At 45.7% G+C, this 1,044,653-nt stretch overlaps 36 protein-coding genes, 5 long non-coding RNA genes and 7 pseudogenes across 75 annotated transcripts; 29 read left to right on the top strand and 19 right to left on the bottom strand.

Moving 5' to 3' along the window:
- Positions 1-1,961: 1,961 nt before the first annotated feature.
- LOC308590092 (uncharacterized protein) lies at positions 1,962-6,790 on the top strand. 4 transcript variants are annotated; one of them, XM_081199755.1, is made up of 3 exons: positions 1,962-2,776; positions 3,502-3,600; positions 4,549-6,790. In XM_081199755.1, exon 3 carries the CDS (start codon positions 4,595-4,597, stop codon positions 5,909-5,911), a length of 1,317 nt encoding a protein of 438 aa, XP_081055881.1. In that variant the 5' UTR covers positions 1,962-2,776; positions 3,502-3,600; positions 4,549-4,594; the 3' UTR covers positions 5,912-6,790. The 4 variants fall into 4 exon arrangements, with proteins under 4 accessions (XP_081055881.1, XP_081055880.1, XP_081055879.1 ...); XM_081199756.1 differs by lacking the exon at positions 1,962-2,776 and adding an exon at positions 2,810-2,828; XM_081199754.1 differs by lacking the exon at positions 3,502-3,600 and having other exon boundaries at positions 1,969-2,776.
- Positions 6,791-9,528: 2,738 nt separating this feature from the next.
- Positions 9,529-34,304, top strand: LOC308590161 (lens fiber membrane intrinsic protein-like). The gene is made up of 6 exons (XM_081199924.1): positions 9,529-9,576; positions 11,742-11,930; positions 15,019-15,219; positions 17,004-17,168; positions 32,884-33,018; positions 33,877-34,304. The coding sequence occupies exons 3-6, from the start codon at positions 15,045-15,047 to the stop codon at positions 33,936-33,938; spliced, it is 537 nt and encodes a 178-aa protein (XP_081056050.1). The 5' UTR covers positions 9,529-9,576; positions 11,742-11,930; positions 15,019-15,044; the 3' UTR covers positions 33,939-34,304.
- A 3,405-nt stretch (positions 34,305-37,709) lies between these two features.
- Positions 37,710-48,054, top strand: LOC308592175 (protein NKG7-like). 2 transcript variants are annotated; one of them, XM_081203469.1, is made up of 5 exons: positions 37,710-37,832; positions 39,009-39,238; positions 41,877-42,026; positions 45,511-45,645; positions 47,737-48,054. In XM_081203469.1, exons 1-5 carry the CDS (start codon positions 37,822-37,824, stop codon positions 47,775-47,777), a joined length of 567 nt encoding a protein of 188 aa, XP_081059595.1. In that variant the 5' UTR covers positions 37,710-37,821; the 3' UTR covers positions 47,778-48,054. The 2 variants fall into 2 exon arrangements, with proteins under 2 accessions (XP_081059595.1, XP_081059596.1); XM_081203470.1 differs by having other exon boundaries at positions 37,744-37,832; positions 39,012-39,238.
- An 8,628-nt stretch (positions 48,055-56,682) lies between these two features.
- Positions 56,683-67,098, top strand: LOC308590166 (lens fiber membrane intrinsic protein-like). The gene is made up of 5 exons (XM_081199931.1): positions 56,683-56,732; positions 60,243-60,470; positions 62,203-62,349; positions 64,234-64,347; positions 66,497-67,098. The coding sequence occupies exons 2-5, from the start codon at positions 60,293-60,295 to the stop codon at positions 66,535-66,537; spliced, it is 480 nt and encodes a 159-aa protein (XP_081056057.1). The 5' UTR covers positions 56,683-56,732; positions 60,243-60,292; the 3' UTR covers positions 66,538-67,098.
- Positions 67,099-97,932: 30,834 nt separating this feature from the next.
- On the top strand, positions 97,933-105,840 carry LOC308591578 (uncharacterized protein). The gene is made up of 5 exons (XM_081202337.1): positions 97,933-98,048; positions 102,443-102,589; positions 102,724-102,837; positions 104,486-104,568; positions 104,944-105,840. The coding sequence occupies exons 2-5, from the start codon at positions 102,469-102,471 to the stop codon at positions 104,959-104,961; spliced, it is 336 nt and encodes a 111-aa protein (XP_081058463.1). The 5' UTR covers positions 97,933-98,048; positions 102,443-102,468; the 3' UTR covers positions 104,962-105,840.
- A 1,113-nt stretch (positions 105,841-106,953) lies between these two features.
- LOC308590165 (protein NKG7-like) lies at positions 106,954-126,101 on the top strand. Of its 3 annotated transcripts, none has more exons than XM_081199930.1 (6): positions 106,954-107,287; positions 107,750-107,855; positions 121,694-121,921; positions 122,173-122,319; positions 123,369-123,482; positions 124,734-126,101. In XM_081199930.1, exons 3-6 carry the CDS (start codon positions 121,744-121,746, stop codon positions 124,772-124,774), a joined length of 480 nt encoding a protein of 159 aa, XP_081056056.1. In that variant the 5' UTR covers positions 106,954-107,287; positions 107,750-107,855; positions 121,694-121,743; the 3' UTR covers positions 124,775-126,101. The 3 variants fall into 3 exon arrangements, with proteins under 3 accessions (XP_081056056.1, XP_081056055.1, XP_081056054.1); XM_081199929.1 differs by lacking the exons at positions 121,694-121,921; positions 122,173-122,319; positions 123,369-123,482 and adding exons at positions 111,095-111,322; positions 111,570-111,716; positions 112,579-112,692 and having other exon boundaries at positions 107,163-107,287; XM_081199928.1 differs by lacking the exons at positions 121,694-121,921; positions 122,173-122,319; positions 123,369-123,482; positions 124,734-126,101 and adding exons at positions 111,095-111,322; positions 111,570-111,716; positions 112,579-112,692; positions 114,716-115,199 and having other exon boundaries at positions 107,167-107,287.
- Positions 126,102-136,643: 10,542 nt separating this feature from the next.
- LOC308590167 (protein NKG7-like) lies at positions 136,644-150,819 on the top strand. The gene is made up of 5 exons (XM_081199932.1): positions 136,644-136,709; positions 140,602-140,820; positions 144,423-144,569; positions 146,238-146,351; positions 149,070-150,819. The coding sequence occupies exons 2-5, from the start codon at positions 140,652-140,654 to the stop codon at positions 149,102-149,104; spliced, it is 465 nt and encodes a 154-aa protein (XP_081056058.1). The 5' UTR covers positions 136,644-136,709; positions 140,602-140,651; the 3' UTR covers positions 149,105-150,819.
- Positions 150,820-164,217: 13,398 nt separating this feature from the next.
- On the bottom strand, positions 164,218-185,661 carry LOC308590172. The gene is made up of 3 exons (XR_014009700.1): positions 185,454-185,661; positions 173,503-173,619; positions 164,218-164,303 (listed from the first exon to the last, which is right to left on the bottom strand). It is a non-coding gene; the product is annotated as an uncharacterized lncRNA (long non-coding RNA).
- LOC308590163 (peripheral myelin protein 22-like) lies at positions 167,550-173,407 on the top strand. The gene is made up of 6 exons (XM_081199926.1): positions 167,550-167,627; positions 168,527-168,714; positions 170,455-170,685; positions 172,026-172,172; positions 172,804-172,932; positions 173,261-173,407. The coding sequence occupies exons 3-6, from the start codon at positions 170,505-170,507 to the stop codon at positions 173,305-173,307; spliced, it is 504 nt and encodes a 167-aa protein (XP_081056052.1). The 5' UTR covers positions 167,550-167,627; positions 168,527-168,714; positions 170,455-170,504; the 3' UTR covers positions 173,308-173,407.
- A 2,160-nt stretch (positions 185,662-187,821) lies between the features above and the next one.
- On the top strand, positions 187,822-195,591 carry LOC308590164 (lens fiber membrane intrinsic protein-like). The gene is made up of 4 exons (XM_081199927.1): positions 187,822-188,028; positions 192,607-192,753; positions 194,982-195,107; positions 195,435-195,591. Exons 1-4 carry the CDS (start codon positions 187,848-187,850, stop codon positions 195,479-195,481), a joined length of 501 nt encoding a protein of 166 aa, XP_081056053.1. The 5' UTR covers positions 187,822-187,847; the 3' UTR covers positions 195,482-195,591.
- Positions 195,592-199,709: 4,118 nt separating this feature from the next.
- On the top strand, positions 199,710-207,481 carry LOC308592570 (uncharacterized protein). The gene is made up of 4 exons (XM_081204127.1): positions 199,710-200,056; positions 201,976-202,122; positions 204,658-204,771; positions 207,249-207,481. The coding sequence occupies exons 1-4, from the start codon at positions 199,891-199,893 to the stop codon at positions 207,287-207,289; spliced, it is 468 nt and encodes a 155-aa protein (XP_081060253.1). The 5' UTR covers positions 199,710-199,890; the 3' UTR covers positions 207,290-207,481.
- A 23,718-nt stretch (positions 207,482-231,199) lies between these two features.
- On the top strand, positions 231,200-236,918 carry LOC308590155 (lens fiber membrane intrinsic protein-like). The gene is made up of 4 exons (XM_081199917.1): positions 231,200-231,465; positions 232,377-232,517; positions 234,845-234,967; positions 235,755-236,918. The coding sequence occupies exons 1-4, from the start codon at positions 231,285-231,287 to the stop codon at positions 235,907-235,909; spliced, it is 600 nt and encodes a 199-aa protein (XP_081056043.1). The 5' UTR covers positions 231,200-231,284; the 3' UTR covers positions 235,910-236,918.
- Positions 236,919-247,818: 10,900 nt separating this feature from the next.
- Positions 247,819-273,781, top strand: LOC308590128 (uncharacterized protein). Its single transcript, XM_081199843.1, has 6 exons — positions 247,819-248,838; positions 250,402-250,554; positions 252,049-252,177; positions 268,362-268,514; positions 270,595-270,723; positions 273,259-273,781. Exons 1-6 carry the CDS (start codon positions 248,667-248,669, stop codon positions 273,351-273,353), a joined length of 831 nt encoding a protein of 276 aa, XP_081055969.1. The 5' UTR covers positions 247,819-248,666; the 3' UTR covers positions 273,354-273,781.
- Positions 273,782-275,047: 1,266 nt separating this feature from the next.
- On the top strand, positions 275,048-280,230 carry LOC308591223 (uncharacterized protein). Its single transcript, XM_081201784.1, has 4 exons — positions 275,048-275,423; positions 276,831-276,983; positions 277,718-277,852; positions 279,735-280,230. Exons 1-4 carry the CDS (start codon positions 275,246-275,248, stop codon positions 279,812-279,814), a joined length of 546 nt encoding a protein of 181 aa, XP_081057910.1. The 5' UTR covers positions 275,048-275,245; the 3' UTR covers positions 279,815-280,230.
- Positions 280,231-281,186: 956 nt separating this feature from the next.
- On the bottom strand, positions 281,187-287,863 carry LOC308591222 (uncharacterized protein). The gene is made up of 5 exons (XM_081201783.1): positions 287,735-287,863; positions 285,969-286,164; positions 283,759-283,905; positions 281,874-282,008; positions 281,187-281,711 (listed from the first exon to the last, which is right to left on the bottom strand). The coding sequence occupies exons 1-5, from the start codon at positions 287,735-287,737 to the stop codon at positions 281,623-281,625; spliced, it is 570 nt and encodes a 189-aa protein (XP_081057909.1). The 5' UTR covers positions 287,738-287,863; the 3' UTR covers positions 281,187-281,622.
- Positions 287,864-302,925: 15,062 nt separating this feature from the next.
- On the bottom strand, positions 302,926-311,528 carry LOC308590148 (phospholipase A2 inhibitor and Ly6/PLAUR domain-containing protein-like). Its single transcript, XM_081199908.1, has 5 exons — positions 311,418-311,528; positions 306,351-306,467; positions 305,687-305,839; positions 304,440-304,595; positions 302,926-303,189 (listed from the first exon to the last, which is right to left on the bottom strand). The coding sequence occupies exons 1-5, from the start codon at positions 311,467-311,469 to the stop codon at positions 303,038-303,040; spliced, it is 630 nt and encodes a 209-aa protein (XP_081056034.1). The 5' UTR covers positions 311,470-311,528; the 3' UTR covers positions 302,926-303,037.
- Positions 311,529-329,224: 17,696 nt separating this feature from the next.
- On the bottom strand, positions 329,225-335,582 carry LOC308590160 (uncharacterized protein). Of its 2 annotated transcripts, none has more exons than XM_081199922.1 (6): positions 335,285-335,582; positions 334,364-334,546; positions 333,945-334,134; positions 332,391-332,537; positions 330,385-330,516; positions 329,225-329,730 (listed from the first exon to the last, which is right to left on the bottom strand). In XM_081199922.1, exons 2-6 carry the CDS (start codon positions 334,385-334,387, stop codon positions 329,642-329,644), a joined length of 582 nt encoding a protein of 193 aa, XP_081056048.1. In that variant the 5' UTR covers positions 334,388-334,546; positions 335,285-335,582; the 3' UTR covers positions 329,225-329,641. The 2 variants fall into 2 exon arrangements, with proteins under 2 accessions (XP_081056048.1, XP_081056049.1); XM_081199923.1 differs by having other exon boundaries at positions 334,364-334,524; positions 335,285-335,581.
- A 196-nt stretch (positions 335,583-335,778) lies between these two features.
- Positions 335,779-341,041, top strand: LOC308590180. The gene is made up of 2 exons (XR_014009710.1): positions 335,779-335,918; positions 340,821-341,041. It is a non-coding gene; the product is annotated as an uncharacterized lncRNA (long non-coding RNA).
- On the bottom strand, positions 336,377-345,449 carry LOC308590150 (uncharacterized protein). Its single transcript, XM_081199910.1, has 5 exons — positions 345,297-345,449; positions 343,264-343,462; positions 340,944-341,090; positions 338,359-338,493; positions 336,377-336,698 (listed from the first exon to the last, which is right to left on the bottom strand). The coding sequence occupies exons 1-5, from the start codon at positions 345,312-345,314 to the stop codon at positions 336,589-336,591; spliced, it is 609 nt and encodes a 202-aa protein (XP_081056036.1). The 5' UTR covers positions 345,315-345,449; the 3' UTR covers positions 336,377-336,588.
- Positions 345,450-346,916: 1,467 nt separating this feature from the next.
- On the bottom strand, positions 346,917-352,914 carry LOC308590149 (uncharacterized protein). Its single transcript, XM_081199909.1, has 5 exons — positions 352,735-352,914; positions 351,471-351,672; positions 350,082-350,228; positions 348,368-348,502; positions 346,917-347,218 (listed from the first exon to the last, which is right to left on the bottom strand). The coding sequence occupies exons 1-5, from the start codon at positions 352,810-352,812 to the stop codon at positions 347,157-347,159; spliced, it is 624 nt and encodes a 207-aa protein (XP_081056035.1). The 5' UTR covers positions 352,813-352,914; the 3' UTR covers positions 346,917-347,156.
- Positions 352,915-353,521: 607 nt separating this feature from the next.
- On the top strand, positions 353,522-364,595 carry LOC308590138 (uncharacterized protein). 3 transcript variants are annotated; one of them, XM_081199871.1, is made up of 7 exons: positions 353,522-355,566; positions 355,972-356,030; positions 357,848-358,051; positions 359,303-359,425; positions 360,166-360,297; positions 361,542-361,694; positions 363,750-364,595. In XM_081199871.1, the coding sequence occupies exons 2-7, from the start codon at positions 356,012-356,014 to the stop codon at positions 363,839-363,841; spliced, it is 723 nt and encodes a 240-aa protein (XP_081055997.1). In that variant the 5' UTR covers positions 353,522-355,566; positions 355,972-356,011; the 3' UTR covers positions 363,842-364,595. The 3 variants fall into 3 exon arrangements, 2 of the variants coding, with proteins under 2 accessions (XP_081055997.1, XP_081055998.1); XR_014009695.1 differs by lacking the exon at positions 359,303-359,425 and having other exon boundaries at positions 353,530-355,566; positions 360,140-360,297; XM_081199872.1 differs by lacking the exon at positions 359,303-359,425 and having other exon boundaries at positions 353,538-355,566.
- Positions 364,596-368,292: 3,697 nt separating this feature from the next.
- Positions 368,293-373,160, top strand: LOC308590146 (protein NKG7-like). The gene is made up of 4 exons (XM_081199901.1): positions 368,293-368,816; positions 369,663-369,809; positions 370,499-370,633; positions 372,756-373,160. Exons 1-4 carry the CDS (start codon positions 368,642-368,644, stop codon positions 372,926-372,928), a joined length of 630 nt encoding a protein of 209 aa, XP_081056027.1. The 5' UTR covers positions 368,293-368,641; the 3' UTR covers positions 372,929-373,160.
- On the bottom strand, positions 370,659-374,159 carry LOC308590176. Its single transcript, XR_014009704.1, has 3 exons — positions 374,036-374,159; positions 373,294-373,352; positions 370,659-372,637 (listed from the first exon to the last, which is right to left on the bottom strand). It is a non-coding gene; the product is annotated as an uncharacterized lncRNA (long non-coding RNA).
- Positions 374,160-374,195: 36 nt separating this feature from the next.
- On the top strand, positions 374,196-385,313 carry LOC308590139 (uncharacterized protein). The gene is made up of 4 exons (XM_081199873.1): positions 374,196-374,529; positions 382,679-382,828; positions 383,963-384,097; positions 385,000-385,313. The coding sequence occupies exons 1-4, from the start codon at positions 374,313-374,315 to the stop codon at positions 385,212-385,214; spliced, it is 717 nt and encodes a 238-aa protein (XP_081055999.1). The 5' UTR covers positions 374,196-374,312; the 3' UTR covers positions 385,215-385,313.
- Positions 385,314-394,133: 8,820 nt separating this feature from the next.
- NKG7 (natural killer cell granule protein 7) lies at positions 394,134-401,205 on the top strand. Its single transcript, XM_081199925.1, has 4 exons — positions 394,134-394,391; positions 395,419-395,565; positions 397,804-397,938; positions 400,791-401,205. The coding sequence occupies exons 1-4, from the start codon at positions 394,217-394,219 to the stop codon at positions 400,847-400,849; spliced, it is 516 nt and encodes a 171-aa protein (XP_081056051.1). The 5' UTR covers positions 394,134-394,216; the 3' UTR covers positions 400,850-401,205.
- A 1,968-nt stretch (positions 401,206-403,173) lies between these two features.
- Positions 403,174-411,192, top strand: LOC308590137 (lens fiber membrane intrinsic protein-like). Of its 3 annotated transcripts, none has more exons than XM_081199870.1 (4): positions 403,174-403,333; positions 407,412-407,567; positions 410,092-410,211; positions 410,694-411,192. In XM_081199870.1, the coding sequence occupies exons 1-4, from the start codon at positions 403,285-403,287 to the stop codon at positions 410,864-410,866; spliced, it is 498 nt and encodes a 165-aa protein (XP_081055996.1). In that variant the 5' UTR covers positions 403,174-403,284; the 3' UTR covers positions 410,867-411,192. The 3 variants fall into 3 exon arrangements, 2 of the variants coding, with proteins under 2 accessions (XP_081055996.1, XP_081055995.1); XM_081199869.1 differs by having other exon boundaries at positions 403,174-403,564; XR_014009694.1 differs by lacking the exon at positions 407,412-407,567 and having other exon boundaries at positions 403,175-403,564.
- Positions 411,193-413,085: 1,893 nt separating this feature from the next.
- ETFB (electron transfer flavoprotein subunit beta) lies at positions 413,086-432,499 on the top strand. The gene is made up of 7 exons (XM_081199854.1): positions 413,086-413,238; positions 419,432-419,590; positions 426,312-426,470; positions 428,014-428,076; positions 429,584-429,742; positions 430,055-430,242; positions 432,294-432,499. Exons 1-6 carry the CDS (start codon positions 413,176-413,178, stop codon positions 430,223-430,225), a joined length of 774 nt encoding a protein of 257 aa, XP_081055980.1. The 5' UTR covers positions 413,086-413,175; the 3' UTR covers positions 430,226-430,242; positions 432,294-432,499.
- Positions 432,500-435,148: 2,649 nt separating this feature from the next.
- On the top strand, positions 435,149-473,675 carry VSIG10L (V-set and immunoglobulin domain containing 10 like). Of its 2 annotated transcripts, XM_081199768.1 has the most exons (11): positions 435,149-436,710; positions 449,874-450,203; positions 454,913-455,176; positions 456,953-457,240; positions 458,913-459,167; positions 460,805-461,080; positions 463,103-463,390; positions 467,800-467,922; positions 469,633-469,694; positions 470,538-470,669; positions 473,189-473,675. In XM_081199768.1, exons 1-11 carry the CDS (start codon positions 436,647-436,649, stop codon positions 473,270-473,272), a joined length of 2,166 nt encoding a protein of 721 aa, XP_081055894.1. In that variant the 5' UTR covers positions 435,149-436,646; the 3' UTR covers positions 473,273-473,675. The 2 variants fall into 2 exon arrangements, with proteins under 2 accessions (XP_081055894.1, XP_081055895.1); XM_081199769.1 differs by lacking the exon at positions 449,874-450,203 and having other exon boundaries at positions 435,150-436,710.
- A 27,052-nt stretch (positions 473,676-500,727) lies between these two features.
- Positions 500,728-636,446, bottom strand: IGLON5 (IgLON family member 5; the record flags this gene model as incomplete). Its single annotated transcript, XM_081199795.1, is given in 9 exon segments — positions 500,728-505,000; positions 506,632-506,786; positions 511,347-511,467; positions 514,714-514,845; positions 518,025-518,144; positions 520,631-520,863; positions 532,650-532,728; positions 636,052-636,292; positions 636,294-636,446. Coding segments are annotated over 9 exon segments (1,335 nt in total). The 3' UTR covers positions 500,728-504,899.
- Positions 598,290-882,315, bottom strand: LOC308590124 (chemerin-like receptor 1 pseudogene; annotated as a pseudogene). 2 transcript variants are annotated; one of them, XR_014013313.1, is made up of 3 exons: positions 882,199-882,315; positions 880,296-881,370; positions 598,290-598,329 (listed from the first exon to the last, which is right to left on the bottom strand). The product of XR_014013313.1 is annotated as a chemerin-like receptor 1 pseudogene (transcript). The 2 variants fall into 2 exon arrangements; XR_014013314.1 differs by lacking the exon at positions 598,290-598,329 and having other exon boundaries at positions 879,927-881,370.
- Positions 714,615-745,467, bottom strand: LOC308590099 (sialic acid-binding Ig-like lectin 13). Of its 5 annotated transcripts, XR_014009691.1 has the most exons (12): positions 745,360-745,434; positions 742,623-742,719; positions 739,406-739,521; positions 738,709-739,086; positions 736,757-737,041; positions 735,162-735,209; positions 733,199-733,456; positions 731,044-731,340; positions 727,006-727,108; positions 719,282-719,313; positions 717,796-717,886; positions 716,032-716,169 (listed from the first exon to the last, which is right to left on the bottom strand). XR_014009691.1 is itself a non-coding variant. In XM_081199771.1 (11 exons), the coding sequence occupies exons 2-11, from the start codon at positions 742,664-742,666 to the stop codon at positions 715,966-715,968; spliced, it is 1,824 nt and encodes a 607-aa protein (XP_081055897.1). In that variant the 5' UTR covers positions 742,667-742,719; positions 745,360-745,434; the 3' UTR covers positions 714,615-715,965. The 5 variants fall into 5 exon arrangements, 4 of the variants coding, with proteins under 4 accessions (XP_081055897.1, XP_081055898.1, XP_081055899.1 ...); XM_081199771.1 differs by lacking the exon at positions 719,282-719,313 and having other exon boundaries at positions 714,615-716,169; XM_081199774.1 differs by lacking the exon at positions 717,796-717,886 and having other exon boundaries at positions 716,039-716,169.
- Positions 759,019-768,910, bottom strand: LOC308591577 (sialic acid-binding Ig-like lectin 5). The gene is made up of 10 exons (XM_081202336.1): positions 768,618-768,910; positions 766,742-767,044; positions 766,579-766,620; positions 765,027-765,278; positions 763,071-763,136; positions 762,696-762,947; positions 761,685-761,993; positions 761,176-761,266; positions 760,567-760,705; positions 759,019-760,395 (listed from the first exon to the last, which is right to left on the bottom strand). Exons 4-10 carry the CDS (start codon positions 765,178-765,180, stop codon positions 760,198-760,200), a joined length of 1,209 nt encoding a protein of 402 aa, XP_081058462.1. The 5' UTR covers positions 765,181-765,278; positions 766,579-766,620; positions 766,742-767,044; positions 768,618-768,910; the 3' UTR covers positions 759,019-760,197.
- Positions 770,134-778,252, bottom strand: LOC308590169. The gene is made up of 3 exons (XR_014009697.1): positions 778,216-778,252; positions 772,447-772,530; positions 770,134-770,298 (listed from the first exon to the last, which is right to left on the bottom strand). It is a non-coding gene; the product is annotated as an uncharacterized lncRNA (long non-coding RNA).
- PPP2R1A (protein phosphatase 2 scaffold subunit Aalpha) lies at positions 796,082-813,070 on the top strand. Its single transcript, XM_081201070.1, has 15 exons — positions 796,082-796,239; positions 800,461-800,551; positions 800,991-801,091; positions 802,096-802,328; positions 802,455-802,602; positions 802,686-802,841; positions 803,164-803,278; positions 804,151-804,221; positions 804,990-805,124; positions 806,102-806,275; positions 806,627-806,687; positions 808,586-808,740; positions 809,863-810,005; positions 810,208-810,299; positions 811,593-813,070. Exons 1-15 carry the CDS (start codon positions 796,087-796,089, stop codon positions 811,607-811,609), a joined length of 1,845 nt encoding a protein of 614 aa, XP_081057196.1. The 5' UTR covers positions 796,082-796,086; the 3' UTR covers positions 811,610-813,070.
- On the bottom strand, positions 823,759-833,464 carry LOC308591562 (chemerin-like receptor 1 pseudogene; annotated as a pseudogene). Its single transcript, XR_014013316.1, has 2 exons — positions 833,100-833,464; positions 823,759-824,736 (listed from the first exon to the last, which is right to left on the bottom strand). The product of XR_014013316.1 is annotated as a chemerin-like receptor 1 pseudogene (transcript).
- Positions 843,927-849,196, top strand: LOC308590177. The gene is made up of 3 exons (XR_014009705.1): positions 843,927-844,147; positions 846,067-846,472; positions 849,138-849,196. It is a non-coding gene; the product is annotated as an uncharacterized lncRNA (long non-coding RNA).
- Positions 871,290-876,291, top strand: LOC308591369 (chemerin-like receptor 1 pseudogene; annotated as a pseudogene). The gene is made up of 2 exons (XR_014013315.1): positions 871,290-871,373; positions 875,125-876,291. The product of XR_014013315.1 is annotated as a chemerin-like receptor 1 pseudogene (transcript).
- Positions 882,316-886,210: 3,895 nt separating the features above from the next.
- LOC308591525 (sialic acid-binding Ig-like lectin 14) lies at positions 886,211-902,681 on the top strand (the record flags this gene model as incomplete). Its single annotated transcript, XM_081202291.1, has 10 exons — positions 886,211-886,277; positions 887,001-887,090; positions 888,857-889,006; positions 894,021-894,425; positions 897,346-897,654; positions 897,776-897,817; positions 898,624-898,875; positions 900,304-900,612; positions 901,781-901,829; positions 902,034-902,681. The coding sequence occupies 10 exons, from the start codon at positions 886,211-886,213 to the stop codon at positions 902,131-902,133; spliced, it is 1,773 nt and encodes a 590-aa protein (XP_081058417.1). The 3' UTR covers positions 902,134-902,681.
- On the bottom strand, positions 902,397-905,986 carry LOC308591576 (putative G-protein coupled receptor 33 pseudogene; annotated as a pseudogene). The gene is made up of 2 exons (XR_014013312.1): positions 905,615-905,986; positions 902,397-905,001 (listed from the first exon to the last, which is right to left on the bottom strand). The product of XR_014013312.1 is annotated as a putative G-protein coupled receptor 33 pseudogene (transcript).
- Positions 905,987-910,156: 4,170 nt separating this feature from the next.
- GPR33 (G protein-coupled receptor 33) lies at positions 910,157-915,309 on the bottom strand. Its single transcript, XM_081202156.1, has 2 exons — positions 915,226-915,309; positions 910,157-911,621 (listed from the first exon to the last, which is right to left on the bottom strand). Exon 2 carries the CDS (start codon positions 911,613-911,615, stop codon positions 910,542-910,544), a length of 1,074 nt encoding a protein of 357 aa, XP_081058282.1. The 5' UTR covers positions 911,616-911,621; positions 915,226-915,309; the 3' UTR covers positions 910,157-910,541.
- Positions 915,310-926,642: 11,333 nt separating this feature from the next.
- LOC308590120 (putative G-protein coupled receptor 33) lies at positions 926,643-934,898 on the bottom strand. 4 transcript variants are annotated; one of them, XM_081199832.1, is made up of 4 exons: positions 934,321-934,898; positions 929,663-929,734; positions 929,483-929,542; positions 926,643-928,075 (listed from the first exon to the last, which is right to left on the bottom strand). In XM_081199832.1, exons 3-4 carry the CDS (start codon positions 929,489-929,491, stop codon positions 927,005-927,007), a joined length of 1,080 nt encoding a protein of 359 aa, XP_081055958.1. In that variant the 5' UTR covers positions 929,492-929,542; positions 929,663-929,734; positions 934,321-934,898; the 3' UTR covers positions 926,643-927,004. The 4 variants fall into 4 exon arrangements, with proteins under 4 accessions (XP_081055958.1, XP_081055956.1, XP_081055957.1 ...); XM_081199830.1 differs by having other exon boundaries at positions 929,483-929,734; positions 934,321-934,897; XM_081199831.1 differs by lacking the exon at positions 934,321-934,898 and having other exon boundaries at positions 929,663-930,634.
- Positions 934,899-941,083: 6,185 nt separating this feature from the next.
- On the bottom strand, positions 941,084-950,967 carry LOC308590109 (sialic acid-binding Ig-like lectin 14). Of its 2 annotated transcripts, none has more exons than XM_081199797.1 (7): positions 950,946-950,967; positions 949,805-949,936; positions 948,278-948,691; positions 947,616-947,915; positions 946,292-946,609; positions 944,040-944,162; positions 941,084-941,516 (listed from the first exon to the last, which is right to left on the bottom strand). In XM_081199797.1, the coding sequence occupies exons 2-7, from the start codon at positions 949,914-949,916 to the stop codon at positions 941,479-941,481; spliced, it is 1,305 nt and encodes a 434-aa protein (XP_081055923.1). In that variant the 5' UTR covers positions 949,917-949,936; positions 950,946-950,967; the 3' UTR covers positions 941,084-941,478. The 2 variants fall into 2 exon arrangements, with proteins under 2 accessions (XP_081055923.1, XP_081055922.1); XM_081199796.1 differs by having other exon boundaries at positions 950,789-950,965.
- A 7,984-nt stretch (positions 950,968-958,951) lies between these two features.
- On the top strand, positions 958,952-975,343 carry LOC308591524 (myeloid cell surface antigen CD33-like; the record flags this gene model as incomplete). Its single annotated transcript, XM_081202290.1, has 5 exons — positions 958,952-959,321; positions 962,766-963,077; positions 965,786-965,902; positions 971,158-971,222; positions 975,299-975,343. The coding sequence occupies exons 1-5, from the start codon at positions 959,150-959,152 to the stop codon at positions 975,341-975,343; spliced, it is 711 nt and encodes a 236-aa protein (XP_081058416.1). The 5' UTR covers positions 958,952-959,149.
- Positions 974,834-980,828, top strand: LOC308591383 (chemerin-like receptor 1). 2 transcript variants are annotated; one of them, XR_014010150.1, is made up of 3 exons: positions 974,834-975,031; positions 978,490-979,965; positions 980,004-980,828. XR_014010150.1 is itself a non-coding variant. In XM_081202110.1 (2 exons), exon 2 carries the CDS (start codon positions 978,495-978,497, stop codon positions 979,461-979,463), a length of 969 nt encoding a protein of 322 aa, XP_081058236.1. In that variant the 5' UTR covers positions 974,834-975,031; positions 978,490-978,494; the 3' UTR covers positions 979,464-980,828. The 2 variants fall into 2 exon arrangements, 1 of the variants encoding a protein (XP_081058236.1); XM_081202110.1 differs by having other exon boundaries at positions 978,490-980,828.
- Positions 980,829-1,001,559: 20,731 nt separating this feature from the next.
- Positions 1,001,560-1,004,020, top strand: LOC308591727 (C3a anaphylatoxin chemotactic receptor pseudogene; annotated as a pseudogene). The gene is made up of 2 exons (XR_014013310.1): positions 1,001,560-1,001,654; positions 1,002,842-1,004,020. The product of XR_014013310.1 is annotated as a C3a anaphylatoxin chemotactic receptor pseudogene (transcript).
- A 3,449-nt stretch (positions 1,004,021-1,007,469) lies between these two features.
- LOC308590122 (chemerin-like receptor 1 pseudogene) lies at positions 1,007,470-1,016,434 on the bottom strand (annotated as a pseudogene). 4 transcript variants are annotated; one of them, XR_014013306.1, is made up of 4 exons: positions 1,016,110-1,016,434; positions 1,013,572-1,013,628; positions 1,009,332-1,009,392; positions 1,007,470-1,009,049 (listed from the first exon to the last, which is right to left on the bottom strand). The product of XR_014013306.1 is annotated as a chemerin-like receptor 1 pseudogene (transcript). The 4 variants fall into 4 exon arrangements; XR_014013307.1 differs by having other exon boundaries at positions 1,007,470-1,009,054; positions 1,009,336-1,009,392; XR_014013308.1 differs by lacking the exon at positions 1,013,572-1,013,628.
- A 7,638-nt stretch (positions 1,016,435-1,024,072) lies between these two features.
- LOC308590103 (chemerin-like receptor 1) lies at positions 1,024,073-1,043,337 on the bottom strand. Of its 3 annotated transcripts, XM_081199783.1 has the most exons (3): positions 1,043,268-1,043,337; positions 1,041,689-1,041,787; positions 1,024,073-1,026,073 (listed from the first exon to the last, which is right to left on the bottom strand). In XM_081199783.1, exons 1-3 carry the CDS (start codon positions 1,043,303-1,043,305, stop codon positions 1,024,966-1,024,968), a joined length of 1,245 nt encoding a protein of 414 aa, XP_081055909.1. In that variant the 5' UTR covers positions 1,043,306-1,043,337; the 3' UTR covers positions 1,024,073-1,024,965. The 3 variants fall into 3 exon arrangements, with proteins under 3 accessions (XP_081055909.1, XP_081055908.1, XP_081055910.1); XM_081199782.1 differs by lacking the exons at positions 1,041,689-1,041,787; positions 1,043,268-1,043,337 and adding an exon at positions 1,033,770-1,034,796; XM_081199784.1 differs by lacking the exons at positions 1,041,689-1,041,787; positions 1,043,268-1,043,337 and adding an exon at positions 1,033,729-1,033,887.
- On the top strand, positions 1,029,070-1,029,391 carry LOC308591726 (small nuclear ribonucleoprotein F pseudogene; annotated as a pseudogene). Its single transcript has one exon. The product of its transcript is annotated as a small nuclear ribonucleoprotein F pseudogene (transcript).
- Positions 1,043,338-1,044,653: the final 1,316 nt, after the last annotated feature.

Below are 1,044,653 nucleotides of genomic sequence, written 5' to 3'. Positions count from 1 at the left end.
ACTTCTGGGTTTCGGCGGTCCACAACCCAAAAAAATGCAACCTGAAGCGGCTGTAACCCGAGGTATGACTGTACACAGATTTGCTATCATGAAATAACTGAACCCTTTGGGGGCAGAACAGCATTGGTTTGGGCAAAGCCTGTGCATAAATAGCCTCCTCCGCATCAGTTTCTGGACAGATAGTCTGTCGCAGGAGAAAGTTTTAAAGCCTAAGGGATTAATTTTGGCATGTTGCTTTTATGGCCTAGATTCCACATAATCAGATGCACAAAGTCTTAAACACGTCTACAGAATACACTCACCAACCAGTGAGGCCTGGTAATCATTAGGACTAGTAGGGTGGGTGGGGGTGCTCAAAAGAAAGTGAAGATGGAGCCATAGGGGGATCCACTCCATCCATTCAATACATGAATTTCCTGGGAACTGTATTTTCCTCCTCACAGAGCTATCATTCCCAGCACCCTTAAACTACAGTTCCCAGCTTTCTTTGGGGGAAGACATGTGCCTTAAATGTGCTTTGAATGCACTGTATGTAGGCAGAAACAGCTAATTCTAGGAAGCTGTGGGCAGTGCCACCTCCTGGACTGTTTGATAAGTAACAAGGCAGGCGGGAGCCGGGTGGGGAGCTGGCTAAAGCGGGAGAGCGGAGGATATCACTGGTATTAACTTGGTATACGGTAATACTTTACGCACGTCAGACCTCCTCGCTGTGCAAACTGTGTCCGTGTTTGCTTGTGCAAATTACAGGATTTTCTCGAGTCTAATGCACCATCGAATCTAATACACAGCTCAGTTTTCAGAACCTTGAAACCAAAAACAGTAAAGCTAAATGGACCCCTGACCATTAAGTCGTGACCGACTCTGGGCTTGCGGCGATCATCTCGCTTTACTGGTCGAGGGAGCCGGCGTACAGCTTCCGGGTCATGTGGCCAGCATGACTAAGCCGCTTCTGGCGAACCAGAACAGCGCACAGAAATGCCGTTTACCTTCCTGCCGGAGCGGTACCTATTTATCTACTTGCACTTTGACGTGCTTTTGAACTGCTAGTTTGGCAGGAGCAGGGACCGAGCAACGGGAGCTCACCCCGTCACGAGGACTCGAACCGCCGACCTTCTGATCGGCAAGTCCTAGGCTCTGTGGTTTAACCCACAGCGCCAACAGTAGCTGCTGGCAAATGTAAATGTGCCATCGAATCTAATGCCGCCTTAATTTTCGCAATGTGATTTGGCAAAAAAGAAAAAAAAAGGGGGGGGGGAAGCGAACATTAGATTCAAGTAAGTACAGTAATTCCCTCCCCTCTCGTCAAAGGCATGAAGCAAACCCTCCCGACCCTAATGCAATGAATTAAAAGGATCAGGGCCGTGGTGCAAAGATCTCTCCCCCCCCCCAATGTATTTTACAGAGAGAATAGTCATTTTGTAACAGACTACAAATCCTAGTCACAAAAAAATAGGATTGGGGGTGGGGGCTCAGCTTTATAGTTATGTTTTGAGCAGGAAGGGAGTCTTGGTGCCAAACTGCAGGTTAAGAAAGGTAAAGGTAAGAAAGAAACTGCGGTAGGGTGAATCCCCTTACTACCGCATTCTTTTCAATGAAAGTTTGCTTTTTCTTGCTCCCTCATTGTCTTTGCCATTTCCCCAAATTTCAAGTCTTCTTCCTCTGATGTTTTTCTTCTTCTTCCCTGCCTCTTTCTGTGTTACTGCAATTCTTATTTTTCTCTTCCCTCTTTCCTTTCCTTTCATTGATTTTGGGGATGGGGAGTATGCTGGCTGCTTGTGGGGGATGGGTCAGAGCTTAGAATAAACACCACTTACACTCCCATATTTTATCCCCCCCCAATGTACACATAAGAGTGCAAAAAGATGGTGACTTACAGCATCATCCTATGCTTGTCTACTCAGAAGCAAGTCCCATTCAGTTCAATGGGACTTCTAGATACAGGATTTCACAGGATTCAGTCCCAAGGACATGCTTAATTGGGGCTGAGGAGCTCAATGGGGCTTACTTCCGAGCAATCCTCTACGCACTTTGGAGTAAGAACCACTGAATTTAATGGATCAGACTCCTAAATATATATGCATATATATGCATAATTAACCAGATGCAGTGTTTGAAGTCTCTAACCCCTGCACTAGCTGTCCACAGAAAGTTATTTACACTCTCAACCATTTATTTGCAAACCTGTACTTTTTTTCTGGGGAAATGCAGACCCCTAAACATTTTGTGAATCTCTGTACTTTTGTACATTTACTGTATTTCTTTTTCCCGATTTGAGCTATAAAATGGTGCTTCTCTTGAGTCAAAATAAGAGTACCCCTAAACATTTTTTAAAGAAAAAAAGCACTGAATATTACAAATGTTAATACATTGTGCACTGTTAGTAGTATTACACTAGAAGTACTGCTAGTATATTTTTAATGCTACTACACCCCTATACTAGTAGTAACGCTATCCTAGCAGCATTGTTAATACTAATAATAAACATTGTTAGCACCACTAGAGTATCAATGATGATAATAATACAGTAAGTATGCTACCTTCCCCGTTTTCGCGCTTTGCCTCTTGAAGCCCCGCCCCTTCTTCTAAGTTTCTAGGCCCCTCCCCCGTAGGCTAATTCCAGCGCTCCAATTGCTCCCCCCCCCCTCTATGTATAGAAACGAAGTCTCTGGGAGCCGCCCTTCAGCGGGAGCAACTGCGCATGCCTGGGCGTTCTTTTGCCCGGGTCCTCGTGCAGCAGGAGTTGCTGTTGGGCGCGAGACAGCGAAGCGGATTGCAGGTAAAGCGCGGGAACCGGTCGCAGCCGGGTGCATGGGAGGAAGGCGCCCTGGGTGGGTTTGTGTCCCCAAGCAGAGGCTCTTCGGTGGGGAGGAAAACATCCGTTTTGAAAACCTTTTATCGAAATATGCAGAGCAACACTTCTGTGCCCCTGTCTGACCCGAGCCCCTTTCCTCGGCGAGCCGGCAAATTTGATGCCTGCACGGCTCTTCCCAGACACTTTGCTCCAGCGGCCCAGTGGCTGCTTGTAAGGAAAGAAAGGCCTTTTGCACGTAGGCATTTTGGGAATAGTCGCAGGCGTGGGGATGCACTGTAAGGAGGCGGGATGGGGCTGCTAAGGTTCAAATTAGCTTGCAAAGTTACTGTTCTCTAGGACCCTCTCCTTCCCCAACCCCCTCTTCTGCGTGGGCTGCGTGCAAAGACAAACCCAAGAGGAAAGACGCACAGTGCATGCCTAAAGGCGTTTTCTTTACTAATTATTGCATGGGTTGGTTTCTATGCCATTAGTTCCAACGGGATAAAAATGTTTTGTGGACACAAGTGTGTCTCTTGCTACATACACCACTTAGAGACTGCTGGGATTCAGCAGCATACAAATTATTGAAATAAATGATAAAATACAGTTTTTTAAAAAAATTAACTTGGTGGTATCTGAATGTATTAAAAAATAATAATCAAAAACTTTTCCATCTTTGCCAACTCAATCTTTTGCCTCCTTCAACACAGATATTGTGGAGTTGGAGAGCCTGGTGGCCTGCTTATTTTTGTTTTCTGCGTGCAGGGGAATTAAACAAGATTTCCTAGCAACCTGAGCTTCATATTGGGGTGAGTTGTCTTTGGAGGTAGAGCGACGTTTACACTGAACTCCTTGATATGTTTACTCAGTAATAAGTCCCATTGAGCTCTTTGGGACTTACTCTCAAGTTGTCTTTGCAGGATGGGCGTCTAACCTATTTGGGGACTGAGAGGCTATCATCCTCTTTCTGGTCAATGTGAGGACTGGCAGGTCAAAGATTTTCCCCATTAAGATGACAGGCTCCTTTCCAGTACTTATATGCAGATTGGAGCACAGCTATTAGCTAGATCAAACACATAATGTGTACTTTATGGCAAAGTATATACAGTTTAGATGTGAGCTATTGGTGCTTTTTCTTACCTACGAAAAACAGGACAAGATTGATCTATATCTGAATGCATGTGAAATGGTCATGGAATGGAAATAGGATGAGCCATAGATCTCAGATAGATTGGTTAATAGATATCCTCTATACCAAAGGCTTTAGTGAGAGCCAGTGTGGTGTAGTGGTTAAGGGCAGTAGACTTGTAATCTGGGGAACTGGGTTTGTGTCTCTGCTCTTCCACATGCAGCTGCTGGGTGACCTTGGGCCAGTCACACTTCTTTGAAGTCTCTCAGCCCCACTCACCTCACAGAGTGTTTGTTGTGGGGGAGGAAGGGAAAGGAGATTGTTAGCCGCTTTGAGACTCCTTCAGGTAGTGATAAAGCGGGATATCAAATCCAAACTCTTCTTCTTTTTCTTCTTATCCTCCCACCGCCAAAACTATTCTCCCACCATCTTCAGCATGAGGTGGGCAGAAGAATTTGCTTAATGGGCCTGAATCAGACCCCAAACTGGGGGTTAGCAACCTCTGTCTCATGGTCTCTGCCCTTCAGAGAACAGAGGCCAGAGAATTGGGATTCCTGCTCTTAAAATTACTTGCTCTAGCAAATAAGGGGAGGTCCCTAAACTTGGCTTCTTGTTTCATCCTTTGCAGTTTCTACATACCTGCAGCCATTGCTGGCATCACACAGGCAGACCTCATGGCTGACGACAGAGTGACTAGCCGCTCGCCAGAGAGAAGGCCAGTTCTGGTCTCATCTACTTCATCCTCCAATGAGCCCACCTCTTCGGGGCTCTCCAGCAGCCTCCAGCCTTTCTTCCTGGGCCGCACTTGCGCACCAAGCAACCTCCTTTCCCTCACGGTGCCCGTGCGCTTGGACATCCTCTATGTCCTCATTAACGCTGCCAGAGGGGCACAGTGCCTCCCTCCTCCAGCACCCGTTCACGACGGTGCCCAGGCCTCGTTCTCCACATGTCACGAGCCACCTGCTCAGTGCGCCGTGAGCTGCTGCCGCCGGTCGGCTTGCTGTTGTGTGCCAGGCTGCTCCAGCAGGCAGCAACAGCCTAGCGGAGCGGCTCCTGGAGGATACGGCAGCCACAGAGGGCCAAACGGCGGAGTCCTAGAGCAACAAAACTACGGGCACCATTGGAACAGCGCTGCCAAAAGAAATGGTGGGAGCAGCAGGTCTGACCACAGCCAGCCACACGCAGCAGGGGGTTGGAAGAGAGCCCAGCCCCACACAGGCTGGAGGGGGAACCAAAGAGGAGAGGGAGAGCATGGGAATGGGGCTCGTTGGCAAGACAAGCGGCAGGATTTTGACAGGGCTTGGGGCAACCGGAGGCAAGGCGCTGTCGAATCAGGCTCTTGGAACTCAGGGCCACAAGGGTGGAGGAGAGGAGGGTCTTCTTTTGGGTCCAGCGCTAGCAGCATGAAAAGGAACCAGGAAGGGATCCACTGGCAGAATGCGCAGGATGCCCCAGAAGCGAAAAGATGTATGTTTGGCGCCCGTGAGTGGCAGAAAACCCAAGGCACTGGGGATTCTGCTACTGTCGTAGGCAAGGCTGTGGATGCTGGACCGGCCAAATCCGCAGCTCTGGAGGACGGGGAAGACTGGGAGGCTGAGTATGAGAGTGAGCCAGCAGTCCCTGCTGCTACAGAGGGTGCTCCGGATGCTTCCCACCAGGATGACAAGGCCGACTCTTGCAAAGTAAGCGATGATGCGGAAGGTGAATGTGTTACATCTGCCCACCCACCCAAACCAGAGCTCTCTGTTTCTCCCCTTCCAAGGTCTGATGTGAAGGACCAGGGAGCGTCAGATGGCAGGGGGAAGGAATGTGCTGCGGATTGGAGCAGCGAGGAAGACAGGTTTGCCACCTACCTGAAGAACCTTTATTCTGATGTGCCGGAGAAGTCCAGCTCTGAAGGTGACGCAGATCTCACCGTGGGCATAGCTGTTGATCCCCTGACATTGGATGAGGAGGAGCAGTCCCGAGAGAATGTAGCTGGCTCTCCTTGAGGGAGCTGAGCAAAGCACACAGTGCTATGGGGAAAGGGGGCAGAGGAAGAAGTTGAGTGCCAGAAACCCTGATTGACAGCATGGCGGCCAACAGTGGCCTTAATTCAGCTGGTATTGCAAACTGGGAATTCCACACCCATCATGGGTGTTGTACTCAAACTTCTACTCAAAAGTGGACACACTGGAATTAATGAGCCTAAGGTGGCCACGTCTATTAATTTCGGTGAGTCCACTGTTGGGTATGACGGGTTGGATGCATTGGAGTCCTGAGATGAGCACAGGCGATCTGTTCCCAAGATCCATTATTGCCCGCTTTAAGTTCAAGGGCAGTTGCCTGAAGTGGCAAAACCTCCTGGCAAGAACCCTGGGAAATCAGACTTTCGTATTTGTGCAGGGACCCTATTGGAGTGAGCCCCACTTCACATAGTAGCCCCCCGAAACTCCCAGAGAACTGTTGGAGGCGGGCAGACCCTAGTGAACTTGTCCTCCTGCCCCATTTGTGGAATTCACAGGGCAAATGTGTCCAGCCATTCTAAACATTAACAGCTTGGGCAGGTCTGCACCACTGCATCTGAAGTACACCCAGTGCACATTTAAAGCATATGACGCCCCCATCCAAAGAATCATGGGAATAGCAGTTTTCCCTTCACGGAGCTATAGTCCGCACCATCTTTAAACTACAGTTCCCATGATTCTTTGGGGGGAAACTCATTGCCTAAAACAGTGTTGGCCAAACTTGGGTCTCCAGCTGCTTTTGGACTACAACTCCCATCATCTCTTGCTTGGGTTCAGGGATGATGGGAGTTGTAGTCCAAAAACAGTTGGAGACCCAAGTTTGCGAAACACTGACCTAAAACTTGAGTTGAGTGTGCATCATATATATATATATATATATATATATATATATATATATATGATGAGGATTGTGTGAGTGTGTCTTGCAGCAGAGGTACCATTTTTGCGTTGCAATTCCCATTGCAGTTGTAACGTGAACTCCAGCTCTGACATTGTAGTCAGATTCTGTTAGAAAAAGCCCAGTAATGCAGCTAATGGACAGCACAATTTGCATCCCATTGAAGACTAAAGAATTGCAATGGAAGCCTCAGCGGTCCAGGGCAGAATTTTGCCACAACTTTACATTTTTGACTGGGTTGCAGCTGTTCAGTTCATTTTAACTACAAAGCATTAAGGTTTTGGTTCTATTTACATTTAACACAAGCTACAAAGAAAGAAGAAAGCAAAGGGAACTTTGCTGATTTAATAACTGTTATATTGAAGGTAATCTGCTGTTTTGCAGACAATCAGCATTGCAAAGTTTTGATTTAGAAATCCAGAATGGGGAAAAAAATCAGAAGGTGAGTCTGTGTGCAGGTAAATCTCATAATTCTGAGACTGTGCCATCCCAGATGCCAGATAGGGGGATCCTATGCACAAATAGCTTCCCTGTGTAAAAACTAAAACCCTTCCTGTCTGAAAACAAGTCCTGCATATTAAATAGAAGAGTCTAACCCAGTCTTCTCTCTAACGTGCCAGTTTTTAACAGGTAGGGAGGTTTATTTAATGCAGAAGAAGCATTCAAACATGCCTTTTCTCACCTGCCTTCCCAGTATCACCCCAAGAATTCTAAGTTGCCCAATTTCTCTGCACAAGTGTATCTGCTCTAAGATGGTGAAGGTAACTTAGTACCATGGCTAGGTGCATTAAACTAGCAATCTAAAAACGCTTAAGGGTTATGTTGGGGTTTTCTAGGAAGGTTTTGTTTTGAAAAATCCGTATATATCTTGTATAGTGAACCTGGGTTACTTTGGAAAGCCTGAGATAAATGCCTCTGGTGAGTTTGTGATTTAAATCACATCATTGCTTCCAAATAGTTCAATTTCTGTTTGTTCAGCCTTCTCACCCTTTCAAGCTGCATAGCTTACTATGTTTGTTTCAGTTGCATGAGGTTTTTCCTGAATTCGTTGCAATAAAGAGGAAGTTAACACACTTTAGAGCAGCGTGCCTGTGGTTTTTTCTTTCTTTCAATAAAGCAGGTGTCGTTCTGTCACTCGCCTCCCTTAAGTGAGCTTGGCAAGGGATACCATTTTTAAAACATTGGAATAGAAACTCATGAGTGAGAACACCAGGGCTATATTCGGATACACACTGACTTAGGAGTTGAGCCCATTGAAATCTTAAATTTATTTCTGAGTTACTTGTTTAAACCAGTTGCTTTCTTAGCGTGAGTTCTGAGGCATCTGGGAAGATTATCAGAGATTCCTCATTTGAGAAGATCAGGAGTGGAAGCCAAGTTCTTTTTTGCTTTTTTAAAAAGAGAACCAGATGGGGTCAGCCATGCTTTTTTATTCTGTACAATTCTCTCCAGGAGCAACATTATGTTGATTTATGTTTATACATGGCACACTCTTGACTTAGGCTGTGGGTGGCTAGACAACACTTTCAAAAGGTTTTTCTTTTTAAAAAAATAAGATTTTACTAAAGCTTTTTTTATCATGCAGTAAGATAAAGGAAACTGATCTTTAAAAAAAAGGGGGGGAAAGAGAAAACACCAAAAGAAAACCACAAAAAGAGAAGAAAATTAAAATTAAAAAGGACTTCGTATTTTCTACCAGACAGTTACATAAAATACATTATTCAAAACATTTGCTCTAGAATGACATCCAACTGAGCTGCTTTATGTTAGGCAAATTTTTTCCCCAATCTTCTGACTGAAGTAGATGAATTCATTTTCCTTTTTGCACAAAAAGTTCTCTATTTTGTGTATCTTGACCTTCCTTTTAGGCAGACTTGCACATCACTTTAAGTTGGGTGCAACTTCCCATGTTTCTCTCACTTAAAAATGAGCCACCAAGTGGATAGTCATGACGGTATCAGACAGCAGTTGAGACAAGTTTGTTCTGCATCCCGGTAGAGTGCAATTAATCACTAAAACAGTATGTTATTACTGTAACTTAACAGAACAGAAATTTGAAATGCTTGCAGCAAAACATTTTGGCTTCTGCCAAAGTGAATGAAGCCCTTCTGAGCGTTTATGTTCTCCAAGCTCTGTGCCTGCCACCTTGGAAATGGTGCCATTTTCGTCAGAGCAACAATTGAAGGTGAAAATAATACAATTATGGAGTTGGAAGGGACCCCGAGGTTCATTACAGTCCAACCCTCTGCAACGCAAGAATCTCAACTGTTTTGCTGTAAGAATTTAAAGCTTCTGTGTGCATATGTATACATGCACACATGCCCCTCATGGAATTCCTTTGAGGGAAGCTGGGATATAACTCAGGATTTTAAGAGTGCCAGGGTTATTTGGAGGGAGAGAAAGCCACCTGTGTTAGTAACTGAATATTGCAGCTACAGCACCACTACCTGACATGAGAGCCTACTGAACCTTTGCTTAAATATTTCCACTGAAAGAGTCTACCACCTCCCAAGGCAGTTTGTTTCTGTTGGTGTTGGAGTTAAAACGCTGGCAAAAGCTGAACTGAATACTCGGTCTCTGCTGGAGAAACAGGCTTTAGCATGCATAAGAAAGCTAAAAGGCTAGGCTTTCTGTTGCATCTCAGCAGGCAAGAGATCCATAACATATACCCGCCTCTCATGAGGAAGGCCTGGAGAAGAAGCAAGTAGGAATTGAGGCCTGCAGTCCTGAGAGTATCTAATCTGAAGGAAGGGTAAAGGTAAAGGGACCCCTGACCATTAGGTCCAGTCGCGGACGACTCTGGAGTTGAGGCTCTCATCTCGCTCTATAGGCTGAAGGGAGTTGGTGTACAGCTTCCGGGTCATGTGGCCAGCATGACTAAGCCACTTCTGGTGAACCAGAGCAGCGCACGGAAACGCCGTTTACCTCCCCGCTGCAGCAGTATCTATTTATCTACTTGCGCTGGCATGCTTTCAAACTGCAAGGTTGGCAGGAGCTGGGACAGAGCAATGGGATTTGAACCGCCGACCTTCTGATCAGCAAGCCCCAAAGGCTCAGTGGTTTAGACCACAGTGCCACCCGTGTCCCATAATCTTTGGCTACGTACGCATTAGCAGCTTAAAGGTTGCTCTCTGCCGTTTTTCAAGTCACATTTTCACGCTGTTGCACATACACCAGATGTCTTTACCAATGTGTGTTACCTGCTTGACTTTCCTGCCCCTGTGTACACATGCGCACACAAAATATCAATCATGGGAAATGGCTGTTTCAAATGTATACAATTCAGCTTAAGGGTAAAGTGAATGTGGCTTAAGTTTTCCTTTTGGGTTGAAGTTTGCTTTGAGGGAAATGGCAGAATTTCTCAAGGACAGAATGGCTCTGCATCATAGGCAAGGTCACACTTACACAGGATTGAACAGGCAGCAGCCGGGAGCGCACAGGAGCCAGACTGAAAGGTATTGCATACTTTGCCCTGATTTGAGAGGGTTTGTTTGCAGTGGCTGTTCCAGTGAAATATAACCCGCTAGTTCCCCCTTGTGACCTAGCGCAGCACTACATCTTGAAAAAAGTAAGTATTGGTCTCACAGAATGATAGAATTGTGGAGTCCAACCCTGCAATGCAAGAATCTCAACTAAAGCATCCATGACAGGCCTCTACTATGTTTATATTCAGTATTCCTATGCTCCAGCAACCTAACAAAAGCTTAACATGGTCCTCCCATCAGATGTCAAGGAAATAAACAGCTGGCTTTTAGGAGACACCTGAAGGCAGCCCCGTGGAGGAAAGTTTTTTATGTCTGAGGGTGTTTTTGTGTGTGTGCTTATACTATTTTGTTGAAAGCCACCAGGAATGGCTGGAGCAACCCAGTCAGATGGGCAGCATATAGATAATTATAATCATCAAATTAAGCTGTTACAAAGCAAATTTTGAAATTCAATACACCCAACAGGCAGTCTTAACAAAAAGTGTAAAAAAATAGCAGCAGGAAACACATTAAAGATGATAGTTAATGTGCCAGCCAGAGGAGTGGGGGAATCAGTAAAATAACTAAAATTGATATTTTACATGGAAGATACAGTGGTACCTCGGGTTAAGAACTTAATTCATTCTGGAGGTCCATTCTTAACCTGAAACTGTTCTTAACCTGAGGTACCACTTTAGCTAATGGGGCCTCCTGCTGCCGCTGCGTGATTTCTGTTCTCATCCTGAAGCAAAGTTCTTAATCCAAAGTACTATTTCTGGGTTAGCAGAGTCTGTAACCTGAAGCATCTGTAACCTGAAGCATCTGTAACCAGAGGTACCACTGTATATTCTGTTTGGTGGACGTTCCTGTAGCCCATTTGGCACCTTGAATTCATGAGGGGAAAATAGGGACCTACCACCTCACCCTATGATGCTTCTCTAGGGCTTGGCAGCTCTTGTCAATTTTGTTTTCTCCTCTTTCACAATCTTAATTTCAGCTTTTCATTCATCAGGGGACCATTGGCTGTAGCAAGCTAAGTTCTACTTGGAGCAAACCTGTTGAAATTAATGGACCCAGATGAACTGTGTTTATTCATTTCAGTAGGTCTTCTCTGAGTGGGACTAGCATTGTCTTCTGCTCAGAAAAATACCATGGACACTATACAGTCCCGATGTGAAAAGAAACTGCTAGCAGGCTGAAGGAAATAATGTGTGAACGCCTCTTCATCTTCCGCTGTGCAGTTCCTAAATGCAAGGGGGTCAAATGCAGGCTAGTGGCTTAAATCCCCTTTTATTTCCACTCTGCAAGGCAATCCTCACGGGGTCTCTGACCCTGAGGCCTTCCTGCAGCTCCTGCCCTGGTCCCAGAGCTGGAGAGTCAGCAGGTTTCACTGCATTCAGAGTGCCAGAAAGGAGTTTGCTGCCTGTGCACATTTCCCTTCTCGAACCAACAGCGTCTCTCGTCATCTGTATCCTCCGCTCCCACCCCGGCTCCCCATCATTGGTCATTTTCCGTAAGGCGCTGGAGACGTTTGGGCCGAGTCAGCCACATGTAGCTGTCGGAGGTGTTTTGAAAAAAGGGGCTCGGCTCAGCTAATACGAGAGAGACGAGCAGCAAGGGAAGAGGCTCCTGGGGTCTGCAGGTAGGCAAGAGGGGTGGATGCTGAGACCACCCACAGGATACGTGTGGCTGGGGCAGAGGTGTGGGGTTGTTGAATATACAGAACACAACCTACCCCAAACTGGGGACTTTGCAACCCCATGTGGGGAGCCAGTGTGGTGTAGTGGTTAAGAGTGGTGGACTTGTAATCTGGCGAACCAGGTTCACTTCCCCACTCCTCCATATGCAGCTGCTGGGTGACCTTGGGCTAGTCTTTGAAGTCTCTCAGCCCCACTCACCTCAGAGTGTTTGTTGTGGGGGAGGAAGGGAAAGGAGAATGTTAGCCGCTTTGAGACTCCTTAGGGTAGTTTCCAACATATGTTTGACCCAGTTTTATACATTTTTGCTCTCTGTACTGGTGTGATATACCGCCTGTACATCATTTTCATATAGTTTTCTTTCAAAAGAGAACAATCTGTAAATTTCAAATCTACTTTAATAATAATAATAATAATAATAAATTTTATTTATATCCCGCCCTCCCCAGCCAAAGCCGGGCTCAGGGTGGCTAACAACAATCAAATAATCAGTCAAATAATCACACGATCTAAAAATATTTCATTATAAAAATTAATTAAATCAAATTGATGGCAACCAATTAGGCAGAATTATGTGTAGGTTGCCAGAGGAGGGAGTCAGGCTGCGCCCTGACCAAAGGCCTGGCGGAACAACTCTGTCTTGCAGGCCCTGCAGAAAGATGTCAGGTCCCGCAGGGCCCTAGTCTCTTTTGACAGAGCATTCCACCAGTTTGGAGCTGCAGCCGAGAAGGCCCTGGCTCTAGTTGAGGCCAGCCTAACCTCTCTGAGGCCTGGGACCTTGAGGATGTTATTATTTGCAGACCGTAGGTTTCTCTGTGGGGCATACCAGGAGAGGCGGTCCCGTAGGTACGAGGGTCCTAGGCCGTATAGGGCTTTAAAGGTTAAAACCAGCACCTTAAACCTGATCCTGTACTCCACCGGGAGCCAGTGCAGCTGGTATAATACCGGATGAATGTGCTCTCGCAGCGAAGACCCCATAAGGAGTCTCGCCGCGGCATTCTGCACCCGCTGGAGTTTCTGGGTCAGTCTCAAGGGCAGCCCCACGTAGAGCGAGTTACAATAATCCAGTCTGGAGGTGACCGTCGCATGGATCACAGTGGCTAGGTCAGGACGAGAGAGATAAGGGGCCAACTGCTTAGCTTGGCGGAGATGAAAAAATGCCGCCTTTGTTATAGCTGTAATCTGCGACTCCATAGAGAGGGAGGTATCGGAGATTACACCCAAACTCTTAACGGCCGGTGCTGGCACTAATTGCACCCCCGCAAGAGATGGGAGTTGCCCCCTCGATCCCATATCGTCCCGCCCCAGCCAGAGGACCTCTGTCTTCGAAGGATTTAACTTCAACCGGCTCCCACGTAACCATCCAGCCACAGCTTCCAGACATCTGGTCAGTGTGTCTGGGGCCGAGTCAGGATGGCCATCCATCAACAGATAGAGTTGGGTGTCATCAGCATACTGATGGCAACCCAGCCCAAAACTCCGGACAAGCTGGGCGAGGGGGCGCATAAAGATGTTAAAAAGCATCGGGGAGAGAATTGCACCCTGAGGCACTCCACACACCAAGGAGTGGCGTGATGACAATTCCCCCCCAAGCGCCACCCTCTGTCCCCGACCAGAGAGAAACGAGCGCAGCCATTGAAGGACTGTGCCCTGGATCCCCACGTCGGCAAGGCGGTGGTCCAGGAGTTCGTGATCGACCATGTCAAAGGCTGCTGACAGATCTAGAAGAATCAGCAGCCCTGACCCGCCTCGATCCAGCTGCCTGCGGAGATCATCTGTTAGGGCGACCAGAGCCGTCTCGGTCCCATGACCAGCGCGGAAGCCGGACTGGAATGGGTCCAGAGCAGATGTTTCATCCAGAAACCTACCAAGCTGTTCAGCAACCGCTCTCTCAATCACCTTACCCAGGAATGGAAGATTCGAGACCGGGCGGTACTTTCCACAATTTCCCCCAGTCCTCAGTTCCCAGTTGTGTTGATGCTTTGATTGTCAACCCCTCAAGTCAACATGAGTCATTTGTTGTTGTTTAGTTGTGTCTGACTCTTCGTGACCCTATGGACCAGAGCACGCCATGCGCCAACAGTGTGATGCAGCAGCAAAGAAAGCTAACGCTATTCTAGGCTGCATCAGCAGAAATATAGTGTCCTGTTCAAGGGAAGTAAGAGTCCCACTGTATTCTGCCTTGGTCAGACCACACCTGGGGTACTATGTCCCATTCTGGGCACCAGAATTTAAGAAGGATGTTGACAAACGTGCAGAGGAGGGCAACCATGATGATCAAGAGGAGACTGGGAGATGTGATAGCCACCTTCAAATCTCTCAAGGGCTGTCACATAGAAGAAGGAACACACTTGTTTTCTTTTGCTCTGGAAGGTAGGACTGGAACCGATGGCTTCAATCGACAAGAAAGGAGATTCCAAGTAAACATCAGGAAAAACTTCCTGACAATAAGAGCTGTTTGGCAGTGGAACAATCTCCCTCTAGAGGTGGTTGACTTTCATTTCCTGGAGGTTTTAAAGCAGAAGTTGGATGGCCATCGATCATGGATGCTTTAGCTGAGAGTCTTGCATTTTTTTTGGGGGGGGGGGAGTTTGGACTAGATGGCCTTTGGGGTCCCTTCCAATGCTACAATTCTACATCTTCCACCTCCCCCCCCGAACATCTCTTGCATCATTCCTAGCTGCAATTTCTCACCCCTGCCCCCTTGCTTATATATTTTCTGCATTTCTATCTCAATTTTCCCAAGGGTTCATGGCTAAGCTGGGATTTGAACCCTGGTCTCCCAGGTCCTAGCCCAGCAATCTAACCCAGGTACCCCCAAACTCGGCCCTCCAGATGTTTTGGGACTACAACTCCCATCATCCCTAGTTAACAGGGCCAGTGGTCAGGGATGATGGGAATTGTAGTCCCAAAACATCTGAAGGGCCGAGTTTGGGTATGCCTGCTCTAACCGCTACACCACATTGGCCTTTCCAACAGCAACCCAGATTTTGCCGCCTTCTAATCGCTAAGCCACACTCTTATTCCTTCCAGCTGCTGCTCTCAGAATTGGGACGAGGATGTACAGTTTCATGGGTGGGGGCTTGTTCTGTGCCTCTCTGGGGAACATCCTCCTGGTGGTGTCGACGGTGACAGACTACTGGATGCAATACCGATTGGCAGGTGCCTTTGCTCACCAGGGACTCTGGAGATACTGCTTTCCTGGCAAGTGCTACATGCAGCTGGAGAGCATTGGTAAGAGACAGCTTGGAGCCTGTGTGTGTGTGTGGACTGTGGGAATGTTCAGGGATGCAGGAGAGGATATATTGTTTGATTATAGCCTTTCCAACTTGTGTAAACAAGTTCACAATTTAGCAGAGTAACATTCCCCCTTTTAAATTCACAGCGGATGTGTTATTTCAGGCTCACTAAAGCTTCTATAATAACTGTCCTGGTATTCCCCCCTTATTCCCTTATAAAAGATAAGACATGACACAGTCTTCTATAAAAGTATAAAAAGAGTTTACTCACTCACATTCTGTTCACAGTTGGATCCCAGAAGGCAGACTTAGCTTAGAAAAGTTACATACACCTGGAAACTATCTCATAAGGAGACAGTCCCTTTGTCCTCTCTCGGCTGGAGGCCAAGAGAGCATCTTTGGCTAAGCAGATGTTGCTTCTTTGACGAAAGTAGTCATAGAGAGAGAGATGGCTGCCCTGCCCTGTGCTTTTGTCATTACCTGCACAGGTGAGGCCACGCCCACCTCTAGTCACATGCAGAGGAAGTCTGTCCCAGCCCAGAAGGAAACAAGAAGTTTACCTGCTTGCTGGACAAACATTCCTCCCCATGTGTAAACATGTTCACTCTAGGAATGTTGTACTTGATGGCCCTTGTGTTTCACATCCCACATGGACCTCTGTCGCACATTGAAGAAGCTCAGTGGCAATGATCTGCTGATTTCACAAGCTAAGCTCTGCTCAGGGTTGGACCTACGTTAACCAGGCAGCACATAGTTTAATTATGGAACTCACCGCCACAGGATGCAGTGGTGGCCCCCGATTTGGACGGCTTTGAAAGAGGATTAGACAAATTAGACACTAAATGCCCTGGGTGAGCAAGAACATGTTCAAATTCCTCCTGAAATTTAATGATGGGAGGGAATGCTAGGGAGGGCATTCCACAACTGGGGAGCTGGCAGGGGAAAAGGCTGTGTCATGGGTCAACACCAACCAGGCAGCCCCAGATGGTGGCACCCCCTCTCCTAGCACTTGGGGGTGTAAAACTTACTAGTACTTGGGGGTGTAAAATTTGTACTTGAGGGGTTCAGCCATGGCCATCCAGTGCACCATAACCTCTAGGCTAGATTGCTGCAATGTGTTATACACGGGGCTGCCTCGGAAGAATCTTCAGCTGGAGAATTCAGTGGCCAGGGTTCTCCCTGAGGCAAGATGGTTTGAGCATATAATGTGGATTCTGCCCCAACTGCACTGGCTTCCTATTAGTTTCCAGGCCCAGTTCAAAGCGGTGGTTTTGACCTATAAAGCCATAAATGGCTCAGGACTGCAGTAACACTAGGACTGCCTCTCTCCGTATGAACCTACCCAGACCCTGCAATCATAAATAGAGGCACTTCTCTGGGTGCCTTCTCCACGACAGGTGTGGAGGGTGACCACACAAGAACAGGCCTTTTCTGTGGTGGCTCCCTATTTGAGGAATGCACTCCCCAGGGAGGCTTGCCTGGTGCCTTCTTTACGTATATTTATGTGCCAGGCAACAAAAACATTCCTCTTCTCCCAGACCTTTGGCTAATTGAATAATCTATGGCCTTTTAAACTCTCTGTGTTGGGTTTTTGTTTGCTTGTTACTATGTAATGTATTTGTGTGTTTTTGTATTATAAACTGCCCTGTGATCCTCAAATGAAAGGATGGTATAGAAATTAAATAATTATTCAAAATATTTCTGTGGGCCATTCCTATTCTGCTCACCCTATTCTGCATTTAGCTAGGCATAGTATTCAGTAGCTCTCTCTTCTCTCAGTCTTATTCCCTGCAGCCTACTGGAATGCCACCCGGGCCTTCATGATCCTCTCTGCTCTCTCTTGCTTTGCTGGCATCATCACCGGCATCTTTTCCTTTGCCCAATTCTCCACTTTCCAGCGCTTCAACAGATCCTTTGCGGCCGGCGTCCTGTTCTTCGTTTCCAGTAAGCACCTCTTCTCTCTCATAGGTTGAGCTCTTTCTCAAAGCTGCACAACTCGAAGCAGCGCAGGTGCCTAGAGGCAGATGCTGTGATTTCAGATGCAAAAACACAGGCGTATTCAGGTGAGGGCCCAGGTGCCACACCTGGGCTCCCAAGATAGGATGGGGTGGGGGTGGAGAAGGAGGAAAGCGGGGAATTTCAAAGAAAGATATATGCACACACATTATGTAGATGTGTGTATACACACACAGTGCTTTTTTTCTTAAAAAATGTTTAGGGGTACTCTCATATTCCTACTCAATGAGGCCAAACTTAGATTCACAGAATGTTTAGGGGTACGCGTACCCCTGCATCCCCCCAGAAAAAGCTCTCTCTCTCTCTCTGTATATATATCTATTAATGAATGAAAATATTTCAATTAAACAACATTAAGTGAAAAAATAAAAAGGAAACAAAAATGCGAAAAACAGGAAACAAAAATGCATAAAAAATACAAAAGAATAAGATTTAAAACCAGCCACCATAATTCCACACGTTTGCCTAAAACAACGGTATATCAAGTGAAATATATGTTGTAAATATATATACATTTCTTTATAATCTACTATGTTTTAAAAATAAATGCACTGGAACCGGTCAACGTAAATGCATTCTTTGTGCCCAAACTACAGCTGAAAGACTCATATTGATCCACGGGAAAGATCAATCTATGCCCCACCCTTTAATCAATGGATAGAAGATACGGCAACTCTTGCAACATGTGAACAGATAGCTCATATAGACATACATTGCCTATATGTCTATATATCTAATATTTATAGGACCCGAGACAGGAGATGCCTCTTTAAGAGCCAGAGTAGTGTCATGGTTGGAGTTTGCTGGACCGGGACCTGGGAAGACCAGGGTGCCAATCCCTGCTCAGCCATGAAGCCCACTGGGTGAACTTGGGACAGTCACTCGCTCTCACCTTAACCAACCTCGCAGGGTCGTTGTGAGGATAAAATTGAGGGAGGGGAAGTATGTTATGTCACCTTGAGCTCCTTGGAAGAAAGCTGGGGAATGAATGAATGAATGAATGAATGAATGAATGAATGAATGATTGCCAGCCACTGGGAATTGCAAGTTGGAAGAGAGCTCTGTTGCACTCAGATCCTGCTTATGAAATTCCATCGAGTATCTGGCTGGCCCCTCTGTGGACTAGATGGACCTTTGGCATGATCCAACAGGACTCTTTTCGCATTCTTCTTGTTCATAGAATCATAGAATAGAATCATAGAATCATAGAGTTGGAAGAGACCACAAGGGCCATCGAGTCCAACCCCCTGCCAAGTGTTGTAAATAAAAATATGCCCTTTTCCCTTATGGGGTATCCAAGAGCCCATATAGAGTCCTTACATAGGTTCCCTCACACGCAGGAGAGGAAGAGGACCCAGAACAATGGGCTGCAAGACCTTATAAAGACTTTTGAAATTCTCCTTCTCTAGATCAGGACCACCCCCAGAAACATTATGCATACATTACAGAAGGGGTGTAACCTAAGACCACCCCTCAGATACATCCCACCTACATCACAGAAATTTAAATGTTGTTTTTCTCTTGTCCTTGTTTATCTCCTGTCTAGCAGGTTACTTGATTGGATTTTCTGGGGAGCCTGGCCATTCTTTTGTTGTGCTAAAATACTTATTTCCTGGGCCAGGTCACAGGCTCACACCTTATTCAAACACAGATTAAAGGAAGAGACAATGGGGAGGCTTTTCCATTTTTAACCTTGCAGAGAAAGGATTTGGTCAGTTTAGGAATCAAAATGGTTCCTGTGCTGATCTATGTATGTGCAGTTATGAACATTACTATATATCTAAAACCATAAAATTCCTATCACAATATTCCCCCCTTTGGGGCTAGAATTTTTCTTAAAAATTTTTGCCCCACAAATAATAACATCGTATGTTGTAAATGGATGTGTTTGTATAAATATATCATAAAAATAACACATGTTGCGTTTTGCTACTAAATTACTTGTGGCATTCTAACACTTTGGGAGAGACCATTTACTCAATAGTGTTCTATGCTTTACACCTAGCAGGAAGGTAAGGTCCACTAATGACTGAAAAGTGCAGTTTGCTTCCCCCCCCCCGCCATTTTTGTGTTCTCAGGTGTCAAGGTAGCTCTTCTGTGGTCTCACACTGACATAGTGCTACAGCAACACATCCCTTCTGTTGAATCCCCTCAGGGCTTTCATTTAACCATGTCGCCTGGCATTCACCATAGCTGGCACAGGTTTTGGGCATCTCGTGAGGGAGAGGTCTTCGCCTTGGCCTTTAGCTATGGGATTTTATTATAGGCTGTGGTCTCGCACTCGCACTCGCACAATGGGAAGTTGCTCACTTGCACTTAAAGGACCAAAAGCTAATTGCAGCCTGGATACACTTGCCCAATTCAAACTGAGTCCAATTTGAATTTATCTTGCCCCATGGTTCTCAAGTCTTCAAACCAATCTGTTAAAGAAAACCATTCTTAAAAAGGGCACTTTGTCCAAATAAGTCAATTTAACTCTATAAGGGATCATTCCTGCTAAACTAAAGCATATCCACCTTCATGTACCTGGTGTTTTATGGATCCAGAAGTTTGTCCTTGGCAAAACGAGGTTTAACACATATTAAAATGGATAGGGAAAGATTGGCATAGTGTCAGGTGGGACAATGAAATGTGGTTATCTAAACATTGGACTACACAATAGTGTGAGCTATTAGAAAGTATAAAATGCATGAGAATTCTCCATTGGTGTGTAAGCAATAAGACATTAAACATAAAAACAGTTACACACAATATTCCCCCCTTTGTGGAAATTACACTGTCAGACACATTTCAACATTCTTACATAATAACACATAATACAAAAAAAAAAACTAATTAAATATCTGTTACATATCTTGACACAATTGTGATCTTTTACGTATGTATCTTTTGAATCCTGGAGCACAGTCTTAAGGTTCAAAAGTGGGAAAATGTCCTTGCAATTCAACTCCTCCCCCCTTTGTCAGGTCCACTCCCCCCTTTGTCAGGTCCACTCCCCCCCCCCCGGCAGTCTATATCCTTTGAAAGAGATAGCTGTGGGCACTTTGAAAACTCTGTTGTTGCTGGTCTTGTGATGGGTTGACTGAGTTGAGGGGTTGTTGCTGCTCATCATTGCACATCTGTAGAAGTGATATCCTGTAAGGGGCAGGGTTTTGGGGTGACTTAAAAACACAGTTAGACATGAAAGGGGCAAAAGGCAAAAAGGATGTCCTCCAGTTTCCATGGGAAGCTGCAAATAATAACAATTTTAGTGGATTAAACATTTTATTCATTATCATTATTGGACTATTTTGATTGTTGTTAGCCGCCTTGAGCCCAGCTTCGGCTGGGGAGGGCAGGATATAAATAAAATTTATTATTTATTATTATTTATTATCACATTTCCATATAATTACTGTTATTATCTGCTAAGTTTGTTTGCTTTCTTTCACTTAATTTTTGTTGTTGTTGTTCTTTTCATATTATAAAATAAAAAATTACTCCACATGTATAGAAAGAGAACTGTAAAAATACAAAGGTAAAAAAAATAAAAAGAAAGCAAAAAATTAGATTACCAGTTAGATGAAAATGGACTTGACACAAAGACATCAGATTCAGAAAATAACTATTATTAAATAGTACAAAGATATTATCAAAAGCACACAGATTACTACTGGACTGGGGGGGGAAAGGGAAAACAATGGGGAAAACTTAAAATTCACCATGTGCTATCCAATAAAAGAACTTCATGAAACTGACTTTCAACATGTGATGAACATGTCCCCAAAGTAAAACACACACACACAAATGACCTATGAGGAACCAAAAATAAATAAATGCTAAGACACACAATTAATAAGCAACCTGAAGTAACCTGAAGTAATCTGTTTTGGCATTCTAACATCCCAAATGAAAATAAAAGTGTTTCTTGATGTGACATCATCAGCTGTAATGTTAATACTGGGAAATGAGTTAATACCAAGAAAAATGAATGGCAATTTAAAGTTGTGCAGGTACCTTGCACTAGCCAAAATGACAGAATTAATAAGAAATGCTCAGGCAAAAAGGTAAACAAATACCATTCCACAAACAATGTTTGGTTGTGCTTCGATTAATTTCATATATATAATGGAAGAACTGATAAAACGAACTTAATAAACGAAACAAATTATTTGTAACCTAAAAAAAAATGTCAAAGCCACAAAGAGATAGATGGAAATCAACTAATATAGCAGGGATTCAGACTTGTTTTGCTGAACAGAAAGAAAGTGACTGTTTGGCTTTAAGGGAAGAAAGACAAAAGAAAAACAAATGCAATTACTTTTTATAGAGTATTTAAATCACTGTTTGCATCCTCTCATTATCATTTGTGCTGTGGGAGAAAAGAAAGGACACTCTGTTAAAAGGGAAAATTATTTCATGTGAGAGGTCTGTCAGGAAATGCTGTTCCTAAAATGCATAGGCATATACACACAATATACACACACCTGTTGAAAGGGAAAATTATTTCATGTTAGAGGTTTGTCAGGAAATTCTGTTCCTAAAATGCATAGGCATATACACATACACACACACACACAAAACTGTTATAAAATTTAAATCCCATTGGGGGGGGGGAGAAACTACTCAAGAGAGGAACTCACAGTGGGAGTGCTTTGATATTTACCTGTGAAAAGAATTTGGCATGTCCAGTACTTAACTATTGTCTTCCTGGAGCAAAACACATTAAGGGTGATTTCCCTCAATGGCTATTTGGAAAGGTTTCTCCCTGCAGCACACTGCTCTCCAAACCTTCTCTCTCCCCCCCCCCTCTTTTTTAAGCTGATCTAGCCTCTGTGCATGTGCAGAGTTCATGCCTCAGCAAACCTTTTATACCATTGAAAATGTTGCATCTTTTGGCTCAATTACCATTTGAATAAGGGAAGGGAAGGGTAAGGAGTAGATTTTAAAAATAGGGTTAGATTTTAAAACAAAAAAGAGAAACTCAAAGCTAGCAATTTCAGCCCAAGCAAACTGAGACTGCTTCCTTTATGTACAGGAAAGGGCTAATATCCCTCTGGCCATTCGCGGAACAATCAACCGCTCTCTTATTTATGAGTAAAAATGGCCAGGTAAGGAGTAGATTTTAAAAATAGGGTTAGATTTTAAAACAAAAAAGAGAAACTCAAAGCTAGCAATTTCAGCCCAAGCAAACTGAGACTGCTTCCTTTATGTACAGGAAAGGGCTAATATCCCTCTGGCCATTCGCGGAACAATGCCACGCCCTTATATATGGGGAAAATGGCCAGAGGATCAGAATTCATAGGATTTTTTCTTTCTTTATTTTTTTTTAAACATTCTCAGTCATTTCAGCCTTACCATTTGCAGACAAATTTTACTGCCCCTTTATTTACAGGATTGGTCAAGGCGCATTCTACTTGACTATATGAATTTTTATGTGCTTAAACTTTTAATAGACTTTTAAGTTTGATTTTTTTTTTTAATAGTAGACAAAATGATAAATACTGTAATCACTCAACTGCCTGATATCACCAGTTCTGCTTCAAACATCATGGCTTCACCTCACACCTTTTAAAAAAAACAAAGAGCAAATCTGGGCTGAATTTCAACTCATCAGCCACAAATTGGGAAAGTTGAAAGGGACCTGGGGTCATCTAGTCCAACCCTAAAATACAGGTTTCATAGCAAGATTTGAGCAAATCTGGGCTGAATTTCAACACATCAGCCACAAATTGGGAAAGTTGAAAGGGACCTGGGGTCATCTAGTCCAACCCTAAAATACAGGGTTTATAGCAAGATTTGTACTACCAGAAACACACACATTCACCTCTCACCTTTAAAAACAAAGAGCAAATCTGGGCTGGATTTCAACTCATCAGCCACAAATTGGGAAAGTTGAAAGGGACCTGGGGTCATCTAGTCCAACCCTAAAATACAGGGTTCATAGCAAGATTTGTACTACCAGAGAGACACACACATACTTATGTACACAGACACAACTGGGGAAGAGACCACAAGCCATGCGCCTATCATGTACTAAGGAAGAGGAAAATAAAAGTACCCAACCCTTTTAGCAGATCTTGAAGCTAGTTTGAGTGAGTGTTTACTTCCTTAGACTAAAGAGTGAAAGTTCCTAGATAAATTATCTTTAAAGATTGAAGTGAACATTTTTCCTAAGATAGGGAGAGGATCTCTTATAAAGCATAGTTAAAACAGCCATAGATTTGATTTAAAAGGAATACAAAAGTGACATTTTTTCCTGAACTTGCAGAGGAATAGTAAGCCTAATCTATGCCCCCCCCTTTGCAGTTTCCTTTAAAGGAAGCTTACTCGGGAGTAAATTTACCTGGCACAGAATAAGAAGGAGAAGGGGAAAAAACCCTGAAAGAGACAGAGTGAAACAAGGGGGGGCATTTTCTAAGAAAAGAGGCCAGGACGTCTTATAGAGACTGATACCAGGAGCCTTACAATAACTCTTCTGTCCAACCAAATCAAAGTTAAAACTGGACTCACATATTTTTCTTAGAAGGAACACCATACTTTCATAGGCATATACTTAATGAAGCACATACAAGGAGGAAGACTCTTTTGAGCCTCTCTCAAATAACAAACATTTGCACACTTCATTCTCATTTTATCTTGTTTAAGATTGTTAAGGTTCAACATGGCTTCCTTAGATTTTGAATTGGAGCAAGCTTGCATTTTTATTTTAGATGGCACATTTAAGATAAGCAGCTGCTGGATGTTACCTAAGTACAATTTAAACACAGGAAAAACATTTCTTAAAGTCCAGGCGGGAAGTAAGCACCAACTGGGCTTCTTTCCCATCAGGAGTCTGTGGGTCCATTTCTTTTGATTGAGGTGCACCCATTTTAAGAATTTTAATAGCGCTAGCTTTTACTTTTATACTGCAGTCAGGGTTTTATCCCCACTTTTCAGGAAACACAATAAATAACCCACAGTACACTCAATTTGGACAACTCCGAGAATTTGTACTGTGACACACCGCCGTTCGTCTGGCCTGACTTACTAGGCTGGTACAGCTGTTGGCCTTTCCTGGCTACTAAGCTAACAGTGCGGTCAGCGATCTCAACCCCCCCCCCCTTTTGGTCATTACTCAGCCAGGGAGCCCACAGCAACCTCCTGCCTCTTACAATCTAACCTGAGAGTTCCCTACTGGACGCTTGCATGGCGCAGTGCCAGATTGGGACTCAGAAATGACAAAGAAGGAAAGGAATCAGGTGCCCTTGCTTTCTCTGCTCACAGGTCATCTCTAACAAAGATCGCCATGGCAGAGGTGCGGCTACACCTGGGAGTTATAGTTTTCAGTACAGAAGAAAAAGCACGACCTTTTTCTGGGCAAAACTCCGAAGGAATAGGTCGGCATATAGACTGTAGAAGGGAAATGAAAGAAGTCACACACAACTTTTGCCTGGGCCTACTCCGAAGGGCTAGGGCTGGTGTTGAGATTGAGGGGACAGAAAGGAGGAGAGAAAGTAGAAATTTTTTTTTTGAAGGGGAAAGGAAGAATTAAAGAATTTTGGTTGCTGTGGTTTAGAGACCCCAACCCACTACCCGTGTTTCCTACTTAATACTCACTTCCGCATGCTCTGTTCCTGGTGATCCCACGATGTCTTGACTGATTGTTTAAGGCCGGCCTGATCAAGCTTTGCTTCCTCTGGTTAGCCCCGCTGAAACTCCAAGTTATTGCCAGACCCTGGGACCGATGGAAGACTGGTTATTCCTCCTGGCAAACTGCCTGGTGCGCGCTGGATAACCAGTCCTTCCTCGTTTCCAGAATCCGGGTGTTACGGCTAAAATCTGGGTGCGGGGTTACTCTGCCACCCAGCTCATCGGACTAAGTCCGTGGGTCCCTGTGGAAGAAAATGAGCTCAGCCGGGCGCAGGAGCAAACTGCAGAAGATCCAAGTTTATTGCGCAACAGGTTCAAGGCGAGATTGAACCCAGAGAAAGGGGTGACATGAACTTTTGAAATTTCCCTCCATATCCCAGAATACAGTGCATGAAACGTCACGAATACATTATGGGAAGGTTGGGTTTCACAAGTTACATCATGAATATACTTTACACGTCATGAATACATTATGAAAAGGTGGGATTACATTAATTAGCATTTTCGGATGAGGGAGGGGGGATATGCAGAGCGGGAAATATACATAGATACACATTTATTGAGTACCGGTGGTGGCAAGACAATGGGTCAGAGATATGCATCGTCTGCCACCTAATATTGCCTAGAGGGAAGGTTTGGCAAATTAAGAAGTTCCTGCGTACGTGACCTGCCGCTTCGGGGATTATGGAAGTAGGGATAGCATCATGGAGTCCACGGGGAACTGAGTTGAATGACACTGAGAGCGAAGAAATCGGAGTTACGGTTGATTTTATATCAATTTCTAAAGATTTCAATGATTTCAAACCCATTCTGTACTATAGGGCAAAAGCAGAAACAGAGTGGATACATTGTAACCGGAGGTCCTTGGCTAAAGCGGGGCCATAGGAATAAGCGGGGCCTCGGATGTTCTTAGAAGGAAGGGGGAAAGGAGCCCCCCCCCTTCCATTCCGTATCAGTCCCCCATTCGGAGATAGATTTGCATTAAAGTTCTGTAAGAACTTGCAAATCTTTTCTCCGCACCCTAAATCTCGGTGAATGGGAAAGGGACTTGCAAGCCATGCCTCTTACGGTCATTTGCAAGTATAGCAGTGCAGGTAGCTGCATATAGGGTATTATATAAAGAACACCTCTTGTATTTTGTTGCTAAATTACTTGTGGCATTCTCAATAGTGTTTTATGCTTTACACCTAGCAGGAAGGTCTAATGACTGAAAATGCAGTTGGTGTTTTGTCCTTCGCCATTTTGTGTATTTCTCAGGTGTCAAGCTAGCTCTTCTGTGGTCTCACACTGACATAGTGCTACAGCAACACATCCTGTCTGTTGAATCCCCTCGGGGCTTTCATTTAACCATGTTGCCTGGCATTCACCATAGCTGGCGCAGGTTGGGCATCTCGTGAGGGAGATGCCTTGGCCTTGGCCTTCCTATGGGATTCTATTACAGGCTGTGGTTTTGCACGCATGGGGGTTGCTCACTTGCACTTAAAGGACCAAAAGGCTAATTGCAGCCTGGATACACTTGCCCAATTCAAACTGAGTCCAATTCGAATTTATCTTGCCCCATGGTTCTCAACTCTTCAAACCAATCTGTTAAAAGAAAACCATTCTTAACAAGGGCAGTTGTCCAAATAAGTCAATTTAACTGTATAAGGGATCATTCCTGCTAAACCAAAGCATATGCACCTTCATGTACCTGGTGTTTTATGGATCCAGAAGCTTGTCCTTGGCAAAACGAGGTTTAACACATTTTAAAATGGATAGGGAAAGTTGGCAGGGTGCCAGGTGGAACAATTAAATGTGGTTATAAGTTGATCTAAACATTGGACTACACAATAGTGTGAGCTATTAGAAAGTATAAAATGCATGAGAATTCTCCATTGGTGTGTAAGCAATAAGACATAAAAACAATTACACACAAAAATTGCCCCCCTTTGTGGAAATCACACTGTCAGACACATTTCAACATTCTTACATAATAACACATAATACAAAACAAACTAATTAAATATCAGTTACATATCTTGACACAATTGTGATCTTCTATGCATGTATCTTTTGAATCCTGGAGCACAGTCTTAAGGTTCAAAAGTGAGAAAATGTCCTTGCAATTCAACTCCTCCCCTTAGCCATGAGGGGTTGTTGCTGCTTTTCATCATTGCACATCTGTAGAAGTGATATCCTGTAAGGGGCAGGGTTTGGGGGCTTAAAGACAGTTAGAAAAGGGAGGGGGCAAAAGGCGAAAAGGATGTCCTTCGGTTTCTGTTGGAAGTTGCAAATAATAAAATCTTAGCGAATTAAGCGTTTCATTCATTCCAATATTATTATCACATTTTCCTATAACTACTGTTATTATCTGCCAAGTTTGTTTGCTTTCCTTCACTTTGGAGGGAAAGAGAACTGTAAAAAAAATACAAGGTTAAAATAATAATGAAACACACACAATGACTTATGAGGAACGAAAAATAAATAAATGCTAAGACACACAATTTTAAGAAATCTGAAGTAACAATGAAAACAAAAGAGTGTTTCTTGATGTGACAACATCGGCTAGAATATTAATAGGACAATACTGGAAAATGACTTAATACCAAGGAAAAATGAATGGCAATTTAAAGTTGTGCAAGTACCTTGCACTAGCCAAAATGACAGAATTAATAAGAGATGCTCAGGCCAAAGGTAAACAAGTACCATTCCACAAACAATGCTTGATTGTGCTTTGATTAACTTCATAGACATCATGGAGAAACGGATTAAATAAATGAAAACAGATTATTTGTAACTTTAAAAAAAAATGTCAAAGCCACAAAGAGATGGAAGTCACTCAGACGTGTTTCACAGAACAGAAAGAAAGTTGCTGTGGGAGGAAAAAGGGACAAACACTTTGTTATCGGGGTTCACATATCCTGTTAAAAGGGAAAATTATTTCATGTGAGAAGCCTGTCAGGAAATGCTGTTCCTAAAATTCCCATTGAGGGGGGAATGCTTTGATATTTACCTGTGAAAAGAATTTGGCATGTTAAGATTTGGAACCTGGAAAGCTCTTGACTTTTGATGGGCTAGTTTTTTGTTTGTTTGTTTTTTCTTTTTTCTTTTTTGTAGCCTTTTGTCTTAAGTAGTCCCTGGAGCAAAGACAGATTAAGGGTGATTTCCCTCAATGGTTCTGACTTTTCTTTTACATTTGGAAGAAACCTCCTCTCCCTCCTTACAGTCCCCCCCCCCCGTCCTCTCTCTCTCTCTCTCTTCTTTAGCTGATCTAGCCTCTGTGCATGTGCAGAGTTCATGTCTCAGCAAACCTTTTGTACTATTGAAAATGTTGCATCCTTTGGCTAAATTAACATTTGAATAAGGGAAGGGAAGGGTATGGAGTAGATTTTGAAAACAGGGTTTGATTTTAAACAAAAAAGAGAAACTCAGCAATTTAAGTATTCACCAAAGCTAGCGATTTCAGCCCAAGCTTCCTTTATGTACAGGAAAGGGCTAATATCCCTCTGGCCATTCGCGGAACAATCAACCGCTCTCTTATTTATGAGTAAAAATGGCCAGAGAGTTAGAATTCATAGGAATTTTTTTTTTTTTTAAACATTCTCAGTCATTTCGGCCTTACCATTTGCAGACAAATGGATTGGTCAAGGCTAATTCTACTTGATTATCCATTTGTATGTGCTTAAACTTTGAGTAGACTTTTAAGTCTGATTTTTGTAAATAATAGACAAAATGATAAACATTGTGATCACTTAAATGCCTGATATCACCAGTTCTGCTTCAAACATCATGGCTTTCACCTCTCATCACACCTTTTAAAAAACAAAGAGCCAACCTGGGCTGAATTTCAACTCATCAGCCACAAATTGGGAAAGTTGAAAGGGACCTGGGGTCATCTAGTCCAACCCTAAAATACAGGGTTCATAGCAAGATTTGTACTACCAGAAACACACACATACCTATAGAAATTATCTTTAAAGGAAGATTGAAGTTAACATTTTTCCTAAGATAGGGAGAGGATCTTTTATAAAGCAAAGTTAATTCAATTGATATGACCACTCACAAATAATTACAACAGCCATAGATTTGACAATTTTGTTGAACTTGCAGAGCAATAGTAAGCCTAATCTATGCCCCCCTTGCAGTTTCCTTTAAAGGAAGCTTACTCAGGAGTAAATTTACCTGGCACAGAATAAGAAGGAGAAGGGGAAAAAAAAACCCTGAAAGAGACAGAATGAAACAAGGGGGGGCATTTTCTAAGAAAAGAGGCCAGGAAGTCTTATAGAGACTGATATCAGGAGCCTTACAATAACTCTTCTGTCCAACCAAATCAAAGTTAAAACTGGACTCAGATATTTTTCTTAGAAGGAACACCATACTTTCATAGGCATATGCTTAATGAAATACATACACTGCATTTTAGCTTGAGAGCAGTTGGCTCAACTAGGCTTTTGCAGTAGAAACATTAGGTTATCAGCACCTTCCAAAATAAGACTGTAGACTCACAATCTCAAAAGTTGGGGCAAGGCAAGAGGTGGGGTAAACATTTGCACACTTCATTCTCATTTTCTCTTATTTAGGACTGCTAAGATCCAGCATGGCTTCCTTAGATTTAAATTTTGAAGCAAGCTTGCAGTTTAAACTATGCACACTTAAGAAAGGCAGTCTGCCAGAGACAGAAGGAACAGACAACACACATAACGGACAACATGTAAACATACATATTCTCATATATGTATTAACAGACAACACACATAACAGACAACATGTAAACATATATATTCTCATCCTTTAGTTGGTTATTGCAAGGAGATGGGCCACTACCTTTGGCTTCATTAAGTGAAATTAGTAGGAAGGTCCCACATGGTTTTATGGGCCTCCTTGCCTCTTCAAACACACCACCAGGTAATCAGACTGGTAGGGCTCACAACGCTTGGTTGACTGGGTACCCCTTTATAGATGCATGCGTTGCTGTTGTTGCTTTTTTGCTTTTTCCTTTTTTTGGGGGGGGGTGTCTGGGATAGAGAAGGGGAAAAAGAGGGGTTGATTAGGATTGGTATGTCTAGGGGTTTGGTATGCTTAGTACAGGGACGTATAGTAAAGAGGAGAAGGGGCTTCTAGTTGCCTGGCAACTTCCTTAGTGGGTTTTAGAGAGCTCTAGCTATCCGGTTCCTTGCGTTCCCTTTCCTATTTCCTTATTTCCTATTTCCTTATTTCCTTATTTCCTATAACCTGGGGTCTCTTCCCACTCTGCCGGTCCTGCCCAATTCCTCATGGGCTATCCCTCCTGGCAACCTCCTACCTATCGTCACATCTCAGGAAAAGGGGCCCTACTGGACGCCCGCGCCATGCGGTGCCAGATCGGGTGGTCCCTGGATAGAATTTCGAACTGAAAATCCCCCTTGCTTTTGGAAGCGGGCTCACGCACGGTTACGTGGCACCGACCAGTGCGGCTGGGATTGGGATAGAAAGCCAGACCCCTTCCTGCCCCCTCCGTAAGGGCGCTCGGGAAGTTCGGAAAGAGAGCTCCAACCCCTTGCTTTCAACTGGGATGCCCGTTGCGGAAAGTCGGCTGTCTTTCCAAGCCGGGTCTCACCGTCTTACTTTCGGACTCCCAATTGGTGCGGCTGGCTGGAGATTTTAAGGAAAAGAGATAGAGCTCAGAACCCCCCTTTCGGGTTGAGCAGCGGTCCACGGTCTCTCTCACTAACCGGACCAAGAGAAAGGCAAGAAGGAGCGATAGAGAGGAGGGCAGAGAATTCAGTTGCCAGGAGATTCCACCCCCTTCCCACCAGTGCACTGGATTTTCCTTTTTCCTTATACTCACGCGTCTTCTATGATGATCCCGGGATCGATGAATAAGCCGGCTGGATCCCTCTTTTGCTCCCCGGCTGAACTCCTAGGGCTTTCGATTACCGCCCGGAAGATGGCTGGGGGTCCAAAAGGATCTTCCCAGGCAAAATGGCCTGGAGCCGGCTGAAGATTTCGGGGCCCCCAGTCAGCAGCTCGGGAGAACCACAAGCCCCACGTTGGGCGCCAACTGTTACGGCTAAAATCTGGGTGCGGGGTTACTCTGCCACCCAGCTCATCGGACTAAGTCCGTGGGTCCCTGTGGAAGAAAATGAGCTCAGCCGGGCGCAGGAGCAAACTGCAGAAGATCCAAGTTTATTGCGCAACAGGTTCAAGGCGAGATTGAACCCAGAGAAAGGGGTGACATGAACTTTTGAAATTTCCCTCCATATCCCAGAATACAGTGCATGAAACGTCACGAATACATTATGGGAAGGTTGGGTTTCACAAGTTACATCATGAATATACTTTACACGTCATGAATACATTATGAAAAGGTGGGATTACATTAATTAGCATTTTCGGATGAGGGAGGGGGGATATGCAGAGCGGGAAATATACATAGATACACATTTATTGAGTACCGGTGGTGGCAAGACAATGGGTCAGAGATATGCATCGTCTGCCACCTAATATTGCCTAGAGGGAAGGTTTGGCAAATTAAGAAGTTCCTGCGTACGTGACCTGCCGCTTCGGGGATTATGGAAGTAGGGATAGCATCATGGAGTCCACGGGGAACTGAGTTGAATGACACTGAGAGCGAAGAAATCGGAGTTACGGTTGATTTTATATCAATTTCTAAAGATTTCAATGATTTCAAACCCATTCTGTACTATAGGGCAAAAGCAGAAACAGAGTGGATACATTGTAACCGGAGGTCCTTGGCTAAAGCGGGGCCATAGGAATAAGCGGGGCCTCGGATGTTCTTAGAAGGAAGGGGGAAAGGAGCCCCCCCCCTTCCATTCCGTATCACCGGGTAACCAAAAGTCCCTTCGTGCGTGGTCGCCATCTGTTGTAAATAAAAATATGCCCTTTTCCCTTATGGGGTATCCAAGAGCCCATATAGAGTCCTTACATAGGTTCCCTATTGGTAGGAGAAAATAACAGAGGCCAACCAGAGAATATTGAGAAGCAAAGCAGCTAGTAAGCTTGATCTTTATTGATCTGTTGCAACAGGGTACCCCCCTCACACGCAGGAGAGGAAGAGGACCCAGAACAATGGCCTGCAAGGCCTTATAAAGACTTTTGAAATTCCCCTTCTCTAGATCAGGACCACCCCCAGAAACATTATGCATACATCACAGAAGGGGTGTAACCTAAGACCACCCCTCAGATACATCCCACCTACATCACAGAAATTTAAATGTTGTTTTTCTCTTGTCCTTGTTTATCTCCTGTCTAGCAGGTTACTTGATTGGATTTTCTGGGGAGCCTGGCCATTCTTTTGTTGTGCTAAAATACTTATTTCCTGGGCCAGGTCACAGGCTCACACCTTATTCAAACACAGATTAAAGGAAGAGACAATGGGGAGGCTTTTCCATTTTTAACCTTGCAGAGAAAGGATTTGGTCAGTTTAGGAATCAAAATGGTTCCTGTGCTGATCTATGTATGTGCAGTTATGAACATTACTATATATCTAAAACCATAAAATTCCTATCACACAAGCAGGAAACACCATCAGAGCACTCCTGACATATGGTTGTCAAGCCTCTGCTTAAAGACCTCCAAAGTAGGAGACTCCACCACACTCCTTGGCAGCAAATTCCACTGTCGAACAGCTCTTACTGTCAGGAAGTTCTTCCTAATGTTTAGGTGGAATCTTCTTTCTTGTAGTTTGGATCCATTGCTCCGTGTCCGCTTCTCTGGAGCAGCAGAAAACAACCTTTCTCCCTCCTCTATGTGACATCCTTTTATATATTTGAACATGGCTATCATATCACCCCTTAACCTCCTCTTCTCCAGGCTAAACATGCCCAGCTCCCTTAACCGTTCCTCATAAGGCATCGTTTCCAGGCCTTTGACCATTTTGGTTGCCCTCCTCTGGACACATTCCAGTTTGTCAGTGTCCTTCTTGAACTGTGGTGCCCAGAACTGGACACAGTACTCCAGGTGAGGTCTGACCAGAAGTACTGTGTCTTGTTGGTTCATCAGTTCATCACATTAACTCTCCTTCCCTCCCTCCTCTCTCCTTCCCATGTTGCAGCACTCTTTGTCCTTCTGGCGATGGGGATCTACACCGGGGTCACGGTCAACTTCCTTGGCAAGCGATTTGGCGAGTGGCGTTTCTCCTGGTCTTACATCTTGGGCTGGGTTGCCCTCCTGATGACTTTCTTTGCAGGTGATGATGTTTGCGCGGTGGGGGGGAAGGGAGAGAAATGCATGAGTACGAAAGGAATGTCTCATTCCGAGGATCACAGGGTGGTTCACAATATTAAAAACATAGAAGAACATTACATAGTCACAAACGAAAACAATAACCCCCCAACACACACACACTTTAAAAGGCCATAGGTTATTCAATTAGCCAAAGGCCTGGGAAAGGAGAAACATTTTTGCCTGGCTCCTAAAGATATGTAATGAAGGTGCCAGGTGAGCCTCCCCAGGGAGAACGTTCCACAATCAGGGAGCCACTGCAGAAAAGGCCCCGTTCTTGTGTTGCTCCCCTCTGGACCTTTTGTGGAGGAGGCACATAAAGAAGGGCCTCAGAAGATGGTCACGGGGTCCTGGTTGGTTCCCAGGACTCCCTGGGTTGTGGGGGTGGAACTCTCACGTTTTAAATCCAGTGGAACCTATTAGCATTGCACTGTTTCTATATTTTTATCACTTGATTTGCTTTATGTGCATCTGTTTGAATCAATACACTTTTGGAAGCGCTTGCAAGAGAAAGATGGGATATAAATTTGATGGATAAATAAATAAAGTTCAGTTCACTTGGTCATGCTAGTTTTGCATTGACTTTTGCTAGGATTCTGCTATGTTGCGTCCAATGGGAAATGCATTACAGAATTATAAAACTGTAGAGTTGGAAGGGACCTTGAAGATTATCAACTCCCTGCGTTACAGAAATATGCTGCTTCCCCGTACGGGGATCAAACCTGCAACCTTGGCACAATCAGCACCATGCTCTAACTAACTGCTATATTATTTATATATTATATTATATTGCACCTTCTTTTCTCTCTCCTCCAATGTGCAGGTATATTTTACATGTGTGCCTACAAGATGCACAAATGCCAGCAACTGGCTGTGAACCGCTAGGATTTCGGCACCCACCATGGCTCTGCATTGTTTAAAGAACTGACGTGTGAGAGGTAGAGAATGGTGTTGTGTGAAAAAAAGAGAAATGGCTCTTTAAGAAATGCTAACCATTTGAGGCAAAGAAGCTCAGCTGGAATCCCATGGTTCAGATTTCAGCCCAGCCATGCACTCACTGGATGACTCAACCTCAATGCCTGCAATACGGAAATAATGACACTGGTCTACCTTACAGGGTTGTTGTAAGGCTTACTGTAGGGTGATGCACAAGAAATGTTTGGAGAAGGGGCTTTTCCTGGGATGGAAGCAAAGCAGTCAAAGAAGAGCTTCAGTGCACATTGTGGAGCTGCTGAAAGCCTTGATCCATTAAAAAAACACACTGGTAACTCTGGTCCAAACTGTTGTCATTATTGTCTTCAGCTTCCTAGCTTAGTGATGCCATGTCATATAGCAGAAGCGAGGAAGTCCTGCTACTTTCAGAGCTTCAGGTTTAAGTGATACTGCCAAACCATCATTTCCACTAACCATTATTTTGATCACAAACCATTATTTCTGTTGCATATGTAAAGGTAAAGGTAAAGGGACCCCTGACCATTAGGTCCAGTTGTGACCGACTCTGGGGTTGTGGTGCTCATCTCGCTTTACTGGCCAAGGGAGCTGGCGTACAGCTTCCGGGTCATGTGGCCGGCATGACTAAGCTGCTTCTGGAGAACCAGAGCAGCGCACGGAAACGCCGTTTACCTTCCCGCCAGAGCGGTACCTATTTATCCACTTGCACTTTGACGTTCTTTCGAACTGCTAGGTTGGCAGGAGCAGGGACCGAGCAACGGGAGCTCATCCCGTCGCGGGGATTTGAACCGCCGACCTTCTGATCGGCAAGTCCTAGGCTCTGTGGTTTAACCCACAGCACCACCTGTCCCTGTTGCATATGTACAGGGTTGCAAAAGCTTGTATGGTTTCCATCAACTGCCTTCCCTGAGAGTCCCTGAATGTTCTCCTAAACAGAAGAATTTGTAAGTGAAGAAATGCTCCCAAACTATGGTTTATTGGTTCAGAAAGTGAAACAACAGTTTGCCCAAACTATGATTTGCAAACCAACTGCGAAACATAGTTTTATATCCTGGTTTGGTGGTTATTCATGAACTATGGTGTTGGTTACCCTACCTAGGGGTGGCTAACCTGGAGCTCTGCAGATTCCGTTGGACTCCAGTTTCCATCTTCCTCAGTCAGCACTGCCAACCATCAGATGATATGAGTTGTGGCCCTCAGAATGTTGTTGTTGTTGTTTAGTTGTTTAGTCATGTCCGACTCTTCGTGACCCCATGGACCAGAGAATGTTAGTAGACTCCAAATCAGCACTCCAGCATTAAACCATAGCTTTGGTTTTGCCCAACTCTCTGCTGGTATTCTGCAACTGACCAGCTACCTTGGATGAGAAAGTAGGGAGGATGGGATCTCCTTCCCTGCTGCTATTGCCCGCCCAATACATTTTGGCACCTGAAGCACACCACAGAATGACAGCCACATTCCTGGCAAGGGAAGGAGCTGTAAGTGGAGCTCTACATCATGAACAAGTGGGGAGTAAAGATCTACATTGGGATCTGGTGCCCCTGTGAATCGTGCTGCCCGAGGCAGTCGCCTGGCCTTGTCTAATGGGTGGTCCGGCCCTGCCTGCTATTAACTCATGCACTGCCACACACCAGGGCTTAAGGAGAAGGGCTTCCAGATGAGGAAGTATTGAGCCCTGGCATCTCTTCAGCACTTCAAGGCATTGTGTACCATGTTTGATCATGTAAGGCTTGGCTCCCCTGTGCCCTTGTTCAGAACCACGTCTCTACACAGAAGGAAGACTTCCTTTCTACAGTGTTTGTATTAAAAGGCCACCGCCCATCACACTTTCTCTGCTCGAACATACTCGTGTGAAGGTACCTCGTTAAATGCTTTCAACTGTTTAGCAGAGTTTTCTGGAAAGCAGGGGTCAGCAACTGAAGTTACTCTTTGTTATGTACTGAATTGAATAGGATCCAAAATGCAGCAGTCGGATTGGTCCTAGAACAATAGGATCCAAAATGCAGCAGTCTGATTGGTCCTAGAACAATAGGATTCAGAATGCAGCAGTCTGATTGGTCCTAGAACAATAGGATCCAAAATGCAGCAGTCTGATTGGTCCTAGAACAATAGGATCCAAAATGCAGCAGTCTGATTGGTCCTAGAACAATAGGATTCAGAATGCAGCAGTCTGATTGGTCCTAGAACAATGCAGCATTATGATTGGTCCACAGGAGCCACCCAATCCAGCTCCAGATGGAAGTGAATCCACAGCCTAATTGGCCTACAGGAGAATCCCGGAATTAGCCAATCACATGTAGCCCATTATGTAAATAATGTATATAAAGCAGATATTTTGGGGGAACATTCATTCCTCCTTACCACTATGAGCTGAATAAAGAGCATGAAATCCACTCTCGGCTCCAAGTATATTTCACTCTTAGAGATGAAACACTCACCGACGCCGTGAAATCTTGGTCAAGAGTTTTGTTACTTGACCGGTCACAAAAGCATTAGGGTAGCAACTATATACAATCGTTAAAGCAACAGCTATAACGGCACACTTTAAGTTACAGTCTCTCTCGCGCGCAATGCTGTGGTCACAGACACAGTCCATCGGCAGTCCTGACAGCAGATTTGCAGGCAGCATTCATTGGTCAGGCGTCTGCTGTTTGCGAAAATGATACTTCCTTTTTTTATTGACACTTCCAGCCGAAGCCGCGCATACTCAGAGGGCCACTCCCATATATGAATGGGGACCTTCTCTCGCTTCTCCTTCTCCTTGGGGTGGGGTGGATGGAGGGGAGTCTCAGCTGTGATCTGGGGGGTGGTAAATGTAGGTGTATGGCTTCTGGGATCCTCATCAACATTCCACGTATACCCTCCAGTGCATCAAAGATGGATCAGAGATGGCCTTTGCGATGGGAGCTCTGGTCCGTACTGAAATCCATGCTGAGGGGCCTACTGCTCATTCAGCTGGGCTCTGCATTCACTTTCCAAGTTACAGCCTGAGACGGGCACATCATGCACCTCATCCATGAATGCGTCTTCTTCACAGGAAGTGAGCCAGGGTACTGAGATACTTCTCCAGGGTCTCTACTAGTCCTGTACAGTTGCATAGTTTCCCCCTCCCCGAGGATCCCAGAGCCAAGTGTATCACTAGCAGCCCCACACAAAACAGCACCTTGATGCCCCCACTCACTGAGGAAGGTATCCTGGACCTTCAGCCCCACTGAGAAGGTCAGGGTGTGGGCAAAGAGGAACAGAAACTATTCTGGTATGTAGAGGAGAGGGTCCACGCCCTGCTTCTGTGAGTGCTTAAGTGCCTTGGGACAAACCCAGCACAGGAGGTCAACAGATGCTTCAGTGTCCAGCAACAGGGCCTCCCGCCAGGATAAGCAAATGTCATGCAAATCTGTCGTCTCAATTGTCCTCTTTTTGAGTGATGCCTAAGTGCCCACCTGGATAAACCGGAATCTAGAAATCAATTACCCATGGATTAAAACAAAAGCCAGGTGAAACTTATAACGCTGTCCTATTTTAGCAGCACCATGAATTAGGCTGGATTCTGCTTCATGTAAGGATGCAAAATTGTATGGGAAGATGTAAGGTTTTCTCCACAAAATTGCAAAATAACAACAACAACCTTTCCTGTTGCTGGACAATATGGAACCGATTGGCTAGAATCTTTGAGGATGGAAAGCCCCAAGAATCTGATTGGTCAGAATTCACATGGATTGGAAGCGTCTGGAGCACCCGAGTCGCCTAGGCAACCAGATGAATTTCAGAAGAAGTAGATGTTTCTCCATCTCATCCTCATCACAAAGGACAGCGAAAAATGGCACAAAGGTGAGGCTGAGATCCTATTGCGCAGAGGGTGCCATACGGGTGAGATATTGTGCCCCCAACAAGTGTTGCCCAATTTCATTCAACAGGCATGATGAAATTGAAAGACAAGAGCAAGGTCAGAGGTCCTGGGGTGGATCTACACCAGGCACCCCCAAACTCAGTCCTTCAGATGTTTTGGAACTACAATTCCCATCATCCCTGACCACTGGTCCTGTTAGCTAGGGATGATGGGAGTTGTAGTCCCAAAACATCTGGAGGGCCAAGTTTGGGGGTGCCTGATCTACACACGGGGGGGGGGGGAATTGCTATAAATAACTGAAAAATTAAATCATTATAACAAAAGAAAAACAGCCTATAGAAACGCTATACAGTGGTACCTTTGGTTCTCAAACTTAATCCGTTCCGGAAGTCTGCTCCAAAACCAAAGTGTTCCAAAGGCACACTTTCCCATAGAAAGTAATGTAAAATGGATTCATCCGTTCCAGACTTTTAAAAACAACCCCTAAAACAGCAATTTAACACGGATTTTACTATCTAACTAAACCATTGATCCATAAAAGCAATACACAATGTACTGCAGTCACACATTCAATCCATTAGTAGCTGAACTGGGTTCCACCGTCACAAAAACGAAACAAAAAGAGCAGCAAAAATGCAAAATAAATAGCGAACACAGACAGACCTCAGCGTAACACTCAAAACGGAAGTGTGGCACTCAAAATGGACCACATTCGGCTTCCGGAAAAAGTTCCCAAACCGGAACACATACTTCTGGGTTTGCAGTGTTTGGCTTCCAAGTTGTTTGAGTACCAAAGCATTTGAGAACCAAGGTACCAACTGTAGAAACGATTTGTGCTCTCCGGCGCCATCTGGTGCTGCATGTTTATAACACAATGAAATCTCTGTTTTCTGACTAATGTAGCTGAGTCCCTGGTTTCCCCCCAAGAGTTCTTTTTTCAGCAACCTAAATTGCAGGGTGGGTGGGTGGGTGGAGTTCTATAGTCCTTGCTGTGTTGGGAAAGGGAAATCCCTACTGATCTACTCAAACTCACCCAGAAATATATCCATCACTCCTTATCTACCTTCTGCCCCAGCCATGTCCGAATGCCCCTTTCTTTCGCCTTGCACCTTTTCACGTCCCTGATGGTAATGTTTCCTCTCCTGTCCTCCACACAGCAGGCCCACTTCCACGATGTCCTTAAGAATGCTAGCACGCCTCGATCTCTTGATGGAACCGCTGAGGATCAGCAGCGCCATCTGCTCTGCTGGAAGCTTGCTGTTGGAGTTTATTTCCCTGAGTACTCCCTACTGGGTACTGCAAAGTACCAAAAAAGGCCTGGTTCACAGTGGCCTCTGGACTATCTGCGTGGGTCCAGATTGCACCATGTATTGGTTCAATCTACTTGGTAAGGTCTTTCCCACTTCTATATCTTTCTATAAAATGCAAGCATGTCACAACCTGGTTTCCAAGTATGTGGACCTGCCTTCAAGTTAGGAATAGACAGCGGCGTTTCCACTCAATGTACAGGCCTCCAGATTCTGCTATATATAAACAGTACAATATAACAATAGACCAGAAATAATGGCATGTTTGATAGCTCAGGTAGTATCAACACATAGGGCTATGGCAGGGTTTATCAGGTCAGGAACGTCCTAGACCCTGAGATTTCAGAGCCCAAACTTGAGACCTAGTCTGAATATATATATATATATATATATATATATATATATATATATATATATATATATATATATATACACACTCTGTGAAAACGCTTTTTTAAAAAATGTTTAAATATATATATTGAATTTCCCATAAGCTCACCATCACCATCTAGTGTCACATTTGTACAATGCACATAAAACGTTCTATTTGCAGAGGTGTCCCATTGGTGATGTCATGGGGTGACCCCTATGATGTCATTAAACATTAACCACAGTCACTGAGAGCATTTGCAAAGATGAAGCTTAATTGCGAGAGGGAAGGAGGGAAGGGAGGGGGGCAGGATGCAGTGTCTTCTTCTTCTTCTTCTTCTTCTTCTTCTTCTTCTTCTTCTTCTTCTTCTTCTTCGCTTTCACTGACCTGGTGACTTGTGCTCTCCACCTGTGACTTGGAGGAGGGAAAGCAAACCTGAAGACTCCAGCTCAACCCTAGAGGTCTAGTACCCCTAGCTGCAGCAATGGGGAGTAGAACTCAAAAAAGAGTCTTAAAGATGCCCATATTTCACACATTAAAAGAGGCAGAGTGTTATGAAGATATTTTGAAATAGTGTAAGAAATAAAGGCCTCCACCATATGACATAGAAATGGATTTTCCAGTTGATTGGAGACCCTCAAATTATACATCATTTCTCCCCAGCAATTGCCAGATTCCAACAGGAGTGCCAACTTGGCCCTATGACTGCTGCTGCCTGGGGTCGTGGGTGCCATGCAGCGTCCATGGCCCTGGCACCAAAATTTGTGGATGCCCGGCCCCTTCATGGGGAATTTTGTGGGTTCTTGGGTGCCCAGAGAGCCAGTACCTATGGATTCCAAATGTTCTCATACCATAATGATAGCTGCAGCATCTTCCACCTTTGTGCAAAAGATATAGTTAGTTAAGGGTACTTTCTGGGAGCCGTAGTTCTGTGGCACTTAAACTACAGTTCCCAGAATCCTTTGGGGGAAAGTCATGTGCTTGAAATATGTGGTGTGTACCCAGCCTTGATGGCCTACGAAATCCCACCAGCACTAGGATTCTACAAACAGAACGACCATGTTGTAAGTCATGGATGACACCCACACTGTATGTTTAAAGAACATGGCTTCCTCTAAAGAACCCTGGGAACTGTAGTGAGCGGCAAAACTACAATTCCCAGAATTCTTTGGAGGAAGCCATGTACCCCCAAAGTGCTGTTTCTACCAGTTAATGTTACAAAAGTGACATCAAGTTTGTCAAAACGTTTGACTTTAAAGGGGGGGGGGGTAAGACAAATTTGTGGAGGGTGTGGCTGACAAGGGCTGCTCGTCATGATGACGGCATTCAAACCTCCAAGATCAGAAGGTGCATGTCTTTGAATACCAGTCCCTGGGGAACAGCAGTTGGACAGGGATTCATTGTGCTCACATCCTGACTACGGACTTCCCATGCTGTGCACCCGGGGGCAGGACTAGCCACCCACAGGGGCGGGGTGAGCATCCCAGGGGGGTGGGGGGGTGATGTCACCTCCCTCAGGGATGACACCCCGGGGCGGTCCTACACACGAGTAGGAGTCTGGCAGAGACGCATGCCTGACCAGCATGTTCTCTCCCTCCTGGTCATTCGTTTGGGAGATTCAAAATCTTTCTCCAGCCCGAACATCACAGCAACTGATACCTTAGAGTCATCAGCACACTTCAGGATCAGCAGAGTATAGGCAGTCAGCATACAGACTCAGTAGCGCAGTAGCGTTTACTTACATATACACACTCGGAGCATTGTAACTCAGCTGCTTCCTCTTCAACATCAGACAGCAAAGAGAAAGGACAAAGGACAAACGTCCTACATCACTGAAATTCAGTAATTCAAACATCCTGTCTCCATGACTTCCCACAATGTGGAATGAAAACATACACAGTCATTTGATAAGAACAATCCCATGACTGCAGCACAGGAAAAGAATCCTAACACTAGCCACCCGTGGGGGCAGGGCGAGCGTCCCATGAGGGCGGGGCAGTGATGTTACCCCCCCCTCAGGGATAACACCCAGGGCGGACCGCATCCACTGCACCCCCCTTCCTCCGCCAGTGTCCATAGGGACTGCGGCAAAGAGGATGCTGGTTTAGATAGGCCATTGGTTTGATCCAACAAGACTCCTCTTAAATTCTTACGTTAATTTTCTTCTTTAAGCTGGGAGCAAGAATGGGTTGCCTCGACCGCTAGCCTACTCAGAGTAGACCCACTAAAATTCATGGACATGACTAACTCAGGTGCGCTGATTTCGGTGGCACTACTTTGTCGGCGACCACCCAGTCACTCTACCCGGAATCCTTGCCCTTCCTAACACTTCCTTTTCTGAACCACAGCCATACATATCCACTTCACCCGAGCCTTCCTGGTGATGGCATGTTTCTGCAGCTTCTTTTCTCTGTTGTGCGTCTGCATCTCGTTTGAACGTGACCTGCTATTCAACATATCCCTGCTGAGAGCTGCCGTCACCTTCAGCCTCCTTTCAGGTAACCCCAATGCGGGTTCTTTTCCCAGAAGGGCCCATGTGGCTCACTGGTAGAGCACCTGCTTTGCATACAGAAGCTCCCAGGTTCAATCCCCACCATCTCCAGTAGAGTTGAGAAAGAAGACTCCTCTCCTGGGAATCCCAAAGAGCTGCTGTTAGCTAGTCAGGATTCTTTAACCTTGAGTCCCTAGAGGACAACAACTACCACCATCGTTGACCATTGACAAAGCTGCCTGGGCAGGACAGTACTTGTTGTAGACCAAGAATACCTGGGGACCCAAGAATGAAGACTCCTGTCCTGAAACCCTGGCCTACCTGGTGGCAAATATGTCAAATCCCCAGTCCCCACAGGTCCAAAGTCCAAACCGAAGCACAGTCCCACAGAGATCCTGGAGCACCCAAGCTGTGGTCCATCAACAATGGACAGTTACAATGGACAGTTGAGCAGACACAGAACCTCAGCTCCGCTGCCATTTTATGTCTTGCATGCTGATTGCGGCATTTAGGTTTGGCAAGGCATGGGATCCTCACCTGTTCCAAGCCTACGCCAGCTGAGGAATTGCCCACCTCCTCCAAGAGCTAGCGAGCCCCACCTGGCCAGCTAGGGAGCTGGGCTGTGGGCCCTTGCCTACCTCAGCCTACTGGAGTGCCCCACTAGCTGCTCCCTATGCCTCAGAGCCTGCCATGTTTGTGGAGACAGGGTCCCCTTTGGCTCTGGTGATGGGTTCTGTTGTTTTGGTTCCTGTGCACTGCCCTCCATCTCTTCGTCATCCTCTGTCACCCCAGGAGTGCTTCCTGCACCAACCTCACCTTCCCCACCCCCAGCTTGCCCTGGTGTGTGTCAGTTCTGGCTACACCAGGCAGAGGGCCTTCTTGGTAGTAGCGCCCGCCCTGTGGAATGCCCTCCCATCAGATGTCAAGGAAATAAACAACTACCTGACTTTTAGAAAACATCTGAAGGCAGCCCTGTTTAGGGAACATTTCAATGTTTGATGTTTTATTGTGTTTTTAATATTCTGTTGGAAACTGCCCAGAGTGGCTGGGGAGGCCCAGCCAGATGGGCGGGGCATAAGTTGTTGTTGTTGTTGTTGTTGTTGTTGTTGTTGTTGTTGTTGTTGTTGTTGTTGTTGTTGTTGTATACACCCCTCGCCAGAATCTTCTTCAGGTAAATTCTTACCTTTATTTCCAGGCCTTTGATGGACTGTGAGCTGTGACTATTGGGTATGTGTGTTGGGGCTGGGTTGTCTTTTTTTTTTTTTAATGATATTTATTGAGAATTTAAAATTACAGAGAAAAAAAGAAAAAAATTAAACAATACAAGTCAATAAAAGGAAAAAGAGAACAAAACACACAATACATCAAAACCAAAAACAAAAGCAAACAAAAAATTAAAAACAAATCCAATATTCCCAAATCTTTATCTTTCGTTATCTTGTTTCATCGACCTCCTCACACCTCCCTTTTTTGTATTCTAGTTATTAATTATCTCAGCAAATCCTTTCCATCTTTCACTATGTTCTGTCATTAAATTGTCTTAATTTATTTTAACCTTATCTTACCATAAAAAGCCCTAAAACTTAAAACTTATTTGTACATAACTCCTTATAGCATTTCTACTAAAGCCAAATAGTTTCATTCCAACATTTTTTCTAACACTCATTAATTTTACAATATTTCTCTAAATGAATTTTTAAACTTTCTTCCAATCTTCATCCACCGTCTCTTCTTCCTGGTCTCGAGTTCTGTCAGTCCTTTCAATCCATTCCATTTAGTCCATCAACCTGGTGATCTTCTATCCGAGGCTCTTAACTCTTTTCCATGTCCCTTCTGCAGATCTTCTTCATATTTATACCTGCACTTTACTTTGTCCTCTGCTGATCTTGTTCTTAATTTCCTTCCTTTATCGCTGAGGAGTAGATCTCGGGGAGACTCCAACCTAACAATGTCTTTATCCCTTCTCGACAGGTCAGCCCATTCTCCATAGTCAGCACTAAAATCCAAAAGGTATTTCAAGGCATGTTTCAAAGTCCCTCCAAAGTTAAAGGCCCCCACAACTCCAGACTCCCCCTGGCACAAAACCATATCCCAGAAGCCAGAACAACCCTGCATAGGGGGATCTATCCAATTTCCCATCTCCAATCCAAACGAGACTCCATCTCTCCAAATCTGACTTTCTCCAGGTTCAGTCATCAAAAACAACAGCTTATGTTCCTGCAAGGCCGCGGCTCTCTCCACTTGTATTACTTGAGGTTCAACAGCAACCTCCTCCTTTGTCTTCTGCACAACTTGCCCTGTCAAAGCAGATTCCTGGGTCGGTTCCTGAGTGGTTTCTATATAGGTATTCACTCTTTGTCCAAAATTATTAACTGCAACAGTCATCAAATCCATCTTCTCATGTAGCTGTTCCAATAAAGTGCTTGTCTTGCAAAAAGCAATCACTAAGGCTTCTTCTGGGCACATTCTTGTTCAAGGTCAATGTCTGGTTCTCACGATCTTTAATCTCTACAGCTGGAGAATTCCCCAGATCGACTCCAACAACAGTTTCAAAAGCTCCCTCTAGGGGAAACAATTTCTATTTGTAACCGTCCTTTTAAAAGCAGATCCAGCAACAAAATTACTTTCGTTTTTCAAATATTTTGTTCCTTTTAAATGCAAAAGGAAACATTGGAATCAATATGTTTCTCTTTTTTAACTATCTGTCAACAAACGTTTTATTCACAGTCAATGAACTTTCCCAAAACGTCTGTCTTCCTAGCAACCCGTTCCCAGGTTCAAGGCGGTGGAAATTTATCTTTCTTTACTCTCTCTCCTGCAGGCTTGAACAATCTAAGATTTCCCCCCTCTTCTCCTGCTTCCAAGGGGGGTTTAGTAGTTTTAGCCGATGGAGATTTAGTCCTTTACAAAAGACTTTCCAGACTTTAGCTTGCAATGTCTTTGCTTCAATCTATTTACAAAAGCGGAAGGCGGACTTCCTGTTTAGAACCTTCCCACTTCGGTGCCAAATTAAGATGTTTCATAGTCCAATTTTCCGTTCTACTCACGGGTAGTTGTTTAAAGTCCAATTGTCCACAGGAAAAAGTCAGTGCTCTCCGGCAACAGCAATGCGGCTTCACTCCGTGAAAAGAGCAGTCGATTCGAAGCACCACGCCGCTCACCCCACGTCGCTCCGGATTCCCGAAACCGGGTTTCCCTGCGAGTAGGGGAGGCGCAAAAGGTGCCTGCCGAATCCCTCGTCCACAGGCTTCTCCCGCCTGTGGTTTTTGATGGGTCTCCGCCTCGCCATGGCTGTCCAGACCCTAATTTCCACGAAGCGGATTCCTCCCGATCAGAGGAAATCCGCCATTGCCGGAGGCGCTAACCCGGAAGTCTCGTTGTTGTTGTTTTTGTATGTTAGTGTTTTATATTATTTTCTTCCTATGCAATTATGTTGTTCTGTTTTTAATTTATATATTCTCATTTTTTAAATCTCATTTTTTTGCCCCCAGCTCTCTTAATCTTGATTGGCATGGCGATATTTACATACGTGCAGAGGCACTCGCAACCTTACACCAATTATTCACTCGCATTCGGTTCGTCCTATGGTTTGGGCTGGGCTTCCGTTCCTATGCACCTCATTACAGGTGAGTCGAGCTTTGCACATGGGCCCCAAACATCTGCAGGTGTGGCCTTAGCCTTGTCACTTCTTAATTATGAGAGGGGGAAAGGCTAGAGTTGAGCCTAGAAATGGAGGAGAATCAGATGGCAGACATTCTGGGTGGTTCTGGTCCAGACTGCAAGGGAACAATACCATTTTTGGATGAATCCCTCTCTTTTTTTACAGTGGTATCTCTGGTTACATACGCTTCAGGTTACATACGCTTCAGGTTACATACGCTTCAGGTTACAGACTCCGCTAACCCAGAAATAATACTTCAGGTTAAGAACTTTGCTTCAGGATGAGAACAGAAATCGTGCTCCGGTGGTGCGGCAGCAGCAGGAGGCCCCATAAGCTAAAGTGGTGCTTCAGGTTAAGAACAGTTTCGGGTTAAATACAGACCTCTGGAACGAATTAAGTACTTAACCTGAGGTACCACTGTAATTTAAAGAAAACCTCCCTGCAAGTTGGGACAGGGGATAAATTTGATTCAGTTCACATTAAAGGCAAAACTACCAATATCACACTTTCCAAACTAATATGAAAACGGAAACCCGGCCATCCTTCAAAATTCGCACTTCTCCAAATTTTGTGTTGCAGTTCTACAACCAATGTTTGCAAAAAATATATATGCATATGTTAAGGGAAAAGGTGCATCAAATCGACTATATTAGTGAAAGGAATGTACCAGTGGTACCTTGGTTCTCAAACTTAATTCGTTCCGGAGGTCTGTTCCAAAACCAAATCGTTCGAAAACCAAGGTGCACTATCCCATAGAAAGTAATGCAAAATGGATTGGTCCATTCCAGACTTTTAAAAACAACACCTAAAACACCAATTTAACATGAATTTTACTATCTAACGAGACCATTGATTCATAAAATGAAAGCAATAAACAATGTACACAATCAATCAGTAGCTGAACTGGGTTCCACACAGTCACAAAAAACAAAAACAAAAAAGCCGCAAAAACAAAATCACAAAATAAATAGCAAAAACCAGACAGACCTCAGCATAACACTCAAAATGGAAGTGTGGCACTCAAAACAGAAGCGTTACACTCAAAATGGAGCACGTTCGGCTTCCAAAAAATGTTTGAAAACCGGAACACTTACTTCTGGGTTTGCAGTGTTTGAGTACCAAGGTACCACTGTATTGGGGGGAAAGTGTTTGCAAAATTGTGTACATTAGCCCAAAGTGCGCACAACAATTTATTTACTTGTGAAAAATTGCACTAAAAAGCTGGATGGTTTTAATGAGGTTTTCTTTAAAAAAGAAAAATTCAGATTCCTGCAGAAATGTAGAGAACTGAATTTAAAATTGACTAAGTCTGGCCCTAGCTCAGGGATCTCAGAGAACCGATGAGCTTATACAAACTCCTTTCACGTGTTAGTTTTTATTTATTTATTGGGTGTGTACATTTGCCAGACATTGCTCAGAGTTTCACACTCTGAGTTTCTTTCTCACGCTGCAGAGAATGGAGGAATCAAGAGCAGGTGAGAGGATCTGAGTCTTACATGTTTTTGCAGTGAAGAGGAATTGGGATTGCCAAATATGTAGATTGTTATATCTATATTTATACGGGAAGGAGTAAAGAAAGGGGCAGCTGAAACAGTATTTCAAAAGCTAGCAAAAAAACCCAGCAATTCAGCTATAATCCTAAAAGAGAAAATTCTAATTTTCCAATGGTAAAATGGGGGTGGGGAGAGTGAGCTCAGAAAAGCCCCCACCATGTGAACTCATAACACCAAATTAAGAGATGAAATCCAGAATTTGCTCCCACTCAGGTTGATAATTTAATTCTCCTGGACCTGCTGATTGCCCAGGAAATGCATAATTTGTTTTGCAGCATGTCTGGGGAATGGGGGGACTTTAAGAAACAAGCACCAGAAAGTAGGTGTTTGAGCTGTGCAGACTAGCTGAGGAGGGTTTTTCCCCACTCCTCTCTGCTCATCAAATGATCTGATGACCAGAGAAGCATGAGGAATTGGATTCCTATCAGGACCTGAGGTGTTTTGTATTTTAGGAGCTAAAATCTCTCTCTCTCTCTCTCCCCCTCCTGTTTTCTTCCACCTAGCTGTACTACAAATATTGAGTCACAAAACATCTACCTACTAGGTCTGGGGACCCAGCTCTGCCACCGGGACCAGAAGAACTGCCAATAAGAGCATGGCTGCTCTCCTGTCATGAAATCTCAGACGTGGGATATTTCTCTGGGTTAAGTATAGCCATCTTCTTGGTACCACGATGGAGTAGGACACAATGATAGAAAGTGCCTTTCTTGTCTCAGTGTAAATGTAATGGCCAAACCATGGTTTGACTTACATCAGTGGGCTTCTGGTTTGCCCCAGTTCCCATGAACAAACCATGGCTTGCCATGACATAACACTTTGGCAAACTGGATGGATTGCCTCCACAATTCAGCTGGAAGCCAGGGGCTGACTTGTGCGAACTATAGTTGTCCTGCATATCTTACTAGACCTTGACGTATCCACTCTTGAGATTAAAAAGGCTATTTTCAGTGCTAACTCATTGTGATGATTTCCCCTGCAAGTATAATGCTATATCAACAGAGTGTTGGACTTTGTCTGGGGAGACCCAAGTTCAGATGCTTGCCTGCTGGGTGGCATGGCTTCAGCCACCATCTCTCAGCCTGACCTACCTCGTAAGATGGTTGTATGGGTCGAAAAAGCAGGGAGGAGAAACACGTCTCCGTAGAGAATGACCGAGATAAACAAAACAAACAAACAAAACCGATGTGATAAATAAAGTGCCTTGCTTCACCCCTCATTTGGTTTGCCTCCTTTTTGGCATGTCTACACTGCAGAAGATGGACTGAAGAAATGTGAACATTTTTGGAGCTTTAGTGATGGCATGAAAATCGTTCTCACTGCATTCAGTACAACTGCACTGTTTTCTGTACTGGAGTAAGTTTTGGTAATCTGCAAGGACCCGGTAAAACACTGACCATGGAGGGAGTCTATTGGCTAGTGCCTGTGCTGTCTTGTGATTTAATCTCACTTTCACACTATCACTGGGTGTTAAGAGGCACGGTGCCCCTTATGCATTGCCCCAAAGGAGGAAATGCACCACTGAAAGAAAGAGCACCAAAGTAGCTTACCTGTGAAGCAACAGTTCTGACATGTAGCACTATTACTTCCCTTGATAATTCCAGGTGTCAGGCAGGGGCAATACTGAGGCAACAGCAGCCTCCAAATAAATAGGTTTCTCCCTGAAAACAGCTATAGTCAAGGTCTCCGGGAGCTAGCTCAGTTTTCAAGCTTCTCAAAAGACTGGTGTTCTCCAGGTGCAGAAAATAAGAGTTCGGAAGGCTAAAGTTGGTATTCTGCTTTCAGCTGGCAAAAATCCCCTTATATTACATGCAGGTCCTGCTATCCAAATGCCTGTTATACAAAAATTCACTTATCCAAACATGTACCCTAACCTTGCTATACACAGTGCAGATTCAGATATCCAAATAGCTGGACCTGCATGTAGTACAATAAACAAATGAGCAGCCTTAAACCAGCCTTACTTTTTGATGTTTTGCTGGTTGGTGGCAGCTGTTTTGCCAGACATCATGTGGGGGAGGTGGGCTGGAGAGAGTGGACAAATAAGGGAGCATTTCAGAGGTTTCAGAGCATTTTCTGGGGGGTTTGTTTTTTGTCATTTGGGGCTCAAAATTCCATGGCCGGGACCGCACTGGAAAATTTCCCATAGGACTCAATGGAAATTGTTCACTTGTTATGTGAACGCTCACCTAACAAATGATTTCCTGAGAATGCATTGTGTTCAGATAGCAAGACCTGCATGTGCCATGTGGGGAGGGTCACCATTTGCTGTTCAGCATGTCATGGGCCAGCCCCAAATGCTTGGAAGGCAACATCTCCATCAATTTAAATGTAGGGCAAATGCCACCTCTTAAAGCTAAGCATTGCAATGCAAGGCTTGTTGTTTCGTCGTTTAGTCGTGTCCGACTGTTCGTGACCCCATGGACCAGAGCACAGCAGGCACTCCTGTCTTCCACTGCCTCCCGCAGTTTGGTCAAACTCATGCTGGCAGCTTCGAGAACACTATCCAGCCATCTCGTCCTCTGTCTTCCCCTTCTCCTTGTGCCCTCCCATCTTTCCCAATATCAGGGTCTTTTCCAGGGAGTCTTCTCTTCTCATGAGGTGGCCAAAATATTGGAGTCTCAGCTTCAGGATCTGTCCTTCCAGTGAGCACTCAGGGCTGATTTCCTTAAGAATGCATAGGTTTGATCTTCTTGCAGTCCATGGGACTCTCAAGAGTCTCCTCCAGCACCATAATTCAAAAGCATCAATTCTTCTGCGATCAGCCTTCTTTATGGGCCAGCTTTCACTTCCATACATCACTACTGGGAAAACCATAGCTTTAACTATATGGACCTTTGTTGGCAAGGTGATGTCTCTGCTTTTTAATGCAAGGCTAGCCACAACCTAAGTTAGCTGTCAGGGCTACATTGCAAAGAAACCGTAGTTGGGCTTAACAAGGAATGGCCTTCTTGGCAGTGGTGCCCTCCCTGTGGAACACCCTCCCATCAGATATTGGGGAGATAAAGAATTATAAAGTGGTACCTCGGGTTACAGATGCTTCGGGTTACAAACTCCAATAACCAGGAAGTGGTTGCTCCAGGTTAAGAACTTTGGCCCAGGATAAGAACGGAAATTGCATGCCAGCGGCGCAGCGGCAACAGAAGGCCCCATTAGCGAAAGCGCGCCTCAGGTTAAGAACCGTTTCAGGTTAAGAACGGACCTCTGGAACAAATTAAGTTCTTAACCTGAGGTACCACTGTACAACTTTTAGAAAACATCTGAAGTTTTTAATGTCTGACATTTTATTATTATTTATTATTTTTATAATAATAAAATTATTATTTTTTATAATTTGCTGGAAGCCACCCAGAGTGACTGGTGAAACCAAACCAGATGGGTGATGAATAAACAATAAAATATTCTGTAAGCCTCTGTAACTGGTATTTTTTGCCCTGCCTACTGAGATCAAACCGGTGCTTTCAGTATTTCTTCTGGCACTTGCTAAAATCACCCCTGTTTAGACAGCCCTACCCCAATGCTTAGAAAGTTGAGGTAATTTTAATCTGGTTTAGTATTTTAAATTTTGTATGTTTTAAAGCAGGGTTGCAATTTTTCCCTTCACGTTATTGTTTTAACTTTTGTAAACCGCTTTGAGGTTTGTTTGTTTGTTTTTACAATCAAGCAGTGTATGAGTTTTATGAAATAATAAACTTTTATTGGCTTGCCTCCAGTTTGGCCCTTTCCTCGCATTGCATTGCATTTCTTTGCTTGTTGCTTCTAGGTATTGGAGACACTCCAGAACAAAGGGCAGAGCCATCTTTCCCATAGGGCTTAGTGGTGCATCGCACCAGGGCGCCGGCCTCTCAGGGGCGCCCCAGCAAGTGGGGGAGCTGTGCGGCTTTGCTGGCGGCCTCCCCTTTCCCTGCACGCCCACCAGCTGCGCCCCACTAACCATAAGGCTGGCGGGTGTGCAGCTTCCCTCCCAAGCCTCTGCATGGATCACTCTCCTCCCGAGGAGGCTTGGTAGGCGCCCAACTTCACCCCCAAGCCTCTGCGGGGATCGTTCTCCTGCAGCGGCATGGGGGAGAGTTGCCCCCCCGCCCAGTGTGCAGCTACGGCCACCCCAACACTATCTGTGGTCATTTGGGAGCGCTGGGCGGATATTTGCACCCCAGTGCCGCATCTGCTAAAGCAGCCCTGACAAAGGGTAGCTTAAAATGCGACAAAAATGAAAATCCCTCCTATGGGCGAGGTTAACCTGTTGGCTCCAAGTGTGGTTTTTCTGTCTGGTTTCTCATCTTGCGCAAAATAAACCTCCAAAGCTTAAAGGCTAATGTCACCTACTGAACGCAGTAGTTAGTGGGTGGGGGAAAGAAGTTGTTTCAGTTCTCATTTTAATATTAGGTTCTATAATTAGCACGTCTGGAAAGAAAGCTGTCCTTCAAAATCTGCACTTCTCTCAGTTTCATGATGCAATTCGCCTGCCCTGAAAAGGTGTACAAAACTGAGCATATCCAGTATATAAAAGGACAAATATTCATGAAAATAACATTAAAAGGCATTATATTAACGGGAACTGCTTGCAAGGATATGTATATGAAGCAAAATTGCCTAGAAAAATGTGCTTATTGGGAGAAACACTAAAATGTGAATGAGTTTTTGATAGGACTATTCTTTAAGAAATCATAAATGGGATATGGGAATGTGGTGAGCTGAAGGGGAGATCAGGAAAATGAGAAATGTCAAGAAACTGAAATGGACCGATTCGTCTATTCCCTATCTGTAGTTTTCAGTTCATACTAAAACAAGCAACCAGGACGTTTACCTAGTGGCACGCAGCCCTAGGAACCATTTTTCGCTTGCTTCCATTCTAGACTTTTTCTTTTCTGGGGCTGCCATCTTTCGTTTGCTGCTACTAGATGCCAGTAGAGAAATCCCCCAAAATCCCCAAAAAGGATGTTACTTTTTTTCTGTATGCCACAACAGTTGCGAGAATATTGCTAGTGAAAAATTGGAAGAAACAAGATTTACTAACTATCGAAGAATGGCAGATGAAGGTGATGGACTATATGGAACTTGCCAAACTGACCGGGAGACTCCAAGACCAGAGAGAAGAGACGGTGGAAGAAGACTGGAAGAAGTTTAAGGAATATTTGAAAAAATATGTTAATATTTAAATCTTAGAATAGCTTTGGAAGTGGATATAGGCTGTAGAGTTAGAAGCAGAAGATAGTGTATTTTAAAATAATATTTGTAAGCGATAAAATGTGAAGTTATCTTAAGTGTGATAAAAAAAGCTGGTTAGAAACTATGATATATGTAAACTGCTAAAGATGAAGTAAAATGAAAATCAGATAGGTGGGACCTGGGGAAGACCCCTTAACAATGTTTAGAAAAATAAGGATATGACAAGAATGTGTATTGTTTGTTTTTCTGTTTGTGTTCTTTATTTGTGTTATAAAATGAATAAAAAAATTTTTTGGGAGAAAAAAGAGAGACGGGGTCCGATTCTGACGGACCCTGCAATCACCATCCAAGGCCCTTCTTCATGTGCCTCCTTCACGTGAGGTCTGGCGAGTAGCAACACGAGAACGGACCTTTTTTGCAGTGGCTCCCTGCTTCTGGAATGCTCTCCCCAGGGGGGCCTGCCTGGCACCTTCATTACATATCTTTAGGCACCAGGCAAAGACATTCCTCTCTTCTCAGGCCTTTTAAACTCTCTCTCTGTCTCTCTCTCTCTCTGTGTGTGTTGGGGGCTTATTGGGGTTTTTTTCTTCCATTTGTTGCTATGCTATGTATTATTGTGTTTTTATATTGTAAGTCACCCTGTGATCCTCGGATGAAGGACAGTATAGAAAACAAACAAGTCATCACAAGAATCCACTAATTCACATGCTGAGCAAATTGGCAAATCCCATTTGGCAGAATGCACCTGCGTCCTGTAACAGATTAAGTGTTCCTTTTCCAGCTCGTGCTTTTAAACACCGATCCACCACAATCTTCAAATAAATTCTCACTTTGAAGCACGCAGTTGAGAAACGGCATTTCTCTTGAAATTTCAGGGAAGGGGTGTCTTCAGAACTGAGCCAGATGGCTGTTGACAGAGAAGGGTTTTAGGACAGGGCTGAAAAATAAAATCCTCAAGAAAGAATATTCTGAGCAATTATTTGAGAATTTCCTTCCTCAGCTCTCCTCCTTCCCCCAAACAATTGCAGAACATTCCACCCCACTCAGGAAAATTCAGCACTTTCTTCTCCACTTGCATTTAGGTTCCTGAAAGAAATTAAAGTGCTTGTTCCCTTCCACCTTCCACCACTCGACTCTTGGTCCATGGCTTCCTTTGTCTAGTAATATGGACTACAAACAGACTTTCATTCAGCATCAAATGAGGGTTTTCAGCAACATTTTCTGACAATTTTCTTTTTTGCTCCCCCCCCCCCATTCCAAGTAATGTTCATTAATATGCTGTCCATTCTTCAATTTCTCAGTGGGTGTTGGGACCACTAACAACTACAGAACTTACTCCTTCTAAAACAACTCTTTAAATTACTCTTGGGACTTGGTATCTCCATCCAAAACTCTGTGGGGAAGGCCTACACGGAAGACACGCAAGTCCCACCCTCAATGTTCTTAGGTTTAATGCTCCCTCCCCAGACCTCAAGCTTCCCCGTGTTATTCGGTGAAGTAGAACCCTCTACACGGTTATCCAAACTTGGGTCTCCAGCTGCTTTTGGACTACAACTCCCATCATCCCTAGCTAGCAGAACCTGTGGTCAAGGATGATGGGAATTGTAGTCCAAAAACATCTGGAGACCCACGTTTGGGAAACGCGGGACTAGACAATAACTTAGACGTTATAACAAAAACCACGTTTGGGAAACGCGGGACTAGACAATAACTTAGACGTTATAACAAAAACCAACCTGATACACAGAGAATGCAAAACAAATGTTATGAATACCAAATAAAGTCACATTTTATCAAGGCTTGCCATTCTCATTATTGGCCTGTCATATACGTAATGAATGACCACCAATTGGAGCAAACTTCCTAGGTTTAGCTGTTTTCGCACTACAACGCCCATCACCCCTAGCTAGCAAGTTTGGGAAACCCTGACCCTCCTCTGCCAACAGGGACACCAATAAAGCAAGGAGTCCATTTCTGCAAAGGAGCCTTCCCATAGGCACGTGAATGCAAGCAGAATGCTCCCTGCAGATCTTCACAGCACATCAAGTTGGAAATCAGGCAGGTTGGCAGGGAGCAGGAAATGCAACACATGCAATGATGTTGAAGGTTGGGATTGTGTACGTGACCTTGCCTTGGGCACATTCAGTGCCTTTGCATGTTCAGACAAAGACCCAAGTGAATGTTTGGTTCATAGAATATGTGATGTGACGCAGGGTTAATTAAATACTGTACAAACACAACGCTGGAAAGCAGGTGAAAGGAATGCATACAGAGTTTTGTAAAGCCTCACCCAAGCAGTTTACATAGCTGGAAAAGAAAGGCAGTAGCATAAAGAAGAGAAAAGTGATAGGGAAAATAAAGGAAATGTTTCAAGCTCATTCAAAGACGACACACCCATTTCTTGCACAAGTGTTTGCTGTCTCCACACCACTCCTGCAAATTAATCCGCTTTCCAGAAAATCTTACGCTGTTTAAAAGAACGTTGGCACCTTTGGACCAAGGTCACCAGATCTCTCTATACTTTCACCGGACAAGGAACAGACTCCTTGTTAAAAGGTGGTCCCTGGAATTTCCATGTGCCTGAGGGTATATTTTATTATTACAGTAGTACCTCAGGTTACATACGCTTCAGGTTACATACGCTTCAGGTTACAGATTCCACTAACCCAGAAATAGTGCTTCAGGTTAAGAACTTTACTTCAGGATGAGAACAGAAATTGTGCTCCAGCGGCGCGGCAGCAGCAGGAGGCCCCATTAGCTAAAGTGGTGTTTCAGGTTAAGAACAGTTTCAGGTTAAGAATGGACCTCTGGAACAAATTAAGTACTTGACCCGAGGTATCCTTGTATTTGATTATCTCATTTCCAGTTGGTTGCTTTTAGAAATGTGAATAATTAAGTGGTATTTAAAACATTTTTTAAAAAAAAACCAACAACCCCAAAACCCCAAAATGGTGATATAAATAGGTTCGGTAGAGGTTCCCACTCCATAGCAAAAGCCCTTCTGAGACTTGAGGGCTGAATCAAGTTTTCTCTGGGAGAAATCTAAGCCACCATTCATGGAACCTATCTCTCACATTTCTGTATATATTTTTTCTAACACATTTTGTCAATTTTTCCATTAGGGCTATGGACCAATGCTGGAGGCACCACTTTCTTGTCATATTCAACTTTGCAGTTTTCCACCATTTAAAGGCCCTAATAAAGGCAAAGGTAAAGGGACCCCTGACCATTAGGTCCAATCGCGACCAACTCTGGGGTTGCGGTGCTCATCTTGCTTTACAGGCCGAGGGAGCCGGTGTACAGCTTCCAGGTCATGTGGCCAGCATGACTAAGCTGCTTCTGGAGAACCAGAGCAGTGCATGGAAATGCCGTTTACCTTCCCACCGGAGCGGTACCTATTTAGCTACTTGCACTTTGACATGCTTTTGAACTGCTAGGTTGGCAGGAGCAGGGGCCGAGCAACAGGAGCTCACCCCGTCATGGGGATTCGAACCACTGACCTTCTGATCGGCAAGTTCTAGGCTCTGTGGTTTAACCTACAGCACCACCCGCATCCCAAAGGCCCTAATAAGTAAAGGTAAAAGGTAAAGGACCACTGGATTGTTAAGTCCAGTCAAAGGCGCTCATCTCGCTTTCAGGCTGAGGGAGCTGACGTTTGTCCACAGACAGCTTTCTGGGTCATGTGGCCAGCATGACTAAACTGATTCTGGCGCAACGGAACACTGTGACAGAAACCAAAGTGCATGGAAATGCCATTTACCTTCCCACCGTAGCAGTACCTATTTATCTATTTGCACTGGCATGCTTTCAAACTGCTAGGTTGGCAGGAGCTGGGACAAAGCAAAGGGAGCTTACCCTGTCATGGGGATTTGAACCACTGACCTTCCAATCGGCAAGCCCAAGAGGCTCAGTGGTTTAGACCACAGCGCCACCCGTGTCTACTAATAAGTTGAGACCAATGATTCTGGCAGAAAAGCGATATTCAACAATGGGGTGGTCTGGCAGGGGAAACCTGGAGGGCATAGGGTTGCCAGGTGGCTGGCGAGGGGTGGTGCTAATTAATAGCCTGACATCCTCCTTTGTCTTTAGCGGTGGTTTGGTCTGCAGAAACCAGCAGGTGAAGCTCAGCCATTCAGAGAATATATGAAGGAAGCAAAAGTACACAAAGCTCAGCAGAGAGAGATGGGGGCCAACCACAGAGGGGCAGTTCCTTTGAGAGGCGGTGCCAATCTCTTCCTACCTCTGTTAAGGGGTGGTGGAGTCAGAGCATGCCAGGGACTTGTTCCAGAGTGCTGGCTTCACCTGGAGAAAGGAGGAAGTGATTCTGAGCCAGGTGAGATGACAAATCTCTAGGTTTCTGTGGGAGAAAGGGGCAAAACAGAGTAGCTGGGTTCCTAGTTAACACCCCAAAATCCAACATTGCCTGATTCACTCCAAACCTGAGCCACTGGTTTACAATCATTTTGCAACATTTTGCAACCCCCCCAATACCCATACAAAGTAAATGATATATCAAACTGGGCTTCCTATTTTGTGTATTAACCTACAGTGGTGCCTCGCAAGATGAAATTAATCCGTTCCGCGAGTCTCTTCATCTTGCGGTTTTTTCGTCTTGCGAAGCATGGCTATTAGCGGCTTAGCGGCTATTAACGGCTTAGCGGCTTTAAGAAAAAGGAAACAAACTCGCAAGAACTCGCAAGACGTTTCGTCTTGCGAAGCAAGCCCATAGGGAAATTCGTGTTGCGGAACAACTAAAAAAACCGGAAAACTCTTTCATCTTGCGCGTTTTTCGTCTTGCGAGGCATTCGTCTTGCGAGGTACCACTGTATTTTGTGTATTAACCACACAAAATTCAACATTGGGCCCATCCATACTTCTGCTTGTGCCGTGCCTAGAAAGTACAGGTCCTAACGGCTTTCTAGGCAAGGGTCTGAGCAGTTTCCTCCTTGCCCCACTCCTTCCCAAGGGAAAACCTGCTCTCTAGAAGTAGATCTGAACCAATGGCAATCCGGGGGAAACATGAGAGCGGTTTTCCGGGGGGGTGGGAAGTAACAGGACAAGAGGAAGTGTGGATAAGCCCATTGTCTTAGCCAAAATTTTGTAATTTGTTTTGCAGCACAAACCCCCACGTTTGGCAGCGCCCAAAATTGTGTGGCTGACTTGCCCAGTGGGTGGGCCTTACTGGTCACCCCAAATTCAGCATTGCCTTAATTCACTCCAAAGTTTGCCGCTGTATCCGTTACTCAGTTTTGTGGGTGATGCAAAACACAGGGATTCTACTGCAAAATGATTTGTAGTGAGTTGGATAATGCTAGGTTTTTGGGTGTTAACTATGAAGCTGGTTTAATGCATCAGTTACTCATACATGTGTGGGGTTCAGAGGCAATGAAAAGTGTGGGGTTGGTCTGCAAAATGATCACAAAACTTTGGCATAGCTCTGTTGGGGGTCCCACATTTCTGGGTTCAAAGATATTTCTTCGAATCCTATTTTGCTGTGAAAATTCATTTTGGGGGGCACTGATTTGTTCTGAGTCACTTTGCATATTTATTTAAAAAGGGGAGATACGAAAACTGGTAGGATAGGGTTGTATCCAACATTAATCCTTGTAAGAGTAGGTTAATTGATTGCAATGACATACACTTTAATTGTCCCGATTTTCCCGGGACATCCCGGAATTACAGAAGCCAGTTCAGCTTCTGATGCACTGTTTCTCCCTCCAGCACCACCACTGCTGAACTCAGAGAGGAGAATGTCCCTCTCTTGCATGAGTCAGCTGGCTGCCACAAGAACGTGGCACCAAAAGCCATGCATCCTGATTTTCAAGAGAGGAAGGTTGGAGGGAATGTAATGAATGAACATGACTCAGCTAGGCTCATTAATCTCAAAGGCTCTTCTTTGAGTAAAACTTGGGTGCATTGGATACAGCCTATAACAGGGGCAAAGGAGAAATTTGTGAACCAGACCTGGACTTATACACGGTTTGGAGCACAGCTATTAGCTAGATTAAACACATAATGTGTACTTTATGGCAAAGTATATACAGTTTAGATGTGAGCTATTGGTGCTTTTTCTTACCTACGAAAAACAGGACAAGATTGATCTATATCTGAATGCATGTGAAATGGTCATGGAATGGAAATAGGATGAGCCATAGATCTCAGATAGATTGGTTAATAGATATCCTCTATACCAAAGACTTTAGTGAGAGCTAGTGTGGTGTAGTGGTTAAGAGCGGTAGACTCGTAATCTGGGAAACCGGGTTCGCATCTCCGCTCCTCCACATGCAGCTGCTGGGTGACCTTGGGCCAGTCACACTTCTCTGAAGTCTCTCAGCCCCACTCACCTCACAGAGTGTTTGTTGTGGGGGAGGAAGGGAAAGGAGAATGTTAGCTGCTTTGAGACTCCTTCGGGTAGTGATAAAGCAGAATATCAAATCCAAACTCTTCTTCTTCTTCTTCTTCTTCTTCTTCTTCTTCTTCTTCTTCAGTCCAGCAAAACTTGGAAATGACCATATTTCAGGAGTAGGGAAGCTATGACGCTCCAAATGTGGCTGATCTACAACTCCAATCATTCCTGACCATTCACCATGTTGGCTTGGGATCTGGACTCCAGCAATATCTGGAGTGCTACCAGTTCCCCATTGCTGGTCTACTAGCATTATTTAGTAATTTTATTCCTTCTGAGAACCTCAGAAATGGGGCGGGAAGGGGACAACTCCCCCCACCTCCTTCTGCCCCCAGGAACCTGAGTTAAACAGTTTCTCCTGTGTTTTTCTTTATTCCTTGGTATGCTTGTTTCCTGGCTCCTTAGCAAGACTTCAAACCTGTGCTATGTATTACACAGGCAGAAAACAGCAATTTGACACTTACATTGGTAGAATAAAGGGATTGTTATCTCTTGTGGTTTACCTGGGCAAATTGATGGATTGTGAACAGTGACCATGATCTAAAGCAAAGTTACGAGAATGTCTCTCACACACTTGAAGGTTTAGATTTTCTGCTTTGAATGTTGAGTTGGACAAAAGTGTCTACTCTGTGGTTCAAAAATGCATGAAAAATCTTATCAATAAGATGTGGCCATCGGCACTAGGATAAATAGGTTATAATAAGAACATTGCCTCCACATTTTGATTTTCAACTTTCTTTATAGCTATCCCATTGACTTTTTTGGTTTTGTTTAAAGGAAGTTAAAAGTCTGGGCCTCCTGCTGTGTGGGAGGATGAAAGTGATGATGAACTATAAATAGCACAAAGTTCTACCCCCAAAATAAACTTACTTTATCTTTAGTTCACTCAGCAACCCTGAAAACTACTTTCAGGTCTAACTCAGAGATATTTGAAGGAGTTCAGTGAACTACATTATGCTATCCGTCTGCTCATTATCCACAAATTCACTTATCCAAACACAAAGAATTGTACCCAAACCTGGAATGTCCTGCTTTTCCTTAGGATATCCTTATTTTCATCAGAGAAATGTTGAAGGGTATGGTAGGATGTTCTATTTTCACTGGAGAGATGTTGGAGGGTATGAACCCAAGCCGAGGAGATAAGTAACTATAACCTTTATAAGACATCTGAAGGCAGCCCTGTATATATGTCGGAAGCCACCCAGAGTGACTGGGAGAAAACAGTCAAATGGGCTAGGTATAAACGACTAAACAACAACAACAAGTGGTAGTAGTAATAATAGTAATAGTATTGCATATGACATCCCCGTTTTCATTGGAGAAATGTTGGAAGGTATGAATCTGCTGTAGGCCTCTCAGGACATGTACAACTTTACAGAAAAAACTAATCATAGCCTGCAACTGATGTGGAATAATGTGAATGTCTCCTTTCCCCAGGTTCATCATCCCTATTGTGCTCCTCAGTCTCTGATCTGACCGTTCTCACAATGCATATACTGCAGATCAGCGCTGTGATTTGTGCTTTCATCAGCCTTCTGCTGCTCCTCATTGCCCTGGGCTCAGACTACTGGCTGGAAAATGCCTTGAACCACAGTGGCCTCTGGAAATATTGTGTAAATATTGGGGCAATTTATATTTGCGGTTCAGCTGGGATGGATGTGGGAGGTAAGTTTTTTGTCTTCTGCTCGGAGTACTAGTGCTGTAGTATTCAACCGTAACTTGGGGGGGCATCTGACGTTCTTCAACTCCCTGAAAATCCAGTGTGACTAGAGATAACACATTTACCATGTCCTTTTTTTGGGGGGGGGGTTTAAAATATTAAGTGCTGGGACTCATATTTTGATAAAGGTGCTCTGGGTGCCAGCACAAAATGGCTGCTGAGGGCAGCAAATTTTTTTTAAGGTGATGGTAGTTCATTGTCCTGTGCTCAGACTACTGGGTGGTCACCAACAATTACACCTTGGGGCTCTGGAATATGTGCATACCTAATTGCCAACTTTTGAGGATGGTTGTGTCAGGTAAGATCTTCTCTGTCTTCTCCTAGGAGTACTTAGGTTTTCAAAAGCAGACTGAACTGATCTTCATTTCTAAGGCATGCAGCAGTGTGTGGGGCCCTTGATAATTCTTCACCTACCTGAAAGTCCGCTGTGACTAGGGATAACATATTTACTCTGTTTTGGGTTTGTTTGTTTTTAAATTAAAAAAATAGGTGCTGGGAATCATCTTTTGATAACGGGGCCATGCGGTCCAGCAAAAAATGGCTGCTGCGGGAAGTAAAGAAATAAGTGGCAGTAATCTGCAGCAGTGAGTCACATTGCTGCCTTTACTATGCTTTTTTTCTACTCTCATTTTGAGTCAAGAAAATCACCATTTATAGTTGGGAAAAATAAATACAGTAAATGGACAAAAGTACAAAGATTCACAAAATGTGTAGAGTATGCGTACCCCTGTGTACCCCCAGAAAAAAAGCACTGGGTACAATATATGTAGGGCTAGACTGAGAGGTTTTGGCACTTGAGGCAAAACGGAAAATGCTGCTTCTTCCGTAGCTTCCTGCTTGCGGTAGCTGCCACCTGCAAGTACACCAGCACTGCAGCGTCACGCCTGAAACATCACCAATGACAGGACGCCTTCACTGCAATGGGGAGGGTTATGGGTAGACTTGGCACAGTCACAATGAGCTTCTGGCCATGTTTGGAGTGTAAACAATGAGCTGGCAAGGGCGTGAGGATGTGAGTTCCCACATCTCCTTTGGAACACAGCTGTTTCTCTGCCAGGAAGTGTTTTCCTTTCCTGACTTAGAGTATGAAATCTGTGGCGAATGCTGCCCAAGGGGTTGCCTGGGATTCAGCCAAAAGAAACTGCACTACTCCTTCAAATCAAAAATTCCTTCCTTGCACAGAAAGGAAGGAAAAGGATCCGTCAAATGAACTGCTGCAGTGCTTGAAATGTCAAATACATGAACCAACACTCCTGTATCTGCCAGGAGGGCTGGGGCTGTGAGAGACAACAGCAGCCACCCAGTGAGGACATATTGACGATGCAGCTGCAGGCTGGCATTTCTTGGAACGCTGGAGAACAGGGGTTAGGGGAGACTCTGTGCTGTTTTGATGATTGCACCACTGCCTTTTTAAAATAGTGTTTTGAACTTATTGTAACTTGTCTCAAGAACTTTGCTTAGTAGGTGGGGTAGGGATATAAATAAATAAATAAATAAATAAAATAATCATGGTGCTGAGTAATAGGAGCCTGATCCATTACGCAAATGGGGCACTGCCAACCCCCACCTGCCAGGGGTTGGCTCTGCCTGACATGGCCTCTGGCATTGCCTACTGTTGGTCTCCCTGGCTGTTATGGGCATTTAACCCCCTTCTTCCTTTCTTTTCCTTCCTTCAAGATTCCGTCCATGCCACCCGAGCGTTCATGTTCCTCGGGATGATTGCTGGAGCCATCTCTTGCATTATTCTTTGTGGAACATTTTTTGACTTCCAGTTTGGCTTCCTCTCCCGGGCCAGGACCTCAGCCATAGCCAGCCTTCTTGCAGGTATCCTTGGGGTCATATGCATCTGATTCCACAGTCCCCTCAAGCCCCCAAACTCAAAGCTGCAGACTGTGTCTGAACAAATCCCACAGATCCTACGCCAAGAAAACTTGAGCTGAAAGGAAAAGTCAACATGGAATCCTATTGGTGGACTCCAACTAAGTCATATTCAGAGTAGACCCACTGAAATGTATTGACATGATGAAAGGTACAATTCAAACCCTTATTCTCCATCCCAGGTATTTAGATAGTGGTGGAGTGGAAGGTATTAATCTGCTGTAGGCCTCTCAGGAGGGTGAACTTCTGGTGCTTCTTTCTGCAAAACCTGCAACATCAGAAGTTGAAAGTAGGAGTCCAGAAAAGGGCTGTGGTCTAAATCACTGAACCTCTTGGGCTTGCAGATCAGAAGGTGGCGGTTCAAACCCCCACGACAGGGTTAGCGCCCGTTGCTCGGTCCCAGCTCCTGCCAACCTAGCAGTTCAAAAGCACACCAAAAAGTGCAAGTAGATAAATAGGTACCCCTGCCGCAGGAAGGTAAATGATGTTTCCCTGTGCTGCTCTGGTTTCAGTGTTCCGTTGTGCCAGAAGCGACTTAGTCTTGCTTGCCACATGACCCGGAAAAACTGTCTGTGGACAAATGCCAGCTCCCTCAGCCTGTAAAGCGAGATGAGCACCGCAACACCAGAGTCATCTGCGACTAGACTTAACTGTCAGTGGCCCTTTATCTTTACTAGAAAAGGGTTTAGTGATCTCCCTAAATACTTCTTTCCGCTTCCATTTCCACCAATGTCATAGTTGCAAAGGAGAAGAGCCAGTTCAGAAAACCCTTCATGATCCTCCCCCTTCTTCTTTGCACCTCCAATATTATGGTGCAGAGGAGGAGGAGAGGATCACAAAGGATCTTCAAAGCCTCCCCAGAAGTGGCTCTTATTCAACTGCAATGTGGAAGATGGAAAAGAGCTGTATAGAGCAGCTTCAAAATCAGCACTGCAAGGAGAAGTGGAGTTCACCCAACAAAAACCACGTCCCCCTTCTTTGGCAAGGCATGCTCCTAAAACCTTCCTTTTTCTACCTTTGCCTCCACCAGCCAGTAGAATGAACAGCTTGGCTGGCAGGAGGAGCAAGGCAGAAAGGTGGCCAGCAGAGCTGGGCTGCTGCTCAGAAATGGCTGCAACATGTTGTAGCAGTCCCTTGCCTGAGCCACCCATCCACCACTGCTCATCACACTTTATTTCACATCGCCACCTGTCTGTGTTCGAGTGATGACACACTTACTTTTTATTATATGTAACCGATATGTATATAAAAACAGTTAAACAATTTAATATGAAAGTGATGTGAAAATAACAAGCATAAATATGAAAAATTGTTTAGAACAGCATCAAATAATGCACAATCAATTCAAATCCAGGACAGCTACTACTTTAGCAGGTTTGTTGTATGCGGAACATCTTTAACATGCACCAGAGAGACAATAATGGAGGTGCCTGTCTGATATATAATGAGAGGGAGTGCCAAAGTGTAGGTGCCACTACATCAAAGGCCCGATTTTGACATCATGTGGAGCGGACCTCCTCATAGGCTGGGACCTGCAGGATGCCATTTCTTGCAGAGCACAGTGGTCAGCTTGGGATGTAGGGGGTGAGATGATGTTTTAGTCACACTGGTTCATAGCTTTATAGAGCTTTGTACACTAATTTTGAACATTAGCACAGCGGCGGATTGGCAGCCAGCGCATTTCTTTCAGCAGAAGGATATATGTTGGTAATATTCCACCCCAAGTGAGTAGTTGATCCTCTCCATTTTGCACTAGTTGCAGCTTCCAGCTCAGCATCAATGATTTAATTTACAAGTAACTTGATATCCTGATGTATTTTTTCTTCCTAGCTGGTTGCGTCCTGATTGCCATGGCCACCTTCACAGGGCAGGTAGGATCAAATGCCTCTTATGGATGGTCTTTCGGCTTGGGTTGGGCCTCCTTTCCTCTCTTCCTTATTACTGGTGAGTATGTGTCAAATGGGAAATGCTGAAAATACACATCTTTATTAAAAGTTTGCCTTCACGTAGCATTGTCAGCTGCATTATTCAAGTCTGGGGCTCCTCTACAGTGTTTCCATTTGAACACAGATGAAAGCAGGTGTGTGTGTGCGCATCCTTACCTGCCCAATGACATTGTGGGTTGGTATATACCAAGAGCGCTTCTTTCTTCAATTATTTGAGGCATGGGCAGGGAAGCAAAAATATGGATACCCTAATTAGGTGAAAGGTTTTATGACACCACACCCACCCTTGTGGGTGGGATGCCAGGATCTAGAATTAATTTAGATTGAAAGCAGCATGTTGAGGATGAGCACAAATGATTGTGGGTTAAGAAAAATGATTTTTGTGTGTGCTCCCTATGGGGTTAGTATATACATAGGTGTTAAATAGCATGAAGGATAAGGACCCCCCATATCTGAGGGGGTCCAAAATAAATCCCTGTGGGGTAGAACACTTATCTCATAGGACCGCATCCTGCATCTCCCTTAACAGCAATGAAAGGACCTATTGTAAATCAGCACCCTCTCTTCCTCACTATGCCAGAAGGACTCCATAATGCCTGACTTGCATGACCAGGCTCTGCACTCCCCCCAACTCTCCGAATAACAGTATGAAGGACATGGCACAGCTTGAATGGGATCAAACCAGGCCACACCTTTATTGACATCAGAGGCAAGAGGTTTGGCGTAGGCGTAGGTCAACCATTTACTTCCAACCCGCGTGCCGGAAGTGACACCAAGCGTCAACACAGCAGCAGGGGTTCCTCTGGCTTACATCAAATAGGGGGACTCCCATGGGGGTCACCACCTTGAGGAGTGCTGAGGTCCAAGCCCCCGCCTGGGCATACAGCCAGAAGCAACTCCTCCTGGACCCCTTTAATGGGATACCCTACATCTGGGGAGGGGTAGACCAAGACTACAACCTTTCCCCTGCCCAACCAAGGCTGAGGAACATCCAATACCTAGACCAGGGGTTGGCAAGGTTTAACTCGCTTGGGCCAGTTCATTCCAGTGGAGATCCATCTGTGGGCCAGATTAGGTGTGTGTATGAGTGCGTGCGGCCGCTATTTCGGGTGGTTTTCAGCGTCTGAGCCTGTGCAGACACAAATTTGGGCACTGGGGAAGTGAGTCCTCGCACCGTGCTGTGCCAGTTTTGCGCAGTGTGTGGGGACTCACCGAGTGGGCAGCTCAGTTTGGGGGTGGCTCATGGGCCATTTAAATGAACTGCTTGTGGCCCATGGCCTTAGGTTGCCTACCCCTGGCCTAGACCACTAAAGTTGTGATGATTGCTATGAGGTAGGAAAAAACCAACAGGAGTCTTTTCTTATCATGAGGTGGCCAAAGTATTGGAGCCTCAACTTCAGGATCTGTCCTTCCAGTGAGCACTCAGGGCTGATTTCCTTCAGAATGGATAGGTTTGATCTTCTTGCAGTCCATGGGACTCTCAAGAGTCTCCTCCAGCACCATAATTCAAAAGTATCCATTCTTCGGCGATCAGCTTTCTTTATGGTCCAGCTCTCACTTCCATGCATCACTACTGGGAAAACCATAGCTTTAACTATATGGACCTTTGTTGGCAAGGTGATCTACATGGTTGCTTCCTACGATCAAATCCAATACTACCCCAATAGTTCTAGGATCCCATGTGCCCATGGAGGACATCGATAGAAGCCTCTTGTTTTAAAAATCAGCACATATACATCAAAATATGTATTTTAGTAATGCATATGTTGACCTAAGATACATGTTTATATTTGTATGTTGTGGATACACGTTAGTTCTTGTTACGTTTTATTTTAAAATAGATAATTTACAGTGTGATGTGAAAATGGTTTGGAACAGGTTTATGCACTAATGACAAGGATGGGAGATAGGCTTATCCATCCACTCCTAGACGCTTCCATTTCTGCCCATGACTAGTCCCTTGGAGAAGTCTCAAAATGCGCAGTCAGTGTGTTTCTGTGGAAGGGAATATATTTTGGTCCATGAGAACAGCAGGTCTTGGAGGATGAGCAAGAGAGGTAACGCTGGGGTCAGAGCCCCAGATATTTTGGGTGGTGTTTTGTTCTGCTCCCCTGTTGCCCTAATCAGCCCCCTTTCTCTCCTGACAGGTGGGCTGGCTTTCCCCTTGGATACTGGTGGGTCAGCATGAGCATGAAGAAAAGGCTGTGCTTCCACTTCAGATGACACCTGGAGCCAAGTTGATACAGTGGGGCACAGAGATGCAGTCTGCACTGGGGCAGGTTCGAGCTGAAGGAAAATGAATGTACTTTAGTGAGAAGAAACAGAAACAAGGTCTCTTTGTAATAAATTGGAATCCTTTTCCTGAATACTGTAGGACTACCCAGCAAGGTGCCTCCAAACTTTTGTGGACTACGATTTCCATACCTGACCAATGACCCTGTAGCTGAGGCTGATGGGAGTTGAAGTCCAACATCATCTGGAGAGCAGCAGAGTGCCTAGCCCGGCATGAGAAGCAAATCATTCCTTCCCCAAACACAGACTTTAATTTTAATTTTTTTTTAAAAAAATGAGGTTAAAGAATATCTACAGTTTAGTATCTGCCCAACGTATGATGATCTAAAAATTAAGAATAATTATGAACAATATTATTCCTTCAATGGCTGGTTGAAAGTCAAGGAATGAGTAAACCAAGCTTTTTCAGTGCATCCAGCAGAAAAGAATGGTCTATGGATTAAATTATATGCTTTGAGTTCTTGCCTTCATATTCTGTTATTTTCATGAGGATGTGGGTTTGCTGAGGAAGGAAGTCTTTCTCAGCGAGGCTCTACCTGGCTCAAATGAGTAAGGATGCCGGCTCAAAACAAACTTTGCAAACCTTTAGAGGATGACAATAAGAAACAAAAAGTCTAGGCTAAAATCATAAAGCATTTTTTACTGATTGTAAGAGAAGGGGTTATGTGGCTGTCGATGGGCTTGCCATGCTCCTTTGGGAGAAAGGACAGGCTATAAACTGAATAAGTAATGCATAAAAACGGGTTACAAGGGTATAAAGTGAAGTGAGCTATAAACTGGAGAAACTCCCCTCCAGCTGAACCGAACTGAAGATTGGACAAACGAGAAACAGAAATACACCGAAATTGTTGCTTCACCCATCCCTAGTCACAAAACGTACCGGTATATGGAAACTATCCAGACTTTGCAAAAGGTTTTGCAAGCATCCAGCACTCTCTCCTTAAAAGGAAATGAGTCCTGGATAAGGCCACTTCTGGAATTTCCAAATGCTTTGGCAATAGATTATGTTAACTAGTGAGTATAGATGAGGATTAAAAGCTGCCAGTGATGCCTCTCAGGCTAATGGTAAAACTGGGGCTGTTTGGAGATGGAGGTCCAATCTGTGGGCAGCGGGGGGAGGGGAGCAGTCCATGTCTCCTCCTCTTTATCCACTGCATAAAGAAGAAATGGGGAACTTCAGACCCAGGAGGCAGGCGTAGTGTGCGGGGGGCAGGTGGCTGTAGCCCTGGGTGCATGGTTTTTAGGGGGCACAAGCTAGGCATCCCCCCCACAGGAGTCCCCATCCCATCCTGCCTGCAACTGGGTATCTCTGGGTCCCAGAGCCCAGCCTAGTCTTGCCACAGTGTCCACAGCCCCCTCATGGAATGGTTGCTTGGCCAGTGTCGGGGCGGGGGACATGACGACTTGCCAGTGAAGGGCCACATAGGCCAATCCTGCACAGGCAGGAAAGGGCTCAGAACTGTCAGAATCAGGGGCCTAAAGGCCAGATGGCTTGGCCCCAGCTAGAGCATCTCCCCTCAGCCTTGCTGCTGTGGAGATCCATCAACCTCTGCTTCGATGTGTATCAGTGACTCAAGCTTGCAGGCTTGAGCACACTTTCCTCAGCAGTGCAAACTGTGCAACAGAAGAGGCTTGAGGCTGTAGACACATGCTAAACTACACATTTATTATACATAAATCAGGACAAAGAAAACATGGCATCTCTTCTTGCTGTCTTCTCAGAGAGAGACTGAATAGTAATACAGAGCAGAAGTTCCGCTCACCCCAGCAGTCTGTGCTGGAATGTAAACAGACATGTGACACACAACAGTCCCATGTCTGCAGAAAAGGGTGGAATGGAATTCCCAACAAGAACAGCCCTGCTTGGCTCCAGTAGCCAGGGCTGAGCTGGCGCAAACCCTCCTCACCCTGTGCACATGCCAAGCGGCATTGGTGGTGAGGGCTGGTGTTCTGTTGACCTTCCACGCTGCGCCGCGCCTCCGCCCATCATGCACACATATGTGTGCACGCTGCCTTTGAATGGATAATCGAACAAGAATGGATGCAAAATAAAGTGAGCTACAAATTTCATAAGCTCCAGTACATCCTCTAACAAAACACAACTCCTAGGGTACAAGTCCAACTTCGCCAGAGAGTGGAAAGATGGGTTTTGGGACAGCCAAGTTAGCCCTAGGGGTGGGGATTTGATTCAGTCTGCATTTGAATCACACTTTCTGTAACAATAAGCAAACCAAAACATCTTTCAAAATTCACACTTATCTCTTTACAAAGGACTTGTGAATAGACTGGTGGAGTTTCCATATGAGAACTGGCGCCTTATGGGAGATTGGGATGGGGTGGTCTCCCCAACACAGGATAAGACTTCAGAGAAGTTAATCTTTGTTGCTCTGCCCACTTTTTGCCTTGCTGTTGGCCAATGGCTTCTTGATCATTTCTGGAACACAGTGGCACCATTTCCTCTTGCTAATGCTGAAGGCCTTTTGCAAGTTGTTTGTGTGCTGTAACCTTTGAAGACAGAGCAAAGGAGAAGCAGAGAGAAGGACTGAGCTGTGAACTGGAGGCTTTTGGTGTGCAGAAACATCTCTCTGGAGATCTGACTTGTGGTAAGCAAATATGTTGCCTGGAAGAGGGGCTTATACTGGTTGCCTTCACCTATGCTTTGCCTACTCTTGTTAGGAAATGCCATCAGTGATCTCTCCTCTTGAAGGCAGGCAGACTCAGAAAAGGCCAGTGGATAGTCAATGGTCTGAAGGAGCAGCAGCAGGACCAGGAAGCTCAGCAATCCTAGCAAAGGTATGGGCCAAAGGGTATTGCATATGTGCATCATTCTAATCTCTGACGGAACCAGTATCCAGAAAGAGCCTACCACCCCGCAGTCCAGGAGTTCAGAAGTCAAAAGAAAGCACAATGATGCAGAGGGTCAGGGGAAAGAGATGAGGACCATCCACAGAGAGGTGGTACCCTTTGATCAGAGGTGGGTATACTGCTCACCCCTGGTGAGTGGGTTGCAGAGTAAAAGCATGCCAGGGGCTTGTTCCAGGGTTCCTTTCACCTAGAGAAAGGAGGTGGAGATTCTGAGCCTTGTGAGACAATAACCTCTTGATGTCTCTAGGAGAAAGGAATATTTTTCAGTAGCTGAATGCTGGCGGACTTTGGTACTTCGCATAACTGGAGCCAATGAAATAGACTAAAAGCAATTGTTTTGAACCAGACTTCTGCAGTAAAATAGTTTTTTTTAAAAAATAAATAAATAAAAACTATCAACTTCTGAGATGTTTTATAGTGTTTTTAATATTCTGTTGGGAGCCACCCAGATGGGCAGAGTAGAAATAATAAATTATTATTATTATTACTGTCATACCTCGGGTTAAAGTAGCTTCAGGTTGAGCGTTTTCAGGTTGTGTTCTGTGGCGACCTGGAAGTAACGGAACGGGTTACTTCCAGGTTTCGCCGCTCGTGCATGTGCAAATGCTCAAAATGACGTCACACACATGTGCAGAAGTGGCGAATTGTGACCCACGCATGCGCAGACGCGGGTTGCGTTCTGCTCAGGATGCGAACAGGGCTCCAGAACGGATCCCATTCGCATCCAGAGGTACCACTGTATTATTATTATTATTATTATTATTGCTTTTTCTGGGGGGATGCAGGAGTAAGTATACCCCTAAACATGTTGTGAATCTAAGTTTGACCTCATTGAGGGGCAGTATTTCGATATGAGTAGGAAAATGACAGTACCCCTAAACATTTTTTTAGAAAAAAGCACTGATTATTATTAACCTGAAATGGAGAAGTATTAATTGCTTATCATAGTCTGCACACCTGAGGACATCTTCATGACAGTACAATGTGCTGTAGGCCTCTCGGCACATATACAAATTTTAAACCCAAATGCAGACTGCAATTTATGTGGAATAATGCACATGTCTCCCTTCCCCAGGTTCGTCATCTGAGCAGTCACAAGATCTGACCATTGTCACAATGCTGGCCCTACAGATCGGCACCGTGATTTGCAGTTTCATCAGTCTTCTGCTCTTCCTCATTGCCCTGGGATCAGACCACTGGGTAGCAGATAGCAATAGAACCATTGGCCTCTGGAGATTTTGTGTTTATTATGGAGTCAATTCTGGTTGTAGGTCACTTGTTTGCTGACGAGTCCCCACTGGCACCAACGATAGGGGGCCCTGGACACCTGGGTGCTTGGCACCCACACTGTGGGGCCTCCAATACGACTTCTGGAGCTTTGCGAGGCCCCAAAAAGTGCATTGGAGGCCTCACAGGGCCTCAGAAATTGCATTCGAAGCCTTTCAGGGCCTCTGATGTGACTTCCAGTTTCTCAAGGAAATCAGGTCAGAGGCCTTGCTGGTTGCGTTCAAGGCCTCAGACGTGACTTCCAGGACTCCCAGGTAATTGCCGCAGCATGCGCAACATAACATGACATCATGTCATCACATTACATCACGGTGTGCCACTGGGCACTCATAATCTGGGGCCCAAGTTGGCGCCCCTGGGAGTCCCTGTCCATCACTATCAACCACAACCTTTCTGCATGCTGCAAAGGATCCTGGGATGACTGCACACTTAATTCGCAGGCTTGCTTTGTCCCACTGCCGCTTCATGTGACAGGTTTGTGTGTGTGTGTGTGTGTGTGTGTGTGTGTGTGTGTGTACTGCAGAGGGAGATTGGCAGTTTGGGACTAGTTTTTTGTGGTTTTTTAATGGATGTTGTCCCACTGTGACTAGCTTCACACTGAGGAACATCTGATAAGCTTGTAGCAATGCCCAGGACTCCACAAATTGCATCTTAGTGGCACCTGAACCAGCAGGAGGAGGAACAGTAGTCTGGTCAACTGCAAAGCAGCTAAAACTTCCATTACCATCTTCCTGCTTTGCTACTGCTCCCTGATGAAAGGAGAAGAGAGACGCTGGACCATCCTGCAGGACACTGGGCCCACCTACCACTGATTTGCAACAGCTGGCCTTGAGACTTCTGGGTGGGGTGGAGAGGTATCTATATACTGGCTCACTGGGAAAACTTCAGAAATTCACATAGACATGTGAGCTCAGCTACTCAGCAGCCCCTCTGCCTGAGTGATAATCCCTGGCAATTGTTGCCTGAGTGTCAGACAGGTAGCCATTCCAGAAATAACAAACCCAGATGAAGACAAAAGGGTGTGATTAACTTGGCTGGGAAACAGGGAAATGTAAATATCTTTTTTGTTACACTTGATGGGTGTTTGGTGGAGGGCAAGGAGAACCATGGGGCAGGATCCAGGATTACTGCCACCAGGCCTCCCCTTTCATGATGTAACCGTGATGTATGAATGATGCAGTTTGGGGGGCTGTAACATGGGGATTAGCAGCTAATAAAAGTTTGGGTTCTCTCTTGTTCTGGGCTTCCATCTTGTTCCACCTTATGGCAGGTGGGAGTCCTGTCGTGACAGTCTTCAATAAAGACCAAGCCACTGGCTGCTGTTTTGCTCTGGTATTCCTGGAAAAAGTTCTTGTCCAAGGGAGCCCTCAGATTTCTCCCAGATAACAGCTACAACTCCCATCATCCTTGTCCACTGGCCAAGCAATATTAATATTCCTTCAGTGGTTGGGTTAAATGAATGTGCTGGCTAAAGGAATGGCTTTTACTCAAAGATATTCAACTATTAGACTTGGAAAGGCATGATATTAAGTATGAATGGCATGCCGGTCTCTGGTATGAGAAAGTGAAAATATGTAAAAACTTTTCAAACCATGTGATTAGAAAAAACCTACACAGAGTTTGGGAAAAACATAAAAAACTGATTAGAAAGGAAATCACTGTTGTGGCTATCCCCAATGGATGCGATAGCAAGGAATGAAATTAACATGAACCATCAGTGGATAACCTACAGAGATCTCTTAGATTTAAGAGAACAGAATGAAAAAAATTGGAAGAGATAAAGAATCAAGTTGTGGATTAACTTCAGATTCACCAACTTAATGAACTATTTAAGATGGACAAAAAATTGGGTTTGCAGACCAGAGTTCCCAGTTTGAAAGGGAACTTTTATGAACTAAAGAGAAAACATTGCCTAAAAATGTACAGGCTGCTTCTAGAATTGGAAAAGAAAGGCGAATTTGTGAAACCCAGTACAATTAATTGGGCAAGGGATGTGGGACAAAATAATTGAATTTGCATTCTGGGAGAAATTATGGGAAACAGACCTGAAATACACAGCATGTTATTTACTGAAGGAAAAATCTCATGAAAATGATCCACAGATGGTATTTAACGCCAAGCAGATTAGTGAAAATGTTTGGAGCTGGGAGTATAAAGAGGTAGAAGGGTCATATTACCACATGGGTTGGCTGTGCAAAGTTATTAAGGAATTCTGGGAAATGATATATAACGAATTAAAAAATAAAAATAAAAGAACATTTCCCAAGAAACCAGAAGCCCCTTTTTTGGGAATGGTAGCAACAGAAGGGCTCTCCCCCCCAAAAAAAATCTGTTCATATGCCACTACAGCAGCTCGATTTTGTATGCACAAAAATGGAGAACAAACGATGTACCAGCTAGAAGTGACATTTCAAGATGCCGGAATATGCGGAGTTAGTGGGTCTGACTAATAAGACACGAGAACAAGATGGTCAAGAATATAAAAAGGACTGGAAAAGGTTGAGTATTTTTTAATCAAATCACTATATATATATGTAAACAGATTAGCAGGTCTTGAATAAATTCAGCAGTGTAAGAGAAAGCGGGCGATAAAGAGTAAAAAGACTAGATTTTGGCAACTTATAATATGCAGATGTAGAAAACAAAAGAAACCAGGGAAGGAGGGGAAGGGAAGTCTATATGTGGGGGTGGTTTTTTGTTTTTGTTGTTTGTTATCAGTCATTTGTAGTTTCCTTTTCTACTCTTTTTGCTTTTTTTACATGTTCCTTTTGAATAGTTTGTAAGGATGCAAATAAAATTATAATAAAAAAGGTAAGGAATGAGTAAGACGGGTACCTTTTATGAATCAAGCAGAAAGGAATTATCTATGAATTGCATTATTTGCTTTGAGTCTTTGGCCTTCAAATTCTGTATGTGCACATGACTATTGTGATTATTCTGATTGTCTCACAGCTTGTGGTTTTAATAAAGAATATTTTTAACACAAGCACACAGATTCCCAAGCCTAAAAGGAAATGTCATTGCAAAGACAGAAATGTGCCTTTGGATTTACAGGAAGCTCTCCATTTCCACACATTCAAGGCATGAACGACTGTGCATGCGTGCATAGAGGGCGGTTCAGTGTCATGTCTCATCCTCTACTGCATAAAGCAGACCTTCAGGTCTGGAAGGACAAATGCTTTGGAAGTAAACGCTTTGGGAAAATATAAATTGAATGGATAAACAAGCAAGAATACAAAGGATACAAAGTAAAGTGAGCTATAAATTGGATAAGCTCCAGTAGGTTACTTAACAAAACTCAGCTCCTAGTGCAAGTCCAACTTCATCAGCAGCTGGCTTGGTCATGATCACAGAATGGAAGACGGCTCTATGGGGAGCTGACTTCTGGCACCAGACCACTCTGTGTTACAAAGATGTCTGCAAACATGACAAGAAGGTTGCCAGTATCAATACCACCATGGGGGAACCCCTTGCAGAATTATGTGTCCCCAATTCACTGCACAAAGCAGAAACAGGGAACCTCAGACAGAGGCATCTCTTTGGCACTCAGGACTCTTTTTGAGCCACATTTCCCCCATCATGCTCTTTGCTTGCCTGCACAGGGAAGTAACGTGAGTGTATTTGAAAAGTAGCCTGCTTATCTGAAGGTACAATTAACCTTTGTTCGTTTCCCCTCTTTTTGCCTTGACGTTGAACTATGAATGTAACAGTCATCCAGGCAGGTTACTTCATCTCCTCTTGCTAATGCTGAAGGACTGATCTGTGAGCTGGAGACTTTCAGTGTGCAGGAACATCTCTCTAGAGATCTGACGTGGGGTAAGTAGATATGTTGCCTGGAAGAGGGGCTTATCCTGGTTGCCTTCACTTATGCTTAGCCTACTCATGTTAGAAAATGTCATCAGTGATCTCTGATCACTGAGAAGTTCTGCTGTGGCTCTGTGATCAGAGGAACCTCTCTCTTTCTCCCCCCCCCCTTTGAGAGGACAATTAGGATAATGGGAGAGGTGAAATACCTCAGAAAAATAGCGGGAAATATAAATTGGAATGTATGGGTATGGAAGGGATGGAGAGGGTGTTGACTGGGATGGGGAATGGGTTAGATAAGTATCCTAAGACACGAGACCAGAAATTAAGAACTAGATTTAACTCTTGGATAATGAAATAAGGATTTCAGCTTTAAATGTTAAAGGACTGGGGTAGAGTATGAAAAGGAGGATAGAAACATTACTGAATAAAGATAAAGCAGATATAATATTTTTACATGAAACACATCGTACAAAAGAGGGGGTTAATGAACTCAAACTGAGAGGCATAAATAATTATGAGAAAGCATATGGTACTTCAAAATCAAGAGGGGTAGCAACTATAATTTCAAAGAGATGTGGGTTTAGTATAGTAAAGATGAAGAAAGATCCTGAGGGAAGATACGTTATAATCCAGGGAACAGTGGCAGTGGAAGAATACACTATGATTAATATTTAAGCTCCTAATGAAAATCAGGTGGAATTTTTTGATAAAGTGTTTAAGGAAATGGAGGACATTCAAAAAAGCTATGTGATTATAGCAGGAGATTTCAATACGGTATTAGATAAGTAAAATCCTACCCCAGAGGAAAGATGTAATAACGCTACAGGATTAGCTAAAATTATGGGAAAAGGGTATGAAAGATGTTTGGAGAGTGATGGGGGGGGGGGACGGGACAAGAAGAAATTTTCTTTCTTCTCACCAATGCATAAGATCTATTCAAGGATCGATTATATCTTTGTTTAAGAAAACTTAATACCTAAAATTAATGAATATGGAAATTGGAAGATAAATGTAGAAAGTAGAGATAGAGAGGTTATGGAACAACCAATTTCAGAAAAAGAAATAGAGGGAGTTATAGGTAAACTAAAAGGGGGGAAAGCCCCAGGAGCAGATGGAATGGGAACAAAATATTATAAGGTATTTAAAAATATATTGGTTCCTAAATTAAAAATATTAAATAATTCAGTAATAGAGAGTGAGAGGATCCCTCTATCATGGGAACAATCAATAATGATCTATATTCCAAAACCAGGAAAAGATATGAAGGACCCAGGATTGTATAGACTGATTTCCCTAATAAATTAAGATGCTAAAATATTGACCGCAATAATGGCAAAAAGGATGAATAATTTTATGTATAAATATATAAATAAAAACCAATATGGCTTTGTAGCAAGAAGACAGATGTCCCGTTTAATAGGAAGAGTGCTGAATAAAATAGATATAATAAGAAATAAATTGAAAGCTGGTATAGTAGCACTGGGTATTTGTAAGGCATTTGACTGTGTAGAATAACCTGTGGTAAAATGATTACAGAAAGTTTAGGATTTGGAGAATGATATAAGGGATTAATAAATCAATTATACTTGAGAAACAAGGCATATCTCGTAGTGAACAATGGTATAACGGAACAAATAACACTAGCTCAAGGTACAAGACAATTTTTGTATTTTATTTGTATTGATCATTGAAACTCTGGCCAATGTAATTTGAGAAGATAGAAATATAAAAGGAATAAGCAATAATGGAAAAGACAAAACAAGTTTATTTGCAGATGACACCTTGCTAACAATAAAAAATCCGTTGGGAAATATACAGGTAATAGACGCACATTTGGAAAAAAAAAAAGCTGACTGAAAGTCCAAAGGTAGCCTTGTTATCAATTTATGGTGAGGTGGAAGGTTCACAGGCTATGAAGGACTTGCTCACAAATTTATTGGTATAAAGAGGTGTGGGATATATAGTAGCTGTTAATGATAAGTTAACATGTGCTATTACGCTAAGATGGGGAATATGTAGGAGAAATGGAAAGTATTTGTGGAATTTGTACTGTTAAAACAGAAAGGGGTCAAACCATCACAAGAGGTGTAGAAATTTTGGGCGGTTGGATCATTACAATGGAATGGTCTCAGGTGCGGGGTGCACATTTTTTATTTCTTTCTTATTACTTAAAAATAAGAAAAAATAAATAAAATAAAAAAGAAATCAGTGATCTCTCCTCTAGAAGGAAGGCAGACTCAGAAAGGGCCAGTGGATACTTAATGGTTTATTTATTTATTTATTTTAAAGCGTTTATTAATTTTCCAATAAAAATATCCAATTAACATATCAAATCAAATCCAAAAAACTAAAAAACTAAAATAAAAAAAGTCCAATTGTTTTCCAAATTGTAATAATTTTTGTTTTGGCTTCCCACGGTCTGAATTCTGAAGCGCTTTCAACATCATAGTCCTGCCACTCATCGTCCTCAATGTTTTTCATAATTCCATATCCAATCTTTATCCTCCACGTTTTGACTCTGGTTCTGAGATCCTCATTCATGTCAGAAAACAGATACTTTTTTTCCTATGGAGTGCAGATTTGTCCGTATACTGTACTCTTTCAGCTGTTTTTGTTTTTTCAATGCACCGCTTCATTTAATTGCATCCAGCTCTTTGAGAATTGTTGTTTCGGCAGCTCCCAAATTGTTGATCTTTCCCATCCAGCTGTTATCAAAGAAACAGAGATAAACCTCCTTCTGAAACCTCCTTGTTGATTTATTCTTAAACAGACTGTTTGCAATGTAGCCATATATCAGACAGTTAACAATTGGCCTTTGGAATCCACCCAATCCCGCCTCCGGGCCCTAGAGGGGGGCTGCCAGACATCCATTTAGCCCTCTCTCTCGCTCATAATAAAAAAACATCTTTTTGCAAACAGTTGTATTTTGTATATTGTTTCCAGTCTTTATGACCAACCATCAGTTAGCTCCTGTTTCTCTTAATCAGGGAAGTATTTCAGATAGTCCGTAAGTGTGTGGTGGGTAGAAGCCATTTTGTCCTTTGTTCTTTGTTTTCGTCTTTAACAGGCATTTCAAATCTTAGAAGAAAAGCGGCTGCAAGTAGGTCCCAATTATATATGAGAGTCCATCTGTACTCACTTTTTAAAGAGCAATTTAGGTTCTTAATGAGGCTTGGCATGCATTATGGATTGTTAGCATTACAGGAAGAAGAAGAAAAAAACCATACGAACCCCTCCAGATTCCAAACATCATGATGAGGATCTCTTTGAAGTTCGATCTTTCGCACCAGAGACTGTAGATGCTGCAGGTTTTCCCCCAGCTTCGTCAGTTCAGAGCGTGTCTGTTTGTTTTCCAAATCTTTATATTTTCCCAAACAGATGCGTCTGGCTATGGGGTGGCGTCGCAGGAGTGTCAGTCCGTCCCTTGCTCCGTGACCCAGTGCCCCTGCCGTCTGCCACATCGGCAATCTGGGGCAAACCGCGGGTCGCCGAGACCGTCCTCCCCTGCCCTGGGGAGGCTGCCAGGGCTAATTACCCCCATATTAGCCCTGAAGTATCGGAACGGCTGAGGTCCGATCGTGTGGGATCCGCCATTTTCCACCGCCGGAAACAGGAAGCTGATAGTAGCAGGAGTAGCAGGGGCAGGAAGTTCAGTGAACCCAGCAAAGTTTGTGGGCCTGAGCAGGTTTCCAACGATGCCTATGTACAGTGGCACAACCAAAGGGTATTGCATATGTGCATCATTCTAATCTCTCTAGTGGAACCAGTATCCAGAAAGAGCCTACCACCCCGCAATCCAGCAATTCAGAAATAAAAAGAAAGCAGAGGGTTGGGGAAAAGTGATGAGGACCATCCACAGAGAGGTGGTACCCTTTGATAGGAGGTGGGTATACTGCCCACCCCTACTGAGTAGGTGGTGTAGTCAAAGCATGCCAGGGACTTGTTCCACAGTGCTGACTTTCACCTAAAGAAAGGAGGCAGTGATTCTATTAGATTGCCATCAAATTGCCATTTGTGCTTAACTGCTTGTCAAATACCATCATTTGGTCTTGGCACAATCGGCACATAACGTTTCTTTATTACATACTTCCCCAAACAGTTTCAATCATCTCCTTATGCAATTTAAGGTCTGGGATAACGGGAGCATGTCATCTGCTTATAGCAGCATATTATTTTAGCAAGTTGGTCAATGGGGCTATTTACATATACAGTGGTACCTTGGGTTACAAACACCTTGGGTTACAAACACTTCGGGTTACAGACGCCGCTAACCCGGAAGTAGTACCTCAGGTTAAGAACTTTACCTCAGTCTCCAATTTTCTCCATAAAAAGTCTTCTTTTCTGTCAACAGCTAAGGTCGAGTCAATGAAGGTGAGCGAAGAGAGAAGAAGGGAGGGAGGGAAGGAGAGCAGATATATGCCATTTGGTTATTCATCCTGAGCCAAACACCATTCACAGAAATGACTCCTGAGTGAATGGATGGCAATTTGTTTGGTTCCCTTTATGTCTTCCTCCTCTCCCATCCTACCCTTCTGTTTCAATTCCATTAACCTACTAAGTGGGGCACAAACAGGTACAAAGCAAAAGTAGTTCTGGGGTGGTTGCAGCATGAGACAATGGAGTTGTGTGGGGAGGGAGGGGGGAAGCAGGTGTGTGCCTGTGATTGACACTGCAACCCTCAGCTCAGGCATATAATTTTTCTAGCCGAAGTGTTTATCAATCTGATATATCCTAATATACTTACAAAAGATATAGAAGTGAGGCATACAAAACCCACAAAGGTCTCTATCACTATCCACATATTTTTATCTGAATGCAGAGCTACAAAAGAGTGTCAACAGTTCATGGGAAGGATTCAGAGAGCTGTGGATATAGGGTGGTATATAATTTCAATAAATAAATAAAAAATATAATTATAAACATATTTATTCAGCTACTGCTATATTGCAGGCAAACGATGTCAAAAGATGGAGGAGACCCAGCAAAGTATTGATGTTCTTTGTAAAAAAAATCATTTAAAAATCGTTTATACATCTCCAGTGTCAAAGACCAAGGTAAAGAGGTGTGTCTTAATTCACCAAAAGCCATATAATGATGGTGCAAGACTCACACCTGTCAGGAGGGAGTGCCACAGCTTTAGAGCAGTCCACGAGAATGCCATCTCCAAAGCCATTATCCATCAAGCTTTTGAAGGAGCTGGGAAAAACCAAGAGGGCAAAGCATATTACAGTTGCTAAGCAACAGGCAGGTAAAATTAGTAAGTGGTCCAACAAGGTGCTCAGCGGTTTGTGTATCAGTGACTCAAGCTTGCAGGCTTGAGCACACTTTCCTCAGCAGTGCAAACTGTGCAACAGAAGAGGCTTGAGGCTGTAGACACAGGCTAAACTACACATTTATTATACATAAATCAGGACAAAGAAAACATGACATCTCTTCTTGCTGTCTTCTCAGAGAGAGACTGAATAGTAATACAGAGCAGAAGTTCCGCTCACGCCAGCAGTCTGTGCTGGAATGTAAACAGACATGTGACACACAACAGTCCCATGTCTGCAGAAAAGGGTGGAATGGAATGTTAGGATATTTCCGTTCCACCTTAAAAGGGAGCAGGCTTTGTAAGTCACAGAGTCTGCGCATGTCCTGTTCACAGGATGTTTATGTTTGCTATTCCTTTCGATTTTGCAGTCGGTCAGAGACGCTGACTCAGAACGGTCATGTTTTCCTTTGTTCTGTTCAACGCTAAATAAAGTCTGTAGATATGCTCTTCTGCGGTGCAGCTTTTCTGGCTGTGTTTTCTGCTGATAAACAGTGTGCACAAGCCTAGAATGTGGCAATCTATTTCTGAGGCTTCGTGTCGCTAACTGCTGGATCTGCCTGTCTATGGGAGATCGATGGACGTCCGGCAGCCGGCTTGGGGCCATGATGGACTATATCTCCCTGGCAGTATTCCCAACATGGAATTCCCAACAAGAACAGCCCTGCTTGGCTCCAGTAGCCAGGGCTGAGCTGGCGCAAACCCTCCTCACCCTGTGCACATGCCAAGCGGCATTGGTGGTGAGGGCTGGTGTTCTGTTGACCTTCCACGCTGCGCCGCGCCTCCGCCCATCATGCACACATATGTGTGCACGCTGTCTTTGAATGGATAATCGAACAAGAATGGATGCAAAATAAAGTGAGCTACAAATTGCATAGGCTCCAGTACATCCTCTAACAAAACACAACTCCTAGGGTACAAGTCCAACTTCGCCAGAGAGTGGAAAGATGGGTATTGGGACAGCCAAGTTAGCCCTAGGGGTGGGGATTTGATTCAGTCTGCATTTGAATCACACTTTCTGTAACAATAAGCAAACCAAAACATCTTTCAAAATTCACACTTATCTCTTTACAAAGGACTTGTGAATAGACTGGTGGAGTTTCCATATGAGAACTGGCGCCTTATGGGAGATTGGGATGGGGTGGTCTCCCCAACACAGGATAAGACTTCAGAGAAGTTAATCTTTGTTGCTCTGCCCACTTTTTGCCTTGCTGTTGGCCAATGGCTTCTTGATCATTTCTGGAACACAGTGGCACCATTTCCTCTTGCTAATGCTGAAGGCCTTTTGCAAGTTGTTTGTGTGCTGTAACCTTTGAAGACAGAGCAAAGGAGAAGCAGAGAGAAGGACTGAGCTGTGAACTGGAGGCTTTTGGTGTGCAGAAACATCTCTCTGGAGATCTGACTTGTGGTAAGCAAATATGTTGCCTGGAAGAGGGGCTTATACTGGTTGCCTTCACCTATGCTTTGCCTACTCTTGTTAGGAAATGCCATCAGTGATCTCTCCTCTACAAGGGAGGAAGGCTCAGAAAAGGCCAGTGGATAGTGAATGGTCTGAAGGAGCAGCAGCAGGACCAGGAAGCTCAGCAATCCTAGCAAAGGTATGGGCCAAAGGGTATTGCATATGTGCATCATTCTAATCTCTGACGGAACCAGTATCCAGAAAGAGCCTACCACCCCGCAGTCCAGCAGTTCAGATGTCAAAAGAAAGCACAATGATGCAGAGAGTCAGGGGAAAGAGATGAGGACCATCCACAGAGAGGTGGTACCCTTTGATCAGAGGTGGGTATACTGCCCACCCCTGGTGAGTGGGTTGCAGAGTAAAAGCATGCCAGGGGCTTGTTCCAGGGTTCCTTTCACCTAGAGAAAGGAGGTGGAGATTCTGAGCCTTGTGAGACAATAACCTCTTGATGTCTCTAGGAGAAAGGAATATTTTTCAGTAGCTGAATGCTGGCGGACTTTGGTACTTCACATAACTGGAGCCAATGAAATAGACTAAAAGCAATTGTTTTGAACCAGACTTCTGCAGTAAAATAGTTTTTTAAAAAAATAAATAAAGAAAAACTATCAACTTCTGAGATGTTTTATAGTGTTTTTAATATTCTGTTGGGAGCCACCCAGATGGGCAGAGTAGAAATAATAAATTATTATTATTATTACTGTCATACCTCGGGTTAAAGTAGCTTCAGGTTGAGCGTTTTCAGGTTGTGTTCTGTGGCGACCTGGAAGTAACGGAACGGGTTACTTCCAGGTTTCGCCGCTCGTGCATGTGCAAATGCTCAAAATGACGTCACACGCATGTGCAGAAGTGGCGAATTGTGACCCACGCATGCGCAGACGCGGGTTGCGTTCTGCTCAGGATGCGAACGGGGCTCCAGAACGGATCCCATTCGCATCCAGAGGTACCACTGTATTATTATTATTATTATTATTATTATTATTATTATTATTATTATTATTATTGTTGCTTTTTCTGGGGGGATGCAGGGGTAAGTATACCCCTAAACATGTTGTGAATCTAAGTTTGACCTCATTGAGGGGCAGTATTTCGATATGAGTAGGAAAATGACAGTACCCCTAAACATTTTTTTAGAAAAAAGCACTGATTATTATTAACCTGAAATGGAGAAGTATTAATTGCCTATCATAGTCTGCACACCTGAGGACATCTTCATGACAGTACAATGTGCTGTAGGCCTCTCGGCACATATACAAATTTTAAACCCAAATGCAGACTGCAATTTATGTGGAATAATGCACATGTCTCCCTTCCCCAGGTTCGTCATCTGAGCAGTCACAAGATCTGACCATTGTCACAATGCTGGCCCTACAGATCGGCACCGTGATTTGCAGTTTCATCAGTCTTCTGCTCTTCCTCATTGCCCTGGGATCAGACCACTGGGTAGCAGATAGCAATAGAACCATTGGCCTCTGGAGATTTTGTGTTTATTATGGAGTCAATTCTGGTTGTAGGTCACTTGTTTGCTGACGAGTCCCCACTGGCACCAACAATAGGGGGCCCTGGACACCTGGGTGCTTGGCACCCACACTGTGGGGCCTCCAATACGACTTCTGGAGCTTTGCGAGGCCCCAAAAAGTGCATTGGAGGCCTCACAGGGCCTCAGAAATTGCATTCGAAGCCTTTCAGGGCCTCTGATGTGACTTCCAGTTTCTCAAAGAAATCAGGTCAGAGGCCTTGCTGGTTGCATTCAAGGCCTCAGACGTGACTTCCAGGACTCCCAGGTAATTGCCGCAGCATGCGCAACATAACATGACATCATGACATCACATTACATCACGGTGTGCCACTGGGCACTCATAATCTGGGGCCCAAGTTGGCGCCCCTGGGAGTCCCTGTCCATCACTATCAACCACAACCTTTCTGCATGCTGCAAAGGATCCTGGGATGACTGCACACTTAATTCGCAGGCTTGCTTTGTCCCACTGCCGCTTCATGTGACAGGTGTGTGTGTGTGTGTGTGTGTGTGTGTGTGTGTGTGTGTACTGCAGAGGGAGATTGGCAGTTTGGGACTAGTTTTTTGTGGTTTTTTAATGGATGTTGTCCCACCGTGACTAGCTTCACACTGAGGAACATCTGATAAGCTTGTAGCAATGCCCAGGACTCCACAAATTGCATCTTAGTGGCACCTGAACCAGCAGGAGGAGGAACAGTAGTCTGGTCAACTGCAAAGCAGCTAAAACTTCCATTACCATCTTCCTGCTTTGCTACTGCTCCCTGATGAAAGGAGAAGAGAGACGCTGGACCATCCTGCAGGACACTGGGCCCACCTACCACTGATTTGCAACAGCTGGCCTTGAGACTTCTGGGTGGGGTGGAGAGGTATCTATATACTGGCTCACTGGGAAAACTTCAGAAATTCACATAGACATGTGAGCTCAGCTACTCAGCAGCCCCTCTGCCTGAGTGATAATCCCTGGCAATTGTTGCCTGAGTGTCAGACAGGTAGCCATTCCAGAAATAACAAACCCAGATGAAGACAAAAGGGTGTGATTAACTTGGCTGGGAAACAGGGAAATGTAAATATCTTTTTTGTTACACTTGATGGGTGTTTGGTGGAGGGCAAGGAGAACCATGGGGCAGGATCCAGGATGCTCCGATTACTGCCACCAGGCCTCCCCTTTCATGATGTAACCGTGATGTATGAATGATGCAGTTTGGGGGGCTGTAACATGGGGATTAGCAGCTAATAAAAGTTTGGGTTCTCTCTTGTTCTGGGCTTCCATCTTGTTCCACCTTGTGGCAGGTGGGAGTCCTGTTGTGACAGTCTTCAATAAAGACCAAGCCACTGGCTGCTGTTTTGCTCTGGTATTCCTGGCTGGTGTCCTTGTTCTTGTCCAAGGGAGCCCTCAGATTTCTCCCAGATAACAGCTACAACTCCCATCATCCTTGTCCACTGGCCAAGCAATATTAATATTCCTTCAGTGGTTGGGTTAAATGAATGTGCTGGCTAAAGGAATGGCTTTTACTCAAAGATATTCAACTATTAGACTTGGAAAGGCATGATATTAAGTATGAATGGCATGCCGGTCTCTGGTATGAGAAAGTGAAAATATGTAAAAACTTTTCAAACCATGTGATTAGAAAAAACCTACACAGAGTTTGGGAAAAACATAAAAAACTGATTAGAAAGGAAATCACTGTTGTGGCTATCCCCAATGGATGCGATAGCAAGGAATGAAATTAACATGAACCATCAGTGGATAACCTACAGAGATCTCTTAGATTTAAGAGAACAGAATGAAAAAAATTGGAAGAGATAAAGAATCAAGTTGTGGATTAACTTCAGATTCACCAACTTAATGAACTATTTAAGATGGACAAAAAATTGGGTTTGCAGACCAGAGTTCCCAGTTTGAAAGGGAACTTTTATGAACTAAAGAGAAAACATTGCCTAAAAATGTACAGGCTGCTTCTAGAATTGGAAAAGAAAGGCGAATTTGTGAAACCCAGTACAATTAATTGGGCAAGGGATGTGGGACAAAATAATTGAATTTGCATTCTGGGAGAAATTATGGGAAACAGACCTGAAATACACAGCATGTTATTTACTGAAGGAAAAATCTCATGAAAATGATCCACAGATGGTATTTAACGCCAAGCAGATTAGTGAAAATGTTTGGAGCTGGGAGTATAAAGAGGTAGAAGGGTCATATTACCACATGGGTTGGCTGTGCAAAGTTATTAAGGAATTCTGGGAAATGATATATAACGAATTAAAAAATAAAAATAAAAGAACATTTCCCAAGAAACCAGAAGCCCCTTTTTTGGGAATGGTAGCAACAGAAGGGCTCTCCCCCCCCCAAAAAAATAAATCTGTTCATATGCCACTACAGCAGCTCGATTTTGTATGCACAAAAATGGAGAACAAACGATGTACCAGCTAGAAGTGACATTTCAAGATGCCGGAATATGCGGAGTTAGTGGGTCTGACTAATAAGACACGAGAACAAGATGGTCAAGAATATAAAAAGGACTGGAAAAGGTTGAGTATTTTTTAATCAAATCACTATATATATATATGTAAACAGATTAGCAGGTCTTGAATAAATTCAGCAGTGTAAGAGAAAGCGGGCGATAAAGAGTAAAAAGACTAGATTTTGGCAACTTAGAATATGCAGAAGTGGAAAACAAAAGAAACCAGGGAAGGAGGGGAAGGGAAGTCTATCTGTGGGGGTGGTTTTTTGTTTTGTTTTTTGTTATCAGTCATTTGTAGTTTCTTTTTCTACTCTTTTTGCTTTTTTTACATGTTCCTTTTGAATAGTTTGTAAGGATGCAAATGAAATTATAATAAAAAAGGTAAGGAATGAGTAAGATGGGCACCTTTTATGAATCAAGCAGAAAGGAATTATCTATGAATTGCATTATTTGCTTTGAGTCTTTGGCCTTCAAATTCTGTATGTTTTGTATGTGCAAATGACTATTGTGGTTCTTCTGATTGTCTCACAGCTTGTGGTTTTAATAAAGAATATTTTTAACACAAGCACCCAGATTCCCAAGCCTAAAAGGCAAAGTCATTACAAAGACAGAAATGTGCCTTTGGATTTACAGGAAGCTCTCCATTTCCACACATTCAAGGCATGAACGACCGTGCATGCGTGCATAGAGGGCGGTTCAGTGTCATGTCTCATCCTCTACTGCATAAAGCAAACCTTCAGGTCTGGAAGGACAAATGCTTTGGAAGTAAACACTTTGGGAAAATATAAATTGAATGGATAAACAAGCAAGAATACAAAGGATACAAAGTAAAGTGAGCTATAAATTGGATAAGCTCCAGTAGGTTCCTTAACAAAACTCAGCTCCTAGTGCAAGTCCAACTTCACCAGCAGCTGGCTTGGTCATGATCACAGAATGGAAGATGGCTCTATGGGGAGCTGACTTCTGGCACCAGACCACTCTGTGTTACAAAGATGTCTGCAAACATGACAAGAAGGTTGCCAATATCAATACCACCATGGGGGAACCCCTTGCAGAATTATGTGTCCCCAATTCACTGCACAAAGCAGAAACAGGGAACCTCAGACAGAGGCATCTCTTTGGCACTCAGGACTCTTTTTGAGCCACATTTCTCCCATCATGCTCTTTGCTTGCCGGCACAGGGAAGTAACGCGAGTGTATTTGAAAAGTAGCCTGCTTATCTGAAGGTACAATTAACCTTTGTTCGTTTCCCCTCTTTTTGCCTTGACGTTGAACTATGAATGTAACAGTCATCCAGGCAGGTTACTTCATCTCCTCTTGCTAATGCTGAAGGGCTGATCTGTGAGCTGGAGACTTTCAGTGTGCAGGAACATCTCTCTAGAGATCTGACGTGGGGTAAGTAGATATGTTGCCTGGAAGAGGGGCTTATCCTGGTTGCCTTCACTTATGCTTAGCCTACTCATGTTAGAAAATGTCATCAGTGATCTCTGATCACTGAGAAGTTCTGCTGTGGCTCTGTGATCGGAGGAACCTCTCTCTCCCCCCCCCCCCTTTTGAGAGGACAATTAGGATAATGGGAGAGGTGAAATACCTCAGAAAAATAGCAGGAAAGATAAATTGGAATGTATGGGTATGGAAGGGATGGAGAGGGTGTTGACTGGGATGGGGAATGGGTTAGATAAGTATCCTAAGACACGAGACCAGAAATTAAGAACTAGATTTAACTCTTGGATAATGAAATAAGGATTTCAGCTTTAAATGTTAAAGGACTGGGGTAGAGTATGAAAAGGAGGATAGAAACATTACTGAATAAAGATAAAGCAGATATAATATTTTTACATGAAACACATCATACAAAAGAGGGGGTTAATGAACTCAAACTGAGAGGTATAAATAATTATGAGAAAGCATATGGTACTTCAAAATCAAGAGGGGTAGCAACTATAATTTCAAAGAGATGTGGGTTTAGTATAGTAAAGATGAAGAAAGATCCTGAGGGAAGATACGTTATAATCCAGGGAACAGTGGCAGTGGAAGAATACACTATGATTAATATTTAAGCTCCTAATGAAAATCAGGTGGAATTTTTTGATAAAGTGTTTAAGGAAATGGAGGACATTCAAAAAAGCTATGTGATTATAGCAGGAGATTTCAATACGGTATTAGATAAGTAAAATCCTACCCCAGAGGAAAGATGTAATAACGCTACAGGATTAGCTAAAATTATGGGAAAAGGGTATGAAAGATGTTTGGAGAGTGATGGGGGGGGGGACGGGACAAGAAGAAATTTTCTTTCTTCTCACCAATGCATAAGATCTATTCAAGGATTGATTATATCTTTGTTTAAAAAAACTTAATACCTAAAATTAATGAATATGGAAATTGGAAGATAAATGTAGAAAGTAGAGATAGAGAGGTTATGGAACAACCAATTTCAGAAAAAGAAATAGAGGGAGTTATAGGTAAACTAAAAGGGGGGAAAGCCCCAGGAGCAGATGGAATGGGAACAAAATATTATAAGGTATTTAAAAATATATTGGTTCCTAAATTAAAAATATTAAATAATTCAGTAATAGAGAGTGAGAGGATCCCTCTATCATGGGAACAATCAATAATGATCTATATTCCAAAACCAGGAAAAGATATGAAGGACCCAGGATTGTATAGACTGATTTCCCTAATAAATTAAGATGCTAAAATATTGACCGCAATAATGGCAAAAAGGATGAATAATTTTATGTATAAATATATAAATAAAAACCAATATGGCTTTGTAGCAAGAAGACAGATGTCTAGTTTAATAGGAAGAGTGCTGAATAAAATAGATATAATAAGAAATAAATTGAAAGCTGGTATAGTAGCACTGGGTATTTGTAAGGCATTTGACTGTGTAGAATAACCTGTGGTAAAATGATTACAGAAAGTTTAGGATTTGGAGAATGATATAAGGGATTAATAAATCAATTATACTTGAGAAACAAGGCATATCTCGTAGTGAACAATGGTATAACGGAACAAATAACACTAGCTCAAGGTACAAGACAATTTTTGTATTTTATTTGTATTGATCATTGAAACTCTGGCCAATGTAATTTGAGAAGATAGAAATATAAAAGGAATAAGCAATAATGGAAAAGAGAAAACAAGTTTATTTGCAGATGACACCTTGCTAACAATAAAAAATCCGTTGGGAAATATACAGGTAATAGACGCACATTTGAAGGAAAAAAAAAGCTGACTGAAAGTCCAAAGGTAGCCTTGTTATCAATTTATGGTGAGGTGGAAGGTTCACAGGCTATGAAGGACTTGCTCACAAATTTATTGGTATAAAGAGGTGTGGGATATATAGTAGCTGTTAATGATAAGTTAACATGTGCTATTACGCTAAGATGGGGAATATGTAGGAGAAATGGAAAGTATTTGTGGAATTTGTACTGTTAAAACAGAAAGGGGTCAAACCATCACAAGAGGTGTAGAAATTTTGGGCGGTTGGATCATTACAATGGAATGGTCTCAGGTGCGGGGTGCACATTTTTTATTTCTTTCTTATTACTTAAAAATAAGAAAAAATAAATAAAATAAAAAAGAAATCAGTGATCTCTCCTCTAGAAGGAAGGCAGACTCAGAAAGGGCCAGTGGATACTTAATGGTTTATTTATTTATTTATTTTAAAGCGTTTATTAATTTTCCAATAAAAACATCCAATTAACATATCAAATCAAATCCAAAAAACTAAAAAACTAAAATAAAAAAGTCCAATTGTTTTCCAAATTGTAATAATTTTTGTTTTGGCTTCCCACGGTCTGAATTCTGAAGCGCTTTCAACATCATAGTCCTGCCACTCATCGTCCTCAATGTTTTTCATAATTCCATATCCAATCTTTATCCTCCACGTTTTGACTCTGGTTCTGAGATCCTCATTCATGTCGGAAAACAGATCCTTTTTTTCCTATGGAGTGCAGATTTGTCCGTATACTGTACTCTTTCAGCTGTTTTTGTTTTTTCAATGCACCGCTTCATTTAATTGCATCCAGCTCTTTGAGAATTGTTATTTCGGCAGCTCCCAAATTGTTGATCTTTCCCATCCAGCTGTTATCAAAGAAACAGAGATAAACCTACTTCTGAAACCTCCTTGTCGATTTATTCTTAAACAGACTGTTTGCAATGTAGCCATATATCAGACAGTTAACAATCGGCCTTTGGAATCCACCCAATCCCCCCTCCGGGCCCTAGAGGGGGGCTGCCAGACATCCATTTAGCCCTCTCTCTCGTTCATAATAAAAAAACATCTTTTTGCAAACAGTTGTATTTTGTATATTGTTTCCAGTCTTTATGACCAACCATCAGTTAGCTCCTGTTTCTCTTAATCAGGGAAGTATTTCAGATAGTCCATAAGTGTGTGATGGGTAGAAGCCATTTTGTCCTTTGTTTTCATCTTTAACAGGCATTTCAAATCTTAGAAGAAAAGCGGCTGCAAGTAGGTCCCAATTATATATGAAAGTCCATCTGTACTCACTTTTTGAAGAGCAATTTAGGTTCTTAATGAGGCTTGGCATGCATTATGGATCGTTAATGTTACAGGAAGAAGAAGAAAAAAGCCCATACGAAGCCCCTCCAGATTCCAAACATCATGATGAGGATCTCTTTGAAGTTCGATCTTTTGCACCAGAGACTGTAGATGCTGCAGGTTTTTCCCCAGCTTCGTCAGTTCAGAGCGTGTCTGTTTGTTTTCCAAATCTTTATATTTTCCCAAACAGATGCGTCTGGCTATGGGGTGGCGTCACAGGAGTGTCAGTCCGTCCCTTGCTCCGTGACCCAGTGCCCCTGCCGTCTGCCACATCGGCAATCTGGGGCAAACCGCGGGTCGCCGAGACCGTCCTCCCCTGCCCTGGGGAGGCTGCCAGGGCTAATTACCCCCATATTAGCCCTGAAGTATCGGAACGGCTGAGGTCCGATCGTGTGGGATCCGCCATTTTCCACCGCCGGAAACAGGAAGCTGATAGTAGCAGGAGTAGCAGGGGCAGGAAGTTCAGTGAACCCAGCAAAGTTTGTGGGCCTGAGCAGGTTTCCAACGATGCCTATGTACAGTGGCACAACCAAAGGGTATTGCATATGTGCATCATTCTAATCTCTCTAGTGGAACCAGTATCCAGAAAGAGCCTACCACCCCGCAATCCAGCAATTCAGAAATAAAAAGAAAGCAGAGGGTTGGGGAAAAGAGATGAGGACCATCCACAGAGAGGTGGTACCCTTTGATAGGAGGTGGGTATACTGCCCACCCCTACTGAGTAGGTGGTGTAGTCAAAGTATGCCAGGGACTTTTTCCACAGTGCTGACTTTCACCTAAAGAAAGGAGGCAGTGATTCTATTAGATTGCCATCAAATTGCCATTTGTGCTTAACTGCTTGTCAAATACCATCATTTGGTCTTGGCACAATCGGCACATAACGTTTCTTTATTACATACTTCCCCAAACAGTTTCAATCATCTCCTTATGCAATTTAGAGGTCTGGGATAACGGGAGCATGTCATCTGCTTATAGCAGCATATTATTTTAGCAAGTTGGTCAATGGGGCTATTTACATATACAGTGGTACCTTGGGTTACAAACACCTTGGGTTACAAACACTTCGGGTTACAGACGCCGCTAACCCGGAAGTAGTACCTCGGGTTAAGAACTTTACCTCAGTCTCCAATTTTCTCCATAAAAAGTCTTCTTTTCTGTCAACAGCTAAGGTCGAGTCAATGAAGGTGAGCGATGAGAGAAGAAGGGAGGGAGGGAAGGAGAGCAGATATATGCCATTTGGTTATTCATCCTGAGCCAAACACCATTCACAGAAATGACTCCTGAGTGAATGGATGGCAATTTGTTTGGTTCCTTTTATGTCTTCCTCCTCTCCCATCCTACCCTTCTGTTTCAATTCCATTAACCTACTAAGTGGGGCACAAACAGGTACAAAGCAAAAGTAGTTCTGGGGTGGTTGCAGCATGAGACAATGGAGTTGTGTGGGGAGTGAGGGGGGAAGCAGGTGTGTGCCTGTGATTGACACTGCAACCCTCAGCTCAGGCATATAATTTTTCTAGCCGAAGTGTTTATCAATCTGATATATCCTAATATACTTACAAAAGATATAGAAGTGAGGCATACAAAACCCACCAAGGTCTCTATCACTATCCACATATTTTTATCTGAATGCAGAGCTACAAAAGAGTGTCAACAGTTCATGGGAAGGATTCAGAGAGCTGTGGATATAGGGTGGTATATAATTTCAATAAATAAATAAAAATTATAATTATAAACGTATTTATTCAGCTACTGCTATATTGCAGGCAAACGATGTCAAAAGATGGAGGAGACCCAGTAAAGTATTGATGTTCTTTGTAAAAAAATCATTTAAAAATTGTTTATACATCTCCAGTGTCAAAGACCAAGGTAAAGAGGTGTGTCTTAATTCACCAAAAGCCATATAATGATGGTGCAAGACTCACACCTGTCAGGAGGGAGTGCCACAGCTTTAGAGCAGTCCACGAGAATGCCATCTCCAAAGCCATTATCCATCAAGCTTTTGAAGGAGCTGGGAAAAACCAAGAGGGCAAAGCATATTACAGTTGCTAAGCAACAGGCAGGTAAAATTAGTAAGTGGTCCACCAAGGTGCTCAGCGGTTTGTGTATCAGTGACTCAAGCTTGCAGGCTTGAGCACACTTTCCTCAGCAGTGCAAACTGTGCAACAGAAGAGGCTTGAGGCTGTAGACACATGCTAAACTACACATTTATTATACATAAATCAGGACAAAGAAAACATGACATCTCTTCTTGCTGTCTTCTCAGAGAGAGACTGAATAGTAATACAGAGCAGAAGTTCCGCTCACGCCAGCAGTCTGTGCTGGAATGTAAACAGACATGTGACACACAACAGTCCCATGTCTGCAGAAAAGGGTGGAATGGAATGTTAGGATATTTCCGTTCCACCTTAAAAGGGAGCAGGCTTTGTAAGTCACAGAGTCTGCGCATGTCCTGTTCACAGGATGTTTATGTTTGCTATTCCTTTCGATTTTGCAGTCGGTCAGAGACGCTGACTCAGAACGGTCATGTTTTCCTTTGTTCTGTTCAACGCTAAATAAAGTCTGTAGATATGCTCTTCTGCGGTGCAGCTTTTCTGGCTGTGTTTTCTGCTGATAAACAGTGTGCACAAGCCTAGAATGTGGCAATCTATTTCTGAGGCTTCGTGTCGCTAACTGCTGGATCTGCCTGTCTATGGGAGATCGATGGACGTCCGGCAGCCGGCTTGGGGCCATGATGGACTATATCTCCCTGGCAGTATTCCCAACAACAAGGTTTCGGGCCCAGATTCACAGCACCTACAGGAGAGTAAAACTGCAACAGACTGCGTTTGAGAGGTATGATGTGGGAAAAGCGAAAGAAAGGGAGGCTTTTCTGTTTTACCTCGGAATGAGTCTTTGATCTCCGGCAGGGCTTAATTGGCCTGGGAGCCGAGCCAGAGAGTTCGTGATTAATGAGCTGCCATGATAAGGAGTCTCTGAAGTTAATAAGACTCACGGCTAAAGCAAAAGGCTGGAAATGGAGTTTTTCCAAGCTTCTGAGGCCACTGTGTGCCCGAAGTTGGATGGGCAGAATTATAAAACCTGGGCAAAATGGTGTGAAAGTTTGCTGCGTCAGTTTGGGGTGTGGCATACCGTATTTGAGGCCCCCCCGGTTCCTCTGACAGAGAAATGGAAAGGCCAAAATTCGAAGGCCATTGACGTAATAGTCTTATCCGTCTCTCTTGAGGAAATTAAGACGCTTGCTGGCAACACCACTGCACATGGGATGTGGAATGCTTTGAAAGCTGCTCATCTGCCAGTAATCCCAGCCCAGAGTTTGACTGCATCGGAGGTCCTGGCTGTTTCCCAGAATGCGAGTGAATGCAGGGATGCTGAGGGCACCGGTTGCAAGCTGCAGGGGGAGCTGACCGTCACGTCATCCCAGGCAGCATTCCAGCCTCCAGGGGGAGCCAAGGAGTCGGCAGCTGAGAGCTCTGTTTCTCGTGGGAACCAAGGTCATCACCTTTGCAGAGGCCGGAAAGGCAAAGGTAAACAGAGGCAGACGTCTGCAGATGGCCAGAAGCAGAGGGAGGGTGAAGAGCCCGCGCCAGGGAAAAACAAGGCTATGTTTGCTGGCACAGCTTCACCAAGGGCTAAAGGCACGTCTGCTGGCCAGGAGCAGGGGGGCAAGCTGCAAAAGCCCACGCCGGTGGAAAACAAGGGTTTGCTTGCTGAAAAGACTGCTCCAACAGCCAAAGGCAGATTTATTGTTGATTCAGGTGCCAGCCGCCATATTTCGAAGGACCACCATCTCTTTATCTCCTTCACACCTCAAAAAGGTGAGATCCACCTGGCTGATGGAAGGACGTTGCAAATTGCAGGAGAAGGGACTGTGAAACTTGCAAGTCTGCACACTACCATCAGTAATGTACTTTTTGTTCCAGGAGCTGCAAGCAACTTGCTCAGTGTCCCACAGCTTACTGGGCGTGGTTTTCAGATTTCCTTCAAGAGGAGCGTTTGTGTCATCAGTAAAGGCAAAGAGGACTATTTGCATGCAAAGTTTATGGATGGTTTGTTCCATATAACTTATGACGACACTGTTGTTGTGTCTAATGCTGATTCTTGTTGTGTTGCACAAACTAACAAAGTTCTTCATGCAGGTTGCATTCACGATGCGCATCGAAGATTTTGTCACCTCTCTTGGAAGGCACTGGCCAAGATGCCAGAGGTGGTTGAGGGTTTGAACATCAAACCCTGTAAATTTCACATGAAATGTGTATCTTGTGCAGAGAACAAGGTGAAGGTTGCTCCAAAAGCCAAGGAGTCTAGCAGGCAAGCTTCCAAACCCTACCAGCTAGTGCATGCGGACCTGGTTGGGCCACTTGCGCCCTCTTTAGGAGGAGCAAGGTACTTCATGGTTCTAATTGATTCTTTTTCCAGGTACATTCATGTGTTTTTGCTCGAACAGAAATCGCAAGCGTTTCCGAAGTTTAAGGCATTCTGTGCTTGGTTGGAGAATGTGCACGGTAAACGTATTGGCTCTTTGTTTACCGATCGAGGCGGGGAGTTCACTTCTCAGCAGTTTGAAGCTTTCCTGACTGAGAAGGGAATCCAGCATGACATGTCAACGCCCAGATCGCCATGGATGAATGGGCTTGCGGAGCGAGCAAATCAGACATTGCTGCAAGGAATCAAAACCTTGTTGAATGATGCCAATCTCCCTGATAAGTTTTGGGGGGAAGCTTTGGGGAATTTTGTTTACTCCTTTAATCCCAGATTGTCATCACCCATTGGCTGTACCCCCTATGAGAAGATGTTTGGCAAGAAGCCCAACATCAAGCACATGAGAATCTTTGGTTCTGACATGTGGGTACACTCCCCACAAACCAACAAGCTTGGGAAGCGTGGGGCACATGGTTTGTTCATGGGGTACGAAAAAGGTGCATACAGGGTATGGATGACTAACTCTAAGTCCATTAAGTTCACAAGGAGTGTTGAGTACAATCCTAAGTGGGGGGAAAATGTGGGAATTTTCCAGAGTTACCCAGAGGAGGATGAAGGTGATGTCAAGCAAGCAGCTAAAGCTGAGAAAGCTGCTGAGGATGAGGATGAGGATGAGGATGAGGATGATGATGATCAGAGTTCGGATTCCAGTTCAGTGGGCGGCGCTGCTGCTGGTGTCAGTGACAGTGATGACACAGCAGACTACAAGAGCGCAAAGGCCTCAGTCAGACCATCTGATGCGTCTGACAATGAACTGGAGGAACCACTGTTCACCATTGGTCATTTTTCTCCTAAGAAAGAGGAGATGAGTCCGGAAGACTTGCGTCTAGTACGTAGGTCTGAAAGGGCGACCAAAGGCAGACCTCCAAAGAGATTTGCTGATGAGTTTGCTAAGACAGCAACTGCTGTTCTTAGTAGCTCAGAGAAGGTGTGGGAACCTTCAAGCTTCAAAGAGGTTCAGGAGTTAACCTCTAAAGATGCTGAGCCTTGGCTAAATGCCATGAAGACTGAAGTTGATTCCTTGAACAGGAACCAAACTTGGGAACTGGTACCGGTAGTCCCAGGAATGAGACTGGTTGGCAGCAAATGGGTCTTCAAGGCCAAGACAGACCAGAATGGCAAGGTAGTCAGACACAAAGCCAGATTGGTTGCCAGAGGTTTTTCACAGGTACCAGAACAGGAGTACCACGAGACCTACTCACCCACAGTCAAATATGAGAGCATTCGGCTGATGCTCAAGGTCGCTGCGGAGGAGAAACTGCATGTTTCCCATCATGACATTAATACAGCTTTTTTGTACGGGATTTTGAACGAAGAGCTGTTCATGCTTCCACCTGATGGGATGGAGATACAGAAGGGAATGGTCTGTAAACTGCGGAAATCCTTATATGGTCTTAAGCAGAGTGCCAGGTGTTGGAACACAAAACTCACTGAGACATTGCTTTCTCTAGGTTTTCACCAGGGCAAAGCTGATCCATGTGTGTTTGTCAAGGAGGAGGGGCAAAACAAACTGTATTGTTTATGTTTTGTTGATGATCTTCTGATGTTTTGGAAGAATCAGGCTTTTTACCAAAGCACCCTAGCTCAGCTGAAGGAGCACTTTGACATGAAGGATCTTGGTGAGGTATCCAACTATCTTTCTCTGCAGGTGGAGAAGGACCAAGCAGGTAATTTTCTGGTACATCAAACACAGAAAATTGCTGATGTATTAACCAGGTTGAATTTGGTTGATGCAAACCCAGCAGACACACCGATGGTGACAGGTTACCAGGTAGACAGTACTGCTGAAGCGTTTTCTGACACAACGCTATACAGATGCATTCTAGGCAAGCTGAATTTCATTGCCAGATGTTCAAGACCTGACATAGCTGTAAGCTGTAATCTGCTTAGCAGACATGCCAACAATCCTACTGTTCAGGATTGGAAAGCTCTGAAGCGCATAGCCCGCTATTTGAAAGAGACTATGCACTACAGGCTGAGGTTTACCAGTCAAAAGACTGGAGGTCTTGAAATCTTTGCTGATGCAAGTTTTGGAAGTGACACCACGGATGGTACAAGCACTTCTGGAGTATGCTACATGTACAACCACTGCCTGTTTGACTGGTTGTGCAGGAAGCAGACAACAGTGAGCCTAAGTTCCTGTGAAGCAGAACTCAATGCTCTGTCATTTTCACTCATGGATTGTGAATGGTTGATGCAACTGTTTAAGGACATCAGAGTGTCTGTAAAATGTCCTGTACAAGTGTATCAAGACAATAGATCGTGTTTGGCTTTGCTGAACTCAGAGAGTTGCAAGCAAAGAACCAAGTACTTGCAGATTAAGCTACATCGTGCAAGGGAGTGTATTCAGAAAGGACTTATTCAGGTGTCCTACATGCCAGGAAATGAAATTCCTGCTGATCTGTTGTCTAAGGTTGTTAACAGAGAACAACTTAAGGTTTATGTACAAAAGTTGCAATTGGGTTGAACCACAGGTACTACAGGTTACATGGAAAGGGGGAGGATGTTAGGATATTTCCGTTCCACCTTAAAAGGGAGCAGGCTTTGTAAGTCACAGAGTCTGCGCATGTCCTGTTCACAGGATGTTTATGTTTGCTATTCCTTTCGATTTTGCAGTCAGTCAGAGACGCTGACTCAGAACGGTCATGTTTTCCTTTGTTCTGTTCAACGCTAAATAAAGTCTGTAGATATGCTCTTCTGCGGTGCAGCTTTTCTGGCTGTGTTTTCTGCTGATAAACAGTGTGCACAAGCCTAGAATGTGGCAATCTATTTCTGAGGCTTCGTGTCGCTAACTGCTGGATCTGCCTGTCTATGGGAGATCGATGGACGTCCGGCAGCCGGCTTGGGGCCATGATGGACTATATCTCCCTGGCAGTATTCCCAACATGGAATTCCCAACAAGAACAGCCCTGCTTGGCTCCAGTAGCCAGGGCTGAGCTGGCGCAAACCCTCCTCACCCTGTGCACATGCCAAGCGGCATTGGTGGTGAGGGCTGGTGTTCTGTTGACCTTCCACACTCACTGCGCCGCGCCTCCGCCCATCATGCACACATATGTGTGCACGCTGTCTTTGAATGGATAATCGAACAAGAATGGATGCAAAATAAAGTGAGCTACAAATTGCATAACCTCCAGTACATCCTCTAACAAAACACAACTCCTAGGGTACAAGTCCAACTTCGCCAGAGAGTGGAAAGATGGGGATTGGGACAGCCAAGTTAGCCCTAGGGGTGGGGATTTGATTCAGTCTGCATTTGAATCACACTTTCTGTAACAATAAGCAAACCAAAACATCTTTCAAAATTCACACTTATCTCTTTACAAAGGACTTGTGAATAGACTGGTGGAGTTTCCATATGAGAGCTGGTGCCTTATGGGAGATTGGGATGGGGTGGTCTCCCCAACACAGGATAAGACTTCAGAGAAGTTAATCTTTGTTGCTCTGCCCACTTTTTGCCTTGCTGTTGGCCAATGGCTTCTTGATCATTTCTGGAACACAGTGGCACCATTTCCTCTTGCTAATGCTGAAGGCCTTTTGCAAGTTGTTTGTGTGCTGTAACCTTTGAAGACAGAGCAAAGGAGAAGCAGAGAGAAGGACTGAGCTGTGAACTGGAGGCTTTTGGTGTGCAGAAACATCTCTCTGGAGATCTGACTTGTGGTAAGCAAATATGTTGCCTGGAAGAGGGGCTTATACTGGTTGCCTTCACCTATGCTTTGCCTACTCTTGTTAGGAAATGCCATCAGTGATCTCTCCTCTACAAGGGAGGAAGGCTCAGAAAAGGCCAGTGGATAGTCAATGGTCTGAAGGAGCAGCAGCAGGACCAGGAAGCTCAGCAATCCTAGCAAAGGTATGGGCCAAAGGGTATTGCAAATGTGCATCATTCTAATCTCTGACGGAACCAGTATCCAGAAAGAGCCTACCACCCCGCAGTCCAGCAGTTCAGAAGTCAAAAGAAAGCACAATGATGCAGAGGGTCAGGGGAAAGAGATGAGGACCATCCACAGAGAGGTGGTACCCTTTGATCAGAGGTGGGTATACTGCCCACCCCTGGTGAGTGGGTTGCAGAGTAAAAGCATGCCAGGGGCTTGTTCCAGGGTTCCTTTCACCTAGAGAAAGGAGGTGGAGATTCTGAGCCTTGTGAGACAATAACCTCTTGATTTCTCTAGGAGAAAGGAATATTTTTCAGTAGCTGAATGCTGGCGGACTTTGGTACTTCACATAACTGGAGCCAATGAAATAGACTAAAAGCAATTGTTTTGAACCAGACTTTTGCAGTAAAATAGTTTTTTAAAAATAAATAAATAAAAACTATCAACTTCTGAGATGTTTTATAGTGTTTTTAATATTCTGTTGGGAGCCACCCAGATGGGCAGAGTAGAAATAATAAATTATTATTATTATTATTACTGTCATACCTCGGGTTAAAGTAGCTTCAGGTTGAGCGTTTTCAGGTTGTGTTCTGTGGCGACCCGGAAGTAACGGAACGGGTTACTTCCAGGTTTCGCCGCTTGTGCATGTGCAAATGCTCAAAATGACGTCACACGCATGTGCAGAAGTGGCGAATTGTGACCCACGCATGCGCAGACGCAGGTTGCGTTCTGCTCAGGATGCGAACGGGGCTCCAGAACGGATCCCATTCGCATCCAGAGGTACCACTGTATTATTATTATTATTATTATTATTATTATTATTATTATTATTATTATTATTATTATTGCTTTTTCTGGGGGGATGCAGGAGTAAGTATACCCCTAAACATGTTGTGAATCTAAGTTTCACCTCATTGAGGGGCAGTATTTTGATATGAGTAGGAAAATGACAGTACCCCTAAACATTTTTTTAGAGAAAAGCACTGATTATTATTAACCTGAAATGGAGAAGTATTAATTGCCTATCATAGTCTGCACACCTGAGGACATTTTCATGACAGTACAATGTGCTGTAGGCCTCTCGGCACATATACAAATTTTAAACCCAAACGCAGACTGCAATTTATGTGGAATAATGCACATGTCTCCCTTCCCCAGGTTCGTCATCTGAGCAGTCACAAGATCTGACCATTGTCACAATGCTGGCCCTTCAGATTGGCACCGTGATTTGCAGTTTCATCAGTCTTCTGCTCTTCCTCATTGCCCTGGGATCAGACCACTGGGTAGCAGATAGCAATAGAACCATTGGCCTCTGGAGATTTTGTGTTTATTATGGAGTCAATTCTGGTTGTAGGTCACTTGGGACGGATGTGAATGGTAAGATTTTTGTCTTCTGCTAAGAGTCCTAGTCGTGTGGTCTTCAGCACTAACTTGAGTGCAGTGGGTTCCAGCACAAAATGGCTGCTATGGGCAGCATTAATAATAATAATAATAATAATAATAATAATAATAATAATAATAATAATAATAATAATTTATTATTTATACCCCGCCCATCTGGCTGGGTTTCCCCAGCCACTCTGGGCGGCTTCCAAAAGAATATTAAAATACTATGATACATCAAACATTAAAAGCTTCCCTAAACAGGGCTGCCTTCAGATGTCTTCTAAAAGTCTGGTAGTTGTTGTTCTCTTTGACATCTGGTGGGAGGGCGTTCCACAGGGAGGGCGCCACTACCGAGAAGGCCCTCTGCCTGGTTCCCTGTAACTTGGCTTCTCGCAGTGAGGGAACCGCCAGAAGGCCCTCGGTGCTGGACCTCAGTGATGGTGGTGGTACTCCATATCACTGATTCCCATCTGATCTCCAAAAATCACGGACTTTACTGTGGTATAATATATGCAACAGGTGATCCATCACGACACCACTTTTGTTTGCTGAGGAGTCCCCACTGGCACCAACAATAGGGGGCCCTGGACACCTGGGTGCTTGGCACCCACACTGTGGGGCCTCCAATACGACTTCTGGAGCTTTGCGAGGCCCCAAAAAGTGCATTGGAGGCCTCACAGGGCCTCAGAAATTGCATTCGAAGCCTTTCAGGGCCTCTGATGTGACTTCCAGTTTCTCAAGGAAATCAGGTCAGAGGCCTTGCTGGTTGCGTTCAAGGCCTCAGACGTGACTTCCAGGACTCCCAGGTAATTGCCGCAGCATGCGCAACATAACATGACATCATGACATCACATTACATCACGGTGTGCCACTGGGCACTCATAATCTGGGGCCCAAGTTGGCGCCCCTGGGAGTCCCTGTCCATCACTATCAACCACAACCTTTCTGCATGCTGCAAAGGATCCTGGGATGACTGCACACTTAATTCGCAGGCTTGCTTTGTCCCACTGCCGCTTCATGTGACACGTGTGTGTGTGTGTGTGTGTGTGTGTGTGTGTGTGTGTGTGTGTACTGCAGAGGGAGATTGGCAGTTTGGGACTAGTTTTTTGTGGTTTTTTAATGGATGTTGTCCCACCGTGACTAGCTTCACACTGAGGAACATCTGATAAGCTTGTAACAATACCCAGGACTCCACAAATTGCATCTTAGTGGCACCTGAACCAGCAGGAGGAACAGTAGTCTGGTCAACTGCAAAGCAGCTAAAACTTCCATTACCATCTTCCTGCTTTGCTACTGCTCCCTGATGAAAGGAGAAGAGAGACGCTGGACCATCCTGCAGGACACTGGGCCCACCTACCACTGATTTGCAACAGCTGGCCTTGAGACTTCTGGGTGGGGTGGAGAGGTTAACTGAGGGGAAATGTTGGTTCAATGGCAATGACTTTAGGACTAGGCAGAGATGGAGGTTTTGTTTATCTGCTAATAGGTGGGTCAGAACATTGCTGTGTATGTGCCCCCAATGCAATTTATGTTACATGAAATATTAAGGTATTATATGCTCTCACTCTCTCCCCTTCCCTTTTCACTCTATGGTATTATGTATTACTTTTCTTCCTTTTTTCGCTGTAAGTCACTTGGAGACCATCAGGTGAAAAAGCGACTGATGTCTAATAAATGAAATGAAAACAACATGTTACCTCAGCTACCTCTCCTGATGGCATCTCTCAGCATCTTAATAGAGATGTTAAACAGCATTGGGTGGAGAGGGCAGAATGAACACCTGAGGAACGTGGCAGGTGTTGCAACAGCTCAATAACCATCGTGCTGGGTAATAAGAGGCTGGTCGCTCAGGGACGCAGGTGGCACTGTGGGTTAAACCACAGAGCCTAGGACTTGCCAATCAGAAGGTCGGCGGTTCGAATCCCCGCGACAGGGTGAGCTCCCGTTGCTCGGTCCCAGCTCCTGCCAACCTAGCAGTTCGAAAGCACGTCAAAGTGCAAGTAGATAAATAGGTACTGCTCTGGCGGGAAGGTAAACAGCGTTTTCGTGTGCTGCTCTGGTTTGCCAGAAGCGGCTTAGTGATGCTGGCCACATGACCCGGAAGTGGTACACCAGCTCCCTCGACCAATAAAGCGAGATGAGCGCTGTAACCCCAGAGTCGGTCACGACTGGACCTAATGGTCAGGGGTCCCTTTATCTTTACCTTTACCTTTTACTCTCAGGGCAAATGGGGCATTGCCCCACCAACCTCATTCTGTTCTCAGCCTGCCCCCACCTGCCAGCCTCCTAACTTATAATGAGACACTTACTGTTGGACTTCCTGCTACCACCCCCACCACCGGTACTCAGAAGCAACAGCCACCAATGTTAACAGCCCCACTTTGCTCCATTCAGGTACTGACCCCCACAGGTAGGATTAGGAACACCATCAGAAAGTAGTGCCCCACTATGTCTAAATTAATGTTATTTATTTAAGTTGGGGATTCTCTTGAAAAATACAGATTAATTCTGAAATGGAACAGCATACTTGCAAAACGGATGTGGAACAGATAAGGACTGATCTATCCATCCCAGGCATGAGGTATTACACAGGATGTCTGCAATGCAATTAATTGTCCAATCCCATGGATGCATTTAACCTCTTTCTTTCTTTCTTTCTTTCTTTCTTTCTTTCTTTCTTTCTTTCTTTCTTTCTTTCTTTCTTTCTTTCTTTCTTTCTTTCTTTCTTTCTTTCTTTCTTTCTTCCTCCCTCCCTCCCTCCCTCCCTCCCTCCCTCCCTCCCTCCCTCCCTCCCAGATTTTGTCCATTGTACCAGAGTCTTCATGCTGCTTGGGATGACTGCTGGGGCCATCTCTTGCCTTGGTCTTTGTGGCAAATATTTTGACTTCCAGTTTGGCTTCATCTCCAGGGCCAAGACCTCAGCTATAGCCAGCATTCTTGCAGGTATTATGGGGGGTCATAAGCACCTGCTTCTGGCTACCAGAGCACTTCTTCCAGCCACTGCATTTCACCAGCGGCAGCTTCCAGAATTTAATTTACAAGTAACTTTATATCCTAACGTATTTTTTTCTTCCTAGCTGTTTGTGTCCTGATTGCCATGGCCAGTTACACAGGTCATGTGGGATCACTGGCCAGTTACGGATGGTCTTTTGGCTTGGGCTGGGCCTCCTTTCCTCTCTTCCTTATAACTGGTGAGTATATGCCAACTGGGAAATGCTGAATACGTGTGTCTTTACCTTCGCATGGAGTTGCCAGCTGCATTCTTTCATTAGCAAACAGTTTGGGGCTGATCTACATGTTTAGCATCATCATGTACTTGTGTCCCTGGCAGCGTGCCACTTTGGCTGCAGGTGGAGGTTCACATATTGGACAGTTTCTGAATGTGACATGCCATACTCACAATTCCACTCCCAGCAAAAGAGGAAGAGGGCAAAATGTGAACCAATCCCCTGGGTGTGCTTCTTTTCTGAAAGCATGGATTACTTCTGTATGTTTTGCATTGAAAACCATTCGGAAATGTCTTTCTCCCTTCTTACCAACACTCTGAAGAAATCAGGTTTTCCCAGGTTCAGCTCGAAGGGCAGGAAAAACATCTAAATCAAGTTTGACCTAAGTGTGTCAGCAGGACTTCCGGACTACAGAAATACATTTGTACCAAACTTCAGCAATTTGGAATTCACTGCCCTTATTCCTTACAAACTGTCCCAGAGGCTTTGGCTGAGTACAAATGATATTATATTCTAGAATGCATGGAGGCAGAGTACTTGGTTTATCCACAGGCAATCTCGATCTATTCTTTTACTCCAAAGCACTTCTTGATAAATTGGTTTCATTCCAAAAGTAAAAGCTCATTCCAAATTGGTTTTGCATTACCCCACAGTGCATCTATTTGAAAACCTATGAAAAAAGTCTTGGAAGAGGAGTCCCTTGTAGAAGTCTCAAAATTATTATTATTATTATTATTATTATTATTATTATTATTATTATTAACAATAATAAAATTTGTATGCTGCCTGTGGCGTTTGCCTCCTAGGATGGGTCAAGGAAAGGGTTAAAATGGATGTGATGTGATTCGCCAGTGAGAATGCAAGGGGGGAGTAAAAGATAGAGTGGGAGGTTTTGAAAAGCAGTTGAGGTTTGTCACTTGGGAGTTGAGGCTTGGGTGTTGGAGAAGGAAGAGGGTGGATTAGGAGTGGGTTGGTAGAGTTGTATTGTGAGAGAGTGAGAGGAATTGTTAGGTGGAGTCAGATAGATAGTTGGGAATAATTCAGTTTGAAGTTGTTAGGAACTAAGATTTAAGAAACTGTCAAGAGAAATAAACGGAAACTATACGCTTGTTCCTGCATTTAAAAATAAACTTGATTATTTGTTTATGTTAACAACTGTCTGGACTCCGTGTGTCCCCATGAGAAGCGGGGTGGTGGCAGCGAAGAACGCTAACGCAGTGGTGGCACAGGGTCAATAGACTGTGAAATGTCTGGTGGCCCTGTGTGATCGCCACACTGCCCTATACCTGCGGGTCTCAGGGTGCTTCACAATATAAAATCACAATATAAAAACACAGAATACATAATCAAAATGAGAACTAAAACAACCCAATATCTCCCCTCCCCGCAAGACATTAAAAAGGGGTATTGGATGTCATTCCAAAATGCACAATGTAGTTCTGTGGAACAGAAAACATCTGTGCTTGTTAGAATGGCAGGGCTTTGATGATCCAGGCATGATCCCACTGATGTGCAAGGGAGGTAATGCTGGGGTCAGTGATTTGGCTATTTCAGATAGTGTTTTATTCTCCTCGACCTATTGCCCTAACTAGCTCCCTTTCTCTCCTGACAGGTGGGCTGGCTTTTCGCCTGAATACTGTGCCAGGGATCAGGTTTGATGGCGTTTCTAAGGCACAGAATCTACAGACGTTTCTAGTGTGCTTATATAATGTTATGTACTGAGTTGAATAGGATCCAAACTGCAGCAGCCTGATTGGTCCTAGAACAATAGGATCCAAAATGCAGCAGTCTGATTGGTCCTAGAACAATAGGATTCAGAATGCAGCAGTCTGATTGGTCCTAGAACAATGCAGCAGTATGATTGGTTGGCAGGAACCACCCAATCCTGCTCCAGATAGAAGTGAATCCACAACCTGATTGGCTTACAGTAGAATTCCGGAATTAGCCAATCATGTGCAGCCCATTGTGTAAATAATGTATATAAAGCAGATACTGTGAGGGGACATCTATTCATTCCTCCTCACCACTATGAGCTGAATAAAGAGCATGAAATCACTTTGCGACTCTGAGTATATTTCATATAATTAAACAGAAGTTTCTAGGGTGTTCTGCGTGTGAGGAAAGTTATCAAGGGAACAGAGACGTGCAGCTGGGAAAATCTCAGTGTGTTATCTCTTACCCAAAGACAAAGTGCTTTCAGGGATGTCTATAATTACAGGCCAAAAGGAGTCTTGTGTTATTCTACTCATTCCTGTTCTTTTCCTCTCATTCTGCTTGTTTTTACTTGCTAAGTGTACATAGACGTTTAAGTTTTGTTTTTTTCTGTTAAATTGTGCAGCAGCCAGATTTTTGAGAGACTTTTACCTTCCAGGGAGCTGGAATTGTACCACCAAGCTCATGTTATGCCTTTAGTAAACTTTTACTAATAGAGTTTACTGAGTCTGAGGTTGTTGTTGTTTTGAATTACACATCATCTTGCAAGCTATTCTACTCTGCTGCCAACCAAGCAGGCGTGGCTGGGGTCATTTGAGCACAAACCCTGACATACTGACATGCATTCTACTAATATTTATCCAGAGCACATTCCAATGTATACTTAGCAGAGTAAAAACTTAAACACATTGCAGGATTGCCAATAAAGAGACCAGAGGCAATTAAGATTTCATCCAGCAGAGCTTTACTGCTACAGAAGGCAAATGAGCATAATGGTCACAAATCCAATACATTCAGGATTGGCACTGCCCATAAGAAATCCAGTTGCAGCAGACTTAATTTAAACTTACAATAACTTATAATAAAACTAAAACTGTAACACTAAGTGTTATGTACTGAAGTTCTCACCCTGGGCCAGCAGGGGGATACTGTAGATAGTTCAGGTCCACATATGCAAATAAGGGATCGAAAGTGACGTTCAGTGATTGGATAGTTGCAGAAAATGGTTACTGTTGCGTTCTAGTGGAGCTCTGTATAAGCAGGCTGGCTGAACCCTTTCCCAAGAAACCAGAAGCCTTTCCCCCAAGAAACCAGAAGCCTTTTTGGGGGGGAATGGTAGCAACAGAAGGGCTCCCCCCCCCCACTACAGCAGCTCGAATTTTGCTTGCACAAAAATGGAGAACAAACAATGTACCGACTAGAGATGACATTTCAAGATGCTGGAATATGAGGAGTTAGCATGTCTGACTAGAAAGATACGAGAACAAGATGGTCAAGTATATAAAAAGGACTGGAAAATGTTGAGTATTTTTTAAAAAATCACTATATATATGCGAACAGATTGGCAGGCCTTGAATAAATTCAGCAGTGTAAGAGAAAGCGGGCGATAAAGAGTAAAAAGACTAGATTTTGGCAACTTAGAATATGCAGAAGTGGAAAACAAAAGAAACCAGGGAAGGAGGGGAAGGGAAGTCTATCTGTGGGGGTGGTTTTTTGTTTTGTTTTTTGTTATCAGTCATTTGTAGTTTCTTTTTCTATTCCTTTTGCTTTTTTTACACGTTCCTTTTGAATAGTTTGTAAGGATGCAAATAAAATTATAATAAAAAAAGGTAAGGAATGAGTAAGATGGGCACCTTTTATGAATCAAGCAGAAAGGGATTATCTATGAATTGCATTATTTGCTTTGAGTCTTTGGCCTTCAAATTCTGTATGTGCACATGACTATTGTGATTCTTCTGTTTGTCTCACAGCTTGTGGTTTTAATAAAGAATATTTTTAACACAAGCACCCAGATTCCCAAGCCTAAAAGGCAAAGTCATTACAAAGACAGAAATGTTCCTTTGGATTTACATGCAGCTCTCCATTTCTGCACATTCAAGGCATGAACGACCGTGCATGCATGCATAGAGGGCAGTTGGTATCATGTCTCTGTTGGAAACTGGCCCCCTCGGGAAAGGCCGGCTCCTCTTCCCAGGCTCTCAGGGCCTGTTGCCGGTGACCTACCCTGGCTGGCATCCGGACAGACCAGGGAGGTCTTGAATAAGCGACACCTCCCTTTTGACACTCCCTTCCCCCTTGCATAGTAGCAGGAGGAAGAAAACAGTCTGAAAAGTAGTCTATTTCATTGCTACTTTTATTCCTGACTGTACACTGTACAAAAGCATGACTTCTCACTCAGAATCCCCCGAGCAACTGACTCACTCCTCCTGGACACAAACAACAGGAAGGTTTCATGTTACACTGAGAACACAACTCTGAGAATAGCTTGGAACTTCCTGTCCCACGCTTAGACCCATCATGTGATGTAAACATCGAGCTTGTTCGCAGCTGCTGAGTACTCATATCATAACAGTCTCATCCTCTACTGCATAAAGCAGACCTTCAGGTCTGGAAGGACGAATGCTTTGGAAGTAAACACTTTGGGAAGAAGGGCAAGATATAAATTGAATGGATAAACAAGCAAGAATACAAAGGATACAAAGTAAAGTGAGCTATAAATTGGATAAGCTCCAGTAGGTTACTTAACAAAACTCAGCTCCTAGTGCAAGTCCAACTTCACCAGCAGCTGGCTTGGTCATGATCACAGAATGGAAGACGGCTCTATGGGGAGCTGACTTCTGGCACCAGACCACTCTGTGTTACAAAGATGTCTGCAAACATGACAAGAAGGTTGCCAATATCAATACCACCATGGGGGAACCCCTTGCAGAATTATGTGTCCCCAATTCACTGCACAAAGCAGAAACAGGGAACCTCAGACAGAGGCATCTCTTTGGCACTCAGGGCTCTTTCTGAGCCACATTTCTCCCATCATGCTCTTTGCTTGCCTGCACAGGGAAGTAACGTGAGTGTATTTGAAAAGTAGCCTGCTTATCTGAAGGTACAATTAACCTTTGTTCGTTTCCCCTCTTTTTGCCTTGACGTTGAACTATGAATGTAACAGTCATCCAGGCAGGTTACTTCATCTCCTCTTGCTAATGCTGAAGGACTGATCTGTGAGCTGGAGACTTTCAGTGTGCAGGAACATCTCTCTAGAGATCTGACGTGGGGTAAGTAGATATGTTGCCTGGAAGAGGGGCTTATCCTGGTTGCCTTCACCTATGCTTAGCCTACTCATGTTAGAAAATGTCATCAGTGATCTCTGATCACTGAGAAGTTCTGCTGTGGCTCTGTGATCGGAGGAACCTCTCTCTTTCTCCCCCCCCCCTTTTGAGAGGACAATTAGGATAATGGGAGAGGTGAAATACCTCAGAAAAATAGCAGGAAAGATAAATTGGAATGTATGGGTATGGAAGGGATGGAGAGGGTGTTGACTGGGATGGGGAATGGGTTAGATAAGTATCCTAAGACACGAGACCAGAAATTAAGAACTAGATTTAACTCTTGGATAACGAAATAAGGATTTCAACTTTAAACGTTAAAGGACTGGGGTAGAGTATGAAAAGGAGGATAGAAACATTACTGAATAAAGATAAAGCAGATATAATATTTTTACATGAAACACATCATACAAAAGAGGGGGTTAATGAACTCAAACTGAGAGGTATAAATAATTATGAGAAAGCATATGGTACTTCAAAATCAAGAGGGGTAGCAACTATAATTTCAAAGAGATGTGGGTTTAGTATAGTAAAGATGAAGAAAGATCCTGAGGGAAGATACGTTATAATCCAGGGAACAGTGGCAGTGGAAGAATACACTATGATTAATATTTAAGCTCCTAATGAAAATCAGGTGGAATTTAAGTGTTTAAGGAAATGGAGGACATTCAAAAAAGCTATGTGATTATAGCAGGAGATTTCAATATGGTATTAGATAAGTAAAATCCTACCCCAGAGGAAAGATGTAATAACGCTACAGGATTAGCTAAAATTATGGAAAAGGGGTATGAAAGATGTTTGGAGAGTGATGGGGGGGGGACAAGAAGAAATTTTGTTTTAAAAAACTTAATACCTAAAATTAATGAATATGGAAATTGGAAGATAAACGTAGAAAGTAGAGATAGAGAGGTTATGGAACAACCAATTTCAGAAAAAGAAATAGAGGAATTATAGGTAAACTAAAAGGGGGGAAAGCCCCAGGAGCAGATGGAATGGGAACAAAATATTATAAGGTATTTAAAAATATATTGGTTCCTAAATTAAAAATATTAAATAATTCAGTAATAGAGAGTGAGAGGATCCCTCTATCATGGGAACAATCAATAATTATCTATATTTCAAAACCAGGAAAAGATATGAAGGACCCAGGATTGTCCCATGATTTCCCTAATAAATTAAGATGCTAAAATATTGACCACAATAATGGCAAAAAGGATGAATAATTTTATGTAAAAATATATAAATAAAACCAATATGGCTTTGTAGCAAGAAGACAGATGTCCAGTTTAATAGGAAGAGTGCTGAATAAAATAGATATAATAAGAAATAAATTGAAAGCTGGTATAGTAGCACTGGGTATTTGTAAGGCATTTGACTGTGTAGAATAACCTGTGGTAAAATGATTACAGAAAGTTTAGGATTTGGAGAATTATTTAAAGGATTAATAAATCAATCATACTTGAGAAATAAGGCATATCTCGTAGTGAACAATGGTATAACGGAACAAATAACACTAGCCCAAGGTACAAGACAATTTTTGTATTTTATTTGTATTGATCATTGAAACTCTGGCCAATGTAATTTGAGAAGATAAAAATATAAAAGGAATAAGCAATAATGGAAAAGAGAAAATAAGTTTATTTGCACATGACACCTTGCTAACAATAAAAAATCCGTTGGGAAATATACAGGTAATAGACACACATTTGAAAAAAACCTGGGTTAAAGCTGACTGAAAGTCCAAAGGTAGCCTTGTTATCAATTTATGATGAGGTGGAAGGTTCACAGGCTATGAAGGACTTGCTCAAAAATTTATTGGTATAAAGAGGTGTGGGATATATAGTAGCTGTTAATGATAAGTTAACATGTGCTATTAAGCTAAGACGGGGAATATGTAGGAGAAATGATTTTGAGTAGTAGTACCTCGGGTTAAGAACTTTACCTCAGTCTCCAGTTTTCTCCATAAAAAGTCTTCTTTTCTGTCAACGGCTAAGGTCGAGTCAATGAAGGTGAGCGATGAGAGAAGAAGGGAGGGGGGAAGGAGAGCAGATATATGCCATTTGGTTATTCATCCTGAGCCAAACACCATTCACAGAAATGACTCCTGAGTGAATGGATGGCAATTTGTTTGGTTCCCTTTATGTCTTCCTCCTCTCCCATCCTACCCTTCTGTTTCAATTCCATTAACCTACTAAGTGGGGCACAAACAGGTACAAAGCAAAAGTAGTTCTGGGGTGGTTGCAGCATGAGACAATGGAGGTGTGTGGGGAGGGAGGGGGGGAAGCAGGTGTGTGCCTGTGATTGACACTGCAACCCTCAGCTCAGGCATATAATTTTTCTAGCCGAAGTGTTTATCAATCTGATATATCCTAATATACTTACAAAAGATATAGAAGTGAGGCATACAAAACCCACAAAGGTCTCTATCACTATCCACATATTTTTATCTGAATGCAGAGCTACAAAAGAGTGTCAACAGTTCATGAGAAGGATTCAGAGAGCTGTGGATATAGGGTGGTATATAATTTCAATAAATAAATAAAAATTATAATTATAAATGTATTTATTCAGCTACTGCTATATTGCAGGCAAACGATGTCAAAAGATGGAGGAGACCCAGTAAAGTATTGATGTTCTTTGTAAAAAAAATCATTTAAAAATTGTTTATACATCTCCAGTGTCAAAGACCAAGGTAAAGAGGTGTGTCTTAATTCACCAAAAGCCATATAATGATGGTGCAAGACTCACACCTGTCAGGAGGGAGTGCCACAGCTTTAGAGCAGTCCACGAGAATGCCATCTCCAAAGCCATTATCCATCAGGCTTTTGAAGGAGCTGGGAAAAACCAAGAGGGCAAAGCATATTACAGTTGCTAAGCAACAGGCAGGTAAAATTAGTAAGTGGTCCACCAAGGTGCTCAGCGGTTTTCAGAGGATCAAAATGGGGAATTATTTTGGGAGGAGGGACCTCTTATGAGAACGGGGTGGTGAAAGGCAGCACAGTTTGTTTGTTTTCTGTTTACCTTGCGTCCTGAGAACCTGAAACAGAGAAGTATTAAACGTACAGCCGGAGGACATCTTCGCCACAGCACAATCTGTGGTAGGCCTCTTGTCACATATGCAAATTTTAAGAACACCCAAACATAATTTGCAACCTATGTGGAATAATGTGCGTGTCTCCCTTCCCCAGGTTCGGCATCCCAGTTACGCTGAGCAGTCACAGATCTGACCATTCGCACCATGCAGGCCCTGCAGATTGGCGCCGTGGTTTGTGCTTTCGTCAGCCTTCTGCTGCTCCTCATTGCCCTGGGCTCAGACTACTGGCTGGAAAATGAAGTGAGCTACACTGGCCTCTGGAGAACTTGTGTTAATATTGGATTAGTTGAAACTTGCGGTTCATTTGGGATGGATGTGAGAGGTAAGCTTTTTGTCTTCTGCTCAGAGTACTAGTGGTGTAGTATTCAACCGTAACTTGGGGGGGGGGGCAGCTGACAGTTCCCCAACTCCCTGAAAATTCAGTGTGACTAGGGATAAGACATTCACTCCGTGCTTTTTTTTTGGGGGGGGAGGAATTAATGTTTTGATTCAAGTGCAGTGGGTTCAAGCACAAAATGGCTGTTGACATTTAACCTCCTTCTTCCTTTCTCTTCCTTCCTTCCTGAAAGATTACGTCCATGCTACACGAGCCTTCCTGTTCTTCGGGATGATTGCTGGAGCCATCTCTTGCATTGGTCTTTGTGGCACATTTTTTAGCGTGCAATTTGGCTCCATCTCCAAGGCCAAGACTGCGGCCATAGCCAGCATTGTTGCAGGTATTATGGGGGGTCATAAGCATCTGCTTCCAGTCAGTTCAAGCCCCTCAAGTCCCTGAACACAAAGCTGTAGACTGTGCCAAGCTGAAATGTCCACCCAATATGTTCTTACTTGAATCCAATGAAGTTGTACTCTGAGCAGACCCACTGAAATCAATAATGAAAGGTGCTATCCAATAGTCCTCTGTCCACCTCCAGGGTTTTGTGACCCACCTACCACATCTCCACTGGATATGTAGCGGGGGTGTGGGGAAGCAGGATGATCAGGCCCAATTCCTGGCTGGTGCTTCAGTCAGGTTTAGCTCAAGTCCAATGCTATGGCATGTGGGCGGTGAGACTGGTTCCAGATCCAATGGATGCTTGGCCAGTTCAGCCCTGCTTTCTCCTTGCCCTGGAAGCACATCCAATGGATATGTTTCAAAGGTGGAATCAGGGACTTCCTGCAGCCAATCAGAAGCCACGCTTTGGTTTCAGAACTTTTTGGAATTCAAAACGACTTCCGGAACGGATTCCTTTCGACTTCCAATATATGACTACTACTACTACTACTACTACTAAGTTATATATTTATAGGCTGCCCTTCTGACTGGGTTGCTACAGCCACTCTGGGTGGCTTCCAACAAATGACAACACTATAAGACATCAAAAATTATAAATAACTAAAATGTGAAAACAATTTTTTTAGAAAAAATTAGAAATAAAAAATAGTTTAAAACAACAATGCTTAAATACAATAAGTTCCACTTGGTCCCTGACTCCATCCCTGTAACCATCTGGCAACCAGGGCACATCTGTCAGCCACTGCATTTCACTAGCTGCAGCTTCAAGCAACTTTATATCTTAATGTATTTTTTCTTAATAGCTCTTTGCGTCATGATTGCCATGGCCACCTTCACAGGGTGTGCGGGAACACAGTTCAGTTATGGATGGTCTTTTGGCTTGGGCTGGGCCTCCTTTCCTCTCTTCCTTATAACTGGTGAGTGCATGTATGTGTCAAATGGGAAATGCTGAAAATGTGCGTCTTTATCTAGAGGTTTGCCTTCGCATGGAGTTGGTAGCTGTTTACTTCATTACAGAACAGTCTGGGGCTGAGCTACACATTTAGCATCATCACGTGGTCGCGCCCCTGGCAGTGTGCCACTTTGGCTGCGGATGGAGGCTCATATATTGATCAATTTCCTGGTGTGACATGCTGTGCACACAATTCCACTATCAGCAAAAGAGGAAGAGGGTGGAATGTGACACAATCCCCTGGGTGTGCTTCTTTACTGCAAGCATGGATTACTTCTGGGTTTTTAGGCCTTGAAAAGCATTCAGAAATGTCTTTCTCCCGTCTTACCAAAACTCTGAAGGAATCAGGTTTCCCCAGATTCAGCTCAAAGGGCAGGAAAAACATCTGAATTAAGCTTGATCTAAGTGTGTCAGTAGGATTTCTGGACTACGGAAATGCATTTGTGCCAAACTTCAGGAATTCACCAGCCTTATTCCTTACAAATGCTCCCAGAGGCTTTGGCTGAGTACAAATGATATTATATTCTAGAATGAATGGAGACAGACTATTTATTTCATTCACAGACAATCTGCATTTATTTTTTGATCCCGAAAAGAATTTCTTGATAAATGGGTTTATAACTAACTAATTAACTAACTAACTAACTAACTAACTAACTAGCTAAATCCCGCCCATCTGGCTGTGTTTCCCCAACCACTCTGGGCAGCTTCCAACAAAATATAGAAAATACAATAAAACACAACATTAAAAACTTCCCTAAACAGGGCTGCCTTCAGATATCTTCTAAAAGTCAGATAGTTTTTTATTTCCTTGACCTCTGATGGGAGGGCGTTCCACAGGGCTGGCGCCACAACCTACAAGTAAAAAAGCTCATTGCAGATAGGTTTTGCATTATCCCACAATGCATCTATTTAAATACTTATGGAAACAGATGGAGGCGTGCCTGGCAAGAAGAGTCCCTTGTAGAAGTCTCAAAATGAACAATGTATTCTGTGGGAGAGAACTGGGCCTGTTAGAATGGCAGGGCTTTGAGGATCAGGGCATCATCCCCCTGATGAGAAGGGAAGGTAATGCTGGGATCAGTGATCTGGATATCTCAGATAGTGTTTTATTGCATGGACAGGCAGAGTCCCCAGATCCCGAGTGATCCTCCCCGTCATGTGGAATAACGACTCAAGACAATGTGCTATGGGATTAAATTGGCCACAACTTTATTAAATTTCAAATGTGGGTAGGCCTTGGCTCAGGCATTGGGCGTTCTCCCTCCCCAGTCCCCAGCCGGGGACTTAGGAGCTTCAGGGTTATCCAGTGTGGGGGGGGGGATGGGCCGGCTCTGGAGAACATATGTTCAAGCAGAGATAACCGCCCCCGTTACTACGCCGCCGTAGGGGAGAGCAATGACGACCTTTCGGCATACGGTCAAAGCCTCCCTTCAGAAACCCCTTTAATGGGGAACCCTGGTATCGCCGCCGCAAAGAGGAAGATGGACTAAAAGATTCCGCCCAAGGCCTGATACCGCCAAAGTTGTGACGTTTTGCTACGGGAAAGGCGAAACCTGCCAATGCAAGGAAATTCCTTTCTGGTCCTTTAACAGCGACCTTAGCGTAGCAGTGCCCGCATACCTGTGAAGAAAAGTTAACCTGCAAAAGAAGACATTAACTGAGGGTGGGTAGGGTGGGAGAAGCTCTGGAGCCAAGTAAGGATTCCCAGGTAAGATCCTCCCTCTATTATGTGTGCAGGTAATCCCTCCCCAACTGGCCTGGTCTCCTTGGCAACACTTCCCCCAGGTGGGATTGGACAACTGACTGAGGTAGGCGGAGACCTCCAGGTATCCCACCTGAGGGAAGGCAAAGCCAAGCCTATGCTGATGGGGCCACTCCAGATCTAGGGCTGCACGTGTCCACGCACGGGGCGCCCCCCATTTTAAGCGAGGAGCGGTCATTCTCTGCTGACTATGCCCTCACCAGCCCTTTTTCTCTCCTGATAGGTGGGCTGGCTTTCCGTGTGAATCCTGCTGCAACAGAATGAGGAAAAGAGTGTGCTACAATTTCAGATGAGCTATGTTGATGTCACAAACACAGTCTACACTGGAAGAAGTTGGACCTGGAGGAAATGACTATACTTTCATGATGAAGATGACACATTATACAATAGCAATGGCATTAAGGAATGGCAAATTCACAGCACATTGCAATCCGTTAACTGAATACTGAACCAGCCAACTTAGTGCGCTCCAAATGCTGTTGTGTTACAAATTAGGGCTGCCAAAACTTCTAAACCAAAGAAGAGGACATAAAAAAATCATGATAAATAAATAATGATAATAATAAGGGGGACAGTGGGCTTTGTGAAACTGCCGAGAAGTTAAAGTGCTGGGCTGGGGGCTCTGTAAAACTTTTTAGCTGTGGGGAGCGTGTTTGCCGCTCCTGGCAGCTGAGCAGTTAAAGGAGCCCCCCGCCTGGTACTGGTTTGCCCACAGGCGTGGGGAGCTCTGGGGCTGGCACAGCTGGGGATTGGGAGCTCTCCCATGCCCCAGTTGAACCACGCAAAGGAGCCCTGATGCTCCTCCCGCTCTGAGGCATGTTGCTTGCGCTTGCAGGGCATAGCTGTTCATGCTCCTGGAAGGCAGTTCCTGAGCACAAGTGTGCTTTGTATAAAACCAAAAAACCCTGGACATTTTGGCAATAAAAAAAAAATCCCCCCGGACAGCGTTTTCACCCTTTAAATACCAGATATGTCCTGGAAAAACTGGACGTATGGCAACCCTAGTTGCAACTCCCATCAACCTTGTCCATTGGCCTTTGACCATGCTAGCTGGGGCAGAATGGAGCTGGAGTTCACCAACATCTGGAGAGCAACAGATAGGCTACTCCCAATTCAGAAAGAAACCCTTTTTGGTCCCCTAAAAACATTTCTTTTTAGAGGTTATATAGAGTACAGTATTGGCTAAACACATGCTAGTATTATGAATTAAGAATGATGCTAAGCAATATTATTGGTGATGGTGTTTCCTGCTTGGCAAGGGGTTGGACTCGATGGCCCTTGTGGTCTCTTCCAAATCTATGATTCTATGATTCTATTATTCATTCAGTGGCTGGGTTAAAAGTAAGGAATGAGAAAGACAGGCATCTTGTATGAATCAAGTAGAATGAAATTATCTATGGATGACATTGTTTGTTTTGAGTTTTGGCCTTCAAATTCTAAATATTGTCTATGTGCAAATGACTATTGTGATTCCTCTGTTTGTCTCATAGTTTGTGGTTTTAATAAAGAATATTTTTAAGTGAAGCACACAGATTCCCAAGCCTAAAAGGAAACCTCATTACAAAGACAGAAATATGCTTTTGGATTTACAGGCAACCTTCCATTTACACATGTTCAAGGCATACATGACTGTGCATGCATGCATCACCGCGAACCCAGAAGTGGCATGGAAAGGGGGGAAACGGCCGTAAAAGAGCATGGAAATGACAAAAATGGTGCAAAAACGGTGTCTCACAATCCCAGGAGCCTTTTGCACTGAGGTTTGATGCCTGCAGAGAGTTTGAGTTTGAGAAAGGAGATTTGGAGGGAGCAATTTTGATGGAGATTGGTTGAGTTTTGGGTTACCAAAAGGGTTTTTCAAGGGTTTCCTGAGGTTTAGAGAGTGCTTGCATACTTTCTCAATTGTTTTCTGCACCTGCAAACATCCCTGCAAAGACATCAGATGCAGCACAACTATTATCTACATTTCTCACATGTTCCTGCATTTTTCTCTGTTGTTTATTTCCAATATCAAAATTCCCTTCCAAACCCTTTATCGTTATCACAGTCACTGTTATGTGACTTTCAATCATGTTTAGAAATCCATAAATATGTTGACATGCGACAGGAATTTTGTTGTGTTTGTTGTCAGTCATTTTAAGCACTGTACTCCCTCGAAGGGTTCAATCTTCATACCAAGCTCTTATCTCTAAAGTTCTGGGCTGTCTTCCAACTTTCCTTTGTTTAATGAAATTCAGAATAATTTTTTGAGTCTCTTAATGAGCAGATGTTTCCCGAGTCCAATTAAAGATGTTCCATAGACAGCAATGCCATTGAATATATTCCACAATTAATAATTGTTTGATTCCTCTAAAATCCAAGCTTGCTCTCCCTGAGCCCTAGGGAAAGCTCGCCAAGACCAAAGATTCACCTTCACTTTAATAATTGATATACAGTGGTACCTCGCAAAACGAATGCCTCGCATTACAAAAAACTCGCTAGAAGAAAGGGTTTTTTGTTTTTTGAGCTGCTTCGCGAGACGATTTTCCCTATGGGCTTGCTTCGCAAGACGGAAACGTCTTGCAAGTTTGTTTCCTTTTTCTTAACACCGTTAATACAGCTGCGACTTGAGTTCGAGGAGCAACTCATAGAACGCGGTGTGGTAGCCTTTTTTGAGGTTTTTAAAGACTTTGGTATTTTTGAAGCTTTTCCAAAACTTTCCCGACACCGTGCTTCGCAAGACGAAAAAAATCGCAAGGCGACAAAACTCGCGGAATGAATTAATTTCATCTTGCGAGGCACCACTGTACGATGAAAATCCATACAAGCAGATGCAGTTTTTGTGTGAGATATACCCCAGCTGTAATCCATCAGCTAACTGCACCACAGTTTGGCATTTTATCTAGTTTTCACCAGTTCTAATTAGAGCCCTCTACAGATGACTGCGCCATGAAGCATCAAATTCTCAAGTTTTTATACAGTTCCTCCTGCATTCCATTTGATTAATTTGATATTTCTTAATGAGGCTTGCCAAATCGTGAAATAGCAAGTATAGAAAGGAAACAGCCACTCACCTCACATAAACCATAGAAAACGAAGAAAGTCCTTCTCAGTTCAAAGCTTGGCACTCAGTGACTGAATTACTTAGCAGGTCTTTTTTTGTCTCCTTCTTCCAGAACACGCCTGTTTGTAAGTTCAGATTTGATTAATTTTTAAAGAACAGGGATGCTCATGGCGATGGCGATGGCGAGTTTCCAATTTTTGCAGTGCTCAACACCCAGGGTCCCTGCCCCCACCTTCTGTAGCGAGTGGCAGTTATCAGATGATCCGTGGGTGACGGCCAGTCCCCCCCACCCGGGGGGAGGGCAGGGATAATTACTCCCATATTACCCCTGAATTCCTGCATGACTGGAGTGCAGTGCCATGGAAAGCAGCCAAAGGCCATGGCGATCAGACCAGAAGTCGGGAGGGCAATCCTTTGGGAAGAAGGGTGAGATATAAATTGAACAAATAAACGAACAAGAACCGTTGCAAAGTAAAGTGAGCTACAAATTGCATAAGCTTCAGTATGTCCCCTAACAAAACACAACTCCTAGGGTACAAGTCCAACTTCGCCAGAGAGTGGAAAGATGGGGATTGAGACAGCCAAGTTAGCCCTAGGGGTGGGGATTTGATTCAGTCTGCATTTGAATCACACTTTCTGTAACAATATGCAAACCAAAACAACTTTCAAAATCCACACTTCTCTTTTCACAAAGGACTTATTTATAGACTGGTGGATTTTCCATATGAGAACTGGTGCCTTATGGGAGATTGGGATGGGGTGGTCTCCCCAACACAGGATAAGACTTCAGAGAAGTTAATCTTTGTTGCTCTGCCCACTTTTTGCCTTGCTGTTGGCAGTTGGCTTCTTGATCATTTCTGGAACACAGTGGCAATCCAGTTGAGTTGCACCATTTCCTCTTGCTAATGCTGAAGGCCTTTTGCAAGTTGTTTGTGTGCTGTAACCTTTGAATACAGAGCAAAGGAGAAGTAGAGAGAAGGACTGAGCTGTGAACTGGAGGCTTTTGGTGTGCAGAAACATCTCTCTGGAGATCTGACGTGCGGTAAGCAAATATGTTGCCTGGAAGAGGGGCTTATACTGGTTGCCTTCACCTATGCTTAGCCTACTCTTGTTAGGAAATGCCATCAGTGATCTCTCCTCTTGAAGGGAGGCAGACTCAGAAAAGGCCAGTGGATGGTCTGAAGGAGCAGCAATGGTCTGAAGGAGCAGCAGCAGGACCTGGAAGCTCAGCAATCCCAGCAAAGGATATAATAAGAAGAAATAAACTGAAAGTTGGTATAGTAGCACTGGATATTTGTAAGGCATTTGACTATGTAGAATGGTTGGCATTAAAAATGATTATAGAAGGCTTAGGATTTGGAAAACGATTTAAGGGATTAATAAATCAATTATATTTGAGGAACAAGGCATATGTCATTGTGAACAATGGTATAACAGAATGAACACTAGTTCGAGCTACAAGACAAGGGTGCCCCCTTTCCCCTATTTTATTTGTATTGATCATTGAAACTCTGAACATTGAAACTCTGGCCAATGTAATTTGAGAAATTAGAAATATATAAGGCATAAGCAATAATGGAAAAGAGAAAATAAGTTTATTTGCACATGATGCCTTGCTAACAATCAAAAACCCACTGGAAAATATGCAGGTAATAGAGAAACATTCGGGGGGAAAAATGGGTTAAAGCTGTCTGAAATTCCAGAGGTAGCATTGTTATCAATTTATGATGAGGTGGAAGGTTTGCAGGCTATGAAGGGCTTGCTCACAAATTTATTGACAGTTGTATGAGTTTTTATAGCTAGGAAGTGGAAGGGGCAAGGTGAATATAAAATAGAAGAATGGTATAAAGAGGTGTGGGGTATAGCTACTAATGATAAATTAACATGTGCTATTAAGGTAAAATGGGGAATATGTAGGAGAAATGATTTTAAGGAGATATGGAAAGTATTTGTGGAATTTGTACTGTTCAAACGGAAAGGGGTCAAACCATCACAAGAGGTTTTTAAATTTTGGGAGGCTGGATAGTTACAATGGGAGCTGGCAAACAACCTTGTCTAACTGCTCTGGCTGAGTCTATTGGCCCTGACAACTGGCCTTCTCAGTCTACTCTGACTTGAAGCTTGAAGTTCTTAATTTAAACTCAGCAGAGGCACCTGTCCATCTTAGTCCCCAGTTTTCTCCACAAAAAGTCTTGTTTTCTGTCAAAGGCTGAGGTCGAATCAATGAAGGTGAACGATGATAGAAGAAGGGAGGGAGGGAAGGAGAGCAGATATATGTCATTCAGTTATTTGTCCTGAGCCAAACACCATTCACAGAAATGACTCCTGAGTGAATGGATGGCAATTTGTTTGGTTCTCTTCATGTCTTCCTCCTCTCCCACCCAACCCTTCTGTTTCAATTCCATTAACTTACTAACTGGGGCACAAGTAGGCACAAAGCAGAAGTAGTTCTGGGGCGGTTGCAGCTTGAGGAAATGGAGTTGTGTGGGGAGGGTGGGGAGAGCAGTTGTTTGCCCGCAATTGACACTGCTAGCCACCATTCTTCAGCTCAGGCATATAATTTTTCTAGCCAAAGTGTCCATCAATCTGATAGATCTTAAAAGATATAGAAGTGAGGCATACAAACCCCACAAAGATCTCTATCACTATCCACATATCTGAATGCAGAGCTATAAAAGAGTGTCAACAGTTCATAAGAAGGATTCAGAGACCTGCAGATGTATGGCGGCATAAATCATATTTCTCCGTGTATAAGACAATGCTTTTTGCTAAAAAAAAAAAAAGGCAAAAATTGGGTGTTCGCTTATACATGGAGAATGAATGCAGGGGGAGAATGAATGTGTGTGATTAATGGTAGCAGCAAGAAGGAGATTGGCAGAGGCAACTGGGCAGGTGATTGGCGGCTGTGGCAAGTGAGTGGGTGTGCTGCTGGTGGCGGTGAACGGGCAGACAATTGGCGAATACGGCGAGGTGTGCACGCGGCAATGGCTGTGGCAAGCAATCGGCAGTGGCAGGCACGTGGGTGAGCGATTGGCGGAAGTAACTTCCCCCACCCCCCCAAAGAAGCTAAACAACTGAATTTCTTAATTTTGGGTTAAAAAAATAGGGGTTTTCTTATACAAGGGGGTGTCTTATAAATGGAAAAATACAGTATTTTCAATAACTAAAAATAATTATAATTATAATCCAGTGCACAAATGTATTTATTTAGCTACTGCTATATCACAGGCAAACGGTGTCAAGTGGTGGAGGAGACCCAGTAAAGTACTGACGTACAGCACTTTGTAAAAAAAAAATTAAAAATCGTTTTGACATCTCCAGTGTCAAAGAGGGGGGGGGGGTAAAGAGGTGTTTCTTTAGCATTCACCAAAAGCTATATAATGATGGTGCAAGACTCACACCTGTGAGGAGGGAGTGCCACAGCTTTAGGGCCATCTCCGAAGCCATTATCCATCAAGCTTTTGAAGGAGGTGGAAAAAACCAAGATGGCAAAGCATATCACATTTGCTACAAATAATTAGTTCTGACCAGCATTTTCTGCTGCAGATGTTCTTTTGACGGGTTATCAGCACTTTATATTCTTTTTTAAGGCATGTACAGAGAGATAGGCTTGTTGCCTGACTGAGTTAACAGATGTCAGGGCGGCTTTGTAGGTGCTAAGCAACAGGCAGGTAAAATTAGTAAGTGGTCCACCAAGGCGCTCAGCAGTTTTCAGAGGATCAAGGTGGGAATTATTTTGGGAGGAAGGACCACTTATGAGAACGGGGTGGTGAAAGGCAGCACAGTTTGTATTTTGTTTATCTTGCGCCCTGAGAACTTGGAACAGAGAATTAGTAAACATACAGCCTGAGGACATCTTCACCACAGCACAATCTGCAGTAGGCCTCTTGGCAGATATGTAAATTTTAAGCACACCCAAACATAAACTGCAACTTATCGGGTTCGTGTCTCCACTCCTCCACATGCAGCTGCTGGGTGACCTTGGGCCAGTCACACTTCTTTGAAGTCTCTCAGCCCCGCTCACCTCACAGAGTGTTTGTTGTGGGGGAGGAAGGGAAAGGAGAATGTTAGCCGCTTTGAGACTCCTGAAGGGGAGTGAAAGGCGGGATATCAAATCCAAACTCTTCTTCTTCTTCTCTTCTTATCTCCCTTCCCCAGGTTCGGCATCGCAGTTACGCTGAGCAGTCACAGATCTGACCATTCGCAGAATGCAGGCCCTGCAGATCAGTGCTGTGGTTGGTGCTTTCATCAGCCTTCTGCTGCTCCTCATTGCCCTGGGCTCAGACTACTGGCTAGCAAATGCCTCGGGCCACATTGGCCTCTGGAAAGCTTGTGCTAAAGTTCTGGCAACTTATACTTGTGGTTCATTTGGGATGGATGTGAAAGGTAAGTTTTTTGTCTTCTGCTCAGAGTACTAGTTGTAGTATTCAACAGTAACTTGTGCGCGCGGGGGGGGGGGGGGCAGCTGAAAGTTCCTCAACTCCCTGAAAATCCAGTGTGACTAGGGATAACACATTCACTCCATGCTTTTTTTGGGGGGGGGGAGGAATTAATGTTTTGATTAAAGTGAAGTGGGTTCCAGGACAAAATGGCTGTTGTGGGAATTTAACCTCCTTCTCTTCCTTCCTTCCTGAAAGATTTCATCCATGTTACCCGAGCCTTCATGTTCTTTGGGATGATCGCTGGAGCCGTCTCTTGCATTGGTCTTTGTGGCACCTTTTTTAGCGTGCAATTTGGCTCCATCTCCAAGGCCAAGACCGCAGCCATAGCCAGCATTGTTGCAGGTATGATGGATCCTGTGAAGTTATAATCTGAGCAGACCCGCTTAAATCAATGATGGAAGGACCTATCCAATAGTCCTCTCTCCACCTCCAGGGTTTTGTGAGTGGTGGAGCCACTCCAATGGATATGTAGCTAGGAAGGGGAGGGCAGCAGGATGATCAGGCCCAATTCTTGGCTGGTGCTTCAGTCAGGTTGAGCTCTGTGGGCGGTGAGACTGGTTCTAGATCCAATGGATGCTTGGCCAGCTCAGCCCTGCTTTCTCTTTGCCCTGGAAGCACATCCAATGGATATGTTGCAAGGGCGGAAGTAGGAGCTCCCTGCAGCCAATCAGAAGCCATGCTTTGGTTTCAGAACTTTTTGGAATTCAAACGAGTTCTGGAATGGATTCCTTTCGACTTCCAAGATACAACTGTATAGTCTACTTCTTCTCCTTCTCCTTCTCCTTCTCCTTCTCCTTCTTCTTCTACTACTACTACAGTGGTATCTCAGGTTACATATGCTTCAGGTTACAGACTCCGCTAACCCAGAAATATTACCTCGAGTAAAGACCTTTGCTTCAGGATGAGAACAGAAATTGTGCAGCAGCGGCGCGGCAGCAGCAGCAGGAAGCCCCATTAGCTAAAGTGGTACCTCAAGTTAAGAACAGTTTCAGGTTAAGTACGGACCTCCGGAACAAATTAAGTACTTAACCTGAGGTACCACTGTACTACTACTACCAAGTTATATATTTATAGGCTGCCCATCTGACAGGGTTGCTACAGCCACTCTGGGTGGCTTCCAACAAATGACAACACGGTAAGGCAACAAACATTATAAATAACTAAAATGTGAAAACAATTTAAAAAACCTCAATTATAAATAAAAAATAGTTTAAAACAACAACTCTTAAATACAATCAGTTCCACTTGATCCTTTGTCCCTATCCCCATAGCCATCTGGCAACCAGGGCACATCTGTCAGCCACTGCATTTCACTAGCTGCAGCTTCAGGGTCAGCCTGGAATATTTAATGTACAAGCAACTTTATATCTTAATGTAGTTTTCCTTAATAGCTCTTTGCGTCATGATTGCCATGGCCGTCTACACAGGGGAGACAAGAGGAAATGCCTATTATGGATGGTCTTTGGGCTTGGGCTGGGCCTCCTTTCCTCTCTTCCTTATAACTGGTGAGTATGTGTCAAGTGGGAAATGCTGGAAATGTGCATCTTTATATAAAGGTTTGCCTTTGCATGGAGTTGGTAGCTGTTTATTTCATTACAGAACAGTCTGGGGCTGAGCTGCACATTTAGTATCATCACGTGGTCGTGCCCCTGGCAGTGTGCCACTTTGGCTGCGGATGGAGGCTCATATATTGATCAATTTCCTGGTGTGACATGCTGTGCACACAATTCCACTATCAGCAAGAGAGGAAGAGGGTGGAATTTGAACCAGTCCCCTGGGTGTGCAACTTTACTTCAAGCATGGATTACATCTGTGTTTTTTGGCCTTGAAAAGCATTCAGAAATGCCATTCTCCCTTCATATTGTTATTAGCCGCTTTGAGCCCGGCTTCGGCTGGGGAGGGCGGGATATAAGTAAAAAAATTTTATTGTTATTATTATTATACCAACACTCTGATGGAATCAGGTTTCCCCAGATTCAGCTCGAAGGGCAGGAAAAACATCTAAAACAATTTTGGCTTACGTGTTTCGGCAGGATTTCCGGACTACGGAAATGCATTTGTGCCAAACTTCAGCAATTTGTAATTCACTAGCCTTATTCCTTACAAACGCTCCCAGAGACTTTGGCTGAGTAAAAATGATATTATATTCTAGAATGAATGCAGACAGACTACCTATTTCATTCACAGACAATTTTCATCTATTTTTTGATCCCGAAAAACACTTCTCGATAAGTGGCTTATTTTTATTTTTCTTATTTGTTATTATTTTATTATAATTATTGTTAATACCCTGCCACTCTGGACGGCTTCCAACAAAATATTAAAAATACAATAAAACACCAGGCATTAAAAACTTCCCTAAACAGGACTGCCTTCAGATGTCTTCTAAAAGTCAGATAGTTTTTTATTTCTTTGACCTCTGACGGGAGGGCATTCCACAGGGCGGGCACCACAACCAAGTAAAAAAGCTCATCGCAGATAGGTTCTGCATTATCCCACAATGCATCTATTTAAATACTTATGAAAACAGATGTAGGCATGCCTGGCAAGAAGAGTCCCTTTTAGAAGTCTCAAAATGAACCATGTATTCTCTGGGAGAGAACTGGGCCTGTTAGAATGGCAGGGCTTTGAGGATCAGGGCATGATTCCCCTGAAGAGAAAGGAAGGTAATGCTGGGATCAGTGATCTGGATATCTCAGATAGTGTTTTATTTTCCGCTGGCTATGCCCTCACCGGCCCTTTTTCTCTCCTGATAGGTGGGCTGGCTTTCCGCCTGAATGCTGCTGCAACAGAATGAGGAAAAGAGTGTGCTACAATTTCAGATGAGCTATGTTGATGTCACAAACACAGTCTACACTGGAACAAGTTGGACCTGGAGGAAATGACTATATTTTCATGATGAAGATGACACATTATACACTAGAAATGGAGTTAAGGAATGACAAATTCACAGCACATTGCAATCCGTTAACTGAATACTGAACCAGCCAACTTAGTGCGCTCCAAATGTTGCTGTGTTACAAATTAGGGCTGCCAAATCTTCTAAACCAAAGGAAAGGACATTAAAAAAAAATCATCATAAATAAATAATGATAATAATAAGGGGGACAGTGGGCTTTGTGAAACTGCTCAGCTGAGCAGTTAAAGTGCTGGGCTGGGGACTCTGTAAAACTGTCTGGCTGTGGGGAGCGCGGTTGCCACTCCTTGCAGCTGAGCAGTTAAAGGAGTCCCCAGCCCGGCACTGGTTTGCCTGCGAGCAGGGGGAGCACTGGGGCTGGCTCAGCTGGGGATTGGGAGCTCTGCCGTGCCCCAGTTGAACCACGCAAAGGAGCCCTGATGCTCCTCCCGCTCTGAGGCATGTTGCTTGCGCTTGCAGGGCACAGCTGTTTGTGCTCCTGGAAGGCAGTTCCCGAGCACACGTGTGCTTTGTCTAAAACCAGATATGTCCTGGAAAAACTGGACCTATGGCAACCCTAGTTACAACTCCCATCATCCTTGTCCGTTGGCCTTTGACCATGTTAGCTGGGGCAGAACGGAGCTGGAGTTCACCAACATCTGGAGAGCAAACAGATAGGCTACTCCCAATTCAGAAGGAAACCCTTAAAAATATTTCTTTCTAGAGGTTACAAAATATTTACAGTATAGTATTGGCTGAACACATGCTAGTACAGTGGTACCTCTGGATGTGAACGGGATCCGTTCCAGAGCCCCGTTCGCATCCAGAAGTGAATGCAACTCACGTCTGCGCGTGCGTGAGTCACGATTTGCCGCTTCTGCGCATGTGCGTGACATCATTCTGTCTGTGCATGCGCAAGCTGCAAAACCCAGAAGTAACGCGCAAGCCGAAAATACTTATCCTGAAGCTACTTCAACCCGAGGTATGTCTGTATTACAAATTAAGAATGATGCTAAGCAATATTATTATTCATTCAGTGGCTGGGTTAAAGTAAGGAATGAGAAAGACAGGCATCTTGTATGATCAAGCAGAATGAAATTATCTATGGATGGCATTGTTTGCTTTGAGTTTTGGCCTTCAAATTCTAAATATTGTGTATGTGCAAATGACTATTGTGATTCCTCTGTTTGCCTCACAGCTTTTGATTTTAATAAAGAATATTTTTAACGCAAGCACACAGATTTCCAAGCCTAAAAGGAAACCTCATTACAAAGACAGAAATATGCTTTTGGATTTACAGACAACCTTCCATTTACACATGTTCAAGGCATACATGACTGTGCATGCACGCATCACTGCGAACCCAGAAGTGGCACAGAAGGGGGGGCACAGCCCTAAAACGGTGCAAAAACGTGGTCTTGCAATCCCAGGAGCCTTTTACACTGAAGTTTGAGGCCTGCAGAGAGTTCAAGTTCAAGAAAGGAGATTTGGAGGGAGCAATTGTGGTGGAGTTTGGTGGAGTTTTTGGGTTACCAAAAGGGTTTTTCAAGGGTTTCCTGAGGTTTAGAGAGTGCTTGCATTCTTTTTCAATGGTTTTCTGCACCTGCAAACATCTCTGCAAAGACAACTGATGTTGAGAGCACGCCAGACACTCCTGTCTTCCACTGCCTCCCGCAGTTTGATCAAACTCATGCTGGTAGCTTCGAGAACACTGTCTAACCATCTTGTCCTCTGTCGTCCCCTTCTCCTTGTGCCCTCCATCTTTCCCAACATCAGGGTCTTTTCCAGGGAGTCTTCTCTTCTCATTAGGTGGCCAAAGTATTGGAGCCTCAGCTTCACGATCTGTCCTTCCAGTGAGCACTCACGGCTGATTTCCTTAAGAATGGAGAGGTTTGATCTTCTTGCAGTCCATGAGACTCTCAAGAGTCTCCTCCAGCACCATAATTCAAAAGCATCAATTCTTTGGCGATCAGCCTTCTTTATGGTCCAGCTCTCATTTCCATACATCACTACTGGAAAAACCATTATCTACATTACTCACATGCAAATTCTTCCTGAGTTCATTTCTAGCATTTTAATCAGACCTGAATGTGACAGAAGGTTCAGCTAGATGACCTATTTATTCATCCTGATATGCTTGCAAAAGAGATTAGCTTAAAATTATTATTACTATGTCCAGTCTTTATTGAGCATCCATTCATCCAGCCTTGATCTTAATTTGTTTGTGGGGTGTTTCTATGCTTTTGGTCATTGGTTCTTCACCTCCCACGTGTCAGTGCATTTTCCTCCATTCATAACAACAAAAGTCAAGGTTGTATCCAACTAAACTGACCGATTGAAACTAATGGATCTACACTGGTAGGTGTCAGCATCGCCCTTGAGCCAGTGCCACGGACTGGACTCATCCACTTCAGCCCTGACTGGGCCAGGCAAGCTGGGGTAGCACTTCCAGAGACCACCTTCTACACAGGAACAGGTCAAAGTGCTGTGGACTCACAGCTTAGAGATTCACTCCAACAAGAAGACAGTCATCGCACAGCAGAGTATAGCAGAGCATAAACGACTCGGAGAGCAGCTCTGTAGAATATCTTCTTTATTCTATCTACAATGATAATACAACTATATACAGAGCTATATGAGGTCTAAGCAAAATGAATGCTGAACTGCACTGAGTGTCTGCAGCTGCTCTTAGCAGCAACCTTATCTATACAGTGGTACCCCGCAAGACGAATGCCTCGCAAGACGGAAAACCCGCAAGACGAAAGGGTTTTCTGTTTTGGAGGCGCTTCGCAAGACGAATTTCCCTATGGGCTTGCATCGCAAGACGAAAGCCCATAGGGAAATGCTGGCGGTCGGGAGCAAAGACTTTCGCCCACAGCCGGCCTTCAGAAGAGGACCTCTTCTGAAGGCCGGCGGAGGGCAAAAGTCTTTGCTCCCCCCCCGCCTGCCTTCCCCCCGCCTGCCCCGGGCAATCTTAAAATGCTGGGGGTCGGGAGCGAAGCGTTCGCTGCCGACCCCCAGCATTTTAAAATCTCCCCCTGTCCCGGGGAGATTTTAAAATGCTGGGGGTCGGGAGCGAAGCGTTCGCTGCCGACCCCCAGCATTTTAAAATCTCCCTGGGAAGCGCTTCCCGCTGCCCCCGGACCTCTTTTGAAGCAAGGGGCGGTGGGGAGAAGCGATCTCCCCGTGCTCCGAAGCCGGGCGGGGGGGTGGGAACACCTGCCCCAGCCACCCCGCTTCGGAACGCTGCTCCGAAGCGGGGTGGGGGGGCGGGAGCACCTGCCCCAGCCGCCGGGCTTCGTAGCGCTGCTGCGAAGCCGGGCGGGGGGGTGGGAACACCTGCCCCAGCCACCCCGCTTCGGAACGCTGCTCCGAAGCGGGGTGGGGGGGCGGGAGCACCTGCCCCAGCCGCCGGGCTTCGTAGCGCTGCTGCGAAGCCGGGCGGGGGGTGGGAACACCTGCCCCAGCCACCCCGCTTCGGAACGCTGCTCCGAAGCGGGGTGGGGGGGCGGGAGCACCTGCCCCAGCCGCCGGGCTTCGTAGCGCTGCTGCGAAGCCGGGTGGGGGGTGGGAACACCTGCCCCAGCCACCCCGCTTCGGAACGCTGCTCCGAAGCGGGGTGGGGGGGGCGGGAGCACCTGCCCCAGCCGCCGGGCTTCGTAGCGCTGCTGCGAAGCCGGGCGGGGGGTGGGAACACCTGCCCCAGCCACCCCGCTTCGGAACGCTGCTCCGAAGCGGGGTGGGGGGGCGGGAGCACCTGCCCCAGCCGCCGGGCTTCGTAGCGCTGCTGCGAAGCCGGGCGGGGGGTGGGAACACCTGCCCCAGCCACCCCGCTTCGGAACGCTGCTCCGAAGCGGGGTGGGGGGGCGGGAGCACCTGCCCCAGCCGCCGGGCTTCGTAGCGCTGCTGCGAAGCCGGGCGGGGGGTGGGAACACCTGCCCCAGCCACCCCGCTTCGGGACGCTGCTCCGAAGCGGGGTGGGGGGGCGGGAGCACCTGCCCCAGCCGCCGGGCTTCGTAGCGCTGCTGCGAAGCCGGGCGGGGGGGTGGGAACACCTTCTGAAGGCGGGCGGGGGGCAAAAGTCTTTGTCCCCCCCCCTGCCTGCCTTCCCAGGGGCTTTTAAATCGCCCCGGACAGCGGAGAAGTCCTCCGCTGTCCGGGGCGATTTTAAAATGCCGCCCGCCAGCATTTTAAGATCGCCCGGACAGCGGAGAAGTCCTCCGCTGTCCCAGGGTTTTTTAAAATGCTGGGGGTGAGAAGAAAAGCCCTTGTCCCCCCCCCCCGCCTTCAGAAGAGGTCCGGGGACAGACTGTCCCCGGACCTGGTCTGAAGGCGGTTTCCCTAGGAACGCATTAATTGATTTTCAATGCATTCCTATGGGAAACCGTGCATCGCAAGACGAAAAAACCGCAAGACGAAGAGACTTGCGGAACGAATTAATTTCGTCTTGCGAGGCACCACTGTACACACAATCTCTAACACTCAGTCTCTCTCTCTCCGACACACTGACTGACTCTTTGATGTTAGGCTGGTGTGGAATAAGTAGAGAGCAGAACACAGCCCCCTCCTCTCTGGAAAATCACCAGGCTCATCATCAGATTCTTGGATATGGGAGGGGTGAAATCTCCTCAGTAGGTTGGCATTAAATTTAACTCTCTGTCTCCGTCTCTCTCTTTCTCTCTTTAAAGTAGGACCCCTCCTTCTGCTTTCTAGATGAGCAAACATCTAAGAGAGGGCAGCAGGAACTAGTGAGCTAGCTCTGTACCTTTTGCTGTTCTAGTCACCCTCTATAACATATCTTTAGGATACAGGAGCATATAAGTATTGTTATAAAAAAATGAATAAAATATGAACCCAATTAAAATATATATATAAATATAGCCTACTACTTCTACAACTACTATAATAAGTTATAATAATAATAATAATAATAATAATAATAATAATAATAATAATAATAATTTATTATTTATACCCCGCCCATCTGGCTGGGCCTCCCCAGCCACTCTGGGCGGCTTCCATAAAAACCAAAAATACAGTAAAATATCACACGTTAAAAACTTCCCTGAACAGGGCTGCCTTAAGATGTCTCCTGAATGTCAGGTAGTTGTTTATCGCTTTGACATCTGCTGGAAGGGCGTTCCACAGGGCGGGCACCACTACCGAGAAGGCCCTCTGCCTGGTTCCCTGTAGCTTTGCTTCTCGCAATGAGGGAACCGCCAGAAGGCCCTCGGCGCTGGACCTCAGCGTCCGGGCAGACTGCCCATCTGACTGGGTTGCTACAGCTACTTTGGGGGGCTTGCAACAAATGACAACACGGTAAGACATCAGACATTATAAATAAATAAAATGTGAAAACATTTTTTTTTAAAAAAAAAACAATTATAAATTGAAAAAATAGTTTACAACAGCAACACTTAAATACAATCAGTTCCACTTGATCCTTGACCCCAGCCCAGTAGCCATCTGGAATATTTAATGTACAAGCAACTTTATATCTTAATGCATTTTTTTTAAATAGCTCTTTGTGTCATGATTGCCATGGCCGTCTACACAGGGCAGACAGGAGGAAATGCCTCTTATGGATGGTCTTTTGGCTTGGGCTGGGCCTCCTTTCCTCACTTCCTTATAACTGGTGAGTATGTGTCAAATGGGAAATGCTGAAATGTGCGTCTTTATTTAAAGTTTTGCTTTCGCATGGAGTTGGCAGCTGCATTTTTTCATTACGGAACAGTCTGGGGCTGAGCTACACATTTAGCATCATGTGGTCGTGTCCCTGGCAGCAGGCCACTTTGGCCGCGGACAGAGGCTCATATATTGAGCAGTTTCCCGCTGTGACATGCTGTATGCAAAATACCACTATCAGCAAAAGAGGTAGAGGGTGGAACGTGAACCAATCCCCTGGGTGTGCTTCTTTACTGCAAGCATGGATTACTTCTGGATTTTTTTGGCCTTGAAAAGCATTCAGAAATGTCATTCTCCCTTCATACCAACACTCTGAATGAATCAGGTTTCCCCAGATTCAGCTCAAAGGGCAGGAAAAACATCTAAAACAAGTTTGACTTAAGTGTGTCTGGAGGATTTCCGAAATATGGAAATGCATTTGTGCCAAACTTCTGCAATTCGTAATTCACTAGCCTTATTCCTTACAAACTCTCCTAGGGATTGGCTGAGTACAAATGATATTATATTCTAGAATGAATGGAGACAGAGCACTTGTTTTATTCACAGAGAATCTAGATATATTTTTTGGTCCTGAAAAGCACTTCTTGATAAATGGGTTTTATTCCAGAAGTAAATGCTCTTTGCAGATTGATTTTGCATTATCCCACAATACATCTATTTGAAAACCTATGAAAACAGATGGAGCCTGGCAAGAGGAGTCCCTTGTAGAAGTCTCAAAATGCACAAACAATGTAGTTCTGTGGGAGAGAACTGGGCCTGTTAGAATGGCAGGGCTTTGAGGATCAGGGCATGATTCCCCCGATGAGAAAGGAAGGTAATGCTGCAATCAGTGATCTGGATATCTCAGATAGTGTCTTATTCCCCGCTGGCTATGCTCTCACCAGCCCTTTTTCTCTCCTGATAGGTGGGCTGGCTTTCCATATGAATGCCGCTTGAACATAATGAGGAAAAGATTGTGCTGCATTTTCAGATGAGCTATGTTGATGTTGCGGACACAGACACCGTCTGCACTGGGACAAGTTGAGCCTGGAGGAAATGGCTATACATTCGTGATGAAACTGATAACAATAGCAATAACAATAGCAATAGTGTTAAGGAATAACAAATTCACAGCACATTGGAATCCGTTAACTGACTACTGAACTAGCCAACTTAGTGTCCTACAAATGCTGTTGTGTTATAAATTAGGGTTGCCATATCTTCAAAACCAAATTAAATTATATCAGGGAGGGTGGGCTCTGTGAAAACTGCTTAGCAGAGCAGTTAAAGGAGCCCCCAGTCTGGCACTGGTTTGCCTGCAAGCGGGGGAAGCACTGGGGCTGGCTCAGCTGGGGATTGGGAGCTCTCCCATGCCCCAGCTGAACCACGCAAAGGAGCCCTGACACCCCTCCTGCTCTGAGGCATGCCGCTTCCGCTTGCCGGGCATAACTGTTCATGCTCCTGGAAGGCAGTTCCCGAGCACACGTGTGCTTTGTCTAAAACCAAAAAACCCTGGACATTTTGGCAATTAAGAAAAAATCCCCCCAGATGATGTTTTCACCCTTTTAATACCAGATATGCCCTGGAAAAACTGGACGTATGGCAACCCTAGTTACAACTCCCATCATCCTTGTCCATTGTCTGTTGGCCATTGACCATGCAAGCTGGGGCAGAATGGAGCTGGAGTTCACCAACATCTGGAGAGCAACAGATAGGCTACTCCCAGTTCTGAAAGAAACCTTTTTCATTCCCCTAAACTCTGACATCTTTAAAACATTTCTTTTTAGAGGTTACAAAATATTTACAGTATAGTATTGACCTAACACATGCTAGTATTACGAGTTAAGAATGATGCTGAGCAATATTATTATTCATTCAGTTAATGTAAGGAACGAGAAAGACAGGTATCTTGTATGAATCAAACACAAAGGAATTATCTATGGATTACATTGTTTTGAGTTTTGGCCTTCAAATTTTGTATAGTTTTTATGTGCAATTGGCTATTGTTATTCTTCTGTTTGTCTCACATCTTGTGGTTTTAATAGAGAATATTTTTAATACAAGCACACAGATTCCCAAGCCAAAAAAGGCAACCTCATTACAAAGACAGAAATATGCCTTTGGATTTACAGGCAACCTTCCATTTACGCATGTTCAAGGCATACACAACTGTTCATGCATGCATCACCGTGAACCCAGAAGTGACATGGAAGGTGAGGGGAATGGCCCTAAAAGAGCATGGAAATGACAACAACGTTGCGAAAACAGTGTCTCGCAATCCCAGGAGCCTTTGCACTGAACCCTGAGTCCTGTAGAGAATTTGAGTTTGAGAAAGGATGTTTGGAGAGTGTGATTGTGGTGGACTTTAAAGGGGCTTTCCAGGCTTTCCAGAGGTTTAGAGAGTGTTTGCAGGCTTTTCCAATGGTGTTCCCAATATACATGATTTCACTTCAGCGCATGGTGCCTCAGAACATCACCCCTGCATAAGTGGGGAATTGCCTGTAGAATCGGGAGATCAAGTTCTGTACCCAGCAGACATCCTTGAAAACTCAGCTGGTGCAACACAACTGTTCTATCTATCATCTCACATGCAAGTTCTTCCTGAATTCATTTCTGGCATTTTAATCAGACCTGAATGTGACTGACAACCTGTTTATTCATCCTGTTATGTTTGCAAAAAATAAAAAGGTTAGGAGGAGTTTAGACTATGTCCAGTCTTTATTGAGCATCCATTCTGATTTGCTTGTGGAGCAGTTATACAAATATCACTCATCCTGTCTTCATCCTGATCTGCTTGTCAGGTGTTTACTTGACTTCTCATTATTTCTTCACAAATACACATACAAACTACTTGTCAATCCACCCCCATCACCTCTCTAACCACAAACAGTCTAAATTCTAGCCAACTAAATCCTGCTCAGAGTAGACCCATTGAAACTAATGAGTAGGACTAGAATTGAATGGCATGTTCTGTTTCATTCTGAAAAGTGGATTTGTTGTGCCAGGGCGACAGAGCACTTTCATCTACTTTATTTGTGCAAACATAAAGTTACAGCATGTCCTTTAACCTCTCCTGCAAAACTGACAATCTGGAGGCATCCTGAGTGAGCTTTCTAAGTTTAACACCAGTGAAACATAAAACTATCTGGAAAAACAAGCAGGCCACATTGACTTTAACAATTTTGTATGGAGAGGTGTGGGGTTTTTTTTAATGAAATGCTGTATCTTTCCCTGTGTGCAAAGATACTTTCAGAGTTTGATGAGATGCTATTGAAGGGACATCGCATAACTGAGTGAATCGGCAATAAAATGGCTGTTCTTACTCAACATTTACAGACATGAAGCATGCATGTCTGGGACAAATACATATACAGTCATACCTTGGTTTTTGAACAGCTTAGTTCTTGAATGTTTTGACTCCTGAACGCCGCAAACCTGGAAGTGAGTGTTCCAGTTTGCGAACTATTTTTGAAAAGCTGGACGTCCAACGTGGCTTCTGCAGCTTCTGATCAGAAGCCACGCTTTGGTTGCCGAACGTTTTGGAAGTCGAATGGACTTCCGGAACGGATTCCATTCAACTTCCAAGGTACGACTGTATATTTAAATTTCACGTATTCTCATGAAGTCTGAAGTGGCATTGATGGACCAGGACAGCTCTCTGAAGATGTTGACCCATTGTGTGGCAACTGTGGATGCAGATCTGTCAAAGGGAGTGTCTCCATAACTCACGCTTGGCATAACTTCTATAAGCCGTGCATTCATTGTAGTGGGACTAACCTGGTGGAACTCCCTCCAAACCAAGATTACAAAAGCAACCTCCTCCCTGCACTTGAGATGCATGACTAAAGCTTTCTTGTTCCAGCAGGCATTTCAAGGTAGTGGTTCGTGTATGATGTATATTGTATAATTGTTTGATTTTCCTGTTTCCTGTAGGTTTTTGGTTTTCTTAATGCACACGGCTTACAAACGTGTATGATTAAGTCCTAAAGAAATGCCTTAACAAAAATAAAATAACATTGTGATATAAATAACTTCAGTACAGGTTCCTATAAACATAGTATAAAATTTGTCCCAGGACTCCCCTCCCTAATGTTAGGAGACTGAGGGACACTTGGAGGGGACGCCATAAGCAGAGCCTCGTTGTTGTTGTTTAGTCGTGTCCAACTCTTTGTGACCCCAAGGACTAGAGCACGCCAGGCACTCCTGTCTTCCACTGCTTCCCGCAGCTTGGTCAAACTCATGCTGGTAGCTTTGAGAACACTGTCCAACCATCTCGCCCTCTGTCGTCCCCTTCTCCTTGTGCCCTCAATCTCTCCCAACCTCAGGGTCTTTTCCAGGGAGTCTTCTCTCCTCATGAGGTGGCCAAAGTATTGGAGCCCCAACTGCAGGATCTGTCCTTCCAGAGAGCACTCAGGGCTGATTTCCTTCAGAATGGATAGGTTTGTTCTTCTTGCAGTCCATGGGACTCTCAAGAGTCTCCTCCAGCACCATAATTCAAAAGCATCAATTCTGCACCTATCAGCCTTCTTTATGGTCCAGCTCTCACTTCCATACATCACTACTGGGAAAACGATAGCTTTAACTATACAGACCTTTGTCGGCAAGGTGATGTCTCTGCTTTTTAAGATGCTGTCTAGGTTTGTCATTGCTTTTCTCCCAAGAAGCAGGCGGCTTTTAATTTCGTGACTGCTGTCATCATCTGCAGTGAAGAGCCTCATTACTTTGGCAAAAACAACAATTTAGCAATCAGGTGGTGGCAGAGGTGTGAGAGGCTTCTCTGATCATGGGCAATGGGGATTCATTCCGACTCAGCTGAACATAGAAAAGAGGCTATGGTGAGGAACACACCTGAGGAGGCTGGGGAGTCTCAAGCTTGTGGGCCAAACATGGACCATGAGGCATCCCCATCTGGTCCACTGCTTCCACTTCCTGGCCCTTTGCATGCAATTATACCTGGTGGAGGAGAGGGGGGAGAATCATTAATACTCTGACTTCCTCCTGTGTATTTCATAGTGGTTTGATCTTCAGCTGCAGCCCTGGAAGCCAACTCCTAGTGGCTGTGGGGTCTTTGGGCCCCCAGTAAATTACTGGAGGTGGTTGGGAGCCCCCAAAGTTGATGGCCATTGCCATTCAAATGGTGTGTGTGCACTGCATCATGTGATCGATTATGTGGGGTGGGGCTTGCCTGCTCCCCCCCCCCCAATATTTTACTCAAGTTGGCCCCCCAGCTGCAGCTGCAGATGTCTGCAGATGTAACAGCTGCTATTAAAGCTGTGGGAGGATGAGTCCATAGAACAGGTGGGGAGTCTGAAATGATCCTCACACCTGAGCAAAAAGTGTACTGATCCAACCTCTGCCAAGCCAGCTCAGCCATTTGGAGAAGAAACAAAGGAAGCGAATGGACATGGACTTGTAAAAGGGTAAAAGAGTATTGGGAAATGATCCATAATGAACTGGGGAAAAAATGTTTAAAAGTACTTTCCCAAAAAAATCAGAGTCCTTTCTGTTGGGGGTAATTCAGACTGAATTTCACAGGTGTCAAAAAAAGGTTATTTTTGTATGCTACTACTGCGGCCTGGGTTTTGTTGGCCCAAACATGGGAAAAGGAAAGAGGTCGCAACCAAAGAAGAATGGCAACTCAAGCTGACAGAATATGCGCAGCTTGCAGACTTAACAGATAGAATAAGAGAACAAGAAGAACATACGTTTAGAGAAGACTGGAAAACATTCGTCGAATATATGGGAAATAATTGTGTACAGCTGAAAACGCTGGCAGCATTAAGATAAATTCAACAGTGTAAATAAGTTTTGATGGATGCAATAGTGGAATACTGAATGGTACAGTTTTTGTAAAAGATACAGTGATTTGTGATATGTAAAATGGACCATGGAAAGAGAGGAAGGGAAGTCACTGATATTTTAATGAGTATTTTAAACTGTAAAACACAATTTTTTAAAAAAATAGCTACAAGAAGGAAGCAAATGAACACAAAGCTTGGTGGAGAGAGATGGGGGCCTTTCACAGAAGGGCTGTGCCCTCGGAGAGGAGGAGCTAATCCTGCCCATCCCTGTTAAAATACAAATCCCATGGGTGGTGGAGTCAGAGCATGCCTGGCACTTGTTGCAGAGTGCTGACTTCACCTGAAGAAAAGAGGAGCCGATTCTGAGCCAGGTGAGATGAAACATCTCTAGATTTATGCTGGAGGGAAAGGGAACCCCCCCCCCCTCAAGCTGGTTAGCTAATTTGGATACTAGTGAGAGGGACTAAAATCTGTTGCTTTGCACTAGTGTCATGCAGTGAAGTACTAAACAGACACACACACAGTCAAGTTCTTAGTTCTAATTTCTATGATGCTTATTTTGTTGAGAAGTATGTTCGGTCCACATTTTAAAGTTAACTAGTCCTGGACTTATATGAAGATTGGAACACAGGTGTCAAGTGGATTAGAACCATCCTTGAATTTTGTGGAGCAATTCCAGTTCAGAAAGGCATGTCTCAAATGTGCTGAAAAGCGTACAAAATGTATATTTGGTTATGGGAGAGGACGGATATGGAAATGTGTACTTTAGGGCAAAGTGCATACAATTTTGATGCGAAATTTTGATGCTTTTTTGTTACAACACTAAACAGGGAGGGATGGATCTCTAAGTGCATGTGAAACTGGAATGCAGTGGAAATAGGGTATTAGTTTGCTTTGCTATATATATAATGCTTTATGGTTAATTTAATTTAGTTTCCTGCTTGGCAGGGGGTTGGACTCGATGGCCCTTGTGGTCTCTTCCAACTCTATGATTCTATGAATGGTTGGTTGGTTATATGAACATCAATCTGCATATCAATTAGCAGTAGCGCTGAAGGAAAGCATATTTTATTTCTAGATTATTCGTTTCACATATAGTAATAGTAATTGCTTTGAAGAGGCATATCCTATATTATGAATGACGCTTTTAAATGGGCATATGCCACTTCCAACAGTTGTGCGAAGTTTTGTTAAAGCTAGCTTTATTTAAAAACAACAACAACCCTGTTGCTTAGTTAATTGAGGACACCTTTTAAATTCAACCCAGGCTGCTTTAATCTGTCAGTCTGATTATTTAATCTGGTAGATTTAGGCCACATGAGCACCATACATTAAAATCACTATTATACCACTTTAAACAGTCACCCAAAGAATCCCAGGAATTGTAAAGGGTGCTGAGAGCTTGCAGGCAACTCCCTTTCCCTGACAGAGCCACGATTCCCAGAATTCCATGGGAAGAGGTATTGACAGTTTAGCACTCTGAGTTTATAGCTCTGTGAAGGGTTATATTTGATTGTATCAAAATTGGAATTCCATATTTTTTGGAAAGATAAACATCAGCCACAATCACAAGCAGAGCACGTTACAATTGCTAAACAGGCAGAGAAATCATTAGGTTCCACCAAGTGCCACCAAGATTCTACACCAGGTACCCCCAACCTTCAGCCCTCCAGATGTTTTGGACTACGATTCCCATCATCCCTGACCAGTGGTCCTGTTAGCTAGGCATCATGGGAGTTGTAGGTCAAAACATCTGGAGGACCGCATGTTGGGGATGCCTGTTCTACACCCTCCAACATTTCTCCAATGAAAATAGGGGCGTCCATTCCATAATGATAATTTTACTATTAATAGTAATACACATCTTATTGGGTTGCCCCAGCACTCTGGGCAGCTTTCAACATATATAAAAACATAATAAAACATTTTTTAAAAACCTCCCTATATAGGGTTGCCTTCAGACAACTCGGGGGTTGGATAACTCCATACCCTCCAACATTTCTCCATTGCAAACAGGGGCATTCTATGGAAAAGCTGAATTTTCTAGGATCAAATAAAAAACCAGGATGGCTTCTCTAAATCAGGGACATCCCTGGAAAATAGGGACACTTGGAGGGTCTGAGATTCTCAGTGATTTTCAGGTGGTTCAGGGAAAGTAAAACTTGGGGGCCACGACAGTAAACACTACCCCCTCCTGCGTAAGATATTCCTTGTGAGAGCAGAAAGGGGAAGGAGGGAACAGTTTTTTACTTGCAAAGCACCCTGAGGACCTGCAGTATAGAAATGCTAAATGTCTGTCACAGTCTGCTGAGTCTGAGGAATTCTTCTGTTCACAACAGCGCAATCTGCTGTAGACCTTTTTAAAGAAAAATCTAAACATAGTCTGCAACTGCATACCCTCCAAGTGCCCTGATTTTCCAGGGACAGTCTCGGAATTACAAAAGCCACCCTTGCTTCTGATTTCATCCTGGAATGTCCCTATTTCCCCTGCCAGTACAGTTTCCACCCCCATCGTTCAGCCCGGGCACTGAGGTCCAACTCCGAGAGCCTTCTGGCTGTTCCCTCCCTATGTGAAGTGAGGTTACAGGGAACCAGGCAGAGGGCCTTCTTGGTAGTGGTGCCCGCCCTGTGGAACGGCCTCCCATCAGATGTCAAGGAAATAAACAACTATCTGACTTTTAGAAGACATCTGAAGGCAGCCCTGTTTAGGGAAGTTTTGAATGACTGATGTTTTATTCTGTTTTTAATCTGTTGGGAGCTGCCCAGAGTAGCTGGGGAAACCCAGCCGGATGGGCGGGGTATAAATAATATATTACTACTACTACTACTACTACTACTACTACTACTACTACTACTACTACTGCAAGGTGAGCCAGTGCTTGTCCCGAGCAGTGGTTGTGGTTATAGCAGCTGCAAGGAAAGTACCCTGTTGCCTTTCCATGGCCATGACTGCTGGCCTCTTCCCCTTGGGCAGTTCCTAGCGGCTGCTGGAGAGTGGCTGAGAAGGATGAGAGGCTGCCACCACTGAGGCCCTGCCCCATGTGACCCACCAGCTCTGAGGGGCAGGCAGAGGACAGGGCCACGATGGGCAGGGAGAAAGAGGTATAGTGGTTAATAGCGGTGGACTCATAATCTGGTGAACCGGGTTCGCTTCCCCGCTCCTCCCCATGCAGCTGCTGGGTGACCTTGGGCCAGTCACACTTCTCTGAAGTCTCTCAGCCCCACTCACCTCACAGAGTGTTTGTTGCGGGGGAGGAAGGGAAAGGAGAATGTTAGCTGCTTTGAGACTCCTTAAAGTGAGTTAAAGACGGGGTATCAAGTCCAAACTCTCCTCCTCCTCCTCCTCCTCCTCCTCCTCCTCCTCCTCCTTCTTTTTGTAAATCTACCAAAGAATAAAACAGGATAAAAAATGGGATTAAGGGATTTTTCTCAGGGCAGTGGAGGGCATGTGCTCTATGTCCTGTTGGTTGTGATGGAGGTGACATTTGCCTAGGGTTGCCATATGTCAGGAATTTCCTGGATACTACTACTACTACTACTACTAATAATAATAAAACATAGCTGGAATACTACAGTAGTCAGAAGCAGCGTCTTGGCAGGAAATGTCCGGGAAAATCCTGTCGTATGGCAACCAATGTCGGACGTCAGGATTTTGGTGATTTCCCATGTGAATAGCTCAAAAAAATATTTATTTTTGAGATTTTGCCTAAAAAGTTCAGCAACTTTGCAAAAAAAAAAAAAGCAGCTCTGGATTTTCACTTTTTGAAATATGTCAGCGCTACACTTGCCCCTCTTCTGATAGAAAATGCTCGGGAGATGGACAACAAATGGAGGGTCTAGGAGGGTCATTTGAGGTTAGTGACAAATGTTCTTCTTTTCCATATAGAATAAGAGAACAAGAAGAGCATATGTTCAGAGAAGATTGGAAAATGTTTATTGAATATATGGGAAATAACTGTGTACAGCTGAAAACGCGGGCAGCATTTAGATAAATTCAGGAGTGTAAATAAGTTATGATGGATGTAATAATGGAATACAGAATGGTATAGTCTCTGTAAAATATGCAGGGATTGATGATATGTAAAACGAACCATGGGAAGAGAAGAAGGGAAGTCACTGATATCTTAAGGATGTAAACATTAGTACTTTAAATTGTAAAACAGAAAATTTAATAAAAATTAGAGAGATGTCCCTATTTTCATCTGGGGAAGGTTGGAGGGAATGCAACTGACGAAGAATAACATGAATATCTCCTTTCCGCAGGTTCATCATCCTTATTTCTCGCCTCTGTTACATAGCTGAGCATTCTCACAATGAATGTCCTACAGTTTAGCACTGTGGCTTGCGCTTTCATCAGCCTCCTGTTCCTCCTCATTGCCCTGGGCTCAGATTACTGGTTGCAAAACAGTGTTTCCAACAATGGCCTGTGGGTAGGTTGTAATTCCAAAGATGGCTGCCGTTCATTTGGGATGGATGTGCCAGGTAAGAACTTCTCTGTCTTCAGCTCTGAATACTGTTGTTGAGTGTGAGTGTGAGAATTGAGTGTGCCTCCGGGAGCGAAGTCAAACCACTGCGTTAGCAGCACCGACGTGATCTCCCCAGGGTGCAAGCCTGAGCAGTGTTTATGGAAGTCCTGGGGTGCTCAGGTGAGAAGACTGTGCTCTTGGCCTTGCTGGTGTGGTCCAAAGGAACACAGAGTACCAGCTTAGCTGCAGAAGTTGCTGGAAAGAGACGTATAAGGTGTCATCCAACCGTTTTAGGGACTCCACTCTGGATTTGTGTAGGGTTTACTCCCTAGCCTTTTCTTCTCCTGTAGATATCCCACAAAGCAGCAGAGGTTTCCCTCCTTCTCCTAGATGTCCTTCAGATCAGGAGTGCCAACTTGGCCCTGCAACTGAGGGTGCCTGGGGCTGAGGGTGCCATACAGCGTGCATGGCCCTGGAACCAAAATTTGTGGGTGCCCGGCCCCTTCATGGGGAATTTTGTGGGTGCTTGAGCACCCAGGGAGTTGCCACCTATGCTACAGATGTCTTCCCAGGTTGATGAGCCCCATCTGCCCCTCACTTCCATCTTCAGCATGTGCAGAAACCACCCTCTTGATCATTGGACCCACTATTGATCTCATCGGCACAATCCACCAGAGCCTCTCTTTGCACACAGGGGAAGTCCCTAGCTCACCGAGGGTCTGAGACCCATTGGCTGCCTTCACGCCAGCCAGTCGAAGTCATTCCTGGGAAGTGGCCATTGCCACATGCGGACTAGGAGCCACAGGTGAGAGCTGATTGCAGGGTGGGTATACAGCCAAAATGGCGACCGAGGTAGCAGCCTAGCCAGAACCTCCTGCCCTCAATTAAGCTTTTAATTAAGTTTTAGCCATTTTCAGACCCTATGTTTATATTTTGAGTTGTCATTTTGTTTTCTTTGCTTTTAGCCTACTGGTTTATTGTTTTATTGTTTTATTACCTATTGTTTGATGGCTCAACTCAATTTAGCGTAACAAGGAACACTAAAGAAGATAGATTGCAGCCTTTGCGACTAACGCACAGTTTTCATCCATTGAACATAAGACCTGGCCTTGACCTGATAGAATGCTTCTAATTATCTGGAATGCCTGCTAGAAGGAAAAAATGAGGCATTAAGAGCCAAAACAGCATAATTGGGACTCACAATTCCGCCAACGCAGAGAAGAGGCGGAAAGCAAACACCTTCATTCCTAGCTCAGAAACAGAGCAAACTGTCCTGGGGGAACCCTCCCCCAGTCTAAGAAGGAAGGAGATGATCCCCCCTTTCAAGGAGGGAAGGAGATGATCTGACCCAGAAAACAGGAGTAGGAGGGATTCCCCCTATCCCAAATGCAGACCCACCCATGTCTTTAGAACAAGACAACAGAGGAACTTGTTTCCAGAAGATTCCAGATTTATACCCTTACCAAGAGATTTGCATGATGTCGGCAGAAACTGTGGTCTTAGTTCTTCAAAGACTGAATGAAATTTTCACCAAAATAGCTAATATAGAGGAATACTTGGATAATTGCCCTCCCTCTATAAATGCCCAAAGGGCTAAAAGGAGGATTAGATACAACTATGCCAGTGACCTGTCAATATGAGTCACAGATAAAATAAGGCCTTGCCAAGTCCTCCAAGCAAACGAGATAATGCTTGAGATTCATCGAAATGAGTACAGGTGGATGGATCGTAGGTTAATTACGGCATCCTTATCTCAGCTTTTGAACTGCCATTACCAAAAAGTCGATCTGAAAAAATTACATTTCCTGCCCAGCATAAGAAACATCGCACGCCTGTTTATGACTTTTAGAACTCCAGCTCTTCCATCTCGACTTATAGAGATGAAAAACATCTTATGGCGGTCTCACCCAGTAAGGGTTTTCAAGAATGAGACAGTGAGGCAGCTAGTCCCTGGCAGAGAACCAAAGCAAACACCGATAAGGGAAGCTAAATTAAACAATAGAAACACTACGTGCAAGAAGGAGGAAGATAAACCCGTGAGTTCAGAATTAGAAGAACTGAAGCGGAGATTATTGAGTATAAAGACAGAGATCTCGATTCAAAACATAAGGACATTAGAGCCCGGAACACAATATCGAAATATGCCCAATAGCCCTTCATCTCGAAGAAAGACACCTGTGCAATTTCCTGATCTTGTCCCAAGCGATAGCGATGGAGAAGATGAACCCGGTGACCCTGACACTCTCATGGCAACAACTTCTAAAGAACTTCATGCCATGGATAGATTGCTGAAACCAGGCACCCAGGCTGTACCAGGGCCTTTGCCTAATACTCCTAAAACTTACAAGAACGACCGACTTTCCCTACTGCATCTTTGGTGAGATGACGGACAGAGTCTCTGAACATGAAGCTGGCTCTCTGCTCGCTAGTGACCCCCATTTTACAGCACATGCCTCATTAATACTCCCAAAGGCACAGAAAGAATCAATAGCCCCCCAGCTACCTTATGAGGGAGAGAGGGATTGACAGTTAGCGGACCAGTGTGGGGCTCCCCTCGCTATCTGGGGTGTGGCTGGATAGGTTTTACCTACCGGGGATGTTTGTCCTGCTGATTTTTCATCTCAATATTATACCTTTTCGATTTGGGAGCCTTGGCCCAGGGATGTTATGTTAGTGAGGGGATATCATTCCTTTATAGGGGAGGCTAGCGTGGGGTCTGGGATTGCTGCTGTAGAAGGGCAAGGGAGGAACGGTGGTGGGGGTAGATATTATCGGCAAAGGGTTTTGAGATGCGGTGATGCTCGAACCCCTTCCAATCTACGCCCCATCCCAAGGGACATGGGTAGGGTGAGCAGGGATTACCCACCTCTATCATTGGTGCTGTGCAATGCCAGGTCCATAGGCAATAAAACCACCACCTTGCGAGACTTCTTTATCATGAAGAGGGTTGACCTGGTTTGTGTGACAGAGACCTGGGTGCGCGAAGGCGAAGCAGTCACCTTGCATGAGATGACACCTCCAGGATTCTCCATCCTCCACCAATCGCGGACTGTTTGTAGCATTGTTTATCCCGGAGGATTGCTCTTTCAGGGCTCTGCCATCACCATCAATCTCCGGCATTGAATGTGTTGGCCTAGTGTGGGGCACCAAGGAGAACTTGGCTGTCTTCTTCTTCTTCTTCTTCTTCTTCTTCTTCTTCTTCTTCTTATTATTATTATTATTATTATTATTATTATTTATTATTAAAAGTGGACAGACTATCCCAAAAAGAGCACAGTGTGTCTGCCACTGGAGGTTCTAGCCCTCCCACAAAACCCCATGCATTCTGCTAGAAGTACTCAATGTATGGTATTCAAAACAGGAAGAAACTTTCATGGTTCTTCAACTGCCTGAGAGCCCAGTATGACTATAGTTAAGACCTTTACTCTCTCTCTCTCTCTCTCTGTATGCTGGTACCAATATCTTGGTAAAGTTTATGTCGGTACCGCCATAAAATGGATGCTATGGGCAACAAAAAAAGAACTGTTGACAGTAGTCTGTACTGAATGAGTCCTATTGTTCAATCCCATTGATATATTTAACTGTCTTTCTTTTTTTCTCTTCCTTCCTTCCTGAAAGACTACTACCATGCCACCCGAGCCTTCATGTTCTTCGGGATGATTGCTGGAGCCGTCTCTTGCCTTACGCTTATTGGCAAATTTTTTGACTTTCAATGTGGCTCCCTCTCCAAGACCAAGACCGCAGCTGTAGCCAGCCTTGTTGCAGGTAACCTGGGCATCATAACCATCTGATTCCACAGTCAGTTCAAGCTCCTCAAACCCCAGGACTCAGATGTATATACCTGACAAACTATTATTAGCGGAACTAAGTTATACTCAGAGTTGTTGCTGTTGTTGTTTAGTCGTTTAGTCGTGTCCGACTCTTCGTGACCCCGTGGACCAGAGCACGCCAGGCACTTCTGTCTTCCACTGCCTCCCACAGTTTGGTCAAACTCATGCTGGTAGCTTCAAGAATACTGTCCAGCTATCTCGTCCTCTGTCGTCCCCTTCTCCTTGTGCCCTCCATCTTTCCCAACATCAGGGTCTTTTCCAGGGAGACTTCTCTTCTCATGAGGTGGCCAAAGTATTGGAGCCTCAGCTTCAGGATCTGTCCTTCCAGTGAGCACTCAGGGCTGATTTCCTTAAGAATTTGTAGGTTTGATCTTCTTGCAGTCCATGGGACTCTCAAGAGTCTCCTCCATGGACAAAGACAACAGGCATATGCTCAGAGTAGACCCACTCAAATTGATGGATCTGGTTAAAAGGTGCAATGCAACCCCAGCCCTTTCCATCCCTGGTTTCGGAGTTACAAAGGAGAAGTGGGAGTACAAAGGGCTTTCAAAGCCTCCCCAGAGCAACTGCTTTCCACTTGCTATGTTGGAGTTGGAAATCAGCCATGTGGGTTGGCTTCAAAAGGCACACTGCAAGGAGAAGTGGCTTCCATTGAGTGAAAACCACATCCCCATTCTTGAGTATAGCATGCTTCTAAGACTTTCCCCTTTTAACCTCATGCTGCCACAACCAAGCGGGATGAAGAATTTGCCTGGGAAGAGGAACAGCACAGGAAGGTGGCCACTAGCTGTGCTGACCAGCCTGGTTCTCTGGGTCCTGGGAGAATAAACCACTGGGCTGGCAGGCAGAGGAGGGCAGCAGAGCAGGGCAGTGGCTGCCAGCTGTTCCGGCTGTCCCTCTACATCTCACCTGGGCCACCCACCCACCACTTCTCATCACACTGTACATTACATCGCCACCTGTCTGTGTTCAAGTGAACTGCAGAGTGATGGCACACATCTTTTTATTGCATGTTACACATATAAAGACAGTTAAACAACAGCATATGAAAACAATTTGAAAAATAACAACCGTAAATATAAAAATCTGTTTAAAACAACAGCATCTGCATATCAATCCATTCAGATCCAGTACAGATACCAGCTGAGATAAAGATTTTAGTAGGCTTGTTGAAAGAGGAACATCTTTACCAGGCACTAAAAAGACAAGAGAGAAGGTGCTTGAGGATATGTAGTGGGAGGGATTTCCAAGGGTCACCACACCAAAGGCCCAATTTTGACATAATGTGGAACGAACCTCCTTATAGGTTGGGGCCGGCTGGATGCCTGTGTGGATGCACACAGTGGTCATGTAGGGGGCGAGTTAATCCTTTAAGCATGCTGGTTCCTAACTGCTTAGGACTTTGTACACCAATAACCGCACCCTGAGCCTACCCTGGCAGCTAACTGGCAGTCAGTGCACATCTTTCAGCAGCAACATAATTTGATGGTGATGTTTGGCAACTGAGCCTCTTCATTTTGTACAAGCTGAATTTTCCTGGTCAGCTTCCAGGATTTGATTTATACATAATCTAATATCCTAATGCATTTCCCCCCCTTAATAGCTCTTTGCGTCATGATTGCCATGGCCACCTTCACAGGGCAGACAGAAGGAAACGGCTCTTACGGATGGTCTTTTGGCTTGGGCTGGGCCTCCTTTCCTCTCTTCCTTATGACTGGTGAGTATTTGTCGAACGGGAAATGCTGAAAATGTACGTCTTCCTTTCAAGGTTTACCTTCGCTCAGAGTTCCCAGCTGCATTCTTTCATTACAGAACAGTCTGGGGCTGATTTACACGTTTAGCATCACCATGTAGTCGTGCCCCTGGCAGCATGCCACATTGGCTGTGGGTAGAGGTTCACATACTGGACAGTTTCCGGGTGTGACATGCCATACACTTGATTCCACTCTCAGCAAAAGAGGAAGAGGGCGGAATGTGAACCAATCCCCTGGGCGTGCTGCTTTTCTGAAAGCATGGATTACTTCTGTATGTTTTGCATTGAAAACCATTCAGAAATGTCATTCTCCCTTCTTACCTACCCTCTGAAGGAATCAGGTTCCCCCAGATTCAGCTCGAAGGGCAGGAAAAACATCTGAATCAAGTTTGACCTGAGTATGTAGACAGGACTTCCAGACTACAGAAGTGCATTTGTACAAAACTTCAGCAATTTGGAATTCATTAGCCTTATTCCTTACAAACTCCTCCAGAGACATTAGCTGTATATTCATTATTCCAGAATGAATAGATACCGAGTACTTTCCCCACCCTCTATGAAGTACACAGGCAATCTAGATCTATTTTTTTGAGCCGGTAAACCGCTCCTTGATAAACTGTTTTCATTCCAAAAATAGCAGCTCATTGCATATTGATTTTGCCTTACCCCACAGTGCATCCCTTTGAAAACCTATAAAAACAGGTGTAGGTGGGGTGGGGAGGAGCATCTACTTCTGCCCAATGACTTACATATGGACCAAGGAAAATATCTGCATAAGGCAGCTTCTTATGATCAAAGTCAACACTGTCTGAGTATTTCCAGGATCATGTGTGTTCAGGGTAGACGTCTTTAGTAATGGCTTTGCCATCTTTTCCTTCTGTAGTGTGGGAGAGCAGAAACTGAATTGGGATCCTCAAGTCGACTTCTGGCTGATATGTCACATGAAATCGTAGAATCTTAGAGTTGGAAAAGACCCCAAGGGTCATCTAGTCCAGCCCCCTGCTATGCAGGAAACTCAGCTAGAGCATCCATGACAGATGGACACCCAACCTTTGTTTAAAATACTCCAAGGAAGGAGAGTCTACCACCTCTTGTGGGAGTCTGTTCCACTGCCAAACAGCTCTTACTGTTAAAAGTTTTTCTGAATGTTTAGTTGGAATCTCCTTACTCGGAGCCACTGGTTTGAGTCATACCCTCCAGTGCAGGAGAAATCAAGCATGTTCCCTCCTCCATGTGACAGCCCTTAAGATATTTGAGGATGGCTATCATATCTCCTCTTAGTCTCCCCTTTAACAGGCTAAATATACTCAGCTCCTCATAAGGCTTAGTTTCTAGACCCTTGATCATCCTGGTTGTCCTCCTCTGCACATATTCCAGCTTGTCAACATCCTTCTTAAATTGTGGTGCCCAGAATTGGACACAGTGTTTCAAATGTGCTCTGACCAAGGCAGAATAGAGTGGTACTATTACTTCCCTTGATCAGGACACTATACTTCTGTTGATGCAGCCCTAGAATAGCGTAAGCTTTTTTTTGCTGCTGCATCACACTGTCGACTCCTTTAAGCTTGTCATCTACTAAGACCCCTAGATCCCTTTCACGTGTACTGCTAGTAAGCAAGGTGTCCCCCATCCTATATTTGTGCGTCTGGTTCTTCCTGCCTAAGCGCAGAACCTTACACTTGTCCTTATTGAAATTCATTTTGTTAGCTTGCGCCCAGTTCTCCAATCTGCTAAGGTCATTTTGAATTCTGATTATGTCCTCTGCAGCATTAGCTACCCCTCCCAGTTTGGTGTCAATGGCTTGGAGAGGGACATCTTCGCTTCAACATATGCATTTTATGATCAAATTCATTTAGAAATGTTTACATTGAACTAATACATGTCGTAAATTCATTTTTAATTTTTTTCCATAATTTAAACAATTTGCATACTAATGTGAGAATGGGGTGTAACAAACCAAAACTAGGCTGATCCACCTATCCCTAGACACCTCCATTTCTACCTAGGACTTGTCCCTTGCAAAAGTCTCAAAATGTGCAAAGAATGTAGTTCTGTGGAAGAAAATACCGTATTGGCCCGAATATAAGCCGCACCCGCAAATAAGCTGCACCTTTAAAATTCAAGGGGGGGGGGGAGAGAAAAAGACAATACCCGAATATAAGCCGCTCCCTTAAAATTCCGCAGGCACTCACACCCGTAAATTGCACATGCAGAAGAAAATCCTATGGGTACTAGAGAGGACCTGCAAGTGGGTTAAACACCGTAGCAGCGTAAATGCAAATTTAAAAAAATCAGTACTGCACTGTAAGATATGGGGAAAGCGATAAATGACCTTAGAATTAATTGCACAACAGTCTCAAATTGGCAATAAAATTTTTTTTTGTTCCATTTTACTGTATGTCTGTTTCAGCAACGATTTCGTGAAAGCCAATTTTTGTAAGGTCCTGAATTGAAGCCTCACTTTAACTTTTCGCGGTTGGAATTTGGAAAAAAAAGTGCAGCTTATATTCGGGCCAATACAGTATGTGTCTGTCCATTAGAATGGCAGGGGTTTGAGGATCAGCGCATGTTCCCATCTTTGAGCAAGAGAAGTAATCTTGGGGTCAATGATCAGGATATCTTGGGTGATGTTTTATTCTCCTCTACCAATTGCCCGATTCAGCTCCTTCTCTCTCCTGACAGGTGCGCTGGCTTTCCTCTTGGATGGGTCAGCATGAGCATGAGGGAAAGACTCTGCTACCATTTCAGAGGACACCTGGAGCTATGTTGATCACGTGGGATGCAAACACAGCCTGCACCAAGACAAGCTGGACCTGGAGGAAATAACTATACTTTCATGACGAAACTGATACATTATATGATAGCAATAGGGTTAAGAAACAGCAACGTAGTCCCTTCACCACAAATTGGAATCTATTAACTCAGTACTGTGGAACAGAGCTACCAACAGAAGACACAACTCCCAGCATCCCATACCACTGGCCTTTCTGACTTAGAAGAGCAAAAGACAGGCTAACTTTGGTTTAGAAGGAAATCATTCCTTCCCCAAATGGTGACATTCATTTTTTTAAAAAGAGATTAAAGAGTATATACAGGATATTGTTTGCTTAGCATATGCAACTATTATTAATGAAGAATAGTGATGAATAGTAGTCAGTGGCTGGGTTAAAGATAAGGAATGAATAGACCAGACATCTTCTCTGCATCCAGAAGAAAGGAATAGCCTATGGCTATGCAGTAAATCATATGTTTTGCGGTATTGCCTTCACATTTTGTATGAGCACATGACCTTTGTGATTCTCCTGTTTTTCCTCATATATCTTTGGTTTTAATGATGAATAATATATTTAAAATGGACCCAAAGATTCCCATGCCTAAAAGGCAGCCTGCATATGACAACAGAAACACGGCTTTTGATTCAGAATCAGGTCAGGTTCTGCAGCCAGAAGACAGCCCTGCAAAGTCATTAGAAGCAATTGAATCTCCCTCTTCTCCATCTCTTGATAGGCCTTCCTCTGTCTGTCTCTCAAACATGCAAGTTCTCTGAGAAAAATGGTTTTTCTTGCCAAGCTCCTTCAGGGCATTTTAATTAGACCTGAATGTGACTTTTTCTTTAACAGAATGTTCCCCTAGACAACCTACTTGTTGAGCCTTCATCCAGATGTGTTTGCAAAAAATGGGTTAGGCAAAGGTTAGACTGTGTCTGGTCTTTATTGAGCCTCCATTCTGATTTGCTTGTGGGACAGTCATGCAACAATCAGCATTCATCCTGCCTTCATCACTGTTGGATGTTTATATGTCTTCCCATTAATCACTTCTCCACACACAAAACACACCACTTATCCATGCATCCCCCCTCGTCAACCTAAGGGTTGTAGCCAACTAATTTCTAATCAGAGTAGACCCATGACCTAGGTTAGTCACAGCCATTAATTTCAGTGGATCTACACTAAAGGAGTAGCATCTACTAGAACTCTCTGTTTCTGTCAAGTGGTTACATATCTTTAATATTACAATATTTATTCAAATAGTCTTTAAATTTCTTCCAGTCTTCTTGATGTTCCTCTTCTTTCTGCTTGCGGATTCTCCCGGTGAAATAAACAATTAGGCCTAGGATTAAAATGGAATTAAATTTATAAATAAGAAAATGTACGATAAGGAAAGCTATGTAACATGAATAGGACTGTGATATGGTCTTTTGAAACACTGATATTGGAAACTGCTACATATAATTACTAAGAAATTCGGATGGAAGCGATTCGAGGAAGTCAAATACTATGTTTATGAAGATGGATGGTACTTAATTTTAATAAATTAAGTGGTAATATGTTGTATGTATCTTTTTTCTCTTTTCCTTTTATTTTTTGTTTGTTTTTATTATTGTTAATCTTTCATTTCTTTACTATGTTTATCTACTGAAAATAATAAATATTATTTGAAAACAAAAGAACTCTCTGTTTCTGTTTCTGAATTTGTAGTGTCAGGGCTACCAAGCACTTTCTCCCACTTCATAGAATCATAGAATCATAGAATCCTAGAGTTGGAAGAGACCACAAGGGCCATCGAGTCCAACCCCCTGCCAAGCAGGAAACACCATCAGAGCACTCCTGACTTCATTTGCGCAAACTTAAATTTACAGCCTGTACTTGACTCCTTCCCACGAAACAGGGACAATCTGGAGGCATCCCAACTGAGCACTGTTAAATTTACCTCCAGTGAAACTATTTGGAAAAAGAAATATGCGACCCTGAACCATGTTGACATTACCAATCTTACAAAAAGAGATTCTAAAATAAAATAAAATGCTTTATTTTTCTCTCAGTGACTGCTGTGTGCAAAATTTCCCCCTCCCCGCAATAAAATGAACATCCATTTATGGACTCCTCAAAACTCAGTGAAAAGGCGATAAAATGGCAAGTGCCATTCAATATATACTTACGTAAAGTGATGCATGTCGGGAGAAGAAAACCTTAATTTCACACATATGCTCATGAGGTTCCCTGAAGTGGCAGGGATGCACCAGGAATGAGACCTTGGGTTGGTAGTGGATAGCTCAACGAAGATGTCAGCCTAGCATGTGGCAGCTGTGAAAAATGCAAATTCTATGCTAGGGACCATTATGAAAAGAATTGAAAATAAAACTGCAGGTATTATAGTGCCGTTATACAAATCTATGATGCAGGCTGATGCTGTTTAAAGAGGCAGATCAGGCACTCAGTGTAGAAAATGCAGAGCAATGTGGACCGATGGATTTGGTTTAAGGCAACTTCCTATATCCTATGACAGGAGCTGAACATCAACGAGAGAAACAATTCCTGAAAGAGAGAACAGCAGGTTCTTTTACAGGCAGGGCCAGATTTAGGTTTGATGAGGCCCTTAGCAGCTGAAGGTAATGGGGCCCTTTTTATGTCCAGCGTCCTTTGTCAACAACACATTGTCACTGTTTTTTGTGTTGAATGTTGCTATATGGTAATTTATGGACCTAATAGGTATCTAAAACCATTTGTACACGTTGCCATGCAACCAGTCCATGCAGAATGTAGGCACCCTGTATATAGAAATGAGAAAACCGGTGATATTTTAGGGAGCAGGCTAGCAGGCGGGGCCCATTACTTACATCATAGGAGCCTACACAACACAACACACTGTTGCTGTATGTAGGTTTTATTTGTTTTTTATCTTATATTTTGGAAATGTACATCCAGGTTTTTTTCCTTTAAATTTTTTGGGGGGCCTCCAAGAGTGTGGAGCCCTAAGCTATAGCTTGTTCAGCTTATATGTAAATCTGGCACTGTTTACAGGGTTTAAAAAATTATCTTCCTCTCCTATTATCCTGCCTTTCTGCTTCGATTCCATAGCAAAGGGGGACACAATCGGGTTAGGTTGCAATTCCTAGGCAAACCAAAGTTGGATGTAGGATAGTTGCAGCTGAAGACAATGCAGATGTCCAATGAGAGAAGGAGGGAAGGGAGGGAAGAGAGCAGTTGGGTGCAAGTCCCCACACTCAGGAATGTGTGTCCTCCACCCCCCACCCAGCCAAAATGTCCATCAATCTGAAAGATCTCAAAATACTTGTGAATGAAATGGGAGCAAAGGCACAGGACCCCTATAAAAGTGTGACCCCTCTTACTCCCTGTCTTGTTTCATTAGAGTGCAGATTTGTAAAATGGAGTGTCATGGGAAGCACAGCTTCTATAAGCGGCACTTATAGAATGGAGTGTCATGGGAAGCACAGCTTCTATAAGCGGCACTTATCATTGTAGTGGGCCCAGGGAAGTGAAGCTCTCCCCGCAGCCAAGATTACATATGCAGGCACTTCCTTGAACGTCAGGTGCATGACTAAGACTTTATTGTTTCGTTAGGCATTTTAAGGTAGTGGCTGGTTTTATGATACATCTTTTATTGTTTGATATACCTGTATCCCGTAAGTTGGTTTTTTTTAAATGCCCACTGCTTGAAAAGGTAGATGATTAAGCGGTGTAGAAATAAGAAATAAAATTGTGATGTAAATCAGTTTCGTACAGGTTCATACGGCAATAAACATGGCATAACATTTACCCCAGGAGATCCCTCTGTAATGTTCTGAGTGTTGAGAGTGGGCTCCTTTCTGAGATGAATATGAAATAAGTTTTAATTTAATTTAATTTAATTTAATTTAATTTAATTTGATTATTTTTTTTCTACCGCACCCATCTGGCTGGGTTTCTTTTCCAGTGTTCATGGAATGAGTCAGTAGCATTTTTTTTTCATTCTTTCTACCTTCTTTTGTCAGTTTTTTCCCATTACAGCTATGGACCAAGCCTCGATGACTCACTCATTAGTCATGTTCAAGTGTGCTGTTTTCCATTTCTTAAAAGGATACAATTAGCAGAGCCTAATTATTCTGACAAACAGTAACAACAATATTTTAGCAATGAGTGGTGGCAGAGGTTGGGTGGCTTACTTGTTCCTCAGCAATGGGGAGTAATCTCATGATTAGAAAACCCTTATGGACTTTTTGCACGAAAAGGAAAATGAACTTGTGATATCTGGGTTTGACGACTAAAAAGTACGGAAAGTAGAAGAGTTGAGCGTTATTGTGGAGCAAGGGTTTTGCGTAAGCCTGTAAAGCTGATAGACTGAGCACCAAAAGTCTTCCCACCCCCTTTCTTTTCTTGTATCTTCTTTCTTTTCTTTCTTTTCATTCTTATGTTTAAAAAAGATGCTTCATATTTGATGGAAACTGTTGTATATTGCTTTTTCTACCCCCCCCCCGCAAGCTTTAATGAAAACCTTTTTAAAAAGAAAGAAAATCCAATGGGGCTTAATCTTGACTCAGCTGAACAGTTGGTAGAGCATGAGAATCTTAATCTCAAGGTCTTGGGTTCAAGCCCCATTTGGGCCAAACATTGCAGGGGGTTGGACTAGATGACCCTTGCAGCTAGATGACTCTACAATTCCATGACTCTAAAATAAAGAAGCTACAATGAGGAAAGCATCTGAGCAGGTTTGGGAACCTCAAGCTGATGGGCCAGACATCTGGTCCACTGCCTCCACTCCTTACCCTGCTCCTAGCAGTTAGGTCTAATTATAGTACTGCCAGCTGGCCAGGGGGAGATAAGAATTCCTCCTGTGTCTTTAGCTGTGGTTTGATTTGCAGAAACCAGCAAGTGTAGATTTCACTCTGGACAGGTCTGCAGATATAGATGCCGCTCATAATGAGATTCATCTGCTATAACAGCAGAGCCAAGATTTTGGTGGATGCACTGTTTAATGTTTGGATAAGATATAAGGATTTATTGGAAAATAAAACCCCAAAGTGGTTGTCACCGATGGAAGCGAAAGCACAGAAAAAGCTCAATATGGAGGCCAAATGGCCGAAATATTGGGAAATTTTGGAACAAGATGGAGATAGACTGAAATTGCAGAGTTTTGAAAAATTAAAAAACAAAGTGTGAGATTGGCTTCATTATTATCAGATAATGGAGGCATATAATCTGGACAAGAAAATTGGCTTCCAGGTGGAAAAATCAAAATTGGAAACAGAACTGTTAGAACCCAAAACTAAGAATTTGTCAAGAATGTATAACTTGCTGTTGAAATAGAATACTCAGGATGAAACGGTGAAATCTGCTATGATTAAATGGGCACCGGATGTTGGACATAACATAATGATGGCTGACTGGGAACAGTTATGGACCACAGGTATGAAGTTTACGGCATGCAATGCCTTAAGAGAGAATATTATGAAAATGGTATACAGGTGGTACATGACCCCAGTCAAGCTTGCAAAAATCTATCATTTGCCCGATAATAAATGTTGGAAATGTAAAGAAACTGAAGGACATTCTTTCACCTTTGGTGGATGTGCCCAAGGATTAAGGCTTTCTGGGAGATGATCTATAATGAATTGAAAAAGGTATTTAAATATACCTTCTTGAAGAAACCAGAGGCCTTTCTCCTGGGCATAGTTGGCCAATTGGTGCCAAAGAAGGACAGAACTTTTTTATGTATGCCACGACAGCAGCAAGAATACTTATTGCAAAGTACTGGAAGACACAAGATTTACCCACTCTGGAAGAATGGCAGATGAAGGTGATGGACTATATGGAACTGGCGGAAATGACTGGCAGAATCCGAGACCAGGGAGAAGAGTCGGTGGAAGAAGATTGGAAGAAATTTAAAGACTATCTACAGAAATATTGTAAAAGTGATGAATGTTAGAATGATGTTGGATAGAAATTAAGTGGTTTTCAGCTGTAATATTATAAGGGAATATGAAAAAGGGATTATTTAGGTAAAAACTTAATGTCATAATATTTTAAAATTAAAGACTAGGATAAACAAAGAGGGTAGGGATTTGCTGAACCAACAAACCGAATTGGAATACAAAAAAGGGAGGCGTGAGGAGGTCCGGGAAATAAGCTAATGAAAAATAAGTAATGGAAAGATGGAGTTGATTTTAACCATTTTTTTATTTTGTATTTTTTCCCCTTTTTTCATTTTTATTTTGTAATACTTTGAAAATCTTAATAAATATCTTATTATAAAAAAAAAGATTTTGGTGGATGCAAGGGATTTTATCCTCAAAATGCTTTGCAAAGAAGTCACAAAGAGCTACCTTTGGTTCTATCACCTCCTTTGGGCCAGGATGTAAAAGGCCCCATACACCCCAGAAAAGCTCTCCCTGACGACATAATGAGGATGCAATGGAGGCAGCAAAGTATGCCTTCTTTGTTGCCTTCACTGCCTCTAGGTAGGCTCAATAATGAGCCCTTACCAGTGTTTGGTTGCATTCAGATGGATCTTTCCTCCACTTGCGTTCAAGCCATTTCCCAGCTTGTTTCCTCGTCCTAAGCTCTGGAGTATACCAGGGGGCCAAACGGGCTTCACAAAGTGGGGAGGGCGCTCAGAGCAATCGTGTCAATAGCCCAAGCCATTCAGGTGTTCCAGAGGTCAGCCAGAGCTTCGACACGGGCGCCAGTCATATCAGCCAGAAAACCTCCCAGAACCATTTGGAATCCCACTGGATCCATCAGCCTCTGGGGGCGGACCTTCCGAATAGGTTCCCCCGCCTCTGCAGAGGGGAAAAGTGCACTCCCATGGGTGGTGGAATCAGAGCATGCCTGGCACTTGTTCCAGAGTGAAGACTTCACCTGAAGAAAAGAGGAAGGCATTCTGAGCCAGGTGGGATTAAACATCTCTAGATTTATGCGGGAGGGAAAGGGAAATTTTTCAGTAGCTGATTTTTGGTGAATTTTGATACAGGGAACAAATGAGAGGGACTAAAAGCAATTTATTTTATTTTTCCACTGGACTACATATAAACTTTTTGTTCTAATTTTGACGATGCCAACTTTGCTGATACACTTGTCCGATTCACTTTTTAAAGTGAAGCAGTCCTGGATTTGTATGCGGATTGGAGCACAGCTATCCATTGGATTAGACATGTCTTTGAATTTTGTGGCTCGGTTCCAGTACAAAAATGTGCATTTTACGGCAGACATGCATTTCTGAGCATACAGAATGTATATTTGGTTGGGTGGGATGGATGAGTACAAAATGTGTACTTTAGGGGAAAGGGCATACAATTTAGATGTGAAATGTTGCTGCTTTTTGTTATCTACAGAAAATGGGACAGAATGGATCTCTTAAGTGCCCACGAAGCTGCCATGCATTGGAAATAGGCAAAGCCACCAGTCCCAGATAGATAGGTTGATAGAGAGCTTACATACCAAGGGGTTCAATCCAGCAAAGCTGAGGGTTTATCCACACTTCCTCTTGTCCTCCTGCTTTTCCCTGGGAAAAACAACTCTTTAGCCTTCAATCAGAGAAAACAGCAATTTGGGTTTTCTATGGATTGCCGTTTTGCCGTTTGCTCAGATTTAAAGCAAAAGAGCAAGTTTTCCTTGGAAAAGGAGCAGAGAAAGGGGGAAAGGGTCAGACCTGTGCCTTCTATGAATGGGATAAGAAAAAGTGTTGGTGACTTCATAGAAATTGCCATCTGGATCAGACCTAAGGCATATTTCACTCAGTAAGATGCCGTCATGGGCAGAGGATATAAACTTTTAGAGAGGAACCAGACACAAGTCTATGAAGTAACCGTCAGTGCCTACTACTCATGAATGCTGCCTCTGTGTTCAGAAATCAACAGATGAAGCATCAGCACTGAGGACACAATTGCACATTAATGTCTGGAGACAAAGACAAAGTTTCAGAACACAGGAGGAGGCGGCCATATAAGCTAGAGCCTGCCACTAATCTGTGCAGGCAGAAAGAGGGGACTGAAAAAATAGAGGTAAAGAACTTGTTTATGCAGAAGGTTGAAAGTTCAGTCTCTGACGTCTCTAGTTAAAGAAGGAAGAGGTAGCAGATCCCAGGGGAAAGGCTGAGCCCTTGGGGAGTTGCGGCCAGTCAGAGTAAGGCAATACTGTGCTAGATGAAGCAATGGTGAGACGTATAAGACAGCTTCCTATGTTATGCGGAAAAAAATGGGGGAAGATAGATGGTGACTATGCAGACAAAAGATTGTAGTGGAGGAAATATTTAGGTCAGACTAGATGTGTGCCTTTGTTTCAGGAAGAACTGGAAAACTGAGTGAATGTTGGTCACTTTTGTTATTCGCCATGAGCCAAGCACCATGAGCAGAAATACTCCTGAATGAACAGATAACAATTTATTTGGTTCCCTTCATGTTTTCCCTCTTCCCCTTGCTTGCCCTTCTGTTTTGATTACCTCAGCCAACAAAGTGGGGCATGGCTAGGTTGGGCTAGGCAATTGTAGTTTGAGGCAATAGGGGTGTGCAATGAAGGAGGGAAGAGGGAAGGAGGGCAGTGTGTGTGTGTGTGTGTGTGTGTGTGAGAGAGAGAGAGAGAGAGGGGGGGGGGGATTGCAACTCCCCAGACTGCAACTCCCCAGACCAGACCAGACATAGAATTCTTTTCTTAAAATATCTGTGAATGATTATGGGAACGAGGCATACGAAACCGCCAACAGCCCCTATCACTGCTCATTCATCTGCATGCAAAGTTATAAAAGTGCTTCAAAAACTCACAAATATATTTCTTTGGTTATTGCTCTATGGCAGGCAACCAGCATCAAAAAGCGAAGGAGACCCATTTGGAGAAATCGTATAGGTTAATTAGTCACCAGCTTGTCAACCAGAGCTGGAGTTACTAGGCAGTAACAGAGAGCCACACCTAGAGACCCATTCCCAACCTCTGGATCCGTGCACCAGCAAACGTTGGTGTGCCATCAGGCAGAACAAACCTACAGAGTGGGTGGGGGTGCAGAAGGGAGGGAGGTGGTGGTAGCCAGTGGCGTTGCATGGGGGCGGGGGGATGGAGCACCCTGGGTGCCATGTCTGGGGGAGTGACAAGAAGGCACCTGGTGGGGTGCTCGCCCCGCCACCCCCAGGTTCGGCAGGTCAAGCAGCCATCGAGCTGCCATCGCATGTGAAGGATCTTCCATTCACAACTGCAGACGCAAGCAGAGGATCCTGCCACCACCCATGTGGCGTTCGAGTGGTGCCGGCAGCAAACCGCTATGTACAACGTATGTGCGGTGTCACACACATGCGCTGTACATAGCAGTTTGCTTCCAGCGTTGCCTGAACAGCATAAAGATGGCAGTGGGATCCCTCCATCGCCACTACAGCCGCGAACAGAGTTTCTGGCCGTCTGTACGGCACTTGGACGGTGGTAGCAGCAAACCGCTACAACAACGCATGCGCGGTGTTGCACGCATGCGCTGTACGTAATAATTCCTTTTCCAATTTTGATATTTGTTTTTCGAATCAAATTTTCTTATCTAATTTAAACACATAATTTAATGGATGATATTGTAACTAATCCATACAATAATGTCTAATTGCTTCAATTTCCCCCCGGTTTTAATTGGCTTTGTTCTTCTTTATATGTTGCCCAATTTGGTTCCATATTTTTTTTCTTCACCGAAAAGGCCTCCATTGGTGAAGGCCACCAAGGTGTCTTTATATATACAAAGTCTTATTATCTGACCCATACTGTGTTTAGAGATTTTTGAATAACATGGTTTAAACCTCCCTATGTACTTTTGCTTTATCGTAACCTAGATATGCGTGCCATCCAACATGCCATCCATATCTGTTCTCCCATCCTTCTATGTCTAATATATCTGTATTTTTCAATGTCATCCATTCTTTTAGTCAACATAAACGTGAGGCGTCATAATAGGGTTTCAGATCCAGCAAGGCGAAGCCCCCTCTTTCCTTTATATCAGTTAATAATTTATATTTAATTCATGGTTTCTTCCCTTGCCTGGCTTCTGATTTGATCCCACAATGTCCCTATTTCCCCTGCCAGTGCTGCCACCACTGAGCTCAGGAAGGAGAATGAGCTGGGGCTTGTCCCGAGCGATGGCGGCAGCGGTCAGGGAGCACCCTGTTGCCTCTCTGTGTCTGCCGCTGCAGGGTGCGGAACAGGGTGGGGAAGGAGGTCCCAGGTTTATTTTAATTTGCAAACTGCCCCCAGATCCCAGAACATATATATTCTAAACACCTGTCATAGTCTGTGCAGCCTAAAAACCTCTTCTGTCCAGGACAGCACATTCTGCAGCAAGCCTCTGAGTACATGTGCATCTTTAAAGCACACCTGAACACTAACTGCAACTGATGTGGAATAATGTGGATGTCTCCTTTCCCCAGGTTCATCATCCCTATTGTGCTCCTCAGTCTCCGATCTGACCGTTTTCACAATGCTTATACTGCAGATCAGCGCTGTGATTTGTGCTTTCATCAGCCTTCTCCTCCTCCTCATCGCCGTAGGCTCAGACTACTGGATACAAAGTGCCAATGAGAACAGTGGCCTCTGGGCAGTTTGCAATATTAAGAATATTTGTGTTCCATATTTTTTTCTTGGAGTACCAGGTAAGTTCTTCTCTGTCTTGTCTTGTGCTAGGAATACTTAAGGTGCGGTATTCCAAAGCAGATTGAACTGAGGTTCATTTCTAAGGTTTGCAGCAGTGGGGGACCTAGTTGATCCTTCCTCAACCCTGAGTGCCAGCACAAAATGGCTGCTGTGGGTGGGCAGAAAAAAAGTTAAAAGGAGATGGTAGTTCTTACCACTGAGGCTGGATCTACACAGATATGAAAAATGCTATAAAAACACTATAAGAATATAGCTCCCAATGCTGTTTACCATTGACGACGGATCACTGCTCTACGGTGCCCTCTCATGTCACATTTTAAGAACATATTTTTAACGTTATAATTGACCAGTTTAGATGAGTCCCCACTTTCCACAAAAAAACCCTCTTGCCTCTGATTTTTAATATACCATATTTTTTGCACCATAACACTCACTTTTTTCCTCCTAGAAAGTAAGGGGAAATGTCTGTGCGTGTTATGGAGGAAATGCCTACGGGTGGCATGCCTACGGATTTTCCTCCTCTAAAAACTACGTGCGTGTTATGGTCGGGTGCGTGTTATAGAGCGAAAAATACGGTATGTTGTCAGGAAGCCTTTTTTTTTGTCTGCCAAGACGCCCCTACCTTATATACAACCTTGCATGTTGCAAAGGATCCTGGGATTGCTTTGGATTGCACTGTGATGGCCTGGGATTCGGAATCGGATGTTGAACCTGCGGGATCCCAGACTGCACAGGATTCCCTACCTCCAGAACCAGCTGAGCCGGGGCTGGGGCCTGAGCCTGAAGGGTCCTCACCTGTGCTGGATCCTCAGCTGCAGGCATCAGCTGAGTCTGCTCTGGCTCCTGAGGTGATGGAGGACCCATTGCCTGCAGATGCTCTACTCTCAGCCCCGTCAGAGGGAGCTGAGGTTGCCTCTGGGTCTGGTAACCCTCCAGCCTCTCCTGAGCTGCAGATTAAAGCCAGCCAGGCCCAGTCCCAAGTTGCGGGAGCAACATTGTTGGTTGCTAGTTCCTGCCTGAATCCTGTCCTGCTTTCCTGCCTGAGCTCCTGACCCACCCTGGTTCCCTGCTTGTTCCTGACTTCACTTGACTCACTGCCCTACACCCAGCTTCAGCTACTACAGACTGCCTCCACGTTGCACCTTTGAGCACGGACCGGACTTGGACAATGCCTCTCGGCTAACCCACAGGACCAGCACATGCACACTCCATTTGCACTGTGCTCTTGGCAGGTTTACTGTGCCCCGATGTCACTCGGTGTGAGTTGGGTGTGTCTTTCTTCAGTTCTGTGAAGCTGTACATTGCAGGAGAAGATGGGTGGCATTGGGCAAGTTGCACAGAAGAGATGCTTCTTCGCCACAACCAGTCTTCAAGTTGGCAAACCTATGATAAGCTTCAAAGGATACTTAGAAGAATACAGACTAAACCAGTTGCCTCTCCTGATGGCGTCTCTCAGCAGCTTAATAGAGATATAAACCAGCATGGGGGAAAGAATGAACCCCTGTGGAGTGCAGTGGGTTATGCAACAATCCTGTAACCATGGTGCTGAATAATAGGAGGCCGGTCCATTAGGGGAAATAGAGTATTGGCCCATCAACGTCCGTCTGCTTTCAGCCAACACCCACCTACCACGGGTTGGCTGTGTCTGACATTCCCTCTTGCTCCACTTACTTTTGGTCTTCCTGCCATCTGCCCTACCAGTACTCATATGCTTCAGCCACCACTGGTGACAGCCCCGCTTTCAGGACTGACCAAGCAGGTAGGAGTAGAAGCACCACCAGGAAATCATGCCCTCAATGTATTTAATTACTTTTTTGTTGTTGGAGATTCCTTTAAATGCGAATATTTATTTGGACTTTTCTATTAAAAAATACAGATTAATTCTGAAACAGGACAGAGAGCATGCAAAACTGATATGTGTCAGATAAAAACTGATCTATCCATCCCTGGTGGAAAGTATTACATGGGATGTCTGCAGGGCTATTGTCAAATCCCACAAATGCATTGAACCTTGTTTCTTTCTCTTCCTTCCTTCCTGAAAGCTTACATCGATGCTACCCGAACCTTCATGTTCTTCGCGGTGATCGCTGGAATCATCTCTTGCATTTGCCTTTGTGGCAACTTCTTTTCCTTCCAACTTCGCTCCATCTCCAAGACCAAGAGCTCAGCTATAGCCAGCCTCGTTGCAGGTATCATGGGGTGTTCTGAACATCTGCGTCCACACGAAGTCCAAGCTCCTGAAACCCCAGAAATCAGCTAACCCAGAAATAGTACCCCAGGTTAAGAACTTTGCTTCAGGATGAGAACAGAAATCGTGTGGTGGCGGCGCGGTGGCAGCAGGAGGCCCCATTAGCTAAAGTGGTGCTTCAGGTTAAGAACAGTTTCAGGTTAAGAACGGACCTCCAGAACGCATTAAGTTCTTAACCCGTGGTACCACTGTATAGGGAGGGTGGGCAGGTGGTCCGGTGGACGAAACGAAACAGAAGAATCTCAAAACGCAATGTGCAGCGGTATATATCTATCCCTTGGAAGCAATTTCTGCAACCCCATTGGCCGGAACAGGTCCCATGCTTCCGAGGGACCAGTTGGGTAGCTGTGGCAATCCAAACATAGCCCAGAAACAGAGTCAGTTGTGGTGACTTCACTGCAACACATGCTCTCTGGGAGGAGAACGTGATTTCACAAAACACTATTGGCAGAACTAAGTTATACTCAGAATAGACCCACTGAAATCAATGGATATGGTGCATAGCAATGCCCTCCCCACTCCCCACCTCCAGTTTCAGAGTTACAAAAGATAGGGAGGGGGATGCAAGGGTTTTCATAGCCCTGCCAGGGCAGCTGCTTTTCACTTGCTATGTTGGAGTTAGAAAGCAGCCGTGTGGGGTTGCTTCAAAAGCCACACTGTGGGAAGCAGTGGCTTCCATTGAATGAAAACCACACACCCCTTCTTGAGTATGGCATGCTTCTAAAACCTTCCCTCTTTCATCTCATGCTGCCACAGCTAAGTGAGCTGAGGAATTTGCCTGGCAGGAATAACAACACTGGAAGATGGCCAGTTGGACTGCTGGTAGATCTGTGCCTCTGGATCCTGGGAGTATGAGCCACTCAGGTGGTTGGCAGAGGAGCCAGCAGAGCAGGGCAGTGGCTGCCACCTGTTCCAGCTGTCCCTCTACATTTCACCTAGACCACCCATCTACCACCTTTCATCACACTCTATATTAGATCGCCACCTGTCTCTGTTCAAGTGAACTGCAGAGTGATGGCACATTTACCTTTTTATTATATGTTACACATACTGTAAAAGGATAGCCAAACAACTGCATATGAAAACAATGTGAAAAATAACAAGCACAAATATGAAAAACTATTTAGAACAGCATCCCATAATGCACAATCAATTCAAATCCAGGACGGATACAAGCTGGGATAAGGATTTTAGCATGTTTGTTGAAAACGGGAATGTTTTGGCTCCCAAACGCCACAAACCCCGAAGTGTGTCTTCCAGTTTGCAAACGTTCTTTGGAAGCTGAAAGTCTGGCACGGCTCCTGCAGCTTCCGATTGAGTGCAGGAAGCACCTGCAGCCAATCAGAAGCCGTGATTCGGTTGTCGAAGGTTTTTGGAAGTTGAACGTACTTCCGGAACAGATTCCCTTTGACAACCAAGGTACAACTGTATAGGGCTTTGTACAATAATGTTGAACCTTGCACGGCGGTGGATTGGCAGCTGTAGTATATATGTTGGTCATATTCCACCTCAGTGAGTAGTTGATCCTCTCCATTTTGCACTAACTGCAGCTTCCAGCTCAGCAAGTAACAAGTAACTTGATATCCTGATGTATTTTTTCTTCCTAGCTCTTTGTGTCATGATTGGCATGGCCATCTTCACAGGGCAGACAGGAGGAATTGCCCCTTATGGATGGGCTTTTGGCTTGGGTTGGGCCTCCTTTCCTCTCTTCCTCATAACTGGTGAGTATTTTTCGAATGCTGGAAATGTACATCTTTATTTAAAGGTTTACCTTTGTGTAGAGTAGTCTGCTGCGTTATTTAGCTCAGAACAGTTTGGGGCTGCTCTACAGTGTGTCCATTTGAACACAGATGAATGCAGATGTGTAGAAGATTCAAAATGCACCATGTAGTTCTGTGGAAGAGAATATATTTTTGCCCTCTAGAACGACAAGTTTGTGATCTCACTGATGAGGAAGCGAGGTCAGCAGTCCAGATATCTTGGGTGGTGTTTTATTCTGCTCCCCCTGTTGCCCTAACCAGCCCCTTTTCTCTCCTGACAGGTGGGCTGGCTTTTGCCTTGGATAGGGCTGTGTCAACAGCAGCATGAAGAAAAGGCTGTGCTTCCACTTCAGATGACACCTGGGGCACACAGACCCAGCCTGCACTGGGGCGAGTTGGAGCTGGGGGGAACTGAATATAATGTAGGGCTGTCCGGACACAAAAGTTGTTGAACTTCTGTTTTGTCCTTTTGGCCAAAGTTGTTGATCTTTCTTTGCAAAACCCCTAAGGGTTTTTGAGCTATCTTTACTGAAATTTGCTGAGATCTACACTTCTGACATGAACCGAATAGCCGCTATGTCTGGGAAATTCTGGATGCATGGCAACTTTAATGGCAAAACTGATATTGTTATAAGTCTGGCAAGGCGGTTAAGAAACTCCAATTGGTGGGGGAAGGATGATTAAAGTATCATATTAGCTTAATGTATGCTGCTATTACCAGTTAACAATGATAATGAACATTATTATAATTATTTTGTAACTTTATTTATTTGGTTTTTTCAAATTAAAATTTTACAATAACATATCAATATACAATATAGAAATAAAATTCCACAGAATCTCCTGGACTTCTCTCCTCCCATTTGTGGGTCCTATTGTTAGTCCTTTCCTCCTGCGTATTCTATAAAAATCCAAATGTTTTGCATCTTCCTTGTGTCCAAAATTCAGCATTAAACTACAACTGTTATTCCAATCCCACTAAAAATGTTTTAGCTGTTTACAATGGTTTTTAATATAGATTATAAATTTCCCCCATTCCTTATTACAATTTTGGTCTTCCTGATTTCTGATCCTTCCAGTCATTTTTGCCATTTTGGCATAGTCCATCAACTTGATCTGCCATAATGATGAACAATATTATTATTCCTTCAGTAGCTGGGTTAAAGATAAGGAATGAGTAAGCTAGGCACCTTCTATTCATCAAGCTAAAAGGAAGGTCTATGAATTAAATGATATGCCTCTATGTTTCGTATATTTTGTAGGAGATATGCACACAGATTCTGAAGCCTGGTTATAAGGGTAGAAGCGTAGGTTTGGATTTAGAATCAAGAGGTCTAATTTTGCTCCCAGCAGACTTCCCTGCAAAGTCATAGGAAGTAATGGAACTTCTCTCGTCTCCATCCCTTGACATGTGGCTCTTTCTCTCCCCCATACAAGTTTCTGGAGAAAAGCAGTTCTTCTGGCATTTGAATCTGACTTCTTGGATGTGACTTTCTCTTTAACAGAAGGTTCCCACACACAGCCTATTTATTCCTCCCAATGTACTTGCAGAAAACTTATGTGGAGGTTAGATCATTCAGCATCCATCCTGATCTTTCTTGGGGAGTCATATTGCAACAAGCATTCATCCTGCCTTCGCCCTGATTTGTTTGTCAAATGTTTATATGTGTTCCCAGTAATAATTCACTCATTTCTCACTTGTCAATGCATTTCCCAGCACTCCTCCCCAATCACACAAAGTCTGGGTTTTCCCCACTGAATTCCATTCAGAGTAGATTCATCGAAATTAATGAGCCTATGTTATAGGTTAACATTGGCTATAACCCTGATTTCTTTATTATTATTATTTTTAAAAATGGACCCCCCCCCAGGCTAATAGATGGCTTTAACCCACATTATTTATGTGCAACCCCAAATTTAGGGTACACAGTCTGGAGGCACCTTGAGTAAGCTTTCTAAATTTACCTCAAATTGGAAGTATTTGGAAAAACAAATACCCACTACACATGCTTAATTTTTCTCTCAGTGACTGCTGTGTGCAAAATGATTTTAAAAATAAATGAAATAAACACAACATCCAAATACTCTCAGAGTTTCATGAGTTGCTCTCAAACAGGGACAGGAAACCTGTGTTTGGCAGATTCTTCTCTTCATTTAACACAGAGTTGGCACCGTGAAGCTTACAGTCTCTGAATTATACATAAGTGGAGAGGAAGGGTTGTGATCCATCTCTAGACCAGGGTTTGCTAAAGTTTGGTCACCAGCTGTTGTTGGACTACAACTCCCATCATCCCTAACTGCATAGCTGTCAACCTTCCCTTTTGTTGCAGGAAATTCCCTTATTCCAGTGCCGTTTCCTGCTGCTTCCCGCTTCTATCCCGGATTGTTAGATATCCCGTAGACTGTCCCCAGGACAGGTGACGCTGCTGACCCCTTATTTTGAAATCTGAAAGTTGACAGCTATGCCTAACTAGCAGGCCCAGTTCTACGGAAAACAGAAGAGTTGTGTGTTATTGTCGAGCAAGGGTTATGCATATGTCTGTAAAGCTGACAGACCACCAGAAGTCTTCCCACCCCCTTTCTTTTCTTGTTTCTTCTTTATTTTCTTTCTTTTAGTTGTTATGTTTTAAAAAATGCTTTGTATTTGATAGAAATAGTTGTATATTGCTTTTTTCTGTGCCCCCCAGGTTTTAATGAAAATCTCCCCCCCAAGCCAATGGCTATTGATGTTGACTCAACTGAACAGTTGGTAGAGCATGAGAATCTTAATCTCAAGGTCTTGGGTTCGATTCCTATTTGGGCCAAACATTGCAGGGGGTTGGACTAGATGACCCTTGCGGCTAGATGACTCTACAAATCTATGATTTTATAATAAAGAAGCTACAATGAGGAAAGCATCTGAGCAGGTCTGGGAACCTCAATCTGATGAGCCAGACATCTGGTCCACTGCCTCCACTCCTTACCCTGCTCCTAGAAGTTAGATCTAATTATAGTAGTGCCAGCTGGCCAGGGGGAGATAGGAATTAATGCCCTAGCTTCCTCCTGTGTATTTAGCTGTGGTTTGATTTGCAGAAACCAGCAAGTGTAGATTTCGCTCTGGACATGTCTGCAGATGCAGATGCCACTCATAGTGAGATTCATCTGCTATAACAGCAGAGCCAAGATCTGGGTGGATGCGAGCGATTTTATCCTCAAAATGCTTTGCAAACAAGTCACAAAGAGCTACCATTGGTTCTATCACCTCCTTTGGGACATGATACACCCCAGAAAAGCTCTGCCTGACAACATAATGAGGTTGCAACGGAGGCAGCAAAGTGTGCCTTCTTTGCTGCCTTCACTGCCTCTAGGTCGGCTCGATAATGAGCCCTTACCAGTGTTCGGGTCTTTCCTCCACTTGTGTCCAAACTATTTCCCAGCTTGTTTCCTCGTCCTAAGCTCTGGAGTAGTCATGAATGCTGCCTCTGTGTTCAGAAATCAACAGATGAAGCTTCAGCATAGAGGACACCTTACCAGTGTTTGGTTGCATTCATATGGATCTTTCCTCCACTTGCGTTCAAGCCCTTTTCCAGCTTGTTTCCTCATCCTAAGCTCTGGAGTATAACGGGGGGGGGGGAGGCAAATGGGCTCCACAAAGTGGGAGCCAGTCATATCAGCCAGAAAACCTCTTACAACCATTTGGAATCCCACCGGATCCATCAGCCTCTGGGGGCGGACCTTCCGAATAGGTTCCCCCGCCTCTGCAGAGGGGGAAAGTGCACTCCCATGGGTGGTGGAGTCAGAGCATGCCTGGCCCTTGTTCCAGAGTGAAGACTTCACCTGAAGAAAAGAGGAAGGCATTCTGAGCCAGGTGGGATTAAACATCTCTAGATTTATGTGGGAGGGAAAGGGAAATTGTTCAGTAGCTGATTTTTTGGTGAATTTTGATACAGGGAAAAATGAGAGGGACTCAATGCGATTTATTTTATTTTTGCACTGGACTACATATAAACGTCTTTGTTCTAATTTTGACAATGCCAACTTTGCTGATACATTTCTTCGATCCACTTTTTAAAGTGAAGCCGTCCTGGATTTGTATGCAGATTGGAGCACAGCTATCCATTGGATTAGACATGTCTTTGAATTTTGTGGATCAGTTCCAGTACAAAAATGTGCATTTTACGGCAGACATGCATTTCTGAGCATACAGAATGTATATTTGGTTGGGTGGGATGGATGAGTATAAAATGTGTACTTTAGGGGAAAGGGCATACAATTTAGATGTGAAATGTTGCTGCTTTTTGTTATCTACAGAAAATGGGACAGAATGGATCTCTTAAGTGCCCATGAAGCTGCCATGCATTGGAAATAGGCAAAGCCACCAGTCCCAGATAGATAGGTTGATAGAGAGCTTACATACCAAGGGGTTCAATCCAGCAAAGCTGAGGGTTTATCCACACTTCCTCTTGTCCTCCTGCTTTTCCCTGGGAAAAACAACTCTTTAGCCTTCAATCAGAGAAAACAGCACTTCGGGCTTTCTTTGGAATGCTGTTTTGGCGTTTGCTCAGATTTAAAGCAAAAGAGCAAGTTTTCCCTGGAAAAGGAGCAGGGAAAGAAATGGCCATCTGGGTCAGACCTAAGGCATATTTCGCTCAGTAAGATGCAGTCATGGGAAGAGGATATAAAGCTTTTAGAGAGGAACCAGACACAAGTCCATGTATGTTGTAACCGTCAGTGCCTAATACTCATGAATGCTGCCTCTGTGTTCAGAAATCAACAGATGAAGCTGCAGCATTGAGAACACAATTGCACACTCATGTCTGGAGACAAAGACTAAGTTACAGAACACAGGAGGAGGCGGCCATATAAGCTAGAGCCTGCCACTAATCTGTGTCCTTTCAATAACAGGGCAACAGGGAAACCATAAAAGGCAAAAAGAGAGGACTGAAAAAATAGAGGTAAAGAACATGTTTGGTATGCATATGGTTGAAAGTTCATAAAATATATAACATATCTATCTAAATTGTGACTTTGTGAAATTTATTCAACACATAATAGCAATTTACACATTCCCATTCTTTTTATAGTTTTTGGTAGAGTTGATACTTTATTGCTGCTGTCATTCTTGCCAATTGGAAATATTCACACAGTTTATTTTGCTATTTTCCCTTTGTTGGTGTAGTCTCCCCTTTCCAATTCTTTGCAATTAACATTCTTGCTGCGGTTGTAGCATACAAAAACACCTTTTTCTTATCCTTTGGGATATTGATTCACATAATGCCTAGGAGAAAGGCTTCAGGGTTTGTTTGTTTTCCCAAATGTTTGTCTAAACATTTTTTAAAATTTGTCATAGACAGTATTCCAAAATATTTTGATTTTATCACAACCCCACCACATGTGGTACATTGTTCCTTCCCCCTGATTACACATCCACCAAACGTTTGATTTTGATTTATATATTTTAGCCAATTTGCTGGGCGTCATGTACCACCTATACAGCATTTTCACGACATTTTCCTTTATTCTATAGCAGGCTGTGAATTTTTAGTCTTTTTGCTACAATCTTTCTCAATCCTCCATCTGGAAATGATATCCAAAATCTTTTGCCCATTTGATCATCACTTCCTTGATCTCTTTGTCCTCTACTTCCCAATCCAGCCATAATCTATATGTTTTTGATGATATTTTCCTTTTGTTCTGTAATAATTCCTTTTCTAATTTTGATATATCTCATTTTCAAATCCATTTTTTCCTAATTTAAACACCTTATTTAATTGATGATATTGTAACCAATCCGTACAATAATGTCTAATAGCTTCAAAATTCTCCAGTTTTAATTGGCTTTGTTCTTCTTTATATGTTGCCCAATTTGGTTCCATATTTTTTCTTTTTACCGAAAAGGCCTCCAACTCTATACTGTGTATAGAGCTTTTTGAATTATATGGTTTAAAACCTCCCTATGTACTTTTGCTTTATTGTAACCTAGATATGCGTGCCATCCAACATGCCATCCGTATCTGTTGTCCCATCCTTCTATGTCCAATATATCTGTATTTTTCAATGTCATCCATTCTTTTAGTCAACATAAATATGAGGCTTCATAATAGAGTCTCAGATCCGGCAAGGCGAAGCCCCCTTTTTCCTTTATATCTGTTAATAATTTATATTTAATTCATGGCTTCTTGCCTTGCCTGGCACTGATTTGATCCCACAATGTCCCTATTTCCCCTGCCAGTGCTGCCACCACTAAGCTCAGGAAGGAGAATGAGCTGGCGCTTGTCCCGAGCAATGGCGGCAGCGGTGAAGGAGCACGCCGTTACCTCTCTGTGTCTGCCACTGCCTGCCTCCTCCCTTGAGCAGCTCGTAGCTGTTTCTGGAAAATGGGCAAGAAGGATGTATACTTTACATGTTATACATAGAGTGTATTGCACTAAGCAATACACATTATGTATAATATATACCCTTTATGAGAACAGGGTGGGGAAGGAGGTCCCAGATTTTTTAAAATTTGCAAACTGTCCTCAGAACCCAGAACATATAAATTCTAAATGCCTGTCATAGTCTGTGCAGCCTGAAAACCTCTTCTGTCCAGGACAGCACAGTCTGCTGCAGGCCTCTGAGCACATGTGCATCTTTAAAGCACACCTGAACACATACTGCAACTGATGTGGAATAATGTGGATGTCTCCTTTCCCCAGGTTCATCATCCCTATTGTGCTCCTCAGTCTCCGATCTGACTGTTCTCACAATGCATATACTGCAGATCAGCGCTGTGATTTGTGCTTTCATCAGCCTTCTCCTCCTCCTCATCGCCCTGGGCTCAGACTACTGGCTGCAAAGTGACAATGCGAACAGTGGCCTCTGGGTAGCTTGCGGCCCTATCTTTTCGATCTATACTTGTTACTCACCTTCGATTAATGCCGTACAAGGTAAGATCTTCTCTGTCTTGTGCTAGGAATACTTAAGGTGCGGTATTCCAAAGCAGATTGAACTGAGGTTCATTTCTAAGGTTTGCAGCAGTGGGGGACCTAGTTGATCCTTCCTCAACCCTGGGTGCCAGCACAAAATGGCTGCTGTGGGTGGGCAGAAAAAAATTAAAAGGAAATGGTAGTTCTTACCACTGAGGCTGGATCTATAAAGATATGAAAAATGCTATAAAGACACTATAAAAAATATAGCTCTCAATGCTGTTTACCATTGACGATGGATCACTGCTCTACAGTGCCCTTTCATGTCACATTTTAAGAACACATTTTTAACATTATAATTGACCAGTGTAGATGAGTCCCCACTTTCCACATAAAACCCCCCTTGCCTCTGATTTTTAATATATGTTGTCAGGAAGCCAATTTTTTTTGTCTGCCAAGACGCCCCTACCTTATATACAATCTTGCATGTTGCAAAGGATCCTGGGAGTGCTTTGGACTGCACACTCAATTTGCACTGTGCTCTTGGCAGGTTTACTGGGCCCCGATGTCACTCAGTGTGAATTGGGTGTGTCTTTTTTCAGTTCTGCGAAGCTGTGCATTGCAGGAGAAGATGGGTGGCGTTGGGCAAGTTGCACAGAAGAGATGTTTCCCTACCACAGCTAGTCTTCAAGTTGGCAAACCTATGATAAGCTTCAAAGGATACTTAGAACAATACAGACTAAACCAGTTTCATCTCCTGATGGCATCTCTCAGCAGCTTAACAGAGATATGAACCAGCATGGGGAAAAGAATGAACCCCTGTGGAGTGCAGTGGGTTATGCAACAGGCCAGTAACCATGGTGCTGAGTAATAGGAGGCCAGCCCATTAGGGGAAATGGAGCATTGGTCCACCAGCATCTGTCTGCTTTCAGCCAACACCCACCTACCACGGGTTGGCTGTGTCTGACATTCCCTCTTGCTCCACTTACTTTTGGTCTTCCTGCCATCTGCCCTACCAGTACTCATATGCTTCAGCCACCACTGGTGACATCCCCCCTTTCAGGACTGACCAAGCAGGTAGGAGTAGAAGCACCACCAGGAAATCGTGTCCTCAAGGCATTTAAATACTTTTTTGTTGTTGTAGATTCCTTTAAATGTGAATATTTATTTTGACTTTTCTATTAAAAAAATACAGATTAATTCAGAAACAGGACAGAGAGCATGCAAAACTGGTATGTGTCAGATAAAAACTGATCTACCCATCCCTGGTGGAAAGTATTACATGGGATGTCTGCAGGGCTATTGTCAAATCCCACAGATGCGTTTAACCTTTTTTCTTTCTCTTCCTTCCTTCCCAAAAGGTTTCTACCATGCTACCCGAGCCTTCATGTTCTTCGGGATGATTGCTGGAGCCATCTCTTGCATTGGCCTTTGTTGCAACTTCTTTTCCTTCCAACTTGGCTTCATCTCTAAGACCAAGAACTCCGCTAAAGCCAGCCTTGTTGCAGGTATCATGGGGGTTCTGAGCATCTGCGTCCACACTAAGCCCAAGCCCCTGAAACCCCAGAAATCAGAGCTGTAGACACTTGCAGCCAATCGGAAGCCGTGTCTTGGTTGTCCAATGTTTTTGGAAGTTGAACAGACTCCCTTTGACAACCAAGGTACGACTGTATAGGGCTTTGTACACTAATTTTGAACCTTGTACAGGGGCTGATTGGCAGCCAGTGCATTTCTTTCAGCCGCAGTATACCGTATTTTTTGCTCTATAAGACTCACTTTCCCCCTCCTAAAAAGTAAGGAGAAATGTGTGTGCGTCTTATGGAGCAAATGCAGGCTGTACAGCTATCACAGAAGCCGGAACAACAAGAGGGATTGCTGCTTTCACTGTGCAGTGATCCCTCTTGCTGTTCTGGCTTCTGAGATTCAGATTATTTTTTTTCTTGTTTTTCTCCTCCAAAAACTAGGTGCGTCTTGTGGTCTGGTGCGTCTTATAGAGCGGAAAATACGGTATATGTTGGTCATATTCCACCCCAGTGAGTAGTTGATCTTCTCCATTTTGCACTAACTGCAGCTTCCAGCTCAGCATCAAGGATTTAATTAACAAGTAACTTGATATCCTGACATATTTTTTCTTCCTAGCTGGTTGCGTCCTGATTGCCATGGCCACCTTCACAGGGCGTACAGCGGCAGCAATCAGCAGTTCTACCTGGTATTATGGATGGGCTTTTGGCTTGGGTTGGGCCTCCTTTCCTCTCTTCCTCATAACTGGTGAGTATTTGTTGAATGCTGGGAATGTACATCTTTATTTAAAGGTTTACCTTTGTGTAGAGTAGTCTGCTGCGTTATTTAGCTCAGAACAGTTTGGGGCTTCTCTACAGTGTGTCCATTTGAACACAGTTGAAAGCAGGTGTGTATTCCATGCAGAAGATTCAAAATGCACCTTGTAGTTCTGTGGAAGAGAATATATTTTTGCCTTCTAGAACGGCAATTTGGGACCTCACTGATTAGGAAACAAGCTCAGCAGTCCAGATATCTTGGATGGAGTTTTATTCTGCTCCCCCTGTTGCCCTAACCAGCCCCCTTTCTCTCCTGACAGGTGGGCTGGCTTTTGCCTTGGATAGGGCTGTGTCAACAGCAGCATGAAGAAAAGGCTGTGCTTCCACGTCAGATGACACCTGGGGCACACAGACACAGCCTGCACTGGGGCGAGTTGGAGCTGGGGGAAACTGAATATAATGTAGGGCTGTCCGGACACAAAAGTTGTTGAACTTCTGTCAAAGTTGTTGAGGCTTTTTGTTTGTTTTTTTAGCCAAAGTTGTTGATCTTTCTTTGCAAAACCCCTAAGGGTTTTTGAGCTATCTTTACTGAAATTTGCTGAGATCTACACTTCTGACATGAACCGAATACCTGCTATGTCTGGGAAATTCCGGATGTATGGCAACTTTAATGACAAAACTGACATTTGTATAAGTCCAGCAAAGTGGTTAAGAAAATGGAAGTTATTTACTGATTGGTGTTGAACAGAACTTCTCCAATTGGCGGGGAAAATATGATTTGCTTAATGTATGCTGCTATTACCAGTTAAGAATGATGATGAACATTATTATAATTATATTGTAAATTTATTTATTTGGTTTTTTCAAATTAAAATTTTACAATAACATATCAATATACAATATAGAAATAAGATTCCACAGAATCTCCTGGACTTCCCTCCTCCCATTTATGGGTCCTATTGTTAGTTCTTTCCTCCTGCGTATTCTATAATAATCCAAATCTTTTCATCTCCATTGTGTCCGGAATTCACAGTACTTCTGGCATTTGAATCAGTCTTCTTGGGTGTGACTTTCTCTTTAACAGAAGGTTCCCACACACAGCCTATTTATTCCTCCAAATATTTTTGCAAAAAAACTTATTTGATGGAAACTGTTGTATATTGCTTTTTCTGTGCCCCCCAGGTTTTAATGAACCCCCCCCAAAGCCAATGGGTATTGATATTGACTCAGCTGAACAGTTGGTAGAGCATGAGAATCTTAATCTCAAGGTCTTAGGTTCGATTCCTATTTGGGCCAAACATTGCAGGGGATTGGACTAGATGACCCTTGCGGCTAGGTGACTCTACAAATCTATGATTTTATAATAAAGAAGCTACAATGAGGAAAGCATCTGAGCAGGTCTGGGAACCTCAATCTGATGAGCCAGACATCTGGTCCACTGCCTCCACTCCTTACCCTGCTCCTAGCAGTTAGATCTAATTATAGTAGTGCCAGCTGGCCAGGGGGAGATAGGAATTTATGCCCTGGCTTCTTCCTGTGTCTTTAGCTATGGTTTGATTTGCAGAAACCAGCAAGTGTAGATTTCGCTCTGGACATGTCTGCAGATGTATATGCCGCTCACAATGAGATTCATCTGCTATAACAGCAGAGCCAAGATTTGCAAGTGATTTTATTCTCAAAATGCTTTACAAACAAGTCACAAAGAGCTACCATTGGTTCTATCACCTCCTTTGGGCCAGGATACACCCCAGAAAAGCTCTGCCTGACGACATAATGAGGATGCAGTGTAGGGAGCAATGTGTGCCTTCTTTGCTGCCTTCGCTGCCTCTAGGTTGGCTCGATAATGAGTCCTTACCAGTGTTTGGGTCTTTCCTCCACTTGTGTTCAAACTGTATCCCAGCTTGTTTCCTCATCTTAAGCTCTGGAGTAGTCATGAATGCTGCCTCTGTGTTCAGAAATCAACAGATGAAGCTTCCGCATAGAGGATACCTTTCCAGTGTTTGGTTGCATTCATACGGATCTTTCCTCCACTTGCGTTCAAGCCATTGCCCAGCTTGTTTCCTCGTCCTAAGCTCTGGAGTACTGTTTCATTGTGCATTTTAAGGTAGTGGCTGGTTTTATGATACATCTTCATTGTTTGATGTTCCTGTATCCCGTAAGTTGGTTTTTTAAAAATGCACACTGCTTGAAAAGGTAAATGATTAAGCGGTGTAGGAACGTCTTAAATAAATAAATAAAATTGTGATGTAAATCATTTTCTGGCTCCACAAAGTGGGAGAGCGCCTTCAGAGTGATCATATCAATAGCCCAAGCCATTCAGGTGTTCCAGAGGTCACCCAGAGCTTCGACACGGGCGTCAGTCATATCAGCCAGAAAACCTCCCAAAACCGTTTGGAATCCCACTGGATCCATCAGCCTCTGGGGGCGGACCTTCCGAATAGTTTTCCCCGCCTCTGGCAGAGGGGAAAAGTGCACTCCCATGGGTGGTGAAGTCACAGCCTGCCTGGCCCTTGTTCCAGAGTGAAGACTTCACCTGAAGAAAAGAGGAAGGCATTCTGAGCCAGGTGGGATTAAACTTCTCTAGATTTATGTGGGAGGGAAATGGAAATTTTTCAGTAGCTGATGGTTGGTGAATTTTGATAGAGGGAACAAATGAGAGGGACTAAAAATGATTTTATTTTATTTTATTGCACTTGACTTCTTTGTTCTAATTTCGATGATGCCTACTTTGCTGATGCATTTGTTCGATCCACTTTTGAAAGTGAAGCAGTCCTGGAACTGTATGCAGATTGGAGCTCTATTATTGCTCTATGGAAGGCAAACAGCATCAAAAAGCAAAGGAGACCCATTTGGAGAAATCATTCACCAGCTTGTCAACCAGAGTTGGCGTCACTAGGCAGTCACAGAGGGCCACACCTAGAGACCCATTCCCAACCTCTGGATCTGTGCACCATGAAATGTTGGTGTGCCATCAAGCTGAACAAACCTACAGAGGGGGTGGGGTGGGGAAGGGAGGTGGTGGTAGCCAGTGGCATCACAAGGGGGGCAGGTGCCATGTCTGGGTGGAGGGTGACAAGAAGGTACCCGGTGGGGTGCTCGGCCTGCCTCCCCTGGGCTCAGCAGTGTGAGCAACCATCGCGCCAAATGTGGAGGATCCTCCATTCACAGCTGCAGGCGCAAGCAGAGGATCCCGCCACCACCCATGTGGTGTTCGAGTGGCGCCGGCAGCAAACCGCTACAACAACGCTTGCACGGTGCCGCACACATGTGCTGTACATAGTGGCGCCACACATGTGCCCTACATCGCAACGCCACACATGCGTTGTATGTAGTGGCGCAATGCGTGCGCAGCTGGTGTTTTGCCCCGCCCTGCGTGTCGGTTAGCCTTCGTTCGCCCCTGGAGGTAGCAGCACAAAGTGGTTAAGCAGTACATTATTTCATTTAGGTACTTCATTTAGACTTTCTTTTCTTTTTCCTTGATCCCTTGTTTCAGTGATCTACTAAATGTTTTTTCTTGATCTGGAAGGAGACCTAAAACTTATTCAAGCAAAAAAAAAAAAAACATGGCGGCACCAGAATAAGGTGCAAAAATCCCTGAGTAGGATTGACAGTTTGGTCATCCTGAGAATGAATCTGGCTCAAGTGAATTCTGCCCCAGACTTTGAAATTCTGCATTACCAGCACAGTTCCTGGATAGGAACTTGGCAGGATGGAATCTAGATTAAAGATGAGAATTTTGGATTCCCCCTACCCCCAGACCTTGGAGAAAGCTGAAATGCTAATATAGTTTCAGTGGTGAAATTGTGTTGTGTTGGGAACAATGTTTTCCCAAATAGCCATTTACACATTCCCATTCCTTTTAAAGTTTTTGGTAGGGTTGATACCCTATAGCCGCTTTAATTTTTGCCAATTCCAAATATTCACACAGTTTATTTTGCTATTCTCCCTTTGTTGGTGTAGTCTCCCCTTTCCAATTCTTTGCAGTTAACATTTTGCTGCGGTTGTAGCATACAAGAACACATTTTTCTTATCCTTTGGGATATTGATTCACATAATGCCTAGGAGAAAGGCTTCAGGGTTTGTTTGTTTTCCCAAATGTTTGTCTAAACATTTTTTAAACTTCATCATAGACAGTATTCCAAAATATTTTATCCCAACCCCACCACATGTGGTACATTGTTCCTCCCCCCTGATTACACATCCAGCAAACATTTGATTTTGATTTATATATTTTAGCCAATTTTCTGGGGGTCATGTACCACCTATACAGCATTTTCATGAAATTTTCCTTTATTGTATAGCAGGCCATTAATTTTAAGTCTTTTTGCCACAATTTTTCCCAATCCTCCATCTAGATAGGATATCCAAAATCTTTTGCCCATTTGATCATCACTTCTTTGATCTCCCCATCCTCTACCTCCCAATCCAGCAATAATCTATATGTTTTGATAATATTTTCTTTTTATTCTGTAATAATTCCTTTTCTAATTTTGATATCTCTTTTTCAAATCCAATTTTCTTATCTAATTTAAACACATCATTTAATGGATGATATTGTAACCAATCCGTACAATAATGTCTAATTGCTTTAATTTTTTTCAGTTTTGTTCTTCTTTTAGAATTTCTCTATATGTTGCCAAATTTGAATCCATATTTTTTCTCTTTACCGAAAAGACCTCCATCGGTGAAAGCCACCAAGGTGTCTTTATATATACAAAGTCTTTATCTCTGACCCATATTGTAAATAGAGAGTTTTGAATTATATGGTTTAAAAAACCCCTATGTACTTTTGTTTTATCATAACCTAGATATCCGTGCCATCCAACATGCCATCCATATCTGTTGTCCCATCCTTCTATGTCCAATATATCTGTATTTTTCAATGTCATCCATTCTTTTAGTCAACTTAAACATGAGGCTTCATAATAGAGTTTCAGATCTGGCAAGGCGAAGCCCCCTCTTTCCTTTATATCTGTTAATAATTTATATTTAATTCGTGGCTTCTTGCCTTGCCTGGCTACTGATTTGATCCCACAATGTCCCTATTTCTCCTGCCAGTGCTGCCACCACGGAGCTCAGGAAGGAGAATGAGCTGGTGCTTGTCCCGAGCAACGGCAGCAGTTGTGAGGGAGCACCCCGTTGCCTCTCTGTGTCTGCCGCTGCCTGCCTCCTCCCTTGGGCAGCTCGTAGCTGTTTCTCGAAAGCGGGCAAGAATGACGTGTACTTTACATATTATACATAAAGTTTATTGCACTAAGCAATACACATGATGTATAATATATACCCTTTATGAGAACAGGATGTAGAAGGAGGTCCCAGGTTTTGCAAACTGTCCTCAGAACCCAGAACATATAAATTCTAAATGCCTGTCATAGTCTGCGCAGCCTGAAAACCTCTTCTGTCCAGGACAGTACATTCTGTTGCAGGCCTTTGAGCATATGCGCATCTTTAAAGTGCACCTGAACACAAACTGCAACTGATGTGGAATAATGTGGATGTCTCCTTTCCCCAGGTTCATCATCCCTATTGTGCTCCTCAGTCTCACATCTGACCATTCTCACAATGCATATACTGCAGATCAGCACTGTGATTTGTGCTTTCATCAGCCTTCTCTTCCTCCTTATCGCCCTGGGCTCAGACTACTGGCAGCAAATTGGCAATCTGCACAGTGGCCTCTGGAATGCGTGTTTTCCTAATTGCAAACCTATCGGGATGGTTGTGGCAGGTAAGATCTTCTCTGTCTTGTGCTAGGAGTACTTAAGGTGTTTTATTCCAAAGCTGATTGAACTGATCTTCATTTCTAAAGCATGCAGCAGTATGTGGGGCACTTGATCATTCTTCAACTCCCTGAAAGTCCGTTGTGACTAGGGATAACATATTTACTCTGTCTTAGGCACTGGGAATCATATTTTGAGAAATATGCCCTGGAAGCCACCACAAAATGGCTGCTGTGGGAAACAAAGAAATAGGTGACAGTAATCTGCAGCAGTGAGTCCCACTGCTGCCTTTACTATGGTATAATTTATGTAGGGCCGGACTGAGAGGTTTCGGCACTTGAGGCAAAACGGAAAATGCTGCTTCTTCCATAGCTTCCTGCTTGGGGTAGCTGCCACCTGCAAGTGCACCAGCACTGCAATGTCAGGCCTAAGCATCACCAATGACAGGACGCCTTCACTGCAATGGGGAGGGTTATGGGTAGACTTGGCACAGTCACAATGAGCTTCTGGCCATGTTTGCAGTGTAAACAAGGAGCTGGCGAGGGCGTGAGGATGTGAGTTCCCACATCTCCTTTGGAACACAGCTGTTTCTCTGCCAGGAAGTGTTTTCCTTCCCTGACTTAGAGTATGAGATCTGTGGCGAATGCTGCCCAAGGGGTTGCCCAAGATTCAGCCAAAAGACACTGCACTGCTCCTTCAAGTCAAAAATTCCTTCCTTGCACAGAAGGGATGCACATGGGTCCGTCAAATGAACTACTGCAGTGCTTGAAATGTCAAGTACGTGAACCAGCAACTCCTGCATCTGCCAGGAGGGCTGGGGCTGTGAGAGACAACAGCAGCCACCCAGTGAGGCCATACTGACGATGCAGCTGCAGGCTGGCATTTCTTGGAATGCTGGAGAACAGGGGTTAGGGGAGACTCTGTGCTGTTTTGATGATTGCACCGCTGCCTTTTTAAAATAGTGTTTTGAACTTATTGTAACCTGCCTCAAGAACTTTGGTTAGTAGGTGGGGTAGAGATATTCATAAATAAATAAAATAATTGTGGTGCTGAGTAATAGGGGGTTTGGCCTGGGTGTTCATCAGTATGCAGATGACACCCAGTTCTACCTCTCTTTTAAATCGGAATTAGTGAAGGCAGTGAAGGTCCTGTGTGAGTGCCTGGAGGCGGTTGGAGGATGGATGGCGGCTAATGGATTTGGATTGAATTCTGAAAAGACAGAACAACTGTTTTGGGGGGACAGGGGGCGGGTGAGTGTGGGGGACTCCCTGGCCCTGAATGGGGTAACTGTGCTCATGAAGGACCAGGTGCGCAGTCATTTTGGACTCACAGCTGTCCATGGAGGCGCAGGTCAATTCTGTGTCCAGGGCAGCTGTCTACCAGCTGTATCTGGTACACAGGCTGAGACCCTCCCTGCCTGCAGACTGTCTCACCAGAGTGGTGCATGCTCTAGTTATCTCCTGCTTGGACTACTGCAATGCACTCTATGTGGGGCTACCTTTGAAGATGACCTGGAAACTACAGTTAATCCAGAATGCGGCAGCTAGACTGGTGACTGGGAGTGGCCGCCGGGACCACATAACACTGGTCCTGAGAGATTTGCATTGGTTCCCAGTACGTTTCTGAGCACAATTCAAAGTGTTGGCGCTGACCTGTGAAGCCCTAAATGGCCTCGGTCCCGTATACCTGAAGGAGCATCTCCAGCCCCATCGTTCAGCCCGGACACTGAGATCCAGCGCCGAGGGCCTTCTGGCGGTTCCCTCATTGTGAGAAGTGAGGTTACAGGAAACCAGACAGAGGGCCTTCTCAGTAGTGGCACCCGCCCTGTGGAATGCCCTCCCTTCAGATGTGAAGGAAATAAGAAGGTATCTTATTTTTAAAAGACATCTGAAGGCAGCCCTGTTTAGGGAAGTTTTTAATATTTAATGCTGTATTGTTTTTAACATTCAATTGGAAGCTGCCCTGAGTGGCTGGGGAAACTCAGCCAGATGGGCGGGGTATAAATAAATTATTATTATTATTATTATTATTATTATTATTATTATTATTATTATTATTATTATTATTATTATTATTATTTTAGGAGCCTGATCCATTAGAGCAAATGGGGCACTGCCAACCCCCACCTGCCAGGGGTTGGATCTGCCTGACATGGCCTCTGGCACTGCCTACTGTTGGTCTCCCTGACTGTTATGGGCATTTAACCCCCTTCTTCCTTTCTCTTCCTTCCTTCAAGATTCCGTCCATGCCATCCGAGCGTTCATGTTCCTCGGGATGATTGCTGGAGCCATCTCTTGCATTATTCTTTGTGGAACATTTTTTGGCTTCCAGTGTGGCTTCCTCTCCCGGGCCAGGACCTCAGCTATAGCCAGCCTTGTTGCAGGTATCCTTGGGGTCATATGCATCTGATTCCACAGTCCCCTCAAGCCCCTAAACTCAAAGCTGCAGACTGTGCCTGAACAAATCCCACAGATCCTACGCCAAGAAAACTTGAGCTGAAAGGAAAAGTCCACACGGAATCCTATTGGTGGACTCCAACTAAGTCATATTCAGCGTAGACCCACTGAAATGTATTACCATGATAAAAGGTACAATTCAAACCCTTACTTTCCATCCCAGGTATTTAGAGTGTGGTGGAGCCACTACTGTATACCCAGTTCATCTGGAAGGTATGAATCTGCTGTAGGCCTCTCAGGAGGGTGAACGTCTAATGCTTCTTTCTGCAACACCTGCAACATCAGAAGTTGAAAGTAGGAGTCTAGAAAAGGGCTGTGGTCTAAATCACTGAGCCTCTTGGGCTTGCTGATCAGAAGGTCGGCTGTTCAAACCCCCACAACGGGATGAGCTCCCGTTATTCAGTCCCAGCTCCTGCCATCCTAGAAGTTTGAAAGCATGCCAAAAAGTGCAAGTAGATTAAAAGAAACTGCTGCGACAGGAAGGTAAATGATGATTCCTTGTGCTGCTCTGGTTTCAGTGCTCCGTTACACCAGAAGCAGCTTAGTCCTGCTGGCAACATGACCTGGAAAAACTGTCTGCGGACAAACTCTGGCTCCCTCGGCATGTAAAGCAAGATGAGCACCGCAACCCCAGAGTCGTCCGTGACTAGACTTAACTGTCGGGGTCCTTTACCTTTACTAGAAAAGGGCTTAGTTATCTCCCTAAATACTTCTTTCCGCTTCCATTTCCACCAATGTCAGAGGTGCAAAGGAGAAGAGCCAGTTCAGAAAACCCTTTATAAGCTTCCCCCTTCCTCTTTGCACCTCCAATATTATGGTGCAACGGAGAAGAAGAGGATCACAAAGGTTCTTCAAAGCCTCCCCAGAAATGGCTCTTTTCCTACTGCAATATTGGAGATGGAAAAGAGCTGTATAAAGCAGCTTCCAGCTCAGTATCAAGGATTTAATTTACAAGTAACTTGATATCCTGATATATTTTTTCTTCCTAGCTGGTTGCGTCCTGATTGCCATGGCCACCTACACAGGGCAGGTAGGAGGAAATGCCTCTTATGGATGGTCTTTTGGCTTGGGTTGGGCCTCCTTTCTTCTCTTCCTTATTACTGGTGAGTATGTGTCAAATGGGAAATGCTGAAAAAGCACATCTTTATTAAAAAGTTTGCCTTCGCGTAGCCTTGTCAGCTGCATTATTTAAGTCTGGGGCTGCTCTACAGTGTGTCCATTTGAACACAGATGGAAGCAGGTGTGTGTGTGCGCATCCATACCTGCCCAATGAGTTGGTATATACCAAGAGCGCTTCCTTCTTCAATTATCTGAGGCGTGGGCAAGGAAGCAAAAATATGGATACCCTAATTAGGTGAAAGGTTTTATAACACCACACCCACCCTTGTGGGTGGGATGCCAGGATCTAGAATTGATTTAGATTGAAAGCAGCATGTTGAGGATGAGCACAAACGATTGTGGATTGAGAAAATTGATTTTTTGTGTGCTACCTATGGGGTTAGTATATACGTAGGTGTTAAATAGCGTGAAGGATAAGGTACATATCTGTGGGGCTCCAAAATCAGTCTCCGTGGGGTAGAACACTTATCTCATAGGACCACATCCTGCATCTCCCTTAACAGCAATCATAGAATCATAGAATCATAGAAAAGGATGTCACATAGAGGAGGGAGAAAGGTTGTTTTCTGCTGCTCCAGAGAAGCGGACACGGAGCAATGGATCCAAACTACAAGAAAGAAGATTCCACCTAAACATTAGGAAGAACTTCCTGACAGTAAGAGCTGTTCGACAGTGGAATTTCCTGCCAAGGACTGTGGTGGAGTCTCCTACTTTGGAGGTCTTTAAGCAGAGGCTTGACAACCATATGTCAGGAGCGCTCTGATGGTGTTTCCTGCTTGGCAGGGGGTTGGACTCGATGGCCCTTGTGGTCTCTTCCAGCTCTATGATTCTATGATTCTATGATTCTATGAATCCAGACCACAACTTTATTGACATCAGAGGCAAGAGGTTGGGCATAAGCATCAGTCAACCATTTACTTCCATCCCACCTGCCGGAAGAGACACCAAGGGTCAACGCAGCAGCAGGGGTTCCTATGACTTACATCAAATAGGGGGACTCCCATGGGGGTCACCACCTTGAGGAGTGCTGAGGTCCAAGCCCCCGGCTGGGCATACAGCCAGAAGCAACTCCTCCAGGACCCCTTTAATGGGATACCCTACATTTGGGGAGGGGTAGACCAAGACTACAGCCTTTCCCCTGCCCGGGCAAGACTAAGGAGCATCCAATGCCTAGACCGCCAAAGTTGTGACAATTGCTATGAGGTAGGAAAAAACCAACAGGTTGATTTCCTTAATGGACAAATTCCTGCACCGAATATGGTGACTACCAATGCCACAGCTAGGTCTGAAAACAGTATGAAAAAGGGCTGACTGGCTGTGGGATCCAACAAAAAACTAGTTGCTGGGACTAGGGCCAACCTGCCTCATCAAGCCCACTCCCTGGGAAGGCCCTGTCTCCAAGCCTGCCTGCCATTGGCCAATTTGCAGGCAGGCTTGAATCCAAAATGCCAGCTGATGAGGTGAGCTTGAAGCCGCCCTCACCAGCCAGGCAGTCCCCAGCACCAGGGCCCCTGTCGGATGAGGGATCCAGGAGGCATTGCCTACCCACAGTGTGACAGAAGGGTAAGTGGACTTCTATGAAATGCCACTGAGATGTCCAGAAGAACCAACAGTGTCACAGCCCCAATACCCAACCCTAGTCAAAGGTAATTTGGAGACACAACCGGTGCAGTTTCTGCCCCTTAGCTGAGCTGAAGCCAAAGTGATTGAGGCCAAGGTAACACATGGGATCCCAAAGTGCCTGTAATGGAATGGTGATGTTCTATACAGTTATGTTGCCTAAGTGTTGTAGATCGGTGGAGAAGCTGTAGCTCAGGATAACATGCATGTTTTTCATGTTCAAGCTTCAGAAGCTTCTCAGAAGGTTCTGAAAAAGTATCTGGCCGGGACCCCGAGAACTGTTGGCACACAGGATTAATATATATGGCATCTATATCTATCTATCTATCTATCTATCTATCTATCTATCTATCTATCTATCATCTATCTATCTATCTCTATCTATCATCTATCTATCATCTATCTATCTATCTATCTATCTATCTATCTATCTATCATCTATCTATCTATCTATCTATCTATCTATCTATCTATCTATCTATCATCTATCTCTATCTATCTATCTATCTATCTATCTATCTATCTATCTATCTATCTATCATCTATCTATCTATCATCTATCTATCTATCATCTATCTATCATCTATCATCTATCATCTATCTATCATCTCTATCTATCTATATCTACACACACACATACAAGGCATGTATCTGCATAGCTGCTTCCTACAATCAAATCCAATACTACCCCAATAGTTCTAGGATTCCATGTGCCCATGGAGGACATCAGTAAAAGCCTCTTGCTTTAAAAATTGACAACATCTACATCAAAATATGTATTTTATTATTGCATATGTTGACCTAAGATATGTGTTTATATATGTATGTTGTGGATACACACTAGTTCTTGTTACGTTTTATTTTAAAATATATAATTTACAGTGTGATGTGAAAATGGGTTGGAACAGGTTTATGCATTAATGACACGGATGGGAGATAGGCTTATCCATCCACTCCTAGACGCTTCCAGTTCTGCCCATGACTAGTCCCTTGGAGAAGTCTCAAAATGCGCAGTCAGTGTGGTTCTGTGGAAGGGAATATATTTTGGTCCATGAGAACAGCAGGTCTTTGAGGATGAGCAAGAGAGGTAACGCTGGGGTCAGAGCCCCGGATATCTTGGGTGGTGTTTTATTCTGTTCCCCTGTTGCCCTAATCAGAACCCTTTTCTCTCCTGACAGGTGGGCTGGCTTTCCCCTTAGATAGGGCTGTGTCAACAGCAGCATGAAGAAAAGGCTGTGCTTCCACTTCAGATGACACCTGGAGCCAAGTTGATACAGTGGGGCACAGAGATGCAGTCTGCACTGGGGCGAGTTGGAGCTGGGGGGGAATTGAATATAATGTAGGACTGCCATATTTCAAAAAGTGAAAATCAGGACACAAAAGTTGTTGAGTTTTTGTCAAGGTGGTTGAGGTTTTCTTCATTTTTTTTTTTTTTTTTTTAGTTTTGCCCAAAGTTGTTGAGCTTTCTTTGCAAAATCTCTAAGGGTTTTTGAGCTTTCTTTAATGAAATTCGCCAAAATCTACACTTCTTACATGAACCAAATACCTGCTATGTCTGGGAAAATTCCGGATGTATGGCAACCCTACTTTAATGACAAAACTGACATTTTTATAGGTCCAGCAAGGTGGTTAAGAAACTGGAAGTTATTTACTGAATGCTGTAGAACAGAACTTCTCAAATTGGTGGGGGAAGGATGATTAAAGTATCACATTACCTTAATGTATGCTGCTATTACCCATTAAGAATCATGATGAACATTATTATTATTATTTTGTAAATTTATTTATTTGGTTTTTTCAAATTAAAATTTTACAATAACGTATCAACATACAATATAGAAATAATATTCCACAGAATCTCCTGGACTTCCTGGACTTCCCTCCTCCCATTTGTGGGTCCTATTGTTAGTCCTTTCCTTTTGCATATTCTATAATAATCCAAACCTTTTTACATCTCCATTGTGTCCAAAATTCACCATTAAACTACAACTGTTATTCCAATCCCACTAATTTTTTTTAGCTGTTTACAATGGTTTTTAAGATACCTTTTCCCCATTCCTTATTACAATTTTGGTCTTCCTGATTTCTGATTCTTCCAGTCATTTTCGCCATTTTGGCATAGTCCATCAGCTTGATCTGCCACAATGATGAACAATATTATTATTCCTTTTGTGGCTGGGTTAAAGATAAGGAATGAGTAAGGCATCTTCTATTCATCAAGCTGAAAGGAAGGTCTATGAATTAAATGATATGTCTCTATCTTCCGTATAGTTTGTATGAGTAAATGACTTTTGCGATTCTTCTGTTTATCTTGCTTACCTTCTGGCAGCAAGAATATAAGCACACAGATTCTGAAGCCTAAAAGACAGCCTGGTTATAAGGGTGGAAGCGTGGGTTTGGATTTAGAATCAAGAGGTCTAATTTAGCTCCCAGCAGACTACCCTGCAAATGAAGTTATAGGAAGTAATGGACCCTATCTCTTCTCCATCCCTTGATATGTGTCTCTTTCTCTCCCCCATGCAAGTTTTGGGAGAAAAGCAGTTGTTCTTTGATGTGACTTTCTCTTTAACAGAAGGTTCCCACACATAGCCTATTTATTCCTCCCAATATTCTTGCAAAAAAACTTATGCGGAAGTTAGATCATTCAGCATCCATCCAGATCTTTCTTGGGGAGTCATATTACAACAAGCATTCATCCTGCCTTTGCCCTGAATTGTTTGTCAAGTTTTTATATGTGTTCCCAGTAATAATTCACTCATTTCTCACTTGTCTATGCATTTCCCAGCACTCCTCCCCAATCACACAAAGTCTGGGTTGTACCCCACTGAATTCCATTCAGAGTAGATTCATCGAAATTAATGGGCCTATGTTAGTAGATTAACATTGGCTATAACCCTGATTCCTTTATATATATTTTTTAAAAATGGATTTGTTGTCCCAGGGTAATAGATGGCTTTAACCCACATTATTTATGTGCAACCCCAAATTTAGGGTACACAGTCTGGAGGCACCTTGAGTAAGCTTTCTAAATTTGGAAAAACAAATATCCACCACACATATTGGCGCTACCAATTTTGTATAAATAGAGTTTTTTAAAAATGCTTATTTTTTTCCTCAGTGACTGCTGTGTGCGAAATGATTTTAAAAATAAATGAAATAAAAACAACATCCAAATACTCTCTGAGTTTCATGAGTTGCTCTCAAATGAGGGTGGGAAACCTACATTTGGCAGATTCCTCTCTTCATTTAACACAGGATTGGCACCATGAAGCTTACAGTCTCTGAATTATAGATAAGTGCAGAGACAGGATTGTGATCCATCTCTAGAACAGGGTTTCCTAAACTTTGGTCTCCAGCTGTTGTTGGACTACAAATCCCATCATCCCTAACTGATTCCATCAGCCAAAAAGGGGGGCATGGCTAGGTTAGGCTAGGCGATTGTAGTTTGAGACAATAGGGGTATGCAATGAAGGAAGAAAGAGGGAAGGGGAGCAGGTGTTTGTGTTTGTGTGTGTGTGTGTGTGCGCACGCGCGCTTGACATTGCAACTCCCCAGACCAGACCAGGCATAGAATTCTTTTCTTGAAATATTTGTGAATGATTATGGGAGTGAGGCATATGAAACTGACAAAAGCTCCGATCACTGCTCACATATTTTCATCTGCATGCAAAGTTATAAAAGTGCATCAACAACTCATGAGAAGCATTTGATTCACAAATGTATTTCTTTGGTTATTGATCTATGGCAGGCAAGCAGCATCAAAAGGCGGAGGAGACCCATTTGCAGAAATCATATAGGTTAATGAGTCACCAGCTTGTTAACCAGAGTTGGCGTCACTAGGCAGTCACAGAGGGCCAGAGAAGAGACCCATGCCCACTCTCTGGATTCAATCTTGCCTGATTGCTCCTCCTCCTGCTCCTCCTCCTCTACTGTTGCCCTTCTGGGTCAAGTCAAAGGTCCATCTAGCCTCAGTGACAGTTCTGAACGTTTTCACAATGCATATACTGCAGATCAGTGCTGTGGTTAGTGCTTTCATCAGCCTTCTTCTCACTCTCATTGCCCTGGGCTCAGACCACTGGGTGCTAATTGGGAATTTGAATCGTGGCCTCTGGAAATTTTGTCGTCCTTATGCTTCGAGCTATATTTGTTTTACATATTCAATGGATCTAGAACCAGGTGAGATCTTCTCTGTCTTGTGCTTGGACTACTTAAGGTACGGAATTCTAAAGCAGATTGAACTGATTTTCCTTTCTAAGGCATGCAGCAGTGTGTGTGGGGGGGGGCAGTTGATCGTTCTTCAACCCCCTGAAAGTCCAGTGTGACTAGAGATAACACATTTACCCTGGTTTTTTTTGGGGGGGGGGTAAAATAGTAGGTGCTGGGACTCATATCTTGATAAAGGTGTCCTGAGTGCCAGCACAAAATGGCTGCTGTGGGTGGGCAGCAAAAAAATTAAAAGGTGATGGTAGTTCATACCACTGAGGCTGGATCTACACAGATATGAAAAATGCTATAAAAACACTATAAAAATACAGCTCCCAATGCTATTTACCATTGACGACGGATCACTGATATACGGTGCCCTCTCATGTCACATTTTTAGAACACATTTTTAACGTTATAATTGACCAGTGTAGATGAGTCCCCACTTTCCACAAAAAAAACCCTTGCATTTAATTTTTAATATATGCTGTCTGGAAGCCATTTTTGTCTGCCAAGGATCCCCTACCATATACAACCTTGCATGTTGCAAAGGATCCTGGGAGTGCTTTGGAGTGCCCACTCCATTTGCACTGTGCTCTTGGCAGGTTTGCTGTGCCCCAATGTCACTCGGTGTGAGTTGCGTGTGTTTTTCTTCAGTTCTGCGAAGCTGTGCGTTGAAGGAGAAGATGGGTGGCGTTGGGCAAGTTTCTCTGAAGAGATGTTTCCCTACCACAACTAGTCTTCAAGTTGGCAAACCTATGATAAGCTTCTTCTCCTTCTTCTTTAAATAAGAATACACATGTGCATCCCACCACCCAGACCATTCCATTGTAATTATCCAACCTCCCGAAATTTCAGCTCCTCTTGTGGTGGTCCGACTCCTTTGTTTCAACAGTACAAACTCCACAAACACCCTCCATTTCTCCCCAAAATCATTTCTCCTGCATATTCCCCCTCTTACATTAATGGCACATGTTAGTAAAGGTAAAGGGAAACCTGACCATTAGGTCCAGTCGTGGCCGACTCTGGGGTTGCGGCGCTCATCTCGCTTTACTGGCCAAGGAAGCCGGCATACAGCTTCCAGGTCATGTGGTCAGCATGGCTAAGCCGCTTCTGGCGAACCAGAGCAGCGCATGGAAACGCCGTTTACCTTCCCGCCGGAGTGGTACCTATTTATCTACTTGCACTTTGACATGCTTTCAAACTGCTAGGTTGGCAGCAGCTGGGACTGAGCAACGGGAGCTCACCCCATCGTGGGGATTCGAACCCCTGACCTTCTGATCAGCAAGTCCTAGGCTTTGTGGTTTAACCCACAGCGCCACCCGCGTCCCTAATGGCACATGTTAATTTATTGTTAATAGCCCACACCTCTTTATACTATTCTTTCATTTTATTTTCTGCTTGCCCCTTCCACTTCCTAGCTATCATAATTCGTGTAGCAGTCAATAAATTAGTGAGCAAGTCCTTTATAGCCTGTGAACCTTCCACCCCATCGTAAATTGATAATAATGCTACCTCTGGACTTTTGGTCAGCTTTAACCCAGTGATTTCTGTTATCACCTTAAACACCTTTTGTAAAAAATAAAATAAAAAATTGTACATATTTGCACCCCCGCAGGTGAACATAATTTCCGGTTTCCTGGCATCCCCTCCAACATAACACTGAATATTTCTTGTTTATTTGATTTAATCTGACTGATGTCAAATGCCATCTCCTAATTAATTTATAATTATTTTCTTTTATTCTTATAGACAGCATTTTCAACATATGTTTCTCCCATAATTCCCCCAGCTGTCACTATGTAACTGCCCTGTTGTTTTCTTTTCCCACACCTCTTTTAATTGATCTCCTTGATCCTCCATTTCTATTAATATTTTATAAATTTCACTGATTTCCCTTTTTATAACTGTATTTTTTTCTTTAGCTCTCCTTTTTATTTTATTTTTTCCGAATTTTGTATATTCTTTGCAGTTCTTGTTTTTCCTTGACCATTTCTTTGTCCATTGCTCCAGTTGAATACAGTTAAACCAAGTTATTTTACTTCCTTTTAGAGCTTCTCTTAATTTTTCTTTGCGTCACATTTTCTCCACTCAATCCTTTATTTTAAGTATTTTCTTCTCTTTGGCTTCTTTTTCAATTTACTTTTTTCAATTTACTGGGAAGTCTTCTGTCATCATCACCGGGGTTAGTGGGGAATTTGCTAGTATCAATTTTCCTTTATATTTCGCCCATATCTCAATGATATTTCTTAATAAGGGATTTTCAATTATGCTGCCACCATTGTCTATTTGGTTTGATAAAAAATATATTCACTAACTTCTTCCTCATTTCCTGTATACCACTCTCTAACCATTCTCTCTCTCCTTGTTCTGTTATACCATCTATGATATATCTTAATTATACCATCTTCTTTTATTAATTCTAGGTTTTTTATCCCCATTACAAAATTTATTAATCATACTTTGCCAACACTTTATCCCTGTCTCCGTTATCTTAATTGGTAACATTCTAAATAAAAAAATTACTCTAGAAAAATTTTCATTTTAATTATCACTAGTCTTCCAAACCATGAAAGCTTAATTTTCTTATATTCCTCCAGCTTTTCCTTAATTTCCTTCTTTAATTTGTTAAGGTTCTCTTGTTCTAAATTTTCTAAATTTCTTGTTATATTTATTCCCAAGTACTTCATTACATTTCTTAGTTTTTATATCTATTTTTATTTCCTTCAAAATGATAAGCTTCTAAGGATACTCAGGAATACATGCTATACACATTTTTGTCTACTTGAAGAAGCCATGGTCCAATCTGAAAAATACAAATATTTATGTTACAAAACTATATATATATATATAAAATTAAGTTTGCAAAACAATAATTACCATGTGGTTTAGGGTAGATCAATGTGTCAGTGTCCACTTATCCCCAGTGTAAATATGACATATTGGCAAAAGTCAGAAATTGAAAGATAACTATAGCACGTACATGAAAATCAATTTCAGATTTGAAATCAGCATTGAAAGAACATATAAAAACAGTTGAAAAATCTCATGCAGAAGAAAAAAAAAATGTTCCCCAGTATACTGTGTATCCCAAGGGAATACATTTTTTTTGCATGCCTCCAACTGTACATAGATATTCATGTCATGTTCAATGCTATGTAAGTCACTTACATTTATACTCATATTGTACTACTTTGGCTATGTGTTTAATAAAATATTGAAAAACATTGTGAAAAACAAAGATTATGGTGAAAAGTGAAAAACATGAATTGCAAAAAAATAGAGCTTACAGAACAAAACCATCTTCAGATATGAAATCTGAATGTCGAAATTAGGTTAGAACAAAATTCTTGTTTCCCAGTGTTATAAACCAATTTCGTTATTAAACAATGATTATAAACTGTTTGCCAACATATTGGCTAACAGGATGAAAATAATTTTGAAAGAATACATACATCATGATCAGGCAGGTTTTCTTTCAGGGAGACAAATGAAGGATAATATAAGAAATATTCTAGATATAATAGAATACCTGGGAGCAAGAAATGAAAAACAGCAGCATTGATGTTTATAGATGCTGAAAAAGCCTTTGACTTGTCTCTTGGGAATTCATGAAAAAAATTCTTGAAGAAATGGGCTTTGGAGAAAATTTTGGGAGAGGGATTCAAGCAATATATTCGGATCAAAAAGCAAAATTAATTGTAAATCAGGTGATAACAGATGAATGTAAGATACAGAAGGGAACAAGACAGGGATATCCTTTAACACCGTTATTATTCATTTTGGTCCTAGAAGTCCTGATGAGAACTATCAGGGCAGATGAAAATATCAGATGAATTATGGTAGCGAAAAAGACATATAAATTGAAAGCATATGCTTATGACCTTGTAATTACAGTGGAAGACCCCAAGAATTCTGTTCTGAAAGTCCTAGAAAAAATGCAGGAATTTGGGCAGGTGGCAGGCTTCAAATTAAATAAAAATAAGACAAAGCTGTTAGTAAAAAACCTATCAGAAAAGGATAACAAAGTATTTATCAGAGTATAGAAAAAGACATTCATAAAAAGGTTAAATATTTAGGAATTTGGCTCACAACCAAGAATATAAATACAGTGGTACCTCTGGTTACAAACTTAATTCGTTCTGGAGGTCCGTTCTTAACCTGAAACCGTTCTTAACCTGAGGTACCACTTTAGCTAATGGGGCCTCCCGCTACCGCTGGGCTGCTGCCGCGCAATTTCAGTTCTCATCCTGAGGTAAAGTTCTTAACCCGAGGTACTACTTCCGGGTTAGCGGAGTCTGTAACCCAAAGTGTTTGTAACCGAGGTGTTTGTAACCCGAGGTACCACTGTATCTTTAAGGATAATTATGAAAAGATTTGGAAGGAAATAAAAAGGAATCTAGAAATATGGGGTAGAATGCGACCCGCGCATGTGCAGACACGTCTTACGTTTACTTCAGGATGCGAACGAGGCTCCGGAATGGATCCCGTTTTGCCAAATCCCACAGATGCATTTAACCTTTTTTCTTTCTCTTCCTTCCTTCCTGAAAGATTCGTACCATGCTACCCGAGCCTTCTTGTTCTTCGGGATGATCGCTGGAGCCATCTCTTGCATTGGTCTTTGTTGCACTTTCTTTCCCTTCCAACTTGGCTCCATCTCCAAGACCAAGAGCTCAGCTATAGCCAGCCTCATTGCAGGTATCATGGGGGTTCTGAGCATCTATGTCCACACTAAGCCCAAGCCCCTGAAACCCCAGAAATCAGAGCTGTAGACTGTGTTTAAACAGATTCCGTGCCAACAAGACGAGCTCAAATGAAACATATTAATTTCACAAAACACTATTGGCAGAACTAAGTTATACTCAGAATAGACCCACAGAAATTGATGGAAATTGATGGATATGAATCCACCTCCAGTTTCAGAGTTACAAAAGTTGGGGGGGGGGTGCAAAGGGCCTTCATAGCCCTTCCGGGGAGGCTGCTTTCCCCCTGCTATGCTGGAGTTAGAAAGTAGCCATGTGGGGTGCCTTCAAAAGCCACACTGTGGGGAGCAGTGGCTTCCATTGAATGAAAACCACATTCCCATTCTTAATAATAATAATAACAACAAATGTTTATTTATGCCCAGCCAGAATCGGGCTCAGGGTGGCTAACACCAATAAAATTACAATAAAACGTAATAGAAAAAGAAAAAAAAACAGTTAATTAAAATATGGGTTAAAATATAGGTTAGAATACAATTTAAAATGCAGCCTCATTTTAGTAGTAACCCATAAATCAAAACCACAAGGGAAGGGAAACATAAGGGTCAGACTGAGTCCAAACCAAAGGCCAGGCGGAACAGCTCTGTCTTGCAGGCCCTGCGGAAAGATGTCAAATCCCACAGGGCCCTGGTCTCTTGTGACAGAGCGTTCCACCAAGTCAGGGCCAGTACTGAAAAGGCCCTGGCCCTAGTTGAGACCAATCTAACTTCCTTGCGGCTCGGGACCTGCAAAGTATTGTTATTTGTGGACCTTAAGGTCCTCCGTGGGGCATACCAGGAGACGTGGTCCTTGAGTATAGCTTGCTTCTAAAACCTTCCCCCTTTCACCTCATGCTGCCACAACCAAGCAGGATGAAGAATTTGCCTGGCAGCAGGAGCAACACTGGGAGGTAGCCAGTAGCAGTGCTGGCAGATCTGTGCCTCTGGATCCTGAGAGCATGAACCACTAAGTTGGCAGGCAGAGGAGCCAGCAGAGCAGGGCAGTGGCTACTACTTGTACTGGCTATCTGTCAGTGAAGCCCTGGTGCTGACAAGAGAAGCAGAGGCAGGCATAGAGAGAGAACAGTTAAAAGTGGAAGGCAGAGAGGAGGGGGAGCGCAGCTGTAATTTGAGCTCTGAACATAGGGGAGAAGAAGGACAGGGCCAGAGTGAAAGGCTGCTGAGTGAGAGCTCAAATAGTGAGTAGATCTTGGAATGCAGGAAGTATTCTCTCCCAAATCTCATCGGATCACAAAAGTGGCTGAGACACGTGAAAGATACCAGAAAAGAAGGTGAGGGCTTCGGTGTTGGGGAAGAAGGAAGACCTCAGTCCGGGCAACTCCATCTCCTGGGGAGGACGATGAGTAGAGGAGCTCCGTCCTAGTTTGTTATTTTAGCAATAAATCTGAAATAATTAACAGCCAGAGTCGTCTCACTTTTGTGGGAGAGACCAAGCCATAACATTATCCCTCTACATCTCACCTGCACCACCCATTCACCACCATATTTTACATCGCTACCTGTCTGTGTTCGAGTGAACTGCAGAGTGATGACACACTTACTTTTTTATTATATGTAACTGATACCTATATAAAAAAGTTAAACAATATAATATGAAAACGATGTGAAAAATAACAACCATAAATATGAAAAACTGTTTAGAACAGCATCACATAATGCACAATCGATTCAAATCCAGGACAGGTACTAGCTGGGATAAAGACTGTAGCAGGTTTGCTGAATGCGGAACATCTTTAGCATGCACCAGAGAGACAATAATGGAGGGGCCTGTCTGATATATAATGAGAGGGAGTGCCAAAGTGTAGGTGCCACTACATCAAATACCCGATTTTGACATCAAGTGGAGCGGACCTCCTCATAGCCTGGGACCTGCAGGATGCCATCTCTTGCAGAGCACAGTAGTCAGCTTGGGATGTAGGGGGTGAGATGATGTTTTAGGGCTCACTGGTCCATAGCTATATAGGACTTTGTACTAATTTTGAACCTTGCACAGGGTTTGATTGGCAGCCAGTGCATTTCTTTCAGCTCTAGTATATATGTTGGTCATATTCTACCCCAGTGAGTAGTTGATCCTCTCCATTTTGCACTAGCTGCAGCTTCCAGCTCAGCATCAAGGATTTAATTTACAAGTAACTTGATAACCTGATGTATATTTTCTTCCTAGCTGGTTGCGTCCTGATTGCCATGGCCACCTTCACAGGGTGTTTGACACCACAGAGGAGTTCTGAATGGTCTTATGGATGGTCTTTTGGTTTGGGCTGGGCCACCTTTCCTCTCTTCCTTATTACTGGTGAGTATGTGTCAGATCAGAAATGCTGAAAATGCACATCTTTATTTAAAAGTTTGCCTTCGTGCAGCATTGTCAGCGGCATTATTTAAGTCTGGGGCTTCTCTACAGTGTGTCCATTTGAACACAGAGGAAAGCTGGTGTGTGTTCCCTGTAGAAGATTCAAAATGCACCATGTAGTTCTGTGGAAGAGAATATATTTTTGCCTTCTAGAATGGCAAGTTTGTGACCTCACGGATGAGGAAGCGAGGTCAGCAGTCCAGATATCTTGGATGGAGTTTTATTCTGCTCCCCCTGTTGCCCTAACCAGCCCCTTTTCTCTCCTGACAGGTGGGCTGGCTTTCGCCTTGGATAGGGCTGTGTCAACAGCAGCATGAAGAAAAGGCTGTGCTTCCACGTCAGATGACACCTGGGGCACACAGACACAGCCTGCACTGGGGCGAGTTGGAGCTGGGGGGAACTGAATATAATGTAGGGCTGTCCGGACACAAAAGTTGTTGAACTTCTGTCAAAGTTGTTGAGGTTTTTTTTAGTTTTGCCCAAAGTTGTTAAGCTTCCATTGCAAAATCTCTAAGGATTTCATCTTCAATAAAATTTGCCAAGATCTACACTTCCGACATGGACCGAATACCCGCTATGTCTGGGAAATTCTGGATGTATGGCAACTTTAATGACAAAACTGACATTTTTATAAGTCCAGCAAAGTGGTTAAGAAAATGGAAGTCATTTACTGATCGGTGTTGAACAGAACTTCCCCAATTGGCGGGGGAAGGATGATTAAAGTATTGTATTAGCTTAATGTATGCTGCTATTACCAGTTAATAATGGTGATGAACATTATTATTATTATTATTATCATCATCATGTAAATTTATTTATTTCGTTTTTTAAATTAAAATTTTACAATAACATGTCAATATACAATATAGAAATAAGATTCCATATATAAAAGGACACAGATTCTGAAGCCAAAAAGACATTCTGGTTATAAGGGTGGAAGCGTGGGTTTGGATTTAGAATCAAGAAGTCTAATTTTGCTCCCAGCAGACTTCCCTGCAAAGTCATAGGAAGCAATGGAACCTCTCTCTTCTCCATCCCTTGATATGTGGCTCTTTCTCTCCCTCATGCAAGTTTTGGGAGAAAAGCAGTTGTTCTTGGATGTGACTTTCTCTTTGACAGAAGGTTCCCACACACAGCCTATTTATTCCTCCCAATATACTTGCAGAAAACTTATGTGGAGGTTAGACCATATCCGGTCTTCATTCAGCATCCATCCTGATCTTTCTTGGGGAGTCATATTACAACAAGCATTCATCCTGCCTTCGCCCTGATTTGTTTGTCAAGTGTTTATATGTGTTCCCAGTAATAATTCACTCATTTCTCACTTGTCAATGCATTTCCCAGCACTCCTCCCCAATCACACAAAATCTGGGTTGTACCCCACTGAATTCCATTCAGAGTAGATTCATCGGAATTAATGAGCCTACGTTAGTAGGTTAACATTGGCTATAACCCTGATTCCTTTATATTTTTTAAAAAATATGGATTTGTTGTCCAAGGGGAATGGATGGCTTTAACCCACATTATTTATGTGCAACCCCAAATTTAGGGTACACAGTCTGGAGGCAGCTTGAGTAAGCTTTCTAAATTTACCTCACATGGAAGTATTTGGAAAAACAAATATCCACCATGCATATTGACGCTACCAATTTTGTATAAATAGAGTTTTTAAAAAATGCTTATTTTTTCTCTCAGTGACTGCTGTGTGCAAAATGGTTTTAAAAATAAATGAAATAAAAACAACATCCAAATACTCTCAGAGTTTCAAGGTAAAGGCAAAGGGAACCCTGACCATTAGGTCTAGTCGTGACCGACTCTGGGGTTGTGGCGCTCATCTCGCTTTATTGGCCGAGGGTGCCAGCGTACAGCTTCCGGGTCATGTAGCCAGCATGACTATGCTGCTTCTGGCAAACCAGAGCAGCGCATGGAAATGCCGTTTACCTTCCCGCCGGAGCGGTACCTATTCATCTACTTGCACTTTGACGTGCTTTCGAACTGCTAGGTTGGCAGGAGCTGGGACCGAGCAACGGGAGCTCACCCTGTCACGGGGATTCGAACCACCGACCTTCTGATCGGCAAGTCTTAGGCTCTGTGGTTTAACCCACAGGGCCACCCACATCCCCAGAGTTTCATGAGTTGCTCTCAAATGGGGGTGGGAAACCTGTGTTTGGCAGATTCTTCTGTTCATTTAACACAGGGTTGGCACCATGAACCTTACAGTATCTCAATTATAGATAAGTGGAGAGACAGGATTGTGATCCATCTCTAGACCAGGGTTTCCGAAACTTTGGTCTCCAGCTGTTGTTGGACTACAACTCCCATCATCCCTAAGTAGCAGGTCCAGTGGTCAGGGATGGTGGGAATTGTAATCCAACAACAGCTGGAGACCCAAGTTTGGTAAACACTGGACTAGACAATCAATTAGATGTTACAACAAAAACCAACCTGATACAAAGAGAATTGGGAAACACTGCTGTAGACCAAGATGGAGTGGGGGTGGGGCTTCTTCAGTCCCATGGCCACAATCTCTTCTTTGGCAACCTTTTTGGGGGGCCATGCCACTCTTACTTTCATAGAACAGACCACATTCATAGAACAGACCCATGCAAAAGGCAGAGGTTTCTACACTGCTAGAATCACACATGCATGGAGCTTATTTCTCACTTGTTACTCAACATACAGTGGTACCTTGGGTTACAGACGCTTCAGGTTACAGACGCTTCAGGCTACAGACTCCGCTAACCCAGAAATAGTACCTCGGGTTAAGAACTTTGCTTCAGGATGAGAACAGAAATCCTGCTCCAGCGGAGCGGCGGCAGCGGGAGGCCCCATTAGCTAAAGTGGTGCTTCAGGTTAAGAACAGTTTCAGGTTAAGAACAGACCTCCAGAACGAATTAAGTTCTTAACCCGAGGTACCACTGTATTCAGGTAAGGGATGTAGCTCAGAGGCAGAACAACGACTCTGCATGCAGAAGGACTCAGGTTAACCCCAGGTATCTCCAGGTAGGGATGGGAAGGGATGGGAAAGACCCATGCCAGAAATTCTGGAAGACTACTGGTAGTAGACAATACTGAGCTTGATGGCAGTGGCTGCGTGACCAAGCTGTTCTGCTTATCTCCCCATCTTCCTCTCTTGCACAGATACCATGAAAATTTAAGGACTGCCTTTTTACAAATACTTAGTATATAACTAAATTGAAAATGGGTCCCCGCTGTCACAGTCATTTCTCTGATGGGAGAAATGTTGTGTGGCGCCCTGGAAAAGAGGAGACTGAGAGGATATATGATAGCCATCTTCTAATATCTCAAAGGCTGTCACATGGAAGATGGTGCAAGCTTGTTTTCTCCAGCTCTGGAGGGTAGGACTTGAACCAATGGTTACATGAAAGGAGATTCTGACTGAACATCAGGAAGAACTTTCTGACAGTAAGAGTTGTTTGACAGTGGAAGGGTCTCTTCCGGGAGGTTGTGGACTCTCCTTCCTTGGAGGTTTTTAAGCAGAGGTGGGATGGCCATATGTCATGGATGCTTTAAGTTAGAATCCTACATTGCAGGGTTTCGGATTAAATGACCCTCGGGATCCCTTCCAACTCTGCAATTTCATGATTCTATTCTTATTCTTATTTTAATCATACAAGCTGACTTGATGTACTTCCCTTGCAAACCATCCAGAGAACCCAGAGTAGAGTTGTATCTTGGTTGTCAAACAGCTTAGTTCCCAAACGTTTTGGCTCCCAAAGTTAATGCCGTAAACCCAGAAGTGACTGTTCCGGTTTGCCAACTATTTTTGGAAGCTGAATGTCCGATGGGGCTTCTGCATCTTCTGATTGGCTTCAGGAGTTTCCTGCAGCCTATCAGAAGTCACGCTTTGGTTTTCAAACGTTTTGGAAGTCTAACGGACTTCTGGAACAGATTTCATTCGACTTCCAAGGTATGACTGTATATGAATATTGGATGTATTTTTTAAACAACAAGAGACCATAATAATAAATACATTTAGGCTGAGTTCTGAATTACAACTCCCACGATCTCTCACTGAGGCTGTACTATAGTCAGGGGCACCAACTATAGAGGGCTGAAGCCCCTTCAATATTTGAAGACAGGGGGTCAGGCCCTCCCAGAATTAAGGGGGCTCCAAACAAATCAGCCTCTTGCCTGCACCCTCTGCGCTCCCCACCCCCTACCACTGGCGGGTAATTGGTGGCACGCCAGAGAGGAGCAGGATGCATGTAGGGTGATCTTTACTTTCCTTGCTTTGTAGCCCCGCCACTGTCAGGGCGCAGTGGGGATTTCTGCAAGGGGGGGGAGCCTGAGTCCCCCCCCCCCACTGCATACCCGAGGCAACAGACCCCTGGCACCCTCCACCTGGTGCATAATGTTGTGTGTATGATGTCACACAACGCTGGACCCCCTTGATGTTGGCACCCCTGGCTGTAGTTCAACGACATCTGGAAAGCGGAAGGTCTAGCGCCTGGGCCTAGCACAGAGCGCACTGCCTGATGATGACATCATCTGTTTGTGACAGCACAATATTCAGAAGGCATCACGTCGCACATGCGACTTCGGAACAGTGGCAGTTGGCCATTGGCTGGGCAAGCGGCACTTCAGCAGGGCAGCGCACACCCATGCTCAGTCAGCAGCACGCCTGAAGTAACGTGAACATCTCCCTTCCCTGGGCTCATCATCCTGAATCCGCTTTGCAGTCGCAGACCCAACGTTTCCATCAATGTGCAGCCTGGAGGTTATCACAGAAATTTTAGCTGTCATCTGCTTTCTGCTTCACATCGCTGCTCTGTCCACAGAGCACTGGCTATCGAACGTCAATGAGCACATGGGGCTGTGGAAAGGTTGCCATGGAACACAGTGTGTGTTGTTCGGGCTACAAGTTCCACGTAAGTTCGTCTTTGCCTTGGGCTATGAGTACTGGAGGTGTAGTATCCTGAAGTGGCTTAGAGCTGTTCTTATTATTTATTAGGTAAAGGTAAAGGGACCCCTGACCATTAGGTCCAGTCGTGGCCGACTCTGGGGTTGGGGCGCTCATCTTGCTTTATTGGCCGAGGGAGCCGGCGTGCAGCTTCCGGGTCATGTAGTCAGCATGACTAAGCCGCTTCTGGCAAACCAGAGTAGTGCACAGAAATGCCATTTACCTTCCTGCCAGAGCGGTACCTATTTATCTACTTGCACTTTGACGTGCTTTCGAACTGCTAGGTTGGCAGGAGCAGGGACGGAGCAACGGGAGCTCACCCCGTCACGGGGATTCAAACCGCTGACCTTCTGATTGGCAAGTCCTAGCCTCTGTGGTTTAACCCACAGCGCCACCCACGTCCTATTATTTATTACCCCAGTGCTATTTTTCTAGAAGAGGAGGTGCCACAGCTCCCCACGAATTCCTGCCTTGGTCTCTTATGATGTCAATGGTGCCCACCTGAGAGGTGCTGAAACTGAGTTCTGGCTGAAAAAAAGCCCTGACTTACGCTATGTATGTGCTGCTCTTCAGACGGGCCTTACAAAGCGCTTTTCATAAGTTTATTACAAGAAGCATCACTTTACAAAATATTAATGTTACAATAGAGTGGCTAAGACAAAGCGTGTTCTCCCTAACAGAGAGCACGTGTTGCGGTTGGGGGAACAGGCCACCCTGTCATGACTAGGCAAATTTGGTGGAACCCTAGCCTTTAAGAGGTTAATTGGGTTGCTGGGGAATTTTGATTGTTGCCAATTCGGAGGAGGGGTCAGAGGCTTTAAATACAGAGGCCAGGCGATGGGACGTCCTCTTGGCCGTTTTGCACCGGATCACCCGCCCTCCCTCCCTTTTATAGGGTGGTTTTTTGCTTTGCTCGCTTGACCTTGCTATGCCTGTCATGGGGTCGTTCGCCTTGGAGCGGGGGCCTGGTAGGAATTTTGCCATCTGGCTGATTGGCTGGTGCCATTTGGTTTTTGCCTACTGCGTAGCAAATCGTCACAACTTGTAAGGTTGGCGGTTAGGCATTGGTTAAATTGGTGCTTGGAGGGGTAAGGTGCCTATCCCTCCAAATGATGCGGAAAGGGAATTCCGTTAAAGGAATCCAGGGGCTTGCCATTCTTTCGTCCTTGTCCGTGGAGCCGGACTTGGGCCGTGCAAGCCCCACCGGAACATGAGGGTGAGAGGTGTTGGACTGTGTCCCAGCCTCATTTCTCCCCAATACTTGTTTCCCACGCTGGCTTCCGGTGGTGTCCGGAAGGGACCAGCTCTGTCCTTGGGGGGCAAGGACAGATAGTCATAACCAATGCCTAAGCAACCACTCACATTTTTTGTATTTGAATAAAGTTGTGGCCTAAATTATGCCAAAAACTTAAACAAAAATTGAAGTGTGCAGTGTGAATTATTTTTGGGGGTGGCACTGTGGGACTCAACACGCAACTTGTTTGCTTGCAAAAAGCTGCTTTTCCTTTCCCTCAGAGCAACATGGTCCTTCAGATACTTCTGTGGGAGCTGGGTGGTGACAGTTCCTAAAGCTTCTTTCCTCAGTCCTCTTCATTTTGAACGTTTCCTGCAGTTTGGTCCTTCAGTCTGCTGATAGTTCAGAGTGACTAGGGATAATGCTACACAGACACACACGCAGTCCCAGATTAAACCCAGTGAAGGCCCCTGGGCAGTTGAAATCAGGAGGGATCATAATTTATCTTGTGCGCTCTAGTGGGATAACATTGAGGGAGCAGATAAAAACTGACCTCTCTGTCCCTGGGGGGAAATATTGCATGGGAAGTCAGCTGCGCTATCGTCTAGTCCCACTGATACATTTAACCCCTGTTCTCTCTTTCCTCCGTCTAGCATACATGCAGGCTACCCGAACCTTGATGTTGCTGGCGTTGTTAGCTGGAAGCTTCTCTTTGCTTAGCATTACTTCCATCTTCTTCCAGTGCCCCTTCGGCTGCATCTCCAAACCAAGGATCTCAACAATATTCAGCACCATCGCAGGTATGGTGGGGGTGTCATAAGCATCTGCTTCCACAGACAGCCAAGCTGTAGCTCAGGGCTAGAGCATCTGTTCTGCATGGAGAAGGTCTCAGCTTCGGTCCTCAGCATCTCCATGTGGGGCCAGAAGAGACCCCTGGTCTCAGTCCCCCAGAGCTGCTGCCTGCCACTTTAGGCAGTACTGGGTGAGATAGGCCAATGGTTCAGACTCAGCATAAGGCACCTTCCTGTGTTCCTTCGAGTTTGGTAACTAACTCAAAGCCAACCCTTGACTTGGAAAAATAAAACAAAATAACCCCCCACTCCCCAGATCCTATGCCAAGAAGGCTTGAGCTGAAATGGAAAGCTGAAATCAATACACATGGCAAACTTAAGTCCATTGAATACAAGGCGTACCCTCTGATTAGGGCTGATACCACCCGAAATCCAGCAAAAATAAATCTTAGATGGCCTTAAAGATGTGCACAGGATTACAACCCCTAAGGTGGCTTGAAAGGGGAATCCTGCAAATTCGTGGACGATAAGGCTACCAGAGGGTTGCAACAGGTTTGGCAGCCTCCGGGATTGGGACTGGAAAAAGAAGAACAAGAAATTTATTTATGATATCCCACTTCTTTCTCCAATGTGGCTCACCCTCACAACAACCCTGCAGGCTGAGAGACTTTGACTGGATCAAGGTCACCCAGTGAGCTTCATGGTGGAGGGGAATCTGAAACCTGGTTTCCCGGGTCCTAGTCTAACATTCCAACAACTATGCCATACTGGCTGTCAAGCAAGCATAAAGGTAAAGGGACCCCTGACCATTAGTCCAGTCGTGGCCGACTCTGGGGTTGCGGCGCTCATCTTGCTTTACTGGCCAAAGGAGCCGGCATACAGCTTCCAGGTCATGTGGCCAGCATGACTAAGCCGCTTCTGGTGAACCAGAGCAGCGCATGGAAACGCCGTTTACCTTCCCACTGGAGTGGTACCTATTTATCGATTTGCACTTTGACATGCTTTCAAACTGCTAGGTTGGCAGGAGCAGGGACCGAGCAACGGGAGCTCACGCCGTTGCGGGGATTCGAACCACTGACCTTCTGATCGGCAAGTCCTAGGCTCTGTGGTTTAACCCACAGTGCCACCCGCATCCCTCAACTATGCCATACTAGCTGTCAAACAAGCATAAGGGGTTACTATTACTGAGCTCAAAAGAGGAAGCTTTATATTGAATCAGCCCAGTACTCATACCCTCCAAGTGTCCCTATTTCCCAGGGACGGTGCCAGAATGATGAAAGCTATCCCGACTTCTGATTTGATCCTGGAATGTCCTTATTTCCTCCCCTAGTGCTGTTGCCACTGAGCTTGAGGAGAAGGAAGAGCTGGTGCTTGCCCTGAGCAGCAGTGGCGGCTGCAGTGGCGGCTGAAAGTGAGCACCCCATTCCTCTCCATGGAGATTGCCGACCTCCTCCCTTTGACAGCTCTTAGCAGCTGTTGGAGAGAGGGCAAAGTGGAGAGGCTGCTGCCACTGAGGCCCAGCTAATGCACCAACTCTGAGGTGCAGGCAGAGGGCAGGGCTGCCCTGGGCAGGAAGAAAGAGGGGGAAGAGTGGAACGCAAAGAGCCTAGAATTTGTTTTTATAAATGCCTCGTGCATCCACATCTAATCTTGCCCCTTTCTAAAAGTTATGTACTGGTATGTGACAAAGAATACAGTAAGCTTGGGCTTAAGGAGTTTTCTCAGGACAGCAGAGGGTGTGTCAGAGACCAGGCTGAGGAGAGCTACTCTGATGAGGAATGGTGTCCAGGATGCAGATGCCCAGGAGCAGTGGAGCATTATAGATTTGGAGCAGTGGTTTGCAGAGGGAACTAGTTTGGAAGACAATAGCTGGGCAGAACTCAGTGGGGAACAGCTAGGAGGAGGAGAACAGGGAGAGAGAGAATTAACAGACTCCCTTTCGCTGGAAAGTGTCCAAGTGCTCAGTCCAAGGTCAAGGGGAGCAGATAAGGTAGCTACACAGAAAACCAAATGGTTGCGAGATCAGGTTGCCAGATGAGGAAGTGATGGGGGTGGCTTGGGGGGAAGTGGGTGGAAACTTTAATTGGGAGCACCTTTCTTCCGAGAATGGAGTCTTTGTTCTTTCACTGTGAACATTAAATTCTCTTTAACTGATAAGAGACTGTTTTCACTTTGTTCTGCTTATCCATGGCCAAACGGAGGGAGGAAGCCGCTTCCTTGAAGCCTGACAGGTTTGTGTCCTGGTGGTGTAGTGGGGGTGGGGAAACAAAAATTGGGGAGGTTGAGGACGGTCAGTTGGGTGAGTGAGAAATGCCCCTATTTTCATCTGAGGACTGTTGGAGGGTATGAGTACTGTCTACACTGACAGGTAGCAGCTCTCCAGGGATTCAGGCAGGAAACATTTCCAGCTTTGATGAGCTCAGGATTGAACCAGTTGCTCTGCTTTACACATCAACTATGCGTGTTTCTCAGAGGAATCAGATCGACACTGGGGGAAAGGGGAACCTGGGATATGAGGCTCTAAGGAGTTTTATTTGCTCCTAGGCTTATTTGTTCTGGTTTCGGTATGCGTCTTCGCCAGCCATATGCGACCAAGTGATAATTCGGGGTGGTCCCTGTACTTGGCCTGGGCCTCGATTCCTCTGTGCCTTGTAACTGGTGAGTATGCATGGCATGGGACATACTGAAATGTATTCACAGAATCTGAAATATACTCGGAGTCAAGTGTGGATTTCATGCTCTTTATTCAGCTCATAGTAGTGAAGAATGGAAGTTCCCCCGAAATGTCTGCTTTATATACATTATTTACACAATGGGCCCCACGTGGTTGGCTAATTCTGGGATTCTCCTGAAGGCCAATCAGGTTGAGGATTCACTTCCACCTGGAGTTGGATTGGGTGGCTCCTGCAGACCAATCAGACTGCTGCATTGTGGATCCTATTGTTCTAGGACCAATCAGACTGCTGCATTTTATCATATTCAACTCAGTACATAACAGAATCATAGAGCTGGAAGGAACCACAAGGGTCAGAGCCGTTTTTACCCAGAGGTGCAAGGGGTGCGGGGTACCCTAGCGTCGAATTCTGGGGGGCGCCAGGTGCCCACCCCTGAAGCTGCTGAAGCTCTTAACTGTCTACCTGTTATGAAATAATTAGAGGCATCTTGTGTGAAGGCGTCACTGGAAGGGGTGTGCGCCGATGGCGGTAGCTGGGCTGTGGCCACGCGGCTGCACCAGGGGACCCCAGCCCTCCTGTTGGCTTGAAGGAGGTGCTTCCCAGAAGCGCTCGTCCGCAGCCGAGTCCCTTCTTCTGCGCTGAGGCACCGACGCTGAGGTAGGGGCATGAGCAAGTGGGGACCCTTGTGGGCAGGAGCAGGTCACAGAGTACGGCTGGAGGAGCTGCAACTTGGTGAGCCTGAGTTACAGAAGTGGCGGAGCGGCCAGTCTGGAGCAGCGCTCGTCCCACTGCCAGTGCCGCGCACCCTTCGGCTGGCATCATGCAGGTGGCACTGAGTCAGCCCCATGCCTCGAAGGCTGCTTGCTGCTCCCCCTGGCTTGGCCCAGCCCCCACCCACAACCGGCGGGGGGAGAGAGATGCACCTCCAGAACAAAGAAGGGGCAGCAACGTGTGCTTCCTCCTGCTCCGCTGCCTTCAAGACCCTGCTTCCCTCCTCCGGCCCTGCCATCATGTTAACAGGCCTCTCCCTGACACTTTCATGGGCCATAGATTATTTAATAGCCATAGGCCTAAGTAAAGAGGAATGTTTTTGCCTGGCGCCTAAAGACATGTAATGAGGGCGCCAGGCGAGCCTCTCTGGAGAGAGCATTCCGCAATCAAAGAGCCACCACAGAAAAGGCCCGTTCTCTTGTTGCCACCCTCGGGACCTCTTGTGAAGAAGGCACGTGAAGAAGGGCCTCATCCATCCCTAGACACTTCCAGTTACCAAACTTTTCCGTCTATAAGACGCCCCCTTGTATAAGACTACCCCTATTTGGGGGGACTAAAAATTTCAAAACTGGTGATGGGGAGATTCCCCAAAGTTGTTGAGCTTTACCCTCAGTGGTCGCAGAGGGGTCTTTGCAGCCCACGCTTTGATCCTCTCGCTGCGCCGCTGTTGCTGCGCCCTCCTTTTCCCCCTCCTGTTTCGGTCCAGCCTCAGACTCACCAGGACTGTAATAGCTATTGCAAGGCAACCTGCTCACAAACCCTGTGCAAGCACTGCATGTGGGAGACTTCTACCTGCGCATCCAAACGTGCCTCCCGCTCCCCTCCTCCTCCACAGGGCTGGGGGAAATGCGCTAATTAGGGGATTGTCATTAAAAACAGGGAAAAGAAAAGCCCTCCCCCTGTGCGTTTCCCAGGGAGATCAGGCGGAGCGTCCCCGGGTCTGCCCCAATTTTGAGTGCAGGTCTTTGCAAATGCTCCCTACCCACCAGAAGGGAGTAGTTTTCAGCACAGGAGGCCGGCTAATTAATCAGCCGTTTGCCTCAGTGCCTTGTGTATACTTGGCAAGCTCGAATGGCCACACAAAAGCTTCAATTAGATTTATTTTTAATTGCACAACTCCATCCATAGAAATGCACCAAGGCTATCCGCTGCTGCCGGCATTGCAAAAGCCACTTATCCTCTGTCCCCTCGCTGAAAAAAGCAGCAAAAGGCCGACCAATTGCCGCAATGACAGCCAATCAATACCAGCCCTTGACGCAGCCACCAGTAACATTCTCCGACTCGTGGCAGCAACCAATCCCACAATGCACTACCCATGTATAAGACTACCCCCAATTTTCAACATGATTTTTGAAGGAAAAAACCTCTTGTACATGGAAAAGTACGGTATATCCAGGACTAGCAGCTTGTAGAAGGCTCGAAATTCACCAACTATGCAGAAGAGAATAGTCCTATCCAAAGATATTCTACTTGGAGATGCCAACATCTTTAAGTTGGACTAGCACTAGATTGGACTAGCACTACTGGTTTGCATTTTGGCTTGTCGGAATGGTAGAGTGTGGAGTATCAGAGCATGATCCTACCTGAGAGCCAGAGAAAGATTGCTGGGGTCACAGATCCACATGTCTCAGACGGTGTATCATTCTGCTCCACCTATTGCCTCAAATAATCCCTTTTCTCTCCTGACAGCTGGGACTGCTTTGGTATTGGATACTGCGATGTTAGACTGAGCAAGACAATGTGACTGTTCTGCCATTTCCCATGACGTCTGAAGCTACATTGATAAGGTGTGGTGCAAAGATAGCCTGCACTGGGGCAAGCTGGACCTGGAAGAAGAGGCTGTATTTTTCCCTTGGTGGCAGAATTGATGCATTATTTGCCCCCTCCCCCCATTATAATATTATTGCTATATATTTTGGAAAGTGGTTTGTCCCTTTGTCCTCTGTGAGTTTGAACGCTTCTAATGAGATTGTCACCAAAAAGCAGAAGCCAGTTTTTGTCCGTCAGGATACCGCTGGGCACCATTTTCAATCCAGATAGCAGAGCACAATGGTCCAAACCGAAGAAGATGTTGCCCGATGTGCCACAGTGATTTCCAGGAATGAGGCGCTGTTTTTGGTCAATGTTTGGAAACTGCCGTCTGCCATTTTTAATTCAAGATGGCACGCTGAAATGCTCCCAACTGCGCTGGTTATATAATTTATAATAATAATTTATTATTTATACCCCGCCCATCTGGCTGGGTTTCCCCAGCCACTCTGGGCGGCTCCCAACCAAATATTAAAAACACAATACAGCATTAAACAGTAAAAACTTCCCTAAACTTACCTCTGGAGATATCATCACCCAATTTCATATGGCAGTTCCTAAGATGGAAGAATGGGTTTTGGTTTATGTTTGGATACTGTTAGATGTTATTTTTGACCAAAGTGTTTCAAACTGCCCTGACTTGGGCACCTCTCAAGATATCAGGGCCCAATTTTGTGTGGTTGTTCCTGAGACCAAGAAAGAGATTTTGGTCTATATTTGGATACCATTGCATTCCAGTTTGAATCCAGATAGTAGACTGCAGTCATTTTAATCAGATTTGGAAGAAATACCTAATACGGTTGTGCACTGGACTTGACTAAACTACAAATCTTGAAAAGAATTGGGCTAATTTGGACAGAACTGGGTTTCAACTAAGTCAGGTTAAGGCAGCCCTGGTTCACCCGAGGTTGGGCCTCCTGGAGCTAACCGAGGCTCGCTGGCAGAGGAACAGGGGAGCAGGTGGCGCACCATGCCCACGGGATGCACGCCAGCCATGCCCCCGCCTGCTCTCTGCCCCCCCCCCGCCACAGCTTGAAGTTCCACCACTACCGAGGCTATAAGGGTTGAGATCTTGGGTTGGAAGAATGAGAGGCAAGCAACAACTGCAAAGTGTTGTTGTTGTAGTAGTTGTTTAGTCATTTAGTCGTGTCTGACTCTTCGTGACCCCATGGACCAGAGCACGCCAGGCACTCCTGTCTTCCAATGCCTCAAACTCATGCTGGTAGCTTCGAGAACACTGTTCAACCATCTCATCCGCTGTCGTCCCCTTCTCCTTGTGCCCTCCATCTTTCTCAACATCAGGGTCTTTTCCAGGGAGTCTTCTCTTCTCATGAGGTGGCCAAAGTACTGGAACCTCAGCTTCAGGATCTGTCCTTCCAGTGAGCACTCAGGGCTGATTTCCTTCAGAATGGATAGGTTTGATCTTCTTGCAGTCCGTGGGACTCTCAAGAGTCTCCTCCAGCACCATAATTCAAAAGCATCAATTCTTCAGCAATCAGCCTTCTTTATGGTCCAGCTCTCACTTCCATACATCACTACTGGGAAAACTATAGCTTTAACTATACGGACCTTTGTTGGCAAGGTGATGTGTAACACTGTTCAAAAGAGGCCTTTCAAAGACCCCCACATTGTTCTTTGGCTATGCCTGTTCTTGGGCACATGCACAACACATACATGCAGTCAAGCCAGTGAGCAGAAGGTACAATCCTGCTGGCTGAAGGAGTCTACATCACCAGCATGCCACCCACAGGGAACAAGGCTAGACAACCATACCACAGCGGGGTTGAAAAGGGGATGGCCAAGTCCACTGAGGTCCCAAGGAGGGAACAGTGGCCTAAGGAAAGAGGAGAAAATAACTGTGCTGGTCAGTCTCCCACTGTTAGTTATGGCTCTCAATATGGAGGCCAAATGGCCGAAATATTGGGAAATTTTGGAACAGGAAGGAGATAAACTGAAATTACAGAGTTTTGAGAAATTAAAAGTCAAAGTGCGAGATTGGCTCCATTATTATCAAATAATGGAGGTTTACAAACAGGACAGGAAAATTGGCTTCCAGGTGGAAAAATCCAAATTAGAAACAGAACTGTTAGAACCCAATACTAAGGACTTGTCAAGAATGTACAACTTGCTGTTGAAATGGAATACACAAGATGAAACAGTGAAATCAGCTATGATAAAGTGGGCACAAGATATTGGTCATAACATCATGTTTGCTGACTGGGAACAGTTGTGGACCACCGGTATGAAATTTACGGCATGTAATGCCTTAAAGGAAAATATTATGAAAATGATTTATAGGTGGTACATGACTCCAGTCAAGCTTGCAAAAATTTACCACTTGTCTGATAATAAATGTTGGAAATGTAAAGAAACTGAAGGTACTTTCTTTCACCTTTGGTGGACGTGCCCAAAGATTAAGGCTTTCTGGGAAATGATATATAATGAAATGAAAAAGGTACTTAAATGTACTTTCCTTAAGAAACCAGAAGCCTTTCTCTTGGGCACTGTCGGCCAATTGGTGCCAAAGAGGGATAGAACTTTTTTTATGTATGCTACAACAGCAGCAAGAATACTCATCGCAAAGTATTGGAAGACACAAAATCTACCCACTCTGGAAGAATGGCAGATGAAGGTGATAAGCTACATGGGACTGGCTGAAATGACTGGCAGAATCCGAGACCAGGGAAAAGAGACAGCAGAAGAAGATTGGAAGAAATTTAAGATCTATCTTAAGAGACTTTGTAAAATTAATGAGTGTTAAAATGTTGCGGCTATAGAAGTAAGCGGATTACAGCTGTAAAGATTAGGTTAAAAGAAAAGAAAGATTACAATTAGATTAAATTAAGGGTGAGGATTTGCTGAACTAAATATTTGAAATTGGAATGCAGAAAGGGGAGGTATGAGGAGGTCGGTGAAGTAAGTTTTAAGAGAATAAGGATTTGAAATTATATTTGTTTGTCTATGTGTGTGTTTGTTTGTATTGTGTTTGATTTTATAATTTGTGAAAATTTAATAAATATCTTTAAAAAAAAATGAAAAGGGGATGGCCAAGTCCACAGAGGTCCCAAGGAGGGAACAGTGGCCTAAGGGAAGAGGAGAAAATAACTGTGCTGGTCAGCCTCCCACTGTTAGTTATGGCTCTCATGCTGATGGCTGGTGCAGGAGTCAATTTGGGTAGGTGACTTAGGGGTGTAGGATCCAGCAGACTGAATGGACGAGACCAACAGTTTTCCAAAGGGGGTTACTAGTTACCGTACGTTACTTAGCCTTACAAGGTGGCCAAAGGTTATCATTTGTTCCCTTTGCTTTTTTAAATTTAAGTTTTAAAAAGAGTCCCCATGCTACTCACAGGATCTCTCCGAAATATTCCACCAGTTGTGGGAAGTGTGGCTGGTGGGAAGGGGAAGGGAAGGGCTCTCTTCCTACCTTCCCACCAGCTGCATTTCCTGGTGATACCTAATAAGACCAGGAGCAAAGAACAACATGAAATTATACCCTATTTTTCAAGAGAGAGAATATTATTATTATTTTTAGAAAAATGGGGAAAGGGAGAACTAACCCCAGTTACTTTCAATGACCCATGGGGAAAAAACCAAGAAGAATATAACCAAAAAGGAAGTTAAATTCAGGAGAACATTACATGATTTCATGAATATTAAAGTAAATGCTTAAAGAGCATTTTAACTAGCAGATTTGCTTACTCTGTAAAGATGCATACCAGAGTAAGGATCCTTATGCTGAAGCTTACATGGTCAATGATCATTTGAGGTTATTTCAGAATCACCAGATATTATCCCATCTTCCTAAGATACCACTTAAGAGAGCAGGGGAGGCGCAGTTTCTCCCCTTGCAGTACTTTTGGAGAAGCTGAAATATATGAATATTGAATGTGTGTGTGTGTGTGTGTGTGTGTGTGTGTGTGTGTTTGTTTGGTGTTTTTAAAAAAAAGATTAAAAAATGCTGATGTTTACTTACAAACCATCCAGAAAACCCAAAGTATATTGAATGCAATAATAAATTCATTTAGGCTGAGTTCTGAATCCCAACTCCCATGGCCATTAGCCATGCTTGATGGGGCTGATGGGAGTTGTAGTTCAGCAACATCTAGGGGATCAAAGGTTTTGTACCTGCCTGGGCCTGGGGGCACTTCAGAAAGGCAACACCCCCCCCCAAAACCAGGCAGTGACCAATCTAGAATAACATAAATGTCTCCTTCCACTGGATTCGTCCTCACAATTGCACTGCCCAGTCACAGAGCTTACAGTCATGCATGGAAATTAGCCTGGCAGTTTCCTCTTTCGCCAGCTTTCTGCTACAACTCATTTCCATGGGCTCATCTACTTGGTTAGGACATCAGCTTGTAAGGACGGGGCTGTGGATACTTTGCGTTTCTGATTCATGTGCCAATATTGGAATAAAAGAGCTATCAGGTAAGATATTCTCCATCCGTATGGTATTGAAAAGTTTCTGTGCACCCATGTTCAGCCCACGTCTTCAGCGCCAGCATGGGCTGGGTGACGGGAGCACCTTCACTGACCTTCCAATCACAGGAACGCAGGAACAGCAACACAGCATTTCCAAGGAATAGGCCCTGGTGCCATGGACTCACATTTGCTGATGTGAGCACCTCAAAAGCAGCAGAGTAATGGAAGCAAAGCTGTGGAGGATTTGTGGGATGCCTAATTTATTTCTACTCATTAAACAAATAAAGAACACAGCAAACATGTACGAGAGAAACAGCTCTCATACTGCCATTCTGTCTCTAGAATCCAAACAGATCAAAGAAAAAGCACATAGTACTAGGGACGGAAGTCTGGAAGAGTAGCTTCTGCCCCCTCCTTTCTCGCAGACAGAAAGTAAAAACAAACATGATCTGGTGATCCTTGCAATGGGAGGGATGAAAATACTGACAGAAGGGGCCGCTAGAGGCGCCTTGGAAGATGGCTGCCAATACCATCTATCCAGCTTGCACGAGGTAATTAGAGGCTGATTATGGGGAGTAAATCAGTCTCCCTCATCTTTCCAGGGAAAGGGGAAGATGCTGCCCTCGCCCGCGGTTGCCATAAATCACCCCCAAGCTCGGATGAAGGAGGGGGTGAGAGGCACTGGGCGGAAAGCCCTCATGCAGGCTCGGAGCTCCCTGCCAGCTGCTTTCAGGAGCGAGCCTGGTTGTGTTGCTTAAAAAGAAGAAAAAATTGGAGAAGTAAACGCACATGCTTCAAGAGAGGTCAGGAGTGTTTTTATCTGCTAAAAATTTTACCACTGAGATGAAGAAGATCGGGACGGAAGGAAGGAAGGAACAGAGATAACATCAGAGAATCACTGACTTGTTGGTAGGTGGAACGGAACGGAAAGGGGGGGGAAGACTTTTTATTTTTTCATGTGATTACCTAACAACCCTCCCCCTTAAAGAACCGTCTCAATGACCAATTTGCAAGTGGGATTAAAAATGAACGGTGTGGGGGGAAAATAACATGAATTAAAGGTTTTGCTTTTGAAAGATTTGGAAAGAAGGGGGCTCTCTTTGTGACGCAGGAAGAAATGTGACCCGATATGGACAGGCAGACCTTTGCTGCAAGATAGATGGTCTTAGGGAGGAAGAGCCGTGGATCTGTTATCAGGCTGGGATCGTAAATTTGAAAGGGCTGTTATCCTCCTGGAGAGACTAATTATGATGCAGCAGGTCTGGAAAGTTAAAGAGCGGACATTTAGACTGTATTTCATCATAGCGACAAGATGGCGAATGTTTGCTCGAACGAAAGCCTGGACTATTGGATTTCTGTGAGAGATCTACGAGAGAGCATTACAAAGCCCACACAGAGATATAAATAAGACTGTTTCTTTCAATCCACTTGTGAAGAGAACTCGGAGGTGACTGAAAAGGAAAATGAGTAACAACAAAGAGTTGAGAAGATGGGACAGAAAACATCATTGTAAACATGAAAGCAGCAGAAATATGGATGATTGGACTCCTGACAATCACAAAGCATGGGTACCCCCCACAAAAATATTTAATTTGGAAAATATTTGGACTCTATGATGTGTATTGATATAATTTGGACTACTTGGTATGATATGTTTAATTTGGGAAATGGAAACTTAATATTTTTTTTTAAAAAAGAGAATACTGACAGAAAGTACCTCGAGCTGTACTTCACGGCTAAGGTTTCCAGAACTTTGTGGGGCGGTTCATGGTCCTTCAATCCCCTATTGTCGAAAAAAGCAACAATCCGTTGTTGATATAACTGCTGATATAGATACAGATAGGAATGAAAAATGCAACAGTTCTGCTTGCAAGAAGTCATTTTTGCATCAGCATGTCTCCTGAAGAAACACCACACATCAGCCATAAACTCTTTACACCAGGCATAGGCAAATTTAGCCCTCCAGATGCTTTGGGACTATAATTCCCATCATCCCTGACCACTGGTCCTGTTAGCTGGGGGGTTGTAGGCCAAAAACATATGGAGAAGAAGAGTTTGGATTTGATATCCCGCTTTATCACTACCCTAAGGAGTCTCAACATCAAAAAAATGAAGATCATGGCCACTGGGCCCATCACCTCCTGGCAAATAGAAGGGGAAGAAATGGAGGCAGTGATAGATTTTACTTTCTTGAGCTCCATGATCACTGCAGATGGTGACAGCAGTCACAAAATTAAAAGACACCTGCTTCTTGGGAGAAAAGCAATGACAAACCTAGTCAGCATCTTAAAAAGCAGAGACATCACCTTGCCGACAAAGGTCTGTATAGTTAAAGCTACGGTTTTCCCAGTAGTGATGTATGGAAGTGAGAACTGGACCATAAAGAAGGCTGATCGCCGAAGAATTGATGCTTTTGAATTATGGTGCTGGAGGAGACTCTTGAGAGTCCCATGGACTGCAAGAAGATACAACCTATTCATTCTTAAGGAAATCAGCCCTGAGTGCTCACTGGAAGGACGGATCCTGAAGCGGAGGCTCCAATACTTTGGCCACCACATGAGAAGAGAAGACTCCCTGGGAAAGACCCTGATGTTGGGAAAGATGGAGGGCACAAGGAGAAGGGGACGACAGAGGACGAGATGGTTGTTCTCGAAGCTACCAACATGAGTCTGATCAAACTGCGGGAGGCAGTGGAAGACAGGAGTGCCTGGCATGCTCTGGTCCATGGGGTCATGAAGAGTCGGACACGACTAAATGACTAAATAACAACAAAATCATATCTTCTCTCAGTCTTATCTTTTCTAGGGTAAACATACCCAGCCCCTTCAAGTGCTCCTCATAAGGTTTGGTTTCCAGACCCTTGATCATCTTGGTTGCCCAGCTCTGCACATATTCTGGGCACTATACTTCAGCTGAAGAGCATTCCCCCTCTTTTTTCTTTTTCTTTTTTTGCTGCTGCTGCCTCACACTCTTGACTCATTTAAGCTTGTCGTCTACGAAGACTCCTAGATCCTTTTCACATGTACTACTGGTAAGTCAGGTGTCTCCCATCTTAGATTTGTGCAGCTAGTTCTTCCTGCCTAAGTACCGAACCTTACATTTGCCCCTGTTGAATATCATTTTCTAATTTTTAGCCCAGTTCTCCAATCTGTTAAGGTCATCTTGAATCCAAATTCTGTCATTGGCTACCCCTCCTGGTTTGGTGCCATCTCCAAATTTGATGAGCATCCCCTCAATTCCTTCGTCCAAGCCATTTATAAAGACACTGAACTAAAGGTGAACTGAACTGAATCTCTCCCCCCCCCCCATTGCTACCTACACATGCTTTGGATGAACGATATTGTGATCTGCAAAAGTGAAAAACAGAGAGGTGGGAAGCTTGGCTTTCTCCTGTGACTTCAGCTGAGCTGCAAACAGCGGCTCTGGCTTTTTACAGTGTGGAGATAAGCAGCAGCAGCAGCTGCTGCTGCTAATGTTTGCAGATCAAGCTTCTGCGACAGTTACAAGAGGAGCCCTTGTAAAACAGTTGGTGAGCCTCATAGGTCGTGGGATGAACGGGGAGGCAATAAAAAACTCACGCCCTTTTGTAACAGGATTGCCTCTTGGAGGCTTTAAAAGCAAGCAGGAAATAGCACTGCTCCCACCTGCAACTGGTATTCAGGGGCATAGCCATGCAGCGGTGGGTATGCCTGCGCTGACCAGGGTGGGCACGCTCCCGAGGTGGGCGTGGCATGGAGACTGCCCTCCCAGGTGTGGGATAGCCACTCGGATGCCCAGAGTGGTACATGTGCCCTGCAGCCGGGGGCGGAGTAAGCCTCCCATAGGGGCAGAGCAAGGTGCCCATGGCGGACATTTGGTGTGCCGCCTGCCAGCGACACCCAAGCCTCTCCCAAGCTGTCAAAATGAAGGAGGCACAGCTCCTCCCCTTACCCCGAAGGCTCAGGGTAGGCTTGGGAGTCATGGGCGGGCAGTGCACTGAATATCACCCCCTCAGTGAGGGCACCCAGGGCAGTCCGGAAATGAGATGAAACCTACTTAATGTAGGCACAGCAGTCCTTTACAACCATTTTCCCCTCCCTGTAGAGTTCATAACATCAGAATCAGAAAGTATATCTGTACTTCAAAGTGTCTGACCTGTTTGTTCTAATCCGCAGTAAAATGAAACCTATGCATATATACAGCGGCGTAGCGTGGGTTGTCAGCACCCGGGGCAAGGCAAGTAATTTGCGCCCCCTAACCCGTGGATTTGCGCCCCCTAACCCTACAAATCTATGCCTATGAATGATGGTCCCTCTCTCTCTCTCTCTCTTTCTCATATTCCAATTGATTCCCATTTCCGCCGATCGATCCCCGAAGCTCTCACCCAGCGAAATTCGTGCATAATTATGCTTCGGCATCCCTAATCCTGCCGCTTCCACCGGGAAATCATGACGGTGCGTTTCTCCTCTCCAAACTTTCCCCGGCCCTTTGCCGGCCGGTGCAGCCCTTTTGGCTACGAGCTCCCCTCCTCTGCCCGCTTCCGACCCCACCTCCCCGTCCAGCCTCCCTACCTCCTGAAAAAAGGCGCCGGCGCCGAGCAGGACACCCCCGCGGCCATCGGAGAGAGGCGGGGCCGAGGGAGGCAAGCCAATGGGCGAGGCGGGGGTAGGTGGCCACGGGGGCGGGTGCTGCCGCAGTCCTCGGGTGGGCAAGGTAGGAGCAGGCGGAGGCTGGCCGGCCGCTCTGACAATAGGGGCGGGCCGAGGGCACGACGGAGCTGGGCCCTCTGGACTCGCACCCCCCCCAGATGTTGCGCCCGGTGCGGCCGGCACCCCTGGCACCCCCCACGCTACGCCACTGCATATATAGAATTCTGACAATCCAAATGGTATCTTTATTTCTCAAGCATATTACAGATGCAGGCAATATGTGAAGGTGGGACTTGATTTTCCAGATTCTCTTCCAGGGAACCAAAATGCAAATCTCTCTTTACAGCCTCAGCAATACCCCAAATACATTTTGAGGCAACACAGAAGGTTTCTCATCAAAACGTTCTTCTGTTTCCATCTCTAGCAGTATTCAGTACTGTTTTTTCTACGCTCCTGCAGCCATCATAGCGCATGGCCATCGTGACTAGCAGCCACTGACACCTTCATGTGAAATGGCAAGGACGATAAAAGACGCTTTTTATCCAGTCTGGTTTGATTTCATAAAATATATAAATAGGGGAGCAAAGGGAGAGCCAGTGTGGCATAGTGGTTAGAGTGTCGGACCAGGAGCTAGGTGACCAGAGTTTGAATCCCCACTCAGCCACAAAGCATTTCCCCTCCTCCTCTGTGTTTGTTGCCACCAGGGCTGTTTCTACAGTTTGGCTTCAGAGAATACCTCCGCTGTCCAGCTTGCTATCTTCTGTCGCCAGAACTGACGTAGTTAATCGTAGAATCATAATGGATTAATGTAATTAGTTATGTAATCAATTTCAATGGAAAAGAACATCTAAAACAACGCACGAAACAATGTAATTACTTAAGTAACCACTGCAAACCTAGAAAACGATGATAGCGAGTATTGCTTGTCTTCTCTCGCAAAATTTCCATTCCTGATCTCCGGCGAGCAGTCAGATTGCATCAACATTTGCTGCTGTTTCCATCTCTGAGTGAATTCTCTGACATCCCTAGTCCTGTTCCAGATTCCTTCTCCCTCGCACTTTTCAAAAAGCATCCACGCAGTTGCTAACTTTGCAAAAAGAGTCTCATCTAGGCTTGCCCTTTGGTAGGTCGTAGAGTGCAATGTGGCTTAATCAAGAAGCCTAGCTAAGTGGGCCTTTATAAGTCAAAGTAAAAATAATAATAAAGGGTCAGAGTGAAGTAACGTGGTGCTTAAATCACCTTCATTTCAATGTAACTTCCTCATCAAGGTCAGCAGCCATTTTATTGATGCCCTGTGTGACTCTCACAGCAGGCTGAACTTCACATGTTGGTAGGTTTTTGTACTTACTTATCTCTATGTTGTAAAAAGTTTCACCCTTTATATTGCAGATGACTCACACATTTATGTCAAATATTTGCTAGATGTACAGTACATTTAGCAGTTGCATATATTTTATCTCTTTTTCGCTACTGTTGATTTTTAATCATCTTTTGAACGTTTTCTTTAAAATACTTGTGCTAACTGGCTTTTTAATTGATCATTTTAATGTTTTATCCTTTTGTAAACTGCTTAGAGGGTTTTTTTGTTACAACCAAGCAGTATATAGATATCGTTACACAAGAAATAAATAAATAAAATACCAGATGTGCAACACTGCAGTCAGAAGCAAAGATAATAAAAAATTATCATGCTATCAGATTCCCCTGCAAACCTTAGAACAAAGCATATCTCATATTGGCTGATGAGGGTGGTTTATTTCTCCAACATTCCATAAATGTCTATCAGTTCTGCACAAAGCTGCCATATATGTTTGTCTTCATTATCTGCCTTCTTTCTCTACTTGATGTAAAAATTGGGGTTTGGCTTTTGCTGCTCAACTCCTCATGGGACTCTGAGTCCCCTAAGTCCATGATCAGTCAGAGAAGAATGGATGGAGGCAGGAGCCAGTGGGAAGCAAGGCAGATATTTATTTTTCTGTTGCAACAGAGTTCCCTTCCCCTCCTTCCAAGGAGGGAGAGTCCCTGAACAAAAGGAACCTTTGACTTTTGACATTGCCCAACCCCCTTAGCTAAAGGCCACCCCAAAATCACCATGCATACATTATAGGAGGCAGTCTACAGCAGAAATCCTGTCTGCCAGAATACCTGATAATGGTCCCTGATTGCATTACCTGGGCACAGGACCAGATTTAGGTTTGATGAGGCCCATAGCTACTGAAGGTAATGGGGCTCTTTATATGTCCAGCTGTCCTTTGTCAACAACAAATTGTCACTGTTTTTTGTGTTGAAAACATACTATATGGTAATTTAGGGACATAATAGGTATCTAAAGCCATTTGCACAAAACAAAATCTGTATTTTATCAAAGTAATTGTTGAACTGAAATACAATTAAGAAGTATATTAACAGTGAAATAATTATTAAGCTCTAACTGTATGTAGGTTTTATTTTATTTGTTTTTTATCTTATATTTATATTTATCTTATATTTTGGAAATGTACAGCCAGGTTGTTTTTTCTTTAGTTTTTTTTTGGGGGGGCAAGAGAGTGGAGCCTTGTTTAGCTTATACGTAAATCCGGCACTGCCTGGGTAGTCTGGCCATTCTTTTGTGATGGTTAATACTTTACTACCTGAATCCAGGTCACAGTCTCACCCTATTCATACACAAATATGCCCTTAAGACAGGATTTGCAAGCAAAAAGACAATGGGAAGGTTTTCCCCATTTGCCTCCCTTACTGCAGAGGAATATTTGAGGTCATTGGGAGAGTCAAAATGGCTTCAGGATTGCTCTCCTGTACTATTTCAGACACATTTAGATATGTGAGCATTTATGAATATTTATTCTGTGTTTGAGACCTTAGAATTCTTATAAATCGTGACCTCCCTAAAAGAGGGCACGTGTTGCGGCGAGACCTGGAGACCAAACTCCTGTGTTGTGGGTGGGTAAGATTGGATAGCCGCGACACCCAATTGGTAGGTCCCTCGATGTCGGGTTCAATCTGACCAATGGGGCGCAGTCTAAATGGATCGAGGGACCTATATATACCCATGCATGTGACCCAGAGCTTCCTTTTTTGGCTCGTGCATTCGGAACAGCTAAACAGCATGTCCTTTGTGCAACCGAGAGAGAGAGACTTGCCCTCGATGGATTGTCTTGGTAATATCTTTCCGTTATCTTTCTTTCTTTACCTTTCTTTTATTTATTTTGTTCTTTATTGTTTTCCCCATTTTAAGTTCCCCTTCCTTCCCCTTCCCTCTTGCTAGCGGGGCTTGCCCCACAAGGCTTCAGCCTCTGAGCGCTCCTTGTTGAGGAGCCGGCCGATACACTCACCTTCTGTAATCAATAAAGCTGTGGCCTAAATTCTGCCAAAAACCAAAACTAAAATTTGAGTCAAGTGTGACTTTATTTAGTGGGGAGGTCTCTGGGTCTGAACACGCAACAGTTGCATTCACACTTTGTGTATCATTAAAGCATCATGGATATGTACTATAACTGAAGTCTGTGAAATGGGCTTAAAACTTTTGTAGAACTAATGACTGCATCTCCGGACTGTTTCAGCATAAAATACCAGAATTAGCCCAAACATGTATTTCCCCTGACCGAGTTTCCCAGACTTACATAACACCATTACTGTTGACTTTCTCTTTGATTCAGAAGCTTTATTTTATTCTGACGCATGTATACCTTGGGTTCGGATAAGTTCCCTAAACAAATACTTTCAATGATTAAACCCTCAGCAGGTGGGGCTTTCCTCTTAAGTCAGAATTACTGGATGACAAAGAAGAGGTGGAGGAGGAGGAGGAGGAGGAAGAAGAAGGTACTAAAAATTGGACATATATCAAGAATAAAGAATAGCCAATGTGGTGCTATCCTGGTTTCAATTTCTGGAATCTCCAGATAAGACTGGGAGGGTCCTCTGCCAGATATTCTGCAGTCACTGCCAGTCAGTGCACACAATACTGGGGTAGATGGGTCAGTAGTCTGACTCTGTATAAGGCAGCTTATATGCATGGGTGCTAATTTAGAAACATACATCTCACCTCCTTAGGGTATTATACCTGAGAACTGAAGTTAAGGCTGTACAGTCCTTCAAACAGTGCAAAGAGTCCCCTGCCTTTCTGGGCTCAGGAGCGCATCTGGAACTCTTAAGTGGCTGTTGCCATCATGACAAAATGCCCATCTCACAGACACGAAACTGGCAGTGCTCAGAATCCCTCTCCCAAAACAACAGGTGAAACACCTACATGCAAGCAAAAACAAATGAAACACAGAGCAGAAAAAGCGGAGAACAGCCCCCAAAAGCAGGCAATCCTGCAAAAAAACCCCTCTAAAAGTAAAAAATAAATAAAAAACCAACTCGATTTTTTTTTTACAAAACCAACAACTTAAAAAAAATGGAGGGCAGGGAAACCTTGATGTGTGTCTGAGGGTGTCCACAGATTCTGTCCACAAGTGTTACAGAATTTGAGAATATCTTCAAATTGAGAGAGGTCCTATGTGAAATGCCATCCCCCCAAAAGGCAACAAAATTCTTTTGCGTAAATGAAAAACAAACAACAGAGTTATCGAACACTTAAAATGTGAAGGGCATCATATCTTGATTTTCCAGGAACCAAGAACGGGAACTTTGACAAACAGGAAATCCTTGAAATTGGAAATGGCAGCAGTGTATTGAGGAGATATCAGTCTTTACATTAGATATAAACAAGGATTTCCCCTGTCAGATGACCATGGCCAGTGAGAGAACTTTCATTCACATATATATGCACACACACACATCTCGCAGTCTGCTAGTATTGGTCAAGGCTGTACAAAAATAAACTGCTACAGATTATTCAAAGTCTTGAAGCAATTGAGGATTTTCCTGCAGCTTGGCATTGGACTGGCTAAGTAACGGATCCTAAAGAACAACACAGTAAAATTGTGAGAACAATGTATTAGACCCCATCAATAAAATGGTAAGGAAAAGAGTGGTTAAATTTATGGAAAGAAATGCTAGATATTCTAATTGAGATTACCTTGAGTGATATGATACAAAATACTATGGTATAATGGATTAATGTGATAGCCTTCCATGGCCTTGATGCTCAGTTATATAGGTCAATTCTCTCTCGCTTTCTGCAGATTTTTGGAAAGAGCATGTGAAAAGACTTCAATTAAATTGTGCACATTTGGGATAAGTTTTTAATGGGAAATGGGGGAATTGCCCATGTACACTAGGCTAGGGCTTAAATATTTTTTCTTCTGTGTGGTTTTATTTTAATTCTGGACACTAGATGGCAATGTATTATTTTCTTTAAAAGCCATAGCTCTGGGATGTACCGGTTGAGACCAATGTGGGTCCAACAGTCAAGAAGGTGGCTTCTGCACATACTGTAGAGGGAAGTTAGATTCAGATGGGGGTGGTCAACCTGGGAAGGTAGCCCATTTAGGAGAAGGAAAACTCTGATCCTTAACCTCTGTTACCTTATGGAAGAAGGAAAGGCTAAGGAGTAAACCCCATACAAATCCAGAGTCCCTAAGACATTGGATGGCATATTGTACACCTCCTTCTGGCAACTCCTGCAGCCAAGACGGTGCCAGGTGTATTCTGTATCCAGGGCAGCTGTCTACCAGCTCCATCTGGTACGCAGGCTGAGACCCTCCCTGCCTGCAGACTGTCTCGCCAGAGTGGTGCATGCTCTAGTTATCTCCCACTTGGACTACTGCAATGCGCTCAACGTGGGGCTACCTTTGAAGGTGACCTGGAAATCCAGAATGCGGCAGTTAGACTGGTGACTGGGAATGGCCACCAAGACCATATAACACAGGTCCTGAAAGACCTACATTGGCTCCCAGTACGTTTCCGAGCACAATTCAAAGTGTTGGTGTTGACCTTTAAAGACCTAAATGGCCTCGGCCCAGTATACCTGAAGGAGAGTCTCCACCCCCATTGTTCTGCCCAGACAATGAGGTCCAGTGCCGAAGGCCTTCTGGCAGTTCCCTCACTGTGAGAAGCAAAGCTACAGGGAACCAGGCAGAGGGCCTTCTCGGTAGTGGCACCCACCCTGTGCAACGCCCTCCCATCAGATGTCAAAGAGAAAAACAACTACCTGACATTTAGAAGACATACCTGTTCAGGGAAGTTTTTAATGTGTGACATTTTAATGTATTTTTAATCTTTGTTGGAAGCTGCCCAGAGTGGCTGGGGAAAGCCCAGCCAGATGGGCGGGGTACAAATAAATAATAATAATAATAATAATAATAATAATAATAATAATAATAATAATAATTACTGCTCTGCTTTCCTTTGGACCACGTCAGCGAGGCCAAAAGGGATGGTGGTCTTGTCATCCGGGCAGCCCAGGACCACCATACGCACTGCCCAGGCTTGCACCCTGCAGAGGTCATTTTGGTGCTGCTGTCGCAGCAGTTTGACTTCACCCCCGGAGGCACACTCCATTGTCTCTCGAGACAGACGGATGCTGACATGATTCTCAAACTCTTTTTAAAAAATTGCTTAGAATATTTTCCCACCCCCATGTCATCAGATTCTGAAAATTCCAGGTCCCCCCCCCCAACTAAAGAGATTAATAAAACAAGGATATTTTAGAGATGAATGCACAGGGAAACATTTGGAAAGTGCTTATTTGATAAAAACTGCATGCAAAAATGCATATTTTACAGATGAGTGCATTGGAAATACATTGAAAAGTGTGCATTTCCCCTGTATTGCACTTTGGATTTTCCATTGCACTTTTAATAAATAGTGCATTATATTTTTTTTCCTGTCCGTTGTCTCAATGCTATCAGTCAAATCTAGTTGTGTCCTCTCTTCATTTCCCCCCCAAAGTTTATTGTTTTTCTTCTTAGAGGTTTAATGACAACCCATGAATAATGAAAGAACAAACACAAACCCTCAGAATATAGCCATGTTATCTAATACACCAAAGAAAAGAGTGGATGCAGCTTATCCAATGCAATAAAAGAAAACCAACACCCTATCAGAAATAATAATAATAATAATAATAATAATAATAATAATAATAATAATAATAATAATAATAATAATAATAAAAACATCATTCACTGTGTGGAGCCCCCTGTTGTCCATCTTGTTCATATGTGTAATAAAACAGTACAGTTGCACTGTAAATTGATCTGTGCCTTTTTTTCTTTTCTCCCCTTGCTATTTTTAACTTGTGTCTTAAGTTTTTCATGTAAAGCAACCTGCCACACTTTTGGGAACCTTGCCATAAGAGTCGCCCCTTCCAAAATCTTAAAGCCTTTGTTCTCTGCAGCTTCTCCTGTTGATTGATTGCATTCCTCAGATACTCCGGGGATTAATATTTAGGTTTCCTTCTGTTCCTCTTTCCCCCTCCCTCTGCATTCCCACATGCAAGCACTACCTAAGTTGCAGCCCAAGACCTCTGTCATCGTGGCAGTCTGTTGTCCTCAAGCTCATCAGCATGGCTCTCTTTCTGCTCAGCTCCTCACTGACAATCTCTGCGATCTGTACCAATCACTGGGTCACGAGACCCACCTTTTTGGGCCCTTCCAACGAAAGCCTGTGGGACGTCTGTGCACCGTGGGGATGCAGATTCCTGCCCCGAGGATGGGGTAAGTGGCTCCTTTTGTGGTCAGCAATCCAATCACCCGGTGCAATGCCTCTCTTTGCTAGGATTGCCAAATGTTTTTTTAATTGCCAGCTTCTGCTCTTCTGTCTTAAACAGCAGCATGGTCTACAGTCATGAGAAATGTTGTTAAAAATTTATTACTAATTCCTACACTCTCAAAGGCACAGGAGTTGGCCTGGTCAGTTTCTTCCTTGCCAGTTGACAACCTTACTCTCTGGCTCTATTATTCCTCATGAATCGGGGCCTAGCATCTACCGTATTTTCCTATGTATAAGACAACACCTATTTTTTGAACCAAAAAATTGAAAAATCAACCAATCGCTCAATCTTTCAGTCAAAAAGATTTCCAGCTTTGTACTGCTGGAAAACTCTTTAATGAAATTAAGGAAGGGGAACAGATTCCATAGTCCTGGAAAGAAACCACCTCTGAGAGGTGGTAGTGTTTCTTTCTCTCCCAGTGCTCGCCTCGGATCTTCTTTCATAACTGTCAACATTTCCCTTTTTAAAAGGGAAATTCCCTTATTCCAAATAGGATTCCTCGCAAGTAAAGGGAAAAGTTGACAGCTATGGTCTTCTTTCCCAGCCGCCCCAAGCAAGTGAGCGAGCAGGGGGGGGGGAAGCGACCAACAGACCGACTGAGCATCCCCTTTGGTCTCTGCCTCAACATCAAGTGTGTGGAGCTTTTTTGGGGGGGGGAGATTGAATCACCAGCTACGGGAAGGTAAGTAGAGTGTTGTTGTTGTTTTGCAACCCCCAAGCATTGAACACCTGTGTATAAGATGACCCCCAATTTTGGACTAAAAAAATTAAGTGAAAAACATCATCTTAGACATGGAAAAATACACTAATCCTCCAGCCACTGACCCCACCCTGTGCTCCAGGAACCTAGCTGGCACCTGAGATTTCAGCTCCTGAAAAAGGTGGTGAGATCTGGCACTACCTCGCCTTCTTCTTCCTCCTCCTCCCCTCCCCCTGCTGCCATTCTTACTGCTGCCACCCTACTCCTCCCATTGTCACTTGCCTACTTTTGGTCCCTTTCGCTGCTGTTAGCGGCATCAGTGTTGGCTGCCTCTCCACCTCAGCCTTGCTTCTTTCCAAAGAAGGGCCACAGGAGACCTTCTACAAAAGGAATAATCCCTGGCTGAATGAGGTGCCCAGGAGAGTGCCTGCACTGGCTCTGCTTTCCTACAACTGCGATAACTTTGACTTAAAGGGACCCCTGACCATTAGGTCCAGTCGTGGCCGACCCTGGGGTTGCGGCGCTCATTTCGCTTTATTGGCCAAGGGAGCCGGCGTACAGCTCCCGGGTCATGTGGCCAGCATGACTAAGTCGCTTCTGGCAAACCAGAGCAGCGCACGGAAACGCCGTTTACCTTCCAGCCAGAGCGGTACCTATTTATCTACTTGCACTTTGACGTGCTTTCGAACTGCTAGGTTGGCAGGAGCAGGGACTGAGCAACGGGAGCTCACGCCATCTTGGGGATTCAAACCACCAACCTTCTGATCGGCAAGCCCTAGGCTCTGTGGTTTAACCCACAGCGCCACCCATGTCCCTTAACTTTGACTTAACCTCGGCTAAAAATATAAATTACCTTAAAGGATATAGATCACCTGCCACAGTTAAGTACAAGCAGTGCAGGCACTTCTGAAGCCAACTTGCCCTGAATGCTTTGCTCTGAGAAAGGACCCTCCCTTTGACATTTCACAAGGTGTGGCGGGGTGTGTGTAGAATGAGAGATGGCGGAAGAGGACCCCACTGCTGCCCCAAGGCAAGTGAGGAGCCCCCCTCCCCCGGGCCACCAATTTGCTTCCTCTCCAAGGCCCATTGGATTGAGACAATTGTCACATTCTGTCACATGTTTGGACTTGCCTTGTCTAGGTTCTTGGCTGATTTCTAATAAGACTGAAGCATGTCTGGAACTCACATATCGTCGCTTCAGTTATTGTCTTTTAAGGAAAGTGATCTTCAGGTGATAGGGTTCTTCCAGCCCATTGTGATTCTGTCAATCTCCTCCCCCCCCCCCTTCTGCAGTCTTCAACACCTTTGTCGTAGGATTCCTGGTGGTGGGGGCAATGTTCGGGTTCCTCTGCGCTGCAAGTTTTATGCTCCTCTTCATCTGCACAAAAAGCAAATGGCTACACAAGTGTTTAAGGAAAAAAATCCTCACTCCAGGTATCTCAGACACAGCTTGCCTCCAACTTTTAGGGTGGTGTTATGTGTGCCGGCGTGGTTGCTCAAGAGCGAACAGGCAAGACTCCCACTGGTCTTTTCAAGGCTTTATTATCTGTCCAAAACATTCATTGTGCAGAGCATCTCAATTCCATGTCTGCTCAGGAGCTAGCAGAATCTGGGAGTGGGCGGTCCTTAAACTTTCCCCAGCATAGCAGTCTATTGACCCCCATCCTACGCCTCCCCTCTCTGCGCTTAAACAGACTGTGCAGAGAGGTCGTGGGCAAAGGGGGTCCTGCCTCCCCCTCGCTTTGCTCAGGCTCGGTGTTGCGGCTCTCTCTGGCACCCTCCAAGCCCTGCATCCCTTCCCCACTGGAGGCGTGGCTTCCCTCCTCACTGGCTGAAGAGCTGCTTCGCACGATCTTTGGAGGTTCCCTGTAACACAACTGCTCTTCCACCTCTCGCCTCTGAGCTGATGGCAGTTCCCTGACAGGTGGCTACTTTTCCCAGTGAGATCATGGCCCTGAAAGATGCACTTTTTCCCTGAGAAAATCGCGCAAGATCACAATAACCAAAACGGTCACCCTTCTCTCATGTTAAAAAAAAATGGGATGTCCTGGTTTTTCCAGGACACTTGTGGGGTACGCCCATTCGTATGATCTGCTTACATCTGTTCTTAAATTTGTTTTCGATGTTCAGTTGTGTTTTATTGCTTTTAGACATTTTAAATAGAGTTTTATTTAATTTTAACTATATTTTTTAAATCACAAAATTGTTTGCCACCCTGGGCTCCTTTGGGAGGAAGGGCAGGATGTGAACCAAATGAATGAATGAATGAATGAATGAACCTTGGCTGGGTTGGAGCAGAAGGAGAGTCACACACACCACAACAAAGGGGCATTAATCCTTCTTCATGTGCTTCTTCCTAGCACTCACTACGATGATCGCAATGTCTGTGTATACAGGGAAATATACTAGCGATGTTCCTCTAGAGTTCCGTGGCTGGTCCTTCTACTTTGCCTGGGCTAGCTTCCCACTTTTCCTCAGTGCTGGTGAGTTCAAACCAAAGGGTGTGGATGCTTATGGATTTAGGATGGACTGTGTTGAGTTAGGACCTCTGTTGACTTTGGAGTTGTGGGTTAGAAATCTCCAACCCCTTGCAATAAAAAATGGACAGGTGGGTGGAGCCTTCACAGTACTTTCATGAATGGAGATCCACAAGCTTGAAGTCACCACCTACCAGCCAATGGGTGGTGACTGGAAACCTGATGTCTGCAAGGATGGGCTGTGCAATTAACTCCCCTGCGGTGAGGGGGTGACTTCACAGCCGGTGGAGGGGTGGTGGTTTCATACCTGCTTCCTGCAGGGACCAATCCAGCCATTCTTCTACCTGTTCCACAACTGACCTCTCCTGCGATGCTATGTATGGGGAAGTAGGCAAGGTTTGGGCACAGTAGTCTCACAAACAAAGCTGGGACCCACACACAGTGAATGGACTAAGTTTAGATGGATGTATAAAGTTCAAATCGCAAACAAAAAGCTTGAGAAAGTTCCTTACTTTGACGTTTACCGAACATAATCAACAACCGCATTCCCTTTATATAATTTTGAGGTGCAAATGCTGTTGATTATGTAGCCAAAACTCACTTTTGGTGGGGGGGGGTAACTTTGACAGAAATATTAAAAATATTGAGGGGGGGGAATTAAAGGGGCCTTCTGACCAGATGCTTGGAAGCTGTGGCTGGATGGTTTCGTGGGAGCTGATTGAAACTAAATCCTTCGAAAACAGAGGTCCTATGGCTGGGTCAGGATGGCATGGGGATGAGGGACCAACTCCCTTCTCTTGCGGGGGCCCAATTAGTGCCATTGCCTTCCGTTAAGAGTTTGGGTGTAATCCTTGACGCCTTCCTTTCCATGGAGGCGCAAGTTACAGCAACAGCCAAGGCGACATTTTTCCACCTTCGCCGCATCAAGCAGTTGGTCCCTTACCTTTCCTGCCCCGACCTGGCCACAGTGATCCATGCGACGGTCATCTCCAGGCTTGACTACTGTAATTCGCTCTACGCGGGGCTGCCCTTGAAGTTGACCCAGAAACTCCAGAGGGTGCAGAATGCTGCAGCGAGGCTCCTCACGGGGTCTTTGCCATGGGAGCATATTCACCCAGTGCTTTTCAAACTGCACTGGCTCCCGGTAGAGTACAGGGTCAGATTTAAGGTGCTGCTTTTGACTTTTAAAGCCCTTCACGGCCTAGGACCCTCGTACCTACAGGACCGCGTCTCCCGGTATGCCCCACGGAGAGCCTCAAGGTCCATAAATAGCAACGCCCTTGTGGTCCCGGGCCCTAAGGAAGTTAGATTGGCTTCAACCAGAGTCAGGGCCTTTTCAACTCTGGCTCTGGCCTGGTGGAACGCTCTGACTCATGAGACCAGGGCCCTGCGGGATCTGATTTCTTTCCGCAGGGCCTGTAAGACAGAGTTGATCCGCCTGGCCTTTGGCTTGGAACCAATTTGATTCCCTCCCTCTCTTTCTTTTTTCCTTTCCTTCTCCCCCTGCGATGAGGCTACATTTTAATATTTTAATGTTTCAATATTTTAATGTTGTATTTTAATTTTGTTTTTAAGTTGTAATCATTCAACTTGTTTTTATTATTGCTTGTAAGCCACTCTGAGCCCGGCCTTGGCTGGGGAGGGCGGGGTATAAATAAAAATTATTATTATTATTATTATTATTATTATTATTATTATTATTATTATTCTCAGTAGTGGCACCTTGCCCTGTGGCACCCTCCCATCAGATGTTAAAGAGAGAAACAATTATACAGCTTTCCATAGACATCTGAAGGCAGCCCTGTATCAGGACTTTTGTAATTTCCGATATTTTGCTGTGTTCTGTCATATTCTGTTAGAAGCCTCCCAGAGTGGCTGGGGCAACCAAGTCAGATGGGCTGGGTACATGTGATAAATGATGATGATGATGATGATGATGATGATGATGATGATGATGATGATGCCAGGGGCCTGGGGTTCTCCCAACTCTGGTGTAAATGCTTTCCTATGTTTGGGGACAGTGTCCAATCTCCCTTGGATTCTGCTTCTCTTTGTTCATTTGTCCTCTCTTTCTATCCCACAGCAATCATGACAGTGTTGTACCAGAAGTTGCAGGGAACTGAAGAACAAGAAGAGAGCCTTGCAGCAAACTCTGTTGGAAACTTAGCGTGAACGTCTTTGAACTCTGCAAGAGGGAATAAGGCAGAAAACCTGACCTCTCACAGCATGGACTACAAATACAGCATCTGCGTCTGAATTTCCCTGGAGATTTGTGGCATTCCAAATTACTCGGTGCTGTTTCCAAGGTGGAATAAAGCCACTGGGAATCCTCTACCATTATATTTTGGAGAGTATGGTGTACGCACATTGAGTCCCTTTCGATTATTTGTGCCTTCCAGGACAGCTGCGCTACTAGCACACATGTTTGCGTTAATTAAAACACTGTGAAAAATAAACTGAATTATTTCATTTAAGGTCTTTCTACTCCACATTTTGCAGCAGAGCCTGATGATGGCTTGTAGTGTAAGCATTAAAAATATAATGTGTTTGCTTGTTTGTTTATTTATCTGATCTAATATGCCCACCCTTTGCACAGGCCATAGGGTGGGGAGGGTTCACAATAAGATCAAGTCGATATATCCCATTTATATACAGAAATTACTTAAGGTACCTTTTAATGGAATAACAACATGAACAACAAAAGAGAAAAGGGGCGGTGGATTTCAGCTCCAAGGTTCCCTCTTCCCAGTGGACTCTGCAAATTGTAGCTCTGTCAGTGGAATAATATAGGTCTCCTAACTACTCTCAGAACCCTTAACAAAGCAGAGATACCAGAATTATCTGGAAGAAGCCCTGACTGTGTAAAGTGTTATGACACTGCTTTAAATGTACAATGGAGACTGGGCCTTTCTCTGGAGAAAGCCTTTTGCACTGCAACGGCTTCAGGATGGGCCGAAATGCAGTCAGGGAAGACATGCACAACAATATGTCAGAAGCAAAACCCTTTGGAGAAGAGCGTTGGGGCTTTAGTTTTGAGTGACATGTAGGTACGGGACAGTAATATGGTTTGGTTCACACTTTCATGCGAGCTTCCCTGATTCGCACCTTCCATCCAGCTCCATCAGGCCTCCTTTCCATCAGGCTGCCCCAGTGGAAGAAGCAGGAAGCAGAGCTCCTTCCATCAGCTTTGCTGAAAGACCAGCTGCATCAGGTACCTCCTTACCCCTGAACTGTGCCAGCTGGGGATTATAAGAGCAGCTGTTTAGAAATTAGTACCTGGGTTTGACTTTTTCCTCTTCCCTCCCTGTTCCGTTCTCCTTGTGTGCCCTGGCGTTTTTGGGTGGGAGGCTGGAGCTTAGACTGTAACTATCTTGTTTTAATCGATAGTACGTAAGCCACTCTGCGAGCCTTTTTGAGGGGTACATCTGTTCTAACAGATAAATAATAAATATATGTCGCTGTCCTCTAAAATTCACGTGTCTCTGAATTTTGTGACGCTGTTTTCCAATCCCTTCCCCCACAGATGGGAATAACTCTCATGCTTATTCATTCCATTTTCGAATCACTTCCTATCGGGCACCTGCAAGCCACTTACAGTATAATAAAGCCTACATAAAACAGTTAAATATGTAAATATGTATATAAATATGTTAAATATGTATATAAAAATAGTTTAAAACAACAGTGGCACGTACATCAATCAACACCCAGAAAGAAACAAACAGAAATAAATGTCTCCTTTTCGAAAGCTTGCTGAAAGAGAAGTTTGCTGAAAGGGCAATAGAGAAGGTGTCTCTCTGATTCCAAAGGGTATGGGACCACTCACTAAAGGCCTGATTCTGACATCATGCAGAATTTCACATTGCATACCCACTTTGCCATTTCTCCTTAGTCTGGTTAATGAAAAACTTGCACTTTGCACCAAGGTAATGGCTGCTTGTTCGCAAGGGGTGTGGTCCATCTGTAATGATGCATTTGCATCGAAGAGCTTTTCTCCAGAGCTCAGCTCAGCTTCCAGAGACCTCCAGCAATGTGGCAGATCCTTCTCCTGCTCGGCAGTCTGGGCTGCTTCTTACTTGGCTCCACAATGCTTATTGCTTCTGTGTGTACCACTAACTGGATTATTCAGCCCACTCCATTCGGCTATTACTACGAAGGGCTCTGGAACTTCTGTGTAGCAGAGCAATGTATGAGCCTGAATCGAGATTGGGGTGAGTCTTTCTTTGGTGGCCAGTATGCTAAACTCTCGACGGATGTGGGTGGGGTGTTGTTACCAGATCAGGGCTGGCTCACTGATGAGGCAAGGCAAGGTGTCCACCTTGGGTGCAGAAGCCAAGAGGTGGCAGCCACCTCGCCCACCTGCCACACTGCCACCTCCATCCCTGTACCAGATACTGTTCCTGTGCTTTTGACAGCAGCTTAATCTATATGCATCCAGAGTCCATAATGCTTATTAACTCACATGTTGTTAACTCACATGTGGCGAGCCTCTGGCCCTCCAGATGTTGTGGACTCCAGCCAGCATGGCCATCATCAGGGATGATGAGAGTTGTGGCACATCAACATCTGGAGAGCCATGGGTTCCCATCCCGTGGGGAAACCCAGCCAGATCTGTGGGGTATAAATTATTATTTTGAATTATGGTGCTGGAGGAGACTCTTGAGAGTCCCATGGACTACAAGAAGATCAAACCTATCCATTCTTAAGGAAATCAGCCCTGAGTGCTCACTGGAAGGACAGATCCTGAAGCTGAGGCTCCAATACTTTGGCCACATCATGAGAAGAGAAGACTCCCTGGGAAAGACCCTGATGTTGGGAAAGATTGACGGCACAAGGAGAAGGGGACGACAGAGGACGAGATGGTTGGACAGTGTTCTCGAAACTACCAACATGAATCTGACGAAACTGCGGGAGGCAGTGGAAAACAGGAGTGCCTGGCGTGCTCTGGTCCATTGAGTCCTGAAGAGTTGGACACGACTAAACAACTAAACAACAACAAAAGTTATAACAATACCAAATACATATCCATATACAGAGATTTCTCTACACAGGGGGTAATGGTAGAAGGCAAGAATAACTGATTTTCCAGTGTTACTAATTCACTGTTGCTTCTCTTTTGCAGCGTACAAAGTGTTTGTTTTAGGATTCCTGAACGTGGGAACATTTTCTGGATTCTTGTGCAACCTTCTTTCACCATTCTTGTGGGTGTGTGGAAAGAAGGAGCAGATACGAAGAGCTACCTTCAACTCAACTTTCCTGTCAGGTATTGCAGATACAGAACACCCCCCTCTCCAACTACTCCGATTCTTTTAATATAGCCATGGGTCTTTAAGTATCAAGAATATGATACTTAAGAGCCACTAAGCTCAAACCAGATCCATAAAATTGTTCCTGTTTTGCCCTGCACTGGAGGGCAGGACCCAAACCAATGGCTTCAAGTTACAAGAGAGGAGATTCTAGGTAAACACCAGGAAGAACTTTCTGACAGTAAGAGTGAATGAATGAATTTACTTTATTACGGTCATAGACCAGCATAAGCAAAACATCTAAATAAATAGCATAACAGTATGAATCTAAGCAAATAATTATTAAATAAATGGGAGCAAGAACCATACATAGATTTAAACATATACATAGAATACTTAATTAAGCATAGATAATGAGTGAGTAAAAACTGATAAGAAAAATTAAAAGATCAGTCAACACAGCTATATGGGTGGGCTTCAGAAGAACAATATGGGCCTTCAGTTTAGGACTGAGTTGTAGCATAGACCATTCTTTGTCAGATATCTATCATGGCAATCTGGAAACAGTGGCTCATGTTCTCCTGTCCTGCCCCCTTTATAAAGATCTGAGGAATGAGATCATCACCCCACTCTTACTTACCATCCCAGGCTGCCCATCTGCAGCCACATTGTTCTTTCTTTCATCAGATCAAAATGATCAGACAACAGCAAAGGTTGCTAGGTTTATCGAGGGTGCAATGAGATTAAGGACTACTATCTGAACGATAATCATGGTCATTTGATTGCCATTTTACCAATTGTTGTCTTTTTAATTGTATAAATTGCTTGTTTTATGTTGCTATGGCCGTTGGCTAATGTGAATAAAGTTTATCTATCATGGCAGCACAAAATCTGGTGACTAAATATGTGTGTGATGGCCTGGGATTCGGACTTGGATGCTGAACCTGAGGGATCCCAGCCTGCGCAGGATTCCCCGCCTCCAGAACCAGCTGAGCCGGGGCTGGGGCCTGAGCCTGAAGGGTCCTCACCTGTGCTGGATCCTCAGGTGCAGGCACCAGCTGAGTCTGCTCTGGCCCCTGAGGTGATGGAGGGCCCATTGCCTGCAGGTGCCCCACTCTCAGCCCCGCCAGGGGAAGAGGAGGTTGCCTCTGGGTCTGGTAACCCTCCAGCCTCTCCTGAGCTACAGAGGCTCAGGGCAAAGAGGCAGAGGGAACTACGTTTCCGCTGGAGGAGTGCTCGCCTCCAGGCCAGCAGAGGCGAGTCACCTGAGGACTGGGGCCGCCCTCTGCCTCGGGGCAGATAAAAGGCAGTCAGCCCAGTCCCAGGTTGCGGGAGCAACGTGGTCGCTAGTCTGTTCCTGCCTGCACCCTGTCCTGCTCTTCTGCCAGAGTTCCTGACCCCACCCGACTCCCTGCCTTGGACCCTGCTTCAGTTTTGATGGACAGCCTCCATACCACACCATTGACTTCGGACTGGACTCGGACCTCGCCTCTTGGTAGCCCCCAGGACCAGCACAATGTGACTTCTAGGGTCTTGTCCTGTAGTAATAGGGAGATGTTGTGTTGTTCTGAATGCCCAGGAAATTTATATAAAATGGGTTGGATAAACCTAGTTTGAATGTCTATATAATACTGGCAATTAAGAAGGGCATGCTCCGTTGTTTCCTGCTGCCCAGAGCCACATGGACATTTCCTCTCCTCATAAGTTATCTTCCTATAGTGGCCTTCCTGAATTGCTGAAGGGAGAGCCTGACAATGGGCCAAAGTGAAAGCCCTTCATTGTTTTGGTATTTCAAGATTGGCTATGTTTTGCATTTGGGAAGTCAAGTATCTTCTAGTTTCACTAATTAAAATTTTTGGGGGGACAGTAACAGGTGTTCGACAGTGGAACGGCCTCCCTTGGGAAGCTGTGGACTCTTATTCCCTGGAGGATTTTAAGCAGAGCTTGGATGGCTTTAGTTGAGATTCCTGCATTGCAGGAGTTTGGACTAAATGGCTCTTGGGCTCCTTTCCAACTCGGCAATTCTACGAAGAGCCCACCAGGCTCAGTATAGCTCAGTTACACTGTTAAAAACAAATTGATCAAAAGACCCAAGTGAATAACATCAACAGCCATAAGAATACCTTCTAAGCTAGAACCACAGATCAAAATGTACATCGACATGCCTGGAGAGGCTTCCTTAAGCAGAAAAGTTTATAGGAGTCTGCTAAATATTTCTACCCAGCTTTTCAGGTGAGATTGGCTCAACAGGGTGAGGTAGTGGGGGTGTGGTAGATAACAGTGCATCTGACTGCTGGCTCTGGAAAGAGTCACCATTGACATGCTTCCGTTTGCTCATTCCTAGTGGTTACTACGTTGATTGGAATGAGTGTGTACACAGGGAAATACACTCGGAGTACACCTCTGGAATACCGTGGGTGGTCCTTCATCTTGGCCTGGTGTAGCTTCTCCCTCTACCTTGTTGCTGGTGAGTGCGACTAGCAGAAATATCCAGGAGACTGAGGTTTGCTTCCATTCTGATAACAAGAGTTCCTCCCCCCATCATTGCATCTGCTATTGTTTCCTGGGATGCTCAATCGCTATATCCTGGAGGAATCAACATGGAGGCCTCCATAGGTTGCGGACTTCAACTCCCATAATCCCTGATGGTCTGGCATGATGCCTGGGTCTGATGGGAGTTGTAGTCCAAATCCTCTGGGTGGCACTACAATGGCTACTTCAGCTATAAACAAACTTGGTTCTCTTATTTGCTTGTTATGTGGAGTCATGGAAAAGGCAGCACAGGGAAAGATAGAAACAGATTATGGTGGTAAGCATATCACTTGACATCAACTGGGCTTACTTTGGAGTAAATATGCTGTGGATGAGGCTGCCAATTTCTTTTCTGTTAGAGGAATGGAAGAGAGATCAGCGGTGAAACACCTGCTGTGTAGTATGCAAAATGTCCCAGATTCAATAGCCCCCAATAACTGCTTGGGGGAGGGAAGAGAGAGAGTCTGCACTTCCAAAAAAGGAATAAAATATGGCCCAGATTTGTATAAAAATTGCATGCGTGAACATATGGCAAGGGAGGTGGAAGGTATGGTAAAAAGGAGTGTAAGAAATCTAATAAATAATAATAAATGCTTTCATTTTTAAAGTAATTTTAATTGGTTTTCATAAATGTGCAACAAAATGTAGCTAGATAACTAAGCATAACATAATCTCGCCAGTGACTAGTTTTCATGTCTCTATAATATTTGTTCCTCTTTTAGCTTTCCTTCGGGTTTCTTCCTTGTTGTTCGGTCAGGGTCGTGTGGATACCTCCATCTTCCAGAAGTCATCTCCTCCAACTGAAGTATCAGCAATTACCAACGGTCGCGACAACAAGATTTGTAGTAATGAGGCTGATGAAATATCTTCCACGTAGACCCTTTTGGTTCATATATAAAATAAGTGGCCACCAGATGGAATAAAAGGATTCATTTTCCCGTTTTCCTTTCAGCACTATGACATTATCGGTAATTTTCTAAGCTATAGCCAGCTTCCATACATTTCTATACCACAGGTCTACTCCCAAATCCTGTTGATTTCAACACGTTTTGGCAATGGATAGCCTTGCTGCAACAAGCAAAATTTCAGGAGTTCTCTTCTTTTAATGGACTTATTGGACCTTCAGAAATTGACAATGAACACAACTGTGGGGTAAATCAATTTCTTCTCATGAAATATGAGAAAATTCTGAGTATATTCCCCCCCCCTCAAAAAAAATGTATTTTGATGTCAGGGACTGGGTAGAGGAGGAATGGTGGAGACCGCCTCCCCAGCCTGACCCTTCCAGAGAAGAAGACAGTTCAGAATTACAACAGGGGATTGAGGGAGGTCACAGCTCAGAGGAAGATGAGGGGGAAAGTTGGGAAATAATGGGAGACGAGGAGGAGACAGAGCCGGAGCAGTTGGTTGACATGTTATCACTAGAAAGCATTCCAGACCCACCATCTCCCAGAACCCGGCGAGCCTTAAAAGTAGGAGAGCAAAGAGCTCAAAGACAGAGGGCCCTCAGTGCCACCGGTAGAAAGGATGACAAATGAGGAAGTGGGAGAGAAGGGGAGGGGAGATTTACCCAGGACAACACCATTATTCCAAGAGGCAGCATTTCCAATCCTCTCTCTGTGAATATTGAATAAAAAGCAATTGATAAGAACTTTTCATTGTCTTATCTGTTCCTAGCGACCTGCCTTGGGGGTTGGAGCCACTGACGCCTGATGGTTGGGCAGCCCCACCGCAAGTGGTGGTACGATTGCAATCTCTGCACCACGTTGATACTGTTCCAGAAGTAATATGGGGCAACTGCACTGGTGTTCTATAGATGCAAGTGGAGAAATAGCCACTACATTGTAAATAGAAATACAATATATCTCACCACAGTGAGGAGGGCAATGACCAGATGAGCTGTGTAAACTTGCTCAATTTACTGTTGAAAGCGCTCACTGTGAGTGGGGCAGCTTCAAGCCCTCCTCCTCACTTTTCTTTCATGGTGTTCTTTAAAAAAAAATTGAAGCCAATAAATCAAATCCATACAATAAGTTTGTTCTGGGTATAAGCTTTCGTGTGCATGCACACTTCTTCAGATACACTGAAACAGAAGTCACCAGACCCTTGTATATAGTGGGAGGGTGGGGTGGGGTATTTCTCAGAAGGGTAGTAGGAGATGGGTGATTGACTCAATGGGTATGATTGACGACAGGAATCACAAAATGAAACCTGTTGACGACAGGAATCACAAAACAGAGAAACCAGTAGGAGAACACTTCAATCTCCCAGGACATTCTATACAAGATCTCAAAGTAGCTGTTTTACTACAAAGGAATTTCAGAAATAGACTGGAAAGAGAAGCTGCTGAATTACAACTCATTACCAAACTTAAAACCATGGAAAGACCTGGGCTGAACAAAGACATTGGATTCTTATCTCACTATACATGACTAAACCATTTCTCACCTTCTCACTCCTTGCCTTTTCCTGTAAGACCTATTACAGTCGTTAAGAGTCGTCAACAGGCTCTCTCAGCTATCTGCCTATCTCCCATTCCCACCACCCTTCTGAGTAATACCCCTCCCCACCTTCTCAATATATAGAAGGATCTGGCAACTTCTGTTTCAGTGTATCTGAAGAAGTGTGCATGCACACGAAAGCTCATACCAAGAACTAACTTAGTTGGTCTTTAAGGTGCTACTGGAAGGAATTTTTTTTATTTTGACTATGGCAGACCAACACGGCTACCTATCTACTACTGTTGACGACTGTTAATGACTGCAATTAGTCCTACAGGGGAAAAAGCAAGAGATAGTATGCAGATGACCAAAAATAGCTTTAGCATGTATAATGAGACAAGAATCTAATGTCTCTATTCAGACCAGGTCTCTCCATAGTTTTCAGTTTGGTAATAACTTGTAATTCAGCAACTTTGTGTATGCCATCAAATGCCAGCAGTGCCCTTCAGCTCTCTATATTGGACAAACAGGCGAAACCCTACGCCAAAGGATAAATGGACATAAATCTGACATCAGGAAATACAAGACAGAGAAACCAGTGGGAGAACACTTCAGTCTTCCAGGACATTCAGTACAAGATCTCAAAGCAGCTGTCTTATTACAAAAGAATTTCAGAAACAGACTTGAAAGAGAAGTTGCTGAATTTACCATACCCATTGACCCATCTCCTACTACCCTTCACAGTGGATTTGCTCCAAGCTTAGGAAGGGCAGAGGCTAGACCCTAACACAGTGCGACAAGCCCTTCCTTCTGATCCCAGAGAATGACCCGTCAGTGGTAAGAAGAACACACTCTGCACATGCTCAGACAGAATATTTATTATAACTTTAGATATTCCAGGGATGAGCACTAGTGGATTCAAGAGGAGGGTTCTGGAGGAGGCCGGCGACAGCAGCCATTGAGAAGCTCAGGACAAGTGCTCAGCGGTGGCTGTGTTAGAGGGGTAAATCATGACATTCCTTGATCGAATCAGAAGCTGGGATGGCTTCTGTAATTCTGGGAGTGTCCCGGAGAAATTGGGATGGTTGAAGGGTATGCATCATTTGTCTAATGAAAAGATAAGGGCCTAAGGGAACAATGGTACTTGTCAGCTTGGAACACCATTTCATAAATGAGTGAAAGGTCAACAAGAAATTGACAGCTGCTAATGCCAGCCTGAGAAAATGTGTCACACCCAGCAGCACTCAGTTCTCAACCTTCCATGTGGAGAGTCTTATCAACAAGGCTCAGCTCTTTGCTGGAGACTTTCAACCCCCAACACGTGAGAGGCTGCAGCGACAGGTGTGTGCAGGTGGGGCCAATGGCTTCCCAGCTTCTCTCTCCCTTGTGTGATGTATCAAGCTGACTGGGTGGCGTAACCATGAAATAGGTCATAACACCTGCCAGAAAGCAAGAGCCGTACATTAGGCAATCCAAGGGCTGTGAACCCTGCTGCCAAACGGCTTGGAGCCCGTTTTGTTGGCAAGATGCCTTCTGCTATAAAGATCTGATGAGGGGTGGGGAAACCTTTCTGGCTGGATCCCGAGCTTCCCATCCCTGGCTGGCTGCTTTGACAGGTGGGAGCCAGATCACCTGCCTATCTAGTGGCCAATATCACGATACCAGGTGGAAACTGCGAAGGGGCTCACTCTTAGCATCAATCAGGTGGTTGAAGCTGACTGCAAGCCTCTCTCCCGAGCTGTACTATGGTGTTCCCTAGCACAGCTAATCCCAGTGGGGATCTCTGTCAGTGCTGTTCCTTTATAGCCATGCTTTTATATGCCCCAGACCTGACAGATGTGGGGCAGCTGGGGGCGGCTTGTAGAAAACAGCCTTGTGGGTCGTGTTTAGCACTCCTGCCGGGTCTAATTTATCTCATGGACTGGAGGTTAATCATGTTGTCAGGGCTGCCTCAGGTCTCAGCTCACAAAAGACCAACGCCAAGTTCTTCTTATATACAAGGACGTTTATTGCAGTTCATTATTGGTTCCACAACCGAGGCGTGCAGCCCCGCGTCTCTTAGCCTTAGACGTTAGAAGTCCCCTCTGAATCGGTCCCTCCCCTACACCAGTTTAATAAGCTAACGCTGCTCCACCTTTTTCTCTCTTTCCTTTTCTGCAGGGTCTTTCTGCCCACCGGGGTTCCTCCCCTCCTGGATTCTCCTGAAGCGGAATCTCCAGACTGCTCCTCCCCCCTCCTGCGGGCTTTGGGTCCTGGCTCCTCCTCCGGGCTCCCTGTTCTTCCGCGCGCCTCCTCATTTGAACTTGGCGCGCCCGCCCAACCTCTGACCTTCCTTTTGACAGTTATGCTACTCCCCTCACTGCCCTCCTCCTCTTCCGGGAGAACGGCTTGCTCTGATCCCTCCCCTTTCTCTGTCACCGGAGCTGCTCCCTCTGACACACTGGAACCTCCCCCCCCCCTTCGCTGCGCTCTGGTGGAGAGGCTGGCCCTGATTCCCAGCTGCCGCTTTGGGGTCCCCTGCTGGCCCCCCGCTCCTGGCACTTTTCCCCTGGGGCTCCCCTTGCCCTTACCACAGGCGCCCCCTTCTGGGAATCCTCTGATTCGCTGGAGAGACTCATGGAATCCCTTGCGTCATTGCTATCCTCTTCCTCGCTGTCCTGGGATTCCTCTCCATCGCTCTCCATTTCCTGCCTTCCCTGTGCCTCTGTCCCTGTACCCCTGACACATGTTTAATAATTTATGATGATGATGATGTCTGCCCTGCTACCAACACAGTGGTTTAAGGAAAGGAGGAGGGAACACGAAGGAAAGTCCCATTTCATATCGTTCCAATGACTTCCCTTTGCACCATATGGGCCGACTGTACGTATGTCTGACTTTGAAAAACTTTGCACTTTGTACGCAGCTAATGACAGCTTGCACCACACACACCAGGGATATTCCCTGTTATTAATATATTTGCTGCTTCCTGGTCCTTTTCCTCCCTCTTGCCTGCGGTGTTCCTAGCACCGAAGAGCTTTGACTAGTTTTGCAGTTCTTCCGCCTAAAGATCCAGCTTAAGGAGACCGCCGGCAATGTGGCAAGTCCCTTTTCTCAGATTTGGCTGCCTGGGTCTTCTAACACTCAGCACGGCAATGCTACTTACTGCTATGTTTACTGGGCCCTGGGTTGTTTGGCCTTCCATTTTCGGACCTGCTTATGAAGACCTCTTAAAGCAGTGTTTCCTATCAACCTGCGTATCCCTGGAGCGAGGCTGGGGTAAGTGGCTGGTTGGTGACAATCACTCCAAACACCTTGGATGAAATGCCCCCATCTAGGGCGGCATGAACTCCAACGTTTCTCCGATGAAAATAGGGATGCCCTATTTAATAATAATAATAATAATAATAATAATAATAATAATAATAATAATAATAATTATCCACCCACCTGGGTTGCCCCAGCCACTCTGGGTGGCTTCCAACATACATAAAAACATAATAAAACATTAAATATTTTTAAAAAATCTTCCCTATACAGGGCTGCCTTCAGAAGTCTTCTATAGGTTGTATAGTTACTTATCTTCTTGGCTTGGGGGGTGCGGGTGGGGTGTCGCATAACTCCATACCCTCCAACATTTATCCGATTAAAATAGGGACGTCCAAAGAAAAGCAGGACATTCCGGGATCAAATTAGAAACTAGGATGGCTTCTGTAAATCGGATTACTATTTTTGGAAAATGGGGACACTTGGAGGGTATGGGTTTGCCAACTTTTCTTCTTCTTCTTGCCAGTTGCTGCTCCTTTGTTTTTTAACACCAGCTAGAGCTAGATCTTATCTTATATCCCTGTTCAGGGAAGTTTTTAATGTGTGACATTTTAATGTATTTTTAATCTTTGTTGGAAGCTGCCCAGAGCGGCTGGGGAAACCCAGCCAGATGGGCGGGTTACAAATAATTTATTATTATTATTATTATTATTATTATTATTATTATTATTATTATTATTATTATTATTTACAATGGTCGCTCCGGTTGTGCATGGGATCCGTTTCGGAGCTCCAGTTGGATCCCGAGGAATCCGCAACTGGAGGTGCTGCTTCTGCGCATGGTGCGTAGGGCGCTTCTGTGCATGTGGAGAAACCCAGAAAAATACTTCTGGGTTTACCACATTCGCATCCTGAAGGATACACAACCGGAGGCAGTGGTGTAGCGTGGGGGGTGCAGGGGGGGCTGGCCGCACCGGGCGCAACATCTGGGGGTTAGGGTTAGGGGGTGCAAATCCACGGGTTAGGGGGCGCAAATCCACGGGTTAGGGGTCGCAAATTACTTGCCTTGCCCCGGGTGCTGACAACCCACGCTACGCCACTGACCGGAGGTGTGTATGTCCAGAGGTACCACTGTATATCTCATCTCCATGTCAAACAGAGTGCCCTTTGCTAATAATTCCTGCATATAAAGCTCCTCTCAAATGCACACCAGCAATTTCTAGCCTTCTCCTCCTGTTTCTTCTTCCTGGGTTTGAGCTAACGCAGAACCTCACTTTTTCATGTGAAATAAATCTAAACCTGTGGCTAATTTCAGGAAGTGCGAAGGGGTGTTGAGTGGGCTTTGCACATGCTCAGTCCTCGGTATAAGGGGAGAGGCAATGCCTGGAAGCAACTGACTCTGGAGATGAAAGGTAGTCACACCCACACCATACATTTAAAGCACTCGTAACAAACTACAGGAACGCGGGTGGCGCTGTGGGCAAAACCTCAGTGCCTAGGACTTGCTGATCGTAAGGTCGACGGTTCGAATCCCTGCGGCGGGGTGAGCTCCTGTCGGTCGGTCCCAGCTCCTGCCCGCCTAGCAGTTCGAAAGCACCCCTAAAGTGCAAGTAGATAAATAGGTACCGCTTTATAGCGGGAAGGTAAACGTCGTTTCCGTGTGCGGCGCTGGTGTTGGCTCGCCAGCTGTAGCTTCGTCACGCTGGCCACGTGACCTGGAAGTGTCTTCGGACGGCGCCGGCTCCCGGCCTCTTGAGCGAGATGAGCGCGCAACCCTAGAGTCGGACACGACTGGCCTCTACGGGCAGGGGTACCTTTACCTTTAACAAACTACAGTTCCCAGGATTCTTTGGGGCAGGGGGAAGCCACAACAGTTAAAGTGCTTTAAATGTACATGATGCTGTAGCATACCAGACTCATAAATTAACCTTGCAAAAGGGAAGGACAAAAACTCCCCCTCCCAAGAAATTCCAGAGCATTGGTGCCACATGATGACAATGATTGCTGGTGTTTCTCTTTTGCAGTGTACGATCTCTTTGTCATAGGATTCCTTGGGCTTGGGGCAACCGATGGAGCCATTCTGGTTGTTGCTTTCATGTGCCTCTCCATCTGCAAGAAAAGCAAGACGGTGAACAAGTTAATGGACAAACATGGCGCCGTGCCAGGTATTTCAGTCACTGAATGTCCCCTTCTGCCCAGTTCAGGGTTGACTTTCCTGACCCGTCACGCTCAGGAAGCTTCTAGGTGGGCCTGAACAGTACCTCCACTGTTGGAGGTGACCTCCTTCTGAACACCAGTTGCTGGCAACCATGGAAGTGCCTATTTGATCTCACATCCTATTTGTAGGTTTTGTCATCTGGTTGGCCATGATGAGAACAGGGTGCTGAATTGAATCATAGAATCATAGAATCATAGAATCATAGAATCATAGAATCATAGAATCATAGAATCATAGAATCATAGAATCATAGAATCATAGAATCATAGAGTTGGAAGAGACCACAAGGGCCATCGAGTCCAACCCCCTGCCAAGCAGGAAACACCATCAGAGCACTCCTGACATATGGTTGTCAAGCCTCTGCTTAAAGACCTCCAAAGAAGGAGACTCCACCACACTCCTTGGCAGAAAATTCCACTGTCGAACAGCTCTTACTGTCAGGAAGTTCTTCCTAATGTTTAGGTGGAATCTTCTTTCTTGTAGTTTGGATCCACTGCTCCGTGTCCGCTTCTCTGGAGCAGCAGAAAACAACCTTTCTCCCTCCTCTATGTGACATCCTTTTATATATTTGAACATGGCTATCATATCACCCCTTAACCTCCTCTTCTCCAGGCTAAACATGCCCAGCTCCCTTAGCCGTTGGGTCATCGGTCAGATCCAGCGGGCTCTTCTTACATACTTAATGTTAGCATTGCAAGTTGTATACGTCTGCCATGCTGGGGGTGGAGGATGGCTCCAACAAGTTTTCCTAATCTGATAAGGCTTGCAAAAATCCCCCCAAAACCCCCTAATGCATAATCTCCTAGTCTGTGGTGCCTGCTTATTATTGCTCTTCTTTTTCTTCTTTTTTAAAGCACTAATTACACTCTGAAGATTGGCACAAACAGTAATGTCCCGATTGATAGTGGAACAACTTGGGGGTATTATGTGAGAATCGTTGTGGGTTGTATTCAACAAACCTTTACTCAAGAGCAGACCCATTAAAATTAACTCCGAGTTGTAAACCACTTTTTTAAAACAACAACAAAGCAGTGTACAAATTTGAAGAAATAAATAAATAACAGACTAACCTAGGTCCATTAATTTCATTTTTTAGTTATCTTTCTAGTTACATTTAATACATTTTCAAAAATTTCACATACACATTCCAACGCATATTTTTTTCTTTTGCTTGGTTGACTTCCCACCCTATTTCCCATGGTGTTTTTTTTTAATTACTCCCCCTTGCTGCACCCTGTCTTCCCTCTCTTATAACAATCATACAATAATCTCTAATTCCTTCTGATGCTCATAGTTCAAATCCCGCTTGCGCATTCATCGTACTGTAATATTTCTTTAAATAGGTCCAGTAATTTCTATGGCTCTGCTCTGAATAAATGTTAGTTGAATACCAACCACCCTGTTCCATTAAAAAAGGGAAGAAATGATTATAGGCTCCTGTAGGTCCAAAGTATTCATCCACCATATAAGATTATTTGCGGCGCTTCTGCATAGTTGGTTGCTTTGGCCTTGACTCCCTTCAAGCAGCTCCCATTGTTGGGATGGGGATGGGGAAGAGCAGGGTAAGAAGATGGCAAGGTGGGGGCAGCAGCCCCACCACTGTGCACACACCCAAGTGTGGCTGCTGCTGGCAACCAAGAATAACTCTCAGAACAATGCCATCGTGCCCCTCCTGCCCAAAGAATACAGCCACTTCTAAGAGGATCCCAATGCTTCAATCTCATGAGTTGCCTTATCTGATCATCAGCTTGGACTCCATCACTTCCAGTGGGAGATGTCTTTTTGTGTCTTGGTGAGAGTCACTGGACTTCCTGCTTTCAGCCGAAAGGTTCACCCAGGACCATGACTTGTGCAAAACCAGGGCAGGTTGAGGTTCCTCTTGGGACAGGTCATTTGGGCACTTGCCTGCTTTAAAAGCAAACCTCTGAAGTGTGCCACCTCTGACCATGTGTACCTGTGCGGACCTTCCCCAAGTTTCTGGTAACAAGCCTTTCTGGTTTATCCACAAATGACAGTTGGAATGTCCAACTTCCCCTATATCTGCATCACTGGTTGACTGGACAGGACAACAGGGCAGCAGTCTGTAGTGAGTCAGGAGGAACCAAAAAAGCAATGAGGACCAGAGGACGAGGCTGGATTCAGGAGGCGTCAGATTAGAAATCAAGCCCCAAGAGCAAGACCAGATCTCAGGTAGAACTTGGTCACTCATGCAGAGTCCCTTAGCCTCCTTATACTCTTTCCTTCCCAGGAGGAATCGGTAGCCATCTTGGAAGGCGTCAGCCCAGCAGCTGCTGTACTGAGAAACTGCAGTGATGCAGCTCGCCACACGGGGCAATGGTCAGCATTTCCTGACAGGGACGGAGTGGGGCAGGGCAACTGTGTAAACTAAGGGGTATTATGAATACTCCTCTATTTACTCCTTCCTAGTGGTCGCTACGTTGATAGGAATGTCTGTATATACTGGGAAATACACTCCACAAGTTCCTGTGAAATACCGTGGGTGGTCTTTCATCATGGCTTGGTCTTGCTTTCCGCTTTTCTTCCTTGCCGGTGAGTTAAACAAAGATAGAGCTATTGGGGGGTGGGGGGTGGGACTTAGACTTGCATCTCTTGCAAGGGGCATGGAGACCATGGCTTCTTTCTGGAGGCGGTGGCATCTCTTGAGAGGGCCTTCTTGTTGGTTGCAAGGAAAAAATAGACATTCCCAGGATGCCGTTACCGCTTGAGCTTTTGCAAATTTGGGGGTTCCGCCTAGTCAAGTGACACCTCTCTCTTGCATGCAGGGGTTATTCAGGGTGGTTAGAGAATTGTGACAAAAATGGAAACAGAACCAGACCTTGTGAGCTTCTCTTACTCACCCTATGTCTGGAACGGGAATCAGTCCCTGGAGTTCATTTTGTATTTGCTGCTACTGTAGCTTTCAGTCCCCCGATGATGGCATAGTCAAATATGTATATTATGTAAGTTACTGCATTTCGTCACACACTGGGCACACTGAATAAAATAGTTTCTGGTGGGAGATGAACTGCAGCAGAGAAGGAAGTGTACCGCATGCAATGAATGCAATGTGGAAGGAAAATGGCGCCTTCTTACATCCCTAGGGCTATTTCGGTGGCATAAGGATAAATGCTTACAGCCTGAACTTTGGAACTGGAGGAAATTTTTTCCTTTCCCCCCTGACATTCTGACGAACATTTCTCTCTCTCCCACAGCTATAGGAATCCTGTTTTATCAAGTTTACCAAGAAATAGAAGAAGAAGAGCGTGAGGACAATGTTGTACCCCAAGGGATGCCAAACGGCAGCTATTCCTTGGAAACGGAAGGGGCTAAAGGCTGACCTTTCTCAGCATGGATGTGGAATGCATCCAGAATTATTTGCAATTTATTCTCGCTGCTACACCGCCACCGCCACCGCCACCGAAGATTTGGAAGTTTAAAGTAACTTACTCCTTGCATTCTTCTTCTTCTTCCCTGAATTAAATATGCACAGGAATTCTCTGTTATTCTGTTCATAGATCCAAATTCTGTAGACTTTGCAGCAGGTTTCAGCTCCTTTGCATCTCTCTTAAACACATGTATTAATGCACATATAACATTATGGAGACTTCGGGGAGCCCTTGCTGATGCTGGCCTTAGAGTCCAAGCTCCCCAATGTGGCTGCAAAGCATCAGGTGGCAGAATTTGACATCCGATGTGATTATGTGTATGGGGGCAGGTACCCACATGGCTTGAAAGGAGCAATAAGGAGCTTAAAGTGGGGCCTCTTGCTCATTTGCTGGAACAAGGTGCACTCCCACCAGCCATCAGCGCATGGGCAGTGGTGTGGAATGTTTTCCACTGGGAGCAGTCAAATACAACATTCCTTGTTTTCCTAGAGTGGACATGCAAGGGAATGTTTGGTACAGCCAGTTGAAACTTCCTGTTCCTCCTGGCCTGGAGCTTCCTTCCTTGCATATGACTAGTGGGTGGGCGTGACCTTTCCAGACCTGGTGAAAGGACAAGGCATGCTGCCTCTCTCTCTCTCTCTTTTCCATCTTCCTTTCATCCTACGAACTTCCTGGACTGAACTGCTGGCTGTGAGCCAAGCAGTCCCCCAGGTCATCTCCCTTATGGGGTAAACCTGTTTTTATATATTTGTAACTTTAAGCCTAAAGCCTGCCTTCAGGGATCACACTGTGCTTTGCCTGATTGTGAGTAAACTTTATTTTTATTGCTTATGAATAAGACTGTGGTGTCTTTATTCTTTTAGGAGGAATTCAAGGGGTCTTACCAGGAAAATATTAGAAGACATTTCAATCCAGACAAGCCAGACTGAATTGTGTATTGTCTTAAGAAACACAAGCGAGTTTGCAACTAGTTTTCTGCTGTGTAAAGGGGCAATGCACTCTGCTAAGTAAAGGAACTTGCTGGCGCAAGTTAGGAAGGATATTAATAAACACTATATCATCTCCTGCCACCCTGAGCCTTCCCACAAGTAGGAGTCTGCCTTGCTCCAGAATCAGAAAAGAGTTTGCATGGAAACTCCTTCTAAAATGGAGGGGGGAAAGCTCTGTTTCAGCAAGGGTTTCAATGCCACCACCTTCCTGATCTTGGAGCAACCCTCTGCGAAGGTGTGCTGGAAGAGGGTTATTGTGCTGTCAGGTGATGGAATTTGTCATCCACCCAACTGTTAAATTAAACCCAGGTTGGGTAGGTCAGAAACAGTTTTGGTCTGCTGGTGGAGGGGAAAGTTTCTCTATCACTGCATGAAATGAACTACAGGACACGGGTGGCGCTGTGGGTTAAACCACAGAGCCTAGGACTTGCTGATCAGAAGATCGGCGGTTCGAATCCCCGCAACGGGATGAGCTCCCATTGCTCGGTCCCTGCTCCTGCCAACCTAGCAGTTCGAAAGCACATCAAAGTGCAAGTAGATAAATAGGCACCGCTCTGGCGGGAAGGTAAACGGCGTTTCCGTGCGCTGCTCTGGTTCACCAGAAGCGGCTTAGTCATGCTGGCCACATGACCCGGAAGCTGCACACCGGCTCCCTTGGCCAATAAAGCAAGATGAGTGCCGCAACCCCAGAGTCGGCCACGACTGGACCTAATGGTCAGGGGTCCCTTTACCTTTACCTATATAATATCCCCTTACACCCAGGCTAGTAGTTACAGTTCCTACCTCCTCCTTCTTTGTCCAATTTATATACCACCATCTCAGGGTGGTGTACAACATTCAAAACACAGTACAAGACCTCAGTGATAAAAACACAGTAAAAAGCATATTGACAGACAGCATAATGGTGAAATTATGGTAATACCCACACTTCTACAGGACATAGATTATTTAATAGCCATGGGCCTGGGTAAAGAGGAATGTTTTTGCCTGGTGTCTAAAGACATGTAATGATGGCACCAGGCGAGCCTCCTTTGGGGAGAGCATTCCACAATCAAAGAGCCACCACAGAAAAGGCCCGTTCCTTGTTTCCACCCCCCAACCTCTCTTTGGCTTAACTTTAGTGAAGCATTGCAGATATGCTCATATGAACCTGCCCAGGTTCTGTTCTCCCAAGAGCATGGAAGTTCCATGGCAGTTGGAGTCTTAGAATGATAGAAGTAACGGGAAATAAACCTTATCCCAGGACCCTTCTTGCTCTGTCCTTTACCTGCCCCCACCTCCTGTGTAATTCTAGGGCAAGGCAAGGATTGGGTTAACGGCAAATACAAGCAAAGCCTGTCCAAACTTAGGCCCAATGTCTCTGCACAGGGCCATAGGTTTTTCACTTTCCCTCATCCACATTGTTCTGCTCTTCATCGTCCATGCATCTCATGGCTGGATGATGACTGACTCTCAAGTAGACGATGCTGGCCTCTGGACCATCTGCTCAGAAAAATTTGGATGCAAACCCCTGAGACCTCATGATGGTATGATAGATGGGGTGAAACGAAAATCAGTTTTGTGGTTTTGTTTGACATATGAATGTAGAATTTGAATTTATTGTGATTTGAAGCACCCTTTAGAAAGAAGAAAGAAAAGAAAGAACTCTGTTGCAAAGTAGCCAAATTATCCACAGCAGAGATGAAGAATTGACAGCATTCCAGGTTTTGTTGGACTATAGCTCCCATCATCCTTGACCATTGGCCATGCTGGTTGGGGCTGGTGGTAGCTGAAGGTCCCACCAACTTCTGAAGAGCTATCAGTTCTTCACCTCTAATCTGCAGGCCCAGAGCAAAACATTTTGCCTCTTCAACTGGCTGCTGTGTACGGAAGTTACTAGTCCAAGAGTTCCCTGGGGAAAAGGGTTGACTGTTAAGTGTGGGGTGCGGTAACATTCATTGCTGGGTCAAACCACGTCCACTGGTGCAAGAGAAATTTAGCATGACCTGCAGGTATATTGGTCAAAACGTCATGGCTCCATAATGCCACAGTACTGCAATGTGAAAAGAATGTTAGAAAATGGTGCTGCTAGGGTTATAATCAGGAAAACGAACACAGTATTCCCCACATCTGAATGTACCCAAATGCTGTGGCTGAAGGAGCTGGGCTATCTAGATTGGATTCCTTGCTTTTGGGGGGTGTTTGAACACTATAGGGGACATAGTCCCCACTCTGACATCATGTAGGATTGACAGGGAGCCAAGCCACTGTATTGGAAGAGATAAAACATAACTAGCTGTATTTTCCGGCTTGCATCCTCTAACTTCTCTGCCTAGTGCCACCTGTTGGTTCGTGCCTGTGCAACGAATGTCTCCATCTTCTACTGTTGCCTGGGTTTTGGCTTCATGCTTGTTTGCTGCTGCGTCACTTACCACGATGCCCAGGACTCTGTCTCACCCAAAGCAGCAAAAAGCTTGCCCAAAGGTCCTAGCCGCTTATCGGAAAACAACACAGACATGACACAATGCCGTATTCACTGTACATTCGAAGCACTGTGGTGCCACTTTCAAAAGTCATGGCTTCCCCCAAATAATACCACTCTGAGAGTATTCTGTCTTAAATCTCAGGCACTACAAATGTTAGAAACCCTCCCTCTCTCTTAAAGCTGGCAATCTGTGGATTATGGTTCATCCTTTGCCAGCCCCCTTGCCCCTCCCACCTCTGTGGAGAGAGATGCATCTAAGTCCTACATGTTTTTGCATGGGAGATACACAGGTTCTCCCTTTACACCACATTATTTCAAATGTCACACCTCGTTTTGAGTGCTGCAGGTCTAAATTTCATAGGAAAGGGAACTGCTTTGTATAATGACAAGCTCCCACAGGGTTTTTCTTGGGGGAGGGGGCAGGAACCCCAGGAAATATATTTGTTTAATCTGTGTCGTTATGAATTGATTCAGACCCATTGCCGACCTGCCCCCACAACTAGAGAACCATAGAATAAAATCTTTGTTGCCCCACCTATCCAGTTACCCAAACCTCCACTCCTCCCCAACTTTGGATGATGGAAGAGAAGAACAACTTTCACAAAATTCCCCCTTTTTCTTTTAGTGCACCTGGACCTCATGCGAAGCTTCATGGTGCTAGCAACACTTGCATCTGTCTCAGCTATGCTATGGGCAGTGGAATGGGACCACATCATCCACTGCAACTACTGCTTTCCGCCCAAATCCCTGATTACTTCCATCTTCAACTTCCTTGCAGGTACCATTGTGAACTGAATAAATTTTAGGTGGGCGTTGTTTGCGTCCTATCGCTTTTTGCATGGAATTTGTTTTGGTGTGGTGCCCTGGTGCAAGCCAATGATTCGTGCGAGAGCACGAACCTTCCCCCACCCCAGATCTTTTGGTCTGTCACTCTGTCCCGATGCCAGACAAAAAAGGAGGATACTCCAGGATCCAATCAGAAGCTGGGGTGGCTTCTGTAATTCCAGGATGTCCTGCTCAAAACGAGACAGTTGAGAGGTGTGTCCTGCAGGCTACCATTTTGTCTGCAGTATATGAAGCTGTTGGGAGCAGTTATCTGGCATTTTGGAGCGCACATCTCTATTTCTCCACAATTTCTGAATCAGCAGAAGTTGTGCAAGCCCTGCACTGGTGCCGTATTGCAGCGGTGAACTGGATGAGGGCCAATAGACCCTACGGGTGGGTGGGTGATTCCTGAGTCTGCAAGATGGGCCCATCGCCTGTTCTGACATGGTTTCCATCCCTCTAAGGAACCAGGTACAGAGCTGGAGGGTACTCTCCTGTTTACATACCTGCCATTAGAGGCCCAAGTGACCCCTGTGGCTAAGACTGTCTTTTGCCCACTTCATCTGGCATGCCAGCTATGGCTACTGGAGAGTGCAGTGGCTGGACCGCTGATGGGGGCAGATGGCCATTGGCCAGTAGCATTTGACACTTTGGCTAAGACATCACTGGTATGCTATGGGGTCAGTTTCCTGGTTCTTGTGCTTAAAGCTGGGCTCCAGGATACCTTAAAGACGGTTTGAGACCTTATTTCCCAACTCAGTCAAGGCTGTCTCCCATGTTATGGAGGTCCAAGTGGCTTCACCAAGATGGCGGTCATTTAGTGTCGCTAGTCTCATGCTGTGGAACGCTCTTCTAGAAGAGATCTGGCAAGCATCCTCATTTTTGATTTTCAGGTGTCTCTTGAATATGTTTTTGTGCCAGCAAAGCCTTTACAGCAATTTGATTTTTGTTTAGCCCATCCCCTTAATGATTATCTCTGTTAGTTTCTGTGAGCGCCACTGAGCAGCGTGTCAGTACAATCTCAGTACAAACCCAATTTCTGTACATAGGTACAGTGTTGATCCCTTGGAACAACCTTGGACAATAAATCAGCAGGAATTTCGTTGCCTGGCATGTAGGACACCATTACGAGTCCTTTCTGAACACATTCTTTAGCATGTTGCAGCTTCAACTGCAAGTGCTTTGTGCTTTGCTTATAACCTGTGCTGGAAACTCTGCTGGATGAAGAATGTGCCTGAGGCCTTATCAAAGGCTCAGGTCGTTATTCGTCAGGAGGCGATTCCGAACGGCTCGGGGGAAGAAAATGAGCTTTATCAGCTTGGTTGAGCAGAGATCCCGACAATCTCTACGTATATATAGTGCTTTATGTTTTAAAGGTGCCGTGATATTTAACGAGACAGGAATACCTCTATCAATCAATCAATCAATCAATCAATCAATTCCACAGGAATCTTTGTGCTGGCTACTGTGGTGGTGTTTCACATCAAAGTCAACCAGTTATCAACAGCTGTGCCTCCTGCTAAGAAATGGGCTTTCTACTTAAGCTGTGCCATCTGCATCCTGTGTTTCTTGACAGGTGAGTGTGAAGGGATGAACATTATTCCTGAAAGACTAAAATTAATATTGTGAAATCTCCTGTGTTGGTATGTCACTCTCTGGTGGGCCAAAGAAAGGAAAGGGAGCCAGATTGGCTCTGTAGGCTGCTAGGCTACACAGGGAAAAAACCCCACAATAAATAAGTCAGAAATTAGATCATTTTAAAAATATATGGAAAAACGTGTATAAATTATGTTTATAGTGCATTCAAATCATTGTTTCTTTACTAATGTAGCTGAGTCCCCAGTTGCCTACCTGCTCTCAAGAGCTCAGCCCATTTACTTACAAGGTGGCCTATGAACTATGATTCTATGAGTTCAGAGACGGGACAATCCAACACACACTTTTTTAATGGATTGGACAGTCTGTTTACATTGGTACCGGCATCTCCAAGGTCTATGCAATGGAGGGAGTACCACACAGTCTCCAATTTGTCACCAGGCACCTCTGAGGAGGAGAAAGGCTCAGTGCTAGCATGGTGCCCCGGGTGGCTCTGTAGCAGGAGGAGCCCAAAAAAAGAGTGCCTGATATAACACAGGGGTGCAATCTTTCCCTCACAACCGACTTGGCCCTTCTCCTGGAGCCACATCCTTGCTTCCCTGCCTGCAGACCTTCTCCTCTGCTACCGAAACTGTTTCACAGGCATTGCCTTCCCAACCCCACTGGAACCTTTCTCTCTTTTTTTGTAAATAATTTTTATTAAATTTCCATTTACCAGACCAATCATATCATATTAATTATTCCAAATTATATCAATACATATCACAAAGTCCAAATATTAAACCAAATTTTAATTTTTTTGTGGGGGGTACCCATGCTTCGAGTTCTGTAGATGTCCAATCATCTTATATTTCTGCTGCTTTGATGTTCACAGTCCCATCTTCTCATCTCCTTGTCGTTATCCTTTTTCTTCTTAATAACCTTCGAGTTGTCTCCACAAGCGAGTTGAAAGAAACAGCCTTGTTTATATTTCTGTGTGAACTTTGTAATGCTCTCCCGTAATTCATCTCACATAGATCCAAGAATCCAAAAGTCCTGTTCAAGCGGCAGTCGCCATTTTAGTCAGTTCTGATGAAATACAGTCTAGGCATCCGCTCCTTAATTTTCCCAGAACAGTTGAACCATAAATCAGTCTTTCCAGAAGGGTTATTGCCCTTTCAAATTTACGATCCAAACCTGATAACAGAACAGTGGCTCACCCCCCCCCCCAAGACTGCAAATCTTGCAACAAGGTCTGCCTCTTAATGGCAGATCGCTTTTGTAACTACGCCACGAGAAAGCCTCCCTTCTTTCCAGATCTTTCACAGAGTAAAACCTTTTATTAGTATTTTTTATTTCCGCACAGTTTATTTTTCAGTCTCACTTGCTATCAGTCATTGTGACGGTTCTTCTAAGGGGGGGGAGGGTTTGTTAGGTAAATCATATTGAAAAAGAAGAAAGTCCCCCACCCTTTCCGTGCCGTTCAACATACTGACATGGCTGTGATTCCTTGATGCAGTCCTCTGTTCATTCTGTTCCATCACTCTATCTCCTCAGTAGTAGATTTATTTAGCAGATAATGCACTCCTGACCTCGCTCGAAACATGTGCATTTACTTCTCCATTTTTTTTTATCTTAAGCAACGCAGCTAGTTTCGCTCTTGAAAGCGGCGTCCAGGCGCTCCAGAGCTCGCACAAAGGCTTTCCACCCAGTGCTCCCACCCCCTCCTTCTTTCGAACTCGGGGGTGATTTATGGGCAACCGCGGGTGAGGCAGCCCTTCTCCAGGAGCCAAATCCTTGCTTCCCTGCCTGCAGACCTTCTCCTCTGCCACTGAAACTGTTTCACAGGCATTGCCTTCCAAACCCCGCTGGGACCTTTCTCAGGGTTGTATGGTTCTCACATCCAAGCTCCTCCCAACCCTCCTCCTGATCTGACCACTCTCTCCAAGACACCACCACAGAGCTCATGACAGTACAGTGGTACCTCTGGTTACAGATGCTTCAGGTTACAGGCTCTGCTAACCCAGAAATAGTACCTCAGGTTAAGAACTTTGCTTCAGGATGAGAACAGAAATCGCGCAGTGGCAGCGCAGTGGCAGCAGGAGGCCCCATTAGCTAAAGTGATACCTCAGGTTAAGAACAGTTTCAGGTTAAGAACGGACCTCCAGAATGAATTATGTTCTTAACCCGAGGTACCACTGTACTGCCATATTTGTGTGCGTGCTTGAGAGATCATATAACACCTATAGGAAACCGCGGGTGAGGTCAAATGCGTATTTAGAGAAAGATGCCCTTCACTAGGCTGACAATACACACCTCTTTTTTGTCAGAGGATGAAAGAAAGAGAGGAATGGGGAATGTCAGGTTCAGGGGCCAAATGTGGGCCCCAGGCATCTCTCATTGGCACTGGGCTACATCTCCTCCGCCTCAGACACACCCCCTCTCCCAAGGCTACACCCTTCACAGCCCCTGCTTCTCCTTCCAAGGGTTTTTGCCTGGTTGGAAGGTGTCCTTGAATTGGCCTTGAGAATGCCTCTTGCTTGCCTCAGTGCAGGACAGAGAGGGGTATTTGAGTGTGTGTGGAACCTGCCTCCTTTACAAAGGTAAAATTTACATTACAGTGGTACCTCAGGTTACAGATGCTTCAGGTTACAGATGCTTCAGGTTACAGACTCCACTAACCCAGAAATAGTACCTCGGGTTAAGAACTTTGCTTCAGGATGAGAACCATAGCTGTCAACATTCCCTTTTTTTGGTGGGAAATTCCCTTATTCCAGTGCCGTTTTCCGCTGCTTCCTGCTGCTATCCCGGATTGTTAGATATCCTGTAGACTGTCCCTGGGACAGGTGAGGCTGCTTGTCAGGGGTTTAGGTGCAGAGGCACGGGCAAGGGAGGAAACAGAGAGCGAAGGGGAGGAGACAGAGGAAAGGATGAGTGATGACGACGACCCGAGATCTCCCAGTCTTTCCAGTGAATCAGAGGATTCACAGAAAGGAGCACCAGTGGCCAGGGCAAGGGGGGAGTCTAGGGAGGCACCCCAGGAAGATAGAGCCAGAGGAGACTCAGGGGGGAGCAGCTGGAAATCGGGACCAGCGTCACCGCCAGGAAGCAGGGAAGAGGAAAGGAGCCAGGAGGGAAGCGCTGGCAGATCACCACAGGAGGGAGGGCAGGAGTCAGGAGTGGCCACACCTCCATCGGGGAGCGAGGAAACGGTTAAGAGGAAAGTGGAAGGTTGGGCGCGCGCGCCAAGTTCAAATGCAGAGGAAGGCGGCGCAGTGAGCAGCCCCGAAAGGGAACCGGGTCCTAAAGCCCGGCGCAAGGAGGCAGAAGGGTCCGGGTCAGCGTCAGAAGAATCCCGGAAGGAAGAAGCCCCGGGGGGTAGAGGGACCCAGAGGAGGACAGTCAGGAGGAAAAGGTGGAGCAAGGCTAGGATATTAAGTTGGTGCGCACGGGGCGGAGACTCAGACGGAGCCTCGCCGATCTAGCTAGTAGACGTAGAGTTGCAGACAGCAGCGTGAGAATGGAAACTGTAATTCAATAAAGACTTTTACTTAATGACCGCTGGCTAGCGTGATCCTCTGTGAGCTAGGATCTTGAAGCAGCTCTGACAGTAGGCTCCGTCTCCAACATTGTGGGCATCTGCAGCCTCGAGGAGAGGAGAGAAACAGGCGCCCACTAGCGAGCTCACGAACGGCAGGAGACATGACGGCTGAGCAGCAGATAGAGGACCTCAGAAAAGCAGTGGCACAACTGAACGCCGAGGTTCTCGCATCCAGGAAGAGAGAGGACGAGGCAGCTGCCGCCTGCAGGGATCTCCAGGTCAGGTTAGACGTACTGGCAAAGCAACCACCCCGGCAGGAGGGAATTGGGTTGGCGAGACGGACAGGCGGGCTGCTCTCTCACTTCGATGGGAACCTGCAACAGTATCCCAACTTTAGAGCCGACGTACTGTGCGCACTGCAACTGTTGCATAAAGACTTTAGAGATGAACAGGAGAGAGTGGGGTTCATCATGTCCCATCTGCATGGGGAGGCGAAAGCATGGTTGCGCAATTTATGGAGAGATAACGATCCGGCGCTCCAGAATGCGGATGCCTTTATTAAAGCGATGGATGGGTGTTTCTTATCAAGTATTGACATTGATCTTGCACGGAAGGAGGTGCATGGGCTGAGACAAGGGAGGGCCAGCGTCAGACAGTATCATGCACGCTTTTTCGCCTTGGTCAGCGCCCTGGAATGGGACAGAGATTCGGCTCCTGTAAGAGACCTCTTTTGGGAGGGACTGCACAACTCGATTAAAGATGAGATAGCGAGGGGGGAGAGACCCCGAACCACCCAGGAGGTCATTCAGAGGGCGCTGGCAGTGGGGGTGAGGCTGGAAGGACGTCCGTGGAGCAAGGACGAAGGACGTGGAGGGCGCGAACCAGCCGGGGGCCCCTCCTTCTTTCCCAGAGAAGCAGCGCGAACGCAATCCACGCCTCCGCCAGGAGGAGGAGCCGAACCTATGGAGGTTGGAGGTGCAAGGGCTCAGTCAGCAACCAGAGCCCTAGCACCGGCAGCAGTGAAGGCGAAGCCTCCTAGAGGGACCAGGAAGTGTTACGTCTGTGAGCAGCCAGGGCATATGGCGAAAGAGTGTCCCCAGAGGCCCCACAAGCTTACTGCAGCCTCAGCAATGGTGACTGCAGCAACGCAGCAGGGAGGACCACAGCAGGGAAACGACGATGTCTGGCTGGAGGAAGAGGCACTGGGGCCCAGCCAGACGTGTTAGTGACGCAGTCCCCAGAAATTTTACAGCCAGTGAACCCCCTCCCGCCCAAACCAGTAGTGAGGCTCACAGCATCTCTCCAGCTGCCCAATGGAATCACCATGGACGTGCCAATCACCATCGACTCCGGCAGCAACGCGGACTTTATAGGGCAGGAATTTGTCGACAGGCACGCTGTGCAGTTGCTGCCGGCCACACTGCCCCTGCAGGTTGTCACGGTGGATGGCAGGGAGCTGCTAGGGGGGCTAGTGGTGAAGCAGACGCCACCAATGGTGATGCGACTTGGGAATCACAGGGAAGTCATCAGCTTCAACGTCACTCAACTGTCTGACACGCCCATTGTATTGGGTATGAGTTGGCTGGACAAGCACAGCCCAACGATGGCTTGGTTCCAGAGGCAGCTGGTCTTCGGCTCTTCCTTTTGTGCTGAACACTGCATCGTACCCAGGCAGGAAGGAGAGGAAGAGGAGTCACAGCTGCTGCTAGGCACGCTGCAAGCGATTCCCCACAAGTACGCAGAATTTCTGGAAGTTTTCTGCGAGAAGGAGGCGGACAGGCTACCCCCTCACAGACCATATGACTGCAAAATTGACCTGCTGCCGGGGGCGGCGCTATCTAAAGGGAAGCTGTATTCCATGTCTGAGGACGAACTGCAGGAACTCAAAGACTTCATCGATCATAATTTGGAGCGCGGTTTCATCCGGGAGTCTAAGGCAGTGGGGGGCAGTCCTGTATTCTTTGTTAAGAAGCGAGACACGCCCCAAAAAAGACTCGTAGTGGATTACAGGATTTTGAACAGTGTGACCAAGCCGTCGGACTTCCCCATGCCCCGCATCGACGACCTCCTGGCGAAGGTACGGAAGGGTAAGGTGTTCACCAAGTTGGACCTGCGGGGGGCGTACAACCTCATTCGCATGCGGGAAGGTGATGAGTGGAAGACAGCCATGTTCACGCCACTGGGTACCTACGAATACAGAGTTATGCCTTTTGGACTGCAAAATGGCGCTCACGTTTTTCAAGCATTTATGCATCACGTGTTGGCGGGACTTCTCTACTAGACGTGCGTCTGTTTCTTGGATGACATCCTGATCTTTTCGGAGTCGCAGCAAGAACATGACAAGCACGTCAAGGAAGTGCTGGGCAGGCTAAAGCAACACAGGCTCTACGCCAAGCTGGAGAAGTGCCAATTTGACGTGCCGGAGGTGGATTTTCTGGGCTACAAGCTGTCTGCCAAGGGGCTCGCCATGGACAGCGCCAAGGTTCGAGCGGTGTTGGATTGGAAGAGCCCACGCAACCGGAAGGAGGTCCAACGGTTTGTCGGCTTTGCGAACTTCTATCGCAAGTTTATCAAGGGCTTCGCGATGCAGACGGCGGCCATCACTGACACCCTTAGCTCCAAGAAGAAGAAGTTCATCTGGACAGAGCAGGCGGAGCAGTCCTTTCAGGCCCTCAAGCGTCTCTTCGCGTCGGAAGAGCAGCTGCTTCATGTCAACCCCAGCATGCCGATGAGGGTGGAGACAGACGCTTCGGACAGAGCAGTGGGGGCGGTCCTGCTGCAGAAGGACCCGCAGGGCGTGTGGCGGCCGGGAGCGTTTTACTCCAGGAAGCTCAGCAAGTCCGAGCAGAACTACACCATATGGGACAGGGAGTTGCTGGCCATTCATGCAGCGTTCAAGGCGTGGAGGCACTTTCTGATCGGCGCCAAGCACACGGTGCAGGTTTGCACGGACCACAAGAATCTGGAACACTGGCGCACGGCACAGTTCCTGAACCAGAGGCAGATACGTTGGGCTGAGTTCTTTGCGGACTTCGACTTCCGAATAGAGTATGTCCCGGGGGACACCAACATCATGGCAGACGCTCTCTCCCGCAAGCCACAGTATCTGGAGGACGCAACACCAGCGGCCGCCATGCACATCTTTGCACCGACAGTGTGGGCGTGCGCCGCGGCGACCGTGGACCTAGAGGCGGTGCGGCGAGCGTTGCAGGGGGACTCCTTCGCACGAACGAAGATGGCAGAGGTGCGAGGGGGCAAGGCAGCGGCCGACGGTTTCCAGCTACGAGATGGCTTGCTCATCCGTAAAGGGGCCATCTACGTGCCGGGTGACGAACTTCGAGCCAAGGTGCTACAGCAGCTGCACGACGCACCCACGGCCGGGCACTTTGGCAAGGAGAAGACGGTGGAATTAGTAGCCAGGGATTTCTGGTGGCCTGGAATGAGAGGGGAGGTCGCAGACTACGTAGCGAGGTGTGACACCTGCCAGAGGGCAAAGCCGGTGCACAAACCGCCGGCTGGACTGTTGGAGCCGCTGCAAACTCCGGTCGAACCTTGGGAAAGGGTGGCTCTGGACTTTGTCACGGATCTGCCCAGCTCAAGGGGCAAGACGGCAGTGTTGGTGGTGGTGGACCTGTTCTCCAAGATGGCGCATTTCATTCCGTGTGCTAAGGTGGCCACGGCGGAGCAAACCGCCAAACTGTTCATAGACCACGTGTTCAAGGTTCACGGTCTGCCACGGTCTATTCTGTCCGACCGCGGGCGGCAGTTCATCTCGAACTTCTGGCAGAAACTGATGGGCTTCCTAAACGTCAAGATCAACCTGGCGTCGGCGAGACACCCGCAGACCAACGGGCAAGCGGAGCGAGCCAATGCCATCATGCAACAGTACCTGAGATGTTATGCAAACCAACAGCCTGCGACGTGGGTAGATTACCTGCCGCTTGCAGAGTTTGCCTACAACAACACGAAGCACGTATCCACGGGCGTCACGCCGTTCTTCGCCAACAACGGGCGGCACCCTAGAACCTTTCCGGGACTGGAATGCAGGGGAGAAGGGGAGCCGCAGTCAGCAGATGCGTTCGCGTCGGAGCTGCAGGAAGTCCACGATCAGCTGCGGCGCCACCTGGAGCTGGCTAAACACGCATACAAGGTACAAGCGGACAAACACAGAAGGGTTGGCGAAGAGCTCCACGTGGGAGACTGGGTCTGGTTAGCAGCCCACGCAGTGCCGGCCAGGTCGTTGGCCAAGAAGAAACTAGGGCATAAACAACTGGGGCCCTACCAAGTCGAAGAGCAGGTCAACCCGGTGGCTTTCAGGCTGGCGCTTCCGGAGGGTTCCAGAATGCATCCGGTGTTCCACAGATCGGTGCTCACTCCCTACAAGGCACCGCACAGGTTCCAGGAACCCGGAACGGCGCCGAGTCCGCTCAGAGAAGGAACGGGGCACGCGGGAGTGGCACAGGAGGAGCGCATCAACGAAGTCACGGAGATTTTGGACTCCAGATGGGGGGAAGAGGGAGTAGAATACTTTCTCGCCAGGGAGGGCACCCCGGCCAGTGCGAACAGCTGGGTGCCGGGCTACGCTTTAGACGAACCTCTGCTCAAAGACGAGTTTCATGCCCTCTTCCCACATAGACCTATGCCAGCAGACTTTTTCGACGACTGGCTTTTCACGCCCACGCTTTCGGACAGCACGTTCAGGGGGTTCGACTCGGACGAGGAACCAACACGAGACGTCCGTTCCCCGGAGGGGTCACCCTCGGGATCGGTCTCAGAACCCTCGTATTGGTGGGACGATAGGCCGGAGGAGCAGTTCCGCAGGAAGTGGCTGGACTGTTCCGGCCGAGCAACGCCGCCTGGAGGAAGTGCGGGAGAGACGGACATGGACATTTTCGGGGACGACCCTGGTTTCGAGCACGGCGGCACAGAGATGGAAGAGGAGGTGACTGTCGTCAACGAGAGCAGAGAGGAAGACCTGGAAGAGTTCCGCTGGAGGCCTGCCACGGGAAGCGACCGATATCCGACGTTCGTCCCTTTGCAACAGCAGCCCCCAGCTCCAGCACCGGAAGGAGGGGAGGGGGGACTGGGGGGCTTCGAGGGGGGGATGGATGTCAGGGGTTTAGGTGCAGAGGCACGGGCAAGGGAGGAAACAGAGAGCGAAGGGGAGGAGACAGAGGAAAGGATGAGTGATGACGACGACCCGAGATCTCCCAGTCTTTCCAGTGAATCAGAGGATTCACAGAAAGGAGCACCAGTGGCCAGGGCAAGGGGGGAGTCTAGGGAGGCACCCCAGGAAGATAGAGCCAGAGGAGACTCAGGGGGGAGCAGCTGGAAATCGGGACCAGCGTCACCGCCAGGAAGCAGGGAAGAGGAAAGGAGCCAGGAGGGAAGCGCTGGCAGATCACCACAGGAGGGAGGGCAGGAGTCAGGAGTGGCCACACCTCCATCGGGGAGCGAGGAAACGGTTAAGAGGAAAGTGGAAGGTTGGGCGCGCGCGCCAAGTTCAAATGCAGAGGAAGGCGGCGCAGTGAGCAGCCCCGAAAGGGAACCGGGTCCTAAAGCCCGGCGCAAGGAGGCAGAAGGGTCCGGGTCAGCGTCAGAAGAATCCCGGAAGGAAGAAGCCCCGGGGGGTAGAGGGACCCAGAGGAGGACAGTCAGGAGGAAAAGGTGGAGCAAGGCTAGGATATTAAGTTGGTGCGCACGGGGCGGAGACTCAGACGGAGCCTCGCCGATCTAGCTAGTAGACGTAGAGTTGCAGACAGCAGCGTGAGAATGGAAACTGTAATTCAATAAAGACTTTTACTTAATGACCGCTGGCTAGCGTGATCCTCTGTGAGCTAGGATCTTGAAGCAGCTCTGACACTGCTGATCCCTTATTTTCAAATCTGAAAGTTGACAACTATGATGAGAACAGAAATCATGCGGTGGCGGCGGCAGGGCGGCAGCAGCGGGAGGCCCCATTAGCTAAAGTGGTACCTCAGGTTAAGAACAGTTTCAGGTTAACAGCGGACCTCCAAAACAAATTAAGTTCTTAACCTGAGGTACCACTGTACAGTAGAACCTCACTTTGCGAACATAATCCATTCCGGAAGTTCAACTTCCGAAACATTTGAAAACCAAGGATCAAAGGGCTGTCAGCAAGTTCAATGGGGGAAATTGAGAAAGCCATTCGACTTCCAAGGTGCATTCGAAAACAGAAGCATTCACTTCACGGTTTTCAGCATTCGGCTTCCAAAACAGACGAGACATTGAAAAACCGAGGTTTGACTGTAGTTGCTCTGCCTCTTTTGCCTCTGGTCCAGCCCACCACCGGCATGTTGCTCAGAAAGGACCGTGGCCCTCTGTCTGAAAAGGTTTGCCTGCCCCAGGCTTAATATGTAATATGCAGCTATGCTGAGGTTCCCATCTCTCTGAGGTCTGCCGCTCTCCAGGCACCTCAAGTTAACATAAGAACCTACTGGGTGAGGCCAATGGAAAACTAGCCCTGCTGTACATCAGGGAGGGAGGGCTGTGTGGAGAGAGTCTCTTCCTTTAAATTCCTAGGAGTTTATCTCAGTGAAGACCTTACTTGGAAAATCAATACAATCCAGGTGGTTAAGAAAGCCCATCAGAGGCTCCATCTCCTCAGAGTATTGCGAAAGAACAATGTCAATCAACATTTGATGATCTCCTTTGACTGGTCCATAATAGAAAGTGTCCTTTCATACTGCATCATGGTGTGCTACGCTGGTTTGACCTCAACTGATAGGAAGTGCCTACAGAGGGTGGTGAATACAGCACAAGATATTATGGGCTGTCCCGTAAATCCACTGGATGACATTGAGGAAGAACGTTGCCTCAAGAGAGAGAGGAAAATTCTCAGGGATGATTCACACCCTGGCTGGCACTTTCTTGATTTCCTGCCCTCGGGCAGAAGATATAGAAGCATGATTAGTCGCGCCAACAGGGTAAAGAACAGCTTCTATCCGTGGGCTGTTAGGCTGCTGAATGAAAAGATAACAACAGGGCAACTGACTTTCAGGTTTGGTGGGTGTGCGTCAGTAAACGAGGGGAATTAAGACTAAGAGAGCTGAGTGGGGGGTACTCGTGTAATCTCACTGTATACATGTTGTACAAGTGACAATAAAGTATTTCATTTCATTTCATCTAGTTCAGCATCCTGTTCCCACAGGGGCCAACCAGAGGCCTGCAGGAAACCCGCAAGCAGGATTTGAGCACAGGAGCCCTTTCCCCTCCTGTGGTTTCCTGCATGGCTATTCAGATGCATGGCTGCCTTTGACAGTGGAGGCAGCGCAATGCCATCGTGGCTAGTTGGCTGCCAGAGTAGTGCCCCTTCATCTCACTGTCTGCTGGTGCTAAACACCTGCGGAGTGCTCCTCAAAATGTTAAGCCTCTTTCCACCACTTCTCTCCCAGGTATTTACAACTTCTTGTGCTACAAGTTCTCAGTGTGGGGGACAGGAACGTCAACCACTCATGTTGGCCCGGATATCGAAACACCTGTGCTGCTTCCAGAAAGACATAAGGTTGTGCGGCCTTCTCTGCTCTGAACGAACCAGGTTCTTAATGTCCAAATTCATCTCATCGTGTGCGCATGCTCAGTGGAGGAGCCTCATCCTTGCAGGGCAGTTCACCATCTGCACCAGCTTCTTTGAGATGTCCTCTGCCATCCAGTTGGGAGGACTCTTTGATTTTCTGAACACTTTGGGAACTACTGAAGATCTCCCTTCCTTGCTTTGTGCTACTCAGCAACACTGGAGAACATTTTACTTCAGGAGCACTTTTCTTGATCAATGAAATATTCCTTTTGTTACCTGGACTCTCGTCCCCTATGTTAAACATCCATTCACTCGATATGTTTCTGCTGACTGTACTTCAATGGATAGACGTGTACCTCCCACCCCATCTATTGCTATTAAATATCCCTTTACTGACCAGAATACTTTCCTGTTATGCCATTGGGATCCTCTCCATTTTGTCTGTGCGATGGTGTGTGTGTGTAGGGTATATTTATATTTATAAATAACTAGGCAGATAGATGGGGATGCAGGTGGCGCTGTGGTCTAAACCACAGAGCCTAGGGCTAGCAGATCGGAAGGTCGGCAGTTCGAATCCCCGCGACGGGGTGAGCTTCCGTTGCTCAGGCCCTGCTCCTGCCCACCTAGCAGTTCGAAAGCACGTCAAAGAACAAGTAAATAAATAGGTACCACTGCGGCGGGAAGGTAAATGGCATTTCCGTGCACTGCTCTGGTTCACCAGAAGCGGCTTAGTCATGCCACATGATCCGGAAGCTGTCTGCGGACAAACGCCAGCTCTCTTGGCCTATAGAGCGCGAGGAGTGCCACTACCCCAGAGTTGTCCGCGACTGGACCTAATGGTCAGGGGTACCTTTAGGCAGGTAGATTGAACCTGCATTGCAGGTTCAATATCCTTCTAATATCAAACTTGGGTGAAAAGGGCTGTACATTTGTAGCCAAAATGGGGCTGCTGAGGAATATGAGGAAGTTGGAAGCATGCCTGGAGGATTCTTGAAATTCACAGAAGTATGGCAAAATAATATTTACAAAGTGAGTGAATCACATAATAAAGCATAATACAATATATACCAAAAAAAAATCCGATATAAAATCCCCCCCCCAAAAAAACACCCAAGTACAGTACCAACAAGAAAACCAAATCAGTTGTGGGGGTAAAAAGTAAAGGGACCCCTGACCATTAGGTCCAGTCGTGACTGACTCTGGGGTTGCGGCGCTCATCTCGCTTTATTGGCCGAGGGATACGGCGTACAGCTTCCGGGTCATGTGGCCAGCATGACGAAGCCGCTTCTGGCGAACCAGAGCAGCGCACGGAAACACTGTTTACCTTCCCGCCAGAGCAGTACCTATTTATCTACTTGCACTTTGACATGCTTTCGAACTGCTAGGTTGGCAGGAGCAGGGACCGAGCAACAGGAGCTCACCCTGTCGCGGGGATTTGAACCGCCGACCTTCTGATCGGCAAGTCCTAGGGTCTGTGGTTTAACCCACAGCGCCACCCATAGTACTTAAATAATTCCCCATCCAAATCAACCCCAATTAAAACAGTTTTCCCTCACAGTTCCTCTTCAGCTGTTTAGTGGAGGAAAGCAGAATCTTGGGCCTTCCAGATATGGTGGGACCACAGCTCCTGTCATCTCTGATGGATGGCCATTCTTGCAGTGGCTGATGGGAGTTGGAGTCCAACAATAGCTGGAGGGCTGGTTTAGCCCCTCACTCCCCTGAGTGCCCCCCAAAAGCAAGAGGCAGGTAGCTGCTACCCACAGAAAAAGCTGTATTTTAAGGGTACTTTGTTAACAGCACCAGGGTACTTTGTAAGCACAGCACAGGATGTACGCCTCTTGTTATCTTTCCCTTTTGATCTTTGGTTTGCAGGTAAGTAACAGTGTGCACCTAGCCTGGGTCTTGATGAGCTTTGAGGGTAAGCTATGTAACTATCACCCTCTTCTTCTCTCAAGTTCTCCGTCCACTGCTTCAGCTGGAAGGACACTGAGTTGTATTCAGTCATGGTGAATGAGCTCTTCACGGTTCCCTTAAGTGGAGCCCAACCGCTCTTCCCAGAGACACACTCTCCTCTCTTTCCTTGACCTAAGGGGAAACCTAAACTACAATTCCCACCAGCCCCAGTAAGCATGCCTAATGGCCAGGGATGATGGGAGTTGTAGTTCAGAAACACCTGGAGAACCAAAGGTTCTCCCACACCTGGCCTAAGGGTTGAGCAAAGAGCCCTGTTGGTGAAAGGGGCCAAGTTGGTGAAAGATGGCTTAGCATTATGCACAGACCAGACCTGCATCCTTATTGCCCATTGAACCTTTGGTGATTGAATTCCAGCTCCACACAAGTACTGGTGATTCAGCTGATTCATTGACAGCATTCCATGGAACACCCTGGCAGGACTGCTTTAGATAAGCCTACAGGAGGCTTTCTCTTAGGACAAGGGAAGGGAAGAGTGTGCATCTGTGTCGAGACTGTCTCAGCTCCACTTAAGGCAGCGGTTCTCAACCTGTGGGTCCCCAGATGTTGTTGGACTATAACTCCCATCATCCCTGAGCTCTGGCCTTTCTAGCTAGGGGTGATGGGAGTCGTAGTTCAACAACATCTGGGGACCCACAGGTTGAGAAAGGCTGACTTAAGGGAACAGTAAACAGCCAATTGACCAAGTATAACTCGGTGTCCTTCCACCTGACGTGGGGGATTCACAGAATCTCCACCCCTTGTTCTAGGTGTTCCAGACTACAACTTCCAAGCTGGCTGGGGCTGATGGGAATTGTAGTCCAAGACATCTGCTGGATTGCAGTCCATGTAGACATTGCAGAGCATTGGGTTAAACATGCCTAAGGCAGCCTCCCATGTTACTTAGCAATGACCTGGCATCTCAAAGGTGGTTCAGTCATAACTTCTTGAGAACCATTCCATACTGCTCTGTTCCAGAAGCAGAATGGAAGTTCCATGGCAGTTGGAGGCCAGAGTGGAGGGAGGTGTATAAAACTGCCACCCTTGGCAAGAACTGGGTGCTGCTATCCCCATGGTGGGGTGGAGGGTGTCCCTCCTGTTCCAGACCTCCCTTGCCAGCTCCCCTCTATCTGTCTAAGGCTGCAGTTGAGGCAAAAGGAAGATTAGCTTGGAAGGAAATTGTGGAGATGCCATTCGTGGCCTCGGGTCCTTTCTACAGAAGCGCCAGCGTTCTCTTTTCCATGATTAATTTTCTGCAACTTGTCATTGCCCATGCATCTCCCACTTGGACTTCGTATATTGCAGATGTGGACCATTTTGTTATAGGACTCTGGCTCCTCTGCTCAGACAAATATGGATGCCAATCCACAGGAACTCGTGATGGTATGGTATATGGCGGGGTTAGGGAACTGTTGTTAGCTCAACCTTTTCAGCAACCTTGGGGGGTGGCACATGTGGGTGGGGCCAGAGGCAAAAGTGGGTGGGGCACCATGTTATCTTTGTACAAGAGCCTAGCTTCTACAGACACCTGCACATCCCTCTCTGACCTCCATCCAGGCATGCAAAAAGGTGTTATCCATGTTCAATGACAAATTGCAGCCGGGGGTGGGGGTGGGATATCCAAGAAAGATGCAAACCAGGACCCAGCAGGATGCTGACCTGTGAAGAGAATCTGAAGGCCAGATGGAAAGGGTTGAAGGGCCATATTTTGCCCCTGGCCTTGACATTTCAAACCCTGCCCCAATATATAAGGTGCAACGAAAACCAATATTGTTGTTTTATTAACATATGAAAGTAGACCTGCGTCATTTGAGCATGCATTTGAAAGTATGAGAGAGAATGGGGGCAGCATTTTCCTTTGCAAAATAAAGGTCTTGATCAGGTGTGGGGAACAGCCCCAACAAGCATGGCCAATGACTAGGGATGGTGGGAGTTAAGCAACTGGTATGACAGTTCCCCACACTTGATCTAGAGGTCTGTCCTCAAATGTTTTGCTACTCTAATTAGCTGCAGTATATGGTCTGTCCTCCCAGCATCCCTTGCAATGTCCCAAAGGATGTTGGGGGCACAACTCTTGGATTTCATGGGACTTTGCCAATGCATGTACAAATACTCTGGTCCTGAGCAGCTCGTTCCTACTTTTAAAACTCAAATGCAATCTGGGGCCCAAGTTGTTTACCCTTTCTGCATTAATGTTGGAGCAGCCATGTCATTGAACTGAACTCGATTTCCCATCAGCCCCAAACAGCATAGCAGGCCAACAGTCAGAGATGAATAAGACCTGGATTCTAACAACATCTGGAGGGCAAGATATTGGCTGCCCCTGCATTGATGTAAGCACCTAGAATTGGGCTCAGAAGCAAATGGGATGCCAGTGCAGATGCTTCAGGATAGGTGTAATATGGGTCCTCACAGGCATCCCAGATGACATTTGGCACAAGTTGCAGCCTCTGAGCCATCTTCAAGGTGAGCCCCACATAGAGTGCATTGCAGTAGTCCAATCTGGAATTTACCAGGAATAGAATGCAGTTATCCAGTCATTTCTGTCTGTAGCTGGCAAACCATCTAGAACTTGAAATAGGAGTGCATACATTTGAATCATACGCGTCTCCAAATAAGAAAGGTACACAAGTTATTCTATTGTACATTATACAATGGGCACGGTAACTTCTGAGTGTTCCCTGGGAAGAGGGACCATTGGTTAAAGCATACTGCCATTTATAGCTCTGTGGGAGAATCGGGGTCTCCTAACAACTTTCACCATCCTAAATGAACTACACTTCCCAGGATGCTCTGTGGGAAGCCATGACAGTTTAAAATGGTGTCACGGTAGTTTAAATGTATAGTGTAGATGGGTTCTTACAAAGATGAATCTGTTTCAATGGGTCTGCTCTTAGTAGGGTCAGCACTGGGATGTAACCCATACTTTTCAACTGAAAATCAATTGTATATTCCATGTGAAGTCACTGAATTTGTTCTGCTTGAAGTAGCACCAAAGGAACAAGCGAGTGTAAAGGCCAAATTATAGATCTGATCAATTTTCCCATGAGTACAAACTGATGTGGCTGTGACCAGGCTCTTGCAAGGGGGAAGAAAAGGCTCAGAATTAGCCTCCGTTTTCACAACATCTCTCCTTTTTATCTCTCTCTCTTTATAGTATCCCTGAATATCACCCGGATCTTCATGATACTTGCTCTCATTATGTCCTTCGTAGCTTTGGCATTATCAATGCCATGGGAGTGGATTGTTCGCTGCTCCTCTCCTTTTCTTAGCAGGCCTCTGCTTATTTCCATCTTCAGCTTCATTGCAGGTATCATGGAAAGTGCATAAATATACAGATGACAAAGCTGTAATTTGTGACAGGCACCGTGAGTTGAAAGGAGCCTCCCTGTTCCCCTCAAGGAGCTGCAATTCCCAGAGTTGTCTGGGAAGAGGGATTGATATGGTATGACAAATGCAAGGTGTGGATGTGGCCAAAATTGTACCACATAATAATATTACTTTAATAACAATTTATTAAATTAAATTTATTATTGCGTTTTTAATATTCTCCTGGGAGCCACCCAGAGTGGCTGGGGAAACCCAGCCAGATGGACGGGGTATAAATATCTGGCTGAGTTTCCCCAGCCACTCTGGGCAGCTCCCAACAGAATATTAAAAACACCAAACATTAAAAACTTCCCTAAACAGGGCTTCCTTCAGATGCCTTTTAAAAGTCAGATAGTTGTTTATTTCCTTGACATCTGGTTGGAGGGCATTCCACAGGGTGGGCGCCACTACCAAGAAGGTGCTCTGCCTGGTTCCCTGTAAACTTGCAGTGAGGGAACCGCCAGAAGGCCTTGGAGCTGGACCTCGGTGTCCGGGCAGAACAATGGGGGTGGAGACGCTCCTTCAGGTATACAGGACCAAGGCCGTTTAGGGCTTTCAAGGTCAGCACCAACAGTTTGAATTGTGCTCAGAAATGTACTGGGATCCAACATAGGTCTTTCAGGACCGGCGTTATGTGGTCTCAGGGGCCGCTCGCAGTCACCAGTCTAGCTGGAGATGCAGCTGCTTTTAGGGAAGAGCAGTGAAACGTCTCTTCCTCCTCTGGGGAGTGGCAGGAATAGTTCTGTGCACTATGGCTTCCACAACCACCTCAGTGTATTCTGAGGTCTGCAACTGCTGTCCTTGCCCCTTTGGCCCAGAATTGGTCCGACGTGACAGCATGGAACCAATTTTGCAGCTCCAGTGACACAGCATGGCTCCTGGCAGTCCTGCTTCCATGTGCCACTTTCCTCCAGGGCTTCATCACCTGCAATGGGGAATCTTCCTCCTCCCTGGGGGCAGCTTGCCTGTGCCACTGTTCTAGGACAGTTGACTCTGCTGTGTTGAGAAATTCCACATCTTGGCCAGTAGCTTGAAATGTGAATAGGTGGACCTCAAGGTGCTGTACCTTCTCATCCAAAGAGGAAGACAGCTTGCAGTTGCTGCAGGTGTAGCTTTGTGCCTTTGTTGGGTTTGTTGGATTAAGTTGCTCACTTGGAGCTGTCCGCGATCCAGAAATCCACACACCCCACCCCACATTGGTCCTGTCATCAGACCAGAACACAGCATAATCTCACTGAGGGCTTTTGCCAGGCTGCCACAGGTTAGATTTTATCGTGTAGATCTGGAAGCTCAGTGCCAGAGGCATGATGTCAGCATCACTCCATGGATAGAGGCCAGCAGAGCTCTGTTGGGCTGGCAGGGGTGGGGAGACCTATGTCCCATCCAATCTCCACCTCACCCCAGTTGCAGCAAAGGGTTGAATTGCGGCCTTACCTTTTTGAAAAAGCAGCATTCTAAGGGTCATATATAATATAAAGCACATCTTAAACAGAACAGTTTTGATAATTTTTTTAATGTTGGCGGAGGAAAGGTGAAATTAGCCCCCTGAGAGGCTGAATTTGAGCCAAGGGGCCATCAGTAAGAAGGTCCTGTCTGTCAGATTCACATTTTTCCAATCTTTCAGTTCACCCCATTTCTGTATCAGCTTGTGTTGCTGTTTTTTTAATCATGAAAATTCATGAGCAAACATTTTTTGCATAAAAAATTCCCCAAACATAATACATTTGGGTATTTTCTGCCCCTTCCATTAATACAAGCACTTTCATGGACACTCTGCCTCAAAACTACTTAGGGACCATGCATTAGAGTTTAAGAATTCCCCCTCTTTCAGGTTTCTAATAATATCATACAGAGGCCAGAGGTGGGGAACCTGTGGCTCTCCAGATTTTGTTGGACTTCAGCCCCCACCAGCTCCAGCCAGCATGGCCCACAGTCAAGGATTATGGGAGCTGGAGTCAAACGACAGATTTCTCCATCGCTTATCAAAATGGAATTCTAAGTATCTCCTTTGTGTTTTGTAGCAATCTGTTCGCTAATTGCTGTGGTGGTATTTGGGGTCCAAGTTGATCGGAAGTCAGACTCCGCACATCCTTCTGGGAAATTTGCTTTTTACTTAAGCTGTTTCACCTCTGCTTTTTCCTTCTTGGCAGGTAAGTATCAGTGGGGGGCTTCTTCTTCATCATCATCTTCTTCTTCTTCTCCTTCTTCAAATTTAAATACTGCACTATACCCGGAGGTCTCAGGGCAGTTCACAGAATAAAATCACAATATAAATCATAGACCTCACCATCAATTATAATCCTTTCCTTGTAGGAAACTGTGTTGCTCACTGTGGTGGTTGAGAAGTCTAAGATTTTGACTTTTTGCTTTATCTATGCCTTCTCTTTCCTGTGCTTCTAGTTTCAGCGTTCCCCATGAAGAAGGATTGATTGTTTAACTACTCTGGGAGCTGTAGCTCTGGGAGGGGAATAGAGGGTCTCCTAGCAGCTCTCAGCACCCTTAACAAACTACAGCTCCCAGAATCCTTTGGGAGAAGCCATGCCTATTTACAATGGTATGATACTGCTTTAAATAGATGGTGTGAATGTGGCCTTGAACATAACAAGGAGCCCATTGTATACCTTTGACACTGTACCTATTTATAACTCACAGGGGGCTCTTTCCTTGGGCATAAGTGTTCTGAAATGGTGAAATGTACTTGTGCGGATCATCTTTATTTTAGTGGGGCTTCAGCAGGAGATTTTCCTAATGGATTGCTGCCAATCTTGCAGGCTTATTGGTCTGCTATGTGGTTCCCCTGTTGTTGTTTAGTCGTTTAGTCGTGTCCGACTCTTCGTGACCCCATGGACCAGAGCACGCCAGGCACTCCTGTCTTCCACTGCCTCCCGCAGTTTGGTCAAACTCATGTTTGTAGCTTCGAGAACACTGTCCAACCATCTCGTCCTCTGTCGTCCCCTTCTCCTTGTACCCTCAGTCTTTCCCAGCATCAGGGTCTTTTCCAGGGAGTCTTCTCTTCTCATGAGATGGCCAAAGTATTGGAGCCTCAGCTTCAGGATCTGTCCTTCCAGTGAGCACTCAGGGCTGATTTCCTTCAGAATGGATAGGTTTGATCTTCTTGCAGTCTGTGGGGCTCTCAAGAGTCTCCTCCAGCACCATAATTCAAAAGCATCAATTCTTTGGCAATCAGCCTTCTTTATGGTCCAGCTCTCACTTCCATACATCACTACTGGGAAAACCATAGCTTTAACTATATGGACCTTTGTCGGCAAGGCAGTGTCTCTGCTTTTTAAGATGCTGTCTAGGTTTGTCATCACTTTTCTCCCAAGAAGCAGGTGCCTTTTAATTTTGTGACTGCTGTCACCATCTGCAGTGATCATGGAGCCCAAGAAAGTAAAATCTCACACTGCCTCCATTTCTTCCCTCTCTATTTGCCAGGAGGTGATGGGACCAGTGGCCATGATCTTAGTTTTTTTGATGTTGAGCTTCAGACCATATTTTGCGCTCTCCTCTTTCACCTTCATTCAGAGGTTCTTTAATTCCTCCTCACTTTCTGCCATCTGAGTTGTATCATCTGCCAATGACTGCTGTCTCATTTTTGCATCTGCCTCTGACTGCTGCCCTGGTGATTGCGGGGGCCAGTGCCATGTGATGTGCTCATGCCATGCATGCATGCAGTGCACTCACACATGCCGTGCAATGTGCTGACATGTCGTGCACAAGGGACATGAACACACAGCACTGCCTGCACACATGGCATGCACAAGGTTGCTGCAGAATATTGAGGGGGCCCAGTCACCTCCTTGAATTTTTTTCGGGGGCGGCCTCAGCTCCCCTGCCCTTCCCCCAGATGGCACCCCTGCTACACGTGAAAAACAGCTTCTGCTGATGTTTCCAAGCGGTTGCTATTTTAGGATGCGACTCAATGACATACTAACAAGTTCAGTAAAAGCTGGTCTGGTCGTCTTTTGCAACAAACCAGCTTCTCCCAAAGACCAGACTTTTGGTGATAAGAAAATTGATGGGCAAAATGCAGCATAAACATCATCTCAGCTCCCTGCAAACAAATCAGCATAAATGCTAACTCAGTAGCCAACATCACCTGATCTCATAGAATCATAGAATCATAGAGTTGGAAGAGACCACAAGGGCCATCGAGTCCAACCCCCTGCCAAGCAGGAAAGGTATCTCCCTGAAAACAAATCTCGATGAATGTCCTACCTCCAGTTGCTGGGAATATCAAGTGGGGAGTGTGCTCTTGTACTTGATGGTTTCTCCTAGGCCTTTGGTTGGCCACTCTCAGAACAGGATGGTGGGCTACATGGGCCTCTGGACTGATCCAGCACACCTTTTCCTACTTCCTTATGCTCAATACACAGTTCATTTGGAAGTGCCCTGAGTGTTCCTCACAATTTCTAACAGAAATACATTATTATGCACAGCCAAAAGAGGAGAATGTGAGACCTCCTCCACGTTATAAAATATTTCGGTTGCTGTGTTTGCATGTGGTAATTTGAGCTGCCACGTTAACTGGAATATGGCAACTTAAGGAGAAGTAAGTTCTGATGTAATTCGACCACTACATAGGAGGTTGGGTTTTATAGTAATGCTGGTTTTTTTGTTCTTTATGTAATAAAAGAAAGCAAAAGAAACAATTTCCAATTTCTTTTTGCTGCTTTCTCTTCCAGCTGTTTACAATGGTTTGGTCCACAAGTTTTCACTCTGGGAGGTTGCAAGCTCAGGCCGTGTTGAAGATACGCAAAAGCCGGATGAGACAGCCTAGAAGCCAAGGCCTGCAAGCTCCATTGCTCTCCGAAGAAAGTGGACTCTAAACCCCCAGACCTATTTGCTCCATGGACATGTGAGGCTGTGAAGTGACTTCAAGCAGGGCAGGTCACAATCTTCAACTCCTTTGAGATCTCCTCTGCCTGGACTCATTTTGACATGGCAATCCATCAGAAAAACTTCTTTTTGCCTACAACACTTTGGACACTGCTGAGTAATCCCTTTGTGTCTCAGTGCTGCTCAGTAATCCTGGAAAGAGCATTACTTGGGGAGATATTTTTCCTCTTCAGTGAAATACCCCTCTCCCACCTGAACTCCTCTTTGTTAAAATCAATCAATATATTTCTCTTGGCAGAACTCATATGGACACATATTTCTAATGTTTAGATTGCATTATATTTTATAAATATAATTCTCATGCATGTGGTTTATTGTATGGTTCATGTATGTGCAGTTTCAATTTTTAATGATGTGTTATTTTGAAATTCACAATTATCATGCAAACACCACGTCACTAGTGCAACCACTTTGCCAGTTCCCATGCAGTCTATCTACCCATAGGAGCCAACTCCTAAGGGCTGTGGTGCCTTCACACCTTCAATAAGTGTTGAATTAGGACCTGGGAAAGCAGGGTTCAAATCCCCACTTGGCCATGAAGCTCTCTGGGTCACCTTGGGCCAGTCCCTGCCTTTTAGTCTAACCTACTGTAATGGGTATGAGTTACTCGTGCGTAAACTGCCACCTCTCTAGGCTTAATTGCCTTGGTTAAACCGTTCTGACTGCACAGCCCATCTCCGCGTGGCTGTCTCAGTCGCTAGCAGAATCTGTCTGTGGGCGTTTCTTAAACCTCTTCCAGCATAGAAGCTGTCTGATTCCCAAACGCCTCCTTCTCTCACTGCGCGGGAGTCTTCTGCGCAGGGAGGGCGTGGGTAGTGGAGGACCTGTGCTCTCACTGATGTCCAGAGAAGAATCCCGGAGCTCTCCCTCCGCCTCCCCCATATCCCGGGTGTTGCGCTGATTTCCTTCCCCCTCTACCGAGCTGCTTCTCCCCCTGGTGCTGGGTCCTTCGCCCGCAGAATCTGGGAGCCCTCCCTTCGCCTCTCGCTCTGATGTCAGTTCCCTGACACCTACCTTGCAGGGTTTTTGTGGGGATTACTTGAGGAGGGGGAGAACCATGTGTACGACCTTAAGCTCCTTGAAGGAAAAGATGAGATATAAATGCAACAAACAAATATGGATGGGTGGATTCAGTTGGTTCCCATTTTATTGTGGAAACCCATAATTAACAAACCCTACAACAGTATGTAACCAGAAATACAACCTCCTTCAAAATTCTCACTTTTCCAACTGCTGCAATGCAGTTCTCCAATCCAATAATAATAATAATTTTTAAAAATGGATACCTTAGGGGAAAGTGTGAAAATAACATACCAAAAAATGCATTATGTTCAGGGAAATGTGTTTGCAAAAAAAGGGGGGTGGCTGTATATCTTGAGCCTTTCACATGAAAGTGCCTGGTTGAATTTTCAAGAGAACTATAGTCCAGTAAATGAGTCACAAACTGATCCATTGAATTGTGGAGAACTGAATTTAAGCTCAGAGGAAACGAGAAGCCAAGGGGAACTGAAATGGACAGATTTATCCAATACTGAACTTCTAGCTACTCCCAGAGGAAGATTCTCTCCCACCCAGTTCAAAGGTTCCATTTCAGTTGAAGGAACGGAACAGAGGAATCCAGTAGAAACCGTTTGAGGAGCACTTTGTCCGGCAAAAACTGGATCTCAGTGATCTCCTTGGAGCCTCCTGGGGTGACCTCGCTAGCACCACCACTACCCTCCCGGCTTCCTCAGGCTGCTGCCAGTGCAGAAGATCAGGAGAAGGAACCCCACCATGCTTCTCTACAGGGGAATTAGCTGCATCCTTTCCTGCATCAGTTTTGTGCTTCTCTTGGTTGCTCAAGTATCCTCTGGGTGGGCAGTGCATGAAACAGATATTCTGGAAGCCTCATACACTGGTTTATGGACCACCTGCACAGAAGACGGCTGCAGTTTCTTGGCCATCAGAGAATGTACAGTATGCCTGGGTTGGGCTGGGTGAGGTTGGGTTCAACAGACATTGCTGCTGCTGTTTCCCTCAGGCTTTGAATTCCTCTTTCCACATGCACACATACTATGGGTGCTGCTACTAGTGACTTGTGACAGAAAAAAAAAAGATGGCTTCCCTCATAGATACAGCTAAAAATGTTTTCGTTATTTGTTTTAAAGAACAAACAAACAAACAAACAAACAAACAGAAAAGGAAAACCCAGAAGGCTCTTAGGCTGACTCTATGGGTTTTATAGTTGCTTGGGGTTTTTTGTACAGATTTTTTAGGATATTATTATTATTATTATTATTATTATTATTATTATTATTCCGCTTTATATTTTTCAGAAAAATCTCAAAGTGGTTTACAGCATATTAAACATCAATAAAACAATGCAGAATCAAACATTTCTGAAGGAAATTCTGCCATTCAACAGAATGGGCTGGCCAGTCTATTCATGTTCAAAGCACATAAACTGGGTTATGATCATTCCCTATACATCCCTGACTGGATCCTGCCCATGTTTATTCTGACTAACTGATATGATCGACATTTGCTATTATTATACCATCACTTTCTGCATTTATTGCAGAAAGTGCTTTACTATGTCATTTCAAATCACTGTTGCCATTATTATTCCACTATTCATTTTTCTCTACAACCATAGCAGCTGAACGAGTGCAGCTCTGTGAGGGGAATAAGGGGTCTCCAAACAGCTTCCAACACCCTTCCAACTACAGCTCCCAGAAATCGGGGGGGGGGGGGAGAGAAGCCATGACTGTTTAAAGTGTTTTCATTGTACTTTAAAAGTATGGCGTGAATGTGGCCCTATATTTTAATTGTCGCAACCTAACATTGTGGCTGTGGTTAAACCACAGAGCCTAGAACTTGCCAATCAGAAGGTCGGTGGTTCAAATCCCCGTGACGGCGTGAGCTTCTGTTGCTCGGTCCCTGCTCCTGCCAACCTAGCAGTTCGAAAGCACGTCAAAGTGCAAGTAGATAAGGTAAGGTAAATGGTGTTTCCGTGTGCTGCTCTGGTTCGCCAGAAGCGGCTTAGTCATGCTGGCCACATGACCCGGAAGCTGTACGCCGGCTCCCTCGGCCAGTAAAGCGAGATGAGCAGCGCAACCCCAGAGTCGGCCACGACTGGACCTAATGGTCAGGGGTCCCTTTACCTTTAACATTGTGACACACTCTTGAGTCCCTCCTGCAAAAACACTGATGATCTTGAGGCATCCATAAATTTCATATCCTTTTATTCCCAGTCACAGAATTTGGGTTGCAGAAAGGAGAGACTTTCTCTGTGTTTCCTGAGTGCCGTCGTTCGGGTGGGGAAGAGCTACCTGGGACCACCCTCAGCTATTTTTACAAGTCTCTTATTCCACTTTAGTGAAACTGGACGTCGTCCGGAGCTTTATGCTCGTGGCTCTCTTTTTTTCCTTTCTGGCCATACTGTGCTCTGTGGAATCGAAGTACTGGATGAACTGCACTGAGGACTTTTTCATGGATGGCCCTGTTGCGGCTGTCTTCAGCTTGGCCTCAGGTACCAATTTCGAGAGGAATGATTTGTGTCCAACTGGGATGTAGCTGCTTTGGGGGACAAAAGCAAGGAAACTGGCAGGGAGCAGGGGGAGTACAAGTACTCGAGAACGGCCTTATGAAAACAGGACATTTGTTTGTCTGTTTATAGCATTTGTGCCTGTCCTTCAGCCAAAAAATTTCTCAAGGGTGGCTTACAAACACCAGTTCTACGACGGCCGGCTCCCTCAGACTCTTGATCTAAAAAGACACAACACATGAGGAAATGGGGAATGGGAGGGAGAAGGCAAAAGCAAACTGCTAAATGCCATAACTGCTAGCTCCTAGGGGCCGAGGCTGTTTCGGCCCCCTCACCCATTTTATTATTATTATTATTATTATTATTATTATTATTATTATTATTATTATTATTAATTATTATTCCCTAACTCTCAGTCGAACCTACCACATGGGGTTGTTGTGAAGAGTATATGAGGAGAGGGAGGACCATGTATTCCATCTTGAGCTCCTTGGAGGAAAATGGTGGGATAGAGATGCAATAAATGAATACATAAATGCTAACCTGCCATCCTGGGCTCCCTTAGAAGGAAGGGAGGGGTATAAATTGGATAGCTAAATAAAGAACCGCAGCACACCAGGGAGAAGAGTGTGTGAAGACCATCCATTCACCACGAGCAACGTTGCATTTGCAGGACTAACCAAACATTTGGATGGACCTTAATCCACTGTTTCTTGTAGGGATCTGTGTGCTGGTCGCTGTGGTGGTATTTGATAACTCCGTCCGTGAGACAACTGAGCCTGAACTGCAGGACCCTTCTGCTAAATGGGCTTATTTCCTAAGCTGTGTTGTCTGCGCCCTTTGCTTGGGAACAGGTAAATGCAAAGGCTATAATGGCTATAATGGCCTACAGCCAATTACACTTTAGAGTAGACCCATTGAAATTAATGGCCTTACATTAGCCATGTTAATTTATTCCAGTGGGTCTGCTCTAAGAAGAACTGGCCACAATTCATATAGAGATAGAGATTCCAACTTTCTCCCTAAGATCTCAGGTTGGGTTACAACCATTAAAACACAGTATTGAAAACAGTTTTAAAAACAACAAAAAAATACAATTGGAGAAAGCAGGTGGGTCCTAAAAATAAGGTCCATATAGTGAAGGTGGCCAGATGCACTTCAGTGGGGAAGGATAGCCACAGAGAAGGCCCTTTCCCAGACACCGCCCCCTGCGAATCTGAGGGTTAACTCTGCCAGTCTTAGCATCTGAGAGGATCTGGAGGGACGGAGGTGGTCTTTCAGGTATCTGAAAGGAGACATTCAGTGTAACCAGTTCTCATGTTTTGACTCAGAGTTTCAGCATCTTGGGAGGGGCTTGTCATGCTGAAAAGTCAGAAGCAAGGGAGGCTCCCCCTCTCTCACTGACTATGGAATTTGCTCTGACAAAACATAGGGATGGCCACAAACCTAGACGGCTTTAAAGTAGGATCAGACCAATTGATGGAGGAAAGGTCTATCAGTGGCGGTTGGTCACAACAGCTATGTTGTATCACCACTGTATGCCTCTGAATGCTGGTTGCTGGGAATCACAAATGTGGGGGAAGAGCTTTTGAGCTCAGGTGCTGCTTACAGGATTCCCAAAGGCATCTAGTCGGTCAATGTGAGAACAGTGTGCTGGACTAGATGGTAGAAGCAACTTACGCAAATGCCTTATATTAGGGGAAATGGCCTAGTCAAACCTGCATAGAACAATGTGTTACCTTGCAAGAAAACTGTACTAAAATGCAAAGTGGGTTTTCAGAAGGAGAAATTCTCTTTTCGAAAATTTCAAACTGCTGCGAAATGTGAATAACCAAATTTATGACTGGAAAACAAGAAACCGAGAGAACTGAAATTGATAGGCCTTCCACACCTCAAGCCTTGAGGCTTTTTCTGGTGCCTGCAGGGTCCCACCCCCTGCCCCTCCCTCTGCTGAAAGAAACGTGGAGATGCTTAAGGATATGCAAATATTTTTCGGTGGCAGAACTGCATTTCAAAATTTGGATAAGTGCGAATTTTGGAGGGTGGTGGTGCTTGGGTTAGCATACTGCTATAGAAAGTGTGAATTTGATAGATTTTTACTTTAAATACAGTGGTACCTTGGTTCTCAAATGACTTGGTACTAAAACAACTTGAAACCCAAACACTGCAAACCTGGAAGTTAGTGTTCCAGTTTGTGAACTATTTTCAGAAGCCAAACGTGCTCCATTTTGAGTGTTACACTTCCAATTTGAGTGCCACACTTCCGTTTTGAGTGTTAACGTTGCGGTCTGTCTGTTTTTGCTATTTATTTTGTTTTTCTGTTTTTGCAGCTCTTTGTTTTTGTGACTGTGTGGAACCTAGTTTAGCTACGGATTGATTGATTGATTGTGTGACTGCAGTACATTGTTTATTGCTTTCTTTTTATGGATCAATGGTCTCATTAGATAGCAAAATTCATGTTAAACTGCTGTTTTGGGGGTTGTTTTTAATAGTCTGGAACTGATTAATCCATTTTGCATTACTTTCTATGGGAAAGCGTGCCTTGGTTTTGGAACACTTTGGTTTTGGAATGGACTTCCGGAACAGATTAAGTTTGAGAACCAAGGTACCACTGTATGTACTGAACCATATTTCTCCTCCCCCCCCTTCCTGAGAGTCCATGTGTGTCCACAGGCACCATGCTGACAACCCATGCCAATGCCCACTCATCTCTGTACCTCTCTCTTTCTCTCCCAGGGATATTCAGCCTGGTGCTGTACCAGCTCTCCCTCTGGAAACCAACAGCTTATTCCTCACAGGTGGCTCCCAACGGGTAATCAGACACCAAAGGCCAAAAGTCTAGAAGGAAGATAGCATTGTATGCTTCCCCCATTTTTGAAGTGGCACTGGATCCTTGGAATCTACATTGACCATGTGCATTTTTAAATGGAGATGTCCACAACCGGGCCACAAGATTCACTGTTTGCATTGGATATCATCCTGCCAACACACCTTCAAGTACATACCCACTGGACTTAGTGAGATCTTTGAACCTTTGAACCTTAGTGAGAATCTTTGAACAACCCACATGCAGCTTACTGCGTTTCAGCAGCACTGAAGAAGAAACGACCCTTTCCCAGGTCTCCTCTTCATTGCATCCCATTTGATGGGTATTTAGACAATTTTTTTCTTCCTTTCTTTTCTTCCTGCTTCAATGCCTTGTCCTGCTATTAAATCATTCGTTTGTATGGAAGATTAATAGCCCTCTCCATATCCTTGAGCAAATGAAGGCCAAAGCAACGAGTTACAGATGAACATGTGATGACGTAGGGATTGGTTAGCTGTGATTCCCGCATCGCAGGGGAGTTGGACACGGTTGACTCTACAATTCTATTATTCTGATAGCAGTTCAAAGCAAATAGCTCATTCCTTGGTGGTGGAGCTGCCATTACGAAAGAATGCTATGGGTGAAGATACTATTCATTGCAGGGATGGGGGATCTGGTGCCCTCTGAATGTTGCTGGACTCCAACGCCCGTCCTTGCCATTCTCAAGAGCAGCACTTTGTTGTGTAGGGGCCATACAGAGAAGACCACACGGCACTAAGGGGGGCAAGAATCTATGAATTTTGGTTCCCCTCAGCTTCTCATTTTTGCCATCTTAAATTCAGTTCACATTTCCGCAGCAATTTATAACAACAACAACACCACTCACAAACATTTGTCAACATTTCAGGGCAAATCTATTGCAATATATGTCTCTTTGTATGACGCTTTTAACTAATCTTCACAATTTTGCAAACCATTTCCATTACCACAGTGATTTTTTGTATGCTATCTTCAGTAATAGGTATGAGTAATTCCACACTCACTTTCCCCTAATATATGCTTTTCTATACCAAATGTTTAGTTACAGAGAACCACATTGCAAAATTCAGAGATGTGTAAATATTGCAGGATAATTGTATTTCGCTTTGCATATTGGTATGAGAAGTGTGAATTAGACAGTTTCTGGTAAAAATACAAACAAAATCATTTTTCTCCCCTATCCCTACATAAGCACAACTGGCTCTGTCCTCCACCCCCTCACAGTTGCTCCCTTTTCCTTATCATATGAGGCATGAGGGAGCCTATTCACTCTTCCTAATAGTAGGACCGGCCCTGATTTCAAGAGATTCATGAATTTCCAGTAATATTATGAGAAGCGAAAGTTGCTATAAGACATTTAATAATTAAGTGTTCATCCATAGCATCACATCTGACTGAGACATGGCCTGTCCTCACAATATATACATATATTATAATAAAAACAGCAGCAACAACAATTAGAAGCACGTGGGGAAATGGGGCAGTCTTGGAAAGCAAGAGGGATATTCCACCCAAGGCAGAAACGATTGCTGAATAAAAGGTATCTCGGTAATGGATGAGATCATTTTAAGGGTTCCAGCAGGGCACTTGGGTAAGAAGGCTACTCAAAAGTGATGTCACAGAGATGAAAGTGGGCATCTTTTCTGCAATCCAGGCTTATTCCAAATGGCTCTTGGTTAAGTGACATCACCAAACAGAACGCCCATTGGCCTGTCAGCTTTCAAGGCCCCACCTGACTGGGGAACACCTGCGACAGGTGTCATAGGCCGTGGGCTACCCTCAAGGGTCGCTGGGTGTTGATGGCTCTTCCTCTTCGGATGGTTTTACTTTTTTGTGGAACTTCCTGTCCCATAGCAGGTTTTGTGTACCTGGAAAAGAAGTTGGGAAATGAGAAGACTAATCCTGGAAGTGTGAGAAAATGAAGCTTTTACATGAAATTGAAGCTCATTTTCATTCATATATATGAGAGAAAACGAAGCTGACCCAAGTTTACCAAGGTTGTTATCTGACTCAGAATAGGATGTACTCACCCAACACTAAGCTGAGTGAGAAGGAGATGCAAGCTATGCAGAAAGCCCAGTCTGGTGCCAGGTGTATAACATCTGCATCTATGACAACACGGACCTCAAACAACACAATCATTAGAGAACTGACAGTGCAGAGTCCTGCAAGCAAGAAAGAAACTCTTATTAGACAGGGATGTCCCAAGACATTTTGCTGCCTGAGAGAAAGGACAAGATAGTGAATCTTCCACTCTGCCTCCAACCCCCCACATAGCATGTACTAAGCCCTACGAGACTGGCAACTCGGTGTGGATGGACCTGTCAATTACAGTTTGGTTTAACCCATTGCAATTCGTTTATTTGCAGTGGAAATTTCTATGTGTTTTGTGCACATTTTCAAAAATAGATGCACTTTCTTACACAGTTTTGCCTTGTATAAGCATTTTTGCAAGCAATTTACCCCTCACCAACCCCACAAGCTGAATGTGTTTCTTTATGCTGTTTTCAGTATTATGCACATTGTTGTAATCGTCCCTTGGTTGGAGGCCAACCACCATTCAAAATTGCAAAATTCAGAGAAAGGCAAATTTCAAAAGAGAGGTATGCTTTGCTTTGTATACTGATTTGAGAACATTGCATTAGAATGTGAACCAAATGAATCCCCTCCAACACAGAATCCTTACTGGAAAATGAATCTAAGATCCCACCAGCACTATGCATTTAAAGCTGTGTCGCAGGAGCCACCAAGCCCATAGGTGCCACAGTGCCCAGGAAGGTTTTCACTACTGCTCCCAGGCAAATGCCCCAGGCTCTGAGCTTTCATTAAAAAAATAAATGAGTACATCTCTAGCTCTCCTAGAAAGAAAGTTATAAAGCAAAATGTGCAGGCAGCTTTCTAACCAATTTCTGTGAAATGATCCAGCCTGGTTCTCGCCTATCAGTGTTTTTTAGCCAATGAGTGAAGTCAGAACTGTGATTGACAAGACGGTTGTTTGGACACCAGGCAACAGGAATCCCTGGAGTCCTAAAGAGCTTCTGTTTCTTCCCCTTCCCATTAGTGTTCCTACTTTTGTCTTATTTTCAAGTAGTCCTTAGAATCTCTGCATTTTGCCCTTTCTTTGTCCCTTGCCAACCAGCAGGCATCTTTCCTATGATGCATTTGTCTGAGATTGGCTACTTGCTAAAGGTTATTATCTTCAAATACCACTCAACAAAAATTGTGTGTGGATGTTAAAGAATGCTGTCCCTCCCCCCCGAAAAAAAATCCAAAAAATTAAATATGAAAACTGTCCAGGCACTCATTAATAATGTCCAGTCACACATGCCTATTTCTGAAGTAAGTCTCTTTGTGTTTAATGGGGCTTTCTACTAGATAAGTAGGTACAGGATTGGCATTAAGGTAAACAGAGTTCTTGTCCCATTCAGAGCTGTATCTTCACAAGGATACAACTGACTTTCTATAGTTAGTATGGAGTTAACCAGGGGCAGGAACAATGAAACAGCAGTGGCTGGACTCTATGTAACGTTATGCCATGCTGCCCACAGCAGCCATTTTGTCTTACACCATATCCCCTCCACAGCAGCCATTTTGTGACTGGAACCCTCGGCACTCTCAATATTGCCCTCTGGTCCAAAAAAGATTGGCAACCTGCTGCTGCATCATGCCGTTCTCAACAGTCATGGCTTCCCCTAAGGGACCCTGGGAACTGTAGCGCTGAAAGTTGCTAGGAAACTCCCTATTCCTTTCACAGAGCTACAATGCCCAGAGCATCCAAACAGTCAAGCCCTCTTCCCAGAGAACTGAGTTCCTCTGAGCATACTCCACTCTTGCCCATGGCTGGCGCTGTTTCTGCTCCATGTGGAGAACTAAACTCATTGTTATGCTAGATGATGAAGTGCCCTGACACGATACCTGCGCAGTAGTTAGCAATGGATGAAATCATACAGTCGGGAATCTCCCTCTTTGTGATGCGACTTAAAAGGTTCTGTCCACACAGCAAGGCAAAGGAAGTAAAAATGAGGGCTATTATCATAAGGCCTCGGACAGCCTCCAGACTCTCTAGAAAAAAAGAAAGAAAAACAGTCCCACTGTAAGTGCATTTGTGGCATTATGCCAGTGCTTCTAAGAACAGATTTGCAGTGTATTCCTAGTCAGTGTATATATGAATGGGAGGGTCCACGTGCAGCCAGGGGGGCAATTACATGTTTAGTTAATGTAGTGCCAGGGAACAGGTGGTGCAGGTGGTGCTCCAGTGTCAATTTAACCGTTATTCTTAGGTACGTGCTTTGATCCAGCATAATGTATTGGCCTGGCCAGCCACAGAGAAAAGGAGCATGAAAAAGAAGGGAGTGAAACAGTCCACTTCAAAGATGAACTTTGTCTCAACTCTGTGTGAGACCCTCCCTGCCCGCAGACTGTCTTGCCAGAGTGGTGCATGCTCTAGTTATCTCCCACTTGGACTACTGCAATGCGTTCTATGTGGGGCTCCCTTTGAAGGTGACCCGGAAACTGCAATTAATCCACAATGCGGCAGCTAGACTGGTGACTGGGAGTGGCTGCTGAGACCGTATAACACCAGTCCTGAAAGACCTACATTGGATCCCAGTATGCTTCTGAGAACAATTCAATGTGTTGGTGCTGACCTTTAAAGCCCTAAACGGCCTCGGCCCAGTATACCTGAAAGAGCGTCTCCACCACCATCATTCACTGAGGTCCAGCACCGAGGGCCTTCTGGTGGTTCCCTCACTGTGAGAAGTGAGGTTACAGGGAACCAGGCAGAGGGCCTTCTCGGTGGTGGCGAGATTGCAGTACAGAGTGGATGATTCCAGGCAGCCCAGAAGCAGGGCATGAGGGTGATAGCTTCTTCCCATTGTTGGCCCTCTCTTAAAGAGGAAAATGGCCAGTAAAGGTTCAGTATCAGCAGTGAGCAGAAAGCAGATCAAATCTATCAGAGCAGAACTCTCAGAAATTTCGAACACCCCAACAAGGATTTCTGGCTCTGCATTGTTTAACAATTGGGGGGGGAGGACATTTGTGTATGTATTGTACATTCATTCTTATAACAAATTAGAACTCTGTTTACTTTGGTAGGAAGGCTGGGGGGCAAACCAAGGAGATTGCTGAAATCTAAGAGGTGTGGAGGGGTTTTTTTTGGCTTTGAATCCAAACCAGCCACAGCTTCATCTCTGACTTCTAATAGTAACAGGGAACTACAGTGCAAGGCTGCTGTATGATTTATGTATTTAATCATATGAAGAAGAAGTTTACGTTAAATAATATAAAACATAAGAAAACAACCCCTAAAATCAACAGAGTTTAAAAAACAAGAAGAGATAACAACATCACCAAAATTTAGATAAAACCAACAGTTTTACAAACAAATATGCAAAACAAACAAAAATTGCACGTTCCTCTAGGCTTGTCTAAACAAAAAAGTTTTTAGCAAGTGTTGAAAACAACAGGCCGGTTCTCCACTAACTTTTACTCATAGTAGACCAATTAAAAGTAATGGACCTAAGTTAGCTATGGTCTTTAATTTCAGTGAGCCTACTCTGAGTAAACAGGAAGTGGCTACAACCAAGTTGTTGGCCTAGTATTAAGTTCCAGAGCATAGATGCTGCCACACTATAACTCCACCTGCCCTGTACATTTAAAGCAATATCATACCACTTTAAACAGCCATGTCTTCCTCCAAAGGATCATGGGGACTGCAGTTTGTTAAGGGAGCTGAGAGTTATTAGAAGACCTATATCTCCCTCTGCCCCAGAGCTACAATTCTCAAAGTGGTTTAACAGTCAATCTCTCCCCAGGAAACTCTGGAAATTGTGGAGACTCTTAGCAACTCTCAGCATACTTAACACACTATAGTTGCCAAAATTATGTGTGGGAAGCCATGATTGTTTAAAGTGATCTTATATTGCTTTGAATGTATAGCTAAGGTCTGAAAAAAATGCTGCTTCTGCAGACAAAAGCTACTGAGTGGGTACCTAAGGGGTAAGACCGTCATTCAAGTCAACTCGTCCTAGCCTCCACTGCATGGAAATAAAACTCCTACCCAGAAGTCCGTTTGGCCCATGACCCTTAACCCAAGAAAGAACAGTAAACCAGTTGTGCCTCCTAACCGATGCTGTACGGGTGTGGTTTACAGTCCTTCTCAAAGCAAAAAAGCCACAACCCCAAATGAACATTGGATTTCACACAGTGATGGACCAGCCAGTTGGGAGATGCTATGCAGATGATGAGCAAGACGATATTGACGCAGCACATGACGCTGTATGTTTTTCTGACAAAAGGCATTGGCCGGACTTTGGCAAGGATCTGCAGAAAGAGGAAAGGCCAACATTCAGAAGCCCTAAGAATGATACTTGGAATCTAGGTATGAGGGGTGTGCTGGAGGGGATCATTTGCCAGCTTGGTGGTCTGTTCTACCCCAACATCATCACGGCCTCCAGTTATGTGGCTTCCGGTGACAGGGCATGCCTTGGCTACAACCTGAAAAAACTCAACTAGAAAGAAGTCCTTTTCTATGGTGGTATCCACTCTCTGGGGCCACAGGGGCCAACCAGATGCATGTGGGAAACCCTCTAGCAGGACCAGAGACAATTCTCCCTTCCCGCAGTTTCCAGCAACTGGTACCCAGAAACATTGCTGCCTCCGACTGTGAAGGCAGAGCATAGCCTTGATGGCTAGAAGCCACTCTTAGCCTTCACGTCCATGAATTTGTCCTATCTTCTTTTAAGGCCATCTAGGTGGGTGGCTATCACTGCCTTCTGTGGAAGTGAGTGCAATGAATTACGTGCTGCATGTCAAAGGACTTTAATTTATCTGCTCTGAGTCTCCCAAGAGTCCTCCCCTGTTTCATAATTTTCTAAGGCGATGGTCATGGGATAACCAAAGGAGAAGTTTGGGGTACAGAACCTTACAATCCTCTGCCCTTTCCCCCCCAAACTTGCACAACAGCAACAACCAGGTCAGTTGTAACTGCAGCAAGATTAACACTGAGAAGGCAGATGTGCCACAAGGCAGGTCTGGCCAATGAAATAGACCTGAAGCTTCTGTTTTCCATAGGGGCCATGCATTTCCCAGCAACCTTTAGTCAAGCTTCAGCATAGTATTGTCTTCCTAACCATTATGCATCCAGGGACACAAAATAGAACCATCCATTCTTGGCAACCCTCAAGTTTAGACTCGGGTCTAAAGACTGGCCTTGGTCCTCAAGTCCCCAAACAACATCGTCTTGGCTATATATATCTAATGCTATCTCAAAACAGGGACCAGACTTCCCCTGCAATGTGGAACTCATACCATTGTAACTTAAGTTGGCAAGCATAGAATCACAGAATTGCAGAGCTGAAAGGGACACTGAGTGTCATCTAATTCAACCCTCTGCAATACAGGAGTCTTTTGCCCAACGTGGGGCTTGAACCCATCAGCCTGAGATTGAGAGTCTCACGCTCTACCAACTGAGCTACCCCAGATCCATCATAGGATCAGCAGAGCCCTCCATGGAAAACTCAATTTTTTCCCTGCTGATTATTTGTGCCTGATCATCTGTTGCCTTTTTAAAAGCATATCTAAGGTTCTCAGTCATCCCTTCTTTCAACTGAGTATTTTACCTTCCCTTGAATATCCCTCCCTTGGAGGAATATTTGAGGGAGGTTCTTAAAAATGTTTTCAATATTGTTTACAGTCGTTTTGGCAAATCATATTGCAACTTTGTCTTGGGCCCTACTGTGTGGGGTAGAGAAGAATACTATTTACATTTCTATTCTATTATTTCTGTTATTGATGTTCTTCTTCTGGATATGTCTAATTTCCTTGAGGCTTAGGGCCTCAGTAAGTGGAGAAAGGGAGGCACAAGGGGTATCACTCCTGCTTTTGGACTCACCATAATTCAACTTGAAACATGAAAGCTTTGACCACCCCACATTCCAGGCATGCACCATACCCTCTTCTTTGTTGTTGCTCCTCTCTGTTGCAACCCAAACCAAAAAAACAGAATGGCCACCCAGCTTCTGAGAGTCTTGCTTTTCAACTGTCATGGAATTTTCCCTCCTTCCATGAACAGAGGGTTGTCTCCAACTAAGTTCTACTCAGAATAGGCTGGTTGAAATGAATGGGCATAATCAGGTCCATTCATTTTAATGGTTTTTTTCTAAGTAGTCAGGGTTCATAAATTCCAAATATTTCTCAAAGTAATATCAAAGTGATATCAAAATGATATTTGAGAATCATTTGAAAAGAGGTCTGTACCCCAATCTCCTGTATAAGGAGGCATCTAGCTCCCAATTTTCTTTACCTGGGTTGCAGATATGTATGTTTAATGCAGGAAACAGGATCCGTTAAGAATTTAATTTGACCAAATTTGTATTACTGGCTTTTGGTGAAAAGCTAGGTTGTCAAGTTCTTGTGTGAATGTTGACATTTTGATCTATTTAAAGTTTAAGATTTATAAGGCTGCTTATTTTATTTTATTTATTTTATTGCATTTTTCTTTTTTAAAAAAATACAATGATAGCATACATTAAACATTACATCTGGGGGTGGGGATAAACAAGTATACCAAATTATTCAAAGGATACAAACAGTGATTTGATTTATCTATACGCCAAGTTCCCAGAAAGAAATTACTCCTTTTCATTCTTTGCAGTCACCTTTCTGTTCCGGAAAACTATTTTAAATTCCTTCTATGTTAGTTGACTTCCCTCTATCTCTTTGCGGTTTCAATACTTTCCTTAAGTAGTAAGTGTTCTGAATTCATTTATTAATCTCAGATTTTCCTGTATATCTGTGAAATTAATCTAAGCACAACCAAGTATTATTTTTGGAACCATATTTTATCAGGTAGTTTTTGAAGCAATCCTTTTTTTTACCTTTTCATCTGAGTGGTTTCTTACTAGTTTTGTCATTTTGGCTAGTTCGAGGTACTCGCACAACTTTAATTGCCACTCATCTTTTGTTGGTATTAACTCACTTTTCCAGTATTTTGCAATTAGCACTCTGGCCACTGTTGTCACATAGAGAAACATTCTTTTTATTATTTGGGATGCTTATCGTTAGAATGCCTAATAGGAATTGCTTCAGGTTTCTTTAAGAATGTGAGTTTTAGCATTCATTTAGTTCCTCATAGATCATGTCCCATTTTGGGGGGGGGGGGAGAAATAACAGGGTTGCAAATTAATTGGTCCAAATCAGAGATTATGATATTCAACTATGATGATGAAAAATGAATTTTTTGAAGGAAATAAAAATAGATATAAAATTAAGAAATGCAATAAAGTACTTGGGAATAAATATAACAAGAAAATTCAAAAATTTAGAACAAGAGAATTTTAACAAATTAAAGAGGGAAATTAAGGAAAAGCTGGAGGAATATAATAAAATTAAGCTTTCATGGTTTGGAAGAATAACGATAATTAAAATGAAAATCTTGTCTAGAATATATTTTTTTATTTAGAATGTTACGAATTAAGATATTGGAGACAAAGATAAAGGGTTGGAAAAGAATGATCAATAAATTTTGTAATGGGGATAGGAAACCTCAAATTAATAAAATAAGATGGTATAAACCCCAGAAAACAGGTGGGCTGGGTCTCCCCAACACAAAGTTATATTATATAGCAAATCAGTTAAGATATATCGTAGATTGGGTAACAGAACCAGGAGAGTTAGAATGGTTAGAGACTGGTACACAGGAAATGAGGGAGAAGTTAGTGAAATATAAAGGAAAATTGATCCCAGCAAATTCCCCACTAACTCCAGTTGTGATGATAGAAGACTTCCCAGTAAATTTAAAAAAGGAAATTGGAAAAGAAGCGAAAGGGAAGAAAATACTTGAAATAAAGGATTGGGGGGGGGGAGAAAATGAGAAGCTCTAACAGGGAGTAAAATAGCTTGGTTTGACTGTATACAAATGCAGCAATGGACAAAGAAATGCTTAGGGGAAAGCAAGAACTGCAAAGAATATACAATTTAAAAAAAATGATTATAAAAACGGGAGATAAAGAAAATACAGCTATAAAAGGGGAAACCTGTGAAATTTATAAAATATTAGTAGAAATGGAAGATCAAGATCAATAAAAAGAGATGTGGGGTAAGGAGCCAAAATAGTCAAAGCTGAGAGGGAATATGGGAGAATCATACACTGAAACTGTTGTCTATAAGAATAAAAGAAAATTATTATGAACTAGTTTGGATATGGTATTTCACACCAGTCAGATTAATTCAAATAAGCAACGAATATTCAGTGCTATGTTGGAGGGGATGCCAGGAAACTGGGAATTATGTTCACATGTGGTGGGGGTGTAAATATGCACAATTTTTCTGGCAAAGCGTGTTTAATTACTGGGTTAAAGCTGACTGAAAGCCCAGAGGTAGCATTATTCTCAAGTTTACCATGGGGTGGAAGGTTCACTGGCTATGAAGGACTTGCTCACAAATTTATTGACAGCTGCATGAATTATGATACCCTAGGAAGGGGCAAGCAGAATATAAAGTGGGGAAATGGCATGAAGAGTTGTGGGATATACCGTAGCTATTAATGATAAATTAACATGTGTTGTTAAGGTAAGATGGGGAATACGCAGGAGAAATGATTCTGAGGAGATACGGAAGGTGTTTGTAGAATTTGTACTGTTAAAATGGAAAGGGGTCAAACCATTGCAAGAGGTTTTGAAATTTTGGGCCGTTGGATAGCTACAATGGAATGGTCTCAGTGGTGGGGTGCACATTTTTATTCTTATTTATTTATGATTAGTACTTTGACAAAATAAAAACAGAAAAAAGAAGACAGATTACATGTGCCAGAAGAGTTTATTTTTCATGGTGAATTTCACCATGAGGCCTGAGCTCTTCCTTTCACCACTAGGCTCCCAATTTCTTCTGCTGCTACTTTTAGGATTCCCCAGCATCGTAGCATTTGGTTTTAATCTGAAATAATGGGAATTCTCGAAAGCCAACGCCTTTTCCATTAAGGGCACAAACGTCTTCAGTTGCACAGCCTTTTATTCTCAGTTCCTAATATTCAGTAACATCTGGGAAATAAAAGGCATAAGGTTTGAATGAGTTTGCATGATGGTATTGCTGTGAAAGCTCAGTGTTCCTAGAACCAACAAATTGTATTATTTTTCTGGCAGTCAGATATCATGAGCGCATGCCTTTGGAACCTTACCCTGTGTACCAAATTAAACCCAGCAGGTGGCCAAATTTGACTATTTTACCAAAGCTACACCCACTTGCCTTACATATTACATATAATATGTGTCAGGTCAATCTGCTGCTGCAGCAGAACAGTTGGTAGCTGTGATAACCACTCTGAATTGCGGCTTGAGGAGCAGGGCTTGGAGTCACAGTCAATAGGCTCAGGTCCTTCTTGAAAGCAAAATCTGCTCCCAGTGTCAATCACCCACATGTCACATAGGAAGCTGTGCTGGCATCAGGATCCAGAACTCAATGCAACATATTTCTGAGGAAATGATGTGCTGACCAGCATAGCTGTCAACTTACAGATTTGAAAATAAGGGACCAGCAGCCTCGAAAATAAGGGATCAGCAGTCAAAATAAGGGATTTTCCAAACACAGGTATGTTCAACTTCTGAGCCCCTCCAAGCCAAAAGCAGAAAGCCCAGCCAGCAGCCAAACAAAGCCTTAAGCAGTGGTTCCCACAGCGCAGCAACCCGGCAAACGGGATGCAGCAAGGAAAACCACCGTCACCTCTCTGCTAGGAAGCACTGAGCAAAGGCGAGTCCCCAGGCAACACAGCCAATTTGATCGGCACAAGGCATGCAAGCTCCACCACCCAGTTGTTCTTAGACTCCTTATTGGGTGAGCAACGCAGCCAAGCAACATAGTTGTAGCCTCCTTCCTCCCTAGCTGGCAGGAAGGGAGGGGAGCTGCTTCCTTTGAAACCTGGGAAATTTAAGGGGCATCATCAATAAGGGACAGCAGCGGGACACAGCACTGGGATAAGGGATTTTCCCGCCAAATAAGGGACGGTTGACAGCTATGCTGACCAGTCCTCCACCCTCCCTTGTATCCCTCACCTTTGCTGCCCCTTGTGCATTAGAGGACAAAGGTGTGCTGCAAGGAGCCCCCTGTACATTTGTAGGCTCTCCATGCAATGTTAAAACCCTGCACGTCTGCAAATCTGCAAATCTGACTAGAGCACCCTCCTTTCCCCAGGAGAAAAAAAATCAAAACTATACACATATAACATATATAAAAAGGAAAGAAAGATCAGTCATTGCTTTTCTGGCAGTGAGAAAGGGACAGAGAGTCAATTTTCTGGCTGAATGGCAATATTACTCACCTCCAGCTTGACTATAGAAGTCAATACACTTGGTCTCATTGGCAAGGCAGCTGACATTTCCCCGAGTTTTGCAATTAAGTTTCCCTTTAAAATAGGTACGACGGAAGCAGGCTGGGCACTGTTGACCATTGGGAGAAAGATCCTCACGTGTCGGAACTACCAAAGTAAAAATGCAGTGTCGGCCTATGAATTCAATACATTCCCTCCTCTCTCTCTTAACTTTACTTCAGTAGTTTTCACACCTTCTAGTAATGTCTGACCATAGCTGGGCTTGGAATGTCCCCATTCTGTCCTACAATTGTCATCAACTGCTGTGCTTGCTCTAAATAATGTTTTTGTGTTTCACTTTCTGTCATGCATTTTCTTTCTCTGTGGGTTTTCTGAAGTTCTCACTTGGTGTAAGGTTTCTAAAACTCCATATGTGAGCGTACAGATAGCTGAATTCTCCTGGAGGTAATCCCCTCCCCTCCCCCCCTCTCTCTCAATGCAAGCGAGGAGTGGGCAGGCCCAGAACCCAAATTGGGCAGAACTAAGCCAACAGTTTCCATATTTCTTTCTATTTCATTTACTCCAGCCTACCCCCCTCCCCACCCAGTTAGAAATTTGACCGGTGTAAGTAAGGAGGACAAAAGTATTCTGCTTCCTAAAAGGACATCATCTACTCTATATATCCCAGATTCAAGGATAAACTATAGATACTCCTTAGAACAATTGAACCCAGTGTCTTAATGGACCGAATAACAGAAATGCTACACTTTACCTGTAACTAGGTGGCACTTCGTGTAATGGCTTTATAAACCTTTAAACTTCAGAGATAAATATACTTACTGTGGACAGGTTCCTCATTGCACTGTTCGGTATGGCAGCAAAAGACCTTCATCTGGAGGAATTTCCCATAGGCTGAACTGATACTGAAATCTCCTGTGTGGCAACCTTTAGAAAGAACACAACCCCGGACAGTTGCCATTGTACGCGTTGGATCTGTAAAGAACAAAAGGAAATAAATCACAAGATCTGCAAAGATTCTGGTTAATTCCTACCAAATGTATTTATTTTTAATGATATTTCCCATTAAGTAAATTATGCACCCTTCAGTGAGAAAGTAAGCAATTCAAAGTTCTTGAACCAATAGATAAACCAAAACACAATTTTCCTTCAAATTCCACTATTCTCTGATATCGCTAAGCAGTTCTCCAACCAAACTGTGCATACAAAGATGCAAATATTAAAGAATATGTGCATAGAAACAGGTGGCATTCAATGCTAGTCCAACTCACAATAGACCCGCAGCGATTAATGAGTGTAGCTAACTTAGGGTCATTAATTTCAGTTGCTTTCTCTGTGTCAGACTTAGTTGAGTGCAATCCAGCTATAGTAGTTAAAAAAATGTATTAAGAGAAATGGTTTGCAAATACCTCTATATTAGTCAAAACTGCAGGAGAATGTTGTACTAGGAGAAAATTGCTCTTAAATGCTGGCACATTTTATGAGTTATTTATTTATCTACTGCGTAGAATTCAATGTAAGTTTGGAAAAAATGAAAAGGTGAGAGACAGATTAACCCCCCCCCCCCTGTCTGTCTGGAAGGCTCTAGTTGAAAGACGTAGCAGATGGAAAGGGCACCTCATTTATCAGATGAGAGTGAATTTGCAACGTTCTGATGATGGAGGAAGGTTTCCCTGACTCAGTGGCATATCATGGGTTGCCATCACCTGGGGCCATACAGAGGGAACGTCTAACAGTGTCTACATCACCCAGGAGATTGCAGCCACAGATATAAGTCATTCCACTATCTGCAAAGGTCACTTCCTGGTTTACATAGAAAAGCCATTTTCAATGGAGCCAAGCAACGGAAGCACATAGCTGTATTGAGGCAGCACTGGGTGTTGAAATTTTGCAGCCCAACAATTTTGTGCCCAGGGAAATCACCCATGCATGCTAAAAACTGCCCTCACATTATGCACAGTTGTCACCAGTCAGCCTTTGCATACTTTGTTACTGCTGAAGACTCACCAATTGTGACAAATGATGTCTAACTTTTTTACCACAATCTGTTATCTCAGGTCATTATTCCAGGGCCTGCAGGCAGTGAGATAACTGGAAGCTGAAACTGAGAGATATCCAACATGCCAGGGGCCATTGTGAAGCTGAGGCCATATAGTCCTTCCTTGTGTTCTAAAATCAGTGCATAAAGGTAAAGGGACCCCTGACCGTTAGGTCCAGGCACGGACGACTCTGGGGTTGTGGTGCTCATCTCGCTTTACTGGCCGAGGTAGCCGGCGTACAGCTTCCAGGTCATGTGTCCAGCATGACTAAGCTGCTTTCTGGCAAACCAGAGCAGGATAAAAGTGTCATTGCACTCTGAGTTTCGCAACCATTGCAAGAAACTGAAGGGGACCTGGATCTCTGGGCAGAACGACATCACGGCACACATTGTCTTCCTCAGGATGTTAGTTGGAATAATGCAAGAAGGAAAAATAGCCTTTCAGGACAATTTTCTTTCTTTCTTTGTAAAATCTAATCTGGACCAGCAGGGGTAGCAGCAAACAGGGAAACTCCAGCTGCCCCAAATGATGCCTGCATTGAATTTCTAATAATTTATTTAATTTATTTATTTAACTGAATACCTTGCCTTATGATGGAAAGCTCACCACAATCAAACTAGAGCTCACTCTTTCTGGTTAAAGCAGGGGTGGCTATGCTGTAGCCCTCAATTATTTTCTGAACTACGGTTTCCATCATCTCGATCCATTGGTCATGCTGGCTGAGGTGGATGGGAGTGGTAGTCCATCAACTTCTAGAGGGCCATAGCATAGCTCATGCATGCCAGGATCTTTATGCTGAAACCTTCATGTGATGCAAAGAGAGAAGCAATGATGGAATAAGAAGAGTTTGGATTCGGATTTGATATCCCGCTTTATCACTACCCGAAGGAGTCTCAAAGCGGCTAACATTCTCCTTTCCCTTCCTCCCCCACAACAAACACTCTGTGAGGTGAGTGAGGTGAGAGACTTCAAAGAAGTGTGACTGGCCCAAGGTCACCCAGCAGCTGCATGTGGAGGAGCGGAGACGCAAACCCGGTTCCCCAGATTACGAGTCTATAGCTCTCAACCACTACACCACACTGGAATAAATTTATGAGACAGAGGATAGCTGCTGTGTGATGGATTAGAACCTAGGCTGCCAGGGTTCAACTCACTCAGTGACCTTGGACACTTCCACTCACAAGGTTACATGCAAAGGGGAAGAACCATGTACACCACCTTGTGCTCCATGGAGAGAAGATGGGATATAAATACAATTCATGAAGAATAAATAGTGTTAATTTACACACAAAAGTCGTTCCTTGGGATGACAAAGAGCAAACAAAAAGATTCAGCTCACCTATATTGTTATGCAGAACCATAGAGGCACAGGTTTCACTAGAATTACAGGTAGCTTTTTCATTCCCTTTACATGAGGTTTCATTCTCATGACAAGAGGAACATATCAGAGATGTCACTGCAGAAAGGAGAAAGAGGTGGGTGAAGGAGATTTCTTCAAATGGTAATGAGATGATAATGGGGAAACCTTGCGTGCAAGTATGTCAAATGTCAAAAGCAACTGGGGGAAAGTGGATCTCTCACCCACAGTTCTCTGCACCACCAAGCTGCTACACTTCTGCGACTGCTTTGGGGGAAAGAGTGAAAGTTCATCAGAGTTAAATTCCTAGTTGAATGTAAGGTGTTGGGTGCCGACTAAGCTGGTGGAGCATAACTGCTGAGCTGTTTAATGGGAATTGTTGAATTGAACATTTTAATCATGGTGGTTTATATTTTAAAGTGTTTTTATTGCATATTTTAACTATGGTGTATATCTTAATCATTCTGGATTTTAACAAAAATGCAGATTTGTTCATTTATTTTTAGTAAATGATGTAGAAGCAATTTAGAGATGAATAATTTATTAATTAATAGTGGTATAATCTAGATAGATTTGCTATACCCAAGTATCCCAGAAACTGTAGCTTTCACTTATTGGGCCTGAGTGTGATTAATCAGATTCCTCCATTGCGTGTCGAGACCCCGAGACCACCCCCTTGTTGATGAATAAGACACAAGGACACAGATATTAGGTTAATGTTATTGGGCAAATTTAGGCCACAACTTTATTGGTTGCAGAATGTGAGTGGTATTGGCTTAGGCATTGGAATTGACCCGACTATATCTGACTCCTGCCCATCATGCAGGGAGTCCAGTAAGGGTCAACCACCAGTAGGGGGAGCCCCGTCAATGCAAACCAACTCAAGCTCCCCCTGGGTTCCTGACAGGGTTGTGTCATGGCCCTAGCCCAACCCCGGACTTCGGGCAAGATCCACACAAGATTCCTTTAACGGAATACCCTTAAGCTTGAAGGGGCAGGTGGTGGCCACACCTCCCCTCCCCCATCATAAGATCAACCAATGCCTAACCGCCAAACCTTACAAAGTTGTGACGATTGCTACAAGGTAGGCGAAAACCAAATGACCCATGCCAATTTGCTAAGTGGAAAAATTCCTACCAGGCCCTTCAATGGCGACCAACCGAGGTCCATAGCAAGGCCAAGTATCCCAGAAACTATAGCTTTCACTTATTGGGCCTGAGTGTGGTTAATCAGATTCCTCCAGTGCATAAATACATGTTTGGAACATATACAGTGGTGCCTCGCAAGATGAAAATAATCTGTTCCGCGAGTCTCTTCGTCTAGCGGTTTTTTCGTCTTGTGAAGCAACCCTATTAGCGTCTTAGCGGATTAGCGCTATTAGCGGCTTAGTGGATTAGCGGCTAAAAGGCTATTAGCGGCTTAGCAGCTTAGAAAAAGGGGGGGAGCGGAAAAAAATCGGAACACTTGCAAGACGTTTTCGTCTTGCGAAGCAAGCCCATAGGGAAATTCGTCTTGCGAAGCAGCTCAAAAACGGAAAACCCTTTCGTCTAGCGGGTTTTCCGTCTTGCGAGGCATTCGTCTTGCGGGGCACCACTGTACTTGGCTGTCAAGGCTTAAGTGCTTAAATTCTTGAGTTGACTCTCCCCTACTTCTCCTTGGTAACCCAGCAATATTTGTTCTCTATTATGCTGATCTCCTTTCCTCACTGTCCTTCCCTCCCAAGGAGCAAGTCTTTTCAGTGTCATCTAAAGATGAAAAGATTCCCATTCTGCTGGTCTCTACTTACCTGAAGAAAGCAGGGCCAAGAGGAGGCATGTGCTCAGAAGTGATTTCATCATTTTCAAAAGATGAGGCGATTCAGAGCAGAGATGGACCAGGAAAGAGAACTGATGCAGGTGAAGTCTTACAACGAGATATTTATAGACCAAGGATTCATGCTGTGGGCAACACTTGGGAACAAATGGTTCAGTGAAGTCCGGGAGTGGGGGCTGTGTGTTTGCCAAGAAGACACTGAGGGACATAGTGAAATCCTAAGCTCCATTTCGAAATTGGCTAAATTAGTCCTTTTTGAGTGCCAGGCACTTTTCAGAAGTCATTTTCTATATAACTAATTTACAATGCAGTCTTAACCCATCTTGGCTTTGTATTGCATGGATGCACTGGAAGCTTCAACTCGTAAAACTGATTGTGCAGACCCATAAGCTGGGGTTGAACTGAGCCACTTTTTGTTTTGACCTTAAATAAAAATCAACCAAGGGGGGTTACAATGGGGTGGGAAATGTGAGCCAAGAAGTGAGCCTTGGGAACAATCCATCACCTGAAAAGTGCCTAAAGAGTCTCACCAGGCTAAACCAAACTATTTCTTTTCCTGCACCTAAACCACCACTGAAAGGGGAGAAATCTCTGTTTCCTCATTTAGTTCCTTTCCATGAGAGGTACTCCTGCATCTCCCTCCACAGGTCGGGAGGAAGATGTCATAGCTGACATCCATCAAATGGACTCCATCTATACAGTTAAACCCCACCAACCTCAATGCCTTTATGGAAGATTACTTGACCTGCCAGGTTCTGAACTTTGAGCCAAACTTACCTGTTGACTTTTTTTCTTGCCCTGTTTATTCCTGCTTGACTGGGGGTTGGACTTGATGGCCCTTGTGGTCTCTTCCAACTCTATGATTCTATGATTCTATGATTCACCTGGGATCCCAAGAAACCTACTGAGCTCTTCTTGGCAATATTTTGTATAAATCACATGTAATTGCCAACCACTGTTGCCAGATAACTTGAAAATCCAATATGGCCTGCAGGCTCAGAGCTTTTACTTTCAGCAGACCCAGATCATTGTTGCCCAGGTGTCAACAAAGGGAGCAACCAGTTGAAACACATGCCGCTGTGGCCCAACCACCCAACTGAGGTCAACTGACTCAATCCCAGTTGCGTGTCAAAGTTGTAAGGGGTGGCCCTCCAACTGGCCCCGAAACACGTGCTGTGACCGCAGATAAGGACCCTCTATCTCTCCCTCCAGACATAACGTATTTCAAGCATTAGGTCCCGCCTTGACCCCTAGGGGACATCAGTAAATTTAAACTAGCCTGCAGTGCCACTGCCCCACCACTTGGAAGTGTTGATCAGAAAAACCTAGGTGAGTCATGGTAGATGCTGCACCAGTATGAAAAAGGGGTCCCAAATGAATCTGGATCCAAGCCCAAGTTGTACAGTGCCACCTTAATGACTGCCCAGAATTGAAAATGTGCTAGTGGTAAAAGCTGCACATGCATAAAGAAATATCCCTGACATCGTTCACCCACTGTGGAGCCTGCCAGCTGAACTCTTGGTACCATCTAACTTTAGCAGTAGAAGGAAGTGGGGCTGAACAAAATAACATGCAAAATCTCATGTTTTACTTCAAATACCCTTTATCATCATTCTACACATTCTGCACACATAAAACAGAGATAAAGAATACAGACTCAATTTGCCAGAAATTTAGTTTTCATGATGAATTTCACCAATTGTGAAAAAGAAAACCCATGAGGCCTGAGCTCCTCCTCTCACCACTAGGCTCCCAATTTCTTCTGCCACTACCATAAAATGGTGAATCAACAAGAAGGAGTGTTTTGCTGTCTTGTATCTACCCTTCAAGGTCGATATGCTTTGAGGATATCTCAGCATTTTGCTTTAGAATCATAGAATCATAGAATCATAGAGTTGGAAGAGACCACAAGGGCCATCGAGTCCAACCCCCTGCCAAGCAGGAAATTCTATGGAGTGTCAGCTCACCATATTCTAAGCTTCTTCCATTAAGGGCACACCAGTCTTCAGCTGCACAGCCTTTGAATCTGAGAGTCTCAAATTTCCAGAGCGCTCTGTGTAATAAAAAGAATAAGCTTTGCATGAGTTCTTTATTTGGGCCTTAGGGATAGGGATGACTGTGGTTATTAAAGCTCGGTTGTTGGGGAGCCACAGTCTGCGGCTGTCTTACGAGCATGGAAGTCTGAGGGAATGCTTCTCTACCAGAGCTATATAAAGTCTTCAACTGCATATAGTTTCTGAATTAAATTAAATTTGGTTTTCAGTTCCTTCAGGAGTGATATTCAGTCAATATTGTAAAATGGTTCATCAAGAGCTGAGGAAATCAGCTTCTGCAGTTTCATTCCTCCTTGTTCCAATTGTATCACATTGTTGGGAAAGAGTGAAGATACTTTGAGTCATCTGATTTGCTTGCCTTTAACCATGTTGTCTTGAATTGAACCAAGCTTGTTCTTTACACCTGCTTCTCTACCCATCTTCAGTAACAACCTCATCTATATGTGTTATATTTCTCTATTTCTCTGTGGGCGGCTCTGCGCTGCAAGTTTGGGGCGACCAAGCCAGTGAGACGCTGAGGCGGCCAGCCGGCTCTGCCCACCTGCGCGCCTGGGTTTGGGCAACCTGGGGAGGGGCGCTGGGTGGATCTATGCACCCCGGCACCACATATGCTTATAATAATAATAATAATAATAATAATTTATTATTTATACCCCGCCCATCTGGCTGGGCCTCCCCAGCCACTCTGGGCGGCTTCCATAAAAACCAAAAATACAATAAAATATCACACGTTAAAAACTTCCCTGAACAGGGCTGCCTTAAGATGTCTCCTGAATGTCAGATAGTTGTTTATCACTTTGACATCTGCTGGAAGGGCGTTCCACAGGGCGGGCGCCACTACCGAGAAGGCCCTCTGCCTGGTTCCCTGTAGCTTTGCTTCTCGTAATGAGGGAACCGCCAGAAGGCCCTCGGCGCTGGACCTCAGCGTCCGGGCAGAATGATGGGGGTGGAGACGCTCCTTCAGGTATACTGGACCGAGGCCGTTAAGACAGCCCTGACCAGAACCCCACCTCACAGAGCAAACTTCCATGGTTGGAATGTAGAGATATTGATAAATGTTTTAAGGTGAAGACCCACGACTTAAGCATGTGTGGGAAAGGATTGAAAATGAAATTAGAAGATCAATCGATATGTGTGTTTGAATGCCACAGTTTGGAATTTAGAGATAGTTGAGGTATTCTATGCACAGTGGGTAGAATCTGCCAGGGCTGTGTTCAAAGGCAAAGTGGTGGCTTGAGCAAAGTGGTTGCTAATGGGTTACAGCTGCTTCAAAACCCACACTTTAGATCTCACGTGCATATTTCGGGTGAATGCTGGACAGTGGGACCAAGGTGCCTTTGTTGGGTTTACAGCCAGTCTCTCCCAGGAAGGAGGGAGTTGGTTCTTCTACTTCCATTGTTGGGAGCCACAGTTTGTGGCTGTCTTACAAGCCTGGGGGTCTGGGGAAATGCTTCCCTGGCAGTGCTGTATAAAATCTTCAACTGCCTGTAGTTTCTTTATTAAATTTATTTTGGTTTGCAGTTCCTCCAGGAGGTGGATATAAGGCCAACTTAAGGCCTACATTACTCCTCGCAAGGCAGGCTTGTGCAGTCACATCAGGATTAAAAATCTTAGAGTACATTTTCCACATATGATTTGTTTTCCCCTATGCGATTCATGGTTCTTAAATTATCATTTATAAAGATGCCCTACTGAAATCCCCCCCCCTTTTTTTGTTTTGCCTCATTTCCATTCTCCTAATGCGATGGATATAGAAACATACAATGTGCTCCTTCGAGACATTATTGTTTTCATGCAGCAGGGCTACTGAAAGTCTTTCATTTTATTGATATTCTCTTTTTTAAGGATGATGGGTTTTTATTGGAAAACAGGGTATATTTAACATGAGCCATTGCCTTTGTCTTTGCTTTTGTTTTATGTGGTGTCTAACTTGGTTCAAAAGAGCATATATATTTTTATCATCTTCCAGGCCCCAGAGAAAAGCACTGCTGAGGTGGCAAAGCTAGACATTGTTCAGGGTTATTGACAGGTCCCAGGGACAAAGTGATATTCAGTGAATATTGTGCAATGATTCGAAAGGGATTACCAAGAGCTGAGGAAATCAGGTTCTGCAGTTTCATTCCTCCTTGTTCCAACTGCACCACATTGTTGGGAAAGAGTAGAGATACTCATCTGATATGCTTGCCTCCAGCCACGTTGTCTTTAATTGAACTAAGCTTGTTCTTTACACATAACAACCTCATCTAAATGTATTCTATTTCTCTATCGTCTGGAAACCTTCCTTATTCTCTGGTACCTGGGCCATTTTTTAAGTGTATATTTTATTGGTTTTCATAAACGTATAACAATCACTAAACAGCTGCACACAATTGAAGTATGCCACCTTTTCTGCAATCTCTCCAGCTACCGCATAAGTATTCATATTTTTCTAACATTTGTTCTTCTTTTAGATTTGCTGCAAAATTATCCTACGTTATTTCATCAGCGTTGTATGGAAGCATCCATCCAGAGTGTGGTCATCTTGAACTAAAGAATCAAGAAGGTGACGACATCCAGATTTGTTGTCATTCTACTGATAACACATTGCTTAGATGCTTTTAGCTAGGATATGAAGTAAATGGCCATAAAATGTAAAAAAATGCACCAGTTGTTTCTTTCCTTATACTTGCACTGACATACTTGTAATAATAATAGGGGTTGCTCGTGTGTAAGTTGCCGTCACTCCTGGCTAGGTTGCCTGGTTAAACCTTTCTGTCTGGACAGCCCTTCACTTCGTGGCTGTTTCAGTCGCTAGCAGAATCCGTCAGTGGGCGTTTCTTAAACCTTTTCCAGCATAAAAGCTATTTGACGCCAAGTCTCCTCCTACTCTCCTTGCGCGGAAGTCTTCTGCGCAGGGAGGGTGTGGGTAGCGGAGGACCCGTGCTCTCCCCGCTGGTGTCCGGCGAGGAGTCCTGGAGCCCTCTCACCGATTCCCCCATCTGCCCCCCTTTATCCCTGGTGTTGCGCTGATTTCCTTCCCCAGCTGATGAGCTGCCTCTCTCCCTGCTGGGTCCTTCTCCAGCATCACTTGGGAGCCTTCCCTCCGCCTCTGGCTCCGATGTCAGTTCCCTGACAATACTGAATGGCCGTTCTGACAGTAAGGAAAACATTGGGAATGCAAAACATGAATGAACTTTGAATTCTCATGTTAAATGTGAGGTTTCTGAGAAACTCACATCTCCATTTGAAGCAGTTGTTCCTAGCTATTGCCTTGAGGCTCATGTGGTCCCGATGCCACGTTAGATATGGAAGACATGTACTATCTGTCAAAATTACAGACACAGCATCACCCGTGTCCCTATAAGGAAGTAGGTTTGAACAAAATACTATGTCAGTTCTCACACTTCCCGTCAAATACCCTTTCTCATCATTCCACACATTCTGCATATACAAAACAGACAGATACCGAATACAGATTCTATGTGTCAGAAGAGTTTATTTTGATCATGAATTCCACCAATAGTGAAAAAGAAAACCCAGGAGGCGTGAGCCCCTCCTCTCACCATAGGCTGTTAATATATTCTGCTGGTACCATGAACGGTGAATTGACAAGGAGGAGACCTTTCCTCTCTCCTACTTACCCTTCGAGCTCAATCTGCTTTGTGGCATCATAGCATTGGGTTACAATCTTATCCAAATTAAAACGGCCAAGTGTAATCTTTTTTCCATTAAGGGCACAGACGTCTTCAGTTGCACAGCCTTTGAGTTTCAATTTCTTAATTACTGAATCTGGGAAATAAAAAGCATAAGGTTTGCATGAGTTCTTTATTAGGTCCTTGGGGATAGGGAAGAACATGATTATAAAAGCTTAATGTGTTTGGAACCAACACATGGTATGATTAATCTGTCAGCAAACTATCACTAGTGCATGCCTTAGGAACCTTAACCTGTTAGCCAATGAAGCCCAGCAGGTGGCTACATTTGTCGCTTTTACCAAAGCTATACCCAATTGCCTTACACCAACAACACATCACATATGATATGTGTCAGGTAGATCTGCTGCTGCTGCAGAACAACCGGGAGCCTTGAAAGCCACTCTGAATTGCTGCTTGAGAAGCAGGGCTTGCAGTCACAGTCAATAGGCTGAACTCCTTGTTGCTGTCAATGCAAATCAGCTGAGTGGCACCAACAGGAAGCTGTTCTGGCATCAGGATCCAAGAACTCAATGCAACTAATTTCTGAGGAAAAATGAATAGTTGTGCACTGGCAGAATGTTTCTTTCTCCCAGCCTCCTTTTAAAAAAACTTTTGGCCAAGGTGTGTGGTAAGACACAGTCCTCCTGGACCAGCACTCAATGGTTCATACTGCTGTGTGGAGGAGCAGTCATGTGCTGGCTGGTTCTGCACCTTCCCTTCTATCCCTCTGCCCTGATGCCCCTTGTGCATTAGAGGGAAGGGTGTGCTGCAAGGAGCCTGTTGTACTTGTTTATGTTCCCCGCACAATGCAAAACCCTGTCCCTGAGTGAGTCTGTCCCCTCTAGTTCTTACCTAATTATAACAGGTGTAGATTGGAACCCAAAACAGAATAGAAACTTACTTGTCAGCTGGAAAATCCAAGCTTGCACTACCTTGTATTAGAAATACGTAGAAATTACCAAAACCTTCTACTAGAAGCCAGACTATAAATGATTTCTACACATTAAACCAATGCTTTCTGTACTTCAGAAATGCAAGGCAGGACAGTGCTATCTGGTCCTACACCCTCCCTTGTATCCCTTGAGGAGCCTACTGTACCTTCGTAAACACCCCACACAATGCAAAACCCTGCCCATGAGTGAGTCTGTCCCCTCTAGTTCTTACATAATTTTAGCGGGGGTAGATTGGAACACAAAACAGGACTAGAGCATCCTCCTTTTCCTCAGAGAAAGAAATATACACATAACACATATAAAAAGCAAACACAGATTAGTCATTGCTTTTTTGGCAGTGACAAAGAGACAGAGGAGCAGATTTTCTTGGCTGATTGGAAATAATACTCACATGAAGCCAGGGAAGTATAATCAATGCACTTGGTCTCATTGCCAAGGCAGCTGACAGTCCCCTTACTTTCGCAATTGAAATTTGATTGCAAATAGGTGAGGTCGAAGCAGGCTGGGCACTCTAAACCATTGGGGGAAAGATCCTCACGAGGTGGAACTATCAAAGTAAAAACCTACAGTCAGTATATGGATGCACTTCATCCCCCCTTCTCTTTGTTGTTAACTTGATTTCATTTATTTCATGGTTTCTAGTAACTTCTAACCAAAGCTGGAAGTGCTATCTCCATATTGTACTCTATATTTGCCATCAGCTTTGCAGAACAGTAACATCTGCTGAGCGTCTATAAATAATGATTTTGTGTTACACCTTTTGTCAGGTATGCTCATTTTCATTCTTTTTTCCAGAGTTCTTACTTTGTACAGTGGTACCTCGGGTTACAGACGCTTCAGGTTCCAGCACATCAGGTTACAGACTCCGCTAACCCAGAAATAGTACCTCAGGTTAAGAACTTTGCTTCAGGATGAGAACAGAAATCGCGCTCCAGAGGCGTGACGGCAGCGGGAGGCCCCATTCACTAAAGTGGTACCTCAGCTTAAGAATGGACCTCCAGAACAAATTAAGTTCTTAACCCAAGGTACCACTATATGTGGTGATCTAGCAAGCTATTTGAAGCTACAGTCAGCTGCATTCTCTTAGAAGTAATCTCGTCTCTGTCTATGGGTGCAAGCAAGTAGTCGGCAGATCCAGAACCCAAATTTGGTAGAGCTATGTCCAGAATTTCCACATCCATGCCTCCAGCCCCAGCCCTTACATGTGTGAAGTTTGACTGATCATCTACTACATCCATTCCAGATTCATCGTAGAATCATGGAACTGTTGAGCTGGAAGGGACCCTAAGGGTCATCTAGTCCACCCCTTGTAATGCAGGATACCCAGCTAAAGCATCCAGAACAGATGGCCATCCAATCTGCTTCAAAACCTCCAATAAGGTGATTCCACACTGTCCTGACTGAGACCACTCCACTGTAAAGCAGCTCTTAATGTCAGAAAGTTGTATCTGAAGTTTAGTTGGAATCTCCTTTCTTGTAACTTGAATGATTCAAGGATCAGTTGTAGATACTTATCAGACCCTTGCACCTAGTGTCTGAATGGACTGAAAGACAAAGATGCGCTACTTTGCCTGTAACTGGGTGGAAGTTATATGACGGGTTAATAAGTCATTAACTTACAGAGATGCAGATACTCACCATAGAGAGGTTCCTTATTACATTTCTCTGTTCCGCAGCAGAAGACCTTCATCTGGAGGTATTTACCATTGGCTGAAGTTAAACTGTAATCACCTGAGTGGCAACGTTCGGACTTACTACATCCCTGGAAAGTTGCCACTTTATACTTTGATTCTGCAAAGAACAAAAGGAAACAAATCACAAGATCTGTGAGAATTCTGATTAATTCCCTCGAAATGTATTTATTTTTAATGATGCTTCCCATTAACTAAATTGTTTACTCTTCAATGCGAAACTACATAATGCAAAGTTCTTGAATCAATAGATGAACCTAATCACCCTGTCCTGAACCAGCAGCATAATCAGGGTACCCCATTAGAAGGGTCTCGATGGAAGTCTCCATTTCCAGCAATGTCCTTATCAAGTCAAGTCAATCTGGGTAGACTGGTGCCTTGTGAGAGGCCATATTTCATGACATGACCCTGAAGTGATTTTCTGTGTGAGTTCATTAAATCACACCTCACACAGGGGAGGGTGGCACTGCGACTGGTACCGAAACCATGTACAACACATTGTGCTCTTTAGAAAAAAGCTGCTATTTGAATGCAAGTTATAATTTTAAAAATTATATTAATTTACACATGAACATGGGGTGAACAAGAGTAATTGAAAAGTTTCATCTCACCTATATTGTTATCCAGAACACCAGAAACACAGATTTTATTAGAGTAACAGAGCGTAGATCCATCGTTTTCACATGAAGTTGCCCTACTACGACAGTCAGAACATTCCAGAGATGTCACTGTATAAAGGAGATAGAGGTTGGTGCAGGAGATTTCCTGAGATGGTAACGAGCTTAATGGTACATCGGATGGAGATGGAAAGTAAGTCGATATTAAACATGAGAACCCCACATGCAAGTACCGTATTTTTCACCCTATAGGACGCACTTTTTCCCCTCCAAAAATGAAGCGGAAATGTGTGTGCGTCCTATGGGGCGAATGCAGGCTCCTTGGCTTCAGTGATAGCAATACGAAGCCTCCGAAGCCTACGCTCCAGAGGCTTCGCGTTGCTTTCGCTGAAGCCAGGAGAGTCTGCTCTTTGAGGCTGTCGGTGGGGGAAAGCAGCACTTCCCCCCAGCCCCAGCCCCAGAGGATCGGGGGGGCAGCGGGAAGGCATGTGATGCCTTCCCGCTACTCTCCGACCTAGTTTGGAGGCTGGCGGTGGGGGAAAGCAGCGCTTCCCCCCAGCGCCAGCCCCACAAGCTGGGTCGAAAAGCCCGCAGGATCCGCACAGCCTTTAAAGAGCACGCCGCTCTTGGGGGCTTTTCCCCAAGGAGGGAGAAGGGACTGACTGGCCGAGTCAGTCCCTTCTCCCTCCTGTGGGCTTTTGCGGGAGATGGGGAAATTCCTCCACCTCCCGCAAAAGCACGCAGAAGCCGCGCGCTCTTTAAAGGCTGTGCGGCGAATTCCCCCACCTCATAGAAAAGCCTGCAGGATGCCGCACACCCTTTAAAGAGTGCGCCGCTCTTGGGGGCTTTTCCCCGAGGAGGGACAAGGGACTGACTGGCCATTTCAGTCCCTTCTCCCTCCTGGTCAAAAAGCCCGCAGGAGTCGCACGCAGCTCCTGAGGGCTTTTGCGGGAGGTGCGGGAATTCCGCCACCTCCTGCAAAAGCAGGGAGAAGGTCTTGGAGTAGCGCACAGGCTGTGTGCGGCCTGTAAGCTGCTCCCAGAGCTGCAGGGGGGGGATCATATTCTTTTCCTTGAATTCCCCCCCCCCCTGAAAACTAGGTGCGCCCTATGGGCCGGTGCGCCCTATAAGGCGAAAAATACGGTATATCAAATATATTTCAGATTTATACATTAAATTTATGAAGGCAAATGCATTTTGATCACCCTAGTGCTGTTTTACAAACAAGCCAAAATACTTTAAAGTGGGAGACAATGTTCTTCTTCCTAAGGAGGCGGCAGACAAGCAGGTAAATATGTTTTAAACTGGAAGGCTGTCACTTTGATAGTAATGACTGGGTGCCAATGCAACATTCCCATCCCAGTAATTAGGAACAGAATCTTGATGTGTGTTGATTGTTTTATGTAGTGAACTGTCCTGTGATTTTTGAATGAAGGGTGGTATACAAATTTAATAAGTAATAAGTAAATAAATCTCTTTCACAATGGGGCCTCAAAAATTATTTGGAGGTGTTCAGTACATACTGTCAATAAGAAAACCTATCTATAAATTACTCTAAGAGAAAGATTAAGCAAGATTAAGATTTTGGCTGTTGTCTTTGTCCATGGAGTTTTCTTGGCAGGGATACTGGAGTGGCTTGCCGGTTCCTGCTCCAGGTGGATCACGTTTGGTCAAAACTCTCCACTATGACCTGTCCATCTTGGGTGGCCTTGCACGGCATAGCTCATAGCTTCTCTGAGTTATTCAAGTCCCTTCGCCATGGCATGGACTGCAAGAACATCAAACCTCTCCATTCTTAAGGAAATCAGCCCTGAGTGCTCACTGGAAGGACAGATCCTGAAGCTGAGGCTCCAATACTTTGGCCACCTCATGAGAAGAGAAGACTCCATGGAAAAGACCCTGATGTTGGGAAAGATTGAGGGCACAAGGAGAAGGGGACGACAGAGGACGAGATGGTTGGACAGTGTTCTCAAAGCTACCAGCATGAGTTTGACCAAACTGCGGGAGGCAGTGGAAGACAGGAGTGCCTGGCGTGCTCTGGTTCATGGGGTCATGAAGAGTTGGACACGACTAAACGGCTAAACAACAACAACAACAAGATTTTTGGCAAAAGCAGTCCTAGGTATAAATGGAGTTTAGATCAGCAAGCTATAGAACAAACCTACTCATGAAATCCCTATGTATCCTGTTTGGTTAAACCCATCTTGGAAGTGTCAAATGGACACAATGAAATTCAAACACAGAAAACCATAGTGGAATTGATGAAGTTCTATCACAATAAGGGAGGGCAGCTGAATGAACCTGTCCTAAAGATATTTGGTAGCAAAGTGCTTACTAAAATGCTCTGTGGTATTGAATAAAACATTTTTTGAAGCTAAACCCTTTCCCATCAGTAATATCAACAGTTTTTATCTGTACAGTATCCAGGCGGCCAACCAATAACGCTAGAGCTGCTTGCACTCAGTTCAGATTACTACTCTTTTCCAGACCTGACCTCTGCATTGACCTTATATACTTATACTATAATAATAATAATATTTATTTATTTATTTATACATACATACATACATACATACATACCCTGCCCATTCTGGGCAGCTTCCAACACAATATTAAAATACAGTAATGCATCAAACATTAAAAGCTTCCCCAAACAGGGCAGCCATATTATGGTTAATCAGATTCCTCCATAACATAAATACATGTTTGGAATAGACTATATTTGGCTGTTATGGCTTAAGTGCTTAAACCTTTGAGTTGACTCTCTCCTACTTTTTACTTCATAAAACTTAGGGAAGTGCTGGGTGAGATCCCATGGACAGTAATACTAAAAGGAAAGGGAGTTCATGATGGCTGGGAGTTTGTTAAGAGGGAGATAGTAAAAGCACAACGTCAGGCAATACCAATGAGACGGAAACATGGAAGGTGCTTAAAGAAGCCAGGGTGGCTATCTAAAGAACTTTTAACTGAGTTAAGATTAAAAAAGGATGTGTACAAAAAATGGAAAAGGGGGGAAACCACCAAAGAGGAATTCAAACAAATAGCCAGCACGTGTAGACACAAAGTCAGAAAAGCTAAAGCACAGAATGAACTCAGGCTGGCTAGAGATGTTAAAAGCAACAAAAAAGGCTTTTATGGGTATGTTCGTAGCAAAAGGAAGAACAAAGAAACAGTGGGGTCACTCAGAGGAGAAGATGGTGAAATGCAAACAGGGGACACAGAAAGGGCTGAACTCCTCAATGCCTTCTTTGCCGCAGTCTTCTCCGATAAAGAAAACAATGCCCGACCTGAAGAATTTGGAGCAAATGATTCAGCAAAGGAAACACAGCCCAGAATAACTAAGGAGATAGTACAAGAATACTTGGCTAGTTTAGATGTATTCAAGTCTCCAGGGCCAGATGAACTGCATCCAAGAGTATTAAAAGAACTGGCAGATGTGATCTCAGAACCACTGGCAGTCATCTTTGAGAATTCCTGGAGAACAGGCGAAGTCCCGGCAGACTGGAGGAGGGCAAATGTTGTCCCTATTTTCAAAAAGGGGGAAAGAGAGGACCCAAATAATTACCGCCCAGTCAGTCTGACATCAATACCAGGGAAGATTCTGGAGCAGATCATTAAGCAAACAGTCTGTGAGCACCTAGAAAGGAATGCTGTGATCACCAATAGTCAGCATGGATTTCTGAAAAATAAGTCATGTCAGACTAACCTGATCTCGTTTTTTGACAGAATTACAAGCCTGGTAGATGAAGGGAACGCAGTGGATGTAGCCTACCTTGATTTCAGCAAGGCATTTGACAAGGTGCCCCATGATATTCTTGTAAAGAAGCTGGTAAAATGCGGTCTTGACTATGCTACCACTCAGTGGATTTGTAACTGGCTGACTGACCGAACCCAAAGGGTTCTCATCAATGGTTCCTCTTCATCCTGGAGAAGAGTGACTAGTGGGGTGCCACAGGGTTCTGTCTTGGGCCCGGTCTTATTCAACATCTTTATCAACGACTTGGATGATGGACTCAAGGGCATCCTGATCAAATTTGCAGATGACACCAAACTGGGAGGGGTGGCTAACACCCCAGAGGACAGGATCACACTTCAAAACGACCTTGACAGATTAGAGAACTGGGCAAAAACAAACAAGATGAATTTTAACAGGGAGAAATGTAAAGTATTGCACTTGGGCAAAAAAAATGAGAGGCACAAATACAAGATGGGGGACACCTGGCTTGAGAGCAGTACATGTGAAAAGGATCTAGGAGTCTTGGTTGACCATAAACTTGACATGAGCCAACAGTGTGACGCGGCAGCTAAAAAAGCCAATGCAATTCTGGGCTGCATCAATAGGAGTATAGCATCTAGATCAAGGGAGGTAATAGTGCCACTGTATTCTGCTCTGGTCAGACCTCACCTAGAGTACTGTGTCCAGTTCTGGGCACCACAATTCAAGAAGGACACTGACAAACTGGAACGTGTCCAGAGGAGGGCAACCAAAATGGTCAAAGGCCTGGAAACGATGCCTTATGAGGAACGGCTAAGGGAGCTGGGCATGTTTAGCCTGGAGAAGAGGAGGTTAAGGGGTGACATGATAGCCATGCTCAAATATATAAAAGGATGTCACATAGAGGAGGGAGAAAGGTTGTTTTCTGCTGCTCCAGAGAAGCGGACACGGAGCAATGGATCCAAACTACAAGAAAGAAGATTCCACCTAAACATTAGGAAGAACTTCCTGACAGTAAGAGCTGTTTGACAGTGGAATTTGCTGCCAAGGAGTGTGGTGGAGTCTCCTACTTTGGAGGTCTTTAAGCAGAGGCTTGACAACCATATGTCAGGAGTGCTCTGATGGGGTTTCCTGCTTGGCAGGGGGTTGGACTCGATGGCCCTTGTGGTCTCTTCCAACTCTATGATTCTATGATTCTGTGATTCTACTTTCCTTGTAACACACGTGTCCTCACACTCCATTATGCTCATATATTTTACTCACTCTCCTTCCATCCCCAGGAGTAAATATTTTCAGTGTCATTGAAAGATGATTAAAAGAATCCAATTCTGCTTGTTTCTACTTACCTGGAGAAAGCAGGGCCAAGAGGAGGCAGGTGCTCAGAAGTGCTTTCTGCATTCTTGAAAGATTTGGCGACTCAGAGCAGAGATGTACCAAGGCAGAGAACTGATGCTGGTAGAGTCTTACATGGAGATATTTAAAGGCTATAGACATGATGTGGGCAACTCTTGGGAATAAATGGTTCATTGAGGTCTGGGAGTGGATACTGTGTGTTTGCTAAGAAATTTAAAGCTCTGTGCCAAAATTGGCTGATTTATTCATCTTTGAGTTCCATTAGCTGTTGCCAGACACTTCTCAGAATTCTTTTTCTATGTAATTATTTTTCAATTTATTCGTAACTCGTGTTAGCTTTATATTACATGGATGCACTGAAATGGATATACAGCCAATGCCTGAGCCCAAATTCCACCTACACTATTTTTAATCCACATCATTGTCTGTGTAAGTTCATTCTATTGCGCCACACAGTACTCACTGCACAGGGGAGGGTGGAACTGCAGGCCTCAGGTGTATCGCCTTCACATGGGGTTGCATTACGATGACAGTAGGAGCATTTCAGAGTTGTCACTGCATTAAAGTGATAGAAGTCGATGCAGGAGTTTTTGTGAGATGGTTATGAACTTAACGGTATATTGGATGGAGATGGAACAGTAAGTCTATAGAAAACATGAAAGCCCCACACGTAAGTATGTCAAATATATTTCAGATTTGTCCTTCAAATTTTAAATTTAAATTTGAGAAAAATCAGAATATACAAGGGTTAAAATACTAAAACAGATTAAAATTGCAAAAACCTTCTAAGCATCTCAGTAGGCTTGTCTAAACAAGAATGTTTTTAGTAGGTGCTGAGCAGGATACAGTGAGTGCTCCTGACTGTTCTCAGTGCTAGAGAAAGTAATAGCAAGAAATCCTGCAGAGTAACTGAATTATTTTGCTAAAAGACTATTTCCCAAAACTTAGCCACTTAATAGTACTCCAACTAAAAGTGGAAATATGGCCCTTAGATTGTTCTACAATAACCTTGCCCATCTGGGTTCATATGCCACACCTGGGCAGCAACCTCACTGCACTGTCAAAGGACACACAGTGCAATAAGCACAGGTGCACATCTTGACTGAACCACATGTTGGGAAGGATCAAAGATGCATGAATATAAATTTGCTGTATACTGTTTTCAAGACCAAAAATAGCAGGGATTTGACCAGGGGGAAGGCATGCAAGGAGTGAGGAATGGACCTAGTTCTCTACCCGTACCAACTTCCTTAGCAATCTTTTTAAAATAATGACCTCCATCTGTTTCACTGATTTCAAGCTTTGGATAAACTGAAAAACTCTCAGACTAATATGTGTATATATGATGCAGGATCCTAAAACCTTTCAAATTGTAAGTAATATCATTTGGGTCTGGATAACCCTTCAAGACCTTTTGTAAGACTAACAAATTGATGGGGGTTTATTGTTCCCATACAACCTTATATACACAACAGAATACATTTCTGAAATATTTCCACCCACCCCTAAAGTTCTCTTCTTGGACAGCCCTGCCACAAGCGGTGGCATGGCTCCCTCTAACTAAAAGCTCTGCAACACATTGGTTCTTTTCAGAAGCAATACGGACCATTGCTCTGCAACTCTATGCCATCTATGTATTACTTGAATGTCCAAGGGAATATATGAAGTTACAGGGTCCTTGGTGGACAAAGAAATATACTGGCTATGAAATACCATTGCTGCCTTTCCTATAACTTGGTGTGAGCTCTGATTTGGTTCACAGAAGAATTAAAAAAAAACCCACGCAATAAAAAACTTCCATGACCCAAATCAAAGAACAGCTAAAGACTCAAGGTATGGCACGGGTGCCTGCTTAAGTAGCCAAGCTAGATAGAGCTCGAGGGAATTGGACAGGGATAGGAAGACCATGGTATGCACTGAATATTGGACAATGGAGCCAAAGTTATTACTGAGACCTATTAAAATCACTATTATGTGGAACATTGTGGAACATTATGTGGAACATTGTTTCTCCTTGTTCCAATTGCATCAGATTGTTGGGAAGGAGACAGGATACTTTGAGTCATCTGATCTGTTTGGTGAGACTGTACTTAATTGAACCAAACTTGTCGTTTATGCCTCCTTCAAATCCCATCTTCAGTGCCATCCTTATCCATATGTCTAAGACAGAATCTGGAGAGATCGGTTGGCTTTTAATTGCAGATAAAATGGAGAATACTCTATTCCAAAGGTTTTTAACATGGGGGCATGATCACCCCACAAGGATAAATGAACCAGGTTTTCCACAGCTGTTCAAATATGAAGGGGAAGGGGGGGGTTAACTTTTGCCAACCAGACTGGCATCCAGTGCCAGTGGAAGATGACCTTGAGTGTGGTTTCCTGTAAGTGAGCGGAGATCATTTAAGGAGGGGAGGGGTCCAGGTACCCTCCCATTTGTGCTATTCAGTTATGTGGTCTAATTCTGATTCCCATACAATTTCAAGGCCTCTAGCATTCCCCGCTTCATGATCTACTAGATTGCTGTGTATTAGGAAAGTGGCACCCTTCGCGTCATATGCTAGATTTCTGCATAAGGATTCAAACAAGTTAAGTGTATGTAGGTGTATGTATGCAAAAGAATGTGCCTGAGTGACTTGAAACCAGGTACAGTGGTACCTCGGGTTAAGTACTTAATTCGTTCCGGAGGTCTGTTCTTAACCTGAAGCACCACTTTAGCTAATGGGGCCTCCTGCTGCCGCCGCGCCGCCGGAGCCCGATTTCTGTTCTTATCCTGAAGCAAAGTTCTTAACCTGTAGCACTATTTCTGGGTTAGCAGAGTCTGTAACCTGAAGTGTATGTAACCTGAAGCGTACGTAACCCGAGTTATCACTGTAGTATGAATGCCTTTTAATTTACCTTGCAGTTCCTCTTTGGAGATTGCTTTGGGAAAGAGGCAACAGATTGTGTAAATGCCTACATCTTCCCGCCACGTGTCCACCACGTCCCATTCAGTTAATATTTCTGCCACGTTTGGGTTGCAGATTTTGTTCACAGGTTGGTGCCTAATTTGGTCCTTGGTTTCATCTCTGCAGTTACTGAAGTCTCCACCTATTGTAGTTTGTCTTCTTTTAAAATTGTTCTAATTCTGTGAGCATGTTCCACAGAAAGCATTCTTGTGCTAAGTTGGGTGAATATAGACAGGTGATGGTGAATGGATGGCTGCCCGTGACACCGCAAACAAAGAGGTATCTCCCCTTTGGGACTTCAAAACTTCCCCCAACACTCAGAGGGCAGTGCTTCCTTATCAGGATAGCAACTCCCTAAGTTTTCCCAGAACCAGGAACTTGTAGTTGCTTGCCTATCCAGCATCCTTTGAGATAGGCAGCTTTTTGGTTCTTGCATTGATGTGTCTCCTGCAGGAGAACAATGTCTGGATCAGGGCTTTTTTCAGCTGGAACTCACCATAAATCAGTTTTGGCATCTCTCAGGTGAGCACCATTGCCATTCTAAGAGAACTGTAAAGTCTGATTGGGAATGTACTATGCAAACTTAATGGGCAGGTCTGTATTTTAAGGTATATATGTATCAGTTAGTTATCACTGTACTTTAATTGTGCATCTATGCATATTCTGCAGTATCCATAGAATATTTTTTATCTGCTTTTTGGTTGAAATGACCAGGATGGTTGCAACAACAACAACACTTGGATGGAACTGAATTGACTATCAAATACCCATTCTCTTCACTCCACACATTCTACACCTATAAAACATACAGATATATTAATGCAGATGTTATGTGCCAAAACCGTTTATTTTGATCATGAATTTCACCAATTGTGAAAAAGAGAACCCAGGAGGCCAGAGAATCTACTCTCATCACGAGGCTCCAATCTACTCATATCACTAGGCTCCAATATTCTTCTGTGGAATTCAAAAGGAGGAGACTTTTCCTTTCCCCTATCTACCCTTCATGGTCATTCTGCTTTGAGGAGTTCTCAGGATCGTAGCATTTGGCTTCATATGCTTTTAATATAATTATTTTATATTTTAAAAATTTCCTTGAAAGGCACACAAGTCTTCAGATGCACAGCCTTGGAATGTCCAATCTGGGAAATTAAAAACATAAGGTTTGCATGAGATTGGATTATGATGGTTATTTAAACTCATTGTGCTTATAACCAACCCACTATATGATTAATATGGCTACCAGATATCCCTGGTGCATGCCTTAGAAACCTTACGCTGTGAGCAAAATTAAACCTAGCAGTTGGCCTAATTTCACCCTTTTACCAATTCGAAATCACTTGCCTTCAACTGACATTCTACTACATCAGATATGTGGCACGTAAATTCACTGCTACAGCGAAACAACTGGGATTTTTTGAAAACCACTCTGAATTGCTGCTTGAAAAGCAGGGCTTGCAGACATAGCCAAGGAGCTGAACCCCTTGTTGAAAGAAAGGTATGGTCCTTAAAAAGTTGGTTATATTGTTTATGTATGCTACCATCGCAGCCAAAATTTTGTATGCACAATTCCAACAAAAGTGGAGTGGGTTTTAAAACTATTGGTTTTAAACTACACTTTTTCCCCTCCAAGAATTAAGGGGAAATGTGTGTGTGTCCTATGGAGCGAATGCAGGCACCTTGGCTTCAGCGATAGCAACGCAAAGCCTCCAAAGCGCAGAGGGAGCGCTCCCTCCACACTCCGGAGGCTTCACATTGTTTTCGCTGAAGCCTGGAAAGCGACCCCTCTCACTCTCCAGGCTTCAGGGATAGCCGCCTGAAGTCTTCAGAGCGCAGTGCAAGTTCCCGCTGCTCTCCGCAGGCTTCGGGTTCCTTTTGCTGAAGCCAGGAAAGTCTTGCTCCGGAGGCTTCGGGATGCCTTCTGCCTTCTGCTGAAGCGCACCAACCCCTCTCGCTCTCCAGGCTTCAAAGATAGCCGCTTGAAGCCTCTGGAGCACAGCGGGAGCTCTCTCTGTGCTCCGGAGGCTTCAGGTTCCTTTCGCTGAAGGGTAGGTGCCCCTTCAGCTAAGCGGGAGGAGAAATGGAAGAGGCTCCGTTTCTCCTGCCGCTTCACTGAAGGGTTGCTGCACAGAGAGGGGAGATTTTTTTTTCTTGTTCTCCCCCTCTAAAACAAGGTGCATCCTATGGTTGGGTGCGTCCTATAGAGTGGAAAATACGGTATATGAAATGGACAGCAAAAAATAAGATGACCAAACTGTTATGATATTGAAGCAATGCAGCCACAAGCTGCTGGTAGCTTGAAAACAAAACATAATGGGAATGTTGGGACTGTTCCGTGGGAAACAGATGGACAGTCAATTCACAGTGCAGAGGGCACCGGAATTAGCTCAGAGTGTAATATGAGCTGGAGAGGAAGTGTTTGTACCCTCTCGACTGCAGGAGTTTGAAGAGAGCAGTCATGTTTTCTGTAACGCTGCAAAGACAGAAATAAAGGCATGTAGATACGTTTCTGTCTATCTCTTTCCCCTGCCTGGGGGGGGGGCAGGAAAGAGGGGTGTGTTCTTCTCATGCTGAGAAGGATCGCCTATCGCGACCTCTGCCTGGATCTTGCCAGGAAAGCAGACAGGGAGGTCAACAGGAGACCAAGCCGGGTGCCTGGGAGAGTTGCCAGTTTCTCCTGATAAAGGCTTGATTTCCGACACAAACTAGCATTGCATCAGGTGCAACCCAAAGGCTACACTCAGATGACACTTCTTTTCCTTTTCCCAATATTTCCTTATCATCTGTTAATTTTTGCATTTTAAGTGATCTTTCACACAACATAAAAGCCAGATCTAGTGGAATCTAACAGATGTTTAGCACTAATTTAGCACTAATCTCCATGATAATTGTTTCCAGAAAAGAAATCCCTCAGCAGTCATGTTGACTCAAAATTGCCTGGCACTCTTGGGTCCAATGGAGAACACTGCCCTGTTGCCGGTGTTGATGTCAGCTGTCAGTCAGCTTTTGTACATGGATTAGGAGGCCAGTCTCATCTTGCCCTTTGCCTCAGGCAAATGACTGAGAAAAATGCATTCATCTCTATCTATAGCTATAGGTGTTATGTGGAACTAAGATGGAGACATAAGAATTATCTTGGAAACAGAAGAAAGATCTTTCACAAAATATAGTCATTCCATAAGTCGTAAATACATTCATTTTAGGCTCTGCCAAGCCTTGGACTTCCTTCTACTGCTTTGGTAAGTATCAAATAGACTTTATATTCACGTATTTTATTTCTTTCACATAATAGCCATTTACTGTTAGAGTTGTTACCAATCCCGCTAGTGTCATTTAAAATTTGGTTCCAGTATACGTCCAATACTTAACCCAGTTATCTTGGAGTTTCTGTTCATCTTGATCTCTTATTCTCACAGTTATTCTAGCAAGCTCGGCATAATTTGTTAATTTAATCTGCTAATCGTATATATTGGGTATGACATCCATTTTCCAATTTTGTGCTAACATGATTCTTGCAGCTGTTGTGGCATATAGAAATAGTACCTTATCTTCCTTTTTAATTTCTTTGCCTGTCATTCCTAGCAGGAAAGCTTTGGTTTTTTTGGGAAACGTGTACTTGAAAATTTTTTTAAGCTCATTATAGATTGATTCCCCAAAACCTTTTACTTTGCTGCATGACCACCACATGTGGTAGAAGTCACCATCTGCCTCTCCACATTTCGAACATCTTTTGTTTTTTAACCTATATATCTTAGCCAATTTCACTGGTGTAAGGTACCACCTATATATCATCTTCCATATATTTTCCCTTAGCGCCATACATGCCGCAAATTTCATGTTAGTATTCCATAATTCTAGCCATCTCTCAAAATCAATATTGTAGCCGAAATCTATTGCCCACTTAATCATGGCTTCCTTGACCTCTTCATCTTTTGTATACTACTCCAATAATATATCATATGTTCTGGACAGTACTTTGGTCTTTTCTTCAACTACTTCCACATTGAATTTAGATTTTTTGTCCTCAAATCCTATTTTCTTTTTATCTTCTTTTAGCAAATCATTTACTTGATGGTATTGCAACCACCCAGTAAACGAGTTTTTAATCTCTTCATATGGTCTAAGTTTTATACCTTGATCCATTTTTCTTATAAGTTCTTCATAGGTGGGATTCTTCCCTTCCATATTAACTTTTTTGACCGTTAACACCTCTGTTGGTGAAATCCACCAGGGTGTCTTCCTTTCCAATAGGTTTTTATTTCTTTCCCATACTTGGAGTAATGGTCCTCTAAAGATATGATTCTGAAAGCCTCTGTGTACTTTCACCTTTTCGTACCACAGGTACGCATGCCATCCGTACCTGTTGTCAAAGCCTTCAAGGTCTAACATATCTCTATTTTCTAGCGTTATCCAGTCTTTCAACCACGTTAAACACGCCGCCTCATAGTATAGACATAAATCCGGAAGAGAGAAACCCCCTCTTTCTTTTCTGTCTACCAATATTTTAATTTTTATTCGCGGTCTTTTTTTCTGCCAGATAAATCTCGCTAAGGCTTTTTGCCATTCTTTACATTGCCTTAGGCCTTTGAGTACCGGGATGGTTTGAAATAGAAATAGCATTCTGGGCAGAACATTCATTTTAATAACCGCAATCCTCCCCAAAAAAGATGGTCTCATTCTTTCCCAAATTTCTAAATCTTTCTTAATATTCTTCCAGGTGACCTCATAATTATCTTTGTATAGATTAATGTTCTTAGCCGTAATCCAAACTCCAAGGTATTTCACCTTCTTTGCCGTCATAATTCCGGTCTTTTGTTCTAAGTCTGCTATATCTTCCTTAGATAATTTTTTAGTCAGTATTTTAGTCTTATTCTTATTAACCTTGAATCCTGCTACCGCTCCAAACTCTTCAATTTTTTGTAAGGCTTCTTTTACGCTATGTATTGGATTTTCTAATGTTAGAACAATGTCGTCCGCAAAGGCTTTGATTTTATGTTCCTTAATTCCTACCCTGACTCCTTTAACCTCTGCTGTTTCCCTCAACCTCTTAGTAAGTACTTCCAATACTAAAATAAAAAGTAGGGGAGACAAGGGACAACCTTGTCTAGTCCTTTTCGAAATATCAAAAAATTCTGATGTAGAATTATTTATTATAAGTTTTGCCTTTTGCTCATAGTAAATGGCCTCTATGCCCTTTCTAAATCTTTCTCCCATCCCCATCCTCTTCAGGTTTTCCATCATAAAGCGCCAAGAGACATTGTCAAATGCCTTCTCCGCATCAATGAATACCAAGGCTGCCTGTTTGTCTATTCTAGTTTCCAGATATTCAATGATGTCTATCACATTTCTTACATTGTCTTTTAGTTGTCTTCCTGGTAGGAAGCCCGTTTGGTCTTTATGGATTCTATTTTTTAATACCCTTTTTAATCTTTCTGCCATTATATCCGCAAACAGTTTATAATCGTTATTTAATAACGAAATCGGCCTATAGTTCTTCACCTCTAAGGCGTCCACATCTTTTTTAGGTATTAAAGTAATATATGCTTCCTTCCAGGTATTCAGAATTCTTCCATCTTTTAAGATATTATTCATCACTTCACGTAAAATTGGACATAATTGTTCACTTAGTATTTTATAATATTTAGCTGGTAACCCATCCGGCCCCGGCGCTTTCCCTATTTTCACCTTTTTTATTGCCTTCTTTATCTCATCTTCTGTAATCATCTGATCTAATAGCTCTTTCTCTTCTTTGGTAATCTGTTGTAGGTGGTGTTCATCCAGATATCTGTCTATTTCATATTCTGTTTCATTTCCTCTTTTATATAATTCCTTATAATACTTCTGAAATATCCTTTTTATTTCTTTTGGCTCTTCCACTAACTTTTCTCCATCCCTTATCTTACAAATCGTATTTTGTTTTTTCCTTTCTCTTATCTGCCACGCCAAAAGTTTTCCTACTTTGTTAGCTGATTCAAAGCTCTTTAGTTTCAGCATTTTAATTTTCCACTCAATTTCCTGGTTAACTATCATAGAAAATTGGGCTTGTAATATTTTTATGTTTTGTTTTATTGTCTCCTCGTCTGGTTTAATAGCTAATTGTCTTTCGTTCTCCATAAGCTGCGTTAGGATCTCTTCTTTCTTTTTCTCTTTTTCTTTTCTTAGATGACTATTTTTCTGAATCAGAAAGCCCCTCATAACGGCTTTTCCAGCATCCCAAACCATTTCTGTAGCTGTTTCTTTATGTAAATTCCACTTTAAATATTCTTCAATTGTTTCTTTCGCCTCACTTACTATCTTTTGGTTAATAAATATACCTTCATTCATTCTCCATCTAACTGCTCTGTTATCCTTTCCCTTTATCTCCATAAATACTGGGTTATGGTCAGATATAGTTTGTGGGAGTATTTCAGATTTAACTAAGTTCTGTATCAACTCTTTCGAGATCCAGATGTTGTCTATTCTCCCCCAACTCTGGTTTGGATTTGAGAAAAAGGTATATTGTTTTATAGTAGGGTTTTTAAATCTCCAGGCGTCAATTAATCCCATATTATCCACCAGGTCAAAGAACGTTCACGGTAGTTTGCCCTCTTTTGTCTCTTGCTTTTTTGTTGACCTATCTAAATTTGGTGACACCACTCCGTTAAAGTCACCCATTAATATCATTTTTTGGTCAATCCATTCTAATAACTTATTACCTAATTCTAAGAAGAAAGCCGATTTTTTATCGTTAGGGGCGTATATTCCGACAATAATTATTTTAATTCCTTGAAATACAATCTGTACTACTATCGTTCTCCCCTGCTCATCTTTGTACAGTAATTTTGGGTCAAGTTTTTCCTTTATATATAGTACCACACCTCTTTTTTTGACCTTATCTGATGTCACAAAATCCGCCCCCAGTTTCTTATTGTTAAGAATTCTCTTATGTTTCGTTGTTACATGAGTCTCTTGTAGACAGATTATGTCCAGGTTCTTTTTTAATAATACATGTGTAATCTGATTCCTTTTATTTTTATTGTTCAATCCGTTCACATTCCAAGATAGTGTTTTTAAGGCCATCAAGTATTTAAAATTAGTAAATTATCCAATCTAGATTAAACTACTGTTCTTTGTCTTCTTTCTCTTCCCCTTCCCTTGCTTCTGTTAAGTTTGTCTCTCTCTCTTCCTCTTCACTTTCCTCGCCCCCTCCCCCTCCCCCTCCCCTCCCCCCCTCCCCCCCGCCATCCTTCCAAGCTCCTTCTTGTATCTTCTTGCAAATTTTTCAAGTTCTTAAGAGCTAGACAGTTTGAATCTTTTGTCCTTGAAATAGAAAGAAATTCCTTCCGGAAACTCCAATCTATATAAGATCCCATTTTTCTTCAGTTGGTTGGTTAACTTTTTATACACATCCCTCCTTCGAAGAAATCTCGAAGGAATCTCTTTAAATACAATAATTGGAATTCCTTCAATATATAGCCTTTTGCTATAGTTCTGTTTCAATACTTCGTTCCTCACCTCCAACGAATTAAACATGGCTATTACATCTCCTGGTAATTTTTTCACCCTAGCTCTAGCTGATTTTGATTTTATCCGAAATATATTTGCTAGGGAAGAATTTATCTCTTCCTCCTTCCTACCTAACCAAATTGCCAACTCCTTCACCATTTTAAATCTTATGTTCTCATTTGGCTCCTCTGGAATTCCTCTAAATTTCAAGTTTGGCTGGTTCTGTCTCAACTGAGTCATAGCTATACTGTCCAACAATTCCTCCTGTACCTTACCTATCTCCTTGACTTCTATTTTAATTCTATCCAAGTCCTTCTTACTATCTTTCGTATCCTTTTGGACCCTTTTCACAGAGTCTTCAAGTACTTTGGTTCTTACCGATAAATCTTTAACTTTTCCTGTCAATTCACCCACCACCCCCTCCAATCTCTTATCCAGTGTGTCTTGCACTTCCAGTAGCTTTTTCTCTATATATTGCTAATTATTTTTAAATTCTTTTCTTATTTCAGCCATCAAACTGTCATAGTCCTTAATCTCTTTTCCCTCCCTTCCCTCCTCCTGTCTAGAAGGCCTCCTTTCTGCTGGTGTTCCCCCCGCCTTTTTCATTTTGTATGCCAATTAAAGTACCAGCCAGTACTGAAACAACTACAAGGAATAGAGGGGGGGGCTGCTAAGAAAACCAGAAAAGAAGGGGGGAAGCTAAAAAGAGAGGAAAGGACAAAAGAAAAGGTCAAAGGAGAGGACAAAACTATTGTAAATTGGAGGGGCCGACGCCTCAAAAGTTGTACTATAAACCAACAATAGAGAAGGTAAAGAGGGAATAGAAGATGGATGGGAGGGCAGGAAAGGGCTAACCGCCAAAGATACAAAGACAGATAGCAAAAGTCATACAGTCACGTAATAACTTTCTGGAACTCTGGAAGAGCCGCGTGGTGAGTCACAGTCCGGAAGCGAACCTGGGAGAGAAAGACGGAGTCGAATGTATGGACACTCCGCAATGAGGGGAGGTTCCTTAGATAACGAAACAATCATTAACAAAATGTCTTATTGAACTTCTTTTCTTGCCGGAGAATCTTAGTCTCTTTCCGCTACAATATAAGTTCAGCCTTCTCTTGTTTAAATATTAGATGTATCTCTTTAAAGCAGATAAGGACTGGAAGGAAAATGGCGCTGCAAAAACCCAGAGAGTTCTTACTTTACTTTACTTTGGTTTGCTCTTTCTCAGAAGTCTCACCGGGAGGACGCTTCCTCTCCACATCTCCCCTCCTTCTATTCTCAGTCTGTTTTTCAATCGTTTCACTGGGTTAAATATAATCCAAACTCTCCCCAATGTAATTCAAGCCGGTCGCTGGCACATCACTCTCCGACCAGATAGAACAGATTACTCCCTTTCACTTCTCTCTAGTCCATAAAAATATTTTCAATGTTACCTTGCCTCAGACTCCTTATATTTTGTACTTTGTATCTGAGGTCTCTCCTCTACACCCACTTAGCGGCAACTGTTCATACTTTCTCTCTCACACAGTCTTCCGCTATACTCCATTTTGTTCTTACCGCCAGTAGTAGACTCCTTCTCCTTCACCCCCACACAGTTCTTTTTCCGCTGGGTTCTTTAGTTAGGTTTTTTTTCTGTTATCAGCTTAATAGCTTTAGCTATTTCCCAGCTTTTTTTACTGTTGTTGGAGGTTCGCCGCTTTCACACGGAGCCTGAGGCTTCACAACGCGGTGTCTGTTGCTTCCCCTTTCATGCTGCCGCTCCAGCCCTGTAGAACACTGACAATACAGGCGAGCATAAACAGCGTCGCAGGGTACTCTGTCCCCCAGAATAGTCCTCCTGAGGTTGTGGGGTTCACGGAGCCTTCGTGACCCCTCTAGAACACCGTGTTGATCGAGACACCCCCGGAGGGCAGCCTCGCGCTCCTTCCCGTGGCCGCGGCGTCCCGGAAGTCCATATTAGTTCTTTTTTTTTTTTTGAAAGATATTTTGCTTTTCAGTAGTGGGAATGTGAAAATAACCTAGTTGCAGCTGGGATGATGCAAGTGTTCCTGTAGGACCATATCGGTATTGCACAAACGCCCTTCCACATCCCCAATGGGTCCTGGTGAGGTGACATGACTGCTTAGATTATGAATGTCTATTGTCCGTTTGGACTCCAAGACCCAACATTTGCCCCAGAGAGTAGAATGCCTGTGCTTGATCAGTGCCTGTGAGATGACCAATGAACCCCACATTAAAGATACTATTGGAGGCAAGGATTCCTTTAAAAAAAAAAGTCTTGTCAAAACCACCACCAGCTCTTCAGAGTGTCCAAGATCTTCTGTTGGGAATACTACCAGGGAGATATAGTCCATCATGGCCCCAAGCCGTCTGCCGGACATCCATCGATCTCCCGTAGTCATGCAGATCCAGCAATTAGCGACACGAAGCCTCAGAAATAGACTGCTATCTCAGGCTCGTGCACACCCTTTATCAGCAGAAAACACAGCCAGAAAGCTGCACCGCAGAAGAGCATATTTAGAGCATGTTTACAGACTTTATTTAGCGTTGAACAGAACAAAGGAAAACATGACCGTTCTGAGTCAGTGTCTTCGACCGACTGCAAAATCGAAAGGAACAGCAAACATGAACATCCTGTGAATAGGACATGCACAGACTCTGTGACTCACAAAGCCTGCTCCCTTTTAAGGTGGAACGGAAATATCCTAACATCCTCCCCCTTTCCGTGTAACCTGTAGTACCTGTGGTTCAACCCAATTGCAACCTTTGTACATAAACCTTAAGTTGTTCTCTGTTAACAACCTTAGACAACAGATCAGCAGGAATTTCATTTCCTGGCATGTAGGACACCCGAATCAGTCCCTTTTGAATACACTCTCTTGCACGATGTAGCTTAATCTGCAAGTACTTGGTTCTTTGCTTGCAACTCTCTGAGTTCAGCAAAGCCAAACACGATCTATTGTCTTGATACACTTGTACAGGACATTTCACAGAAACCCCGATGTCCTTAAACAGTTGCATCAACCATTCACAATCCATGAGTGAAAATGACAGAGCATTGAGTTCTGCTTCACAGGAACTTAGGCTCACTGTTGTTTGCTTCCTGCACAACCAGTCAAACAGGCAGTGGTTGTACATGTAGCATACTCCAGAAGTGCTTGTACCATCCGTGGTGTCACTTGCAAAACTTGCATCTGCAAAGATTTCAAGACCTCCAGTCTTCTGACTGGTGAACCTCAGCCTGTAGTGCATAGTCCCTTTCAAATAGCGGGCTATGCGCTTCAGAGCTTTCCAATCCTGAATCGTAGGATTGTTGGCATGTCTGCTAAGCAGATTACAGCTTACAGTTATGTCAGGTCTTGAACATCTGGCAATGAAATTCAACTTGCCTAGAATGCATCTGTATAGCGTTGTGTCAGAAAACGCTTCAGCAGTACTGTCTACCTGGTAACCTGTCACCATCGGTGTGTCTGCTGGGTTTGCATCAACCAAATTCAACCTGGTTAATACATCAGCAATTTTCTGTGTTTGGTGTACCAGAAAATTACCTGCTTGGTCTCTCTCCACCTGCAGAGAAAGATAGTTGGATACCTCACCAAGATCTTTCATGTCAAAGTGCTCCTTCAGCTGAGCTAGGGTGCTTTGGTAAAAAACCTGATTCTTCCAAAACATCAGAAGATCATCAACAAAACATAAACAATACAGTTTGTTTTGTCCCTCCTCCTTGACAAACACACATGGATCAGCTTTGCCCTGGTGAAAACCTAGAGAAAGCAATGTCTCAGTGAGTTTTGTGTTCCAACACCTGGCACTCTGCTTAAGACCATATAAGGATTTCCGCAGTTTACAGACCATTCCCTTCTGTATCTCCATCCCATCAGGTGGAAGCATGAACAGCTCCTCGTTCAAAATCCCGTACAAAAAAGCTGTATTAATGTCATGATGGGAAACATGCAGTTTCTCCTCCGCAGCGATCTTGAGCATCAGCCGAATGCTCTCATATTTGACTGTGGGTGAGTAGGTCTCGTGGTAATCCTGTCCTGGTACCTGTGAAAAACCTCTGGCAACCAATCTGGCTTTGTGTCTGACTACCTTGCCATTCTGGTCTGTCTTGGCCTTGAAGACCCATTTGCTGCCAACCAGTCTCATTCCTGGGACTACCAGTACCAGTTCCCAAGTTTGGTTCCTGTTCAAGGAATCAACTTCAGCCTTCATGGCATTAAGCCAAGGCTCAGCATCTTTAGAGGTTAACTCCTGAACCTCTTTGAAGCTTGAAGGTTCCCACACCTTCTCTGAGCTACTAAGAACAGCAGTTGCTGTCTTAGCAAACTCATCAGCAAATCTGTTTGGAGGTCTGCCTTTGGTCGCCCTTTCAGACCTACGTACTAGACGCAAGTCTTCTGGACTCATCTCCTCCTTCTTAGGAGAAAAATGACCAATGGTGAACAGTGGTTCCTCCAGTTCATTGTCAGACGCATCAGATGGTCTGACTGAGGCCTTTGCACTCTTGTAGTCTGCTGTGTCATCACTGTCACTGACACCAGCAGCAGCACCGCCCACTGAACTGGAATCCGAACTCTGATCATCATCGTCATCATCCTCATCCTCATCATCATCCTCCTCAGCAGCTGCTCAGCTTTAGCTGCTTGCTTGACATCACCTTCATCCTCCTCTGGGTAACTCTGGAAAATTCCCACATTTTCCCCCCACTTAGGATTGTACTCAACACTCCTTGTGAACTTTATGGACTTAGAGTTAGTCATCCATACCCTGTATGCACCTTTTTCGTACCCCATGAACAAACCATGTGCCCCACGCTTCCCAAGCTTGTTGGTTTGTGGAGTGTGTACCCACATGTCAGAACCAAAGATTTTCATGTGTTTGATGTTGGGTTTCTTGCCAAACATCTTCTCATAGGGGGTACAGCCAATAGGTGATGACAATCTGCGATTAAAGGTGTAAACAAAATTCCCCAAAGCTTCCCCCCAAAACTTATCAGGGAGATTGGCATCATGCAACAAGGTTTTCATTCCTTGCAGCAACGTTTGATTTGCTCGCTCCGCAAGCCCATTCATCCATGGCGATCTGGGCATTGACATGTCATGCTGGATTCCCTTCTCAGTCAGGAAAGCTTCAAACTGCTGAGAAGTGAACTCCCCGCCCCGATCAGTAAACAAAGAGCCAATATGTTTACCGTGCACATTCTCCAACCAAGCACAGAATGCCTTAAACTTCGGAAACGCTTGCGCTTTCTGTTCGAGCAAAAACACATGAATGTACCTGGAAAAAGAATCAATTAGAACCATGAAGTACCTTGCTCCCCCTAAAGAGGGTGCAAGTGGACCAACCAGGTCCGCATGCACTAGCTGGTAGGGTTTGGAGGCCTGCCTGCTAGACTCCTTGCCTTTTGGAGCAACCTTCACCTTGTTCTCTGCACAAGATACACATTTCATGTGAAATTTACAGGGTTTGATGTTCAAACCTTCAACCACCTCTGGCATCTTGGCCAGTGCCTTCCAAGAGAGGTGACAAAACCTTCAATGTGCATCGTGAATGCAACCTGCATGAAGAACTTTGTTGGTTTGTGCAACACAACAAGAATCAGCATTAGACACAGCAACAGTGTCGTCATAAGTTATATGGAACAAACCATCCATAAACTTTGCATGCAAATAGTCCTCTTTGCCTTTACTGATGACACAGACGCTCCTCTTGAAGGAAATCTGAAAACCACGCCCAGTAAGCTGTGGGACACTGAGCAAGTTGCTCGCAGCTCCTGGAACAAAAAGTACATTACTGATGGTAGTGTGCAGACTTGCAAGTTTCACAGTCCCTTCTCCTGCGATTTGCAACGTCTTTCCGTCAGCCAGGTGGATCTCACCTTCCTGAGGCTTGAAGGAGATAAAGAGATGGCGGTCCTTCGAAATATGGCGGCTGGCACCTGAATCAACAATAAATCTGCCTTTGGCTGTTGGAGCAGTCTTTTCAGCAAACAAACCCTTGTTTTTCCCCGGTGTGGGCTTTTGCAGCTTGCCCCCCTGCTCCTGGCCAGCAGACGTGCCTTTAGCCTTTGGTGAAGCTGTGCCAGCAAACATAGCCTTCTTTTTCCCTGGCACGGGCTCTTCACCCTCCCTCTGCTTCGGGCCATCTGCAGGCGTCTGCCTCTGTTTACCTTTGCCTTTCCGGCCTCTGCAAAGGCGATGACCTTGGTTCCCACGAGAAACAGAGCTCTCAGCTGCCGACTCCTTGGCTCCCCCTGGAGGCTGGAATGCTGCCTGGGATGACGTGACAGTCAGCTCCCCCTGCAGCCTGCAACCGGTGCCCTCAGCATCCCTGCATTCACTCGCATTCTGGGAAACAGCTAGGACCTCCGATGCAGTCAAACTCTGGGCTGGGATGACTGGCTGGTGGGCTTTCTTCAAAGCATCCCACATCCCACGTGCAGTGGTGTTGCCAGCAAGCGTCTTAATTTCCTCAAGAGAGACGGATAAGACTATTACGTCAATCGCCTTCGAATCATCGGCTTTCCATCTCTCTGTCAGAGGAACCGGGGGGGGGCCTCAAATACGGTATGCCACACCCCAAACTGACGCAGCAAACTTTCACACCATTTTGCCCAGGTTTCATAATTCTGCCCATGTAACTTAGGACACTCATTTGCCTCAGAAGCTTGGAAAAACTCCATTTCAGCTTTTCCTTTGAGCCGGGAGTCTTATTAACTTCAGAGACTCCTTATCTTGGCTGCTCATTAATCACGAACTCTCTGGCTCGGCTCCCAGGCCAATTAAGCCCTGCCGGAGATCAAAGACTCCTTCCGAGGTAAACATAAACGCCTCTCTTTCGCTTTTGACATACCTCTCACACGCAGTCTGTTGCAGGTTTACTCTCCTGCAGGTGCTGTGAATCTGGGCCCATAACCTTGTTGTTGGGAATACTGCCAGGGAGATATAGTCCATCATGGCCCCAAGCCGTCTGCCGGACATCCATCGATCTCCCGTAGTCACGCAGATCCAGCAATTAGCGACACGAAGCCTCAGAAATAGACTGCTATCTCAGGCTCGTGCACACCCTTTATCAGCAGAAAACACAGCCAGAAAGCTGCACCGCAGAAGAGCATATTTAGAGCATGTTTACAGACTTTATTTAGCGTTGAACAGAACAAAGGAAAACATGACCGTTCTGAGTCAGTGTCTTCGACCGACTGCAAAATCGAAAGGAACAGCAAACATAAACATCCTGTGAATAGGACATGTGCAGACTCTGTGACTCACAAAGCCTGCTCCCTTTTAAGGTGGAACGGAAATATCCTAACATCTTCTTCAGGTCAAGCAGATGATAACGCAGTCCCTCACCATTCATTTGACAAGAGAGGGTTTTTAAAAAAATATTTAAAAATCTGATTTATTTATTGTGAATTTTGCAAGTAATATACCCCAAAATGTGGAGAGACATGGACAATTGTCCTAGACATGGAAAGGGATGTGTTCTGTGTTCGGCAGAAATGGTTAGTTGTTAAATATCGCTGAAGAGGCCGCACCCCTGGGGAAGTTCAAGCAGGGCAGTTCCAGAAGACAGCTTTTCAGAAGTGACTTTGTGGAAATTTACCAGAGCCCATTCCATCTCCAAAACATCAGTACTGTGCATTGTCCAAACAGGCTCCAGGAGCATTGAGCTTGCTTCAGAGAGCAGAATGCCTGTTATGGTGGGCACAGCCCAGCAAATATCTCATTACAAGACCCTCCTATCTGCTGGTGTGACGGACCAAGGGAACTTTATATGCTCTGCAGTTGTCATGGTGCTTCTTCTGCTGGGGTTATTTGGGTGGCTGCCTTTTTCTGGGCTGAGACCAAGTGCATGTACCACCATAGGTTGACTGTAGCTAGAAAAGAAACAGAAAAAGTAGAGGCCTTTAACCACCTGCCTACTTCCTTTAAAGCAGGTGTGGAAAAACCTTTGCCCTCCAGCTGTTGCTGAGCTACCACTCCCCATCATCCCTGTCTACAATTCCCCAGAGTGGGTTAACAACCAATCCTTCATCCCAGGGAATTCTGGGAATTGCAGCTGTGTGAGGGGAAAAGGGGGTCTCCTCCCGGGAACCTGAACAAACGACAATTCCCGGGGTTCTTTGGGAGAACTCACAACTGCTTCTCCCAAGTGCTCTAAATGTACAGTGCAGATGTGGACTAAACACTATCTGTGTATGCCAAAGGCAGAAATCCCAAAGCCTGTCCCTTGCACTGATAATGCTTATTTATTTGGGATCCTTTGGTGTGGGTCTTTTTTTAAGCCACAACAAATGCTTTGAAAATATTCTGCCCTCCCTCCTCGTTTAAGGGCAATTTAACTTTGTGTGCACATTAGCATGTGGAGCTTGCAGAATTTTGCCCTGACATTCCTGTCCGCCTGGCATTGCTTGACTACACAGCTCTGGATTCTAGCTTAAATTAGACATCACTCTGCTTTAGATTGTTGGGCCAGACTACTGAGTTCACCATCTCACTCCACACCCTCTGGCCTGCCAGGGCATATTTACCTAAGGCGAAGAACAGAACAAAGACAAAACAACCAAGGAAGAAATCCTGGCATGGCGACAGGAGCACAGCATCATCTACTGAAGTTCTGAGCTTTGTGTATGTAATCACTAGAGCAGTCAGCATGCAGATTGCTGCAGGCAAAGAAGAGAGTATTAGGGTTGTGGTGTCCTTCATGATCCCCTAACAGTTTATCCCCGCCTTCCCCAACCCAGGGCTCTCCAGATGTCATTGGACTACAACTCCCATCAGCCCCAGACAGCATGGCCAGTAGTCAGGGAGATAATGATAGGATCCATAGTCCAACACATCTGAGGGGCATCAGGTTGGGGGATGCTGGGAGCATTACAAGCCTTTAAATTCCCCTCCATGCATTATATAGGGGACGTTTCAGGCGGGAGGAAATGGGAAATGGCACCTGACCTCTCCCCTTTCTGTTCCCAGAAACCTCCCCTCCTCCCCGATACAGTAAAAGATAGTATTATTGGGATAGTTCTTCGGTCACCATTCCTGAAAACAAAAATTGGCTCAGACTGGAAGGATCTGCTCTTTTGCAATGAGCACAGAAGCAGACTTCTGGTGGTTCCCTCATTGCAAGAAGCAAAGCTACAAGGAACCAGGCAGAGGGCCTTCTCGGTAGTGGCGCCCACCCTGTTGAACGCCCTCCCACCAGATGTCAAAGAGATAAGCAACTACCTAACATTTAGAAGACATCTGAAGGCAGCCCTGCTCAGGGAAGTTTTTAATCGGTGACTATTATTCATCTACTACCCTGTTGTTTACTGGGTCTCAACAGTCCTCTATCAACTGTAAGGTTTCCTTTCCTCTCACCCCACGCCGTCACTGATTCTCCAGGGCATTTTTTGGTTTGTTTTTGTTTAATGCCAAGCCTAAATAAAATGTCTTTAAAGCTCAAACACTTACTCACTGTACGTGTGTGCACACACACACCCCTCCCGCCCCCCGCAATATGGTGTAGTCATTAGAGTGCTCAACTGGGACCTGAGAGGCAAGGGTTCAAATCCTACCTCAGCCATGAAGGCCGCTGGGTGACCTTGGATCAGGTCACCGTCTCTCAGCCCAAACTACCTCACAGGGTTGCCGTGATAATTAAATGCAAAAGTTGAGAACTAGGAGCTCCCCTACCCTCCAACATTTCTCCAATGAAAATAGGGACAACCTATTCCATAATAACAATAATGTTATTATTTATACCCTACTCATCTGAATGGGTTGCCCCAGCCACTCTGGGTGGCTTCCAACATATATTAAAACCTAATAAAATATTAAATATTAAAAAATCTTCCCTATACTGGGCTGCCTTCAGATGTCTTCTAAAGGTTGTAGAGTCACTTATCTACTTGGCTTGGGGGTTGCATGACTCCATACCCTCCCAACATTTCTCCAATGAAAATAAGGAAGACCTAAGGAAATGTGGGACAGATGCGGGTGGCGCTGTGAGTTAAACCACAGAGCCTAGGACTTGCTGATTAGAAGGTTGGCGGTTCGAATCCCCGTGACGGGGAAAGCTTCCGTTGCTTAGTCCCTGCTCCTGTTAACGTAGCAGTTCGAAAGCACATCAAAAGTGCAAGTAGATAAATAGGTACCGCTCCAGCGGGAAGGTAAGTGGCATTTCCGTGCACTGCTGTGGTTCACCAGAAGCGGCTTAGTCATGCTGGCCACATGACCCGGAAGCTGTATGCCGGCTCCCTCCCGATAAAGTGAGATGAGTGCCGCAGTCCCAGAGTCGTCCGCAACTAGACCTAATGGTCAGGGGTCCCTTTACCTTTTAAGGAAATGTGGAACATTCTGGGATCAGATCAGAAACCGAGACGGCTTCTGTAAATCTGGGACTGTCCCTGGAGAATAGGGACACTTGGAGGGTCTGAGCTCTTTGGAGGAAAGGTGGGATGCAAATGCAACAATAATGAATAAAATCTACAGCTGTAATATAAAGGCATCCTGTTACTCTACCACCCTTCGTAGGTGTATGGCATATACATAATACCTGCAATGAAGTTAGTCACAAACGACGTCATGGCTTTGTCAGTATTCTCTTTCAAACAGTGAGGAAAAGAAGTCCACGATGTGATCAAGGCAGTTAAACCACAGCCAATGGCTATTATCAAAAGGGCCCGTACAACAAAAAGATATACTAGAGGAAAGAGAAAATAACAAGTACATATAAAGTTGTCTTACTATAATGTGTCATTCTACTGAGAGAAAAGAGTTTCAGACTACGACCTGGGCTGCAGTCTCCACCCAGTCATGAAAACTCATTGAGTGACCTTGGGCCAGTGCTGTCTCTCATTGTCCCCTTGACAGGTCCTTGTGAGGCTAAGAACGGGCAATGTGGAAACAAGTATGTCAGGATGGGGGAATTTGTGGTCCCCCAGCCGCTGGTGGTATCCCAACTCCCCGTCACAATGGTGGAAGTTGTTGTTCAGCAACATCTGGAAAGGCAAACGTTTGCCATACATGGGTTAACTCCACAAAGCCCCATAGCCCTGACCTGGGCATTTACAGTTCCACAAGAACACCAGCCATTGGCCAGGCTAGTCAAGGAATTTGTTTGTTTTTCATTTGGTTCAGGCTTTTGTCTACAAAGGCGGTTCTTTTTGCTCAGACCTATGGGTAAAAAGGGGACGCGGGTGGCACTGTGGGTTAAACCACAGAGCCTAGGGCTTGCCGATCAGAAGGTTGGAGGTTCGAATCCCCGCGACGGGGTAAGCTCCCGTTGTTCGGTCCCTGCTCCTGCCAACCTAGCAGTTCAAAAGCACGTCAAAGTGCAAGTAGATAAATAGATACCGCTCCGGCGGGAAGTAAACGGCGTTTCCGTGCACTGCTCTGGTTCACCAGAAGTGGCTTAATCATGCTGGCCACATGACCCGGAAGCTGTATGCCAGCTCCCTCGGCCAATAAAGCGAGATGAGCACTGCAACCCCAGAATCGGTTACAACTGGACCTAATGGTCAGGGGTCCCTTTACCTTTTTATGGGTAAAAAGCTTCCCCCTAAGAAAGTAGCTCAGTTTTCACTAACTGGAAGCTGATCTTATGATGAGCACCTGTGTTACCTCATCTAGGTAGGTACCTCAAGTCCACAATGCCAGTTTGATAATTCCTCAGTTGTGAGATAACACACTTCCTTTAAAGTTCTGAAAAGCCAAATCCTTCTGAAAAACTACATCCTACAGCCTGATTGGCTAGGAAGACAGACCAATTGTTAGGCCAAATTCTGGAAAGTTACTCATATCCCTTTCTTTGGTGCCTCACATTTTCCTTGACAGACACCTGGGCTATAGCAAATATTATAAAAGGTCAGCAGCGATCCCTCCTCTAGAAGGAAGCCTGGCTCAGAAGGGGCTGGTGCCGGTGCCAGTGTGGTGGTTAGAGTGTAGGACTAGGATCTGGGAGACCAGGATTCAAATCCCGTCTTAGCCATGAAACCCACTGGATTGCCACACTGCATAATTTAGGCAGATTGTATAACTGCAACATCCCCGACTGCAACTCATTTGGCCAAGGACACTAAGCGAAGTGAACACAAGTCATGTCTCTTACCTGACCTTTCAGAAACGAGGTCACATTTTTCCTGAAAGCAGTAAGTCCAAACCCCCATAGTAAAATTGCCTGCCTCTGCAGAATACCCCAGCCAGTAGGGAGATATGGTGATGATTAGAAGCACCAGGAAGTTGACACAGCCGGCACCATAGTGTAGTTTTTTGTAGAAACCAGGCCGGAGCTTGAAGAACTGCAGAGGGTGGGAGAGGAAAGCTCAACATCAGAATAGTAACTGGCACTGGTTCTTCAAAGCACTCGGCATATGTGATGGAGAGGGACATGTGCAGAGGAGGGTGACCAGGATGATATATATATCTGAAGGGCTGTCACAAGAAGTGCTGTGAGATTCAAGACCCCTTCCAGCCATTTTTTTACTGAGGTGACCTGTAAACAGGAACCCACTGCCTTGGCAATCTTACCTCTTCTGTTGTGTCAGCTTCCATGTCAAATCCACTCCCTGTTCCATGGTTTTCTCTTCATGCTTCTTTCAAAAGGGATCTAGAAGGGTTCTCCCCCTGCTCTTCCAGAGTTCTTAGATGATCGATTGTTTCCCCTTAGGGATTTCTCCCCCTTCTCACTACTGCACACACATAAAGTAAAGGCTGAAAAATATTTTCAATGTAGGCAGGTCATATGCGCATCAAACTTACTAGTCTAACACATCCTCAAAACACACTCCCCACTCTGCGACCAGGGTTATAACTAGTGCTGTTTTTCTAGAAAAAGAGGTGCTGGAACTCACCATAAATGCCTCCCTTGTTATAAGGACAATGGCGCCCACCTGAGAGGTGATGGAACTGAGTTCTGGCGAGTTCCAGCTGAAAAAGCCCTGGTTATAAGCAACCTTACATATGCCTCTAGTCAACAGAGGAAGGGGTTCAGGGTAACAAGTAGGGGGGGAAATGCACTTTGTGGTTTCCCACCAAACTCTGGCCCTTCCTCTCTCCTGCATGAAGCAGCCATGAGAAACTAGCTGCCATCCTGCAGGTTTAGAATCCCAAGCCATCATTGTAAGTAAGAATAAGCCATGAGTAAAGAACCTTTCTTCCCCCTTTACCAATGGGATCTCTGTGTGTTTTATTTTATATTTTTAAAGCAGTGTGTGTATGAGACATAAAACGCAATATAAAGGGTGATGGCTACATCCAGCTTCCAAGCTCTTAACTCTGCTCTAAAATAGAAAGCAATTTTATTTTTTAAACCCAAGAATTTCAATCTCGCATCTTCAGCCCACAGCCCACAACCCAGTTTGTTTTGTTTACGCCAGAAATGCCCATTCCACTCCCTGGCAAGGCAGGTTTCTTGATCGCAGAGAGGCTGGTTCAGGCAAATGCACTTACAAGGCCTCTCTGATAACCCATTTTGTTGCTTTCCAGGTGGGGCAGAGATGCTGTATAAGCTGTTATACTTAATATTTCTAGGGTTCTTGTTATCCTGGAAATGTCCTGTGGCTCAGGGCTGCAGTAAGTGGAGGAGCGGAAGCACAAAGACCCCCCCAACACACTCTTGCTTTTGGATTCACCACAATTGAGCCTGAAAAAAGAAAGCTTCAGCTATCTCCCATTCCAGCCATGCTCTCTACCCTCCTCTTTGCTCTCCTCTCTTGTCATGACCCTAACAACAAAATGGCCGCCCAGCCTCCAAGAGTCTTGGCTTCCAACTGCCATGGAATCTTCCCTCCGTCCAGGAAAAGTGTCTCAAGAGACCAGAGCAGCTGCTTTTCATTAGGAGACATCCTCTTTTGTTCCTCGGGAGAAATTCACACTAAAATTGTGATTAACTGACATAAGGGTTTTTAAAAATAACGCTAACAAAACGGGGCGGAAATGTGCCAATTGCTGCAGAAGTATGGAGAACTGAAATTTTCGTTTGTTTATTTATTGCATTTACGTCCCCAACATTTTCTCCAAGGAGCTCGAGGTGGCATACATGGCTCTCCCCCTCCTCATTTAATCTCTGCAACAACCCTGTGAGGTAGGTTAGACTTAGAAGCTCAGTGTCACTCAGTGAGCTTCATAGCTGAGGGAGGATTATGAACTTTCAGGTCTTAGCTGAACACTCCAAGCACTAAGCCATACTGGCTATAAGCTTGGAAATATGAAGAAACTGAGATAACTGGAATGGACAGGTTCTTACATTCCTTCTGTTGGGAGGTAGTTGGGGGCTGTCCTGGCCATGAGACGTCGCTACATCCAGCAAAACCAGGTGCAAACATGGATGGGACTGGTGGTATGAGGCAGGCATGGTTGGGGGAGCAGCCTGGAGATGCCAACTCAATCCCTGCCTACATATGAGGCAACAGGCAAGACTGAAAAACCAATAACCCTGAGTAGCACTGATTAGTACAGAGACAAAAAATAACCACAAGGTGTTGGAGAATTATGTGATCATCTGTTGTCTTGCCTCTGACTGAGAAACATCCAGCTGTCAAGTGTTTTTATTATTTTATTTTATTTTTCAATGTTGCTGAGTAAAAGTGATGTGGGTAAAAAGTGAGAGTAAAGTAATCAGCTGTTCCGGGAAGATGTGGAGGCCACCATGTTGGCCAAGGCAGACCATCCTAAACCATTATCCAATCATGTTCCAGGGCCCCATGTTTAGCTCCAATAGGGAAATGTATGTGGTTGTAGATATGGACTATGGTCTACAATTGCAGCTCCGTGTGGTGGTGTGTACTCTTCTCTGGGGATATTTCCATGCACAACCTCTCCTCTGCTGAAGTGAAGCCCAAGTGCCGCAGCAGGCTCTGTGTGCCTGGAAAAGAGGGGAAGAGCGGATCATAATGAATCGTCCTGCAACTTGGCTGTTTCATGGTGCATTATTAATTTTTTTTTGTAACTAGTAAAGATGCCCAGGTGATAGTGTCACCAAAGTAGTTTCAGGTGAGCACCAACAACTTCAGCCAACCCACCCGTGTTAAAGGACACTATCATGCTGAAATGGTGAGTCATAGCTCCATGTGCAAACATTCAACAATCCTGCAAAAATATTCAGCATCCCCCAGCTGAAAAGTGGTGGAGGGGAAGTCCCATCTGTAGCCACTGAGAGTCACTGTCCGAGGGGAGAAAAAGCACTGAGTCAGCATAAGGTCGCTATGGGTTCCTATTGTTCATAGTGTCATCTTTCCTAAAGGTAAAGATAAAGGGACCCCTGACCATTAGGTCCAGTCATGACCAACTCTGGGGTTGCAGCGCTCATCTCGCTTTATTGGCTGAGGGAGCCGGCGTACAGCTTCCGGGTCATGTGGCCAGCATGACTAAGCCGCTTCTGGTGAACAAGAGCAGCACATGGAAACACTGTTTACCTTCCCACCGGAGCAGTACCTATTTATCTGCTTGCACTTTGACGTGCTTTTGAACTGCTAGGTTGGCAGGAGCAGGGACTGAGCAACGGGAGCTCACCCCGTCACGGTGATTCGAACCACCGACCTTCTGATCGGCAAGTCCTAGACTCTGTGGTTTAACCCACAGCGCCACCCACGTCCCTGTCATCTTCCCTAGGAATGCTGGGGGGGGGGACAAGCAACCTTTGCTTTGAAAAAGGTTATGGGAACCTATTTATCCCATACTAATGAAACTGCTAGTGATGTGTTTGTTTTGAAAGCTTCAACAAATCAAGGACCGCTTTAATGCTCATCAATCTCTGCTCTTCTATCTGGCCAGCATGGCAACATTCTGCTCAGTGAACAACTCCTTGTGGAAACAGGGAAACAGACTCTACAAGTCACTTCCATTCACATTGCAGTTTCTATAGGTAGCCTAGAGAAAGGTGAGCTTTTCCCTACTGAGAGTTCTATGCAGACGACCCACTGGAACTTTGATCTCTTTCTGTGTAATTGATTACTCTTTAAGTTACTGACATGGCAAACCAAAACCCTTCTATCTTCAATAGCAATGAGGAAGCAGGTGGTAAAGCAAGAACCTCCTTTTGGTATGTAAATTCATCTCTATTCTTTTTATGTATTTCATGCTGTTTGTATCAAGTGTCATGTGGGACTGGTCAGTTTCAGATACTCTCTGTTTCTAAATTTCACAGCCTTAAGTTCCCTTTGCGCCCCCCCCCCCCCCCGCAATTTCCACATTAGTTTTGTGAACTTTTCTTCAAGAAGTCTGCCTGAAAATCTGCATGCGTTTTCACAGAAGATGCCTTTTCACCTTGCCATGTCTCATTATGGTGCCCTTGTCTAGACTAGCACTCCAATAACAACAACAGGAAAAAGAACAACAACAACAATGCACAAATTAAGTCTCTCACTCCTACAAATTATGTGGAGTCCCTTGCATTTGGGGAAATCCCAGGGGTCAGCACACCCCGAGAAATCTACCTTCATGATCATGTCAGGTGAGAATGTAGACTAGCTCTCCTAGACTCCCAGCTTCACCTGCATCCCACTCCTTCCCACCTGTATACTCACCCAAGAGAAAGCACAAGATGCAGACAAAGCAAGCTAGGAAGAAACCACAGAAAAGTGTGAGGCGAGTGCCATCTGTATCTACTTCGGTTCTAAGCTTCATGTCTGTAATCACCAGAGAGCACACCAGGATGATACCTGCAGGCAAAGAGAAAGAAGCGTTGGGGTGATGTGTGTCCCTCCTGCCTTTGGGGCCTGGTTTCTCTTTCTGTCTCTGTTCATCTCCTCCACTCTTCCCACATTCCACCATCTTCAGCTGACCGGAGGTCTCCCTCGCCATTGAACAATTCCACCCATTATCCCTTGCTGCCCTGTTCTCATATCACTTATTTCAGATCCCTCTGTGCGACCTTTGGCTTATCCCTTGCACCCTCATTCTCAGTTGCAACCAAACAAATGATGCACAATCGCTCTGTGGTTTTTCCATGCTGACCATTCTAGATTGTAAGCTTCTTGGGAACAGGGACTTGTGTATTTCCTTTTTTAGATACATAATTTTTATTAAGTTTTCTATAAACAACCTTAAAATATCAATGACTTCCCTTCTTCTCTTTCCGTGGTTCATTTTACATATCATAAATCCCTGCATATTTTACATAAACTAAACCATTCAGTATTCCATTATTACATCCATCAAAACTTATTTACACTGTTGAATTTATCTTAATGCTGCCAACGTTTTCAAATGTACACAATTACCCACCCCCATATATTCAATAAACATTTTCCAATCTTCTTTAAACGTATGTTCTTATTGTTCTCTTATTCTATATGTTAGGTCCGCAAGTTGCGCATTATCCATCAGCTTAAGTTGCCATTCTTCTTTAGTTGGGACCTCGCTCATTTTCCATTTTTTGGCTAACAAAACACGGGCTGCAGTGGTGGCATACATAAATAATCTTTTTTGACACCAGGGAATGTCCATCTGAATTATCCCCAACAAAAAGGGCTTGTGTCTTTCCAAACATTCTGCCCCACTTCTCCTGTTCTATAGAATCAGAGAATTGTAGAGTTGTGAGGAACCCTGGGGTCAGCAAATCCAACCTGCTGCAATGTGGGAATCCTGTCCTGGGTGCACTCAAACCACCAGCCTTTTGGTTAAGAGAAATATGCACTGACCCATTGTATCACCTCAGGGATTACCACAGGCTTCCTCAACCTCAGCCCTCCAGATGTTTTGAGACTACAATTCCCATCATCCCTGATGACTGGTCCTGCTAGCTAGGGAACATGGGAGTTGTAGGCCAAAAACATCTGGAGGGCTGAGGTTGAGGAAGCCTGGATTAGATGCTCCCTCATCTCCCAAGTCTTTGTTCCTTATTGCAGGAGTGAGGAACTGAAGCCAACCAGTAGGTACCTCGCCTTTATTTCCCTGCAGCCCAGCCACGTTGGACAGGAGGGTGAGGCCATCGCACATCACAATGAGGTCAGGTGGCATGTTTTCACTTGCACGGTTTTGGAATTGAACCATGCAGGGTTGAAGCCACAACAGCCAGCTGGTTGTTAGGACTTCAAAGCACCATGCAGGTCTCTCTTCAAGCACCCAACTGGCTGGTTGTCGGAGTTTGTAAAGAGCTGTGTGGGGTGCTGTTCACAGTGCTTTGCAAATCCTTTGTTGGCTCTGCACCATCTTTACCTGCACACCTGATTTCATATATGCATGCAACTCCAAGGTTCATGTAATCAAAATCATCACACGTCTGTCCAAGACGTCATTCCCACCTTCCACTGCTGTTTCCTCATCAAATGTTTTAAATTCTAAACTCCCATGGAGTAGAGACCTGTCTTACTCGTTGTTTGTGATGTTCTAGGTATGCAGCTAGCACAATATAATTATAATCGTCATAATGTACTTTGATCTATTATCATTACTACGGACATCAGACACTGTGTACATTTACAGCCAATGTGGTATAGTGGTTAAAGTGTCAGACTGGGACCTGGGAGACCAGAGTTCAATTCTCCACTCAGCCATGAAGCTCACTGGGTTCCCTTGAGCCAGTCACTGTCTCTCGGCCTAACCCACCTCACAGGGTTGTTGTGGGGATTAAATGAGGATTGGGGAGAACCATGTACACCCCCTTGAGCTCCTTGGAGGAAAAAAAAGTGGGATATAAATGCAAATAAAATAAATAAATAAATAAATAAATAAATAAATAAATAACATTTATAAATTAAATAAATAAATAAATGAAACATTATAAGAATAAATAAAATAAAATAAATAATATAAAAACATTATAAGAATGTATTTTATCACTATTATCAAGAAAATCTGCCAATGTGTACTTTGACTCAATTAAATCAACAAGGTTTATTTAATGTCCCATTAAAAATAGAAATTCTGTGCTCAGATGATCCTGATCAAGGATTCAAATGACCTCCCCCGACCTCTATATATTATGCCAATGGTACAGAATTGCACATTTCCTCTGATTTAGTATGCTTTATTTTTGTTTTGTTAGGAGCAAGATGCTATATGAGGCACTGAAGGCATACATCACAGTAAATGGTGTTCATCTCTCCCTGGCCCTAGCCCTCTGGTTTCTGAGGTTGCAGAGGCAGTGCCTCTGAGGTTTCAAATGTACCTGTGCTGAAGTTCGCCAGAGAAGAAATCAGGGCTTCACATATCTGCACGGTTGCAAGGCGAGAGAGGAGATCCCGTGATGAAACCACAGCAATTAAACTCATAAGGACAGCTAATATTGAAAGGATCTGAGTAGCCTCCATATATCCTGGAAGGATTTTTAAAAAAACAACAACAACACACAAAACAATTATTAAATATTAAGCTTCCTTAGACTAACTCAGGCTATTGACCCACTGGTGACTCACCTGTGGCCCTCTGGTTGTCATTGGACTGCAACTCCCACCAGCCCCAGCCAGCCTGGGCAATGACCAGGAATGATAAGAGCTGTAGCCCAGCAACCTCTGGAGGACCACATGTTCCTCACCCCATTTCTGCCCCAACTAGAATTTTGTGTGTCCAAGACCTTCTGCATCCTCCTTCCTAGATTTTTGGAGATTTGTTCCAAGCAGTATCACTCCATTGTAATACTGAAAGGTATTCCTTTCCAATACCCAGAGCCAACCCACCCATGAGACAAGGCGAGCTGACTGCCTCAGGCAGCAGAATCACCTCCCACCTTGCCCCTGATGTAGATCTTGCCTCACCCCTCTTCCCTGGCAGGGAGGTGAGCACCATTTTGGGGACCGCCTCAGGTTCCAAAATGTCTTGGGCCACCCCTCCAACATCTCATTTCAGATCATTGGCTTTGACCCTTGTGCTGAGGTCCTGAGCCTTTTCCCCAAATGATATGTCCCCGGGGAGTGTTTTATTATTTCATGATTAATATCTGTCCCATAAAGCCATTCTTCTTTGGTCAGACCTCACCTGGAGTACTGTGTCCAGTTCTGGGCACCACAGTTCAAGAGGGACACTGACAAACTGGAACGTGTCCAGAGGAGGGCAACCAAAATGGTCAAAGGTCTGGAAATGATGCCTTATGGGGAACGGCTAAGGGAGCTGGGCATGTTTAGCCTGGAGAAGAGGAGGTTAAGGGGTGATATGATAGCCATGTTCAAATATATAAAAGGATGTCATATAGAGGAGGGAGAAAGGTTGTTTTCTGCTGCTCCAGAGAAGCGGACAAGGAGCAATGGATCCAAACTACAAGAAAGAAGATTCCACCTAAGCATTAGGAAGAACTTCCTGACAGTAAGAGCTGTTCGGCAGTGGAATTTGCTGCCAAGGAGTGTGGTGGAGTCTCCTCCTTTGGAGGTCTTTAAGCAGAGGCTTGACAACCATATGTCAGGAATGCTCTGATGGTGTTTCCTGCTTGGCAGGGGGTTGGACTCGATGGCCCTTGTGGTCTCTTCCAACTCTATGATTCTATGACTCTTGCCTCAGAGAGACTTACATTTTTAAAAAAAGCAGTGAATGTCAAATTGAAATGCACAAAAGATTTTTTTTATTAAAAATTACCTAAAAATACTCATCCTGCAACAACTAAAAAAGGCCCCGTCAGATCCCAGCCCAGCTAAAGGATGAACACCAATTAATAGCAAAATGTCTTTGCTGATTGGATGCTCTGCCTTTCCATATAAAATGTGCAAAGCAGCAAACAAGAAAATGCATAGTGAAAGATTACAAATCAAAAGCAACAATAAACCTGTCAGCAATAGCTCAATGAGAGCTCCACCTCATTCCGAGGAGATGGAGGTGTTTAATGTTGACATCATAATGTAGAGGAATGAATCTGGCCTCGCCTGCCTGCTTGCTGTGGCTCTGGTGGGAGTTGCTCTCCCCACAACATCTGTTTACTTATTTAGAATACTTACATCTTCCCTGCATTGCCCCCAAAGGCTCTCACGTGGCTTTCAAAATATTTTCATGATCAAAACCATACTCAAGTCTGGTATCAAGAACAGGAGTAACAAGGTGTCTCTATAGAGCCAGAATTATCCAGGTGACATTTTTCTGTTCTCTCTGTCCTCCCTGGTTGATGGCCTTTGACTTCTGCCTACTGGGTAGCAGAGCCCCCACGAATCATCTCTAAGAAAATAGATCAACTGGATCTTGCTCATGATGGAGGCACATGTTACCCTGTTGCTAACTAAAGTGCTGGATGGAAGGGAGAAAAATCCCAGTGTGTCTCCTACCTATAATGATCCGACCCTAAATTTGGCAAAGTAGTAGAAATGTGCAGACTACAGTGTGCAGTTTAAAAGGTGCATTAATTTGCTCAGTTGGTTGTTGTTTTTCTGGTGATAGTGTTGCTAACATAGGATGCATAATTTCAGCTTAGCATACTGCACCATTTATAGCCCTGGTAATCAATTAACAATTACTCATTTGGCCCAGGAACTCCCCACCCATCCCCAATATTAAACAAGCATGCCACTTACCATTTATGACAAAAATGGCATCGCATCCTAACTGATCACATATGGTCCACCATCCCAACATTAAATATTGAGCATCTTCATAATGATGCCATAGCATTAAGGGAGAGCCTATGACAATTACGAGCAAGGTGAGGTTGATGCAGCACAAAGTAAAGTATGTCTTTTCCCGGAAAGTTGCCTGGCAGATCTTGAGGAGGACCTGCAGAAAAGGAGGGGGGAGTACAGCATCATCAGGCATCCTTAAAATAGTAAGACATCACATTGATATGTCAGAGCAGGTGTGGGGAACTGCCCTGCTCTGGTAACAGGAAGGAGGTGATAAAACAATACAGGTTGCTTGTTTCAGTACCATGGAGACCTCCTAGTGAGCAATGTACTCTAATAAGGCTTGGGATGATGACACTCCAGTCCACCTCGTCTAGGCTCTGTCAGCCAGTGTCAGACGAGCCTAGAGCCTCGTCTAGGCTCTGTCAGCCAGTGTGGTGTAGTGGTTAAGAGCGGTAGTCACGTAATCTGGGGAACCGGGTTCGTGTCTCCGCTCCTCCACATGCAGCTGCTGGGTGACCTTGGGCCAGTCACACTTCTGTGAAGTCTCTCAGCCCCACTCACCTCACAGAGTGTTTGTTGTGGGGGAGGAAGGGAAAGGAGAATGTTAGCCGCTTTGAGACTCCTGAAGGGGAGTGAAAGGCGGGATATAAAATCCAAACTCTTCTTCTTCTTCTTCTTCCTTTTGAACAACTAGAGTCTCTTAGGATCATCCCTCTGGCTTGATGAATGTCACATCTCCTGCACTCCATAGGCTCCTACTCTGTGCCATTGGACTTACAAGGTGGTTTGGGAGGTGCTCATAGGAACAAAGGAAGCTCCCTTATACGGAATGAGACTATTTGGTCCATCTCAGTAGAGAACGGTCCATTTGGAAGAATGGGGAAACGCCCAACAAACCTCAGTCTGCCCTCAGAAAATCCTCACATGCCTGCCTTCTTACTTGGAACCAGTTGAGAGGGTAGCACTATTCGTCAGCTTCCAGGCCTTTTAGTGTTTACCTTGAAGAACATAACTTGTGAAGGCGATGGGGACAAAACTAGCATTAGTTGGCTCTGCTCTGGGATTCTTCTGAACAGAGTTCCACCTGCCCTACCTGCACTACACATTTGAAGCAACATCATGCCGCCTTAAACAGACACAGCGTCTTCCAGGAAGAGGGCCTTCTCAGTAGTGGCACCCGCCCTGTGGACGCCCTCCTATCAGATGTCAAGGAAATAAACAACTGTCTGATTTTTAGAAGACATCTGAAGGCAGCCTTGTTTAGGGAAGTTTTTAATGTTTGATCTTTTATTTTTTATTTTTTAAAAAACCTGTTGGAAGCCACCCAGAGTGGCTGGGGAAACCCAGCCGGATGGGCGGGGTATATATATATATATATATATATATATATATATATATATATATATATATATTATTATTATTATTATTATTATTATTATTCCTCCAAAGGATCCTAGCAGCTGTGGTTTGCTAAGCGTGTTGAGAGATGTTAGGAAAACCCCTTTCCTCCCCATGCAGAGGTACCGTTTTCAGAGTTCCCTGAAAGAGGGATTGATTATTAAACCCTGCCAGAGTGTGGGACCCTCAGCTCCTAGAAAAAGATGCCAACTGCCTGTGCTTCCCAGTTCATTTTCCACACATTTGTCCCTAGAAGAAAAGGGTAAAGAGGAAGGAGAAGGGGGGGGGGCGAAAGACTGGAAGGCAGAGGGGCAAGAACTATATGGAACTTAAGAACACAAGCATCCTGTTCTCTCAGTGGCCAACCAGTTACCTGAGGGAAACGTTCAAACAGGACCTGAGAACAACAGCCCTCTCCTCTCCCGCAGTTTCCAGCTACTAGTATTCAGAAGCATTACTGCCGCTGGAAAAAAGGTTGTGAATAAAGGAGCAGCTTGCCAGAGTCTTGCCTACTCTGTCTTCTTGACCAGATGCAAGACACAAAGTGATTTGGTAGCATATTCTCGGGTCTGTGGATTGGGATGTACCTTATTGCTCAGTATCATCTCTCCCTATAGTTGGTTCTGTCCTTCAGCATCAGATCACAGGAACACTGCCTCCTTTCCTCTGCGCTGCTCATCTAGCAAGCATGATTCTGGGTGGTTTCCATGTCTGCCTTTGTGATATTTCCAATGATGTCACACACCCCTCTTTCTGCCTAGACCTAACAATCCCCAGCTCCCATGGGAACAATGAAAGCCATGTTTTAATAACAATGTACCAGCTGTCCTAGGGGAGTGGGTGGCGCTGTGGTCTAAACCACTGAGCCTCTTGTGCTTGCTGATCGGAAGGTTGGCAGTTCAAATCCCTGCGACTGGGTGAGCTCCTGTTGCTCTGTCCCAGCTCCTGCCAGCCTAGCAGTTCAAAAGTATACCAGTGCAAGTAGATAAATAGGTACCACTGCGGCGGGAAGGTAAACAGTGTTTCCATGTGCTCTGGTTTCCATCACAGTGTTCAGTTGTGCTAGAAGCGGTTTAGTCATGCTGGCCACATGACCCGGAAAGCTGTCTGTGGACAAACACTGGCTCTCCTGGCCTGGAAGAGAGATGAGCGCCGCAACCCTATAGTTGCCTTTGATTGGACTCAACTGTCCAGGGGTCCTTTACCTTTTACTAGCTGTCCTACACAAAGTTTCTTCTTTAGAATGAAAGAAGCCTCTGGTTTCATAGCACAGGTGGTGATTTTAGCACTCAGAAAGGTCTATTGGCAGTCTTTCAGATATGTGGGGCCTCATTTAGGACTTTAAATATCAATTGGACCTGGAAACTCTTCTCTTCTCTCCCTGTCCTCCCCTCCACACACAATGCCCCCTCCCGCACAATGCCAAAAAAAAGCCTCCCTTGTAGTCATTGCTTGGCTGCAGAATTGTACTGCAAAATTCAGATAAGTACATGTTTTAAAGGATGGCTGTTTTCCTGCTCACATATCATTGTGCAAAAGGCAAGTGAGGTAAGTTTGCCTCTAATTGCGAACTGAATCAAATTTCTCCCTCATGTTCACCAGAATAAAAATAGTGCAAAGTTGTCCAGAAATATGGGTTACTGAATCTATCAATTCCAGTTTTTCTCAATTTCTTATTCACATTTCCACATCAGTTTGTGATTTTAAAAAAACAACACAGAGAAACAAACAAAAAAATGTTTCCATATGAAACATGAAAACCTGGGAAATCCTCCTGAAAATTGTTTGCTTCATAGTTTCTTCGTAGTTGCAATTTTGCCAAATTATTAACATTATTTCAAGCAGCTCCCCGCTATGTAATACATGTTCTTCTGCCATTCTACCTAACATAAGCATTTTGATGCACACTTTGCCCCTCTACACACACACACTTCTGTACCCATTGTTGTGGGTTTGGAGTCATATTACAAACTTCAGAGAAGCACAAATTTCAAAGGATAGCTGTGTTTCAGTTCATGTACTGATTTGGAAAGTGAATTGCTCATGCTGACAACTGAACTGACTTTCTCCCTCATCCCTAGCCAGAAGTGAACATTTGGAGAGGTGTGGGCTTTTGAATAACATTAACGCAGAGACAAAACTAGCCATGAGAAACTGAATAATAAAGTGAGTGTGCTTAGCATTACATATCAGATTGAGAAACATCCATTTGACAAACAGTTTATTTTTAATGCTGCTATGTGTATCTTGCTGAAGTCCTTCAACATCTCCAGTGACTCTATTAAGTGACATCACCTCACAGAATTTCCATTTTCTAGACAGGCTCCAGGAACTGGTATGTGGCTTATGGAGAAGAATGCCTGCAATGATGGGTACAGCCCAAAGACTGCACAGGAGATAGCATGTGATCCAACAGTAATGCCCTTTGAACCCACGGCTGGTGTTATTTAGATCTTCATTATTTTATTTCCAAAGAACCACCTCCTGTGCTGCAGAAGACTCAGGGTTCCTGGGTGCAGGGAGAGTAGAAAATAAAAGAAGCCATCACTAGTCTGACAAGACTAGTTCAGAATCCACTAAGCAAGTAATAACAATAATTTTAGCATTTCAGCTATAGGATTTTGATTTATTTAGCAAGCAAAGACGTCAGAGCTACAATTCTCAGAGTGGCTTAACAGCCCACCCCTCTTCCCAGAGAACTCTGGGAATTGCAGCACTGTGCAAGGGTCTCCTTTCAACTCCCAGCACCCTTAACAAACTACACTCAGTGTGCTGAACAGGTGTTGCAACCAGGGGTCCCAACTTGAATAAAATAAGGGGGTGCCCAGGTAAGCCCCACCCCACATAATCAATCACAAGATGACACACCGTTTGAATGGCAATGGCCACCAACTTTGCAGGGGCCTGGATTCCTCAAGTATTTTATTGTGGGGGTGGGTTGAAGGGACCTCAGCTCCTAGGAGTGCCATGGCTGCTGTGCTACTCATTGCTGGTGGGCAACGCCAAGTTTCCTGCAGCTCTCCCTTCTGACGGCTCCTAATCTTAAAAGTGGGTTTGTGCCAGTCAACTCTTCAAGTAGTGGGTTGCTCTCTGAAAAGTAAGGTGCCTGGGCAGGGTTGGAGTGCCCTGTTTTGCCACCTAATGTGAAATGGGAAGGTGCAGCCAGTGTGGTGTAGTGGTTAAGAGCGGTAGACTCGTAATCAGGTGAACCGGGTTCGCTTCCCCACTCCTCCACATGCAGCTGCTGGGTGACCTTGGGCTAGTCACACTTCTCTGAAGTCTCTCAGCCCCACTCACCTCACTGAGTGTTTGTTGTGGGGGAAGAAGGGAAAGGAGAATGTTAGCCACTTTGAGACTCCTTCAGGTAGTGATAAAGTGGGATATCAAATCCAAACTACTACTACTACTACTACTACTACTACTACTACTACTACTCTTCTTCTTCTTCTTCTTCTTCTTCTTCTTCTTCTTCTTCTTCTTCTTCTTCTTCTTCTGTTGCTCCCACTGCTGCCCCCTTTACCTGGGTGTCACGGCAGCTCCCACAATGACAACAATGGCAGCAGGCTTGTGAGATCTTGCAGGGTAACTGCCATTTCTTTGCCACCTGTGGGGTGCCCACTGCATGGGAGAGCCACTCCTGTGTATGGCCTGTACTTACCTAAGAGGAAACACAGAAAACAGGCAAAGCACCCTGCGAAGAATCCCAGGTATGGTGCTGCATGAGTCCCATCTGAATCAACCTCAATTGCAAGCTTGCAGTATGTAACCACTAAAGAACAGAGCAGAAAGAAACCTGCAGGCAGAAGGAGGACGAAAGAAGACTTTGTGGTGATCCCATTCTCCTTTCTCTCTTCTTCTGGATGCCTTAATTTTATTTTCAGAATTATCTGGTATGGACACCTTAAACATACATATCCATCAATAGTCGACATAAAGCTTTCAAATACCCAAGATCAACTTAAAATCACACTTAGTCAGCCCTATACTCCATGTCTGAGCAACCTTGGGCCCTCCAGATGTTTCTGGACTGCAACTTCCATCAACCACTGGCTATGCTGGCTGGGGCTGATGGGAGCTGGAGTCCAACAATGTGTGGACACAGATACTTGACCCCTGCCCTACTCTCACTTCCTTGAAAGTAAGTCCCATGGACCTTAGTAGGCTTTATTCTCAGCAGACATGAATATGATTGCATGAGCAATACACATACAACAACAACAACAACAACAACAACAACAACAACAACAACAACAACAACAACTTTCTTATTTAAACCCTGCCCATCTGGCTGTGTTGCCCCAGCTACTCTGGGCATCCCTGTCAGTGATAAAGGGAAGAGGAGGAGGAGGAGGAAGGCACTTGACACAAGAAATGACCAGCTCAGCCTGGCCTTGTTCACTCACATGCATGAGTTTCTGACTGAAATAGGAAACCCAAGGTCTTCACATAGGTTGGGGGGAAGTGAAAGGGCTTCAAAGATATCTGACCAGGAGACGTAACATACAGACATGTGCATACAGATGTATTTTTTATATCTGCCCCCATTCGGTGTACAAAGCTGGGGCTTAAACAGAGAAAGGAAATGAATTGTATGGACTATTTTCTTTTTTAAAGATGCATTTTTACTTTTGACCTTCTTATTCCAACTTCTTTAAATAATAATAATAATAATAATAATAATAATAATAATAATAATAATAATAATAACAACTTTTATTTATACCCCACCCCAGCCAAGGCCGGGCTCAGGGCGGCTAACAAGCAATAATAAAAACAAGTTGAATTCACAAACACACACACACACACACACACACACACAGAGAGAGAGAGAGAGAGAGAGAGAGAGAGAGAGAGAGAGAGACAGAGATGGGGGGGGGCTTAAACTAGGGACAACCCCTATCAAAGTAGTGTTCAGTTATTTATAAAGCCAATTTGCTTGACATAACGGCCTTCATGAGCCCTGGGAATTTAGAGGCTACTGGCCTCCCGCTTTCCAAGCCAGGTGAGGGGAACCTTTGCTCCCTCCACCCAGATGTTGCCAAACTGCAGTTCTCATCATCCCTGCCCATTGGTCATGACTGCTGGGGCTGTTAGTTGTAGTTCAGCAGTATCTGGAAGGACAAAGGCTCCTCACACCTGCTCTAGAGAAAGACTATCACTCAGGGAGGAGGCCTCACCGTATGGCACAGGATTCCTGTCCCCTTTCGCATTTGCTCCCTTTTGCAGTGCTCACAGCTGGTCCTTTCTCTCCAATCCTGAATCAACACTCTTCCAAGGCTCACTGCTCTGTGATTTTTAGCTGGTTCAGGGGTGGGGGGTGGGGGTCAGGAGTGCTGTTCTATCATATATTGCTATTATGGCTTACACAATACCTGCGCTGAAGTGGGCCACAGAAGAAAGCAGGCTTTCGGATACCACCTTTCTCATGACCTGAGCAAGAAACTCCCATGACAAAAAAAGGGCAATGAAATCGCTGATTAAGGCTAGTATCAAAAGGAGACGGACCACATGCAGATATTCTAGAGGAAGTGAAAAGAGTGGAAAAGAATTAATGATATATAAAGCTGCATTATACCATATCAGGTTACTTAGAGTTGGAGTGGTGCAGTGCTTTAGGCCACATGCAAAGCACACATTTAAAGCGGTATCATAAACAGTGATGGCTTCTGGGAGATAATTTTGGGAGCCATTGTTTGTTAAGGGTGCTAAAAGATGTTAGGAGACACTTATTCCCCTCACAAAACTACAATTCCCAGAGCAATTGCTCTGCCCAGGGAAATCCAGGAATTATAGTTTGGTGAGGGGAATAGGGGTCTCTCCTGACAACTCTAAACACCCTTAACAAACTGGAGCTCCCAGAATTCTTTGGGGGAAGTTATCACTGTTTAAAGTGGCGTCAGATACCCTCCAACACTTCTCCAATGGAAAGAGAGATGTTCCCTCCAAACTTTTCTCCAATGAAAATAGGGATATCCTATTCCGTACCCTCCAACACTTCTCTGATGAAAATGGGGATATCCTAAGCGGGATATTCAGGGATCAAATCAGAACCTGGGATGGTTTCTATAAACCTGGGACTGTCCCTGGAAAATGGGGGCACTTGGGAAGTCTGGTGTCATAGTATGTTTAATGTGTGGTGTGAACATAGCCTAGGAGTGGACAGGTGAGGGTTCAAGTTAACACTCAGCTATGAAGCTCTCTCACTGGTTCATTTCACATATCATGTTGTGTACAGTGGACGCTCGGGCTGTGAATGTGATCCATGCAGGATGCACGTTCGCAACCCGCAGCGTCCGCAACCCGCAGCGGTGCATCTGCGCACACGTAGGTTGCGATTCAGTGCATCTGCACATGCGCAAAGCGCAATTTAGCACTTCTGCGCATGCACGACTGCCAAAACCCAGAAGTAACCCGTTCCGGTGCTTCCAGGTTTCGGTGATCAGCAACCTGAAAAAACACAACCTGAAGCATCTGTAACCCGAGGTATGACCGTACTGGTAAATTCTGAATGGCAGGAGCTAATAATGAGAGACCCTGTAGCCACCACCCCCCCAAGGAAGGTCCAAAAACACAGCAAACCTCCCCCCACCCCCAGCTCAAAGAGCATCAGTACTATTATAGCACGATAGCCAGTTTCTTGTGAATAGCACATCCTCAATCCCCTGCAATTTACCATGGAACAGAATGTATACAGCCCCGATCATTCCTAACTCATTTGTCCTGGGACTCAAGAAAATGGAAACCTGTCTTGTGTCTCTCACCATTGACGGGGAGAAAAACGTCGTCACACTCTAGCTGATGGTTGCATATGGCCCACAATCCGAAAACAAAATAGCCGTCCACATAGTCATGTCGGAGCCATAAGGGAGTTGCCATGACATTCACGAGCAGCATGAAGTTGATAAAGCACAAGGTGCAGTAGGTGCTTCTGTAGAAGGATGCCGAGCATATCTTGGCAAGGATCTGAGGAAAGAGGAAAGCCCACATCAAGCCATCCTAAGAGAACAGTAAGGCTTTCATGGTGGTGGTTGGTACAATGATGGAGAGCATTTATAATTTTGATGGGAGGCAGCCAGAGTGGCTAGGGCCACTCTGGCAGATAAAGTTGATGGATTATGCCGAAATGGCAAAAATGACTTGAAGAATCAGAAATCAGGAAGACCAAAATTTTAAGAAAGAATGGGGGAAATTTATAATTTATAAAACCATTGTAAACCGTTAAAATTGTTAGTAGGATTGGAATAACACTTGTAGATTAATTGTGAATTTTAGATATAATGGAGATGTAAAAGATTTGGATTATTATAAAAGGTGCAGGAGGAAATGACTAACAACAGGACCCACAAAGCGGAGGAAGGAAGTTCAGGAGATTCTTTGGAATCTTGTTTTTAAGTTGTATGTGGGATATGTGATTGTAAAACTGTAATTTCAAAAACCAAATAAATAAATTAAAAACAAAACAAAACAGAGTGGCTGGGACAACCCAGTCAGATGGGCGGCTAATAATAATAATAATAATAATAATAATAATAATAATAATAATAATTTGTTGACTGACTGACTGACAGACTGAATGACTGTTTTTAATATATGCTTTCAACTGTTTCTATTTTATCTGTAAGTCACCTTGAGTCCCTTCTGAATAAAGAAGGGATATCAAGATGATGATGATATCCCTCTGCTGCTGTTGCATCCTTACTATAGCCCTTTCCAACTTTGTATTTCAGACACGTGTCTCTTGAGAGCTGCAGTACAGGTGTGGGCAACATTTCATTTTCCAGAAGTTGCTGAACTATAACTCCCATCAGCCCCAGCAAGTGTGGCCCATGACCAGGGGTGATGGCTGTTCAGCAACATCCAGAGTGCCAAAGGTCCCTCACTCCTGACCCCATAGGAAGAATGAGAGGGTGGTGAGAGAAAGAGAAGGGAGGCGAGATCGAAAGGAAGCAAGAGGTGGAAGAAAGAATACATGAACGATAAAGGAACCGTTGGTTTGTGTCCGAGCCTTGCCTACTGTGTCCTTACCAGGGGCAACAAAGCAGGTAATCTGGCAATAGATCTTTGGATCCTATGTATTGTCAAACACTTCTTAGTCACTATCATCTCTGCCAGGAGTTGTTATGGACCTTAGGCATCAGAGAATAAAAAACTGGTTTGAGGCCTCCTTCACTCTGTGCTGGTCACCTAGCGACCACCACCTGAAGTTTCCACGCCTGCTTTTGTGATGTTTCCAGTGATGTCACACACATTCCGCAGAAGCGGATTTAGGGGAGCACAACTGGTTCTGCCACACTGGGTGCTGAGCCGAGAAGGTGCCACAGGGGGTGCCGCAACAATGACTTAGAATGGAAGGCGAGAGGCAGGGGACTCTGAATTTTGGTGTTGCATTTGGCGCTGCTGAAATTTGAAGAAGCCCACCACTGCATTCCACACATCACCTCTCTTCCTGCTTATTCCTGGTGTTCCCCAGCTTCCATGAAAACAACTGAAGTCATTTTTTTTAATATTTATGTTATATTATTCTGCTATTCCACAAGCCCAGTGGCCATCATACAGCTACATGGTGCCAAGTGACCTCCACCTATTTATTTGTTTATATGCATTTATAAACCACTTGATTACAAAGCTGCTGCAATTCTGCAAAAGCGTAAAAACATGGAGCTGGATGCATAATCCACTATCTCGAAAAACTCAGTTTCTGGTCTCACAGAGAAGACCAGCAGGAAACTCAGGTTTCTGTTTTAAGGACCAGGCAGGTTCCCAGTATTTCCTGTTGTGAATATATGCTCGCAGGTGTCTGGGGAGTGCTTGTAAAGGCCTCACGAGCCATAGGAGCTGTTCAGCTGGTGCATTTGTTACATCTGAAGTAGCAATTAAGAGAGACTTTGGATTTGATATCCTGCTTTATCACTACCCGAAGGAGTCTCAAAGCAGCTAACATTCTCCTTTCCCTTCCTCCCCCACAACAAACACTCTGTGAGGTGAGGGGGCTGAGAGACTTCAAAGAAGTGTGACTGGCCCAAGGTCACCCAGCAGCTGCATGTGGAGGAGCAGAGATGCGAACCCAGTTCCCCAGATTGCGAGTCTATCGCTCTTAACCACTATATCACACTGGCCATATCCATCCCTTACTGACTGTCTCAGGCATTAAGCTCTGCAGTGGGAGCTTAGTTGGTGGTTGCATCACCCTCAGAAGGGCAGAGAATAGCAGCCCAAAGAGGACATCCTCCATGACAGCCCCTATATTGTGGAATTCCCCCTTATTGGAGGGGCATCTAGCAGCTTCAGGATACAGTTTTTGGCACATGCTTAAGATGAACCGTTTAAAAATTAATATTTTGTTTTTCATGACCCACCTGAATTTATGTTGTTGTGTTCCATCCTGGAACGGTATTGTGTGTTTTAAAATTGCAGTGATTTTTATCCATTCTAAAATCACGTTTTTTGTTTGCTGTCACCCACCCTGGCAATGTGGGGATAATAAAGCTTATCAAGCAATCATATGCTTACGTTACTTAGACCAGGGATCTAAGTGGCCATGGACACAAATAATGCCAACTCTGTCCCTATATCTGCTCTGGCAACACTCATTACAGGACCTAACCATGTCGCCCATAGCATCAGGGGATTCGTTTGCCTGCTCATCTTCGCAGATCACCCCCGAAAAAGGAAATGTATCACCAGGACAAATGAGGACACAAATTGGCAGAAATCTGGCACACACCAATTTATATGTACAGCTGCGAACTTAGAGATCATGGCTATCAATTAAGTAGAGTCACAGTGCGTCCTATTGCAGTGAGTAAGACCAGGTGATCTGTGTGCCTGCTCAGTCTGAAACTTCAAGGCCTTTCCTGCATCTCCCCCTTTTGATGGTTTATCTCTAAACCAGACTTGGGTTGGGCAGTCCTTCAAATAGACGGCACCTTCAAATGGAGGACCGTCCGATGAAAAGTAGGACACCTGGACATCATTGCCATAGGCTATGGCTCTAGTCTCTCTTTCCCTTGGTAATGTCTACCATTACAGAACATGTGGTGTGGCATGAGACCACCATGGAGAGAATTTCCTGGCCATATGAAGCGAGGTTGAGATATGGCATCACATGTTTTCGGTTTTGACACCACCGATGGGAGCCAAGCTTGATCCTCATTCACAATGTGCTCCATCACCCACCCACCACTAAAACACAGAGCCGGCTGGTGCCCATGGGGTCTAATAGGGCGGAAGGCAAGGAGACCAACATTAGTTGGCGCCAGAACCAATGACAGCCAGAGCCAACTCACTCTAATTTTGCTCCGGTTCTTCTGCCTGCTAAGTTCTACAAGGGCAACAGTGAGCTTGAGGGGGAGGAAGCTGACAGGCAGTTCCACCCACCTGAACTGGTTGCAAATACAAAGGTAGACAGGCGGGGACTGGCTGAGGGCACACTGACATTGGCAGGGCGGTGGCCCATTTACCCAACTGGGCCAGCCTCCCCTGCAAAGCTGTCATATTGAGGGTTGGGTCTGGGTGTGGGGAGGGGGCTGAGGAGGGAGTGTGGTCGGGAAAGAGTCCCCAGGGGCATATAAGGAGGTCTGGAGGGTCAAAACTGGGCCGCTGACTCCCACCCCTACTCTTGTGGAGAGAAGTTCTTCTGAGAGCCAGGTGGGTGAAGAAGGTTCTATGGCAGTTACAGACATTTGGAACCTGGTTAGGAGATTCCAGAAAGCTGAGCTGAGCTGGGGATGTTCTATGGAAGAAGGGGTGCGTCCCACTGAGCTTGTTGCTGTGGCCAGAGGAACTGCTGACCCCAGAGGGTGAAAGCAAGCATCTAAGAAGCAAGCCTAATTCACGTACATGGGAAACAGAGGACTGGTAAGTGGAGAGGAACCAGAAAAATAGCCACAGCTGGAAACAGATATATGACAAAGATAGATACTATTTTAGAATAGCCTCCTCTACATTGGTCGCCAATGTGGTGCCCATGGGCACACGTGTACCCATAGAGGTCTTCCCAGGTACCCCTACAGCAGGGAATACCAACTGCCACAGGTGGGAAAAGGTAAATATCGTCTCAAAAATCCACTATGCATGAGAATTGGCTTCAGGATGGTGATGTCAGAGCGAGGGTAGGAGAAGGAAGTCCTTGCTCTGTCTTCATTCTGGACTCATCATCTGCACAGGAAGAAAAGCTTTGGCCTCTGCTCTGTTTTTATCCAGTGCTAAAATCTCTCTGCTGAAAGCTGAACCCAAGTTTCCTTTGGTTGTGCCTCTTGACAGTGCCTCTGCTGTGTTTGTGACTCTTTCCCACCGCTTAAAGATGCATTTTTCGAGGAAAAGTAAGTATGAACAGCACAAAAGATTTTGACGGAGACATCTCCATTTATTTAATGTGCCTACTATTTAATATGAGTTAGATACAGAAGTGTAGAAAGAAATAGATCTTATGATATAATAATAATTTTTTTTATTTATACCCCACTCATCTGCCTGGGTTTCCCCAGCCACTCTGGGCAGCTTCCAGCATATAAAAAAACATAATTAAAAAGCTAAACATTAAAAACTTCCCAATACAGGGCTGCCTTCAGATGTCTTCTAAAAGTTGTGTAGCTCTTTATCTCCTTGACATTTGATGGGAGGGTGCTCCCTGGGCAGGGTGCCACTGTCTGTCTGTCTGTCTGTCTGTCTGTCTATCCTATCTCTATGACTTCATCTGCGTTATACATTTAAAGCAGTGCCATGACACTTTAAACAGCAATGGCTCCCCCCCAAAGAACCCTGGGAAGTAGCACTTATGTATGCATAGCAGATATCCTGCCATTAATCTACAGCCCGTCCTTGAGTGCTTTTGCCTGGCTGGAATGTGCTCTTCAGCTGGGACCATGCCTCTTGTTTGTCTGGAGAGAGGAAAATGGCCTTTGTATATATGCAAACCACTGACTTGGGTGACTGCAGCGCAGCCTCCTATAAAGAGTTAAGTACAATACCTGTTGCTTTGCCCACTTTTGCCTCATTTCCTGTCCACCTTTTTCTATGTGGTCCCTGGAGAATTGTCTATGGGGAAATGAGGCTCTTGTTGTAGGCCCCCTTAAGCTTGGATGAAAGCTTGGTGGAAGACAGCAGGAGGAAGCAGCCCAGATAGAGGGTTAGCAGTTTCAGCGCCTCACCAGCAGCAACCTGAGGCCAGAGCCATGGAACAGAAACGAGCAGATGGTCAGGGACTACATCTGGGAGCTCTTGGAGGAAACTGATTTTCTAGATCTACTTCAGTTGAGATTTAGGCCTGGTTTAGACACAGAAACTGCTTTGTTTGCCCTGTATGATAAAGTCTCTTGGGAGAGAGACAGGGGAGATGTGTTCCTGTTAATTCTCATCAGACCTCTCAATGGCTTCTGGAGCAACTGTCTGAGTTAGGGTTGGGAGCCACTGCTTGGTGGTGGTTCTGGTCTTACTTGAGTGGTCATTTGCTCTTTAACATCTACATGAAACTGTTAAGTGGGGTCATCTGGAGCTATGGAGTATGTTGCCAGCAATATGCTGATGACATACAGCTCTGCTTATCCTTTACATCTGCAGGTACTTGGACCCTTGTCTTGCCTTGGTAATGGACTGGATGAGAGCCAATAAACTGAAGCTCAATCCAGATAAGACTGAGGCGCCATTACTGGGTGGTTCCCTAGACCAGATGAATGGGAAGTTGCTTGCTCTTGATAGGGTTACGCTCCCTGTGAAGGATCGGGTATGCAGCTTGGATCCTTTGCTCAAGCATGCTGGTTATATGAGGCTGGTGACCCTACAGATTTTTTTGATTTTTTTTTTGAGTTCAATTTATATTTACAAATTCCAGAGCAGTTCACAAGTCACACTGTCAAAAATAGAACATCATCATTGTCATCATATGAGCAGACCTTTCCAGAGAGGATGCAAGACTCTTCTTTTCCATAATGAAGGTGCCTGGTGCCTAACATCCTAGCACAGGATTCTATGCTGGCATTGGATGTTAGCACACTATTTAGAATACTGCTGCCTGCTTGTGTTTTTGATGTGGATGTTTGGAATTTAATGTTTTCACGAACCACGTTTTATGGATGCTGGTGCTTCTGGCTTGTTAAAACATCTCACTTCCATCACCCTTTCCCATTCCACTTCCCGGCAGAAGGCCACCTTTCTGAAGATAGCCATTTGTCCTTCCGGTACAAGTTCTTCATCAGAATATTCAGCTGCGTTGGCCTGGTCGGTTTGTTTATCAGTCTTCTCTCTCCGTCCTGGGTTGAGATCATCCACAAGGATTTCGTCACCAATTTGGGCCTCTGGAACATATGCATAAACAGAAGATGCAAGAGAATTAGGCTGAACTCAAGTAAGGCAGCCCCCTTCCCTCCCTGCCTCCCTCCATCTTTCCCCACCCCAGCAGTGAACCTGGGGGTTGGTCTTTGAATTTCGGCAACCCATGTCAAGGATTGGGGAAATGTGTTGCCAGGTCCAACCCTACCAGTGAATGGCAAGGGAGGAGGTGGAGTGGGAAAGTGATGTAGGGTGGGGCTACGGGTGCTCCTGCACCCCCTAAGTCAGGGTGGTCCACTATGCAGTCCTGAAGGCCTGTTTTGGCAGGCCGGCAAAAGCTTAGTTTACCGGCACCAACTATAAACGGCCTTGGGTGCCTGAGCACCCACAAACTATTGTGGGTGTTCAACATCCACACCTTGGGGTGTCCAATGCGACTTCCGGTGCCTTGCAAAGCACCAAATGTCACATCTGAGGCCTCATGGGTGTCAGGAATGTGCCCCCCCCCGAGCGCAACGGAAGAGTCAGCCTCAGAAATTGAGCTGAGTGAGCAAGGGGCTGCCTCTGGGGATGAGAGCTGTCTGTCAGAGTTTAGAGAAGACAGCCTGCCCCCCCCTCCTTCCCAGAGAACAAGCTGTTAGCTCCCAAAGAGAGGAAGAGCTGGAAGTCGGCCCAAGTGTTGCCAGGCAACCAGCAGATAAGCCAGAGTCGGAGGGTGCATCTTCTGGGGAAGAGATAGGCTGGCCGTGCAGTCCCCATATGAGGAGGTTGGAAAGAATCAGAGAGCAACAGAAGGGAAGGAGAAGAAAGGGATTTTGGCATCCTTCCTTTTGGGGGAGGGACAATGAGTCAGACTGAGCAACTAAGGTTAATGAGAGCAGGCAGAACGCCATGCTCTGGATGTGTTTTTCTTGTAAATAAACTGATGAAGAGTCCTTACTGCTTAACAGGCTGCTTGCTTGCCAGATATCATAATAATGGGGGCCCCAGGTGCTGCTGCAGCGCATGCAATGTGGCGCAAGTTGATGCCCTTGGCTTAGTGTTTTCCCCACTTTGGGAACAAGGTGGGAGGTCTCTAGGACCCTGCCAGTGTCTCCCAATTCCTTCCCAAAGCCTGGTACCACAATTAGTCCACCCGCCGTGTGATACGGCAGTGTGTGGCCTGCAGGTCTGAAGTACCCTTGTGGCCCACTTGGTATGAAAAGTTGGACCGCTCTTCCCTAAGGGGTACTGAGGAACACTTTCCTATTACCAGTGTTGAAGGAAGATTGAGGTGCCCGCCTGATTGGCACACAGGAGCGGGATGCCATCTTGTCCTTTGCCTCAGGTAGCAAAATTTCTTGGGCCAACACCATTGTCAGGGAGTGGCTGGAAGATGAGGAGTGGTTGGAGGCTTCAGCCAGGGAATTCCCAAGGGAAACTCCAGAGGAGGAGTGCTCAGAGCCAGGAGGTTAGTGGTGGAACACTGGGGAAAGGTCAGAGGGAGGGAACTGGGAGAAGGGGCTGGATGCTGAGGGGGACAACAGGGTTTAGTGAGCAGGGAGAGTCTGTGACAAGCAGAAGTTCAGACTCCAAGGCTGCTGAAGAATCCCAGGAATTGCCCTCTCCTGCTGCAGCAAGCCCCTATCACACCCCCCCCCGGTCTCCAAGAACATGCAGAATAATGAGAGCAAAACAGTGGCCAGAGGTGTGCAGACACAGTTTGAGACAGCTTGGAAAACATCTGGGGAAAGAGGAGCCTTAGAAAGGGTGAAAGGCAGGGCCCTTCAGCCCTGGCAACTGTCCATAGAGGCGAGACCTGCTGGGAAGGGTTGCTGAGTTGTCTGCCGTTTCCTTGAATAAAGAGTTAACTTCACTGACAATTGACTCTGCCCCTTCCTGCTGACGTGCTTGGCTGACTCCAGCCCTGGCACCTGTGTACTTGCACAATCTCCCTTAAAAAAATGCTTTTCTGTGCTCATTCTTTGGCTGCAGAACTGTGCTGCAAAATTCACAGGCGTGGGGATTGTAAAGGACAGCTGTGTTTCAGATTCCACGCTGGCTTGAGGAGTGTGCGTGAGGGAGCTCCTCATTAAGATGCAAATAAATTTGAATGACCCCCCCCCCCCGTTCCCTACTGTTCTGTAATGCTAAGAACCGATTCTCTCACACATCTGTCTTTCAGCATCACTCACCTTTGATTCTCCCCAGACATCCTCCTTGTCATCAGAATCTTGATGTCAATCAGCACATTCCTTGGCTTGGTGGCAGCTGCCTGCACACTGCTGTCCAGCACCAGCTTAAGGATATCCAGGTGGCCAGCTGTCACCAATTTATGCACAGGTACCGCTCTCTCTGCAAGGCTGATTATTTGCCCTTAGCATTTGTGTAATACTTCAGTTCTACTATGCCCACGTTGCATTATTGTGATCTTTACAGCTCCCCTGTTAAGTAAGTGAGTATTATTCAGTGCTGGGATGACCCTCCCAGTTTTATTGCCTCGTAATTGCTGCACTCCCCATAGCCTTGGATGTGATAGGGCTAATGTCTCTGGCCCATTGGTTCCAGCCTCACATTGGACAAAATATTCCTTCATTGCAGAGGGTTGGATTAGATGGCCCTCATAGTCCCTTCCAATTCTACAATTCCATGATTCTATGTTTTATTTCCCAGTTTATATAACACCCAAGTAAGGCTTTAGAGTTTCACCAGCCTCTTCAGCAGGCAAAGAGGGGAGGAAAAGTTGCAAACGTCTAGCTTGTTCGCAGCTTGACTCCCCTTACTTGATCTGCTAGTGAGAGTGTAAGTAGGATGTTGCAGTTAGGCTATTAGGAAATTTATACAAATAGGATATTAGCAGACAGAGGGAAAGCAAAGAATTATTGTAGCGGAAACAAGGAGATAGAGAACTTTTTTTCAGTTCAAAGGCCACTGAGGTCCAAAGTATTGCTGGGAGGGCAGGTAAGCCTTGCCCGCAAAATCAATCACAAGATATATATACACTCATCATTTGAATGGCAATGGCTACCAACTTATTTGGGGGGGGGACTGTCCCCCTCCAATATTTTATGGGGGGGCAAAGGGACCACAGCTCCAATGCTTCTGGGCAGTCTTCCAGGAACCCCATGCCAGTGGTGGGCACTGCCCTCTGGTGTCACATTTCAATGACGCATTATGAACGTTAAAGGCAGAACATAATGTGTCCATCTGCATTATGAAACCGATTCCTTAATGCTTCCTTAGCGTTATAAACCATGAGTGTAGATCCGCCCTCACAATTCTCTATCCTCCAGCCAGGCGAGCAAGAAGCACGGTCAGAGTTCAAAACTGCATTCCAGCCAGGCAATTGCATTCAAGGGGGGTGCGAAGCAGCGTCAGTAAGGGGTGGCCTGGGGGGGGGCAGATGGAGGGGCGCCTGGAGGGATGCTGTTGGCCTCCAGGCCTGGGGTTTCCCTTTTTGTTTGAGTGAAATGTTAAATGTGGGCCGAGGGTGCATCGAATAGCATACTGCAGGGTACGGCAACTCCCTGCAGGAGAAGGGCTTTTGTCAGGGCTTTCTGCTGAGTGCTCTTTTTTCGTACCCACAGGAATCATTTCACTGGTCACCATGGTGTTGTACGGCACGTCAATCTCACCCAACAGCACCTTGGGCAGCCCAATCCCTCATACGACCTCTCCAAAGTATCTCTCCTGGTCCTTTGGGATAGGCTGCTTGGCCAGCTTTCTGTTCCTGTCAAACAGTGAGTTTTCCTTTTGTGCCCTGATATACAGGGGATGCAGAAAGGAGGATAGAGACAGAAGGGAGGGAGAGGAGAAAAGAGGAGGAGCCGGCTGCTGAAGCCACGCTATGCTTGGCTCTGCATTTTGCCGCTGTGCTTTCTAGATGTTGAAGGGACTCGGCCCCAACCCAAAAATATTGGGAAGGAGCTGGCATCCCAGGGGGCTAGAAATTCTTTTAAAATATTTAACAGCTTAAAAGCATAGGCATGAATTTTCATGAGCCACGGCAACAAAACTGCAGCAGCAGCAGCAGGCACTCTCCTGGACCGACCTGCGCAAACCGCCTTGCTCTGAAGGACCCCAGCCTTGCCTCAGAGCGAGCCAGAGGGGAGGAGGAGCCTGAAGCTGAAGGCATGGCAAATGGTACCCACATGTTAGTGGCTGCAAAAGTGTTAACAAGGGGAACGACCAAGCAGGAGCCAGGGCAGTGGGGAAGAGGACAGGGGTTGGTTCTGGAGAGACGTGTGCAGAGCCAGCACATCCATGAAGCAAGTTTAGGCGACCGCTTCGAGCAACAGGATCCACTGGGGCAGCAGATCCAACCACCAAGGAACACGGTGGCAGCAACAGCTGTGGCACGCTCCTTGGAGGCCAGATTTGCTGCCACTCTTGATGAATAGGCGGTGTGGCTGGTCTCCTCTTATCCTTGTATCCTTTGTTTCTCCCTTGTTCTTGATGTGAATCTTCACTCACTCCTTCTTCCCTGGCTGGGGGCGGAGGGCACCTCAGGTTTGCCTCAGGTACCAAAACGCCTTGGGCCAGCCCTGGCCACGTGCACAATCTGGGAGAGCCAGCGAGTGAGTGGAGAGCCTGGGGCCAAATTCACACCCAGCCATGCCCACCACCCTAGGCAATTGCCTCCTTTTGCCTCAGGATGATAGAGCTGGCCTTGCATGCGTCGATGGGGGCTGATGACCGTCAGCGCATTGCTCTAGTGCTCAAAAGCTTGCACTAGCTGTGCATAGATGACCAGGCCTGCTTCAAGACACTTGAACTGATTTACATCTTGTAAATCATCTAGCATCTTGGGTATAGTATCATAGGCGCAGACTCCATGGGGCCTGAGGGGGCTCGAGCCCCCTCAAAAAATTATTTGGGGGGCTCAGCCCCCCCAATAATCTCGGGCGCCCTTCCAGCAGAGCGCCGCCGCCGTCCCCCACCTCCTCCCCACCTGCTCCCTCGCCAGCCAGCCAGCCAGCCGCGCGCCCTAGTCGGAGAGCCCCGGCCGTCCCCTGCGAGATTAGGGAATCCCCGGGGGCGGGGGCTCCTGCCTCGCTGCTTCGCAGCACCACCGCCACTGCCAAGGCACTGCCGGGGGGAATTTCCTTCCTCCTGGCAGTTTCAGCCCCCGCGAGAACGACCGGGTACCAATCGGCTGGCTGGGGGGGTGTGGCTTGCCCTATTTAGGGCCGGAGCGGAGGGGGCTCGCCCTCTCTTCTCCGGCTAGCCCCACGTTTCCCACATATCAGCTGTTCCGGAGCTGATTAATAGGCGCAGCACGCTCTCCCCTATTCGCTCACGAGGAGGCGGCGCCACTTTATTTGCATATTCATGAGCTTATTTATTATTCATGAGCTTTCCTGGGCCCCCCCCCCAATATTTTTTATAAGTCCGCGTCCCTGTATAGTATATGTTAGGGATCACCCAAACCCTTATACCCCTGCCTGATCACTAAGATCTTTGAGGAGTCTCTGCCATGGCTGACATGGCTCAGATATACAGCTTGACACTAAGTGCAAACGATGTATTCAGTGTTGTGGGCCGAAACCTGTGGAACTCCCTCCCACCTGACATTAGAGACAGAGCCCTCTTTGCTGAACTTCAGACCCGTGGCAATGTGCTTCTTATTCCTGGAGTCATTTTAAGGTAGTGTTTGGTTTTATGATTTTTTTTGGGGGGGGGGGTCCCTGTTTGGTCTCTTGCTTAGAAATGCTGATGATTAATAAAATAATAAATTAAGTCTATCAACAACTTGTGTTCTCCCCAATCCCACCCACCCACCCTGCCTCAAACAGTACTCCTGTTCATCCTGATAGACCTTGAGGGAAACACCAGCACGCATGATGACCTCAAGCCAAAACAACGTCGCCTGATCTTGGTCACATAGAAGAGTGTGGAAGCACATCGGACTTGCACCAATCAAGAATGTCCACATTTAAGGATTCTGATGGAGTTTTTTCTCCCCACCATCGCCGAAGAAATACCCTGGAAGGAATATCCAAAAAATCTTGTTATATCAGAATGCACTTTTTTTCCCTTTTTTTAAAAAAAAATATTATTTATTTAATTTTTTAAAATTAAGTATGCAGAGTGCAAGAAAGAAAACCAAGCAAGAACAACCATACGCAAAGAGCTTCCTGCCTGAATCCACAATGGTGTGAACAGGGAATCCCAACATAAAGCAAAATCACAAGATCCGAAATTTACTGTAACAGGAAAGGGCCAGGAGGTCAGCCTACTTCTTCAAACCCCAAGTGTGACATTCAGCTATTATTATTTTTTACTGAGAGCTGAACCATTGAAACGAACATCCACGTGGGGACTAAGGGTCCTGTGTTCTGTATTTCTAGGCACAGGTCCGGGCTTTCCGGGTCCGAGTCCAAGGACTTTATTTGCTTGTTTATTTTTGCCCCAGCACTTTCCCCATGAAAACCCCACTCTTTGCTGCTGAAAACAATTCCAATTTGGTGGTAAAGAATGTGTTTACCTGGGGAGAGTGACAGTGCAAGGGAGAGAGGTAGGTGTCAATGAGCCCGAACTTTGGTCCCTTAATTTTGATGCATTTACTTTGAAAATTTGTTCCATACAAACCCACTGCTATAAAATTTAGATTTGGTAAAGATGCTAACATGGAATGCAAACACTTGTGTGTGCATCTCTTTCTCTCTGTTTTTTAATCTTCTAACACCTAACTTTTTCCATTCTCCTGGGGCGGACTTTGACAATGTAGCACCCTGTGCAAGGCTAAAATATCTGAACCAGAGGTGGGTGGAGATGGAGGAGGGGCGATTTGCAGCCCAAGACTGACGTGGTTGCAGCTCTTGTAGCCCAGCCACCCGGGGAAAATCTCAGCAGTCTGGGGGGGGGGGGGCAGCTTTATTGCAGATATTATTGTGCAGCTTGAAGCAACTGGATGCATAAAAACTGACTCCTTTTGGAACGAAACATTGTCCAGACCCATCAGATATTACTCAAAACTCTATTTGCAGAACTTTCTTCAAAACAGAACAGAAAAACAGTAAATGATATATCAAAATAATTCCACAAAATATCTTGCACAAGTCCAGCACAGGTTCAGCATCTTAGGGGGGGAAAGATAATTCCAAACAGTGCCAGTGTGGTGTAGTGGTTAAGAGCGGTAGACTCGTAATCTGGTGAACCGGGTTCGCTTCCCCGTCCTCCACATGCAGCTGCTGGGTGACCTTGGGCTAGTCACACTTCTCTGAAGTCTCTCAGCCCCACTCACCTCACAGAGTGTTTGTTGTGGGGGAGGAAGGGAAAGGAGAATGTTAGCCGCTTTGAGACTCCTTGGGGTAGTGATAAAGCGAGATATCAATGGCCTGGAGCCATTTCCTCTCCCTTCAGGGGACTCGTTTACACATCCTTACTCCCACAGAGCCTGAGAAACAGACTCAGCCACCACCCTTCCAAGATTGAGAATTTGCAATTCAATAGCCTCTTATGTGATCTAAGGTTAAACACTCATGTCAGAACTATCAGAGAACAATAACAGTTAATTATCAATGCATCAAGGAGTTCAGATATCACTTAGTATACTCCAGTGGCATTTCCCCATGTTACACCTTTTCAGCAATACACATTCTTAATTAAACAATTATATTTAACAGGAATTTTGGGGGGAGGGGGGATTATGGCGTGTTCTTTGACACATTCCTTTATAAATTTCTGGGGTGGTTTTTGCACCCCCTGGGCTCAGTGCTTCATGTGGGGGAACCAGTAACACTGCCCTAAATCTGCCTCTGCTTAATTCTTCTGTGGATCAGGCCACAGTTATCTCTGGGAAGTGTGGGGGACAGGACAAAAAAAGAAAAAAGAAGAAGATATGAGGTATAGGACAGAATCTACAAGTGGACATGCCCACACACTGTCTCCTAAAGGCTCAATCCTGCCTCTGATCTGCACCATAAGGTTTCCCCATGAAACAATGAGGCCCAATCTGGCTGTTTGCCTTGGAGACATTGGGCTACTCTCGGCAGCCTTCGGCTTTTCCTATTTCCCCAATATGCCTATTAAGGATGCATGTGTGTGAACTGATTTACTCAACATTTTCAAACTTCACCTCAGCTTTTGTATGGATTTCAAAGCTACAGTGACACCTGGTGGCAGCTGTGGGAACACACCAGTGTGGGTATGGCAAGGTCAGGGTGTCCACGTAAGGCATAGCGGTGATGTGGTGAGACACCAAAAACTGACAGATGAGCCCATATCTATGCACTGGCCCCCCATTCAGGGCACGCACATGGTTTTGAAACTTTGCGGTCCCAAAACTGTCTTAACTGAGGGCAGTGTGCGCGATTGTTAACCAAAGAGATACAGCACAGCAATAGGCCCGATAGGAAAGTCTGTGGCCACATCCATGCCATACATTTAAAGCGTGTGATTTCCCCACCACTGTAAAGAATCCCTGGAATGGTAGTGTGTTAAGGTTGCTGGAAAATGCAGCACTGCAAGGGGTAAACTACAAGTCCCAGGAATATTTGGGAGAAGCCATGTGCTTTAAATGTGTACACCGTCTGTGCCAGATCTCCCCCTGTGTGGTGATGCACTGAACTGAAGGGGGCAGGTCCCCAGTGAGGCACCTTGAGACCCTAGACTGGCTATGTCCACCCAGCCTGGCCACTGGATCCTCCATGACAGGAAGCGGGACTGAAATGCTTCCTGTTGCAATTGAGCTGTGCTTGAACATCATGGTCTTTTTGTATCCTTGGCTAGGCCAGGCCATTTGATCCTGCCTCCTGGCTTTGGTGGTTTGCTCACTGATTCCTGGCTTGTCCTACAGTTCCTGGTTGCCTGCTTCTGGCTCCCCTCTGATGGCTATCTCTAACCAAGCCTGGGCAACCTGCCACAGTGCTCTGGAAAGAAGCGTCAGTCCTTCCTTCCAGACATGTGGAATGTGTCATTTCTGTTATTACAGTGGTACCTCAGGTTACAGACACTTCGGGTTACAGACGCTTCAGGTTGCAGACTCCGCTAACCCAGAAATAGTACCTCGGGTTAAGAACTTTGCTTCAGGATGAGAACAGAAATCGTGTGGCGGCAGCAGGAGGCCTCGTTAGCTAAAGTGGTACCTCAGGTCAAGAACAGTTTCAGGTTAAGAACGGACCTCCAGAACGAATTAAGTTCTTAACCCGAGGTACCACTGTACATCTGTTGATACAGCACTGCACTTCAGGGAGTTACACAGATCTCTGCCCTGAGGAGTTTACGATCTAAAATATATGGGCGTGAGGGTGTGGGGAGAGAGAGATGAAAGCAAGATCGACACACTGCTTAATGAGGAAAGTCACTCTCCGTGTGCTAACAAGCACTAAATATAAATATTCATATTTAGAGCAGGCAAGGGACATGTGGAAGGAGGTTTCGCATATTGCTGGTCTATTGGGTTGGAGAAGTTCAGTGAGTCCGAAAACCACACTCACATGATATATTTAAAACATCATGATACCACTTGAAGCAGCCAGGGAAGAACAGCCAAAGAATTCTGGGAGTGATAGTTTGTTAAGGGATCTGAGAGTTGTCAGGAGACCCCTATTCAGGACCTCAGGACCTAAACAACCACCTTTCCCTATATAAACTATTATCTGTTATCTACGGCCCCTCACTATGTCCCCACACCCAAAGGGGTTCAGAAGGTAGCAACAGGAGAACGGGCCTTTTCTGTGGTGGCTCTCCAACTGGAATACTCTCCCCCAAGAGGCTCACCTGGTATCATCATTAGATGTATTTACGTGCCACGCAAAAACATTCAGCCTTACCCAGGCCTTTTGGTCATTAAATAATAATCTATGGCCTGTTAAAGCTAGGTGAGGGGGCAGCTATTATGGTAATTTTATTATTATGTTGTCGGTTATTATGCTTTTTTATTGTGCTCCATAAAATACATTCTTAATGTTGTACACTACCATGGGATCTTTTGATAAAGGGTGGTATATAAATTGAGTTGTTGTTATTGTTATTGTTGTTGTTGTTATTATTATTATTATTATTATTATTATTATTATTATTATTATTATTAATCTCCCCCCTCACAGAGCTACAATTCCCAGAGTTCTCTGTGAAGAGAGCTTGATTGTTAAACCATTCTGAGAACTGTAGCTCTGTGAGAGAAACATAGCTGTCAACTTTTCCCTTTTCTTGCGAGGAATCCTATTCAGAATAAGGGAATTTCCCTTTTAAAAAGGGGAAAGTTGACAGCTATGGAGAAAAATAGAGGTCTCCTGAGAACTCTCAGCACCCTTAAAAAAACTACAGCTCCCAGAATTCTTTGGGTGGAAGCAATGACTTTAAAGTGCTATCGTGGTGCTTTAAATGTATGGAAGATGGCCTAAAAGCCCTTGCGCCCTATCAGCGAAGATGCACCCATCCATTGGATAGTTAAGTCAGGCCTGCTTGGCCAACAGAAACCCTACTGATGGCTATGGGATGTTCCACGGTAGTCAAGGTAACCAAGAAGCAAACGATGGAACTAGGAGTGGGATTCGACTCTAAAGAGAAGGGTGAGGATTCCAGGTTGTTAGCTTTTCATAAATCGAGTGGAAGCAGGGGTAGATTGCCATTTCTGGCCATGTCAAGAAGCCCTGTCAGGAAACCATTGTTTGAAATGGGATCCGCTTAGAGAAAGCAAGTGCCGAAATAGAGGGAAGCCCTCAGACCTACTGACAGAGCTATGGGGTGGAACGAAGTCTTGGCTACAGGGTTCACAGTCTTCACTATCATTTTGCTTGTCTGCGCTGTCATGGATCACCACTGGATCCTAGTCGAGACCAAGATGCAGAATTACTACAGCGGCATTTGGAAAGTCTGTATCAAGCAGGTGTGCTCTGATCTCATTGCCGCTTCACGTAAGTTTCCCAGACCTGTGATTCCAGATTCTTTTTCTCAAGTTCCCAAACCTGTGAACCCAGATTCTTTTTCTCAGAAATTGGTCATTCAGAGGTTCACCTATAAGGAAGGATATAAAAAGCCACCTTTCCCCCATCCTACCTTGTGCTATTTTTTTTAGAAAAAGAAGGGCCAGAGCTCACCACAAACTTCTCCTTTGTTCTCTTAGAATGGCAATGGCGCACAACGGAGAGATATGGCAGCTGAGCTCCTGGGAGTTCTGGCTGGGGAAAAAGTCCGGCCTATATCACAGCTAAATTGTAAAAGATAAATAATGGCACAGGGGGGATGGATTTCCTAAATGCAGAATTTGGATTTGGGAATGGATGGGAGGGGGGGGGGAGCTTGCAATACCTTCCAATGTGGCTCTCTAAGTCTCACAGTCTTGCCCTCAGCACTCTCCTCAGAACACACCTCTCAGTGGCCCTGCTGTGCCTCTCAAGTGTTTTTCACCTGGCAGGAATGTGTCCTTGATCTGTGGCAATACCTCTTGCTTGTTAGGATAGAGAGGGGTGGGTGTTGGTCTTACTGTGTGTGGAAACTGGCCTAACTGCGCAAAGGAGAAACTTAGATAGTTGCTCAGAAGGGAGTGAGCTCTCAGTCTGAAAAAGGGTTCCTTTATAAAAGGTACATTTCCTTGATGGAGAATTTGGGTTTGGGAAGAGACATGGGTGTGTGTGTGTGTGTGTGTGTGTGTGTGTGAGAGAGAGAGAGAGAGAGAGAGAGAGAGAAGGCGACCATGGAAGAGCCTTGCTATTCCCCCACCTCTAATAAGTCTTCCTTTGTTTTCTGTTCTACCACTGCAGCCAACGTCTATGGTGCCCGGACGCTCCTGATCTTAGCCCTTTTCTGTGGAATTGTTGGGGCCTCATTTATGACATTCACTTACCGCTACAACTCCCCTTTCACAATATACCGCTACCTGGTTGCTGCAATGGGATCTTTGATTGCAGGTATATATATATACACATATAAAGAAGTAGAAGAATGTTGCATTTCAGGGCACATACAGAATGAGCTTACACTAAGTCAGTCCATCTCTAACCTGGTTTTGAAGGGTGGGCAGACAGCAGGTTGGAATGCTAGGTCATTTGTGTAGGAATGGGATGGGGGTTATTGTTTTGCTGCTTTGTTTTAATGATTTGCTTGTTTTTATCCTGTATTTTATTCTGTGAACTGCCCTGAGATCTTACGATTAAGGGCGGTATATTATTATTATTATTATTATTATTATTATTATTATTATTATTATTATTATTATTAATTTACAGCAGAGCAGCAAGGACTTCTGCCTCCTGGTGGGGGAAATGAAGAGCATGAGATGCGCCAGTGAGGGGGCTTTCTGAACTCTGAGGACCCTCAGCCAGTGCCCAACTCAGCACTAGGCTTGGGGTGCATCAGTAGTCAAGCTGTCTCCCAAAGCAGCTCACCCACTTTCTCTCTCTCTCTTTTAGCTGGGGAACCTCAGATAAACTCCTGGCAAAGCCCAAGTTCCTCAGGGCACAGTTTGGTTTGGTTCAGGGGGCCCAAACCAAAAACTGGCCTAAAACGTAGAAGCCAGATTGTTGCAGTTCTGCTGTCTCTCTTAAAACATTCCAGGGGACCACACACTAAATTCCTCCTTGTGTTTCCCCCCCACCAGCTGCCTTGGTGTTCTTAGCTCTGAGCATTTACACCATCCGTATCTCCACGCACTCCATCAGCAGAACAGGCAATATCACGTACTTGTGGTCTTTTTACATGGCCTGGACCTCTTGCCCTTCCTTCATTTTAAGCGGTGAGTCAGGAGGGAGAAGATATTCTGTCCAGTTTGCATTTAAGGATGACTCTTGTCAGATCTGAAGTTTCTGATACACAGAAGCGTCCTTTGAAATTTGCACATCCGAATTTTCGCGACGCAGTTCTTCAGCCAAACAAAGTTGATCAAATAAATGCATATATATTTGGGGAAAGTGTGTATTGAAATTGATATATTAGTGAAAACGATACATTAAAAAGGCATTGTATTAGGAGAAAATGCTTGCAAACAACAACAGCACCATGTTATCTGCATACAAAATGTGTTCATTAAGATGAATTTGCCCTATAATATCGAAGAATTTGCATTAGGATTTTTATTTTATTTTTTACTGCAAATTGCTGCAGAAATGTGGATACCTGAATGTCACATTGGAAAAAATGAGAAACTGAGAAGAAACCAAAGTTGACTGTTACTTCCATCCCTAGTGGTGAGGGAAGAGGATAATGTTATAGGCTGCTTGCTGTGTGGTATGTTGGGGAGGAATAATAGGAAATTGGCTGCTCTGAGTGAACACCTGAGTGCTGGGAAGGAGTTGCCATGCAAGTTTCTGTACCCAACACAAGCTATGCAGCCAGCTCCTGTGTCTCATGGAACTGCTGTCTTGGCTGTTCTAAAACCCTGTTCCAGCCTCACGAAAAGGCCTGGCAGCAAGGCGGCCATTTTGGGGTGGCACCAGTTCATTCCCATTATCCTAATGTGTGTCAGGCACATGGATGTCTTTATCCCAAACGGGTATCGTTTACCTTTTATGGTTGGTGTCACATCACATTATCATTCATCAGCCGGACAAAAAATGGTTCCTACTGAGAATTTATGCAATTGCATTCAGGGCTGCTGCCATTTTCACTTTTGGACTTTGAGACACCTGTATCTGCACATTCCTCTGTATTTTGCTACCTGTTAATGCTAATTTTGCATTTTTATGCTTGTTGGTGCTAAGGCCATGGTTTTCATGCATCTACTTCTTTTTGTAATATGGATGTATATTTCTTAGATTCAAGGTCATTCAGTTCCTGCTTCATCCCCCTTTGCTTTGTCTTTTTCAATGAATGTGTTTTCCCTCCCTTCTCTTTGTGTTGCCTTTGGCTTGGACTGCATCCTGAGCCGGCCTCCCCATGAAACAGACTGGAGTCCGGACTTGAAGGACTCATATATGCCTTGATGAGTTGCATTTCCCACCTCTGCACACTAGAGGGCACAAGATCTCCTTCCCTGTCTGCACCAGTTCCAGTTCAGACTGTCTGCACATTGAGCATGAAGGGGCTTAAGGGGACTTCTCGGTGCATTCAGCTAGAACATGCTTAGAAGCCTCCCTGCCATCAGAAACCCTGATCTTAAAGCCAAGCATACTTTGGCCACATCCACAACATACATGCAAAACATGCTTCAATCACTTTCACAGTGATAGCTCCACTCGCCAAGTATCTTTGGGGACTGTAGTTTACTTAAAGTACATAAAATGTGCTCTGGAAGAAATGGTGTTAGAGTTCTCATATGTATATACATATACACAGCCTGCGTGGCTCATGGTGCTGGTAATCTCAAGGTTGTGGGTTCGATTCCCGTATGGGACAACTGCATATTCCTGCAATGCAGGGGGTTGAACAAGGTGTGCCTCAGGGTCCCTTCCAACTCTATGATTCTATGATATAGCCTAGAGAGGAAGTTGCAAAAGTGTGAGGTCACCACTGAAACTATATTAGCGTTTCAGCTTTCCCCAAGGTCCAGGGGTAGGGGGAATCCGAAATTCTTTTCTTTAATCTGGATTCCACCCTGTCAAGTTCCTATCCAGGAACTGTGCTGGAAATGCAGAATGTCAAAGTCTGGGGAAGAATTCATTTGAGCCAGATTCATTCTCAGGATTACCAAGTGTCAATCCTACTCAGTGATTTTTGCACCTTATGCTGGCGCCATCATCTTTTTTTGCTTGAATATGTTTTAGGTCTCCTTCCACATCAAGGCAAGCCATTGAATAGATCCCTGAAACAAGGGATCAAGGAATAAGAAAATAAATTCTAAATGAAATATCTAAATGAAATAATGTCCACTTTGTGCTGCTCCCGCCACTTCCCTTCCCCACCCCCACCCCCTTCTGTAGGTTTGTTCAGCCTGATGGCACACCAACGTTTGCTGGTGCACGGATCCAGTTTCTCAGATGGAGAAATCACTTCGAGCTCCTCAGAATGTACCTCGAGCTCATCGAGCTATTCGGAGGATTCAGAAGGGGAAAGAAAGATGTCTGTATCAGCAAGGCGGTCCCTTCATAAATAATGGAGGGGGCGCTTGTCTGTGTTGTGTTTGTCGGGGGCATATGGGTCCCAAGCAATCCTTTGTGGTTCAGAAATTGTCAGTGCATGTACGGGAGATGGGGGTGGGGGGAGAGAGGAGATGCCTCCTTGGATGTAAACAAAGATTTGTAAATTGTATGCTGCCTTGTTGGGGTGGGGGTGGGGGGGATGAAAGTGTGGTTTATAAATTCTTAAATAAATGAATAGTGCCACTGTCTGGTCTTCAGTCTGTTTGTTTGTTTGTTTGTTTGTTTGTTTGTTTGGATAGTGGATATGTTGCTTATATTAAAGCAAGGCAACGTAGGTTAAAATAAACAGCAAATACAAAAACATTGCAAAAACACGCACCACAGATGCGTTGACAGTTGAATGAAGCATCCTTTGGGGAATCAAAATTCAAATTGCATCTAAAAATCAAGAACAGGTATAAGGGGGAAACAATCGTCACAAATAACTAAACCTCTGTAAATACCACAAAGTAAAATGCTACAAATCGTGGTTTTATATTCTAAACTGCCTTGTGACCCTTGGATGAAGCACAGTATAAAAATTGTAATTATGATGATGTTAAAAAATCAAATAAAACTAAAAACTATGAGTACATTTTACTCAAAGTAGGCCCACTCTGAAATTAATGGACCTTAGTTAGTCCTGGCCATTAATTTCAATGGGGCTACTCTGAGCAGGAATAACATTGGATACAACCCGTAAGATATGATTGACCGTTGGGCTAAAAAAGACAGGAATCAGCTTAGTCTTCTCAGTCACTGCCTCTCCCCCTATTATATTATTACCGTATTTTTTGCTCTGTAAGACACACCAGACCACAAGACGTACCTAGTCTTTGGAGGAGGAAAACAAGGAAAAAAATATTCTGAATCTCAGAAGCCAGAACAGCAAGAGTGATCGCTGCACAGCTGTTCTGGCTTCTGGGATAGCTGCACAGCCTGCATTCACTCATAAGACGCACACACATTTCCCCTTACTTTTTAGGAGGGAAAAAGTGAGTTTTATAGAGCAAAAAAAAAAATGGTAATTATCATTATCATTGCCACCATCAATCATCACCAGCATTACATTTAAGACCTGCCCTTCACTGATAGGGGCCAGGGCAGGTTAATAGAGATTTAAAATTCAAGATCAAAAACAGTTTAAACAAATCACCACCACAGTAAATAAATCAACCCTGTGCCAGGCCACTTCCTACCCCCTCAACCCAAGGATATGAAGGAAGTCAAGATTCCACGGCAGTTGAGACCAGCTAGAAGTATCTGCAGGAGTCTTAACTGCTGCACAGAGACTCTAGGAACCACTGTCACCACAAGTTCTCAGTGGTCCTCAGTGGCTGTTTCTTCCCCCTAGCGAAGATGCCCCCAGCCAATGCCTGCCAGTGGCTCCGAGTGAGCTTGCCCTATCGAGCCACCACAGCCGCCTCTACTTGCATCAGTTTCCTCCTCCTCTCCATCTCCCTGCTTAGCCCCTCCTGGATGGAAATCATTGTCCCAGACACGAACGGGCCTCCTAACCCCGTGGCCAACAAACTCTGCAACAACGTGGCCTGCACCCAACTGAGCAGGAGCAGCGGTAAGGAGGTGTGCTGGTGCCTGCTCATCTCAGTCCTACACCTTCCGGCACTCCGCCCCAAACACAAGCAACCATCTCCTCTTGCCCCACGGCTGCATAACTCCAGTCCTGGAGGATCTGCCCTTCAGGAGATGTTTAAGTCAGTTTTTGGATCTCCAGCGAGATCCCATGCCAACATGTACTGATGTGTAATCCCAAATGAAGCAAGGTGTTTTGAAATGTTTATTTCATTATTTCCTGAGGAGATAAACAATTTGCTTCGAATCCCCGAGACGGGGTGAGCTCCTGTTGCTCGGTCCCTGCTCCTGCCAACCTAGCAGTTCAAAAGCATGTCAAAGTACAAGTAGATAAATAGGTGGGAAGGTAAACGCCATTTCCGTGTGCTGCTCTGGTTCGCCAGAAGCGGCTTAGTCATGCTGGCCACATGACCCGGAAGCTGTATGCCGGCTTCCTCAGCCAATAAAGCGAGATGAGCACCGCAACCCCAGACTCAGTCACGACAGGACCTAATGGTCAGGGGTCCTTTTTATTGTTGCATGCAACCCCAATCTCTAAGCAGTGCGAGATTCCAGGGCCCAGAGTTTGTGTTTCCTTTGGAATGAAGGACAGCAGAGACTGTGGTATTTTTATGATTTATGGTTTGTTTGCACATATATGCAACCTGAGCCTACGGTTCACAGAATTAAGAACCGAAGAGAGCTTGCTTCTCCCATAGCTACAGCCTTGGATTCAAACAAACATTGTTTGCGCGCGCGCTCTCTGTTTTGCTTCTAGCTCACATCACTCTACTTCCTCTTCACAGCCCTGGCTTTATCCTCCTAACTACCCAGAGTTGAGGGAGGGTGGAGCTCCACCCAATTGCCATCGCCCACAGAGCTGCTTCCTTTGTTCCCCTTAATGGCCCATCACCCAAGCAATCGCCTTAACAGGACGCTAACCTGACTGTCCCAAGAATTGGTTGTCAAGCCTCTGCTTAAAGACCTCCAAAGTAGGAGACTCCACCACACTCCTTGGCAGCAAATTCCACTGTCGAACAGCTCTTACTGTCAGGAAGTTCTTCCTAATGTTTAGGTGGAATCTTCTTTCTTGTAGTTTGGATCCATTGCTCCGTGTCCGCTTCTCTGGAGCAGCAGAAAACAACCTTTCTCCCTCCTCTATGTGACATCCTTTTATATATTTGAACATGGCTATCATATCACCCCTTAACCTCCTCTTCTCCAGGCTAAACATGCCCAGCTCCCTTAACCGTTCCTCATAAGGCATCGTTTCCAGGCCTTTGACCATTTTGGTTGCCCTCTTCTGGACACGTTCCAGTTTGTCAGTGTCCTTCTTGAATTGTGGTGCCCAGAACTGGACACAGTACTCCAGGTGAGGTCTGACCAGAGCAGAATACAGTGGCACTATTACTTCCCTTGATCTAGATGCTATACTCCTATTGATGAGGCCCAGAATTGCATTGGCTTTTTTAGCTGCCGCGTCACACTGTTGGCTCATGTCAAGTTTGTGGTCAACCAAGACTCCTAGATCCTTTTCACATGTACTGCTCTCAAGCCAGGTGTCACCCATCTTGTATTTGTGCCTCTCATTTTTTTTAGCCCAAGTGCAATACTTTACATTTCTCCCTGTTAAAATTCATCTTGTTTGTTTTGGCCCAGTTTTCTAATCTGTCAAGGTCGTTTTGAAGTGTGATCCTGTCCTCTGGGGTGTTAGCCACCCCTCCCAGTTTAGTGTCATCTGCAAATTTGATCAGGATGCCCTTGAGTCCATCATCCAAGTCGTTGATAAAGATGTTGAATAAGACCGGGCCCAAGACAGAACCCTGTGGCACCCCACTAGTCACTCTTCTCCAGGATGAATAGGAACCATTGATGAGCACCCTTTGGGTTCGGTCAGTCAGCCAGTTACAAATCCACTGAGTGGTAGCATAGTCAAGACCGCATTTTACCAGCTTCTTTACAAGAATATCATGGGGCACCTTGTCAAATGCCTTGCTGAAATCAAGGTAGGCTACATCCACTGCGTTCCCTTCATCTACCAGGCTTGTAATTCTGTCAAAAAAACGAGATCAGGTTAGTCTGACATGACTTATTTTTCAGAAATCCATGCTGACTATTGGTGATCACAGCATTCCTTTCTAGGTGCTCACAGACTGTTTTCTTAATGATCTGCTCCAGAATCTTCCCTGGTATTGATGTCAGACTGACTGGGCGGTAATTATTTGGGTCCTCTCTTTTCCCCTTTTTGAAAATAGGGACAACATTTGCCCTCCTCCAGTCTGCCGGGACTTCGCCTGTTCTCCAGGAATTCTCAAAGATGACTGCCAGTGGTTCTGAGATTACATCTGCCAGTTCTTTTAATACTCTTGGATGCAGTTCATCTGGCCCTGGAGACTTGAATACATCTAAACTAGCCAAGTATTCTTGTACTATCTCCTTAGTTATTCTGGGCTGTGTTTCCTTTGCTGAATCATTTGCTCCAAATTCTTCAGGTCGGGCATTGTTTTCTTTATCGGAGAAGACTGAGGCAAAGAAGGCATTGAGGAGTTCAGCCCTTTCTGTGTCCCCTGTTTGCATTTCACCATTATCTCCTCTGAGTGACCCCACTGTTTCTTTGTTCTTCCTTTTGCTACGAACATACCCATAAAAGCCTTTTTTGTTGCTTTTAACCTCTCTAGCAAGCCTGAGTTCATTCTGTGCTTTAGCTTTTCTGACTTTGTGTCTACACGTGCTGGCTATTTGTTTGAATTCCTCTTTGGTGGTTTCCCCCATTTTCCATTTTTTGTACACATCCTTTTTTAATCTTAACTCAGTTAAAAGTTCTTTAGATAGCCACCCTGGCTTTACAAGGCTTGATTAACTTTTAACACTTATTTGATCCAGGGATTAGGAGGGGTGTCTGCAAACAGCCTAACACTGTCCCTACAAACGCATAACTATTACTATATATATATATATATATATATATATATATATATATGCAGGTTTTGGTGTCTTCGGGTGTCTTCCCGTGTAAGAGTTGGGGTGTCTAGGCGACGTTTCGACGAGGTCTCACTCGTCATCTTCAGGCTGGTGCTTTCGGCTTCTTGTTACTAGAACAGAGCAGGATCTCAGTGTTTGAGTTCCTATAAATACTGTTGAGGGGGTGTGGTGTATAGCCTCCAACGTTCTGGGCAGAGAGGGAGTTCCCAGGTTAGTGTGCCTTTTCTTCTTTTGTTCCTTAATTACTTGAGGGATATCTTGAGTGATTTCTTGAGTGATATTCTGAGTACCACTTAGGAGGGTCATTAGGTGTGGATTAGTTGTGGATTAACTAATCCACACCTAATGACCCTCCTAAGTGGTACTCAGAATATCACTCAAGAAATCACTCAAGATATCCCTCAAGTAATTAAGGAACAAAAGAAGAAAAGGCACACTAACCTGGGAACTCCCTCTCTGCCCAGAACGTTGGAGGCTATACACCACACCCCCTCAACAGTATTTATAGGAACTCAAACACTGAGATCCTGCTCTGTTCTAGTAACAAGAAGCCGAAAGCACCAGCCTGAAGATGACGAGTGAGACCTCGTCGAAACGTCGCCTAGACACCCCAACTCTTACACGGGAAGACACCCGAAGACACCAAAACCTGCATTCCTGTACCCGTGAAAATCTACGAAAGCATATATATATATATATATATATATATATATATATTCGGCTATATCTATATATCTATCTACTTATCTATCATCTCCATATCATGATCTGAAGCAATTTGATATGGAGCAGAGATTTGCTGATGATTTTTAACTGTCGGGTGATTGAATTTTTAAAAACTGTTTAAAAGTGCCTTTACAGAATGCCAAAATCCAGACAGTATAGAGAGATTTGGTCTCAGGGACATGATAAGGCACCTCCAAAAGTTCAGCCCCTGAACATGGCAGTGATTTAGCCAGCCTATAGGGAGCAAGACCCTCTTAAGGTATCTTGGTCCGAAATTATTTAGGGCTTTGAACTCTAGTCCCCAAACTTTGAAGCTGGCCTGGGGACAGACAGCTGGTGCAGATGCTATGGCACTGTTGTTACAAGCTGTCGGAAAGTTACTGATAATGATGTTTTGTACTAGTGTCTACAACCGTCAGCGCCTCCTGAGAACTAGAGCTGTCAAGAGTGATGTTTAGAAGGGGAAACCACATCCCATTTGCTGCCTCCTGAGAGCTGAGCTGTTGAGCAGCTTTAAGAAAGAAACACTCCTACCCTCTGGAACAGAGGTCAGGTGCATTGTTATTTAAAGCAAGTAGGGATATTCACAACTGATGATGCATCTATTTGCTCGGGTTTTTTTCCCTAATCCTCCCCTCCCTCCCACCCACCTCAACCGTGACCTTTTCTTCCAATGAGCCTGGGGCAGCATGTGCAATTTTCTCCTCCTTCGCCCATTTTCATCCTCACATAACTCTGCAAAGTAGATTAGGGTGAGAAATAGTGACCCCAACACCCAGTAAGAGATCCAGTAGGGATTTGAACTGTTCCACATCTTTAAGAATGCATCTTCTGTTTAGGGATTGATGGATACTGGAATCATGTATGTAGATCAGGAAGGGAGAACCCCAATTCTCTCTGTCCAGGCCTGGCAATGATCTCCATGCACTGTGCCCAAAGTGTTTTTGTTTTATTTTGCCTAGTGAACTCTGAATCATGCCTCTAGTTAAGGGTTTCCCAAACTTGGGTCTCCAGCTGCTTTTGGACTACAATTCCCATCATCCCTGACCACTGGTCCTGCTAACTAGGGATGATGGGAGTTGTAGTCCAAACACAGCTGGAGACCCAAGTTTGGGAAACCCTATTCTAGCTTCTCTAGATGGAGGACAGAGTGATGCTGCTGGTCAGTGTTGACAAAACTAATTTAGACAAACCAATGGTCCTTCTTGCTTCCTATGTTCCATGCCCCAGTAATAAACATTCTATACAGGACATTCTATACAAAGATCTCAAAATAGCTGTCTTATTACAAAAGAATTTCAGAAATAGACTGGAAAGAGAAGCTGCTGAATTGCAACTTATTACCAAACTTAAAACGATGGAAAGACCTGGTCTGAATAGAGACATTGGATTCTTATCTCATTATACATGATAAAGCTATTTTTAGTCATCTCACCCCTTGCTTTTTCCTGTAAGACCAATTGCAGTCGTTAACAGTCATCAACAGGTTTACCACACCTATCAGCCAATCACCCATTCCCACCACCCTTCTGAGTAATACCCCTCCCCACCCTCTCACTATATATAAAGGTCTGGTGACTTCTGTTTCAGTGTATCTGAAGTAGTGTGCATGCACATGAAAGCTCATACCAATAACAAACTTAGTTTGTCTCTAAAATGCTACTGGAAGGATTAAAAAAAAAATTGTTTCGACTATGGCAGACCAACACGGCTACCTACCTGTAACTTGTCTGGACATGTTTGCTAAGGTTAAACTAGTGTAACCCCTGTCTACCCCTCCCCTTTGGTGACACGTCAGTGATGTAAAGATGATATATCAATGATGCTGTGTGAACTGTATTCTGGGATGTGGTGTGAAGTTTTAAAAGTCAATGTCGCTCCATGCTCTGGGTTCACTCGCTGCTGTTGAACCTGTTGCGCAACAATAAGGGATCTAAGTCTACTTACTGCTGTTTTGCTCCAAATTGCTTGGCTGGAATTTCCTTCTTTTACTGACCACCTGGACCCGCGGAGGACTGGTACCCCAACAAGCTGGGCTGTCTCAACTCAGAATTTTCCTTAAGAAGTATAACTTTTAAAACTCACTTGTAATAAGATGAAGGAGGTTTTAAAATTAAGTACCGTAGTTTTCACTCGATTACACACATTTTTTTCCTCCTAGAAAGTAAGGGGAAATGTCTGTGCGTGTTACGGAGCGAATGCTTCCCTCCTCCATGGTTTCCAGCGGGAGAAGAGCCACTGAATGGGGAGGAGAGAGGGACAGAGTGCCTGCTTCTTTAAAGGAGCAAAGTGGGAGGGGAGGGTAGCCACTTACACGAGTGTAAGCGGCTCCTGTCCGGTTGGCTCCTTTAAAGCAAGCAGGCTCTCTGTATCTCTCTCGTCCCGCTTTGCTGGAAATAGCAAGAAAGATTTTCAGCTCGCTAAGGGCGGGGGGGGGGGAGAGAAGCAGAACCTGCTTGCTTTAAAGGAGCCTACCGGACAGAAGGCTGCAAGCTAAAGTCTTGGAAAGCCTTTTATAAAAGACTAAATTTCCATCGGTAAAGAACTAAACCCCCCCTTTTTGGAGACAGGGGAAGGGGGGGAGTGGTGGACTGAATATACCTGTAGGAGAGAGTTAAGAGAGTTAAAATACCGCCGCTCTGACCCTGGAAACGGGCTGCTAGCAGGATTGATGTTTTTGGAACGTCCATTGACAGCGTTTAGAACATTCATTGACAGGTAGCTAAACAAGAGAATACATTGTTTCTACTGTCTCCGGTTGTTTTCAAAAAAAGGAGGAAAGTAACTGAAAATTGAAACTAACTTTGGATTATTGAAACTGTGTTTAAAAGAGGACATACTGACCAATACAAATAGAAACTGTTTTCCCCTAGTGGAAGCTTTTGAAACTGGTTCCTTACAGGGGAATTTCCAGCTGCAAGATAAAAAAATTGTGAGACTTTGGAACTGACCTTGAATCTCTTAAGTGTTATGGCAAATGGAAAGGAAAAAACAGACGGGATGTCGACAGAAGAGGCCTTAGTGGTTGCATTATTGAAAATAAACGATTCGCTGGAACAACTTCACAAGAAAACAGACGTGATAAATGTGAAAATGGATGCTGCAAATATTGAAATTGACTTAATCATAGAAAGTTTACATAACTTGGGACAAAAGGTGAATACCAATTCAGAAACCACCCAGAAATTGACACAGGAATCTACTCTGATACGGCAAACTGCAGATGAAGTCAGGGAAAAAACCCTTGCTGCTAAATCTAAAGCAATACAACTGGAGAGGAGAGTCCCATCCATACAAAGACAACCCGATGAACATAAGCTGACATTCGTTATGATTGAACTTAAAGAAGAACAGATGTATTTGAGGACCAGAGCCCTATCTGAACTGGAAAAGGAAAGCTTGACAGAGTTTCAGGAGGCGACAGGACTAACATCGGTTGAGAAAGAGAGGTATTTGGGGGTTAGTATGACCGCCAAAAATGTGAATCTGTTTAAGGATAACTGTGAAGGATGTTGGATTGAAGAGAAGGGGGATTTGGAAATATGGACAAATCAGAAGTTGTTACTGTTGGGCCGAGTTACTGTGGTGGGGATGAGGGCTGCTGTGTTGCTGGGGATGTTGCTTTTGTTTCAAACATTGCAAGCTTTGGATAGGATGGATTGTTTCAGGAGGTGGCAGAGGGATGTTTCTAGAGTTGTTTGGCAGGGCAGGAAGCCTCGAGTAAAACTTAAGATATTGACGGATGCCAAAGAAGGAGGTGGACCTGCCTGCCAGACCTCTAACTTTCGTTGTGAACCATCTGCTTTTTGCTGGTTGAGAGAATGGCTGCTTCTTGAAAGCACTGAAGTGTTGGATAATGGCAGACGAAGTTGATGGACTATATGGAATTGGCAGAAATGACTGGCAAGATCCGAGACAAGGGAGAAGAGTCGGTGGAAGAAGATTGGAAAAAGTTTAAAGACTATTTATAGAAATATTGTAAAATTAAGGAATGTTAGAAAAATGTTGGAATGAAGTTATATGGCTTTAGTAGAAATGTTATAAGGAATTAAGTATAAATAGATTAATAGAAAATTAAAGGAAAAATAAGGCAAGAATGTGTTAAGATAATTATAGGATAGAAAACAGAGTAAGATGGAAAGGAACTGCTGAAACAATTAATAGAAGTGGAATACAAAAAGGGAGGTGTGAGGAGGTCGCTGAAAATAAGTGAATGAAATATAAGATATTGAAAATGTTTGAGGTGTTTTTAAATTGTTTTTGTTGGTTTTTGCTTTGTTTTGTTAGTCCATGTAGCGTTTTTGTATTGTATTTGTATTGTTTTTTCTTTTTTCTTTTTTTGTTTGTAGTGTTGTGTTGAAAATGTTGAAAAAGTAATAAATATCATTTTTAAAAAAACAAAACAAAGCATGAACAATCCGTATTAATCTTTCTCTCCCTGGCAGGTCTCACGAGAGTTTCGAGAATCCTCCTGGCACTCGCTACGGTCACTGGCTTCGTGGCAGCCATCTCCCTCCTCATCTCCTGCCAATGCCCGAGGCGTTGTGGGGGACCTTCCAACATGCTGGTGTCCTCAGCAGCAAGCTTCACCACAGGTAAGAAAGAGGACTCCCCCTTGTTTCGGAAGGGCTCAGTGGGACAGCAAATGCTCACATGCAAAACGTCTCAGGTTTAAGGCTTCATAGGTCAAAACCAGCACTTTGAATTGGGCCCAGAAACTAACCGGCAGCCAGTTCAGTCGGCCCAGATTTGATGTAATGTGCTCACCCCACTGAGCAGCTTGGCCATCAAATTCTGCACCAGCATTCAATCCCCAGCATCTGCTGGTTGGCTGGGGAAATCCTCTGTCTGGAGCCTTACAGGGCAGCTGCCAGTCAGTGTAGACAATACTAAGCTTGTGTAGCCTGTGGCTTCATGGTAGAGGAATTTGTTTTGCATGCAGAAGGTCCCTGGTTCAATCTCTAGGGGGGCCTGGGAGGGAACCCAAGAGAGCCTCTGCCAGTCAGTGTAGAGACCATTGGTAGGCAAACTAAGGCCCGGGGGCCAGATCTGGCCCAATCAACTTCTCAATCCAGCCCGCGGACAGTCTGGGAATCAGCATGTTTTTACATGAGTAGAATGTGTCCTTTAATTTAAAATGCATCTCTGGGTTATTTGTGGGACATAGGAATTCGTTCATTTCCCCCCCTTCAAAATACAGTGGATGCTCGGGTTGCGAACGTGATCCATGCGGGATGCACGTTCACAACCCACAGTGTTCGCAACCACATTGTTCGCAACCCACTTCTGTGCTTCTGCGCATGCGCAGATTGCGATTCGGCGCTTCTGTGCATGTGCAAAGCGCAATTTACTGCTTCTGCGCATGCACGACTGCCAAAACCCAGAAGTAACCTGCTCTGGTACTTCCGGGTTTCGACAGTCCGCAACCCAAAAAAACGCAACCTGAAGCAGATGCAACATGAGGTATAGTCTGGCCCCCCACAAGGTCTGAGGGACAATGGACTGGCCCCCTGCTGAAAGTTTGCTGGCCCCTGGTGTAGACGGTACTAAACCAGATTGTCCAATGGTTTGGCTCAGTATATTACAGCTTCCTGCCTTCCTGTGCATTCACAAGGCTTATTTTGCAGGCTTAAAGCCTCCATTCAACAGGTTCATGAAAAAACCTGGATCAAATGGATCCCCCATCCCTACTCAGGTGTCATCTCTAACTCACCTTTACTCCTTGTTAGGCATCTTCGGCTTTGTCACAATGGCCTCATACACAGTTGACATGACCCAGAAAGATTTGAGTTCTGTCGGCCACCTTCACTTCACATGGAATTTCTGCCTCGCCTGGCTGGTGTTCACCCTCTATGTCATGAATGGTGAGCTTTGTTAAGCCACAGTTTCTTAGGGCATCCCTACTGGGAAACTGTGGTTCAAGTACTGCCAACAGGCCAGGATGTTATATTAAGCCATCACTTATTAGGACAGCAAAGTGGAAGGTGGATCGGAGCCATAGGGCACAGTCCACCAGGACGTTCTCTCATGTAAGCCCTATGGCAGGGATGCTCAGTCTCCTTAGGCCTGTGACCTTCTTGGGAGTTTTGAATGAGTGCCGAGGCACTACCCCCTCTGGTCAGTTCTCTCCCTTCTCCTACAGGTCAGCCGCCCCCCTGGGGGACAGAAAGAGAGCTAAAATTTAGGTTTCCCAGGGTATGAGGGTCAAAGTCAGATCCAGTGGAATTAATCAGAGCCTTGCCTTGAACAGGACATAGAGCTGAAAGAATGAAGTTGGGAAGAGTGCCACTCTACCAACTCCTTCCTTCTACTCTATGAACTTTTTGAGAAAGAAAAAGCTAACCATCCTCACCATCTCATAACCAAGGAGGCTTCGTGGACAGCAGGGGAAGATCACAGGGGCATCGCTGTGCCCATGGGCACCGCATTGGTGACCCCTGCCCTGTTGAAATGAACAGGAACCACACAGGCCATTTTGCAGAGCTCATGTTCTTTCCAGTTTGGCTTATGCAGGAGAGCTTCCTTGATCCCCATAACTTAACAGCTCTCAGTGTGTTCCCCATTTCCAAACCTGGGGACCAAAATGCTTTCAGTGAGGCTTGCATTATTACTGTTATGCACTGCGAGGAGTTGGATGAGTAATTGGGAAGTGCCTGTTACGCTGAGCTCCTAGGAGGAAGGGTGGGACAAAACTGCAACCAATCAATTCAGTTCAACTTAAAAAAACAAACAGAAAAGGAACATGGTCCTTCTTTTCTCCCCGCAGGTTTCTTTAGCTTGATGACACATTTGCTGACCACACAATCCGGCAGCGAACAACATTTCAACACAATCCTCTTGGAAGGGAGCATGCAGCAACCTGCGGCTGGGGACCACACAGCTATGGGGCTGTCAGTTCTCCAAGGTCAGGGCCTGGCTGCTCCACCTGCAAGAAGCCCCCTCCCAAGCCCATCCCTCTGTCTTAATTCCACCATAATCTAAACTCTTCAACCTGATAGTTTCTCATTTCCCTCCCATGCTATTTTTTATTTTATTTTATTTTGAATCCGCATTGCCTATTAAAAAAAATTATCCATCCTACTGCTTCTCTTGTTGTTGTTGTTTTTAAATATTCCAATGTCTGATTTTTTTAAAAAAAGCCAACACCTAAATCTTGTAATAAAGTTGTTTTGCATTTTCAATGCCTGGTCTGTAACAGTTTCTTCTCTCTTCCCCACCTTCCCCCTCCTTTTAGGTAAGTAAAACCAAAGAGAGCTGTCCATTTCACCAGGAACTTTTAGGGTCCCCTAACAACTCTCAGCACCCTTAACAAACTACAGTTCCCAGGATTCTTTGGGGGAATGCCATGGCTGCTTAAAAGTGACATGGGGCTGCTTCAAATGTGTAGTGCAGATGGAGCCTTGGAGTGCTTTAAAAATTATAATTCATCACTCTAAACGGGTTTTCCCCTGACTGTGCTCCCGAGTACGATGCGGTGTTTCTCTGACGTTCTGAAAAAATGGGTGGCATCAGCACAGCATATGGAAAATTGTGATACAGTGGTACCTCGGGTTAAGTACTTAATTCGTTCCGGAGGTCTGTTCTTAATCTGAAACTATTCTTAACCTGAAGCACCACTTTAGCTAATGGGGCCTCCTGCTGCTGCCGCACCACCGGAGCACGATTTCTCATCCTGAAGCAAAGTTCTTAACCTGAAGCACTATTTCTGGGTTAGCAGAGTCTGTAACCTGAAGCGTATGTAACCTGAAGTGTATGTAACCCGAGGTACCACTGTAGATTAAATATTTTCCAGCATGGTGGATGTGTAATAATAGTGAAACTGTCAGCTGCTAACTTTCTAAGAGGCAGAGCAGCCCTATTAGGAGGGAGGAGGAAAGTGACAACTCTTGTAACTGGGTGTGCCATGCATAGAAATGTGTGTGTCTTTGTGTGACAAATAAATAACCCTATTAAAAACAGAAGTGAAAACACTCCAAACCATTTAAAAGCACACAAAAATGAAGTAGAACACCCATCATCAGAAGACCTCACCACAAAGGCCAGTTAGTGGCCTAAAACCTGTGGGAACAAAAAAAAGTATTTGCCTGCTGGTGAAAGGAAAGCAGAGCAGCAGACAGCCTAGCCTCCTGTGGAAGGGAGTTCCATAGGCCCTCTCTTTTGTCCTCACTGAGCAGGCCTGTGCAGGGGGTGGAGCCGAGATACAGGCCTCTCCCAGAAGATCACAAAGCCCAGGCAAGCTCACATAGGGAGATAGCCTGGACCTAAGCTGTGTGGAGGGAAACGGGTGGCTCTGTGGTTTAACCCACAGAGGACTTGCCAATCAGAAGGTCAGCGGTTTAAATCCCCATGACGGGGTGAGCTCCCATTGCTCTGTCACAGCTCCTGCCAACCTAGCAGTTCGAAATCACACCAGTGCAAGTAGATAAATAGGTACCGCTCTGGCGGGAAGATAAACGACATTTCCGTGCGCTGCTCTGGTTCGCCAGAAGCGGCTTAGTCATGCTGGCCACATGACTCAGAAACTGTACGCCGGCTCCCTCGGCCAATAAAGCGAGATGAGCGCTGCAACCCCATAGTCAGCTGTGTGGAGACTAATTGCCTTTCTTTTCTTTCTTTTCTTTCTTTAAAAAAAATTATTTTCAATGCAACATTACAACAAAAATTACAAACATTGAATGCAAAATAAAACAGTACAAACAAGGGGGGGAATGCAAGAGAAAAAAGAACACAAAAAACCCCAAAACAAAAAACCACACATCTACAAATAAAACCATATCATCATTCTAATCTACTCATTACATACATATACACATATTGACTTCCTTCCTTTGTTCTAAGACCTCAAAATTTTTACTCTTTCTAAGTTGTTGTGTCTAATGTAGATTACCTCTATCTTTATACATTTCACACCATTTTTCTCTTTCTTTAACCCTGCAAAGCATCATTCATTACATACAGATATGCTTACTCCATATTGCCTTTCATTTCATATATTTGCCTCTAATCCAGGTGAACTCTGACCCCCGACTCCCAGAGGTCCCATGGGAGAGATTCCAGACACTAGCATGCATGGACGGCCTTGTGTTCACTGAACAATCCCCCTTTGGATTTGGGATGTTGGTTTGGGATGCTGTTGGGGGAGGGATGTGAGAGCTGTGACAGGGATGTGAGAGCTGTGACAGTTTCCACGATGTTTGCATCGTGAAGAAGAAAATTGCCAGCCTGGTCAGCTCCTCTTTGTGGAATCAGGGGAGAGGTGGGGTGCGCTGTGCTGCCCGGGGCCTCAGGAAGCGATCAATCTTAGGCCTACCCTGAGAACATTGCAGCATCTCCCCACATAAACCACAGACACTTTAGTCTCCCCCACAAGCACCACTTCCCCAGGATGGGAGGCACAGAGGACGATAGGTGCTAAAAAGAAAGAAAGAGCTGCAGTAGAATTTGGGGATGACGTGGTGAAAGGAGGAGGGGGTCAAATACACAGGGAGGAGAGAAACGGGGAAAGCAGAGCTGAGGCAGACTATAGAAGAAGACCAATAAGGCTCCATGCTTTGCAACCACAGCTCTGTCCTGATCCCACGCTGACAAGGACCAGCCTTTCCTCCTACAAAACCTCAAGCCAGCAGCTCCTGACACACGCTTTCCTGCTCTGGAGTCCTCAGCATCACTATCTGACCAACACTTGTTCTTTCCGCAAAGAGAAACAGGTAAAGATGGCAACAGTTCTGCTCCTCTCTAACCCTTTTTTAGAAAAAAATAAGGCAGGCTCTTCCCCAACCTGGTGCCCCTTCAAATGCTTTGAAGAGACAGTTTCCACCAGTGCCCCCAGCCAGTATGGTCTGGAGTAAGGTTTAGGGAAGTTCCAAGAGCATCTTCCAGCAAAATATAAAAACAAAGTAAGACGTCAAACATTAAAAACTTCCCGATACAGGGCTGCGTTTAGATATCTTCTAAAAGCTTTGTAGTTCTTTATCTCCTTGACATCTGGTGGGAGGATGTTCCACAGGGAGGGCACCACTGCCGAGAAGGTCCTCTCCCTGGTTCTCTGTAACTTCAATTCTCACAGTGAGAGAACCACTGGAAGGCCCTCGGAGCTGGACCTCAGTGTCCGGGCAGAACAATGGGGGTGGAGATGCTCCTTCAGGTATACTGGGCTGAGGCCATTTAGAACTTTAAAGATCAGCACCAACGCTTTGAATTGTGCTCAGAAAGATACTGGGAGCCAATGTAGGTCTTTCAGGACTGGTGTTATATGGTCTTGGCGGCCACTCCCAGTCACCAGTCTAGCTGCCATATTCTGTATTAGTTGTAGTTTCTGAGTTACCTTCAAAGGTAGCCTCTCATAGAGCGCATAGCAGTAGTCCAAGCGGGAGATAGCCAGACCATGATCTACTCTGGCAAGACAGTCCACGGGTAGGTGGGGTCTCAGCTGCATACCAGATGAAGCTGGGAGACAGCTGCCCAGGATAGAGAATTGACCTGCACAAGCGATCCTCTTGGGTGTCATCCTTATATGCTTTCTGCATCGTGATTATCGACAAATATTTCTGCCCAGTTCACAAAGCCCTATCCCTCCTTCAGCCTGCTTGGGGTGCAAAAGTCCCTATTGCTGCAGGAGAGGCGAAGAGGACATCCCTAACAGTTGTGCTGAGATAAAGATTCTGATAGGAACGGCTTCCTTTGCTCCTGCAGTGGCGAGATTTTGGCATTTGCAAAATTCGTTCTTCTTACACTGTGGATAAAAATGCCATAGGATTGCCCACTGCTGTGTTTTGCAATGGTGTGTGTGCTGATTTGAACTTTTTCTATGGGTTATTTCTGTAGATCATGGCATGAGTAAAAGTTGGCATAAGGGTGAATTCACACCATACATTCAAGGCACATTTAAGGCACATAGAGCTGTTGTTTCAGTTATTGGATTTTATATTGCCTGCTGCCGCCCAGGAAACTCTTCAGAGAGAAAGGGCAGGCTGTATACAGTTAATAAATAAATATAAATGGGCTGAATTAAAGGGGAAGAATTGTAGCTCAGTCATAGGAGCCAACTCCTAGGGGCCATGGGGGGCTTTAGCCCCCACAATAAAATATTTGAAGAGGCCGGATCCCCACAAAGCTGATGGGCATTCCCATTCAAATGGTGTGTGTGCACTGCATCATGGGACTGATTATGCAGGGCGGGGCTTACCTGGGCCCCCACAGTATTTTATTCAAGTTGGCACCCCTGAGCTCAGTGGAAGAGAAGCAAGTCCCAGGTTTGATCCCCAGCATCTCCAGACATGGGTGGGAACACGGCCTGTCTAAAAACCTGGACAGCTCATTTCCAACAGTGTACTGTAGACAATACTGAGCCATATTCATCTCAGGGTTGGCCCAGGAAAGACAGACTGGAATTCTGGAGAGCCACTGTAGACCAGAGGTCTTCAGATGTAACCCATGGACCACTGGTGGTCCACTGAAAGGTTGCAGAATATCTGAGGTTATCTGTTCTTCGACCTGAATTTGATTGAGGCTGCATACACAACATACACTTAAAGCCACAGTTAATGCACATGACTTCCTGCAAAGAATCCTGGGAACTCTTTTGTTAAGGTTGGTGGGAAATGTAGTTCAGGAGGGGAAAACTACTGGATTGATATGTGTACCATCCCATTGAAAAATAACTTCTGAATGCTAGCTTCTGAATGCTAGGTAAAGGTAAAGGGACCCCTGACCATTAGGTCCAGTTGTGACCGACTCTGGGGTTGCAGTGCTCATCTCGCTTTATTGGCCGAGGGAGCCGGCGTACAGCTTCCGGGTCATGTGGCCAGCATAACTAAGCCGCTTCTGGCGAACCAGAGCAGTGCACGGAAACGCCGTTTACCTTCCCGCCAGAGCGGTACCTATTTATCTACTTGCACTGGCGTGCTTTTGAACTGCTAGGTGGGCAGGAGCTGGGACCGAACAACGGGAGCTCACCCCATTGTGGAGATTCGAACCACTGACCTTCTGTTCTGCAAGCCCTAGGTTCTGTGGTTTAACCCACAGCGCCACCCGCATTCTGAATGCTAGCACACAGTTATTTCTTTGAAAACTGAAGTGGTAACACTTCAATAGGAAACGTTCAAGGCCAGCCCTTTGCCTGCCATGTTGGGTTTCTGTTTGCAGGGACTTTTGACTGCAACAGATATATTAAATATGCCCCCCCCACACACACACTTCTGAGGTCTGAAACGGAGCAGTCTATTCTACCACCTCGTCCCGCTGCATGCAGAGACCAGGACTCAGAAGCAAAGTTCCTTTGATGTTATCAACACTCAAAGTGTGAAGGCTCCAGGAAGTGGCTTAAGGTTAAATATGAACCTGACTCTGTGAGCTGTCATCATAACCACTGAATTCAACCCCCCTCATCATGTCCCTCCAGAAAGAAACAGTTTTATTTACTGAGCACATTTCAATCTCGCCTCTCCAGCCAGTGGCTTTCAAACTTTATTCTGGGGGACCCCGTGGAGGACGATCCCCAAGGTGGAGGGGTCCTGCAGCAAAACACTATTTGGAGAGCCCCACAGCCAGCCGCATGTAACAGCAGCAGGTTTCTCCAAGGCAGCCTGGGAAATTTTATTGCTGGCCCAAGCTGCGAACTCTGCATATTGCCCAAGAATGATACACACTGACACCATACCTGTAGAAATGTCACCTTCCAGTGTGTACTCACAGAAGAAGAAGAGAAGAAGAGTTTGGATTTGATATCCTGCTTTATCACTACCCGAAGGAGTCTCAAAGCGGCTAACATTCTCCTTTCCCTTCCTCCCCCACAACAAACACTTCCGGGTTGGCGCGATCGGGAAATGGCGGATTCCCTCCGAGCTCCGGAGGGAATCGGCTCAGCGGTGGATGGGTCTTTGCCGTGCCGGCGACACGGGGACCCTTAAAAACCGCAGGCGCGGAAGCCTGCGGACTGAAGACTCGGCGGGTGCCTTAAGCGCCCCCCCTGATTCGCAATGAGCCTTTTTAAAGGCTACGGAGGGGATACAGGGGACGGCGTGGCACTGAGAGTCGACCGCTACCGCCGCTGAGCGAAGCCGCGAGCCATAACTGGAGAGCGCTGACTTCCTTCCTTGAAATTCGGACTGAAAAAAGAACCCGTGAGTAATTTGGAACTGAACTTTAAAACTTTTACCTTTTGAATTTGAGACGACCGGGGGGTGTGCTAAAAGGAAGTCCCCACACCCCCCCTTGCAGACGATCCAGAGCAACGAAATAAGAACTAAGCTGGAGTGCCTACCCTGTAAAGGGTGAGTTTTAAAAAGACAGTAACTTCCAAGATTTAGAAAGGTAAATTTGAGCAGGAGAGTGGAGTGTTGGAAGAGTTTTTGTTTTGTGGTAAACAACCCTCCCTCCCGGGCCCGGGAGCGACCTGCTTCGGAGCCTGTATAGAGGAGCAGAATTTGACAGCTGTCAAAAGCTGTCAAATGGACTATCAATAGTGAAAAAAATTGCTGTTTAAGACCTCTCCGGATTAAAAGGAGTTACAATTGAACTAAAATTTTGAGAAACAAAGAAACAATAATAGGACAGAGGATTGTTGGAGAAAAGGTTACTCAGTAACCAGATTCCCTCTAGGGGGAATTCTGTGGAATTACAATGGCTGTGGGTGGAAAGATACTGAGAGAAATCGAAAGAATGTTCTCACTGGTGGGAACCCTACAGGAGCAGACTACAGCTATGAGTAAACAATTGACGACCTTGGATTTGGAAACAAGTAGCTCTGCTGAAAGTAATGAGGGCCTGAGTGAGAAAGAACCCACAGCTGAATTTGAAACAATAAACAAAGAAGAGGAGAAGACAAAACAAGAAAGAGAACAAGTTATCTGGGAAAGTACTAACCAGAAGCCGACATCTGGAGAACACAAGCAAGGAGACTATTGGATTAAATCCACTCTAAGCCTACGAAAGATACAGAAGATGAAAGTGGAGGCCCTGGGACTTTATGGAATTCAGGAGCTTGAAATAAAGAAGTACAATTGGGGCCTCCACATAGACTTTGATTTTGACTATCAGCAAGACTTAGGCCTTGTGGAAATTCCTCAGCAGTTGCCTTTAAATATGGGAAGAGACTATGGACTGATTGGATTGATTGTTAAGGAAATCTTTCGAGACTCGATGATAGACAAAAAGGACTACCAACAAAACCGGCGGAGAGGGACTAAAAGAGAATTGAGAGCCTCGGATATCCGGAATCCAGGCTAAAAACTGTTAATTTGGACATGTCTCGGGAAAGGACGCAAAGCGGGGAGGGGAGGGAGGGAAGTATTAAATTTAAACAACACTCAAGACCAGGGGGTTTAGTATTAAGAAAATTATGTAAGAAAAAATGAGAAATCGAGGGAAGAGAATTGGGGTCCAACTTAGGGAAAATTTATTTTTGTTTTTTATAAAAGGACTAATATTAAGATGGAAGAAATGCCAACTTGCTGACATAAGTTTGGGAATAGGGATGCAGGGGAGGGGGTGGGGGGAAGTCAAGGACTAGGGTTAGGAAATAAGATTTTCGGGAACTATTCATGTTCGTTGTTTTTTATGTTTGTTTTGGTGTGTTGTTTGTGTTTATATAAAATGTGAAAACCCAATAAAAATATTTAAAAAAAAAAAAACACTCTGTGAGGTGAGTGGGGCTCAGAGACTTCAGAGAAGTGTGACTAGCCCAAGGTCACCCAGCAGCTGCATGTGGAGGAGCGGAGACACGAACCCGGTTCACCAGATTACAAGACTACCGCTCTTAACCACTACACCACACTGGCTCCAAGGGCCTAAGGACTTGGATCTCAGGGAATCTATTGTACTCCCCCTCCCCTGAATCATGTTGCTATCTATTGCTATTGCTATTTATTTAAATCAGAACCACAGATCTGGATTTAGAATTCAATAAGAAAAGTCACAAATACCAGACTATGGCTTTATGAAGACGAGTTAGTTCAATCTAATTATTATTGTTTTCAAAAAAAAAATAATTATTGGTTTTCCAAAATTTTCAAACAAACATACATACATACATACATACATACATACATACATCTTAATTGTACTTAATCCAATCTTAGTAACATTGTTAAGTGACTTCCTCAAATCCCCCTGGCTGAATTTCAGTGTATATCATTGTAACAGTATTCCAAAACCAATTTTCTCATAAAATTAACTTAATCACTTAACATCTTTCTTTCTTTTCATTTTAACTTTAAACATGTTATTCTCTAACAATACATATATAAATACTAAGCCCATCTGATATTTGCAAATTTTTCCAATTAAGTTATCTTAACATATTTAACTAAATAGTTTTTGAATTTCATCCATAGTTCAATCTAATTAAACTGAGGCTCTAGTAAAAAACACATTAATGCAATTAACAGTAAATATGAGCTAAAATCATTATAACTGCATACACTTGAAGATGTTTTGCCAATAATCAAACTTACCACAAGGGATTACTAAATACTAGGTATTTTTTAGTTTTATTAATTACGCATGGGTAGTTTAATGTTTAATGTGTGAAATTCATGCTGTTATAAGTCTTTCAAGTTACACAGCATCATCCTCAGAGTAGACCCATTGAAATAAGTGAACATGCCGAAGTTTGGTCCATTAATTTCAATGGGTCTACACTGAGGAAAACTTAGTTGGCTACAATCCCACTTTTTTTTCCATACAAGGCAGTAAATACTAAAATAAATGTTAGTAAAATACAGTTTACTCCACCTGGTTAGTGGTCGCTTCACTGCGCTACCCGTGTCTGTGAACTGATCCCTCACCTTGTGCTCCAAATTACACCACCAAGATTGCTTCTTTGTTTGGTGGCAGGCTGTTTGCCTTTGGCACCTTGTTACCCAATGTTGTTTCCATGCTTTCTGCTTCTGTGTTAAATCCCATTCTCTTGATTGTGCCCTTCCAGGCAAGAAAGCAGCCTACGGGGGTTAATTTTGCCAAGGCTCTTCCATACAATCGTGAGGATGCTGCTCTGCAGAATCTTAAGCATACCGGTGGCTTCCATAAGCATCATTGCTTTGTTCATCGCCCTGACCACCGATTACTGGCTGGTGGCTTACGGACCGGCTGGCATCGCCCACAGTGGCCTCTGGCAGGAGTGCATGGATGGGAACTGCTGGACCCCAACCAAGGCTAATGGTAAGGAGAATGGTGGCAGCTGCCAAGGGACACCTACCCCCCCAATACACAAAGGTTATGGGTTGAAGGGGGGTCATCAACAAGGTGCTCATGGGCACCAGTGTGCCTGGTGGCACCCGCTGTGACACTCTCAAAAAGTCTTGGTTAAAAAATCCCCTCAGAAAATCCACCATGCATGTGGTACACGCAGGACTAGTTATCAGAACACAATGCATTCTCAGGAAATCACTCGTTAGGTTAGTGTTTGCACAATGAGTTGACAATTTCCATTGATTTCTATGGGAAACTTTCTAATGCATTCCTGACCACAGAATTTTGACCCTGTAATGATGAAAGCACCCAGGAAAACCCTTTGAAACCTTGCAAAAGGCAAACAAGGAAGGGAGGGAGCTCTCTTATTTGTCCAGTCTCCCTCCCACCCACCATGGTTTCTGACGAATGGCTACTACAGGCCAGAAAAACACAAAAATGAGGTTTGTTTAAGGCTGCTTATTTGTTTACAGTACTGCATACCGGTCTGGCAGCTTGGATATCTGAATCTGTGGTGAGTATAGAGAGGTCTGGGTGCTACCTGTTTGGATAAGTGAATTTTTGTATAATGAACGTTTAGGTAGCGGGACCTGTGTGTACTTTTTGATATAACAACAACAACAATGGTAACAATGATAACAACAACAGATGGGGGAACTATATTCACCTCAAGCCAAGGTTACATTTTGTAACCTTAGGCAAATATCCTCTTTCTCACACTTGGTTCTCTTTCACTTTGAAATTGAAGCCTTTGCAGTTTAAACTGGTAAGTTACACTTTAATAACTAAACCTTCAACATATCATGGGTGATATCCAACCTTGGTTATGCCCATTAAGATCAATTATGGCAAGTAACACAAGTCTATTGCCTTCCATGGGTCTACTCAATGGGCATAACTAACCTCTTCTCTCTTTTTTAGGCTTCTAGAAGGTTCTGGGTACAAGGAATGAAGACACGCTCAACTAACTCTTTCCCCTCAATGCTTTCATTTACAGAATACATCCTTGCCACACGTGCGTTCCTGATCTTGGGCTCCCTGGCAGCTTTGGCCTCGGTCATTTCTCTTACCGCCTCCTTCATGCCTTGTGACTGCGGCTTCCTTGGCGGAGTCTTCGTCACGTCCATCGTTGCCTTCACAGGTGGTAGGTGTGCCAAAGATTATGAGGAAGAACCTGCTCATGGTCACAGGTGCTAAATAGCCTCATGGCTATGCCCCACATGCTGTCAGCTTCCACTAGGCACAATGGCTATGGTCTACCTTCTCTATCGGAGACAGTATGCCCCTCAAAACCAGTTGGTGGGAATTGCAAGTGAGGAGGTGGCGGCTGTGTTCTGGGCCTGCTTTTGGGCTTCCCATAAGCACCTGGTTTTCCCCTGGGAGAAATGGACGCTGAACTAGATGGGCTTTTCAGCTGATGCTGTGGGACTTTTCTTACATTATTATCCCGCGAAGAGATCAGGCATGGCTCTAGAATTGAGAAAGAGGATCTTGTAAGGGGGAAAGGACTGCTGGAGCATAGAAAGGGGAGGGGTGTTTTCGTCCTCTAAGGCAGTGTTTCCCAAACGTTTTTGGGCAACGGCACACCTGTTTACCGGAAAAAAATCTCGCGGCACACCACCATTAAAGCCCCGCCCCGTGACGTCAGCGCGCAGCGTCACGCCGGGAGGGACGCACAAAAGTGAAAGTTTTTTTCCTCCCCCTTGCCGGGGTGGGAGGAGGCAGCAGAGCGAGGGACTGAGGGACGGCGGCAGCTGAGGCGGCGGCGGCTGTTGTGGTGGTGGCGGCGATAGCGGGCGGAGGAGGGGGCGGCGGCGGGGCTTGAGGAGCCGTCGCTGGGAGTTGCTGCTGCTGCTGTTGCTGCTGCTGCCCGGACATGCCGGCCTCCTCCTCCTCCGCTGTCTCGCGCTCCTCCCTTTTGCGCGCGCTGCCCCGCCGCTCGGCACCACCACCGCGGAGCCGCCCCCGGCTCGACGCGGATCCTCGCCGCCGCCGCCTCTCGACGCCCGACTCGCCCGCCTCCCTCCCACGGCACACCAGCCGATGTCTCACGGCACACTAGTGTGCCGCGGAACACCGGTTGGGAAACACTGCTCTAAGGCCGAGCTTAAAACATTTCAAAGCCCTTTAAGGGTGCTTCCACACCAGCAGGAAGGAAAACAAGGGCCCTCAGCAGGGGCGGACTTTGGTTTTTCAAATTTCAGTAGCTCCCTGTGGAAGGCCAAAATTCAGAGCGCCCTGTCGCCTGCCCCTCACTTTCCATTCTGCTCAGTTTGCTATGTCACAGTTTGCAACGCCCCACGGGGGCCCCTAAGCTAGGCGCCCAATGTGGCAGAATCGGTTGCGCTGCTCTAAATCTGCCTCTGCCTTCACCCCTATGGTAGGGTTGCCATACCTCCGGGATTCCAATGACGGACTTAGCGTCTAGGGCAGCCTTTCTCAACCTGTGGGTTCCCAGATGTTGTTGAACTACAACTCCCATCACCCCTAGCTAGCAAGGCCAGAGCTCAGGGATGATGGGAGTTGTAGTCCAACAACATCTGAGGACCCACAGGTTGAGAACCACTGGTCTAGGGGGAGCTTCGGGAAATCATCCAAATGTCCAGATTTTTGAAATCGCCACTAAAAAAGCTCAACAACTTTTTGTGTCTGGATTTTTACTTCTTGGAATAAGGCAACCCTACCCTATGAGACAGAGCCTATGCATCAGCTTCATAGTTGGGAAAGGATAGGATAAGCCTCACATTGCAATCCTGATTTAAACCAACCACCCCTATGCCTGTAACGAAAGCAAAGGGGAAACCCATCAGATGTAGGAGGACCCATGCACCCTTGGTGCAGTAAGCTACAGTTTGCACTTGGATGTGTGAACTGAGTGCCGTGACCTTTTTAGATGACAATGATGATAAAAGAACACGGGGACACCAAAAATTGTGTTGTGATTGAGGAGGTACAAAAATTCTCTCCATGGTGTTAGATCCAGTAGAGGCTGCGCCATTAGAGCCAATGGGGCACACTGCCCCGCCAATCTGTCTGCCCCCAGGCAGCCCTCACCTGCCTGCCTTCTGGCTTATGACCAGTCTAGGGGGAGGCCCCAGGTGCTGGCTTCCTCCTCCACAGCCTCAGTGTTTCTTTTGTAGAATTAAGCATGGAGGAGGAAGGGGCCAAAACCAGAATTAGTTGAGTCTCTCCCATCACTGCCTCTGGCGGCGCCACCTACTGTTCCTTTCCCTGCCTTCTGTCCTATCAGCATCAATGGACACCAGGCAGTAGGGTTAGATCTGCAACATACATACCAGCCAGCCCTTGATAATTGAGTGGTGAGATTGCCTGTGTGAATCAGTGCTATGTTGGCTGCCCTGACACCTCTGCTCTTTTGTAGCACTCTTCACTCTGGTTGGTGTAGTCGTATTCACCACTGAATCCTGGGGGAAGAACAGGGACCCTCAAATCCAGCTCAGCTATGAATGGTCCTTCTATCTTGCCTGGGTAGCATTTCCCATGCTATTCCTGACTGGTGAGTAGGGAGGGTGAGGAAGGGAGTTCGCATTTAAAGGCAAACCTACCCCATTTGCGCTTTCTGAAACAATACGCAAGGTGAAACAGAAGCAGCCTTTCACATTTGCACTCCTCTAAATTTTGCAATGCATTTCTCCGGCAATGCAATGCGTACAAAAATGTGTACTGACTAAGGTGAAATGTACATAAAGATGCGTGTAGAGTCATACCTCGGGTTACAGATGACTCAGGTTGCACATTTTCAGGTTGTGCACTGCACTGCACAGGTTACTGTTACGATATAGAAGCAATGCAGCAGCGAGCTGCTGGCTTGAAAGCAAAACATAAATGTGAATGTTGGGGCTGTTCCGTGGGAAACAAAAGGACAGTCTATTCACAGTGCGAAACACCGGAATTAGCTCAGAGTGTAATATGAGCTGTACAGGAAGTACAGGAGGAGTTAGTCTCTCTGCTGTTGGAGTTTGAAGAGAGCAGATGTGTTTTCTGAAACGCTGCAAAAGACAGAAATAAAGACATGTAAATACGTTTCTGTCTATCTCTTTCCCCTCCCTGGGAGGGGCAGGAAAGAGTGGTGTGTTCTTCTCACATTGAGGAGGATCGCCGACCGCGACCTTGCCTGGATCCTGCCGGCAAATGCAGACAGGGAGGTCAACCGGAGATCAAGCCGGGTGCCTGGAGAGTGGCCAGTTTCTCCTGATAATGGCTTGAATCCCGACAGTTACTTCTGGGTTTTGGTGCTCACACATGCACAGAAGTGCTAAATCGTGCTTTGCACATGCGCAGAAATGGTGAATTGCAACCCGCACGTGCGCAGACGCGGCACTGTGGGTTGCGAACGCTACGGGTTGCGAATGTGCCTCCCGGACGGATCACGTTTGCAACCCAAGCGTCCACTGTATTAGTGAAAATAACATGCAAGAATGCATTGTGTCAAAGGAAATTGCTTTGCAACGATGTGTGCGTGAGTGAAAACTGCATACAAGCATGTATATTTTAAGGAGAAAATTGCACTAACATGCCGGTGAAATAAAAAACAACCCCACAAACTGGAGAACTCCACAAACTCTCAGAACTGGAGAGAACTGAATTTAAGATTGCGAAAATGATAGGTGATAAGCTAACGAATATTGAGAAGCTGCGGATAGGTGGCATCGCTATCTCTTGCCTGGAAACCATTCTGCTTGTGGTAGTGATCTCGACAGTATCCTGGGTCAAGCGGTTTGTTCGGGGAATCTTCGTGTTCCAGGGATTGTGGCAGGAATGCTCTTTGGGGAATTGTGTCTATCTGGCCGACACACCAAGTAAGGGCGACATAATGCTCAGAATTTTGAACTAGAGATCACTCAATATTTCCTGCCAGTGATAGAAGCATTTAAACAGTGGAACAGGCAACTTGATAGCTCCTCTCCTTCTTTGTAAACAAAGGAAATACTTAATTCTTATTGCCTCTCCTTGAGGGAGCGGGGTTTGCTTCTGCAGGTTTTCGAAGTACTTGAATGGGGATAGAAGCCAGCTGTGGAAGCACCTATTGGCTAGTGCCTGAGTTATTATCAACACACCTTGCCCCGCAGATCCCTGGAACAGTTTTGCAACTATTTTAAAAGGAAGGACAAGGCAATTTAGCCCTCCTTTGTGTAGAAAAAACAGAGTGTGGCAGAGGCTGCTCAGCTTGCTGGTGGGTATGTACAGGAAGTACAGGAGGAGTTAGTCTCTCTGCTGTTGGAGTTTGAAGAGAGCAGATGTGTTTTCTGAAACGCTGCAAAAGACAGAAATAAAGACATGTAAATACGTTTCTGTCTATCTCTTTCCCCTCCCTGGGAGGGGCAGGAAAGAGTGGTGTGTTCTTCTCACGTTGAGGAGGATCGCCGATCGCGACCTTGCCTGGATCCTGCCGGCAAATCCAGACAGGGAGGTCAACCGGAGATCAAGCCGGGTGCCTGGAGAGTGGCCAGTTTCTCCTGATAATGGCTTGAATCCCGACAGTTACTTCTGGGTTTTGGTGCTCACACATGCACAGAAGTGCTAAATCGTGCTTTGCACATGCGCAGAAATGGTGAATTGCAACCCGCACGTGCGCAGACGCGGCACTGTGGGTTGCGAACGCTGCGGGTTGCGAATGTGCCTCCCGGACGGATCACGTTTGCAACCCAAGCGTCCACTGTATTAGTGAAAATAACATGCAAGAATGCATTGTGTCAAAGGAAATTGCTTTGCAACGATGTGTGCGTGAGTGAAAACTGCATACAAGCATGTATATTTTAAGGAGAAAATTGCACTAACATGCCGGTGAAATAAAAAACAACCCCACAAACTGGAGAACTCCACAAACTCTCAGAACTGGAGAGAACTGAATTTAAGATTGCGAAAATGAGCAACCAAAATGGACAGACTCACCTACACCCCTAGCATTGTGTAGGCAGTGTGAACGCTCATTCCAATGCCCTTCTGCCACCACAAAGAGCTCTGCAAAGTAGGTAGCTCTATAGCAGCACCTCACATGTGTGACATGCACTGTCAATGGACCTTCAGCAAGCTACCTGAGGTTCTGGGTTCTGCATTGCACAACCACCAGCCTATAGGCAGTCTCTGGATAAGTAAGGAAACATTCGCTTCACACAAAAGGAAGGCCTTCGCACATGCTCATTAGCACTTTGTCCATAGGTCTCTTTAAAAACAAATGCTTTCCCTTGGATAGAAATGAACTCTGCACTTGTTCAGAGGCACTCAGCCTCCAGTGAGAGTCAGAAGGTTGATAAACAGAAGGTGTCAATGCCATGTGAGGCTGGCTCTGGCTTCCTGAGGCCATTCCACTTGGAATTTATTTCTTGCTCTCTCCTTCTCTCATTGCAGGCATCTTCAGCCTTGTTGCTCACTTGTGCCCTTCGAGGCCTGGCTATGAGAATGTGTGAGGACCTGGTTCCTAAGAAGCAAAGGCAACCTTGCGATGCAGTCGACACACAACACACAAAGGAAGCCTGCCCCCTACCCTTCCCATGCCAGTGAAATCCCCTTCACAACTGTCCCAATAGTGCTTTCATCCCCAATCCATTCACAGCAACCCCCTGTAGGGCATCCAAGCTGCCTTGTCTTCAGGGAGCGTTTTCTGCATTGCCTTGTCTACAGGTTGAGCATCTGCCATGGAATCACTGATTGCAAACAAAAGATGTTTCACAGGGGGTGGTGTTGGCCACCGACCAAACCGTAAACTGATGTGGAAATGTGGAGAACTAAATGTAAGGCTGGAAAAATAAAACAGATTCTCTCATCCTTGCCTTTGCCTCCTCTTTAATTTCTAACCATGGCAAAACTTAGAAAATTCAGGGCAGGCAACAACCCCCCAAAAAACACCAGGACTTCTTCACACAGTGTAGATATGGAACCTGCTCCTGCAAAAACTTGTGACGGCCACCAACCTGGGTAGATTTAACAGAGGGTGAGACAGGTTCAGGAAGGGTCTCTAGCTCTTACCCACAATGACTATGATATGCTTTGGACTCCACTAGTGGAGGCAGTATTCTTCCGGATATAAGTTACTGGGAACACTAGTGGGAAGAGTGCTCTTTTGGGGGCTTCCCATAGACATCTGGTGGGCCACTGTCAGAAAAGGATGCTAGACTAGATGAGCCACTGGCCTGATCCAGCTGAGCTATTTTGGGGTTTTTTTATGCTCTTGCATTGGGAAAGGCTTGAAAGGAGTTCCCTGGGAAGAGGGATTTTAGCTCCCTAGGAATGGTAGCTCTGGGAGGGGAATAGGGATCTCCTGACAGCTCTCAGCACCTTAAGCAAACTACAGCTCTCAGAATTCTTTGGGGGAAGCCATGACGGTTTAAAATGGTACCATGGCACTTTAAATGCATAGTATGAATGAGGCCTGAAATATACTCGGAGTCGAGTGTGGATTTCATGCTCTTTATTCAGCTCATAGTAGTGAGGAATGAAAGTTCCCCAAAAACATCTGCTTTATATACATTATTTAAACAATGGGCTGCATGTGATTGGCTAATTCTGGGATTCTCCTGTAGGCCAATCAGGTTGCGGATTCACTTCTACCTGGAGCTGGATTGGGTGGCTCCTGCGGACCAATCATACTGCTGCATTGTTCTAGGACCAATCAGACTGCTGCATTCTGGACCCTATTGTTCTAGGACCAATCAGACTGCTGCATTCTGAATCCTGTTGTTCTAGGACCAGTCAGACTGCTGCCTTTTGGATCCTATTCAACTCAGTACATAACAAGGCCTTAACTTTGTTGTTGTTTAGTTGTTTAGTTGTGTCCAACTCTTTGTGACCTGATGGACCAGAGCACGCCAGGCACTCCTGTCTTCCACTGCCTCCCGCTGTTTGGTCAAACTCATGCTGGTAGCTTCGAGAACACTGTCCAGCCATCTCGTCCTCTGTCGTCCCCTTCTCCTTGTGCCCTCCATCTTTCCCAGCATCAGGGTCTTTTCCAGGGAGTCTTCTCTTCTTATGAGGTGGCCAAAGTATTGGAGCCTCAGCTTCCAGATCTGTCCTTCCAGGGCTGATTTCCTTCAGAATGGATGGGTTTGATCTTTTTGCAAACCATAGGACTCTCAAGAGTCTCCTCCAGTACCTCCAGTACCTCCTTCAAAAGCATCAGTTCCTCGGCAATCAGCCTTCTTTATGGTCCAGCTCTCACTTCCATACATCTCTACTGGGAAAACCATAGCTTTAACTAAAGCTTTCTTTCTAGGGCTCAAGCAGAAAGAAATTTTGTGCAGACTCAGAAATCCTGTGGGGGGAGGGGTGTTTTCAGGTTTCAAAACTGACTTTCTGAATTTTAAGCTTTTTTAAATTTCATTTTTCCACAATCAGGTTTTCCGTTCTATTTACTGACTGGCCCATTTACCCAGAAACAACTCTGATTCGGTTCAAGGGAATTTAAAAATGCTTATGCTGCCTCTGATTGTTAGACATTCCATTCTGAAAAGTACCAGGGTGAAAAGCACTCGATACAGCGGTCTCGAACTTGGATCAATGAATGTGCTGGGGTATGCTTTGGACTGCATGCAAAGCCTTGTCCAAAATCACTCAAATCTTGGCTGTATCCAAACTGACTATAGGGGAAATCTGGCTGGGTGGTTGGTGGCTTGCTCACGTCCTGAGTTGGCAGAAGGAAATACTGATGGGACCTCCTTCTCTCCATGTGGAAGAACCATCCAGGAATCTGGAGAGGTTCCAGAATGCTGGAGTTACTATGGGAGCAATGGTCTTCCAAGCTTCATCAGTAGAACCTTTGGCTGGAGCTCAGACACCCGAAAGGTTGGGGAATTGGGGGTGCTGAATGCAGTTCTTTTCCAAGGGAAATGAGCCCTGAGGCTAGAAGATGGGTGCTTGCCTTAATTGCCTCCGTCAACCCCAAGCTGAGGATCCTGGTGCTGCTACCACTTCCAAATGGCCCTTGCTTACATGGTTCAAGAAGCTAACGAATATTGAGAAGCTGCGGATAGGTGGCATCGCTATCTCTTGCCTGGAAACCATTCTGCTTGTGGTAGTGATCTCGACAGTATCCTGGGTCAAGCGGTTTGTTCGGGGAATCTTCGTGTTCCAGGGATTGTGGCAGGAATGCTCTTTGGGGAATTGTGTCTATCTGGCCGACACACCAAGTAAGGGCGACATAATGCTCAGAATTTTGAACTAGAGATCACTCAATATTTCCTGCCAGTGATAGAAGCATTTAAACAGTGGAACAGGCAACTTGATAGCTCCTCTCCTTCTTTGTAAACAAAGGAAATACTTAATTCTTATTGCCTCTCCTTGAGGGAGCGGGGTTTGCTTCTGCAGGTTTTCAAAGTACTTGAATGGGGATAGAAGCCAGCTGTGGAAGCACCTATTGGCTAGTGCCTGAGTTATTATCAATACACCTTGCCCCGCAGATCCCTGGAACAGTTTTGCAACTATTTTAAAAGGAAGGACAAGGCAATTTAGCCCTCCTTTGTGTAGAAAAAACAGAGTGTGGCAGAGGCTGCTCAGCTTGCTGGTGGGTATGTACATTTGCAATTCAAGTGCAAAGAGGGCTCACATCACGGAGTGGAAACCCCACAAGATTGCTCTAAAGAGTCTCCGTTCATCCTAAAAGCAGCATCGGGCTTTGGACATTTCTAGTACACAAGAGTTCCATGTTCTTACCCAATATTGTATGAGCCTTTTGTTCCATCTGCTGGCTAGCTCATAACACTTCAGGAAAGAAACTTCAGAAAAGAGACTTTTGCCAGTGGCCCCATCTAATTGGTTTTTAAAGTTTCTACCTATGCCGAATACCTTCCACATGGACCTTTCTGCTGAGGAATCCCTGGGCATGAGTCACAGAACCTGTGTGCCTTGTGGGATTTCCACGCATGCAGAGGCTGCACACAGAGCAACACTGTGAACTGAGAGTGTGCACCCTCAACCATGCTGTCATGCATTGCTGGCCAGGCCAGCTCCAATTCTGAGTGGACACTTATCAAAGCGCCTTTTTGTAAACTCTCTCCCAAAATTGTGGGGCACTTCCTGGCAACAAGGAAGGAAAGCAGAAGGGCAATCAGTGCAGAGAGCCACCATTTTGATTTCCCACAATGCTCCCTGTGTAGTGTTGCTCCACGCCAGGGGTCAGCAAACTTTTTCAGTAGGGCTGGTCCACTGCCCCTCAGACCTTGTGTGGGGCCAGACTATATTTGGGGGGGAGGGGGATGAACAAATTCCTATGCCCCACAAATAACCCAGAGATGCATTTAAAGAAAAGAGCGCATTCTACTCATGAAAAAAACATGCTGATTCCTGGACGTTCACAGGCTGCATTTAGAAGGAAATTGGGGCAGATCCGGCCCCCGGGCCTTAGTTTGCCTACCCATGCTCCATGCTTTCTAACCTCCAGTAAATTTGCCACAGTGCCCTGGTAGGATACTCCATTGGGGATTTAAAATAGGGGTTCCCCTAAACCACAAGTCTGGCACTGATCAGAGAATCCAGGGCAGGTATACAGTACTTAACCCCCCCCCCCAGCATCAGCATATGTTAATGTCACCCTGAAATGGCATGGCTTTTCTGCAAGGGAACGATTCCGCTACCCCAAAGAGCAAGAGATGCATTTATGTCCATATGCATGCATCGTTAAACAATAAACATATATGTTTCAAAAAGTTGCAAAGATGCTCTGAGATTTGAGGATCATGTGTCAGTTCCAGTAACTGTACAGGCACTAGCCAATCAGTTCCTGCAACGTCCTTACACAGGCATCTGTGAATCCAGCTTTAGTCCCCTTTCTGGGAAAGGGCAATCATGGTCCCCAGGAACACCTTGAATTTGAAGCCCAATTTAAAAAACAAACAACCCTAGTTTGATCAGAGCTGGGTACCACCTTTCCCGGTGGGTTTTGCCATGCAAAACAAACAGCAGGCAGAATCAAGTACAGAGGCAACTTGATTAGTGTTGTGCCAAAAGGAATATAGGAGGAGTCCAGCTGGATTAGACCAAATGTCCATCTATCTAGTCCAGCATCCCACTGCCCACACTGGGCGAACAAATTATTCTGGGGAGCCCGTATGTGAATGGTATACCATCCATGACCTCACGGGTGCTGAGAATAGGCAGGAAAGGAACAGGATATTGGGAAGGTGAGTGGAATCCTAGTCATAAGCACATAAGAAGAGCCTGCTGGATCAAACCAGCAGCCCATCTGGTCCATCAGACTGATTTTACGGCAGCCAGCCAGATGCTTATTTATGGGAAGCCCAAAAGCAGGCCTAAGCTCACCTCCACTCTCCTCTCCTGTGGTTTCCAGAAACTGGTATTCAGAAGCATCTGCCTCTGAGAGGTAGAACATAGCCATCAGAGTTCGAAGTCAATGATAGCCTTATCCTTCGTGAATTTTTAAAAAACAATGCAAGTCAGTTGCCATCTCTGCCATCCAGCACCAGTGAAGGTTGGTCCATTGTGATGAATGGGGCACTGCCCCACCGACCTCAGCTTGCTCTCAACCAACCCCCAACCCCTGGAGGGGGGTTATTGGGTTGTTGTTTTTATTTTGATTACTGTAGATTCCGGCATATAAGACGACTTTTTAACCCCGGAAAAGAGGTTAAAAAGTCGGGGGTCGTATTATATATTATGGGTATGGGCGGCGCGGAGCCCGCCACCCGCTGCTGCTGTGGCGGCTCCGAAGCAGCAGCAGCGAGCAGCAGGCTCAGTTCCACGCCGGACGGCTTTCTCCCGGCATGGAGCTGCCCAGCGTATTAGGCGACTGGGCTTATAAGACGAACCCCCAAATTGCAGCTGCCAATTGGGGAGGTCGACTACTACGCCCAGTCGCCTAATACGCCGGAATCTACGCTATGTATTTTGTGGTTTTATATTTTGATTTTATTCTGTTAAATGCCCTGAGACCTCTGGGTATAGGGCAGTATATAAATTCAATAAATAACTACAGCTCCCATCATCCCTGACCACAGGCCATGCTGGCTTGGAAGGATGGGAGTTGGAGTCCAACAACATCTAGGGACCCAAGGTTGAGCAAGGCTGGTTTGGAGGGTCACGGGTTCCTCATCCTTGGCATTCACAGCAGCAGAGGTTCAAGCAATCATCTCCTCACCCCTGGCAAGGCAGGGCTGGGGAACTGTGCGGATTCCAGGAGGGCACAGGTCAAAACCTGGTCTCCTGGACCGACCGTAAAGAAAACACAAGACTGGAGTCACACAGTATCTAAGCCAGTCTTGGCCATTCCTCTTCATGGCCACAGATAAATATATCATTGTACTTCTGTCTGTTATTTAAACATACTGATGCAGCAGTTGAATGTTGATTTGTACAACTGTGCACCACTTAAGACAATTTTTGAAATGTTAGGCGGTTTAAGGAATACTTTTAGAATAAATTATAATGGTGTCACTCTGCCCAGGCACCTTTCTTTCAGTGACTGCATCGGCTGTTAAAAACGGCCAACTGATTTAGTTTCAATTCCAGAAGTTCCAGTAAGGACTGTGGTGGGACTGTCCTGCCTCAGGAACAATCAGGAGGTGTTTCAGAACTGTGGTAGCCCATTGGGTGGCCACACCTCCTTAAGAGAATTGCTCCTCCTGCTAGGATGGCGCTTGGGCTGTGAGCCTCCCTCTTGCCAGTGTGGTGTAGTGGTTAAGAGCGATAGACTTGTAATCTGGGGAACCGGGTTCGCGTCTCCGCTCCTCCACATGCAGCTGCTGGGTGACCTTGGGCTAGTCACACTTCTCTGAAGTCTCTCAGCCCCACTCACCTCACAGAGTGTTTGTTGTGGGGGAGGAAGGGAAAGGAGAATGCTAGCCGCTTTGAGACTCCCTCGGGTAGTGATAAAGCGGGATATTAAATCCAAACTCTTCTTCTTGCGGAGCAATTCAGAGATGGGACTGTGGTGATAGTGGAGGAGCCGAGGTCTGAGATTAGGGAACAGGGCAACAAACAGAGGGCCACTAGGATAAAGTTTCTTTCTTTCTTCTCTCCTAGACTATATTTACATATCTAGATTTTTTATGCTGCTCTCTGCTGCGACTTCCTATGGGTCTGTGGTCACTGGGACACTTTGCCTCACACCCATCCAACCGCCACAGTGGTGGACGACAACGTGGCCCACGCTAACCATCGGCCTCTGTTTTGTCTCGGGTAAGAGGAGCCATCTTCTGACTCTTATTTACCCCGCCACCTCCCCTTTTCGTTCCCCAAAAGGACTCCGTGCAGTTAGCACCCGACTGTCCAGGAAATGTGCAGGGAAGAGCAACCAAAATGAGCAAAAGGGATGGAGGAAAGGTTGCAGCATTTAGGACTTTTTAGTTTAGAGCCGTGTTTCCCAAAGTTGGGTCTCCAACTGTTTTGGGACTACAACCCCCATCATCCCTAGCTAGCAGGAATTATGGGAACTGTAGTACAAAAAAAAATCAGCTGGAGACCCAAGTTTGGGAAACACTAGTTTAAAGGGAAAGGAAGGATGACTTGATAAAAGTGTGTACAATTATGCGTGGCATGGAGAAAGCAGAAAGAGGAAAGTTCTCCTCCCTCTCTCATAACACTAGAAGTAGGGAACAACCAACAAATTTGAAAGATTTGGGATAGATAAAAGAAAGCACATCTCCATGCAGTGCATAGTTAAACTATGGTACTCGTTCCCACAGGAGGCAGTGATGGCCACTAATTTAGATACCTAAAATGTACAGAAACTTCTTCATGCATGCCACTAGTGGCAAAAATGTTACTTGCCCCAAAATGGAAAGAAGCAGAAGTCCCAGTAAAGCAGTGGTGGCCAAACTTGGCCCTCCAGCTGTTTTGGGACTACAATTCCCATCATCCCTGACCACTGGTCCTGTTAGCTAGGGATGATGTGAGTTGTAGTCCAAAAACAGCTGGAGGGCCAAGTTTGGCCACCACTGAGGTAAAGGAATAATGGATACTTATGGAATAAGTAGAAATGGTGAAACTTACCGGCAGAATAAAAAAACCAAGATAACATTTTTTCATATACCGGTATATAAAATAATGGAAATGGTTTATTGAATATTTACCGATAGATTATAAACAGATAAAAACACTGGCAGGATTATTGTAACAACCTGCGGTTTTAGAAGAGTATATACTTAAAGATGATGAATAAATGAGTAAATTAAGTTAATTTGGATATGCAGAAGATACTAAAAACAAATTTAAGGAACCACAGAAAGAGGGGGGTGGGAGCCGAGTTTTGAAATGTCAAAATGAATGTAAAATTAGTGAAATGTATAAAACTAGTGGAATGTATAAACTTTGAAAAGTATAGATAAATAAATACAATGCAAAAATAATAAAATCTGATGGCTTTAAAAGAGGACTGGGCAATTTCATGGAGGAAAAGGTTACCAATAGCTTTCAGCCATGATGTTCTGCCTCCCTGATCGGAGGGAGTAATGCTTCTGAATAGGAGTTACTGGAAACCACAGGAGAGAGTGTTCCCCACTGGCATCTGGTTGGCTACTCTGAGAACAAGATGCTGGGATATATGAGGCATTGGCCTCAATCAGCAGGCGCTTTTTATGTTCTTATGACCAGTCACAAGAATGGGTTGCTGAGGCCAAATAAACAGACTGGTGAGATGGTTTCTGGAAATTCAGCAGTGTTACATGACAACCCCCACCTCCCCAATCTCTAAGCAGCGTGAGGTTCCAGGGATGCCAGATGCTCTGTAACCCCAGGGTCTGAGTTTCTAGGGGGACAATAAGGCACAGCAGAGACTGTGGTGTCTTTATGGTATATGGTTTATTTACACATGTATATAACCTGAAGCCGACAATGGAGGAGACCACAACATTCCTGCCACAAGAGATTGCTCCTCTTATAGGCACAGCAGCATCCTTGCCCTGACAGTTTGCCTTTTCCCAAGAATTGTCACATCTCACCTGTTCTAATCTTGCTAACCTAAACCCTGGCCTTTTGTAACACACACAGAGAGAAGCCCCACTCATCTGAATTATCATACCTAGTTTTTTGATGCCTTGTTGTGCTAATTAGCTTTTACACATGTGGATTGAGTAACATTAAAGGGATGGCTTATACACAAATTAGCAAGTTTGCCTAAGTTAATTAACACTTCACACATGCCACTTCCAGGGGGTTTGAAGCTGTTTTCACACATGACCTAATACATGCATGGATCTATCTTAAGACAGAACCATACGGTCTGACATCCTGTACATACCAGTTAACTAGTTAACATACCCAGGCATTTACGACCCCCCACAACAGACCTAAAACAATATGATTACTCCACTGTGGTCCTTTCAAATGATTTGTGTTGGATTGCTAAATAAGAAGAATATCAGCTTTTATTTTGAGAAGAAATGCCAAGGCAGTTCACAAACTAGTTATAGTTATGTACTCACACACTGTAGTTTGTAAGGGTCCCGAGAATTGTTCGGTAACCTCTATTCCCTCCTAGAGCTACAATTCCCAGCGTTCCCAACGAAGAAGCATTTGTTAAGCTACACTGCAAATTGTAGCTCTGGAAGGGGAATAGGGGGTCTCCTAACAACTCCCAGCATCCTTAACTACAGTTCCCAGAATTCTTTAGGGGAAGCTATGGCTGTTTAAAGACTGGAGTGCTGAAGAACTCAAGTGATTGACCTTCCCATTCTTTGCTATCTCGTTGGCTCCCACCTTCCAGGCTTCAATGGAGCAATGGGCCTCTTCAATTACATGAGGGCAGCCACAGAGATGACCAACACTTTCCTTTCGTGGTCCCTGGCACCAGGGTGGTTCTCTGTCATTCTGGCAACCATGGCAGGTATGAGTTATTCAAAGCCCTGGGGGGTTATGGAAAGATGACAGGACTTAGGTGGGGAAGACTTCCTGGATGCAAGCAGAGAAGGGCTCAGTGCACACTAGGCAAATTAATTGCAACCGCAGTTGTAAAATCTGGCTCTCTGAAACACTGGATTTAGCATCCTGGGATGCAGCAAGAAATAAGTGGTGGCTGGTCTGATGGGGCAAATGGGACACTGTCCCACAAGCTTCAACCTGCCTTTACCCAGCCTCACCCCGCCTGCTTTCTTACTTACACCCAAGGGCCACATTGCCTCATGGCAAACTTTCCAGGGGCCGCCTGACAAAAGTGGGTGGGGCCAAAGCAACATAGCAGGCAAAGCCACCAACACTATAGGTTACAAGAATACAGTCAAGTGGCCAAAAGCCATGAAGTTAGGTGGACAGGGAGGCACGAGGGCAACTTGCACCCAGCAAGTGAAATGGGCTCCTTTTGGCTTACAGGTGTTTGTCACTTGGTGGCGAAGAAATGGGAGAAGGATGAAGATACCACAGAGCTTTTCACAGGCATGACTATAAAGACGCTGAAAGAGGACTTGTTGGAAAACCCTGCCTCTCAGGGTGCCCTCCGAGGGAGGCCGAGGGGGGGCACGTCAAAATCTGTGACGATTCTGTGAACTCAACGCTGCGAGATATACAAGTAGCATCAAGTTTGGGCAGGTAGGGTGCCCTGGTTGCGTGAGGGCAACCATGCACCCGATGTCATCTGAGCTGTGGGAATTAGGGTGAGAAGACACCTTGGCAAGGGGTTACTTTCTGCAGCAGATTCCCAGCAAGCATCAAACATCATCATGACACATTCAGTTGCCTCTAAGCTACAAATGATGGATGTCGGCATCAAGGGGCACTGCAGTGACACTTCACATCATGCTTTTGAACTTTTTTAAAAATGCTATTTCTTTGCTTTATATCCTTCCTGAATAAACTCCTTTAATATGCTTCATCCTATGACTGTTCTTCTAGAATCACCTCTTGACAGGTGCTATACCAGGAGTGGGGAACCGCTGGCTTTCCAGATATTCCACCATCCTCGAGTGTGGGCCAACACTGGCTGGTGTGGACGGAAGTTAAGAATCCAACACCTGGAGGGCCCTAAGTTCCCCATCCCTGCATTAGAGTCTAACGCAGTGGCCAATCAAGCAAAATTGGAGGTTTTTAAGCAGATAGCCACCTGTCAGGGATGCTTTAGCTGCGATTCCTCCCTTGCAGGTGGGTGGCCAACACTGGTGCCCCTTCCAACTCTATACAGTTCTCTTAAGTAGAGAACCCAGGCAGACGTGCAGGGTACAAATACAGTGGTACCTCGGGTTACTTATGCTTCAGGTTACAGACGCTTCAGGTTACACTCTGCTAACCCAGAAATAGTACCTCGGGTTAAGAACTCTGCTTCAGGATGAGAACAGAAATCGTGCTCCGGTGGCAGCAGGAGGCCCCATTAGCTAAAGTGGTGCTTCAGGTTAAGAACAGTTTCAGTCTACGAACGGACCTCCTGAACAAATTAAGTTCTTAACTCGAGGTATCACTGTAATACAATTATTCTTTTGTAATGGGAAACAGGCACAGAAAATGTTTTGTATGCAGAAGGCGCCAGGTTCAGATCCCTAGCCTTTCCAGGTGGGTATGGAAATATCCTCTGCCTGAGACCCTGGTTGATAATACTCTGTCTGATGGCCAATGGTTTGACTCAGTCCAAGTCAAACTATGTTCCTACAAGATACCTGTTGTGGTGTCTTGCAGAAATCTTCTGCAGAGCTCTTCGCTCTCTTCTTTCCTTAGTACTTTAAATGAAGTGTGCTAAGTTTGGAGAGCAAGGGCCAACTGCAATTTGCAGCTTCAAGTATCATAGCAACCTATGGAGAGTGTTGAAATGCAAACCAAGGCCATGGATGCAGGATCTAGCCTTGAGCAGTGGAGGCCTGGGAAAAAAGGAACATGGAAAATATTTTGGGGGACAGGGGTCAGTTCCTCCCCCGTTTTCCAGGTTTTGCAGGGGGTCGGACAGGAAGCCCTGGCTGGCAGCAACAATGCCAGTTTCGCAACTGCAAGGTGTTGAGGGTTTTTTTTCTGTTGTTGTTCCGTTGTTCCCCTTTAGAGGAGACACGTGCCACGGGAGATCGGAGAAAGAACCTCCGTGAGCAGAGGAAATTATTTCTAATCGTGGAAGTTGTCGTTGCGATCTTTTTTGGCTCCCCATTTCAGACGTTACATTGCCGACTCGAAGGTAGGAGGACACGGAGGTCGGCCGGGTGCAGTTAAATCCGAACCGACACCACAGACGGCGCGCTGTTCCCGCGAGCAGGCCAGCCCTGCGCGCAACAATTCGCACGTTACAGCCGGATCCGTAACTGCGTGAACAAAAGACACGCGTTACGACCTTTCACCCAGTTTCCTCCAGCGCGCGCGCGCAGCCTCCCTCCGCAAGCCTCTCCCTCTTCAACAGTAACTCAGACGCCGCTCTGATTGGCTTCCTTTCGTTTCGGAGGCGGAGTGTGGCGGGGTGCGCGTCACGTAAATGCCGCTGGTTGATTGGCCTGGACAGATGGCATAATCTCCGGAACCCTCGCGCTCCACCCCCCCATTCCAATGCTGTGATTGGTGAAAACGGCACATCACTCATCCAATTTGAAAAAGCAGTCGCTTTACCTTCGTTCCCTCCCCTCTCGCCCTCCCATTATTCCCTCATACCGAGTTCCTCGATTGGCTTGCGGAAACCCGAAAGAAATTCCCGATTGGGCACCACGGACAACTACACACCTGACCTTCTTGTGGAGCTTTGAAGACACACTCACGTGATTCCCTCCTCCCCTTCCCACATGCGCACGGATTGCACCGCCTGATCATCTTCCCGATTGGGTGGAAGAACCCGGTGGGCGTGGTGAGGAGGAAGCTAGGCGACTGCTGATAGGACAACTGAGAGCGAGGCAAGATGGCGGCGGCCGGGCTGAGGGCGATGGTGGGAGTGAAGAGGGTCATTGATTACGCTGTGAAGGTGCGCGCGGCGAGGCAGGGGAGGGCGGCGCGCGGGGAGGGAGCCCCTCGAACGCCTGGGTCCCAAGAAAGGGGGCGCTTCTCCGAAGGTCCCCCCTAGCTCAAACCCGCATGTTAACACGACGCTGAGCGTGTGACGCTCACACGTTCACATTGTCACGTGTGTCTGAACCTCCGTGTTTACGCGCTGTCTGCCTCAGAATATCAGATGTTGGACGGCGGCCTTTTTTTCTTCTCAAAACGGTTTCCCAGAGGCATTTGCCTGGTGCTGCCGGCTTCTTTTCTCGCTGTCCTTGGCTGATTGTTACTATCTTTTTCAGTTATGTGCTTCTGAAGCAGTTTCAGTCGAGAAAAGCTTATAGCAATCCGTATGACTAGAAGGCCTTCCTCCTTATGTTTAGCATCTGAAATGCATGGCACAGGAGGAAAAAAAGGGGATTGAGAGGGAGAAAGGAAAGGAAACACAGACAGTGGGTTTTACTCATTTATTATTTTATTGCGTTTGCATTCTGCCTTTCCTCCAAAGAATTCAAGGTGGCGTGTATCGTTCTCCCCTTCCCCACCTCCACATTTTATTTTCACAACGGCCCTGCGAGGTAGGTCAGGCTGAGAGACAGTGCCTGGCCCAAGGTCACCTCTTGCTGACAAATGCCTTGGTGGAGGAGAAAGCTGCCAGAGGCTGTCAGCAGCTGTGTTAGCAAAACGAAATCTCCTTTTTCAGAGACTGTATAGTTATGCTTAAGTTTTTCACCATAGAGTACTGTAAAAGAAAAGAAAAACTTTTTTTGCAATAGAGTTTTGTATTAAAAGGAAGAGATTTGAGGGAGGGAGGAGCGGTGACATCATGGAGGTGTACTGGGAGAGAGCAGAGTTGTTGAAGGAAGCCTTTCTTGCCATCATGTTGCATTAAACCCTGCCTGGTTTTATTCTGTACTTGTATCCCTCAATCCCTCCGTTAATATTTGTTTCTGATTCAAGAATCTTAGCTGGACCTTGGACCTGAGAGCAGTGTTTGAAACTCCCAATGTTGTAAACACATTTTGCAAAAGGGAATTTTATTAAGCGTGAGCAGTTTCTGAGCCTTGGGTGCAGTACTCAGCCTAAGATTTGAGATTAAAACTGCAGAGTGGAAGGAAAAGAGGACCTTTTTCTGCCTCCCTACTTCCAGCTACTCTCTGAAGACTGGAAAAGATACCCTCTTAAGAATATTAGGAGAGGTGGGCAGGGGAAGGACTAGACGGTGTGAAAAATGAACATAATATTTTCCCTGCAGTTCATTCATTTTCAGCTTTGTATTCTTGTTATTTAAAAAGTGTGCCTAGACATTCCGTTGTTGCTCCCATAACCTGGGTTTAAGGTGTCATTTAGCTCCTAGCTTTCCTATTTCTGTTTCTAACACTGCCTGAGAGATCAGGGCTAAATTTCCATACTCAGCGGGTGTGTCTTTGGGCAACTTTGGTGTCTCATTCTCAGGTAAATGGGAATAACAGTGACCTGTTTGTTGTCAGGTTTCATGCTTATATCCTGTGTTTCTTCCACAGAATTTGCTAGCTTGTATTCTCATGGGATTACTGGCTTGAGGCTAGCCAGTAAGCGTCATGTTTTAGGATTTGACCCTGAGTTACCCAGCTACTTCTCCATGGAATCAAAGACTTTGAGGGCTTCTTAAAGACCTTCTGATTTTCTTATACGAAAGGCACTTCCATGTAGGGAAGCTGTGTGCAGGTTAACATTTGTGTGAGGCAATCGTATGTGTGTCTCCTACTGAATGCATGCATACTGGGAAATTGCCCTGTAGCATGGATAAGTTGTGAATGCATATATTATAATAATAATAATAATAATAATAATAATAATAATAATAATAATAATAATTTTATTACTTATACCCCACCTGGGTTTCCCCAGGTGATAATTGCATCTGAGAATCTACATGCACCAGTCTCATGTTTTCTGTTCAGTGATAGTTTGGGTATCAGAAGGTCTTAACAGCTGAAAAATCCGTGGTGCTGGTCAGCGTAATTCAGGTTGGCCCTCCAGATGTTTTAAGACTACAATTCCCATCATCCCTGACCACTGGTCCTGCTAGCTAGGGATCATGCGAGTTGTAGGCCAAAAACATCTGGAGGGCTGAAGTTGAGGAAGCCTGGCTAATGTGTGGAGAAAGTCTGCAGAATAATGCCAGAAGGTTCTGACTCAATTGCTGATTGTGCAAAGACATGTGTGCAAACAGCCGCCTTCTTTTTCTGATTTTAAGTCTGTGTTTACTGGATCTCTGTGCAGGAGCAGGCTGTTTGATCTTGGGCCTTCCTTATGCAAACAGAAGCTTCTTCCAAAACACTTAAACCCATAAACATTGAGGAGGCATACAATGAGTATTCCTGTTGTTCCTATGTTTTAATGCTCCATTTCTTTCTCTCAAAGAGTTGAGGGAACTTATTTGAGAGTGCCTTGGACTTCAGCTGTGTGTTTTCTGTAATTCCTTGTGTGCTTTTGTATTGTACTGTGGATACAATTCTCCTTGGGAGTAAGTCCCTTTGAATTCAGTAGAACCTATTTCTGGGTAAACATGGTTAAGGCTGCGGTATTTGTGTATGAATGTGTTACTAGAATTTCTTCTCTCAACCAAAGATATTTCTGCATTCAACTGGTTCACATGTTATGCTAAGCCAAACCATGGTTTAACGCAAATGCACAAGCGTGAGAGTTCCCAGAGAGGAGATTGTGGCTGCTTTGAGCAAGCCCTTGTTTGGCTAAACATGCCATCTGAATGCAGGCTTGTGGCTTATCTGGAGGAGAAAATAATGAGCTCTGGTTTGAATAACATGTTAAAACACGTTAGCTTGCAACAGGATCAGAGAGGAAGAGCAAAGTGGCTGCAATCTGCTCCCCAGCAGGCTGCACATTCATGCATTTGCACTAAGCCATAGTTTATCTTAAGCAATATATGCAGACCAGCTCATTGCCTTCATAAACTGTAGGGATGAGAGGATGAGGAAAGAGTAGAACCAAACCAATCAACTTGAGCACCCCAAGATTAACCAGCTCAAGGCATAGAGGAGGGGTGAGTGGCTCCTAAGTGAATAGTTTTGTTCTCTCTTTTTTGGTCTTCTACCTCCTGTCTCCATCTTCCTTCACCTGGACTGTTCCCAGAAAAGTTGCAGTGTAGAGATTAGCATTTTGTGAAACTGACAGTCTGTGGATGTGCTTCAACTTCTGCAATCTTGGCAGCCCTTTTTGGAGCAAACCCCAATTGCTGAAATCGCAGCTGAGCGTATCCATGTACCGATGGGTCATGTCAGAGCTTTCTCTGTGTAATTTCATTCCCATGCATGACCAGAGATAATCAAGTGGTGAAAAATCATAATTGAAAATGACCACATGAATCGGAGAGCAGAGAATGGCTGGAGGGAATGGGATGAGGTTGATTGCAGCCACCGCCACCCCCCAGCCATTTGTGTCATCTTTGTTTTCATTTGTTTTGTCAAAATCTTTTAATTGTTCCTCGCTTCGGGAATCCAAGATGATTGAAAGGCAGGCTAAAAATAAACAAGCAAACAGCTCCCACAGAAGGCTGTGCATAAGGAATAAATTGCAGCCTTATGTTTGTGGCAAAATTAGTGGATGGCAAAGATATACCGTATTTTTCGCTCTATAACACGCACCTGACCATAACACGCACATCGTTTTTAGAGGAGGAAAACAAGGAAAAAAATTCTGAATGAAACAGTGGATGTATCATTTTTGTGCTTCATGCTGTGGCCACAGACATGTGATCTGATGGTGAATTTGGGGTAGCTCAATGCAAAGATCCTGAGGATCCATGTGGATCCATGCTTTTTAACCACATTTTTGCACCATTGCAGCCCCAGGCAACAGTGGGTGTGTGATTTTTGGGGGGCAGGCTGCTATGTGATCTGATGGTGAATTTGGGGTGGCCCAATGCAAAGATCCTGAGGATCCATGTGGATCCATGCTTTTTAACCACATTTTTGCACCATTGCAGCCCCAGGCAACAGTGGGTGTGTGATTTTTGGGGGGCAGGCTGCTATGTGATCTGATGGTGAATTTGGGGTGGCCCAATGCAAAGATCCTGAGGATCCATGTGGATCCATGCTTTTTAACCACGTTTTTGCACCATTGCAGCCCCAGGCAACAGTGGGTGTGTGATTTTTGGGGGGCAGGCTGCTATGTGATCTGATGGTGAATTTGGGGTGGCCCAATGCAAAGATCCTGAGGATCCATGTGGATCCATGCTTTTTAACCACGTTTTTGCACCATTGCAGCCCCAGGCAACAGTGGGTGTGTGATTTTTGGGGGGCAGGCTGCTATGTGATCTGATGGTGAATTTGGGGTGGCCCAATGCAAAGATCCTGAGGATCCATGTGGATCCATGCTTTTTAACCACATTTTTGCACCATTGCAGCCCCAGGCAACAGTGGGTGTGTGATTTTTGGGGGGCAGGCTGCTATGTGATCTGATGGTGAATTTGGGGTGGCCCAATGCAAAGATCCTGAGGATCCATGTGGATCCATGCTTTGTAACTACATTTTAAGTGGGGAGTGAAGGAAAAACACAGAAGGGACAAGAGAGCGTTGTGCAGAGAAGCAGCTGGCTAAGAAAGCAGGAGAGGGATTTTACGGGAGGGAGGAAAGAAAGGCAAAAGTTTCCACAAACCGAAGCCAGCTTTCTCTCTCCTCCTGCATGTTTTCTGGCTGCCTGCGAGGAGCACAGAGAGGAATTACTAGAAGGAAAGACCTCTGCTTTCCCCTCTGCTTGCCTGGAGGGGAGGGGATTTGCCTGCTCTTTGTTCCGTTTGAGCAAACACAGCAACGAAACAGAGGAGGGTGGGCAGTAAGACCCTGAGGCAGAATGCAGGAAAGCTGCAACTTCCTCTTTTCAGGTTTCCCTCTCGGACACAACGCACGATTGATTTTTGCTGATTTTTGTTCCTGCGCTCCCCTAATCGGCTCCAGGGACCCCCCCCCCCCACATTCGCTCCATAACACGCACAGACATTTCCCCTTCCTTTTTAGAAGAAAAAATCTGCGTGTAATAGAGAGAAAAATACGGTAGATACAGTGGTGCCTCGCAAGACGAAAAGAATCCGTTCTGTGATTCTCTTCGTCTAGCGGTTTTTTTGTCTTGCGAAGCAAGCCCATTGACGGATTAGCGCTATTAGCGGCTTTTAGCGGCTTATCGGATCAGCTGATAAGCGGCTTAGCGGCTTAGAAAAGGGGGAGGAGGAGAAAAAAACCCACAGGAACTCGCAAGACATTTTCGTCTTGCGAAGCAAGCCCATAGGAGATTCGTTTTGCGAAGCACCTCCAAAACGGAAAACTCTTTCGTCTAGCGAGTTTTCCGTCTTGCGAGGCATTCGTCTTGCGGGGCACCACTGTATAGTCTTGGCTGAGAGGTTTGGTTTCAGGTGTTGCTTGTTGGTTTCCCACTAGCAGGAGAAGGGCTCAGCCAGGTCATACCAGTGGCCCATCTAGTCCAGGTAGAGCAGAGCCTTATAAAGGGAGCGGGTGGTGCTGTGGTCTAAACCGCTGAGCCTCTTGGGGTTGCCAATCGGAAGGTTGGTGGTTCGAATCCGTGCATCGGGGTGAGCTCCTGTTGCTCTATCCTAGCTCCTGCCAACCTAGCAGTTCGAAAGTATACCAGTGCAAGCAGATAAACAAGTACGCTCCGGCAGGAAGATAAACAGCATTTCGGTGTGCTTTGGCTCTCATCACAGTGTTCTCTTGCGCCAGAAGCGGTTTAGTCATGATTCACATGACCTGGAAAGCTGTCTGTGGACAAATGCCGGCTCCCTCGGCCTGAAAGCGAGATGAGCACTTCAACCCCATAGTCGCCTTTGACTGGACTTAACTGGTCTTTTACCTTAGCCTTAGCCTTCTTGCATTTGTCTAATCCTCTGTGTTTGGCCTAATCTAGATGGGCTCATCTTAGGTCCTTATCTCAATTAAAAGAGAGCAAGCTCTTACAGCAAGCATTCATTAATACAACTCTAAACTATTTGAAAACTTTGCTAATATTTGCTACCCTATCTGTGGCTGATGATGCCCTGTGTGCTGCATTCAGCTTCTGGATCCTCACTCCCCAAAGAGGAGTGGGAATGGTCCCCAAGAGCTTCCTCGCCTAGTTCCAGATCTTCCTTAGCTGCCTCCATGACAACTTTGCTCCTCTTGCAGGTGCGGGTGAAACCAGACAAAACAGGCGTAGTGACAGATGGAGTCAAGCACTCCATGAACCCCTTCTGCGAGATCGCTGTGGAGGAAGCCGTCCGCCTCAAGGAAAAGAAGCTCGTCTCGGAGGTGGTAGTTGTGAGCTGTGGTCCACAGCAATGCCAGGTGAGGAGGCATTCCCCAAAAGCAGGAGGCAAGGCAAATAGAGGGCAAGGGTAGGAAATCATTGTGTAACCAGAACCCACAGCTGAGTATTCAGTACTGGCTGTGGGCTTTGACAGCAGTGGATGGTGTCCATTAGAACTGTTGAGCAGAAGGCAGGGAAGCCAACAATAGGTGGAGCCAGGGCCAATGGCAAGCAGAGCCACCTGACTGGTTGGGGCAGGTGGGAGCTGAATGAGGACAGATAAGAGGTTGGTGGGACCCTGTCCCATCTGCCCTAATTGCCATCCTCCACTGGCCTCTATATAGGACCCCACTCCATCAATGGTATCTCAAACCCGAGTTCCATTCCCAGATGGCTGAGTCGGTCACTTCTGCTTTATCCCAAACTGCTGCTGTTCTCTCCCACCCCAGACTTTCTCCTCATTTTTGCTTTTACCCCCTTCTCTCCTCAGCCTTTAATTCATGTCAAAATTTTGTTTATGTGACATTTGGTATCTGGTGTAGAATTGAATTCCTGGAAATACTTTAAGAAAGTCTAATGTCTAGCTGTTATATTTGTCAAGCTGTGCATTGGTTGCTTACGCACTGTAAGCAATTAAACCTTCGCAGTATAATAGAATATACATGACTTTCAAAAATGGCAGGTTGGCTCAAAAGTGAAAAGAAGAACTTGGGTGGTGGTGGAAGGAGAGTCAAACTATTGCCTCTGTAGTCTGCTAAATTCCTGCAGATGATGTTTTATCTAAGTTTAGCTGCTATAACAACAAAGTGGGCAACTCTTGAAATTGCTTTCCTTTACTGTGTCATTTAACAAATCCATTAACTTGTTCGGCAATGACCAGCCTGTTGTTTTTTCAAGGAAAGAAAAAAGACCCAGTAATTTTGTCCCTTGGAGCGCTTTAGAGGAAGTAGAGGAAGTAAAACAGGCTCCTAGGTAGTTTCTCAGTCACCTTGGCAAAGTCTTGCTTTGTAAGATGCTTTGTAAGATGTTCGACAGTGGAATTTGCTGCCAAGGAGTGTGGTGGAGTCTCCTTCTTTGGAGGTCTTTAAGCAGAGGCTTGACAACCATATGTCAGGAGTGCTCTGATGGTGTTTCCTGCTTGGCAGGGGGTTGGACTTGATGGCCCTTGTGGTCTCTTCCAACTCTATGATTCTATGATTCTAACTGCACTTCCTTAACTGAAGACCTTATAGTTTGCACTTGAGGGGGTGGTGATCATATTAGAAGACCTCAGGTCTAATAAGTATGTAGACCTGTAATTCAGTTGAGCTACATATAGAAGCACACATGGGCTGAAAATGTGAGCATATCAAGGAGACTTAAATTCCTGGTTACACATGTCTCTTCCCTTGCTGCTGCCAATTCTGGCTAAGTGCTGTGCAGGTGTACAAATGATCTAGTTCCTGCCTAGAGGTGCACCTAATGCCAGCCTGTTGCAGGGGGCAGCCGGTGCCTTCATACCCTGCATGTGAACACCTGCCTGGCTGTAACTCCAAACAGAATGCTGGACTCGATGGGCTGTTAGTCTGAGCCAACAGGGCAGTACTTGTATTCTTAAGAGTGGTCTCTAACAAACAGGTGGCAGTTGCACAATGATATCTTGGCTTAAGAACCTGAGATACATGTGAGCTTCAGGGACCTGCCTGCAGCCACTTTGTTCTCCCCTTCATGCGAGTTCCTTGTCTGGACATAACAGCAAGCTATGATTAACTGTGACTTCTTGGCTTGTTTTTGGCTCATTCGCAGAAGAGGAAGAGCAAAGCAGAAGCAAAGGGGTTGCATGTGGGTACATGAAGCTTGCACGCTTCTCGACTTACTAAGCTGTGGTTTGATTATGCAAATGTAGTCCTGCAGAGAGATAGAGAGATAGAAAGATGGTTCTTAGGTCCAGTCATCTCTTGAAGTGCCTCTACTTTGCCTTTAAAATACATCTTTTCCAGATGTGTCCTTTTGGGGTGGGGGATGGACGTAACCAGAAGGCATCCTAAGTACTGAGGCTGAGTAGAAACAGTGAGAATCTTGTGGAACTTTAAAGCCTTGCAGATTTATGATGGTATACTCTCTCTCCTCCACTGGACTTGTCTGACCACATGATGCATCTGATTAAAATAGACTGTAGTCCATGAATGCCTATGCTGTAATGAATTTGTTTGCCCTTTGTATTGCACGAGACCCTTTAAGACTAAAGCAAGACTTGAAGAGCTTTTACAGACCAGGGGCCACTCTTCAGGGGCCTCATGCCTGTGGTGAATTGGCAGAGGAGGTAACTCGTACCTTTGTACAGTAGGCTACAGATTACCACAGCTGCTCCTACTGGGTTGAGTAAAACTGGAGATGTAAAATAAGAAAAGCCTGGCATAGACGATGCTTTGCAGGGAGCCCTGTTGAAGTCCTCCAACTTTGGACCCCTGGCTAAAATGAGGTTGCTGGTTTCTCGTGAGCCTGGTTCTGAATGAAAGCGGGCAAGTTGTCGTCATTGCAGGAGGGCAGTGTAGCAAGAGAAGGGCTAGCTCGGCTGTGGTTTACAGTTTTCATCCTCTGCAGTTCTCCTTGGGTAGGAAGCTTGCTCGGTGAGTTTTGCCCATGGTACTTTCCTTTACCTTATCTTTTTAATTTTTTATTTTAAAAGTATAAAGATTCAACATACATATACAAATACAGAAAGACGGGGGAGAGAAAAAAAGCAAAAGAACTAACACTACAAATCCCACTACCCATGGTACTTTTCTGCTATAATTTGGGATCAGGAAGGAATCTTTCCTGCCACCAATATTGACAAGTGATTTTTAAAAACCTGCCTTCCTCTTATATGTGGGGTGGCTCAAGATGCAGTAGGCATCCTGTACGTTCTAAAGCAACAAAGGTCACCAGCAGACCAGGGAACTGGTGGCATCAGCGTACCTGTTGGGGCACAGCTCCCCTCCTAGCTTCCCTAAGTCTGCTTGACTTGTGCAGCCTGAGGGAGGACAGAAGTGAAGAAGGCCCGTAGCTCAATGGTAGGGCATCTGCTTTGCATGTAGAAGGTCTCAGATTCAATCCCCAGCATCTCATGTCTGAATCCCTGAAGGAGCAAATACTACACAGACCAATGATCTGATTCAGTATTGGGCAGATTCATATGTTCCTAATAGCAGGCCAGGGAGTTTGTGCCATTAGCTCTTGAAAGGACCATTAACCAGCCTGAGTAAACTATATTTTTGCAACATGTATTTAGTATTTCATTCCTTGGAAGAAAGGCAATATTTAAATGACTCAGAGTAGGCGCACTGGAATTGATAAACCTAAGTTCATCACTGCTGTTAATTTCAGTGGGTCTGCTTTAGTAAAAGTTAGTTGAATACAACCCTATTCTTCTAAGAACACCCCCCGAAATCCCTGCTGACAGCCTATGATCAAATTAAGGGTCATTAGCTGAGTCATAGAGCCCATGATTTGCCGGCAGAAGGTATTGGATGCCATCTCTGGCATCTCAGAGTAGGACTGGAAAAGACTGTTGTTTGAGGGTTGTATCCCAACTAAGTTCGTGCTCAGAGCAGACCTATGAAGTTGATAGACCTGTTAGTCATGTTCATTAACTTCACTGAGTGTACTGCGAGTGTGGCGAACGTTGAATGCAGCACTGACTCCTTGCCGGTCAGTGTAGATCAGGGGTTCCCAATCTTTTTGGGTCCCCAGGAGGCACATTATCTATGAAATTGCTGCAGGCAGCGCAATGCACCCATTTCACAGAAGAAAAGTGGACAGTGCTCAGACACACACCCCTTAAAAAAGGAGGTAAAACACCTGCATGCACCCTAAATCACAGACAGATAAATGGCAGGCAACTCTCTCTGCCCAACCAAAAAGAGAGAGAGAGCGCCAACTTTCTCCTCTCAATTTAAATAATAAATATAAAAATTGAAGGGTGCAAGGGCCCATGGTGAGTTCAAAGATGGCCCCAGTGTGACTCAACATGGGGTAGTTTAGTATGTTCTTATGCTAGTGGTCTGCTTTTGAGGAATCTGATTGTTGTGGGAGCAGCTTTCTCTCATAAATACCCTCTGTTTGTACAGCTTTGGTCTGTGTTGCCTGGACAGGTGGAACAGAGTGGACTCCTCAGGGAAGGTCCAGTGTGACGCTGGGGGACAGCTTTCTTGCTCCTTGCCTGGTGACTAGAACTGCTTGTCCCAAATTCTTTTCTCCATCCTCCATTTGAAATTGGTGCTCAGGCGCACCTAATTGCTTGTCCCAAATTCCTTTCTCCAATATTCTGTTGGGAAATTGGTGCTCAGGCTCCTTTCTGTCTATCTGCCAACTTGCTGAGTGGCTTGTGATCAAAATAATTAATTCTAAATCGAGAGTTTTTTACAGCTCAGGGGGCTGAGTGCAAAGAGATGAGGGATGGGGGCTGGACTAACTGGTGTTAGTTAGGCTGGTGGCCACCAGGTGGTGCCAGCGGCACACAAGAGAGAGCTCTGTAGATATGCTGAGAGCAGCATGTTGAAGATGCTGGAGCCAAAACCCTTTCTTCTCCAAGTACTGGGTACCAACCTTGGACAGACTTAACACACCTGAAGCAATGCAGAAGCCTGCCTTTCGCAGCCTATTGAGGTGTGCGGAGTGTTGTTGTCTGGGCTAGAGCATCGCCTGTGTGAACATTAAGGGTGGTTTTCTTGTCCAATGAACAGCAGAGAGAGAATTAGGAGTTTGACAAATGACAATGAGGTTCCCGTAGCTTTACTAGTTGTGTAGATGAGGGGGTTTCAGCAGGGCACCCTGTTAAAGGTGCAGGACCACCATCATCTAAGCACCTCACTGGGTTGTTAAGAAAAGGGGCTCTATTTAGAGAGCATCCTAAGAGTTAGAAGGGGCCACATGGTTGATCTAGTCCAACCCCCTGCAATCCAGGAATTTTTTGCCCAACCTGGGGCGTGAACCTACAACCCTGATTAAGAGTCTCATGCTCTACTGCCTGAGCTATCAAGGCCTGTGAGTCTAGGGCAGACACAGACAGACTTCAAGCTTTCCAAATTTACCTTTCTTTCCTTTTCCTTTTCTTTTTTTAACCATCATTTGGAGCTGGGGGCCAAACAGTGACTTGCGAGTAAGACTAGATCGAAATGATGACTTAAGCAGCAGAAGTAATGGACTCCTACACCCAGGATAACTTGCATATATGCAAGTAAAAAAATTGCATCTGAGTTAATTTGTACCTAAGCAGGAATTCTGACAATTCTATATTGGGGTGGGGGTTGTGATGGGGTACAATCTCAATGTACCTTCCCTTTGCCCCCATCTAAGGGGAGCCCAAATGCAGGATGGGAACCGCCAACAGAATTTTCAGTGGACACAGTCATAACACAAGAGATGAGAATCTGCATCACCTGCTGGAATTCCCTCTGTTAGATAGAGGGGGGGGGGATGCTGAGGCAGCAGGGCCCCCTTAAAGGTGCTGACATTGCAGCCCTGTGCACATTTACTCACACGTAAATCCCACTGTCTTCAAGAGGGGTTGGCTACCAGGTAAGCGCATAGGATCGCCACCTGCACAGCCTTGAGCGCGGCCCTCCCGCAGCCAAAACCCAGCGTACTGTTCCGCCCTCGGACAGCTCCCAAGAAGGGCCATGGGAGGGAGGCACTAGAAGGCAGACGCTCCCCACTTTGCTCTTGAGATCCCACACGGCGTGTGTCGGTGCGCAGCTCCAGCCGGTGAAAGTAACCGGTTTGGACATGCCTCTCTTGCCTCCCCCTGCCTCTCCCCAGACCTGGCTCTGTTCTCTTTTCTCTCAGCTGCGGCTTCCTGACAGCCCCACCGTCGCCAGCTATTTTCTGCACTGCTGCCCCCGCTTCCCAGTGACCTTCACTTGCTGCGCTGCTCTCACAATCCCCCCGTTTTTTTAAAAAAGCAGCCCTTCCCTTCCCCCTGCAGCAGCAGCAGCCAAGCTGACGTTCCTCAGTCTCTGAGATTGGGAACAAATACAGGGCTTTTCTTTCTCTCCCAAGGCCATCTTCTCTCTGCCCTCCTTCTGATTTCTGCCTGCGGTTGTGTAAAGGGCTGGCTGGCGCAGTGATGGGTTTACTATTGCAAACTCAGCAGCTGCATCTGTTGGGGGGGGTAGTACCTTGGCTCTGTTCCCAGTGGGGCAGGCATCCCCCTTCCCTATAGAGGCTATTATCATTGTCATTAACAAAGCTGGAAGAGAGAACTCGGATTTCTTCATGCCAGGACTGTGTATCTTGAAAGCACAGCATCCAATTTTCTTTATATTACCGGTCCCGCTCATGGCAGCATAAATCTCCCAAGACTGCCACCCAATACTGGTTTCTTTCTCAAGATGACTGCGTTGATTCTCAACCTGTATTCTTCTTAATCACCGCAGTCTTTCCTTAGTGAGAGGCTGTGTTGGGCGACCTATGGGGCTTCCCAGTGTTGTTGGGCTCCCAAAGTCCTATCAGCTCTAGACAGCACGACCAATTATTGGGGGTGATGGGAGATGTAGTCCCACGGTGCCTGGCAGGCCCCTGGGGTAAGGTATGTTTGATTGCTAAACAAGCAAATAGGCCTGAGAGGAGAGCTAACATCACAGATGTATTGTTTCCCCCCAGAGCGCTCTTCTTCCAGGCCTTCCCGAGGGACATTTCTAGGACAAGAATTAATACCTTAAAATTCTGAGGAAAGCAGATGTGTGTGTCAAGTTCAAGGCTTCCTTCTTTATTGTTCCTTTTGCCTCCTCCCTCCAGGAGACGATCCGCACGGCCCTCGCGATGGGGGCCGATCGAGGGCTGCACGTGGAGGTCCCGGCCAAGGAGTACGAGAGCCTCAGCCCCTTCCAGGTTTCGAAGATCCTGGCTGCTCTTGCCAAAAAAGAAGGCGTCAACCTTCTGCTGCTGGGGAAGCAGGTAATAGAGATGCAAGTGCGTGTGAAAGAAGGGATGAGCTCTTGCACAGGTAAATGGTGCAGCATGGAAGTGAATGTGCACCCACCATGTTGCTCTCCTTACGAACCTCCGGGGATCAAGTTTCTAGTCATCAAGCTTCTGGAGAAGGGCCAGTGCACCTAGCAAGCTGACACCTGTTAAATCCTGATCTTATCCCTTGCCTTCTCATGCCAGCAGTCAGTCCAAAAGACAGCTTTCTGCATGGGCGTGCCACCATGGCCGAGGCAACATTTCCATAGGAACATGGGAACCTGCCTTATATTGAGTCAGGTTACTGGTTCACCCAGAGGAATCTTACCTGCCTTGCTTTCCAGTGGCTTTCTCTCTCAGCCCTACCTGGAGATGCCGAGGGTTTGAACCCGGGACCTCCAGCGTGCAAGCAGATGGTCTGCTGCTGAGCTATGGCCCTTCTTCAGAACGGGGACGTTAATACGGCCTCTTATTACCTAGTGGACATAAGAGGAAAATGAACTGGCAGGAATAGGGGCAGAGTTAAAAGAGGCTGAACCTAACAGGCCCGAGGGCTGAAAGGAGCAAACATCTGGGTTGCCAGTTGCAGGTTTCCAACAGTATATCTGGACTGAAGCTGATCCATGGAGATTTATGAAGTGATCTCCGAGATGATTGGAAAGCAGATCTGAGACTTGGGACTTGGGAAAAGGAAGCGGAAAACAGCAGGGGAGGTGCTGCTTCCGCAGCATCACCTGTTTAAGGCACAGATGGGGAACCTTTGCCTCCCTAGGCCAGAGTCAAAAGAAGGCAGAGCAGTAGTTGTGGATCTTACCTTTGTACAGCTGGCTGCATTCCAGACACGCAGGAGCCTGAACTTCCTACATATATATATACACACACACAAAACACGCTTCCATCTAGACAAGCCAGAGACAATGCTTCAAGAAGACATTTCAGCCAGGCAAAAGCACATGACTTGAGGCTGCTGGGCATCAGAAGTGGGGGATGTGGCCTGGGAAGAGGGAGTCTTCCTGGAGAGTCCCGAGGGCCAGCTTCCGAGGCCTTGATAACCACACTTGGCCTGAAGTTCCCACCCCCCGTGCCGAGAACTCTGCTTCTGCACCCGAAGGATGCAAGGTCTCATTTTGCAGGGGCTGTTACTTGTCAGAAGGATGGTCCTTCTCATTTCACGTGGCTGGTAATTTATCTGGCTCAAGGGGAACATTTTGTCACTGCTGAAATGCTCAGGTGACCACAGGTACCCTCATTCCTGTTGGGAGACCTGCCCTGACTTGAGCCTCCCAAAGAGAGTGCAACCAGTACATCCCATGTTACAACTTTTCATCACTTACGATGGCTGGAGACCCTGGCATTTTGGGGCCGGATGCAATTGCTGCAGAGTCCTGGGAGAGGTGCCCACAGGGATGCGTTTGAGCTGCTCTGTCCCCTGAAGGGGAAAGGCTCTTTGCCCTGAAAAACAGCTGCGCTTCCTTGTCCTTTGTGTGACACCTCCTCTTTCCAATCCTTTTTCACCCCTTGCTTGTTTTTCCAGGCCATTGACGATGACTGCAACCAGACAGGGCAGATGACCGCAGCGTTTCTTGACTGGCCTCAGGTACTATTCGGTGGGGAGGGGGCGTGTTATGTGGAATAGATGGAAGTGAGCAGCAGGGCTGGCAGGCAGAGAGCAGGTGGCCTATTAAGGAAGACGCATTTGTTTTCCATACTCGAGGAGGCACAGCTTGAAGAAGGGAGCCCATCCAATAGGCTACAGTGATGGTATGAAGGACTGGGGTTTGCCGTCAGTGGTTGGGGCAGAGCCAAGAGTGGGTAGGCACCCCTTCTTTCCTTCCTGTTTGCCATTTTCCTTTCCCCTGTTTTTCCTTTTCCTTTCCTTTCTGGCCTGAGGGCAGCTGTGTGACCACCCTGCTTTGAGAACCAGCGTGACGTAGCAGTGAGAGTGTCTTGACTAGGATGTGGGAGACCACGGTTCAAATCCTCACTGAACCAGGAATCCCACAGGGTGACCTTGGGCCAGCCCTGGCCTCTCAGCCTAACCACAGGGTTGTTGTGTTGAGGAGGAAGAGAACCATGTATGCCACCTTGAACTCCTTGGAGGAAAAGGTGTGATACAAGTGCAATAATAAATACAAATAAAATAAAAGGAGGGAGTCATTTGGCATACAGGCAGCCCCCTCCCCCGTTTACACAGGGATTACGTTCTGAGGTACCGCACTCTTTGGTGAAATCACATATAATTGAAAAAGCCTGCAAACACCCTGTTCTGCTCCCCATGAGCCCCCATTCCACTCTTTTTTTCAGTGACATATTTATGTTGTTTCTGGGTCACTTCCAGGTTCGGCGCAATGTGCATATACACAGTCGTGCACGTATTGACCGCGTGTAAACGGGCTGCCGATATATAGGTTTATAACAACCAGGCCAGTCACCAGTCACCTATTTTTGTTTGATTTGATTCAACACCCCACCCTAATCTAGTGACCTAATTAACGTGCCAGTGAAACGCTGGACTAGCTGGGAGGCGAATGACTGACTGAACTCTTCTGAACACAAAGTTGCCCAGTTGCCCCCAGAGAGCCACGCACATCCCAGGCTCCTTCATGATGCGGTTCCAAGAATATATTAAGCATGCAGTCTTCAAACGATTTAATGGCTCTCTGCCTAGGCCCTCTGGTTGTGCATCCCTGCCTCTTCTGCCGTGGATGCCAGTGGCTCATAATAGAGATGAACGCCGTGCCCTGGGCTTGAGCTTGTGATGACATCAACCAGTAATGGCAGCCTCGGCTTATTCGGAGGTATGCCTGAGGGTTTGTCTGGGCTCAGTCGCCTAAGGAGGCAGGTTGTTGCAATTCTCCATTGTGGTTTAATGTGCCACCCTGGGCATGTGGGTGATTGGCAGGGTAAGAAGTCTGAAAAACCCCTAAATGATTTCCATATTCGCTTAGCTTTTGTCATTTTTTAAAAAGCTGGTGAGTGCTTCAAGCATATGCAGTTGGTATAGCAACTGGCAAAACTCTTCTGAGGATGTGTACTTGTAGAAATTCATGTAATGTGTTACTTGCCCTGCCTTTAATCTAGCAGCCCTTCTCTCCCCATTGCAGGGAACATTTGCTTCACAAGTGACTCTAGACGGGGACTGGCTGAAGGTTGAGCGGGAAGTTGACGGGGGTCTGGAGACGGTGCGTCTGAAGTTGCCAGCCGTGGTGACCGCTGACCTGCGGCTGAACGAGCCGCGCTATGCCACCCTGCCTAACATCATGGTATGGGCCTGACAACTTTTCATGAGTATTCCGTACTTGGCACAGCAAACCCTTAAGCAGAGCCTTGTTCTGGAGATAAATGACACACACACTCTCCCCATTTTGTATCCATTTGGGCCCGGAGGACATGAGGACGAGAAGCAAAGGGCCCCAGTGACAAAATAGTAATTGATGATTTGTGCAGAGCCCTTGACTTCCCCCATTGATTTTCACATTCAGCATTTCAGCAGCAGCTGATGATAAAATGGGCAGGGGAGCAAACAAGGGTGGGTTGTTTAAGTGCGCCTTGTTTTTATTCCCACCCCAACCCAGAAAGCCAAAAAGAAGAAGATTGAGGTAGTGAAGCCGTCCGACCTTGGTGTAGAACTTACCCCACGGGTGAAGATTGTCAGTGTGGAGGACCCTCCCCAGCGTCAGGCAGGAGTCAAGGTGGAGACGGTAGAAGATCTGGTTGCTAAGCTCAAAGAGAGTGGGCGGATCTGAATCTTCAAGTGGTTCTGGTAAGGAGAATATGCATGTTAACTACAGTTGTTGTTAATGGGCTCCAGCTCCCAGCAGCTCCTGCCCAGCATATCCAATAGTAAAGGATGGAACTGAAACCAAACCTGAAATCTGTTGCAGAAAAGAGTAGCCTTTTCAAAAGGAGTGGCTCAGTTGTCAGAAGATCAGGAAGAATCCATCTGGTGATGCTGAAAAAGATTGTCTCCTGTCTTCATCCCCAAAGAGGAGCAAGAAAGCTATTTTCCCTTCATCCCAGGTGCATTTTCTCCTGGATGGGGACCTGTAAAGCTAATTATATGGAAGCGTGGACTCATTTTGGAGTGTCTAAGGCCTTCTATCTAAACCGAGTGAGGCTTGCTTTTTTCAGTAAGAAGTGTTCAGTTAGTGCAGAAGATAATCTTTTTGACTTTGAGAATTCCAAGCAAGAAGAGGCCATTTGTTCAGCAGCGAGACCCACACACTTCTTGATCCCTTCTTGGATTCTTTTTATCACTGAGCCTCATCTCACTTAAAAGTGAAAATAGAGAATGTGAGAACTGCCTTGCTTGAGACTGACATCCGTCAAGTCTAGCATTGTTTCCTGCAGCATCGAGGCAGTTTGCCCCTTGGAAGTGCTTGAGCAGAGAGTGAAGGCAATAGCTGCCACCTGTTTTCCGTTCCCTGCATCTAGTGTTCAGAGTTAAATTGCCTCTGAACATGAAGGTTCCACCTCACCTCACCCCTTGTTATTCATACCTGTTGATTCCCCCTATTTCTTCTTAAAAGCCATTGGTGCAAGCGCCCATCATGTCTTGTGGTTCCATAGGGTAAGTCACTGAGTAAGTCATACTTGTTGCACTGGCGAAGGAGTTCACGGCAGCGGAACACTTTTGTGCAAGTGGTAGCGTGAACAGGTTTCTGGTAACTCGGTTGTGCAATAGATTGCTCAGTCTGTTACACACTGAATTTCTGCTAGCACATCTGTTGCATTGTATCCCGCTGTTGCACAGTGCTGAAATCCCCCCATCCTCTGGCCCAAGAGCCATTGCACTAGCAGACAGAGAATGTTGTGCACAGCCCATTGAAATCGATGGACTTAGGTTAGGTATGCCCATTAATTTCAGTGGGTCTGCTTTGAGTACAACTAACATTGATTGCAACCTGTGGTTTTAAGTGATCTCCTGGCGGGGAAACATTTATAGTCTCTCTTGAACTTACCTCCCACAACTGGCAGTACCCAACTGCTGGTATTTGTATGAGAGGGAACAAAATGCCCACTCTCTCTGTCTCTCTCTAGCCATTCATAATTGTATAGGTGCATGTGTCATTTACCCCCTTTAGGTGTGTGCGTGTTCCTCACAGGAAAATGCTCCAAGCCATTGTGTAGCCCAGCACTATTCATGTGCCCTTGGAAGTCCCTCTCTGTATTTAGTGGAACTTAACTCCCACACTCCATGGGGTCTTCCTGCTGGGTAACAAGAACTGTGCAGACTATTCCAAGTGTGATTGCACCATAGATTGATATGTGCCTTTATAGTTGCCGTTCTTCACCAGAGAGGTAGGTATGTGTGTATATAAAATGGGTGTTTATATTTGTATGTGTGTACACACACACACACACGAAGCTAAATCTATGGGTTCTTCCCAGCTGCACAAATCAATTCTGCAAGAACACATGAAAGCAGAAATTCATTTGATTTGATCTGTGGTCAAATATACCTTAACGAGTGTTCTGGAGGGTGCAGTATTAGTGCATGCAAATAGTATGCTTGAAAAGAAAAAAATTAGAAGGTCATGACGTGAGGTGGTTACAATTAGCACAGTGCAGCTGAACCAAGAGAGCTGCATAGCTTTTGTTGAACCCCAATTGGAACAGAGTTCATATTTTTTAATGGTCTGACTCCCTTAAATGCAGCCCTGCGTACTTTTTAACAGAGCGCCTGTAATCACTCGATGCTTTGACAGAGATTAAAAATAAAGCCGCAAGTGCTCAGGAATCATTTGAAATGCAACTCTGGCTTCTGCTTTTAGGATAAGAAGGCATAATCGACCCGTCCTTTCTCCCTTTCAGCTTTGCCTGGAGCCACCGCTGCTGCTGCTGTCGAGGTGGGTGTGGCCCTCGGGGAAGGGGGCGCATCTTCCCACCTCACTGGGTCCCTCCAACTTCCTAACCATGCTGCCTTCCAGCTCAGCTGGCCACTGATGAAAGCTGAATGAGACTCTATTTTCTGTATTAATGATTGGTCAGATTGCAATAAATGTCCTGTGATTTTCGGAGGTGCTCTGAGCAAGCGTCACGTCACTGCCGTGGTTATTTTTTTGGAGCGGGGTGGTGGGATTGCGTTCCCAATTGCTTACTTTGCTGTAAGTGGTCTGCCCTGGGCACGAAGTGGTATAGTTGTGCTTCCAGTGGCATGCGCTTTGCCAAAGTGGTGTCTGAATAGTTCTCCTGCACATCGTAGCTGGAGGCTAACTTTGCCCTGTTAAATTGCCATAGGATTCACGGGCATTTATATGGCTGGGCCCCAGCATCTGGTTACTTTTGGCCCTTAGCTGGGGGAGCTCATAGAGAATCCCTCTCCACTTGCATTCATAGAATCATCAAGTTAGAAGGGACCACGCAGGCCATCTAGTCCAACCCCCTGCAAAGCAGGGATCTTTCACCCATGGATCAAACCCACGGCTCTGGGATTCAGAGTCTCCTTCTCTGCCGACCGAGCTGTCCTAGTCTATCGACAAGGATACCTCTGGAATCAGAGGACGCTCTGTTAACTGCCTCCGTTGTTTGCCTCCAGCAATTCTGGCATCTGAAGAAGGAAGTTACAGCCTCTGCAAAGTTTTATGTTCTTCTAAAACGAGTCTCGAAGGTGCTACTCGACTTGGCTGTTAAATAATGATAACCTGAGACCAACATAGCTGTCCTAGTGCATTTGGTGTCTGGAAGCTGCTTCCACTTCTGCTGCTCTGAAGAAGGCCTGGTTCACGCTACCAGCCAAAGGGGTGGAAAAGCTGTTCTGGGAGCCTACTTTTTCAGATTGGAGGGAGGGAAGCGCATGGTTTTCCCATGGGGCGAGGCATGAATTCCCTGCACGAATGAAACAAGCATGTTGGAAAAGTCTAGGCTAGAACTGTTCCCACTGATAGCCTTATCCTTCATGAATTTGTCTAATTATTTTGTTAAGCCATCTAAGTTGGTAGCCATTATTGCCTCCTGCGGGAGTGAGCGCCGTAGTTTAACTACATAATTATTTTATTTCATAAAATTTATATGCAGCTTGATTCTAGGAAAAACCTCAAAACTATGTTCTGCGTAGCTATGTGGGTTGGCTCCCTCTCGAGTGGTCTTTTTTTCCTTGTTCTGCAAGCACCGCCAGGTCCCAGAATCCTGCCAGTCATTCTCCTTCTCACAGAGGATTTTTGGCAAGTCTTAAGAGGTAGCAAAACTCCGTCTTTCATGCTTGTTAATCTGCCTTGCACTGGAAGGAACACACTAGGGTGTGTCTTAGGAGAATTGCTCCTTGGTGGTGAATGACGGTCCTTTATTCTAATGAGCCAGTAGCCAGTCCTCCCTATGCTTGCCTCCCTTTCCAGCGATGAGTAGCAGGTTGGGGACAGAGTCTAAAGCAGGCAACTGCCAGTAGTTGCCAGGGGCTGAGACAGGTTGGGAGCAGCAGTGGCAGAGGCTGCACCAAGACCAATGCTACTAGTTGTAGGGGATCAAAGAGCCTCAATTTTTATAGTATTTAACATAAGCTGCTGTGGGATGAGTCCTGGATCAAAAGACAAGTTCAATTACAAAGAGAGATTTTGGTTCACCCGATAACCCCACGAAGCAGGTCACTGCCAGGACTACATAAACTCTTCTATTTATCATTATTATTTAATCCCATATAAATAATGCAAATTTGTAAGAGATGATAATTTGGCATGCTTCCAGTTTTGCATAGTTTGAATTTGCTAGGCATGGGGTAGAGGGGGGGCCAGGCAGGGAGGCCTGTGCCCTACTCCTGGAAAGTTCACCCAGTTGCCCCTTCTGTGGTTTCAGCAGGCATTGCCTGTGGGTTTTCCGGGGCATATTCACAGTCATATGGACTAGAAACTCTTCTTTTCCTAAAATGTTAGAGTAGATTCTATTGTTCGTTTTCATGTTGCCTTCTAAGCCACTGCCTCAAGGTGATTTACACACAAGAGGATCGAAAACAGTGAAAGACTCCAAAAACATAAATATACAAGTCCCATTGATACAGCTGGGAAAGCCCGTCCAAACAAAAATACAGTGGTGCCCCGCAAGACGAATGCCTCGCAAGACGGAAAACCCGCTAGACGAAAGGGTTTTCCGTTTTTGAGCTGCTTCGCAAGACGATTTTCCCTATGGGCTTGCTTTGCAAGACGAAAACATCTTGTGAGTGTTCCGATTTCCCCCCCGCTTTCCCCCCCTTTTTCTAAGCCGCTAAGCCGCTAATAGCCTTTTATCCACTAATCCGCTAAGCCTTTAATAGCCGCTAAACCGCTAATAGCGCTAATCCGCTAATAGGGTTGCTTTGCAAGACGAAAAAACCGCTAGACGAAGAGACTCGCGGAACGGATTAATTTCGTCTTGCGAGGCACCACTGTATTTAACTTCTTCCGGCAAGTGCAGATAGGGTGTGCCTGTCATCAGCTAGAATGCTATTCCACAGAACGGGCAGCTGTCCAAAAGACACTGCTCCAAGATTTTTGGGCCACAGTACCACATTTTCCATCAGCTATGCTCCTTCTCTCTCTCCCTCTCTCCCCCCCCCCCAAACCCAGCATTTTTCTCTTCCCAGTGCCTGATGAACAGCTCAGCCCTGGCTATTCTTGGATGCCTATCTTGAAGAACCAGTTTCTGCTTTTTAGGAACGAGAGCATCAAACAGAAGACCAGCCGTGTGTTTGCGTGTGCATGTGTGTACTTTTGGGGGTAGGAACAGGTTATGTCCCTCCCTAGTTTTAGTAACACTGTCTTAGCAGCTGCTCTGATAAATTTTGCAAGAAAATTTGGGCGTGGACAGTTTGATGCAAGAACTTTTCCTTTCATACTTGCCAGTGAACATCAGTTCCTACATGAACTCTGGACCCAAACAGCTTCTCTGCTTTGGAAGATAACCTGACCCTGGTGCCTCCAAGAATCAAATGGCGTCCCTGGCCTTCTGGGTTGGGTTCTGCCACAGTCAAAGCAGTTCTGTGTTGTTCCCTTCACTGCAGCCCAGTCTCCAAACTCCTCCTACCCCATTTTTTGGCCGAAGAGAGAAAACTTGCCTCAGGCCTGTTTTGCAGAACTGGGCCGCAGAGTTGTGTGTAACCCTGTTTAATATACATACTGGTCGCTAATAGCTGGGTGGAGCCTGATGTGAATAACTGGTTCTGCAGGCGATGCATGGCATCAGCGTAGGGGGTCCAAGCTTGTGTTTTGGAGGGAGGGCTCTTGGCTTGAAGCTACTACAGGTGTGCTTTGAAGCTGAAATCCTGGTCAAAGGAAATGATCAAATGGCAAAGGGAAAACTCAGTGGAGACGTGATGGCCATCTTCAAATACCTGGAGGGCTTTTTGCACAGAAGATGAAGCAGGAATTTGAGGGATGTAGATTTTGGTTAACATTTTAACGGTAAGAGCTGTTTGACGACAGAAGAGTCTGCCTTGCTCTTTCCTTTGCTGGAGGTCTTTAAGTAGACACTGGAAGGTCACCTTCAAGAGCTGTTGTAGTTGCACCTTACATTTCAGGCCCTGCATTCAACCTGGCTGCTGTGTCTCTGAACGAGTCCCTCTTCTGCCCTGTCTCCGTTCCCCTGAAGCTATTGCCCGACATGGATAATTCTCTTGCACGCCTGGGTCGGATGTGATGAGAGATAGTTCGATTGCCGTGCCTGCACATCCGAAAACAAGTGGTAACCTTTGCAGAAATGCTGAGAGCGGGCTCCTCTTGTATTCTCCCCCCCCCCCGGAGTTCGGGTTTTTTTGCATTGTGCAATGTGCCTTCGTTTTTAATTTGGCAAGAGCATTGCATGATTTGGAGAGCAGGGAGTTTGCTCCTTGGCAGAGACATTCCCCACATAACTCCCCCAGCCTGTGCCTGCTCCAAACCACTCCAAACCTCGCTTGCGAACCCCCTGGCAACTCGGCTGTGCAATTCTTTGGCACGCAGCGCTCCTCCCCACCTGCGACAGCTCAACAGGTTTCCCTGAATATCTGAGATGCTTTTGTCATCCCTCCCCTGAGGGCAGGGGAGGATCAGGTCTCTTCCTGGGCCTTGCCGCCTCCTTCCGCTCTACCTGGTGACACCTGCCTTCCGGCCAACGCCATAAGGCCCTCCCCTTGCCTCTGGCTCTCAGGGGGGAGAGAGAGTCTTTTGTAGATCGGAGTGTCCCACCTTGCGCCTCCGCCTTGCCCTGTTGAGCCAGCCTGGCATGGCTCCCTGGCATGGCACCTGTCTCTCTCCTTCCTTGACCGGCTGGCTTCTCTCGCTCCTGGGTGAGTCAGTTTGCTCCGGGGTTTATTTCCTGCTTCCAAGTTTGATCTTATCGATACCTGGGAGAATTTGAGCTGTATTAGGGAAGGGGCGAGGGAGCTGGCTGAATATCAAAAGGTGTAGTTCCTCCTTCCTCGCAGTCCATAAAAGAGAATGCTGACACGTTCCACTCACAGCGAGCCTCTGCTGTTGTTGCTCTTTTGAATGTTTGCAGGGAAAGGAAGCATTCTCCCAAGCCCGACTTCTGTTCTCTTGCGGCAGCACTGCAGGAGGAGAATTGGCTTGAAAGGCTTCCGTGCTGTGTGTCCATTAAACCTGCCCTGTGCACCTTTCGCTGGGTCCACCAAGCCAAATGTGGCCTTTCAGATTGTAGCCGAGGGCAAGCAGGGGCACACAGTTTCTCCCTTCGGCAAGCCACCCCACCGTACCACCTGCAGGCTGTGGCATCTTCCCTGCCCCCCAAGGCTGCATTTGTACCATACAGTGGTACCTCAGGTTAAGAACTTAATTCATTCTGGAGGTCCATTCTTAACCTGAAACTGTTCTTAACCTGAGGTACCACTTTAGCTAATGGGGCCTCCTGCTGCCGCCATGCCACCGCCACGCAATTTTTGTGCTCATACTGAAGCAAAGTTCTTAACCCGAGGTACTATTTCTGGGTTAGCGGAGTCTGTAACCTGAAGCATCTGTAACCCGAGGTACCACTGTACATTTAAAACATGACGATACCACTTTAAACAGTGGATTCTGCCACCCCCCCAAAGAAACATGGGAGCTGCAGTTTGTTTAGGGAGCTGGGAGTTGTCAAGTGACCCTCTGTCCCCCTCCTGGAGCTACAATTCCCAGAGTTCCCTCCGAAAAACGGAATTAATTGTTAAACCATTCTGGGAACTGTAGCTCTGAGAAGGAAATAAGCATCTCTCAGCACCCTGAACAAACTACAACTCCCAGAACTATTTTCAAAGTGGTGTTACAGTTCTTTAAATGTGTACTGTGAATGCAGCCTTAGTCTCCGTGTTGCCTTTGTGGTATTAGTCAAGGAAGGAGTTGGGGGCAGTGGTGTAGCGTGGGGGGTGTGGGGGGGGGCGGCCGCACCGGGCGCAACATCTGGGGGGGCACGCTTGCACTCGCAGCTCTCTGCCCCTACCTGGCTCACTCATTCTCTCTCTCACTGCAGTGCTGGCTGTGCGAATCCGATCCGAGCCGCTGGGTCGCTGCCCACTGTGGAGGGGGTGGGTGCCAGGCGTGCGGTGCGGAGAGAGAGCGAGGGACTATTTGGGGGAGGGACAGTGCAGCGGCCGCCCAGCGCAGCGCTGAGCGCGGGAGAGAACCACACCAGACCAGACCAGGCAGCAGCAAGAAGAAGCTGGCAGCGGCGGCAGGTTAGGGGGCGCAAATTACTTGCCTTGCCCCGGGTGCTGACAACCCACGCTATGCCACTGGTTGGGGGCAATGCTAGAATTAACTGATTTTTACTGTCCTTGGCTCTGGTTCTGCCTAGCCTCTACCCCCCCATCCCCCACCCCCTGCTTTCTGCCCTACCAGCAGCAATGGACATCAGCCCAAACTTGGACCTGATATTAGCCTCCCATCCCAACCTTCTTTTGCAGTCTCTGTTAAACAGCGAAAACCAGAGCCTTAGCATGTCCTGGTGGGCTGCATTGAACTTGATGGGCCATGCAGGCCTGCGGTAATGAAAAAAAAGACCTTGTCTGCCCCCTCCCTTCCCCCGCCCCTCGGTTGTAGTCCCTCCTATTACAGGCGATGCTTCTGGGCCTGTATTAACAGTTGCAATCAGAAAGGGAGATGGCTGCCCCCAAGCTCTCTTGCCAGCAGCCTTGAACACGCAGCCTAATAATAACCTGCCTTGAGGAAGAAACCGAGTTTAGGGAAAATGAAAAACCTTGCTGACTTTTCAGGATTCGTAATTGTATCTCTAATGTTTTCCCCTAATTAAGAAATGCCGGAGTTTAAAAGATTTCTGCTTGCAACTGTTTGCGCGACGGCCATCCGAACCCTTTAGCTGCCGTCTCAAATGGGGAGGCCTGCTTCGTACATTGCCAGGAAAGAGGAAACGTGTTGCCAAAAGACAGAGAGAACAAAGACTAAATAGGACACCGATTTGCATATGTGAATATGTTTGGAGATATGCCAATCAGCAAATAATTACTAGGATTTGAATCGAAATAGATCTTGCCATGGTGGGGGAGATTCTGTGAACAGATGACCTGTGCACTTACTGGGTCCAGGTGCTCAGTATTATTATTATTATTATTATTATTATTATTATTATTATTATTATTATTATTATTATTATTACCCCAACCACTCTGGGTGGCTTCCCATTAAAAAATACATAATAAAATGTCAAACATTAAAAAGTAGGTGGGCAACTTGTTTCTTCAGCTTCTTTTGCTTTTATAAACTGTTCTTGTAATGGGCGCTCCCTCAGAAAACAGAGGACTGTCCTTCAAATAGCGGGCTGCCCCCTGCGGTCACTCTGGTTTCAAATGCTATGCGAAACTGGGTGGACAAATAATTGTGCATATCACGTTTGCCTCCCATTCTTCCTCTTTGAGGGTTGCGCCAATTTTATCCTGCCAGCAACCAACTGATGGAGTTGGTGGCAGAGAGCAGGAGCGAATTGCCTCATGGCCCAGCCGGTGAACTTAATGGGAGGGCCTTTGATCCCAGGTCTCCCTAGTCCACCTCCAAGCTATTGCATCACACTTGGCCCTGGCTAAGACCCTGTTTGCACCAAAGAATCTTGGGAATTGTAGTCTGGGAAAGTTGGTGGGGGCTGTTAGAAGAGCCCTATTCTAAGAGTGGTGTAACAATCCCTCTTCTCAGGGAACTCTGGGAGTTTCAGCTCAGTGAGGTCTCATAACAAGTCTTAGCATCCTTAACAAACTACAGTTCCCAATATGCTTTTTGGTGGTATAATATGAGCTTTTTTTTGCAAGGCTGCTCATTGGAGTTACAGCACCTCTTCTTTCTTTCTTTCTTTCTTTTATTCTTTCTTTCTTTCTTTCTTTCTTTCTTTCTTTCTTTCTTTCTTTCTTTCTTTCTTTCTTTCTGCTGGCACTCACAACACTCATCAATATATGAGTACCGGCACCTCAGGGTTTTGTTTTGTTTAACCCAAAAAACCCCAACTAGGTATATTCCTGCTTCACATTTAAGCTGCAGATGTCACCAACAAATGCCATTGAGGAGTGTTCATCCATGTTTTTCCATTGGGCTCCAAACAATGCCAACACACACCCCCTATCTTTTTTTCTTCCTACCCTCTCACATCTCTAGGCCACAGTTATAGTGTATTTTTTGTGGGGGGTGGAAAGAAGCTTTAGAGTTGCTGGCAGAACTCGGATCATTTAGACCAGGTTTGGGGTGTCTGCTCTTGTTGAGAAAAGGTCACTGTGTTTGAAATTGGGCTGAAAAGGTCTCAGGCCTCTCCAGAAACCGCTTTGCGCTGCTTATGACTCCCTTGCTGAGAAAGACACACACCCGTTCTTGGCAAGCAAAAGCAAAGTTAACCTCTTTTGTCTCCGTTTAGTGGGATTTTATAGAATGCATTAAAAGAAAAGAAAAGTTACATTTGCCCCTTCCACAAGTCCCTCAATAAATTTGGGATAAGTTAACCTCTAATCATTTTTTAAAAAAAAACCCAAACAAAAAACCCCAAAATTCTTGATGTAATGTAGGGCCTCTATATTTTTGGCACTCCTTGCGTCTCTGATGGTTTCAGATATTTCTGCGTATCTTGTGAGTCATGTGCGAAACACCTCTTCTATTTTACTGCAAATATCTGGATAACCAGCCTTCTCGTGACTGTAACATCAAGTGCTTTTTCGGGGGGGGGGGGCGACGACGACGATGCATGCCCCTAAATATTTTGTGAATCTAAGTTTGGCCTCATTGAGCGGCAGTATTTCAATATGAGTAGGAAAATGAGAGTACCCCTAAACACTGGTAACATCCCAGGCTAACTTCAAAACGACCTTGACAGATTAGAAAACTGGGCCAAAACAAACAAGATGAATTTTAACAGGGAGAAATGTAAAGTATTGCACTTGGGCAAAAAAAATGAGAGGCACAAATACAAGATGGGTGACACCTGGCTTGAGAGCAGTACATGTGAAAAGGATCTAGGAGTCTTGGTTGACCACAAACTTGACATGAGCCAACAGTGTGACGCGGCAGCTAAAAAAGCCAATGCAATTCTGGGCCTCATCAATAGGAGTATAGCATCTAGATCAAGGGAAGTAATAGTGCCACTGTATTCTGCTCTGGTCAGACCTCACCTGGAGTACTGTGTCCAGTTCTGGGCACCACAATTCAAGAAGGACACTGACAAACTGGAACGTGTCCAGAGGAGGGCAACCAAAATGGTCAAAGGCCTGGAAACGATGCCTTATGAGGAACGGCTAAGGGAGCTGGGCATGTTTAGCCTGGAGAAGAGGAGGTTAAGGGGTGATATGATAGCCATGTTCAAATATATAAAAGGATGTCACATAGAGGAGGGAGAAAGGTTGTTTTCTGCTGCTCCAGAGAAGCGGACACGGAGCAATGGATCCAAACTACAAGAAAGAAGATTCCACCTAAACATTAGGAAGAACTTCCTGACAGTAAGAGCTGTTTGACAGTGGAATTTGCTGCCAAGGAGTGTGGTGGAGTCTCCTACTTTGGAGGTCTTTAAGCAGAGGCTTGACAACCATATGTCAGGAGTGCTCTGATGGTGTTTCCTGCTTGGCAGGGGGTTGTTCTCGATGGCCCTTGTGGTCTCTTCCAACTCTATGATTCTATGATTCTATGGTTCAGTTCAGTTCCATTTCTTTGCGTTTGCCTCATGAAGTTCTGTTTGGTTATTTGGGCCATATGGATAACATTCAGTGGAAATGTAGTCATACCTCAGGTTATAGACGCTTCAGGTTGCATTTTTTTGGGTTGTGGACCACCGAAACCTGGAAGTACCGGAACGGGTTACTTCCTGTCACTCATGCGCAGAAGTGCTAAATCACGCTTTGCTCATGCGCAAAGTGCCGAATCGCAATCCGCGCGTGTGCAGACGCGGGTTGCGAATGCTGCGGGTTGCTAACGTGCATCCTGCACAGATCACATTCGCAACCCAAGTGTCCACTGTACTTTCAAAATGACAACAGCACACCTTCCTTGACGTTCCTGCAAAGTGATCTGAGGGAATGCTAGGGCAGAAGGCCTTTCAGAGTAGAAAACTTCCTCCCTTGAGATGCTGCTGGAACACAACTCTTCTCATTCCCTCAGGATTGGCCATACAGTGGTACCTCAGGTCACATACGCTTCAGGTTACATACGCTTCAGGTTACAGACTCCGCTAACCCAGAAATAGTACCTCGGGTTAAGAACTTTGCTTCAGGATGAGAATAGAAATCATGCTCCGGCGGCATGGCGGCAGCAGGAGGCCCCATTAGCTAACGTGGTGCTTCAGGTTAAGAACAGTTTCAGGTTAGGAACGGACCTCTGGAACGAATTAAGTACTTAACCTGAGGTACCACTGTACTCCGTGGGGCTGTTAGGGGTTCGAAAGCACTGGAGGACCACAGAGTGTTGCAGAATGCAGGTTCCTTAGCCCTGCGGTAGGCCATGACTCGTACTTTCCTGGGCAACATTTGCAGGAGTATGTCAAGGTTGCTTCCATCCCCCCCCCCCCATGTGAGCGTTATTAATCTGTAATCATGCTGAAAGTGCGAGGCTGGGTGTGCTGAGCCTGCCCTGTTCCCACTTAACCTTGCTGCTTTCGGTGGCGAGGTTGGAGAGGGCTTGTAAGCACGCTCGCTAGATCACACTTACGAGCCCCCTTCAGACCTTCCCATTCTGTGCTGTGAAGCCGGGTTCGCGGCCCTGAGCCTCCGGCACAATTGCCGATGAATAATGCCCCATTGCAACCCAAAGAACGTCTTTGTGATCCACCTTTTGTTGTCCTTGGGGATAAGACAGCAAAGCCGTCTTTAGAGAAAAGCGGCAAAGGATGCAATCCCCCTTCTTTGGGAGTAAGTCGCATTGTGGACCCATCGATATATTATGTCCGAATAATGCGGAGGATCAAGCTGCAAGAGGGGTGAGCTTGAGAATGTGTCTTGCTCACTCAGGATCTACCTCAGCCGTGAAGTGACCTCGAACCAGCGGCTGGTCTCGGTCTTTGCCTCTCAGCGACCTTGTCTGTTGTGTGGGGCATAATTGTATTGACCAACCCTATGGGAGCTAAGATTACTGAGCTAATGCAAGCGAAGGGCCTTGAAAAGTCTATTCCTGTTCAGTGTTCCGGATAGCCTGCCATGCCTTTTTCATAATACAGTGGTACCTCAGATTAAGTACTTAATTCGTTCCAGAGGTCTGTTCTTAACCTGAAACTGTTCTTAACCTGAAGCACCACTTCAGCTAATGGGGCGTCCCGCTGCCACCGTGCCGCCGGAGCATGATTTCTGTTCTCATCCTGAAGCAAAGTTCTTAACCCGAGGTACTATTTTTGGGTTAGCGCAGTCTGTAACCTGAAGCGTATGTAACCCGAGGTACCACTGTACTCCATGTCTCCCCTACCCAGCAAAGAACACCACCCCCCAAAAAACCTCGGATATTCAGCATTCCATGGCCTCCTATATTTCTCCAATGAAAATAGGCACGTCCTAAGGAAAACCAGGACATTCTGGGATCAATTCAGAAATCAGGACGGCTTCTGTGAATCCGGGACTGTCCCTGGAAAAGAGGGACACTGGGAGGAGCTGCTCCGTTCTCACTGGACTGCTTTGGCGGTTTTCGTGGCACTGTTATTTTGAACCCCCTTAGGTGCCCTGCCCCATAGATTCCCCTCCCAGACTTTTGCAAACCTTGGGCTTCCTCCAAGCATACTCATGCCTCCCTCTCATTTGGTGCCAGTCCTGTTTTGGCCACATGGCCGTCATAATGACCACAACGCCGAAACAAACTTGCTTCTGGGCTCAATTCAGATTGTTTTGACCTATAAAGTCTTGTGTGGTTCAGGACTGCAAGGCCTCAAGGACTGACTGTCCTCATACGAACTGACCCAGACCCTGCTATCATCATCTAAGTCCCTTCTTCGTGTACCCCCTCCATGGGAGCTTCGGAGGGCAGCAACACAAGGAAGGCCTTTTCAATGGTAGCCCCACACTTGTTGAATACTCTCCCCAGGAGGCATACTTGGTACCAACTTTCTTTTCCTCTACCTAGGCTCTGGCCCTAATATCTTTATATTTGTGTTTTTCAGTTTTTGTTGTCAGTTGGCTTTAATGGAAGTTGCTTTGTAAGTCACTGAGAAAAGCAACTAACAAATATAATCTTTGTCACACGCACCCTTTTTTGTGATGGCACCATAGCCTCTTTTTGCTGTTCATGGAAGCCATTTTCTGCTGGCACTCACATCCCTTTTTATCAAAGCACACACACACCATAGCTGTAAATGTTTCCCTTTTTTAAAGGGAAATTCCCTTATTCCGAATAGGATTCCTCACAAGAAAAGGGAAAAGTTGACAGCTATCACACACACACACACACACACACACACACACACACACACACACACACAGTAACACACACTCAGCACTGGTATTAATAAGTTGGCACTGGACTTCCCTATTCATAGGTACACCAGCCTTCTCTGATTCAGTGCCCTCCAGATGTTTCTGGCAGCTGTGCTTTCTAGGCTGATGGGAATCCTAGAATCCTAGAGTTTGGAGGGGACCCTAAGGTCATCTAGTCGAACCCCCTGCAATGCAGGAATCTCAGCCAGAGCATCCATGACAGATGACCATCCAACCTCTGCTTAAAAACCTTCCGAGTCTGCCACCTTCTGAGGGACACCTTCCCACTGTCAAACGGCTCTTACTGCCACAAAGTTCTTCCTGATGTTTAGCCAGAATCTCCTTTCATGTAAACTGCAGCCACCGGTTCGAGTCCCACCCTCCGGAGCTGGAGAAAACAAGTTTGCTCCGTCCTCCTTGTGACAGCCCTTTAGATATTTGAAGACTGTCATATCTCCACTGCCAAAGCCTAGCCTTTAAAAACAGCGGTAACAGAGGTCACCAATGTGGCGTTCTCTAGATATTATGGCCTGCGACTCCCATCCTCTGTGACTCTTGGCCATGTTGGCTGGGAATGATGAGAACTGTCGTTCAAAACCCCTGGAGGGCTATCCCTGGGTTATGAAATACAAGCACGGGGTCAAATACCCATTAAGTGGTAGCGGTGGAGCTGCCAGTCCTTCCTGCCTTGAGGAACCAGCCCTCAGTGATGGAAATGAGATGGCCAGGGACCTTCAGGGACTGCCTGACAGGCAGAAATCTCATTGCTGCATCTTCATCCCAGGCCAAGCTTCCCCTGTTGGTTTCTGCCTGGCATGCCGCTGTGAAAAGGCCCGGGGTCCTTCTGTGTTGTTAAGCGGAAAAGAAAGGGGGGAAAGATGGCTACCTTCACATCAGCCCCCCGCTGCCTCCTTAGAGGACGGCCCGGCACATAGGAACCTCGATGCCCACCCTACCCACCCCCTCCTGTTAGATTTATGGCCTTCTCCCATCCATGCCCCGCTCTCTTTCCCCACAGGGAGCCGGCCCATCCATTACAGCTTGTGGTGGCTGCTGGGCTCCCACTGAGCCAATTTTCATCCATCTTCCCCTGTCGTCGTCCCCCGCTGCCTCCCGGCTCTTCTCACTCAGCTCCCGCTAATGCAGCCCCTGGCATGTGGCCGATGCTGTTGTTCGGCTTTTAATTTACAAGGGCTCAGACCTGCAGGCCCCGCCGGCTTGGGGTTTGTTATATGGATGGTTTCAAAGAGCCGGAGATGGAGGGGAAGGGGCCGGATTAGACTGGGCAAATAAATCCAAGCGCGTTGCCTCTCTCTCTCTCATCTCGGCCGTGTTGACAGACAATAAAAGGGCTTGTGGAAGGAAATGAAAAGAGGAAGGGCTTGAATATCGAGAGGCGGCCTTGTTTGCCGCCTCATATCCCACATTATCAGCCTAAGGTGGGGAGGGCAGGGATAGTCAAGATGCCAACATCATCCATGCCTTAACCGAATTAACCTGTAAGTTACCAATGGGATGATCCCCGCTGTTGTACTTCCAACACAAACACACATATACCAGATGTTTTGGACTACAACTCCCACCGTTCTCAGCCAGTGCAGCCAGCGGTCGAGGATGATGGGAGTTGTAGTCCAAAACCGGATGATGACAACATGCGCGCTGTGCCTCTGTGGCTCTTGTAAAGGGACCCCTGACCATTAGGTCCAGTCGCGGACGACTCTGGGGTTGCGGTGCTCATCTCGCTTTACAGGCCGAGGGAGCCGGCGTACAGCTTCTGGGTCATGCGGCCAGCATGACTAAGCCGTTTCTGGCGAACCAGAGCAGTGCACGGAAATGCCTTTTACCTTCCTGCCAGAGCGGTACCTATTTATCTACTTGCACCTTGACGTGCTTTCGAAATGCTAGGTTGGCAGAAGCAGGGACCGAACAATGGGAGCTCACCCCGTCACGGGGATTTGAACCGCCAACCTTCTGATCGGCAACTCCTAGGCTCTGTGGTTTAAACCACAGCGCCACCCGTGTCCCATGGCTCTTGTGCTTCTCTAAGTGTCATTCAAGAAATGCTCCCTCTGGTTGTTTCTTGAATGCAAAAAGGGCCAAGCTAGTATTTGTGAGCCGACGCTGGGGATCAGAACTGTAAAATGTCCTCCGATTTTAGCAGCGGCCTGATCTGTTCGTTCCAACACTTGTAGGCGGCTCTTGGCACACCCTCCTGCTCTGGATCTGACCCCCTGTGCTTCCCTCGGCGTGGCCTCCGGAGCAGATTGGGGGAATGACAGGATTGGCCCAGGTTTCATGGCATGCGGGGTCATCGATTATAAGCTAAATGCATCAGGCGGGGCTCTTTGTCTGGATACAGATAAACGCCTGTCAGGGCAGCTGTGCAGAAAGATGGAGGCCGAGGCCAGAGCTTGTGAGCTGCTGGCAAATTCTCTGGCCTCCCATTCTGCTGTCCGGCAGGGGGAAGCTGTGTGGCAGGAGCAGTCCTGCCTGCCTGGTTCAGATTGTGTCAATAGCTCTGCTCCAAGATCTATTCAGGGTTGGTGGTGAAGAGGGCTCCCAGGAGATTGCTGCTATCCAAGGCAGCCAGAATCTGTGCACAGGAAGAGTTATACAGTGGTACCTCGGGTTAAGAACTTAATTTGTTCTGGAGGTCCATTCTTAACCTGAAACTGTTCTTAACCTGGGGTACCACTTTAGCTAATGGGGCCTCCCATCGCCGCCGCGTGATTTCTGTTCTCATCCTGAAGCAAAGTTCTTAACCTGAGGTACTATTTCTGGGTTAGCAGAGTCTGTAACCTGAAGCACCTGTAACCTGAAGCATCTGTAACCTGAGGTACCACTGTATGTTCTAAAAGATGTCCCTTTAAGGCTTGATCTTGCTTTTTTCCCTTCTCCCTCCCGTTCCCTTTTCCTCATGTGCTGTGCCACCTTTTTTATTATTATTGTAAGCCTGAGGGCAAGGTCTTTCATACTATGTACTATTATTTTTTTATATTTGTAAGCTGCTCTGGAGCCTTTTTGGCTAAAGGGTGTGGTATCAATGCCTTTAACAAATGAATAAATGTGTCCCTATTACAGTCTGAGTGAATAGTAGTAGATAGGTAGCCGTGTTGGTCTGCCATAGTCAAAATAAAAAAATTCCTTCCAGTAGCACCTTAAAGACCAACTAAGTTAGTTCTTGGTATGAGCTTTCGTGTGCATGCACACTTCTTCTTCTTGTTGTCTCCATGCAAACAGGTTTGGCAGGTTTTTGAAATGCAAATCCTACAGTTATCTGAAGAAGTGTGCATGCACACGAAAGCTCATACCAAGAACTAACTTAGTTGGTCTTTAAGGTGCTACTGGAAGGAATTTTTTTATTTTTTTATTTAGTCTGAGTGAATGACATGCAGGATATCTCACAGTCTCCGCCCGTTCCAGGAAGGGGCCCATTACAACAAGCCTTCCCTATAAAGTTACATTATTTAACCGGATTTTGAATTTATTTAAATGTATACAAATTTAAAGTAGCTGCCAGCAAGCTTTGGGACTGAGCTTTAGTATTGTGGTTCATGGCTATGTAGCATTAATTAGTGCTAATTAGAAACAGAGTCTTAATGTAGGCAATAGTTGTTTTTACGGAGAAAGTGAGTTGAAGGTTCTGTGAGAGAAGCATAATTTTCTATACAGTGCACATGTCAGTTCCTTTCAACCTGTTGTTGTCTCCATGCAAACAGGTTTGGCAGGTTTTTGAAATGCAAATCCTACAGAACCTGTGAAAAATAAAGGCTGACACCAGGGTAGGAATGGACAAATTCAGTGCTATTTTTCTAGAAAAAGAGGTGCTGGAACTCACCATGAATGCCTCCCTTTTTCTCTTATACAGTCATACCTCAGGTTACAGACACTTCAGGTTGTGTTTTTATGGGTTACGGACCGCCGAAACCTGGAAGTACTGGAATGGGTTACTTCTGGGTTTCAGCAGGCGTGCATGCGCAGAAGCGTCAAATCGCAACCCGCATGTGCGCAGACACACCACTGCAGGTTGTGAATGCTGTGGGTTGTGAACGTGCATCCCAGACAGATCACGTTCACGAGCCGAGCGTCCACTGTAATGGCAATGGCATCCACTTGAGAGGTGCTGGAATTCATTTCTGGTGAGTTCCTGCTGAAAAAAGAGAGCCCTGGACAAAAACCATCAGTTTCAGTTTCTCTCTGTTTCTCATTTTTGCAAACTTATCCACACTTACCGCTTGGACTCTTCTTTCCGGGCACAGGTCTGCAATTTAAACCTCTGTGTTTTGGGTTCTCCTTTTTTTTTTTTTGCACCAGAGCTTTCCCTGCAAAAACCTGCTCTTCACAGCTAAAGTGCAAAAAGTGGCAATTTGGGTTATAATAATAATTATTTGTACCCCGCCCATCTGGCTGGGTTTCCCCAGCCACTCTGGGCGGCTTCCAACAAAGATTAAAAATACATTAAAATGTCACACACTAAAAACTTCCCTGAACAGGGCTGCCTTCAGAAGTCTTCTAAATGTCAGGTAGTTGTTTATTTCCTTGACACCTGATGGGAGGGCATTCCACAGGGCAGGTGCCACTACCAAAAAGGCCCTCTGCCTGGTTCCCTGTAGCTTTGCTTCTCTCAGCAAGGGAACTGCCAGAAGGCCCTCGGTGCTGGACCTCAGTGTCCAGGCAGAACGATGGGGGTGGAGACGCTCCTTTGGGTATACTGGGCTGAGGCCATTTAGGTTCTCTGTGGATTGCCATTTCAGTGGGATTTAGTGGGGAAAGTTCCAGAGCAAAAAAGAGAGAAAAGAGTGCTTGGACATGGAGCTTGAAAACGCAAGCCTTTTCTGGAAAGCACAGAGAGAACATATGTGTATATAAGCTCTTAAATGCAGTTCTCCTAATTTCTGCAGCAGTTTGTGATTTTTTAAAAAGTCTATGCGACATCAGTATTTTGGCACAGATTTCTCCTAACAAACACATATTTTGCATGCACTTGTGACCAACGTGGACCTTTCTGCAAACTATTTCCCATAATAAACAATACATTTTTGGATGTGCTTTCCACCTATATATCCATTTTCATGCACACTTCTCCCCCCCCCCAATGCATTTTTGTTCACATTGCTTGGTTCACGAAATCTGGGCAAGTGCAAATTTTCGAAGGATGGTTGTGTTTTGGTTCTTGCATTGCTTTGAGAAGTGCAAATTAGGTGGTCTCTTATTAATATGCCAACTACATGGAGTTTTCTCCCTGGTCCTCACAGCAGGATCAGTCCTCACAAAGGCAACAATGGGCTTTGACATTTGCAGAAGAAACAAATCAGATAGCTCTGCCGTACTTTCACATCTCTCGAAAAGGCCATTGTCTTTTTCCAGCAATGGGATAAAAGAAAAGAGAAAGACTTTTATCTCCCATGTCTGAGGCTGATAGGAGTTAAAATGCAAAACATCTAGAGGAGGCCAGCCCGGGAAAGGCTGATGTAGAAGAACTTTTCTGTGTGTGGATACGAGTTCTTGTTTCAAGTGATTATTGTCGCTGAACCACACGAGTGTTAGCAAAAAAATATAATAATCTCATTCCCCCCTCTCTTCATTTTCAGTTCCCTTATTTCCTGCTCTGCCTTCATCTCCTCTGGCTGTGCGAGTGGGGGACTCTGTTTCTCTCCCGGTCCCATTTGCCTTACCCCCCTCTCACTCTCAAACCACCATTATCTGGAGGCAAAATGCAACCAACATAGCAATGGGAACCTTGAGACCCAACTTCACTGTTGTGGTAGCAGACAGATTCCATCCTCGGTTCAGCGTGCTCCCTGGGAGTGGGAACCTCAGCATCACGGCCGTGACGACCTCAGATTCTGGCATCTACACAGTGGAGATCTCCCCGTTAGGGAATGCGGTACAGAAAGGCAACATCGCTGTCACGGTGTACGGTGAGTACTGGTGTTTTGCCACTGTGGATGGGCAAGTCCGTAGCTTAAGTGCCTTTCCTGTCTCTGGCTTTAGCCTCTCACAAAGTCTGGCCACATCTTCACCATATATTTAAAGCACTACTGTACCACTTTGATGGGACGCGGGTGGCGCTGCGGGTTAAACCACAGAGCCTAGGACTTGCTGATCAGAAGGTTGGCAGTTCGAATCCCCGCGACGGGGTGAGCTCCCATTGCTCAGTCCCTGCTCCTGCCAACCTAGCAGTTCAAAAGCAGTTCAAAGTGCAAATAGATAAATAGGTACCGCTCCGGCGGGAAGGTAAACGGCGTTTCCGTGCGCTGCTGTGGTTCGCCAGAAGCGGCTTAGTCATGCTGGCCACATGACCCGGAAGCTGTACGCTGGCTCCCTCGGCCAATAAAGCGAGATGAGTGCTGCAACCCCAGAGTCGGCCACGACTGGACCTAATGGTCAGGGGTCCCTTTACCTTTACCTTACCACTTTGACAGCCAAAGAACCCTGGGAAACGCAGCTTGTAAAAAGTGCTGGGATTTGTTAGGAGTCAGGCTTAAAATTATTATCAGTGCATTTTTCCCCTTAAAAAATGTTTAGGGGTACTCTCGTTTTTCTACTCATATTGAAATACTGCCCCTCAATGAGGCCAAACTTAGATTCACAAAATGTTTAGTCATATGCGTACCCCTGTGTCCCCCCAGAAAAAACACTATTATTATTATTATTAATTTCATTTCTGTACCACTCAAAGCGGTTTACAGCACATTAGGCACCAGGGTTATAACTTTTTTTTTACAAACTCATGTTCCTGTAGCTTAGTTAGATGAACTTTTGGCTGAAATGAACAGTCATTTCCAAATCTTTTTTTTTTTGGGGGGGGAGGTGGAACGTGACCCCTAAATCCACAAATCAATTTTTGTATATGTAACTGTATAATATGTAATATGCATAGCATGTATTACAATACAGGGGAAAATAGAGCTTGCAAATTTTCTAATACTTGTACAATGTTTTGTACATTGTACAATGCACAACACTTCTTATTGCTTAGAATAAATCAAAGCTGCAGTTTGCCTTTGTTTCTGCTGCAAGCACTATGAAGTTCCCGCATCACTTTGACTGCGTGTTCTGCGCACTGATTACTTCTTGGTATCTGGAGTATGGATGGCTCCTGCTTCCAGTGATTCTCCAATATAGTTTTCAGAAGTTCCAGACAGCTGTAAAAGTTCTAAACAGTTCCATAAAGTTTTTTAAAAAGTGCTACTACTTATATTATAGTTTAGATTAGAATTAGGGTCTGAGCTGTGACTCGGGCTCAGTGCATGTCCTACATCCCTAGTCAGTGATGAAGCATCGAAGAGAAGAGATCAGATAACAGAGGGCACAGAGAGAGAGCAGGCCGGGGAAGTGACCAAATTATATAAATTGCTCCCCTTTACCTGGCTGGGCACAGTGGGAGTGGCTCTCACAGGGAGAATTTTCTGTAGGTCCTATGAGATCCAACTTCCTCTCTGTGTGTGCTTTTCTAGCAATCAGAAGTAGTTGGTTTTGACTGCCTTGTTTTAGATATCCCACAAAAAATTTCCTTCAACACTTGCAAGGGGATTGCACCTTCTGTTGCACCTGAAGCGCCAGGCCAGATCAGGGAGCTCAAGACAGGCTGTGTGGCAAGAAAGAGAAATGGCTTGTGAGGTAAAAGAGTATTGGGAAATGATCCACAATGAATTGAAAAAAATGTTTAATATTATTCCCCCTCCCAACCCAACCCCCCCCCCCAGTCCTTTCTGTTGGAGATAATTCAGACTGAAATTCCCAGTTGTCAAAAAAGGTTGTTTATGTATGCAGCAACTGTGGCCCGTGTTTTGTTAGTCCCAAAATGGAAAACGAGCAAAGTCTCAACAAAAGAAGAATGGCAACTTAAGTTGACAGAATATGCACAACTCGCAGACTTGACATATAGAATAAGAGAACAAGAAGAACATACGTTTAGAGAAGATTGGCAAACATTTATTTGAATAGATGGGAAATAACTGTGTACAGCTGAAAACGCTGGCAGCATTAACATAAATTCAACAGTGTAAACACGTTTTGATGGATGCAATAATGGAATACTGAATGGTATGGTTTTTGTAAAATATGCGGGGATTTATGATATGTAAAATGAACCATGGAAAGAGAAGAAGGGAAGTCACTGATATCTTAAGGATGCAAAATGAGTATTTTAAACTGTAAAACAGAAAATTTAATAAAAATTAGATATATAAAAAAAGAAAGAGAAATGGCTTGTGGCTGTTTTGGCCACCCACACCATCGCCTGCCTGAGGCAGCTGCTTCCCTTTGCCTAATGGCATGGTTGCCCTGGATCCTGACTGCTCTGGCCCGCAGATTGCCCTCTCTTCAGCTTTATTTAACCCTGACCATGGAAACTCTTATATCTGCAGCATCGCAAGTGACAAGGCAACACCTCACTGAAAGCAGGTTGCCCTGCTTCCTCTTGCAATGTCAGCACACCGGGGACACCAATGTGTGGGTGTGCTAGGGCTGTGCACATAGGAGCAGAGTTTTTCTCAATATGCCCTCCGGCGTTTCATGGTATGAAAACGGGGGCATGCTTGCAGAGGTTCCCTTCCCATACCAGGGATCAGTGTCCCAGATGCTGTTGTGTGTTTTCCGAAGACTCTGCTCTTCCAGCAGCACACTTGTTTTCATGTTTTCTGCACCAGAGACAGGCAAGCTCTCCCATGCTCATCTCGGATTAACTCAGAAATCAGCCAAGCACAAACAAAAGCAAAATAACAGACGGACTCTGACTTAACCGCCCCCCTCCCAAGTGAGGCCAGGGCTACTTCTTAATTCTTCTCCTGTTCCATGTAATGAAGCAATTTCACTCTATTATATTAAACTGAGGCAGAGTGAAGAGGCCCCAGTGGCAAAAACTGGCCCAACGATAGAAGGCCCTTGGCTTCCAAAGCTGCCAGTCCAGCCTTGGGCTGCAGGGACTAAAGGCAAGAGCGAGGAAGCCCTGAAAGTCCACGTAAAAGAGGCTTCCCCAGTGGTGCTAGTGCCCTTTGGGACTTGTGGAGTGGAAGGCCGGGAGCCCAGCAGTAGGTGGCGCCAGAGCCCACAACAGGAAGAGACAAGTAAACCCCAGTTAGGTTCCCCATCCCTCCTGCTGCTTTCTACAAGGGGCATAACTGAGACTAAGGAAGAGGAAGCTTGATAGGCAGGGCCACCACTTGGACTGGTTGGAAGTAGGAAGGCAGGCAGGTGGGAGCCTGTCTAGGGCTGACTGGGATTGATGGAGCAGTCCTCTGTTTAGAAGGAGTCCCGTATTGATGAGCTGCCCAAGTCTGATCTGAATGCAAAGATGGCCTCGGAGTGGCCCAACAATACTTAGCTCCTAGACTGCAGACAGTGCAGGCACACATGTCACTGGGTTGCAGATGTCGACATTGTGGCGGAGGTGCGTTGTCTTTCTATGTAAATCAACATTTCAGAATGTGCAGCTGTGCATATAAAGTAGCATGTGCAAATCACCTTCGTATTGAGTGGTGTGTGCGTGTCCTCATTTGCCCTCTTAGGCTGCCTAGATGGGGTAGCATCACCCTCTTTCACTGCACAGGGGACAATTAAGTAAGTTGCAAGGGAGGGGGAGCAAGCCAGTGTCCCAGAGATATCTTGCAGGGGATGCTTTTCCGTGTCTTCCTCCGTTATTGCCCCCACAGCCCGAGGGTGGAGTGGCTGGGTTTGGCAGCTGAGGATCATGGTATGTTGACAGATCTGTCAGTGTGTGTGATGGGTGTGGCAAAGTCAGTGGGTGGGCTTAGCAAGTGGGAGGGGGTGAGGTGGCATGGGAGGTTGGCGCAGTGCAAACGCATTGGCAGGAGGGCTGGATTGGCTTTGCCGCTGCTTTTGCACCCTACCAACCTCCCTGCCACCTCCCCATCTCCCTCTCAGTAACCAACAGTGACCTACTTGCTGGGAAGCCAGTACCTTGCGAGTTGCTTCTAGCTGGCGATCTCCAGCTACCAATCTGTCCCAGCCCTAGAGACTTCTGTCCCCTGCAGGGAGTCTCTGGTTAGATGATTCCTGGCTGACTACGGCTTTGCTAGCTCAGAGAGCTCTCTCTCCTTGCCATGCAAAACCTTTCACAGTCAAAGAAGCCAGAGATTCTTCTGAGGCTCAGATTTTCATTGGACGTCGAGAAGAATACAGGGACGTGAAGTTTTCCTCTCCCTCTGAGGAAGTGTAAAACTCACCTCTCCTTTTGAGCCTTAATTGAACAAGCCTCCAGAGTTGCTTTTTCAAAACCTAGCTTGGGGGAACTCTGCTGCCACCTCTATTCTGCACTTGCCTGATATGAAACAAAATGCAAATTTAGAAGTATATGCATAGGAATCTGTTACTATAACAAGAGACTAATGCACAAAGATGGGAGCTGGGAAGAAACACTTCTGAATTCACAGCTCCATTGGGAAGGGAGGGGGAATTAGTGGCTAGAGCAGGGGTAGTCAATGTGGCATGCTGCGGATGTTGTTGGACTACAACTCCCATCATCCCTGAGCATTGGCCATGCTGGTGGGAGCTGGAGTCTGACAATATCTGGGGAGTGGGGTGGTCCATGCTGGTTATTTCTGGGCTAGACCTATGGTATGGGAGCATCTCCCACTTCCCATTCCTGTATTTACTTATTTTCCAGAGGAGGTGGGCAATGTCTCTGTGACCCCACCCTTTGCGGAGGTGACAGAAGGAGACAGCTCGGTGGCCCTGAACTGCACCCCAGTCCGAGGCTCTGTCTCCTGGACCAAGGATGGGAAAAACCTAGAAGAAAACCCCCGATTCTTGCGCTCGGCTGGTTCCTTGCAAATCAGAAACCCTCTACGTACTGATGCGGGCGTCTATCGCTGTACTATCACCAACCCTTTTGGCAACGGGACTGGCACTGCCAACCTTACTGTCTATTGTGAGTACACACTAGAGATTACCATTTTTATATACTGACATGTTGTACCCTTGTGGTTGGACGTAAACTGCGGACAGCCAGCTACATATACCTGCTATGTCACTCATCTTCCTGGGTGGCCTTGGGCCAGTCGCTGGCTCTCAGCCTAGTCCAACTCACTGAGGCCAGGTATTCTTTCTTGAGTTTCTCAGACAAAGGGTGGGATAAAAATGTAGCAAATAATAACTTTTTTGTGTGTTTATTGAATTTGTATACCGCCTTTCACCCAAAGATCACAGGGTGCTTTATAGCATCAAAACACACAAACAAAAACACATAACTAAATAACTTTTAGACTTCTAGGGAGCCCTGCTCCTAAAGATCACAGAGGCAGGCTGACAATGTACTTGAGGACTAGCCTGGTATCTGTGCTTATTCATTCCTTGGGTATTTATTACCTGATTTTCAAGCTAAAAACCAGTCACTTTATTTTTTAAAAAATGTATACAGTAGTACCTTGGTTTGCATATGTCTTGGTTTGCATACATTTTGGATTACAAACACGTCAAACCCAGAAGTGCATGTCCCAGTTTGCAACCTTTTTTTGGATTACGAACAAATTTTTTTGGAGGCCCCATTGGCGAAAGCGCGCCTTGGGTTACAACCTGTTTGGGTTTACAAACGGACCTCCGGAACAGATTATGGTTGTAAACCAAGGTAGCACTGTACTGCCCTTCATCCAAGGATCATAGAGTAGTTTGCAGTATAAAAACACAGAAATACATAACGCAATGACAAACAAAACAATGACCCTCAAACACAGAGTTTAAAAAGCCTTACATTGTTTAATTAGCCAAAGGCCTGGGGGAAGAGGAATGTTTTCGCCTGTCGCCTATTATTGATGATGTCATCATAACGAAAGGAATAATGAAGCATAGCTCATTCGGTAGAGCATGAGTCTCTAAATATTACAGACACCCCAAGTGTCCTTTTCCCCCAGGGATATCCCTGATTTAAAGAAGCCGTCCCAGTTTCTCATTTGATCCCAGAATGTCCCGCTTTTCTTTAGGACATCCCTATTTTCATTGGAGAAAGGTTGGAGGGTATGGTGTTATCCAACCCCCGAGCCGTCTGAAGGCAATCCTATATAGGGAGGTGTTTTTTTTTTAATGTTTAACATTTGGTTGGCTCCTGTGAAAACAGGATACTGGGCTAGATGTCCTTAAGGAAGATTTACCAGAGATCGATTGGCTGCTCGAAGGGAGATGTGGCTTAAGGACCAGTCACACGTCCATCCTGCTTCGAGACAGCTGCTCTCCTCTTCTTCCTCCTCCTCCTCCTAGCCGCTGGCGAAGACCACGTAGTCAGAATCATTCACAGGAGTTCATGCACTGATTTTGCACACTTGCTTCCTCTCCCTCCCCCCTCCCTTGCATGTGCTTGCGGCCAGCGACCTCGGCCAGCCTTTCGCCGCGCTTCTCGCAGAGAAAGGGCAAACATCCCAGCCGCAAGCGGAAGGGACACTACTTAAGACAGCTGCGCTGCCTTTTACCCAGGTGGCTGGGCAAATACAGCTGACCGCAATGCACCTTTCTGCTGCTAAATGACCACTGAATGGCCACATTCGTCAGCGAGGTCGCAACCTGGGTAACCGAAGCTGGGGAGAGGAGGCAGGTTCCCTGGCAGTTAAGCCTGACGGATAGATTGCCTGTTGTGTCTTTTTTAAAAAAACACCCTAGGAAATAGACATTTCATTGGCACTGTATTACATGGCTGTGTGGCTTTCATTCCTCTCAGATGGCCCAGAGACCCCGACGATTACCGTTTCCTCGTCGGAGCGGGACTCTGACGCGGGGAGTTTTGTGCTGGTGAACAGTACCGTGAACCTAACGTGCCTGGCGCCGTCTGAGCCCCCGGCCAAGATGTACTGGAACGTGGCAGATGCTCAGGACCTCTACGTGCCTTCCTTGCCTGTCCTGCAGCTCCCCAAGGTGCAGCTGAATCAGGCCGGCTCGTATTCCTGCTTGGCCATCAATCAGCACACGCAGCGCCGAGTTCGAAACACTCACCATCTCACTGTTGCCCGTGAGTTGAATTTGACGTCCGTCTTCCTGTTGGACTAAGAGGCGTTACTCTCAGCAGGGAGGGAGTCAGGCACAGGAGCATATTTCTGCACCAGAAAGGTTTGCATGTGGGGAGCTGCAGCAAAATGTTGCAGTGTGGAATGCCCCCCCCCTTTCAGGAGCCCATCAAGTTCCAACCCCCAGTTTTCCAGGGCGGAGTGGCAGGTGGATAGCGGCTGTGCTCTTGTAAACCAAGAAATCCAGACAATTCTCTCTATTTTTTTCTTATCTGTGTGATTCTTTCTCCACTCTTCTCTTCCAGGATTAACTAATAATATCATACTCATTATAATTTTATTATTTCTACTGCCTTCAGATGTCTGAAGGTCTGCCCTCAGGTGTCTTCTAAAATTCAGATAGTTGTTTATTTCCTTGACATCTGATGGGAGGGCATTCCACAGGGCAGGTGCCACTACCAAGAAGGCCCTCTGCCTGGTTCCCTGTGGCTTCACTTCTCGCAGTGAAGGAACCACCAGAAGGTTCTCGGAGCTGGACCTCAGTGTCCGGGCAGAAAGATGGGGGTGAAGACATTCCTTCTCCCACCCTTAATGGTTATTCAACAGTCTGTGGTCACAGAGCAGGCTCAGCCCCATTGAGTTGTGTCAGGTGCAAACCCCATTTAGAATTCATTTTTAAAATGTTGTTCTGCAAACCTTGGGTTTTCCCCAAGCCTGTTGATACTTCGCTCTTGTGTGTGGGTACCACTACCTAAGCAACATCACTCAGAGCTTCACCATCAGGAGTAAATGATACTAGCTTCCCTCTCAAGGCCTTCCCCAAAGAGCCCTAGGAATTATAATTTGGTGAGTTGCTAGGTTTCCATTGTAGAGTTTCCCATCCTTGTCAAAGAGCCCAGATTTCACCAGAAGTGGAATAACTGTTAATTCAGTGGAAGTCTGGTGCAGAGTGATGCCTTTTCCTCTACAGCAGAAGTAGCTACTGTGGCAACTTCCAGCATCCCTGACCATTGCCCATATTGGGGCCTGATGGGAAATGAAGTCTGAAACATCTGGAGGGCTTATACTTTGCTTTACATCTGCATGAAATCTTCCTTCTCTTTTGATCCGGCTTCTGTTGAACTAAATTCACTGCCTTTGCCTTTTAGGCAGGCATCTTTCATGCTTAGGTTTTTGTTTTTGTTTTAACCTCAGCTATTATTAACACAAGCTTACCCTGCTATGTGACCCAGTTTGATGTTTTCTCCTCCCTTTAATGTTTTTTTTATCTCAGATTTTTTAAATTATTATTATGAAGTTATGTTGATTTTGTTACGCATTCTGCTTTGAGAAGGTTTCTCCTATTTCTTGATTTAGGGGCTTGGACCCCCCTAGAAACCCACACCCCCATGGCAGCTATTTTATGACTGGCGCCCGACACACTTCCTCAAAATTCCAAACGTGCCCACTGGCCCAGCAAGGTTGGCAAGCCCTGGCTAAAATTACCTAACCAGGCCACCTCTTTTCCCTCACCTAGCCCTATCTCCCACTTAGCAAGAGCTGGTTCTGATAGCCGCATACGTGAAACTAAGTTGTCTGAAGATCTTTTTCCTTGTTATGAAATATTCTGTCTCTCTGAATCCAGCCAATCTGATTTGTGTGTACGGTTGAGTTATCTCTTTCTTTCTCCCCTCTTAGAACGACCCTTTGGATCCCCCCGTTGCTCTGTGGCCTCAGCAGACAATGGTACCGCTTTGCGTTTCATTTGTTCCTGGCCTGGTGGCTCCCCTACCCCGCAATTGACCTTCCAGGGGCTCCCAGGACACGAGGAGGTCAGCACCTCCAACTTGCAGCGATTGCTGGTCTCTCCCTTCCCAGCTGAGCTCAGTGGCACCAAAATCATCTGTCTCGGACGCCATATGACCGGGCAAGGCAATTGCAGCTTGATTCCAGGTGAGACTAGCGGTGTAGTGGTTAAGAGCTGTAGTCTCGTAATCTGGGGAACCGGGTTCGTGTCTCCGCTCCTCCACATGCAGCTGCTGGGTGACCTTGGGCTAGTCACACTTCTGTGAAGTCTCTTAGCCCCACTCACCTCACAGAGTGCTTGTTGTGGGGGAGGAAGGGAAAGGAGAATGTTAGCCGCTTTGAGACTCCTTCGGATAGTGATAAAGCGGGATATCAAATCTAAACTACTAAACTGGTTACCAGAATCCTCCACAAGGAGGAACCAGAAGGCAAGATATTGGTTCTGGTTCTGGTGTAGCATTGTGGCGTAGCAGTCAGAGTGTTGGACTAGGACTTGGCAGACCAGGGTTCAAATTTCCATTGAGCCATGGAGCACACAGGGTGCTCTTGAGACAATCGTGGTCTCTCAGCATGACCTACCTCAAAGGGTTTCTGTGGGGATAAAATGGGGGTGGAAGGATCATGTATGTTGCTTTGAGCTCCTTGGAGGAAAAGGTGGGCTGTGAATGTTAACAATTAATAAGCGATCTGTTACCAGCAAATGATGGGGTGCTTGGTGCATGGTTTAGGGGTTTAGTAGGCCCCCATTAAGAGGGCTTAGCTAGTTAGAACCAGTGAGATTCAGTGGGCAGAGTTAGAAAGAGAGATGCTCACTTGCTGATCTTTGTCCCAGTCCCTTTCTCTCACCCTAACCTACCTCACGGGGTTGTTGTGAGGATAAAATGGAGTAACCCCAATATTTGTTCTCTTGAAATCCTTGGAGGAAGAAGATACAAATGTTATGGATAATACTAGAAAGGGGCACTGAAACTGAAAAGAACAAACTCACTATATTAGGCAAAATGGACATTACGAATCCAACTTGTTATAGGTTTGGGGGGTCAGTCTGGATGATATCCACGGGTTCCTTCCACACCCGTGATTCTGTATCAAGGTGGCTTAGAATCTAGTGGATGGAGCTGCTGAAACAGCCAGAGCAATTCCTTTGTAAGATCATGGCCTTAGTCAAGTACTTCCATCGACATGTCCAAAGAAGTTGCCCTGTTACCATGGAGACAAATGGATAAGTCTTTTCCCACCTCACTGGGCTGGATGCCACAACATCCTAGGAAGTAGAACAATAAGCCAATGGTGTAAGAGAGTTTTTGGCTGATGCCGAAAACTTCAGACACAGTGGCTTGGGGCTCTCCTTGGAAACCCAGCTGAGAAGCGAGATCTGTTGGCACACCTCCATCCTACACTCCGGTTGCATATATGTGTAAATAAAGCTAGATATCCTAAAGACATTGCAGTCTGGGAATACTCTAAAGACAACACAGTCTGATGATGATGTGACCAACAGACAACACAGTCTGATGATGATGTGACCAACATATGGAGCTGCATTATGCTGGTACATCAAGCTGACTGTTGTCTATGCTGACTAGTAACAGCTCTCCAGGGGTCTCTCTTCAGAAAGGGATTATCTCCCAGCTCTGCCTGGAGATGTCAAGGATTGTACCTGGGTTCTTCTGCATGCAAAGCAGATGCCCTACCACTGAGCTTTGCCTCGTCTTCGATTTTCAGAAACTTTTGTTTACCAGCATAACCGGCTTCCCTCCCCTCCCCCTAATCTCCCACCACAGAAGCTCCCTCAGGAGTTTTTCTCTCATTCCGGACATACAGCAGCACTGAAGGGTCCGTTACCATGGAACTGCATTGCCAAGGCACCTTCAACCCTGTGGAGATTGACTGGTTTCGGAATAAGGGGTCTCTCATTCCTGTCGGAGGCCGTTACCACCTGAACCCCGATCAAACGCAGCTCACCATCTGGAACTTCACTTCCCCAGATGACCTGGGCGATTACAGTGCCACCTGCTATAATCCACTGGGATCCCAACGTTCGAACCTCACCATCCTTGGTGAGAGCTCCTTCTACCTCCACTGAAGTCCTATTTCCTATATTTATTTCTTTTCATGGATTCCTAACACCACCCTTTTGCTCCCTGCTGTAAATAGCAGTCAGGCAGCTACATTAGGTGGGGAAAGAGCAAGTGTAGTAGCCACCATTTTGGTTCCTGGCAGTGAAGTGTGAGAAGCTGGAATGTGTGCATGGGGACACCATTTTGAATAAGGGCATGGATGCTCACTTTTCAAGACAAAGCAAGATTTGGGAGAGAAACAACCAATATGTAGAGAGCCAGTGTGGTGAAGTGGTTAAGAGCGGTAGACTTGTAATCTGGTGAACCTTGTTCGCATCTCCGCTCCTCCACATGCAGCTGCTGGGTGACCTTGGGTTAGTCACACTTCTCTGAAATCTCTCAGCCTCACTCACCTCACAGAGTGTTTGTTGTGGGGGAGGAAGGGAAAGGAGATTGTTAGCCGCTTTGAGACACCTTAGGGTAGTGATAAAGCAGGATATCAAATCCAAACTCTCCTTTATGTCTTTTTAAACCATCCACGTCCAGATTGAGGAAGGGGCTATATTAGGTGGCAGGGCAGTTTTTGCCTTGAGGAGTGATTTGGGTAGAGCCAGTATGGTGTAGTGGTTAGAATGTGGGACTAGGATCTCAGAGTAAAGGTAAAGGTAAAGGTACCCCTGCCCGTACGGGCCAGTCGTGACCGACTCTGGGGTTGCGTGCTCATCTCGCTTAAGAGGCCGGGAGCCAGCGCTGTCCGAAGACACTTCCGGGTCACGTGGCCAGCGTGATGAAGCTGCTCTGGCGAGCCAGCACCAGTGCAGCGCACGGAACGCCGTTTACCTTCCCGCTATAAAGCGGTGCCTATTTATCTACTTGCACTTAGGGGTGCTTTCGAACTGCTAGGTGGGCAGGAGCTGGGACCGAATGACGGGAGCTCACCCCGCCGCGGGGATTCGAACCGCCGACCATACGATCGGCAAGTCCTAGGCACTGAGGTTTTACCCACAGCACCACCTGCGTCCCTAGGATCTCAGAGACCAGGGTTCAAATCCCCACCCAGCCATGAAACTCACTGACTGACCTTGAGCCAGTCACAGTCTCTCAGTCTCACCCACCTCATGTCTGTTGTGAGTGATAAAATGAGGAGGAAGAGAACCATGCTCACCTCCTTGACCTCTCAGACTTTGGGGGGAAAGGGAGGCCTAAGTGTGAAGTAATAAATAAAGTGCTCCTTGGTGGGCCTCCTCCTACAGTGGTGAACCCTAGTCTTGCCTTAATTAATTAATCCCAACCACATTATTTTCCTGATCTAAATCATCCCTGCCTGGAAGTTGAGTGTGGGCTGGGGGCGGAAACTTCAGGCATTATACAAATATCTGTATTTTTTTTAAATCCAATAGCAGCTGAGAGGAGAGGGGAGTGATGTAGTTTCCTGGTTTCCTGGAGTAAGAGCCATTAAACTGAGTGGAACTTATTTTGATGAGATGTATCAGGAAATGAACCCCTGTGTGTGTGTGTGTGCATTTGTTGAACATTCATGTTACTACTTCTCCAGTTATTATCAGACACTAGCCACTTAAGAAACTGTAAAATACAATTTTAAAACTGGGAAATCTGATCACCAGTAGGACTATAGCAAGGATGCAGAACCTTGACCCTCCAGATACTTCTGGGCTGCAGCTCCCATCATCCTCAGCTGTTCGTCATGCTGGGTAGGTGATGCTGGCTGATGAGAGTTGGAGTCCAACAACATCTGGAGGGCCATGTCTTCAGAACATAGGAAGCTGCCTTACACTGAGTAAGACCATTGGCCCCTCTAGCTCAATATTGTCAACACTTGTCCAGGTTTTTAGGCAGAGGCCTCTCCCAGCTCTCTGAGACCTTCTGCCTGCAAAGCAGATTCCCAACCACTGAGTTACAGACATTCTGCATCAAATCTTCCGTATCGCATCTGTTTTGGTCCTGAGCAGCAGGACTGTACCTGATGGACAGCACCCTCCATGAGTTATCCTCTCTTGGCAGGTCCTTCCATCGCCGACTGGACTCTCTCTCACGGACCTCATCCTGGTTCTGCCTACCTGGCCTGGACTGTTCCAAATGGATCTGCAGTGACTAGCTTCTGGATCCAGATGCAAGGTCCTCAGCAGCACCGTTCTGCTGAGGAATGGAAGACGGTGCAAGTCTTAGGAGCCAACAACCGATCCACCACTGTTATAGGATTGGAGCCCCATACGCCATACTCCTTCCAGGTTGTGCCTCGTTTGGGATCCCAAGCTGGGAACGCCTCTGTTGTTTACATCCTTCAACCAGGTGTGTGTTCCTGATTTTAGGAGACACGTGGAACAGGGTGGTTTGAGGATGGGGATAGCATTGCAGATAAGTCTAGAAAAATGACTGGCCCACAACAAAATTTGCTAGCCTGTATTATTCTCTCTCTCTCTCTCTCTCTCTCTCTCTCTCTCTCTCTCTCTCTCTCTCTCTCTCACACACACACACACACACACACACACACACAACACACACATAAGCTGCTCATATTGAAGTAAAAGAACTTGCACTAAATTCAGGCTGCATCTGCACTATGCATCTAAAGCAGCTTTATACTACAGTCGTACCCTGGAAGTCGAACGGAATCTGTTCCAGAAGTCCGTTCCACTTCCAAAACATTCAGAAACCAAAGCGTGGCTTCTGATTGGCTGCAGGAAGCTCCTGCAGCCAACCAGAAGCCCCGTTGGATGTTCAGCTTCCAAAAATATTTCGCAAACCAGAACAGTCACTTCCAGGTTTGTGGCGTTCAGGAGCCAAAACGTTCAAGAACTAAACTGTTCGAAAACCAAGGTACAACTGCACTTTAAACAGACATAGTTTCCCAAGGAATCCTGGGAACTGTAGTTTGTCAAGGGTGCAGTTTCTAGATTTCTATTTCCTTCACAGAGCTACAATTCTCAGAGTTCCCTGGGGAAAGGGATTGATTGTTAAACCACTCTGGGAATAGTAAAGGGAACAGGGGTCTTCTAGTCTCAGCACCCTCAACAAACTATAGTTCCCAGGATTCTTTGGGGAAACCATGGATGTTTGAAGTGGCACGATCCTGCTTTAAATGTACCATGCAGACGGGGCCTCTAAGTTTAGTCAAACTTCTCAGGCTGCTGATGTTTACGTGCAGCTCAGTTGTATTCCTTCACAGGGACTTAAGAGGGTGACAGTAAGATTTATTTCCAAATCTGCACGATGTCCATTCCTCCCAATGGGCCTTCCATGGCATTCATTTCAACAAATAGCCGCATTTTTATGGAACATTTGTATAGCACTAACCCCCATGTGGCCCCCAACCTGTGGAGGAAGAGAATTGGGGCTAAAAGGGCAAGGGAAAATGTCGCTGCGTGGTGGCAACATCGCAAGCGAGCATGAAATGTCAGACTGTGCACTGTTTCTGTACCTCACATGGTAGGGGAGTGAAGGCAGGAACCTTAACTTATGATATCCATTAGGGCTGTGCATCTTGTCTGGAGAAATCACAAACCCAATTGAGCCAATTCAGGTCCAGTTTAACACCTTAGCTTTTAATTAAAGGCAGTGCAAGGCTCCCACTTTGTCTCAGGACTGAGATCGGTCCGGGTCAGATCAGAGCCTGATCAGGGTTGCAGAATCAGAGTTGCCTTGCGCAGCCCTAACAGTCATGCTTTTTGATGCATACGTGCATTTTGTGAGAGTTTTCATTCTCCGATTAAAGTAAATGCGCTTTTTAATCATGACCCGCAAGAGTGGGAAATTCTCTTCTGATTTGCACAGGTTCCTTGGCTTGGTCGCCTGAAAGCAATTTTTCACTCACCACAGGCGACCAGGCCAATGGCCATTATGAGGCTGGTTTGAAGGGGGAAAGGAAAAGAGTCAGGTTTTATGGGACTGAATTGACACAAAAGGCGGCTAGAGTGCTTTAAATGGCTTAAAATAGTTTAGCGCCAGTACTAAGCGTTCACACCTACTGCTTTTAAAAAAGCACTTTGCAGCCATTTAAAATGCTTTGCCATAATTGTTAAAAATGAAAATCTTTAACGGAAAGTAAAATAAAGCAGAGGTTCACCAAATGTTCTCCTGCTTTAATCATGGGGTTATAAAAGCACTGCTTTCAGAGTCAGGAATATTCCCCCCCCCAATGCTCCTAAATTATATGGTCACTACTGACCTTTCCCCCAATCCTGTTTGCTACTATTGTTTCCCCAATGTGCTTCTGGTTTTGGACTTTTTCTGTAATACTTGGTCTCCTTTCTGTGAATAGTCACATGGGTGATCCCAGCCAGCTGGGGGTTTTGTAGTGAAAAGATAAATTTTATTATTTGTTGACATCAGTGAGGGCAAATTAAGCCAATTGAGAGGGAGGTGGATGCTCCCTGGGAACAGTAGCATTAGCAAAACCAGGCAATTGTGATAATTAATGATGTGACATGATAACAACATAACCAGTCACATCTGCCTCTGTGGCAATGTCACTAAGGTCAAACAAAGCCAGTTCCAAGTGAGGGCAATGATACTCCCCAAATCCATTCAAACATTCAAACAAAGCCAATTCCAAGTGAGGGCAATGATACTCCCCAAATCCATTCAAACATTCAAACAAAGCCAGTTCCAAGTGAGGGCAATGATACTCCCCAAATCCATTCAAACATTCAAACAAAGCCAATTCCAAGTGAGGGCAATGATACTCCCCAAATCCATTCAAACATTCAAACAAAGCCAGTTCCAAGTGAGGGCAATGATACTCCCCAAATCCATTCAAACATTCAAACAAAGCCAATTCCAAGTGAGGGCAATGATACTCCCCAAATCCATTCAAACATTCAAACAAAGCCAGTTCCAAGTGAGGGCAATGATACTCCCCAAATCCATTCAAACATTCAAACAAAGCCAGTTCCAAGTGAGGGCAATGATACCCCCCCCCCCAAAAAAAAATCCATTCAAATTATTTCACAGCAAACTCTGAAAAGTTGTATGTTGGGGGGATGCTTTTCTATGCAAAGGCTTCATGAAAAAATGCCACACTATTATACACCTAGTTCACATTTACAGTACCCCTTGTCCTTTTCAGAACCTAACCCTTTTCAGATCTGGGGCCCTTCTTTAGTCCAAAGATGCATATTGCAATCCCAGATCTCTATTTTTAACAATATATCTATGATGGTGCTGCTGCTGTTAAAATTGAACAGTGGGGTCCAGCTCATCACCTGTGTGCTAGAAAACCCAAAGTCTGTGTTCAGAGTTAAGCCTGATTGCAGAAATCTTTTTAGTTCTGTGCATTTTGTGTTATTTCACATGGTTTAGTTGTTGTTTGATTGTTTAACAAGCCAGGGCAAATGAAAGAAGTGTCGTAGAGACACTTCCAGTCTTTCTTCTTCTGCCATGAGGTCTAGAAACTTGTTTCTTCTTTCTACTTTTCAAAAGAAAGCTACTCTTTCATGAATATTAAATTCTACTCTATGCGTAGCAGTACAAAAACTTGTCATGCGAATGCACTGATCCTTCACAGCGAGCCCTTTGTGGGTCCTGCGGCCCCACCATGCTTTTGCCTCTGATAGAAGAGTTTTGCCTCCTTGGACAACAGAACATCTCCTGGGTCGTGTGGCCTTTGTGGCTCTTGGTGCAACAGTTTCCCATCCATGCCACTTACAGTAATATGTGCCTATCCTCCCTTTAATGTCCAGCAGAGTGTTCTGATGGTCCACAACAGGGAAGGGCAACCTGTAGCCCTCAAGTGGTGTAATGGTTGGAGTGTTGGACTAGGACCTGGGAGACGAGGGTTTGAATCCCCACTCAGCCATGAAACTCACTGGGTGACCTTGGGCTAAGTCACCGCCTCTAAGTCTAACCTACCTCACATGGTTGTTGCAAGGATGAAATGGGGAGGAAAAGAACCATGTACATTGCCTTGAGCTCCTTGGGAGAAAAGGTGGTGTTTATGTATGTAATGTTGGGATACTGCCAGGGAGATAAAGTCCATCATGGCCCCAAGCCGTCTGCCGGACGATCCATCGATCTCCCGTAGGCACGCAGTATCAGCAATTGGCAACATGAGTTTCTAGAAAATATCTTGCCACATTCTAGAGCTCATGCACACTCTGTCAGCAGATAATGCACAGCCAAAAGTTGCACTCAGGAGAGCATTATTTACAAGTTTTTATTCAGCGTTGATCAGAACAAAGAAAGACATGACTGCCTGCGTCAGTGTCTCCGACAGAGAGAGAACGAAAGCAATAGCAAACATAAGCATCCGGTGAACAGGACATGCGCAGACTCTGACTCACAAAGCCTGCTCCCTTTTAAGGTGGAACGGAAATATCCTAACATGTAATAAACACACAACACAAAAATATACAGATGCAGCTGAACTCCAGCTCCCATCGTCGCTGACAGTTGTCCGTGCTGACTGCAGATGATGGGTGCTGGAGTTCAGGTTTCTCACCACGAGCTTACAGTTTCAAGGAAACCATCTGATGAGGATCAGATTCCTGGCTTTCAAAACTTTTCTGGCTCTAGAATCTTTGATGGATAGAATCTAAAATAAGAAGCGAGGGTCAAAATTTCCGGGTCTTGGAAATTCCTCAGTCTTGCGAGACAAATATGTAAAGCTCAAGTGCTCCTCTGTGGACTGTGGTTGAGGTAGGACAAGCCTGAGGACCCCTGTGTTTCTAATCCTGATTTCCCCTCCTTCCTCTGTGTCACAGATTCGAGTCTGAGCGCAGGCGCCATTGCTGGAATAGTGATTGGCTCCATCTTTGGGGCACTTCTGATCCTCGCTCTCTTGTTCTTGTTGATCTGCTTGATCTGGCCAATCTGCCTTCGGAAAGGTGGGCTGAACCACGGACGAGCGAAACACAAGCTAACCGAATTGCTGATCTTTACCGATTGGGCGGGAAGCATCACATGGCAGATGGGTGTGATCAGCTGACCTCCCTTCAGCCAGTTAAATACCAAGCATGGAAAGTCAGGCTCAAGAAATAGAATAACTATGTTAGTTTTAAACCACAGTTGCCCAACCTGGTGCCCTCCAGCTGTTGTGAACTGCAATTCTTATAGGCTTGGGGATTATGGGAGTTTTCAAAATCCAGAATGTTTGGAGGACGTCAGATGGGATTTTATTCTGTGGCCCGCCCTATACCTCTGGGTATAGGGCGGTATATAAATTCTAATAATAATAATAATAATAATAATAATAATAATAATAATAATAATGGCTGCTTTGAAGTCGATTGTGTAAATGTAGGATAGAGAAATAGACACACACCCTTTCTATGCTCCACCCACCAGTTTCATTTCCCTAGTCCTGCCAAACAACTCTGGAAATCTGGAAATCAGATGCATTCTTAAGTACTAGAAACTTAGATGGAGATTGAGACTCTCAGGGTACTGAAATCTGTGTTCACTGGGCCAGCTTCTGCATTTGACTTCGCCCAGGGCTGTCTTAAGCATATCCGGTGCAGTGGTGCAAAACTCTCTCCCCCCATTTCCCAGAGTTGTCCACCTTTTTTTAGGGAGGACGGCGCTGCCAGCAGGGCTGGAGGAGGCGGGCAGCGGTTGGAGGGTGGCTCCTCTGGCAGGGAAGAGGTGGAGGCTGGCCGCGGCGTCTCCTAGCTCAGCTGGCCACTTCATGCCGCGGTGACCACAGGAGACGGAGGCTCCAGGCGCGGCATGGCGGAGGCGGGCAAGGGCGGTGAGCTGATGCCAGGAGGCACCGCATCCAGCCTCCGCCTCTTCCCTGGCGCCCCGCGCCACTAGCCTCTATGGGTAAGATGCCCCTGACTTTGCCATTCAGATATATTGCCCATCAGATATATATTTGGCATAAAGGCTTTTCTTTGCCCAAATGCGGGCATCATCAATCCCTCTATTTCCAATGTTCAGCATGACTGTTTTGCTCATACAGCTAAAGCAGAATATCCTACACACACTAGAGGGAGACTTGGAGGAGCCCTGAGATTTGCAGAACAACACATCTTTGTTGGGTGGCGGTGGTGGGGAACCCAAACCAGCCTGGTGAAGATTGAGCATGTTCAGTGGCCACAGAATGTCACACGTCTCTTGAGGGTAAGAAAGGGAACAGAACAGGGGGAGCAAAGTGGTGCCTCCAGATATTGCTGAACTCCAGCTGTCATCAACTGCAGCCAGCATGACCAATGGTCAAGAATTATGAGAGTTGTAGTTCAGCAATATCTGGAAGGTGCCACATGAACTGCCCCTGCATGGGAGTGTCCTGGAGGAGGGGGTAGCTGTCTGCCTGTAACAGCAATCAGGAAGACTCCATGCTGCAACATTTTGTTGCAGATCCCACTTGTAGTGATACCAATAAGTCAGGAGGGGAAAATAATCCTCTACCCCTTGTGCTGAGCTGGTCACAGTCGAAGAGGATAGGCCAATCGGGAGCTGGCTGTGATCACAACTAGCCAGAAGGGTTCTGTTCTGGTTCAGCATTCCAGGGGATATTTCTTTGGGAACTGAGAGACAGCCAATCTCACCATCAGTGCAAAGCTGTAGTGACATCAGCCTTTCACTCCTTACAGCAAAGGAGAAGAAAATCCCCCCAACGCCACCTGAGAACCGACAACACTACCTGTCACGTCAGGTAAGATCAAATGAGATGCAAGTATAATAGGGATGTGTGTGTGTGTGAAAGAGAGAGAGGCCATTGTGTGCTGTGTTGAACAGTTGCGAAACTCACCTCTAACCAGGTGGTATCATTAATGTGCACAGGTGTTTTGTAGCTAAGAACAATTAATTGTCTTTAGATGCTGATGTGTATTACTTCAGAATGTTATAAGGCATCCCTGATGCTGTTGGGGGGCCTTCCTCCTGTTCATTCTGCTGTGTGGGACCCCAACATCTGCTTTTAGGTTCTGCTTTGATGGCAACACTGTCTAAAGGACCACTTCCTCTCACTTGTAGCTGCTCAACTTTTGAGATCCACCTCGGGTGAGGTGAGCTTCTTGGAGGGGGAGGCACTTGGTGAGGCAAGGCAGAGAAAGGGTCTTCTTAGTGGTGGCACCTCTTTTTTGAAACAGCCTCCCCAAACAGATCCAATGACATTTAGGTGCAGCTTAAAACTTATCATCTGAGCACAGGTTTTGAATGATTGGTAATTTTCTGTTTTATGGATACATTGTGTTCCCACTCTGGATTTTTGGAGTGGTGGATCGGTGCTGTTTAAAATGATTTTTGCTACCGGATTCTTTTTGTCTGTTGTTAGTGTTTTAAGTGACTAATAAAAACCGCAGACAAATAAACCAACCCAATGCCTTCCAGACAGTGCCATGCTATAACTTCCACCAGTCCCAGCTAGCATAGCCAGTCATCAGGGATGATAAGTCAGCAATATCCAGAGGTTACCATGTTGGATAATCCTGAAACAAATCATCAGTAGTTTCTCTCTCTGTGTGTGTCCCTATTCAATATCTCTCCATCTTTCCAGTTCCCAAATGGCAACAAGCGGGAGTCGAACGCCCCCTCTTGGGGAAACCCTCGCTGGTCATCAGGAGACTCTGACATCTATGCCATTACCTATGAGGAACACTTACGCAAATATGGTGGCCCTGGAACTTTGGTAAGTGCTGTGGGAAACACACGGTTAAGCTGTGGCAGATGGAGCCAACCATAACAAGGCCATCCCTGTTCTACTGCTTCTGCGGCGCCACCTGGTGTTCTACTGGGGCATCAGACCAGCATTAACCATTAGCTAGTGCTTTCACCTACAGAGCTCCTTCCAGTCTCAACCCCCTATTTATTACCTATTCTCTGCACAAAGATGCCTTCTCATGTCCTTCTGCTGGCATGGATTTTTGATTAACTGGCATAAGTGGCTACTACCCAAAGTCCTACTGCTTCAGGGCAAAAGCTGAGTGCACATGTTTAGCCCAGCCTGGGCTCCTGGGGAGGTTTAAAGGGCCAAAGAACCATTGTTTTCAAACTCCACATAGGCTGGGCTGAGTCACAAGTTGTGAAACTCCAGGTCAAATACAGATTGCATTGTGGCCTCGTCTCAGCCAGGGAGCAGAAACAGGATGTTTATGGAAGCAATAGTGGCATGGAATCGATACGCAGCAGGGGTGGCTGTGCTCACCTGGGTGTGGGCAACAACTTGCCTAGGTGTGGTGGTGATGCAAAGTAACATTTTGGCAAGCTGGATAAGGCCGAACAACATGTGATGTGAATCATGTGGTCTTTGCCCTCCAGCACAGTTTTTCTTCCAGAAATGTCTGCATGTGTGTTGTGATCTGTGCCAGGGGTTAGCCCTTTGTTCTGTGTTGCAGTCCCAAACCACATCATGGGGCCTCAAGATTGCCATTTGAAAGGTGTGGGAAAGTTCCCGTTTACTCTTCCCCCCTCCCTTTGTGGCAATTGCAGGAATGAGGATCCAGATCTGGATCAGGATTCCAGCAAGGGGGAAAGAGTCCTAAACTGTATCGATTATTCGACCTGTCAACTTTATTTATTTATTCATTCATGCATTTATTAAAATGTTTATAAGCTGCCCTTTGTCCAAAAATGGATTTCAGGACCGCATGCGGAGAGATTTTAAAATTACAAAACATATTATTAAAACAAAAACTAGCAGTGCAATAAAATTAAGAGGAATACAGCTATTCAACCAGCTTTAGGAAATGCTACAAATCTGAAATTGCTTGGTCAAATAAAAAGGGTTTTAACCTGACACTGAAAGGACCACAGCAGTGGGGGGTAGAGAGGGCGCAGGGGTGCCTCCAACCTTTTTGGGCCCATGGGGAGATTTGAAAATTGGGGAAACTGTTGTGGGCATCATGTGTGCACCACAACTCTTCCCTCCCAGGATATCACCTGCCCCCAATTCCCCGCTCTCTGCAACACAGTTAGGCTTGGAATAATGGCTTGGAATAATTTCAGAAAGGGGAGATGGGGCCCTATACCTGCCAAGAAATGGCTCTGTGGGGCCATATGTACCTGGTTGGTAGCCCTTGGAATTACAGGGTTGGCAGCAGGCATATTGTTCCTCCCCAAACAAGGCATTCCACAGGCAGGGTGCCATCACAGAGAAGGGCCTCTCTTAGGAGGCATCCATAATATACATCTTTGTCTAAGAAGGTTCATGGGAAAAGGACCTCTTCTGGCATAGGAGCTTGGGAAGCTGCCTTGGAAAATAACTCCAGGGGATCCTGATGCTTTTCAACCCACACCCCCAATTATTCTCTGGCTTGCATAAAAATCTGATCCAGGGAAGAACTCCCAGCTCCCTTCGCCACAGGAACACAGGAAGCTGCCTTGTACTGAATCACACCAATGATCTCTCTAGCTCAGTGCTGTCTAGATTGACTGGCAGTGGCTCTCCAGAATTGAGGCAGAGGACTTTCTAGCCTTACTTGGAGATGCTGGGGATTGATCTCAGGTCCTTCTGCATGCAAAGCAGGTGCTCTGCCACTGAGCTACGGCCCTTCTTCTAAGAGTGTATCAGAGCCCAGGCATGTTGGTATGGGAGAAAGCACTCCTTCAGGTGCATGGGAAACATGCACACCCCAAGCCATTTAGGGACTGGCATTTTCAGTTGGGCTCAGTAGCACAAAGAGAGCCAGTGTCGTTCCTTTAGAACTAATATAAACATGGTTCCATCACGGTCAAACAGCAGGCAATGTGGTTGTTGGCTTCTGTGCTACTTTCCAAGCCGTTTTCAAGGGCAGCCCCACATATAATGCATTGCCGAGTTCCAACCCTGTGTGTCGTGGAGCACCCTGGCTATGGATTTTCCAAAGCTCCCAGAGAAATGTTGACAGCCTTGCAAAAACTCTTTGAGCTTCCCTTCAAAATGGCCCAGTGGCTCTGAAGGAAGGCGGACCCACCCCACCCAAAATTTGCTGTGAACAATGCTTTAGGCCAGGGGTGCCCAAATTTTTTTCAAAGAGGGCCATATTTGATGAAGTGAACATGCGTGAGGGGCTGACCAAACAACTTTGTTGAGCTTTTTAAAGGATTTTACCCACAGGGACCAGATTAAATCGACCAGCGGACCAGATTAGGCCCCCGAAATGGACTTTGGACATGCCTGCTTTAGGCTAAACAGTTTTCTGACCTCTTCTCTCTCCCACTTCTCTCCAGCCCATCAGCACCACGGACAGCAGCTCTCCCTTCCAACCTATACAACCTCGCACCAGGAATGTGCGCAGCGCTACTCAAGTCTGACATTCTGAAGGTCCATCTTGGGCTGAAGAGGACGCTTCAGACCAAGCACGGTCTTCAGTATGGGACCCAGGCCACTGAAAATGGAGCCATGCTGTCTTCTTGTGGGGCTTGACCGTGGGGTGTATGGAATCTAAGGTTTTCAAATTGGAGCTTTGGTTTCCTGGCATAATGATGAGACGTGAACATGTCGTGCGGGGTCTAGGGTTCTCAGGCAACAACCTAGCCAACCCAGTTAAGGGGAACCCAGAAGGTTACATTGTGTGTAGATGAATTCTGATGAAATATTTCTGGGATTCTGAGTCTTTCATTGTGGCTGCAGAAGGGATCTCTTGGAATGGAGCTGGTTACAGAACAGCTTGAGGTGCTGGGAAGAATCCAAAGGCTATCCAGAGGGTTAGGTGCTGGAGGGTGTTGGATTTTTGCAGTATTGTAGCGCTGCAGAGAGCTTGCTGGGGAGACCATGCATTAAAAAGAAAGGACTCAAAAAGTACTTAAAGAAGGTTTTAATAAGAAAAACAAAAACTCCATTTACACTAAATACATCAACAAACCAAACCAGACCCAACCACCAACCCATCCCCCAGGGTAATGGGAGAGCTAGGTGCTGCTCCTTATATACTGTACCCAATTGCTGACATAGTTTAATCAGTACAACTCAGCAGCACCTGCTATGTTTCACAGCTGTAAAGCTGGGTCTCGTTATCTTGCTCTGGCCCTTGCTCCGGCCCCTTAAAGACATACACATGGAGTGGAACAATGATGAACCTTTACATTTAAAGAAACCATTCAACAGAAGGGATCTCTTGGAATGGAGCTGGTTACAGAACAGCTTGAGGTGCTGGGAAGAATCCAAAGGCTATCCAGAGGGTTAGGTGCTGGAGGGATGATACAAGAGCTCCAAGCTCATCCTTGCAGCAGATGATAGTGTGAAGGAGAGTGATATGGGAAACTGCCTTATATTGAGTCAAACCATTGGCCCAGTATTTTCTGCATGGACTCACAGCAGCTGTCCAGGATTTTAGGCAGGGTTCTCTCTCAGCCCTACCTGGATATTGAACTTGGGACTTTCTGCATGCAAAGAAGATGCTCTACCACTGAGCCACAGCCCTTCCCAGAGCACTGATGCGGTACAAGAAGTGTGTGAATTGGACGGAGGGTGGGCTGTCTCTTTGGAGAGGAAAGGTCTTGGTTGCCAGAGTAAAAATGTGCCTTTTACAAAACCACACCAGTGCATATACTTTTTTTTTATTTTCACGCTGCAATGTAGCCTTTGCCAAAGTTCTTCTTTGTGTTATCAAATGGCTGGAGCCACACCTGATACTGATTTTGGGAATCTTCCCCGGACCTTCTGTTCTGAATGTATTCGAAACTGGTGGAGTTTCATACTTGAGTTTAGATTTGAAAAAAGTAAAAAGTGATACTTCTAAGCTTAGGAAGAAGGTGAAGCTGTCTGATTTGATTGGGACTGCTGAGAAACCGGAAGAAGCGCTTCCCGATAATTGGCTGGTGGGAGATAATGGGATGCCCTGGTCTTCTCTAGGGGTGGTATGGAGAGGGATTTCCGATTCCGCACTATTTTGGAAAAGTGAACCTCGGAAGCTGCTCCCACAAGATGGTCACCAACCTGGACGATTTTAAAAGAATGATGAAGGATAACTATCCCCATTCTGTATGTGGCACGAATAAGCTGGCCAGAAATGCAGATGTCCCTAAATGAATAACTATAAAAATAGCTACTGGCAGCAATGGCTATGTTCTCCCTCCACTGTTGAAAGCAGGATGTGCCTTTGAAAACCAGTTTCTGGGCATTGTGGGTTTGGGAGAGACTGTTCCTGTGTTTAGGTCCTGCTTACAGACTTCCCAAAAGGCATCTGTGGTTGGCCACTTCAAGAAGAGTATCCCAGACTAGATGAGACCTTGGCCTGATCCAGCAGGGCTCTTCTTATGGTGCTTTATTTCAGCAGGTTTCCTAGCGGGGCCTTTTGTCCTACTTTACAGAATACAGTATTTTCCAAGAAGCATCTGTTGTGTGTTTCCTTTTTTCCGCATCTCATAAATAACTACAGTAGTGCAATCAACTGAAGTGGGTTATCCCTCTTCCTTCCTTCCTTTTTTTCTGAAGGAACTGGTATTTCTCTGCATGCATTCTTAGTATGTTTAATTGGTTATAACGATCACCGTTCTGTATGCAGAATGGTAAGTTGGCCAGAAATACGGATCTCCCTAAAGGAATAATTATATATGGTCTGAAACACCTTCCTTAAATAGCTGCCGGCGACAGTGGCGACGTTCTTCGCTGTTGGAAGCAGGATATGCCTTTGAAAATCAGCTGCTGGGAAACACAAGTGGGGAGAGTTGCATTTGCACTCAAGTGCTGCTTGCAGACTTTGCATAGGTGTCGGCCACCGTGAGATGAGGGTGCTCTCCTGGGTGGGCCTTTGGCCTGATTCAAGAAGGCCTTTCTGAAGATCTGAAGGTGGGATGTGCTGGACATGCTGGTCTCTGTTGTGAGTGTACTGTACTCCCAGCATGGAAATGGGGAGCGGGGGTGGCATTTTATTCTTTCCCATCTCCATCCTCCTGTCTAATGGACCTCTCCCATTCTTTTGTGTTCCATTTATGCCAATGATAACTCTGCATGCTCACCCATTGATATCTGTATGAGCAATTCAGCTATGTGACTTTTAGAAGACATCTGAAGGCAGCCCTGTTCGAGCTCCGAGGGCCTTCTGGCAGTTCCCTCACTGCGAGGTTAAGTGACGTTACAGTGAAGCAGGCAGAGGGCCTTCTTAGTAGTGGCTCCCTCCCTCCTGACACAACTCTATGGGGCTGAGCATGCTCTGTGACCATAGAATGTTGAATAAACATTAAGGGTGGGAGAAGGAATGTCTTCACCCCATTGCTCAGCCAGGACACGGAGGTCCAGCTCTGAGGGCCTTCTGGTGGTTGCTTCACTGCGAGAAGTGAGGTTACAGGGAACCAGACCTCCCATCTGATGTCAAGGAATTAAGCAACTATTGACTTTTAGAAGTCATCTGTATGGCAAAGCTTTTAATGGTTGATGTTTTACTGCGTTTTTAATATTTTGTTGGGAGCCACCCAGAGTGTCTGGGGCAACCCAGTCAAATGGGTGGCATGTTAATAATAATAATAATAATAATAATAATAATAATAATAATAATAATAATAATAATGGCAGAGGAGAAGGGTGTGGAGGGATTTTTTCATATGCTTCACTTTCATTTTGCACAATGAGCTTGGAGGTTCTCCCCCTTCCTGGCCTGCAATTGTTAACAATGCTAATTTCTTCCTAAACGGAATAATTCATATGAATTATTCTGTTTAGGAAGAAAATTGGCATTGTTAAAAAAACCAAAAAACTTCAGACACAATAAGAGAACATAAAATACAAACCCACAACCCTCCAGCTCATTGTGTAATACCAAAGTGGCAGATCAAATAAGCTTGCTGATGAGGTTTCATATTGTTGCTCTCTATAAACAAGCAAGAATTCCCCTTATGGCCAGAACAAAGGGGGCTGCATTAGTAAGAAAATTAAAACTGCGTTATATATTAACACAGTTTTAATTTTCTTAGTAATGCAACCCCCTTTGTGCCGGCATTAGAGAGAGTTCTTATTTGTTTCTGAACAGCAAAATGGAATGATTTTAATGAGTTTTTCCTCTACAGAAGGGTTACTAAGGTGGGGTGATGGAGACACAATCTGGATAGGGAAAGGAGACAGCCCCCCAAACAGGTATTAAAGGGACAGATATAGCATTTCCACTTATGGGCTAATTAAGTTTGTTTTTGAGGATGGTACTCTGAAGGCCAGATGGTGGCATTTTTTTTGCTGTGAAGTTTTGTCGACTTGGTGCAGCTGGCTTCATGCCTGCAATAGAGCTCATGAAACAAGTTTACAGGTGGGGAAGGAGGAAACAAGAGAACCAGCAGCAGGTCCACTGGATATTTTTTGCTTCTGCACAGTGAGAACTGGCAATGAGAATTGAAGGGGAGTGCGCGCTGAGCTCCATCCATCACCCATAAAATGAAGGGCCATGGGGTTGTCATGGCACCATCCCTCTTAGGATGCAAGGGGGAAACAAGTCTGGCCCCAATCAAGAGGCCTGAGAAGTCAACCTCTGCAAATCTCACCATGGACTGATGTGACCCACAGATCATACTGTTGCAGGGCTGGAAGGAACCCCAGTCATCATCTAGTCCAACCCCCCTGCAATGAATGAATCACAGCTAATTCTCCAGGATTTGGTTTTCTGAGGTCTTGCTTTTGTAACTGCTTTTGAGGGATCTGATTTCTTTCCGCAGGGCCCGTAAGACAGAGTTGTTCTGCCTGGCCTTTGGCTTGGAATCAACTTGATCCCCTTCCCCTCTATCCTTTTTCCTTTCTCCTTCTGTGATGGAACTCCTATTTGGGGACTTCCTTGGCTTTTTTCTGGCCCATCTAGAACCAGTCTGGATAGTTGGCCCCGGTGAAGATTTGACGTTTTCATCGCCAAAAAGTTTTTGATTTGAGTTTCTACCGAAATGAGGCTGCATTTTAATGTTGTATTTTAATCTTGTTTTTAAGTTGTATTTTAATCAATTGTTTTATACCTGGTGTTAGCCTCCCTGAGCCCAGTCTTGGCTGGGGAGGGCGGGATATAAATAAAATTTATTAGTATTATTATTAATGCAAGGTAACAAAGCTCAAGGGTGCGGCTCCAGATGGCAATAATGGGATAACCTGGAGAAGCATCACAAAACAACTAATAAAGTGAAATGATGTGCTAGTGGTCCAGTATAAATCAACCATGGCTGCACTTGTGTTGCATCAATGACACCTGCCAAACAAAAACACCCCCCCCACCAGTCTGCAGGTTCCCCTTTGTTCCTTAGCTCTCTTTTGCAAGGATTCTCTTTCTTTGGCAGCGACAGGTAGCAGAGGGTGTGTTGAACCCACTGTCATAATAGCACATGGCTGGGCAACACCATACGTCCCCCCTACCAATATTCACCTATATAGTTTGACTTCCTTCCCTTGCCTCTCCTCAGCCTCCCAGGGATGAGCTTTTGGTATTTAGCCCTGCTAATCTGTCTTGATGGCTGACTCCCTCCTGGCTCGTCAATCATTTTTGTTGCTTTTAAATGGGAGCCGTGATGAAAGCTAAATGAATAGCAGCGCCGTGATGGGCAATTGCTCTGATTGGAGGCTGCCCAAGGGAGGGCGGCAAGGGGAAGAAGAAGAAGAAGAAGAAGAAGAAGAAGAAGAAGAAGAAGAAGAAGAAGAAGAAGAAGAAGAAGAAGAAGAAGAGGAAAATCAGTCAGCTTGGTGATGAGTTGAGGAAGGAGCCCCAAGGAGACCGATAGGCACCTTTGTGTTTCTGGGGGGACAGACCTGCAAGGGGGACGTTTTCACAACCGCAGCCAAGTCACAGTAATTTACTTCCAGCACACAAAAAATAGGAACTCTCTGCTAATATGAGATCTGGGTACATGTGACCTATGTTAGTGCCTATTCTGTGCAGATGGAGAAGTTCTTACCTTCTAGGGATGGTCAGTCTACAACCAGGCTAGGAGACCCTGTGGATCTCCAGGTGTTGCTGGACTACAACTCCCATCATCCTTGACCTTTTGCCATCTGGGCTGGGGCAGATGGTGGTGTCCAACATCTGATGAAAGGTCCTCAGGTTCCCCATCCTTGTACATACACACCTATGAATTACCAGCATGACAGAACAGGCCTTGAGGAAGCTATCACCCTCCATGGACTCCAGCTGCCATCAACCCCAGCCCACATTCCCACACATCCAGGTATCAGGACCACAGAGTATTTGCGGCTCAAGCCTTCCTTCCCTCTCTGCAGCCCTGATCCAAATGTCTCTCTGCTAGCAATGGGCAGATCTGTCACCTTGTTTCCTTTCTGTTCCTCATTTTTTTCACTGATTTATCCACATTTTCAATCACTTTCTGAATATATGGGGTTGTTTTTAAACGTTCCATGAAACACCTTAGTGTGAATTTCTCCGAATATCCACATTTTTTCAGAGTGATTTTCCTTATCCTAACACATTTTGTGTGCTGTTTTTACTAACAGATGTCTTTTAATACACATTTCAATCCAGGGCATGCATTTTTGGACACGTGGCTTGTCTGGAGAACCGCCTTCCAAAATTCGGAGAAGTGCAATATTTTGAAAGATGGCTTCTGTTTTGGTTTCTGAATTCTTTTGGCTGGCACAAATTAAGCAGGCTTGCCTGTAAATTGTTTATTTATTATTATTTATTAAGTTTATATACCACCCTTCATCCGAAGATCCCAGGTTGGTTCACAACAGAAAAAAAAATGTAAATGTGAACCAAATTAAATTTGTCCCCCACCCCTCCCTGCTGCATTCCACTAGCTGCTATTAGCTGCAAAGGGGAACATATAAAGGCACCAGATAGTCCTAATATGTTTTCATATATGAGGTTAACAGCCTAGAGGGGGAGACTTGGCACTGGGGAAACTCTGGTGCTCCAGATATTGCTAAACTGCAACTCCCACCATCCCTGTCCATTGACCATGCTTTCTGGGACTGATGGGAGTTGTACTTCAGCCTGGAGGGTCAAAGGCTATCTATCTATCTATCTATCTATTTCTATCTATCTATCTATCTATCATCTATCTATCTATCTATCTATCATCTATCTATCTCTATCTATCTATCTATCTATCTATCTATCTATCTATCTATCTATCATCTATCTATCTATCTATCTATCTATCTATCTATCTATCTATCTATCATCTATCTATCTATCTATCTATCTATCTATCTATCTATCATCATCTATCTATCTATTATCTATCATCTATCTATCTATCTATCTATCTATCTATCTATCATCTATCTATCTATCTGTCATCTACTGATTTCATATTCCACCCTTTCCCTGCCAAGGAGCTCATGGTTCTCCCCCTCCTCATTAAATCCCCACAACCACCTTCCGAGTTGAGAAACAGTGTCTGGCCCAAAGGCCACGCAGTGAGCTCCATGGCTGAGTGAGGATTTGAACCCTGGTCTTCTAGATCCTAGTCTAATATGCTGACCATTATGCTACACTGGTTCTCTAAGGTTCCCACACTTAGTATAGGGGGAAGAGTTGATTTGTATGTTCCCCCCAGATGCTTTTCAATCCCCAAAATGGCATTTGAAATGCATTTGGGAACCCCAAATTTGGCCCACCTGGCCTCACAGGGACATTTCGTCCAAACCACTCCCACTCCCCCTACACAGCTGGATCCTGCAACTGGGAAGCAGAAGTGAAGTCTCTGCACATCAGCTGATGTACCTGGAGTTCAATCCTGTTTGGTCCCGGAGCGCGAGCTGGTTCTGCTACAGAGAAGGCTGTGCCCACAGGAAGAGAGCAAATCCTCTGGGTCTCTGCAAAGTCTGATAATTGGGTTGTAAGATCATAAATAAATCTCTCTCTCAGCTGTCTATATCGCGGGCAGTGACATAAATAATGCAGCAAGTCTTCTACTTCATTTTGTCCAGAAATGCAAAAGATGTTCACTTTGTGAAGCTTTCCCATAATTTCTGTGTAAGAATGCTGAAGGCATCGTTTGGAAACCTAATGTGGGAAAAGATTTTTCTTAAATAACTTTGCAGGTGAGGATCAATCTTGTAACGATCGCACCGCCACGAGAAATCAGTTTTTGGGAATTATTTTGCCCAATGCAAATTGTCAGTTAATGCAAATATATTATCTTTGACCAATTCTTCTTTCTTTCTTTCTTTGGTGGTGGTGGGTGAGTAGTGGGAGTGAGGCTGATACTCATCTACTAATCTAAGAAGATCTGATGATAAATTTATACCAACATTAATTTCTTCCACTGCATAGCTCAAGTTGACACCTTGGGGAAGGGCCTGTCCTGACACCCACCCAACCCACACAGACAGAGGTCTTTACTTGGAAGTTAGAAAGAGACCGTAATTCAGGCAAGGAATGATCCAGACTTAGCAACAGACACGGGAGTCGCAATGCAGGAGTTCAGGCAAGAAGTTCAGAACTGGATGGAAGCAACAGAGATGTCCCAAGATGTCCCCACCCCCTTGCTGAGTCTGTGAAGGTGAGGCATGGTGCTTGCGAGACTCTCTTGCCTTGTGGGGATATTGGCATTGTGTGATCCCTCGGGGCAGGTGGGTCTTCTCCCATCTGTAAAGGTCCTAGGTGACAAGACTGCACCCTGCTGCTCCAGCTTTTGTTCAGTTGCTGGACCCTGTTAAACCTCTCCTGCCCCAATGGCTCAAGGCTGAAGGAGGCTGGTGCAGATATACTGTGTTAGATGTCTAACTCAGTTTAAGACAGCTTCCTCCCTCTCGCCATCTCTTCCACCCTTTGCTGCCCTGTGTCCATGTGTTTGTGTGTGTGGCCACCTTTAGATATCCTCCAGCCCTTCTCACAGGGCGTGCAACTTCTAAAGTCCTGGTGGATCCATCCCTACTGCCCCAGGAAATCAGCACAACACTGGCACCCTAAATAACTGGGTACTTAGGGCAACAAAAGCCCAACCCTGACTCCTCCCATTCCAGATGCAACGGATAGCATTCCCGAAGCCCTGAATGAATCCCATCCACAGAGCCAGCCTGGAAGCCTCACAGCCAGCTGTGTCCCTGGTCCAGAGGCAGCTGCTGTGCTTGATGCACAACTTCAGGCAGGAGGGAGCTGTCCAGGGTCCTGACAGCCAAAGCAAGCAGGCCAAGAGCCAGCCAGACTTGACAGGATGGGATCTGACAGCATCTTCCTGCCGTTGCTTCCCTTGCCTCCTTGTCCACACACTGCCATCCCATTCACACACCCCCCTTCTGCCTGACTGTTGTGCCCTCCCCAGAGCATCAGCCCCGGGCATGCAAAGGAAAGCACCAGCTGTTGAGCAAAACTGACAGGGGACAAGCTGAGCTGATGGAGAGAAGACAGAAATCATCTTGTGGTTCTCTTGATGTTGCTTCAGCCTTTCCTCTCTTTTCCTCCCCCTCCCTAAGGCGGTTCTTCCTCCCTCTCCAACTCTTTATGTACTATGCTGAAGTTACAATAACACCCTTGAAAGCTTCTCTCTCCTCTCTCTCTCTCTCTCTCTCTCTCTCTCTATATATATATATATATATATATATATATATATGGGACAGGATAGCTGTCATTCCAATGCAACATGCAAACATCACACTGCAGACTAATATATCCAGAGTAACTACCACCCTCTCTTTCACTTGATGAGTACAGTGAAATGTTATTTCATAACATCTATCTATCTAAGGGACGCGGGTGGTGCTGTGGGTTAAACCACAGAACCTAGGACTTGCCGATCAGAAGGTCAGCGGATCAAATCCCCGTGACGGGGTGAGCTCCCTTTGCTCGGTCCCTGCTCCTGCCAACCTAGCAGTTCGAAAGTACGTCAAAGTGCAAGTAGATAAATAGGTACCGCTCTGGTGGGAAGGTAAATGGCGTTTCTGTGTGCTGCTCTGGTTCGCCAGAAGCGGCTTAGTCATGCTGGCCACATGCCCCGGAAGCTGTATGCTGGCTCCCTTGGCCAATAAAGCGAGATGAGCGCCGCAACCCCAGAGTCGGCCACGACTGGACCTAATGGTCAGGGATCCCTTTATCTTAATCTATCTATCTATCATCTATCTATATCTATCTATATCTATCTATCTATCTATCTATCTATCTATCTATCTATCTATCATCTATCTATCTATCTATCTATCTATCTATCTATCTATCTATCTATCATCTATCTATCTATCTATCTATCTATCCATCTATCTATCCATCCATCCACCCATCACCTAAAACTTTCTAAGCACTATACATAATCTTAAAAGATAAGACAATCCTTGACTGCTGGCTCACAATCTAATAGACACAGCAGAAAAGGAAAAAGGAATGAGGAGGGGAAAGGAAAGGAAAAGAAGTGATGGATCAGCTGCTCCTTCTCCAGCTGATCAGACGCCATGTTTGGCTTCCCCCCGATGTTCTCCCAGTAGCCAGAAAGTGCTTTCCTTTGGATTTGTAGTCCTCAGGTTATCCATCTATCCACCTATCTATTTAACCACCTATCTGACACACCCACCTCTAAGGTGCTTTAAAGGCTCCCACAATTACTACTTGCTGCTTCCATGCATTCATACCTGCCAGGAAGGTAGCCATCCTTTGTCCACTTGCCCAAGGACAGTTCTGGATAAGGGGTTACTAGGCCCCACCAGACAATCAGGTCTTGTATTTGCTATATATTTTTCTGCCTGTGAGAAATAAGCTGCTCACACCACTTCCTCCTAGATTCCCTGGAAGGTGCAAGAACGACCCACTTGTTGAATGGATCTGACTTATTGGTTACTCCCAGGGTGGCCCTCTCATCAGCATTAGGCATAATGGTACGCTTTTTTTAAGAAAAAGGTCCCATCTCCTGTGTGTAATTTCCTTCTTTGGTGTAAAATGCAATGATCCTTTCTGCACATGATAAGTGATACCATTCCATCATCGTGCAATTATGCGGGTCTTGGCAGAAGCTTAAAATGAAATTCATCCATCCATCCCTGGCTTGAAGAGATTCATAGCAGTTTGAGGAGAGAAATAATGGTCCAATCTAAGTTACTTTAGGAGCTGTGTCATCTTGTGTAGTTCTTCTCTCCTGCCTGCTTTATTGGTGTTGTTGGACCCCAACTCCCATCATCCCTGTTAACTGGACATCCCTGCTAGCAGGACCCGACTGCAAGAACACTCTCCCATCCTGTGGCTTCCAGCAACTGGTATTTTGGAAAATTTTTGCCTCTGACTGTGGAGTCAGAGCATAGCCATCATGGCTAGTAGCCACTGAAAGCCTTCTCCTTCATGAATTTGTCTGAACCTCTTTTACAGCCATCCAAGTTGGTCGAGCAAATCACTTCCTCCTGTGGCAGTGAGTTCCATAGTTTATCTATGTGCTGTGTGAAGAGAAGCACTTTCTTTTACCTGCCATGACTCTTCCAACAGTCAGCTTCCTTGGATGTAACTGGCTGTGCTGGCCTCGTCCTGATGGGAATTGGCATCTACATGGTCACAGGTTTTCCCCATTCCTGAACTTAGACCAGGCACAGAGCCAAGTTAGGAATGGCTGGGAATCTTTAATGGCACTGTGTGTGTGTGTGTGTATTTGGATATTTTGAAGACTTCCCATGCACCTCTGTGTCAGGGCTGGAGTGAGACGTGGGTCAGTATGTAAGACACAAGGTTCCAACATCAGTGAAGTTAATTCCTCATGAAAATTCATTAGCGTTTTGGTGCAGATGTCTCCTAATGTAAACATTTTTGCAAAGCAATTTTCCTTAACGTAACAGGTTTCCGTATGTCAGTTTCACTAATATACACATTGATGAGCACCTCTTCATCTCTGTATGGCACAAAGGCAGGCTTCCCGGGCCTGGCTGGAAGAAAATGGAGGCAAGGCAACCAGGGATTTCTTGGACCAGCTAAGGAAGGGGTAGGGGGGGTGGGGAAATGCTGGAGTTTGCAAGAGAGATGCCATGCAAAAATGTTAGTTACATTTCCTCTTTGTATGAGACGGGAAGCATATTTGGTGCCATCGAACCAGCTCCGAAACTCATTGGCATCACCTGCTTTGCTCAGCCCCCTTTCCCAACGTAGCTCATGTTTTTTTGGACATACGAACACACAACTCTCTTTCATGGTTTTATTTGATTTTATTGGAAAAAGAAAGAATTTTTTTTTTAGTACTTTAATTTGTCATTTTTTTTTCTCTTTTCCTCATGGATTTGGCAAAAAATAATAAATAAATTAAAAAAATAACCCAAGGAATCAGGAATTTGGCCGCAAAGCCCACCCCTCTCGGAGGTGGATTCGAGCCCCTTTTGCCGGAGGCGGGTTCGAATCCCACCTCCACGGGATTGGCACGACGCCCCTGCGATGGGTGTGGCCCTCGACGGGCCGCATGAGATGGAAGACAAGGTGGTTTGTTTTGCTTGCAATAAAGTTTTTTTTTTTTTTACAATATTTTCGTCATTTTTTTATAATGTTGAGGTACAGCATCCACCGACATGCCCCCTCCCCTTCCCAGCTGCCCTCCTGCCCCACCCCCTAACCTCTGCGACAGTTAACGGAGCATGGGACCATTGATGGAATGGGTAGCTCCAGCTGGCTGGCTCTGAGGTCGGCCGTCCTGCACACCTGCTCCTTCCCTGCTCCACGTTCGGTTGTTGGCTCACCCCTTCCTCATCCCCCTTCCACATCTCTGACTTGCAACACACTTTGCAGGATCAGGCCGGGATCTTCTCCACCACTTCCTGCCTTTGGAGCTGCAGCCATCCACCAGGTGCCTTCAAGGTGGCCATGGGGGGGATAAGAAGCCTGCTACCAGTTGCCTCGGCTGATCCGGGGTCTATTGCTACTGAGCATGGAGGTTTTCCTTTAAATGAATCTGGCTCCTCCTCCCTGAACCTTCCAAATCCTTCTCCAAAGTCAGTGGTGGCCGGTCCATCAGAGTGAATGGGGAGGGAGCCCTGCCCTCAGCATCTTCAGTCTGTCCCCAGACAGTCTGCATCTGCTTGCCTTCATACTCAGAACCAGTCTAGGGGGTGTTGTCCCTTGTGTAACTCAGCAAAATTAGGCAAAATTAGAATGAGTTGTTTCTGCCTCTCATTGGTTCCAGCGCCACCTACTGTTAACCTCCTTGCCTTCTGCCCTACCAGCCCTAAGAGGCACCAGCCACCACTGATCTAAATCCAGCAGGCGCCATTGCATGGAGTCTTGTGGCTGTGAGTTCCACATGATAATGCAACCACCTCTCCCTGCCACTGCTCCCTGCTCAGATCTTTGCCCTCCCCTTCTGATCCTGCATCCCCATTCCTGACCTTCTTTCCCTGCTGCGGTCCCTGTTCCACCCTTCCTTTGGCTACCTTCGCTCTGCTCTGATTCCTTCATTCTTTCCAGTGTCTCTAGCACGGCTGGACGGTCCTGGGTCTTGCAAGCTGCCTGCAGGCAAAAGGGAACTTTTGGTGATCAGTTGGAATAGCCAAGTTGCTGGGAAAGAAACCGCAGCCCAGCCTGGTTGAAGCAAGACAGCCTTCCTCAGCCTTCCCGGACGGCATTCCCATCTGGAGAACTCCCTGGGGGAGGCCTCATGCCAGTGGTGGGCGGGGGCAGGGGCTAAAGTGGGTGGAGCCACAAATGCAAATTTCACCTAGGGACAGCAGATTCGTTTCTAACCACACTCACACCTCCCTCTGTCAGGGCAAACTGGAGTTCAGGGACCCATTCCAGGCAGGCAGGAGAGAGGGCATATCCAAGAAGAAGAAGAAGAAGAGTTTGGATTTGATATCCCACTTTATCACTACCCTAAGGAGTCTCAAAGTGGCCATCAATCTCCTTTTCCCTTCCTCCCCGACAACAAACACTCTGTGAGGTGAGTGAGGCTGAGAGACTTTGGAGAAGTGTGACTAGCCCAAGGTCACCCAGCAGCTGCATGTGGAGGAGCAGGGAATCGAATCCGGTTCACGAGATTACGAGTCCACTGCTCTTAACCACTACACCACACTGGCTCTCAAGGCGGAGGTGTGGCATTGGGAGAGTTCTGAAGGCCAGGCAAAGAGGTCTGGAGGGCCACAATCCCTGCTTTGGGGCCTGGTGCTCGATTCTGTGGTGTCTTCTACCACCCATGGTCTTGGTGTATTAGAAAAGTTACACTCCTCTTTCCTACCTCCATCTGTCTCATTTTTCTACTTCCCAGAGATCTTTGCTCTCCTTCTCCTGCCTTATGAGGGGCCCCTCTCTCCCATTAAGGATCCACGATTTTGGGGGTGGGAAGCAGGGCTCTTGTGTTTTTGACATCAGGCTGATGTGCGCACATCAGCAGGCGATGTGCTTTGAATAGCGTCGCTTGCAGGTTTGGTTGATGCACAAGAGCAGCCAAGGAAAATTCCTCCACTCCTTTTCCTTGCTTCTGTTCAGCAGTAAGTCCAGCTTGCTCTCCAATTCCAATTGTCTGCTGGGTTACTTGAGTGGACTGGTATGGGCTGCCATGTGGCCCGATCAACTTGCCATTGCCTAGACACACTCCCATGTGTTGCTGCTCCCACCTTTCTCTCTGGTAGCTCTCCTGTCTATTTAACAGTTTGTATTTTAGGCAGAGAAACTGTGCTGATTTTTCTTGCCTCCAAGCAGTGGAAAGCTGCACCTGGTAGACCTCTGCCTGAACACACAGCCATTAAATGCACAGGAATGAAATCAGCAAACCGACTCTGGGTAGGAGGAGATGTCTAGGGCAACTGCTCTGTCCTACTGTTTTAAACATTGACTCTTTTGCTGAGAGCAGCTAAAAGGGCCCCCAAACCAGATCTCTTCTCTGACAGCAATCTGGAAAACTACTCCCCAAAAAACTCACCTCTGCATCGCTGAATCGTGCACGGACCTCAGCATGGAACGACCCACTCCATCAGAAATCACTCACGCTTATCCCTTGACGGGGAGAAAAAAAAACATTCCCCCCCTCAAGTTTTACAATACAGACATGGTGCATATTAATTAGTGGCTAGCACAAGTAATCACACGTGCAGACAAGGTGTAAAGTCTGTGTAAAGCCTGGAGGTCCCTCCCTGTAATAGATTCTCAGCTGGCAAAATTGGTTTGTTCCTGGCTGACATACCCTTGGTCTGAGGATTGCACCCCTGTTCACATATCCTTGGCATGGAGTTTGCAGCACTGTTCGTATGTTATTATTCTAATATCATCAGCATATTCTCTCACATGCCATGCCCAGTGTTTTTTTACTCCCTGCCAACCACGGCTTTTCACACGCTTTCCAGAGAGTTTACACTCTGACTGTTTCCACATGCTTGATGAATTGTTTACACCCAGTTTGCAAAGAGACTGAGCTCTCCACCACACACATACTTTACAACTATTTTACATCTGGCTTACATGTGCTCCACAAATCATTTACAACCTTTTTTTTTTTTGCTTTTTTTTTTTTGCACATACTTTACACGGTGTGAGTTTTTGGAAAAATACCTGCACTCTGCTTAAGCATGCTTTTTGCAAAGTACCCAAATTGCTTCCCCCACCCCCACCCACATGATTTACATGGAGTTCACACCTTGCTCTGCCTGTGCTTTACAATGAGTTTTGCATATGCTTTATAATGAGTTTGCACTTTGTCGGCATGCACTTTACACAGCGTTTACAAGTGCTTTACACAAAGATATGCCTTGCTTACATATAGTTTATACATGGTTTGCAACAATTTTCAAAGATCCTTTGTTTACATGGGCGTTACAAGTTTACATGGTATTTGCACACTCCACACCTTTCCAAAGTGTTCTTTGCAGATAGACTGGGAATTTCCCGCTGTTTTGACTTATTAACACCAGTCAACTAAATTATTATTATTGATTTAAGATACCAGCCAAGGTATGCTGTCCCGGTACAACAAGGCATAAATATGACGAATCATAATAAGCTTAGTCCCAATTACACCATGAGCAAGTACTGGCTCGTGTGTGTGTGTGTGTTTTAATTAGCACTGACATGTATTACATGTGGATTTTCATGTGACTTACACATGGTGTACACATGGGTTGACACATGGTTTACACATATGCTTAGGAGTAGTTTGCACCTGCTATTCACATGCTTAGCACATGACATAGATATGATATTTTTCCTGGGAAGAGACTGCAATTGGCACATTGTTCAGGAAGTTACATGTCAAACACAGTTAACACATGCTTTACTCATGGTTTAACACCTGCTTTACTCACTGGTTTCTCATGCTTGACACTAATTGCATATGATGCACTCGTGAACGGAGCATGGCTTCCTCGTTACTGGCACGCGGCGTACTCATGCTTTACACACAACTTACTAATGGCTTACAAATTGTCCTTTTGCTTATCTGGATGTGGCATATGCATGAACAGAGACATGCATGTTCATCACTTGATCCTGAACTGCTCTACATATGGTTGGTCTGAACATGAACTTATTCCAGGTGCTCACTTTTCACACATGTCTATATGCTTCTGCCGGTTAATTGCACAAGGTTGCAGATAATGCATTTTTTTTTAATAAAAAAAAGTCATCTTCAGTATGGCTGAACAAGAAGTGCGTGTGCAAAGCAAGATCATAAACTCATGTAAACATTGTCAACTTTACATCTACTTGCTAAGATAATAATAGTAAAATAGTTCCGAAAACCAGGGGTGTGATTCCAGGGACACTGGCAGATTTAACAGTCAGTGAGGTCACAGAGCTTGTCTGTTCCATCCATGACCTCTGTACTCTGTCAGTTACCTCCAGTATTACAGGGAACAGGGTGGGGATATATGATTACTTTTGAGCGCCAAAGATTATCACGTGTTGTTACTTTTACTAGCAGTAGCTGACCCACTCTTCTAGACCAATAAATACTTGGGACTCCATGTCATTGACACCAGGGTTTGCATGGTTCAAATTCGGTTATTTATTTATTGCACTGATTTCTCTCTCACACACAAACACACAGTGGGGGGGGGGATTTGTTTACATTATGTGTGTATTCGACTGCTCAGCCAGCCTTCTCCCGAGGGCTCGGAGTGGGCAGCAACAGATTAAAAACCAATATAAAATCCTGTTAAAAATTCAAATTCAGATCCAATTAAACAGCTGTGAACATTGCATATATCTAAAATGCCTGATCCTCTGCTGCGTCAACCCGCCCCCCTCCGACTTCCCTGAAGTCCAGCCCCATGCTGAAAGATGAGGAGGCTCTGGAGAGTCTCTAGGGGCTGGTTCTTCCCACCTCCCTGGGCCTCCCCTCACTTTCTCATTTGCAGCTCTATGTGTGAACTGACGCCACTGAAAAGCAATGCGCTTTGAGGGAGTGCCAGCGTTCCTCTGTGCGATGATGAGGCACTTGCCGAAATGCAAGTCCTCCTCGCTTGACGCTGTGGCCATCTAGTGACAAGCGTTTGTGTCTGTCCAGGGGCAAGGTGTCCCCACCCGCAAGGGAAAGGAGTTCCAGAGCTGTGGGGCAGCCCCTAAGATTGTTGCTGACACCACTGCTTGGACGGTGAGCTCAGCCAGGCCACATTCGCACCACACAATCTAAGCACTATGATACCACTGTAAACAGTCACGGCTTCTCCCAAAGGATTCTGGGCTTGTTCAGGGGGCTGAGAGTTGTTCGCAGATGCCACCCCCCTCCCTGCTACAATTCTCAGTTTCATTATCAGTCCCAGGGAACTCTGGGAATTGTAACTCTGGGAGAGTGACGGGGTGGGCTCCCAACCACCCTCAGTACCTTAACAAACTACAGCTCCCAGAATTCTTTGGGGGAAGCCACAACTGTTTAAAGTGGTATTGTAGCATTTTTCCTGTAGGTGTTCTTTCTCATGAAGCTACCTAGCCTTGCCACCAGTCAGCAGAGGCAGATCCATGAGGGCAAATGGGGTGCTGTCCAACCAACCTCCCTATGCCATTAGCCATCCCACACCTGCCTGCCTTCTCATCTACAACCGGTAAGGGGGCAGTTCTGCTTTGGCATCAGTTCTGTTCCTGCCAACATCTGGTCTCCCTGCTTGGTGCCCCACAAGTCCCACTCAGCACCAGGCACCACTGGGGGCCACCGTTGCTGTGAGATGGCAACACAGTCCTTCGCTGCTGCCCTTGTTTCTTTCCCACCCCACAGATGAGTCCCCCTGAGTGGCAGCGCAACCTTTAGGACAGAAAGTTGCTGGCCAATCTTCTCTCACATCCCTTGAGTGTGACAGCAAACTGTGGAAAGTTATTTTCCTGCCGGGGGAAGGCAAACCCGAAGTGGAGGTTAGTGGGAGAGAAGCAGAGAGACACAGAGGGGTGGATGGAGGGTGGGAGAGAGAGAGAGAGAGAGAGAGAGAGAGAAAGAAAGAAAGAAAGAAAGAAAGAAAGAAAGAAAGAAAGAAAGAGAATCGACTGTCAGCACTGGCACCGTTTCATAGGCCTAAAATTTGCTCGTAAGTAGGCCAGCTTGTTCTTTTCTAGGCTGGCAGGGGAGGAGGAAGCTGGGATAATTAATCCGATATTTTTAGTGCCGCTGTTGCTCATCCCCCAGTCCTCTCCGTTTTAGTCTGATGTCACTCTGTCGAACGTCAGTCTGGTGTGCTGGATAGTACACCAGACCTGCATAGCAGGTGACAGCCCGCTTGGCTGTGAAACCTTTTTGGGCAAACACTCCCTCAGCCTGCCCTACCTCGCAGGGTTCTTGTGAGGATCAGGATACATGCATGCTCCTTGGAGGAAGGGCAAGGGGGGGAATTCAGTGGACCCTGACCTTCCTCCCCACCCACACTCCTAGCCCGGGTTCCTTCAAGTCTCTGTGCCCCCCAGCACCACTGTAGAAGCTCTGCTCTCTGTTTGTGAAGCCAATAGCAAATTGTGTGATATAGCCAGTTAAGAGGTCCTGTGATTGGTGAGCATGTCCCAGATAGCAGTTCTAAGGATCCAGGAAGAGGATCCACGGGCTGCAAAGATACCTGTGTTTCTGTGCAGAAGGCGACGTACATACCTTCCCACCGAATTGCTGCTACCTCCTAGACCTTCTCTACCTTCTCCACAAAATAAGCCAAAGGTATGATCCTATGAGCCTCTGCACACATTTCCCTTCCTTGCTTGTTGGAGCTGTACAGAGCTGGGCAGCATTTGAGCGGCCAGTCCTGTTCCTTAGTACTGCAGACGATCGCCTTGGTGGCCTTTTAGATTTTGGGGAGGTCACTCACTTCACTAGGTATGGGGGAATCTGTCGACTTCCATTCCTTTAAATCCAGAACTCTGCATTTCCGCACCAGTTTGCGTTTTTAACATTTCTTTTTAAAGCCCTCGTGATTTTAGTGCAAATTTCTACAGACGGACATATTCTGGTGTGCAGTTTTGTTCTCCCATGCAGTTTGCAAATTTCTCTAATGTAATACAGTTTTGCGTGTTTGTTTTTAAACAATTCGCACATTTTTGTGCCCACTTTACCCTAGCATATGCATTTTTGCGCATGTTGCAAAATTCAGAGGAATGCGAATGCTGAAGGATGGCTGCGTTTCAGGTCACGAATTATGTAGGTTAACCTTCAAATGCAAACTGAATCGGATTTCTCCCCAATCTCTACCATGACACAGCTCTGCTTCCATCTCTTCCTGTCTGGTGTCTAAAGGATAGTGACTTCGTGGTTCTGATAAGCCACTGTTTTGTCAGGTCGCTTGGGGGCCTGTGGGATTAGCAGTTGCCTGCTGCTATCCAGCTGTACCTCTTGCTCCTCTGTCATGGCTGAACAGCAACACACTTAAGTTTAGGCCCAAGGATTGGGACCAGATTGCTAGTTCAGGGCAAAAGATTTCACCCAAGCCAGAAGTTGCTCTAGAATCTTCACTAAACAGAATAGGCAACCCAGGAAGCGGTATTGGCTCTGAGTCCACCTTCCATGGTTTTTCTAGGAGCAGGCAATGAAGCAAATTATAGAATCACAGGGACCACCAAGGGTCATCTAGTCCAACCCCCTGCAACGCAGGAACTGCAACGAACGCATCCAAGACAGATGACCATCCAACCTCTGCATAAAGACCTCCAGTGAAAGGGAGTTCACAACCTCCTGAGGGAGTCCAGAAACATTGCATTTACACCAGGAAATTCATTTGATTGAAATTTTGATATTGCACCAGCATGGGAATTACAAGGTGAATTTATTATTATTATTATTTTGGGTTCTGCTAAAGGAGCACCCATACATTATTGTGAAAATGAGGAGAATAATTGGATGAAAACCTGGTGCAAATCCATATATAGATTTTCCAGAAGGTAGCTGTTCTAGTCCGTTGCAGGAAAAACAACAGAGCCCTGTGGCACTTTAAATACTAACAGATGTATTTATTATGGCATAAGCTTTCGCAGATTGAAGGCCACTTCATCAGATGTATTTGTAAATGTATTTGTAAGGAACAAGGCAAGGCTATGGGAACTTCCTGCTCTTCCTGGGGGAGCAACTGATTTAAGGTATTCTCCATACAGTGGGAAACACTCACTGTAAAGGAGCAGGACTTAAGCCACTTTGTGTTGGGATTTTGGCCATAAAATTCAAGGTTGTAAAACAGTTGCTTTTTGTTTTAAAGGCTACCCTGCATAGGAGGGTCAAAAATTCACAGGAAGCTATTCATAGGACGTTTAAAGATTCAAGCAGCATAGCTGTTCTGCTCAGGAAGTTTTACACAAGAAACTCATCCCAGGAACCTGCCAGTGAAGGGGAAATAGAAACACAACCAAGACTCTCCTGATTGGTAGGTACACAGGACCACAGCCAAGTCAGACCCCTATTCCCTCTAGTTCACTGTTGTCTACACCAAGTCACACTGCTTCCTCAGGGTTTCAGGGTATCTGGAGACGACTGGGAATGAACTAGGCCTTCAGCATCCAATGTAGATGTTCTACCACTGAGCTAAGGCCCTCCTTAGGTTGGGAGGGGTAGTGAAAAATATTGCATGTAAGTCGAGCTGGGGAATGGGGTAGCTGGAAGTTTGTGGAGTCAGAAACTTGGAGAAATGGAGTCGACAAGCTGCGAGAGAGGAAGGGTTGAAGTACTTGAAGAGAACTGGAACTCTGGAAAGTGTTGGAGAATACGGTTGGGCACTGGGGCAGGAAGGAGGCTAGAGAGGAACACAGAGGACCCAAAAATGGTTGGGAATCACAGGTGGGGAGAATCTTGCTTTCAGGTTGCTCATAAGCATCTGGTTGGGTCATGGTGAGAACCGGATGCAAGGATACATGGGCCATTGTCTTGATCCAGCAGGAATGTTATGATGTTCACAAAACTGAGAGATGCAAATTGTTAAGTTTTGGCTTGTTTAGGGAAACAGCCTGTAATATATTTAGCTGGATGTATCTATCTCTGTTCTCTCCCTGTCTCCGATCCCCCCAGCTTAGGAGCAACTACTCAAACTGTAAAACTGGCTTTCCTTCTCAGTTCAATTCATTGCCTTACTAAAAACTTAAGGAAAAGCATAGTTAGGGAGGCGGGTGGCGCTGTGGTCTAAACCACGGAGCCTCTTGGGCTTGCCGATCAGAAGGTCAGCAGTTCGAATCCCCATGATAGGGTGAGCTCCCGTTGCTCAGTCCCAGCTCCTGCCAACCTAGCAGTTTGAAAGTACAAGTAGATAAATAGGTACCACTCTGGCGGGAAGGTAAACTGCGTTTCTGTGTGCTGCTCTGGTTTCAGTGTTCTGTTGCGCCAGAAGCAGCTTAGTCATGCTGGCCACATGACCCGCAAAAACTGTCTGCGAACAAACATTGGCTCCCTCGGCCTGTAAAGTGAGATGAGCGCCACAACCCCAGAGTTGTCTGCGACTGGACTTAACTGTCCAGTCTTTACCTTTAAAAGCAGTGTTAGGGTTTTTTTTTGGGGGGGGGGTATGAGGCCTTGTTAAACACATGCCTAAGTGCCATACCACTCTATCCAACATAGGGTATAGGTTGGACTGCCCAAAGTCTAGAAGGTTAAATGGTTGTTTAGTGGGGGAAACCAGTAAAAAAATAAAGATATCCACTTGGTGGCAGCAGTGAAGTTAACAAGCGTAACTTGGTTTTGCTGGTTTGCTTATAAGCTTTCCCTCTTCACAGTGCAGGCGACAGCAACAGGCGGCTAAGATTTTCTGCAGTGCCTCTGATGTAGCACAGCTCAGTGGCATTGCAGGACATTAAAAATGGCAGCTCGTAGCCCCCGGCTGCCCAGCATGGCAGCCTGGGGCAGGGGTTGGTACTGGTGGACCCTGCAAGAGAACTGGGGGCCCGGCATCTGCCTGAGGGTGCCGGGTGCAAATGCTGCATCTGCATATTATATTTGCTGCGCTAGATGCAGTCACTGATGCCTGGCCACTTGCTGATGGTGGAAAAGTGGTTTAAGAGCTTGTCTCCCAAGAGCAGGGCTGCCATTCCAACAGAAGCTGTGTGCCTTTGACAGCTCAGCGACTCTCCTCCCTCTGCCCTATCTGCGCTGTCAAAACGTTTGATTGCAAACTCCTGGGGGGCAGAGAGCTGTCCTTTTGCTTACGTTGCAAAATGCCACGTAGATGGATGGCACTGTGTAAAATAGGAGTGGCACAGTTGTTTCTGAAGAAAGAAACTGGCTTTGGTGGGTCCTTTTATATATTAAATTTAAAAAAAAATTGTGCATTGGAAAATGTGAGCTCACCATCACCTCTAAAGTGAGATTGCGAAAACACAAGCAATTTATCTAGAAGTGCTAAGCAGTCCTTTGATCCAAGTATTCTGATTTCACAGGTTCACAGACTGGGGGGCAAATTTCTCGCCCTGACTTCCTAAGCCTAATATTGTCTCTGAGGCTTACCCAGCTCATCATTTCAAAGGTCCAGGTTGGCTACAAAGGTCACACGTCTCACCTTACCTGGGCTAAAGAGCTAAAGCAAACATGATTGGATTCTTTTGTTTTCTGCAGATGGCAACCTGCCTGTTGCTGGTTCCTCCTGGCCTCCCTTTCTTCATGCTCACGAGGAAGTGATACAAATCTATAACAGGGATGGAGAACTTGCAACCCTTTTGCTGGACCTCAGTTCCCATCGGCACTCTCTGGCATAGCCACTGAGCAGAGGCGATGGGAGCTGTAGTCCAGCAACATTCGGACAGCCAGAGGTTCCCCTGAACTACAGACCCAATAGCAGACCATGATCTTTGTCTGCAGAAAGTTCAGCCACCAATATCTCCAGGCGCCAGGCCTGGGAACAGTCTCTGAGACCACGGAGATCTGCTGCCAGTCAATACTAAGCTGGTTCAATCGGGTCTAAGGCAGGGAAACCTTTGGCCCTCCAGGTGTTGCTGAACTACAAATCCCATCATCCCTGGCCAGTGACCATGCTTGCTGGGGCTGATGGGAGTTGAAGTTCAGCAGCATCGGGGAGGGAGCAAAGGTTCTCTGCAAATGGCTTAAGGCGTTTTATGTATTCCTCACTATAGTTTGGTTCACTGAGCACAATGTGGTGCAAGAGAGGGGATTTCAGCCTGGCTCTATGCCACAGCTTTGCCCATGAGTCTTCTTCCTCTTGTCCAGGTGTGAAGTCCCACTGCTTTTGGCAGCCCAGCTGCAAGTTAGTCACCTCTTATCATACTTTTCAGGCTGTGAGTGCAATCGCATCTTGTAACCAAATTGGCACCCACCCACCCACAAGAGGGAGATACTCAGCGGACATGGGATACTGATTGGCTTTGGGGAGGAAACAGACCCCTATGGCTGGAAGGAAGTGAAAGTGGAGCTCCCTGCTGCAACATTTTCTTTGTAGTTCCCATTTGTAAATCTGAATGTGCACTCTGTTTTAAAAAAGGAGTTCTCTTGTGCTTTCTGTCCTGCAATACCAACAGTCACTCACACAAACACCACCGAATCTCCAAGTCTCTCATGGTATATTGTGAATAATAATAATAATAATAATAATAATAATAATAATAATAATAATAATAATAATAATAATAATAATAATAATAATAATAGGCCCTATGGGTGATTTCCCTGTACATTTTTGGCTTACCTATGCTGTGATGTGTTTCTTTCTTCTAAGTACAGTCAAGTTTTCACAAAGGGAAATCTGTTTTTGTTTCTCCCTTTTGCAGTTTTTTGCTGTTGTTTTTTTTTTTTGAGAAGGGGTGGGCACATTTATGAGATCAAGCAAACATGGGAAATTATAGCAATGCCTCATCTTGTGATGAGATTTTGCTGTAAACAAACAAACAAAACCGATGGTGTAAAGTTAAACTTGCCCCAAGTGAGCGCCTAGGCATGTGCTCAGCAATGAGAATATTCCAGAAGAAGATTATGGCTGCAGGGAGTCACCAAGGGGCTACTTCCTGCGTTATATATTCCTTACCACCAGATGCATTAAACAAAACCAAAACACATTTTGGCCTCCTGTGAGAGACGCAAACAAACAGTTCAGCAATTACTATCCACGGCCACGATTCACAAACCAAGACTAATGCTTTGCACTTAACACTGCTGACTTCAGAGTAGCTGAGCTTGCATAAATCCTTCCATTTGTAGTTTATGGGGCTCCGATAACAGCTGCCAGGTTGCCTGATACATAAATCAACTGCCTGCCGTCTGCATGGGCAGCAAGGATGGGAAACCTGTCGTCCTACAGATGTTTCTGGACTACAACTCCCATCATCCCTGGTCACCATCCTTGCTGGCTGGGCCTGATGAGAGCTGGAGTCCAGCAACGTCTGAAAGGCCACAGGTTCATCGCACCTAATGTAAAGGAAGGACATAGAGTTATAGGCTAGGCATGTCATTTGCTCAGACCAGAGCAGTCAGTGCCTCTTGGAGAAATGAATAGGGTTGCCATATTTTTAATGGCAGGGCTCCTGTGCATTTAATGAGATTTGGCATGGAAGGCCATCCTGCCTTGCACGTTGCCCCCAGTTAAAGATTTCTTGCAGCAGGGCTGGAGAAGATGCCAATCACCTCTGTGTTGCCAGTGTTTTGTAGGAGGGATTCCGTTGCATGCCACACATTTAAGATTGCACAATTAAAGTGGATTAAAACACTCTGGCACAGCAAATTCGCTTTTTTAAAAAAATTAAAAATTGTTCTTCTGTAGTTAGTTAAGTGATCAGGCAATGCACTAAAAATGTGTGGGATAAATGATTGATGAGTGGGAAGATGTAGTCTCCATACAAGCAAATCTGGAGGAATACTCAATAATATAGGCCATCTGGAGAAGAGTTTGAGTAGAGTTTGCAACTGGGTTAGGTGGACTGATGTCCTGTCAGAATAAAGGCGCTTCCAGGTAGGCAGGCAGGGATCCAACAAGTGAAGCTGCGCCTGTCATGTTTCTGCCAGTGCCATGCAACTGTTAACGTGACTGAAAATAAAACATGACAACACCCAGAAATGAGAGCAAAATGCCTGCCCAAATCCATTCAGGACTGGGACCCGCATTGATTCGGCAGTGGGTTTACCGTATTTTTCGCTCTATAAGACACACCCGACCATAAGACGCACCTAGTTTTTAGAGGAGGAAAACAAGGAAAAAAATATTCTGAATCAAATGTTGTTGAAGAGGCTTTGCGCAGCTATCCCTGAAGCCAGAACAGAAGTTCTGGCTCCAGCGATAGCTGCGCAGACTGCATTCGCTCCATAAGACACACACACATTTCCCCTTACTTTTTAGGAGGGAAAAAGTGTGTCTTATAGAGCAAAAAATACGGTATTTCCTAGGGAACAACAGTCCAACCGCTTACAGCACCTTTTCCCAACCTGGTGCCCTCCTGATGTTTTGGGCAACACCCCTCAACCCCAGCCAGCTCCAAGAAGGTTACTTGTCCTACAGTAACAGCCCAATCCCTGCATTATCAGAAGCCTTTAGAAGAACACGAGAAGAACCTGCTGAATCAGGCCATTGGCCCATCTAGTCCACAATGTGCTCTTCTCACAGTGGCCAACCTGTGGGAAACAGGTAAGCAGGACCAGAGTGCAAGAGCACTTTCTCCCCTTTATAGCGACAGAACAGAGGATTGCCTCGCTTTGCCTGACCCTGTACTGCCAACCCACTTCATTCATCCCTGGCCTCTCTCCATCCTTGTCTTGTCCATCTCATGCAGACTGTGGGCCCTCGGGGTCAAAGAATGCACCATTCCTATGCTCTGTGTATCCCTCCTGCGCCACACTGTTAAATAGCCATAACTGCTGATGCAGATGGATGAATGAATTAATGAATGGGTGAAGGTGCTGAGAAGATGGAACTGAAGTGGGAATGTTGCAGCAGAGGAAGAGAGGATGATGATGATGATGATGATGATGATGATGATGATGATGATGGGTGGTTTTGCTACAAGACAACCTGAATGGAGGGAATGCGGAAGCACCTGAGGCAGATTGGAGTTCCATGAAGTACAGGGCAGGAGAGGAAATGTAGGGCTCAGTTGGGAAGTAAGGATGGGTAAATCCGTCCATTTCAGTTTCTGTTTCTTTCCTTTCTTTTTTTCAGTCCAAAATGTTCAGTTTTCCTCATTTCCACAACAGTTTGCATATATAGTCCTCATGAAAATTAACCAGCATTTCAGTGCGTGTTCCTCTTAGTGTAAACATTTCTGTATGCAGACTTGCCTGATATACACATGTTTTGCAAAGCAGTTTCCACAGATATAATGCATTTTTAACCTAATTTTCACAAACATGCATATTTTTAATACACACATTACAACAATATGCACAGTTTGGGGGGTGTTTTATTTTTTGCAGCTGACTTGGCTGGAGAACTGCATTGCAAAATCTGGAGACGTGCCCTTTTCGAAGGATGGTTGTTTTTTGTTCATGTATGGTTCCGAAAGGTGAGGGTGGGTACATTCACCTTTAAATGAGAACTGAATCACATTTCTCCCCCACCCCTACTGAGAAAGTTTCCTGTATAGATTGAAATGAATGGGAGCTGCAGAACTGTCCAGCAAGAGAGGCACCCCTTGGCCAAATTCCAACTTCATCCAGGGGAAAACAGCCAGCTGCAGAGCATATCAGAAGCCTAGCTGCCCCCTTCATTACCCTACTGCTCTTGACCTCCATCTGAGCAGTGCTTAATTTATCAAAAATGGAAGGGTTCAAATCTGCCTGGATGCCCTCTCCTTAACCCTGGGCACAAGGGAGAACAGATGTGATGACTCAGTCCTGAAGACAGAATACAGACAGAAGACAACAAAGGTGAGTGAAATCTGGACTGTGTACAGACAGTTGTTTCTCCGGCTGTATGGGAGAACTTCCCCTCTTATCTCTATGGAAGTACACACAGATAATGGAAGCAGAAAGGGATTTACTGCCCGGGGTAGAAGGTCTGCTCATTCCATTCCCTTGCTTTTTAATTAAGGGCCCTTCCCAAGCAGTACATGTTTACTCGGAAGAAAGGCACATGGAGCCCAGTGGGACTTACTCCCCTGTAAGCATGCTTAAAATAGCAGCCTTAATCTCATAGCAGGTAATAAGAGTGCTGAAATTGACTAGACCAAATAAGTATTTCCTGGTCCAGTCAATTTCATCCCTAAGGGGAAACTGTCCATGTTTCCTGCTTGCATGGAGACGCACCTGTTCTCTCATGTACATTTTTTTAAACAGAAGTGCGTCAACCATAATTTAACAGAGGCACTACACTGCTTGGGACTGTCTCACCAAAACACACAATACAGCTCCTACAATCCTGGGTGCCCTGGCTGGATCTCCTTTTGGCTTTCCTCTCCTACTGTTTGAAGCACTGTGGAACTTTCAAGGAACGTTTTGGCTAGGGACCACAGCAGGCCACAAAGAACAAACAAAACCCCATGCACTGAAGGTGAGAAAGCTCCACAAGATCACCTCCAGCTCTCTGAGAAGTTATCATTGGTACTCAGCCATTCTGCCATTCCCGCAAGGGCAAATAAGGCTTCAAGAGAGACTCCTGCTTCAACCAGGGTTTTTAATGCGAATGGAAACCCTGCGCTGGCTTGGCCAGCATCCTCACCTACATTACAGATGCCTCTCTCTCACTCCCCACTTCTGTATGTACAGCAATCAGATGTTGACACAAGCAAGCACAAGCGAGTCTCTACAGTGAGCCAAGCACCATATGCAATACCAGAGCGCCACGCTTCCTCCTTTCAGCTGGAGGCACAATTTGAGCATCACCAATCACCCCCAATATCTGCTACTGTAGGGCTGGGGAACCCATAGTTGTTAAGACTGCCACTCCCATCATCCCTGATCATCAACCATGCTGGCTGAGGCTGATGGGAGCTGGAGTCCAAGAACACCTGGAGGGCCTCAGGTTTCCCATCCCTGTCCTGACATGGGCTCTCTCACCTCTGCTGAGTGTCAGGAGCACCTCCAGCTACAGCAATAACCTTGAGAATGTAGGAGGGACAAGGAAATGCTATTCAGGAGGAGATGCCTCTGACATGATACCAGAGTAGAATCTAACAAGGTGAGAACTAGAGCCTTCCTTCTGGAGATGCAGAAAAGGTCCCACCACGCTGCCTTTGTTGGGTGGTGGTGATGCTTGTGTGTGCATGCTCTGGATTCTCAATTATAACCAGGGCTCTGTGTACTGTCTGCCAAATGAAAAATTCTGCAGCAAGGTAATGTAAATTCTGCACCAAGAAAAGCCCAGTTCTGCAATCTGCATAAACTGCAAATGAACTCAATATTTCCCCCCTCGTTTTGTTTAATTCATCCTACTATTTTTTAACCCCCCCCCCCATTTTTACATAATCATTCTTCTGCTACTCGAGGAGAAGGACAAGGAGCTAAGACCACTTGGGATCTTGTTCAGCCACCTCTTTGGCTTCAGAGATTCAGCAGGCATAGCACAAATTTTTTTTGCAAGCATACAGCCATAACTATAACAACTAGGAACTTGCTCTCCCCTCGCCCAAAAGAAAGAAAGCTGGGATTCCCAGGAAACTGAAATCAACCCCTACCACATTCTGAGTTTTCTGTACTCCTGCAGGATCTTGGCATGTGCACAGCTGCATAGGACTGTAGATACTCCATGTTTAAAAAGAAACTAACATTATTCTGCTAACCTACATTCTGTGTCAAGAAATGCTGAGGTCTAGCAACTTGTGTAGGACAGTGGAAACTGAACACATTTGCATGCATTTGCATGATATATCTTACAAACAAGCAGTTTCATTTAAGTGGATTGAGAGGCTACATTACCATTGCTGACTGTAAATGCATTATTATTATAATTATTATTATTATTAACCTAGTCAAAGCACATCTTATAAGTTTTGAGGGTTGGACTACATAGACGTTATAGGAGATCTGCGGCTGCAGTCATAAACAGCAACCCTTCATCTCCTCTTCCTCCTTCCGTAGTGGCATCAGCAGCTACAAACAAAACAGGGAGACACACTGATAACTGGAAAGATGCCAGAAGCAAGGCCAATAAGGTGCAGATGTCATCGGACCAGTGATCCCCAGTGTTTCTGTTGACTTCCTCCTGATACATTTGGAAACACAACCCCTTTATGGGCATGTGGTGTGCTAGAAGGAGATGCAATTTTGTGTTGACTAAATGCCAGCTGCAATGTGTTGGGCTTTCCTTATAAACTTGTCACTTATCAGCCTCACATGTGGCATTTCTTCAGTTCTCAGCATCTCCCACAACATTTAGTTTGATGCCCAAACCATGCAAAAACCTGCACACCTCACAAGCAGAAACTTCTCTTTCAAGCTACCTCCAATTGTACTGGGGATGGGGGATATATCTGCAGGGAAGGATCACCCACATAGCCTTGCAAATAGGTCTACAAAACTACTAGCCTGCAGGAGGGATTTGCTAACCAGCTCAGGGGCCAGTTTCTTGTGTTTCTGTGTTGGCCACTGAAGTGGAGAATCTCCTCCTTGGCCAGCATGAAAACAAGAGGTATTATTAGCCTCATAGCAGCGGTTCCATCGAGACAGGACTTCAGGGCAAGTGTCTAAGGCCCCACTTGGCAGAATGAGCGGGAGGGAGTCCCAGTCACAGCAGGGCCAGCAGATTGCAATGTGAAGCAAGTGAAGCGATAGACACCGCTACCTAAAGAGAGGACCTCAAAGTCCAAAGTACAGTCGTACCTTGGAAGTTGAACGGAATCCGTTCTGGAAGTCCGTTCAACTTCCAAAACATTCAAAAACCAAAGCATGGCTTCTGATTAGCTGCAGGAAGCTTCTGCAGCTGATCGGAAGCCACGGAAGCCCCGTCGTACATTGAGCTTTCCAAAATAGTTTGCAAACCGGAACAGTCACTTCTGGGTTTGCAACGTTCAGGAGCCAAAACGTTCGGGAACTAAGCGGTTCGGCTTCCAAGGTTCAACTGTACCTATCTGCATCACTGCCTTTACTGAGACTTTTAATAAACAGGCTGCAGAAAGATGAATAATCTCCACTCTACCAGGCTGCTTGCATTTCTGGATCTATGATTAGCTATGCCTCATCACATCCACAAAGATACCCGCTGGTATTTTCCACACATTCTCAAGCTTATCTTTACAAAAGGACTAGAAACTTTTTTTTTTTTATTTTTTATGACATATCCGAATGCTGAATCCTATCCCAAACGTTGGACTTTTTGTGTGTGTGTGGTGCATGTGCAGAAGTGCTGAATACACAAAACCCTGATTATAATTCCGTCTGAAAGGGAGCCTTTGAAGTCAGAGCTGGGGGGTCCCGAGATACAATCAGCAATAATGACTCGAGAACTAGGAAGAGCAAAGAAGAAAAGAGGAAGGGAAATAGAATAAAGACATAAATAAGGAAGAATTCAAGTGCCACGGTGCTTTTGTTCAACAAAGATACAGAGGAGAGATACTGGTGTAGGTTTGTGCATATGTGTATGTGTGTATAAAGGTAGAGGGGGGGGATGGGAGTCCTTAGCTCAAGGGAAATTGCCGAGAAAAGATTTTGTGAAAAGTACAGAAAAAGAACACCATTGATTTTAGAGAGCTGGCAGATGTTCCAAGCAATGATTTTTCCAGCGGAAATATACACCCCACCCCCAACGAATGAAAAAACAAAACAAAAACCCAACCCAATCACTGTCAAAAGCAGGAAAATTCCTGGGCCAAACAAAGAATTAAACCAGCCATTCCCTCTTCCTGGTTTCTCTCCACAGGCCGCATAACGTTACCTGGCAATCAACATTGTCAGGAGAAGGTCATTCTTACCCCTGCTTTTTAAATGGTGGAAATTCCATGCCTCAAAAAACTTAGCAGACTTGGCTCTATGACCTTTAACAGTTCTTCCAAAGACTCTGGCATGCCGTCGTGTCTAAGGGCTGCGGGTTTGGTTCTCGGTGCTGGTCCTCAGACAGCGTTCGCGGAGTGCATTTATATGATGTCAGCCTCTCTCTCAATGCCCCAAAGGAGACCTCCTTCCTGCCTAGGCTGAGCTCAGCAGCCTTCCAAATATTGCTGATAGTTTTCCTGGCCCCAGGCTGCAAAAAATAATAACAAATGGCCTGCAAATCTGTCTGAATGAATCTGGAAGGGGGCAGAAGGAATTCCACCGCCTATGGAGGTTCTCAGCCCAGCTTGTAAATCATAATAATTAAAAGGGAAGCTCCTAAATGTTGTCAGCTGCTGAAATCCTTGCTCCCAAACAACAGCGAAAGAAGGAACCAAAAGAAAAAAAAGGAGGTTAAAATAACAGAAAGAACAAAACCCTTTGTGAAATCGGTATTCCGGGGTCTGTGTATTCGAAGGACGAAAGGTCCCATCAGCCCAAGGAAGAAAATGTTGCTGTTCCATTTAAGTCGCAGAGGTGAGGGGTGGGGTGAGCAATGTCTGCAGTCAACCCTATAGAGCCCTGTGTCTTTTCGGTTGTGTTAAATAACAAGTTCAACTGGGAGTGTCTGAGATGGAGTGTGAAGATAAATGGCTGTAGAAACAAATGCATATTTTTTTCCCGTTTCGTTTTGTTTTCTTCTATCCCTCACAGTGATGGGGTTCTTGATAAATTTCATTTCCCTCTCTCTCTTCATCTTTTCCAGAAAGTAGAGATGCCTCCCCCTCTCTCTCTTTCTCTCCCTCTCTTGGATTCATTCCCTTTCACCTGTTTCCTTCCGTGTTTCTGCTTCAATTCCCCAGCCGCCCTAAACCTTAAACAGCAGAGTCACAAAGGCGGATGACAGCAGGCCCAGGAAGAGGGGAGATTCCATGCTGGAGGCTGCCATGTTGTCCAGAGAACCTGGTCCTAAGAGGAGGAGAAGAAGTGTTTGTTTTAACCAGAGTGTTAGAAATAAAATTGGCCCTCTCTACTAGGATAGATGGGACACAGGTGGCACTGTGGGTTAAACCTCAGAGCCTAGGACTTGCCAATCAGAAGGTTGGCGGTTCAAATCCCTGCAATGGGGTGAGCTCCCATTGCTTGTTCCCTGCTCCTGCCAACCTAGCAGTTCAAAAGCACCTCAAAGTGCAAGTAGATAAATAGGTACTGCTCCAGCAGGTAAACGGTGTTTCTGTGCGCTGCTCTGGTTCGCCAGAAGCAGCTTTGTCATGCTGGCCACATGACCTGGAAGCTGTACGCCGGCTCCCTCGGCCAATAAAGCGAGATGAGTGTCGCAACCCCAGAGTCAACCACGACTGGACCTAATGGTCAGGGGTCCCTTTACCTTTACCTTTACCTTACTGGGATTAGGCAAATGTGTCAATTTTGAGTACCCACAGTGTCTCATTTTTCCACTCTTAGAAGTTCCATTCTCCACAATTGTACATCACTTTGCAAATATATTTTTTCTTAAAATTGGTTATCTCCCGCTTGGAGTACGACGATGCGCTCTACGTGAAGGTGACTCTGAAACTACAACTAATCCAGAATGCGGCAGCTAGACTGATGTCCAGGAGCAGCCACTGGGATCATATAACTCTGGTCCTAAAGGATCTACGTTGGCTCCCAGTACTTTTCTGAGCATAATTCAAGTGTTGGTGCTGACCTTTAAAGCCCTAAACAGCTTTGGCCCTGTATACCTGAAGGAGCGTCTCCACCCCCACTGTTTGGTCCAGCTCTGAGGGCCTTCTGGTAGTTCCCTCACTGCGAACCTAAGTGATGTTACAGTGAAGCAGGTAGAGGGCCTTCTCAGTAGTGACTTCCTCCCTGTGAAACGCCCTCCCATCCGATGTCAAGGAAATAGACAACTATCTGACTTTTAGAAGCCATCTGAATGTTTGATGTTTTATTGTGCTTTTATATTTGTTGGAAGTCACCCAAGGTGGCTGGGGCAACCCAGTCAGATGAGTGGGTACAAATAATAAAATATTATTATCATTATTATTATTATTATTATTATTATTATTATTATTATTATTATTATTTAAAATTCACCACCATTATAGTGTGCATTTCTCCCTTACACCTTTCTCCTAATAAACACATTTTTTTTGCAATTTTGTTTGATTAATCTGTTTACAAAGCAATTCCCCCTAATATTATGCCTTTTGTGTATACTATTGTCATTAACCAATGCATGTTTCTTTAATGCACACATTACTAGTGCGTGCAGTTTTGTATGCCTTACTTGCTTGGAGAGCTGCGTTGCAAAATTCAGAGATGGGTGTATTTTGCAAGAGGTCTGCGCATTGTTCTGGGAAGTTCTAGTTTTCACCTTCCGATGCAAAGTGGATCCAATTTCTCTCCCACCCACACTACTTCTCATATGCCCGGCCAGTCCAGTGGCTCTAGGAGCCAAACTGAGGGTGCAAGTGGTGACAGGCAAACCTGCCATTGGGAGGAGAAGGGCCCTTCATAGTGGGCCCAGTCAAGGTTAAGACACAACCTCCATCAGGGATGGGGGAGGTGGTAGCAGGAAGAGGAGAAGAGAGACTCACTGATAAGCCGTAAGCTGACATTGAAGGAGCCTAAGTTATTGGAAGCCAGGCAGGTGTAGTTCCCATAATGACGAGCGGTGACGTTGCTGAAGAGCAGCATGGAACGAGTGCGCTCGTTCTGGATTTGCAGTCCATCCACGCCGCCAATTACTCTGCTAGGAAAAGGGAGTGGGAGGAGAGCATGGGCGGGTAACATTGTTAAAGCATTGTGCTCTGAGAATACGGGGAATTATAGAAAATACCAGCTTGCAAGTGATCTCATGCCCTGTCCCTGATTTGCCCATGATCAGCATTCTATTTCCTGGCTTCTTTGCATGAGAGTTAGCCCTTTGTTAAAGAGATATAAGTTTCCAGTGATGGCCCTTGTTTATTAGTTTGCACCTCCCACCACTGCAACCCTTGGAAGCTGCCCACATGCCCTGGCACGTCTGTGCGTGGTCAAAATCCCAGTGCACAAAAAGGGGGTCTTTACCCTATTGCGCATTTGTGCTGCTAGATCCCTTTCCCTGCACCATGGCTTCACCCAGGCACAAACACTTTGGATCGCTGCTGGTAACTTGCGAGGAGAAGAGGAGCGGGGACAGAGGAGGTGGGCAGGGGAGATGCAAAAGGGGACACTTTTCTGGCAAACCGCAAATAGGTATCAGTCCGAACCAAGTCAAGAAATTGCAAAGGGGCAGCTTGCTCATGCATCCTTGGAGGTGCTCTGGAAACAAGGCTAGGTGTTTTGGAAGCCCTCGAATCCTGGGAGGCATTTGGAGAGGGAGTGCTTCAAAGGCATCCCCAGAAATCAAAAGCTACAGGAGGCTGAATAGGCCAATGCAGTCCAAGGGCTCCCTTTGCAGTTTCCACACCTCTCTATGCCACCTTCCCACAGTCCCAGTGGCTGTTTATCTCTGCTCTGGCCTGTCAGACAGGCGATCCATCATCTGTTGGACCACAACCCCCACAGCGGCAGTAGATCTGGATTCACCTGCCTCCTTTTCTCTGATACGGTGGTGTGTGTGTGTGAATGTGCATGCACACATGCGTATTGTTGCTTGCCACTCCTGAGAGGGAAGCTTCTTCTTTATTAAATGTGGCAGCAAGGATGGTATATCCCACGCCAGCCCTCCTACCAGGCAAAGTATTCCACATACAGACTCTCCTATTATCCAGGCTATTTTCTCTCCCCTCACCCCCGAGTTTTAAATCTATGAAGCCATCTAGCCTGGCTTGGTTTGAACAGCTGCAAAACCCGTGACTCACCAAACCGAATGCAGCCCAGCAACCATGTTATTATCTTTCCTCCCCTCCCCTTGCTTGACCGCCGTCCCTGTTTTTGCACTCCTAGGCAGCCAGAAAGAGCAAGAGTTTTATTTGGTCTGCAGTGTGCTGGTTATTGGCTCAATTGGTTACAAGAAGGGATGGGGGAAGGAGGCAATTTCTGCCCTTCCTTGGTTTCTCTCAATCAGCGCCGCTTCCGTTTCCCTACAGTTCAGCTTCCACGAAGATCTATGTGATTCATCTCGCTATGGCCAAAATCTACACCATCTAGTCCAATCTCCTGCTTGTTGTGTGAGTTCCAGAGCAAAAATAAAAACAGGAGAAGAGTCCGGCACATCAGGCCAATGACCCGTCTAGTGAAGTGTCCTGTCTTTGCAGTGGCCAATCAGATGCCTATGGGAAACCCACAAGCAAGACCCGAGCACAAAAATCTTCACCCATCCTGTGGCTTCTAGCAACATTGCCACCTCCGACCAACCTGGTGGTAGCCATTGATAGCTTTATCGAAAATGAGCATTCTTCACAAATGGTTGTCCCACCACTACTCACAGAGAAACCACCCCCCCTCTAGGAAATGGGGTTCTATTATTAAGCTGCTCTTAAAAGTCACCAGGTTTCTCTTAATGTTCAACCAAACAAATACCCCGCCCTTTGGGGGAGGCAGAGAACAATCCTTTGCCTTCACCCGTGTGGCAGCCTTTCAGATTAAACACTGCCTCCCCCTCCGATGCTACCACTCTGATCAAATTTAGAGCCTGCTGTCACTGCTTTGTAAGTAAAAACAAAAATATTGGGAGAATCTGGACATGGAATATGCTATTTGGCCCTTAGCTCCAGCTCAAATTAAACCCCAGTTGCTTGTTCATCAACCAGAACTTCATAATTTTATGGCTTCTGACAATTTTCTTGTATAAACTCCACATTGCTTTTACTGACAGCTATCAAATCACTGGGTATATGTGTGTGTGTGTGTGTGTCCTTGTGTTCCTGGGTGGCTTCCTCCCACCCTCCGCCCTGACTTTTTGCATCTGATGTTCAGTGCGCCCACAGCTCTGTCATTGTTTCCTAATAAAGTAAGATAAAAAGTCATGGTTTCTTTTCGCTGAGCAGTTCTAACCACAAACAGCCCCCCTGAGACGCAAGAGGTTTGAACCATGAACTGTTATCACCAAGCTAGCACGGGAACACTGGAGGGAAACAACTGGGAGGCTGATTGGGAGATAATTGCAAATCATCTTGTCAGGTGTCAATCCCTGCAGAACCAGAACTCGGCTCCCGAAAGAGAGGCCTCAGCTGTTCAGCTAAGCACAGAAATTCCCCCTCCCCCCTCCGCCTCTTCCTTCAGGAGCCTTTTTTCTCCCTACAGCACTTACTCCTTCCTACTGAGTTGACAAATGAATGCAAACATGGAAAAGAGCAAAATCCAGGGGCAAAGTTAAGGCTGTGCAAGCGGTGCTCATGCACTAGGTGCTGAGCTGGGGTGGGGGGTGGGATGCTATCTCGAAGACTGGTAAGCGAGGCTCTGGGCTTTGGGATGGAGGCATGAGAACTCAGACAGGGTCCTAGTGCCCTCCTCCTCCTTCCCAGAACCTAGTTAGCACTTTCCCGTATTTAGGAGGAGGTGAGAGGGCTCTAGGACCAGCCAGAGCCCTTGCACCTCCTTCCCAAAGCCCAGAAGAGGGCAGAACAGAGGCAGAAGAGGGTGGAGTGGGCTTATGCCCACTCTGCCGACCCAGGCCACCCAGGAATGGAACCCCTATGCCAAATGTGCACATCCCCCCTAACCTTTGTTCCCATCGCTTGACTGCAGAACTGCATTGCAAAATTCGGGAAAGCGTGAATTTCGATATTTGGGTTTGCTTTTTTGTTTCAGGAAGGGCAAATTTGATGGGTTCCCCTTTAAACGTGAACTAAATCAAATCTCTCCCTCATCCCAATGGTCAAGGGTGATGAGAGGTTTTGCAGAACAGCACCACCAGGTGGGCTGTACAACATTGGCCACGCCTGCTACAAACCTATACAAATTGCCATTTCCCACCTGTACCAGGTGAACACAACCCACTCATCACACGCCAGGGCCTGCCAGGGGACTTGACAACAGCTCCCCTCTCTCTCCACCCCCCCCCCCCCAATCCCAGGCAGGCAACCACACCACACGGTTTATCAAGCCCCCCGGGGGACGGGGGACTATACGTGACTGATGGGCCATGTTCTGCTTGGAGAGTTACAAATTAATCTGCGTTAAGCGACCATGAGTACGCGCCGTGGGTTTGTTTAATAAGATTGCCATTTGGAAGGTTAAAGCATGCGGTGCTGTCTAACTAATGAGACGCACAGCGAAGTTACATGGTGGGAGGGGGGAAGAGAAGCTGCCTTCTACTAGGTCAGGTGATCTGCCTGCCTATCTCAGAGCTCTGATTGGCCATGACTCCCCAGGATCTCAGGCAGAGAAGGGTCGTCACCATCACCTGCCACGTTGATCCTTTTCGCTGAGATTGAATTCGGGGCCTTCCGCAATCATTGCCTGTGCTGCCACACTGACCTTCGAGTGCCAGTCCCGTAATTTCTTTTCCTTTTTATTTATTTGCTTAAACAGGAGAGTTTGGAGGAGTGCAAAGAAAAAGACGACTGCAGAGCAGACTTTCTCATACTTGGGTCCTTACTGCTGGTCCTGGTAGCTAGGGGTGATGGGACTTGTAGTCCAATGACATCTGTCCCCAATGACATCTGGGGACCTGAGTTTGAGAAAGGCTGCTGGAGGGTAATGACTGTCTTGCCAAATGGGAACAAGATCAAGAAGCTCAGCAGCCAGCCCTGATTGGAGAATTGGGATGCACCTCTGATGAAAGCTTATGCCGGTCTTATCTTGCAAGATATTGGTTCCCACAGAGAATCCAGGGAACTGCAGGGTGCTGAAGGTTGCTGAGAATTACCAAGCACAATGGCTTGGACTGGGCCTGCAGCACAACCGATACTGAGTTTACAGAATGGACAGTACCACTTCAGATGGCAGGAGGGGGGCGGCATGTTTTAATGCTGCCAAAAAGTGGGGGGAAACATCCCTGCAAGTAGAAAACTAGCATATAAAGGGAGCAGGCCTACACCTGCAGTAGTTCAGTCCACATCATTACCACATTCCACCACGTGGTTACACCACACCAATCTTGCCCTGGGGAGAAGAAATGGCTTGTGCCAAAAGGTCCTTAAGGAACACAGAAAGCTGCTTACACTATTTGGACCCCTAGCAGGAGCTCTGCCTGGTCTGAGGCAGTGGTCTTTCCCCTCCCCTGCTAACTGATCCTTTCAACTTGGAGATGTAAGTGACTGAGCCTAGGATCTCCCTGTTGCAAAGTCGCTAAGCTGCGATTCCCCCTCCCAAATATATTGGAGGGATATCAATGTTATGGATCTCTGGCCAGGGCCAAGAAATGGGCAGAAGAATGACTTACTGTTTGTCGTCTTTGAACCACTGGAATTCTGCAGGTGGCACAGCCATGGCCTCACAGCGCAGAAGTGCATTCTTTCCCATCGGGATACGTGAGTCCTTTACATCTGTGATGGTTGGAGGGTCTAGGAAGAGACAACAGTTGATGTGGGAGGCATATATTAGTCACGATATGTGGTGTCTTAGCTGTTCCTCAACAGATAGTCTCCAGTTGCCAACCTCTGGTAGAGATGCTTCCCCAAAGAATTCTGGGAACTGTAGTTTCTTAAGGGGGAAGGTTCTTAAGAAGCCCGTGTTCCCCTCCCAGAGCTGCAATGCCCAGAGTTCCCTGTCAACAGAGATCGATTGTTGAAGCACTCTTGGAATTGCAGCTCTGTGAGGAGAACAGAGGCCTCCTAACAACCCTCAGCACTCTTAACAAAGTACAATTCCCAGAATCCTCTGGGGGAAGCCATGCTGTTGAAAGTGGTAGCATATCGCTGTCAATGTATGGTATGGACGCGGCCCAAGTCAGGCTTGGGGAAAACACAACAGGGGAACGTAAAGCTGTACAAGTTCCAAAAGTTCTTCTCTGGCTTGCATAAAAATCTGAGTCAGAGAAGAATTCCCTGCTCCCCTATCATAACATTATAGGAAGTTGCCTTATACTGAGTCAGATCATTTGTCCACATGGTTCAGCACTGCCAACACTAACTGACAGAAGGTCTCTAGGCTTTCTTACCCGGAGACGCCAGGGGTTGAATCTGGTTGATGCTCTACCACAGAACGACAGACCTCCCCCTGGCATCTGGATCTGACTTCTTTCCGCAGGGCCTGTAAGACAGAGCTGTTCTGCCTGGCCTTTGGCTTGGAATCAATTTGATTCCCTTCCCTTCTTTCTTTTTTCCTTTCTCCTTCTGTGTTGGAACTCTTATTTGGGGACTTCCCTGGCTTTTTTCTGGCCCATGTAGAACCAGTCTGGATAGTTAGCCTTGGTGAAGACTTGACATTTTTATCCCCCCAAAAGTTTTTGATTGAGTTTCCACTGAAATGAGGTTGCATTTTAATGTTTTAATGTTGTATTTTAATCTTGTTTTTTTTAAGCTGTATTTCAATCAATTGTTTTTATATTTGGTGTTAGCTGCCCTGAGCCAGGTCTTGGCTGGGGAGGGCGGGGTATAAATAAAAATTATTATTATTATTATTATTATTATTATTATTATTATTATTATTATTATCATCATCCTCCAAAAGAAGATGACTTTGGAAGAACCACATCTCCCATAAACCCCTACACCATGGCACAATGTTTGCCTGTGCAAGGGAGTGATAGAGAGGAGGAAGAAAAAAAAATCCCCTCTCCTCTTCATGCCGTTTTGCTGCTTCTCCCACTATCACAGATTTAAGAGAAGGGAAGGGGGGGAGGACAATGCCAACTGCATAATATGTGCCTTTTCACCTAGTTTCATAAAGGCCTCTGCTGAGAGAGAGAGGGGGGGGAGTGGTGATCCTAAGCCTATGGCTCCAGTGCCCCAGAACTTGCCCCAACGTTCTTTAGCCTTTCAAGCCTTCGATCCAAGAGCCTGGTCAATATTTATAAAGCCTTTGAGAATCTGGGCTCTGCACATCTTAAAGGCCATCTTTCCCCCCACTGTTTAAAAACGGGCCTCCCTGCCAGCAGCCTGAAGTGCTATAGCCCAGCCTAACAACTCCCAACTCCTTATTACTTCATTCCGCCATGTGTGTAAACCAGCCCTGAGCACCCATGTTGCCAAATACGTTGTGAGAATTGGCCAGTGATGTCTCAGAAAGAAGAGGATGATACTTAAACTCCTCCATCCCCTTCCCAGTTCAGGGCTAACAGAAACTTGGAGGTGATTTATATGAGGGACAAGATAGGGTGGGAAAGAGTTAAGCGTCCCTCTTCCACTTCTAATTTGGAACCCCCAGCAGTTGAATTATATCTATATGGATCGGGGGACTCATCTGCATACATCATTTAAAATGTTATAAACACGTTATTAAAATGTGATAGCAGGGGGCGCTGCAGAGCAGTGATCTGTTGCCATTGGGAAATTGCATTGAGAGCAATAGGACATTTTTTAAAAATAGCCTTTAATAACGTTTTTACAGATCAGTGTAGATCCAACCAGGATCTCTTACAAGAGATCCAGTCAATAATCTCACAGGTAATGTGTAGTTTAGCCAGGGGAGGAGTAGAAAAGACCATTATTAAGGGAGCAAAGGGCAGTCCCATGGTACATAAGATGTTAATACCCTGTGATTGAAAGCTGGGGAGGAGATGGGGAAGTGAGAGGCAGTGAAAACACTTGCAGCTCCACGCTCACCTTTGGAGTCATTCCTGCATTCCTGATTCCCAGTTAAGGGCTGGGTCTCAGCTAGGGTTGGTGGAGAAATTCAATTCTGTTTGCATTTCACTGAGAAGTCACTTAAGACCCACTTCTCAAACCAAAACACAGCAAGCCTTTGAAATTCACACTTGTCCGAATTTTGTGATGCAGTTCTCCAACTAAATAAGATGCACAAGAGTAAAGGGGGAACCCTCCCTATCAAACGCCGCATATGCTCCATTGCAAAATTACTCCAGCCAAGTATATGCACAGCATGTATGCACAAGACTAAAGTGTGCATATAAATGGATATACAGTGGTACCTCGGGTTAAGTACTTAATTCGTTCCGGAGGTCCGTACTTAACCTGAAACTATTCTTAACCTGAAGCACCACTTTAGCTAATGGGGCCTCCTGCTGCTGCCACTCTGCCGGAGCACAATTTCTGTTCTCATCCTGAAGCAAAGTTCTTAACCTGAAGCACTATTTCTGGGTTAGCGGAATCTGTAACCTGAACCGTATGTAACCTGAAGCGTATGTAACCCAAGGTACCACTGTAATTGTGAAAATAATATGCAAAAAACACATTATATTGGGGGAAATCACTTTGTAAAAAAATGTAAATGAAGGAAAAAATTGTATATGAAAAGTTTTGCATTAGAAATCTGTATTAAACATTCTGACAAATGTTCATGAGGGTTTTAAAGACATAAAACCAAAAATTACTGCAAAAATGTAGAGGATTACATTTAAACAGCAATAAAACTGATAGCTTATTTGCAAAGCTAAGCGAGCTCTGGTATGGTTTCAAACTGGATGTGGGACTGCGTGTTGAGATCCCTGCATTGCGGGGGGTTGGACTAGATGTCCCTCAGGATCCCAGTGTTATGGTAAGATTGGATGGGGGAGGAAACTTAGAAAACTGAAATAGGCAGATCCACCCATCCCTAACTTTATAGCTGAAGCTCCACGCCCCAGACATTGCAACCCTTGATCTGGCTGAAGGGGACAGAACTGGGAGGCAAATATGAGGACCACTTACAGTTGACAGTGATGAGGACCCGCTTGCTATCAGGTGTTGAGACTCCGTTCACTGTGATGCACTCGTACTCCCCAGCCTGCTGCCTGTTGATTTCCGTGATTTCCAGGTACTCCCCTTCACTGGTGAACCCATCTGTTGTGGAGGGAGGAGGGGGGTGGCGGGGAGGGGGTCAGGGCCAGCAGTAGGGAGACAGACACAAACACAGACTTACACACAAGAAAACACATATGACAGCAACACTGTTATCCACACCTTGGACACGCAGGGGCTGCCTCGCACCGGGGCTGTGACAACAGCACAGGGGGTTGTGGGTTAGAAGTGGGGGGGGGGGGAAAGCTTGCACAACCTGCAACCTACCAAGCCAAACACATCCCAGCAACTAAGGACGGCCTCTCTCCCGGGGGCTTGATAAATGGATGAGCTCCAACCACCCCTGTTCTCGTAGCAAGGCTGGCACCAGGAAGGAGGGGACCTTCAGAGTTCCCACCAGCGTGCACCCGTCTGACACCAGCACCCCACAACCCAACCCCGGCTGGGATTACAGCAGGCTCCAGTGGCGAACAGCAAGACCATTTTGACATTCAAAGTGTTGGTGCTGACCTTTAAAGCCCCAAACGGCCTCGTTCCTGCATACCTGAAGGAGCGTCTCCACCCCCATCGTTCTGCCCGGACACGGAGGTCCAGCTCCGAGGGCCTTCTGGTGGTTCCCTCATTGCGAGAAGTGAGGTTACAGGGAACCAGGCAGAGGGCCTTCTCGGTAGTGGCCCCCGCCCTGTGGAACGCCCTCCCTTCAGATGTGAAGGAAATAAGCCGCTATCTTATCTTTAAAAGACATCTGAAGGCAGCCCTGTTTAGGGAAGTTTTTAATATTTAGTGCTGTGTTGTTTTTAACAGTCAGTTGGGAGCTGCCCAGAGTGGCTGGGGAATCTCAGCCAGATGGGTGGGGTACAAATAATAATTTATTATTATTATTATTATTATTATTATTATTATTATTATTATTATTATCATCATCATCATTATCATTATCATTATCATTATCATTATCATCATCAGGCCACAATGTAGGTGAGGCAGAGGTAAAGGACCCCTGGATGGTTAAGTCCAGTCAAAGGCAACTATGGGGTCTGTGGCGCTCATTTCACTTTCAGGCCGAGGGAGCCGGCATTTGTCCACAGACAGCTTTCCAGGTCATGTGGCCAGCATGATTAAACTGCTTCTGGTGCAACAGAACACTGTGACAGAAGCCAGAGCGCATGGAAATGCCGATTACCTTCCCGATTACCTTCCCCTATTTATCTACTTGCACTGGCGTGCTTTCGAACTGCTAGGTTGGCAGGAACTAGGACAGAGCAAAGGGAGCTCACCCCATTGCAGGGATTTGAACTGCTGACCTTCTGAGGCTCAGGTGGTTTACACCACAGCACCACCTGCATAAGGCTCCAACGTAGGACCTCACCAGGGCTTTATGGGGACATCAATATGACAGCTTCCGAACTGCCTAACGTGGCCAACCCCAGAGAGACCAGCAAGCAGGAGGGCAGGTAGGCAGCTACCAGCAATGTCGAGCTCTATTCAGGGATGCTGAGTCCTGCTGCCATTTGTGTTTCCAAGGTCTGCCGCCTATTTTCTGGGAACTGTGTCCCTGGGGAAATCAGTGTTCCCATGTGTCCCTGATTTTATTTTCATCTTCCTGCCTTTGTAGAGATGTTTGGGAATGCCTTGGCAGGGGGTTGGACTTGATGGCCCTTGTGGTCTATTCCAACTCTATGATTCTATGATTCTATGATTCTATGAAATATGTTTTTATTTATCTATTTATTATTTACATTTATTAGCCAGCTGTTCAACTAGTCCTCTAGGCAATGCACAACATGAATTAAAACGTCAAATCAGATTAAATAACACATGCTTTTACACACACACACACACACACACACACACACACACACACACCTCTATAAGTGTACAGATAAAATACCTGAACCCCTACCAAATTAGAGACTAAAATAGGAATCAATATCAGCTTTAAGGTATTGAAAGGCTTTTTTAAAAGTTTAAAAGCCTGGGAGGACACTAGGCACAAGCTAGGGTTAGAGCGGTTTGCCACCCCGGGCAGCTCACGATACTGCTCATTCATCAAAACCAGGTGAGGATTTATTCCATCTTCCTGTGAGTCTGTATCTTAGGTTTCCCAGCAGGATTTAATTGCTGCCTGATTCTCCTCCCTCCTCGAACACATTTTAGGCAACTCGTCAAAACTCAAAATAAAATCTTAAAAATCCCAGTATCGTAAGTGTGAAAATCCCACACACCCCACAAGCTATGTGTGCTAAAGCATGGGGAGCAGCTTTGCCTAGGAGGTGGAGCTGTGCGTGCTGATAAACAAATCAAAGCTCTGCACCAAGAAAAAGAAGAAAAGCTGCATTCTGCAGCTGGAATAATTAAGCACTGCCTTGGACAAGTCATGGGGAGGAGCTAGGGGGCTATGTTTAGCAGGGGATTAGATTCTCACTCTCTGCCACTGCAATATCTTTTCTGCCACAATTCTGGGATTTCACTCGCCATCGAAGATACTCTTTCAAGCCCATTCTGCAATTTTAAGGAGTGTAAACTTTGTTTGTTTGTTTACTTATTTTAAAAAAGAAAGAAAGAGGAGGTGCTAATTTCTGTACCCAGTACCAAATTTCACCTGCTTAACAGATATAAATGGGTATGAGTTGCATTTATTTGGGTCGAAACCTGCTTTGAGATGTAGGCAATCGTCGGCTCTGATTTTATTTATTTATTTTATTCATTTAGATTTGCATACCACCCTTCATCCGCGGATCTCAAGGCATAAAAATACAAAACGGAAACACAAAAGACATAATAAAAACAATAACCGGAACAAAGAAAACCCATTCCCCCCACTCACATTTAAAGAACACAGTTAAAGGGGCATACAATGCTAATCAGCCAAAAGCCTGGTTGAGGAGGAGCGTTTTCACCTGGCACCTAGAACAGTGAAGGTACTAGGCGGGCCTCCATGGGAGAGCATTTCACAAATAGGGAGCCACTGTAGAAAAGGCCCTTTCTCATGCTGTCACTCTCTGAAGCTCCCATGGAGGAGGCACAGAAAGAAGGGCCTCAGGTGGCGATTTCAGGGTCTGGGTGGGTTCATATGGTTCTAATCTGTAAACAGGTTTCCTTCTTCCTGCCTTCATTCATTAGCAGAGGAAACCAGTTGCTCAGAGGGGTGAGTAAGTTTCTTCCAGATTGGGGACAAAGGGGTTACCCTCAGCCTTCCTCCCCTCTCCAGCCTCCCTTACCTTTCAACTGCCGCCAAGTTACCGTCGGCTCTGGCTTCCCCACTGCTAGGCAGAGCAGATTCACGTTGCTTCCCTCGTTCACGGTCACTGCTGACGAAATGTTCACGATCCGAGCAGGGACTGCAGAGTTTGGAGGGGAGAGGCAGTGAATATCAAGGAGCTACTGGCCTCCCAACACTAGGGGGCACTGTCTTCCTTGACACAACCCTAAGGACAGTGCCTCTGAGGTTTTGAACAGCCAGCTGCCCTGCAGCAATTAACAAATGATTGTGTTTGACTGCAAAGCTACACTCTGGTCGCTTGACTACTTAAGAGCATAAGAAGAAGCCAAAGCCCACCAAAGCCAACATTGGGTTCTCACAGTGGCCAACTAGAGGCCTATGAGAAGCCCATGAGCAGGACTTGAACACAACACTGCTCTCCCCAGTCATGATTCCCACAGCAAGTGGGGTTCAAAGGCATTTTGCCTACAACAAGCAGAACATAGACAGCGTGGCTAGTAACCATTTACAGGCTTGTCTTCAAATTCTCTTCTTACATATTGCATTCAGTGGTAATGCCAGGTATCAGCATCACTGGGTACCAGCTGAGCCTCAACTTCCAGTAGGGGGCAAGGGAGGACCTTGGTAATATGGCAAAGGCCAAAAGTTGATGCCAGGTGAGCAAGGTGCTGGACTTTGGGAAGGAGGCTTGTGGCTGTGGCAGGGTCTCAGAGCCCTCCTGCCTCCTTCCCAAAGCATTAACTAGGCTTTGGGAAGGAGGAAGGAGGAGTCTAGGACCCTGTTCAGAGCCTCACACCTCCTTCCCAAAGCCCAGCACGTCCTAGGCTTTGGGAAGAATGTGGGAAGACACCCTCTTGTCCCTTGGGCCCTGTGTGTAGGAACCAGTCGTGCTGTCCTGAATCTGCTTCTGCTGTTTCTAATAATCCTTGCCCCTGCTCCTCCCCTTCCTTCTTTGCTGAGACTGTTTGTTCACTTGCCCTCTCCAACTCCCATGACTTTTGGCAAGTGCAATGAGGAGTTGTGGATACCCTTGGCTCGTCTTGCCCTCTTTCTCCTGCAGACAGGGTCCAGAGGGAGAGGGCAAGTAAATGGGCAGCAGGAACGCTGTTGAAAGACTCATTCCCGGAAGTCAACTTGCATAGAGGCACCCATAAAACCTAGAGCTGACACTGATTACATTCAATGATCTGTCATGCTCCCTGGAGTGAGCAAGGGTAAGTATCTACGGTGGATCTACGAAGACAGAGAGACAGTGAAGGCTAGTCCGTTGGGATGGTGGGACACTGCCCAGCCAACCCCAGTCTGCTCTTAGCCAGCCCGCACCTGCTTGCCTTACTACCTCCACTCGGTCCCAGGGGTGGCCCTGGCTGTCAGCTTCCTCCTGCTGCTCCTTAGTCTCAGTGTGGCCCTTGTAGAACTCAGGAGGGAGAAGGATGGGGACATAACTGGGATTAGCAGGCTCTGGCGCCATCTACTGTTGAGCTCCCTGCCTTCCACCCTACCAGTCCCATTGGACACCAGCCAGCATGCAGGGAACTGAAGGTTTGATTTTTTAGCCTTCATATCTGACTTGATGATGCCCCCAGCTCTCTCCCTTTAACTGATTCCATTATTGCCATTAACACCAATGTGAAGCCCTGCACTTGGGACTGCAGTGAGGGACACATATTCTTTCTCCACCCAACATCACTAACATTTAGTGGCCAGGGCACAGCAGATGGGGATTCCGCAGGAGAAAATGCAATGTCACTCTGGGCAAGGGGTCAGCAAAGGAGCATTGCAACCCCTCCCCTTCTCCAGGGGTCCTTGCAATACATACTTGTCTTCCTGTCATGATGTTAGCCAGTTTGTTTGCCTTTTTTTGTTATAAATAGCTGTCCCACCCCAGAAACAGCTGCATTTTGAGTGCATCCTCATCAAATCCTCAGGCTAGTGCTTTCGGGGTTAATTCCCAATAGCTGCTTTCTCTGTCCCAGCGGAAGAGCCCCCGAAAAAGAAATTGCTTTTTTCCTGACTGGGCCTAATGATCCCCATTGTCTGCCCTGATAGGTTGGGGTGACGTAGGCGACGGCGAATGATGGAGGAGCTGAGAACAGCTGTTTCCTGACGCCCAGGCGCCTTGTTCCGGACCGGGGTCCAATCAGCTCCTATTGAACTGGCTTCCCAGCTCCAGCAACCGTGGGAAAAGGGGGGGGGGCTGGGTGTAATTATGGGGTAGGCTAGTATTGCAGTTGTGGCTTTTGCCAATGCTGCAGAAATCCCGCAGGCGGCTGGGAACCAGCGGAGGAGCAGAGGAGAGGAGTCTCTGTTTGGTTTTGACAGCTGGAGAGAGATTCCAAGTTGCCTAGAGCCAAAGTGCAGCTCTCCTCTGAGATGGAGGGTTGAGGTCTGGGGAGTTAGACCTACATAGTCAGATGCAAAGGCTGGCAGGACTTTTGCACCTTTGCTAGTTGGGCAATTTGGAGAAATGCTGCTGGAGAAACACCTGGTGCCGTCAGTAAAGGATTTTGAATTCTGATTTGTTTTAACCCACCCTGGGGCTGCTGGTGGTGGAGGGTGGGTATGAAATTATAATAGTAAAAATAGTAATAATAATAGCAATACCGTGCACAATGAGGTACACCTGCGAGGTGTGGGGCTTGTCCTGTGTCTGGAAGGAGCAGGTGTAGAGCCCTTCATCGTAGACGTCCACATGGGTGATCATGATGCTGAACTCCGAGGGGCTGTTGGTCAGCAGCTGCACCCGTGAGTCGATGGACCACTTGTCATTGCCGGCGTACAGGATGTTGGAGCGGTTCAACCACGCCACGCGCGTCACCTGCTGGTCTATGTAGCAGCTGCAGAGAAGGGAGAGGAATTAAGCAGCAAAGGTGAGCAGCAGAATGATGGAATGAACACGGGGCAACAGCAGAAGTAGGGGCAGGGCAGGGCTGGCTCCTATATCAGATTTTGAGGGATGCAGCAGTGGACGTAAGAACATCTGGACCAGGTCAAAGATGCATCTCGTCAGCATCCTGTTCTCACAGCGGCCAACCGGAAGTCTATGGGAACCCCACTGCTATCCTTACGCCTCCCCCCCCATGAACTTCTGATATCCACTGATATTCTAACCCCCCATGAACTTCTCCAATCCCCTTTTAAAACTTTTCAAATTGGTGGCCACCCCTAGTTTTCGCCGGAGCGAATTCCAAAGTCTAACTATGTGCCATGTGAAGAAATACTTTATTCCGTCTGTTCCAAATCTTTGAATATTCTGGATGGTTAGGGTCCGGGAGGTCAGTAAGGTAAAGGCAGGCACAAGAGAGTTTCTCCATTCACTTTCCTCTCAGTGTTTTATTTATTTATTTAAGTCTCTGATTCTCTACATTCCCACATCAGTTTCCTATTTATTTAAAAAACAAACAAAAAAGTTCTCATGAAAATTCATCAACGTTTTAGTGTGAATTTGTCCCAGTGTTGCACATTTGTAGGCAATTTGCACGTTTTCGCAAAGCTGTTGCTGTTATATTTATTATCATGCACCCCTTCAACAAAATGGTCCCAGAGTGGGCTACAGCAATGTAAAATACACTATTAAAAACAGCTTATCACCAGTCATGCATTTCTGCGTGATGCTTCCCACTAATGTATGCATTTTCAGGCATGCTCTACCCTGATACACATGTATTTTCAGACATGTATTACAGTGGTACCTCAGGTTAAGTACTCAATTTGTTACAGGAGGTCCGTTCTTAGACTGAAACTGTTCTTAACCTGAAGCACCACTTTAGCTAATGGGGCCTCCCGCTGCTGCTGTGCTGCCGCGAGACTTCTGTTCTCATCCTGAAGCAAAGTTCTTAACCCGAGGTACTATTTCTGGGTTAGCGGAGTCTGTAACCTGAAGCGTATGTAACCTGAAGTGTATGTAGCCTGAGGTACCACTGTACTTGGCTAGGGAACGTGGCTTGAAAATTCGGAGAAGCACAAGTTTCAAAGGTTGGGCTGTGCTTCGGTTCATGTACCATTTCAGAAAGTGCAAACTTAATCGAATCCCACTTCCTTCCAATCCCAGCATTCGCACAATATATCTGCCTCAAAGAGGGACAGATATACAGCACAAGCGGGGCCTGCTTACACTGGCATTTATGCACTCAGGCCCTGTCAAGGGAGCACCCATAACCTCAAGGCCTAGGTTGCCTCCATGACCCCAGTCCAGGCAACAGCCGCCATCTTGGGGCCTTGAGAGAACAGGGACCTCAGCACCTGAGCAATACCCTGCTCTGTATATCGCTCGGTTTGTAATCTGAGGGAAAGCTGGGCCCTTTTCCGCCTCTGTAGCACACAGCCGAGCAGAATTTATTACGCAGCATTGTAACATGTGAGGGAGAAGTGTGGTGGGGAGGGAGGAGAGAATGAAAGTACTCATGAGTTTTCCTCACAGATTGCCAAGGCCTTTGGCGCTCTCTCGTTCTCTCCCTCTCTCTTTCCCTCTCTCCCAAGCCCTTTGAAGTCCAAAAGCCCATGTTATTACAGCTCTCTCTCTCACACTCTCTTTTTATCAAGCCCTAAAAACTTGAACACCTTCCAAACTGTGGATTTACAGAAAAAATGAGTGTTGGGGAGAGGGAGGAGAGAGGGGGGGGACATTAAAATATCCCAGACTTTGTGAACTCAGCTGCTGAATTTAAATCCTGCGCGGGCACGTTCAAAAGCAACCCTTGCCTTGCAAATGGGCTTGGGGTGTTCTCGGTGCAGCCACCCTCTCTGAGGCCCTGGCATCTGCCCGCCCACCCCCTTGGCATCTCGCTACTCTTCCTGCCACTTCATTTCTCCCCCCCTCTCTTTCCCTTCCTCTCTCTCTCCTCACCCCCCTTGCCCTGTGGCTCCCGGCCTCAAGATTTAATTATCGGAGTGCTTTTTCTCTCGCCTTCAAGGCGAGTGGGCGCTAAGTAATCCCGTTTCTTGGTCCCTGACAGCTGTCAGGCACAGATTGGACAAGTCTTCCAAAGATAACTGGGGAAAAGCTGGTGTGGGGAGGGGAAGGGCTTTGTGTTTCCCCCTTGAATTTGCAGCTGACCCTGATATTTTATATAGATGCTATTCCTCCACACACCCTGCCCTGCCCCTCACATTCTGCCACGGACCCAGAGCTGAGATATCTGCTAGTGGCATCTTGCCGCACAATGCCTGATGAAAGTGTCCAGGAGAAAGTCAGAATCCTGGGACAGAAAGGGCCAAATCTACAATATACCTGGTTATTTTTCCTGATTTTTTTTTTTTAAAAAAAGCTTTAAGGAAAGCAAAATATTGGTTGGTTGGTTGGTTGGTTGGTGGGTGGGTGGTGGGTAGGGCCTGCTTAACCCTTTCCCCCTGCCAGCCATTCGGAGGTAAAAAGGTAAAGGGACCCCTGACTATTAGGTCCAATCATGACTGACTCTGGGGTTGTGGTGCTCATCTCGCTATGATGGCTGAGGGAGCCGGCGTACAGCTTCCGGGTCATGTGGCCAGCATGACTAAGCTGCTTCTGGTGAACCAGAGCAGCACATGGAAACGCTGTTCACCTTCCCGCGGAGCGGTACCTATTTATCTACTTGCACTTTGACGTGCTTTTGAACTGCTAGGTTGGCAGGAGCAGGGACCAAGAAACGGGAGCTCTCCCCATCGCGGGGATTAGAACCGCCGACCTCCTGGTTTAGACCACAGCACCACCCACGTAAAAAATATACAGAATGGCAGAAAGCTATTGTAACAGAAATTGGGATCACCAATAAGTCCAATGGGCATTAGCTCTGGGACTGGCAAAAAGGAAGCGGTTCCTTCTTTTCAGAAGGTGGGATTAATGGGTGGAACTCACTGCTGCAATATGTCAGGCTTTGGGGGATCCGATACCTCTCACGGTAGCAGCCAAGAAACAGAAAAAGAATAAAAGTTCCTACCGTGTCATTTATTAATATTCACAGGGAGACATGAAGGAATGCAGTCTTCTCTAAATAATGTCGTTGCTCCGAGTAAAGCCCCCCCCCACCTCTCCTATTCTACATCACCCCTGTGTCGGCTAATCTGAGCTTTCTGCCTCTGAGATCTTTGTTCTATTACACTCAATGCATGCCGGGTCCTGGGTGGGGTGGGTGGTTCAGGAATGCTTTCAAAAGACACCGAGTCTGTCAGTTGGCTCTCCCTGGTGCTTCTTCTTCCTGCTGTTCCTCTTCCAATATTCCCCAGCTTCTCCCCTCTGCAGCCTCTGAACTGTGCCCTTCTGCAAACCACTGTTCTGAATCTATACTGGCACCCCCACCATTCCTTCTCAGTCCAGTCCCTGACACTATAAGTGTTGTGATGGCAGCTAGGGGAGAGAGGATTAAAACCACAAAAAGAGCCTTGCTGGATCAGACCAAAGCTCCATCTGATCCAACACCCTAATCCCACTGTGGCAAACCAGCACCCTAATAGCAGGACATGAGCTCAAATGCTCTCTCCAGCACACAGTACTCAGGGTTGCCTTCTGCTTCTAATGCAGCAGGGAATATATTGCATAGGCTCCATGCCTAGTTGCCACTGAAGGCTGTTATCCTCTGTGAGCTTGTTGCCCTTTTAAAACCACTGTCTTTTTAAAAGGTGGTGGTAGACGATAGGCATACCACCAGCCACGAGCCAGGATATTAAAACCTCCATGCAGAGCTGCAGTATATCTCAGCATCCAAGGAAAGGAGGCAGCATAGAAAGGCATCATTTCCATGGCCGTTGTGGGAAAGAGAGAGCGCTGGACTAGGTGGATCTCTGCTCCAGCTTTGCCAAAATTCCTCCATGGAGACAGGGTACTGGGTGGGGGTGACCTGCCCCTGGGAGCTAACAAAAGACGTAGGCTCTGTACTGCAGCTTGCTTAGTATTCCTGCCAAGCAAGTCAGCCAGCGAGCGAAGGAGGGAGGGCTCCTTTCCACCTCCTCCCCCTTCTATTCTGCAGAGAGAGAGAGCAGGAGGGAGAGGTCTTGGGAAGTAGGTCAAAGCCTCTGCTGATTCAGGCTGGTGGGAACCCGGCACACTGCAGGCTGTTTGGAGTGGGGGGCTGGCGGGTGGGGGGAGGAGGAAGGGGGGGAATGGCAGAGAGACAATCTCCGCATGCTGACTCACAACTTCCAGCTGGGCGTGTGCGGAGGGGGCTGGATGCAGAGAGGGTACATGGGGAGGGGGGCTCTCCCGCCCCATGTTGTAGACCCACGTTCTCTCAAAGAGCATCCTGGTTGCTTTGATGTCTATTGAGTGAACAAAGCAATTTATGTTTTAAAAAGAGCAGGAGAAGAACAAAAGATGAACATGGCAGGATCAGGCCACGGGGCCAGTCTAGGCTAGCATCCTGTTCTCATATTGAGCAAGCAGGATTTGAGCAAGGGAGGACTCTGTCCTCCTGTTGCTTCCAGCAACCAGTATTCATAATAATAATGATAATAATAATAATAATAATAATAATAATAATAATAATAATAATAATAATAATAATAATAATTTATTATTTATACCCCACCCATCTGGTTGGGCTTCCCCAGCCACTCTGGGCGGCTTCCAACAAAATATTAAAATACAGTAATGCATCAAACACTAAAAGCTACCCTGAAGAGGGCTGCCTTCAGATGTCTTCTAAAAGTCTGGTAGTTGTTGTTCTCTTTGACATCTGGTGGGAGGGCGTTCCACAGGGTGGGTGCCACTACCGAGAAGGCCCTCTGCCTGGTTCCCTGTAACTTGGCTTCTCGCAGTGAGGGAATCGCCAGAAGGCCCTCAGCGCTGGGCCTCAGTGTCCGGCAGAAGCATTGCTGCCTCCAGCCATCGTGCTGTCGCTACCCTCCAGCATTCCTCAGATGAAAATGGGGGTGCTGTCCTGGGCTTTGAGGCACACCTTCTTCTCCTCATGCTCCATATGGCTCTGTCCTGTGCCCATCTCCACCTCCAGCACAGCCACTTTCTACCGCAGTTCCACCACCTTAGTGCCAGGGGGTCACAGGAGTTTGCCATCCTTCCACAGCCCGCCGCTACCCCTCCTCCTCCTCAGAGACCAGAGCAGGGACACAGATGCAGTGGCTTTGTGGACAAGCCCCACCCTCTTCGCTCCCCAACCCACCGCTTTCTTTATGGGAGACTGATTGACCAAGAAGCAGAGAAATGGTGAAAGATTTTCTTAGGGGCATTCAAGTGACCCATATCTCGCTTTCATTTTTTAAAAAACAGTGACGCCATATTGAGTTGGGGAAATGGAGCACGAGGCCTAGATCTAAGAAATGTGTTAGTGGGGCACATGAATCTGAATTTCCAGTAACACATTGAAATACTGCACTCAAGGGAAGGTCCCTTGGGAATTCGGGACTTGGCGTGACCAAGTAAGAAGCCGTGATGGCTTAAGGGTTTTTGTGACAGTCACAGCATTTTCAGGGCAGTTGGAGAATATGTTTGTCTACTCCTCTTTTAAAGCCGTCTAGATTGGTGACCATCACACACACACACACACACACACACACACACACACACACACACACAGACTTATCGCCATCCACTTGCTTTACATTAGTGATGGGGGAGAAATTTGATTTTCTTTGCATTGGAACGGGAAACTACCAAGCTCTCACTTTTTGAACTAGCATGCAAGCCAGTCATTCATAGCCAGTGTGGTTCTCCATCTAATGTGTCAACAAGAGAGAGCATGTATTGGTGAAAATATGCAGAAAAATGTTTGTTAGTATACACACACACACACACACACACACACACACACACACACACACCTGTTATATAGGGCAAAGTTTCTGGCAAAATGTGATTATTCATCAAAACTTCATACAAACATGTGTATATTAGTAGAAAATTGCACTAAAACGTTGACAATTTTTCACGAGGCTTCCTTTGTTAAACCAACAACTCACAAATGGCTGCAGAAATGTGAGAAACTGATCTCAACATGGGGAAAACAAGAAACCAAAATTAACAGGCACATCCATCCCTATTTTACACCAGGCATAATTTCATACACTTCTATCATGTTCCCCTTTTCTCCCTGTCAAGGTCAATTGCCTTAAGGTATATTAGCGCTCAGCTCTGATTGAGCTCAATTTTGGGGAAATAAGCATAAAGGAGGGGAGGGTTCTGCTCTCCTAGTGTGCATCTCTCTTGTGATTTTAAAATGGAACCCTTGCTCCTCATCTAAATGTTTTTAAAGGCATAGAACTGCTCCTGCCATGTCCAGTCTGGGCTTTTCCAGGTTGGAGGGGGGTGGGGCTTCAGCAGAATGGCTTTTGATGGGATATCCTGGTCCTGGGTCTGGCGAGAGCTGGAGTCCCAACAATGCTTAGAGGACCACATTAGCCACTCTGGGATTGAAAGTTGTGAATATCTTGCCTGAGCCAGTGGTTGGTGCCTGCAGGAAGAAGTGGCAATGAGAAGTGTAAGCCTATCCATACCAGTGAGATCCTATTGTGCCCATGGGTATGGCATTGTGACACCAAAATAATAATAATATTAATAATAATAATAATAATAATAATAATAATAATTTATTTATACAGTGGTGCCCCGCAAGACGAATGCCTCGCAAGACGGAAAACTCGCTAGACGAAAGAGTTTTCCGTTTTGGAGGTGCTTCGCAAAACGAATCTCCTATGGGCTTGCTTCGCAAGACGAAAATGTCTTGCAAGTTCCTGCGGGGTTTCCCCCCCTTTTTTCTAAGCCGCTAAGCCGCTTATCAGCTGATCTGATAAACTGATAAGCCGCTAAAAGCCGCTAATAGCGCTAATCCTCTAATCCATCAATGGGCTTGCTTCGCAAGACGAAAAAACCGCTAGACGAAGAGAATCACAGAATGGATTCTTTTCGTCTTGCGAGGCACCACTGTACTCGTCCCATCTGGCTGGGTTTACAACAGAATATTTAAAATATGATAAAACAACAAACATTAAAAATTTCCCTAAACAGGACTGCCTTCAGATGTCTTCTAAAAGTCAGGTAGTTGTTTATTTCCTTGATATCTGATGAGAGGGTGTTCCACAGGATGGGTGCCACTACTGAGAAGGCCCTCTGCCTGGATCTCTGTAACCTCACTTCCTGCAATGAGGGAACCGCCAGAAGGTCCTCGGAGCTGGACCTCAGTGTCTGGGCAGAACGATGGGGGTGGAGACGCTCCTTCAGGTATACTGGGCTGAGGCCATTTAGAGCTTTAAAGCTCAGCACCAACACTTTGAATTGTGCTCGGAAACGTAGTGGGAGCCAATGTAGGTCTTTCAGGACCGGTGTTATGTGGTCTCAGCAGCCACTCCCAGTCACCAGTCTAGCTGCCGCATTGTGGATTAGTTGTAGTTTCCAGGTCACCTTCAAAGGTAGCCCCACGTAGAGCGCACTGCAGTAGTCCAAGCAGGAGATAACTAGAGCATGCACCACTCTGGCAAGACAGTCCATGGACAGGCAGGGTCTCAGCCTGCATACCAGATGGAGCTGATAGACAGCTGCCCTGGACACAGAATTGACCTGCGCCTCCATGGACAGCTGTGAGCCCAAAATGACTCCCAGGCTGTGCACCTGGTCCTTCAGGGGCACAGTTACCCCATTCAGGACCGGGGAGTCCCCCACACCCATCTGCCCCCTGTCCCCCCAAAACAGTACTTCTGTCTTGTCAGGATTCAACCTCAATCTGCTAGCCGCCATCCATCTTCCAACTGCATCCAGACGCTCACACAGGACCTTCACTGCCTTCACTGGTTCCGATTTGAAAGAGAGGTAGAGCTGGGTACAGCGGCGTAGCGTGAGTTGTCAGCACCTGGGGCAAGGCAAGTAATTTGCGCCCCCCCAACCCCTAACCTACGAGTTGCCGCTGGCGCTGCCGCGCAAACAACGCTGCTTGCCCGGAGGAGGATGGAGGCAGAAGCAGCCGCCGCCTGTGGCTGGGCCGAGGGGATGGCGGCGACGGCAGGGTGCAGAGGCTGCCCGTGCCCGGCCAGGCGTCGGTGGCGGCGTCGGCGCTGCTGCAGCGGCTGCTCCTCCTGTGAGCAGTGAGCGGAGCGCAGCCACAGCGACGGCGGGGGGCGCGCGCGCTAGGGCGCAAGGCTGGCGGTGGCGGCGGGGAGCCCGGCGGAGGAAGGAACTTGTCCCTTCCCTCTGGACTCGCGCCCCCCCAGATGTTGCGCCCGGTGCGGTCGGCACCCCTGGCACCCCCCACGCTACGCCACTGGCTGGGTATCATCTGCATACTGATGAGCACCCTGCCCAAATCTAAATGTTCAACCTGAAACATGAGGTGCTAAAGTACTTGGGAAGGGCTGTAGCTCAGTAGTGGAGCATGTGCGTTGCAAGCAGAAGGTTTCAGGTTCAATCCCTGGCAGCTCCAGGTAGGGCTTGGAAAGAACCCTGCCTGATACCTTGCAGAGCTGCTGCTGGTCAGTGCTGGACAATGCTGTGCTAGATGAGGCCAGTGGTCTGATGCAAGATAAGGCAGCTCCCTATGTTTCGAGGGCTAATTGGTCAGATCATAATACAAAAACCATCCGGAAAGCACAAGAAATGACGGCCACATTTGGAACTGGCACTGAGTCTGCTCCACTGAGACCCATTAGTGCATGGAACACCAAAGAAGAGAAAGAGCAATGAGCAAGAAACAAGCAGAGGTCCTTTGTGCTGGGAACGAGAGGTCATCATAGGGCCAGATGGAACCCTATAATGCAGCCACGTGAGACCTGGGCTTGTGGCTGCTACCCCCATAAAAAGAGGATAAACTCTGGCAGCCAGCGGTCGCTGAGAGCTGCAGTTGTTCTCTTGCTGAAAGTCAGGTGGGCATGTGTTCCAAAAAACCTGTGAGATGTGATAATGGCTGTCCTTGAGCATGTGCAGAGTATCTTCCCTCCTCTACTACAGCTCTTGTGCTCTAGGACAGCATGAGTTCTAGTCAATCTGGCTGCAGCCCATAGCATCTCACTTACACAACTAACCATCACTCTCCCCCTGAGCATGTGCAGAGTGGAGAATGCAGTTTTAAAGCTCAGTCCTTACTCAGAGAGGGAGAAAGGGGATCTCAATGCATCTCTTTGCGATGTGGGGTGGGAGAAGCTTCTCCAGCTTGCTAGGTTGCTGTAAAATCAAGGGCAGTTAAAACCCTGGCACCAAGCATCCCTGCACATATTTTTATATAACTGCACTTAATTTTGGAACGCAGAATTTCACATAATTCTGCGCTATTGATATGGTTGAAAGATGCAAGGTGTGCTCTCCCGCACATTTTTGGGTACCGTGCTGCCCCGCAAGAGCACGCCCCCCCCGAAAATGGGATGTTCCGATTTAAACAGGACAGTTGAGGGGTATGATCCTGATGTGGGGGTAATGGAATTCCCTCAGAATACAGGGAAGGAAGGCTCTCCTATGGGGGCCTACTGGGAAGGGTTGTGACTCAGTGGCAGAGCACCTGTTCTTTGTGCAGGTCCCAAGTTCAGTCACCAATGTTAGGGCTGGGAGAACTCTGGAGGGCTGCTGCCAGCCAGTTACAGGCAACACTGCTTTTGGCGGTCTCTCGCACTGACCCAGTACAAGGCAGCTTCCCTATGTCCTCTTGCTTCGAAACAATGCAGAAGTATTCGCACCAAGGCCTGGTGAATTTATGCCGCATTTGACAGAGTTATTAGCCATCCCGAAAGTCACCGCCAGCTGCTATTAACGCGTTATGAGAAGGTAATTGTGCGTTGTGCCGTGAGGTGGGGGGAGGGGGAGAGGGCATATTTTATTTAAATACTGTCAAGATGTTGCGATGAAACTTTAATAGGCAGGGAGAGTTAAATGATTGAACTGCGGGACGAAACCTGCTCTGGGTTCAGACATCAACGGAAGGGGGAACGGGAGAGCAGGGTCAGGGAAAGGTCCCGCTCTCTGTTGGAGCAAAGGCTGTAGATGAAAGATGGCTGCATCACCAGAGAGTGTGCTTCTGTTTTGCTCTGCTTGGAAGGAGCCACTCTTCCCTTACATGGGAGGTCTGTGGAGGTCCCTGGGCCCAGCAGGCCCAGCACAAGACCTGTGTACGGTGGTCCGCTAGGTGCTTACATTTGCTAATCCCCATTTCTCCTTTTACCTCAGGGCAATTGAATAAAGAAAGCCAACATGTGGGCAGCAGGTAGCTGCCCCACAAATCTTAAGGTAAAGGGACCCCTGACCATTAGGTCCAGTCGTGACCGACTCTGGGGTTGCAGCGCTCATCTCGCTTTATTGACTGAGGGAGCCGGCGTACAGCTTCTGGGTCATGTGGCCAGCATGACTAAGCCGCTTCTGGAGAACCAGAGCAGCACACGGAAACGCCGCTTACCTTCCCGCCGGAGCGGTACCTATTTGCACTTTGAGGTGCTTTTGAACTGCTAGGTTGGCAGGAGCAGGGACCGAGCAACAGGAGCTCACCCCGTTGTAAGGATTCGAACCGCCGACCTTCTGATCAGCAAGTCCTAGGCTTTGTGGTTTAACCCACAGGGCTTCAAATCCCCTGGGCTGGGAGGAAAGGCCACAGTTGGGAGAGCACCTGCAGAGGGTCCCAGCTTCATTCTCTGGCATCTCCAGGTATTGCTGAGAATGTCCCCCACCTGGAAACCTGGAGAGCCAGTCAGCATAGCAGTGGAGACCAAACCATGAGGGCAACTGGGGCACTGCCGCACTGATCTCAGTCTGCCCCCAGCTAGCCCTCACTTATCTGCCTTCTTACAGTCTGTGGAATGGATCTGCCTGTCTTCTTCCTTTTTAAACTCTGTGTTGCCTCCTCCAGCAGGGAGGAGGATGGGGACAAAAGTGGAATTAGTTGGCTCTGCCTGCTATTCGCTCTGGCGCCACCTGCTGTTGGCCTCCTTGCCTTCTGCCCTACCAGCAGCAGTGGGCACTGCAGTGTAGGGAACGTGAAGCTAGATGGACCAATGGGTCTGACTCCCTATGTTCCTATCAGCCCAAGCTAGTGTGACCAGTGTTCAAAAAGGATGCGAGCTGTAGCACAACAACGTCTTGAAATCCACAGGCTCCCTATTCCCAAAGACAGAGGTGTGGGGTTGAGTGGGGGCTGACATGGAAGTTCTAGTTAGTTTAGAACAGGAGGAAGATATGAGTCCATACAGCTTGAGAAACTACTTCCTCAACCTGAAGAGGTTTTGGACTATAAATCCCATGAGCATCAGCTAGCAGGACTCTACTGGTTAGGTTGGATGGGAGTTGAAGTCCAAAACCTCTGAAGACCACTAGGTTGTGGAAGGCTTTGGTCTGGTCCATGGTAATAAATTAATGGGGAGGGCTCATCACTCTCTCAGCCACCCACCCATCCACACACACACACACACACACACACACACACACACAGTGGTACCTCGGGTTACATACGCTTCAGGTTACATATGCTTCAGGTTACATACGCTTCAGGTTACAGACTCCGCTAACCCAGAAATAGTGCTTCAGGTTAAGAACTTTGCTTCAGGATGAGAACAGAAATTGTGCAGCGCGGCAGCAGCAGGAGGCCCCATTAGCTAAAGTGGTGCTTCAGGTTAAGAACAGTTTCAGGTTAAGTACGGACCTCTGGAACGAATTAAGTACTTAACCCGAGGTACCACTGTATATATACACACACACAGACAAATACGCACTCCTCGGTCAGAGGGAGAAACTCACCTTAGTGTTGCATTGTCCCCTTGACAAACTGTGTAATTGTCAGCTGGCTGGTTAAAATCAGCACCCCGAACCAGCAGTCCTGCACAATGAAAGACACAGAGAGAAGTTGCTGTTAGAGTGCGGCCGAGGGATTGCCATGTAGAGAGATCCAGGGATGGCAAAACAAGCAACACCTCTTTTAGGAGTAGGGCTTTTAAAGTTGTTATAAGGCCGAAACCTCTTGTCGATGTAGAAACAGGCAAGCTTTCTGAGCTTTCCCATTCTTAATATCATCCTGTAAGAATTCTGCCTGAAGAAGAGTTCTGTATAACCTAGAAGTGACACAGCCCTGGATCAACAGAGGATGATGTTCACAAAATGATTTATGATTAGATTATCACTCAGCTGTCAATATATTGAGCTGCTCTGAACTAGGAATGGTTGACTACATCAGTTTCCAATTCTCTTGGTTTCTTGTTTTTTTCAAATCTTAAATTTGGCTCTCCACATTTCCACATCAGTTTGTGATTTATTTATTTTTAAGTTCCCATGAAAATTCACCAGCGTTTTAGCACACATTTCTACTAATACACACATTTTTGTGAAGTGATTTCCCACAACAGAATGTGTTCTTGTATTTATTTTCACCGCACTAAACATACTTTACTCTAGTCCATGCATTTATGTACACACTGCTTGTCTGGGTAGCTGGACTGCAAAATTCAGAGTTCTGTGCAAATTTCAAGAGATGGCTTTGTTTCAGCTTCAGAAAGTGACAATTAGGCAAGTTCACCTTTAAATGCAAAAGCAATTAAATGTCTCCCCCATCCGCCCTCTGAGCTAGCCACTCTATTTTGGGGTACAATAGTAGAAAGCAACACTGCAGCTTGTTTACTTTCTAGGGATATTCACATGGCAATCTCACAGTCCCACCCTGGAGTCAGCACTGACGAGGAACAGAGCATGTAACCCTACTGATTCTCTCAAACCATTGTCTATAGCAGACATAGGCAAACTCCAGCCCTCCAGATGTTTGGACTACAACTCCCACCATCCCTGACCACTGGTCCTGTTAGCTAGGGATGATGGGAATTGTAGTCCCAAACATCTGGAGGGCCGGAGTTTGCCTATGCCTGGCCTACAGTTTAGCACCCACAGGCAGGTCAAGAAACCTTTTTTAGTTAAAGGAACCTTTCTTGGCTCTCTCTTTTTGCCTTCAGCACTGCAATGGTTGTATTGCACACACACACACACACACACACACCATGCAAGCCCCTCACCTGCAGTTTGAAGTGGCACAGGCTAGGAATAGCATTGCCACATGATCTGCTTTTTGTGTAAACTAACTGTAAATCTCCTTTCCCATTCATTTACATCTCCTTGGGGTATTAATGACTCATTAGCATTGCTGTAGTTCTCTTTGAGGTATCATTGACTGAACAGCACTTAAGTGTGTTGAAGTGCACGGTGTGATTTCTTCTTTACCTGACAGCAGATGCAAGCATTGCATCGCTTACCCGCACTGTCAATGACGCTTCTGCTTAAAGTAACAACAACCTTGATGATGCCTTCCCCTGCTCCGGCCCCAAACACACAAACACGTAAATATGAAGACAAGTGTCTGAAGAAGAAGTCCATTTGGTCATGACTCATAAGATCCCCTTTCTCCAAACATTGTGCTTCTCTAAAACAAAAGGAAGAGAGGCAGAAAACAGAGTGCAGCAGTGCTCTGTCCACCTGCAATTCCCAGCAACTTGTCTTTGAATGCATACTCTGCCTCTGAACATTGAGGTTCCATTTAGACAGAGTGACTGCTGGATTTCCTAGCCACCTTCACCTGGATCTGACTTCTGAGATTCCACCTGTGCGAAGCAACCACTGACTGAGTATATGGCAACCACCAAGGACATTGGAGTGCCACCTCCTATCAGGGCTGTTTAGAGAACATTTGTGAAACAATCTGACTCATGGTACAAGCCTCTCTTCTCTTCTGAATTGGGGTGGAAGGTGCATGTGCACACATAACCTAGATTGCCCGAGGGCTCATCAGCGGGGATGCCTCATCAAATGTGCCTCCGTTTTCTTTCCCTGTCAAAAATCCACTGACTCTCTCTCCCTCTCCCAGTGATCTAAGGTCAGGAGGCTTAGAGGCTGGGCTGACAATAGCTGGAGAAAGGGTCCAAGAGACAAGTCTGTAGATCCTGAATGTCATGATGTGCAACCTGGTCATTAACAGGTTCTGATGCTGCAGAGGTAGGAATGTCATGAGTCAGATGCCTGGCTTGACTCTTATTTGAGGGGGCTGGAGGTGTTGTTGTTGAAGCACAATGGTCCCTCGGGATGCCCAGACCCAGATTGTTTGTCATCACGAGCTTGCGATTTGAAAGCAAGCCCAGGATTTCAAAACATGCAAAGGTTGGGCAGCAGTAGTAGAGATAAACGGCACCATTTGTCATTTCCAAAGTCTGGCTCACCCACGGCAATTCATCACTTGATATGATGACTGCTGCCATCAGGAGGCGGTGCTGTCATCAGGGCAAGAATTTGGGGCAGAAGTCAACAGAAGGAGCAGGGGGACACACAAACACACACTAAAAAAAACAGAGCAAGGCTTAGCTTCTCACATGCCGAAGTAACTGAAGTCATTACACATCCCAATCTAAAGTAGCCCAGGAACTATGGCCCAGAGTCTAAAATTATCTCCCTGCACTGCTGCTCAAAGGGATGAATAATTAAGGTGAAAACCCACAGAGAGACTAAAAAGAGAGGGAGTGAGCTTCCAGGCTGCCACTATTTTGGGGTGGGGTTCAACCACATACCAGCAAATTCAAGTTGCACGGTTATAGGCTAGTTGGGAGCTCTTGCACAGCATAAGTGCTTCTCCAGAAGATCAGACATTTTTTGCAACAGGGAAAGGGATGGGAAAATTCACTGGGAATGCGACTGGGAATGTTGCACCCCTGCAAACAAATCAGGCCAAATGCCCATTGAATAGCTAACGTCGTTTAATCTCCCTGGATAAAATGACCAGGATGCATGTTCAATAAGCAGCTCATCTAGAAGCATCCAGATCGAGGGGGAGGTGTACGTCAAGGCTCAGAAAGCCACATCCTCCGATTCGGAAGGCCTTGAAAAAAAGGTGGGGCTAGAAAACTGGGGGGAACCCAGAAAGGAGCACTCCATGCTGCAACATTTGGTTGTGGCTCCCACTTGCCTGCTCTGCTACAAAGCTATGGACCTTTCCCTTTTGGGAGGCTTCTATTTTCTTGACTTCCCAAGACAAAGACAATTTTATACCCCTCCGGTGCTGTAGCTAGAGTGGGAAGCCCTCTGCTGACTCCAGGTTGCAGCTGCTCCCCTTCCATGGGAAACTGGAAATCAACCAGCCCTGTGACATTTTGCAGATCCTAAGCTCCGGGCACTGAAAACAAGGCCTGAAGCTCAGCCCTGGCCTTAGAGCACTGAGGCATTGCTCCTGTCTGAGATACCCAGTCACTACGCCCACCCTGCCCATATTCCATCATAACTGGAGTCCAGGTTGTGATTGACAGGCATCAGCATCTGGGAGAGATCCGAGGGTCAAAGCTTAGTCAGCAGCCACGCAGCAGGGGACCCGACCAGCAACATTTTTATTATGGATTTATTTATTTATGTCTTCCAAGTGATTTCCTTCCACTGCCTAGCACAGCGCAGGTCATTCAATGGTGTCACCAGCATTTGGGGGCATCTGCTGCAAAGATTGGAGCCAGGGAAAGAGGTGGAGGGATTTGGACAGAGTCAGCCCCCTATCATCTGCCCTATGCATGAGATTGCAGGTCCTATTCATGGTTAATGATGCCTCTTCACTAGAGCTATTAAAAAGTGTGTGTGTGTGTGTGTGTGTGTGTGTGTGTGTGTGAGAGAGAGAGAGAGAGAGAGAGAGAGAGAGAGAGAGAGAGAGAGAGATTTTCAAGCAAATTCTCCTCGCCCTATTCTGGCCTGCAAAAAATCCGAACCTCTCTCTGCTCATAATTTGCCATCAGTCATGGGCTACCTGTTACATACTGACATAGCTAATTTTTTGTCCATAGGCTTCAAATATTAAGGACTAGCAGCTGCTCAGCAAATACCAGCAAAAACACTCGCTGTTGTGATGGACCAGTGTAGTAAATAGAGAATCTGCATATACCAAGGACTCAGGCTGGGTTTGCATGCTCCCAACACGCAGTGTATTTTTGAGAGCTCGGCACACAGGGGTGTTGCATATACCCCAACATGGTGGGCACCCTGTAAGTGTAGGTCAGACAACTCAGATTTGGGGTGGTTTGCCTTTCGGTGCAATAACACCCCCAAGTTCTGTGCTTTATTTTTCCTCAAAGAGTCAGGAAAGCCGGGGGGGATCCATTTAGTGTCATTCCCTGCAAAAATCCCCATGCTACCAAATTTTGGTAGTCACAACCGAAACACAGAATATATTTGGTAAAGTCCTAAAAATACATTCCAGTGATTGTGAATTAAAGGGGTTGCATCCACTGTTAGTCGTACTCCGAGTCAAACCCATTGACCTTAATGCAGTGGCGTAGCGTGGGTTGTCAGCACCCGGGGCAAGGCAAGTAATTTGCGCCTCCTAACCCGTGGATTTGCGCCCCCTAACCTTAACCCCCAGATGTTGCGCCCGGTGCGGCCGGCCCCCCCTGCACCCCCCACGCTACGCCACTGCCTTAATGGACAAGATGAACATAGGGCTATTAATTTAAATCGTTGGTTTGTTTCCCAAAATTTCACACCGCTTGACTGGAAAAGCAACCACCACCCTCGGAGAAGTTCACAAAAAGAATAAAGCCATGGAATTATCAGTAGAAACAATATAAAAGCAACTATTTACGATGATCAAAAATTGGGGAAACCAGCCATAGGCTAAAAAAACAAAGAAGACACATTCTACAAATTGGGATACAGGTCTGAAATGAGTAGAACTCCCTATGGAATGAGTGGTGGAACACACACACACACAGTGATAAAGATATCTATACAGATATCCATATAGATATATTTCCAGTTTCTAAATCCAGATTAGGAGGGTGTGATCTAATTTTGCTTGTTTGTTTGCGTGCCTGTGGAACTCAGACCAGGTAAGGCAGCCTGCCTGACCTTGCCGATTCTTAAATCTGTCCACAGATCAGCAATGCATTGTGTGTATGTCTGTGTGTGTGTGTGTGAGAGAGAGAGAGCGCAGAAGCCTGCCTGGGCCCCTCCGGTGAAGTGCTTGATTAAGATTCTGTCTGGCTGACGAATGGAGCCGGACACAAGTTGGAGGGGCAGACGGTTGCTTTGCATGCAGAACCAGGGAGAAGGTGACGAGGGAAGAAAGAGACATGGACAGAGATCAATCACAGCCCGCGCAAGCCCTGCTAGCTCTCCTCAGCAATGCCTCGCAAGCCTCCGGCTGTCCTTTCTCTCTTTTCCTCCCCGCCACCACCAAGCCCCTCTCCATTCCTACACAGCTTGTGCCCCACCAATCCTATCAACGTTCCTCAGAGGGCGGAGGCTGTGTGCTCCAGGTTTCCCTTTGGCCCAGCTCCCCATCCCTCTCCATCCCAGATAGCCCTCCCCTATGACAGATTGCAGTGGGCAGGTATCGAATTGGCGACTCTCACTTGGATGTGACATCGTGTTTACTTCATGTTCTCGCTCTGGCTACGAGTGGCGACTGTCAATATCCAGCAACTGGCACCGTGGCACTCAGGCAGCTTGAGGGTCACAGCAGATGCTGCTAAGCCAGCAGTCCCTCCTGGACCAGGACGTCTGCTTAATGCATGCGCTTAGCACCATTGTCAGGGCCTGGAAGCGCCTAGGACGCATCATGCCTCACCAGAAATCTGTGCACACACACATACTCACTGACCCTGTTACTTGGTGCCAAAAGGCTGTCTGGAGGAAGGACTAGCCCCTGAGCATGAGCAGAGTTCTTTTCTTTTAACATCAAAGACAAATGGAGGGGCAGTCAACGTGGGACCTTGCAGATGTTGTGGAGGGCAACTCTCATGCTCCCCATGCTGCCTGGAGATCATGGGGTGTTGGCATCCAAGAACCCTATGGGGGTCACCACATTGCCTTAAAGGTAAAGGTAAAGGGACCCCTGACCATTAGATCCAGTCCTGGCCGACTCTGGGTTTGCGGCACTCATCTCGCTTTATTGGCCGAGGGAGCCGGTGTACAGCTTCTGGGTCATGTGGCCAGCATGACTAAGCCGCTTCTGGCGAACCAGAGCAGTGCACGGAAACACTGTTTACCTTCCCACTGGAGCGGTACCTATTTATCTACTTGCACTTTGATGTGCTTTCGAACTGCTAGGTTGGCAGGAGCAGGGACTGAGCAACAGGAACTCACCCCATTGAGGGGATTCGAACCGCCGACCTTCTGAGTGGCAAGCCCTAAGCTCTGTGGTTTATCCCACAGCACCACCTGGGCTAATTCACAGAGGCATGTTCATCCCTCAGCATCACCCATCAATAGGGGAAATGAAGCACGGTCAAAAGAAGTCCTATTCATTTCATTAGGCTATGGCAAATTCTAACATGAGAGAGGGAGAGGAGGAAACTCTCTGGATTGTCTCCATGCAGTGCCGGATTTACGTATAAACTAAACAAGCTATAGCTTACGGCCCCACTCTCTTGGGGGCCCCAAAAAATTTAAAGAAAAAAGAAAACACCTGGATGTACATTTCCAAAATATAAGATAAAAAATAAATTAAATAAAACCTACATACAGCAACAGTGTTTTCTGTTGTGTAGGCTCCTATGATGTAAGTAATGGGCCCTGCCTGCTAGCTTGCTCCCTATAATATCACTGGTTTGCTCATTTTTATATAGAGGGTGCCTACATTCTGCATGGACTGTTATGTGCAAATGGCTTTAGATACATATTAGGTCCATAAATAACCATATAAAGGTAAAGGTAAAGGACTCCTGACAGTTAAGTCCAGTCACGAATGACTCTGGGGTTGTGGCGCTCATCTCGCTTTACTAGCCGAGGGAGCTGACGTTTGTCCGCAGACAGTTTTTTTCCGGGTCATGTGTCCAGCATGACTAAGCCGCTTCTGCCCAAACCAGAGCAGCGCACGGAAACGGCGTTTATCTTCCCGCCGGAGTGGTACCTATTTATCTACTTGCACGTTGACATACTTTCAAACTACTAGGTTGGCAGGAGCTGGGACCGAGCAACGGGAGCTCACCCCGTCATGGGGATTCGAACCGCAACCTTCCGATCGGCAAGCCCTAGGCTCAGTGGTTTGGACCACAGTGCCACCTGTGTCCCTAAATTACTGTATAGCATATATTCAACACAAAAAACAGCAGCAATTTGTTGTTGACAAAGTACAGCTGGACATATAAAGAGCCCCATTACCTTCAGTAGCTAAATCCGGCCCTGTCTCAATGCCATTCATGTTTTTATAAAACTTGGTAGCTCAGGAAGAAAAGGCGGCATTGCGAACTCCACCAGGCAATATAAAAAAATTCCTTCCAGTAGCACCTTAAAGACCAACTAAGTTAGTTCTTGGTATGAGCTTTCGTGTGCATGCACACTTCTTCAGATACACTGTATCTGATACACTGTATTCAGATACACTGTATCTGATACAGTGTATCTGAAGAAGTGTGCATGCACACGAAAGCTCATACCAAGAACTAACTTAGTTGGTCTTTAAGGTGCTACTGGAAGGAATTTTTTTATTTTGACTATGGCAGACCAACACGGCTACCTATCTGTAACTGGATCCACCAGGCAATGTTTTGCTAACATTTCAAGAAGGGTTGTAACTCAGAGGTGGAGCAGTGGCTGTTGGCTACAACAGGATGCATCTTTCAAGCCTGATTCAGCAGTGGGGAGAGGTGGGGGCACATCTTCTCCTGCAGGCACCCATTGGTGACCCCTCCTGTAGACAATATTGAGCTATGTGGACCAAGGGTCTTCTGTAACTGAGTATAAAGTAGCATCCTATGTTTTGTGGTGTCGTCTCCCCCTCAATAAAGATTGGAGTGCCCCAGTTTAAAGACAAAAAACAGCCTTGCTAGATCACATCAGAGGTTCATTGTTCTAATACTCCTGATTCCCATTTTTAATAAAAACGCACTCCAGATGCCACCAAGTCTAGGGAGGCACTGTATAAAGTAATAATAACAATCAATTACTCTGAGTGGAGCTCTACGGGAGTGTCTGGTGTGGAGGTTAAAATAGATGATGTGCAATAAAGCAACAACAACAAGTGTCGTACTTATACTCTCCTTCCTTGGAGGTTTTTTAAAGCAGAGGTTGGATCTGTCATGGATGCTTTCGCTGAGATAATTATATGCATCTGGATTTTATTTACTATTTATTATTATTCCATCCCTCCTTCCCTTCCAGGAGCTCAATGGGGCATCTCTGACTCCTCATTCTATCTTCACAACAACCTTGTAAAGTAGGTTAACCTGAGAGACCATGACTGGCCCAAGGCCACTCAGTGGGCTTCATGGCTGAGTGAGGATTCAAAACCTTCTCTCCCAGGTCCTTGTACAAGAACTATTAACTGCTGCACTGCACTGGCTCTCTGCTATCTGATTTCCACTGGTGGGAAAAACATGCAAGCTTTCCTCTTAAACAGAACACACACTCTCTCTCCATCAGACAATACTGAAAAGTCGCTCGTTCCCTGGTATATAGAGGGTGACGTTACATATTAAAGCAGAGCAGAAGGTTAATATGGATGAAAAAAAAATCCTCGGGGAATGATATTCTGTTCCTTGCCCTCACCCAAGAAGCAGGCATCACAGTTAATTTTGCTTCCCTTCATCTTCGTGTTGCAAATGCCCCATTTTCAGGTGCCAAGTTCCGGTATCTTTCATAGTAATGGGATATAGACAGCTGTTGCCGTGTTGGTCCCAGAGATTAAGGAGTGACAAAATGAGTTAAGCAGTGTTTTTATTGCAATGTGAGGTGGTGCCTAAGGACTCCCCTGTCTGCACTGACTGACTTTCAAGCACGATTCAAGGAGCTGGTTTGGATGAGGGATGGTGCCAGCCTGGTCCCTGAAGGGCCAGATTTGGGAAGTGGCAGGGCAGGGCAAGGCGGCAGTGTTATTGGGGCCATTTCCGAGCCATGGGGGGTCAAATGCTTGCATTCTGAAACAGGGCATGGGGTTAATTTAGCTGCCATGGACTGAAAGAAAGAGGGAATAAGCAAAACACAGACACCACGCCCAGCAGGGAGACAAGTATGTGACCACGTTGCCATGCCAAATACACTGTACAAGGTCTAACCAGCAGTGACTACGACTTCCCTGCTCATGGTCTGTTTATTGTTATTTGCAAGCGGAGCTTGCAACAAGTCTTGCAGTGCAGATTGCTCCTATTCAAGAGTCCAGCTGGCCAGCAATGGTCCACTGAATTCCGCCTATTGCTTTTTTAAAAAATACAAAAAAATACTATTATTTATTGAATTTATATACCGCCTTATACCTGGGGGTCTCAGGGCAAGTTCACAGAATAAAATCAAGATATAAAACCACAAAATACATAATAAAAATAAAAACAACAACTCAATAGCTCCCCCCAAACCATATTTTAAAAGGGCGTAGGATGTAAATCAGATCAACAAAGGCCTGGTTAAAAAGGAACTTTTTGCCTGGTGCCTAAAGGTGTATAATGAAGGTGCCAGGAGAACTTCCCTGGGGAGAGCATTCCACAGACGGGGAGCCACTGCAGAGAAGGCCCGTTCTCATGTTGCCACCCTCTGGAACTCTCGAGGAGAAGGCATATAAAGAAGGGCCTCGGAAGATGATTTAAGGTCCGGGTAGGTTCATATGGAAAGAGGCGGTCCTTGAGGTATTGTGGTCCTGAGCTGTTTAAGGCTTTATAGGTCAAAACCAGCACTTTGAATTGGGCCCTGGAACTAATTGGTAGCTAATCTCCTTCCACCCACAACAGTCAACATTCTGACCAGACTGGTTTGGGGATTTTCCACAGAAGTGTTGAACTCTTTGGACAGTGGGAAGACAGAAGGGTTGGAGCTCTGGGGCAGAGATGGCATGGTGGGTTTGCTGAGGAGGTGGCAGATTCAGCCTCCAAGGAGTGCATTTGCTGTGCTGTTGCTGCTACTGTGGCAGCTGGAGATGCAAGCCTTGGAAGCTGCATCGACTGCCCCTGTACATCCAGCCACCTGAGGCGGCCATCTCACCTTGCCTCATGGGAGGACTGGCCCTGGTTGCCTTTTTATCGAATGGCAGTCCTCCTCCATTTGAAGCAAACCATGAAGAATTGTACCCAATGCCCATTGAAATGGGTGAGCATGACTAACTTAGGTCCATTAATTGCTACAGGTTACTCTGACTCAGTTTGCCACAAATCAGAACTGGCATTCATTTGAAACTGAGAGTGTGCACCTCTGCCTTGGTAAGAGCTACATCTAAAAGGGAGGACATAACGTGTAATGTTTTGAATTATGGTGCTGGAGGAGACTTTGCAAGAAGATCAAACCTATCCATTCTTAAGGAAATCAGCCCTGAGTGCTCACTGGAAGGACAAATCCTGAAGCTGAGACTCCAATACTTTGGCCACCTCATGAGAAGACAAGATTCCCTGGAAAAGACCCGGATGTTGGGAAAGATGGAGGGCACAAGGAGAAGGGGACGACAGAGGACGAGTGTTGGACAGTGTTCTCAAAGCTACCAGCGTGAGTTTGACCCAACTGCGGGAGGCAGTGGAAGACAGGAGTGCCTGGCGTGCTCTGGTCCATGGGGTCACAAAGAGTCGGACACGACTAAACGACGAAACAACAACAACAATGTGTAATGGGTTGTCAAAATCTGCCATGTTGTATTTGGGATCCAGGGGTCTCCAAACAAAGTGCATTTGCTCAGTATGGAGGTTGACAAGGGTGAGATAAGGAGAGTGCCTGCCAAGGACTGGCGGAAAAGAGCCTGGCACTGCGAGGGACGAGTCCTTGTCTCCCCAGGTCTGACCTTCCTGACTCCATCAGGTAGAAATGATTGTATTGACAGGCAGCCACGTGTGCCAATGGGACATGGAAGAAATTAACCAAGGAGGGGGGAATACAAGGTTGGAGAGATGACGGATGAGCAGAGGCTGGTTACTGAGCTGGAAAAACAATGCTTGGGAATGTGGTGATGTCTAACCCGGGGATGCATTGACAAGACACACCCAGATACTAAAAGTAGATTTAGGAAGTTCTGACACAGGTCACATCTAGAGATGTTGAAGAATACCTTCAGGAATGCAGCCAGGAGTGGAAATTCCTGCAACATCAGGAAATCATGCAAGTGAATACAAGTGCCATTTGCTACCACTATTTTCTTTTAGTCTGCAAATATTGTGTAATTAATTACCGTATTTTTTGCACTATAACACTCACTTTTTTCCTCCTAGAAAGTAAGGGGAAATGTCTGTGCGTGTTATGGAGGGAATGCCTACGGGTGGCATGCCTACGGATTTTCCTCCTCTAAAAACTACATGCGTGTTATGGTCGGGTGCGTGTTATAGAGCGAAAAATACGGTACTTTTTTCAGTATTTCAAAGCATATTTTCCCCCTCAGAGAATTATGGGTGATGTAGTCTGCACGCGTGCACACACACACACACACACACACACACAGACACAGAGAGAGAGAGAGAGAAAGAGAGAGAGAGAGAGAGAATTCTCAGCAACTCATAGCAAACCATAGTGCCCAGAATTTCTTGAGGCAGGTATGTGCTCTGAATGTATTTCAGTGGTTTAATGCAGTGGTTTCCAATTAGCGAAGTACTGCAGACCCCCTGTTTTTCAAAAGCCAAGCCATAGGCTCCTTAATTTTGGAAAATCTTGATGTATCTATGGTAGTTTTTGTTATGCAAATGGTGCCACGGACTCCCTGGGTGGGTTACGCGGAGCCCCTGTGGTCTGTGGGCCACCAGCTGGGAACCACTGGTGTCATGTATACATCTCCTCAGTCTAGAATGCGCATGAGCATCATGAGTGGAAGAAGTTCATATACTGAACCAGGCAATTGCAGACTGCGGCACCATCACTAGTACCCACTGGTCACCACAAGAGTCTCATCAGCAGCCTACAGCCTTAAAGAGAAGCCAGGGAGTTCTTTTGGAGCAGAAGGGGAAGAAACTGTATCCTGAACATGGTTGTATGACAGAGCACATCTGCACTGGTCAAGCCAGTGACGTGCACTTGGCTCTTCAGCCTAGGTTATTAGCAGTGGGGGTGTTAGCTAGGGAGAAACTCTCCTTGTGTTATGCATAATGGGTTAAGGGTGCATTTTCCCACATAGAGGGCCAACTTCCATGCTGTACCCCCATTTTTCCTTGGAAGATTTTATTTTATTTATAAGCTTCATAGATTACCCACCATCACCTGGATCCTGGAATGGCTTACAAATATAAAACAATCATGAACGCCTTATAAGGCAATGTATTCATTATAGAACGAAATGCATTTTTTGTTCCATTTTTTGATTTCTTACTGTTCTTCTTAAAGAAAAGAAACCTTTCAGCAGCAGAATCACCAACCTCAACTCTGTATTTGACATACTTAAAAAAAACCCAAAAAAGCTAAACTAAAAACCCACCAAAAATGTCCTGGAGGTATATATTATATATTTAAAGTGGAATGACAAGGTATGTTCCCAAGGAATAAACTCAAAGAAACCCTGCTGTAGGCCTGTGTAGAGAGAGCCCTGTTGAATACTGAATTCAGGCTCTACACAGGTGCTGGACATGAAAGAGGTTTATTAAGCCAGACAAAGACCTCCTCAGTCCATCTCCCTTGCCAATAACACATCGGGGCCACAGTGACTTCAGCACACTAAATGTTGACCCAGTTCAGCACAGCATAGCCCCACTCCTGACTCACCCTCAAAAAACAAACCAACAAGGGTTGGGAAGTGGCTCTTGATTTAAAGGAGACACTAGTGACCCTTCTGGGGATGCTCACCACCAAAAATAGGCGATGACCCAAGCTAAGCGGTGGCACTAAACTCAGGGTTCTTGGCAAGGAGGGTTTCAGGACCATGGATAGCGATCCTATTGGCAAGACGAAGGTGTGTCATGGAGTAACTGGCAGGTGCTTGTAGCATGGATGGTGCTAGTGCCCATTGCGATCGGCAGAGCAGAAGGTGGGGCGCTCAAAAATAGACAGAGGTAGTGCCAATGGTAGGCAGGGGGTGAGAGCTAATGAGAAGCAGAGCCAACTAATTAGCGTTTCCTCCCCATCCTCCTGTAAGGAAGATCACTGAGACTGAGACTAAGGAGGAGGAAGCATATAGGCTGTGTCATGCTCCTGGGCTGGTTGTAAGTCAGAAGAGAGACAGATGGGAGCTGGTTGAGGTCAGGCTGAGGTTGGTGGAGCAGTGCTCCACTCCCCCTAATAAACCGGCCTCCACTGCTAGGTATTCCTTGTTCTGGTCTGGAGCCATGACACTGTCGCATTCCCTGTTCCTTTCATTCCATGCATCTCTTAGAATGTGGAGATGCATGGACTGGTCCAAGCCCACTCATATATAGGACCATAGAAGCATAGAATTGTAAAGTTGGAAGGGACCCCAAGTGTCATCTAGTCCAACCCCCTGCAATGCAGGAATCTCAGCTATAGCATCCATGACAGGTGGCCACATGGGGCTCAAACCCATGACCCTACTAGGGAATGGCTTTGAGATAAAATTATTGCCTGTACATTTTTCTGCAGAACAAGCTCCTGTTATAGGCACTGGACTAGGAGATGAGCAACCCTTTCCCTATCCCATAATACATCCCCTTACTCTTTAGCCTAGCTTATCCTTCTTTCTGCCAACCTAGCAGTTAGAAAGCACGTCAAAGTGCAAGTAGATAAATAGGTACCGCCCCGGCGGGAAGGTAAACGGCATTTCCGTGCGCTGCTCTGGTTCGCCAGAAGCGGCTTAGTCATGCTGGCCACATGACCCGGAAGCTGTACGCTGCTTCCCTCAGTCAATAAAGCGAGATGAGTGCTGCAACCCCACAGTCGTCCGCGATTGGACCTAATGGTCAGGGGTCTCTTTACCTTTACCTTTACCTTTACCCTTCTTTCACTGCACTCAGAGCCATGTGCAGAGTCTTCCAGCATCACAACAAGCCTGTTAGGTAGGCTAGGTTGAGAACCGGTGATTGGCCCAAGGTTAGCCACTGAACCTCATGTCTCACAGTGCATGCTAATAAATGTTTACTCAGAAGTAAATGCCACTGAGTAGTTCAATGGGGCTAACTCCCCAGTAAGTGTGTGTAGGGTAGTAGCTACAGCGGAGATTTAGTCACTGGCCTTTCTGTTCCTAGCCTGGCATTCGAACCCCTAGACCACAACAAATGTATTTATTCCCACGTTACAACCTGGGAAAAGCCATCAAAAGCCCTGCAACTGTAGTTTTCTCCTCTCTGCAGTAAAAGAGTTGAGTGTGTTCAATTCAGAATGCAGAACTACAATCCGAATGAAGAGGCCAGTCTAGGACATCCATGAAAGTTTATGGCAGGCTCCTTGCATGTGGTGCCCTCCAGAGATCACTGGACTTCAATTCCCATCATCCCTGACCACAGGCCATGCTGGCAGGGGCTGATGGGAGATGAGGTCTAAAGCAGCTGGAGAGCGCTCTAGGAAAACTCCTTTAGTCCTGCCCATTGCTCAGAATACCTGAGGATGCCCCCTGATTTTTGTCCTTGGTTGGATGACTGAACCCCAAAATTCAGAGGAGTGCAAATTTTGGAAGATACTTCAGTTCATATATTATAAGTGTGAATCAGACAGGTTCCCATTAAAATATGAGCTAAGTTTCTCCCCTATCATAATCTCTAGCTGCTGCTCCACAGCTCAGGCATGAACCCTAAGTTGCGGGTAAGGAAGCTGTGACTCTGGAGATGTTAATGGACTACAACTCCCATCATCCCTGACCATTGACTGTATTGGCTGGTGCTGATGGAAGCTGGAGGCATCCACATTGGCTACCCCGATTTAGGGCTTCAAAAGCAGTAACCAAATTCTTCCGTTAAACCAACAGACCGATAGCCAAATGCAGCTGGAACAATTGAGATCTCACGTCATGTTCCAGAGGACTTGGTCAAAACTTCGACAGCCACATTTTGAACCGGCTGCAGATACAGAAATAGACTTAGGGAGGGCATGGGGCAGTTTGAGGAGCCCCCATTTTCTCCCCCCCAAGCTGTTAAGCCTCTCCCCCCCCATTCACCGCCACCCCCTTAACGCTGCTCCTCTCCGGCATTCACTTCACTGGCTCCGGCTAATTAGAATGATTAATGGTGCCTGGGAATTATGTAAATTTGGAGTGAGGTGAATTTGAGAGGCAGCGGGAAGAGGGTGATGTGGTGGTGCTGAGAAGTCAGGCCTGGGAGGCTTTGCTTTAAGTCGCAGGGAGGGAAAGGAGGGTGTGGGCTCAGGCTGTTGTTGTTTCTTTCCTCAGTTGCCTTCTGGGAAAACCCTCGATTTCCTCCAAAGCTCACAGGGGGACAATGGTGGAAAATGTCAGTAATGGTGGGCATACTTCACAAAGAGAGAGAGAGAGAGAACACTTGCCAGCTACATTAGTGGATGCTTCCTGCCATGTGAAGTTTGAGGGAGGGTTGGCCAGGCCTCAGGCTGAGGAAACTGCGGCCCTCCAGATGTTGTTTGACTCCAGTGCCCATCAGCCCCAGCTAGATTGGCTAATGGTCAGAGCTGAAGGCCACACGTTCATCACCCCTGATTTAAGGCGTGCTTTCACAGAACATTCCTGCCAACCTAGCAGTTCAAAACCACGCCAAAGTGCAAGTAGATAAATAGTACCACTCCGGCGGGAAGGTAAATGGCATTTCCGTGCGCTGCTCTGGTTCACCAGAAGCGGCTTAGTCATGCTGGCCACATGACCCAGAAGCTGTACACCGGCTCCCTCGGCCTGTAAAGCAAGATGAGCGCCGCAACCCCAGAGTCATCCACGACTGGAGCTAATGGTCAGGGGTCCCCTTACATTTACTTTCACAGAGCATGGAGGAACATGGGAAAAATGGGAAGCTGCCTATACCAAGTCAGACTATTGGTCCCTCTAGCTTAGTATTGTCTACACTGACTGGCAGAAGCTTTCTGGAGTTTCAGGCAGGAGACACCCCCAGCCCTACCCAGAGGACTGAACCTGGGGCATGGAAAGCAGACACTGTGCTGTGGCGCTTCCACATGATTCCTTCCTAGCAGGGCTGCCAGGTAGATCTGGTGAACTAACTGTTTGCCCTCAGACATTTCCCAGAATGCTCCACAACAGACACGGCAGATGCACAGGAAGAACTCAGGTGGCAAGTCAGTGATGAAAACGTTACCGGAAGCGAGGGAAAAACCATGGCCTAGTGGTTGCATCAGCAACCTCTTGAGAACAGAAAAGCCTTGATGGGTCGAATGAACTCAGTAGAGGGAGTGGAAGGACAAGGAGTATGAGTTCTTGCCCCTTGGCCCTTCTCCTTCTAGCATATTTTCATTGTCCGTCCATTACAACTTCAGCTTTTTTCTCTGCAACAACGAGGACTAGAAACTTATTTTTTCAAGTATGGGATTAAACCTAGACCGTAGGACACACGGAAGGCAATGCAGGAGACACATGTGGTGGATATGTGAAAAAAAAGTCATTGTATTCCCTGCCCCCCAGCAGACAGATGTTCTGTCCAGAGTTTGCCAGCTGCAAAAGGGGCAAAAATTTAGCTGCTGCATCTCCCTCCATCATTGCATCTCCTTACTGGGAAAAGCTGCTTCTGCTGGATTTCCCTCTGCTCAACAACTTTTATTTGCAGGGAAATAGGCAATCGTGCCTTCTTTACTCTTTACAGTATACAGTGGTGCCCCGCAAGACGAATGCCTCGCAAGACGGAAAACCCGCTAGACGAAAGGGTTTTCCGTTTTTGAGCTGCCTCGCAAGACGATTTTCCCTATGGGCTTGCTTTGCAAGACGAAAACGTCTTGCAAGTGTTCCGATTTTTTTTTGCTCCCCCCCCCCTTTCTAAGCCGCTAAGCCACTAATAGCCTTTTAGCCGCTAATCCACTAAGCCTTTAATAGCCGCTAAACCGCTAATAGCGCTAAGCCGCTAAGCCGCTAATAGGGTTGCTTCGCAAGACGAAAAAACAGCTAGATGAAGAGACTCACGGAACGGATTAATTTCGTCTTGCGAGGCACCACTGTATTTAATACTCTTTCTATGCAGAGCTTCTCTGTGTGAAGAACAACTGCTCTGAATGAAGTGGCCAGAAATGGTCCCGCAAGATTTGCCTCTCCGCACTCTGTACATGGCATGCAGCTGTGAAAGGGGCATCAGCTTAAACTTATACACAGAAAAAAAGCCTTTCTATGCAGCCTATGAGCCAGACTACACAGCAGGGATAACACACTATATTTTGGCGGCTGGGGCAGAAAGCCCAAGTTGACTATCCCTCCTAAGATCACCAACCTATGATTTTAAAAACACCCATTTAGTGGGTGGAAGAAGAAGAAGAAGAAGAGTTTGGATTTGATATCCCGCTTTATCACTACCCGAAGGAGTCTCAAAGCGGCTGACATTCTCCTTTCCCTTCCTCCCCCACAACAAACACTCTGTGAGGTGAATGGGGCTGAGAGACTTCAGAGAAGTGTAACTAGCCCAAGGTCACCCAGCAGCTGCATGTGGAGGAGCGGAGACGCGAACCCGGTTCCCCAGATTACGAGACTACCCCTCTTAACCACTACATCACACTGGCTCTCACACTGGAGACACACAGGGGAGGGTTTGGCCACTATGGGGTGGAACTAGTTTAACTTTTTAACATGGGGCACAGCCTGGCAGATCAGGGCAACTGATTGAAATGTCATTAAACCATGGGATTTCCAAATTTGTTTTTAATTTATTAAAATATTTCCACCCCACCTTTCTGGTGCAAAAGCACCAGCTTCAAGGGTTATTAAACAACAACAACAACAACAACAAAAATAACCAAGGCAGAGCCGAAAGCAAAAGTCCCAAAACAGACAGGTAAGATGCCTGATGGCTGGTCACTTTCCTTCCCCTCCCATTACTCTTCCACAGCTCCTGCCTGTTTTGATGAAGCTTTTGCAAGAAAACACGGGGAGGGGAAAGAGACTCACTTGACACATCAGATCATTCTCTATTCTGTTTGCTGCCATGTGTGACATGCAGATCTGCAACCCATCATCAGCTCCAGCTCTGCTCATCTCCCCAGTGCAATATTAGGTACATTATCATTGTTTCATCATCATCATCATTAGCATCATCATTAGCATCATCAGCATCATCATCATCATCGCCATGCTACCTTGCCTGCTGCAACCTTCTTCCCTCTTGCTTCCCTCCCCTCTCCTCCATCCAGAAATCTACCGCCAAATTTCATTCATGTCAGCTAGACCACATTTCAGGTTTCAGCCCTGCCTATCCATCTCCCTTCTGCATCCAGCACAAATGTCCCATCCTAATTTTCAGGGCCGGCCCAAGACACTGTGAGAGTTGCAGCATTACGGCCCCTTCCTGGGAAAATCCAAATGGATGTTCCATTCTGCCATCATTTCTCTGGTGTTAGGAACTGGAAAGACAGTCATTATGTCAGAACAAAATGAATCTTTGGGCTGACATGAAGATAGAATATAAAGCTGGCCCCCCTCTGCTGTAGCAAAATTCAAGCCTCACACTTTTAGCACCTCCCCTGCCCTCCCATAGCAGCCAAGACTCCTGCTCATGTCAGCACCTAAAAAACCTAGCCTGCATTTTCTGAACTTAAATTCAGGTCTCCACATTTCTGCAGCAATCTGTGATTATTATTTTTAGATCCTCATGAAAATTTACCGGCATTTTAATGTGAATTTCTCCTGCTGAGCACTTTCATTATATGTGGCTTTGACTAACATTTACATTTCACCAGGCAGTTTCTCCTAATGCCATGCATTTGTGTATGTCATTTTCACTGAAACATGCACATTTATGCAGCCTTTTGTTTAATTTTGTACACATTTCTTCATTGGAACATTGCACCACAAATTTCAGGAAAGTGCGAATTTGAAAGGATAACCAAGTTTTTGTTTGCAAATTGGTTCAGAAAGTGTGAATAAAGTAGCATCTCATTCAATTTCAATTTCTGCCCTGTCCCTAAGAGGCAACTACCCCATTCTACCTAGTCAGCCTTGCTTACCTCTAAATCTCTCCCTCTCCTGGCCTAACTTCTGCCCATAACTACATGTAATGCATTTGCTTGTATTTCACCCCTTGTTTATCCTTCCCCCTCCATTGCTTTGCAGCGCCATCCCACTGCCTGCATCCAAACTGTAGACTCCTAGGAGCACAAAACTATCTTGTTGCACTGTAAATGTGCCTTGCACACTGATGAAGCTATATAATAATAATAAAGAGGGCTGTGTATGACCCCCCAACCCAATCCAGGTCTACATCCAATCCTGATCTGACCTGAATCAAATAGATTATGGGAAGCAATCCTAATGTTTAATTACATCCTACTAAACATACAGTCAGGAGTGGGAAGGAGAAGAAGCAGGTACTGCATGAGCCAGTGAATGGAGGATTCAATCCTGTTCAGTTTGGCTGTGTGCGTGCGCGCCCCTGCTGGGTACAGATTCATGCAGTCAAAGTGAAGTGTGGGGCTGTTTGAAAGCCCTTCTATTCCTTAAACCTTGCCTGTCTGCCTCTCCATCTTCCCCCTCGCTGACTGGCCATGTTGCCTTTGGATAACTCCCAGTGGGGCTACCCAACTCAGGGCAACCCAGGGCTGTCTCAGAGCCCAGATCCACCCAAACTGTCCCAATTTTGTTCCCGATTCAGCCCGATGTGGTGCACAGCCCTAAAACAAAACAACCAGTGATATTGCACACACAGTTACTCATCCACGCGACATTTAAGGCAACAGAGTGGGACCGATTCCAATATTTTTGAAATATTGATACACAGGGCCTCTCTCTCTCTCTCTCTCTCTCTCTCTCTCTCTTACACACACATACACACACACCCAATTGCTTAAGCCTGTCTAATCCCCCCTTTAAGACCATCCCTCCTCCTTAAAACCTCCATAATCCTACAAAGAAACTTAAAGGAACTGAAATCTCCTGGCACGGCCTCAGGAGCTTCTTCTTCCCTCTCATCTCTTTTTTACACAAAATCCCCACTCAGAGCCTTCCCCGATCCACCCATCGCCAGGGAAACTGAGACAGGAGGCCGGGCCTAGGCCTCAAATGAAGAGCGCAATTTCAAATGCAAGAATCCAATCCGGAGGCTCAGTCAATTCCTCTCCCCGCAACCACCGCAGTGGAGAACTTCGAGGCTGCTGCTGTGTTCCTACCGCATGCTTCTTCCCAAGACTCTGACATGAGATGGGTCTGCCCAAAGGCAGCGCCCACTCCTGGGTTTGGAGGGCTGGCAGGCAAGATGTGTGGAGTGGTCCCCACCGCCTCCTCATCTCCTTCTGGGTCTAAACTGCCCCAAGGGAGAGCACATGGCCAGTGGGAAATAATGCTCCGTTGCCTCACTCCTCGTCACTGCCTACAGAAATCTTTTCTTAATTGTGCATTCAGAATGATTTGTCATCATGATGCTATTGGGGTGGTTATACATGATCCTGCTCTGAGTATGGTTTTCCTCCCCGCCCCCCAAAGTTTCAGGGCAAAAACTTATATAACAGTTTCATAATTGGGCTAGTGGAGTTTGTGCGTGTTCACCAATCTCAGGTTTTGGGAATTTTCCTGCATGTCTGAATAGCCTTGGGTTCCACCCCATTGGAAGTCCAATACGAGGGTCAGTAAAGCCAGAGATTTGCCCTATTTTCAGAGGGAAGGGTTGGAGAGCTGGCTTCACACTGCGTAAATTGCAAGGGAGCAGGCTGGGGGCATACTAGTTTGGAATCCCAGGATTTAACCATTGATTGTAGATCCTTACTTCCCCTTTCCCCTTTGTTTCTGGGGCTGTAGGTGACCAAGAAAAGGTGGTGGTAGAAGCAGCTACCAGAGAGTCAGGCTCATTGGCAACACTGCAGGGCTGTTGTGTAGCAGTTAGACAAGGGAGGGTGTGTAAGAGAGGCTCCCCTTCACCCCAGACACAACGACCTCTAACACCCCCCCCCCGGAAAAAAAACCAAATTGGAATGAATGCGCAATAAACAGCTGGCATAGACTAATCTCCCTGCAAACAAATCAGGATGAGTCCTTTATCAACAGGTCATCTGGAAGCAACCGAACCTCTGCATAAGCTTTGCACAGGAAAAACAAGAAGTCTGGCTACTGCATTTGAATAAACATCCACAAATTTATTAGTTGAACACATGATAGATAAAGCAAGGATATGTACAATTTTATAATATTCAGAGAACAATATGTGCGAAGAAATCAGGGAGGGGAAATGAGGGAAGTACTTGGGGGGGAAAATAATGTGATTGATTATGTGGATTGATATTTTGTTATGCTGAAATTGTTTAATAAAAATTCTTTTAAAAAGAAGTCTGGCTATTGCAGAGAAAATAACTTACCAACTACTGTATATGTTTCTAAGGGTAAGGAAGGCCCAAAACATTTGTATACCATTTGGTGGGATTTTATTTATTATGTGTCTAACTCAGTTATGCAAAACTCTTTACCCCCACCAAGTCATGAAATATGGCTTTCATGATGTGCTTTTCTGCTTTTATTTTTCTAAATTATCTTGCTCCGAGTCTCTCTTTTTATATTAAAAAAATACAAGCTCTGTGCTGCTCCTGTGTTTTGTAACTTTGATGGTGCCATTTCCTGTGTGTACTTTTGACTTTACACTAATAAAAAAAACCCCTATGAAATAAACAAAGCCTGGTGTACCAGGAAGGAGAATTTTGACAAGCTCGACTTCTCCCCAGAAGGCACAATACAGGGGAGAGAAGCTGCCCTCTCCAGCTCTCCCCTCTGTGCCAGTCTTCTGTGTTGATTAGCATTTAACAGTCTTATCACGGCCGTCTCTTATCCTTCATGCGCTGCACCAGCATAAGGAATGCTCACTCTGTTTCAGATCATGGGCGCCATTTCAGATGTGGGGCCGCTTATCAAGTCTGTCACGCCTCAAGTGACAGCACGGTAGGGGTAGCATAGAAGGGGCGGAGGAGGAAAGTTGCCACTGAGCAGTGTGTTTGCGGGGGGTTGGGAGAAATGCGGCAAGGAGATGGTTGGATTCAAAAGACCTTTAAAAGTGGGCTATACTTTTATGGAGGTCCCTTTCATGGGGTTGGAAGAGGCAAGATTCTCATCTGCATTTCGTGGCTCACTCTTGACAGAGTGAGAGCCAGTGTGGTGTAGTGGTTAAGAGCGGTGGACTCGGGAGAACCGGGTTCGATTCCTCGCTCCTCCACATGCAGCTGCTGGGTGACCTTGGGCTAGTCACACTTCTCTGAAGTCTCTCAGCCCCACTCACCTCACAGAGTGTTTGTTGTGGGGGAGGAAGGGAAAGGAGAATGTTAGCCGCTTTGAGACCCCTTTGGGTAGTGATAAAGCGGGATATCAAATCCAAACTCTTCTTCTTCCTCTTCATGCAATGTGCGTGTCCAATTGATGCATGGCTGCCGACACCACTTTTGGGCCCTGGAAGGGGGCAGAACGGTGGTGGAATGGGGTGGAGCAGGCTGACGGGCAACCGCTGACATCATTCTGATGTGGCCATGGTCTAACTACCGTAGAAGTTTTGTGCCAGCAAGTAAGGAGCAATGCTTGATAAGGAGGTCATAGGAAGGAATCGCTTCTCGGCCTTTTGGCTAAGATCAAGTAGCATAGGAAGGAGCCCTGGGTCTCCGAACTACAGTCGTGTCACGGGCAGAGATGAGCTACCCTCATTTTTCTTCCTCTCTTGGAAAGAAACTGGTGTCTTTGTCATGATAACTTAGAAAATTTAATTGGTCAACACTATCACCATTCTGAATGTTGAATCAGAAAGCTGGCCAGGAAGAAGGAAAAATTACATTTGGTCTGAAATACTTGCCTAAATAGGTAAAGGTAAAGAGATCCCTGACCATTAGGTCCAGTCGTAACCAACTCTGGGGTTGCGGCGCTCATCTCGTTTTAGTGGCTGAGGGAGCTGGTGTACAGCTTCTGGGTCACGTGGCTAGCATGACTAAGCTGCTTCTGGCAAACCAGAGCAGCGCACGGAAACACCGTTTACCTTCCTGCTGGAGCGGTACCTATTTATCTACTCGCACTTTGACGTGCTTTCGAACTGCTAGGTTGGCAGGAGCAGGGACCGAGCAATGGGAGCTCACCACGTCGCAGGGATTCGAACCGCCGACCTTCTGATCGGCAAGTCCTAGGCTCTGTGGTTTAACCCACAGCACCACCCATGTCCCACTTGCCTAAATAGCAAACTGCTAATTAGCTACTAGCCATCAAGGCTATAAAAGACACCCCTGCATTTTCCAAAAAAATGTTTAGGGGTACTCTCATTTTCCTGCTCATATTGAAATAGATTCACAAAATGTTTAGGGGTATGCGTACCCCTGCCTAGCCCCAGAAAAAGCACTGCACCTCTGGATACTAATTGCTGGGAGTTTCAAGTGGGGAGTGTGAGATCAAGATGCTGGATGAGGTGGGCTTTTGGGTCTCATCCAGCATGCCTCTCGTTATGTTAACCCTGTTTCATATTTTACTGATTCTCTGTTTTTGTTCCCCCCATCTTCTCAAGGGACCACGGGGGGAGCATGCACGGGACTTACAGGATTGCCAACTTTACCTTCCGCTCCCATGCCTTTATCATCAGCTTGGCATGCAGCCAATTGCAGGTGATTGCGCTTATCTCCGGACTGTGAGAAGCCTCACCTGCCAATTTGCAGCTCCAGCTCCTATAAAAGGCACAGGAGCAGGCCAGGTGTTTGTTCTCCCTGATGAGTTGGCAACCGCACCTCCCAGCTTGCTTAGCTTCAAAAGAGAGAATCGCATCGGACACCTTGAGACCGTTATCCGGGCATGTAAGCTTTTGTTCCTCTTCCCTTCCTTTTCGACTCGTCTTCCCCATGCCTTCCGTCCGCGCAGCCCACAGAATTCACCTCCTCCTCTCCCGATCTGCCCCCGCAATCAATCTCTGCCAATAAATGGCTGGCATTCCCCAATTACTCAATTAACTCTTGACCCCTCTGATGTGCCATCAATCACTCTTCACCTGGGCAGAGTGTGTCACTGCCCTCCTTCTCTAGGCGCCAGCACAGATCCAGCTCAGCAACGGAGTCGAGGCCGAAACCAGACAGGTGCTTAGCTGCCTCCTGAAGACTTCTTGATTTGGTTTAGGAACACTTCCCCCAAAGTGCAAACCCAGCCATTTCCGAAAGCTTTGACGAAATGCTTTCATTATTTTTAACATTTGTATGGATGTTCTTTCTTTTTTTAAAGAGTATTAAATAGATCTTTATTTTTCTTACAGCTTGTGTTTCTGTGCTTATTCCGTTTTTACCCTTCAGCACCATGAAGCAGTCTATAAATTTGTTTAATAAATAAATCTTTTTTTAAAGGGGGAGGGGGGAAATCTGGTAGGAAGCCCCAAGTCTCCATCTGGAGAGTCTTAGAAATCAAAGGAGGCTAGGAGAAGAGACAAATAGGCAGGAAGCTTTAATGAGCTACTCACAGATGACATCTGTTCAGAGGTGTCCAGGGCAGCGAATTCATTTGGTGTCTCATCCAATGTTTGGAAGACCTTGCTATCCTGGAGGGGCAATGTCCAGGAATAAGATAATACGCATGTTTCCATCTTAGAGTTTTCTTCTCTTAATCTGCTCTGTTCCTGCACTTTTTGGCACTCCCCCTGCCTCCAATCAGATCAGCTTAATCTGTTTCAGACCTTCAGAAAGCAGGTTAAGTGAATGTGCGGAAGCTGGGGGGTCAGGGGGTCAGACTCGCTTCTCGGTCCCTGACCCAGTTGCAGAGGAAGGGGTGTGTGGTGGGGGCGGGTCACTCCAGGTGTCACTGCTGAAGGGGGTGACAAAATGCTGGGCGGCACTCACCACGGGGCCTGCAGCGTGCCTGAGCCACATGTCTCTCCTGGGAGAGACACAGTGGCTTGGGCGCACACAAGCTCCGCTCTACCCAAATAGTCTGCCTGCTGCCTTCCCCCCCAGCTGTAGGGCAGCTGAGTGGCAGGTGGCAGGCAGACCCCAGAGGCCCCACGGTGCGCCTTGCCCCTATAGGTGGTGTGCCCCACCCCTGGGCACCCTGTACCAGGCACCTGAGTTGCTTCCTCCACCACTGCACGTGGAAATCAGCACGTGCAAATTTCATCTAACTGTATGCCCTCGTTTGTGGTGTTGCATCTCTTCTAATGCAGGCTGTTTTTGCACAACTGGGGACCCATGAAAATAAGGGCTGCAGGCACGCGTATAAATCCCCTCTTCTCACCCCAAGGAACACAGTCCAAAGATTCTGCCAGCCCCCATTGTATGCAACTCCATCTTCCAGGGGAGTTGCAAGCTACTTCAAGGATTTAGGGCACAGGCCCATGACACAAATATGCATAAATATACAAAGTGCCTCTGGGCAAATTAAGCTGGTGGGTGGCTGAGGTCTCATAGGCATTGTAATCCGCAGCACACCCAGCTGCTTTGTAAGCAAGGTAAAAAAAGAAGAAGGGTTTTTTTAAAGTGAGAACAGAATGGGCAGGAGTGGGGATTGGTGACTCAGCCTAAATTCTTCCAGTTTCCAGTTCTGTTCTCCATATTTTCATATTTTGTTCTCTTGATGAACATCCATCAACATTTAAGGGACAATCTCTCTCCACAGACACAATTTTACCTAATACGCACATTTTTTTTTGCAAATCACTTTCCCCAAATATAATGCATTCTTTCTATGCTGTTTTTACACATAATCTGCATTTATGTGCACACTTATGTGTACCCTAGTACATGCATTTTGTTACACGTTACTTGTCTGGAGAACGGCATTGCAAAATGTGTAGAAGTGAACATGTTCTCAGGCTTTTGCAGGCCATTAGTACCAGCTGGTTTCATTTATTAACAACAGATTGTAGCCAACAGAGACAAACTCAAAACAGATCCATTGGAATGCATGAACCTCAGTTAGTTGTGCATATTACCTTCAATGGGTTTACTCTGAGTAGCACTGGATTCAGCCTTTTATGTCTGGACTGACCTGTTGGCTGCTGTTTGGTTTCACACTGTAATTCACAGTATTTCTTTTTAACCATAAGTCACCTTTTTGCAATTTTACAGTTGTTATAGATGTACAGTGGTACCTCTGGATGCGAATGGGATCCATTCTGGAGCCCCGTTCGCATCCTGAAGTGAATGTAACACATGACTGCACGCCTGCACGTGTGCGGGTCGCGTTTCACCGCTTCCGCGCATGTGCGTGACATCATTATGAGCGTCTGCGCATGCGCGAGCGGCAAAACCCGGAAATAACTCGCTCCGTTACTTCCAGGTTGCTGCGGAGCGCAACCCGAAAATATTCATCCTGAAGCTACTTCAACCCAAGGTATGACTGTATGCAGATGAAACAAAATGAAAATGCATCTCTTATATAACAACGGCAATAAATGTGTAGATGTGCGTTAATGTGCAGGGTTCCCCACCCCCAAAATGTGTGTGTCTGTTTTTTCATTGTCCTATATTGAAAGATTTTTGGCAGAAGGTAACCAAAACTATCAACAGGACTGTACAGAACAACCTTACCTTTGCAGAGCAAAATATCCTCTTGAATTATATACCCAGCACATGAAACCTTACAAAAGCACAATATGAGTGGACTCCTGATGAATTGGGGAGAAAACAGGGGTGCTAACTTGAATAAAATATTGGGGAGCGGGGCAGGTAAGCCCTGCCCTCATAATCGACCACAAGGCATGGCACACACACACTATTTGAACGGCAATGCTTATAAGTTTGGGGGGGGGGGAGGCTGATGCCCTCAAATATTTTATTGAGGAGTTGGCAAAGGGACCTCAGTCCTTATAGATACAAGCTGAAGTCAGAGACAGTGATGCTTCTGAATACCAGTTGTTGGAAACGACAGGAGGGGAAAAGTTCTCTTATGCTAAGTTCCTGCTCAAGGTTTTTCCTGTGCGAACAGGATGCTGGGCTACATGGGCCATTGGCCTGATCCAGTTCTAATGAGGGGCATTAACCCTTTGGTCACCGTGATGGGCCCAATGTGAACAGGCCTGCCATTTACAAAAGCAAAAAACTTTCACCGAAGTGAACAAGAGCTCTCCCTCCGATCCAAATTGCTCAAGCAGCACAAACTACTTGATTTGGATCAGAACTGGTGCTTTTTTCTGGAGGATACTCAAGGGTACACAGTACCAGCATTCTTTTTCCCTGGAAGGAAAGCACGGATCAGGACCATGATGAGTGGGAAAGGTGTACAGTCCCCCTGCTCTCCATGCAGTGGCGTAGCGTGGGTTGTCAGCACCCGGGGCAAGGCAAGTAATTTGCGCCCCCTCTGCCCTAGGGGCAGAGAGCTGCGAGTGCGAGCGCCCCCCCCCCAGATGTTGCGCCCGGTGCGGCCAGCCCCCCCTGCACCCCCCACGCTATGCCACTGTCTCCATGTAAGGGTTGCGACCTGGATCTCCCACACACCCCAAATGAACCAAGCAAGCAAGTGAACCTGAACTTCATGGCGTGGTTACACAGCTAAGGTAACATGCAGCTTTCACGTCCAAGCACATGGGGTTGCAGGTGTTCATACTACAGATAAGATGCATCACCCATCTTGACTGCTATAGACTGGGGAGGGGGTCTGGAGCCAAAAGAGTGACAACTCCAGTAACTATTATTAATAGCATTTCCATAAGACATCTCCAACAGGCAAAAGAATAAAGGACGGCGATTTGCCAGGGGCCAGGAAACAAGAGCACCCCCCTGATAAATTTGGCACATTTGAAATGTATGCCTTAACAGTATCTCAAGGGCTCCTTCTAGTTCAGCGCCAGACCTCAACTTTTCTGGGTCTCTCTTCTCCTTTCCTGTCTAATTTTTATCCACCTGTCTCTCTCTACCTCCGCCGACCTAATCCAGTCTGTCTCTCCTTGGGCCCGGGGCTCAGGGTTAGCTGTCTCTGTCTGCTGTGACCACATCCCTTCATCATCGCAGAGGCAAGAAAAGTGAGCCAGGGAACGCCAAAGCGGGAAGATGTCTGGATTTTAATAAGAAAGTGGCTCTCCGCGAGCTTATTGATTGTGAAAAGGCCACTAGGGTGGGAGTGGCGAGCGAGCGAGCGAGATGGGTCTGCCCGCCGTGTTCAGCCTCATGCTGTCACTGAGGCAGCAGTTAAACCAAGGAGAGAGACAGACAGACAGACAGCACCACTCCCTAGATCTAGACCTGCTTCCGATGGAGGCTGCTCCATTAGAGTGAATGGGGCACTGCTCCACAGTTTGCCCTCGGCCAGCCCCCACTTGCCTGCCTTCTTACTTATAAATAGCCCAGGGCTGGCCCTGCCTGTCAGCTTCCTTCTCCTATGTCTCCATTTTGCCTTTATAGAACTGAACAGGGAGGAGGATTGAGATGAAACAAGAATGAATTGGCTCTTCCTGCCACTGGCTCTAGCGCCACCTACAGTTGGTCTCCCTGCTTTGCTCCCTACCAGAGCTAGAAGGCACCAGGCACCGCTGCGTGCTTCACTGCTCCATCCAGAATTTTGGAGTGTTCTATTCTTGAAAGGGACACAGGTGGTCCTGTGGGTTAAACCACAGAGCCTAGGGCTTGCCGATCAGAAGGTTGGGGGTTTGAATCCCCGTGACGGAGTGAGCTCCCGTTGCTCGGTCCCTGCTCCTGCCAACCTAGCAGTTTGAAAGCACGTCAAAGTGCAAGTAGATAAATAGGTACCGCTCCTGCGGGAAGGTAAACGGCGTTTCTGTGTGCTGCTCTGGTTCGCCAGAAGCGGCTTAGTCCTGCTGGCCACATGACCCGGAAGCTGTACGCCGGCTCCCTTGGCCAATAAAGCAAGATGAGCGCCGCAACCCCAGAGTTGGCCACAACTGGACCTAATGGTCAGGGGTCCCTTTACCTTTTTATTCTTGAAAGCCAGGGTTTGGAAGAGGAGGTGAAAAACAAAGTAGAAGTTGCCCAAACCCCAGAAACACACACATCAACAAAGGGCCACCTGCCTGCCAAGCATCATGATGATGTCAGACGAAGATCGTTGGAACGTCAAAGAGCCCTGTGTGGTGCTTTGAAGTGGCACCGATGAGCAGGCTGAAAGCCACTGTCCACCAGTGATGGGCAGTGACTTCAGACCTGGTTTCTGCAGGAATCGGCTGCATGACCAAATTCATGTTGGCGATGCAGCCAACCTAGCAGGTTCGATATCCCCCATGGTAGAGTTCCCCATGGATCTTGACCTGCCCCACATTTGACATCACAAACGATGTCCAGTGTGCAGCAAATGGTCACCGTTTGGGGGAAATGGCTTCCTGAGCAAAACCAGGATCCATGCTAGGCAAAATTTGGCCCATGGGCCTGAGTTCACCCACCCCTGCATCAAAGCATGTGAGACAGATTGCCTGTAAGATACATTGGCGGGACTGTCTTCTAATGACCAAACAGAAAAGAACTGCCCATTGAGGTATCTATTGCAATGCATCCAACATATCCAACGTCTTGATAAGCACCTTCCCCAGCCTATCATGTTTACCATCACCTGCATAAAAAGCACCTAAGTTTCTGAAAGGCCATAAGAGTCCGTGTTAGAAACTGAGATATGAAAGCAAGGAGCTGAATGGCACCTTAAACCTACGTTATGGGCGCAACAATGGAATGTCTAGGTGCACTTTTTTAACAACAAGAATACAAAGCTGAAAATGAATGAACTGCAGCTAAAATAGTAAGTCCATTTTTCACAAAGTCTAGTCCTTTCCCTGCCCACCCCTCTAATATTCTTAAGAGGGTCTCTTCTCCAGGCTTCAGAGAGTAGCTGGAAGTGGGGAGGCAGAAAAAGGTCCTCCTTTCCTTCCACTCTGCAGTTTTTATCTGAAATCTTAGGCTCAGTACTGCACCCAGAGGTCAGAAACTGCACGAGCTAATGAAATTCCCTGTCGCAAAATGTGCCTAGAACAAGGGGAGTTTTGAACACTGATAAGAGTGCCCTGGGAAGGGTGTGTGAGACTGATCTGTAAGAAACTCCACTACCAAGCACAGATGGGCCCAGGGAGACTAACGTCTGGGGTGCATGCAGTCCCACAACTACTTCCCTACGTCCCCATTTTGGTACTAAGCATAACTTTTCAGAAGAAGCCTCACAACAGCCCTATGAGGTAGGCCTGTGTGTAGATTTGGTATAGTTTATTTGCTACTGGATCAGGAGGTTCCTCTTCTGTTCTTGTTTAGGAGATCATACAAAATCTTGCCCAGACGGCGTGTCCCCTAAGCCTTCCGCAAATGCGCTGTCAGGAGTCAAGCTTTAAAACCACAGATTCCTAACAAGACAGAAAATTGCACTGTCACCTTCACGGACAAGCATTCAGCTTTAATCATCCAGCAGCACTACCTGGAAAGAAATATTTGCTTGCTTTTATCTGGCCACAAAGCTTCACAAAGAGGAAAGAATACTGCAGGTAAATCCAATCCTTCATGCTATGGGCATAGCAGCCAGCGATATCTTTAAAAATCCCTTATTTTCGCCAAGTGGATAGTAAGTGAGGCTGTTTTGGCCACGTCTGGTACTCATTGCACCTGATGATAACGATGATGATGATGATGATAGTACCCCACCTATCTGATTGGGTTGCCCCAGCCACTCTGGGCAGGTTTCAACATATATGAAAACATAATAAAGCACTAAACATTTTTTTAAAAAAACCCTTCCCTATACAGGGCTGCCTTCAGATGTCTTCAAAAGGAATTGTACAGTGGTCCTTTTGGGTGCCTGGGGCACTGCCCCACCAACCTCAATCTGCCCTCAACCTGCCCCCACCCAAATGCCTTCTTACTTGGACCCAGTCCTGGAGGGGGCCCTTGTGGTCAGTTTTCTCTTATTCAATCATTTATCGAATTTATATACCACCCTATACCCGGGGGTCTCAGGGAGGTTCACAGAAAAGATCACAATATATAAAATCAAAATAAGAACAATAACCCAATCACACACACACACACACACACACACACACACACACACACACACACACCCCAAGCCACATTCTAAAAGGGTGTTGGATTTCAATAAGATCAACCAAAGGACTGGTTAAAAAGGAGCACTTTTGCCTGGTGCCTAAAGGTGTATAATGAAGGCACCAGGCAAACTTCCCTGGGGAGAGCATTCCACAGTCGGGGAGCCACTGCAGAGAAGGCCCGTTCTCATGTTGCCACCCTCTGGACCTCTCGAGGAGGAGGCATATAAAGAAGGGCCTCGGAAGATGATCTCAGAGTCTGTGTAGGTCCGTATAGAAAGAGGCAGTCTTCCTTAATCTCAGTGTTGCATTTTAAGAATTCAGCTGGGAGGAAGATTAGGACAGAACTAGGATGACTTGCCTCCACCTGTCACTGGCTCAGGTACCATCTGCTGTTGGCGGTCGCTGCCTTCTGCACAAGGAAGCTCTCAAGAGTCTCATCAACCGTTTTGCCCAAGCCTGCATGAGTTTGGCCTTAGGAACAGCCTGACAAAGGCCAGTATTCTGGGTCAGGATGTTGTCAGCACTCTATGCCTCAGCATTGGCCACCACATGCTTGAGATGATGTTATCTACCTGGGCACCGTCACAACCTGAAACCTCTCCATCAATGCTGAGCTGGACAAGTGTATTGGCAAGGCATCCATGGCAATCACTTTCTTCTCCAAAAGGGTATGGGAGAATGTGATGCTAATGACCAATAGCAAGATGAAGGTCTACCAGGCTTGTGTGTTGAACACACTGCTTGATAGTAGTGACTTACACCAGTTCACATTTCTAAGAGCTCAGTGCTTTAGTGTGGCACATCTACACTTTGGAACTCCTTGCCTATTGATATCAGGCAGGTGCCTTCACTGTACTGTGTTCAGCGCCAGCTCAAAACATTTTTGGTTAGACATGCCTACCCTGATATTTAGAAAGCTGATAGGAGTTTTCATCTGCTTTTAGCATATTCTTATTTTAACTTTCTGAAAGTCTTCCATTATATAGTCTTTTCTATTTATTTATGCGACCACGGCTGCACAGATGTTACTGGTCCAGAGATGGAAGGAAGATAAAAATTCCTACGAGAGAAGAATGGCAGATGAAGCTAATGGACTGTGCCGAAATGGCTAAAATGACCAGGAGAGTCAGAAATCAGGAGGACCACAATTTTAATAAGGAACGGGAAAAATTTATACCCTATCTTAAAGACCCTTGTAAACAGTTAAAATCGTTAGTAGGATTGGAATATCACTTGTAGTGTAAGGTTGATTCTGGATATAATGGAAGAGGTAAAGGGTTTGGAGTATCATAAAAGATGCGGGAGGAATTGATTAATAATAGGACCCACAAAGGGGAGGATGGAAGTCCAGGAGATTCCTTGGAATCTTGTTTTTATGATTTATGTTTGATATATATCTGTAAAATTTTAAGTTGAAAAACCTTTTTTAAAAAAGAAAGTATTCCATTATTGTTCATTCTTCTGATTGAGAATCTTATTGTTTTATCTGTTTTGTAAACATTTTAATCTGTTTTTTCCCCAGTCAAGCAGTGTATATGCTTTATGGGGGGGGGGGGGAATTCATTAGTGGGGAAGACTGTGACCAGGTGTCCTATGTGCAGGTATGGACGGGACCTTTAAAGTCACACCCATCCCAGATTCGTCTTCCTCATTCTGTTTCATGTGGCTTTTTAAAAAGGGGGGAAATCCTTTAAAATCTGCAAGGGAAACACAAAGAGAATATCTATATCAATCTATATCTATATCTATATCTATATCTATCTATCTCTATCTCTATCTCTATCTCTATCTCTATCTCTATCTCTATCTCTATCTCTATCTCTATCTCTATCTATATCTATATCTATATCTACAGTGGTGCCCCGCAAGACGAATGCCTCGCAAGACGGAAAACTCACTAGACGAAAGAGTTTTCCGTTTTGGAGGTGCTTCGCAAAACGAATTTCCTATGGGCTTGCTTCGCAAGACGACAATGTCTTGTGAGTTCCTGCTGTTTTTTTTCCCTTCCCCCCTTTTTCTAAGCCGCTAAGCCGCTTATCAGCTGATCCGATCAGCAGATAAGCCGCTAAAAGCCGCTAAAAGCTGCTAATAGCGCTAATCCGTCAATGGGCTTGCTTCGCAAGACGAAAAAACCGCTAGACGAAGAGAATCACAGAACGGATTCTTTTCGTCTTGCGAGGCACCACTGTATATCTATATCTATATCTATATCTATATCTATATCTATATCTATATCTATATCATCTATATCTATATCTATATCTATATCTATATCTATATCTATATCTATATCTATATCTATATCTATATCTATATCTCTATCTCTATCTCTATCTCTATCTCTATCTCTATCTCTATCTCTATCTCTATCTCTATCTCTATCTTTATCTCTATCTCTATCTCTATCTCTATGAGAAACAAAAAGGAAGATAAAAGCAGTGGTGGTCTGAGGTCTGCAGTGCTAGCTGGTCCCCCCTTTACATTAAAAAGAAGATATTCTAGCTATCTGGAGTGGCTATCATTTGGGGCCCCCAGCTGCTGTGTGCTTTGTACTGAAATACAGCAAGTCCCCCTGTGGCAACTCACCCAGGGTTTTTTCCCCATTCCCCCGTGTGTTGTTTTCATACAGGTTGCCCCTGAGAGCAATGACATCACCATCAAGTCGTGCTGCTCCCAGGAGGACTTGCCGTATTTCAGTGCAACCAGCCTGGCAGCAAGGAGCCCCATACGCTGGCTCCTCCAAGCAGCTGGCTGATCTCTTTTTTTTTGGGGGGGGGAGACATATAAGGATAAGAGGGGAGCTGGACCATCAGGAGGGAAGCCCTATCCCACCTGGGGCAGGAGGAGTTGCTGCCAGGGAGATATTGCTGCAGAGAAGAGGCTGTGCCAGACCATCAAGGGGCAAAGATTTCTGCCTGCTCTGTCCCGTCTCCCTGCCTGCCGACATTATAAGGAGGACCTGTTCCCTAAGGATTTGCTTCTGCTCTACTTGACATTTTTGCAGGCACTACCATTTGCACAGAAGCATGCATAAATTTCACTTTTAGCCCCTCCCCCCCCATTCTTAAGGTTTCGACGTTGTTTGTGAATTGCATTTCCGGCACCTTGAATTTTGTATTTGTGCTCTGCCCTTGAGGGTCTTTTGGGCAGGAAGGAAGTGCAGAAGTAAACTCTGAACAATACCAAGCGAGGAACCAGCCACTTTAGTCCCAGTGGTGGTATAGCGGTTAGAGTGTTGGACTAGGACCTGGGAGACCAGGGTTCAAACCCCCCACTTGGCCATTAAGCTTAGGGTTACCATGGATCAGCTACGGCCTCTCAGCCTAACCTACCTCACAAAGTTGTTGTGGGGATTAAATGAGGAGGGGGAGAACCTTGTACACCACCTTGAATTCATTGGAGGAAAAGGTGTGACATAAATGCAATAAACAAATATATTCACATACAGTGGTACCTCGGGTTACGGATGCTTCAGGTTATAGACTGTTATGTACTGAAGTTCTCACCCTGGGCCAGCAGGGGGATACTGTAGATAGTTTTCACTCAGGTCTGCATATGCGTCTGTAACCTGAAGCATATGTAACCCAAGGTACCACTGTGTATAACATTATTCTTGTTTATAAAACATAATAATAATAATAATAATAATAATAATAATAATAATAATAATAATAATAAACCCAATAATAAAAAACCCTGTACATCCCTAACCAGCAGCTAATATTCCGCCATACTTTATTCATTCTTGTTTTAACTATGAACTTGTTTTTTTTTTAAAAAAGCGCTTAACAAGAAAAAGGACAGCAGATCAATGCAAAATACAGTGGTGCCCCGCAAGACGAATGCCTCGCAAGACGAAAAACTCGCTAAACGAAAGAGTTTTCCGTTTTGGAGGTGCTTCGCAAAACGAATCTCCTATGGGCTTGCTTCACAAGACGACAATGTCTTGCGAGTTCCTGCTGGTTTTTTCCCCTCCCCCCCCCTTTTCTAAGCCACTAAGCCACTTATCAGTTGATCCGATCAGCACGCTAAGCCACTTATCAGCTGATCCAATCAGCAGATAAGCCTCTAAAAGCCGCTAATAGCGCTAATAGCGCTAATCCGCTAATCCTTCAATGGGCTTGCTTCGCAAGATGAAAAAAACCGCTAGACGAAGAGAATCACAGAACGGATTCTTTTCGTCTTGCGAGGCACCACTGTAGATGATTTTGCCCATCCAATAGAACCAAACAAGAATAAGAATAAAGTAGAAAGACGGTTAACAGTAAAAAAAACACCAAAAACCAGCATTATCAGTGCCCAGAAGCAGTTGGTGGGGCAGCGAATGTGGGGTGGCACTGCACAGCCAGCTTCCAGATGGCAAACATTAATTCCGCTTACTGAGAGGGAGAGAAAACATGCATAGGGAGCACAACGTGGCCCAGGTGTAGCAGCAAAGGCAATCTGATGCCCTTGCCACCCAATTCTCTGAAGAGCACCAGGTATAGGAAGGTTGCCATAAACATTTTGTGGCCTAGACGGGAAGAAAATATTTGGAAAAAGTAATGCTGCAGTGCCAACATCTTTTAACAAATGATGAAATTCAACCCAGTAGGCAAGTATTTTCCGGGGGTTGGGATGGGCTGCTAACAGCAAGACACTTTTATCACAAATCCCCACAATGCAAGCACACACTTAAATGTTAGAGGAGGGTGTTAAAGTTTATGTTCACGTTGTGCGTACTTCTCTAGCAACATCTGAAAGTGGGCTTCATCAGATTCCAGCAGTTACTCACAGACATCCAGATACATATATCATATCGGAATGCCTAACTAGCTCAATAATGCTTCAGAGATAACTTTGCTTACCGTGGGCAACTGAATGATTCAGAAGGCCTGAAAGCAAAAGGAAACCATATTGTTATATGGAAAGAAATCCTAAAACTTATCCACAAAGGACACGAATGCCTTGCCCCAGCGAAGCAGACACTGTGGTGGCCTGGTGTTGAAAGTGATGTAAAGAATAGATCCTATAGCTACTGCAAAAAAAATAGATCAATGCAACAGAAGGAACCTTTAATCATCAGTCCCTTACCCAACAGACCATGGAAAAGACTAGCAGCTGACCTGTGCGAATTAGAAGGTCAACACTATTTGGTTGCTGTGGACTATATTCAAGATATATTGAGATACTGCCCTTGCCCGACATTAACTGCTGCAGTTGTTGTTGCACAACTGGAGAATGCACCTTTGTTTGGCATTCCAGATGAACTTGTAACCGGCAACGCAACCCAATTCATGCCTGCAGCATTCATCACTGAGGACATCTTATAACTTTTGTCACATTACCACTAGCCCTCACTGCCCTCAAGCAAATGGTGAGACAGCGAAAGCAGGGCAGGCTGTAAATCTCGAAACAGAATAATGATATACCGCTATGTTAAGCTACAGGTCAGCATCACTGACAGCTACTGGAAGTATCCCAGCAGAACAGCTAAAGGAAAGGCAAATCAGAAGAAGACCGCTTTCCACTTCTAGAGAAGAATCTCATTCCAACACGGCATGACCTGGAACAAGTTGCCTCTTCAGATTACCAGGGTAACAGAAGTTATGAACGTTTCTATAATCGGTACAATTTAGCACAAGAACTATCACGTTTAGAACTGGGAGAGAGAGTTTATACCAAATTTGATGGAGAAAAGACATAGCAGACTCCAGTTACTGTATAAGGAATAAATGAAACACCCCTATCCTATCCTATCCTATCCTATCCTATCCTATCCTATCATATCGAACAAACTTGGTAGATGTGGTTAGGGCTGATGGGAGACCAACAACATCAGGAAAGCCACAGGTTCCCTGCCTATCTTCTATGGCCACAGCCACTTTGTAAGAATGAACGAAGTCCTTTTCAGGTGTTCAATGTCCTTGCATGTAAGCAAACATGAAAGGAGAAGCCAGGCCACAGTGCCCAGCCCCACGCTTTATGGTGTGTCACTGCTGCAGTTTAGTGCCACCCATGCATCTGAGGGCAAAGGTCTGATGTGATGAGACTCCTTTACTCATGAAGGCTTCTCACTCAGTTGAAATCCCTGGCTATGATTTATTAATATTAAGGAATCAAGTGTATTTTGCATGCGTCTTAAGGCTATTTACAAATATATCATTAAAAAAACAGCTAAAAATGATGTGTTTAAAACAGTACAAGCAACTAAAAATAACTTTAAAACAATGCGAAATGAACACCTAAGGCAGAGATATTTTTTCATCCAGCTGCCAAACCTTGCCCAAACAAACACATGTCTTAAATTGTTTCCAGAAAGTGATGCGCTCAGATCATTGCTTCTCCCATCAAATCATTTGGAAGACTCTGAGATTTCCACATCACTGACAAATGCACTACCAAACATTCCAACAGTGTTGATTTAAAGCTGCATTCCTTTGATATATTGTAAATATTAAATAAATAAGTGCATGGATAGTGTGATTATAAAGCTTAGTCACTAGGTGGCGCTGGACTTAGCTGAACCTGGGTGGAGTTAGGTTTTTCCCTTTATCTGTTCTGTTCTTGTACAAGAGAATAAAGTTCTTACCTAGCTTCCACACTGATAATGTCCTCTAAGCTTTCCCTGACAGCCAGCATTATTCCCCCTTTATTACGTCCTCAGAATAAATCTAGGCAGCGTCGTGAAGAGGTGGCATATAAATATGATGGATAAGGGAAACGCTAGGAGAATCCACTTCATGTCACGGAGGCTACAGCCATCGGGAAGACTTTTGGTGTTCCTGTTTATGCCCAGCAGCCTCATGGGATATGTAGTTCCCATAAAGTCCAGATTCCCTTGACACTTGCAGCCTTAATAGTATTATTTCAGGCTCCTGGCCATCTTCTCGGTGGAGTGAGGGCCAGGGAAGTGACTAGGAGGGATAGCTCCATACCATAACCGTGGGTTGCTGGTGCCCATTGGAACTGGTGGGGAGGAAGGCAAGGAGACCAGCAGTAGGTCGGGCCCAAGCCAATGGCAGAAGGGGGAGATTTAGTCTCCATCCTCTTCTCTGTTGAATTCCATGAAGCCAACACTGAGACTAAGGAAGCACACCCTCCAGTGTGTTGCGTGGAAAACCGGGATGCCCGTCTTCAGAGGCGTACTCCAGCGTGAGTCATGTGACTTGCGAGAGAGCACGGTGCCCCAAAATGGGATATCCTGATTTAACTGAGACGGGTGAGGAGTATGAGGATGAAAAATCTGACAGACAGGGCCACCTTGTGGTCTGGTTGTAGGTAAGAAGGCAGGTAGTGTTGGAAAAATGCCCTGGGGTGCCCTGCAGCCCCCAAACTCTGAGCTAATACAACGAAAGAGATAAGACTGTCTTCTGTTCCCACACTCTTCCTAGACAGGTATGTGATTTACACCAATCTCATCTGCAGAGTCGGAGGCGTGAAATACCAACAGGTAGATGGGGGGGCAGCTGCACCTTAACTTTATTTAAAGATGTAATAGAGTATTGAGGCTATTGAGCCCTGTCGCCTAATGATGACATCATGGAGGCCCATGCTTGATCCAGACCCATTTCAAAGGAAACATTGACTCTGGAGGAGAGTCAACATTCCCATTCTGAAAGATGTCCCTTATTTTTACTTTGGCAGGCACTGGCAGCACCTCCAATTTCTGCTCCTGTTCCTTTTCACACAAAGAAATGAAGACGGTGCAACTTTTTCTGTCACAGAGAGAGATAGTGAGGGAGAAAGCTTCACTTGCTTCTGATGTCATGAGTTAGACTGCTGTGAAAAGCACAAAGGCAGGCCAGTCATAAAAAGCAGAAGAGGTAAAGACAAGGTGCCTTTTTTTGCATGAGATTAAGAGTAAGGAGAATTTTCTGGTCTGAAGGCCACATTTCTTCCTGAACAACCTTCCAAGGACCACATGCTGGTGGTGGGTGGAGCCAGAGGCAAATCTGGGCAGAGCAACAAATATAAAATTTGCATTTGTACAGTAGGCCTGTATCTATATACACTTGCACACACCCTTCTCCACCCTCCATCCAGACAAGCTGGGGCATTATGAGCAGCTCAAAGAGACATCCCACCCAGGTAAAAATACTTGGGAGTGTGAATAATAATAATAATAATAATAATAATAATAATAATAATAATAATTATAATTATAAACAAAAAAAACACTTGGGAGTGTGAAGCAGAGCCAGTCTGGGGATGAGGCCTATGGAGGGTGCTGAGGGCCAGATAGAAAGGTGTGAAGGTCCGCATTCAGCCCCTGAGCCTGAAGTCCCCCAACTCTGCATTAGATAGAAATGGAATCATGGAATCATGGAATCGTAAAGTTGGAAGGGACCTCAAGGGTCATCTAGTCCAACCCCCTGCAATACAGGGATCTCAACTAAAGCATCCATGGCAGATGGCCATCCAACCTCTGCTTAGAAACCTCCAGTGAACAAGAGTCTACCACCTTCTGAAGGAGTCCGTTCCACTGTCACACAGTTCCTACTGTCAGAAAGTTCTTCCTGGTGTTTAGTAGGAATCTCCTTTCTTGTAACTTGAAGCCATTGGTTTGAGTCCTATCCTGATTGAAGATAGCTATCCTCAAATCATATCTCCTCTCTGCCTCCTCTTAGCTAGGCTAAGTGTTCTCTTCCAGGCTAAACATACCCCACTGCTTCAAGTGTTCCTCATAAGGCTTGACCATCTTGGTTGCCCTCCTCTGCACAAATTCCAGCTTGTCAATATCCTTCTTAGATTGTGGCACTCAGAACTGGACCTCAGTGTCTGGGCAGAACGATGGGGGTGGAGACGCTCTTTCAGGTATACAGGTATATTCGAGCAAGGATGAGGGCTTGGCAAGATCTGGATGAATCCCTGCAGAACCTGATGGCTCAGGGAAGGGCACAAAGCGTCATGGCTGTTGCCTTGCAGAGGATGATAGAGCCTCGTAGAATCTGATGGGTCAGGGCAATGCCTTGTGGTGAAAGCTTGACTGAATCTGCTCGAGTGCCTGACCTAGAGCATGAGAGGAGGCTGCTGGATCAGGCCAATGGCCCACCTAGTCCAGCATCCTGTTTTCAGAGTGGGCACCCAGGGCACCCGAACACGAGACATCTCTCCCTTCCTGCAATTTCTAGGAACTAGGATTCAGAAGCACGACTGCCTCTGATCATGGATGCAGAACAACCACTGACATCAATATCCTCCACGAATTTGTCTAATCCTCTTTTCAAGCCATTCGAGTTGGTGACCATCACTGCCTCCTAGCTGCATAGTTTACAGCCTTTACAGCCTGTCTGAATCTGAAACGAATGCCTGTTCCCCTCAATCTCCTCTTTCCAAAAGAAGCCTCTTCCCACAAAACTATACAACACCACCACTGACCCACCGCTCTCTGCTAGCTAAGCAGCCTGCGAAGAACTGATGGACGGCAGCAAAAAGAAAAGAAAAGGTGGGGGTGGGAAGGAGGAGGGAACCCAACCTCCTGCCACTGTAATTACTCAAGGATTTTCCATCTCCTGATCCCAGCCACCAAGTGATTAGAAACTGGGAGGAAAAGTGCTTTTACAGCCTGCGGCATCCCCCAGGGAAGAAGGTCACCCCGAACTGCCGCACATCTGCCGGATGGAAAATCCAAGCTTGCTCCAGGCACAGATTACAATGGAGACCAGGTTGGCGGTGTAGGGAGCCTGGGGCTTTGGGATTAAAAAAAGGGGGGAGGGCATCTTGCCTCCAGCAGGTGCTCTTCCAGCTCCGATCCAGCCCCACAGCATTAGAAGCCCCCTTCCCACCAGCCACCCTCTCTTATTCCAACCACTAGGGTGCACTTCCCTCCCAGTGCCGGGGTAAAGCCGGTTGTCGGCAGTCTAAGTCCGGATCTCATCCCAGAGTTTCTTTCCTTAATATTCCAGGGTTATTTGGAAGTATGGGAGGGGGCGTGGGGGCCAGGAATGCATCAGCAAGGGATGAATTGTCCCTCTTTTCAAAGTGGTGATGGAGAGGCAAGGGCAAGAGGAGGAAGCTGGGAATAGCTGATAGATAGATAGATAGATAGATAGATAGATAGATAGATAGAAAGATAGATAGATAGACAGATAGACAGATAGACAGATAGATAGATGATAGATAGATAGACAGACAGAAGATATAGATAGATAGATGATAGATAGATGATAGATAGATAGATAGATAGATAGATAGATAGATAGGTAGGTAGGTAGATAGATAGATGATAGATAGATAGATGATAGATATTGGAAGCTGTAGCATTTGGCCACCCTGTAATAACCACCCGTCCTATTGTTTCCCTGTTCCTTTGTTTGACGTACAGGGAATCAGGAATCTAAATGTGACCCCCCCTCCTTCCCCCCCTCCCCCAAGCCGGCATTTTCCGAGGGAGCTGATCTGATAAACGTGGAGACTGAGTCTGCGGCAGAACCGCCTTGGCGCTATTTCCCGGTTCACTTCACCTGCCCACCTCCTGATGCTGTGTTGGGGGGCCATTGCGGTGGAAGACAGCTGCAGTTAATCCCTGTGCACTGCGAGGGGCAGCAGAAGGAAGGATCTGCTTGATTCTCGCCGAGACACAATGCAGTAGGAACCTGAATAGTAATCACCACCCGGCTCTCCCCCTGGATACACACACACACACACACACACACACACACACACACACACACACACCCTTCCAGTCCAGTAATAAGGGAAGGGGTTTTAAGATGTAGCCAGAAAGCTGACGTTCTGTTCAGGAGATATGCTATACCCCATCCAGCACACTCGTTCATCCCTAGTATCTACGCTCTGCAGTAAGGCATAGGAGTCCCCAAAAGTAACTAGGAGGCAAAACAGACACTAGACTAAAGAAGTTGGGATGGGTGAGGTGGGGATGGATACAATTCCTTTCACATTTAAAGGCAAACTCCCCTAATGTGCACTTTCCGAAACAATATGCAAACTGAAACACACCCATCCTTCAAAACTGACACTCGTCCGAATTTTGCAACGCAGTTCTCCAGCCAAGTAATGCATACAGAAAGGTAAAAATATGCAAATATGCAAATATGTTTCCTGCTTGGCAGGGGGTTGGACTCGATGGCCCTTGTGGTCTCTTCCAACTCTATGATTCTATGATTCTATGATTCTATATATTCTTGAAAATAACATACAAAACTGTATGATCTGGTTAAGTCACTTTGAGACCTTTTTATTTTTGTATAAAGCGACTAACCATTATTATTATTATTATTATTATTATTATTATTATTATTATATTGGAAATTGCATACAAAAATGTGTAATTGGGAGAAATTTGCACTAGAACGGCAATCATTTTCAGGATGAAAATTTTATAAACAATAATAATAATTTGATGTGTGAATGCGGAAAACTGAACACTGGGAAATGAGAAACGGAGAAAAACCAAAATTGACCCATCCCTATAAGGAACACTATATAGATATAGATATAGATATAGATATAGATATAGATATAGATATAGATATAGATATAGATATAGATATAGATATAGATGATATAGATATAGATATAGATATAGAGATAGATATAGATAGATATAGATATAGATAGACACACACACACACACACACAATTGGAAAAATAAATGTTGGAGGGGATCAGAGGGAGATATAAATATATGTGGGCAACCGCATGTTTTGCAAGATTAGTGAACATTCCAGGTTCAATCCCAGGCATCTTTAGGCTGGGTAGCAAAGACACCCCCACTCTGCCTAAGAGCTGTCTGCCAGAGAGGACTAAACAAAATTAGATGGAACAAGAGTCTGATTCACTACATGGAGGTTTTGTATTTAACTTGCAAGAGACAGCTAAGTTCCTTTGTCTGGGACAGGGAAGGAGCACAGTTTTGACACCAGCTGGGAATTTAAAGGCCCTTTCTGGTGCTGTCGCTGTACGTGGCATCTTATAGAACTACAAGAAGAACGGATCCCTGCTCCCAAGGAGCTTACATACCAAACTAGAAAGCAGGGAAAAGACAGAGGGACAGGGGACATAAGGGCAGACCTGATGGATCAAACAACAGGGCAGCATCCTGCATCACACAGTAGCCAGACAGATCCACCCAGAAAGTTAACACCAGATCCTGAAGGTAGTGGACTGCTTCCCATTCCCATGTACACACACACACACACACACACACACACACACACACACACACACCATTCAGAGGCACTGGAAGTACTCTGCAACAAAATATTGCAGTGTGCGGTACTGCTGTTTACGATTCTAGCTGCTCTGTTTCTGACCTGCCCCCCCCACATCAAAACAACAGTAAGGTATTCCCCACCCCTACTTCAAACAGCTCAGTCGGTAAAAGCGTAAGACTCTTAATCTCAGGGTCATGGGTTCGAGTACTGTGTCGGGCAAAAAGATCCCTAAATTGCAGGGGGTTGGACTAGATGACCCACATGGTCCCTCCCAACTCTAAAATTCTATGGTTCTATTCTATGCTTCTCTGGTGGCCTCTGAGCATGATCAGTCTTTATTGAGCTGTTTTTTTTGTCCTCCCCTTTTAAGACTTCTTATTTTTTTCTAAATAATAATAATAATAATAAATTATTTCTACCCCGTCCATCTGGCTGGGTTTCCCCAGCCACTCTGGACTGCTTTCAACAGAAAATCAAAAACAGAATAAAACTTCAAACATTAAAAACTTCCCCTAAACAGGGCTGCCTTCAGATGTCTTCTAAAATTTGGTATTATTCAAATCTCTGTTTTCCTACTACTGGGTGTTATATCCCTCTTGTTGGTGGATTAGGGAGAGAGGAGAAATCCAAAATAGCTCATATTTAAAGGCAAAGCTGCCTAATTAGCACCTTCCAAAATATTAAGCATACCGAAACACAGTCGTCTTTTTGAAATTCTCACTTCTCCGAATTCTGCAATGCAGTTCTGCAGGCAACTAATGTGGAGCAAAACACAGACAGCCGGGCAAACTGTGCACTTTGCAGCGTGTCTATTAGCAAAAGTAACATACAAAGGTGTGTTATATTAGGGGAATCATTTTGCAAAAAGACTAAATTGCACGCAGGCGTGCGTATATTAGGAAAACTTCACTGATGAATTTTCATGAGGACTTCGTTTAAAAATAATAATAATTGCAAATGGATGTGGAAATGTGGAGAACTGAAGATAAAACAGGGGAAAGGAATCTAAACAGAAAGAAACCGAAATGGACAGATTCGCCAGCATGGATGGTGCCGTTTTGGATACAAAAGCAACAGCCCGCACCTCTGAACATAAGAGATAGAGGGAGCTCCTCTAACATGGACACAGGTTGAGAGGAGTCTTCATGCAAGCACACTCATCCCTCAGGGCTGCCAGATTATAACCCAGTGATTCTCTCTGCACATTTAACTCCTGCCGGGCGATGATTCAGGGGACTGAGCTGCTGAGGCTTCTCCTACTTGTTTTTCACTCTCCTGGTTTTTGCCCACCCCATTCCTGATCCCTCCTTCTGCGGCAAGCAGGTGCAGTGTAGAAGAGATAGGGAGAAGGGGCAGGCAAGAAAATTGGGAGGAAATGAGCAGGGGTAGGCATTCATTGGTAGATTGAGAGGGAAGGGAAATTCTGCATGTTTCAACTTGGCAATTCTGTCTTCAACGCCTGCGATGATTCCTCAAACGATGATTTGCCGAGATGAATCATCGCAAGACAATTTGCATGGGTGAAAGAGCCCTCGCAGGCGACGTACCACACAGCCAGCCAGAGCTTTCCATACCAATGGATATATGGGGAGGGGCTGGCCACAGAGCCTGCTGGGATCTACGGGCAGATCTTCTGAGGGAATTGCAGTAGATCCACATGGATTCCGATTCTCAATCGCTTAATAGGAATCTCCCCCCACTTCCCACTAAGTTAGACTGCTGAGATGAAGAAAGCATGGAGTACAAACAAGGCATTTAAGAAGCTGTTGGCCCTCTGAGGGCTGTTGGATTCCAAACCCCCAGCAGCCCCAAACAAGCATGGCCAAAGGCCAAGGATTAGGGCAACAGAAGCAGATCTGTGGGGATTAGAGAAAAAGTGGTTGGTGTGTTCTATGGTAAGAGGCATGGGGAAGGACTGTAGGACTGTAGGTCACTGGATTTGCTGCCTTAGCTGTGTTCAGCTGTTTACTTCCAGCTGTGGTTGATAGGATAGCACCAAGATATTTGCCTCCTCCGAGCAGCCTCTAAGGTGAACAAAGGCAGGGGTTCTGCACCTTTAATAGCTGGCATGTAGCTGCTGAAATTCCCCCTTTTGTACAACTATGAAAGGTGCAGGAGCCCCTGTGTTCTCTTTCACCAGGTCACCCTGCTGATCAGTCACACTCCTTGTGGATATTGAAGGAGATCCACTTTTATCCACAGAAGAGTGGAAACTGCTCCTCTGTAGTGTAACCCCATGGCCAGCTTCAGACCCTGGATGTAGATGTCCCAAAACATTTGTTGTTAACCTTAAAACGTCCACAGGACTCTGAGTTGGTTCAGTTGCAATGCCAAACCATGTTTTGCGCTAGCAATAGTTTAGAAGCCAAATGATGATTTGTGTTCCAAATCTACATAAGAGCCCTGTTAGATCATAATGAAGGTCCGTTTAGTCCACCACAGTGGTATGGTGGACAGAAACACACTCTGGGGTGATTTTTTTGGGTGTGCCTTGGCAAGGGATACAGAGATATCCTGCCTCAGAACATCACATTCAGAGGTATAGTGCTTCAACCATGGTCTTGGGCCACTGCTTTAAGTACCTAGCAATAGCACTGTAAACTAATAAAGGCAAACCATGGTTTTGCAGTTTTCCTTACCCCACCCCAGATCTTTTGTGAAAATACTTGGCTGATAACTTGAACAGAGGCATCTGAGGATACAGTGATGCTACAAACCTTGGTATACTGGTTCAGAGGTAAGCAGCTTCAAAACATGGTTTTGCAAGAAGAGTTTGGATTTGATATCCCGCTTTATCACTACCCGAAGGAGTCTCAAAGCGGCTAACATTCTCCTTTCCCTTCCTCCCCCACAACAAATACTCTGTGAGGTGAGTGAGGCTGAGAGACTTCAGAGAAGTGTGACTGGCCCAAGGTCACCCAGCAGCTGCATGTGGAGGAGCGGAGACGTGAACCCGGTTCACCAGATTACGAGCCTACCACTCTTAACCACTACACCACACTGGCTCTCCGGCTCCATTAATGCTTATGATCCTTCTGATCTCTCTCCCTTATCAACTTCCCAAAAGCCAGTTTTGGGGGACGTGCCCTAGAGAACAGAGAAGAAACTTCGAACGAGAGAGTTTCCAGGCTGCCTCTGCAGTTATTACCGGAACATGATTTGACATCTGTTCAGAAACCATGGTTTATCAGATGGAGTCGGTTTGGACATCACAACAAACCTTGGTTTGGCGTTAGATCTAAACCACCAATTTAGTTGCCTTCACTACAACAGGATACCCTTCTGGGGATTAGTTCCATTAATGCTTATGATCCTTCTGATCTCACTCCCTTATCAACTTCCCAAAAGCCAGTTTTGGGGGATGTGCCCTAGAGAACAGAGAACAGACTTTGGACGTGAGAGTTTCCAGGCTGCCTCTGCAGTTATTACCGGAGCACCTGCATCAGCCATTGCTCCCTTTTGTTGTAGTGGGTGCAGAGATGCAGCCAGCTCTGGGGCAGCTGGGGGAACATCTGCCTAGGAGGGACACTGCAACGCGTTTACTCGCCCAGCTGAGATGCAGAAAAAAGAGGAGGGAGCAGCCAGGTGGAAAATGCAGAAGCAGCAGAAGGGAGAGATGGAAGCATGGAGGGGGTGAGGGGATGGATTAGAGCTGGGGATAAGGAAGCAGCCAGGGCTGCAGTGTCGGCAAGGGAGGGGGAAGGAGGGAGGGAAGGAGATTCCCCAATGTATACACACAGAGAGAGCTGTACTCAGCCTCTCTCTTTCACACACATAATCAAGCCCCCTCCATCACAGTCCTCAGCATAAAGCCACCCCCAAATTACACTTTGAAATGCAGAAGCCAACACACTCTCACATCCTTTGATCTGATGTCAGGACATGTTTTTCACCCCCAGCATATCCTGTGGAAAGGACTCGGTGATTCTGCAATCCGAATAAATTAAATAAATCCTCCCTCTCCTGGTTTTCCACAAATGTGTATATATGAATCCACAGAAGTGTGTGTATGAAAGATAAGCACAAAGGCATTGTTAGCACAACATATTAAACCATAGTTTGATGTTCATTTTAAACCATAGTTTAAAATGAAAGCTGTAGTTTCAGGGCGAGAGCCCAGCACACTCAAGCATGCTGCTGAAATTCAGGCGCCTTGCTTTAGCTCAGTGTTACAGCCAAACTTAGGCTGTTGGCTTTTTCTCTCCATGCAAATCACAACTTATAGCCATGTCCTTGGCTTACAGCTCATGGTTTGTTTCAGAGAAATGAATCGCGGGCCTGGGCTCATTCATAACATTAAGCCAACCCATGGCTTGCTTCCCTGCAGCGCAACAGTAGCAGCGGAGGAGGAGTGAAATGCCTAAACGTTTACTAGCATTCACCTTTAAAGCACAGCTAAATTTCGCTATGATTTGAAGCACATTTAAAGCACATGGCTTCCCCCAAAGGATCCTGGGAGCTATTTTGTGACTTGGTTGGACGAACTGTTCTGCAAAATTTAGAGAAGCGCAAAGGGCTGTGTTTTCGTTTGTAAATTGTTTTGGAAAACACAAATTTGGCGGGTTCACCTTTAAATGCAAATGGGATTCATTTTCTCCCCCAGCCCTATCTCCACTACACCTGAGGGCAACAGGCTAGCTTAGGGGCCATAGAGAGGCTGCATGGCAACACGCAGCTCTGTCTTTCTGCCCAAGAGGGACTCAAGAGAAATGACTAGGAGGTTTGCTGCTGTGCTAGATGCTCTCTAGTCTCTAACATCCTCATTTTGCCTAATGGTAGGGCTGGCCCCTCTCCACAGCTCACTCTCTTCACACCAGTTCTCTCCCCATAAAAAATGTGACCACTATGCAGTTCTCCGTTTGCTACCCGGCACTTAACGGCAACGTTCCTTTCAAGCCGTACAAGCCTCGAAGAGAAATTCTCCTGAGAAATGTCTCCGTCGAAAGGCCCTGACTAATGCAGTCCAGCAGTTTTTCAAACTTTCTACTTCCGGGAAGTTTGCGTCTGCCACAGAAACTCTGTTCATTGTTAAGGGGGCTAGTCCAAAGCTCAGTGGTGGAAAACATAGATCCTAGAATCGTAGATCTGAAAGGGACCACAAGGGTCATCTAGCTGCAACACCTTGCAATGCAGGAACTTCAGATAAATATTTCCAGGTTCAATTCCTGGTGTCTGTTGGTCGTGTTGGGAAAGACTCCCGCATAAAATCCTGGCAATGCATTGCCAGTGCTGAGTTAGATGGAGCAGTGCTATAATTCAGCTTATTCTCACACGTTATGTTGTAGGTCAGGAGCGGATCCTGTCAGCACAATGCTGAACACCTGAAAGGGGCTATATTGAGAGTTGTTAGGAGGCCCCCAAACAGAGCTTCAATTCCCAGGGTTTTGGGGTGTGTGGAGCCATGACTGTTTGAAATGGTTTGCTACTGCGTTAAATGCATAATGCAGATGGGGCCTGATTTGTGCTAGTAGTAGATGCACTGAAATGGATGGACTTACTTAAGCCCATTGATGTAAGTAGCTCTATTCTGAGTGTGACTAATATTGGATACCATCCACTGTTTTACAAGACATCTCCTGTGCAGAGGTGCCAACTTGCGCCAAAGATTTAGGAGGGGTCGGGTTGCACCTGCGATGTGTGACGTTTCAGGAGATGCCAGGGGATGCGGACGGACGCAATGGCCAGCGGCTCCTCTTCTCTCACACTTGGCAGTCTTCCATGGCTTTGCTCTAGGCTCGGCCTCCTCTACCCCCTGAGGACAGGGAACATTGGGAGACTACCCCTCTATTTTGAGAGGGTGGGAAATGCTCAGCCTCCTGGAGTTGGCCCCCTGCTCCTGTGTCACAGGCCCTAAATGGCCTCAGCCCAGTATACCTGAAGGAGCGTCTCCACTTCCATTGATCAGCCCAGACACCGAGGTCCAGCTTCGAAGGCTTCTGGTGGTTCCCTCCCTGCGAGAAGTGAGGTTCCAGGGAACCAGGCAGAGGGCCCTCTCGGTAGTGGCACTGGCCCTGGGGAACGCCCTCCTATCAGATGTCAAGGCAATAAACAACTATTAGACTTTTAAAAGACATCTGAAGGCAGCCCTGTTTAGGGAAGTTTTTAATGTTTGAAGTTTTATTCTGTTTTGAGTCCTCTGTTGGGAACCGCCCAGAAGTGGCTGGGGAAACCCAGCCAGATGAGCCGGGTATAAAGAATAAAATTATTATTATTAATATATCTTCTCAGGTAGCAGTTGCTGCTCACCATTTCTGAAGGCACTTAAGATTCTATATTAAAACATTTCCGTGTGTTTTTGCTCCTGCTCTTCAAACACCCAAGAAGAGCCCTGTTGGATCAGAGGAGTCTGCTATCCTGTTTCCCACCACGGTCAAGACAAAGAAGCCTACAAGCTGCACACAGGCTCGGCCCCAGGTTTGAGGGGGTCCTCAGCAAAAAGCCTTATGGTGGGGCCCCTCGTACACTGGCGTTTAGGGGGCTTACCGAGCAACAAGAAGGAACCAGGTGCTAATGAGTAATGAATGACTGGTGTTGGAGCCACCGTTTATATTTCCCACAATGCTCCACACCAAGGCCATTGCCAAAGACTAAAATGGCGGCTTCCAAACTCAACTGTGAGTGCTGAGGGGGGGAAAGTTCATAGGTAAAGGGAGGATGTGTGGTGAGTCCTGGCCATGTTCGATGGCCCCAGCGGTTCCCCAAGAATGCTGTGCATTTATGCTGGACCTCCACGCAACCACAATACTTGAACAAACTTTCCCTCTCAGAAGCAAAGAGCTACATACATTCATGCACATATGCGCACAGGCACACAGGCTGAGAAGCGGAACGCCCTGTACGTCAGACCAGAATTCAAGAGATTCTTCACGCTCAGCGTCTCAGAGATGGGATTACACCACGTCTCAGGGAAGATCTTTCTCTGCCTGTTTGGAAAAGGAGGTCAGGGCCTAGGCAGCAACGGGACAAACAGAGCGGTGGCTCAAAGAGAGAAGACGGGCGGGCTGCACTGCTACACACTTAAAGCACAGAGAGAACCAAAGCAAAGCAAAGCCATTCATGGCCACAGATAGACACAATTTGGGGTGAGGAATGGCTTCCTGGGGTGCCTTGTTTTGCCAGTTTCCAGGGGTAACTGCTTTACTCAGCTTATTACATTTTGCATTTATTTATCTTCTTTCCTACGTTTATATAGCTCTCTTATAAACAAAGTTCTCTGGGTAGCTCAAAAAGCAAGCAAGCGCGCGCACACACACACACACACACACACACACTCAAAGACCGTATAAAACAGCAAAAAAAAAAAAAAAAGTGGAACACAGACAAACCACAATTTAAAACTGAATAAAATTATATAGAAGGGCAGCCTATCCATGTGGTCTGTCTGGCACTTTCACTATACATTTTTCATTGTGTGCTAAAGAGGCACCTCTTATCCTGGCCTTTGACACGAGAGAGGTACATTTTAAGGCCCCAACTCTGTTATTGTGATTACAATTTGTTTTCAGCTGTTTTCAGCTGTTGTATTTCAAATTGCAGCGACCCACCCTGAGACCTTGGGGTGAAGGGCAGGGAATAAAACAAAACAACAACACAGTCCCAGAGTCAGCACACTTCCGTGCCCCAAAGGAGGCCACCTCTGACACACACACACCCGGGCCCTCCTTTGCATTTTTACTGGCAGGAGCTGCCATTTTAATTTACCTCAAGTCCCCTGAGCGATGTGGAATTGTGGGGAAGTAAAATGGGGGGTCCCAAGCTCTCAGTGCAGCTACACACACACACACACACACACACACACACACACACAAGCACATGCATATGCATATTTCATGCAAATCTGTTTCACTGTCTTTTTTTGGGGGGGGTGTAAGTGGCCACACTACACTGTGGAGGACTTTGGTGGGGGTCTTTTTTTAACCCTTTCTCCCTGCAGTGTTTTTCTGATTGAAATCTCCCCATCAAAGCTGCTATTTCCAAGAGCTGCAGGCAGGTGTTTGGAGGCAAGAAGCAGCCTCAGGTTGTGGGAAGGAATTGTAGAGCAGACAGAACATCAATACAGATAGCCTGATATGTTGAAAGGTTTCTTTCTTTTTATTTAATGCATTACTTTTTTGGTGAGCCACTGGGCAGAATCCTGCTTGCACACTTTCCCTTATGTTGGCACAAGTGAAAGAAAAGCCTAGAGACACCTTGCAACTCTGTGCAAACTTACTTAGGAAAAAGCCTCATGCAACTTAATGGGACTTTCTTCCAAGACAATATGCATAGGATTGTGCTGTTAATTTCTTTTGCCTATTAAGGAAACCTGATTTTTATTATGTCCTCAATGAATATACCTTCCCTCTCTCTCTCTCTCTCTCTCTCTCTCTCTCTCTCTCTCTCTCTCCCTCCCTCCCTCCCTCCCTCTCCCCCCCATTAGCCATGAAGCAAGGAATGGATATAAGTCAGGAAAAGTGAAGTGTAGAAAAAGTGTTATCCCACAATGGTGTGGCAGTTCCAGTCAAAATCACCCCTCCTTCTAACTCTGAGATCAAGCTCTGAGGGCCTTCTGGCAGTTCCTCCCTGTGAAAAGTGAGGTTGCAGGGAACCAGAGAGGGCCTTCTTGGTAGTGGCACACACCCTGTGGAATGCCCTTCCATCAGATGTCAAGATAAGTAACTATACTACCTTTAGAAACCACCTGAAGGCAGCCCTGAATAGGGAACTTTTAAATGTTTGATTGCGGGAGGCAGTGGAGGACAGAAGTGCCTGGCGTGCTCTGGTCCATGGGGTCACGAAGAGTCGGACACGACTAAATGACTAAACAACAACAACAAATGTTTGATGTTTTATTATGCTTCTGTATGTGCCTGAAGCTGTCCAGAGTGGCTGGGTCAACTCAGTCAGATGGACGGGGTACTAATAAAAAAATTGTTGTTGAGACTTCCGGGTTAGCGCGACCTGGAAATGGCGGATTCCCTCCGAGCTGCGGAGGGAATCGGCTCTACCGAGGACGGGTCTTTGCCGCGCCGGCGACGCGGGGACCCTTAAAAACCGCAGGTGCGGAAGCCTGCGGACTGAAGACTCGGCGGGTGCCTTAAGCGCCCCCCCGATCCATGAAGAGCCTTTTTAAAGGCTGCGGAGAGGATACGGAGGGTGGCGTGGCACTGAGAGTCGATCGCTACCTCGGTGGAGCGAAGCCGCGAGCCATGACCAGAGAGCGCTGACTTCCTTCCTTGAAATTTGGATTGAAAGAAAACCCGTGAGTGAGACGGAATTGGACTCTAAAAATACTATCCTGAATTGGAGACGACCGGGGGATGTGCTAAAAGGAAGTCCGCACCCCCCCCCCGCAGACCATCTAAGCAACGACATAAGAGCTAAGCTGGAGAGCCTACCCTTGGAGGGGTGAGTTAAAAAGGACACTAACTTCCAAGATTTAGCTAAAGCAAATTTTGAGCTGGAGAGTGGAGCTTTGGAAGCCTTCTTTTTGTTTTAAACAACCCCCCTCCCGGGCCCGGGAGTGTCCTGTTTCTGTGCCTGTGTAAGAGCTGAAGAGTTTGACAGCTGTCAAAGCTGTCAAACTGGCAGTTTAGAGTGGAAAAGTTGCTATTTAAGATCCCTCTGGACTATGATGAGTTACAATTGAATTAAAATTGTTGGAAACAAAGTAACAATAACAAGTTAAAGGATTGTTGGAGAAAAGACTAAGAAGTAACCAGATTCCCCCTAGGGGGAACTCTGTGAAATTACAATGGCTACAATGGCTATGGATGGAAAGTTACTAGCAGAAATCGAAAGGATGTTTCAACTGGTGGGAATCCTACAAGAGCAGAGTTTGGCAATGAATAAACAACTTTTGACCTTGACTTCTGGAACAGGCAACTCTGCTGTTTGTATTGAGGACTTGAATGAGAAAGAATCCACAGCTGAATGGGAAATGATATCTAAAGAGGCCCAAGAGACTAAACAAGAAAAAGAGAAAGTAAAGCTGGGAAGTAATAACCAAAAGCCGACATTTGTGGAATACAGACAAGGAGATTATTGGAACACATTCACCGCAAGTCTGCGAAAGATGCAGAAGATGAAGGAGGAGGCCCCGGGAGTTTACGGAATGCAGGAATTTAAAACAAAGAAATATGATTGGGACCTTCATTCTGACTTTGACTCTGAAGATGCAGGATTTGTGGAAATTTTCCAGCAGTTGCTTTCAAATCTCCTTGTGGGAAGAGAATCGATGGTGAAAGAGCTTTTTCCAGACTTGACGACTGATACAAAGGACTACCAACAAGACCGGCGGAGAGGGACTGAAAGAGATATGAAAGCCTCGGACGTGAGGAACCCAGGCTAAGAACTGTTATTTTGGATTTGTATTGGGAAGGGACAAAAACCGGGGATGGGAGGGAGGGAAGAAGAGAATCTTAAAAACACTCAAGACTTTTAGGTTTGGTTAATATGACTTTTAACTAAGACAAAATGAGAAATCGATGGAAGAGAACTTGAGTCCAACTTAGGAAAATCTATATTTCTTTATAAAAGAGGTAACAAGATGAATAAGATGGTTAAGAGGAGAAATACCAATTTGCTGACACAATTTTGGGAATTGGGATGCACGAGGGGGGGTGGGGGGAAGTCAGGGAACAGGGTTAGGAAATTAAGATTTTCTGAATTTATACATGTTTGTGTTTTATGTTATTTACGTGTGTGTTTCGTCTTTATAAAAGTTGAAAAACCAATAAAAATTTTAAAAATAAAAAAATTGTTGTTGTTATTCTGGAGGCTGCTTCTAAAGCAAAGACCATAATGCTTGGGGATCCAGTCACAGACTTCCCATGACACATGCCTTCTTTGGCCCTACATCTAATTAGTAATAATTCACAATACTTGAAAAGCACAACAGGAATATGCATCTGAACATGCTTTGGCCAATCAATGCCTGTTGCCAAAATCTGTACATACTGAGTACATTTATGCAGGATTATCACTAGGTTGGTCTTGTGTTCTACTCAACACAGGACTATCCTCTATTTTAAAAGGATGTCAGAGGGTAGACCTCTGTTTAAAGCTGTCCTTTATTGGAGAGCTGTCTAATTCAAACCTGTTTTAAAGATAAGGAACCATAAAAGGGGAGATCAGGACCCTGGACAGCAGATTGAGTAGACACATAGAATCATAGAATCATAGAGTTGGAAGAGACTACAAGGGCCATCGAGTCCAACCCCCTGCCAAGCAGGACCATATGAATCACATATGAATCACCTGGTACCACATGAATCACCTGGTACAGAGGTCAGCAAACTTTTTCAGCAGGGGGCCGGTCCACTGTCCCTCAGACCTTGTGGGGGGCCAGACTATATTTTGGGGGGGGGGAATGAAGAAATTCCTATGCCCCACAAATAACCTAGAGATGCATTTTAAATAAAAGGACACATTCTACTAATGTAAAAACATACTGATTCCAGGATCGTCTGCGAGCCAGATTGAGAAGGCGATTGGGCAGGATCCGGACCCTGGGCCTTAGTTTGCCTACCCATGTTCTGGTGTCTTCCTCACTATGGTGAGGTTTATTAGAGCTAGGGATGTCAAAGAGTTTTGACCAAAACAGAAACACGAGCAGAAATTGCCAGTGTGCACTTACTCGTCCCGTGCCCTGAACAGAAATCAATCTGGCAAACATGATCAGTATTTTCTAGTGTTGCTGCTTTCAGTCCACAGCCGACACACAACTGATTAGGTTTCGCCCCTCCCCAACATTTGCACTTCATCTCCTTTGCGCTGAAACAAATGGGGTGGAATAATGCAACGGCAACGTAGCTTACATAACTCCTAATGTAATTATGCAAATCCCGTAAGTTGTGTAATTTTGCCACAGCGAACACCAAGATGGATAACATTTCTGTTGAAAGACGAACTGCAGCAGAATGGAACCAGTGCTGCAGGCGGCAAATACTGAGTAGAATGGAAAGTGATACCATCTTAAGTCCTAATTATTCTTCCATTTAAATTATACTAATTATTTTGAAATTCACACCTATATGTCTTAAGCTGCCATATGCATATCTCATATGCTTCTGTGGGTTGGGCTCCCTCCCCCCTCCCCCCCTCCCCATTCTTGCGATGAGGATCAGAGTATTTCCAGACATACCTCCAAGACTGAAGGGTAAAATGTCCCTAAGAGGACCCAGAATCATTTCTCCCTGCCATCTTTTTCACAGAAAATGTAAAACCTGCCTTTTGGGGGAGAGAAGAGCGAAGCTTTTGGCTGTTAAGCCTTTTTAATTTGAGGCTTTATAAGGCTTTATATGAGCATTGCCGAAATTTTCTGGTTCTTGCATTGCTGTTTTTAAAACTGAGGAGAGTTTGTTTGTTGTTATTGGCTTTTTATGGCCGGAGAATGTTGCTGCAAGCCACCTTCCGCTTTGGAGTGGGAGGCTTTCCGAGCCTTTTAAATAAAGAAATAAAGCCCCCCAAATAGCACACCAGCCTCTGAAGCACTTTCACACATGTCGTTTTGGCAGTCCTTACAACAACACTGTAAAGTAGGCAGTATCCCCAGATTGCAGGTGGAAGGCAGCTATTCCAAAAATGGAAAGCAATACACAAAGCGAAACACAACAGTCCTTTGAAATTTGCCCTTTTCCAAATTATGCGCTGCTGTCCTCCAGCCCCATACCAATAAAATGCACCTATCAGCCTGGGTAGCTCACTTGGTTAGAGCATGGTGCTGATAATGCCAAGGTTGCAGGTTCGATCCCCATATGGGACAACTGCATATTCCTGCATTGCAGAGGGTTGGACTTTGGGATCCCCTCCAACTCTATGAGTCTGTGATTGCGAATAACATACAAAAATGCATTGCATTAGGGAAAATTGCTTGGAGACAGGCTATTCTCACTGCTACCTATTCTCCTGCCATCTCCGTGGGTGCAAGGAGTCCCAAGAGTGAGGAGAACGATTGGCAGCCTCCGTTTCCATGCAGATATCAGTGAAAATAGCACGCCCAAAAAATGCATTCTATTAGAGAACATTGCTTTGCAAACAGGCACAAAGCAAAATTGCATAGAACCATGTGCATACTGGGGGAGATGTGCACTAAAACACTGATCCGGGAATGTGGAGAGCCGTACTTTGGAAATGTAAGGAGAAACTGAAATTCATCCAACCCTAACCTAAAAGTGGGGTCTGAGCCAAGAAACTGCCTGTTTCCAAGCTTGTGGGACTCTACCAGCTCTGAAGCCCAAGCTCAGAGGCGTGGTTATGCTGCAACTCCCTGCTGCCACCCAAAGCACTAGTCTCCATTCTAACTCTTGCAAAACACAACAACAACAACAACAACAACAACAACAACACTTTTATTATTTATACCCTGCCCCTCTGGCTGAGTTTCCCCAGCCACTCTGTGTGGCTTACAGCATATATAACAAATTGTAAAACATCAGACAATTGCAAAACATTAGACATGGTAAATGATGGCAGGTAACACTTGCTATTACACCCTTTATTCTTCCTTTTTTAATGTACAGGTGCTCAGTCCAGAAATAGCTGTGCACATGCTCAGAATGGAAGATGATAGTGGAGGGCAGGGTGAGGAGTGACTGAGGAGAGGGGCAAGAAGGGTATCCTGGGCACATGCCACACGGGGAAGTGGCTAGCAAACAGCAGAACGCAACAAATACCCAGGACTGTGCATGGAAACAAGCAGAATGTGTGGAAGCCAAGAGCACGATCTGAGTAGCCCATTTGTAAAACAAAACCTCCATTTCTGAGCACCCAATAGCTTTGGCCGCCACATCAACCCCTGACCAGGAATGATTCTCGGTGAGTTATTTTCAACCTTGGGGAAGGGGAGCAGAAAGGAAGGTGGGATAGCAGCCGGCAGGGAACAAGACTCAAAGCTCAAGCCAGACATGTCACATCCATTCCCCACTTTTTAAAGGAGATCAACTGAGAGAAGGGACCAACTTGGAACAGGCCATGAGTAGGGATGGAAGGTGAGGGGGATTTGGTTTTGTTTGCATTTAACTGTGAACCTAAACACACCTCTCCTAATTTAGCAGTTCTCTGACTTTTGGGATGCAACTCTCTAACCCGTGTGTACAGAAATACACATACCATATTTTTTGCTCTATAAGACTCACTTTTTCCCTCCTAAAAAGTAAGGGGGAATGTGTGTGTGTCTTATGGAGCGAATGCAGACTGTGCAGCTATCCCAGGAGCCAGAACAGCAAGAGGGATCGCTGCTTTCACTGTGCAGCGATCCCTCTTGCTGTTCTGGCTTCTGAGATTCAGAATATTTTTTCCCTTGTGTTCCTCCTCCAAAAAACTAGCTGCGTCTTGTGGTCTGGTGCGTCTTATAGAGCGAAAAATACGGTATATTAGGGGAAGGTGTGCGTTAAAAAGGCAGAGTAGTGAAACTAACACGCACAATGCATTGTCCATGGGGGAATTGCTTGCAAAATGGTTACGTCCACCCAAAGTGCAAAGGGAAGCTTTGCTTATTAGAGATAATTAACAGCAAATTTATGCTGAATTTTCATGAGGATTTTTAATATATATATATATATATTTACAAACCGTTCTGGAAATGTGGAAAACTGAATTAAGATCAGGAAAAGGAGAATCTGAGAAAAACCAAGATCTGACCTCTCCGTGCATCTCTAGTTGTGAGAGCCACAGTTCTGCTCAAATCCTTGCAAGACCTCCAACTTGAAATCCTCAGCTCTCACAAAGTAAAAAATAACAATAACAAACAGGCAGTCCAAGGAGGGAGAGAAGGACAGTCAGATATGAAAACACACTTCATATTTTTTTGGAACACTTGCAATTCACCAGGGACAGTCCCTGTTTTCTGAGGGCAAGTCAGGCAGGCCCTCTTTCTGCCTGTTGGGCATGCATTGTTAAACCATTTGGGATGAGTTGGGCAAGTTATTATTTTTCAGGGCTCAGCTCCCTTTCTGAAGCCTCTAGAAGCAAAATCTAAGAGTTGGGGAGAGTAGGTGGCTCTTACAATCCGCATTGCCCATCTGTGTGTTCACATACAGCAAGACCACAGCCTGAAATGCCACACATTACAGCTGCAGAGGTGCGTTCTGAATCATCCAGCTCGCAGGACTGTTGCGATGGTAAAACGCAGAGGAGGAGAACCATGTACACGAACACAAGTTCCTTGGATGATATAAAATGTGGGGTATAAATGTAAAAACTGAACAAGTACAAACACCTTTCTGGCTTTTAAATCAGCAAAGGATTTGCTATTGCACATCCTTGGGGTGGACTGGGGTAGAAGAGGAATCCTTTTTAAATGGATTTATACATGGCATTTGACAGTTCTGACCCAGCTGAGCTTCACCCACATCTCTCACATCAAGTCCCAACTTCTGTGTCTGAGCTGCTTCTGCATGAATGGCTACAATAATTATATACATTTTTAGATACAGTTATGTTTTATACAGTTAAATTGAAGTTCCTGAAGCCTAAGCAGGTACTGTGATTGTCCAGCAGTTTGACTTCCATGGTCTCTCGAGACAGAAGGATGCCAGTGGTTGACCCTACCAGTTATATGATTTTATGTGTATTGTGGTAGGCATATAGAACCATAGAGCTGTAGAGTTGGGAGGGTCTCTAAGGGTCATCTAGTCCAACCCCCCTACAATGCAGTGATATCATCATGCAGTCCCCCATCCAATTTGAAACCATACCAGACCCTGCTTAGCTTTGCAAATGTGCTATACCAGTGCGGTGTAGTGGTTAAGAGTGGTAGGCTCGTAATCTGGTGAACCGGGTTCGCATCTCCGCTCCTCTACATGCAGCTGCTGGGTGCACAGAGTGTTTGTTGTGGGGGAGGAAGGGAAAGGAGAATGTTAGCCACTTTGAGACTCCTTCGGATACAGTGGTGCCTCGCAAGACGAAAAGAATTCGTTCCGCGAGTCTTTTCGTCTTGTGATGTTTTTCGTCTTGTGAAGCACGGTCCGTCGCAACTGCGCCTCTTCAAGCGGCTTTAAAAAAAAAGCGCAAGACGTTTTCATCCTGCAAAGCAAGCCCATAGGGAAATTCGTCTAGCGAAGCAACGCAAAAACTGAAAACCCTTTCGTCTAGTGAGTTTTTCGTCTTGTGAGGCATTCGTCTTGCGGGGCACCACTGTAGTGATAAAGCAGGATATCAAATCCAAACTCTTCTTCTTCTTCTTCTATACAGTACATTTATGTGCTGGCTACTTTAGGAAACATAGACTGCAAATGCATAATAATAATAATAATAATAATAATAATAATAATAATAATAGGTGTGTGATATCATACATATGACAGTGCATAAAACATTGCATACTTTATTGCATGTAGCAATATGTATAAGAATGCATAGGATATGCAAGAACCGTTCATATTTTTAGACGAACCAGGGGGAAATGAGCTTGCTTCTTGTCAAGATTAAGATAAGAAACAAGACTGGAAATGGGGGAGAGAGAAAAGCACGTTGATAAGCCTGAAATAAAGATTTTCAGAAAATCCAATCCAATAAGTGGAGGAGCGAGCTCAGGAAGTAGTTTTTGACGGGAGAATCGAGACATTACAAGCATGTCCCTATTTTTGCCTCTGAAGTCAGAGCCAGTTCCAGGATTGTGTTGGAGCTGTGTGTATGGACATGCTCAGCATAATACCCTCCTCTTATGCCAGTCCCCCACCCAGCAGCAGCCACCCACCAGCAGCTAGCTCACCTGGTGGCGGTGTTCCTTCTATCAGTGCTGAGCAGCTGCCATTTGGATTTCCCACAACGGACCCAAATGAAGCATTGTGGGAAGCTGCCTGGGGTCCAATCACTGCTGGTGGTGTTGGGGAGATACATAAGGAGGCCCAAGGTAGGTTTGAATAACAAGATAGGAGTGGGGTGGTGGTACCCCAAGACGGGTAAGAAGAGAGGAAGGGAGAGGAATCACTTAGCATGGATCCAGAAGAGACACAGGCTGACGGACAGGCACGGGAGGTTGCCGCGTGATAGATGGAGAGAGGCGAGACGGTTGGAGCCGAGGGACTCTACAAATGCCGTCCAGTGTAAATAATGCCTCGCAACAACAAATCAATGCTCCCAGGAGAACCTGCGTCGGCTTTGTGGGCAGAGCAGGCAAGAACACAAGACCCCCCCCCCCCGCCCTGTGAAATAACCAGCCAAGACCTTCGAGTCGCCGCGCTGCAGTACCAAGACACGGAACAATAACCAACCGGCCCTGTCCTGACCTGGGGCAAAGGAGGCCGCAATAACAAATCAAAGATCCTGAAAGGCCCTGCAGTGCCCAGATGGTTTCGGTGCTCCAAGAGTCTGTGCAGTTACAAATTGGGCTGCGTTCTGCATGTCACAGGCAAGGGGCTCCTTTGACCTCGTTCCGTGGCTGCATCGCGAGGCTTTCCAGACTAGTGCAAGTGTCAAGCGTTTTCCATCTGTCCTGCCTCAGGGAGGAGGAGAGCAGGGAGGAACAGTAGTTCTCTGTCTAGGGAGCCAGCCAACAGGTGGGGAGCTGCAGCCGAGCAAAGACTGCCAAGGGAGAGCATCCTGTTCTCCTGAGAAACTGCAGCAGAGGGCAACTTTATGGGACAGTTGAGAGCCAGCGTGGTGTAGTGGTTAAGAGTGGTGGACTCGTAATCTGGTGAACCGGGTTCGCTTCCCCGCTCCTCCACCTGCAGCTGCTGGGTGACCTTGGGCTAGTCACACTTCTCTGATGTCTCTCAGCCTTAATCATCTCACAGAGTGTTTGTTGTGGGGGAGGAAGGGAAAGGAGATTGTTAGCCACTTTGAGACTCCTTAAGGAGAGTGATAGCAGGATATCGTCCAAACTCCTCCTCCTCCTCCTCCTCCTCCTCCTCCTCTTCTTCTTCTTCTTCTTCTTCTTCTTCTTCTTCTTCTTCTTCTTCTTCTTCTTCTTCTTCTTCTTCCCTGCCTACAACAGGAATGGGGAGCCTATGGCCCTCCAAATGTTGTTGGACTACAACTCCTGTCATTTTTGACCACTGGCCGGAGGCTACCTGGGTCTGAACAGAAGCTGAATTCTGACAATATTTGGAGGGCCACAGGCTCTCATTTCTGATCTACAGCTGTAACAGACTTCTCATTAAGCCCTCATTGCAGCACCTAATTTCATGCCTTCTCTTATCATGCAAGTTTGTCTGCCTGCCTGTAACAAACTAGTTCCCAGGATTATTTCTGAAGGGGGCATATGCATACCCTCCAACATTTCTCCCATGAAAATACGGATGTCCTATTCAACAACAAGAAGAATTTTATTATTTATACCCTGCCCATGTGATTGGGTTGCCCCAGCCACTCTGGGTGGCTTTCAACATATATAAAAACATTTTTTAAAATAAAACATTCCAATATAGGGCTGCCTTCAGATGTCTTCCAAAGGTTTTATCCTTGGCTCAGGGGGGTCACATAACTGCTTACCCTCCAGTATTTCTCTGATGAAAATAGGTACATTCTAAGGAAAAGTGGGACATTCTGGGATCAAATCAGAAACCGGGCAGCTTCTGTAAATCTGGGGCTGTCCTTGCACAATAGAGACACTCGGAGGGTCTGCAGATACTTTAAACATATGCAGCCTCATACTGCAATCCTATGTGACCATATCTTAGAGTAATATCTATCTATCTATCATCTATCTATCTATCTATCTATCTATCTATCTATCTATCTATCATCTATCTATCTATCTATTATCTATTTATCTATCATCTATCTATCATCTATCTATCATCTATCTATCGATCGATCTACAGTGGTACCTTGGGTTAAGTACTTAATTTGTTTCAAAGGTCCGTTCTTAACCTGAAACTGTTCTTAACCTGAAGCACCACTTTAGCTAATGGGGCCTCCCACTGCCGCCGCGCCGCCACCGTGCGATTTCGGTTCTCATCCTGAAGCAAAGTTCTTAACCCGAGGTACTATTTCTGGGTTAGCGGAGTCTGTAACCTGAAGCGTCTGTAACCTGAAGCATATGTAACCACTGTATCTATCATCAACATCTATCTATTCAGTGCTATTTTTCTAGAAAAAGAGGCGCAACAACTCACCATGAATACCTCCCTTGTTCTCTTAGAATGGCAGTGGTACCCACTTGAGAGGTGCCTGAACTGAGTTCTGTCTCAAAAAAGTCCTCTGTCTATCTATTGATTGATCAATCGATGTTACTGCATTTATATGACACTATTCCTCCAAGGAGCTCCAGGTAGAATGCATGGTTTATCCTCATGACAACCCTATGAGGTGGGTTAGGCTGAGAACCGGTGTTTGGCCCAAGGTCGCCCTGTGAGCTTCAGGGCCAGGTGGGGATTCAAATCCAGTCCTCCCCAGTCTACATCCAACACTTCTGAGTAAACATAGGCTTGCGCTACCAGTCCCTTCTTCCCACATAGCTCATACATACAGGCACAGGGGTACCTCAACCCTCTCTTCCCTCCCCTTAGTATGCACCTTGGCTTCTCGTTTCCCATTTCCCTCGGTGTTTGTTTGTTTTAATTCAATTTAAAGTGTCGGCAGTGACCTTTAAAGCCAGCCGAAACTGCCTGGGCCCAGAGTACTTGAAGGACTATTTCCACCAACGTGAGGCTGCTCGGAGGTTTAGGTCATCCTCATCAGAGGCGCTGCTCTGTGCTCTTCCCACTCTTTGAAGTGGAGCAGGCAGCTATGCGCTAGAAGAGGGCTTTTCACTGCTTGCCCCCAAGCTCTGGAGCCTTCCCCCATGGAGGTTTTTGTGGCTTTCTTCATTTGGGCTTTAACCAGCAGAAGGTCAAGAGAGCCTCTTCTTTCAGAGGGCCTCTGGTGCCATGGCAATTCAACAGAGTATTTTGCTGCCGCTGTTGTTATTAACCTATTTATTTATATTCCCAGAGCGTTCAGTGGAGCATACTTCCAGGTAAGAGTACATAAGGCCCTGTCTGCACGATACATTTAAAGCAGTATTGTACCACTTTGAACAGTCATATATACCTTTCCCCCAAAGAATCCTGGGAACTGTAGTTTGTTAAGGGTGCTGGGAGTTGTTAGGAGACCCCCGGTTCCCCTCAAAGAACAACAATTCCCAGAGTTCCCTGGGAAGAGGGACTAACCTTTGCAAATTGTAGTTTTGTGAGTAGAATAGGGGCCTCCTGGTAACTCTCAGCGCCCCTAACAAACTATAGCTCCCATAATGCTTTGGGGCAAGCCATGACTGTTTAAAGTAGCATAGTACGGGTGGGGCCTAACTGCATCTAAGGCTGGAATCCTAAACATAATTATCTGGCAGCAAACCCCACCGGATATGCTGGGATTAGCTTCTGAATAAATCGGCACAGGATTGCAGCCCTGGCACTGTTGTTGTTTTTTATGTCAGTGTTTGCCTTGGGTGCATTTTTCAAAACACGCATTTTAAATGTATCGTTGCTTTGCTTTTGCATCATGGCTGCTTTGATTCCCACCTCCCCACCCATGACATTGCTTGGTTAATTTATATAGAAAAGCAGGTGATCCTTTTTAATATATATATAAAGAAAGCACAATCTATTACACACACACACACACACACACACACACACACACACACACACCTTACAAAAACAACCCATGCCCAATTCAAAACAAAGAACATGCACAGATTAGAAATGAAGATGGCAGCAGGGAACTGTTAAAACCCCCCACACCAATTTAAATCAAATAGATCCACTAAGATTAGATAAAAGCAGCAGATAAAGGCAGCGAGGACACAGATCGCTCCGTTTAAAGCCATGGAGATTTAAAAGAAAAAGAAAAAAAGGCTTGACCTGATTCCAGGAAGATGCCACTGCTGATGCCTGATGAACTGGCAAGGGGAAAGAGTTTTACAGATGCGGGTACCTAAACCATTTTTTTCTCAGAAGTCATTACCCCCCCCCTGCCCCCGCCATAAATTATCACATACTTCAGAAAAGGGAAGGCTGTGCTGCAAAACTTTGCCTGAATAACGCTACAATTTTTTTTATGACACCACATGTGTGTTCAGTGCCCCATAATGATGCCAGGGTTGGGGCACTATGGACGATACAAAATGGTGGCCATCATTGGGAATGGTGAGCTCCTCTGGACAGGCAGTGTATTAAGCAGTCGCCCTGATTTCCTTGCCCAAGGCTTCTATGATGATTAGCTTATGGCCTCATTCACACCATGCATTTAATAATAATGATGATAATAAACTTGTTATTTGTAGGCCGCCCATCTGACTGGGTTGCCCCAGCCACTCTGGGCTCCTCCCAACAGAATATTTAAAACATAGTAAAACATCAAACGTTAAAAACTTCCCTAAACAGGGCTGCCTTCCAATGTCTTCTAACAGTCAGATAGTTGTTTATTTCCTTGACATCAGACGGGAGGGAATTCCACAAGGCGGAACTACTTGGAACAGTCATGGCTTCTCCCAAGGAATTCTGGGAATTGTAGTTTGTTTTTCCCCACATGTCCCCATTGCCACATTCCATTGGTGGGTCAGGGTCAGGTGGGCAGAGCAATAATTGTGATGGTTACAGGCTATGTTTCAGCAATGCAAAAGTCAGAAGAAGAGTTTGGATTTGATATCCCGCTTTATCGCTACCCAAAGGAATCTCAAAGCAGCCAACAATCTCCTTTCCCTTCCTCCCCCACAACAAACACTCTGTGAGGTGAGTGGGGTTGAGAGACTTCAAAGAAGTGTGACTACTAGCCCAAGGTCACCCAGCAGCTGCATGTGGAGGAGCAGGGAATCGAACCTGGTTCACCAGATTACGAGTCCAGCACTCTTAACCACTACACCACACTGGCTCTTGCCGCGCCAAGCAAGCAAGAGGGCTAGCAACCTTCCAAGTGTCCTGATTTTCCAGGGACAGCTCCGGAACTATGAAAGCCATCCCAGCTTCTGTTTTGATCCCAGAATGTCCCCATTTCCCCTGTCGGCACTGCGGCCACCGAGCTCAGGAAGGAGGATGAGATGGCGATTGTCCCAAACAGTGGCAATCTCTCCATGGCCGCTGCTGCCAGCTTCCTCCTTGGGGCAGCTCATAGCAGCTGCTGGAGAGCAGGCGAGGAGGAAGAAGGCTGCCATCACCAAGGACCAGCCCCACGTGATGAGTGGGCTCTGAGGAGCAGGAGAAGACAGAGTGGGGAAAAGGGGGGAACAGCGTAGAGCGCAAGGAGTCCTGATTGCCTTTTTTAACACAGTGAAATCTTTGTGCATCTGTGTCTAATCCTACCCCTTTCTGAAACTTATTTACAGTGGTACCTCGGGTTAAGAACTCAATTCGTTCTGGAGGTCTGTTCTTAACCTGAAACTGTTCTTAACCTGAAGCACCACTTTAGCTAATGGGGCCCCCCACCGCCGTCCCACCGCTGCCGTGTGATTTCTGTTCTCATCCTAAAGCAAAGTTCTTAACCCAAGGTACTACTTCTGGGTTAGCAGAGTCTGTAACCTGAAGCGTCTGTAACCTGAAGCGTCTGTAACCCAAGGTACCACTGTATTGGCTTGTGCTTTTCTTTTAGTAAATCTAAAAAGGTAAAGGACCCCTGACAGTTAAGTCTAGTCTCGAACGACTTTGGGGTTGCGGCGCTCATCTCGCTTTGCTGGCCGAGGGAGCCGGCGTATAGCTTCCAGGTCATGTGGCCAGCATGACTAAGCCACTTCTGGCGAAACCAGAGCAGCGCATGGAAACACCGTTTACCTTCCCGCCAGAGGTATTTATCTACTTGCACTTTGACGTGCTTTTTAACTGCTAGGTGGGCAGGAGCAGGGACCGAGCAACGGGAGCTCACCCCGTTGCGGGGATTCGAACCGCTGACCTTCCGATCAGCAAGCCCAAGGCTCAGTGGTTTACACCACAGCGCCACCTGCATAATAAAATAATATCAGGGCCAAGGGGTTTTCTCAGGACGATGGAGGGCATGTGTGTTGTGTCCCATTGGTACAGTCGGGATGGTACTCACCCTTCTTCTGATAGGAAAAGCTCTCTGTGTGAGAGACACATTAAAATGGGGGGGTTGAGGAGGGTCAGTTGTGGGGGGGGAGTGAATGTTGGAGGGCATGCTATGCAGGGGTGGCATTATCAAGGAGGTTATCCTGACGCAACCCAATACTGCCCAGAACAGGCAGCTTATTGCTCCATCCGAGATACACAGAGGCTTCTACAATGCTGGATTGCCCAGTTGCAGAGATGAGCTGCTGTCTAAATGCAAGACAGACCAAAAGGGGAAAAAAGAAAACCCATCTTAACACGAGCCCCAGGGATGTCGGAGCTGGCTTAGTAGGTTAGTGCAGAGTCAGGATTCCTTAACAGACTGCAGGAGAATCAATACGAGGGGGAGGGAGGGAGGCAGAGAGGCTGGGGGCCGCTGAGATGAAGGGTCTGTGCTTTCCAGAGATAGCAATGCAAGTTGGCTGGTTTTTAAGCGAGCTGGACTAGGGAAGATGTCCAAAAGCTGAGGTGGAAATGTACACATACGCATGCACATGCGCGCGCGCGCGCACACACACACACACACACACACACTATGAAAATCACTGCTCTCTGAGTCTTATCTTAAAGGAAATTTGGTTTGGCAGACCCGCTTTCCCCAAGCAAATGTGAAGGCTGTGGGAACCTCTACAGGGTCAGCCTGTGATGGAGATTCCTGGGAATGCAGAACACAGTCTTACACCTGCTTACTTAGGAGTAGGGATGGGGAGAAATTCGACTCAGTTCACCTTTAGAGGTGAACCCACCTAAACAATATGAGAATTTGAAAAACAGCCATCCTTTGGAATTTGCACTTTACTGAATTTTGCATTGCTGAAACAGTTCTCCAGCCAAGCAACGAGTCAAAAAATGCATCTATTGTGGGGAATCGTGCATAAAAATGCAGATAGTGGTGTAAATGACATACCCAAACTGCTTTGAAAATGTGAACATTGGGAGAAATCTGTGCAGAAATGCTAGTGAATTTTCAGGATGACTTTCTTTTTTTAAAAAAAGATCAGGGTCATGGGTTTGAGTCTTACGTTGGGTAAAAGATTCCCGCATTGAACGGGGTTGAACTAGATAACTAGAGAACAGACTGCAAAAAAGAGAACCTGAGAGATTATTTATTTATTTATTCCTCACCCATCTGGCTGGGTTTCACCAGCCACCCTGGGCGGCTTCCAACAAAATATTTAAAATACAATAAAATGTCAGACATTAAAAACCTCCCTAAACAGTGCTGCCTTCAGATGTCTTCTAAAATTCAGATAGTTGTTAATTTCCTTGACATCTGATGGGAGGGCGTTCCACAGGGCGGGCGCCACTACTGAGAAGGCCCTCTGCTGGGAGGATGAAACATGGCCGAATAACTATGAAGACATCTGAAGGCAGCCATGTTCAAGGAAGCTTTTAATGGCTGGTGTTTTATTGTGTTTATAATATTTTTGGTGGAGTCACCCAGAGTGACTGGCGCAACCCAGTCAGATGGGTGGCTAACAACAACAACATACACCGTTTTCAGCTAATAATAATAGTAATAATATTTCCAAAGCCATAAGCAAATAATACAAGGATGGATTAGTGTAAGACTGACCTGTGGGCTGTTGTTCTTTTAGAAACTTGAGTATTTTTTAAGAAACTTTAAAGAAAAATGTTTCTGCAACTCATGGTAACATATAGAACTGATAACACAAGCACCCATATGAATCAGAAAAAGTGAAGTATGCAGTGAGGAGGAAGGAAGGAAGGAAGGAAGGAAGGAAGGAAGGAAGGAAGGAAGAAAGGCTTTCCCCCCAACTATTTTGCTTTCAAGGTCTGTACATCAAGGCATTTCAGGGACTGACACAGGTTTTTCACACTTGAGGGTAACCATTTCAGAACGGGGAATGTTGTAGAACAAATGGAACCTGCTCACCCAGCTGTACTTTGGCATCTGCTCCATTCATAAGAAAAATACGCAAAGTATGTTAATGATATGCAAATTAATGGTGACACTCCATCTCGGGAAATGATCCCAACGTGGGGCTCTGTAGTGAACAATTCGCCCAGTCCTGGATCAGAAAAGCAGATAATGTGGAGGTGGGTGAACAGATACATCATATGAGGAGGGATACCAACAAGAGGGCAGGGGAGACAGGGATGATGTGTGAGTATATGGTTAGCGTACAGAAGACAGAAGGGAAATGATTGGTATTACATTTGTGATGGATGAGAGGAAGACACGAGTTTAGATGGCTTGAAAAGGTGATTCAGCAAATTCATGGGGGAGGGTCTATTGAAGGTTATGTGCCCTGACAGCTAAATTGAACTTCCATCTTTAGTTGCAGTATACCATCAGATGTCAAATGCTAGCAAAAAATAATGGGTGACAGCCAACGGCGGCATGCCTTGCTTAGGGGACTTTGTAAAGGCCAATGGTTGGCCACTGTAGGTGATCAAAAAATGCTCACTCTCACTGAGGTACTGGTTCAACCAATCATACTTTGAGTAGTTGAATATACCCCGCAGGGTTGCTGTGGTAAGATAACATGTTTCTCCTATGCCCATGCGGAAAGCTGCCTTTAAGAGACCGGATGGATGAATAATATAGCATGGGTGTGTGTGTGTTTTGATTCTATCCTGCTGTGTTTTAGTACCTCAGTGGGGAAGCCATTAGGAAAGCGTAACCGAAACACTTAAATGTTTTAAAATTTATTTTTTAAAGCCAGCCTCCAAAGGATTACTTGCTCAGACCTGAAGGCCTTGCATTGCTTTCGGAAGAGATTGGAGAACTGGATCCATTTCAACCCCCTAGGTATGGTCTGAATATCAGAGCGGATACATAATATGAAAGCGTGGAGTTGATAATTATATGATATGTTATCAGATGAGGAGAGGTGGATGCAGAGACAGAACAGTGGCCAGACTCGGAGGTGGATGGAGAACCCTGATCTGCAACTAATTTTAAGCACAGCCAACATCTTTAGCCCTATTCCTTGATTCCTTTTGAGTCGGAGCTCTCATTCAGCAGAGTTATCAACTGAAGAAGTCCTTTCGTTACACAAGCCCATTGCTTGGGCCCCATCTGCACCATACATTTAAAGACAATACCAACTAGACACCCAAAGATCTATCCATTCACCCATCCAGCTGGGAAAGGCTATCGGAAGAGAAATGTCTTCAACTGTTTCTGGAATGTGCAGATAGTGGGCGCCTCTCGAATCTTGAAAGGGATGCTGTTCTACATAATAGGGGCAGCCACACTGAAAGCTCTGTTCTGAATTAGTGCAGAGTGGGCTTCTGAACTCTTTAGTGCTTGGAGGAGAAGCTCTCCCACAGACCATAGTGACCTCCTGGGTATAGGTAAAAGGTAAAGGTAAAGAACCCCTGGACAGTTAAGTCCAGTCAAAGGTGACTGGAGTTGGGCGCTCATCTTGCTTTCAGGCCAAGGGAGCTGGCGTTTGTCCACAGACAGCTTTCCAGGCCATGTGGCCAGCATAACTAAACCACTTCTGGTGCAATGGAACACCGTGACGGAAACCAGAGTGCACGGAAACGCCATTTACCTTCCCGCCTCAGTGGTACCTGTTTATCTACTTGCACTGGTGGGCTTTTGAGCTGCTAGGTTGGCAGGAGCTGGGACAGAGCAACGGGATCTCACCCTGTCTTGGGGATTTGAACCCCCGACTTTCTGATCGGCAAGCCCAAAAGGCTCAGTGGTTTAGACTACAGCGCCAACCGTGTCCCAAATGATGGACCAATGATCTGACAGTATAAGACAGCTTCCTATGTTCCTGAACTTGGCCTGGTAGTAGGATGGCAACAGCTTATCATTCTTTCAATAAGATAGGCCAGCGTGAGAGACATGCTGTTGGATTCTACCTCCTACAGTCCATGACCACTGGGCCATGCTGGGATGGGCTCTGTCAGAATCTGTAGCTTACCTGGGGGTTTTCCCAGTATGGACCCCCCCCCCAGTATGGACAACATAGAAATTTAGTGGCTTGGATTGGTATCATTACAGCTGCGTGGCAACCCAGCCACAGAAAACAGTTGCTGGCCAGAATAATAGCGAGATGAGCGCCACACCCCATAGTCACCTTTGATGGGACTTAACTGTCCAGGGGTCATTTACCTTTGCCTTAGACTGTGATGAGCCTTATATAGACTGGGTTAGATCCAGGTGTGGTCTGACTCAGTATACAAGGCAGCCTCTTCTTCTTTTGAAAGGGAGAGCTCATATTTTGCATAGATAAGGGCATAGAACTGGGGTTCTTTGGTTTGTTTAAAAGGGATCTCATAGCAGGGATGGCAAAGACCCGTCTAGGATTCTGGCAAGCTGCTGCCAATCAAAAGAGGAGAATGAGAGCCATGCGATCCGACATACACATTCACACTCAGCAGAAAACCTCATACGTCCTACCTACCAATAGGGATGTCGGAGAATTCTGACAAAGACAGAAATGGGAGCAGAAATTGCTGATGTTCGCTTACTCGTTCCATGCCTTGAATGGAAACCGATCCAGCAAAGATGAGTGGCATTTGTTGAGGCTGTGGCTTTTGATCTGCAGCTCATATGCAATTGAGTCCCCTTCCCCCCTGTTTGCATTACGTTTCCTTTGTGCTGAAATGAATGGGGTGGAATAGAGCAACAGCAATGTAACTTGCATAATTTCGCCACATTGGGTAACGAGATGGATAGCGTAGATTTGGACGGAAGATGAATGGAAACAGAATGGAAACGGTGCTGTGTGTGATCAATGCAGGGCAGAACGGAAAACGATGCAAGTTTTCGAAACACACCGATCTCCTTTTTGGACGGACGTGCTCAAATGGAAAGCAAAAGGCTGGCATCGCAGCATGCCAAAACCTCTTACGGACTGGGTGGTGAAATGTGTTATTTAGCACAAAGGAGTACCCTGTGCTCCTTCTACCTGTTCAGTCAGAAGGGCTGGAAGGTTGCTATCCTGCCTCCCCCCCCCCCCAGCTCTTATTTGGATAGCTATAATGAACTGTTATAAATAAACAGAGGAACAATTACCACCAACAGATGAATAAACAACGTTCATCAACAATATCTGATATCATACAAAACGTTGGTCTCATTACCATACATTCATTAAAAACGTAACAAAATAATTGTAGATCACACGGCACCATTGGGGAACGGAGAGAGAGAGGAAGAGAGAGAGAGAGAAGAAATTCAGAAATGGTAAATTAGATTGCAAACTGTCTGGCCTTTGATTTTATCTGTACCTTCTGTCTTCCCAGACAAAACCCTGAGGGCCAGAAACTTAGTTGGGGGGGGGGAGAGAAAACAATTACAACAAAACTGTTATTCTCAGAATTTTATTCTGCTTTTTCTCATGGGCTCATGATTTGTTTGTTTCTCCTGTATCTCAGCCTTCTCATGAAGAGCCCAGACTGGCTAACAGCTATCAATAGCACTTAAAACAACATTAAGAGCACAATTCAAAATGATGTGTATAGACAATATAACAGTCAGTGAAAAATTATGCAGGTAAACTCATTTCCTCTGCGTTCTGAAGGCCTGCAGAAATATGTATGTTTCAATCTGGCATCTAGAACTTTAAAATGATATTGTTCCGTAACTGGGGTGCCACCATCCAGAAGACCCTGTGGCATGTGATAGTAAGGCCTCTCCCACAGATCATAGAGCCTGGGTTGGCTGGTATTGGGGAAGGCATTCCTCTGAACCATGTACTAGGACTACAATACGTCCGGGATTTCCCAGACACATCCAGGATTAGTCCATCAGAAATAGCATCCTTAACTTTCCTTAAGAATAGCTCAAGAAAGTCCTTAACCTTCCTTAAGAATAGCTCAAAAACTCAACAACTTAGGCAAAAAAAGAAAGAAGCTGAACAACTTTGCCTAGTATCCAGTGGAACCTCGGCTCCCAAACGCCTTGGGAACCGAACATTCCAGCTCCCAAACAAACGGAAATCGGAAGTAATTGTTCCAGTTTTTGAACGTTCTTTGGAAGCTGAACACCCGGTGTGGCTTCCGTGGCTTCTGATTGGCTGCATTTTGATATACATTACTCAGCCGGAGAACTGCAATGCAAAATTCAGAGAAGCGCGATTAGAAGCCAAGCCCGCCATAAACCACAAGCCCTGCCTTCCAGGCCTGCCAAGCTCTACAGGGCTCCACCCCCAGCCCCACCTAGGTACCAGAATGTCTGATTTCAGGAGCAGGCAGCCTTGTTTAGCTAACAGGCCACGCTCAGCTTGGTGGGCCTTAAGCCTGTTACAGGACAGCTTGCCATCCTGGTTTCTGAGCTTAACCTCACCATTGGGGATACAAGGGGATGAAAAGCTGAGGCACAGCCTTGATGGAAGCTGTCTTTTCCGTTTCAGATGCAGACAAGAGCTCAGGCCAAGGCTTTGATTTGTTCTGATGTGCTATTTTTGCAGCACCTTCCTTAGAATAAAAACCAGCGAATGATCGTTAGTTGTGGTGGCATGGAATGAGGATGCAACGGAATGGTTGTGTTTTAGACTTGGACGTTGCATCAAACATGGCAAGCATCCTGGAAAGAAAGAAAGGATACTTGGGGAAACAACAGGTTAGCTATTTGTATTTGATTTGGGTGGGTTTTTTAATTTTAAAAAATAGCTTTAAATTGCTTGCACAGACCATGTTGTTTGAAGCAAACAGGTCTGATCTCTTCAGCTTGATGTAAAAATCCATTTATTTACTCCTTTATGATTTTTTTATCCCCCACATTTCCTCGGAAGAGTCCTCAATGCATCTCTTCCCACTTCTATTTCCCACAACGGTCCTGTGAGGTAGAACGCAGTCCACAATTGCTCAGTAAGCTTTGTAGTTGGGTAAGTAGTTAAACCCAGGTCTCCATGGTCTAAATCCAATTGCTCTAAGTGCTGATGACATACCATTGTGGATGGGCCATATCTTGAACCACAAGGCCTCTCTGACATGTGATTTGGACCCAGGGTTCCTGCATAACAACTCCACCTTTTTCACTCAGACCTTAGAGCAGAGACACTGAGCTTCTTGGTGCCAATGCTCTGAGCATCATCGATTCCCCCAAGCATCTCCCCCACTCTGTCAATGTCAGGTGGCAGGAGGAACGTCCAAAGCTGTGACATGTTCTGATGCTTCTGGGGAACAAACGAGGCCTGAAATCTTTAGCTCTAAGTAAATGAATAGCATTTTATGCCTCCTCTTGTATGAATCACAGAGTGAATCAGAAGGAGAGAGTTATGCATGCAGAGGAAGACAAAACCACACACACACACACAGCAAAACATTGCAGGTAACACTGGACTTTCAGGCCTTCTCCTTCCAATTTCAGACAGGGGCTCAGTTCAGCTCATCCTCCAAACCATGTTGTGCATCATCACCAATGAGCTGCAGAGTTGAGCACAGTTTCTGCACTCCCCTTCCTGTTTCCTGCATAGCCTTAACCATTGTTTGCCATTAAAAATGTCCAACTATGCTTAGTGGAAATCGGAAACCATGGTTTGGACTGGGTTTCCAGTCCTGCTCCAGCTGGAAAGCACAAACCTTCGTTTGGGACATCGTGGCTTAACACCGTAACAGGAAACCACTTGAGTTTACGGCGGTGAGTTCATAGTTTGGAGCACCATCAGAAGCAAACCACAATTGACACGCATTTTGACCTGTGTTTTCTACTCTGTAAATATAAAGAGCAGTAATCATTTAACTGCAAGGCTGGCAAATGGAATTTCTGGACTTGGTACAAAATTCTTACTCCCCATCCTCACTTTTCCTAAATGTTTTCCTAAACATTTGTATGGGACAGCATCCCTGCTCCAAATCCCCTTTCCCAAATCTTTCCTTGTTTGCAAGCCTGCCTCAGCTGCCATCAAACTCCCTGGCTGAGTAGCCTGGGATGAGTCAGTCTCCGCCTAATCTTAGAAGGGTAAAATTATATATCAATCCTATTTCTATCCAGTGTCTAATCCAGATAGCTTTCCACTTGAAATGAGCTGTTGTTGTGGGAGGGCAGACATGCATGTGATTTCCCTACCCACATTATGAAGCCATACATAAGCACATTAAAAAGAAAAAAATCCTTCCAGCAGCACCTTAGAGACCAACTAAGTTTGTTATTAGGGACGCGGGTGGCGCTGTGGGTTAAACTACAGAGCCTAGGACTTGCCGATCAGAAGGTCGGCGGTTCGAATCCCTGCGACGGGGTGAGCTCCCGTTGCTCGGTCCCTGCTCCTGCCAACCTAGCAGTTCGAAAGCACGTCAAAGTGCAAGTAGATAAATAGGTACCACTCAGGCCGGAAGGTAAACAGCGTTTCCCTGCGCTGCTCTGGTTCGCCAGAAGCGGCTTTGTCATGTTGGCCACATGACCCGGAAGCTGTACGCCGGTTCCCTCGGCCAATAAAGCGAGATGAGCGCCACAACCCCAGAGTCGGTCACAACTGGACCTAATGGTCAGGGGTCCCTTTACCTTTAAGTTTGTTATTGATATGAGCTTTTGTGTACATGCACACTTCTTCAGATAAACTGAAACCAGACCCCTATATATAGTGAGAGGGTTGGGAGGGGTATTACTCAGAAGAGTGGGGGGAATGTGTGATTGGCTGATAGGTGTGGTAAACCTGTTGACGACTGTTAACCACTGCAATTGGTCTTACAGGAAAAAGCAAGGGGTGAGATGACTAAAAATAGCTTTATCATGTATAATGAGATAAGAATCCAATGTCTATTCAGACCCTCCATGGTTTTAAGTTTGGTAATAAGTTGCAATTCTGAGTAATACCTACTGTCTCACTATATATAAGGGTCTGGTGACTTCTGTTTCAGTGTATCTGAAGAAGTGTGCATGCAACTGGTATTCAGAAGCAGAGCATCGCCAGGGAAGGCGACAGTAGATAGTCTTATCCTAAAGCCATTCAAGTTGGTGACCATCAGTGCCTCCTGTGGCAGAGAGTTCCAAAGTTTAGCTATGCACTGCATGAAGAAATACTTTCTTTTATTGGTCCTGAATCTTCCATGAGTTCTAGTGTTAGGAAAGCCAGACAAATCCTTTTCTCTATGCCACACATAATTTTACAAACTTTCATCATGTCACCTCTTACCTTTTCTCTACAGTCCCAGGTGGGCTATACCACCCAAGAGCTTTGGAGGATGGGTAGGAGACAAGCAATCAGGCTGTCCCCGGTGTGCTAGCTGTTGTGCAGAACAACAACAACGGCGAAGTGTGACATGGTTGTTTCTCTGTGGGATTTGCAAACGACAAGACGGGCTGAGACAGAGATGGTGGGAAAGGTCAACGACTGCCAAATGAGGCGAGGGAGTTGTAAGAGACCCAAGAGTCTGACAGCAGCAGAGATGCAGGCTAAGATGATGTGGAAGTGGTCCAAGAAAATCTTGGGTCAATGAAGGTGAAGTTGGAGAGTGAGCAAAGCAAGGATGGGAAAGCTGTGACCTAACATGTGCTGGTGGACGTCAACTACCATATACTGCTGGCCTGCAAGTTATGCTACCAGATACTTTTGGACTACAAAACCCATCATCCTGGACCATTATCCATCCTAACAAGAATCCAACAACATCTGGAGGGCCACAGGTTCCCCATCCCTGGCAAAAAGGGGACGAACTTACTGAAAAGATGCTCTAGCTGTCATCAGGACTTACTAATTTTATTTGTTGCATTTATTGCTGTTGACATCTGAATTTTACAAACTCAAGCCTTCCGGGTTGGCGCCATCGCCGAATGGCGGACTCCCTCCGAGCTCCGGAGGGAGTCTGCTCGGCAGGGGTTGGGTCCTACCGCGCCGGCGACGCGGGGACCCTCAAAAACCACGGGCACGGAGCCCGTGGACATGGGAACTCGGCTGGTACCGTCAGCGCCCTCCCGACTCGTGAAGGAGCCTTTTTAAAGGCTACGGATCGGGTGCCGGGGAGCGGCGTGGTACTGTGAGTCTATCGCTTCCCCTGCCAAGCGCAGCCGCATGCCATTCGTCGGAGAGCGCTGGCTTCTTCCATTGGAAATTCGGACATTTAACAACAACCCGTGAGTAATTGGGTAACCGGGTATAAAAGGAGAAAAAAAGGATTTTTTTTCGGATTCGGCACGAGCGGGGGGGGGGGGGTCTAAAAAGGAAGTCAGTCCCCTACCTGATTGTAAACATGCTAAAACAAGGACTGAGAAACCAAGATCGATTCAGAAGTTTATTGCTGACAAAAAATATCAATTCCACGCTGGGATATTACAAGAATTGTGCTGGAGGAGAAAAGTCGAGGGTGAGAGGGAAAAGGCAACCCCCCCTGGGAACCAGGGCGATTCGGAGAACCTGGCGGAGAGAGATGGAGAGTTTGACAGCTGTCAAAGTAGCTGTCAAATCCTGAGAATACAAAGAGGACTTTGTTACAATTATTTTGCTGGTTAATTTTGTTACAATTGGACATAAATATGGATACAAAATGTCGGGGGGGAAAAGAAACAACAACTTGACTTTTGGATTAGAGGACACAAAGTTACTGCAACCCCCCTAGAGGGGCTTTGGGACATTACAAGTGGCATATGTGGAAAACTACTCCGGGATGTGTACTGGTCTTAGCTCCTGGGAAAGTAGCAAAACTGAAATATTGTTTTGTCTACAGAGGTGACAACACAATAGAATCTTTCTATTGAAGTAAGGTAGGAACTGGACGTAAGTTTTTGTTCCTGAATAACAAACCTCTGTAGAGATACTAGATTTCAGAATAAGAATGGTTTTGCAGCTGAACAAGACAGAAACCTGAGAAAGTAAGAAATAAAAGAGCAAAGGACCAACTATGCCACGGAAAGAATAATGGGAGGAGCAACAATGACCAAGGGAAATTAAAGGCCTCTATTAGACTGGAATTTTGAAGTTAAACATTATCAAAACAAGCAAATTCAAAGAAAACCGGCAAGATGGATTGAGGAAAATTTGGTTGTTGACATGAGACCTCCAGGCCGACAACATACAGACTGATGGACATGGGGAATCCAAACCGGGGAAGGGAGGGGGAATTCCAGAATCCAAAGGCTATGTAACCAACTTTTGGAATCTTCTTCTATCTTCTATCTTTTATCTTTCTATATAACTTTGGTATTTTGATTTAACATGTTTTTGGGGGGGAAAGGGGGAATTCGTGGAAGGAAACGGGGTAGATCTTGGGGAAAAAATCTTTGTTCTATTTTGTTAAAGATGAGGAGTGATGTTAAGATTGTAATTTAAATTGGCTAATAGGTATAACATATTAGGTTTAAATTGGGAATGAGAACTTGTGGAACCAACGTAGGGAAAGAGGAATACAGTCGGGAGGGGAAGGAGGGAGTCCCAGAAAGAAGGTTATGAAAATAAGGGTTTAAAATTGGTCTTTCTTTTTCTTTCTTTTCTTTATCTCTTCTATTTTTTCTATTCTGTTATTATTGGAAATTTTAATAAATATGATTATAAAAAAAATGAATTTTACAAACTCAAGAGACAATGAAGTGCGCCTCCACGGGTGACATCAAAGCACTGCATTTGCAGCACTGAAGTGACTTCTCCAGGGCACAAGCCTGGGCAGTATGCATGGAGGTCCTGGGCTGCCCAGATGACAAGACCCCCACACTTGACCTCGCTGATGTGGTAGAAAGGAAAGCAGAGCAGTATGTTTGGCACCAGCTTGGCTGCTGGAGTTGCCAGAAGCAGGTGTACAAGGCAACATGCCACCGTCTTAGGGACTCCACTTCGGATTTGAGTAGTGTTTATTCCTTCGTCTTTTCTCCTCCAGAAGATATCCCACAAAGCAATGGTTCAGAGTTTTCCTCCTCCTTGATGGCCTACATTCCCAGGTTGAAGAGTCCAATCTGCCCATCAATTCCCTCTTCAGCATCTGCAGAAAATGCCTTCTTGACCGTTGGACCCACTATTGGTCTTGTCCAGTCAATCCACTAGTGCCTGTCTTCACATATAGGTGGAGTCCCTAACTCACTGAGGGCTTGAAACCCATCGGCTACCCTCACCTGGTTTAGCCAGCCAGTCAAAGCCATTTCCCGGGGTGTGGCCACTGTCACATGCTAAGTTTCTAGGAGCCATAGATGAGAACTAAGTGCAGGATGGGGAACAAAGCCAGACAAACTACCCCAGAAGGAGCACGGCATGTCACCCGTTGGAGGTACTACCCATCCCCTAACACCCCATACATCCTATTTACGCCCCACCATTTTGTCCAAGGAGCTCAAGGTAGCGTACAGGGTTCTCCCCCTCCTCATTTAATCCCCACAACAACCCTGTGAGGTAGGTTAGGCTGAGAGGCAATGACTGGCCCAAGGTCAGCCACTGAGCTTCATGGCCAAGTGGGGATTTGAACCCTGGTCTCCCAGGTCCTAGTCCATCTAATAATAATAATTTATTATTTATACCCCACCCATCTGGCTGGGTTTTCCCAGCCACTCCGGGCAGCTCCCAACAGAATATTAAAAACACGATCAAACATCAAACATTAAAAACTTCCCTAAACAGGGCTGCTTTCAGATGTCTTCTAAAAGTCAGGTAGATGTTTATTTCCTTGACATCTGATGGGAGGGCATTCCACAAGGCAGGTGCCACTACTGAGAAGGCCCTCTGCCTGGTTCCCTGTAACCTCACTTCTCACAGTGAGGGAACTGCCAGAAGGCCTTCAGACCTGGACCTCAGTGTCCGGGCTGAATGATGGGGGCAGAGACACTCCTTCAGGTATACTGGGCTGAGGCCGTTTAGGGCTTTAAAGGGCTTTGAATTGTGCTCGGAAATGTACTGGGAGCCAATATAGGTCTTTCAGGACAGGTGTTATGTGGTCTTGGTGGCCACTCCAAGTCACCAGTCTAGCTGCCGCATTCTGGATTATTTGCAGTTTCTGGGTCACCTTCAAAGGTAGCCCCACATAGAGTGCATTGCAGTAATCCAAGCAGGAGATAACTAGAGCATGCACCACTCTAACCACTAAACCACACTGGTTCTCTTGTGCCTCCAGGCTGCTCTGTACCTAAGAGATGTCAGGCAGGAAATTCCAGTCTGTGGGCTCCACTGACCTGCTCTGGCCAAAGGGGAGGAACTGTAGAGTGATCAACCACACCACAAAGGAATCCTCTTAACAACAGGTCACAGTATGGCCTTGGTAATGGTTACCAGGTAAGCCTTGCTCACTGATGCAAGCAACTGGAAGGCAAAGGCTTGCCCTAAGAGGCAGGGGATAAAGAAACAAACAGGAGACAGGTGTAACAGCCCATAGAAAGTAGCCTGGGGAACCATAGCATGAAGGAAGAGGAGCCCCCCAGCTCACATGTATATATGAAGCAGCCAGCACTTGATCAATGATGCCAGTCCCACAGAGGGCGCCATCTGCACACTGAACAGAGAGGGATGAGAGGGATTCAGGGCGGTTTGATTGTAATGCGAAGCTGCCCAATTCGTACTTCCTGCAGCGTTAGGTGGAACGAAACACAAGTGTCCTTTGGAATTGGCAGGTTTTGGAATTTCACAAGGCAGTTCTCCGTACAAAGACTGCGTGCAGAAATGCATATGTTGCAGGAGAAACTGTGTGGAAATTTGTTTGTGTGTGTGACAAGAACTTACAAAAAGGTACTCTATTGTGGAAGAATTGATGATTTAAAAAAATGTGTGTAGTAGACAAATCTGCCTGCAAACTGTGTACATCTGGAGATAGACACACTAAAAAGAAAGGAAGACATTTGCACCCTAACGGAGAAATGCAGTGCCATCAACTTACAACTGGAAAAACAAGAAGCTGAAATGGATAAATTTGTCCATCCTTACTGAGAGGGAGAAGGCACAAAACACACCTGCAGGTCCCAAAACATCTCTGCATCTAAGCTACAGACCCTCCTCCCAAGCCACTCACCTGGTATGGTGGCTTAGTGTTAGGGCAAATGTGGGGAACCCTTGGCCCTCCAGATGTTGCTGAACTACAGTACCCATCAGCCCCAGCAAGCATGGCCGATGTCCAGGGATGATGGGAGTTGTAGTTCAGCAAAGATATGGCGGGCCAAAGGTTCCCCGCACCTGCCTGTGTGCCCTGCTTTGAAGAGGGCAACCCTCTATCTGAAGGAGCCAAGAGCATCAGAAACCAAGGGGAGTTTTGCTTCCTCCACCTCTTCTAGGTTAAAGAAAACTACATCATGTGCAAAGACACCCCCCCCAAAAAAAACCCACCACCACCACCCCTAGAGCCACCACCGCTGCCAATTTCTCTGCTGCTTTTGTTTATTTGTATTGCTTATTGCAGAGAGGGAATGCGCCCAGCTGCTGATGTTTATCCTGATTATGTCTCCATTCCTCCAACGCATAAAATATTCCTCCACCACAAGATTCCGGTGTGATATAAATAGGCAGATTTTTCTCTCTCGCTCGCTTTTCCTTTTTTCTGCAAACAAACATACCTAAATGCAAACTCTCGCAAGAGCCCTGACACTCGCACAAAGTTTGACGGCCTGGTTTTGGCAGGCGCTTCTTGTTATCTAGGGCTGATTGGCTGCTTCTTTTATCAGCGTGGCACTCGGAGCAGGAGGTGAGTCTCTCCAAGGAGACATAAAAAGGCTGACAGAGGAGGCAGCAGCCCTTCCAGGAAAACTCCTAACATGGATGCAACCCTGCCGCTTCCGTCTCCAGACTACAGGCAAGGCGATGCCTGTTTGAAAATTCTGCAGACTGAAAGGGAAAGATGAGGATGAGGGGCTGGGTCAGCCTCAGGAGCATAGCAGGGGTCTTTTAGAAGTACATTTCTAGCAGTGGCACGCATGCGAGGGAGACTGGGATTAGAATTGGGAGGGAAATTATCTTGGATCTAGGTATGTTTGCAAACCTCTGATCTTTCAAGGGGAGATCTGGGTGTGCCATCAGTTCACAGGAAGAAAGGCATGCTCCCTGCACCAGAACCCTCTGTGATACACACATGTTCGGACCCTCCAAGCGTCCCTATTTTCCAGGGACAGTCCCAGATTTACAGAAGCCATTCCAGTTTCTGGTTTGATCCCAGAATGTCATGGCTTCCCCCAAAGAATTCTGGGAACTGTTGCTTGTTGAGGGTGGTGAGAGCTGTTAGGAGGCCCCTAATTCCCTCACACAACTACAATTCCTTAGTGGGATAACAATCAATTCCTTTTCCTAGAGCACTGTAGTTCTGTGACGGGAACAGGGATCTCTACAAACTACAGTTCCCAGAATTCTTTGGGAGAAGTTAAAGAGGTATCACAGGGCCTCCAAGTATCCCTATTTTCTAGGGACAGTCCCGGATTTACAGAGGCCATTCCAGTTTCTGATCTGATCTCGGGATGTCCCGCTTTTCCTTAGGATGTTCCTATTGTCATCAGAGAAATGTTGGAGGGTATGGAGTTATGCAACCCCCGAGCCAAGGAGATAAGTAACTATACAATCTTTAGAAGACATCTGAAGGCAGCCCTGTATGCGAAGGGTTTTTTAAAAAGTGTTTACTGTTTCATTATGTTTTTATATATGTTGGAAGCCACCCAGAGTGGCTGGGGCAACCCCGTCAGATGGATGGGTTATAAATTATTATTATTATTATTAAGAACGTCCCTATTTTCATTGGAGAAATGTTGGAGGGTATGCAGGTTCCAAATCAACCTCTGCTGATTTTCATTTGAAAGTTGACTAATCTCTCTGTGTGTCACACAGAGTTAATATTCACAAGAAATAGTCGATACACATGTGGTCTTGTATGTTTTTAGGGTTCAGGAAGAGTTGATGGGAGGACTTTTGGAATTTAAAGTTGTATATTGTCCACCATATGGCCAGTCTACACTCAGATGCGGTACACTGTTTCTGGGACCGCACTGTTTCTGACTAAAGGTAGTTTGCATGCTTGAATGTTCTCCTTACATCAATATCTCCCAACACTGTGAAAATGGCTGCAGCATGAGAGTGTTCAATCATGCAGTTTTCAACATTCAGCCAATATATAGTGCAGGCCCATTAAAACGTGATTTTTCCAAATGTATAGACAGACTCTCAGTTTGAGTGATGCATCAAAGTAGCCCAATTTCTGTGCCTGGGAAAGCAGAATTCCGCAACCTGTCTGAATGTTTCAAATGAAACTGGTTCGCTTTGCATTGCATAATTTAGCCTGTTTGCTGTAAGGAAAGCAAAGAGCATTGCCAAGTGCTTAAATCTCGACCCCGCTGCGAATCTCAGCTTTTACTTTTTAAACAGTCACACTTTGAACGCTTGAGGCTTAAAGTCTCCTGGAAGGAACCCTGATTCTGGCTGCCGGGATTTTGTCAGGCATTGCCTACACACTTTCAAGCACACCTGTGCAGCCAGGTGGGGGTGGGGGTGTGGGGGTGGGGGTGTCTGCAGCTACCATGTCCCAGTGGCACGAGGACTTCCACTTGAGTAAGAGCACCTTGCCTGCTCTCCTCCCACTGTGCTTGCCTCGTGCCCTCCCCAAATCTGCTCTGAAGGGTTCTCCAGAAAAGGCTGGGAATCTTCCCTGACTGAAACCCTGGAGAGAGCCCTTGCCACCCAATGATACTGAGTTAGAGGGACCAATAGTGTGACTCATTATAAGGCAGCTTTCTATGTTCTCCTTGGCCAGCTGCACCAAATGGTCCACCCCTGCAGAGAGATATACAAGAGGAAAAGGGATAGGGCCATCCATCAAACTGGGGAGGGGCACCAATGAAAGAGGCCACAAGGGGCCCCAGGCCCCTGCAAACCCAGAGCCAACCCTGGTTGGAGGGGGCCCAGAGGGCACAGCCTATCACCCTCCTCTTTGCACATTTAGCAAACACCTGGAGTCATGAGCAGCGCTTCTGTCTTCCAGGGAAGCTGAGCCGTTATGACTGATCTTCTCTTTTCAGACAGGCAGACAGGCTTCCAAGGAATTCCCTGGACTGCAGCTTGGAAGGCACCGGACAAAGGCTTTGGAGGCTTAGCACGGCTCCTTTTGTCCTGCGCTGTTCTTGGCCAGGTAAACCCTCAACCACCCCATCAGCTTGTTTCCCCATCTGGCTCTCCGCTTCATTTACAGTCTGCAAGACACCCTTCAAGGATCCTTCCTGGACGACCTTTCCTCTGATATCCTCGCGGCTGTCGCTGGCAACCTAACCTGTCACTTCCTCCCCGTCCCTTTGCAGAAATGATGATGACATCGGTTCCCTTCCCTGAGCTGCCAGATCGCGAGAGCGGTGGTTCTCTTGTCCTTCAGAAAAGGGTGTCCAGCGGCTGCTTCTTGGATTTGTCTGGGCTGTGGGTGTTTCCCCCGCCCCTGGGGGAAGGTGGAGGGGATGAGGTTTAGCAGCAGCGTCTAAGCCTCGGCTCCCCTGCTATAAGACAACAGGTACAAATCATAGCCTGCCACTGCAACCTTCCCTTTTGACAAAGCAGACACCGCATCGCTCTGCTGAATGCTAGCCCTGCTCAGTCTTTATAACACATCCGATCAAGGCAGATGCCTCTCACGCCCATTCCCAGAGCTGCCCTGCCTTAAATCTGGGTCCTTGACAGCTCTCTGGAGCTTCCATCAAGCACCGCAGAGGGTGAGAGCATTGCTAGGTGTAGGCATAGCATGGGCGGCCAGGGGGAAGGTATCCCTGAGTGCATGATTGGGTGGGCACGAAACCAGGCACCCGCCCTGCCTGCGGCCAGGAATCTCTGGACCCCACAGCCCAGCCTTGCCTTGCCATCATGACCCCAGCACCCTCACCAGGAATGCACCTGCCAAGGGCCATGTTGGCTGGCCGGGCTCCCCCCTGCATGAGCGGGCAGGCAGGTGGTGCAGCACAGCCCTGTGAACCCAGTGACAGTGAGTGCTGGGCTGTTGTAGCAGGTATTGTTCACCCTCTTCGCCCTGCTCCTAGTCCTGCCTGGTGCATGCATACGTGCAAGCATGCCCCGGGCACCAGCAAAGGATGCAGCACCACTGATCGGGTGACCTGCCTGGCTGTTTGGGGCTTAGAGGCTTCTTAGGGTGGGAATAAGGAAACTGGTGGTCCTCTAGATTCTCACTGTTGGGCTCCAACTCCCATCAGCTCTAGTCACTATAGCCAGTGGGCAAGGATGATGAGAATTGCTGTCCATCAGGGTCTTCTTCTAAAGCCATCCAAGTCGGTAGCCATTACTATTTCCTGTGGAAGGCAGTTCCATAGCTTAACTATGTGCTGTGTGATCTCAGGCCCAGAACGGCTGGGCCTCACAAGACTCAGATCCAGCCACGGTGCAGTAATGACTATGGCTAGACCTGCATGTATTCTGTAGCCCAGGGACAGTGGCTGGCCTTGGGGCCTCAAATTTCAGCAGCAGCCTTTGTGATGCTAAAGTTCGGTGCCCTCTCGCCTCTCACGCCACATTCTAAATAATAGTTTTGGCGTCCCTTGTGGCGCCCCTGAGCTCAGTGCAACTGAACCAGTTGCCCTCCACTAAATCTGGACAACAATTCCCATCATCCCTGACAATTGGCCAAGCTGGCTGGGGCTGATGGAGTCCAACAGGTTGGAGATAGTCCATGTTGACTATCCTTGGGGCAACCATGGAATTCAAGGGCAGACATTAGGCTTTGGGATCCTTCATTTTTCAGCTCTTTTTAAAAAAAGCATTCTGGTTTCCAGATGTTAAGAAAATGCATACCCCGCAACATTTTGGGAGGCTAATTCAGAGCACCCCCTGACCCCGTGACCCAGTCACTTGCCTGCTTGCCCCTCCCTTCCACTGCCCCCTTCCTTGCCCAGCCACTCACCGCTGCAACCCTTTCGCTCGCCCCATCCCCCTCTCCTACCTTTGTCTGCTGTCTTCCAAGTCCTGCTCTGCAGCCTTGGGAAATGCCTGGCATGGCCTAGCAGGAGGTTGGCCCAGCCTGCACAGGGTCTGGAGATAGCACACAGACCAGACCAACTTTCTCTTCCTCCTCCTGCACTGTAGATGTCCTTCCAGAAGTGCCATGGCGAAAGGAAGGAGAGGAGTGGTGACACATGGGGTCAACGTACGTTTTCTTTCCATTATTTGTTCCTGCGCTCTGGTGTGAGCCAACTGACTTGCACCGCAGCACAGAACCAAAAAACGCCCATGTTTTGGTCCCATGCTCTGTCACGGCCAGAGCTCGGGAGCGAAAATGGGGTGTCCAGGATCGGGCTTAGAAGCCAGGGTGGCTTCTGTCAATCCAGGATGTCCCAGTAAAATTAGAACACTTCGGTGATATCTGAAGGAGCGTCTCCACCCCCATCGTTCTATCCAGACACTGAGGTCCAGCGCCGAGGGCCTTCTGGCAATTCCCTCACTGCGAGAAGTCAAGTTACAGGGAACCAGGGAGAGGGCCTTCTCGGTACTGGCACCCACCCTGTGGATCACCCTCCCACCAGATGTCAAAGAGAACAACAACTACCAGGCTTTTAGAAGACATCTGAAGGCAGACCTGTTTAGGGAAGCTTTTAATGTATGATGCACTACGGTATTTTAATATTTTGTTGGAAGCTGCAGGAAGCTGGGCATAAATAAATTATTATTATTATTATTATTATTATTATTATTATTATCATCATCATCATCATCATCATCATCTCATGAAATCTTGGAAACCTTAGGCAGGGCAGAGCTAGACTTCCTGTTGAGGGGTCAAGGTTTCAAGGGCTTCCCGTGACCAGTGCAAGCAGAACAAAGTATGCATAATGAACAAAGTGCATGCAAAAAATGTTTCATTTGAATGATTCTCATGAATCTAACTTATTTTGTGCATGGCACTGTTTAGTGAGGAGCACACTCAAACCTGGGTAGGCTCAAAGCTGTGCTCTTTACAGGTTTGCACCTTCAGGAGGCTCTCTGCTTCGATCTGACCCAAGAAGTAAGGTTCTAGATCTCATGGTCATTGAGAAACATCTCGGTGGACTTCCCCACCTTCCCTCCCACTTTCACGCATGCACAGAACGGCTTGTCACTCGGCTTGCTTGCATGGGTTATTTCAGATCACAGAAACTGGGCTACCTAGTTACAGAATCTGGGTTTTGATTTTTGACACGGAGCACACGTGGGGAGGGGGGGGCCTTTCAGCGTGACCTTTATTGTCTCCTTGCAATTCATATGCAGATCCAGCTTGTTCCTTGTCACACGGAGGCCCCCTGAGGAGTCTATCTGGGAAAGTGAATGAGCTTCTGCTACAGGGCGGGCTGGAGGAGGGCCAAATGTTTCCTGTAGAGGTTTCTGCACCCTTGTCTGACTTGTCATGTTCCTTGAAGGTTTCCTGCTACACAGTACAGCTGCGAACCATTTCAAGGATACAATAGCACCTTGCTACGCTTCCCTGACAGGTTTAAGAGCAGTTTATACATTCGGCGGGATCCAGGCGGCATAGCTTCTCCCGGACGGTGCCATGTCACGCTCCGTCTAGGTGTGTTGTTGTCAGGTTTTCAGTTGTTTGCTTGGCATTATTTGCATGTCCCCTCACCTCCCATGAGGAATGAACCATCTGCCTGATGCAGGGGGTGGGAAACAGACTGTTTAGGAGAAAAATTATGTGCAGGTCATTTTTCCTGACCTGCTAATTTTCTGCACGCAGTACTTTCCCCCTCTCTCTTTCATGCAGGAGCACCAAAACACACACACAGCAACGCTTCGCTGGCTGAAGCAGCCCAACCCAGAAAACCTTTACCGCTTGAGTCTGCAAAACTGATAACCCAAGAGCCTCAGTCCACCAGTTTAGCATTTGTACTGGCAAAGGGGGCTGGTAAAGAAATGACTTTGTCCTGGAAATGCTGTTTTCACACTTTCCGTGACATTGGCAGGGGTGGCTTGGATGAGGGGTAGCCAACTGGCATCCCGCAGGCAGCATCCGGCCCATGGTTTTCTTTGGCTCCAGTGACCCTGCAGAAAGCCTTCTGGATAGAGGGCAGGAGGATGCAGGGGCAGAAATGCCTCTGCTTCCTCTTCCAGCTGGCTCCAATGAGGGCAGAAGGACTGCACCTCAGTGGTAGAGCATCTGCTTTGCATGCAGGAGGTCCCTGGAGGTCCCTGGCATCTCCAGGCAGGGCTGGAAGGAAGTCCTGTCTACAATCCCAGAGAGCCGCTGCCATCAGTTTGCACGATACTGTGCAAGGATGGGCTAATCTCACATGGTATTAAGCGGCTTCCTCTGTCTTAGTGCTGTGCTGAAAAGGTCTCCCTTGGATGCTCTTGACCCAAACTATTCTCCATTGGTTAATGAGAAAAGAAATGCATTTGGAAATTATCAACTGGGAGAGAAAATTTCAGTGAAATGCTCATGGGTGCAACTTTTCTGTTGTGCTCACTGTTTACCTTACATCTGAGATGGCTGGGTGGCATCTTTGAGTGTCCTTTCTGTCACTCTACAAATCATCTCTCCAGTGGCCTGCGCTCTGCAGCCTTCCTGGGTGCCCACCCTTCAATTCTAAGGGTGCATGGCTATCTCCTCCAATGGGCCTTTTCCAGATCAGGAAGCTCAGGCAGTCAGGGAGGCTGCAGAATGGTGGGTTTATGTTGTCTAGAAAGGAAAAAAACATGCACATCATCTTTGGTGTCCTTGCCATGCTGAGGTTAAGCTCCACACCCACTGAAATTGTACAAAATTTCCCGAGAATGAGGCAGAAAACTGGAAGCTTCTTTTGCAGAGGAAGAAAGTGTTTGAGCAACCGCAGAACAGATTTCAGGACAGCACTGCATCTTCCAAACACAACATCTTCCTATACCCAAAGTGGAAGGGAAGACAGTACAGTCAGAAGATGTGGTGATGGCCACCAGCTTAGATGGCTTTGAAAGAGGAGGTGCTAAAATGAGTATTTGTCATTATTGCTATGTGGAACCTCCAGGTGCCACCAGGTGCTAGTTGCTGAAGAGCAACTTTGAGCAAGGACTGTTGCCTTCATGAGCTGCTCTTCCATTCATAGAATCAAGGCTATCAATGACTACTAGCCATGATGACTATGCTCCACCTCCATTGTCAGAATCTTGCCACTGGCTTCTGGTTGGCCATTGCCAGAACAGAGTGCTGGATTAGATAGGCCATTGGCCTGATCGAGCAGGCTCATCTTATGTGAGTTTCCTGGAGACATTTGTTTGGCCACTGTGGAAGCAGGATGCTTGATTAGATAGACCCATGTTTTCCAAGCTTGGGTCTGCAGCTGCTTTTGGACTACAATTCCCACCATCCCTGACCACTGGTCCTGCTAGCTGGGGATGATGGGAGTTGTAGTCCAAAGAAAGCTGGAGACCCAAGTTTGGGAAACACTGAGGTAGACCTTTGGTCTGACCCGTAGGAACATAGAAAGCTGCCTTATACAGACTACTGCCCCATCTAACTCAATATTGCCTCCACTTATTGGCAGCTGCTCTCTGTGAATTTTGGCAGAGGTCTCTCCCAGCCCTACCTGGAGATGCTAGGGATTGAGCTTTGGACCTTCTGGCTCCACCATCCAGGAAGATGCTTCTGCTCATGGAAAAGGCAACTCAAAGTACTCCTACCCTCACTAGAGCTAGCCGGTGCCAACAGCAGTAGATCCATAGTTCTTTTCCACCTGGACTGTCTCCTCTACCACCATGGGGTCATTGGACACCAATTGCCCTGCAGGGAACAACATGTTTATGTTCTGTTTCATTTTAAGTCTGTGGTTCTTGGTGTATCCATTTGACGTCCATAAATGCTGCAAGCTGCATTAGAGGCCTGCAGCTGAAAAGCAGGATATGAAACTGCTAAATAAATAGCCGCAAATAATCAACCACAAACCTACCCCTAAGAAGCTGAGTGGCACAGATGGGGAACATGTGGACTACAGCTCCCATCTTCCCTTGGCCCTTGGCCATGCTGGCTGGGGATAATGGGATTTTGAGTCCAACAACATCTCAGATTTAAACTGTTGGCAGCGTGGGCACAGTTGGCAGTGTGGGCAGCCACTATAGGTGCCCATGGAAGCACAGGTGTAGAAGACCAATGTGGCAATCACTGCCTGGTGATCTACAGCCGTTCAAATTTGACATATGCCATAGTTGCTGACTACAGTAACCCCTATGCCAACAGCAAACTGATAGTGCCAGCCAGGATTGGGAAAATATTCTAAACTCATGCAAGAACAGCAGGAAAAGGGAGGGTGTTTGTGGTTGCTGACTTTCAGCTATCTGTTCCAGAGGTCACCAAGGATGCCCAAACAGGAACTTCATTGGATTTGGTAGCACAGGGAATTCATTGAAAACTCTGCCTTCAGCACGTTCACCCTGCTGGTCCCAATTCCAAACTCTGCTGTTTCAGCAGAAAGTGTTATTGGAATCTGTTTGGTCACTTGAGGTGGTATACAATGCTAGTGCTACTCAAAGCAGTCCTACTAAAGTCAATGGACATGACTAACTCAGATCCATTAATTTCAATGAGTCTACTCAGAGTAGAAAGTAATTTGAGATGACCCATCAGTGGAAACCAAGGACTGGCCTAGACAGACCTTTGATTTGATTCAGCAAGGCGGCTCTTAACGTTGGAACAAATGCGTATTAATCATGGTTCAATTAGAAGACACACACAAAGAAATTCATTGTTCGGCATCATCAACATGTCCCTGAACACAGAGCGGTTTGGGGAAGTAATGGAATTTTACTGGGAGCTAAGGTGAAAGTTTCTTGGAAATCCAGAACACAGCTTTTGTAACAGCCTCACAACCAAATCATTTCTGCCGTAACTATAACAACACCAGCAAGAATGCTGTGGCCGGGATCCAGAGATGTACTTCAGGCATGCCCGAGGGCTCGGGTACATCCAGTGGGATTTTTTCCTCTCCTTTGAAAAGCAGTCCCCACTCCCCGTCAGTACCATTTCGCAAATTGATTTGGGATTCCCTTGCCATGTGGCAAGTCTCCAAATCTCTCTTGGGTGTGCCAAACTAGTTGTGCGAGTTCTTTGGAATCTTTGGGGCTGTTCCCCATTAGTGCTGATAATCGAGAATCAACATCAGCATTGCAAATGATGTCCAGGCCGGTGCCCACCCACTTGCATTATTAATAAAGGACGCTCCCAACAATCATAGGAAAGGCAGCCTCTGATTTCAATCAATGCCTTCAATGATAACTGAGAGCTGTTTTACCAAAGCTGTGTACACAGTATACATTTAAAGCACACACACACACACATTGAAAAAGAATAATGGGAACAATAGTTTAAGGGTGCTGGAATGGTAGACCTGTGAGAGCTGAACTACAGTTCCCAGGATTCTTTTTGGTGGAGGGGTGTGTGCTTTAAACATGCTTTAAACAATATACACAGCCTGAGTCTTAACTGTTAAAGCCCTCTCTCTCTCTCTGTTAAGGAAATCTTAAATCAATTAACTGTGAGTTTTAGTTGATTGATCAACTGATTAAATCTGCATACATTTGCATATGAATACAACACTGGGGGAGGGGCACTCTTTCTTTGTTTTTAGATTATGCATGCATGCATCATCATCTCAGAGAAGACACTCCCTCCTGTGTCAGAAGATAGGAGGTAGACCTCACTACGAATGAACAATCCAACCATGGGTTTAAGAATCGCCCTGCTCAATCATCCGAAATGACTATTGAGGTCCAGAATACTCTTTCCACAGTGGCCAATTAGATGCCATCTGGGAGACCCCTCATCAGGGTATGAAGTCTTCTAGGACATAGTAATCAGTTGCATGCTGCCTCTGATTCTGTGCCCAGTCGCCGTGATTAGTAGTTATTGATAGCCTTATCTACAATGAAGCTGCCTGATTCCCATTTAGAAATACCTAAGGTAGTGGAATTGAGTATTTACATTTACTTTTCCAAAAAATAAAATAAAATAAACTGCCCCCTTTAATTTGGGGTTCCTTTTTAATTGATCATAAGGCTTTTAAAAATCCAACTGATTAATCAATGCTGTGCATATATACTTGGAAATAACTCCTACTGCAGCGGTGGGGGACGCGAGTCCCTCCAAAAGTTATTAGACTCCAACTCTCATCAGCCACAGTCAACATAGCCAATGGGCAGGGATGAGGCCCAGAAACATCTAGAGACCCACAGGTTCCCCAGTCCTGCCCTACTGTGAGGGTAGCCGATGGGTCTCAAACCCTCAGTGAGTTAGGGACTTCCCCTGGATGCGAAGACAGACTCTGGTGGACTGAGCGGATGAGACTAATAGTGAGTCCAATGGTCAAGAAGGCAGTTACTGCATGTGCTACAGAGTAGCGGTTCTCAACCTGTGGGTCCTCAGATGTTGTTGGACTACAACTCCCATCACCCCCAGCTAGCAAGGCCAGAGTTCAGGGATGATGGGAGTTGTAGTCCAACAACATCTGGGGACCCACAGGTTGAGAACCGCTGCTATAGAAGGAAGTTAGGGACAGATGGGGCTTGTCAACCTGGGAAGGTAGCCCATCTAGGAGAAGGGAAACTGGTGTGAAGCCTCTGCTGCCTTGCGGCTATAGTCATTTGTGAGAAAGCCTTTGGGGAGAAATCCTGAGGAAAAATCTGCATCCGCTGCCTTGTGGGACATCTTCCGGAGAAGAAAAGACTAAGGAGTAAGCTCTACACAAATCTGGAGTGGACTCCCTAAGGTGGTTTGAGGGCGTCTTGTACGTCTCCTTCCGGCAACTCCTGCAGCCAAGCTGGTGCCAAACATATGGCTCTGCTTTCCTTTGGACCCCATCGGTGAGGTCGAGGGTCTTGTTGTCTGGGCAGGACAGGACCAGCACACACACTGCCCGGTGAGGTCACTTCAGTGCTGACAACGCAGCAAAACAATGCAGGAGGCAGCAGTTCTGAGTTACCAGCCTCTGCAGCCACGGCAGGCGCTGTGATTCTCCAGCAGCTTGACTTCACCCCCGGAGGCACACTCCATTGCCAGACGGATGCCAACGACAAGCTAGTAAGGAGAAATTCCTCCCTGGTTAAGGACAAATTCCTGCTACGCTTCCACAGTTGGAGGCAGTGATGTTTCTGAATACCAGTTGCTAGAAAACACGGGGGGGGGGCAATGTTCTTGTGCTTAAGGGTTGCCCTCAGTCATGTGTCTGGCCAATGCGCAAACAGGATGCTGAACTAGATAAGCCATTAGTCTGATCCAGCACGACATCTTTTTGTTCTTAGGTTCTCAATTGCGCTTAGCATTGCGACCTAAATACTGAAGTCCTGCAGGATGGATGGATAGCCACACATAGATTTTTGTGCATGCAACTAACATGTGCAGGGGGGGGGGATGCACAAAACTGGCTGGAGAAATTTGGGGTTTTCTGAGACTCCTCACTCTCATTTCTAAGACCGCAAGTTGTCTTAAAAAACAACAACAACAAAACCCCCCAACAACTCCCAAGTTGTGCTTGAAAAAGTGTGGGCAATACCTGCCAGAGAGGTGGCTGAAAATGGTTTCTCAGTGGTCATTGAAGGGAAGTAGAATTCCTGAATAGCAAACTGTCCTTCCCTGTAATGAGTCAAACCAGAATAAATGATGGAACATTTTAAGTAAAGACCACAAAATTAATTATGCAATAGGAGAGATATCAGGCAACATTGCTCAATTTGCATAATTTAGACAAGCCCCAGAATTCAGTTTCTCTTTGTGTAAAGTTTGTATACCTGGGTGCAGGGCTATATTTTACTAATTATATGGGGCAGGTTTAATTTTTAAAAATTTATTTTGGAGCACTCCCAACCCTTGTTAGGGCTCTGTAGTTCTGGGGAGAGAGATGTTCTCTTTACTTTCTCCTCCAATGTCCTTTCCCCCAAGGAACTGAGAAATGAGACCCTTAGCTGACTTTTTACATCAGTTAGCGGTCTAGGATCCCTCTCTCAGAAGTAAGTCCTACTACTTGGCGGATTTTGAGGCAAACGTCACACAAAGGATGACCAATTTTGGCATTCGTGCAGCCAGAATTAGACTGAAATTTGCAGAAGTAAATCCGATTAATTGCAAGGAGGAACATTTGTTCCACTCGATGATCCAAATTGCGCCGACGGACGTATAAACCTGTCTGCTGCTTTTTATCCCAGCCATGAGCTTGTCTCCCTGCCTACCTGCTTCTTTCTTTAACTGTTTCTTTGCAGCAGGATATTGCAGTGGCCCAAAGCCAGCTATCGGAATACAGAAATAAAAGAAAATAAGCACCTTACACAAGTCCACAGATTTAAAAAATGAAAACTTTCAAGATTCTGTTCCAAGAAATACAGAATGTATTAGGAAAAGGCAAAGATGTAGATCATTGCGGCTTCTGCTCAGAGTCCTCACACACTGAAATCACCAGTGGCTGGTGATTCTCTGCAGGAAGTACCTATAGGTAAAGGTAAAAGGACCCCTGACCATTAGGCCGACTCTGGGGTTGCGGCGCTCATCTCGCTTTATTGGCCAAGGGAGCCGGCGTACAGCTTCCGGGTCATGTGGCCAGCATGACCAAGCCGCTTCTGGCGAACCAGAGCAGCGCACGGAAACGCCGTTTACCTTCCCGCCAGAGTGGTACCTATTTATCTACTTGCACTTTGATGTGCTTTCGAACTGCTAGGTTGGCAGGAGCAGGGACCGAGCAACAGGAGCTCACGCCATCGTGGGGATTCGAACCAATGACTTTCTGATCGGCAAGCCCTAGGCTCTGTGGTTTAACCCACAGCGCCACCTGCGTCCCAGGAAGTACCTATAGCCACTGCAAATAACTGGTAGGAGGGCTGACACCCACACCAGACATTTAAAGCACTTTTAGACCACTTTGAACAGTCACAACTTCCCCCCAAAGACTCCTAGGACCATAGTAGTACCTCGGGTTAAGAACTTTACCTCAGGATGAGAACAGAAATCGTGCGGCGGCAGCCCGGCGGCAGTGGGAGGCCCCATTAGCTAAAGTGGTGCTTCAGGTTAAGAACAGTTTCAGGTTAAGAAGGGACCTCTGGAATGAATTAAGTACGTAACCAGAGGTACCACTGTATATCTTGATGTTTAGCTGATGATATATCACAATGTTTAAAGCCAGATATTGCCCAGCCCTAGCTGGGACCATATAACACAGGTATTAAAAGACCTGTTATATGAAAGACAAGTTGCAGGTTAAGCACGGACCTCTGGAATGAATTAAGTTCTTAACCTGAGGTACCACTATACTGGAAGAAAAGGCAGGGCTAGCCTGGAGAATGTCCCAAGTGCCAGGAAAAGAAGCCTGAAAGAGATACATTTGGTCCCTGAACCTGAGATCACCACCCTTGATGTACTAAGAACGTAACTGTTCGCTGATGATCAGCTCCTGGCACAAGATTCGGACATCACCAGAGCCTGCGGCTAGCCAATCAGCAAACAACACCTTTGCCTGGTGCTGACTAAGGCTGACACATGCAGCAGAATGAGATGGTGGAATCCCAAGGTAAGGAGCAGCGAGTGGACTGCACCACTTCAATCCAAAGGTTGAGGCTCCAGTTTTGAATGCTTCTGCAAGGGAGAGGGAAGGAACAAACTCTCCGTAACTCAAGATCTTTACCCACTCCCCCTTGAGCTAGTTTGCAGGATATTTTATTTTATTTTGCAAAGGGAAATATTTTAAAAATTGTGACACACACACACCCTTCAAAATTCTGGAAGTCAGGCACATCCAATGAAGCTGAATGTTAGAATATGCAGGATGGACAAAGGAATGCATTTCTTCAAGTAGAGCAGAGTGAAACTATGGAACTCACTGCTGCAATAGCCCCCAACCTAGCATCACAGAATCATAGAATCATCCCCACTGCAATGAAGGAATCATAGAATCATAGAGTTGGAAGAGACCACAAGGGCCATCGAGTCCAACCCCCTGCCAAGCAGGAAACACCATCAGAGCACTCCTGACATATGGTTGTCAAGCCTCTGCTTAAAGACCTCCAAAGTAGGAGACTCCACCACACTCCTTGGCAGCAAATTCCACTGTCGAACAGCTCTTACTGTCAGGAAGTTCTTCCTAATGTTTAGGTGGAATCTTCTTTCTTGTAGTTTGGATCCATTGCTCCGTGTCCGCTTCTCTGGAGCAGCAGAAAACAACCTTTCTCCCTCCTCTATGTGACATCCTTTTATATATTTGAACATGGCTATCATATCACCCCTTAACCTCCTCTTCTCCAGGCTAAACATGCCCAGCTCCCTTAGCCGTTCCTCATAAGGCATCGTTTCCAGGCCTTTGACCATTTTGGTTGCCCTCCTCTGGACACGTTCCAGTTTGTCAGTGTCCTTCTTGAACTGTGGTGCCCAGAACTGGACACAGTACTCCAGGTGAGGTCTGACCAGAGCAGAATACAGTGGCACTATTACTTCCCTTGATCTAGATGCTATACTCCTATTGATGCAGCCCAGAATTGCATTGGCTTTTTTAGCTGCTGCGTCACACTGTTGGCTCATGTCAAGTTTGTGGTCAACCAAGACTCCTAGATCCTTTTCACATGTACTGCTCTCAAGCCAGGTGTCACCCATCTTGTATTTGTGCCTCTCATTTTTTTTGCCCAAGTGCAATACTTTACATTTCTCCCTGTTAAAATTCATCTTGTTTGTTTTTGCCCAGTTCTCTAATCTGTCAAGGTCATTTTGAAGTGTGATCCTGTCCTCTGGGGTGTTAGCCACCCCTCCCAGTTTGGTGTCATCTGCAAATTTGATCAGGATGCCCTTGAGTCCATCATCCAAGTCGTTGATAAAGATGTTGAATAAGACCGGGCCCAAGACAGAACCCTGTGGCACCCCACTAGTCACTCTTCTCCAGGATGAAGAGGAACCATTGATGAGCACCCTTTGGGTTTGGTCAGTCATCCAGTTACAAATCCACTGAGTGGTAGCATAGTCAAGACCGCATTTTACCAGCTTCTTTACAAGAATATCATGGGGCACCTTGTCAAATGCCTTGCTGAAATCAAGGTAGGAATCTCAACTAAAGCATGGCAGATGGCTTAAAAACATCCAAGGAAGGAGAGTCCACAACGTACTGAGAGGGACCATTCCCTGAATGGCTTTTAGATAGCAAGATCAGACTATCAATGGCTACTAGCTATATTCAACCTTCACTGTCGGAGGCAATGACCAGTTGCTGGCCAGCTCCTGCTTGTGATCTCCCCATTGACCACCGTGAGATCAAGGTGCTAGACTAGATGGGCCTTTGGTCTGGGACCCAGTAGGGTTCTTTCTGATGGATGCCATGATAGCACATGCACTCAGATAAATCAGGTCAACCTCACTGCTAGGCACAGGTTTTCCAGGTGCCGCTTCCACCAAAGCTAACTCGGAGAAATCACAACCGACTATTCTGCCACTGACAAAGTTGAGAGTGCCAACCATATCGAGCCTATAGCAAAGCCAATGTTGTTGCATCACCGCCATGTACTCAACACTCAGGATCAAAGCAATCTTCAGCGTCTGACCACTCGGTACGTACAGTATGGTTTAGTGCCACTGTTGTGGAAACTCTGCAAGTAGCTGGCAGCCCGTGCCATCAAAACCAACAGGTACAAATTGGACATTAACAGATTTAGACTGGAAATCAGAAGGCAGTTTATATTAAGAGGTGTGAAATTATAGGGCAGTCTCCCCGGAATGACGATTTGAACAAAAAGACCCTTGTGAACATAGGGAAGTTGGATAAATTTAGAGGGGATCAACTGGTGATTACTTTTCTCAAGCTTCATGGGAGTCGGAAAGGTTTTGTTTTGGCCCAGCTTCTCCGTTGCATGCAGAAGGCTGGCTCCGCCATTAGGCAGTATGAGGCACCCGCCTCGGGCGGTTTGATCTTGAATGTCATGAAAGGGCAGCAAATTGTTAGTTACTGCATTTCTCTTGCCAGAGTGCTGGAGAGATGCTTATTTTCTGCCTCAGGTGCCAAAATAACCCGGTTGGCCTTGGATAGCATGCACCTTGACTTGGGGCAGAGGTGCATTTGCAACGAGGCAGCGCATGGTCTTGGGCCAGGCGGCTGAGATGCAGCAAACAAAATGCCACTCTGGATAGATCTGTAGATGTGGGGAAGTGCTGTGGCTCAGTGGCAGAGCACATGCTTTGCTTGCAGAAGCTCCCAGGTTCAATCCTCAGCATCTCTGTGTGGCACTGGAAGAGACTCATGGAGAAACCATGGAGAGCTGCTTCCAGTTGGTGCTGACAGCACTGAGCTATATGGATCAATGGTCTGACGCAGTGCTTTTTTTCCAGGAAAAAATAGGTGCCTCAACTCACCACAAAGTTGTTACAATAAGTCACCAGGTGATTCTGAGCACCCTGAACAGATGCTAGTTTGCCAGCAACTGTGTTCACCACCCATGGAGGTGCTTAAAACTATGGCAAGCTATCTTCCTAGCTGGTTTTAGGGGTCACCCCTGGTTCTGGTGCAAGTCAGATAAATGTGCTTCCATCTCCCTCGTTCTCTTAGATTCAGACAGATGACTAGAACAGCTCGGAAGGGCCCTCAAGCAAACACACGCATGTGCAATGGTAGAGGTCTGCCTGGAAAGCTTAAAGCCTGTGTTCCTCTGCTTTTGCCTTTCCTTGGTCACCTAAGGTAGATCTACCAGGTATGTTTAGCCTGAGTAAGAGAAGACTGAGGAGCAGCACAATAGCATCCTTCCAACAAGGCTGGTTTGCTATTGCGCTCCTGAAGCAGGCAAGAAAAGACCAAACTGGCTTAAGTTGCAGGAGGGCAGATAGCAGCTGAACATTAGCAGAAACTTATTGATGGTACAATCTGTTTGATAAAGGAACCAATTACCTAGGGCAGTGGATGAGCTCTCCCTCACTGGAAGTCTTCAGGCAGAAGCTGGGCAGCCTGAAGGGTGGTCTAGCTCTGGATTCATAAGAACACAAGAAGAACCTGCTGGATCAGGCCCATGGCCCATGTAGTCCAGCATCCTGTTCCCACAGTGGCCACCCAGATGCTTGTGGGAAACATGTGATCAGGACCTGAACACAAGAACGTTCTCTCCTCCTGTGGCTTCCAGCAACTGGTATTCAGAAGCATTATTTCTTCCATGAATTTGTCCAATCCTCTTTTAAAGCCACCCAGTTCCCTTTACTGAGCAACTCTATGATTCTGGGATCTATTAGCACGTTTAGCGACTGCACACACACACCATACATTTAAAGCACGTGACTTGCCCAAGAATCCCAGGAACCATTGTTTGTTCCAGGTGCTAGGAATTGTAGCTGTGTGAGAAGGTACAGTTCCCAGAAATCTTTGCAGGAAGCCATGTGAATGTGAGTGTACGGTGTGTGATAGTGTATGTCTCCATGCCAAGTGCTGGAGACAAGGCAGAATTGTGTTGTGGCTAGAGCGTAAGACTAGGGCCTGGGAGACCAGAGTTCAAATCCCCACTCCACCATGGTGCTCACTTGCTGACCTTGGGCGAGTCACAGTGTTTCAGCCTAACTTACCTCACAGAGTTCCAAAAGGCATTTGACTGGCTGGTGTGGGAAACAGGTTGCTAGGCCTGATGGAGCTTTGGTCTTGCCCAGGGGTGTGCACAGATATGCTTTTTCTTACTTCCTGAACTTTTGGAGAAGATGCAAACCTGACCTTTTCAACAAATTCACAAAGCATTGGGCTACTGACAGACTATTAGCCACAGCAGCTGAATGGAATCTTCAGGTCCAGTGATAGCCTACCTCTGAGTACCAGGTAGCTTTCATGTCTTGCTCATTAGCTTTTAGACAAGTCAGACTAATGGTCCATCTAGGTCAGTATTGTGCACACTCACTGGCATCAGCTTTCCTGGTTTCCCCAGCACAGCTTGAAGATGCTCCAGGGATTGAGCCAGGGAACTTCTATACTCAAAGCAGAGGCACTGAGTTACAGCAGCCCCTCCAACCCCACAAAAAAAAAGAAGAATTAGATTTGTTCACTGGCGTTCCTGTTGCTCCTCTCCATCCTTTGCAATGGCAAAGGAAATTGAGAAGCTGGAATGTGTGCAAAGGAGGGCAACCAAGATGATCAAGGGTCTGGAAACCAAGCTTCGTGAGGAACGGTTGAGGGAGTTGGGTATGTTTGGCCCAGAAAAGGAGACTGACAAGAGATATGATAGCCAGCTTCAAGTATCTCAAGGGCTGTCACATGGAGGAGGGAACATGCTTGTTTTCTCCTATTCTGGGGCCCAAACCAATGGCTTCAAGTTGCAAGAAAGGAGATTCTGACTAAACATCAGGGAGAACTTTCTGACATTAAGAGCTTTTCGACAGTGTAGGTGGTGGACTCTCCTTCTATGAAGGTTTTTAAGCAGAGCTTGTATGACCATCTGTCATGGATGCTTCAGCTGAGATTCCTGCATTGCAGGGGGTTGGACTAGATGGCCCTCGGGGTCTCTTCCAACTCTACAGTTCTATGAGTCTATAAAATCACAGCGTAAAGCCAGTAGGCACAAGGTCAGTAACAGGCAGTGCAAATAGCACAAACTTAGACAACCTCGTCCTGACACTCCCAGCCATACTAATGCCTGCAACAGAAAAACCTCTGCAGCCTTCCACGCCACTGCCAATACTTCTGAACAAAGTAATCCCAATCATATCGGCTGGGAGTAGATGTCAATCATGCATGCAAATAAGCAGGAATTTCAAGGAGTTGTACTTTCTGTGTCCTGAGCCTGACGTTACACGCCGCAGATTAATGTTCGAAGTGGGAGAAGCAGACATGCTCCCTGCGCGGAGACAACTGAACCATTTCCCACCATTGGCAGCAGGGCGGGATGGGGGTGTTGGCGGGGGGGGGGGCACGCGCAAGCCACTGCACCTTAAAGCCAATCAGGCTGATTTACACTTTCACTTCCCAGTCTGATACACAGATTGGGGTGGAGTTACTTTTTGGCTTTCGCACTTCTGCATTTTGTGAGACAGTTCTCATCTAAAATAAAACCCCTCACATGCACATAAGTGTGTGCATTAGATGCATATTTTAGTTCCAAATCTGGGGGGGGGGGTGGTGCTTATTTTAGAATGAAACCTATACAGAAACGTGCAGACATACATCTTTTTAGAATGGAATGTGTGTGAAATATGTATTTTGCATTTGAAGGTGTACAAAAATGCCTTTTCTGCAGGTTTTTTTTAATTTTTAAAGAAAACATTATTGCAGAATGATGTTGAAACTGGGCAGAAAAGATTTAGAATCTGGTATGGATCAGGAATTCAGTGATAGGGCCACACTTTGCTTGAATGAGATGCTCGCAGTTCAGTCCGATATTTTCAGTTATAGGAAGTAATAGGAACACAGGTCCCATACCACAACTATCTATTTGCCCATCTAGTCCAATATTGTCCACTCTGACCAGCAGCAGCCCTCTAGGATCTTGGGTAGAAGTGGGCTTTCACAATGCCAGTTACCTGCTCTTCTTAAGTGGAAATGTCGAAGAATTTTACCCCATTCAAAGCATCTGTTCTACGATTAAGCTATGGTCTCTCTCCCTAAATTGTAAAGGGTTTTAGGTACAGTAGATGGGTATGGGGAGGAGGGGAACAGCTCCTGGAACCTCAAGTGCCCTCTGCAGTCACAGCAAGTAGTCCTGTTGGGCTGGGTGGGCCCGCTGAACTGCCTTCCATTATCCTGCCCCCAACACACAGATCCCAATCCCACCAGCCACACTGGCGCAAACCCCAGATACCCACTTGTATTTACATCAGAACCTCTGATCTTCATCAGGCTCTGCCAATGAAACTGCTCATTCTGGTGATGCCACCACTGTGTGGCACCAACCAACAGTGGCTGGTTGGCAATGAATGTCACCCCAGCAGCCAGTGAGAACGCTGCTCTCAAAATAGGCCAGAGTCAGAGCACCTGCTGTCCACAGACCCGACCCATGGCTTGAGCATGGGCACTACTGTGAGAGAGAGAGAGAGAGAGAGAGAGAGAGAGAGAGAGAGAGAGAGAGAGGGAGTTGCACTGATGGAAAAGGCCTTTCCATAAAAGGCTGATCCAACTATTCAGAGCCCACAGAAAGGTAGCCAGGTTAGTTTGCTGTAGCATAAATAACAGAAGAGGCCTTCAGCACCAGAATATGAACAAACTCATTATTGGATACATAGGCAGTGGTCCACAGAAGGTCATGCAGCTACAGATTTGCTGGTCTCTAAGGTGGTATGGGATTGGTTCATGCTGACCAGATGTCTTCCAACTCCATCAACTGAACAATACCCACACCAGAACCTCATTGCCAACAAGGGGGTGCAGATGTCACAATCACCCAAATGACCCTTGTGATTTGATTTGATTTGATTTTACTACTGTTAATACTAGTGTTTCCTGTCACACCAACCTCTGCAAATTGGGAGAGGGTGGATGAGGAAGTTCTTCTCCTTCCCTCCCCACCTTCCTCTTTCTTTCTCATAAGGTATGAAGGCTCAGGACTACTCAGTTAAATTGTTTGGCAGTACATTCAGGAGAGATGAGAGAGAAGTAACATATAATTAATTTATGGCATTCACGACCACAGGATATGATGATGATGTCCGCTAGCTTTAGATGGATTAGGCAAATTCATGAAAGATAGATCTGTTGATGGCGGAGACCCAGGACAGGCTCCCAGGATAGAAAGTGGACCTCCTCTTTCAGGAATTGTGCGTCTCTGCATGCCAGGTGCAGGGGGAATCTGGGAGATGGCTGTCCTGTCACGACTGGAAACAGAACATTGGAGTAGGTAGACTTTTGGGCAGACCCACCAGGGTTCTCACAATCCCATTTTAAATGATACAGCCATCCACAATGTTCCAAAGCACTAGCCTGGCATTAGCCTGACCTGCAGTGCCACAGCTCCAAGCAACCACACTTACAACGCCTCACCTAACCACCCCACGGTCAGTGCCAGCAACCACACCAAAATGCCAATGTTGGCATCTGCGCTGAGATCAGGACCATTGGTCAAGCCGTGGCAATGATGCCTGTCCACCCCACCACTACCACCCAATGACAAGATTAGGTCTACACACAAGGCCAGGATCGGTGGCATCAAATTCTCACCAGGTGATGGAGTGGTGGGCTTTGGAAGGGCGGCAAAGGGAGACAGCAGGCCAAGGAGAGAAGCAAGCATTGAAACCCAAGCAGACAGATCCTCTGCATGTTTACTTGGAAAGGAGTCCCCCTGAGTTCAATGGGACCCATTCCCAAGTAAGTGCTGTATGTACACAGTGTTGCAGTCTCACTGTCCCAAAGTGAGCACCATGGCATGGTCTCTCTGTGTGCTTCTCTTACCTTCTACAGCGTCCATCCCAACATCTATCCTCTGGGTTCATCTATGCCTCTATAAATATTCTGGTCATCATCAGCACCACCATCACCTATCATCACCTCTCTTCCTTTCCCCAATCCCATCTCCCTCTCTCCCTCCCTCTCTCACACACGCATTACACAAGTCCCCTTTTTGCTCTTTGTTTATTCCCCCACAAATGTATCCATCTGGTGATTAGCATCCATACAAGCCGTTCATTCATAGACCAGGGTGTCTCCATCCCTCTCCATCTCTCTCCTGTATGGTCATCTCTCCAACATATTAGGAACACACAAATCCCCTCCTGTTTCTCTCCAGATCTGCACCCTGCGCCCAGGAACCCCTCTCTTCCCTCCACCCGCCAGAACCCTTTGCAGATCTTTAGGCGGCTTGCTCCCTCTCTGCCCACAACTACCCCGTGGCAAACAAGTCGTGCAAAGAGGCAAGCGGCGCACTTAATTAACGACCGGCATCTCCGACGTTAGCTATCCGTGGCAGGAAATGTACAGTAAGCATTCAGATACGCAGACCGAACGCTCCGGCGGAGAGAGTGAGCCGGATGTTGGAAAGGAGGTGCCAAAATTGTGCATTCACAAAGCACGCATGCAGTTGTTGTGACACCTCATTGGGAGGGGGGGCAAGAAAGATCTGGGTTTCTGTGGCATGCATCTGCGACCAAGAACGACGTATCCCTAAGGGGCCGCGCGGATATTTGCAACGCGGTTGGGGGTGGGGAACCCCACGCTTATACTTGGGACAACTCCAAGGTACCTCGGCGAAATGTAGCCCCCCCCCCAAAAAAAAGACCCCAATCGTGCGCACAGCCACGCACATCTGTGGCGCTCGGTTGGTCTGCAGACCCAGGGACAGAGCACCGCGCAACTGTGCTACAGAGATGCTCCCAGCGCATCGGTGCAACTGCGCTACCGCCGTGGCACGCTACACAGCCGTGTCTCCCCGTGGCGCGCACACAGGTACGCATTGGGTATTCCGTCCGCGCACTCCTGTTCTCCCAGCCCAGCCCCCCGCAAACCACCACCAGCACCACCACGCACACCCCGCCACCGCCACCCCGCGCAGCCGGAATGCAGCACCTTGATAGAGGAACAGCATCCCCATCCTGTAGAGGAGCGTGACCAGGAGTGCGCAGTGCATGTCTCTGGCTGGTCCTGGGTGCCGGCTGGGGGGCGATGCTGCAGCAGCTGCCGGAGGAGGAGGAGGAGGCGGCGGCAGAGGAGGAGGAGAGCGAGACACAGGCAGCGATGGAGGGAGATACAGGCTGGCTCTCGCATTCAACCCACCGCCAGCCTTGCTGCATCTCATGAGAGGGGGGGGGTGTATTGTGGAGGGAAGAGAGGAGGGAGGAGGAGGGGAGAGAGAGGGAGCTACTGAAGGGGGTGAGAATTCTGACAGACAGCTGGGCAGAGATGAGGGACGCGCCCGGCAGGGCCAATCCGGAGTCCGGGTGGCTGGGAAAGGGGCCGGGCATGCAAATGAGGAGGGAGGGGGGCCGCCAATGGGAGGGAGGGAGATGAGGCTGGTGGGACGGGCCGAGAAAGGGGGGGTGATTTATGAGGGGCTCTTTGTTACTGCAGCAATGCTGGGGATGAGGAGAGTGGGGAGGAAAGAGAGCAAGCCCCCCCCACGCACACAGAGCCAGGGAAACCCAGAGAGATCCCGGCTAGGCTGTTAAGCCCCCTCTTCCCTCCCTCACCCAGCCCCCTTCCTCCGGCTTCCCCCATAGAGGAGCATCTTCTGTGGGTACCTCCTGGGGATGGAACGGAGGAAGGGAGTTAACTCTTGCAGCCCATTTCTCAGCTCTCTCTCGCGCGACGGTCTCTCGTCTAACCCCCTCCAAAGTCTTTCCACCACTTCCTCCGCCCCATGGCTCGCCTCAAAGCTGTCCTCAGCACTTTTTTTCCCTTTCCAAGCGCGACGACCTCTTGGCCCTGCAGGCTTCCCCTTCCTGAGTCCCTGCAGTCCTAGATCACCTTCAGCTAAGTTAGCCAACCCCAGAGATCCAAGATGTTTTTCTCAGCTTTTTGCACCTTACCTAGACTCTGTGCTAGAAAGGCAGTGAGATGTAGTGGTTAGAGCACTGGATGGGGTTACCTGGGCAATATTGGCCCCTGCCACTCTTTCTTTCCTTCCGACCCTCCTCTGATGCCCTTTCACACCTCTGCCTCCTTAAGGCTTGCACAGCTGTTTGTTGCAGCAGCCCTGGCTACAGTGGTACCTCGGGTTAAGAACTTAATTCGTTCTGGAGGTCCGTTCTTAACCTGAAACTGTTCTTAACCTGAGGCACCACTTTAGCTAAGTGCTGCCGCTGCGCCACCGCTGCGTGATTTCTGTTCTCGTCCTGAAGCAAAGTTCTTAACCTGAAGTACTATTTCTGGGTTAGCGGAGTCTGTAACCTGAAGCGTCTGTAACCCAAGGTACCACTGTACAAGCTCCCCAGGTGAATAGTGCCTCTGGGGCAGGCCAGGGGGTGCTTCCCAGCAGGGCCATCTTAATCATATCTGGTGCCATGGGGCAAAGATCCCTCCTGCACACACACACACCCCACCCCGCTTTCCCAGAGTTGTTGACCTTTTCCCAAGGCTCTGAGGGATTGCTCTCCTCCCATGGAGACTTGGGAGGGAAACTGCATGCCCACCAGCCATATAGTTGGCGGGGCACAGCTGGCGGGTGCGCAGGGAAAGGGGAGGCCGCCAGCAAAACCGCGCAGCTCCCCCACTCGCTGGGGCACCCCTTAGAGGTCGTCAACCTGGTGGAGTGCCACTAAGGCCAATGGGAAAGATGGCTCTGCTTCCCAGGCCCCTGTGGGGCAGTGTGAGGAGACACCTCTCTTTGGGGCGGGAGAGGCAGCTCAAAGACCAGGGGCAGCAGCTGTGGCTGCCCAGAGGACTCCCAAGGAGAGGGGAGAAGAGAGGAGGCTGAGGGAACACTCCACAAGGGAGGGTGTTCAAAAAATGGCGAGAGGGTTCTGGCTCTGGAGGCAAGGGGTGACATAACTGGGCTCCTGAGTCCCACAGGGGTGCCACAGAAAGAATGTAGTTGGTCAATGGAGTTGTGGACTCAAAAAGGTTTTCAACCTTTGGGTTAGAGTAAGGGCTGCTTACCTTTGCCCCCCCCCCTGGTGTCATTGGATGACAGCTGCCTTCAGCCCTGCCCATAAAACATAGGACTCAGATACATTTGTCAAGAATCAGCGTTTTGAATGCATTATGAACATGCAACACCAGATGGCACCAGAGAGCAAAAAAAAATTCTAAGCCATTTCTCATAGTGTTTTTTCCCCCTTTTGTTTAATTTAACGTTTTAATTTCTGACTTTTTTATAGCGGGGTTTTTTCCCCACCCGTAGAATTTTTTGCATGGCATGGAGAAAGTGGAGTGAAATAAGTTTTCCTTCCCATCTCATAATTCTAGAACTCACAGGCATCCAATGCAGCTGAATGTTGGAAGTTTGGGGGCAGACAAAAGAAGACACCTCTGCATTCGGCATATTGTTAAACTATGGAACTCAATTTCGCAGGAGGCAGGGATGGCTTTAAAAGAGGACTGGACAAATTCATGGATGATAAGGCTTTCAGTGGCCACTAGGACTACCAGCCACAATGCTTTTGAACACCAGTAGCTGGAAACTGCAGAAGAAGAGAGATCTTTTGTGCTCAGGTCTTGTTTGAAGGCTGCCCACAGGATTCTGGCTGGCAATGGGGGGGAACAGGGTGCTGGACTAGATGAGACCTTGGCCTGATCCAGCAGCCTCTTCTTGTGTTCTTATTGGCCATGCTGCCTGGGGCTCATGGGAACTATAGTCCAGGAATGTCTGGAGAGCCACAAGATTCCTATCCCGCAGTCTTAGAGGAAGATTGTGGCAGAAATGTGAAGAGGAAATGAACACAGGGTGCCTTCACACCACCCCCTTAGAGCACAGTGAAGTTATTTCCAGTGCATTCCACAACACTCCCCCACCCACAGCGGTTCACATCAGCACGGCTTCCTTACAGTAGAATTCATTTCTGTTTGTGCACTCACTAGTGGGTGTTGGCAAGGTGAGGTTGCCTTTGCCCTGTGCAAAGATGTTCACACTTTGGTTAGAGGTGAATCGGGAGCAGTTTAAGGACTTCAGTCGGTGTGAAGCTGGTTTGAGAAACAAGCGAGGCGTCAAGCAGTAATGTAGTGCAAGACGCATATGCATTTTGGATAACATCCTGTGAATGAGGATTAAAAATCCAGCACTGGATAATAAACAGAAGTGTGATCAGAGCCACAGGTTTTTTTTGGGGGGGAGGGGCTTTAAGGCAGCAAGATGTAGAAAAGGGGAGTCTCCACAAGTGTAACTTGTCAGAGGGAGAACATGCCAAAGACCAGGAAGCAGCGTTGGCAGTTGCCAAGGCTGGGCTAGAAACAGTCAGACTTCCAATTGCTTATGTATTGCCCAGTGGAGAAGCTTGTGGGTGGGGATTTTAACCAGGAAAATGGTGCAGCAGGGAAAGGGTTAACCTCACTGACTTTAGGTCAGGTTGTTCCCCCCTCCCCTTCTGCAATGTAATAATTCCTGTTCCTGTTTCCCTTATGGTTTTAAGTGCTATTATAATACTCTGTAAACATGGTTTCTAGAATGTATGTACACCGCCCCCTCCTGCGGTGTAATAATTTGTCATTGTTTTCAGATGCCATTTTAATGATATGTCAACATGTTTGCAAACAGTGATGTGTAGCCATAGAATGAATGTATCCCACCCTAGAACTTTTTCTCTTCTGCCCTCCCCCTTATTTCCCCCTCTCCCTGACTTCTATGTCAGGTCTTTTAGACAAGGGATGGGGAACTGTTTTTTTTTGGGGGGGGAGGTGGGGACACAGATCCTTATCTCTCCTTACCCCTGCTAGTCACCCACCTTTAAATCACAACATGTCATGATGACATCAGATGACGGATAGTTGGCAGTCCCGCCCACCTGTCAAAGTTGACCCATGGAGGTGATTGGGGTCTGCCACAGGGATCATCCTACCAAAGCAGCACCTAGCAGGATTGAACCCTCCACTCAACCAACTGCTGAGTTGGGTGTGCAATCCGGGGGGCTTCAGGGAACACGCTAGCAAAGCAGACCCTAGCAGGGTTGAACCCTGCCCATCACCTGGCATCATGCAGTGGCATCAGCTGATGGGCAGGCGAATGTGGTTTGGAGGGAAACAGCTGTGCGGGTCAACTTGGACCCCCTGGCAGGCCAGGATTTGTTCATGGACCATGGGCTCCCCACCCATATTTTAGATGATAAGCATTCAGGGATTCATGCTTCTCTCTCTCACTAGCCAAAAGAGGAGATATGATGTGTTGTTCAGTCATTTAGTCGTGTCCGACTCTTTGTGACTCCATGGACCAGAGCACGCCAGGCACTCCTGTCTTCCACTGCTTCCCGCAGTTTGGTCAAACTCAAGCTGGTAGCTTCAAGAACACTGTCCAACCATCTCATCCTCTGTCGTCCCCTTCTCCTTGTGCCCTCCATCTTTCCCAACATCAGGGTCTTTTCCAGGGAGTATTCTCTTCTCATGAGGTGGCCTAAGTATTGGAGCATCAGCTTCAGGATCTGTCCTTCCAGTGAGCACTCGGGGCTGATTTCCTTAAGAATGGATAGGTTTGATCGTCTTGCAGTCCATGGGACTCTCAAGAGTCTCCTCCAGAACTATAATTCAAAAGCATCAATTCTTCAGCGATCAGCCTTCTTTATGGTCCAGCTCTCACTTCTGGGAAAACCATAGCTTTAACTATATGGACCTTGGAGATACAATAGCCATATTCACATATCTCAAGGTTGTCCCATGGAAGAGGGAACAAGTTTGTTTTCTCCTGCTCTGGAGGGTAGGACTCAAACCAATGGCTTCAAGTTACAAGAAAGGAAATTCCGACTACACATCAGGAAAAACTTTCTGACAGTAAGAGCTGTTTGACAGTGGAATGGAGCAGGAGTGCCAACTTGGCCCAGTGACTGTGGGCACCATGCAGCGTGCCTGGCCCTGGCACTGAAATTTGTGGGTGCCCCGTCCCTTCATGGGGAATTTTGTGGGTGCTCGGGCACCCAGAGCCCCAGGGAATTGGCACCTATGCTTAGGAGGTTGTGGACTCTCCTTCCTTGGAGGCTTTGAAGCAGAGGTTGGGTGGCCATCTGCCATGGATGCTTTTAGTGGGGATTTCTGCATTGCAGGGGGTTGGACTAGATGACCTTAGGGGTCCCTTCCAGCTCTACAATTACAGTGGTACCTCGGGTTAAGAACTTAATTCATTCTGGAGGTCTGTTCTTAACCTGAAACTGTTCTTAACCTGAGGTACCACTTGAGCTAATGGGGCCTCCTGCTGTCACCATGCCGCCGCCGCCCAATTTCTGTTCTCATCCTGAAGCAAAGTTCTTAACCTGAGGTACTATTTCTGGGTTAGCGGAGTCTGTAACTAAGGTGTCTGTAACCTGAAGTGTCTGTAACCTGAGGCACCACTGTATATGATTCTATTATCTCTCTCTCTCTCTCTCTCTCTCTCTCTCTCACACACACACACACACACACAGAGAGAGAGAGAGAGAGAGAGAGAGAGAGAGAGAGAGAGCTCCTTTAGGCTCTTTTTGGGGAAAATTGAGATACAAATTTAATAAATCACCACCCTCTTCTTCTCCAATATGGGTATAATTTCACTGAAGAGCAGGTAGCATCATTCAAATGCATAAATACAAAGGCATGGTCCTCTTCCAAATGGAAACCCCAACTGTGGGAGATCCTTAGCCGCAACATTTATCTCACAGTAAGGAGTCCAAGTTGCAATCCCGGAAGCAAGGAATGCCACTCAGACTCTTGGGGAAATATTTCCTCCATTGCAAGGCATCTCCGTAGCATGCAGTGCTCCGCTGCTGCCTCCCAAAGCAGGGATGTGGACATTGTGGCCCTCCAGGTGTCATCGGGTTCCAGGTGTCATCACACCCAGCCAGCATGGCCAATGCTCATGGATGATGGGATTTGTAGTCTAGCAGCACCCAGAGGGCCACAGATTAGCCACCCTTGGTGCCAAGCGATCTCTGCCCTGAGCAACCAGCTAGGCTGTCAGAAAGGCAATGCAAACAGGCCAGCGGAGGAGGGAACACAAGCCCAGAGGGACAAACAAAGATTATTTGAGATTGCTACCTTAAAATCGGGGTGGGGGACCCTTCACCCCCTATCTTTATATTTCTGCTGCCCAGAAATTTACCGGGTGAAGTTTTCCCTCTGCTTCCTTCCAGACTGCTAAAAGCTTTGCCCTACTGAACTTGTCTGCTGCGAAAGCCACAAGTGCAGGCTCACAGTCAAAACTGGGGCAGAGTCAAGTCTATTCCCCCATATACAACCCTCCCCGCTCCTCCTTAAGGAGGAGAGGCAGCCTTGACCTCCCAGTTCAAGGCTGCAGGCCACTGGGGACGGGGTCAGCAGTGCCTGTAATGAGGGCGCCCCCTAGTGGGCCGGAGACTCTCAGTACAATATCACCGTTCCAGAAATGCTGATGTTGGTGAGCTAGTGATGGATGCTAATTACCAGGGGTTTAATTGCTCCTCTTTACACCATTAGCTACGAACCACTCAGCTTCTGGGATAGGGAGAGGATCATTAATATGAGCGATTCCCAGGGAGCTGTGGCGGGGAGAGCTCCTCTCTCTCTCTCTCTCTCTCTCTCTCTCTCATCTTTCCGCTTCATTCAGTCCATCTATCTACAGTGTTCACGATGCCCATTTTGTGCTTCCTGCTCTTTCAGCGGCACTGCCAACTCCCCCCCATGCACTAGGGAAGTGTTGTGCAATGGTTAGAGCACCGGACTAGGACATGGGAGACCAGGGTTCAAATCCCCATTCAGACACATGAATGGGTGTGACAGTGGGCCACTCAGTGCCTCTCAGCATAACCTACTCACAGGGTTGTTGTTTGGATTAAATGAGGAGGGGAAAACCATTTGTTTGCCACCTTGACCTCCTTGGAGATAAAGGTGGATGTTATGTACTGAGTTGAATAGGATCCAAACTGCAGCAGTCTGATTGGTCCTAGAACAATAGGATTCAGAATGCAGCAGTCTGATTGGTCCTAGAACAATAGGATTCAGAATGCAGCAGTCTGATTGGTCCTAGAACAATAGGATTCAGAATACAGCAGTCTGTGAGGCCTCACAGAGGCAATTTGATGAACATAAGCTGTTGCCCTTTATGATCGAATCTAGAGAAAGCCAGATTTGGTGGGATGGAGCCCTGCTTGGATTGGAGAAGGAAAGTTGGATAGATCCTCTTATGCAGGGATGCTCGGGCCTTTGGGATCTGGATTTGGGTCAGGGGGAGAGTGGCGCTCTGAAATATCTTTTGGACTTTAGTTCTGACTATGGAGAATGGGCTGACCTGTCGAGAAGGAATAAAGACATTGTTAGGTTGGAGTTTCCCCGAGATCTACTCCTCAGTGCCAAAGGAAGGAAATTGAGAACAAGAACAAGCAGAAGATAAAGTAAAGTGCAAGTATAAATATGAAGAAGACCTGCAGAAGGGACATGGAAGAGAGTTAAGAGCCTCGGACAGAAGGTCACCAGGTTGATGGACTATATGGTATTGATAGAAAGGACTGACAGAATCCGAGACCAGGGAGAAGAGACGGTGGAAGAAGATTGAAAAAAAGGTTTATAAAAAAAAAAATATTTAGAGAAATGTTGCAAAATTAATGAGTGTTAGAAAAATGTTGGAATGAAATTATATGGCTTTAGTAGAAATGTTATAAGGAGTTAAGTATAAATAAGTTTTAGGGTTTTATGGTAAGATAAGGTTAAAATAAATTAAGATAATTAAATGACAGAAAACAGTGAAAGATGGAAAGGATTTGCTGTAATAATTAATAACTAGAACACAAAAAGGGAGGTGTGAGGAGGTCGATGAAACAAGTTAATGAAAGATAAAGATATGGAAATATTGGATGTGTTTTTAACTGTTTTTGCTTTTGCTTTTGTTTTGATGTATTGTGTCTTTTGCTTTTTTATATGTATTGTAATGTATTGATTTGTATTGTTTATTTTCCCCCCTTCTTTTTTTACTTTCTTTTTTACTTTTTTCTTTAATTCTTAAACTTTTAATAAACATTATTTTTTAAAAAAAGAATACAGCAGTCTGATTGGTCCTAGAACAATAGGATCCAGAATGCAGCAGTCTGATTGGTCCGCAGGAGCCACCCAATCCAACTCCAGCTGGAAATGAATCCGCAACCTGATTGGCCTACAGGAGAATCCCGGAAATAGCCAATCACGTGGGGCCCATTGTGTAAATAATGTATATAAAGCAGACAGTTCGGGAAAACTTACATTCCTCACTACTATGAGCTGAATAAAGAGCTTGAAATCCACACTTGGCTCTGAGTATATTTCAGTGGAATAGAAATTTAACAAAGAAATATAAATCAATCTTAGCAGCTATGGGAGAGGAGGAATGCTTCACTTGCTCAAGTCCTGGGGATGGGGGTCAGACAGGGGAGACCTCAGTTTGAATCCCCCCCTCAGCCATCAGACCCACTGGGTGGCTTTGTGCTAGTAATAGCCTTTCTCCCCAACCCACCTCACAGGGTTGTTGTGAAGTGGGAAGAGAATCAGCACATGCTACTTAAGTTCTTTAGAAGAAAGAGGCAGGGGTGTAAAATGAATGGGTGGATTTCTGCCTGTGATACAGTAGTGGCACAGGAGCCCTGGCAGAAAATCAGTTGGCAACCAGGCTTCACCTGAACTCAGAAGTTAATCTGAGCCCAGGGATCAGGAAGTTTAGTCTCGGAAAGGGAACATTTCACCTATGAGATCCTTCCGTCTCAGAATCCTCCACATTTCTCGTCGACATATTAGATCTGTCCACGACATTATTCTTAAAAGGCTTGCAATGCAAACCTAGGCATGCTTACCCAGTCATAACTCTCATCAAGTTTAATTATTTAGAGCGTTTGTACCCGGCTCTTCTGCCAAAAAGGCTCCCGGAGCGGCGTACATACAGTCAATATAAAGACCATCTTTGTCCAAAGACTTGCAATCTTAAAATAAATCCAGCACACAAGGGGAAAGGGAAGAGGAAAATCAAAACTCAGGCACCAATTTAGAGAAAGGCACATGAAAATGCTGGTGAATTTTCAGAGAGACTTTTAAAAAATTGATTCAGAAATAGGAAGAACTGAATTTAAGAAGGGGAATGTGAAGGCAAAACTACATCAGTGCATATGGAACGCATTTGATGCACACCTAAGACACGACGTTTCCCTCCAAAGATTCATGGGAATTGTAGCGTCCCCTGTCAAGGAACTACATTTCCCATCACCTTTAACAAACTACAGCAGCTTCTTGCAAAGTTGCCAATCCTAGGAGCATCACTCGACGGCTGCAGAATCGAGTGAGGACGCAGTATCAAGGGACGACTCGGTGCGTGTGTAAAAGACATCACAGATCAAGCATTACAGCTAGAATTTTCGTCCTACTCGGTGTCACCTCAAAGGCATTGCTTTTCACTCAAGCCGGCTCACACATTCAGCTATCAACTGTCAAGAGCTGGCTGGATGTACTTACTTATGTTCAGCTACCCACATCCCTTTCTACCAAAAGCTCTCCTGTCCCAAGGCCCTATTTGAGTTCTTCTTTTAGCCAACTCTGAGCTTTCTCCTCCTCCCTCCCTCACCTTCCCTTTGAGTGTTCCTTTAAAAGGAACATGAGAATAACCTGCTGGATCAAGCCAATGGCTCCTTTGGTCTAGTATCCTGTTCTCCAAGGTACCTGGGCCCAAGGTACCGGTGCAACAGCAGCGGGAGGCCCCATTAGCTAAAGTGGTTATATAGTTATATAGTTATAATAGGTTAAGATTATAGAGTAAAGACAAATGAAAGAGGGTAAGGATTTGCTGAAAGGACTTTGTAAACAGGAATACAAAAGGGGAGGTGTGAGGAGGTCAAGGAAATAAGCAGATGAACTTAAAGATATTGAAAAATGGATTATTTCTTTTTAAGATATTTTTCTTTCTTTTTTCTCTTTTTTATTTTTTTCAACTACCGGTTTTTTGGGTTTCTTTTTTGGTAACTTTCTTGTTTGGTAACTTTCTTGTTCTTTTTTCTTTTTTGTACGTGTAATAGTTGGTTTTAAAAAAACCTTATGCTTTGTGTAAAATCTTAATAAATATTTTATAAAAAAAATAAAAAAAAATAAAGTGGTGCTTTAGGTTAAGAACAGTTTCAGGTTAAGAATGCACCTCCAGAACGAATTAAGTCTTTAACCCAAGGTACCACTGTACTGTAAAAAAAGAGAGATAGAGAGGACTGGATAAATTCATGGAGGCTGCCAAAGACTACCACCTACACTGCCTGTGTCCTACCTCCACGCTTCGAATGATGCTTCTGAATGTCAGTTGCAGGAAAACACTGGAGGAGGTAGAGCTCTTTGTGCTCTGGTCCTGCTTGAGGGTTCCCAACAGGCCGTGCTTCCCCCCCCCCCCCCCAAGAAAAATAGGTGCCAGAACTCAACACGAAATTGTTACAGTAAGTTACCGGGCATCTCGGGGCAGGCCTGAACAGATGCCGATTTGACAGCAGCTGGATTCACCGCCCGTCGAGGTGCTAAAAACCATAGCAAGCTGTCTCCCTAGCTGGTTTGGGGCAGGTCAAATAAATGTGCCCCCGCCTCCTTCATTCTCTTAGATTTAGGAGGGTGGCTAGGGCATCTCAGAAGCCCCGTACGCAAACAAGTGGGCTTTCAACAGTAGAAGCCTGGCTGGAAAGCTTAAAACCTGCCACCGCTACTTGGGAGATGAAGAAAATGAAATATGAATTGGCCCTGCCCTGATCAATTGTGGCTAGGAGCTAGGTGGAGTCACGGATCTTTAAAAAAGTGTAGACTCACACACAATGACCAGCTTCCGTTTCGACTTAAAATGTTTGTTTGGGGCTTCTCGGAGTACATAAAGGCTGTTATGTACTGAAGTTCTCACCCTGGGCTAGCAGGGGGATACTGTAGGTAGTTATGCAAATAAGGGATCGAAAATGACGTTCAGTGATTGGATAGTTTTAGAAAATTGTTAGTTACGTTGTACTGGAGCTCTATATAAGCAGGCTGACTGAACCCTTCAGTTCAGTTCTGTTCTGGCCTGTGAATAAACAAGAGCTGTTTGAAGAATCGCTGTGTCGTCTGATATGTTCACCCACAACTTAACAAAGGCAAGAAGCGGCTCAGGACCACAATACCTCAAGGACTGCCTCTTTCCATATGAACCTACCTGGACCCTGAGATCATCTTCTGAGGACCTCCCTTCGTGTGATTCTCCTTGAGAGGTCCAGAGGGTGGCAACACGAGAACGGGCCTTCTCTGCTGTGGCTCCCCATCTGCGGAATGCTCTCCCCAGGGAACTTCGCCTGGCGCCTTCATTATACACCTTTAGGCACCAAGCAAAAACGTTCCTTTTTAACCAGGCCTTTGGTTGATCTATTTGACATCCTATACCCTTTTAAAATGTGGCTCTTTTCTGAGGGGGTGTGTGTTATTGAGTTGTTTTTATTCTGATTATACAGCGGTACCTCGGGTTACATATGCTTCAGGTTATATACGCTTCAGGTTACAGACTCTGCTAACCCAGAAATAGTACCTCAGGTTAAGAACTTTGCTTCAGGATGAGAACAGAAATAGTGCTCCAGCGGCACAGCAGCAGCAGGAGGCCCCATTAGCTAAAGTGGTGCTTCAGGTTAAGAACAGTTTCAGGTTAAGAACGGACCTCCAGAACGAATTAAGTACTTAACCTGAGGTACCACTGTATATGTTGTGATCTTTTCTGTGAACTGCCCTGAGACCTCTGGGTATAGGGTGGTGTATAAACTCAATAAATAAAATAATAATAGCAATAATAACAACAACAACAATAATAATAAAGAAGCAGGTAGGAGGGGGTGCCGGCCCACAGTGTGGCCCACCTGAGAAATGCCAGAACTGTGCTCCACGTTCCTTTTTAACCAGGCCTTTGGTTGATCTATTTGACATCCTATACCCTTTTAAAATGTGGCTCTTTTCTGAGGGGTGTGTGTGTTATTGAGTTTTTATTCTGATTATATATGTTGTGATCTTTTATGTGAACTGCCCTGAGACCTCCGGGTATAGGGTGGTGTATAAACTCAAAAAGTAAAATAAAATAAAATAAAATAAAATAAAATAAAATAAAATAAAATAAAATAATAATTTAAAAAAAGAAGCAGGCCGGAGGGGGTGCTGGCCCACAATGTTGCCCACCTGAGAGATGCCAGAACTACCCTCCAGCATGCTCCAGCTGAAAAAAAGCACTGCCCACAGGCATCTGGTTGGCCAGTGTGTTAAAAGGATGCTGGGCTAAATGGGAGATTGGCCTCATCCAGCAGGCTCTTTGCACATTGTTGTGTGCTCTCCGTCTTTCTTGCTGTGGGGTCTTTAAAGAGACAGGCACTAACTACGAGTGACAACTACTACCCCACCCCACCTCTGCTAAATCCTGGCTCACTTCTGGAGCTGGTAGGCATCTAGGAATCCTGCCCCCACTTGGCATCCTTTCCGCCTGCTGGAAAACGGCCCCAGAGATGAAGCTTCCAATCCCCCATACGCTAATCACCAAACAGCTGCAGCCGACGCAGAGGGTCAAGGAGTCAAATTCCGCAGTTAGATTTAATAAAGGGGTTGGGGAATTTTATGACTGCTAATAACATCTGTTGCTATAGCAATGAGGCTAATGATAGGGACGTGGTAATCGAATTTCACGCTTCGAGGCTAGATGGGGGCCATTGGGCTGATCTATTGGGGCAAAGGCAGGAGGACCAGGTTAGCTGGGCCCATTGGTCTGGCATGAAGCATCCGAGTGGGTCCGAAAGAGACGGCAGGACCGCCGAGACAGCGAGGAGAGAAAGCATCTTCTGAGATACGCTGCTGGCTCGCTATGCTCACCTTTATGGCAAAAAGAAAAGGTTTAGTGGCGCCGGGCTATAACTCTTGGGTTATTGCTCTTTTCCTTACTCTATTTTGGTGGCAAATCCCGAGCTAAGCAGCCCTTGCAAGAACTCAGCTGCCAGCAAACTAGCAGCCCAGGTTTAGAAAAGGCTTCTCATCACTAATTAAGGGCCTTTCCACAGCATAAATTGCGGGGGGGGGGAGTCCTGATTGGCCAGGATGAGAGTAAGCCTAGAAATCTCACTATTTGCCCTTGCCTGGTCAACAAGCCCATTGCCCTCTCCTCCCAAAGCTCCTGGCTTCAGATCTAAATCCTTCAACTGATTGCTGGGATGCTGGGTCTCAGAAACACCCATCTCTGGTGCCAACCATTCAGCCCGGCCTTGATGCAGGAAGAACTGAGGGCCTCCCCTACCCTCTGTACACACGCTGTAAACTGCTGGGCAATAAGGCGAAGACGATGTGTATTCTTCACTTTAAAAAGAAAAATAAATCTGCACCTTGACAATCCGAATCTTGCATTGCGGAAATCTAAATTCTACAACTTAGGTATGATTATCTGCTCTCCAAAGTTGTATAGCGTCTCTCCTGTTTCACATAACAGTTATGCCTGCTAACAAGCTGTGAAGAAGATGTACCAGCTAGAATGGCCAGAATGGTTGTGCTCTGCCTCCACGGCTGGAAGCAGTAATGCTTCTGAATCATCAGTTGCTGGAAACCACAGGAGGGGCGAGGGCTCTTGGGCTCGGGTCCCACTTGAGGGTTACCCACATGCATCTGGGTGGCCAGTGTGAGAACAGGATACAGGAGGGGTGACCCACTGGCCTGGCCCTGCAAGTTCTCCGAAGGAGGAGGAGGAGGAGGAGGAGGAGGAGGAGGAGGAGGAGGAGGAAGAAGAGTTTGGATTTGATATCCCACTTTACCACTACCCTAAGGAGTCTCAAATAGGGACGCGGGTGGTGCTATGGGTTAAACCACAGAGGACTTGCCGATCAGAAGGTCGGTGGTTCGAATCCCCACGACGGGGTGAGCTCCCGTTGCTCGGTCCCTACTCCTGCCAACCTAGCAGTTCGAAAGCACGTCAAAGTGCAAGTAGATAAATAGGTACCACTCTGGCAACAAGGTCAACAGCATTTCCATGCACTGCTCTGGTTCGCCAGAAGCGGCTTAGTCATGCTGGCCACATGACCCGGAAGCTGGCTCTTATGTTCTTAAGGGCACTTGCCACCTCCCTAAGATTTCAGCAGACACCACCAGCACATCATGAAGTTTGGTGAATCCTCGCCGTGATCAACTCCCACCTGGAAACCTATGTCCCCACTGTGGAAGGACGTGTGGATCCAGAGTTAGCCTCCACAGTCACTTATGGGTGCATTTTAATCATATGTGGAACATTTTATCATATGTGGTGGGAATGCAATTGCATTAAAAAATATTGGGAAATGATATACAATGAATTGGGGGGGAAAGTTTAAAATGAATTTTGTCAAACACCCTGAAGACTTTTTGTTAGGTATCTCAAATCAAGAGCTACCAAAAGAAAAATGGAGATTATTTATGTACGCTATAACAGCAGAAAGAATCTTGATTGCACAATATTGGAAGGCGGAAGAAATACCATCAAAGGAACAATGGCAAGAAAAGCTGATGAACTATGCAGAATTGGCTAAGCTAACAGACAAACTACAAGAGGACAAAAAAAAGGACTTCAAAGGAGTCTGGGAACCTTTTACAGTTTATTTGCAGAAACAACAGAACGGGACTGGATTGACTGGCAGGATTTGAATAAACTTTCACAACTTCATTTGAGTAACAGATATTTTAGAGAAATAATGAGGGATTTTATTTTTGTGTAGAAGAAGCAGGATACAATAAATAAAACTAAATAACTCAGCAGAGGGGGAGTTGAGGGAAGTCCAAAGGAGGGGAGGGAGAATAATTATAAATAACACGATGAATGAGATTTGTATCATTATAAAATTTAATAAATATTTTTTAAAAAAACAAAACTTATGGGTGCACTGTTAAGACCGTGTTCATGGAAGATATCTTACTCAGCTACGAGTAATCGCCAAAGAGAAGAGAAGAGAGGAGGAAGAGGAGGTTATCCTGTGTCAATGAGGACTAGAAGGTTGCCTCTTCGGAAGAGAGAGAAGGAGAAATCTGGGATTCGCAGGCAGCTGGTTTCTGTGCCTAGTGCTACATTCTGTTTTTCCTGCAGCTCCACAAGAACACTGCCCTTGACAATTGGTTTGGCAGATACGTGCATGAACAGATCCAAGCGGCCAGCACCATGAATGAATGCTGTCTACTAATGATGATCTCTGGCACACAGCCAGGGGGGTGGTAGCGAAGGAGACTAGCCCTACAGTGAGGAATCTTCTGCTCAAAGCAGGGTAACTGGCACAACCGTGTTCCAGATCTCTGTGTGCACACCACACGTGCAGATGGCAGAATCCGCTGGATGGATGGGTTTATTTTTAACACAGGGTTCTTTGGAATCATGCAAGACTGGACTGCATTTTTCTCTCACTCCCCTGTCCCCTCTGCCCCCACTGAGTTCCCTTGCTTGGCACCAAACCTTTCCCCTATTCCTTGCTATAATAAATGCCTTTTGGCTAAATTGTATCATTTACCCGCTGGAGCAATCTGGGATTCACATATCTCCGTTCCTTCCCCCAACTCCTGCCCACTCCTGACCGCCTGCCCGCACATCCTAATTTCAATTTAAGTGTTGACTTCTTAGGAAATAACTCAGCTGCTGTCTTGCCAAATTCGTCGCCTCTGCTGTTTATATATTATTTGTTTATATTAATGTTTTTGAGGCTGCCTCTCCACCCAAGGGCCTTCAAAGTGGCTGACGAGCTGAAAACACAATGGAACACGAGATCAAGAGATATTAACGCAGAAATAGACAGCGGCGAGACCTGAGCCGCAGCAAAGCCACCTCCAGCTCTGGTGGCTTGGCCCTTCCTGGTCCCTTGGCAGGAGCGACGCCCTCCAAGAACGACCTTGAAGCTGGGCTCAGTGTGCCCTGAAGGTCTTGCACCCTCCATGCTGCCGGGAAGATGAGCCTGAAGGGGCCTCTCCCACTGGCTCTGCTGGCAGAAAGGAGGGAAATGTTATTGTTAAGACTTGGCATCACTGCACAGTGCTTTTGAGGGTCAAAACAACTCACAATTTCCTTAGGAATACAGGACACTGCCTTATACTCAGTCACAGAATCATAGAACTGTAGAACAGGAATCACAACTAAGGAATCCCAGACAGACAGACAGACAGACCAACCATTGTTTCATGTAACCCATTAATGACTACACTGACTGGCAGAAGCCCTCCAGGGATCCAGGCAAAGGTCTCTCCTAGTCCTGCCTGGAAATGCCAGAATTTGAACCTGGGACCTTCTGTGTGTGAAGCAGGTATTCTGCCACTGAGCCACAGCCCTTCTTGCAATTTGGCTTGCAACAACTCTGCAAGGTAGGTCTGTATTGTACTCTTGCAGGTGGGAGGCTGAGGAGGGGATGTTTGACAGTAACTTTTTCCAGCCTGCTTTCTCTGCATGCGTAACATTTTTGGGCACAAGTGCCAGTGCTATGTAGGGCAGAGATGAAAGTGGGTGTGGCTAGAGGCAGAACTGGGTGGAGCAACGGATGTGACGCTTAACCTTCGGACAGCTGGCACTGAGCCTGCAACGGGGTCTTTTCAGTGGTGGCTCCCCATTTGCAGAATGCATGACTGTCTTCATCATTAACATTCAGGAGGGATTTTTTAAAAAATGTCCCTGTTTACTCATAAATTTGATGGCTGAAGAATACTGCCCCTTGCAACCCCAAATTCACTGGATGAAATAATGTTTTTAATGGTCACTGCCTTTTGAATGCTTTTGTCTCTGTTTTTATAATATTTTGGTGTTTTTGAATGCTTCTAAAAAAAAGATTCCTCTCACAGAGCTCGAATTCCCAGAGCTCCCCCATGAAGAGGGATTGCCTGTCAAACCACCCTGAGAGCTGTAGATCTGGAAGGCAAATAGGGGTCTCCTAATGACTTTCAGCACCCTTAACAAACTACAATTCCTAGGATTCTTTGGGGGAAGTCATGTGCTTTCGATGTATGGCATGCAGGCAACCACAATGACCAAATGCTTCGTATGGGAAGCTTGCAAGCAATACCTAAGTGCAATCGAAGTTCTCTCCCCACTTTCAATTCTCGAAACATCCACAGATATTCTCCAGGGTCTCAAAGAGGGGTCTTTCACATGTCACCTGATTCTTCTAACTGGCAATGCCAAGGATTGAACCTGGAGCTTTCTAAGTGCAGAATGTGTGGTCCCTTGGGGAGATAAAGTGATGGGGAAAAGCATCTCCTGCTAAATTGATTTCTGCCAGATTCCTGTTAGAGGCACGGGAGCGTGAAAACGAAAGCAGCGGCTGGCAACCTCATTGGTATGGCTTGCTAGCCATTTGTTGTAGACGTCCAACAGGCAACAGTGGCTGTCAAATTATGCAGACTGCTCAAGGGTTGTGGCTAAGGACCCCAGCTCCCGCCAGTGCCTGCCTGCCTGCCCGATGGTCAGGGCTGATGGGCATTGTAGTCCAGTAGCATCAGGACACCATTTGGTTGAGGGAAGGCTATAGCATGGCAGACAAACCAGGGTTGCATCTGGCACTGGCTGCCCCTGCCATGCAGCAGTGCCCTCTGGGTAGGGGACTCTGTTGCTCCCATGTCATTTATGTGCTAAACAAATGGTAAATACTAGTGGCGGTTGCGGCAGACATTTAATTAGGGATTCATTAAGTCCATTGTATCGGAGGAGAAAATCCATAGCAACACTCCAGGAGGAGACGGCAGGAGTTCTGGCTGATTCCCCCTCCCACATGTAAACACAAAAGCATCACATCCTCTATCCCATCTCTGGTTGGACCATGTGATCTACTTACCCCACCTGCTGCCAGGACCCCCCAAACTGATGGCATTTAATGCTCTCAAACAAGCAAGCAAGCAAGCAAGCAAACAAACAAACAAACAAACAAACAAACAAACAGGAATGCTTGCTGCTGTCAGTATGCCTTCCTCATTGTGCCACTCACATGGGTGATTTCTTGGAGTGAATGGGGCAGCTGGCCAACTCAGTGCACTATCATAAGCAACTGACGGAGTGGGGTGGGGAATGTAGGGTTGCCATAGTTCAAAAAATAAAAACCAGGACACCTTGAAAGTTGTTGAACTTTTTGAGGAATGCCCCTAAATTATTGAGCTTTTCAAAAGAAAAACCTCAAAGTTGATATTTTCTAAGACAAACCCCAAAGTTGTTGAGCGGGGGGGGGGGGAGACAGCATTTTTACGATTGACTTGCCTAAGATCCAGAACAAAGTGCTGCCTTTTGGAAATTCCCACACCCACACACCTGGACATCAATTCTGCCTTTGAAATGTATGGCTGCCCTAGGATGTATGGCAGCCCTAGGAAATGACTTATCAGAGAGATGTGTAATCATGATTTTTGGTCTCACTCCTCTGTGTTTCTTAGATTCTTCACTTAAACAAGTAAAAAGAAAAAGAGAGGGATAAGGTGGTCTGATTTTTTAAAAGGGCAACATGCTAACGAGCATGTCCAGAGTCCCTATGCACTGTTATCTACTATATCTGTCTGTCTGTCTATGGGAATATTTCTATACAAACTCATCATGAAATATCAAGGTGGGGTATGCCGCTAAAACATAAGGCATCATTTTGAAAATAAATAATCGCCAAAGCGACTGGCTAATCACAAATCAAGTCATTTACAAAGGCCCATCAGCACAGAAACATCTTCAAGAGACGTCTGAAAGTGACAACGGAGGATGTCTGTTGAATCTCTGCTGGATGCATGTTCCACAGAATGAGACCACCTTCTAGTTGAGGTTGGTTGAGTCTCTGTAACACTTGGAGCAACTAACAATAATCCTCAGAGTGATGGAGCTCGGATATAAGGACTCAAGCGGTTATTAAGGTCTCCCAGTGCCCAAGACGATCAGGGCTTCGCATATCAACACAAGGAAATTGAACCTGGACCAGCTAATGGAGGTGTTTCCTGCTGTCGGCCACCTGCCCCCATCAGCAGTCTCGGCACTGCGTTGTGCACCAGCTGCAGCTTCTGGGCCAGGCCCAAGGGCATAGAGCGCATTGCAGTCATTCAGGCTCAAGGTTACCAATGCATGGACTACAGTGGCCAAGTGATCTCTATCCCAATATGGCCATAGCTGGCATAGTAGTAGCCAAGTGGGAGGACAATGAAGGTGCTCTATAGAAGCACCACAGCTCTCCTCAAAAGAAAGAAAGAAAGAAAGAAAGAAAGAAAGAAAGAAAGAAAGAAAGAAAGAAAGAGAAAATGCATTTCTCTCTTCATAACTGGTAAGGAAGATGAAATCATAACCATATGGAAATGTTAGTTCAGACAGCCCTTGGGGTTATATACCCCATGTCCCCGGTCCAATAGTACAGGTAAAGTTAAGGACCCCTGGATGGTTAAGTCCAGTCAAAGGCGACTATGGGGTTGGGGCGATCATCTCGCTTTCAGGCCGAGGGAGCTGGCATTTGTCCACAGGCAGCTTTCTGAACCATGTGGCCAGCATGACTAAACTGCTTCTGGTGCAACGGGACACTGTGATGGAAACCACAGTGCACGGAAATGCTGTTTACCTTCCCGCCCCAGCAGTACCTATTTATCTACTTGCACTGGTGTGATCCCGAACTGCAAGGTTGGCAGGAGCTGGGACAGAGCAACGGGAGCTCACTCCGTCGTGGGGATTCGAACCACCGACCTTCTGATTGGCAAGCCCAAGAGGCTCAGTGGTTTAGACCACAGCGCCACCCGCAATAGTACAACACTATGAAGAAGCTGTGTTTTGCCTTAAGATTGCTGATAGTAATTTTAAACACCAGGAAGAATTTTCTGACAGTAGTGGAACAGAACCCCTCAGAAGGTGGTGGGTTCTCCTTCCATGGAAATTTTTAAGCAGAGGTAATAATAATAATAATAATAATTATTATTATTATTATTATTATTATTATTATTATTATTATTATTATTATTATTTATTTATTTATACCCCGCCCATCTGGCTGGGCTTCCCCAGCCACTCTGGGCGGCTTCCAAAAGAATATTAAAATACTATAATACATCAAACATTAAAAGCTTCCCGAAACAGGGCTGCCTTCAGATGTCTTCTAAAAGTCTGGTAGTTGTTGTTCTCTTTGACATCTGGTGGGAGGATGTTCCACAGGGAGGGCGCCACTACCGAGAAGGCCCTCTGCCTTGTTCCCTGTAACTTGGCTTCTAGCAGTGAGGGAACTGCCAGAAGGCCCTCGGTGCTGGACCTCAGTGTCCGGGTAGAACGATGGGGGTGGAGACGCTCCTTCAGATATACTGGACCAAGGCTGTTTAGGGCTTTAAAGGTCAGCACCAACACTTTGAATTGTGCTCGGAAACGTACTGGGAGCCAATGTAGGTCTTTCAAGACCAGTGTTATGTGGTCTCTGCGGCAACTCCCAGTCACCAGTCTAGCTGCCGTGTTCTGGATTAGTTGTAGTTTCCAGGTCACCTTCAAAGGTAGCCCCACGTAGAGCGCATTGCAGTAGTCCAAGCGGGAGATAACCAGAGCATGCACCACTCTGGCGAGACAGTCCGCAGGCAGATAGGGTCTCAGCCTGCGTACCAGATGGAGCTGGTAAACAGCTGCCCTGGATACAGAGGTAGGAGAGCCTTCTGTCATGGATCCTTTAGCTGCGATTCCTGCATTGCAGAAGACTGGACTAGAGTTGGTCCCTTCCAACTCTACAATTCTATGATACTAGGAGAAAGGGTGGTGTTGAACATATGCTTTGCCAACAAGTGCAATGGTCACAGGTCAGCCCACAAACTTTGAGGGGGAGATGCATTAGACCAGGGGTCAGCAAACTTTTTCAGCAGGGGGCCGGTCCACTGTCCCTGAGACCTTGTGAAGGACTGGACTATATTTTGGGAAGGGGGAAATGAATTCCTATGCTCCCCTTGCTCAGTCCCTGCTCCTGCCAACCTAGCAGTTCAAAAGCACGTCAAAGTACAAGTAGATAAATAGGTACCACTCCGGCGGGAAGGTAAACGGTGTTTTCGTGCGCTGCTCTGGTTCACCAGAAGTGGCTTAGTCATGCTGGCCACATGACCCGGAAGCTGTACGCCGGCTCCCTCAGCCAATAAAGTGAGATGAGCGCTGCAACCCCAGAGTCGGCCACGACTGGACCTAATGGTCAGGGGTCCCTCTACCTTTATCACTAGGTTGGTCTTGTGTTCTACTCAACACAGGACTACCCTCTATTTTAAAAGGATGTCAGAGGGTAGTCCTCTGTTTAAAGCTGTCCTTTATTGGAGGGCTGTCTATTTCAAACCTGGCTTAAAGATAAGAAACCATAAAAAGGGAGATCAGGACCCTGGACAGCAGATTGAGTAGACACATGAATCACCTGGTGCAGAGGTCAGCAAACTTTTTCAGCAGGGGGCCGGTCCACTGTCCCTCAGACCTTGTGGGGGGCCGGACTATATTTTTTTTTGGGGGGGGGAATGAAGAAATTCCTATGCCCCACAAATAACCCAGAGATGCATTTTAAATAAAAGCACACTTATGTAAAAACACGCTGATTCCCACACCGTCCTAAAACCAGATTAAGAAGGTGATTGGGCCGCACCCGGCGCCCGGGCCTTAGTTTGCCTAACCATGCATTAGACCGTAAGAAAGGCCCATTTGGATCAGGGATGGTGGTGGAAGCTGTGGTCCCGCAGTGCCTCGATGGCCAAAGTTTCAACATCCTGGAGACAGGCCTTTGGTCTGATGCGCCCAAGCTATTCTTATGTTCTTCTGCTATTCTAAACACACTGCTTTAGAATGATTAGAAGGGTGCCTTGGAGGAAAAACTAAGAGAAGAGACAAGCTTAAAAGCATCATCAAAGATATCTATCACTGGGTTTCATGTGTGGATTTAAAATGCCTGCCCCTCCCTCCTTGCCCCCTGAGGTAGGTTTTCTAAACCTCATTTCCAACAAGATTCAATAGGGGCAAAAAAGGCTTTCAACAAGATTTGTAATCAGGGTTATAGTTTCAAAAGAAGAGGGAGCGCTCCCTCCTCCCCCTTATTTTTTATTATTATTAATAATAATATTTTGAAGGGGAGTTTCTGATGATTGTTTCTTTGAATTCTGGAGTATAGAAACAGAATCTGCAAAAGAAAGGGGGGAGAATATAATGAGCCTTGCCGAGTCCTCCTCATTATGCAGTACAAGAGCTCAACCACTTCATTAAACTCGTGCCACACATAGTAATGAAGGTCTTAAGTGGCGTCATGGATGGTGAGCCCAAGATGGTTAACAGGTACAAAGAAGCCATCTCGTACTCAGTCGGCCCAGATGGGAAGAGGAGAGATACTGACGGTAAAAAGGAGTGGGGGGGGGCAGGAAAGTGAAAAAGGAAAGCTCTCTCTGTGTGTGTTGGAATGAAGGTGAAACTTGGAAGCTGGCGGTAAGATAGACAGCTCCTCCTATTCCCATCAGACCCACCCCTTAATTCCACACGCCCCACAACATTTTAAATTGTTTTATCTCATGGTGGTAGACTCTGAAGTCCAAAATAAAGTGAGCACAATTGTAAACACACAATCCACCTTTGAAAGAACACAAAAACTTACAGAGGTGGGTTTGGGTTTGGGGGCAGAGATGCCAGCTTGAGCAGGAGATTGGGGGTCCAATGATGCTCATGGGACACTGGGAGCAACCAGCCTGCTCAGTTGGATGAGGAAGAGGCTTTCTATCTTGGTTTTGGCCTGACAATTATTCTCATTTTTTTATTTTGAAACCATGCATATGGTTTTCACGGAGAAAGCACACAAAACCAGATTCTTTGGTTTTGCCATTTCTATCTGATCTTGAGCCTAGGGTAACTGCTGGTCCCCCAAAGTGGAAATGTAGTTTTCAGGTAAGGATGCCTGCATCTGTCATTTTTGAGGTGTGCCTTTCAATTTCCCATTTTTCCAGTCTCAAAATCAGTTCAGCACATTTCTGCATGAGTTTGCATTTTTTTTGTGAAAAAAGGAAAAAAGTCCTCATAAAAATTCATCAGCATGCTAGTGCACATTCCTCCTAATACACATTTTTGTGCAAACCGATTTCTCCTAATTGAATGTTGTTTTTGTATGGTTACTTTCACTAATACATGTATTATTATTTCTTAAAAATGCATCCGATCCCATAATATATGCATATTTTTTAGCATTATCTGAGTGAGAAAGTATATATTGCAAAATTCAGGGAGGTGCAAATTTCAAAGGATAGCTGCATTTTGCTTTGCGAATGGTTTCAGGAAATGCAGATTCGGTGGGTTTCCATCAAAGGGTGAACCGAGCTGAGTTTCCCCTCCATTTGCATCTCTGGAGGCCTCGGTCCAGAGCTTCTGCCCTGATCAATTCCACAGTTTAATGGTGCTGGCAGGTAGGAAAAAGAGAGGAGAGAGCAAAATCTTCCAGTGCACAGATTAAGGATTGGAATTTAATGGTTTAACTAGATTAAACAGATGAAGAGATTAACAGGGTTAGATTAGAAGGATCATTTTAAACACATTAATGTATAAGATTAAGTGCTATCAATTAGCTTGATCCGTCTAAAGGCTAGCAGAGAGGAAGGTGGGTGGATGGGATCAAAGGGGATGAAGAATTAGGATAAACGGTAATAGCTGCACAGGTTAAGTCAATGTTTATTTATTTTCCAGCCCACTCCTGAGGCCCACCGTGTGCCTTTAACTTCTCCTTCCTCAGCTGCACCAAGACTGAGGGTTTATCCACGCTCTGGGGCAGAAAAAAAGTGCTCCGATATGGAGTTTTAAAGCGCAGGCCTATGTCTGGAAATCGAGGGCCAAAAGGTAAATGTAGATAAGCCCTCAGACCTATGCAGAAGTCATAGGGCCACAGGAAGTTGCCTTGCCCTGAGTCCATCTACCTCAGTGTTGTCTGCACTGATTGGCAGCAACTGCCATTGAAATTCTACTCAGTATTGATCCAGAGCAGATTCCAATGTATACCGTATTTTTTGCTCTATAAGACGCACCTAGTTTTTTGAAGAGGAAAACAAGAAAAAAAATATTCTGAATCCCAGAAGCCAGGACAGCAAGCGGGATCGCTACACACCGATCCTGCTGGCTGTCCTGGCTTATGGGATAGCCGCATGCCGCCTCTCCCGGGCAACGGGATGAGGGCGCCCCTTGCCCAGGAGAGGTGGCACACGGCTAAGGCTCCCCTAAGAGCCGTGCTCCCTTTAAATAGCTTGAGACCATGTGTGCAGCTCTTGGGGGCTTTTCCTGAGGAGGGAGAAGGGCAGCCCTTCCACACACGCACCACACAGCTCTTTAAAGGGAGCACCGAGCAGAGCCTCCCACCTGCATTCGCTCCATAAGACGCACACACATTCCCCTTACTTTTTAGGAGGGGGAAAGTGTGTCTTATAGAGCGAAAAATACGGTAGTTAGCAGAGTAGAAACTTAAACACGTTGCAGGATTTCCAGAAAATAGACCAGAGGAATTTCATCCAGCAGAGCTTTACTGCTGCTGAAGGCAAATGAGCATAATGGTCACAAATCCAATACATTCAGGATTGGCACTGTCCATAAGAAATCCAGTTGCAGCAGACTTACCTTAAACTTAACAAACTTATAATAAGACTAAAACCTTAACACTTATATACGGAATACCACACCTGAAAGAAAGAGAGACAGAAAGAGAAAACCCAAGCTCCTTCTGGCCCTACTATTAAAGTCAGCACGACCTTGACAGAAAGAGATAACAGAACCAGTTCAACCAGCTGTACTCAGCTTCACTGAAGGGATAACCCAAACATCATGAACCTTCTGCTTGTTTCCTTCACAAAGAGAAGCTTCCAGAACCCTCCTGAACGAAGTAGAATGGGAAATATCTCTACACATCAGATCAATACTTCTGTACAGTGGTGCCCCGCAAGACGAATACCTCGCAAGACAGAAAACTCGCTAGACGAAAGAGTTTTCCGTTTTGGAGGTGCTTCGCAAAACGAATCTCCTATGGGCTTGCTTCGCAAGACGACAATGTCTTGCGAGTTCCTGCTGGTATTTTTTCCCTCCCCCCCCCAACTTTTCTAAGCAGCTAAGCCACTTATCAGCTGATCCGATCAGCAGATAAGCCGCTAAAAGCCGCTAATAGTGCTAATAGCGCTAAGCCGCTTATCAGCTGATCCGATCAGCAGATAAGCCGCTAAAAGCCTCTAAAAGCCGCTAATAGCGCTAATAGCGCTAATCCGCTAATCCTTCAATGGACTTGCTTCGCAAGACGAAAAAAACCGCTAGACGAAGAGAATCACAGAATGGATTCTTTTTGTCTTGCGAGGCACCACTGTACTAGGAAATGCAACTGACCGCAGCATTCCAGTCAGGAGCCGTTCCCTGCCCTATTTGGGCACTGCTGGGAACTGAATCTGGGACTTTCTGCATGAAAGGTAGCTGCAATATCACTGAGCTACAGCTCTTCCCTTCTACCTTAAGAGGTTCAGCTCTTTCACTGCAGGTGTGACCTTCAGAAATACAGTCGGGGTATGCACGCCTTCCAACTTTTTCTGATGCAAAACCGGGATGTGTGTGTTCCGGGATGCACTCCCAGGCGACTCATGAGATCTGTGCCTCACTCTCCACCCCCCCCCAAAAAAGGTGCTTTTGGGGGGGGCGAGATCTTGCACAGTGCCCCAAAAGGAAAGTGCAGTGTGAGAGTGCATGAGAGCATGGCGCCCAAGATGGCCGCTGAGATCTCATGAGAAAAAATGGGATGTCTCATTCCCCCCCCCCAGGGCATTTAGAAGGCATAGGTACATTTGCTCAGAGGTGCTCTTTCCTTTGTGACTTTGCCACTTCTTTCTAGGATCGATTCTTAGCATACCACGCAACCATTAAAAGCCCAGGAGAACAGGATGGACTTTTTCTAGTATATAAAAGATACAGTGGTACCTTGGTTCTCAAACTTAATCCGTTCCAGAACTCCGTTCCAAAACCAAAGCGTTCCAAAAGCAAGGCACACTTTCCCATAGAAAGTAATGCAAAATAGATTAATCCATTCCAGACTTTTAAAAACAACCCCTAAAATAGCAATTTAACATGAATTTTACTATCTAACGAGACCATTGATCCCTAAAATGAAAGCAATAAACAATGTACAGTGGTACCTCGGGTTACAAACGCTTCAGGTTACAGACTCCGCTAACCCAGAAATAGTACCTCTGGTTAAAAACTTTGCTTCAGAATGAGAACAGAAATTGTGTGGCGGGGGCGCAGCGGTAGCAGGAGGCCCCATTAGCTAAAGTGGTGCCTCAAGTTAAGAACAGTTTCAGGTTAAGAACGGACCTCCAGAACGAATTAAATTCTTAACCCGAGGTACCACTGTACTGCAGTCACACAATCAATCAATCAATCAATAGCTGATCTGAGTTCCACACAGACACACACACACACACACACACACGCACAGGAGCCGCAAAAACAAAAACGCAAAATAAATAGCAAAAGCAGACAGACCTCAGCGTAACACTTAAAATGGAAGTGTGGCACTCAAACAGGAAGTGTAAAACTCAAAACGGAGCACGTTTGGCTTCCAAAAAAAGTTCGCAAACCGGAACACTTACTTCCAGGTTTGCAGTGTTTGGGTTCCAAGTTCTCTGAGTACCAATGTACCTCTGTAATGGCAAAGGTGTCTGGAGCACATATCTAGGAAGAGGATGCTATTTTGGGGGGTCCTCCCCAACTGCTACCTGGCAGTGTCAATTCTGTCAGGTTGTAGAGCAGAGGGAAAGCAGGGCTCACCTCTGCTGTGAGACCAGATGCCTTTGGCTTTCCCTGGTTTAATGTATGCCAGGGGGCACTGTGTTTCAGGTTAATGCTTTTTGGGCCTCTTGAGTTCCTGCAGTTGGCACATTGCAGAGCACCAGCGTGCACTTTCGTTTCCCGTTTTTGTTTTGTAGTAATAAAGGACGGTTGCGCTTAGAAGGCCTGCTTCTTCCTGATACGCATTCTTGGGACCCCAAAACAACACCAGAATCTCAATGAAGTGGACCAGCATTGTGACTCAGTATCAGTTTCAGTTTCCTACGTCCCCAATTTGGGAGAAAAGGGCAGTCAGAGAACTGGAATGGAAAGAGAAATGGGAGCAGAATTTTGTCCCAGGCCTGGAGCAGAAGTCCTTCCAGTGAATAGGACTGTTGTTTGCTGTTGTTCTTCGGTCTGCAAATGATTCTATTTATTAAGATTTTTATTAGATCTTCATAGCTTTAACCAATTAATTTCAAACTTCAAATTTGTTATGCATTTCTCTTATAATTTGACTTCCCACCTTCCTCTCCATGCTGTTTTATACCCATCTGTTTTGTATACTGCATAATATTGCACATTTCACCTGATAAATATTCCTCTATTACATCAGATTTCATTTAATATATATTCCTCTGTTTCATATATTAAATTTCAAATCCTGCCCGTGATTTCATTTGATTCTGATATTTTTGTGAATCATCCAAAAAAGGCTTGAACTCTTCTACATATTGTCTGTCGTGTTGATCTTTTATGCAAACAACTCATAATCGATTACTTTCTCCCAATTTGCATTGTGTTCCCTCTGCACTGAAGCAAACAGTGTGGATTACCGTAAGAATAACGCTGTTAATAATGTAATTAGTTTACTCAACCGCTGCAGGTGGCAAGAAAAATAGCATAGTTCCCCTCACCAAACACAAAAAGGCAAACTGCAGCAGAATGGAAACAGCGCTGTGTGTGTGTGTGTGTGTGTGTGTGTGTGTGAGAGAGAGAGAGAGAGAGAGAGAGAGAGAGAGAGAGAGAGAGAGATTAGGACCGATCAGAATGAAAATCGCTGCAAGGATCTTGCTAGTGGGACAAAACAAATTCCCCACCCCTGTGCTAAACAAGGAAGGTCCTTCCATAACCGTATCACTCTGGCAGTTTAAGTCATGGTCCCTACCCAGGAAAAAGTCCCAGAGTTGCAATCACTCTGCTGCATTTTGCCTCCACTGGTTGGAGGTTGAGGTCTTCTGAGTGCAGGATGGACCTTCTCAAAGCTGAACTAAAGGATGCAAATTCCCCCTTCTCCCCACCCTTTAGCACTGCCCCAAGGAATTTGTGCAACTGGAGTGCTTATTCCCACCTGTCTTAGACCTTGCGCCAGTCGTTCCCTCCATCTCTGTCCGCGTACGTGTGTGTGTGTCTGGCTGCCATAGGAAATCAATTGGCCAGTTTACTGTCTGGTCGATTCCCAAGTGGTTTCTAGGTTACTTGGGCCATATTGACGCAGCCAGTGCAGCTCTCGGATCAATGGGAAGCCATCAGTGTTGCCTTCATGTCCTTGAAAGAACTGAGCAGCCCGGGCACAGAGAACTTCTGAACCAGGAAGGCCCACTTTGCAGCACCTCCCTCAAGTCAAACAGAGAAGATAAAGATGTGGGGAAGCCCCTGTTTACAGTGTTGACTCCTCATAGCTGTGCTGAGATTATTAGTGCTAATAACTGGCCCATCTGTGGATTGAATGGGGGAGTTCAATACGGCAACTGATCCCAGAATTCCAAATTAAGTCATCAATTGTAGAGTTGGAAGGGACCCCAAGGGTCATCTAGTCCAACTCCCTGCAATGCAGGAGTCTCAGCTAAAGCATCCATGACAGGTGGCAATCCAACCTCTGCTTCAAAACCTCCAAACCACCTCTAATGGGAGTCCACCACCTCTAATGGGAGTTCATTCCACTGTCGAATAGCTCTTACTGTCAACAAGTTCTTCCCAATGTTTAGTCAGAATCTCCTTGCTTGTAACTTGAATCCTTTGGACTGAGTCTACCTTTGGGAGCAGGAGAAAACATGCTTGTTCCATCCTCCACGTGACAGCTCTTTAAATGCCTGGGCAAGCAGGAATGTTTTCAAATTCCTCCTTGAAAGTTGACAATAGAGACAGGCAGCCACCTCACTAAGGAAGGCATTTCACAACCAGGGGACTACAACTGAAAAGGCCCTGTCATGGTTTCCCAGCATGTTTCCAAGCACAATTCAAAGTGTTGGTGCTGACCGTTAAAGCCCTAAACAGCCTCAGCCCAGTATACCTGAAGGAACATCTCCACCCCCATCATTCAGCCTGGACACTGCAATCCAGCTCTGAGGGCCTTCTGGCGATTCTCTCACTGCAATAAGTGAGGTTACAGGGAACTAGGCAGAAGGCCTTCTCGGTAGTGGCGCCTGCTCTGTGGAACACCCTCCCACTAGATGTCAAAGAAACATACAACTATCTGACTTTTAGAAGACATCTGAAGGCAGCCCTCTTTAGGGAAGTTTTTAATTTTTAGTGTTTTATCATGTCTTTAATATTCTGTTGGGAACTACCCAGAGTGGCTGGGGAAACCCAGCCAGATAGGTGGGGTATAAATAATAAATTATCATTATTATGGGCCAACACCAGCTGGGCAGCCCTTAGTGGTGACACTGTCACCTACTTTTCAATTGTAGGATCAAAGATGGATGGTATCACCGCAGCTTCACAGCACACCAACATCCCAAACTCCATCTATAGCACACAGACCATCCCGCCAATCCCTTGCCCTCAATAAAGCTGTTTCTCAGCAAGTTACTTAACCTTTCTCACAAAATCGGCACTGTTTATCAACATCCTATTGCTGACTGCCCTCTGTGACACCATGGCAGCTCAGCCAACAGCTTGGAATGAGCAGCTTGATAAGAGGCAAATGTAACCTTACTCAAAGGCAGATCTAGGGGAACATGACCGGGTCAGTCACACCAGGTGTGGAGCTTCTGAGGTGCTACAGCAGACCCGGAACTATGAGGTCCAAGGGCACACACACACAACACCACTGAAATTTGAGGCGCCAAGGTCCACCACTGCCTTACTCTTAAAACAGTTGCATTTCAAATTATGAGGTGTTTGTTCACCTCCAGTATTCAAATTTGAAGTTTCAACGAAAATTTCACATCGCCCAAAAAAGCACTGGAGAATCTGGGAAGCTCTCCTAAATCTTGAATCGCTTGCAGATAATTAGCTGTGACTCTAACTTTCTTAGAGCATGGAAATAAAGGACAAGTGCAGCTGTTGAAGTTGCACTCATAATGTTCTCCCGGTGTGCTGCAGTGCGAATGAAGACCAGCCCCTTCTCAGGTGATCCACACTGATCAGCTGTGGAATGGAGATGGGACAAGTTTCATTTCTATCCTGGTGTGTAGGGAGCTTAGTGACGTAAGGAGGGTGATGGCTTTCTGTGCTCTAGGGAGAGTGCTGGGGGCCAGATTTACAGCCAAGTGAGTCATATTAGACTGGAGGTTCTCTATCCCTGTCATCAAGGATCTCCTTGAGGTAAGATGGTAGTTTAAGATAGCAGACCGTCCAAGTGTCCCTATTTTCCAGGGACAGTCCTGGATTTGCAGAAGCCATCCCAGTTTCTGATTTGAACCCAGAACGTCCCGCTTTTCCTTAGGATGTCCTAATTTTCATTGGAGAAATGTTGGAGGGTATGGAATAGGACACCCCTATTTTCAAATGTTGGAGGGGTCACCTCTATTTTCATTGCCAAATTTTTGGGGTCTGGTGGGCCAGATTAGACTCACAGGCCAGACCCCCTCTGTAGTCGTATCTCATCCCTGTGAGTTAGCCTAAAAATGGATTAGGAATAGCTAGAATTGAGAGAATAGGGTTTTATGAGTCACTGTTGTAGGCCCAGCCTATATCGAACATACAATGGAGCCCTTTGACTCACTTCCCGCTGGTGCGTGAAAGAAGGAAAAAAGGGGCGGAGGGGGGGAAGAACGGTGCCTGTCAAAAATGATGCATCTCTGCTGCGGTCTAGTTCTCTGTCTCTCAAACCACAGGCGCTGATATTCTCATTGATTTTCATGCTTCCCTCCCACTTGCCAACCCACAGGCTGCAGGAGGAATCCTTCATGCCGCCTTGTCCGCAGGAGAACCGCTCCCACTCAGAACGGAGACTTCCGAGGTGAAATATGGCGAGTCATTATCCTGGGTATTAGAGCCATGCACACAGCTCATCACCTCTCCTCATCCCCTTCCCCTCTGACTATCACAAATCTGAGATCTGCCTGTTCTGTCTACAAGCGTTAGAACATACCAAGAGGCCTGCTGGCTCAGGCCAAGGGTCCATCAAATCCACCGTTTGGTTTCCACACTGATCAACCACATGCCTCTGGAAAGTTTGAAGGCAGCAACGACGGCAATGGCCCTCTCTTGCTTTTGCTCTTAAGAATGTAAGAAGAGTCTCTGTCATGGGCCAGGAGTCAGCTTCACCTGCTGAACAGCAGCCTTGATTGTAGAAAGCCTGAAAGATGTTTACAAGAAAGAGGAAATCATAAAATTATCACTTTAAAAAATGTCCAATCGTAATTTAAAACATATGGAATGTTAAAACCACAATAGTATAGACTAAAACAAGTTAAAGTGCCTACAAACCTTCATCAAAGATCACAGGGTAGCTGGCAACATTAAAAACAGAAAACAACTATTATTATTATTATGATTATTATTATTATTATTACTAACCCATCTGGCTGGGTTTCCCCAGCCAATCTGGGCGACTCCCAACAGAATATTAAAAACACAATAAAACACTAAAAATTAAAAACTTCCCTAAACAGGGCTGCCATCAAATGTCTTCTAAAAGTCTAATAGTTGTTTATTTTCTTGACATCTAATGGGAGGGTGTTCCACAGGGCGGGCACCACTACCAAGGAGGCCCTCTGCCTGGTTCCCTGTAACCTCAATTCTTGCAGTGAGGGAACCACCAGAAGACCCTTGGAGCTGGACCTCAGCGTCTGGGCTGGACAATGGGGGTGGAGATGCTCCTTGAGGTATTATGGGCCGAGGCTGTTTAGGGCTTTAAAGATCAGCACCAACACTGAATTGTGCTCGGAAACATATTGGGAGCCAATGTAGGTCTTTCAGGACAGGTGTTATATGGTCTTGGCTGCCACAACAGGTCACCATTGACTCCCCACCACAACCCAATTTCAATAACATAGCAGTTAGAGAAGTAGGAAAATTGAATTCCAAGAGTGCCGGCCCTACCTTAAGGCAGAGTGAGGTGGCTGCCTCAGGTGACAGATGCTGGCGGGTGAGAAGCAGTGGTGAGATATTGGGAGGACAGCAGGCTCAACAGAGTGCTTTAAAATATGGTGTGCTGGTGGCCCAAATTGAAACTCCCTCCCACTGAACATTAGACAGGCACTGTCTCTTTTGCCCACTCACCCACGTTGAGCAAAATATTCCTGCATTGCAGGGGATTGAACCAGCTGGCCTGCATGGTCCCCTCCAACTCTACAAAGACTTTCCTCTCCCAAGAAGCCCTTTCCGTTGAGCTCTTTCCTAGCCTGCATCTCTGTATTGGAATCATTTTTCTGATTCCACTTCATCACGTGTTGTTTGCCACCCTGGGCTCCTTTGGAGGAGTGGGATATAAATTTAATAAATAATACTGATGTGAACAAGGGGCTGCAAATGTGATTCGAAATGCAGCTCAAGGCAGAGATGACACACACAACTCCACTTATCGTTTTAAACTGATAATGCACACAGAGGCGGAGCTAGCTGCTGTGCACCCGGGGGCGAGGCCATAGGGGCGGAGCAAGTGTCCCAGAGGGGTGGGGTCAGCCACCCATGGGGGGTGGAGCAAGCCACCCATGGCGGGCTGCTTCCTGGGTGGGGGGAAGGGAGCTGCGCCACTTTGCCAGCAGCCTTCCTCGCTTTCCTCTTCCTTTTGACAGCTCGAGGGAGGCTTTTCCGCCCCCTGGGAGCAGCCTGGGAGCGGGGGGGGGGGAATGGCATGCTGCCCGCCCACGTCTCCCAAGCTTCCCCCGAGCTGTCAAATGAAGGAAGAAGGGGGAAGGCCGCCAGCAAGGCGACACAGCTTCGCCCCTTCCCCCGATGGCTCAGGGTAGGCTTAAGAGTCATGGGCAGGTGGTGTGCCGAATGTCACCCCCCTCAGTGGTACCCAGGGCAAACCGCCACCCCTGCCCCTCTCTCTTCCTCCATCCCTGAATTCCCACACAGTCCCATTCGAACCTAAAGCAAAAGGGAAGCCAGGGCAAAGAGAAGCCAGTTCTTCCTCGCACAGTGAGTCCAGGGCTGAACCACAAACTGATCCCTGGCGTTCCTGGTCTTCCTCCAGCCTCACACTTTCTTTGCTCCCCACCCCACCATAACTAATTCTGCGCCTGTTTGCCCCTCCTCCCTCTGGTCCTGAGCAAATGCTCCTTTGGCCCATCAATATCAATGCATGGATCCGATTGCAACATTACTTAAACCTTGGAGGAAAAATAATTTCAAGGATAAATTATTAATTTGTATCGAACTTGCAGTAATTGTCCTATTAAGTCTAACAAAGCCATATGTTTGGTTGGGGTATTTATTCAAGGCCGTAATCCCCATCGACGTCCTCAATTCTAATTAACGGACGTTTAGCAAACAGGTTCCATAATTGATATACCCCCACCCAAATCGATCACCTTTGTAGAATCCTCCCCCTTCCTTCCACCCCTCTCCATCTGTGTCCCTAACGGCCACTTGGAAGGATAACAATTCATTTTCTTTCTTTCTTTCCTTTTTTTTTTAAACAACAACACTAGTTTGCTTTTCACCTGGTTCAAAAGGCAGATGCCTCTGGCGTAGGACAGCCAGTTGCAAAGGAAGGTACGCCTTCTGAATTGCATTTAAGGGGGGATTTAAGCAGATGCAGGTTTTTGTCTTGATTTTTAAACTCCTAAACTTCCATGAGTTTTGTCCATGTTTGCATCTGAATCATAGAATTATAGAGTTGGAAGGGACTACAAAGGTCATGAAATATACTCAGAGTCGCAAAGTGATTTCATGCTCTTTATTCAGCTCATAGTGGTGAGGAGGAATGAATGAAAGTCCCCTCACAGTATCTGCTTTATATACATTATTTACACAATGGGCTGCACATGATTGGCTAATTCCGGAATTCTACTGTAAGCCTATCAGGTTGTGGATTCACTTCTATCTGGAGCAGGATTGGGTGGTTCCTGCCAACCAATCATACTGCTGCATTGTTCTAGGACCAATCAGACTGCTGCATTCTGAATCCTATTGTTCTAGGACCAATCAGAATGCTGCAGTTTGGATCCTATTCAACTCAGTACATAACAGGTCATCTAGTCCAAGCCCGCGTCGGAAACATACTGGGAGCCAACATAGGTCTTTCAGGACCTGTGTTATATGGTCCCAGCTAGGGCTGGGCGATATCTGGCTTTAAACATTGTGATATATCATCAGCTAAACATCACAATGTACAGTGGTACCTCTGGTTACGTACTTAATTCATTCCAGAGGTCCGTTCTTAACCTGAAACTGTTCTTAACCTGAAGCACCACATTAGCTAATGGGGCCTCCTGCTGCCATTGCGCCGCCGCTGCACAATTTCTGTTCCCATCCTGAAGCAAAGTTCTTAACCTGAGGTACTATTTCTGGGTTAGCAGAGTCTGTAACCTGAAGCATATGTAACCTGAGGTACCACTGTACCAATATATCATGATGTCTGAAATAAGGGTGTAACTATGTAAAGGCAAACGGGGTAATGTCCTAGCAACTGCTACTACTTAGGGGTCTAAAACTGATCCATTTTTACTTACCTTTAACATATTGTTACATCTGTTACAGTGCAGAGCAACAGGCGCAGCAGGAATCATGAGAAAAGCATGGACAGCTTCACGGTTTTTCAACATATCACAATTTTTTTGCATATTGTCATATATCATGATATCTTGCCATGTCAAATATTATGAAACCGTTATCACAACGTGGACTTCAAACCAATTTTGGATTATATATTGATGCACTGCCCAGCCCTAGTTCCAGCAACCGTATACATTTCAGCAATCCTAAGGTTTGAGAGTCAGTAGCACAGATGTGGTCAAGGTTGTTGTAAACATCCCCATTGAAGAAGATAACTGTGGTGAACCAGACCACGTTGCTGGTTGCGAAGGGGTCCACATAACAGTTCAAGCTTCATTGCCCCCAAAATGTAGGTCCTAGGATGACTCTTGGTTGTCTGAATGGAAAACAGGAAAGGGTGTGTGAGTGTCCACAGAAACTAGCCTGCTGTACAATGATTTGCATTTGTTGCTCCGCCCACTTTTGCCGCTAGCCCTGCCCATGTCAGGGACTGGGTAGAGGAGGAATGGTGGAGACCACCTCCCCAGCCTGACCCTTCCAGAGGAGAAGAAGACACTTCAGAATTACAACAGGGGTTTGAGGGAGGTCACAGCTCAGAGGAAGATGAGAGGGAAAGTTGGGAAATAATGGGAGAGGAGGAGGAGACAGAGCTGGAGCAGTTGGCTGACATGTTATCACTAGAAAGCATTCCAGACCCACCATCTCCCAGAACCCGGCGGGCCTTAAAAGTAGGAGAGCAAAGATCTCGGAGACAGAGGGCCCTGAGCAGCCACCGTAGGGGTGGTGGTGCTGTTGACAAATGAGAGAAGGAGAGTGGAGATTTACTCAGGACAACGCCATTATTCCAAGAGGCTTCATTCCCAAGCCTCTCTCTGTAAATATTGAATAAAAAGCAGATGGTAAGGACTTTTCCTTGTTGTCAGGGGACTGCCATCGCAACAGGGGAGGGAGGCAGGGGGATACAGAGAGTCCCTGGCGCTTCTGTGGAGCAACCCCTCATTGAGAGGAGGGGGAAGGGGGTAGCCAGGCGAGGGGAGGGCTCGAAGATGCTACTGAGAGCTCAAGTGCCTCACCCAGCCCAGCTGGCCAGGAGACAGACTTGCCGTTTCCGTTGCCCAGCTTGTGCAGAGGGGTGAAACATAAGGAGGGGAGGCGGAGATTTGGGGTGTCTAAGTTCTTATGTTGGGGAAGAAACCGGAAGGGGCCACTCCCGGAATCTGCAAGTGAGTAAGACGGACATGAGCTTTGTGTTTCTGCACTGTAAATAGTTTTGCACCAATAAAACCTGTAAAAGACAGGTCGGAGTCCTGCCTGGTTACTCATGAGCAACCACCACCAGCACCTGACACTTGTCTTATCCGTTCCTGGCAACCTGCCATGGGGATTGGTTCCTCTGCCCCTGACAGCCCACCATGTGGCCCCCAGGAGTTTGATCAGAAGGGAATTCGGCCCTCGGACAGAAGAAGCGTCCCTCATTCCTGTTCTAGAATATGCCCACAATCCTTTTCAAGGAGTTGTGGTTGCTCAGGGCTGCCCTCGAGAGATGCTAATGCAGAAAAAGTGGTCTCTGGAAGCATGTAGATTTGAAAGCCCCTGCCTTCTTAGCCACCAGACTCTACATCCTCCAGGTGAACTAACGTGACCGGGAGTGATGGTAGTCTGAGCAGAAAACAGAAGCAGAGTAGTTACCGCAGAAGTACCACTCAAATAGAATCGGTTGTAACGACCCTGCAAAAATACGACCACTCAGGCACTTCTCCTCCTGCTGTTTGTAATAGCTGGTCAGTCCGTCCCCAGTGCTAAGTATTTATTGGAGTGTGTGTGTTTTTATTGCTTGGAAGATGCTGCAGGAGAAGGTCAGAGGTTTACGATGTGGTGATGAAGAAGTTATTATGGAGCTTGCAAGCTAATATTAGCTGAAAATTATCTGGAGTTAATAAACACAGCTTTTAGATATACAAACTCCTGTCAGACGCGGTCAGATGCTGAGGTGCAGAGTGCAAGTGGCAGGATTGGAAGAAGAGAGCGAAGTGGTTGCTTTGGAGCATACCTGCTCCTTGCTTTCTTCTCTCTGTGCAATTATTTCCCTTCTCGTACAGAAACTAAGAACAAAAATAAGAAACCAACATGGCGGACTATTCATGGAAAAATGGAAGCCCCCTCTTTCTTTGGAAGATCTGAAGAAATATCATAATCCGGTGAAATCACAAGCAGTTTTTGAAACAGGAGCAGTGGAAGAAAAATGATAATGTTTGACATAGAAGAAAATGTCTTAGGGGAAATGTTTGTTAGAATGCAGCATGCAGATGGGATGGGATCAAGAAGGAAGGGCGGGATGTCAAAGTTGAAAGAGATTTAAAAGCTGGGATTTATATGTAAAGATTTTAAAGTCTGATAAAACATTTGACACAAACAAAATGCATTGCCCGTGCCCAGGTATTGTCTCTGGCCCCACCCACCACTAGATCCAGCCCCCAGAAGGGCTAGCCACAAGGTTCCCTCACTGCGAGAAGTGAGGTTACAGGGAACCAGGCAGAGGGCCTTCTTGGTAGTGGCACCCGCCCTGTGGAACGCCCTCCCATCAATTGTCAAAGAGATAAACAACTACCTTACATTTAGAAGACATCTGAAGGCAGGCTTGTATCAAAAAGTTTTTAATGTTTGATGTCTTATTGTGTTTTTAATATTCTGTTGGGAGCCGCCCAGAGCCAGATGGGTGGGGTATAAGTAATAAATAATAATAATAAATTATTATTATGAATTATTACTAGGGCTCAAAAAGTTTCCCGCCCAATGTGGAAAGAACTTCTGTTTTAGCAGAAGATCAAAAATACACAGCCCTTCATGAATCAGGAAAGGGTTTGCATGGAAACCTGCCTGATGGAGCAGGAATTAACCCCCCCCCCTTTGTCAGCTGATGAGTGTGAGGGTTAAATCCTGCTCACTTCAGTTGTGCTTCTTTGCTGGGAATAGCAGCATGCAACAATGGAGCATTTAGGCCTTCCCTCGTGATGTCACGAGTGATGTCAGCTGAAGGGTAGGTGAGCACGATTTGGGGGAAATGGCCTCAGGGGCCAACTTGGATCCCTGGTGGGCAGGCAGGAGGTTTGCCACTTTAAAGCACAGTCCCTCTTCCTCATCTAGTCAGTTCGCTTTGGTGGAGCACCACCCCAGAAGCATGAGTAATTCAAGAATAAAACTCAGCACCTCTTGAGGAATACTTAGCTCTACACCAACATTGGCTCCCAATTCTGTGGAACGGGAATGGCAACGCCAAGCCAGGTTGATGTGTTGCTACAAAGGTGAACAGGGCAAATATGGCAAGGGACGCTTGCACACCCAAAGGGCTGTGGGAGGAGGAGGAGGAGGAGCAGGAGAAGGAGAAGGAGAAAGGGAATAGTGTCAGGAATTCACAGGCTCACACAAAGGGCAAGCTGCGATGATAGAGGGGAGACAGCCGTAACGCAGAGTCACAACTGTATTAACCTCCAAGCCAGCGATTGCTTGTGACCTGCGCCCTCTCAACGTCAGGGTGCTGGTTCCGCTCCCCCGCCCCAGCCACCGTTTCCATGCAGTTGAATCTTTGTCTCTTCAAGGTTCAACCTAACCCCAAATATTTCTATTATATTCATATTGAGAGGGGAGCAATATAGATAAAACCTCTGACCAAAATTATGTTGTTATGGCAACACCTCAGGCCTAAACCTCTCCGCGCAGCCTGGGAAATATTGTCCAATACATCATGCACCAGGAGACCTGACAGGAAGAAAATTGTCCTTAACCAGCGCCTGTCGGGGTGATTTATAATGTGTTAATTTCCCCGTGACAATAGGGTATTTAACTTCATTTGCTACCAAGTTCCCCCCACATTGTCCCCCCTGGCTAACAGGGGAGATTGTCGGCTTCACCTCTTTGGGGCAAGTTCCTTCTCTTGCTCCCCTCCCCACTTAAAAAAACAACAACTATATTTTTCCATACTTGGTTTAATTTAATAATGGGGGAATGGGAGGTCTTTAAGCGGCATTGTGCTGGGCTTACCACATGGCCTCAGCTGCCCCTTTGCCAGGCCCATTACTGCGATCGCTCTATCACTGCCTCAAACCTTCCAGATAGATAGAACATGGGTAGCCCAAGTGATGCTCTCCAGATGATGAGGACTACAACTCCCATGATCCCTGATTATTGGCTGTGGATGATGGGAGTTGTAGTCCACAACAGCTGGAGGGCACTACCTAGATAGATAGATAGATAGATAGATAGATAGATAGATAGATGATAGATAGATAGATAGACAGACAGACAGACAGACAGACAGACAGACGGATAGACGGATTAGATAGATAGATGATAGATAGAGATGATAGATGATATAGATAGATAGATGATAGATAGATAGACAGACAGATAGATAGATAGATAGATAGATAGATAGATAGATAGATAGATAGATATAGATAGATAGATAGATGGTAGATGATAGATGATAGATGATAGATGATAGATGATAGATAGATAGATAGATAGATAGATAGATAGATAGATAGATAGATGATAGATGATAGATAGATAGATAGATAGATAGATAGATGATAGATAGATAGATAGATAGATAGATAGATAGATAGATGATAGATAGATGATAGATAGATAGATAGATAGATGATAGATAGATAGATAGATAGATAGATGATAGATAGATAGATAGATGATAGATAGATAGATGATAGATAGATAGATAATAGAGCTTGGTGAGCTTAGTTTCTTTGGTTGAAAGCACTGAACACTGATAGTGTCTTTGTAATATCTGTTTAAAGCAGGGATAGGGAATCTGTGGCTCTTCAGATGTTGTTGTGCTCCAGCTCCCACCAGTTCCAGACAGCATAGGCAGTGGTCAGGAACAATAAGGTAAAGGGACCCCTGACCATTAGGTCCAGTCGTGACCGACTCTGGTGTTGCGGCGCTCATCAGCTTATTGGCCAAGGGAGCCGGCGTACAGCTTCCGGGTCATGTGGCCAGCATGACTAAGGCGCTTCTGGCGAACCAGAGCAGTGCATGGAAATGCCGTTTACCTTCCTGCCGGAGCGGTACCTATTTATCTACTCGCACTTTGACTTGCTTTCGAACTGCTAGGTTATCAGGAGCAGGGACCGAGCAACGGGAGCTCACCCCGTCGCGGGGATTCTGAACCGCCGACCTTCTGATCGGCAAGTCCTAGGAACAATACCCCATCCTTTATTTGACAAAGGTACAGGCAGAGGAAAAGTGGAGATTAAGAGGTCCTTCCTCCTACGAGAGAGAGAGAGAGAGAGAGAGAGAGAGAGAGAGAGAGAGAGAGAGAGAGAAGGGCCCACAGAGGTCTTCCTTGGCGCCTACAGGGTCCCTTGCCTCCCACCCCCCCCCCAAAAAAAAATGCATTGAAAGAAGCATTCTATTGCAGCCAGTGGAGCAGCTTGCAGCGAGTGCCTAGTTGCCGTACGGGTGTGTGAGAGAGAGTTAGAGAGAGAGAGAGATTCCACCTTTCAAGGTTATGCCATTTTAGCTAAGGACTGACAAAGCCTGTCAATTTCAGCTTCTCTCAGGGTCTCATTTTTACAATATGAAATTCAGTTTGACAGGTTTCCACATCAGGTAGGGCTGCAATACTTCAAAAAGTAAAAGCCAGGATACCCCGAAAAGTTGTTCAGCCTTTTTTAGACTAACCCTGAAGTTGTAGAACTTTTTTTTTAAACAAAAACACAAAAACCTCACGATTTTTCGATTGACATGCCTAAGATCCAGGGCAAAGTGCCGCCTTCTGGAAATCCTCCCCCCTCCCCGACATCAATTCAGCCTTTGAAATCCCAGTAATCAGGAAGACCCAGCTGCACAAATACAAGATGAGAGACACCTGGCTTACTAGTAGCGCATGTGAAAAGGATAATAGGGGTCTTAGTGGACCACAAGCTTCGCGTGAGTCAGCAGAGTGATGCAGCAACAAACAAAATCGAATGCTATTCTAGGCTGCATCAATAGAAGTATAGTGTCCTGATCAAGGGAAGTAATAGTTGGCATAGAGCTCCACAAAATTCAGATATAGTGGTACCTCGGGTTACATACACTTCAGGTTACAGACTCCGCTAACCCAGAAATAGTGCTTCAGGTTAAGAACTTTGCTTCAGGATGAGAACAGAAATTGTGCTCCGGTGACGCGGCAGCAGGAGGCCCCATTAGCTAAAGTGGTGCTTCAGGTTAAGAACAGTTTCACGCTAAGAACGGACCTCCAGAACGAATTAAGTTCTTAACCTGAGGTACCACTGTATGCATGAGATGGGCAGAACCAGCAATATGCATGAGTATAAATCAGACCCTCCAAGTGTCCCTATTCTCCACGGATATCCCTGATTTAGAGAAGCTGTCCCGGTTTCTGATTTGATCCTGGAATGTCCCACTTTTCCTTAGGATGTCCCTATTTTCACTGGAAAAATGTTGGAGGGTATGGAGTTATCCGACCACCAAGCCGTCTGAAGGCAATCCTGTATAGGAAAGTGATTTTTTGGGGGGGGGGGGTTGGACTAAAAATGGTAGAGCTGCCCCTCATTTGCCCAAATGCACTAGCCAATACTGCTTAGAACTATTAAGGAAAGATGGAGTGGGCTTCTGAACAACACACCTCCCACCACAGCGGCAGCCTCCAGGCTTAGTTTCTCCTATATAAATGAAATGCTGCTGTGTATTTCTTTGGGGGAATGTCGAGGGAGCTGCATTTGGGGGAAAATAATAATAATAATAATAATAATAATAATAATAATAATAATAATAATAATATATTTATACCACACCCCATCTGAATGGGTTTGCCCAGCTACTCTGGATGGCTTCCAAGAAAAGATTAAAAATACATTAAAGCATCAGTCATTAAACAGGAAAATTGCAGCGGGTCAAAAACCTGCCCTGTTCCTTGTTTATTTGTTTATTTAAAACCTGTACGTCGTCTTTCCACTTATTTCATTAACCAAAAGAGCATTCTTAAAAAGCACTGAGCAACAGATGAAATAAAAGCATGCCAATACACAATCATGAAAGAAAACATGTAGCATTAAAATCCATTCCAGCTGTCATCAAACCAAAGTAAGAACAAAGTGAGCAAACTAGGCACAGTTGCAGAAAAGGCTCTATTCCCAGTTGCCTGCCCGGAAAATTACCTCTGATCTTGGAGGTAGCATGTAACAGCTTGGAATCAATTTAGTTGAAGGATCGCCTTTCCCCATACATGCCCACTCAACCACTTTGATCAGCAGAACTGGCACTTTTGCCAGCAGCACGTACTGTCTGTTCCATACTTGGAAGGGATCCATCTTCCACGATGGCAGCCCCTAAACTTTGAAACTCCCTGCCCATTGATAATGGACTTTTTCTATATTATTTTTGGTGCCAGACAACAAAACTTTAGGTTAACTTTTTTTTTTTTTAAGTCTGATTTTATTTGTCGTTTTAATGTATATGTTATATTTAACATTAACACTTTAGAGGTCTGGATGATAAAACGGTATATGAATCCTGTTAAGCAAAAAAACAAAGACTCTTCATTGCCAGTAGGCATTGATGGTCTTAGTCCCCATTCATTTGTCTAATCCCCTTTTAAAGCTATCCAGCTCGGAGGTCATCCCTGCTTCTTGTGGCAGTGAGTTCCACCGTTTAACTAGGCTGTTCCACTGTTTAGCTTTCCTTCATCCATCCTGTATAAAAAAGAATTATATCAGGAAATGCTTTATATCGGTGGGGGTGGGGTGGGGGGGAGACACTTTGCAAAGCTGTGTTTGGTAGGCAGAATTGCATTTAAAAATGCATGTAGTAAGATAAATCTGCCCTAAAATTTCCACAAGGACTCTTGACTCGTGATGTGGAAATGTGGAGAACTTAACTGCAGGCTGCAAATATGAGAAAGCGTGTTCTCCTTCATGGAGAGCGTGGGTTGCAGTGGGGTTAACCAGACATCCCTCTGCTGCTGGGCGAGTTAGTTTGGATGACCACCATTGTGATTGGGCCCCTCTGGTTGCTGGGGGGAGTTTGATGTTGCCAATTTTGATTGACAGCCTTAGTTTATATATTCCCTGCACATTGAGCTTCCTCTTTTCGCTGCGCGCATCGGATCACCCGTTCACCCTCCCTAATTTAGGGCTTTTGCGTTTGACCTTGCTATGCCTGTCATGGGGTCGTCTGCTTTGGGGGCAGGGGCCTGGTAGGAATTTTGTCCATTTGGCTGATTGGCTGGTGCCTTTTGTTTTTTGCCTACTGCGTAGCAAATCGTCACAACTTGTAAGGTTGCAGTTAGGCATTGGTTAAAAAATGGGTTGGTGGAGGGGCAAGGATTGGCTGTGCCTGCCCCTCCAATGCTGCTGCTGCAAGGGAATTCCATTAAAGGAATCCAGGGGCTCACCGTGCTTTTGTCCGCACCCCTGTCAAGGGGACTAGGGCCACGCAAGAGCCCCTGGGAGCATTTGGGGAGAGGTGAGGGTCTGGTACCCAACTCAATTTACTCCCCATAAAATGTTTTCCCTTACTGACTTGGCAGGCTTCCGGATGTCGGTTCTGTGCCTGGGCGGGGAAAGATAGTCGCAACCAATGCCTAAGCAACCACTCACATTTTGTATTTTAATAAAGTTGTGGCCAAAAACCTTAAACAAAATTACGGTGTGAAGTGTGAATTTATTAGGGGTGGCTTGGAGAGCTCGACACGCAAGCTGAAATTGTCAGATTCTCCCATCATTAATCTAGAGAACATTCAAATGATCTCTCCCAAGCCTATGTTTTTTAACATTTTAACTCAGGTTCCCACACGCTGCATTCTACTTCTCCCTCCTGTGGCGCAATGGGTCAGTGTGCCTTGCTGTTAACCAGAAGGTTGGGGGTTCGAGCCCACACAGGGATGGCTGTGGGCAGGATTCTTGCATTGCAGGGGGGTAGGACAAGAAAACCCCTGGGTTCCTTCCAGTTCTATGATTCTGTGTATAATTCACCTCTTCCCTGTCTGGGGAAACTGGGTCTTTGGGCATGTGTGTGTGCCCTCTTTATATGGATTTAAGGTTTTTGAGCTTGCAAAGATTCAAATGAAAAGTCAGGGTGGGGGGGGTGGAATGGGGGAAGGGTGTGTTTTGTGTGTGTGCATGCGAATGAGGCGATGGGGAGATACCACTTTGGAAAGCGACGTGGTTGTCAAGGCGTGTCGAGGTCAGGATTAGCGGCTGCCAGCTTTTCAAGTTGGGCTTTCTGTGCCAGCCAGCTCCCCTCTCCTGCTGGGAAGGACGAGGACAGAGGGGCAAAGGGGAGGGTTCTGGCCAGCATCCAAGGCCTGTGGCTTCTGATGATAAGGAAATGGGGCGGAGGGAGGGAGATGCCGCTCAGCTGCCACTGGAACAGAGGCCAGAAGCAAAGCTAGGCATATATAACCAATTTGGTGCCAGCCTGAAGTTACAGCAACAAAATGAAGGGCGTGCGAGGGGGAGGGGGGGTATATTCCAAAAGCAAAGTAAGAGCTCTGAGGATCCCCAGAGCAAATATGCTCTTTTTCTTTCTCTTCCCTGCCCAGCCGTGCTCCCTGAACTGCTTTATTTTCTGCGTCTGCATCTTGTCACGTGGGCTGAGATTTACCGCCACTTTTTTGTGGTAGAGCTGCTGCCCTTGAATGGCAAAGCTGGGATTCAACAGGTCCCCCTCTTCTAACATTGATCATACCCTCCAACATTTCCCCAATGAAAATATGAACATCCTATTCTGTTATAATAATTTTATTATTTATAACACAACCATCTGACTTGGTTGCCGCAGCCACCCTGGGCAGGCTGGATGAACCCTTCAGTTCAGTTCAGTTCTGTTCTAGGTCTGTGAATAAACAAGAGCTGTTTGAAGAATCGCTGTGTTGTCTGACATGTTCACCCACAACTTAACAGACTCCCATACACACACACACACACACACGAACACACACACACACACATATACATACATACATATATATATATATATATTTGCTTTCGTAGATTTTCACGGGTACAGGAATGCAGGTTTTGGTGTCTTCGGGTATCTTCCCGTGTAAGAGTTGGGGTGTCTAGGCGACGTTTCAACGAGGTCTCACTCGTCATCTTCAGGCTGGTGCTTTCGGCTTCTTGTTACTAGAACAGAGCAGGATCTCAGTGTTTGAGTTCCTATAAATACTGTTGAGGGGGTGTGGTGTATAGCCTCCAACGTTCTGGGCAGAGAGGAAGTTCCCAGGTTATTGTGCCTTTTCTGAAGAAAAGGCACAATAACCTGGGAACTATACAACCTTTTTTCTTCAGAAAAGGCACAATAACCTGGGAACTTCCTCTCTGCCCAGAACGTTGGAGGCTATACACCACACCCCCTCAACAGTATTTATAGGAACTCAAACACTGAGATCCTGCTCTGTTCTAGTAACAAGAAGCCGAAAGCACCAGCCTGAAGATGACGAGTGAGACCTCGTCGAAACGTCGCCTAGACACCCCAACTCTTACACGGGAAGATACCCGAAGACACCAAAACCTGCATATATATATATATATATATATATATATATATACACACACACACACACACACACACACACACACACACACACACACACATAATAAAACTACACAGGGTTGCCTTCAGATGTCTTCTAAAGGTTGTATAGTTACTTATTCCCTTGGCTTGGTGGGGGTCACATAACTCCATACCCTCCAACATTTCTCCAATGAAAATAGGGATGTCCTAAGGTAAAGCGGGACATTCCAGGATCAAATAAAAAACTGGGATGACTTCTGTAACTCCAGGACTGTCCCTAGAAAATAGAAACACTTGGAGGGTCTGTGATACCACTTCAACCTCTCCCAAAGAATCCCGGGAGCTGTAGTTTGTTAAGCGTGTTGAGAATTGTTAGGAGACCCCTACTCCCGTCATAGAACTACAATTTCCCAGAGTTCTCTAGGAAAAGGAATTGATTGTTAGTCCAGTCAGGAATTGTAGTTGTGTGAGGGAATTTTGTTGTTGTTGCTTAGTCGTTTAGTCATGTCCGACTCTTCATGACCCCATGGACCAGAGCAAGCTAGGCACTCCTGTCTTCCACTGCCTCCCGCAGTTTGGTCAAACTCATGCTGGTAGCTTTGCGAACACTATCCAACCATCTCGTCCTCTGTCATCCCCTTCTCCTTGTGCCCTCCATCTTTCCCAACATCAGGGTCTTTTCCAGGGAGTCTTCTCTTCTGATGAGGTGGCCAAAGTATTGGAGCCTCAGCTTCAGAATCTGTCCTTCCAGTGAGCACTCAGGGCTGATTTCCTTCAGAATGGAGAGGTTTGTTCTTCTTGCAGTCCATGGGTTTCTCAACAGTCTCCTCCAGCACCATAATTCAAAAGCATCAATTCTTTGGTGATCAGCCTTCTTTATGGTCCAGCTCTCACTTCCATACATCACCATAGCTTTTACTATATGGACCTTTGTTGGCAAGGTGATATCTCTGCTTTTTAAGATGCTGTCTAGGTTTGTCATTGCTTTTCTCCCAAGAAGCAGGCGTCTTTTAATTTCGTGGCTGCTGTCACCATCTGCAGTGATCATGGAACCCAAAAAAGTAAAATCTCTGACTGACTGCCTCCTAACAGCTCTCGCCACCCTTAACAAGCAACAGTTCCCATAATTCTTTGGGGGAAGCCCTGATATTCCAGGATCAAATCAGAAATTGGAACGGCTTCTGTAAATCCAAGATTGTCCCTGGTAAATAGAGATGCTTGAAGGGACTGCTATCTGAATCCCTGAGGAGCTGTTCCCAGTCAATGTCAGCTAATGATCTCTTGTGTCTCTCCGGGGCTGAAAATACACCTATTTACCCTGGCATTCAACACCTGAGATGTGTGCTTGCAGGACCCACCCTGTTCCTGTCATCTGTTTAAACTCCTTTTAATTCTGTGTTTTAAATTGCTGTAACCCTCCATGTGACTTGCTGTGGAAAGGTGGGCAATATGTTTAATAATAAGAATAGCATCAGCCTGTTTTATATCAGTGGGGCCTCTCTACAGGGGGAGCCGCAGCTTAGGGCTACAGCCAGACCCTCCAAGTGTCCCTGTTTGCCAGGGACAGTCTCGAATTTACAGAAGCTGACTCAATCTCGGAAGGTTCCACTTTCCCTCAGGGCGTCCCTGTTTTCTTGCAAAGTATTGGAAGACACAAGCTCTACCCACCCTGGAAGAATGGCAGATGAAGGTGATTGACTACATGGAATTGGCAGAAATGACTGGCAGAATCCGAGACCAGGGAGAAGAGTCGGTGAAAGAAGACTGGAAGAAATTCAAAGACTACTGACAGAAACATTGTAAAATTAATGAATGTTAGAAGGATGTTGGATAGAAACTAAGCGGTTTCCAGCTGTAATGCTTTAAGAGATATGAAAAAAAGAGGTTTCACAAATGGGTAAAAGTTTAATGGTAAGGATTTGCTGAACTAACAAATCGAACTGGAATACAAAGAAGGGAGGTATGAGGAGGTCCGTGGAAATAAGTGTATGGAAGTTATGTTATTGAAAATTAATGTGTGTTTTTAACTGTTTTTTATTTTGTATGTTTATTTTTCTTTTTTCTTGTTATATCTTAAAAACTTTTAATAAATATCTTTTTTTAAAAAAAAAAAAAAAGGACGTCCCTGTTTTCATGAGAGAAATGTTGGAGTGCCTGCCATTCCCAACCCTACCTGGAAATGCCAGCGAATGAACCTGGGGCCTTCTTCATGCAAATCATGTGCTCTCCCACCAATCCGCGGTCTCTGTGTGCTGTGACATCTGCCTGCATCGGAAAACAAAGGCACGGTCGTTTCAGAACCGTTGCTTTTGCTCCAGTGCGGATGTCTGCAAGCTTAATCGAAGTGTTTCAATTATATCAGTTAATAGGATCAATTGACAAAGCCGGTGACAGTCCTGGGAGCCATTCTTCCTAGCCCACGTGCAATCTCATTACAGCAACAGTAGAAAAGGCAATTGAGCTTCGCCTGTGCAAATTCCCATTAAAATATATAAACAACCCTTAACCATACATATGTAAGATCATACCCGTAGCACTCTATAAGTTAATTAACCTGGAATAACTAACATCCTCTGCTTCAATCCACATAACCGCTAATGTAGATGAGAATCACCATAAGAACGCAAATTGAAAAGTGGGGCGGGGAAGGGAATGCACCCTATATTTCCCACCCCGATTGGGAGTGTGACAAGCTGCTTAAAGGGTGTTAAGGGGTAACTAATCTGCATTGCGTGATCTTCTTGCATGTCCCCCCCCCACCTCCTTTCAGAAATATCCTTGCCTCAGCGCTCCACTAGTTAACCCTGATGGAAATTAATTCCCCACTAGTTTGTCAGTTGGCTTCACTCACACTTCATTTTGTTGGGTCTAAATTGGATGATCCATCACCGCTCCAAAGAGACATGTTCCTTTCCCCGCCGTTAAGCAAAGCACAGAGTAGAAGCGTCATTAAACTATAACTTATTCCGGGCTTTAAAAAGATCGCAGAGAGCATGAAAAGGGGCTCTCTGATCCGTGGAAAGGCAGCGTTCCCTAATGGTCACAGCAGGGATCTTCTGAGTCGGGTCTCCTGGGGACCATCAGTAGCTTTGGAAGGGGAGCAGCCCCCCCCCCCGAGCTCTCGTAAAAGGATGACGGAGGGAGAGAGAGATGGAGGAGAATTTATTTCAATCCGTATTTTAGTTCGCAGTTCGCGAGATCGGAACCGAGTTAACCATCAGGCGCTCTCTGGTTCATAAAACGAGGACCAAACCACACGTTTTGCAGAAAAGATGCATAGTTTCAGGGGAAGCGGATAGGAAGGCATCCAAAAGTGTGTGTTTTAAAAGGGGAATGGTTAGAAAATATATATTTGGGGGGAAATATGTTTTTTTGTGAATGCGGTTTATTTAAAAATAATAAAATGCAGGAAAAGGGATGCGATAGACGTATGAGTGAACACATGTGAAACTGACACAGAATGGAAAGAGGACTGTACCTCTGACATAAAGTATATATCTCTCATAAATAGCATACCCTTCAACATTTCTCTGATGAAAATCCTATATAATAATAATAATAATATCACTATTTATACCCCGCCCATCTGACTGTGTTGCCCCAGTCACTCTGGGCGGCTTCCAACATATATAAAAACATAATAAAACATTAAACTTTTTTTTTAAAAAAACTTCCCTAACTGCCTTCAGATGGCAGTTTCCCAATGAAAACAGGGATATCCTACCATACCCGCCAACATTTCTCCGATGAAAATAGGGATGGCCTAAGGAAAAGCGGGAAATTCCAGAATTAAATCAGAAACTTGGATGGCTTCTGTAAATCCAGGACTGGAAAACAGGGACACGTGGGAGGGTCTGAAATAGGCCCCAGGTTAAGTCCCTTGTATCTGTGCAAAAAAGGCCTGGGAAGACCTCTGCCAGAGACTTTGCAGAGCCACTGCCCATCAGATTAAGTGGTACTGAGCCAGACTGACCAATCGGCTGATTCAGCACAAGACAGATTCATAGCATATGTAGCCAGGATCACTAGCTTAGATTACTTTTTTAAAAAGCATCAAAGGCAATTGCAAGACAGAGCAGCCTTGCCGAGTGGCTATTAGCATCCAAGAGCAAAGCCTCTATGTTCAGAGGGAGTGTCCAACTAGAATATTAAAAACACTCTGGATCACCCCCACAAAGATAAACAGCTTTGTTTACTTGAGCCAAGCAAAAGACTGGTGGCATCCGCCCCACTCGAAGAGCAGAAGGGCATTTGGGATAGGGTCTACTTGACTCACTTTCAAAGCCAGCCTATTGCCTCATTTTGTACCCACAAGGATGCCTTTTCATTTTCCCTTCCTGAAAAGCAAGCTGAGATTCCGCACCCGACACCAGTACCGAGTTCTGTGCTTGGGAGAAATTGTGGTGCGCAAGTGTGGCAATGAGGATCCTTGCTGCAAAGGGTGCTCTGCGAATGTCGTATCAGAATCCAGGCTCTGGACCCCACGACAGTGTACACACACATCTTTGCAGGCCGAGGGAGAATCTGTGCCGCCCGGCTGAAAACACAAGAAAGCTGCAAGGAGATGCCAGATTGTAAATTCTTCGCCTCCATCTCCTCCCCACCTAATCAATACCTGCTCTTTTTGCCAGAACGACTGAGCTAAAGGAAAGAATCGTAGCTAATGGAGGACAGCGCTTCAGAACTTGCCGCAAGGCCTTTTGATGGCTTGGCATCCGTTCAACCCTGGCTTTTAAGAACACCAGGCGACCCCTTAGGAAGACCTGGCTCCTGGTTCAGGGGTGACGGGCTCCCTGATGGAGATCCCTGCAGGAGTGGGGAACCTATACTGAGGGTGCCGACTGCTTCCTGTTCAGCACCGCTAAGGGTTTTCAGGATTTGAACCCTGCTCTCCCAGATCCAGTAGTGATGTATGGAAGTGAGAGCTGGACTATAAAGAAGGCCGAAGAATTGATGCTTTTGAATTATGGTGCTGGAGGAGACTCTTGAGAGTCCCATGGACTGCAAGAAGATCAAACCTATCCATTCTGAAGGAAATCAGCCCTGAGTGCTCACTGGAAGGACAGATCCTGAAGCTGAGACTCCAATATTTTGGCCACCTCATGAAAATAGAAGACTCCCTGGAAAAGACCCTGATGTTGGGAAAGATGGAGGACACAAGGAGAAGGGGACGACAGAGGACGAGATGGTTGGACAGTGTTCTTGAAGCTACCAGCATGAGTTTGACCAAACTGTGGGAGGCAGTGGAAGACAGGAGTGCCTAGTGTGCTCTGGTCCAAGAATCGGACACGACTAAACGACTAAATAACAACTCCTAGATCCAAGTCCAGCACTCTAACCACTGAGCCACCCTTGTCTTTCTACTGCCTTGAGGTCGAGGAGCAGGATCCTACCCAGACCTGGCCCTGCTGTGCATCGGGGAGAAGGAACCAACTTCAGGAGGGTACCATGATGAAGACAGTAGATTATGGCGGGATCTTATGTCAGATCGATTCAGCTGGACTTCTTAAAAGCGGTGGCAATTTAAGGCTTTGCTTCAGGCACCGTAATGTCTTGGGCTGACCCCTACAAGTCCCAATAGCCAATCCCTGCTGTGGGTAAGGGTGTCACCTTTTAAATCAGCCCTGCTCCTCTTTAAAATCATTGAATTGTAGAGTTGGAAAGGACCACAAGGGTTGGATAGTCCAATCTCCTTCAGTGCAGGAATCTTTTGCCCAACGTGGGACTTGAACCCACAACCCTGAGATTAAGAGTCTCATGCTCTCCCAACTGCCTTTAGCAGAGGTAAATCAGGCAGATCTCTAGATGGTGAGGCCTTTCCTGCCAAGGAGCTCAGCTGTCTCAAAAGCTGAGGGCTTAATTCCTGTTAAGTTGTGGATCACTCCTTCACTTGTGTGATGGATAAGTGTGGATAGGTCATGTCACTTACACGCCACCTTCTAAGTGCCTGATAAGTTGTGGTTTAGTCCTTCCCTCTGTGTGGACAGGTGCCAGTCACTTAAGTGATGGATAAGTGTGGGTAAGCAACATCACTTTGCGGAGAAGTGATATCGCTTACATTTCGCCAGCAAAGTGCCTGCTAAGTTGCGGTTTACTCCTTCTCTCGATTAAGGCGACACCGGTTATGATGTCATTTGCGACTTCATTGTGTGCATAAATGACATCACATATGTTTCACCTACTAAATGCTTTTTAAATTGTGGCTTTCTCTTTGCCTCAATCCATCTGAGTGGAAAAATAACATCGTGTAGTTTAGTCACTAGGTGGCACAGGATTTGGTTGCATCTAGGTGGAGTCAGAAGTTTCTTTCTTTCTTTCTTTCTTTCTTTCTTCCTTCCTTCCTTCCTTCCTTCCTTCCTTCCTTCCTTCCTTCCTTCCTTCCTTCCTTTCTGGAGAGATGTAAAGGTTCTTGTCTAGCTTCCTGATTGATATGACCTGATTGGTATGAGCTTTCAAAGGCACCCCTACTTTCCCAATCCTTCTAAAATTTTATGGGAGGGGGGTTATTGCTTTATTTTGTTTTTGTTTGTTTGTTTATTTCTTTTGTGCTTTTATCTTGTATTTTTATCTTATCAACCACCCTGAGATCTTTGGAGGAAGGGTGGTATACTACTTCTTCTTCCTCTTCTTCCTCCTCCTCCTCCTCCTCCTCCTCTTCTTCTTCTTTATATGGCCATGACTGCACCAACCTTTCCAGCACCAAACGCACATTAACCATTGAAAGACAGACATACATTCAGGAATCATTCCTGGAGCCCTAACTGACCAATCTGTGTTTGTTTATTTATATTCAATGGAATCTGTACACTTAACAAACTATGCATTAAAAATTAAGCCAGAATTTCAATGCAAATTGGCTCCAAAAAGCAAATTGAAAATAGAAATAAAACCAGCAGTACAAACATTATAAAATAAACTTGCACCTTAAAATACATAAAATACAAATAGGAGTATAGCATCTAGATCAAGGGAAGTAATAGTGCCACTGTATTCTGCTCTGGTCAGACCTCACCTGGAGTACTGTGTCCAGTTCTGGGCACCACAGTTCAAGAAGGACACTGACAAACTGGAGCGTGTCCAGAGGAGGGCAACCAAAATGGTCAAAGGCCTGGAAACGATGCCTTATGAGGAACGGCTAAGGGAGCTGGGCATGTTTAGCCTGGAGAAGAGGAGGTTAAGGGGTGATATGATAGCCATGTTCATATATATAAAAGGATGTCATATAGAGGAGGGAGAAAGGTTGTTTTCTGCTGCTCCAGAGAAGCGGACACGGAGCAATGGATCCAAACTACAAGAAAGAAGATTCCACCTAAACATTAGGAAGAACTTCCTGACAGTAAGAGCTGTTCAACAGTGGAATTTGCTGCCAAGGAGTGTAGTGGAGTCTCCTACTTTGGAGGTCTTTAAGCAGAGGCTTGACAACCATATGTCAGGAGTGCTCTGATGGTGTTTCCTGCTTGGCAGGGGGTTGGACTCGATGGCCCTTGTGGTCTATTCCAACTCTATGATTCTATGATTCTATACATGCCAGCTTTACATGTCTAGGTAAGCAATACAGCAAAGGTCAATGGGCAAGGAGTTGCAGAGTGCAACTGCTTACCAATCATGTCTTCCCGAAAAGGGGGCACGTGTTGTGGTGAGACCTGGAGACTGACCTCCTGGTTGTGGGTGGGTCTATTGGATAGCCGATTGGTAGGTCCCTCGTTGCTGGGCTTAATCTGGCCAATGAGGTGCAGTCTAAACGGATCGAGGGACCTATTTATGCCCATGCACGTGACCCAGAGCTTCCTCTTTTGGCTCATGCATCAGAACACCTACCCACCTCTCCCTATTTTTAGGGCATTTTGCAATTGACCTTGCTATGTGTGTTGTCTGTTGTTGGGACAGGGGCACGGTAGCAATTTTCCCCACTTGGTTGATTGGCTGTTGACATTTGGGTAGCAAATTGTCACAACTTGTAAGGTTCCGGATAGGCACTGGTTCAGGTGATAGGGGTGGGAGAACGGTCTCGCCATCCCTATGTGAAGGGTTTTCCTTTAAAGGAATCCAGGGACTCAACTTGGTTTGGTCAACCCCCGAGAGAGGCTTGTGCCCCTGCCTGAGTCTAGGGGAGCATCTGGGGAGTGAACAGAGTCTGTTCCAGGGCTTTTCGCCTACCTCAGGTGTTCACCCTTGGCTGACCTATGCTGGTGCCCTGGGTCAGCGCTACCTGCAAGGGTGCCGGGAGCTAGTCGAACTAGAGCCTATGCAACTACTCACTTTTCTGTAATCAATAAAGTTGTGGCCTAAATTCTGCCAAAAACCAAAACTAAAATTTGAGTCAAATGTGTGTTTATTTAGGGGGGAGGTCTCTGGGTCTGAACATGCCATACAAAGACATGTATATCTGCAGTACAGGTTTAAATGGTGAAAACAGAAGTTTCATTGGCAGCGAGATCTCAAAACCCCACTGAGCATCTGAGGATTTCTTGGTGGAAACCTTGTCACTTGGGTTACTTCCACACTCACTTGGAACACCCATCCTTTTTTGAACTCACCTTTTACAAAGAATCCAGGCATCATTACCAGCCCATTGCATTTCAGTCTTTCTTGTGTGGTTCACCTCTCTCTTTTCAGACTCCGTGCTTTTCTGTTTAACGTGGACTAGCAAATCGCTGCTTTTCGGTGCTTCGGCACATTAAATGAGAAGCTTTCTTCTATTGGAGTCTGCCTTTAATTACGTCCTGTTCAGCACAAGTAAGCGATTACTAGTGAAATAATCCCTTAACTGACTGTTAGTTCTTGTTTTCTCCTCGCCATTGTGGTGGTGGTGAGGATAGTGTTATTAAGCGATTGCTCTCATGCATTCCCACTCCTCCTTTTTCAAATCGAGAAATGGAGCTATTTTGCAACTACAGAAAAGAAAAATGGTGAGAGACAAGTAGCTAAATTCCCACCCGCCCCCCTCAAAGGGAGCAAGAGATAAGTAAATTAAAGTTTGGCTAAGGACCCCTGGCCATGATGAACAAGAAACAATTAAAGGCAGATGCTGCAGGGAGGTTGCAATTAAAGATGATGAGGACGTTTGCTTAAACAGAAAGTGCTTCTGCGGAAAAGTTTCAGTAGGATCGTGGCCGGAGGATGAGCATTACTAGAAAATATAACGATACATTAAGCGCAGTGTGGAACCATCATTTTAATTCCGTTTCTGGCTAATTGTGGGAAAGCAATGCTTTAGCAGCATTAAAAGCAGCTCGTGGGGAAGTAATATTTGTAAGGTAGAAACTGCCCCCCCATCGCAATGCCGCCATCCCCAGTTTCTTACACACAAGTGGTTACTGTTGTCCCATGATGCAATAATAATACTATAATAATATTTTTTTATTTATACCCCACCCATCTGGCTTGGTTTTCCCAGCCACTCTGGGCGGCTCTCAACAGAATATTAAAAACACGATCAAACATTAAAAACTTCCCTGATGTCTTCTAAATTCAGATAGCTGGTTCTTTCCTTGACCTCTGATGGAAGGGTGTTCCACAGGGCGGGCACCACTACTGAGAAGGCCCTCTGTCTGGTTCCCTGCAACCTCTTTTATCGCAGTGAGGGAACTGCCAGAAGGCCCTTGGAGGTGGACGTCAGTGTCAGAGCTGGAGCAATAAGGGTGGAGACGCTCCTTCAGGTATACTTGGCCAAGGCCATTTGGGCTTTAAAGGTCAGCACCAACACTTTGAATTGTGCTCAGAAACGTACTGGGAGCCAATGTAGGTCTTTCAAGACCGATGTTATATGGTCTCAGCGGCCACTCCCAGTCACCAGTCTAGCTGCCGCATTCTGGATTAATTGTAGTTTCCGGGTCACCTTCAAAGGTAGCCCCACGTAGAGCACATTGCTGTAGTCCAAGCGGGAGATAACCAGAGCATGCACCACTCTGGTGACACAGTCCACAAGCAGGTAGGGTCTCAGCCTATGTACCAGATGGAGCTGATAGACAGCTGACCTGGACACAGAATTAACCTGCGCCTCCATGGACAGCTGTGAGTCCAAAATGACTCCCAGACGCTGCACCTGGTCCTTCAGGGGCACAGTTACCCCATTCAGAACCAAGGAGGCCTACACACCTGCCCGCTTCCTGTCCCCCAAAAACAGTACTTCTGCAAGCCTATGCTGTTGGGTATCCATGTGGATCAGGGATGATCATGTGACTCTTCCCTCACCTCTGTCCACATGATAAGCATCCTACCCAGAAGTAGACTGTGGACTAGGTGAATAGACACTCTTGATTGCTGGCTAGCACAACCTTAAAGTGGTGATATTCACACATACATTCCCCAACAGCTAGGGAGTACACCATGGTGCCTTACTACCTGTGATCCAGCCCCATTTGCACAAATCTGCATACATTTGCATATGTTAACTTATATGGAGGTTTAAAAATAATTACTAGAACTTCATGGAAGGCAAGCCAATTAATGCCATATCCAAAATCAAATACCCCAATAAATTTTTCAATTAATTTGCACCCAACCCTGATCACTCAGATCAGTTCAATTAATTTTCCTCCATTACCTCTAATTAATTTCCCACCCAGATGATCCAATGCAAAATCATTTTCTCTTCCGGTACCCCCATTCATTAACCAGCAAATTATTGCCATCCCACATCTTCAAAAAAAAATTAATTAATTAAGTTAAAAATAAGGTACACCTCATGACTCTTTTCAGGTGCTGGAGGGAGGAGGAATTTTTTACTGAGGAATAAAATTTGCCAGCAATGGTATCTCTTCTTTAAAAAGAAAGAAAGTATTTAGGGTACCTCCAGAATACCAGTATCTCACAGAAGAAATTCAAACACGTCAGAAAGTGTGGATAACTTTAAATGAACATTATATAAATTCATGGATGAAAGGGCTATCCATGGCTACTAGATCTACTCTGGCTCCATGGTTGGGGCAGTAATCACAGACTTGTAGAGGTGGAAGGGATCCCCAGGATCATCTAGTCCAACCCCCTGCAAAGCAGGGATCTCAACTAAGGCACCCATGACAGAAGGTCATCCAATCTCTGCTTTAAAAGCTTTTCTGGGGTTTTTTCTTCTTATGGTCCTTTGTTCTCCCATATAACTGAAGAGCTACTGTGCTTTTCTTTGGAGGATAGTCAAAGGCACTACATTTGAGGGGCAAAGTTGCACAGAGCCCCAAACTTGGCCTGTTTCGTATTTAAAACCTCTGCATCGTCCTTTCTTTTTTCATTTTAAAAAAGTTTTTATTTATACTTTTCAAGTTTATACATTTCATTAGTTTTCCAATCAATTTAACATTTCAAAGTTTGACTTCCTTCCCCTTCTTTCTGCAGTTCCTTAAATGTATTTTTTAAATATCTTCTGCATATCCAAATTCATTTAATTTGCTCCTTTAATTATCTACAGTGGTACCTCTGGTTGTGAACGGGATCCGTTCCGGAGGCCCGTTCGCAACATGAAAAGAGTGCAACATGCAGTGGCGCGTCTGCACACGCGCAGATTGCGATTTACCGCTTCTGCACATGCGTGTGACATCATTTTCTGCTTCTGCGCATGGGCGAATGGTGAAACCCAGAAGTAACCATTTCTGGTACTTCCTGGTCGCTGCGGGACATAACCTGAAAGAACGTAACATGAAGCGGACGTAACATGAGGTATGACTGTACTTCAAATATATACTCTTATGAAACAGCAGATTATTACAATAATCCTGCTAAAGTTTTTATCTGTTTGCAATTTATCTGTAAATATTCAATAAACCATTTCCATTCTTTTATAAAAAGTTTGTATCTTGATTTCTTATTCTTCCGGTAAGTTTCACCATTTCTGCATGTTCCTTAAGTTTTGTATCCATTCTTCCTTCGCATAAAAAAGCAACACGATGGCCAGAAACAATAACAATGTGAAAAACTTTATGGAATAATTCAAAACATCAAAGCTAACAAACTGAAGTCTCTGAAAGTCCTTAAATGAATCACAGTGCCAGACTTTACCCGGCGGAGAGCAAGCTGTGAAGCTTTGTACAGTGGGACCTCAGGTTAAGAACTTAATTCGTTCTGGAGGTCCGTTCTTAACCTGAAAATGTTCTTAACCTGAGGTACCACTTTAGCTAATGATGCCTCCCGCTGCTGCGCAATTTCTGTTCTCATCCTAAAGCAAAGCTCTTAACCAGAGGTACTATTTCTGGGTTAGCAGAGTCTGTAACCTGAAGCATCTGTAACCTGAGGTACCACTGTAAAATCAGCAAATGCCCAATTTTGATGCCCAACTCTGAACTCTGCTGAACAGTGTTTCCGGATAACAACTACTGTTTCATTGAATTCTTCAACAGCCAATTAGTTCAACACTTGTAAGTAGAAAGATATGTCGTTTCTTCATTAACCAATCTTTTTTCGAATAGATATAATGAAAAATACTCTGGAACAGTGCTCATGCGATTATGTGGCCACTGTGAAAACAGAATGCTGGACTAGATGGGATATGGACCTGATCTAGCACAGCTTTTCTTATGTTCAGAACTTCAGGTTTGTGGAATTAAAGGGAACGAAAGCACTCTGGCACCCTTGCACAAGAATTCCACTTAAAAACAAACAAACAAACCCAGTCTTTCTGCAATGAGGAAAGTGAAAGGGAAATGCGTTTTTAAAAACACCCAACAGTGAAAGGAAACATCTAATATACCAACAGAGACTTGGGTTGATAACATCTGGAGCACTGCTCTATCAGAATGCTTCACATACCATCAACAACTAATCAAAGGCATCTCAAAAAAAAAGAAGATACCTTTGACACAATTTGGTCTCCTTTTTTCTCTTTCGATGAAGAAGAACAGATTCTTTTAATGACATCCTCATCACAGAGGTGTGTGCGAAAGGGATATATACTGGTAAGTAAACCAGATCGGTAGCTAGGTTCCTATTGGGGATATTTAGCGTGCCAGCATGACAGTGATGAAGGGTAGACGACTGGAGGGATCATTCTGTGATATTATGGCAGTGGGCAAAGCTGCATGGTAACTTTTGAATAAATATGCTTTAATATCAAAGAGGGGAGGGGATAAAATGTGCAGTGAACAAATGATGAATGAGAAGATGTGAAAACACCCCGCGAGCAAATCAGGATGGGTGCAGGATTGGTGCTCACTGTCATATATCCACGAATCTGAGGAATGAATGCTCAGTTAAGACTCAGCATCGCACAAGTTCTGAACAAGTAAATCAGGATGATTGCTCAACAAACAGGCTTCCTTACTTAAACCGCAAGGTGCGCCGGCAGCTGAGCAGCTGCCATTATCGCGCCACAAAGTGAAACCACAAATATCCCCGGGAAGAGGAAATATTTGAGCTTCCTTTTCTTTTACAGAGACCTTTAAAAGAGAAAAGAAATGGCTCTCTTTTTTCTGCATGGTGTCATCCCTTGCAAAGTAAATGGAAGCGACGTCGGCTCCCTCCTTCCACCTTGGCACTGGCAATCCCAGTTTGCAAAGAGCCATGCGCAACAGTGGCCGTGGGAGCCCAGCTGCCCACTTGCCTTTGCTGAGGAGTTAAAGGAAAAGAAGAAGATGTGCCTATGGGAAAGGAGTGGCACAGCCCACCACTATGAGGCAAAGGTTTCCATGCCTGCAGTTGTTTTGCCACACTGTGCATTTAAAGCACTACAATACCACTTTTAGCAGCCACGGCTTCCCCCAAAGAACCCTGGGAATCGTAGTTTGTTAAAGTTGTTAGGAGACCCCCTGTTTTCACAGAGCTGCAATTCCCAGAATTCTCTGTGAAGTGGGATCAATCGTTCAACAACCCTGGGCTGGGCTGGGCTAGGCTGGCATATGTGAACAGAGGTAAAGCCAGTCAGGCAGTGGTTGTCAACGTTTTTGGCCTGTTGGCACATTCATCTTTTGTTGGAAGCAGCCCAGAGTGGCAGGGGAAACCCAGCCAGATGGGTAGGGTATAAATAATAAATCATTAGTAGTATTAGTACAGTGGTACCTCGGGTTACAAACACTTAGGGTTACAAACGCTTCAGGTTACAAACGCTTCAGGTTACAAACGCTTCAGGTTACAAACGCTTCAGGTTACAGACTCCGCTAACCCAGAAGTAGTACCTCAGGTTAAGAACTTTACCTCAGAATGAGAACAGAAATCGTGCGGCAGCGGGAGGCCCCATTAGCTAAAGTGGTACCTCGAGTTGAGAACAGTTTCAGGTTAAGAACGCACCTCCAGTACGAATTACGTTCTTAACCAGAGGTACCACTGTATTATTAGTAGTATTAGTATTCTCACAAACAGGAGTTTGCTTGGCCCTGCGACCGTGGGTGCCTGGGGCTGTGGGTGCCATACACTGTGCATGGCCATGGCACCGAAGTTTGTGGGTGCCTGGCCCCCTCATGGGGAATTTTGTGGGTGCTCAGGACCCCAGGGAGTTGGCACCTATGTTAGCAAATCAGAGAAATGGTTGTTGGCATCACAACTGTGCCCAAACTCTCCACTTCCTAGCAGCGGGGCTTTTTTCAGCCAGAACTCACTGGAACTCAGTTCCAGCACCTCTCAGGTGGGTGCCATTGTCGTTATAAGAGAACAAGGGAAGCTTTCATGGTGAGTTCCAGCAGTTATTTTTATAGCGGCCCATGGGGTCGTTTAACCAGCCCATGGACCCCTGCTGCCTGCTTGGTCGGCTCCCACGCGCTGCGCTAAACCGGCGTGGAGCTGAGTGGGGACCACCTTCCCCAAGGCTGGCCAGCTTCCCATTGGCTACAGAAAGCTCCTGCAACCAATGGGAAGCTGTGCAAGCCTACTCTGCACCGGAAGGAGCACCGGAAATAGTGTTTACACATGTGTGCATGCGCGTGCACACACACACTCCAGCCCACCGCGGTGTCTGCAGGACTGTGAACCGGCCCAAGCCACAAAAACTTTGCAGACCCCTCCTTTAAAGCATATCTGAAGGCAGCTCTGTATAGGGATGTTTTTTGATGTTTACTGGGTGGCGTATAAATAATACAATTATTATTATTACTACGGAATCAGATGTTCCTATTTTCATTGGAGAAATGCTGGAAGATATGGGTGTTATAGAGCTTTAAATGTATGGTGCAGAGGTGACCTTACATGGAATACAGGCAATGCGAGAGAGTCGTCCTCAGCACCCAACAGCAGCAGACTACCTCAGGGTCAGTACAGGCCTTGTGGCTCATGAAGCAACCCTTTGGCACTTGCATCTTGAAGCAGCATCTTATTCTGTCCTGTGGTAGAGCAGGCTCCATCTACTCTACTTCATATTCAACATTTTTTCTTTTGGGGGATGCTGGTGAATGTAGCCGCAGCAAAAACCCAGGTGCCTTGCAAAGCACAGGACAGATTTTATCTGCCCTGAAATAGCACTGTTAAGCACCTGCCACAATATTTCCCTCCCCCACCCGAGGCACATGTTTTTTCATATCCGAAGGATCACTGAAATACCAGGCCTCCGCCTCATCCCTTTCGGAGGCAGATGCTTCTCAGTGGTCGGTGACCGATTTCTGTACAAACACTTTTAAGATGTTATGATTATTTTTCCTGTTCGGAGGCCAAATTGACCATTTAAAAAATTAACTCCGCTGCTACCTTTTCCTGTGTTGAAACCCTTTTCATTACACCCTGGAAAATGGATCTTAATTGGATTAGGCACTCATTTGTCAACTAATTAATTGGCTTTCAGAGATACCTGGAGCCATTTCACTTGAAAAGATGGCTATGAATGCAGACAAGAGCTTTTTTTTCTTATGGTGCAATTATCCCATGGTGTGTGGGTGTAACAGAGAGGGGTGGTGGTAAAGAGAAGCGGAACTATTCATTCTCTCCTTGGGAAAATTTCATACGCTGCCTTGCAACGTACTTACAATATTTTAGACATGACTATACCGTAGCTCAAGAAGGCGGAAGCTCAGGCCTGATGTCCAAAAGGCGGCCCTCTAGAACTCTATTTGTGGCCCCCAGAACTCTCCCCAGGACACACTGGCCCTTCCTACACACTCTGAATGTTTTTTGCCTGGCTAGTATGTGTCCTTGAACTCTGTCCATGCCTCTCGCTTGCCTGGACTCAACCTCCTGTAAACCCCAAAGAAAAGAACCAATGGTCTTACGTTCTTGCAAGTATTCCAATTGAAAAACAGCCTTTACCAAAGGTGTAATGGGCTTTGAAAACACTCAAACTCAGGACAAAAGGGGGAAATGAGCTAAGAGGAAGGCATGTTTGGCAAACCCTCACCATGATCAACTCCCACCCGCAAACCTATGTCCCCCACTGTGGAAGGATGTGTAGATCCAGAATTGGCCTCCACAGTCACTTATGGACCAACTGTTAAAACTGTGTTTATGGAAGCAGAGGTGTAGCAAAGTGTTGTTGTTTCCGACTCTTAATGACCCCATGGACCAGAGCACGCCAGGCACTCCTGTCTTCCACTGCCTCCCGCAGTTTGGTCAAACTCATGCTGGTAGCTTCGAGAACACTGTCCAACCATCTCGTCCTCTGTCGTCCCCTTCGCCTTGTGCCCTCCATCTTTCCCAACATCAGGGTCTTTTCCAGGGAGTCTTCTCTTCTCATGAGGTGGCCAAAGTATTGGAGCCTCAGCTTTAGGATCTGTCCTTCCAGTGAGCACTCAGGGCTGATTTCCTTAAGAATGGATTGGTTTGATCTTCTTGCAGTCCATGGGACTCTCAAGAGTCTCCTCCAGCACCATAATTCAAAAGCATCAATTCTTTGGTGATCAGCCTTCTTTATGGTCCAGTTCTCACTTCCATACATCACTACTGGGAAAACCATAGCTTTAACTATATGGACCTTTGTCGGCAAGGTGATGTCTCTGGGGTTCCCCCCACCCCCGTGCGAAAAAATGCTTGTCAACCCCCCATTGCAATTATTTTTGGGAATGTTACCCAGAGTTGTTGATCTTTTTAGGGAGGGTTGGCCGTGAAACAGATACGTCCGCAGATCACACAAATCCACAGGTTGGCCTCCACAGTCACTTACGGACTAGTACAACAATCTTACTAGGTTACGAGTGATCGCTAAAGAAGAAGAATCCGTAGAAGATCAGCGCGGCAGAGAAAGGGTTGCTCTGCTGTTCCTTTCTATGCAAAGAAAGTGGTTTGAGAGAGATTGGGGGATGGGATGGAGGGCCCCTGGGACGGCCCACCTCTGATGGTGTACCACTTCGCTGCCAACTCACCCCCCCCCCTCGACTAAATTTTCCTGGATGGCACCCAAGGAAAGACAGAACTCGCAAGGGGAGAGAGTGGAACTAATGAGGGTGGCGTGATGGGGCTAATGGCTCTTTTGCAGCCGCCTTCCTGCCTCCATCATCCCTCCTTTGCTTCTGCCTGGACCGTAGCAGCTGGAATAACTTGCAGACAGCTGTGGGAGACTTCCCAGCAATGACTGAGTGATGGAGCGGGGAAGAAACCTTTTGTTGTCAATTGTGTTTCCTGGAAACTGTAGATGAAGACCCAGACTGGCTGCCAAGCTTTTGGTTCTAAGGTGCTGAGGGCCTCTGGGGTACACCAGAGCCTTGCCTGTAAACCACATGTTCTGCAGACAGGCACGTGCACCCCCCTGGCTGTGGTTCTGGGGTTAAGGTTACCTGCTTGTTTTTCGGAGTGAGGGAGCGTTTTGTGTATGCTCAGAGGCACTCTTTGTCTTCTTGTTTCAGAGTTTGTCTATTCTAGTTTTTATTTAGTTCATAAAATCTCCATGCTACATGATTGTTTTATATATATATATTAAAAAAACTAACCACATCAAAGCTGTTTATGGGGGTGGGTGGGAAATAAAACCATGAAATTATCAGTTTAAAAAGCAGTTAGAAATGAAAGGTTTATAAATGGGTAAAAGCTTAAAAAGGTTTATAAATGGGTAAAAGCTTAATGGCAAGGATTTGCTGAACTAACAAATTGCAGTGGAATACAAAAAAGGGAGGTATGAGGAGGTCCGGGGAAATAAGTGTAAGAAAAATATGCAACGGAAAATTAAGGTGTTTTTAACTGTTTTTATTTTGTATTTTTTCTTGTATTTTTTTCATTTTTACTGTAATATCTTAAATTTTTTAATAAATATCTTATTGAAAAAATAAATAAAAAGCAGTTAAAAATGAATTAAACCAGATTAAGTTTAAACCAGATTAAAGACCACGTCAACATGTCTGGGTAGGCAACTTAAGTTCAGTTATCCACATTTACACATCCGTTTGCCCCCCCCCCCTTTTTTTAGTCCTCATGGAAATTCATCATCATCTTGTATGCAATTCTGCCTCATACACACATTTCTGAAAAGCAGTCCCTTCCCCCACTATAATGCATTCTTCCACATTGCCTTTAATGAACATATGCAATTGTTTTGCACACATTTCTCTTTAATGTACATGTTTTCGTAAACATAATTTGGCCGGCGAACCGCACTGCAAAATTCGGAAATTTGTGGATTTCGAAGTGCTTTGGTTCGTGTGTTGCTTTGGGAAGCACAAATTAGGTGAATTCGCCTTTACATGTTGACTGAACAAAATTTCTTCCCTATCCATGTTCATACATCAGGATTGAGGCACACTGGCAACTACTGCCTTGCTGTGTTGCCTACTCAGACTGGTAACCACTTTCCAGGGTGTCAGGCAAACGTTGCCCCCCCACCCCATCGTCTACCTGGTTCTTTTAACTGGCGATATCAGGGATTGATCCCTTCTGAATGCAAGCCTAAACCAACAATCCAATGTGGTCCACTGCAGTGGAGGAGATCAGGATCTGCTGTCTGAATCCAATTTCCCTCTCATAGTATAATGGTGTGTGTGTGTGTGTTGCCTTTTCGTTTTAAATGGAAAGTTACCTTAAAGACTTCTGTCCCTGCTGCCCCTGAGCTTAAGGCGACCTATATACAATTTAAAATAGCATCCACAACTTGGAAAGGAAAGTGAGCTGCAGATTTGAAGGAGAGGGAGCCACTGGGGTGGGGGGGGTGGCCCTCTCAAATATGGTGGTGAAGATGCAAAAAAGGGAGGCTGTGAATTCCCAGCTCCCTCGAGGGTTCCCCGCTCCCCCACTGCCTGAACGGTCAGCTTCCATTTCTTTAAAGCAAGCCTTTAGTCCTTTCGATTGCCTAGCTATAAGGAGGAAAAATCTAAAGGAAAGCGATCAGGCGGCCTTCCATCCAATAGCTCGCTGAGAAGTAATTAAATGACTTTGAACGTATTAGGCTACCTGTATTTATGCTCTGCCGGCTCGACAATTATTCCCTGCCCCCCCAGGCCTCATCGCCATGTCTCTCTTTACAGGCCCACCCAAAGACTTAGGACTAGCCCTGGACGTGTCTTTTGTACACACATACAGAAAAGGGGGAAAGCGTTCCTGTTTCAAGGTCAGTTTTATCGCCTGTGATATTTCTTAGGGGGTCAGTTGGTTGCGGAGCAGAAGGGTGAGCGGGTCCATATAACATTTTCTCCTTGCTCTGCCTGTTCTGCTCTCTTGAGTATCCCTCCGTAACCCTTGCCTGCCCAAGGCCTCCGACGTCCCTCCTTCCCCGCCGCCGCCGCCGCGGGCTGTCGCTTCTCTATGCCCCCTTCCCCAGCCCTTAAACGCTTTGCCATTCCCCCATAACCTCACAATGATTAGTGCCTCATTTGCATTCCATTTGCATAATTAGCACCGTGGCGATTACAAAGCAGATTACAGGGCAATTTCCAAAGGAAAATAAAAATTTAGAACCAATAAGGCACACAGCAGCCGGAGAATTTAATTGGCAAGTGAGAAGTGAGGTCTAGTGGTTAAGTGCTTGCACACCGGGGGGGAGGCTGGCAGCAACAGCAGGGGAAGAAGAGATGGGAGTTGGGATCCCTGGCTTTCTAGAAGGAGAGTGAGGTCTAGCGGTTAGAGAGAGGTGCATGTCTTTGCTCTGCTGACTCTTACTATGGAGGAGGGGGAGAGAAAGGATGTTTTGGTTAAGTTCCTCCAAACAACCTTGGAGGTTTTTAAGCAGAGGTTGGGTGGCTATCTGTCACGGATGCTCTAGCTGAGATTCCTGCATTGCAGGGGGTTGGACTAGATGACCCCTGGTGTCCCTTCCAACCCTCCAATTCTATGATTCCATGAACCTGTTCACTCAGCATCTCCCTCGATTTCCTTGCTCAAACCTTACGTGGTGGTTAGGCTACGGCCATTGAGCCTTTGTTGTGATTTGTTTGCCGGGCAGCACTATGACTACCAGCATTCATCCTACATTCACTCTGAATTGCTTTACAGTGGTACCTTGGATTACATACGCTTCAGGTTACATATGCTTCAGGTTACAGACTCCGCTAACCCAGAAGTAGTACCTCAGGTTAAGAACTTTGCTTCAGGATGAGAACAGAAATCTTGCAGCGGAAGCACAGCGGCAGTAGGAGGCCCCATTAGCTAAAGTGGTGCTTCAGGTTAAGAACAGTTTCAGCTTAAGAACGGATCTCCAGAACAAATGAAGTACTTAACCCGAGGTACCACTGTACTGGGTGTCCACACGTCTTCCAGTTAATCATCCACCCATCCCACACTTTTCAGGGCATTTCCCCATCGCTTTCCGAACAGCAAAAAGTCGTGCATGTATTTGTGTGTGTGTGAATCAAGTGGGTAAAACCACTTCAGTTCTGCAAAACCAAAGTCATGCAATGTGCTTGAATCCAACCTGCAAAATGCTGCGAGGTTGGAGACACCCAATGGAATGCTTGCCAATGCTAGCCTACTGCTTTCCGGAACCTTCTTCTGAGCCGTGGAGAACCTTTTCTCTAGAGTCTGCCTTCATTCCAACCCTCACTCCAGACATGCTGTATCAACTTGTTGTGCCCATTCTGATGGAGCTTTGGTGGGCTGATTTCTGAACCCAGGAATCACAGAGATAAAAGGGGGAATCAGAAAACCAGCCTGGTCAACTCTAGGTCTCAAAGGAGAATATTCCATAGACATAATGCCATACTCTTTCCAGAAGGGTTGCCAATATACCAGTGGTTTACTGGTCTAGCAGGTAGGAAACAGGAAGCTAAGGAAAATCATTGGACCACCTAGCTCATTAATGTCTGCAGTGACTAATAGTGACTCTCTAGGAGACATTCCCAACCCTATTGGGATATGCTGGGGATTAAACCAGAGACTTTTTGAATACAAAGCAGACACTCCACTGCTGAGCTACAGCCCCTGTAAAATCACATTCTTCAGGAATACCCAGGAATACTGATATCTAAGAAGCCAGTAAACTCCAGGTTCTGCTGTGACCCAGCTAGATTCTGCCATAGTCTCATTCCTGACCTGCCTGATTCTGGGGAATCCAGAGATTAAGCTCTTGAGTGCAACGTCTCAAACAACAGCCTTGGTTCAAGAGTTTCTGGAAGCCCCGATCCAGGTGTTGTTGGCCTACAAGCCCCATCCATGGCCATTAGCCATGCTGGCGAGGGATGGTGGATGTTGTGGTGCAAGAACATCTGGAGGGCATCACACCAGCTTTTTTGCATTAACACATCTGTATAGATGCAAATTTAGGAAGGCGTTCTATCATTTCAATCGAAATACAGTGCATCTCACCATCATGGGGAAGACAGTGCCCAGGTGACTTGTGTGTCTTCTCGGTCTGCTGCTCAGGTGCTTATTTTTGATGGAGTTTGGCAAATACATTGCAGCGGAATGCTGAAAGAAAGAGTCTGGCGAGGCAGCTGGTTGAAAGGATAAAGAAAACTTGAGGTGCATGACTCATGGCAAACAAAGCCGTTCTGAGAACAGGCTTAATATGCGGCCAGAAATGGAGTCAAGGGGTTAACACGGCTTGCTCTGTCCTTAACCGGCTTGAGATAACTAACTTGATGAAAAAGCAAGACGCACAGCCTAAAAGGAAGTGATCTACTCTATCAGGAGGTAAAGGTAAAGGCCCCCTGGACAGTTAAGTCCAGTCCAAGACAACTATGGGGTTGCGGCGCTCATCTCGCTTTAAGGCCGAGGGAGCTGGCGTTTGTCTGCAGACAGCTTTCCGGGTCATGTGGCCATCATGACTAAACCACCTCTGGCACAACGGGACACCATGAGAGTGCCAGAGCACATGGAAAAACCATTTTCCTTCCCGCCGCAGTGGTATCTATTTATCTACTTGCACTGGTATACTTTCAAACTGCTAGGTTGGCAGGAGCTCGGACAGAGCAATGGGAGCTCATCCCATCAAGGGGATTCGAACAGCCAGCCTTCTGATAGGCAAGCCCAAGAGGCTCAGTGGTTTAGACCACAGCGCCACCTGCATCCCACTTTATCAGGAAGAAGAGAAGGAACCAGTGAGGAGGAACAGGTTGCCTTTCTCTCTATCGCCTCCAACTGGTTCAAATAACGTATTGCAAGTCTTGTTACTTTACTCACAACAGCACCCCCTTCTTAGGGTTCCGTCCGCCATCTTTAAACCAGACTTGGACCAGGAAGTCCTTCAGACAGAAAATGTATTCAAACAGGGGACAGTCCTCTGTAAAATAGGACGCATGGCCACCCTAAATGGATGGGAGTTGTACAAAGTCGGTTGGTGTTTGCTCCATACCCAAGATGAAGAATTGTGTGAGGGTGGCATTCCATCATTTCAGTTTAACAGCCTCGAGGTCTGCCTGTCTGCTTGTCCGACTGTCGGTCGGTCTATCTATCTTTACTCATCTAAGTCTCTCAATCTAATGAAGCTATTCTAATCTAATCATGTCTAATCCAGCACTCCCCCGCTCTTATCTTTTCTACCTAAATGATAGCCCTGCAGATTGCCAGCAAAGGATAAAACAGATACAGACTGATAAAAGTTCACAAATGCAGATAGCGAAGACAAGCAGACCGGCTTTAGGTGTCTCCCTAGTGATCAAGGCAGCCTGGACTGAGACAAGAAGCAGAGAGGTTCCCCCCCTTTTTTGGTGGGCTAGGGGTTGACATGGAAGAGGGATGATTAACAGGCACAGAAAGTCTGGGAATGATGGAACCAGCTTGCTGTGAAATTGGTGTCGAAGGTTGGGAAATAAAGAGAGGCCGGCTGATGGGTTGGCAGGAAGGAGAGAGGATCAGTGGAGGCTGGTCCACATTTGGGGCAGACGGGGCAGTGTCCCACCAACCTCACTCTGTTCTCACACAGCCCCCAACTGCCTGCGTTCCTACTTGCAACCAGTTGGGGGGGACCCTGCCTGTCACCTTCCTCTTCCTCCCTTTTGGTGTTGCCCTTGTAGATGCCGGCCAGGATAATGATATGGGAGAAAACGGGAACTTTGCTGTCACTGCCTGTCATTGACTCTAGCGCCACCTACTGTTGGGCTCCCTGCTTTTTGCCCTATCAGTTTCATTGGGCACCGCGGAAGAAGATGTACCCACGGTCAGGCACTCATTACCTGGCTGGGAAAGCAGAGGGGTGTGTGTGGTCCGGGGCACCTCTCTGTCTTTGCAAGGGATGTCTGGCATTTGGCAAACGCCCACCTGACTTCCAAAGGAGTGATGCCCACCATGCAGAAGGAGGCAGAGGGCAGAAGTGGCTGGCTGGCTGGCTGGCTGGCCGGGGCGGAATTGCTATTGTAGTTCCCCAGCGATGTGCCTTTCAAACTGACGTTGCACAAAACCCCAGTCTCTGAGCAGTGAGGGCTAACAGTGGTTCCAGCGCTTACCCAGAGTCTGTTTTCCTTGGGCAGAAGCTCAGCAGAGACTGTGGTGTCTTTAGGATATATGGTTTTATGTACACATATATCCAACCTGAGTACAGGATGGAGGGGCTCACAGCATCAACCCTACAACAGATCTCGCCTCCTCCATAAGGTTCCCAGGAAGATCCCCAAGCCATAGCTTTGAGTTGCAGATAAGCCTCTCTGTCCTCAGCTTCTAGCATCAACCCAAAACTCTCTCTCTCACAGTCCTCTTTGGCCTATTTTTCTCCCTTGCAGGATGACACAGCATCCAACCAAATGAGCTGGCAATAGTCCTCCCCACTCAATTTGTCTCTATGGCAACAGGGCAACCTCTTTGGACATGTAAATGGTAGCACTTCACTAACCAGCTACGGCCGTTACCTGAACAAAGGAACTGGTTCAGCAGGTTTGCGCTTATAGATTCTAACCTCGCAGGATCACAGGTTTGGAAGAGACCCTTGGGCATCATCCAGACTGACCCCCAAATCTATAACACTGCATTCCAAAGCGTCCTTACCAGGATGTAAATCCTACTGAACTCATGGGATTTTCTTATTGGCAGTAAATCTGCTTATCACCAGGCTATACATGCCTCGTTGAGGTTTGTGTACAATGTGGTGCTAAGTAATCACCCAATCAGTGCAAGGATTTATGCTTGTGTAATGGGAATTCCTTTACCTCCACTCCCCATGCATGCTTCCAAAATCTGCTCTGGATTGTTGGGGGGGGGGGTACCAGAACAGATTTAGGGAGTGGGAGAGGTAGGGGAATTCTGTTGCACACGGGTAAGTCCTTGCACTGAAGGGATGGTCACTTAGTGCCACATTAGGGACTCAGCTACATTAGCCAAAAAACATGTGTTATAATCATGCGTTATAAACATGCAGCACCAGATGGCGCTGTAGAGCACAAAACTTTTCTATGCAAATTTACACAGTGTTTTTCTTTGGTTATAACAATTTAATTTATGATTTATTTATAGCGGGTTCCCCCCCCCCCCCCCGTGTGTAGATCCACCTTGGGTCCAAGCCTGAAGCTAGAATATATTATTGAACTCTGATATTGCCTCTTTCTTGTTGGAGCGGAGTAGAAGGTGCACACAGAAGCAAACCTACTGTACTAAAGTGAAATTAGCATTATTGTGCCCACTTTTATTTCTGGCCTCACCCACAACTGTCATACAGCCCCCAGAAGTTTCCCTAGAACAGAATGCGGCCCTCAGGGTGAAAAAATGGTTCCCCACCTGTGCTTCCAGGCTGATAGGCTCACCTGCAGAGTCCAGGTGTGGCACAGATTCTCACTGCCAGTGTCAATTGCGACACCCATGTCACAAGATTCTGGCCACCCAGCAGGGAAAGGCAGCCGAATTTGCAACCAACTGGAGTAAAAAAGACTCCCAGTAAAAAATTATTATTATTATTACTGCTGCTACTACTACTACTACTATTTACTTATACCCTGCTCATCTGGCCTGGTCTGCCCAGCCACTCTTTGCGGCTCCCAACAGAATATTAAAAACACGATAAAACATTAAAAACTTCCCTAAACAGGGCTGCCTTCAGATGTATTCTAAAAGTCAGTTGTTTATTTCCTTGACATCTGATGGGAGGGCATTCCACAGGGCAGGTGCCACTACTGAGAAGGCCCTCTGCCTGGTTCCCTGTAGCTTTGCTTCTCGCAATGAGGGAACTGCCAGAAGGCCCTCGGAGCTGGACCTCAGTGTCCGCGCTGAACGATGCGGATGGAGACACTCTTTCAGGTATACTGGGCCGAGGCCGTTTAGGGCTTTAAAGGTCAGCACCGACACTTTGAATTGTGCTTGGAAACATTCTGGGAGCCAATGTCTGTCTTTCAGGACCAGTGTTATATGGTCTCAGCAGCCACTCCCAGTCACCAGTCTAGCTGCTGCATTCTGGATTAGTTGCAGTTTCCAGGTCACCTTCAAAGGTAGCCCCACGTAGAGCGCATTGCAGTAGTCCAGGTGGGAGACAACTAGAGCATGCACCACTCTGGCGAGGCAGTCCGCAAGCAGGTAGGGTCTCAGCCTGCGTACCAGATGGAGCTGGTAAACAGCTGCCCTGGACATAGAATTAACCTGCGCCTCCATGGACAGCTGTGAGTCCAAAATGACTCCCAGGCTGCACACCTGGTCCTTCAGGGGCACAGTTACCCCATTCAGGACCAAGGAGGCCTACACACCTGCCTGCCCCCTGTCCCCCCAAAACAGTACTTCTGTCTGTTTAAAACGAGTCATTGAGCCGATGGCTGGGTACTGCTATATTATAAAGGAGTGCTGCATTGTTTGGCATTGTCAGATCTTAAAATTCACCCCTTTGGTTGTCTGTCTCTGCGGAAAAAGCAGGCCAATACAGATTTTCCAGTTTACTATTGTGTTAGGAGGCAGTCAAACGCACGCTGCGACTACGGCTCCCCGGAGGCTAGTTCTGGGGACTTCACAGAGGGCTAATAAATTTGCCAGTGACGCGCTTTTGATTTTGTTTGGGGAATGGAGGAGGGGATCCCGAGCGAGTCGTACATCAGCGTTAATGCCTTCATGAATAAGTGATCAAATAAAAAAAGGAAGAGGAAAGAACCACCCTGAGAACTATAGTGGCCGTTGGATAAAACTGTTCTCCCCAGAGAGATGGCATTCCCCCCGGAGTGACAAGAAGGAAGAAACACTGGGGAACGGAAGAACAGGAGTGGAAGACTTCAGGTAGCTGGGTGCCGGGCTCTCTGAAACGCAGAAGCAGGAGAAATTCAGAGCCAGAGTCTGGATTTGGAGGCAGTGGTGCAGAGGCAGTTTGGGGACTGTCATCTCCCGTCACCTGAGACTAAGGGATGGAAGAGGCATTCGTTAGGAAATTCACACTTCCCCAAAAACAACAGATGCAACCCAAATGCAGCTCTGCTAGGAAATTTCCACTTATCCCACTTGCGTAATGCAGTTCTTCGACCAAAGGACATATAAAATATGTATATTGCTGAAAAGCGGCTGCAAAATAACATACAGAAATCTATGTTGCTTGCAGAAAAATGCGTAGACTTTGAAAAGTTGTGCACAAAAGAGTTTACGTTGGGATAAATGCATGCAAAGAAAAAGTGTATGGATATCTGTGCATATATGCCTGCCTGCACAGATATCCATACACTTTTTTCTTTGCATGCATTTATCCCAATGTACACTCTTTTGTGCACGACTTTTCAAAGTTGTGTATATATATGTGTGTAAAAAGGTAAAGGGACCCCTGACCATTAGGTCCAGTCGCGGACGACTCTGGGGTTGCGGCACTCATCTCGCTTTATTGGCCGAGGGAGCCAGCGTACAGCTTCCGGTTCTTGCGGCCAGCATGACTAAGCTGCTTCTGGCGAACCAGAGCAGTGCACGGAAACGCCGTTTACCTTCCCGCCGGAGCGGTACCTATTTATCTACTTGCACTTTGACATGCTTTCGAACTGCTAGGTTGGCAGGAGCAGGGACTGAGCAATGGGAGCTCACCCCATCACGGGGATTCGAACCGCTGACCTTCTGATCGGCAAGTCCTAGGCTTTGTGGTTTAACCCACAGCGCCACCCACGTCCCACCTATATATGTGTGTGTGTGTGTATATATATGTATATATGCGGAAATGGAGTATTCCAAGAAACTCAAGGTAGCATACATGGTTCTTCATCTCCTCATTTAATCCACACAACCCTGTGAGGTAGGATAGGTTGAGAGGCAGAGGCTGGCCCAAGGTTACCCACCCAAGTGAGCTTCATAGCCGCGTAGGGATTTGATCCAGCAGCCCTCAACACAGCCTCTGAGACCAGCTCTGTCAGCTCAGGCAGGGAGACTGCTGGGCAGCGAAGCGGGCGGTAAACCAGCAGAATCTCTAATCTGTTCGAATTGCTCAAGGCCAAGAATGCACAAGCCAAACAAATTCCCCCTTCAACCCTTTGATCTTCAATGGAGGAAGTTCAAACTTTCATTGAAGAATCAGTGAGCAATAGCTAGACAGGCAGCACTTTGAGCTGCTGCAGCAGCAGGCCGCCTTGGGCCAGGACTAAGACCCAGGCTGATGCTGAAGTTGGCAATGTTGGGTACCTGATGAGGTCCACACCTCAGCAAGAGGTCTCCTTCCAACCAGCAGAAACCCATTACATATACCCTCCAACATTTCTTTGATGAAAATAGGGATGTCCCATTCCATAATGATAATTTTACTGTTTATACCCCACACATTTTACTGGGTTGCCCCAAGCTACTCTAGGCAGCTTCCAACATATATAAAAACATCATAAAACATCAAACATTAAACAAAACTTCCCTAGAAAGGATTGACTTGGGGGTCAGATAACTCCATAACTTCCAAGATTTCTCCAATGAAAATAGGGACGTCCTAAGGAAAAGTGTTGCTCGGTCCCAGCTCCTGCCATCCTAGCAGTTCGAAAGCACGTCAAAGTGCAAGTAGATAAATAGGTACCACTCCAGTGGGAAGGTAAACGGCATTTCTGTGCACTGCTCTGTTTTGCCAGAAGCGGCTTAGTCATGCTGGCCACATGACCCGGAAGCTGTACGCCGGCTCCCTCGGCTAGTAAAGCGAGATGAGCGCTGCAACCCCAGAGTCGGCCACGACTGGACCTAATGGTCAGGGGTCCCTTTACCTTTACATAAGGAAGAGTGGGACATTCCGAGATCAAATCAGAAACCGGGACGGCTTCTCTAAATCAGGGACGTCTCTGGAAAATAGGAACACATGGATCTGATTAGACGGTTGCCTTTCCTCTTTGGCTTTCCTATCTTCATCCTAGGAGATTCTTCAGGAGGTGGGCTTGTGTGTGTCAAGCCACTGTTAAAAGCACAGGAACAGTTAAAAACTATTAAAAAATAATAATAAGTAGGTGCACAGGCCATTTGTGATTACAGAATCACACTTTGCAGATGATCAGAGGCACTCTTGTCCATTAGCACTTTCCATGTTTCAGAGAATGGCTGACGTTCCAAACTGGTTCAGCAAACTGAACGCACATTAGCAGAAAAATGCAGTTAAGGTGTCCCTGGCCTTCACATAAATAAATACCTAGACAGAAGTCAGGCCCTGAAGCATGTTCTGTGTCTGGAGCACAGATCCCCAGGCAATTCCTGACCCCTGCCATAGAATGTTCTCCCACATGCTCTCTGTATGAAAGATTCATGCATTGGCAGACATGCTTGAGGCACACAGGAGAGAGAGAGAGAGAGAGAGAGAGAGAGAGAGAGAGAGAGAGAGAGAGAGAGAGAGAGAGAGAGAGAGAGATCTGGCAGCAGTCACTACAGCTGAGCATCATAGGCTGGTGAATAGTGCCACCTGCTGGGGCCTCCTGGCCTTGCATCAATGAAGTGTAAAAATGGGTGTAATGGTGGTGGAGAGAGAAGCCAATCTGCAGTTTGTGATGTTCTGAAAATGGAGTGAAGGGGCTGCTGTGCAGACTTACAGGACAATCCTGCGCATGTTTGTTCTGAAGGAAGCCTTGCTGTGTACAATGAGGCTTCCTCCCAGGGAAGTGTACTTCGGACTGAAGCCTAAGGCAGCAACTCTCAACACAATTACCTGGCAGTAAGCCCCACTGAACACAAGGAGACTTACGTAACTTCTGAGCAAAGAAGAACAGGCTTGCACTGTTAGAGTGCAATCTGATATATATATATATGTCTGCTCTGATATTTATATTTTCCTTAATCTAAGGCACTTCTGTATGTTACTCTCCCCAATATATGCAGTGCTAGGCACACTTTTGGCACACACCACTTGGCTGGAAAACTGCATAGCAAAATTCAGAGAAGTGTGAATATCAAAGGAAGGCTTCGTTTCAGGCCACATATTGTTTCAGGAAGTGCAAATGAGATAGATTCACCTTTAAATGTGAACCAAATCAAATACTCCCTGATCCCCAGCGAGGCACATTCCCAGGTAAGTGGGTATAGACTTTCAGTTTGTTCTTAATTAAGCACATCTTGCTGCAAAAAGATCTCAGGTTGCGGTACCCAGGGCTGCAGGAAGAGAGAAATGCTTTGAACATACAAGTTATTCACTTAAAAAGCTGGTGCGATTGAAGGTGCCATCATTTTATTACCAACTCTTGGCAACAAAAGTGGATTAAATGTTCTACTGGCACTCTCCAAGGTTTGCCTTTACACCTTACGTTTGTTAAATATTTTATATGCATGTCTAAATTAGGAGTTTTCAAATATGTTCATTGTGCAAGTGAGCAGCTTGCCTACTGAGTGCCTACTACAGGTGATGTGGTTTAACGTTCTTCCCCACAACTCTTCCTATCCACAGGTGGTAGTAGTAGTAGTAGTAGTAGTAGTAGTAATAAAAATAATAAAAATAATAATAATTTTATTTATGCCCCGCCCTCCCCAGCCAAGACTGGGTTCAGGGCGGCTAACATCCAATAGAAAAACAAATTGACTGAAATACAACTTAAAAACAAGATTAAAATACAACATTAAAACATTAAAATACAGCCTCATTTCAATGAAAACTCAAATCAAAAACTTTTTTGGGGATGGAAACGTCAAGTCTTCACCAAGGCAAACTATCCAGACTAGTCCTTGCCACTTAAAGCTCTTGCCACTTGTAAGTAGAGGTGTGTTGTTTTTTGGTCCACTCTGTGTTCTTTGCATGCAGCGCCGCTTCCATTCCACTGCAGTTCATCTTCTGCCAAAAAGCCACGTTATTCATTTTGCGGTCCACTGTGACATAATCAAGTAACATATGTTGTTGTTGCATTATTTCCCCCCCATACGTTTCCATGCAAAGGAAACACAATGTGATCAGGAAAGGATGCACGATCTATTAAGTATCAGTTGCGGACTGAAAGCAACAGCAGCGAATGCCAGTTGCAGTCAGAAGATTGATTGCCATTCCGGACATAGGGCTGATAAGTAAACTTCAGCAATTTCTGCTCCTGTTTCCATTAAAATTCTCTGTAGGCTAGGCTATTAAAGGCAAATGGAGCTCTGGTGTTGTGGCAACAGCAGTCCGTCAGTCTTAGTCCTAGATAAGAGTCGTACTTCTGTCCCAGTTGCACCCAGTGGTCCACCTAGTCCAGCAACCTGTGGGAAACTCGCAAGGAGAACCCGAGTGCAAGAAACCATTCCCCTTTTGTGGTTTCCAGTAACTGGTATTCAGAAGCATTTCTGACTCCAGCCATGGAGTGTAGCCATCAAGGGCAGTAGCCACTGGTAGCTTTTCCCTCCATGGATTTTCTTTTAAAGCCATCCTAATTGGTGGCCACCGCTGCTTCAAGTGGGAGGGAGTTCCATCGTTCAACAATGCATGAAAAAGTATTGTATCTGTCCTGACTCTGCTAATGTTCCATTGGATGCCCCTGAGTTCAAGTGCTCACAAAGAGGTGGCATCTGAAGGGTTGCAGGTTCTCTATAAGAATGTAAGCTATACATTTGTTGAGTCTCTGCGTGCAGCTGGTAACCCTGCGAAACAGCCCTGGCTTGAATGAAGTTATGGGCAATGAGCATTCACACATGCACCTTTCCCTTTGCAGTTCAATGACCCCTTGCATTCCCCTGAAGCACCGCAGCAAGAGCCTCCAGAGAAAATGACCACACATCCATACTAGGGCCAGGGCCTTTTCAGTACTGGCCCCGACTTGGTGGAATGCTCTGCCACAAGAGACTAGGGCCCTGCGGGACTTGACATCTTTCCACAGGGCCTGCAAGACAGAGCTGTTCCACCTGGCCTTTGGTTTGGACTCAGTCTGACCCTTATGTTTCCCCTCCCCTTATGGTTTTGATCTATGGGCTACTTTTAAAATGAGGCTGCATTTTAAATTGCATTTTAACCTGTATTTTAAATTGGGGGGGGGGGGTTCCTAGTATGATTTTGCTGTAATTTTACTGGTGTTAGCCGCCCTGAGCCCGGCTCTGGCCGTGGAGGGAGGGGTATAAATAAATTTTATTATTATTATTATTATTATTATTATTATTATTATTATTATACCAGAGACATGGAAGTTCCCTAGTAAATGGTAGAGCACTGAAGTGGCCCATCCTGTTTCATTGCCCGAGGCAACATGTGAGGGTGCTGCCCCACCACCAAAGTCTCCCTTACTTGTGTTTTTGGCGGCACCAGCAAAACAGCAGCTGGGGGTTCAGTCAAGAACCTGCAAGTGCACAAGCTCTCTTGAGATTTCAGTGAGATCTTGAGAGTTCTTGCTGGGAACCATTGCCAGTTTTAATAGATGGACCCATGACCTGCTTCCAAAATGAATAAACATCCAGGTTTGCTTAGGCTGCGTCATTTGCGCTGCTTTTATCCTTGGACGGTGTCATCCCTGTCCCTTTCCGGCCAGCTGATGTCACTGTTGCCGTGTGATTTCTCGCACTGACTCATCCTCCTCACACCTTTCCAACAGAGAAAGCTCCTCTCTGCGGATCTTGCAACCGCACTGGCACCATGACATCGCACAGCCAGCAGCCCTGCCTGCAGAATGCACACCACCAGCTGGTTCGGCAGTGAGTGGCTATTTATTTATAGAGGAGGCAACGGTCTCATTCTTGCGGCCAGAGGATTGCGCAGCTTGGTTCGTGCCGGGCGGCAAGCGGCGGAAAGGGCCATTGGAATCGTCACACAAGCTGCACCGTCGCAAAGCATTCCAATACACATTGACAGGTGGAGAGAAGGTTTTATTACTCTCTCCCCAGCACTCACTTTTCTTCCAAAGAAGGCAGGGCAAGATATTTCTCCTTCATTCATTTTGTACTCTCCGTGCCCTGCAATTTCTGAATCATCGTTGGCATCCTTTTTTTATGCTTTGTTTTGCAGGTTTTTTTAAAAAAACAGCAGGACTATAATCAGTCCTTTCCCCCCTCTCTGTCCAGTACTGGCAGTACTGGACAATACTGTCCAGTACTGCAGTACTGGCACCTAATTTTGTTGTTGTTAAAAAGTGTGATACAGTGGCACCACGGGTTACAGACGCTTCAGGTTACAGGCACTTCAGGTTACAGACTTCGCTAACCCAGAAATAGTACCTGGGGTTAAGAACTTTGCTTCAGGATGAGAACAGAAATCGCATGGTGGCAGCGGGAGGCCCCATTAGCTAAAGTGGTACCTCAGGTTAAGAACAGTTTCAGGTTAAGAACGGACCTCCAGAACGAATTAAGTTCTTAACCCGAGGTACCACTGTATTTACTGTTACAACTTCATGGTGAGTACCTGCCCCTATTTTTCCAGAAATAAAGCACTGATTAATGCATCGTTTACAAAACGAGAACACACCTTTTAATCGGAATCGTGCCAACAATGCAGTTAAAGAGTGTGTGTTTATGCTTGTAGCTGGAAAAGACATTTTTTTACTAGGGGCAAGTAAAAAATAAATAAACCAGAAACTAGTCGTACTGTTGGCACAATGCAATCTTTACAGGCATCCAAATGGCCTTGAGGAGGATGTCATTCCCACGCAGGAAGTTATCCTGGGATTCATCTATTAAACCGCAGGGGGTTTGTGGACAAGGCAGCCCCAGCCACATCTTTACCTGCCCATCCCATGCCTGAAGGCAGGCTGAGGTCCCCGTAATGGACTGCCCTCCACTGTATTCCAGCCTGCAAAAGTCAAGACTGCCCCAGAGGCAGCTCTGGCTTTCCATAGGCGATTGGACAAGTGGTTATTTATGAGTCTGTAGTAAATGGCATTTTGTGATATGGCTGGTTGTTTCTTTCTTTAATGGAAAACAACAACACTGGGACTCTGAGGATTCCATTTCAAAGCCTGCAGCAGGCTGCAAATCAATGCCTGCACAAAGGCACGTGCTGTGAGATGTCACTCTCTGGTTGACTGGCAGGCGGAGCTGCAAGACTTTGTTGATTTTATTCGTTCATTTCGCAATATTTATATGCCGCTCGAATGTCGCAAACCCTCAAAGCGGTTTACATAAAGAACAAAACAATAAGATTATTAGCAAATGAAGACAGCTAGAAACAGCTATCCTAAATAAAATATCCTCTCTTGTCCGCATCCTTAGGAGTCTTCAACTAGCTACCATGGTGTTGCAGTCTTAATTCCTGCAATGCCATTCCTATAGAATGAATAACACATATTCAGCCTGAGACCTTATTTCTGAAACACACGGCTGAAATCGAAAAGGCTGCGCTCAGAAGTCCTCTGCGTGCACACAAATTTTTGAAGAGCACCTGCTCTGCATTGAGGGTTCAACCCTGACATCTCCAGATAGAGACTGCCCACCGCCCAAAACCTTGGAGTTCTGCTACCAGCCAGTGTAGACAGTTCCGAGCTTAATGGACAGATGGCTTGACACAGTAGAAAACATCTTCCTATGTTTTGATGAGACACGAGTGAGGTGGTGTAGAGACATTGCTCAGGCTCTCACCTCTGCTTTTAGCAAGTTTGACACCCATTGAAAATCAGGGGGTGGAGCTTTTTGCAGGAGAGGGCTCAACTAAGCCTACAAAGCTCCCTTAAAATAAATGCTCTTTGCTCCAATTGGCCAGAGCTGTCCCAATGCATTTTGCTGTTGAGGTATAGGACAAGATGGTACCCCCCGCTTTCTATACAAAGGAACTGCCCAGAGTGGCAGTTGAATCTTACTTCAATACTGGCAAACAGCTAGGAGGCTGCCCCTGCTGCTCCTCAACATTTGCTGCCTGAGCCAACCTTACTCTGCCTAATGTTCAGGCCGGCCTTACTGACAAGAGGTGGTTTCTAAGGATCACAGGTGGGCATCGTCTCCCACCCCTGAAGCCTCAGAACCTTTGGCTGGAAGGTTGTACCCAGGGCTTTGCGCATGAAAAGCATGTGCTGTGCCACAAAGCTACAGGCCCCTTTCCCCCTTCCTTCACTTGCTGCAGATCACGTTTCAGAGTAAACAATGGGCAGCCTATGCTTCCCCCAAAGGGGGTATAGAGAAATGGACAAGAGCAGGAAGGGTAGTTGACACATGCACACTATGAGGAAGAGGCTTCTTCGGAGGGCAGACAGCAGATCAGAACCAGGAGGTGACCTCCTTTGTTCGCAGTGTCAACTAGACTTGAGAAATCCTCTTCAATCTGCCTCTCCGGCTCCTCTTTCAACATCTGCAGACTAGACCTTCTTGATTTCAGCATAATCTGATTTGGATTCTTCTGAAGTGGGTTCTGGTAAACATTTCAGTTCACCAAAGTTGAGAGATGCGTAATGCAACTCTTCGGGGTCGTTGGAGATTTGGTCGGGGTATTCATCAAACTTCTCTTGATCTTCTGGAACGTCCTTGCCTTCGTCTGGATTAGGGACCGTGAGGCTGTTACGCTGTTGGTGAAAAACAACAAGCAAACATTATGCAAAACCCAGGATTGAGCTACTTTAAAGCTTATCCGTGACCTGGACTGCGAAACGTAAGAACAAACAGGTTCTCCCTCCCCCAAATCTTGAGCACGTTCTTCCTTCTTTGCTTTATTTCTAAACTTAAAAGGCCCTCGAAGCTTTTTGCTTTTAAATTAGAAACAAACAAAAATCAGGTTTAATCTCTGTGAATGAATGAAGGGATGGGTTATCTGAGGCCATGGGGATGTGCACAAGCCCCATTCCCAGTGTCCTCATGTCTGCCTTTGCTCAGTCCCTGATTCTCCTCGTATTGCGCCAGGAACCTATAAACCTTTCCTTGAACACAAGTGGAATGATTTCTGTCCAGAGTTGGGAACTTTTTTTCCACCCAAGGGACACATGCCTTGTGGGAAGCCCTTTGGAGGCAGCATCCCAGTGGCGGGAGTGTAAAAAATGTGTGTAACCATTCTCCAGCCCGACAAGCAAGGTGAAAATTCACAGTTCAAGGAAACATCCCAGGCAGGAAAACTCACTACAGGAGGGTGTAGAGCTGTGAGAGGCATGAGCTGGGTCAATGGGGTCTGGGCAGAGTTCCAGGGGCGGAGGAAGGGGGTGCGGTGGGGGCGGGTTGCCCCAGGTGTCACCACTGAGGGGGGTGACAAAATGCCGGGTGGCACTCACTGTGGGGCCTGCAGCACACCCGAGCCATGTGTCTCACCTGGGAGTGACGCAATGGCTTGGACACCATCAGGCTGCCCCAAATGGTCTGCCCACTGCCTCCCCCCCCCCCAGCTGTAGGGCGGCTGAGTGGGAGGAGGCAGGCAGACTCCTCGGTAGACCCGCGGAGCGTCCTGCCCTGACTTGCCCCTCCCCATGTGCGGCTGGCCCCGCCCCTGGATGCAGGCCACACACACCGCCCCGGGCGCCCAATCGGCTTGCTCCACCACTGCAGAGTCCCAAGGGGCTTGGAGGGCCACAATCAGCTTTCAAGACTGAGGTTTCTCTCCCTGCAACGTGCAATCTGATAAAGCAGGGTCCCCCATTGTTCAAGGGATTCAACTGGAAATGTGGCATGAAGCCTTGCAACATTGTGTGGGAATCCCTTGCAGATAACCACAGCACCGGGAGACAGGCGGTCAGGTTGTATATCCACAGCAGTAACCAACAGTAATGACTGCTGGGAGGAGTACAGAGAGAAGAAATGCTGTGCGTTGCATCTGCAGCGGCAAACAACCAGACGCCTTCATCTGCCCCAGCTGCAGCAAAACATGTCTCTCCCCTATCGGTCCCTACAGCCACAGCAGGCACTGTAACTCTCCCAATGGTTTGACTTCACCCTCAAAGGCTTATTCTTTCATCATCTCCTGAGACAGACGGATGCCAACCGAAACTTCCTATGGAGGTCTTCTCTATGCAGCACAAGGAAGGTCAGGGATTGAGCAGGGACAGGGGACGTGTACATGAAAATGATGACTTTGGGGGGGGGGTGAGGCTGGCATTTGCCACTGCCACCCCCCCCCACCCTGCCTGAACACAACTTTGGACTGCATGCTATCAATGTGCTGATGTGGACTTTTTAAACGTGACAGCTGAGAGGCAGGTGCTACAGACCTTGACATCTGGGGAAAGCTCGCTGTGGACGTGAGTCAAGGGCTTTGCGATAGATTCTGAGGCAGTCAAAGGTTTTCTGTCCTTTGGGTACCTGCAGAGAGAAATTTCATCCCCTTTTCATTTAACTGACCTCACGCCACCTCCAGTTGGCTCATGCCACTCCTCAATCCATTTCCCTTTTTCTTTTTAATGTCCAGAACATGCACACAACAGGGACAGGAGTGCTGAATCTTAGCATCGGCTTAAGCTGCAGTGGTGTAAGTTGGTGGAGGCTGGTCTCTTAGGGCAATCCCAGTCAGCCCCCACTTGCCTGCCTTCTTATTTACAAACCTGGCACCAGCCACCACTGGTGGAAGTCAAAACTTGCAATGCTTAGTGTACACAGATGAGAAACTCCAATTTCTTCCCTTGTTACAGGAGCTGTTCCAGACACTCACCATCTGCATTCATACAGCAGTTCATTCTATTTCCCCAGAATTTCCCCAACCATTAATTTTTGCATTATATTCGAGCTTCCACACGATGTGTAAGCCACTCCCAGAATGTAGCCGACTATAGCACAAGTTTAGCGCTCATTTCTCAGTTATTTGCAAAAACATATTTGTTTGCAGAAGCAAAAAACACAAAAACAAGCTCTAGACTTTTGCTATATTCTGCTATATTTCTAGAGGTGATACACACAAGCGTAATGCGGAAATTAGCAGGGAAATGTTGGGAGAGCAGAATAGACTGCCATGTGAATGCAGCCACCATCTCCCCAAGGAAATGATCTCATGTCTCTTTTAAGTGCTGTAGAAGCCCTAAACTCTGACACCATGCCTGCTATTCCTCATATACCAAAGGAGATGGGGAACCCTAAAATAAATTTAAAAAGAAGGGGAAAAAGTAAGAGTTATACAGGCCAGCAAAGGCCAGGGTGAGGAAAAGACAAATATCAATGAGATGGCTTGGCCCCAAATTGTGGGAGAGAGATAAGGCAATGCTTGAATCAAGGCTATGTACATCACAATCTGGTTCTATGCATAATAAAAAAATTAACCAGTTAAAAAATTAACTGAAACAGAAGTGTATCTGAAGAAGTGTGCATGCACACGAAAGCTCATACTAAGAACTAACTTAGTTGGTCTTTAAGGTGCTACTGGAAGGAATTTTTTTATTTTGACTATGGCAGACCAACACGGCTTGCATGTTATTCAGTAGTGAACTCAGATTTCAAAGCAATCACAGAATCATAGAGGTGGAAAGTGTGTTCTGGATCGCAGCCAGAAAGAGGTAGACAGAAAATCCTGACATCATAAACAAAGAGCTGGAGGAGATGAGGAGAGATGTTACATGTATACAGAAGCAAAATTTGGGAAGTTTTGATTCGGCTACAAAAGTAGTTGAGATTGTAAGTGACCAAGAAGATTAAAAGGTGGTTAGAAGAGAACAATGATGAATTAGACAACAGGGTGTGAGAGAGAGATGTTCCAGTCAAGAGGCTTACCTGAAGTGGATGGAGAAAATTTAGCAGAAGACCTGGAAAAGATTATTGGCTAGTTTAGTGGGAAGCCTTGTGAATGAGCAACGCTGCTTTAAGCAGCTCTGAGAATTAACAGTGTATATTCTTATAAACATGAGGTGCCCTGGTTTGGTTTCAGAACCACAATTCCAAAGATGCTGCTATGCAAACAAAATGGAATAATCCCAAATGGCTAGTCCCTGGTGCAGACATACAAAGCATCTGCCTATCTCTTTGACTGGGGATTACTTTGAGATAAGAGAGTAAGTGGGGAAAATTCTTAACAGATAAAGTAACCAAAGAAAACAAGTACAGTGGTACCTTGGTTCTCAAATGTATTCTGTTCAAGGAGTCCGTTCAACTCCCCAAACGGTTCGAAAATCAAGGGGCAGCTTCCGATTGGCTGCAGGAGCTTCCTGCACTCAGTCGGAAGCCGTGGGAAGCCATGTTGGACGTTCAGCTTCCGAAAAACATTCGCACACCGGAACACTCACTTCCGGGTTTGCAGCGTTCAGCAGCTAATTTGTTCGGGAGCCAAGCCATTTGACTACCAAGGTACCACTGTATACGGATGACACTTTGAGCTTCTGTTTTGATAGAAATGGTTTTATTGGGGGGGGGGGGATTAATTGAAAACTTTGCAGTAATTTCCTGGAATTGTTTGAAAGATTATTCATGGGTATGCTCTGTGTTCAGATAAATAAGACAAACAAGATAGAACAGCAAATGCTGCACTAGTAATCCTCCCACTGATAGAGGAAAATCATTTGCAGTCATGTAGTATATTATTTTCTTCTACTTTCTTCTATGGGGACAGATCTACTCTCTTACCCCAGGCGCATTGCCTGAATGCAAACATGACAGAAGTCTATTTTGACCCTAGGACATGCACTGTCATAGTCCTTAGTCCTTTGGTCCAGTAGGGAGAAAAGGAGAGACAGCTTGGGGACTTGCCTGCACCTCTGTACACCGCCGGAAGATGGAGGAGCAGGACTCTGTTATGCCTCCCCGTATTTCTCCATGCTTGGGCCCATGATACAACTTCTTTGCACCTGTTGTATAATTCACCCTCCTGCTCCTTCTTGCAGTTTTCTTGTCTCCATTAGTTACAAGTGTGATCACATGCAGAGGAGGCTGCTCTGCAAGGGCAAATGGGGCACTGCCCCACAGCCTCAGTTTGATCTGAGCCAGGGCCCCACCACCACCTGCCTTCTTACTTACAAACCAGTCCATTGGCAGCCAGCTTCCTCCTCCTTGAGGGACGCGGGCGGCGCTGTGGTCTAAACCACAGAGCCTAGGGCTTGCTGATCAGAAGGTCAGCGGTTCGAATCCCTGTGACGGGGTGAGCTCCCGTTGTTTGGTCCCTGCTTCTGCCAACCTAGCAGTTTGAAAGCACGTCAAAGTGCAAGTAGATAAATAGGTACCGCTCCGGCAGGAAGGTAAACGGCATTTCCGTGCGCTCCTGTGGTTCGCCAGAAGTGGCTTAGTCATGCTGGCCACATGACCAGCTTTACACCAGCTCCCTCAGCCAGTAAAGCAAGTTGAGCGCTGCAACCCCAGAGTCGTCTGCGACTGTGCCAAACGGTCAGAGGTCCCTTTACCCCCCCCCTTCCTCCTCCTTACTCAGTGCTGCCTTTGTAGAACTCATCGGGACAAAAGTAGAATTAGTTGGCTCCTCCCACCCGGGGCTCTGGCTCCGCCTTTTTGTTGGGCTCCCTGCCTGCCCCCCTACTGGTTTCATTGGGCACCAGGCACCACTGACTAAATGCATTCTAAAAACACTAAATGGATTTAATTGGGGCATGGAGATTTCAGTTCTATTTGGGATTTGATTGATTTATTTTGCTAGAACCACAATGTTTAATACTAGAGGTGTTACTAGGACCACAAGACACAGCAACTGAAGCCTTGTGTAAGTAGTTGCTTCAAATGGGGCAATATAGAATTAACAAACAGGGTGCCTCTGAGCGCATGCAGATCCCAATAACATGTCTTCAGCACTGGCACCAAGCTTACAGTCCTGCTACACAAGAATCCATTCCAGGTTTTCCTCTCAGGCTTTCTTCATCCCAGCAGTTTAATTTAGAAGGCAGTCGCAACTTGATGGTGGCTAGGGCTGCCTTTTTATTGTTACAGTAATTAAAATAAATGGGAGTCTGAAAACCCTAGTGATCTACTGCAAATCACCCAGAGATTTACTAGAAGATCCTGATTTACTTTCTGACTTCTCCTGGGTTGTTACATAACACAATAAGTAAGGGAGAATTTCTCTCCCTCTCAAAAGGTATGCAAGGAAAGTAAGACTCCGTTAATAATTCAGGAAATGCATATTGATTTAGGCTGAAGGCACCAGAATTCATTACAAAATTAAAATCGAGGGAGACATTTTCATCTCCAGTTACTACTGTGTCAAACAATCTGCATGCGGGGGAAACAAGCCAACTTGGATTTTTTGCAATGTAAAATATGTTGCAGTCTATCAATATATTGACAAGGAAGGGAGAATCTTGATGATGGAGGATTTATTCCTGAGTGAAACTAATGCTTCTGTGGGCTCACGCACCAAATTACAAACAGGGGAGAAAGAGGGAGGGAGGTTTGGAAAACGAGGTCGATATTTTATTAGACTTCATAGAAGGAGACACTTTGATAGGTCAAGAAATGAAGAGTGTTATGGGTCACTTACGTTGGCAGATTGGGTCAGAGTAATGTTTATAACACTTCATGCTTCTAAAGTGTTTAATAAAGGTGTACAATGTTTCTTAAGCAAGCGATGCCTAGAAGACTCCAACTTTATAGACATTAGGCTTGCTGCTCCAATGTACATAAGGAAGCCTTCTTAAAAATCAATAAAATACATTATTTTTTAAAAAATGAAGCATTCCTGCTTTGCAGGGGGTTGGACTAGATGACACTTGGGGTCCCTTCCAATTCTAAAATCCTATGATTCTAAAAATTGGAGGATGCATCTAGTAGAGCAGATGCAGAAGGTCCCTGGTTCAGTCTCTAGCTTAGCCTTCTTCAACCTGGTGCCCTCCAGAAGCTGGTGCCCATCAGAAGCTGCTTTCGACTAAGTGAGAAACATTGGTCAGTCAGTATCACCTACACTGACTGGCAGCAGCTATTCAGGGTTCCAGGCCGGGAGTTTCCCAACCTGGAGATGCCAGAGACTGAACCTTCACTACTGAGCTGTAATTCCTCTCCAACAAGTCCCTCATCCTCCAGCCAGCTTGTTCAAGGGTCAGGGATGATGGGGGCTGAAAGCGAACAACATAAAGAGGGCATCAAGTTGAGGAAAGCTGCCCTAGGCCCTCCAGCTTTTTTTAAAAAATGGAACACCGTGACCAGTGCCAGAGCGCACTGAAATGCCGTTTAACTTCCCACTGCAGCGGCACCTATTTATCTACTTGCACTGGTGTGCTTTTGAACTGCTAGGTTGACAGGAGCTGGGACAGAGCAACAGGAGCTCACCCCGTCGCAGGGATTCAAACCGCCGACCTTCTGATCGGCATGCCCAAGAGCAGACATAGGCAAACTCAGCCCTCCCATCATCCCTAGCTAACAGGACCAGTAGTCAGGGATGATGGGAGTTGCAGTCCCAAAACATCTGGAGGGTCGAGTTTGCCTATGCCTGCCCAAGAGTCTCAGTGGTTTAGGCCACAGCACCACCCGCCCTTCTTGTCAGAATATAATACGAGGCTAAATAGGTCAGTGGCAAAGTTTGGACAATCAAATCCTGACTCAATAAGCCAAGAAATGCAATGAGTTGCATGCAGTCCCTTTGCCCTCATTTTGCTGCCCTCCCTTACAGAACATAAGAAGAGCTCTGCAGGATCAGGCCCATCATCCCAGCATCTTGTTCTTACAGTGGCTGACTGGATGCCTATGGAAAGTCCACAAGCAGGATCCAAGCATAAGAGCAGAATCCCACTCCTGTGGTCTGCAGTGGAAGTAGAACAGGAGAAGAGGTGATCAGCTAACCATGGTTCCCGTGACTTCTGCACCAGGAAACCATGGTTAATGGCTTCCATACAACCAGGGTATGTAGCCATGGGTGAAAAGTTGACTTATGAAACCAATCTTGTTTCAGTTCCCCCAGTTTGGACTTAATAATAATAATAATAATAATAATAATAATAATAATAATAATAAATTTTATTTATATCCCGCCCTCCCCAGCCGAAGCCGGGCTCAGGGCGGCTAACAACAATCAAATAATCAAACAGTAAAATAGTTACACAATCTAAAAATATTTCATTATAAAAATTAATTAAATCAAATTGAAGGCAACCAATTAAGCAAAATTCTGTGCAGGTTGCCAGAGGAGGGAGTCAGGCTGCGCCCTGACCAAAGGCCTGGCGGAACAACTCTGTCTTGCAGGCCCTGCGGAAAGATGTCAGGTCCCGCAGGGCCCTAGTCTCTTGTGACAGAGCATTCCACCAGATTGGAGCCGCAGCCGAGAAGGCCCTGGCTCTAGTTGAGGCCAGCCTAACCTCCCTGAGGCCTGGGACCTTGAGGGTGTTATTATTTGCAGACCGTAGGTTTCTCTGTGGGGCATACCAACAGAAAGCTGTAGTTCATGCTTCTTGCATTCTCCCTCGGCTTGTGCAGAACACAAAGAGATAAAGAAGAACTCTGCTGGATCAGACCAAAGACCCAGCTAGTCCAGAATCCTGTTCTCACAATGGCCAGCCTAATGCTTTTGGGAAGCCTGCAAGCAAGCCTTGAGCACAACCACCCTCCCCTCCCTTGTGATAGCCAGCAACTAGTATTCAGAGACATTCTGTCTCCAAGAGCAGAAGAGTTCTAAGTCAGGATATGATTGCATAAACCAGGTTGAGCAGTAAGGCAGATTTCATACGTCTGATTTCTTCCCCACATAAGAAATAGCTTTTGCCAGCTTCCCAATAGATGCCTCAGTATATAAACCGACTGGAACACATTTAACTTGATCAATTATAAATAAGAGCAACTTTGCTCGAGGAAATTAAATAATTTGTTACTGTCAGACAACGAGGTTGCGTACTGATGAACTAAGGGGATTTTTCAGACTTAATAATACTCCCGAGAAGAATAAACTAACTGTATGAGAAACTAATAAACCCTATATGTGGAGGGATTCATAACAGTTTCTTCATACTTGAATTAAAGGAGAAAGAGGCAGAGGGAGGGAGGAATATATTAGCGAGACTGAGATGTTGCAAACGGCGGATAGACAAAAGAGGAAGAGGTTGGCTTCCATAGGAAATACAAAGGATGCTTGTGCAACTAATCTTAAAGATGCATCGTTGATGGGCTAAAAAGTTGAAACGGGTCAATAAAAACAGTATAGGTAACATCTGAATGTGCATTTTTGTACCTCTTTAGGCTGCTTTGGTATTGTGCAACCCCTCAGTCTGCTGACCCCCCAAAAATTTTTGAAGCAGGGATGCACTTAATCTTGGGAGCACACCTGCTTGACATGGTGGAAGTCGGTAAAAACAACACACCTAGAGCAGGCCTCTCAGCCTCACGTCTGCCTTTGCACCTCCAACCCCCTGCTGGCTGCTTTCCCCAAGGGGGTTTATTTTATTTGAGTCCCTAGGGGAGGCAGAGCGGCTGGCTGGAGTTGGCATTTGGGTTGGCTTGAATGCTCAGAAAGCCGCCTCAGGGCTTTCATTGAGGGCTGATCCACCCTTCCTCTTGCCCCGCTGCTTTCTCCTGGAGAAGCCTGTTCCCAATCAGAGCAAACATCATTTGGGGTTTTCTCCGGATTGATGTTTGCTCCGATTGAGCACTAGAGAGTGGGTTTTCCCTGGGAAAGAAGTGGGGCAAGGGGAAAACTGCTCTGACCCGCGCTATCTAGGCATGGGATAAGCAGAAGTGTGCATGAATCCAAAGTGTTGCGATTAAGGCAACAACGCTTGCAATAAATTGCCTGAACCAGTGAGGGGCAGTAGGCAGAAAGGTAATGAAGAGCTCATCCACACTTCCAGTTGTCTTGTGCCAAAAATCATGGCATAGGTCCAGGAGGTTTTGCCTTTGCCCTGACACCTTCCCCCAGAAAACCTGTTCTTTAATGCTGAATCGGAACAAACAGCAATCTGCTGAAAACCTGATTGTCATTTGTTCCTATTCAGCGCTAAGCCACGGGTTTTCTCCAGGGGAATGCAGCAGGGCAAACAGAGGTGTGGATGAGCCCCTAGTCTTCCCTCGGTGATTCCTTCTTAAATAACAACCTGCAGATTGTGTTTTCTCCATCAGGCTTTACTTCCTTCCTCCTGCTTCTTCAATCAGTTACCGTTCGTGTTAGCCCTTCCTTTGGTTAGGGTTGCCATATTTCAAAAAGTGAAAATCTGGACACAGAAATTGTTGAGCTTTTTTGGTAAAGTCCTGAACTTCTCTCATCCTCGTTTAAAACCACCTAAGCAAGAAGGAGGAGAAAGAGAGAGAAAGCCAACCAACTTTCTCCCCACCACGTCTAATTTTATGGGGGAGAAACCCCATTCACAGGGAAGGGGTGTCTGTGGCCCTCCCAATGTTTCTCTCATGGCCAGTGGTCAGGGGTGATGGGAAGGGGTATCCAATATCTTATGGAGGTTAATAATAATAGTAGTAATAATTTATTATTTATACCACACCCATCTGGCTGAGCTTCCCCAGCCACTCTGTTGTGTGGTCCCGGCGGCCACTCCCAGTCACCAGTCTAGCTGCCACATTCCGGTTTAATTGCAGTTTCTGGGTCACCTTCAAAGGTAGCCCCAGGTTCCCGTATGTTCCCAAATGCTATGCTTCCCATGTGCTTCAGTATAGCGCAAACTCTTTGCACGAGGGGTTGGGAACCTCATATTTAAACCCAGCCAGATGGGTGGGGTATTATTAGTATTAGTATTAGTATTAGTACAGGTATTAGTATTAGTATTATTTCATGCTCCCTTATGGGCAGCTCTGCAGAGGCCACATACCAGTACAAAAAAAGCACATTTATATATTACGTGTATTGCTTTTATTAACTAACATTTTGCCCCGTCTTTAAATATGCCCAAATTCCTAACAAAGTCTAGCAAACCCAACTAATGAAAAGCCAAGGAAATAATAACAAAACTGTAATAACAGAATGTATTCCATGCACACACCCTAATCCAGGGATGGGGAATAAAGCAGCCGCTGGCTCTGGGACCAGATACCTGCCTAATCTGGGCTATTTTACATGCTTCTTGACCACCTGGGCTGAGAGCTCACTCCCCTCCCCACCTGTGCACCCCAATGGCCAGGATCGCTGCAAAAACCTGACAATTCCCAGGCTTCAAATCAGCGGACTGATTGCTGGACAATAGCCATTTGCCAGCAACAGTGGCACTTGCTAGGGTGACACCAAGCGGCTGTGTCATGCCTGATCAGTCCCCCGGAGGAAAGATGAGTGTCTGGAAAGCTCTGCAGAGTAGGCCAGCACAGCACGCAGTTTTTTGCAAGCCAAAATCACCACCGCCATCCACCTTCCATGAAGGTGCAAGGCGGTGATTGGCTTGGAGTCTGCTCAGCCACAACACTGGTGATGACGTTTCAATGTACTGCCAACGACAGCATTGGGCCCTCTCTCCTGCAGAACATAATACCGAACCAAAAATTCACTCCAGGTGGAGCCTTCCTCTCCATCAACATCCAGCACAAAAGAGACTCCCGCTCTCCTCAAGTACTACGGAAACAGACAGGTGCTAACCGTTACTTACCTTCTGGAAATCAGAACGACGATGATAACGATCAGCATGACGACAGCCAACATGACGAGGGCACCCATTACGCCGCTGATTAGGTTCCTTTTCAGAGAGTCTCCTGTTGGTTCAGAGGAGAACAAGTCTGGTGAAGCCACAGAGAACCAGCTTCTCCATTCCCACCCACACCACATCTCCACCCAATGTTTGAAGTGACTCCATTCTGTTTGTCCCAAAGAGCTAAGAGAACCCAGGGCTATCGATAGGCAGAATGAGGCCAGTGCCCCAGGCAGAAAATGCTAAGGACATCAAAAGAGTATTGCTGGGTCAGGACACTTGCCCAGTCAGGATCCTGTTCTCACATTGGCCACCCAGATACCTCTGGGAATCTGGAAAGGAGGACCTGGGCACAAAAGCACTCTCGCCTCCTGGGGCTTCCAGCAACTGGTATTGAAAAGGAAATGTTAATGAGGAAGGAAGGCAGTGTGGTAACCAGCAGCCAGAGGCGTAGCAAGGTCAGATGATACCCAGTGCAAAAATTTACCCGGTGAGCTTTTTTTAGGGATGGTACCCTAAAGTTGTTGACCTTTTTTAGGGAGGGTTGGTCGTGAAACAGATACACCCGTAGATTGTGCAAATCCGACCGATGATCACATTTAAAATGCATCATCTGTGTCAGCACCACCTACAAAAATCCAACCACCCATAGGCGATCTCAGGGGTCAGCAACCTTTTTCAGCCATGGGCCAGTCCACAATCCCTCAGACCATGTGGTGGGCCGGTCTATATTTTTTTTTTGGGGGGGGGGGATGAACGAATTCCTATGCCCCACAAATAACCTAGAGATGCATTTTAAATGAAAGGACACATTCTGCTCATGTAAAAACATGCCGATTCCCTGACCGTCCACTGGCTGGATTGAGAAGGCAAGTGGGCCGCATCCGGCCCCCGGGTCTTAGGTTGCCTACCCCTGGGTAATCACATAAAACTGTCCACCAGGGATGCGAGCGCTGTCTGCTGGAGGGTGTGGATGCTACCTGCCGGAGGGTGCCAGTCTGATCGTCAGGCATATTTGCACAATCAGCAGGCGAATTTTCACAACAACAATTGCACCAATCACGAAAATCCGCCCATCGGGGGTGTGAGTGCCACCATGACGATCCGCCTAGGTGGATTTTGTCACACACACCCAGGCATGACACCCGAGGTGGACCGCACCCACCCACACTCATTGCAATGCCCCTGCCAGCAGCAGCTGGTGCCCATCAAGTCACGGAACCCAACAGTGGGGGTTGCCAGAACCAATGACAGGCAGAACCATTTGAGTGTCCATAAAGAAGCAGGTAGGTAGGGAATAGCTGAGAGCAGGTTGAGCTTGTTGGGACAATGCCAGAGATGCCCCATGAAACAGCCTCCACTGGCTAATGGAGTCCCCAACCAATTCCCCTTTGTAGATAGCAGAGCCATGCAATCCCCTAAGGTTGCCAGTTGCCTTCAAAAACCATGGAGGGAGATGTCCGCTTACTCTCTCCGAAGTAGTAGTGGTAGTAGTAGCAAAGGTAAAGGTAAAGGGACCCCTGACTATTAGGTCCAGTCGTGGCCGACTCTGGGGTTGTGGTGCTCATCTCGCTTTACTGGCCAAGGGAGCCGGCGTACAGCTTCCGGGTCATGTGGCCAGCATGACTAAGGCGCTTCTGGCGAACCAGAGCAGCGCACGAAAACGCCGTTTACCTTCCCGCCAGAGCGGTACCTATTTATCTACTTGACGTGCTTTCGAACTGCTAGGTTGGCAGGAGCAGGGACCGAGCAATGGGAGCTCACCCCGTTGCGGAGATTCGAACTGCCAACCTTCTGATTGGCAAATCCTAGGCTCTGTGGTTTAACCCACAGCACCACCCGCGTCCTTGTAGTAGTAGTACTAATATATTCTTTATACCCCGCCCATCTGGCTGGGTTTCCCCAGCCACTCTGGGTGGCTCTCAACAGAATATTAAAAACACGATAAAACATCAAACATTAAAAACTTCCCTAAACAGCGAAAAGTTTCAACTGCATCTGTATGAGGAGTAAACCCTAGATAGAGAGTGGAGTCCTTATTGCCCTGAAATTGTATTGCCTTGAAGTTGCCCATGAAGCAACAGACTGGACTGATGCGCAAGTCACTGGATCCATCTTCCCAACTATGGTGAGATGTATTGTATTTTATTTAAATCACAGATCCCCTCTAAATTTGCAGATAGGCATGGAAATTTACATATATGAATTTTATGCAAATATGCCCTCTTTTGCAGAGATGTGCTTCTTCATTCTTGGTTAATGCATCTGTGCCCACCCCAACTTTGGGGCTCACGCCTCTTCCAGTGAAATTCTACACATGCCTACTCAGAAGCAGGTGCCATTGAGTTCATACGAAGGAAGCGGGTGTCATAGAATTGTAGCGTGGGAAGGGACCCCAAACGGTCATCTAGACCAACCCCCTGCTATGCAGGAAACCCAAATAAGCATCAGATCGCAATTTTGGCCGCCACTCCATTGCGACAGCTCTCCTAAAGCAGCATCCACCCCATGCATCTCCATCTTCCAGTGATCCGTCTAGCATTAAATGAGCGGTAATTGCCAGCATTATCCCCCATTAAAATAGCACTTAAAATCATTGTGATGATTTTAAAAGATCGAAGGCATTATCTCTTCAATTAAAAAATAAATACATGGAAGTACTGGCGATAATCTCTCCCCCTCCCCCCCCCCGGCTATTAGAAGAAAATAATAAACTTTTAATACTTCAGTACTAAATTATTCTAATGGCAATCATTTATCTCTAAAATTAAAGTTATTAACACAGATACACTTAATAAAAACCGCACTTGGGCTTGCCTGCAGGCCAGACGCCGAAAGCTCTTTAGGAGATTGGAGAGTGGATCGTAAAAGCCTCATTTTGAAGCACGTGACAAGCTGGGTCTTCATTTCAGCCAGGGATCAGCCCCTAGGAGCTGCTTTCAAGGCCACAGGGTGTGAGTAAAGAAATGGGTGCCTCTGAACATGTGCAGAGTGCATTTCCCAGCCCACTGAAACAGAGGTGGGGGAAAGGTAAGCTTCCAGGCCAGTCATCGCAGCTGCCAAGCAATCCCAAAGCATGAGGCCTCTCTTTGCCGCTCAGAATTGAAATAAGGTACTATCACCCTGTCTTTAAGACACAGTTGGATCCTGTCTTCATGCTCTGGCTGGCTTCTTTGGGGTGGGGGGGGGGCAACCAAAAGCTAACCTTAGTTCAATCACTCTGTCATTCTATGGAAGGACTGCAGGGGCAACCAGACCTACTGTTTTGGGACAGGGATCTGAGCACATACTGGAAATGTAGATTTGCACAATTAAAACATGTTAAAGAGCTCTGGTGCCCTAATGCAACAAACCCACTTTTTAAACAATGGGCTACTTTTTGCAGTTGGGAAATTGATAGTGAAATGCACCCAACAGAGTGGGGCAGATAAACGTTTAACAGAAAGCCGTGTCGATGCCCCACATGAAAATCAGGACTAAGGCTTGTTGTCCTATCAGTGCCCCATAAACAAATAAAAGCAAATGCTCAATAAAAACTGGGTGTAGCTGAACCACTGTGTTAACTTTCTGTAAGGAAATCAGGATGAATGCTACATAAACAGTTCATCTGTAGCAGCTCTGTGTCCTCCATCTATTACCGTCCTGAGAAATGCCGGAACTGAGTTCCGGTAAGTTCTGGATGAAAAAAAGCCCCGAATGTTTGTTAAGACTCACACATTACTACAGAATTCTGCAGCGGTCTTGACTATCTGAAAAGTATTCAATAAATATGGTGTTTTCACTTTTTCCTCCAAAAGTTGGGGTTTAAGTGCAGCATCACTTGGCAATCCTGTATGTAGTTTGTGAGTGTGCCTAGGGCTGCCATACAACCAGGATTTCAAAGGCTTTCGGGGTGTCCTGGTTTTTACTTTTTGAAATATGGCAACCCTAAGTGTGGCTGCTATCTAAAGCAGGGCTCTAGGTAACTCTATTGGACTGATCTGCATCCCAGAGACTTACCTGAACTAGCCACAAAGAACTTCAAGGGAATCTGTCCGCCGGGGTTGGTTCCAAGGCAGACAATATGCTGCTCTCCATCCAAGTCCCCTGTCAAGTACAGAGTGCTGGTGGCTTCTTCCGTCTTATTCCAGGAAGTGACCTTCATGGCCTCATCTGAGGAGTTCCCCTCCAAGTTCTTCCCATTCACTTGCCACTGAATTCTAGATGCAGGATAGGAGCAGATGGAACAGTTGCACTGGAATCCATTGCCATCTCTCCAGCATCGGGAATTATTCTGTTCACATGGCCTGGGGCTGTCTGGAAAAGGATGAAACAGAATTATCAGTGTCAGGATCTTGTGCCAGCCCTTATTCTAGTTTCCTCTTGCTCCAAGAAGGCCAGACTATTACAGTGGTACCTCGGGTTAAGTACTTAATTCGTTCCGGAGGTCTGTTCTTAACCTGAAACTGTTCTTAACCTGAAGCACCACTTTAGCTAATGGGGCCTCCTGCTGCAGCCACGCCGCCAGAGCACAATTTCTGTTCTCATCCTGAAGCAAAGTTCTTAACCTGAAGCACTATTCTTCAGTTAGCAGAGTCTGTAACCTGAAGCGTATGTAACCTGAGGTACCACTGTAGTTCCAACAACAGCCCAATCGTCTTTTGGCTCTGTATACCATGTTGGCTATCCTCTCTACACTGTAGCAGTGGGTATGGCTCTCAGGAAAAACCTGGGGATCCACTTTATGAATGCAAAGCATGTGCTCTAACAGTGAAGATGGATTTGAGTTTGTTAGTGTCTCTGGTAACTTCTCTCTCTTACATCATGGATGTTGGCAAACTGGATTTTTGAAAGGCAGAAATAACATTAGAATTGGAGTTGTCAGAGATGCACAAGGGAAACTGCCTTTTAATGCTCAGGAACTTTGAAAAGCCTTTTTTGTATTATGGATTTTTATATTATGGATGGATGTTCTGTATTACTGTATTTTATCAATACTATTGCTTAATACAAGCTTGCCATGGCCTTTGACTCGAACAATAAACTTATGAACTTGAGCCATCCATTTCCTGGACCCATCTCGATATGGTTTCTGACCCAGATACATCACTCTGGCTGCATTTGTGGCCCTAGCAGCTTTTTTCCTTTTTCACTTTGAGATCAAGAGAGGCAAATTCCCTCTGCTAGGCCAGTGATTCCCAAAATGTGACCAGGAAAGCAAAATCAGATCTGTGAGCCCTGTGATTTTTCTGTGTGGTGGGAATAGAGAGCCTCTGGGCTAATCCACACTTACTCTTGTCCCTCTGCTTCCCCTGGGCCCTGGGGGAAAGAGGTCTTTACCACGCAATTGGAGCAAACGGCAATTTGGGTTTTCTCTGAACTGACCTTTGCTCCGATTTAGCACTAAAGAATGGGTTTTCCCTGGAAAGGAGAGGGCCAAGGGAAAACCACTCACATGCCCTTCAAGTGTTGCAATTTCCCCTTGACATCCCACAATTACAGAAGCCATCCCAGCTTCCGATTTGATCCTGGAATGTCCCATTCCCACCCCCTTCTGGTGCCGCCCCCAAGCTCCGGAAGGAGGGTGAGTCGGTGCTTGCAGCGGGCACTTGTAGCGGTGTTGTGCTCTCATGCGAGTCATCTGGCTCCTGCAAGAGCATGGCACCCAAAGATGCTCCTGTGCGAACCAGCTAGCTTGCGTGGCAGTGCAGCATCAAAAGACACACGTACTGATTTTCATGGGAGAGTATGCACTCAGACCTGTCCCTACAAAGCATGAGTCAAGTGGAAAACCACTCAGACCCATGTATTCTAAGCACGAGACAAGCGGGAGTGTGGACAAGCCGTATGTGTGTAACCAAGGCCTGTATGAAGTCTTCCTGACATGGAGTGGGGAAATTCAAAGGGTGATTCCATCGCCTGGGAAATGCACAGGAGCAAACCCCAATAGCACTAGTCATGCAGGAAGAGGTTTCCTGGTGCAACCTGATATCTTTTGCAGCAATATACTTAGCTAATTCCCCATATTTGCCACAACAATGCCCCGTTGTAGCAAGGAGTTCCAGAGTCATCCCCAACATTCCCAATAATATCCTCTACAGTGTCTGCATCTCCTTGGAAGGTTTTATCTCTCAGCAACACCCCACTGCATGAACCCCAGTTTTGTCTTCCTTACATGCTACATAGAGCTGGAAGGTGGCATCAGTCTCGCCCTCTGTGTTTGATGCGCGGCATTTGTATCCCCGTTTGTCTGCCAGCTTCACATTTGAAATTGTCAGGATATTGGTTCCAGAGGATTGCCAACCAGTGGTCTTTTGTGATTTTGTCACCCAGGCCGCATTGGCTGAGGGGTTGCTCTTTATCTCGCAGAACAACGTGATGGAGTCACCTTCCTGGACTTCGATATGGGAAGCACCTGTGAAGTTTCTCCGACCTGCAAGATTCCAGACAGGACAGTGGGATGCCACAGTGGTTATCAAGCTTCTGGTCTGGCCGCCCTCCCATCCCAGTCAAAGAAAACAGTTCTTATCCAACCACCTCCAGATGCAACACAAAATAAAGAGATGACAGCTTGCTTGTCAGAGGAGGACAATATTTCAAATAATGGTTGGGCTGCCAAATCTTCTAAATCCCCATTTTGCAGACAGGAAACAAAAGCTGGGTGTTTGCAGCGCCCAATGACAAACAAAGGATCCATGGTAGAAGTGAAAGTCGAATTATTTTTAAAAAATTCAGGTCCCACTTTTCACTATCTAGGTCCCAAAGTGGTTAATGAAATAAAAAGCATACACTGTTTACACCATCTAAAACATAAACTGAACATGAGGGATTGAAACATCAGGAGATTGAAACATCACAGAAACATTCATGGAGCAAAGCCTACTGGGGAAAAAACCATTTGAACCAGGCACCTGAAATATAACAGGGATGATGCCTATCTGGTTTCCACAGGGAGGAAGTTCTGATGAGTTGGGCCCACAAAACTGAAGACACGATTCCTCATTAACATGAGTGGTGCTCAGGGCTCTTTTTCTGAGGGACTCCCCGGAACTCAGTTCCGGCACCTCTCAGGTGGACACCATTGCCATTCTAAGAGAATGTTCTTGGTGAGTTCTGGCACCTCTTTTTCTAGGAAAATGGCACTGGTGGTGCTTCTGATCCATTGCTGCTCCCCAAGGTGGTCTCAGTGATTGACTAGGGACATATGCCTGCCTTGGGGCAAAACATCACTCTCTCTTGCTCCTCAAGTGTAACATCTTATTTACTGGGCAGTGTTTACTTTCAAGGCACGCAACCAAAGGTGGATCTAGGTGAGCGTGACCAGTGCGGTTGTACTGAGCACTGAGCTTCCAGGGGACCACAGTAGGTGATGCAGCTATGGCATCCAAGTGAAGGTGAGAGGCGGAGTGGTGGGTCCGATTTTGGCACACAGAACACCGAAATTTGAGATGCCAAGGTCTGCCACTGGCAGAACCTTATTGTCAGGGACTGGGCAGAGGATGAGGAGTTGTGGAGATTGCCTCCAGGGAGGAGGAAGAGGAAGACAGTATAGATTTACAACAGCGGTTTGAGGGAGGTCGCAGCTCAGAGGCAGATGAGGGGGAAAGTTGGGAAATAATAGGCGAGCAGGAGGCAGAGTCGCAGCAGCAGCTGGCTGATACATTATCACTAGAAAGCATTCCAGACCCACCATCTCCCAGAACCCGGCAAGCCTTGAAAGTAGGAGAGCAAAGAGCTTGAAGACAGAGGGCACATAGCAGCAGCCATAGAGGAGGTGATGATGATGACGAATGAGGAAGTGGGAGAGAAGGGGGGGTGGAGATTCACTTGGGACAATGCCATTATCCAAGATGCTGGGTTCTAGAGCCTCACTCTGTAAAGATTGAAATAAAAAAGGACTGCAAGAAACTTTTCCTTGTCTTTGTACTTTCCTGGGCAACCAGCCAACAGCCACTGACAGCATCCTTACACTTATCCATGGAAGAATCCATGTTTTAAAAACAAGCAAAATCCACACACAAATAGACTGACATACATTTAGTGCTGCTTGCTCCAAGGAACTGTGGCTACCATGGCTTAGGCAGCCATCTTTATTTTCATGGTCTGTATAATGGCTAACAAATACGTAAAATACTTACTTTCACCAGGACGTTCAAGTATCCCACTGAACCACAGCATCGGTGGGTCTGTAAAAGGCAAGCACAAGCCCTGTGAGGGAGTGGCCCTGTCAAGTGGGAATTTAGCAAAGGCAGGGAGAGAGTCTAATCCTAGGATATTGCATTCACAGGTATCTTTCTCTCTAAGTACTTTTGGGGGCCACATCCAACCTGCTTCACCTGCCCACCCAGTCAAGGTTTTGCCACTTTGTCCTCTGATCATCATTGCACAGAGATGGAGAACCTGATGCCTTCCAGATGTCACACTGCACTTCCCATCATTCCTAAGCATCTGCCATGCTGGCTGGGGCTGATGGGAGTTGTAGTCAACCTGGGTGGGCTGGTGGTTCCCCTCTCTGCAGCAGATGACCAACACCAGTTAGAATCACAGAGTCTTAGAGTTGGAAGGGGACCCAAGGGTCATATGGGCCAACCCCCTGCAATGCAGGAATCTCAGCTAAATCACCTGTGACCAGTGGCATAGCGTGGGTTGTCAGCACCCGGGGCAAGGCAAGTAATTTGCGCCCCCTAACCCGTGGATTTGCGCCCCCTAACCCATGGATTTGCGCCCCCTAACCCTAACCCCCAGATGTTGCGCCCGGTGCGGCCAGCCCCCCCTGCACCCCCCACGCTACGCCACTGCCTGTGACAGATGGCCATCCATGGCCATTTTCCTGTCCGGTACTTTGCATATGGATGGCATTGGTGGTTTAGAAGACCCAAAAAGTGACCTTCTCCAGAATTCTGGTCCTTCCAGCTGAAAGCTCTGGTGAGCCTTGTAATATAAAGTGGGGTACTTCTAATACCCCCAAATGTGTCATAGGCACTATAGAGGAGGCATAGGGATCCTGTGGCCTTCCAGATTTTTATGGACTCCATCTCCCACCATTCCTCACCAGTGGTCATGCTGGTTGGGGCTAAAGGGAGATAGATGCCACCAACATCTGGGGGGCTGCTGGTTGCCCATACCTGTGGCAAAGCCAGTCCTGATGGCAATGTTGTGTCTTCCTGTGTTTTTCAGCGTCAGTGGTTTTCTATTGCAGAATGCTCCATGCCCGGCCTACTGAACTCAAGTTGCTCTACCCCACTTTTGCAGCCCATTGATCCGATGGAGACCGCACTGTTTCCAGGCAATAGCCAGTTGCTGTTCCACCAAGTAATGGACACAGGAGGAGGTAGCCTCAAATGACAAACTGAGATACACGCTAACACTTTGTGCTTCTCTAGCCTTGCCTCAGACTGTCTGCTTCATAGTTTTGCCTTGAATTAGCTCGTGACTGTAATTAACTCATAGTTAAGCGCATTGGGCTGTCTTGGGTGGCCTCACTCTTCCTGAAACATAACAAGAGGAAGAGGTCCCCCACAAAAGGGATGCCCAGGGGCAAAAGCCAGACAACGGACCTGCCCTCAGAGGCAAGAGAGTGAGCGCCATGGCTCACAACTCTTCTAGGCAAAATTGAGTTAGAGTTTCCTTAACAAGTCTTCCCCCCAAGTCGTTTCAGTTCCAGCTCAGCTAGATTAGAAATTTAGTGTTTAAAACGGCAGCAGCAACAGTAACAACACCCAGAGTCACTCACAGTTGACGTTCAACTGGATCCTCTCCTCTGTTTGCACAGGATGGGTCCCTTGGTTGTAGCTGGCATTGCAGATAAGATTCTGGCCATGGTCTGCAATTGAGGGTATGAAGGTACCGTAAACCTTGATTTCATTTGTCAGCTCGCTTGTAGTCCTCAATGTGTTGACTACAGAAACGCCTTGCCAGGTGAGGTCCACCTGTGAAGAACAACTTCCTGGGGTTGTACAACTGATATTCACTGGATGTCCTGCCCAAAGCTTTCCTGGTATCTGTATTTCAGGTTTCTCTGAATTTATGGAGAGAAAGATGCATAAGTATATAGCGACCTCAACCAGCCTTATATTTGTGATGGCCATTGGCGTCACTTCAGAAAAAGAGATAATGGGTTTCTGATAATTTGTTGTTGCTCTTTAAAGCCATGATCCTTTGCTATATTAGTTCTGTCGGAGACTTGACATGCATCCTTATCTGCACAGCTCTGGAATTCAGAGCACCTTTATGGCAATGCAGAGAATTTTGAGCAAGAAAAGGGGCATGGAAATGGGGGCTGATCAGTGATGAGTGGGGAAAGGAGCTTTGCTAATTCCATGGGCGGAAGAATGGGCTGAGGGATGCACCAACATGGAGAGTCAGTCTTTTTTCAGTGAGCATTTGAGCTCATCCACACTTGCGTTTTCCCCACCACTTTCTCCCAGGAAAACCCACTATTTAGCACTGATTCAGAACAAATGGCAAGCAGGCTGCCCCCAGATTGCCCTTTGTTCTGATTTAATGCAGAAGAGCATGCTTTCTGGGGCGGAGTGGGGGGGTCAAGGCAAAGCCACGCAGAGCCCTCCTAGAAAATATGGAACAAGCAGAAAACCACTCAGATACATGCTTTCCAGGCATGGGAAAGACAGAAGTGGGTGTGAGCTCTCTGCTCCATTTCATTTTCATTTTTAATTCATATACTTTCTATATTACTATACGCAAGGCAGTTTACAAGCTGAAGAAATAACAAAGTAGACTGCAAAGATCACACACATAATAATCTGATCCAATGGGAAAAAGTCATAATAAGGACATAACTTTAAAACTAACAACTTTTATTAGGGTTGCCATATTTCAGGAAGTGAAACTTTGTCAAAGTTGTTGAGCTATTTTTAAGAAAATTCAACAAAATATACACTTCGGACACAGCTTGCCATACATCCAGATTTTCCCAGATGTTCCAGTGATTTCCACCTGGGCACTGCTTCCGATGACCAAATCCTGGACGTATGGCAACTCTAACTTATATCAAATAAATCAATATTCCATGATCCATTAGAATACAGTGGTACCTTGGAAGTCGAACAGAATCCATTCCAGAAGTCTGTTCGACTTCCAAAACGTTCAGAAGCTGCATCGGACATTTGGGTTCCAAAGAACGTTTGCAAAGCAGAACACTCACTTCTGGGTTTGCCAAAACGCCCGAGTCACAAGGCATTCCAGAACCAAGGTACAACTGTACAGTATAACAGCAAACAATGCTCAGAATCTCAAGGGCTTTTTCCAGTACTCTGGAAGAAATACAGAAAATTCTTGCAAAGCCAATTGTTTTCCCAAGCTGTCTTAACGGGTTAGATTAATTGGGGGGTTTTAAGCACAGGTAGATGTGTTGGTTCATACACAGCAGATTTTAATTTCCTGGTGCTTCTCTCCCAGCGTAGGTGATACCAATGCTTGCAGAGAGGAGCACAGCGCTGGGCCACACTGGGGGTGCCAGACACCTTTGCACCCGACAAGTGCCAGTTTGTCTGTCCGGGCTCCCCCTGTGTGAATGGGCAGGCACTACATGGCTCTGAGGCAGGGCGAGGTCGCTCTGGCCGTGTTGGCAGTGAGGGCAAGAATGCTGAGACAGGTTCCTTCACCCAAAGGCTCAGGGGCAGACAGACAGACAGCAGAGAGCCGGGCATCCTTCCAGCCACTCACCTGCCACTTTCACTAATGTAGGTAAATCTGAGTAGCTAAATTTTATTGTGCCTTTCTGTATTCTGAAATAGTATGCTCTTTCATCGGAGCTTTTGCGGGCATTCTTGATGGTGAGGGAACAGTCTCCTTGTTCCAAGTCTCCTGACAGAAGGAAGCGAGTGTGAGCGAAGTTTTCTATATATTTCCTCCTATCATTGGTGGCCACTGCATCACTGGAAGATCTGCTGCCTACGGTATACCAATATCCATGCAATTCAACACCACTGGTGTCAGTCGATGCTGGGTAAGTGAATTTGCAGGGGATGACGACACAGAACCCCTCCTGTACTCTCACTTCAGGAGGGACCGTCAGGTTGTACCCTGGAAGGCACTGAGCACCTGTGTGGAGGAGACAATAAGAAACTCCATCAGCCTATTCCAGAACACCCACTCCTCCCTGTCCCCCATTACTGGAAAAGACTGGATATTTCAGGGTGTAGACTCTGGGTTCATCCACATTTCCACTTGCCCCGCTCCTTCTCCGTTCTTTAGTGCTAAATGGGAGCAAACATCAATCCAGATAAAACTCGAATTGCCATATGCTCCAATTGAGCACTAAAGAGCAGTTTTTCCTGGCAAGAAGAAGCGGGACTAGAGGAAGCATGGATGAGCCCCCTGCGTTGTCCCCATAGCTCTGCCCTTTCAGTCTTCTCTTTACCTTTCCATTGCAGGCAGGTTGAAAGCAGTCTGAAAATGAAGGCTCCAAGGAGATAACTCATCTTGCGTCTCCTTCCAAAAGCTCTTTGTCCCTCTGCTGGAAAGGAGCCCAAGAAACTGAAAGAACAAGCAGGAAAAGTGAGTTCAGAAAGAATGGGTCTGCTTTCGAATAATTTGGGAACTATGCCACTCTCCGCCTGTTTTAATGATTTTAGAATCATAGAATCATAGAATCATAGAGTTGGAAGAGACCACAAGGGCCATCGAGTCCAACCCCCTGCCAAGCAGGAAACACCATCAGAGCACTCCTGACATATGGTTGTCAAGCCTCTGCTTAAAGACAACCATATGTCAGGAGTGCTCTGATGGTGTTTCGAACTCTGAAGTTCGAAAATGGAAGCATTTACTTCCAGGTTTTTGGTGTTTGAAAACCGAAACATTTGGCAATGGAGACATCCAAAAAGAGCATTTTATTTCTAGATAGAAAAATATAAAGCCCTTAATGATGATGATGATGATATCTAAGGAGTGTGGAGAAAGTAATATAACATAGTTATCAACATTACACAGACGGTGTGAGCAAAAAGTTAAAAATGAAGATGTGTAACATATAATTATGAGTCTGTATGTTGTTGCTGCTGCAACAACAACAACAAACGTTTCAGTGGGCATCTAATACCAGAGGTTGCCAGCCCTAAGTAAGAGCTTTTGGACAGTGGAATAGACTTCCCCGGAGAGGTTGTAGACTCTCTATCCTTGGAGGTCTTTAAGCAGAAGTCAGATGGCCATCTGTCCTGAATGCTTTAGTCAAGATTCCTGCGTTGCAGGGGGTTGGACCAGATGACCCTCAGTGTCCCTTCGAACTCTAATATTTTATGATTCTATCAGGCATGGAGTGCCAAAGCCTAGGTGCTGCCACATTGAAGTATTGACTCCTTTATTTGAAAGATTTAAATCACCCATAAGTGTCTTTGATACACAACACACAAATAACTCGTCTGGTTCATATTTCAGAAGACAATGAGGAGCGTATTTTTTTCAGGGCCCCTCCAGACATCCTTCCCCCCCCCGCCCCACCCCGTGCATTTATGATGATTTGTGCTCATTGTGCTCTCTGGACAGTCATACGTGATCCCATTTTCATATAATATTTTTTATTAGTTTTCAATTACCATAACCCAATAAAAGCCTCATTGGCAACCCAGTCCGTTAGATGAGGGATAAATTACAGAAGTATTATTATCATCATCATCATCATCATTATTATTATTATTATTATTATTATTATTATTATTATTATTATAGTGGTACCTTGATTCTCAAATGCCTTGGTACTCAAACACCTTGGTTCTGGTTTTCAAATGTTTTTTGGAAGTTGAATATCCAATGTGGCTGTCGGCTACTGTTTCTGGGGCACCTTCACCAATCAGAAGCTGTGCCTTGGTTTTCGATCATTTTGGAAGTCAAACTGACTTCCGGAACGGATTAAGTTTGGCACTTTTGTTTTTGCTATTTATTTTGTGTTTTTGTTTTTGAGGCTTTTTCAGTTAATTTGTTTTTATGACTGTGTGGAACCCAGTTCAGCTACTGATTGATTAATTGTATGTGGAAATGGAGAAAAGCCCCCCATCCAAACAATGACTGTCATCAGTGAAGGTAAGAAAAAAAAAGTAATTTTAATTTTTATCATCTACAAGACTGTCTTATTTATTTTATACTATAGTACATTGATTATTGCTTTCATTTTATGGATTAATGGTCTCATTAGATCATAAAATTCATGTTAAATTGCTGTTTTAGGGGTTGTTTTTAAAAGTCTGGAACGGATTAATCCATTTTGCATTACTTTCTATGGGAAAGCACACCTTGGTTTTAGAATGCTTTGGTTTTGGAATGGATTTCCAGAACAGATTAATTTTGAGAACCAAGGTACCACTGCAGTATTATTATTATTATTATTATTATTATTATTATTATTATTATTATTATTATTTACAAAGTCACAAAGCAGGCTGCCACTATTAGATGCCCGAGAGAGTCAGATGAAGGAATGTCAACATTCCTAGTCACTGGGCACTTGCAGATGGGCTGTCTGTGTGCATCATATTTGGTTGTTATCCCACATTTTCCATTGCAAAGATTCCTTCGCCTTTTTGTGATCAGAAAAGTGAAGGAATCATGTTAGAAAACGTGGGATAATGACCAGATATGGTGCATACAAACAGCACAAAAGTCCCATGGAAAAGTGATGGGTAACTGAAACTGGAAAGTGCAAGATGACAACCTTTAGCTGGCAATGCCATGTGACTGTTGCCCGGACGTATCAGGATCAATGCTCTGTAAACTGGTGATGTCATAGAACCTCCAGCAATATGCAAGCGCTGGGCAAACATATCATGTGTCATCAATAAACAACCAGTCATATACAGTGGTACCTCGGGTTACATACGCTTCAGGTTATATACGCTTCAGTTTACAGACTCCACTAACCCAGAAATAGTACCTCGGGTTAAGAACTTTGCTTCAGGATGAGAAAAGAAATTGTGCTCCGGCAGTGCAGTGGCAGCAGGAGGCCCCATTAGCTAAAGTGGTACCTCGTGTTAAGAACAGTTTCAGGTTAAGAACAGACCTCTGGAATGAATTAGGTATGTAACCAGAGGTACCACTGTAGATGAGGGATAAATAATAAAAGTAAAGTGGTACCTCAGTTTTCAAACATAATCCATTCCAGAAGACTGATTTCCAAAATGTTCGAAACCTGAGGTGCGGTCTGCCAATTCAATAGATAGAATTGTGAAAAACAACTGATATACGCAGTGGAAGCCGTTCGACTTCCAAGGCAAGTTCTAAAATGGAAGCATTTACTTCCAGGTTTTTGGTGTTTGAAAACCGAAACATTTGGCAATGGAGACATCCAAAAATTGAGGTTCCACAGTATTGTTGTTGCTGTTGTTGTTATCATTATTATTAAGGATGTCCCTATTTTCACCAGATAAATATTGGAGTGTATGCATTATTGAACTGAGAGAACTAAATATTACGACATCTGAACCACACCAAGTAGTTCCTACTGGAGAAATCGGCCTAAAGCGCACCCGGTGCCCTTCTGTGGCTGTACGTGATAGGAAGAGATTGAAAGTGGTGGAGAAATCACTGAGTCATACTCTGGATCAGCCCAATGGATGCTTCTCCACCTTCCTGTTTCTCACAGTGCCCACCCAGATGCCGTTGCCAAACCCATAAACAGGATGTGAGTGCACATGCTGACGCCCACTGTTGCTCTCCAGCAACCGGCATTCAAGGGTAAGTTGCAGCCTTAAAACACAAGATTAAAAACAGTTTTCAATCCACTTAAAACTCAGAAACAAGGTGGGCCCTAGAAATATACACCTCAGGTGTCAAAAGCCAGGGTAAACAGGTGCCTCTTCAGCATTTGAAGAAAGCTGTAATAATGAAGGTGCCAGAGGCAGCTCTGGGGAAGGAGTTTCACAACTTAGGGGCCACCACCAAAAATGCCCTCTCCTGGGCCACCACCACCCTGAGCTTCTAAGGATGGTGGAACAACCAAGATGGCTCCCTTCCTTGCTCTTCAGAGCTAAGAGGGTTGTAGGCAAGGAAGAAGTCTTTCAGGTCAAAGTCATGAAGGGCTTTAAATGTGTGCAGCTTCAACTGGGTCCAGATACAAACTGACAACATGCCTAGCAGCCACTGCTAGGCTTATCCATAAATTTGCCCATTTCACTTTTAAAGCCAGTGGTTTGTTTTTTTCTTTAAAAAATGTTTAGGGGTACTCTCATTTTGACTCAAGAAAATTAGAATGTTATAGTTCAAATCAGGGAAAATAAATACAGTAAATGGACATAAGTACAAAGAACATACATAGGGGTAACAACGGAACTGACGATTCACCGTTCTAGAGAAGAAACGTTTTGTTTTGTTTTTTTTTAAAAAAAGGTTTCTTCTGTTAGATTCACAAAATGTTTAGCGGTATGCGTCCCCCTGTGTCCCCCCCCCCAAAAAAAGCACTGTTTAAAGCCATTGAAGCTGGTGATCATCACCACATCTTGGGGTAGCGAACCTCATAGTTTAGCTATGTGCATTGTGAGGAACCTTTTGTCCGTTCATAATTTCTCAAGGTTCAGCTTCTTTAGATGGCCCTGAGTTCCAGCATTGACAAGAGAGGGTGAAAAGAAAAATTCTCTAGTCACTTTTTCCACAGCACGTATAGTTTTATAAACCAATATTGTCTTCATGCCCTGACTTTTTGGGTTTTGTAATACTAAAGCGCCCCCAATGCAGTCACAGAGCAGGCACCCACTATTAGATGCCCCCGGGTATCAGGTGAAGGAATGTCAACATTCCTAGTCAAAGGGCACTTGCAGATGAGCTCCTTTGTGTGCATCACATTTGAACCTTATCCCACATTTTCCATTGCAAAGATTCCTTCGCCTTTTTGTGATGAGAAAAGCAAAGGAATCGTTGCGCTAAAAAACGTGGGATAACAACCAAATATGGTGCATACAAACAGCACAAAAGTCCCATGGAAAAGTGATGGGTAATTGATACTGGAAAGCACAGGATGACAACATTTAGCTGGCAATGCCATGTAACTGTTGCCTGGACAGATCAGGATCAATGCTCTATAAACTGGTGGTGTCATAGGACCTCCAGCAACACACAAGCTCTGGGCAAGCATAGCCTGAGTGTCCAATAAACAACCAGTCTGGGAGCTCCCATAATTCCTCTCTCTCTCTCTCTCTCTCTCTCTCTCTCTCTCTCTCTCCTTTATTTTTTCATAAAAATCACTCACTGGTAACCACCATATTATACAGGAAAGCAGAGAGGAACCAGAGTGATAGGTTACTAAGACAAACACCCCAAAATGCCTTCTCATAAAGCAAGCTTAATTTGCCCATTCAAATTCCTCTCCTTACCATTCGTTTCCCTGTTGCACAGCAATTCCATACACAGCATTGTATCCCTTGTTGGTCCTACTCAGAGTAAGTTGATCAGAATTAATAGATTTGAACCCTTTGACTCCAGGGTCTTATCTGAGTAGGACTATTGTCAGATACAACCCACAGCCACTAACTGAGGCATCCCTGAGCATAACTATGCGGAACAGTAAACCTTTGTGGGGACATATGCCTAGGGAAATGTGAATGGATCGTAGACTTAAGTCTCATTAAACGGAAGTTGAGTAAGCCTGCTTGGGTTGTACAGTAAATGCCATACAGCCAACTCAAACCACACAATACTCTTCCTAGAACATAAAGTTCTTCATGGGCATTTCAAAGTTCTGCAATTATACATGTGAGAGATTTCAAAAGTTCTGCAATTATACATGTGAGAGATTTCAAAAGTTCTGCAATTATACATGTGAGAGATTTCAAAACTGCCACCTGAGTTTCCCCCCCAAAATTAGACTTGTCTCTAAACCTGTTTCAGTACTATTAATCAAACTAGATCTGCACACTTCCTATTCTTACAGGTGGGGTAGAGGTGGGGGTCAGTTACACAAAACTCTTCAGCATTGTCTGTGGTACAGAATCCTGTGTGATTTATAAACCTTGCATATACTAACAGCAAGGGCACGAGTCAAAATGAAAATATAATTCTACAGGGTTCCCTCCACTGAGAGGGCAGGAGCATCATACAACAAGACTGGCCTCTTTTGCGACATTATGAAATTGCTTGTCATATAACCAGGAAATTCCAAAACAACTAACAGGCTTAAGCGCTGAGATATCCCACCTGACTAAGCTGAAGAACCACCACTAATTAAGTAAAGAAATGGCTGTAGGAATAAGAAAGCAAATTCAATGAGAATTAAACACAGCCAACATTATGCATTTCCAAAGTCCTTTTGGTCTCAGCCCTCTGAAAACGATGGTTTCTAAAGCTTCTTATGTTTTGGCTGAATTTTGTATTCAACAAGAAGAAAAGTATTCTTACCTGCTTACAATGGCAGTAGTGTTCACCCAAACTCTCGCCAGGAGTCCTTCTGCCAATGAGCCTGTCCTGCTCTCTGATCAGAATAGCAACGCCGGGGAGAAGGTTTGCCAGAAATAAATACCTGCAAAAAGCAGAAGTGGTTATGCTTTGCAATCAGTTTTGCAAAGCCGATGGGCCATGAATAGTGCAATATGTGATGATGGGTTGGGCAAGCAATGGGTCACTGGGGATGGTTGTTTGAGCATCAGTGATGCAGGATTTGTCTCAAATGGATCTGGGGCAGGTGGGCCAAGCCTCTCCTTGTGGCAAATACACTCCCACGTGTTTTGGCAACAGGTGTATATTCTGAACAGCCCGGAAAATGTCTTTTTAACCTGTCCTCAATTGGTTAGAGCGTGGTGCTGATAACACCAAGGTTGCAGGTTCGATCCCTGTATGGGACAGCTACATATTCCTGTATTGCAGGGTTTGGACTAGATGTTCCTTAGGGTCCCTACCAGCTCTACAGTTCTAATATTCTATTATCTAAATTACAGCGACTGTTACGCTTGAGTTACTGTTTCTCTTCTGCTTTGAAGTCTCCTGATCTTCGTAGGAAAGCCAACTTACTCCTGCAGTTATGTGCCAAATGATAACAAACCGAGGGGAGCAGAGATGGATACTATGCTGGGAAAAGACAGGAAATGCAATATCTATTCACAGGGAATGCAGAGAGAAAAAGGAAAAATTACAGTTTAAGCAAAAGTTTTAAACAAAAGGGGGAAAGACAGTTTATTCACCTTGCCCTCCCCACCCCCACATCAATGGGTTTAAGAGGACATTGCTGTGAGTTGGGTTGTGAGAAGGTTTACGGCCAGTCTAGAATAGAGTTGCCATATTTCAAAAAGTGAAAATCCAAACACAAAAGTTTTGTTGTTGTTGTTTGAACTTTTTAGGCAAAATTGCAATTTTTAGGGGAAATCGCCAGAAACGACACTGCCAACATGGGTTACCATACGTCCAAATTTTCCTGGACATTTTGAGCGATTTCTGCCCAGACATTTCTTCCAACTGCAGCATTCCAGCTATGTCCAATAAATTCCACACATATGGCAACCCTAGGAGATGTGATGTTTAATGCATAATTACACTGAATATGTCAAGATTTCAGTTCTTCTTAAATAGTGACTGTGGAGCAGGGGAACATGATCAGGGTATGGGATGGTGGCACATAGAGAGGAGGATTTAACCCCCCACCCAGCCTGGTCTTGATTAAAATTGCCCCCTGCCGAACTAGATAAATCTGTCTGATTTCACTTTGCTTTTTCAAAGGCATTTCCATCCAGCCCCCAGCCATTGCGATTTGTGTGCAAAGTGACATAGATGAGCCCAAATAGGCAAATTCATCTGCAACATTAAATTAAAAATTACACACATTAAAACTCAGAGAGCATCGTTGTGGCCCTTACTTTAACAGCTGCCGCTAGAAAATTTGCAGTCTTTGCAGTCACCGGCTTATCTGGATCTGCAAGGAGAAAAGTCACATAAAGAATCAGCTGAACACCACGGGTGAGATGATGATAATGGGGTGATTAACTCTCCACACAAATCTCTGCAAAAGGAGCAAAACAGCAATACAGGAGCTGGTATTTCAGTATTACCATCTCTGCATGAACACATGAGATTCTGAAAAGGAGTTCTCTTAAAACAGCCCTCAAGTACTGCTGAGAGCGGCACATTAAAACCACGAACCTGAGAGAGCTCTTCAATATTTTAGAATAGTTAGATGCTGTAGATAAGATGCCATTGTATAGAGAAGTTGGAAAACAATCATACCAGGGGCACAGTTTTCTCGTTGCAAGCTGGTTGTTGTTCATTATCAAATAGACATTGTCTCCTTACATCTTTTGCTTCCCTGAGACCTCAGCTTAGTTAACTGTTATAGTGAAAAGTCCATAATCTTAAACCAATGGTTTTCATCCAACTGATTTCATGCAAATGAAGCAGAACTAAAGGAAGGAAGCGGGGGGGGGGACCCATTCAGTATCTGTCTTTAAATGTCCTGAGTCAGGCCTGGGTGAAAATGGAGGGGAGATCTGTGTCAAATCACAAATATGCATTCAAAACATATCCTGGTTCAGAGAAAAATTGCCTAAAGAATTCAGACTGTACAACTTCCAGTGGGCATGAATTGGCTTCAGCCCAAATCTGAATCCCATAAAATTATTGAACTGAAGGTTTAACCTTAAAAACGTCAAGCACAGCAGGGATGAAATTATAACCTTTTGCTTGGAAGAAACTCATTAACATTTGAGTGCTCCATATAATTTTCCTGCCACGTGTTCTTGTTGAGCTGCCCATCTTTGCCCAAATAGTGTTGGAAACTCTTACATGGTCAGTGAGCTATTTCAGTGTTTCCCAACCTTTTTTGGGCAAAGGCACACTTGTTTCATGAAAAAAATCTCGAGGCACACCACCATGCCAGATGGGGAAAGGTCACTTTTTACTTATGTAAAAAAAAATAAAAAAATAGTAACAGCATGGAAGGTAATGGTTAGGCTAGCATCCCTCTTCCAAATATGCTAGGTTTTTATTTGCAGGGACTGTTCTACATGGGAAGGGGAAAGGAAAGTTAATAGAAGGAAAGGCGGGTGGGAGAGAAAGAGAAAGAAAGAGGGAAGGAAGGGGGGAAGAGAAGTGGAAAGGAGGGAGACCGAGGCGGGGGAGAAGCGTCTGGAGAGTTGCTCCGAAGTTTGGGGGGCCGCGGGGCGAGAGCCTGGCCAAGGCGCGCGCGCTGCTGGCCTTCCAGCGCGGCGACTTCGCTGAGCTCTACCGCCTGGTGCAGAGCCGGCGATGGGATGTGGGAGGGAGGGAGCTCGCCGCCCCGCGTGTGCCTATGTGGGGCACGTTACAGCCCCGGGACGTCAGCGCCACGCAGGCAGCCAGGCAGGCAGACGGCGAGCGCCCCGCGCTGGGCGGCCTCTCCTCGCTGCCGCCGCCCCGCCTCTCGCCGCCCGACTCGCCCGCCTCCCTCCCACGGCACACCAGGCAACGTCTGGCGGCACACTAGTGTGCCGCGGAACACCGGTTGGGAAACACTGAGCTATTTATCCAGATACCATGGGATGGGGTCTGTGTCATTTAGACCTGCTGTTCTAGAAGTACTCCTAAAACAAGGATTTACCATCATTTTGAAATAATCTTCTTCCTATTTATTAAATTTGTATACCGCACTTCATCCATAGATACAAAGCCTGTTTCTCTACCACTCAGCCATGGCCCTTCCCCAAGGAGTCTATTGTGTGCATGTAATAATATAGACTGTTATGAGAATTATAGGGTCTAAAATATAAAATAAATGTTCATAAATGTACCAGGCAAACGCATACATAAATATATAAACCACATGTCTGAAACAGTACAGGAAAACATGACTCTTTCAGTGACCTCAAATATTCCTCTGCAGTTTGGATGGAAATGGTAACAGCCTCCCCATTTTCTCTATGCTCACAAATCCTGCCTTAAGGGTACATTTGGGTATGAATAGGGTGAACCTGTGGTCTAAACCACTGAGCCTCTTGGGCTTGCCGATTAGAAGGTTGGCGATTCGAATCCCAACGACGGAGTGAGCTCCCATTGCTTGGTCCCTGCTCCTGCCAACCTAGCAGTTCGAAAGCACGCCAAAAAGTGCAAGTAGATAAATAGGTACCGCTCTGGCGGGAAGGTAAATGGCGTTTCTGTGCGCTTCTCTGGTTTCGCCAGAAGCGGCTTAGTCATGCTGTACCTTTTGTCTCATGTCTCAGGTTCTACAAATGCTAGAAACTTACTCTTTAACAAAATGAAATCTGTGAGCCTGAAGATTATGGTTCATCCAAGGAGGCTAAGTATCCCCCCCCCCTTGCCTGTCCTCCCAAAATCTCCCCACTGCCCAACATGTTCTGAAATTCTGCAGAATTTCCTTTCAAGTCTTAGAAGACTCAGTGGTGTGGGGGGTTTTTTGGTGTGGGCATTCATATGAACTAAGTCCTCAGCCCAATTTCCTTTAAGTCATGAACTGAGTCTGGTCAATGAGTTTCATCCTATAATAAGGAATATACCAGATGGTCTTAACCAATTCATTTTCCTCAGGCAATCTTCTTCCTAAACTGGGCATATGTCGCCAACAGGATAACAGCAATGGGACCTGTAGCATGATTCATAATTAGGAAGAAAATGGAGGCTTTTTCTCTGTATCATGACTAACGTTGGTCGCATCACTCTTTTTAAAAAAATAAGTAAATTATTTTTTATTGCAATTTAAAAATGTTACACATCTTACACAGCATTTTTTCTCTTTACAACTATATTTATAATCTGTTTTTATTTCATTACATATTCATATTCATCCATTTCCCTATAATGCTTAACTTCCATCCACCTCGTAACAGCTACTTCTCCTCTTTTTATTTCCTTTTCTTTGTACTGTGTTCCAATATATATTTAACCATTTCTTTATCTAGATTCTAGAATCACTCCTCCAATTAATTTTCATTCGGTGAAATTTACTCTAAACACACCCAAGTTTGGATTTGGGAACGATGTTTAAGCATATAATTTTTAAAACAATCCCATTCATTTTTCACTCTTAAGTTTGAGTGATTTCTTATTGCTTCAGTCATCTTGGCTAGTTCAGCACATTCACATAATTTTTTTTGCCACTCTATTTTAGTTGGGAACTGCTCTCCTTTCTAGTACTTGGCAATTAATACTCTGGCCACAGTTGTTGCATAAAGAAAAACACTTTTTAAAAAAATTCTAGGGATGTTTATTGTTAAAATGCCCAATAAGAATGCCTCTGGTCTTTTACTGAATGTTTCTTTGAGGATTTTCTTTAATTCTTCATAGATCATGTCCCAGAATTTTTAAATTTTGGGACATGTCCACCACATGTGGAATAGGGTTCCTTCCCCCTGATTACACCTCCAACATGTACTCTTATTATTTTTGTATATTTTAGCCAATTTGACCGGGGTCAGGTACCACCTGTAAATCATTTTCATAAAATTCTCCTTTATCAAATAACATGTTTACATTGGGCTTTAGCCTCCCTTCTGGTGTTCTCAATCCAGAAAAGACCACTGTCCCTGCTAAATGCAAGTCTGGGAACAAAGGGTCTTTTGCATAATAAGGAAGGGATAGACACATCAAGATGACTTGATGACTTGCACAGGGATGGCCCACCCATGAGGCAAAGGGAGGTGGTTGCCTCCGGTGGCAGGATCCATAGGGACAGTCCACATCTTAATGTAGATCTTCATTCCCCCATTGTTCTTCATGTAGATCTTCACTAACCCCTTCTTTCCTGGTGGGGAAGAGAGGAACCATTTTGTGGTCATAGGCGCCGACTCCATGGGGCCTGAGGGGGCCCGAGCCCCCTCAAAAATTCGTTTGGGGGGGCTCTGCCCCCCCAATAATCTCGGGCGCCCCTCCAGCAGAGCGCCACCGCCGCCCCTCCCCCAGCCCAAAATGCACAGGGTCGGGCTGCATGCCTCTTGCCCTCCCTCCCGAGCAAAAGCTCCACCCAATTTCCTTTGGAGCTGATTAATAGGCGCAGCACGCTCTCCCCTATTCGCTCACGAGGAGGCGGCGCCACTTTATCTGCATATTCATGAGCTTATTTATTATTCATGAGCTTTCGCGGGCTCCCCCAATATTTTTTATAAGTCGGCGCCCCTGTTTGTGGTGTGCCTCAAGTGCCAACAGAGGTGTCATCTTCTCTAGCTGGTTGAGGGGGGCCTGATGTCTTGATGTCATGTATGCAACGTTGCAAGGAGCTAAGAGGCGGAGCCAAACACCTTATGACAATTAAGGGGGCTAGCCCCCTCAAAAACTACATTGGGGGGGCCAAAGCTTCCTTGGCCCCTGGAAGCTGGAGCCGATGGGTGCCAATATGTCTTGGGCCAGCCCTTGCCCTGCACATCTGTATCTCCATGAGACCCATGCTCTCCAACCCACCACAGATGTGATTTTGATGGAGAAACAGGAGTGTAGAGAGGGCCACTCCTTTATGCCTCTCTCTTTCTCTCTCTCTCAATTTACTGTATTTTTCGCCCTATAGGACGCACTTTTCCCCTCCAAAAATGAAGGAGAAATGTGTGTGCGTCCTATGGGGCGAATGCAGGCTTTCGCTGAAGCCTGGAGAGCGAGAGGGGTCGGTGCGCACCACCAAAAATGAAGGGGAAATGTGTGTGCGTCCTATGGGGCGAATGCAGGCTTTCGCTGAAGCCTGGAGAGCGAGAGGGGTCGGTGCGCACCGACCCCTCTCGCTCTCCAGGCTTCAGGAGAGCCCCAGCGCCAGCCCCACAAGCTCCGGGGACAGTGGGGAGGCGCAGCGCGTCTTCCCGCTGTCCCCGGACCTGATCTGAATGCGGACGGCGGGGAGAAGAGCGCTTCTCCCCGCTGCCGGCCTCGCAAGCTCCGGGGACAGCTGGGAGGCACAGCGCGTCTCCCCGCTGTCCCCGGACCTGATCTCAAGGCGGGTGGCGGGGAGAAGAGCGCTTCTCCCCGCTACCTGCCCCACAAGCTCCGGGGACAGCTGGGAGGCGCAGTGCGTCTTCCCGCTGTCCCTGGACCTGATCTGAAGGCGGGCGGTGGGGAGAAGAGCGCTTCTCCCCGCTGCCGGCCCCACAAGCGCCGGGGGGGGAAATAAAAAAAATTTCCTTTATTTCCCCCCAAAAAAACTTGATGCGTCCTATGGGCCGGTGCGTCCTATGGGGCGAAAAATACGGTAAATTGTGCACCAACAGCCCACTGTATAGCTCTTTGGTATGCTTGAAGTGTTTGGCTTTAATGGTGAGATTGGCATGCTGAGACGAGCATCCCTATCTGTCTGTCTCGCCATGTTTGTGCATCTGTATGCATGTGTGAATGAGGGTTGGTGAGTTGTTGTTGTTGTTGTTACCGTATTTTTCGCACCATAGGACGCACTTTTCCCGTCTTAAAAACTAAGGGGAAAAGTCTGTGCGTCCTATAGAGCGAATGCAGGGAGGAGGCAGGCAGGAAAAGCCCTCAAGAGCCCCACACAAGCTTCGCGCGGCTCTTGCGGGCTTTTCCCCAAGAGGGAGAAGGGACTGACGCCGCCAGTCAGTCCCTTCTCCCTCCTCTAGAAAAGCCTTGCACAACCTCTCCAGCCGGGGGGAGGCTTCGCAAGGCTAAAGAGGAAGCCAGGGCAGCGAGCGCGATGCATCCCGTTCGCTGCCCTGGCTTCCTCTTTAGACTTGCGCGCCTCTCCAGCGGGGGTGGTGGGGGTGGGAGGCTTCGCAAGGCTAAAGAGGAGCCAGGGCAGCGAGCGCGATCCATCCCGTTCGCTGCCTGGCTTCCCCTTTAGACTTGCGCGCCTCTCCGGGGGTGGGGGTGGGGAGGAAGCCAGGCAGCGAACGGGATGGATCGCGCTCGCTGCCTGGCTTCCCCTTTAGACTTGCGCGCCTCTCCGGGGGTGGGGGGGGTGGGAGGCTTCGCATGTCTAAAGGGGAAGCCAGGGCAGCGAGCGCGATCCATCCCGTTCGCTGCCTGGCTTCCCCTTTAGACTTGCGCGCCTCTCCGGGGGTGGGGGGGGGTGGGAGGAAGCCAGGCAGCGAACGGGATGGATCGCGCTCGCTGCCTGGCTTCCCCTTTAGACTTGCGCGCCTCTCCGGGGGTGGGGGGGGGTGGGAGGCTTCGCATGTCTAAAGGGGAAGCCAGGGCAGCGAGCGCGATCCATCCCGTTCGCTGCCTGGCTTCCCCTTTGGACTTGCGCGCCTCTCCGGGGGTGGGGGGTGGTGGGAGGAAGCCAGGGCAGCGAGCGCGATCCATCCCGTTCACTGCCCTGGCTTCCTCTTTAGCCTTGCGTGCCTCTCCAGCCGCAAGAGATCTACCAGAGGTAGATCTTAACCCTTGCCTCACCTGGGAGCTTCTCTGGGCAGGAATTCCCTCAGCTTAAGTGAGGTGGGGGAAGTGTGGCAAGTAGGGGGGTACCTACCTAGACACTGAAGCCACATGTCTCTCAGATGAAAATTGGGAGTGGGCATTGTGTGAAGTGCTCTGATGGTGTTTCCTGCTTGGCAGGGGGTTGGACTCGATGGCCCTTGTGGTCTATTCCAATTCTATGATTCTATGATTCTAAGTGGCTGTGGATGTCCTGCTGCAGAACTGTAGGACTGTATAGAGTTGGGAGGGCCACCTGAGGGTCATCTAGCCCAGCCCCCTCACAATGTAGGAATCACAGCTAAAGAACGCCAGGCAGATGGTCCCCCAACCGCTGCTTAAAAGCCTCCAGTGGTGGAGACCCCAAACACCTTCCGAGGTCATAGAATTGCAAGGTTGGAAGGGAACCCCAGGAGTCATCTAGTCCAGCCCCGGTGGACAGCGGGCGCAATCCATCCCGTTGCACAAGACTAAAGATGCTGTGCAAGGCTAAAGAGGAAGCCAGGGCAGTGGGTGCCTGCCCTGGACTGCCTTGTCTTCTTCTTTAGCCGCGCTGGAGAGGTTTAGCTCCTGGCTGGAGAGGTTGCGCGGCTATGGATCCCGTGCGCTGTCTTGGCTTCTTTGCTCTTTGGGGCTGGTGGGGGAACCCGGGCTTCCCCCGCAGCCCCAAGAAGCTCTGGGAGAAGCAGACAGGCTGCGCACAGCCTGTCCGTTGCTCTTTGTGGCTGGGGGGAGGGATAATATTTTTTTCCTTGATTTCCCCCTCTAAAAACTAGGTGCGTCCTGTGGTCCGGTGCGTCCAATAGAGCGAAAAATACGGTATATTACAGTTTATTAGACACCTTTCACCCTAAAGTCTTAGGGCAGGTTACAACAATCAAAACACCATATTAACATTAAAACACAGTGTTACACAATATTTAAAACAGTTTTAAACGACTTAAAATCACAAAAATGTTTCCGTGTGTGTGTGTGTTGCACCGACTGCTGCAAGTGACCCTTGGGGCCGAAAAGATTGCCCCCTAACACATTAGCAGATCGGATGATAACATTTCATTGAAAGACTGTTTACATTTCTAATTATAAGTTAAAAGCGGCATTTCAGCTGACTGAAGAACTTTTGTTAAAGCTCACTGAGTTTCACAAATAAAGCTATGAAGTATGCACTGCTGAGTTCAATGGAATGTACTCCCAGGAAACTATGTTTATAAGATTGCAGTCATGCTGTTCCTAATAAATTGGGTATTACGTCATGTACTGCTGCTGTCTGGTGTGGGTGGGTGTACATGCATCTATATCTATATCTATGGCTATAGCTATAGGACTTGAATTTGTTGGGGGGGGAGTCTCCTTGGAAACATGGCCCTGCATTTCAAAATTTACCACTCTGCTTTCCATCAGATTACCTGATTTGGGAGGTCATTCTGGATGATAACTGTAGGTCCTTTCCTATCTTGTGCTGGTGAGGGTAAAATCTGTAAGAGGAAACCAGCCCAACCTGTTCCTTTGTTAAGGTGGCCAGCTAAGTATGTTTCCATTTAATTAGAATGAGACTACTCTGTTGCCATAGAGACAAATGGGGTATCCCCAACCCTCGACTAGATGGATGCAGCACCACCTTGTAAAATACAGTGGTACCTCAGGTTAAGTCCTTAATTCGTTCCGGTGGTCCGTTCTTAACCTGAAACTGTACTTAACCTGAAGCACCACTTTAGCTAATTGGGCCTGCTGCTGCTGCCGCGCTGCCGGAGCATGATTTCTCATCCTGGAGCAAAGTTCTTAACCCGAGGTACTATTTCTGGGTTAGCAGAGTCTGTAACCTGAAGCGTATGTAACCCGAGGTACCACTGTAGAGTTTTTGTGTGAGTTTGGCAGATGTCGGAAGCTGGAGACACAGAGGCATGTCTTCCTCTTTGCTAGACCCCAAGCTTCCCTGGAAACCGAATAGAGAAGAAAGCTCTGCTGGAGTTTTAATGCTGCGAGCCCCTCCAGCCTATGTTCAGATTGTATATATGTGCAAAGAAAACAATCTATCCTAAAGGAGCCACCGATCTTCATTCCAAGGGGACCAAATCCTGGGTAAGCTCTGGCACTCCTGAAATCTCTTGCCGCTTTGAAATTTGGGAGCACGTGACAATATTTTCATACCAACCGTCAGTTATATTCCTAAGAAGAGAGCAAAGATTGCCCTCCCATGTCCTAACTCATTGCTTTCTGTCTTTCCTGGAAGAAGCAGCAGAACATATGCCTGCGCTGCTCAGGGTGGGCACGCTCCTGAGGGAGGTGTAGTGTAATAATAATAATAATATTTTTATTTATATCCCGCCCGCCCGTAGCCAATGCCGGGCTCAGAGTGGCTACCAACAGTAAAAATAACACAATTTACATAAAATCACAATCAATTAATTGAAATACATTCTAAAATCAATTCATTCTAAAATCATTTCAGTGTCAAATTAATGGCAACCATTGGGTTAGAGTTCTATGAGGATTACAGAAGGAGAGAGGAGGTCAGACTGTACCTTGGCCAAAGGCCTGGTGGAAGAGCTCTGTCTTGCAGGCCCTGCAGAAAGATGTCTTGCAGGGCCCTAGTCTCTTGTGACAGAGCATTCCACCAGATTGGAGCCACAGCCGAAAAAGCCCTGGCTCTGGTTGAGGCCAGCCCAGTGGCGTAGCGTGGGTTGTCAGCACCCGGGGCAAGGCAAGTAATTTGCGCCTCCTAACCCGTGGATTTGCGCCCCCTAACCCGTGGATTTGCGCCCCCTAACCCTAACCCCCAGATGTTGCGCCCGGTGCGGCCGGGCCCCCCTGCACCCCCCACGCTACGCCACTGGGCCAGCCTAATCTCTCTGCGGCCTGGGGTCTCCAAGATGTTTTTGTTTGAAAACCGTAAGTTCCATATATATATATATATATATATATATATATATATATATATAACCGTAAGTTCCTCTGTGGGACATACCAGGAGAGGCGGTCCCGTAGGTACGAGGGTCCTAGGCTGTATAGGGCTTTGAAGGTTAAAACCAGCAACTTAAACCTGATCCTGTACTCTACTGGGAGCCAGTGCAGCTGGTATAGCACCAGGTGAATGTGATCCCGTGGCGAGGACCCTGTAAGGAGTCTAGCTGCAGCATTCTACACCCGCTGGAGTTTCTGGGTCAGTCTCAAAGGCAGCCCCACGTAGTTACAATAATCAAGTCTGAAGGTGACCGTCGTGTGGATCACAGTGGCTAGGTCAGGGTGAAAGAGGTAAGGAGCCAACAGCTTAGCTTGGCGGAGATGAAAAAATGCCACCTTTGTTATAGCTGCAATCTGTGCCTCTATGGAAGATTACATATTTTTTTCTAACAGAGCTCCTGCCGACACAGAGCGTTTTGCCATCCTGCCACCTGCAACGTGGCTTTACGTGTAAAGGGTGCCCTCCCAGGCGCGGGATAGCTGCTCAGGTGCCTGGAGCGGTGCGTGTGCCCTGCAGCCAGGGGCAGAGTGACCCGCTCATGGGGGTGGAGCGAGCCACCCATGGCAGACATTCGGGGCGCCTCGTGCCCGCGACTCCCTATCCTCCCCCAAGCTGTCAAAACAAAGGGGGAAGGGGGGAATGCTGCCGGCAAAGTGGCGCAGCCCCCCGCCCTTACCCCGATGGCTCGGGGGAGGCTTGGGGATCGCGGGCAGGCGGCACGCCAAATGTCACCCCCCTCAGTGAGGGCACCCAGGGTGGTCCACCCCCACCACCCTGCCCCCCCCCACGCCCCTTCCTGGAAGGTCATTCTTGGCAGAGATTTCTCAAAAGCGTTTCTAAATGACGCAGCAGTGTTTCAAAATGGGCACTTGATCAGGAAACCTGCTTCCATATTCTTTATGGGGAAGTGGTGTTGAGCATTGCCCCATTACAGCCATATTACGCCCTGTGTTGCAAGTTGCAGTGAGGTGTTGAAATGAGCTTTTTTGTGTGTGTGTGTGGTTATTAGCTTTCTTTCACTTCTGTAACCCCCCCTCGTACAGCTCTTAGAAACTACGGTGTTAGGTGGTGTATAAATGGTTAGAATGAATGAATGGATGGATGAATGGGTGGGTGGATGCATGCATGAATGAATGAATGAATGTGAAGAGCCTTCCTGGATCAGACCAGACCAGCTGGGCCCCAAAGGCAGAGCTGGAAGCTGAGTGGACAGAGGCTATTGCGGCTGCATCTGGGCAAGGCAGCAGAGAGGTGGCAAGAGACACAGGCCTGAACAGAGAAAGAAGGCACAACTCAGCTCAAGGACTCTAAGTGAGGCAGTGGGTGGGGGCAGGTTTTCTGACCCATTTGGAGTTTACCCATGCTTCTGTTTATCAAATAAATCTGTACATCACCCTGAGTATTTTATGGAAGAATGGATGCATTATAATTTTTTTTGGACTATTTAAAGAAATATTATACTATGATGAACTCACAATCAGGATTTGAGCTATGAGAAACAGAAGTCATCAGATTATAATACAGTGGTACCTCGGGTTACATACGCTTCAGGTTACATACGCTTCAGGTTACAGATTCCACTAACCCAGAAACAGTGCCTCGGTTTAAGAACTTTGCTTCAGGATAAGAACAGAAATCGTGCTCCAGCGGCGCGGCAGCAGCAGGAAGCCCCATTAGCTAAAGTGGTCTTCAGGTTAAGAACAGTTTCAGGTTAAGAACGGACCTCCGGAATGAATTAAGTACTTAACCTGAGGTACCACTGTATTGTGGTTATGATAAGATAGAAAATAGGGCACAGAACAAGGGGAGAAAAAAATCCATGGGATAAGGAGTGGGAAGTTGGCAAAAATAAGAGAAGAGACGAAATTTGTGCTGAAAATGTTGAATCTTAGTAAAATATAATTGATTAAAATAAATCTGTACATCAGGGATGAGGAACCTTTGGCCCTCCAGATGTTGGATGCAAGCTCTCATCGCATCTGATGGGACCCTGAATCCAGCAACATCTGTAAGTTGTTGAGTCACACTATTCCCCCCCCTGCATCCCCTATTTGGTTGGAGGTTTTAGAGCCCTATGGTGTTGAATTGTACACCCGCAAGTCCAGACAATGCAACATGCTCCGAAATTGTTGTGTGTGCATCATGACGACCTGGGACCTGGTAAACCAAGGACTGTAGGCAATGTTCTCTGTTCACTAGTGCAGGGAATCTTGTGCTAGCAGATGAGAGGGCAAGTTTTAATTTTGTGCAGGAGAGGAATATGGCAGAGAAGGGGCACTAATGTAAACTTGTTGTGCAACAGATCATACAATCTATTGCGTAGCAAAGTTACCAGCTTGAGCATTCTCTTGCACAATGATGCTCTGCTGGCACAAAATATTTTGCCAGTGGAACAAGCGCACCACTTTACCCTAGTACCATATCAGATGCAACCACCTCAAGTGTTTCCCCAGATTATCCTTCTCTCCCCTTCCCCAATGCATACCCATCACCCTGCTTTTGTGCACCCCATTTCTCACAGTCCTCAAAAAGAGTAGCCCCCAAAACTGCTTGCCTGAGAGATGGCAGAGGACAGAGTCAAAATGACAGTGTTATCTCTAAGGGGGTCACGGTAATGGCAGGAAAAGGTTAAGAAGCTTAATCTTTGCCAAGTTCTGTTTGAGGGGGCAGTCGGTACATTCAGGAAGAAATGTCACTGCAGCACTTAGAGAAGATAGGATGAGACAGGAAATGAAAGGTCAGGGGAGGGAAAGTCTATCTAAGGAGTCACCGCCATAAAGAGAGCCTGAATCAGATTTATGATCCCCAACAGCTTGGGGAGGAAAACAACATATTCATAAATACAGAGACATGCGTGTATACCACATGTGTGAAAGATTTTAAAAAAATATTTTTAAATTATTGAATACCAGCAAATGAACCTTGAGCTCTACAAGGGGGGAAATGCATATTCCAGAATCTACCAGAAGCATTCTGCCCCTCCAGCAAAAGAAACTGAGCCTGAGGCAAGCGTGTGAGAGAAAGCAACCAGTGGCAGACTCGGGCTTTCAAAAAAAATTCAGCAGCGCTTTGTGTGGCAGTTTCCTATTTACCTAATGTTCCATGGCTATGCAGGAAGAAATCTGCAAAATGCTTTTGGGGGTATGGAAAGGGCTATTGAGATGACCATCCTAAATAGAGAAAGGGCAGCTGTTGTACAGAAGCACAAAGCATGTTAATGATTTCTCCTTATTAAGGCAGGATACAAGCACGTCAAATAAATAAATAAGAGCCACAGAGTAAGAGTTAGCGAGATGTACTGGAAATACTTTTTTTAAAAATAGAGCTGTACAACATAGGCTCCCCCCCCCCATAACCTTTTCAAACAAAATCTTTAGAACAACTTTACCCAACTTGCTGCGCTCTAGATGTTTTGGACTACAAGTCCCAACATCCTTGACCATTGGCCATGTGTCCTGGCAGATGATGGAAGCTGCAGTTCAAAACATCTAGAGGGTACCAGATTGCTGAAGGCTGCTTTAGAAGATGGTGTGCTGTTTTTTCCTACTGAGCAGGGAACATTCCTTGACACCACAACAGTCCAGACAATCACTTTGGGGAGGGAAGATGTTCACAGACAAAAAGGCAGGTAGTTGACAGCTGATGATGTCTACCTCGTTCAGAGTAAGTTGGTTAACTATGTCCACTACCATTGCCTTCTTCTGGTTCATCCTTCCTTGCATAAAAACAAAGAAACAAGTAAAAAACACCGGATTTACTAAAATGGAAGACCCTTTCCATATCCGGCATATCTAATGCTTCTCCTGTCCAGACAATTTACTTGGTGGACACTAAATCCAGTTTGCTTATTCTTGAAGTCCAGCTCACTTTTCATACCCAGCTCCTCTTGTCAGTCAAATAACCCCTTTCCATCATGATGTGATTGTTCTCCTATTGGGAAACAAGGTGTGTTTTTTTTATTCCCGTCTGATTTCTGAATATTCCACAGACTCCTCCACTTGAGGTGGAGGTCCCTTGCTTTTGAATGCCACAGTTGTGTAGTGAACCTCATCTGGTTCCTCAACGCTCGGACTGGGAGGTCTGGGGATCTGCCTGGGTTTCGGGGTCCTCTCTCCAGCTGCTTTAGGCGTGCCAACATGGGGTGATCTTTGACCCTGAAAGGGAAGAGAGATGTTGTGAAAAAGACTCCCCCTTTGCAACATACCTTTAAAGCACTTAAACATCTTGTGCACCTGCTCTCTGTTGAAGCACCCCCTCCCCCCCAAAAAAAATACTTACCTCAGGAGGCCTAAGAGCAGAAGAGCAAAGCTACATTGGATGCATACCTGAGGTAAAAAGTTGCTATAGATCAGGCTGAGGTTGTTGGCTCTCTGCTGCCCTCCATTGGCAGAGTTTACATAATTAGCAGAATCCATAGCCTCTGGGATGGCCGCTTTCGGAGTTGCTTTCCTCTTATTATAAAACCTAAGATCAAAATGGCCAGAACATGGTAAGATTCTCATACACCCCTGTGATTAGAAGACCTGCATGCAGGTCTTTCTCTCTCTTCCTCTACAGCCCTCATCAAAACTCATCTTCTTGTAGCCAGTGCTGGTCCTACTCAGAGTAGACCTATTGAAAGTCAACCGATATGATCAACTTTGCTTCATTCATTTCAGTGGATCCACTGAGTAGAACTTAGTTGGACACAACCTGATGGCTTTGGTTTCATTCTCAGTCATCTCCTGTCATCCGTCCCCATGATGACTTTGCATCTCCTGTTCCTTCCCAAACTCTAACCAACTGAGCTGTCCAGGCTTTCTGTCCAGGCTTGACTTCTCAGGTTTGACACAAGTTGCCTGCCAGAAAGTGGTTTCAATGGTCAGGCCAGTAGAACAGTGGACTGTTGTTGAGAACCAGGTGGAGGGAGGGAGATCAGAGAAGGATAAACTCACTTGATCAGGCCCAGGCAGAGCAGGAAGACAACCGCTGCCAGCAAAGCCCCACACAGCCCAGAGAGGAGCAGTGCTGAATGGCTTCCTGCGCCTGCAATGATAAACCAAGATCTCAAAGAAAACTGGGATTGGAAATCAGGAATCCTGGTCCCCATCCTCCTTCCTTCATTTCCCAAAAGCAGATGATGATGATGATGATGATGATGATGATGATGACAATGATCATCATTTGCTGCTCATTTTATTTTTAAACATCTCCAGGTGGTTTAACACAAACAGGTAAAATAAATGCAAAAATTAAGATGCTAGTTTTAATTGGCATCATTTTTCAGTAAGGGTGAAATGGGTGGAGACACCATTCTGGCAATCCCCAATCTACAGAAATAAATGAGGTTCACTTGTAATTAAATGTACTTTAGAATCAGGGTGCATGTCTCCAACCTCTTTGGGGTTTTCCAATATCAGCAGGGCTGCAAAAGTCAGGATTTCTCAATCTGGTGGAGTCTCACCTGTTTTCAAGGAATGAAGGAGGAATTGCATGGTGTAGACTCCCAGAGAATTGTTCCCAAGACAGATGATGCTGAGGTCACCATCCGGGCCACCTGTCCAAATTAGGGAGCTGGTGACCTCATTCTTCTGGACTGAGGAAGAGACTTTCAGGTCTGCCGTGCTCGTGTTTTCAGTTACAGTCATCCCGTCAAGTTGCCAATGGATCTGAGGTGGAGGCTTGGAGTGCAGGGAACAGTTGCAGAGGATGTCATTGTCCTTACGCCAACAGGTAGTGTTTTTCTCGGGTTTTTTGCTGAGCTTGGGGGCATCTGCAAAGAACCAAGTAGCCAAGGTGAAGAACACATTCCGATCTAGCTAATGACTGCACCAGCTGCAATACCACAATTCATCCACTAGAGGCAGCCAGGAGCAGACACTGCTGCCACCCTAGTTCCCTACTCTGTTGAATAAGGTAAAATCCTGCTTCAGCTTGGTTCAGAAGGCAAGGAGTTTCTTTCCCCCTTGTGTCCAGTTTGAAAATAAAAACAGAATTTACACGAATGGTTTACAAGAACTTAAGAGCTGTGTCTCATAGAATCTTAGTGTTGGAGGGGATGCCAAGGGTCATCTAGTCCAACCCCCTGCAATGCAAGAATCTCAACTAAAACAGCCATGACAGATGGCCACCCAGCCTCCAAGGAAGGAGAGTCCACCACAAACAATGTGGCCTGGGCTTTTCCAGTCACGAGGCAGCAACAATAGCAAAAGAGGCACTGAATGGGTTTCTTCTGCCCACTCTGCTAGTAGAACCCCTTAATGAAAAAGGGAGTTGGCCTCCCTAAATAGGAGCACTACTCTAGGCAGCTATTTGGGTGAGATGTAAATCTCACTTGGTGTTTTCACACTGAACCTCAAATGCAGCCCAGCAGAGGACAAGGGGTGTCCTGTAGCATGGGAGATCAGCACCCTTAACACTTCCCCTGCAGCAGGGAGTCCCAGTGGTTGACCCAAACCCTGACTCCCTCACTCACATTCCACAAGGAGGTGGAGGAATCCCTCAGCAGAAGCTATGGCGTTCTGAGCCTGGCACCTGTAGTCACCCTGATCCTCTGCTTTTACATTGACCAGCTCCAACCAGTCATCTGGCAGCTTCTCCAAGGCCCTGCCTTCCTTGAACCAGCTCGTAGTGGCTGCAGGGTTGCTATCGGCCTTGCAGAGCAGCCGCAATAAGTTGCCTTCCTGAACCGTCAACTGGGAGCCACTGGCTACTTCCCTGGGGCAACCTGTAATCACAGGAAAGTGCCGTCATGTCTGTGAAACAGCAGCTGCCCCGCTGAAGCCAGCCTTATCCTCCAGAGGAGAAAGGATCCGTGCGCTGACTTCTGCACCCTAAAACTCTCTGGTACCTCGAGCTAGTGCTGGGTCCCTCCTGTGTGCATGGGTGACATTGAACGTCATTGTCCTTGGGCGATCTGGAACAGACATATCAGTGTTGAATCAACAAGAGAAGAGCCTTTACATGGGTGAATGAGAGGCCCGTTGCTGTGCAAGAAAGGGCCTTCTGGTGGCACTGGGACCGGCTAGCTGGAAGGGAGGGAGACCACCAATGGCAAGCAGATCCAGAAGCAATGAGAGGTGGAGCCAGAGACAGGTAGGGCCAACTAAATCCAGTTATATTGCTATTCTCGTCTGCCCTGCTGAGCTCTAGAAGGGTAAAATGGAGACCAAGGAGGAGAAAGCTGGCAGCCCGGGATACCCCTTAGGCTGGTTGTAAGTAAGAAGGCAACCAGTAGGGGCTGTCTAAGGGTGGACTGAGGTTGGTGGGTCAGTGCCCCATTCACCCCAACGGATCAGCCTGTACTGTCCGCTGGAAAGGTAGGGTCAGCAATGACCGTCCAGGAAAGTGCCCTTCCCCTGCCCAGTGTACACAGAGCAGACAGAGCAAGATGAAAAAGCACCATATTTTGACACAAAAACACTGCACTGTTGAGACTGCAATCTAGGCTGCCTCTTTTACCTCCTATTCTGATCCAGGTCTGCCCTCCATTGTCCATAATCTCGGTGGATTTGGGGTTGTATCCCAGTGCTAATCTGTCACAGAGTAGACTCATTGACATGAATGAACATGCCTAAAGTCCATTGATTTCAATGGATCTACTCGGAGTAAAACTTAGCCGGTGACATTCTGCTTGTCAAATGTTTACTTTATTCTGTTCCTATTAGCGTCGTCATTGCTAATCAGATTATTGCATTTTTTGAAAAAGGAAACAGAGGGGAATAGAGAAAGAAGAAGGGCATAAATCCTTTTCTAAGCTATACACAGAGAGAGAGAGTGGGGTTTTTTCTGGGGGGATGCAGGGGGATGCCATACCCCTAAACATTTTGTGAATCTAAGTTTGGCAGTAGTTCAATATGAGTAGGGGAAAGAGAGTACCCCCAAAAATTAAAAAAGCACTGTATACACACACAAACACACCATGATGACCAGAAAATTGCTCATAAAAAAGACAATGCAGATTCTCGGTATGCCAAATGAATATCAGAGTATTGGGTTGTGCAACACCCCAGCAGCTAAACACAAGGCCCACCTATGAGGCTATCACATGGTACCAAAGAAGGGGAAGAGAAATTACTTTGCAAAACGACTTAGGTCCCCACAAGCAGCATCCTTATGTCATCCTTTTCATTGGATAAGCAAAGGAACTATGTTCTGCATCTCCAGGTAGCAAACAGTGAGACCATTGCCACCTGGGGATATTCCTTCATGAGATGCTCATTAGACGAAAAGGTCTTGAAGCAACCGAAGATGGGCAGTGGGAAAGGGACATCCAGCCAATCTCCTCCATTGTCCACACAGAGCTTTTCTTCTGAAACATCAAAGCCACATCCTACATATCCTGCTTTATGGCAGGACAGCTATGTGAACAGAAACTTCTAAGTTTGGCCTTTGCATTTAATATTAGAGAGCTGTCATTCTGATGAGAGGTTGAATAAATATGCCCTCTCCTGGTGAATGAGGATACTTCCACAAATTTCAGACAAGAGTTACCGGTATGTTTAGTGACTTGAATTTGTGGTTTTGCCCCTGGGGCTGCATTTATGCATCCTGAAACTAACTTCTTAGAAAGCTTCTGCAAATATGTAAGCTCATCATGGGGTTCCTGAACTTGTGATGAAGCTGTCAAAAGCTGCATCTCACACTACTAGGCTGACACACTGTACAATGCAGCCACAGCTGTGTACATTTGCAGAGGTCCCCTTAGTGGAAGCATGCTGGTATTAGTTGCAGGTCAAGCCACTTAGCATACAATGGAGTTTCCTAGATTAATGCCCCAAGGAACTTCCCACTCCCCATCTCTTACATTGCACAATCACTGAAATATTCTTCCTGATTGAGCCGTGTAGATTCTCTGCCTGACATTGATACATCCCAGCATCCTCTGATTTAATGTTGGACAGTTGAAGAGTTTCTTTACTGCCCTGCATATGGTTGTTTAGGGTCTTGTTCTTCTTCATCCATGTCACGGAGGGAATAGGTTTGCCCTGAGCTTCACAAAGCAAGCTGACGGTGTCACCTTCTCGGACCACCAGCTTTTCTTTCTGTGTGGAGAAATCTGTAAGAGAAATGCAATTAGATCACAATTGGTCCTGAGATGCCTGATGCTAAGGAATCCTCATTCAGTGCTGAGATGTTCCTGTGTATTTTGAAGAAGGATGGTTGACACCAGGTCTGCAGAAGTGGGGATTCAATTCTTTACAATGATTATTAATTATAATTGGTTCAAGACAGCTTTGGGCCATAGTTTTGCAAAAAGAGAGATGATTCCCTCATTTCTCTGCAAGTTCAACTGGCAAGAGAATAATAATAATAATAATAATAATAATAATAATAATAATAATAATATCCACTGTTTTGCCTTCCACTGGGAAGACTTGGGCCCATTTCTTTTCCTTCTCATTCCACTTTAATACAGCACTTAATGGCAACATAAGATTCTAAATGGCTTACAAAGACAAACAGAAGAAGACGCCTTCACCCCGGTATGGCTCCCCTTTATCACATACACAGCCCAACAGGACAATGACAATAATCCACCAACAGCATACAAATCAATATGGCTAACCTGATCCAAAACACCCACCCACCTCACCCACACACGGAAACAAAGATCACCACAGCCAATCACAATCAAACAATCACACCGTAGGCCAACCCCAACCTCTCTCACCACCAAAGGAACACAAGTGAACAACACAAGCAACGCTGACACCAGACTCTACATACATTAAACATAATAGAAACACCGCCACCCGACCCCACCCCTATCCATCCTCCCTCTCTCCACCCCCCTCTCTTTTTTCTTTTTTCTTTTCTTCTCCCCCTAATGCCTCAACAAATGAAACAGATTTGTAAAAATGTTACATGAAAAAAACAAAAACGAGGCACTACACTTCTGTAAAACAAGAAAATCCTTAATAAAATATATATTTTATAAAATGGCTTACAAAGTACAAAAACCAGTTACACAAACATTAAAATATAAACACCAACAATTGAAATATGCAATAGAACAGTCCCATTAAATAGAAAACCCACAGCAATTAAAAGAGGAGACCCAGGTCAAGAGCCTGAAGGGTGCTACGGTGGGGAGTGAATTTTGGTTTGGGTGCAAGGATGTGTGTATGGCATAGCATGGCTGCTGCAAAGACCCACTGAGCCCAGTGTTACCGTCCAGTTTGTCTTCAACTCCCCACCAAACCACCATCCTGGGCTCTGCCCCAACTCCCAGCTGTCTCTAAAACCCTTCCTCCTGCACAATCCCCACTCTGAGATCCCTAAGCAGCTATTGGTTGTCCAGCGGAGCTCAGTGAGGATGGGGATGTGCAAAAAGTCTTAAGAGTTTTGTATCTCACCAGGGTGTCCAGGTCTTGTGATTCTGATGTCCTGAGGTGGGTCTGAAACATAAGAAAACAGTGAGGGGAGCATGAAAGGAGTAGATTAGCTTGCATGGGCTAGAAAGAACTGTTGGCCATTCATGGGAGGGGGAAGCAGTACTGAGCTATGGGAGCTACTCACAGACCACTTCAAGAGAGAGTGTATTCACAATTGTTCTCCCAACTGCAGGGTAATAGACACGGCAAGTGAGGGCTCTGCCTTGATCCTGAAAAGTAGGTGTGAAGATGAAGCCAGAAGCAAAGGTCCAGCTCCCATTGCTGTGCTGATGGTTCTGTGCAGTTGTTGGCCAATTACTCCATGAGATCTGAGGCTGGCTCCATGATTCTTTCCATGGGCAGGTCCCTGGCGCCTGGCAGATGAGGGTGACGCTCTTCCCCAAAACCACCTCCGAAGAGTTCAGGATCTTTGGCTTCTCTGTCAGCTCTGAGAAAACAAAAGTCCCCAGGATGGGATCAGAAGAAAATTCACAGACTAAAGTAACTAGGGAACAGGACACAGGAGTCCTGAATTATGGATGGTCACCAGCACTACTTCACCCCCCACTTTGCGGCTGCCCTGGCCTCCCTCGGTGTGAGGGAAGGCAGCTCAGATCAGCAGTGTTATCAGCAGTGTTATCGTGTGATTTCGGTGTTGCCTTAAAATTGGCTGCCTTGCTCTTCCTCGAGCAAGGAGTGATATATTGCTGCATATTACTGGGTCAAAATCGTTATTGTGGTGTGATTTTAAAAATGATTTTGGCCAATTTATTGAAAAATTGCAGAGTGCTAAAACAGACCATAAAATTTGTGAAATACCATGCAACAATGACAAAAAATGAGTTGGGGGGAAGGCAAATGATTGATGGGGCCATGGAGGCCCTGTGTATATTCTGCAGACCCCCAGGGGTCAATGGACTCCTAATTGGGAACCACTGATTTAAACTCAGGTTCATGATTTGTTTCTCTCCAAAAGAAACCATGAGCTATAGCATAGGCTTGCTTTTTAGCTAACTGCTCATGGTTTGTTTGGGGCTCAGACATTAAGCTGAGGCTTAATCTGCTGTAAAACCACCTGCCCCACACCAGCAAGGGGAAGGTTCTCCACCTCCATACTAAGTCAAATCAAGGCTTAGCTCTGTGCAGAACAGCAGCAGGAGAAACAGGGGAGGAGCAAAGTGCCCCTAATTTTTGCCCTGTGCCTCAACCCACTCTGCACTCACCTTAAAACCAGTCAGCTATGGGAAAGTGACCTGAGTTTGAGGCCTGGACAAGATAAGAGGCACACCTGTTGCTCTGCCCACATTTGCTTGAGGCTCCATCCATGTGTCCTTCTGGCCCTGCCCACCACTTGCATGTGGCCCCTCGAATGAGGCCCATGAATGCAAGAAATGTCCCCCACCCAAAGCACCCTCTGGTCCTAGAATTCAGGATGTAGTGGATTGGGGCAATGTTCCAGATCTGCACTGAGGCTGATTTCAAAGGTGGCAAGAGAATACCTCTCTGCTTCTCCTGCCATTGAGGAAGCTGTGGAGAGAGGCTGGGGAAGGAGAAGAAGCAGGTGATGGGATGCAGCTGGAAGTGAAGGAGAAAATGCCTCCAGTTTTTCTGTTTCTCCAGATTGTCAGCACAGAATCCATGAGAGAGTTCTTCCCTCTAGTGAGCTGTGTAACGTATTCAGACATTTGGAGGTGCAAATGATCTAATTTTGGCGTTACAACAATGGAGAGGAACGGGAAGCATGGAGCATTTGTACCTCCTGTCCCTTTCACATCAGCATAATGTCCAGAGGTCAAGGCATATTTGTAGGCAGAGCCTTCCCCCCCTTTACAGCATGAAAGAGCGCAAAACAGGGAATGAGGAAGCAAATAAAGAAGTAGGAAACCTCTTACCTGTCACAGAAACATGTGGTAAAATAAAAGAAACACGATAGCTGAATTTTAAGTTTCCTTTCTCAATTCGAAAATAGTACTGCCCGCCATCCTGATTCTGAACATCATTGATGCTAAAGGAACAGTCACCTTCTGATGGATTTCCAGTCAACTGGAAACGATTCCCAGCAAATGAGGCAATGCTTTGATCCTTGTCATTACTGGCAACAATAATACCAGCATATTGATTCCGGATGTAGCGAATATCGGACCCAGCACCATTGTTCTTAATCCAGTAGACGTATAATTCCCCAGGATGCAGATCCTCAGAAGTGGGATAAGTGAAGTTGCAGGGAATGTGAACGCAGAGACCTCTCTGCACGGTGACAGCCTTTAGCGCTTTAAGTTCATATCCCGGGTACTGACTCTGCTGACCTGCGAAAGGAAAGAAGGAAGATGTTCACTGGTTTGTGGGCTGATGCTTAGCGAAGACCAGTTTTGCAGCTGACCCTCTTGCCAGCATACTGTACACCTTGAGAAGAACATTCTGCACAGTCAACAGCACCAAAACATCAAGGGTTGTCTGGAGCAGCGGCACCTGGGGATTGTGGTGGGTCTCCAGTCCCAGGACTTCCCACCCACCCACCACAGTAGCAGGACCTCGGGGGGGGGGAGCATTTCCCAGGCCAGGGCAAGAAGGAGGAGGACATTCAGGTGTGAGTGTCTAGCAGGTGCCACACACACTCTCAGTCAGAAGGAGGAAGGTGCTCTCAAGCCCCCTGACCAAGGACCCTGAACCCAAGGATATTCCGGTGCTCCTTGGGCCTCACACTGGAACTCTTCCTGCCATTTGTACTCAGGACTCATCATTTCCAAGTTTTCAAATTCTCCACTCTTAAAATAAACCATGAAGTGAGCAAAACCTATGAGGTACATAGGAAGCAGGGCTGGCCTCAAGAGGTGGCATCGTTGGGTGTCTGTCAAGAGCCCTTATCCCAGTAGGGACTCAATGATAAGAACCCTCTGGGGCTCCTGCAGTGAGGAGGGAGACTCTGTGAGGAAGGGGCATGCATCAAGGACCACCCAAAACCTGGACCTGATCAGAAGCTGCCTTATGCTGAGACCATCCACTGGTCCATCTAGATTTACTCTGATGGGTCATGCCTTCCCAGTGTCCCAGACAGGAACCTCTCCCAGTTTGTGGAGATGCTCGGGTTTAACTTGGAGTTGTTGTTTTTTGCAATTCTTCATTCATTCATTCCCCACCTTTTTCCTGACAGGGACTCATGTTGGCATAGAGATAAAAATAAGAACAGCTAAAAACATTTTTAAAAACCCAATAATTAAAGACAATTAAACATTACAGCTATATACACACAAATACACACTTTAAAATATACAGATACTACAATAAAAACAGCATGGCACCAGCCCTTTCATCACAAGTAGTCAGTTTCCAAACTCAGCCATGGTCCTTCCCTCTTAGGAAGCAACACTCAGAAGAACACATTTTCACATTTCTGTACACCAAGGGTGGAGAAAATGTGAGCCTTCAGAAGTTGAGGGACTCCAGCTCCCATCTTCCTTGAGGGTTGGCTGAGCTGGCTGGGGCCGAGAACATCTAGAGTCTAACAATATCTGGAAAGGCTGAAGGTTCCCCAGTGTTGTCGTGAACCAGATCTACCTTTGAGAAAGGCAAGGATCAACAGTGTCAGCATTGCCATCGATGAGGCTGGGTTCTTCATCCCCCAGGGAAGGTTCATGAGTTGTATTGTCCTTCTGCCTCTTGGCATCTTTTTTGAACTGGAGGCTTCTTTCTGAGGTTGGAGGTCTGGGGCAAAGAAAGAAGAGAAGAGAAGCATGAGGCACTAAGTGAGCAGCGCTGGCTGAAGCAGGGAAGATACTCAGAACCCATAGTTTCGGAAAGAATCAAAATGTGGAAGCAACATTAGCCACAAAGTCTCTCATTCCAATGCCACAGTCTAGCATGAGCTCAGACGCCAGGCTCGCAAGGGCCACCAGCCCCAGCCTCAGTTTCCCCATTTCTAACATTCCCAGCATGCTTGCGCTCCTGTCTCAGTGACATCTACGCTGGTCATGTCCACAGAATGCAAAATGGCAGGATTCCCCAAGGATGTGCTCTGTGGGGAGCTGGCATCAGGCACCAGGCCCAGTGGCGGACCAGCTGATTCTCTGATCCTGCCCTCTACTAGCATATGAGCTCAGGACGCTTTTTCATGAGGGGGTGTGGGAGAGCTGAGGGAGTCTCCGTACTGGTACACACACACACACACACACACACACACACACACACACAGAGTGGAGCCAGTCGCTTTGCACAGGCACCAGTGGAGTCAAACACATGAGGTAGCTCACACCCTGATGAGAAGGCCGCTGTGGAATCCAAGCTGAAGAGTCAAGTGCATCTGCTTGTTTGTGTTTTTTGGACAGCAATGAGTGAGGAAGAAGGAGAAGACTGAAGAGGAAGAAGGACACAATTGCCCCCCTCCCGGGTGATCCAGGGCTACCCTGACCAGCTCTGGACCAATTCTAGATTCACCCAGAAAAGCTTGATTCTGTTCGGGATCCAGGAGCTATTCAGTCAGGATGCACAGTTTCAATGCCAACGAACATTTTAAACATACACATCTCCAGTGTGGTGTAGTGGTTAAGAGCGATAGACTCGTAATCTGGGGAACTGGGTTTGCATCTCCGCTCCTCCACATGCAGCTGCTGGGTGACCTTGGGCCAGTCACACATCTCTGAAGTCTCTCAGCCCCACTCACCTCACAGAGTGTTTGTTGTGGGGGAGGAAGGGAAAGGAGAATGTTAGCTGCTTTGAGACTCCTTCGGGTAGTGATAAAGCAGGATATCAAATCCAAACTCTTCTTCTTCTTCTAGACATATTCAAAGAGCTCATATTTAACTGATCGCTTCATCCAACGGCCAAATGACATGTGATCCAGGAGATCTCTGTTTCAAAACAGTCGATAGGGTCCCCTGAAATAGATGGGGACCCCAGCATCATCAAGGAAAGGCAGCTGTCCCCGTCCATGTTACTTCCCTCTGTCTCCCTCCATGTTGTTCCTCATTCCTCATCTCTGGTTGCTGATCTCTGGTTGCTATTTGTCGCCCTTGTGAGGCAAATAGCAGCTTGAAGGGGAGGATAAGCCCTCAATGATGTGGAAATGTGGAGAACTAAAGACTGGGGAAATGAGACACTGAGAGAAACCAGGGGGAGTGCTCCAGCAGGGAACTTGAAAGCAAAGACCTGAGCCTAGAAACACAGTGCAAATGCTAGTCTGGATGAGCTCTTTGTTGTGTGTTGTTGCACCTGCATAATAAATGCAAGAAACAGGAGAACGACCCGTCCCAGGACCCTCCTACTCTTGGCTGTGTTTTGTTCTGCAATAGTCACCCTGGGGGAAAACAGCCTCTTTTGCTCCTTTCTCTGAGATTGGGAGAGAAAGAGAGAGAAAAAAGCCTTCTTCAAAACCAGGGCAAGCCCAAGACATTTTGGTGCTTGAGGTAGAGCAGGAAATGGCGCGCGCACACACACACACACATGCATAGTACCAAAAGCAAGGCAAGTTATTTTGACACAACACCTTAAATGAGCTTTCCGCCTGAAGCAGCTCCCTCACCCTGCCCAATAGTAGGGTTGGCTCTGCTCACCAACCCTCAAAAGAACCTCCAAAACAACTGCTTACTAAACCTCTTCTTGTGAACCTTTACCGCTTTGGGTGGGGTTCAAAGTAAAGACAACTAAGACATTTTGGACGGTGTATGCACCACGCCTTTAAAACACATCTTAAGCACATTTTCTGCCCCAAGGAATGGTAGCTTGCCTCTTACAATTCAGAGCAGCTTTTTTTAAAAAAGGACCATTCACAGTATTTGGGGGGGGCGGGGGGATGTGCTTTAAATGTATGGTGTTACACACTACAATTCCCTGTCCAGACCCAGAATTTCTCCTGACCTGTCCGTTTCGACTTGCAGCGAGAGATGCACCTCTTGGTTGCCTCTGTCTTTCCGCCTGTGGTCCTGACCCTCGATGAGAATTCTGCTAAACACAGAAGGGGAAATAATAGACAGGAACCAGAAAAGCAGAAGTCTCTGCAAAACGTCTTTTGCAAGCAGGAGGAGGAGGTGGGGGGAGATGACTTTCTCTGGCATTTCCCCCTTCTATCATATCTGAAATCTCAAGATATCACAACTGAAGCTTGACATTAGCTTCACTCTGGGTAGATAAAATATAGTAGAACCCATTGTGGTGTATTGGTTAGGAAAGAGGTCAGTAAACTTTTTCAGCAGGGAGCCAGTACTCTGTCCCTTAGACCTTGTGGGGGGCCTTACTATATTTTGAAAAAAGAAGAAGAATGAATTCCTGCGCCCCACAAATAACCCCGAGGTGCATTTTAAATAAAAGGACACATTCTACTCATGTAAAAACATACTGATTCCCGGACTGTCCGCAGGCCAGATTTAGAAGGCGATTGGGCTGGATCTGGCCCCCGGGCCTTAGTTTGCCTACCCATGGTTAGGATGTTGGTTCAAATCTCCTGTTCAGCCACGATGTTTGCTGGTTGTTCTCAGGCCAGTCTTTCTACCTAACCCACAGCGGAGGGTTGTTGTGAGGATAAAATAGGTCAGAGCAGAGAAACATGTTTGCCAGCCTTAAACTCTTTGCGGAGGGAGGATTGGAATATTAATGCAATAAGCTGGGGGGGGTAAAGAAAATGAAATTCAATGCAGTAACCCTGGCCACTTTCACCATTGCTCTTCCCTCTAAATTTGGGCATTGTCAAATCCTGGTTCTTCTGACCCTTTAAAAAGGTTTGCTTACCCACACACACACACACACACACACTGCAAAAGTGCCATGCTTGGGAAACTCCAGGCACTGGCCATCTCAGTTGGCTCAGAGGCATCTAGCCATAAAAAACCCCCGAGCACATGCAAGAAGAAGAAGAAGAGTTTTGGATTTGATATCCCGCTTTATCACTACCCTAAGGAGTCCCAAAGTGGCTCACAATCTCCTTTCCCTTCCTCCCCCCACAACAAACACTCTGTGAGGTGAGTGAGGCTGAGAGACTTCAGAGAAGTGTGACTAGCCCAAGATGCAAATTGCCACATGCAAATATGTGCCATAGGCTTGTGCCCCAGGCAGCAAGTAGCTGGAAGCAGGGGGTGGGAATAAATGGACAGCTCTCCCTCATAACACCATTATTCAGGAACATCCAATGCAGCCGAATGTTGGAAGATTCAGGGCAGATAAAAGAATGTGGTGCATAAAGAACTATGGAACGCACTCCCACAGGAAGGAACCCTGTCTGTAAGCATAGATGGCTTTAAAAGAGAATTAGACAAATTCACGGAGGAGAGGGCTGTCAAAGGCTACTAGCCACAATGGGAGATATTCAGTTGCCACTGTCGAAGGCATCATGCCTCTGAATCCAAGTTGCTGTGAACCACAGCTTAAATGGGCATATAAGTTCCCTACCTTTACCATCAGAATTAAATCCACCATGGATTAGTCCAGTGGGTTGCTAGCTGCAACCACCTCCTGAATTTAGAGCACCAGAACTCTACGGTATGCTAATTGGGGGGGGGCAGCAGCCAAAGAGGCAGTGCCTCCGTGGGCTCCCCGGCACCACCACCACAGTCTCCCCTGCCTGGGTTGCATGGTGGCAGCTTCCAGCGAGATCTTGCCAAAAGCTGGCACTGCTTCTGGAACCATTTCTGCACCAGCAGCAGAGGCGGCGAGGTGCCCAAGGGGAGATGCCACCTGTGCCCAAGGCACCTACCTGTCCCCACCTTATGGGTGGGCTGGCCCAGGAGGAGGGGAGATGTAACTGGGAGTGGGAGGGAAAGAGGGGGCAGGATAGTCCAAATCCCATTTCGAAGCAGGCAAGAAAAACCATTCCATCCCACTTGCCTTGGTTGTGGAAAAGAAACAGCATAGAAGGATTTTGGCATGCTACACTTGTGAAGAAGAAGAGGAGGAGGAGGAGGAGGAGGAGGAGGAGGAGGAGGAGGAGTTTGGATTTGACATCACTACCCTAAGGAGACTCAAAGTGGCTAACATTCTCCTTTCCCTTCCTCCCCCACAACAAACACTCTGTGAGGTGAGTGGGGCTGAGAGAAGTGTGCCTAGCCCAAGGTCACCCAGCAGCTGCATGTGGAGGAGCGGAGACGTGAACCCGGTTCATCAGATTACGAGTCTACCACTCTTAGCCACTACACCACGCTGGCTCTCTTGTGGTTCTTGGGAACCATAGCTCTGTGCAGAGAATTGCATTGCTGTGGTGCAGTTGCTTATCTCCACACACCCAGCCTAGGAAACTGCAGTCACCTGGTTTCTTCGAGGAAACCAGGGCGGTTAAAACAATTTTAAACTGATAGCATAGATGTGCCCCCAGACATGAGTTAAAGGCAAAGATGAAAGTGGGAAATTCAGTTTTGAGGCAATGGCGCAACATGTCTGCACACAGATTGGACTTTCCTTGGTGAAAGGATGGTGTGACCATTGAGGAAGGCTGGTGACTGGATGGAAATTGCAAGATAGGCATGCAAATCCTGTCTCAAATCTGGTTTCATAATGCAGCTCTTGCTGCTTCAAAATGCCTCTGACAAAGCTCAGAACAAAGGCCACCAGGCCTGGCTCAGCAAGCCCACGAGAGAGAGCCCTGCGTCCAAATACTGGAGGTGGTCTAATTGGATCTACCTGCAGTCCCCTGCTTGAGACAGCAGGGTGGGCAACTGTGGGGAAAGCAGTGAGGTGACCCTTGAGATTTCTACACAGGGATAAAGAGAAGCCACGACTCATCCAATGTTGACCAACTTTCCGGTCATGTGCCGTGGTCCACCAATGGGTCAGCATGTGTCCTTTACACAGTCCACTCTTTGAAGGGCGGTCTGGTCCAAGTCTGATTTAAAGGTAATGCATAAGGAGCTGAGATTTAAGAAGGGCATGTATAAGAAATAGAAGAAAGGGGGAATCACGAAAGAAGAGTATACTGAAGCAGCCAACAGCTGCAGGGAGGTCAGGAGGGGAAAAGTCCAGAATGAGGCCAGGCTTGCAAGAGAGGTTAAAAATAGTATTAAAAGGTTTATTTGGCTATGTTCGAAGAAAGAGGAAGAACAAGCAAATTAGTAGGTCCTCAATGTGGAGAAGACAGAGAAATGCTGCTGGGCGACAGAGGAAACTGCTCAACACCTACCGTATTTTTTGCTCTATAAGACTTACTTTTTCCCTCCTAAAAAGTAAGGGGAAATGTGCGTGCGTCTTATGGAGCGAATGCAGGCTGTGCAGCTATCCCAGAAGCCAGAACAGCAAGAGGGATTGCTGCTTTCACTGCATAGCGATCCTTCTTGCTGTTCTGGCTTCTGAGATTCAGAATATATTTTTTCTTGTTTTCCTCCTCCAAAAACTAGGTGTGTCTTGTGGTCTGGTGCGTCTTATAGAGCGAAAAATACGGTACTTTGCATCTGCCTTCCAGACCCTCCAAATGTCCCTATTTTCCAAGGACGTCCCTGATTTAGAGAAGTCATCCTGGTTTCTGATTTGATCCCGGAATGACCCGCTTTTCCTTAGAATGCCCCTATTTTCATTGGAGAAATGTTGGAGGGCATGGAGTTATCTAACCCCCGAGCTGTTTGAAGGCAATCCTGTATAAGGAAGTTTGTTTTAACGTTTAAGGTTTTGTTATGTTTTTATATGTGTTGGAAGCTGCCCAGAGTGGCTGGGGCAACCTAGTAAGATGTGTGGGGTATAAATAGTAAAATTTTCCTTATGGAATGGGATGTCCCTATTTTCATCAGAGAAATGTTGGAGGGTTAGCAGCACCCAACCTGGCAATAACAGCATAAACAATGTAAGGAAGGAGCTGCAGCCCAAGATAGGAAAGGGGGTAGTAAGTGAACACTGAGCTATTTTAAAAGAATTCAAATCTCCAGGGCCTTATGAGCTGCACCCAAGGGAACCAAAGGAGCTTGTGGGTATATTCTCAGAGCCTCTGTCTATAATCTTTGAGAATTCTTAGAGAACAAGTGAGGTCCCTGCAGACTGGAGGCAGGCAAATGTTGTCCTCATCGTCAAAAAAGGGGAAAAAGAAGACAGGTAACTATCAACCTGCCAGCTTGATGTCAATACCTGAAAAGATCCAAGAACAGATAATTAAATGGCCAGTCTGTGAACGCTGAGAAAAATACGTTGTGATTACGAAGACCCAGCATGCGTCTGAGGCCTCTCAGGCCCAGGATGACAACTGTCTGCCGCCAGCTTCACACGATGGGGACAGCCTAACTTCTAAGCTCATGCCTGCTAATTCTTCATTCCAATCCACATGATGTCCAGGAGTGGGGACCAGTCAGACGTTTGCAGGGTGTCACCTTCTACACGGGACGTGGGTGGCACTGTGAGTTAAACCACAGAGCCTAGGGCTTGCCGATCAGAAGGTCGGTGGTTCGAATCCCTGCGACGGGGTGAGCTCCCGTTGCTCGGTCCCTGCTCCACCCAACCTAGCAGTTCGAAAGCACGTCAAAGTGCAAGTAGATAAATAGGTACCGTTCCGGCAGGTAGGTAAACGGTGTTTCCGTGCGCTGCTCTGGTTCACCAGAAGCGGCTTAGTCATGCTGGCCACATGACTCGGAAGCTGTACGCCGGATCCCTCGGCCAGTAAAGCGAGATGAGCGCCTCAACCCCAGAGTCGGTCACGACTGAACCTAATGGTCTCTTTACCTTTACCTTTACCTTCTACACATGACTCAGCATATTCCTTACCATCACTTCTGACTTGGATGGATTAAGGAATTCCCCCACCCACCCCTGCTGGCCCATCTTAAATCTGACCTTCACTGAACGGTCCCAGAACAGCGCTTTTCTTCTGGGGGAAAAACAGTACTGGTACTCACCATGAAGATGTTACGGTCAGTGCCACATTTTTAACCAGTGGAGGTTTTTTTTTCTAGGGGAAAAAAAGGTGTCAGTACTGAGTACAGCCAGAGAAAAAGCACTGCCAGAGCAGAATTCAAAAGTGCCACAACTAAAACAGGCATGAGGCATATTGGCATCATGAAGCAAAACCACGAAACTAACCGATAAAGACAGTATCAAAACAGCAGGAAGAACAGCAATGCAACAGGCAAGAAAATGCCCACACAACCAATGGTCTGGGTGAAGGTGACATATCTGCTTCTTCAGATATGTGGGGCTGAAATTTGGATGGGTTGAAAAAGATGGGGTTGGGCAGACCATGACATCCCTAACTCTGAATGCAAACGAGAGAGGAGACCCTGCTGCTCCTTCACCTGCCCAAATCCCCTTCCAGTCGAGGTAGGAATTTGGGGTGGCACCATTGCACCTTGTAGTCTGCTCTGCCAATTGTTACCCAGTTATAAAAATGTAACAAAACACCCAAGGTTCAGAACTTCCCCATGCAGGGCTGCCTTCAGGGGTCTTCTAAAAGTTGCACAGTTATTTATCTCATTGACATCTGACGGGAGGGCATTCCACAGGGCAGGCAGTGGTTAGAGTGCCAGATTATTAGGAACCCAGCGAACAGGGGTTCAAGTCCCCACTCAGCCACAAAGCTCACTGGGGGACAGTGCTCAGGCGCTGCCTCTCAACCTCATCTACCTCTCAGGGTTGTTGAGGGGATGAAAAGGGGAGGGGGGAACCATGTATGCCATCTTGAGCTCCTTGGAGGAAAAGGTGAGCTGTAAATGAAACAAACAAACCACTTACCTGGACAGCTTGAACATTCCAGGGGCATCTGCTTGCAAGGGACAAGAGACAAGAGAGAGAGACTCCAGTAGGCTTATGATGCTCTTTCTGACAGTAATCCCTTTTGCTTGGTTCAGTTCCTGTTTTATTTGCAAATTGAGCACAGGGCAAAGTTCCTTACAGAGAAAGGTGTTTTGTTTTGCCTTCCGTTTTTAAAACTGCACCAGTTTCACTGAAAGCAAGGAGCGTGACCTTGAAACCCACCTGCCCGTTGCAAACCTGAGGTCCGGCTGGCAGGACTCCAGTTGCATGAACTTTCTTCGTGCTCAGTCCCCAGCTCAGCAGGTCCTGCTGGTAGGAGCCCCCAGGCGCGATAACAATTGATTTCCAGGCATCCCCAAACTCGGCCCTCCAGATGTTTTGGGACTACAACTCCCATCATCCTTAGCTAACAGGACCAGTGGCCAGGGATAGTGGGAATTGTAGTCCCAAAACATCTGGAGGGCCGGGTTTGGGGGTACCTGATTTAGACACTAGCACCCCTTACCAGTGGCGCCGCTTCATGCTCTGGCACCGGGGGGGGGGGGCAGAGAGCAGGCGGGGGTGGGGCTGGCGCGTGTCCTGGGGGCATGTCGCGCATCGCCTGTGGGGGCGTGGCGCCCAGCGCAGGCGGGGGGGCAGCCGCGATGGCACACCACAGGGATTGTGCTGCCAGGGGCAGTGCGCTCCCCCTACACTCCTCTTCCTCCCCCAGTGCCCCTTACATACCCATATTATTGTTTTCCTATTTGCTTCCTGTTCTTTTCCATGCTTTTTCTAATTGTTTTCTTCGGGTGTTTTTTGTTTTATTGCGGAAGGCAATTAATAAGAAATAAATAATCATCTTTCACTATCCCAAGCCAGGTGTGGGCAACCTCAAGCCCAGGGGCCAAATGAGGCCATCTATGCCTCTCTGGTTCTCTCCTGGAACTCTCCCCACACCAAGCCCCTCCTCAGCCACACCCCCTTTGCCCAGGCCACACCCCTCTCCCTCCTTGATTTGCACCCTGCTTAGGTCTGTTTTCCTGGCTGGAATGCACAACAATGCCTCTTGCGTGCTGGCATGTGGGTGAGTGTAGAAACCAGCCTAGTTGTGCAAAGGTAAAATATACATTGGTTGCTCCAACCACTTTAGCTCTGGCCCTACTCAGCACTGGCATGTGGCCCTTAGAAGGCTAACCAAAAGTTAAGGTGGCCCTTGTGCTGGAAAAGTTTCCTCCACCCCTGACTTAAAGAAAAACATAGTGTTTATAAGGTTGCAAGGAAATCAGACACCTAGAACACTCTCACTCAGAAGTGGTTCCCCCGCTTCTTGCATATTCTGGAAATAAACATTCTGCTTTTTGTAAAAATTGGGGTTGCCATATTTCAAGCAGGGGTATTTTTGGCCAAAGTCGTTGAGCTTTTTCTAGTTCTGCCCCCAGAGCTATTTTTATGAAACATCAGCAAAAGCGGCATGGGCTGCCATACATCCAGATTTTCCCAGACATTTTACAGATTCCCACCCAGACACTGCTAGAGACAACTGGATTCCCGGATGCTTGCCAACCCTAGTAAAGAATACTGTTAGTTATTCGGGTGCAAAAGAAAGGTAAGGCCGATCGCTGAATTCTCGGTTCCTCAAACAGATGTTCCTCTGGGAACCGTCTTGTTTGTGGTGTGAAAAACGTCAATGTGAGGGATTTCAGCAACTTGGTTGGTTATTCAAATTAGATTTTCTCTTCCCCTTTGTGGGGAAGGTGGTGACAGTGACTGTAAGATGGGACGATTGAGGGAGAAAGTAGCCTCATTAAGCAAGAGCTGCTTTGATCAACAGAGATAAAGAGCTTGGAAATCAATGGCTGAAGGGGACATTTTAGTGTAGATTTGCATCCAGAATGCAGATTTGATAGTCAGTTGTCCATAGCCTCCAACATTTTACAGAAGAAAATAGTATTGTAGATTTCAGGGGTCTGCCTGTATGATCCCCATGGGTCCCTTCCAAAGTTAAAATCTTTAAGAGGAAACCTGCTATACCACTCACATTAGTCTTTTTGTAAGATAATGGTGTGAGCTGGCCAGTTAAGTACAGCCATTTACATATCCAAACAGGTTGCCCTGTTGCCATAGAGACAAACAGGTGGGCTTTTTCCCACCTCACCTGACTGGATGTTACATCATCCTAGGATAGAGAACTATAGACCAATGAAGGGTCCTTTCCATGAAAGGAATCAGATTGCATGCTTTTGTCTTAATGCAAAATATTTCAGGTTTTTGCAGAGTTTGGATTTTTGGATAATCAGCAATAACTCAAAGCAATCTGAGACATGTTTACGCAGAAGTAAGACACTTCTTACTAGGAACTGTGTTTAGAAGTGCAGTCTTAGCCACTGTATAAAGTGCTGAGTCATGGATTATGAAGTTTTTGTGCATGTTATCACATTGATGCGCAACCACCGAGCGGGGCGAGATTCCTGGGGTTCTGGGTGCTTATTCGGGGTTCATGTTTCCTTTGGAATGAGGCACAGCGGAAACTGCAGTGTCTTTATGATAGATGGTTTTTAGGGCTGCCATATTCTGAAGAGCAAAAAAGAGGAAGCCATGACGACTCTCATTTTAAATACCCCTGCTATATATAGGATATAGAAGCTGTGATATATTGCTGAGGGAGGGGACTGGAGAAAGGCAAGTCTTCAACCACTAGTTATGTCTATGTCTCATCCAGAAAGGAAAGCCGGAGACATTTTGGCAAATATTAAAAATCCACCCAGACAGAAATTTTACCCCTGAAAAAGAGGATGTGTCCTGGAATAAGAGGACACATGGCAACCCTAGCATATATATAGCCTGAGCCTACAGTGGAGGGGCTCACAGCATAAAACCCCAAGAGAGTCCGGTTTTCCCCATAGCTGCAGTCTTGGATTCAATCAGAAACCAAACATTGCTCTGATTCTCTGGCTTGCCAGCCTGTTGCTTTTCTGCTTCTAGCTCACATCACTCAATTCTCAACTCTCACCTTTTGTCCTACCTGCAATTGGGGGGGGGCTACCCTATTTCTGTCTCGCACAGAGCCCCTTCCTTTGTTCCCTTAGTGGTCCATTACCTAGGTTATCACTTCACCAGGAAACTAGCTTGGCTATGACAACAACTGGAAGGTGGCCCAGGCATTCAGCTGAACCCACGCCCAAAACACTCCTAACAATATCCTTAGCAGCAACCCTTACTTGCAATATAGGAACTATATATGAACTTCCCTATATTAGAAGAGAAGTCTGTTTTGTTCCCTTTATACCGCTGAGCTGAGGGCTGATGGGTAACGGACTGCTGCACAGAATGTATTTATAACTGGAGAAAAAATGGAACTGGGGACTTTTTTGCTCACAGTTAAATTATTAGCACAACAAGCTAGGGAGAAGTGAATCGTCATCAATTTTTGCTTCGATGACTGGCCAGTGTGTTAATCTTATATGCAAACTGCCATGAACTCTTCTTCTTAGGTTTCATCACCATTCATGATACTAGCATCCCCATTCCAGTATGACCCCGAAGAGATTGAATTGCAGGGCTTTTCCGTCAGCTAAGATGAAAGACCAGCAATGTTTGGTCCCGCCTCTTCTTTTCAGCTGGTCGTTACAGTGGTACCTCAGGTTAAGTACTTAATTCGTTCCAGAGGTCCGTACTTAACCTGAAACTGTTCTTAACCTGAAGCACCACTTTAGCTAATGGGGCCTCCTCCTGCTGCTGCGCCGCCGGAGTAAAATTTCTGTTCTCATCCTGAAGCAAAGTTCTTAACCCGAGGTACTATTTCTGGGTTAGCGGAGTCTGTAACCTGAAGCGTATGTAGCCCAAGGTACCACTGTACAAAAACTCTGCAATTTAAGGAATAGTGCCTGAGTTTGAGTTCTTCCTCCTTCCTCCCAATCCTTTTTTTCTTTTATGTCATGTCCTTTAAGATTGTAAGCTTGAAGGCAAGAGCTATCTTATCAATGTCATTTGTGAACGGCTTTGCAAGACTTTTCTTGGGGGCAGGCACTGAAATAATGGAATAAAATGCATTAAGCAAATAACTAAATGATAAATAATGCTGTCAGAGCTGCTTCAAGATCCTAGCTCACAGAGGATCACGCTAGCCAGCGGTCATTAAGTAAAAGTCTTTATTGAGTTACAGTTTCCATTCTCAAGCTGCTACTTGCAACTCTACGTCTAATGGCTAGATCGGCGAAGCTCCGTCTGAGTCTCCGCCCCTTGTGCACCAACTTAATATCCTAGCCCTGCTCCACCTTTTCCGCCTGACTGTCCTCCTCTGGGTCCCTCTACCCCCCGGGGTTTCTTCCTTCCTGGATTCTTCTGACGCTGACCCGGACCCTCCTGCCTCCTTGCGCCGGGCTTTAGGACCTGGTTCCCTTTCCGGGCTGCTTACTGCGCCGCCTTCCTCTGCATTTGAACTTGGCGCGCGCGCCCAGCCTTCCACTTTCCTCTTAACCGTTTCTTCGCTCCCCGATGGAGGTGTGGCCACTCCTGACTCATGCCCTCCCTCCTGTGGTGAGCTGCCAGCGCTTGCCCCCTGGCTCCCTCCTTCTTCCCTGCTCCCTGGTGGTGACGCTGGTCCCGATTTCCAACTGCTCTCCCCTGAGTCCCCTCTGGCTCTATCTTCCTGGGGTGCCCCCCTAGACTCCCCCTTTGCCCTGGCCACTGGTGCTCCTTTCTGTGAATCCTCTGATTCACTGGAAAGACTAGGAGATCTCGGGTCGTCGTCATCACTCATCTTTTCTTCTGCCTCCTCCCCTTCGCTCTCTGTTTCCTCCCTTGGCCTTGCCTCTGCTCCTAAACCCCTGACATCCATCCCCCCCTCGAAGCCCCCCATTCCCCCCTCCCCTCCTTCCGGTGCTGGAGCTGGGTGCTGCTGTTGCAAAGGGACGAACGTCGGATATCGTTCGCTTCCCGTGGCGGGCCTCCATCTGAAGTCTCTCGGGTCTTCCTCCCTGCTCTCGTCGACGACGGTCACCTCCGCTTCCATCTCTGTGCCGCCGTGCTCGAAACCAGGGTCGTCCCCGAAAACGTCCATGTCCGTTTCTCCCTCACTTCCTCCTGGCGGCGTTGCTCGTCCTGGACCTTCCTGCCACTTCCTGCGCCACTGCTCCTCTGGTCTATCGTCCCACCAATACGAGGGTTCTGAGGCAGATCCCGAGGGTGACCCCTCCGGGGAACGGGCGTCTCGTATCGGGTCCTCGTCCGAGTCAAACCCCCGGAACGTGCTGGCAGAAAGCGTTGGCGTGAAAAGCCAGTCGTCGAAAAAGTCTGCTGGCATAGGTCTATGTGGGAAGAGGGCATGAAACTCGTCTTTGAGTAGAGGTTCGTCCAAGGCGTAGCCCGGCACCCAGCTGTTCGCACTGGCCGGGGTGCCCTCCTTGGCGAGAAAGTATTCTACCCCCTCTTCCCCCCATCTGGAGTCCAAAATCTCCGTGACTTCGTTGATGCGCTCCTTCTGTGCCACTCCCGCGTGCCCTGTTCTGTCTCTGACCGGACTCGGCGCCGTTCCTGGTTCCTGGAACCTGTGCGGTGCCTTGTAGGGAGTGAGCACCGATCTGTGGAACACCGGATGCATTCTGGAACCCTCCGGAAGTGCCAGTCTGAAAGCTACCGGGTTGACCTGCTCTTCGACTTGGTAGGGCCCCAGTTGTTTATGCCCTAGTTTCTTCTTGGCCAACGACCTGGCCGGCACTGCGTGGGCTGCTAACCAGACCCAGTCTCCCACGTGGAGCTCTTCGCCAACCCTTCTGTGTCTGTCCGCTTGTACCTTGTATGCGTGTTTGGCCAGCTCCAGGTGGCGCCTCAGCTGATCGTGGACTTCCTGCAGCTCCGACGCGAACGCATCTGCCGTCTGCGGCTCCCCCTCCCCCATTCTTTCCAGTCCCGGGAAGGTTCTGGGGTGCCTCCCGTTGTTGGCGAAGAACGGCGTGACCCCCGTGGACACGTGCTTCGTGTTGTTGTAGGCGAACTCGGCAAGCGGCAGGTAATCCACCCACGTCGCAGGCTGTTGATTCGCATAGCATCTCAGGTACTGCTGCATGATGGCATTGACCCGCTCCGCTTGCCCGTTGGTCTGCGGGTGCCTCGCCGACGCCAGGTTGATCTTGACGTTTAGGAAGCCCATCAGCTTCTGCCAGAAATTCGAGATGAACTGCCGCCCGCGGTCGGACAGAATAGACCGTGGCAGACCGTGAACCTTGAACACGTGGTCTATGAACAGTTTGGCGGTTTGCTCCGCCGTGGCCACCTTAGCACACGGAATGAAATGGGCCATCTTGGAAAACAGGTCCACCACCACCAGCACTGCCGTCTTGCCCCTCGAGCTGGGCAGATCCGTGACAAAGTCCAGAGCCACCCTTTCCCAAGGTTCGACCGGAGTTTGCAGCGGTTCCAACAGTCCGGCCGGCGGTCTGTGCACTGGTTTGGCCCTCTGGCAGGTGTCACACCTCGCCACGTAGTCTGCGACCTCCCCTCTCATTCCAGGCCACCAGAAATCCCTGGCTACTAATTCCACCGTCTTCTCCTTGCCAAAGTGCCCGGCCGTGGGTGCGTCGTGCAGCTGCTGCAGCACCTTGGCGCGAAGGTCGTCTCCCGGCACGTAGATGGCCCCTTTACGGATGAGCAATCCATCTCGTAGCTGGAAACCGTCGGCCACAGCCTTGCCCCTTTGCACCTCTGCCATCTTTGCTTGCGCGAAGGAGTCATCCTGCAATGCTCGTCGCACCGCCTCCAGGTCCACGGTGGCCGCGGCGCACGCCCATACTGTTGGTGCGAAGATGTGCATGGCTGCTGCTGGCGTTGCGTCCTCCAGATACTGTGGCTTACGGGAGAGGGCGTCCGCCATGATGTTAGTGTCCCCCGGGACATACTCTATGCGGAAGTCGAAGTTCGCAAAAAACTCAGCCCAGCGTATCTGCCTCTGGTTTAGGAATTGTGCCGTGCGCCAGTGCTCCAGATTCTTGTGGTCCGTGCAAACCTGCACCGTGTGCTTGGCGCCGATCAGGAAGTGCCTCCACGCTTTGAACGCTGCATGAATGGCCAGCAACTCCCTGTCCCAGATGGTGTAGTTCTGCTCGGACTTGCTGAGCTTCCTGGAGTAAAACGCTCCCGGTCGCCACACCCCCTGCTGGTCCTTTTGCAGCAGGACCGCCCCCACGGCTCTGTCCGAGGCGTCTGTCTCCACCCTCATCGGCCTGCTGGGGTTGACGTGAAGCAGCTGCTCTTCCGACGCGAAGAGACGCTTGAGTGCCTGAAAGGACTGCTCCGCCTCCTCTGTCCAAACGAACTTCTTTTTCTTGGAGCTAAGCGTGTCTGTGATGGCCGCTGTCTGCATAGCGAAGCCCTTGATAAACTTGCGATAGAAGTTCGCAAAGCCGACAAACCTTTGGACCTCTTTCCGGTTGCGTGGGCTCTTCCAGTCCAATACCGCTCGAACCTTGGCGCTGTCCATGGCGAGCCCCTTGTCAGACAACTTGTAGCCCAGAAAATCCACCTCCGTCACGTCGAATTGGCACTTCTCCAGCTTGGCGTAGAGCCTATGTTGCTTTAGTCTGGTCAGCACTTCCTTGACGTGCCTGTCATGCTCCTGCTGCGATTCCGAAAAGATCAGGATGTCATCTAAGAAACAGACGCACGTCTTGTAGAGAAGTCCCGCCAACACGTGATGCATGAAAGCTTGAAAAACGTGGGAGCCATTTTGCAGTCCAAAAGGCATAACTCTGTATTCGTAGGTACCCAGTGGCGTGAACATGGCCGTCTTCCACTCATCTCCCTCCCGCATGCGAATGAGGTTGTACGCCCCTCGCAGGTCTAATTTGGTGAACACTTTTCCCTTCCGCACCTTCGCCAGGAGGTCGTCGATTCGGGGCATGGGGAAGTCCGACGGCTTGGTCACACTGTTTAAAATGCGATAGTCCACGACCAGTCTTTTTTGGGGCGTGTCTCGCTTTTTAACAAAGAATACAGGACTGCCCCCCGCTGCCTTGGACTCTCGGATGAAACCGCGCTCCAAATTATGATCGATGAACTCTTTGAGTTCCTGCAGCTCGTCCTCCGACATGGAATACAGTTTCCCTTTAGGCAGCGCCGCCCCCGGCAGCAGGTCAATTTTGCAGTCATATGGTCTGTGAGGGGGTAGCCTGTCCGCCTCCTTCTCGCAGAAAACTTCCAAAAATTCTGCGTACTTGTGGGGAATCGCTTGCAGCGTGCCTAGCAGCAGCTGTGACTCCTCTTCCTCTCCTTCCTGCCGGTGCACGATGCAGTGTTCAGCACAAAAGGAAGAGCCGAAGACCAGCTGCCTCTGGTACCAAGCCAGCGTTGGGCTGTGCTTGTCCAGCCAACTCATTCCCAATACAATGGGCGTATCCGATAGTTGAGTGACATTGAAGCTGATGATTTCTTTGTGATTCCCAAGTCGCATCGCCATTGGCGGCGTCTGCTTCACCACTTGCCCCCCTAGCAACTCCCTGCCATCCACCGTGACAACCTGCAGGGGCAGTGTGGCCGGCAGCAACTGTATAGCGTGCTTGTCGACAAAGTCCTGCCCTATAAAGTCCGCGTTGCTGCCCGAGTCCACTGTGATGGGCACGTCCATGGTGATTCCATTGGGCAGCTGGAGAGATGCGGTGAGCCTCACCACTGGTTTGGGCGGGAGGGGGTTCACGGGCTGTAAAATCTCTGGGGACTGCGGCACTAACACGTCTGGCTGGGCCCCAGGGCCTCTTCCTCCAGCCAGACTGCTTCGTTTCCCTGCTGTGTTCCTCCTTGCTGCGTTGCTGCAGTCACCATTGCCGAGGCTGCAGTGAGCTTGTGGAGCCTCTGGGGACACTCTTTCGCCATATGCCCTGGCTCCCCACAGACGTAACACTTCCTGTTCCCTCTAGGAGGCTTCGCTTTCACTGCTGCCGGTGCTAGGGCTCTGGTTGCTGACTGAGCCCTTGCACCTCCAACCTCCATAGGTTCGGCTCCTCCTCCTGGCGGAGGCGTGGATTGCGCCCGCGCTGCTTCTCTGGGAAGGAAGGAGGGGCCCCTGGCTGGTTCGCGCCCTCCACGCCCTTCGTCCCTGCTCCACGGGCGTTCTTCCAGCCTCACCCCCACTGCCAGTGCCCTCTGAACGACCTCCTGGGTGGTTCGGGGTCTCTCCCCCCTCGCGATCTCATCTTTAATCGAGCTGTGCAACCCCTCCCAAAAGAGGTCTCTTACAGGGGCCGAATCTCTGTCCCACTCCAGGGCACTGACCAAGGCGAAAAAGCGGGCATGGTACTGCCTGACGCTGGCCCTCCCTTGTCTTAGCCCATGCACCTCCTTCCGGGCAAGATCCACGTCAATGCTTGATAAAAAACACCCATCCATCGCTTTAATAAAGGCATCTGCATTCTGGAGCGCCGGATCCTTATCTCTCCATAAATTGCGTAGCCATGCTTTAGCATCCCCATGCAAATGAGACATGATGAATCCCACTCTCTCTTGCTCATCTCTAAAGTCTTTATGCAGCAGTTGCAGTGCGCACAGTACGTCTGCTCTAAAGTTGGGATACTGTTGCAGGTTCCCATCGAAGTGAGAGACCAGCCCGCCTGTTCGTCTCGCCAACCCAATTCCCTCCTGCCGGGGTGTCTGCTTTGTCAGCACGTCTAACCTGACCTGGAGATCCCTGCAGGCGGCAGCTGCCTCCTCCTCTCTCTTCCTGGATGCGAGAGCCTCGGCAGTCAGTTGTGACACTGCTTTTCTGAGTTCCTCTATCTGCTGCTCAGCCGTCATGTTGTCTGCCGTTTGTGAGCTAGCTAGTAGGCACCTGCTTCTCTCCTCTCCTCGAGGCTGTAGATGCCCACAATTTTTGGGAGACGGAGCTTACTGTCAGAGCTGCTTCAAGATCCTAGCTCACAGAGGATCACGCTAGCCAGCGGTCATTAAGTAAAAGTCTTTATTGAGTTACAGTTTCCATTCTCAAGCTGCTACTTGCAACTCTACGTCTAATGGCTAGATCGGCGAAGCTCCGTCTGAGTCTCCGCCCCTTGTGCACCAACTTAATATCCTAGCCCTGCTCCACCTTTTCCGCCTGACTGTCCTCCTCTGGGTCCCTCTACCCCCCGGGGTTTCTTCCTTCCTGGATTCTTCTGACGCTGACCCGGACCCTCCTGCCTCCTTGCGCCGGGCTTTAGGACCTGGTTCCCTTTCCGGGCTGCTTACTGCGCCGCCTTCCTCTGCATTTGAACTTGGCGCGCGCGCCCAGCCTTCCACTTTCCTCTTAACCGTTTCTTCGCTCCCCGATGGAGGTGTGGCCACTCCTGACTCATGCCCTCCCTCCTGTGGTGAGCTGCCAGCGCTTGCCCCCTGGCTCCCTCCTTCTTCCCTGCTCCCTGGCGGTGACGCTGGTCCCGATTTCCAACTGCTCTCCCCTGAGTCCCCTCTGGCTCTATCTTCCTGGGGTGCCCCCCTAGACTCCCCCTTTGCCCTGGCCACTGGTGCTCCTTTCTGTGAATCCTCTGATTCACTGGAAAGACTAGGAGATCTCGGGTCGTCGTCATCACTCATCTTTTCTTCTGCCTCCTCCCCTTCGCTCTCTGTTTCCTCCCTTGGCCTTGCCTCTGCTCCTAAACCCCTGACAAATGCTTATGTGAATAAACATTTGCCAACCATGGATGATTAATTAGGCTCTAGTCTGCAAAAGCTTATGCTGCAATGCATCTCTTAGTCTTAAAGATGCCACACAGGACTCATTCTTATCATGTGCAATAATAATATCCATATAACCATTCCTCATTGTATAAAAGATTAAGCACGCATTGAGGTCAATACCATTTGCAGTGGTGCCATCAGGACTTTGGAGCATTTTGAAATACATGAAGATACACACATTGCCACCTAAAGAGAAGGTGGAGGGCATAAGACCATTAAGTGGAAATAACATTAGACCATTGCCTAAATACAGGAATGGACAGATTTCAGGCTTGCAAGATCTCCTTCAGATTTTTTACTAGCCTGGTAGGGCTGCACAATATATCACTATATTGTTCAAAACTGGTTTAAAGTCCATATTGTGATATTGGCTTCATAATTTTTGACCTGGCAATAGATCACAAATCATGCTGTGTGTGTGTGTGTGTGTGTGTGTGTGTGTGTGTGTGCGTGTGCGCGCGCGCGCGTGCTATGCAAAAATCACAATAGGGGAAAAACTGTGAAGCCAGCCAATGTCTCTGTATAGCTCCATCCTTATTTCAGGCATTGTGATATATTGGTATTTTGGTATATCACAATGTTGAAAACCAGATATCGCCCAGCCCTAGAGCCTGGCGCAAAAGTCATACACTCAGAAATAAAGAATTTTTTTCTGAGTTCAAGAACAGAATGGAGCTGACAGTTCTTCTTCACAAAAATCCCCTTCTGGTTACTCCATAGGAACATTATTATGCCAGACCACTGGTCCATATAGGTAAGGTAAAGGTAAAGGCCCCTTGAATGGTTAAGTCCAGCCAAATTTCAGGCTGAGGGAACTGGTGTTTGTCCACAGACAGCTTTCCAGGTCATGACTAAACCACTTCTGGCGGAACGGGGAGCCAGAGAGCATTGAAATGCCATTTACCTTCCCGCCACAGCAGTACCTATTTATCTACTTGCGCTGGTATGCTTTCAAACCGCTAGGTTGGCAATTGGTCCATATAGCTCAGTATCGTCTACACTGGCCGGCAGTGCCTCTACAGGATTTTAGACAGAGTGGCTCCCAGTCCCTACCTGGAGCTGTTGGGGATTGAACCTGGGATCTTCTGCATGCAAAACAGATGCTCTGTCCCTGAGCTATGGCCCTTCCCCCATCAGACATAGCAACACAGGAAGCTGCCTTATCCTGAGCCAGGCCATTGGTCCATCTAGATCAGTACTGTCGACCCTGACCAGCAGCAGCACTCCAGGGTTCTAGATAGTCATTCCCAAAGATGCTGAGGATTTAATCTGGCATGCAAAGGAGATGCTCTACCACCAACCTACAGCCCTTCCTCAAACATATTCGTCACTTGAGCAGTATAATTTGTCAGCTCATGTGGTGTAGTGGTTAGAATGCCAGACTAGGACCGGGGAGACCAGGGTTCAAATCCCCACTTGGCCATGAAGCTCATTGGGTGACCTTGGACCAGTCAGTTCCTCTCAGCCTAACCTACCTCAAAGGGTTGTTGTACTGATTACCGTATTTTTCGCTCTATAACACGAACCCCGCCATAGCACGCACGTAGTTTTTAGAGGAGGAAAATCCATAGGCATGCCACTCGTAGGCATTTCCTCCATAACACGCACAGACATTTCCCCTTACTTTCTAGGAGGAAAAAAGTGAGTGTTATGGTGCAAAAAATACGGTAAATAAGGATGGACAGAACCATGTGCACTGCCTTGAGCTCCTTGGAGCAAAAGGATATAAATGCAACATCACAGAGTGTTGGGCTGATGGAGGAGAGTCCTTTTGTTGTTACCACTGTTAAACAAGCTAGCGTAAGAAATCCTTGCTGATCTACTTGCAAATCAGCCAGCAGATCCAGATCTACTGTCTCCTCCAGACCGATCCAATAATTTGCAAAGGTTGCCCAGCTTTTTGTGTGTGTGTGTGTGTTTCAAACCCTCATAAATTATATAGCTCCTATTTTTCCTCCAGTGCGCCTAATATATGTCAGCCCCGTCCATTTCTGCAGCAGCAATCAGATAACAGTGAAAAGGGGAAAACAAGACAGCCTACAAGCTGAGTTTCACTGGCATTCAAATTCTGCACCAGATAACCCATCTGTGGAGAATTATAAGTAGGCAGGGGAGAGAGGGGAGGGAAGCAGAAGATGAAAAGCCCTATATATTTGTATGGAAATGCAGCCAATTGCACACTGCAGGGGACCGTCCTCTGATGTGCTGTTTCCTGTGTTGAGAAAGAAGGCAGAAGCTAGAACAAAAAATGGGTATGGAGAAGTTCCAGCCCACAAGGCTATACTAGTCTGGCTGGAAGAAGAAGGGGGCCATCTGGGGATGAGAAAACCAAAATGAGGCATGAGTGCACAGTAACTTCCTGCACACAACTCAATAAGCCTGTGCGCGTGTTTCCCCGCAAATGACCCTCAACCCCAAGTTCAGGCAAAATAGCCCTGAGTTGATTGATGCTGTTGCCAAGGTGTGCTTGCCTAAGCATTGCCTCAAAAAGGAAAGTTAATCTCGTGCTTTCCGTGTGAATACATGCCATAGCAAAGGTAAAGATACAGGTTAAAAGGGTGGCGCTGTGGTCTAAACCACTGAGCCTCTTGGGCTTGCCAATCAGGTCAGCGGTTCGAATCCCTGCAACAGGGTGAGCTCCCGTTGCTCTGTCCTAGCTCCTGCCAACCTAGCAGTTTAAAAGCACGCCACTGTGAGTAGATAAATAGGTACTGCTGTGGCAGGAAGGTTAACGGTGTTTCCATGCGCTGCTCTGGTTTCTGTCACGGTGTTCTGTTGCACCAGAAGCGGTTTAGTCATGCTGGCCACATGACCCGGAAAGCTGTCTGTGGACAAATGCCGGCTCCCTCGGCCTGAAAGCAAGATGAGCGCTGCAAACCTTTGACTGGACTTAACCATCCAGGGGTCCTTTACCTTATCTTTACCTTTACATGCCATAGCAGAGGTGTAGCTTGGGGGGCAGGAGGTGTACTGGGCACCACACTGTGGGGCCTGCAGTGCGCCCGTGCCACACATCTCTCCTGGGTGTGATGCAGTGGCTTGGGCGCCTGCAGGCTCCACGCTGCCCAAAAGGGCAGCGTGGGGCTTGCGTCTGCCCACCGCCTTCCCCTCAGCCGCCCTACAGAAGAGGGGAAGGTGGCAGATAGACTGCAAACAAGCTCAGTGGTGCACCCTGCCATGGCTCACCCCACCTTCCTGGGCACCTAAGCAATTAGTTACGCTGCTGTGCCATAGGTTTAAAGCATATGACTCTCCACCCCCCAAATCATGGGAACTGTAGTTTAAGGGTGCTGTTGGGTGGACTACAGTTCCCAGGATTTTTGTGAGAGGGTGTTATGTGCTTTAAATTTACGGCACACATGCAGAATGTTTGCTCCTACCTTTCCTTCAAGGAGTTCAGGGCAGAATACGAGGTTTCCTTGATCGCCTTTCGGGGGAATATTATGATTATATTCATACCCCACCTTTCCTGCAAGGACCTCCGTGAGGCATACCTGGTTCCTCTCCTCCATTTTATCCTTGCAACAGCCCTGTAAGGTAGGTAAGGCTGAGAGGCAGTGACTGGCTCAAGGTTACCCAGTGAACTTCATGGCAGAGTGGGGATTCAAACCCTGGTCTCCGAGGTGCCCATCCAAATTGCTATCCTGAAATATACTTGGAGTCGAGAGTGGATTTCATGCTCTTTATTCAGCTCATAGTGGTGAGGAGGAATGGAAGTTCCCCCAGAATGTCTGCTTTATATACATTATTTACACAATGGGCCCCACGTGATTGGCTAATTCCGGGATTTTCCTGTAGGCCAATCAGGTTGCGGATTCACTTCCATCTGGAGCTGGATTGGGTGGCTCCTGTGGACCAATCAGACTGCTGCATTCTGAATCCTATTGTTCTAGGACCAATCAGACTACTGCATTTTGGATCCTATTCAACTCAGTACATAACATATCCACTGCAATGCACTGGCTCTTGTAAAAACAACAGGAGGCAACAGGATATTCTGCCACCCAATGCTGGCTGTTTCGCCCTCATGGGCAGTCCGGCCCTGAGAGAGAGGTCCTTCTTGGTAGTGGCATGGCTGTAGAATGCCTCCTCAGAAAAAGTAACATGGCACTTCCCTCATGGTCTTTTTAGCGCAGTGCGAAAGCCCTTTTGATTCATTCTGGCCTTTTCAATGACTAGTATTTTTAAGCGAAACTTAGGCTCTCTTTGTGTAAAGCTGTGTTTTATTTTACTGAGTGGCAAATGCTGCTTTTCCGCCTACAGAAAGAAAGGCAAAGATAACTTTTGTGCTGCATTTTAGGAGTTTTGCTGATGCTTTTACTTATTACCTTGTCGGTTAATATTGCATTCTATTCTTTGCCCTGACAGCCCCCACAAGTAATATGGATGACCCTATAACTCTCATCATAAATAAAAGATGGTTTTTATTCAACTACCAGTGTGAATGTAGTTTACTCCAGATTCTGTTTCCATGGTAACCTTGACATTCACAATTTTGCTTCTGTAGCGTCTACAGGCATCATTCTATAGGCATATCCCCCAACATTTCTCTGATGAAAATAGGAATGTCCTGTTCCATCATGATCATGAGCATCATCATCATTCCTCACCCATCTGACTGGGTTCCCCCAGCCACTCTGGACAACTAACAACATAAAACATAAAAACATAATAAAACATTAAACATTAAAAAAAAAAATCCTTACCTACCGGTATATAGGACTGCCTTCAGATGTCTTCTAAAGCTTGTGTAGTTACTTATCTCCTTGGCTCAGGAGTTGTATAATGCCCTCCAACACTTCTCTGTTGAAAATAGGGACGTCCTAAGGAAAAGCGGGACACTCTGCGATCAAATCAGAAACCGGGACGGCTTCTGTAAAGATAAGGTAAATCCGATATGGTTGTGCTTGTTTAAAAAACTGTTGCTAAATGTGTTCTGTACGTTGTAAAAATGCTCTGGTATATTTTTTATTTGCTGTTTATTTAAGATGTTTTAACAAAGTTGTAAACTGCTTAGAGTTTAAACTGACGTGGTATATAAATTGTCCAAAAAAAATATTTTTTAAAAAATGAGCAATGCCTGTGCTTTCAATGGGGGGTGGGAAGAACAGTTTATTAGATGGTCTACAAAGACCCCAGAAAATTTTCAAGTGATCCGTAAAAAAAACAAAAACAAGAAGCCCTGACCTAGAAGTAATTTGGGTTGCTTGCAGGTAGTTTGTGAGCCAGCCTGGAGTAGTCATTAGAGTAGAGGTAGACAACATGATGTCCTCCAGTTGTTTTTGCTTCAGGCCTGTTTTCAAGATTACCAGGTTGTTAGGGAATTGAAGCTATCATAGGGCCTGCAAGAAACTGTAAATGTTGCTGGGATCAGGAGCCGTGTTTGGACCTCTGAGGTCATTTGCAATGTTCTCCTCTCGTCAGTGCAGCACCAGAGCAGCTGAAGATGTTGTATAATTCTGTTTGGCATGCATTCAGTGAGACACACGCAGAGTTCATTATCAATACATAAGCGCACACATATGTGCACACATTTCGTTTATAAATTATTTTGTTGCTTGCATTTTATTCATCGAATGGGGCTGGTTCAACAATGGATGGCAGATCCACTGTGCAGACTAGACGGAACATTGCCACAGTCGGAGAAGAACCACTGGTGCAGGATGAAAACTGCCAGTACATTTTAGCAAGTAGCACGTAAGCGGCACACAAAACACTACCAAACCATTCTACATTCTAAATCTTATATTAATAATCCAAAAATTGAGAGTGTTATGTACAAGATCTACTACAGAAGCCACAAACAGAAAACTCATTCAGTCGTTAGAGTTCCTTTACCCAGGCTCCTGTGGATATCAACAAAGGTAAGTTTGATCAAACGAAGTGTCGGTGATGTTATGCACAAGAGTTAGACAGGGTGCCGGCGTTTGTCACCTGTTTCGCCCATGAGGAGTCTTGGGCTTCTTCAGTAAATTCTCTCTCACGCTTTTGATACATTTATAAACATTCAAGTCCATGTGTTACATTTCTTCTTAGATTAAGCTACAATATTTAATTTCTTTCTTCAGGAAATTCTCCCTCAAGATTTTGGTGCATTACATACATTCAACTTCATATGTTAAGTTCTTTCTTGACTTAAGCATTTATTCATTTACTAAGCCTGGCTAAAGGAACTCTAGACTGAATCTTCCTTTTGGACACAATTTGAATGAGTTTTCTGTTTGTGGCTTTTGTAGTAGACCTGTAGTAGATCTCAATTTTTGGATTATTAATATAAGATTTGGAACGTAGAATGGTTTGGTAGTGTTTTGTGTGCAGCTTATTTGCTGCTTATTTTATACTGGTGTACTATCAGAATAGGCAACATAGGTTCATTTCTTTAGTACATTTTAGCAAAGCTAAGCAGGGGCAGGTATAGTTTCAAATGGGATGAGGAGCTATGTATTGAGATTTCTGTATTGCAGGAGATTGGACTAGATGACCCCTGGGGTCCCTTCCAATTCTATGGTGAATAGCGGTTACATATGCAACACTTTTATGTATTGCATTTTTTTAGTTTATCCTATTATCCCGCAAAGATGACATTATATGTCTGCGTTTTAAAATTGCGCCACAATATACAGTGACGTCAGAAGAGAACTCCGTCGCCCGGCGGGCAGGAATAACGCGCGGTTGCTTCGACAACGCGTGTACACGCTGTCCGACCCCTTCTAATTTTCCATCTCCGCCTCTTCAGTGAAGCAAATGCCTACGATTTGATACTCTTCATTGTCGCTCAAAAATGAACAGCCAATCGTCTTCCAAAGCATGGAGGGCGGGATTTCGGTTCCACCCAATAGCGTGCCAAGGATGGAGGGGCATTTCCTTTGAGAGCCCGCAGAGCCGAATTGACTGGGAATACAAATGTAAAATTCAACCCATGATAGGGTGACGGAGGTGGGGATAGAGTATATCTAGCCAATGGCTATAAGAAAGAGGTGGGTTTTAAGGGCACCCGTTCCCAATGCTTTTTACTGAGTGGTCTAATTCTGAATGTCTAATCCAATGGGCAGCAAGAGAGAGGATGACTGATAGAAGGCTATTTCAGACAGGAGTACAGAAAAGGTGGGGCGTGCTAGAAACAAGCCAATTAGCTTCAGGAATAGTTGAGAGTGACATACTAGGCAGCCAATGGCTTTTGAGCCGCCCCTGCAAGGCGTCTGCGCGAACCCCGCGCTCCCTTCAGAGCCGAAGCCGGGAGGTAAGATGGCGGCCGCCGACGGAGATGACTCCCTTTACCCTATTGCTGTGCTGATCGATGAGCTGCGGAACGAAGACGTTCAGGTACGGCTCGCGTCAACCGAGGCCTCCCTGGGCGTAAGGGAAAGCGACCGGAGTTTATTCGGGCAGCCAGGGCCCGAAAGCCGCGCCTTGGGTTACAGTAGCCAATCAGCGGCCACTTTTCATCCGAGAACCCCGCGTGTGAGCGATCAGAAGCTCAACCGGATTGGCTGTAAGGATTTTCATTTGAGAAGGCGAGGAGCAGGGTGTTGGCTAATGGAAGGGTCCGTATTATTCAGTGACTCTCCCCTTCGTCCGTGTTGCGAGCAGCCACGTGATTGGCTGGGCGACCTGTTTGTCTAGTATGAGGGTTAATCAAAACAATCAGGAGGAGGGTCGCCTTTTCCTTTAATAAATATATTGATGGCATGGCGAGAGGAGGCTCCTGATTGGGTCGAGCCTCGCCTATTCATTATACGGGTGTTTCCTGACCAATCAAGGAAGCGTCTTGATCTGATCTCCAGGTCAGGGGTCTCATGCCCGTCACGTTACGGCTTTTCCAGGGGGGTTGTTAGGCTAAGGACATAGACGAGGAAGTGGTGCATAGCTGATTGTCATGGAGAGGAGCCAGTCATGGGGGCGGGGAGATCTCAGTAGGGGTGCCATCTTTGAGGTAGCCTTACTATGTATGTGGGGTGCGTGACTGCTCCCCTTCTCTCTCTCTCTCTCTCTCTCTCTCTCTCTCTCTCTCCTTGGGCTTCTGGTTGTAAGGAATGCATAGTTTTGGAATTTGTGATTAATGCTAGCTAGCATGGTGCCTGCCCATTGGGAATGGCTGCATCCCTCAATACCTCCCGTAATATAGTACTTTGTTTGGTGATACAATAGATATGTTTGGGCCCCAAACAGCTTCAGTGATGGAAGTGTTTGAGGGCTAGCAGAGGTGGCAACCGAGGTGCATCTAAAATAGCTGTTCCTTTGGTATTTTGTATGTAAAACAGCTACACTGTAAGCTGTTGTTTGTAGAACAATACAGAACAAGGTCTCTGCCCTGAGGAGTTTACAGTCTAAATGCCAGTAAAGGGTTTGGGGAGGGAAATGGAAAGGTTCATTGGAAGAATACGTACATGTGCTATTTCCCAGCTGTGATTTGATGTGATGAAAAGGGCTTCAGGGTGTCACTTAGGGGTTTTCTGTTTTGGATATAAAATGTGTTTAATTACTTGACGGTTGTAAACTGGCTTCCCTTACTTTTATCCCTTGTTATCGTTGTTGATTCTTACTTTTTAAGCTGTTGTCCCCTGTTGAATTTAGAGAGTAAGACCTACCTCTTCGTGTAAATTAGTTTCCCGTGTTACATTACATTAAGGTATTATAGAAAGGTATGGGAGATGGGTGTGTGTGCGCAGTGCAGTGCATACATGTAGCATGAGATAGGTGTTATTAAGGCTCTCCATCTTTATTAATTTAGAATATTTGTGAGTTGCACTATGAGACATTTTCTAGGGGGCTTGCAAGAAAAAACAAGAACAAGTTATAATAATTTCTGCTATCAATATAGTAACAAAAGCTTCAGAACTATATATAAATATAGACTGAGCAGAGGATCACAACTATGCAACATTAAATTAAATGCACCACAGAGGAATTAAAATTTTGCAGAGTTATAAAAGTAGATACTAAAAGCCCTGGGGAAAAGGAAAGCTTTTCCAAGCGCTGCAAATACCTTAAATAGATGCCTTCCCTGGGGAAGGCACTTCACAGGTGGTGATGGTGAGGCTGCTGAGAAGGCTTTTCCTTCCTCATTTGGCAAGAGCCCTTTGAGAAAAGCATCAGATGACAACTCAAGGCATATGTAGGTAGGTACATGTGGGGAGAGGTGCTCCTTCAGATGCCAGCGTCAAAATCAGCACTTAAAATTGGGCTCAGGGGTGGAACAAAAGTCAGTGGAGATTTTTATCATTTATTTTATTCAGTTTCAAAACCACCCTTCATCCGAAGATCACAAGGCGGTTTACAATATAAAAACAGAAAAATACATATCATAATGACAAACAAAAATATGATGGAGTACTGGCATAATATATACACCTGCCCCAGATGATACAGAATATGGCTACAGGGGTACTAACTGAAGTTTCAGCTTCAGTTGCAGCTCCTCCACATATGATACACACTGCAGGAATAAATTCAGTAGGTTATCAGGGCTTGAAAGCTAGCCCATATATGCCCAAGGTCATAGCTAGTGTGCCAGCCTAAACAAGTGAAATCTTTTTTCTCTGTGCGTTTTCTACAGTAATAATATTATTAATAATACTAGAAAAACAAATCAATATTGTTCTCCGCTACATGGCTTGGCCATTGGCATGTTGGGACTGCTCTGGCTGTCTGGTCCAGAGCTGCCCTTGATATGGTGGGTGTTGGGATCCCCTAGAACAATCCTGGGCACGCTCAACAACAAAGCTGAGGTCACCTCTTGATATGGGCAGCGAGACCGCTAGACAGCAGGGTGGGCAGTATAGCAGCAGAATTTCCAGTTTGTCCTAATTGTCCTGCACAAAGTTCAAACACAGCAGATTGCCACTTAAATAGATGAAAAGCCTGGAGGAAGACCACATCATTCTCTCCACCCAGCCCTCCAATCTATTCTGATTCCAAACCGGAGTTCCCAAGAGGGCCACAGCTGGGAGAGAGTAATTTCTCCAAGCTCACCTACCCTCAGTAATATAGTTGAGATCAACCGTGCTAAAGTAATAGATTGGAGGAATTTTACTACAGCATCAGCAGACCAGAGGCCAGGTTGGCAAGGTGGCCAGAGATATTTTCATTGAGGGAGAGATTGGAAGAGGGGATAGGTGTAATGTACCTAATCATCTTCTCTGGTATGTCAAACACTCAACACCAGGGGTCTGCAACCTAAACCAGTGCGGAGCAGATCAGGGAGTGCCTTCCGCGATGCTGGCCAGTTTCCCATTGGCTGCAGAAAGCTCCTGCAGCCAATGGGAAGCTGCGCACACCTCCTTCGCGCCAGAAGGAGCGCCGGAAATAGCATTTGTGCATGTGTGTGCGTGCGCATACACACTCCGGCCCACCTTCGGCATATGCGGGACCATGAAACAGCCCAAACCACAAAAACTTTGCCAGCCCCTGCTCAGCACTGTTCCACCCCACCCCCCTTCACAGTAGGCAATCTTGTAGGGGTATCCCTGCCCCTCTCCAGGTCGTTCAAAGAGTTTCCCTTTACCCAGCAAAGCAAGAACAACTATGAGTTGCTGCTTTGGGGGCTTTCCTTTTAACTATTCAAAACAGTGGGATTCACAAGCAATAGTTTGATGGCACTGCCTGCTAAATGAGTGAAGAAGTAAACTGAAAGGGGTGTTAATGAGAAAACACCTTTTGCCCTCAACTATTACTGGGCCCGCCTGACTAAACTCATTGTTCTAGATGGCTTCATGATGTTATCTCATAGTCCCCTCAAAAATGAAAATGGATCTGCCCTTTGGTGTTGCTGCATGATGATGATCTGCCACCAGTCGTAGTCTTCCAGAAATCACTTTTCTGACAGGGATGGTGGATGATTAATTGGGTGATTCATAACAGGAAACAGCCCATCTCAGCAATTGGGTGTTTTATTTATTGAATTGTATAGATAATATTTATGTTCCACTCATACAGTATTGCTGCTCTCAGGACAGCTGCTAATACTTTTTTCTTTTCAAAAATGGGCTGGAAGTTAGTGCAGTTGCATTAAAACAAACAGATGTTTCTATTGGCTGGTTCCACTTGGCAAACTAGCAAGGCATGTTTTTGGAAAACATAGGTAGTCCAGTATTCCTTGCAGCACATTACAGCAATCTAGTGAGTGCACAGCTAATTATGTCCAGGCTTTCTCTGTCCAGGAAGTGTCCCATTTGGTACCCTCAATTTGCCACACTGGCTGCATATCGTAGTGTAAAAATGATAAGTAGGCCATCCACTTTTGTGGATTTATTTGCAAAGTACATTTGTTCTGTATGTAATCAAGAGTGTAATCTCTGAAATATTTCCTCCCCTTTCTCGCTCCCACAAGTTATGGCCTGTTTATTTCAGAGTTGGGAAAAGCCATACCTCCCATGGACCTTTCCTTGAGCGTCATGCCTGTTTTCTGACTACATACCACTTAAACTTGCTATTGCTATATTGATTGTACTCCAGTGACATCTTATGAAGAATCAGGGTTGCCTGGCAAATTAGTGGCTCACCTTTAAAAAATATGTTATTTTGATTTCTTTCTCCTCTATGCAGCTTCGTCTGAACAGCATCAAGAAACTCTCTACCATTGCACTGGCCCTGGGAGTTGAGAGGACACGCAGTGAGCTTTTGCCTTTTCTCACAGGTAATGAAGAGACCAGGAACTCTGATTTTAGGGAATAAGAATTGAGTCTAGGGGCTGTGATGCATGTGAGTTTGAATTGCAGCTTGGGCGGTACCCCAAATCCCTTTCCCAAAGCTGTAGTGATTTCCTTTTTAGGGCTGCAGTATATACGTGCTCAGCGGCACTTGAGACTCTTGCAGAATTTTAAATCCTTTTCAAAGCTTTGCTGATGAATGCAGCCTTGCCAAAAGAAAGGGACTGCATCCTTGTTGAATTTAGTTGGTTCAAGATTGTGCTGATGGTATTGCTTGTGCCCAAGGTGTACTTATTTCCTGCACTGGAGGGCAATAGTTCACATCTTCAAATTCTCACATCATGTTAGCTTCCAGATTCTGTTCTCTTGACAATGCAGATTTTAGTCTTGATTTGCTTTAATTGCTTTTTTCCCCTCTCCCCACAGACACTATTTATGATGAGGATGAAGTGCTACTTGCTCTGGCAGAACAGCTGGGAACCTTCACAGCTCTGGTTGGGGGCCCTGAATATGTCCATTGCTTGCTGGTAAGCCCAGTGAATGACTGGGGAAGAGTGCTCTCCACAGTGGGAGAATGTGAGATTTTCTAACACCTTGTTCCTTTCAAACTTTGGTGGGGGAAGTGTTGGTCATTAGCAGATTTGAGGGTGGTCCTAGTTTGGATTCTGAATTATACTGCCCACTAGTAAAAAGGATATGTTGTAAAATGGTAGCACGCATCCACCCTTTGCCTGCTTCTAAAGTGCAGCTTAATGGTATATGGAATACCTTTCCAATTTGCTTCCAACAATGTTGCCCCAAAACAACAGATGCTGTAACCTTGTATTTGGACTCTTTGCACAGTTGACATCCACTCTCACACACCAATACAGGTTGCACCCCTTGCTTTCCAAATCTTCTTCCTTCTCTTCATACTTCTTTGAAAACAGAATTTATGTATTTCCATAAATCACACAGGGGCCAAAGATTGTAACAGGGGCATGCTGTATTAGAAGACTGTTTTCTTCCTTAAGGGATTTGCTGATTTATTGTAAAAAATATTTATAAATTGTATTTTGGCCCTAGAGGGGGAATCCAATGCAGTGTACAAAACCAAAATATCTAAACTTAGTTTCGTGTGTGTGTGTGTGTACATATACACATACTGCCTTGGGGACCCTTGCTAGATTATCAGTAAACTAGATTATGAATGAGCAGAACATACCTAGAAACCTGGAGAAGTGGAATTAACTCACATACTAAAAGCTATTAAAAACCCATGTGGAACAGTAAGCTGACATGGAGCCAGTCTTGCATTCCCTTGAGAGGAAGTTGCATAGACAGGATGCCACATCTTTAGATGATTTATCTAGCTTTCAGAACATCACATTTTTCTTCAGATTTCCCTCCTCCATTTCTGTTACTACTTACTGTAATAAGAAACCTGCAAAAGGTCAGGCAGTAACACATTTGGTGTTGCAACACTCTTTGATATGCTAAGCTGCAGACATTGCATTTAATGTGTAATGTATCCTCCCTCTTTGTGCTGCAGCCTCCGCTCGAGAGCCTTGCTACTGTTGAGGAGACAGTGGTCCGGGACAAAGCGGTGGAGTCTCTGCGAGCCATCTCCCATGAACACTCTCCATCTGACCTTGAGGCCCACTTTGTTCCCCTCGTGAAGCGCCTGGCAGGAGGTGACTGGTTCACCTCCCGCACCTCTGCTTGTGGCCTCTTCAGTGTCTGTTACCCTCGAGTCTCCAGTTCGGTCAAAGCTGAGCTCCGACAGTAAGTGAGATGCTTTACATTAAGGTCTGGGGGCTGTTGGTTGGGTCACCCATGTCAAAGGGTGAGAGACACCAATTCAGATGGCTCTGTATTTCCCAGCTAACAGTCCTTATCCCTTTCCTCCAGGTACTTCCGGAACTTGTGCTCAGATGACACTCCGATGGTCAGGCGAGCAGCAGCCTCTAAACTGGGTGAATTCGCAAAGGTCTTGGAGCTGGAACATGTCAAGAGCGAGATCATCCCCATGTTCTCTAACTTGGCCTCTGATGAGCAGGTCTGTGTGATGGCACCTTGCTTTCTGGGAGAGGGCTGGGGCAGACTAGAACACATGTAACCCACCTCATGTCTCTCATACAGGACTCTGTGCGTTTGTTAGCTGTGGAGGCCTGTGTTAATATTGCACAGCTCCTGCCCCAGGAGGACCTGGAATCGTTGGTGATGCCAACACTACGGCAAGCAGCAGAGGACAAATCTTGGCGGGTCCGTTACATGGTGGCTGACAAGTTCACGGAGGTTAGTACGAATCCATGCAGTGCTTGTGTGGTATTCGTTTTATTTTTAAGATTTATACCCAGCCTTTTGATCAAATCATCTGAAACTCGGACTTCGTGTGTGTGTATACACACCTTATTTCTTTTTTAGAAAAACCTCTCAATTCAACTTATTAAAAAAATGTTGCAAAAACTCACTTCGTGCTCTTATTCCTCTGGTCAGAAGCAGTGTCCTTTCCTCTTATTTCTACAGTTCCTGGGTATTTCTCAGTTGGAGCACAAGTCTTTTTGGCAGGGATCCATTTGGGATCATCATCATATATTTTGCCTTTTCTTGCCCATAGCTCCAGAAAGCTGTCGGTCCAGAAATCACAAAAACTGACTTGGTCCCAGCATTCCAGAACCTGATGAAAGACTGTGAAGCTGAAGTGCGGGCTGCTGCCTCCCACAAAGTCAAAGGTCAGTTGCAGTCACAGTGCCTGTGGTGGCGGCTTGTGCTTTCCAATTGTTTGGAATCTCTGAGGGGTGCTCCTGCCCCATCCGTGTTCTCACTTATCGGAAATCCTGTAAACAGCTGTTCATGTTTTGTGCTACAAGTACTGCTATTTCTGTTCTAGAAAAGGTAAATTCAACACTCAAATAATTCAAATATTGCAAATCAGATTTTCATTGTTGTTTATACCTTCTGTTCCCTCTACATGGCTTTATTCTGAATTTGTTATTTGACATCTTGAAGAAGCTAGGGAGAGGGACAATGTAAGTGATAGAAAAGGAATGCTTATAAGAGGTAAAATGTTTAAAGGGAAAGTGAAATGGCTCTACCATTCAGAACACTCAAGGTCTGTGTGCTGGAGCCATTTAAAAATGACACCTACTATTTTTCAAGCCTTATTTACATAGCTATGATAGTTGGACACAGGCTTAGAATATAACTGATATACAGTAAAATACAAGCCTTGCTTCCTGTGATTTGGTGTGGCTGTAGTACAGATACAAGACTCCACACATAGGTCAGGGAAAAAAGGTAGCACATGACGTAGTTCTATAATGCCGCAACAACTAACCTTTAAACAGCCAAATGACACTCTCTATAGAAACGAGAGACTTGTCTAAATTCAGTTGCAGGAAGATGTGTTTCTGGAGGTCAGTAATTTGTACATTATGGTGTGTTAGGAAGTCTGACAGTGGAGTGATGATGCCTAATGGACTACTAGATTAACTCAGAGCTCATATCTTCCTGATGAGCTCCTTTGTTAGCCAGAGAAACAGCATTCCCACTGCACCACTTTGGTTGTGAAGCCCTAACAACGTGATTACTGTTTTTCCTTAAGAGTTCTGTGAAAACCTGTCTGCTGATTGCCGTGAAAATGTCATTATGACCCAGATCTTGCCCTGCATTAAGGTATGTTCCAGGACGCGATAATCTCTAGTGAGTCTTGAGCTTGTTTTTTGAAGCATTTGTCGTCTTGCAATAACAGTACAATTAAGGGCTGAAGAAACCATGGAGGCAAGTGTCTCACTGTTAAAGCAGGGGGCGACTTAACTATTTGTTTGTTTATTAAATTTATATACTGCCCGTCACCTGACAATCACAGAGCAATTTACATTATAAAGCAGGGGTCAGCAAACTTTTTCAGCAGGGGGCCAGTCCACTGTCCATCAGACCTTGTGGGGGGCAGGACTATTTTTTTTGGGGGGGGGATGAGCAAATTCCTATGCCCCACAAATAACCCAGAGATGCATTTTAAATAAAAGCACATTCTGCTCATGTAAAAACACCAGGTAGGCCCCATATATAACCCAGAGATGCATTTAACATAAAAGGACACATTCTACTCATGTAAAAACACGATGATTCCTGGACCGTCCGTGGGCCGGATTTAGAAGGCGATTGGGTTGGCTCTGGACCCCGGGCCATAGTTTACTTACCCATGGTATAAAGGTTGCTTGTAATAGAATAAGAGAGTAAGACAGGTATGCTTTGCAGATGGGTTGAAGAGTTACTGCAGATACATTTGTGTTCGGTGTGTCCCATTTGCTTGTATTTTATGTTTGTCAGCCACCCAGAGTTCAGTGTTTCTGGTTGGCCTCACGGCAAGCAAGTAAATTTCTGTTTGTTTGTTTGTTTGTTTGTTTGTTTTTGTTTTTAATACTACTTTTTTCCATTCAGGAACTCGTGTCGGATGCCAATCAACATGTAAAATCAGCTTTGGCATCTGTGATCATGGGATTGTCTCCCATTTTGGGCAAAGACAACACGATTGAACACCTTCTGCCTCTCTTCTTGGCTCAGCTCAAAGATGAGGTGAGTGGACCCCCCCCCAATCGTTTTCCTTTGGTCCACTTGTTAACAGTTCTGTATCAAACTGTTCAGAATTAGGAGCATTTCTCTGCCTTGATCTCCTGAAGTTGCATTGTTTCATGGCTGCTTCACTCCCTTGCCCCGGAAGTGCTAAATATACCCTTCCCCAACCTGGTGTCCTCCAGATGTGGTTGACTTACAACTCCCATCATCCCTGACCATTGGCCTTCCTGGCTGGGGCTGATGGAGTTAGGATCCAACAGTGTCTGAAGGGCACCAGGTTGGCTACTGGGGGAGTTGTTACATAAGATTAGCTGATTAGTTTCTGCACACTGCAAATGTAAATTAACTATGCGGTGTGTGTCCCCCCCCCCCCCCGGAATTCTGGGAACTCAGCTGGAGTCATAAATGACCAATTTCTCTAAAGAGAGGCCATAGAAAAGTCATAGAGTACATGCTTTATATGTTTAGGGTTCCAGGTTCAGTGCTAAGTAGCTGGGACTGGAAAGATTTGTGAACAAACTCAATAATGAACGGGATGGACCTATGTAGGTTCCTACATAGTACCACCCCTACCCTTGATTTTGGTGTTCAAGGGCTTATATGGCCAAATCAGGCCCATTTAAATTAGGGTTGGTATCTTCCATCTCTGAAATGGGAGGCTGTGCCCATTATGGTCTGAAGGCGCATGAGGTCACCACCTTGCTGGTGCTAAGCAAGTCTGAGTCTTGTCAGCGCCTAGATAGTTGATTGATGGGAGCCACATGTACGCCACCTTGGGATTTTTGATGGAAGGAAGCTGGGGTAGTAAGAAAATAAATCAAAGCCACCTCACCAAGTCAAAAGGTTGCAAGCCTAGTTTAGATGTGGTGGAAGATGATACGCAAGTATTTGCAGTCGTCTAGAAGAGTGGGTGGATTTTAGGGGTTGCATCTGGGAGGTGGAACTGCCCTCTGATCTCACTGTTCACATTTCTGCAGTGCCCAGAAGTCAGACTCAATATAATCTCTAACCTGGACTGTGTGAATGAGGTGATTGGCATCCGGCAGCTGTCCCAGTCCCTGCTGCCAGCCATTGTGGAGTTGGCAGAGGATGCCAAGTGGCGTGTGCGACTGGCCATCATCGAGTACATGCCCCTGTTGGCCGGGCAGCTAGTAAGTGCATCTTTGGCTTTTGCGTATGAGTTTGACATGCTGGGGGAACACAGTGATCAAATATTCTTGGGTCAGCTGGGCCTGGGTTGCCGCAGGCACATTGTTTGGCTTTGTGAAAGCTTTTGTATGTGTTCCGCCTTGTGGGAAACTGCTAGTTACTGCCCAATTGCTTGGGGACTATTAACCATTCAGCTTAAAAACTTAGAACCTTTCACAACCTTTGTACTGGTTTGCTCCCTACCTGCCATATGAGCGAGACCACTTTCTCCGTGTTTTGTTTCTGACTGTGAAAATCCCATAAACAGCATTATCACAAGTTAATCTGAGCTCTCTGCAATTTCCCCTCTGTAGGGTGTGGAATTCTTTGACGAGAAGCTAAATTCCCTTTGCATGGCATGGTTGGTGGATCATGGTAAGGCTCTTAAGTTGAAACATTTTCTTTCCTCCCTTAACCCTTTTTCTCCCTGTTGTTACATTTGCATTTGTTCAAATAAAGGAAGGTAGAATGCCACATCTGGACAAGAATTAGAGGTGCAGTCTCTCCGTGTTAACTAGAGGGGTGATTTTTATCACCCTTATTTGTAGGGGAAAGGGCTGTAGAGAGGAAGGGAGACCAAGAGCACATGTTAAAGTGGCTCTTTGAATTATGGCCCAGGTGCTTTATATCTCTTTAAAATATCAAGCACTTTATATCCAACTAGTGATCTCTAACATGGAAAGTATATTTCAAAGCTAATGGGATCCATTATGAAAGCTCCTGTTCCAGCAGAGAGAATTGGCTCATCTAAGCTTTTAGTGCAGGAATAAAAGTTGCATTTTTTTATATTGAATGGGAGAGTTCTTTTTCAGCCACAGGAGCAATTAAGCTCAAGTCCAATGCTATTATTTCACAATGATGGAGAGGCAATGTAGCTCGTTTCCATGGTGGTTTGCTGCATTAACTCAGTAGCCTAGTTTACACGTGCTATGGTTTCTATAAGCCACAGAAAACCTCGTGATTGTGGCACATCTCAGAAGCTTCTGCTTTGTTTTACATCAGATAACAGACTAAACTGTTATTAATGATGGTTTTTTGAAAGCATAGTTAAGGTTAACCATTGCTTGTCCAAGTTCAGATGACACTGCAGGCTGTGGCAAACATACAGTGGTAGAAAAAAGGCTTCTGAACCATTTTGCTGCCATATCAGAGGGGAAGCATGAGACCGTGAAGCCTTCTGAGGCTTGCTCTTGTAACACTAAACTATGGTTTAGTGCAGGTAGCCAATGTTAGGAGTCCCAGCAACACCTGAAGAGTACCAGTTCTTCCCATCACATCTAGACAGCATGGCCAGTGGTTAGGGATGATGGGAGTCGCAGTTCAGGAACATCCAAGTGCTACCACATCGGCTACCACTGGTTTAGCAATGTCTGAACCAGACAAATGTGTATTCAATAACAGATGTTCACTAATTAAAATTTCTTTTAGTCATTTTGTGTGGAGGGGGAATAATGTAACTAAAATTTAAATATCTGGGGCCATTAGGGGCTGTTGAAAAACTACGAGGCCCAAAAGCTTTATAAACAAAAGCTGCTGCTTTTTTATCCATTTCCTTCTGCCTTAAAAAACAAAACATAAAACCTTTCAGTCATTCAATGCATCCAGAATGATTCAGAAGTGAACTTGTGCCTTTCAGTCTCGTCTCCACCGAATAAAATGTGTGACCAATGACCAATTCAAATTGTTAAATGAGCTATCAATTTATGAAATCTGTGAAAGCCTATCTTCCCTCATTTCCAGCCCAGAATATCACTGCTAATTTCAAATGTTTTCGTGGAAGGGATGCTTAACCAGTGACAAATGCCATGTTAGAGTGGATGTAAATTGCCAGTGGAAAGATGCCTATTGTTCTTTGGAGCGGAGCTCTGAAATCTGTCGCACCTCCATCTCCTGCTTTGAATTTTAATGGGGCAGGAAACAAGTGACATGTATAAGGCATAGGAGTACAATCCCAACTCAGTCCTTGCAGCATTTGTGGTCTAAAATTGAGCTGGGTTTCTCTTGTTTTCCAATGCAAAGCATAGAGGGCTTTCGACATAGAGCCGCTAAGGGCCTAGAGTGCTATCCACTCCTCCCATTGTCCGAATTTGGTTTGGGCTCGGGACAGACCTGGTGCACGACCTTAATAAGCACCCACACATGCATGAAAATCTTGCAAACTTCAGAGTGGGTGGGTGGCTTCCTTTGCCAAATGTGCTGAAGAAGTTGGACAATAGCATTAGTTCAGACTGTTCTCACCTTTTAACCTGTGCTGACACTGCTCTCCTCTCCAGTCTACGCTATCCGAGAGGCTGCTACCAGCAACCTCAAGAAGCTTGTGGAGAAGTTTGGCAAGGACTGGGCCCATGCCACCATCATCCCCAAGGTGCTGGCCATGTCCAATGACCCCAACTACTTGCACCGCATGACCACGCTCTTCTGCATCAATGTGAGTTGGGGCAAGGGTGGGGTAGAGGAGGAAGTTGGGATGAACTCAGGGCAAAGTGTTCACCACTATGCAAGAGCTGCCATACTGCATTAAAAATGTCCTCCTTTTCTCCTCTTCCGTCACCTATAAAGTCATTAATCATTCTAATATTGCCACATCCCATATACTGTTAAATGATTTAGACCTAGAAGGAACTTCAGTTCCATTTGGATGCAGCTAAAATTCTTGCTCCAGATAATAAATTGCTCTCCAGTATTTTAGTGGAATTTTCCATTTCTGCATGATTACTTCATGTAACTGTTTTCTGAATCAAAATTAACTGTGTGTGCAGAATTTTTTTAAATTTTAATTTTGTGTGCAGAACTTTGGATTTGCTCCCCCCCCCCATGTAAACTAACTTCAGTGTAAACCACTGAGGAAGAGGAGGGTGATGGGGGGCATTGGAAAGGGATGGACTCCTATGCCAGGTACAAAAGAGCTCCCCCACTCCTACCCCGATGAGATTTTCTGCTTTTCAAACTTGAGAGTAAAAACTTTCAGGTTCCAGATTCCCCCCCCCCTTAACACACAAGTTGGATTGCCTGTCTCTAAGTTCTGTTGAAATCAGTGGTCTGAAGTTAGTCCTTTCTATTCATTTTCCAAAGGTCTATTCTGAGGTTGATTAGCATTGGATACACCAGAGTTCTTTTTTATCACCAAGTACTCACGGAGCTGTTTTGCATAGGAATAAGCTGCCCAGGGTAGTCCATTAGGAGACATTGGGTTGTCGATTGGTTTAGATATTGGGCATCATGCTTTGAGAGGAGGAGGAGAGTCCTCAAACTGCTCCTTTATTGAGTGCTCTTCTTCTAGAAATCCTATGGGACAGATTAATTATGCTCTTTCTGTGAAACATGTTGAGAAATTTTATGGGTGCTTTACTTGTTTAGTGGAAACCCCCAGTGGCAAAACCTCCCATGCTTTCTGAGGGCTAGGGCATTGTTTTAGCTCCATCAGCAAGCATGGCATTCAAAGTAAGGAGCAGCACTGACCTAGCAGCCAAGGGAAGCTCAAAGTCTCCCACGTACCCTGTAGATCCCACTTGATCATGATCCAGCTCCATCGTGCCTTTTCCTTTGCTAGGTGCTGTCAGAGGTGTGTGGGCAGGAGATCACCACCAAGCACATGCTTCCCACTGTGTTGCGGATGGCAGGTGACGCCGTAGCAAATGTCCGCTTCAATGTGGCCAAGTCCCTTCAGAAAATTGGACCAATCCTGGACAACAGGTATGACAGATCACTGGGGGCACCGTTGCACCTGACGCCTTTATGGCAGCAGTCCCGAAACTCCTCCCGATTGGAGGATGCATTTATGGGGAAGGGGGAAAGTGGGAGAAGCACTTTGGGCCTTTGAAGACCTTTGGATTTACTGCCCTTGCCTTCCACTCACTTTTTCCTACTCATCCCTCTGCCACTCTTATCCCCACAGCACCCTTCAGAATGAGGTGAAGCCAGTGCTGGAGAAACTAACACAGGACCCCGATGTGGATGTCAAATACTTCGCCCAGGAGGCGCTGACTGGTGAGTCAGAAACGTCCTTTTCCCTAACGGGATCAACCGCACCTTGTGTCAAGACAAAACACTTGCTTCCCAGCTCCGCAACTAGGAAGGATGTGCTTGTCAGCTTGAGGCCTTCTCCTCTTAACCTCTGTTCCCGAGGTGCCTTGGAGCTTGCTCCTGTCCCAGATTTGAGACGGGTGCAAACTCTCTTGGTAGAGTGCCTGAGTGTTTCTCCTGACACTTGAATTATTCCAGCCAAAGGGAAGAGGAGTGAGGAGGAAAAGGCATTGCTGCTGCAAGGGGAGGCTTTCTTTACCAGCTCCATGATCAGCAGGGGTGGGAGGGAGAGGTGTACATAAAAGAGAGCTTGGATGGGGAAGCATACAGACCTTGTGGTTTGCTTGAATTTGGAGCAAGGGCTGTGAAAGAGGAGCCCTCCTGGGTGAGACTAAATGCCTATCTAGTCCATCCTCCTGGTCCCCACTGTGGCGAACCACATGCCTGTAGGAAGCTCACAAGCAGGCCCTGGGGCATGTTGCTGCTTCCCAGTAGCCTGGAGCCACTCATCATGGAGATAGGTTATAGCCCTTATGACTACTGCCTCTTGGTAGCCTTGGTGTCATATTATATGGTCATGAATTCCACTATGTGCGGTGTAAAGTATTTCCTATTGTTTGTTCTGACTCTCCCACCTTCCAGCTTCAGTAGATGGTCCTTGGAGAGGGAGAGAAATGCTGCGCTTTCCATTTTCTTCACCACACATAATTCCATAGGTTTGCTTTCTAAACAAAAAAGGCCCAAGCATTGTAAACTTCCTTTGTTTTGGCAGTAGCTCTCACATCTTCCTTCAGTCCCCACCCTCAGATAGTTTGATTTGTCCTTTTTGTAACCCTGGAGCTGAATATTTGTCAGGTTAGTTTGCACAATCCATTCGATTCCTCCTGGCTCAGTACTATTGTCTAAGTGGGTGGGCTGACTCCATGGGGGAGAGATTGGTGGTTGAGGTGACACAGAGATTACGGCTGAATGGCTTCTGATGACTCATTAATACCTACAAGCTGCCGGCTCCTGTCGCAGCCATCAACCAACAAGGACAAGAGGGTGGAGCAGCAGCCCTCTTGCTTTTCCTGGCTGTACAGTCACTTGTCTCTGGACTTGATGGTCCCTCACAATAGATGTTCATAATTGCATATGGGATTGTTCATGCAAGAAAGAAACCCAGCCATCTGGAAATCTGGCGGTGGAGGAATTTGTATGCGACTTTCTGCAAGTAACCCTTGGAATTTAACTCATTTTCTTTCTCTCTTTTCACAGTGTTGGCACTGGTTTGAGCCCTAGGAGCCCCGACGCTGTTGTCTCTTCCACTTGGGCCCCAATTGGACCGATCTTTCTCTCCCCCTCCCCATTTCCCTGCATGTCAATGGCCAGCCCCAGCCCCCACCCCAAGTGGATCCATATGGTGATATTGGTCAGTGGCTGACTCTGGAGTGCACCTCCCTCTTCCACTCTTAGCTCCATGTTCTGAAACCTTCCTCGGCAGCTGTAATACTTCCTACCTATCTCATCTTAGCCGGGTTCCATCTTTAGTTTTGTTGTGCCACCAGGTGGCAGCAAATGGCAGCCTCTCCCTTGCCCCCCTCCCTCCAGTCCTGCCTCCTGGTGCAAGCTCATGAGAGGCAGAGCAGCCCCTTCAAACCTACACTTGGCATGATCAATGTGAACACTCTGGGGAGGCAAAGTGCTTGGGGCTTCTGTAACCTTTTGGCCACGGTTTGCATGAGAACTTCCCCACAGTGCTGTATGTAGCTGTGCATGAGGTATTGATTTGGCCTTCCTCTTGATGAACTTTCCTCAGTGGGCAGCCAGATTGCCTCTGCCACTCTCCCATCCCAGCGATTTAAAAAGTCCCAGCGATTTAAAAAGTCCCCTCCATTCAGTGTCTCTAACACCACTTAATCAGATAGAGCATCAGTTACAAAACTTAACTAGTTCTCAGGAGGTTCCTTTGTTAGCAAACTTCTGTTATGCTCTAAGTTGAATGCAGCAGAGGCCTCTCCCCTCCAGCCCCAGAGAGGGGAGGAAGGGGTGCTTAAATCCCTATTGTTTTAATTTCTCACCAAACTCACTACTATTCTTTCTCAGTTCAGGTCCCCCTCGTACCCTAGATGTTGTGCTGGAAGGAGCTTCTGTAGGTAGCATGTTGGGAGAAGCAGCTCTTTGCAGAAAATATTACTTTGGGGCGGTGAAGGATATGAACCCAGCAGGAAGTGTTGCCTTGGGTCCTCAGCATTTGGGAGACTGCCTCTAGGCTAAAAGTTTGTCAAACACGCATCCGGTATCTCAGCCAGGCTTTTCAAGCTTGGCCCTTCCTAAATTTGGAGGGATAAAGGGATCCTTTTATGAAGACATCGGTCGGCAGGAGGGGCAATCAGGTCGCTGTCTCCTGCAATGCTTGGACTATCCAGTGTGGCATATTAGCCGATTGGAATCTCCAGCATCTATCATGAAAAACCACCACCAACTTCCTCTTTCCCTCCCCTTAGTCTGCCCTGATTATGTCCTGACCCCTCTTTTTTTTTTTTTTTAGTTCCCAGCTGCTGCCTCTGTGGTTCTTGCACTGAACAAGTATCTAAGTGTGTTTTCTAACCACACACCCCTTAACACAAACACCCTCTGTTAGTGGCATGTAATTTTAAAACTCTTGATTATTATTTTTTTGATTTTTTCTTTTTTTTGTGTACACTTGTTTTTTTCCCCCTCCTCTCTACGATTAATAAAATGCTCGATCGTTATTTGGCATCTCATTCACTTTGGTCTGGGGTGACGGGAACAGAGTAAAACTATTTGAGACAGGAGTGGGGAAAACTTGGGCCTGTGGGCCTGAATTCAGCCTTCCAGGATTCTTTATCCATCCCTCAAGATGCTACACACGCACACCAGTTAGCCCTGCTCTGTATCCTCCTAGAGTGCTTTCGCCTGTATGGAATGTGTACTTGAACTGTGATCATGCCTCTTGTTCACCCAAATGGAGACAGGCTGGGGGTGGGAGGGCAGGAGAGATGTAGCAATTTCTGGCCTTTGCACTGCTGGGCAAAAATTCACATTTGCTGCTTCACCCACTGGCCCCACACAGTCCTTGCAGGATGCCCACAGCAGAACGTGGCTTTCCAGAAGAAACAGGTTCCCTGGCCACTGCTTTAGTGAGAAGTAGTTGCAGGAAGCCTGTCACCTCTAGGTTATAGCTCTGTATTTGTGTTCACTTCTGTACATCTCAGTTGGGCTTTGTGCAAGAGAAATCATCCTGCAGAATTGGGACCCAAGACTCATAGGTTGTGAACCCTAAGCAAATACTTCTCTGCACTAGAGAACAAATCCCTCTATATAACAAGCTTCTGTTATCTGGAGAGCCTCAGGTTTCCTCTTGGCATTTGCCGACTACATAGACTCAGATATCGCCACTTTGCATGTCGTCTTCTCTGGATGTCTTAATTATTTTTAGTGCCCCTTTTCATTATCCCATCACTGAACTACAGTTGACAGTTCCTGTTGTTGGAGAGGAGCTCAACAATGGAATCCAGTGAACAACCCGTACTACAGCACTTTTGGAGGGCTTCATTTCTAAGAATTGCAGGCCTTTTTCCAGATCTTGGCAGGATGGGAACAGTTGTGGTTGGGGGTTAGAAAAAGAGTGAATTGGGGCTTCTGGTCCTGCCTGCCTTAATGGAGGCAGCCCTCAGGACAGCAGGGGATTGGCAAACGAAAAATAAGGATGACACAGTAAATCACCTTTGCAAATTCCGTCCAGGGCTGGGGAGAATGGGCTTCACTTGCAGTTTGTCTAAGCACCTGGTTCTCGCTCTGGCGTGAGATGTGGGAGGCAGGGAGACGCTGGTGAAAACCCTCCTACACCGCCATTAAGAAGCAGAAGTTCTCTGTTTAATTGGATGTTAAATCTGCTTTAAAATACTGGTGCATGATGGAAAAGGATTGCGACAACATGCTGTGGAATATACCAGCTACATGGATCAAAGGTTTGAATTGAGAAGATTTTCTTCGGAGTAAGAGACGGGGAGAGGGAAGCCCACATTTTCTTTTCTATGGGATTCGGCAACCCTCTCCAGAATATAAGATAAAAAGATATTTACAAGTGAGGAAGGGATGTTGGAGTAATACTGATACTAACAAGCAAAAATGGAAACACTGAAATGAAGGGGAGGGGAAGCTCAAGTATGACAGTATTGGAAAGGCAAGAGTAGTTCTCACCTCCATTTAAAAACAACAGATGAGGAAAACTCAGATTTGTGTGTGCTACTGATGGAACGTAATCTAAGATAAAGTTTAATTCGGCCATAAATCTCTTGCTGGAAGGAAAATAATTTGGGGGCTGTGATAACAATGCTACAGAGTTGGAAAGGATTAAATCTTCAGCACATTTGAAAACTGCCCGCCTTTTCCAAGGCTGAGAGGGAAATGGTAAAGATCTGCAACATGTTTTACTAGTTGAGGCAGAATGGTTTCTAGCAGACTGTTGCCTGTTCCAAACCATTGAAGCAAGGGACGGAGAGAGATAAGACCCCTGAGAAACTTTGAGATTCAGTTCTGCCCCAAGCCACGATGGGAGAAAACAATAGCTGGGAAGTTAGAGACAACAGCATATATGGACAGAAGGAATCTCCATGGATATAACAGTTTTCACACGCGGGGCAGAATAAAGATAATAGTTTGAGTTCCTCATTTGAAGCTTTATAAATTTATATATTGTGACATCATAAATGGAAATAATTATGTAGCTGCTGACTAAGGGATTATTATTATAACTAAAATGTAACTGACATTAATTAAGATTATGGAACACAGTGACATAAGATCAGAAATGCACCCAAACCATGCGGGGAGCCACTTTAACTAAAATGTATTAATTGATAGTTGATTGGCACTTTGATAATGGTATATAATTTGGGAATTAATTCTTACTGTTATAATTTGGCTATTGTTGGGGATATATTGGAAAACTAATTTTTAAAAAAGTATTGAAAAACCACGGTGAACTGGGGAAGGAGGGGGACGTTCTGTCCTTTAGACTAGTTCTGAAGAACTACCCCCTTCTACTTTCCGTGTACTCAGCTCTGTGTGTTCTCTCTGTTTTGCTGAGCAAATATTCTTTGCATCTCCCTTGGGAGGAGAGAGCTCTTTTAGAGCTGGAACAGCTTCAATTTCTGGAGGGGCTTTGATAACAAATAACTACTATTCCTTGGTGTCACTGCATTAAATTTTCATTTATTTAGCCAAATTTTTGTATTCTGGTCATGCTTTGGCAGAATGCTTGGAAGAGAAACCAACAGGTTTTGCCAAATGTCATTGTTAAGAGATAATAATTTTTAAAAAATCTGGTTGTTATGCAGCTGGGCTTAATTTTCAAGCATCTGGTGGCAAAATTCAACATGTAGAGGTTAAGGCAAACAACTGGACCTGTTGTGGGAATTATGAGGACATTCCAACAAGGAATGTGGGGTATTTTGCCCGAGAGGATCAGCAGGGGGAGAGAGCATAGGGTAGTTTGTCATGGACGCGGAAAAACCCCACATTCCAGCTGTTGAAGGTGTATCTTGAAGGCTGTGCCCTAACACCCATGATTAGTGCTTCTGAGCATGCACAAAGTGCCTTCCCACTTGACCCTGAAGTCCGAAGTGAGGGGAAAGTTTCAGGGCTGACAATGGGACGTAACACAGCAGTCATTCAAGAAACGGAAGTTGTGAGTTGATGTCATAACCAGAAACCCACCAAATGCACCCCACTTAGCTTTCCAGGTGGGCACGGGTGGCGCTGTGGGTTAAACCACAGAGCCTAGGACTTGCTGATCAGAAGGTCAGCAGTTCGAATCCCCATGAGCTCTCGTTGCTCAGTCCCAGCTCCTGCCAACCTAGCAGTTCGAAAGCACGTCAAAGTGCAAGTAGATAAATAGGTACTGCTCTGGCAGGAAGGTAAACGGTGTTTCCGTGCACTGCTCTGGTTCGCCAGAAGCGCCAGATGCTGGCCACATGACCCAGAAGCTGTACGCCGGCTCCCTCAGCCAGTAAAGCGGGATGAGCGCTGCAGTCTGAGTCGGCCACGACTGGACCTAATGGTCAGGGGTCCCTTTACCCTTTACCTTTTAGTTTTCCATAGAGGAGCACAAGAGAAATCTGCAGGCTTTGTAACATTTGCTTTATTGACAAGCACACAAGCAGATCACGAGTGGAGGCAAACAGGCAAGTCTTCAAGGCAACAATCTCCAGAGCTACATGGCCTTCAGCCTAAGGTGCTCTCCCTTCAAGCAACACTAGCTTATTCTCTCCACACCCCCTGCCCCTCTCTAGGACCCTTTCAGCTGTAAAAGCGCTATCATATGCAGACCACCTGTCTCTGCGGCTCGAATTGCCCATTTAGGAACATCTACAGCCATCAAAGGAACACTTAAGGCTCTCTGGATAACAATCCTTGAGTCCAATTAGGCATCACTGATAGACCATGCTGAAAGCCCCATTTGCAGTGCACAATGAGCTTGCAATATTCTAACCAGAGGACATGGAAAATGAGTGGACTCATTCTATGATTTCTAGACTCCGGCTCAGAGGGATAAGCTGTTGTCAAGCTGGAGGCATTATGGTTCTTTGTTCAAAACTGAGTTGAACTAGAGGACAGGAAATCCCAAAAAGGCATCTCTGAAGCTGCTTTCGGAAGTCTGGCCCTACTGCCTTGTGTCAAATGGCAATACAAACTTAGACTTGTTAGCTCTTAAAATTAATAGCTGTGGTGGTAACGGGGCAAGGCCAGGGGTGGAGCTTGTGGTTTTGTCGGATCTGGAAGTAGAGCCTACTTTAAAACCTCCCTATTCACAGAGAAGCAAGCAAGCTGTTTAGATTTGAAAGCCAGTCTTGTTCCTTGCATTTCTGGCAACTTCCCCTCCCCTTTCCCAAATCAGCCAGGTCAGTACTTTGCTGATTAGTGACATCAACTAATTCAACTGTGAAATTTAACAATAATTAATAAAAGTGTTGCGGATTAGGGAGCTCCATGCAAAGGGAAAAGGCTGGCACATGTTAAATCGCTGGGCCCTCTGCCTGTATTGAGATGCTGGCAAGCCGATATTCCTTTCACTGCAATGTGCCTGAACAGCATGCAAATAATGGGACCTTCCCACTTTGCCTGGAGCCAGTCCTGAGACCTGTGGGTACAGGGTGGTATGCAGATTGAATTAATAATAATAATAATACAGTGGTACCTCGGGTTACAGACTCCGCTAACCCAGAAATGGTACCTCGGGTTAAGAACTTTGCTTAAGGATGAGAACAGAAATAGCATGGCGGCAGCACAGCAGCAGCAGGAGGCCCCATTAGCTAAAGTGGTACCTCAGGTTAAGAACAGTTTCAGATTTAGAACAGACCTCCAGAGTGAATTAAGTTCGTAACTCAAGGTACCACTATAATAATTTAAAGGTACACTGGTGATTCTTCTTCCTCATCTCACTTCTCAGCCGTGCAGAGTTGGCACCAGCGGATTCTGGGAGGAGGAGCCTAAGCCGAGATGGCCCTGATCCTGGTTCCTTGGGGACCACTGACCTGAAAGCCAGTGGCGTAGCGTGGGGGGTGCCAGGGGTGCCGGCCGCACCGGGCGCAACATCTGGGGGGGCGCGAGTCCAGAGGGCCCAGCCCCGTCGTGCCCTCGGCCCGCCCCTATTGTCAGAGCAGCTGGCCAGCCTCTGCCTGCTCCTACCTTGCCCACCCGAGGACTGCGGCAGCGCCTGCCCCCGTGGCCACCTACCCCGCCTCGCCCATTGGCTTGCCTCCCTCGGCCCCGCCTCTCTCCGATGGCCGCGGGGGTGTCCTGCTCGTCGCCATCGCCTTTTTTCAGGAGGTAGGGAGGCTGGACGGGGAGGTGGGGTCGGAAGCGGGCAGAGAAGGAGGGGAGCTCGTAGCCAAAAGGGCTGCACCGGCCGGCAAAGGGCCGGGGAAAGTTTGGAGAGGAGAAACGCACCGTCATGATTTCCCGGTGGAAGCGGCAGGATTAGGGATGGCGAAGCGTAATTACGCACGAATTTCACTGGGTGAGAGCTTCAGGGATCGATCGGCGGAAATGGGAATCAATTGGAATATGAGAAAAAGAGAGAGAGAGGGACCATCATTCATAGGCATAGATTTGTAGGGTTAGGGGGCGCAAATTACTTGCCTTGCCCCGGGTTAGGGGGCGCAACTTACTTGCCTTGCCCTGGGTGCTGACAACCCACGCTACGCCGCTGCTGAAAGCAGGAGGAAGCAGTGGTTCAATCAAGCCTATTGCTGCAGGTATTTTAGCAGCAGAACCCCCACTCCAATGCATTTGGCTTTGTCACTGGAAGCTGTTTTCAGCACTGAGAGTTCAATCTGGGTGCTGGCCAGAGGGGAGCATTGGGCAAGATTCTCTGGTTAGGTCCTTGCCAATGTCATAGCTTTCCATTTTCTGTGGGCCAAATCCAGAGGGAAAGATGAGCAGAGGGCGCCACTCCTTTCTCGCTGTTCATGGCCTCACCAGGAGCAGGTGAGCATGCAGTCACCAATGGAGGCTCATTCATTAGGGCAAAGGATGCGCTGAACAACTAGCTTCTGCCTCCCCTTCACCAACTCTCGCCTGCCTGCCTGCCTGCCTGCCTTGCTTAACAACCTACCCCAAAGGTGGCCCTGCCCATTAACTTCCTCCTCCCAAGTGCTGTCCTTGCAGCCAGGAGGAGGAACAAACTCGGGGACGCTTACTGAGAAAGCGGCAAAGTCTACAGTGCGGGTTGAACCTTGTGACTCTTCAGACTTCCAGCTACATCTCTCGATCTCTTTGCCGCCGCCACAAACCCTGAAAGAGACAAGGCACACTTGACGCATGATGCCACAAATTGCTGCCTGCTTAAAAGCTTATGCGGAGGAAAAAAGCAAAGCAAAAACTGCTTCTATCCTTGCTTGATAGAGCCCTAATGCCCCTTTATACACACTCGCAAGTGATTGCATAAGGGGTGATGGGAGTTGTGAGGGGTAGCAGGAGGGGAAAAACCTCGTTTCTGGAGGGGGGTATCAGAGCAGGCCCAACAGGAATGGCCCTACCATTGGGCAGAGTGAGGCAGCTGCCCTGGTTGGCAGTGGCCGTGGAGCTAACCTACTGCATCTGGCAGCGGTGGAGGCTGCAGGTCCTCCCATAGCTAGTATTTCAGTTCTCAGCTGCCACTTGAGTTGAGTTCTGTTCATTGGAACGGTCAGTGCAAAGTCATCTTGTCCTTGGCAAAAGGCAGCAAAACGTCTTGGGCATCGCATGAGTCAGGCATCAGAGACGGCAGGCACAGTGTCGACAGCAATGAGGTGGGCAGTGTTTCCTGTTACAGGTACGCAAAAGTCATTTCTTTTCACCTCTGTAAACATCGGTTTTGATGAGCCGGAGTCTCAAACAATCCCACAGAGATCTTGATTGGTAATCAAAATGTGCAGATGCAAGCTGAAGAGACGTTGCGGGGGGAACGGTGTATAGAAAGGGAAATTATACTTCTCTTGAAACAGGGTTTGCAAAGGCCACCAGTGATGTCAAGTGACTGAAAGAGCATTTTGAACATTCTCCCATGTTGCGTGTAGGGTTGCCACCTTTATTCTGGCAAAATACAGGACGGGGTGGAGGTGGGGGGGCTGGAGGGAATCCCCCCCCCCAAGCTGGTGCTGAAGTGTCTTCAAAGCAATCCATTACAATCTATTTCAACCTAACAGGATGGCCTCTCTGGAATTTGTTGCACATACATACACATGAATTTGCAAATCTGTCTGTGCTTGGCTATTCAGAGCTTAAATACATGACCTTTCACACACCCTTTCAAACAGATGCATTTGGAGCAGATCTCTTAACTTGGCACAGAATGAGAGAGAAGACCTGAAATACAGGACAAAACTGTATCAATACAGGACGTAGTGTTTCACATTGAAATACAGGACAATCCTGCATGTGTTCAGCGCATCTGGGCAGCAGTTTCTTCTGTAATTATCAAGTTTCTAGCCCTCATTGTTGCAAGCAAAATGAAAACAAACAAACAAACAAACAAACAAACAAAATGCAATCTGGGGGTGTTAAAAAGCTGAGAAATTGGGGTTGCTGGTGTTTCAGGGAATGCAGTCATTATGCCAGTTCCCCATGACCCACCACCTCTTGGTAAAAAAATCCTGTTCACACTTAATTGCCTTCCTCTATCCAGCTGCAGTAGATGTTCTCTCTACACCAGGGGTGGGAAGCTGCTGATGGTCCTGATGTTGCTGTACTGCAGTTCCAATTATCTCTGAACATCAGGCATACTGAGTGGGGCTGATGGACTGCAATGTCATCTTGAGGTCCAATGGTAATAAATAATAATAATAATAATAATAATAATAATAATAATAATAATAATAATAATAATATTTCTCCCTTTCTACTCTACACACACACACAACACTCCCTTATCTTTCAGTCAGCAGCTGGGTTGGGATGGAACGGTCCCCCATTTTTGCATTCCCCCTCAATAAAAACATTTGCAATGGTCAGATAATTTGCTGGACCACGAGTTAGCTCAGCTGGTTAGAGTGTGGTTCTAACAAGGCCAAGATCACGGGTTCGATCCCCTTATGGGCCACCTGCATATTCATGCATTGCAGGGAGTTGGACTAGATGATGCTCAGGTTTCCTTCCAACTGCATTTCTATGACTCTATGAAATGCCCCTGGGGATTATAAAGAGACACAAGTAGACCAAATTTGAAAAATGAGGAATTTGCTCAAAAATCATCAAATGCACTTTTGTGTATGCGAGAGAAAGGAAATAACCCAAAACCGCAAAAAAAAATTAAAAAAATTGCAGGTGCTGGTGCTGAATCGGTTAAGACAGGTTTAAAAGCATTTTGAGTTAAAAGCATTCAGGGAAAGACCTTGGCTCAGGACTGAAGCAGCTGCCCTGATTGCAGCAGCTCCCAAGTTCACTCCCTGGGATCTCTACATAGGGTTGAGAGAGACTCCCTTTCTGAAACCCTGGAGAGCTGCTGCCAGTCTGTGCAGGCCATAGTGAGTTGGATGGGCCAATAGTCTGACTCAGTGTAAGGCAGCTCCGTACATTCCATGCGAGTGATTGAAAAGCACTCCCCCGCCCCAATTTATTGGTACACCATTAAGAAAAAAACAACTCTTTACAAAACACCTATAAAAACTGTAGATTGCATGCACTATTTTAGAAGAGGCACACACAAGGAGAGGGGGAGTTATGCAAGACAACTCCCTGCTGAATTATAGTTCTGTGTTATTTAGTAGGTAGTAGCAATTTTGTATTCTTCGCCTCCAGCCTCCATCTTTGGCTGGCCATGGTCTAAAAGTGGGGCTCTCCTGCTGGGCCCAACTTCACCACAAAGCAGCGACATGGCAGGTTTCCACACTACAAAAAGCTGATCCATCACCCTGTAAACTAAATGTTCTCAAGTTGTGGTTCATAAACCATTGGTGGTCCATCAATGTGGTCCATGGGAAAGTTGCAAAAGGGTCGAGAAGATGTACAGTACTTCATTTTTCCAGGGATGGCAATGGAGACTATTTTGAGCAGCATCTTCAAGAACAAATGCAGAAGCAGGCTAATTGCTGAATAGGATCCGAGGGTAAAGCTGGCAAACGTCACACCCAACTTCGCAGAACTTTGCTCACTAAAACAGGGACAGCTGTTGCATTAGAGAGGCAAGGATGTAGTTCCTGATCTGGTTGCCTTCCAGATGTTGTTGTCACTACAGCTTCCATTGCCCCTGACTGTCCACCATGTTGGAAGGTTCTGATGGAAATCAGAGTCATAATGATATCTGGAGGGCATGAGGTTGGGGAATGCTGCCCTGGAGTAAGTCCAATTGATCACAATAGGACTTAAATCTCAGTAGATATGGATCGGGGCATACCAGGGGGTTGGTAAGGTTGGTCCCCACCAAGGACACAGGCCCGGGGTGGGGCACAAAAATCATGCCTTGCCACTCTGGCTCAGAGTGGCTGAGTCCACCTGCCCATCTGTGTGCTCTCCAGGCTGCGCATCTGCTTCTCTGGATGGCCAGGCAAGGCACATAGGCTCATCTGGGTGCCTTGGCGGAGGAATTTGGCTGCTGGCATGGGCCATCACAGAGCAGACCTGACCCCAATGGCCATGGGGGAATTCATTGGTGGAGCGAGCAAGCGTTTTGAGTTTCTGGCTCATGGTCTCTCCCAGTTTTAGAGGTGCCAATACTGCTCCTTGCCAAGGGTACAAGGGACGAGGGGATGGGCACCAATGCAGCTCTGTGCCAAGGGAACTTAGGTACACCTCTGGGCAGGATTACACAGCACACTGGTGATCAGGACTAAGAGGCATTGAGGAGGGCTGAGAAGTCCTAGGTTGGCAGAGTTGTGTGCATTTAGCAATGCTGACAACACAAGGGCAGAGTAAAATGTCTTACCTTGTGTCAGGGACTAGCTGGACAGGGAGGAGTGGCGGTAGGCACCAGCCGGGGAACCCCCAAGGGAAACCCCACAGGAAGAAGGCTCAGAGCCTGGGAGTTGGTGGTGGGACACTAAAGAGAGGTCAGCATGAGAGGCAGGGCTGGATGCTGAAGGGGCAATGGAGTTTAGTGAGCAGGGAGAGCCGGTGACAGAAAGCAGTTCAGACTCCAAGGCTGAAGCAGAGGAAGGGGGGGTCAAGAGGCTGCTGAAGAATCCAGAGAGTCTGCTTCTCCTACTGTGACAAGCTCTCTTCCCCCCTGGTCTCCAAGAACACACAGAATAAAGAGAGGGCAGAGACCAGAGGTGCGCAAACACAGTTTGAGACTGCTTGGAAAACATCTGGGAGAAGAGGAGCCTTAGAAAGGGTGGGAGACAGGGACCTTCAGTCTGGGCAACTGCTCCATAGAGGCAAGACCTGCTGGGAAGGGTTGCTGAGTTGTCTGCCATTTCCTTGAATAAAAAGTTGACTTTACTGGCAACGGAGCCTTGTGTCTTTCGTGCTGACCTGTGTCTGACTCCAGCCCTGACACCTTGTGAGTCCCAGCCTTATTTTTAAAATGTCCAGTTTCTAGCCCTTGTGATTGCAAAAAAAGGCTTGAAGATCGATGGGCAATATCTAGGGAAATCTCAGGATTCAAGAAAGGGAAGCCTGAGCAGTATTTATAATTGTCAGAGGTGAGCTTTCATTACCTAATTCCTTGTCCCTCCTTATAACGAGCAGGAATAGGATAATTCTCCTCTCTTTTTAACCTTGAAAAAGACGTGTGTCAGTTTTGCAGAATTGAATATAGGCTGCAGAATGTCACTGCATGGGACCTTGCTGCAGAATGTTGTTGTATCTAAATGCACAGTATACACAGGTCTGTGTTTAGGGATCCTCTCGTCTCCAGCTGCACAGTCAATGGAGCACTGTGTTGAGATATCGTGACTTTAAAAAGAAGAGTGCCTTCTCTGGTTTCTGCAAAACTGGCAGTTGCTTATCTCAAACACTGGTGGCCACTGGTGCCTCTTCAAAAGCTGTCTTGAAGACCTGCAGCAAGGACCTCCTCACTGCATCCTTGAACTCCTGCCCCACAAAGACATAGAGCAAGGGGTTGATGCAGCTGTTGAACAAGGCCAGACACTTGGAAAGAGGGATGGCCACCAGGTGCACAGCATCTGGAACAGCATCCATAGAGATCCTTGCCAGAGCCAGGGCATGGTAGGGCAGCCAGCAGAGGAAGAAACAGAAGACCACCCTGGTAACCACCAAGAAGGGCTTGCTGGACTTGTTGAGCTTCTTCTTGTGCATGGTCACCACCAGGATGGTGTAGGAGATGGAGATGACCAGCAAGGGCAGTAGGAACTGGTAGAGAAAGATGCAGATGGTGAGGACTTCTGCTTCCTGCCAGTCCTGGAAGATGTCCAGGTTGTTGCAGGAGCTCCGGTTATTCTTCTCCACTGAGATCTCAGTGAAGAAGTAAGAGCTGGGGACGAAGAAGGTGAGGGAGATCATCCAGAGGAGCCCGCAAGTCCCCCATGTGAGGCGCGGGGTCCGATAGTTCTGGCACCAGACGGGGGCCACCACCAGCACGCAGCGGTCCACGCTGATGGAGCTGAGTAGCAGGACACCGCTGCACACGCTCAGCCCAAAAAGGCAGTTGGCCACCTTGCAGGCCACTGAGCCAAAGGGCCAGTGCAGGTCCAGGGCCAAGTTCAACACTGTGACGAAGATTAGGGAGGTGGAAGCCAAGTCGGCCAAGGCAAGGTTGAAGAACCAAATGGTGTTGGAGGTCCAACGGAGCTTCCAGCCGGTAACCCACAACACTATCCCATTCCCAGTCACCCCAGCTAGGAAGATGAAGCTGAAGATCACTCCAGTGATGATCTTTACAGTGCTGCGCACAGTGGCTTCCTCCAGGACCAGAGAGGATGAGGAGACATTGCCTGCTGGGCTTGTTGACATCTCCCTGCCAAAGAGAGAAGGAGAGAAAACCCATTAATTATAAAGTTTATATAGTGCCATCACTTACGTTGGGGTGGAGAGCTCATTGGTTGGGCTCCAACTCCCATCAGCCCTAGTCAGCGTGGCCAAAGGTCAGAGATGATGGGAGCTGTCGCCCAGCAACAGCTGGAGGGCCACAGGTATCCCATCCCTGTACTAGTGTATCATGGATGGCCAAACAGTCACAGGTGGAATAGGTCATGGGTTCCCAAATTGTGGTTCATGGACCACCAGTGGTCTAGCAGCTTCATTCAGGTTGTCCACAGTGTGTGGATTTGTAGTTGAAGAAAAGAGATGGTGCATTCCTTGCATTAATCATACACACTGGTTTTGATTGTATTTTTTATTGCTTCTTCCATTTCTTATATTGTATTTTACTGCAATGCAATCTGAATTCTAGGGAATGCAATATAATTGTTGCAAAAGGCAGAAATAGTGATCCACCAATACCCTCTGCAATTGTCAAGTGGTCTGTGGGGAAAGGAGGTTTGGAAACCACTGGAATAAGTTGTAGCGGTTTGAGGTTCCCCCTGGATCTATGGGCCCGGATGTGGCACTGAGTGGGGCGTGAGCTCGTCCCTTGCTTTCCTGCAGCACATAGTTAAAACTATGGAATATGCAGAGATGGCCACCAGTTTGGGTGATGTTAGAAGGGGATTAGACAAAATCACGGAGGGTACTAGCCATGGTGACTATGCTCTACCTCCACTGTCAAGCAACAGCATACCTATCAATGCCTGAAGCTGTGAATCACAGGTGGGCAGAGTATTGATGCCCACAGGTTCTGCTTGCAGGCTTCCCCAAAAACATCTGGTTGGCCTCTGGGAGAATAGGAGGCTGGACCAGAGGGGCCTTTAGTCTGATCCAGGAAGGTTATTCTTAAGTTCCTGTGCTGAGTGCTCATTGCAAAGCCACACCAAGGCTAAGGGAGCTGTCCAGGGTTAGGTGCTGTAATTTCCCCAATAGCAGCACTTTCTCATACTCTGGACTTGGGGTACATGAGGTCCTTGGCCATCACTGCACCACCTAAATGATAAGCACCACCAACTTCATCATTATTTTGAGCAGGGATAAAAGGGTGACAGGGTGTGTTCTGCATCCTTGCTGCAGCTTTTCAACCCCTCACCCTCCTCTTTCCGTTCACCGCTACTCTATCCAATGCAAGAGTCTGCAGCCCAAAGGGAAAACCCCGCCCTCCGTGTACTCAGCCACTAAAATCTAGGTGGCTTGTAAGAGTAGAATAAGGAGGTATATGGGTGGGTGGTCCTTCTAGCTTTTGCTATAGTATGAGTTGCATGGAAATGCAAACAATAAGACACAACACACCCATGCTCTCTTGTCTTGATCATATTCATATGGTGTACACATGGAAAAACCCACAAGAGAATTAAGATTAACATTTTTGTTTGACCCACCATGCATTCAGCATATTGGTAATTAATTGAGGGATCTTATCTCTCTCCTCTCTTTCTTGTTTCCCTTTTGTAAATTTGTCCTTATGATTTGAAAACTTCAATAGTATAGACAGATAGATATAGATATGGATATGGAAAAAAGAAGACAGACTTGTAGGGGGTTGACTAAGGGCACACAGATTGGTGGGGCAGTGCCCAGTTCACCCTATTGGACTAAGCCTCCTCTAGGATCTACGAGAGAGGGGGGGGGGAAGGTTGCCTGACTGGAGGGGCCAGGATTTCTGGGTTTTCATCCAAAGGAGAACCCTGTACTCCCTTTTCAGTTCTGTTCCACCACTCCTTTCTCCCACCCACCCACCCACCACCCTTTGCAATTACTTTAAATATATATATATATATCAGTAAGTGAAATTCTCAAGGGCAATCTCTGTTGCTCTGGTTACAGCACAACTTCTTTCTAGCTGGGAATATTACGCAGAGCAGAGGGGAGGGAGGAGCGTGAGCTGGAGGGCAGCTTGGATGAATGAAGCACCGTTCAAAGCAGAAAGTTGCATAAGGGGTTGTAGAGATGTTCTGTTGCCAAGAGATGGGAAGAGGTAGAGCAAGCAGAGCTGCCATGGTGGGAGTTGGTCAGTGATGACACGTGCCAAGCCCACATGGGGGCAGTTCTCCTGCACCAAAACCCCACAGTGCCTCTCTCTCTAAATTCAACATTCATGTTGAAGGCAAACATGTAGGAATATGTTAATGACGTAGATCGGGGAAAAGGTACTGGTGGATCTAATCTCTCCTTTCAGATTTGCAAGCACAAATGTAGAAAATCGTGAGAGCTTTTTTGAAATCATAGCACATTTTATTTATTTTTATTTTCTGCACTCACAACCCACCTTTCCTGTAAGGAACTCCAGGTGACATACATGGTTCTCTTCCTCCTCAAAACAACCCTGTGAGGTGGGTAAGTGACTGGCCCCAAATCACCCAGTTTGCTTCCTGGCTGTGTGGAGATTTGAACCCTGGTCTTCCAGTTCCTAGTCCGACACTCTAACCACTACACCACACTGAATTTTCAGCTTGTAACATTGTTAATAGCGTTCAGAGTTCAGTTGTGCAATGATAATTTTGATGGTGGCGGGGGGTTTAATATAAGACTATTCTTGAATCCAGAATTTTGGCATTTCAGATTTGGAGGAGAGAGAAAAATCTGCTGTATCTCTCTCAGATGAGAACTTAGGTTTTCGGCTCCGCTTCTTGCATCCCTGCTGGAGATCACCATCTGTATGCAATCTTGTTATGCAACACTCCTGCGGCTGTATAAATAACATAGCTATTGTTGCGTCTGGCCTGCTGGGGACGGCTGTAACCTAGAAGCTCTCTGCGTGTGGGTGGTACGCATTGTGCAACCTTTCTCAAAACTCATTCCAGCTGCTGTTTAAATGCCCAGAGACATACAACCTGGAAACAGCAAAATAAAAAAGGTATGCAGGTAGCTGGGGGTTGCAAGACCACCATGTTTTACTAAGCCCCTGCTCTTCTGCTGTTAACAGCAGCCCAGCACAGAAGTTAAGCAGGTGAAAATTCCACACTCTGTGTCAGGGAAAACTGTTCTCAACCGACTGTGTACTGAGTACAAAAAGCTAAGCCAGTGAAAAGAAAAGTCACCAGTCCGCAGGAGGTTTTGAAAACGGCACCTTTCCCCCGTTTCTTGATGATATATGAAAAAGGAACTGGACCATCATTTTGCAGCAAAACGCCCATGTTTACATTTTGCGCCCTGTTACTTTAACATCGACTTCGTTGGACTGCTCATGTTGTTCGGATGCCTGGAACAAGCGCGAATTCAGGACGAAAGGGAAAAACGAGCTAAGAGGAAATCCTCACCGTGATCAACTCCCGCCCAGAACCTATGTCCCCACTGTAGAAGGATGTGCGGATCCAAAATTGGCCTCCACAGTCACTTAGAGACACACTGTTAAGACCTCAGGGAAGACACTCTTACTCAGCTATCAGTGATCACCGAAGAAGAAGACGACTTCTTGCAACTGGCTACCTTACCAGAATCGCACTTCATGCCATGATGTTGATGGGACAAGGGCAGGAATCCGCAGGCTGCCAGATATTGTTGGACTACAATACTGTCACGCGACAAATACATCATATTCATTTAGTAAGGCCTTTAATGTCATGGCACCGCTAATGTGGAGCTACTAAATTAGACAGGCACCTCCAATTCTGGTGTTTCCCGCAGCGGTCTGACTGGATATAACGCACCTTCCTTCATCGTTTACAAGGGCAGCACAGAACAGAGTTAGCGGGGTGCATCTCTGTAAAGAACTAAGAAGAAGATGACTGCGAAGATGCTGCTTGTCTCCTTTTGCGCCTCGCTTGTCCCTTCGTGTCAATAACTACGGCCGAATTTCCAGGGTCCCGTCCCCCGACCCCCAGCTCTCTAGAAAGGGAAGCGAAACCCCAAGAGCACGTTTGCCCCTTCAGATGCGCGCCGCAATCCCTTTCTGCTCCAATCTTGCTCCAATATTTCCGGCACCACCTTAAAGGCAGGAATTCTTTACATTTCCACGGAGAGCGGACAGAAGTCGGGGAAGTGATCAGGCCAAGCCACGGAGGGCTTGCAGCGCGAACTAGAACTGTTCAAAGCGCAGTGTGCCTCCTCTTTTTTTTTAAAGGTTCCTTATTTATTAAAGCTGGGAGGAAACTGGGAAAGGGGATTCTTATTGGTGCATGGAGGCAGATGTTCAACCGGTGTGGTTTTTCTCAGCATTCCCTCCTCCATGGGGGGTGAGCTCGACCTGTTGAACTATGCTGCCTCTTATGCCTAGATAGCTCAATTGGCTAGAGAGTGGTGTTGATAACGCTAAGGTTGCAGGTACAATCCTCGTATGGGACAGCCGCTTATTCCTGCATGGCAGCAGGTTAGACTAGATGATCCTCGGGGTCCCTTCCAACTCTGATTCTATATAGCCACCGGCGGTGGGGATGTGCGCCAATACTGTCTCTCTTTGCACGGCGCTCGGTTGCCCAGGCAGCGGGCAGGGCGCGCCTCGCCCCTGCTATTCAGCCCCAGTTAGCTGCCTCCAAGCGGGCGTCTCCTTCTGCACGAGGCTCATCAATCAACCTCCCCGCGACCGGGCGGGAGATCTGCAGGCAGGCTCGCCTGCTCCCATTCCTGCGCCCTCGTCCCCGGTGGCGACGGCGGGAAGTTTGCTAATAATGACGGATTAGGATGAGCCAGCCGGCCCCGCGGGCCGCTTTGGGACACCGGAGCCGTCGGGGGAGCGCAAGGCCACGTGCTCCGGAGCCGCCAAGGCCCATTAGGCGCGCTAATTGATGCGCGCCCAGCTGCTTCAACGCACGCACAGCTAACAAACGCCAGGCGCGCCGCCGGCGAGCTGTTAATTCATTAAGCGCTTTCTCTCCAGACAAGGCGGGGGAAAGAGTTGGCCGGGGAGGAAAAGGTTTAATCAAGGCTTGAGAACACAGCGCGACGCCCTCCGATTTATTAACTCCCGCTCTGACCACTGGACGCCACTCCCGTCGCCTTGGTGAGAAGACGACGAAGGGATCTCGATCCTTCGGACTTTTCGTCTTAAATCCGTATCCCTACCTCCGCCTTCCCTTTTGTAAGAAGGGTATCCGCTCCAATATCTATTGCCTAATAAAATCTAATCATGTTATTGCACTGATCAGTGTTGCTGCGCAGAAAAATCTTGCGCTGCTTAATTTTTTCCGCGGGAAAGAAAATTCCCTTTTATAAGTTCATTAGTAACCATGAGTGGGTGCCAGCTGTGAGTACAATATTAGGCAAGCTTTGTACTTTCAAACTATTTAGCCTAAATACAAGTAAAATAAACCTTGTTAAATTAGATTACTCTCTAGGGCAGGTAGCCAGGATAGTGCTCTCCAGATTTCACCCCCCGTCAGCCCCAACCAGCAAGTGTCAGAAAATTATGGGAGTTCAATACTTAAGCAGAAGTATAAATATTTAAAGAACCAGAAGGGGAAGTTGAAGGAAGTCACGGGGAGGTGGGGTTTCATTTTCTTTTATATGACAAATGTTATATTGTGTTGTTTGATTGAATATAAAACTAAAAAACCAATTAAATCTTCAAAATTATTTTCCTTTTTTATGGGAATTCAGCATCATCTGGAAGGTCCACATTGGCTAACCTTGTTTTAGGGCATCCCGTTATCCCCGATGCAACCTGGTTTGTTTCTGATTTGTTACACTATGGAAATTATCCTAATTTGCCTGACAATAATATCTGGGCGGGACGCGGGTGGCGCTGTGGGTTAAACCACAGAGCCTAGGACTTGCCGATCAGAAGGTTGGCTGTTTGAATCCCCATGATGGGGTGAGCTCCCGTTGCTCGGTCCCAGCTCCTGCCCACCTAGCAGTTCGAAAGCACATCAGAGTGCAAGTAGATAAATAGGTACCGCTCCAGCGGGAAGGTAAATGGCGTTTCCATGCACTGCTCTGGTTCGCCAGAAGCGGCTTAGTCATGCTGGCCACATGACCCGGAAGCTGTACGCCGGCTCCCTCGGCCAATACAGCGAGATGAGCGACGCAACCCCAGAGTCAGCCACGACTGGACCTAATGGTCAGGGGTCCCTTTACCTTTACCTTATTACCTATTATCTGGGCATTTTTCCAGTTCAAAATTTTCCTGAAAACGGGAAATATCCCTCCTTTTTCCCAAGGTGCCCAATTCAAGGTGGTTATGTTGATATACAAAGCATGCCAGTAGATAAATAGGTACTGCTGTGGCAGGAAGGTAAACGGCGTTTACTTGTGCTCTGGGTTTCATCATGGTGTTCTGTTGCACCAGAACTGGTTTAGTCATGCTGGGCACATGACCCAGAAAGCTGTCTGTGGACAAACGCAGGCTCCCTCGACCTGAAAGCGAGATGAGCGCCGTAACCCCATAGTCGCCTTTGACTGGACTTAACCACCCAGGGGTCCTTTACCTTACCTTACCTACAAAGCAGCAAAACAGCTTGTGTCTCAAACAACTGAAGAGTGGGGGAGACTCTTGCTGATGGTACCACAATCCTTTGGGATCCCAGGGACAGTGGTGCACAGGAGAGCCTTCTCTGTAGTGGCCCCTTGCAATGGAACTCCCTCACTTCAGCGAGCCACTTGGCATTTTCATTGTACTCTTAGGACTCAGTTTCATCTTGTCCTGCTGCTTTCACCCCCAGGGAAAACCACTCTTTAGTGCTCAATTGGAGCAAACAACAATTCAAGTTTTATCCATATTGACATTTGTTCCGATTTAGTGCTAAAGAGTTGGTTTTCCCCAAGAAAGGAGTGGTGTGAGGGGAAAACCACTCAGACCTCTGCCTAGACAGCTTGGGTCAAGTGGAAAACTGTTTAGAACTGTGCTTCCCCTCCACTTCTGCGCTCTAGTAATTTGTGTTGCTTTAATTACAGTTCTAAGTGACGTTTTAATGACATACAATGTGAGTCAGGGCTTTTTCCCCAGCCAGAACGCACCCCAGAATTCAGTTCCAGAACCTCTCAGGTGGGCGCCACTGCCATTATAAGAGAACAAGGAAGGCATTCATGGTGAGATTCCTGCATTGCAGGGGTTGGACTAGATAATCCTTGGGGTCCCAACTCTACAATTCTATGATTCTCTCTCCATTTATGCTCCTCAAGCAGCAGCATACCAAACAGAGCAGAAGCTGCTCCACATACTGTAGAATTCCTATACGGAGAGCAATTTACCTGCAGGGAACAGAATTAACCCCCCAGGTGTGAGAGTCCCTCTCCCCTAAACACACACACACACACACACACACACACACACACACCCCAGTTTCCCTGTGTGGAAATGCTTTCCGGGCAGAAATTTTGTGACCTGTGAAGTTGCTCTTTAGAACAAGCATTGAAGGGTCCCAAGATCTAGGGAAGAATTGTGGCCTCTTTGCCTTTGGGTTTCCTTAAAAAAGAAATGAAAGCAGAGAATGGATCCTCCATATTCAGAATCAGTGTACCCTTGTGGGATGCTAGGTGGGAACAAAGAACAAGGGGTTCCAATCACTTTCTTGCTTTGATTGTGAGTGTCTCAAAGACATTTGACTTGTCGCTGTTGAAGGCAAAGCACCAGGCAGCAGGATAGGATGATTTATATAGAGTTCCTTTCGGCAGCAATCACATACTCATTTACCTGGGAATAGGAACCACTGAACTTACTTCTGAGTAGACATGTATAGGGATTAACAACCCAAACACTTATGCCCGCCTCTGCCTCAGTTTCCCCATCTATGAAATGGTCCTATTACCACCTGTTATCTGTGGCCATGTTACAGCGCCAGATTTCTAACCCCAAAGCACCTCCAAAGGTAGGGGGGGGAAATACACCTGTGTGTTAAAAGGATGCATCTTATATATCCTTTTCTAGCACAGGGGAGTGTGTGCAGGATCATGTATGGAGAGGGGGAAAGAAGGAAGACTGAACACTGTCCCTACCCACTTTTTAATTTGGACCTAAATCCATTGAAAGAGATGGTTTTACAAAGTTGGATCTCTCCCCAGTTATGGTTTTTAAAAGGTAATTACTCTTGTAATAATTCGGTGGATAGGGCTATAGAAAGGCTTTTGTCGTCAGGTTGTTAATTATTATCCATCGCTAGAAACAGGTGGTTTTACAAAGTTCCGTACCTCCTTACGCATGAAAAAGGCAATTATTATTATAATGACAAGTTTGGTGGAGATGGTCTTGGAAAGGCTTTTGTTGTTACACTGGTTAGTCATGTCCACTCACTTCAGTGGGTCTACTCTGAGTAAGACTAGCATGGAATACAATCCATTATCTCTCCATCACCATCCTAAGGAGCTGGTGTATAAGAGGGAAGGGAGGAGGAGAAAATCCCTTTGGGGATCAAGCTGTCTTACCTTGCTGCAGGTGTGGTCAGTCTCTTCAACAGGTTAGAAAGGTAGTGAGTTCTGGCTGCCGCCTCCTCCTCTGTCCATCTGCCGGCAGAAGGTGTGGGTGATTTTCTGCTAGCTCCAGAAGAAGAGTGGAAGATGCTTTGATCCCGACCCAGTAGGATGACCTGAGCCCAGTGCTGTGGGCAATGAAGCTGATGCTCCGTCTATTACTGAAAAGCCCCCAAGTACTGAGTGTTAGAGAAGCGGATTAGCTGTTCCCTGCAAGGTGATGCGGGGCTCGCTGGCATATCTTTGTCTTCCTGTGCGTGAGGGAGATGTGGAGCGTGTGAGACACGGGGAGAGAGCACGAGAGCAAGTGCTGAAGCTGGAAGGAGCAAGCCGGTCTATAAGGTAGCAAGAAACTCAGTTGCCCAATAGAATTGATGCAACAGGGAGCGGGGGTGTCTCCTTTGCAGACAATGGATGGGTTAATGCAGCCTCCCCCAACGCAATGTTTTGGATTACAACTCCTGTCTGCAGCAGCCAGCATGGGTGATGGTCAAGGGTGATGGTTCCTGCCTGAAAAATCGGGAGGGCCCCATGTTCAAAGGAAAGAAGGAAAGCTGTGATAGTGCAACCCACCCCCTTTCCAGCTCTTCCTCTGCCTTTTCCTCTCTTTCAGCTGCACCATGGTGATGAACAACCCTGGACTTAAAAGAAGGATGCAACACAGGTGCAAGTGACAGTTCAGGCATTAGCTTGCTTTCTGATAATCTGAGTGATAGTTGTTGTCAGTGGCGTCGCAAGGGGGGTGAGCAGTGTGCCCCTGGTGCCGTGTCTGGAGGGGTTTGCCCCACCACCCCTGGGCACGGCAGCAGGAGCAGCCATCGCACCGCTGCAGCCGCATGTGGAGAATCCTCCGTTTGTGGCTGCAGTCACGGGAAGAGGATCCCACCACCGTCTGTACAGCATTCGAGTGGCACCAACAGCAAAACTCTACGTACAACGCACGCACATGCATGCGCTGTACATAGCGCCGCCGCACATGTGCTGTACATAGCGGTTTGACCCCAACACCTCCCGAGCGCCTTGCGGACGGTGGCGGGATCCCTCCATCGCCACTTCAGCCGCAAGCCACTACATACGATGCATGCGTGACGCCGCTACGTACGGTGCATGCGTGCAACAGCAAAGAGAAAAAGAACAAAGGACAATAGTCCCACTTCACAGAACACAGTAACACAAACATCCTTTCTCCGTCACTTCCCACTCTGTGGAGTCAAAACATACACCGTCATGTGATAGACAAAAATCCCATGACTGCAATCATGGAGCAGCAATTCTAACAGGCGCAACGTGTGCGCACCCAGCGGTTTGCCCCGCCCCGGGTGTCAGTTAGCCTTCATTCGCCCCTAGAATCATAGAGTTGGAATAGACCACAAGGGCCATTGAGTCCAACTCCCTGCCAAGCAGGAAACACCATCAGAGCACTCCTGACATATGGTTGTCAAGCCTCTGCTTAAAGACCTCCAAAGAAGGAGACTCCACCACACTCCTTGGCAGCAAATTCCACTGTCGAACGGTGTTGTTGTTGTTGGAGGCATGCAGCAGAGGTGAAGATAAAGATAACAACATTTCATTCTCTTGCAGCCGGAGGACACCGCCCTGTTGACAATTTATAGCCTCCCTTTTGCAAACAGACCACTTACAACAGGCATAGGCAAACTCGGCCCTCCAGATGTTTTGGGACCACAACTCCCATCATCCCTAGCTAACAGGACCAGTGGTCAGGGATGATGGGAGTTGTAGTCCCAAAACATCTGGAGGGCTGAGTTTGCCTATGCCTGACTTACAATATGAAACCACACTGAAATGCAGACAGAAAAGAAATGATATGATGATATCCTGGATAGCTCAGTTGGCGAGAGTGTGGTGCTTATAATGTCAAGGTTGCAGGTTCAATCCCCATATGGGACAGCTGCATTGCAGGGGGCTTGGCTAGATGACCCTGAGGTCCCTTCCAACTCTACAATTCTATGATATTTGACAAATCACACTTTTACAGGATTGTTGTAAGGGCCAGTGGACTAACTCGGCCCAGTATACCTGAAGAAGCGTCTCCACCCCCATTGTTCAGCCTGGACACAGAGGTCCAGTGCTAAGGGCCTTCTGTGGTTCCTTCACTGCGAGAAGTGAAGTTACAGAGAACCAGGCAGAGGGCGTCCTCGGTTGTGGCGCACGCCCTGTGGAATGCCCTCCCATCAGATGTCAAGGAAGTAAACTACTACAGTGGTACCTCAGGTTACAGACTCTTCAGGTTACAGACTCCGCTAACTCAGAAATAGTACCTCAGGATAGGAACTTTGGTTCAGGATGAGAACAGAAATCACGCAGCAGCGGCAGCAGGAGGCCCCATTAGCTAAAGTGGTGCTTCAGGTTAAGAACAGTTTCAGGTTAAGAACGGACCTCCAGAATGAATTAATTCTTAACCCGAGGTACCACTGTATCTTACTTTTATAAGACATCTGAAAGCAGCCCCTTTTAGGGAAGTTTTTAATGTTTTATCTTTTATCATGCTTTTAGTATTCTGTTGGGAGCCGCCCAGAATGACTGTGGAAACCCAGCCAGATGGGCAGGGTATAAATTAAATAATAATAATAATAATAATAATAATAATAATAATAATAATAATAATAATAATAATACAAATTGCATGAAGAAATTGAAAAAAATGCATTATCATGGTACCAAAATACGTTTTCTTGGCTACAATAAACTAACACAGCTACCCATTTGGAAATGTTAAATATGTGGAAATTCACGTGCAAGCTTCTGAGCTACACTGGCTTCAGAGTAATCAAAAGTTCCCTCGAAGGTTTTATGTAAAACTCACCTTTTTCCCCATAAGAGGACTCCAGGCCTTTAACAACCACTTAGCAGGCAGAAGTTTAAAAGGTATAGCTTTTCCTGCTGTGGATGGAATTTTACTGCTGGAGAAAGTTTTGGTTCTTGAAATTCTGGCTGCTTTTGAATGCTCAAGAGTTTACATGGGGGGGGGGTGGAATGGGAACACCCACTTCCCACATAAACATTTTGCACAAACCACTTCCTGACGTTTCTTCCTTGCTCCTGTATTACCATGCTTGGGGTGTTAATAGTGTTCTCCTGACAGATCATGGTCTACAACAGGAAACAGAGGCAGCCCTCTTTGAGAAAAGGGATGGCCTGTAAGAAAGGAGGACTGTTGTCTTTTCCCCTCACAAAAGCAACTTGCTTTTTTAACGGATGCCTGGACAGGAATGATCTAACAGGGCAGCAGCTCTGCCTCTCCTTCAGGGGAAAAGCTGCACCTGTAAATTTTCTGCCTGAAATATAGCTGGTAAAAGGTCAAAGCTTTCTTTGGGGAGGGGGCCAGGAGATCCTACATGGAGAGGGAAGGAAAAGAGCAGAGAAGCATCAGATCAGCTGAGGAGGAGGTCTAAAATACTCGGGTGATCAACAATAAAAGATACAACTAGCCCGCTCCATTCTTGTGCCTTAACAGCAGCTTGATCTGCAGAAACCAGCAAGTCGAGCTTTTCATATGACAGAGAGAAACACGATAACCTGATAATGCTTTTGGAATAAGCTGCTGTCCTTAAAGGTGCAGTAGCAGCGATTGGCAAACTAAAGGTGGCAACCCTGAAAATGCATTTGAATTCCCTTTGTTTTTGTACCTTGGGATTCCCTTGCTGGTTTCTGCTGGTGCTGCTCAGTATATAATAGCAGTTTTATGGCTGCTTAAACACCAAGAATAATAGGGACTGTAGTTTACCCTTCACAGAACTACAACTCCCAACATCCTTAACAAACTACAGTTCCTAGGCTTCTCAGGACAGGGTCCTTGTCAGCATCCGTCTGTCTCGAGAGACAATGGAGTGCGCCTCCTGGGGGGGGGGTGTCAAACCGCTGGAGAATAACAGCGCCTGTTGTGGCTGCAGAGACCGGCAACTTGAAACTGTTGCCTCCCACGTTATTTTTGCCCTGTTTGCCTGAATCGCTGTGGTGCTAAAGCACCTGCCTTTGTTTATGCCTTTCCCCCAGTACCAATTCCTGCTTTTCAGCCAACCAAACCCTAGCAAGAGCTAAGCTTGGAGGTTCTATGACTTTTCCTGTTCCCCTGAACAACGCTTTCATATTTTCAACAGCAGCCGGGGGATAGAATCTGAGGCAAAAACCCTTGCCTGGTTCCAAATCGCCTAATGCTTCATGTTTAGTGTGACTCACTGAATTACTTCCTTGAATCATTCTGAAATAAAAATAAAACATATATATATTCTTCTTTCTCTGGACAATTCTTTAAGGTTTTCAATGGGAGCCAAGGGGGATAGCATCTGAGGCAACATACCGGCCTTCTTCCAAATCGCCCAATTCCTCATAGTTAGCGCTACTTACTCTGAATCACTTCCCCAGATAATTTTTTAAAAGATGTATTATCTCTGTTGTTTGTATTTTTATATTTTTATATTTATTTATATTTATGAAACGCTTAGGACTTCTCTCCAAGGTGCAAGACCAGGCCTCTTTTGTGAGGTAAAAGTAATGCAGTTGCCTCAGGCAGTGATGCTGGGGGGAAAGTTATTTATTTAGCTTTTTATTTTATTTTATTTGAAAGGGAAGTGGGGGGGGGGAGCTGTTTGAATTTAGCACAACTAGAAGCCAGTTAGAACAGACCAAAGGCTTATCTGGTCCAGCTTCCTGTTTTCCCACAGCAATTGAATAGATGCTTCTGGGAAGCCCGCAAACAGGACATCAGTTCAATAGCTAGAGACAGACCTTCCAAGTGTCCCTATTTTCCTGGGACAGTCCTGGATTTACAGAAGCTGTCCTGGCTTCTGATTTGATCCCGGAATGTCCCTCTTTTTCTTAGAATGTCCTTGTTTTTATTGGAGAAATATTGGAGGGTATGGTAGCAGGGGCGTAGGAAGGGGTGTGTGGGGGTGCTGTTTGCCCTGGGTGTCATCCTTGAGGAGGTGAAAAAAATGGCACACCGTGGGGGGAGGCACTTACCACGGGGCCTGGCCTGCAGCGTGCCCGAGCCACGCGTCTCCTGGGAGTGACATGGTGTGTCACAGTCCAGTTCACGGGCGATCGAAGTCCCAGCTGGGGACGTTGGGACTGGGGGCAAGATGGTGGGGAGGGAGCAGGAATGGGAGTCCAGAAGCCAGAAATCAAGAAGCCAAGGGTCCGAGGATCAGGAAGGGTCCAAGGATCAAGGAGTCATGAAGGGTTTGAGGATCAAGAAGCAAGGAGTCACAAAATCAAGGGCCGAGGAGCAAGCAGTCAAACGCAGCATGGCAGGAAACATGTTGCTGTGGCAAAGAGCCGAAGGGAAATGCTGACCTTATACCCCCGCCCGGCTCTTGCCACCAGGTGCTGTGAGTTACCAATTGGCCACACTTGTGCGGCCGCGCCTTTCCTCTTCAGAACAAACGTAGGAAGGCCCCAGCCCAGCAAAGTCCTACTGGTCACAGGGCCTGGCTCCTGCACATACTCCTGACACGGTTTCAAACAGCAGCCTGGGGCTTGCATCTGCCAGGCAGACTCCGTGGGCAGCTCACCATGCCGCCCCCCTGGCGGATCGCTGTGGCACCCCTGTGGGTGGCACACCCCGCCCACGCTGCTCCGGGTGCCAGAGCAGCTAGCTATGCCCCTGTATGTCCTTATTTTCACTGGATAATTTTTGGAGGATATGGAGTTATCCGTCTCCTGAGCCACCGAAAGGCAACCCTATATAGGGAAGTTTAATGTTTTATTATGTTTTTATATATGCTGGAAGTTGCCCAGAGTGGCTGGGACAACCCAGTAAGTTGTGTAAGGTACAAATAGTAGAATTATCATTATGGAAGAGGAAGAACAAGCAGGTAGTAGCTCCTTGGTGTGGAGAAGACAGAGAAATACTGCTGGGCGACAAAGGAAACTGCTCAACATCTACTTTGCCTCTGTCTTCCAGACCCTCCAAGTGTCCCTATTTTCCAGGGACGTCCCTGATTTAGAGAAGCCGTCCCGGTTTCTGATTTGATCCTGGAAAGTCCCGCTTTTCCTTAGGATGTCCCTATTTTCATTGGAGAAATGTTGGAGGGGATGTAGTTATCTGCCCCCCGAGCTGTTCGAAGGCAATCCTGTATAGGGAAGTTTTCAAAAAAAAATAATGTTTAATGTTTTATTGTGGGACGTCCCTATTCTCATTGGAGAATTGTTGGAGGGTATGCACACTGCAACTCATGACATTGCAGCGCAGTGCGTGCATGCTGGGCACCCACAGTGGGGAGCCTGATGTATCTATTCCTCTTTTGATCCTCTCTATGCTAGTAGCCTGTTTAAGCCAGGAACTGTGCTTGCAGATTAAAAACCTTTCTGTGAAGTTCATAAGAATTGCTTCGGATGCATTCGCAGGTGGTGAAATTTGGCGGACGCCTCCTCCTTCAGAAAAAGAAAACTTCGAGACAGTTCCTCAAAAATATCTGAGAAATTAGAGTTCACCTCGAGGTGGAACCACAAATTACAGTCATTGAATGTCAAAATAAATTTTTTTTCTTCCAGTAGCACCTTAAAGACCAACTAAGTTAGTTCTTGGTATGAGCTTTCGTGTGCATGCACACTTCTTCAGATACACTGAAACAGAAGTTGCCAGATCCTTCTATATAGTGAGAAGGTGGGGAGGGGTATTACTCAGAAGGGTGGTGGGAATGGGAGATTGGCAGATAGCTGAGATGAGCCTGTTGACAACTCTTAACGACTGTAATAGGTCTTACAGGAAAAGGCAAGGGGTGAGAAGGTGAGAAATGGCTTAGTCATGTATAATGAGATAAGAATCCAATGTCTCTGTTCAGACCAGGTCTCTCCATGGTTTTAATGTATTTGGTGTGTGAAATGTGCGGACGCATCTCTCTTTTGCCACAAGAGGGCAGCATGCTTATGCTCCATTTCATCTGTAAAGAGTGGCAAAGCTTTAATGTCACATCTAAACTTCAAAACTAAACATCAAGGGGGTGGCATGTTGGTTGTTCAGAGATCTGCCTTGCTCATTCATATATAAAACGTGTGTGTGTGTGTGTGCATGGTGCTCTAATTTTTAAAAATAAAGGTAGATCTTTAGGGATTAAAAAAATGGATGTACCGTGCTATATTAGAAGCAAAAAAACTTGTTTTGATGAATTGGAATAGCCGCAAAAAGATTCCATTGAGCACATGGGTTGATAATATGGACAGATTAGCTACATACGAACGAATTGCATGTCGACACAAAATAAGAATGGATAAATATGAAGAAATCTGGAACGAATATTTAAGCGATAAGGCGGATAGTGGTGAGAAGTAGGGGGAGGAGAGAGACAGATGGGAAAATATTGTTTAAAAAGGTGTAGTTGTAGGTATATCAGTGTATTCAAATCTGAATTGTCAAATTGTGTTATTATTGCTATTATGGTTTTTGTTGTATGTGTCCTTTGCGGCTGATGTTTCTATCGAAAAAACGATTAAACTTTTTTTTTTTTTTAAAGGTAGATCTGTTTGTGGGGAGCTTAATGCTCCCATGTGACTCCTCAAGCGTTTTCTCTCTCTCCAAATATCATCCCCCAAAGGAATTGCTGCTCCGGTGTTTCTAAAGGGCAGGGAAATGAACTTAATTTCCGGGAGCAGGAGAGAGGAATTTCTTCTCGAATACACATTTTGTGTATGTGTGTGTATGTGTGTATGTGTGTGTGTGAGAGAGAGAGAGAGTCATCAAAGCCAGAGTAAAGGCTGGAATTTGAGGTATCCTTTGTGTACATTACGACAGAGGACGAGATGGTTGGACAGTGTTCTCGAAGCTACCAACATGAAGAAGAGAAGAAGAAGAGTTTGGATTTGATATCCCGCCTTTCACTCCCCTTCAGGAGTCTCAAAGCAGCTAACATTCTCCTTTCCCTTCCTCCCCCACAACAAACACTCTGTGAGGTGAGTGGGGCTGAGAGACTTCAGAGAAGTGTGACTAGCCCAAGGTCACCCAGCAGCTGCATGTGGAGGAGCGGAGACGAGAACCCGGTTCCCCAGATTACAAGACTCCCGCTCTTAACCACTACACCACACTGGCTCTGAGTTTGACCAAACTGTGGGAGGCAGTGGAAGACAGGAGGGCCTGGCGTGCTCTGGTCCACGGGGTCACGAAGAGTCGGACACGACTAAACGACTAAACAACAAAGTCGGTGCCTAGAACTTGTAGATAAATCTAGCCACCAGAGGGCATGGTCATGCAGTATTTAATAGCAATGGGCAAGCTTCACATACAGAACAAGAGATTCTATATAGGGAAAGTGTCTAATTCTTACCATCGTTTTGGGTAAAGGGAGACGAATCCTATCCCACCTCATCTCCCTGTGCTCCACTTCCTCAAGTGCTTTTATCCCAACTTCCAGTTACCATCCCTGCAAAATGCCCTTTTGAATTATATACCCAGCACATGGAACCTTACAAAAGGACAATATGAATGGACTCTCTGTGCCCTTACCACAGCAAAAAGACTGAAACTCATGCAACACACGATGGCCCCCCCTCAGTGTTGGGCACAACTTGGAGCCTCTGCTTCTGGTGGCTGTGGAGCCTTCCTTCAGCTCCAGCTCCTGCCCCACTTCCTGCCCCTCTTCCCTGTATTGCAACCGCAGTCATTTTTTCCGAGTCCTTATCCGTAGTTATTACACCACGCATAGAACTAGGGTTGCCTCATGTCCGAAATTTCCCAGACATATCCGGAACACCACAGTCGGAAACAGTGTCAAGGTGGTAATCGCTTAAAATGTCTGGGGAAAACCGGAGGCATGGAGACTAATGTTGGCAGTGTCGATTTAGGCGATCTCCTTTTAAAACAGCTTCTTCTTCTTTTTTGCAAAACTGCCCAAAAAGCTCAACAACTTTTTTTGTCTGGATTTTCACTGTTTGAAACATAGCAACCCTAACAGAACCTTAGTGCTGTATGCCTTCCATGTCAGCAGAAGTCCAGGGTTTCAGATGGGAGATGTTCCCAGTCCTACCGGGGACCTTCATTGAGCTGTGGCCTTCCTTGTAGACAGTCAAATCAGTGGCGTAGCGTGGGTTCTCAGCACCCGGGGCAAGGCAAGTAATTTGCGCCCCCTAACCCGTGGATTTTAGCACTCGAGTCTCTTCCGCGCCCCCCCCCCGATGTTGCGCCAGGTGCAGCAGGCCCCCCTGCACCCCCCACGCTACGCCACTGCTCCCACCACAAGTCTTCAGGACAGCCATCCGAAGGCTGGCGCGGGGAGAAGGTCTCTCCGCCCCACCGCCAGCCTTCGGAGGAGGTCCGAGGACAGTGGGGTTCCTGCTTCCTCGAGGAGGGCCGGCCAAACGCGCCCCCCCAAATGTTGCGCCCGGTGCGGCCGGCACCCCTGGCACCCCCCACGCTACGCCACTGAGTCAAATGCTGGCATGAGGACTGTGGGCTCCCATTCATTTCTATACAGTGGTACCTCAGGTTACATACACTTCAGGTTACATACGCTTCAGGTTACATACTCCGCTAACCCATAAATAGTGCTTCAGGTTAGGAACTTTGCTTCAGGATAAGAACAGAAATTGGGCTCCGGCAGCGCGGCGGCAGCAGGAGGCCCCATTAGCTAAAGTGGTGCTTCAGGTTAAGAACAGTTTCAGGTTAAGAACAGACCTCTGGAACGAATTAAATATTTAACCTGAGGCACGACTGTATTTTCATTTGACACCAAAAATTTGCCCAGCATCGGAATGAGGAATATGAGTTGGGTTTGTGCAAAGGAGTCCACATAAAAGTCCTTGCTTCTGCATTCTGTGGACCTTTGACTACCGGCAGTCTGTTTTTACGAGGCTGGTGTTTGTTAGGGCTGCCATATGTCCAAACATTACAGTGGTACCTCGGGTTACAGACACCTCAAATTACAAACATTTCAGGTTACAGACTCCGCTAACCCAGAAATAGTACCTCAGGTTAAGAACTTTGCTTCAGGATGAGAACAGAAATTGTGTGGTGGTGGCGCAGCGGCAGCAGGAGGCCCCATTAGCTAGAGTGGTACCTCAGGTTAAGAACAGTTTCAGGTTAAGAACAGACCTCTGGAACGAATTAAGTTCCTAACCCGAGGTACCACTGTGCTGGGATTGACGTCTGGGTGGAATTTCCGAAAGGTGGTGCTTTGCCCTGGATCTTAGGTAAGTCAATCAAAAGCTCAACAACTTTTGGAGCATCCTGGTTTTTACTTTTTGAAATATGGCAACCCTAGTGTTTTAGTGTTTGTTCTGGTGAGTTTTCCTTCCTCTATTTCTCTACACCTGTGCCTTAAGCAGCAACCCCCTGCCCTGGCTTCTGTAGCCACTGGCTTCTGTCTCTTCTGCCTCTTTCCTCTTCCCCTTTCTTTTTTCTCCTTCTGCAACTCTTGCCCATTCTCTCTGACTTTCCTCAAGATTCCTCCACTGAGGTGCCCAGAGGAGGCTACACACCTCGCCTGGCCACCTAGAGCAGCAGAGGAGAGGCCTGGGGGACAAGCAGACAGGTGGGTGGATTCCTAATCCCTTTGAGCCAGAGTGGAGAGACACAATTTTTGCACCCCGCAGATACACCCTGCACCCCGCAGATACACCCCTAGATACACCCTGCTCTTGATTCACAGGTGTCAAGCAGCCCGTTCTCAGATCCCTCCTTCTGCAGCCATTTGTTGCTTTTGGAACCGAATAAGAGGAACCGAACTGTGACAGTTCAGCTGGTCTCTTTCCCTCTTTGCACCTGACCCTAACGGGAGACGCAACTGAGTGAGGTTTCCAGGGCTTGCTGTTTGAGCTGCAAGACAGGACCACTGAGCACAGTAGGCTTTCTGACCTCCCCTTCACAAAAGAAAACGCCCAAGGTGGGTCTCTCTGCTATCTCCTTGGCAGGTCACCTGTCCAAGGGCATCACAGCTGGAAAGGGATGAAGGGGGAGAAGAGCTTGAGGCTTCCAAACATTACCAGGAAGACTGAAAGTTTGGTCTCCTCTATAATGACAGCAACAATCCTGATCCTCTCCCTGCTCTGCAAAGGTAAGCATGACAAGATGGATGTGTTCTTGGTCAGAAGGGCTCTGGAAGAGGGGTAGGATGGTACTCTGATTGAAGAACCGGGTTTGCTGGCATTTGAGGGGCGGGTGCTCCTTGATTCAGCCTTGCATCTAGATTCCCAGGAGGTGATGGGGGTCAGGAATGCCTTTGCCCAGCTTAGTAGAGATGCTTGATAGGGACGCAGAAGAGGGCCTTCTTGGTGGCTGCCCCCAGACTTTGGAACTCCCTCCCTAGAGAAATTAGACTGGCTCCCTCCTCTTTGCCCTTTCACTAGCCTGTGAGGAACAGACTTTGGGAACTGATTGTTTTAAATGAAAGGACTGGTGCTGTGCTATTTTTATTTTGTTCGTATATATTTTGTTTGTATATATAGAGAGAGAGACAGACAGACAGACAGACAGACAGTGGTTTTTTTTAAAAAAAGTATTAATGTTTAATTGTTGTTTAATTAGTGGGATTTCCCCCCTGTACTTTCAACTGTTCATATTTTATCTGTAAACCACCTTGAGTCCCTGTCAGGGGAAAAAGCGGGGTATCAATAAATATATAATAATAATAATAATAACAATGGTGTGTCAGCTGTGCCCATTCCTGTGTAGACTAGGCTACAGAAATAATTCTAAACATCAGATAGTTGTTTATTTCCTTGACATCTGATGGGAGAGCGTTCCACAAGGCAGGCGCCACTACCGAGAAGGCTCTCTGCCTGGTTCCCTGTAACCTCACTTCTCACAGTGAGGGAACCACCAGAAGGCCTTCGGAGCTGGACCTCAGTGTCTGGGCTGAATGATGGGGGTGGAAATGTTCCTTCAGGTATACGGGCCCGAGGCTGTTTAGGGCTTCAAAGGTCAGCACCAACACTTTGAATTGTGCTTGGAAATGTACTGGGAGCCAATGTAGGTCTTTCAAGACAGTAAGTGCCTGTTTTGGGCCCTCTATATATCCTTCAGAGGCTTCCCATCAGTTCATCCTTGTCATGCTCCAAAACTGCTGCCCCTACATTCCCTGTCCCTTTATTGGCTCTACTGATGTTCATAGGGCCAATAAGGAGCTATGGAGATTACTAGGACAACAGAGAATGGGGTGTGCGTGTGTGCCTGTGTGTGACATCAGGTTCCCCTTGCCAATATCGGCTCTCTCTCTGACCTGGCAGATAGAGCTCTGATGCATCCCATGACCCCCTCAGATGCCTCCCCAAGGACTATAGGACTGTAGCCTCATGTACAGAACGGGGGTAGATGGCAAACTGGAAATATCAGATAATTTTAACCCGTTAATTTCCCCCCTTTTTTATAAATATTTTATTAAGTTTTCACAATAGAAAAACATTCAAGAAAATATACCAAGACAAAGAAAACACAAAATCACAAAAAAGCAATAATACAAAAATACAAACATTGAACACATCAAAAGAAAAAGAAAAAGAAGTTAAAAACACATATACTAATAAAAAACAAAAATTCCCTCTTTCTTAGTTTCTAATCTTCCATTAACTTATTTTCCCGACTTCCTCACATCTCCCGTTATTGTATCCCTTTTGAGAATTAATTCAGCAAATTCATATCCTATTAATTTATCTGTTATTAATCCAATCTTACATTTTACTTTGTTGCTAAAGCCCCTGCGGTTCATTTCAATGTCCTCAACATTCAAAAATTTTACAATATTTCTGCAAATAAATTTTAAATTTCTTCCAATCTTCCTCCACCGACTCCTCTCCCTGGTCTCAGATTCTGCCAGTCATTTCCGCCATCTCCATATAGTCTATTAGTTGCATCTGCCAGTCTTCCAAGGTGGGTAGATCTTGTGTCTTCCAATGCTTTGCGATGAGAACTCTTGCTGCTGCTGTAGCATACATTTAAAAAGTTTCCAATTTCCCCCCCTTTTACTTCCTCTGGCAGGTATGGTGAGTCAGCTAAGCCCTAGCTTTACATTGACAATGCCTGCCTCCGTCTATGTGCAGAGAGGCCTCTATGTTCACCCTCCCTTCCAGTTCACCTACAACAATCAGCACCAGAACAGTTCGGAGAAGCTATTTGGTTACTGGTTTAAGAATGCAGAGACAAGACACTATCTTCCCTCTTCCAAACGCTATGTCAAAGGTGATCTTGTGGCCACCAATGATGAGAGCCAGAGAATCGACCCCTCCATCAAGAACCGTTTCCAGTTAGAAGGGAACCCAGAACAAGGCGACTGCTCCTTCAGCATCAGTGATGTCCAGTTAGAAGATGAGGGGCAATACTTCTTTAGAATTGAGAAAGGACACATTCCTCTATAGCTATGCTTCATTTCAGCTTCTTGTGACAGGTAGGTGGGTTTTCCATTCCTCCTCTGCTTACTTCTCCTTGTTGTTCAGGGGATGGTGCAGGGTGCTCAAGCCCTAAGCCTTTTGCAGTGGACCTGGTACCTCTTGCTCCCTTAATAATTCAAATTATTTTGCTTATTGCTTGGTTAGATGCAGTGTAAAACATGATGCTGATGTAAGTCCAGCCAGGCACCATCTTGATTTCCCAGAGCCAGCTGGGAATTTGCACATGCAGTTTTTATTCAAGTTTGTGTCATATATCTGTGCCCTCATCCCATAAGTTTCTCACAATGCCCCTGGTTCCTTGACAAGTTTGTTTTTATTTGATGCTTCATGGTTAGAGAAAAGTCTTCTTATATATAACTATGTCAGGTACAGCCTCGCCTCTCCCTGGACAGTAAGAAGAGAGAGAAATGCAAATTGATTTATCTGCATAAGCTGCTTACTTGATTTATTTTGGTTCATATAATTGTAGGGCTGGAATTATCATGATTATGTCATGATTATGCAGAGCTCTCCATGGAGTAGAAGGGGACAGGTCTCTGCCCCTAAGTGCTTGCAATCTGTAACTCCCTGCAAGAAGAAGGACAGCATAATGGAGTCCAGGTATCAACAGGGCAAGAAAGAATATGCATTATTTCAGTTACAGGAAGAGTAAGATGTGAGGCCTAGGGGATGGGCCAAGGACTTCAGAGAAAAGGTGGGTCTCGAGGAAGCTCCCAGAGTAAGTCAAGAGAAAGAGGCACCACATATTTGTTCTGGGAGGCAATTATTTTCATAAGTGACAATAAAGTGGGGAACCTGGAATCGCTGGAAAGAGGAGGGAGCTGCTTGGAAATCCCATCCAAAACCTCCTGGTCAACTGAGCCCAAAACATAGAACAGCTCTCCATGGAGTCATCAGCGCAGCGTGGAAGCTGGACTTGCAAATCACCACAACACTCTGCTTAAGTGACATGGGCAAAGCTTTCACCTGCAAAATCAGGCATCCTGTATTGCAGGCAAAAACACTTGCTATTTGCAAGTGGACTAAACAGGACAAAAGGGTCTCACAACCTATGTTCCTAACACTATACCGCTGCTTGACTTTTGTGTGTTTAAACTCTGCTCTCGGGGGTCTCTCTCCCGCTGGAGTGTGCAAAGCCCCATGTTTCAAATCAAGGCGCCCAGCCAATTCTTTCGTTATTTGTCCCACACATGTGAGTCACAAGGATTCATATCTTTCTTCCCACATAAGAACACTCTGCTGTTTCACATCCTACTCAAACACTATGAAGTTGGAGGTGGGGGGGGAGGAAGGGGGCTTGGTGATTCTACAGAGGTCCCTGAGAAGTTCACCACAGTAAACCCTCTGTAACAACAAAAAGAAAATTCTCATAAAAATTAATCAGCACCCTAGTGTGAATTTCTCCTAATAAACATATTTTTGTGTGTAATATTGACTAGTATAGTGGGTTTTTTAAAAAATATATCTGTATTACTTTTCTGTAATACAGTGGTGCCTCTGGTTATATACTTAATTCATTCCGGAGGTCCGTTCTTAACCTGAAACTGCTCTTAACCTGAGGAACCACTTTAGCTAATGGAGCCTCCCGCTGCCGCCGCACGATTTCTGTTCTCATCCTGAAGCAAAGTTCTTAACCTGAGGTATTATTTCTGGGTTAGCAGAGTCTGTAACCTGAAGTGTATGTAACCTGAAGCGTATGTAACCCGAGGTACCACTGTATATCCATTTTTCTATACCTTAGTTGGCTGGAAAGCTTCATCTCGAGGATTGAAGAAGAGTGAATTTTGAAGGGCAGCTCTGTTTCGGTTTGTGGGTTGGTTCAGAAAGTGTGAATTAGGTAGCTTCTCGTTAAAATACCAACAAAACCAATCCCCTCCCCAGCTCTAGTCCCAACAGACTCTCAAGGCATCATCTCTTTAAAATAATCCCAGCAGCATCTTATTTATGGGACCGCCTCTCCTGGTATGCCCCGCAGAGGACTTTAAGGTCCATGAGTAACCATAGTTTAGAGGTCCCGGGCCCTAAGGAAGTCAGACTATCCTCCATCAGACCCAGGGTCTTTTCAGTGATGGCTCCGACCTGGTGGAATGCTCTGTCCCATGAGACTAGGGCCCTTCAGGATTTAACCTCCTCCCGTCGGGCCTGTAAGACAGAGCTATTCCACCTGGCCTTTAATTTGAATTCAGCCTGATCTTTTATTTCCCTTCTCTTCCCTCTCCCTCCCCTTTTATGAAGATTACCCGCTCCGAGACCCCACAGCTAATTCTGGCCTCCTTGCTGGCCCAAGTAGGGCTAATTCAGCCAGCTAGCCCTGGTGATTATCTCATGCTTATTAGATGGATTTCCCCTAAATTGATTTCTGAACTTTGAATTTTATTGTTATTCATGTTTTTATACTGTATTTTATGCTGCGTTTACAATTAAGTGTTTTAAATTTGTTGTTAGCCATCCTGAGCCCGGTTTTCGAACTGGGAAGGGCAGGGTATAAATAAAAATTATTATTATTTTATTATATATTATAATCTCTGTATTAGATAACATTTTCAGCATTGCTTGTTGTCATCTGCAGTGTGCCCTCTACTGCTCTGTTGTGCCATCACAGGCAGAGATTCCCTCCCTGTATATAATTAATTCTCCCTTACTCCGCCCCCTCCTTTCCAGATGTCCTTGGGCTCAGCAACACCCGGACAAATGCCACATGTTGGCACGAACACAATGGCTTCCTCTGTACCTGCTCCCTGCACCCCAGCCCTCCAGGCCAGCTCCAGTGGCATTTGGGTGGGGAGGTCCTCAGTGGGAATGATACTAATGGGAACCTGCAGGTCTCTTCCTGGGTCCGAGGGAAGGAGGCCACCAGCTTCTTAAACTGGACAGGAACCCTAGATGGAGACCTTACCATCATCTGTCTTGGGATAAGCCCTTTTGGAAACCACACTCTGCAGTTTCTGCTAAACTCCACTACAACAGGTAATGAAGTGGATGCCAGACTTTAGAGGTTGCATCCAACTAGGTTCTACTCAGAGAAGTCCCATTGGATAGACCTAAGTGGATCAGGTCCATTAATTTTAATGGCTCCACTCTAGGTAGGACTGGTCTTGGATACAACCCTAGGAATTTTAAGGACTGCTTAAGCACAGTGGGGGTACAAATGACTATTTGTGGGTACAGCTTGTCTAACTGATATAAGAACCTTTTAATGAACACATACAGGCCACATTTGATCATCTGATCGTTGTTCATTCCTCCCTCCATTATTTTATGTGTTTCCCTCTTTTCCACAAAAGAAACCATGCTCAAAGCAGCTTGCAACAACGGAAACAGGAATATAGTGGTATCTTGGTTCCTGAACTCAATCCGTTTGGAAGACCATTTGACTTCCAAAATGTTAGCAAGCCAAGGCTTGGCTTCTGATTGGCCCCAGAAACAATGCCGACAGACGAAAAGGACATTTGGCTTCCAAAAAAAATATTCGCAAACCGGAACACTTATTTCCAGATTTGCGGCGTTTGGGAGCCAATTTGTTTGGGAGCCAAGGTACCACTGTGCATCTCAAAATCAAGCGTTACAAGAGCAATTTCATAATAAAACTGCAACATAATAGCAAATATAACAGCATATTTTAAAACCACAAAATTCCAATACTATAAATATAGCAAGATTGCATTAGCAACTTTACATCTCCTGGCAATAGGAAAAGTAACAAGAGAGCACGACAGTTTCGCCCAGGGGCGCCGACTTATAAAAAATATTGGGGGAGCCCGCGAAAGCTCATGAATAATAAATAAGCTCATGAATATGCAGATAAAGTGGCGCCGCCTCCTCGTGAGCGAATAGGGGAGAGCGTGCTGCGTCTATTAATCAGCTCCGAAGGAAATTGGGTGGAGCTTTTGCTCGGGAGGGAGGGCAGGAGGCATGCAGCCCGACCCTGTGCATTTTGGGCTGGGGGAGGGGCGGCGGTGGCGCTCTGCTGGAGGGGCGCCCGAGATTATTGGGGGGGCAGAGCCCCCCCAAACGAATTTTTGAGGGGGCTCGGGCCCCCTCAGGCCCCATGGTTTCGCCAGTTTCACTTCCAACTGTACCTTCAGCAAAAGCACAATTTCAAAGAGTCTATTTACTCAGGCTACTAAAGGCAACCCAGTTTACCTCAGGATCAAGGCATTTTTCTGGGACCCACATTAGCTTCTGCATTTGCATTGCAAATTACGTGGCTTGTTTAAGCCAGTTGGAATATTGCTTTTTAAAAAGAAGTTAAACCAGGAAAGTGAATTGGAGATAAAATGAAGGATGCTGCTTCTCTGCAGGGATTCATTTGTTTATTTTGTTTATGTGTTTATTCTGTTTTGACCAGTCTTCATAAAAATAAAAATCCCAAGAGCAGTTTCTACCTCCCTCCTGTTAAATTAACAAAATACACAATAAAGCAGTAAAACATATACTAACAATCAAGTAAATAGTCCTGCCATTACAGAATCCAAACCATTAAAGAAAACTAGGGCAGGAATCCTAATATAAAACCAAACGGCACTACTCTGGCTTAAAGAGCTGTGTTTTCATGCTGTGCCATGCCTGAAACTCAACAAGGAGGGAGCCAACTGTACCCTTAGGGGAGACAGTTCCATGGATGGGGTAACACAACTGAAAAGGTCCTCTGCACATTACAGCCCCGTGAGCTATGCTCATCAGTGGGATCAGAGGGTCTCCTCTGTAGATCTTAAAGCACAGGCTAGTGGATAGTGAGAGAAGAGTTCCTGCAAGTATACGATACTTGCTAGAGTGCTTCTCTGGCTCTTTGGAACCAGAGCACAAACTTGGCTTTTCTATTTGTTGTGATGAGAATGAGAGTCTGAGCTTTGGGCTTCTGCACTGCCCAGGCTTCTTTGTATGGGAGAGAAGGAAGCTCAAACCTTTTGTTTGGGGCTTATAACAAAACCACAGTTTCCTGTTCGGAATATGAGGAACTGTAGTTTGTACAAACCACAATCACCAAGATCCAGATTCCCGGATGCTCTCATGGTGGTGATGGTCTATACTGGAGTCCTGGGGTTCTCTAAACACTATTGTGCTTCTCTGATCTTCTTTTCAATCTTTCTTTATCCTCACAGGAGCCCATAATGAGGGCCTGACTGTAGAGTCTGGACAATTGAATGATACTCTTCCCTTCCTGTTAGCCCTTTTCCTGATGAAGTAAGTAGTTCTTCTTCTGGCTTTGATACTTGCCTTGGCAGTCAGTTTGACTGAAAAACAAGACAGATATTGAGGAAATGACAGCAACAATCAATCAATCGATTCATTACAATCAATAGGTCAGAAATAAAAAAAGTGTACTGTACACAAGAATCTCAGAGCAAAACAGAATTCCACATGCAACATAAGAGCCATCACATAAAACTGCAGTAATTTCGAATTAGTCCCTGAACTAATTAGTTCATTGCTACTTGTAGAAATTTAGCTACTGCCAGTGACTTCTCTGGGTCTTAATCTTCCATTAGGTATTTAACATAAAATGGAACTGACCTCCCCACGAGTTTGGTCAGCAAAGGGACAATGGTATGCTGTTCATCTCCGGCATAGAAATTACAGAACAGGAAGACATGTTTTATAGAGTCTGATTCCCGAGTAGGTGATGCACGTGGTGTTATGGTCTAAACAACTGAGCCTCTTGGGCTTGCCGATCAGAAGGTCAGTGATTCGAATCCCCACAATGAGGTGAGCTCCCGTTGCTCTGTCCCAGCTCCTGCCAACCTAGCTGTTCGAAAGCATGCCAGTGCGAGTAGATAAATAGGTACCTCTGTGGCGGGAAGCTAAACGGCATTTCTGTGCGCTCTGGTATCCATCACGGTGTTCTGTTGCACCAAAAGCAGTTTAGTCATGTTGGTCACATGACCCGGAAAGCTGTCTGGACAAATGCCGGCTTCCTAGGCCTGAAAGCGAGATGAGCGCCGCAACCCCATAGTCGCCTTTGACTGGACTTAACTGTCCAGGGGTCCTTTCCCTTCCCCTTTTATCTTACTTCCCGAGTACTAAAAGGGAAAGAAGGGTGCCACCGTCTGTACCTGTCCTGTAGCACAATAGCACTAACAATTTACCCACCCTCCTCCTCAGTCCTCAAAGCATTGTTTTCCAAGCTGGAAAAAAAGTATAAATCAGCTGCATATTTAGCGAAATATTGGAGTATGTCACCTATTGAGCTAAAATGACAAAGGCTGCAATTGTACGTTCAGTTAACTAGAGACTATGTTCCTAATTAGGGGATGCGGGTGGCACTGTGGTGTAAATCACTGAGCCTTGGGCTTGCCGATCAGAAGGTCGGCAGTTCGAACCCCCACCACGGGCTGAGCTCCCGTTGCTCTGTCCCAGCTCCTGCCCACCTAGCAGTTCGAAAGCACATCAAGTGCAAGTAGATAAATAAGTACCGCTTCGGTGGGAAGGTAAATGGTGTTTCCGTGCACTGCTCTGGTTTTGCCAGAAGCGGCTTAGTCATGCTGGCCACATGACTCAGACCCTCGGCCTATAGAGCGAGATGAGCGCTGCAACCCCAGAGTTGTCTGTGACTGAACCTAATGGTTAGGGGTACCTTTGAGGCATCAGGCATAAGCCTGCATTTTATTAATGTTTGATCAGGACTTGTATATTAAAGAGAGAGCCTAAAAGATTTTCAAACGTTTCATGCCAGGCAAGAAGGCTAGCTGCTTAAGAAAATACTGACAGTGTTTTCTTCCTCTTAGACAAGGGGCCCCTTTTGATTGATAGCAGAAAACAAATCTCAAAGTCGTAAAAGCTGAAATTACAGACTGAGTAAGGCACTGACCCTACATGTTATAGAAGATAAAAAAGGCAGAGATAAACATGATTAGGAATGAGTAAATAGTAAAATGATGCCAATGTGCCTCCCAGTAAAATGAGCCAGATCTTCTAAGGTTAAAAAGGCCAAGACCAAATGGAGAAGCATCTAGCTGGCAGAAAGAGAGGCTTTTTGGGAAGTCTTTTTAAAGCTGTTTCTTAAACTGAGAGAGTTTCAATAAATATGGGAAGAGCTAATGGAAACAAAGCAGCTGGCTGAAGCAGCTGGCTGAAGGGGGGGAGGCTTCTTCTGAAACTGTTTTAAACTGAGTTCTTTTTTCTTTCTCTCTCTACTTTAAAAAGGCCTTATTCCTTTTAAGAGGCTATCTGTGTTGTGTATTAAATATATTGGCTTAAATGTAATTATGCAAAGGATTTAGAAATGCTAGATTCTTATTTCATATAGTTGTAAAGAGTTGTATTTATCCTGGAATTAAGTCAGACACCAGCCCAGCCCTCTTGCTAGACAAAGAGACGCCATCTGGGCTGTCCTGATATATGGCTGTCAGACATTTGTTTAGAAACCTTCAAATGAAGGATATCTTTCAATGTTGATGTGAAACTCAAGATCCTTGACATATGTTTAAGATAAAAATTTAAGATTAACCATTTGTTTTAGAAGGCAATAGGGCAAGGAGGGCAAGAGGTGAGCTGGTAATTAAGATTCCTTGTTGAGACACATGTAAGATATATTACTACTTATTTGTCATTTATAGATGTAACAATATATAGCTCTTTGTCCTCCATATAAGGACAGGAGGATATGGGTGTATCTTTTAGGATTGGATATAGCAATCAGCCAATAGGAAATCCAACCAGGCTGATTGGACAGAGGCAGCCAAAGGAGGAGCAAAGGGGGCTGGATTAAGGGAATATAAGTGCTGGCCATAATGGCAGGAGGCCAGGCCAGAGCTTGGTAACCATATACCACTGTGCCTCTCATTTATTTGTCTGACAAATAAATAATTATTTTAATTTCTCTATTGCTGCGTTGAATATTTCATTCCAGCTAAGCGTTAACCACAAGCAGGATGCTACATTTTATGGTGCTCCTGTGACTCGGATAAGTGGTCTGCTGGAACGCAGCCCCTTCGCCCTATTGGGCAGGGTACAAGAGAGAGGATCTCTAAACTGCTTACCCAAGCGCGCACTGGTAAATTTTTCCAGGGGGGACGCAGAAGTCTCGTCTGTCTGATACCCTGCTCACTGGCGGCGACGGACCGGGGGGAAACGGAACCAACCAAGGGTAAGTGCACAAAGGGATTTTTGGCCCTCCAATTAACTGGGAGGAAGAGAAGTCTTGATCAAACTTCTGCGTCTCAGTAAGTGGGAACTGAGTACGCTAGGTGGTTGGATACATCAGATGGTGATCTGGTGGGGGAAAAGGGAAGAATGGGAGGTAGTGTGTGGTGAAGTATCTAGCGCATTGTATGTGTGAGAAAGTACAGAGCAATCTGTAGCTGACCTGAGTGTGGAGTGGGCAGTACTTCGGTTCCTGGTAAGGCGACTTCACCAGGCAAGGAAATCCACGAAGCGTGTGTGTGAGTGACTGAGTGGATACTTCACAGGGCCATACAATGGGAGTTGGGAGTTCAAAAGGGGAAAATACACCTCTTGAATGTATGTTAAATAATTTTAAGAAAGCCTTCTCAGGGGCATATGGAGTCAAAATGACGCCAGAGCGCCTGAGAACGTTATGTGAATTAGAGTGGCCGAAGCAAAATACTGAATGGCCATCTCAAGGAACCTTTGATATAAATTTAGTAAGCAAACTTTGGTCTAACATCGCCAAAGAAACTGGAGGGTGCCCAGAACAATTTTCATATATAGATTCCTGGCTGAGCACATTAAATAAAAATCCTCCATGGATAAGGGAATGCAAAGTCCAACGATGCAAATTATTGGCTGTAAAAGCCGAAGCTAGGAAAGGAATCTTGCCAAATAAACTCAAACCCATTTTTGAGGGACCAGAGGAAGAGCTGCTTCCACCTCCACCCTATGCTCCACATCGAAGGGAGCCTAATCCAAACACTCCACCAGTTGTAACCCCAAGGCAAGAAAGTGGAATGAATAATGGGGCTGGAGTCACAGAACTTGATTCCTTGATAGATTATGATAAATATCTTCAGGAGGCATTGGAGGCCTATAATAAAGCCCAAGCAGAAGCGGTTATTCCATCTGTGAGTCCCAGTAGAACTCCATCTACAGTCTCTTTTAGTGGAACAACTGATTGCCTACCCCAAACTCCTGTACATCCAAATCCTAGAGAATTATTACAGAAGTTACAGGGAGACCTTAATCGGTCAGCTAGCAATACAGCCAGGCGTATAAAGCTGCTAAAAGAACGCCTTGGGACAAATACCATCCCCTATGATTTGAGGCCCCTAGAGCAAAGCGAAGAGAAAGATCACGTAGTAGCCCCTCTCAGAAGAGTATTTGATGCACTTGAGGAGCCTGTGCTGGTTAATGGGCAACCCGGACCACGGCCACCTCGAACTTCGACCCTCCAGTACATTCCATTCACAACTACGGATCTGATGAATTGGAAAACACACACCCCATCTTTTGCAGAAAAACCTCAGGCTATGATGGACTTGGTGACTTCAATAATAAATACTCATAGTCCTACTTGGACAGATTGCCGCCAGCTCCTGAATACTCTGTTCACCACTGAGGAAAGGAGAGACATAATTGAAAAGGCACAGATATATTTGCGTGAGCAGGCCAGAGTGGGAAATATTTTTAATATTGACCGTCATCTCCAAGACAACTTTCCCTTGGAAGATCCTAATTGGGATCCAAACAATGTAATTCACCTGGCCAGGCTTACCACCTATCGCCAGACGCTTGTGCAAGGTATCCGCAGGGCATGCCAGAAGCCCACTAATATGTCTAAAGTCTCAGAAGTAGAACAGAAACCAAATGAGAGTCCAGGAGACTTTTTAGAGAGGCTGCAAGAAGCCTATCGTATATGGACTCCTTTTGACCCTGAAGCCCCTGAAAACAGCAGAATGATTACTGCTACATTTGTGGCCCAGTGCGCTTCTGACATTCGTAAGAAAATTCAGAAATCAGAAGGATGGGAAGGGATGCTGATGAGCCAAATTATGGCCATTGCACGCCGAGTTTATCGGAATAGGGATGAGGCTGAGAAACAAGAGAAGAAGAAGTGGCAGAAGGAAAAGATGGTAATGCTGGCCACAGCAGTGAAGCAAGACTACCGCCCCTTAAATGGAGGAAGAGGGCGGGGAAGGAATCCACCACTGGGAAGGAATCAATGTGCGAATTGCAAGAAGGAGGGTCATTGGAAGCGGGAATGTCCTGAACCCCTGAGGTTGGAAGAAGTACGCCCAGGCCCAGGACCAGGCTCCGGCCCAAGAAACCAGGGACGGGGACGGGGAATGATCCGAGATGGAAGATATCAGAGACCTGGACAAGGACGGAGTAGGGACAATGTCATTGGACTGGCAGAGGAGGATTTTACCCAAGACTAGGAAAGACCGGACTCCATAAAGTTAGGCTTCCAGGAGCCCACGGTCACGATTCAATTAGGAAGCCATTTAATAGACTTTATGATTGATACTGGGGCTGAATACTCAGTACTCCCAGAACTATTGCAGAAAAAGGCATCCAAAAGTGTAGTCATTAAAAGTGCCACTGGTCAGTCAGCTAAGAGGTCTTTCCTCCAACCTTTGGAATGCCAGATTGGGGGACATCGTTTAACCCATCAGTTTTTGTATATACCTGAGTGTCCAATACCTCTCTTAGGTAGAGATATGCTGTCCAAATTGCAGGCCCAAATCACCTTCACTCCTCGAGGTCCAGAAATGAAACTGCCATCAAAGGCAGCAGGAATAATTTCCCTCTCAGTACCTAAGGAACAATCATGGCGCCTAATGTCAGCCCTGCAAGTCCAACCCACATTGGATACAGAGTTAAACAAGCTCCTCCGAACTCTACAGGTGCCACCAGGAGTATGGGCCGAAAATAGCCCCCCAGGAATGGCTAAGAATATAGCTCCAATTGTAGTAACCTTAAAACCTATGGCTACCCCTGTATCTGTAAAGCAATATCCTTTACCCCGGCGAGCAGCAGAGGGCATCCAGAAACATTTGGACCGCCTATTAAAATATGGTCTGCTTAAGCCCTGCCAATCAGAATGGAACACACCCCTTTTGCCTGTTCGAAAACCTGGGACAGATGAATACAGGCCAGTGCAGGACTTGAGGCTCATAAACCAGGCTATCGAGACCTTGCACCCAAATGTACCAAACCCATACACCCTGCTGAGTTTGATCCCACCAGAAGCAACATTTTTTACTGTATTGGACTTGAAAGATGCATTCTTCTGTTGCCGGCTGGCACCACAGAGCCAACCTATATTTGCCTTCCAGTGGGAAGACCCTTTGACAGGAACAAAAGGCCAGCTAACTTGGACGAGATTGCCCCAGGGATTCAAAAATTCCCCAACTTTATTTGGCACTGCCTTGGCGAAGGATCTAACAAGTTACCCCTCAATACCTGGAGAAAAGGTGGTTCTGCAATATGTAGATGACCTTATACTAGCAGCAAAGGATTTTGATACCTGTAAAGAAGGTACAGAGGAACTGCTCCACTTGCTCTGGCAAGCTGGCTACCGAGTTTCCCAGAAAAAGGCACAGTTATGTTTAGAAAAGGTCAAATATTTGGGCTTTGACATCTCACACCAACAACGAGCATTGAGACCAGAGAGGAAAGAAGCTATTTGCCTTATCAAGGAACCTACCACAAGGAAACAACTCAGAGGATTCCTGGGAACAGCAGGGTTTTGTAGACTATGGATACCTGATTTCAGCAGTCTGGCCAAACCCTTACATGAAAGCACTCGAGGTGCAGAAAAGGACCCATTCGTATGGGGACCTGAGCAGCAACAAGCCTTTTTAGTTATCAAACAACGACTTATGGAGGCCCCAGCCCTTGGACTGCCTAATTCGGAAAAACCCTTTCAGCTGTATGTACATGAACAGAATGGGATTGCAGCGGCAGTCCTGACCCAGAGATTAGGAAGTTGGAACCGTCCAGTAGCTTATTTGTCAAAACAATTGGACTCAGTAGCAAAAGGATGGCCTCCATGCCTAAGGGCAGTAGCGGCCACTGCAAGCCTTGTCAAAGAAGCTGATAAATTTACCTTCGGCCAGACGATGTATGTGAATGTACCTCATGCTGTTCTGACGCTCATGGAATATAAGGGTAGTTATTGGCTAACGAACCCAAGGATGGCTAGGTACCAAGGCCTATTGTGTGAAAATCCCAGGATTCATCTACGAGTAGTGAATATGCTCAATCCAGCGACTTTGCTGCCCCTACCAGAGGTAGATGATGAAGAATCACATGATTGTCTCCAAGTAATGGATGAAGTTTATTCCAGTAGACCCGATCTGAAAGATGAACCATTGAAAAATCCAGATGTTGTATATTATACTGATGGTAGCAGTTACCTGCATGAAGGTGCCAGACGAGCAGGATATGCTGTGGTCACCAATGAGGAAGTTGTGGAAGCTGAAGCTTTGCCTGCTGGCACCTCAGCACAAAAGGCTGAACTTATAGGTTTAACTAGAGCTCTGCAATTGGCAGCCGGATGTAAGGCAAACATCTATACTGATTCTAAATATGCCTTCTTAACCCTGCATGCACATGGTGCTCTATGGAAAGAAAGAGGTCTAATAGGAGCCCACGGGAAGGCCTTGAAATATGGACCTGAAGTAGAAATCCTGTTAGAAGCAGTATGGGCTCCAGAACAGATTGCTGTAATGCACTGCAAAGGTCATGGACGAGGAAGGGATCCAATAACCAGAGGAAATCATGCTGCTGACAAAGCAGCCCGAGAGGCAGCCCAAAAGCCTGTGGGAGGATTTATAGCAGCCCTCATACCAGAGGTAGTTCCAGAAGAAGTTAAACCTCACTATACCCCAGAAGAGAGGAAGTGGGCTGAACAGGAAGGAGCAGTTGTGAAGGACGGTTGGATGATCCTGCCGGACAATAGGATTTATGTACCTCATCATCTAGCAGGCACAATTGTAAGAAATTATCATGAATCTACTCACCTTGGCGGTACTGCAACCAGAGAGAGTCTCAGTCGGAAGTTGTATATTATTAACCTATCACAATTAGCAACTTGCATTTCACAGAAATGTGTTCTTTGTGCTAAAAACAATCCCAGGCAGGGACCGGTACAACCTCCTGGAATCCAACATGTGGGATATGTCCCCATGGAAAGCCTAATTGTGGACTTCACAGAGCTGGTCCCTTCTAAGGGATTCAAGTATCTCCTTGTGTTTGTAGATACTCTTACCGGATGGGTTGAAGCTTTTCCCACCCGAACTGAAAAGGCACGAGAGGTAACTAAGAGACTCCTGACTGAATTGATCCCGAGGTTTGGGTTACCTAGATGCATTGGAAGTGATAATGGGCCAGCGTTCATTGATCAAGTAGTACAAGAAGTATGTCGAGTCCTACAAGTGAAATGGAGACTGCATGCAGCCTATAGGCCTCAGAGTTCAGGGAAAACTGAAAGAATGAATCGGACTCTGAAAACCCAATTGGCAAAATTAACCCAGGAAACGGGATTGGGATGGGTAGATGTGTTACCCATAACACTGTTTCGTGTTCGGTGTGCACCCACAAAAAGACTTAAGTTGTCACCTTTTGAGCTCCTGTATGGGAGACCGCCCTCCTTTGTTCAGGATATTTCAGCTGATCTTAAACAAATAGGAGACCATGTGACACAGGGACAAGTGCAATCTCTCTCCCGTGTTTTTGTTTCTCTTAACAGGTGGGCCCTCGAGCGCACGCCGTGCAGCATTGCCGAGCCGATTCATCAGTTCCAGGCTGGCGATAGCGTATGGGTGAAAGAGTGGAAACGTGATCCACTTGCACCTAAGTGGCGTGGACCTTACACCGTCTTGCTCTCTACTCCAACAGCGGTGAAGGTAGCTGAGGTGACCCCCTGGATTCATCACTCCCGTTTGAAGAAGTCCGAAGGCAGTTGGACGTGCAAAGGTGACCCCTCTAATCCTCTTAAACTGACTCTCTCCAAAAACCCCTGTATCTAGCCCTACCGGGAACGGGCTAGGTCACGGGCAACATTTGACGACCGGCCTGCTGCAGCCACAACCTGGAAGCTGGCTGACCTGCGCACGCCTGAAGCTTGAGGAGCATCTGAACCAGCGATTGTGAAAGGAAAGATTCTCTTATACAATTAATTGACTGCCCACCCCCTTGTGGAACAATTATCAGATATTACTCATTGGGGATCCTCGGGATATATGTTTTGGTCTTGGTGGTTCCCCATTCCTGTCACTGGGGGAATTATATTGGGACTACTATTTATTTGCTATCACTATAAGGTAATCTTTTGTGGAAGGAATGCATATGCTAGACATCAACATGATTCTATTAATCCTGATCCCTTGGGAAGGGGAAGGGTCCTTGAATCTGACCAAATTGACTAAATATGGATTCCGCCATGACCACAATATGTGGGTAGGTTTAGCTGAAATGGTAGCCAATGTTGCAAATAGGACCAATTGCCTTGTTTGCTCTCTTGGGCCAGATGATTCAGAAGGAGGTATGCCCTTATTACCGATACCATTAGATGCCATTGGTATGGTAAGCGAAATACCACACCAAACAGAAGTACAGAATTTCCCCGGATGGAACTCAACTAAACCATTACGAGTTATACCTGTACAAGGGGAATTCTGTGTACATAAATCATCAGATGCAGCTGATTCTACTATGATAGGCTCTTCTCATTGTCACTATACTTGGGATAATATTAAGAATACCTGGGCACACGATACTACCTATCGAACTCGGAATGCCTTGCCCTGTGCACCTCCTTTTATTCATGCATGGAAAGTGGTATGGAACATAACTGTGACAGAAAAAGGCAATCTAACATACTGCACTGTGAACTCTCTACCTCTTTTGCTATTTCGCCTTCTGTACTCCACGTACCAAAGACCTCAGACCCGATGGTTGTGGTGGATATGTGGAGAATGGGCATACAAGAAACTCCCCTCCAAATGGAGTGGGACTTGTTTCCTGGGATGGGTATTACCACCAATGTGGATTATGCCCACTAATTTGGCCAAGCGAACACGAAGAAACGCTGATATTTCTCATATAGCAGGAGGAAGTACCCAAAGTTGGAGCGGTACTGATGATTGGCCACCAGAGCGCATTATAGCCTATTATGATCCTGCCTCCTGGAATCCTGGTGAGCTCATACAAGGGGCACGGGATCCTATTTATAATCTAAACAGAATAATTCGATTGCAAGCAGTAGTGGAACTTGTAACCAATGCAACGGCCCGGAGTTTGAGACTTATTGCACAACAGTTGGATGAAAGTAGAGCCGCCATTTTGCAGCTGAAAATGGGAATGGATTATGTACTTGCCAGGCAGGGAGGCCTATGTGGAGTCTTGAACTTGACAGGGAATGCCTGTTGCTTTAACATTTCAGATAATGGTGAGGCAATCCGTGTGTTGGCCACAAAGATGGAGAATATAGCACATGTCCCAGTACAAACATGGGAAGGATGGGATATGGGATGGCTCACCAATTGGTTACCTAATGTCACAGGACTCAAAGGGATACTATTGTCTTGCTTGTTTTTCTTGACAGTAGTGGTAATGGTTTTATGTATGATGCCATGTATCATTTCATGTTTTAGAAGTACAATTAGCAAGATGGTTTCAAATGAAACTCTACCTCATATCATGGCCCTATACCGAGCTTTACCTCAGGAACATGATGAAGGTCAAGCTATCAAGGACACTTGGGATGAAGGTCCTTGAGCTTGAAAGGGGGGAATGAGGCATCAGGCATAAGCCTGCATTTTATTAATGTTTGATCAGGACTTGTATATTAAAGAGAGAGCCTAAAAGATTTTCAAACGTTTCATGCCAGGCAAGAAGGCTAGCTGCTTAAGAAAATACTGACAGTGTTTTCTTCCTCTTAGACAAGGGGCCCCTTTTGATTGATAGCAGAAAACAAATCTCAAAGTCGTAAAAGCTGAAATTACAGACTGAGTAAGGCACTGACCCTACATGTTATAGAAGATAAAAAAGGCAGAGATAAACATGATTAGGAATGAGTAAATAGTAAAATGATGCCAATGTGCCTCCCAGTAAAATGAGCCAGATCTTCTAAGGTTAAAAAGGCCAAGACCAAATGGAGAAGCATCTAGCTGGCAGAAAGAGAGGCTTTTTGGGAAGTCTTTTTAAAGCTGTTTCTTAAACTGAGAGAGTTTCAATAAATGTTGGGAAGAGCTAATGGAAACAAAGCAGCTGGCTGAAGCAGCTGGCTGAAGGGGGGGAGGCTTCTTCTGAAACTGTTTTAAACTGAGTTCTTTTTTCTTTCTCTCTCTACTTTAAAAAGGCCTTATTCCTTTTAAGAGGCTATCTGTGTTGTGTATTAAATATATTGGCTTAAATGTAATTATGCAAAGGATTTAGAAATGCTAGATTCTTATTTCATATAGTTGTAAAGAGTTGTATTTATCCTGGAATTAAGTCAGACACCAGCCCAGCCCTCTTGCTAGACAAAGAGACGCCATCTGGGCTGTCCTGATATATGGCTGTCAGACATTTGTTTAGAAACCTTCAAATGAAGGATATCTTTCAATGTTGATGTGAAACTCAAGATCCTTGACATATGTTTAAGATAAAAATTTAAGATTAACCATTTGTTTTAGAAGGCAATAGGGCAAGGAGGGCAAGAGGTGAGCTGGTAATTAAGATTCCTTGTTGAGACACATGTAAGATATATTACTACTTATTTGTCATTTATAGATGTAACAATATATAGCTCTTTGTCCTCCATATAAGGACAGGAGGATATGGGTGTATCTTTTAGGATTGGATATAGCAATCAGCCAATAGGAAATCCAACCAGGCTGATTGGACAGAGGCAGCCAAAGGAGGAGCAAAGGGGGCTGGATTAAGGGAATATAAGTGCTGGCCATAATGGCAGGAGGCCAGGCCAGAGCTTGGTAACCATATACCACTGTGCCTCTCATTTATTTGTCTGACAAATAAATAATTATTTTAATTTCTCTATTGCTGCGTTGAATATTTCATTCCAGCTAAGCGTTAACCACAAGCAGGATGCTACACCTTTACCTATGTTCTTAATTTGAGCTTGGATTGTTGTCACAGTTCATTGAATATGTTGTGAGCCACTTTGAATGCAAGTGTGAGGGAATGGGGCATACAAATACAAACTGATGATCCACACCCGGCTCTTCTTATATTCTTAATCTCTCTGTTGTATTGTTCTGTAGGGTGTTGATATGCTGTTTCTTCTTTCTGACGCTTTTTGGGATCCGAACAAGAGGAAGGCTCCACTGATGCAAGAGGTTCCAACGAAGTGCTAAGGAGGATGCATGTTTTTCCTCCGTGGGAAAGGCAATGCGATCACATGCATATGTGGCCATTCTTGAATTCTGCTGCCTCAAGGAATGACATCATGCCAATGCAGAGAGAAGCTCCAAGGCACATGTACAAGGTCACATGCACCCAAGATTAAACCGAATGAGCGGCAGCTTTGGGGGCTCATGCCTCTTAATTACAAATGTAGATTAGCTTTGCAGTTCCATACGCAGCCACGTACTGGAATAGTTTTTACCAGACTTCATGCACTCAGCTTGTAAATATAGCATTGGACTATTATGTGACCAGCCCACATGAGGTCATTCCAATGCCGGATTTATGTATAAGCTAAACAAGCTATAGCTTAGGGCCCCACTCTCTTGGGAGGCCCCCCAATTTTTTTTTTAAAGGAAAACAAAACTGGATGTACATTTCCAAAATATAAGATAAAAAACAAATAAATTAAAACCTACATACAGCAACAGTGTTTTGTGTTGTGTAGGCTCCTATGAGACTCTAAGTTATTGAAGGTAACGGGGGCCCTTATATGTCCAGCTGTCCTTTGTCAACAACAAATTGTCTCTGTTTTTTGTGTTGAATATATGCTATATTTATGGACCTAATAGGTATCTAAAGCTATTTGCACATGCAGAATGTAGGCACCCTATATATAGAAATGAGCAAACCAGTGATATCAGGGGAGCAGGCTAGCAGGCGGGGCCCATTACTTACATCATAGGAGCCTACACAACACAAAACACTGTTGCTCTATGTAGGTTTTATTTTATTTGGGTTTTTTATCTTATATTTTGGAAATGTGCATCCAGTTGTTGTTTCTCCTTTAAATTTTTTTGGAGGCCCCCAAGAGAGTGGGGCCCTAAGCTATAGCTTGTTTAGCTTACATGTAAATCCGGCACGGACTGTGGTACACTTCTGGTCACGTCACCTCAGGAAAGATCATGCAGAGTGGAAAAGAGGAACCAGAATGATGAAGCGGTTTTGAGAAAAGATGTGTAAGACGGGATCTGATGTAAGTTTACAAAATTGCACGTGACATGGAGAAAAGTGGGAAAGGAAAAGCTTTTCTCCCACTCACATAACACTTGAACTTGTGCACATGCCTGAATAGCTCAGTTGGTTAGAGCGTGGTGCTGATAACAACAAGGCTGCAGGTTCGATCCCCATATGGGATGGCTACCTATTCCTGAATTGCAAGAGGGTGGACTAGGTCATCCTCAGTGTTATGTATTGAAATTCTCACCCTGGCTACCAGGAGTATTGTGTATGTAGTTTTCACTCAGGTCCATGTCAGTTACTTTAGGCGGGAAACCCTGGGTTGTTGTTGCTACAATGTTGACAGCCAGCTGCCTATAAAAGCAAGCCGGCTGAGCTGTTTGCTGTTCAGTTCTGTTCCAGCTTACAAATAAAGAGCTGCTTTGAAGAAATCGCTGCGTCGCCTGATATGTTCACCCACAACTTAACACTCAGGGTCCCTTCCAGCTCTGAAATTCTATGGTTGTGTATGCAATGAAGTTGAATGTTGAAAGATTCAGGAAAGATAGAAGAAATTATTTTCTGTTGTTAAAGTTGCAAAACATCGAAGCATGGGATGGAGCAATGGAGAAATTTCTGAAACAACAATGGGATATCAGCTCCACCCAAGGCATGATGGAGAACAGCAACAACTGGGAAAAGATAGACATAACATTTTACAAAAACCCTTGACAGTAAAGATGCATTTTAAATAAAAGGACACATTCTATTCATGTAAAAACATGCTGATTCATGGACCGTCCATGGGCTGGATTGAGAAGGCAATTGGGGTGGATCCCAGGCCTTAGTTTGCCTACCCATGGTCTAAAGTATGTAAATCTTAGAATCATAGAATCATAGAGTTGGAAGAGACCACAAGGGCCATCGAGTCCAACCCCCTGCCAAGCAGGAAACAAGCAGGAAATCTTCCAAAAGTACTTAAAAAACAGAAAACAAAACTAGAGTCCTTTTCATTGGGAATAATTCAGATGGAAATTCCCAGGTGTCAAAAAAGGTTATTTATGTATGCCACTACTGCAGTCCACGTTTTGTTAGCCCCCAAATGGAAAATGAGCGAGGTCCCAACTAAAGAAGAGTGGCAACTTAAGCTGATGGACTATGCACAGCTTGCAGACTCAAAATACAGTCATACCTCATGTTACGTTTGCTTCATGTTACGTTTTTTCAGGTTGCGTCCCATGGTGACCCGAAAGTACCAGAAAGGGTTACTTATGGGTTTCACCATTTGTGCATGCGCAGAAGTGCTAAATCGTGCTTTGCGCATGCACACAAGCACCAAATCACACCACACACCTGCACAGATACAGCGCTTCAGGTTGCGGGCTTTTCCTGTTGTGAACAGGCCTCCGGAACGGATCCTGTTCAGACCAAAGGTACCACTGTATAAGATAAGAGAACAGGAAGAACATACATTTAGAGAAGATTGGGAAATGTTGGAAGATTGGAATATATGGGGGGAAATTGTGTACACTGGAAAACGTTGGCAGCATTGAGATAAATTCAACAGTGATCAAGGTGTCTCCCCTGCCAGGTAAGTGAAGTGGGCTTGACTTCCAAAGGGTTTTGACGCTGTTTTGCAAAAGCACCCTTTCTCCTGCCCACCCCCACCCCCCATTAAAACCCCTCCCTGACAAAACGTGGTACCAAAACCTTGGGATCCCTGACTTCCGTTTCGCCTGTCCGGAAGCCGCTTTCTCTGACTTGAAACGGGGGCGCCTGCCTGGGCTGCCCACAGCAGTGCCCCGGTGGGTAGGGGTGGCAGCGAGCAGAGTGACCGCCCGCTTTAGCCTGGCTTTTTTCCTGAGCTGACCCTCGACTTGCCCTGTGGTCGGGCGGAGAGTCTGGACGCAGTGCAGCGGCTGCTGCTGCTTCCTGTATAGCTGTACAGAACCTCACACTTTGGGTCCTTTTAATGTGCAATTTTTCTCTCCGAGGAGATTAAAACTGTTAACGCAGTGTTGAACTTACCAACCAGTTTGAATGGTTAAGACGATGCCTGCCCCCCAACGTGTGTGTGTGTGTTTTAAAACAAATACAAAAAAACTCAGGCTGCTGGTGGAGGTTGGCTGGGCTGGCAGGTGAGAGTGGGGCTGGGAGACCCCGAGTGGTTTCATAGCGGGGTTTTTTTTGTATTTTTTTGTATTTCTTTATTCTTTATTCTTTTGTAATGTCCCGTATTAATATTTAAAGAAAATATTTTTAAAAAATAAAAATAAAGAGATAAATTCAACAGTGTAAATAAGTTTTGATGGATGTAACAATGGAATACCAAATGGTTTAGTTTATATAAAATACGAAGAGATTTATGAAATGCAGAATGAACCATGGAAAGAGAAGAAGGGAAGTCACTGATATCTTAAGGATGTTTATATGAGTCTTCTAAATTGTAAAACAGAAAATTTAATAAAAATTATATATAAAAAATAAAGTATGTAAATCTTGCAGATGGGGTCTAAACCTCAGTGGAGGCCCTGCCCAGTCGGGTGCTATGTACTTCCCAGTTGGAGTCGCTCTGTTGTTGTTCCCTGGAACTCCCAATCACTGAATGGGGGTAGTATCTTATCTTGCTTGTGTTACGTTATTCCGCTTTAAGACTGTTTCACTGCTTTTCATTTTGTATTACACCTGCTACTTAATAAAAGCGCTGAACTTCTCTCCACTGGTGTCCTTATTGCTGCTGAATCCAAAAGAACTCTTGCCTTTGGCAAAACTTTCAGATGGGTGATTTGTCATAACATCTATATTCTTTTGTTTCTTTTTTTATTATTTCCTATTAAGATCCTGCCTAGTGCTTATTTAGTTTACTTTGCTTGAAAGGACATGGTCCTAGTGAGAACTGACCCGAAGAAATGATCTTGCTTGTTTCCCAAATTCTAAGTTTCTCTTTCTAGCATTGATGCAGAACCCATCCTTCTTATAGGAGAAGTTTATTAAATTTTGCTGACAACACCAGATTGCTGTCCTAATCTTTACATAAAGTATTAAGGAAGTTTTAGCTGTGGCTTCCAGGACACGTCTGAGATAAGAACTAGCACCGGGGTCAAGAAAATTAATTGAGGGGTATATTTTATACTAGCTCTTCTGGTGCCATGATCTACAGAAATGAACCACACCAAAAAATCAGATTGACACACGCTATTACACATGGACAAGCCCTATTTTAAAATTAGGGGTTCCCTCCCTGATCACCAATTTTTTTTGTTTTCACGGCTGTGTGAATTTCACTGGCTCAGAGATGGAAAGAAGATAAAGTTCCTACCATAGAAGAATGGCAGATGAAGCTAATGGATTATACTGAAATGGCTAAAATGACCGGAAGAATCAGAAATCAGGAAGACCAAAATTTTATTTTTTATTTATTTATTTTTTTATCAATATTTTATTGCAAATTTTAAACAAAAGAAAATCACCAGACATATACGATACCTTCACCAAAAAGTAACAGAGAAAAGAAACATAGGTAGACAAAAACATAAACATAACAAAAAAAAACATAACTGTTCATACATCATTTTTTCATAACTATTTGGACTTCCTCACATCTCCCTTTCCTGCGTTCTCCGTAATAAAATTATAAGCAGCAATTTATTACCTTATTTCAATTCTTGTTTTCTAGTTCTCATATATTATGCCTCAGACTTTAAGTATTTTTATCAAATGCCTAACAGCTTGGTTTAGACATAACATTACTTCAGGTTTCATCTTTATTGTTAACTTCCACTTATTCTCATATATCTTTCAACTAAATTGCTGATGCCATGTTGTTTCCTTTCGTGCACTTTCTTAACATTCATACAGCTTATAATGTTTTTGTAAATAGTCTTTAAACTTGTTCCAGTCCTCTTCCACTGTCTCTTCTCCCAGGTCTCGGATTCTGGAAGACCAAAATTTTAAAAAGGAATGGGGAAAATTGATAACATATTTTAAAGACCATTGTAATCAGTTAAAATCGTTAGTAAGGTTGGAATATCACTTGTAGTCTACGGTTGAATTCTGGACATAATGGAAGAGGTAATGGTTTGGATTATCATAAAAGATGCGGGAGGAATTGATTAATAATAGGACCCACAAAGGGAAGGGTGGAAGTCCATCTTGTTTTTAGGATTTATGCTTGATATATCTCTGTAAAATTTTAAGTTGAAAAACCAAATAAATATTTTGTTAAACAAAAAATTAAAAAACGTTTTCATTTATTTATACAAGAATAAACAATCAACCCTATTAAACATGTGGTTGCAGAGGTAGATTTAGGGCAGCGCAAGCGGAGTAGCCACACTGGGTGCACAGACAATGAGGGTGCCTTCTCAAAGCTCAGTAAGCAAGTATCTACATGGTGCTTAGAGAATAACATGCACCTAAATATTAGTAAGACAAAGGAGATGGTGTTGGACTTCCGGAGGAAGAGAGGGGAAACCTGCTCCGTTGTATATCGGGGGGGGGGGCCTGTGTGGAGAGAGTCTCCTCCTTTAAATTCCCGGGAGTTTACCTTAGTGAGGACCTCACTTGGAAAATCAACATAACTCAGGTGGTCATAAAGGCCCAACAGAGACTCCATTTCCTCAGGGTCTTGCGAAAGAATAATGTTAAACAACAACTGATGAACTCCTTTTACCGGTCCATAATAGAAAGTGTCCTTTCATATTGTATCACAGTGTGGTATACTGGCCTGACAGCCATGGACAGAAAGTCTCTACAGAGGGTGGTGAATACAGCACATGATATCATGGGCTGTCCCTTGAGTCTGCTAGATGACATTGCAAGGGATCGTTGCCTTAGGAGAGTGAGAAAAATTCTCAGGGATGACTCACGCCCCGGCCACCACCTCTTTAATCTTCTACCCTCGGACAGGACATATAGAAGTATAATCAGCCGTACCAACAGGCTAAAAAATAGCTTCTATCTGTGGGCTGTTAGACTGTTGAAAATAACATAGGGAAATTGACTTGCGAGGTGGTGTGTTGTTCAATAAGAGATTGAGTGTTTGTGGGGGGAGGCTTGTACAATGGTTGTACAATGACAATAAAGGTATTATTATTATTATTAAGCGCTCGCTTTGGGAAGGAGGTAGGAGGGTTCTGGGACCCTGCCAGAGCCTTGTGCCTCCTTCCCAAAGCTCATCTTAAGCCAGTGCCATGAGGGCTGGCGGGAGGGCATCAAATGTTGGCCTCACAACAGGGTGACATATTACCAAGGCGGTTGGGGGGGGCAGAAAGAAATGCTGCATCTCCTCCCCACCCTCCTCCTGATTATACCGCAGAGAGCAGGATTGAACCTTGGTGAGAGGAGAGTTCAGTCCTACAGGTAACACACCAGCAAAGTAGACCCTTTAGAAGTGGCCACCTTCTCCTCCTTCCTCCACCATGGCTCATTTGCCCTGCCTTTTGACAGCGCTGGATCACTCTGGGTGGGACAGCTTGTGGTGATCTGGGGCTAGGCTTTCTCCAGATCCAGTGTATCGTCCTAATTAAAAAAGATAAAGACCCCTGACAGTTAAGTCCAGTCATAGACCACTCTGGGGTTGCGGCGCTCATCTTGCTTTACAGGCCGAGGGAGCCGGCGTTTGTCCACAGACAGCTTTCTGGGTCACATGGCCAGCATGACTAAGCCGCTTCTGGTGCAATGGAGCACTGTGACGGAAGCCAGAGCACATGGAAATGCTGTTTACCTTCCCACCTGAGCTGTACCTATTTATCTTCTTGCACTGATGTGCTTTCGAACTGCTAGGCTGGCAGGAGCTGGGACTGAGCAATGGGAGCTCACCCCTTCGCGGGGATTCAAAGCGCCGACCTTCTGATCGGCAAGCCTAAGAGGCTCAGTGGTTTTTAGACCACAACGTCACCCGCATCCCTATCGTCCTAATTATTAATGAGGTAATGCCAAGATTTCCTTGGATAATATGATAATTGCTTTCCCCATCCTTCCCTCCATCTTGAAAAAAAAAGTATTGTTCTGTATTACAGCATTTCTATATATTTTATATTCAGACTTTTGCTGAAAAAGTTTGCTCATAGCAAAACACCTTGCACACTTTATCTTTTTATAGCTTTGTGTGGCCTATCATTCTGTAGTTCTGTTATAAACATATTTAAAAACATGGAATAACCTCACTTGACTTCCTTATAGAGAAACATTTATGTATATATTTTGCAAACACAGCAATCCTATGTGACATAATATGATTCCCTTCATTATGCAATATTAAGAGTTCCAACAAGATGCTTACAGTGCAGTTGACTGCAGTATTTGGAGATCTAACAACCAGCTTATGTATGAAATTGCACATGAATCAGAGCACTGGTGGCTAAGCAACCTGTAAAAACCCAAAAATTACCTAATTGCCCCCTTTTCTCCACTTCCCACTGCGGCTTTCCGGGACAAAAACTGAACGGTGTGTCCTGTACTTAGTTTTCGCATTCAATTTTTACTGAATTGCACAACAATGTAAATCATCTTCCTCTTTCCTCTTTCTGCTTCTTCCTCCTGTTTCCTGCAATATTAAAGTGTGCTGTTTTAGCAGAATCCGGCCACATTTCCAGAGTACAGATAGAAGTCAGAGACACGGCAGAACTCATCATCCCCACGTGTAACGTAAGTACATCAAGGTGGGGCAGGCGGGTTGTCATCTCCCATTTTCCTGATGGGGAAATGGTCTTAGAACAGAGGCACAACAGGAGAAATTTAGTAAGTGCAACTTTGCTCATCACTGTATCCCCTTCAGGGGGAAAACTGCCTCTGTCCCAAAAGCAGCTGTTAAAAAAAGCACAGGTTGGGGAAAGAGAGAGAGAAAGGGAGCAGTAACAGTTCTACACAGAGAGGAGAGTAAAGGCTGGAGGACCCGAGGCAGGTAGCTCAACTTTGGAGAAGAACAGCTCTGTCTCTTCCTGACCCCGGTAGATTCCACTGGTTAAACCCATTCCCTTCTCTTTCCACATTGATCTGCAATTTTCTAAAGATCCTCAGAGAAAACACATTCACGTACATATTTTTGAAAGCATTTCCTCACAGAATAAGGCATGGGCAGAATTATTTTCTCTTAAAATGATTAATTTTAAATTTTTTATGCATTTTGGTGGGATTTGGTATTTTCTTGAGGTGGCAGCCGGATTGCAAAAATCAGAAGTAATGACGCCCCTTTCCAAGGCATCAACTCAGGAGGTGCCGAGCTGGCCAGTTGCTATTGGAACTGACAAATAGCAAACGACTCTAGCGTCTGCACCCTAAATCACATCCATTTCTGCTTCTAGTCTCTCTTGAGTTAGACCCTTAGCACCAAGGCTATCCTAATGTGTGAGGGAATAGGACTCTGAATACCAGTTGCTGAGAATCACAAGAGTGCAGTTGGGATCAGGTCCTGCTCTGGTTATCTCCCGCTTGGGCTACTGCAATGCGCTCTACGCGGGGCTACCTTTGAAGGTGACCCAGAAACTACAATTAATCCAGAATGTGGCCGCTAGACTGGTGACTGGGAGTGACTGCCAAGACCTACATTGGCTCCCACAATTCGACGTGTTGGTGCTGACCTTTAAAGCCCTAAATGGCCTCAGCCCAGTATACCTGAAGGAGCATCTCCACGCCCATCGTTCAGCCCAAACACTGAGCAGGGCTGTCTTACCCATAGGTGCTAGGGGTGCAGGGCATCTGGGCATCAGGGGCGCCAGGCTGAGAGCATGGGGCCCGAGAGTTGTCTGGTCTTTATTACACATTTGTTCTGAATGTTCATGGAACTGTTATATGACAATGAACATTCACCCTGGGTTGCTTGTGCAGTAGTTATACACCTTCCGGGGGGGGGGGATCATTTGTTCATCCCATATTTTTCTGTGTCTTTTCCTAACCATGAAGAGTCTGTTGCTTTTAATTCAAAAAATAGATTCATTGCACTTAATGCTTTAATTCACTTTAACTGTGCAAACCTAAGTTTCATGTGCTAGAATTCCTCCTGTGAAAGTACTGAGGGGACCAGAGATTCCAAACCCATATTGATGAATGATAAGGGAATGATCTTTTGGATCCTTAATATCTCTACAAAATAGCTTAGAGCTAGAATTTGTGATATCTTCGGGCTGGGAGAGATTTTCAGAAGCTGTGTTTTATAAAATGGCCCCCTTTATACCACTGTTAAGCTAGAGGGGAAGCCCGCCCTGCGCTATGTACTTTGAAGGAAACTCTACTCCCCCCCCCCCCGGAAGGATCTACCTCACCCTCCCAGCTTCACGTTCTTCCACTGTGTAATCTAAACGCAGTTTGTGAAACAGCATTTCGTCATCCTTGGTTATGTTTCCACCTCACACCAAGAAGGAGCTTAAGCTAACCTTCTTGAGGCTTGTGGACATCTTTGGCTTTCACAAGGCAGAAAAAGGACCTGCCTTTACCAAAACAGCTTAGCTGGGGTTAATTTGATGGGTAAAAAGAAAGAAAACCAAACCACAGGAAGATGTGGAAATGTGGAGCAATTCACTTGGAAGAAGGAAAAATGGGGGGGGGGGGACTGAAATAGACCAATTCACTTGTCTCTAATGCAGAGACACATTCTTCCCCTCCCCTTCTGCTCTCTTCCCAATAATATATATCTATATCTATATGTTTATCTGTCATCTATCTATCTATCTATCTATCTATCTATCTATCTATCTATCTATCTATCATCTATCTATCTATCATCTATCTATCTATCATCTATTTATCTATCTATCTATCTATCTATCTATCATCTATCTATCTATCATCTATCTATCTATCTATCATCTATCTATCTATCTATCTATCTATCTATCTATCTATCTATCTATCATCTATCATCTATCTATCTATCTATCTAATCTATCATCTATCTATCATCTATCTATCTATCTATCTATCTATCTATCTATCTATCTATCTATCTATATCTATCATCTATCTATCTATCTATCTATCTATCTATCTATCTATCTATCTATCTATCATCTATCTATCTATCTATCTATCTATCTATCTATCTATCTATCATCTATCATCTATCTATCTATCTTCTTTTAGCAGATGTTAGGAATTACCCCCCCCCCCCAATTTTTCTTTTCGTTGCCATTTTTACAGGGGATCTGGGCATAGTGTCAAGTTAAGTGTGACATCATTTGGGTGGCTGGAATCTCAGTTGGCATTATGTTTTGCAACACCCCCAGTGGCTCTGCTGGAAAAGAAAGTTAAGAAACAGTTCAAAAGCAGGCAGAGAGCCTCATGGGCATGGCAGCAAGTCTTCTGACATGCCATCGTGCCCATGGGTGTCACATTAGGGACCGTTGCCCTAGATCAGGGATGTCCAACCAGTCAACTGCGATCAACAGGCCAATCCCCGGGTGATAACGGGGTAGAAAGAGCATCCGGACGTGCCCCCTCACTCTGTCCCTCAATCGTGCACGATTGCAAAAACGGAAGATGGAGACATCGCTGCCGGGTTTAGTACCTGGGGAGCATTTTATGGTGCACCCCCCCCCCTAAAAATAGCTCAGCAACTTTGGGTCCCCCCAATGGGTAGATCACTGCTATTCCCCCCCCCCCCGGGAGTAGATCACAGTCTCTTAGGAGTTGGACATCCCTGCCCTATGCCATCAACTTGAAGAAGGCAGCTTCTCTTGAAGCAAAGTGTAGAACTAACCTTTTTAAAAACGAACTCTGGAGAATGGATCATAGGCACACAGGAAGTGGTCTTGTACAGAGTCAGACCATATCTAGCTCAGTATTGGCAATGGCTCTCTAGGGTTTTGGGTAGCAGTCGCTACCAACCCAGATGGCTGTATGATCCTATGCCCTTCTAAAATGTGTGGGGTTTGGGGGGCGGCTATTGGGTTGTTGCTTTTATTATGTATTTTGTGGTTTTATATCTTGATTTTATTCTGTGAATAAATTTATAAATTCAATAAATAAACATAAAAATAAAAACCATCCTAGAAGGGTTGTGACTATAAGGAGGATGACTGAGGGGGCATGGCTGTGAGGTGACATGGCTGCAAGTATCATGAAGGGACCCTATACTTTATTAATTTAGCACTACACTCCTGTGCAAACACCCTTTTGACTGAGCCAGGTTTCCACCAGCCACATAGTTGGTGTCTTATAGGGCAAGTGGATGTATCTTAGATAAAATGGCCTGACAGGCGAAACTGGGAAGCGTGGTGAGTCTAATTAGTGCTAGGGACCAGAGGCTACCCTCTCCTTCTCTGGAGACATTTGATTGTCTTCTGTGGGAAATGGATGGATATTAATCTGATCCAGCCAAGGAAAAGGGACCTTGGAGCTCCTCTGGTCCAACCCCTTGCTCAGCTCCTTATGTTCTTCTCAGTCTCTCTCTCTCTTTTTCCAGGTAGGAACAGAAAGAAAACACGACTGCCAAGTCTCTGTTGGAGGGAATGGAGTACACAACTCTACCGCCAGTTTTCACTGTTCCCGACAATGCTTCTAATGCCTCGATTGTCCCCTCTCTGGGGAAGAAGGCCAATGGAGGGACCTATGACTTGTACAAGTGGATCAATATTATAACTATGATCATCTACAGCCTCGCCTTCCTGCTGGGAGTCATCGGTAACGGGCTGGTCATTTTCATCACCGGCTTTCGTATGAAGAAGACGGTCAACACAATTTGGTTCCTCAACTTGGCCATTACTGACTTCACCTTCACCTTCCCTCAGCCCTTGACTGTTGTCTATATTGCCCTGGATGCTCATTGGCCATCTGGCCTGGTGATGTGCAAGCTGATCAGCACTCTTGCTTTCTTCAACCTCTTTGCCAGTGTTTACCTCCTCATGGTCATCAGTATCGACCGATGCATTTCCGTGTGGTGCCCTGTATGGTCTCGGAACCACCGGACCCCCCGGATGGCTTCCTTTGTGTCGCTGGGTGTTTGGATCCTGGCTCTGGGGCTGTGTTCACCCTACTTACATTTCAGGGACACCGCCCCATCCCCCAACGATCAGAATGTGATCAACTGCTTTAACAACTATGGCAAGACCAGGGAGGAAGTGAATCTCAACCGACAAGCTCTCATCATCAGCCGGTTCATCTTTGCCTTCGCCATTCCCTTCAGTGCCATCCTCGTTTGCTACGGGGCCATTGTCCTGAAGCTGAGGAGGGACAGTTTGGCTCAATCGAGCAAGCCCTTCAAAGTCATCACAGCTGTGATTGTGGCCTTTTTCATCTGTTGGTTCCCTTATCACGTCTTCTCTTTCCTCGAGACAAAACTTCTCGTGCAGCCTGAGCTGTTGGGGGTTTTGCGTATTGGCTACCCCTTTGCCTCCGGCTTGACGTTCATCAACAGCTGCCTCAACCCAATCCTGTATGTCTTCATGGGACACGATTTCAAGGAGAAGCTGAAACACTCTCTCTTCTCCGCCTTTGAGAACGCCTTTTCTGAGGACAGCAGCCAGAGCACTTCCAGAACCAAGGACAAGTCCTCGATTGAGTTCGATGCCCAGCCATGAATACTGTTTTTTTCAATTGTTTTTATTAAAGATTTTCTTGAATCAAAAAAATACATACAGTGTCTCTGTTTTTCCAACTAAAGCATCCATGACAGATGGCTACCCAACCTCTGCTTAAAAACTTCCAATGGAGGAGAGTCCACAACCTTTCAAGAGAGACCTTTCCGCTGTTGTTGGTTTTTTAAAAAAAATAATATTTATTACTTTTCCAACAATTTAAACACTACAAAAACAATACAATACAATACAAAAACACTACATAACACTAACACATTAAACTAACAAAACAAAACAAAAACAATTAAACACATCAAACAATTTCAATACCTTATCTTTCATTCACTTATTTCCACGACCTCCTCACACCTCCCTTTTTGTATTCCACTTCTGTTAATTGTTTCAGCAATTCCTTTCCATCTTCCTCTGTTTTCTATCCTATAATTATCTTAACACATTCTAACCTTATTTTTCCCTTTAATTCTCTATTAATCTATTTATACTTAATTCCTTATAACATTTCTACTAAAGCAATATAACTTCATTCCAACATTTTTCTAACATTCATTAATTTTACAGTATTTCTGTAAATAGTCTTTACAGTATTTCTGTAAATAGTCTTCTTCCACCGACTCTTCTCCCTGGTCTCGGATTCTGCCAGTCATTTCCGCCAGTTCCATATAGTCCATCAACTTCATCTGCCATTCTTCCCGGGTGGGTAAATCTTGTGTCTTCCAATACTTCACGATGAGTATTCTTGCTGCTGTTGTTGCATACATAAAAAAGTTCTATCCTTCTTTGGCACCAATTGGCCGACCATGCCCAGGAGAAAGGCCTCTGGTTTCTTCAGGAAGGTATATTTGAATACCTTTTTCATTTTGTTATAAATCATCTCCCAGAATGTCTTAATCCTTGGGCATGTCCACCAAAGGTGAAAGAATGTACCTTCAGTCTCATTACATTTTCAACATTTATTGTCGGGCAAATGGTAAATTTTTGCAAGCTTGACTGGTGTCATGTACCACCTATAAATCATTTTCATTAAATTTTCTCTTAGGGCGAGACCTTTCCGCTGTTGAACAGCTCTTACTGTCAGAAAGTTCTGGTGTTTAGTCAGACTCTCCTTTCTAGTTACTTGAAGCCATTGGTAACTGTGCTGTGCTAAAGGTGCTGAGATGTGTAAGGAGACCCCTATCTTCCTGCCGGAGCTTCAATTCCCAGAACTCCCTGTGAAGAGGAATTGATTGTTAAATCAATCTGGCAACTGTAGCTTTGTGAAGGGAACAGGTGTCTCCTATGAACTCTTAGCACCCTTAAGAAACTACCACCCCCAGGATTTGTGTAAAAGATATACCTGCTGTGTATCTCTCTGTCATTCTTCTGTTAAAGAAATGTTAGGTGTCAATGTAGCCTCCCCTTCCAAGCTAGGTGTGCTTACCTTATAACCAAAATAAGGAATCCTTCTGCCTCTGTTTCCCTCCTGTAGGGTGGCATCTTGCAGGATTTTGCTAGAATATATGTCTCGCCAGAGTGGTGCATGCTCCGGTTACCTTTGAAGGTGACCCAGAAACTGCAACTAATCCAGAATGCGGCAGCTAGACTGGTGACTGGGAGTGGCCACCGAGACCATATAACACCGGTCCTGAAAGGCCTACATTGGCTCCCAGTACGTTTCTGAGCACAATTCACAGTGTTGGTGCTGATCTTTAAAGCCCTAAATGGTCTCAGCCCAGTATACCTGAAGGAATGTCTCCACCCCCATCATTCAGCCCAGACACTGAGGTCCAGCTCTGAGGGCCTTCTGGTGGTTCTGAAACATTAAAAACCTTCCCTATACAGGGAAACCGGAACGGCTTCTGTAAATCTGGGTTTGTCCCTGGAAAATAGGGACAGGGTCTGCAGATACCAAACCCTAACATTGGCCCTGCTTCAGTATCCTTAGATTAAATGTGCTCCTGTCTCCTTCTCCTCCTTCTCTTGTGCTTTTACTATTTGCACATACAGCCAGAAATTCAGCAGGTGAGGCTTTTACCTATTACTGTCCACCACTTCTGTCCAAATGTCAAAGTCAGGATTCCATTGACCAAGAGACAGCATTAATCCATTTATTGTCGCAAATATACAGCTCATCTGTAAGAGGAAGCTGGTGTCACGGCGGTATTGCTGCATAGGACCATCTTGTCACTGCTTAACTGCAGTCACTTTGCACTGCCCTCTAGTGAGTCGTAGTGGCACTGTGGGCCTATATTTATATCCCAGAGATGGTGCCATCACTCACCCGGGCTTTTTGTTCCATTCCAGATGGCCCTGGGCTCAGTAGCAGTCAAATGCACTGCACTGGCTTCCACTGCATCTGCCCCCCACGTTCTAGTCCTCCACCCCAGCTTCAGTGGCAAGTGGATGGAGAGACCTGCTATGGGAATAGCCCGAGAGGGACCCTGAAGGTGGCTTGTTGAGTCCAGGCAAATGATGGCATCAATTTCCTGTGCCAGAAACAGAGCTTGGATGGGGATCACAATACCACCTGCTTTGGGACGGATCCTCTTGGGGCCTACAGAGTAAAAGATCTTGCACAGCAAACCTACTTTTCCAAAAGATTGGGCTTCTAACATTAAAGCAGGCATGGCCAAACTTGGTCCTCCAGCTGTACAATAGTCGAACAGATTATCTTGGAGGGCGGTCGACTTTGAAGGTTTTTATACAGAGGATGGATGGCTATCAGTCAGCAGGGCTGGCTCCAAAGGCACCTCAGCTGTTTTGGGACTACAACCCCCATCATCCCTAGCTAACAGGACCAGTGGTCAGGGATGATGGGTATTGTAGTCCCAAAACAGCTGGAGGGCCACGTCTGGCCATGCTTGCATTAAGGAAAAAGAGAGGGATATGCACTGGATAGGTTGGATGACAATGGTTTTGATGCAATGTCATCTATGGTTTCAGGATCGCTATAGAGTCACTCACAGGCGAGCACAGAGATGCTGGCATACAGTTTAAAGTTCCTACTCAACCAAATTGCAATAGGTAAGCCCCCCAGAGCTGAACCTGAAACATTGCCTGCAGCATTTGGAAACCTCAAAGAGGCAAATATAGGTTGCTGCTCCCGACTGAAGGGAACCCAGGAATCGTTGCATTATTAACAATAAAAACAACAACAAAATCCATTTTATTATTTCTACCCTGCCTATCTAGCTGGGTTGCCCCAGCCACCCTGAGTGGCTTGCAGCACACATAAAAACATAAAAAAGCATCAAACTTTATTTATTTATTTATTTGATTTATATACTGCCTTTCATCATAAGATGTCAGGGAGATTCACAGAATAAAATGCAGGATAAAAACAAATAAATAAGTAAAGCAAAAACAGCAAAACAATAACATCAAAAGCTTCAGTATACAGGGCTGCCTTCAGATGTCTTCTAAAGGTTGTATAGTTATTTATCTCCTAGGTTTGGGGGTCAGTTCATTTACTATCTTACCCGATGAAGAGTTCTGAGGAACTCTAAACCTTGCACACTATTTTATTTATTTATTATTTTTTACATTTCTGTGGGCCTAATAAAGGTCTCAGAATCCCTGTTGTGGGATTGGGGATTTTGTTAATGGGACAACATGACTAACTTTGTTTTCCCCGTATAATAATAATAATAAATAATAAAATTCTATTTATATCCCGCCCTCCACAGCCGAAGCCGGGCTCAGAGTGGCTAACAACAGTAAAATGATACAACATTCTAAAATCATTTCATTATAAAATGATTCCTGGATCAATAACTGGGGCTAAAATCAAAGTAGAAGCAATTAATTCAGAATATGGGGGAAATGCAGAAGAGCAGATTTGGAGTGAATGTGCTGAACACAACAATACAGTGGTACCTCAGGTTAAGAACTTAATTCGTTCTGGAGGTCTGTTCTTAACCTGAAACTGTTCTTAACCTGGGGTACCACTTTAACAAATGGGGCCTCCCGCTGCCGCCGTGCAGTCGTTGTGCAATTTCTGTTCTCATCCTGAAGCAAAGTTCTTAACCCGAGGTACTATTTCTGGGTTAGCAGAGTCTGTAACCTGAAGCGTCTGTAACCCGAGGTACCACTGTATTTATTTACTGGAGCTCCAATGCAGCTGATGATTTGATATTGGAGCTTCCTGTGTTCTGGGCACTGTCCTCAGCAAAGGCATTTTCAAATGCAGAGAGGAGTGAGTGCCTCAGCTTCTGCCTGAAATCATAACCCATGAAGGCATACAAGATGGGGTTGAGGCAGCTGTTGATGAAAGCCAAGCAGTATGCCAAACATTCACCAATAATAAAAAGCTCTGAATGCGATTCCTGGTTTCCTGGTTCTTTCTTGTAGAAAGAGAGGATATGAGAGGGTAGCCAGCAGACAAAAAAGGCCACAGTCACTGCTGTGATGACCTTGATGGTCTTGTTTAATTGGCTCAGCTGGTTCCTCCTCAATTTCAGAACAACTGCCCCATAGCAAACGACAGTGACACTGAAGGGGATGACGAAGGCAAAGATGAATTGACTGATGGTCATTGCTTTGTGAGTGAACTTCTTTTGTTCCTGAATGCTGCCATAATCATAGTCACACCACTTCTTGTCAACTGAATATGGAATCTCTTTGCTGAAATAAAAGTGTGGTGAACATAGCACCAAAGCCAAGATCCAAACTCTGAAGGCTACAATGGAAGCTCGCTGAGGGGTGCGGTGATTATGAGCCCACACCGGCCACAGTGTAGAAATACATCGATCAAGGCTGATGACTATGAGGAGGTAAATGCTGGCATAAAGGTTGAGGTAGCTAAGGGTGCTTCTGATCTTGCACATCTCTTGGCCAAATGGCCACTTTCCCATCACTATACTGGTAATTATCAGGGGCAGGAAGAAGGTGAATGTGAAATCAGCAATGGCCAAGTTGAGGAACCAGACAGTGTTGACTGTCCTCTTCATACGGAAGCCGGTGATGAAAATGACCAGCCCATTCCCAGTGACCCCCAACAGGAAGATAAGGCTGTAGGCTACTATAGTGAAAATATCCATCCTCCCAAGCTCATCATTTGAATTGCTATGAGCTGTTGGTTCAGTTACACTCATCATTCCGTTCTGTGTGAGAGTCTACTCTTCTCCTTCTTTTCCTTGCTGAAACAAAATAATAAGAAAATAAGAACTAATGTGCTGGTCCATCTTGCTCATCCTCCTGTTTATCGCAGTAGCCCAGCCAGATGCATGTGGCAGCTCACAAGCAGGGCAGATAAGGAACGCACCACGTTACTTGTCCCCAAGAATATGGAATGGAGAAATATCCTGCCTCTAAATATGAGGTCCCCATTTAGATATTGCTACAGATGAGCAAATCTCTCCATCTGGATTTTCTCAGTTTCTCATTTTTTTCTAATCTTAAATTCAGCTCCCCACACTTCCAGATCAATTTGCAATTAAAAAAACCCCTCGTGAAAATTCATCAACATTTCTGTACAAATGTATCATAATATACACCTTTCTGCAAAGCAATTTAATTTTGTATGCTTCTCCCTACACGTTTTAATATATACTTTATCTCAGCATATGCATTTTTCAAAAGTATTTGGCTGAAGGAAATGGCTAAGGATAGCTGTGTTTCAGTTATCTTGCTTCAGAATGTTCAAATTATGCAGGCTCACCTTTAAATGAGAAATGAATACAATTTCTCCCCATTCTTAGCTGTTGTGCTTAATACCAACTTGCAGCCCCCTTAGCAAAGTACAATTCCCAGGACTCCTTGGGGGAAGCAGATTCAGCCACAAAGTCCTGTGCCTTTAACACACGCATTCTAGAGAGAAATCTAGCCCATGTAGCTTTCCCAATTTAGAGATGCAATGTTTGTGAAGGATACACCTGATAGATATATCCTGGTCATTTACATGCCAAAGAAGTGAATTCAGTGTTAGGGAAAACTGGACACTCTCCTCTCAAGCTATGTGTGCTTACCTTCTAAGCCAGACGAGTTGTCCTTCAGTCTCTTTGATTTCTTCCTGCAGACTGTTGGAGGAGTTTTCTGGAAGATATTTATATAGGCAGAAAAGGGTTTACTTTCAAAGAGTAACGCCTGCAGGACGTTTCAGCGTGTCTGCAAGAAGGAAATTGGATTGGCAGAGAATCCGTTATCAGGGGAAAAAGAGTATTGTGTAAGAGTCATTTAGTTCCAACTAAAGTACTCTGTGCCCTTCTGGTCTTTCTCCACATCAGTTCGGTATGTTGAAGTTCAAATCAGAATGTTAAAAAACGAAACCTCTCCGCAACTGAACAATTTTTTGAGACAAAAGAAGTCACCTAGTGAGTAGGGGTGGGCTACTCAGGCTGGGCAGCAGGGGTGGCTAGGGTGTGAAATCAATCTTTGAATGAGCCAGACTGTTCACACAAAAAACCAACAATTTTTAGACAAGTGGATTGAAGTTGCCTTGTGATTAGGGGTGAATCACACAAGTTGGGCACCAGAGGCAGCTAAGATGTGTTTGAAGACCAGGTCTCCTAGATCAGCGTTCTTCAACTTTGGGCCCCCAGGCATTGAACTGTCACTCCCAGGGTCCCACACACACAGCCAATGATCAGGGATAGTGGGAGTTGTAGTCTAACAATACCAGGGGGCCCAAGATTGAAGCTACTCCCTTCACAACTATGGAAAGTGCAACCTTGAAATGGACAATGTTGGGAGGTGAAACTGTTGGGAGGTGAAACAGCACTGAACTCAACCAGGGCAGAGGTTTGCCGGACTACAGCTTCCATCATCTGGTACAGCTGGCTATGCTGGCTGAGGCTGATGGAAGTTGATTATTCCACAGGAATAAAGCATAGAAAAGGTTCAAATGGCCACCCATCTTTGCACATGTGTGGTGGATGGATTGAAAATGTTTTCAGCAGGTGCCAAAGAGATGTCAGTAAGGGGGATGAGTGCATACTCTCCAATGTTTCTCTGATGAAAATAGGGATGTCCTGTTCTGTAACAATATAAATAGTAATAATTTTACTATTTATACCCCCGCCCATCTGACTGGGTTGCCCTAGCCACTCCGAGCAGCTTCCAACATATATGAAAAATCATAAAACATTAAACCTTAAAAAACTTCCCATACATGGCTGCTTTCAGATGGCTCGGGGGTCGGATAACTCCATACCCTCCATCATTTCTCTGATGGAGAAGGAAAGGCAGGACATTTTGGGATCAAATCAGAAACCAGGATGGCTTCTGTAAATCTGGGAGTGTCCCTGGAAAATAGGGACACTTGGAGGTTCTGCGAGTGTCTCTCCCATGGGAGGGAATTCCACAACCAGAGAAATATGATGGTGGGCAGGACTATCAATAGAGCACCCTGAGCATGCTGAAAACTCAATGTAGAATAGATTTGCGGACTTCTTTAATTGTAGGACTCTTGTACCTTTTACAGTTGCATGCGCAGGCAGGAATTAAGCAAGTGAGGCTCTTATCGATCACTGCCCAGCACTTTTGTCAGTCCACCATCCTGTTCTCTCAGTGCCCAGACAGATGTTTTTGGGAATCCTGCAACCAGGACCTGAGCACAGTAGCAGTGATCCCCACTTGTGATCCCTAACAACTGGTACTCAGAGGCATACTGCCTCCAACATTGGAGTTAGAAAAGAGCCATCTTGGCTAGCTAGCCACAGATTTCAAAATGATTTCACTTGCATAATTGTGCAACTCATATTGAGTTAATCAGAATGTGCACAGGCAGATTATTCAGCGAAATAAGTCAGTGGAAAAAAATATGATAAGGATTTCATAAACCCATTTCTTTTCTAATTAATTCAGTACCATTCTCTCTTCCCAAAGGAAGAGAACACAATTGTTCAGTGTGTTCAAATTTGCCTCTTCTGCATTTTTATTACATTCTGAATGAATTTCCTCTACTTTGATTTCAAGTCTGGTTCTTGGTCCAGGAAGAGGGAGGTGTGTACATGAAAATCAAAGTTAGCCACGTTGGCCCATTATGAAAACCCTCCCAAATCCACATTAGAGTAAGACCTTTTTCAGGCCAACCAAAATGTCAGAAAATGATGTGCAAGATTTCTCCAGAACTCTTCATCAGGCTACAAAGAGGTGATGAGAGCAGGGGAAGAAGATGACCGATGTTGAAGCCATAGAAGTGGAATCACTGGGTCTTCAGATGCCATTCAAACCTACCTAACCTTAGCTCCTGCCATCTTGAAAAATGGTTAGGGTGGATGAAGAGAGCTGAAATCCAGCAGCTTTTGGAGGTTCAGAAACCCAACATCCCTGCTACAGTCTCAATTTAATTGTGATCAAATTAAGTTCTCCTAGGCACAGTGCATATTTCAGTTTGCTCCCAGTGTTGGTTGTAGGGCTGTTGGGATAAAGAAGCATATAATAGTTGACCCTCCTAGATGGGCCTTTACTCTGGTACAGTACAAAGTAGTATTCTCCATTAGCTTATGCTAGCTATCAATCAATGTTGTTGTGTAATCCCAAATCACAGCATCATCACAGGAAGGAAAAATATTCCTATGTTTCTGTTCTCTCCACAGCATCCAGCATGTTCCCCAACCCATCAAGTCATCATTCCAGAATGCAGGTTTGGTTTGGTTTGGTTTGGTTTGGTTCTACTTTGATTACAATGAAACAACTGATGTTCCCACACTAGGGCAGAACTACCTGTGGCTCTGGCAGACCCATTTTCCCCCAATATAGGTGCTTGGTGGCAAATCTTTAAAGGAGCTGGGAGGGACCTTTCTAGCAGAAAACTGATGGGAGAGCAATCCTGAACCTTTCTTCCTTTTCCCACCACCATTTCACCTTCAATCCGGAAGAATTCCCTTAAACATTAGGAAGAACTTTCTCTTGGTAAGAGCTGTTCAACAGTGGAATGGTCTCCCTCAGGTTATGGACTGTCCTCCATTGGAGGTTTTCAAGGAGAGGTTGGGTGGGCATCTGCTTTGTATGATTTTGTTGAGATTCCTGCATTGCAGGGGGTTGAACTAGACGACCCTCAGGGTCACTTTCAACACTATAGCTCTGTGATTCTGTGATTCTAGGTTTCCCTTTCAAAGAAGCAATGGAGGAATCCAGTGTCCCCTCCTCACTGCTTCTTTTCTGATGGAACTCATTCACTGAGCCCGCTTTCTAAGCATTTGGTTTACTCTTGTAGATTGGTATCTTAGAGGATTTCCTAGAAGATATGTTGACAAGATCAGCATAACACACAGGAAGTGAGACTGCGAAACACTTGGCAATCAAGACAAGAGCTCAGATGGCCTCAGTGGGTTTTGGAGAGATGCAATCAGGGTTGGGGAGCCTTTGGCCCTTCAGTTGTTGCTGAACTACAACTCCCATCAGCCCCATCAAGCGTAGGCAATAGCCAGAGATTATAGAGTTGTAGTTCAGCAACATCTGCAGGGCCAAAGGTTCCCCACACGTAATAGAACCAAAGTCTTGCTTGTATCATGTTATATGTAACATTCTGCAGAGTTTGCTACTCCAGCTGTATTTCAGACCCTCCAAGTGCCCCTATTGAAGTTGCCTAGTGATTAGGGGTGGATCACGCAGGTTGGACACCAGAGGCAGATAATAATAATAATAATAATAATAATAATAATAATAATAATAATAATAATAATAATTTATTATTTATACCCCGCCCATCTTCAAGTCCTTGTGAAAATGTGTCAGTAATTTAGAGTGCATTCCTCCTTTTGTGTGCCATGTGACCTAATGCACATTTTGGCAAGGAGTCTCCTTTAATGCTTTCACATCCACATTCAGTTGGAGAACTGTATTGCAACATTTAGGGAAATAAGAATTTGAAGGACAGTTGCATTTCGATTTGCATATTGTTTAAGAAAGTGCGAAATTGGCAGCACTCAGTTTCTCTCCCATCCTTGCCTGGGGATCCTCCAGTGCTTGTTCCTTGCTGGCTTAGGCCAGCAGCTGTCACACTTTGCCATCTTCTCTCAATTCCTCCCAGGAGGCATGACTGCGATGTGCAAAGAGGCAGCCAGCGCAGGCCATGCAATCCCACCGCCTTTCTACATGCCAGGTCTACTCAATTGATACATGCTGGTGGAATTCTTTTGAGTATGTAGCCAATAGATGGCAGGCAGAGCAGCAAGTGATGCTGGAGGAAAAGCTTCCATGCAGAGGAATATAGGAAATTGCTTTTTCCTGCATCATATTGTTGTTCCAGCAAGACCAATATTGTCTACACAGACTGGCAACTGCTCTGCAGTGAATCAGACAAGGAGCATTCCCAGCCCTATGGTGAAATGCTGGGGACTGAACCTAGGACTTTCTCTATGCCAAGCAGATGTTCTGCCATTGATCTAGGATTCTTCTCTGAAGTGTGTCCTATGCTCCTTAAGTTAGCCTGCTGCCTTCAAGTACAGTGGTACCTCTGGCTGCGAACAGGATCCATTCCAGAGCCCCATTCGCAACCTGAAAGGAACGCAACCCGCGTCTATGCATTCCAAAATAAATTTAAGTAGCAGAAAACCAGGATGTGGGGCACCATTGCTAGTGAAATACCACCTCCATGGAAGAAAATAATTTGCTACATCCCAGGTGCTGGGACAGAAAAGACCCTGTGGGACATTGCCCCCAAGTCACAAAATCATTCCATGCAGATTTTTGTAAATGATTTCCCATAAAAATAGAAGGGGAAGATGACCGAGAATCTAACCCTGCTTACATCCTGTTTGACTAAGCCATCTTCTGAGACTTCTGCTTTTCCGGTTCCTATTACCTAATTTCCTTCTAAGTTTAGCGAAATTCTCCCAGAGGTTCAGCACCACAGACAGAAAGGCAGAAGCAACCAGGAGGTTCCTCGCTCACTGCTTCAAGTTGAATCGGAGAGGTGAGGAGAGAAAAGGGAATTCTGAGCCTAGACAGAGGTATGTCTGCTGAGCCAGAAACTGAACCTGAATCAAAGGCTGCATACACACTACACATTTAAAGCACCCCCAAAAGTATCCCAGGAAAGGTCATTTTTTAAAGCTGCTCTCAACTGTAGCTCTGTGAGGGGTAAGCTATCATTCTGAGGAATCACAGTTCACAAGAAGAGGTTTAGTAAGCAGATGTTTGGGGGGGGGGTTCTGAGGGTTGTGAGCAGAGCCAACCTTACTATTGGGCAGGGTGAGGGAGCTGCTTCAGGCAGAAAGCTGATTTAAGGTGTTGTGTCAAAATACTGGTCTTTAATACTATGCACCTTGTTTTTGGGTGTTTGTGTGTGTGTGTGTGTGTGTGTGTGTGTGTGTGTGTGTGTGTGTGCCAGTTCCTGCTCCACCTCAAATATCAAAATGTCTTGGGCTTGCCCTGGTGTTAAAGGCAGCTTTCTTTCTGTATCTCTTTTTCTCTCTCTCCCACTCTCAGAGAAAGGAGCAAAAGAGGCTGTTTTCCCCAAGGGCGACTATTGCAGAACAAAACTCAGGCAAAAATGGGAAGGTTCTGGGAGGGGTAGTTCTCCTGTTTCTTGCATTTATTCTGCAGGTGCAGCTATATTCAGCAAGGGGTTCATCCATGGTTTTTCTAGGCTCAGGTCTTTGCTTTCAAGCTCCCTGCCGGAGCACTCCCCCTAGTTTCTCTCAGCGTCTCATTTCCCCAGTCTTTAGTTCTCCACATTTCCACATCAGTGAGGGCTCATCCTCCCCTGCAAGCTGCTATTTGCCTCACAAGGGTGGCAAATAGCAACCTGAGATGAGAAATTTCACCTGTGGAAACAACATGGAACTATCAAAGGGAGGGGCGGCAATTGGGTCCTCCTTTCTCTTCAGTCTTCTCCTTCTTCTCCATTCATTGCTGCCAAACAAACACACACAAACAGATGCACTTGGCTCCTTGGCTCAGATTCCACAGTGGCCCTCTCACCAGGGTGCGAGCTTCCTTTTCGTTCCTGTGTGAGATACCTCAGGAGCATGACTCTTTTGGTGCCTGGGTGCCTGTGGAAAGAGACTGGCTCCAGTGTGTGTGTGTGTGTGTGTGTGTGTGTGTGTGTGTGTGTGTGTATGTGTGTGTGATTGTGTGTGTGTACCAGTATGGAGACTCCCTCAGCTCTCCCACACTCCCTCATGGACAAGCTTCCTGGGCTCATATGCCAGCAGTGGGCAGGATCAGAGTGGGTGGAGCAACTGACAAAATTCTTACCTCTGTACAGCAAAAGAACCAGAGGTTTCTATAGCCACTACCATTCCATGCACATTTCTCCCCAGTCCAGGAAAGCAATAGGGCATTCTCACCATCCGGGGGCACATTCCAGGCAAGCCAATTCTCAAGAAGGATGAGAAGTGAAAAGGTGTGTAGCCTAGTAAGAATTTCAAGGGCCAGATACAGAGGACTGGAGGGCCACATTTGCCCCCCTCCCCCCATGGCTTGAGGTTTCCAACCCCTTGGCTAATTTAACCCTGCATTATAAACAGGAAAAGTGAAGCTGCGGCTAGTGGCCCTTATGACCCTGGCGTCTGAATTCACGGTAGATGGTCAAATTCGAATGGGAGACTTTGTGGCGAAAACTGCTTGCATATTTTTATTCTTCCAGAATCTATGAGTTCCAAGCACCCTCCCTGCTTCAGCCAGCACTGCTCACTTAGTGCCTCATGCTCCTCTTCTCTTATTTCTTTCCCCCAGAGCTCCATCCTCAGAAAGAAGCCTCCAGTTCAGAAAATATGCCAAAGGGCAGAAGGACCAGAGGACTCATAAGCCTCACCTGGGAGGTGAAGAACCCAGCCTCATCCATGGCGACGGTGACACTGTTGATTCTTGCCTTTCTCTGCAAAGGTAGATGTGGTGGCTGGGGAACCTGCAGCCAGCACGGCCAACCCCCAACTTTTCAAGGGTCACATACTATCCATCCCTGGTGTGCAGAAATGAGAAAATTTGCTCTTCTGAGTGCTATGTCCCAAGAGGGAAGGGCCATGGCTCAGTGGAGGAGAACTTCCTTTTGGAAACTGACAGTTTTTTAATGAAAGGGATGGTGCTGCGCTGTTTTCATTGTACCAGTTACAGATGGGTAGCCGTGTTGGTCTGCCATAGTCCAAATAAAAAAATTCCTTCCTGTAGCACCTTAAAGACCAACTAAGTTAGTTCTTGGTATAAGCTTTCGTGTGCATGCACACTTCTTCAGATACACTGAAACAGAAGTTGCCAGATCCTTCTATATATTGAGAAGGTGGGGAGGGGTATTACTCAGAAGGGTGGTGGGAATCGGAGATTGGCAGATAGCTGAGATGAGCCTGTTGACGACTCTTAACGACTGTAATAGGTCTTACAGGAAAAGGCAAGGGGTGAGGAGGTGAGAGATGGCTTAGTCATGTATAATGAGATAAGAATCCAATGTCTCTATTCAGACCAGGTCGCTCCATTGTTTTAAGTTTGGTAATGAGTTGTAATTCAGCAGCTTCTCTTTCCAGTCTATTTCTGAAATTCCTTTGTAGTAAAACAGCTACTTTGAGATCTTGTATAGAATGTCCTGGGAGATTGAAGTGTTCTCCTACTGGTTTCTCTGTTTTGTGATTCTTGATGTCAAATTTATGTCCATTTATTCTTTGGCGTAAGGTTTGGCCTGTTTGTCCAATATAGAGAGCTGAAGGACACTGTTGGCATTTGATGGCATACACAATGTTAGACGATGAGCAATTAAATAGCCCCGAGATGGTATGTGTGATGTTGTTGGGGCCAGTAATGGTGTTGTCCGGGTGTATGTGGCAGCAAAGTTGGCATCTGGGTTTATTGCAGGCTCTGGTGCCAGTGTCCGTGTTAAGTCTGGTTGTAGTATTATTGTGGGTTAGGAGTTGTTTAAGATTGGGTGGCTGTCTGTAGGCAATGAAAGGTCTTCCTCCCAGAGCTTGAGAAAGAGAACTGTCATTGTCCAGGAGAGGTTGTAGATCTCTGATGATGCGTTGAACTGTTTTAACTTGGGAGCTGTATGTGATGACTAGTGGTGTTCTGTTATTTTCTTTTTTGGGTCTGTCTTGCAGCAAGTTCTCTCTGGGTATCAGTCTGGCTCTGTTGATCTGTTGTCTAACTTCATCTGCTGGGTATTTTAGTTCTGAAAAGGTTTGCTGTAGATCTCTTAGGTGAGAGTCTCTGTCTGTAGAATTGGAACAGATGCGGCTGTAACGTAGTGCCTGGCTATATACAATGGACTGTTTGGTATGTTTGGGATGGTAGCTAGAGGCATGTAGATATGTTTGTCGGTCAGTTGGTTTACGGTATAAGGTGGTGTCTATGCGTCCATCCTGTATTTTTATAGTAGTGTCCAAAAAATGTATTTCTTGCATAGATTGATTCATTGTAAGGTTGATTGTGGGGTGAAAATCATTGAATTTCTGGTGAAAGGTGTCCAGGGTCTGTTGACCATGTGTCCAGATGATAAAAAATATCGTCAATGTATCGCAGGTACAAGAGAGGTTTGAGTGGGTAGGAGTTTAGGAAACGTTGTTCTAAATCTGCCATGAAGATGTTGGCATACTGAGGGGCCATGCGGGTGCCCATTGCTGTGCCGCTGATCTGAAGGAACAGGTCATCACCGAATTTGAAGTTGTTGTGGGTAAGGACAAATTGGCAGAGTTTGGTAGCAAGGTCCGCTGTGGTTTTATCTGAAATGGTGTTCCTTATAGCTTGTAAACCATCATTGTGTGGGATGTTGGTATACAGAGATTCCAACATCCCACACAATGATGGTTTACAAGCTATAAGGAACACCATTTCAGATAAAACCACAGCGGACCTTGCTACCAAACTCTGCCAATTTGTCCTTACCCACAACAACTTCAAATTCGGTGATGACCTGTTCCTTCAGATCAGCGGCACAGCAATGGGCACCCGCATGGCCCCTCAGTATGCCAACATCTTCATGGCAGATTTAGAACAACGTTTCCTAAACTCCTACCCACTCAAACCTCTCTTGTACCTGCGATACATTGACGATATTTTTTATCATCTGGACACATGGTCAACAGACCCTGGACACCTTTCACCAGAAATTCAATGATTTTCACCCCACAATCAACCTTACAATGAATCAATCTATGCAAGAAATACATTTTTTGGACACTACTATAAAAATACAGGATGGACGCATAGACACCACCTTATACCGTAAACCAACTGACCGACAAACATATCTACATGGCCCCTCAGTATGCCAACATCTTCATGGCAGATTTAGAACAACGTTTCCTAAACTCCTACCCACTCAAACCTCTCTTGTACCTGCGATACATTGACGATATTTTTATCATCTGGACACATGGTCAACAGACCCTGGACACCTTTCACCAGAAATTCAATGATTTTCACCCCACAATCAACCTTACAATGAATCAATCTATGCAAGAAATACATTTTTTGGACACTACTATAAAAATACAGGATGGACGCATAGACACCACCTTATACCGTAAACCAACTGACCGACAAACATATCTACATGCCTCTAGCTACCATCCCAAACATACCAAACAGTCCATTGTATATAGCCAGGCACTACGTTACAGCCGCATCTGTTCCAATTCTACAGACAGAGACTCTCACCTAAGAGATCTACAGCAAACCTTTTCAGAACTAAAATACCCAGCAGATGAAGTTAGACAACAGATCAACAGAGCCAGACTGATACCCAGAGAGAACTTGCTGCAAGACAGACCCAAAAAAGAAAATAACAGAACACCACTAGTCATCACATACAGCTCCCAAGTTAAAACAGTTCAACGCATCATCAGAGATCTACAACCTCTCCTGGACAATGACAGTTCTCTTTCTCAAGCTCTGGGAGGAAGACCTTTCACTGCCTACAGACAGCCACCCAATCTTAAACAACTCCTAACCCACAATAATACTACAACCAGACTTAACACGGACACTGGCACCAGAGCCTGCAATAAACCCAGATGCCAACTTTGCTGCCACATACACCCGGACAACACCATTACTGGCCCCAACAACATCACACATACCATCTCGGGGCTATTTAATTGCTCATCGTCTAACATTGTGTATGCCATCAAATGCCAACAGTGTCCTTCAGCTCTCTATATTGGACAAACAGGCCAAACCTTACGCCAAAGAATAAATGGACATAAATTTGACATCAAGAATCACAAAACAGAGAAACCAGTAGGAGAACACTTCAATCTCCCAGGACATTCTATACAAGATCTCAAAGTAGCTGTTTTACTACAAAGGAATTTCAGAAATAGACTGGAAAGAGAAGCTGCTGAATTACAACTCATTACCAAACTTAAAACAATGGAGCGACCTGGTCTGAATAGAGACATTGGATTCTTATCTCATTATACATGACTAAGCCATCTCTCACCTCCTCACCCCTTGCCTTTTCCTGTAAGACCTATTACAGTCGTTAAGAGTCGTCAACAGGCTCATCTCAGCTATCTGCCAATCTCCGATTCCCACCACCCTTCTGAGTAATACCCCTCCCCACCTTCTCAATATATAGAAGGATCTGGCAACTTCTGTTTCAGTGTATCTGAAGAAGTGTGCATGCACACGAAAGCTTATACCAAGAACTAACTTAGTTGGTCTTTAAGGTGCTACAGGAAGGAATTTTTTTATTTGTTTTCATTGTAATAATATGTATGTTTCAAGTGTATGTGTATAGTTTTGATTCTACGATGTTTAATCATTTTTAGTGACTATTTTCCCCTTAGCTGTTTATACAGTCATACCTCGGGTTACAGATGCTTCAGGTTGCATTTTTTTGGGTTACGGACCCGCCAAAACCTGGAAGTACCGGAACGGGTTACTTCCAGGTTTCAGCTGTTGCGCATGAGCAGAGGCGCCGAACTGAAACCCGCGTGTGCAGGTTGCGAACATGCATCCCGCACAGATCACGTTCGCAACCTGAGCGTCCACTGTATTTTTATCTGTAAGCCACCTTGAGTCCCTGTGAGGCAAAAAAGGTGGGGTATAAATAAACAGCAGCAGCAGCAACAAACAACAACAACAGGAACTTGTATGCAAAAAGATCCAGATTTAACCCCCAGCATCTCCCGAAAGGGCTGGCAGAGGTTCCTGTCTGGGACCCTGGAAAGCCACCACCCATCAGAGTAAAACTAGATGGACCAGTGGATGGACTCAGCATAAGGCAGCTTCTGATCAGGTCCAGGTTTTGGGTGGTCCTTGAACAAGACACCCTCCACGCATGCCCCTTCCTCACAGAGTCTCCCTCCTCACTGCAGGAGCTCCAGAGGGTTCTTATCATTGAGTCCCTCCTGGGATAAGGGCTCTTGACAGACACCCAACCATGCCACCTCTTGAGGCCAGCCCTGCTTCCTATGTTCCTCCTAGGCTTTGCTCACTTCATGGTTTATTTTAAGAGTGAAGAATTTGAAAACTTGGAAATGATGTGTCTTGAGTACAAATGACAGGAAGAGCTCCAGTGTGAGGCCCAAGGAGCACCGGAATAACCCTGGTTCAGGGTCCTTGGTCAGGGGGCTTGAGAGCACCTTCCTCCTTTTGACCAAGAGTGTGTGTGGCAGCTGCTAGACACTCACACCTGAATGTCCTCCTCCTTCTTGCCCTGGCCCAGGAAACGCTCCCCCCTGAGGTCCTGCTACTGTGGTGGGTGGTTGGGAAGTCCTGGGACTGGAGACCCACCATAATCCCCAGGTGCTGCTGCTCCAGACAACCCTTGATGTTTTGGTGCTGTTGACTGTGCAGAATGTTCTTCTCAAGGTGTACAGTATGCTGGCAAGAGGGTCAGCTGCAAAACTGGTCTTCGCTAAGCATCAGCCCACAAACCAGTGAACACCTTCCTTCTTTCCTTTGGCAGGTCTGCGGAGTCAGCTCCCGGGATATGATCTTAAAGCACTAAAGGCTGTCACCGTGCAGAGAGGTCTCTGCGTTCACATTCCCTGCAACTTCACTTATCCCACTTCTCAGTATCCTGAGGAATTATATGTCTACTGGATTAAGAACGATCATGCTAGGTCCTATATTGGCAACATCTGGCACTCAAATGTTGGTAGTGTTGTTGCCAGTAGTGACAAGGCTCAAAGAATTGCCTCATTTGCTGGGAATCGTTTCCAGTTGACTGGAAATCCATCAGAAGGTGACTGTTCCTTTAGCATCAATGATGTTAAGTTTGAGGATGAGGGGCAGTACTATTTTCGATTTGAGAAAGGAACCTTAAAATTCAGCTATTTTCATTATATTTTACCTCGTGTTTCTGTGACAGGTAAGAGGTTTCCTACTTCTTTATTTGCTTCCTCATTCCCTGTTTTGTGCTCTTTCATGCTGTAAAGGGGGGAAAGGCTCTGCCTACAAATATGCCTAGACCTCTGGACATTATGCTGATGCCAAAGGGACAGGAGGTACAAGTGCTCCATGCTTCCCGTTCCTCTCCATTGTTGTAACGCCAAAATTAGATCATTTGCACCTCCAAATGTCTGAATACCCTAGAGGGAAGAACTCTCTCATGGATTCTGTGCTGACAATCTGGAGAAACAGGAAACTGGAGGCATTTTCTCCTTCACTTCCAGTTGCATCCCATCACCTGCTTCTTCTCCTTCCCCCAGCATCTCTCCACAGCTTCCTCAATGGCAGGAGAAGCAGAGAGGTATTCTCTTGCCACCTTTGAAATCAGCCTCAGTGCAGATCTGGAACATTGTCCTAATCCACTGCATCCTGAATTCTAGGACCAGAGGGTGCTTTGGGTGGGGGACATTTCTCTCATTCATGGGCCTCATTCCAGGGGCCACATGCAGGGGCCAGAAGCACATATGGATGGAGCCTCTAGCAAATGTGGGCAGAGCAACAGGCGTGCCTCTTATCTTGTCCAGGCCTCAAACTCAGGTCACTTTCCCATAGCTGACTGGTTTTAAGGTGAGTGCAGGGTGGGTTGAGGCATAGGGCTTAAATTAGGGGCACTTTGCTCCTCTGTTTCTCCTACTGCTGTTCTGCACAGAGCCTTGATTTGGCTTAGCATGGAGGTGGAGAACCTTCCCCTTGCTGGTGTGGGGCAGGTGATTTTACAGGAGATTAAGCCTCAGCTTAATGTCTGAGCCCCAAACAAACCATGAGCAGTTAGCTAAAAAGCAAGCCTATGCTACAGCTCATGGTTTCTTTTGGAGAGAAACAAATCTTGAACCTGAGTTTAGATCAGTGGTTCCCAGTTAGGAGTCCATTGACCCCTGGGATCTGCAGAATACACACAGGGCCTCCGCAGCCCCATCCGTTGCCTCCCCTCCCCAACTCATTTTTTGGCATTTTTGCATAGTATTTCACAAATTTTATGGTCTGTTTTAGTACTCCACAATTTTTTTCAATATATTGCTTAAAATTGGTTTTGAAATCACACCGCGATAACGATTTCAACCCAGCAATACGTAGCACTATATCACTCCTCACACATGGAAGAGCAGGGCAGCTGATTTCAAGGCACCACCCAAATCGCAGGATGATTTCAGCCGATCACTCTGCTGATCTGAGCTGCCTTCCCTCACACCGAGGGAGACCAGGGCAGCTGATTGCGAGGCGCTGCCTTCTCCTCATGCTGATGCAGAACAGGGCAGCTGACTGCTCTCACTTCAAGGAATTGTAGCACTACCTCCTCCTGGCACTGACTCTTAGTCAGCAGGAAAGCAGCAGCAGCAGCCACAGTGGATGTGCTTCTTCGCTGGCTGCCCCCCCCCCCAATTGTGGCTTGATGCACCCCCCACCCCCTCCCACTCAAACCATGCAGTGGGGGTGACTCGACTTCCTCTCCTCTCCCCAGCCATCCAGACTCTGCGGCTGCTCCTTCCCTCATCCCCAGGCCCAGTCTCCAATTTCAGACATGGTGATATATCAGAACATTGTGATGTTTAGCTGCTGGTATATCAAGATGTTAAAAAACCCAGATATCTCTCAGCCCTAGTCCTTTGCTTATTAGAGGCTACACCACATTTTGTTCAAAAATTGCTTTGCAGAGGTAACTACCACAGAGCTATCAAAATGTTCAAAAGTAGGGGGACTGTGGCTTGGCTTTTGAAAAATAGGGGGTCCTTAGTAATTAGTTAATTGGGAACCACTGGTTTAGATTAACATTCTGCCAAACCATGGCTTAGCTCCTGGCAACATGGCAGGAGCAAAACACCTTTGATTTGGGTCCCCTGCACCAACACAGTGTGCATTCACCTTCAAACAATAGCTCAGTTAGGGCTAAGGTGATATGTAAACCAGGCTTGTGTCGGCTACATGGCATTCAGGTAAATGTCAGCTGTTTCTACATGGTCATCCACCTCTTTTCATCCAGGCAAGCTAGACTCATTATCACAGTTCAACAACCCATTCCTGGAAGAAGGTGTGTGTGTGTGTGGAGGGGGTGGGGAGTGTGGCCAGGGGAGTTCTGGATTTGTTCCATGTCTCCTAGGTGGAATCTACACACATATTAAAAAATGCTGAGGATTTTTTTTTAATCCACTGAATTTGCCATGGCTCACCATCACCATCTAGTGTCACATTTGTATATTGCACTTTGCAACACACTTGAAACGTTTTATTTGCAACAGTATAGCTGAGTCCCTAGAAGTTGCCCTCTCCAAGCTCTTCACTCCACGGCAAAAGATATGCAGACCTGCTTCCTATTCCCCTGTATGCAAGTGAGAAGTTTTGGTGGGTGGCCATTTGCTTCAGAAAAAATAGTTCAAGGGTTAAGTGACCCCTTCTCAGCCTGTGCTCCTCTTTTGATGAAACACAGATCCCTCCTGTGGCTGCTGCATTCAAGGTGTTGTTTTTCCTCTTTTCTTTCTGTGTCTCCCAAATCGCATCTGGCTTCATCCTCCAATTTCAGGATCCTGAGTATCAAACATCATGTTCAGCAGCATAGTGGCAGCCATCAAGATTTCTCCCTCTCCAGGCTGAGTCCACATTGAGCAGAAACATTGACCAACATTGGTAGAGAAAGCAGACCATTGCATGGGGAATCAGTCTACTAAGGGAGAGACACAAAGTTATTGTTAAAGGACAAATGAAAGAATGGCAGGATTTGCTGCAAAGTGGGGGGTAAAGTAGTGCTGGTGACCATCCATAATTCAGGACTCCTGTGTCCTGTTCCTTAGTTACTTTAGTCTGTGAATTTTCTTCTGATCCCATCCTGGGGACTTTTGTTTTCTCAGAGCTGGCAGAGAAGCCAAAGATCCTGAACTCTTCGGAGGTGGTTTTGGGGAAGAGCGTCACCCTCATCTGCCAGGCGCCAGGGACCTGCCCATGGAAAGATTCATGGAGCCAGCCTAAGATCTCGATCTCATGGCGTAATTTGTCAACAACTGTACAGAACCATCAGCACAGCAATGGGAGCTGGACCCTTGCTTCTGGCTTCACCTTCACACCATCTCTGCAGGATCAAGGCAGAGCCCTCACTTGCCATGTCTATTACCCCGCAGTTAGGAGAACAGTTGTGAATACAATCTCTCTTGAAGTGGTCTGTGAGTAGCTCCCATAGCTCAGTACTGCTTCCCCCTCCCATGAACGGCCAACAGTTCTTTCTACCCCATGCAAGCTAATTTACTCCTTTCATGCTCCCCTCACTGTTTTCTTATGTTTCAGACCCACCTCAGGTCATCAGAATCACAAGGCCGGGACACCCTGGTGAGATACAAAACTCTTAAGACTTTTTGCACATCCCCATCCTCAATGAGCTCCGCTGGGCAGCCAATAGCTGCTTCGGGATCTCAGAGTGGGGATTGTGCAGGAGGAAGGGTTTTAGAGATGGCTGGGAGTTGGGGCAGAGCCCAGGATGGTGGTTTGGGGGGGGGGGAGAGTTGAAGACAAACTGGATGGTAACACTGGGCTCAGTGGGTCTTTCCAGCAGCCATGCTATGCCATACACACATCCTTGCACCCGAACCAAAATTCATTCCCCACCATAGCACCCTTCAGGCTCTTGACCTGGGTCTCCTCTTTTAATTGCCGTGGGGTTTCTATTTAATGGGACTGTTCTATTGCCTATTTCAATTGTGGGTGTTTATATTTTAATGTTTGCGTAACTGGTTTTTGTACTTCGTAAGCCATTTAGAATCTGATGTTGGCATTAAGTGGTATATTAAAGTGGAATGAGAAGGAAAAGAAATGGGCCCAAGTCGTCCCAATGGAAGGCAAAACAGGGGATATTATTATTATTATTATTATTATTATTATTATTATTATTATTCTCTTGCCAGTTGAACTTGCAGAGAAATGAGGGAATCATCTCTCTTTTTGCAAAACTATGGCCCAAAGCTGTCTTGAACCAATTATAATTAATAATCATTGTAAAGATTTGAATCCCCACTTCTGCAGACCTGGTGTCAACCATCCTTCTTCAAAATACACAGGAACATCTCAGCACTGAATGAGGATTCCTTAGCATCAGGCATCCCAGGATCTATTGTGATCTAACTGCATTTCTCTTACAGATTTCTCCGCGCAGGAAGAAAAGCTGGTGGTCCGAGAAGGTGACACCGTCAGCCTGCTTTGTGAAGCTCAAGGCAAACCTATTCCCTCCGTGACATGGATGAAGAAGAACAAGACCCTAAACAACCATATGCAGGGCAGTAAAGATACTCTTCAACTGTCCAACATTAAATCAGAGGATGCTGGGATTTATCAGTGTCAGGCAGAGAATCCACATGGCTCAATCAGGAAGAATCTCTCAGTGATGGTGCAATGTAAGAGATGGGGAGCGGGAAGTTCCTTGGGGGCATTAACCTGGGAAACTCCATTGTTTGCTAAGTGGCTTGACGTGCAACTAATACCAGCATGCTTCCACTAAGGGGACCTCTGCAAATGTACACAGCTGTGGCTGCATTGCACAGTGTGCCAGCCCAGTAGTGCGAGATGCAGCTTTTGACAGCTTCATCACAAGTTCAGGAGCCCCATGATGAGCTTACATATTTGCAGAAGCTTTCTAAGAAGTTAGTTTCAGGATGCATAAATGCAGCCCCAGGGGCAAAACCACAAATTCAAGTCACTGAATATAACTCTAGTCTGAAATCTGTGGGAGTATCCTCATTCACCAGGAGAGGGCATATTTATGCAACCTCTCATCAGAATGACAGCTCTCTAATATTAAATACAAAGGCCAAACTTAGAAGTTTTTTGTTCACATATCTGTCTTGCCCATAAAGCAGGATGTGTAGGATGTGGCTCTGATGTTTTGTAAGAAAAGGTCTGCATGGACAATGGAGGAGAATGGCTGAATGCCCCTCTCCCACCTCCCCATCTTCTGTTGCTTCAAGACCTTTTCGTCTAATGAGCATCTCATGAAGGAATATCCCCAGGTGGCAATGGTCTCACTGTTTGCTACCTGGAGATGCAGAACATAGTTCCTTTGCTTATCCAATGAAAAGGATGCCATAAGGATGCTGCTTGTGGGGACCTAAGTCGTTTTGCAAAGTAATTTCTCTTCTCCTTCTTTGGTACCATGTGATAGCCTCATAGGTGGGCCTTGTGTTTAGCTGTTGGGGTGTTGCACAGTCCAATACTCTGATATTCATGTGGCATACCGAGAATCTGCATTGTCTTTTTCTTTTTAGAAAGTAGCTGCCTAGAGTAGTGCTCCTATTTAGGGAGGCCAACTCCCTTTTTCATTAAGGGGTTCCTGAGCCTCTAATAGCAGCATGGGCAGAAGAAACCCATTCAGGGCCACTTTTTCTATTGCTGCTGCCCCATGACTGGAAAAGTCCAGGCCGCATTGCTTTCTCCCACGAGATGTGATGGACTCTCCTTCCTTGGAGGCTGGGTGGCCATCTGTCATGGCTGCTTTAGTTGAGATTCTTGCATTGCAGGGGGTTGGACTAGATGACCCTTTCTGTCCCTGCCAACTCTAAGATTCTATGAGACACAGCTCTTATGTTTTTGTAAACCATTCCTGTAAATTCTTTTATTTTCAAACTGGACACAAGGGGGAAAGAAACTCCTTGCCTTCTGAACCAAGCTGAAGCAGGATTTTACCTTATTCAACAGAGTAGGGAACTAGGGTGGCAGCAGTGTCTGCTCCTGGCTGCCTTTAGTGGATGAATTGTGGTATTGCAGCTGGTGCAGTCATTAGCTAGATCGGAATGTGTTCTTCACCTTGGCTACTTGGTTCTCTGCAGATGCCCCCAAGCTCAGCAAAAAAACCGAGAAAAACACTGCCTGTTGGCGTAAGGACAATGACATCCTCTGCAAATGCTCCCTGCACTCCAAGCCTCCACCTCAGATCCATTGGCAACTGGACGGGAAGACTGTAACTGAAAACACCAGCACAGCGGACCTGAAAGTCTCTTCCTCAGTCCAGAAGAATGAGGTCACCAGCTCCCTAATTTGGACAGGTAGCCCGGATGGCGACCTCAGCATCATCTGTCTTGGGAACAATTCTCTGGGAGTCTACACCATGCAATTCTACATTAGTTCCTTGAAATCAGGTGAGACTGCACCAAACAGAGAAATCCTGACTTTTGCAGCCCGGCCGATATTAGAAAATCCCCCCCCCGTTGCCTCTTTCAAAAAATGCAGCAATCTGATTAGCAATGACAACAATAGTGATAGGAACAGAATGGTGATGTGGGGTTGGGGGAAATCTGGATCCTAGCAGGGGTAGAAGACACACAGCCTGGATTTCAATCACAGCCTTGCAATGTTTTGTTGTAAAATGCTTTTAAATCTTGCTCTGTCTGCTCTGTCTGTCTGTACACTGGGGACTCATCTACATTAGTCAAAAAACAGAATTTTAAATGTGCTATAAACACCTAACACCAGATGGCGCTGGAGAGCACAAAACTGTAGGGCGATTTTACATAGAGATTTTTTCTTTTGTTATAATGATTTAATTTATGACTTACTTATAGCATCCCCCCCCCCCCGTGTGTAGATCCACCCTGGGATAAGGGAGAGCCACCCTCTCTGGGACAGTCATTGCTGACCCTACGTTCCCAGCAGATGGTGCAGGCTGGTCCATTGGGGCAAATGGGGCATTGCCCCACCTACCGCAATCTGTCCTCAGACAGTCCCAATTGGCAGCCTTCTTACTTACATGGTGGTGGCCCAGACTGCCAGCATTCTCCTCCTTAGTCTCCATTTTGGACCTTACGGAACTCAGCCAGGGAGGAAGATAGGACTATAACTGGATTTAGTTGGCTCTACCAGTCTCTGGTTCCAGCTGTCATTGGTGGTCTCCCTCCATCCCTCCCAGTCCCGATGGTGTGTGTTAAAGCTGTTGGTTGTGGTTGGAGAAGAAGACTTTTTAAGAATAAAGCAGCAATACTCTGCAAGAATACTCTTTCTCAAAGACTAAGGTCTGAGAACTAGGCAAAGGCACCTTGGGTTACATACGCTTCAGGTTACCGTACATATGCTTCAGGTTACAGACTCCGCTAACCCAGAAATAGTATCTTGGGTAAAGAACTTTGCTTCAGGATGAGAACAGAAATTGCGTGGCGGCAGCGAGGCGGAGCTAGAGTCCAGCAGTATCTGGAGGGAAACAGATCAGTCATCCCTGTGTGAAATAATCTTGTCTCCTGTTTTCCGTCTCTTGCTTTATTGTGGGCCGGTTCTGCTTTGTTCACATTGACTTTTATGTTTGCTTCTTTTCAGCTTCTTTTGAGTTGATTTTTCCCTTGGTGGTAGGCCTCATTCTAATGAAGTAAGTAATCTTCCTTTCCTTCTTCTGGTTTTTGTATCTGCCCTGGGAGCCAGATTTGGCTGAAATGTGGGGGTCACCTGTGTGAAATGGCAATAGCAACAAGCCCACCTAAATCCCCTTTAGCCTTTGTTGATCTTGATCCTAGGGTGTTCCCTCCTCCCCTCTTTTGGCTAATGGCTCTCTTATGTCACCATCTGCTTTTAGGGTCTTGTTTTGTTTCGTGTTCTTTTTCTTGGCCTTTTGGTATTCGAACTGGAGGAAGGCTCCATTGACCCAAGAGGGCAGAAGGAAGCAAAAAGAATAATGGTAACTGGATCTCCTGTCGTTCCTTTGCTCAGTGGAGGAACAGCATCACACACATCGCTGTGCACTCTTAGGTGTAATTGGTCCAAGCAATGAAAGAGCATAAATGAATGTTTATTTCAAATGAATGAGGAAGAACGTGGATTATTAGCACTGCTATTTCATACACAGACATAAGATGAATGGTTTCTTCTTTTTCTAAGAAAAGTGTTTATAGTATTCTGGTTGTGCATTTGTGGTGCAATGAATGTAGCGGGCACCATGTTGTTTTTTATCTTTATTTTGATAGATTTCATTAATTTATTGCAACATATTACCAACATCTTTCACACATAAAATAAAATATCCCACCCTAGCCTGGGCAATGGAGTTCAGGCAATACATCAAAAATAACATCCAAATAACATAGTAGCTTCCTGTTGCAGACAACCATTTGTATGGAAGGTGGTATACAGTTAATGCTAACCAAAACGTTTTATTATGTGACGGCAATCCTGTTTTCATTTTTAGACATGTAGACAATAAAGCTGTACCAATCTTGCAAAAGAGTATTTACGCTTCAAACTTCTTGCCAATTTTATTTGTCCGTTTTTCCATAATTGCTATTTGCCACACTTTATTGTACAGCTGTTGGTCTAAGGCAGATATAGGATTACATGTTAACAGAGACTGAAGACCCCCCCCCCCAATTCTTTCTTTTTGGGCAGAGTCCAAGAATAATTAAAATGGGATAAGGTCCCTTAATGCCTACATGTCAGCTTCCTATGTTACTAATTCTTTTTTCTTTTTTAAATTTTTATTGGAATTTTATTTACAACATAACATAAACCCCCACTCCCACAATACACAAATCTACCCTCATTAAACGTGAACATAACATACAGTGAGCATAACATACAACAATACAAACAACCAAATAAAAGTTCTTTCTAACCTTTAGTCGGAATCTCCTTTCTTGTAACTTGAAGCCATTGGTTCGAGTATTGTTTTGTTTGTTGCTGATAGGCATCTTTGTGTTTTTATACTGTTAGCCGCCCTGTGATCCTTGGATGAAGGGCAGTATAGAAATTTAATAAATAAAATAAAATGATTGGCAGGTGGGTTGCCTCTCCCTCCTATCAAAGTTAGCTTGCAGGTATGGGGTCAGATAAGGAGCTGGCCCCAAAGAGGCCAGAAAGTTTCTCCACCCCTGTTTGAAAAAGAAGTTATCCCTTTTACCTGAAAAAAACTTACTGGACTGTTATCTTTAAAAGATAAAAGACCTCTGCAATAAATCAAGATGCAAAGATTTGGTCATCCATAAAAACCACCTGGTGAAGTGGGGAGCACGGTCTCTGCCTCATGAGCCCACTAGGGGAGGGGACCCACCAAAGGTCATTTGACACAGCCCCCCACCCCATTCTGAAGAAACCACCTTCCTCTCTACATGTGGTCCAAAGCAGATGCTTCAGGGATATGTTAGATTGCTCCCCTAAATCACTTTCAGGTTTTGGGTACTTTCCCCATATATAAGAAGCTGCCTTACTGCTGGACCGTTAGTCAGAGTCTACATTGCTGGGCAATGGCTCTTTAAGGATCCAGACAAAAGTATGGTATCTCACAGCGCAAGCTGGAGAGGCTAGGGACTGAAGCTTTGGAACTTTTGCATGCAACATTTGTGATATACAATCAAGCTACAGTCTTTCTCTATAGGAAGCTGCCCTATGGAAAGTTAGTCCATGAAGTCCAGTGCATGGACTGGCAGTGGACTGCCAAGATTTCTAACACTGGTCTCTCACAGATTTACCTGGTGATGCTGGGGTTTGAACCTGGGACTCTCTGCCTGCAAAACAGATGTTTTTCCCATTGAGCTCTCTGAATGGTTCTGGTCAGCCCTCTTGCCAGTGTGGATATTGTCCTCTAGACTGGTGGGATCGTCCACAAAAGCTTTACTAAACGCCGTAAAAATTGATGTCTTGAAGACCTCCTGGAATTTCTCCCCAACAAACAGGTACAGAATCGGGGTGAAACAGATATTGAAACAAACTCCGGTGGCTGCAGTATCCCATAGAACCTGTGTTGTTGCTTTGGGTACTTCCTTAAACAGCTGTGAAGCATGGTAGAGATGGTAGGGGAACCAGCCAATGAAGAATGATGCTACGGCAGCCACCAGGACTTTGGAAATCTTCCCTGTCCTCGGTAAACTTTTTTTCTTCATTTCAAAACCAATCCGACAGTAGCATGTCATGATGATGATGAATGGAAGCAGGAAGGCCAGCAGAAAACGAACCAAGAAGAAAGCCAGATGAACGTGGAAATCATCTTGATTTGGGGAGAAAATAAAATAATAGCTGCACTTCATCTTCCCCTCCTCTCCTTGAGTCTCCAGAAAAGCCAGGTTTGGGGTGCTCAGAGCTAGGGAAGCAAGCCAGACTCCTGCAATTACCTTCCGTGCCAAAGGTATTCTACGGTTACGCTGGGACCAGACAGGATAGCAGGTGAAGAGGTAGCGGTCCAGGCTGACGGTGGTGAGTAGAAAGACCGTAGTGAACATCCCCAGAGAGAAGGAGAAGAGTAAGATCTTGCACATGATTGGGCCAAAGATCCAGTCAAAATTGAGGAGGACAAAGACAGCAAAGAAAGGCATGAGTGAGCTGGAGACTAAGTAGGTGAGGATCAGGTGGAGGAACCACATAGTGTTCACAGTTCTCTTCATCTTCATCCCCAGCACCCAGAGGAAGAGCCCATTCACAGTTATCCCCACCAAGAAGCATGTGAAGATAAGGATAGCAACAACCAGATTTGTGTCTGCTGGAAGGTGGCTTACATCCATCTCTGTGTTGCTGGAATTCTGCAAGCTGATAGTTGTGTTATTTTTCTCCATAGTGCCCTGGAAGAAGAAGGAAGAGATTTGAGGTGGAGGCAGGTGAAAGTTAGAGGGAACACGGGGAGGTTGGGGAAAATATCAGAACACTGGAAATGGGAAAATGTGTCTATCCAGTCAGGCTTATGCACTCCGAGTAAGCAAATTTCAAAACTAAGCAACTTAGCACTCTAAGCTTCAAAGAAACAACATCAGCAACCACATGCATTCATATGGTTTCGCTAGGACAGATATCAGGTTTGGAGTTCAGACCTAATTCATAGCTTCCCTGCTCAAATCCATTTCCCATTACCAGCTGGAAACTAAGATTGCTGAATCTCATTCAGTTTACAACTCTGACCCAAGTCCTCATGAAGGTCCTGTGGACTTCCAGATGTTGCTCAACTTTCACTTACATCCATCAGCCTCAGCCAGTAAGACCAATGAACAGAGATGATGGGAACTATAGGTCACCAACATCTGGAGAGCCTTGCCAATCACTTGTGTTCCAACACCCACCCTTTTCCAACTGAAGACTTCATTTTCCATAACTACAAAGACAATCAATTTTAAAGATTTTAAACTTTCCTTCTCTTCCCTACCCACCCTGCCACCCAGTCTTCAGAGCATGTCCACTCACTTGATCTGCTTGTCTAGAATAGTTGTCCTCAACGCGTTCCACTGTTCATTTCAGCATTCAGAACTGAAGAAGTCCTCCAAGGGCATAGCATATTTATGAGAACTGAAAGACTTGTGAGTCACACAAATTATTTCTGCAAGTGGATTCGCTGTATAACCCATTTCCTTCTTCTCGGTTTTTGGGAACAGAGTGCCCATGAATTATATAATGTTAGCGAGTTCCACTGGCAACGCTGCCTGTTTTAGAGTAACACCCTCAGCATGTTTACTCAGAAGTAAATTTCACTGTCTGCAACAAGGTTTACTACCATTTTTTGTTTCGTTGTTGCTTTAGTTTTTGGCTTTGTTTGCTTGCTTTCGGCTTTCTGAAGAATTGCAGCCTCAAGTCCCTGTAGCTGAAATATCATTTGCATTCACTGCTCCAGTGGGCAAATGAAGTGGGTGGTTTCACTTCAGTTTTAAAAAAGGATGTGGGGTGGTTTCTATTTCAATTTTTTGAAAAAAATAATAATGGGATGGTTTTAGGTCCAGATAATATCTCACCCCACGTTGAACTCTCATTATCATGCCTTTGTAATATTGACTATATTTGGAAATATACAAGCAGAGGATAATGAAGGAAAGCAAAGAATGAAGTATCAGGCACCGCATCACTTCTCTTGCATCAGAGTCCCATGATGGTCACTACTGATTTTTTACTCCTCTCCCATACTTCATATAATGCCCTTTGACTCAAGAAAACCACCATTTTATATTTCAAATTGGGGGAAATAAATACAATAAATGGACAAAAGTACAAAGATTCACAAAATGTTTAGGGGTATGCGTACCCCTGCGTTCCCCCAGAAAAAAAGCACTGGATATACCAAAGGCAGCTGCACTTCCTTCAATCTTCCAGTGGCCAATAACCATGGGAAGGAAGGGATATCACCCTTTGCTCATGATCACTTCCATTTTTCAGGGGACTTGGAACAAGTGGACTGTTCCCTCACCATCAAGAATGCCAACAAAAGTGATGAAAGAAGATACTTTTTCAGAATATAGAAAGGTTTTAAAGGCTTAAAATATAGTTACCCAACAGAACCACATCTGAGACTGCAAAGATGCCTGGCTCTCTGCTGAAGCCTCTGTCTGCCTTTGAGCCTTTGGGATAGGGTGGCCGTATCAACCTCCTTCCTCCTCACTTCTCTTTCCCCTAAGTTTAAGTTCTAGCCTTTTCCTGTCATTTTCACTTTCACTATTCTCTTCTCATAGCAAAACCCTGGAATGCCCGTCTCATCAGTTGTAGGTCTCACTGAGCACAATAGTGTTCTCTCCAAAGTACAGCTGGGAGGGGCAGCCCCCTCAAATATTTTATTGGGGGACTGAAGTCCCCACAGCCCCTAGGAGTTGGCTCCTATGCTTGGAAGTACTGCTGGGTTCAACAGTTCTTGCTCTCAGGTAAGTGCTTATGAGTCCTGTTCATGAGCCCCTGGTCACAAGTTTCCAGAAGCTGCAGTCAGCTAAGTAGAACTGGTTGTATAATACTTTATCATTCCTTGTTGTATACCTTTCTAAGTTTCTGAACTTCTACCTTACCTAAATCCATTAAGCATTTATCAGCAACAGTTAAGATAATAATTCAACCCAATAATTCCTTCCATAACTTAGAAGATGTCAAAGTAGTCCCCACACTAGTAGGAGCCATCAAATGTTACACACAAATATACACAGACCATTCAGAACTTAAAATATTGAATTCTTTAGTTTCGAATGATATGAATGCAGGAAGAGAGTGGAGTGGAGATGGGAGAGAAATACAATCCAGTCTGCATTTAAAGACAAATTCACCTAATTCTCACTTTCTGAAACAATATGTGAACCTATCCTGCAAAATTCACATGTCTCACAATTTTACAATGCATTCCTCTGACCAAGCCATGTGTCCAAAAACTACATATAACAGGGTAGAATGTGCATAACGTTTAATATATTAGTGAAAATAACATACAAAATGTATTATATTAGGGAGCATCGCTTGGCAAAAATGTGAATAACAGGCAAAATTGCACACAAATGTGTGCATTAGGAGGCATTCAGAGTAAAGTGCATTCAGAGTAACAACCACAACCCACAATCTGATGTTGAAAAGTGGATAACTAGTTGTAAGATTGGGAAAGTGGGAACCTGAAATTTTCCCATCATTACACTGTCGTCACCAAAGGCTGGCAGCAGCAGGATCGTATCAGATATATTTATATGATCATATATGGCCAGTGTAAAAAAACAGCTGGGGTAATAGACTCCATAGAATACAGAATGTTGCATGCAGTATATAGACAGGCAAGTCCTGTAATATTTTCCATCTGTGCAACTGTCACTGAAGCCACACGAGCTCTTGTCTTGATTGTGGCATGTTTTACAGATGTCATTTCCTGTAAGTTATGCTTATATCTTTCCTACTTATATTAATATATTCTAGCGATGTCCTGTGAAATACCAATCTATGAGAAGAAGCCAAAAAGACAGAGGGACTCATTGTCCTGTTTATATGGTAAGTACATCTAGATTTAACAACAACAACAACAACAACAACAACAACAACAACAACAACAACAACAACAACAACAACAAATTTATTATTCACAAGCTGCCCAGCTGACTGTGTTGGCCCAGCCGCTCTGGGTGGCTTCCGACAAATTAAAACACAGTAAGACATCAAACATTAAAAACTTCCCTAAACAGGGCTGCCTTCAGATGTCTTCTAAAAGTCAGAAAGGTGTTTATTTCCTTGACATTTGATGGAAGGGCGTTCAACAGGGTGGACACAACTACTGAGCTTTAGGGTGAAGGCTACCTTTCCTCCTAATAGTGGATCTATTCCTTTAGCATATGAATGACAAAGAGATATTGATCAAGTGCATCTTTCACAAATACTGCATCTCCATGCTGGAAAAGATGCATCTGTTAGATTCCTGGCTGACATGCATGTGTTAAAGGAACCTTGTTCAGGGACAATGGGGAGTTAGTTGGTAGTATTTATTATTATTAATATTTTTATTATTTAAAATTGCATATCGCCCTTCATCTGTAGGTCACAGCGTGGTAATGCTACATGAAGAGAGAAGGCAAGGACTGGGAACGCAATGGCACTGGTAACAAGAAGCATAGGTGCCAACTGCCTGGGGCCCTGTGTGCCCCAGCACCCACAAAATTCCCCATGAAGGGGATGGGCAAAAAATTCATTTTTGAATTTGAATTTTTATTGGAATTTTATTTGCAACATAACACAAAACCCCCCACCCAATACACAAATCCACCCTCATTAAACATGACCATAACATAACAATGAGCATAACATACAACAATACAAACAACCAAATAAAAGACTTCCTTTATCCTGTATCTGGCCTCCTTATTTACTTCTTATAAACTGTTTTCTTTATGAATTAAGATTGTTCTAATTATAGCTTAAATATCCACAAAGTCTCCTGAAGACATTAATCAAAACAAGTCCAGGTAGGTATTTTAGGGCACTGTTTTGTGAAGTATTCTCTGCATTTTCCCCATGCTTTTTGAAACTCTTGTCTAGTGTGATCTCTAACTGCCTCTGTTAATCTAGCCAGTTCAATATACTCTAACAGTTTATCTTGCCATTCCTTTTTTTTGGCACAGTTTCTTTTTTCCAGTTTTTAGCAATTAGGATCCTTGCCGCTCCTGTGACATAGAGGAATATTTTCTGATCTTCTCTTGCTATACCTGTGTCCGTTATCCATAGTAGAAAAGCTTCTGTATTTTTCATAAAGTTATACTTAAACATTTTTTTAAGCTCATCATACACTGTGTTCCAGGAGCTTTTGATTTTTTTACAGGTACACGGGCACCCACAAATTTCAGTGCCTGCTCAGGCAAGGAATCCTTGGCAGGGAGGTCGGTACACCAGAAGGAATCCTGTACTGCCCCTATTGCCCAACTTCCAGAACATGCACTCAGAGAACTGGGTCTTCCCAATAGGACGCCCAGTGTAAACTAGTGACTTCCTAAAAATCACGGCAACACACACACACACACACACACACCAGCCCCCCTTATGACCTGGGTTGCTGTGCGTACAAGAAACCTGATGGACAAGCAGGCACATTAACAGTATCCAGCCTGTTTAACAAATCCCAGAAGCACAAAAACAACACTGAAGTTCACTATCATGCATGTGTTTATTTCTGTATGTAATTTCTATCCTGCTCTCCCTTCAAAAGAGCCCAGGGTGGCAAACACCAAAGTAATAAAATAATACGATTTTTAAAATGTTTTAAAAATATTTAAAGCAATGAAAACATTAACAGCCCTTTTATCTAACAGTTTATAATTTCAAAGATGGCAGGAAGGCACAGTATGTTTCAGACATCAAATGCATGGCTGAACAGGAACATTTTAAAATTCCTCCTGAAAATTAATAATGAGAGGGACAGATGCGTTTTACTGTGGGGAGAGCATCCCATAATTTTTAACTTGAATTTTTTATTTAATTTTTTGAAATTTAACAAAAAGAAGGAACAAGGGGGGGAGAAAGGGGAAGAATAAAATTAAATGAAAACTAGAAAGAAAAATAATACACAAATAATGCTAATAATGATAGTAATCCACAATCAGTGCATGGATCCTAAATTAAAGGAAAAACTTAATATAAGTCATCCAAATGTTCAAATGGGTCCAGATGAAACTGATGCTGATATGAAATATGTTTGAGTATAGCCAAATGTTATGGACTGGTTGGCCGCAAAGGAATGGTAGAAGGAATCCGCTGGGGAACCCCCAAGAGAAGAAGGCTCAGAGTCCAGGGATTGGTGGTGGGACAACAATGAGCGGTCACAGGGAGAAGAGGGAAAAGACTGGGAAGAGTCTGTACAGCCCCAAGGTTACTTCCTCAGGAATCTGGGCAGATTACTGTCTTAAGTCACCGTCAGCACCAAGCTGTTCCTGTCAACGGTTTCCTTCCCCACCCCTTCTGTCAAATTTATATTGTAGGCAGATGTGATGGGTTCATCTAGAAAAGCTTTCTGAGCTAGAGCAAGAATCGATGTCTTAAAGACCTGCTGGAATTTCTCCCCAGCGAAGATGTAGAGGATGGGTGTGAAACAAAAATTGAAACAGGCTCCAGTGATGAAGATTGGCTTCAGTACATTTCCCACCATTCCAGATCCCTCAAGGAGCACTGAAGCCTGGTAGAGGTGATAAGGAAGCCAGGAGATGAAGAATGATGCCACAGAAGCCACAAGGATTCTGAAAGGTTTCTTAGTTCTCCTCACCAACCTTTTCTTCTTCATTTCCTGGCCTATACAATAAGAGCAGCCCATGATGATCATGAAGGGAACCAGGAAGGCCAAGAGAAACCGAGTCACAAAGAAAGCAAAATGAACACGATACCTTAGGTCTTTCGTCTTCTCATCATCCCAGTCATTTGAAAAAGCATAGTTATTGTCACACACAAGCCTGCCATTCTCTACCTCTCGTGTTTCCCGGAAAGCTAAGTAAGGGGCACTCAGGGCTAAGGACACAAGCCAAACTCCTATGACCAGTCTGTGTGCCCGAGAGATTGTGCGGTTATGCTGGGACCAGATGGGGTGGCAGGTGAGGAGGTAGCGGTCCAGATTGACAATGGTGAGAAGAAAAACAGTGTTGAACATCCCCAGAGAACCCAACGAGTTCATGACCTTGCAGGTAACTGTGCCAAAGGCCCAGTGGAAACCAAGAAGAATGTAGGCAACATAGAATGGCATGTTCCAAGAGGAGATTAAGTGGGTGAGAATCAGGTGGAGGAACCAGAGGGTGTTCACTGATCTCTTCATCTTCACACCCAGCACCCAGAGAAAGAGCCCGTTCACAGCTGTCCCCACCAGGAAAGACAATGAGATAAAGCAGGCGATGGTTAAGTTCATGGGCCTTATGGCTACCAAGGAATGGTTGGCATTTGTTCGTACTGTTGATGCATTCTCCAAGATGAAGGCCACTGTGGTTGTTTCCATGAAGCCCTGGAGGAAGATAGAAAGCAGTAGGCTGAGTTAATAGCAGAGGAGGGGAACAAGGCAACAAGAAGAAACATCCTTAACAGTTTTTTGTTGATATGGAAATTGAAAACATTATGCCCTAGGATTACGATGTTGGACATAACTTGTAGACAGCTGGAAATTAAATTAACTAGTCAGGTGGGTAATTTTTTGGAGTGGAAACAGGCAGCCCACAAAAAGAGAAATATAAAGACATTAGTCCCCATGTGTTCCAACTCATTTTCTCTAATTGTTGCATAGCTTTTAAAAATTGAATCGAGAACCACAAGGTCTCCCAGGAGGAGCTGAAAACAGAAATGTTCATGATGACAAGCAATGTTACATTTGGAGGAATAGGGATAGGAGAAAAATTTGATTGAGACCATCTTGGCTATGAGTTCTGAAAGATCTGCTGCCTGCTTTATCATAGAATCATATATTTTAAAGTTGGAATGAACCCCAAGGGTCATCTAGTCCAACCCCCTGAAATGCAGGGATATCAACTAAAGCACCCAAGACAAATGACCATCCAACCTCTGCTTAAAAGCCTCCAGTGAAGGAGAGTTCACAACCTCCCAAGGGAGACCGATCCACAATCAAACAGCACTTGCTGCCATAAAGTTCTCCTGATGTTTAGTCAGAATCTCCTTTCTTTTAACTTGAAGCCATTGGTTTGGATCCTACACTCCAGAGCAGGAGAAAATAAGCTTTCTCCAGCTTCCATATGACGGCCCTTTAGATACTTGAAGATGCCTATCATATTTCCTCTCTGTCTCCTCTTTTCCAAGCTAAACATACCCGGCTCCCTAAGTCATTCTCCGTAAGGCTTGGTTTCTAGACCCTTGATCATCTTGGTCACCCTCCTCTGCACACGTTCCAGCTTTTCAATTTCCTTCTTAAATTAAATTGTGATGCACAGAGCTGGACACAATACTCCAGATGTGGTATGACCAAGGCAGAATAGAGTGATACTGTTACTTCCCTTTATCTGGACATTATAGTTCTGATCAAGGGGGAAAATGCTTAAAATGTACATTAGACAAAACTGTATTCGGAGATGAATTTATCGGGAGAAATTCACACTAAAATACTGATCAATTTTCATGAAGAATGTTTTTAAAAGTATTTGCAATAACAATTGCAAACTGATGCAGAAATGTAAAGCATTAAGACTGGAAAAATGAGAAAATGAGATAAACAGAAACTGAAAGATTCACTCGCCTTGGTTATTGCATACCTTAAGTTTAAGAATGTGTGTTGTTACCCACAAGTGAGGGTGTTAGTATGTCAGTTTCATTTTTTCTCATTTTTGCAATCCTAAATTCAGTTCCCCACATTACCATATTAGTCTGCAACTCAAAAAAGAAAGAAAGCCTTTATGAAAAATCATCTTCATTTTATACAAATTTCACCTAACATACCAATTTTTGCATGCAGTTTCCCCTAATATACGAATTGTTGCAAACCATTGTTCCCCATTATAATGTTTGTTATTTCCCCGATTCAGGCATTTGCATGCACATTTCACACTGGACTGTGGATTTTTATTCACATTGCTTGGCTCCAGAACTGCATCGCAAAATTCAGAAGAGTGGAAATTTCAAAGGATGTCTTTCAGTTCATGTATCTTTTTGGAAAGTGCAAATTACTTTTGTTTGTTTTTTTCTTTAAATGGGAAATGAAGAAAATTTCTTCTCAATAATCTTTATTGGTTTAGATTAAAAATATAAATACATAACAACATTTAGTATAGAAACAGAAAAAGGAAAGAAGAAAGAAAAGGGACAAAGAGATATAAGGCATTATACATTTCTTCTGCATAAATACAGTAACATATTAACACTTAAATTCATATAAATGCAAACTCACAAAAGAACAGGAAAGGTTTCTAGAAATGAACTAAGAAAGACGTCCAAATATTCTCATTTACGATATCTATTCTTTCCTTTGTACCGTACAGTCTCGTATTACGCTAGTTTATCTTCACATGTCCACACAAAATGTCATTTACACTTTTTATTTTGCAAGAATCACTCTAATTCTGCCAAGAGATTCTTGTTCATACAATAGTTTTTAAAATATTCTTTAAATATTCTCCATTCCTTATAGACTCTCTGTTTCAGATGACTTCTTACTCTTCCTGTCATCTTTGCCAGCTGGAGGTATTCAGTCATTAGGGCTTGCCACTCTGCTATTGTAGGTATTGTTTTGTTCTTCCAGTTTCTTGCCACTAATATTCTGGCTGCTGTTGTGGCATCCATGAACAATGGTCTTATGTTTTTTTCTTATTTCTATTGGCAATATACCTAGAAGGAAGGCTTCTGGTCTCTTTTTGAAATTGAATTTAAATATTTTTTTAAGTTCATCATAGATGTTATTCCAGAATTCTCCGATGATTACACAATTCCACCACATGTGCAAGGAAGACCACATTTCTTTTTTACATCTCCAGCAAATGGGTGATCTATTTTTATACATTTTTGCTAGTTTTGCTGGAGAATAAAATTTCTTCTCAATCTGTACCCATAAACAAGACACAAAGGTTGCAACCCTTCCCTGTGTTTGCTTCCAGCACATGGTAGCCTATTCAAAGATGCATTGGGTCCTTGAATGTGGACAGGTGTCGATAGAACAGCGGTAGATGAATTTCCAATTCTCTCCTCTCTATTTTCCCCCCATGTGATTTCTCCAATTTTATCTCCAAAGACCTCACTCGATTTTAGCTGGCTCTCAACTTTCCATGCTTCCTCCCCCACCCCACAGGACATAATATCCTTGCTCAACAACAAATTACAGCAATGCAGTCTTGTGTCCACCACAACAGAGCTGCGGATTCAGTAGCCCAGATGTTGTGGAACTCCAACTCCCATCAGCCCCAGCCACCATGGTCAATGATCAGGGGTGATGGGAGTTGTGATTCAGCCATACCTGGTGCTTGCATTGCCTAATGTAGTCTCTAAAACCCAGGACTGCTGAATCTCCAATCATCCAGAACTCATCCAAGTAGTAGAACTGCCGTGGCCCAGAATTTTGGCATTCTGATTCCCACCTCATGCTGAACTGGGTGCTATTGCTATCCAACTATTCCTTCTCCATTGCACCTAGCCTGAGAGCTCCACTCACTTGATACCTTCGATCTTCTTTTCTAGAAGTGGTTGTCACCTGAACTGTCAGGACCAATCTGGGGGGGGGGGATGCTTAGAGAATACGGGGTATTTCAGTGTGGGTGCAAATTAAACCACTTCACGAAATAGATTTTCCGTAAAACCCACTTCCTGATTCTCATTTCCTTTTAGCAAATTATCCAGAATCTGTCATGCCTGCTCCACTTCCCCGAGTGATAAGAGATTGCATAAAAACACAACAATTAGTGTGAGGACGGGGTGGTGATGATGCTGGAAAAACTCTCTTCTGAGAGGTCCAATCACTTTGCCACCCCTGACATGGATCCTTGCCATCCCCTCTTTTCTCCACCATGAGACCTTACCTGTCTACAGTGACGAATAGAACCTTAGCCAGTTGGCTTCTGACCAGCTCTTCTCTTTCTCCCACCTCCCCATAGTAAGTCCTTGAGGAACATCCCACTCACTTAGTGCCTTTGATCCTCTTTGATCCTCTAGAAAAGGCTGTCCTCCAAGCGTTCTATGATTTGCTTCTGTTTTCCAGGCTCAAGTGGATAACTATAAACAAATGCGAAGAAATAGAGTGTGATGTATTTTTAGTATAGATTGAGGGTTGGGTGGTGGGAACGCAAGGCCTGAACTTCCCATGAATTCTCCGTGCGAATAGACTCTTTGCAAACTGCACTTCCTTGTTTTCAGTTCCTTATAGCAGACTTCTAAAGATTTGCTACACATGCTTGAGGGCACCAGTCCCAAAATAGCTGCTATGGGGCGTAGGCACAAGCACACATAAATATACTGATGCTGTTGCTGTCTAATAACAACAGGGAGCATTCCTCAGTACCAGGAAAAATACTGGTGGTCAAACCGTGTGGTGGTGTAGTGGTTAGGAGCGGTGGACTCATAATCTGGTGAACCGGGTTCAATTCCCTCCTCCTCCTTGGGCCTGTCACACTTCTTTGAAGTCTCTCAGCCTCACTCACCTCACAGAGTGTTTGTTGTGGGGAAGGAAGGGAAAGGAGATTGTTAGCCACTTTGAGATTCCTTCGGTTACATAGCTGTCAAGCGTCCCTTATTTGGAGGGACAGTCCCTTATCCCAGAGCCATGTCCCACTGCTGTCCCTTATTGATGGATGTCCCTTAAATTTCCTGGGTTTCAAAGGAAGCAGCTCCTCTCCCTCCCTCCCTGCCAGCCAGGGAGGAGGGAGGCTCCAACTGTATTGCTTGGCTGCCCGGCCTGCCCCCCTCTGCCTCCTCTCACCAGCCTCAGCCCCTGGGAGCCCCTACCCACCAGGACCCTTCTGCCGCCATCCTCCTTGCGGCTGCCAAACTGAGCGTGTCTGCCTGGGGCCTCCCCTCTGCCCATCGCCGCTGCTCCCGCTAGGCCGTACTGCGGCTGTGCCGCCGAAGGACCCGGATGAGATGGGCAGCCTGGCATGGCCTACGAATTGCTGAGGAGCCTTGAGAGGAGAGCGAGGGCAACCAGAGAGAAAGCAGTTCAGAGAGAGGAGGAGGAGGGAAAGCGGAGGCGTGGGCAGGTGTTCCAAGGGCTAACCGTAGAGGGGGAAAGTGGAGGAAGGACCGCAAGCGCTTCTCCCATAGATTTGTAATGGTAGACTAGCACAGATGGTCTGATCTGCGGGTTTACTTCAGGCGCTATCCCCCCCCTTCCTCCTGCCCCGCCTGATGGAACTGAGAGCTGCAGATGGAGCACAAGAGAAAAATACAGAACTGCAGCAGCATCTTCGTAGCTTGGACTTCGTTTTGCGCGAAAAGTGGTTGCTGCTTGTAGTTATTTAATTGCAGTGTTTCATCGGCTGGTGTCTTGAGCAGCAACCTCTGGAAACGAAGGGCTAAAAACTGGCGCTGCTCTCCAAAATTATCTGGTCCCTTTTAACTTCGTATTTCAGCTGGTTGACTAAAATCCCTTATTTTGGCTGCTGGTCCCTTATTTTCAAATCTGTAAGTTGACAGCTATGTTTGGGTAGTGATAAAGCGCGATATCAAATCCGAACTACTACTACTCCTCCTCCTCTTCTTCTTCTTCTTCTTCCTCTGAACTCACAGAGATCGCTTAGAAGTTAGCTGCACATTTTGTCTCATAACTTCCTTTCTAGGAAAGCTAAATACTTACATTACAAAAAAAGAAAGAAAATGAATGCTCAGAGTGTGGCGCACCAGTGGTCTACACTGACTGCCAGTGTCTTAGACAAGGAGACAGTCCCAACCCTCCTAGGAGGTGCTGAGGATAGAACCTTCTACCTGCAAAGCAGATGCTTGAAGACTGAGCAACAGTCCTTCAATTTAGTCATGTACCCACAATCATGTCTCCCTCCCCCAAGTTTCCAAATTGTAAAAAACAAAACAAAAACAAAACAGGAAATGGATAAGCACTGCCTTCACTTCTTTCTTCTTCTTCTTTGTATAAAATGATATTTTATTTAGAGTTCAACAATAACAAAGGGGGGGACCCGCAATAACTATTACATCAGTTCATTACAATTGACCAACTTTAACAATAAATAAGCAATAGTTGAAGAATTACAAAACATCACTTTTAACTCACTCGAGTCTTCATATTTAAGTTTTATCTCTTTATTTCTTTCCAGCAGGTCAAAGAAGAAAAGACCAAAGAAAGAGGTACAAAAAAGAGAAGAGTGAGAGACAGAGAGAGAGAGAAGAAAACAAAATATAATAAACACACCTGACTTCTGATTAGACGCATTGTGTTATTATTTCTACTAATTTTTCACACACAGTTCCAAATTATTGTATTGCTTTCTTTGTTTTCCTCAGATACCAAAAAAAATATATTTGTAGTTTTACAAGGATCATTCTATTTCTTCCAGGAGATATTTATTATTATAATACTTTTCCAGGTACTCTTTAACATTTTCCCATTCTTTCTATACTGCCTTCACTTCTACCATGCTGCCTTGAGTCCAGAAGGAATGGGGACCTTTCCCCTTTGGGACCTTTCCCCCTTTGCAATCTTATGATTACAGTTCAAAAATAGTCATACTCAGAATAGACTCATTTAAATTAATGGACATGATCGGAATAGACCTACTGAAGTTAATGGGCATGATTAAGTTCAATGAGTCTACTCTGAGTAAAACTTAGTTGAATGCCACGCAATGGATTTATTTTAAAATACGAAACAAACAAAAATAGTTTTCTTAGCCAAGACAGGTTATAGTCACCAGATGTGATACTTACTCTCCCGGGGAGGTACTTAGTCCTTCTTTCAGGCTGATTCAGAGAAGATGAGCCAGAGGTGCAATTCTCTAAGCCTTTTTTATGATCTCAGACCACAATAACTAATTTCACACCTTTGGACATAAACACATTTTGTACTAAACTAAAGCTTGTGTTTCACACCTGACTTTACCAATCTCTATAAATATCAACTTGTCTTGAGAAGGGCATTCAATGTTCCCTGGTGATGGGTTCAAATTCTTCATTATTCATATTAATGGGGATTTTAATTGTATTTTGCTTATTTCCTTCCTTTTTTCAGATTTTGAGATCAGTAAATTAAATGTACTGAAGGCTGCGGCTTGGTATGTTGATTCTGCATTTCCTTCCTCAGCACCAGCACCTGCGTAAGAAATACCCGTTCATGTCTGTGGTGTGAAAACCACTTGTGATCTCTGCAGAAAAAAATCGTGCAATTTGCTATTCTAACTCCATGAAAACAGCTGCTCCTCTCTACTTGGACTACCTCCTAAATTCCCTTAAAGAATGGTCAGGTGACTAACTTGTTTTGTGTCCCCACAGCAAAGACGGGGAAAAAACAAGGCCTTCCTCCCTGCTCTCAGGGCCTTGGGTCTGTGAACGAGACATGTCTGTTGTCACCTCACCTGTTCAGCATTTAGCATGGCATGCACATTCCACCTATAGGGCACCCCAAACAACGCACAAAGCAAATGCGGTGTAGGGTGACAAACAGTGTTGTTACCCTGTAAAGCCACAAGAATCTCCCCCACAAGATCTAGCTCAGACTAGAAGACAGATTAAACCAAATGAAAATGCCACTCCAAACATAATACTCCCTACAACATGAGGGTGGCCATCTGTCATGGATGCTTTCACTGAGATTCCTGCATTGCAGGGGGTCGGACTAGATGACCCTTGGGGTCTCTTCCAGCTCTACAATTCTATGATTCCATGAGGAAGGCAAAAATGAAGAGTCCCAAGCCAATCGGGGGCTATCCAAAATATTCCTACACAACCCCTTTAAAAGGTAAAGGTAAGGTAAAGGACCCCTGACAGTTGAGTCCATTCGCGAACGACTCTGGGTTTGCAGCGCTCATCTCGCTCTATAGGCTGAGGGAGCCAGCGTTTGTCTGCAGACAGCTTTCGGGTCATGTGGCCAGCATGACTAAGCCGCTTCTGGCAAACCAGAGCAGCACACGGAAACACCATTTATCTTCCCGCCGGAGCGGTACCTATTTATCTACTTTGACATACTTTTGAACTGCTAGGTTGGCAGGAGCTGGGACTGGGCAATGGGAGCTCACCCCGTCATGGGGATTCAAACTGCCAACCTTCTGATCAGCAAGCCCAAGGCTCAGTGGTTTACACCACAGCGCCACCCACGTCCTAATAGAGCCCATACTGTTGAAGGATGGAGGGAGGGCACCAAAGGACAAAGGGGGGAAAGGTTGGGGAGGAGCAGGCTTATAAACCAAGCCATCCCCCTTGACAATTGGCCAAGGCTTTACCCATGCCACCCTTAGCTCCTCCCCAGGACAAACCACTTGAGTCATCTTTTTGGAGGATTTCGGATATGGCTAACTCATCCCTACCATAGAGTGGAAGTAGAATTTCCTCCTTATCCCCTCTTGTGTTGTGATTGTTAAGCTTGTCGATTAGGACTGCCTTAAAAAATAATAATTGTATAGCACTGAAAAACTATACCTGCTTTATAAACTCTTGTTCTTAGCAATAATGAATGCAAGTGCTACAAAGTTTAACAATGAATGAATGTGCAAAACTCTTAAGTATAGAGATTTGATTTACTGAAATTGGGATTGCTTAAATGCGTTACTGTGCATTTAATTCTGAAATGTTCCCAAGGAACTCTTGTGTATTTGGTTAACTTTAGTCACATGGGAGGTACCTTATTACATTCTCCGTTTTGTTTTGTGTGTAAGTGACTTGTAATGGTTGCATCTCCAGGAACACCAAAGAAGAGACAGTGTTAGATAACTCTCTTTCTAAATGCAATAGAGCCAAGTGCTAACTTTTCCCTGTGACGTCCAGAAGTCCAGTCAGGAGAAGTCTGCTGGGAGAAAAAAGCGGAAACCTCTCATAAGGAACTACATCGGCTGTGGTGAGGACTGCAGGGCCTGCTCCCTTACAACGTCTGTCTCGCCAGAGTGGTGCATGCTCTCCCGCTTGGACTACTGCAATGTGCTCTACGTGGGGCTACCTTTGAAGGTGACCCAGAAACTACAACTAATCCAGAATGCAGCAGCTAGACTGGTGACTGGGGGCGCCCCCCGAGACCACATAACACCAGTCTTGAAAGACCTACATTGGCTCCCAGTACATTTCTGAGCACAATTTAAAGTGTTGGTGTTGACCTTTAAAGCCCTAAATGGCCTTGGCCCAGTATACCTGAAGAAGCATCTCCACCCCATTGTTTTGTCCGGACACTGATGTCCAGCACCGAGGGCCTTCTGCCAGTTCGCTCACTGCGAGAAACAAAGCTACAGGGAACCAGGCAGAGGGCCTTCTCGGTAGTGGTGCCCGCCCTGTGGAACACCCTCCCATCAGATGTCAAAGAGATAAACAACTACCTGACATTTAGAAGACATCTGAAGGCAGCCCTGTTCTGGGAAGTTTTTAATGTGTGGCATTTTAATGTATTTTTAATATTTGTTGGAAGCCGCCCAGAGTGGCTAGAGAAACCCAGCCAGATGGGCGGGGTACAAATAATAAGTTGTTGTTGTTGTTGTTACATGGCCGAGCTGGGTAACATATCCAGAAGACTGAGTGCAAGTACAGTTGTACCTTTGGTTAAGAGCTGTTCGACAGTGGAACTTGCTGCCAAGGAGTGTGGTGGAGTCTCCTTCTTTGGAGGTCTTTAAGCAGAGGCTTGACAACCATATGTCAGGAGTGATCTGATGGTGTTTCCTGCTTGGCAGGGGGTTGGACTCGATGGCCCTTGTAGTCTCTTCCAACTCTATGAGTCTATGATTCTAAGATCCTAATTTGTTCTGGAAGTCCGTTCTTAACCTGAAACTGTTCTTAACCTGAAGCACCACTTTAGCTAATGGGGCCTCCCACTGCTGCCATGCCACCACTGCACGATTTCTGTTCTCATCCTGAAGCAAAGTTCTTAACCCAAGGTACTATTTCTAGGTTAGCAGAGCCTGTAACCTGAACCGTCTATAACCTGAAGTGCCTGTAACCTGAAGCGCCTGTAAACCGAGTGAAATATACTCAGAGTCGCAAAGTGATTTCATGCTCTTTATTCAGCTCATAGTAGTGAGGAGGAATGAATGAAAGTCCCCTCACAGTATCTGCTTTATATACATTATTTATACAATGGGCTGCACATGATTGGCTAATTCCGGAATTCTACTGTAAGCCAATCAGGTTGTGGATTCACTTCTATCTGGAGCAGGATTGGGTGGTTCCTGCCAACCAATCATACTGCTGCATTGTTCTAGGACCAATCAGACTGCTGCATTCTGAATCCTATTGTTCTAGGACCAATCAGACTACTGCATTTTGGATCCTATTGTTCTAGGACCAATCAGACTGCTGCAGTTTGGATCCTATTCAACTCAGTACATAACACCTCTCCCCTCTAAGTTCCAGTCCTGCCCGGGAGGTCGCATTCATAGTCCTCGAGGTACGCCGGTGTGCGTTGCGGCCTGTGGTGTTCCCTGGTCTGGGGTTCAGGTTCTGGCTCGTGTTCCAAGGATGCTGGCTGTGATGGGCCTGTTTGGTCTGGCGCAACCGGCTCACTCAGTCGTGGTTCTGGTTCCGGTGTCCTTTCGGCTTCGCGGGTCCTCTCTGTATTTACTGATTCTGCCTCTCCTGCTGGCCCCTCCTGGTCTATGGGCCTCACTGCCCCTCTGTTCCCTTGGGACTCCTCTGACCTTTCCTCCTCCTGGTTTTCTCCTGGGAATCGTTGCCGTATCTGGTCGCAGTGGCGGCGCCAGCATTGCCCCCCATCCGTTAGCACCTCGTACGACACGGGGCCAGTGACTCTGGTGACTGTGGCGGGTACCCATGCTGGGCCTGCCCCAAAATTCTTTGCGTACACTGGGTCCTGGGCCTCAAAGGTCCGGGGGTTCCTGCCTTCCCCCACCACTACCTCATCCTGAGCTCTATCGGGGTGAAGGCGGTCCAATCTGATTGCAAGGCGCCGACCCATTAGTAGTTCAGCAGGGCTCCGGCCAGTCGTTGAGCTGGGGGTGCTGTGCTGTGCTAGGAGGAATGTGGCAAGGCGGTACTCCCAATCCCCTTCCGTCATGCGGCGAAGGGTGTCCTTGGTGGTCCGCACCATGCGTTCTGCTTGGCCATTGGTGGCAGGGTGGAATGGCGCCGAACGGATGTGGCGGGTGGCGTTCTGCGCTGTGAAGATTTGGAATTCTCCTGACGTAAATGCAGTCCCGTTGTCTGAGACGAGAGTGTCAGGGAGCCCGTGGGTTGCAAACAGCCTGCGTAGTACCCGGATGGCTGCGGATGTAGAAGTGGACGGTACCAGTGCGACTTCCAGCCATTTGGTGTAGGAGTCCACCACTATGAAGAATATTTTACCCTGAAAGGGGCCAGCAAAGTCCACATGCAGGCGTGACCATGGTGCTCGGGCGGACTCCCAGGACTGGACTGGGGCCCTTGGGGGATCTGGGCGGGATTCTTGGTAGGCCTGGCAGTGTTTGACCCAGGCCTCTATCTCTCCGTCGATCCCCGGCCACCACACATAACTCCTGGCAAGGGCCTTCATTCTTACTACCCCTGGGTGTGTCTCGTGTAGGGCTGTGAGGACCCTTTTGCGGATGGGCTGGGGAACAACGACCCTGCTTCCCCATAACAGGCACCCCGTGTGGGCTGACAGTTCATGTTTGCGGGTTGTGTAGCTGGCGAATTCTCGCCCAGGGCTGCTGCTGGGCCATCCCCTCCACACCCAGTCCAGGACCCAGGAGATGACCCTATCTTTCTTGGAATGGTGTGCAACTTCTTGTGCCTGAATGGGGCGGTCGGGAAGCAGCTCCAGGCTCATAACCTCTTGTGCAGGTGCTGGGTCGGGGCCTGTTTCCGGTAGTGGTAGCCTGCTGAGGGCGTCCGCATGGCCCATCGCCTTCCCCGGGCGGTGAATCAGCGCATACTGGTAGCTGGCAAGGAAAATTGACCACCTGAGGACGCGAGGAGACAGCACTTGGGGGGTCTGCTTTTCGGGGGCAAACAAGGCAAGCAACGGCTTGTGGTCCGTCACCACGGTGAAGGGCTGCCCGTACAAGAAATCATGGAATTTTTTTACTCCCTTCACGATTGCCAGACCCTCCTTGTCTATTTGCGAGTAGTTCCGCTCGGTTGCGTTGAGTGTCTGGGAAAAGTATGCCACCGGTACCTCTCTTCCATCCGGGAGCTGGTGTCCCAGGACAGCGCCAATGCCATAGGGCGAGGCGTCGCATGCTAGCACCACCGGCAGCCTCTCGTCGAAGTGTGCCAAGACCGAGTTTGAGACAAGCAAATCCTTGACTGCCTGGAATGCAGCCTCCTGGCGCAGGCCCCACACCCAAGGGGACCGCTTGTCCAGGAGTCTGTGTAGGGGCTCTGCTACCGCCACCTTGTGGGGAAGGAAGGAATGGTAAAAGTTCAATAGTCCCAAGAAGGCCTGAAGTTCAGTCTTGCTCTTGGGCGCTGGGGCATCACAAATGGCCCGTACCTTGTCCCCAGTCGGGTGGACCCCTTCTGTGTCCACCATAAATCCCAGAAAGTCCACCTGAGGCACTCCTAGTAGACATTTTTCCCGCTTCACTTTGAGACCCGCCGTCTGGAAACGGTGCAGAACGGTGCGGAGGCGGTCCTCAAACTCCTCTGGTGTGGGCCCAGCAATCAACACATCATCGAAGAAGGGGGTGACGCCAGGAATCCCTTTAAGGAGCGAGTCCATTAGATTCTGGAATATGCCTGGTGCCACGCTGACGCCGAATTGCAGCCGCTTTACCCTGAACGCTCCTCTGTGCGTCACAATCGTCTGTGCCTCTGCTGTGGCCTCATCTACTGGCAGCTGTTGATATGCTTTGGCCAAGTCCAGTTTGCCAAAAGTTTTCGACCCAGCCAGGGTGGCAAGGACATGGCTGACCACTGGCACTGGGAATGCATGGGCCGTGAGGGCCTTGTTTATGGTACATTTGTAGTCTGTGCAGATGCGGACCGAACCATTAGGCTTGACGGGTGTGACGATTGGGGTTTCCCAGGGGGCATTAGGCACCGGCTCCAGCACTCCTTGCTCCACGAGTCGGTCCAATTCCTCGTCTATACGGGGTTTCAGGGCGAACGGGACCTGGCGGGCCTTGAGCCTGACTGGTCGTACTGCGGGGTCAAGCTGTAGAGCAATGGGGGGCCCGTATACTGTCCCAATTTCCCATCTAAAACCCCTGGAAATTCCTTGCAGATGGCGTCCACGTCCACTTGTAAGGTAGTGTGGTTCACCCCGGTGATGGCTAGCCCCAGTGGTCCAAACCATGCCAATCCCAGTAAGCTAATGTAGGGGCCCTTGACCACGAGCAAGTCCAGTTACCGCGTCCGCCCTCGGTATTGCACCCTGAAGGTCCCCACCCCCATTGTGGGGACCTTACGTTTCTGGAAGTCCCGTAGGGTGAATGGGGCCAGCCTGAGTTTGGGACCCCCAGTAGGACACAGTTTCCTTAAGGTCCTTGCCGAGATTATGGATAGAGTTGAACCCGTATCAAGCTCCATGCGGCATGGGGCCCCCTCTATCTGTACCTCTACATAAATTTTCTCTACGTTGGGGTGGGGCAACTGGTATACCTGGAAGTCCGTGAGCTCCGTAGAGTTGCCTTGGTGCATTGGGCCCCGGGACCTGGGGCTCTTGGATTGGTCATCTGATGCCTGGCATCGGGTGGGCCGAGCTCGACACACCCAGGCGATGTGTCCCAATTTTCTGCACTGCCTGCACTCTGCGTTGTGGAAACGGCAGGTCCTCCTCTCGTGACTTTCCCCGCAGCTTGCGCAGTTCCCTCCTTCTCGTCGAGGCAGCTGTGGTATGTGGGCTGCTTGAGTGCGCTGCTGTACTAGGTGCACCTCCTCCCTGTCAGATCCTGAGTCGTCGGTGAGGTCTTCATGGTGGACCCTCGGTTGGGGTGGCAGGCTCAGCCGTGCCTCTTGCGTCGACCTCTTGGCAGCTTCCGTTGCCAGGGCCTCCTCCAGAGCGACCTGGAACGTTAGGTCCTTCTTGGCTTAGAGGCGTCGTTGCAGCTTCTCATCCTTCAGGCCACCAACGAGGCGGTCACGAAGCATGTTCTCCAGCTCTGAGAAGTTGCAGAACCGGGCAGCTTGGCGGAGAGAGGTCACAAACCCAGTTATGGTTTCCCCAGGGGCTTGCCGCTTTGCGTAGAAGGCATTTCAACGAGCCACCACTGAAGGCTGCGGCGAAAAGTGCCCCTTCAGCTGTTCCATTATTGTTTTGTATGGAACAGTAGCAACGTCTTCAGGTGCAAGGAGAGCCCGGGCGATTTCAAATGTCTCCTCTCCGCAGATGCTGAAGAATATCGCCCTCTTCTTGGCGTCTTCTTCATCGGTGACCCCCTTGGCTTCTAGGAGGAAGGTGAAACGGGAGGCGTACGCTTCCCAGTCTCCAGATGCTGGGTTGAATGGCGAGAAGCTGCTGTCGGTTGCCATTCTGAGTTCCTTGTGTCCCGGAGCTGAAGCCTGGATACACGGTGCGAGGCAGCGGTGCGGCAGGTGGCGGTGCTGCGGTGCTGTGTGTGGCAGTCAGCTCAGCGGGATCCCATCCTCGTCGCCAGTGAAACATACTCAGAGTCGCAAAGTGATTTCATGCTCTTTATTCAGCTCATAGTAGTGAGGAGGAATGAATGAAAGTCCCCTCACAGTATCTGCTTTATATACATTATTTACACAATGGGCTGCACATGATTGGCTAATTCCGGAATTCTACTGTAAGCCAATCAGGTTGTGGATTCACTTCTATCTGGAGCAGGATTGGGTGGTTCCTGCCAACCAATCATACTGCTGCATTGTTCTAGGACCAATCAGACTGCTGCATTCTGAATCCTATTGTTCTAGGACCAATCAGACTACTGCATTTTGGATCCTATTGTTCTAGGACCAATCAGACTGCTGCAGTTTGGATCCTATTCAACTCAGTACATAACACCAAGGTACCACTGTACTGGAAAGGGGGGGCGGGGGGCGCTTAGCACCCTGCTCCCCAAGTCTGTGCCAGCACTCTGCTCCAAATATAAGTCACACTTTAACTTTTCACAGTCAGAATTGGGGGGGGGGGAGAGTGTGGTTTATATTCAGGCCAATACGGTAAATGTAAATACTTTGCAGATATTCTTATATACACATATTCTTATGTGTATCTGAAGAAGTGTGCATGCACACGAAAGCTCATACCAAGAACTAACTTAGTTGGTCTTTAAGGTGCTACTGGAAGGAATTTTTTTATTTTTTCAGATATTTTTTCAGATATTCTTATTTAGCTATATGTTCTCCAAGTAAAAGCTTTTGAATATCTTGACGAGTGTTTGGACATTACTTTAAATTCAAGAAAACAGTCAGTCCTGCACGGGATTGGGCTTCCTAGCTGCAAATTAGCTACTCTGCCAACAAAATCTACATATGTGTAAAGCAGGAATACCCCAGTGTAACAACTGGAGCTTATTTACCTTTGTTGAATAAATGGGAAAGCAAAGCACAGGCGTTTTCTGAATCGACACCCACATCTTTAATATACAGTCAACGTCTGTAACCTCAAGATGTCGCTGCTCTGCAGTGCCCTTCAGCCTTAGCCTGTATGGGCAATAGTGTGTATTGACAACCACATTTTTTATCGGCAGCCAACATGGTGCGTCCAAGTTGCTATTGCTGAGTTCCAGCTCCTTTCAGTCCTTCAACCCAACAATATCTAGAGGGAGGGCACCTCACTGCTACTCCTAATCGATTGTAATTAATGAGGCGGGTTTATAACTGTTCATAGAAACGGCTGCTTTTCTCCCTATGGCAGCTTCTTCAAGGAGATGCTAGATTATTCCATTGAACTGGCATCATCTGCATGCTGCTGCCATCATTCATGTGGCCGGACTCTTTGCCAGCATTTGTATCCTCTATCGGCATGATGAAACCTTTCTTTAGCAAAACAACAGTGGATGTCCTGAAAACCTGCTTGAATTTCTCCCCAACGAAGAGATAGAGAATTGGGGTGAGGCAGATATTCAAACAGAGGCTAATGCTGAAAATGATCCGCAGGACTTCTACTGCTGTTCTCTGGTCTTTATGAAACAGCGAGAGAGCATAATAGAGGTAGAAGGGAAGCCTGAAGATGAAGAAGCATGCCACAGAGACCACAAGGACTTGGAAAGGCTTCCCAGCCCTCCTCGCCAGTTTTTTCTTCTTTATTTCCTGACACATCCAATGATAGCAGCCCACAATGATGAAGAAGGGGAACAAGAAGGTGAGCAGAAGCCGAACCACAAAGACTGCCAAATCAATTTTGTAGTGCAGAGCCTCTGCTTTGTCCTTATCCTCGGCAATAAAGAAAGCAAAATTTTTCACGCAAACCTCTTTTTTGTCACTTTGAATCACATAGGAAACCAGATAGGGAATGGACATGACCACGGAAAGAGTCCATACTCCTGCAAGCACTCTCCTTGCTCGGGGTTTTGTGCGGTTCCGTCGGGACCAAACCGGATGGCAGGTTATCAAGTAGCGGTCCAGGCTGATGATGGTGAGCAAAAAGACTGGGGTGAGCATACCTACAGAGATGCAGAAGTTGACCGCCCTGCACAAGAATGGGCCAAAGACCCAGTGGAAATTGAGGACATCCTGGACAACAAAAAAAGGCAGACAGGAACAAGAAACCAAGTAGGACAGAGTGAGGTGGAGGAACCAGATGGTATTCACTGTCCTCTTCATCTTCACACAAAGTAACCAGAAGATGTGCCCATTCATGGCTGCGCCCACCAGGAAGGATACCAAGATGATGCTAGCAAGGCCCCAACTCAGGGGAGGTTCATCTGTTGGGCCAGCTTGGCTGAGGTTCATTTCTGTTGGTCTGGCCATGTTGTCTTTTTCCATGAGATCCTGGAAGAAGATGGGGAAGAGAGGCAGATGAAGGGAAGAAGAAATGTAAGAAAGAAAAGAATATAAGATGCAAAGAGGCTGAGAACTTCTGGGGTGTCAGCGAAGCTCAGATGCTGACAGGGAGAGAACAGTTAGCAGCAGAAAGCAGAGAGGAGGGGGAGAGCAGCTGTAATCTCTGAGCAAAGGGGAGGGGGGAAAACAGGGCCAGAGGGACAGACAGCTGTGTGAGAGCTCTGATAGTGAGCCAGATGTTGGAATGCAGAAAACATTCTCTCCCAAATCTCGTAAGATCTCAAAAGTGGCTGAGACGCGTGAAAGATACCAGAAGAGAAGGTGGGGGCTTCTATGCTGGGGAAGGGGGAGGAGCTCAGTCTGGGCTCTGTCCTAGTTTGTTGTTTTAACAATAAATCTGAAATAATTAACAGCCAGAGTCGTCTCACATTTGTGGGAGAGACCAAGCCATAACATGGAGATATCCGGAGAAACAGTTGGTTCCACTGCACTTCTAAGCTAATGGACTTCACATTCTAAGCTCAAAATAAGATAGTAATTTTGATGCTCTTTAGAACCAACCAATAGTCTCAAGACACCTTAAACCAGAGGTGTGGGAATCTTTTCAGCCTCAGGACTGCATTCCCTTCTGGGCAACTTTCCAAGACCCATGTGAGTGGTGGCCAGGGCCAAAGGCACAAGTGTGTGGAAAAACAGCTGCTAATTATACTTTTGTGCAGTAAGCACACACACTCACACACCTTTCACTATGCTCCTTACAGGCAGGCAAGAGGTCTTATATCCTGCCCTTCCATCCAAAGGAGACGAAAGGGCGGCAAAGTTCAAGGACACATTCCAGCCAGGCAAAAATACCTGAGGTGTGAAGTAGGTGTGGGGAAAGTTCCAAGGGCCCCATAGAGATGCCTGGAGGTCCACAGGGGGCCTGAAGAGCCCTGCTCCTACATATATAGGGGAGCTTTCCTAACAACTCTCAGCAACCTTAAGCAAACATTTCTCAGGATGCTTTGAGGGGAGCCATGGCTATTTAAAGCAGTATGACATTGCACTGGTCATACTGGTTGGGCCTGATGGAGGGAGCCGGGATCTCACAACATCCCACAACATCTGGAGGGCCATGGGTTTCCCATCCCTGTAGCAAAGTTTCTCCCCCCCCCCCCGGGATGAAATCCTAGAATGCTAAATCATCTGCAATTCAGATCTCTAGCCAACAGACCCTCATATTACCTGCAACACTGGTGTCCTCTCTTCCACTTTTCTGCATCTCAAGTTGGGAACAGAGTCTAGGAGAGCTGCCTGGAAGCAGATTTATTGCACCGTGGAAGTGTGCTGGACAGGCAGAAAAGTTCACACAAACACTCCACAAACTTTGCTATCTGCTGAGTATGCCTCACTCACCTGACGCATCAATCCGCTGTTCTAAAAAGGCTGGTCCTCAAAGCTTTCTGCTGTCCTGTTCTGCTTTCAAAGATGAAATGATAAAGGCATTGTAGGGTGCAATGTCTTTAAGTTGTGAAATATGAAGCACCGATTTATCTTAAAAATGAATTCTCTGTAACTACTAGCATTGCGTCATGCTTAGTTTCCTGAATGAACTCCTTCAATCCTCTGACTTCAAGGAACAGCCATGTGCTTTCTTCTGATAATATTCTGTGAAAACAGAGACACTGTCAGCCCATTTGGATTGTGGGGGGAAACCCACCAACCACTAGGAGCTGAACTGCAAAGAGTGAACATAATGTGATTCTGCATGGATTGCAATATGGGGAAATTCTAGTTAGTGGAGGAAACATTATGATTGAGACACAATCCTGCCCATCACTGAAATATGGAAGGCCAGTTAGGAGGAGCACTGTGAATGGAGAAGCCTGTAAATTGTGAGGAATGAAATTCCTCTCCATCTGGTGTGTTTTTCTGTTAAATTATATGAAAACTCCCTGCAGGCTTGGGCAAAATGGTTGATGAGTAGGGCTTCTTCGGAGTGCGCTGTCAAGTCTGCATCATCTGCAAACATCTCTTGGATAAGAACCCGCCACACTTTTCAACTTGATATTCAACTACATCATTCATAACGGGGGCTGTAGAATGACACAACAATGAACATCACCAGACATGTCCCCATTCCCCCCTCCATTTCTAGGCATTTGCAGTTCATAAGTAAATTATAAATAAGTAAATGATCTAGGTCTGCCTACACTGACATTCCAGGCGTTCAGAGAGGGGTCCCTCCCTTCTCTACTTGGAGATGGTGCATTCTGCACTCAGAGCCTGTGCTCTTTCACTGGGTTATGGCTTTCACTGTGACTATCTGAATGCCACATTAAAGGAGAAGTGTGAGGAATCAGTGAATAGTTTGGTTATGGAACTCACTGTCGGAATCTCCGCTCAGCCAAGCTGATTTTCTTCCCCCGAGTCCTTTGGAATCGCCTCCCGGCATGTTTAACGACCTGAGCCTTTGATGAGGCTCCAAGGCATGTTCCATTCAGCAGAGTTTCCAGCACAGGAAAGAGACGAGAGGTTTGGGCTACATTGCAAAGAGTTTTATTATCCTAACTATGCAGACAAAAAACACATCCTGCCTCTATGAAAGCAGAGAGCAACCGTGTTTCAAGAAGTGGCAAAGAGATATCTCCAGGTTTGTCTGGCAGGGCAAAAAGCCCAGAATAAAATTTAAAATATTAACTGATGCAAAAGAAAGAGGGGGGTTTGCCCTGCCAGACATGAAATTGTATTATGAATCAGCAGCTTTCTGCTGGTTGAAAGATTGGCTACTTCTGGAGAACACTGACGTTTTGGATTTGGAAGGGTTCAACAATGTATTTGGGTGGCATGCATATCTGTGGTACGACAAGGTTAAAGCCCATAAAGCTTTCAAGAACCATATTGTCAGGAAGGCAGTGTTCAATGTCTGGACAAGATACAAAGATTTGTTAGAAAATAAGACCCCAAGGTGGTTGTCACCAATGGAAGCTAAGGCTCAGAAAAGACTCAATATGGAGGCCAACTGGCCAAAATATTGGGAAATAGTAGAAAAAGATGGAGACACATGGAGATTACAGAGTTTTGAGAAATTAAAGGATAAAGTGTGAGACTGGCTACATTATGCTCAGATCAGGGAGGCTTTTAATTTGGACAAAAAAACAGGCTTCCAGGTGGAAAAATCGAAATTAGAAACAGAACTGCTAGAACCAAAAACTAAAGAGCTTTCAAAAATGTATAGCTTGCTGTTAAAATGGAACACTCAGGATGAAACGGTTAAATCAGCAATGATAAAATGGGCGCAAGACATTGGCTATAATATTATGTTTGCTGACTGGGAATGGTTATGGACCACCGGTGTGAAGTTCACGGCATGTAATGCCTTGAAAGAAAATATTATGAAAATGATATATAGGTGGTACATGACCCCAGTCAAGCTTGTAAAAATATATCACTTGCCAGACAATAAATGTTGGAAATGTAAGGAAACTGAAGGAACATTCTTTCACCTTTGGTGGACATGCCCAAAGGTTAAGGCTTTCTGGGAAATGATCTATAATGAGTTAAAAAAGGTATTTAAATATATCTTCCCTAAGAAACCAGAGGCCTTCCTTTTGGGCATTGTCGGCCAGATGGTGTTAAAGAAGGACCGAACTTTTTTTATGTATGCGACAACAGCAGCAAGAATACTCATCGCAAAGTATTGGAAGACTCAAGATTTGCCCACTCTGGAAGAATGGCAGATGCAACTGATAGACTACATGGAATTGGCAGAAATGACCGGCAGAATCCGAGACCTGGGAGAAGAGACAGTGGAAGAGGACTGGAAAAAATTTAAGGACTATTTGCAAAAGCATTGTAAACTGTATGAATGTTAAAATGATGCAGGATATAAAAACAACATGGCATTAGTAACCTAGTGGAAAGGAGTATGAAAATAACTGAACTATAAGAACAAGGATGAAATTTGAATAATATTATGTCAAGTTTAAATATTTTGAATACTTGATAACAAAAGGTAAAAGTTGGAGACATAATTGTTGAAATGTACAATTTGAAACAAATTTTGAGAGAAGGTGAAGTATTGCGGGACATGATTTTGTAACTAGGAACACAGACAAAGGAGACGTGAGGAAGTCATGAAAGAGGGTTATGGAAATAATACTTATGAAAATGAACTATTTTCTTTTTTGTGCTTTTTTATGTATTTCTTACTTGTATTTTTGTATGTTTTCTATGCTTTTTTGTTTTATCCTTTTTTTTGTTTTAACTCTGGTGTATTGTTTGAATTGCTTAAAACCTTTAATAAATATTTTATTAAAAAAGAAAGAAAGCAGAGAGCAACCGGAACAAAGGAACAAAGGAAACAGGAAACCAGTAACGTCACATCTGTCTCTAGTCTCCCAATAGCCTGGACTGTCTCTGGAATGTAAACAGAGTCCTGTGACTCCAAGCAGCTGCTCAGTGGTAAAACAGAAACTAACACTCACCCCCATAGAAGGCAGTACTGGTCGTCATATTTTGGATGACTATAAAGCCAAATTAGACAAATCCATGGAGGAGAGGGCTACTAGCCATGATGGCTATCCTCTCCCTCCACAGTTGGAGGCAGTAATGCATCTGAATCCCAGTAGCTGGGAACCACAGCAGGATTGGATGTTCTTGTGTTCAAATCCTGCTTGCAGGTTTCCCACAAGCATCCATTTGAAGAAGAAGAGTTTGGATTTGATATCCCGCTTTATCACTACCCGAAGGAATCTCAAAGCGGCTAACATTCTCCTTTCCTTTCCTCCCCCATAACAAACACTCTGTGAGGTGAGTGGGGCTGAGAGACTTCAGAGAAGTGTGACTGGCCCAAGGTCACCCAGCAGCTGCATGTGGAGGAGTGGGGAAGCGAACCCGGTTCGCCAGATTATGAGTCCACCGCTCTTAACCACTACACCACACTGGCTCTCACTGTGAGATTTGCCCACTGTGAGAACAGGATGCGGGACTAGATGGGCCATCAGCCTGCTCCAGCAGGCCCATCTTATGTTCTTGGGACTCTCTGGTGGGCCCCGGAAGTATATGTCAGCTGGAAACTGGGACTGAACAAGCCAAGAACCACCAACGGGCTTTACAAAGCTCTTTGCAGTTTTTGCTGCAAGCCTGCCACAGGCTAACATGGTGGCCTCTGCACAAGTTCTGTGGATTAAGGTTGGGAAATACCATGGGGCTGTAAACATGCAGGATGGCCACCGCCCAAAGGCAAGTGGTTTGTTGATGGAGATTAGCGAACAGGGGAGGAAGGGTGGGAGAAGTAAGTACTGATAGTGAAGAATCAGAGGTCCATCTAAAAAGAGATATAAACAATGACTACACACAGCACTAATAATGGTTTTCGTCTAAAATAAACCTAGATTGAATAAAAATACCTTAATATGGGCAGAGCGTATACTGAAATGCTGATCATAACAAGTATACTAAATTGCTGGAAAGTGAACTTCTATGTTGTGATAATTTTTTATTGTGCCTGCTTGTTTTTAGGTCTGATTCCCCCTCCCTGTGGTATTTTCTTATTAATGTTATATGGAAACTGCTTTTTGATTTAAACACGATACAATTCTTGCTCAATAAATAAAGTCCTCCAACGATATGGCCCTGTAGGAGATCGTAAGGAAAAAAGTTTGCATAAACTGTAGGAAATATATTGCGTGCTCTCTCTCTCCGTGTGTGTGTGTGTGTGTGTGTGTTATTTATTTGGTTTTTCAGATCAAATTTTTACAATCACATATCCAACATACAACATAAAAACAAGATTCCAAAGAAACTCCTGGACTTCCCTCCTCCCCTTTGTGGGTCCTATTGTTAATCATTTCCTCCTGCATCTTATATGATAATCCAAACCTTTTACATCTCCATTGTGTCAAAAATCCACCATTAAGCTACATGTGTTATTCCAATTTTACTAATGATTTTAGCTGTTTACAATGGTTTTTAAGATAAATTAAAATTTTTCCCCATTCCTCATTAAAATTTTGGTCTTCCTGATTTCTGATTCTTCCGGTCCTTTTACATATTGCTGTATATATACAGCCCAGGATAGATGCTACATCCAGGATGGAGAACCTGTAGAACTCCATATGTTGTTGGATTACAACCCCCGTAATCCATGACAACTGGCCATGATGGCTAGAGCTGATGGGAGTTGGAATCCAACAACACATGGAAGGCCACAGATTCCCCTTTTGCTGTTCTACAGGGAGATGGCAGATCACCTTCAATTGAATCTGCTCTTGCTGTTGGTCTCTTGCTGTTGCTCGCTCTCACCAGTGCGGTTGTTATCTCCATGTATCTTGGGATCTTCCACAAAATCTTCCCTCAGCAGATCAATAATAGACATGATGAAGAACCGCTGGAATATTCTCCCCAGCAAAGAGATAAAGAATGGGGGCAAAATGGATGTTGCAACAAACTCCAAGGGCAGTAATTAGTAAAAAAAAACAACCACTTTCACAACTTCAGGCATCCCCTTGAGCAACTTGGAAACTTCATAGCGATGGCAAGGGAGATAACAGATGAAGAATGACACCACAGCAACTACCAGGACTCTGTAAGGTTTTCCATTCCTCACTAACTTTTTCTTTTTCATGTCCCAACCCATCCAGAAATAGAAGCCCATTATGATGAAGAAGGGAAGCGGGAAAGCCAGCAGGAACCAAAGTAGAAAGAAAGCTCATGGAGATCCACCGGAGGAAATACAAATGATCCAATGTCCTTCTCCGCCTTTTGAGTTTCCCAGAAATCCTATGCTCAGGTTGTATATATGTGAATATAGAAACTGTATATCCTAAAGCAGGCATAGGCAAACTCGGCCCTCCAGATGTTTTGGGACTACAACTCCCATCATCCCTAGCTAACAGGACCAGTGGTTAGGGATGATGGGAGTTGTAGTCCCAAAACATCTGGAGGGCCGAGTTTGCCTATGCCTGTCCTAATGGCACCACAATCTCTACTGACCTTCATTCCAAGGAAACCAAACCCTGGAGAAGCACTTAGAACCCCCAGAATCTCTCACTGCTTGGAGATTGTAATGGCATGTAACAATAGTAATTGTGCAAAACTCTTGTCTATTATACAGTCATACCTCATGTTGCGTCCACTTCAGGTTACATAGAATCATAGAATTATAGAGTTGGAAGAGACCACAAGGGCCATCGAGTCCAACCCCCTGCCAAGCATGTTTTTGTGTTGTGTCCCACAGCAACCCGGAAGTACCAGAATGGGTTACTTCCGGGTTTTGCTGCTTGCGCATGCGCAGAAGAGCTAAATTGCGCCGCATGTGTGCACAAACGCGGCACTTCAGCTCGCATCAGTTTCGTGTTGCAGACGGGCCTCCGAAACGGATCCGGTCCGTAACACGAGGTTCCACTTTATGGGCTAGAGCAGAGTTCTTCAGTGTTAGGTCCCCAGAAGTTGTAGGACTCCATTTCCCATAATCCCCAGCCACTGGTTGGGAAGATGATGGGAGTCAGAGTCCCGAAACATCTGAGGACGGAAAGCCCCCTGGACCTGCCTGATTAGATTGATTCGTACCTGATCCAACCTGATTTGGACACAGAATCCAAACTGAAATCCAGAAACCCACATCTTTTGTAGTTCCATTCCTTTGCACTGCCACATCCATTTGCCCTTTTTCTTTTCTTACCTGGATAAAATTTGGATATATGGTAGCCCTCAAGAAGGGTTTAAGCCTGCCAAATATCATACAGGTCAGTCCAGAGGTTTTTGTGCTAGACAACTTTAAAGATTGCTTTTTTCAAAATGTAAGAGAGAGGGACAAAGAGACCGTGCAGTTGCTTGAGCGCTAAATCCTGCCAGTTCTTGCGCACCTGTCTGGTCTGTTCCATGAAGATTTTAAAAAACAAAACCAAGCTTTGTGGTTTAGGTGCACAGTATTTGTATGGTGATCGTTCGCTGGCTTTTCCTGTGCATAATCTAATGGGCTGTGTGAGTCTGTGCAAGACTTCCTGATGCATTTACACACACATGACAAAGCACTAACAAAGGCAAGACACATAAGTCAGAATAGAATTGTAAATAAAATGCAAAACTAAATCATCATCATCATCATCATCATCAACATCATCATCATCTAAGGCCAAAATGCAGTAGGCAGGGGGCAGGGAGAGATCAGGGAAATGACATTGCTAACTAGACTGATTGGGAAATGATTGGGAAGCTGTCACGCGGGTACTGCTGTAAAGGAAAAACAAAGGAAAAACTAAGCAAATACCACAAAACTCTATCTAATATTGAGAGAGTAAAAAGTCCAGCTCTCCTTCTCCCACTTCCCACCTGGTCTCTCTCCTTTTATGGTGGTGTTTTGCAAATCAGCAACCCGTTGCTGGCTACCTGGCTTTCTTAGAGAGTGTTTCGAGCTCAGGATTGGACGGGAACCCTCCAAATTGAATCCAGTAAGGTTCAGAATTTGGGGATTCAACCAAATTGGTTGCACTGCATTTGATCCTAACATAGGCTTGTAGTATAAACAAGGAGGTATCTGGGATTTGGCCAGGACTTAGCAGGAATTGGCAGTGTTAATTCATTTGTTGAAACACATCATTGCAGACTCATGGGCAGGATGAGAAGTTTTTCTGCGGTAAATTCTGATGCATCTTCAAAAGACAACAAGCAGTGTTGACCAACAAGTTGGATGTCTTTAGACATCCAGTATGTCTCAAGTATGTAGTATTAGAGAAAGCAATTGACAGCTACGCCTCATGTTGACTACATTCTATATCCGTTTTCGGCCTCTGAATATCCGGGAGTCACAAGTGGGGGAAATGCTGTTGAAGTCGGGTCCTGCTTGTGGTTGGCCACTGTAAGAAGGGAGTGCTGGACTAGATGGCCTGATCCAGCAGCTCTCTTCATATGCTCTGATGATTTGATGACACTATGCATGCAATATTTTCTGCTTTAATGCATTGCTGAGCCTATAAAGAAGCAAGCAGAAAACCACAGACAGAAATCAATCAATCAATCACAGCTTTTTATGGTGGAGATGAAAAGGCAGTGATGAGGCAAGAGTCACTGGTTGAATTTCAACACACACACACACACACACACACTGCTTTTTTCTTTTAAAAAAAATGTTTAGGGGTACTCTCATTTTCCTACTTATATTGAAATAGTGCCCCTCAGTGAAGCCAAACTTAGATTCACAAAATGTTTAGGGGTATGCATAACCCTGCATCCCCCCATAAAAACACAGTGTGTGTGTGTGTGTGTGTGTGTGTGTGTGTGTGTGTGTGTGTAAAAGGTAAAGGACCCCTGGACGGTTAAGTCCAGTCAAAGGCGACTATGGGGTTGCTGTGCTCATCTTGCTTTTCTGGCCAAGAGAGCCGATGTTTGTCCACAGACAGCTTTCTGGGTCATGTGGCCAACATGACTAAACCACTTCTGGCACAATGGGACACCGTGATGGAAACCAGAGTGCCCAGAAATGCCGTTTACCTTACCGTCACAGTAGTACCTATTTATCTACTTGTACTGGCGTGCTTTTGAACTGCTAGGTTGACAGGGGCTGGGACAGAGCAACGGGAGCTCACCCCGTCGCGGGGATTCGAACCGCTGACCTTCTGATCGGCAAGCCCAAGTGGCTCAGTGGTTTAGACCACAGCGCCACCTGCGTTCACTCTATATGGCTGCTTGAAATGGTGTGTGGGTGTGTACACATACACACCCACACCCACACACCCACACACACACCATGGTCTTCCATTTGGCCTTTCTCTGCCCCGCATTTTAGAGAAGCTGGCTGTTTTTTTTTTCTTTCCCTTTTCTCACTTCTGCTTATATTTATTGTGCCTGAACGAAACTGGTCTTGTTCCAGCAGAGTCCTGTCAGATCGTAGCTACAGTCAGAAGCTGAGGACCTGAGGGAGCTGATCCACTTGCTACAAGGTAAGGGGCTTTGTGGTTTCCTTTTGGGATTTTTTTGCATATATTGGGCTTATTTTAACTGTGTAACAGGCCTTGGAACTATTTGGTGAAGGGTGGGCTTTCAATGGACCCCAGTGGGTGGAGGATCCCGTTGTAGTTGTTGGGACAGGGCAGTTGCAATGACCTGAGCTCTCAGTATCTGAAGGCAGTACCACGAAATCAGTGCAGTGCGATTACACCTGTAGAGCCAATACAGGTCTCCTGCATATATAATATTAAGGTGATTTCAATTAAAAGAAACAAAGCAATACAGAAAAAAGAAGGAATGAGGGGAAAACAATATACAGTATTCCCATATATTCTTATATTTATTGGTATAGTGTTAATGTCCTAATGTTTATGTAAATGTTAATAGCCTACTACATTTTGTATAAACTCATTCCAAATATTATCGTATTTATCCATACTGTAAGCAGACAGTTCATAAATTGTGTGTGATGTCATATAATCAGTCCATTGATTGAAGGGCACCATGGCTTTATTTTTCCAGTTCCTCAATATCAATCTCTTGGCCACCATTAGGGCACAGAAACTCCATTTCCATTGTCCCATTGATAATTTCCACACTGCAGGTATATTGTTCAATAAAATTTTCTCCGCTGAAAGATTTAACTTTTTCCTGTACAGTCATAGTTGCACAGTCCATCCAGCACTTTCTCCCAGAACTTAAGTACAGAACATTGTACAAACATACGGTAGATTCTGGTGTATAAGATGACTTTTTAACCCCAGAAAAGAGGTTAAAATGTCGGGGGTCATCTTATACACCGGGTATGGGCAGCGCAGAGCGGAGCCCGCCCGCTGTTGCTACTGCAGCAGCTCCGAAGCAGCAATAGCGGGCGGCAGGCTCCGCTCCGCGCCGGGCGGCTTTCTCCTGGCGCGGAGCTGCCCAGCGTATTAGGCGACTGGGCTTATAAGACGAACCTTCAAACTGAAGCTGCCAATTTGGGGGGTCGTCTAATACGCCCAGTCGCCTAATACACTGGAATCTACGGTATGTTTCAAAGAGGCATTGTCCTTGCCACATCTCCAATGCTGAGCTATCTTAGCTAACCCATTGTTATACAACCGTAAAGGAGTCCAATAAACTACATATTATTTTCTATTGTATTAGTCTTAATTTTAAATCTAATGACACCTCCTGGGTATTGAAGCTGAAACATTTCCCCACTGTCAGTATAGCTCTCCTGCATGTAAATTTGCTCCATGATAACTGTACCACTTTCTCACCTTTCTCCCTTCCAGTAAACCTCAGAAATTCCAATGCTAGAAGTCAGGTAAGCACTGCCACCCCACCAATGACTGTTGGGAGGGTCTCAATCTTTATCCCTTTTTTTAAAAAAATATATTAACAATTTCAACATAACAAATTATCAAAACAAATCATCTTCATTATTTCCCCCCATCCCCCCTAAGACTTCCCTCAGCTCCTCTCTCTGATTTCTCAACCCATGTTAACTTCTGCATAATGTAAAATTGTATACATCCTTATATTATCTGTCTACTATGTTAACCCTCAATAAATTTGTGTATGTTTATTCAAAACCTGCCAAGGAGTCCAGTTTATTTTGTTGTCTTTTTAAATAATTTGTAAAAGGCTCCCATTCTTCTTAAAAACCACAGTTGTCCTTGTCTTGGAAATGTAAAGAAAAGGAAGGGACCTTTTACCATATGTGGTGGGAATGCAGAGAAATTTTAAAAAATTGGGAAATGATATATAGAATCATAGAATCATAGAGTTGGAAGAGACCACAAGGGCCATCGAGTCCAACCCCCTGCCAAGCAGGAAACACCATCAGAGCACTCCTGACATATGGTTGCCAAGCCTCTGCTTGATATAATGAGTTGAAGAAAATGTTTAAAATGACATTTATATAAAAAGAAAAACCAGAAGCATTTTTGTTAGGGATTGTAGGAGAAGACCTGCCAAGGAAAAGAAAGAACTTATTTATGTATGCTACATCAGCGGCAAGAGTCTTGATAGCACAAGGATGGAAGAATGAGGAAACCCCGACAAAAGAACAGTAGCGAGAGAAATTGATGAACTATGCAGAACTGGAGAAATTGACATGCAAACTGCGAGTCAATCTTTATCCCTTTTAACAAATGCATGGTAGAGTGAAATTCAGTTCACGAACCTTGCACAGTTACTGTATTTCCATGGTGGTGGCCTTGCATTTTCTCCCTCTATTTTGACAATCGTTGCTGCCCCTAGCCTAGTGGCAGCACTTAATAATATATCCTTTATATCCTGCAAGCTCCAGCTTTATTCTGCTTTGGTCAGACCACACCTAGAGTCCAGTGTCAAGTTGTGAGTGCCACAATTTAAGAAGGATATTGACAAGTTGGAATGTGTGCAGAGGAGGGCAGCCAAGATAGTCAAAGGGTCTGGAAACCAAACCTTATGAAGAACGGTTGAAGGAGCTGGATGTGTTTGGCCTGAAAAGGAGAAGATATGATAGCCATTTTCAAATATCTAATGGGCTGACACAAGGAGGATGGAGCAAGCTTATTTTTTTCCTGCTCCTGAAGGTAGGCCACAAACCATTCGCTTCAAGTTACAAGAAAGGCAATTGTGAGTAAACATCAGGAAGAACTGTCTGACAGTAAGAGCTTTTCGAGAGTGGAGCAGACTCCCTCAAGAGGTTGTGGACTCTCCTTCCTTGGAGGTTTTTAAGTAGAGGTTGGATGGTCATCTGTCATAGATGCTTTAGCTAAGATTCCTGCATTGCAGGGGGTTGGACTAGATGACCCTTAGGGTCCCTTCCAACTCTACAACTCTATGATTCTATTTATATCCTGCCTTTTTCCAAGATTGGGACTCAAGGTGGCTTACACAGATTAAAAGGACGCTGATAAAGAAAACATAGAAAAGAGCAATAGTTTAAAAGTGATTAAATTATGATAGAATTTAAACAATACAAAAATATATTAATTAAAACACAGACTGAGATTTTTAGCAGGACTGTGCTTTTCAACTTTCCCTACTCACCTTTAAATAAAGAAACAGGACTTACAGAACTGAGACTGAGAGCCATTTTAAGTAGTGAGGAAAAATACCTCTGTATTTATGTGGAGTGGCATTCCCTCCTGACAGTAAAACTGAAAAACTGCTGTGCCCTGCCTCTCTACCCATTTAAGAAGCCAGGTGCAGGTTTCCTCTGAGACACCCTCTGCTGGTAAACAATCCATTCTTGGTTTCCTCTCCCTTCAGTCCTTTGGTTCCAGCAGCCAAAAATGGATTTTGCTTTTGATTTACGTCTACAGTGGAAGGTACTCTACCCTCTGTCAGCTCCATCATATAATCTAAACTGTGCATCGTTGGGGGGATGCAAACATGAAATCATATGCAGCATGTCATGCTTGATTCATCTTATATGACCCTCACTTGTATTGAATGGAAAATATCAACATGCACTGTAAAAACTGAAGTCATTTCACTGGTACGTTGGTTACTCGCCGACGGAACGCTGGAAGGAGGAGAATAATGAGAATTAGAACCATTCTAAATGCTCAGGCCCAATCTTAGTCTCAGCTCCTTTATTCTATTTTTGTCTCCTGTTCTATCTTAGGAGCTACGGGGCACCAGGAGCAGTTTTAAAGAGACCCTGTGTTTTTAGTTATTGTGCGCCTCTTAAGAGTCATGTATCTATGTGTCTCAATTGGGTTATTCTTGTTTTTATTATGTATTTTGTGCTTTAATATTGTGATTTTATAATTTGAACCACACTGAGACCTGCGGGTATAGGCCGGTATAAAAGTTGTTGTTGTTGTTGTTGTTGTTGTTGTTGTTGTTGTTGTTGTTACACTGGCTACCACTTAGTTTCCATGCTCACAGTGCTGGTTTTGACCTATAAAGCCTTATGTAGCTCAGGCCTGCAATATTTTTATTTATTTGGACTACTGCTTGGACTACTGCAATGAGCTCTACGTGCGGCTACCTTTGAAGGTGACCACTACAACTAATCCAGAATGCGGCAGCTAGACTGGTGACTGGGGGCGGCCACCAAGACCATATAACACCAGTCCTGAAAGACCTACATTGGCTCCCAGTACATTTCCGAACATAATTCAAAGTGTTGGTGCTAACCTTTAAAGCCCTAAACAGCCTCGACCCGGTATACCTGAAGGAGCATATCCACCCCCATCTTTCAGCCCAGACCCTGAAGTCCAGCTCCGAGGGCCTTCTGGAGGGTCCCTCATTGCAAGAAGCGAAGTTACAGGGAACCAGGCAGAGGGCCTTCTTGGTGGTGGCGTCCGCCTGTGGAAAGCCCTCCCATCAGATGTCAAAGAAATAGACTTTTAGAAAACATCTGAAGGCAGCCCTGTTTAGGGAAGTTTTTAATGTTTGATATTTTATTGTGTTTTTAATATATTCTGTTGGGAGCCGCCCAGAGTGGCTGGAGAAACCCAGGCAGATGAGCAAGGTATAAAAAATAAAAAAGTATTTATTTATTATTACATTTATATACCACCTTTATCTTCCAAGAATCTTAAGGTGGTGTACATGGTTTTCCTCCTCATCCTCACCCCCATTTCATCTCCACAAAAATCCAGCGAGGTAGGTTTGGCTAAGAGATGGTGCCTGGTCTGAGGACACTCAGCTTCATGGCTGAGTGGGAATTCTAACCCTGCTCTCCCAGTTACAGGTAGGTAGCCGTGTTGGTCTGCCATAGTCAAAAAAAAAAAATCCTTTCAGTAGCACCTTAAAGACCAACTAAGTTAGTTCTTGGTATGAGCTTTCGTGTGCATGCACACTTCTTCAGATACACACCTGCTCTCCCAGGTAGTATACCTGCTCTCCCAGGTAGTAATCCAAAACTCTAACCATTACCTCAATGACCACCTCTCCCCATATGGGGAGACCTTACTGGTTTCATCCATCTTCCTTACCCAAGAAGTTGCCTTTTTCAGTGGTGCCCCTCTGTCACCTGTGGAATGCTCTCCCCAGAGAAACATGCTTGGCACCACCACCACCACCATGTTAAGGTTCCACGCTAATACAGTGGTACCTCGGGTTACAGACACTTCAGGTTACAGATGCTTCAGGTTACAGACTCCGCTAACCCAGAAATTGTACCTCTGGTTAAGACCTTTGCTTCAGGATGAGAACAGAATTGTGCAGCAGCAGTGGGAGGCCCCATTAGCTAAAGTAGTGTCTCAGGTTAAGAACAGTTTCAGGTTAAGAACGGACCTCCAGAACGAATTAAGTTCTTAACCCGAGGTAACACCGTACCTTTTTTATTCAGTTTGGGAGTTACAGTGAACTGTGTGGTTATTAGCAATGACAATAACTTTAATAGATTTAAACTACATGCACCCTTCACCATAAGCTCCCAGGCAGGGGCGGAGGAAGGGGGGTGCAGTGGGGGTGGTCCTCCCCATGTGTCACCACTGGGGGGGGTGACAAAATGCCAGGCGGCACTCCCCACAAGCCTGCAGCATGCCTGAGCTATGCGTCTCTCCTGGGAGTGACGCGGTGGCTTGGGTGCCGCAGGCTCCATACTGCCCCAAACGGTCCACCTGCTGCCTCCCCCAGCTGTAGGGCGGCTGAGTGGGAGGAGGCAGGCAGACTCCTTGGAGGCCCGACGGAGCATCCTGCCTCAACTCAGGGCAGGGCACGCCGCCCCAGGTGCTCTATCAGCTTGCTCCGCCGCTGCTCCCAGGGTGGGCCACAACAATGTTAGAAACAAAAACAATCGCAGCTAGAGTCAGTCATGTGGTGGAGCTAATCTTTTAGTGGGGTAGGTAGAACTTGTGCATCTTATTACATTACTGGAGAAGCATTTTAGGTGTTTTCTATGGCACACTGTTTTCAGTTTTCTGGTTTGTAATTGTCGTTTTTGCTGTTTACATTTCATCTTGATCGCTTTTGAGTATAGACTATCAAATGTTATCAGTGATGATGATGATATAGTAATGGTTAAACACCACCTCTATCTGATCTCTGGGGAAAGAACACAACCCCAGAATCTCCAGAATATATTACTCACCTAAGAAGGAGTAAAGGATGCCCCCTGAAATGGCAAGTGCAGTAATGACCCCGAAAACGATCCCAGAAATTATCCCACTGCTCAGCTTCGTCTTCTCATTCTGTGGTGATTTGGTCACTGCACCTTGGATAATGATGGCGACATTTTATTACATTTCTATATCAGACACCTGGCCGAGTTTTCTGGGCAGTTGGCGTAAACAAGGAATTGCAAAATAACACCCACATGAAAACCAGAATAAAATCCCTCGAAAATAAAAGAAAAAGGCCAGGCAAAAATAAAGAAACTCAGACCCCAGCTAAAATCAGCATCAAACACAAGAACAAAAAGCAACTCAAACAGGAGTGGGGAACCTTAGGCTCAGAGCTTCTCTTTCTAGCCTTTTGGATGCTCATCAGATCACAACTCTCACCAGGCCTTGCTCTGCTTTTGCCTGGCTGAACTGTCATAATATGGCCCTGGAGAGTGGTGTGTGTGTGTGGGTGGGTGTGGGTGTGTGTATACAAAGAAAATTATTGTGGTTGCCTCAGCCACTTTTGCCTGTGACTATGCGCATCATTGGCATAGGGAACTTAGTACAGAACCTGAAGCACCCAATGTGATCTCATCGCTTCCTCTGTCAACCTGAAACTTTGCAACCAGCTTCAGCACTGCCTGTCTCATCCAGCGCTTCTGTTTCTGTTGAAAGGCAGCTTTTAAGGAAATCGGCACATCTCAGCAAGCAACTTCACTCATGTAAAGAGTGCCAGAGGGAGTGTGTCAGTCCACAATGATTGCGTGGTTGATTAACTGAAGGCATCGTTATGTCAAGGTGATCACTGGAAGCAAAAGGGAAATTGTAGCCCTGACTCCTTGTTTACTTTGGCCCCACCACCCAATTTCCCTTTTTGGCTTTCCCCACTTTTAGCAAGTGCCTTCAGAAGGTCTGCTATAAGGCGATATCAGGATTGTGAAGAGGGCGGCATCCTTTAAGAGTGACTTATTTATTATTTATTTTTTGTATAAAGTGTCTCTTGCGTGGGCTGAATAGTCTAGATGCATGCCTGGGGGGGGAGAGGGGCAGATTTAGACTCCCTCAGAGCCAACTCCATAGATTTTCCTTGCCTATGACCAACGGTCTTCTGGAAAGGTTCCCAGGAGAAAGGGGCAGGCAAGAGACCATCTACCTGCTGCTGCTGGACACTTCCTCCCAAATGGAGCCACCCACCATCAACTGCCCTGTGGGAAGAATCCCAGGAGAAAGGTGAAGATAGCTCAGTTGCTTAGAGCATGGTGCTGACCACGCCAAGGTTGCAGGTTCAATCCCCATAAGGGACAGCTCCATATTCCTGCATTGCAGGGGGTTGGACTAGATGATCCTCAGGGTCCCTTCCAACTCTATGGAATAAATGTGGGTCCTGCTCCAGCTGCTCTTTCCCTTCCCCTCCACAGGATCCTGTCAGAAGAATCCCAGGAGAGGATGGGTGTGACGTTAACATATGAGAGTGCCGGAGGTGAAATAGTTAAACAGGTTACCCAATCAGGACCGGGGGGGTGGAGTCAGAGGGACTATAAAACCAGCTCTTGGAGGGGCAAAGGGAGGAGTCCGTTGGGAGTTGGGTGGTTGGTTGGAGTGGGAGTGAATTGGGATAGAGTTGTGGGTAGGTTGATTTAGTGTAGCGAAATAGGCTGAGTCAGGAATAGTTAGGGGCTAGGAAGACAAGTAAATATCTGAGAGGTGGTTTAGTGAGTGAGAGCAGGTAGCGGAAGTTATAGGTCTGGATAGGCACCCCATGAATGTAATTGACCGATACTGTTTATGAAACCATATGCAATAAATAAACAAAAGTTTATGTTCCAATTTGTACCAGGTAGGGCCTGGGTGGAGGCAGCGAGAAATAAAGTGGTGGCACAGGGATCAATAAAAGGTGAAACGTCCAGGGACCCTGTGTGATCGCCACAATGGGACATAAGCAAAGACCATCTCAGAGCTTGCTCCAGCAGAACCACCCCCTCTTCACACACAACTTTTGTGCCATCAACTGCCCTGCCTCAGAGATCTCAAAAACTTTTAAAATATATTGATATTGTTTCCTTTTGTGGGTGGGGTTAACTTTGGAAGCATTTGTATCCTGAAAGCTGGCATATAAAAATTTGCATTCAGATAAACGCAATTAAAAATGATATGCAATCCTTGGGCTTTCTCCTGGAGATGTGTAAATGTTATCAGACCATGCATGAGACTTAAAGATGAAGTGGGAAGGCATGCTTACCGGTACTTGTCACGTTGAGCTCAGAGGGGACGTTGATTGTGACCTCCCCATATTTATTTGCTCCGGTGCAGGTGATTAAAGACTTTTCCTGGCCATCTAAGTCTCCTGGCCAGCTCAGGGTGCTGGTAACCGTGTTGCCCTCAACCCAGGAGAAGAGTTTCATGGCCCCTGATCTCATAGTCTCATTTACAAGCTTCCCGTCCACATGCCATTCAATCTTGGATGGAGGCCAGGAGTGGATAGAACAGAAGCATAAGTATTCTTTCTTCTCGTACTGGCACGCCGTGCTCCCCATGGTGGTGGTGGCCTCAGGGGGATCTGGGAAAAGATTTTGGATAGCCAGGGTGAATTAATCCAATCCTGGGCAATTAACTTACCTGGCGTAGCTACGACAGAGCATGGGATGCAGAAGGCGAGCCACAGCAGTAAACTCTGTCTTATGCAGAGGTCACACCTGGAATGGGGTAGCTGCATCCCAAAATGACCTGGCCAAGCATTAGGAGAAATGGGAGCTGTAGTCCATATCTTCAGGCATGGGGTGTAGGCTCTTGCCACTGGCTTGGAGTAAAGATTGATGGGGCTTCTAGTTCAGACAGCTCTGCTCACAGATGTAGAGCCAGAACAAAGGCCAGTTGGGTGGTGGAGGGCAAGTGTGGTGCCAGCATATAAAAGGAACGTAGAGGGTACCTTTTATCATATGCAGTGGTTATGTAAGATAACAAAATCATTTTGGGAAATGATATATAATGAACTGAAAAAAATGTTTAAAATAACTTTTGTCAAAACAAAAAAAAACCTGTAGCCTTTGTTTTTAGGAATTATAGGTACTGAGATTCCAAAAGATCAGAAAAGACTTTTTATGTACACGACAGCAGCTGCACGAATGTTATTAACTCAAAGATGGAAAGAAGCAGCAATCTCGACTAAGGAAGAATGGCAAGCCAAACTGCTGGACTTTGCCGAAATGACAAAACTGACTGGGAGACTGAGGAATCAAGAAGATAAGGACTTTAAAAAAGAGTGGGGAAATTTTATAATTTACCTAAGAGACCATTGTAAGCAAATCCAGACATTAGCTGGACTTCAAGAATCACTTGTAAAGCAATGAGGTTTATGTATGATTTAGAGAAATGAAAATCATGGAGAATATAATGATATGTAGATGGTTGTTGTTGTTGTTGTTGTTGTTTTAAAAAAACTGTTATTAGGACCCATGAAAGGGATGGGGAAGGGGGAGCCACAAGATTCAGAGAAATGACTATACAAAGAATTTTGCTATTAAAAAAAATTTGATAAATAGATAAGAAAAGAGAGAGCTACTCACAGCCAAAGGCAACGCGGGTGGATTGATGGACTGTTTTCTTCAAGTAACGGTATGTGACGCTGCAGGTGAGGACTTTGCCCTCATCATCTAAGGAGGGCGTAAAGGTGATGTCAGCTCCGTATGTCTTACTCCAGTTGCCCACTGTCGCATGCCAGAAATGTTTGACGTGATTCTTTATATTGGCATTCCAGTTGACTTCGGGTATACTCCTTGGGCACACTCCTGGCATTAAACATCTGAAAGTGGCTGGTTTACGCCAGACTGCCTCTGATGGCTTCAAAATCTTTGGCTTCGTCAGATCTAAAGAAGTGAGATTCACCGGGAAGGAGAGAGAAGAAAATTCACAGGGCATTGAGTAGGATGTACGAGCCCTGGATTAAGGGTGGGATTTCTCAGTCACAGACATTTTGCCACTCTTAACTCCCACCAAGGTTGTCATCCTTTCGTTCTCATGGGCCTCTTCCCCTACACACACACACACACACACACACACACACACACACACACACAGAGTTAAGAACTGCATGATATCCTGGAAACTAACAGTGCACAGGTCCTAATGCAGTGTCGGCACAATTTTGAAACATTCAAATCACCCTGAAGTGCTTCAGAGTCTTTTGCGTCTAAATCCTATGTTTAATACTCCTAGGAGAGCCACCTACCTGTCAAGAAAATCTGAGGTTGAGTATGAATTTGTTTACGGAAAGAAAGAAAGCTGAATCCTTCTCCTTTCTCAATTCGCAAGTAGTACCAGCCCACATCTTCTGGCCCCATATTCTTGATGCTGAAGGAGCAGTCACCAGTCTTAGGATCTCCTGTTAGCTTGAAATGGGTCGTGGTAAGATTTTGATTTTCGTTATTGGTGCAGACAATTTTACCGGGGATCCAATATCCGGGCCAGATCCAGCTGTGGGATTTATCTGCATCCTTAAGCCAAAAGACATATAATGGCCCAGACTTTCCCATTAACCATCTAGGTGTAGTAAACTTGCAGGTAACATAGGCACAGAAACCTTTCTGTACAGTGATAGTTTCAGCCACTTTGATGGTAAAGTCGAAGTGCTGGGCCAGCACGCCTGCCAGAGAGGAAATAAAAAAGATTTAAGTGTTATCTAGAAATGTTCAGTTAAAACAAGCTCAGTGTCCTCCTCCTCTAGGGTAGCCACCTGAGCATTGCCTCCCCAAAAGAGCCAATGTTTTGCCTGCCCCTGAGAAAGGGCAAAGAAAGACACTTGCATAAAACTTGAATAAAATCTGCAAAAATAATCCTCAGAGTACTATACTGGCTATCCCTGATTATTAATCACTGTCCTTGGAACTGTCCAGGATGCTGAACGACTTCTCTTAGCACGCTTGATTTCTGCTTCTTGCCATTTAAGAGGCTTTAAGAGGATCAGAAAGTCGGTGGTTTGAATCCCCGCTATGTGGTGAGCTGCTGTTGCTCAGTCCCTGCTCCTGCCAACCTAGCAGTTCGAAAGCACGTCAAAGTGCAAGTAGATAAATAGGTACCGCTCCGGTGGGAAGGTAAACGGTGTTTCCGTGTGCTGCTCTGGCTCGCCAGAAGTGGCTTAGTCATGCTGGACACATGACCCGGAAGCTGTACGCCGGCTCCCTCGGCCAAAAAAGCGAGATGAGCACCGCAACCCCAGAGTTGGTCACGACTGGACCTAATGGTCAGGGGTCCTTTTACCTTTACCTTTACACTCCCTGCCTCTGAATCCCTTGCCCCAGCTATCTGCTCCAAACCACTGCACAACCCCACCATCCTCAATCTGTCTTCATTGAGCCCCTACTTGCCTACCTTCTTCCACAGAACCTCCTCCTCCAACTCTGTGGAGCCACTTGTAGGCTTCGGCAAGGATGGAGACAAATCTAGAATCAGTTGACTCTGTCAGTCATTGGCTCTGGCTGCGTTTGCTGTTGACTCTCTTGTCTTCATCCTTACCAGTCTAAGTGGACACCAGCGATCCAGTGGACAGGAACATTGGTTAAAAAAAAATATCAAGGCATTTCCTCACCTTGTCAATTTCACGTCAGAAGGGACAGGGGAGAGGTGGTAATGGCAACAATAGCGGACAGGAAATAAGATAATGATGGGTGACTGGGGGGGCATAAGGACTTGGACAAATCATAAAAAGACAAAGGAATTAGTGATTTTCTTCCTCTTTATTTCTGCAAATGGCTCTTACCTTTGCAAAGTAAGGCAAGGATTAGGGTTGCCACTGTTGCTAGAGAGGATGCCAAACCTTTTGTCTTTGAGGAAGGATTGGCAACCTGCCAGCTATTCTCTGCCTCCATCATCTTCTGGCTACAAAGGAGATCTGTCAGAGGGAAAGGGTTTGACAAGAAGGAGAATTGTGACTACAGGCCACTGAAAGATTTCTGGTTGTGCTTGGGGAGGTCTCATCAGTGATCCTTGCAGCCCAATCCCAGGCATGTTTACTCAGATGTAAGTCCCATTGAATTCAGTGGGGCTTACGCTCAAGGAGCTGTGCATAGGCTTGCGATCTTAGATAAAAATCATGCCAGTGGTAAGAGGACTATTTTAATTTATCTGATTTAACTGGCAGGTAAATCTGTCAAAATTTGCTCCTCCATTTCTCACTTTCCCAATCTTAAGACCTTAATGATTCCACATCCGTTTATGAGGGGGTTTTTATATGTTATTTTTTTCACTAAACTATGCATTATAATACACAATTTACCTCCTTACGTGCATTTTTGTAGATGGTACTTGACTGGAGCTGTACATCAAAATTCAGGGAAGTGTGTGAATGGCTGTGTTTTGTTTCGCATATTGTTGCAGAAAATGTGAATGGAGAAGACTCATCTTTAAGAGAGCCAGTGTGGTGTAGTGGTTAGGAGCGGTAGACTCGTAATCTGGTGAACCGGGTTTGCGTCTCCGCTCCTCTACATGCAGCTGCTGGGTGACCTTGGGCCAGTCACACTTCTCTGAAGTCTCTCAGCCCCACTCACCTCACAGAGTGTTTGTTGTGGGGGAGGAAGGGAAAGGAGAATGGTAGCTGCTTTGAGAGTCCTTTGGGTAGTGATAAAGCGAGATATCAAATCCAGACTCTTCTTCTTCTTCTTCTTTAAATGAGAACCAAATTTCCAAATGCCCCATCCCTACCCAGATGTAACCTGAAATTGCTTGAAATGTGATTCAATCTCACCTCAAAATAGCAGCAGTTTGGAAGCCCCGCAATCAGCTGGATGGGGGGGAAGAGAAGAGGGCACTGATGGAGTCTAAAATACTTAATGAACCTTGACTCATTTTTATAAAAATCTATAAACAATGGGAAAGTCTAATTTTCCACTTCTCTCTCCTACCTCACTGCCTCTTATTCATTCTAAGCAGATTCCAACTGCCTTGGAATGTTACATCACAAAGGATGCCCATATTTTCAAAAGGCAAGGACATTCCACAGATTTGGATGAATCTATTCATTTCATACAAACATTTTATTTTGTTTTTTTAGAATTGGAAGGGACCCCAAGAGTCATCTAGTCCAATCACCTGCAATATAGGAATCTCAGATTTCTTTTTCTCAGTTTTCAAATATACCGTACATACTCGAGTATAAGCCGACCAGAATATAAGCCGAGGTACCTAATTTTAGGACAAAAAAACTAGGAAAACTTATTGACTCGAGTTTAAGCCAGTTCACCACACCACAAACCTGGTGGCGGCGGCAGCGGAGGAGGAAGAACAAGCAGCCCAAAAGGGCTTCTTTCAGGCTGCTCGCTCCTCTGCAACCACGACAGTGGCAGAGGCGGAGGAGGAGGAAGGAGCAGCCGCTTGTCCCTCTGCCGCTGCCTCTGCCGCTCGCAAGAGCAGGCATAGGCGCTTGGTTGGGAGTGGCACAGCACAGCGCCTCTCCCAGCCGCGGCTCCTGTGCCTGCTCTTGCAAGAGGCGGGCAGCGGCCTTTCTTGCTGCTCATCCCTCCGCCGCTGCCTGCCTCACTCAAGCATAAGCCGAGGCAGGCTTTTTCAGCATAAAAAATATGCTGAAAAAGTCGGCTTATATTCAAGTATATACGGTAAGTGCTCTGCATTCCCCCATTGTCATGAACTGGTTGGATGCGGAGGAATGGTGGGAGGAAAAGGCTGGGAAACAACAAGAAGGCTCAGAGCCCCAGGAGTGGAGGTGGGACAATGATGAGTGGTCAGAGGGAGAAGAGGAGGTGTCGGAAGCTGAGGAAGTAACAGGGTTTAGTGAGCTGGGAGACTCTGTGGCAGAAAGAAGTCCAGAATCAGAGGCGGAAGCTGAAGCAGGAGGGTGGGAGGAGAGAGGTCAAGAGGCAGAGAAGATTCAGGCTGGTGATGATCCATGGGTGTCTTGCCCTCCTGCCAAGACAAGCTCCCCCTCCCCCCCCCATTGTCTTCCAGAACCAGAAGAGTCATGAAAAGGGCAATTAAAAGATTAGTAGCACCCAGATGCAGCCTCCAATTGCTTGTGGGGGGGAAACCCTGGAGAAGAGGGGAGTGTGGGGGAAAACCCTGGAGAGGAGGGGACTTAGGCAGTGGTGGGAAGGTAGAGACCTTCAATCTCAACAACTGTTTCATGTGGGGGCAAGACCTACTAGGGATGGGTTGCTGTGCTCCTTAGACTTGACACTCTACCAAGCCTGTGCAGTCTGTGGTTTTGCTAGTAAAATGTTAACTCCAACTTGCACTGTGTGATTTACTGCTGGCTGGCTCGTGTCAGACATCAGTTTTTGAATATGTGCAATGTTTGGCATGTGGGTACCTCTGGTTTTTCAGTGCTCTCCTGTTGCGACCTTTCCCCTGGTATCGTATTCATTTAATTGATGCTGCAACATTTCACACTTTTGTGAGTCACTTGGGGAGATTTGTATGCCCAAAGGCCAGTATGCAAGATCTTGGAAACAAATGATGCCCTGCCCTTTTTAGAATGGGAGTATTCCTTCTGATGCTCAAGAATTTTCCAAGGCAGTTAGACCCATTTAAGGATCAATAAGAGGCAGTGAGGTGAGTCAGGGGGGAGATGTAGATTTAATACAGTGGTACCTCAGGATATGAACGGGATCCGTTCCGGAGCCCTGTTTGCATCCTGAAGTAAACGTAACACCGCTTCTGCGCATGTGCATGACATCATTTTGAACGTCTGCGCATGCGTGAGCGGTGAAACCTGGAAGTAATGCACTCCGTTACTTCCGGGTCGCCACGGAGCGCAACCCGAAAATACTTAATTTGAAGCTACTTTAACCTGAGGTATGACTGTATGTGTCTTGTGTGCATTATGTTTTTAGGTATTATCTATACCCCTCCACCCCAAGCAATCCAATTAAGTGTATTCTCCTCTCCCTTTCCTTGGCTGCAGTCCTCCAGTTATGAATCGAATCAGTTCTGCATTCCACAAAGCAGAGTGGAGGCTGTCCCATGAGGGTTAACTGTGCATTTCCCACCAAACTCAGCCACACCTGAGGGTTTCCTTTCTCCTTACATACTACCAGTCCATATAGAGGCCCAAATTGTCAGCTTCCTCTCCATCCATCTCAGTGTCATCCTTGATGTCAGGGACCGTGCTGAGGAGGGCTGCACTGAGGAGGCATGATAGGAGCCACCCCCTCCCCTGATCCTGAATCTTCCCAGGAACAGGAGGACAGCGTAGGTTTGGAACAGTGGTTTGCAGAGGGGCATAGTTCAAAAGGCAGAAGCTGGGAAATACTGGATGGGGAACAGCTAGAACAGGGGTAGGCAACCTAAGGCCCATGGGCCACAAGCAGCCCACAGGGGTCGTTTAACTGGCCCACGAACCGCTCCCAAACCGAGCTGCTCACTCGGTGAGTCCCCGCGCGCTGCACTAAACCAGCACAGTGACTCACTTCCGTGGTGCCAGAAATTGCGTCTGCGCAAACGCCAGAAATCGTGGGCACACGCGCTCATGTGCGCGTGTGATCCAGCCCACAGAGGGATCTCCGCTGGATTAAACTGGCCCAGGCAAAGTAAACCTTGCTGATCTCTGAGCTAGAAGAAGAAGAAACACTGGGGAAGAGATGGTTGACAGCTTCACAGTCGTTGGACAGCATTCCCCCACCGCCCTCCCCAAGGCTGAGAAGAGGTCAAAAAGCCTCAGAACAGAAAGCACAGAGGATAGAAGCTCAGATTACAAGACGTAGGAGTGACAAAGATTACCGTACTTTTCCATGTATAACACACACACACACATGTATAAGACGCCGCCTATTTTGGGGGACTAAAAATTAAGAAGATGGGGGGGGGAGATTGCCCAGAGTTGTTGAGCTTTTGGGGGGAGGGTGGCCCAGAGTAGTTGAGCTTTTTGGGAGGGTTGCCGAAAAACACTCACCCGCCTGGCTGACACTAACACTTCCCCATCCAATTGCCACAGCAGCAACCAATCAACACCACCCCTTGCCACAGATAATAACATGCTGCAGACCACCTCCTTTATTTACCGTATTTTTTGCACCATAACACTCACTTTTTTTCCTCCTAGAAAGTAAGGGGAAATGTCTGTGCGTGTTATGGAGGAAATGCCTACGGGTGGCATGCCTACGGATTTTCCTCCTCTAAAAACTATGTGCGTGTTATGGCCGGGTGCGTGTTATAGAGCGAAAAATACGGTAATTTTTGTGTCCTGCCCTATCCTATGAGCTCAGGGGCACTAAGAGATGTTTTAATGAGACCCAGGTATCCCGATGAGCTTGCCATTCTATTCCATGCTCAGGTAACCCCGCTTGTACGAAAAATACCAGGAAAGATGGAGGAATACTATTTAAGTCAGTGTTTCCCAAACGTTTTTGGGCAACGGCACACCTGTGAGCCGGAAAAAAATCTCGCGGCACACCACCATTAAAGCCCCGCCCCGTGACGTCAGCGCGCAGCGTCACGCCGGGAGGGACGCACAAAAGCGAAAGTTTTTTCCCTCCCCCTTGCCGGGGTGGGAGGAGGCAGCAGAGCGAGGGCAGCTGAGGCGGCGGCGGCTGTTGTGGAGGTGGCGGCGATAGCGGGCGGAGGAGGGGGCGGCGGCGGGAGTTGCTGCTGCTGTTGTTGCTGCTGCTGCCCGGACATGCCGGCCTCCTCCTCCTCCGCTGTCTCGCGATCCTCCCTTTTGCGCGCGCTGCCCCGCCGCTCGGCACCACCACCGCGGAGCCGCCCCCGGCTCGACGCGGATCCTCGCCGCCGCCTCCGCCTCTCACCGCCCGACTCGCCCGCCTTCCTCCCACGGCACACCAGCCGATGTCTCACGGCACACTAGTGTGCCGCGGAACACCGGTTGGGAAACACTGATTTAAGTTACCTCTTGTCCGACTGGAATCCCTATGTCACCAGAAATGTAGCTAGAAAGGTACAAACAGGCATTCTCCATTGCAGTGTGCAATTAAACAATTATACTTAATATTCCCTCCAGCCACTTTTGCCTCAGGCATGTTCCCTCCTCTCTCTGGAAGAGACTGAAGCACATGCTGTGATCTCCTTTCATAGCTGCCCTGTCGACCTGAAATTTGCAATCAACCTCAGCACCGCCTGTCTCACCCAGAGCTCATGATAACATTAAAAGGAATACTGAATCTTAGAAAGCAACTTTGCTCATGTAAGAGTGTGGCAGTGTGAACTGCATGCAAATTAAGCTTGATTTTCAATTGATTATGATGGTATTTTAGGGAAGCAGGTTTGTTGTGCTTGTCCAAATCAGCTTTAATTGTGCAACCTGAATTTCCCGCTATGTGACTGAACCCCGCCCCAAAATAGCAACAGTCTGGAAGCTTTCACACTCAGTTGGAGGGAGGGAGGTCACAAACAGAATTATTATTATTATTATTATTATTATTATTATTATTATTATTATTATTATTTATACCCCGCCCATCTGGCTGGGTTTCCCCAGCCACTCTGAAGCACTTAATGCATGTTGGACCATTTTTATCGATAAACAATAGAAAAGTCTAGGTTCTCCTTCCCACCCCCACCCCCTCACTTACCTATTGCCTCTTACTCACTCTAAAGAGATTCTAACTGCCTAAGAACATTTCATCACAAAGAACAGCCACATTCTCAAAGGGCAAGGACATTCTGTAGGGAGTGACAAATCTTTCCATTTCAGTTCCTTATCTTTCTGATCTTAGTTCTCCACATTTCCACATCAGCTTGCAAATTCATGTAATGTTTGACTGGCGTGTATATCTGGCTTTCTAAATGATCTTCCATGGTGACCATCTTCCATTGTATCATATTGTGTTATATCACACTTTTGCAAGTCGCTTACAGTGCCTTCATTACAGATCTATAGGCACCAGGCATTCCTCTTCTCCAAGGTCTTTGGCTAATGAAACCATCTATGGCCTTTTAAACACTGGGGAAGGGGATTTGGGTGTTGTTGCTGTTACTATGTTATGCATTTTTTATATTGTAAACCACCCAGGGATCCTCAGATGAAGGGTGGCATGGAAATTTAATCAATAATAATAAATGAATAAATAATGTATAAAACTGCATTATAGGAGGGAAACTGCTTTGCAAAAATGTGGGAAATTGCATACAAAAATGTGTATATTTAGATAATTTCATACTAAAGTGCTGGTGAATTTTTGTGGGGGCTTAAAAACAAACAAATTAGTAACTGATGTGAAAATGGGGAGAACTAAGCTTTGAAATAGTGAGAAGCTTGTGAGAAAGACATGGGCAGATGCACTGATCCTTACAGAATGTTTTTGTCCTTTTAGAATGTGGGTGTGCTTTGTTATGGAATAGGATATTCTAGGGCAGTTAGAACCCTTTTGGAATGAGCAAGTGGCAATGAGGTCAGTGAGAGAGGGAAAGGGGCATGCACAGGCAGTTGTTTATAGATCAAGGTATGTACATTATGTTTTTAAGCATTATCTGTGTCCTCTTTCACTCTTCTGCCCAAACCATCTGAGTGTGGGAACTTCCAAATTGTTGAATTTACCTATGCACAAATTTGTGAACACACAAAATATCCTGCCAGGAAAAGAATAAAATTGAATGTATGGTCCCGATACCACTGCCATGATTATTATCTAAGACTGCAATCCTGTACACACGTATACCCATCATCTGATAAGTCCTCCCCAGGCACAGCCAGAAATCCTTCGGCAACCTCCTCCTCATCAAATCCTTCCCTCTTTCTCTTTGGCAGATCTCCCTCCATGGGAATAACTGTAGCATGCACAGAATGCAGGAGGGAGAAGCTGGCAGGTTGCGAATTCTCCCTCAAAGACAAATCGTTTGGCCTCCTCTCTAGCAACAGCGGCAACCGTGATCCTTTCCCTGCTTTGCAAAGGTGAGTGTGATGTGCAGAAAAGTCACTGCAGACGTCCCATGTCACTTTCTGATTTCTCCATGTCATATTACTCTCTTTGGTGACCCCCTTCCCCACTGCTGTTCCTATCACATTCTCTTCCCATCTCAAGTGAAACTGATGGGCCTTGTTACATGTTCTGTTCCTGTCTTTTGGGCTTGGTGATAGGGATGGGGGAGAAATGTCTTTAGAAGAGGCAAAATACAGATTATGGAGGAAGTTGTATGGAAGACAGCAGGCAAGTGGGGGGGTCAGCTGAGGACAAACTGAGGTTGATAGGGAAGGGCCCCATTCCTTCTAATGGACCAGCCACCACTGCTCCTGTCTGTTTGCTTTGAGGAGCCCTCAGTAGAGTCGAGAAGAAGCAGACCAAGCAGTGGTCTGGGAAAGATAACTGGATCAAGGTATGGACAGATAGGGAGTGTAAATCCTACCAAAGCGCAGGAAGCAGGAAGCAAGAGCGATCAGAGAGAAAAGATGTTCAGCACCCTGGACAGTTCCCAAGAAAGTTATTATTAAAGCAGTGGCAGCCAGAGTGGTTCTGGACTCCAGATCCCATCATGCCTGGCTATAGGCCATGCCAGCTGGGGTGATGGGTTCAAGAACGTTTGGAGGGGACATATTTTGTATGCCAAGGGTCTTGGTTACATTCACCAGCATCTCTACATAAAAGGTATCAGGTTGCATACCTCTGCCTGAGATCCCGTTGGGCTGCTTCCACTCAGAGCAGACAACAGTGGAGAGGGTATAGCAGAACTCTGGAGTTCTGGCTCAATTTTCAATACTATAATCAACTGGGGTAAAAAGTGTGGTAACATTTGCACTATCACCAGAAGGTCTAAAATGAAACACTTAGGATTCAGGGAAGGTCTCTTTGCGGTGGCAGGGTATATTCACAACCAGGTGGTTTAGCTGGTGCTCCTATAGCAGATAATATAAGTGGAGTAAATGCTGTGGGGGCTGGAAAAGGTGAGGAAAGTAAATGGTCCTTAGCCCTGTTCTCAGTTACAAAAAAATGGAGGGTGGGGGTTGTTGCCTTAAGAAGGGATCTCCTCTTGTTAAAGCCAGCCAAGGCCACAAAGGTAGACTGTAATGGCAAGAGGAGGTGGTAAAAAGACTACAATAAAATTGGCTCAAATGGAGAGGATCTAGCAATGGCACACAATACAAGATCTGAGTTTTCTTGGTGATTTTTCAGGGCACACATCTTGAGTACCCCAGTGGCTTAGTAAGTATCTGTTTCACAAAACAGTTTGAAACTTGTTTTACTGTCACGACTTTCTGTAAAGAACTATAGGAATGGAAACATTGGTGAGGCTGCTGATAACTCTTTTATGGTATCTCAGACCCTTTTACAGAATGGCAGTTCCTAGAGGGATGCGCATGTAGACAGGAGCACACTGAATTTATGTTCTCGAAATTTTATTTGGAACCATGAGGGCTAGAAACCTTGAAACTTTGAAAGCAGAGGTTCTCAGTGTTGTAGCACAAAAGTGCCTCAGGAGCTTACACATCTGCTGCATGTTGCCCCACCCCCCTGTTGTACTAGACTCTACTATTTTGCCCATAGCTGGGAATAAAAAACCCCAAGATTTTTGAGTTCTAAGATAAAGGGAGGAACAGTGGAGTGGGTAGAAGGCAGCTTCTTGTGAATGACACTCACCCCTAAAAACATTCTGCTTTTCCCTGCTGGGATCTGAAATGAAGACCAGTAGGTGATTCCTGCAGGCTTCTCTGGTCCCGTGAGTGAGACTACCCCAAGAGGGGACACATGGTGGTCGCATGCCCTGTTTTACAGAGGGTAGTCCCCACAATGTAAAGGCACCCTCTGTTTGAAGGGCTGCCTGGTCAAACTTCAGTTTAAAGACAAAGAAGGGAAATCATGAGGGCCATTGAAGGGGCAGCAGACTAAGCAGGCATGCAGCTCACTTGGTCCTTCTGTCTATGGTAAGATGTATTTATGTTTCAGTTATAGTCCTTGTTTCTGCATTTGCATCTATAAATATGCATTAGCACATGCAATTAGCACAGCGAGGCTTCTGCATCCACGTTCCCTGCAGTTTTACTACTCCCAATTGGTACAAGTGCAGCTCTGAGCCACTGTATGGCTATTGGTTTAGGATTACAGATCGGCAGACCAATTTGGAAGGGACCAACATCTGGGTCCCGGGGGAATTTAAGGCCAGCAGTGATGAAAGGCAGAGATTACTTAAACTTCATTCCACTCATATGAAGTTATCAGGGGATCCAGAAAAAGGCGACTGCTCGTTCACCATCATCAACGCTGGACTCGATGACTGGGGCCAGTACTACTTTAGAATTGATAAAGGAGAGAGCTACAGATACTCCTTTAATCCTTCCAGTTCTCAAACTCACACTAATCCTCAGGTTGTGCTGACAGGTAGGTGGCTTTCCTATTAGGGGCATGCATAGGATTCAGGCAAATCCTAAAGCCTGAGTTTGAAGCATCCTGCTTCAAAATGATTTGGAGTTTGTCTGAAGCAAAGCAGGAAGGATCTTTCCAAAGAGCCCCAAGCCAAAGCAAGACTCTCTGAATCATTTCATGACACAGTAATTCAGATATTTGAAAGCTGTGCAGTCAGTGTGTCTGCAAACATGGAAACACTTCTCCCCAAGCTTGCCATATAAGGAAATTGCAAGGGGGGAAACGGAGAGCTCTTTTGTGACTGACATGTCTACTCGGAGGTAAAGAGGGCCTTCCAATCACAGTATTTGCAAGGAGTGAGATGTTGATGCAATGTATCACATTGTCCTTGTCTGTTCTCTGCTCTTTTGCTTGGTTCTTGCTTGGAACATGCTGGACATTCAAGTCCTTCTGCCTCTGGGCTCCATGCCCTCCCATCCACTCTGGTGAAATCAACTTTGCCCTTTGATTCCTACTGAGCAGAACACAACCTGGAGCTGTTCCCCATCCCATTTGTCATATTTCTGTAGCCTCATCACCCACAGTGTGAGAAGGACATTGCCCTCGTGTCCTGCTGGTGGGAGTTTTCAGAAGCATCAGGTTGGCCACCCTAGGAAATAAGGTGATGGACTTAGTAGGCCATTTAGTCTTGAGTTCCACTGAAATTAATGCGGCTTAAGGAAATCACAACTCATATTCACATTGATTTCAATCAAACCAGAGTATGACTAACTTGTCATGGATCCAGCTCAATATTTGTTGTCCCCCCTTTTTTAAAAAAGAAAAGTTGTTGGTTTCACTTTGTGCTGATGTTTTCATCACAGTTTTAACATTTGATCTGTCTCTTTTCTTTACATATGGTTTTATAATTTTATTGGCAGCTGACTTGTGAGTTCATTGAATGAAAAGATCAAGTAGAGATTGAGTTGAGTTAAAATAATAATAACAAATATCATCGCTCTGGGATTTTGCTACATTAAGGCGCATTGATGTGCACATAATGGGCTCTCAAATGTGTGGCCAGGAGGCTCTTGAGAACAAAAGGATGACAACCTTGGTGGGAGTTAAGAATGGCAAAGTGACGATGACTGGGAAATCCCATCCTTAAGCCAGGGCTCATGTGTCTTACTTAATGCCCAGTGAATCTTCTTCTAATTCCTCCCTGGGGATTCTCACTCATTTAGATCTGAAGAAGCCCAAGATCATAAAGCCACATGAAGAGATTTGGGAGAAGCCAGCCACTTTCAGATGTGTAGCAGCAGAAATGTGTCCAGGGACTAAGCCCCAAATCACCTGGCCTACAGGGCCAGATATACACCCTGTTTATGCAACATCTTCATGGAATACTCAACAGAGCAATTGGAGCTCGTCCTATGGAGTTGACATCACCTTCAAGCCCAGCTTAGCTGATGATGGCATAGTCCTTACCTGCAGCATCAAATACCATTTCTTGAAGAAAGCAGTCCACGTAGCCACCCGCCTTTCCTTTGGCTGTGAGTAGCTCTTTGTTTTCTTTCCTCTCCCTGCATCCCAATCCACAAATGCTCAGCAGCTCCCTGAAGATCAGATGCCCCCCCCCCCCCCGTTTTGCCCTTTGGTTTCCCACTTAACCTTTTTGGTGCTCTCAGCACCCACATTTTGACAAGGGGGACCTGTATCACAATGTTGCAGTGCACCTCATCCTCTAAGACATCCCTTGGGCCACATACAAACCTCTGCCTAATTTGATGCAGAAGCTCATCATCATCACCATCATCTTGCAATTTTCAGTCCAAGTGACTCTTCGAGAAGGCAGGGGGGTTTTTTTTGCCAGTTTTGAACAGGATTCATAATGGCATTTTCTAGGAGAATTCAGATCAACAAGAGCACAAGGTTACCATTCCCTTCCTATCTCAGTACATGAAGGAATGTTTGTACTCATTTGTTCTTGCCAGCAATTTTACACATGCTTAAAGGAACAGGGAATAGACCACAGGCTACACTGTCTGTCCTAAATTGAGATGAAACCAATTTCCTTCTCTCTCTCTTTCTCTGGGTGCCTTCAGCCTGTCTCTAGCGTATTTTGTGCAAGGGATTCAAGCACATACCAGAAATCTAGGTTTGCACAATTAAAGTGGATTGAAGTGCTCTGCCCTCTAGTGGAACAAACACACTTAAAAATGCTATACATTTTTTAAAAAACTATGATACCACTTTAAACAGTCATGGTTCCCTCTAGAGAATTGTGGAAGCTGTACTTTGTTAAGGTTGCTGAGTATTGTTAGGTGACCCCTATTCCCCTCCCAGAGCTACAGTTACCACAGCAGTTTAGCAGTCAATCCCTCTTCCCAAGATACTCTGGAAATAGGCAATAGAACAAAAAATAATAATACCCCCATCTCTCTTCCTCCCCTCTCCTTTCCCCCACCTGCAATATGTCTATGACAAAAGTGTCTTTCATCAAATGCAAAGAAGCTTTGAAAAAGATTCTATTGAAAGTGGAATTGAAAGTGGAGACAATAGATGTACCTTTCCCGGTTTCTCTGTTTGCTGTGTAACACAAATAAACCTTAATCAAAAGAACTTTTTTTTAAAAAAGTGTGATGTGCACATCCACATCACAGATTTAAAGTGTTCTCAATACCACTTTAACAGTCATGGTGTTGCCCAAAGAAACCTGGGAAGTGTAGTTTGTTTAGGGTGCTGGGAATGGTAGCTCTGCAAGGGGCCTCCTAACAACACACAGAACCCTTAGCAAACTGCATTTCCAGAATTCTTCAAAGGGGACCATGACCGTTAAAGTGGCGTAACAGTGTGTGGCTGTGACATAGCTGTCAACCGTCCCTTATTTGGCAGGAAACTCCCTTATCCCAGTGCCGTTTCCCACTGCTGTCCCGGATTGATGATGTCCCTTAAATTTCCCAGGTTTCAAAGAAAGCAGCTCCTCTCCCTCCCTCCCTCCCTCCCTGCCAGCCAGGGAGGAAGGAGGCTCCAACTGTGTTGCTTGGCTGCGTTGCTCACCCAATAAGGAGTCTAAGAACGACTGGAGGGTGGAGCTTGCATGCCTTGTGCCAATCAAATTGGCTGTGTTGCCTGGGGACTCACCTTTGCTCAGCACTTCCCAGCGGAGAGGTGATGGTGGTTTTCCTTGCTGCATTCCCTTTGCCGGGTTGCTGCGCTGTGGAAACCACCACTTGAGGCTTCGTTTGGCTGCTGGTTGACTAAAATCCCTCATTTTGGCTGCTGATCCCTTATTTTCGAGGCTGCTGGTCCCTTATTTTCAAATCTGTAAGTTGACAGCTATGAGCTGTGACCTCTGTATAAAACAAACTTTATTTGCTTCCGCTGCCCCAAAGCCTCTCACTCTCTGTTGTAGCATTGTAAGACATGTTAATGGTTCTGAATTTGGATCATTCACCCCGGCTTTTTGTTGCTTTCCAGATAGGCCTACAGCCAGCACCATCTTGCCTAATGCTACATGTGAGAATGAGGACCGAGGCCCCCGTTGCACCTGTTCTTTCCACTGCTGGCCTCCACCAACGCTTATGTGGGAAGTGGACGGGGTAACCATCACTGGGAACGGAAGCACAAGTGACATGGAGGTCTTACGCTGGGCTGAGGGCAATGCGGCGAGCAGCACCCTGCTGTGGAAAGGAGCCTCCATTGACCACCATGACCCCTTCATCACCTGCACGGCAACCAACCCCTTTGGGAAGCAGACAATGGTGATCCTACCTGGGTCCAATGGAACAAGTGAGCATCTCCTGCCCCAGACTTCACCTTTAAATCCTGTGCATGCTAACATTTACAAATCTCCAAGGCAGGCAGACTTGGGTGGGCAGCCCTAGGCACACTTTTCCTGGTAATAGGCACCACTGAACATAGCAGGACTTCCTTGCAAGGAAACATGCATCCGATTGTGCTGTTTGGCTTCATCCAAGGCAAGGATGGGGGACTTTTCTCAGCCCAGGGGCCACATTGCCTCAATGCACCGGACACTGAGGTCCAGTGCTGAGGGCCTTCTGGTGGTTCCCTCACTGCGAGAAGCCAAGTTACAGGGAACCAGGCAGAGGGCCTTCTCGGTAGTGGCACCTGCTCTGTGGAACGCCCTCCCACCAGATGTCAAAGAGAAAAACAACTACCAGACTTTTAGAAGACATCTGAAGACAGCCCTGTTTAGGGAAGCTTTTAATGTATAATAGACTATTGTATTTTAATATTCTGTTGAAAGCCACCCAGAGTGGCTGCGGAAACCCAGCCAAATGGACGGGGTATAAATAATTTATTATTATTATTATTATTATTATTATTATTATTATTATTATTATTATATCTGTCCTTCCATCATGCCACTTCTCCCTCACCTTTTCTCCAAACTTGGAAACCTTTCCTTGTGGGAGAGTTGCCCCTTCACCATTTCCGTTGCCCTTTTCTGAACTTTCTCCAACTGAGAAAAACTACTCCCAGGTAAAACCTTTCCAGCACTGGAAATGCATATATATTCGAAAAATGAATAGTGAACAGCACATTTCACTGAAAATGAAATGCTTGCTTATGCTGCAGTTTTGAAGCCCAACTTAATTATCTTTGAAGTTCATTTAATGATGATAATGAACTAAAGATGATAAATACCTATCAGGCTTTCCAAGATATACACACCCACATACACAGAACAGTTATCCCACAGGCCGCAAGCAGGGCTCCCCTGGATTTAATGATGCCTTTAATTAATCAAGTAACTAATCATAATTAATTGATAATCAGATTTAACGCAGGCAGTTCAGAACACAAGCACAAAATATGCACAGCTTGGGGGGAGGATTTGCTGAAACAAATTTGGAAATAGGGATGCAGAAAGGGGAGGTATGGGGAAGTAGGTGAAGTAAGGTTTAAGAAAAAAGGATTTGAAATTATACATGTTTGTTTATGTGTTTGTTTGTTTGTATTGTGTATTGTTTGTGTTTTTATAAAGTGTGAAAAACCAATAAAAATTTTATAAAAAAAATTAAAAAATATGCACAGCTTGCAGGCTTAACATATAGAATAATAGAACAAGAAGAACACACGTTTAGAGAAAATTGGAAAACGTTTATTGAATATATAGGGGGGAATTGTGTGCACTTGAAAAGGTTGGCAGCATTAAGATAAATTCAACAGTGTAAATAAGTTTTGATGGATGTGGTAATGGAATACTGAATGGTTTAGTTTATGTAAAATATGCAGGGATTTATGATTTGCAAAATGAAGCATGGAGAGAGAAGAAGGGAAGTCACTGATATTTTAAGGATCTTTAATTAATGCATTCCTTCATGGATAACCTCCTGGGGCATGATGGCCAGAGGCAAATGTGGGTGTGATTCTTCCCTTTGTAGAATGGGCTACATTCCAGCCACACAGCAGTCAGAGATGTCTACGCAGACATGCACAGGCACACCTCTCCATCTAGGCAAGCAAGAGGCATTCTCACTATTCAAGCGGCGGTTGTTGGTGCCCATTGGGAGTGGTAGGGTGGAAGGCAAGGAGACCGGCAGCAGGTGGTGCCAGAGCCTATGAGATGCAGAGATAAACTCAGCCTAGTTTTGCTGCCATCCTCCTCCTGGCTGGGATTAAGGAGAAGGAAGATGACAGTCGGGTTGCAGGTAGGAAGGCAGGATGGCTGGGGGGAACTGAAGGCAGAGTGAGGCTGATGGGGCAGTGCCACACTTGCCACAGTGGACTGGCCTCCACAGAAGTCAGGGAAACATTCTATCCAGGCATAAGAACCCAAGGGAGGTTTCAAAGCAGCATTGGTGAGGATCACAATTGGGAGGGCCCCAATGGTGACATAGAGAGATTGGGGTGGAGGGATACATTCGGACCTGCGTCTGCGCTTCCCCTCCCCAGTCTAAATTGCTTTAGCCGCTGTATTTTTATGTTAAATTTAGTGGTTGGGGCCTTTTGTTGGTTGACTGGGCTTCCTATTTTGTGATGGATTTGATTCTGGTTTTACAGAGCATTCCTGGAGGCCAGCATAATTTACCCCTATTCCAAACTCCATTGAGGGAATCTCTAAGGAAGGCTTCCTGAGCCAGTAGGTGAGCAAAAGCCCATGTTGTGAGGATTGGGCCCTAGGTCAATGTGATCAAGGTTTGGAATAGGTAGAGGTCTCTCCTTTTTGTCCCCCATGCAACTCTTTCAGAATGCCCATTTGGGGAGGACATATGATAGTGTAAATTACACCAGGTGAGCCCCCACACTGAGTCAGGGTGAGGGTCTCGCATCAGTGGAGCCCCAACTCAGCAAGGAAAGACAAAGAACTGTTAAATCTCTGGCCTCATGGCAGATCTTGGGTTTGCATTGTGCTGTTATTATTGTGTGAGGTTTTTTGTGGTTTTTTTTTGTATTTTCCTGGTGTATGTCAACTGCCCAGAGAACTTGATTGGATGGGTAGCATATAAATATATTAAATCAACTTTTTTCAGACGGCCCTCCATCACCACCTTATGTGAAGGTGAAGATTCCTTGGGCCATTTCTGGGATCACTCTTGGGTCCTTGAATCTGCTGACTGTTGTTGTGGCCCTGGTTTACCTTGGCATAGGTGAGTATTGTGGAGAGGAGGCACTATCCTCTCCTCCCTCAGTTGTGGCTGAGTGAGACAGGCATGTCATCTCCCAGCTTGCCTATCCATGGCATAAAGATCCTTGGTGGATATTTACCCCTGAGGTGACCCATCTCCCTCTGCACCAGGAGGTGTCTATCACCTTCCCTAATCTCCATAAAGGTATCACTCTGTTTACCTGTAAAATGTGACTTTGGCTTTCATAGGTCAGAAGGAGCCAAGTGTTGCTCAGTCCCGGGGCTGTCTTAAGCACATGCAGCACTGAGGTGCAAAGATCTGCCCAGCGCTGCCACCCCCCACCCCAGGTTGCCCAGTCCCAGGTGTGCAGGAGGGCAGAGCCAGCCAGCCACCTCAGCGTCTCACTGGCTCAGTCACCCCAAACTCGTGGCGCAGATCAGCCCGCAGCAGAAGAGCCCACCTCGGCGCTCCGACCGATGGGTGGTCTCTACCCTGGACTCAACTCTCGGGCCCCAGACTCTCAGCCTGGAGCCCCTGAGAGCCGGGCGCCCAGGTGCCCTGCACCCCTAGCGCCTATGGGTAAGAAGGCCCTGCTCAGTCCAACCTGGGAGAAGGAGTTCTGAAAAACTGAGCTGCCCTATGCAGCTTTTGTTCATAGCATGGGGAATGTAGGTATAGTGGAACCTTGGTTCTCGAACGGATTAGTTGACGAACAAATTGGCTTCTGAATGCCAAAAACCCAGAAGTAAGTGTTCCAGTTTTTTAGAAGCCAAACGTCCAACACGGTTTCCACTTGAGTGCAGGAAGCTCTTACAGGCAATCGGAAGCTGCACCTTGGTTTTCGAATGGTTTCGGGAGTCGAACGGACTTCCGGAATGAATTAAGTTCAAGAACCAAGATTCCACTGTCTATAAATAGAGATTTACTAGATGCCAAGTTCCAAGTTTGGGGCAAATACTCTTTGCTGAGAGAACCCCAGGGGAATTTTAAATATGCAGCCAAGTAAAGCATGGAAATATAGGATGTTAAACCTTTAAAATATACCCTTCTATGTTCTTTCCAAAATTGCCCTCTACCCTAGCATAGAAAAAGACCACACATTTGGTACGTTTAACATGGTTTACTTACAAACTCTCCAAAATTCAGATTCATACGCTTCTCCATACAGCATTCAAAACAGTCTCACAAGCAGTAAAACTTGGCTTGCTTAGTGGTGAAAGCCCCAACATTATTGGTATAGGAATACAAGAGTTGGAAGTGACCCAGAGGATCATGTAGCCCAACTCTCTGCAATGCAGGCCTAAGCAGCTGTCCCTTACAGGGATCAAACTTGTAATCTTGGTGTTATCAGCACCACACTCCTCAGTCCTGCTTTATACTGTGAGGAAACTCTTATTTCTGGGAATGGTTCCTTATTTAGGATTGAAATTTAGTATTACAGTGGTACCTCGGGGTAAGTACTTAATTCATTCCAGAGGTCCGTACTTAACCTGAAACTGTTCTTAACCTGAAGCACCACTTTAGCTAATGGGGCCTCCTGCTGCTGTTGCGCCGCCGGAGCACAATTTCTGTTCTCATCCTGAGGTAAAGTTCTTAACCTGAAGCACTATTTCTGGGTTAGCGGAGTCTGTAACCTGAAGCGTATGTAACCTGAAGCGTATGTAACCCGAGGTACCACTGTGCTAAATAAGAAACAGGGTGACATTCTTAGAGGGACACCTGTGTCGCTATTGAAACTGCTCTTAGTATCCCAAAGTTCATAGGATGGAGCAGGAAACTGAAATGAAATAGGTAGCCAGACTAAGGGTGGGCCTGAGCATAAGGAATGGCTTTAATGCCTATGATTTTTTGACAGAATTACAAGCCTGGTAGATGAAGGGAACGCAAACTGGGAGGGGTGGCTAACACCCCAGAGGACAGGATCACACTTCAAAACGACCTTGACACATTAGAGAACTGGGCCAAAACAAACAAGATGAACTTTAACAGGGAGAAATGTAAAGTATTGCACTTGGGCAAAAAAAATGAGAGGCACAAATACAAGATGGGTGACACCTGGCTTGAGAGCAGTACATGTGAAAAGGATCTAGGAGTCTTGGTTGACCACAAACTTGACATGAGCCAACAGTGTGACGCGGCAGCTAAAAAAGCCAATGCAATTCTGGGCTGCATCAATAGGAGTATAGCATCTAGATCAAGGGAAGTAATAGTGCCACTGTATTCTGCTCTAGTCAGACCTCACCTGGAGTACTGTGTCCAGTTCTGGGCACCACAGTTCAAGAAGGACACTAACAAACTGGAACGTGTCCAGAGGAGGGCAACCAAAATGGTCAAAGGCCTGGAAACGATGCCTTATGAGGAACGGCTAAGGGAGCTGGGCATGTTTAGCCTGGAGAAGAGGAGGTTAAGGGGTGATATGATAGCCATGTTCAAATATATAAAAGGATGTCACATAGAGGAGGGAGAAAGGTTGTTTTCTGCTGCTCCAGAGAAGCGGACACGGAGCAATGGATCCAAACTACAAGAAAGAAGATTCCACCTAAACATTAGGAAGAACTTCCTGACAGTAAGAGCTGTTCGACAGTGGAATTTGCTGCCAAGGAGTGTGGTGGAGTCTTCTCCTTTGGAGGTCTTTAAGCAGAGGCTTGACAACCATATGTCAGGAGTGTTCTGATGGTGTTTCCTGCTTGGCAGGGGGTTGCACTCGATGGCCCTTGTGATCTCTTCCAACTCTATGATTCTATGATTCTATGATTTTCTTCCCTCCAGTGTCCAATCGTCAGGTTTACAGGCATCGTAGAGATATGGCATCAAAGAGATTACAGGCATCGTAGAGATGTGGCTGAAGTTTCTACGATGGATGCTGCCATTTCCCCTTCAATGCAGGTCCGGCATTGAGTGGATCATATGAAATTACCGTACTTTTTGCACCATAACACTCACTTTTTTCCTCCGAGAAAATAAGGGGAAATGTCTGTGCGTGTTATGGAGCGAATGCCTGCGGGTGGCGGGGGGATCTGCTGCAGTCGTGAGCAGAGGATCCATGGTTCCCCTTCCTTCCCTCCTCCGTGGTTACAAAGCATGGATCCACATGGATCCTCAGGATTTTTGCATTGGGCTACTCCAAACTCACTGTCAGATCACATGTCTGTGGCCACAGCATGAAGCACAAAAATCATATATCCACTATTTCGTTTAGAATATTTTTTTTCTTGTTTTCCTCCTCTAAAAACTACGTGCGTGTTATGGTCTGGTGCGTATTATAGAGCGAAAAATACGGTAATTTACCATGACATGCTAGCTATTGTTTCAGATTTGCATTCACAGCCCAAATATGCACAGTAGAGTAACTTCCCTGTGCTAGTAAGCAAAGAATAAATCCATTTTGGCTTGTGGAACATTTCCCACCCTGATTCAATTGCTTTATTTTCCGCAAGTCTTTCTTCCATTTTGTAGGCCACTGACTGGGAAATATACATACTTTAGTGTATTTTAAACATATTAATAGCAGGTAACAGCCAAGCATATATCAAGCCATCAAAGATGTTAACAAGCCAATTTCCAACCCTGCATGATGCTTTTCCAAGTTAATGAATTTCCAGAGGGGCAGCCAGTGTTAGTCATTTGCAGCAAAAAAAGAAGAAAAGAACAAAGAGTCTTGTGGCACCTTGGAGACAAAGGGCTAATGACAGCAATTCTAACCATGTCTACTCAGTAAGTCTCACAGTCAAAAGCTGCTGTGTTGACCTGTTGGATAGGCACCTTATGAACAGAGGGGATTAGGTACCTTCAGGGATTTTGGGGGGAAATAGACCATTGCAACTTCTGATACCATGTTCCCTGATCTGCACCTCATCAGGGAACAGGGAGGCCTAAGAGATCAGGGGGGGGCAGTTTCCACATCTGCAGACCTGATGCTGATGCCAGCCAGGACAGAAGAGCCCATCGTTGTGCCTGTTGCATGATTAAAAATGAACCAAAAACAAACCCCTGTGTTGCAATAACACAACAAAAGGACAGTGTCTCCGGAATGATGCTACTGTTTCGTAATAGTCTTCATCAGCAGATATTTTTCAACAGAATATATAAGTAAGATTCATGCTAAGGATCAGTGCCTTTTTGGAGTAAATATTTGGGGTATATAAGAGATAATTGTAAATCTTTAAAGACACTGGCAGGGTTTGATTAACTTCAACAGCATATGGTTAATTAGATAAACGAATAAAGTACGAGATGTAATGAAACTATAAGATACTTACCGAAGGGGGGGGGGAGTCTGAAGCTCGGCAGAGCTAAAGGTGATATATGAGATTTTTTTGTATAACAAATGTACATAAATGTACTCTGATTGAAAATCAATAAAAATCTAATTTTTTTTAAAAAAAGGATCAGTGCCTTTTGAGGCTTTTGAGGCGTCTTCCGTTGAAACTTTTGAAAAACGATTGAGAGACCTTACTTTTGAAACTTTTGTGTCGTCTTCTGTTGATACTTTTGAAAGACTATTGTGAGACTGTCCTTAGACATCTGTTTTGAACACATGGCTTGACGGTCCTCGCTATCACTCTCTTATTTTGTACGTAAAAACTTTGATTGGCTTACTCCTACAATTTGAATGATATCATTACTCTATTATATCTTTTCTACTATTAGCCTACGTGTTGTGTTTGTATTGTTGTGCGTGATTAAAAATAGCAGTTTAAATGTCAAGCAAATGTGCAAGTTAATGCAGAAAAGGGATGGTGCAGACTTTAGGGATGAACAGAGGTGAACAAGACATGAGACAGAAAACAGACTTATTCTCCTCCCTATCCCCTTACTGTTCTGTGATAGGCAGGCATTTAACAGGCCTTGGGTTTTCCAACAGGGAAGAGCTGTAATGGTTAAAGCTTTTACTGTTGATATCTGTCTGCCATGAAATTCTTAAAGGCATCATAAAACAGAAGCCAAACTCATATGCATGGTACCCAATTTTATATCATCTATCTATCTATCTATCTATCTATGTATCTATCTATCATCTATCTATCATCTAGCTATCTATCATCTAGCTATCATCTAGCTATCTATCATCTAGCTATCATCTATCTATCTATCATCTATCATGAGGATGACAATGAGGAAGTTCTTCCAACATATTCCACTTGGGATTTCCACCTCATGTCTCTCAATTTTCTCTTCAGGCTCCACAGCAGCAAGGCGACGAGGCCTGGATCAACAGGCCTTGGTGGCGACAGAACCCACTGAACTATTGGCACTGATTCTCTTGTTTCTTTCAGCGACGATAAGAGAACCTTTCCAGCCCTTATTCAAGACTAGTGCCCTTGCCCTGGAAATGTTGCACGTACAACTGTCCTTCCTTCAAATAAAACATTTTGCTTATTCACATATAAACTCTTTATTTTGCCTTTCAAAGCATTCGAGGCATGCATTCCCACCATGTGTTGGACAGACCCAGCAACATTACAATGAAGGAGGGAAGGCCAGCAAGACCTGAAGCAAAAGACCTTAATTGATCTTTTGAGGGCTACATTTTGTCCCCCATTTCAAGTCACTGCAAATTCTACAGAAACGTATTTGCTTTGTTTTGCCCGGCTTACTTTTGCCCTGCAGTCTTCAGCCCCTGGCTCCGCCCACCCTCAGAATGTGGCCCTCAGAATGTTGGCCACATAAAATCCACTCTGTGGGCTGAAAGGCATTATCCACCTTTGCTGCCAAAAGCACCACTGCTAATACATCCAAACCTGCTTTTCTTCCACATAAGGGACTGGGGCATTCAGGGTGAGCCACGTAGGTGGAATCAATCTCCACAACCACAGTGTTGTGCAGTTCTGCTGAGACCAGATGGGGTGACAGATGAGGTCCTTGTGGTCCAGACCAGTGGTTGGAAAGACTATGGTAAACCTCTCCAGAGTCATGGAGGACTTGACAAATCTGCATATACCTCTGAAAGACCACACAGATCCGCTATCGGGTCCCTTAAGCACAGATTCACACAAAGCGGCAAAACATCCTTGCAGGTTATTAACAGGACTTTTATTTGAAGTGCATATGCAGAACAAAGGTACAGGGCGATAAATACGAACCTGCACACCCAGTCAGGGTGTGCCCCCTTTATTATATAGATTTGCAGAATAGAATACCACCTGATCTCTTGTAAGTCACCTGATTTCTTGTAAACCACCTGATTTCTGGGAAATCGAAACTTATAATAAGTTCCTATTACCATGTAAGGTCTTGGTCTTCCCTCCCTCCTTCCTGCAACCTCCCTCATCCTGGTATTACAATAAATCCTTGTTCCTTATCTCTATCCGCCCAAGCTAGACATTCCAACGAGAGGCCCATTTGCACTGTAACATTTAAGCATGTCCTTCTGGTTGGTGTGGAAACCTCCCCTTTTAGGATAATAATAACAACAATTATATTGTAATATGCCCCTTCACCTCCACTGAAGGAAAGTCCACTATCTTCATTACTCTTAGACTCAGAGACTTTTCAGCAGCTGTTGCACCTGGAAAGTTCTTGACCTTTTTTTTTTAGAAAACCACCGAAATTGTTGAGCTTCTTTTAGACAAACCCCAAAGTTGTTGTTGAGTTTTCTTTTACAAAAACACAAAAAAACCCCAACGCTTGATTTTTCGATTGACTTGCCTAAGATCCAGGACAAAGCACCTTTCAGGAATTCCCCCCCCCCATCAGTTGCACTAGTAATGTCCAGGAAAACCCGGATATATGGCAGCCCTTGTTACCATTGGAAAGTATTTTATTCACAGTTACGTATAGCAAATTTGATCAGTATTATAAACCATTCCTCTACATAGTCCTTCTACAGGCACATTACATGGTTTGATTCCCTAAGGCTCAGAGAATACTGGAGACGTACGTCTTCGTAATATGTACTTGATTAAAAAAATACACAGGCAGGCCATGGGTGGAGACAAACAGTTTGTAGGCAGTAGCATTCATTTATGTCTAGTACCGGTATTTCATGGGCTGATGAGATTTCCCACTTGACTCCTGAGACAAATCGAAATGATCAAGATGTACCTATTAATTCTGAAGCAGAAATTCGAATCTTTTTGCAAAATTCACTGGGGAGCAAAATTCCCCCCACTGCTAATACAAAAGAACAGCTTTCATACATAATGGAGGTCCCTTTCTTAGCACCTGAAAGCTGCTGCATGCAGACCATTACTCAGAATGTGAGGCCATTATTCAATCTTGTGTATGGAAACAGAATCTCAAAACCCCCTTCTCCAATGTTGATAATCACCCCAGATTTGAATGGATGAGATTGACTCTCTATGCAATTTTGCAAGGGCGTCCATTCTGCAACGTCCTGTTCTTTCACACCTTAATCTGCTTTGCAGTTTTACTTCCTGTTTGATCAAACCATATGTGATCTCAACTTCATAGTTCTGCCCTTGAGGGCAAAGGTTTCCTCCTTAAGAAATATCTGGGAGAGGAGTACAGCAATCTAGATTAGGACTCTGGTATGACACTACGTTCACAATTCACAAGTGTTGGTGGTGACCTTTAAAGCCCTAAACAGCCTTGGCCGGGTATACCTGAAGGAGCATCTTCACCCCCACCCCCCACCCCATTGTTCTGCCCAGACACTGAGATTCAGCACTGAGGGCCTGCGGGCAATTCCCTCATTACGAGAAGCCAAGTTACAGGGAACCAGGCAGAGGGCCTTCTTGGTAGTGGCACCCACCCTGTGGAACACCCTCCCATCAGATGTCAAACAGATAAACAACTGACATTTAGAAGACATCTGAAGGCAGCCTTGTTTAGGGAAGTTTTTTAATGACTGATGTTTTAATGTATTTTTAATCTTTGTTGGAAGCCACCCAGAGTGGCTGGGGAAACCCAGTCAGATGGGCAGGGTATAAATAAATTATTATTATTATTATTATTATTATTATTATTATTATTATTATTATTATTATTATTATTGTTATTATTATTATTATTATTATTATTAATCTAGAGCAGCCTTCCTCAATCTTGGGCCCCCAGATGTTGTTGGACTATGATGCTCATCACCCCCAGCTAGCAGGACAAGTGGTCAGGGATGATGGGAGTTTTAGTCCAAGAACACCCAACAGTCTGTACCTGGGTGAGGAACAGAGAGAAAGGGAGTGGTTATGTTGCTGTATGATATTCTATTGCTCTAGATGGGAGCACAGGTGCCGTTATGCAGGGCCCTGGGTGCCCGGGCACACGAAATATTTAAATGAAGGGGCTTCCCCCCACCCTCCAATTCCACTTGGTAGCGTGTGCATGCCATGGGGCGTACATTTGTCATGTCGGCACGCCCCCCATGGCATGCACACAGGGCAATCCAAATCAACATATAAGAAATACAAATATCCAAATTAGCACATAACATTTAAAAACAATTTGAAGCAACCCCCCCACCCCAAATAAAACAACACCCACCCACCCAAGTATTTCAATGCAATTCCTCGCATTGGTTCACCCAATGCAAATTGCGGGGAATTTGTAGGGAAGGGCTGTGCTTGAGGGCAGAATTCTGCCATGTGCGTCACACGTGGTTTGGTTCTCAGTTCAATAAAAATGAAATGTGTTGTGGCTGTTGAGGTCTTGCAACTCACTGTAGACATGACTGCATGACCACCACCCCGCTTCCAGTACTTGGAACTCAATAACAGATAACTGCCTGTGCTCTCTCTGATCGTTGCTCCATACTTTCCCTGCAGGAGGGAAAGGCCATAGCTCAGTGACAGAGCCTCTGACTTGCATGTATTCAATCCCCAGAATCTGCCTGGAACCCTGCAGAGCCTCTGCCAGCCAGTGTAAACCACGCTGGCCTGGACGAGCCAATGGTCTGGCATGGTATAAGGCACGTTCCTTTGTTCCTAAGAGTCTCCTGGGAACTGAGCACTCGGATGTCACAGCTACTGATTTCTCTGCCCCATTTGTTGCATCACTGTCCGGGTTGTGCAAAGGGAGGAACAAACTGTTGTGTACTTCAGTCTTTGTTGCAACCGAGCTTTTGCTGTCTCCCTCCTTGTATTGATATAACTCGCTGGAGAGGAGGCAGCCATTGAATACATCCCTGGCTAAGAACCAGCTAAGAACCAGCTTGTCCTGAAGGCATTTGGAATCTGCACATAGAGAGCCAAGGTATGTGCAGGACCTGTGGCCTGTCGTGGGCTTTCTTTTCCTTTTTTTTCAACTTGAAGGCGGGAGGAGAGAGCTGTTGTTGCCCCCGTAATTCATTTCTCCTCCCCTGTGGCTCCTGATCAAGGAGGTGCGGAAGGCTTTTGCAGTCTTTCAGATACCTGAAAAACCTATTTTGCAACCACAGAGGGACCAGGAAGGGAGGAATCAATATGCTTAAAGTGAGCAACTCTCTTAAAAGCTCTTTTTAAACTGCCTCTTTGTTGGCAGTTAAGCTCCATCGTGGGTTATTTCCCCAAAGGCATGGCACACTGATAATTAATTATGTGGATCACAGATCCTGATCCTTATTGCCTGCTTGTGGGCTTCCCAGAGGCATCTCATCAACCATTGAGAGACACTGTGTGCTTGACTCGGAAACCCATTTCATCGGTCCAGTTCAGTTCCTCTTAGAGTCTCATTTCCCCAACTGCAGGGGGTTGGACCAGATGACTCGCAGGTGTCCCAGTCACCTGTACAATTCTATGGTTCTGTGAAAACAAGGGTGCGTGGCACCACGCAGGATCGGATCCTCTTGCTTAACAGCTGCTAGACAGGAGGCTCTGGTTCTGTGTAGCGCGGCATCACAAGTGGCTTTTGGGGGGGCTGTTTATCAAGCAGCACCCACACCCCACAGAATTGGTGCCTCAACAATTGTTAAGCAGAGGCTTCGATCCTGTCGAGAAGGAAAGAGAGGTCTCTTCTCCTGAGAAGATACAGCCTTTCCGGTCAAGTAGGTTGCAGACTTTCCCACTCAGTTTTCCTGCCCTGTCTGCTTCTCCATCTTGCCTAGTAGCCCGCGCCCTGATAATCACCCTGGGCATAGTTTTAACTTTGGAAAGGTGGTGTGCAAATAAAATGGTTGATTTGCTGATTGAATTTCATCAGAATAATAATAATTAATAATAATAATTTTTTATTCATACCCTCCCAAGGCCAGGCTCAGGACGGCTAACAAGCAATAATAAAAACAAGTTGAATGAATACAACTTAAAAACAAGATTAAAATACAACATTAAAATATTGAAACAGTAAAATATTAAAATGTCAAAATACAGCCTAATCACAGGAGGAGAAAGGAAAAAGAAAGAGGGGGAGGGAATCAAATTGGCTCCAAGCCAAAGGCCAGGAGGGACAACTCTGTCTTACAGGCCCTGCGGAAAGAAATCAGATCCCGCAGGGCCCTGGTCTCAGGAGACAGAGCGTTCCACCAGGCCGGAGCCAGTGTTGAGAAGGCCCTGGCTCTGGTTGAAGCCAATCTAACTTCCTTAGGGCCCGGGACCACTAGGGTGTTGCTATTTATGGACCTTAAGGTCCTCCATGGGGCATACCGGGAGAATCTACCTCTCTTTTCAATAATTTTCAAGTGAAATTCCTCCCCGCCCACCCACCCACCATTAATGTATACCTGAAGGAGCATCTCCACCCCCATCGCTCCACCTGGACACTGAGGTCCAGCTCTGAGGGCCTTCTGGGGGTTCCATCACCGTGAGAAGTGAGGTTACAGGAAACCAGGCAGAGGGCCTCCTCGGTAGTGGCACCCACCCTGTGGAACGCCCTCCCATCAGATGTCAAGGAAATAAACAACTAACCAGTCAGGTGCACAGCATGTAAAATTGTTGTTGTTGTTAAAAAACAGGGAATGGTCGCAAAACTGCACAAGGCATTTTTGGTTCTGCGCCAGCATTGGATGGCATTTGTGTCACCACAAACTTTTACTCAAGGACTCGTTTTGGACCAGCTCCTCTGGCTTTTCAGATGATGGGGGAAGCTGCCGTCTTAGCCCACAAAGGGGAAGTTGTGGTCTCTTCTGAGCTCAGTGTTGTCGCTGTTTTCACAACTTCCAGAATGTGTGATGCTCCAGGCATGGGGTGAAGGAGGGCCTTGGGGGAGCAAGACACAGTCAAGCTTGGCAGCCCAAAGAGAAAATCACATCAAGGTTGCTGCAGACGCAGATTGTGATATTGGAAGCGTATAGATAGTTCTGCTTGCATTGTGATTGCACATGAGAAGCCCAGGCATGATGAGTCCTCACAGGTGCTCAGCCTAGAGATTAAACCAGGTTATCACTGCCATCTCGAGTTATTCCTTAGGCCAGTTGTTAGAAGCTGCGGGATTGGAGAACGCTCTTGTTTTCAGTTCCTGTTTGCTGGTTCCCACAGGCACCTAGTTGACCACTGTGAGAGCAGAATGCTGGACTTGATGGACAATAGCAGGTTCATCCAGCAGGCTCATCTTATGTTCTTATATGTGAATGTTCTGGCATTCCTCACCCAACATACCTCATTCCATTCAGGAGGACTGACTTATAAGCAGTAATTCTAAGAAGCAATTAAAATTGTTTCAGCAGTTTGCTTCATTACAGGGTGTGCGCCTTGCATTGTGGAAGTGGGATTGAATCTAGGCCTACAGTTCTCAGGCAAATTCTCCTAACACGTTTTGCTGCCCCCCCCCAAAAAAAAGTATACGTCAGTCAAAATGACATTTAAAAATGTGTTTATTAAGAGAAAATTGCACTACAATGCTCGGAAATTGTCATTTTTATAATTGCTGCAGAAATGTGGAGAACCAAATTTAAAACCGGAAAAATAAGAAACAAAAAATGCCAAATTTGGTATATCCTTCCATCCCTAGTCATGTCTAACTTGGGGCTATTCATTTCAAAGGGTCTACTCTGAATAAAACTTAGTTGGATACAACTCTCAGTTGGCACATGTAAAATAGAGTGGTACCTCGGTTTTCAAGCATCTCGGAAGCCAAACGTTTTGGTTTTCAAGCACCCAAAACCCGGAAGAAATTGCTTCCGTTTTCGAATGCGCCTCAGAAGTCGCACGGCTTCCACTGTGGGTGTTTTTTGTGTGGGTGTGTTTTCAAATTTCTCCATTGACTTTGCAGACTGCCCTTTGCGCCTCGGTTGTCGAACGTTTCAGAAGTTGAATGGTCTTCCAGAATGAATTACGTTGGACAACCGAGGTACCACTGTACTAGATAGATAGATAGATAGATAGATAGATAGATAGATAGATAGATAGATAGATGGATGGATGAGAGAAGCCTAAGAAAGAAATCAAAATCCAAGACCAGCCAATAAAGACTGAAGATGCTCAGTGATCACAGAATGCTGAATTTCTCTTGTAGGGAGAGGGGAACTGGAAGGAGAGGAATGGAATATCTTAAGAGAAGGAATAGCTGGCTGGCTGGAACACTGAACAAGGGCACACAACACTACAACTCTTCTTACAGGTCCCACTCATTCCCACTGATAGCATATTTAGGGGCTCTGCACTAACTGGTACCACAGCAATATGACGGCCCCCCACAGGTGTTAAGTCAGTATTTTTTTAACGTATTGCCAATAATCCAAGGTGTCAGATTTAGAGCGGGGAGAAAGACACTAAATATGGCCTGTTTCCTTTCTGCAGACATCATGAACTCCTCCTCAGCGGACCAGGTTGACACCACACCGGTGGAAGCCGTCATGCGCCACATCGCCATAGTAACCAACATCATCATTCTGATCCTGGGCGTTAGCGGCAACGGGCTGGTGGTGTGGGCCGTAGCCAAGCGGGAGAAGCGCAAAACCTTCACCTCCACCTGCTACCTCAACCTGGCTGTGGCAGACCTCCTCTTCTCGGCCGGCCGTATCCCTGCCCTTGTGCAGGAGATCATGTACTCCAGCTGGCCCTTTGGCCTTGCCTTGTGCAAGCTCCACACTTTCGCCCGCTACCTCACGGTCTTCACCAGCGTCTTCATCCTCACCGTCATCAGCGTACACCGCTGCCTGTTGATCGCAAGGCCCGTCTGGGCCCGCAACCACCAGGGCCCTCGCTTTCAAGTCCTGGCATGCGCTGGGGCATGGATGCTTGCTCTCGCCTTCAGCATCCCTTATCTGGTGGTGCGCCATGTTGAAATAAAAAATGGATTGCCCTACTGTGTCTATCGGGGAGATCTCAAGAGAGCCACAGACCTGCCCCTGAGGCTGAGCAGGTTCTTTGGAGCATTCCTGGTGCCCTTCATCATCATCGCTGTGGCCTACTTGGTTCTGATTTGCAAGCTCCGAGGACGGCGCTGGGAGGGCTCCCACCGCACCTTCGTTTTGGTGGCCACCATTGTGGTGCTCTTCTTCGTCTGCTGGCTCCCCCACCACATCTTCGTACTTCTCAGCACTGTGTCAGTAGAAAAGCACATGTGGGGGATTGGGCTCAAGCTGTCGAATGCTCTGGCGTACCTCCACAGTTGTGTCAACCCCATGCTGTATGGCTTCGTGGGGTATGTCCGAAGCAGAGGCCTCCATCGGCGGGCTTCTTTCTTGGGGTTCTTCCGCAAAGCACTAACTGAAGAGGATGAAGTCTCCGCTGGGGCAGAAGCATCACGGAGCCTTAGTCAGAAGGTCTGAGAAGCAGTGAAATGTTGGGACATTCTCACAGGGAAGGCCTTGCCATGAAGTCCCCTGGCTACTTCACTTTCAGAAAAGATGGGAGGTTGCAGTGCCTGTAACAAGAGATCTGGTGATCAGGAGAGCTGACATTGATTCTGTACCTGTGACTTCCTTGATACCCAGAGCTGGATCTAGGCTTTAAGTGTGCTCTTGAGAAAGATGACCTCTGTGGGCTTCTTGCCTCCACCTAAACACTGCCCATTTTCCTCTGCATCTGGACCTAATTTCAACCACTACCTAGAGCAGTAGGCAAACTAAGGCAGCTGCCTCCAGAGGCAGAATTTGGGTGTTATGAAAACTCTGTTATTTAGTTTAATCACATTGCATTTTTCTGTCAGAGAGGGGTGAGATGAATTTTTATTTTTTGCCTCTGGAGCCAAAGCAACTTGACTAGCCTTGGAAACTTTGCACCTTGATTTAGAACTGAGGAGTGGGGAGCATCTGCCTTGGGCCACCAAGTGTCCTGGGTCTCCTCTGCTCCAGAAAATAATGGCAAAGATATTTGAAGATGACTATCATATTTCCACCCAGTCTCATCCAGGCTAAACATACCCAACTCCCTCAACCATTCCTCATAAGGCTTGGTTTCCAGACCCTTGATCATCTTGGTCACTCTCCTCTGCACACCTTCCAGCTTGTCAATATCCATCTTAAATTGTGGTGCCCAGACCTGGTCACAGGACTCCAGGTATGGTCTGACCAAAGCAGAATAGAGTGGTGCTATTACTTCCCTTGAATTGGACACTATACTTGATGCAGCCTAGAAGAACATTAGCCTCTTTTCTTTTCTTTTCTTTTTTGCTGATGCATCATGCTGTTGACTCACGTCAAGCTTGTAGTCTACTAAGACCCCTAGATCCTTTTCACATGTACTACTAGCAAGCCAGGTGACCCCATTTTATATTGGTGCAACTGATTATTTCTTTCTAAGTGTAGAACCTTACATTTGTATCTATTAAAATTTGTTTCATTGCTTTTGGCCCAGTTCTCCAATCAGTTAAGGTCGTCTGGCATCCCAATTCTGTCTTCTGTAGCATTAGCTACTGCTTCCAGTTTGGTATCATCTGCAAATTGGTCATAGGACTTCAGTAAATTTTGAAATTGGATTTGAATTAACTCTTGGCTTTAATAGGATGCATTTGATGTGAATTTAATTTTGGCTTGTTTTCTGTTTTGATATTTGCTGCATTCTGTTATATTGACTTCCATTCCGATCTGCTAATTGAGTTGTTGTTTTCTGTTTTGCTGTCCTGTGCTATGGGCTTCCCTGGGGAAAGCAAAAAGGCAGGATATAAGCAGTGAATAAAATGGAAGAGAAAGGACGTTCTAGAAATTTCAGCTTAGTGTGAACACGTGCAAAATTGCCTTTGAAGAAGTTGTCTGTCCCCATCGCCGCCGCCACCTGGTTTCATTATCCCTCGGCCATCTGTACTCAGGGAGGTGTGTTACAGCTTTCTATCCTCTAAAGGTCACTCTCCTATCCTTTCAGGACTACCTCATAAACAATACACAGTCTAGACAGTCTCTTTCCAGAGAACAGATATATTATATTATCCATCAACCTAATTTGTCCTCCTTTTTCTCTGTCTTTCTTAGAAGGTTCAATTATTGCACACATAAAGTTCCTACTCAGCTACATTCTGTCTCATGGGGCAGTTCCATTCCTTTTGATAAGGCTTGATCCTGACCTGCATTTTCCTGCTGCCTAAGCCCTGGGTCACTGCAGGGCCCATCATGGATGAAAGGATATATCTTTGGAAATGGCAAGGCAATGTGTTTAGCAAGAAATGCTTGCTCAACTGCATTTCTGTCATCTCACCAAATCATCTGGGGCTATACAGTGGTGCCCCGCAAGACGAAATTAATTCATTCCGCAATTTTTGTCGTCTAGCGAATTTTTCGTCTTGCGAATCACGAAATCCCATAGGAATGCATTGAAAATCAATTAATGCGTTCCTATGGTCAAAAAAAGTCGAAACAAAGCCAAATTTGGTACAACAACAGTTTATTAACTGCTCTTTAAAGTCACACATACTGTAAAGAGCAGTTCAAAAACTGAAGGGAAAATAAATTAACTTTATAAACAAAACATGTCTTTGTTTTTAGACAAAGGAAACAAAGCCGCGAGACGTTTTCGTCTTGCGAAGCAAGCCCATAGGGAAATTTCGTCTTGTGAGGCAAATCGAAAACGGAAAAACCTTTCGTCTAGCGAGTTTTTTGTCTTGCGAGGCATTCGTCTTGCGAGGTACCACTGTACTCTGGAACTTTGGCTGGAGGTTGAGAGTAGATTTTTTTAAAAAAAATCACAGAATTTTAGACTGGGAAGGGACCTTGGGTGGAGGAATCTACCCATTTCAGTTTCTCTCAGTTTCTCATCCCCCCCCCCCAGTCTTAAATTAAGATCTTCACAATTCCACTTTATCTTGCAATTTTTTAAACACAAGAATGCCCCTGTCAAGGTGGCCAATATTCAGGGATCATGTAGGGCTGCCATATTTCAAAAAATAAAAACCAGGAAACCCCAAAAGTTGTTGAGTTGAGCTTTTTTTTTTTTTTTAGGAAACCCAAAAAGATGTTCTACCTTTGAAATCTTGGTAATGACTGGGAAAACCCAGGTGTATGGACAGGGGTGGGCAGGACACTGCACAGTCCAGATGCCCTTCCCTATACCCCAGACTTCCCTAATTCCTCCAGCCCCTTTTGTAAATGTCAGGGTAATCATAACACATCCTCTGAAAATGCCAGCTCAGCAAACGCTCTAATCTCCTCATAATTGCTATTATACAACCTCACCGGCTAGGTACAGAGTGCCTGCTTTCAGACCTGGGTTTATATTGCCACCTAGAGGCAAGAAGAAGCATCAAGGAGATATCCCTTCTGCCGGTTCCGTGTCCTTCGTTCAGGTAGAGAAGTCTTTCTGTACAACCACATCGTGAAGTAGAATACACCATATAAACAGTGCGGGAAATCGTTCAAATGACTGGCTAATTAAGCAGTTGCAAAGGTCTGTTGATTAAAGGTATTCAAGATGTGCCCACAAGTCAGTAGTCTGCCAAATCTCTGCTGGAAGAGTCTTCCACAGCATTGTGGCCAGTGACACTAAACGCTCACCATCTAGTTAAAGCCAGCCAGGCCTTTGTGACATGGGGAGGGGGGGGGCAACACACACAAACCCTCCAACATTCCTCAAATCAACTTCATGAGTGTAACAGTGTCGATGGTGGGTAATTTACCATTCCTTCTGGTCAACGGTGTAGCCTTACTAATAGAAATGTGCGGAATTCGACTCTTGCAAATCTGGGATCATGACAAAATATCAAATTTCAGTTTTCACAAATTAAACTGTGCAAGGCCCCTGAATCAGTTTGGGGCCCAGATCCAGGTTAGGCTGCCCTGGACCATGCCATGTCACATGCCAAGGCCACTCCGAAGCACTGGGCCATGCCCTGAATGGACTTGTGGGAGCCAGGCATAGGGCATATTGATATTCACTGCCCAATAGGAAAGCTTCTCAGCAGCTGTCTTCCTGTTCTGCTAGTGACAAAGAATTCTGTGTAACTCAAAACCTAGACCAATATAAGTTTAATTTCAAGGTCCCTTAGAACTCTTATTTTCCAGCGTCTTTGTTCCAGGTTAGCAAAATCATTCCAAGTGAAGGAAATTGGCACTGCATAATGTAGAACTTCATAACTTTGATAGTGATTTCTACTCCCTGTGCCAGATGCTACCGTGTTTCCTTTGCCAAGGTAGCTCTGACACTTCGATCTCTTCCAGAGCCAATGCCCCCACACTTCTTCATCATCAACTCTCTGGGCTCCAACGTTGCCCTTGGCAACTCAGGAGAGGAAGAGAGCTTAACCTGTGAAAAGGAAGGCCCCTACAGGACTCAGATACAAGCTGCTTACAGGTGGAAACTGCTTACAGGTGGCCTTGCAGGAGAAACGGCAGCTCTTCGGAACATTTGCACAAACGTTGCCAGAAAAGACGCTTTCTCGCCTGGAATGCATCGCTTATAAACCGTAGGGACTGAGCTGTCCAAAGAACCTAAGAGCATCAAAGGGCTTCTGTTGCTGATCTACCTGCAGTCAGAGGCTGGCGCGGGCGGGGCAAGGAATCCGCATCTCAAAGCCTGCGCCGCTTTGGGATGCTGGAATCAGGACGCAACAGGGCAGGTGTGCGCCCCGCAAACCAACCCAATCGGACTGTTTGGAAGGGCGCATAACTACCCTGTTGCGTCCTCCTCGCACGACTCTCCCCGAGCGGAAGAGAGGTGCTTAATGGGGCTGCAGTAGCGGAGGAAAGGGCGGCACTGGGGCTGTAGGGCGTCCCAGCTGCCGCCTCCCTCCCAGCCACCCTCCAGCAGGACCAGAGCTGCCCAAAAAATGATAAATAGAAGAGGGGAGAAAGCATGGGCGTAGCCAGCATTTATGTTTGGGCGGGGGGCAGAACCTCACTTATTTTTCTTGATTTCCTTGATTGACGGGCAGCCCCCCCCCCCGAATCCAGTTCTGCTTGGGACACTGCCTTCCTTCGCTTGTCCTCCCCTTCGAGGAGGATTCAGTGCGGATCAGCCTATCAGAGGGACTTCCAGGAAGAGCCCCTGCCTCCGTGGTGCGCGGTGGCCGGGCGGTGCCTGTTCCTCTCGCCTTGCCTCAGCTACTGCGTTTTGCCCTTGTTGTGGCTGCCTCCCTCCTTCCTTCCTGCTAGCCGCCTGGCCCCAGCTCCGTGCCTCCTCCTCGTGTCGCCGGAGGCTACAGCAGGGGTAGGCAACCTAAGGCCCGTGGGCCGGTATTCGGCCCAATCGCCTTCTCAATCCGGCCCACAGACAGTCCGGGAATCAGTGTCTTTTTACATGAGTAGAATGTGCCCTTTTATTTAAAATGCATTTCTAGGTTATTTGTGGGGCATAGGAATTCGTTCATTTCCCCCCAAAAAATATAGTCCAGCCCACCACATGGTCTGAGGGACGGTGGACCGGCCCATGGCTGACCGGCCGTGGGCGTGTAGGGGGGTCCTGCAGTAACCATCCCGTCAGGAGGTCTGTTCCATATGATATAGGAATTGGGTCTTTAGTATGGTGGCACCTACCCTGTGGAACTCCCTCCCACTACATATATAACAGACAGGCACCATCTCTGTTGTCTTTCCTGCATCTATTCCAAACTTCCTCTTCCAGGAAGCCTTTTAAGTGGAGACTTTTTATCCCAGTCTGCATCTGCATTGGCACTATTTTAACTTCTTAAAAAATATATATGGAACTATATTCAAAGAGTGCCAGTGTGTGTGTGTGTGTGTGTGTGTAACTGTTTTTTTTAAAATATAGTTTATTTTACTCTTTTCTTGTTTCATGGTTATAACTGTTTCATTTGGTTTCTATAATATAGTTTCTATAAACTTTCGGGTTTGGTGGATGTGCATCAGTAAACAAGGGGAATTAAGACTAAGAGAGCTGAGTGGGAGGGTGGTCGTGTAATCTCACTGTATACAAGTTGTACAACTGACAATAAAGTATTTCAATTTCAATTACAGTGGTACCTCGGGTTACATACACTTCAGGTTACATACGCTTCAGGTTACAGACTCTGCTAACCCAGAAATAGTGCTTCAGATTAAGAACTTTGCTTCAGGATGAGAACAGAAATTGTGCTCCGGCGGTGCGGCAGCAGCAGGAGGCCCCATTAGCTAAAGTGGTGCTTCAGGTTAAGAACAGTTTCAGGTTAAGTACGGACCTCCAGAACGAATTAAGTACTTAACCCGAGGTACCACTGTATAATTGTATGTTTTATTGTTGTAACCCTCCCTGTGGCCCAAACAGTAAAGGATGGGTAAGGAACCTAATGAAACACAGAAATAATACATACTGCCAGACTCTGCCTGCTTATCACAGAGCTATACTGACCAAAATTGGAAGGAGGAGGGGAGACCACATGCATTACACATCGTTAAACCGCATGTCACAAGGTGACAATAAATGCACACACTGCAGTTAGGAACTATCTCAAGCCCAATGCACTGAAAAATATATTTTAAGTTTTGATGAGAGTAATTGGGATAGGATGAAGAGAACACTGTGTTCATTGTCCCTTGGAATTTGAATCCGAGAGGAAGCTGATCTTTTGCTCATTACAGCTGCTCGAAAAGATCTCAGATAGGAGGGTTGAAAAAGAGCAGTCAGAGTAAATGACATGAAGCTACATCAGGGCTGAGGAAACATTGGCCCTCCCTATGTTGCTGGACTATCAGTGGCTGCTGGCCAAGTTGACTATGTTCCACCTCCACTGTCAGAGACTGAATAGCAGGTCCTAGGCTGTCACTCTAACCACTACACTTCCGCTGCCTCCGAGGGTACCTGGTCCTTCCCTAAAACATGTGGTGATGGCAAAGGGCAGCTTTCCCCAGAATGCTTATGGGCTTTTTGTACAGAAAAAGGAGGCAAGGGTTCATTTGGAAACTCTGCTTGCAAATCAACAAGGCCAAATTGATTTTTCCAGGGGTGAGAAGGAGTAGCCACTTCAGGTCAACATGGTCACTGGTGGAAAACCAGGCAGCAAACCAAAGAGATCCACACAGTTTGTACGCCAGGGTGTTCCAGGCCTACGCAGTAGCCTCAGGGCCCAGAGACCTCCTTTTGATCTGCCGGCTTTCGAACCCAGCGGCGCCGTGAATTCAAGCAGCTACGTGCTCCCACTGTTAATCTAAGCAAGGGCAGGTCCATCATTTCACATGAGCTCACCACCTCCTCGGCATGCCAGCATCTTCGCCAAGCCCTCGCAGGCTGCACTCAGAACGCCTGGCTTCCTTTTGTCATCGTCGTCATTTTTCTGGGAACAATGGCTCGAGAGCGTTTGCTCCCTCTCAGTTGCAGAGACTATTGTGCTCACATTGGCAATCATCTCCTGCTGCTTTTAGCCCTTCTGGAAGCTGAACGCAAATGATGCAGGCGATGGCTCATAGCTAACCCCCTCCTCATCCTCCTCGCCTCCCCGCATCCATGCACCTTTCAGATGGATTTGCAGGGAAATTAAGACTTGCAGAAGCAAAAGGACGGATGTTATCCACTGGGACCCAATGGGTACTCTCCATTTCAGCAGCTAATGAAAGGAAGGCAAGAGAAAAACCGGGGGCCGTTTGTCTGAATGCTGAGTCTTGGCCTTCTGTTGCGGGTGCTTTCCTTGTGATTCCTGCATTGCACCTAGTCATACAGTTCTATTGTTCTGTGAGATGGTGCAGCGACTGTCTCTGAACAGTTTTGCCCAGAGTGACGAGGAATGCATGTCACCATTGTTTTGAAATCGGTGTGGCAAGTGTAAATGATTAAATCATTAGTGGTAAAGGTGAGTGTTAGAGCAACTGTTCAGCATGCAGAATGTCCCGGGTTCAGCCCCAGTATCTCCAGGTACAGCTGGCAGGGACCCTAGTCAGTGGCAAAGCTGCATGCTCCGGAGAGCAGGCGGGGGCATAGCTGGCACGCATCCTGGGGGCGTGGTGTGTGTCCTGGGGGCATGGCACGCTGCACGCGGGGGCGTGGTTTGCATCCTGGGGCGCCGCCCACGGGGCGGGATGCCTGGCGCAGGGGGGTTGGCGTGTATCCGGGGAGCTTCTGCGATGGTACCCCCCCCCCGATGGTGCCAGGGGCAGTGCACTCACCCCACCTCCCCGTTCCTCCACCAGTGACCCTCGTCTGAAACCCTGGAATGCCCCTGCCAGTATCTGTACCAGTGTAAGGTAAAGGTAAAGGGACCCCTGATCATTAGGTCCAGTCGTGACCGACTCTGGGGTTGCGGTGCTCATCTCACTTTATTGGCCGAGGGAGCTGGCGTACAGCTTCCGGGTCATGTGGCCAGCATGACTAAGCCGCTTCTGGCAAACCATAGCAGCGCATGGAAACGCCGTTTACCTTCCCACTGGAGCGGTACCTATTTATCTGCTTGCATTTTGACGTGCTTTCGAACTGCTAGGTTGGCAGGAGCAGGGACTGAGCAACGGAAGCTCACCCCATCGCGGGGATTTGAACCACCGACCTTCTGATTGGCAAGTCCTAGGCTCTGTGGTTTAGACAGTACTAAAGCAGATGTGTCAATGGTCTGAGTCAGTATAAGGCAACTTATTTTGCCCTCTGTGAAGCAGACAGGGTAGAGCCTCCAGCCATAAGGAATGGGCCAGAGGGTCTGCAAGCAAGTGTGCAAACAAGGAAGGTTTGTTATTTAAGCGTGCCTATTTTCATCTGTGAGTTGCTGGGGGTTGGGATGCGAGAGCTACAGGAAACCAAAATAAATTGTGATGGTCTCGTCTCATGGTGTGCCGTTTCAACAGCTGGAGAGAACGAAGGCGCTGATGAGATGGTGAGATGGATAGGCACCAAGCTGTGTCCCAAAATGCTGCTGCTGGCAGAAAGAAGATGCGCCACTCTCAGGGTCCACGGGAGAAGAGATGCGACAAAACCATCATTCAGTACCAAGGAATCTCTTCCAGCTGTGCAGGCATGCAGCCACATCCCTCACCCCCAGCAAACTTCCACAGCCTTCATTTTTTAAAAGAAAAAATTATTTATGATTTTCATTTTCATACATTTCAATCATTTTACAATCTTTTTAACATTTCAAAACTTGACTTCCTTCCCCCTCTTTCTGCGGATCCTTAAATTTATTTTTACATATTTTCTACATATCCAAATTAACTTAATATGCCCATTTATTCATCTGCTTTCAATATATACGCTTATGAAACTGCAGGTTATTACAATAATCCTGCCAATGTTCTAATCTGTTTACGCTTTGTTTGTAAATATTCAATAAACCATTTCCATTCTTTTATAAAAAGTTTGTTGTCTTGATTTCTCATTTTTCCGGTAAGTTTTGCCATTTCTACATATTCAATAAGTTTTTGTATCCATTCTTCTTTTGCTGGGACTTCTTCTTTACATTTTTGGGCAAGTAAAATTCTTGCTGCTGTAGTCGCATACATGAATAAATTTCTATACAGTTTGGGTAGTTATGTCCCTATAATTCCCAAAAGGAAAGCTTCTGGGTTTTGTTTTTTTACAAACATTATTTTAAACCTCTTTTTCCATTTGTTATATATCATTTCCCAGCCTTCAAAATGGGGCAGAAGTGTTGGTTGATGCAGTGGCGTAGCGTGGTGGGTGCATGGGGGGCCGGCCGCACCGGGCGCAACATCTGGGGGTTAGAGTTAGGAGGTGCAAATCCACGGGTTAGGGGGCACAAATCCATTGGTTAGGGGGCGCAAATTACTTGCCTTGCCCCGGGTGCTGACAACCCACACTATGCCACTGGGTTGATGGATATCAACATAAATTTGGCAGTTCCGTTATTAATTTCTTATTGCATTTCTTGGTCACTTCTTACACAGCAAAGTTTCCAATCGACGTACAGCATATTTAAAAGCAGGAAAAATCAACAGGAGCAAAAATACACTGTAATGTGAACACCCTTACACAAAACATATTTACATTTAAAAAATAACAACAACAACAACAACAACAACACAAAGCAGTCACCAGCACCATCCAATAACAGCAGCAGAAAGGTTTGGCAGCAAAACTAATAACAAACAACTTCATCATAATCCATCAAAAGCTGGGTGGGCAGGGCAGTGTTTACCTGGCACTGAAAAGATGTCAAGGAAGGCACCAGGCAGACCTGACTGGGAAGAGTGTTTCACAAATCCGCTCAACTTCCCAGTGGGGAGGAGTTGCGATAGACCACGTGGCCACCCACTCCCCTCTGGGGCAGGTATCCCCCGGAGGTTCCCAGCCACATCATTCACCTGCCAGCCAATCCGCTGGCTGGGGGACGCGTGGCTGGGCCCCATTTAAACTGAGACGCGAGCCGGAGAGCTTCCTCTTGGCTCACTTCCTCAATCTCCCTCCCTATTTTCAGGTTTTGAATTTGGCCTTCCTATGGACCTCGGCTGGTCGCCATTGAAGGGCCTGGTAGGAATTTTTCCACTTGGTAAATTGGCATGTGGCATTTGGTTTTTGCCTACCTCATAGCAATCATCACAACTGTGTAAGGTTTGGTGGTTAGGCATTGTTTGATCTTATGATGGGGGAGGGGAGGTGTGGCCATCACCTGCCCCTCCAAGCTTAAGGGTATTCCGTTAAAGGAATGCAGGGGTGTGGATCTTGTCCGAAATCTGGGGCTGGGCTAGGGCCATGCCATGACCCCTTCGGGAACCCAGGGGGAGCTCGAGTTGGTTTGCATCAACAAGGCTCCCCCTACTGGTGGTTGACCCTTACTGGACTCCCTGCATGATGGGCAGGAGTCAGATATAGTCGGGTCAATTCCAGTGCCTAAGCCAATACCACTCACATTCTGTAACCAATAAAGTTGTGGCCTAAATTTGCCCAATAACATTAACCTAATATCTGTGTCCTTGTGTCTTATTCATCAACGAGGGGGTGGTCTCGGGGTCTCAACACGCAAACGGAGAGCCACAATGAAAAAGACCCTCTGTTTATTTTTGTTCTTGTTTTCTCTTGCCCTCTTTTGCCACTCAACAGTTTGCCAGTTATTTGCAATCACACAGAAGAATAGGAAGCTCCCTTATATTGGGTTATATCATTGGTTCATTTAGCTCCCTGCTGACAGAGAAAGCACTTGTTAGCTCAGCTGGTTAGAGTGTGGTACTGATAATGCCAAGGTTTGATCCCAATATGGGCCATCTGCATATTCCTGCATTTCAGGGGGTTGGACTAGATGACCCTTGAGGTCCCTTCCAACTATGATTCTATGACAGGCAATCAAAATGTGGTATCTGAGTGAGTATGGGTTTCTCATTTTTCCAATCTTTAAGTTCAAGTCCTCCACATTTCCATATCAGTTTGTGATTTTTTAAAAAAGTACTTATGAAAATGCAGTTTTGTCGATATGTGCGTTTATATGCACACTGTGATGTTTTTTATTTAAAAAAAAACCTTGTGAAAATTCATCAGCATTTTTGGACTTCCGGAGGCGGCGCGAAACAAGTAATGGCGGTCCTCTTTGCGCTGCGAAGAGGGGCTCCGCAGGAAAGGGTCGTTCGCTGCGGCAAAGCGACGACCCATTAAGTAAAACCACGAGCAGAACGAGCTCGTGGCCGTGGGATCCGGCGGGCACCAAGAGCGACCCCCAAAACGAAGAAGGGACCCCGTAAGGGGCTCCGGAAGCGCGGAGGGGAAGCGGTGCTGTGGATTCATCGCTCTTTCTGCGGGAGTGAAGCCGCGCGGCTGTTACTGATGAGCGCCGACCTTTCTTCCTTAATATTGGATTACAAATCAACTACTCGTGAGTAAGATTTACTCGGAATTGGATTACAAATTTATGAATTTGGCTGAAAGCGGGAGACGAGAAAAAGGAAGTCCGTCTCCCGGTGGTGCTTAGTGATCAAAGGCAAAGGAACTGACAAGCTGGAAGCAACAGGAAAAGGCTTTAAATTGGGAAATACATGCGTCTGGTGAAGCTAGCAATTGAAGGGAAAGGCAAGTAACTTTTACTTTTTTTTGACATAGTGTTTACTTCAAGTGGGGACTATCTTCTTTATTGGACTTTAAAACTTCGAAAACCCCAGCCTCGGACTTGCAGGGGGTAAAAGGCTTCTTTGCGGATACAATTACAAAGTTGAAATGGATATATAGAGGCAGCACTGGTGGATACAATTTAATAACTGTATCTTGCACCTCAAGACAAACTACTGGCAATATTGAAAGGGCTCTGCTAGAGGGGGAAAAGTCTTCTCTAAGGACTATTGCTTACTTATTTAACTGCAGAAACTTTAATGGCGACTGAAACTTTCTTCCTTCTTTCTTGAATTGTAACAATACTCCCTCTAGTGGGCTTGGGATTTACAACTCTCTGGGAACCAACTTTGTTTTGACTCTCTGTGGCTTGGTTGTTTACTTTGAAGCCTGTCTTTCCCATGGAACTTTTGACAGTTTGACCTTGAATCTAAAGACAGGTGTGGAATGAGTGGCCCACCAAGAACAAGAGCTTCATCGAAAGCAGGGAAAGGCCAACTGGTACAAACAACTTTGATTTCTCAGGCTCGCAGATCTTCAGTCCCTGCTGTTCTACAGGGAGCTGCATTAACAACAGCAGCTCCATCCAAGGAAGCTGATCAGCCAACAGCTGAGGACATGGCAGCAGGGAGCACCAACACTCTCTTAGAGGAAATGTTACAACAATTTGCAATTTTGAATAAAAAGGTTGATGACCAATCGGCAAAAGTTGATTTAGCCATATCTTCAATTACCAAACTTTCTGAACAGGTGGCTAAGCATTCACAAGATATTGGAAACTTAAAGGACGCCACATCTGAAAATCGGAAGTTGGCCGAGGCTGCGAATGAAAAAGCAGGTGAAGCAATTCAGAAAGTGGAGGAATTGAAAGGAGAGGTAAGGCCGCTACACAAACATATTAGCGACCAGCAGACCCACCTGGCTTTAGCGGAACTGAGAAACAGGGAAAATAATTTAAGATTACGTTCCATCCCAGAGATTGAGAAAGAGGACCTGATTGGTTTTTTGACAGCAGAATTTTCTAAATTCTGGGGTATAAAGGAAGATACGGATTTTAAAATAACAACTGCATTCAGACTGGGAAGAGTTACCAGGAAAGACAGGCCCAGAGACTGTTTGATTATTTTAAGGGCCAAGCAGGAGAGAGACAAGCTACTGGACCTACATTTTAACAAAGCACTCGAGATCCAGGACAGAAGAGCACAAATTTATAAGGATATTCCTAAACAATTATTGGATCTCAGATCTAACTACACTGACCTAGCTGGACTGTTGAGAGGCAACGGAATACCGTACAGGTGGGAGTTTCCACAAGGTATATCATTCAACTACAAAGGAAAGAAGATTAAAATCAAAACGAAAGAGGACAGCCAGAAGTTTCTGCACGACCACGGAGAAGACCTGCAGAAAGGAACAGCAACTCTTTGGCCTCCACCAGAGTCTGGAAAAGAACCAGCACCCTCGGATTTGGACAAAAAAGAAGACGCCCCATAAGAGCAACAACAGATTGATACAGGATGTCTCTGCAGCTGTATAGCTGGAACATTAATGGCGCAAATTCCCCGGAAAAACGCAAAAGGATATTCCATATTTTAAAGAAAGAAAATTTGGACATAATATGTTTACAAGAAACACATGTGACCAGGCTCCACAGGAAGGTGTTAATAAACAAAAGACTAGGCCAAGAATTCATTTCATCAGACAGAGTCAAAAAGAGAGGTGTGGTGATCTATGCAAAGGAGAATTTATCACCAAAATTCTTGTTTAAAGATGAACAAGGAAGAACCCTGGCAATTGAAATACAAATCCAAGGAGAAAAAGTTTTGATTTTAGGAATCTATGCACCAAACGAGGGGAAATCAGAATTCTACAAGAAGCTACATGAGACATTACTGGACTATCTGGACTATTCTAATATCATTATGATGGGAGATATGAATGGGGTCGTCTCTACTCTTATGGACAAGTCACAGAACCAGAATCTGACTAAAGATGGAAGACTACCAAAAACCTTCTTTGAACTAACTGACAATATGGATTTGATTGATTTATGGAGGATGAGAAACCCCCTAGGTAAAGAAGGAACTTTCTTTTCTGAGGCCCACCTGTCATGGACAAGAATCGACCAAATTTGGACAACCAGAGGGCTGGCACCTAAGACTACAAGAGTAGAAATCTGCCCAAAGACTTGCTCCGACCATAACGCTCTGAAAATGGAAATGAGATTTACTACTGCCGATTCCTTCAGATGGAAAATGAATGACAACCTGCCAAGAGATCAAGAGATTGTAAAGAAGGCCCAAAAAGCTTTAAAGGACTACTTTGAAATTAACTTGAACACCTCGGTGGAAAAAAGAATAATCTGGGACGCAAGTAAAGCTGTTATGAGAGGGTTTCTGATACAACAGAATACGATTAAGAAAAAATTCTGGAATGGGAAAAAGGATAAGATACTAGAGAAGATAAGAGAAGGAGAGAAAAAACTAAGATTGAATCCAAAATCAAAAGAGACTCTAAGAGAAATCAAATTCCACCAATCACAATATACGAAATTGATCAACCAAGAAGTGGAATGGAAAACCAAACAAATGAAACAAAGATCTTTTGAATCTGCGAATAAATGTGGGAAACTGCTAGCTTGGCAGTTGAAAAAGAGACAAAAACTAAATTATGTTACCAATCTAGAAGTTGAAGGGAAAAATATTCAGAAACCGGGAGAAATTAGAAAGTGCTTCCAGAAATATTTTAAAAAACTTTTTACACAAGGGTCCGAGGAAGTAATTGAGATAGAACAATTTTTGAAAGACAATGGCCTACCAGAATTATCCCAAGAGAAGAGATCAATCTTGAATTGTAAAATAACACAACAGGAAATTGAGGATGCCATTCAGAATATGCAGCTAGGCAAATCTCCAGGCCCTGATGGACTTACCTCCAAGTACTATAAGACGTTAAAAGACTATTTGATACAACCATTAATGGAGGTTTGCAACCAGATTATGGAGGGAGGAAGGGCACCAGATACGTGGAAAGAAGCATTCATCACACTGATACCTAAAGTGGAAACTGAAAAGACTCAACTCAAGAATTACCGTCCCATCTCACTCCTAAACGTGGATTACAAAATATTTGCAGACATTTTGGCAAATAGATTTAAGAAGGTTTTAAATGAAGTAATTCATAAGGACCAAGCAGGCTTTCTACCAGGTAGACATTTGTTTGATAACATTAGGAATATTATTGATATTCTGGAACTTTTACAAACAAATATTAACACTAAAGCAGTGTTAATTTTTATTGATGCGGAGAAAGCCTTTGACAATATTTCTTGGAAATTTATGAAGAAAAACTTGGAAGGGATGGGAGTGGGAAGGGGGTTTGAGAACGGAATAGAAGCAATCTATTCCGAACAAAAAGCTAAGTTGATAGTGAACAATGTGGTGACAGAAGAACTCCAGATTGAAAAAGGAACACGCCAGGGGTGCCCCCTGTCCCCTTTATTGTTTATTTCAGTCCTGGAGGTTTTGCTGAACATGATAAGGAAGGATCGGCAGGTACAAGGAATACGGGTCGGAGTGAAACAATATAAACTGAAAGCATTTGCAGATGACTTGGTTTTAACATTAGAGGAGCCAGAATCTAGTACAAAAAAAGTACTGGAACTGATACAGAAATTTGGTCGGGTGGCGGGTTTCAAGTTGAACAAACAAAAAACTAAGGTGTTAGGGAAAAATTTGACAGCTACTGAAACAGAAGGGTTTCAGAAGGAAACAGAACTAAACATTGTTAAAAAAGTGAAATACCTGGGGGTTAATCTCTCTTCCAAGAACCTGAATTTATTTAAAGATAATTACGAGAAATGTTGGTTAGAAGTTAAAAAAGATTTAGAAATTTGGTCAAGACTGAAGTTATCCTTGTTAGGCCGAATTGCAGCTATAAAAATGAACGTTTTGCCAAAGATGTTGTTTTTGTTTCAGGCCTTGCAGATTGTGGACAGAGTGGAATGTTTTGGAAAGTGGCAGAAGGATATCTCTAAATTTGTCTGGCAGGGCAAAAAGCCCCGAATAAAGTTTAAAATACTAACTGATGCAAAGGAGAGAGGGGGATTTGCCCTGCCGGACTTAAGGTTATATTACGAAGCTGCAGCCTTCTGCTGGATGAAAGATTGGATTTTGTTGGAAAACACTGATGTCCTGGATCTGGAAGGCTTTAATAACTCGTTAGGTTGGCATGCGTATTTGTGGTATGACAAGGCAAAAACATATGGAATGTTTAAAAACCATATTGTCAGAAAAGCAATATTTATGGTCTGGAAAAAATACAAAGACTTATTAGAAAGCAAAACTCCGAGGTGGGTATCACCAATTGAGGCCAAAGCTCGGAAAAAACCCAATATGGAGGCCTACTGGCCGAAATATTGGGAAATAATAGAAAATATTGGAGGTAAATGGAGGCTGCAGAGCTTCGAAAAATTACAAAGTATGGTGCAAGGTTGGCTACATTATGCCCAAATTAATGAGGTTTTTAAGCTAGACAAAAAAATAGGATTCCAGGTGGAAAAATCGAAACTTGAGATAGAGCTGTTAGAACCAAAGACCAAGTTATTATCGAGAATGTACAACTTGCTGCTTAAATGGAACACTCAGGATGAGACAGTTAAATCAGCTATGATAAAATGGGCTCAGGACATTGGATATAACATCATGTCAGAAGACTGGGAGAGGTTATGGACCACCGGTATGAAGTTTACTGCATGTAATGCTTTGAAAGAAAACATTATGAAAATGGTATACAGGTGGTACATGACCCCGGTCAAGCTGGCTAAGATATACCATTTGTCCGATAACAAGTGTTGGAAGTGTAAGGAAGCTGAGGGGACATTCTTACACCTTTGGTGGACCTGCCCAAGATTGAAGGCCTACTGGGAAATGATCTACAATGAGTTAAAAAAGGTGTTTAAATACACCTTCCCTAAGAAACCAGAGGCCTTCCTTCTGGGCATTGTCGGCCAGAAGGTGTTAAAGAAGGACAGAACCTTTTTTATGTATGCTACAACAGCAGCAAGAATTCTTATTGCTAAGCATTGGAAGACTCAAGATTTGCCCACACTGGAGGACTGGCAGACGCAATTGATGAACTACATGGAATTAGCCGAGATGACTGCAAGGATCCGAGACCTGGGAGAAGAAGCGATGGAGGAGGATTGGAAAAAATTTAAGGACTATTTGCAAAAGTATTATAAATTATATGAATCTTAAGATGTCGCATGATTCGGAATGTCAGCCCCAGCAATATAAGCAGATTATTTATGAAAGTTGAATTATCTATGGAAGAATCAAAGTTTAAATGGGTAAAAAAGAAACATTGTAAGATTTTTAAAACAATTGGAATATAAGAGATTTAAACTTGAATAGTAATTGAAAATACAAAAAACACACGAAACAAGGTTATAACTTGCTGATAACTTTATTGTCAAGAATGCATTATGGGGAGACGTGGGGAAGTTCGATAGAAATTTGAAATAAGTTGATGAAATGGTCTGGTTCTATTGTTCTTGTTTCTTCTTTTTTCTTTTCTTTTTTTATTTGCCTTTTCGTGTTCTTTTTTTTTTGTTTACTTTTTGTTATTGTTATATCTGTAATGTGGAAAAAGACGCAATAAAAATTATTATAAAAAAAAAAGAAAATTCATCAGCATTTTTGTGTGAATTTCTTCTAAAATGCACTTTTATACCCCCCACCAAAAAAAAAATAATTTTTTCATGTTATTTTCACTGGCATGTGCTATCTATATTTGCTTTAACCTAGTACATGTGTTTTGCGGTAAATTACTTGACTGGAGCCCTGCGTTGCAAAATTTGGAGGCATGTGAATTTCAAAGGATGGCTGTGTTTTGGTTCTTTCAGAAAGTGCAAATTAGGGAGGCTTGCTTAGAAATGCAAACTGAATCAAACTTCTCCCCCACCCCTATGTGGGCACTTGCCTCCAAAGTCCTACCCTGACACCGTCACTCCAGAGAAAACATTTTCCTCAGGGAATGTGCAGGCGACCTTGGAACGGACAGCTCACGGAAGAACCCCGACCAAACCTAAGAGGAGGCGTGTAGTGGTGATAGGGGATTCCCTACTGAGGGGAACAGAAGCAGTGATCTGTGGGCCTGACAAGATGTCTCGGGAAGTGTGCTGTCTCCCCGGGGCTAAGATCCAAGATGTAACTGAACGACTGCAAGGAATCATAAAACCCACTGACAAATACCCCTTCCTCTTGGTTCATGTGGGAACCAATGACACTGCAAGCAATAGCCTCCAGAAGATCAAAAGAGACTACGAGGCTCTGGGCAGGAAATTGAAGCAATTAAATGCACAAATTGTCATCTCATCTGTCCTCCCAGTTGAACGACGTGGCCCAGGGAGAGAGCGGAAAATAGTGGAAGTGAACAGCTGGCTTCGCAAATGGTGTAAACAGGAACGGTTTGGATTCTTAGATCACGGACTGCAGTTTCTTGAAGATGGACTTCTGGCAAGTGATGGGCTGCACCTCACAACGGTTGGGAGAAATGTTTTTGCCAAAAATCTCAGAAACCTCATCAGGAGGGCTTTAAACTGACTAATGTGGGGGAGGGAGACAGTGCTCCTGAAGGTAGGAGTCTATCAATTGATGAAGATGATCATCCAAATGTCATAGACCAAATGGAGCAAACAGCACGCAGACCTAGTGGTGGGAGGAAAAAATCCTTAAATAAGAGACACGAGGGAATGATTAATGGACTTCAATGTCTGTACACTAATGCACAAAGCATAGGAAATAAACAAGATGAGCTTGAGCTCTTGGTACAGCAAACTAAATATGACATAATAGGCATCACTGAAACCTGGTGGGATAAGTCCCACGACTGGAATGTAATAATGGGGGGATACAATCTATTTCAGAGAAACAGACCAGACAAGAAAGGAAGAGGAGTGGCGTTATATGTGAGGGATGTGTATACCTGTGAAGAGATCCAAGATTTAGAACCTCAAAGCCAAAGTGAGAGCATTTGGGTCAAAATTAAGGGAGAGAAGAATAACAGTGACCTCATTGTGGGAGTTTACTATAGATCCCCAAGCCAAACGGAGGACATAGATGATGCCTTCCTGGAACAGATGGCCAAGCATGCAAAAGGAAGGGAGATAGTAGTAATGGGGGACTTCAATTACCCGGATATTTGTTGGATGTCAAACTCAGCCAAGAGCATAAGGTCAAACAGATTCCTCACTGGCCTTGCAGACAACTTCATTGTCCAGAAAGTGGGAGAAGCAACAAGAGGAACAGCCATTTTAGATCTGGTCCTAACCAATGTTGATGACCTGGTTAGTGGGGTAGAAGTGGAAGGATCATTAGGCGTGAGTGATCATGCTCTTCTGAAGTTTACTATACAGCAGAAAGGAGCAGCCAAGCATACTAGGACTCAATTTCTTGACTTTAAGAAAGCCGACTTCATAAAACTTAGGGAAGTGCTGGGTGAGATCCCATGGACAGTAATACTAAAAGGAAAGGGAGTTCATGATGGCTGGGAGTTTGTTAAGAGGGAGATAGTAAAAGCACAACGTCAGACAATACCAATGAGACGGAAACATGGAAGGTGCCTAAAGAAGTCAGGGTGGCTATCTAAAGAACTTTTAACTGAGTTAAGATTTAAAAAGGATGTGTACAAAAAATGGAAAAGGGGGGAAACCACCAAAAAGGAATTCAAACAAATAGCCAGCACGTGTAGACACAAAGTCAGAAAAGCTAAAGCACAGAATGAACTCAGGCTTGCTAGAGAGGTTAAAAGCAACAAAAAAGGCTTTTATGGGTATGTTTGTAGCAAAAGGAAGAACAAAGAAACAGTGGGGTCACTCAGAGGAGAAGATGGTGAAGTGCAAACAGGGGACACAGAAGGGGCTGAACTCCTCAATGCCTTCTTTGCCTCAGTCTTCTCCGATAAAGAAAACAATGGCCGACCTGAAGAATTTGGAGCAAATGATTCAGCAAAGGAAACACAGCCCAGAATAACTAAGGAGATAGTACAAGAATACTTGGCTAGTTTAGATGTATTCAAGTCTCCAGGGCCAGATGAACTGCATCCAAGAGTATTAAAAGAACTGGCAGATGTGATCTCAGAACCACTGGCAGTCATCTTTGAGAATTCCTGGAGAACAGGCGAAGTCCCGGCAGACTGGAGGAGGGCAAATGTTGTCCCTATTTTCAAAAAGGGGAAAAGAGAGGACCCAAATAATTTCCGCCCAGTCAGTCTGACATCAATACCAGGGAAGATTCTGGAGCAGATCATTAAGCAAACAGTCTGTGAGCACCTAGAAAGGAATGCTGTGATCACCAATAGTCAGCATGGATTTCTGAAAAATAAGTCATGTCAGACTAACCTAATTTCGTTTTTTGACAGAATTACAAGCCTGGTAGATGAAGGGAACACAGTGGATGTAGCCTACCTTGATTTCAGCAAGGCATTTGACAAGGTGCCCCATGATATTCTTGTAAAGAAGCTGGTAAAATGCGGTCTTGACTATGCTACCACTCAGTGGATTTGTAACTGGCTGACTGACCGAACCCAAAGGGTGCTCATCAATGGTTCCTCTTCATCCTGGAGAAGAGTGACTAGTGGGGTGCCACAGGGTTCTGTCTTGGGCCCGGTCTTATTCAACATCTTTATCAACGACTTGGATGATGGACTCAAGGGCATCCTGATCAAATTTGCAGATGACACCAAACTGGGAGGGGTGGCTAACACCCCAGAGGACAGGATCACACTTCAAAACGACCTTGACAGATTAGAGAACTGGGCAAAAACAAACAAGATGAATTTTAACAGGGAGAAATGTAAAGTATTGCACTTGGGCAAAAAAAATGAGAGGCACAAATACAAGATGGGTGACACCTGGCTTGAGAGCAGTACATGTGAAAAGGATCTAGGAGTCTTGGTTGACCACAAACTTGATATGAGTCAACAATGTGACGCGGCAGCTAAAAAAGCCAATGCAATTCTGGGCTGCATCAATAGGAGTATAGCATCTAGATCAAGGGAAGTAATAGTGCCACTGTATTCTGCTCTGGTCAGACCTCACCTGGAGTACTGTGTCCAGTTCTGGGCACCACAGTTCAAGAAGGACACTGACAAACTGGAACGTGTCCAGAAGAGGGCAACCAAAATGGTCAAAGGCCTGGAAATGCTGCCTTATGAGGAACGGCTAAGGGAGCTGGGCATGTTTAGCCTGGAGAAGAGGAGGTTAAGGGGTGATATGATAGCCATGTTCAAATATATAAAAGGATGTCACATAGAGGAGGGAGAAAGGTTGTTTTCTGCTGCTCCAGAGAAGCGGACACGGAGCAATGGATGCAAACTACAAGAAAGAAGATTCCACCTAAACATTAGGAAGAACTTCCTCACAGTAAGAGCTGTTCGACAGTGGAATTTGCTGCCAAGGAGTGTGGTGGAGTCTCCTTCTTTGGAGGTCTTTAAGCAGAGGCTTGACAACCATATGCAGCGGCGTAGCGTGGGTTATCAGACCCAGGGCAAGGCAAGTAATTTGCGCCCCCTAACCCGGGGCAAGGCAATTAATTTGCGCCCCCTAACCCTGGGCAAGGCAAGTACAGTAATTTACTCTCCCAAGCAGCAGCAGCGAGGCTTCTCTTTCCCCCGCACTCTCCTGGAGCTGCCTCTTTTCTTTCCTTTTTTCCCTTTCTCCAAGGCTTTTCGCTTTCTCTCCTTAATTGATTCCTCCTCCACACCGCAGCGTTTCCTGGCTGCTTCCCCCCCCCTTCCCCTCTCTCTCCTCCTCGCTCTGCTTGCCTTGCCCTGCCCTGCCTGAGGGCGCCCTGAGGAGACTCCGCTCTCCTTTTTGACCAGGTGAGGTGGAAAAGTCTCTTCCCGCCCCCTCGCCAGACTTCCTGCTCGGCTCGGCTCACTACCCAGGCGGCCAGTGGAGAGAGAGCCGCAATTACCATAAAGCTCCTCTCCCTCCGCTTCGCCAAGCTGTCAAAGCCCCGGCAGCAGCGGCAACGGCAGCAGCAGGCGCAGCCAGACCCCCGCCAGCCAGCCAGCCCGCCCGCCCGGCTTCCTCTCCTTTTTTTGCCCGCGGCAGAAGGCTTCGCTCTCCCCCTTCCGCGACCTCCTCGCCAAGCCGAGCGAGCGCGGGCTCCCTAACCCGTGGATTTTAGTAGGGGCAGAGAGCTGCTAGTGCGAGCGCGCCCCCCGCCCATGTTGCACCCGGTGCGGCCGGCCCCCCTGGCACCCCCCACGCTACGCCACTGACCATATGTCAGGAGTGCTCTGATGGTGTTTCCTGCTTGGCAGGGGGTTGGACTCGATGGCCCTTGTGGTCTCTTCCAACTCTATGATTCTATGATTCTATGATTCTATGTCTGCGTGCCTCTGAGGCCTCCTCTCTACACTGATGGCCCTGATTGTGGTGGCAGATGTTTCAGAAAGATGGCAGAGAAGGAGACAGCCAGTGATGAGCGTGATAAGAAAGACAGTTGGGGACTTGGTGCATTTTGCACGGAGGGGAGAGCAAAAGAGAAGAGGGCTGCTGAAGAAGACTTCAGAAAGCTGGAGAGAACAGCCAACAGTTCAGTAACAAAGACCACCCAATGTCTAAGGTACGAGATCCAAGGTTATGGGAAAGGATGGAAAGGGAGGGAAAGGCCGATGGGAGGTGTCTCAGTACTCCAAATGTGGATGCATAACAGAGGGTAGTAGCTGGATATAAGCCCAAGCCTGGTTTCCCAGGCCAGATTTAACATAAGAATCTAGTAAATGGGTCAGATAGTCCAGCAATTTGTCACAAGAACAAACCAGATGCCCATGGGAAGCCGGGATGCAGGGCCTGAGTGCAATTCCCAGTGACTGGCATTCAGAAATATGCTGCCTTCATCATGCAGAAGGTTCCAGCTTCAACCCCTGGCTTCTCCAGGTAGTACTGGAAAAGATTCCTTGTCTGAAATCCCAGAAAGCTGTTGCCAGTCAGTGTATACTAGTCTGGATGGGACCTCTATAAGTCCCTGTAGAAATGACATGGAATTGTTCCAGGCCATCTGGGCCTCTGTGAATCTCCCTTTTAATTTATAAGCGTGAAATAAATAACAATAACAACCTGTGATTGTAAGTTGCTTTAAACTGTTTTTAACATTGTGTTTTATTGCTGTAACCTGTCCTGGGACCTTAGGACAAAGGATGAAGGCATCTTACTATGACGGTTGTGGGAGAACATAGGAATCATGGCTAGTAGCCACTGATAGTTTTCTCCTCCATGAAATTGTCTAGCCATGGCCATCACAACATCTTCTGGAAGCGTGTGACTCGGGGATCTTGTGTGCCTGTGGCTCCAGGTTTCTTGGGGATGAGACTGTCAACTATCCACCTATCAGTTTAAATCAGTGTTTCCCAAACTTGGGTCTCCAGCTTTTCTTTTCTTTCTTTGGACTACAGTTCCCATCATCCTTGACCACTGGTCCTGCAAGCTAGGGATGATGGGAGTTGTAGTCCCAAAACAGCTGGAGACCAAGTTTGGGAAGCACTGGTTTAAAGGAATAATATTGTGGACGACGCTGTACCGAAAATTTCTGTTATGTTCCCCCACCTCCCATCCAACCGTTCTCAGAACTTAACTCAGAAATTAAGTCGGATGTCAAGTTTCACACCTCAGATTCAAAATATGGACTTGGGAACTGGAATTTCTCCATGAAAATCGGACACCAGTTTGAAATCTGCACACACACCCTTGCCTATTCATTCCAGTTCTGTGATACCAATATGGCATTTGTGTGGGCGTTTTGTTTCATTTCAGGCCAAATAGAGAGAGAGAGAGAGAGAGAGAAGTGGTAAGTGAACCTGCGAAGGGATGGATCCTCTCCCCTTCTTCCAACCTGACAATGACACAGACTTTCCACCACCCACCAACAGCGACGTGTTTGACTACAACTGGACAGAAGAATGGCTCCTAGACCCTCCCTCTGATAATGCCCACATTTTGGCAGCAATAAGAATGTTTTCCTTGACAATCTACACCATCACCTTGCTCTTGGGGGCCACAGGCAACGGCCTTGTTATCTTCCTCACCGGTTTCCACATGAAGAAGACCGTTACCACCATCTGGTATCTCAACTTGGCTGTGGCCGATTTCATCTTCGCCCTTTCCCTCTCCACCGAGATAGCTTATGTGTCTCTGGGTTATCGCTGGACTCTGGGGAGGCTGATGTGCAAACTCAACACCGTGGTTCCCCTCTTGAACATGTTTGCCAGCGTCTTCTTCTTAACAGCCATCAGTGCCGACCGCTACGCTGCTGTGGTCCACCCGGTTTGGGCCTTGAACCACCGCAGTCTCCAGCTTGCTTCCCTGGTGGCTGTGTTCGTCTGGGTAGCAGCCTTGGCTCTCAGCATCCCGTACTTCAGCTTCCGCGACACGGAAGAGCTAATAGATGGCACTATACATTGCATCTACAGCTTCCATTTGCAGGATGAGGGCAGCCTAAGGACACACCGTCTCATGGTGCTTGCTGAATTCGCGCTTGGCTTCCTAATCCCCTTCGGCATCATTCTGGCCTGCTACTGCGCCATCATGATCAAGCTAAGGGGGAAGATCTTTGGCCAATTTGGACGATCCTTCAAGATCATAGTGGCAGTGGTCATGGCCTTCTTCTTCTGCTGGTTCCCCCACCACCTCTTCTCCATTCTCGAAACGCTGGAAGACGATAGCCTTCAAATGCAAACCACCCTAGATATTGGCACCCCACTGGCTGAGGGCCTGGTCTGCCTCAACAGCTGCCTCAATCCCATTCTGTATGTCTTTGTCGGGTCTGACTACAAAAAGACCAGCCGCCAATCCCTCTTCCTGGCCTTTAAAGGAGCTGTCAATGACAAGTGGGCCTTCACACCTTTTTTCCCCAGCAACAGAACCTCCAGCTCCACTTCAGGAGTGGAGTCCAGCATGGTTTGAGACTTCCTTTTCACAAGTTTATGTGTAGTCCATGTTCCTTACCCACCCACCCACCCACCCAAAAAACCTCTGCCTGGTTTTGCAAACTAAACAAATTAGGAGAAGGGTTCCTTCCAGAAGACCTGTTTCTTGAGCATTCATCCTGATCTGCTTGCAGGAAGATATGACAACACTGACTACAGAATGAGCATTCATTCTCATTTGTTTGTGGAGAGGTAAAATGACGTTGTGTCAAGGCAAGTGTTACAGGCTGTCTCCCCAGCACTTTCCTTATTACAAAAAGTCTGATATTTTGGGCATAGGGGGTTGTTGATTGCACAAGTTGAAATTGCCAGTTTGTGATGGACTCCATGAGCGTAGCCAAGGGGGGACAGGGGGGCAGTTGCCCCCCCGATCAAGTAAAACAATAGCAATACTTAACTAACTGACCAAGCACATCAGTTTTGCCCCCACTAACAAAAGTCCTGCACCCCCCCCCCCCACAAAAATCCTCGCTACGCCCATGATTGACTCCCAGAGTGTTGTCATTTTCAGGTGGAAAAGTCCTGTGCAACTTGACAGAGATCTCTGTTAGACTCCAGAAAGAGCCTTTTTGGCAAGTTGTACCCAGATTTGGGAACTCCCTCCCATGGCACCCTCTCAGCCAGCCACCAAACTTTGAGTTCCTGGCAATTCTTCCACCTGTGAGGTTAGCTTGCTTTATTCTGTTTTGACTCTGCTGCAACTGGCTTTTAGTTATCATTTGCTGCATTTTAAAAACAAATCCTTATTTCCTTCTTGCAATATTCATGTTATATGCCTTTATGTGTGCTTCTGCAGTTGTCAGCCGTCTTGAGCATTAAGTGTGGAAAGGCACAATATAAATATTAGTAATTAATCCATGAATGTCTTTTACACATGCTGTTCCCAGTGCCAGATTTACGTATAAGCTAAACAAGCTACAGCTTAGGGCCCCACTCTCTTGGGGGCCCAAAAAAAAATTAAAGGGGAAAAAACTGGATGTACATTTACAAAATATAAAATAAAAAACAAATAAAATAAAACCTACATACAGCAACAGTGTTTTGTGTTTTGTAGGCTCCTGTGATGTAAGAAATGGGCCCCGTCTGCTAACCTGCTCCCTGAGATATCACTGGTTTGCTCATTTCTATATCAATTACTTTGATAAAATACATATTTTGTTATGTGCAAATGTCTTTAGATACCTATGATTAAATTATTATTAGGTCCATATATTACCATATAGCATATATTCAACACAAAAAACAGCATCAATTTGTTGTTGACAAAGGACAGCTGGACATATAAAGGGCCCCATTACCTTCAGTGGCTTAGGGCCACATAAAACCTAAATCCGGCCCTGGCTGTTCCACTTCTGCTATCTGGGTGAAGCAGCAAAGGGCTACAGCAGCCTGAGGGCCACATTCCCTCTCATGCAACCTCTGGGGCCACATCTCAGTGGTGGGCATAGCAATGAATACAAATGTTGCCTTTGTACAGCACACCATTTCCCACAGACATTCACATGTTCCTCTCCGTCCTTCAGCCAAGCAAGAGGCACCATCAGAGTTTAAGGGCACATTCCAGCCAGGCAAAAAAACATTCAAGGAAGGAGGACAGTGAGGCCAAGGAGGAATGTGTCCAGAATGAGTCCCAAGGGCCGGGTAGAGGGGCCTGAGGGCCACATTAGGTCCTGTGGTTTCCTGAGCCCAGTGCTTTTTTTCTTTAAAAAAAATGTTTAGGAGTGCTCTCATTTTCCTGCTCATATTGAAATACTACCCCTCAGTGAGGCTAAACTAAGATTCACAAAGTGCTTATGGGTACGTCTACCTCTGCGTCCCCCCAGAAAAAAAGCACTGCCTGACCCTGAGCTGTTGATGACCCCTGAAATCCATCTTCCTGGCAGACAAAAGTTCTAACTTGATTTCCACTATGCCTCTGTCACCAAATGCCCTGTGTCCCTGTGTCCCTTGTCCTTTGCTCCAGCACCATTGAGCCGCTAGTCAGAGAGATTGAATGGCAGACACATGGAACTGAGATCAGAGCCCAGAATCTTCGAGATGGAGACAGCAACATCCATCAATGGACCCTTGGCACGGTGACATCAGTGCTCCGCCACTGTGCCCCCCCCCCTGCTGCATGCTTTTACCTGGGTTAACGGTCATTGAACTTCAATATTCCATCTTGCTTGCCTGGGTGGAGGTTGGAAAGGTCGGTGGGTATAGAAAAACTTTTGTGTAGCTGAAATGCACGTCCATTGCTCCACCTGATTTTTGCCTCTGGCCCCACCCCCCACTGGCATATGCCCCCCCCCCCCGAAGGTTGCCCATAGTGGAATTTGGCCCTCAGATTCACAGTGTTTCCCCCTTCCTGGTTTAGACTTTGAGAAGTCCCTATGAACTTATTGCTGCTGCAAACTCAGAGGCAGGAGCCATAAGATGCTGAGTGTAAAATGTCCCAAGGCACTCTTAGAACTTGAAACTGGCAGGTCCTTCCATCCATCTGTACATGCATCCCCATGTGGATGGGGAAATATAGAGGGCACAGTGGGATCCCACTCCTGGATGTCATGCGCTCCTGTGAATGCCTACCAGAGCAGTTGGGGGCCCTGGGAAACTAGCCTGCTTTTCCTAAGTTCCCAAAGTCTATGTGCATGCAGTTGTGGGCTGCCAGGCTTTGTTCGGACATTCTGATGAGCAGGTGGAAGTTGGTGTCGGGCTAGTGGGCCTGATCCAACTTTTCCACCTCCATGCACCTGCAATGCAAACATGCTCTAGGGGAGCATGGGAAAGGCTCCAAGGTGTTAACACCAGTGGGGGTGGCTTCGTGGATTTCTTCACCCCCTTCTTAACCTTCATTCACCTCCCTCTTTCCCTCATCAACTCAATGCCACCTCCTTTCCGCTCAGGGGAATTGATATTTGAGTTTCAGGGTTCTAGCGATGTTCCTGGACTCCAACTCCCATCAGTCCCAAGGCAGCAAAGCCACTGGTCAAGGATGATGGGCATTGTAGCTCAGTAACATCTGGAAGGTGCTCACTGGAAGGACAGATCCTGAAGCTGAGGCTTCAATACTTTGGCCATCTCGTGAGAAGAGAAGTCTCCCTGGAAAAGACCCTGATGTTGGGAAAGACTGAGGGCACAAAGAGAAGGGGATGACAGAGGACAAGATGGTTGGACAGTGTTCTCGAAGCTACCAGCATGAGTTTGACCAAACTGTGGGAGGCAGTGGAAGACAGGAGTGCCTGGCGTGCTCTGGTCTATGGGGTTACGAAGAGTCGGACACGACTAAATGACTAAACAACAACAACAACTGGAAGGCCCCAGGTTCCCCATCCCTGCTTTTTTATATCCCCATTTGCTCCAGAGTGGGTTGATAAGGATCCACTGAAGGGGGAATGTTTGAAAACTAGGACCCCCAAGGACATCTGCCTTTCAGGGTGGCAACATACAAAGCAAATTCAAAACCAACAACAATAACATCAAAGCAAATACTTTTATTTAGATACAGGGATACAAGGTCAATGCAGAGTTAAGACAGTCTTGTTTTGTTAAATGGCTGTCCATAAAGCTTTTACAAAGAGAGTAATATCAATTTTTAAAAAACCCTAGAATACAAATCCACATAGCATAGCATGAAATATCAGGTCACAAAAGAATGATACATGCAGTTACACTGCTATTTGTCTAGAAAAAGAGGTGCAGGAACTCACCATGAAAGCCTCCCTTGTTCTCTTATAATGGCAATGGCGCCCATCTGAGAGGTGCCAGAACTGAGTTCCAGCTGGAAGGGGGGGGGAATGTATGCACATACTGTAGCTCTGCCTTCACCCAGCTGGTTGCTTCCAGATGATTTGGACTACAACTTCCCCAGCTCCAGCCAGCACTAGATTCTGAATGGATGCATTACACAGACTTGCCCTGGAGGGTGGGGTTTGGAAGCAGAAGGTTTCATACACCCTGGGAGTCTAACTCTACTGAAGATCTGGTCTTGTTGGTCACCAAGCTCTGGCTGCTGTCCTCAGCAAAGGCACTCTCAAATGCAGAGAAGAGTGAGTATCTCAGCCTCTCCTTGAAATCATGCCCCATGAAGGCATACAAGATGGGGTTGAGGCAGCTGTTGACGAAAGCCAAGCTGGTTGTCAGCGGAACGCCGATGATCAACACCAAAAGCAGGTCTACATCTTCTCGTGCTTTCAGCTCAATGAAAGAGAAGATATGATAGGGAAGCCAACAGACAAAGAAGGCCACAATCACTGCTGTGATGACCTTGAAGGGCTTGTTTGATTCGGTTAGCTGGTTCCTCCTCAGCTTCAGAACAATCGCCCCGTAGCAAACGATGATGATGCTGAAGGGGATGAAGAAGCCAAAGATGAACCGGCTGGCGACCATTGCATTATGCTGCTGAGGGCTACCATATTTGGTGTAGCAGTTGGTCTTTTTTGGATCATTGTGATGTTGGGCTGTATCCCTGAAATAGAGGTTTGGAGAACACAGCACCAGTGCCAAGATCCAAACACCGAAGGCCACAAAGGAAGCCAGCCTGGGTGTCCGATGATTCTGAGCCCACACAGGCCAGAACACAGAAATGAACCGGTCGATGCTGATGATTGTGAGGAGGTAGACACTGGCATAGAGGTTGAGGAAGGCAAGGGTAGAGTTCAGCTTGCATATTGCCAGGCCAAAGGGCCAGTGAAAGTCCAGGGCTAGGTAGACAATGCTCAGGGGAAGGAAGAAAGTGAAGGCAAAGTCAGCAATGGCCAAGTTGAGGAACCAGACAGTGTTGACTGTCCTCTTCATACGGAAGCCGGTAATGAATATAACCAGCCCATTACCAATGACTCCCAACAGGAAGGCAAGGCTGTAAATTATCATAGCGACAATGTTCAACCTTTTTTGCAAGTTTTTTTCAAACATAAATGCTTCCTCATCGTATTCATATTCATAGTGAAGATCTGAGGGGTCTGCAGAAGAATTATTAATGGGAAGGTTTGTCAGTGCAGTTGTGCTCTCCATTCTTCTTGACTGAGAGTCTTCTTTACTGCCGTCTTCTCCCTTATCTTGGCTGAAACAAAGCAAGAACATGAGGTCCGATGTGTAGGAGAAGGTCCAGCATGCTGTTCACCACAGCAACCCAACCAAATGCCTCTGGAGGCTCACAGGCAGGACAGAGGTGACCTATACAACACCCTTGTCCCCAGCATGTGCTATTCAGAAATATCCTGGCATAGGATACCGCAGAAAGGCAGAATGCAAATAAATGTTGATGACGACCAGTAAATGAGAATTCTCAGGTTTTCTCCCCCATGCCACAAGCCTTTAAAAAAGTCAAGACCAAACACTCACCCTTCAGCTCTCAGCCTGTCCTCTCCCCTCTGAATGTCAATTGCTGCAGCCCTGTGCCTGGAAGGTGGGGAATGAGCTGTTATTATAATATAGAGTGAAGGATGCCAAGGAGATGCTCTGCATTTCATTAGCCCACACAGGGGGGGAAAGGTTGCCTCTGTGTCGCTCTTGGCCCAGGAAAAACAAAAGCAGTAGGACAGTTAAGAAACCTTTGGGGAGCTGGGAGCCATTTGTCCACGATGACAGCAGCTGCCGTGTTTTCTGCCACAGTTCCTCCGCCTCTTAACGGCACAGGAACATGGAGGAGGAGGAGGAGGAGGAGGAGGAGGAGGAGGAGGAGGAGGAGGAGGAGGAAGAAGAAGAAGAAGAAGAAGAAGAAGAAGAAGAAGAAGAAGAAGAAGAAGAAGAAGAGGCGGCGGCGGCGGCAGCAGCAGCAGCAGCAGAAGGCGGCTTTCCCCTGCAGGCTTCACTTGTTGAATTTCTACCTGCTGTGCAACTGTCAAAGGACCAGAGTCCCAGCAGGAAGCAGAAGTGGCTACTGGCAGGTACAATGGCACCCACAGACAGCATCTTGGTGACCTCTGGACTAGAGGCTCAAAGGAGCCCGAAGGAAATACACACAAACACACACGTTTGCAGCATGCCTCATGCAGCACAATGTACTCGCCTGGGCTCCCTTGCCTCAGGCTCTGCTAAGGAGCCTGACTCCTGGAACATATGAAGTAACAAGACAGAAAAGAGAAAATGTCCCTGATCATGTGAAGAAAACCTGCCCTGCTTCACCACAGAGTGAGAAGAGTCCTGCCTCGCCGACCCAGCAAGCGAGACAGAGCATCAGAGTGCACGATAAGTCATGCTGTCAAGGGGTGGAGAATGCCCAGGAATTTACTGATATAGCCTCTGGACCACCTACTCAGTCCCCATCCCCTGTCCCCCAAAATATGCACTTGCTTAGCCAAACAGATGGGAAAGGGAGGAAGGAAGAAACTTCTCCATTCTCCCTTGCTTGTGCGCATTCAGGGTTGGCCAGGGGTTGGCACTGTTGAGCAACGGCCAGGGGCCCCACCACTGCAGCTCCTGCTCCTCATTGCTATCAACCCTCTTTGATCTTGCAAACAGTGATAAGGGCAAGAAAATGGAGCAGTATCTCCATCTGGGCAGTTGTGCAGACTGGGCCAGGATGGAGAGGGCAAGCAGTGCCTTGGGCAGGAGCAAGGCCAGATTGAGACCTTTAGAGACCCTAAGCACTCCAAAGATTTTGTTGCTTCCATAAGTGCCTGATTCAAAATATAAACAATAATAAACCGTAAAATAAAAATGAAACAAACCCTAAAATAATGTGGCATTTTTTGTATATTTCCACTTCATTTCACAACATGAACAGATTAATTACTAGCTTACTGATGAATCTCGTGCTTTAGTGCTTTAATTAATAGAGACAGGTTTTTTCTCAGAATTTGTAAACCGAAAAGCGGAGTTGCTGGTCCATAGAAAAACCAACAATGAAAATTTTCATACCCTCCAACATTTCTGTGATGAAAATAGGGACATCCCATTCCATAATGATAATTTTACTATTTATACCCTACACATCTTACTGGGTTGCCCCAGCCACTCTAGGCAGCTTCCAACATATATAAAAACATAATAAAACATTAAACTTTTTTTAAAGAATATCTAACTTATACAGGACTGCCTTCAGATGGCTCAGGAGTCAGATAACTCCATACCCTCCAACATTTCTCCCATGAAAATAGGGACATCCTAAGGAAAAGCGGGACATTCCGGGATCAAATCAGAAACTGGGATGGCTTCTCTAAATCAGGGATATCCGTGGAGAATAGGGACACTTTGAGGGTCTGAAATTTCTGTGGTGGCCCCCTTTCCTTGTTGCCCTAAGCACGCACTTATTTTGCTTAATGGTTAATCTGACTCTGGACAAGAGACCTCAAAGCCCCTTCAAGACCAGGATCCAGCACTGCATAGATTATGCCAGTGGTGGGGAATGTCAGGCCTTGGAGCCCAAAGTCAACCCTCTTAACCTATCCATCTGTGCCTCAGCCCTCTCCCCAGGACAGCTCCTAGCGTTTCTGCCCAAATGGAGTTTGTCCTTGAACTCTGATCACACACCTTGCTCCTCCAGAGTGGAGGATGGAGAGTGCGGTTTGAGTGTGTGAAAAAACTAAAAGTAACATTTGTCAATCTCCCCACCTTTGTCTCCAGAACCACCCCAATTACTATTCTTATTTAATTTATTAAAAATTAAAAATTACTAATTTAAAAAAAACACAACACAACAGCAGATCAGAGCAAAAGTTTCTACATTCTCTCTTCCTCTTTGGAGATCAAGAGCAATTGCAACACTGTGGTAACTTCCTGTCAGCCATGACCCTGTTACCTTGATCTGAGGCAAGACCAACATTTCTCAGGTGAAAATAGGGACATTCTATTCTACATCAGTAAGCTTCTCCCGCCATACACATGTATGTCATATCTGCATGTCATCTACATGTATGTCATACGCATCTGTCACCTTGAGCCAATGGCAACATCTCTGCCAAAGCTGCCTCACGGGATTGTTGTAAAGAAAAGAAAAAGTGTGGTGGAAGGGATGGTGTATACTGCCTTCCGCAGATAAATGAAATGAAACAAAATTTTAGCTGCAAGCTGCCTTGAGTCCCTGTCAGAGGGGAAAGGTGAGTGATAATAAATAATAATAATAATAATAATAATAATAATAATAATAATAATAATAGAAGACATTGTGAGAATGATCAAGAACCTACCAGAGAGTAAATACTATTGAACTCAGTGGGATTGCAGTGTAAGGCTGAAAAGTCTTTACCCAGTTACCTGGGAGTAAGCTCCATTCAATACAGTGTGACTTACTACTCGATAGACAGTGCAAGGCTCCATTTACAATGAAGGAACAAATACTCCACACATTTCCTTTAAACATTGTAATTAAAGAACTGAAAGCGTATTGGCTACGGTTTCCTTCAAAATTATAAGAAAGGGTTCGTATGCCACCTTCACCACTTCCTTCGTTTGGTGCATGCATTTTATTTTCAGTATAAACGTAACTCCGTTTTCCACCTGCACACACACAGCAAACTCTCCCGTTTCCCCCCCCCCCAAAAAAAAAAGGACAGGAGGTTTTTGGGTTTTTCTGGAGGGACGTGTCTGAACTCTCTACCAAGTTTTATCAAGATGAGGAGGGGAGGAAAAAGGAAAAGTGGGACATTCCAGGATCAAATCAGAAACCAGGATGGCTTCTGTAATTCTGGGGCTGTCCCTGGAAAACCAGGACACTTGGAGGGTATGCAAGCAGGGGCAAACAACTCACCATATAGACCTATTAGCTTTTTCTTCCCAGTACCTTTTAGCTGGCAGCCAGGGCAGTATTTCTCCACCTGGATAGCAATTTTTAAGTGCCCATGTAATTCTGGGAACTGTGGTCTGCTGAGGATGCCGAGAGGTGTCAGGAGACACCCCCCCCATCCTCCTCCCACCACTACCATTATTCCCAGAGTTCCTTGGGGAGAGGGATTGATGGCTAAACCACTGTGGGAACAGCAGTTCTGCGAATATGACCGTGTTATCCTGCTCCGATAATGGTTCTGTACACATGCACAGAGAGAGATTTTCGGTAATGGCACCCGCCCTGTGGAACGCCCTCCCACCAGATGTCAAAGAGAAAAACAACTACAGTACCAGACTTTTAGAAGACATTTGAAGGCAGCCTTTTTAATGTTTAATAGACTATTGTATTTTAATATTCTGTTGAAAGCTGCCCAGAGTGGCTGGGGAAACCCAGCCAGATGGGCGGGGTATAAATAATCTATTATTATTATTATTATTATTATTATTATTATTATTATTATTATTATTATTATTTACAGTATGATACAATATAAGGCAGCTTGTTGTGTTCCTAATTCCAACCTGCAAGAACAGGGGCATGAAAAAGCAAATTCCAAAAGACAGAAAGCATTTAGGAGATAGATAGATAGATGATAGATAGATGGATAGATAGATAGATGATAGATAGATAGATGATAGATAGATAGATAGATAGATAGATAGATAGATAGATAGATAGATAGATGATAGATAGATAGATAGATAGATAGATATAGATAGATAGATGGTAGATAGGTGATAGTCTGCCACAGGACTGTAAAAGCACAAGGAGGAAAAGTATCTCCTGTTCCTCCCAATCAAGGTGGTGCTTACCTTAAAGAGAAGAAAAATCTTTAGTGCCACTGCTGCCTCCAACACAAGGAGAATTCTCTAAATGCAAAGAAGAAAGCAGAAGTGGGAGGATATGTGAATATGAAAATAGGATGTGTCTTTGCGACACAATCCCCTTTTACTCCGCAAGTGGTTCCTATAGGAGTTGCAGAATGGGGCGGCGGGGAGAGTCTATCCATCCATTCTCCTCCACCTCAACAGCTTAAAGTGGAAGGCTGTGATGGCCACCAACTCGGATGGCTTTAAAAGAGGAGAGGACAAATTCACGGTAGAGAAGGCTATCAGTGGCCAGGAAATGGCAACCGCAGGAGTGGAGAACATACCGCTTGCTGTGGCTTTGCAGATAATGGTTCTGTACACATGCACAGAGAGAGATTTTCGGTAGTGGCACCCGCCCTGTGGAATGCCCTCCCACCAGATGTCAAAGAGAAAAACAACTACCAGACTTTTAGAAGACATCTGAAGGCAGCCCTGTTTAGGGAAGCTTTTAATGTTTAATAGACCGTTGTATTTTAATATTCTGTTGGAAGCCGCACAGAGTGTCTTGGGAAACCCAGCCAGATGGGCGGAGTATAAATAAATTATTATTATTATTATTATTATTATTATTATTATTATTATTATTATTCCCTCGTGTGGCAGAGGGAAACATGAACTCAGATCTCTCTGGTCCTAGGCTAACATTCTGCCCATCGTGACATCCCCCTGCCCGCTTTGTTTTCTCTTCTCTTTCTTTCAAAGCTGCAGTGATCGGTAGGAGGGGTGGGGAGCTCTCTAGCTTAGTGGTAGAGCATCTACTTTGCATGCAGAAGGTCCTAGGTTCAATCCCCAGCATCTCCAGGTGGGGTTGGGAGTGACTTCTACCTGAACCCATGGAGAGCCACTGCCAGTCTGACAATCTCCTCTCCCCCATGCTTTTCAACATCTACATGCAGCCGCTAGGAGAGATCATCAGGGGGTTTGGGCTGGGTGTTCATCAGTATGCGGATGACACCCAGCTCTACCTCTCTTTCAAATCAGAACCAGTGAAAGCGGTGAAGATCCTGTATGAGTGTTTGGAGGCAGTTGGAGGATGGATGGCGGCTAACAGATTGAGGTTGAATCCTGACAAGACAGAAGTACTGTTTTGGGGGGACAGGAGGCAAGCGGGTGTGGGGGACTCCCTGGTCCTGAATGTGCCCCCTGAAAGACCAGGTGCACAGCCTGGGATTCATTCTGGACTCACAGCTGTCCATGGAGGCGCAGTTCAATTCTGTGTCCAGGGCAGTTGTTTATCAGCTCTATCTGGTACGCAGGCTGAGACCCTATCTGCCTGCGGACTGCCTCGCCAGAGTGGTGCATTCTCTAGTTATCTCTCGCTTGGACTACTGCAGTGCATTCTATGTGGGGCTACCTTTGAAGGTGACCCAGAAACTACAACTAATCCAGAATGTGGCAGCTAGACTGGTGACTGGGAGTGGCTGCCGAGACCACATAACCCTGGTCTTGAAAGACCTACCCTGGCTCCCAGTACGTTTCCGACCACAATTCAAAGTGTTGGTGCTGACCTTTAAAGCCCTAAACAGTCTCAGTCCAGTATACCGGAAGGAGTGTCTCCACCCCCATCATTCTGCCCGGACACTGAGGTCCAGCACCGAGGGCCTTCTGGCGGTTCCCTTGCTGCAAGAAGCCAAGTTATAGGGAACCAGACAGAGGGCCTTCTCGGTAGTGGCACCCGCCCTGCGGAACGCCTTCCCAACAGATGTCAAGGAAATAAAAAACTATTTTACTTTTAGAAGACATTTGAAGGCAGCCCTGTTTAGGGAAGCTTTTGATGTTTAATAGACTATTGTATTTTAATATTCTGTTGAATGCCGCCCAGAGTGGCTGGGAAAACCCAGCCAGAGGGGCGGGGTATAAATAATCAATTATTATTTTTATTATATAAATGGTCTGATACAATATAAGGCAGTTTGTTGTGTTCCTAATTCCAACCTGCAAGAACAGGGGCAGGAAAAAGCAAATTCCAAAAGACAGAAAGCATTTAGGAGATAGATGATAGATAGATAGATAGATAGATAGATAGATAGATAGATAGATAGATGATAGATAGATAGATGATAGATAGATAGATAGATGATAGATAGATAGATAGATGATAGATAGATAGATAGATAGATAGATAGATAGATAGATAGATAGATAGATAGATGATAGATAGATAGATAGATAGATAGATGATAGATAGATGATAGATAGATAGATAGATAGATAGATAGATAGATAGATAGATAGATAGATGATAGATAGATAGATAGATAGATGATAGATAGATGATAGATAGATAGATAGATAGATAGATGATAGATAGATAGATAGATAGATAGATAGATAGATAGATAGATAGATAGATAGATGATAGATAGATAGATATAGATGATAGATAGATGATAGTCTGCCATAGGAGTGTAAAAAGCACAGAGCTTCTATCAAGGAGGAAAAGTATCTCCTTTTCCTCCCAATAATCAAGGTGGCACTTACCTTAAAGAGAAGAAAAATCTTTAGTGCCGCTGCTGCCTCCAACACAAGGAGAATTCTCTAAATGCAAAGAAGAAAGCAGAAGTGGGAGGATATGTCGAGATGAAAAGTAGGATGTGTCTTTGCGACACAATCCCCTTTGACTCCACAAGTGGTTCCTATAGGAGTTGCAGAACGGGGCGGCGGGGAGAGTCCATCCATCCATTCTCCTCCACCTCAACAGCTTAAAGTGGAAGGCTGTGATGGCCACCAACTCGGATGGCTTTAAAAGAGGAGAGGACAAACTCATGGTAGAGAAGGCTATCAGTGGCCAGGAATGCCTGGTTCTGGCAACCACAGGAGTGGAGAGTGCCCTTCTTGCTGTGGCTCTGCAGTAAAGCAGGAGGTATGCAGACAGAAGGTCTTAGCACCTTCAGATAGGGCTGTGAATGCCCCTTGCTTGAAACTGTAGCCACCCCCTGCCAGCCCGTGGTATTTCTTAATTACAGTGGCTCCGTCAATATGCATGGCATACACAGAGAGAATGAGATCAGCCCCTAGCTTGAGAAGCTATTAAAAAGAAAGAAGACCTGCGACAAAATGTCACAGAACCGAGTGCTCCGGTGCATTGTTCTTGCCAGCCATGCCCTCCTCAGATTACTCCATTCCATCCCATCCCCTTCCCTCTCTTGGCATTCCGTGGCCACGAAGCACGCTCAGCCTTCTGTGGCTGTTTCGGGAAAGGGACTTGGCTTTTTCTTCTTCTTTTCCTAAGAAAGAAAAGAAAAACTTCTGCCAACCTTGTGATTCTCCCCACACGATGATACCTCCCCCTTGTACTTCAGTAGTTTTCCTGCCCAACCTAACCCCTGAGTTTACCATTTGCTTTTTTTAAATAATTAAATCTTCCATAGGATTGGATAACTCCAATCGCATATATTGGGTTTTTTGATACACATTTTCTTCTTGACTTCCTGACCCTCTGTCCCTGATGTTTTTCTCTTATTATTATCCCTCATTAATAGCTGCATTAAAATACATCCACATTTATTTTCTAAGCCCTGCAAAGTCCACTCTCTACTTTCTTCCAGTGTTCATATCTCAAATGCTGCACATGATTTCACATAAGAAAGATAACTCGGTAGACGGTCCACCAATGGCTCCCATTCTTTGGCACAGGCAGGGTGATCTCATTCAAATGGTCGGGGGGACCTTTTTACGCTGAGGGCTACTTTTTCTTCTGAGCCATTTTTGTTTTGGTGAGGGAGGGCTGGAACATTGCCAGTAGCGGTTGCGCCTAGAGGCGAACATGGGTAGACCTCCCAATGTGAATTCAGCTTTTGCACAGTAGGCTTGTTTCGACACACTCATACTCCTCTCACTGTGTCCTCTAGCCACACAAGCAAGAGGCATCCATTAGCGTTCAAGGATTCATTCCAGCCAGGCAAAAAAGTTCAAGGAGGATGCAGAGCTCTGCTGCGAAAGGGTCTGGTTTGAGGAAAGCGGGTGTGCCTTAGAGAAAACCCCAAGGGCCAGGCAGAGAAGCCTGCAGGGCCACATTTCCCCCTGAGGTTAGCCTTCCTTGCTGGAGAGGGTTGTCATTCAGGGAAGTGAAAGTGATGTCAATTGTCCACCAAGGCTGGTCTTGCCGATGTCAGCAGGAAAAGGAAAGGAAATTTACAGAAAGCGTTGCATGGGGAAGAGCTGAAGAAACAACAGGCAAAAATAAATAATAAAAATGTTGCAATCCGTTTTATAAGGCTGTCTTACAACAATGATATCACTGCCACATGCAAACTGACTTTCCCCTATATCTCAATATTGTGCAACAGGGATGGGCAGAAAGTAGATTTACTGGTAGAGAACTGGGGGGGGGGGTGGCTTTCAGTAGATCAGAAAGGCTTTCTGGCTCACAAGACCCCTCTAGAAGTCCTTTTTATAGCACGCTATGATTATGTGTGCTTATGGTGCTATCAAGGAGGCGACTTGCAATCCTGTTTGTAATACTGTCTTGCAAAAGTCTTGGGTTGGTCACACTGCTCCACTTCCAAGCAGTGCATATCAATCTGCCCCAGAGGCTGAGGGAATCTGGTAGATTCCTGACTGTTTGGGCAGTCATATTCAGCGGCTATATCCCAGCTTAGTCGCTGAGATCATCTGCAGGAGCATCACTAGTCGTTCCCAAGTTGGTGTGGCTCATTTTACAGCAGCAAGAAACTGAGCCTTTAATATCATTGCCCCAGCCGTCTGGAATACTCTGCCAACAGAGATTCAGCAGGCACCTTCTGTTTCAAGTTTTCAGCTCCTGCTGAAAACTCTTCTCTTCTGTCAGGCTCATGCAGGCAATTAAGAACACATCTTTCCACAATAGCTAGCTGATTTCCAATTTTTGAAACTTCCATATGCTTTCTTTCGTGTGTGGTTTAATATGCTGCATGTACTGTTGTAAACTGCTCTGAATTTTTTTAGATGAATAGCGGCACATAACTTTAAAAAAATAAAAATAAATACCCCATAACGTCCTGCTGAAATCCCATAACTTTTTATACTGCAGGTGTCCTGCTTTTCGTTTAGTTCCACTTTTGTTGTGCTATGGCCTGTCCGCACATTGGTAATGTGTTAGCATTGGGGAAGCATTGCTGAACAAACTAAAGCACAAGTTTGCAACCCGTTTTCTGCTGTGGAAAGGGGCAATGCACTCTGCTAAGTAAAGGAACTTCCTAGCACAAGTTAGGAAGGATATTAATAATATATCCTCTCCTGCCACCCTCAACATTCCCACACATGGGAAGGGGGGTGGATGAGGAAGGATACGAACCCTTTGATGAACCATCATCTCCAGATCCCTAGCTTCCATTTTTTTTAAAGACATGTAAGTTTCTGGGATATGTAGAACCTAGGGCAAAATGTACAAACACGTTTCTTCTCATTTGTGAGAAAAAGAGCGCTCGGTAAATTTGCCTGTCTCAGGCATGGCTTTAGGGTAGCACAACCAGGGCAGCTGCACTTACTTGGTGCTGTGCTGTAGGGGGCACCACAGCAATGCTGTAGAAAGGAGTGTGAGAGGCAGAGGGTGCTGAATTCTAGTGTAGCACAAGCGGCCATTGAAATTTGGCCACCCAAAGTCCACCACAGCCAGCTCCCGCTTTCAGTATTTTACTTTCCCTGCCCAGGTGGCGGGGTGGGGAATCATGCAGGTGTCCTTCTAACTTCCTCCTGCCTTGAATTACCTCGCAGAAACTTGGAGTGAGACCTTTTGTGTGGTTGCCCCTGTTTTGTGAAATAGCACTCCTGTTGAGATACAGTATGACAAGGGTCCACTATCTGCGCTTTCCAGAAACAATTGAAGACGGTTTTTGTTCCAACAGGCTTTCCCAGTTGGGTAAATGGACCCTTACCACAAGTTTCCGTTTGTTAGGGTTTTTAATTTAGTTTTAAATGCGCCAGTTGTTTTCGTGTGTTTTAAACTATTTTAAATGATCTCCTGTGTAAATCGCCCCGAGGCGGTGGTTTAGAAGGCGATTAACAAATCAACGATAACACTAATAAGATAAGAATGTTATACTGTGGAAAGCAATAAGGGGAGGGGTTTTGTGTGTGAAAGGACTGTGAGCTTCATTCAGTTCTGAAACTCAAAAAGAAACCCCAAATTCCCCTTTTCTGCCTTTGAATGTGCATCTCATGCACCTGGCTTGATAGATCTTAGGGTTCTAGTAGTGGGGGGGGGGGGAGTGGGTCACAGAAGTCTGAGTTTGCCCACCCCTGCTGCGCAAAACAGCACCGGGCTTATACTTCAACAGCTCGTTTTGGAGAGAAATGGCCAAATCATTGATTTCTCCACCCTTTTGAAGCCATACAATACAGAGAGAGATGAGAGAGCAAGGCCTTGCCTGAAAGTGCTAGGTCATTTATTTTATCTCTCGTGTCCCCCCCCCCCCCGCTCTTCATCTGTAAGAGACTCTCAGGGCGTTTTGCCAAGATCAATAAGTAAGACAGTCTCTGCCTTCAGGATGACAATCAAAAAGACAGGCTAAGCAAATAGAAAGGGAATATGAGGGAGCAGGGAGAAAACTGTGTACACATTTAAAGCACATCGCTCCCCCAAAGACTCCTGGGAACTGTAGCTTGTTACAGGTATACCTGAAGGAGCATCTCCACCCCCATCGTTCAGCCCGGACACTGAGGTCCAGCTCCGAGAGCCTTCTGGCGGTTCCCTCACTGTGAGGTAACAGGGAGCCAGGCAGAGGGCCTTTTCGGTTGTGGCGCCTGCCCTGTGGAACGCCCTCCCATTAGATGTCAAGGAAATAAACAACTACCTGACTTTTAGAAGACATCTGAAGGCAGCCCTGTATTGGGAAGTTTTTAATGTTTGATGTTTTATCACATTTTTAATATTTTGTTGGTAGCCGCCCAGAGTGGCTGGGGAAACCTAGCCAGATTGATCAGGTATAAATAAATTATTATTATTATTATTATTATTATTATTATTATTATTATTATTATTATTACAGGTGCTGGGAATTGTAGCTCTGTTTATTTCATAAAAAATATACACTGCTGCATAGAAAAAGCTGAAATGCTAAAACAGGTTAAAATTCACACCAACTTTCCAAGCATCCAGGTAGGCTCGCCTATGCAATAATATTTTTTATCAGGCGCCAAAAAGAATACAGTGAAGGCACCTGCATGGTACAAATAAGCAGTGAGTTCCAAAGTTGCTGCCAACACTAAACGATCAAGTTCTCACAAATACAAAACAGGTATTATGTGCCCCCCTTTAATGGTGCCAATTCCACTGATCCAAGTGGTTGAGAGGGAACATGTGGGGTAAGGCGATTTTGTAGGCAAACTGGTCCTAAATTGTTAAGGGCTTTATATACTAACACCTTGAACTAGGCCCGGTAGTTCTGTGGGGTAAACGACAGTTCTCAGGATTCTTTGGGGGAAGGCGTATGTTTTAAAAGGATGGGGCGTGAGCAGCTACAAAGTTCTTTATAATGACCTCTTAAGAATGGAAGCAGTTCACGAAGTGGCTAGAAGCCAGTGGTCTCTTGGCAGGGTCAAGGGAGTGGTCCTGCTTCCCTTGTTCTGCTATAGCCCAGTGGACAAAGATCAGGTTCGACAGAGCTGGTATTCCTTTTTCTTTTTTTTTGGTAAGTAATTTTTATTTGATTTTACAAGTGTAAAATTATAACAGTATCAAATGCATACTCAAATTTAGAGTTTCCTCTGATTCTCAAGACTTCCCTCCATCCTCTCCATGGGTCCTATTGTCATCTTTTTCCATTGCATCTTATTTCATCATCCACATTTAAAGTCTCTCCATATTATCCAACATATTTGTTAAATCAGAAGTGTTGTTAAAATCCTGCTAATGTTTTCATTTGCTTACAGTGGTCTCTTAAATACAGTGGTACCTCTGGTTGCGAACGGGATCCATTCTGGAGCCCCATTCGCAACATGAGCGTTTGCGCGTGCGCGGGTCGTGATTCACCGCTTCGGTGCATGCGCGTGATGTCATTTTGAGCATCTGAGCGTATGCACAAGTGGCAAAACCCGGAAGTGACCCATTCCATTATTTCCAGGTTGCCGCGGGACGTATCCTGAAAAAAGTAACCTGAACCGAATGTAACAAGAGGTAGGACTGTACATTATAAATCTTTCCCACTCTTTCTTAAAAGTTCTGTCTTCTTCTTGGTTCCTGAACCTTCCGGTCAGTTTTGCCTTTTCGGCATAATCCAACAGCTTAGTTTGCCATTCTTCTCTGGTAGGGACTTTATCTTCTTTCCATCTCTGAGCTAGTAGCATCCGTGTGGCTGTCGTTGCAAACATGAAAAGTATTTCCCTCTCCTTTGGAATTTCTGTACTTACAATTGCTAATAAAAAAAACTTCTGGTTTCTTTATAGAAGTTATTTGAAACTCTTTCTTTCATTTCATTATATATCATTTCCCAGAATTCTTTTCTTACCTTACATTTCCACCACATATGATAAAAGGTACCTGACAAAGCTGGTCTTCCAACAGACCTGGTGGTGCCCCTGCAAAAATTCTTCCCACAAAAGCCAAGACGTACTGTGTTTCCTGCATTGCATTTGAAACTCAACTGTGTTTAAATGATTTTTTAAAAAATGCAAATAGGTCACATCCTAGTTGGATTGCAGCCAATTAAGTTCTACTCACAGAAGACCCATGAATTCCAATAATAGCTAACACCAAATACAGTCCCATACATTTAAAGCATTCTTACACCACTGTCAGTGAAGAAACCTGGGAACTGTAGTTTGTCAAGGATCTCCTCTCACCCCTCAGCACCCTTTTAAAAAAACTACAGTTCCCATGATTCTTTGGGGTAAACCGTGGCTGTATAACATTATAGAATAATGCTTTGAATTATTGCCTTTTGTTAGAACAGCAAGAAATAAAACAGGAGATATTAAGGAAGGTATCTTGGCAAGAGAACTTTTGCATCTCCCTGAATGCAAAAGGCAAATTCCAACTTCGTGACAAGGGAGAAGTTTGGTTTTGCTGTTTAGGCTGAGAGGCCACAAGAAATGACAGGAAACACTGCAAAATTGGGCAACGGTAGACGCAGATCAAGGAGGGGAAATGAAGTCTTTCTTCACACAAGTGTGTAATGGAATTTGCCACCATGAGACGCAGCTTTTTCAAAGTTTAGTGTTCAATTCCTCCTCATTCAGGCCACCGACAGTTTAGAGAACTGTTAGTCAGCTTTTAACAGCTTTGCTGATTACAGCTGTGTACACAATATATAATTAAAGCACATTCAGAGAACATTCTTTCTCCTCAAAGAATTCTGGGCACTGTAGTTAGTAAGAGTTGCTGGGAATGGTAATTCAGTGGGGAGTAAACTACAGTGCCCAGAAGTCTGTGCAGGGAAGGATGTGTTTTGAATATGCTTTAAAGGTACAGTCACAGAACTGTGCAGTTGTAAGAGACTCCAAGGGTTATCTAGTCCAAACCCCTTGCAATGCAGGAATCACAGCTAAAGAATCCATGACAGACGGCCATCCAACCTCTGCTTTAAAACCTCTAAAGAATGAGAGTCCGCCACCTTCCAAGGGAGTCCTTCCCACTGTCCAATAGCTCTTACCATCAGAAAGCTCTTCCTAATGTTTAGTTGGAATCTCCTTTCTTGTACAGTGGATGAGAGGTTGATACTGTCATCGTTTATTGCATTCGCCTGCTGCTTTATACAGAAGGAAAAGTCCCAAAGTGACTTGAAAGTCTCGAAGCGACAATATGAAATGCAACAAATAAAAGCAATTCAAAACCAGAACATTGAATACAAAATATACTGATCCAATAACATATTAGTAAGTGCAAGTCTTATCCACTTCGCTAAAAGGTGAGCAGCAACGTAAGAAGCTAATGCGATTACCAAGGGCCTGAGTGAATACAAAGGTGCCAGGTGTGTCTCCTTGGGGGACAGCATTCAACAGACAGCGGAGCCACCACTGAAAATACCTATTTTCATTCACCTTCTGCACCTTCCTCAGGTGGGGCCTACAGAGAAGGCCTCTGATGAAGATGGCAGGGTCTGGTCTGGATAAAATTTCGGACAATCTTATCTGCATGGATTTTTTTCTGATCGTCATCTCGCTCCTTGATCTCGATGAGGTTGGGAGTTTCAGTAAAAAACACAAACACTTCTCACATATTCTAACTACTATGGATATATATATATATATATATATATATATATATATAGAGAGAGAGAGAGAGAGAGAGAGAGAGAGAGAGAGAGAGAGAGAGATTCTATGCATTAATACTCATAAAGTTACCAGTACAGAAACGGAAACGTACAATACATAGAACAGTAAAAAATAAGCCTTTAAAATGTACAAACTTGGGATCCAAATGCACCTTAGCTTTAAAGCAGGATCATGCCACTTTAAACAGTCATGGCTTCCCCCAAAGAATCCTGGGAAGTGTAGTCTTTCAGGGCGCTGAGAGTTTTAGGAGATACAATTCCCAGAGGTCCCTGGGAAATGGTTTTGGTTGTTAAACCACTCTGGGAATTGTAGCTCTCTAGGGGGAATAGGGGTCAACTGCCAACTCTCAGCACCCTTAACAAACTACAGTTCCCAGGATTCTCTGGGGGAAGCCATGATTCTTTGACTGTTTAAAGTGGCATGGTACTGCCTTAAAGGTATAATGCAGTTGGGTGGGGTCTTGGTTTGTCCCTCTGGGGCAGGGGTTCTCAACCTGTGGATCCCCAGATGTCGTTGGACTACAACTCCCATCATCCCTGAGCTCTGGCCTTGCTAGCTAGGGGTGTTGGGAGTTGTAGTTCAACAATATCTAGGGACCCACAGGTTGAGAAAGGCTGCTCTGGGGTTTCCCTAGAGCCAGCAAACAAGCACAAGAAATCTCCAACTGTAACTAGATAATTAAGACTGTCCCTTTTACCAGCTGCCTAAATTCTGTGTTTCTGCAATACTACACTCTGCAGGATAGTTCTAGAGTAAATAATATTAGCTTCCCATATCTTAAAGGTAAGATTTGTACTTTGATAATGCAAGCCATCCCAGCGTACAGCTTACAAAACAGCATAGACCTTGGTTGCCTCCAAGTGCCGAGCCACCATTTTGCTTCAGGTTATTCCCAACCCGCCATCCCAAAACCACTGTTTTGTACTTGGCTGTGAATGTGGGGTGGGGAGGGAAGACTCAAGGATCAGGGCGGAGAAAAGACTAAAGCAGGGTTTCGCAAACTTGTGTCTCCAGCTGCTGTTGGACTACAACTCCCATCATCCCTAGCTAGCCGGACCAGTGGTTAGGGATCATGGGAACTGTAGTCCAACAACAGCTGGAGACACAAGTTTGTGAAACCCTGACCTACAGTTTCCCCCTTCTGCTCTAGACAAGGTGACACTCTATCTCCAAACTGGATTTGCTCTTGGTTAACACCTGCGCTGAGGTCTCGCTGAAAGCATTCTCAAACGCTGCAAGGACCGACGTCCTCAGCTTCTCCCTGAAGTCGTGCCCTACAAAGACATACAGGAAAGGGTTCAGGCAGCTGTTGACATAGGCCAGACCTGAGGCCAAAGGTACCCCCACCACCAGAACGGTCTGCAGCCAGGGCGTTACTGTGGTGACCGACATCTCCAGGAAGGAGAAGACGTGATAGGGGAACCAGCAAATGAAGAAGGCCAAGACAACTGCCATCATGATCTTGAAGGGTCTGCCTGAGCGTGTGAGGCGGCTGCCCTTCAGCCTGGCCGTGATGATGCCGTAACAGAACAAGATGATGGTGAACGGCACCAGGAACCCAACCACAAAGCGGGTCATCACCATGGCTCGGTGACGATCCTCTCCCAGCTTGGCAACCTCCTCCGAGTCCAGGTCATCCGACAAGGCAAAGTTGTTGTAGCAGTGGGTGGTATTCTCCTCGCCGGAAGAGCTCCCGGTGTCCCGGAAGAAAAAGTATGGGGAGCTGAGAGCCATGGCTGCTAACCAGATGCCCAACGCCACCATAGAAGCCAGCCGGGGCGTGCGGTAGTTCTGGGCCCAGACGGGACAAGCCACAGAGACGCAGCGGTCCATGCTGATGACAGTGAGTAGGAAGACGCTGGCAAACATATTGAGGAAGGCCACGGTGGTGTTGAGCTTGCACAGAGCCTTCCCGAAGGGCCAATGGAAGCCGAGGGCCATGTAGGCCACACTCAGCGGGAGGAAGAAAGTGAAGACAAAGTCGGCCAAGGCCAAGTTGAGGAACCAGACAGTGTTGACAGTCCTCTTCATGCGGAAGCCAGTGACGAAGATAACCAGGCCATTCCCTATCACCCCCAGCAGGAAGGCCACACTGTAGAGCACCATGGAGAGCAGATGCATGGAGTCGCGGAGGCCGCTGTTGTCGTCAAAGTCAGGATAGTCCTCATAGTCTCCATAAAGGCTTTCTTGTGAGGTGGCATTGTCAGCCATTTTGGAGAAAGAGAACTTGAGCAAAATTGGGGTGAAGGGTGGCCTGTGGGAAAAGGAACTATGGTTTGAAAGGCATGGAGTAACATTATACACATACTGTTTGTTGAATGAGTTGGGTAAGAAAAAAAATGGCCAGGGCATAAGGGCTTAAAACAAGGCTGGAGAATCTGTGGCCCTCCAGGTCCAGTTGGACATGGATGCCCATCAGCCCCACCCACCATGCAAGGCACAGATTCCACACTCTTGACCTGAAATGATTTACTCAGGCTTGTAAATGCTAGCTGCTGACTGGGTTGTTTATAATGATCGACAATTACTTCCAGAGACTCGCACAAGCAAAATCCTTTCACCCCACCCTGTTAAGTCATTGATGACTCGTGTTGGCATATTTGTTTTACCCACAACACCATTTTCTGAGCCACTGCTATGGACTGCCGCCATATTTCTAGACTTTTTCAGCAGTCCTGAGGACTGGCAACTTGGGGGTTGCTTTTAAAAAGCCTACTGGCAACTTGGGGGTTGCTTTTAAAAAGCCTACTGGCATCCTCAAGAAGCCAATTTTTCAATCAAGCATTAGACCATGTCCACATTTCCCCAGAATCCTGTAGGATATGCACACTGCTTTATTACCTAACTTCTGAACAGGGGTTGAAAATAAGGACAGAAACTATATACGACAGACATGTGCAATTGGTCCTCAATGGGTTTTTATCTGCTTCTGCTTCTTTCTTTCTTTACAAAAGGCAGCCTCAGTGGAAGGACAGATGCTGTAAGTGGCACCCCTCCCTGGACCTGCCCATTTCATTACTACTGCCCATTTATTTCACATCTCCTTTTAGGCAAAGCAAGTGGAAGCTAAGAAGGAAGAGAGGCGTTCAATTTTACCTAATTTGTGGTTCTCAATATGATACACCAGCAGCAGCCAGCAGCGTGCCCTCCAGATATTGTTGGATGACAACTCTCATTTAGCCACAATCACCATGGTCACTTGTCAGTGATGACGGGCTTCGTATTACATTCAAAAATGTATTACAGTTGGGGAAATTGCTTGCAAAAACATGCATATTAGTCAAAATGTGTGAGTTTAGGACAAATCCACATGAAAACGCTGTTGAATTTTCATGAGGATTCTTTTTAAAAATCCAGAAATTGCTGCAGAAGAATGGTGAACTGAATTTAAGATTGGAAAAACGAGAGACTGAGTAACCTAAAAGGACCGGTCTGCCCTATCTCTAGGGGAGGCTGTTTCCCCTTCTATCACAGCTTCATGCTAAGAGGGGCACAGTCAACATGTCTCCACAGCAAGGCGGAGCAAGTCCTAGGGGCTCCAGGAGTTGGCAGCAACCCACTTCCTCGAGTATAAGCCTTGTTGGGTACCCAAGAATCCTGGCCCTGGACCAGAGCTGTCAAGCGTCCCTTATTTGGTGGAACAGCCCCTTATCCCAGCGCCATGTCCCGCTGCTGTCCCTTATTGATGAGGCTTCATTTGGCTGCTGGCTGGGCTTTCTGCCTTTGGCTCAGAGGGGCTCAGAAGTTGAACATACCTGTGCCCAGAAAATCCCTTATTTTGGCTGCTGGTCCCTTATTTTCAAATCTGTAAGTTGACAGCTATGCCCTGGACACTTGCTCTTCCCCAGAGGCTACAAACTCAAAATGGAAATCCTGTATCGGGTGGGGGGAGTGCTTTTAAACTCTTTCCACAGATGCCATTTTCCATTTTTTTAAAAGCTCCCCAAAAATATGTTTTTGGCCCTGCAAGGAAAAGCTACAGGTTCCTAACACACTTAACATTTTCAGAACTGCTTTTTTCTATCTGCTCTTCCCAGTGTTTGGGATTTATCCAAAAGCTAGAGGATTCAGCGCAGATCCCAGAGAAGGAAGATGAAAAATGCCACAAGCAGCTATACACCGTTTAGCCACTAAGTGGAAGTAGAGATTTAAACTAGCAGCAAGTTTCTCTCCAACTTCCCAAGAGTGCTGTGCACCTTCCTAGCATCTGCCTTGCGCTTTCCAACAAAGCTGGATATCGTGACGGAACCAGTTTCACTTTCAGGAGAAAGATCCATAGGGAGCTATTATTTTGTAACGGTGCTGGCAATTTTTTTCTCCAGAGTCTTAACCTTACAAGTCCTTGGGACTGAAATGAGATTGAAAGCAAGGCTCGTTTGTAACTGGATACACTCCTTTCACCTAAAGCTATGCTTTCTGACTGAACTCTTCCTCTAACCCATAGGTAGGCAAACTAAGGCCCAGGGGCCGGATCCAGCCCAATCGCCTTCTCAATCCGGCCCGCAGACAGTCTGGGAATCAGCATGTTTTTACATGAGTAGAATGTGCCCTTTTATTTAAAATGCATCTCTGGGTTATTTGTGGGGCCTGCCTGGTATTTTTACATGGGTAGAATGTGCCCTTTTATTTAAACTGCATCTCTGGGTTATTTGTGGGGCATAGGAATTCGTTCATTCCCCCCCCTCCTCAAAATATAGTCCTGCCCCCCACAAGGTCTGAGGGACAGTGGACTGCCCCCCTGCTGAAAAAGTTTGCTAACCCCTGCTGGATGGGGTAATGTGGGACTTACAAGCCCCCATCAGCCCCAGTCAAAATGGCAAAACAGGACGGGGCTCCTGTTCCTTTAATACTTGTGTCGATAGGGGAGCTTCAGCAAGTGTATCTCTGTAAGCACAACTCTTAAAGGGGCAGGAGCTGTGTCCCATTCATTTATTTCAGCTAAAGTTGGGCAAATTGATCAATTTCAGGTTTTTTGTTGTTTCCAAAATTCTGTTCTCCACATTTCACGAATTAACATTTTCGAGGCGAAGGGGAACCCTCAAGAAAATTTGCCAACATTTAATGCAAATTTCTCCTAATACACACATTTGTATGCAATTTTGACTAATGCACGGATTTTTGCAAAGCAATTTCCACCCCCACCCCACCCCCAATATAATGCAGTACACTTTATCCCAATATATGCATATTTGCACACATTACTTGGCTGAATAACTGCACTGCAAAATTCAGAAAAGTACACATTTAGTCACTTCCGTGCTTTTTCTTTTTAGAGCTTTGGCAGGCGCATGTGCTGCCCGCATGTAACTTTTTTGTTGCCGCAGCCACCCTTAGGTTGGTCTGGTTGCTATGAGTCTGGCTCTCAATCCAAAGCCCTTCCTTCAACAGGCTGACTGAGAAGTCAGTGATGGTGAAGCTGAAGTGGGGGGTGGAATACAAAGGCTACCTCATCTCCGTCGATGGCTACATGAACATGCAGCTTGCAAATACAGAAGAATATATTGATGGTGCATTATCTGGACACCTTGGTGAAGTTCTGATAAGGTGCAATAATGTCCTTTAAATAAGGGGTGGTGAAAGAAAGAGGAAGGAGGAGGAGGAGGAGGAGGAGGAGGAGGAGGAGGAGGAGGAGGAGGAGGAGGAGAAATGAGAGAATAACTATTTTGGGGGGGGAGGTGTTGTTTTTTAACTGTAATAAGAAATTTAGTTGTCCAGTTTTGTTGGTTTGCTTTTCAAAGGTTTTGTCAATTAAAATTTTTTATGGCCAAAAAATAAACATTGTCACTGAAGAAAAATTACCACTATGGAAGAAAAATAAACATATTATTTCTGACAGTTAAAAGAAAAGAAAAGAAAAAGGAAGGAAGGAAGGAAGGAAGGAAGGAAGGAAGGAAGGAAGGAAGGAAGGAAGGAAGGAAAGTACACATTTCAAAGGATGGCTGTGTTTCAGTTTGCTTATTGTTTCAGAAAGTGCTAATTAGGTGGGTACACCTTTACATTTCAACTGAATCAAATCTCTCCTCCACCCCTAGTTTCAACAGGGCTTGCTGAAAACTTCAATGTGCATAGATTTTCCTCTGGAAAAAAGGACAAGAACAGCAGAGGAACGCTCGGTTCAGAGCCACAGACCCCAAAATATCATCTTTAGCCGCAGCAAAAGGATTTGTTTTGCACATGTCTTGCAGGACTTCACATTTCTTTTTCTTTCTTTCTTTTTTGGTCTGTTAGTGCACCAGATGCCATGCAATTTGAAACTTTCCTTTGGCCAAGTCCAAAACTGCAGTGCATCTGCCGTGGTTGGGGTGTTCTATGGGTTGCATAGTCCAAGTGATCATTTTGCAAGGTTCTCGCCAAATTTATTTTATTCATATGTTTATTTAAAATATTTTTAGGATGCCTTTCTGGGCAAATGCCTGCCCAAAGTGGCTTAAAGACAAAAGCAACAACTGAGGAATAGAATAATAATAACACAAAAAGATGCCCTAGTGTTGGAAGGTTTGAAGAATTGGTGGGTCAGAGAAAGAGGAGAGGGAAAAGAGGGCAGGGCAACATCCGAAGATGATCATGGAAGGGTTGTAAACATGGTGCCCACTGTAGAATCATAGAACTGCATAGTTGGAAGGGACCACGAGGGACATCTAGTCCAACCCCTGCAATGCAGAAATATTTTGCCCAACATGGGGCTCGAACCCATAACCCTGAGATTAAGAGTCTCATGCTATACCAACTGAGCTATCCCATATACTGGGGTTGGGTAGCGTAGGGCTGATGTCACGGACTCCAACTTCCATCATCCCTGACCATTGACTGGGCAGGTTGGGGCTGATGGGAGTCACAACCCAGAATCTTTGGAGGGTACTGGCAACCCCTGCTGTTATCCATCTATGTCCCTGGAAGAATGCTCATAACTACAGGGTTGCACCATCAAGAAAAAGAAAGAAGCCAGCAAGTGTGGTTTGCCTTGCCCTGCCCTACAGAAACGAACAGAATTATAGCAGAGGCAGACAGAGTTAGGATGATCGGATATCCTACTTTACCAACGACAGTCCTCTGTTGAAACCAGGCCAAGTCTGGTTCAAAGATACAGCACTGGGTTGTCCCCAACTAAGTTCTAAGCAGAGAAGACCCCATGGAATGAATGGGCCTAAGTTCTTGTTTTTTTTGTGGAGGGGGAGAAGGGAGGGCTTAATGAAATCTGCAATGTCCTACTGCCAACTTCTTCCAATTTCAGCCAAACCGCATACCCGTTTGCCTTCTAATAAGAGTTGCAAAGTGGGCAGGAACCACGAAACCTAAGGTGGGTTGATTTGCCCTGCTACCTCCCTCTCACCCACCCACCTACCCCATGTTACACCACCAATTGAATCCTCCTTCTCAGTCCTTTATTTGACCCAGAGCTATATGGGTAGCCTGAGCAAGATAAGGACGATGATTTCAAATGATTATCGATAGACTAACAGGAAGGATCTGGAACCGACGTGATCAAAGATTTACAGAAGATTGGATGAAATTTATTGAATATATGCAAAAATTAAGTGATAATCAGATAACGTTTGTAAGTTTTAAGGAACCTCTGTGAAGAGAAAAGGTAGGAATATTGTTAGATTGTAAAAAATTAATTAATAATATGGTGGTGTAATTTAAATTTAAGAAATGTGGAAAAAGTAAGTACTAGGAAGGTTTTTCAGGCGGGAGGAGGGAAGTCAATAAGGAGGAATTTGGATGTAAAAAAGATGTTTTGGATGTATAACTTGTTATGGAAAAAGAATAAAAAATATATTTTTAAAAAAAAATATAAAGATTTCAAATGATTATCACCTTTCACCCTACAAGTCCAGAATGGATTGGAACAATTCTTAAATACAAATAACTCACAACTGATGGACATTTTACTCGCACGCATTCAGCTTTACACTCTTGGCAAAAAAAAACCACAAACCATTAAAAAGGGGGTGGAAAGGGGCTGAATGTTCAGAGGGGCTTCTGCAAAGAATGCCCCATCGTGAGCCATCATCCCTCGAACTTCTGAGGTCAGTGGAATGTGAGCACTTTAAATTGGGCCCAGAAGCAAACTGGCAACCAAGGCACCTGTTTTGAAACAGCAGCTAGTCACTGCATTTTGGGCCACTTGAAGTTTCCAAGTAATCTTCAAGGGCAGCCCACATAGAGATTTGAGGCACTCCAAGCCCGAGCAGGTTGAATAAGGGACTCTGGGACTTCAAGACTCTCATGCAGCACTGGGGTGAATAAGAAACTGGGAACGAGGAGCCAATACTAGCCTCACGGGGCAAAATGAGGGGGACGTGCAAAGCGGTTTGGCAATCACAATTCGATTATGGTGATTGTGCCACATTATGGCACTCAAAATTGGGAGGCATGTCAATAACGCTAAGTGCGTCTGTTACACTTTAATTTCCCCCCACAGTTTTTTTTTTTAAATTTTTAGGGTAGATTTTTAAAAAATGCATTCTGCTTCCACAAAGCAAACCTACATTTATTTTGCATTCAGAAAAATTACAGGCAAACAGCATCAATAATAGACTTCCGACTTATTACAGGTGGAGCTTGGGAAATGCAATTGTGCCAGTCCCCAGAGCAGAGATGGGGAAGCTGTGCCACCATCCCCCAGACCTTTTTGGACTGCATCCCCCAACATCCCTGACCACACTGGCTGCTACTGATTGGAGTCCAATAACACATGAAAGAAGAAGAAGAGTCTGGATTTGATATCCCGCCTTTCACTCCCTTTAAGGAGTCTCAAAACGGCTAACATTCTCCCTTCCCTTCCTCCCCCACAACAAACACTCTGTGAGGTGAGTGGGGCTGAAAGACTTCAGAGAAGTGTGACTAGCCCAAGGTCACCCAGCAGCTGCATGTGGAGGAGCGGAGACACAAACCCGGTTCCCCAGATTACGAGACTACCGCTCTTAACCACTACACCACACTGGCTCTCACACTGGGTCACAGCTTCCCCACTCCTGCACTAGAATCTCAGGCTATGGCCAGGAAGACCTGAGTTTAGGATTGCATGAATCTCACTGGGGGACCCTGACTTGGTCAACTTGCACTTTCAGCCAAATCTCCCTCGCAGGGTTGTTGTGAAGGTAATAAGGGAGGGAGCTATGTGCTGCTAACTTTCAGTGCCCCACAGACTGCTCTCAAGTCAGATCCCACTTCCCTGCCTTCTTAGGTAAAGGTAAAGGGACCCCTGACCATTAGGTCCAGTCGCGGACGACTCTGGGGTTGCAGCGCTCATCTCACTTTATTGGCCAAGGGTGCCGGCGTACAACTTCCGAGTCATGTGGCCAGCATGACTAAGCTGCTTCTGGCGAACCAGAGCAGCGCACGGAAACGCCGTTTACCTTCCTGCCGGAGCGGTACCTATTTGTCTACTTGCACTTGGACATGCTTTTAAACTGATAAGTTGGCAGGAGCAGGGACCGAGGAACAGGAGTTCATCCCGTTACGGGGATTCGAACCGTCGACCTTCTGATCGGCAAGCCCTAGGCTCTGTGGTTTAGACCACGGCGCCACCCGCGTCCCTGCCTTCTTATCTACACCCAATCCAGGGGGTGTCATTGCCAGCCAGCTTCCTCCCCCTTAGCCTCAGTGTTGTCCAGTGTTTTGCACCTCAGCATGGAAGAGGATGGAGATGAAAAGTAGAGAATTAATTGGCTCCACCAGCCATTAGCTCTGGCTCCACCTACTGTTAGGCTTCTGTTTCGGCCCTACCATTCTCCAGTACACACCACCCACCACTGCATGCTGCAATGAGAAGGAACAAGCAAACAAACAAACAAACAAACAAAGTAGGAGCAATAACAATCTATAAACTTCCTGAATGGGTGTTCAAACCCTACATACCACCCCACCAACGATGCTACCGAAGGGAAATTATATCAGCCCTACCTTTGAGCCCTTATCTCCCTAAATCTTTCTGCTTTTCTCACCTTCCTGGCCTCCGTACCTCTGGTTCTGGGGCTCTTCGGGGACCTTCTGTCTGTCTCTGAGCTCTCTGAGAACCGCTGGTCCCTTGCAGGCTAGAGAGACTCACAGGTTGGGTGTGTGCATTCCTAGGGAGATGGAGAGTCCGGACGTGTGGCTTGAGGGATCGTCCATTACCCGCAAACCATTGCTCAATCACATTACTTTGGCAGCCTGCAGAGAGCTGGCACTGGGATTGCAGCAGGGGCAGGCTTAACCCTTTAACCCCTGGGCTAAACAACGGCTCGGCGCAGCACTGATGTTCCTCACAGCCCACCTCAAACATACTTGCCGGTATTGGCAAAGTCTCGGCACCCCAGAACAGGAGCTAGTATTATATCAATCATCCAGCCCAGTTAATTGCTTCCAGAGGGTGAGGTGAGCTAGAGGTCATAGCCCATACCTAGCATAAAGATCCCTTCCCAAACAATCACCTTTCAGGCAGAGGTCCCAGAGTAAAAATCAGACTTGTTTGGTTGGGAGAGCTCCGTTCTCAACTTCAGCTTGCAAAAACAGAGTAAATTTCAAAAGTAAAAAAAATAAAAGCAGTGTTAGGGTTATTGAATGGATTTTCAAATGTACTGGATTGATCTCAAGGAGTTTGCTTGTGCATGTTAGGACTTCCTCTGTGTCAAAGTTTGGCATGGCTTAGTTTCAACTTAAAAAAAGGTATGTGTTATATACTAAGCTTGGATCCTAGAACAATAGGCAAGTAGGATCCTAGAATGCAACAACTGATTGGCTTGCAGGAAAACACCAATCAGGCTCCAGGAGGAAGTTAATCAGCCTATTAGGCTGGTAGGATCGTAGAATGCAACAACTGATTGGCCTGCAGGAAAAGACTAATCAGGCTCCAGGAGGGAAGCAGAATCAGCCAATCAGAAGGGACTCATTGTGTAAATAATGTATATAAAAGCCTGAGGTTTGGGGGGCAATTCAATCACTGTTTTACAAGCTGCAATAAAGAGCATGAAATCACTACAGGACTCCAAGTATATTTAAGTATGTGTCCCACCGAAGGAGGGAGGTAGACCAGGGCAACAGACAGTTCTTGTGTTTCTAGAGATGATGAATCATGCTTCTTTCTCCCAGAAGGTCCTGGCACATCACCTAACAGAATGCCTGCTATCCATTCCCACATTCTGCCTTGAAGGCACTTACCAGTTACAGGCTCAGGCGTTATCATCAGCCTTGTTTCTTCTCTCTATTTTCCCTCCATTGTTGACCTCCATTGTTGACCATCTAGCAGTGGGGAGTCTCCAACCCGCAGTCTGAATTAGGCCCACAGGGCCATTTGCCCCAAATGACACTCGCCTGCCCCATACCTAGGAATGGGGGTGAAGTTCCGTTCGCATTTAAAGTCAATGCTACCTGTCAGAGCTGCTTCCAGATCCTAGCTCACAGAGGATCACGCTAGCCAGCGTTCACTTTATAAAAGTCTTTATTGAGTTACAGTCTCCATTCTCAAGCTGCTGCGTGCAGCTCTACGTCTTATGGGTTAGACCGGCGAAGCTCCGTCTGAGTCTCCGCCTCCTGTACACCAGCTTAATACCCTAGCCTTACTCCACCTTTTCCGCCTGACCGTTCTTCTCTGGGTCCCTCTGCCCCCCGCTGTCTCTTCCTTCCTGGACTCTTCTGACGCGGACCCCCCAGACCCTTCTGTCTCCTTTAGGCTTTAGGCTTTAGGACCTGGCTCCCTTTCCGGGCTGCTTACTGCGCCACCTTCCTGTGCATTTGAACTTGACGCGCGCGCCCAACCTTCCACTTTCCGCTTAACCGTTTCTTCGCTCCCCGATGGAGGTGTGGCCACTCCTGACTCATGCCCTCCTCCCTGCTGCGAGCTGCCAGAGATCGGTACCTGGTGCCCTTCCTCTCCACTGCGCTCTGTTGGTGACGCTGGCCCCGATTTCCAACTGCTGCCCTCTGAGCCCCCTCTGGACCCTTCTTCCTGGGGTGTCCCCCTAGGCTCCCCCCTTGCCCTGGCCACTGGCGCTCCTTTCTGTGAATCTTCCGATTCACTGGAAAGACTCGGAGATCTCGGGTCGTCGTCATCACTCATCTTTTCTTCGGCCTCCTCCCCCTCGCTCTCTGTTTCCTCCCTTGCCCTCACCTCTGCTCCTAAACCCCTGACACTACCTAATTCACACTTTCTGAAATGCCAACCCAAACCCAACCATCCTTCAGAAGTCGCCCTTCTCTGAATTTTGCAATGCGGTTCTCCAGCCAGGAAACAGGTGCAAAAAAAGAAGAAGCAGCAGCATATACTGGGGTAAAGAGTGCATAAAATTGCAAATATTGGTGAAAATAACCAAAGTAATGCATTGTATTAGGGGAAGCTGCTTTGCAAAGATGTGTCCATTAGGGGAAATGCACACCAAAATGCTGATGAATATTTATTTTAAAAAATATGTATTTAAAAATGCCAACAGATTTGGAAAAATGCAGAGAAATCAAGTTAAAATTGGAAGAATGAGAAACTAAAATTGATAGGCCTGCCTATCACTACCCACAACCAATCTCAAAGGGAGCCTTCAAATGTACCAATCCCTGCCCAAAGTGAGATAGATAGATGATGATAGATAGATAGATAGATAGATAGATAGATAGATAGATAGATATCAGCAGATTGGTGCTAAATACAACCCCTGCTGGAATCAAGACCCCCTGAGTGCAGCCAGACCCTGTAGAAAGTGGGAAACGCAATCAGTGCCAATCAGTTGAACAGCACTTGACTGCAGCTCCCATTGTGATGGACTGCAGGAATCGTCCTTTGAAGCTCCACATGAATTCAAGCTGGTCTGCAAAGAAAGGAATTGGGAGCACACTTGGAATATTCTCCCAACTCTTTCCTTCGAAGCCAGTCCTCCTGCCGTCATGGTGGCCCACGAGGGCGGGGCTGCTCAGAATCTACCCTGCCAGCTGGATCTTTTCCTTCGCCCCTGACGCAGAACTCTCCTGGAGAACTCCAAAAATCACACTCTGTCTTTTTGACTGTATATTGGCTGGCCTAATAGAAGTATTGCTCTAATATGGGTTTTGGAATTTTACTTGCGGCCCAACGCAAACAGATGGTTGAATAATAATCAGTCTTATTACGCTTCCATGTCAGTTTTGCATGTGTCAGTTTCCACCCTGTTTTTGCATTAACCTGCCATTAAAAAACAACAACATATCAATACAAAGCTTCATATTTAAATGCAGCCATGACTGTTTAAAGGGGAATGATACTGCTTTAAATGTATAGTGCAGATGAGTAGTAGTAGTAGTAATAATAATAATAATAATAATAATAATAATAATAATAATAATAATTTATTTATACCCCACCCATCTGGCTGGGTTTCCCCAGCCACTCTGGGCAGCTTCCAACAAAATATTAAAATACAATAGTCTGTCAAACATTAAAAGCTTCCCTAAACAGGGCATCCCTCCTAATATGGACATTTTTAATGCATTTTTTCCTAATGTTCACCTTTTTTGCAAGCTATTTCCCCTAATGGAAATGGTTTTGATGTATAAATTTATTTTAATTGCTTTAATTACGAGATTGTTTTACACATGTTTTACCCTTGGCATTTTTACAGCTAAATCACTTCGGGATGTTTCATAGGAAGTGATTCACAAATGGAATGCAATAATATAATGCTTTTGTGGATGTTTCCTTTACTGATAAATGCATTTCCATGCATAATTGACCCTAACCTGCTCATTCTTATGCACATTCTCTTGCTTAGAGATCTGCGTCACAAAAGTACGAATTTTGCAGGCCATTAAAATTCAAGCCAAACTGAATTCCTTCCCTATCCCTAGTATGTTTCCAGCTGAAACAAAATTGCTTATGCTAGTGGCCAAATGATGGGCATAACGCCTGCAGTGAAGACACCTGGGCAATTGCAATAGATACTTTTGTAATGAAGCAGGCAATCCTATAGACAAGAATCTGGTGTAAGTTAAGCAGGCATAAAGTACATCAGATCAAAACTCCATTCACTGATGGGTGAGTCCCCCTAAGCCTGGCAGAGGGAAAACAATCCTTTAAAATAGTGTTATAGTTACACCACCTTTTCACTGGCTTAGCAGGTCATGTGACTGAGCTAAACAGGTTCAGGATCCAGCCTAAGTCCCTCCTCTCTGGTCCCAAAATGCCATGCCCCTGCAACGCCCCCTTTTAAGAGCTTATACAGTGGTGCCTTGCAAGACGAAATTAATTCGTTCCGTGAGGTTTGTCGTCTTGCGATTTATTTCGTCTCGCGAAGCACGGTGTCGGGAAAGTTTTGGAAAAGCTTCAAAACTCACCAAAGTCTTTAAAAACCTCAAAAAAGGCTACCACACCGCGTTCTATGAGTTGCTCCTCGAAGTCAAGTCGCAACTGTATTAACGGTGTTAAGAAAAAGGAAACAAACTTGCAAGACGTTTCCGTCTTGCGAAGCAAGCCCATAGGGAAAATCGTCTTGCGAAGCAACTCAAAAAACAAAAAACCCTTTCGTCTAGCGAGTTTTTTGTCTTGCGCGGCATTCGTCTTGCGAGGTACCACTGTACTTCCATAGGATGGGGAATATATATTGGTGCATCTCCAGTCAAGCTGAGGGTGGGGCATTAATGCTAGCATAGCCCAGCTGCACAGGAAGATCCCAGCTCCACTGGAGATCCATGGGACCCTCACTCCACTCATCCCAGTGGATCTTGCTGTAAGATTGGTGCATGCTCCAGTTATCTCCCACTTGGACTACTACTGCAATGCGCTCTACATGGGGCTACCTTTGAAGGTGACCTGGAAACTGCAACTAATCCAGAATGCGGCAGCTAGACTGGTGACTGGGAGTGGCCGCCGAGACCATATAACACTGGTCCTAAAAGATCTTCACTGGTTCCCAGTATGTTTTTGAGCAGAATTCAAAGTGTTGGTGTTGACCTTTAAAGCCCTAAATGGCCTTGGTCCAGTATACCTGAAAGAAGCATCTCCAGCCCCATCATTCAGCCCGGACACTGAGGTCCAGCTATGAGGGCCTTCTGGCAGTACCCTCAGTGCGAGAAGTGAGGTTACAGGCAACCAGGTAGAGGGCCTTCTTGGTAGTGGCACCCATCTTGTGGAACGCCCTCCCATCAGATGTCAAGGAAATAAACAACTACAGTGGTACCTCAGGTTAAGAACTTAATTTGTTCCAGAGGTCCGTTCTTAACCTCAAACTGTTCTTAACCTGAGGTACCACTTTGGCTAATGGGGCCTCCTGCTGCTGCCGCGCCGCTGGCGCACAATTTCTGTTCTCATCCTGAAGCAAAGTTCTTAACCCAAGGTACTACTTCCGGGTTAGCAGAGTCTGTAACCTGAAGCGTCTGTAACCCAAGGTACCACTGTATCTGACTTTTAGAAGACACCTGAAGGCAGCCCTGTTTAGGAAAGTTTTTAATGTTTGATGTTTTATTGTGCTTTTAATATTCTGTTGGGAGCTGCCCAGAGTGGCTGGAGAGGCCCAGCCAGATGGGTGGGGTATTATTAATAATAATAATAATTATTATTATTATTATTATTATTATTATTATTATTATTATTATTAAGATTGCTCCCTTGGGGGGGGGGGGAATCACAAGATTTCTTTTTCTAGAAACAGGTGTACATGTCCTCTCCTCCTTCAAATATGGTAATTTCAGCATCAACTTCCCGAAAATGCCATGCACGATTCTTGGGCTCTTATCCCCGGCCCCAGGAAGACAGCAACGCCTGGCAGCTAGAGCTGGGGCTGGTTGCCAGGACACGGGCCCACTCACAAACAAGGCAAACAGAGCAGCCACAAGCTCAGAGCTTTTCTGACCACAAGCCCCAGCTGTGACAAAGCCAGGCTTCCCATGGGCAAAGTGGCAAGCAACACCCATTTGAGGCTCCGTGACCAGAATGGCTCAAGCATTACGATCAGTTGTGGGGTTGCTGGGTTTTTTTGTTTTGTTTTGTTTAAGTGGGGGAAAATCAATCATTAAGAAAATAAAGCCCAGACATATATAACCTCCCGCAATTTGCTGTGCCCAAGGAAGTTCCCGGACATTCAGAATCAGCTCTGCACTCTAGGATAAACAGTGAAGCCACCAGCTACTTACTGAGTCCAGACAGATGGATTTTCACTAGGGAATCAGAGGGTGGCAGATGGGTAACAGAGAGTCATCCCAAACTAATATTGTTCTAACCCAGTTTATCGGGGATGTTGTGGGACCTCAAGGAATGGAAAGGGGGGAGCTGGGAGATGAGCAGAGGAGAGCAATAGCTGAGGGTGGGAAAGGACAAGAGAGCTACCCTTCAAAGACAGTGTGGAGTAGTGGTTAGAGTGCTGGGCTAAGATCTGGGAGATCAGGGTTCATATCCCCACTCAGCCCCAAAGCGCGCTGGGTGGCTTTCAGACGGTCACTGTCTCTCAGCCTAGGTTGTGAAGATAGAATGGAAAGGAGGGAAAACCAAATTTGCCTCGTTGAGAAAAGGGGGGCAGGGATATAAATGTAATGATTATTTTTTTAAAAGGCATTTTGACATTCTCTGCAAGTCTGAAAAAGCTGCTACCCCATAAGAATTCTTAGGTCAGTCGGCCATAATTATAATACATGATGACGTCACTGAAAGCATTCCATTGATTAATTCATATTGGGATGCCTGCTAATTGCTTCTTAGCCCCTCCGTGTCTTATATTCTGTATTGCACAGCACCGTCCCAGTGTAATACTTTCCTTACTTCCTGTCTCGTTTAAAATAAATTTTTAGACGTTTATTTATTTACTTGTTGAAAAGCCTAAAAGGACAAAAAGCCGTCTTTGAGCATCGAAAAACTTCCCAGAGGGGTCGCCCAGAGGCACATCTCACTCGCCATAGGTGAGCTGCTGCTGACATACCTGTTTTAAAGGCATCACAGACAGGTGCAGACTGGGCTTGCATTGCAGGCTTCAGGGGGAAATTGAAGCAGTGGTTGGAGAAAGCAAGCATTTGCCCAGATTCCAGGGATTAATCTGGGTGAGTCTGTTAAGCAAAACAACAAATACAAAGGAGTCCCCTAGCACATTAAGAGATTAACGAAAGCATTTCAGCCAAAAACTTTATGTGGACCGTTGCCCACTTCACCAGATGTATCAAGTGTGACTCTCGGTTGATGCACACACAGAGGAAGGTTATTACGCAGCGAGACCAGATGGCCCAGCGGAGTAAGAGAGCAGACCTTTAACTCTTCTCGCTGGACCGCCTTTTCATTTGTGTGCCGTGTAGGGATGTGACTTTTGCATCCTCTCTTTCTGGCCTCGCTTCGCAATAACGTTTTCCCTGGCAAGCTCGCGTTTCCTCTGCCTGTTTGGTCACGTCTGCCAAACCTGATGCCATAATAAATTTGTCGGCTTTCAAACATTTTCCAACTTCAGGTGGGCCTTCATGGGAGGAGTAGCATTGCCAGGTCCTTACCTGAAGGCCATCCTATAATTCTTTTCCAGGAGGGATGACAACTACGTATTCTTTTTGCAAACAGCTTTGAGTTGTTTTTTATGATCAAGCAGTACAGACCCTCCAATTGTCCCTATTTTCCAGGGACGTCCCTGATTTAGAGAAGCCGTCCTGGTTTCTGATTTGACCCTAGAATATCCTGCTTTTCCTTAGCACGTCTCTACTTTCATTGGAGAAATGTTGGAGGGTATGGAGTTATCCAACCCCCGAACTGTCTGAAGGCAATTCTGTATAGGGAATATTTTTTTTAAAAAAATGTTTCATGTTTTATTATGTTTTTATATGTACTGGAAGCTGCCCAGAGTGGCTGGGGCAACCCAGTAAGATGTGTGAGGTATAAATATTAAAATTATTGTCGTGGAATGGGAGAAATGTTGGAGGGTATGGCAGCATATAAATAAATAAATAAATAAATAAATACCTTATTTGCCGAGTGAGGGCATAGGGTACCCCACCACCACCACAACGACCACCACTTCCTGAATACCTGGTCTGGACTCCACAAAAGTTGTTTTTGCTGCTGCAGTGAGAAAACCAAAGTCTCTATGCTGCCATTACTGGCACAAACCATAATTAGAGGGCTTTAGTGCTGAGAAGGCAGAAGGCAGGGAAACAAAAACATGAAAATAAACCAGTCCTCCCCCTTCGCTGCTGACAACCCCAAATGCAAACCTCTTGCAAGCACCGCTTCCTCAGACAGTGTCCCTGTGTTCAAGCGGGCCTGATCCCCAGGTAGGCATTACTTAGGTATTCAGCCTGCTGCTGCAGTCCTGTACCCACTTACCTGAAAGCAAACTCTGGAGAAATCAATGGGTCTTCCTTCTGAGAAGACACGCATAAGATTGCATGGTTAGCGCGCTATATTCCAACAAGTCTCAGGGAGGCGACAGCCCAGACAGCAGCATAAATGCCAACCTCCCTTAGCTCAACTGTACAGCGATGGTTATTTATATGACTGTTTTTCCAGATTTCTGCAAGCTGCAGTTGGCTCCCTCCCTGCAAATTAAAACTGAAGGCACACTTCGGTCTTACACCTGTAACACTTTTCATTGCCCAGGGGGTCACCTGCCCCCCATATTGCTGCATGACTCATTGGAAGGGGTGTGTCTCCTCTGAGGTTTAAACTACGTATTACAGAGAGTTCTGTGATTCTTTACTTCTTTCTTTAACCCCCAACAGGCCAGGGCAGACTGTGTCTGAGTTGAAGGATGGAGAGACATGGAACAGAGAAAGCTCATAGCTTGGGAATTATTTCTGTTAGGCAATTTATGGCGCAGCAAAGTGTTTGGCAATGGTCTGCAATCACTATGCCCTGAAGACAAGCCGTTCTCTAGTACCTGCTAACAAGAGGCAAGACCTGATCCTGACTCAGCCTGCTGGCTCAGGTGCCTTCATTGTGAAGTTGGTGTATTCCCTGGCATGGTATATATTCTCTGTAATGCTGATAGCTGTATTTAATAGTTCAGCCCAGATACTAAGGTCCAGCTCCGAGGGCCTTCTGGCAGTTTCCTACCTGCGAGAAGTGAGGTTACAGGGAACTAGGCAGAGGGCCTTCTTGGTAGTGGCACCCACCCTGTGGAATGCCCTCCCATCAGATGTCAATGAAATAAACAACTATCTGACTAACAAAGACATCTGAAGGCAGCCCTGTTTAGGGAGTTTTTTAATGTTTTAAGTTTTATTCTGTTTTTAGTCCTTTGCTGGGAGCCGCCCAAAGTGGCTCAGGAAACCCAGCCAGGTGGGCGGGTTGTTGTTGTTGTTGTTGTTGTTGTTGTTGTTGTTGTTGTTGTGTTGAATTGTCAGTGACTTTGTTTGTTTATGGGGCGGGATGGAGGAGATTTTTTTGAGTTTGCGGATTTCATCAGCATGCTCTTCTAAAATATATGTGCTGTTTTATGCAAGTCGCTTCCGGGTGCACTTGTTTCTGTTGATCAAGCAATCAATTTTGTTAAATAAAATAAACAAATAATAGAGAAGAGGGTGGAACTTTGGAAGGAAACCTTGGGATGAGAATAGCGGTGCTGCAAAGCCTGCCCATGTTTTCATTTGTGGAACATCAGAGGCATGCCTTAGGGCCGGATGACACATTTCCTGAGCTGCAGCAACAAGTCCTCACAGCCTAAGAGGAGGGGAGGATGTGGTTGACCCCAAACTGGCTATGGCTGAACATCAAGGGCCTGAGGAGTTCCAGCAGGGCTCACCCTGGATCCAGCTCAGCTTGCAGCGACGCTGCTGTGTCTCAGCCTCTTCCTCCCTCGCTCCCTCTCTCACACGCTTGCCAATACTAACCGCTAAGTCTTACTAACCTGAACTTGCTGCCTGGAAGCAGAAATTTAGTCCAAGCAGATTCAGGACCATGGCCACATTCACACCATGCATTTAGAAGACTACGATACCACTTCAAAGAGTCATGGCTTCCCGCAAAGAATTCTGGGAGCTGTGCTTAAGAGTCATTGAAAGACTTCATCTGCCATTCTTCTCTGGTCGGAACTTTATCTTCTTTCTGGATGAAGTTAATAGACTATGCTAAAATGACCGGAAGATTCAGAAATCAGGAAGAGCACAATTTTAACAAGGAGTGGGGAAAATTTATAACTTACCTTCAGTTGAAATCCTTAGTAGGATTGGAGTATCACTTGTAGTTTAAGGGTCGATTTTGGACACAATGGAGATGTAAAAGATTTGGATCATCATAAAAGATGTGGGAGGATATGATTAAAAATAGGACCCACAAAGGGGAAGATGGAAGTCCAGGAGATTCCTTGGAATCTTGTTTTTACGATTTATGTTTGATATATCTCTGTAAAATTTTCATTTGAAAATTTCATTTGAAAATATATATATATATATATATATATATATATATATATATATATAGACAGACACACACACACACACACACACACGTTGTTGGGAGATGCCTATTTATCCTAAAATGCACATTTTAATATGAGTTTTGGAACAGAGGTTTTTTGCTTTTGAATTTTTTAAGTCGAGAACTTCTATCCAAAAATTCGCACTAGTACAAAATCCAAAGGATAAATACATTGCAATCCGCATATTATTCCTAGAAATGTGGATCAGATCATCTCACATCAGAATTCCCAGGAATCAAATTCCTCCAGCGTCCTTACTTCCAGATAAACATGGATGAGATCCGGTCAGATACAACTCACTCTGTGTTGAATGTTGCTATCACGGGATAGAAAAATACAAGTGCTCCGGGATTCTTTTGGCTGGGGTGAGGGATCCCCTGTGGACAGGAGATAGGGCACACACCCAGGAGCCCTTCGCCAGATGACTAAATGCCTTATTCCTTGGGAAAATATTGCTTAATTATGAGTGCAGAGGCAGAGCCATGATTAGGATCTCACCGTGGACACACA

Source organism: Podarcis bocagei (genome assembly GCF_964188305.1).
Source record: "Podarcis bocagei genome assembly, chromosome: 7".
NCBI classification, from domain to species: Eukaryota; Metazoa; Chordata; class Lepidosauria; order Squamata; family Lacertidae; genus Podarcis; species Podarcis bocagei.
Note: the sequence above shows the minus strand (reverse complement) of the source record. Positions and strands in the feature narration are given on the sequence as shown.

What these genes read in the sequence shown, in the direction of transcription:
- LOC308591223 (XM_081201784.1), top strand. Translation starts at nt 275,246, where the DNA reads ATGCTTCTCTACAGGGGAATTAGCTGCATCCTTTCCTGCATCAGTTTT. An exon ending in TGTCTTCAGCTTGGCCTCAG is followed by an intron (nt 276,984 to 277,717) that starts GTACCAATTTCG and finishes TGTTTCTTGTAG; the next exon opens with GGATCTGTGTGCTGGTCGCT. An exon ending in CGCCCTTTGCTTGGGAACAG is followed by an intron (nt 277,853 to 279,734) that starts GTAAATGCAAAG and finishes TTTCTCTCCCAG; the next exon opens with GGATATTCAGCCTGGTGCTG.
- LOC308590092 (XM_081199753.1), top strand. Translation starts at nt 2,809, where the DNA reads ATGGGAGGAAGGCGCCCTGG. An exon ending in ATGGGAGGAAGGCGCCCTGG is followed by an intron (nt 2,829 to 4,548) that starts GTGGGTTTGTGT and finishes CATCCTTTGCAG; the next exon opens with TTTCTACATACCTGCAGCCA.
- LOC308590103 (XM_081199782.1), bottom strand. Translation starts at nt 1,034,089, where the DNA reads ATGTTTGAGGTGGGCTGTGAGGAACATCAGTGCTGCGCCGAGCCGTTG. An exon ending in GAGGTACGGAGGCCAGGAAG is followed by an intron (nt 1,026,074 to 1,033,769) that starts GTGAGAAAAGCA and finishes CTTTTCCCACAG; the next exon opens with GCCACCCTTCACCCCAATTT.
- LOC308590109 (XM_081199797.1), bottom strand. Translation starts at nt 949,916, where the DNA reads ATGATGGAGGCAGAGAATAGCTGGCAGGTTGCCAATCCTTCCTCAAAG. An exon ending in ACCTCAGATTTTCTTGACAG is followed by an intron (nt 947,916 to 948,277) that starts GTAGGTGGCTCT and finishes TCACTTCTTTAG; the next exon opens with ATCTGACGAAGCCAAAGATT. An exon ending in CATCCTTTACTCCTTCTTAG is followed by an intron (nt 941,517 to 944,039) that starts GTGAGTAATATA and finishes TCCTCCTTCCAG; the next exon opens with CGTTCCGTCGGCGAGTAACC.
- LOC308592175 (XM_081203469.1), top strand. An exon ending in CACCTTCAGCCTCCTTTCAG is followed by an intron (nt 42,027 to 45,510) that starts GTAACCCCAATG and finishes TTTTGCCCCCAG; the next exon opens with CTCTCTTAATCTTGATTGGC. An exon ending in TCCTATGCACCTCATTACAG is followed by an intron (nt 45,646 to 47,736) that starts GTGAGTCGAGCT and finishes TCTTCCACCTAG; the next exon opens with CTGTACTACAAATATTGAGT.
- LOC308590164 (XM_081199927.1), top strand. Translation starts at nt 187,848, where the DNA reads ATGCATATACTGCAGATCAGTGCTGTGGTTAGTGCTTTCATCAGCCTT. An exon ending in TTCAATGGATCTAGAACCAG is followed by an intron (nt 188,029 to 192,606) that starts GTGAGATCTTCT and finishes CCTTCCTGAAAG; the next exon opens with ATTCGTACCATGCTACCCGA. An exon ending in TCCTCTCTTCCTTATTACTG is followed by an intron (nt 195,108 to 195,434) that starts GTGAGTATGTGT and finishes CTCTCCTGACAG; the next exon opens with GTGGGCTGGCTTTCGCCTTG.
- LOC308590166 (XM_081199931.1), top strand. Translation starts at nt 60,293, where the DNA reads ATGCATATACTGCAGATCAGCGCTGTGATTTGTGCTTTCATCAGCCTT. An exon ending in AGCTGGGATGGATGTGGGAG is followed by an intron (nt 60,471 to 62,202) that starts GTAAGTTTTTTG and finishes CCTTCCTTCAAG; the next exon opens with ATTCCGTCCATGCCACCCGA. An exon ending in TCCTCTCTTCCTTATTACTG is followed by an intron (nt 64,348 to 66,496) that starts GTGAGTATGTGT and finishes CTCTCCTGACAG; the next exon opens with GTGGGCTGGCTTTCCCCTTG.
- LOC308592570 (XM_081204127.1), top strand. Translation starts at nt 199,891, where the DNA reads ATGTGCAGCCTGGAGGTTATCACAGAAATTTTAGCTGTCATCTGCTTT. An exon ending in GTTCGGGCTACAAGTTCCAC is followed by an intron (nt 200,057 to 201,975) that starts GTAAGTTCGTCT and finishes TCCTCCGTCTAG; the next exon opens with CATACATGCAGGCTACCCGA. An exon ending in TCCTCTGTGCCTTGTAACTG is followed by an intron (nt 204,772 to 207,248) that starts GTGAGTATGCAT and finishes CTCTCCTGACAG; the next exon opens with CTGGGACTGCTTTGGTATTG.
- LOC308590161 (XM_081199924.1), top strand. Translation starts at nt 15,045, where the DNA reads ATGTACAGTTTCATGGGTGGGGGCTTGTTCTGTGCCTCTCTGGGGAAC. An exon ending in CATGCAGCTGGAGAGCATTG is followed by an intron (nt 15,220 to 17,003) that starts GTAAGAGACAGC and finishes CTCTTCTCTCAG; the next exon opens with TCTTATTCCCTGCAGCCTAC. An exon ending in CCTGATGACTTTCTTTGCAG is followed by an intron (nt 33,019 to 33,876) that starts GTGATGATGTTT and finishes TCCAATGTGCAG; the next exon opens with GTATATTTTACATGTGTGCC.
- LOC308590137 (XM_081199869.1), top strand. Translation starts at nt 403,285, where the DNA reads ATGGGTGCTTGCCTTAATTGCCTCCGTCAACCCCAAGCTGAGGATCCT. An exon ending in CTATCTGGCCGACACACCAA is followed by an intron (nt 403,565 to 407,411) that starts GTAAGGGCGACA and finishes CTTCTCTCCTAG; the next exon opens with ACTATATTTACATATCTAGA. An exon ending in CATTCTGGCAACCATGGCAG is followed by an intron (nt 410,212 to 410,693) that starts GTATGAGTTATT and finishes TTTGGCTTACAG; the next exon opens with GTGTTTGTCACTTGGTGGCG.
- PPP2R1A (XM_081201070.1), top strand. Translation starts at nt 796,087, where the DNA reads ATGGCTTTTGAGCCGCCCCTGCAAGGCGTCTGCGCGAACCCCGCGCTC. An exon ending in AATATGTCCATTGCTTGCTG is followed by an intron (nt 801,092 to 802,095) that starts GTAAGCCCAGTG and finishes TTTGTGCTGCAG; the next exon opens with CCTCCGCTCGAGAGCCTTGC. An exon ending in GGCATGGTTGGTGGATCATG is followed by an intron (nt 806,688 to 808,585) that starts GTAAGGCTCTTA and finishes TCTCCTCTCCAG; the next exon opens with TCTACGCTATCCGAGAGGCT.
- LOC308590165 (XM_081199930.1), top strand. Translation starts at nt 121,744, where the DNA reads ATGCAGGCCCTGCAGATCAGTGCTGTGGTTGGTGCTTTCATCAGCCTT. An exon ending in CATAGCCAGCATTGTTGCAG is followed by an intron (nt 122,320 to 123,368) that starts GTATGATGGATC and finishes TTTCCTTAATAG; the next exon opens with CTCTTTGCGTCATGATTGCC. An exon ending in TCCTCTCTTCCTTATAACTG is followed by an intron (nt 123,483 to 124,733) that starts GTGAGTATGTGT and finishes CTCTCCTGATAG; the next exon opens with GTGGGCTGGCTTTCCGCCTG.
- LOC308590150 (XM_081199910.1), bottom strand. An exon ending in TGCCATTTTTGTCATAAATG is followed by an intron (nt 341,091 to 343,263) that starts GTAAGTGGCATG and finishes AAATCCTTCCAG; the next exon opens with GATATATGGAGGCTACTCAG. An exon ending in CATCTTGTGCTTTCTCTTGG is followed by an intron (nt 336,699 to 338,358) that starts GTGAGTATACAG and finishes CCTCTTTTCCAG; the next exon opens with GCACACAGAGCCTGCTGCGG.
- LOC308590139 (XM_081199873.1), top strand. Translation starts at nt 374,313, where the DNA reads ATGCCCCCAGCCAATGCCTGCCAGTGGCTCCGAGTGAGCTTGCCCTAT. An exon ending in CCAACTGAGCAGGAGCAGCG is followed by an intron (nt 374,530 to 382,678) that starts GTAAGGAGGTGT and finishes TCTCCCTGGCAG; the next exon opens with GTCTCACGAGAGTTTCGAGA. An exon ending in AGCAGCAAGCTTCACCACAG is followed by an intron (nt 382,829 to 383,962) that starts GTAAGAAAGAGG and finishes ACTCCTTGTTAG; the next exon opens with GCATCTTCGGCTTTGTCACA.
- GPR33 (XM_081202156.1), bottom strand. Translation starts at nt 911,615, where the DNA reads ATGGAAACAACCACAGTGGCCTTCATCTTGGAGAATGCATCAACAGTA.
- LOC308590149 (XM_081199909.1), bottom strand. Translation starts at nt 352,812, where the DNA reads ATGATAGTGACTAAGAAGTGTTTGACAATACATAGGATCCAAAGATCT. An exon ending in TACCTGCTTTGTTGCCCCTG is followed by an intron (nt 351,673 to 352,734) that starts GTAAGGACACAG and finishes CTCTTTCCTCAG; the next exon opens with ATCCTTGCCAAGATATGCTC. An exon ending in TGTGGCCCACTTCAGCGCAG is followed by an intron (nt 348,503 to 350,081) that starts GTATTGTGTAAG and finishes TTCTGCCTGCAG; the next exon opens with GTTTCTTTCTGCTCTGTTCT.
- LOC308590163 (XM_081199926.1), top strand. Translation starts at nt 170,505, where the DNA reads ATGCATATACTGCAGATCAGCGCTGTGATTTGTGCTTTCATCAGCCTT. An exon ending in TTCGATTAATGCCGTACAAG is followed by an intron (nt 170,686 to 172,025) that starts GTAAGATCTTCT and finishes CCTTCCCAAAAG; the next exon opens with GTTTCTACCATGCTACCCGA. An exon ending in TAAAGCCAGCCTTGTTGCAG is followed by an intron (nt 172,173 to 172,803) that starts GTATCATGGGGG and finishes TTTTCTTCCTAG; the next exon opens with CTGGTTGCGTCCTGATTGCC.
- LOC308591577 (XM_081202336.1), bottom strand. Translation starts at nt 765,180, where the DNA reads ATGAAGAAGAACAAGACCCTAAACAACCATATGCAGGGCAGTAAAGAA. An exon ending in TATTTCAGTGATTGTGCAAT is followed by an intron (nt 763,137 to 765,026) that starts GTAAGAGATGGG and finishes TGTCTGTTCCAG; the next exon opens with ATCGCCCAAGGACAATGACG. An exon ending in CTCTGCCTGGGCCTGATCAA is followed by an intron (nt 760,706 to 761,175) that starts GTGAGTTTATCC and finishes TTTTGATCTTAG; the next exon opens with GTTTTATAATAAGAGGAAAG.
- LOC308590155 (XM_081199917.1), top strand. Translation starts at nt 231,285, where the DNA reads ATGTGGCAGATCCTTCTCCTGCTCGGCAGTCTGGGCTGCTTCTTACTT. An exon ending in GAGCCTGAATCGAGATTGGG is followed by an intron (nt 231,466 to 232,376) that starts GTGAGTCTTTCT and finishes TCTCTTTTGCAG; the next exon opens with CGTACAAAGTGTTTGTTTTA. An exon ending in CTCCCTCTACCTTGTTGCTG is followed by an intron (nt 234,968 to 235,754) that starts GTGAGTGCGACT and finishes TTCCTCTTTTAG; the next exon opens with CTTTCCTTCGGGTTTCTTCC.
- LOC308591578 (XM_081202337.1), top strand. Translation starts at nt 102,469, where the DNA reads ATGCTGCTTGGGATGACTGCTGGGGCCATCTCTTGCCTTGGTCTTTGT. An exon ending in TATAGCCAGCATTCTTGCAG is followed by an intron (nt 102,590 to 102,723) that starts GTATTATGGGGG and finishes TTTTCTTCCTAG; the next exon opens with CTGTTTGTGTCCTGATTGCC. An exon ending in TCCTCTCTTCCTTATAACTG is followed by an intron (nt 102,838 to 104,485) that starts GTGAGTATATGC and finishes CTCTCCTGACAG; the next exon opens with GTGGGCTGGCTTTTCGCCTG.
- LOC308590128 (XM_081199843.1), top strand. Translation starts at nt 248,667, where the DNA reads ATGTCTCTGCACAGGGCCATAGGTTTTTCACTTTCCCTCATCCACATT. An exon ending in ACCCCTGAGACCTCATGATG is followed by an intron (nt 248,839 to 250,401) that starts GTATGATAGATG and finishes TTTTTCTTTTAG; the next exon opens with TGCACCTGGACCTCATGCGA. An exon ending in TGCTTTTTCCTTCTTGGCAG is followed by an intron (nt 270,724 to 273,258) that starts GTAAGTATCAGT and finishes TTTCTCTTCCAG; the next exon opens with CTGTTTACAATGGTTTGGTC.
- LOC308590099 (XM_081199771.1), bottom strand. Translation starts at nt 742,666, where the DNA reads ATGTGCACTCACATCCTGTTTATGGGTTTGGCAACGGCATCTGG. An exon ending in GTCGTTCTGATTTCCAGAAG is followed by an intron (nt 717,887 to 727,005) that starts GTAAGTAACGGT and finishes TTCTCTCTGCAG; the next exon opens with GTACCCAAAGGACAGAAAAC. An exon ending in AGCTTTCCCCAGATGTCAAG is followed by an intron (nt 716,170 to 717,795) that starts GTCTGTAGCACC and finishes TTTCACCAACAG; the next exon opens with CGTAACAGCCTCACGGTCCC.
- LOC308591222 (XM_081201783.1), bottom strand. An exon ending in ACCACACCCGTACAGCATCG is followed by an intron (nt 283,906 to 285,968) that starts GTTAGGAGGCAC and finishes CTTTTTTTCTAG; the next exon opens with AGAGTCTGGAGGCTGTCCGA. An exon ending in CTCACTCAGCTTAGTGTTGG is followed by an intron (nt 281,712 to 281,873) that starts GTGAGTACATCC and finishes CTTCTTTTCCAG; the next exon opens with GTACACAAAACCTGCTATGG.
- ETFB (XM_081199854.1), top strand. Translation starts at nt 413,176, where the DNA reads ATGGCGGCGGCCGGGCTGAGGGCGATGGTGGGAGTGAAGAGGGTCATT. An exon ending in CGTTTCTTGACTGGCCTCAG is followed by an intron (nt 428,077 to 429,583) that starts GTACTATTCGGT and finishes TCCCCATTGCAG; the next exon opens with GGAACATTTGCTTCACAAGT. An exon ending in CCACCCTGCCTAACATCATG is followed by an intron (nt 429,743 to 430,054) that starts GTATGGGCCTGA and finishes ACCCCAACCCAG; the next exon opens with AAAGCCAAAAAGAAGAAGAT.
- NKG7 (XM_081199925.1), top strand. Translation starts at nt 394,217, where the DNA reads ATGCTGCTCTGCAGAATCTTAAGCATACCGGTGGCTTCCATAAGCATC. An exon ending in CATCGTTGCCTTCACAGGTG is followed by an intron (nt 395,566 to 397,803) that starts GTAGGTGTGCCA and finishes GCTCTTTTGTAG; the next exon opens with CACTCTTCACTCTGGTTGGT. An exon ending in TCCCATGCTATTCCTGACTG is followed by an intron (nt 397,939 to 400,790) that starts GTGAGTAGGGAG and finishes CTCTCATTGCAG; the next exon opens with GCATCTTCAGCCTTGTTGCT.
- LOC308590148 (XM_081199908.1), bottom strand. Translation starts at nt 311,469, where the DNA reads ATGCAGAAAGCACTTCTGAGCACCTGCCTCCTCTTGGCCCTGCTTTCT. An exon ending in CTTGGCCCTGCTTTCTCCAG is followed by an intron (nt 306,468 to 311,417) that starts GTAAGTAGAAAC and finishes TCCTTTATACAG; the next exon opens with TGACATCTCTGGAATGTTCT. An exon ending in TTATACTTCCCTGGCTTCAT is followed by an intron (nt 303,190 to 304,439) that starts GTGAGTATTATT and finishes TTTATTTCCCAG; the next exon opens with ATTCAGTAATTAAGAAATTG.
- VSIG10L (XM_081199768.1), top strand. Translation starts at nt 436,647, where the DNA reads ATGGCTCCCTGGCATGGCACCTGTCTCTCTCCTTCCTTGACCGGCTGG. An exon ending in TGCCAACCTTACTGTCTATT is followed by an intron (nt 455,177 to 456,952) that starts GTGAGTACACAC and finishes CATTCCTCTCAG; the next exon opens with ATGGCCCAGAGACCCCGACG. An exon ending in AACACTACCTGTCACGTCAG is followed by an intron (nt 469,695 to 470,537) that starts GTAAGATCAAAT and finishes CCATCTTTCCAG; the next exon opens with TTCCCAAATGGCAACAAGCG.
- LOC308591383 (XM_081202110.1), top strand. Translation starts at nt 978,495, where the DNA reads ATGAACTCCTCCTCAGCGGACCAGGTTGACACCACACCGGTGGAAGCC.
- LOC308590146 (XM_081199901.1), top strand. Translation starts at nt 368,642, where the DNA reads ATGGGGTGGAACGAAGTCTTGGCTACAGGGTTCACAGTCTTCACTATC. An exon ending in AATGGGATCTTTGATTGCAG is followed by an intron (nt 369,810 to 370,498) that starts GTATATATATAT and finishes CCCCCCCACCAG; the next exon opens with CTGCCTTGGTGTTCTTAGCT. An exon ending in CCCTTCCTTCATTTTAAGCG is followed by an intron (nt 370,634 to 372,755) that starts GTGAGTCAGGAG and finishes CCCCTTCTGTAG; the next exon opens with GTTTGTTCAGCCTGATGGCA.
- LOC308590138 (XM_081199871.1), top strand. An exon ending in GAGAATTAGGCTGAACTCAA is followed by an intron (nt 358,052 to 359,302) that starts GTAAGGCAGCCC and finishes CCTTTGCCTCAG; the next exon opens with GTAGCAAAATTTCTTGGGCC. An exon ending in GGAGTGCTCAGAGCCAGGAG is followed by an intron (nt 359,426 to 360,165) that starts GTTAGTGGTGGA and finishes GATTCTCCCCAG; the next exon opens with ACATCCTCCTTGTCATCAGA.
- LOC308590167 (XM_081199932.1), top strand. Translation starts at nt 140,652, where the DNA reads ATGAATGTCCTACAGTTTAGCACTGTGGCTTGCGCTTTCATCAGCCTC. An exon ending in TGTAGCCAGCCTTGTTGCAG is followed by an intron (nt 144,570 to 146,237) that starts GTAACCTGGGCA and finishes CCCCCTTAATAG; the next exon opens with CTCTTTGCGTCATGATTGCC. An exon ending in TCCTCTCTTCCTTATGACTG is followed by an intron (nt 146,352 to 149,069) that starts GTGAGTATTTGT and finishes CTCTCCTGACAG; the next exon opens with GTGCGCTGGCTTTCCTCTTG.
- LOC308590160 (XM_081199922.1), bottom strand. Translation starts at nt 334,387, where the DNA reads ATGGAAGCTGACACAACAGAAGAG. An exon ending in AAGCTGACACAACAGAAGAG is followed by an intron (nt 334,135 to 334,363) that starts GTAAGATTGCCA and finishes CACCCTCTGCAG; the next exon opens with TTCTTCAAGCTCCGGCCTGG. An exon ending in TGTGACTAACTTCATTGCAG is followed by an intron (nt 330,517 to 332,390) that starts GTATTATGTATA and finishes CTTTGCCTGCAG; the next exon opens with CAATCTGCATGCTGACTGCT.